This window comes from Schistocerca piceifrons, chromosome 1, assembly GCF_021461385.2.
Source record: "Schistocerca piceifrons isolate TAMUIC-IGC-003096 chromosome 1, iqSchPice1.1, whole genome shotgun sequence".
Taxonomy (NCBI): Eukaryota; Metazoa; Arthropoda; class Insecta; order Orthoptera; family Acrididae; genus Schistocerca; species Schistocerca piceifrons.
The window spans coordinates 19,901,269-21,054,701 of NC_060138.1; the positions used below are offsets into that span (position 1 = coordinate 19,901,269).

At 42.2% G+C, this 1,153,433-nt stretch overlaps 6 protein-coding genes, 1 long non-coding RNA gene and 1 other non-coding gene across 12 annotated transcripts in view; 5 read left to right on the top strand and 3 right to left on the bottom strand.

The window, feature by feature from the left end:
* Positions 1-202,010: 202,010 nt before the first annotated feature.
* On the bottom strand, positions 202,011-545,130 carry LOC124785009 (putative FERM domain-containing protein FRMD8P1). 2 transcript variants are annotated; one of them, XM_047254144.1, is made up of 14 exons: positions 545,024-545,103; positions 497,225-497,354; positions 429,005-429,165; positions 357,682-358,013; positions 285,692-285,865; positions 285,443-285,608; positions 285,144-285,305; positions 274,656-274,841; positions 268,910-269,039; positions 268,571-268,729; positions 243,683-243,797; positions 204,308-204,409; positions 203,981-204,094; positions 202,011-202,483 (listed from the first exon to the last, which is right to left on the bottom strand). In XM_047254144.1, the coding sequence occupies exons 3-13, from the start codon at positions 429,163-429,165 to the stop codon at positions 204,051-204,053; spliced, it is 1,731 nt and encodes a 576-aa protein (XP_047110100.1). In that variant the 5' UTR covers positions 497,225-497,354; positions 545,024-545,103; the 3' UTR covers positions 202,011-202,483; positions 203,981-204,050. The 2 variants fall into 2 exon arrangements, with proteins under 2 accessions (XP_047110100.1, XP_047110101.1); XM_047254145.1 differs by lacking the exon at positions 497,225-497,354 and having other exon boundaries at positions 545,024-545,130.
* On the top strand, positions 317,945-341,076 carry LOC124785035 (5-hydroxytryptamine receptor 1A-like). The gene is made up of 2 exons (XM_047254146.1): positions 317,945-318,424; positions 338,798-341,076. Exons 1-2 carry the CDS (start codon positions 317,962-317,964, stop codon positions 339,685-339,687), a joined length of 1,353 nt encoding a protein of 450 aa, XP_047110102.1. The 5' UTR covers positions 317,945-317,961; the 3' UTR covers positions 339,688-341,076.
* LOC124785051 lies at positions 544,742-604,703 on the top strand. The gene is made up of 2 exons (XM_047254147.1): positions 544,742-545,359; positions 604,196-604,703. Exons 1-2 carry the CDS (start codon positions 545,192-545,194, stop codon positions 604,565-604,567), a joined length of 540 nt encoding a protein of 179 aa, XP_047110103.1. The 5' UTR covers positions 544,742-545,191; the 3' UTR covers positions 604,568-604,703.
* Positions 604,704-612,338: 7,635 nt separating this feature from the next.
* Positions 612,339-702,836, bottom strand: LOC124787351 (methionine synthase reductase-like). Of its 3 annotated transcripts, none has more exons than XR_007015970.1 (10): positions 702,371-702,836; positions 695,807-695,950; positions 669,773-670,015; positions 659,673-660,044; positions 654,015-654,117; positions 653,819-653,927; positions 653,633-653,729; positions 613,569-613,707; positions 613,385-613,492; positions 612,339-613,284 (listed from the first exon to the last, which is right to left on the bottom strand). XR_007015970.1 is itself a non-coding variant. In XM_047254333.1 (10 exons), the coding sequence occupies exons 1-9, from the start codon at positions 702,482-702,484 to the stop codon at positions 613,402-613,404; spliced, it is 1,401 nt and encodes a 466-aa protein (XP_047110289.1). In that variant the 5' UTR covers positions 702,485-702,834; the 3' UTR covers positions 612,339-613,284; positions 613,385-613,401. The 3 variants fall into 3 exon arrangements, 2 of the variants coding, with proteins under 2 accessions (XP_047110289.1, XP_047110290.1); XM_047254333.1 differs by having other exon boundaries at positions 613,385-613,481; positions 702,371-702,834; XM_047254334.1 differs by having other exon boundaries at positions 613,385-613,481; positions 702,315-702,408.
* A 39,157-nt stretch (positions 702,837-741,993) lies between these two features.
* Positions 741,994-876,942, top strand: LOC124797682 (differentially expressed in FDCP 6 homolog). Its single transcript, XM_047260804.1, has 10 exons — positions 741,994-742,130; positions 742,216-742,335; positions 764,382-764,585; positions 781,203-781,442; positions 809,541-809,785; positions 810,139-810,340; positions 821,616-821,782; positions 839,754-839,890; positions 839,980-840,104; positions 876,341-876,942. The coding sequence occupies exons 1-10, from the start codon at positions 742,023-742,025 to the stop codon at positions 876,482-876,484; spliced, it is 1,692 nt and encodes a 563-aa protein (XP_047116760.1). The 5' UTR covers positions 741,994-742,022; the 3' UTR covers positions 876,485-876,942.
* Positions 876,943-1,028,970: 152,028 nt separating this feature from the next.
* Positions 1,028,971-1,029,045, top strand: Trnat-ugu. The gene has a single exon. It is a non-coding gene; the product is annotated as a tRNA-Thr (tRNA).
* A 63,025-nt stretch (positions 1,029,046-1,092,070) lies between these two features.
* Positions 1,092,071-1,092,873, top strand: LOC124716835. Its single transcript, XR_007005660.1, has 4 exons — positions 1,092,071-1,092,166; positions 1,092,262-1,092,372; positions 1,092,486-1,092,584; positions 1,092,654-1,092,873. It is a non-coding gene; the product is annotated as an uncharacterized LOC124716835 (long non-coding RNA).
* A 15,585-nt stretch (positions 1,092,874-1,108,458) lies between these two features.
* The window catches only part of LOC124784850 (tight junction protein ZO-1), a 484,431-nt gene continuing 439,456 nt past the window's right edge, over positions 1,108,459-1,153,433 (bottom strand). For both annotated transcript variants that reach the window (XM_047254134.1, XM_047254133.1), the window contains one exon: positions 1,108,459-1,108,589. In XM_047254134.1, coding sequence (XP_047110090.1) covers positions 1,108,586-1,108,589 — 4 coding nt within the window. In that variant the 3' untranslated portion in view covers positions 1,108,459-1,108,585. The remainder of the gene's footprint in view (positions 1,108,590-1,153,433) is intronic.

The window sequence follows — 1,153,433 nt, forward strand, 5'->3', positions numbered from 1 at the left end:
AAAAGGTTATGCTGAGTGTTCCGTATTTCACTTGGCTTAAGTACTACAAAATTTCATCACATTCCTCACAGGTCACACACATTTCACTTGTTCGTGCAGTAGATCAGTGCATCTGTGATTTCCCCAGGATGTTGTGATTGTTTGCTGGAAACATTTTAATTTCATTAAATAGAGGATTCTCAAGAGGAACAACATAATTATGAGATGTTAGGAGTGAATACATGCAGCAGCAATGATTAAGTACTTGCACATTCCGAAAACACAGTTCGTTCTGTGGCAGTAAGTCATAATTTCCTCTCAACATTTCCATGTATTTTTCATTAAGTTTTCCTTTTGAATTTATCATTCCTCAGTTCAGTGTATCAGTAAACATAAAATTTAAACTGTACAGATAACAGTTAATTAATGAAAATGTCTATATTCAGAAAATACTACTTGATTTCATTAAAAAGCACCGTCATTGCAGTGACCAATCTTTAAAAATGGAAAACAAACAGTCTCATCCACATAAACATTTATTTTGATGGTAACCAGTTTCAATCACTCTCTGACCATCTTCAGACCCTCATACTGTAATGGTAGGTGGCAGTGGTGATTGAAGCAGATGTTATGCTTCCGCAAATGTTTTTTTTTTCCATTTTTGAAGTACTTTTAGCCAGACTGCTGTTTCTCCAAGGGAAATGTCATAAATTATGAATTATCACGCTTTTAATAAATCAGCGAATTTCGGAACACTGTACTTCTTTTGTATTCGTCCTTAAAAAGAGAGGACAGCTGCAGTAGATTAATGATGGGGAAGTTATTACAGATTGCTGCAACAGATTGTGAATCTAATTCTTCATCAATAGTTTTCACTCTACTGCTGCTGCATATTTTGTTACCTATTTTGTTCTTGTTATTTGCTACAATGTGTGCAGTGGATGGGAAGAATTACGCAAGCAGAACCTATTGGGTACACTTTTATTGTAAATAAAACTGATATGTAAATGCAGTTGGCTCCAAGTTATAGTCAATTAAAATGCTATGTCCAGTTTTAAGATTTAGTTCACAACTGTGTTGGACATGACTTGAGGATCTTATATGTGTCTTTAAAAGCTCATAGGTAGCAGCCCACTGGTTGCTGCCCTTCTTCTCAATCATGTGAGATGTAGCCTTACATCTTAATTCCTGTAGCATTTTCCTGCATTTGTCAACACTGAATCAAATCTAATGCACATTCCTCCACTCCTGTTGGCCAGATCAAATCCAGCAGGTATCTCAAAGAGTTGAATATATTAAAGTGAGGAGTGATGAAAGGCTGGTCTCATCACTGTCATTTCTGTGCCTCTGGAATGCTGAAGGTGATGGCTGTACACACTGTCGTCCTATTGAATTTTAATCAGTTTCAGAATGTATGGAGGGTAGAGTGGATAGGAAGTTCAGCACTGTCACTATTGGTGTTACAATACATTAATAAGGCATGAATGTTTAGGCGTTACTGCTAAAAAGCTGCTTCTTAATTTTGGATGTACATTGTCTCAGGTTTTGTTTTTGGCTCTATTGTTTTGAAGATTGTTCTTACTTCCAGATATTTTGGACTGTACATACAATTTGTCTTTAAGGATTTGGTTGTAATGAATTTTTTGTCCAATATTTATTCATTTTTCCCCCCATCTGATGTTACTGATACCCCAGTTTCCAAGAAGCTGTGGACATAGCGAATTGGAGTGATTTCATCAATATGTATGAATTCCCCGGTCATGTGATTTTAAGCTGACAAGTCTCGGTGTCTGTGCAAACCCTAGGAAGAGTCTGCTCCCCAGATATGTTAATTAAGACGGTCGATTTCAAATAGGAACAACTGTGGCTAACATTATCGAGCCTCGGCAGACGGTGTTATTGGCAGCCCTGAGGTATGAGAATTGTTCAATTTCATCGCCATCTTCACAAAGCTGTTTTGACCTGAGTTACTAATGCAATTTCTTCCAGTTGTAAATATAGCTTTTCCAAAGTAGGGGAAGTCCTTTTACGTATCACTTGTGTGTCTCTGTTTAGCACAGGTACTGCTATCACATCAGTGCTGGTGCAGTGGATTTTTTCTCTCTGAGATCTTTGAGAGGAAAATAATTGAGCATTCTGACAGTGCAAATTGATCTGGATGAATGCTGCCAATGCTGCTGTCTTGCCAAGCTGTAATATATTGATTATGCCTGCAGTCTTTTCTGGTGGGAATGGACTGTATAATTTAAAGGTTACTTGTACAGTTGTAAATTATGACTTTTCCCGGTGGTAATTATAATGTATTTTTCTTTTCTATACTTTTCTTCACAGTTTCATCCATGTAACTTTTTCATTTTGGATCTGATCGTGTTTCAACTGATTTCCAGTATTCTGGCTAGTCCCTAATTCTTCCTCACCAGACTGAACTTTGCATTAAAACAACAGTCTAGGTCACTGTTATGTGCAGTATTATGATGGAGACAGCTGTTTTAACCCAGCTGTATCACCAAATCACTGACCATACTGACCAAATTTATAGATTGAACATTGTTGAGTAGTCTTCGTTTCCTGCAGAGGCTTCTAATTTCATAAGTCTCTTTCACTAGCTTCATCACAGATCGAACTGTATTCTTTCTGTAGACCCCTTGGGGCACATTGAGTTGTCACAGATTTGATGCTGGAAAGCATTACTTTTTCAGAGGAGATCGCTGTTGACTTATTAAGTTTGATAATTATTATCTACAAACATAAAATCCTTCATAAGTTACTGCTGTCAACTAGTAAACTAATAACACTATTTTTTTTTACTAAGACCTTTTAATCAATATTTCAGTTCTTGCTGTATTCATTCTTCTACCTCATTGCCCACATTTGTTTCATATGTTCTTATTCCTGTTTATAGAGCTGTTGTATGTTATGAGGCTGTCTTCATTTTCTTTGTTGTTCATCCCTGAAGACCACTCTTTGAATTTTGTTCCTAAATAAATTACATATGTCCAGTATGTTGATGTTTGCTCATTTGAGGTCATTTAGTGTCTATGTGAACCATGCTGGTTGTCCTTGCAGCTTCATTATTTTACTAAAGATTTGCTTTATCAGTCCATCATTGCCCATTCTAGCCAAATGTCCAAAGTACAATATCTGTGATTTGCGCATTATGTGTATTATTCTCTCGACCTGTTCATATATTTTTTGTTCAGTTGTGGCCTTTTGTATTCTATTTTTGTTGTCCTTGGGCCAAGTATGCTTCTGACCAGTCTTCTTTCTATCTTCATAATTTTGTTTATGCCACCTTCCCACACTAGTTTTAGTGTTTTACCACAACATGGAGCATCAGGTCTCACTACTGTAATGTAATGTTTAATTTTGGAGTCCCATAATGAAGCTTTCTTCTTTTATATGTTTCTTGTGTCCTGAAATGTAGTGTTCATAGTATTTGCTCTTATCTCTAGACTGTCCTAATCATTGTTTATGCTTAGCTACTCACTTAAACATTTGTATGAGCTGATTTTGTTGGTTTTGTTTTGATTTATGAGTAATTTCTGTGGAAAATTTTTAACGTTTTGTGTTTGTGTTGCCTTTCTGTCTTTGGGAGAGAAATTTGTAAACCGCTTTTTCTACTTGTGTAATTAGATTTTCTGCCTGGATTTTGGCATTTTTTGGTCTGTCTGTTATCAAGGCAATATCATCTGTGAATGCCAGGCAGTGTAAAAAGACTTTAATTTCCCAATTTGGATTTTCTCCACACTCCAAATATCTTCTCAAGGGTGCAGTTGAAAAGCAAAATTGACTGTTCATTACCCTGCCTGACTGTTTTTATCTCAAAGTTTTTGGAGAATTCTCCACAGAACCTCACTTACAATTAAGTATTTGTTAATATGTCTCAGATAATTTTTGTCGTTCTTAGATCCAAACCAAATTCTTTCATAATATTGACGAGTGATTTTCTGTCGGTGATACTATATGCTTTCTTAAAATCTACCAAATGTAACTGTTGTATCTTTGTTTCTCAGTTGTCTCATTTCCACAATAATTTTTAGATTCTGGATTTGTTTGCTATATGACATATTTTTTCCTGGACAACAAAATGTATTTTACTACTTGACAGCTGTGACTTACAATGCACTTTATGCTGTTTGATATTGTAGGCTTAATATTCCCTTGTAAGCTGTTGTAAATCCCTTTGTGATACCTGATGGTGAACTGAGGGTTGAAACCAGTCATAATACAGAATTTTTTTATTAACAGCTCTTGATGACAGAATTAAAATCTTTTTTTTTCCCCTTCCATTTGTATCTTCGGAGTATGCGGCAACTGCTGCAGTATCTTCTGGTGGCATATAGTGTGTTAGAATGGGATGACATGGAGAATACCCGGTAATACGTATTGTTTTGTGCACCTTGACTGATTTTTGTGCAGAAATTTTTATTGATTGTACTTGTGAAGACAGTATGTTCTGATGTTCACAATAGGCTTACGAGTAGTCATGTCATTCAGTATATAACTAACTGTTCTGTTCTCAACTGCTGCAACTACTGGCCACTAGCTTGAATCAACAATTGTACCTCTGATATATAACTAAAGGTTGGACCTTGGTTTTTTGATTTAAAATAACAACAACACTATATTCATTCAGAACTCCAGAAAAATGTATACACTTTCTTCTAGTTAGCCTCTAGGTCTGAAATTCATAGATCTTGGATGCATTTGGCAGCCTTGTCTGTTAAGAATTTCTCTTGGAGTTTTTCTCCCCTGTACCTTTCTCACCAGATCATTTTCAACAGGTCTATTACTCATTTATTGTGATGCACAGTGCATATACAGTGTTTATGAATAGCTGCAGAATTGTTATGTGTTGTGAACTTATTTGAAACAGGGTGAAAATTCAGAGAAGTCTTTACCCTTACTATTTGTACTTTCTGTTTCCACTATTCTTTCTCTACAGGGGAAAAATCTTCTATTCTGCAAGTCATGAGGAGTAATTACAAAATCGTAAGTCTATTATGTAACAATATAAGGGAAAGGGTAGTTGCTATTCTCAATAAAGCGGAAATGCTGAATTGCAGAAAGGCACAACAAAAAGACTGTCGGAATGTTAACTTTCAGCCAACGAGGCCTTTGTCAGAAATAGACAACAGACACACACTTGTGCAAATGCAACTCACACACATGTGACCACAGTCTCTGGCATCTGGCTCCAGCTGTCTATTTTTGACAAATGCCTCGTGGCTGAAAGCTAACTTTCCGACAGTCTTTTTGTTGTGCCTTTCTGTGACTCAGCACCTCTGCTTTATGGTGAGTAGCAACTGTCTTTTTCATTATACTGTTACATTCCTTCTTGGATTTTCCATTGTTTAAGTCTATTATGTAGTGCAGAATAAGATTTGAAAGATGATGGAAAGAGGCACTGCAAGTTAAAAGTTTTAGTCACATATTCATATTTTGTAGTTTTGAGAGGTCTCACTGTTTCCTACCTGAAGCAGTTAGTCACATCCACAGCTACATGACTGATAATTTGTACCAGTATTTGCATAACAGAAGTTAATCATTTAACAAATAACCACATTAAAAGTTGCTTTAATTTTTATCTTTGGTTTTTTACTCGTATTTTTAGATTTTAAAAGGTATATGACATGAAACATTTGAGGACCAAAACACTGTTTCTCTAGTGTGTAATACATTTTACTTGTTGTGTTGTTTTGCAATGAAGTCCTGAAACTATACATGGAAGAATTTTGTAAATGAGCAGTTCTTTAGCTTGCAGAAGTCACTGAGGACCTTGTGTGTAGACATCAATTTTAGGAAATATAAACATTAAATCTTCAAAATAATTTACTTTGCTGGGAACTGTTATCAGTTCAGAGGAAAAATAAATTTTATTGTTTAAAAATAAATATTTTCAAAACACACATTTTTAGCATATTTTATAAGACAGGCATTTTGTAACTATCAGTCTTATCATTTAAGTTTTATAAATTAATTTGGTTATTAGATATGACTGCTGCATATTATAACTATCAAATATTACTGTAAACTTATCTTAGAATTGTGATAAAAAATGTTTTATCAGTGATCTTTTTTCTGCAATGTAAAAGATATATTTTGAAATGCTCTATAAAATGTGAAACTAGCTGTGATATGGTATTTTAAACTAGATTCTAAATTAAAATGTAGTTTTGTCAAGAAAGGGCAATGTGTAAGAAAAAACCTTTGTACATGATATGTAAGACTGCTTTGGAATTTTACAAGTCTCACTGACATGTTTTTCAGTAAATTTTGAGTTTGTTTTTATATGTATTTCTGATAGACAGGGACAGGTATTTTAAAATGTGGAATGGAATTTATTACATTGATACCACAAAATATGCTGCTGATATAATGTTTGAAAGATATATCAGGTTGTTTTGTTGTCCTAACTGTTCCAAGGTTTGGCAGCAATGTACACAGAAATGTGTGAAGTAATTGAGACAATGGACAAAATGCCCTTTTCACCATCATGCAATGTGCCTAGTTTAAGTTCAAGGGAAAATTTAAAATACCCTAAATGCACAAAATAATGTCTGTGCAGACTTTCAAAATTATTTTCCTAAATATGTTATTACCATAATGATTGTATATAATTACAAATGGATAATTGTTCCAAAGACTTTTGTAGGTTGTATGTTGATTGTATTTTGGAATAATTATGCAATTGATGCATGTATGTTGTTTCTGCTTTTTTTATCAACATACTCCTTCAGAGGTAGGGGGCCTGTGTGTGTGTGTGTGTGTGTGTGTGTGTGTGTGTGTGTGTGTGTGATGGAGGGAGGTTATTTAACACACTTTCCAAGTTATATACAATATGCATAACACCAGGTACTGTAGCCAGTCATGTGGTAGAAAATGTAAAGTTCACTGACAATCATAAACAGTAACAACAACACTGGAAGTGTATTTAATTACGTATGGTCTGAAAGTAAGCAAGAATCCAGATTTACAAAACCATATAATAGTAAAACAAAAGTAGGAGGTACTACTGTAAATTTTCAAATACCTGTGAGCAAAAATAGGAAGCATCTTTTAAACTAATTTATTGCAGTTACAACTAGCTAAGGTTGTCTGTCTTCAAGTTAAATTAGATAAAGCATGAAACTGTGTATTGATTCTCCCTCTCCCTCCCTCCCTCCCTCCCTCCCTCCCTCCTCTCCCCCCCCCCCCCCCCCCCCCCCCCATCTACACAGTTACCACACTTTTATCTCGGAAATGAAGCATGCATTAGAGACACAGTATTTGTTACTGAAGTTTTCTTGTTGTAAAGGTAACCTAAAATCTGAGCAGTGTGTATAGTGGAGTCAGTATCTGCTGGTACCTTTTGATTAGTGTTAGATGTTCTCTCATTATTTTTTTTCTAAATTGTTGCACACTATTTTTGTACAAACTAAATCTCAATTTACATTGTTTTTATTAATTCCAAGGTCTAATTCGGTCTTCTGTAGAAAATTTGGCGAACTCATTGCTTTCCTTGTTACTGACATTGAAACAGTCAGCTGCATATAGAGTAAAAAGCAAATGAAAAAAAAATGTTAATAAAGATAACACCTCACTGAATAGTAGGGCTGTTAAGTCAAGACTGAAAACTTTACTTTTTGTTTGGGGGGGGGGGGAGGGGGGGTGGCGCATGCTAGCGTGTTTCTGTATCTTTAACCAGACCTACCCAGCCAGTTTTATGTGGTACCGACTTATGCTCTGAAGCATGGTGCAGATGTTAACACCCATTGCTAAACATGACAGAAATGACAAGAGCCAGAGAAAAATATCTTAAGACTCACAAGGGGTCGAACATCTGACCTTTGAACTTATTATTCGATAAACGTGTAATTGCCGATTTGCATAATCCTATCGTGAAGGACCAAGAACTATGATTTGCTGATTATTTAGTTATCTGTCACAGGTTCATACATATCCCTTCATACATTTTGAACGATTCTATTCATTTTCAAACTGTTACCTGTGTTTTGATCAAGTGATTGTAAAATAATTGCAGTTTTATTCGCTTCCTTCAGCATTGTCTCTCCACTCCACAACAGACTTCCGTATACCTCTCATACCTCTCATGACTTTGACATTTTTATTTTTGTCACAAAGGACTTCAGGTATCCTTTTCCAGTTCCTACTTCCATTCACCTCGCATTCTCAGAATCTGAATTTCCAGTACTTGACGTAGTTGATCCGAGGTATTTGAAGTGATCTACTCTCTTTTGGCGCTCTGAATTCATTATGACTGCATTCATCTTCCTCTTTTTCCCCAGGCATAAATACCCCATTGTTCTTCTACTGATTTTAAGCCTCCAGCCTTGCCCTTAACAACAGATTTGGTGGTGCTGCTCAAAACAGTGTCATGTACAAACAACATTCTCAGCAAATAGCATGCACTGGAGGGCCTGATCTCAGAATACCTTCTGACAGGATGTCCGTAACAGGATCAAAGATGTAGGTGCCAAGTGCAGTTTTCTGATGGAAGTCGATTTATTCCGTTGTGCCTATTGGTGGTTTTCTGGGGTCTCCTACAACGCACCGACCCACAACGTTGCACCACTACACGAGTCATCGTTCCAGCTCTGCAGCTGCACCGACTGGAAACAGCCGAACTTTGCCTGGCCTGCAGGAAGCAGACTAATCCCCTTGGTTACACACAACAGCCGTAAAGGCTGCCACATACACGGACCTTTTGCTGCATCTGCTGCACCACTTTCCTCAGCAAATCCAAGCCCACATAGCTAGACCATGAAGTGGCTCTTCAGGATGAGTATATTTATTTATTTATTTATATTTTTCTCATTTGTTTGGCGTCTTTAAAAATACGGGTGAGTGTAATTTTGTGGTCCAATATGCAAAATTGTTAAATTATTTTTACTTGAAATCTATCATTCAAAGAGATTTATATTCATATTTTGATTTTTACTTTTCAGTTATTTGACTAATTTAGAAAATTATTTCAAAATTGGTTTTACTTTTACATAATTCACAACCGAGCAGTAAAATCAGCAAACATAATGGACTGATTTACTTCCAAGGATATTACTTGAAAATGAAAATATAACAGTATTATAATAGTAGTAGTAGTAGTAGTTGTTGTTGTTGTTGTTGTTGTTGTTGTTGTCTTCAGTCCTGAGACTGGTTTGATGCAGCTCTCCATGCTACTCTATCCTGTGAAAGCTTCATCATCTCCCAGTACTTACTGCAACCTACATCCTTCTGAATCTGCTTAGTGTATTCATCTCTTGGTCTCCCTCTTCGATTTTTACCCTCCATGCTGCCCTCCCAATACTAAATTAGTGATCCCTTGATGCCTCAGAACATGTCCCACCAACCGGTCCGTTCTTCTTATCAAGTTAACCTCGACGTATTTGCGCTTTTAAGAGCATGGACTTAAATATTGAAATTATTGTGGACCCACACAACACTCAAAGAATACTCCTCTTCCCATAATATTCAACCTGTGGTAGTCGAATCTTGGATCTCAGCGTAAGCTGAAAAGTAAAATCTTAAAACCAATGTTTCTCTCCGCTGTGGTTCATTGCTGTAAAAAAATGTTTGTTAAATGTTAAAGTGGACGCTTCCGCTATGATTCCGCTTTTTGGGCCGATGCGTAATGGCGTCTGTTGAAGCAGTGGCCGCTAAAATTGTGGAGCTGTAATCGTCTTAAGCAAAATTAATTCAATACAAGGAACATGAAAGAAGGCTCACTGTATATCCAAGTAACTCGCAAGTAAACTTTAACATAATATATTGTCCCAGAAGAAGCTGAGTAGCTCCATGGTGTAGTGGTTATGATACTAAACTGTTCATGGAGGGCTTTTGAGTTCAAAACTCACCTGGACTGTTCAATTTTAATTTCTATATTCGGTTCAAGTACATTCTAGAAATATCCACAAATGTCAAGAATCATTGTACTGGAATGCTCTGTAGCTGTATACGAGGTGCGACAATAAAGTAATGAGACTCATTTTCTTTGCGAGATATGGCAACCCTGCAGGCTTACGTAGGCACAATATCTTTGACCTTGATCTATAAGTTGCTTCTAGTCCAAGTGGCACATCAATGCAACTGCTCTCTCATGAGTTGTGCTGTAATAAGTTAAAATGTGTTTGTGTCTCTCATCATGGAAATGGAACCGCATAATGTTGTGCAACCGTATGCTATTTCTTTTTGCGTTAAATTGGCTGAAAATGCGATGACAACTTATGGTAAGCTTCAGAAGGCTTTTGGAGAGGAGGTTATGTTAAGAGCTCAAGTTTTTCGTTGGCATAAAATGTTTGGTGAGGGCAGAACAAATGTTGAAGATGAAGATCACAGTGGACGACCATCAACCTCATGGACGGATGTCAACTTGGTAAGGGTGCGTGAACTCGTACGATCTGATTGAAGATTATCTGTGAAAATAATTGCATAAGAACTGAACTATTTGGGGAGCAAAATAACTGATGATGGTCGAAGTAGAGAGGGTATAAAATGTAGACTGGCAATGGCAAGGAAAGCGTTTCTGAAGAAGAGAAATTTGTTAACATCAAGTGTAGATTTAAGTGTCAGGAAGTCATTTCTGAAAGTATTTGTATGGAGTGTAGCCATGTATGGAAGTGAAACATGGACGATAAATAGTTTGGACAAGAAGAGAATAGAAGCATTTGAAATGTGGTGCTACAGAAGAATGCTGAAGATTAGATGGGTAGATCACATAACTAATGAGGAAGTATTGAATAGGATTGGGGAGAAGAGAAGTTTGTGGCACAACTTGACCAGAAGACAGGATCGGTTGGTAGGACATGTTCTGAGGCATCAAGGGATCACCAATTTAGTATTGGAGGGCAGCGTGGAGGGTAAAAATCATAGAGGGAGACCAAGAGATGAATACACTAAGCAGATTCAGAAGGATGTAGATTGCAGTAGGTACTGGGAGACGAAGAAGCTTGCACAGGATAGAGTAGCATAGAGAGCTGCATCAAACCAGTCTCAGGACTGAAGACCACAACAACAAGAACTGAACATCAATCGAGCAACGGTTCGTCTAATAATAACTGAAGATCTTGTTGTGAGAAAGATTTATGCAAAAATGGGCCCCAAGAATTTCACACCACAACAGAGAGAAACACAGAAAAATGAGGTAGCCAATCTGTTGGAGCAAACGGAAATCAATCCAGAATTGTTGAGGCCTGTTATCAGTGGTGATGAAAGTTGTTTTTTTCAGTACGATCCGGAGATAAAACGCCATAGTTCGCAATGGTGCTCACCCAGACCAAAAAAAGCTTGCATGTCAAAGTCAAAAGTGAAATACATGCTTGTGTACTTCTTTGATTCCAAGGGAATTGTTCATAAAGAGTGGGTGCCTCCAGGACAAAGAGTTAACCAATATTAATACAAAGAAATTTTAGAAAGACTTCCTAAAAGAGTTCTTCGTGTCCGTGCCAACATTGCTGATAACTGGATTCTGCATCACGATAGTGCGCCTTCCCATACTCCTCTGTCAGTACAGCAATTTGTAATCTCAAAACAAATTTCAGTACTACCACAACCACCTTATTCACCAGATACTGCTCCGTGCAACTTCTTTCTATTTCCAAGAGTCAAAATGGCGGTCAAGGGATACCATTTTCAAACAACACTGGATGTCCAAAAAGCTGTGACGAGGGTCTTGGAGCATATTACAGAAGATGAGTTCCAGAACTGTTACCATCAATGGCAGAGGCGCTGGAAGAAGTGTGTGTAATCAGAAGGGAACTACTTTGAAGGACACAACAACAAACTTGACTAAAACGGTAAGCAACTTTTTTTTTCCACATCAGTCTCATTACTTTATTGACACACCTCGTATATACTGTATGTGTTCTGGCCGGAGGCAATTCGCTCCGCATTCTTGTATGTACAAGTGCTGAATGAACCTTCGTTAAGTGAAGTTAGTGTTCGTCATTCATCTAATTACACCTTCTTCTACGTGACATTCTGGTGGAGACGCTGGGTATTGGAACTCGTGATAGTGCACATTATCGACGACACAGTGGCTCCCATCAAGCCACGAGAGAGCCGCTGTTTGCGTGGCGAGAAACCCAAGTTCGAGCCATATTCAACAAATCGCAATCTATCGGAGACAGAAGAAGAAGAAGAGGATGCTACAATGACGGCAACTGTGTGCCACCACATGAGACATCCGTCCGGGTTCTCTGGTGACGATGGCCAAGATCCAAACAAGTGGCTGAAGGTACACGAGCGTATAGCCAAATTTAATAAATGGGATGACACTGTGTGTTTGGCTAACGTATTTTTCTACTTGGAGGGCACTGCCAAGCAATGGTATGAGAGCAACGAGGAGAAGTTCACATACTGAGAAGTATTTCAGGCAGAACTGCGCAAGTATTCCGGCGACACACAAGGACAGAAGTGCAAGGCTGAAGATAAATTGAAGTGCAGGGCACAGCGTCCAGGAGGAACTACAGCATCCTACATTCAAGACGTCTTAGAGATGTGTAAAATAGTGGATCCTAGAATTAAGGAGGACGAAGAAAAGGTTGCACATCTCATGAAGGGTGTTGCTGAGGACATGTATCAACCTCCTGAAGGTGGTTTCGACAGCAGATCCTTCGTAAAATGGTGCCAGTATATAGAGACAATGCATCAAAAAAGAATTGCACACAAGAAGTTTGAACGGCTTCCAAATGTATTGATGTCTGTGATGGAGGAAGGAACTGATTTCACAAGTGTTCTTCGTCAGATAGTGTGAGAGAAAGTTCAGAAGGAAATTGGATTGCACGGTGAGGAAAATATCCAAGACACTTCAAGGGGTCATAACGGAGGAAGTGGAACAGACATTGAACCCAATCTCACGTTCTTCATTTCCCTGTAAAACGGTGAAAAAGTCGAGACCCAGGTGGAGTTACATTACTACAAACCTGTTTGGGCACCAAGGAAGACTGACATCTGGAGGACTCAGGATAACCAACCAGTATGTTTCCACTGTGGAAGACCGAGACATATGGTGTGCTATTGTCGAGAAAGGTGGCGGATAATTGATGATGCCCATGCCAGAAGACAGCAGACCGATCTTAGCCAACGCCAACTCTGGGACGACGAAGATGAACAAGAAGATGTGGGTGCAATATGACGTAGGTCACAATCCTCTGCTGTCGATCACTACAAAAATGATAGGAAACTATGTCGATATCCTCATGGATGGCCGACCAGCCCAAGCTCTTGTGGACTCTGGAGCATCATATTCAGTCAATTCGGAGAAGTACTGTCGTCAGTTGCACAAAACCGTATTCGTCTTCAACAAAACATCTCTGCTGAAGGTGGCTAATGGGAAATATGTAAAACCTACAGGAAGGTGTACCATTCACGTGGGTATAACTGGGCATACACAGACCTTAGAATTCATCATCTTACAAGGGTGTAGTCATGACATCATTCTCGGATGGGATTTTTTGAAAGCTTCTGAGGCAGTCATAGATTTTGGTCACTCGAAAATTATGTTAGACGAAATGAGATACTGTGGACAGGAACATGCACATCGAAGTGTGTGTAGACTGTGTGCTGAATGAAGTGATCATTCTTGCAGTGATCACTAGAAAGCTAACTGTTGCGTGTTATACCATGCATCAACCGCTTGGTCTCGCAGTGGAATGTAAAAGAAGCATACCACTAAAGAATAACTTGGACATCCCAGCCTCTGTCGTCTCATTTAAGAACGGATTTGGTGAATTGAGGATAGTTGACTGTAGCCAAGAACTGCAGATCCTTCCAAGCTACATGTGCGTAGCAAGCGCTGAGCCATGTCTGCTGTTTTGCCTTCCCTATGGTGTAGTTTGATAAGTCGTATTATTTTGATACTGTTTCTGGTTGCTATAACCAGCTGTCGTATTCGGAGGTTGTTAGGAATTCTGTACCTGTTGTGGCGCCATATTTGGTTGCACGGCGCTGGTTGTTCATTGGACTTGCGCCCTCTGTTATGGTTACTCCGCCACTGCAGGTTACCGTGACCATTGTATCTGTTGCTCATGCACTCGTCATGACGCCTTTTACTACTTTGATTCGTATACCAGTTACCATTATTTGACCCCATTCAGTATGGTTACCATTACCGTTAGGTGTTTGGTTAATACTGTCGCAGCTGTTTTCAACTTTTTGCTGAGAACAACCTGCATGATTAAGTTCACCTTCACTTTTCATGTCTTTGATAAGCAGATCTACAGGGTCAACCTCCATAAACTGTTCAGTGTCATATTCCGATACGTTGTACAAAATACTTGCGGAGAGTTCCCAGTGTTGAATTGAACATCTCAGAACGGTACAACTCCTTCCTTAGTCTTTCCTGTATACAACTGGACGGACCAGAACGTTGCCTACTCAAACTGCTGCAACGTATGGCATCTCTCGGCCGCGTCTGTTTCCCAGAGTGCCACGTCACCTTGTATTAGTGATACAATGAATTGAATTCTTTGCCTTTCCGTCCATCCCCGTGGAAAAACATTACGGAAACTTCTAATGAACACCACGGGATGTATGGTACGCTTTTCACTGTTGAACAGTTGAAACTGCCTGTGTTTAATAACATTATCCTCTTTACGGTACAGTGAATCACCACTGTCCGTTTGCATCCTCACATCGGGCAGTGCACCAAAAGGCATTCCGCACTGAAAATTGCTGTTGTCAACCGAGGGACCTGATTGGCTACTGGTCCTCGACTCTCAGCTTGCTTTTCCAGCTCAGTTAGTCTCCGCACGACTTCTCTTTGCCAAACAGGTAACTCCGGTGGTACACGTGAATCTAGCTAACTATTCTGTTTGAATTGCGGCAACGCTGGCGTCGGTTTTGGCGCCCAGATCCGCTGTCGCTTGTTCAACAGCTGATTTTATGTTTACTTCGGTCTTTGATGAGATTTCGCGATCCTTTACAGATAGCCACTCATCAGACACTTTTTTTTCGACCTTTAGTGGTTGGGCGTCTAGATATGTGTCTGTGTTCTGACGTGCCCCAAGCTCTACATTTTCCACACGACTTGTCAAGTTTTGAACCTCGTCTTTAAGGCTAGCGTGAGCTATTTCTAAATTTTGCATCTCACTACTTAAGTTTTGGACTAGATACGTTATTTCTTTGCATACACCACGCATTTCCATAATCTGGCACGCTTCTTGGTAGAGGAGGTTTAAACACTGAATCTTTCACATAACCCCAAAGTTCAGAATGTATGCTACTCAGTTTCTCTAAATTTTGTTCTAGTTACTAATCGTCAAAGCAAAAATTCTGCGAAGGGATCAGCAGTAGGTGAACACACTGGTCTTCCTACCACCTGACTAGCCCCCCCTGCACACACAGTGGAGCTATAGATCTCACATGTTCATTACTCTGTGGTGCATTATTTGGTATCCACAGAGAGAGCCTCGCCCCCCCCCCCCCCTCCCGACAACCGTTTCAGAAGGTATGTTTTCCGAAGCGGTGGCATGTGATTCATTTCCATTCTGAACATCGTTTTCTACTTCCATATCGAGCAAATGGTGTTCGTCAGATACAGGTACCTTTGCCACCCTGCTTTACCCATCATGGATTTAATTTTCGACAACCAAAATACAACGCACAAATGCACTCAGTACACTGTTAGAGCTGCTTACTGCTTTTATCAAGGATTCTTCACGTGTGTATGGCCTTGGTATTTCGCTCAAGTTCTTCCAGGACTCTTGCACTTTAAGCCTTACCTTTTTATAATACAGGTTCTGCTGCTTCAGTTCCTGTTGTTTCCTTTATCAAGAATATCTTCTTTCTTTCGTCTCTGGGGTTTTTTTGTTGTCCACAAAAAAATGTTTCACATAGGCATTAATGTCACACAATGGTGATGTAAGTACATAAATCACACACACACAGATATGTATTTTCATGCGCCAAAGTTGGGCGCCAAATGAAGTGGCTTTTCCGGAGGAGTATATTTATTTATATTTTTCCTATATGTTCTGTGTCTTTAAATAGACGCGCGAGTGTAATTGTCTGGTCCAATATGCAAAAATTGTTAAATGATTTTTACTTGGAATCTATCATTCACTTTGATTTTTGACTTTTGAGATATTTAACTATTTTAGAAAATTGTTTCAAAATTGGTTTTACTTTTACGTTATTCGCTACTGAGCAGTAAAATCATCAAACATAATGCACTGATATACTTCCAAGGATATTACTTGAAAATGAAAATATAGCAGTATTATAATTAGCCTGAGCGTATTTGTACTTTAAGAGTATGGACTCAAATATTGAAATTATTGTGGACCCACACTACACTCCAAGAAAACTCCTCTTACCATCATATTCAGGCTGTGGTACTTTAATCCTGGCTGTCGGCTCAAGCTGAAAAGTAAAATCTTAAAAATTAATGTTGCTCCACGTTGTAGACCATTGCTGTGAAAAAATGTTTGCCAAATTTTAAAGCGGGTGACCTCTGCGTTCCCGTTATGATTCCGCTTTTTACGTCGACGCGTAATGGCGTCCGTTGTAACAGCGGTCGCTAAAATTGTTGATCTGTAAACGTCTTAAGAAAAATTAATTCAATGCAAAGAACATGACATAAGGCTCACTGTACATCGAAGTACCTCACATGTAAACTTTAAAGTATTATATTAACTGCCTCTTATCTTCGTAGTACAATATGTGTGCTTCCTATTACTAGAAACAAGCGAAGAGAGAGGGAGAGAAGATCAGTCTAGGAGCTTTCTTATCCCTTATTAATTGCATAGTGGTTACTGATACTAAGATTACATTTAATATTTGCTATAAAACATGAAAATTTTACGCGGTCGGTGAAACACACAACGTTCATGTATATATATTTCGTCCCGAGATACACGTCTCGTTCTGCCACTTGGGTACAACGGCAAGCAGCAGCTGGACTCAACGTCGGCCTGGCCACCCATCGCGACCCCCTGCTCCTGCTGAGGCTGCAAATGCTTGTATTGCCTGTGAGATGGGACTTTGTCTGCCTACTGTGCATGTCTAAGAAGGTAGTCAGTTTGATTTGCAAGAGAACTTTTCAGAGGATAGCCTCATACAAGGACTTATTTATGTTCTCTTCCAAGAACTTTCAGTTGTCAAAGAAGTCATTCCTTTATTTTCAAGAAGAATTTTTCTTCTTTGTTTTGAACTGCTAACAGAGCACAGAACTCGTGTTTCTTGAAGTAAACTGATTGTGTCAATAAATTGATTTGTGAGTGTAATCATTGACTTACTGTAAAAGTGCTTCAGGCAGGGACACGTCACCTACACTACCTTTTATCCTTGTTCTTTAATTTTCGTGCATATCATCTGGCCTCTCAGAAGTACAAAAGTGAAATAAAATTGCGAATAATGCTGGTCCATTTTTTTTTAATACGGAATGATTTGCTATATTTTTATGATACGATGACTCTAAATTTTTCTCCATGAACTTGGCGAGCCGTTGAGCAGAGAACCATTGTTTTTCAGCTAGACGTGCTATGTCAAAGGTATGAGTAGCAGTGAAGTACACTAATATAACTACTGTTATTAGGCCTGTCTGGAATCCCGATACAATGTTAAATGTCAAAGCTGTGGCTTGTGCACAGCGATTCCAGTTATCTCTAAAGCCAGGGCTAACACTGGCAGCCGTTTTGTACATTCTGTTTAAGCCTATGCAGCAGTTTATAACTGACACTTGAGAGTGTTATTGGTTAGTTGCTTGCTCGGTCTTCACTGTCTTTATTATGACGACAGTTTCAGCTGTTTTAAACTGTCTTGCATCTGCCCCAGTCTTAGAATGTCAGTATAGAAAAACGTAAGCCAGTCTCAAGCAGGGTTTCCCAGATTTATTATAAATTAAGAAAACGCGTGACCAAGTCCAGCTGCCTTACTCGTTTCCAGTGCATTTGTAGCCTTGTTCATTTTTTGTTTAGTAAAGAGTTCAGATAAAATAGTGTTTTCAGTAAGTGTGCCATCTACTGCCATCCGGTTTTCCTTGACAATGATCGTGCATGCTTGGTCAACTGGGACTGTTGGTTCTGATGTTTGTGATGGGATGGTTGGTGTTTAGCATGGTTACTGCAGATGCAACGGATCGCTACAGAGATCACGTTTTCTTCTCAGATCAGTGAAGTCTAGCTGCACTGTACTGGTTTTCCTTCTTTCCCTTCTCTCTATATCAACAGTTTCCAACCTGGTGGTAATTACCCCTTGAAGGGTAAAATCAAATTTTATGAGGGGTGAAAACGAAAGGGTTTTATCGTGTTTCATTTGTGGAATTACATTTTTTAAAAAGATAATATTAATTATATGAGTTATCAATAATTACTTTTTCTCAATCACTAGCAATAATGCATGGCACTATGTGGTGGAGTTTCCCAGGCTCCTCAACATACTCCACCAAGTACACACATACTTTGTGCTTTCTACCATATGTCGATGACTGTAAAAACGAGACACAGAGGCCTATACATAACAGACTGTAGATATATGATGAAAATTCTACTCCATGTTGTAGATATTTCACGCAACAGACCATAAATTGCTTCATTGCTCACTTCAAAACAGGTAGTATTAATTGACAGCATGACACAACAGTAACTGCATAAGGATTACTATAATGCTGTACACACTATTATTATTATTGTAGCCCCCAGGCACAAAGCATGAACACCCTCAGTCTTTCAGTTTCTTCCATTGCCAAAGTAAAAAGTCCAACAATCAAGTGATTTACCAACAGGAAGTACAGTGCACACATTTTAATTTGGTTGGTTTGAATTGGGGTTCTAGGAGAGGGGTAGTGCAGAGGGGGAGCATGTTTTCCAACTAGCATCTACCCTCACTGTGGATAGTTAGCTTCCTTATCACTGTGGATAGTTAGCTGCCTTATCCGAGAAGTAGTTGTAGCAACAGTCGCAATGCACCGAGAGGAATTGCTAATTGCTTCATCATTCATATGTGGCATTCAAGATTTACTCTTTTGGAGTACTGCAGCACGGCGTGGGATCCTTACCAGATAGAAGTAACGGAGTACATCGAGAAAGTTCAAAGAAACGCAGCACATTTTGTATTATCACGAAACAGGGGCGAGACTGTCACGGACGTGATACAGGATTTGAGGTGACCATCATTAAAGCAAAAGCGTTTCTCGTTGCTGCGTGACCTTCTCACGAAATTTCAATCAGCAACTTTCTCCTCCGAAAGCGAAAACATTTTGTTGAAGACGACCTACATAGGGAGAAACGATCATCATAATAAAATAAAGGCAACCAGACTCGCTGGGTAACATTTAAGTGTTTGTTTTTTCCGCGCGCTGTTCGAGAGTGGAATAGCAGAATTAGTGTGAATGTGGTTCGATGAACCCACTGTCAGGCAAGTAAGTGTGGTTTGCAGAGTAGATGTAGCTGCAGAAGTAGCAGCGGGAGCCGCCTACTCTTACTTACGGGTGTGATTATTGCTCTGACGTACTTTCAGACAGCGACTGCCGTCAGCAGACCGGGCGAAAATACCGCCAGAGTTCTCTGTGGCGACACTCTGCTGCGTTAGAGGAAGCAGCCGGTGCTCTCTGCTGAAACACTTACCTGCTCTGAAAACATTTGTGTCCTATTGTAACCTCTTGTGAAGCAGGTGATCGACTTTGTAATACGCTGACTATTCTGCGGCCAGTATATCGTACTTGGTTGCATCAGTCAAAAATTTCCTGATTTCTCCACATGTCTGCGAGTGTACGCTACATCGTTCCCAGGTAAGTAATCACGTTACCTGCGGGTACTTTTGAAATGTCAGAACTCCCGCCGTATCTGTTCTTCGGTGTCTACTGCTTGTCATATATCGTGTGTGTGTGTGTGTGTGTGTGTGTGTGTGTGTGTGTGTGTGTAAAAAGATAATAGTGTTTCAGTCGAATGATTTTCGTGAACCCGTTGAGAATGAGTTTATTATCTTCGAAGTGCTTTTTTTCTTACATTCGAGTTTAGAAATTCCGCCAGATTTCACTTCGCTACCCCCTGCTTCGTCCTGCCACTGTAGGTGACTTACGATTTTTTTTTTTCCCCTCCAGCCTCGAAAAGCGACCGTCACTGCTCCTGAAACACGCAGAATGGAAAGTTTCTCGTCTGACTTCACGTGTGTCCAATCTCCATACCAGAATGTCGCTTATTTCGAGTGTTTACTGCCAGATATCACAAAATCAGCCCACAGAGTTTTCTGCTTAATTTCCTTTAAAGTTGAGAGAAACGTTTGGTGTGAATCGAACTTAATGTTTCCGTCTCTTTGTATAAATAACGTACATTGATTTCAAGTTAATTCTGATGTTATAAAATTTAAAGCCGGCGGATGTGGCCGAGCGGTTCTAGGCGCTACAGTCTGGAACCGCGCGACCGCTCCGGTCGCAGGTTCGAATCCTGCCTCGGGCATGGATGTGTGTGATGTCCTTAGGTTAATTAGGTTTAAGTAGTTCTAAGCTCTAGGGGACTGATGACCTCAGAAGTTAGGTCCCATAGTGCTCAGAGCCATAAAATTTAAAAATTTTTCACCTATTCGTCTCTCCACGTATCATAGCTCACAGAGACCTATTTTCGGAAATACGAAACGTCTGAAGCCTTTGATTGCCCCTTTGAAAATCTCCACTGCGTGGCTGAACATTTAAACTGCCTCTGAATGTGAGCAATACCAGTCTGTGTCAGTTCCGGCATCGTCTAACCGACTGGCGTTGCAGATGATTTCCGTTAGGCGAGTGAAAACAGTCCTTGTACGAAACCACAGAAGAAGAAACGCTTGCTCTATAAATGATGTACAACGTCTTTTTGTTATAAATTCGACCTTTTCTCCGTTTACAGACATATTACAGCGGTGTAGTCGCCACCGTGGGCCAGTTCGCTAACGAGCACTGTGTGCTTGCGCTCGACTCTGAGGTAAGCGGGTTCGAATACCGGTGGCGGATGAGATCTTCTCTGCCAATATTTCGCCGGGAAGGAGAGGAGAGGCGGCGCCGTAACCTTCCCGATCGCCAGCACTTGCGCCACTGACACGGACTACATTTCAGAGTGCCAGAGGCTCTGGGACCACTATGTTTAAACCGATATTTAAGGCTAAAATCGTATGAAATTTGTTTATTTTATTGCACTAAACAAAGCCTGCAGCATTTTACTATTTATCACATAAAAGCTCATAATTTTGTGTGGTTATTTTAAGTAGTACATATAAGTGGACTGTACTGAATTTTACATTCTGAAAAATTATACAATCTCTGTAGCACATAAATTTCCATATAGAATTAAATTCCAAGGTTTAAATTTGCGCATAAAGATTCCACCCGATAGCTACAAAAAAGAAACTCTGTCAGATTCACAGGGATTGCTGGGAACTACATTTTTCGTATCACCACGCAGAACACATTCGATTTTAACAGACACTTTAAGTATTTCATTGAAGAAACAGACAGATGCCCATCACAACTTTCCTGAAGTTCTTCCTCGGAATGATACTGTTGTTCGGTAGCGGAACTGTGATCACTGACCAATGTAAAATCTTCGTCTTTCTCGTTTATTTTTTGATCTATATCTCTGACACCCTCCTCCATAGACCGACTAAGAATTTCATCGAACTCGAGAATGTTAAAACTAACACATTCGCGTGAACAGATTTTGAGCTATACGGTACCGTACAGAAGAAAAAAAAAAAAAAAACAGGTACGTAATTCTCGAGGGGCGGCTTACGAGACTCCAACACCTATCAATAACACGCGTCAACAATAAACACAGAAGGTGATAACGCAACCAACAACAAAACGTCATAGGCTTGGCAGTTTAAGGAGGGTAGGGTGAGTATAGAAGCGTTCCACCACAACTGGCCTTGGAGAGCGAGTTCGAAAATTTTCGCGCAGTCTGAGAGACCACACCTCGTGAGATAAACAAAATAGTATGAAATCTTCTGAAAGAATTTGGTCCGTTTCATTCTCAATCATTCTTTTGATAACGCCCCCCAAACTGACAGAGTGAAATGTTTCTTTACGCAGGGAAGAAAATATGGTCTCCAGTCCTACACGTAAGTGCGACCTACTGAAGGACGCACCGTACCGTTGTAGCAATGAATCGACATAATTGGCAATCTCAGCAGCATTGTGTAATTTAAGGAAGTGCAGTTACCACATTTTTATGTGAAACTCTTGTTTCCAGTCGCGTTACAATTTTATCCAGTATCGCAAAGTACACCTATTTGTATTTTTACGTCAATGGATTGCCAATGTATTCATGCACAATTTAGGCTCTAGGATGGAAGCTTCTGCTGGTGAACTAGTCGAGTGCTTCGTGGAATTTAAAAAGTCCATCAATTTACCTTGTTTTTTAGTTTTTCGTGAAATCTATACACTATGAAGCAGCATTGGTGCAAAACTGTACATCGTTGTTCTCTTTTTCTGCAGAACGTTGAAAAACAGTTCAGTCTTTGAAATATGTTTTCAAAAACAGAGAGATGAAGAACAAAGCCAAAGTCTAAGAGGCTACTTTCGGACACACAGGCTTCTCTTGTAATCGTTGCACTTGAGTCTGGACTGTCGATTATTTCAATTAAAACCTCAATTAGTCCCGGACGACTTCTGTGAATGGCAGATATTATTCTGGTGCTACAGTTCCATCTCGCGTCACTGTTCACAGCAACGCGTTTGCTAACAATACAGTCGAGACTGTTCTGCGTTTGAAACACCGGTGGAAGAACGAAGTAACAGCGTCACGCGTGGAAAAATGGCCTCGCCGGTTTTATACAAGAACAGCTCTGCTGCAAGACGAAATTTAAACTATATGGAAAACCGTGAGTAAAAAGAGCTTGAGAAGCAGTTTCACAGACCTTAGCCCCAACGGAAGCTCCATCATCGGTTTGGGCCACTAGTTTTTTTCTTCCTATCACAATTTCGAAACATGTCGCTCAACACAGAGAATAAAGGAGCAGCACTTCCAGCTTCGCTAACATCATGCAAACCGAGAAAACGTTCTAGAATTTTGGACTTCAACAGGCTCATAACAATAGAGCTCTGTGACTGGTCTGAAATGTCCGTTGCTTCGCTCACAATGCACGCCTAAAACGAGGTTCTGTCCATATTTGAATGTATATATTCGCAATTTGCTTTTATACATTTAACCAGTTCGTTCCATATAGTTTTCCAAAATCCCCGGAAATAATCCATTTTCTTCCAACGTACTTCTAAAACTTCATTTCTGTTTAGCACGAGTTTAAAAATAGCTCTGCAATTTCTGGGATGCAGGGAATATTCTGACTCTTTGTGACCGCTGAAAGCTGACACGAAAGCCACGTGTTTTTCTTATTTATTCAGTTTCTGTTAAACACTAAGGTGACAATAGTCGTGCGATAGCGGTATGCACATATACAGGGTGTTACAAAAAGATACGGCCAAACTTTCAGGAAACATTCCTCACACACAAAGCAAGAAAATATGTTATGTGGACATGTGACTGGGAACGCTTACTTTCCATGTTAGAGCTCATTTTATTACTTCTCTTCAAATCACATTAATCATGGAATGGAAACACACAGCAACAGAACGTACCAGCGTGACTTCAAATCGTTACAGGAAATGCTCAAAATGTCCTCCGTTAGCGAGGATACATGCATCCACCCTCCGTCGCATGGAATCCCTGATGCGCTGATGCAGCCCTGGAGAATGGCGTATTGTATCAGCCGTCCACAATACGAGCACGAAGAGTCTCTACATTTGGTACCGGATTTGCGTAGACAAGAGCTTTCAAATGCCCCCATAAATGAAAGTCAAGAGGGTTGAGGTCAGGAGAGCGTGGAGGCCACGGAATTGGTCCGCCTCTACCAATCCATCGGTCACCGAATCTGTTGTTGAGAAGCGTACGAACACTTCGACTGAAATGTGCAGGAGCTCCATCGTGCATGAACCACATGTTGTGTCGTACTTGTAAAGGCACATGTTCTAGCAGCACAGATAGAGTATCCCGCATGAAATCATGATAACGTACAGTACATACTGACGAAACTAAAATGAGCTCTAACATGGAAATTAAGCGTTTCCGGACACATGTCCACATAACATATTTTGTATGAGGAATGTTTCCTGAAAGTTTGGCCGTACCTTTTCGTAATACCCTGTATAATGAGGAGAAGGTTCAAGCTGGTTTACTGACAGATCTGCCCTCAATTTTAGGTGATAATGAGCTGAATGTGGCACGTGTTTTACGATTTTGTGTTTTGTCTTCACTTCTACCTAAGTTCTTAGGTCGCTGCATTTAGTATGTTAGAGGACGACTGGCTCATACTGCTGCTATTTTTATGATCCGCTGATATACTTTTCTGGACTTGCCTCTTAGTGGTTGTCCAGATCAGATGTCATTGTTTGTGCTGGTCTGCCTTTATTCGCTTGCTCCATTGTACCGTTCAGAGGAGCTGCATGTGTTCATGTTAAAAAGAGTACAAGGGAGCATATGTGGTCTTAAGTAATATTTTAGGCTATCCTCATTTTGTGTGCTATCGCCACATTCACCTTACACAGTCAGCATGCAGGCGCTGATAGCGCACTCCAGATGCAGCCCCCTCCTCTCCCCTCCCCCCACACACAACACACACGGTTAGTACACAAACGAGCCGAAACATTACGAACACTGCCCACAGCGAGGCAGAATGCCTCCTCGTGGTGTTGCGGTCACGTGACGCAGTAAGGAAAGAATGTAAGCGGAAGAGAGACGAATGGGCGGTCATTATAGCGAAGATACGGGCCGCAAACTCATATAAGCGGTTGTGACAGAGGACACATTGTAATGGCGCTGCGGCTGGAAACGAGAATCTTCGAAAGGGCGAAGATGGTCGCCTATGGAAAGTGGTCGAAGGATCGTGTAGTAACGAGTAGGCTGTGCGGTACTGGACGACAACGTCTCACCACAAGGCGCCGACGTCTGGGACCCCCCACTGTGTAACCCAGGTTACGCCGACATCTGACAACAGAGCACGCACAAGCGTTTCAGAGCACGCTGTCAAAGACCATTCTTGAACACGGTGCTCCACATCACATGATTTCTATGGTTTCCTATGCTGACCCAATGACATCGACAGTTATGATTGCAATAGGCACAGCATCTCAGAGTTTTCACCATGAATCGGTAGAAACGCGTCGCCTGTCGAATGAATCACATTTCTTGTTATACCAGGTCGATGGTTGTGTCCTTACTCGCCATCATCCAGGGGAATGAGTGCACGGAACACGCGCTGCGCCACAGATGAGGGCAGAACTATGCTATTGGGTATAGTGAGTTGGGCTTTGTGACGTCCGCTCTCCGCCGCGTGCTGGTGTTGTCCACGTCGTGCAGTTGCTACTGCTACAGCTCGGTCGGTGGAGTCGAGACGCGATGCGCGATGATGGATGTCTCCGTCGGTTAACGAGAAACAAGATCTCAAAAAGCTCTTAAGAAATCGTTCCTCGCTTAATGATTGAAGTATGATTGCGCGTCCGCACAGTTTCCTTATTAACGCGAACTGCGCACTCTGATTGCCTCTTACGGTTTGAAGTTGAATTATTATGTGCCCAGTTAACACTTTAGAGCAGAAATGATGAATCTTCCCTCATGTGCATCGTCCACATCACCAAAAGCGAGGAAAAAGTTCAGTTGCAGATCGTATTGGTCGTTGTTTGTTCGCTCTATATGACGCGAAGTCCACAGATACTCTTTAACAATGTCATAATTATCTTGCGTCGTAATATTATGTATGTCCAAACCTTCCTTCTCACAACTAACAGTCCACGAATTTACTTCCTAGTTAAATATCCACTGTTCATTAACTTTTGATGAGCAATTACCAAATATTCATAAAATGATGGAGGTGACACGTTGTATTTCCACTATTGATGAACAATTTTATTATTCCTTTTCGCTAAATACTTTATAAACATCACGCCACACGCACACACGATTAATTATCACTGGAAGTTCTGTTAGTTTCAAGTATCGTGACAACTACGACAGTTTTAACCCTCGACGTAATTGTATCTTCTTCATTTATTTGTGTCAATGTCTCCTACTCGAGACTAAACGTGTATTATAGTCTATTCCTTTCTATAAGTTCACTTATACGAATGTTGAGTCCAATATTGCCTACTTCCGTTAATAAAGTCCAGCAACTCGGTACACACAGTCAGCATACTATCTCGGTTCAAGTCTCTAGTCCGAATATCAGTTCACAAAATCCGTGCGTCTACGCCACGCAACAACGACTCTTGAAGGTAAAACAATGTCGTCGCGCTCCGTTCCTTCAACTATGGCAAGAGCTGCTCCCGTATGACTAGATAGCACGATAGCTAGCAAGCGACTTACTTTTTCCGTGAATGAGTATTGTAGACGCATTGAATTTCTTCGTTGCGTTTGCAACTCTCTTCCACATAAAAGTTATCTCTGACCGACATTTCTTTGGACTTAACCTTAATGGTATTAATTTGCAATTATTACTTAGATGTTTGCAGATAACTAAACATGACCTTTCTTTCCTCTTCCTCTCTACCAAGACATCTCTGTAATGTTTAATGTTGGTGTTTATCAAGACTTTCTGATGTTATATGCCATGGAGTGTAGCCATGTATGGAAGTGAAACATGGACGATAAATAGTTTGGACAAGAAGAGAATAGAAGCATTCGAAATGTGGTGCTACAGAAGAATGCTGAAGATTAGATGGGTAGATCACATAACTAATGAGGAAGTATTGAATAGGATTGGGGAGAAGAGAAGTTTGTGGCACAACTTGACCAGAAGACGGGATCGGTTGGTAGGACATGTTCTGAGCCATCAAGGGATCACCAATTTAGTATTGGAGGGCAGCGTGGAGGGTAAAAATCGTAGAGGGAGACCAAGAGATGAATACACTAGCAGATTCAAAAGGATGTAGGTTGCAGTAGGTACTGGGAGATGAAGAAGCTTGCACAGGATAGAGTAGCATGGAGAGTTGCTGATGTGTGTCGGCTGCTGGGCCAACACCTTGTAGATCGAGGTGGCTGAAAATGCACGCTAGACTAACGCAGACGGGCGTGAAGTACTGGAACAGGCTACGTAATTAATGCTATGAAGAAAAGTACGTAGCTGGATTAATACTTATCTTTAATCAATCATTGTGGTACATCGCTCTTGACGATACACAGGAGACTTTAATTACAATCACTGTAAGGCTAATGGCGCCTTGCTAGTTCGTAGCCATTAACTTAGCTGAAGGTTATTCTGTCTCTCGGCTAATGAGAAAGAAAGGCTTCGTACATCTAGTCGCTAGCTAGGTCGTCCGTACAACTGGGGCGAGTGCTTGTTCGTATCACGAGACCTGCCTTGTGGTGGCGCTAGGTCTGCGATCACACAGTGGCGACACGCGGGTCCGACATGTACTAAATGGACCGCGGCCGATTTAATCTACCACCTAGCAAGTGTGGTGTCTGGCGGTGACACCACATTCCTCCCCCGCAAATCGGCGAACGGTCGTGAGATAAGGCTTCCGCCCGCCGTGGGGAGGACCCCATGTTGACGTATGCGATGAGGTGGGGAGCCTAACAACAGGCGAGGCTGTGCCACCCGCACCCGGCCATTCGGTCCGAGGGGAGCTAGGAAACGCCTGAAAACCTAGTCCAGGGTGCACGTCAACATGCGGTGTATGCGCCCGTAAAGAAACAGGAGGGGCCGAAGGGTCGACCTCGATTGCGTCGGGGTAGCCGACGCGCGATGACGTCATGTGGTCCGGAGCGGGCGGGAGTTCCATGGCGGAGGACAGCTGGTCACGGGAAGCGATCGGCGGCGCGTGACCCTGGGAGGCGCTTGGCGGCTGCAGCGAAGCGTCGAATGCGGGCGGCGCCGGCCGGAGGACCGGCGGCTGCGGCGGCGGCGGCGGCGGCGGCGGCTGCTGCGGCGACGCGTCGCCATGGGGCAAAATGGAAGGCATCGTCGGTAACACCTTGGGATGAGGCGAGCCAGTAGATGGATCCCCAGGGCGCTGACCGGACGGCACCATCGCTGAAAGCAGACGGGGAGCGGCAGAACCCGTGCGACGACAGAGGCGCAGCTGATTGAGATGCCGACGCACCTCACCAGAGGCCCCCAAAACCAAATACATCGCGCGGCCGAGGCAGCGAAGAATGCGCCCTGCGAGCCAACGCCGTGAACCTCGATAGTTGCGATAAAATACAACGTCGCCTGGAGCAAAAGCAGGAGTCTGCCGCTGCAAAGGAACCTGATGCGGCGGATGCAGCAAAGACATCAAGGTGCGATGAGGACGACCATGGAGCAACTCAGCCGGCGAGCGACCATCTCGGGGTTGAGAGCGATACGAAGACAAAAAGAGCAACAACGCGTCCTCCCGAGAATGCGACTCTTTCAACATCTGTGACTTGAAAGTCCGGACCAATCGTTCAGCGGCACCGTTTGACTGAGGCGAAAACGGCGCGGATGACAGATGTTGAATACCATTGGCCTGGCAGAATGACTGAAATTCTGCGGACATGAATTGTGGGCCATTGTCGGAAACAATAGTCTGCGGAAGACCTTCAATGCAAAAGATCGCAGACAACGCTTGGATGGTGGCAGAGGACGTCGTGGAAGACATCCGGACAACAAAAGGAAAATTACTGAAGGCGTCGACCAGAACCAACCATCGAGCATTCCAGAATGGACCAGCAAAATCAATGTGCAAGCGTTGCCAAGGGGAAGTGGCTTTTGGCCATGCAAAGACTTTCCGCGGCGGTGCGGATTGTTGTTCGGCACACGCCATGCAAGAAGAACACATATTCGTAATCGCAGCATCGATTCCGAACCAAGTACAGTGCTGACGAGCAAGTTGTTTCGTTCGCACTATACCCCAATGTCCTTGGTGAAGAAGCCGTAAAACAGAGGACTGTAACGAACGTGGGACCACGACTCTTGACTGATCATTATCAGAACGCAACAACAAAACACCACGTCGAACAAAAAGTCTTTCCCTGTGAGCAAAAAATCGGCGAACCAACGGATCCTCGATCCGAGACTTCGACAAAGGCCATTGCGTAGCAACAAAACGCAAAACAGTAGCAAGGACAGGGTCAGCAGCTGTGGCTGTAGCTACACGACGAAAATCAATCGGAAACGATTCGACCACGTCATCGGTTTCCGAATCAATGAACATGCAAGCAAGTTCGGAAGAATCGAATGCTTTATCCTCAGCAACAGGCAAACGGGACAACGCATCAGCGTTGCCGTGCTTAGCAGTGGACCGATACAAGATATCGTAGCGGTACTGCGAGAGGAAAATAGACCAGCGCATGAATTTCTGCGCTGTACGCGGAGGTACAGGCTTGTTCGGATGAAAAAGCGATGTCAAAGGTTTGTGGTCTGTGATGATGGTAAAATGACGACCATACAAGAAATCATGGAACTTAGTAACACCAAACACGAGAGCCAAAGCTTCTTTCTCTATCTGCGAGTAATTTCTTTGCGCAGACGAGAGCAGTTTGGACGCAAAGGCAATAGGGCGTTCATGGGAGCCAACTTTGTGCGCAAGCACAGCACCGATCCCGAAATCCGATGCATCTACCATCAACAAAAGGGGTTTCTGGGGATCGAAAGGCATGAGGCAGGTATTAGAAAGCAACGCCGATTTCAACTGGCGAAAGGCGCGTTTGCATTCCGTCGTCCAGACGAACGGAACACCTTTACGGCGTAAGCGATGAAGCGGAGCTGAAATGGAAGAGGCATTGCGCATATATTTGTGATAATAGTTAATTTTACCCAACACACTCTGTAGCTGTTTCACATTGCGAGGGGAAGGTAAATCTTGTATGGCACGGAGGTGCTCTGGACTCGGATGTATGCCTTGGGCATTGATGACATGGCCCAGGTATGGTAAGTCACGAGCAAAAAACACACATTTGTCCTTCCTCAAGCGAAGACCATTTTGTCGCAAGACCTGAAATAATGTTCGTAGGTTCGCAAGATGATCTCCTTCTGTCTGTCCGGAGATCACTATATCGTCCAGATAGTTTTCTGCAGTAGGGACCGACGCACAAATAGTTTGTAAATATTGCTGAAACAATGCAGGGGCGGATGCACACCCGAATGGCAGTCTTTTGAACCTGTACAATCCAAGATGCGTGTTAACCACCAATACGCGCTGGGAGTCGTCGTCCACCGGTATTTGCAAGTACGCATCGGCTAGGTCCAACTTCGAAAAATATTTTCCCGGGCACAGTTTAGCAAAAAGATCTTCCGGGCGGGGCAAAGGAAAAGTAGCAGTCACTAGTTGTGGATTCACTGTGGCCTTGAAGTCCACGCAAAGTCTCAATTTTCCGGAAGGTTTTGGCAAAATTACTAAGGGTGAGGCCCAGAGAGAAGCTTGCACACGTTCAATTACACCCTGTGATTCTAGATCGTTTAATGTTCTTGCGACCTCATCACGCAATGCGTGAGGAACATTGCGCGCTCTGAAAAATTTCGGTTGCGCGTTTACTTTCAGTTCCAAATGTGCTTCATAGTTTTTAGCGCAACCTAAGCCCGGTGCAAAAATGTCTGCAAATTCGTCACATAAGCGAGAAACACTGTCCGTAGGCACAGTTTGATTCACTGATAGCACCTGATTTACAATAGACATGTTAAACAACTGAAATAAATCTAAGCCAAACAAGTTCACTGCAGTAGAAGAACGAAGAACGTAAAACGACACAAGTTTTGTGTGTCCCTTATATGTTGCAAGAAGAGTGCACTGTCCTAACACAGGAATTGTCTGTCCGGAATAACTTTTTAACTGAACATTTGCGGCACGCAACGGAGGCGCGCCCAGTTGTTTGTACATGTCGTGATTGAGCAATGAAACTGCAGCTCCAGTATCGAGCTGGAACGGTATCACTTTGCCTTCAAAGTCTAAGTCCACAAAAAGTTTATTGTTCTGCTGACGACAAGAGCGACTGTTTTGTGCAATTTGAACAGACACTTGTACAGAATCACTTGCTAATTGACGTGATTTCCGGCGACGTCGACGCACAGTTTTTGTGGGACGAACACAGTCACGGTTAGAGAACGTGTCACTGGACGAATTGGAATTAACGACATGAATGTCCATGGGCGAAGGTCCACGATCCTGAGTGTCCTTGGTTCGATTCCGGCGCGAAGCAAAGGGCCTGGAATGATTGTGATTGTCTGATCGGAGCTTTTTCTGGCAAACACTTTGAACATGTCCTTTCCTATGACAGAAAAAGCAAATAGCTTGGCGTGACGGGCAATGTTCACGCGAATGTCTAGTAGCACACCGCGGGCATGATTTCACTGCATTTGCGGGCTGGCGCGGCACACGTGGCTTAGAGCGCGGCGGCAGCTGCGTTTGTTTGTGCGATGGCAGTTGACTGGGCCGCGCAGCTCGCCCGGCGGGCCGGTTAACGTGACACACTGCTGGCGAAGTTTCAAAAGATTCCTGAGCACAGTCAAGTGTGTCTTGTCTATCCAATATGTCTATCACTTGTTGAAGGGAGGGATTAACTAGTTTCAATATTTGCTCCCGTATGCGAACATCAGAAACATTCTGTGCAATTGCCTCACGTACCATTGTATCTGAATAAGAAAGACCACAGTCACAGTCAAAGGCACAGTCCCTAGTAAGTCCTTGCAATGTTGCTACCCACTCCCTATTAGTTTGACCGGTCGTACGTTTTGTACGAAAAAACGTATACCGTTTTGCAACCACATTAACTGTTTCTTTGAAATAGGCATCTAAAGCAGACAAAATTTCCTCGTAGGACAGAGTTGCCACGTCGCGTCGGGGAAACAATTTCACTATCACACGGTAGGTGGACACACCGACACAAGAAAGCAAAAACGGCTGCCGCTCATTACCTTGAATTCTGTAGGCGGCGAGATGGAAGGCAAACTGGCGGGACCATTCCCGCCAAGTCTCGTGGGTTTCATCAAAACTTCGAAATGGTGGTGCAACGGCAGGTTGTGGCTGCGGTACCGTTGAAGCGGCGGCGGCCGCATCGGTTTGAATGGCACGTTGACCCTGGACGAGCTGTCCAAGGGCATCCAATAACGCCTGCGTCTGCTGAGTCTGCAAGCGATAAAATTCGGACAGTACATCTGGAGAATGTGGCGAAGCCATGACACAAATAAATTAGGGCAAAGTAAAACACAAGATCCTTTGTAGACGCGTCGCCATGTGATGTGTCGGCTGCTGGGCCAACACCTTGTAGATCGAGATGGCTGAAAATGCACGCTAGACTAACGCAGACGGGCGTGAAGTACTGGAACAGGCTACATAATTAATGCTATGAAGAAAAGTACGTAGCTGGATTAATACTTATCTTTAATCAATCATTGTGGTACATCACTCTTGATGATACACAGGAGACTTTAATTACAATCACTGTAAGGCTAATGGCGCCTTGCTAGTTCGTAGCCATTAACTTAGCTGAAGGCTATTCTGTCTCTCGGCTAATGAGAAAGAAAGGATTCGTACATCTAGTCGCTAGCTAGGTCGTCCGTACAACTGGGGCGAGTGCTTGTTCGTATCACGAGACCTGCCTTGTGGTGGCGCTAGGTCTGCGATCACACAGTGGCGACACGCGGGTCCGACATGTACTAAATGGACCGCGGCCGATTTAATCTACCACCTAGCAAGTGTGGTGTCTGGCGGTGACACCACAGTTGCATCAATCGAGTCTCAGGACTGAAGACCACAACAACAACAACAATCACCGGCAAAGTTGTCGTACCTGTCAGGATAACTTTTTCCTACTTTATATCATAATGGTCTTTCCTAATTGGGTTTTGGGGTTCATTAGGGTGTTACAGCTTCTGTGGGATCTGTTGTGGTAATCGAAGGCGTCACGACAATAGTGAGATACGCTGCAGACCAGCCACACCGCTTAATTCTCGGGTCACCCCCTAAGGCGATGACATCTTCCAACAGGACAACTGTCCATCCTAAAAGGTCAGAATGGTGCTGCAGTGGTTTGAGGGGCATTATACTGAACATCAAATGTGCCTTATGTGTACCCACTGCAACACACATCTGACGCCAGCCATGTGCCCATAAACCACCAGCCAGTAATTTGCAGCATTTGATTGGCCTGTGCATAGACATCTGGTGCCACATACTGTCAAGGACTTGTAGAATCCTTGTCAAGCAGAATCTCTCTTGTACTCGTTGAAAAGTGTAACAGCAAGCTATTAAACAGGTGGTCATAATGTTTTGGCTCAATGGTGTATACGAGGCTTATAGTAATCCCCATTCCAGCTGGGATGCCGCTTAGGTGAAAATGGACTTGCCCACATTAGTTTCAAGAGCATGACAGTTGGTGGGAGGGCGAGGGCAGTACGTTTCTGATTGGTCCTGAAAGATAGGATGGACGTGCTTTGTACTTAAACGACTAGCAGCGGTTGTCCGCAGACACCCTGTGCTGAAAGTGTAGGTGTCAACAAGTTAGGACTGGTTTGCCTAGGTCTTCCACAGAGAAATTGTAGTAGATCTTCCATAGAGAAATTATAGAAGAGAGGAGAGGGCGGGCGTTCTTGGCACTTAATTTGTTAGCAGTGTTTGTCTGCAAAGGCATCGACAAGTTACGACAGTGTTGCTGTGTTTCGATGCGTATTTTTGCACCGGTCTTTGATATTTCCACCCACGTCTCGGGATACGATTTGCTGGAATTACTGCGCATGGGAGATGTCTCAGTCAGAACTGATATAGATCCATCTTTAGGTAATTGTTCATAGACTTTCTCGGGATAGTTTACACCTATCTTCAAGGATCTTTCAGTTCATTTCCTTCAGTATCTCTGTGACACTCTCTCACGGATTAAGCAAACCTATGACCATTCGTGCTGCCTTTCTCTGTATATGTTCAATATTTCCGGTTAAGCCTGTCTGGTACTGGTCCCACACACTTGAGCAATATTCTAAATATTGTCACACCAGTGACTTGTAAGCTATCTCATTTGTAGACTGATTGTGCTTCCCCAGTATTTCCTAATAAGTGATCATTCCATTTCATGTCCCTACAAAGTGTTACGTATGTACAAGTTGGCTGATTCCCTCAGTGGTTAGTTGATATGACAGTAACAGGATACCACATTTTTTCGTTTTGTGAAGTGCAAAATTTTACATTTATGAACATTTAAAGCAAGTTGGCAATCTCTGCACCACTTTGAAAGCTTATCAAGATCTGACTCGATATTTATGCAGCTTCTTTCAGATAGTACTTCATTATAGATAACTGTATCGTCTACAAAGGTCCTGATTTTTACTATTAGTATCGTCTGCAATGTCATTAATAAACAACTTGAACAGCACAGGTCCCAACACACTTCCCTGGGGCACACCCAAAGTTACTTACACAGCTGGCAGATGACTCTCCATCTGACATAACATGCTGCATCCTCCCTGCCAAAACGTCCTCACTCCACTCACAAATTTCACTTGATATCCCATATGATCGTACTTTTGAAAATAAGTGTGTGTGTAGTAGGTACTAAATCAAATGCTTTTTGGAAATCAAGAAATACAGCATCTATCTGACGGCCTCGATCGACAGCTTTCAGTATGTCATGTGAGAAAAATGCGAGTTGGGTTCCACTTGCTCGATGTTTTCGAAATCCATGCTCGTTGGCACTGAAGAGATCAGTCTGTTCCAGATACCTCATTATGTTTGTGCTCAGAATATGTTCTAAGATTATACAACAAATCGACGTCAATGATATTGAACGGTAGTTTTATGGGTCACTTCTTGTAGACGGGTTGTGACTTGTACATTTTTTCCAAAAACTGGGGCATGGTTTTTTGTTCGTGGGATCTGCAATAGATTATAGTTACAAGAAGGCTAACTCAGCCACAAATTCAGTACAGAATCTGATCGTGATTCCATGAGGCTCAGTAGTTTTGTTCAATTTTAACAATCTCAGATGTTTCTCAACACCACTGACAGCAATGCTTATTTCATTCATCTTTTCAGCGGTACAAGCTTTAAGTTTGGGCAACTCTCCTGGCTTTTCCTTTGTAAAGAAATATTTGAAAACAACTTTTTCTTTGCTACTCTTACTTTCAGTCCCTATCTCAGTCACTAGGGACTGGACACTAACTTTGGTGCCATTAACAGCCTTTACATACGACCAGAATTGCTTTGGATTGTGTGAAAGATCACTTGACAAAATTCTGATACAATAGTCAGTGAAGGAATCAGGCATTAATCTCGTGACAGCCAAACCCATTTAGTTCAGGATCTCTCTATCTGTAGCCCTATCCTTTATTTTACCTATTACGCAGTAATCTCTGTTCCTTTAGAAGTTTCTTTCTAGTGACTGTATACCTTGGAGATTCCCTCCAATTATAACCTGTTCTACTGGGTACTTATCTATACAGAGCATAGTCAACTGTTTTTTAAAACTTGAGCCTGTGCTGAAAGTTCCTAGTTCCTCATTGAGGCAGGACACTACTGATTTTTTATCTACTTCACTGAACTTGTATATCCTTCTGCTTATTTTAGTCGTACTTTGTACTTTGGTGATCATTGCTGCCACAACTGCGTCATGATCACTGATACGAGTTTCAATTTGAACTTCTTCGAAGAGATCAGATTTATTTGTTGCTGTTAGATCCAATATATTTCCATCACGAGTGGGATTCCTAACTATCTGTACAAGGTAGTTTGCAGAGAAGGCATCTGGTTAAGTTTCACAGGATGTGTTATCACGCACACCACTAGCAAACTGTAATTTTTACAATTAATTGTCAGATGATTAAAGTCTCCACCAATGATTACAATACGATTTGGGAACTTACATACAAGTGAACTGAGGTTTTGTCTAAAGTTTTTCGTTACATCAGGAGATGAGCGTGGTGGGCAGTAGGACGATCTAATTATCATTTTACGTTTCACCGCTGACAGGGAGTCCTACCCAAACAATCTCACATGCAGTTTCAGCTTCTGTCTCAGTGGATTTGAGTTTTTTGTCTACTGCGACAAATACACCACCTCCATTTCTCATTTGCTATCCTTTCGATGTAGACTTAAATTTTCCCCAAAAATCTCAGTGCTATCAATTTCAGGCTCCAGCCAGCTTCGTGCACCTAATATTATATGAATTTCACTGCCTTTCATGAGTGCTTCAAACTCTGGCATTTTGTTGCGAATGCTTCAGCAGTTTACCGTTAGAATTTTAATTCATCTGTGGCAGGCATTTCTTTCGGTCTTACATTGATACTTCTGGATTTTCTACAGCTGTCATTATCTGAATTGGATTGAGAGTCGCCTAATTTAGAAAACCCTTGTGAGCACCAACCACACAGCCAGTGCCTGAGTGGCAACCTCTGATGTGCATTGCGTAACTGATCCATTTAGGGGGACGCTATAGTTCTCAAGAAGTCACAGCCTAGCTTGTCACAGAAGTTTCAGAAAGCTGGCCTTCTCCCAGTCACTGGAGTGACCCAAGAGTGACGTCAATGCCTAGATGACAAGCATCATTTGTTCGAATGTGCACCGTATTCTGCAGTTGGTTGCAGAATGGCTGCTGTAATAGCCTCTTCAACATGCTGAACACACACTGAGTGCATCTGGTGTCATTTCTTGTCCCTTGCTGCCATTTCCTAAAGGGTAACATATTCTGCCGTATGTTTGAACTGCTGACTGTTAATACACCCCTACCCTTTTGTGTTTGCCTTCTCCTGTCATTGGACAAAACAGGTTTCCCCAAAATAGGTGAACTGAGTCCCACTGGCTCAGTTTCCGTTTCAGTGAAAGACAGCAGTTCAAACTTGTTGGTTGGGGGATCGGTACAATATCCTGCATGCTATGCCTAGATCTATTATTGACACACCGCTTGCAGTCAAGTGGATGAGTAATGACAGATCCCGTACTTTCTGCACAGGAGACAGGATTCACAGGAGAGGATGGTACTTTAGGTACCTCTGGTAGAGGTGCTCAAAAAATGGCTCTGACCACTATGGGACTTAAAATCTAAGGTCATCAGTTCCCTAGAGATTACAACTACTTAAATATAACTAACCTAAGGACACCACACACATCCACGCTCGAGGCAGGATTCGAACCTGTGACCGCAGCGGTCGCGCGGTTCCAGACTGAAGCGCCTAGAACCGCCCGGCCCCACCGGCCGGCCCAGACTGAAGCGCCTAGAACCGCTCGGCCGCTCCGGCCGGCAGTAGAGGTGTCACAGGTGGCTGACCCTCAGGAGCTCTTCCAGCACACCAATTCGCAGCAGCTGCCAATCACTTGACAGTAAACAGGGCGATTTACAGCTGCTTATAAACGTCAACCAACTCATCCTGTGTTTCAGAACAGGATTCAAAGTGCGGCTGCATTTTGGCTTGTGCAGCGTATTATAAGGCTGTGAACAAATAACCTTTAATTAAAACCGGTGATTATCTCTTAATTCCCTATGAGAATTTTTCTCTGCCTCGTGATAACTGGGTGTTGTGTGATGTCCTTAGGTTAGTTAGGTTTAAGTAGTTCTAAGTTCTAGGGGACTGATGACCATAGATGTTAAGTCCCATAGTGCTCAGAACCATTTGAACCTATGAGAATTGAGCGTTAATAGAAATCTCATTTTGTGTGTTTCAGCACAAAAACCTGTGGTAAAAACTGTTAGCTTCCTTAAATGTTTTGAAGTTGATTATACTCGAAAACAGGTAATTTACGATAAATGGAGATAATATATAGGGCTACTCCTCTTTGAGAGAAAACTAGATGTGACACAATATGTTGATTGATTGATTTGAACAGGGAAGCTAAAACAGCTTAGGTCTGACCCTTCACTGTCCGCACCGAAACTAAGTTTATTGTGCGGTATCGCTCCCTGTATATCTAGTAAAGCCAACCAGTACCCTTAAATAGTGCAAGGAGCCCCTCTACCAGTTTTTTGCTAGACGCAATTTCTTCAGGTCTAACTGTCCCGACGATTCTGATGCCATGCATTTGAAGATTAGGTGTGATGCATTTCCTTCACCCTCATCACAGATCCTACATTTAGGGTCCTCTTCCGTTATACCCATCGTGTGTAGGTGTTTTTTGAAATTACCATGGTCGGTCATCAGTCCAGGCATGAGTTTGATCTCTTTCCTGTTCAATCCCAGGATTACAGAGCTTCTTTTAAAACATGGCTTGGGCATCATTACCTTACCATGTTTTTGTTTATGGACTTTGGTCCAATATCCTACTTGCTGTTTCCTAAGCCAATTCTGTAGTTCTACTCGTAATTTGATCATAGCCTTGGTGATTGTCAGGACAGGTTTCAGTCCAATAAATGGAGTTGTTGCCCCCATCCTAGCCAATCTATCGGCTTGTTCATTGCCACAAATCCCCGAGTGGCCAGGGCCCCACATTAGGTTTACCCTATTGCTTCCCCCTAGCTCCACCAGAGCCCTGTGGCGATTTGCAACAATCTTAGATCCTGTTGCAGGAGCTGCCAATGATTTGAGGGCTGCCTGGCTGTCTGAACAGATGTGGATGCTACGGTCATTCTAGCACCTACGCATATTCTCCTCCACACGTGCCCTGATTGCAGTAATTTCAGCTTGGAGTACAGAGAGAGATGATGCTCTCCAGTCTTGGCTGAACCCTGTACACCCCTGGCCCAATGCCTTGGTCTGTTTTTGACCCATCGGTGAACCAAACGATACCCCCCATACAGTGTCGAACTGTTTTTTCCCACTACTCCCTACTTCCAATTATTATGTTGTAAGGCTTGTCAAAGCAGTTTGGAGTTGTTATATAGTCGACAGGCATTTCCCCAGACATTCCTATATTTACCTCACTCACTATGTTAATGTGTGATTATGGATATCCGAATTAGCCCCAGTTTTAACTCTGTGTGCCCCAGCTGCTGCCTCCATCTTGACCCAAAGGTGAAGTGGAGGCATATCCAGCACAGCTTCCATTCCAGCGGTTGGAGTGCTGCCAATTCCACCTGTAATGGCTAAGCAGGCCAATCACTGCACCTTAGCAAGCTCCTTAGCAGCAACCCACTGTTCTACCTTCTTCCTTCTTCCACATTACTGCCCCGTAGGAAATCCTAGGTCTAACCACCGTGATGCATATCCAGTTCGCACACTTGGGGCTTAGGCCCCAGTTTTTGCCACAAGCTCTCCTAGTACTCAATAGAGTACTTTTTGACTTGTAGCAGATGCTTTTAATGTGAGGGGTACAAGTAAGCTTCTCATCCCTAGATATTTCACCATCCCCTTCACAGGTAGAGTTTCATCGAAGAGCTTTAGATTCCAACTTGAGTGTTGAATATGTCTCTTTGTAAATGGCACCACAACAGTCTTCTTAGGATTAATTCTCAGGTCCTGCACCATTTTTGCACAATGTCCAATCCTCCTTGTGCCATGTTCCTAACTGTGTCAGTACTACTATGACAAGGTCACCTGTGTATCCTTGGCAGAAGCATTGTCTAGAATTTAGTTTCTCAATGAGTTCATTCACCACTAGATTCCACAATAGAGGAGACAAAACTCCTCCTTGTGGGCAGCCTCTACTGGTGTTAATTACCATCTTTTCGTTCACCCTGGTAGGTTCTACCTTCCTTCCACTAAGCATGGCTCTGGTCCACCCACATACAGTGGTCCCCTGGTCATCCACCTCTGCTGCCCTTACCGTGGAATCGAAGGTCGTGTTACTGAATGCCCCCTCGATATCCGGGAAGATGCAGAGGGCTATTTCTTGGAAGTGAAGTGCTTTTTCCACCTTCCCAATGAGTTGATGGAGAGTTGTCTCACGTGATTTACCTGGTTGGTATGCGTGTTGGTTCGAGTGTATAGGGACCCTACTTAGCATCCTCTCCTCAACATATACATTAACCAGTTTTTCCAATGTTTTGAGAATGAAGGAGGACAGATTGATTGGTCTCATATTCTTAGCCTTGGTATGGTCAGTTCTCCCTGGCTTTGGAATGAAGACAACCTTCACTGCCCTCCAAGCATTGGGAATGACTCCTACTGCTAGGCTAACCCCGAATAGTCTGAATAGGACTCTTATGAGCTTCCCTCCTGCTTGTTGCAGGAGAGCTGGAAAAATTCCATCTGGGCCAGGTGACTTGAACAGTTGGAATGTTCCCACCATCCACTGGATTTTATTGAAGTTCACACAGTCCTTGGCCGATTTCCAGTCCTCTCTTGGAGTGCCTGAGGACTGTTGTCTCTCTGGCGTCACATACTGGTCTGTGTTGTCCGGCAGAGCATATTGAGGAAAGTGAGTTTTGAGGAGCAATTCCAGCATCTCATATGCTCCTTCCTCAACGTACCTCCTGGATTAGTTGGTACTCCACCGAGAATCTTGTGAAGTCTGGCTTGTGCAGCCATGCCCTCCACTTCCTCACAGAATCCCTTCCAGGATGCCTACTTTGGTTGTCTGATTGCAGGATTGTAATTGGCAAGGGCCTCACGATATTTTGCCCATTCTCTTTACGTCTCGCAATATTTAACAGTCTCCATACATGTTTTCTTTGCCTTTCCAGTTTGTTATTCCACCAAGGGACACTCCTATTTGTACACTTCCCGGTGATTGTGCAGTTGCCCTGATATGAAGCCACTATGGCAGAGGTAACAGCCTTTGCTACTTCCTCAAATTTTACTGGATTCCTTATCGAGGTTTTAATTTCCGACAAGACTAAGTAAAGGTCCCTCCTATATGTCTCCTAGTCTGTTCTCCTGGGGTTCCTATAGGTCATGGTCTGTCTGATTCCCATTCCAACTTCGAATTTGATGTACATGTGGTCCAATGAGGATGGCTCCAACACCACATGTCATTGTTTGACGTAGCTACTCATCGTCATGGAACCAAAGTTTATGTCAGTTACTTCTTCCCTTCTGCTGTTCCTGAATGTAGGTTCACTGCCCCTATTCAGGGCCTCTAAGTTATTAGCTAAAAGAAATTCAAGAAGGTATTCACTTCTGCTGTTGGTGTCCCTGCTGCCCAACACTGGGTTGTGGGCCGTGGCGTTGCATCCCACCAGCAGTTGATCCCCTTGCCAATGGCAAGTCTCTACCAGTCTCCTCTCCTCCGAAGGAGGAGGAGAGCGGTCTTCATAAGGAATGTATACTGAGTCCAAAATAGTTTCTCTTGTGTTACCTTCCTCACATTGCTGCATTTTAATGGTCACCAAGTCCCTAGAGCAGAAATCCATCGTTGGCATGAAGGAAATGCCATTTCTTACGTAGATGCATCTTCTGGAGTTTCTTAGATTCCTAGCATAGATGAGCTTACCTCCAATGCCGCCGACCCCGATATACTCCCATTGTATAAATAGGGTTCTTGTATCAGGGCCCTCCCCAGGCAGCGACTCAGGGCAGCAGAGGCCCCTTTACTGTGCTGCAGATTAATCTGCAGCATCTCCAGGCTCCATCTTGCTGTCATCTTTGAAGTTTTGAGGAACCTGGCGGTAACCTGCGAGAACCTTAAAAACAGTTTCAGGTCCTGCTCCCGCATCGCCTTCAGGGACTTCTCTCTGACCTCCACCACCAGGGTTCGTCCTTGTGGAGCAACCTTCTGGTTAATCACTCTCCAGTCTTCTGTCGAGACTTTTGGGTTCTGGGCCCCTATTTCCCCGCACAGAGTCTTGGGAGAGACTTCCTTAGGTACCCATAATGATATCTTTGCGCTCTTAACAAGCTCCGCTGCTGTCTCAACCAGCAGCTTCACATCTTCCCACGGGATATCATGGGCACCTTGTCCTTGAGCCATTCCTCCGTGTGCACCCCCTCACAGACAAAAATGAGTGCACCACGATCTAGAGAGACCCTCCTGAAGTTGGGTCCTGGGCCAGCGTCCCCCTCAATCTTTTCAAAGAGGGCCATCTGTACCAGTTCCTCCTGCTGCGAGGTGATAGCCACCAGTGGATAACCTTCCTGGATAACTGCCGCAGTAAAAACCGAAACTGCAGTACTATAGGTCTGTTTCACTATTTCTTGCCTCGGTTTTTTTCTGAACCCGCTTTTACAGGGAGGATGGAATCTTTGATTCCTCCCCAATCCACTTACTACCTGTCTTTGACGTTGTGGGGTCTGCATTTCTTCCTGGGGTCATAGGTTCTAGTCCCTTTAATTCCCTCCACTTCTTTTTAAGATGCCATCCTTTCCCTTCCTTTTACCTCTGTGCCCTAAGTAGCTTCCTCCTCTGGTCCCCAGACAAGGCTTTAATCTTAATCTAGCTTCTCGGTTACAGGTCCCACATCTGGCTCAGGCCTAGAACATGGTTCAGTAGTGGGAATGCCTTCCATCAGTTCTGACCATAATGTTTGGGTATCTGAGGTCTCAATTTGCCCTTCAGTTTGTTTTTCTTCATTTTCTTTCATCGTGGCCATATTGGTCCCACGAGATTTGGGGATCTCGAAGGGCCACACTACGAATACCCCGCAAGGTGTAAGGCTAATTACTCAGAGAGGTAGCATGGTATCCCTGAGGCTCCGTTTGCGACACACCTTCCCATGTGCCACGCACCCCTAGGTACAGATGGCATCACACCTTGGGTCAGGGAATTGGGTAGGACTAGGAGTGGATAGGGAAGATGGGACGTTGTGGGACACTCTTAGTCTGATCCATCGGCTGAGGTCTTTCCGGCAATAGGTCCTCTACCTCCGGCATAGCCCTCATCTTCCCGCGGATATGTAAGCCTCTCCACCCGCACGGACAGTGCTTTGTCAAGGTGGTGTCCCCCAGAGAGGGACAAAATACGTTAATTAGAAAACCTGCTACAGTAACTAAACCACAAATGTCGTTTTGCTACGAATTGCTCATAGAAATGGGATCTTCTGAAAATTTTTACATCACACGTTTATTTGCTGTGACGTAGAATAAAATTCAGGGGAGATGTATTCTTTGGCAGTAACTACGAACCATAAACGCTGATTTGCTAGAAAATAAGTTACATATCCAAAACTCTCGTACCAGTAACTTGCGAAATACAGTTTAAAGCGCCTGAAAACACTCAAAATAACCCCTCGACCCTCACATTGACGATTTAACACAGAAATTGCGTAGCTATTAAATAGTAGAGGATCCATGCCTACTTTCCCCCGAGTGAGTAACGCACCTACATTCGACGTATGGAACACTTTCTGGGAGTCATGTAGCTATTTTCCGTTGCACCACTGCGAGCTTACTTTAACCCTGGCACCCCGACATTGACGATTTAACGCAGAAATTGCGTCGTTATTCAATAGTGGAGGATCCATGCTTACTTACCCCGAGTGAGTAACGCACTTACGTTCTACGTATGGAACTTTTCCTGGGAGTCATGTAGCTGTTTTCCGATGCACCACTACCAGTTTACAGTAACCCTTAAACCCTCACATTGACGATTTAACACAGAAGTTGCGTCGCTAATCGACAGTAGAAGATCCACACAGGCTTTCCCCCAAGTGAGTAACGAACCACGGTCGTCGTATCTTACACTTCCTGTGAGTCATGTACCTTTTTCCCGATGCACCACTGCCAGTTTAGTATTACCTTCACACTCTCACATTAACAATATAACACAGGAAGAGCGTCACTAATCAATACTAGAGAATACATGCATTATTTCCTCCGAAATAGTAACGCACTACGCTCGTCGTATGGGTCACATCCTGGGAGTAATGTACCTTTTTTCCGATGCACCACTTCCAGTTTACTGTAACCTTTACTGTTACCCTCGCACCTTCACATTGACCATTTAACACAGAAAGTGCGTCGATATTCAATAGTAGGGGATCCATGCTGACTTTTCCGCGAGTGAGTAACACACCTGCATTCGACATATGGAACACTTTCTGGGAGTCATGTAGGTTTTTTGCCGATCCACCGCTGCTAGTTTACTGTAACTATCGCAACCTCACATTGACGTAACACAGAAATTCCGTCGCTATTCAATAGCAGAGGATACGTAACGAGTTTCCCCCCGAATGAGTTCATGGCCCTTAGCACTATGGGACTTAACTTCTAGGGTCATCAGTCCCCTAGAAGGTAGAACTACTTAAACCTAACTAACCTAAGGACATCACACACATCCATGCCCGAGGCAGGATTCGAACCTGCGACCGTAGCGGTCGCGCGGTTCCAGACAGAAGCGCCTAGAACGCTCGGCCACACCGGCCGGCCCCGAATGAGTAACGCACAAATATTCAACGCAGCCATATAGCTTTTTTCTGTTGCACCACTGCTAGTTTACTATAGCCCACGCACTCTTACATTTATGTTTTAACACAGACACTTGAGTCGCTATTCAATAGTAGAGGACACACGCATCACCGTGTGGCTAAAGCATCTACATTCGACGTATGGAACACTTACCGGGATTGTGTAGCTTTTTTCCGATGCATCACTGCCAGTTTACTGTAACCTTCGTAACCTCACATTGAGGATTTAACACTGAAACAGCGTCGCTATTCAATAGTAAAGTATCCACGCAGATTTTTCCCCGAGTGCGTAACGTACTTACGTTCGACGTATGGAACACTTTCTGGGAATCATGTAGCTCTTTTCCGATGTACCACTGCCAGTTTACTGTAACCCTCGCACCCTCACATTGACGATTTAACACAAAAATTGCGTCGCTATTGAATACTCATTGATCCATGCCGACATACCGAGGATTGAGTAAGGCACCTACTTTCGACGTATGGATCACTTCCTGAGACATATAGCTCTTTTGCGATGCACCACTGCCAGTTTTCTATAACTTTAACACTCACATTTGCGATTTAAAACAGAAACTGCGTCGCTATGCAATAGTAGAGGATCCAAGCCTACTTTCCCCCCGAGTGAGTAACGTACTTATGTTCGATATATGGAACGTTTCCTGGGAGTCTTGTAGCTTTTTCCCGATGCAATACATCCAGATTAATGTAACACCCGCTACCTCGCATTGACAATTTGACAAAGAAATTGGGTCGCTATGAAATAATAGAGGATTCATGCCGACTTGCCCCGAGTGAGTAACGCACCTACAACGACGTATGGAACACTTCCTTGGAGTCATGTAGCTATTTTCCAATGCACAATTGCCAGTTTACTCTAACTTTCGCACACTCACATTGACGATTTAACGCAGAAATTGCGTCGCTACTCAATAATAGAGGATCCACAACGAGTTGCCCCGAGCGAGTTACACGTTTACGTTCGACGTATGGTAAACTACCTGGGAGTCATGTAGCTTTTTTCCGATGCACCACTGCCAGTTTACTGAACCCTCCCACCCACACATTGACGATTTAACACAGAATTTGTGTCGCTATTCAATAGTAGAGGATCCATGACGACTTGCCCCCGAGAGATTAACGCACCTATGATCGACGAATGGAACACTTCCTGTGAGTTATGAAGCTCTTTTCAGTCGCACCACTGCCAGATTACTGTAAACCTCGCTCCCTCACATTGACGATTTAACACAAAAATTGCGTCGCTATTCAGTAGTTGAGGATCCATGTGGACTTTTCCACAAGTGAGTGACGCGCCTACGTCCGACGTATGGAACACTTCCTGTGAGTCATGTAGGTTTTTTCCGATGTACCACCGCCAGTTTACTGTAACCCTCGTACCCTCACATTGAGGAATTAACAAAGAAATCGCGTCGCTATTCAATACTCAAGGATCCATGCCCACTTTCCCCCGAGGGAGTAACGTACCTATGTTCGACGTATGGAACACTTCCTAGGAGTCATGCAAGTATTTTCCCATGCTCCACTGCCAGTTTGCTTAACCCTCACACACTCCCATTGACGATTTAACACACAAATTGCGTCACTATTCAATACTCAAGGATTCATGCCTACTTCTGCCTAAATGAGTACCGCGCCTACTTTCGACGTATGGAACACCCCCTTGGAGTCGTGTTGCTTTTTTTTCGATGCGCTACTGCCAGTTTACTGTAACACTGCCAACCTCACATTGATGATCTAACACTGAAATTGCATCGCTCTTGAATACTCAAGCTTTCACGCCGACTTTTAATCGAGCTAGTTACACGCCTATGTTCGACTCGTGGTACACCTCCTGGGAGAAAAAAAGCTTTTTCCGATGCACCACTGCCAGTTTACTGTAACCGACGCATCCTCCCCTTGACTATTTAACACAGAAGTTGCCTCACTGTTGAATACACTAGGATCCATGCCTACTTCTGCCTAAATGAATAACGCGCCTACTTTCGACGTATTGAACACTCCCACGGAGTAAAGAAGTTTTTTTTTCCGATGCACCACTGCCAGTTTACTGTAACACTCGCACCCTCACATTGACGATTTAATACCGAAATCGCGTCGCTATTCAATAGTAGAGGATCCATGACGACAATCCCCAGAAGGAATAACTCACCTATGTTCGACGAATGGAACACTTCCTCTGAGGTATGAAGTTTCTTTCCGACGCACCACTGCCAGATTACTGTAAACTTCGTTGCCTCACATTGACGATTTAAGACAAAAATTGCGTCGCTATTCAGTAGTAAAGGATCCATGCTCACTTTTCCACGAGTGAGTTACGTGCCTACGTTCGACGTATGGAACACTTCGTGGGGGTTATGTAGCCTATTTCAGTTGCACCACTGCCAGCTTACTTAACCCTCGCACCGTCAGATTGACGAATTAATATAGAAATTACCTCGCTATTCAATACTCATTGATCCATGCCGACATTTCTCTGAGTTAGAAACGTGACTAAGTTCGACGTATGGAACTCTCCCTGGGAGTCATGAAGCTGTTTTTCGATGCACCACTGCCAGTTTACTGTAAACCTCGCACCCCCACATTGATGATTTAACACAGATATGGCGTCGCTATTCAATACTCAAGGATCCATGCCGACTTCCCTTGAGTGAGCAACAGACCTACGTTCGAAGTATGGAACACTTCCTGTGAGTCATGTAGCATTTTCCGATGCAACACTGCCAGTTGACTGTAAGCCTCACACCCTCACATTGACGATCAGAAATTGCGTCGCTATTCAATACTTAAGCATCCATCCAGACTTTCCCCCGAGCGAGTTACAGGCTTACGTTCGACGTATGTAACATTTCCTGGCAGTCATGTAGCTTTTTTGCGATGCACCACTGCCAGTTTACTGTAGCCCTCGCACAGTCGCATTGACGATTTAACGAAGAAATTGTGACGCCATTCTATAGTAGATGATCAATGCTGACCTTTACGGAGTGAGTAACGAGCCTACTTTCGACGTATGGAACACTTCCAGGGAGTCATCTAGTTTTTTTCTGATGCACCGCTGCCAGGTTCCTGTAGCCGTCACACTCTCACATTGACGATGAAACACAGAAATTGCGTCACCATTCAATACTCAGTTATCCGTGCCAACTATTTCCCGAATGAGCAACGTGGCTACGTTCGACGCATAGAACGCTCCCTCGAATTTACGTAGCTTTATTCCTATGCACCACTATCAGTTTACTGTAATCCTCGCACCCTCAATTTGTAACCATCATGAGCCGTAGTTGTGCCCGGCTCTTCAAATCCCAGGCAGAGCGCTTTCGCTTCGCGTCGTGTTTGCGGTGGCGCTTTGGGTTTGGCGCGCAGTTTGGATCGCTATCGCCCTCTGGCGGGAGGTGGGCAGGGGTACGTCGCGTGACGATCGAGGGGTAGAGTGATCTCTATACTAACTGGATGGCGAACTTCGACTGTCACAGCCTGCCGTCGTCTGTTAGTGCCGCCATATTGTAGTTAGGCAAGAAACTGTATGTGATATTTCAGTTAGAAAGGCGGCACTCGTTTTCGTTCGAAAGTATCTACATTCTTGACGATAATAAAACTAACTAGATTAACATTAAAGCAACGAACTACCAATTTCGTTTTACGCTCATGAACACTAAAGTGTACTGTAATATCGTAAATATAAAGTACCTAAAAGCGAAACAATATTTTTCCCAGGCGTAAGAAACAGTTATATTCACATATGTAATGCACTTACCAGTGGCGTCATCATCTTTGGCGTCGGCAAAAAACGTAATGGGGTTTATTTAAACGTGAATCTGGATATCCACAACAATATGCTAATTATTGTCAGGCACCGTATGAAACAATCAAAATGTCGTGTGACACTGACACGAAAATGGTTCTCTTCTTTTACTGAACTAATTCACATGTACCAACGTGGAAATTGCGATGAAATCAGTTATAGTGCATATTTAACTGAGAACTAACGTATATAAACAGTTCAGTCAATCTGGGTAACTGTGCACCACTTTTTTCCGTCTTTTTGAAAGTACTGCACACACAGTCTACATCACAACAGACACCAAAATTTCACCCGTATTGCTAAGGTGTGCTTGGCAATGAGGAAATATGTATTAGAGACGTTCTCTTGGAGTTAAATTTCAATTTTAATACTGGTACAAAATTACTCAATCATTCTGGGTAACTTTAGTCTTAAAAAACACAGTATTTTTCGCATATCTAGTGTTCTGAATAAATTTACATCCCAACAAAAGGAAATCAGGTGTTAACAAGAAGTAAAAACAGTGTTGATTCAGTTTCCAGATTTACTTTGAAATATCAAGATATTTGTATGAACCTGGCAGTGTTCAAGTTAAGTCACTGTCAGAAGCTCACTTCACAGTCAAAGCAATTAAAGAAAAATCACAAGCCTAAGAGCTTTTGGGAGGTGGAAAGACATTTGAATGAATCACAGAGGTAATAAAAACGTTACATTTGGTACAAAATAATACAAACAGGTGGAACACCAGCCATTTGAAACAAGACTAGCAATTGGTACAAATATGCTGTGATTAGTTAAAAGTTACTCTGATTGTAATGTCCCAAGGAACACCTTCATATGTCTATGTACTTTTTTATCATTTGTGAAATGATGAATACTGTAAACATTAAGCATGAGCAAGGGTATTGAAATGAGAACACCAAAAACACACTGAAACACGAAATTTATTTTTGTCATTTTCATACATTTTTAACCACTGCTGCAATGTAACAGGCACAACACTACACATTACTGAATAAAATAATCTTACCGAGTTTTTGTCTTACACTAGTTGTATTGTGACCTACTTTCTCAACTGAAAACCTTTTCCCATATGTTTTCAGCCGCACCTGAATGTACCTGGATGCAATCTTACGTACAGGCTGTGTCTCATGCAAATCTTCAATTCTGCATTCATTATGGAAGTCATGGTCAAGTTTGGGAATGAATAGTTCACAAATTTTTTTAAGAACACACATGACAATCTTACTAATTAAGTGCTTTTGCCTCACGTCACCATTGACAACAGACATTTGAAACAATTTTTCTGAGTGCTCCACCACAGAGTTTACAGCATTACTTGTTTCAATAAGCTTGCTCGGCTTACAAATTTTGCGAATGAGCTCTTTTCTGCAGTACTAAGAAGTGCATATGTTGCGTCATTATAAACAACGGGTGGCCAAAGAATGTAGAGGCAGTCCTTACATGTAACTTGTTTTGAAATTGTGAGGGCAACATACCCTGCAATATAGTTCAAAATGTTCTGCTTGTATGTGGAAAACAGCGTACCCTCTTCAATAAGTGAGGACCATTTTTCTACTTCATCTACAAACGTACAAGAATCATCTACAAAGAGGACACTTCTGTGATCGGAAATCATACAGTCCTACAAGTACAACTGAACACATGTTAAAATTTGCACAGTTTCTACCAACAGTGCTAACATTAGTGCCTAAAAGCAACTTGCACATAGCACACTTCAACTGATATGAATTTGGGTTGTTATTCCAACCCCCTCTAGATCTCACACATGAGAAGAAACGTTCAATATGATCTTGGGAAAACTTATATGTCAATAAATATTGCAGAGGAGAATTTTCCCTAGTTATTATTTCCAGTGCAATGGCTTTAATCGAATGCATGTTCAAAATTATGCCAAAGCCAAAAGTATTTCTTAGGTGCTGCAGGAGAGAAACACCATTTACTTTTAAACTTCTTATATAAGATTCTGTCTGATGAAAAACATCAAGCCAATATGCCTGATTACTGAGTTTCAGGCTGGCTTTATATCCTGAAACTAGAGGATTTCTGGAGATAAAGACATCATAAATTCTGTCTATAAATCTCAAAAACTCCACTGTTGCCTCACTGACATGGAATCTGGGATTGCCAGCTCTTCTCAAAAAATCTATAGTATCTGCAACACTAGAACTGAGTGTTTGAACTGCCAAGCTGACATTCATCTTTTTACTAACATAATTAATATGTTGTCCTGACAACTTGTCAGCAAATGTCATGCCTTCCTCAATTTGCAACTCATTTAGTTCTTTTAAGTACTACCGCTTAATATGGCCATTTGTAGACTCTATAACACCTACTTCTGCTAATGCATTTCGAGCAACTTTCACTAAATGACACATATCCAAAACGCTGTAAACATTGTGGTTTGAAACTGGGTGAAGGAACTGAGAAGAAACAACTTTTTGATGAAAATCAATACTGCATCCCAATGAACGAAGAGTACTTATATTTGTCCTTGTGCCATTACAAGTGACTGCCCAAATTCTGATGCCTGAATTGCTTAGCCTCTCCAGAGCATGGCACACTACCATCAAAGCCATTCACTAAAGAAGACGCTACAGGACACTTAAATTTACCTTTTATGGACACAAGCATAAAATTAATGTCTCTGAAGCTTCTTTCGCTTCTTTTGATTGTTCAACTTCGCCTCCAAAATCTACAAAACCTGTACACCTCTTAGTTTCCTGTTTTCTAATTGCCATACTGTCTATTATGAGGCTAGAATCTTTAAATTCGTCCTCACTTGATGGTTAAATTCAAAGTACCTAAACACATCACTTAAAAAGCCAGGATCACAATTCACAGTCCCTGCCCCACGAGAAATCAGTGATTTGTGAGGCAGAGGCATTAATGTCTGTAAATATTCATACGCCTTAGGAGAGTAAAAATACACTGTCATTGCAAACATTTTAATGTCTGTTTTGTACCTGTTTCCCTTGGATGACACACTATTATTCAACAAATTGCACACTAATTCCACCTGAGTCCCTGTTTGTTGATCAGGAATTCATGCAGCCTCTCTGTTAGATGACACTTCTCTTTCAGAGCACTTATGATGTCTTTCATTGAATAGTTTTTCTTCTCTCTTCTCCTAATTTTTTTCTGCAGGCTCTTGATTTTTCTTCTCAGTGCTCCACAACATCTGGTAAAAAACTGCATGTATCAGTGGCCTTGTCAATCATTTCTATTTGTGTTTGAGATCCACATTCCTTAGATGTTTCACAACTCAGAGAAAACTGAAACAAGAATAGAATGCAAGTAGTACAGGTATGAAACAGTTTGGCAAGTACTTATGAGAAAACATGTTCAATATAATCATGAGTTTCTGCAGTAGGCTGTTCAGTTGTTATTCTAATCTGTCGCCTTGGTTGCTTTTCCTTAGGCATTAAATGCGTCGGAAACGCAAACTGTGATGGCACTGCATCAGGCTTGAGATGCCTTCTCGAACTACCATCTCCGCACAAGAAACTAGCCCTTGTAGGCGTGAAACCTTTGTGTTTAGTGGCAATGACCCACTGTTTCAGCAAATCGCCTTTTTGCAGAGGAAACCTGTCCAAAACAGAAGACACGTTGTATCATGCAAGGCAACGACCAAGATATTTACGAGATTGTTGTCATTTCTTGACATTCAATTATTACCTGTGGAAAGTTAAATTACTTTCCTTGTTCCACCGATTCGGACAGTTGTATGCAGAGCACGAAATAACCATTTTACACGCATAACATACACTTCGTTAACACCAAGGGAAACTTTTTTCCTAACTAAAAGATGGCGGACGACATAAACAAACACTCCTGAGACGGCACGGATAAGCAGAAGATGTACATCTAGTTAGTATGTAGACCACTGAAGAGTGGGTACTGGGCTGTGGCCGAGGGAGGTGGTGGCGCCAGCAGGGCCCTGCTGTTGGGGTCGTCAACTGCTCGCCACGTGCTCTTGTCTGTCAGGGGCTAAGTCTGCCTTACCTGCATGTACGTGGCTTATGAAGCTTAGAAGCCACTGTGTAGGAGATCAGCACGTGCGACCGTACGTCTTCTTATCGGCCGTTGAAACCACTGGCAGCGGTTGGCTCTGACGAGCATTTGAAAGTGCGACGTGTTCTCAGCGCTGGGGGTGGACTGAGAGAAGCTGAGTACTGTTTTTATGTAACAGAGTTATAGTACGTATAAGAGAAGGATTTCAGGTTCTAGTGAAGTGTATGAGCTTCTTCGCCAGTGGTTTTGTTGGGGTCGTTCCATCACAGTTTTCGTTTGCCTGTGTGAGGGAATGTGGTAATTGCTTCTTGGTCGGGCCGTTCTCATTCACGCCTCGATGGTGTGATTTAGGGTCGATCTTGTTGGATTCTTGTAGTACGTGCTCCTTACTTAGTGAGGCTTGGCTTTTGAAGTTTGTCCACCTTACTAAACTTAAACCTGAGAAGATTCCGCTTCGGAGACGTCGCGTCGCTAATGGTCAGGTGTTGCCTCTGGCGGGGTGGGTTAAGGGTAGTGTCTCGGTAGGGAGGTTCTCCCGGCCAATGACCTTCGCTCTCGTGACGCGTTTGGCAATGGATCTTGTGCTTGGCTGTGACTTTATTTCTAAAACTCAGCTGGTGTTGGATTATTCTGGTGGGCGTTTCTTCTTTAAGTTTGCTCCTCTGGAGAAGTTTGGTCTCTGTGAATGTTGGGAGGCGTGGTCGTCGGTGGTCCCTGCGTTTCCGGTAGCTTCTGTTGATGAAGTGGATATTAGCCATCTTTCGCTGTAGCAAGGTCAGCAGGTGCGTCAGTTGTTAGGGGAGTCTCCGGATTTACTGAGCGATAAACTGGGGGTGACTAACATTCTGGAATATGACATTCGTTTGACTGATGACGTTCCGGTTAGGCAGTCCCCGTACCGGTTGTCTCCTCCGAAAATGACAATACTACGAGGGAAAGTACAGAAAATGTTAGAGCAGGGAACCCCCTCCACATCTCCGTATGCCTCCCCGATATTTCTGCTCCCCAAAGATCAAGGGGGGGATTTCAGTGCGGTAGTAGACTTCCGGCGTCTTAATGAGAAAGCGATTTTGGAATCAGTACCCCTTCCTGACCTCCAAAACTCGTTTACTTGGTTTGCTGACGCGACTTGGTCTACTGTACTTGATTTGAATCAGGCCTATTATAAGATTCCTTTGACTGAAAATTGTAAGCATGTTACCGCTTTCTGTACCGATTGGAATCTGTATGAATTCAATCGTGTTCCATTCGTTCTTGCTACTGGGGCTGCTGTTTTGACCGGTTTATTGGATAATGTGTTGGGTGATTTAAAGTTACGTTGCGTCTGCAATTATTTAGACGATCTAGTTATTTATAGTAGGTCATTTGAAGAACATTTGGTTCATTTCCGTCAGGTGCTGGGTAGGCTCCAGACGGCCGGTCTAACGGTCAAACCATCTAAGATTACGCTGACAAAACGACATATTTTCTTTTTTGGGCCACATCGTTTCGGGGCAGTCAGTCCGGATCGATCAGAATCGCACGAAAGTCTTGCGTGCCTTGCTTCCTCCTAAGGATAAGGGGGGAGTGGCAACGTCCATTGGTATGGTGCACTATTTTAGGCGTTTTGTACCGGATTTTGCCTCCTTAGCCGCACCCTTGAATCAACTCCGGAAGGAGGGTGTTCGTTTTGTTTGGGGTCCCACTCAGCAGGCTGCCTCTGAGCAGATTAAAACGGCCATTGCCAACCCGCCGGTTCTTGGGGTTCCCCACTTTGACAAACCCTTTGTTGTGCAACCGGATGCGTCTAATGCTGGAGTTTCGGCTGTTTTTTACAAGAGTCGGAGGGCAATAGACAACCTTTGGCTTATGCGTCTCGCAGGCTAAATGACGCTGAGTGAAAATACTCATTGTACGAGTGCGAGGCATTAGCTGTTCTCTTTGCTTTGGAGAAATTTCGTTTTTATCCGGAGCATAAGCCTTTCCAGCTCGAGACTTGAGTTGGGTCCTGGCCAGACCACGCAAGACAGGCCGGATCTCCCGCTGGGCCGTGAGGATCTCGGCTTTTAAGTTCACGGTCAAACATATTAGGGGTACCGAGAATGTGGTGGCGGACGCCCTTAGTCGAATGTATGGACCAGCAGCACGGGGGTTTGGGCGACGGACAAGATTACTCACAGAAAGTTCAGGCCATGGTCACGTGTGAGGTACCCCAGCTCTTCGAGGATCTTGCCGAGAATCAGGATCAGGATTCCCAAATAGCACCGATTAAGCAACGGGTGAGTTAAGGCGGGGATACAGTATTAGGAAAGGAATTTTGTGTAAAGAAGTGGATTGATTCAACCCTTGTTTCGGTATTATCATTGTTCCTTCGTGGGGGGGGGTCATTTGGGCACGTATAAAACTATTCAATGGATTAAACGATATGTTAAGTGGCCTCACCTTGAACTGGATGTTGAACAGCTGGTAGCTAAGTGTCACTTATGTCGGGGTGCTAAACCTAACAATGGCGTGCGGCAGAGTCTATTGTCCTTCGAACGTGAGAGCAACCCTATGGACCATTTATATATTGATTATGTGGGCCCGTTGTCTCGGTCCAAGAGAGGCAATCTATATATATCAGTCGTCATTGATGATTTCTCTCTGTTTACGTGGCTGGTTCCTAGCCGGAACGTCACTACCGAAGTCACTATCTCGCACCTCACCAACATCTTCTCTGTTTCCGGTTCACCTAAGAGTCTGGTCGGTGATATTGCTCCCCCCTTTGTTTCGGCCAAGTTTAAGGCCTTTGGTTTTGGGAATGGAGCTAAACTACCCCATATTACCCTCAGGGATCTTTTGCAGAGCACGTGAATAGGAACTTGAAACTGGCCCTTTTAATTTACCATCAGGGTAGTCCAAGTAGGTGGGATTCCAAGATACCGTGGATCAACTTCGCATTTAATACGGCGGTACACGAGGTGTTGAAAGCTATTCCAGCCTCTTTATTGTTTGCCTATCTGGTCAATTCCCCATTGTCAAACTTGTGGTGGATCCTAGACCTACTCCCCGAGCGGGCGACCCCTTGTCTGAGTAAGAAGAATTGGAATCAGGTGCGCCGGAATATTGCTGCCGCTCAGGGTAGACAATCTTTGAGATATAATCGCAATCGGCGGCCTTATAAGGGAAAACCAGGCGATCAGGTTCATATCAGGAATTTCTCTGGCCGGGGGAGGGGCCAAGGCAGAGTAAGCAGATTTACTCCCCTCTTTTTGGGCTCTGTACCATTCTTTGGATTCTGGATCTGGTTAACTTTTTGGTTAGGCATAATTAGTCTGGTAGGGAGTACCGAGTACATTTGAGTCAGGTTAAGTGTGGTTAAGTTGGCTTTCGGTCACCAGCGCGTGGCCACCTTTTGGTGGTGAGGAGGGGGGGGGGGGGGTAAGGTTGAGCCGTATTGTGTCAGGCTCTTCGAAAAGCGCGCCAGGCGGAGTGCTTTCACTTCGTGTCTAGTGAATGCGGTGGCGCTTTCGGTTTGGCGCTGCTTGGATCACTACCGCCCTCTGGCGGGAGGTGGAGCAAGTGTACGGTCGCGTGACGATCGAGGAGTACATAGTGGGCGGTGACCGAGAGAGGTGGTGGCGCGAGCGGGGCTCTGCTGTTGGGGGTCGTCAACTGCTCGCCACGTGCTTTGGCCGGCCTCTTGGCTGTCAGGGGCTAAGTCTGCCTTACCCGCATGTACGTGGCTTATGAAGCTTAGAAGCCGTGGTGCAGGAGATCAGCGCGTGGGACCGTATGTCTTCTTCTCGGCCGTTGAAACCACTGGCAGCGGTTGGCTCTGATGAGCATTTGGAGTGAAGTGAGAGAAGAAGGGCTGCAGTAAGCTGTTTGAAGTTAATTTTTTAATTTTTCTGATTAAATTTATAATTCTTCCCTATAATGAGTTATTTAGTGACAGTTCAAGGATTTCAATTATTGAGTCATTATTCTCGCAATTAAAGATCTTTCTTACCAATTCATAACAAAATGCTGCAATATGCAGAATGAAACGAGATTTATTAAACAGTTGCAGTTAGTTAGAGTATTGGAATTTTTCACTTTTATGTTGTTCTTTCAATTAGCTAGTAATTATAGTGTTATTAGGTTTAGTATTAACCAAATGTGCACAAATAAAGCTATTTGTGCATTAATACCAAATTTGCATATGTAGTAATTAATTTTAAAAAAAGACAGAAAATCCTGTAAACTGACCCAATTAGATCAAGTTGAAATCGTCTTATCTAAAAAAAAAAGGCGGTATATTTCAGCCTCTCGCGATTTCATCAGGAATAAATTTCCTTTTTAAAAACAGAGGTTAGTGGTTATCGCATGGTTGAGGCAAGACCCAGATACAATTATCAGTAACAGCTAAGCTCTCATTAAATACTTATAATACCGTTATTACTAATGGGTACTCACCATATGACTATGTGAAAAGTATCCACTGATGTATATTGGATATCATGTCAAGGAAATCGTGATATGTAATGAACTGTAATTAATGCTTGGAGCGTGATTGTGTGATGGGACTCTGATCATAAAATATCCAAATATCTGCACAGAAGACAACATTGGACTATTCTGTTGACAAATATATAGGAACTGTAATTACATTGATACAATGTCTGTGAATAGTGAGTATAGTGATATACAAAAATTAAATAAATTCATGATACACGATAATTGTCATATAAACATGAATTTGACGAATCATAATAGTGAGAAGTGCACACCTGGAACACAGAGGAATTAACAAACATCTACTTTCTGTTTCCAGGAACAATGTGTCAATAATAAGTGTCTTATATATGTTCTTTATATTGTTTCATGGAAAAATCTCAAGACATGGTCCTGTTAGGTTTCGGGTTTTTCAACCCACCAGCTGCAAACCTAGTAGGTCATGCTATGTGGCCATCAAAACATCTTCAAGATGACAGCTACAGCAGTTGATCATGAAGACAACAAAATAAAATTTGTCAAAAGACATGATGTAAATTTTGTTATTTTATTAATTGAGCAATTATGTAAGGCTCAGAGCAATTACTTACACACATTTCTTTAAAAAAATTCACGAATAATTTTTTGAATTATATAAATGAGCCCTCCTGTTCATCTCTTCACTTAAATATTTAACTAATTTTCTTTCAAAAATTAATTATTGATATTAATTACTTATAAGTTTATCTGTGGTTATAATTTCAAATATCTTCAAAGAGTAGAATTTTTAGGGTCATATACTTTAGAGCGCTTAGCGATATTTATTTTTTTCTGCCTCTCTTGAACTAAGTGTGCTAATGTAATTCGCAACACTTACTTCAAGGGGGCTATTGAACGCACTCTTTCATAATATAGTAACTGAAATACACATTTTTATTTAATTTGAGTTGCTTATATGAGCTATTATGTCAATTTTTGTTTGAAATTTATAAGTTTATTAATATAATAAAATAATTTAGTTTTTTTTAAAGAAGCTAACGGCTTCAGAACAACAAATAGATGTTACATTGTTCAGTGTTTTGTTTTTGGTAGTATAAGTGTATGTTTTAGACTGTAGCGATATCCTCTGCTCTGTTAGCTCTCTCCCAGTTAGAATCTCGGTTACATTTATGTTAGTTGTTGAAAAGTGTTATTTGTGAAAGTTTCGTTACGTATGAGTTACAAATAAAACAGAATCAAAAGTAATCTCTGGTTCAGCTTCGTTGTTTATGGATTTTAATATGCGCTCTTATTGAAGTGCTACGATTTTGCATCTGGGGCTGTTTGGTTTAAAAATACTACACTTCACCTACAATAATTTTGAAGTCATTCTCAATTCAACAGCAGTTAAACAAGTTTCACGAAAAAGTTAACTTATCCGACCGCGGCACACAGCGATCGGCTGACTGTCATTTATTTGAAGCTACGTTACGTCAGCTATTACTGTTTCAAGAGATTATAATGAAGTTTCTGACACGCACTACCAGTTTTAAATAAAAACAAACTGAACATGACCCTGGAGATTTAAGGCATTATCTCTCAATTGTAGGTTCGTAATGAACGAGAAAAACATTGATTAAAACATAAAAAATGAAATGGTCTGAAACTGATGTAGCGTAGGATGGAAGTAACATTTTAAGGAAGTAATATTTTTAAGGTGGCTGTCAGTTTAACAGACACTGCAGGAACAGTCGAATCAATACAGAAGACTAAAACCCACACAATTTTTTTTTCCTCCATAATTTCTTTGTTTGCCTACTTCAATATTTCGTATTTTCTCAAACCCTTTGGTATCAATATTATACTTTACTATGCTTCGTGCTATCGGAATTAATTACCCAAAGATTATGTATCACCACGTAGGCCCATAGTCATGTCATGAGAGAAACACACTCGGGCAGAGAACTAACAGGGAGTTAGCATTTTGAATGCCTGCAGTGAGAACCTGTTATTGGGTCACATAGCGGGAGCAACGATTGTTATGGCAGTTTTTTATCATTATGTATTTATTATTTACTTTTAGTCAGTTATTTTAGCTCTAAGACACATCGTACATTGTACGTGAAAATTCTCATAATATACACAAAAAACTGATTACGAATATTTTGCATAATTATTGAGATATTTAAGTAAATTAAAATTCTGCCATAATATAGTCCATACATTAAATGTTAAGCACAATATGGAAAATATTAACTCATTTGTAAAGTAATGATGATGTTTTATACATGGGAGATTCATTCTTTAAGTAATCAGGGGTTGGGGTGGGGGAAGGGATAGTGGGACGTTAAATCTGTGAAGAAAAGTATTTAGAATCTAAGAGGAACAATACAGATAAAATAAATTACTTATTATGGAAAGAAATTAGTTTACTATGGACTGTTCCTGTGACAATTATTCAGATGTAGGACCCAGAAGGCATCCTACTTGCTAGTATACTACAGTACTCTCCCGCATTGCTATACCACAGATTCCTAAATTTAGAATTTTGCAACACTAAATATCACTGTGGTAGTGAATAATTTAATATCTCGTTGAAGTAGACCTATTTTAAAGTTCAGTTTTTTTATTGTTTCGTGGCAGGTTCAAAACAATTTTTACTTTTTTCTGTATTTATCAAAGCTCTTTACATTACAGAATAACGTTACGAGTTTCAAAGATCTGACTGGGAATAATAATATTTACTCCTCATTTTTCTCTCTTGACCTTCTAATTGTTTCGTACAAGTGCGTGAATGTTACTGGCACTGATGAGACTTCGTTCAAATTTCGCGACGTGTTGATGAATGCCAATCCTATTATCTCCTGGCGAAATGTCGAGATTGCGTGGGTGTCCCACATACAGGGTCTAATGTGTATAAGTGCAGTGGTACCTCAAAAAGTACACTCATGTATGTGTTGGTTGTTTTTTCTCTCCGTCGTACAGTCTTCTCACAAAGACGTCAGAAACTTTACGACTTGATGTTTTCTGCACAGTCCTAACACCACCACTAAGTCGACTTCACCTTTCTGGATCGACATACGATTTTTTGTCCTCGTTCCCACACTTCAACATCTGTGTTTCTTCCCAACGGAAAATAATCATTAATGGCTTCCTCTTGCCACACATACTTGGAGAGGATAACCAAACTATAAACATGACTTGTGTTAGCTATTATCATAAGCTGCGAATTACCTGAATGCTGACATAATGTCGTTCAGTACACCGTCTTCAGGCAGTAATAGAAATATCTGCATTTATGACCGTTACACCCTGTATACACCCGAGATGTGGCCGACTGTCCCCAGGTGTGGCGTGTGTGTGTGGGAGGGGGGGGGGGGGGGGGGAGACGCCGACCACCGTTCGACCCTCGGCGCATTCAGTCTTGCTCACACTCGCGAAGCGTCAACTGCTGGGGGCGTTCTTGGCGTAAGGCTGCTAGTAAAGGATTACACGCTGAACTTAGTTGATGGCCCTCGCCTAATATCGAGACTGTTATGAAGCCTAACTCACTAAATTCTTTGATGATACTCTCCCAAAATTCACTAACTCGGCACAACTTATATGCTTTCTCATATTCCAACGTATGCCCTTTATTGAGGCTGCGTTTAACCAGTGATGATTTGTCTTTTATGCCACATGCGTACGCATCTAATGTGTTCCATCCACCGTTGCGAGATGCTGTGCTGCGTTTTCCGAATCTGTTGGCGGCGTCACTCTCAAAGCATGAGTACAGTCTTGCAGCACAACATCGAAATACCAATTACGATGGATATGAAAATGAATTCACAAAGAAAAGTAACAAATTGTGTCAACCACTCAGACAAAGACAACTGTTGCACCGACCGGGAGAATTAAGCACACTCCCTGGATGACTTTTTTCGGAAGAGTATCAATCAACCTTGAATTCCCACTCCATAACTCTGCACGGTCATTAGTCAGGCGTTTACCTTCAAGCACTATTCAGGAAGCCCTTGGAGCAGAACTGATTTGTGCTCAGTGTTTTCCCACTGTAGTGTCCCTTTTGCAATATTCACCATTATCGAGGTGAAACATAAATAAAAATGACTGTATGTGACTCAAAATGAAAAAGGTAATAACACTAACTGTAAATGTATACAATATAGATCGATAGATGCAGAAAAGACATTATTTTATTTGTATGAGATTATAATGTGTAAGTAATTAAAAGAAGTATTATTATCTTTGTAAGAGTATAAAACACAATGAATTGCTCATTATTCTGTCTAGTCTGTTTTGTTCTGTTCGTTCTGGTGTTAGCTGGAATAAGGTACGCAAGCTATTGTGCTGCGCTAGCATTTGTTTCTGTCGTAACGTAATTGCAAATATTTAATGGTGTAAACTGTGTCCTAGTAAGAATATATTAGTATAAAGTGGTCTCCGTGTGATATTTCAAGAACCTACGCCACATTTGTCTTATGAAAAGAATATTTAATGAAAATCATTTAGCATGTTTCCAGCTGCTGCGGGGCGAGTAACAGTTATCTCTGACTGTTAACAATTAGCCGCCATTACGCGGTACATTTAAAAATATTTTTTCACAGCACAATGTCTGATAGCCGGATCGGAAGAAATTATGTAAAAATATTCAGTGAGATTAATTGAAGGAATCCAGTGAAATAATTTTATTAAAACTTGTCTATTTTCTGTGATAGTAATAATTTCAGATCAGTGAACTGGAGCTGAGTAATACTACGCTATTGCGTTTACAGTAATTTGTAGAGAGCCTGGCGCTCGATAAAACCAGATATAATACGTAATTGGCAACCTACGAAATTCATTATTTTGCTTATTATATCTCTTTTGTATTTTTTTTTTTTTTTTTTTGAAAGCTAAACGTAAAAACCAACTTCACTAAAAATCAGTAACAGATCACTGTAAATCAAAGGACAAACAAATTTACTAGTAGAGTGTTTCCTCTAAATAAATAACTACATTATTTTTAAGAGATATAATAAATGGCGCCCAACGTGGGGCCCGAAGAGAGAAAATATTTTTTTAGAATTTGTGTATATGTAATTGTTAACATGTATTGTATGTATTCTAATGTCTATCAAATTCCATTTCATGCATAAACTTGGACGAGGAAAGCGGTGAAGAACTGTATAGACCCTGAGAGGACGAGATAGCAAAAAGAAAAGAAAAAAGAAATCGAGGTAAGGACAACTATGCATAAAAGCTTGCTACATAGGCCCGTATCATCAAAGTATAGTGTCATAGATGGTACATGGTGTACAGTGGTGTAGATATTAATATTTTGTGATAGTGGAAACAATAAGCAGTTTGACTTGTGAACTTAGTCCGCATTTGTAGTTTGGAACAATTTTTGTAGCTGGCCCAGTGAAAGTTCTCGTCATTATGGGAAAAGTTGGACGTGTGTTAGATTTGCAACCAGATAATGTGCCCAATGTTACAAATAATGTGCAATTATTGAGCGACATGGATAGTGACTCTGACTTACTAAATATTAATAGTGATCGGGGGGGGGGGGGGGGGGAAGAAAATGTAGACAATGTAGTTTCCGGTGATATGCCAGGAAGTAGCCATCAGACGGAAACAGTTAAACCGAAGGTGCTACTAGTAGGGCTAGTGATAATTTTCCAGTGATTAGAACAACTACCACAATGGTATGCTCACCAATACCGGATTCATTTGCTGAATTTTTACGGATATTAGAGGAAAGGAACGAACAGCTAGTCAATCAGATAAGGTAACATAACGAAGAAAGAGAGAGATTGAGGGAAGAGAGGAATGAACAGCTAGTCAATCAGATAAGGGAACAAAACGAAGAAAGAGAAAAGGTCTTAATAGAAAGTATGGGTACAATGTTCAAAAAGATACATTAAGAAATGACAGAAATAAAGAAAGCCCATGCCGAACTACCGAACATTGTAAGCAACATAGCACAAGATGTGCAAACGCTTCAGACGGCACACACAGTCATGTGGGACGAAGTAGAACAACTTGCGAACCGAATGGACAATTTAGAAATGACACAAAAAGAAACCATAGAAACGCATTTAAATGATCAAGCCCAGAAGGAGAAAAAGAGTTCCATGACTGGCTCACGGAAAAAGAAAGCCAGATCACAGAACGTGCAGAAAGCAAAATACAACCTGCTCTGCAAAAAGTAACTAACGGAGCAGCTGTATGTAAACAACCCACAGAAGACATGCTACCACTCACAGGTGAAAAAAGCGAAGCGAGATACAAATTGCCAGTACCGCTGTGGCAGCAAGGAATAACAATAACTCTAGTGTACTTACTTTCAAATGGTTAACAACTGTAGCACGCCCTTTGCAACGTGTACGATAATGAGAACATTATGTACAGTTCATACCAACAAATTAGCGATTAGGAAAGAAAAAACATAAAATTTACTGGAAGCATTCCTATTCATAACCCCGTGGGGGCAGCTTCTACTTCCACAAGCAATAACATTGATGAAAGCTTAATAAAACACAGACAGTTCCATGTATTTAACGCGGAAAAGAAAGTGCATCAGGTAATCTTCATAAAAGGATTCCGAAATGTATTACCGAGTGCCTGGATTGAACGCCAAAAAATTCGGTTCATAATCGCACACATACAAGGCGACGCTGCCTTATGGGCAAATGAAGTCATAGAAAATTGCCATAGCCTGGCACAATTTGAAAAATCTTTTCTAGACAGATACTAGTCTAAGGCTATTCAAGAACGCATGAGGACTGAAGTATACAGCCCGCAAATGTACAATCACAAACAGGGTACACTCCGTAAATATTTTGAAAAATATATTAACAAAACTAGATATTGGGATGACCCTATATCAGCCTGTGATGTGATTATACTCTTAAAATTACGATTGCCCGCTTATATACGAGACAAATTAATAAATGTACCCGAAAATGACCTGGGACGGTACTTGTGTGTGCTGGACGAAATCGATCTCTCCCAGGGAGAAAATAGGATAAATAAAGACCGGGAAAACAATAATGGTTCACCACACAAGTTTAAAAATGGCAACAACAATTCCAATTTTGGAAGCCACGGAAATGGAAAGGAAGATCAATCCGCAGAACAAAACAGGAAGAACGGAAACGGTCAACCATCTTACAATCAAAACCGTAGGTGGGAAGATAGAGGACATCCCAGCTACAGTAACAGTAATAATAATTACAATAACAAACGTCGAAATGAAGGTCAATGGCCGAAACAAAGCAGTAGTGCCAACAACCGCAGTTACTCGGTGCAGTGGATGCAAACTTGTATGCCACCACCACCGCCTCCTAACGGTAACCAGTACCAGTGTGACAGTAGGAATTCTATGCAGAATACTAATGCGATACCACAAACATGGACAGACTCGAATAGCAGCGTAAGGATAGTAGAAATGCCCACTGACGGAAACCACCATAGTGCAAGACCGTCAAACGAACAACGGCCAGAATAAGCTCCCAATTGATAGTCGGCGAAAAAACAGGGGCCACACCTAGAAACAATACACAAGATAATATATAATTACTGAGGTACCAAGATGGAAACGGTACACAACATGATTTACTTATGGAATCGAACCAATGTAACAAAAAAGAAATAACTGAAGTACAAACGATTATAAAAGCTAGAATTAATGAATTGCCAGTAGAAATACACATAGATACAGGTGCCACTACTAATGTTATGAGCTATGAGCTATTCAAAACCTAGAGCCAAAACCGCAACTTACCGACATTTCCTGTACAAAACTGCTGTGTCATTGGAGCCATGGGAGCACAAGCACAAAACGTTCAGTATCAGGTGCTGGTAGATTTATGCCTAGGGGAAGATAACGTAAAATATATCTTTCTCGTAGTCAAAGGATTGAGAGTAACCTGCATCCTGGGGGGAGGTTTCCTGAGCGAGAAGAAAGCAAAACTTGATTTTTCCAGCGGGAAGATCTCCCTACTGAATGAAAATAAGCAGATTGTATTGGATTTAATACGAGCAGTAAGTACACCCGATAAAGATTACCCGAGCGTACGAGTAAAAAGCGAAGAGATGCCCATATTTCAATTAAGCAGCAATTTAAGGGGCCAGGGAGAATATTATTCGGACGTAGCTCACAACGAAACGCTACGCTGGACAGAAACCCTTAACAACAAAGCACAGGAATCATGTTATCTAACTGAATCCTAACGAAAGCAGCTCGCACAGTTATTGAATAACTACAGTGATGTTTTCTCTGAAAAACCTGGAATCATCAAAGGGTATATGTATAATATAGATGTGTTTCCCCATGCGATATTCTGCCAAGCATCATATTCAGTACCGTGGACGAAAAGGGAGGCAGTTAACAAAGAAATACAAAAAATGCTGCAATGGGGCATAATAGAACCATCCCTTTCGTCGTACAGCAGTCCGCTGGTAGTTGTAGCCAAGCCAGATGGAAAAATCAGACTTGTCCTAGACGCCAGGAACATTAATAAAATTATAGTACCCGCTAGTACGAGACCGGTGAATTTAGAAGAACAAATACAGAAATTCTATGGAGTCAAATATCTCACCTCGATAGATATGCGAAGTAGTTACTGGCAAATCCCGCTAACCAACGAATCTAGAAAATTCACCGCCTTCATTTTCAATGGAAGGAGTTATCAATTCGAAGTGTTACATTTTGGACTCAACGTAAGCGCAGGCGTATTCATTACGGCATTGGACAAAGCGCTAGGCGCAGACTTATTAGAAAAAGTTAGTCTTTACGTGGATGACCTTCTAGTGGCCACAGCCACATGGGAACAACATATAGAAATCCTGGAAAGAGTGTTAAATAAGCTAGCAGAAGCAGGAATAACTGCAAATCTTGAAAAATCAAAATCTGGGAGGGATCAGCTAAAATTCCTTGGACACATCATATCACCTTCCGGAATAATGCCTGGTACCAAGAAGATACAAGCAATCAAAGAATTCTCACAGCCCACAAACAAAAAATAGTTAAAATAATTTATCGGACTAGTCTCCTTTTTCCGACGTTTTGTGCCGAATCAGCTGCTCAATATTGAAGCCTTGCTCACCTTATTGCGAAACAAATGTCACATGGAACTGGTCCGCAGAGTGTCAGCAAGCTTATGAAGAGATCAAAGGAGCCTTAGTGAATGCACAAATGCTCTACCATCCGGATATGACCCTGGATTTTTGTATAGCCACCGACTCTTCATCCTATGGTTTAGGAGAATGTCTGTTTCAAGGGAACAGGAAAATAAGAGTTATAGCTTTTGCCAGCAGAGTGCTTACTCAATGTGAAAGAGCATATTCAGTGACCGAAATGGTAGCACTCAGTGTTGGATGGGCTCTGCAAAAATTTGATTATTATGTTTATGGCAAGTCAATTAAATTGTTCTGTGATCACCAAGCCTTAAGCTTCCTATTAACCTGCAAACTATTACATGCCAGACTAGCCCGTTGGGCATTAGTACTACAGGAATACAATTTAAAAATTATGTACTTAAAAGGGAAAGATGCGGACGCTTTATCACGTCTACCAGTAAGCACGTCACAGCTAGATGAAATGATCGAGCGAGCGACAGAATATAAAGTTTTATTAATGACGTCGCAACCATACCGTCGCGAATATTTGCACCTGTGGAAGAATGTAGGACAGCTGCAAGACGAAGATCATACCTGGACGAAAGTGAAACGATCACTAATATTAGAGCAAGCTAACAGAGAAAATTCGCGGTACGAAGTGGAGAACAACATATTGTACCACAGAAATGACACTGCCTCAGAAAACTGGTGCGTGTGTATCTCGTACAAATACATACAAAATTTTATCTGGTACACGCATTAGGCATGGGGACATGTAGGAATACAGAAGTGGGTAGCAATAAGACAAAGATATTGTTACATCCCGAATAGTAAACGTGTGGTCCAAAAGACGTGTGACGTGTCAGAAAGCTAAAGCCAACAATAGAAGCAACAAAACAGAACTGCATCCAATTATTCCAATACAGCCACTTCAAATTGTGTCAATAGATCGCAGGACCATTACCTACGGCTCGCGGTGGAATGAAATATATATTAGCTGTTTACGATACCTTTACTAAGTATGTGAAATTGTTTCCAATGAAAACCACTACTACCAAACAAATGATACAACGCATATCAAAAGAATTCATACCGAAAACAGTAAAACCACTAAACGTTCTAACAGAAAATGCTAGATATTTCACTAGTCAGCTATGGAAGGAGTTTCTACGTGGCCAAAACATAAAGAATATATTAGTTGCACATTTCCACCCGGAAGCAAGTCCTGTTCTAACAGACAATGCTAGATATTTCACTGGTCAACTGTGGAAGGAGTTTCTACGTGACCAAAACATAAAGCATATATTAGTTGCACATTTCCACCTGGAAGCAAGTCCCGTAGAGAGAATCTTTCGGGAACTCAACAGATTTATCCGAACATTTACTCATCAGCAACATACAAAGTGGCCGGAATTGTTACCCTTCTTCGAAAATATACACAACAATCTACCTCATCCAGCTACCGGACACACGCCCAATGAGTTATTATTTAGTACTGTAGAACTGAATGAATGGATCACGCCGCTACCAAAATTGCCGCGCACAGATAAAAGGCAAGAGGATAAAATAAAGGACGCCATCAGCAACATGACGAGCTGCGCTAGTCAACGAAAGAGTCGATATGACAAGTCAATAAAACGGACAGTCCCACGCTAGTCAACGAAAGAGTCGATATGACAAGTCAATAAAACGGACAGTCCCATATCAGATAAACGACTTAGTTTTGATAAGAAACCATCGTAAGTCGTCACTCATAACAAAGAAGAACAAGAAATGGTAAATGCTGTATAATTGACCTTTTAAAATTGTACAAATACCGCACGGTTGTAGCTACCTTATAGCTGATGTGATGAGCGGGAAGATCAAGGGATTGTATCCCTATAAGGACTTAAAGAAATTTGTGGTACCTGACAATAGGACATGAATGGTTTACCGTATTTTTGCACAGACTTCAATATATATTTTTGTGTAGTTGTAAGAATTTGATGTTTTGTTTGTGCTTAGTATGTAAGATGTTTTGTCTTTATGTCAAGGAATGATTTACACATCAGCCTTCAAAAATGAGTAAAAAGAAGCTAAACGACCATCAGTCCAATGATAGAATTTGTTTAGAAACATAATCAGTAAGTGTAAGATGTTTTTCAGTGGTTATTAGAGTTAGTAACTATAAATTTTATTATGCTGTGGGATAAATGTTTATTTAAAGAATGCACTAAATATTCTAATCTGTCACACGAAAAATGAATAGAAAAGGTGTATGCAAAAGACTGTGCACATATCATGTGACATCTGTGATGCTGTGCTTTGACCATAAAAGAGAAAGTATAAACATCTAGCCACAATATTTGAGATTAAATGAGAGCTCCACTTTAGAGCCTGTTTTTGACAGTTGCAAACCTTTTATAGGATACGCGATTACGCTAACAGCTTATGGAGCAAGCACATGCGCAGCGGTCCTAATCCCCAAATGAATATACCCTATGACAAATTTATTAATGCTCAAATATATAAGTATTGCAAGTTAGGCCAGAATCCGTAGCATGTATGACGTAACACTTAATTGTATGCAATAACAGAACAAAAGGGCTTTTGATCTGTAAAATTTCATTGTAACATATTGTGTAAGTGAACAGACATCTAGGTCACTATGTGAGATTAAAAAAAAAAAAAACAGTAATCGTGTAATACAATTGTATCAAAGTCATGCTGTAGGCAATACTAACAGGAACTATAATAGTGTGTTGGTATTCGCGGAGGAAGTGTCAACTTTGAGAACTGTATTGGTGCTCAACTTGGACAGTGAACACTTATGTGCTGTACAACTCAAAAAACGCGAGGTACAAACATATCTGTGTGCAGTGACCGAAAACACAAAACTGTGATCAGTGTGTGTTCGAAACTGTACAGACAACATTTTTAGTTTGGACGCTACCTCCTGGGCGCCAACAATTAATATGACGTCACGGACCACGTAGTAGGACGTTACTGCAACGGCAACTACGGTGGAACGCCGTCAAACAAAAACTGTGAAACATAAATATTCCATACGAAGTGACGGCAACAGGGATGTGCAGTGCTTACTTCACCATCATATCTCCTGCATCATTCAGCACCAGTACGTGCAAACGAACACGAAAACACCAAGTAACTGAGCCTGTGCCTCGATGATGCAATAATGTTCACTAATCAATTCTTACCCACAGCCATAACATCTTGCCGGCCGTGGTGGCCGAGCGGTTCTAGGCGCTACAGTCTGAAGACGCGCGACCGCTACGGTCGCAGGTTCGAATCCTACCTCGGGCATGGATATGTGTGATGTCCTCAGGTTAGTTAGGTTTAAGTAGTTCTATGTTCTAGGGGACTGATGACCTCAGCAGTTAAGTCCCATAGTGCTCAGAGCCATTTGAACCATAACATCATACAATATCCGTTCTATAACATATGTGCATTTGTTTCATGATTTGCATTGGTCAACATCCTCTCCCGTGCTGAAAACTCGAACGAGCGGTGCGCAACAATGCAGACGCACCAAGCAGACAAAATAACGTCGATCCGTACTCCACATCCTGACCACCGGCTACGGACAAGAAAGAAGACAACAGTTTCCAGCCGACGCTCCATGGCAACGGGCACGAGGCACCGCGGTAGCGACATACAGCGTCATCCATACCAAACGACGAGAAATTCGCCGACAAAAATAAAAAAAAACTCAAAATATTACCAACACAATAAAAAATTTGATGAACACTTTCATATAAAAACTATGTTTGTTTCTTTTTCAAAAAATTTTATATTTGATGTAAATACTTGTAATATCAAAACATGTAGAACCAACTTATGTAAGTAACGCAAAGGGTTAAATCAATCAGCTCTGCCGAGGTTTCTCTGGGGTTTCCCTGCGGCCCCCGTCCAAATGGAAGAGCTTGTTATATTGTAATTGTTCCCAGCCATGTTATGTAAAAAGAGCCAAAATGAATGTGTACCCATGACCTAATACACGGTAAAGTGAGGTGAAAGTGACCAACGAACGAAAAAAAAGTGACACTCGTGGTCTACAAGGACCAAACATTAAGTAGTGTGTTCCTTGTAGCCCAGGGGGCCGTGTAGTGTCCCTTTTGCAATATTCACCATTATCGAGGTGAAACATAAATAAAAATGACTGTATGTGACTCAAAATGAACTGCAAACATCGATTTATCTGCGAAAGGTAATAACACTAACTGTAAAAATATACAATATAGATCGATAGATGCAGAAAAGACATTATTTTACTTGTATGAGATTATAATGTGTAAGTAATTAAAAGAAGTATTATTATCTTTGTAAGAGTATAAAACACAATGAAATGCTCATTATTCTGTCTAGTCTGTTTTGTTCTGTTCGTTCTGGTGTTAGCTGGAATAAGGTACGCAAGCTATTGTGCTGCGCTAGCATTTGTTTCTGTCGTAACGTAATTGCAAATATTTAATGGTGTAAACTGTGTCCTAGTAAGAATATATTAGTATAAAGTGGTCTCCGCGTGTTATTTCAAGAACCTACGCCACATTTATCTTACGAAAAGAATATTTAATGAAAATCATTTAGCATGTTTCCAGCTGCTGCGGAGTGAATAACAGTGATCTCTGACTGTTAACAATTAGCCGCCATTACGCGGTACATTTAAAAATATTTTTTCACAGCACAATGTCTGATAGCCGGAGCGGAAGAAATTATGTAAAAATATTCAGTGAGATTAATTGAAGGAATCCAGTGAAATAATTTTATTAAAACTTGTCTATTTTCTGTGATAGTAATAATTTCAGATCAGTGAACTGGAGCTGAGTAATAATACTACGCTATTGCGTTTAGAGTAATTTGTAGGGAGCCTGGCGCTCGATAAAACCAGATATAATACGTAATTGGCAACCTACGAAATTCATTATTTTGCTTATTATATCTCTTTTGTATTTTTTTTTCTTGAAAGCTGAACGTAAAAACCAACTTCACTAAAAATCAGTAACAGATCACGATAAATCAAAGGACAAACAAATTTACTAGTAGAGTGTTTCCTCTAAATAAATAACTACATTATTTTTTTAAGAGATATAATACCACATCGCTGTTCATTCATTTATTTTCATTCACTCATCATGTTCCGTAGATCCCTACCCTTTCGAATCTGGTACACACAAATGTGTGGGTGTGGTTTATTTGTGTTGTAGCGTCATATTATTGCCCCATGTCGTTGACTCCTGTGCTAGTATCATCTGGGGAACCGACGTGCAAGTGAACGATGAATATAGCAACCACAGAAGAAAAAACTGATTTACGGAGAATGTAGGAGAAATGTTGAAGGTGCTCTTGCCTTGCATGGTGAGCGTTTTCCAGAGAGAGCTCGCTGTCGTTCGTTCTTTTAACAAGGTTGTGAACGCTCTTTATGTCTGATGGCGGCTTACGGACTGGCAAAAGGAAACAAAGCAAACGTGTTGAAGGAGAAGATAATGAAATAGCTGTACTAGCGGCAGTGCACCGTAATTCACCGGTTGCCGGCTTAGTGATCAGAGCATCGATCTCCTAAGCAGTAGACCTGGGCTCCAATCTCAGAGTGGCACAAATTTTTAACTTTTCCCGTTGATTTTACATCAATGCCCAATTGTAGCCAATGTCTGTAAGAACTTTGTGCTTACCTGAGCGAGCTATCCAGTCAGTCAGTCTTCTGAGAGAAAACAGTCTTCAGTACTTTTGCACTTGTGCTTTTATTTTGTTACAGGTGCAATGTGTAACTAATAAATTGAGCAAGCAAGTTAGAAAGTTCTCTTAGGGCTATGTGAACAAGAAGAAAGAGGTACATTTTCCAACTTTTGCGACTGTTTTACAGCAAAAATGCGCCTGCCTGCTTCGTCCCGCACGCTCCACGTCAGCGTCCCGGAGCCGAGCGAGCCAGGGTAGCAGCCGTGGCGAGGAGGTGGCGCGGTGGCTTGTAGTGCTGCACTGTACTTGCGCCGGCTATCCCGCCACCTCCTCGCGCCGGCTGCTACCCTGGCTCTGGCAACAGCAGGAGGAGGCTACTACGTACGTCCTGCGGCGGCGACACGCGGCCGCACCAAAAAACAACACCGTAACCCCCCTCCCCCAACACACACACACACACACACACACACACACGGAAAATCGCGGAAAAAGTGACTGAGTGAAAACTTACATATAACCGAAGTAACCGAAAGAAGTATCAGCTGGCGATCTCGCATTAAGTGAAGCCACCAAACCACTCTCGGATTCGCAGCAGATTACGGAATAGGTTGTCATATTTATATAGTTTTTACTGTAAAAGTGCATTAGTTTCTTTTCTAATTTTAGCGCTACTAATGAGGAAATTTTAGTATTAGATGAATCGAAAGTTGACGACTTCAGCGGTTTTCCGACAGCTGATTGGAGCAGCTCTAATTTCTTCATCTTGTAGTGTGTAAGTGATTAACTGTATCTGATGAACACCCACCAAACAATCTATTCAAACCAATAAATACACACCATGGGATCATAAGAAGCTACACAGTACTTGCACTGCCCTACTGTTGATGATATGCACTCCGCTCATTGCCGTAAGCAATTTAATTAATTGCTAGAAGAGGGCAAGAACAAGATGCACGAAACTTAATATCTATCCTGTTTGTGACAAAAAAATATTTACTTTCACGAGTATCGCTGTAACACCGACACAATCGTGTGGGTCTTTAAATTTTTGTGAAAATGAAATAAAAATTTCTTACCATTAATATACTATTCTATGAATAATTACTGTCGTAAAGAAACACTCATTCGAAATATCCGTTCCAAGTTTAACGCAGGGGTATCAAATGGCTAAATACTTTGAAATGAGTCAAGGTATTCATTAACAGACAAATCGTAGTAACACAATCTGTATACTGTATACTGTATTAGCGATAGTGAACTATCACTGCAGTACTTAGTGCTATCCATGGTTGTACTAGCTACATTTAATCAACTAAATTAGGAAAAAAAGTGCTACTTTGGAAAAGCTGCAGCCTCCTCAGTAATACTGAGCAGTTTTTGTTTGCCTACTATTGATTCCTAAATATGTTCATCACACTGGTGTGAAAACAGTCATCTACATCTGTACAGTCAGTCTTATTTACAGACGCCAATACTTGTCACGCTGCTTTACAACAAACGCTGCTACTTCCCATATAATTCATAGAAAGTTCCCATCTATGAATCTACATAATTGGTGATTTGTAGAAACAGTAGCTCACGAGGTATGTTTTTACTTTTCTTGTAAACTAAGTAGGATTTCCAGTTTCCTTCCTTATATTAGATGGCAGCTTGTTGGATATTTTTGGACCAGAGTACCTAACTCCAATCTGAAGTGTAGACAAGGAGGCAAAGTATACATGAAAATTATTCTTTTGTCTTTTGTTGCAATTGTGTAGATCACAGTAGAGCTGAAACCGATATACCTCAGGTGCGAAAACAATTAATGAGTAAATGTATTGGGAAATAATTGTAAGGATTTCAAGCTCATTAAAAGGTTTCTCAAGATATACAGTTACCTATTTCATGCAATATTTTTTACTGGTCGCATATTTACTTCAGGTACACTTCTCTGGAATATAATTCCATAAGACAACAGGGAGCGAAAATATACAAAATTATCCAGCATTCTTGTCCTTAGGGAAACACAATGAGACATAATGTAAACTAAAGGTGGTGGGGAGTGATAGGAAAGGAAAGGAACTGTTGATATCAGCTGCATCGTGACTCAGTGGCGACGTGTGAATATGTGTGCCACACTGGGATTCGAACCCACGATTCACTGCTTATTGGACAGTTACACAGACCACTACGCCACCGGAACACAGTGTTTATAGCGGCTGCATGAATTATTTCTGTACGGCTCCCGGAGACCAGCATGTCCATGTCCCCATGCTCACTACTTTGTGATTCACTCAGGAGGCCGTCTCTGAAGGTGGTGGGTTAATTGCCCATCGAGGTGAATCAGTTGTACTAAAGTGCGCTATCTGTTTTCGTCCTGCACATATTTTCGGCAGTAACCGGACTTTAAAGATTGGCAATCTGACAACACGGTTATCACACGTGCTCTAGCTACCCTTCAACAGACATTAGCAGTTCTATGCAGGTGGTGCAGCGGATAGCGTTTTGAGGTAACGTGCAAGAGGTCAAGGGTTCGATTCTGGGTCGAGGCGTATTTGTTTTTATTTGCTAAATGTAGTCTCCGTGGTACAGTGTCTGGCCTGTTGATCGTCATACAGCTATCACAGTGGGTCTTCTACAAAACATTTGCACTTACATAATACGAACACAGAAGTAGGATGTACAACCGTTTTCATTGGTAAGCCTCTTGTTCGCTAATTGTTTCTCACCACTGCATCTACTAGATTCCGAGCCTGTTTTCTGTGTACCTTACCACTATGATCCCATCGCTTAGTACCAACTATTATTCTTGCCACGTTCAGGCACATTACATTTCGTTAAGGCCTTACGTCACCAATAGGGCTAGCAACATGCTTTGCAAATAATTTCCAAACGTTTGCTGTGTAAATTTCGGATGCATGTGGTTTAAGAAACGGTCTATACTACATGTCAGAATGAAACTGGCAAATAAAATCAAAAATGCCTCGTCCCAGTGTCGAACCCTTTAGCTGCTGCATGCCCACCTATCCGTTCTTTCAATCAAGTACTGCTTTAAAGCTCTCTTCTCGCCCATTAGATTGGTTATCTGACATATCCCTCATTCTTTTGCAACACTACATTTCAAGAGCTTCTTTTCACTTCACGCCTGTACTCTTTGTCGTTCATGTTTACTTGCAAACATGGCTACAGTCCCGACAAATACTTTCAGAAGATACTTCCCAACATTTAAGTTTAATTTTAAGAAAAACATCTCTTTCTATTGCAAGTCCGCATTTTATATCTCCTCTTCCTCTCTCCGTCGTTGCTATGGTATCTAGATAGCAAAACTCGCCTACTGCTCTCAGTGTCTCATTTGCTAAACTGATTCGCTCAATATCACCAGCTTCATTTCAACTACACTCCACTACTTTGTTTTACATTTCTTGATATTCGTATTATAACTTTTTTTCATGATAGTGTCATCCTTTCCGTTCAACACATCTTCTAAGTCGTCTAATGAGGAAATGTCACCAACTTGCCGTCATATTTTAATGACAAAAAGGCACACTTGCATGATATCGACCCCAGCAATCGACACCGCGTGAATATTTAGGGCGTAATTGTTAGATTGCGCAGTTACGACCTGCCGAAAGAACGGGTTTGAAACTTTCGTGCACACAGGTAGTTTGTCACTCGTTCCGCCCCACAGCAGCCGCCTAATGCCCGGCCGCGATGTGCCGTACGTCATGGTGACAACCAGAGCATTCGTATTCGCATGATGTTGAAGACGAGGGAAGTGGAGGAGGGAGCTGGACTCATATGCCCAGCGTGTTTTAAAATCTTGTTCCACAACACATGTCACTCTGCCCGAAACATAGCAAATAATACGAGTTCATAATATGTCACCCTCATGCACATTCAATATTAACAATATTCTAGTACTGAAATGCTGCAGTTACATGCACGACCCAAAATCAAAATGAATAAACTGGAGCGAGTGAAGATTTATTATAAAATGAAGTTAATGATTTTCGATTTACAATTTAATCGCGGTTGAAGAATAGCGCATCTGCTACAAATATACTTCACTTTTACAGTGCTAGTTTCCAAATCCAAAGATAATAACGTATCACAGCGACGTCAATAATTAAACAGCGCTACACTACTTCCTTACTGATACACTCAATCGTCTCATTAAATTACACTGCATTTGTGTGAATCGCAATATAAAAATGTCCGAAGCAAATACATCTGTGGCACCAGCTAGAGGTTACAAATCGAGCTCTCTGACACAGCCAAAGCAACAGCAGAGGGGCGGCAACGAATGAAAAAAAAATTGTAAGCGCGCAGGTTTAAAAGCTGCACTTCCAGAAGTTCATAACAGCTTACAGTCTACATCTACATCTACATAGACACTCCGGAAGCCACCGTACGGTGCGTGGAGAAGGGTATCGTGTACCACTACCTGTCATTTCCTTTCCTGTAGCACGCGCAAACAGAGCGAGGAAGAGCCAAGGAAACTGGTACACCTGCCTAATATCGTGCAGGGCCCCCGCGAGCACACAGAAGTGCCACAACACGACGTGGCATGGACTCGACCAATGTCTGAAGTAGTGCTGGAGGGAACTGACACCATGAATCCTGCAGGGATGTCCATAAATCCGTAAGAGTACGAGGGGGTGGAGATCTCTTCTGAACAGCACGTTGGAAGGCATCCCAGATATGCTCAGTAATGTTCATGTCCGGGGAGTCTGGTGGCCAGCCGAAGTGTTTAAACTCAAAAGAATGCTCCTGGAGCCACTCTGTAGCAATTCTGGACGTGTGGGGTGTCGCATTGTCTTTGTGGAATTTTCCAAGTTCGTCGGAATGCACAAAGAAGATGAATGAATGCAGGTGATCAGACAGGTTGCTTACATACGTGTCTCCTGCCAGAGTCGTATCTAGACGTCTCAGGGGTCCCATACCACTCTAACTGCACAGGCCCCACACCATTACAGAGCCTCCATCAACTTGAACTGTCCACTGCTGATGTGCAGAGCCCATGGTTTCATGAGGTTGTCTCCATACCCGTACACATTCATCCGCTCGATACAATTTGAAACGAGACTCGTCCGACCAGGCAACATGTTTCCAGTCATCAACAGTCCAATATCGGTGCTGACTGTCCCAGGCGAGGCGTAAAGCTTTGTGTTGTGCAGTCATCAAGGGTACACGAGTGGGCCTTCGGCTCTGAAAGCCCATATCGATGATGTTTCGTTGAATGGTTGGCACGCTGACACTTGTTGATGGCCCAGCATTGAAATCTGCAGCAGTTTGCGGAAGGGTTACACTTCTGTCACGTTGAACGATTCTCTTCAGTAGTCGTTGGTTCCGTATTTGCAGCATCTTTCTCCGGCCGCTGCGATGTCGGAGATTAGATGTTTTACCGAATTCCCGATATTCGCGGTACACTCGTGAAATGGTCGTACGGGGAAATACACACCTCACCGCTACCTCGGAGATGCTGTGTCCCATCGCTAGCGCGCCGACTGTAACACCACGTTCAAACTCACTTAAATCTTGATAACCTGCCATTGCAGCAGCAGTAATCGATCTAACAACTATGTCAGACACATTGCCGACCGCAGCGCCGTATTCTGCCTGTTTTCAAATCTCTGTATTTGAATACGCATGCCTATGCCAGTTTCTTTGGCGCTTCCGTGTGTATGCCTCCATGTGAGCCCTAAATACTCGTGTCTTAGCTTCGTGGTCGTTACGCGCAATGCATGTTGGCGGCAATAGTTCGGCAGTCAGCTTCAAATGCCGATTCTCTAAAGTTTCCCAATAGTGTTTCTCGAAAATAACGTCGCCTTCCCTCCGGGGATTCCCCTTTGAGTTCCCGAATCATCTCCGTAAAACTTACGTGTTGTTCAAACCTACCGGTAACAAATCTAGCAGCCGGCCTCTGAACTGCTTCGATGCCTTCCTTCATTCCGACTTGGTACGGATCCGAGGCACACGAACAGTACTCAAGAATAGGTCGCACCAGCGTCCTATATGCCGTTTCCTTTACATGTGAATCACTCTTTCCCAAATTCTTCCAGTAAGCCGAAATCGATAATTTGCCTTCCCTACCACAGTTCTCACATGCTCCTTCCATGTCATATCACTTTGCAACGTTACACCCAGATTTTTGAAGGACGTGACGGTATCAGGCAGGAAACTAGTATTACAGATTTGATCTTCCTACTCATCCGCATTAACTTACATTTTTCCACATTTAGGACTAGCTGCCATTTATTACACCAACTGGAGATCTTGTCTTAGTCGTCTCGTATCTTCCTAAAGTCACCCAACTTCGACACGTTACCGCATACCACGGCATCATCAGGAAACAACCTCAGATTGCTACCCACTCTGTCCGCCAAATCAGCCTATCACACTTCCCTGGGGCACCCCTCACGATACCTTTGTCTCTGATAAACACTCACAGTCGAGGACAGCACACTGGGTTCCATTATTTAAGAAGTTTTTGAACCGCTCACGCATCTGTGACCTTATTCCTTATGCTCGTACATTCGTTAACAGCCTGCTGTGGGGAACCGTGTCAAATTCTTTCCGGAAGTATAGAAATATGGAGTCTGCCTGTTGCCCTTTATCAAAATAGTTCACAGTATATCGTGTGAGAAAAGGGCAAACTGAATTTCGCACGAGCAATGCTTTCTAAAACCATGCTCATTCGTGGACACAAGCTTCTCAGTCTCAAGAAAGCTTTTTATACTGGAACTGTGAATATTGAAGGATTGTGCAGCAAATAGAAGTTAGGATTATTGCTGTGTAATTTTGCGGATACGTTCTCTTACCCTTCTTATACACTGGAGGCACCTGTGCCTTTTTTCCAGTCGCTGGGGCCAGTATTCTTTGTAAAATCGAAATGGAATTCCATCCGGATCTGATGATTTACCTGCTTTCAAATCTTTTAGTTGTTTCTCTACGCCGGTTATGCTTATTACTATGTCGTCCATATTGGAGTCCGTCCGATGGTCAAGTTCGATGTTCGTACGATTCTCCTGTGCGAATGGTTCCTTGAACATGAAATTTAAAACTACTGCTATCGTTTCGCTATCTTGAATCAAAATTATGGCCCAAATTTTCCCTCGAGTTCGATTGACCCGGCTGACATCTTGCAAAGATGCTTTTTTCTCCTTAAAATATGAGGTCAGGTTGGTGATGTTCCATTGTAAGAAAAGTCGTAGGGTCAATTTTGCCTCACAAGTTCGCACATTTCCTCGGAATCCATACTGGTCCTCCCCGAGGTTTGGTTCTCCAGGCCTCCGTCCTTCTGTAACTAACTGGTCCCTGTATTTTGCAACCGTGACTTATTTACCTGATGTTCCGGTAGTAGTCTCACCTTCCAACATCTCCTTAGTACTTGTATAGGAATTGTAATGTTCTACTTCAAATGTGACGGCGTTTCTCATGTGCCTTGCATAATATGTGAAATACTTTTCTCGTTGTCCGTTCTCCTAAAGATCTTAATAACTGTGAGGGAATTATGTCCACTAGAGGTACCTTGTTTCGACTTAATTCTTTCAGTCCCGTGACAAATTATTCTCGCAGTATCACATTACTCATATCATTTTCACTCATTTAGCCCTTCCCTTTAGATAATTCTGTGTTCAATTTTACCACTCTTATATAACACTTCCAAACTGTTCATTCCACTTCCGGACTGCCATTAGTGGAGGCTTTATAAATGAACTTTCGATGTTCTAACAGCTTCTGCTCTTCTCACAAAAGACATTCTAAATTTTCCCATACGCGACATTTAACTATCCTACAGTCTTAAGTACTACCGCATAACTCCCGGTCTGACGGTAAAGGTGTCCTTAAAACGACGCGACGAAGGTCGACTGTCGGTTCTTTCTTAATAAGAACATTCTAGTATATTGGTCGAAATTTTCCACAAACTGTTACGATGCAATAGGCTGCGAAGTTCCTGATTGCCTTCAACATCTGTAACCCTGTCCCGTTTGAGTTTGCTTTCTCTTCGGAACTGTTGACCCGCTGAGAGGACCAGAGGAAGTGATCGTACTGGCGTGGCTCGACGAAGGCTCCCGTCAGCCATAAAACGTGTGGGATGATTTTCGAGTGTGAAGAGATGCGTCGAGTGCAGTGGAATCAATTTAATAAACTACAATGCACACACTTGTCCTGCAAAATTGCTAAGTAGCCGTCCTGTTTGAAGTATGGGCAAATCGGTGATGATATTAGTACCAGTGGGCCAGTTGCGGTGTTTGGATCCCTTTCCCTTCCTTCTTTCTCTCTCTCTCTCTCTCGCTCTCTCTCACTTGTTCACTCACTTTTTCTCTCTCCCTCTCCCTCTCTCTCTTTTCCAATCTTTTGTTTCATTTCGTTAATGTAGAAATCAGTGAATTAGCACGTAATACCAAGCCATGTAAACTTAAACAAACTTCAAAAGTGCAAGGACTAAATATACTCCGCATAACAAATTGAAAAAGAAATACCAAGAACGTAAGACTGTTTGCGATACGTTGAGAAGACATTCAGTGCATTTTTGACAAGGTGTGTAAATGTGACGATAACCGATGTTAGCGTTAATTTGCTCGGATGCCAATCCCAAAGCAATGCACTTTCCTTAAGTCCAGTGAGCATTTTTAGCAATTACCAATAAGATAACTCAACTCTGCTGCTGTATACCTGTAGGTCACGCAAATAAAATGCCCCAGTACGACGTACAACGTAAAACAAACGTAAACAACAGTGACGTATCTACTGCTAGCTTCTTACATAACACCTTCCGTTATCGATACCATTATCGTAGGGAGGTTATGAGTTTTTGCGTATCTCAATGTAGAAATCTGCAGCCAGTGATGACGACTGTTCCCTGCATCAACTCCCTCTAGTAACACGGAAGTCATTCCTTGGTGTCTTAACAAATGTCCTGTCATCCTGTCTCTTTTCCTTGTCAGTGTTTTCCACAGTTCCTTTCCTCTTCGATTCTGCGCAGAATCTCCTCATTCCTCACCTTATCAGACCACCTAATTTTCAACATTCGTCTGTAGCACCACGTGTCAAATGCTTCCATTCCGTTCTGTTCCGGTATTCCCACAGTGCATGTTTCACTGTCATATACTGCCGTGCCCCAGGACACCTGATGAAATCTGAAGTGGCAGTGGAACGTCTGTTGTCTCCAATCACCACACCAACCCACTCCATCAGTCTTGACTCACTTCCCACAGTCGCCCGAGTCACAAACCCTGAGATTAACGTTGTCGCTCACCTACAAGCAGCAACTGATTCTTTTTTAGAATGCATAGGCAGTCGTAAATACTCCCGGGGAAAAAAATTAGTTATTTAGGATTCAATGAACCTGCAGCCACTGTCTTCAAGAGTCTCGGAAAATTGAGAAAATTTCACTTCTGCGCTTCTATGTAAGGCATTTCCGCAGCAGTGGTTGGGGGGGGGGGGGGGGGCGAAGAGCGAGATACGGTCATCGTCACGTGCTTCGAGAACTACGCTTCTAGAATTGCACTAAAAGCTAAACTTAATTATTGGAGTGATGATAAGTTGATATTTGATAGTTTGTGAAATTTTATAAGTAAGGAGATAGTTGACTAATTCTGCGGATCTTCTGTATATTTAATGCCTGATTCGCTGCGAAAACTCGGTTTTATAGTATCTGGCTATACATTTCGTATCTATTTCCTCAGCGTCTTTCTCACACAGGAGAGCCAGGAGGAAAGCGGCGAGGAGTCGGAAGGAGACGAGGGCCGAGAACAAGAGGAACTGCAGGTCGAGGACGGCGTGTAGGAGCGCGAGGAGGGTGAGGAAGAGGAGGAGGAGGAGGAGGAGGAGGCGTCCACGCCGACCAAGCGCAGTCCGCGGCGGGAGCACGAGCAGCCGGGCGAGGCCGGGGGCAGCGGCGGAGGCGGCGGGGGCGGCAGGGTGCCGCGGCCCTGCAGGCAGGACGGCCGGCCGCCGCTCAGCACCGCCTCCGTCACGCAGCCCGTGCAGAGCAGCGTGCGCAAGCGAGTGCACGCTACGCTTTATAGAACGCATTTCGCTAACGACACTAATAGTGTCACATTACTAGTAGCCTTCTTCCTGTGGCTTCGCCCACATATACTGTCGACTAATATACTGAACACACCTCTTCCTCCTCCTGTTTGTCTGTTCATCTACCTATCTATCCCTCCTCCCTGTCTCCTTGTCCATTTCCTCTACCCCTCTCTCTGACCATATCTTCACCCCCCTCACACTGAGCATATGCTCCTGCACCTCCCTTTTCCATCTCCACCTCTCCCTCTTCCTTTGCTACTTGCCCACTATTCCTCTACACATTCCACCTGTCTCATGCCCCTCGTCTCCTGTCCATTTGCTCTCCCCCTCAGTCTGTTCATCTGCTCCTCTACCCATCTCAAACTATCCCCTGCCGAGCTCATTGTCACATATAGCCACTGCAATACAGATCAATAAAGGAGGCAGGTACTACTCCCACAATTCGCCTACCGTGCAGGGCAGGCAACGTATCGGGTGCTTCAAAATCATTTATTTGCCCCTGACATACAGGTGTAAAGCCGGTCGATAAATCAGGCTGACACTACTCCGACAAAACATGCCTGTTATGCAGGGCAGCCTATAAATCAGGGCCCAGAAAGCCATTTCTTGCCCCTGACACTTAGGCTGCCTTGCAAAGCAAGTTGGTTGGACAGGATGACACTGTTCCCACACAACATACCTGTTGCATAGGGCAGCCTATACACCAGGGGTGAGGAAAAAACGTTTTTTCCCATACCTCCACTCCTGTTGGAGCTAGGACGTTATAAACCCCACAGTGCTGATACTCACGAAGCCTGCTGTTTCTGCGCCAAATTTCGTTGTAGTAGTCTCTTTGGAAATAGATTATCGACATACTGGAAAACTATGGGATGTGGAGCACCATTGTGCGTAAACCACATTCGTTGGCTGACTTCTACAGAAACATAATCAACTAAAGGAAACAAATCATCTCTGAGAAACAGCAGATTCGTTTATCCAGTAAGAAGTTGAGGAAAGACAGTGGCCAGTTACATTATCATCAACGATTCCACAGCACACATTGAGGCTGAACCTCTGTTGATATCTGTCCTGTCGCAAATTCGCCGTTTTCATAAGCCCAGTCGTCACTGCTATGATAATTGAAGATCCCTACCCGTGACGTTAAAAGCCAGCCTCATCAGTGAATCAGGTACGTGCTAAGAAATGCAGAAACGCGGCGTGCTGCCTCAACACGCGTCCCCTCATTTAATCCTCGCACATGTTGAAGTCGATACGAGTACATAAGTTTCCACGCTAACTGTTCCACATCGACATCTCACTTAGGCCTTCCCTTCCGGTATTCTCCTTGTACTACCTGCTCGAGCTCCATCCACAGGATGGAGAACATATTCTTCAAGCTGTCGCATTCGTACATCGCGTGGTCTTCATCTGAAATTTCCTTCTCAAATGAGCCTGCCTCTCACAAGCATTGATGGTGTCGTACAAACGTTCCTGCACAGGTAACTGCCTACCGGAGTTACGTTCAGCCATAAAGCTGACGTGCTGAATCCGCATTCCCATCTGCTAGGCTGTAGATGTAGTGGATGTGCATCATTTCAGACGCAGAATACACAGTTATGTTGGGATGGTAGCTACACTGAAACAGAACAAATGCAAATCAGACAAAAAAATTCCATGACGAACTGTAAACAATAATGTCAGCAAAGACGCACGTTTGAGGTAAATTACACAACCGAGAGACACAACAGGGAATTCATTTGATACCTCTTTAACGAAACATTTTCTTACCCCTGTTCATCTTCTGTTTCTCCACTATGAGGTATATCAATCTGTGCCATTTTTATGATAATTTTTGTTGATATTCAACAGCATTTTCTCGACCAGACTGATTTTTTCTGGTGTATCAATAAAAACTTCTGTACTGAATACTGTCTAGCTTCATTTGGCAACTCGCTGGATTTAACCATATGAAGATGTCATTTTAGATCGTAAAATGAAAATGGTAGCATCCACTTTCGCATTAAAAATGTTAAAACGTCTAGTTTGCATATGCTACTGTAATGTGCTTATCTTTTAGGTGTCAAATCAATCTACCTTTGAAAAATGTGACGTGTCGATAACAATCAATCCTCAACCATACAATGAAATTTACGTACACTCTGTCACATACTATTCTCGAGGCATGACACATTCTTAAACTCACTGAACGGATTATACCAAAATAGGCAATTTTAAAATCTTGCTCCCTTTCGGATAGATTTCTGCGGAGCCTGTGCTGAGGACCTACCATGTGGTTCACCACGTTGCACAAGGAGAACTTGAGAGTACAGCTATTCTGAGACAGAGTCTGCAGTGCTGCTGAGACGCTGCCTGCAGAGTCGGGTCGCCGACTAACGCTGCCGCAGGTACCACATGGAGCGGCGCATCTTCCAGCAGCTGCTGGAGCTCAGGAGGCTCCAGATCCGCGCGGGCCGCGTGCTCGTCAAGAGGCTCGTCGACGACTAGCGCCGCGCCGGCCTCATCGTCGGCCTCGAGGGCTTCCACGGACCCTTCACCTTCCGCGCCTTCGAGAAGTACCTCTACGGTAAGAAGGAGCAGCCGCCGAGCCTCGTTTGTGCGAAGGGCAGCGGTCTCACGCCACAGCCGAGAGAAGAAAAAGAGTTGCCGCACGGTTCATATAATGCACACTGCTGCAAGCTACCCTTTCCACCGGATCTTTGTATGTATTTAGTTACGAGGGCTGTCCGGAAAGAAAGGTCCGATCGGTCGCGAAATTGAAACCACAGTGAAACTCAAAAATCTTTTATTCGCAACTATTAGCCACACCTTCCACCTACCTCTCTAAATAGTCCCCGCTCAGACATAGAAATTTGTCGCGGCGTTGTACAAACTTTCCAAAGAACGCAGCCTCCTGTGCTTTCCGCCAGTTCTCTACGCTGGTCTGCCTATCGTTGTTTGTAGCAAAATGTTGTCTTCGTAGCCAGCAGTTCGTGTGAGCAGAGATGAAAATCAGAGAGAGCCAACTAAGGTCTGTACTGTGGCTGATCGAGCACTTCCCATCGAAAACGCTGCAGAAGCGTCTTCATTGCCCCTGCAAAATGCGGCTGAGAATTGTCTCGAAGAAAGAAATGCGTGACATTTGTGTCACGTGGGCTGCGTAGCTTCAGGCGAATCTCTCACCAGGAATTTCTACGTGATCACTTTGCGCTCTGAACTGAAAAGAGCGACGTGAAGCGATCGACAGGCACACTAAAGACATTGTCCAACACATCTGATCAAAGTTACATCGGATTTTCACAGTGGATCCCATTTCGCACCAAATCGGACATTACTTTTTGAAAGCGCGTCGTATATAATCGTTTCGCCCCTTTAGAATCACCGGTGACTTATTCAGTACGAAAGACTTCTTCGTTCTCTCGCTCCTCCTAGTTCTCTCTGCTTCCGTGATTTTAATTTTGATTCTGATAGCTGTCCACTTGTATTCCTACAGCTGGACCAGTCCTGCACCGTTAGGTACGAAGTTTTTCACTTGTTCCAATTGCTTTGCAGTCCTCCCCGATTTCTTTCGCCCAATTGTTCCCTGTTATCTTCTTTGTCAACGTGTTGTTCCCCATTCTCACGATGCCTCTGGAAAATGTCAGCCTTGTCTTTCGTATTGCGCTTTAAACTGGTTCAACACTCTCACACAGCTCCTGCTTTTGTATGTGTATCAAGGCTTCAGCGTATTCTTTCGTGCCTGATATGTCTTTTTTAAGATCTTTCGTTTCTCTTTCTCCAGCTGGATACAAGGTCTCATGTCCAAGGTGGTCCCCTCCATTGCATTCATGCGGTGTTTCTAATTGAAAACATACACTCATGTTCAGAAAAGACAAAACACCTTGGACGACTAGAGATAGGACGTTCATATGATTAGCATTTGTCCTGCGATAGGCGACTAGTCTGGTGATCTGGCATGCCAGGGCCAAAGGCTGGCAACCTGTGAGACTTATAAGGCACGTGTTCGTACAGCAACGTGTGGTCTTGCATTGTCTTGCTGAAAAATGGCGTCTGATGTGCTGTGGAGCAAGGGTATGGCTACGGGTCACAGGATGTCATTCAAGTAGGTCACACTAGTCACAGTGGTCTGGACACGTACCAACTGTGATCTGTGGCTGCACTCAGTAGCACCCAACATCAGACCTCAGATTGGTCTGAAAACACTACCTGATGCCTTTCCTGTCCCCTGTAACGTCGTTCCAAACACAATTGCCGTCCAGAATGTTTCTGCACGTTCCTCAACGATAGGCGGAGAAGCGGACTACGCACGTAACCCATGCCGTAATGAACGGTGACGGGCAGTCACCCCATATAGTGTAGGATGTGTTGCTCTGTTCCACTGTTGGGCCACAGCCGAGGAGGACGCAGGTCTGTCCTGTGTGTCCTGGAGTGCCATTCAGACGAGGTGTCGATCTTCTCGGGATGGGGAGGGGGGGGGGGGGGGGATGGTGTTCGTCTCACACAGGCTGCAATTTCCCGGGTGGCTGAGTCAAACCCTCTCAGGCCAGTAATGCGCCCTCATTCAAACTCATTTATTCGGCGGCACCGTTCGAGCATACGTTTACGAGGCATCCTGCATATCGGCTCAAGTCACACTGGTCCACTACCTTCGGTTTACTGCGACAACAAGAGCCGCGATATCCATGTTGGCCTTGAACCCGCGAGCCGACATGACTCAAATGCAGAACGTACTAGTCTAAAATTTCATGTCCTGTGAATATGAGGTCCTGTATCTAATCGTTCAAGGTGTTCTTTTTTTCCCTGAGTTGTCTTTGCAGCATACCGTAGTTTCTGCGGCGTTTGGGACCTGTCTGTCACGCTCTTGGTGATCTGTAACCCGTCTGTTCGATTTCCCTCGAGCTAACGGAATCTTTCCACATTCTCCACCACCTGAACTTCAGCCTTCAACTTGGTCTTTGCATTCAGGACCTTGGTCTTATTTACGCTATCTTGTACACTGATGTTATCATCAACCATTTTTCATCAGTTTCTGCTGAAAGGCCACTTCCAGCCTTCGCGTTATTATGTCCATTTCGTCAAAACTGTTTACCCCTTCCCTATCAACGTTTTTTACCTGTTATAACTTCTTCGTTTACTGTAGGCAGACATAGCAAATCTGTGTTGCTGCACTATGAATGTGAATCTAGTCGAACTGGAGTGGGAACATTAAATATTGTAATGCAAAGAAACTCCAAAAGATGTCCTTAAATCACCTCTCTATTCGTTTCTTCGTAGTTAACCCATTAGTGTTAAACAGTTTATTTTGACTGCTTACAATGGCATCGGACGCCTCGCCAGTAGAAGTACAATCTTCTCATTCCTGTGACGCATATTTACATTTCTTTTCTTGTGACACATGAAACTGAGGCGGGGGCACAGATGTAAATGCTCGAGCGAAAATCTAATCGACGACAACAAACACCAAGATGAAGATCTATGAACGTCACTGTAAACCACTAAACTAATTTACGTCGCAGCTAGGGGAGGCGTAGCACAACGACGTATTACATTTTTAACTTTGTGCGTCCATCATTACGATGTCCGTCTTTCTGCTCCTACTCACCTTCCATTAAGTCCTCGATGGAATTTACAATCACGGTAACTCCACCGTTTTCGGTCAAATTTTTCAGCGGAGCAAACACATGATCCCGCAGAAATTAAATAACGGATTTTTCCCAACATTTTCATAGTCAAACGAAGAGTGGGAAACGGACAAGTGGAGTATCAAACAGACCAGCGTCAGGTCTAGTTTTGCAAAAACTGATTCAATTTTTCGAAAGTAATCAAAGTAATTAAGGCAATCTTCATTAGTAATTTGAGGGAAAATTGAAACGTATGACGAACAGCTCCTGCAGTATCAAAAAATATCAAATAACAGCATAAATCAAAACTTCTCTGATTTCTCTTGATGCATATAGTCTAATAATAATAGGGTATTCATCGATATTCAAATTTGTTTCACGCTTTCTGAACAAAACTTGAAAATAAAAAATATTGAAGAAAAGAACGCTCAAATGTTTTGTGAAATCACTTGTCTAAAAGTAAGAAATAAACTAGATTAGAGAAACATTTGGCACGCCTTTGAACGATGCTCGAAACCATGCACACCAAGTGAGTATTTAAAGCTCAATGTTTAACTTCGAGTCTAATAAGTTTAAAGAGCCCTTTAGGATATCTGTCGCGGAATTTCATACTGTGGGCCCTTGCTTCACTAATGTACGAGAGTCTCAGCTACTTGTACATGATTTCGATCACCATTCAAAGGCCCATCAGAACGATTCTCTAATCTGTTTCATTTGTTTCTTCTAGACAAATCATTTCACAAAATATTTCGCACGTTTCTTTTCCAGTTTCTTGTTTCTTAAAAAAAAAGTTCTTTAGCTCATTCTCTGTTAGTTCGTTTGGCTGCATGCCCCTCCTGCCCTACTTTCAACTTCAAAACGATCTAAATTCCTCCTCTTCCGTCTTACTCGTTTATTCATCTTCCTGTCATTTTTCGTTATCCTTATTTTTCGTTGTGTAATTCAGTGTGTCAGTAGAAACATTATTACACATCTTTAGTTTTGAGTTATTTGCCTCCGACGCGCACCGTGCTGCTGAAGAACCTTAGCACAGTTACGTAAATCTAAACTGATTCAAATAAACGACAGGATCAGAACATCTACTGAATATAGCCTAATCTTTATACAGTCGAATTTTAAGTTAATGACTCGTAAGTGAGTAGATTTATTATTGTCAACTTTTCCTGCTCCACAATGATCCAAATAAAAACCACACTAGAAAAAAAAAGGTTTTATATCATCTATATGGCTTTTGTAATGCAATTAAAGGCACTGGAAACTTAATACTCTTCTGTTCCCGTGCTAATGGCCTAGGACTGCTAATTCAGCTTGTTACTTCGGTTAATGCATTGCAGATACTATTGATAAAAACTGTTATCTAGTATCGAATTTAATTTGAATTGGGTCTCCATTGGAGGCATAGTTGAACCAAAAATCTATATGTGTGTAATTTGTTTCTTTTTCTTCCTTACGACTAGGTTGTATCTACTTGGTTATATATAGCATATCTTAGTATACTGAACTCTACATTAGCACGAAATTTGATAACCACGCTTGAAGTTTAATCTCTCACTCATTGGTAAAGTTGCATTAAGTAGGTCAATGTGATTACCCACTTCTTACGGAACTGGGTAAGTTCCTGAAGTTCCCCCAATAAACCACCGAAGTCGGCCATTCGCTTCCTCTACTATCGTCCTTACGTGCTCTCTCCACTTCACATCGCTCTGGAGCGCTACGTCCAGACACTGACCCGACGTGACTGTCAACCAGCACACCAGTGAAACTGCACATGGACATCATAGGATTGTCTTTCCTACCCGCCTGCGTTAGCTTACATTTTTCTACATTCAGAGGAGGGTCGACAGAAGTGTCCGATCCAACGCGTCGGCTTTGACCCGTGACGTAAGGGTGTAGTCGTGTGTGACGTCATGACGGCGCGGAGTTTGGTTTGGGTGTGGCTGTCTCCAGTTTTGTTTTATCTTATTTTATTTACTTTTCTGATCTGTTCGTTCTATCTCGTGAGATTTTTTTTATTTAAAAACATTTATTACTTATTTTAATTATCTGTTTCCTCGAATTTCTGTTTTAGTTTATTATATTTATCTTTCTGATCTGTTCGTTCTATCCCGTGAGTTTTTTTTTAAAAAGACACAAAACACTAATCAGCTACTGAAGCATCTTTATCTTCTATGGGTTGCAGGGGTTACGACCCCTGGGGAGGTGGGTGGGTATTCATGCATGGCTGTCTTCACTTACACGTTGTAGCTACGCAAGGCGTCTAAATTTGTTTATATTTAGTTTGCCCCCCACCCAAAACACCCCATTTCCCGCGCTTCTCCCGTTAGTGTCATTAGGCTTCTTGTGGAAAGTGTGTGTGTTTGTTTTTGTTTCCGCCATATTTGTGACGTCATGGGTCAAAGCAGACGGGTGGGATCGGACGCTTCCGTATTTCCTCAGAGGAAGCTCCCACTCATCACACACACTATAAATTACCCCTGAGTCATTTTGGATCCTCCTACAGTCCTACAACGGCGGCTCCTTCCCGCTCCCCACAGCGTCACCAGCAAACAGCCGCAGGTTGCTGCTCACCCTGTCCGTTAGATCGTTTGTGTAGCACACTGAGAATAAGAGCAGGCCCGTCACACTTCATGGGACACTCCTGACTGTACCCCTGCCTATAACCGTACAGAACAACGTACCGGTTTCTATTAGTTAAGGCGTCTTTGAGGCACTCACATATTTTTTGAATCTATTCCGTACGTTTACACTTGCCTTTGCGCACGCTTATCCCAAGTACAGCGTGGAATCCTGCATATTTATACCCGTCCTGTGTCAGGTTATCTTCTTTGGCAGGTTCTGGTAAAAAAGTAGATGAAAACAAGAATGCTGCATTCACTTAAGCTATGTCGTCCTAAGGGGGAGCCAGTGACCAAGGTTATTTCTCTTTCAAAGCATCTCCTGCCAGTTCTACGAATGTGAGAGCTTCGTTCAGTCAATAAGTGACCACAAGGCAGCAAAGTCACCTTGAAACAAAGACTTTCGCCGGAGTATGAGATGTATGACAAGCTACTATCAGCCCTCTGTGTTTTATTTAGGGAAAAATATCCTCGGACCACTGAAATGTGAGACAATTTCTTCCTCTTAGAAATGTGAGGCATGGTACAGCTGTGAGTTACGAAGCAGTTGACGCTGGCATGGTATAGATATGTTTACGCCGAGTAGATAAAAGAAGGAACAAATTTTCGTGCTACAGTGGTTAATACAATGAGGAAAGTTAACTTGTTTAATGCAGTTCGCAGAAATGTTACGTCACTCTGCACAACATGTGTACGTGATTTTGACGGCCGGTGTGCCCGAGCGGTTCTAGGCGCTTCAGTCTGGAACCGCGAGACCACTACGGTCGCACGTTCTTATCCTGCCTCGGGCATGGCTGTGTGTGATGTCCTTAGGTTAGTTAGGTTTAAGTAGTTATAAGTTCTAGGGGACTGATGACCTAAGATGTTAAGTCCCATAGTGCTCAGAGCCATTTTGTACGTGATTTTCTTTACGATGTCCAGAAAAACTCTTGGAAAGGATGGACAATAGATGCGTAATCACAGACTGACTTACAGTTATTGCCCATACCTGTATGTGGTGATATATGGATCCAGAAGAAAGCCAGTTGGAAGAAAGGTGATGGTGTCGGTGAATCTGCTCAAAACATAGCTCTCAACCAGGGATTGATGTCAAATTGGAAGAATCAGTAGATATACTATTGGAGGCAGAATTTAGCAAAGCTTTGAAAGAACTGCGCACAAACGAGGTAGACCGAATACATAACATACCTATGTAAATTCTTAAATCTTTGAGGTAAGTGGCAGCCAATAGATTTTCAGACAACAGGGTACAATCCATCAGACTGGAGGTGTACCATCCAGCTTTAGAAAGACTATCATTCAGACAATCCCGAAGATACCAAATCTCGATATGCGATCTTATAAGCATAATCTACTTAGCAACTAATACATTCAGGTTTATGACAAACATAAAATACAGAAGAATGGAAAACAAAAATGAGGATCTTCCAGATGAGGATCGCCTTGGCCTTAAGAAACATAAAACCAATTCTGACGTTGTGTTTCATAAAATAAGTAAGACTTAAGAAAAACCAAGACACATTTGTGGATTTGTCGACCAACGAAAAACCTTTCAACATAAATCGATGCAAGATGTTGGAAATTCTCAGAACACTAGGCATAAGCCTAAGCAGTAGGGAAAGAGGGGTAATACACTATATGTACAAAAATAAAGAGGGAACAATAAGAATGACGACCAAGAGAAGAGTGGATAGAAAAGAGCATAAGGCAAGAATACAGTGTTTGAACCTATACATCGAGAATGCAATTACGGAAATAAGGAGTGGAAGCAATAAATTTGAGAGAAAGGGGTATCAACGTAAGATTCGCTGATAATATTGGTATACTTAGTGAAAATGAGGGAAAATTACAACAGCTTTTGAATGAAACGAATAATGTAATGAGTAGAGTACATGGGCTGACAATGAGAGTAAATCTAAGAAAGACGAAAGTAATGAGTAAGTAAGAAAAAGAGATTAGCGACAAACTTACCATCAAAATCAGGAACCACGAAGTGGACAAAGTAAAAGAATTCTGCTACCTCGGAAGCGAAATAGTAAAAGACGGACGCGAGAAGCACATAAAAATCAGACTAACATAGCACAGACAAAGGCGGTTGTTGTTGTTGCTGTTGTGGTCTTCAGTCCAGAGACTGGTTTGATGCAGCTCTCCATGCTACTCTATCTTATGCAAGCTTCTTCATCTCACAGTACCTACTGCAACCTACATCCTTCTGAACCTGTTACAAAGGCGGTATTTCTCTCTAAAAAAGCTTGATAGATAACACATTGGACTTAATATAAGGAAGAAGTTTCTGAGAGTGCCCTGCTTGAGACAGTACTGTATGGAAGTGAATTGTGGATGCGGGAAAACCGAAAATGAAAAAAATTGAAGCGTTTAACATTTCGTGTTGCTGAAAATTAAGTAGACTGATAAAGTAAGAAATAAGGTGGTCCACCAGAGAGTGAAAAAAAAGTTGTGGAAAACAGAAACTAGGAGATGAGACGGTGTGATAGGACCACCAGGGAATAATATCCACGGTACCAGAGGAAAACTGTGGTCAAATGCAGACGCCAGCACAGTCATAGTGGCCCACGTGAGACCAGCCTGAAGGCTGAGGAAACGGAAACAAAACAATAATACTAATCCAAGACTATAGCATACGAGACAAGAAATTTAGTTCAAAGGCTATAGATGTTAAATGAATCTCATGTTTTTTGCCACATGATGGAGAATAGCAAAAGAATGACTTGCTTGGAAAGACCACACCTCACTACACAGCCTCGACAAAGTTGCTAGTATGTCAATATTGAAGTGGACGAAACTATACACGAAGAATACGAGCGAAGACACTCTATACATGGATTGACCGGGAGGCTATGGCTGAACAGTTAAGTTGACCATTCCTCACTGCTACATACCTTTAAGGTGATGTTAATTCAGAGTTGTGTATTTTAAGGTTTTAATTCTGAAGAACCGAATCCGCGCAGTGTTTTTCTTAATTTTCTGCTTTCGTATTAAAACACGATTATCAGTTACGATTACGTTCCATTTGTGCATCAGTTTGCAAACCCTGTATGTGCATGTGGAACTGCAGAATAAAAGCCATTACATAAACCATAAATATATACAATGAAAACAGACTCCCGTGGCCGAGGTTCCCAGTGGCACTCGATCCAGAAGAAGTCAGTTCGAACTCAGGTGGTTAGTAAAACTTTCATTACCAATATTTGGCCAGCAAGGGCAGGGAAAGTGGAGGCGTAAAGTTTATGGTCATCACGCTTTTCTTTATTTATTGCTTTTACAAACTAGATATATAGTTTTGACCTCTAATGGAGCTTGTTAATATAAATTGTACTCGTACCAGCTGCAATAACGAGTTCATAGAATTAAATGTAAGTGTTGAATTTGTTGTTTACAGTAAAAACAATACATTCAGAGACCCAGTCAACTAACCCTTCAAAACAAAAAATCAGTTTTGAGCAGTTTAAGTAGATATCCCTTGTTACACAGGAATTATGACGTGGTGTTTCTGCAACTCTTGCTGCTCGAGCGCTCAGATTCTATACAAACTGTTTCAAACGTGACCAAGTAGACGTACTCACCATAGCTACAGACTAAATTACTACTACAAAGAGACTACTGTAGAATTTCTGTCTTCCATTTTATATCAACAAATCCACTGGAAATCTTGTAGCCACAGAACAGTTGTCTTTACCCGTGTGGGATGAGCACCATCTCAAGAGCAAAATTATCCTCTTAGCACATCGGTGGCACGACCCCATCAGAGTGCCTCCCGAGTCTGAGGTGTGGTGTGAGAGTCCAGCGCCTGGTCCTCAACGGACTGACCGGGGGTCATCTCATTTCTCGTGAAATGCCAGGGAGAACACAGTGTCGGACGCAGAACTCCCACCCTCTCAGTAAGTCCAGAACATCAGTTTTCTACAATAGTTTGTCTCTGCTCTTCCGTTGGCACTTCACTGCTAGTATCGTCTGAGAGGCCATGTCTTCATCTCGGCATAACTCCTATTAGTGTTTCTCCAACTTGCTGATTTTCCATCTCTAATGAATTGTTTTGACAGTTACTGCCTTCCCTCGGCTGCTGGGCATTACTTACGTATTTTGACACTCGTTTAATTTAGCTTTGGAGTTCCTCATTCTGAATTGTGACGTACACCCTGCCATATTGTGTCCACTTCGTGTATTAATTCACTATATTTGTCGCATTTAAACAGTGTATGTTCAGGCGTGCGTACCAATCCACAGTTGCATTCGATTGTTGCCAATATTATGTATTACACATAAACACGCGTAATGTTGACCGCATACACTACCTAATCGAAAGTATGCAGTTACCAAATAGTGGACTTTAATACGGAGTGTGTGCACACTTTGTCTTTATGACAGCCTGAACTCTGCTGGGGACACTCGCATTGAGGCGTCTGAATGTCTGTAGGGGGCCGAAACCAGAGGAGGCACCGACGGGGCGTGAAGGTAGGTCAATATTCTAGCTCATTCCAAAGGCGTTCCATCGAGTTCGGGTCAGGGCTCTGGGCAGGTCAGTCCATGACCCGAAACCAGAGAAGGTATTGATGTTGGACGCTAGGATGTGGAGCAAAATCGACGTTATAACTCATTCCAAAGGTGTTCCATTTAGTTCGAGTCACGACTCTGGGCAGGTCAGTCCATTTGAGGGATGTTATTGTCCACATACAACTGCCATGCAGATGGTGCTTTATGACAGGGTGCATTACAATGCTCATATAAACACTCATCGTATCCGAACTGTTCCTCTGCTGCGTGCTTGACACTATGCTGTAAATGTGTCCATATTCTTCAGCATTTAGCGTTTTCTTAAGGGGAGTAGTGGGACCACACCCTAACCACGAAGAACACCTCATCACTACAACACTACCTCCTCTGCGCTTCAGTGTTGGCACTACACAGGCCCTTCCATCGGATTGCCACATTGTATAGCGTATATCATAACTCCAAATGGCTCGTTTCCAGTCATCCACTGTCCAGTGTTGTACCACCTCAAACGTCGCCCAACACTGACTATACAAAACTGTGGCTTATGAGGAACCTCTCGCCCGTTGTACCCCATTCCTTTTAAATCTCTCCGCACAGTCATTGTGCTAGTTGGACTGATGATAATATTTCTTTCACCGATTTCATGCGATTTTTACAATCGCCCTTTGCAATGCTAGCGTCGCCTGTCAGTCAGTACATTAGGTGTGTCTGGTCTTCGTTTGGCTGAAGTTGTTCCATCGCCTTTCCACTTAACAATGCCACCAGCGACAGTGAGGCAGCTTTATAAGGGTTACAATGGATTTGTCACTCGGGTGACATCCAATGACTAGTCCACGATCACTAGTCACTGAGCTCCCCTCACCACAACGTTCTGTTGTCACAGCTTCTGTACTACCAACATAATACTGCCTGCCTCTTTTCATGTTGGTCTCTCGTGACATCTGGTGGTCAGTTTCCATATTATGTAAACATTCCGGATACTTTTGATCAGATAAAGTATCGTCAATAATATGAATTTTTCGTTTGGAATAATTTGTATAATTTAATTGCAGTACTTCATTGACATTTGGGAAAAAACAGTGTACTCGCTGTGCTGTGTTTCTAGCGCCTCAGTCACATTGCCATTCAGCAAATTCGACGTTCTTCTCGGTCATGTTCCTGGCAGTGAAGTCTTGTATGATCCCGAATTTATCTAATGTTACTTTCGTTTTCATCATATATTGTGTGAAATGAATGCACTAAGCAGATTCAGATTGATGCAGGTTTCAGTAGTTACTCGGAGACGAAGAAGCTTGCACGGGATAGAGTATCATGGAGAGGTGCATCAAACCAGTCTCTGGACTGAAGACCACAACAACAACAACAACAACAACAACTTTGCTACAGAGACTGCCGTCTAATACGTTCACATCAATCAGGGTGCATCCGGACAGTGTCAAAGGCAGTGTGAATACGTTGGTGCAGTGTCGCCACATCTGCAATGTGCTCTGCATACACGATACTTTTGAGATGGCCCCATAACGAAGAATCACACGGTTTGAGATCCATCGAACGAACATGCCTTGCAACTAGCCCCCCTTGTCCGATTCATCAAGCAGGAAAGACACAACTGAGATGCATCCAGACGTTAACGGTGAAGTGGGCTGGAGCACCGTCGTGTAGCAGCCACATAACCTTTCGGATCATCAATGCTTCTTCCAGTAGGTGAGGTGAAGTTATCCGCAAGAAACGCTGATAGTTCCGGCCTGTTAGGCGACGTGGAAGAAAGACTAGTCGCAAAATACAGTCGCCAATTATCCCGGCCCACACATTCCGGTTTCACCGATGCTGGTGATTCGCTCGCTGTCATCATACCGTAGGGGTTCTGCATACTATCCCACAGATGACTGTTGTGAAAGTTCAAAATACAACTCCGTGTAAAGGTGGCCTCCGGATATATAAATGATCTACTAGAAAGCGTCAGATGCCCTTTAAGGCTATTCACAGGTGATGCAGTTGTCTGTTCCAATCTAGTAACGCCAGAAGATAGTAAGAATTTGCAGAACGACCTGCGAAGAATTGATGACTGGTGCAGGCTCTGGCAGTTGACCGTGAACGTAAATAAACGTAACATATTGCGCATACGTAGGAAAAGAAATCCACTACTGTATATCTACACTATTGATGACAAACAGCTGGAGACAGCGTCTGCCGTAAAATATCTAGGCGTAGCTATCCAGAGCGATCTAGAGTGGAATGACCATATAAAACAGATAGTGAGAAACGCAGACACCAGACTCAGATTCATCGGAAGAATCTTAAGGAAATGTAACTCATCCACGAAAGAAGTGGCTTATAAGGCGCTTGTTCGCCCGATTGTTGAGTATTGCACATGTAACTGGGATCCCTGTCAGGTAGGACTGATAGAGGAAATAGAGAAGATTCAATGAAAAGCAGCGCGGCAGCGCGTTTCGTCACGGTATCGTTTAGCTCGCAAGAGAGCGTTACGGAGATGCTAAACAAACTCCACTGGCAGACGTTACAAGAGAGGCGTTGTGCATCACGGAGAGATTTAGTATTGAAATTTCGTGACAGCATTTTCCAGCAGGAGTCGCACAACATATTACTTACCCCCCCCCCCCCCCCCTCCCCGATATAGATCTCGCGTATTGACCACGAGGAGAAAATTCGAGAAATTAGAGCCAGTACAGAGACTTACCGACAATCGTTCGTCCCGCGCACTATTCGCGATTGGAACAAGGTTGGAGGGATCAGATAGTGGTACCGAAAGTACCCTCCGCCACACACCATTAGATCGCTTGTGGAATATGATGTAGATGACACAGAGCCCGGAATCGTTGTTGCCTGGTGTAGAAACCGTGACAAAACTGCTCCCGACGTGAAAAGTCTGTCGCTAGTAAGCCCTGCAAACGCTGTAAGTGACAAGAGTAGTAACGATTGTCATGGAAAATATTCCACACGAATGTCTGGCTTACCCCGCACTGGCGGGCCAACTGCCTGGTACTGACACAGCGGTCGCCTTCCACACTTTCCTCCAAGTCTGGTGTCCGAACGTTTCGGGTAAATCCTTCATGATTTCCTGCTTCCTGAAACGACCCTGTGTCACACAAACGGCGAAAAACTGTTGCAAACATTGAATGCTGTGGTGGTTGTCGGCGGGGATAGGTCTCGTGATCCAACCGTGTTGCCGCCGCCCGTTGCCATTTGCCTTTCCGTGTCGGCAAGCTCTCCATTCGAATACGGAACCACTGTGTACTGTGTACGCAGTGAGTCAGCAAGAGAGGTGAACCAGACACAACATTACCAATTACTATGGCAAGAGAGGGTGCTAGGGCATGATGTATGAGGAACAGTACCACCCTCTAGGAGGAAATCATGCATACCGCTGCATGGTACAGCGCGTGTTACACCGCTGGCTCTATAACAAAGTATGATTGAATAAATGATCTCTAGCATCGAAACCACTCATTTCCGGACATAAGTTCATTACACCTTTTTTGTTCCGTATCCGCACATCGATCAGAACTTAGTACACGGTTGAAAAAAATCACCATGTATAAACAACTCAGGCGCCGCCATGTTGGAAGCCAGTTGCATACTTAGCCGCAACGTTTTGCAAGGTCATGTCGAGTGGTACTAATCGTCTACTAGTACAGAACTGTATAGCTTTCTTTGTTATACAAAGGGTCCCACATAAAGGCGGTACGCCACATGTACTTGTTAATCGCCTCTGGTCGAATTGCTTGTGAAGCGGGTACAGTGTCTCGGAAGTTGGCTACACTGCATTTTATCGCAAAGTTGAGTGCAGTTGTATGTTCGTGTGTAAATTATTCTGAGAAGCTAGTACTGTTGAGATGTTACAGGAATGGGGCAGTATGCATTAGAACAGAGAACTGATATAGCAGAATGTTACATAAAGACAGGCTCCATCGCTTCGAAGCGAAGTATTCCGGTAGAAAACTCCTCACGACCAGCACAATTCAAGATCTGTACAGGAAATGGATGGCTGCAGGATCCGTTTGGAATGTGCAGAGGAAAAGGCGAACGAGGGTGAGGGCCCTTGAAACTACAGGCAGAAGTCCCGTGGGCATTACGAGACGTCCCTGCGAGTCAGTAAGGAGTTTGTTGCAGTAGGTTGGTGTACCTTGCACATCGTGTACTGAAACACCTATCGTGTGAGTGTGGTGCAAAACTGAAATTTGAGGATCAGGAAAAAAGGAGTTCATTATTGTAACTGGCTGTTGATATCAATTACTAACAGCTACTTGATCCCCTCGCTTTACTCCATATCAGTTGAGGCGTGGTTTCATTTGTCAGCTTATGTATACTCCCTGGACTGTAGTGCCAGTCGCAGGACAGCCTACGTATCTTGCATGAAGAACCTCTCCACTCAGAGAAGACGGGCGTTTAGCGTGCGTTGACCGGCATGCACATTAGTGGCTCCATATTTTTCTATTACACCTTAAACAGTACCAGATATCTAGAGATCTTTGACTCTTTCTATGCATAGTTAACAGATGCAGAAAAGCTGTATGTAGTATTCCAACAAGATGGAGCGACAGTTCACGCATCGACCAAAGTACGGCCCACATCACCAGCGTGTTCCCTGAAGACAGACTTATCAGTAGAGACCTCTGGCCCCCTCGGTCCCCGGACTTAACATCGCGTGATTTTTATTTATGGGGCACACTAAAAAGCAAAGTGTATTTTGACAATCCTCGCACAACAGAAATCTTCAACGGAGCATTACTCAGAAATTAACAATATCACGCCCGCAGAATTACAGCATGTTGTTGGTAACATCGTCACACGAAATCAGCGGTGCCTGGGTGCCCATGGTTACCATTGCCAGAATCTCTTATAAACAGGCAACTACATAATTTTTTTAGTATCTCCATTATTTATTCTTTTGAGTTAGTTCAATGTTACTTGAATTTCCGGCGTGAGGTGTACCTGTTTTATGTGGGACGCCCCGTACAATAGCATTTGATGCTGCCACTGGCGATTTTTCTTTATTTCTTGCTCGCACAACGTGTTTCAGGAAATCATTCCCAATAAGAAGTGCGTTTCTCTTGTATTATGACTTATCGAGCGTGATGTTTGCAGTGCGCGAGGTGCTACGTCATTCTGATGACTTTACTGTAAGCACGCACATTTGTGTGGCTAATGCCGACTTTTGTTATAATTTTACTTACAGTTATTACACGTTTGACTTGATTGACATTTTGCGTATTTCATGCTAGAGAAGTTCTGTCTTACGTATTTATCAAAGAGACATTTTTTATAGATTTTAGTATTTTTAAAGAGAGCAAACAATAGTAGGCATAGATATATGGCTCTGAGCACTATGGGACTTAACTTATGAGGTCATCTGTCCCATAGAACTTAGAACTACTTAAACCTAACTAACCTAAGGACATCACACACATCCATGCCCGAGGCAGGATTCGAACCTGTGACCGTAGCGGTCGCGCAGCTCCAGACTAAAGCGCCTAGAACCGCTCGGCCACACATAGATATAAATAAACAATTTAATACGTGATTCGAAGGCTTAATTATCGTTGCGTTTGAGAGAATTCCAGTTATGTGGGCTAAGAGTTTTTCTTTCTTGTGTAGCTTTCGGCAGTTCTAATCAAAGACGGCACTATCATGGGTCGTGTCACATTCTGTTGGGATTTTTGTTTCTCCAAAAAGAGCAATTACCAGAACATTGAAGATAAGAAGAGCACGTATAATTATATTATGTATGCCACCACTTGTTCACAGGTTATACAGGTTACTCACCTTTGTGTTGGCTAGTAATGTTGCAATTTTTCAGAGGAATTCAGCAGCAAAAATTAGGAGTAGCTTGAAGAGTTTATACGCATACATAGCCCTTATGCCTACTGTAGTTGTTATTTAATAAGTAATTTTACTCTGGACAAACCACACACTGATCTGCATCAAATGCAGTCGAGAGATGTACTTTAATAAAGTCGTCTGCCTGAGATCCAACATGCCTGTCAAAATCTGGAAAATACGACGTAGAAATTTGGCATACACGACACATACGTACAAGAAATTTTAAAAGTGAAAACATGCTAATACGTACGTAAGTACAGTATTCCAACTACTTCATTACTATGGTTAATACAGTACAATTGTACACTGAACATACACTAGATGTGATGTATGACCAACAAAATAATTTTTAAATTATATTTCAATTGTAAACATATGTGATTTTCCAGCAGCTGTTACATCTGTCCACCTTCAGTATTTCGTATGTCTGGCGTTACAAAATATGGCTAGCACTTGTTTGTAACTGTCACCCAGAGCGCTGTAATGCACAGATACTCTCAATGAGGTTAGAATAAGATTACTAGAAGTCTGTTTCCCCGCTGAAACCCTGTGTTATTTTTGGAGTTAATGCACTTAATTGACAGTGAGTTCGGAGTATTTACTTTGAAAAATACACCTTTGTGGGCGAATACTCATCATCACAGAGTTAAAAACAATTTATAATGCCAATTCTCAATCGTCGAGCAAGACGCACATCGCACCAAAACAACCAAACGTTTTGTTGCTGTTTTACTCGCAAATGAGTGGAAGAGGAGCACAGCAATACCGGCACTCTAAGACTCACCAAAATATGGCGGAGACAGGTTTCACTTTTCCGGTGTAAGGGCGTCTCCCGCTCTCCTTGGACAGCCTGTCTGCGTTAATTGTATACCTCTTTGGTCACAACCATTCCAGTCCTCCTCCAATTTACTCTTTACATAGGTTGTCCCAAAAGTAACGATTCATTTTCATGAAACACATGTTGAATATAGAAAACGTATATCTCTACAACAAGGGTACATATGAAGTATCAAAATTTTTAATGATCAATGTGGCCACGCTGCACGTCAACGCAAAGAGACCGCCTTTCCACCGTATTCCAGAACACGTCCCGTATTTGATTTTTCCCGATTCAGAACAATAAAGTGATTGCCGCCTGGCTGCTCACAGGGCTGCAGTCATAGAACGCAGCGGGACGCGCTCCTGTTCCGTCCACCGTAGCGGCTAGAGGTTCGCGAACTAACGGGTCCAAAGGAACGGTTCATCAACGGAACGAGCGAGGAACGAATTCAAAGGAACGGTCTTTCATAGTTCACTTCTGTGGCGGCTTTCTACTTGTAGTTCCCGGGAACGGGAAACGGCCGGTCTCGTTCCCGCAACTGCACGTCGGCCGGTCTCGTTCCAGCCTCGGTCCCGTTCCCGTCTCTGTCTCGGTCTCGGTCTCGGTCTCGGTCTCGCCCGGCCGGACTCGTCCTTCTTCGCGTGGCCACTCGTCGCAATTCCACTGCCGAGAGCTCATAGTTCAGTATCGAGTTGTTCGTTTCGTAAGCTGCGCACGCCCATTCTAGATCTGTTTCAAACCTTTTTTGAACTCTCAACTTCTCGTTCTATTCGTCGTATTCTATCCAGCGCCCACGACTAATAATTAAAATGCATTATATAACTACATTAATTACATAAAATTACGTGGTATGTAATACATACACCTTTTCAGGTAACAAAACGTCACATCAGCTCACTTCACTATTTCGATAAATAGCAGAAAAAATATTTGTAAAAAGGTAAGATTTTTTTGTTATTACACGTGCAAAGGAAGTCGGCACGGCACGCACGAGTGGCCATTTTCCGTCTTTTTTTTTATCCGAGGTAAAAGAGCATGTTCATTCAAAATGGTTCAAATGGCTCTGAGCACTATGCGACTTAACTTCTGAGGCCATCAGTCCCCCAGAACTTAGAAGTACTTAAACCTAACTAACCTAAGGACATCACACGCATCCATGTCCGGGGCAGGATTCGACCCTGCGACCGTAGCGGCGCTCGGTTCCAGACTGCAGCGCCTAGAACCGAACGGCCGCGAGCATGTTCATTGTTATGGAAGGCAGACCGACTCACAACCGAATGAAGTCCGCATTCCATAATCGAGTGCCTGGTGTCACATTTTCCAAGGAGAATATGATAACGTCTACAATATTATTTCAGTGGTACAGGGAGGCGCACGTAAAATCGGCGCCGAGTACTAGACTGCTCATTGTCGCCCACCAATCGTCGTGTATTGTTTCGAAGTTGTTGTTTGCATTAGCTTATTTGTTGTTTCTTCACTGCCTAATTGTTACATGTTTATCTATTCTGCTCGTAGCGGTCAACAAATCATGCGTAATTGGCGAGCAGTCTGTACGTGGGGCCAGTCTTTCGTGCGCCACCTTATATTATTTCACTGCGATCAGTCACATAACGCTACAGTTGGCTAAACGAGAGGTTTTGCAAAATCACGGAAATTACAACTTTGTGAGAGTTCTGTTATGAATAAAAACTCTGTACTCCAGGGCGGAGGCAAGAGCCCCTCTTGGCGCCTTCCATCTTCAGTCACCTATGCTACTAATTTTCAGTTTTTCATAAGAACCATATACCAAGCACAAATGAACGGTGAACGAGTAAATATGAACGGTTCCCAAAAAAGAGCGATCACCAGTGAACTGGTTCCCAAGGATGAACGAGTTCGCCCATCTCTAGTAGCGTCTACTAAAGCCAGTTGTAGACGACGCCCGCGGCCGGTAGCGTAAACAGTTGTCCTCCGTTTGGTTGTGTGCTCTGTTTCTGTGTGCGGCGAATTTATTTTGCGCAACTGGTGCAACTCTATTGCCTTAACGAAGGTAGTCGAGAGAACGGCAGACGCCTTGAAGATGCACAAAAATACTGTAGTCAAAATTTGTAAGGAGAAATACTGCGCAGAAGGGGAAGAGCCTGGTTGGTCAAAACTGTGGGCACCCAGAAAGAAGAGAAGGACAGACCCACGTATAACAAACTTTGACTCTTTTCAACAAGATGCTGTTCGTCGCCACATATATGGATATTACGAGAGAAAAGAACATCCAACTACCAAGAAACTGTGCGTTACTCTTCGCGAGGCAGAGTTATTCAGTGGCAACAAAACGACTTTGTTAAGGTTTGTCAGAGTCCTCGGTTCTCGCTATAAAAAATTAACGACGAAATATTATAACGGACAGAGCCGACATCTTAGAGTGGCGTTATCGACTTTTTAAGAACTACAGTTAAAGTGCCGTTTGAAGGCAAGAAACCTGGATAAGCCGGCCGCGGTGGTCTCGCGGTTCTAGGCGCGCGGTCCGGAACCGTGCGACTGCTACGGTCGCAGGTTCGAATCCTGCCTCGGGCATGGTTGTGTGTAATGTCCTTAGGTTAGTTAGGTTTAAGTAGTTCTAAGTTCTAGGGGACTGATGACCACAGCAGTTGAGTCCCATAGTGCTCAGAGCCATTTTTGAAACCTGGATAAACGCCGGTCATTCTGTCAGAAAAGACAGATCAGATGGCAGCATATGTGGAAGTTCTGCTGGTCCAGTGCGAAAGGGTGCGAGAATTATTGTCTTGCCTGCTGCAACTGCATATGGTTTCGTACCTGTCTCCTGGTTTACAAATCGGGAAAACCAAACACTACCACGAGGAAATGAAGGACGATAGTTTTCTGAAATGGTTCAAGGAACAACAACTCGAAAACTTAAATGAACCATCTGTCACTGTAATGGATAATCCCCCATACCATTCAGTTATTAAAGATAAAGCTCCAAAGATGGCAACGTAAAAATCCGACATTCCAGAATGAGATTTTCACTCTGTAGCGGAGTGTGCGCTGATATGAAACTTCCTGGCAGGTTAAAACTGTGTGCGGTCGGAGACTCATGCAAGGTTCGCAAGAGACCTTCTGTGAAGTTTGGAAAGTAGAAGACGAGGTACTGGCGGAAGTAAAGCTGTGAGGACGCGGCGTGAGTCGTGCTTGGGTAGGTCGTATGGTAGAGCACTTGCACACGAAAGGCGAGGGCAAATCGCGGTCCGGCACACAGTTTTAATCTGCCAGGAAATTTCAAAGCCGACATTGTTGAATGGTTGAAACGCAACAGTGTGAAAATTCGGGACGATTTATTTAAGGCGGAGGTCGTGGAAATAGTACAGACAAAATAAGCCACAGTTTCAGCAGTGTGTTGTGGGCGAGGCAGGTAAAGAACGTGGCTACACGGTTCTTAGGCTTCCACCGTACCACTGCCACTTTAACGCCATTGAAATTATTTGAGCACAAATTAAAAATTACGTGGCAACAAATAACAAAAGCATGACTGTGGCAGAAATTCAAAGACTGTTAGATGAAGCTGTGGCACAAATAATGCCAGAGAAGTGGAGAAATGGTGTAAGCCACACAGAAACGGTTGTTAAAGAAGCATGGAAAAGTGAAGTGTGTGTCGATAGTAATATACAAAATATAGTTATATCCTTGGGCAACTCCTGTGGCTCGTTCACGGACCAGAGCTCAGGAACCGACGGTGTCGAGGAAGAAGATGATTCTGAACTAAGTGGCATTTATCCTTTGCCTTAATTGGCCTATATTTTTATGTTTGTATTTGTATTATTGACTGAATGGAATGTACTGCAGTTGCACAATAAATCTCATCTCATTATTAAGGAATACGCCTCCGCACAAATATGACACACCACAGTGTAAGAATTCAAGGAGTTTATATTATTTGGATGTTGTTAGTTATTGTATTTACATGAATGATTCAGATCCATTTCAACACACCTTACGCATCGAACACAACTACTGAACGCGATTCATTCTGATTATTGTAAAAACAGTGCTCTTCCTGCCGCTCTTGTTGAGACACAAATAATACGAACACGGTATCATTTTATACACGGGAGTGCGTTTATTAAGCCACGAGGATATAACAGTCCTGTAAATCCAACTCAGCACCGAACAGTAAAGGCGGAGAGAGAAGGTAGTCCAGTGAGAAACTGCAATGCTGTCGCTGCTACAGCCATAATGCGCGCGGACGCATCGGCGAGCAGACAACATCGCCCCTTCCACGCTCAACCGTGGCTCGCTGTAAATCACTTTGTTATTCTGATCCTCGTATAGGTGTGACTCCGTTAACCTTCTTTACAGCTAATGCAGGATACTGATTTTAACCCTGTACACGCAAGGTTCGATGTATCCCCAAGCGAAGAAGTTTAAGGAGCTAAAGTCAGACGACTTCGAAGCTCACCGTCAAGAGAACATGTGGTTGAGGTAATCTCGAACAATGGGAGCAAAATGTGGAGGAGCCTGGAGCCTTATCCTGCTGACACACAACGGGTTTTCAGAATGCCATCAAATTCCGACAGCAGTTCTAGGAGAAGCTTAAGCATTTCAAGAAAACTGGTACCTGTTACTATTTTCTCTGTAGAGAGAATGGTCCATACATGTTTCCCTTAGTCTCCCCTAGAGCCATACGTTCATTTTCTGGGCGTTTCTTTCCCATTGTTGCACCTCATGAGGATCGCTGTCGGTCCGTATCCAGCATTCACAAAACACATGTGTGAAATGTGGCCTCGCAAGATGAGAAAAAGTTATCTAACAGGTTTTCATTTTTCATGGACTCCAAAAGGTCAGCCCACATTCCCATACGGGTAGCATAATATTTCTCCTGCAGGTGGTACATTGCCAGGATCCGACAGGTCGCCTTCTTCAGCAGAAAACGAAGAGTGCAGCAGACAGTGAGTCATGCGGTGTTGCTCGCGGCTCAGCCGACGAGTGGAAGCGCGTGTGCTCCTTTCTGTGGCCTGCCCAACGTCCAGACTGCACAGTCGGCTGTTGATTGCCGTCCAGGACGTTCGTCATTAAGCACACTTCCTCTTTGGCTGAATTTATTGACAGAAGCTTGATAGTATTCCTTGTTGGTGGCTCCTTCCCATATCTTAGATGTTGCAGCTCACGCACCTTTTCAAATGTTCTACTACCAAATTTCGAAGGAACGATGACTATTCTTTCTTCTGCAGAGAGCATTTCAAACAACTTGTAAAGAAGAATTGAATACATTAATGTATTCACGAAAATGAATCGTTAATTTTGGAACACAATGTTTTAAGAACCCTTGTCTCTTGTCGTAAGGAATGGTGTCTAGAATTCAGGTCTCCTCTTCAAGCCCAGAAAAATGGATTTCAAGTTAACTCTGTTCGCCTTATTGTATTCTTCCCATCGTTTGTTACTATTAACAGTAACAATTCCCGTATCTTCCCTCCCATCACAGATGTGCCCCATGGCTCTGTTCTCCCTCTTCTCTTACTGAATCACCTCCATCCATTAACCTCGTACGATACGCTAACGACACTGCCTTTATCGCCCTGTACCCTACCCTCCAGAATATTCTTTCGTCTTGACCACAATCACTTTACTTGCTGGTGTAACCAACGCGATAAATCATTTCTAAAGTCTGTCAATAATTATTGGACGAGCTATCGGCAGCTTCAGTCCAACCATGTATGACCATTTTGTCCTATTAAATAAAAAAACTAAAATACCTCAAGCTAATCCCCTACAGTAAAGTAACACTGTAACCCCACCTAACTGTCCAACTAACCGCCTGCAATACACTGTAACTAACTAGTGGGCCGAACACGGGCGCCTGTATCTGTCCATCATTCTGCACATCTGCGAGGACCTAATTCGTCCCACCCGCTCCTTCGGATATCTTAATGAAAAGCCACTCCAGATGCTGATTAGAACTTCATTAAGTCCACGACCTGTTTCGACCTTCATATTATGGCCATTTTCAAGTGGATCGTAATCTGCCATTGTTAACGCATAGCGCGATGGATAATAAACATTTTACATAATAGGGAAGTACAGAAATTACGTAACAGGACGGTACAGAAAGAATATGCAACTTAAATTGTTTTGTACAGAAGCAACGTTAAGTGAAAGAAAAGCAAAAGTCACTTGGGTATAAAAATGTTATGTAGCCATTGTCATGGTGAGAAAAATGGGCGTGCCAAGATATAAAAACTCTGCAGTTCGATACATTAAAAATATTGGTGTACCTTAGCTTCAAGGCGAATTATGTTCTGACGCGTAAGAAATTTAAGTAGCATTTTACCAGTTTAATGACAGTGCGGGGAGGGGGGCGGGGGGGGGGGGAGTTACACACTCCGTCTACCCAGTTACGTCAGGAGGACCACCTGAATCCAGGCAGTTTCACAAGGTTACACGTCATTCCGCAGAACGTCTTTTAAATCGGTAGCGACACAGTAGGCAGAAACGCTCTGGGAGTGTTTACTCTCCACTAAATGTGTAAATTCCTAATGTAACTAACACACATGAACAGAATCTTCGTAAATACAGCACCCTGAACTGCACTGCTAGATGAGAAACTGATTACTATATAGTCATCCTTTTTTGGCAGTTATAGTTCAGTGCACTTCCTCAACCATATGCTCTACTCGCTCTTCGGTTGACCGACTGACTTTATTTTATTGACCTTGTCGAGTATTTTACATGTGCCAAAAGGTTTCTCCCTTAGGTTATTGTCACTTGTCAGGTACTTCGTTCCAGTGCCTTGAATGTACTATGACTTACGAGAGCAGTTTGTCGGCCCTTATACAATCTATACCGAGCACGGCTCGTAGTTAAGGGCTCTGAGGGGAGCTGCCCCAAGAATATATTGAAATATAAATGATGACTAACTGACAACCTCAGCTGCCGACAGGTGTTGTTGTTATACCTCAATGTGGACAGCTGAAAATGTGTGCCCCGACCGGGACTCGAACCCGGGATCTCTTGCTTAGATGGCAGACGCTCTATCCATCTGAGCCACCGAAGACACAGATGAAGAGCGCGACTGCAGGGACTTATCCCTTGCACGCTTCCCGTGAGACTCACATTCCCAACTGTCCACAATTCCACATATGTATTGTACCTTATAGACATATATTGAAATATATTTGTCAATAATGGATTATAGAATATTTCCCACGCGGATTTAAACAATGATACTGAATGTTTTTGGAGCTGTTGATAATTACTGATGTTTTTAAAATGATAGTAGATAGTCTTGAGTTTGCACCTTGTATAGTGTCGTTCAACTTTATGTAGTAGAGGCTTGGAGCCGTAACTTCTACGAAGTACACTTCTCATGGACCTCCCAAAGGCTCAGCTCGTTCAGGCTAAAGATGTCCCGCTAACATCCATAGTATTTTCACGATTTGCTGCTTTTTTTTTAAAAAAAAAAGAAAGAAAAGGAAACAATAGACAAGTTGACCCTCCAGTATCAAATCACTGTCTCTGTGTATTTGTATTATGCTATGATTCCCCATTAACTGACGGTTAATATTAATGCTCTGAAGTGCTGAAAATAATTTTTTGTTTCTGGGATTGACAGTTGTATATGTATTAGAAAAGGCATGTTAAGTTTGTAAATGTCCCACCAGAGTCCACTAGGACATGGTAACTAAGTGCCACCACATTGCGAGATTTTCACGAATATGTAAAGGAAATAAGCACTCAAAGCATTTCTCATCAGTAAGAATCTCCTTGCCTGTTGACGACGTTCGTGAGACGAAATTTCTTTTTGTGTCTTGTGCCTGGGTTATCGTGAGTTTTATTTACTGCAAATAACTACTGTATATCATGAGTCTGAAAACAGTACACTAGTAGTTCAGTGTGTACTTAATTAGTACAAAATTTGACACATGAGCTTAGGATGAAAGTGGAGGAACTTGTTGCGCCTAAACCTGATCAAAACATAAACCAAGACAGTGGCGGCTGGTACAAAATTTTGTACACTGTGCTACGATGTAACTTTTGACTTACAATGGTAGTAAACGTAACTTAACTCAGTATGTTAATTTTCTGTATATAAATTGAATTGTTTGAATATATTTAGAGCTTATAATTAGTAGTTTAACTTTGTGGGGAATAAAATGAAAAGGAAATGTTGGTAACAGCAGGGACCAGACCCGAGTTAGCTAAATGCCAGTCAGAGCAGTAGAGCACTCAGGCAAAACGCTATTACAAGACAGCTCCTAATAAATACATCGGACTCTACGCTTCCACAATATGCTACACGCAATTTTTTACTGACCTGGTACTGTGAGCAACGTAGTACTCGTTGTGGCGGAAGCGATGACGTCACTTCAGAGCACGCCCAAGTCCACGAGAAAGACAGGCCGCGGCGCGTACGTCACCAAGATAGGCCCGAGCTCGCACGCACGCTTAACTCGAGAGGGAAAAATGGGTTTCTAAACTTGTTAACTCGCAGCTGGGTGTGTACGTACTAACGAGAATTGCGTCTTCTGATGGAATCTGCTATCATGAAGTCTTACTGATTACTAGTCATTCAACAAATTTTAAAATCAATTCTCGACATAAATAGTATAACGTTTTTTTTTTTTTAGCATTTAGTCTCTTTCTGCCTAACAGGCCTCATTTCATAGAAGATGTGGTGCCTGATAATCACTTTGGCACGATTTTAATTGTGTTGTACTCCAGTACAGCCGTAACAAATTAGTAGTAGGCCTATGGGCTTCCTGCCATTGCAGGACTAATAACAGTAAGATTCCATAATAGCGGATACCAACCAGTAGAAGACGCAATGCTCGTTTGTACGTACACGCCTAGTTACGAGTTAACAGGTGCAGAAACGCAGTTTGTCTGCTGAGCTGAGCGAGCGTGGCCTACCCTCGTGACGTACGCGCCGCGGTCTCTCTTTCTCGTAGGCCTCGAGGGCATGCTCAGTCAAAAACAGCTGCGTTCCTTGTTTGGGTTATCGTACCGTGACTGCCCATGATTCCAACACTCGATACTGGTTTCCAGTTAGTGCGGACACAGAGTTCTGCAAAATATTTTTTCGTACGTTTCATCTGCATGCCACCATGCAGGTACTTGCGGACAAGACATAACAGACATACCTATACGCAACGTAACAACAATCTCCAGAGGATGGACGGCGATAACCACAGTGACAGCCAAAACAGTGACACTAAAGAGTAACAGGAGGAGGAAGACGAGATGTGACAGTAAATAAGCACAAGGTGCTGGTGATCTAGCCAATCATCATCATTCAACAGTTCCAGTTTCCAGGTGCTGGTAATGAGCCTCTTCCACTTCGTCCTGTCCAGATACGCCTGTTCACGGAGAACATCATCCACTGTCCATCCTCTGGTCAGTAAATCAGCCTTGATCGAGTCCATCCATCGAGTCTGAGGTCCTCCTTGAGGTCTTTTCCCATCCACCTGTCTTTCCAAATTTATTTTGGCTGTTCTAGTTGACGCCATTCTCATCACATGCCCTTACCAACTAAGTCTAGATGCGCCAATCCGATCTAATAGGAATGTCTTTACTCCGGCTTCGTTCCTCGCCTCCTCATTCCTTAACTTGTCCATCCTGGTCTTCTGGTTGGTGGATCTAAGGAATTTCATCTCCGCTGCTTGCAGCATTGATGATTCTCTTTTTGTGAGGTGCATGTTTCAATACCATAGGTCACTATTGGTATGAAATAGCTATTAGACATTATCAGTTTGGCTCGTTTTGGAATCCAGTCATCCCATAAAAGTGCTCTTACTTGTTGGTAGAATTCAGATCCTTTTTTCACTCTGTTGGTGATTTCATTTCTGACCAAGTTAATCACCGGAAATTACACTTTCAAGGCAAGGAAAACTGTTCACACGCTCTAGTTGGTGGTCTCCTAGTTTCACACTTGCTGGTTGCCCATCTCCGTTGACTGCCATCACCACTGCATTGGTCTTGCTGATGTTGAGGCTATATTTCTGGAACTGAGATTTCCATTCATCGAGTCTGATCTGTACTTGCTCTTCAGTTTCACCCCATGTCATGATGCCATCACCAAAGGCAAATGCATTCAGTTCACCTGACTTCTCCTTGACATTCTTCATTATGGTATCCATAACAGTGACGAATAGTAGTGGGGACAGTGCACTTCCTTGCTGAATCGCACTCTAGGTCTTAAACCATGACGATCGTCCTCCCCCAATTTCTACACAGCTAGTACAGTCTTTGTACAACATCCGAATTTTTTCAGTCCTTCAGGGACATACTTTTTCCTCAAGCATTCCCGGATCTTATCTGTTATAACACTATCACAGGCTTTTTCTAAATCCAGAAATAAAATGACCAGGTTCTTGCCTTTCTCCCAGTACTTTTCTATCAACATGCGAGTGCTAAAAATTAGATCTATTGTTGATCTATTACTTTTGAAGCCATATTTTTCCTCCTCCAGCTGTGGTTCTATGCTAGTTCTCAGTCTCTTTTCTATGATGTTCTCAAGTATTTTCAGCCCATGAGACAATAGGGTTATTCCTCTATAGTTGGTGGGTTTCCGCCTGCTGCCTTTTTTAATCAGGGGAATTATTACGCCCTTTCTCCAATGCACAGGTATTATGTTATCTGGCCCATATGGCATTGGGTACTCGGTGCAGCAATTGTATGCCTTGGATACCTACTTCCTTCATCATGCCAGCGTTGACTACATCTGCACCTGAAGATTTTCCTTTAGGCGTAGATTTTAAGCCTGCTTCTGTTTCTGTCCAGGTGGTGGGAAGTTCCTCACTGTAAGTGTGGACTTCCAGTTCTGTGTTTGGTTCTGCAACTGATCTATTTAATAGGTGGTCAAAATGGTTTTTCAGGACTTCTCTCATGTCAATTTCTGTCCTAACCAGATTTCCATTTTCATCTTCAGGTGCTTTTATGGTATTCATTGGTTTCCTTTTACCTCTGATAACCTTATATAACAGTTTCTTATTTTCTCTACTGTACTCCTCCAATTTCTGAATGAATATCTTCCAAGCCTTGGTCTTTTCTTCTGCAACCATTCTTTTAACTTGCAGTTTCTTGATTCGGTACATTTGTTCGAGGTTTCTGATATTTGTCTCATCTTTGCGATCTAGCCAAGAAATCACCAAATTCTGTACACAGATGAGCACCTAAAGTTAATACATAGGGTTGGTTAGCAATACATAGGATTAGGAATAAATAGAATTAGTAGCACTTTTCTATACTACTAACGAAAATTTTTTTGCGACTGGTGGTCAACAGCTCGACGAAACCATTTCGAGGTATTCACTGTCACTAACAATCAGAGATAGCGCTAACAAATTTGTCCACTATCCTATCATGTTTCTATATTCTTGTTAAAAAGCAACAACGTCTTATTTATATTTCAACCTTAAATTACTGTTTCTTTAAACAGTATTATTCTTTGTAAAATGTTGTAGATAAAAACGAAAGAAAAGAAAAGTGCAAAAAAGATGAAAACCGAAAACTAAGATATACGATCTGTTTTAAAACATAAGGTAACAGATCTATAATTTGGCAATAAATAAATGAATAATAATGATAAATATCAGCATGCATTCGAAGAGAAATAGCGTAATTTTAGTCTAGTTTCAGGCTCGAAGAGAAATGGTATAATTTCGTAATTTTAGTGCAACATCTAAATTGTTCTGTAGCACATTATCACCTGATAACTGGCCACCTCTGAATAAAAAAAAACAGCAAATACAGGCACAGATATATAGATAATTTCAACGGAGGAAGATACATTAACACGTTTAACCACCGCCTTCTACTTTCCCGACACTTCAGCACAACGAAATGTACTGAAATGACGCGTTTTGGAGAGTTCTTTAATTTGGTAAATCACTTAAATTGGATACTTTCATAATATGCAAGTGTAAATATGAATATCAACAAATACAGCATCACAAGTACTTAAACCAAGGTAGGGGGCTGCGTATTTGCTTCCGCCAGCCAATCACTCGGACGTGACGTCACGGGATGGTGTCTAAAGTGTTTCGTAGCGTTTAGCCGTAAACGTGAAGCCAACACACACCGCATAAAAATTCTCTCCAAAACGCGTCGTTTCTAGTACGGTTTTTTGTGGTTGTTTCAAAGAAAGATAACGTCGGCGGCTAAATATGCCAACTATAGAGTCAGTTTTGACGTTATTTAGTAGACGATTACGAAAAGCAAAGGAGATACTGTTCGCACACTTTTTATAGAGCCCTGGTACCACAGTTACGATCCGCAGTCACGGGCCACGCCTGTTTGGCTGGATACTATACTGCAGCGCTGATGCGAGCTGGAGGTGAGGACTGCAGCGAGCGGCCACTGGAGTGACGCGTGTTAGCCGCGTGTTGCAGTCGCGCCGCGCCTCGACCACCACCAGCTGCCCGAGACGGCGGCGACGCCCTTCCTGCCGCGCATCCACACGGGGGCGGCGCCCGGGGGCGGCGGCGGCGGCGGTGGGGCGCGCGGTGACGCTGGAGCCGGGCGCGGCCGGCCGGCACGTGATGGCGCTGCCGGCGGAGCGCGGCCGAGACAAGCGCTACTATGTGGGCGGCGGGGGCGGCGCCGGACTGGGAGGACGGCCGATTGTCTCTAGCGGCGGCCGGCCGGCCGGCCGGCCTTCCCGTGAACTAACGCGCAGGACGAGGAAAACGACGTGCCCTTTGCGCTAGGATTTCACCCGGAACAAGTCCCGCCCTTTCACCCATGCTTTCACCCCCCTCGACGCCTATCCATAGTGTAAGGCCGTCCTCTAAACATCCGCCATTTCCACAAACTGGAAGACACATCAAACTTGTTATCGTTACAGTCCAATACATGCTACACTGTGATGACATTCAGTAATGATAAGAAATTTAAATTTTTCTGGATAGTAATATAACATGAATGTGCATTAATAAAGAAATAAAAGTATTTGTAGAGAATTGAAAGCATCGCCAGCAATAGAAAACAAAAAATAACGTGATGTTATTTAAGGGCAATAAGGACAAATTTTCATTAACTAATCCACTTATTATAATAACGTTTATTTGAGGGAAACAGCAGAGCAAACATACAGTGTGAAAACAATGGTCTTGAATCTGTCATGTCGGTAGTAAAGCCACGGACGCAGTCGACTAACTCTGTTGTCTAAAATCATTGTTATATAGAAATAAGTGAAAGTCGTCTTGTTTATGTAGGCCCTCATAGCAGCTCACGAAAATTAAAGAATATAAGAATGCCATAAAGTAGAAATGCCTAATGAAAGCAGTAAGATATCCGCTTATATGCCATATTTCGTTAGTATCTGCATGGGTAATGGGTGAATTTTAACTTGTAAATTCTTCCAGTGCCATACCTGCGCATTATAAACGAGGTTATAAAGAATTGTGGCTGTTTGTGTCTGATTAGTGTCCTATATGCTGTTGCAAACGTCTCAGGAAAATAATCTGTCTTTATTCTTTGCCCTGTCTGTTTTTAACCAAAAGATTTATTAATTTCGTAAATGTCATTCAAACTATTTTTTTCAAAATAATAATGATGATGTCTATGTTTGCCACAGAGCAGTTATGGAGGAAATAAATGCTGCAGTGTTTCACGGCTGTAAGACGTCCTTCATGCTGTGCTAGTTCTTCTTCCACCCCTGAAACTTTTCGGCAAAACTATTCAGTGAATAACACACAAAAACAGCTTGGATCGATCTAGCAAGAACAAAGTAATTTTGATGCCATCTCAAAATATAGTGAACACTGGTGCTTGTTTCACAAACACTGTCTGACTTCTGAAACTTAAGTGTCAAGTATACTGTGCTTCCTCTTTCTCCGAGCAAATTATTCTTTGAGGGTAGGTTTTTCCTGTTGTAGTTTTGGGTGCTTTTTCTCACATGGAAGTATGTTTCTTCATAGGCTATTCATCTAAATACTGAGTTCTCGTATTTAAAGAATTCGGTGCTAAACTGTTTTCTCTAATGTTTGCTGTGGAAGTACCTGGAGCAGGTGAGGCCAATTGTGCACGTTTTTTGTAACGTATCTGGCGAAATTTAAGACCTAGCAAGGTATTAATGTAACATTCACTCCAAGTGCAGCCAAATGCGGTAAACCACGCGGGTCAACTGAAACGATGCCCAGGCGCCGAACAAAGACCGGTGGTGAGTGGGCGGGACTTGTACCGGGTGAAATCCTAGAGCTAACGATTCCTCGGAAAACGTTCTCCACAGGTCCCAGACGACACTGAAGCTCAGCTCTTAGTAACAAACTCTGTTCTCTAAAGCCTTTCCGGGATCTGAGCTGGGACGGCTGGTTGTGCTATATGTACAAATTCTGTGTTAAGACTGATGCGCTACCAGTCACTGTATCCATTATATGTTCCGACTTTCTTCAAAATGAAAATTGAAATATCTGAGTTTCGGAACAGGATTTGACTTTGGCTTGTGTTGATCATTCTTTCTAGCAGAGCACACCTCTGAACAAGCCGACAACATTGAAATGATGATTACAGAATCTGCGTTAGATTTGTTTTTCTAAATTATGTAGGAGGATAGAAAAAATGTGCTGTTCCCGTTATACCTTTTAATTGCACTTTCTAAAATTAAAACTCTGGAAAAACTTGTGTTGTTTCTGCACTAAACATTATGTTTGCAGAAATTAGGTGGCTCAAAGCATCAGCCAGTCTGTATTTTCTGGATGAAAAATAAACACGGAAATATTACAAAATATGGTACATTTTCAACACTTTTATGAAAACACTTGACAAAAATAACATCCCATACAAAGTATCTCCGTACTGAGCCACTGGCAGAGATATTTGTAATATCAGAGGAAATTCTGTACAGTGTCTTTAACAATTTTCTTCAAATCCCTCAATGTTATTTACTCATTACTCTTAATAGGTCAACATCTTTCACTGGCCATGGATGGACAGATTATGCCACATCTTAGATATCAAAACAACTACTAAAACTAAGATAACAGGCAAGAAGCAATACATACTGATGTTGTAAACTGTGGTTATAAACACCACTTTACAGCTCTTAAATGTTTCCAGTTAGTAGCTTCATATGTGATCGTATCATGTTGACCCATCTACAGCTCCACTTGAAGAGAAAAATTCATTTACAGAGTGTAGTGGCTGTTGCTTGAGCACACGACTCAGTGGCAATGTTTGAACATCTGGTGGTAGGTGGTTGAATATCTTCAAGGCTGCCGTGATAAAACTGTCCAGTGTCTTACTTAGGTGACAGCTTGGAATATCAATGTTGGCCTTATTTCGTATCATAGTTGTGAATCTTTTGTCGCTTGCAGAAGAATCCTCGATTTTCTTTTATATAAACGAGAGAGTAGAAAACATACTGGCTAAATATTGTCGTTATTCCCAGGTGCTTAAAAATGGATCTACAGTGGACAAATATCTTGCTGGAAGATATTTTATTAGAGACTTCTTTCGTCGGAGCAATATGTTTTTATTTCCAGTAGTGTCCTCTGCAGGAGCCATCCATATGAAACAGTGCATAATACATTATAATTAAGAACTGGTCTGTTATCACACATTTGAGCTTCCTGTTTTCGTCCACATCTGCTTATTGTGAATTGTGATTCCCAGGAGTTTGACACTATTGACATTTGCTGTGAGTCCACAGTCACCAAGGCTGCATAATATTTTCTGGGTTTTATCTCCATTTAATTTCATTTCGTTTTCTTTGAGCCACTTTTTATGTACTTCAAACAAAGTTCAACAACCTTGAGTGCCTCAGTGCTGTCTCTACTCTTAGTCATTAATATATCACTTACAAAGAACAGGCTATGACCATCACAACTTAGCTCCTTGACATACATTAAAAGAGCAGAGGGCCAAATGCAGAGCCCTGGGTTACACCACGTTCGAGTGGCATTTCATTAGACGTCACTCCCTGGATACAAACACTCTGCCACCTGTCTCTTAGGTAAGATGACAGGTTCTCAAAAATGACACACTTTATACCATAAGGTTTTAATTTTTTCAACATTATATTACACTTAGATCACAAAGAATTAAAGCCATGCAGTTCTGCCTTCAAATACTTCCATTATTTTTGTTATTATGCAGAGAATTGCAATAAATGTAGATTTTCCACTTCTAAATCCATCTTGGTTATCCAGGAAGAAGTTTTTGCCTTCAAAATAATGGAGCAGTTGGTTCTTCGTTACAGTTCCAATCACTTTTGCTAGTACAGGTATTACAAGTATTGGTCTATAGCTGGATGGACTGTTAGGATCATCTTTTTATACACTAACACTGGCTTTCTCAATTTTAAGAAGTCTGTATCAGTACCAACGTGAAAGCATTGGTTAATGGCAGCAGCAAAAGGTTCAGCAATATCAGATACAGTATCCTTAGCCCCAAAGGGCAACAAAGATGGTTAGGAAGCCTGATGTTTTGTGGTGGTTGTTGCTTGATACGGAACTACCAGTACCATTTGAGAGTGATGAATTAAATAATATCATCTGCTGTATCATTGTCTTTCCCAGTCCTGGGCAGGTGGAGCAGATTTTCATATATTCATAAAATCAGCAGAAGTTTTGTCATATATATTCAACCATCTTCTTCAAAACCTTCAGTGTTTGTTACCCACTGGAGCAGACCCAGAAGGGTAACACATATAACTGGGAAGTGTAACGTTTTGGGGGTGCTGTGGCTTGTGTGAATCATGTGGAAAATTTCATGCATTTAGTAGCAAAAATTCAGCTTTCTGTCAGGCAGCTGTTGTTTTGCCCAGTAATACCATAGCTAACAGACTTTTTTTGTAATCTAATGTATCTTAACTGAAAAGCCTTGGGGATTCAGATTACATCTTTTGAAACGCATTGTATTGTTGATTCATTATAGCTTCTCTTCCAGATCATAAGCACAGAGAAATTTCCTTAGTTATTTTTCTTTCCGTTCCAAAATCTCATTCATAAATAAATGATCTTCAGTGGCAAACTAATGGATTATCTTGTTGAACACCCACAGCCATACAAAACCAGGATAGAATGATTGTGTATATGGTTGGTGGTGGGGTTTCGGGTTCCGCTGGATAGGTCAGGAGTCCACTACACACAGCAGGCGGCTACACGGGTAGCAGGGGTTGTGTGGCGTGGACTGGTCGGTTTTTTAGGTTAGATGGCCTCGGGCAAGTACAGAAAGGGCAACAGCCTCAAAGGGTGCAGGGCAAAGTCTGGACATGCGGGGACCAAGCAGCAATCGGTATTGTAATTGTAAACTGTCGAAGCTGCGTTGGTAAAGTACCGGAACTTCAAGCGCTGATAGAAAGCACCGAAGCTGAAATCGTTATAGGTAAGGAAAGCTGGCAGAAGCCAGGGATAAATTCTGCCGAAATTTTTACAAAGGCACAGACGGTGTTTAGAAAGGATAGATTGCATGCAACCGATGGTGGCGTGCTTGTCGCTGTTAGTAGTAGTTTATCCTGTAGTGAAATAGAAGTGGATACTTCCTGTGAATTATTAAGGGTGGAGGTTACACTCAACAACTGAGCTAGGTTAATAATTGGCTCCTTTTACCGACCTCCCGACTCAGCAGCATTAGTGGCAGAACAACTGAGAGAAAATCTGTAATACATTTCACATAAATTTCCTGAGCATGTTATAGTCTTCGGTGGAGATTTCAAATTACCAGATATAGACTGGGGCACTCAGATGTTTAGGACGGATGGTAGTGACAGAGCATCGAGTGACATTATACTGAGTGCACTATCCGAAAATTACCTCGAGCAATTAAACAGAGAACCGACTCGTGGAGATAATATCTTGGACCTACTGATAACAAACAGACCAGAACTTTTCGACTCTGTAAGCGCAGAACAGGGAATCAGTGATCATAAGGCCGTTGTAGCATCCCTGAATATGGAAGTAAATAGAAATATAAAAAAGGAGGAAGGTTTATTTGTTTAGCAAGAGTAATACGAGGCAGATTTCAGACTGCCTAACAGATCAAAACGAAAATATCTGTTCCGACACTGACAATGTTGAGTGTTTATGGAAAAAGTTCAAGGCAATCGTAAAATGCGTTTTAGACAGGTACGTGCCGAGTAAAACTGTGAGGGACGGGAAAAACCCACCGTGGTTCAACAACAAAGTTAGGAAACTACTGCGAAAGCAAAGAGAGCTTCGCTGCAAATTTAAACGCAGCCAAAACATGTCAGACAAACACAAGCTAAACGATGTCAAAGTTAGCGTAAGGAGGGCTATGCGTAAAGCGTTCAGTGAATTCGGAAGTAAAATTCTATGCTCCGACTTGCCAGAAAATCCTAGGAAGTTCTGGTCTTACGTTAAATCTGTAAGTGGATCGAAACAGCATATCCAGACACTCTGGGGTGATAATGGCATTGAAACAGAGGATGACACGCGTAAAGCTGAAATACTAAACACCTTTTTCCAAAGCTGTTTCACAGAGGAAGACCTCACTGCAGATCCTTCACTAAATCCTCGCACTAACGAAAAAATGGCTGACATGGAAAAGGGCACAGGTAGTTCCAGTTTTCAGGAAGGGTCGTCGAGCAGATGCACAAAACTATAGGCCTATATCTCTGACACCGATCTGTTGTAGAATTTTAGAGCATGTTTTTTGCTCGCGTATCAAGTCATTTCTGGAAACCCAGAATCTACTCTGTAGGAATCAACATGGATTCCGGAAACAGCGATCGTGTGAGACCCAATTCGCTTTATTTGTTCATGAGACCCAGAAAATATTAGATACAGGCTCCCAGGTAGATGCCATTTTCCTTGACTTCTGGAACGCGTTCGATACTGTTCCGCACTGTCGCCTGATAAACAAAGTAAGAGTCTACGGAATATCAGACCAGCTGTGTGGCTGGATTGAAGAGTTTTTAGCGAACAGAACACAGCATGTTGTTCTGAATGGAGAGACGTCTACAGACGTTAAAGTAACCTCTGGCGTGCCACAGGGGAGTGTTATGGGACCATTGCTTTTCACAATATATACAAATGGCCTAGTAGATAGTGTCGGAAGTTCCATGCGGCTTTTCGCGGATTATGCTTTAGTATACGGAGAAGTTGCAGCATTAGAAAATTGTAGCGAAATGCAGGAAGATCTGCAGCGCATAGGCACTTGGTGCAGGGAGTGGCAACTGACCCTTAACATAGACAAATGTAATGTATTGCGAATACATAGAAAGAAGGATCCTTTATTGTATGATTATATGATAGCGGAACAAACACTGGTATCAGTTACTTCTGCAAAATATCTGGGAGTATGCGTACAGAACGATTTGAAGTGGAATGATCATATAAAATTAATTGTTGGTAAGGCGGGTACCAGGTTGAGATCCATTGGGAGAGTCCTTAGAAAATGTAGTCCATCAACAAAGGAGGTGGCTTTCAAAACACTCGTTCGACCTATACTTGAGTATTGCTCATCAGTGTGGGATCCGTAGCAGGTCGGGTTGAGAGAGGAGCTAGAGAAGATCCAAAGAAGAGAGGCGCGTTTCGTCACAGGGTTATTTGGTAAGCATTGTAGCGTTACGGAGATGTTTAGCAAACTCGAGTGGCAGACTCTGCAAGAGAGGCGCTCTGCATCGCGGTGTAGCTTGCTGTCCAGGTTTCGAGAGGGTGCGTTTCTGGATGAGCTATCGAATATATTGCTTCCCCCTACTTATACCTCCCGAGGAGATCACGAATGTAAAATTAGAGAGATTCGAGCGCGCACGGAGGCTTTCCGGCAGTCGTTCTTCCCGCGAACCATACGCGACTGGAACAGGAAAGGGAGTTAATGACAGTGGCACGTAAAGTGCCCTCCGCCACACACCGTTGGATGGCTTGCGAAGTATAAATGTAGATTTAGATTTAGATATAGATGGTTCTGTCAGGACAATCATTGAAAAAAAGGGCAAAGATTTGTTACTGCAGAATGCACATACTCATTTATATATTTGAACAACAATCTGCAAACTTCAATGGCTCCTTTCTTGGTGTCCCCCTTCCTGAGTGATGCAGAAAGAACTCAGATTTGTGATTCCGCCTACTAACTGGAGGAGCAGAAACCACATGAGCTGCTGACTTGTTTCTACAGTCATCCCAGTTTCCTATGGTCCTACATCTTCTAGACTAGTGTACGATCTACACTCATTGTATGCTGACCGTGGACAAGTCAGTTACTGCCATAAAATAAGTTAAGAACAATTCTAGACTTTAGTGATTTCTGAAATCATCGATTCAAATGTTTGACATGCATAGTCATCGATATTTTCTATGCTACCTGTACATAGAAACAAAAACTTCTATAGTATGATTAAAATTACTTGTTAGTTGACGCATCAAGCCTTGGAGCTTAGTTACTGAAGTCATAGTTCTCAAAATCATACACAAACAGTCTGCCATTGTTAAATTGCCACAGCGGATTTTCAGTACACTTGCAGTTTTTGGGTAATGCTGAGTGCACACAAAATCTGCTATTGGGCACTGCTGACCACTCATTTAACTGTTAGCGCGGAGGGCGGAGGGTAAGCATGCATTCTGCTAATGATGGCAACTATTTCCTGTTGTCAGAGCTTTAGTTCGAGCATAGCGGGACTGTCAATACGTTAATGCATTAGCACTACGTGACAAACACGAAATAGTAAATAATTTTAATCAGAATGTAGTTACATGATGGTATGTTTGCCTTCACTGGCATATTTAGTAATCTAGTAATGCCCACAAAAAGCTGTTTAGTGCAGTAGTCCCAAACAGATCTTATTTTGCAATCTGGAGGCTGTACCACTTCCTGATGACTCCAAAGTCTCTTCAGGAAACTTGCCATAAGCAGGGCTCAGCTTGCTGCTTTATGCTTGTATATTTTGGAGAGAAATTATACAAATGTAGAATCATATTAATTGTAGTTTCCAGAAATGTAAATTGTTTGAAAATAGAGAGGGTGTGATACAAATAACCCATAGTCCTGATTAATTACTTTCATGTTCAAGTCCTGTTGCAACAATTACAATAAACATATCAATAGTGCCAACTGTATAATGAACAACAAAAATGTATATTCAACCTCTGTTGGCCCATCACGGCCAGGGGACATCGGCTGGTTAATACTATTTAAATGATGTTCCTACCCACATTCGAAACAGTCAACTTTATATGTCCACTGTGTGTATAACGTGAGGAAAGTCAAGAAATGTGCATCAGCTCAACTGCGTGTTGTACATAGAAGAAAAATAAACAGTAAAGTAATATTGATGTGAACATGCTGGAAGAATGTAACCTAGTCCAGGCTCTGAATGGTTGTTAATATGGAATCTTAATATTTACATTTTACTATTGAGGTACTAATAATGTCACTGAACTGTATGGACTCACAAAAATTGAAAAAAAAACTGTAGAAAAAAGATTGCTTGAAAAAAAAAAATTAAAAAATAATTGTAAAATAAAGTGCTCCATGTGAAAAGTTACATAGCCTATATTACAGTCATGCCTTTTAGTTTTAATCAAGATAGACTGTGAGTAATATTTTGTATGTGTAAATATTTGTAAATGAGATTAACACATCTTTATGTATTAAATAATCACCACTGAACTGAAAACATGAAACTGCCAGTTTGAATCCTTTAGTATCTTGTATACTAATATTAACAACGTAATAATTTTTTTTATTATACATCCTATCATTAATCCTAAAACCAACTACGTTCTTTGGAAGAATCACAGCTGACTCATGGTAAAAATCAGTGTCTCAGTTGAAGAATTTTTCCCACAATCCTCTCAAGCATGTCACATTGTTATTACTACTCTCTAGCTAATTTTTGATTATGAATGTAGTTTTGATGTTGTTGTTGTGGTCTTCAGTCCTGAGACTGGTTTGATGCCACTCCCCATGCTACCCTATCCTGTGCAAGTTTCTTCATCTCCCAGTACCTATTGCAACCTACATCCTTCTGAATCTGCTTAGTGTATTCATCTCTTGGTCTCCCTCTACGATTTTTACCCTCCACCCTGCCCACCAATGCTAAATTTGTGATCCCTTGATGCCTCAGAACATGTCCTACCAACCGGCCCCTTCTTCTCGTCAAGTTGTGCCACAAACTCCTCTTCTCCCCAATTCTATTCAATACCTCCTCATTAGTTATGTGATCTACCCACCTAATCTTCAGCATTCTTCTGTAGCACCACATTTCGAAAGCTTCTATTCTCTTCTTGTCCAAACTATTTATCGTCCATGTTTCACTTCCATACATGGCTACACTCCATACAAATACTTTCAGAAACGTCTTCCTGACACTTAAATCTATACTCGATGTTAACAAATTTCTCTTCTTCAGAAACGCTTTCCTTGCCATTGCCAGTCTACATTTTATATCTTCTCTACTTCGACCATCATCAGTTATTTTGCTCCCCAAATAGCAAAACCCCTTTACTACTTTAAGTGTCTCATTTCCTAATCTAATTCCCTCAGCATCACCCGACTTAATTCGATTACATTACATTGTCCTCGTTTTGCTTTTGTTGATGTTCATCTTATATCCTCAAGACACTGTCCATTCCGTTCAACTGCTCTTCCAAGTTCTTTGTTGTCTCTGACAGAATTACAATGTCATCGGCGAACCTCAAAGTTTTTATTTCTTCTCCATGGATTTTAATGCCTACTCCGAATTTTTCTTTTGTTTCCTTTACTGCTTGCTCAATATACAGATTGAAGAACATCAGGGAGAGGCTACAACCCTGTCTCACTCCCTTCCCAACCACTGCTTCCCCTTCATGCCCCTCGACTCTTATAACTGCCATCTCCTTTCTGTACAAATTGTAAATAGCCTTTCACTCCCTGTATTTTACCCCTGCCACCTTTATAATTTGAAATAGAGTATTCCAGTCAACATTGTCAAAGGCTTTCTCTAAGTCTACAAATGCTAGAAACGAAGGTTTGCCTTTCCTTAATCTTTCTTCTAAGATAAGTCGTAAAGTCAGTATTGCCTCACGTGTTCCAATATTTCTACGGAATCCAAACTGGTCTTCCCCGAGGTCGTCTTCTACCAGTTTCTCCATTCGTCTATAAAGAATTCGCGTTAGTATTTTGCAGCTATGACTTATTAAACTGATAGTCCGGTAATTTTCACATGTGTCAACACCTGCTTTCTTTGGGATTGGAATTATAATATTCTTCTTGAAGTCTGACGGAATTTCACCTGTCTCATAAATCTTGCTCACCAGATGGTAGAGTTTTGTCAGGACTGGCTCTCCCAAGGCTGTCAGTAGTTCTAATGTAATGTTGTCTACTACCTGGGCCTTGTTTCGACTAAGGTCTTTCAGTGCTCTGTCAAACTCTTCACGCAGTATTATATATCCCATTTCATCTTCATCTACGTTCTCTTCCGTTTCCATAATATTGTCTTCAAGTACATCGCCCTTGTATAGACCCTCTATATACTCCTTCCACCTTTCTGCTTTCCCTTCTTTGCTTAGAACTGGGTTTCCATCTGAGCTCTTGATATTCGTACAAGTGGTTCTCTTTCTCCAAAGGTCTCTTTAATTTTCCTGTAGGCAGTATCTATCTTACCCCTAGTGAGACAAGCCTCTACATCCTTACATTTGTCCTCTAGCCATCCCTGCTTAGCCATTTTGCACTTCCTGTCGATCTCATTTTTGAGACGTTTGTATTCCTTTTTGCCTGCTTCATTTACTGCATTTTTATATTTTCTCCTTTCATCAATTAAATTCAATATTTCTTGTGTTACCCAAGGTTTTCTACTAGCCCTCGTCTTTTTACCTACTTGATCCTCTGCTGCCTTCACTATTTCATCCCTCATAGCCACCCATTCTTCTTCTACTGTATTTCTTTTCCCCATTCCTGTCAATTGTTCCCTTATGCTCTCCCTCAAACTCTCTACAACCTCTGGTTTAGTCAGTTTATCCAGGTCCCATCTCCTTAAATTCCCACCTTTTTGCAGTTTCTTCAGTTTTAATCTACAGTTCATAAGCAATAGATTGTGGTCAGAGTCCACATCTGCCCCTGGAAATGTCTTACAATTTAAAACCTGGTTCCTAAATCTCTGTCTTACCATTATATAATCTATCTGATACCTTTTAGTATCTCCGGGATTCTTCCATGTATACAACCTTCTTTTATGATTCTTTTATGCTCTGTGCAAAATTCTACCAAACAGCTTCCTCTTTCATTTCTTACCCCCAATCCATATTCACCTACTATGTTTCCTTCTCTCCCTTTTCCTACTCTCGAATTCCAGTCACCCATAACTATTAAATTTTCGTCCCCCTTCACTACCTGAATAACTTCTTTTATCTCATCATACATTTCATCAATTTCTTCATCATCTGCAGAGCTAGTTGGCATATAAACTTGTACTACTGTAGTAGGCATGGGCTTCGTGTCTATCTTTGCCACAATAATGCGTTCACTATGCTGTTTGTAGTAGCTTACCCACACTCCTATTTTTTTATTCATTATTAAACCTACTCCTGCATTACCCCTATTTGATTTTCTATTTATAACCCTGTATTCACCTGACCAAAAGTTTTGTTCCTCCTACCACCGAACTTCACTAATTCCCACTGTATATAACTTTAACCTATCCATTTCCCTTTTTAAATTTTCTAACCTACCTGCTTGATTAAGGGATCTGACATTCCACGCTCCGATCCGTAGAACACCAGTTTTCTTTCTCCTGATAACGACGTCCTCTTAAGTAGTCCCCGCCCGGAGATCCGAATGGGGGACTATTTTACCTCCGGAATATTTTACCCAAGGGGACGCCATCATTTAACCATACAGTAAAGCTGCATGCCCTCGGGAAAAATTACGGCTGTAGTTTCCCCTTGCTTTCAGCCGTTCGCAGTACCAGCACAGTAAGGCCATTTTGGTTAGTGTTACAAGGCCAGATCAGTCAATCATCCAGACTGTTGCCCTTGCAACTACTGAAAAGGCTGCTGCCCCTCTTCAGGAACCACACGTTTGTCTGGCCTCTCAACAGATACCCCTCCGTTGTGGTTGCACCTACGGTGCGGCCATCTGTATCGCTGAGGCACGCAAGCCTCCCCACCAACAGCAAGGTCCATGAATGTAGTCCATGAATGTAGTAGCAGCTTCTTATTAATATCACTTCTTATTAATGTCAGCAGTTCAGCGTCACAATATGGCGAATTCACAATGACAGAAGGTATTGTATAACTACATAAAATTCAAATGACATCAGCAGTTCCTACTTGCAACATTAATGATAATTGCATACAGTGTGTGACATGCCACTGCACACAAATCTCTCATTCTTTTCACCATTATCCAAATTGTTAAAATGATGGTAACTGACTTTTGGGGCTATGGTGCTAATTTTTGTGACCAACATTAATGCTGTTAAACCACTTTATTTCTCAGTATAATAATACATGTAAAGACATGTACATAGACAAAGTAGTTTAAAATCAATTTATATAATAAATGTGTAGTTTGTCTCTTGAGGAGGTGGCATTCCCATATGGGATGACTATCCAAAACATCACTTTCTGCTGTATCTCTCCCAGCCCATTGATGTTCATGACTGCACAAATCTTCTGAAATTTTCAAACTGGAGGGTGGTGCCCAGCCAGCAGCCCAATGGAATATCAAGGCCATCCCTGCACCCCATGTGTTGTAGAGACATCACAGTAGCCAACAGGGGTACCAGCCAAGAAGCAGAAGCATTTTCTGACATCTGTTCAGACACAAGTGTCAAGGGCTTCAAAGACACCAATTCTGGCACACAATCTTGCGTTGGGCAGGTTACGAAAAAACTTTCAGTTAATACATTCTATCAAATTATAAAACACGCTAAAGTAACAAACTTCTAATACCAAACAATGGAAAATCTTGGTTAGAATATCAACAATATTAAAAAGATTACTACTCACCATAAAGATTACATGTTGAGATACAGACAGATGCAACAAAAAGATTGTCAGACACTCAGCTTTCAGCCAAAGCCTTCTTCAGAAAGGAAAATAAAACACACACACATTCACACAAGTAAGCACACCTCATGCGTAAATGACCACTCTCTCTGGATGCTGCAGCTCTAATGCAGAGGTGTAATGTCAGGCAGAATGGGCAATATGGAATGGGGCAGGGAAGGGGGAGGGATAGCAGGATCCAGGTGGGGCTGAGGAACCAGCGAGTGCTACCTGACGGGGCATGCAGGGACTAGATGGTGGCCGGGCAACGTTGTCTGGTGTGGTATTGGGAGGTAGTGGGGGAGGGCAGGGGAGGATGAGAAGAGGAAAAGGAGACCAGCAGAGAGGGAAAAGACTGGTGGCAATGACATACAGTGGAGCACAGTGAGTGTGGAAGACGTGAATTCGGAGGAGGTGATAGGACAGAGAGGGTGGAAACTGTTGGGAGTAATGTGTGAGGACAGCAGGTTACCTTATGCTGAGGCTGAGATTATTTCAGGAGCAGAGAATGTCTTGCATGGATAACCCCCCACTGAGAAGTCCATAGAAGCTGAAAGTGAGGGAGGGAGATGGAAAGGGGGGGGGGTGGAGATCCAGGTGGTCCAGGTTGTGAAGCAGCCATTGAAATCATGAATGTTACGTTCAGCTGCATGTGCCACAGGGTGGCACATTTTGTTCGTGAACACAGTTTGGCAGTCGCCATTATTCCTGGTAGTCAGCTGGTTGGTAACATACCAATATAAAAAGCTATGCAATGATTCCAGCAGAGCTGGTAAATAACATGGCTGCTTCTGAAGGGGTAGGAAAAACCTGTGACAGGCCTGGAATAGGACATGCTGGGTGGGTAGATTGGGTAGGTCTTTCACTTGGGTCTTCCACAAGGATATGATCCCCATGGCGAGGGGCAGAGTTTAGGAGTGGGGTACTGATGGATGTTGTGGAGGTTGGGTGGGCATCCTGGGTGTTCACTAACTCCTCTCTGATGGCTCCATTCACACCTGTGTCCACATTAAACCCATGACTGCCAACAGTACCTGCATTTCCATAGCTGCCATCCCTTCCACACCAAAAAATACCTCCCATACAGCCTGGTCACCTGGGAATGGTGTACTTGCAATGACAAGAACTCTCTTGTTCAGTATGCTGAAGGTCTCACAAAGGCCTTCATAGACAGGCACTATTCTCCAGATTTTCTGTGCCATATCTCCATTCCCCCCCCCCCCCCTCCCTCCACAATCCTCCCGCAAGAACCGGCTACAAAGGAGTATCCACTTCATTACCTGATACCACCATGGACTGTAACAACTGAAATACATTTTTCTAAGATCTTCGACTATCTATTATCATGCCCTGAAATGAGGGACATCCTATCCAAGATCCTTCCCACCCTCCTAACGTGGTGTTCTGTCACTGGGATTAAAGTATATTGTGCTAGAGAAAATTGATAGAGGGCAGAGTGTAAACTGCATTGACAAAACTATTGCAAAGTAACAGTAGAGCAGATACATTTTGGTGAAAAAATCCACACAGAATGCAACAATAGTAATCTAGTGTGATATTCAACAATTTAAGATGTGAACATCAAAATTGTTGGTCACCAAAATAGTGGTAAAAATACGTAGACCTGTCAATGAACGAGTGAAAACAGATAAATTACAACTGAGTCAGTGAGTTGGAAAAGGGATCATGTTCACTTTTTTTCTAATTACATTTGCCGACAGTAACCGATCTTCATATCTGTATGGATTCTTTGGCAGAACAAGGGGTCATATCCCAGCAACAGATGTAGTTGTTAGATGGGTACTGAGTTAGAGGAGGGGTTATGTCCAGGTAAATAAGTGTATGGCAGACCTGTTCAAATAGTGGACCTATTCCAATAAAAAAGAAGAAACTAGACAATGTACAGAAAATTCTAAAACACATTACTGACAAGTAGAAAGCATCTTGCAACGGTAGCTGCTAGTAGCCAGAAAAGAATGGACAAGCTAAAGATGAAGCATATCTACCATAGTTTGCTTTGCTCTGTTTTGATTGTGGCTGTATTTTGGGTACATTATGCATAACGCTCATAACACTCTTTTATTGCTACAATGGATATGAATAATATAAACTTTCATAATGTAATCCTTCCACTGCAGGCAGAATGCCAGTTGCCTCATCACCATCGTTAAGTTTGGAAAAATCTCACCTCCAGTACATTCATACTGGATCACTGACCACACTTGGTGGCTAAAGTACGTTGTAATGGCATATTTTGCTTCACCCTGGGACCAACTGCTACGTAGCAACTCCATGACATCGTACTTAAACCCTCTGTGTAGTAAAACAATTTTTTGTATCTCCTGGAAAATTTACCCTCTGGGGCATGACCCTTTTTTCCAATTCACCAATACAGTTACAGCAACAAGTAAATATGTCACAGACAGATTCTAGCCGGCCGATGTGGCCGAACCGCGCGACCGCTACGGGCGTAGGTTCGAATCCTGCCTCGAGCATTGATGTGTGTGATGTCCTTAGGTTAGTTAGGTTTGAGTAGTTCTAAGTTCTGGGGGACTGATGACCTCAGATGTTAAGTCCCATAGAGCTCAGAGCCATTTGAACCTTTTGAGCAGATATTAGTTTCAGAAATGCAATCACAAGGTTAGAAAAACCATTAACTTGCTAGAAGAGGCACTTTTTGGTTATGCTGATCTGTTAACTTGAGTCATTAATTCTGTATCCTGTGAAAGGTAAATATGTTGAAGCAGTAGCCATTGATAAAAATTGTGATAAGCAAATGACCTCTAATTACATCTTTTACAGTCCTAACTTTTCCTGTTATTGAGAATGTGTCCTATAATGAAGTACTGCCCCACTTTACTGAGAAAATCTTGCTAATGTCCTCTTAGTTTGCTTTTGTAAAGCATTTTGTGCTGACAAATCATTATATGACCTCAGAAGTTAAATCCTGGAAGAGCAAACAACACAGATTATACTAGTGTTATTTTTTATGACAAACTGCATCACAGGAGTATTATTACATTTAAATTGGGGGAGTGTGAAATATGGAATACCACAAGGCTTGGTATTGGATCCATTCCTGTTCTTCAATTAAGTGAATAACTTCCAAAATACTTCAAATCATCATTTGTAAATGAGGATGTTCACTAATGACAAGCAATTTGATAAAGGCTACAATGCAACGATGTGAGACAAAATTCAGTTGATAGTTGAACAGGCCTGCAATTGATCATATCAAATCTCTGGAGATCAGTTTCATATTAGAAATTGTATCTTACTGAAAATATATTACTTGACAAAAAACGAAGTATAGCAGCCAGAAGACATGGTCGGATGTCAATGCCACTTTGCAGATATATACACTATTGACAGATAAGTGAATGATTACAGCTGCAGTTGTCTTTGACAGGTACAATGGCCACCAGAGTCCATTGGTTTGTTCAAGACCAAGACCCTGTTCTGTGTAAGAAGCGTTGTTAAACGGCAAATCACTGCCGGGATATAACCCACAACAGGATGTATTGTGTTATCAGAGCAAGCAGGATAATCTGGCCAAGATTTGTCTTCTGGGTAGCTTTGTTCCCGCCATTTTCCATTACTTTCTTAAGTCTGTGGTTGGAGGCCATTTAGGAATCGGTAGAGTCCTTAGCAAGGTTAGGGAATTTCTTATTTGGTCTACCTTGTACAGGATAAATGGCGTTTGGAGGGGGAAGTGCTGTAACTGTAAAATTCCTAAACCCAATTTCAACACTCGTAGGGGATTTTTACTGTCTTTTGTTAATTATTTCGAGCCCCTGCCATGCACTCGTGACGACAGTAATTATATCCTGGTCGTGGTTGATGCCTCCTCCAGATTTGTCTGGTTCGTATCCAGTAGCAGGGTGATCGCTGGGTTCATTATTCGTCATTTGTCTGGGATATTTTTCATATTTGGGCCTCCCCGTACCGCTGTCACTGACTACGCTCCTCCCTTCCTCTCACAACAGTTTAAAAGATTTTTGTGATAACTCGCTCCACTACTATATTGAACTATCTGCAAGCTTCGTTTACGGAGAGACTGAGTTGCAATCTGAAGACAGCCTCAATTATTTTCCATTCTCATTCACGCCGCAAGTGCGTTTATCCAGTGCGTGGCATGTTTGGCATTTAATTCCGCCATACATGTAGCCCTTGAAACTAGCTCCACTTCCTCGATGTTTGATCATCGTCTCATGTTCCCCTTGCCCACCTTGTGGTCTGTAAATGACCTGCTCCTTGAGGAAATGACACTTAGCCTGATTAAAGGGACGAAATATTAGCATCACACACAAGAGGCAGGCTTGCCATTACAACCTTGGGGAAAGCGAGTTTAAAGTGAGTGTTGGTGATAAGGTTTCGCCTAAAACCTCGCTCCTAGGGCTCAAGGTAAGGCTCAAATTTATGATAAATTGACAGCTCGCTTTGTAGGACCTTGTGACGTTATCCAGGTTCTTAACCTAGTCTCCCTATTGGTGCGTAACATTGCTACTGGGAAGTTTTCTAGAGTACATGTCTCCACGATCAAGGGAGGAAGCTAAATTTCCTGTTCCCTGTTCGAGATAAATTGGCGGGTGGGCTGTGATGAGGTTTTGGTGGGGAAGGGTGGTCCGTGGTTCTCGATTCGATGTATCGCTAGAGGGCCGGTACGCGATCCTTGCACGCAAAACTGGCTGACTGATTGTACGAGAGAAGTGCGAGAGAGGGTGTGAGCGGTACGTCGGCAACGAGTGAGGCCGCGGGGTACAGAGGGGGCGCCACACCGTGAAGAGCAGAGGCAGTGAGGAGCTCGGGAGTCGACGCTGCGAGTGGCCGAGGAGGCAGCCTGTGCCCCGGTCTGTGGGGCTGCCGTCTTCGTGTCTGGACGCCGATGTCACTGCTGGGAGAAGAGACAGCCTGCAGTCGCTAATTTCCATCCGAGACTTCTCGGCATCCTACGTGGCCAGTTCCAGTTCCTGAATCTGGGGAGACGTTTCGTCTGATAAGCACTTGTTTACACGTAAAGGACAACGTACTGCGCTGCTTTGAAGTTCTAGTGGAGCTTACGGACAAGAATTCTACAATTTTTTGAGGCGCAATAAGCCAGCACTTAAGGCAGCCGATGTTCCAAAGCAGTATAGTATGTGATAAAATGTTAAATATTTCGGACTGTTAGACAGATCGTTGCACCGTCTAAGCCTCATATTCTACCTTGAGTTTAGGGGCGATATTGATGTTCCGGAAACAATGTTAACTTGTGGCTGAGTTCCCAGTTTCTTCTAACTTAAATTCAAACCAATGCTATTGTGTACGGACAGTATTTATGCGGACCAAAAAAGGAACGTACTCTCATTTCGCTCAAGTGGACCTGGTTTGTTGCCCATTTGTAATTGTTCATCCTTGTGTTTAACAGTTCGTTGATTTAGAATTTTATCCTACGCCATCTCCCCAGTTCACAGGCGAGAGTTTACGTCAGGTTTCCGCTGCCCTGGTCGGCCGCGGGTCCGGCGCTGCTGTCTTAGCGACCGACCGACCGCCGAGCCGCAGTTGGAAAAGGCCGAACCACCTCATGTCGGCCTGCTGACAGAGGTAGGAGCTGTAAAACAGTAACAACTTTATTGTATGTATCTCACTTTCTTAAAGATATCTGGCTTTATTCTGATGGCTGTTACCGTTTAAGTTGGGAGATTACTTCGCACAAACGTGTTGGTATTTAATTAATCATTTAATGAGCGCCATGGCGCGTTTTCATCTTAAATACTTTGTAACCTGAGTTGCTATCAATTAAAGACTTAGTGAGCGCTGTGGAGCATGTCCCTTAATTACAAGCATTAATTGGGTGGTTATAAATAATGCTAAGCGCGAGGCGCATTTTTTCTAAAATTGCAAATATAATTCAAATTGTTTTGAAAAGATATGTTGTTATTGACAGAGTTCAGTAAGGGCTAGCTGCATGCTTTCTTAAATCTAAAGTTTACTGAAATTCTTACTAACATCAGTTTTACAGTGTGTCGTGACGCATTTTTCTTAGCTAAAAAATGTTTACTGTCTAATTAGAATTTCATTCATGTATTTCGTACAGGAACAAATTTGCTTTTTTGTGTCCATGCACTCACTGCTTAAACTGGTACAAATAGATTGTCATCATGCAAACTGTGACTGATGATGCTGTTGCTGGGTTAACCTTCCCACTGCACAGCATTGTGTGTTGACCTGTCCCAATTACAGTCATTCCATTTAGCAATTGTGAAGCATTGCCAGGTTCACTACTCCATGATATATGGAAACGTTTCTATAAGTCTTTCTCTCATTCACATTCCCAGATTCGCACCTGGAGACCGAAAGTGGAACTAATTTTTTTTCCGACGTAAGCCAGTTCCAAGTAAACGCATTAGCACACCTACCAAGTTTCACTGCCGTACGATAATGACAGTCCACACTGCACCACTATGGGCAGCTGCACTTTAGTTATAACCATCTGGTATTTTCCACTCAATATTTCCACTCCGTCAGACAAGGAAACATGAACTTCACAAATGTAAGGCATATAATAACACAAAGAAAATTTGTAGAACTTTCTATAGTAATATTGTGCTATCATTAAATCATAGGAATACTTTGGAATTTACTATTAGTTATAGAGTTACTTTGCTTTTACGTATAGGCTTTTAAATTTTATCTACACTACTGGCCATTAAAATTGCTACACCAAGAAGAAAAGCAGATGATAAACGGGTAATCATCATCATCATCATTTAAGACTGATTATGCCTTTCAGCGTTCAGTCTGGAGCATAGTCCCCCTTATAAAATTCCTCCGTGATCCCCTATTCAGTGCTAACATTGGTGCCTCTTCTGATGTTAAGCCTATTACTTCAAAATCATTCTTAACCGAATCCAGGTACCTTCTCCTTGGTCTACCCCGACTCCTCCTACCCTCTACTGCTGAACCCATGAGTCTCTTGGGTAACCTTGCTTCTCCCACGCGTGTAACATGACCCCACCATCTAAGCCTGTTCGCCCTGACTGCTACATCTATAGAGTTCATTCCCAGTTTTTCTTTGATTTCCCCATTGTGGACACCCTCCTGCCATTGTTGCCATCTACTAATAGCTGCAATCATCCTAGCTACTTTCATATCCGTAACCTCAACCTTATTGATAAGGTAACTTGAATCCACCCAGATTTCGCTCCCATACAACAGAGTTGGTCGAAAGATTGAACGGTGCACAGATAACTTAGCCTTGGTACTGACTTCCTTCTTGCAGAAGAGAGTAGATCGTAGCTGAGCGCTCACTGCATTAGCTTTGCTACACCTCGCTTCCAGTTGTTTCACTACGTTGCCATCCTGTGAGAATATGCATCCTAAGTACTTTAAACCGTCCACCTGTTCTAACTTTGTTCCTCCTATTTGGCACTCAATCCGTTTATATCTCCTTCCCACTGACATTACTTTCGTTTCGGAGATCCTAATCTTCGTACCATAGTCCTTACATCTCTGATCTAGCTCTGAAATATTACTTTGCAAACTTTCAATCGAATCTGCCATCACAACTAAGTCATCCGCATATGCGAGACTGCTTATTTTGTGTTCACATATCTTAATCTCACCCAGCCAGTCTATTGTTTTCAACATATGATCCATAAATAATATGAACAACAGTGGAGACAGGTTGCAGCCTTGTCTTACCCCTGAAACTACTCTGAACCATGAACTCAATTTACGTCAACTCTTAACTGCTGCCTGCCTATCTATGTAAAGATCTTTAATTGCTTGCAAAAGTTTGCCTCCTATTCCATAATCTCGTAGAACAGACAATAACTTCCTCCTAGGAACCCGGTCATATGCCTTTTCTAGATCTGTAAAGCATAGATACAATTCCCTATTCCACTCATAACACTTCTCCATTACTTGCCATAAGCTAAAGATCTGGTCCTGACAACCTCTAAGAGGCCTAAACCCACTGATTTTCATCTAATTAGTCCTCAACTAATACTCGCACTTTCCTTTCAACAATACCTGAGAAGATTTTACCCACAACGCTGATTAAAGAGATACATCTGTAGTTGTTACAATCTTTTCTGTTTCCATGTTCAAAATTTGGTGTGATTACTGCTTTCGTCCAGTCTGATGGAACCTGTCCCGACTCCCAGGTCATTTCAATTATCCTGTGTAGCCATTTAAGACCTGACATTCCACTGTATTTGATGAGTTCCGACTTAATTTCATCCACCCCAGCTGCTTTATTGCACTGCAATCTATTGACCATATTTTCCACTTCCTCAAATGTGATCCTATTTCCAACAGCATTCCTATCCCATTGTACATCGAAATCTGAAACATACTGATCATATTTTCACCTACATTGAACAACTCTTCAAAATATTCCCTCCATTTGCCCAACGCATCAACAGGATTCACCAGCAGTTTTCCTGGCCTGTCCAAAATACTTGTCATTTCCTTCTTACCTCCCTTTCGAAGACTGCTAATTACACTCCAGAATGGTTTTCCAACAGTTTGACCCAAAGTCTCCAACCTGTTTTCAAAGTCTTCCCAAGATTTCTTCTTGGATGCTGCAATTATCTGTGTGGCTTTGTTTCTTTCTTCAACATACCTTTCTCTGTCTACCTGAGTTCTAGTATGTAGCCATTTTTGATACGCCTTTTTCCTTTTACAGGCTGCCTTGACTGTCGTTCCACCAAGCTGTTTGCTTCATCCTACCTTTACACACTACTGTTCCAAGACATTCTTTAGCCACTTCTAGTACTGTGTCCCTGTACCTTGTCCATTACTTTTCCAATGACTGTAATTGACTACATTCAGCTAACTGGTACCCGTACTTGTGCCTGATTTCAGGATAAGAAAATCAGGCACAAGTACAGGTATTCATTGGACAAATATATTATACTAGAACTGACATGTGATTACATTTTCACGCTATTTGGGTGCATAGATCCTGAGAAATCAGTACCCAGAACAACCACCTCTGGCCGTAGTAACGGCCTTGATACGCCTGGGCATTGAGTCAAAACAGAGCTTGGATGGCGTGTACAGGTACAGCTGCCCATGCAGCTTCGACACGATACCACAGTTCAAGAGTAGTGACTGGCGTATTGTGACGAGCCAGTTGCTCGGCCACTATTGACCAGACGTTTTCAGTTGGTGAGAGATCTGGAGAGTGCGCTGGCCAGGGCAGCAGGCCAACATTTTCTGTATCCAGAAAGGCCCGCACAGGACCTGCAACATGCGGTCGTGCATTATCCTGCTGAAACGTAGGGTTTCGCAGGGATCGAATGAAGGGTAGAGCCACGGGTCGTAACACATCTGAAATGTAACGTCCACTGTTCAAAATGCCGTCAATACGAACAAGAGGTGACCGAGACGTGTAACCAATGGCACCCCGTACCATCACGCAGGGTGACACGCCAGTATGGCGATGACGCATACACGCTTCCAATGTGCGTTCACCGCGATGTCGTCAAACATGGATGCGACCACCATGATGCTGTAAACAGAACCTGGATTCATCCGAAAAAATGACGTTTTGCCATTCGTGCACCCAGGTTCGTCGTTGAGTACCCCATCGCAGGCGCTCCTGTCTGTGATGCAGCGTCAAGGGTAACCGCAGCCATGGTCTCCGAGCTGATAGTCCTTGCTGCTGCAAACGTCGTCGAACTGTTCGTGCAGATGGTTGTTGTCTTGCAAACGTCCCCATCTGTTAGCTCAGGGATCGAGACGTGGCTGCACGATCCGTTACAGCCGTGCGGATAAGATGCCTGTCATCTCGACTGCTAGTGATACGAGGCCGTTGGAATCCAGCACGGCGTTCCGTATTACCCTCCTGAACCCACCGATTCCATATTCTGCTAAAAATCATTGGATCTCGACCTACGCGAGCAGCAATGTCCCGATACGATAAACCGCAACCGCGATAGGCTACAATGCGACCGTTATCAAAGTCGGAAATGTGACGGTACATATTTCTCCTCCTTACACGAGGCATCACAACAATGTTTCACCAGGCAACGCCAGTCAACTGCTGTTTGTGTATGAGAAATCGGTTGGAAACTTTCCTCATGTCAGCACGTGGTAGGTGTCGCCACCGGCGCCAACCTTGTGTGAATGCTCTGAAAAGCTCATCATTTACATATCACAGCATCTTCTTCCTGTCGGTTAAATTTCGCGTCTGCAGCACGTCATCTTCATGGTGCTGCAATTTTAATGGCCAGTAGTGTAATTTTTGTCTCTGAAATTGGGGATGTATTTACGTGAATAACAATGCGTGATACAAGTTCGCCGAGTTGTCGATTACCGTTGTTATTCATTTTCTTTCTCGTAACTTGAGTTCGAAATAATATTCGGAAGATTGCAGCTTCTAGTGTAGACGTCGATCTACTCGCGAAACAATTATTGTAACCCACTAAACATACGTAATAATATTTTAAAATACAATGATTCTGTACCTACAAGAAGTACAATCTTTGTGTAAAAAATATCACAGAACATGTCCCGTTTATTCGATGCAATACATAGTTTACAATATAGCGTTTCTCTAACAGTGCATTCTTTTTTCATCTGATGTTTGAGCTTCATTTTAGTTGGTCTGTTTTAATGAAAGGTAATTTATACATTTTGGAATATACTCTAGTCAATAACTGTTACATTCAAGCATCTTAATTCGATCCTTACACAACTTCTCATGTTAGTTATGTCTTTATTGCTACGTTGCTCATTAAATACTGACAATAACTGACACACATGTGCATGGACCCCTGTTCTCAAGTTGTTAGAGGAGTCTTGAGTGCACGCTAAGGGGGATGTTACTTTCACATTTGACCAAGTGCAATTACGTAGCTTATTGCTAAAGTACTGTCTTTCTCTTCCCTTGCGGTACCCTATTTTTTATGTGTAGAGAAATTACTCTCCAGTAGGGCTGACATATTAATATGTTAGGTTGATTTCATGAAACGATGGTTGTGCATGACAGTACTGAAGTGGTAAGTGTCTACTGGTATATTTCTATACTTTCTACTTGCGTTTAGTTGGGATGGGCAAATGTTCCTGTGCCTTGCTGCAAAAGGAAGTTGTAGTTGTACTGAATGGTCAGATGTGAGTTGCTAGCTCACTACGTCCTGCAGAGTGAACCGTGATTTATTTTCAAAGAATATTCTTAAGAATTTGTTTTATTTACTAGCTATTTATCAAGAACATTAACACATTTAATCACACTATGTAGGCATAGAAGTAGTTGCCAGGCAGTAACTGATGAAATCATAACCAAATTCCTTTTAACAAATGGGAATTTTATTCACTTCAATAGTGCCTAAAAGCGTTTTTTAAAAGAAACAGATTTAAAATTATAATCAGAAAGCACCCTCTAAATATCAAAGTTACAATTTATTCAGAGGCAGAAAGAAACAAGTTCTGACTGTATGAGCTTTCGGGCAGAGAACCTTGCCGCTCCCTTTTGACACGGCCGTAGTTACGACTGCTCACAACAGCCTCTGAAAGACTACACTTGGTGTAAATCTGCAACACAATAGTTAACTTTAACTACGAGTTCTAACAATTTACACAAGCACACAAACCATGCACCCGCTGTAGGAGGGATGGAAATGGTACAAACACTAACAATTAAAATATTAACCTTGCCACCGAAGGTGCAACTTAATTTTAAATTCTTACGGTGAAAGGGTGGCAACATTATATACCAAAATGGTCATTTAAATAAAAGCCCACGAAATGCAGTCTTATATAAAATTCTACAAGGTTGGCCAAACAATAGTGAAGGTGCTCTACAGAACACACATACCGCCTCTCAAGATCATGGGCAATAATATCAAAGTTTCCAAATATCAAAACATATTTCAGGTATTAGACCGTTACACTCCAAGCAATAAATCGGTTAACACACCAAATCCGACAAACATGACAGAGGCAGCTACTACCGTACGGTAGATTGATAGGGAGATTACCAAACAACCCGAACTGCAGGTTGCTCTAACCCGCCCCTACTCCACAATGGAAAAACTGACCACCCAATTTATAAACAACCACCTTCTCGCGGGTGGGGAAACGGAGAATAATGGTGCGACGACCCCAAAGCAAAACGGCTGGTGACCTCACCAAGAAAACAAGTAGAATCTAAGAAGAGTAAATCAAACAACATATCATAAATCACTTAACTTCTAATAAACTGCGATTTCTCAAGAAGACTTGGCGCAGCACCCCCAAAATGCTCTCCCGAACCGTCCGCTACCAGCCGCTTCAACGGACGCAGGATCTCCCGTCTCACGGCGTCGCAGCTCGCAGCGGCCAGACTGATGTCGTCGGTTGACTGCTGTTGCTCTCGTGTCGATCGCAAAGTCACTACCCCTCGCTATACGCCGCAGCCCAAAAAAAATGGTTCAAATGGCTTTGGGCACTATGGCACTTAACATCTGAGGTCATCAGTCCCCTAGAACTTAGAACTACATAAACCTAACTAACCTAAGGACACCACACACATCCATGCCCGAGGCAGGATTCGAACCTGCGACCGTAGCGGTCGCGCGGTTCCAGACTCAAGCGCCTAGAACCGCTCGGCCACACCGGCCAGCGCGGCGGCGCACTGGACTCACATGGCGACCTCACATGCGCCAACGCTCAAGGCGGACAAGTCATCTTGTGTCTTCGTGCGCGACCGACCAACCGATCGATCCAACCGCCAATGACCGTCGCCTGAGCAAACTCGAGCAGACTGGCGGCCTAACGCGCAGACTCAGATGCACGAACTAAGCCCCGACCGGGCGACCACTCGCTGAGTTCTCATACTGGTGGAGTGGAAAGATTCTCATTTTGCGGCTTTAAAAGTTGATCCGAACGACAGACATACTAGCACTCCGAACGACAGACAGACACTAACTGCCTAACAAATACGGACGAGAGACAGACTAGCAAGCTGTGGACGAGAGACTGACCCAGACTGACCGACTGGCGAGCTCATAGCGCCCCTTAAATGCACGTGAACAGGCAGCCTTTCTCCTTTCCCACCAGAGGGAGACACCAAAGCTGCGATTGCCACAGCGGCGGCACCGCCAGAAACGGAGGGCGACTGCTTCACACTACGCGCTGCGGCGCGCTCTTCAAAACAGCAACTTTTACCACGGCTCAACCTCCTCCCCTCAAACTAGAACAGGCGCCCAAACTGAGAGACTTCACCTGGCTCAGATGGACTCGATATTCCCTACCGGTCTGATCATGTCGGACTAACAGGTTAACCGGACCCGACACACGGAGCACCGTGCATGGAACTATAAAGCGGGCTGTGAACTTCCCTACTCGGCCCCCATCCTTCCTCGACCCTGAACATTCTTAATATAGACTTGATACCCCGGTTTCCCCTGATAAGGACGCCTATTGTGGTTGTACCGCACGGCTTGACGACCATGGGCAGCCGCTATATTGCGACGAGCCCGATTCCAGTTCCTTCTAATTAACCCCTGGGATACCCGCTCAGGAAGTAAGTCTTGGATGCTGCATAAGTTAGACAAAGGCGAATTAATAGGATAGGCCAATAAGAGGCCGGAGTAGTCTTCAGTGCCTCATGAACCTCAGTGTTAAACGCAAAATTAATCCAGGGCAAGTTAGTATCCCACTTACTCGGTTTAACTTGATGGTAAATTATTGAAGCTGATTTTAGGTTGCGATTCACACGTTTAGCAAAGGACCCCTGAGGGTAATACGGCGTTGTGTTCATGTGCTTGATGCCATTCCAGAAACAAAAGGCCTTAACTTATGACACAAAAGCAGGGGCATTATCACTAACCGAGCTCTTAGGAGGCCCAAAAATCGAGAAGATGTTAGTAAGGTGAAAAATAGTTACGTTGGTAGTACTTCTTCTGCTGGGAATAAGCCAAGTAAAGCGAGAAAGGCATCAATTACCACCAAAATATACATATTTCCTCTACTAGAACGTGGCAACAGACCCACATAATCGATATAAAGACGATCCATTGGATAATTTTCACTTTCCGAAGACAACAGATCTTGCTGTAGGGCATTACTAGGATTCGCGGCCCGACACAGATGACAACCGGCTACTAACTTCTTAATGTCGCGCGCGCTCCAGATGAGGCCAAGTAACATACTGCTTAATTTTGTGAATCGTTTTATATGTCCCTAAGTGACCTCCCACCGAAGAGTAATGAAAACATTGAAATATTGGCTGGATTAATGTTCGTGGCAGGCAAATTCGAGGGTGGCGTTCTCGGCCCACTGCTTTACATAGGATCCCTTCCCCAAGCTGTAATTTCCAATAACCTCACCTGACCTAATCCGCTGCTTGATGGGACCCAATTCCTCATCCTGTTCCTGGTTTTCTTCAAGGTTACTAAACAACTGAGGTATCTTCCTCAAAACCAAAAGTTGACCCTGAAGTGGATCCTGATGCTGTTCCTCCGAACCATCAGATGGTGGGTCAAACATACGGCTGAGAGCATCAGCCACCACATTGTCAGAACCTCTGATATGCTTCACCCTAAATTTAAAGGCTGAGATTCTCACGGCCCACCAGGCGATTCGACCGGTCTTGCGTGGCCTAGCCAAAACCTAACTTAAGGCTTGGTTATCCGTTTCCAGCAAAAAAAGTTTGTGCTCAAGGTAAAACCGGAATTTTTCTAATTGAAATAGGACCGCCAAGGCCTCACATTCGTAAACTGAGTATTTTGCCTCAGCATCATTCAACCGGCGCGAGGCATACGCCAAAGGTTGCCGCAGACCTCGCCATTCTTGTAATAAGGCGGCTGACACACCGGCACTCGAGGCGTCCGTCTGAACTATAAAGGGCTTATCAAAATCAGGCACCCCAAGCACCGGTAGATTAGCGATGGCGGTTTTGATCTGTTCGAAGGCCGCCTGCTGGCTGGGACCCCAAGTAAATTTAACTCCTTTTTTACGAAGCTGATTCAAAGGGGCAGCTAAGGCCGCAAAATTCGGAACGAACCTCCTGAAATAATTTGCCGTCGCAATAAAGTTAGCGACTCCCCGCTTACCAGTAGGAGATGGGAGTGCGCGCAAGGCTTTAGTACGGTCTTGATCGATACGAACCTCATCGCCTGAAACAATATGGCCTAGAAAGGAAATATGTGGCCTCGCATGTGTAACCTTCGAGAGTTTAACGGTTAAACCAGCCTGCTGAAGCTTAGTAAATACTTGATATAAATGACTCAAATGCTGTTCAAACAATTTACTATATATCACAAAGTCATCCAAATAGTTAGAAACAAAACACAATTTAAATACCCCCAGTATACTATCTAATAAACGAGTTAACAGCAGTTCCGGTAGTCAGCCGAAATGAGACCCGGTTAAATTCGAATAGATTCCAATCGGTGCAAAACACTGTAACATGTTTACACTCCTAGGTCAACAGAATCTGATAATAAGCTTGATTTCAGTCAAGAACGGTGAACCAAGACGCGCCTGAAAACCAAGTAAAGGAATTGTGTAGATCAGGCAACGGAACTTATTCCAACACCACCTTCTCATTCAAACGACGGTAAGCAATCACCGCCCTGAAATCGCTACCCTGATCCGTCGGTACCAAGAATATCGGAGAGGCATACGGAGAAGTCGAGGGACGGATAACCCCTTCATTTAACACCTTCTGTACCTTCTCCCGCAATACTTTCATCTTAGGTGGTGAGAGACGATATGGGGAATGCCTAACCGGAATATTGTCAGTCAAACGAATATGATATTCTAATTTATTCGTTACTCCACGTTTATCGCAAAATAAGTCAGGAAACGCCTCCAGTAACAGATGGACCTGTTGAACCTGACTCGGGGAAAGATGATCAAGATCGACATTATCGAGAGTAGTGACCGACAAGGAGGAAGGCATGGATGACACCGCCGCTCGACATTCACAAAATCCGAGCTTCTGACTTGGCGCAAATTTAAAAAAAAAAACTTACCCCCTGAGTAATCCAGAACAAGTTGAGTTTTAGAAATGAAATCACAACCCAGCACAGTATTGACCGGCAGTTTAGCAACGATAGCAAAGGTCATTGGCCGGGAGAACCTCCCTACCGAGACACTGCCCGTAACCCACCCCGCCAGAGGCAACAACTGACCATCGGCCACACGACGTCTCTGAACCGGGATCTTCTCGGGCTTGAGCCTAGTAAGGTTGCCAAATTCCAGAAACGAAGCCTCATTAAGCAAGGAATAAGTGCTACCCATATCCAATAAAGCGCAGAGGGGTTCCTAATTCAAACCCAGACAAAACATAAGGTCGACGTAACTGGGAATCAGCAACCACGGCACGCCCCTCACTGAACAGTAAGTTACTCCTGGAAACGTGCCGCCTGCCCTTATGTCGCTTAGTACACTCCTGGAAATGGAAAAAAGAACACATTGACACCGGTGTGTCAGACCCACCATACTTGCTCCGGACACTGCGAGAGGGCTGTACAAGCAATGATCACACGCACGGCACAGCGGACACACCAGGAACCGCGGTGTTGGCCGTCGAATGGCGCTAGCTGCGCAGCATTTGTGCACCGCCGCCGTCAGTGTCAGCCAGTTTGCCGTGGCATACGGAGCTCCATCGCAGTCTTTAACACTGGTAGCATGCCGCGACAGCGTGGACGTGAACCGTATGTGCAGTTGACGGACTTTGAGCGAGGGCGTATAGTGGGCATGCGGGAGGCCGGGTCCACAGAACATCGATGTTGTCGCCAGTGGTCGGCGGAAGGTGCACGTTCCCGTCGACCTGGGACCGGACCGCAGCGACGCACGGATGCACGCCAAGACCGTAGGATCCTACGCAGTGCCGTAGGGGACCGCACCGCCACTTCCCAGCAAATTAGGGACACTGTTGCTCCTGGGGTATCGGCGAGGACCATTCGCAACAGTCTCCATGAAGCTGGGCTACGGTCCCGCACACCGTTAGGCCGTCTTCCGCTCACGCCATAACATCGTGCAGCCCGCCTCCAGTGGTGTCGCGACAGGCGTGAATGGAGGGACGAATGGAGACGTGTCGTCTTCAGCGATGAGAGTCACTTCTGCCTTGGTGCCAATGATGGTCGTATGCGTGTTTGGCGCCGTGCGGGTGAGCGCCACAATCAGGACTGCATACGACCGAGGCACACAGGGCCAACACCCGGCATCATGGTGTGGGGAGCGATCTCCTACACTGGCCGTACACCACTGGTGATCGTCGAGGGGACACTGAATAGTGCACGGTACATCCAAACCGTCATCGAACCCATCGTTCTACCATTCCTAGACCGGCAAGGGAACTTGCTGTTCCAACAGGACAATGCACGTCAGCATGTATCCCGTGCCACCCAACGTGCTCTAGAAGGTGTAAGTCAACTACCCTGGCCAGCAAGATCTCCGGATCTGTCCCCCATTGAGCATGTTTGGGACTGGATGAAGCGTCGTCTCACGCGGTCTGCACGTCCAGCACGAACGCTGGTCCAACTGAGGCGCCAGGTGGAAATGGCATGGCAAGCCGTTCCACAGGACTACATCCAGCATCTCTACGATCGTCTCCATGGGAGAATAGCAGCCTGCATTGCTGCGAAAGGTGGATATACACTGTACTAGTGCCGACATTGTGCATGCTCTGTTGCCTGTGTCTATGTGCCTGTGGTTCTGTCAGTGTGATCATGTGATGTATCTGACCCCAGGAATGTGTCAATAAAGTTTCCCCTTCCTGGGACAATGAATTCACGGTGTTCTTATTTCAATTTCCAGGAGTGTACTTCTTGCCCCACGTAAAACCGTACAACTCCTAACCAAATGCGTACTAGCCCCACATCGAAAACATTTCTTGTGTACGCATTGGGCGGCCGTTGTGGCCGAGCGGTTCTAGGCGCTTCAGTCCGGAACCGCGCTGCTGCTACGGTCGCAGGTTAGAATCCTGCCTCGGGCATGGATGTGTGTGACGTCCTTAGGTTAGTTAGGTTCAAGTAGTTCTAAGTCTAGGGGACTGATGACCTCTGATGTTAAGTCCCATAGTGCTCAGAGCCATTTTTTGCACGCCTTGATAATTACTACTTGGACGATCTCTCTCCACTTCAAAATTTTCCTTCGCTTGTCTTTACACACTAACATTCCTAGAGTCCTCGCTTAACTTTAGCGCAGAAGCAGAAGTAACAACAACAGAGAGTTCTTCCCAGGTCTTCGGGGGTGACTTGAGAACAAAATTTATTTTATCAGCAGCTACCATCCCTTCCAAAACTACTGCAATTAATTGTTCTTCTGACAAATCACTTAGCAAGGCCTGCGAAGCTACCCTTACCCTTTCCACATACATCGACAAATCTTCACTAGCGGCCTCCACCTTCCAAATATACTGACATTCTACATGTTTCCTAAAACCCCCTGTGAGTCTCTCAGTGATTATTAGTTGCCTAAGTTGTCGTAACGAGAACCCCTCCGAAAGACCTCTAGAAATTAGTGTCGTTACACTTCCCCTTTGCTAACGGGTACAGCAGAGCTAACAGGGTGGAGTGCGATATTCGAAAAGCAAAAGAATGCTGCTCAAAATAAACCAGTAACCACAGAATTTCCTGTATCTTCGCTAACGATTCTACACTTAATTCTCCTACATCCTTTAACAAAAGTGCGATCGGGTTAGGTTGTTGCTGTTGTGGTCTTCAGTCCTGAGACTGGTTTCATGCTACTCTATCCTGTGCAAGCTTCTTCATCTCCCAGTACCTACCGTAACCTACATCCTTCTGAATCTGCTTAGTGTATTCGTCTCTTGGTCTCCCTCTACGATTTTTACCCTCCACGCTGCCCTCCAATACTAAATTGGTGATCCCTTGATGCCTCAGGACATGTCCTACCAGCCGATCCCTTCTTCTAGTCAAGTTGTGCCACAAACTTCTCTTCTCCCCAATCCTATTCAATACCTCCTCATTAGCTACGTGATCTACCCACCTTATCTTCAGCATTCTTCTGTAGCACCACATTTCGAAAGCTTCTATTCTCTTCTTGTCCATACTAGTTATCGTCCATGTTTCACTTCCATACATGGCTACACTCCATACAAATACTTTCAGAAACGACTTCCTGACACTTAAATCTATACTCGATGTTAACAAATTTCTCTTCTTCAGAAACGATTTCCTTGCCATTTCCAGTCTACATTTTATATCCTCTCTACTTCGACAATCATCAGGTATTTTACTCCCTAAATAGCAAAACTCCTTTACTACTTTAAGTGTCTCATTTCCTAATCTAATTCCCTCAGCATCACCCGATTTAAATTGTCTACATTCCATTATCCTTGTTTTGCTTTTGTTGATGTTCATCTTATATCCTCCTTTCAAGACACTGTTCATTCCGTTCAACTGCTCTTCCAAGTCCTTTGCTGTCTCTGACAGAATTACAATGTCATCGGCGAACCTCAAAGTTTTTACTTCTTCTGCATGAATTTGAATACCTACTCCGATTTATTCTTTTGTTTCCTTTACTGCTTGCTCAAATAACATCGGGGAGAGGCTACAACCCTGGCTCACTCCTTTCCCAACCACTGCTTCCCTTTCATGCCCCTCGACTCTTATAACTGCCATCTGGTTTCTGTACAAATTGTGAATAGCCTTTCGCTCCCTGTATTTTACCCCTGCCACCTTCAGAATTTGAAAGAGAGTATTCCAGTTAACATTGTCAAAAGCTTTCTCTAAGTCTACAAATGCCAGAAACGTAGGTTTGCCTTTTCTTAATATCGGGTTAGGTAGCTATGCGAAAAACTTCGAGTTAGGTTCAATTCCGCGGTTTGGGTTATTTAGTTCGCTTCCTGTTCGTGCTGCATCGACTTTGACCTGCCCACTCGATTCTTCGGAGCTAAACTCTAACCCAGCTAACCTAATCTGCAACGCAGCCACCTTTCGCTGCAAGTCGATCACTTCCTTACGATCAGCCTCGTTTACAACTTGTTCTAGATCAGAGACCCGGTTACACAAGTGCACCAAACGTGCGCGTAGTCTAGCTAACTGCTTGCGACTCGGTTGATCAACACAAAACCAGTCCAAATGTTGCTGGAACTCACCGACCTCTCTTGCCGCCGCTGCCATGGTTGTCGGAAAGGAACCAATAACTTCCGGTGAAATTTGGACCGGATTGAGCAAGGCATCTTTTAAGTCCGCAAGCAACTTTGTTTATATTACGAATACGCAACTCATATAACAGTTAACTTCTGCGCAACAGGCCTAAACCTGGACATTCTCTGGCCGTCATGACAACCCGAAACATGCAGCTAAACAGTCATTCGACCAAAGCGAAATAATACAAATTTATAAAATAAGTACAACTACGGTTCCATCAGTTACTCAAAGAGTAGTATCAAGAACGCTAACCACGCTCTGCTACCAGTAATGAACCGTGATTTATTTTCAAAGAATATTCTTAAGAATTTATTTTATTTATTAGCGATTCATCAAGAACATTAACACATTTAATTACACTACGTAAGCATGGAAGTAGTTGCCAGGCAGTAACTGATGAAATCATAACCAAATTCCTTTTAACAAATGGGTATTTTATTCACTTTAATAGTGCCTAAAAGCGTTTTTTAAAAGAAACAGATTTAAAATTATAATCAGAAAGCACCCTCTAAATATCAGAGTTACAATTTATTCAGAGGCAAAAAGAAACAAGTTTTGACTGTATGCAGAGAACCTTGCCGCTCCCTTTTGACACGGCCATAGCTACGACAGCTCACAGCAGCCTCTGAAAGACTACACTGGTGCAAATATGCAACACACCAGACAACTCTAAACTAAGAGTTTTAACAATTTACACAAGCACACAAACTAGGCACCCCCCGTAGGAGGGATGAAAATGGTACAAACACCAACAATTAAAATCTTAACCTTGCCACAGTAGATGCAACTTGATTTTAAGTTCTAAGAAAAGTCTTACGGTGAAAGGCTGGCAACTTTGTATACTAAAATGATCATTTAAATAAAAGCCCATGAAATGCAGTCTTATATAAAATTCTACAAGGTTGGCCAAACCATGGTTAAGATGCTCTACAGTACACAGATACCGCCTCTCAAGATCATAGGCAGTAATATCAAAGTTTCCAAATATCAAAACATATTACAGGTATTAGAGCGTTACACTCCAAGCAATAAATCGGTTAACACACCAAATCCGACAAACATGACAGAGGCAGCTACTAACGTACGGTAGATTGATAGGGAGATTACCAAACAACCCGCCTCTACCCACAAGGGAAAAACGTACCACCCAATTTATAAACAACCACCTTCCCGCGGGTAGGCAAACGGAGAATAATGGTTGGTCCGCAGCTCGTGGTCGTGCGGTAGCGTTCTCGCTTCCCACGCCCGGGTTCCCGGATTCGATTCCCGGCGGGGTCAGGGATTTTCTCTGCCTCGTGATGACTGGGTGTTGTGTGATGTCCTTAGGTTAGTTAGGTTTAAGTAGTTCTAAGTTCTAGGGGACTGATGACCATAGATGTTAAGTCCCATAGTGCTCAGAGCCATTTTTGAGAATAATGGTTGAACCACCCCAAAGCAAATCGGCTGGTGACCTCACCAAGAAAACAAGTAGAATTTAACAAGAGTAAATCAAACAACATATCATCAATCACTTAACTTCTAATAAACTGCGATTTCTCGAGAAGACTTGGCGCAGCACCCCCCAAATTGCTCTTTAGAACCGTCCGCTACCAGCCGCTTCAACGGACGCAGGAAGGCGCGCCGATCTCCCGTCTCACGGCGTCGCAGCTCGCACCGGCCAGACTGATGTCGTGGGTTGACTCCTGTTGCTCTCGTGTCGACCGCGAAGCCATTACCCCTCGCTATACGCCGCGGCCCACTGGACTTACGTGGCGACCTCACATGCGCCGACGCTCAAGACGGACAAGTCATCTTGTGTCTCAGTGCGCGACCGACCAACCGATCGATCCAACCGCCAATGACCGTTGCCTGAGCAACTCGAGCAGACTGGCGGCCTAACGCGCAGACTCAGATGCAGGAACTAAGACCCGACCGGGCGACCACTCGCTGAGTTCTCTTACTGGCGGAGTGGAAAGATTCTCCCTTTCCCACCAGGGGGAAACACCAAAGCTGCGGCTGCCACAGCGGCGCCACCGCCAGAAACGGAGGGCGGCTGCTTCACACAACGCGCTGCGGCGCGCTCTTCAGCTGTTTTTTACCACGGCTCACAGAGATTCTTTGTCAGGTTGGTGGAATATAAGATTTTTTGAATGTTTAGTACGAAAGTGATATTTTGGAACTGTGAATGGCTCAAGGAATTTATCAGGATTAGAAAAGTTAGTGATACTGGCAGGTGAAGTTCGTCAGATAGTGATGTTTCGGTAGGTGGAACTTGCTGAGTGATACTACTGACATTGCACTATACTTTCTGATCTTGTCAAATCACTACTAACTTAGTTTCGCATTAAGAAAAAGTTTCTGGTAAATATTTCTGGATCTATATTGATGTTCTGAGTTGATAAACTTGTTTCTGGAAACTGCTGTCTTTGAAATGTACCCAACTGTATGGGATCCTGTCCTAAGTTTCCACACTAATTTACTGGAACTGTGTCTGTGCCACTGAGCATTCTTACGGACCTGCAGTTCCTCTGTTGCCTGTTGGTGATTTTAGCACATGTAACGAAACTTATTTCTAGCTTTCTGTTGGCCGTTGCAACACACCAGTTTAATTAGAATTGAGCAGTAGGAGTAAGTCTGACTGCCAATTTCATCGTTTTACTTTGCTGTGGTAAAAGTTTCAGCATATTAAAGTGGACATTTGGACCAGTCCCCACCCTTCAATCCTTTGGCCCTTCCGCCTCCCCACCCTCACGATGATATTAACTATGATATTGAAGAGTTGAGTTCATAATTTTCAAATTTCTTAAGAATGATAAATGCGTACATTGCGGTACATGGATGTAATGACTTCACTAAATTTACTTCTCCAGAGGAAGTGTTGTCAAATGAGGAAGTTAATGTCAGAAATCCAAAGCGTCTCAGACTACTAATACTTATTGCATACTGCTTGAGTCTGATATTAACGCCATGCTGATTTATTACTCTGCCTATTACTGCACACCTGTGGAGAAACGAATATAGTTTTGTTTTGGGTTGGTGGACTGGATTCAGCTTAGTGTGGCTCAAATGGTTCAAATGGCTCTGAGCACTATGCGACTTAACTTCTGAGGTCATCAGTCACCTAGAACTTAGAATTAGTTAAACCTAACTAACCTAAGGACATCACACACATCCATGCCCGAGGCAGGATTCGAACCTGCGACCGTAGCGGTCCCTCGGCTCCAGACTGTAGCGTCTAGAACCGCACGGCCACTCGGCCGGCGCTTAGTGTGGTTTATGTTATCTCACTACCTGAGTTATCCCTCTTCAGAAGTTTGTTTGGAAATTTTTAGGGTATGAAAGTTCCATGTTACAACAACACACTGCACTGGACTACAAAGAAATGATAAAACTAAGCAGATTCATAGCACATGAGGGGGGAAATCTTACACAATTATAACTTTCAATAACTAGTCGAAAAGGAGTGCGAGGACAGGAGGATAGTGTTTGTGGAAGAAGGGAACAATCTGAGTTACATGACAGGCTAGGAGCTGCTCCATGTCAGACTATAGTGAGTCAGGTTAACAAACAAGTAGTCATGCAACATCTTTGTAATAGCTGGAACATGAAGTAGGTGTACTGAAGGTCAATAAAGAAAATAGCATTTCAAGAAACAGAGAACTCTGATGAACTTTCTACTGCTGTAGCCAAACTGGCTGCTAGTTGTAAGCAGAACTCAGATATACAAGGTGGTCCATTGATAGTGACCGGGCCAAATATCTCACGAAATAAGCATCAAACGAAAAAACTACAAAGAACGAAACTCGTCTAGCTTGAAGGGGGAAACCGGATGGCGCTATGGTTGGCCCGCTAGATGGCGCTGCCATAGGGCAAACGGATATCAACTGCGTTTTTCTAAATAGGAACCCCCCTTTTTATTACATATTCGTGTAGTACGTAAAGAAAAATGAATGTTTTAGTTGGACCTCTTTTTCGCTTTGTGGTAGATGGCGCTGTAACGTATAAGTATGTGGTATCATGTAACATTCCGCCAGTGCGGACGGTATTTGCTTCGTCATACATTACGCATGTTAAAATGGACCGTTTACCAATTGCGGAAAAGGTCGATATCGTGTTGACGTATGGCTATTGTGATCAAAATGCCCAACGGGCGTGTGCTATGTATGCTGCTCGGTATCCTGGACGACATCATCCAAGTGTCCGGACCGTTCGCCGGATAGTTACGTTATTTAAGGAAACAGGAAGTGTTCAGCCACATGTGAAACGTCAACCACGACATGCAACAAATGACGATGCCCAAGTAGGTGTTTTAGCTGCTGCCGCGGCTAATCCGCAGATCAGTAGCAGACAAATTGCGCGAGAATCGGGAATCTCAACAACGTCGGCGTTGAGAATGCTACATCTACATGCGTACCATATTGCTATGCACCAGGAATTGCATGGTGACGACTTTGAACGTCGTGTACAGTTCTGTCATTTGGCACAAGAGAAATTACGGGACGATGACAGATAGATTTTTTGCACGCTTTCTGTTTAGCGACGAAGCGTCATTCACCAACAGCGGTAGCGTAAACCGGCATAATATGCATTATTAGGGAGCGGAAAATTCACGATGGCTGCGACAAGTTACAAGACAACGAACTGGACCTAGACGCAAAAATCAGGCAAGCTCTCATATCACTGACAACGTATGCTAACCTCCGAAAAAAAAGGCATTTGATAAGAAGGTAAACAGAGTTATCGATTTCAAAGAAGGAGAAAAGGTATTAGTCAGGACTCACTTTAAACCATCCCTGTTGTTAAAGAAGAATCGTAAGTGGCAACACATTTATGAATGTCCCTTTGTGATAATGAGGAAACCACACATCGGTAGCTATTTGTTATCTGACCCTGCCACGAATAAAATCAAAGGATTGTTCCACCATCATGATTTAAGAAAATTTTATAACGCCAGGAATTAAGTTAATTTAAGCTGTAAGAAAATTCTAAGGTATTGGAGATCAGGATTAACCAATGAGTGACAAGAACTGAACTGACTACGGACGTTAACCGGTGCTAAAAGAAAACCTTATGCATTAAAACAACGTGTCGGGAAAATAAAATACAGAATAAGTTGTAGACAAGTATTTATATGAATAATCTTTATGTAAACAGGAGGACATGTCCTACAGGCGATTTCCAATTTTAGTTATAAGTTAGTATGTAAGAAAAATGATGTACTCGAGAGGTATTAATTAGCCACGAGGTACTAAAATGAGGAAAGAGGAAGGAGCGAATAATGCACTTCTCTCGCTAAATAGTAATATGAAAATGAGGAGGAAGGAGCGAATAATGCACTTCTCTCGCTAAACAGTAAATATAAAAATGATGATCGTATACTCTTAGTAAGTGAAATTTAATCGAGAACAAATTAATGACTTGTTTTGAAAGAAAATACTTAACGTCCAGACAAAGGAGGAAAGTAGTGTGAAAAGAATCGATTTCATGAGGTTATTCCCTAGTTTAAAATGTGAAGTAAATAAGGCACCACCTGTTAGCGCAAAACAGTCGGTAGATTTAACTTGTAAGTTCCAGCACAGTGCTGTGCCAGCGATAGAATAACATCTCTTTGATGTAAACAGATACCTAGGATTACGCATGAACAGATTGATAACGCAGTGCAATTGTTCTAAAAAGACCTGACGTTAACCTTAAGTAAAAGCGTGATGGAATAAAAAGGAAGTTTATTATATAACGCAAAGTAAGATGAGTCCAGACTATAAACAAGCTGAGTAAAAGAACATATGAATAACATGGTTTATTATGGCAGCTTCACGGTACTATTGAGCATTAGCGATACTGCAAATTCACAAGCTAGCAGCAAATAGAATAAGAATCTCGTCCAAGCTTCACAGGTCGCCACAGCAGCAAACAACAACACTCTAGTGAGAGGCTTATATATACAACTGATAATTAATACCCAAATGCGTAATGCATAAACTTGACTTAGTCTAAGAAATGAACAAAGAACAGTAAGCAAGCTGCAGCAGGATACATATTAGATATACGTGCTCGAAGTGATAATCTTATTTTAAGTGCTACTACTACTACTACTACTACTACATGATCAGGCACACTGGACCGCACGCATCTACAAGTTCCCTCCTCCACTGTATTCTGTCAAAAAATGGTTCAAATGGCTCTGAGCACTATGGGACTTAACATCTGAAGTCATCAGTCCCCTAGAACTTAGAACTACTTAAACCTAACTAACCTAAGGACATCACACACATCCATGCCCGAGGCAGGATTCGAACCTGCGGCCGTAGCGGTCGCGCGGTTCCGGACTATAGCGCCTAGAACCGCTTGGCCACCGCGGCCGGCTGTATTCTGTCCATTGCTGCTATCCGCCATCCATTCACATCTATTGACACTCGGTTTAAATCTTGATGGAGTCCATCCCTCCAACGCTTCTTGGGTCTCCCTGGCGGTCTCTTTCCTGTAGGTGTGAAATCCAGGAGCTTCCGAGGCCATCTGTGATCCTCCATCCGGGCCACATGGCCGGCCCACTGCATTCGTTTGGCTTTGACAGTTCCTGCTATGTTGGGCTGCTGGTATAGTTCCTCAAGCTCTTGGTTGTATCTGATCCTCCATTCCCCTGTATCTGCATCCAGAACCGGACCGAAGATCTTCCGAAGCACTTTTCTCTCAAAAAACCATGACCTTATGGAAGTCCTGTTTCCGGATACTCCATGTCTCACAGCCATATAGAACAACAGGCTGGATCAGGGTTTTGTACAGTCGAATTTTGAACTGTCTGGAGAGATATCTGGACCGAAGCAGTTGTGCTAGGCTGTGGTAAGGTCGGTTTCTGTTTGTATTCTGGCATTGATCTCTGCTTCACATGACGAGTTCCCAGTGAAAAGTGCCCCTAGGTATTTGAATTCTTGCACTCTCTTGTAGGACTGGTCCCCAACCTGCAGTGATTGTGCATGACCAACAGTCTGACAATGACCACGCGTCATATCGAGGTACTCTGTCTTGGCTTCGTTTATGTTTAGCCCAAATTTGCTGACAGCCTCCTTTAGTGCTTTGGTCATTTGCTCCAGCTCCTCTTCCAACCTGGAGAGTAAACAGATGTCGTCTGCATAGGCTAAGTATGCTAGTCTCATTCCTTCGATTTCAATCCCTTCGTTCTCTTGGAAGGTCTCGCGTACGATCTTCTCGAGGGAAAAGTTGAACAGGATAGGGGACAACCCATCTTCTTGCCTGAGTCCTGTCACAGTTTCAAACTCCTCAGTTACGCGATTTCCCATCTTCACCTTTGCAAGTGTTTCGTTCAGACAGATCTTTATCGGATTGATGAGTTTCTCTGCTATGCCAAACTCCCTTAAACAGTTGAGCAGGCTCTTGCGATGTATGCAATCGTAGGCCTTCTTAAAATCAACGAATACAATATGAAAATCTTTACCTTATCCACCCAGTTTCTCAGTGAGCTGCCGGAGACTGAAGATATGATCCACTGTTGGCCGTCCTGGCCGGGAACCTCCCTTGTACTCCCCAATCACCGATTCTGCCTCTGGCTGAATTCTGTGTAGACAGGATCTTATAGCAGACGTCAAGCAGGGTGATTCCTCGATAGCTGTCACATTTCAATTTGTCGCCCTTCTTATATCTTGGGACAAATCAGAGCTGTTTTCCATTCTGCTGGTAGCTCCCCTTTGGTCCATATTACCTGTATCAGTCGATGTATTCTTTCTGCAAGTTTCTCTCCTCCTGCCAGGATCATTTCAGCCTGTATTCCATCTTCACCTGGACTCTTATTCTGTTTAAGGTGTCTGATTCTGGTTTTTATCTCATCCAGGGTAGGTGGGGGATAGTCTGCATTGGCTGTAATTGGGTTCTGGAAATCAAACTGCAGTTCGGGTTCATCACAATTTAGCAGCTGTCGAAAGTACTCTTCCCATCTCTCAGCTATGTCCCTATCGTTCGTCAGGATCTTATCATGGGAATCTTTGACAAATTTCTGCTTGGCCTGGTGACCTTTGCAGAGGTACTTCACCTTCAAAAACATTTCCCTAGTCTTTTGTCCTCTGAAGTCTGTTTCTGCTTCAGTGATGATATCCCTTATGTATTTCCTCTTTGCTCTTCTCAGACTTGCTTGTGTAGTCTTTCGGACCTCCTCAGATTGTGCTTTGCCCTGTGCCAGATTTGTCCCCTTCAGCCACTTGCTCCTGGCTTCCGTCCTCCTTTCCAGAGCATCTGCACATTCCTTTCCAAATCAGATCTTCTTGCCCACTGGGTTTCCCATGAGTGTTTCCTTTGCTGTATCCCTAACTGAGCTCTGGATGTTTCTCCACATTAGTTCAAGGTCCTGATTCGCGTCCATTTCACTGAGTACATCAAAGCGGTTACTAAGTTGCAAGTGGTATTCGGTCTTCATTGCCTCATCTTTCAGTTTCTCCACATGGTACCTTTCCACTCTTTTTAACTTAGGCCCCGTTCTTCCTTTACACTGTACGTTTAAAAGGCCTCTGACCAGGAAATGATCACTCCCACCTTCGGCACCCCGCGCTGTCTTAACGTCTAACACCCATCTCTTGGCTCTGAGATCAACGGCAACATGGTCTATTTGCGTTACAGTTCTCCCATTTGGTGACACCCATGTTCCCTTATGTATGTTTTTCCGCTGGAAATTTGTGCTGGAGATCAACAATCCTGATGATGTAGCGAAGCTGATGAACCTAACCCCATTGTCATTGCTTAGGTTGTGTAGACTGTGCCTACCTGTTGTGTTTTGGAATATTTGTTCTTTCCCAACCTTGGCATTCACATCACCAAGGAGGATCCTCAGGTGTCCATTTGGTATAGCGTCCATCACTGCCTCTAGCTGTGCACAGAACTCGTCTTTCACTTCACTTTCGCTCTCCTCCGTGGGAGCATGACAGTTCACAAAAGTCGCCTTAATATGCTTTACGTCCAGTGTTAGAACAGATATTCTTCAGTTGACCGAAACGAATTCTGAAACATTAGTGGCCAAAGTCTTACTGACTCAGAAACCAGTGCCTAACAGATGATCTCGTTCACAGGCTCCATGCAGAATAGTACAGTTTTCAACATCAATGCTGCCAGCATCGTCCCACCGGATTTCTTGCAGTACAACTAGGTCTAGTTTGTACCTCTGAATTTCCTTGACCACACTGATTGCAGCTCCTGTATTGTACAGGCTCACTACATTCCACGTTCCAAATCGTATACCGTTTCCTTGCCATTGACATCGTCTATTTTTGTCAGTAATGTTCCGAGGCTTACTTGTAGTCTTGAAAGCATGTTTAATTTTTTACGGAGAGAGGGTGCTGGCCTCCCGTCCAACCTGCGCTGTTACCCTCACAGCTCACAGAACTGCTGGCTTTTCTTAAGGGGTGGGCTCCCCTCAGGAGTTGGGATATAAGTAGGAATAAGAAAATTGGAAAGACACCCTCGGCCTCGAAACCTAATACCGTTGAGGTCGAAAAAGCAAGAGTTGGCCGAAGGAGGCCGACAGGGAAGGAGAAAGAAGGAGCCTGACACAAGTCAGTGGAAGCAACGTCAGACTCAGCTCGGGTCCCCGCGGTCGCCACCCGCGTACTTCTAGCTGGAGTCCCCTGGGGTTATTTTAAGTGCGCACTGCAATATTTATTGTTTTCTCTGTGATTATTGAATCCCTTTCCTAAGTGCTAATCCTTTAAGATCCTTGATCCTATCCACTCCCCAGGATCAACTTGTAAAGACGCACGAGTGCTTGGGAAGTGAGGCACTACGTATAAAAATGAGTAGGTTCGCGACGCGCAAATCGCTTTTGTATTGCGCAATGTAAATTAAATTTTCGACCTCGTTGAGGAGTAATTTAAATTCTGTCGACGATCTGCGAGTACGCCCGCTTTGCCCACTTTCTTTTTCGACTGTTTGTATTTCTACACGAAATCCAGAGGCGGATTTGCTATTTTCAAATCTGTCCTCGAATTTTCTTTAAAGACAAGCACATACGAGGGAAACCTTGACATAAATGAAGCACCACTCAACCGTCACTAAATAAGATGAGCATTAAAAAATGTATTGGGTCTAAAAAATGAATAAGCGAGCGTGATGAAGATTACTATGAATGAAATTAATTTGTAAAGGACATTGGAATGAATTTGGTCAAAGAAAAAGGACTTTTAATAGCTTACCTGTGACCGTAGACATAAATGGTAAAAGAAAAGACTAATTAAGAAACAATTGTTCTGATTCAAAGCGGTCAATTAGATTATTTCTCGATTTAAATGAACTCTTGTAAATATTAGTATGTAAATCAACTTGTAAACACAGTGTGATGTTACGAAGTGAGAATTTCATCGAATACAATGTTCACGCAGACGCTCACCACAGAGCAAGTGAAGTCGTAAAGTTCGACGATTTTCAGTGGCAGTATTCTACTGCACCATATGAGTGAAAAATTCATTGATGTGTGCAGTGTGACGTAATGAGTGTCATTCCACACATGCAGCTGCAGCGGTAGCTATCACTTACCTGTGAATCCGTAACTGGATAGTGGACAGGAAGTGGTGTGAGGCAGTTCCGGTGGCAGAAGCTCCCTCCAGCAATCTAAAAAGCACAAAGCCACGATCCGACGAACAAAAGTGACGCACGGCACCTCAAAGGCGAAATCAACGCTCTGCAAGTAAGCTCCGGTCACGTGCGCTCGCAGACTGAATTTCAAGACCGCTCGCAACACTCGAGGCGGACAGCCACCATGTGACGAAATAATCTAAACGTTCAACCGCCAACAGCAGTTGCTGTGCGCTACATTCTGTAGCAAAAACATTGACACCCAGTACTGAAAACATTTTTGTATGTATCGTAAACCTTCTGAGAGAAGTTAATGTAATTAGTATAATGACTGATTATACACGGAGATAAGTCACAAGGTCACCTCTGAACACTGTTGAAATGTAAACTTTAACGAGAGGTCACGATGCGAATGAAAATAAGTGAGATATCAACCGGCTCAACGCGAATACCAGACTACCTCACTGAGTGAGAGGCAGCCGCCTAAGTACATGACAGGGTACGTGGCTATTGACCACTGGGACCATGTGCTCCACAGTGGTGTCCTCACGTTAGACTCAGGGCCAGGAGCTCGTGCAGCCCAAGCTTACTGCTGCAGAGACCTCTAATGGTCATCGAGTTCCATGCCGTCTGGCGAGAATTCAAAACCCACGGCACTCGGTACCAGATCCCTACCCCCTGAATCTTGCGTGTAGGGGCGAAATCGCCCCGGACAGTGCCGCGGTGGTCGGCAGATGGGAGAAGACCCGGGCTTATCAACTACCATTTTCAGGGAGGAAGGGATGTATGAGGTGTCGGGATGGCGGCCAACCCAGAGGCCAGGGTCTCAGAGGGAGCCTGCGATCCACCTGGGGACGGGGAGGGCCAGCAGCAAGCTCGCAGGGAGGCAGCAACCGGGGGCAGTTGCGGCAACTCGAGGACCACGTCTGTACCTGAAGGAGGTAGTGCTGGAGGAGGTGGTAGCGGGAGTCCCGCAGGGGTAGGCAGGAGGAGCTGGTTATGACGGCGGCGCTCCAACCCTTTCGACATCTGCACTAATGTCACAGGCCACCCGTGGGCCACAACGACCGTGGCAGGCATCCAACCTGCATGTGGGCCCACACAGCCACGCCAGAGGTGTAACTCTGAGAGGGCCGGGAGTGGGGGTGAGAGGGTGCAGCATCGGCAAATGGATCAGGGCCGCAGCTGTCGCCCGTGGAGGAGCTCCACCGTACTATGTCCATCAATTGGCAAGGTTCGATATGTGCTAAAGAACGGGGTGAGGGCCGACACGGTTGGAGATGTTGTGACCGCCTTTGTCAACTGTTGTTTAAATCTGTGGACAAGCCGTTCTGCTGAGCCATTGGAGGAAGGGTGTAAAGGTGGGCTACGAATATGTTTGATATTGTTGGCCTGACAGAAGTCACGGAAGGAGGATGCCGTTAATTGGGGGCCAGTATTGGAGACCAACGTGTGAGACAGGCCCTCAATGACGAGGCCCTGGGCCAGGGCCACGAGTGTGGCCTCTGTGGTGGCAGATGCCATACAGACGACATATGGGTATTTGGAGTAGGCATCAATGATAAGTAACCACACGGACCCCAAAAACGGGCCCGCAAAATCGAGATGGATGCGGTCCCAGGGCCGGCGAGGCGCAGGACAGAGTGCAAATGAGTGAGGGGTGCTTGCTTGCCCGGTGATGAGCACACACAGTGCACTCACGGACCGTGCAGCCAATATTTCCATCGATGCTGGGCCAATAGACATGCCAGCGAGACAAAACTTTCATGTGGGACATACCCCAGGGCCCACAATGTAACAAACTGAGCAAGTGATGTCGAAAATTTAGAGGGATGACCACCCGATGGGCATCCGACTCTGTGGCCAACGGAAGGACATCGTCAACCGTAAATAGCCTGTGGGACAGGTGACGCCAGGGGCTGAAGTCAGTCTGCATCTGACGAGTAATATAGGAGGACCAACCGTGGACCTCGTAGCGGAGAACGTGCCGCGAGATACGGTCTCGGCATGTAGGCGTGGCAATGTGAGCAGTCATAAGAGGCAGACCATCCAGTACATGCCGGCAGGATGGGGGCCTGCTGGGGAGACGTGAAATAGCGTCTGCATTAGCATGGTGGCTGGTGGGCTTATACCAGATGGAGTAAATGTAATTCGATAAAAATAACGCCCAGTGCTGGAGACGTTGAGTTGTTGTCTCTAGTAACTAAGGGTTTTTGTGGTCCGTCAGGAGGGTGAACTATGCCCCAAAGAGATAGATGTGAAATTTTTGTATGGCAAACACTATCTACAGGGTCTCCTTTTCAATCTGGGAGTAGTTCCGTTGTGCTGGGGTAACGTCTTAGAGGCATAAGCGATGGGGTGTTCTGAGCCATTGGTATTCCAGTGCGCAAGGACTGCCCCAATGCCGTACGCTGACACATCAGCTGCCACAACCAAGGGGCGATCTGGAGAGAAGGGAGTAAGGCAAGGGGTGGACTTCAGCATCGTCTTTAAACAGAGAAAAGCCTGGTCGCAGACAGGTGTCCAATCAAAAGGCACTCCTTTGCGACGCAAGTGATTGAGGGGTGGAACAATAGAGGCGCTTGGGGTAAGAACTTTAAGTAATAAGTAACCTTGGCCAAAAACACCTGGAGTTCAGATAAGTCCTTGGGACGATGAAGGGCCTCAATTGTCATGACATTGCGATCTGAAGGTCGAATGCTATCTTTGCTAAGCCAGTGACCTACGTATTCCATTTCTGGTTGAAAAAAACAACGCTTGTCCAGCCGACAGCGTAAACCTGCAGATTGCAGAGCGAGAAATACGGCGCTGAGGTTGTGCAAATGTTCCTGGTGGGAACACCTGGTGGCCAAGATGTCATCCAGATAATTCATGCAGGCTGGGACAGGTTGCGTAAGCTAATCCAGGAACTACTGGAAAATTGCTGGCGTTGAAGAGCCGCCAAATGGAAGGCGCTTGTACTTGTACAATCCGAAAGTTTTGTTGATAACCATGATGTTCTGGGAATCAGCATCCAAGGGTAACTGATGGTATGCCTCAGCCAGGACGATCTTCCAAAAGTACTCGCCCCCCACAAGCCTGGCAAGAAGGTCTTCCTGTCGGGGATTGGGGTAAGTGTCCACTAAGGACTGACCACTGACAGTAGTGCTGAAGTTCCTACACAGCCGAAGGGACCCATTGGATTTCCGCATGACCACCAATGGTGTCGCCCAAGCACTGTATGTCACAGGCTCCAGGACGCCATCAGCCTGGAGCCGATCAAGTTCCTGCCTGACTGCCGGCCGTAAGACCACCGGAATGGATCTGGCCCGGAAAAAGCGAGGTTGTGCATCCAGCTGAAGTGTGATGCGCGTCAGAAAACGTGAAGCACGCCCGAGATCCGTTGCAAACAATGATTAAAAAGCTGAGCACAGATCGTCCAAGTCCTGAAAAGGAACAGTCGTGGAAATAACCTTAACTTCTTCTGAAATTGAAAACCAAACAGCTGAAACGCATCCAGGTCAAAAATGTTCGAAGCCGACGGATGGTCGACGACAAACAGGGTAAGCACCTGGGGAACATATTTGTTTGTCGCCCGAACGACGAACTGCCCACTAAGGTGAACGGAACCGTTGCCGTAGGCGACCGAACGCCGAGAAGGAGGTGACAACCCAGGGGAGCCCGTGCGAGCATACGTCGCCATATTAATCGGGGAGACGGTGGCCCCAGTGTCGACGTGACAACTGACATCCTCAGTAAAAAGGCGGAGCGTGAGAAACAGCTTCCGTCCCGATGGGTCCTCCAACGGGACGACCGATTGCAGAGCACGCACTGTATCCTGGGGCCCAGTAGGGGCAGGACGGGAGCGAGCTGAGTGACTACAACGAACAGATGGGCTGTGGCCCTCCTTCTGACACAGTGTGCACGTTTTCCAGAGGTGGGGGCAATCAGCTGGAGAGTGTGCGCTAAAGCAGTGTGGGCAACACGGAAGGGGGCCGCGCGACTGGGCTGAGGGTCGACCGGAGGCTCTGATGCCGCAGAGACGTCGCACAGCGAGGAGTGCCGGCGGCGCTGGCCTCTGCTGGCCGGGCCACGTCTACGTCGCGAGGGCGGAACCCGCCGAGACGCCGCGATCGCCGCCACCTGCGGCCGCGCCACGAGACGCTCGTGAGAGGGCAATGCGGAGAAGCTCTTCCAACGGGGGATTATCGAGTTTCAACGCCGCAGTGCAGACCACAGGATCGGGAGCCAGCTGAACCACCACATCCCGGATCAGGGAATCCGCATACGGAGCCTTGCACTGCTGATCGGTGCAAGTAAAATCGCATCGACGGCTGAGACCTGCGAGTCCTTGACCCAGGAACGATACGATTTACCGGGCTGTTTGTGACACTGGTGGAACTCCAGCCGAGAGGCAACCTCATGCCAGCGCTGTGAATTATAGTTTGTCAGCAAAAGGCATATGTCCTGGAAAGAGAGAGCCACAGGATGGGACAAGGGTGCCAACTTGCGGAGAAGAAAGAATGTATATGGGGAGGCCCAAGACAAAAACAACAAACGCTGCAAGGGGTCATCCGTAACTCGAAAAGCCGTGAAATGTTGTTTCAGCCGATGTAACTATGTTTCCCAGTCTTCTTAAGCGTCATTAAATGGTGGGAACGACGGCGGACGTGGGAAAGCATCGGACACCCGTGGACTCGGAAGCTGTTGTGGTAATGCGTACTGGGCATCGACTTTGTCCGTTATCAACCGCATCAACTTTCGTAAGATGTCTAACTGGAGCTGCTGCTGCATTAGCTGCTGCTGTTGTTCCAGAAGACAGACCAACTTAGCCTCCGTGTCAACTACTGCTACCGTTTACCTAGTCACCAAAATGTTGTAACCACAGCAGGAACGGTCGCGGGGTTGCCGCTAACGAAAACGCGGCGGGATCGAACGGGAGCAGCAAGGCACCAACACCGACAACAAAGTACTAAGCAACGGGGTCACAAGAGATAACCGCACGAAATCGAAACAATGTCCACTCATAAACGGGAAGTAAGCACACGCAACGTAAACACGATGTCTGTAAGTGAGATATCGACCAACTCAAGGTGAATACCGGACTGCCTCGCTAAGTGAGAGGCAGCCTCCTAAATACACGACAGCGTACGTCATTGTTGGCCGCTGGGACCACGTGCTCCACAGTGGTGCCCTCACGTTAGACTCGGGGCCAGGAGCTCGTGCAGCCAAAGCTTACGGCGCGACTGCTGCAGAGACCTCTAGTGGTCGTCGAGTTCCATCCCGTCTGGCGCAGATTCGAAACCCATCGCGCTCGGTACTACATTGTTATCCGTGTCTATTTTTGAGATATGCATATTGGCCATGGAAATACTGTTGACATTTTTCTTGTCATCCTTCCAGAACGACCTTAAGAAAATAGGACATGAATTTATTTGCTGGCAGGAAATGAAATACTTTATATGATCTGTGCAAAATACTGTACAGTACAGACGATGTGCCTGGAAATGGACTAGATGTGACACCTTTCCCACCCAATAATGCAACTGATGACCTGTGAGATCAAGATCCTTGCCTCAAGGACAACCTTTCTCTTGAAAATTTATCAGTAAACCAACTGAATTCCAGCGTTTTCATAACAAACTCTGATATGAGTAATACAGCCTTCAATCGCAATACAAATAAGAATGCAACATCATCTTCTTCAACTTCTATTGCTCCCAGACCATCTGAATCGTCAAACAATCATGTATCACACTCTGTGTGTTTATCTGCTCTTGAGTGTAGAACAAGGAGAAAAGTATGTTCAGTATGAATCGAGGATGGGTGATTCAACTCTGTCTCATACTGAATGGCGCTTCACGTGATCAGGGAAAAGTCCATAAGGATCGTAGTTACACAACAAGCGAATAGGTGATTGCAGTGAAATTTAAATCATTTTGTTTATAAAAATTCTTGTTTTGAGTGGTTACATAGCGGTCGCAAGGAGGAAAATGTACTGGAAACCAAAAGATGACATTCACAATGACACTGTGGCGAATTTTATACAGAGAGACATATCTGATTTCATTATAATAAATATACACGTTTATAACAACGACTGATTAGATAAATCCGATCGTTTTGCAAAAATCCGACACCTACTGAGTAAGGTGAACAAGTTTCAAAAATTTGGCTCAAATACCATAGAAAAACTCCTGGAAGAATTACAGAGGAATACAATGGATTCTCTGGAATGCTTACTTAAAGTCACACTCAAAATGAACGCAGTAGTTCATTCAGCACCTCTTAGACACGACTGCCAAGGCCTAAGTGGAAAAATCAGTTCTGTGAATCACGTCTTGTTAGATAAAATGAATACTTCTGGAATGTGTGTAGGAGGAGACTGTCTCTGAATTTCGAAGTTGAGCGTTTGGAAACAAAGGAATATACAGCTCATGGTCTCAATTTAAACGGCCAAGGAAAGATTCGTTTTTGCAATAGGCTTGCCTCTTTCATACACATGACGAAAATTTTAAAAAAAGCCAGTACGGAAATAAAGGATACACAAAACAAACAAACAGGTAAAACTGATTGTCTTGACGATAGTACCAAACAAGAGAAGACAGACAGTTATGGTCCAATACATGAACAGAAAAAAACTAAAAGAAAGAAACAGCAACAGACTTACCGAGCTGAATTTCAAACCAACAAATATAGCACAAGACAAACATAATATCTCCAGTAAAGAAAGATATAAAACTCTAGTTGAATTACCAAGTTAGAGTGTAAGTATTATGTGCATGTACAGGTCACCAGATGGAAACAAAATGTGTTCCATAATCACATGGAGGAGTTTTTGGAAGAAATATACTACGTCAAGAAAAATATAATTATTTGTGGTGATTTCAATACAGATTTCTCAAAAGCCAATAAATTCAAGCATGATGTAAATTTCCTACGCTAATTCAACATACACTCAACTGTAACTGAACCAACTCAAAAAACAGCGATGTCTGCCTCTATCATTAACCGCATTTCATCGATACATGTAAATCTTCCAATAACGTACAAGTGGTAAACATCGGTTTTAGTCATCATTATACTCAAATTCCGATAATGAATGCTGCAGGAAAGTGGAAGCTCGATGGAATGAGATGCGTTGCAAGGAATCTGAATATAAAAAAATGTACAAGGATGAACACTGGGATGCTGTATACGACTGTAATGATACCAATGAAAGAAGTCATCTGTTTATGGTCACATATAAGCATTTTTTTTAAATAGCTTTTCCCAGGAACACAAAAACATTCAACTCTGTTCAAAAAACGAACAAGTGGATCACAAACGAGATAAGGGTATAATGTCAAAATAAGAAGAGATTGCATGGATAATCGAAGCAAAATACTGATCCTTATTTGACTACATATTTAATACTGAAGTTTTTTTTCAGTTGTTTCAGGTATTTTGATCGTCCAATAAAACGACACAAACATTGTTATCATGTATGATCAAATTTTGTCTCTCAGCCTACATGGACGTTTATCCAACGAAAAGAATGAAGGGTGCCATTGGCTCAACCGAATGTTCTTCAAGCTTACTACAAGCATATAGGAGGTGATGGACACGCTGATCGTAACAGATCGCTTTATCGCACATCTATAAGTATTTTTTTTCATAATAGTCCTTCTACTTGATACAGCTGTTGAAAATGCCTGGCTTCTGTACAGACCCAATAAATATAACACAGTTCCCCTCATGTTTAGTCGCAGAGTAGAAACAGTTGTTTTGAGGCCAACAAATCGGTTACCACTTGGGAAGGGAGAACTACTTAACAAAATGCGAGTCCTTATATCATGATAAAGAACACTACATTGCTAATTTGACAGTGGAGGAAAGAACAATGAAACTGAGACAGTTTGCAGAATGAGTAGCAGATTTCTACAACAATATGTACACAATGTGATTTGTTGTTTTGTAACATCGCACACCAAGAAAAACTTGTGAATTTTTTTTTCATAAAACACTCATCATCCTGACGACCATTCATAAGGTTGGGCTATTATGCACAAGCTGAAAAATTACTTGCAAAAATGCAACATTGTTGTAATAATTAGCATTCATTAGGAATAAATGAAACTGTTTCAAAATAAATATGACAAAAATAATTTACGCTTATGTGGGTTAATAACTTGCCACTTTTATCATAATTATTAATGACCCATCACCATTGTTTAATACTCAGTCATAATAATTTATCTCCCAAAAATAATGATTATCAACCACCAATCCAACTACAAGACTGATTCATCACTTGTGTTTTGAACGGAGTACTGAGAGCGTTAGACCAACACCTCCCTCGTGTTCTGTCTGTCTACCCGTGGCCTATGGGTCAGCTCTTTATGCAAATTCGTTTTCTGCAATTTGCAATACGATATTGTGCCCAGTCCATTTCTCCAACCAGGCAACTACAAGACTGACTCATCACTTGTGTTTTGAACGGAGTACTGAGAGCGTTAGACCAACACCTCCCTCGTGTTCTGTCTGTCTACCCGTGGCCTATGCCTCAGCTCTTTATGCAAATTCGTTTTCTGCAATTTGCAATACGATATTGTGCCCAGTCCATTTCTCCAACCAGGCCATGGCCTAACTGCCTTCCTCATTCGCTATGTACAGTTAAAGCCTAATTATTAGAATTTGCTGATTTTTCCAAAAAAATACACACTTATTAAAATCGTAAATACACTACTTAAAATTTATAACATATACCATATTGCATTATTTAAATATGTTACATATTCAAACAGTTAAAAGCCTACTGGACTTAATGCTTAACATCCATCTAGTACTTAGACATGCATTAAAAGCAGTGGCTTCGATATGCATTAAAAACAGTCACAACGCCTAAGTGTAGTTCGACACCGTGACGTTGAGTATATGTAAATAATGATATGGAACTAGGAACTTTCCCACAGTTATATCACACACACAATTTCTCACAGTTACCACTAGTAAAAGTACTTTGGAGGAGCTACAAATTGTTTAACGCGTCTCCTGTTAGATGGTATATACTTACACTGACTCACTGCGAGATAGGATACAGTAAAAAGTTTTTATTGCGCTGACTAAAGTCCACAGTGTGCCGACAAGTGTCCATGCTGGCACCAGCACATTTCCGCGGTCAGGGACGGTGCGATCTGGCGCACCAAACATCGCTGGAGGATCCCGCCACAGAGGACGGTTGGAACAGCAGGCTCTTTGCCTCGTAGCGCCCATAGGCAAGGTAAACCTTTTCCTGCGCTTGCCGCAAGGGCCAGTGCAAATGCTTGACCAGTGGAATCGCCGGCAGCCACTGCACGCCTCCGTCTCCTGGCTCGGCTGCGGATGAGCTGACCAGACGCGCACCGCAGCTGCCGCCACCGCCCGTGGTCCCAGCTACAGGCTGATACCGCGAGCGGCTGAGGCATCCGTCCAGACTAGAGATGGGTAGTTGGCGGACGAACGGGTGCAAAGCAACGGTTCACCAAGATGAACGAAAGTACCGAGGAACACATTCCAAGGAACGATCGGTTCCTAGTTCACTTCGGTCGCGGCGGTCTACTTATAGTTCCCGGGAACGAGGAACGATCGGTTCAAAGTTCACTAGTTCACTTCGGTCGCAGCGGTCACTTCGGCTGTTCTCGTTCCAGCCTCGGTCGCGTGCTCGTCTCAGTCTCGGTCTCCCTCGGCCGCACTCATTCTTCGCATGACCACCTGTCTCAGTTCCACTGCCGACTGCTCCTAGTTAGTTCAGTATCCAGTTGTTCGTTTCGTTCACTGCGCTCACCTATTTTACATGTGTTCCAAACTGTTCTTGCACTTGGCTCAGGCTATTCAACGTCCACGACCGGTAATCAAAAATTTTCGTGTATCTTTCATATACAAAACATCACATTTAGGAAGGCTCTAATTACTTTTAAGTTTGGTTGTTTCCAATTTGCATTACCTGCTAGTTTGGTTTCTTTGAAAAAAAAAAAAAAGTGGGTTGTGGGTCATTTTGGCTCCGTAGGAAAAGCGTTGCCTCTCCATTTGAAAAGACACAGATTGCCATAAAATCGTATTTACTTATTATCTCAAAAACATTTGTTCAGAAGGGGCTTTCAAACCAAAAACTTTATTACTGCGAACTTTTTTATTATTATTATTGCTGCATTGACTTTAGTAATGCAACATACAAACCTAATTTTTACTAAGCGTGTGACGCAAGTTTGAGAAAACCACATTTTATTTTATGCTTCCATAAAGTCTCTACTTCGCCTACGAACTCAGAGACAACGGGAAGTATATATAGGGTGTAAACGATTATTGTTTACAACGTAGCGTAGCTATGTAGTGCAAGTCGAAACGAAGAATTTTATACAAGACACTTGTGGTCTATTAACTTGGGAAACAGCCACCAACCGGTTTACAAGACTACATGAGCTATAGCCCATGCGCATTGTGTGAGATTTTCATGTTCTCTTCTCCAGCTCTTTCCACATCGTCATCGATTGTTTCGCAATTGTTGCTTTGATTAGCTTCTTATTTCTTCACTGCCTAATTATTACATGTTTGTCTGTTTGTTGTATCTGCTCGTAACGGGCAACACATCGTCCGTAATTGGCGAGCAGTCTGTACTCGGGACCGGTTTCCCGTGCGCCACCCTATATTTTTTCCCTGCGATCAGCCACACAAGGCTACGGATCGCTATACGAGAGGTTCTGCAGAATCACAGAAATTACTCCTAAAAGTATGTAAGAATTCTGTAATGAATAAAAACTCTATACTCCAGGGGGGAGGCAAGGGCCCCCTCTTGGTGCCCTCCATCCTTCAGTCACCTACACTACTAGCTTTCAGTCTTTCATAAGAACCATATACCAAACACAAATGAACGGTGAACGAGTAAAAATGAACGGTTCCCAAAAAAAGAACGATCAGCAGTGAACTAGTTCCCAAGGATGAACGAGTTTGCCCATCTCTAGTCCAGACAGTTGTCCGCAGTGAGGGAGACTACAACAGTAGATTCGCTATCGTTCTTTTAAAACTCCGAAACAAATTATAGGAGTGAATTTGCCGCACTTTTGACGATGTGCTACCCGTATTCTGATCAAAAGTATTCGCACCAGTATTGTAGCTATTGGAGCGCCAGCTTGTCCCTAATGATAGTCGTCGCGTGCATTTTTTCAGCTGGTTTCGCTGATATTTTCAAATTTCATCTGCAGTCAACATCGCCAAATACTGCTCATCACATCTTTAATGCAGCGGAAAGTGTTAGTTTGTTTCATGCTACGAATAAAGTGATTTTACGTCGTTATTCGATAATCTTAATCAGTAGTAAAGCGATCATCATTGTACAACATCTGTCTACAAGACACATGTGCTTGCTGGTGTAGTCACACAGATGTTATGGCAATGTGGAGTACTGAGCTAGGATGTACGCTCTGCCAGTGGGTACAATATTGGACAATTACCATATTGTCAAGTAGCAGTTAAAGAAATAGAACTTCTGGTGACGATAAGGAAACAATTTCGAAATCAGTAAGACGAAATGTGCTATGTGTCTAAAAGACTTGATTCTTCTAACTGGCATTCCAACTACTCACTAGCAGCTATTTGCCATGTCAACACAAAGATACGATATAGATAATCCTAAAACAGAACTTTATGTTTGATGAGTGTACTTCTAATAACATTCAGCTCAATTTTCAGCTTTCTGCAACCGAATCATGTAACTCTAATCTATTCTAGTCTCAACCGGACATCTACTGGGGTGATAACACGTGCATCATTCAGCCTCTCTGATGTAGAGAGTAGAATAGAAGACACTGATGGAAACCCACAAGGAGCAATCTGTACGGTATTACTGAAACACTGAGTCTCAGGAGAGGTGCAGGTGTAAACATAGACTATTCCCAGAACTTGTGTATCCGAAACCTACGGGAAACAGTTTCCCACACAGCCATAATGAGTCAGGTTTCCTTAAATTACTTGTCGCGAAGTCGAGGACGGTTCCACTAACTAAGTGGATTTCATTACCCAACCTGGCCAAATACGCCCTTCTGCTCTGTCTCTAATAATACTGACGTTGGTACGTGAAAAATTGTACACTCCCTCACTATGATAAGTTGAGAATACTGCAATTGAATGTGAACTCACTGGTTCGTCCCCACCACATGCTAACGCATGATTTGTGCAATCAATGAAGGTCTGGAAATGCACTTGTCTGGTGTGTCTCACGGTTACTCGGAATAGACCTAGACCTCTGGTCGTTGAAGTTGGTGTAATATGACGTAGTGATACTATCACAAGGGCGTCACACGATGAAACTGCCTCCCGACGCTAAAACCGGTCGTGCAGGATCTGGAGGACCCAGTGGTACACACCTGTATTTCCAGTGCCCTCTGCCGCCAGCAGCAGCGACCCAGCTCACTCGTGCTTGCAGCCACTGTGCTGTACAGACGCCGCCTGCCACGGGTTCCAACTCCACCGTTTACGCTTTAGTACAGAGAAACTTTGCCTTGTGGACACAGTGGAGCTGTCACAGCTGGACTCTCTCTCTAGTCGCATTACTTGTAACGAGTCTTCATACGTTTGTAAAAAAAACAAGTTAAGTAAATCTTGTGTTTTTTGTGTTGTCTTTTTCTGCTCCTGTGCAGCTTTCCTGCGGCGACGGCTGCCACACCCCTCTGCAGCCCAGCTCTCCTCACCACTGAGTATGAAGTCCTCCCACACAACAGCTGGAGTGCAGGTGGTGTCCGGTACCGAGACCACTTTGTCTGATCAGGCTGGCTTTTCCCGAGCGAGTTGCACCCCTACAATCGACGTATGGGACAATTACTGGGAGTCATGCAGTTTGTTTAGGATGCACCTCTGACAGTTTACTGTAACCCTTACACCCTCACATTGACGATTTAACTCAGAAATTTTCACGCTATTCAATACCCAAGGATCAATGCTGACTTTCCTAGGAGCGAGTTACACGCCTATGTTCGAAGTATGGAAAACTATTTGGGAGTCACGTAGCTTTTTTTCCGTTGCACCACTGCCAGTTTACTGTAACACTCCCACCCTCACATTGACGATTACACAAAGAAATTGTGTCGCTATTCAATAGTAGAGGATCCATGCCGACTTTTCCCCGAGCCAGTTACACGCCTACATTCGACTTATGGACACTTCCTGGGAGACATGTAGGTTTTTGCGATGCACCACTGCCAGTTTACTGTAACCCTCGCACCGTCACATTGACGATTTAACACAGAAATTGTGTCGCTATTCAATACTGAAGGATCAATGCCAACTTTTCGGCGAGAGAGTAACTCGCCTACGTTCGACGTCTGTAACACTTTCTCAGAGTCATGTATCATTTTTACGATACACCACTGCCTTTTCACTGTAACCCTCACATCCTCACATTGACGAATAAACACAGAAATTGCGTCACTATTCAATACTAGAGGATCCATGCCGACTTTCCCCGAATAAGTAACGCTTCTACGTTCCACGTATGGAACACTTCCCGGGAGTCATCTAGCTTTTTTCCGTTCCACCACTGCATGTTTATTGTATAACTCACACCATCACATTGACGATTCAACACAGTCAGGCAGCAGTAGCCGAACGCAACAGACGCAGCAATAGATATGTAAACCGCTTTTGTGACGTTTACGAGTTCCTAACCAGGAGCGAATTTTATTATATCATCTGTGTGCTTTAATAATTTAGTTTCTTGAGTATCTGTGTGTAAATTTAAAATTTAATAGCCATAGGTCACGCGTTTTCGTTTGCGTCAGAACGTAAACCGATCTTGTGATATATTACAAGTTCCTTATCAGGGGCAAATTATTTACTTTCACCTGAGTGCTTCGGTACTTAGGTTCTTGAATATCTGCGTATTACTAGACACAGTTCGTGCGGTTTCGTCAGGGTCTGCAGTAGAGTTGCGCAGCACGTGCCGATAGTCCGTTTTTCTGAATAGTTTGGGATGGACAGGTACTGCGATTGTTGAGTGCAGATGCGAGCAGAGTTGGTGACACTTCGCTCTCAGCTTCAGGCTATGATGGCTTCAGTTACACAGCTTGAGGCTCCAGTGGATGGGCACCACTGTTGTGGGCGGCCGTGGGGATCCAACGGACGTCCAGCGCGTCAGAGTCCTTCGATCGGTCCTCAACGGTGGCCAACCCAGTTACTGCTCGCACTGAGGCTGACCCCTCACCTGTGGTCGAGTGGGAGGTCGCCCTGGGGCGAATCAGGCGGCGAAAGACATACCAGGCGGCCGCACGTAAGGCCTCCCCGGTTTGTCTGACAAACAGGTTCCAGGTGCTGTCTGCGGCTGACATTGTCGCTGAGCCGGATGCTGTCGCCTGTACTGTTTCAGAGGAAACCACTCAGCCTGCAAGATCCAGGCAATCGCAGAGGGTGGGATTATTGGTAGTTGGGAGCTCCAACGTTAGGCGCGTTATGGGGCCCCTTAGGGACTTGGCTGACAAGGAAGGTATGGAAACGAATGTGCACTCCGTTTGCATACCGGGTGGAGCCAGATGTGGAAAGGGTCCTCCCGGATGCCATGAAGAGCACAGGGTGCAACCAACTGCAGGTGGTTGCTCAAGTCGGCACCAATGATGTGCGTCGCTCTGGATCAGAAGAGATTCTCTCTGGTTTCGAGCGGCTAACAGAAGTGGTAAAGGCTGCTAGTCTTGCTTGCAAGATGAAAGCAGAGCTGATCATTAGCAGCATAGTCGAAAGGACCGATTGTGGACCTCCGGTACAGAGCCGAGTGGAGGGTCTGAATCAGAGGTTCAGACGGTTCTGCGACCGTGTAGGTTGCGGATTCCTCGACATGCGCCAAAGGATGTTTGGGTTTCGGGTTCCGCTGAGTAGGTCAGGTGTCCACTATATGTAGGAGGCGGCTACACGGGCAGCAGGGGCTGTGTGGCGTGGACAGGGTGGTTTTTTAGGTCAGATGGTCTCGGGAAAACACAAGATGGGCTTTGGTCACAAAGGGTGCAGGCTGAACACAGGAAGAACATAGATACAGAAACCATTGGTATAACTTTGTAAATTGTCGTAGCTGTGTTGGGAAACTACCGGAGCTCCAAGCGCTAATAGAAAGCACTGATGCTCAAATCGTTATAGGCACTGAAAGCTGGCTAAAGCCGGATATAAGCTCAGCCGAAATTTTTGCGAAGAACCTAACGGTGTTCCGAAAAGATGGGCTAAACACGGTTGGCGGTGGCGTGTTTGTTGCTGTCAGAAGTAGTTTAACTTGTCGCTAAACTGAAGTAGATACTTCCTGTAAGTTAGTATGGGCGGAGGTCATTGTTAGCAACCGGGATAAAATAATAATTGGATCCTTCCAGTTCAGACGATACAGTTGCTGAAAGGTTCAAAGAAAACTTGAGCTTGATTTCAAACATGTACCCCACTCATACGATAATAGTTGGTGGTGACTTTAATTTACCCTCGATTGTTGTTGTTGTGGTCTTCAGTCCTGAGACGGGAGGTACGCATAAAATATAGCCCGAAATTGTGCTAAACGCATTCTCTGAAAATTATTTCGAGCAGTTAGTTCACGAGCCAACCGAATAGTAAACGGTTGTGAAAACACACTTGACCTCTTAGCAACAAATAATCCTGAGTTAATAACCGGCATCAAAACCGATATAGGGATTAGTGAACACAGGGTTGTCATAGCGAGACTGAATACTGTTATCCCCAAGTCCCCGAAAAATAAGCGAAAAATATACCTATTCAAAAAAGCAGATAAAAATTCACTTGACGCCTTCCTGAGAGACAATCTCCACTCATTCCAAATTAATAAAGTAAGTAGACCAGGTGTGGCTTAAATTCAAAGAAATAATATCGGCAGCAAATGAGAGGTTTATACCAAATAAAGTAACAAACGACGGAGCTGATCATCCTTGGTACACAAAACGGATTAGAACACTGTTGCAGAAACAACGAAACAAGCATGCCAAATTATAACAGACGCAAAATACAGGCAGACAAAGACACAAGTAAAACTGCGATCATAATGATTATGCCATGACATATTGGAAAAGAGCAATGGACCAATTTACGACTGAAATGAGAGAACGTTTTGCTGAAGAAAATATTTGTCATATAAGATTGAACATACTTTTGCTCTCACAGCTACTGAAACATGATCTGGCACATAAATTGAATCAGTGCTTAACTGAACTACCGTTCCCTGAAGAAGATTCACTCTTTGAGATTAAAATGAGACAAATGGGAGAGATTCTTCAATGCAAGCAAACGAACATGAACGCCCTTAATGAACGTGATTCTGTTACGCAAGAGTTGTCTGTTTGTCCTAGATCTTACTATCCTACCGTGCACACGCTGTACAAAAAGATTCACTCTTTGAGATTAAAATGAGACAAATGGGAGAGATTCTTCAATGCAAGCAAACGAGCATGAACGCCCTTAATGAACGTGATTCTGTTGCGCAAGAGTTGTCTGTTTGTCCTAGATCTGACTATCCTACCGTGCACACGCTGTACAAAATATTTGCTTGTCTACCAGCATCTATTGCCACTGTAGAAAGAAGTTTTTCAACATTGCGCCGTACAAAAACATGGCTGAGGTAGACAATGGAGGAGGATCGACTTAATGGCTCAGCTCCGTTGAACACTCATCCTGACATTCATTGTCCTATTGACGATGTAATTAACCAATTTGCTAGGACGAATAGAAGCACAGAACTCATCATTTAAGGAAGAGAACCACAATTGTAACTTTTTTATATCATAAGATAGCATTGTCTTGTATACGTGTATAATCACTTTAAATAAAATTTCTTTAACTTTGCACGTGATTTCATTTTTTTTTTATTACGGGAAAAGTAAAGATACCTCAAGATATCTTTAGCGCCCCGTCATTGAGGTTTCTCTGTATCCGCCACTGTTTGTACATAACGGTGTAATGAAGATGAATTAATAAATGGTGTCTTACTTGAGGCGGAATACCTGTCCAAATTTTCTCAGAGAGGGCAGAAAGAAAGAAGATCACCAACATCCAAATGACGACTTAGTTTTTCTATACCCTAACATTTTTCAACATTTTCTGTGTAGTACTCACTGGGTAAGTGGCAAGATGGCATGTGAAGTTGTATGTTTTGATAAAGTAAAACAAAAGTTACAGCGAAATGGTGAAAAAGCGATTTTGTAGTGATTGTAATGAGGAAACTGCGAAGTTAAATGAGCGTTTAATAATGGATACATGAAGATGTGAAAATTCCCACCTAACAAATGAAGATTCCGTGCTGCGAAAGCTACAGGCATCGCGAGTTACTGACTCTCAAACAAGTATAGTGTACTCTCAGTAACTGCTCGCAGTGAAGGTAGTAAATTTACAGAACTTGATAAAGATGTAATTATTCAAAAAACACAGTGAGAAGTACGAAAGTAAGATACAACACCAGATCCAAAAAATGTAATGAACCTCTGAAAGTTATCGTAACGAAAAAAAAGTTAATCAGAAAAACGGATAAGTTCATAGTGTGAATATAATCGTGCCAATGCAGTCAGTGACACCTTCAACGAAAACTATAATGCTGGTGATTCGAAACATACAATAAACTGCAATGAGGTTTTACCCACAGATGGCCATGGAAGAAATCTAGCTGAAATCGTAAGTGCCGGCCTGTGTGGCCGAGCGGTTCTAGGCGCTTCAGTCTGGAACCGCGCGACCGCTACGGTCGCAGGTTCGAATCCTGCCTCGGGCATGGATGTGTGTGATGTCCTTAGGTTCGTTAGGTTTAAGTAGGGGACTGATGACCTCAGATGTTAAGTCCCATAGTGCTCAGAGACATTTGAACCATTTGAAATCGTAAGTAACTCAATCATCCTCAAGAGGGCAGTGTTGTGAAACGCAGTGGGAAAACAAACGTCGTAGAAGAGGCCGACTTGAAAGGTAAAATGCTGCGAGGTAATGATTTTATAGTTTGTGTAAGGGGTGCGAATGACGCGGGAAGCAATGAAGCTGATGCCTGCATTGAAGCTCTGGAGAGTTTCCTTGAAGAAAACATGACTGCCGCTACTGTCCTGCACCGGGACGATCTGACCTACAACTCGTGCGTAAACAAGAAAATAACAAAAACAAATACTATAATTAAGGCACTATGATCAAACTATGGAAATTGTTCATTTCTACTTGAATTGTGAAGGTAAACGTTCTTTGTGTGAAAAATTAAACCAATTAATGAAAGAAAGGACCGAACTGAAAAGCCTTTTTTGTAAAAACAGTTCGTTCAGAAGTGAAGCAAACAAAGTACTTGCCAACAACATCATAAACTCAAAATAATGTACAGAAAGTTCTGGTCGAGGATAACGAATTATTTAGGAATGGAGGAGGCAGAAGCGTTGCGTCGTCGACAGATAATCACACAAAAGGCACGCAGCTTTTCTTTGGGCGGATCCATACATAAACCGAAGACTGATTGTGAACTTATGCAGCATTCTGCATGCACCGGTATCGACGATTGTAGTCTCTTTGGTTCTGATTGTCTAATGTTTGTTCACCAAAAAGTTTGTGAAGTTGTGCTCCGCATATAACTGAGAATATTAAAGATGCTCACACCAGAAAGTGAGAGTTAGATCATTGAATATTGTTCCCTAAAGTGATGACCCCGTAATGAACGGATTTTTCTCGTTTACACTCCATTTACACACGAATCCTGCCGACATGAAGATGGAAGATCTAGTTTTGCCATCCGATTCTGGTGTCGTACAGGCGTCTGCTGCTGCTGCATACGTCGACAGCGGCACCGACGGTAACAGATTTTCCAACATTAAAATTCCACCCTTCTGGCCCACAGAGCACAACTTCGGCTTACGCAAGTGGACACCATTTTCAGGCTGCACGTCAGTGCGTCGGATACCGACATTTACTTTCATTATTTCTCAACTGGATTTGAGTGTTATTCAACAACCGGACGATTCATTTTCTTGTGGATGCTGGCTCGGAAATTAGTGTTGTTCCACGAGAGGAAGGTGACTACCAACAGTCCTCCAATCCACCGATGTTGCCGGTGGCAAATACTTCGCAAGTTTGGCAAAGAGATTTTAAAGTTCACATTTGACGACGAGTTTTCCCTATGTGGACATTAGTGGTTGCTGATGTTTCAGGCCCGATATTAGGAGCAGACTTTCTCAAGCACTTTGGTACGCCGCTGCCTGGCGAATATGCGTTTCTTCTAAGCTCGCGACCGCGCCCGGCTGTGTACTGCGCGATGCCGCCGATTTCGGCCGCGTAAAATTTTCGGGTCGTCCGTGCCGACCACGACACGTGAGTTGTTACCGACTCCATTTTCGCCCGAATGCAGAGAGCACGTGTGTGCGCTACAAGAGAAGACGCCGGCGCCATCATGTGACAATTCTGAGCTTACTGCATTACAGGTGGAATCTGTGACTCTTAACCAAAAAATCTGAGAGATCAACACCTCGTATGCGAAGGAAGTATAGAATGTTGCTAAACTACGTAAAGGAAACTCCGATTTGGAACTGAAAGCGGCAACACAGGAACAGCGGTTAGAGAACAAACTCGCGGAGCTACGGTGCCTGCGTGATGCAGCCACTTCCCCTTCCTCTGACCCCCCCCCCCCCCCCCCCTTGGTCTTACCGCCACCGGACAACGACCTCGGTCAGCTGCTTCTGTCTGTGACAGTTCCCGGCACTGACAGAGCCTGTTGTGGCCCAGGACAAAGAGAGGCTGCTACACATACGCACTACTACTGGCCCACCCGCTTAGCTCCTGACGCCACTAAAGATGCGTTTGATGGTATGATATCTTATGGCGTGGTGTCTACATCACACAGAGGTTGGCCATCGCCGTTGCAAATGGTAAAAAAAGGAAAACGGATCGTGGCGCAATTGTGGGTATTACAGGAGTCCCAACGATCGCACTACCCTTGACAGGTACCAAGTTCCCAATGTGTCTGACTTCAAAAATAATTTGAGTGATGCCGGTTTCTTTAGTGTCATTGATTGCGCCAAGGCTTTTGCGCAGATTCTGATGGGGCAAACGTAAGACGGCTGTGACAATGCCATTTAGTCTTTTCCAACACAATGTTACGCCTTTTGGCCTTCGAAACCCGGCCTCAACTTGGCAGCTTTTCGTGGATGAAGCATTGCGTGGGCTCTCCTTTCATTTTCTATTATCTTGACGACACACTAGTATTTTCTCACGCAATGGAGGAACATATCAAACATTTGTGGTGCAGTACTATCGAGACTGGACAAGTATGGAATCAAGATAAATATAGACAAGTGCGTCTATGGAAGACAGAAGATTGAGTTCCTTGGTTCCATTATCACACGGTCTAGCATTTCTCCAAGTCCAGTTAAGGTAGCAAATATCATGTGGATGCCACTTCCTATAACTTTTAAAGCCCTCCATCGATTTCTAAGAATAATCAATTACTTCAGCCGACATTTACCACATTTAACTAAGACGCAAGGCGCTGTAAATGAATTGCTTAAGAGCAGGTAGCAGGAAAGTCCCTCGGAATCTGGAGACTGATAAAGCTTACGAGTCTTTCAAAATAGCTTTACGAGACGCCACACTCCTCACTCACCCTGTCCCCGAGGCCCCCATCATCTCGACGGTAGACGCTAGTCAGACTGCCGAGGGTGCCCTGCCACAGAAAATGGTTTCGTCCACATGGCAGCCTTTGGCATATTTTTCTAAGAACCTGTCAGAGAAACAGAAGTGTTGGAGTGCATTCGACAGAGAACTCTGGCCATTTACTTGGCAGTTAAGCACTTTTAGCCATGACATCTTGGGTTATCGGGTGTTCTGCCAGATACCGGCGTCATTCTTGGACAATATTTTGGTAACCTAGCTCGTAACCTTCATCAGGTGCGGCCTGAGATTGCTCCTCGAGTGTGATATGGCAGATGCACATATAAATCAAAGATCGATTGTGAAGTTATGTTCCACTCTGGATGCACCGGTATGGACGAGTACAATCTCTTTGGTTCTGACTGTCTAATCAGCTCGTGAGAGAGTGGGGAGCTGTCCATGGGCTGGGTAGGTGTGCAGCGTGTAGAGGGGCACATGGCAGAAGACTGAGCATTCAGTTTCTCAGACTATGGCGTGAGATGGCAGCACACAACTAGCCGACATGTATTGGGCAGGGGTAATGGGAAAGGGGTGGCATACACACACACACACACACACACAAACACACACTATTTGGTGGGGGGGGGGGGGCAGTGAGTTACCTTAGGTTTAGGCGAGAGACGTTACAGGAGCGAAGCATGTGCTGTAGTCCCCAGCCACAGGGATCATACCCAGATGCAAGACCTGCTCTATCCACTTACCCAGCACCTCCTACTCCAGTCCTGTCACCGGCTTCTCCTACCCCATCAGAGGCCGGGCCACCTGTGAAAGCAGCCATGTTACATACCAGCTCCACTGCAACCACTGCACAGCATTTTACATTGCTATGACAACCAATCAGCTGTCAACCAGAATCACCAGCCACCGTCAAACTGTTGCCAAAAGCAAGGTGGACCACCCAGTGGCACAACATTTGTGATTTCAATGGCTGCTTCACAACCTGTGCCATGTGGGTCTTCCCCACCACTGCCAGTTTTTCTGAGCTGCGCAGATGGGAGCTATCGTTACAGCACATCTTTTGCTCCTGTAACCTCCCTCGTCTAAACCTAAGGTAACTCGCTGCCCCCCCCCCCCCCCCCACCACACCAAACCGTGTGTGTGTGTGTGTGTGTGTGTGTGTGTGTGTGTGTGTGTGTACACCACCCCTTTCCCATTACCCCTGCCCAGTATGTGTCATCTAGTTGTGTGCTGCCATCTCATACCTTAGTCTGAGAAATTAAGTGCTCAGCCATCTGGCACGTGCCCCCTCTAACTGCACCCCTAGCTAGCCCATGGATGGTACACCACTCTCCCACGAGACACTAGACACTTTCCCCCAACCAACTCCCTGCCTCCCACCTCTCTCCATCCCTCACTCCACCCCACCCCAGCCTGCCTACACCCCCACCTCACCCCAGTACGCTCACCGTGGGCCAGGAAAGAGCTCGCATTTGAATGAGCACACTGTACGGAGACAGACATGTGCATGTGCGTGTGTGTGTGTGTGTGTGTGTGCTTGTGCTTGTGGGAATGCGCGCACGCGCGTGCGTTTTTGCATGTTTCTCCTACAGCTTGAGAAAGGAATTCCATTCCAAAAGCTAGCAAAGTAAAGTTCTGTAACTCTTGTGTGTGTATCTATTAATGATGCTCCACCTCTGCCTTTAGGTGAGTCATCTCCTCTATTCCTAAATAATTTGTTAAACTCAAAATAATATCACAAAAGTCCCAAAATATTATCAACAAAACTGAACAAATTGACAAATATATAAGTGGTAGTAGTTCTCATACTAGAGTGAAGAAATGGGTAGTATCAATTTAAGTAACTATAAAACTGTCGGTGTCTATTGTAGGAAACAACAGAAAGGTGGTTGTGTTGGTATTCATGTCAAAAATCATGTCCTACGCAAAAAAATTGTTTGGGTACATAAATTCGCATGTGAGTTGATTTTTGAAATAGCTGCAATAGGAATAAACCTCAGAAACAGAAGTTTGATAAAACACAGCCTGTACAGATTGCCTAACAATAACAAGGAAGAATTCTTTTGTCATTTAGAGGAACTCATTGATAATCTCTCACCTCATAAAAAACAGACTATAATAGCATAAATTACCTTAAAGAATGGAAAATACAAGATGGAATGTAACAATACTGTGAAAAGGAAAGTTGCTACTCACCATATAGCAGAGATGCCGAGTTGCAGAGAGACACAACAAAAAAACTGCCACAAATAATTGCTTTCAGCCAGTAAGTTTTTCTTCAGAATTAGACAGCAAACATACACATACAAACTCATGCAAACACAACTCACAGACACATGACTGAGGCCACATTGCTCTTCCGAAGAAGCCCTTACTTACTGAAAGCTATTATTTATGACAGTCTTTCTGTTGTGCCCATCTGCGACTCGGCATCTGCACTGTATGGCGCATAAATTACCTTAGATATATTAATATGTGACTGTCCTATAATTGCACTTACGTGACTTCAAAACCAGTAATGACATGTGACTCTCAGATAAAGCAAACTTAAGCAAGGAAGACCTCATAGTTAGAACTGTTGAGAACTGCATTTCAGAGTGTAGTGCATTAGATCTAGAGCTTCATACACACAAAGAAATAGTATCTCATGAGGACCTATTTACATATGAAAGACAGCTAGACTGTCATACATAAAAGGAAACCCTGGTACACATAAGCTGGCTTCAGGTAGGTCTACACTAAGCAGAAGATATTAATGAAAAGTGGAATGAATTTTATACAAGAGTAACCCATTTCTTTATCAAGCATGTCCCGTGGTCAAAATATTAAGGAAAACTGACAGTTCCGAGAACCATAAATTTCCCTTTAACATGATAAAATTAAAGGAAGATATGAAGGATTTGTCTATTCTTTTTAGAGGCACCAAACTGCAGTACTTCCAATCTAAATACAAACCCTGCAGAAAAACCTACAGGGAAGCACTCAAGACATTAAAAGCACAGATGTATGTAGCAATATTAAGGAAAGTTGCTACTCACTATATAGCAGAGGTGCTAAGTGACAGATAGGCGCAGCAAAATGTCTGAATGTCTGCCAGTATATAAGCTTTCCCCAATAAGACCTTTGTCAAAAATAGACCACACACACACACACACACACACACACACACACACACACACACACACACACACACACACACAACTGCAGCCTCTGGCAGCTCAAACCACACTGCGAGCAACAGCAACAGTGCATCATGACAGTGGCAACTGGGTGGGGATAAGGAGGAGGCTGGGGAGAGGAGGGGGAGGGATGGCAGGGTAGGGGGGAGGGGGACAGTGAAGTGTTTCAGGAGGTTAGACGAAGGCAGGGAAGAGGTAGTGGGGGGGGGGGGGGGGGGGGGTTGTAGAAAAGAAGGGAAGTAAAAAGACTGGGTGAGTTGGTGGAATGAGGGCTGTGTAGTGCTGGGATGGGCACAGGGAAGGAGCTGGATGAGTGTGGAAAATGACAAACGAAGACTGTGGCCAGGAGGGCTACAGGAATGTAGGATGTATTGCAGGAAGAGTTCCCACCTGCACAATTAAAAAAAGCTGGTGTTGGTGGGAAGGATCCATATGGCACAGGCTGTGAAACAGTCATTAAAATGAAGGATGTCGTATTTGGCAGTGAGCTCAGCAACAGGGTGGTCCACTTGTTCCTTGGCCACAGTTTGTCAGTGGCCATTCATGTGGGCAGACAGTTTGTTGGTTGTCATGCCCACATAGAATGCAGCACAGTGGTTGCACCTTAGCTTGTAGATTACATGACTGGTTTCACAGGTAGCCCTTCCTTTGATGGGATAGGTGATGTCTGTGATTGGAGTGGAGTACGTGGTTGTGGGAGGATGTCGGGGACAGGTCTTGCATCTAGGTCTGTTACAGGGATATGAGCCATGAGGTAAGGGGTTGGGAGCAGGGGTTGCATAGGGATGGACAAGTATATTGTGTAGGTTCAGTGGACACTGGAATACCACTGTGGTAGGGGTGGAAAGGATAGTGGACAGATTATTTCCAATTTCAGGGAACGACGAGAGATAGTCTTAATACTGGCAGAGAATGTAATTTGCCTGCTCCAGTCCTGGGTGGAACTGAGGTACTAGGGGAATGTTCCTCTGTGGTTGGACGGTGAGACTTTGGGAGGTCATGAGAGACTGGAAGGATAAGGCACACAAGATTTTTTTCTGTACAAGACTGGGAAGATAATTACCATCTGTGAAGGCCTCAGTGAGACCCTCAGTAGGCCCTATATTTTGAGAGGGATCGCTCACACTGCACGTACAATGACCACAGGTGGCTAGGCTGTATGGAAGGGACTTCTTGGTATGGAACGGGTGGCAGATGTTGAAGTGGAGGTATTGCATGCAGTTAGTATGTTTGATATGGACAAAGGTACTGATGTATCCATCTTTGAGGTGGAGGACAACATCTTGGAAGGTGGTTTGTTGCATTGAGTAGGACCAGGTGAAGCAAATGGGGAAGAAGCTGTTGAGGTTCTGGAGGAATGTGGATAGGGTGTCCTTACCCTTGATTCAGATCACAAATCAATCAGATCACAGATCAATGAATCTGAACCCGGTGAGGAGTTTAGGACTCTGGATGTTTACGAAGGATTCCTTCACATGTCCCATAAATAGGTTGGCATAGGATGGTGCCATGCAGGTTCCCATAGCTGTACACCAGATTTGCTTGTACATAATGTCTTCAAAGGAGTAGTAATTGTGGGTGAGGATAAAGTTGGTCATGGCGACTAGGAAGGAGGTTGCTGGTTTGGTATCTGTTGGGCGTTGGGAAACGTAGTGTTCAACTGTGGTAAGGCCTCTGAAACCAGTGTACAAGCTCAGCAGCAACCACTGTGCTGCATTCTATGTGGGCATTGACAACCACCAAGTGCTCTCTTTGCATGAATGAGCACCGACAAACTGTTGCCAAGAAACAAGTGGACCACGTGTAACACTTACATTGACTAGAAGGACATTTATTTTATGTAACTGTGAATCTGCAATTTACGAAGTGTGTGCTCATTTAAACTCCTTGATGTATGGCAAGAAAATTATAGTTTTGTAATGTATATATGAAAAAGCAAAAGAATATTTTGAAATGATAAATTATTATAATATGAGTATGTTCATAAAGAGAAAATGTTTGTTAAAAGCTGGTTCATGCTTAGTAATTGTTCATACTTAGCATTTGTAACATGTAAAAACTGTAGGGAAGTCCCTCTGCAATGGAAGTGGCATGGCATTATGTAAAAGGCGGGTTTGGCAGTAAAACTGAGGGGTTCCTTTGTGTGAATGGCATGCAGTATGTGGCTAGCCTTACCACAGTACACTTCGACAACGCTAAGAGAGGCAAGCGGAAGCAACATTATAAAGGATTTGCCTCGGATGTGGATCTGGCCATTATTTGGTATTCATGGCATAATGGAATGGCTCTAATATGTTGAAAATCTGACGCCAAGAAGAGGTTTTAGAGAGCATTTGTACATCAAGAGCTGTGCGTACAGTTAGCCGCCATGTCGCCTGCCACCTATCTTTGCCACTACTTCACAAACTTCATACATTCAGTGAAGTAATGTATATGGGCACGGACCAGTTAATTTGTGTGTCGTTTCAGTAATAACCAGATAAAACCTGAATTTGTGTCCAGAACCACGTTTTCAATCCTGATCTTGAACCTCAGCAGGGTCCTCATTTAAGTGCTACTAAAACCGAGAATTCTGATTTAAAAGAACAATTCTTGCATTCATGTGTTTAAAAGTGATTTTTTTGTCTCAAGTAAAAGGAGTAGTAAAAGTTAAAGCTAAAACCACAGAAGTGAAGTTGGATAGGCTTCCGCTAAAGTATCCTTAGTTTATTGTAAAATATAGCTTTGTAGGATTACAGTGCTAGATTGTGTAAATATTATTGTCTAGAATACCTGCTTCACAGGTGATTAACAGGCAAATACATACAAATCTTTAATGAACAGATTTATGATAGCAATGTTAGAAGTGAAGTTATGCTCATTTTTCAAAAATTGTGTGGTTTTGGTTTCTATCATGAAAGTTTTTAAGTTAATTAAACCCAGTGTTGTATTTTATTGTCTTGCAAAGTAATTTAGGAAATACTCCAAGTGAAGTGAATGATTGGCCCTTTTAATTAGTCTTTACTACTGCAACAATCAAAGAGCATTGACTGCTGAAACAATACCAGTTTATTGGTCCACATCATATTTTCCACATATTAGGAAAAAATTGAACTATTACTGTTGCTAAGGAAAACTGATACGTGTAGAGGAGCATAAACAATGTATTTATAATATTATTCATCTTTATTCATGGTTTTCATGTCAGTCAAGATACTGGAATACTCTCTTTCAAATTCTGAAGGTGGCAGGGGTAAAATACAGGGAGCGAAAGGCTATTTACAATTTGTACCAGATGGCAGTTATAAGAGTCGAGAGGCATGAAAGGGAAGCAGTGGTTGGGAAAGGAGTGAGACAGGGTTGTAGCCTCTCCCCGATGTTATTCAATCTGTATATTGAGCAAGCAGTAAAGGAAACAAAAGAAAAATTCGGAGTAGGTATTGAAATTCATGGAGAAGAAGTAAAAACTTTGAGGTTCGCCGATGACATTGTAATTCTGTCAGAGACAGCAAAGGACTTGGAAGAGCAGTTGAACGGAATGGACAGTGTCTTGAAAGGAGGATATAAGATGAACATCAACAAAAGCAAAACGAGGATAATGGAATGTAGTGAAATTAAATCGGGTGATGCTGAGGGGATTAGATTAGGAAATGAGACACTTAAAGTAGTAAAGGAGTTTTGCTATTTAGGGAGTAAAATAACTGATGATGGTCGAAGTAGAGAGGATATAAAATGTAGACTGGCAATGGCAAGGAAATCGTTTCTGAAGAAGAGAAATTTGTTAACATCGAGTATAGATTTAAGTGTCAGGAAGTTGTTTCTGAAAGTATTTGTATGGAGTGTAGCCATGTATGGAAGTGAAACATGGACGATAAATAGTTTGGACAAGAAGAGAATAGAAGCTTTCGAAATGTGGTGCTACAGAAGAATGCTGAAGATTAGGTGGGTAGATCACGTAACTAATGAGGAGGTATTGAATAGGATTGGGGAGAAGAGAAGTTTGTGGCACAACTTGACCAGAAGAAGGGATCGGTTGGTAGGACATGTTCTGATGCATCAAGGGATCACAAATTTAGCATTGGAGGGCAGCGTGGAGGGTAAAAATCGTAGAGGGAGACCAAGAGATGAATACACTAAGCAGATTCAGAAGGATGTAGGTTGCAGTAGGTACTGGGAGATGAAGAAGCTTGCACAGGATAGAGTAGCATGGAGAGCTGCATCAAACCAATCTCAGGACTGAAGACCACAACAACAACAACAACAAGATAGAATCCCCTCATGTCCAAATTTAGGTCTGTACTTCATGCAGTGACATTTCAGTATTTGATTAAGTAATGCTTTTGAGTATGGCTGTCATTAGTATGAGCTTGGTGCATATCTGCTCCCCATAATTTACTGGTGCGTGTGTTATTGGTAACTGCTGCTATACCGGGTACACAATGTACTGTCAGTTAGTATCCTGTTAGCTATTCAAAGTGAAATCTCAACGAAAGTAACTCAATAACCGATATTCAATTTTCTCAAATATATATTTCCAAATTAATGTGCCTGATTGGGCTGGCAACTGTTCATTTTTTTCATTCATTTACAAATTTACCACTTTCATTAAATCCTGAGGTTAAAGTCCATCTGGTTTTTCTGTTAATTTCACCAAATTTCAAAATTATAGTCCAATACCTTTGTCCATTAAACGTACGTGCTGTCAAGCTTCGAAATCCTCTAAGAGGGTAACATTAGCACGTTTCACGGAACATTAGAGTGTTATATGTGACAGGACCAAAGGTTCGGTTGTTAGGTAAGAGTGATATACGTTTGTGAGCTGTGCTGTGGCTTGTGTTGGTGCTGTTTGTAGGTTTCCGCCCTCTGTCTGAGGCCAGATGGTATGGTTTAGTAGGCACGGTTGCAGTTCTTCATCTTCTTCTCATGGTGAATGGCGCCACTCGGTTTCGCAAGCGTTGCCTGTCGGCTAGTGGCAGCAGTGGCAGTTATCGATATGTAGTAACTGTTGCCATATCTTTGGGGCGACATTGTTGTTTTTCTGGGTCGTGTGAGTGGGCTAGTTCAGTTGGGGATTCAGGAGGAGCCAGATCCACACAGTGTGAGAACACGCCAGGACTGCTGGCGGCACACACGGACTGCCGGATGGAAGGGCCGTGGTCACGAGGGTCACGACCTCGTCGCAGACCGGATCCAGCAAGTTTTAAAATGAGTGGATTTCAATTCCGGTAGAGAAACCTCCACCACTGTGATATCTCGCGGTTCTCCAGTGACTTGGGTTCGCGTTGCTGCTCGTAGTGTCGCCGAGGTGAAGAGCAGCGAGTGGAGTGCTTGGGGAAGGCGGATCTGATTAGCTTTCCTTGACTTCTTACTACCATTTACTGCGTTCAACTTGTTACAATTTGTTAAGTTCAACCAGTGGTAAATTTTTCTTGTCTGTTGGCCACTAACATCCCAGTTATCTACCCTGGGGGTAAGTGTATGTAACTGCCACTGCTGTCCGGTAAGGTGTGTAGCTTTGACAGCTTTCTTGATTGTATGCTAGTTGGTGATTCTTCTGCTGTGGTGGTAGTGATTCCTTTCTCGTTCCGGGCACTCTAAGTACAGTATTCTGGGGACATAGTGCAGACTGCCGGTTACGACTTTGGCGTATCGTTCCGTCGTTGCATTTGGTTTATCGGACGTCAGGTAGCTTCGGCAAGATTATCGTCGGTCATTCGTTAGACTGCCACTAGTCTGAGTTACCATCTTGTGAAGTAAATGCAACTCTCAGCTGCCTATCTCTCATCACTCGCAAAAGTGCCTGTTTCCGGACCTACTCAGAGGTCGATTCCTGGAGCACCGTCTGTGGCCCCTCGGTTCTTGTAAGACATGTTTGTTCTAAAAGGAGGTCTGATGGCCAGTAGTTCTGTGTAACGCTCCTTCAGTCCACGCCTTCTGTGGGTATAATCTGCCTCAGTACCCTTTAAGGAACTTATGTACTGGTTCTTGTGTTTTATTATTGTATTATTTATTACAATACCTTGTAATGCGTGCATTAAAGGTTATATATGTCTAGTTAATAGTTCCATTCACCTTCTGTAATAAATCTAGGAGTGCAGTGTTCAGTGGATGTTACGGGTTGTGTTACAAAGTTTACCATCATTTCACCCATTTGGTGATCAGTTGCTTTTTTTAAATTAACCTTTGCTATTGTATTTGCTGTTTTGTAGCAGGTTTCTAAGTTTTTTATATTATTGCCGTTCCTGGAGTGTAAGGCCTTCTGCCGTGATTGTGGTCATTTACCGTAAAATTCTAATTTGGTTTTTGTATTTTAGCAGTAAGCCTTAAAACCTTATTTACTGCCATTCCTGGTGTCTGATTCCTTCTGCTGTGTTTGTGGCAACTTGCCTTTGATATTTCAATACCTAATTTGTAAGTTGATTTATTGCCATTCCTGGCATGTAAGGCCTTCTGCCCAGATCACAGTGGCTTGCTTTTTAATGGTGATTTGCTAAATTGTAACTCACTGAATACACTATTAGTTACACAGTTGTTTATTCCTTCATTAATAACGTGTGGTATTTTTATTTATTGTTGGGGCTGGAATTACTGGTTTAAAATAAATTGTGTGTAACAGTAAAAGGCAACCAGTAGTAACTGATTACGGCCCCGTCCACAATCGTAACCGAATCCTGCCTTCCCTTGACTAACACCAGGTTTCAGTTAGTGTTATACACCCTGTTGCTGAGCACACTGCACAACATGGCATCCTTCATTTCAACGACTGCTTCACAGCCTGTGCCATATGGATCCTTCCCACCAACACCAGCTTTTCCGAACTGTGCAGGTTGCAACGATCCCTGCAATATATCCTACATTCTCATAACCCTTCTACATCAACCTTTGTTAGTCACTTTCTTACCCATCCAGCCCCTTCCCTGTTCCCATTCCAGCACTACACAGCTCTCATTCCCCCGACATACCCAATCTTTTTACTATCCTCCATTTCCGCTACCATCCCCCCCCCTCCCCCCCTCCCGTCCCACCACTCCCCTGCCCATCATCTAACCCCCCAACTGCACCTAGCTCCCCTATCCTCTTTCCATTTCGTCCTTGTGCACTCCCCAGCAGCACTTTGCTGTCCCTTGCCCCTACCCTGCTATCCCTCCCCCTATCCACCCCAGCCTCCTTCTTGCCCCCATCCAGTTGCCACTCCCATCATGCACTGCTGCTGTTGCTCACAGTGTTGTTTCAGCTGCCAGTGGCTGCAGTCATATTGTGTGAGTTGTGTTTGCGTGGGTATATCTGTCGTCTATTTTTGACAAAGGCCTTGTTAGCCGAAATCTTATATTGTGAGAGTCTTTTTGTTGTGCCTATCTGTGACTCAGCATCTCTGCTATACGATGAGTAGCAGCTTTTCTTTCCATAATAGTGTTACATCCCATCCTGCATTTTCCATTGTTTGAATTTTGTTGGATGGCTTTTCTTCGGTCCTAACCCAGTGCTGTTTTCCTTTGTTACTATTTTCTAATGCATTACTATACTCAATGTCCATCCTTCTTTCTCTTCTTCCCTGTGTTTCTCTTGTCACCTTACAAACCACACTGCATGCTGTACTTACAAGCCACATTGTATCAAATGTCTTGGCCGATCACAACAGACCGTGCTGATTGTTGCTGCAGCATCTTATGTCCCGCATTACTTCCGCCGATATCATTATTCCTATACCTTCAAATTGATCACTCTCCCTGCGTCACTCTCCCATATTTTTGCGTGTTATTTCCTGCACCTCTCTGGAGCCACACAATCTTTTGTCTCATACTACGAACTCCTCTCCACCCCCGACTCTTTCTCCACTCTATTTCAGGGAGCTCCCACTAATTTCACCTCATCCAGTCACATCTGCCATGCCCCTTCTTCACACTTATCCACTCTCAGACCTACTATCCACAGTAAAATATTTTTTTTGTTATTATATCTTTTCTTTGATCTAATTTTGAGTTCACGCCAATTTTAGTGAGTGTTTGCCGTTTGCTATCGTTGACACCCTCAGATTTCATCTTGTTTCCCCCTTTTTCTTCCATTTCTTCCTTCTCGTGATTTTCCCATGCATTTGGGTGTAGTTTTCTGAATTTTTTCGGATGTAATTCTACATTATTTATGTAATTTTTCGCATTTTTAAACACCACCTTGCTCTTCCATCTGCGACAATACAGAAAAGTTTCCTTATCCCTAACCAGATCCCAATCCCACATACTGCTCCTGCATTCTTGCTTAGCTCATGGAATTCCCTGATATGCCCTTATCATCAAATTATGATCTCCGGCTGCCATACTTCCTTCCACAATGATCCCCACCTATTCACATTCCACCAATCATTAGCTCTCACCAACATATTCCTGAAAAACCATATTGACTGAGCCCAAACCTCTTTGCAGTACCATCTCTCCATCTGCAAGATTCTCCTGCTGTGCAATCCCAAATTCCTGGAACCCATAACACACACTGAGAGTCTTGCCCTCTAGAGTAACATGCACAATGCCATCTCAAAAAACTCTCCATCCTGCTCACTTCCTATCCCCGTTTTGTAGTATCACTGTCCACCACCTCTACAACAACCTCCAAACCTTCCCCATGTCCCCTCATAGCTGACAAACCCTATCTCGCAGAACTACTACATTTACTCTACCCTCTAAAACTCCCTCCCACCACCAGACAGAATACAGAACCAAAAAAGACCCAAAACACAGTCATGAACCTTTCTTCCAGAAGCCTTAGCCCCACAGAAATATCAGTCCTTTCCAAAGGCTTCATCTTTTGCTCCACTCCCAAATTCAATCATGCTGGACTCATCAAAGACCTTCTCTCCTTCTCCCGTCCCTACAGTGGAAACACTTTTTACACCACCTTGCTCCTTCCATCTGTGTCAATACAGAAAATTTTCCTTATCCCTAACCAGATCCCAGTCCCACATACTGCTCCTGCATTGTTGCTTGGCTCATGGAATCTCTGCTCTTGTATCTTCAACCTATTACCCGGAACATACCAACCACTTCCTTTGCCAACTCTCTACAGTTCCTGTCTCTTTACAACATGGTGCCCTGCTTGTCACTATTGATGTGACCTCCCTTTACACTACCACCCCCCACCCATGCCTATGCCCTTACTGCTGTTGAACACTATCTTTCCCAAAGCCCAACAGATACCAAACCAGAACCACCTTCCTAGTCGCCATGACCAACTATATCCTCACGCACAATTACTTCTCCTTTGAAGACATTATGTACAAACAAATACAGGGTATGGGTATGAGCACCCACATGGCACCATCCTATGCCAACCTATTCATGGGACATCTACAGGAATCCTTCCAAACACCTAGAATTCTAAACCCCTCACCTGATCCAGATTCACTGATAACATCTTTACGGTCTGGATCAAGGGTGAGGACATCCTATCCACATTCCTCCAGAACCTCAACAGCTCCTCCCCCATTTGCTTCACCTGGTCCTACTCAACCAAACAAACCACCTTCCTAGATGTTGACCTCCATCTCAAAGATGGCTACATCAGTACCTCTGTCCATATCAAACCTACTAACCGCCACTTCGACAGCTGCCACCCGTTCCATACCAAGAGGTTCCTTCCATACAGCCTATCCACCCACGGTCATTGTATCTCCAGTGATGAGCGTTCCCTCTCGAAATATACCAAGTATCTCACAGAGGCCTACAAAGACCATAATTATCCTCCCAACCTTGTACAAGAAGAAATCTCTTGTGGCTTATCTTTCCAGTCTCCCACAGTCTCACTCCACAACCTACCAAAGTCTCACTTTCTGGCCACAGAGGAGCATTTCCCTCATATCTCAGTATCAACCAGATCTAGAGCAACTAAATTACATTCTCCGCCAGGGTTTCGAATACCTATCATCAAGTCCTGATATGAGAAATGTCCTGTCCACTATCCTTTCCACCCCTACCACAGTGGTATTCCAGTGTCCACTGAACCTACACAATATACTTGTCCATCCCTATGCAACCCCTGCTCCCAACCCCTTACCTCATGGCTCATATCCCTGTAACAGACCTAGATGCAAGACCTGTCCCCGACATCCTCCCACAACCACATACTCCACTCCAATCACAGACATCACCTATCCAATCAAAGGAAGGGCTACCTGTGAAACCACTCATGTAATCTACAAGCTAAGGTGCAACCACTGTGCTGCATTCTATGTGGGCATGAAAACCAACAAACTGTCTGCCCGCATGAATGGCCACTGACAAACTGTGGCCAAGGAACAAGTGGACCACCCTGTTGCTGAGCTCACTGCCCAATATGACATCCTTCATTATAATGACTGCTTCACAGTCTGTGCCATATGGATCCTTACCACCAACACCAGCTTTTATGAATGTGTAGGTGGGAACTGTCCCTGCAATATATCCTACATTCTCGTAACCCACCTGGTCTCAATCTTTGTTAGTCATTTTTCTCACCCATCCAGCCCCTTCCCTGATCCCATCCCAGCACTACACAGCTTTCATTCCCCCAATGCACCCAGTCTTTTCACTTCCCTTCTTTTCTGCTACCCCCCCCCCCCCCCACACCCCACCCCTCCTCTCCACTGCCCATCATCTAACCCACTGATTGCACCTAGCTGCCCTACCCTTTCTCCACCTCTGCTCGTGCTTTCCCCAGCAGCACTTCACTGTCCCTCATCGCTACCCTGCCATCCCTCCCCCTCCCCACCCTCACCTCCTCTTTACCCCTACCTAGTTGCCACTCCCCTCATGCAACGCTGCTGTTGCTTGCAGTGTGGCTTCAGCTGCCAGAGGCTGCAGTCATGTGTGTGTGAGATGCGTTTGTGTGTGTGTGTGTGTGTGTGTGTGTGTGTGTGTGTTTGTGTGTTTGTGTGTGTGTGTGTGTGTGTGTGTGTGTATGTGTGTGTCCATGTCTGTGTGGTCTATTTTTTATGAAGGCCATACTGGCCGAAAGCTAATTTGTGGCAGTCTTTTTGTTTTGCCTATCTGCAACTCAGCATCTCCACTATGTGGTGGGTAGCAACTTTCCTTTTCATAATATTATTACATTCCAACCTGGTTTTTCCATTGTTTGACAGGTGTACGCAGAATAGATGTGGCAATCCAGTAATGTCAGCAAAACAGCGTGAAGTATAGTAAATAAAGAAAGTGGGGGCAGTGACAATGCAGTGCGCAATAACAATACAAAATTGCTGAATGACCCAAAGGAAGTATGTGAGAGATTCATAGACAAATTTAGTAAGACGAGTAGGGAGGATGCGATTGACCACCACAGGTGCTAAATCCTGGTAATATCAGTAATTCGTTCTTCACGGGGTGTGTTACAGAATTGGAAATCCAGAAAACTATTTCCAACTTAAAGGCAAATACATCTGGTGGTTGGGATGACATCTCAGCCAAATTTTTGAAAGGTGCAGTAATTAATTCATAAATCCACTACAATATTTAATAAAGAGCTGTTTCAGTGAGAGGTCATTTCCTGACTTGTTAAAAGTCACTAAAATAAGACCAGTGCATAAAAAGGGAATAACTACTGATATACAAAATTATAGTTCTATTTCACTGACATCAATACTTAGTACATTGTTGGAAATGTTACTTCTTAGCCAACTTGAATCATTTTTCTGTAAAGGCAATTTTTAAAAAGCTCTCAGCATGGTTTGAGGAAGGAAGGTCTACAATAACAGCTGTAGCTACTCCCCCCCCCCCCCCCCCTCCCTCCAAACAGTACTAAATAAACTTGAAACAAAGTTATTGGCACCTTTTCAGACTTACACAAGGCTTTTGGCTCTGTAAATCATTCTGTTCTTCTAGAAAGAAAAGTGGCATTAGATTTGTAAGGAGACAATGTGTTAAGCTGTATCATACAGCTCGGGAACATGTACAAACAGTAAAATCAGCTTTTAAAATTCTTAACTGTGGAGTCCCTCAGGGCAGCATTATCAGGCCTTTTTTGTTTATTGTATACACCAGTGATATAGTAACTCCACAAAATTCAAACCTAGTAAATCATTCCGACGATACCTCCTTCATAAGCTAGGGCTCAACAAAACAGTTAGCAGTGCAAAATAATGCAGAGAACATTAGCCTCATCACAGAATATCTCACCAAAAACAATTGGCACTAAATAATGACAAGACAATTCTGAAACAATTGATAAACATAAACTCCTGGGTATTATAGTAGATGAACATATTACACGGAAGGAGCACATCAGCTATATGCTTGTGGCCTAGTTGCTAAAACACCTTTCTATCATAATAGCACCACCTGTCTTTGACATATCTATTTTGGTATTATGCACTCCCACCTATAATATAGTATTGAGATCTCGGATGGGACACCAACAGTAAGCATGGACAGGGCTTTCATAGCCCTGATATGAGCAATTAGGATAATAGCTAATATTAGTAAATGTCAGTCCCGTAGAGAAAATATTTCATTAAGTATAACCTGTTCTCAGGACTATACTGATTGTAAAAGAAAATATAGAGCATAGTATACTCAACAGTGAAATCCATAGTCATAATACAAAAAAGAGACAATTACCGCATAAAATTTAGTAATAAAAGGGAGTCCATTTTCTGCTGGAAGATATTTTTTATAACAGACTGTCACATAGCATCAAACTGTCAAATGGAATGATATTTAAGACAAAATTAAAACATCTGTTAAGTGACAGAAGCTTGTACTCCATCAAAGATTTTTAATGTTGTTGTGTATAATTTACCTTTGTATGTTTATAAACAGACTATGCCCACAACTCTAAAAGTTATTACGGACAAGTAAACCATTTATTATTATTATTTCACTGTTCAGGCTGAAAATTATTATGTTTGATAACATTTAAATTTCAACTTCAAGTTATTTATATATACATAAAGGAGTGATAATTAGGTGTAAAACTTTTTTTGCATTGGTTTACATATGTAGGAAGACATGTGTTACATAACTGAGACATGAAATATTGTATGTTCATGGTATAGCAAAAATTAGGCCTAGAATACTAGAATGAAAAACAAATATTTATTTCATTTTACAGATACCTTGCGTGACACTAACAAGTTATTTTGTGCTGGAAGCTTTATAACTACACTAGCGTCCAAACTTAAAGCAAAAAACTGCTGTTTCTGTGTCATGTGTCTAATTCATGATATAATCACACAAACTGAAGAAATAGGATGAGCTGAGTTAACATGACAGGACCGTGTTTTCACCACTTGGTGGAAATCGGAACATTCTGTCGTAGCTTTGCCATCTACACTGGTGTCTAAAATTAAAGCAACAAACCACTGTTTCTGTTCTGTGTCTAATTTCATACAAACTCTCAACAGATGTCTGTCTGATCATGTTCTGCATGGACGGTGGCATTTTCGTCAACAGAAAACCATTTTAACAATGATGTCAGAGCATCTATCAAACAGACTAGTGTTTGCTGGGTGTTGTAACTGCGACCAGGACAGTCGTGGGGTAGCACTGACAGAAGGGGCGGCAGGACCCATGGAGAGGCCCACAAACAACAACACAACGGACGGAAGAGGATGGACATGACCAACATAGGACAGAACGAATACAACAAGACTGCACCACAGAGTCACAAGGAAACAAACTCATACACGAACCAGGAAGTAAGCAGTCTAGTGCAAAACGAGGGCAAACTGACGTAAGCGAGACTAGACTGACTTGCTGAGTGAGTGGTCGGCACTTAAGTGCTATCGGGGGCGCCGCTATTGGCCACTGGGACCACGTGTTGCACTGTGGTGCCCCCACACTAAAAGCGGGCCAGGAGGCGAGCGCGATGATGAAGATACCTCTATGGGTCTTCGACATCCATGACGTCAGGCGCGGATTCAAATTCCGTGGTGCGTGGTGCCAGATCCCTTCCCCCTGAAACTTGCGCGTAGGGGCGGAGACACCCCAGACGGTGACGAGGTGGGCGGCAGTGGGAAGAGAAACTGGGCGTATCAACCGCTAGCAGCGGGCAGGAAGGGACGCCCGAGGTATCCATGACAGCCGATCCAGAGTCTGGGAGGGGGGGGGGGATGGAGCCGCCGAATCACCCGGAGGCGGAGAGGGCCGCCGGCAGCACCGCAGGGTGACGGCAGCCAGGGGCTGGGACAGTGACTTGAGGACCACGTCCATACCAAAAGGAGGTAGGGAAAGAGGCGGCGGTGCGAGTCCCGTGGCAGCAAGAGGGCGGAGCTGATTATGATGGTGGCGCTCCAACCCTTTCGATGTCTGCACCGACGTAACATGGTGCCCATGGGCTGCGACGAGTGTGGCGGGTGTCCAACCGGCCTTGCGCCCGTACTCACGGGCCCACACAGCAGTGCCAGGGGCATACCACTGTGGGGGCGGGAGGAGGACGGCATCAGCAATTGGAGCAGGGTCCGCGGCTGTCGCCCATGAAGGAGCTCTGCTGGACTGCAACTGTCAATTGGCATAAGTGCGATAGGTGCTCAAAAACAGGGTGAGGGCTAATATGGTTGGAGATGGGTCGACCGCCTTAGACAACTGGTGTTTAAAAGTGCAGACAAGCCTCTCTGCTGCGCCATTGGACGAAGGGTGGAAATGGGGGCTACGGATATGCTTGATATTGTTGGCCTGACAGAAGTTGTGGAAGGAGGATGCTGTGAATTGGGACCATTATCAGAGACCAACAGGTGGGGCAGGCTCTCAATGGTGAGAACCTGAGCCAGGGCCGTGAGTGTAGCCTCCATGGTGGTGGAGGCCATTCGGACGACATATGGGTATTTGGAGTAGGCATCAACGATGAGTAACCAAATGGACCCAAAAAACGGGCCGCAAAATCGACATGGATGCGAACCCAGGGCAGGCGAGGCGCAGGCCAGGGTGCAAATGATTGAGGGGGGCTTGCCTGGTGACGCGCACATACAGTACAGCCATGGAGCAGGCGCTCAATATCGCCATCGATGCTGGGCCAATACACATGCCGGTGAGCCAAAACTTTCATACGGGACATGCCCCAGTGCCCGTGGTGTAACAAACTGGGCACCCGAAACTGCAATTCCGGAGAGATGACCACTCAGTGGGCATCTGACTCCATGGCCAACAGAAGGATATCATCGACCACGGAGAGCCTGTGGGACAGGTGGCACCATGGGCTGAAATCGGACTGCATCCGACAAGTAACACAGGATGGCTACCCGTGGACTACGTAGTTGAGAACCTGCCGCAAGACAGGGTCGCGGTAGGTAGCCGCAGCAACGTCAGCAGCCATAAGAGGGAGACCGTCCAGCGCATCCCGGCGGGCGGAATCAATGTGAAAGGCGAGGACCTCCTGTTGGTCAAAGGCAGGATCGGGGCCCGCTGGGAGATGTGACAAAGCATCCGTATTAGCATGGTGGGCGGTGGGCTTATACCAGATGGTGTAAGTGTAATTACCTAAAAACAATGCCCAGTGCTGGAGACGTTGAGCTGTCCACTCGGGAAGGTGATTGTCGGGCCGAAAAGTGTAACCAAGGGTTTATGGTCTGTCAGGAGGGTGAACTTTGCTCCAAAGAGATAGGAATGAAATTTTTGGACGGCGAACATGATCGCCAGGGCCTCCTTTTCAATCTGGGAGTAGTTCCGTTGCACTGGGGTCAACGTCTTGGAGGCATAAGCGATGGGCTGTTCAGAGCCATCGGCATCCTGGTGGGCGAGGATGGCCCCAATGCCATATGTCGACACATCAGCTGCCACAACCAAGGGGTGATCCAGAGAGAAGGGAGTAAGGCACGGGTCGGACTTCAGCATCGCCTTTAAATGGAGAAAAGCCTGGTCAGGGGCAGGAGTCCAAACAAATGGTACCTGTTTGCGACGCAAGTGTGAGGGGTTGAGCAACAGAGGCAGTCTGTGGCAAGAACTTTAAGTAATAAGTAACCGTGCCTAGAAACACCTGCAGTTCTGATAAGTCCTTGGGACGAGGAAGGGCCTCAATGGCCACGACATTACGACCCGAAGGGTGAACGCCATCTTTGCTAAGCCAGTGGCCCAAGTATTCCATTTCCGGTTGAAAAAAACAACACTTTTCCAGCCGACAGCGGAGACCAGCAGACTGCAAAGCATGAAATAAGGCGCTGAGGTTTTGCAAATGTTCCTGGTGGGAACACCCAGTGACCAAGATGTCATCCAGATAATTCACACATGCAGGGATAGGCTGGGTAAGCTGCTCCAGGAATCGCTGGAAAATGGCCGACGCCGAAGAGACACCAAAGGGAAGGCACTTGTACTTATACAATCCGAAAGGCGTGTTGATAACCATGACGTTCTGAGATTCGGCATCCAAAGGCAACTGGTGGTATGCCTCATCCAGGTTGATCTTGGAAAAGTACTCTCCCTGGGCAAGCTTGGCATGAAGGTCTTCCTGTCAGAGAATGGGGTAAGTGTCAATGAGGGACTGAGCATTGACTGAAGTGCCGAAGTCCCCACACAGCCAAAGGGACCCATTGGGTTTCCGTACGACCACCAGTGGCATCGCCCATGCACAATAGGTTACAGGTTACAGCACACCAGCGGCCTGGAGCCGATCAAGTTCCTGCTTGACGGCTGGCCGTAAGGCCACCGGAAGGGGCGGGCCTGGAAAAAGCAAGGCTGTACATCTGGCTGGAGGGTGATGTGCAATTGAAAGCCAGAAGCACATTCGAGATCTGGTGCAAACAAAGATGTAAATGCGGAACACAAATTATCCAAGTCCTGAAAGGGAACAGCCATGGAAACGACCTTAACTTCATCGGAAATTGAAAAGCCAAACAGTTGAAACGCATCCAGGTCAAAAATATTCGAAGCCGACAGATGGTCAACAACAAAAAGGGTAAGGAGCCACAGAACATGCTTGTATGTTGCCTGGACGACGAACTGCCCACGAAGGGGAATGGAACTGTCTCCGTAGGCGACCAACCGGCGAGAGGGAGGCGACAGAGCAGGAGAGCCTGGCCGGGTATATGTCACCATATTAATCAGGCAGACGGTGGCCCAAGTGTCGACCTGAAAACTGACATCCTCAGTGAAAATGTGGAGCGTGAGGAAAAGATTCCATGCTGATGGGTCATCCTGTGGGCCGACCGATTGCAGAGCATGGATGGTATCTTGAGGCCCAGGAGGGGCAGTACTGGATCGAGTCGAGCGACTATGACAAACTGATTGGACGTGGCCCTCCTTGTTACAAAGCGTGCACATTTTCCAGCGGTGGGGACAAACAGCCCACAAATGGGCAGTAAAGCACTGTGGGCAAGACAGAAGTGGGCCGCGCGACCGGCGACAAGGGGCGACCGAAGGTGCCGATGCCATAGAGACGTCGGAACATGAAGAGTCCCGACGGCGCTGGCCCCTGTTGGCCGGACCACGTCAGCGTCGTGAGGGCGGAACCCGCCGGGATTGCGCGATCGCTGCCACCTGTGGTCGCGCCATAAGATGCTTGTTAGCCACTTGAGCAATTTCAAAGGAGTGGGCAATGCGGAGAATGTCTTCCAAGGAGGGGTTGTTGAGTTTCAATGCTGCAGTACGGACCTCAGGGTCGGGAGCCAGCTGAACCACCACATCCCGGATCAGGGAGTCCACATACGAAGCCTTACCCTGCTGATTGGTGCATGTAAATTCGCATCGACAGCTGAGACCCTGCAATTCTGTGACCCAGGAATGATTGACCAGGCTGTTTATGGTACTGGTGGAACTCCAGCTGAGAGGCGACTACATGGTAGCGTTGGGAATAATAGTTTGTCAGCAAAAGGCAGATCTCCAGGAAAGAGAGAGCCATGGGATCGGACAACGGTGTCAACTTGCGGAGAAGAAAGAACGTGTCAGGAGAGGCCCAAGACAAAAACAATGACCGCTGCAAGGAGTCATCCGTGACTTGAAAAGCCGTGAAATGTTGTTTCAGCCTAGGTAAGTAGGTTTCCCAGTCCTCTTTAGCGTCATTAAAGGGTGGAAATGACGGCGGACGCGGGAAAGCATCGGACACCCGAGGACCCTGAAGCTGGTGTGGTAATGCGTCCCGGGTATCGACTTTGTCCGTTAGCAACTGCAGCGACTTTTGTAAGATGTCTAACCGGAGCTGCTGCTGCTGCTGCTTCATGGGCTGCTGCTGTTGCTCCAGCAGCCAGACCAACTTCGCCTCCACACCAAGAATGACCTCCATTTACCTCGTTGCCCAAAATGTTGTAACAGCGAACGGGATGGTCGTGGGGTAGCACTGACGGAAGGCGCGGCAGGACAAGCGAACAACAACACAACGGAAGAGGACAGACATGACCAACGTAGGACAGAACGAATACAACAAGACCAAACCACAGAGTCACAAGGAAACAAACTCATACACGAACCAGGAAGTAAGCAGTCTAGCGCAAAGCGAGGGTAAACTGATGTAAGCGAGACTAGACTGACTGGCTGAGCGAGTGGCCGGCACTTAAGTACACCATCGGGGGCGCTGCTATTGGCTGCTGGGACCACGTGTTCCACTGTGGTGCTCCCCACACTAAAAGCGGGCCAGGAGAGGGGCACCACTACAGCTTGCTGTGCGATGGTGTAGAGACCTCTATCGGTCTTCGACGTCCATGACGTCAGCCGCGGATTCAAATTCCGCGGCACACGGTACCAGACTGGGTAGTCCCATATTCACAATTGCTATGTACACAGTCACAGACAGTGCAGTATGGTACAGAGGCGATGCCTACCAGACACATTGCAGTGGAGGGCCATAAGAAGAATGGAAGCAGGACAGTCGCAAACTGATGTGGCCCGAAGGCTAAATGTGAATCGTTCTGTTGTTTCTTGGATTTGGCGACAATTTATAGAGACCGAAACTGCATCTCGAAGACCAGGGCAAGGCCGACTGTGTGTGACATCAGAAAGAGAGGACCATTATTTGGCTGTACGGGAATGATGAGACTGCCTTAGTACTGTGCAGCAACTGGCATCTGACCTCACAGAATCCACTGGACATGTTGTATAGAAGCAAACAGTGTAGAGAAGGCTTCGATAGAGTGACCTTTACTGCTGGAGACCTGCTGTATGTGTGCCTCTGACACGTCTTCACAGAAGAGAATGTCTAGAGTGGAGTCATCAACATCCCACGTGGACAGTTGAACAGTGGAAAATGTTCTTTTCACAGATGAGTCCCAATTTGGTCTGCAGAGTGAATCTCGACAGATTCGCATCTGAAGGGAATGTGGAACACAATTTTGAGACCCGAAAATAGTGGAAAGAGACCAATATTGAGGAGGGTTGCTAATGGTGTGTGGAGGGATTATGTTGACCACTCGAACACCTCTTCGTGAAATTTTGCAGGTGAATCGGAAATGTTTAACTGGTGTCAGATATTGTGACGAGATCTTGGGACTTCATGTACAATTACTGCAAGGTGCTGCATGCCAAGACTTCATTTTGATGGATGATAACGTGTGACCTCATAGAGCACAAGTGACTGATATTTCCTTAGAAACAGAAGATACTGCACACATGGTGTGATCCACTCGCTCTTCTTGTTTGCATGTCTGTGATGCATTAGGGAGACCAGTTGCATCACGTCAACATCCACCAACCACTCTCCAGGCCTTGTGAACAGCTCCACAGGAATAATGGGCATTATTGCCTCAACATGACATTGATGATGTTATTTAACAGCATGCTCTGTCTCTGTCAGGCCTGTATTACCACCAGAGGTGGTCACAACCAATATTGAGCACATTAACCTGTTGTCAGAATGTGTGTGCAAATCTGTTAAGTTGGAAGAAACGAAGAACATTTCTGTCTACTGTTAAGCATTTTTCAGTTGTTTATATATATTCTTTACGTTGTTTTTACTTCGTTATCACCTGTTTATAATGTTTTGTGGAAAGTTAAATGCAAACTTGCAAAATTTCTATTCGTTGCTTAAATTTTGGACACTAGTGTACTATCCATTTTACAGCCTGTCATCCTGCAGACAACAAAATGATTTCTATCTTCTGCTTGTCATCCATTTCAGAGTCAAAACTGAGTTATTTACCATGTGACTTGCGATTTTTTAATCTATAGCCCTGTTTTCCATCATTTTTGGTGTGTTGAAACACAGATTTCATTGGTTAATGGAAGTTTTGATGATTACACATGCATTTTTGTCTACTTTGTCATGAAACACAACATTTTCAGTGATTGTATAATATTTTATTGCAGCTGCATAGTGTGTGTGTGTGTGTGTGTGTGTATGTGTGTGGTAAGTGGGGGGGGGGGACGGGGGGGGGGGGGGGGGGGGGGGAGAAGGGCGCGTTACTTATACAGGTATTGATAGTGGCAAACTGAATTTTATTGTGGAGTGATGTATATTCATTTAGTTCATTTTTTTCCTTGGGCTATTGATTTTTGGATATGATATTTCTCTTCTGGTGTTGATTTCTGGTGCCACCTATTGCTAGTTTCAAGAATTTTCAAATATGTTTCTATGATTGTTGTGTGATGATCCTAGGGCATTTGGTGGTGTGTAAATATTGAGTGGTAACTATTACTTTTTACTATTCTTGTAAAATTCCTATACAAGTGGACCATGTACACAGATTGACAGCAATTGCATGTTAATTGGTAGATACCAGATTGGCTATATTTATCAGTGTTAATGGTTCGCATTTCAAGTTTGTTCTGTATTGTGCCGTTAGTTCTTTATGCTATGCTGAGTCCTTGATGTGTGTGTTTCATGACTACATGTTGTTATTTTATATATTGTCTTCATATTATAGCCATTCTATACTCTTCTTTGCTTTACTGTGTTTACTTCTTCCATTTAATCACTTTTATTCACAGGTGTTCTGTTCATTCTGTGTAGTAAGTATCTGAAGCTGGCTTTTTTTGTTTTGGGTAAGTAGATTGGTTGTGGATAACTATGCTAGTGTGTAGGGGTTTCCTGTATATTCTGAGCTCATGTTTAATGCAGCCGATGCACTTAATAGAGTTTTGGTGGTCTTCACTATCTAACAAGAACAATTTTTCAGCATATGTTTAGTGCCTGCCCATGTGGCGGACTGCAATCCTCCATCCCCCCTTCCTCCAAGGGACCTTTCTCACAATACATTTGCCCTACTTATCTGCCCACCCTCTCCCCTATACCCTCTCATACAAACAATTTCTGCTTTTTATGTGGCATATGTTAGTTAAAATGTGTGTGTATGTGTATATGTATCAAATCACTGAAGATGCACGAAATAACTAAAGACAAAACAGTCACAGCTGAACATAAAATGCAAACTTTCTTCATAAAAGCTCAGCCTCAAACGTACACACTACATGAGATTTTAAGGATTTTATCACACTCGTCTCATCATCGTACAGAATAGAAAGCAGGTTCCTACATAAGTGATCACAGTGAAAATGAGGAGTACACCGATTCCTATGCCACAAATGCCACAGACTAAGAAGATGATGTCCTATGTGGGAAAAGGGTCGGAATGGACTTCATCCTGCCAGAGTGACTGACAGGAGGTACAGCATGGCAGGGTGATCATCTCATTTATTGTCCCTCACTGCCAGCCACAGTCGCTCCTGTGTGGCTCTCTGTCTCAGCTCAGCAGCGAGAAGCCGGACCCCCAGGATTGTCTTGTCATCTTCCCTGCAGCCTCCTCAGTTATTTGATCTTCTGCCTGGATTCCCGTGTGGCCCCGGTATCCAGCAGAAGTAGCTGTAGCACATATGATCCCGTGTAATCTGAGAAAAATAAGATACAATATATAAAGATAAATACTTTCAAGATCATACAAAAAAAACTGAGTTAACAAGTGACTAAATCACATGCAATATTCATTTTCTGTCAGTATTAACAATGACTGGTGAGTCTTCTGTCCGGTGCTAAAATATTCTAGATATGCGTGTTGTAACTCAATGATTTTTCTCTTTGTGGAGACAATCAGAGCCCCACTGTACAGGCTGTGTAAATGAACACACACAACACACCTACACACCTACACACACCTACACACCTACCACACACAACACACCTACAACTGCAATTACAGGAATTACCTTTTAGCAGATCACAAACTTTCTAACATTCTTGAGAGAGGAAACAAGTTACTTATCAAATCTTTTATTTTTCCTAATTTTTCATTTCTCCTAATTTTTATTTTTCCTCATGAAATCCTAATTTTACGCAAACAAAACGTCACTACCCTATGTGCCTTCAAAATATTAACACATGTTATGCCTCTTATTAGGACTTCAGCACTGTGATGCACTGTATCGCAATGGTAGAGTGATGCACAGCCCTATATTAACCTAACTGATTAATACTTAAACTGTATAATAATTTAGTGGTTAAAAAATTGGAAGCTGTTTGGACAATTTGTCTGCTGTTTTTGCATGTGATGTATATACAGATGGACTCCACAAGTCTTCATGGCAGGAACTGCAGCATTACTGTGCGTTGCAGTCCCTGTGCGGGCTTTCCGTTTTCTCCTCGAGTCAACATCATGGGTTTCGAGTAGTACGGTATACCACCTAGTAGAAGCACACACTTTCACGATGCGGATCACGAACAGACAAAGTCACTGGAAATATCTACAATGCCATTCTTCTTGTAATGCCAGGGATCGGCACACATACTTATGCGATGTTCCTTGTGTTGATAAGTATGGAACTGGATGAAGATATTGAATTTGGAAGATAATATATAATATTTGTTACAGAAGAAAAGATTTTTATTCATTAATATAAAGCTGAATATTTCTGAAGTTTTCTCGATTCCAGCATAGCAACACTGTATCAGGCATGAAGTCCAAAGAGAATTCTGCTACAGTTGCAGCCATTCAGAGCAAAGAGAAGACAACAAACTGGAATCTCAACACACTTATATTTAAAGGCAAACATTGCAGCAGAAACAGATACCAGACACTACAATTACAAAAATCAAGTTTTCCATTTTACTAAATAAATCCTCAGTTGCTATATGAATTTGACTTTCAACTTAATTGACAATAAACTGGACAGTATGACCATAATATAAATTTGTTACTCATATACGTGAAATGAATGCCCCCCCCCCCCCTCTACCATCACACATCACATTATGCAGTATGAAAATATTGTTGTGAATAAAACTGCAGATGGAACAGAATGAAATGTAATTAAAAAATGGCTTTTAAAAATTTACTTCTCATAACACAATCAAAATATAGTTAATGATTTGATTTCATGCAAGATACTTACTTTACACAGGACGATTATTCAGCTACACCACATATTTGAGAAGAAAAGGGTGCCTGTAAATACTGGGAGTCTAATAACTGAATGACCAAGAGCCCATCTGACCAATACAGCGTCCTGCAAAATGTGAAATAAAAAAAATTAATTGAATACAAGCTTTGATTGAAATGAAGTCCATACATCTTCTGCACTTCAGTTTTAAGCAATATAGTAACATCTACTGACTAAGATTTGAAGTTTCAGTTGTGAGACTGAACAATCCAAAGAACTAAACTGATAAGTTTTTAAAATAATATTTTCAATGAGTTTTCATGGTAAATTAATAATTACCATCTTCGTCAAATGTTGCAAGAGTTAGCTTGCTCAATTTGTTGCTCAAACACGACTGAGGAAGTTCTCGCCGATTCACTGTAGTTAATGGAACCTGTGTATCTGTTAAAAATTGAAACAGTAAAAGCAATACTGCTGTATTTACATCAGTAATATCAAAACACACAATTTTACAATGATTAAATATTTTTTATGGAATGTAAAAGTGATAGAGGAGAAGAAGATTACTCAGAGCAGGCATTACTCAGCAGGTATGTACATTTGACAGTACAAGAAGTGACAGTACCTGAAATTCAAATTTCCTGTCGCATTATGCACGAGTCAGTACCATTACACACTGTACAACACTGCTGATAAAAGTAATGGTCGCCGATAACAGTGTGTGTAACTAACAGAATTATGCCTTATTAACAGAATGAACCACCTAAAAATGCACACAAAAAATTTGCTCAATGTTGTTCCTAGTATTTCAGACAAGGAAAAGGCACTTACAGTCATAAAATGGAATCAAGAGTAGAACAGTGAGAAGTGCCTGAATATCACAGCACTCATGGTGACATCATAATTCAGAGACATAGACAACAGACCAATAAGAGACTGCTCAACAAGAGGATACGAATTGAAGCCCACCTCCGGCAATGTTTGTTTTTTGTTTTGTTGTGCTACTTTGTCTTGTTAATTTCATGTTTCACCCTGATTAAACAAAGGATTCACACCCCTGAATTCTCCAGTATAGCTGTATCGATTCATCCACTGTTGCATGCTGTGCTCAGTAACACCGTGGCAGCTTGGCTGACTCACAAAGACTGGTGACAGTTACGTGGTCTTTGTGTCCCAGCCTCCATTGCCATAAAATATCCTTCCTCCACAAGATCAGTAATCAATGACATAGTCACAAATAGCCTGTCTGCAATCACGCAGGGCTCATCAACAAAGTGGCTGGAGTCAAAAGGAAGTGGTTCAGGTATTCGACAGACACCGTTTCGGTCAATGCAGCTCAATCTTGTCACTTCATGTGGTGATAACGCTTTTGAGAAACAGTTGTTATGTTTCAGTACTTTATCTGTTTCGAATGGTCAGTTGGCTCAGCAATTAGAGTGATTACGTAATAATTGGGACATCACAGGTTCAAATTCTTACACTTACTTTTTTCATTTTTTGTGTGGATAAAGTTGTTCATACAACTGAAGATTAACTTTACTTTAATAATAATTATGGACTTATATAATAATATAGGTAAGAACAATACAATATGTACTTATAGATAATCACAATGCACACTGTTTTGCATTATCATTCAGGCAGTCTCCTGCCATTATCCAGTAACCCATAAACACGTTTTCATGAATATAATCAATGATTTTTCTATGGTTATTAGGTAGAATAAATGTGCATCAGCCAAAGTGCATTTTATTCAAAAAGCATGGTGCAGAAGATCTGAGGGCCTCGAGTGGTTTTATGACCTCTTTTCTTTTTCTTTTAACTAAGGTCTAGTGACCTGAAATCTCTTACTTTTGAGTGTTCTGCAATTGGTCTGTTAAAGTGCCTTCTGTTGCCATAATTCAATAATATAATTGTAAGAAAACATCAGCATCCATGCTGCTGCTCTTTGTAGACTAAATAATCAGCTTTTGACAGTCTTTGTCCTTCTGCCAAATTGTGACACAATTAATTTTTTTATTATTGTTATTATTATTTCTGGTGGAAATGCGGAAGGAGGTGCCCCTGCTTTCTGTGACCAAATGAGGGCTACGCACACCTAAATCCAAGAGACTCAGTGGCTAGCGACCAGCGTCTGTTCACCTAGTGGTGCAGCTCACTGCTTACTCTACTGCTGACCATTACACTTTAGCCAGCGACTCACAAGGGAACATTCCCAAGTGTCAATAAATGATCTTGATGAAACTTGAAGGGTGTGTAGAGGGGCAAAATAGAGCAACACATACTTTTCCGTTTGTGCCCAATTTCACTTTCAAGGGATAAACCTCATCCCAAAAGGTAATTTGGCATTTTAGGTTCAGAGGGATATCTTAAAAATAATGACACATAAAAAATTTTTTCATATAAAAGTTGATGTGTAATTAATGTACTTGAAAACTATATAATCAACTTCTGTAATAATTTGAAATTTTGCAAAATGCCCTTGCACCATGAACTAATTTTGAAAAATGAGAATTTGTGTTACAACATCTATTAGAGAAGCTTTTGAGCCACATACATCCCTGAGTAATAAAGCTTTCTTCTGAAACACCCTTTCGGAAAATAAGCCTTACGCAATATGCTGTTGGAATATTTTCAACACAGCTAAATAAAATATCTTAACATTAATTACTATTCTAATTACTTATATTTCTTTTATGTTTTAAATTGTTGTTTTATAATTTATGTCTATCTTCTTTTTTGTTTACCATTTCACACACATGTAACTTGTTAATTTAAAATAGCAAATAACTCATTATTATGGTAGAAAATTATTACAATAATGATAATCTATAAGGAAATGGTCAAAACATAAATTGTTTACACCACACACATAAACTGAACAACATTTCTTCACTTAATATACATGACAAAGTATACAATATGAAACAAAATTCTGCAGGATTTCAAATTGTCACAGGTGATCCTCTAAATAGCCTGATTTCTATTAGGCATACTTCAGTATATCGGTAAGCCTTGGTGGAGAGAATTTATCATGTACTAGTGACTGCAGTTTCGTTGCATTGTTTCCCAAGTGGAGAGTGAAATCATAATCATTCGACAGAACTAGATTTGAAAATCTTCTCACAAAGTTCTTCCAACATATAAGTTCCATAGCTGCACCTGACTTTCCATAGTTGTAAAAGAAAGTAATGATGAGTTTGCATCGAGAATTCAAAAATTTCTTTTTGAGGCCCCAAATGTGCTTGCAACAGCATCAAAATCTGGTAAACAAACATCTGACCAGGTCGAACATCATCTGAAAGATTTTTTTTTCTTTTCCAGTGAGAGGGAAATAGCTGTATTATTGTTAGATTCTTGCAGTGATCAGTGTGAAAGAATTGTTTGGAGCATTGTACGTACCTGAGGGCAAAATAACTTGTTTATCTGGTGATTTCAAAGGGCTTGAAAGCACAGGTACAGCCATGGGACATATACTGCTTTTAAATGATGTCAATCTTCACTTGAAAAACAATACAATCAAGCTGCAGTCAATAGTGTGTCTGGGTGTGTAAGAGTGTGCGTGCGTGCGTGTGTGTGTGTGTGTGTGTGTGTGTGTGTGTGTGTGTGTGTGTGTTTTGTCAATTTTTGACAAAGGCCTTGTTGGCCAAAAGCTTCTTGTGTGACACTCTTTTTGTTGTGCCTATCTGTGACTCAGCATCTCTGCTATATGGTGAGTAGCATATGATGATAAGGTCCCACAATTCAAGGAGCATAGGGGATGATGCGGGAGACTCGCACCACCGTACTAGGCAAGGTCCTAGCGGAGGTGGTTTGCCATTGCCTTCCTCCAACTGTAATGACAATGAATGATGATGATAAAGATGACACAACAACACCCAGTCATCTTGAGGCACGGAAAATCCTTGACCTCACCGGAAATCAAACCCGGGACCCCATGCGTGGGAAGCGAGACCGATACCGCAAGACCACAAGTAGCATAATATTGATGCAAATCAGGATATTTAGAGTATCACTCATGACAATTTGAAATCCTGTTGAATTTTGTTTTATATTGGCTTCTCCATCATACATAATACATGAAGAAATTTTGTTCAGTCTATGAGCACGGAGCAATGGAATACAACAGAATCAGTAACCATTAAGTGTGGTTACTGTCAGACTTGGATGTACTGCGATGAATACAAAATGAAACACATTAATCAATGTGCATGCACTTCTTAACAGAGACATTAGTGAGTATTCAGAAGAAGTAGATGACTACTGGACTTTGTTGGAACGTACACTAGGCAAAAGTCACATAAAAATTTGGGAAGGCTTCAACGTTAAGCTTGGACATGAACAATACAAACAAAATACCACAGGCAATGTTCCAGTGCACCTTATCACCAGTAAGAATGGTGTGAGACTAGCAGACTTCTGCATAAATTATCATCTGACGATCACATTCACTCATTTCATAAGCCATTACAGAATAGATGTATATGGAAGGGTGTTATGTTATGTTATATTATGTTAACCGAGGACCTAGAAATGACAGCTGTCCTCGCCGCAGCCGCAGTGGTCCGCAACCCCACGACGACTGCCGCAGTCCACTTCATCCCTCCGCCGCCCACACCGAACCCAGGGTTATTGTGCGGTTCGGCCCCTGGTGGACCCCCCTCCCCCTCCCCCTCCCCCCCCCCCCCCACCGCCCCCCACCACCCAGGGAACATCTCACACCAGAGAAGTGTAACCCCTATGTTTGCGTGGTAGAGTAATGATGGTGTACGCGTACATGGAGAACTTGTTTGCACAGCAATCGCCGACATAGTGTAGCTGAGGCGGAATAAGGGGAACCAGCCCGCATTTGCCGAGGCAGATGGAAAACCGCCTAAAAACCATCCACAGACTGGCCGGCTCACCGGACCTCGACACAAATTTGCCAGGCAGATTCGTGCCGGGGTCCGGCGCTCCTTCCCACCTGGAAAGCCGTGCGTTAGACTGCACAGCCAACCGGGCGGGCTGGAAGGGTCTTAATGATCTTCTAGGTGAATTCCAGATTGACTGTGTAATCATCTCTGCTATGCATTACAGACACATTCATAATGTGTCAGTCAAATGAGGACTTGACCTACATATCATCCTCATTAAGAAGAATCCACTGAAATTCAAACACGTATCAAGATCCAAGAGAACCAATGTACATTTTGACACATGCCTGGGTTAGCAGAAAAACAGGCAAACAGCTGGTGGGGCCTCCACAGAAATCTCATAAAGACGGCACAGTAGACCTTACCCAGCACACACATGAAGAAGCATGGTGGATGTCAGAATGCAGTGTATCAACACATTGACCCCCTGAATGATATCATAAAGAAACAAAGCATGAAGTTCTACAGCCATGTACGAGAGAGCATTGGAAATGCACAATAATTTGTTTCTCCCCTGGTATTGCAGCTGGACTGTCGAAATTTCTTGAGGATATAGTTTGAAGTCTGTGATAAAGAGGGTATTTTGCTTTTATGTGCAGCTCTAGTGAGAGAAGCCTGAACTACAAAACAAACATGGTGTAAGTGTAGGTTGATATTTGTGGCCCAAAAACCATAAACCAAGCAAATTCATGGGTACATGCATGATATGTAGGGGGATGACAGTTGGACCACAGCCATGTCTTCAGCTTGTCCACATCCTTCCACGAGGGCTGTGTAAACCTTATTCATGTGCCATGCTCCGGGCGGGCAGTAACAGTTGCAACCCCACAGAATGTCAAAGCCACTGAGGCAGCAATTTTAGATGACCAGCAACTGCAACTGAAAACCTTATCGCAGCAGTTCAGCATTTCCCATGGAGTGGTGTATGATATTGTCCAATGACAAGTTGAAATTTCATAAAGTTAGTCGCTGCTGGATGCCTAAGAATCTGATAGAAAACTACGAGGCCAGCAAATGATGACAAGCTTAGATCACTTAACACATTTTGCCATAGAAGAAAATGACTTTCTGAAAGGATTCGACACTGGTGTCAAATCATGGGTGTACCACTACATGTCCAAAACCAAGCAGGTCTCTATGGAGTGGAAAGATGCTGGTTCCCAAGTATGAAAAAAATTCAAAATGACTCAGTCTGCTACGGAAGTGCTTGTGACAGTGTTCTGGGATATGCATGGTGTGTTATTGGTGGACTTTGCTGAACACGGGACCACTGTGAATGCTGCAGCCCGCATTAAAACTTTGGTTAAGTTGTGTCATGCCCTTCACGAGAAACACCACAATATTAATGCTGACAGGTCAGACTTCTTCATGACAATGCTCACCCCCATGTTGTTGCCCCTGTTAGTGAGAAAACTGCCAAATTTGAGTGTGAGGTGCTCCAGCATCCACCATACAATTCAGATCTTGCACCAGCATAAATTTCATCTGTTGGTACCACGAAGAAATTCCTGGGCGTCCAACGCTTTACAACAGATGTGGAAGTGAAATCAGTAGTCAGCAGATGGCTATACTCCACAAAATGGACTTCTACAAGCAGAATATATTGAAATTGGTACCACAAGGGAAGAAATGTGTTGAGAATGTTGAGGACTGTGTAGAAAAGTGCATGGTGTCCCAAAAAGAATGACTCGATTTTAACTTGTAATAATATTGAGACAAATGTCATTAGGTAACTGAAACAGCACTAGATGTAACTGGCATGGTCTAGGGTTTCAGAAAAAATCTGTTAAGATGTTGCTACGAGCACTGACCTGGAGCTCGCAGCCAGTCTCGCGCAATATGGCATCCGCGCAACAGAACGCGTATTGTGTTATTGAATTTAGTCGTACTCAATCAGTGATCGCAGTTCAGAGAGCATTTCATATTTGATTTCGTGCTAAACCACCATCACCAAAGAACATTCGACAGTAGTATAAACAGTTTGAAGAAACAGGGTGCCTCTGTAAAGGCAAAAGTTCTGGCCGACCATGCATTACTGATCAAACAGTGAAACAAATCCGATGAGCATTTGAGTGGAGTCCCCACAAGTCTATGTGTCGTGCTAGCTGAGAGCTTGCATTACTGTGCATGACAGTGTGGCGTGTGTTACGGCGTCGTTTAGCCCTCAAACCATACCAATTACAACTGGTACAAGCCCTTTGAGATACTGACAAAGTGAAGCAAGTGGACTTTAGCAATGCTGTTCTAGAGGACATGAAAGATCACACTTTTATGTCATGGTTGATATTCAGTGATGAGGCAGCTTTCCATATTAGTGGTAAGGTTCACCATCATAATATGTGTATATTGGGGCTCGAAAATCCTCGTGAAACAATTGAACATGAATGTGATTCTCCAAAGGTGAATGTTTTTTGTGCTGTTTCGCAAAGCAAGGTTTATGGATCCTACTTTTTTGAGGGAGAACAGGACAATCATATCTTGCAATGTTACGGAACTGGTTATTCCCACAACTTGACTCTGACAATTTCATCTATCAGCAAGATGGAGCACCACCACACTGGCACAACAACATGCACAGTTTCCTCAATGCCAATGTTGGATGGGGCATACAGGACCGCGAGACCAGGCTTTACACTCTTGGCCTCCTAGGTCCCGTGACTTAACACCATGTGATTTCTTTCTGTGGGGATATGTTAAACAATGCGTTTATGTTCCTCCCTTACCTCGTGACATTGATGAACCAAAAATCAGAATATCAGCTGCTGTAGTTTCAGTGACAGAAGACACCTTATGCTCAGTTTGGGGTGAATTCGACTATCGGCTAGATGTCGTCCTTGCAGCCAATGGAGGATATATTGAACATTTATGATGGATTTTTATAAACTTCTGTCTTTTCTGAGTAATTTAGTATGCTATTTGTTGGTGTTAAGCCCTTCTTCCAAATAAATAATTCTATTTAAAATCAGGTTGTTCTTTTTGGGACACCCTGTAGATAAAAGATGATAGTACATTCGTGATTTTTTATGTTTTGTTACCTATTAAACTTTTTGGTAATAAAATTATTGTTTATTACTTTCTGATCTTCCCTCATAAAACATGTGCACTCGAGCAGACTGACAAAGAGGATACTGACGTACTATGAGAACCTCCATCAAAACCATGTATATACCAGACAAGTAGACAAAATCAGAGAAGACCTAAACCAAGTCTGGCAGTACAAAGGACACTACACAAGACAGGACCGCTTACAGAAGTAATATTGAGAAACCAATGATAGACAGAGGGAACATACAAGCAACAGAAAACAAGAGGAATTCTCTGAAGAACAGAGATAGCAGATAAGCCAATTACAAGTGAAAGTGAAGTCTGGTCCCAAGATAGCTGAATCATATTACGAAGAAAATTATCAAAATTTTTGCAGAAGTCTGAGCCATCTCAAATTTGTGGACTAACAGCAACTATTGCTGCTAGTTTTATCAAACTTGCCACCACAAGTGACTCTCACTGATTTGGATCCTATAAACTGTCACAACTACAATGGAAAATTAAGTGCACATTATCAGAATAGAGGAGTCTTCCATATAGCATGTGTCTCTTATGACAAAGAAGAAAAAGAATAAAGAATCCTGTTGCAACTTAATATGGAATTGAGTCTGCCCATTTACATAAAAAAATTTACTGGTTCACCATTCAGTGACAGTGATGATAAGCAAATACTTCTCTTTTAGGAGTGTTGTGGTGTATCTTCAGTTAATAACAGCATATTTTATTTGCAGAAAAGTTTTATTTCTTGCTGTAATAGGTCTAGAGTACAGAAAGGACAATTTTGCATAATATGTCAAGTAATAATTTCTCTTCAACATGTTTTCAGAGGAATCCAGCTGAATGGTATCGGCATTACATACATGTTAGTGATGTACCAGGCTTTGATATGGGCCATGATTTTCTGCTGCCACTTTTTGTGATGTCAAGTACACATTAGAATTTTAGTATTAATTTTCATTTTTGTGATACCTTATATCTACATATATTTAAATGTATCAATATAATGGAAGGAAACATTCCACGTGGGAAAAATTATATATAAAAACAAAGATGAGGTGACTTACTGAACAAAAGCGCTGGCAGGTCGATAGACACACAAACAAACACAAACATACACACAAAATTCAAGCTTTCGCAACAAACTGTTGCCTCATCAGGAAAGAGGGAAGGAGAGGGGAAGACGAAAGGAAGTGGGTTTTAAGGGAGAGGGTAAGGAGTCATTCCAATCCCGGGAGCGGAAAGACTTACCTTAGGGGGAAAAAAGGACAGGTATACGCTCGCACACACGCACATATTCATCCACACATACAGACACAAGCAGACATATCCTGCTTTAAGACATATTCCTTATGTCTGCTTGTGTCTGTATATGTGTGGATGGATATATGTGTGTGTGTGCGAGTGTATACCTGTCCTTTTTTCCCCCTAAGGTAAGTCTTTCCGCTCCCGGGATTGGAATGACTCCTTACCCTCTCCCTTAAAACCCACTTCCTTTCGTCTTCCCCTCTCCTTCCCTCTTTCCTGATGAGGCAACAGTTTGTTGCGAAAGCTTGAATTTTGTGTGTATGTTTGTGTTTGTTTGTGTGTCTATCGACCTGCCAGTGCTTTTGTTCGGTAAGTCACCTCATCTTTGTTTTTATATATATTTAAATGTATGTATATATGTATCTATGTTTCACATCTCCTCCTAAGCCTTTGGATCCATTTCAATCAAACTTGTTGTACATAACACTGACTCTATGAAAAGAAGCTATGTGGGGGTGAAAACCGAAAATGGAGTGACATAAGACATTGATAGAGAAATGGGGTGAGGAGAATATGGACAGATAGAGGGGTAAGGAGTAGAAGATATAGGTGAATTATGGAGATGGGTAATGTGCAGGTATAAAATGGAGTGGATGTGCAGTGAGAAAAGTAGGAGGAGAAAATTAGATTAGGATAGAGATCTAAATTTTTTCTGATTATTTTTATGAAACAATTTCAGCATAATTTGGTATACACATGACACTTTTCGTATAAAAAAAGTGTGAGAGTAAGATACCCCTGGTACCCATTGGGATGGGGATGAGATGAGGGTGATATGTAAAAATGTATTAATGCAAACTGTTAGTATTCCTTTCCCATAGTTTACTGAATCAGAATGCTTTAAAAGTACAAAGTGCAATTTGTGTTATTTGTACCATTTGATGTGTCAACCAGGTCGTGAGAATGATCACTATGATGGGCCAACATTTTCACTGATGAGTTTCTGGAGCAAATATCATGGCACGTGGCTGAATACCACAGATAAATTTAACACATTCTCTGGATATGAACGCTGTAGAACAGCAGAGACTCAGATGTGTGAGTGTGTGTGTGTGTACACGCGCGTGCAATATACGTGACGTATTGCATACACAGACAAAGCTACAAGTAAAAGGACAGTATCAAAATAAAACTGGGATAGTTTGACCAGCACTTAACTTCAAAAGGCAAAATTCCTAGTGTGTGTGTGTGGGGGGGGGGGGGGGGGGGGCTGAATGGGTGGGTGGGCGCACACAGGGTCATCACTCTTGTCTCTTTGCCTCTGCTCACTTCAGCTTTGACAGCAAGTGACTCGTGGAAAAGTACTAGCCATATTGTTGTTTCGTCTATCCTACTCTCTTATCAACTGCTTATCATCCATGTTTCACTTCTGTATGACACTGCTCCAGACAAATACCTTCAGTACTGATTTCCTAATTTTCACAAATACTTAACTTCCTGTTGTCAGTCTACATTTTATATTCTCCCCATTCAACCGTCATGAATTACTGGCTCTGAGCACTATGGGACTTAACATCTATCGTCATCAGTCCCCTAGAACTTAGAACTACTTAAACCTAACTAACCTAAGGACATCACACAACACCCAGTCATCACGAGGCAGAGAAAATCCCTGAACCCGGGAAACGAGAACGCTACCGCTCGACCACGAGCATGAATTATTCTTCTGCTCATATAATAAAATCATCTCCTATTTTTAAAGTCTCATTTCTAATTTAGTCCTCTAAATATAGCCCAATTTAATTTGACTACACTCCTTTGCCTTTGCTTTACTTGTTGATGTTCATCTTATAATTTGTTTTCAACAGGTGACCATATCATCTAGCAGAACAGTTCACCATAAGACGGACCCTCCACAAAATACACTATAAAGATACTTCTAAAAGAACAGAGACTACTGTGTAACAGATGCAAAATAAAGCATAGGGATGTACACTGAGGTGACAGAAGTCCTGCATCAGGCCTCCTTTTACCAGGATAGTGCAGCAACTCAAGATGGCATGGACTAAATGAGTTCTTGGAAGTCCCCTGCAGAAACACTGAGCCACACTGCAATTATTGTGAAAGTGTTGGCAGTGCAGGGTTTTGTGCTCAAACTGACCTCTCAATTACGTTTCATAAATGTTCGACGGGGTTCGTGTCGGGTGATCTGGGTGGCCAAATTGTTAACTCTAACTGTCTACAATGTTCTTCAAACCAATTGCGAACAATTTTATTCAGTGACATGGCAACCTGTCATCCATAAAAATTCCATCATTGTTTAGGAACATGAAGTCCACGAATGACTGTAAATGGTCTCCAAATAGCCAAACACAACCATTTCCAGTTGTGCCAGGTTCAGCTGCACCAGAGGACGCAGTCCATTATGTGTAAACACAGCCGACACCATTACGGAGCCACCACCAGCTTGCCTCGTTGACAACCTGAGTCTACGGCTTTGTGGGGTCAGCACCACACTTGAACTCTACCGTCAGCTCTTAATGACTGAAATTGTGACTCATCTGACCGCGCTGCGGTTTTCCAGTTGCCTAGGTCAACTTAGCACCTCTTTTAACAGTAAAATACCGAAGCTGCCTCGGACAAAAAACTGTACCCAGTGATTAGAAGATACAGGCCACACAATCTACAAGAAGGGTAGCAGAAATGATCCACAGAACTACCATCTGACATCTTTGACAGCCATTTGATGTAGAACCTTAGTTGCCACCCATTCCATACCAAGAAGTCCCTTCTGTACAGCCTAGCCACCCCAGGTCATCGCTTCTGCAGTGACGAGCAGTCCCTCTCAAAATATACTGAGGGTCTCACTGAAGCCTTCACTGACCCTAATTATCCTCCCATCCTTGTACAAAAACAAATCTCCCGTGCCTTATCTTTCCAGTCTCCCACCACCTCCCAAAGTCCCACAGTCCGGCCACAAAGGAGCATTCCCCTCCTAACTCAGTACCATCCGGGACTGGAGCAACTGAATTACATTCTCCACCAGGGTTTCGATTATTTCTCGTCATGCCCCGAAATGAGAAATGTTCTGCCCACTATCCTTCCCACCCCTCCTACCGCGGTATTCCACCGTCCACCAAACCTACACAATATACTCGTCCATCCCTACACAACCCCTGCTCCCAACCCCTTACCTCATGGCTCATACCCCTGTAATAGACCTACATGCAAGACCTGTCCCATACATCCTCCTACCACCACCTACTCCAGTCCAGTCACTAACATCACCTATCCCATCAAAGGCAGGGCTACCTGTGAAACCAGTCATGTGATTTACAAGCTAAGCTGCAACCTCTGTGCTGCATTCTATTTAGGCATGACAACCAACAAGCTGTCTGTCCGCATCAATGGCCACCAACAAACTGTGGCCAAAAAACAAGTGGACCACCCTGTCACTGAACACGCTGCCAAACATGATATCCCTCATCTCAATGACTGCTTCACAGTTTGTGCCATATGGATCCTTCCCACTAACACCAGCTTTTCTGTATTGCGCAGGTGGGAACTTTCCCTGCAATACATCCTATCTTCCTGTAACCCTCTTGGCCTCAACCTTCGTTACTCACTGTCCTCACCCATCCAGTCTCTTCCGTGTTCCCATTCCAGCACTACACAGCTGTCATTTCACCGCCACACCCAGTCTTTTAATTTCTTTTTATTTCTTTTATTTCTCTCCTTTCTGCTACTTACCCCCTCCCCACCTTCTCTCCTGCCCTCCGTCTAAACTGCAACACTTCACTGTCTGCCACTCCCACCATACTATCCCTCCCCCTCCCTGCCACAGCCTCCTCCTTACCCCCACCCAGTCGCCACTCCCATCATGCACTGGTGCTGCTGTTCGCAGTGTGGTTTCAGTCCTCTGAGACTGCAGACATGTGTGCAAGTTGTGTTTACGTGAGAGTGTGTGTGTGTGTGTGTGTGTGTGTGTGTGTGTGTGTGTGTGTGTGTGTGTCTACTGCTGACAAAGGCCTTAATGGCTGAAAGCTTTAATTGTGTGAATCTTTTTGTTGTGCCTATTGCGACTCAGCATCTCTGCTATATGGTGAGTAGCAACTTTCCTTCTCTGGTATTGTTACGTTCCATCCTGGATTTTCCATTGTTTGATCTTAGCATATATTCTGAATTCAAATGTAACAAAATATCTCAAACAGAATGGCCTCCTCCATAAATACAAGCACACATTCTGAGAACATCGATCATGTGAAACTCGACTTGCAACTTCTGACACGACTTTCTGACAGCCATGGAGCAAGGCAGCCACATAGCTGCAGTATTTCTTTATGTCCAAAAGACACGTACCGGCACCCCACATACGCTTATATCAAAAGTAGGATCACATGGGGCATCGAGAAAAATTTGTGACTGGATGGTATTTCTTGATGGGAAAGACACAGTGTGTTATCTCGGATGGAGACTTATTAACAGATGTAAAAGTAATTTAAGGTGTGGTCCAGGGCAGTGGCAGACTAAGGTGGGGTGGAGGGGGCGATCCACCCCACGCCTCTAGTCCGGGGGCCCTCTGAGTCTCCATCTTTAATCAATTCACAAACAAGGCCAAAATACATTCAGTAAATGAGAGGAGTTCTAGACAACATATGTATGCAAAATACACATATCGGTACTAACTTACTTTTTTTTTTTTTTTTGAGTCATCAGTCTTATGACTGGTTTGATGAACCTGCCATGAATTCCTCTCCTGTGCCAACCTTTTCATCTCAGAGTAACAAGTGCAACCTATGTCCTCAATTGTTTGCTGTATGTATTGCAATCTTTGTTTTCCTCTAAAGTTTTCGACCTCTACAGTTCCCTCTAGTTCCATGGAAATTATGCCCTGATGTCTTAAAACGTGTCCTGTCATCCTGTCCCTTCTTGTTGTCAATGTTTTCTATATATTCCTTTCCTCATCAATTCTGCAGCGAACCTATTCACTTCTTACTTTACCAGACCACCTAATTTTCAACAATCATCTGAAGCACACCTCAAGTGCTCAGGTTGTCTTCTGTTCTGGCTTTTGTATAGTCCAAATTTAATTGGTATACAATGCTGTGCTCCTAACACATATTCTCAGAAATTTCTTCCTCAAATTAAGGCCTATGTTTGATACTCCTTTTGGCCTGGAATGTCCTTTTAACCAGTGCAACACTGCCTTTTATGACCTCTTTGCTCCATCCATGGGTTAGTTTGCAGCCTAGGTAACAGAATTCCTTAAGTTCATCTACTCCATGATCCCCAATTCTGGTGTTAAGTTTCTTGCTGTTCTCATTTGTGCCACTTCTCATTACTTTCATGTTTTTTGGATTAACTCTCAATCCATATTCTGAACTCATTAGGCTGTTCATTCCATTCAACAGTTCCTGCAATTCTTCACTGAAGACAGCAGTATCATCAGCGAATCTTATCATAGATATCGTTTCACCCTGAATTTTCATCCACTCTTGCATCTTTCTTTTATTTCTGTCATTGCTTCTTCAATGTAAAGATTGAACACTAGTGTCAAAAGACTACATCCCTCTCATACATCCTTTTTCATCCAAGCACTTCATTCTTGGTCTTCTAGTCTTGTTATTTACTCTTGGTTCTTGCACATATTACATATTACCTATATTTCCCTGTAGCTTATCTCTCTTTTTCTCAGAACGTCAAACATCTTGAACCATTTTACATTGTATTTCCTTCTCATCCCGTAAGGTAACTCTCCCCTGACCTGCAGTTCTGGGTGACTTTCCCGAAATCTACCCCTTTTTCTAAACCCCTCCAGTCCTTTTCCTTCACCTCTCTTCCTTCCCCTTCAACCCTTCTGCCAGAAGAAGGAGCCACTGGCTCTGAAAGCTTGCATAAGTATAACATTCTCTTATATTTGTGTTCTCCTGCCACTGCTTGGAGAGTAGATTTTTTTTATCTATCCAGCTACATTATATTTTACATTCTTCAACACTTTTTCCAGGTTGACACATCATATGAACGTGTTTTCATTTTTCTTCAGTCTTGCTCCCATTATCAACCACAACATCAGAATACCTCTCTCGTGCCTTTACATTTTCTAAAGACAAAATGATCATAATCTATCTGGGCCTCAATTTTCTTTCCCATTCTCCCATATACCATTCTTGTCAGCAACTTTGATGCATGAACCATTAAGCCAACTGTGCAGTAATTCTTGCATTTGTCGGCCCTTACTATCTCCAGAATTGTGTGAATGGTGTTCTTCCGGAAGTCTGACGGTATATCGCCAGTCTCATACTTCATACACACCAACATAAATAATAGTTTTGTTGCCACTTCTCCCAGTGAGTTTAGAAATTCTGATGGAATGTTATCTATCCCTCTTGCTTTATTTATAACAATGACAACAATAAATTTTTGACAAAATAATTTAATTGGATAGGTAAAAAATATACTCACCAACTGGCGGCAAAAAACACACATAAAAGAAGGTTATAATTATGCCAGCTTTCAGTGACTCCTTCTTCAGGCAGTAGGTTGGAAGGGGAAGGAAGAGGGCTGAAGAAAAAGGACTGGAGAGGTCTAGGAAAAGGGGTAGATTTTGGCAAAGTCACCAAGAACTGCGGGTCAGAGAAGACTTACAAGATGAGAAGAAAAGACTGATTGTTGGGGATTGCGTCATATGGGATTTGAAAACCTGAGACCTTAAAGGTCAAAGGCAAGGTAACATGCAAGAGAGAGAGGAGGAGGAGGAGATTAATGTTTAACATCCCGTCGACAACGAGGTCATTAGAGACGGAGCGCAAGCTCGGGTGAGGGAAGGGTGGGGAAGGAAATCGGCCGTGCCCTTTCAAAGGAACCATCCCGGCATTTTGCCTGAAGCGATTTAGGGAAATCACGGAAAACCTAAATTAGGATGGCCGGAGACGGGATTGAACCGTTGTCCTCCCAAATGCGAGTCCAGTGTGCAAGACAGAGATTCCTGCTTAAATATTGTGCATGTGGCCGGTAAAAAAAAAAAAAAAAAAAAAAAAAAAGGTATGACAATGAAAGATGTATAAAACTAAACGGAGAGAAGAAAAGTGTAGTTACCGTGAAGAAGTGCTGAGACGGAAGAAATTGACATGAATATAAGGCCAGGTGGGTGATGAGAACCAAGGACATGTTTTAGCATAAGTTCCCACCTGTGGAGCTCTGAGAAACTGGTATATGAGGGAAGAATCCAGATGGTACATGTGGTGAAACAGGCACCAAGGTCACAACTGTCATGTTGTAGAGCATACTCTGCAACAGAATATTGCATGTTGCCAGTATACACCGTCGCTTATGCCCATTTGTCCTAACTGGCAATTTGGTGGTAGTCATGCCAATATAAAGGGTCGAACAGTATTTATGTAACAGCTGGTATATGGAGTGTCATTTCACAGGTGGCCCTCCCTTTGATAGTATGTTTTGCTAGTTGCAGGGTTGGTGTAAGTGGTGGTAGGAGGGTGTGGAGGACAAGTCTGGCAACGGGGCGGTCATGGGGGTAGGAACCATAGGGTAGAGAGATGGGTGCAGAAGGAGCATAGGGTCTGACAAGAATACTGTATTGCATAGATTGGGAGGGCGACAAAAAGCAATTCTACGTGTGGTGGGCAAAATCTGAGACAGAAAGGATCTCATTTCACGGCATGGTTTTAGGAAGTCGTGGCCATGTTGAAGTAGCTGATTAATACATTCCAGACGAGGATAATACTGAGTGACAAGTGTGTGATCCAAAGTTGTCTTCTGGAGGGGTCAGCAGTACCACGATTGGATGTGATGGCCTGGAAAATCTGCTTTTGAACTAGGCTGAAGTGAAGGCTGAGGTGAGAATGGCAGTGTATTGCTGTAAGGAGTCTGCAAACGAACAAATAAGTTTGCCTCGAATGCCAAGGCCATAGGAGAGAGAACATTTGACATGGAAAGAATGGTAACTATCAAAATGTATGTGCTGTTGTTTGTTAGTAGGTTTTATGTGGACAGAATTGTGTAACTGGCCTTTGGTGAGGACAAGATTAAAATCAAGGAAAGTGGCACGAGATTCAGAATAGGACCATGCAAAATTTAATTGAGAGAAGATATTCAGAGATTCCAGGCATTTTAATAGGTCAGACTCCCCATGAGTCGATATGGTAAAGATGTCATAAATGTATCTAAACCAAACCAGCGGCTGAAGACTTATGGATCCCAGGAAAGCACCCTCCAAACAACCAATGAAAAGATTAGCATAGGAAGGAGCTCTCATGGTTTACATGGCTGTATCTCTGCCCTGTTTGTATTTCTGCCCCTCGAAGGTGAAGTAGTTGTTGGTAAGTATAAAGTTGATTAAGGTGAGTAGGAAGGATGCCATAGGTTTGGAATCAGGACAGTGCTGACTGAGGAAATGTTCAGCAGCAGACAGGCCATGTATGTGGGGGATGTTGGTATAGGCCGGCCAAAGTGGCCATGCGGTTAAAGGCGCTGCAGTCTGGAACCGCAAGACCGCTACGGTCGCATGTTCGAATCCTGCCTCGGGCATGGATGTTTGTGATGTCCTTATGTTAGTTAGGTTTAACTAGTTCTAAGTTCTAGGGGACTAATGACCTCAGCATTTGAGTCCCATAGTACTCAGAGCCATTTGAACCATTTTTTTGTTGGTATAGAGGGAGGTGGCATTACTGGTGACAAGTAAGGTGTGTGGTGGAAGTGGGACGGGCAGGGATTTCAGGTGATCTACAAAATGGTTGGTATCTTTAGTGTAGGAGGGAAGTCTTTGTACTATTGGCTGCAGGTGCTGATCAATCAAGGCAGATATATGTTTGTTGGGTACTTTGAAGCCAGCAACTACACGACGGCCAGAATGATTGGATTTGTGGATCTTAGGAAGAAGGTAAAAGGTGGGGGTGCGTGGTTTGTGTGGGGGTGAGAACTTCTATGCATTGAAGCGTCAATCTTTGTGTGGAGCCTGAGATTTTAAGGAGAGACTGCAAGTCAGTTTGAAACACAGGGATGGGGTCTTGATGGCAGATGCTGTATGTAAATGTGACAGGCAACTGTCATAGACCTTCACTAAGGTACTCCTTTCGGTCAAGTACCACAGTGGTAGGTCCTTTGTCTACAGGGAGGATAATGATGGAGTCATCAGCTTTTAGGGAACGTAGAGCCTGGAGTTCTGCAGAGAATAGGTTAGGGTCATGCTGTAAGGACTTGGGGAAGGGTTGTGAAGCAATGTTGGATGTAAGATTTCTTGGAAGCCTTGTAAGGGATGATTTTGAGGTAGTGTTGGGGGATCAAATTTGGATCATGGTCAGAACTGTTCACGGCACGGTTAAATGTCAGGTTCACTGTTGGAAAGTTTTGGGACTGGGTCACAATGTGATATTTTCAGCTGACATTATGTGTGAAGGAAAGTAGGTCTTACATCAAAGCATCATGATTAAATGCAGGTTTAGGGCTGAAAGCCAGACCCTTAGACAATACAGATAAGGTTGAGGACACTCTGTTGTGATTGATTCTTGTGATTATGGGTTATTCTTGATCTGGCAGGCAAGGCAGGGGGGGGGGGGGGGGGGGAGGTTGTGGTATATTAAGAAGGTTGGCCAAGCTTGGTTTGCAAGAGAGGAGTGGTGGTTGACAGTGTGGCTGTCTGGGGAGCTGCAGAGGGACAGGAAGGGAAATATCACTGCTCAGGTAGTTAAGGAGAAGGTGGGAAAGCTTTTTGAGGTGAAGTCTGGCAAATAGTTGCAGTTTGAAGTTGGCTTGGCAGATGATTTCATCCAAGGAAACATGAGGTGCAGATAACTGCAGGATTTTGTTGAAAGAGGGAAGTCTGGTGGAGTGGAAATTGGCTGATGAGGCATATACCTCACACATTAGATGGGTAAGTGCAAGAGACTGATGTATTTGAAACTTGATCCACCACCACTGCCTCAAAATCATCCCTTACAAGCCTTCCAAGAAATCCTACATCCAGCATTGCTTCACGACCCTTCCTCAAGTCCTTACAGCATGATCCTAACCTGGCCTCCACAGAACTCCAGGCTCTACATTCCCTAAAACGTGATGACTCCATCATTATCCTCCCTGTAAACAAAGGACCTACCACTGTGGTACTTGACCGAAAGGAGTACCTTACTGAAGGTCTATGACAGCTGCCTGTCACATTTACATACGGCATCTGCCATCAAGACCCCATCCCTGTGTTTCAAACTGACTTGCAGTCCCTCCTTAAAATCTCAGGCTCCACACAAAGATTGACACTTCAATGCATAGAAGTTCTCACCCCCACACAAACCACGCACCCCCACATTTTACCTTCTTCCTAAGATCCACAAACCCAATCATCCTGGCCATCGTGTAGTTGCTGGCTTCAAAGTATCCAACAAATGTATATCTGCCTTGATTGATCAGCACCTGCAGCCCATAGTACAAAGACTTCCCTCCTGCACTAAAGATAGCAACCATTTCGTAGATCATCTGAAATCCCTGCCATTCCCACTTCCACCACACACCTTGCTTGTCACCATTAATGCCAGTTCCCTCTATACCAACATCCCCCACATACATGGCCTGTCTGCTGCTGAACATTTCCTCAGTCAGCACCCACCTGATTCCAAACCAATGACATCCTTCCTATTCACGTTAATCACCTTTATACATACCAACAACTACTTCACCTTCGAGTGGCAGACATATAAACAAGGCAGGGGTACAGCCGTGTGAGCCAGACGGCTCCTTCCTATTCCAACCTTTTCATTGGTTGCTTGGAGGGAGCTTTCTGTCCACATAAAACCTACTAACAAACAACAGTTCTTACATTTTGATAGTTGCCATCCTTTCCATGTCAAACGTACCCCCAGCCTTGGCATTTCAGGCAAACGTATTTGTTCAGATGCAGACTCTTTACAGCAATACACCACCAGTCTCACCTCAGCCTACACTGGACATAATTACCCCACTAGCCTAGTTCAAAACCAGAATTCCCGGACCACCACATCCAACCTTGGTACTGCTGAGCCATCCAAAAAACAACTTCGGAGTGCACCACTGGTCACTCAGTATTATCCACAGCTTAATTTACATTAATTTCTTCCATCTCAGCACTTCTCCACAGTAACTACTCTTTTCTTAACTTCACTGTAGTTTTCTACATCTTTCATTATCACACCCATCTATTTTTCACTTCCCACCTCTGTTATGTACAATGCACTTAGCTTTTCGCTCTTATTAACTCATGCACGATGTATAAGCAGTAATCTCTGTCTTGCATATTACCCTGTCTTCGACCTTTAAGCTCTCAGGTTTTCAAATCACGTCTGATGCAGTCCCCAAGTCAGTCTTTCCTTCTCATCTTGTCCGGTAAATCTCCCCTGACCCACCATTCTGGGTGTCTTTGCCGAAATCTACCCCTTTTCCTATACTTCTCCAGTCCTTTTTCTTCACCCCTCTTCCTTCCCCTTCAACGCTTCTGCCTGAAGAAGGCACCACTAGCTCCAAAAGCTTTCCTAATGATAACCTTCTTTTTTGTGTGTGTTCTGTCACCACTTAGTGAGTAGATTGTTTAACCTCTTGCCTTATTAAATTTTAAGTCACCCAAGGCTCTTTTAAATTCTAATACTGGATCCCCTATTTCATCCCTGTCAACTCCTGTTTCTTCTTCTATCACATCCTTCCCCTCGTACAGGCCTTCAATATACTCTTTCCATCATCCACTCTCATCTCAACATTTAACAGTGGAATTTACATTGCATTCTTATTGTTACCACCCTTGCTTGTCATTTCACCAAACATTGTTTTGACTTTTCTATATGCTGAGTCTTTCCAACAATCATTTATTTTTTAACTTCTTCATATTTTTGGGCAGTCATTTCACCTTAGCATCCCTGCACTTGCTGTTTATTTAATTCCTAAGTGACTTAAATTTCCCTGGACATTTTTGTACTTCCATATTACATCAATCAACTGAAGTATTTCTTATGTTAACCCATGGTTTATTTGTGGTTACCTACATTCTTCTTTTTCAGCTTCTTTGATTGCCCATTTTAGAGACATCCATTCCCCTTCAACTGAACTGCCTACTGAGCTATTCATTACTGCAGAATCTATAAAGCATATTTCTTCATTCCTTAGTATTTCTGTGTCCCATTTCTTTGTGCATTGACTGTTCCTGACAATTCTCTTAAACTTCATCTTACTCTTCCTACTATCATGCCATGGCTATTGCTGACAGGTGTGTTCAGAACATTTAGAACTTTTGTAAAACATTATATTAAACTTAAAAATAATAGCTTGATAACTAGTTGACTGCTAGATGCAATTATTCTGCATGAAATATCTTTTGATACATATGCCACCTATACAGGTGTAATATAAGCACAGTTTAAAAATACACGTGTAAGTGCTGTGAAGAGCTTACCACTGATTGATCAATTTTTTAACTACAATATAACATTCTGATAATTAATTTTGCAAAAGTTATACATAATTATTGTACAATTTCTTTTATGAATACAAAAATCCAAGTAATTAGATTACAGCCATCTACATTTAAGCAACAATTTTCAACAACTGTAGAAATCAAGATCAACACAAGAGTCATCTGGATTACAAAAGCTGAAGTTTTGCAACTTTTTTATATCAGGAAAGATTGCAGAAGATATGTCAAATCTTATCAATGTCAGGTGCACATGGAGGAGGACAACAAAAAATTCAAGAAGCCAATGCAAAAGCTCTGTTCAGTTGCTGTGTTAAACACTCCATAAATCTTGTTGGAGTTCATGCATTCACAGGTGTTCCCTCTAGCATCACTTCTTTCAAGCTGTACAGAAGTTATATTCATTCTTTTCATCCTTTTAGGAGGAAAAAACCAGAGAAACAATCTGGAACAACAGTGAGGCACTCACTGAAGTTCTCATTAATCAGTTAAATTCATAAAAGAGGACGTGAAAACAACTGTGAGCACTTTGGAAGATAGGCAGGACCTACCGGTACCTAACGCAATCCTCAATACTAGATTTGCAGCAAGCTTGCTCTTCCTGCTAAATGTGATTTTACCTTTGAGACCTACATAAACTTTTGGCACACGAAACTGGAAGAAGTAAATTTAGTCTGGAAATGTCTTTGGATAAAGAAATAGCCAAATTAAAAACCCTGAATGAGATTTTAGCGATGGAATGAACTACAATTATAGACAGTGCTGTTGCTTTTGGCACTATAAATGCAGTGATATGAACGTTAACACTGACCGATAAAGAAGAAGGAAGATAAATAAAACAATGCCAGATGAACTAGCACACGACACTGGATTATTGATTCAAGAATTTCGTCAATCAATCTTTGAATGCATAGAGCAATTTATACAAGAACTGTCACAAAGATACACAGCTACAAAAGAAATCACAAGATTTTCCAAATTGTTGAAACAAAATTTATGCTTGAAGCTTCAGGTGATGTCCTGGCTGTAGCACTAGAGAAGCTTGTAGAAATGTACAATGTGTCTGATAAGGAGTGGGTGCAGCAAGAAATAAAAAGGTATTTTAGGCATCTACATGAATCCAATGTGAGTTTAGACATTGCTGCTTAGATGGACAGCTCAAGAAACCCTTCAATTTACAAGTAAAATGGACTTCAGTGAACCACTGACATGGAGAAGTCTTTGTAAACTAAAACTAATAACGAAATTGTCTTTGTTCTACATCTACACGGACGTCAGTACTCTGCAAACCACCTGACAAGAGTGTGGTGGAGTGTACTTCTGGTACCACTACATGATCCACCCTTCTCTGTTCCACTCATGAATGGTGTTTGAGAAGAACAATTGTAGGTGAGCCTTGAATTCGCAAATTTTCACATCGTGGGTCATTTTGTGAGACGTATCTGGCAGGATAAAATGTTATCTGACTCTTTCTGGTAAGTACTAGCTAGAAATTTCAATAGTACACCTCTCCATGATACACAGTGCCTCTCATGTAGCATCTGCCACTTTTGTTGAGTATCTCTGTAATGCTCTCACGCCGACCAAATGCTCCCGTGATGAAACCTGCCACTCTTTGTTGGATGTTCTCCTACAGCTCCCATCAGTCGTACCTGTAAGGGTCCCAGATTCATGAACAATATCCACAAATCAGTCGAACAAACAGCTTGTTAAGCCACTTCTTTCATGGACGAGTTAAATTTTCTTAAGACTCTTCCTATGAATCTCAGTCTGGCATCTGCTTTTCCTACTATTTGTCTTATGTGATCATTGCACTTAGGGTCACTTTGTATAGTTACTCCCAGATATTTTACGGTTGATACTGCATTCAGCAATTTATCATTGACAGTGTAGTGGTACAGTAGTGAATTTTTTACCCTATGTATGCATGATATGTGTCATTTATTTACATTCACGGTCAAGTGCGAGAGCCTGTATGAGTAATTATTTGTGACATTTATTTACATTCAGGGTCAAGTGCAAGAACCCGTACCAATCGTCAATCCTGTGTAGATCATTATGCAAATTGATGCTGTCTACTGACATTGCTACTTTCTTATAGAGAACAGCAATCATCCTGCAGCATTTCTTCATCTTCGAGCTTCCTCTTGGCATTCCTTTTAGCTCTTCTTGCTTCTTTGGTAACTTGAAGAGTGAATCTTTCGACTTCATGCACCCGTTGTCTGTCACACACAAGCAATTGATCTTCCATATTAGAGCCACATTTTATGCCTAAATTTCTCAGGACTTCCAACCTTCCTATCACTCCATCATTGAAACATATCACTGCATCTAGTTCACCAACTTTTAATGTATTTAGTCCTACAAAACATTTTTGGGTAATCTTTTCCCTATGCAATGGTTGAAACTTACATTTCTATTCTGAGTGCTCCCATGAAGACATTTACTAAGCAAAACAGGGTCACTCAGGTCTCTAAAAATTGGTTTTATTTCATTCATAACAGACTCAGGAACTGATTTTTTGATGGTGTATTTGACCACTTTCTTTTGCCTTTTGGTAACGACACCAAGAATCTGCTCCTTTAGGGCAATGTCCGTGAACATGGTGGTCACCTGTGGACAACTTATGAAAGTAGGTGCCCCATACAGCTTTTGTTATTGCTGTAACATCATTCAGAAGTGCAGTTCGTCTAACGGCCTGTCCATAATAACTCTGAAGACGGTCTCTTTCAGTTTCTGTCATTCTGCCTCCACCAGACAGAGATTTTCCATCAGATAGCAACTTCCGTTTCATTTCTCTTCATAGCTTCCTCAATCTAGCACCCATCCTCTTTTGCACATGTCCACAACACTCTAGTTTTGTTAAAGGTATCACCATAAACATTGAACTAATTAATTTTATTGAAAGCTTTAGAGTCCCCATCACCTAGGTACTTCATATATCTAACATTATAAACGGGCACTGACCTCTGATATATTTTTAGAGTTCCATTACACTCCAACCTCCACAGTAACCATCATAATTCTTAGAACACTGATGATCAATATGTCCTGTGTATCATGGCAGGTGTGGCAGTACTTAGATAAGCACTCAACACCAACAACTTTTCCATTCTCCAGAGAAGTAGCACTTACAGCACCATTCAAAGAATGATGTCCTCGACATTGCCATGTTCCATCAAGTGCAACAGCAACGTCCCTGGTTCACTAATATTTAGACACAACTGTCAAGGCACCTAAAAGTATTTTTATGTACTTGATGAACCTTCTGGGAGAAGGATGAAGGTTCATCAAACCACAAAATGTTTCAGTAGCCTGTTTTCCTTTTCCTATTGCATGCATTGCATACACTAACTTCAAATTCACATCATATGAATTATGCACAATGTTCAAAGTCATTTTTGAGGTAGATTTATTGCAGGATCTACGCAGAACAACTAATTTTGACACTAAACCCTTCCTGCTATTTTGTTGTTCACTCATTTCCAGACAGCCTACACCATCAAATTGTTTACATTTTGCCACTTCCTTTATCAAACAAGATAAGATGCCCACATCAACAACAACAAACAGCATTATTGTTAACACAAAAATTTGAATCACCAGGAGGCGTGCCGTGTTGGAGATTCTTCCCTGAAGAACTGATACATAGGTTAATTTGAACAGTGTGGCTTGCTTTGTTTGTAAACTGGTTACCACGGAATTTCCTTTAATTGAATTTCTTGATGCATGGCACAGTTCGTATTTATTGCACACTAAAGGATATGTACTTCCACAAATATATGAAGCACTTGGGCAACAAACATTAAGTAACACATGAACAAACTGCTTCAGCAAAATAAAAGTAAATACTAGCAAAGATAATCATTTACAGACACTAGAAACCTGCATTGTTAGCAACATATACAATATATCATATGTATAATCACTGGAAACAAAAATTTCACTGTTCTTTTCGAAATAATACTGGTTTCTGTAACAGAAATAAAGGGGCCGTGGTGGCATAAATGACTGTAACTATAAAATTTGGTATGTATAGGTCATTTTTCATTAGGAATCCTATAATGTATATATGAATGTACTCAGGAAAGACTATAGAATTTGATAAAGTCATAAAAAAAATTTTATTTTTCCACCATTTATAAGTACCAGCTATCCTTAATGAGCTTCCAACATTTTCTAATATGAGGGTAATCCCAAAAAGTAAGGTCTCCTATTTTTTTATAAGTACATAACTCTGTTTGTGTGGCAGTTGGTCACACTGTTATGAAGAGTGCTTCACGCGCTGTGTGTAAACATATGCACGCTGCGCTGAGACGTTCAGTCTTGGTTTGGAAGCCATTGAGAATAGAGCTCTCATTGGATGTTACCGCCAAGTGCGAATTCCATACAGTTATTCAGTTTTTGAATGCAAAGGGCGCTGCACCGATTGAAATCCATCGTCAATTGATGGAAGTGTATGGTGAGTCGTGCATGGATGTCAAAAATGTTCATAAGTGGTTTAGAGAGTTTGCATCTGGTCGGACCGAAATTCGTGACAAACAAAGGGGCGGGAGACCATCAGTTATTGAGGAGACAGTGTTGAAGGTTGAGCAAAGCATGCATGAAGATTGACGGATCACCCTGGATGATCTCTGCATGTTGGTTCCTGAGGTTTCCTGAAGCACCGCTCACAGAAAGTTAATGGAAACATTGAACTACCGGAAGGTGTATGCAAGATGGGTGCCATGCATACTGCCCGAGGACCACATGCGGCAATGAGTTGATGCTTCCCGTGCATTTCTAGACTGCCTGGCAGCCGAAAAGGACAATTTTCTGGATTCAGTTGACATGGGTGATGAAACCTGGGCATATACCACTTTACATCTGAGACCAAGCATCAATCATGCCAGTGGCGGCATCCTTCTTCGCTAAAGCCACGGAAATTCAAACAAACACAGTCTGTCGGTAAAGTCATGACAACCTTTTTTTGGGATCAGAAGGGGTATTGTTGGTCGACTTTATGCCCACTGGGACCACAATTAACGCTGACAGGTACTGTGAGACTCTCAAAAAAACTCAAATGGGCAGTTCAGAACCGGAGAAGAGGAATGTTCGTACACATTCCCCATGATAACACTTGCCCACACATCACTCGGGAAACTGTTGCTCTCCTGCAACAGTTTCAGTGGAACATAATCACCCACCCACCCTACAGTCCTGACATGGCACCCAGTGACTATCACCTGTTCCCTAGGTTAAAAGAACATTTGGCCGGAAAGCGATTCAGCTCCAACGATAAGGTGAAAGAAGAGGTTCATAACTTTCTGAACAGCATGGCGGTGAGCTGGTATGAAATGGGCATACAAAAACTGCCACAGCGTCTACAAAAATGCATCAACAGAAATGGTGATTATGTGGAAAAATAGCTAAATGTTCAAAGCTGTAAACTGATGTAAAGCACTGTAGAAATAAACAGGTCTATGTACATATAAAAAAATAGCAGACCTTACTTTTGGGATTACCCTTGTAGATTATTTATATACACTGTAAACAGTAATGTTCCTATCACACTTCCTTGGGGTACCCTGGAAATTACTTTTACATGTGTCAATTTTGTTCTGTTAAGATTACATGTACAGTTCTATCTGCAAGGAAGTCTAATACTCGGTAGGCTTGCATTTTTTTCACTAGATAGCAGTGTGTGATGGTGTCAAATACCTTCCCGAGGTCAAGGAACGTGGCATCAATCCGAGCGCCATTGCCTACAGTGCTACGGATCTTGTGAAGAAACAGAGCAAGCTGAGTTTTACAGGATCTCTGTTTATGGAATCCATGTTGATTTCTATAGAGGAAATTTTTGTTCTTCAAATATGTCATAATTATTGAACATAAAACATGTTCCATAACTCTATAATAAATTGACATCAATAAAAAATGTCGTGTGACTAGGGCCTCCCGTTGGGTAGACCGTTCGCCTGGTGCAAGTCTTTCGATTTGACGCCACGTCGGCGACTTGCGTGTCAATGGGGATGAAATGATGATGATTAGGACAACACAACACCCAGTCCCTGAGCGGAGAAAATCTTCGACCCAGCCGGGAATCGAACCCGGGCACTTAGGATTGACATTCTGTCGTGCTGACCAGTCAGCTACTGGGGGTGGACATTTACGTCAATGATACAGGCCTATAATTCTGTGCTTCTGTCCTACAACCTTTCTTGAAAACTGGGATGACCTACGCTTTTTTCAGTCCCTCGGTAGCTTTTGTTGCTCCAATCATCTACAATAAACTGCTGCTACATGGGGAGCACATTCTTTTGCATAATCTCTGTGGAATCTGACAGGTATCTTGTCTGACTGTGATGCCTTCCCACTACTAAGTAATTGTAGTTGCTTTTCTATTCCACAACCAGTTATCTCAATATCTGCCTTTTTGACATTCGTATAATGCTTCCATGGAGGGACCACATAATGATCTTCCACAGTGAAACAATTTCAGAAGATCGAATTCAGTATTTCAGCCTTGTCTTTGTTATCTTCTGTTTTGATGCCAGTACAGTCACTGAGTGATTGAATAGATGATTTCAAACCATTTATTGATTTTACATAAGATAAAGCCTCTTATGGTTTACAGTCAGATTAGCTGACAAAATTTTATGTTCAAAGTCACTGAATACTTGTCTTATTGCTTTCCTTATGCTCAATTTGACCTCTTTTGAATCTGTGATGGTGCTCTCTTTGTTTACGTAGTAGTTTTCTAATGTGGCTATTAAACTGCCGTGGGTCTTCCCCATCCATTAAGAACTTGCTCGGAACATACATGAATAACTAGCCAATCTGTCCATTTTATCAATGGAAAGAAAAGTTCAAAATAAAACAGATTTTAATGATATTATTAAGAATTTCAGTAAATAAGGCCACAGAAAGATGTACTGTAATAATATCAATAATAACTACTATCTTGTACTTAAGTTGTGAAATTAACTGATATTATAACTGTAAAAGCTTCGTTTCTCAACATTTAAAATAAGCAGTAATTTTCTCTTTCTATTCTTTATTTCTTTGCACTCTACTTGATGGTTGCTGTGCTAAATGATAATTCGTATTCAATGTTCCTCACCTATTTCTCTGATAAGTGTGCATGCTAAGGTCACTAGAACCTAGAGTATACACATAATAAACAGTCAATCTTTTTTGTAGGCCATTACATCTACAATATTCATTTCTTACAAAATGTATACTACAAATACATCAGTCAGACCATGACCTTCATTTAGTTATGCTGTCCCGGGCCTCCGCAGGGCTCAGTCCACTACCGGTCCAGAGAAGAGTGTTGGGAGCCCTGCTGTTCGTACAGTATACTAACGATCTTGCAGACAATATTAATAGTAAACCCAGATCTTTTGCAGATGAAGCAGTTACCTGTAATGATATTCTGTCAGACAAAAGCTGCACAAATAGTCGGTCACACCTTGATAAGATTTCAAAGTAGTGTCAGTGAATCATAGATGGAATCTGTCAACTCATACAAATACCTGGGTGTAACATTAAAAGACAGAACAATCACATGGGCTCAGTCATAGGTAAAGCAGGTGGCAGATTGCAGTTCAGAAGTAGAATACAATTAGTAGAATACAATTAGTTTACAAAGGAGACTGCATACAAAACACTCGTGTAACTGATCCCAGAATAATGTGCAAGTGACTGAACCCGTACCAACTAGGACTGACAAGGTATATTAAACATATACAGAGAAGAGCAGCACAAATGGTCACAAATTTGTTTGGCCTAGACCCAAAGGAGCTATTCACTAAAATGAATAGAATGGCCAAGGAATGACTTCTAAGGAATGGTCATTCACCGGTCACTGCAGTCACGGTCGGTTTCATTCACTTTTACCAGTCTCATTACTCAGTGTAGTTCCTCCGTTACTTATTCTTGACTCGGTCTTGTTCTTTTCTGTGTAGACACTCATTTTACATTCCAGTTCAACTTTTTTATAATTATATAACTTATATAAAAATTAAGTTGTATGTAAGACATGCATATTTTTCAGGCAGCAAAAAGTGAAATCCACTTATCTCTTCACCTTTTTTATCAGCTGTATACACATACTTACCACAAAGCATGCAGTTTATTTGTTTGACCAAGCAAATGAAGCAGTTACTGTAATTTAATCATTTTTTGATTGTAGTGCAAGCAATGTCACATAATACTTGTGATTTTTGATTTTCAAAATATAAAAAATGAGACTTAGGGAGGCTCTTACATTTTAAAGCTTGGCTGTTTCTTTGTGATACCCCCTAGTTCTGTTTCTTTACACAAAGGAATGGGATGTGTGTGATTTCAGCTCCGCATGCAATGGGGAAGGGGTGCCTCTCCATTCGAAAGATTGTAGAACAGCATAAAGTCATATTTACTTTTCACCTCGAAAAATATTGTTTTTAACAAAATGCTTTTTTACATTCAACTATAACACAACCTATAAGCATGCTATTTACAAAATGTATGAGGCAAATACAATGAGAGAATCACGTTTTATTCTAAGCATACTTCTTCTTCTTCTTCTTCTTCTTCTTCTTTTTTCCTGGAACCTTACTGAAATACTCAGACACAAACTGAAGTATATGTAGTTTCTGTTCCTTGGTTTTGGCACCTGTCTCAGCTTGATAATTTACAACCTTTAGTTTAGTAACCAGGTGTCAGCATTGGTGACACCTTCATTTGCAAACCACTGTGAAGACTGTCTTAAGGAACTAGTCACTCAAATCTCTTTAAGGGTAGTCTGATTTTATTAGAAACAAATTACTCAGTCCCATTAGTCATAATTTTTGGGATTTGATTGATTCCTTCTTGAATCTAGTTTTATCTGTTGGTTCTGCTTCAAAGTGAAGTTTAATGACTGTTTTCGCTTTTGATTCAGAAGATTAAGGCAACAAAACAGGGTACAGGAACCCACTTTTTGTAAACCAAATGCAAGGTACCAGTACCGATGAAGTGATATACATATATAAAGTTCTGAAAGACATCTGAAATCCAAATATAGTATCTGTTATTATAGGTTATCTGTCTTGAGCTGACTGCACTGTAATTAAAAAGGATTACAAATTACACCAGACACGTTTCGCTTTAATTTACAAAGCATCTTCTGTGGTATTCTGTAAATTTGATACACACATTTGTACATTTATTTTTTGATTCTTCTAGGTTAAAACAGCATTTTCTTTATAAATGATGTTTCTTTACATAATCTACTCACCCTTTCCCCTCTTGCTAGCAGTGGTTGGTGTCAACAGGCTTTATTTCACATCTGCAGTTTTTGGCATTTTGCATTATTTCCTCCACTGCACTATTTATAATTGACTTTCTTAGTTGTTTTTCAGTCATCACTGCCATAGTGTTTATGCCTATTCATTTGTTTTCATTCACATTGTGAGTGTTGCCAATCTATGAAATGATTTTGATTTTGTGTATGTGTGTGTGTGTGTGTGTGTGTGTGTGTGTGTGTGTGTGTGTGAGAGAGAGAGAGAGAGAGAGAGAGAGAGAGGAGAGAGAGATAGGGAGATGGAGAGTGTTAGTGAAATTGTCTTGTATGTAGGTAGTTGTCCTTTTTTTTTTTTTTTTTTTTTTTTTTTTTTTTTTTTTTTTTTGGGGGCGGGGGGGGGGGGGGGGGGGAGGAAAGATATGGATGGCCTGTGGCCTGGACAGTGATTATGGGATTACATTGCAGGCAGCTCAAGACAGATAACCTATAATAACAGATGTTAACAGCTGCTGCAGAAGATGGCCACACAAACAAACCAAATATAGTACCTCGGCTTCTGAAGTGGCACAGGATTGTGCTTCAACCTACATACTGATAAGGAAAATACCCCCAAATTGCAGTCTCTTCATGTGGTCATAATTTAACTTCATTATGGAACATAAACTTTTTGAATTCATAAATGGTTTTTCACTATCCACATTGCATGATCGATCCCACTGGAGAAAGGAAAGATATTCTAGGAACTGGTTCTCAGAGAAAAGAACTCACAGTTGATTAAAAAACTATCAATATTATCTTATGCCTGCAAGGTAAATACAAGAGATCTCTTTCCAAGATGCTTTCTATCGGTAGACATGAACCTCTAAAAGTGGTCCTATTTTATGCTGTTGTTACAGAAACTAATGTTTTAACTGAAAAGCCAGTCAACACGAGTCTCAGCGACAACTTTTTCCTGACCTTTTCTGTAGTAAGTTAAATGACCAAAATATGTCTAAAATCACCAACATTGAATTTATCTTTTAATTTGTTTTCAAATACATTTGAGTGTAAAATATATATTTTTAAGTAAATTAATACAAACATCACTTAGTACTGAATTCAAAATCCGTTTTTATCAGTCAACTATTGTACCAGTAGTATTATATGGATGTGAAGCTATTACATTCAGGAAAAAAGATGAAGAAAAACTGTTGATATTTGAAAGAAAAATACTAAGAAAAATATTTGGACCAATCTTCGATGAAAATGTCATGGAGTGGAGGATAAGGAAAAATGAAGAACTACGGGAGCTGTACAAACATAGTACCATTGTGGAAATGTTAAAGAAGAGAAGACTGAACTGGGCTGGTCATGTAGCAAGGATGCCGGAGAACAGACTACCCAAAATAGCATCCACTAAGAAATTAGAAGGAAAGGGAAGAAGAGGAAGACCTCGAATTAGGTGGATGGAGAATATCCGGGAAGATGCAGCTAGGATGGGCATCAACTCTGATTGGACAACAATTTCCCTGGATAGAAATAATTGGAAGAGGCTCGTAGAGCAGGTGTATGGTCGATACGGCCTTAGCCACGTGTAAAGTAAAGTAAAGTAAGTAATACAAATTTACTGAATTCTTGAATTTTATATTTGTTTCACTCTCATCTGCTACTTGAAGCCTGTGCTCTCTTTCTCAGATAACTGATGATTGATGCCATGCATGAACCTTGAGGCTTCTTGCAACAGATGACTAATAAAAAACAGGTTATCTTATTTGATTGTAAAGATCAAGATTTTAAAACCATTTAAGTGTGCTATATCATCAAGGGTTTGAAACAATAGTTTTGTTTCTTTTCACTCACATAGTTGCCCCCATTGCTGATACAAAGCTGCTAATTTTAATGCACTATTTCTCAGCTCCAGTGTTGGAGGTCATGCTTTTTCCAAATAAACCTTCACATAGAATGTATGGCACTTAAATTCGTAGGATGTGTCGGAGTAAAGCCCCTTGCGGAGTAAAAACATGTACCAAGTTTTTTAATTAACAGCCATCAATTCAGGAAGTGATCACCAGGTGACATATTTGTCTTATTGTAACTTATTGTTCCATGAAAGTTGGTCCTGGCAGGCTGCTCCAGAGGCGAAAAAATTAGGTAAGCTGAATTTTGAGCTTCTCTTTCATGTGGAAATACTTGTAGTTGCTCCAGCTGATTCCCAAAATGAACAATGGTGCATTTGTCAGAAAATGGCGAAATGGGGCAAATCCCTGAAGCTGTTTTGGGGTAAATCCTCCCAGCACCAACAATGTGATGATAATTCTTCAATGATAACCTCCAAAAAAGACAACATCCAACACAGACTGTGTGCTATTATTTCACATGAAGATATAATTCTGCTATTTAAAACAAAGATTTAGCAGAAACTTTCTGGTAAAGCATTGAAATCTGTGCTTCTACTGTTGACTCCTAATAAGAACAAATGGAAAAAGAATGTATGTAAAACTAAAAGCTTGCTGCTAACAAGGAAAAATATGCCAAATAAAGAAAAGGGTGTGCTACAGAAACAAAAGATGTAAGCTAAATTTCATTACATCAGTGCCAAAAAAGGATGAAAACATATCATTCCTTGAAGTCAGAAGAAGAGCATCAAACTTTAAGGAAAAATTGGAGGACCTAACAAAGTACACTATTTACTAGGTACCTACACAGTTTAGCGTCAGCAACTGAACTCTTTAAGGTGACCCTACTAATTCACCTTCCATGGAGAAGAAAGTATTATTTTTGTACAAGTGCTTTTAAGTTCAACTTTACCACACATTTCCATTCAATACTGGGTTGGTTAACTTAGCAACATTACAACAATGGTAGAAAGGGTTATTTCAAGTGTTTTTATTACGCAGTCATCCATTGTTATCTCAAATGGGGCAAAGATCAAATTGTGAGGCCTTACCCCATTTTGTGGTGCCAAAACCCTGTAATTTTGGTTTTAGCCAAGTTGTAAGTTGTAAATTAGTCCATAATTAATAATCAGACATAGCCGAAATTTGGATGCATTATAGCTAACAGTTACAACTTCAAAAATCTTTATTGATCACAACATTACAGAAACTGAAAACTGCATGGCATTATTCCCCCCTAGCTTACTTCATTTACACACCTGCACATTGTAGAAGAAAACTGTTAATGTTGGTTTTACAGATGACAATTTACTTCCAATTATTACATGCTTGTAATGCCCATGCAAGTATAAATGATTTTCCACAAATAAACTGAAATTGAAGACAATGTACTTGGGAACAATTACAAGCTTCCCTCAAAAATGAATGATGAATGGGGACATCTGCAGTGCATCATAAACTGGTTCCAGAATCCATATTTCTGTTCAGCCTGCTCTGGCTCCTCTATATCTGGTTTTTTTGGTCACTGGTCTCTCTTGTCAGCTGACTAATATGTTACTTTCTAAGGACATTTTCAGCTAAGGAGACTGAGGTAAACAAAATGTATACATAAGGTAACCACCAAATTTATCAAGCAGAAGTAATGCATACTTGACATTTTTCCTGGAAATTTATCTGAAATCCATGTAGCATGCACGATTACACAAAAAAGAAATTGTGAACAAGTAAAAGTGAAAGGCTCCCACAGAGGAATGATCTCCAGTGAACTAGTTCCCAAAGATGAATGAGTTTGGCCATCTTTAGTACCCTCTGCCACGTATTTCACAGTGTTTTCCCGGGTATAGACTATAGATGTCAATGTAGGAAGGTAAAGGTAATACTGCACACAATATTAATCTGCAGGAAAATTTAAAATCTTTTAATAAATAATACAGTCTTCAAAACAGAGGCCAGTTACAAGATCACTAGATACAGTTACAATGAAAAAGTAAAAACAGTTATTGACTATGAATTAACAGAAAACTTTTCTGGAGAAAAATAAGAGTTACAAATGTAATTACAAGTGAATGTGTGGGCAGTGATCACAGGCTTCTAGTTTGTCGTCATTGTGGCCTTCAGTTCAAAGACTGGTTTAATGTAGTTCTCCATGTTAATCTATCCTGTGCAAGCCTCATCATATCTGAAAAGCTACTGCAACCCACATCTATTTGAACCTGCTACTGTATTGCTGCCTGGTCTCCCTCAACAGTTTTTACCCTACACACTTCCCTCCATTACCAAATCAACAGTCACTCAATGCTTCACAATGTGCCTTATCAACGAATGCATTCTTTTTCTCAAGTTGTGCCTTCAATTTCTCTTCCCCCACCCCCCAATTCTAATTTAGCACCTCACCGTTAGTTGTTAAGTCTACCCGTCTAACCTTCAGCATCATTCTATAGCATCACATTTCACATGCTTCTATTCTCTTCTTGTCTCAACTGCTTAAAATCAAGTTTCATTTCAGTGCAAGCCTACACTGCAGACAAATATCTTCAGAAAAGACTGACTAACACTCAAATTGGTATCACATGATAACAAATTCCTCTTTTTTCAGATATTATTTTCTTGCTACCGACGGTCTGCATTTTATATCCTCTATACTTCACAGTTATTTTGCTGCCCAAGTAGCAAAATTTATCTATTGGTTTTAGTGTATCATTTCTCAATCCATTTCCCTCAGAATTAGATAATCTAACTACACTACACCCCATTAACCTTGTTTCACTTTTGTTGGTGTTCATCTTGTAACTTCTTTTCAATACATTCCATTAAACTGCTCTTTCAAGTCCTTTGCCATTTGTTACATAAGTACAATGTCACCAGCAAACCTCAAGATTTTTGTTTCCTCTCCCAAACTTACCTTCCTTCTACAAATTCCTCTCGGTTTCCTTCAAAGCTTGCTCAATGCACAGAGTGAATAATAGCCTCAGTGATAGGCTACAACCCCATCTCACGCCCTTCTCAAACACTGCTTCCCTCTCATATCCTTTGGTTCTCCTATCACGGTATCATATCTCCTATCTCATCTTCATTTACTTCTTCTTCCCTTTCTATAATTCATCTTCAAGGTCATTTCACTTGTATAGCACTTCTTTACATTCCTTCCATCTTTCAGTCTTTCCTTCTTTGCCCATATGAGCTCTTGACATTCATACAACTACATCTCTTGTCTCCAAAGGTCTCTTTAAATTTACTGTACACTGTATCTCTCTTTCTGCCAATGATGCATGCTTCTACAGCCTTTCACTTCTCCACTAGCTGTTTCTTCTTAGCCTTTTTCCACTTTCTGCCACTCTTATGTTTTAGACATCTGTAATCAGTTTTGGCTGCTTAGTGTGTTGCATTTTTTTGAGATCTATTAGTATCAAATATAAATTATATGGTGAAAAGTGCAACCGTGACACAAAGAATGCCAAGGAAAAGGAATGGAAGTTGAAACATGAGAGTAGGAGAGCCTTCCAAATTTGATAATGGAAAAAAGCCACAGAAAGAGATAGTAAACATTGAAGAAAAATGGAATATATTCAAAATATTAATATTCAGTTGTTCTAATTGTGGTATTGAAGCACACAGCCAAATAAAAGGTAAAATAAGGAAAAAGGAAGAAACCGATAGAAAAAAATTAATATTGTTAAGAACCAAAATGTGGCATTAAATAGCAAACATATAGAAAACAAAATGAAATAAAAAGTCTTGAGTCACAGGATGAGGTAGAAACAGCCAAATGATAGCAGTAATGGAAAGATAGGTAACTCAAGGTATGAAGGGTCATGAGGGGAAAAAATGGAAAAAAATGAAAAGTTCATATGGCTACATCCAAAACTTAACATGGACAGGAGAAGGATTCAGGGCATATTTTACAGCTTATTGGAAAGTATAAAATTTGAAAGAGAAGAGATAAAGGCCACAGAAACAGAAGAAGGAATTATCATCAGAGAGAGAAAAGAAATGTGAGAAGAGATGAAGATTTATTTTGAAAACTTGTTTAATAGGGAGAATGAAGAATACCACGAACCCAGAGCCACTGATTTATTTGAGGATGAATAACTACTCTGAAATAAATAAAAGGATGGAAATCTCATGGAGTTAATCATATGACAAAAGCAGAGGAGATCAACAGAATACAGTGGTTGCATCAAGTCATGGGAGTGATAAGAAGAGAAAAGTGAGGCACCTTGTGACTGGAAAAAGGGAATTATAATGCCAAATTTAAAAAGGGAAATAGTAAAAAGTGTACAAATTGTAAGGAGACCACTTTATTACTACACTGCATAAATATTTTAGAAACTTCCAGGAAAGAGGCTGGAGTTACCCTAAAATGTCAATTTGAAGGAAAACAGCACAGATGTAAGTCTAACAGCTGAACAATTGAACTTCTTTTTTCACTCTGGCAAATAACAGAAAAAAACTGGCATGTAGTAAAAAGACTTCATAGTAGCTAGTTTTGGAGAAGTTCTTGTTGTGGTCTTCAGTCCAGAGACTGGTTTGATGCAGCTCTCCATGCTACTCTATCCTGTGCAAGATTCTTCATCTCCCAGTACCTACTGCAGCCTACATCCTTCTGAATCTGCTTAGTGTATTCATCTCTTGGTCTCCCTCTATGATTTCTACCCTCCACGCTGCCCTCCAGTACCACATTGGTGATCCCTTGATGCCTCAGAACATGTCCTACCAACCGATCCCTTCTTCTAGTCAAGTTGTGCCACAAACTCCTCTTCTCCCCAATTCTATTCAATACCTCCTCATTAGTTATGTGATCTACCCATCTAATCTTCAGCATTCTTCTGTAACACCACATTTCGAAAACTTCTTTTCTCTTCTTCTCTAAACTATTTATCGTCCATGCTTCACTTCCATACAAATACTTTCAGAAACTACTTCCTGACACTTAAATCAATACTCGATGTTAACAAATTTCTCTTCTTCAGAAACGCTTCCCTTGCCATTGCCAGTTTACATTTTATATCCTCTCTACTTAGACCATCATCAGTTATTTTGCTCCCCAAATAGCAAAACTCCTTTACTACTTTAAATGTCTCATTTCCTAATCTAATTCCCTCAGCATCACCCGATTTAATTTGACTACATTCCATTATCCTCATTTTGCTTTTGTTGATGTTCATCTTATATCCTCCTTTCAATACGCTGTCCATTCCGTTCAACTGCTCTTCCAAGTCCTTTGCTGTCTCTGACAGAATTACAATGTCATCGGCGAACCTCAAAGTTTTTATTTCTTCTCCACGGATTTTAATACCTACTCCGAACTTTTCTTTTGTTTCCTTTACTGCTTGCTCAATATACAGATTGAATAACATTGGGGAGAGGCTACAACCCTGTCTCACTCCCTCACTGCTTCCCTTTCATGTCCCTCGACTCTTATAACTGCCATCTGCTTTCTGTACAAATTGTAAATAGCCTTTCGTTCCCTGTATTTTACCCCTGCCACCTTCAGAATTTGAAAGAGAGTATTCCAGTCAACATTGTCAAAAGCTTTCTCTAAGTATACAAATGCTAGAAACATAGGTTTGCCTTTCCTTAAGCTTGCTTCTAAGATAAGTCGTAGGTTCAGTATTGCCTCACGTGTTCCAACATTTCTACAGAATCCAAACTCATCTTCCCCGAGGTCAGCTTCTACTAGTTTTTCCATTCGTCTGTAAAGAATTCGCATTAGTATTTTGCAGCTGTGACTTATTAAACTGATAGTTCGGTAATTTTCACATCTGCCAACACCTGCTTTCTTTGGGATTGGAATTAAGATATTCTTCTTGAAGTCTGAGGGAATTTCGCCAGTCTCATAAATCTTGCTCACCAGATGGTAGAGTTTTGTTAGGCCTGGCTCTCCCAAGGCTGTCAGTAGTTCTAATGGAATGTTGTCTACTTCTGGGGCCTTGTTTTGGAGAAGGCATATGACAAAATGTTGATGTATAAAATATAGGACTACTGGTAAACACAGAATTTTTCCAATTCAGTAATTATAAAAATTCAGATACTGTGTGATAATTCTGAAAGCAGTGTACTAACAGGAAATGGAAAGTCAAAATGGTTATGAGCAAATATAGGTGTTATAGGTGTGCAAAAGGTCTGTTCCTGTTTTCCAATACTCTTTGTCACACTTGTAATGGTGCCACTCCATGTCCCCATGGTAAACAAATGCAACACCCTAGCACAAGAGCTGCTTACCAGCCTAATGGCTAGCATGGAAACACGTTGCAGAGCATGCAATGCTCCCCACGGTGCTCACACACCCTATTAAGAACCGTGGCCTACCTTAAGAATTACGGTGACTTCAGTGAAATTATTGAGTAAAAGTGCCATTTCTGTTTGTCTTATAGCATATTTCATTCAGTTACCTTCTGTACTATACCATAACAGTTCTTTCTATGTATCGTACAAGTTTTATTAAGCTATGTTATGTGACAGGGACCCATCATGCATTTGTTACTTTCATCATTAAGTTTTGCACACCAATGCGCATAAGAAGAAGCCTGCAAGTGGAAGTGACTGTGGAGGGAAAGACAAGTACAGAGGGCCAGAATTGCTTTGGTCATGAGAAACAGTTGCAGCCAAACTGAATTCCCAGTCATTACTCAGAAAGAATGTGCAAGGAAGATCAGTTGCATATCCGAGAAAGATGTTGCTGGATGATGTTAAAGAAGAGCTCAAAAGGAACCAAAGACATGAGGTGCTGTGGCAAGGGAGGAAATCTTCCATGGAAGGAACAGACAGATTTGAAAATATCTCACCTAGCTTACTGGAATGACCTTCAAATAAAAATACAAAATACACAAAATTCTCGTACCACAAGATTCACATTACAGTTGCTTTTATATTTAAAACTAATTTTTTTATTATGAAAATAGTACTAGGTATAAAATTGACAGTTGTTTCAGGCTTCATCGTAATACTTACCGTCACTGTCAGTCGACGTATCGTAAACTGGGCGATCGGGCTCATCGGCATAAGTGGTTGTCTTCTGTTTTATTTCATCCACGAAGACTGAAATTAAAGCATCCATCATCACAGCCTGCAGAAAGAAAAAAGATAAATAAATACTCATTTTATGCAATTAAAGCAGTTATACTGTCACCAATAATTGTCAATACATTTGTCGACAAAAGAATTGTGCATTTTGTTACAAAGTTGACCGATTTAGGGGAGAAAAAAGAATAGTGTCACAAGCAAGGGCATTCAAACTCATTAGCAAAAATGTCTTTAACAAGTGGTGTTCTCTAGCTTGCAAATATTTGAAATATGTCATCTATTCTCCCTTAAAGGAATGAAGATACAGTAGCAGCAATAAATCGTAACTGTGTCTTGAATCAAAATGACACTCTAGATGCAAAGCACATTAATCACATAATTCATGCCTGTTACATGCATTGCATTAATATGAAGTCCTCGGTAGGACATAAACAATGTAAGAAGTGGAGGTAGCCAACCAGTGCATAGCTGAGGTACTGAGTTTCTGACAGGCACTTAAACAACAGTGAGCAAGTTTCAGTTATGTTTGTGTGTTTGTTGATAACTCAATGCCTCAGCTACAGAGTGGATGTCTATCTTCACGCCATGCATTATCTACATCTATGTCTCAAACTGTAGCACTGTGTCTAGTTGAGAATATGGCTACCAAGATTTAAATTTCTTATTGACTGTTTCCATAGGCAGTGCCAGATGTTTCACCATCAAATAAACTGTAAATAGTGAGAGTTGATTCTGATGCTTTATGAGGCATGTCATATTGGACAAGGTAATACAGACATTAAAGAAATTATTAGAAAAATGACAGCTACATCAGGCAACAAATAAAGACAATCTTGGATATAGAGGAGACTGATAGAACTGAAGATACGGAACAACAAATAGGCAAACAGCTTTAAGAGCAAATGCAATGTGCAATGTTCTGAAACATTTTTAATAAACATTTCATAACCACTATTGCTTTGCATATTATTAAAGATGTTCACAAGGAAGTACAGAGTACATCTTCATGGAAAAACAAGCAAAGCTCGAATCCTCAACAATGGACTGCCACAAGGCTTTGTGCTAGCTCCTTTATTGTTTAGTTTCTACATCTCAGATATGCCAGAACTCAAATCACGGAAATATGCTGATGATCTGGCTATTGCTTTGCATGGTGAGTCATTTGAACAATTGGAATCAGGACTAAATTCTGACTTGGTGCAGCTTCATAACTACTACAGGACCTGGTATCTGAACCTTAGTGCATCAAAAACAGCAAGCACAGTGATGCACCTGAATAACAAACAAGCAGACAGGAAATGCGCTTGAATATAGCAGGCCAGAATATATGACATGAAAGAGCACCAAAATACCTGGGTGTTAAACTGGACTGTAGCCTAACATTCACAGAACATCTGCAGGATGTCAGCCAAAAACTCAGAGGCAGAGTAAATATCATCCAGAAGCTCACAGGCTCTACCTGGGGACGCAATGCTACAACACTTCCCACTTCCTCCTTGGCTCTAGTCTAACACATTGCAGAATATTGTGCACCTGTGTGGACCAACAGTTTGCACAACAATAAAGTAGGCCAACAGTTTGCACGTCAATAAAGTAGATGTTCACCTAAATGACACCTTGTGAACAATGACTGGAACAGTGGGACCTACCCCAACACCATGGCTCTCCGTGCTGCCAAACATTGAACCTCCCTCACTCTGTAGGTAACACGCAATCCAAAGAGAAATGCAAAAAATTGCTGCTGACACCACACTCGCAATACACGCTGATCTGCATGGCCTGACACGATTAAAGTAAAAAAATCCCTTCTGGAACCACTCCTCGAACAATCGGGACACTGTAGCAGAATGGAAATGCCTATGGCAACAAGCAAATGTTAACAATGGACACCTCAATTAAGAACTCAGCTGATTGTGTTCCTGGCTTCAACATCCCTCGAAGGACCTGGGTGGCACTAAACGGAATGAGAACTGGTGTTGGACGGTGCAATGAGCTGAAGGCCAAGTGGGGCTACGTGGATGATCCTCACTGTGACTGCAGCGAAATACAGATGATGCAGCACATAACTGAGAGCGAAATTCACAGTTTCCAGGACGATTCAGTAGAGGATCTGCATAGACTCACAGATTGTGCCATTTCTTGGCTTTAAAATTTAAGTGTTTCTGTTTAATTTTTAATTTTTTTTTTTGACAGATTGCAACATGTATGCACTATAGGTTTATAAGTACTGTAATATGTATAACTAAATTTATAATGAATAGTGATTTGTTACATCTGCATGTTAATTAAGTTTCCCATGCTGAATGTGTATAGTACTGTAAGGCATCAGGCATATTGAATGCAAAGTAAATAAATAAATAAAGATGTGGTTACTTACATTAACTGAGTATTTTATGCATTATTAAATTTGATAAACATTTTATGCATTATTAAGCAATATGACAGGACACTTGTGTAATAATAATATTTATAGCCAGTTTTTGACAGTTAGGCTATGTCAAATAAATATGTATAGCTGTGGATTCTGACTCTCACAAAACATCGTAGAATATTACACAAATGTCATGTGTTTTCAGAATGAGATTTTCACTCTGCAGCGGAGTGTGCACTGATATGAAACTTCCTGGCATATTAAAACTGTGTGCAGGACTGAGACTCAAACTCGGGATCTTTACCCTTCGCGGGCAAGTGCTCTACCATCTGAGCTACCCAAGCACGACTCACGCCCTGTCCCCACAGCTTTACTTCTGCCAGTACCTCGTCTCCCACTTTCCAAACTTTACAGAAGCTCTCCTGCGAACCTCGGTCCGGCACACAGTTTTAATCTTCCAGGAAGTTTCATATCAGCTCACACTCCGCTGCAGAGTGAAACCCTCATTCTGGAAACACCCCTGGGCTGTGGCTAAGCCATGTCTCCGCAGTATCCTTTCTTTCAGGAGTGCTAGTTCTGCAAGGTTCACAGAAGAGCTTCTGTAAAGTTTGGAAAGTAGGAGACGAGGTACTGGCAGAAGTAAAGCTGTGGGGACGGGGCGTGAGTCGTGCTTGGGTAGCTCAGATGTTAGGGCACTTGCCCACGAAAGGCAAAGGTCCCGAGTTCAAGTCTTGGTCCAGCACACAGTTTTGATCTGCCAGGAAGTGTCATGCATTTTTATTTCATGACATGTTCAGTGTTGAGCATGTGCTAGCTATGCAATGGTTGATATTGGAAAGTGACTTAATCTGGAAGCATTTGTTGATTCTTGAGACTGGGCCTTGAATCTTGTGCCTGTTTTTCCACTGTAGTAGGCAGGACAACTATGATGTATTTTATATAGTCCACTGTTACTGATCTTATTGATGCCATTTTTATGTTATGGGAAATCAATTGTTAGAATGTTTGTTTTAATCTCTCTCTCTCTCTCTCTCTCTCTCTCTCTCTCTCTCTCTCTCTCTCTCTCTCCTCTCTGTTGCTTTTCCTCTTTTTTTTTTTAACATAAGGTTCAGTTATGATGGTCTATTATGTACAGCTTCTCTTCATTTTGTACATTGTATTTTGCCTTGTTATTGCTGCACTATTTGAGAAGGTGCACAGGGATTGAAACAGATTGTGTGTCACAATAAAGCTCTCATGTCTGTGACTGTAAAAACTGTAAAAAAATACTGTTGCTATTGTAACGCCCCAAGGACAGAAAACCCCAATTAACAAAATTTGTGAAAACTTAAAGTAGGGAAGTGAGTCATCTTGACAGTGACAACAACTGTTGGTGATAAAAAAAAATTAATTACACTGATAATGTTTTGATTAACAACTATAACACTTAAATACTGAAAGTAACATACCAAAGAGGAGATAAAAGGAAAGGGTTGTCATGCATTATCTTTTAAACATCTATAGAATAAATTTAAATTCATATGAATGAAGGTTAAATCCAAGGAGGTAATTCAGTCAAAGACAACATTTACCATGGAAGAGGGTTGTAGCCACATCTTAAAGGAAATTAAATGTGCCTACAATGCAGCTCGGATACGGAAATGTTTAGTTAGTTGCTCTTGAGTTACTCTAGAGTACTATTGCGACAGTCTTTTGAAAGCAAGCGCTATTAGATTGATTCAGTTGTGAAAGTTTGCTAGTTCAGGGGAGAGAGACTTAAGCTATACTCAGTCATTCTACTGAATAAAGTAATCTTTACCCTTATCAATGTGATGGTGATTTTAATTGAGTGATACGTATTTACTGGACTTAACCTTCAGACTGAAGAACAGTTGCGAACTTGATAGTAATGGATCAGTGACAAGAAAACTATTCGTAGTCTTGAGTAGGACACAATAATACAAAGTCATGAAGAAAAACCAATACACCGTTCAGTCAAAAGTTGTTGTCAACGTCATGATTACCGGACTGGTGAGAAGTTAATCTCGAATGATATGTTGGTGTGTGTGTGTGTGTGTGTGTGTGTGTGTGTGCATGATATCTACATCTAAATCTACATCCATACTCTGCAAGCCACCTGTCGGTGTGTGGCGGAGGGTACCTTGAGTACCACTATCGGTTCTCCCTTCTATTCCAGTCTCGTATTGTTCGTGGAAAGAAGGATTGTCGGTATGCTTCTGTGTGGGCTCTAATCTCTCTGATTTTATCCTCATGGTCTCTTCGTGAGATATACGTAGGAGGGAGCAATATACTGCTTGACTCTTCGGTGAAGGTATGTTCTTGAAACTTTAACAAAAGCCCGTACCATGCTACTGAGCGTCTCTCCTGCAGAGTCTTCCATTGGAGTTTATCTATCATCTCCATAACGCTTTCGCGATTACTAAATGATCCTGTAATGAAGTACGCTGCTCTCTGTTGGATCTTCTCTATTTCTTCTATCAAACCTATCTGGTACAGATCCCACACTGCTGAGCAGTATTCAAGCAGTGGGCAAACAAGCGTACTGTAACCTACTTCCTTTGTTTTCGGATTACATTTCCTTAGGATTCTTCCAATGAATCTCAGTCTGGCATCTGCTTTACCAACGATCAACTTTATATGATCATTCCATTTTAAATCACTCCTAATGCATACTCCCAGATAATTTATGGAATTAACTGCTTCCAGTTGCTGACCTGCTATTTTGTAGCTAAATGATAAGGGATCTATCTTTCTATGTATTCGCAGCACATTACACTTGTCTACATTGAGATTCAATTGCCATTCCCTGCACCATGCGTCAATTCGCTACAGATCCTCCTGCATTTCAGTACAGTTTTCCATTGTTACAACCTCTCGATTCACCACAGCATCATCTGCAAAAAGCCTCAGTGAACTTCCGATGTCATCCACAAGGTCATTTATGTATGTTGCGAACAGCAACGGTCCTACGACACTCCCCTGTGGCACTCCTGAAATCACTCTTACTTCGGAAGACTTCTCTCCATTGAGAATGACATGCTGCGTTCTGTTATCTAGGAACTCTTGAATCCAATCACACAATTGGTCTGATAGTCCATATGCTCTTACTTTGTTCATTAGTGGCAAACAATTAATTACTAAAAGATTAATAAACTATTAGTCAAGAGATAAATCAGATAAGTCGCCTACATGATTCAAGGAATAATATTACGTATGTTCATACTAGTGATTGAGTCTTTTAAAAATTTTAAGTTTCTGTGTGAAGACAGGAATAACAGACAGTGGAAGGTGAATAATATAAAAATCAGCATTACAGCGTGTTACAAGGAGGAGTAAAGCATCCAGTTGGCCTTAGTAAGCTGCCATTTGGGTGTGCATGTAGGTGGAGTAGGAGTCAGCATTCGGATAGCACATGGAAAATAGTTACTCTAGAACGTCTCAGAGAGAACGGATCACTCAAGACGATGGCAAGCTGGGCGGTGGAGAAGGATAGGTCCAAATGGGAATAGGTGTGCGTGGAGTCTGAAAGGAATGTGGGTGCTCCTGTGTTATGGCAGAGGAAGTTAAGTCGATTTAGAAGGTCAGCCAAGTGGGCACCTCTGGGACAGGTTCTGGGAGAACCCCAAAGTTGATGGTGCATATTAAAGTCACCAAGCAGCAGAAGGAGTAAGGTAGCTATCCAATAAGCTGGAGGAAGTCTGCCCTGGTGACATCGAATGACAGAGGGATGTAAACGGTACAAAGGGAAAAGGTCAAGTGAGGAAGGAATATGCAAACTGCAACAGCTTGAAGGTGGGAAATCAGGAAGATGGGTTGACTATGAACATCATCGCATATGAGCAGCATGACTCCAGCATTAGATGGAATGCTGTCCTCGGGGGAGGGTCAATACGGACTGGGAAGAAATGCGAGAGCAGTAAGCGGTCGTGAGGATGCAATTTTGTTTCCTGGAGGCAGATGCTGTGATTCTAAGAGCATCTGTAAATCCACTTCATTGGATTGAAGGCCACGAATGTTCCATTGGGGGAGAGTCATGACGGGGAAAAAATGAAAGGGTGTCATCTCGGTGGTTGGCGAGTGCCAGCCTCTGAAGACTCGCTGCTGCAGGGCACAGAGGCAGGAGGATCCCACTCCATGAGGTCTACAGAAGCGTCAGCATTCTCCTTCTGTTGGCCTGCCGAGTCCAGGGCAGAAAAATGGTTGGTGGTGTGCTCTGGCAACACGGAGGTCGGCCGGACGAGAGTATCATGTGGCGACACCATCAAAGAGGAATATCAAGTCGGTGAAGGAGAAGACTGTTTGCCTTTGTTTGACTTCTTGGAGCCTTTCCAGTTGGCAGAGGAAGACTCTCGGTTTGGTTGGAGAGACGTAGGAAGCCTTCACAGAAGTATTCCTTCTGTCCTTTCTGGTCTGCCGGTTGCGTAGCAGGTGACTTCGCCCCGTGACGCAAAAGTTTGGTGGCTTGTTGCACAGCTGGATGAGGAGATGGGGACACTACCATGACACTGGGAGATTTCACTACCACGGTGCCAAATCTGAGGTCACACGGTTGCATGGCCATGTCCTTCATGGAGCGAGATGTAGCAAGAACAGTACTGTAGGTGCCAGATGGTAGAACGCAGGGTTCCTGACAAGCGAACAACTTGCGAGTGACTGAGTAAGGCCCTTTTTTCTTCAGTTGGATCTGCCTGACAGCCTGCTCATCTAGATACATGGGACAGTTGCGGGAAGAGACAGCATCATCGCCATTGCAGTTGATGCAGCACGGAGAAGGAGGCAGACAATTGCCCTCATGAGCATCCCTGCCACAGGTTACACATTTGGCTGGGTGTTGACAGGACTGTTGAGCGTGGTTGTAATGATGAAACTCGTAGCAGTGCATTGGGTTCAGAATATATGGTCTAACTGTGATAACTTCATCAAATTGTTTTGATCTTTAATGGAAGAACCACTCTATCAAAAGTGGGCACTACGGAGGCCTCCACTTTTTTCATCACGTGATGGACTGCAGTGACACTCTGAGACAGAGAGGCATGTTTGTATTTCTGCCTCAGTCATACCATTGAGCAGCCTAGTGTAAATAACACCACGTGGAAAATTTAGCATTCGATGGACCTCAACATGAACAGGATAGCCGTTAAGGTGCGAAGCTGCAAACAGTTGTTGTGCTTGACAACCAGAAGTAGTCTCTAAAAGCAAAGTGCCATCGCATAAACAAGAGCAGGGTTTCATAAAGCCACCAATTGCATCAACACCTTTCTGAATAGTAACCGAATTTACGGCAGCAAAGGACTGACCGTCTTCACTACGTGAAACCACGAGGAACCGTGGTGCAGCTGGGAGGGTTTTTGAATCATTAGCCTCACTCTGTTTACGTTTCATACATGTCGACTGTGAAGACGATTGGCTCATTGTGAGAAAATCTCCCAGGACTGCCAGCATCTCTGACAGTGCACTCCTTCCAACTGGGGGTCCCATCAGAAGGGGGCACACTGTCCTTGGATGATTGTTCATACCTCAGGTCACACTTCCTGAACGCCTCACAGAGTGACCAATCAGGAATTTGGGAAGGTAGCAGCTCAGGTCTGGTCTGTACCAGGGGGTACATGTGAACTCTGCCTGTCAACCTGGAGCTGGGAAGTACGAGTTACCCAGTCACCTGTTATGTGTCAGACGCACGAGCTGGCTTTCAGGAGCACACAGGTAGGGAGAAGAAAAAAAGAGGGACCTCAAATGCTGAAGCAGAGGAAGGATAGGATAAGGGGAATGAAGAAAGGAAAAGGAATGAAACACAGTGGAGAGACTTTTCTGATATTGGCCAATGAAAATGCAGAACACATTTCCAAAAACATCCCAGACCTATCCCCCAAGGCAGGAGAAATGGAATAGCAAGATGACAGACACGGAGAACGGAAGTGAAACTGTGCTGCAAAGACTGGTGTCCCGTGGTAGCCAAGCACGAACCCGCCAAAGAGTGGCGAGCCCCATGGAGGGTATACGGTGTGCAGCAACTATCCCTTTCATAATATTTTTACATTCCATCCTGGATTTTTTGTGTGTGTTACAGTTCTCAGTAACAACAGAGTGTGCCAAATAGGTGCTGGTTTTTGGCTCAAGTCTCTTTCATGCACATAACTGATATTACACCCAAATATTTGATTTGTGACACTGGCACAAGGCTCCACCCATTTAAAACTACCTTACACCTCTTTGGGTTTTTCCCTTGCAAGTCAACATTTCTGTCTTTTCTGTCACTAAAATTCTCTTTTGCATTTTAACTTCATCATCCCAAATGACAGTCATCTCATAACATCCCAAATGACAGTAATCTCACAATGAAAAGCAAGCTGTTAATGTGCCATCTTGGCTTCAGAGTAACCCTAAATGGAACACAGTTTTCTCACTCTTTCATCATTTGATACAAATAAAAAAAGTAACATGAGGACTTTAGAAGTTACACATGTCATCACATCCTAAGGCCATTGCACATCGATAGCAGTGCATTGTCAACAGAGAGTACATCATAAGGGTGTTCTGCAATCACAGCTCTGCTGTGGTACAGATAGCAGATGCACAGCAGCACACAAACAATAAGGTGCGGCAGCTGGAAGTGTGCTCTGAGATTGAAGTATGCTGGATGGTACAATTCTTGTCAATAAAGCAATTAAACTGCAAACAGATTCTGGTGGTATATGGACCAAATGAAATGTGACATCCAGTTGCGGTGAAATGGTGCCAACAATTTGACCTAGGCCACAAAGACACGATAAACGATCGGTAAGTCCAGATCTTGTACTGGGCGAATAACATATTTCTTGGCAGTCTGAAAGAACATCTGAGGGAGAAAGAGATTTTCCACCAATGAAGATATACACACATTGGCCTTCAACTGGCTAAATGACTGAGCAGCAGATTTCTACTGCCAAAGAACTGAATGATTGGCAGAATGTTCCAACTGTCATTTGCAGACCTGATGACTATGAAGAAATGGTGTCTTGATCTGTACCACTTTGAAGTGTAGTGCAGCTTTCAATAAAAGTTACTTGGCCCACCATGGCATTGAATAACTTCATTTTCAAACACACCTTGTGAATAGTACTGGACATATACTACCTTCACACATTCCTGTAAATTCTGTAAATTTCGGACAGTGTTTATTTTCATTAGCCTTTTGTTGTAAGATGTTGAGAATATCCAGCCACCTCCAAAACATCCCACAGAACTCTCTGTCATCCTTGGTGTATGAGCATCCTTAGGTGAAACCAGTTTGATCTTCAGAGGGTTGTTTCTGCTATTTTTTGGAATCAGATTCTGATTATTTTGCTGTAGATCTATTAAGCTGAATCAGGTACACTAATGGCACAGTAGTTTCTGCAATCAATTATTTCACTTAATATATATAAATATTTGATATGAGCTTCTTCCAGTTGTTTGGTACACAAGCTATCTGGCAATATTTATTTACTGGGGATAGGAATCTTACCTCTAGAAGTAGGCCATCGTTCAGATTGCCTGGCCAGTCTGATCAGTATCTAAAATTTTTAATTACTAATTTTAATATGCTTCCATCATGTTCATGTACATTTAACTGTGCCCTATGTGCCGAGTAGGAATACCACTTGAGCAGAGGTTGTTTGTCCCTGTGGATTGCAATCTGCTGACAGTGCGTCCACTAGGCACCTGCTGTCGGTAGCCAGTAGGGAGCACAGGAGAGAAATCACGTGTTGGCTTCTGGAACTTTGGTTCCAGGCTGGGTCATCTCTCTGGCCTTAACTTTCAGCTAGCAATGACACGAATCCTCTATGTCTTTTTCTCAGAACTGACATCATCTTATGACTACTTAATGGACTCACAAAGTCTCCTGGACGATCCCATAAGCATTACGCACACTGACTACAGTAACTTGATGATTTTTTAAAATATCCCTTCAGGTGCCCACATCCTGCCAACCTGACACCCACATCCCCACCCCCTGCACCTGTAAACTGCCATATTTTAACAATCTGTTATTCAAACCATCTGACTCTGACAATTTTGTCCTCTCAGTCTTCTGTAACTTTAACTCTTCTATGAGAGACTGGATCTACTTCATTGAAAGTAGCGCCTACAGTAACTGGAATAGGACACGAACAGGAGACACCAGCTGACCAGCTGAGGGTACCGAATGGTGAGTCGCCGAAAACCACGAAGCACAACGATGACGACACTGGATGAATGATGAGATGACATGACAGAATGGCAAGTACGGAGTGTAAACCGAATCGAGAATCTAGATATGTGCAGTCCAGCAACAGTGGATACAAGAAACAATACGTAAGTGCAGTTGGAACACAACTGAGGTCCAGATACCAGTGCGGCTAACTTTACGGTGCGGCCACGGGCGCCAGTAGCCAGGTGTGAGAGGCATGGCCCGTGTATAGCACTGAGGCACCAGTTCTCGCAAATAATAGCAGTGCTGGCCAGCACCTCTCGTCTAGTTCCACATGTTCCCATGGGCTTTCAAACTCACAGACCTGGGTACCAGAACATCCTCCACATTTGATCTGATTTTCCATTGTCATAAATTACATTCAGTTTGCTATGCTTTACAGAAATAAGTTCAAATTGTTAGTTTCAAGATTCTCAAAATGCCAAACAAGTCATTAAAAAAGAAATGTAAAATACATAGCGATGTGCTTAAACAGCTCCCTTACAAATGACAGTACCCAAACAGAAGACACTCATGTTCTTGAACACAATGTTTGAAAAAGTCTGGAAGCTCATTTATTTTATTCCTTAAATTAATATACTGATTACTGAAAAAAAGAATTTAATATGTGAAAAGAAAGAAATTCAGATTTAACTGAATTTCAAATGTCAGAAACAGTATGTATTTTAATGAAAATTTAATCCTGGATGGAATATAACAGTATTATGAAAAGAACAGTTGCTACTTGCCACATAGGGGAGGTAGTGAGTTGCAGATAGGCACAACAAAAAGACTGCCAGAAAGTGAGCCTGCACACATGGCTGCCAACTCCAGCATCTACGGCCGGGCTGGAGTTCGCAGTCATGTGTGCATGAGGCGTGCTTACCTGTGTGTGTGTGTGTGTGTGTGTGTGTGTGTGTGTGTTTGTGTTTTACTAATCAAGGCTGTGGCTGAAAGCTTTGTGCAAGTGTCTTTTAATTGTTCTGTGTGGAAATTAACGTGTCTTCTTTACAGTTGACATTCCTACCTGGAGTTTCCTAGGTTTGAAATAAAATAAATATGTTACCAGAACTGCTTCATCCACAGGTTTTCATCAATGTAGTTAATAAAATAAGTGGCTTTATGGAGCTCGCTCTCTCTCTCTCTCTCTCTCTCTCTCTCTCTCATCTCTATCCCTTTTTTAAGAAGCAAGCTTTTTTGCCTGTCCTTACATAGACACTGCTTTTGTCACATTTTTCCCTAGAGGGCAGAACTATTTTGCTTTTCTTGCTGTGAGTTCACAATATATTTATCAATGAGTAGTTATTATTAACTTATTTGCTATTTTCATCAGTTTTAAAATAAATTCAGCACTAATTTTCCCTCTAATCATAAGGGCCATGTTTGGTACAAATGTCACTAAATAACTCCTAGTTTTTAAACATCTTTTCAGAAAATCCGTATTAAAAATGAAAGGTTTTTAATCAAATACCTCGACTGCCACTGTAGACACGTGCAAAATGGTGCGGGATTATAAGGAATAGCAATCGGTGTGATGAATGTCGCAATATTTTCACACGGTGTATTGTAATACCGTCCACTCGAGGAATGACACCGGGCATTTCTAGAAGCACTGATTGTCACTAATGCAATGTGACACTGGAAAAATAGCAGCTTATACTTACACTTTGAAGTGATTTGGCAGTGGTGCAAGGAGAGTGAGCCACTTTTGTGTGCTGAAGTCTGCAGTAGTAATGTTAAGTCTAGACTGGAAATTTTTGATTAGAGCTGTACTGGCATAACCACAAGCACCGCAACAAAGATAAGATCGCAAGAGCAAAGATGTCGTCAGCCAACAGCCCACTGACAAAGGACCACATCATCACAGGAGCGCCCTCTAGCCAAAGAGAATATAAGTGCCACTCCTGCCAGCCTCGACTGAACAGTATGTGGACAGTTTTCGGACAATACTAGCCTGGGCCTCGGAGAGACCACCACCGTAGCAGTGGTGTGTGATTCGTTTCAGTTGCTTACATGGACACTATCTATAGCTAAAGACACTTACTATTTGTATGTCGCCCATCACTTGCGACAACGTTGTAAATTCAAAGTTGAGTATTGTCAATCTTCTTATGTGTAATAAAAACTATTAATGTTATTTACTTGAATTGTTGTATAGGATTCCGAGAACATAGCATCCTTTAGGCACCCTCTACGAGATGAGTGGGCACGGCCCCACATTTGGCGATGAGTATCAGTCGAACCCAGTGCCTGGCAGCCAAGGAATTATCATTTATATTGTGCTGGCGCCTTAATTTTCTCTTTTTTTTTTTATTCTGCAGGGGCACTCTTTAGCTTTGACAGTTTCTTGTCATTTTTGCTAATCAGTGTTTTCAGGTGGTCATTGCAGAAATTTTCTTTGCCTTCTTTAGATTGCTTGCCTTGTCTGTATGTTGCATTTGTGTCTTCCAAAATGCCCACCCCACCTGTCCCGCCCCCTGCTCCAGCCGCAGCCACAAGTTTTAGATGCCAAATAGCTAATGCAGATGTTTCCGCTCCAGACACAATAGATCTCCATGTTACTCAACACAGTGCAGCAGCTACTGGCCAACGCTGTGCACCCAATGCAACAAGCACTGCCTATTACAGCTGCTACACCACCTTTTTGACAGTTTTGTGACCGAGAAGAGGAATGGCTCGAGTAGTTGTCGCAGTATGAGACCCACCTTCTAGCTCACACTGTACCAGGTACTGTGAAATTTCCATATCCATTATCAACAGAAGGAAGTGCAGTGTTTTGGGCTCCTACAAAAACTTTCCCCTAACACCACTCCGAATCATGAACTAACTATTATGGCCAGCAAATGAATGTGGTAGCAACTAGGTATCAATTCTTTAATTGCAAAAATGATCAGAACAAACTTATCACAAGTGGATAACAGATTTGCAGGGTATGACAAGGAAATGCAAATTCAAATGTGCTTGCGATGCTTTTTATTGAGGCATTATGTTACGTGATTTGATTGTGTACCATGTACCTGATGTCAAACCCAGAGAACAGATTTTGAAACAGTCCGATCCATCATTCCAGCAGGTAGCACAAATACTCGATCAGTATGATTCAGGTGCTCTGTCAGCTGTTAAATTTGAGCAGCCAGCTGTTTGTCAGGTTGAGTCCCTTGCTTGCAGTCACCCCATTCCACAACAGTGGGTTACACTAGTACTAACTAGTACACTAAGTAAACAATGCTGAATACTGCTTAAGCTGTTCCCTAAACAGGCAGCTACACAGGCGAACAGAATTAAGTCTTGCCCTAGGTGTTATTCACGGCACAAATGCCAAGACTGCCCTTCCCAACAAGCTTAGTGTTATGCTTGTGTTAGAAATGGACATGTGCAATCCATATGTTTGCAATGGAAGAAACATAAGAATTCGGCCAACTCACAAAACTCTAGTCACAAGGCCCATGTCATTAATGCAGTATATTCCAAGTTTGTAACTAGCAAGCATGCAGTTTTGTCAATCATATGTCAGTCAAACAACCTTTTTGTTCATTTATTTCTTTGTGGGAAATGTGAGAAATTTCAGCTGGACACGGGTGCCTCTATCACATTGCTAAATCATCTCACATATGAACTGTTAGGCTCCCTATGCCTGTCTAAAACTAGCATGCAACTGATGGCTAATAATGGTTAAGACATTCCCGTTCTTGAAAAATGTACATTGCCTGCTACGTATCACATGCATATGCGAACAGTGACTTTTACCACACGCATATGCCAACAGTAACGTTTATAGTGAAGCAATCATGCGATTGTGAGAACATATTTGGTCTTGATTCTTTTGATTTGTTTGGCTTTTACATTCAGGACAAAGTGCTGTCAGTGTCTGCATTCAATGCAAAATACAGTGTAGCTAGCTAGCTAAAAGAATTCCCGGAACTCTTTCCTGAAGGTTTAGGCACAGCTAACAATTTTGTTGCACATATTACTCTGAAAGACAATGCTCAGCTGAAATTTTGCTGGGCTGGAACTGTTCCTATTGCATTATAGGACAAAGTCGCTGCTGAACTTGCAGAATTGCAAGATTTCGGAGTTATTGCACCCATATCACCTAGTCAATGGGTAAGACCACTGGTCTTGCTTCCCAAACCTTCAGGTCGTATTCACCTCTGTGTTAAACTTTAAGTCTACACTCAACCCACAAACTATCATTGATACTTATCCATTTCCACACACAGAGGATCTCATGGACAAATTAGGCACTGGACACTACTTTTCAAAAACTGATTTTCGTGACACATTATCTTCAAATACTGCTCAATGAACAATCTCAAAAAGTGTGTGTAGTAAATACTCATTTGGGCTTGTTTAAATATTTGCATTTGCCTTTTGGCAGTTTTTCCACACCTGCCATTTTCCAATGGTATTTGGAAAAACTGACTGCACAAGTCCCAAACTGTTCAAACTGTTTGGACAATACTGTCATAGCAGGTCGTACACCTGAAGAACATATTGCAAATATGCATGCTTTGTTTTATGTGTTATCAGAGGCAGGACTAAAGTGTAGACTGGACAAGTGTGATTATTTAAACCTGAGTTGCAGTATCTTGGTCATGTCATAAACAGTCAAGGTGTACATCCTCTTCACTCGCATTTCTTGGTCATACGAGACTTTCCAGTTCCTCACAATGTCACAGAATTGCAGTCAGTCCTAGAGAAATGCTGTACAAATCACAGCTCCTTTACATAGCTTGCATCACAATAATGTCCCCTTTGTTTGAACAGATGACTGCCAAGTAGCTTTTCAAAAACTTAAAGATGCATTGCTCAGTGATACTGAAAAAACCAGTTGTACTGCAAGCTGACGCTTCCTCTTATGGAATAGGTACAGTGCCTTTGCACAGAAATGGTAATAAAGACAAACCTATTGCTTTCACATAAAAAGTGTTGTACAAAGCTCAGAGTAACTATTCACAAATTGAAAAAGAGGCTTTAGTTCTTGTGAATGGCGTCACCAAATTTCACCACTATTTGTATGGCAGAAAATTCTGCTTACTAATGGATCACAAGCCTTTGCAGTCCTTGTTTCATCCAATGAAACTGGTTCCCGTATGAACTGCCCAAAAATTGCAAAGATGGGCTTTGTTGTCCCAATACCAGTACGAGGTTGTGTATCATTTGACAGCTCAACAAGGTAATGTGGATACACTTCTACATCTTTCGTTTGGTCCTGATACAGACTCTGATGCTTCTGCTGTATCTTGTTGTTACATTGATACTCAGGATTCTAAATTGCTTCAGTTTTTCCACTGAACTATAGGAAAATTGCACAGACCATGGAAGCTCATACAGATTTCAACATTTTGCTCACATACATTCGCACATCTTGGCCTCACTCATTGAACAGCATAAAGAATTCCTTCGTGTGCCGATACTTTGCACGTCATCATAGCCTCGCAGTACAGAAAGGTGTAATTCTTGTTCAAAATGACAGTGGACAGTCACGTGTGTTGATCCCTAAAGCTTTGCAGAAAGAAGTGTTGCAGTTACTTAACCAAGGACACTGGAGGGTTGTTTGTACAAAACAGTTAGCACGTCGACACTGTACTTGGCAGGGTATGGACACTCAAAGAGAACAGATAATGTCACACTGCCATGCGTGTGTGGAAAATCAGTCCGCTCTGCCACAACAATTCTCTGCTTGGCAATGTGTGCACACAGACTTTGTGGGACCTTTTTGGAACACTCACTGGTTGATTGTGGTTGACTCATATAGCAAGTTTTTCTTTTGCTGTGCCAATGAACTCAGCAACATCACAATTCAGGTGTTTGCATTGATTTTTTGCCTCAAAGGTTTACCTGAAGTCATAGTGTCAGACAATGGCCCTCAGTTCAGGTCAAATGAATTTGAAACATTCTGTGAACGCAATGGCATACAGCATCTAACTAGTGCACCATTCCATCCACAGTCAAACGGCGAAGTGGAATTTTTGTCAGAACCTTCAAGCAGCAGATGGCCAAACTTTGCTCCGCACACACCAGGGATGAAGCATGTAACTGCTTCTCACCTCATATCGTTCGCAGCCATGAGATGAACCATCGCCAGCAGAATTGCTTCACAGGTGCCGCCATTGGACACTGCTCCACCATCCTCATCATCCAGTGCCAAAGGAAGGCCACAAGTATCGCTTGCATGATATTGTCTTTTACAGGATTTTTAGTGGCAGCAGATGGTGGGCACGATGCAAGATCATCCGTCAACTTGACACTTGCATGTATCTTCTTCCATGTCCAGATGGCTTGCAGCGCCGCCATCAAAATCAACTTTACCTCTGTCACATACATGATGATCTTTCAGTCTCTCTTCCCCCAGATTCCCAGATCCAGAGGACAACGTAGCCACAGCAGCCACCAGAGAGTGTCATCAGAACACCATGGGTAGACCCCACGGAAATGGAGCCTTCGCCTCCTCCGCCGCCTCTCGTCCCACCGACGGAGCTGGACCCGCCACGCCGCAGCAGTCGCCATCTTCATCTGGTTCAAGGCAGGAGGTGGACATATACCCTTTCGGTCATTTTCCAGGGGACGTTTCTGCCAGAGTGCAGGCCAGAGGGTGGGTTACGGCCAGTAGAGCCGGAAGCTTGACATCCTCTGCAGCCACAGCTCCTGGCCCGACATTGCTCCCACATTTCTGTCTCTCCCACCATGATCGCACTCCCTAGATGATCACGGTCTTTCACTTTTGTGGAGAGGAATGTTCTGGCATAACCACAAGTGCCAGGATGAAGATTGCAAGAGCAAAGAAGACGGTGAGACGGCGTCAGCCAATAGCCCGCTGACACGGACTGTACCACAACTGAGGTGCCCTCTAGCCAAAAGAAATATAAGTGCCGCTCCTGCCAGCCTCAGCTGGACAGTATGCGGACAGTATTCACACAATAATAGCCCGGGCCTCGCAGAGAGCACTGCTATAGCAGTGATGTGTGGTCCATATCAATTGCTTACACGGACATTGTCTATAGCTGAAGACATTGGCTGTGTGCATGTCGCCCATCGCTTGCGACACTGTAGTAAATTCAAAGTGAAGTATTTGTCAATCTTCTTTATTGTAATAAAAACTATAAATGTTATTTGCTTGAATTGTTGTATGCCATTCCGAGAATGCAGCATCCTTTAGGCACCTTACACGAGACGAGTGGGCAGGACCCCACACCAGCAAGCCTTCCAAATTAGTGAACAGATGCAAGAGATTTTGCAAGTCTGATTACTTCAGTTCAGCTGCCTCCAAAAGCTTTAATAGATTGGAGACTGAGGAAGAGAACCATTCAGACAGCCCGAGGAATGCAGAAGCAGTCTGACAGTACAGGGCAGAAGTGCAGGAAGAATAGTTTTAAGAAGACCAAAGAGGTCTTGCTGCTGGGTAGTAGTCACAATAGGGAGATTTCAGAACTGGCAAAGAGCTCTTTGGGAACTGAATACCACATAGTCAGCATTTTTAAGCCAAGTGCAGGGCCCAGAGAATTACCCGTGATTTATGGTCTTTGTAGAAGGCTGTTCGAAAAGAATAATATGTAGATGTAGTGGAAGCTGAGGGTAACAGTCTGGACTGTAATTACGAGGGCAGTTCAATAAGTAATGCAACACATTTTTTTTCTCGGCCAATTTTGGTTGAAAAAACCGGAAATTTCTTGTGGAATAGTTTCAAACATTCCTGCTTCGTCTCGTATAGTTTCATTGACTTCCGACAGGTGGCAGCGCTGTACGGAGCTGTTAAAATGGCGTCTGTAACGGATGTGCGTTGCAAACAACGGGCAGTGATCGAGTTTCTTTTGGCGGAAAACCAGGGCATCTCAGATATTCATAGGCGCTTGCAGAATGTCTACGGTGATCTGGCAGTGGACAAAAGCACGGTGAGTCGTTGGGCAAAGCGTATGTCATCATCGCCGCAAGGTCAAGCAAGACTGTCTGATCTCCTGCGTGCGGGCCGGCCGTGCACAGCTGTGACTCCTGCAATGATCGACGGATCACCATCAAACAACTCAGTGCTCAACTTGACATCTCTGTTGGTAGTGCTGTCACAATTGTTCACCAGTTGGGATATTCAAAGGTTTGTTCCCGCTGGGTCCCTCGTTGTCTAACCGAACACCATAAAGAGCAAAGGAGAACCATCTGTGCGGAATTGCTTGCTCGTCATGTGGCTGAGGGTGACAATTTCTTGTCAAAGATTGTTACAGGTGATGAAACATGGGTTCATCACTTCGAACCTGAAACAAAACGACAATCAATGGTGTGGTGCCACACCCACTCCCCTACCAAGAAAAAGTTTAAAGCCATACCCTCAGCCGGTAAAGTCATGGTTACAGTCTTCTGGGATGCTGAAGGGGTTATTCTGTTCGATGTCCTTCCCCATGGTCAAACGATCAACTCTGAAGTGTATTGTGCTACTCTTCAGAAATTGAAGAAACGACTTCAGCGTGTTCGTAGGCACAAAAATCTGAATGAACTTCTCCTTCTTCATGACAACGCAAGACCTCACACAAGTCTTCGCACCCGAGAGGAGCTCACAAAACTTCAGTGGACTGTTCTTCCTCATGCACCCTACAGCTCCGATCTCGCACCATCGGATTTCCATATGTTTGGCCCAATGAAGGACGCAATCCGTGGGAGGCACTACACGGATGATGAAGAAGTTATTGATGCAGTACGACGTTGGCTCCGACATCGACCAGTAGAATGGTACCGTGCAGGCATACAGGCCCTCATTTCAAGGTGGCGTAAGGCCGTAGCATTGAATGGAGATTACGTTGAAAAATAGTGTTGTGTAGCTAAAAGATTGGGGAATAACCTGGTGTATTTCAATGCTGAATAAAACAACCCCTGTTTCAGAAAAAAAATGTGTTGCATTACTTATTGAACTGCCCTCGTACCACTATACAACTGAGGATGACATACGACACATTGCTGAAAATACTCATCACAATAGTTCGAAGATTGTGTCACTCCCTGAGCAATAGGGTGGGCCCTAGACAAAGTGACATGTAGACCGTGTTAAAGCAGAGTGTCAAAAAACACTCAGAGGAGAGGGATGTTCACTTAGGAATGACACACGTGTAGTTGATCACTCGGTCACACCGTACGGGGTATGATTTGCATCCGAATGCTTCTGGTTATGGGCTACCTGCTCGCCTAATTGCTAGAAGTGTTCACTCTGACCAACTTCCACACCGTTTACTAGACCTTTTTATAGTACATTCGTCTCAAAGACAGAGCTGCAAGTTAAAAACATAGTTACAGTTCAAACAGCTAATAGCAAAATAAAATACTATAGCTCAGACATGGCTAAGATATTAAAGAAAAGGCATTCAGTGCCTCGCATTAAAACATTGGAAGCCTTATAAATAAAAAAAGATAATCACGTATCCATTTGGGAAAATTAAAAAGTAGGTGGAATTTCAGCAGACTTGCTGAACATATAAGATGATTACATGGAAATCACTGAAACTGAGCAGATTCACCTTGATGGATACAAGCTAAAATCCTACTGCTTTAGAACCAATGAAAATAAATGGGGAGTGGCTTTATATGCGAAAAGTAGAATAACATCCCAGGCCTTTCAGGTTAACAGATGTTTTATAGAATGCAGTTCCACAATTGTGGATCCGGAAACACACAAGCTTGTAGCACTCACAGTTTACAGACCACTGGCAGGACGTATCCTGAGCTTTGTGAAGCAGCTAGAAGATTGTTAATAAGGTTAAGCACACTTAACGGTAAAATTACTGTTTGTGGTGTCTTTAACACTGATTTTATGCCAGACAGTACTAATCTAGGGCATCTAGAGTTGTTGATGTTTGGCTTTGGATTATTTTTGACAGCAAAATTTCCTTCGAAGACTGAGGAACATAGTGCAACATTGTTTTTAGACCCCACAACTTCCAGTCATTTAGCTGTAAAACCAATAGTCTATGGTTTAGCTGAGCATTATGGTTAACTGTTAACAATAAAATTTAGGGACCTGCTAGGTATAGATCACAGAAGAAAAGTATTGTATCACAGAATCATAAACAATGAGAAATTATGGGAAGATCATTTGGCAGAAATTTATAGAAAGTATAAAGTTAAAGGAAAATTTAACTCTTTCTTCATATTCCTACAGCATTTAGAGTCCTGTTTTCCCCTACAACAAGTAAGGGATAAATTGAAGCAAGGATAAAGGGCGAGCAGCTCCAGGACTAAAGAATTTTGTGCTGGGGAGGCAGAGCTCTGGGTCACCAACATCTGCAACTCCATTGCCACCAGTACTGTAGGACCCTTTACTCTATCATTAAGAAGCAAAACTCACGTACTTTGCTCAAAAATGAAACACTCCATGAATAAGACAAAAACTATTTGGAATGTTACTAACAAGAAACAAAAAAAATTAGTCATCCAAATTAAACTGAGCCACCAGAAAAGAGTTATGTCAGAAATGGCGACAATTTCAAATCACTTGCCAGCAAATTCAATGAATATTTCCTCACAGTGGCTGCAAATCACACACATTAATTTCAAAAATACATCTTCTAATAGAGTAGAGGGTTCATGAGGTCACTAAAAAGTAGTAATTCTACTGGCTATGAATATTAAAATCTTGATTACTCGATAGGATTACCCTTAAGCTTTGTAATCAGTCAATGACTCAGAGCAAATTTCCTAAAAGACTTAAATCTGCCATCTACAAAACTGGAGATAAGCAAACAAAATATAACTGTAGTGATTCAAAAATGTTTGAGAAAGTGGCATACAGTAGCATACTGACTGATGGTACTGAGGAAAACTTGTTAACCGCCTCTCAGTTTGGCTATTGTAAGGGAAACTCCAAAGCAATACAAGATCTTATAAAAGTAGTCTATGATAGCTAAACAAGAAAAAATATCCTATTGATATATTCTGTAAGCTTGCCAAAGCCTTTTATCTCACAAATCACAAAGTTCTAGTTATAAAACCAAACTGTTATGCAACTAATGGTGTCCCTCTCACACAGATGGTATCTTATATCTATGAAAGACTGTCTCACATGCATGAAAGTGACCTCAGAATGGGGGAATATAACATGTGGAGCAGTACAAGGCTAGGTACTGGATGTATTCTTCTTCTTAAACTACATAAATGATCTTCCAATGACTGCAGATGGCAGTTCAGAAATTGCAATGTTTGCTGGTGACACAAGAATCCTAAACAAGGGTACAAATCCAACCTTGCGAAAGACATTAGTGATCATACACTGAATGAAGTACAGTGTCTAACACTCATCAGGGTCCAACTGGATAACAAGTTGAATAGTAGTCAACACACGGACATATTTATTAAGAAACTCAGTCAAGTTTGTTATGCCCTTATAAGCACCTCCAGTTGTGTTGAGCTAAAGATAATTGTCTTGGCTTAGTCTGCATATTTTCACCCCTTGTTGTTTTATGTAATTATATTTTGGGGCAGTGCACATTAAGTAAATGGAGTAACTGTTCAGTAGAAGCACACAACAAGAATACTGTGTAAAGTAGGTAGCCAGACATCCTGGCAGAAGCCTTTTTAAATATCCTAGAATTCTTACACTCATTTCCCTATTACTCTTTAATGGTTTTTGTTGTTAATAGTAAATATCTGCCTCGTCGCTCAGCACTCAGAACAGAGTTATGTACTCTGGTGGGATGATATTCAACAAGCTCCCTTCTAATAAAAAGCAAGAAATTGAGAACCCTTATTGATCCAAAAGAAAATTAAAAGTATACTTCACAAGTCACTTCTCTACAAATTAAGTGAAAACTGAGATTCAAGAACTGAAAGGTTCAGTTAGCTACAGCACAGGTAACAATGTTTGTTATAAAAGTCTGTGATAATTAATAATGTACTAGAAACAGGACTCAGTATCTATAAATATATGAAAAAAATTTCTTTTAAAAATACCATTGTAATAAAGTGCTCGTAAATATTAATCTACTACGCAGTTACAGCAGATAAACAGTGGCTATGTAATAAAACTGAAGACGCAGCAGCTTTCTTCAAAGTAATAGATTTCTTAATAATGTACTTGATTAAATTTAGAAGGCATAAGTGTGACCATCACTAAGCAGATTAGGATAGCTTATCATTGATATAATATATGCATTAAGGTTCTAAGTGGTCTTTTCTCATTTTAATGTATTCCTTGAATTATTCCATAACCCTGAAGGTTTCCTTTGTGATGGGACCTACAGAACACAATGCTGAATGAATGAATGAATAAACATTAGCATTTCTGTCTGCTGCCTTTAGAAATTCATTCATTCAGTCTCTCTCTCTCTCTCTCTCAGCTGAGACCCTCTTCCATAAAGCAGGTGATTATCTTTTTTTAATGCTACAGTACACAATGATAGCAAAATAGATCTAGAGGTGTACTGCTGGTTGTCAGTGCCCACACAGCACAATGTTTCAGTAACCAATTCTGTCATTTTCGTCAGGTTTGATGAGTGGAGACAGGATCGGTAGCTGCCAGCAGCCCACCTGTGGATCTATTTTGTAGCTGAATACCTTGGCAGTAACTGAAGAAACACATTGCAATATTTCTGATATCTGGCTCCACAAAAGCTGAATGCCCAATGGAAGAAGTGGAGCTAGGTGGCCATTAGACGGCACAGTCCCACCACAGCACTGCATTCTCAACGTGTGTGTGCCACATGCATATGCTGGCCAACGGTGTTCCTAGCTGTTGATATAAATATGGACACCAGGCAAACAGGCAGTCAGTTCTGTACTCACATCCAGTATTGTCAATTACTGTCATCGATGTACTGTGGAGTATCTGATAACAACATCGCTCGGCTCTTGGTCTTTCTCTCTGTCACGATTTAGATTGTTTCTCTCTCAGTTCACAGCCTGTCGACACCATTTTAATGAAGGTTTCCACTTTGTACTTTGTTGCTCAGATAGATCACTTTGACCTGGGCTTCATCTGTGTCCCGTCTGCTGTCAATCAGCAGCATTTATCTCAGCTACCGGTCAGTGTTGTGTTCTCTTCGACAGGCAACCCTTCCTCTGTGCGGCTCTGAGTGTTTCTCTCCTGGGTTCTGACATGTGCACTGATACAGTATCCACCAACGTGCAGTATAGCAGTATGACTGTTATTCACCAATAGTTGTCAATACGTCACAAAGCTGTTAAGAATGTAGTGCCGCATGAATAGCAGTGTATAGTATAGCATAGCTAGACAGTTAACAGCTTTTTTCACAGTAGTTGATTTTTTGTTAAATATGTACAATATCAATAGCCCAAGAAGTGCAAACAGGAAACCATTAGCACTCTCAAAGCATAACATATGGTGTCTATGCTTTATGGTATCTACATAAAAAACTTTCTGTCACTTTATGGGATTGAGTAAAGACACTCTTCAATGAACCTTTTTCAGAGTTATCCTGTTTTTCATTTGGGATTGCTGTTGATGACAATATTTGCTTTATACGACTTGGTACTGATTTTTAAAGGAGAATAAGTTTGTTAGTCTCATACAACCATACACCACAACAGGGACAAAAATCACATGTACTATCTTGTAATGGGGTTTTCAACTGGTGCACATTACATTTTTACATTTTAGTTGGTTACAAATTGAGTCTGGGAGATGTACATAGGAAACTGGAATAGTGATCATAAGAGACTCTCTCTCTCTCTCTCTCTGCGTGTGTGTGTGTGTGTGTGTGTGTGTGTGTGTGTGTGTGTGTGTGTACGCGTGTCAGAGGGGAGCCAAAAATTACCACCTACACTGGGGGTAATTGTCATGGTAATGCATTTTACACCTAAACTTTGATTCAATATAGGAACAAATTTTGTAGCATTACATGATGATGGTAAGTACAATGGACAAGTTTAATGGGCAGTGTAATTAGCACTGTCCGCAGCTCATGGTCTTGCGGTAGCGTTCTCACTTCCTGCGCACGAGGTACCGGGTTCGATTCCCAGTGGGGTCAGGGATTTTTCCTGCCTTGAGATGAGTGGCTGTTGTGTCGTCTTCATCATCATCGTTCATCCCCATTACAGTCAGAGGAAGGCAATGGCAAACTACCTCCACTAGGACCTTGCCTAGAACAGCGGTGCAGGTCTCCCGCATAGTCCCCTATGCTCCTCGGAGTATGGGACTTCATCTTCATCATCATCATCATCATCATCACATTAGTACTACTTGCCATTTCTGAATTATCTCAGGCAGCTATAAAAACAATAACAATATCAACTTTGTGGTTTATTCAGTGTTAATTTTATGTACCTGCTTTGAAAACACCTGCAGAATTTTTGAGACCCTTGTTCCATTTTCTAACACCATAAACTGCAGAAAAAGGCAGGGAAGGCAGTCTGGATTGTCCTCTTGTGAAGGTTTTGCAAAATCCCATGACATCTCCTCATATTTTAAACCCAACAAAAGTGTCTGCAATAGAAAGAATCAACTGATAAAATTTGAACTATTGTATTAAAATATAGTATTTAGCAGTTAATGCGTCACCAGTAAATGATTCTTTCAGTTCCATATGATACTGAAAAAGGATATATAAAATGTCAGAGTAATTCGTATAGAAAAATTTCAATGAATTATTAAGGTGCAACGTACACACTGAATATCATCTATGATGTACACTCCTTGAGTGTTGATGGCAACCAGTACAGACACATCTTGATGAGTGATCAATGAAGTCAGGCCTCGTACCGGTTGCTCCACCTGACCACGGAAGAATGCTCCTCTGAAAAAGTGGTGTCATTCAGAATAAAAAAATATACAGTAATAACTGTAACATAAAATATTTACATTGATGACCTATAAAGTCTGAATCTGTTTATTCAGCCTAAGCAAAACCATTAAAAGATTACTGAGGTAAATACATAGTTATCAGAACCAAATGCTCTTACATACCACACAAATGGGAAAAAGTTATTAACAAAAGGGTGTAGTGTTGATATGGATGACTGTTGATGCTGGGAAACCTGAATTAAGAGGAGCAAGTCAAGTGTTTCTAAACTGTGCAAACAGTAGCACTTCCACCACACTTTGTAAACTTTACTCCACCTTTGCTCAATTGGTTTTTGGTGTGGTTCCCCTCAAAAAAGAAGATATTTATGATTGCCATTGTCTGCAGTTATGTAATTGATCAGTAATAGGTCTTTCCACCTATTTATCTAGAATACATTATATATGTAAAGGGTTGAAAGGTTGCAAGGTGGGACATATCCACTTAGCTTGGCAGCACACTCTAACGCATGTACTGTACTACAATTTTTCCTTAGTTCTATATTCCCATTAGTATACGCCACTTGCAGTACTTACGCAAAATGTCAAAATTCTTTGACAAGGTGTAATTTTCTGTTTCTTATAGTTTGAAGAATTTTAGTGATTACAACGATACACAAATTGTCCACAAAGCTTTACACACACATTTTGCAGTGGCTGTTTTACTGCTTTGTTTGCTGTAACCTCCCAATCCAAACTCCATGCTTCATTGTCTACACAAGTATTTTGTGTCAACCGTCTTTCCTGTATGACCTTTGGAATTTTCTGAACTCCCTTCCTCTCTAGGTCTGTCTCTTTCCTGCCTTCCTGAAGATCTCCATGCTCGCAGTTTGTTTGTCTATATCTAAGTGACGCCACACCGCCTGGAAATGACTGTGACCGTGTGTGTGTGTGTGTGTGTGTGTGTGTGTGTGTGTGTGTGTGTAAACACCCCCAGAGTTTTCATTGTTAACCCTTTGCAGCTCAAACTGTATGTTACATTAAAAAAAAATTTAAATATTATTTTTGACTTGTAAATTCTTCTAGCAATATGTTAAACATGATTTCAAAATTTTTATGAATTAATACAACTTTTTTCTATGGGTCCCTGGACCCAATACTCATTATCCCATTGGTTCTGACATATGGTGATCTAATTTACACACTAGAATGGAATGGCACCATGTGAAACCAGTGGGCTTCCATGGATATTGCAGAAATGTCTAAAACCTGTAATGGATCCAAATGGACCCACTGGGCTGGAAAGGGTTAAATAATTTTCAGATATCATGTTTCCACAATGTGATGAAAAGAAACATCAAAATTTACTACAAGGTACATTAGTGTCTGGGAGCAGGTTGGTGCTCAGTGAAAGTTAAGGTGCTAGCAGAGACTGAGGCCAGGAGGATTACAGTAATGAAGGCTGTACTGTAAGGTCAGCTTCAGAAAAGCTGGTGCCGGCAGAATTACCCAGCTGCCACAGGCTGTGAAGCAGCCACAGCCACTGAAATTGAGCACTTTCTGCTCAGCAGCATGTTCCACCACTGCTCTCAACCACAGCTTATTGTGCCATTCATTTGGGTGGGCAGCTGATTTGTTACTTACAAATGTGTAAGTATGTTGCAGCACCATGACCTGGCATGCACACAATGGAACATTCTGAATCCCTGTTCACAACTCCACTGCTGCCACAAGGCACCAAATGTGCACACGATGTTTATGTACATTATACTGTTTCATTTATACCACAAGTATTTTTATAATTTATGTTGTGACTTAAATTATGCCATTTACGAAAATGTACCTATTTCAATATAAGACTAGCACGGTAATTGGCAGACACTGCTACATGACGTCCACCACAAGCAATCAGTTTGTGTTGGCAGACAGGCTCTGCTAGCTGTCGAGCACACTGCACTCGACAACTCCAGCTCCTAGCACTGAAACATCAGCTGAGCAGCACACATTCCACTGCATCATATTAATGACTCTCAAATAAATTAAACACTGTGCACATATTTTTGGTGTACCTAAAAGACAGACTTTAAGACAAAAACATTTGAGTGCAGCAGAGGAAGAGAACAAACAGAATTAAAATCATGACACGAGTTGTACTACAGAGGAATAGAGCCATAGTTCTGGACTAAAACAGTTAACAGTGGAAGATATCGTGGAGTGCGACACGTGTCGAATTATCGGGGCACGCAGAAAAAATTTTGTTCCAGGTGGTGCCCCACAGTTCATGCATATTAGAAGAAAGCCACTTACATTTAAAAACTGACAAGAGATGATGATAAAGTAATTCTTTATTTACTGCTGATTTTCATTTTCAGATAATGTTTGTGTATCCTGTATAACAACAGAGAGAACATATGAAATACATTCACTATTTCACTATTAATGGAATGCTGTGTTTTCATGATCATATACACCACATAGCATTGCTTAACAGCTCATCATCATCATCATCATCATCACCATCATCATGCTATACAGTTTGCAGACCATGGGGGGGTCTGTCTTGTCTCCATCTATTTCTCCCTTCCCATCATGTTTCTCTTTTCATTACATTCCTGTTTTCTCCTCTCTGTGTCACACATTTCTTCACGCCAATGGTCCACCCGTCTCTCACTTTCCTCTCAGTCTTTTGCCTACTATTGTGATTTCACGTGCCCATCTCGGTAACCTGTCAATTCCCATTCTTTTAACATGCATCTTAATCTTGTCATTTCTAATGTCTTCTCTTTTAGTCTTTCTGTTACTGTCTAAATCCTTATTCTATCAGTTTTGGTGATTAAAACTGCAACACTGTGAGGGAGCAAGCAACAAACATCAGATTGGCACAAAGTGTGCTGTGTGCTGGGATTTGGAAAAGCCGGGTGTCTCGGTGAATCCATACTGAGTGGGTAATAGAAACACCAACTACATTCTGTACATAACACAGTGGAGTTGTCATTTGTAAATCACACTGGACAGTGTAGGAAAAACGTCTGCCGACATGTGACGGGATTTGACAGCAAAAGGGTCTTGTCCTGTTGTGACTGCGGTCTCTCATTCAGCAATGTTGCTGATCATTTGGCACCAACAGCTGTGCGATGTGAGCACCGCGGGTTCACACAGGCAGACATTCGGACAGCGGTCATTACACTTCTGACACGTAACAGCCAGTGGCCGCGTCTCCTCTCCGATATTTCCACAATGTTACCTTTCAAAGAGATAACGCCAAGCCACACATCACTCGTGCCGTCCTGACCTATCTCGATACAGTAGACGTTTCACTTTTGTACTGGCAGTCACGCTCCCCAGAGCTCTCACCAGTCATAAACATCCGGACACACATGCCGAGAGCCCGGTGTGCCTGGCCACTACGACTGATGAACTCCACACAGAGCTGAAGTGGCACAGAACGGTGTACCTGTACCCGTGACCCTAGCTGAGCTCAGCCCTGCATCCAGCCAGACACCTGGTCACAGTGGACGCCAGAGGTGGCAGCAGCAGCAGCTCTGTGTACTGAATTCATTTCAAAAGTTAATCAGATATTTGCGCAGCTGGTGTTGCACTTCTTACATGTCAGTGCCAGTGCACCTGTGAAAAGCAACGACACCTCGTATGTCTCTCACATCACATTCTCCTGAGCTTGTGACACCTAAAAGAAGGAAGTGTACTACGTGCAGCCATATGACGTCTGTTAAAAAAATTCTGGAACATTTTTAATTTCACACCAATGGTGTGATGGCGCGAAATGCAGCTGGCATCCTGGCACGTGCTTGTGTCTGATGTGTAGCTGCCAGAAGTATCACTGTTTTATGTCTGTTAGTTATTGTTCAGTGCTTTATTGAGTAGAAAGTTGTGTTGCACAATTTGCGAATTTTGAGATGGCAGAGTTAGAGGAGTAATGCACCCGCATTAAATATTGCGTGAAACCTTAAGAAATTCTTTACAGGGACACATCAAATGATGAAGGAAGCCTACGGTGATGAGAGCTTAAGCTGTACTGGGTGTTAAGAATGATTCACATGCAGAATGAGATGGCTGTGGCTAAGCCATGTCCCTGCAATATCCTTTCTTCCAGGAGTGCTAGTTCTGCAACATTCACAGAAGAACTGTGAAGTTTGGAAGGTAAGAGACAAGGCACAGGGAGATGGCTGTGGCTAAGCCATGTCCCTGCAATATCCTTTCTTCCAGGAGTGCTAGTTCTGCAACATTCACAGAAGAACTGTGAAGTTTGGAAGGTAGGGAACAAGGCAAAGGGAGATGGCTGTGGCTAAGCCATGTCCCTGCAATATCCTTTCTTCCAGGAGTGCTAGTTCTGCAACATTCACAGGAGAACTGTGAAGTTTGGAAGGTAGGAGACAAGGCACAGGCAGAATTGAGGCTGTGAGAGCAGGTCATGAGTCGTGCTCGGGTAGCTCAGTAGGTAGAGCACTTGCCCACGGAAGGCAAAGGTCCTGAGTTCGAGTCTCCGTCCATCACACAGTTTTAATCTGCCAGGAAGTTTCATGGTTCACTTGGTTTAAAAGTGGCCTGACAGAAGTTAAAGATGAACCTCATTCAGGACACCATTTGTCATCTACTGGCGATGCTCGTGTCAGGAATGTCAATGAAAGTGTGCTTGCCAATCGGCGATTGACTGTCTGAGAGTGTGCAGAAGAATGTAACATTTCAGTTAGATCATGTCATGAAATCCTGACACAGCAACTTGGCATACATTTTGTTGCTGCCACATTCATCCCATGGCTCATGAATCAAGACCAGAAAGAGGTTTGCCTTGCAATCTGTAAAGAGCTTTTGGATCATGCAAATGAGAACGAGATGTTCCTTAAGAGAATCATAACTGGTGATGAGATGTTGGTCTACAGTTATGATGTTGATACCCTGGTTCAATCTTCACAATGGGTCAGGAAAGGTCCTCCAAGACCAAAAAATGCTCGTCAGGTCAGATCAAATGTCAAAGCCATGCTGACACTTTTCTTTGACTTTGAAGGATTAGTTCATCATGCATTCATGCTACAGGGACAAACTGTTGACTGACCGTACTATTGCAATGTGCTGTGATGCCTTCAAGAAAATGTGAGAAGGAAATATCCTAAAATGTGGTGAGACAATTCGTGGCTCTTGCATCATGGTAATGCACCCACACATTCATCCCCATTGGTACACGATTATTGCACAGAAAACGAAATTATTGTGCTGCCTCATCCTCCATACTCTCCAGACCAGGCCCCTGTGGATATTTATTTTATTTCCAAAGTTGAAAATCCCACTGAAAGGATGAAGATTTGCAATGATAAATGAGATAAAAGAAAATTCACAGACAGTGCTTCACGCTATACAGTAAGGTGTGCACCAAGACTGCTTCCAGAAATGGAAACGGTCTTGGCAGTGGTGTATCTATAGTGCAGAAGAGTATTTTTAAGGAGGTCATGCACAATAAGTAAAAGGTAAGCGCAAAAAATTTTGTGGACAGAGTTCCAGAATTTTTCGAGCCGACCTTATATGCGTGATGCAAATGGCATGAAAATACATCAAATAAGCCAAAATTATTGCACAAGAATTGTGTAATCAACAAAGCAGAGAGTGTGCATGAACTTACCCATAATAAGGAAGTGACCAACAAAACTCGAGGTACTTTCTGATCAGTTTTCTGACTGGTGTGTTGGAAGGAATGCGCTTGAACTGTTCCAGAAGTCTGACTTCTGGTGAATTTTTACCACTGATTCGCAACCATGACCAGTTACTACGACTCACGTGTGTGGGTAAAAATTTACGCTGGTGTTCTCTGAAAACATAAATATATAAAACTCCAGTACATCTGTAAAATGAATTTTCAAGCAAATATTTATTTTACTACCAACACTAACAAAACAATTAAAGACCTAATTTTGCATCTAAGTATCTAAATTAGACAGAATGAAATTTTCAGTCTGCATCACAGTGTGCGCTGATATGAAACCTTCTGGCAGATTAAAACTGTATCTGTAAAATGAATTTTCAACCAAATAATTATTTTACTACCAACACTAACAAAACAATTAAAGACTTAATTTTGTATCTAAGTATCTAAATTCGACAGAATGAAATTTTCAGTCTGCATCACAGTGTGTGCTGATATGAAACATTCTGGCAGATTAAAACTGTATGCCGGATTGAGACTCAAACTCGGGACCTTTGCCTTTCTCGGACAAGTGCTCTACTGCCTGAGCTACCAGAGCATGACTCACAACCTGTCTTCACAGCCTTACTTCTGGCAGAACCTCGTCTCCTACCTTCCAAACTTTGCATAAGTTCTCCTGTGAAATTTGCAGGACTTTCTTCCAGAAAGGACACTGCAGAGACATGGCTTAGCCACAGTCTGGTAGACATTTCCAGAATAAGATTTTCAGTCTGGAGCCACATGTGCGCCGATACGAAATTTCCTCACAGATTAAAATTGTGTACCAGACCGAGGTTCAAACTCGGGAAGTTTTGAAGTCTGGAAGATAGGAGATGAGGTACTGGCAGAAGTAAGGCTGTGAGGATGGGTCATGAGTTATACTTGGATAGCTCAGTTAATAGAGCACTTGCCTGCAAAAGGCAAAGGTCCCAAGTTCAAGTCTCAGTCCGGCACACAGTTCTAATCTGACAGGGAGTTTCATATAAAATAAACAGTTAAACAATGGCTATTTCAGAGGCAAAATCATTGGTTGTGAAGTATGTGCAAGATAAGACAGCAGAGCGGTGAATCTTATGTCAAGAGCCTGAAGAGTTTTCATTGATAATGCAAAAATAATCAGACACACACAAAACTAGCCCCTAATCTATTTTCCTTTTGATACTTCTGGATAAAAACTCTAAGAACTTTTTAAAAAGTTAAGCTGAGCCACTTATTTTTTCTGGCCAAACAAAATATGTCATTTTTCACCTGCATTTAAGTGCTCAACTGGTGTTACATTGACTTCCCTAACTGATGAATTGAAAGGGAGCATCCAAATTATTCTCATGATGATGATATGGTGGTGTAAGCACACAAAAGGAAGATCTTCAGTGGTTACACTAAAGTCTTATGGACTAGTTTGACTGAAGTCCACACCCTTGACAAAATTTTAAAAGATGACCACACTCATCTCATCATCAGTGAACACAGAGGAGAGATCCTGGATGAAATTCACTTCTCACCTCTCATCACAATATAAAACACACACAGTAAAAATGTGGCATACAGTTATTTCCAGACCACAGGCATGAAAGACTGGAGGATCCTTTTGCCAGAGTAGGAAGCCACATGTTAGGTGACAGCACCCAATTCAGAGGTGGGCGGGTCAGGGACACTTCATCTGCCCTGAGTGGCCGAACCGAGCGAGGTGGCACAATGGTTAGCACACTGGGCTCGCATTCGGGAGGACGATGGTTCAATCCCATCTCCGGCCATCCTGATTTAGGTTTTCCGTGATTTCCCTAAATCACTTCAGGCAAATGCTGGGATGGATCCTTTGAAAGGGCACGGCCGATTTCCTTCCCCATCCTTCCCTAACCTGAGCTTGCGCTCCGTCTCTAATGACCTCGTTGTCGACGGGACATTAAACACTAAATCTCCTCCTCCTGCTCCTCCTGAGTGGCCGGCATGAGGTCTGCCACAGCCAGGTAGTTGATTCCACCACATGCTGGTTATTGTCCCTCACTGTTGGCCAGTCCTTCCCCCACATTTGCAGGATCTCTGATGCAACAGTGAAATGGTGGTCTGCAGCAAAATGGCACACTGTGTAACATTATGTTTGCTGCAGGCCTCCTCGGCAGCTTTGTCTGCCTGTTCATTTTCCCAAATTCCCATATGCTCCAGTATTCTGTGGAATGATAGCTACTTCCACTGCTTTGAAGGAAGTACAGTTGGTCATGTATTAGCCACACTATTTTCTCTGGTGAGTACATCTGCTGCAATGACTGTAGGGCACTAAGGAAATCGGAGCATATGAGAAACTGTGGGCCCTGAAGATACCTCATCTGCTCCACTGCCTTCAGGATTGCATGAATGCAAAATACACAATTTGAGAACTTTACTGAGCTGCCAAGGGAGTTCCCTTGTTTGAATTCATAAGTATACACAACTTTAAAACTGTGAGATCTATCTAAAATGTTAAAAACAGAGATTGAAACAAAATATTTTGAGTGCAGTCTTCCGTATTTTGTGTCAAGGCTAAGATAATTCTGGGCCTCTGTAAGAGGCAGGTTCGAGATATGCTCCAGCTTCGGTGTAAAACTATACACTAAGTCACATTGATCACTAAAGGCAATCCTTCATGTAAATTCTCTAGGGTCTCATTGAAAGACCTGAGTCGAAACAAGGCCCCGGGAGTAGACAACATTCCATTAGAACTAATGATGGCCTTGGGAGAGCCAGTCCTGACAAAACTCTACCATCTGGTGAGCAAGATGTACGAGACAGGCAAAATACCCTCAGACTTCAAGAAGAATATAATAATCCCGATCCCAAAGAAAGCAGGTGCTGACAGATGTGAAAATTACCGAACAATCAGTTTAATAAGTCACAGCTGCCAAATACTAACGCGAATTCTTTACAGACGAATGGAAAAACTGGTAGAAGCTGACCTCGGGGAAGATCAATTTGGATTCCGTAGAAATGTTGGAACATGTGAGGCAATACTGACCCTACGACTTATCTTAGAAGCTAGATTAAGGAAAGGCAAACCTACGTTTCTAGCATTTGTAGACTTAGAGAAAGATTTCGACAATGTTGACTGGAATACTCTCTTTCAAATTCTGAAGGTGGCAGGGGTGAAATACAGGGAGCGAAAGGCTATTTACAATTTATACAGAAACCAGATGGCAGTTATAAGAGTCGAGGGACATGATAGGGAAGCAGTGGTTGGGAAGGGAGTGAGACAGAGTTGTAGCCTCTCCCCAATGTTATTCAATCTGTATATTGAGCAAGCAGTGAAGGAAACAAAAGAAAAATTCGGAGTAGGTATTAAAATCCATGGAGAAGAAATAAAAACTTTGAGGTTCACCGATGACATTGTAATTCTGTCAGAGACAGCAAAGGACTTGGAAGAGCAGCTGAACGGAATGGACAGTGTCTTGAAGGGAGGATATAAGATGAACATCAACAAAAGCAAAACGAGGATAATGGAATGTAGTCGAATTAAGTCGGGCGATGCTGAGGGAATTAGATTAGGAAATGAGACACTTAAAGTAGTAAAGGAGTTTTGCTATTTGGGGAGCAAAGTAACTGATGATGGTCGAAGTAGAGAGGATATAAAATGTAGACTGGCAATGGCAAGGAAAGCGTTTCTGAAGAAGAGAAATTTGTTAACATCGAGTATAGATTTAAATGTCAGGAAGTCGTTTCTGAAAGTAATTGTTTGGAGTGTAGCCATGTATGGAAGTGAAACATGGACAATAAATAGTTTGGACAAGAAGAGAATAGAAGCCTTTGAAATGTGGTGCTACAGAAGAATGCTGAAGATTAAATGGATAGGTCACATAACTAATGAGGAAGTATTGAATAGGATTGGGGAGAAGAGGAGTTTGTGGCACAACTTGACAAGAAGAAGGGATCCGTTGGTAGGACATGTTCTGAGGCATCTTGGGATCACCAATTTAGCATTGGAGGGCAGCGTGGAGGGTAAAAATCGTAGAGGGAGACCAAGAGATGAATACACTAAACAGATTCAGAAGGATGTAGGCTGCAGTACGTATTGGGAGATGAAGCTTGCACAGGATAGAGTAGCATGGAGAGCTGCATCAAACCAGTCTCAGGACTGAAGACCACAACAACAGTATAAAGATAAACACAACTATGTAGGATGAAAAGATGTATGAATGGCTAAAGAGGAAAGGGAAAGAGGAGAAGACTGAAGTGCAAATGGGAGTGAGGTTGGTTAACATAGGTTCAGTCCAGGAGGATGGCAGGATGAAGGGATGTGTTGGAGTGCAAGTTCCCATCTCCGCAGTTCCGAGGGACTGGTGTTGGGTGGAAGAAGCCGAATGGCACATACGGTGTAGCGGGTTCCTAGGTCCGTAGAATTATGCTGGAGGGCATGCTCTGCTACTGGGTATTGGACATCTCCTAGGCGGACAGTTCATCTGTGCCCGTTCATGCGCTCAGCCAGTTTAGTTGTCATCATACCAAAATGTAAAAGCGCAGTGCAGGCATGTCAGCTGATAAATGACGTGTTGTTTCACATGTGGCCCTGCCTTGAATTGTGTATGTTTTACCAGTAGTGGGGCTGGAGTAAGTGGTTGTGGGGGGATGCATGGGGCAGGTTTTGCAGCGAGGTCAGTTACAAAGGTAGGAACCGCTGGGTAGACAAGGTGGTCTGGGAATATTGTAGGGTTTGACAAGGATGTTACGGAGGTTAGGGGGGGGGGCGACGAAAGGCAACTCTGGGTGGTGTGGGGAGAATATTGTCACGGGATGATCTCATTTCAGGGCTTGACTTGAGAAAGTCATATCCCTGGCAGAGTAATTTGTTGATGTATTCGAGGCCAGGATAATATTGGGTGACAAGGGGGATGCTTCTGTGTGGTCTGGAGGTAGGAACATTGTTGTTGGACGTGGAGGAATATATTGCTCGGGAGATCTGTTTGTGGACAAGGTCTGCAGGATAGTTGCGGGAGAGGGAAGCACTGGTCAGGTTATTGGTATAATTGTTGAGGGATTCGTCACTGGAGCAGATACGTTTGCCACGAATACCTAGGCTGTAGGGAAGGGAGCGTTTGATGTGGAAAGGATGGCAGCTATCAAAGTGAAGGTACTGTTGTTTGTTTGTGGGTTTGATGTGGACAGAGGTGTGGATGTGGGCTTCAACAAGATGAAGCTCAACATCCAGGAAGGTGGCTTGGTTTTTGGAGAAGGACCAGGTGAAATTCAAATTCGAAAAGGAGTTGAGGTTATGGAGGAAATTAAGGAATGTTTCTTCACCATGAGTCCAGACCACAAAGATGTCATCGATAAACCTATACCAGGCCAGGAGTAGCAACTGTTGGGTCTTCAGGAAAACCTCTTCCATATGGCCCATGAAGAGGTTGGCATAGGACGGAGCCATCCTGGTTCCCATGGCTGTTCCCCTGATTTGTTTGTAGGTCTGACCTTCAAAAGTGAAGTAATTATGGGTGAGGATGAAGTTGGTAAGTGTGATAAGGAATGAGGTTTTTGGAAGATCTTCAGGTGGGCGTTGGGAGGGGTAGTGTTCAAGGGCAGAGAGACCATGGGTATGTGGAATGTTTCTGTAAAGGGATGTAGCATCTATGGTGACAAGAAAGGTTTCAGGTGGGAGGGGTGTGGGAATGGATTTGAGGTGTTCTAGGAAGTGGTTTGTGTCTTTGATGTAGGATGGGAGTCTGCAGGTGACAGGTTGGAGGTGTTGGTCTACCAGAGCTGAGATACGTTCTGTTGGGGCTTTGAAGCCTGCCACAATGGGATGGCCAGGATGGTTCTCTTTGTGGATTTTGGGTAATAGGTAGAAGATAGTGGTACGTGGCTCAGGTGGAGTGAGTAGGTCTATGGAAGCCATTGTGAGGCCTTGTGAGGGACCTTGGATTTTTAGGATTTTCTGCAGCTCAGTCTGGATGGAGGGAATGGGATCCTGGGTAACAGCTCTGTAGGTTGAGGGGTCGGAGAGTTGCACTCCAACACATCCTTTCATCCCACCATCCCTCTGGACTGAACCTACGTTAACCAACTTCACTCCCATTTACTCTTCAGTCTTCTCTTCTTTCCCTTTCCTCTTTAGCCATTCATGCATCTTTTCATGCTTCATAGTAGTGTTTATCTTTATACTATATACCTCTTGCATGCTCTTTGGTTTGTATGCATCCTCTTTGGTTTGAAGCTGGCGCAGTACTTACAGTAGAATATCTTTGGCTTCCCTCTGACACTGATGCCTCCATCTTTGCTACCCTCCCTGTTTACCTTTTCCCTGTTGCTTCATAACCTGGGTTGTGAGTAACTGAATCCACTTTCCCTTCTTCCCCTTTTTTGCCTTCTCTCCTCCCTGACAAAGGAACAAAGTTCCGAAAGCTAGGATACGTAAATTTTCTGTTCTGTTTTGTGTATCTATCGGCTGTACTGAGTTGAGGTAAGTACTGGAGCCCCTCTATCTCTTTGTTAGTATATGTTTCACATCTTTATATGAGATTTTCCATTAACCATATTGTAAAACTTGTTTGAGTTATTATAAAATGTCCCAGTCCTTGGATACAATGTTGTCCTATGCCACATGGAAGCTTTAGGCACCACTTAGATGCAATTTTTGCTCTGACAGTGATGAGCACACATGGATGCCATGTTATCTGCTGGCACACTTGTTGATTTCATGGCTAATTTTTCCACTTGTATGACTAGTGTATTGCAAGACCTACATTTGCAGTATGTCATCTCTGTTTGAACAGTATTAGTGGTATAGAGCCAAACTTGCTATTGCAATGCAATTTTGTAAACCTTGTCGCTGTATAATGTAACATCTCCTATATTTATCCCTCAGGTTGATTTGATTATGGACAGGCACTCTGAAATGGGTCACCAATGAATAAATGTTCCTCACATGCAACTTAAGATGGTTTTCATAATGGCTATTGTTCTCTTTATAACTGCATCTGGTTTCTGTACAACTTGTAAATAGCCCTTTAATCCCTGTATTTTACCCATGATGAGAATCTCAAAAAATGTATTCCAGTCAACACTGTCAAAAACTTTCTTTAAGTCTTCAAATGTTATAAATGTATGTTTGCCTTTCTTTAACCTATCTTGCCTCATGTGCCTCTATATTTCTCCGGAATCCAAACTGATCTTTATTGAGTCTGGCTTCTACCAGTTTTACCATTCTTCTGTAAAGAATTTCTGTTAGTAGTTTGCAACCAAAAATTGATAAAGCGATAGCCCACTAATATTCACAGCTGTCAGTTTCTTCTTTCTTTGGAATTGGAATTATTACATTCTTATTGAAGTCAGTGGGTATCCTGGCTTGCATACCAGATGGCTGGCTCTCCAAGGATATCACTAGTTCTGACAGAATATTGTCTACTTCAGGGAACTTGTTTCGAATTAGGTCTTTCAGTGTTCTGTGAAATTCTTCTTGCAGTATCACATCTCTAATCTTCTCTTCATCTACATCCTCCTCTCTTTCTATACTATTGATTTCAAGTTCATTTCCCTTGTATACGTCTCTATACACTCCTTCCACCTTTCAGCATTCCTTTCTTTGCTTAGTTTTTTCATCTGGGCTGCTGATTTTCATACAGCTGCTTCCTTGTTTCCAAAGGTCTCTTTAATTTTCCTATGAGTGGTATCTATCTTTCCCCTAGTTGTATATGCTTCTATATCCTTACATTTGTCCTCTAGCCTTTCCTACATGACCATTTTTCCACACCCTATCAATCTCACTTTTACACATTTGTATTACCTTTCACCTACTTCACTTGCTGCATTTTTATATTTTCTTCTTTCATTAATTAAAGTGAATATCTCCTGTGGTACCCAAGGATTTCTGCTAGGCCACATCTTTCTACTATTTGATTGGCTGATACCTTCCCTATTTCTGGGCTCAAATTATCCATTTATCTTCTAATGGATTCTTTTCCCCTTTTTAAGTCAATTGTTTCCTAATGCTGCCTCTGAAACTCTCAACAACCTCTGGTTCTTTCAACTTATCTAGGTCCTATCTCCTTAATTTCCAGCCTTTTTCAAATTTCTTCAGTTTTAATTTACAGTTTTTAACCAGTAAATTGTGATCAGAGTAGACATCTGCCCTGGAAATGTCCTACAGTTTAAAACCTGGTTCTGAAATCTCTGTCTTATATAATCAATCTGAAACCTTCCATTGTTTCTACCCATGTTCTGCGTATACAACCTTCTTTCATGATTCTTAAACCAAGTGTTATTAATGATTAAATTATGCTCTGTACAGATGGCTTCCTCTTTCATTAACTTCCACCAGTCCATATTGACCCACTATTTTTCCTTCTCTTCTTTATCCTACTATTCAATTCCAGTCCCCTTTTATAATTAAACTCTTTCTCTCCCTTAACTACTCAAATAATTTATTTGATCTCATCATACATTTTTTCCAGTCTCTTCATCATCTGTGAAAGTAGTTGGCATATAAACTTGTATTACTGTGGTGCATGTTGGCTTCTATCTATCTTTGCAACAATAATGCATTTACTAAGCTGTCCACAGAGGCTTACCAGCATTCCTGTTTTCTTATTCATTATCAGACCACCTCCTGCACTATCCCTATTTGATTCTGTATTCATAACCCTGTTCTCAACTGACCAAAAGTCCTGTCCCTCCTCGCATCAAACTTCACTAATTCCTCCTATATCTAAGTTCAATCTATACATTTCCTTATTGCAATTTTCTGAGTACCTGTACAATTAAGGGATCTAACATTCTACACTCCGACATGAAGAATTCCAATTTTGTTTCTCCTGATGACGAGATCATCCTGAGTAGTCCCCACCTGGAGATCTGGATGTGGGACTATTTTACCTCCAGAATATTATATCCATGAGGATGTTATCATTATTTAACAATAAAGTAGAACTGCATGCCCGCGAGAAAAATTAAGGCTCTAGTTTGCCCTTGCGTTCAGCCTTTTGTGGTACCAGCACAGCTAGGGCATGCTGGCTGATGTTACAAGGGCAGATCAGTCAATCATCCAGACAGCTGCCCCTGCAACTACTGATTAGACTGCAGCCCCTCTCCACGAATCATAGATTTTTCTCGTCTCTCAACAGATACCCCTCCATTACTGTTGCACCTATAGTATCTATATCATTCAGGTACATGAGCCACCTCAGCTTGGCTGGGTCCATCGTTCACAACCATATGGATTTAATTTATTCTGTGAATTAGCAATTCTGTTTGCATACCACATGCTTTTTCCCTTCCTAATAACATTTTTAAGCACCTAAGCACCTTAAAGTCCTGTTTGTAATGGACTACTGTAGCTCGATTGTGATTATTTCTAATGTTTTGATACAATCTGCACTGTATTCTACATGATATCCTTATCCCATTAGCCAGCCAGTCAGGTTGCCTTTTAATGATAGTATCCTGTTTTGAATATTTTAATGGAAAGCAGCTTTCAAAGAGCATGAGAAATGTGTTGAAAAAAGCATCACATTTATTGTCTACATTATCAACACTATAAACATCCTGTCACTCTTGTTCTTTAATGAAGTTTAAAAAGTCCTGTTCTCGCTGTGATCAAATTTCTAGATAGTTTGTAATTGTATTCAACATGTCTGTGTGCACAAGTTTACTGTTAAAGTTGTCATTCATAGTCTGAAAGGGCATCACACAACCAAATTTATGAGAAATAGTTGTTTCTCAAGTGCCAAACTGACAGACCAGCCCAACAAACATCTCTTTTAAAATAGTATTTGCATTTTGAATGAGAAAATTCAAACATTTTGTACATTTAGTTGTACATGATATCCTACTGCCATTTCCCCAAGAGTTCACGTCAAGACTGAGTGTACAGTGCAGGAAACACAGTGGCCATCTTGTTATATACTTCAGCCTCAGAACATACAAGGAAGGTATAATACCAGTTTGACTTCTTAGCAAGTTATAATCTGTTTAAAAAGAAAAGAAAGTTGGACAACAAAATACTAGGAAATGACATAACAAACCAAATTAATTTATATACACAGCTACACATTAACATATAGAATGTTAATCAAAGATGGGAAGAAACTTGGACACAACTGCAAAGGCTGAAACATCATTTTCATAGCCCCGTTCTTGTAAAACATACTTAGTCGTATGAATGAACAAGTTGCAAAGGGGTGATTACTACAGAATCAGGAAGTTAAAAATTTGACACAAAGCTGTGGACCATGAAATGGGAAATACATAATCACATAAAGTTATGCACAAAATATGATCTTTACATACCTACTTGAAGATAAACCTTTGAAGGATGTTAATATGATTAAAACAAATATTAGATAGAATAACACAGTAAATTTGTGACTGGTTTACATTTTGCATTAACCATAGGTAGACATACATTCTAGAATTTAGAATGAAAATAAGTTACATTAAATATTACTCAGTTTTAATATTACTCCATCTGACCTGAAGAACTGTGTAGTATGTACTTGTGGCACATACGGACCCAACTCAATACGTGCTTGTATGCCACCTAACATTATATAATGGGATATCTCACACGGATATCTTCCTTCTAAGATGTTATACTTTGCTTCATCGTATAAGAGATCCAGAAGTTTTTGGTCTCTAAGAAAAGAGAAGAATTGTACACATTAGTAATACAAGAGAGAGATCTTCTAATACTACAGCAGCAACCATTAAATACTGACTTTCTGCCTAACCTTAACACTAATGACATGATGAAAATATATTTAGAAACTTACTTAATTTTTTCTTCATCACGTTTCGAAAAGAAAACATTTCGCTGGAATGACAATATCGGTTCATCCCTGTCGATCTGTGAGTCCGTGGCATTTGTGTACTGCGAAACTAGTGATTGCCATCTCTTCCTAACATCAAATGGCTTATGAAACAGCTTCAACTGTATTTCTAAATAACACAGAAGACAGTTAATATTATTGTTCAACAGCATGTCACAAACTTATTTAAAATGCAGTTAAAACAGGAATTACCGAGAAGTCCCGAACACATCCACAGTGTGAATATGCTTGAAGCCACTCTCGGCAGAGCCAGTTCTTCTTCTTGCATTACGTACTGCACTAACTCCTGTACAGTCGCGCTGTGGCCATCCTCTATCTCCATGTTTAAGACGACTTTCGACATGAGGTATATGCACGTATTCAGGACTGAAAATCACAAAAGAAAGTTATGAGAACAAAAATTATTGTTGAGGAAATCAGCTTCCTAAAATATCACACAGAGTGCTCTACGTCACATAGGAAGGCTCCACATTTCAGGACGCGCAGAAACTCACCGCAGCAGGTGGGTGACGAGCACCGAGGGAACACAAATTTATGTCATTCCTTCGGTCATGAGAAATGTTAGGCACGTGTTCGTCATGTAAATAATTTTGATGTATTGATCACATTTTTTAAAGTTTCAATCAAATTTTGAACTTTTTCAGCTTATGAGCAGATGTGTGTCAGAAATACCCCCTTCCCTATGACTGTATATAAAGGTTGCAAGCTGTCTTGGCCTTCAACTGGGGCACTACCATACATCACGAGCAGTAATTCATTTGGTAACAAGTTATTAAAAACACCTCCTTTGACATAGGGGTTTTTTGCTGTTAAAGTTAATCTTCTGTTAACCATACGAAAATTTTTTCTATGCCTTATTTCATAGTTGTGAATATCTGTGTTTCTTTTTGTTATCTTAGTGTCTTCTTTCACTAACATTATAGTTTCTAGTATATACGTAGCATAAACTGTGAGAATATTGTGTCTAATGAACAGGGGTTTGCAAGAAGTTCCTGGTTTTACTTTTGCTATGATCCTCAAGGCTCGCTTCTGCAGTATGACAACTCTTTTCACATTAGTTTGTCATGTCCCACCCTACAGTACTATTCCATAAGATAAGAAAGCATACACTAATCCATAATATACCTTCCTTAGGGATTCAGAATTAAGATCTGGTGATAATCTTCTTAATACATATATACTGGGTGGTTTTTCCCAGACACAATCAACTTGATGCTTCCATGAAAGCTGATCATCTATGCATAAACCCAAGTTTTGTTAGAATTTTATCAATCACAATATTTTGTCTGTTTGGACCACTTGGTTTAAAATGAATAATACTAGTTTTTTTCTATGTTTACTTTTAGATTCTCTCTTTCAAAGTGAGAGATTGCCTTTTCTATACGGTTATGTATCTCTTCAACTATGATGGGCTCATTGTCTGCATAGCAGACACCAGATGTATCATCTGCATACATAGTGATCAACTGTTTATTGTCAAGAGAACTTGAGAAATCATTTACATAGCATATGAATAGGACTAGACCTAAAATAGAGCCCTGAGGAACATCAAAATGTATATTTCTTATTTGACCTTCTCCTCTCCAGTATTTCTCTATTGGAGTACATAATCTCTGTGTACTGTTGTCTACCCTTTAAATATGTTTCTAGCAATTGCATGAGTTTTCCAGTGACACCAGTCTTCACAATTTTTGATAAGAGCACGTCATGATGTACTCTATCAAAAGCCCTTCAGATGTCCAAGAATACACCTGCTGCTTGGGATTTTTAATTTATTTTTTCAAGTACATTATGGACAAATTGTACTGCTGCTGGTACTTCGACCTCTTCTGAAACCGTGCTGGAAGTCACTTAATATGTCAGCACTGCTGTAATGTACAGAGAGAACAGAATGGATAGTGTCTTGAAAGGAGGATATAAGATGAACATCAACAAAAGCAAAACGAGGATAATGGAATGTATTCAAATTAAGTCAGGTGATGCTGAGGGAATTAGATTTGGAAATGAGACACTTAAAGTAGTAAAGGAGTTTTGCTATTTGGGGAGCAAAATAACTGATGATGGTTGAAGTAGAGAGGATATCAAATGTAGACTGGCAATGGCAAGGAAATCGTTTCTGAAGAAGAGAAATTTGTTAACATCGAGTATAGATTTAAGTGTCAGGAAGTGAAACATGGACTATAAATAGTTTGGACAAGAAGAGAATAGAAGCTTTTGAAATGTGGTGCTACAGAAGAATGCTGAAGATTAGATGGGTAGATCATAACTAATGAGGAGGTATTGAATATAATTGGGGAGAAGAGGAGTTTGTGGCACAACTTGACAAGAAGAAAGGACCGGTTGGTAGGACATGTTCTGAGCATCAAGGGATCACCAATTTAGCATTGGAGGGCAGCATGGAGGGTAAAAATCGTAGAGGGAGACCAAGAGATGAATACACTAAGCAGATTCAGAAGGATGTGGGTTGCAGTAAGTACTGGGAGATGAAGAAGCTTGCACAGAATAGAGTAGCATGGAGAGCTGCATCAAACCAGTCTCAGGACTGAAGACCACAACAACAACAACCTCATGTACTAAATACATAACACAGCAGCACAGGTACAGAGAAATATTACGACTGCTTAGGAGTATAATAGGCAAAATGAGATGCACAGTGTGCTTTCAGGTAGGCTATGTTCATTGTTGTTGTGTTGTAGTCTTCAGTATGAAGACCAGTTTGGTGCAACACTTTGGACCAGTCTTTACTGTGTGAGTCTCTTTGTCACCATGTGGTTGCTGCAGCTTGCAGCTGTGTGAACTGCTTGCTGTTTTCAAACTTTAGCCTCCTCCTCCAATTTTTACTCTCCACCTCTTTTATACTTTGCAGTAATGACTTATTAAATGGAAGGTTTACTAATAGTCGTACTTGTCAGGATCTGCCTTGTTGTTATTGTCATTATTACACGTTTCTTTATGCCTGATGGTGATCTGTGTGTTTCTAATGTTCTATGTACTAAGTGGAACAGCTTTGTAAAAACTGGTTTTAACTAGGACCTTAAAAAATTAAGAGGGAATGCCACCTAATCCACATACCCTGTTTCAATGATGATCTTTCAGTGGTCTGTCAAATTCTTCTCTCAGTATTGTGTTATCCATCTCATCTTAATATACTTATTCTTCCCTTACCACTGTACTGTTTTCAAGTTTCTTTTCTGTAATTATACTTGCTATATAATATTTCCATTCAAACCTGTCTTATTTGCTAACTACCACTTACCATTTGAGCTTTTGATACTCATGAAGCTACTTTTCAAATCTCCTAAGGTTTTTTTCAATTTTTCAATGCCAATAAGCACCATCAATCATAATGCTCCTCCAGCTTTGTATTTCTTGGTTTGCCACATTGCACTTTCTATCAGTCTCAGTTTTAGACACCTGTATTCTCTTTTGCCTGACTCATTTTCCACAATTTTATATTCTCTGTATACTTATGCTTTAGAATTGTGGTTGGTATTGACTGTGTGTTTGTGTCATCTATGATGCTCATAGTAGTGCAGCTAATTTCCTATTTCATTCTACATTAAATATACACTCCTGGAAATGGAAAAAAGAACACATTGACACCGGTGTGTCAGACCCACCATACTTGCTCCGGACACTGCGAGAGGGCTGTACAAGCAATAATCACACGCACGGCACAGCGGACACACCAGGAACCGCGGTGTTGGCCGTCGAATGGCGCTAGCTGCGCAGCATTTGTGCACCGCCGCCGTCAGTGTCAGCCAGTTTGCCGTGGCATACGGAGCTCCATCGCAGTCTTTAACACTGGTAGCATGCCGCGACAGCGTGGACGTGAACCGTATGTGCAGTTGACGGACTTTGAGCGAGGGCGTATAGTGGGCATGCGGGAGGCCGGGTGGACGTACCGCCGAATTGCTCAACACGTGGGGCGTGAGGTCTCCACAGTACATCGATGTTGTCGCTAGTGGTCGGCGGAAGGTGCACGTGCCCGTCGACCTGGGACCGGACCGCAGCGACGCACGGATGCACGCCAAGACCGTAGGATCCTACGCAGTGCCGTAGGGGACCGCACCGCCACTTCCCAGCAAATTAGGGACACTGTTGCTCCTGGGGTATCGGCGAGGACCATTCGCAACCGTCTCCATGAAGCTGGGCTACGGTCCCGCACACCGTTAGACCGTCTTCCGCTCACGCCCCAACATCGTGCAGCCCGCCTCCAGTGGTGTCGCGACAGGCGTGAATGGAGGGACGAATGGAGACGTGTCGTCTTCAGCGATGAGAGTCGCTTCTGCCTTGGTGCCAATGATGGTCGTATGCGTGTTTGGTGCCGTGCAGGTGAGCGCCACAATCAGGACTGCATACGACCGAGGCACACAGGGCCAACACCCGGCATCATGGTGTGGGGAGCGATCTCCTACACTGGCCGTACACCATTGGTGATCGTCGAGGGGACACTGAATAGTGCACGGTACATCCAAACCGTCATCGAACCCATCGTTCTACCATTCCTAGACCGGCAAGGGAACTTGCTGTTCCAACAGGACAATGCACGTCCGCATGTATCCCGTGCTACCCAACGTGCTCTAGAAGGTGTAAGTCAACTACCCTGGCCAGCAAGATCTCCGGATCTGTCCCCCATTGAGCATGTTTGGGACTGGATGAAGCGTCGTCTCACGCGGTCTGCACGTCCAGCACGAACGCTGGTCCAACTGAGGCGCCAGGTGGAAATGGCATGGCAAGCCGTTCCACAGGACTACATCCAGCATCTCTACAATCGTCTCCATGGGAGAATAGCAGCCTGCATTGCTGCGAAAGGTGGATATACACTGTACTAGTGCCGACATTGTGCATGCTCTGTTGCCTGTGTCTATGTGCCTGTGGTTCTGTCAGTGTGATCATGTGATGTATCTGACCCCAGGAATGTGTCAATAAAGTTTCCCCTTCCTGGGACAATGAATTCACGGTGTTCTTATTTCAATTTCCAGGAGTGTATCTACTCCTGCAGTACCCCTACTCGAATATGTATCGATAATCCTACACTCACCCAATCGGATGTCCTCTTCCTCCTGCTACTGCACTGCACTAATTACTACCATTCCCTTTTCCAAGTTTCCTAAGCTATCAACATGATTAAGAGATCCAACATTCCATGATCCAACCCACTGAATGCCAGATTTTTCTTTAAACCATGCAGCGGAACTGCATATTCATGGAAACATGCTTTCAACAGTGCCACAATACCAACACAGTAAGGCCGTATTGGCTAATGTTACAAGATCAGATCACATGCATAGTCCTTTCCCCTTCCCTACCTCCCATGCCTCCTGAGCTGCACCTACCAGCCCACTGTACATGCGTCTCTGCATGCTTCCACAGACAGAACTGAACCAACTTACACCCCTATTCACCCATCCCTATACCATTACACTTCTGTACCCCCCACCTAACCTGGACAAGACAGCCATTTGCCTCAATATGGCCACAACACCTGGAGATGACAGTGGCCGTGTGTGTGTGTGTGTGTGTGTGTGTGTGTGTGTGTGTTTACAAACTGTGCTGTAAGTTGCATAAAATGTCATTAGGAAGGGTAAAAGAATGTGGTATGCAAATTGAATAGCTAATTCTCTGAATGTATAAATTCATACTATAAGTTATGATGGAACTGCCTGGCTGACATTAAAGGCCAAGTATATAAAGTCAATAAATAGTAAAAATGTTTTCCTTACTGAGAAGTAACATAGATATATACAGTGTTTAACTATTAGTTTCCGAGTGCAGTAGCTGAATTGAATAAAAAACTTAATTTTTACAGGTTATTATTTTCCCTCTTCTCATCCTGTACGGTATGTCTCCCATGACCCGCAGTTCTGGGTGACTTTCCTGAAATCTGTCCCTTTTCCTAGACCTCTCCAGTCCTTTTCTTTCACCCCTCTTCCTTCCCCTTCAACCCCTCTGCCTGAAGAAGGAGCCACTTGCTCTGAAAGCTTGCCAATTACAACCGTCTTTTATGTGTGTGTTCTGCCGCCGTGTGGTGACTAGATTTTTTTTTTTATCTATTCGATTAAATAATATACACATAAAATCTGGGCAGTTTTTTGTTGCCTGTACACATCTCCTCAGACATTTATCCCTATCATCTATGGTCCACAGTGCACCACAGTTACCTCAGTGCTAGTTTTGGGTAGTGACAGCAGTTTGCCATGTACGATATACTTTAACCATGGTGACAAGTGAACAGTTTTTCAAGGAGTTCCTTGCGGGGTGAGGGAGTGGCTATGTACTTAAAAAAACAGTATTCCATTTGAGTCCATAGACCTATTATGGCACTGCACTGAACAGATATTTGAATGTTGTGCAGGGGCAGTAGAATTTAGCGAAACTAAACTTCTAATTGTTGTTGTTTATAGGTGCCCTAACTCTGACTTCAGAGCATTTCTGCTCAAGCTAGAGAGGGCTCTTGATTCACTTTGTAGGAAGTACCAGAAATTAGTTATATGTGGTGACTTCAATATAAATTTTGTGTATGATGATGCACGAAAAAGGATGTTGGTAGATTTCTTAAATTCGTATGATCTGATGCAGACTGTGTTTTTCCCAAATAGGGTGCAGGGGAACAGTAGTACAGCCATAGACAATATTTTTATTCATTCTTCATTATTAGATGGGCATTCTGTTAGTAAAAGTGTGAATGGCTTTTGAGACCATGATGTACAATATTTAACACTAAAAGGCTTTTGTACTCAAGCAAATGTCACATGTAATTACAAACTATGTAGGAAAGTTAATCCAACAGCAATAGAGAGTTTTTTAAACATTGACAAGGAACAAGGGTGGCATGATGATTATAGTGCCGATAACACAGATGATAAATGTAATGCCTTCTTTAACACTATTTCTCATACTCCTTGAGAGTTACTTTCCATTAGAACATTCTAAATGGGGTTTTAACAGTAATAGGCAGCCCGGGTGGCTGACTAGTAGGATAAGGATACCATTTGCAACAAAGTGGGAATTATATCAAAATGTTAGAAGTAGTCACAATCAAGCAACAGTAGCCCATTACAAACAGTATTGTAAGGTGCTTAAAAATGTTATTAGCAAGGCAAAAAGTACGTGGTATGCAAATAGAATAGCTAATTCACAGGATAAAATTAAAGCCATATGGTGAGTTGTGAAGGATGTGTCTGGTCAGCTGCACAAGGTTGATCATATAAAGTCAGTTAAAATATTTCTGTTACTGATAAATCAGATATATGTACTGTATTTAACAATCATTTTCTGAGCATTGCTGGTGAATTAAATAAAAATTTAGCTTCTACAGGGAATCATATAACTCTCTTGGCAAATGCCTTTCCGAGATTGATATCTGAAATACTGCTCTGTGATACATACGAGGAGATTCAGTCAGTAATTAAATCACCGAAGACTAAGGACTCTCATGGTTATGATGGAGTACCTAGTAGAATATTAAAGTACTGTGCTGCACATGTTAGCCCTGTATTTAGCCACATTTGTAAATTTTCCTTTAGGAATGGTCAGTTTCCTGAATGATTAAAGTACTCAGTAGTAACACAGCTTTATAAAAAGGGAGAAAGAGGTACTGTAGACTATTTTAGACCTACTTCTATGCCATCAGTGCTTGCTAGTGTGATTGAAAAGGCTGTATATGTAAGGATAATTGATCATTTTATGTCACACGATTTGCTATCAAATGTACAGTTGAGCCTTAGAAGTTGCTTAACAACTGAAAATGCTGTTTTGTCTTTTCTCTGTGAGGTACTGTATGGGTTAAACAAAAGGTTTCTAATGCTAGGCATATTTTTTTATTTAACTAAGGCATTTGATTGTGTTGATCACAAAATATTGCTCCAGAAGTTGGACCAATTTGGAATACAGGGAGTAGCTCACAATTTTTTCACCTCTTACTTTAACAACAGACAGCAAAAGGTCACTATTCACAATGTTGAGAATGGCTGTGACGTGGGGTCTGAGTGGGGTACAGTCAAGTGGGGGGTGCCCCAGGGATCAGTGTTGGGGCCACTCCTGTTCCTTATTTATATAAATGCCCATCTGGATGATTGATAAATCTCTCCAATTCTGAATAACGACAACAGTCGCATTCTTCTCCACATTCCTATGACTCATTTTATATACCCTCCACGGTTAGTGCTGCCACCTGCCATCTGCAAGTGGTTATTGCATGTTGACATTGAATTTAGTTGGCAGTCACATTACAGTCACTGGAACATGTAATATCCAGGGTCTCACTTTAAATGTGCTCATTTAGCATACAATTCCTCCTTTGTGTAGTGAGGAATGAACTATCCTAATATTCTAACTGGAATTTCATTTTTTATTTATTGACATTTTTCCTTTTGCCATTTTGCTTTAGCCTTTTTGCACTTCCTACTGATTTCACTTCTTAAGTGGGGAACACAAAAAGTGTTTCTTCAATGAGCGAGCTCATAACTTTGAGCATTCCCTGAGCAGTAGCAGTAATTACCAAGTGATTCTTCTACATCTACATCTACATTTATACTCTGCAAGCCACCCAATGGCGTGTAGCCGAGGGCACTTTACGTGCCACTGTCATTACCTCCCTTTCCTGTTCCAGTCGCATATGGTTCGCGGGAAGAACGACTGCCAGAAAGCCTCCGTGTGCGCTCGAATCTCTCTAATTTTACATTCGTGATCTCCTCGGGAGGTATAAGTAGGGGGAAGCAATGTATTCGATACCTCATCCAGAAACACATCCTCTCGAAACCTGGACAGCAAACTACACCGTGATGCAGAGCGCCTCTCTTGCAGAGTCTGCCACTCCAGAGGCATTGTTATGTCTACAGAGACTTTACCACAGCCCTTCTCAGCACCTAAGACCATTATAATGTCTGTAAACATCGAGAATTTTTCTGCAAATAGGAAAGAGCTACTAAATTAGATGTGTACTGATTGAGAATATGCTCTGCATTTGAGGAACTCACAGAGATATGACACTTCACCATCCAAAGATCAGAGGTGTGCAGCTTGTGGCTGAATGGGTTCTCTCTGTAGCAATAAAAGGAGTAGAAGATACTGGTGGCGGTGAGTAATTGCACCATAACTTCAGTTCATAAACCTTTAACTTCTTGTTTCCCTTTTGAAGAGCAGAACAAACGGTTAAGTTTATGATGGAAGATTTCAACACCTATTAACATGACACGGGAATATACAGATACTGATGCAAATGGTGGAGCCGTTGTGGATCGGATGGAATCCAATTCTGAACCTGCCACATAACATCACTTACGTACATGCAAACAAAGTGCAGCAATTTGTCCACAGATCATCATATTTAATCACAGGGTTAATTTTAAGACAGCTGGATGTAAAAAAAATTGCTTCATCCCTGGATGAATACGTCGTCTATGTGTAAATTGTTCTAGATACATATGATGAGTTTGTGAAAAACTTTTCACATACTGCAATTCCCTGAGGTTGCAGAATGCAATACTTAAAAGGCTTATTGCCAGGCTCTGAGAAACTACTGAGTGACTATCTCAATCATTGGTTATCGGCACACCTTCCAGCGATGAAGCAGTGGGAGCTGGAGTACAACTCCTAATGCCCGTATCTAAAGACAAATGAGACACCTAGGTAACAATGAGGGAGCAACCAGAACTAAGCCAGAATAGCCAGAAAGTCTGGAGACTCAACAGTGATTCAACAATTATTACAGGGCACATACATGCAAATGCGATCAGTTAGCCCATCAGATCACATACAGCAAATCTGAAAATTGCGGTAAGAGTTTTACATTGTAAAATGAAACAGACAAAGGGATATGAAACTAACAACCAACTTTAACTCTTTGATATAGCTGAAATGAATGTAGCAACTGATATTTCCAAGGACGGAGGTGTAGATGACAACAGAACGGAACAGATAAAAAGTTTTCAGAAAGAAACAGAGAATGTATCTTTAGTCTTCAATAACTGCTTAATGAGCAGCACAGTTCCTCCAAAGACAATGAAGAATTATTTGACAGCAGAATATTCTATGCATAGTTACGGGAACAGTGGATGGTGATGTCTGAAAAATGGGTGACTGGAATGCAGCAATAGCCTTTTTGACATTTACACTAATGATCAGTACTTCCATAACAGGCCAGCAGTTTTCTATTGTGCATAAGATCTGACTCAGACAGCTAAGGCTAAGTGCTTCTAAGAAGCACGAGAGTGTACATTTGGGTGTCTGTGTGATCATTTGTGAGAATGGGTGGACAATTTCTCGAAAATGGGCTGGTGGTCGTAAGCTAATGTGAATGCTGTTTTGTGTGATGTGTTTCTTTGCTCTGCACATCGATCCACTATAGATGGTTGGTTGCCTTTCCTTATTTTTCATATTGCTCCATCCAGGAATTTTCATTACTGTTATGCTTTGAACAAGTATTGGTGAACCTGCCACATCATTGAAGATGATGAGTATTTATTACAATAACGATCAACTTTGCTAAAGCCCCGTTAAAGACCAACTGTGTGCTTTCCATCTTAAACACAGACAGACAGCTCAGAAACACAGTGTATCATCGCAAGGAGTACAGTTGGATGCTACATCATAACAGATTTACATTCCTAAAACAAAAATCTGTCCTCAGTGGTCTGAAGAAAGCAAAATCCACACCTGTCTACAAGAAAGGCAGCAGAGATGACTCACAAAACTATCACCCATTGCTTGTACTTTTGTTATGTGACGTCCAGAATGCGAAGGATCGAGGCTATTAGGTTGATGTGGTATTTTTTGACTTTTAAGGATATTAATACAAGTATGATCATTTAGGGTATCAAAAAAGATGTGTGACTGGACTGGGGATTCCTGGGTAGTGTAGACAAAGCACACTATCTCACATGAAGTGTTATCAACTGAAGCAGAAGTAACTTCTGGGTATCCGCGAAGTGCAGCGTTGGGAACCTTTCTGTTTATGTTGCATATTAATCGCCTTAGAGACAATATTAACAGAAACCTAAAACTTTTTGTTGCAATTATCCCTTCTGAAGTACAGTCTGACCATCTGACCATCCAAAACTCCCTCCCACCACCACATAGAATCCAGAACCTAAACAGACCTGAAACACAATCATGAACCTTTCCTCCAGAAGCCTTAGCCCCACAGAAATATAAATTCCAAAGGCCTCACCTTTTGTCCAGCTCTCAAATTCAATCACGCAGGACTCGTTAAAGATATTTTCTCCTTCTTACGGTCCCTATAGTGGAAACACTTTTTCACCACCAACCGATCAGACTCAACCAAAGACCAATATTGAACACTGCCTGACTCAGTTCATTCCCCCAGCCAACCGTGATCCATCCGCGCTGCCCACAAATCACCCCATGTTAACTTTCCAGAATTTCTTAACCTCAAACCTTGCCTCACCATCATTCACCAAATCACTCAACATGCAAACTAACATCACGCCCGCAGAAAGATTTGCAATCAACCACCCAAAAACTGATCCTGATCTTATAATCCTACCTGCTGACAAAGGCTCCAAACGAACCACTTCCTTCCTAGTCGCCATGACCAGCTGTATCCTCACCCAAAATTGCATGTCCTTTGAAGGCATTACCTACAAATAAATTTGGTGTATGGCTATGGGCACCCACATGGCACCATCCTATGCCAATCTATTCATAGGCCATCTAGAGGAATCCTCCCTAAATACCCAGAATCCCACACCACTCACCTGGTTCAGATTCATCCATGACATCTTCATGATCTGGATCAAGGGTTAGGACACACTATCAACATTCCTCCACAACCTCAACACCTTCTTGCCCATTCACTTTGACCGGTCCTATTCAACCCACCAATCCACCTTTCTCCATGTTGACCTCCACTTCAAAGATGGCTATATCAATACTTCTGTCCATATCAAAACTACAAACCACCAGCAATACCTCCTCTTTGACAGCTGCCACCCATTCCATATGAAGAAGGCCATTCCATAGAGACTAGCCACATGTAGTCATCGCATCTGTAGTGACGAGGGGTCCTTCTCAAAATATACCGAGGGTCTCACTGAGGCCTTTGCTGCTGTTGTGGTCTTCAGTCCACAGATTGGTTTGAAGCAGCTCTCTATACTACTCTATCCTGTGCAAACCTCTTCATCTCCCTCTGAATCTGATTAATGTATTCATCTCTTGGTCTCCCTCTATGATTTTTATCCTCCACATTTCCCTCCAGTACTAAATTGGTGCTCCCTGACACCTCAGAATGTGTCCTACCAACCAATTGCCTCTTCTAGTCAAGTTGTGCAACAAATTCCTCTTCTCCCCAACTCTAGTCAGTACTTCCTCATTAATTATGTGATCTACCCATCTAATCCTCAACATACTTCTGTAGCACCAAATTCTTCTATTCTCTTCTTGTCTGAACTATTTGCCGTCTATGTTCCACTTTCATACATAGCTACACTCCACACAAATACTTTTAGGAAGGACTTCCTGACACTTAAATCAATATTTGATGTTAACAAATTTCTCTTTTTCAGAAATGCTTTCCTTGCCATAGCCAGTCTACATTTTATATACTCTCTACTTCCTCTCTTTTCCGCTACACCCCCTCTCTCTCCCGCCCTCTGTGTAATCTCCTGACTGCACCTAGCTGCCCTGCACATTCCCAGCAGCACTTCACCATCCCCCATCCCTATCCTGCTATCCCCCCCACCCCACCCCCACTCCTCCTTACCCCCCCCCCCCCCCCCCCAGTTGCACCCATAATGCACTGCTGCTCGTAGTCTTGCTCCAGCCACCAGAGACTATGGTCACGTGTGTGTGTGTGTGTGTGTGTGTGTGTGTGTGTGTGTGTGTGTGTGTGTGTGTGTGTGTGTTTTGTCTATTTTGTAGAAAGGCCTTGTTGGCCAGATGCTAACTTTCCAGCAGTCTTTTTGTTGTGTATTTCTGTGACTCAGCATCTCCACCATATGGTGAGTAGCGGCTATCCTTTCCATGACAATGTTATCTGACAAAGAGGTACGTAAACATGCAGTGACATCTTGAAAAGATTTCAAAGCTGTAGAATGCTTGGAAACTTGCTTTAAAAATTCAAATATGTAAAACTGTGCACTTAACAAACTGCAAAAAAGTAATATGCTACAACTACATCACCAATGGGCCACAATTGGAATCAGATGCAAATACCTGGGACTGCCAATTTGTAAAGGATAAGAAATGAAATGATAACATATGCATAATCAAAGGTAAAATAGATGATACACTTATGTTCAGTAGCAGTATATTGGGAAAATGAAACAGTCTGCAAAGAAGACAGCTTACAAAATTCCCTTCTGTCACATGCTGGAATACTGTTCAAATGTGGGAGACCCATACCAAAATATGACTAATAAGGGATGTTGAACCTATAAAAATTAGGGCAGAACAAATGGCAACAAGTTTATTTGACAAATGGAAGAGAGTTGTGGAAATGCTGGTAGACATTGACTAGACTATCCTGGAAAAGCCTGAGCTGGCAGACATTGACTAGACCATCCTGGAAAAGCATGCTTACAAAGTTCCAACAATCTGTGTGAAATGAGGGATCTAGGAATATACGGCAGCCCCTTACGTATTGCTCCCATAGGGACTGCAAAGGCAAGATTGGATTAATTACAGCACAAAAGTTGTTCTTCCTGCATTCTGTATGCAAATGAAAAGGGAAGAAATCCTAATGTGCAGTATGATCAGAAGTACCCTCTACCATGCACTTCACTGTTTGCAGATGTAGATGAAGACTGAAAACATTTATGTGTGACTCTTAATCAGGCTTCGACACGTAAGTGGCACTATCATAACAACGTTTGACAGAGGAAGCCAGAAACATGAATGATTATCAGTGTTACAAGGTCACTCTCAGCTGTGAACAGTGAGTCCGGTACTCTGTGTGGCAGAAAGAACAAAACTGGTTATCAAGCCAAGCCACTTATTACATGAATAAGTACCAATCAATCACCTATTCTCTGGACCTACAAGATGCAGATGTAGTCTTTGAAAACTGGGATTTCCAGTCACCATTACCATCTGTGATTTGGGAAAAGTGCAAATCGTAGGTGACTCATTCTACTGTCAGCTTTGTCATACATCTTGCACCGAGGGAGATCTATTTTGAGCAGCTACGAATGCCTTCAACCCTCCCCACTTTTAGTCATCTGTGTAGTAATCTTCTGGGCACTGTTACCTGTTTACTTTAAGCAACTTGTTTTACATATCACACAATTAATTTTTTGTGTTCCTTTATACTGACACTTAAAAACACAAAAATTTTCTGAGTGATTTATGTGTCTGCATTCTTTGCTTTTTTTCTGTACATTTATGTATTTCCTTCATTCGTCTATTAAGTGATCTGTCTGCATTGTCAAGGCACATACACCTCCCAACCATGACAGGGCCCACAGTTTGTAGAAGTGATAAAGTGACGGAGGCAATCCCATCAATTGTGAGAGAGAGACAAAACAGTACCCTAGAAAAGTTTGAAAAGAAGGCCAAATTATAAACCTTGAGAAGCTAGAACTAAACAGTGGCTGGCAGACCATCAATTGACCACAGATAAGTCTGGTAAATGACAAGAAAGATCTAGAAATGTAATTGGTGGAGGAAGGTGGGGAAGGGAAGAGTTAATGTGATACGAGGAGAAACCTTACATTGCACTTTTGTCCAAAAAAAATTACTATGATTTACAAGACCTAAATCAAGCTTTACACTTTCAGAAATAATAGAAAGAAACTGCTTCTGAAAAAAGATAATAAATTGAGAAGAATACCAAACAAGAGAAACAAAAAAAAAAGGAGCTATATGTAAAGAAAAAGATGAGACAAAGACAGAATATCAGATGAACTGGAATGTTAGGAAAGGAAACTAAATGCATCCACTCAGATTCATGGATGGATTGACAGACAGAGAAAGAGAGAGAGAGAGAGTGAGAAGTTATATTGGAAAATGAGTAGTAGCTGGTAAGCCAGTAATGTGACTGTGTTGTTAGATGTTTTTATACGTCACACACCAATCAGCTAAAAGTGATGGTTTGCCATTCCTCATCTCTCTCTTTGTTGTTTCCATTCTGAAACTTACATAAATTGTTGTGGAACATGAGGAATAATTTTGGTGTACATGAACTGGTGTTAAGGAAAGACCACAACAGTTCTGTTTTACACTACTACTGCATAAACAATGGAAACTCCCATATTTCCCTGCTCCTCTCATTTTTGCTCTTTTTTTCTCCACTTCCCTGTCCCACAACCTCCTGATGCTGTGCCTGTTGGCATTCTGGTCCCTCCACACTCTACCAGACATCATTTGTCTCTCTCCCCCCACCCACACACTACTATCCCTCCCCCTTCCCTGCCCCCTCCAGATTGCTATTTGCTGTTCATGTGATAGTTGCATACCAGCCCAAGATGCTGGAGTTGGCAATCGTGTGCATGAGATGTGCTCACTTGTGTCTATGAATGGTGTGATTCACTCTTTTACTGATGAAGCCTATGGCCGAAAGTTTTATGTAAGTGTCTTTTAACTGTGCCTGTCTGCAATTTAACATGTCTTCTTTGTGGTAAATCTATCTTTCCTACAACACTGATATTGTCTAACATTGGTTTTCAACATTCAGGGGAAAATCTTAATGAATGTGCTACTTTGATCACGAATAGCAAGGTTGTTGATTCAGACTCCTTTGTTTCATTCAGCAGTTATTCTAGTCTCTTCTGTTGCCATTCTTGTGTAAGGTTTTCCAAGATAAAGATGAAGAATATAGGGGAGAGCCAACCTCCTAGTCAGGTTCCTGTTCTGATAGCTGTCTCTGTTTCTATGTCAGTCCTGCAAACCACCTTATAATTTGCAGCAAAGGGTATGATAGATACCTGTATCATTTCTCCTCTTTTCTGTTTTCTGTTCCATTTGCAATTGGTAAGAATTATAAACTTCAATTTCACTGATTTTCCCATTAGTTTATTTCTGGGGCATATGTGGGAAGAAGTAATATGATGCATGACTATTCTAGGAAGATACATTCTCCAAATTTCAATAATAATCCTCTTCACAAAGCAGCACATCTCTCATAGCATCTTTCACTGGAGTTCGACAAGCATCTCCATGATGCTCTCGCACTTACTAAACTGAGCTGTGATGAAAGACACCACATTCCTTTGGATCTTCAATCCCATCTTTATTACTTCCATCTGGTAAGAATCCAAACTGATGACCAATACTCAAGAATACGTCAAATGACAGGTTTGTAAGCTAGATCTCCTGTGGGTGAATTTCATTTTCTAAGATTTCTCCCAAATAATGTTAGTCTGGCATTTGCTTTGTTTATAACTAGATATTTTATGCTTGTTACTATTGGGGGCCAATAGCAAAATCAAATAATAGTGCACAATATATTAAACTGATCTGATAAAGGAAGTCATTGTTCTGTAGAGGCTGTATTGAAACACAGCCTACCTTCAATTTATTTACGAGGACTGTGGATGCCAGTGTGAAGAGAACTACTGAAATTCATTTTTGTTGATGATCAGTTACTACATTGCGCACTGCTCCCCCCCCCCCCTCCCCCCTCCAAACCTCCCCTCCCCACTCCACCCCAGCTCTCAGGGAAAGGAAAAAATATAGTGTAGTTACGTGTTTTTCTTTCAAGAAAATGATTTAAATGTCGGTAGTATACTGGTTTTTAATGGGGTCAGAACTGGAACTTTTTTAAAGCTACTTAAAAGTCGTCATTCATTTTCAATTCAAAAATATTAAAAATACTCCATATCTCCAGATCTAGCAACCCCCCCCCCCCCTTTCTCCCCCAACAAACTATCATATGGGCACTCTTGCTCCACATCAAACTTTGATCCTTTGCATTTCACAAAATATTCTGCAGTTTGACCTTCCTACATACAAAGGATCATCTGCAAACGCCTTGATGTAGCTTCTGATATTATTGTGAACAGTAATGTTCTTACTGATACTCCCATATGGTACTTTTACACCTGCTCATGACATGCAGTGTTCTATCTGCTAGAAAGTGCAACGACAAAGATTGTCTGATAAACTGCAAGCTCATACTTTGTTCACTAGACAATACTAGGGAATGCCTTCCATGAGTTGAGGAAAACAGTATCACCCTGTATGCCACAGTTCTGAATTTCATGGAAGAGCAGAGTGAGCTGCAGTTTGTAGAATTAATACCAATTTCAAGAGAAGTGATTTTTCTGTCTCCAGAAAGGTTGTAACACACAAGTGTAAAACATGTTTGACAGACTGATGCCTGCAATACCGGCACACAGTTACATGCACTTATCAAATGACCTTCCTCAAAAACGAGAACGACCTACGTCTTTTTCCATCAGTTGAAATGCTTCCCAGCACCGGTTACCTATGATGTAGCTGCTGCTGGATGGATAGTAAATTCTTTTGCATAATTTATGCAATAACATAAATGTACAGGCAGGCAAAAACATTGAGATTACTGTCCTCTGTTGAGTTAGTTTCTTGTCTGCAATCATTCATCTCAATGTATGTTTGTGGCGATGTAAAGGAGAAAAAGTTTTAGGAAATGTAATCAATATTCAATCTTCTCTGTCTTATCTTAATATGAGTCATTTAATATGAGTATGATCATTTAGTGACTATATCTGATTTTGAGCAATTTACTGATTTCATCTAGGATCAAAACTCAGCTTTCAGATTCATTGAATACTAATCATATTGCTCTCCTTACATTCATTCTGGCTTCACCGAGGAAGACTTAGTTTAAATTGATAAAACTCTCGTTGCTTTCACAAAAATTCTCTAACATGTCTGTTGAAGAATTGATGTTGAGTGCTCACATAATCTTCAATCTGTTACCTGTCACACTTCCTACACACAAATATTTTCCTACTTCTCCTAACATTCCTTTTAATGCATGTGGTCACAAATGCCCTACAAGCCTTACACCTCCAATTCTCTGCTATACATGAAGCCAGCTTCAGCAGCCAGAGACAGTGGTCATATATATGTGAGATGCATTTGCATGAATGTGTGTGTTTATGTTTTCCAATTCAGAAGAAGGCCTTTTTAGTGAAAAGCTTACTTCTTTAGCAGTCTTTTCACTGTGCCTGTCTATGACTCAGCTTCTACACTATATGGTGAGAAGCAGTCTATCCCTTTCATAATACGAGGGATGTTCAAAAAGTCCATGCAAAGCCCAAGAGATGGCACTACCGGCATGTATCAAGGTCATGTTTAGTTAGTAGCATCTTTGGAAAGAACGCACACGAAGTTTCAGCCATATTGGTCTATTTCTTTGTGTTTGCATTCGTGTGAATCAAGGAAGTTGAGTGAGTGTCAAAAAATAGACGAAAAAGAATTTTGTGTGGTGATTAAACATTACTTTATGAAAGGTAAAACGTCTCAGGAGACTAAAGAGAAACTTGATAAACATTACAGTGACTCTGCACCTTCGATCAGAACAGTTTATAAGTGGTTTGAAAATTTTCGGAGTGGCCATATGGGCACAAGTGATGCTGAACGTTCTGGACACCATGTGGAGGTTACGACTCCAGAAATCATTGCTAAAATCCATGATATGGTGATGGATGACAGAAGAGTTAAGGTGCGTGAGATTGCTAGTGTTGAGAGCATCTCAAATGAACGGGTACATAATATTTTGCATAAACATTTGCACATGAGGAAGCTATCTGCAAAATGGGTTCCCCGATGGCTCATGTTTGACCAAAAACGGAATCATGTGAAGTGTTGCAAGGATGGTTTGCAGCTGTTCAGGAAGAATCCAAAGGACTTTTAAGTGTCGTTTCATCACTGTGGATGAAACATGGATACATTACTATATTCCTGAGATTAAACAGCAATCTAAACAATGGGTTACCAAGCGAGAATCTGTACCAAAAAAGGCGAAGACCATTCCTTCAGCCGAAAAGGTTATGGTGACTGTCTTTTGGGATTCGCAAGGGGTGACCCTCATCGACTACTGGACCATTTGAAAACTGAGCTGCAAGAAAAATGCCGGCAATTGGACTGCAAAAAAGTCCTTTCCATCACAACAATGCACCAGCACACACCTCAGCAGTTGTGGTCGCAAAATTAATGGAAATAGGATTCCAACTCATTTCACATCCCCCCTATTCTCCAGACTTGGCTCCCTCGGACTGCTATTTGGGTCTGAATTTGAAGAAATGGCTGGTGGGTCAAAGATTTTATTCAAACGAAGAGGTGATTACAGCAACCATTAGCAATTATTCCTATTATTTGGAAGGAATCAACAAATTTGAACAGCCTTGGACGAAGTGTATAAGGCCAAAAGGAGACTATGTTAAAAAACAAAAAAGGTTTACCCCAAACAAGTAAGTGGTTTTTATTTTTGCATGGACTTTTCAAATGCCACTCATATTGTAAGCAAAACAAGGGTAACAGAATGTAGTAGAATTAAATTAGGTCACACTTCCAAAATCTGATTAAATAAGGCATTAAAAGTAGTAATTTAATTTTGCAATTTGAACTTCAAAATTACCATTGGTGGCCAAAGCTTACAGGACTGGCAATGGCAAGAAAAGCATTTCTGAAGAAGAGAAGTTTCTTAACATCAAATATACATTTAAGTGTCAGGAAGTCTTTCCTGAAGGTATTTTTCTGAAATGCAGCCTATTATAGAAGAGAAATGTGGATGATAAACAGTACAGACAAGAAGAAAACAGAAGCTTCTGAAATGTGATGCTACAGAAGAATGCTGAATATTAGATGGGTACACCAAGTAACTAATGAGGAGGTATTGAACTGAACTGGAGACAAAAGAAATTTTTGGCATAACTTGACTAAATGAAGGAACTGGTTGATAGCACCCACCGAGTGGGGAATTGTCAATTTGGTAATGGAAGTAAGTGTGTGGGATAAAAGTTACGCAGAAGATCAAGAGACGAATACAGCAAGCAGGTTCAAATGGATGTAAGTTGCAGTAGTTATGCAGTGATGAATAGGCTTGCACAGGCTGTATTATTGCGGAGAGCTGCGCCAAATCAGTCTTTAGACTGAAGATATCAACAACAACGGCCACCTCCTGAACCCAAGTCCAGTGTATTACCACTGTTCAGTATTGCTCAGTCACGGGGACAGGTAATTATTTTGTGCCTTTCGATAAAATCCTTTTCAGTATTAGTCTGCATCATTTTGTAAAAAAAAAAAAAAGATAAAAAGGTAGTAATTGCAATTTTGTCAACTTGAGGAGGACCACTGCAAAAATAGCTGAAACGCAGTTTGGTTTACAGTTGCTTTTATAGTCAAGACAGTATAAGAAGATCCCTGACAGCTTGCAGCACTATTCACTATTGCCATCTCTCTATTCTAAGTGTTAATGGCCTCGGTCAAAAGTAGGCACCATTGACAGAGCTGTGACAACACGGATGCATTGCCACAGAGATGTTAACAAAATCATTTTACATAATTGTGGGGGGGAGGGGGGGGGAGGGAGAGGGTGAGAGAAAGCAGAACACAATCTGGAAGAGAAGGAGTGGTGCGTACAGAGAAGAGAGAAGGGAAAAGATACGATGAGGCAGTGGGAAAATAGTTAGTAAATGTTTAGGCCAGGGGGACTGCAAGAGCACTGGATATGCTGGTGAGACACTTCCCACTTGAGTAGTTCAGAGAAACTTTTGCTGGCGAAGCGTATCCAAATCACTCATGTAGCGAAGCAGTTGTTGAAGTCATTAGTGCTGTGATGTGCAGCATTTATGACAACTGGATGGTCAAGTTTGCAGTTTGTCACAGCTTGGAAATGGCCATTCATTTGAGTAGACGGTTGGTTACTTGTCATGCTTGCACAAAATGCTGCACAGTAATTGCAGCATAGCTGGTATATAACATGACTGATTTCACACATGGCCTTTCCTATTACAGGGTAGGTAATGCCTGTAACTGGATTGTGGTATGAGGTGGTGGGTCAGTGTACGAGCCAGGTCTTTCGCGTGGGTCGACCACAAGGAAATGACCCCTGGTGTGCTGGATTGAGAGCAGGATTGGAGTAGGAATGGACAAGGATATTTTGTATGTTTGGTGGTCATCAAAAGCTACTTTGGGTAATGTGGGTAGGACAGCCCTCATCTCAGGACATGACGAGAGGCAGTCAAAGCCACGGTGAAGGATGCGGATGGGGTCTCCGATGCCTGTGTGATCGGAGGAATATTTCTCGTTGGCTGGTCAACAGGTTTACTCGTGTCAAAGGAGTTATCGAGGGAGACCTGTTCGTGAAGAACTGTATAGGATACTGTCAGTCAGTAAAAGCTCTGGTAAGGTTGCGGGCACATTTCTCACAACACTCGCTTTCCACTGCAAATGCGGTGGCTGTGGGTGGTGAGGCTGCAAGAAAGAGACTTTTTGAGATGAAATGGAGAGAACAGCAAAACCTATCACTGCCACATCATGAAAATGACATCAGTGAATCTGAACCAGACAATGATTTTAGGTGTTAATTGGATAGGATGGATTTCCCCAGGTGACCCAAAAAATGATTTGGCATAGGATGGTGCCATATGAGTACCTGTGGCAGTACTGTAAATTTGTTTATAGATGTGTCTTTCAAAACTTAAATAACTGTGGGCCAGGTTGTGGTTGGCGACGAGACGGTGGGTTCGGTATGAGGGGGATGTTGGGAAAGGTTGTGTTCCATGGTGCCAAGGACATACGCATGGGGGATGTTGGTGTATACGGACATTACATAGACAGTGACCAACAAGGTGTCTGGTGGTAATGTGACAGGAACAGTGGCAAGGTGGTAAAGAAAGTGAGAGGTGTCTTGAATGTAGCGTTGGGCAACCAGAGTTCATTCTGTGGGAGCATTGTACCCAGCCATAATGGGACAACCAGTAGGGAGACAAGTGGTGGGTTTGTGGAGTCTGGGGAGAAAGGTAAGAGTGCAGGGGTTGCTGGTGTAAGGAGAGAGACACATTCAGGTGTCAGGTTTTGGGATGGAAGTGTGGCCTTAAGGATACAGGGTACTTTTCCGGCTCAATATTATGTAAAAACGACACCTATTTCTTTCAGGCACTGTTTATAATGTATATGTTTTACAGATTTTTTGTTGATATCAGCATACTTTCTAAACAAATTAGAATTATTTTGAATATTTTTGAACCTGCTTAGGGTTATTAGAAAAATTACAAAGAAATTGATGCATTTTTTTCCAAAATGCTTCCTCAAATTGAGGTACCATTTCATCCAATGTTATACATTTGAAGGAGACCTAATTTTTACCAGATATGCATGACTAACCCCCCCATGAACCATGGACCTTGCCGTTGGTGGGGAGGCTTGCGTGCCTCAGCGATACAGATAGCCGTTACCGTAGGTGCAACCACAACGGAGGGGTATCTGTTGAGAGGCCAGACAAACGTGTGGTTCCTGAAGAGGGGCAGCAGCCTTTTCAGTAGTTGCAAGGGCAACAGTCTGGATGATTGACTGATCTGGCCTTGTAACAATAACCAAAACGGCCTTGCTGTGCTGGTACTGCGAACGGCTGAAAGCAAGGGGAAACTACAGCCGTAATTTTTCCCGAGGGCATGCAGCTTTACTGTATGATTACATGATGATGGCGTCCTCTTGGGTAAAATATTCCGGAGGTAAAATAGTCCCCCATTCGGATCTCCGGGCGGGGACTACTCAAGAGGATGTCGTTATCAGGAGAAAGAAAACTGGCGTTATACGGATCGGAGCGTGGAATGTCAGATCCCTTAATCGGGCAGGTAGGTTAGAAAATTTAAAAAGGGAAATGGATAGGTTGAAGTTAGATATAGTGGGAATTAGTGAAGTTCGGTGGCAGGAGGAACAAGACTTCTGGTCAGGTGACTACAGGGTTATAAACACAAAATCAAATAGGGGTAATGCAGGAGTAGGTTTAATAATGAATAGGAAAATAGGAATGCGGGTAAGCTACTACAAACAGCATAGTGAACGCATTATTGTGGCCAAGATAGATACGAAGCCCACACCTACTACAGTAGTACAAGTTTATATGCCAACTAGCTCTGCAGATGACGAAGAAATTGAAGAAATGTATGATGAAATAAAAGAAATTATTCAGATTGTGAAGGGAGACAAAAATTTAATAGTCATGGGTGACTGGAATTCGAGTGTAGGAAGAGGGAGAGAAGGAAACATAGTAGGTGAATATGGATTGGGAGACAGAAATGAAAGAGGAAGCCGCCTGGTAGAATTTTGCACAGAGCACAATATAATCATAACTAACACTTGGTTTAAGAATCATGAAAGAAGGTTGTATACATGGAAGAACCCTGGAGATACTAAAAGGTATCAGGTAGATTATATAATGGTAAGACAGAGATTTAGGAACCAGGTTTTAAATTGTAAGACATTTCCAGGGGCAGATGTGGACTCTGACCACAATCTATTGGTTATGACCTGTAGATTATAACTGAAGAAACTGCAAAAAGGTGGGAATTTAAGGAGATGGGACCTGGATAAACTAAAAGAACCAGAGGTTGTACAGAGATTCAGGGAGAGCATAAGGGAGCAATTGACAGGAATGGGGGAAATAAATACAGTAGAAGAAGAATGGGTAGCTTTGAGGGATGAAGTAGTGAAGGCAGCAGAGGATCAAGTAGGTAAAAAGATAAGGGCTAGTAGAAATCCTTGGGTAACAGAAGAAATATTGAATTTAATTGATGAAAGGAGAAAATATAAAAATGCAGTAAGTAAAACAGGAAAAAAGGAATACAAACGTCTCAAAAATGAGATCGACAGGAAGTGCAAAATGGCTAAGCAGGGATGGCTAGAGGACAAATGTAAGGATGTAGAGGCCTATCTCACTAGGGGTAAGATAGATACCGCCTACAGGAAAATTAAAGAGACCTTTGGAGATAAGAGAACGACTTGTATGAATATCAAGAGCTTAGATGGAAACCCAGTTCTAAGCAAAGAAGGGAAAGCAGAAAGGTGGAAGGAGTATATAGAGGGTCTATACAAGGGCAATGTACTTGAGGACAATATTATGGAAATGGAAGAGGATGTAGATGAAGATGAAATGGGAGATTTGATACTGCGTGAAGAGTTTGACAGAGCACTGAAAGACCTGAGTCGAAACAAGGCCCCCGGAGTAGACAATGTTCCATTGGAACTACTGACGGCCGTGGGAGAGCCAGTCCTGACAAAACTCTACCATCTGGTGAGCAAGATGTATGAAACAGGCGAAATACCCTCAGACTTCAAGAAGAATATAATAATTCCAATCCCAAAGAAAGCAGGTGTTGACAGATGTGAAAATTACCGAACTATCAGCTTAATAAGTCACAGCTGCAAAATACTAACACGAATTCTTTACAGACGAATGGAAAAACTAGTAGAAGCCAACCTCGGGGAAGATCAGTTTGGATTCCGTAGAAACACTGGAACACGTGAGGCAATACTGACCTTACGACTTATCTTAGAAGAAAGATTAAGGAAAGGCAAACCTACGTTTCTAGCATTTGTAGACTTAGAGAAAGCTTTTGACAATGTTGACTGGAATACTCTCTTTCGAATTCTAAAGGTGGCAGGGGTAAAATACAGGGAGCGAAAGGCTATTTACAATTTGTACAGAAACCAGATGGCAGTTATAAGAGTCGAGGGACATGAAAGGGAAGCAGTGGTTGGGAAGGGAGTAAGACAGGGTTGTAGCCTCTCCCCGATGTTGTTCAATCTGTATATTGAGCAAGCAGTAAAGGAAACAAAAGAAAAATTCGGAGTAGGTATTAAAATTCATGGAGAAGAAATAAAAACTTTGAGGTTCGCCGATGACATTGTAATTCTGTCAGAGACAGCAAAGGACTTGGAAGAGCAGTTGAATGGAATGGACAGTGTCTTGAAAGGAGGATATAAGATGAACATCAACAAAAGCAAAACAAGGATAATGGAATGTAGTCTCATTAAGTCGGGTGATGCTGAGGGAATTAGATTAGGAAATGAGGCACTTAAAGTAGTAAAGGAGTTTTGCTATTTGGGGAGCAAAATAACTGATGATGGTCGAAGTAGAGAGGATATAAAATGTAGGCTGGCAATGGCAAGGAAAGCGTTTCTGAAGAAGAGAAATTTGTTAACATCCAGTATTGATTTAAGTGTCAGGAAGTCATTTCTGAAAGTATTCGTATGGAGTGTAGCCATGTATGGAAGTGATACGTGGACGATAAATAGTTTGGACAAGAAGAGAATAGAAGCTTTCGAAATGTGGTGCTACAGAAGAATGCTGAAGATTAGATGGGTAGATCACATAACTAATGAGGAAGTATTGAATAGGATTGGGGAGAAGAGAAGTTTGTGGCACAACTTGACAAGAAGAAGGGATCGGTTGGTAGGACATGTTCTGAGGCATCAAGGGATCACCAATTTAGTATTGGAGGGCAGCGTGGAGGGTAAAAATCGTAGAGGGAGACCAAGAGATGAATACACTAAGCAGATTCAGAAGGATGTAGGTTGCAGTAGGTACTGGGAGATGAAAAAGCTTGCACAGGATAGAGTAGCATGGAGAGCTGCATCAAACCAGTCTCAGGACTGAAGACCACAACAACAACAACATGACTAAGGTGCTAGACCTAATATTTTCACCTATTATGTATATTACAAGGATAAAAAAAATATTACAGCTTACATTTTAACTTTTATAATTTTTTCCTAATAAAAATGTTATTTTTCTATGATTTAGTTGATTCTGCAATAAAGCGTAGGTCTACTACATAAGTATGGACTATTGTAAGTTACAGAAAAAAATTAGAGCAATGCTTTATAAAATTTAGGAAAAATTTGTACCTGAATTCTGAAAAATACAATTTGCAGTAAATTGCAAATGAAGATACAACTTCAATTAAACAGTGCCTCAGAACATTCCTGAAGCATAGCCTTCATCCTGCACCATTTCTTCATCTTCAAGCTTCCTCTTGTCATTCCTTTTAGCACCTCTTACTTCTTTGGTAACTTGAAGAGTGAATCTTTCAGCTTCATGCACCCATTGTCTGTCACACGCAAGCAATTGATCTTCCATATTAGAGCTACATTTTATGCCTAAATTTATCACGACTTCCAACCTTCCTATCACTCCATCACTGAAACATATCACTGCATCTAGTACACCAGCTTTTATTTAGTCCTACAAAAACATTATTGGATAATGGTTGAAACTTTCATTTGTATTCTGAGTGCCCCCATGAAGACATTTAATAAGCAAAACAGGGTCACTCAAGTCTCTAAAAATTGTTTTTTTTTTCATTCATAACAGGCTCAGGAAAAGAATTCTTTTGATGGTATATTGGCCACTTTCTTTTGCTTTTTGGTAACCACACCAAGAATCTGCTCCTTTAGGGCAATGTCCATGAACATGGTGGTCATCTGTGGACAACTTATGAAAGTAGGTGGCCCATACAGCTTTCTTATTGCTGTAACACTATTCAGAAGTGCAGTTCATCTAACAGCAAATCCATAATAACTCTGAAGAAGGTCTATTTCAGTTTCTGTCAATCTGCCTTGGCCAGACAGAGATTTTCCATCAGATAGCGACTTTCCTTTCAGTTCTCTTCACAGTTTCCTCAATCTAGCACCCATCCTCTTTTGTGCACGTCCACAACACTCCAGTTTTGTTACCAAGGTATCACCATAAACATTGAACTCATTAATTTTATTGAAAGCTTTAGAGTCCCCATTGCCTAGGTACTTCATATATCTAACATTATAAACGGGCACTGACCTAGAGTTCCATTACACTCCAACCTCCACAGTAACCATCATAATTCTTAGAACACTGATGATCAATATGTCCTGTGTATCATGGCAGGTGTGGCAGTACTTAGATAAGCACTCAACACCAACAACTTTTCCATTCTCCAGAGAAGTAGCACTTACAGCACCATTCAAAGAATGATGGCCTCGACATTGCCATGTCCCATCAAGTGCAACAGCAATGTCCCTGGTTCCACTAATATTTAGACACAACTGTCAAGGCACCTAAAAGTATTTTTATGCACTTGCTGAACCTTCTGGGAGAAGGATGAAGGTTCATCAAACCACAAAATGTTTCAGTAGCCTGTTTTCCTTTTCCTATTGCATGCATTGCATACACTAACTTCAAATTCACATCATATGAATTATGCACAATGTTCAAAGTCATTTTTGAGGTAGATTTATTGCAGGATCTACGCAGAACAACTAATTTTGACACTAAACCCTTCCTGCTACTTTGTTGTTCAGTCATTTCCAGACAGCCTACACCATCACATTGTTTACATTTCACCACTTCCTTTATCAAACAAGATAAGATGCCTACATCATCAACAACAAATGGCGTCATTGTTAACACAAGAATTTGAATCACCAGGAGGCGTGCCATGTTGGAGATTCTTCCCTGAAGAACTGATACATAGGTTAATTTGAACAGTGTGGCTTGCTTTGTTTGTAAACTGGTTACCACGGAATTTGCTTTAATTGAATTTCTTGATACATAGCATAGTTCGTATTTATTGCACACTAAAGGATATGTACTTCCACAAATATATGTAGCACTTGGGCAACAAACATTCAGTAACATGTGAACAATCTGCTTCAGTGAAACAAAAGTAAATGCCAGCAAAGATAATCATTTACAGACACTAGAAACCTGCACTGTTACTACCATATACAATGTATCATACGCATATTCTCTGGAAACAGAAAGTTCACAGTTCTTTTTGATATAATACTGGTTTCTGTAACAGAAATGAAAGGGGCGTGGTGGCTTACACGACCATAACTTTAAAATTTGGTGGTAATAGGTCATTTTTCATTTGAAATCGTATAATGTATATATCAATGTAACCAAGAAAGACTATAGAATTTAGTAAAGTCATAAAAAATTTTTGGTTTTTACATGGAATGGACATGGAGAGTTGCAGTCAGATGAATATGTATTCTACTACTCAGGAGGAGAAGTAAAAGGAATTAATGGAGTAGGAATGATTATGACAAGGGAATTGGCTAAATGTGTGGAATATGTAGACTATGCAAATGACCGGGTTATTGGTGTAAGGCTGAAAGGAGCACAAAAAGATTTACTGATTGTCCAGGTGTATATGCCAACTTCAGAACATGATGACCAAATTGTAGAGGAAACGTACAATGTAATAGAGAGAATAATGGACGAAAATAAAAAATGCTGCAAAATAGTAATGGGAGGCTGGAACGCCATTGTGGGAGAAGGGAAAGAGGGAAACATAGTAGGCAGTCATGGTCTTGGAAAGAGAAATGACAGAGGTGAATGGTTAATTGACTTCTGCAGGGAAAGGCAGCTGATAGCGGCAAACACATGGTTCAAGAACCATAAGAGGAGGCTCTACACTTGGAAATCACCAGGGGATAAATATAGAAACCAAATCGATTTTATACTGGTAGAAGAAAGATACAGGAATGGAATCAAGAAGGTGCACACATTACCAGGTGCAGATATTAATAGTGACCACAACTTACTTATGGCAGAAATAGAAATAAGAATGAAAAAACTGAAAAAGGCAAGAATGGTGAAGAAGTGGGATCTAGAGAAGATAAGGTCCAACAAAGAACAAATTACAGAAATGCTGTCTCGGGACTTTCTAAACACATTACGAGACAAAGAAGCACCTGATAATGCCAACGAGTACTGGAATATGATGAAAGAAGGAATCATTAAAGCAGGACAGCAAAATATAGGATATGTAAAAGGGAAAAGGTCAAAAAAACCATGGGTCACACAAGAAATGATTTCCAAGATGGAGGAGAGAAGAAAATTGAAAAACAAGAACACTGAAGATGCAAGAAAGATATACCGAAGGTTAAATAACGAACTGCGAAGAGAAACGGAGCAGGCTAGGAAAAAATGGCTAAAAGAGGAATGTGATGAAATTGAAGAACTGGACAGGATGGGAAGATACGACTTACTATACAACAGAGTAAAGACTATGACATGGGAACAAAACAGAGCAGGAAGTGCTACTATGGAAATTTTGAGTAAAGACGAAGAGGTAGTGTACAAAGATCGTGACGATGTCCTCCAGAGATGGGAAGAATATATAAAAGAGCTATATGACACAAATAGCAAACCAGAAACTCTGGAACTTGAATCACACAACAGTGTAAGTGATGAAGAGAAAGGACTGACCATCATAATGGAAGAAGTAAAGTCTGCCATTGCTGCAATGAAAAATAGGAAAGCAGTAGGTACAGATACAAAACCGGGAGAAATACTAAAATGCTTGAACCACAATGGAATAAGAGAAATATTGAGGTTATGTAATAAAATATATGACAGCGGTGAATGGCCTGAGGACTTTTTGACAACAGTATTGATTCCATTACCAAAAAAACAAGGAACCAAGAAATGCAGCGAGCACAGGACAATCAGCCTCATTTCACATGCACCCAAAGTGATGTTAAGAATAATTAATAAAAGACTTGAAAAAGTAATGGAGGAGAAACTTGGCGAGGAGCAGTTTGGCTTTAGACGGAATACGGGCACCAGAGATGCGATAGGGCTCCTACGAATCTTGGGAGAAAGGTTTATTGAAAAAGGAAGAGACCTACATATGTGCTTCATCGATTTAGAAAAGGCATTTGACAATGTGGTTTGGGACAAGCTGGCGACTATTATGAGGGAAAAGAGAGTGGACTGGAAAACCAGAAGACTTATAAACTCATTATACCTTAATCAAAAAGTTTCAGTTAAAGTGAGAGGAGAAAGTACAAACTGGATCAGACTAGGGAAAGGAGTAAGACAAGGATGCTGTTTATCACTTACTCTTTTCAACCTGTACTTGGAAAATATAATTGACCAATGCTCATTAGATGACAAAGGAGTAGAAATTGGAGGAAGAAGAGTAGGGTGCTTGAGATTTGCTGATGACATGGTCCTTCTAGCCACAGGGGAAAAAGAATTACAGGATTTGGTGGACACCATTGCAACTAACGGAAAAAAAGTATGGAATGAAAATTAACACAAATAAAACAAAAGTATTGGCAATAGGAGGAAATAAGGAAATAAAAATTGTGCTGAATGGAGAAACACTAGAACAGGTGCAAAATTTTAAGTATCTTGGAAGCAGGATAGACACCGACTGGAAGTGCACCACAGAAATTAAAACAAGGATAGCAATGGCAAAAGAGGGGTTTTATAAGAAAAGGAGAATCTTCTGCGGCGGTCTGGATAGAGAACTCAGAAAGGGACTCATAAAATGTCTTGTATGGAGTGTTCTTCTATATGGCGCTGAAACATGGACTATGAGGAAAAAAGACAGAGAAAGGCTGGAGGCTTTTGAGATCTGGACATGGCGGAAGATGGAAAGAATAAGTTGGATGGACAGAGTAAAAAATGAAGAGGTACTGAGAAGAGTGGGAGAGAAAAGACAGTTACTAGATGTAATAAAGAGAAGAAAAAGAAATTGGATTGGGCATATATTAAGAAAGAATGACGGACTGATAAAAACAGTTTTAGAAGGTTATGTAGAAGGGAAAAGGAAGCGAGGAAGGAAGAGATTCCAGATACTGGATGACATGATGGACGGTACAACATACAGCAGCCTTAAGAAGGAAGCAATGGATCGCAGAAAATGGAGAGGCAAAGGACCCGCTAATATAGCAGATAACTGATGATGATGACACCATCTATAAGTACACTGCTGGAGGTCCTGTTGAACTTCTGGACAGGATTGTAACTGTAAGGTATGTATGGAGAGGTGTCAGAAAATTGTCAGAGACCCTCAGCCACGCAGTAACTAAGAAACATGAGCAATGTTGTGGAGTCTTTGTTCATGGGAAGAATGGTAAGATCTGGAATGGTCTTCGAATTATGAACAGCTGTGTGTTCCATAGGATGGATGTTGGACTCACTGGGGAGGGAATTTTGGAAAGGAAGGTGAAGCCATGTTGGAAGTCAGGAATTCCTGAAATTCAGATTGATATACTAATGCAAGCTTTCAGACTTTTATCAGCTGTGAATTGTCTCAAAACATTCTGTGACTGTCTGCAAATTATGAAACTTTCAGCAAATGAAGACATCAATAATTAGTAATTGGCAAATGCACGGTCAGTAGCATTGGGTCTTCAAGGCCTGTTCGCATGGAGTTTAGGTTTTGAGGTGCAATGAAACTCTAATGTTAACATCAAACAAAGAACACAATGATTTCTACATCAATGTACTTCAGCCACAGTTGTAAGGCCTCACTCGCTGTGGCTCAACATGTTTGGATCTGTAAAGAACACAGAAGTTGTGAACACATCACTTTTCGCCATTTATAAAACTGAATAAATGTCCTATTGAAAAATGATTCAGTTTGAATTAAGTAATCACAAGGGGATACACTTCTTAAAAATTTCATTTAACAGCTACAGCTTTTCATTCTCTCAACCAAACATGCATATCTTTGTTTCCCACACCTCGCTTCCACCCTTATCATTGTGATATTATGAACTGTATGCTTTGGTATAAAAAGGTACAAATTAAGGGTATAAACATCTTCAACTTTTATAGTCCTGTCTTCCTCAGTTGCGTGTAATATTACGGTATATTAATAATTTTTACTTATGGACCGTCTGACAGTCGGCAACAGAAACCAAAACATTGCATTGAAACAAGCGTTCAGTTCATAGTGCTGTGGAATGTGGGAAAAAACCGCAAATTGGCATTCATAAGAAGAAGAACAACACCAAAAATGCAACAGGAGCGTAATATGTAGGAAATTGTCCACGCAACCTGCCACTGATGATGCCTTGCAGAAAATAAAGGCGAAACGCGTATGGCACTAAAATTGTGTTTTATTCAGTTGCTGTCAGACGGTCCATAAGTAAAAATTATTAATATACCATAAGGGTATAAACTCTGCAGTATGAGAAACACCTTTTTATAAATATAAGGTGGAAACACTGTTGCCCTCATTAATATAGCAGTATCAGCGCAATACATGTTCAAAAAGGACATTATTTGAAAGCTAAGCTACAAGTTCAAAAGCTAGCTATTGTATATGCACACTACTCAGAGCCTCAACTATAAGATGAATGGTTATTTTTATTTTTTCCCATTGTGTGTATTCCACTCAGCACTTTAGAGTACCATATTAATTTCCATAAAAAATTTACTTCTCTTGCTTAATATTCAGTTTCAGATTTGCACTTTTAATACAGAAAGTTGAGTGTATTTAATTTCAATTTATAAATTAGAATTTTTCAATACCCCAAAGAAATGTGGTTTTTCTCCCTCTACATTCTGACCTGCAATTTACACAAGCAAGGCTCAACCATGTTCCATGAAGTTATAATTCTGAGAAGCAAATTCACACCCATTACACTTGATAACAGTTAGTCCCCGGACTGATATGACACAACACAGGAAGGAAGGAAAGAGCTTCACTATCTGTGTCCTGTGTCAACAAGAGATGAGGCAACAGCACACCCAATGCTCTGGCAATCCCCCCGTGCAGCTGAGCATGCAGTCTCCCATGGAGAACCTCTGGGACAGGATGCATCACTCTCCATCTACTGCAGTTGCTACAGATTCGTACCTCACAAGTGTAATGTCACTTGCTGGAATGTTAGAACAATACACTACAAGCTCCAGTTTTATGGATTTAACACAAAATATCAGTGTTCTAGCTAATAACAGTGTCAGCACAGATCAGTCACTAAATATCACCATAGTAAAAAGTGCTACAACACAGCTGCTGCTCTATGATTACCTCATCCCTGCAATTGGAGCACTCATCATCATACTGAATTTGGCTGTCGTGGTATCATCTGGGTTAATAATACGAAGTGGTGTGCAGCCAAAAACAACATACTTGTTTTTGGGGAACATTGCAATGGCAGATCTGATCACAGGAATTGCAGTCGTCTTTGGACAAGCATTCCCAAAAAATCTGAGAGATGAGACGACTTGTTTCTTCCAGTTGGGTAAGTTTTTTAATTTCTCTTAACTTTTATCACTGAGTAGCTTTTACTGCAGCTGTGACAGCAGCTAATTTCAGAAGTTCATATGCTAGAACAATTAGTTACACATATGGTTCAATTAAACACCTAATGTATGTTCAAGATCAGCTTCATCTGTGTCTAGTGTTTCACAACTTTTTGATAGAATAAATATATTATTTTCAGGTTGTTTCAAGTTGGAGACAAGCTTTTATTTTCTTTGTGATTCATTTGGTCATTTAATTTCCTATTGTTAGTTGCTAAATAAGAAATCATTTTTATTACTAAATTAACTGGAATATTTATCATGTTCTTTGACAATGGTATAATAAGTATGTTCAGAGTTTTTCATAACAATAACTATTAATGAAAAGTTCACAGCACTTATGCTGCAACAAATAACAATCAAAATTCAAGTTACTGTCAGCTGCTGTGAGTTGTGGGGCTTACTACCCCAACCACCCACACCCCTCCCCATTTGAATTAAAATTTTCTCCAAGATTTATGCAGAGGGGCTACAAAAGTCATGAGCAACACGAATTTTTAAAATAGTTCACAAATAATAAATTGACAAAAGTTTAAAAGAACCCTTTTGACTTGCATCATCCTGTAATTTAATGGCTGAAGTAAAATCTGCTACCCAAGTAACAGAAACTTGTCAAACAGCTTTAGACCAGTTTCTAGTCATGAAAAGTTTACGGAACACCTCACTAAAAATTTTCAATGAAGGTTTTAGTGACCGACTTGCTCAAATATTAAGCTTAAAAATGAAAGGCATTGTTATTAACAACATGTCTGTCAGATCCACAAGTAGAAGGTATAATCAGGATAATGTAAACTACTTCAACAGCTTATTACAGAAAGAAAAATGATCACAGGTTTCCAAAATTAATGATATATATTAACAATTTAACCCACTTCTTTCAAATTTCCTTCCCACTGAAAACTGTAACCATAAGGGGGAATTCTAGAACAAGCAGTTGGATCACAAGGGGAATAAGGGTTTCATGTCAGAGGAAAAGACAACTTCATGAAATATTAAATAAAAAAATTTCTCAGCTGAAATACACATATATTATAAAATATACTTCAAAATACTAAGAAAAGTAATAAGAGCACCAAAAATATTGCAGAATGATGACTACATTTATTATATTATTATTATTTTGAGCTTTTCCTCGTTACAGAGGCTTATCTCCAACATAATAATTTACTTGGAAATTACACTACAAATGATAAACGTTCTTGAACTATATTCTCAAAATATTTCTCCAGGTGTTTCGATCTTACAAGCTCTACAGATGGACTTTTGGAGAAGATCGGCAAGAATCTCCAGGAAAGAAAAGATAAGGAACACCGAAGTAATAATGAGAATGGAAATAAAAGAAAGAATATATGACGTAATGGATAGGAAGAAATTACAGTGGTACGGGCATGTATGGCGAATGGAGGAAACCAGAATACCAAACTTAATACTGGAGTGGGAACCAGAGGGGAGAAGAAGAAGAGGACCTTCCTCTGCGCCCATTCTCCTCATTGTGTGCTGTACATTTCGGAGCCAGGTGGTCATAGGTCGTCCTCTTCTTCTTCTCCCCTCTGGTTCCCACTCCAGTATTAAGTTTGGTATTCTGGTTTCCTCCATTCGTCGTACATGCCCGTACCACTGTAATTTCTTCCTGTCCATTACGTCATATATTCTTTCTTTTATTTCCATTCTCATTATTACTTCGGTGTTCCTTATCTTTTCTTTCCTGAAGATTCTTGCCGATCTTCTCCAAAAGTCCATCTCTAGAGCTTGTAATTTTTTAATGTGCTTCATGTTAATGGTCCAGGTCTCCGTTCCATACAGACTACATTTATAATTCAGAAAATAAAGTGAAGGCTACGTGGATTGTTATAAAAAAAAGTGTCCGGTGAACACAGATCACCCTGCAAAATTAAAATACTATCACAAAAAAATTAAAAAGTAACAAACCCCTTAAAAGTAGGCAACACTTTTAACAATTTTTTCACAGATGTGCTGATAATATGATACAATCAAACTTATATAACAACACTCAAGCCAATGAATACAAAATAAATGCTTGTAGAGGGTCACTGTACATCAGTTCTATCTCGCAAGAGAGCTAACGAAATAAAATTACTAAAAAATTCCAACTCTGCAGGCATTGATGGTGTTCCTGCAACAATCTTAAGAAGAGTGCATCAAACCTAGTTGAAATACTTACACACCTATGTAACTGCTCACATCGGGCAGGGTTTTTCCCTGATGTATTGAAAACATCTAAAGTCATTCCAATGTACAAAAACATGAGAAAAGATAATGTAAATAACTACAGACCCATCACAATTTCCCCCGTATTTCAAAAATATTAGAATAAGTTATGTATGACAAACTTATAAAATTTGTAAATGAAAACAATATCCTATGCAATGAACAACATGGATTCAAAAATAAGAGGTCAATCATAACTGCTATTTATGAGTGCACTAATTCCATACTATGCCTGATGGACAAGAAACAGGAATCAATAGGAGTTTTCTTGACCTGTCAAAAGCTTTTGACACGATGGACCATAATATTCTGCTGTCAAAGCTTGAAAAATATGATATTCTAGGTCTGTACAACAACTGTATTAGTTCCTTCCTGAGCAATCATAAGCAGTCAGTGTGCATGAAGCAGAAGAAAGTGGAGGCAGTGAAGGAAGTATTCATACATAAAATAAAAATCAATATGCATTACAGTTAACAAAAGAATAATAATTATGTAGGAAAAAGAGAGGGCAAAGGTGCACATTGACAAACTATTTATCGTTTGTGCTCATATCAATTAAATGGAGTAGTGTAGAACATAATTAAAATCAACACATCACAATACAAGACAAGAATAAGAAGCACAAAGAAAGCAGTATACACAAACACATTGAGAAAGACAAATACCGTTTACATTATTGTTAGTGTATGGTAAAATCTGAATAGATAGTCTAGATTGCATTTACATAGGCATATGTACATTAGTTTTGAATGTGTAATATATATATATGCTATTTTACTATACTAACTTTATAATATTCTTTCCTTTATAAAATGTAAGGCCTATTGATTTTCAGTTTTATGTAATGCAACATGACTACTGTGCCACCCAGCTTTCTACATGTTGCCCCATCCCTGTCCTTACGCTTAGATTTCAGTTTTATATTCATTTTAATTCTCTTGTTTTGGCATATTTGTAATGATGTATTACTTCCTTTTTAATATGCTTCATTTTTTAAACAATTTATATCTGTATTTAATCTGTTGAATGTTTTCAGTAATGTAATGTGCTGCCATTTTTATTACTTTGTATGTAATGTGAAATTAACTTACTCAGTTTTACTACAAAATTGGTCGCATGTACACGATCCCATACCATGTGTATGGAGCCTCTTACCTCCTTCGGTATGTTCGTTTTAATTCATGTTCTTTGAGACTTTTGTTAATTTATTACTTAACTATTTTAAATTGCCATGTTAATCATGACTTTTGTAGCCTTCCTGGAAATGAGTTTACTCCATACACATGAATAAACTTGAGTTGTTGAACAAAAACTAAATTCTTCCCCAGGGACCAAAGCAGCAGTTCATAAATAAAAAAATCAAAGATTACTATATTCACAATGGGCCTTTATAACATTGACGAGTGTTTCACAATAGCCCTTATAAAAGACATGTGAACAAGGAGACCAATAAGTAATAAGCAGTTTTGGCTCTAGCTGAGTCAGTATAAGTAGCCACTGCAGATACTTGGCAATCTTGCTCTGTGTAATGTATTGTTACCTTTCTGCCATGAAGAGTTAAACATACTAACTTCTCAAATAAAAGTCCTCCTGAGCTACAATACTTCACAGTAATAAAGTTACATCTGCCTACAAAAACTATGCATAACAAAAATTGTAATTCTAAAGTTAGAGACAAGTACAAAATATAAAATGGTGATCATATATCATATTTAGTTTGATGGTTTTATGAGTTATATGAAAACTATGACGAGCTTCTCTTATTTTACGAAAGCTGCTCATAAACTACATTACAGAGATGTGTATAGCAGCAAACACAACAGTAATTACAGTGTAACATATAGCTTCCATCAGTTATATGAGTCTGCAGAAAATAAAATACGCAACTACTGGTCAAGTTAAAGGGAATTATATGCACACAGTGTTCAGTTTTATCTGTGTGGAAACACTGTGCATATTTAGTATAATTTTCACAAATCTGTGTAGTTTTTGGAATGAATTGTTTTTACCTTCCCTACTTTGTTCATTACAGGGATAATCTTGTCTGATGTGACACGTATGTTAATTAAACAAGCTTATCACGCTAAACTGTTGCCATATGTTCTTAAACCCCGTTATCAAACTCAGTACCAATCTACGTATTGTAATAAAGGTTGCAACTTTTATGGCTCACTTCACTGCAAACAGCTGCCATTCTTGTGCCAGTAGAGATATCCAAGCTGTAGAAACTGCTTTTTTAATGGTTTATATCATTTAAAATGTAATACAATGACATATCTGAATAGTATAGTATTACCTTTGGTCTGCTAAGTATGTCCCTTTAATGGAAAACATACTGTAATATTTTAATGCAGTTGTACAAGAATCAAAAATATTATACATAAAAAGTTTCAAACTTCCAGACAGATTAGCAAACACAGACCCAGCAGGAAGCTTCAATCTGTGAGTACTTCTTTTGCTCTCCTTCCTGGAGAGGCCGGTAGGAAAAAGTACATGGTGGGAAATTACTTGCTTTTCTGGGACATGTTCTCCCTCTGAAGAATGCCACTGCCTAAATAGTTCAGTAAGAGGGGCAATACCTGCAAAAGGCAAATGTCTGGGTTTTTGGACATCATCTAGCACACAATTTTAATGTCAGGAAATTCTGTAACCGTATAGATATTTACAAAATCTGTCATTGCTGAAGAAGCTCTCAGCCTAAAGACTTGTTCGATGCAGCTCACTGTGCACGTCTTTTCATATCTGTACATCTGCAACAACTTACATCTATTAGAACCTGCTTACTGCATTCAATCCTCAGTCTCCCTTTGTAGTTTTGACCTTTACAATTCCTAAAATTCCTAGATGCCACAGGATATGGCCTATCAATAGATCCCTTCTTTTAGTGAAGTAGAGTGACAAAGCTATTTTTTCCCCAAATTAGATTCAGTACCGCTACATTAGTTGCCTGGTCTTACAATTTAATCTTCAGTATTCTTCTGCAACATCACATTTCAGAAGCAACCATTCTCTGCTTGTCTGTATGGCCTATTGTACAAATTTCAATTCTGTACAAGGCTGCACTGCAGGCTTCCCAGCCCTTAAATTTATATTCACTTTTCTTTCAAAACACAGTACTGCTGTTGTCAGTCTGCATTTGCTCTCTCTACTTCAGTCATCATCAGTTATTTTACTGCCCAAACAGCAAAATTTAACTACTTCTTTTAGTGTTACATTTCATAATCTAATTTAATCAGCATCATGTGATTCAATTTGGCTAGAATTCATTACCTTTGTTTTACTTTTGTTGCTGTTCCTCTTATAACTTCTGACCTTTCTGTTCAAGAGTTCAAAATGTATTCCCATCTCTGCCAGTGACACTACAATATTGGTGACACTACAATATTGTCAGTGTTTGTAAATCTTCTCCCTGAATTTTAATTCCCTTTCCAAATTTCTCCTCAGGATCCTTCACTACTTGCTCAGAACCTTGCCTCTTTCTCTCTTCCTAGTTGCTGCCTTCACTTTATGTCTTTTGAATCTTATAACTGCAGTCTGGTTTGTGTCAAAGTTACAGATAACCTTTCACTCCCTGTATTTTACCCCTGTCAGTTTCAGAACTCCAAATAAAGCATTCCATACTATATCATCAAAAGCTTTTTCTACATCCTCAGATGCTACAAATGGGGTATTGGTGGTGGAGGTGCATTCAGTAATTCCATAGAATATTTGTGTAAGCATTTTGCGAACTGTGATTACTTAAACTGGTGGTTTGTTTGCGCAACTATCTTCCCTTGCCTTCTTTGGAAGTGGAATTATTACTCTTCCTGGGGTTTGAGGGCATCAAATCAATAATGAATACTGTTGAAACAGAGGCAGGGAAAAAGCCACAGAAGACAACATTATTTTTGTTAAAGAGAAAGGGAGCATGTAAAAGACAGTTCACATACAGCAGATATTTTTAATAATTACATTTTACAAATAGTTGAGAAAACTGGTTCAAATAGTTCGGAAAAGAAAGCTAAACAGTACACAAATGGTACAGAGGAATTTTAGTGAAATCAAAATTAGTGTCATTTCCATACTTAAATAAGGAATCTCACTGTAACTCTAAAAAGTAAAGGTTCATGTGGAGATGGATTATATCTCCAATAAAACATGAAACATTAATTGCTGCCCAACAAATATAATGTTCTTACTCTTGCATGTACTGCACCATTACTTCAGGGTGTTTACCCATGTAGATTTCAGTGTGCCACTGTTAGGCATTCCACAGATGTCAGTAACTACTGTCTAGTGTCACTCCTCACATCATTTTCTACATATTTTCGGAAGATAATGTGCTCCATAGTTGTCATCCACCTGTGTAGTAATTGGATACTTAGACAATCACAGTTTGGATTTCAAAATGGCTACTCTACAGAGAGAATAATTTATAGATTTACATCATCAAATATCATCATTTGGGATCATCTGTGACTTATCAACGGCACTGGATATGTATTAAGGAATATACTATTAAGGAATTTAAGTTTTTATGGAATTCGTAGTACAGCACATGCCCAATTTAGTTCTTATTTTAAGGAACAGAATGTAGCAAGCAACCTTAGGCTGTATGAGTAAAACAAAGTGACACACCACATCATTTGCATGAGGAGCAATTACAATGGAAGCCCCACAGGGTTTATACAATGGATGTCCCGCAGGGTTTGATCACTGGCCCATCTTGCTTTATGTTAATGATCTACCACTTGACTCGATGAAGGCAGAATAAATACTAATAGTGTACTTCCAGGCGTTTTGCTGACTTTTCATTTCCACGCACAATATTTTGATGACACACACAGCGACCGTCTTCAGATACTGCAAGATTTTTTGTTACATGTACTCGATGCCTGGGCTCTGACAAGACTTTGAACTACTGTTGGTCTCACACCTCTATTTACAGCTGAGCCTTTCTGCAGAGTATACGAGCATTTTTGTGAAGCTGAGCAAAGATGCATTTTTGTGAAAGTTACTGACTAGTTTTGCAGAAATGAGCTAGCTTTAAATTTTAAAAAAGACACAGCTCAACCAGTTCTGAAATGGCAAAAATATACCACTTCCTGTTGTCCTTGTATAAGGACGACAGAAAATTCTAAGTTCTTAAGTGTGGATATTAATGCAAGCTTTCCCTGGAGAAATCATACAGTATCCCTGCTAAAACATTTAACTTTCACTAGTTTTGCCATAGGAATAACTGCCAACATTGGGGACATGGAAGTCAGTAAGTTAACATATTTTGAATATTTTCATTCACTGATGTCTTGCGGGATAATCTGACACAAACCCTCTATTTAATCAGAGCTATAAGTGGCCAGCATGTATTCAAACAATTGTCATGAACATGATCCGTGAAACATTTCATTAAATAACTAAGTAACTTACAATGCCTGCCTTCTAAATCCTACATCATAAGTGGAAGAGTTTTATGATGGTTGGTTAATCCGAGGATTATGAAAAATTCTGGTGGAGTGTCATCTACTCACGATGCTTTGTTTCAACTTAGAATTTTAGTGCTCTGTGAAATTATTTTCATAGTATTAGGTCACCAATCACATCTTCAGCCACTTCCTCAGCTGTTTTCATAATACTGCCATTACGATTCTTCCATTTGTAAACAATAAAATATGTATGCTACCCTAATTCACCCCAGATGGAATAAAATGGTATGAGAAAGGATACTCATTCACTATGTAGAGAACAAAATGGCTATCATTCTGGGCATCAACACTTCATTAGTAGAATGTCTTACCTTTGTACCTATGATGACTGTTAGTTACATATTTTAGAACTATCTCTTCTCAAGTAGGCATGAAAATGAGGAGAGGAGGTACTGGCTGAAGTAAAGCTGTGAGGATGGGTCATGAGTCATGCTTGGGTAGCTCAGTTGGTAGAGCACTTGCCCACGAAAGGAAAAGGTCCCAAGTTTGAGACTCGGTCCGGCACACAGTTTTAATCTGCCAGGAAGTTTCATGAGGGAATAATGTCTGAGTTGCATTATGCAGACGGCCGGGGTGGCCGAGCGGTTCTAGGTGCTACAGTCTGGAACCGCGCGACCGCTACTGTCGCAGGTTCGAATCCTGCCTCGGGCATGGATGTGTGTGATGTCCTTAGGTTAGTTAGGTTTAAGTAGTTATAAGTTCTAGGGGACTGATGACCTCAGAAGTTAAGTCCCATAGTGCTCAGAGCCATTTGAACTTTGCATTATGCATCACCTTCTTGTGTTTTTCTCTTTATACACTTCCTCCATAAGTGTGTGGTTGTCATTCTCCATATCAATGTTACACTACTTGTTAAAGTACAATAACTCATCTAAGTTACCCACTTAATTCAAGCCTATTAGAACTCAGGGGTAGCACATGGTTTTGAAAGTTGATTATCAGTAATCATCACGCAGTCATTTTTAATCCCATAGGAACCTACGCATATGATGTTTTATCACTAACATTATAATTTTAATATACTTTATTGCCAATCTGCTATTTTTCATAGCTTTTTTCTTTTATATCCTCATTAGAGCAAGAAACAGTTTTGAAATTTTTTTCTTTTACAACTTCATTAGAACCAAACCAGTTTTGAAGAAAAAATTCTCAGATATCACAATTGATGTGAGTACTGAAATGCCAATTTACTTCTTTGTCAAACCAAAACACCATCATCAGATGGTGTGACTTAGTGAGATACATACTCAGTGTAATATAGCTGCCCATTTACTGATGTCTGGTGAGCCGGAGTACCTGTAAGACATCTCACGGTCATCACGCCTGATAGTTCTTTATTGTGCTCAAAATGATGATGTGCTAATCTGTCAAAACATCAGGCTTGTCAAGGGTTTTACACAGCTGAATATTTGGCATGTCAGGGGAAGCTCAAGTTCTACATCATTTAAAACAAGTTGCAATTTTTTTCATCGCTTTGAAATCTCAAGAAGATCTGATGGGATATTTATGCAGCTGTTTCAGACAGTACTATTGATATTGTCTGTAAGGTCACGAATACACAGCATGAACAGTAAGGGTCTGCCTGGTTGTTAACATACGACATGACAAACAAGGCTACAAAAACACTTCTGGAGGACACTTTTAACTACTACATCTGTTGACAACTCTCCATCTGAGATAACATGTTGTGTTATCCCTACCAAGAAATCCTCAATCTAGGAACAAATTTCATTTAATGTCCCATATGTTCACACTTCCCATCTAAAAACTGAAGCATGCCATGCAGAGAAAAAATTTAAAAAAAACAAACTTGCTATAGCTGCTGATTTTAAATTGATACATAATTGAAAGTAGTTATGCTTCAAGATTCAGTACTAAAATCATGTTTTCAAACTGAATTTCTTTGAATCTACCAGATAAAATGCCCAGTGAGCAAACAGTTTCAGTAAAGTTTTAACTAATATGTATATGAAGATGTGTGTAAATTTTGAGTAAATTTGGTTATCTCAGCTCATTCTGCATCATTTACTGAGCTACCACAGACAGGAGCAGTTGAGGTATAGAAGTAAACATTAAAAGGAACTTTGGCAAAGCATGCATGTTCATATTTTGTAATAAAATAAAAGAGAGAAAATGAACTTTTCATCTCTGTACATCAGGTACTATAAAATCTCACAAGCTCATAAATAGTTCTCCTGACATCTTCAATGAAATGTTTCCACCCCGAAATCTGTGGCACAAAAGTAGCAAATAAATTAAAGTGGATCATAGAGGACATAAAAATGTCCAGAAAATTTCCAGTTAAGGAAAAGGCAGCTGCACAGTGAACTAAAATACAGCACAAATACTGATTTCATTGAATACGTTAGACTTCAAGAAATTATATTTAACCCTTAACTCACGAGGTGACTTTTCTGTAATGTATACTACAATGTGTGGTCCCCGAGATCCCTACCTTTAAACCAAGATTTAACCTGAAACTTCCTGGCAGATTAAAATTGTGTGCCCGACCGAGACTCGAACTCGGGACCTTTGCCTTTCGCGGGCAAGTGCTCTACATCACTTTCATATCAGCGCACACTCCGCTGCAAAGTGAAAATCTCATTCAAGATTTAACCTGTAAATCATTTGAAAATTTAATTTATGTTATATAACATTCATGGTTACAAATATACAAGTGTTGTTTAAATACTGCTTTCTGATTTTATTGCACTAAATAACGCCAAACAGTATTTTATTTTTGTATCAAGCAAAAATCACATACTTCTGTGAAGTTTTTTCAATAGTACACAAAACGAACTGTTGGAGAACTGAATTTTACGTACTGAAAAATTATGGTATCTCTCTAGAAAGCAAATTTTTGCATAAAACTAATTTCTGAGGTTTAAACTTGCATATAAAAACTGAACTCGATAGCCAGAAAAAGAAAGGCTGCAAAATTAATATTCAGTACTGAGATTTACATCTTTCTTTACCACAACTCGGAACACATTTAATTTTAACTAACACTAAATATTTTGTTGGAGAAACAGAAAGGTCCTCATTACCACTGTCTTGAAGTTCTTCCTCTGAATGGTCCTCTCATTCGCTAGCAGAACAATGACTACTGGCTATTGAAAAATCGTTGTTTTCTTTGTCTACTTCTTGTTCTATATCACTGACATTATTCTCCACCCACTGACTAAAAATTTCATCGAGTGTGTAAAATCGTCACATTCTTGCTAACACATTTTGTACTGAACTGAGAAAAGCAGGTGCGTAGTTCACAAGACGCAGTCTACAAGACCCCATCACATGTCAACAACACTCAAATAAAGCGATAATGCAACTGACAATAATAATCTGGAGGGTCGGTCATTAAAAGAGCGAATGTGGTGTATAAAAACGATCAGCCATAATTGACGTACGAGAGCGACTTGTAAAATTCTGGTGCGGTAAGAGAGACCACACCTTGTGAATTAAGGGTTAAAAGAGCTGCCAAGGCAATAAAACTACTGGCAAACAACAGGATAATTGGAATTCATAATAAATTTCAAAAATTTACCTGAAAAGAAACACTATTGCAAACCCAATTCAAATATGTGGGTGCTTCAATGAATTCCTTATAAATGCAACAGAATCTGAAATCAGTGCAACCAAATAAATCCATTTGACCTCAATGCAAATTCTGAACACCTTATAAATTTTCAAAGGTGCCACGAAGGCTGTAGAAGATGTAATCTTAGCATTAAAAAAGAAAAATGCTGCATGTGGGATGCACGTTATTAAAGCAACAGAAAAGTTCATAACACACTCACTGTCTCCAGTAAGCAGTTTTTTCAAAAGGCCTGCTTGCCAGAGGTACTGGGGTGTGTTGAAATTAAATGAATTTTCATAAAGGGAACCAGAGAGGTCACGGAAAGTTATCATCCTACCTCAATTCTTCAAGCCATCTCTAAAATATCTGAGGTGATCATTGTCAGGCAAAACCAAAACATTATTACAAAATACTATATGATCCAGGAACAACAAGACAAAAGCATTAAAGAAGCAGTAAACATTTTTGTTGAGAAACTAAACACATAATTGGGCAAGGGCAACAAGGTCGTAGGAATCTTCTGTGACCTCATACCGTAAATTATGCCTCGCTTATTGAGAAACTTAACAAATATGGCGTTAGAGGCAGTTTCCTAAAATAGCGTAAGTCGTACTTGTGGAACAGAAAAAAAGAGTTACTGCCCTTTCTTATTATTTTTTTGACTGGAAAAGTTTGTTATTGGACTGAGGATTTCTTGCTAAGGAGGACGCAGCATGTTATCTCGGATGGAGGAGAAGTAATATTGGATTGTAGTGACACAGAACTGTTGACACAAGCATTCATAACCTTGACGCTGGCACAGTCAGAGGGTATGTTTAATTTAGCTACACTATGTGATATGTATCATCAAGTTGATACATACTGTGATTTTTGTGTTTGTCTGCTGTCTATCATGGACTGGCCACTGTTGAGCCTGCTAAGTGTGCCAAAGATGTTTAGAGGACGAACCCTAGTCAGCCGTGCCACTTGCTCGTACCACATAATGAAGAAGAAGAAGAAGAAGAAACAAAATAACAAAAAACACAAGAATCAAATATATGTGAGAGAAAAATTAAACAAATTAAAATGATAATGCACCAAGAACACAGTATATATCAACTTTACGAGACATAGCTAAATCAGACTTTACTTGTGACTGCACCAGCAGTGGGAGTACGAATGCTAGTGTCAACAATTTTGTGACTAGTGTGTCGGACTGTCACTATTTGTGTCATATTTAATGACCTTGCAGGCAATATTAATACACAGCTGCCAACCTTGAGAAGATGCTGTCAGTAATCACACGCCAAAAGTGGAGGGTGGCCCAGGAGGCCTCCACCTTAAAATTTTAAAAATTAGAAGCCCGATTTAGGCCTTTAAACACTATATTCAGACACTGTTTCATTTCGTATTATCATTTGTGCTAGGCTTGTCTTTATGGAAAATCATCAATTGCCAAAGAAACAAAAAAGTTTAATTCCTTGCTTTTTGTTGAAGCACTCCTTCCCGTACCCCATATGTGAAGAATAGGAACCGGCCCTAACGATGGGACATATCCTCTGCCATACACTTCACAGTGGTTTGGAGAGTATGGATGTGGATGATGATAATAATACTTCAGAGTGCCCTACAAGGCTCCAGTCCTATTTCTGTTCCAAATGAATGATTTGCCATTAAATATCACCTACCCATCAATTCTACTTACAGACAGTACTTCTGTGTTAGTTTAAAATCAGAAAGCAGAAAAATTCTGAAATCATTAATCAGTATCTTTGGTAATGTAGAAACTTAGTTTCACTTAAATAGGATGAATCTAAACATATCTAACACTCACATTATGCAATTCAAAACCAAACATTCAAGACTGTGCTGAATTGTTGTGATTAAATTTGGATAAAAATTTGAGCTGGCAGACACACACTGAGCATCTGGACAACAAAGTGACCGATTTTCAAATGCAATGGAAATATTATCGACTGCAACTGTTATGGACACAAAAACAGCAGCATTTAATAATATTGTTGTTTGTGTGTCCATAACACAACAATGGTGCAATGGGTGGGGAGAAGGAATGGCAAATGGTCAGCTTCACTGCTATGTATGCAAGCACAATGATAAGTAAACTATCCATCCAGACAAAAGGCAAACTGAGGCCAGTGGCCGAGAACACCACGAATTGGCACAGATTTAGAATGCCTCACTTGTGCAAAATACAGCTCACCCTTTTTACACACAAATTTCAAATTGGATGCCGGAAGATCATCTATACATACACTTCTGCAAAGCATTCAATACTGTGCCACAATTTCAACTGTAAACAAAAGTCTGTGCAAATGGAACAGCTTCTTAAATATGTGACAGCTAGAAGACTTTTCAATTGACAGAACAGAGAAAATTGTGCCAGAGATGAAAGCAACACCAGGAGTGCACTAATGTGTGGTAGGTCCATTCCTGTTCTCCATGTACGTAAAGAATCGGTCAGAAAAGATGAGCAGTTTGCTGACAACACTATTTTGTACCAGTAAGTGTTGTCATCAAGAGGCTGTATGGAGATTAAGGATTACTCTGACAGAATCTCTATTTGGTGTCACAAGTGTCAGCTCACTTTAAATGTGGATGAGTGTTCATTAATGTAGACGAGTAGAAGAAACATTCCTTTAATGCTCAAAAATAGTATTAACGGCACACTGTACGACTAGGTCTCACTGTTTAAATATTTAAGTACAATGTTGCAAAATAACATTAAATACAATGAGCACATTAGGTCAGTTTTAGGGAAGGTGATGGCAATAAGATTTACAGGGAGAGTTCTGGCAAGATGTGTTGTTGCTGTTGTGGTCCTCAGTCCCGAGACTGGTTTGATGCAGCTCTCCATGCTACTCTATCCTGTGCAAGCTTCTTCATCTCCCAGTACCTACTGCAACCTACATCCTTCTGAATCTGCTTAGTGTATTCATCTCTTGGTCTCCCTCTATGATTTTTACCCTCCACACTGCCCTCCAATGCTAAATTTGTGATCCCTTGATGCCTCAAAACACGTCCTACCAACCGATCCCTTCTTCTAGTCAAGTTGTGCCACAAACTTCTCTTCTCCCCAATCCTATTCAATACCTCCTCATTAGTTATGTGATCTACCCACCTTATCTTCAGCATTCTTCTGTAGCACCACATTTCGAAAGCTTCTATTCTCTTCTTTTCCAAACTGGTTATCGTCCATGTTTCACTTCCATACATGGCTACACTCCATACAAATACTTTCAGAAATGACATCCTGACACTTAAATCTATACTCGATGTTAACAAATTTCTCTTCTTCAGCAACGATTTCCTTGCCATTTCCAGTCTACATTTTATATCCTCTCTACTTCGACCATCATCAGTTATTTTACTCCCTAAATAGCAAAACTCCTTTACTACTTTAAGTGTCTCATTTCCTAATCTAATCCCCTCAGCATCACCCGATTTAATTTGACTACATTCCATTATCCTCGTTTTGCTTTTGTTGATGTTCATCTTATATCCTCCTTTAAAGACACTGTCCATTCCGTTCAACTGCTCTTCCAAGTCCTTTGCTGTCTCTGACAGAATTACAATGTCATTGGCAAACCTCAAAGTTTTTACTTCTTCTCCATGAATTTTAATACCTACTCCGAATTTTTCTTTTGTTTCCTTTACTGCTTGCTCAATATACAGATTGAATAACATCGGGGAGAGGCTACAACCCTGTCTCACTCCTTTCCCAACCACTGCTTCCCTTTCATGCCCCTCGACTCTTATAACTGCCATCTGGTTTCTGTACAAATTGTAAATAGCCTTTCGCTCCCTGTATTTAACCCCTGCCACCTTCAGAATTTGAAAGAGAGTATTCCAGTTAACGTTGTCAAAAGCTTTCTCTAAGTCTACAAATGCTAGAAACGTAGGTTTGCCTTTTCTTAATCTTTCTTCTAAGATAAGTCGTAAGGTTAGTATTGCCTCACGTGTTCCAACATTTCTACGGAATCCAAACTGATCTTCCCTGAGGTCCGCTTCTACCAGTTTTTCCATTCGTCTGTAAAGAATTTCCGTTAGTATTTTGCAGCAGTGACTTATTAAACTGATAGTTCGGTAATTTTCACATCTGTCAACACCTGCTTTCTTTGGGATTGGAATTATTATATTCTTCTTGAAGTCTGTGGGTATTTCGCCTGTCTCATACATCTTGCTTACCAGATGGTACAGTTTTGTCATGACTGGTTCTCCCAAGGCCATCAGTAGTTCTAATGGAATGTTGTCTACTCCCGGGGCCTTGTTTCGACTCAGGTCTTTCAGTGCAAGATGTAGCATATCTATAAAGGGGACAACATACGTAACAAACAGGCAACACATTCTCGAGTGCTCAGGATTCCCACCACGTCCGGTGAAAGGAATTCCGAGGTGTGCTGCGACATTTGTCAGCAGTAAGTTAGATCTGTACGAGACTGTCATGCAAATGTTCGAGACCTCAGATGGGAATCACCAGAGTGAAGAAGTCAAATTTTTTACCAAATGCTGTTGAGTAATCACATTTGTGATAGACCACACAACAATTCTTCTGCATTCAATGTTTCATCCATGCAAGAACTTCAAGGATGCCATAAGGAAGATTAGGGCTTGTAGAGAGGCACACAAGAAGTAACTCTTCTGTTACTCCATTTGTGAGTGGAACTGGAAAAAGAGTAATCAGCAACAGTACAGGGTCCCTTCTGCCAGGCACTGTATAGTCACTTCTGAAGTATGTATGTAGATGTAGATATCCCAAATCCAAATTAGACAGATTATGACAACCCCCTAACAACCTCTTGCACTGATCGGACCTGTTTCCTAGAAAGAATACACTTACCTCCCCTAAATGTTTCACACAGACAAGATGTTTCCAATGACCTCCCTTGCTGTTGTACCACTTCTCCATCCCACAGCTCTTTTACATATCCATGCCCACAACTGTCCTTATCCTAGATCACTAAGTAGATACAATTTTCTACTCCAGGTGCAATATATCCACAATACATGAGATCAGGTATATCTGCATGTACATTTACATCTGCACAGGCTTAATATGACCTCAGTTTCCTGAATTTTAACAGTGAACCTTCTAAACCAGCAATAAGATTTGGGAGACGATGCAAGCCTGACCGCTTTAAACTACAATCTTCAACAGCTTTATTATTTGAAGACAGAACAAAAGTTACAGGACTATATCAATCCAGACACCTCTAATATCCTCATCGATGATGCAGAAGGTTACAAAACAGACTAATGACTTCAAAAACAAGATACAAACAGAGAAATTAGATTAGAAAGGAATAAACTGATAAGACTTGTCACAGGAGAGGAATGTGATAGATAATTTTGGGTAATGAACACAAGATTGTTAGTGTTTTGAAGCAAAGTGTAGTGCTCAGCAATATCAAATGTGGTCTATGGTCTGAAAATTATACTAGGCACATAGCTGACACTGCTCCTCATATTGATATAACACAGTGTCACTGTGCAAGCAGTATGAAGAGTCATGAGCACAGCGTTCTCTGAAACATATAATGCAAAGCTAGGAAAAGTAGTCAATAAATAATAGCATTCATAATTTCATTGACTATATTAACTATCAGCCATCATTAAACAGCTCTGCTCTATTTCTGCGTATGATGGCTACAGCAGAATATAATAAAATTGGCAACAAAGCCTTTTACTGATTACTATTCATTCGACATTCACTCAGTTACACAAATATTTGCTACAGGATAACTGTTAATTACATTCTGCTTGAGTGGAGGTCTGTACACTTGAACATATTTATATACTATGCTCCTTTGAGAAGAAACATCCAAGATATGAACCAGAATCACAAATAGATAACAATAAAAATAATGTAATTCCAGAAGTAACAAGGTGAGGTATACAGAGCCAAATGAGGTATTTAGGAAAGATAAAGAGCAAGAGTTGATGTTCTTCATTTTGAAATTATTACAAATGAAGGAACTTTATACAAAAGAAACTTGCTAAATTATGTATGGAATGTCTTTGTCGGAGGACAATTCTGCAAAACTGGAACAACACAGAAATTTCTCATTCTACATTCATTCAGACATTCACAGAGAAGGTGACAGACAACAAGGGGTAAAAAGCTATACACATATCAGCATACTTTCAGTAAAATACAAGATGTTCACAGAATTATCACGAACCACACAGGGTAAAAAACAAGGTGGCTGAATCATCTGCAAGTCATGATGAATTATAAAGTAAAGAGAGCAGTATGAAGTACCATTATATCTGGCATTGAAGCAGAATTGACAAAGTCTGTACTGATAGCTCTAGGAAAATTAGGCTTAGGTTCAATTTATGTTGGTATAAAGAAAAACGTGTACTAAGTATTACATTGCACTTCATCAGGACAGTTGGAATTCAAAGATGAAAGAAGAGTCTGAGAAGATTTCGTACCACATTCTTTGAGAGTGTTTTCAGGTCCTTGATTGAGAAACATAGAAAAAAAAGTGTGTTAGTGGAACCTGTCTGAGATTATTTGGTTTTGCTGACAACGATGTACAGCCTATCTCCAGTGCCACAAACCTCGACAACAAATAGAACTTAATAAAGTGAGTCAGAAATGAGGTTTAAACATCATTTAATTATCAGAAGACAAACACACTGAAAAGAAAACAGTACAAATTAATAGTGGATCCATAAAAACAGTGGACAAGTTCCTATATTTAGGGCAGATGAAGACAATGACTGACAGACTGTGAAAGAAATGGACAGAACAATAAAAATGCACAGAAGCACTTTTGGTAAACCTACTAGGCCCGTCAAAATTAAGCTTCCTGCGTATCTTAAAAGCGAAGTGTGCAGTACCAGTTGTGACTTTTTGCTGTGAGACATAGACTTTTAACGTGCAAAAATTGAAAAACTGAGGGTCTCTAAGCAAACAACAGAAACATACAAGACAAAAATTATTAAGAGAGACAGGAAAACAGGGGAATGGAGCAGGAAACAAACTGGATAAATAATCACGACCATTGTGATAATGAAATGGAAGTGGACAGGAATATAGATAAATAATAGTAGATGGATCGACAACACAAGAAAGTCTACACCTGATCCCGAGTGATAAGAAAAGACTGGGTTGACAACCTAACAGAAGATGGATAGAATAAATTTGAAAAATACAGGAGCAACAGGGATGCATATGTGTCAGGACATAATGATAGAAAAAGCTAACAAAAGGCATTATACGGGACCTGTTAAAAAAATTCCAGAATTTTCTCCACAAAAGTTTTCTATGCTTACCTTTTACTTATTGTGCATTATCTCATTCAAAATACTCTCCTCCACAATTGATACACCAATCCCAACACCATTTTCATTTCTAGAAGCAGTCTTGGTAAGCCACTTGTTGGATCGCACAAGGTGCTGTTCGCAAATTTTCTTTTATCTCATCTATTGTTGCAAATCTTCATCCTTTCAATGGCATTTTCAATTTTGGAAATAAAAAAAAGTCTGCAATGACCATGTCCCAAGAGCACAGAGGATGAGGCAGCACAGTGATTTCGTTTTTTGTGCAATAGTCACACACCAACATGGATGAATGTGCAGCCTGCGTTATTGTGATGCAAGAGGCATGAATTGTGCTCTCCATGCCAACCAGCACAGATTCTGAAAACATCTATCACGTAAAACCCAAGTCACACTTTTCCCACATGGCATACTGGAAGCTTTGGATCAAGGCAGTCAGGTAGATGCAGCATTTCTTGATTTTCAAAAAGCATTTGACTCAGTACCACATCTATGCTTATTATCAAAATCATGATCATGTGGGGTAACAAGCTAAATTTGTGACTGGACTGACGGTTTTTTGGTAGGGAGGATGCAACATGTTATCTCACATGAAGAGTCATTATCATCATCATCATCACAATCATCATCATCATCATCATCATCATCATCATTATCCACTTGTTATTCACTGCTGGTCCAAGGTCTTGTCTCAAGACTTGCCCAAGCATAACCTTTTCCTGTTATACGCATCCATGTTTTCTAATGTCACTACATGCCCATGTATTAAGATGTGACTACAATCCTCTCTTGTGTCTTGCATCATTTACCTCTCATTTGTCTGGTCACAACTACATCACTGTTTATTTTCCTGTCTCTCTTAACAGTTTCCAATACTACTCTCTCCTCTGTGCATTGAATGAACACAGTTTCTGGATGGTTTTCACTTTAGACATCTGTGCCTCATTGTCACGAGTTGAAACTGATAAACACATAGGTTGCAATCTTCCTCTTCTGACACTTAGTTTTAAAAACTTTACTTAGTTTAGAAAAAGCACCACAGGTCATATTTTGCTGTCAACAGACTCATCTTCAACTGCTCTAAATAAAAATATTCATTAAATGATTTTATGATCCCACTACTAATTTAAACTATTTTCTTTTCTATGTATTCACAGAAAATAACTTCAGTCTTACTACACCATATTTTAAGGCCTACTCTCATTTGTCGTGGAAGTTTATCTCTTCACTAGAGGCAAACAGTACAATGCCAGGATCAAAATGTTGGTTTACTTATTTTCCATTAACACTTATTCCCTCTTCCACTTTGCTAGTTTAAAGTTTTTAAAACATGTCCTGCAAATGTTGTGGATAGTTTCAGCAACAGGAAATTTCCTCGTGACCTTAATCTCTCGAATTTTCATGTCTACTGGACACTAGATAACAGATGGAGCAGAAGTTTTAAGCAGCTATGTGTACTAAGAGTTAATATGTTAGCCAATTAAAGGGTGTCACAAAGTAACACTTCTGTGAGATCCTTCATGCGTACTAACTTTCACAGAAACGCAGAAAACATTAACTTCAGATATGGTGCATAGCTATTGCAAATATTAAGAAAAATATTTTTTATGTATACTCCTTCACTTTGGTGGTTATTGTTAGTTAATGATATTAAATCCAGAAATTACTGCTGTTAGCATATGGTGAAGTGTGTTTCTTTCTATAATTATTGACCTATTGCTATGCACAGTTGCTGTCACTTTTTGTATCATTTATAGGTATGATTCTATCGAGTACCCTCTCATCTGTATGGAGTGTGGGTCTGATTGCTGTGGACCGCTTCCTTTACATCGGTTACGGCCTGCAGTACCAGCGTTGGCTGTATCCGAGAAGAGCTCGACTACTGATCGCGAGCACCTGGGTTCTTGGAATAGTTGTCGGATTCCTTCCTGCTTTTGGGTGGTCTGGTAATACTAACAACGGAAGAGTCTGTTGGTTCATTCGAATGCCAGCCGGACTCGTCTTACTGGTAACATACCTCGGCATAATTCCTGTGATCACTGTAATTATACTTTATTCTATCATTTTGTACCGTGCCTTAAAAAAAGTTCGTCAGCTGCAAAGAGCTGATGAAGAAGCTAATACAAATGGTTCAACTCAGAATCAGAGATCACCCAAAAACAATGCAAAAAATATGCGCATCTTTCGAGGAGGAATGAGTACACAAATGGAACCAAAGTCAAAACCTAAAAAGGCAAAAGCTGTTAAAGTTGTCCTCTTTACCACAGGTTCTTTTGTCATAACATGGGTGCCATATTTTGTTGCCTGTGTCATGTATCTTTTGTGTAAAGATGAGAAAACGTGCAAAACTCTAAGCGTTGTCATTGCAGCCCCGCTGGCGATACTAGGGTTTTTAAACTCGCTAATCAATCCTGTAATCTACGCATGGTGGCACAATGGTTTTAGGACTTTCTTAAGAAAGAAGGTCAATCAGCTACAAAAGTACAGAAGCGATCGAAGCAATAAGAGCTCGACAACAGGGAGTCGCAGCACGCGAACGACGTCGGGCAGGAGCAGTAGCAAGTCCAGTGCACGCAGAAACTCTGGCAGCAGGGAAACAGGTGCACTTGCGCCAATGGAAGCAAGCAAAGATGAAACACACTTATAGAAACTGCACAGTTCTTACATCTAAGACAAGATCTGCATATACTATGTTTGGTGCTCTGGACAGGAATGCTTACTTAGTAGTGTTTATAGCACTCAGCCAGTGAAAACCCTAAGTTCAATTTCAGTGTTGTGCTGCTCTACAAGTATAGTTCCTTCTTTTAACATCGCTATGTTCTGTTCACAAGGGCAGAGATGTATTGTAAAGGTATGAGAATAACTTTTAGCTGACCTACTTCTATTTTTTGATTACTACATCATAGACTCCTAAAATTATCTGTGTATATATATATTTTTTAAATTTTGCACTTCAAAACCCAAGAATTGGGAAGATGGAGAATATTTTGTTTGGCCAATCAAGAACAAAAATCTTGTGACTTCATTTGCCTCATCCTTCAACAGGTTTGCAATTTTCATGTGTGAAATGTGTTATTACAGTGAAAGCAGGAATTTATTGAAACTGAAGGCAAACTGGTAAACAATAGCACTTTTTTACATAAAAAAGATAATTAGCTGTTCAGGGAGTGACAGAAACAGTGTATATAGGAGAGGGGGAGGAGAAGGAAGGTATCCGCCACATAAGAGATTGTAGGGATGAGCGTTACATACTAAGTGCAGAAATACAACAAGTAAATGATAAAAGTTAAATTCAAAGACCCAAAACCAGTAAGCCAGCAATTTTGGTACAAGCAACTTTCACTGCTGGTCTTTAAGGGTGACTGCAAAATATTTTTAAACAAAAGAAGATAAATGAAAAAAGGAAGGAAAAAGAACAGAAATACAACTGGCAGTCACATCAAAACAGTAAGAAATTTAATTCCTTGTCAAGACAAAATGAACGTACTAGGTAAATAAAGAATGCAGAGCTGATACATGCACCTTCATTCAATCAATCTTGTGATGTAGTATTTTCAAGATGGTCTACTGGATACTGCTAAGTACATCGATATGTGATGTTGACGTGCAAGTTGTTTGGTTTGTGTCAGTCTGAGAGTTGTCTTGGGCTACACACAGATGCTTTGATTTGGCTGTTAGGTCATTGTCCAAAGGTTTCCTCTGAATGTGAATTAATATTGCCAACAATGCGTCACAGCATAAAGGAAATGTATGCGAGAGCTAATTACACCCACTGCTAATCAACTAACAGCAAACACCAAGAGTAACATACAGTAGCCTATGGAATGTGCACTGCTTTCAAAAAATGCATACATTCCCTCAAAAGTTCTGTTATACTTGGAATTATATGTCTGTATTTACACAGGATTAACCGACTTTATTATTTATCACCTATCAGAAACTAAGTATTGTTCTAACTTCATATATTTCATGTCAGTGAGCATGTTAAATGATCTCTGTTTTTGGTAGACATTTTTATTTGTGAATCTCTTGTCCTCAAAAGGATTTGACATAAATGAGTTCTCTATCTCATTCTCTCTTTTTTTCAAAATTTTTAAGTTTTTACACTTCTATAAGTTAAGTATTTTGTAACTTCAATTTTGTTAATAAAAGATTAAGATGAAGTAAATGTGTTTATTTTTGTGACTGGAATATACACACCCTTCCCCCCCCCCCCCAACCACACACACACACACACACTTTTCAAATATAAACTAAACAGTTAAATATTTTTAAATTTTCACACAGCACAACTCATTGCTATATCACTTTTCAACATATAATTTCCTCACACAGAAGTTCACCAGGGCTTACAAAGTGCCTGATTTTTCAGAGAAAAGAATTTGTTTGGGACTCTGTCCAACTGTATATGAAATGCATAATTTACCTCTCCATTACATCAGAGCTTCTTGGTACCCAATGCTTCTTTGAGTCATCTGAACTGAAATTGCTTGGAGAAAGGTTTTTTGAGTACAAAGTCTGTCCAGCGATAGTAGCAGCTCTTAAATGAGCCATAAGGGGTCATACATTGTCATGTTGCAACAGAACACACATAAACAGCAACATATGATTTAGATTTGATTTCAGAAGAAAGAGATTTTTATTTACTTTTTGTTTTAAAGGAGTGATACTGAATTCTTGTAAATGCTCCAAGCTGATTTTTTTTGTGTCAAAAACAGCTCAGTATAACATTTACTGCAGATGCTTTTGTTTAGAATTTGTTCAGTATTGATGATTCAAAACTGAATTGCTTGTCACTCATTCTCTTGTTTTTTAGTTGGTGGCGGTGGACCCACTGGGTCTAAAGCCAGTGGTGATTCGCACAGTGAAGGCACCAATCTCTTGCTGAATGTGTGTACCAGTCGCCCAGACATAGGCGTCAGCTCTGGGGTGGACACCTTTCCGCACACTTTGTAAAGCTGGACCGCGTCATGTGTCGCACATTGGCTAATGTCCCAACATAATTCATGGGCACTCGACAGTCCATCATCTAGTGGGATCTGACAACTGCAGTATTTTCTGAAGTTCGCGATGTAACGTGAACTTCCTATTTCATTCGTAGGCATACTGCTGCAGTACTCATGCAACACTGAACTGGGCTTTTATCCTCCACTAAATTTTGATACATTTTTCAACTTCACTGTGCAGAAAACACAATTACAGAACATTCTCAGTTCCTGGTGTGACTAACTACTCGGGTGGCAATCTTTGTACTGTTCCTGTGTTGTACTTTATTAGTGTCCCCACATTATTTTTTAATATTATTTTTAAGTGAATTCAGAAAATATAAAAACAATGCACAAAAATTCAGAACAAACAAGTAAAACTCAGGACACAGTAGAATTATTGCTCAGTTAAGCATAATAACTAATTATTCTCATGTAATCCACTATACCACTGGCACGAGGTTAACAGCAGTATTGTATGTGCAGTTGAGATGTAAATACAAACACAAATTTCACACGTTTTTATTACTTCTTAACTGTGAGCAACTGCCCTCGAAATTTGTTTTCACTAAGCATCAGACTGCAGCAGTTATCCAAAAGGCTTACAAAAATTAATTTCTGTGTGTGTGTGTGTGTGTGTGTGTGTGTGTGTGTGTGTGTGAAAAGATTTTGGGAGGAGGGGTAGGACACGGGCTCCTGCAGAGGCTGGTAAGATCCAATTATAGGAAGAAGAACATTACAAAACATTTGTGGAATGCAGTGTGATACAGATAATAACATCTGACAGATTCTGCATATGGTGTAGTTAGATAAAGGACAATACAAAACTTTTCTGCAAATTAAAAGGTGCATTTCTTAACAGAGACTGGCACTATAAATACTCATGATGAAAAAAAGAATTTTAGCCATAATGTAGTTGCTTAAATTTACACCAAATAAAATCAATGCATGCATCAGTAAGCATACAAAGGACGTGTGGGATGATGTCAAAATCTCTGAAATGGCACTCACCCCCTACATTCACAAAAGCTGTGCGTGCTATATCCATGACAGCAATGTACATGTAAATGAACATTGACGAACAGCATGTGAAAAAGGACTGTACATAGGTGAAATTACAACAGCTGAACAAGTGTAGACAGACAACTGCAGTGCAAAATAAAACTGTTTATCTGCACTCAGCAGGGATGGACAAGAAACAGCATATGATCCCCAGTTCAGACGCACATGAAGCACATGAAGTGCTGCACCAAAACCGGTGATACTGAAACTGCAATTCATTTCATCAGGAAACTAATATCATACCAAGAAAAATGGTCAGTCTTTCCTAAATAAAAATGTCAAATATGAAATTCTACTACTTCTTAGTGATACATCAGATTTAAATTGTGCGATCACTGTCCTAGAATTAACATCAATTTTAGAGGAAAAGCAATGTTTTAAATTTCCACATCTACATATATACTCCACAAGACACCAAATGGTGTATGGCAGAGGGTACTTTGTACCACTACTATTCATTTCCTTTCCTGTTCCAATCATAAATAGAGTGAGAGAAAAATGGCTATCTATATGCCTCCATATAAGCCTTAATTTCTCATATTTTATTTTTGTGGTCTTACATGAAATGTATGCTGGTAGCAGTAGTATAGTTCTACAATCAGCCTCAAATGCTGGTTTTCTAAATATTCCCAATAATTCTTCGTGAAAAGAACATTACCATCCCTCTGTAGTTTCCCATTTGAGTTCATGAAGCATCTTTGTAATACTTGTGCACCCACTGAGCCTACTGGTAACTAATCTAGTAGCATACCTATGAACTACTTCGATGTCTTCCGTTAGTCCGGCATGGTGGGAATCCTTCACACTCGAGTGGTGGTTGCTGCAGTGTTCTGTACACTGTCTCCTTTATACATTAGCTACACCTTCCTAAAATTCTCCCATAAACTGAAGTGAGCCATTCACCTTGTCTACTACCATCCTTATGTGCTAGTTCCATTTCATATTGCTCTGCAATGTTATCCCTGGGTATTTTATCATCGTGGCTCCTCCCCCCCTCCCCTCCCCCCACCACCACCATTCATTCGCATTGGCTTAGATTTCTCTACATTTAGAGCAGGCTGCCACTCATCAAACCAACAAGAAATTTTGTCTAAGTCATCTTCTATTCACCTAATGTCACTCAATGATGATAATATTCCCATACACCACAGCATCATCAGCAAGCAGCCATACACTTCTGCTCACCCTGCCCATTTGATCATTTACGTATACAGAGAATAAGAGTGATACTTTCACATACACTTAACATGGCTTTCCTGACAATACCAATGTCCCTGATGAACACTCACCATTGAGGACAATATACTGAGTTCTATTACTTAAAAAGTATGCTAGTACCTTCATTAACAGCTTTAATAGTCAGTTTATTATATTTGCCACATACAGACATCTAAATGATAAAAGATATTAGTTTTTATAAAGCTTCAAAAAGTTCCTACTATCCATTACTCTGCACTGGATAACTTTGAGCTGTTTCTGAGTGCCTCCTAACGAAAATAACTAAATGGAACTATGACACAGTGCTCCTTGAGGACTTGAGTTGACTTTGGTACTAAAAGTTAAAACAAGGATGCACTTTTTAAGTCTGATGAAAACATTTGTTTTATGTATGGGGCAGAATAGCTAAATCGGTTAAGTATCAGACTGCAAATCTTAAGGCCACCATTGGACGAGATTATTTTGAATTACACTAACTGTGTAATTGCAAGATTCAGAACAGGATTCAGTGAGCACCTTGCACAAATACTGAAGATTAATATAAATCTTGTGGTACCAAATGGAATTGCAAAAAAATCAAGTTGTGATTTTTTCAATGAGAAGAATATGAACTTTTTTAACAGTTAGTTGTACAGAGAAAACCCGACAAATATTTCTTTCAACAAATTCTGTAACTGAAAAATTTAGCAACATCTCAAAAGATCTTATCGCATTACTTCCAAATGAGATTTCTCATGAAAAGTGTCAACAGAGTGAACAACACTGGTAACAATAACTGGATCATATCAGCAGTAAAATCTTTCTTTCAGAAAAACAAACTTCTGCACAAAATCTTTACACAGATGTGACCATCTTTAGAGCCTAAATGTCTACTTTGAAACATTCACTGTCATTCTAGAAAAGCAATGTTGTCAAAAGAATGCACACTAATACCTACATAAAAAGTCTTATGAACAATGCAAAGACCACATGGAAAATTTAAAAAAGGCAAATGGTGAAATTAAACATTCATTTACAAACATTACAGCAATACAAGACTACAAAACAATAGTATTCTTCCAACAGCTGGGGACTGTATACTTAAGCAGAATTTTATAATGAAACCTATTGATCCCAAACTTATATTGGGAACACACTCCAAGATAATGTTTATTAGTACTGTCACCCGAGACGAAGTTGTAAATGCAATATGAGAACTACAAAGATCATATTCAGCTCAGTATTAATGGCATTCATCAATGTTTGCATCCATAATGCGCAATCCATCTTACAATGCATGGCAGAGGCTGCTAGACATTTCCTGTCCTGTTCAACTTGCAACTGTCTATACGCCTCTGTATGAGCCCTAATTTCTTGTATCTTATCTTCAAGATCCTTATGTGCAATGTATATTGGAGGCAACAGAATCATTCTGCAGTCAGCTTCAAATGCTGATTGTCTGTTTTCTCAGTAGTGTTCTTCAAAATTAATATCACCTTCCCTCCACTGATTCACACTTGAGTTCCAAAAGTACCTCCATAACACTTGTGTGGTGTTCGAATCAACCAGTAATAAATTAAGCAGCCTGCCTCTGAACTGCTTCGATGTCTTCCCTTAATTTGACCTGGTACAGATCCCAAACACTCGAGCAGTACTCCAGAAAGGTTGCACAAGCATCCTATATGCGGTCTCCTTTACATGTGAAACAGACTTTCCTAGAATTCTTCCAATAAACTGAAGTTGACCATTCACCTTTCCTATCATAATCCTCACATGCTCATTCCATGCTTCACAACGTTATGCCCAGATAGTCAAATAACGTGACTGTGTGAAGCAGGACACTACTAATGCTGTATTCAAACATTACAGTTTTGTTTCTCCTACTCATCCACATCAACTTACATTTCTCTACATCTCAATTTAGCTGCCATTCATCAAACCAACTAGAAATTTTGTCAAAAACATCTTCTATCCTAATACAGTCACTCAACATCGACACCTAACTGTAAACCATAGCATCATCAGCAAACAACTGCACATTGCTGCTCACCTTTTCCACCAAATAATTTATGTATATAGAGAATAATAGGGATCCTATCACACTTCATTAGGGCATTCCTGACAATACTCTTGTCTCTGTTAAACACTCGCTGTTAAGGACAACATAGTGGGTTCTGTAACCTAAGAAGTCTTTGAGTCACTCACATGTCTGTAAACATATTCTGTATGTTCATACCTTCTTTAACAGCCTGCAATGGGGCACCACATAAACACTTTCCAGAAATCTCTGGAGTAGCTTTGAAGAAATGTGCACAAAATGAAATTATTACTTTAACATACGCCATTGATTGTTCTCTACAAATGAGCACTTTTCCAGACACATTGAAAACACTAAACTGATACCCATGTATGAGGGGAATGGAGATAGATAGATAGAGAGGGAGAGAGAGGCCATGATTAACTATAGGCCTATCAATACTTTGCCAAGTATATCTCCAGTTTTATAGAAATTTACGCATAAGAAACTCACATCATTTATGATTATATCTTAACACATTTAACTATTTACAAAAATCAGACAAGTGGTTAAGACAAGGAATAAAAATATCATATCAAAATAAAAGGAGATTGTATGAATCCTCTAAGCAAACTACTAATCATGATTTCATTATCTACATCAAAAGACACACACAAAAAGTAACCAAAGCTATTTCAGAATTTGAAAAAATAGCCTCATAAGCAAAATTAAAGCAACCAGGCAACTTCCAAAAAGAGAAATAGGACCAAGGTCAATCAATCATAGTGATATAGAACTGTTTAAAAATAACAATAAACTAACTGACCCCACTTTAGTGGCTAATGTATAAGAAACTCATAATTTATGCCTGGTGAACATTAATTAGTAACAGTAGGGATCTGCCTAAAGCTTATGTTGAGGAAGATCTCATTTCTCAGTAGTAAGACACTGTTGCCACCAGAGAGGTACAATGACAAAAGTACGAAGCAGCCACTGTAATGCTGTCAAGTGAAGACATAAACAAACCCAACACGCCCAAAGGGTCAGTTATGCACCCCATCTCTTCCTCCCGTGCATCAACAATGTGAGTGTTAATCTGGAAACACCTAACATTGTCTTACTTGCTAAATAGAGAGAACATATCGTGTGCAGCAACTGGTAAACTGTTCAAAAGAAGCAGATTGATAGCTGGGTAATCTACAATCAAGTCATTGTAAGGTGCAGTAAGACATTCGTAACAAAATTTGTGTGTATGGCTGCAAGACCTAACACGGGTTAAACCTATTGAGTACGATAATTGTGAGTTACGTTAAGAGGAGAGGGAAACCTGGCACCATTTTCAATACTGTTGTGAGTACTTCCCCAACCGTCATCAGGCAAAATGATGCTGAGCATTTTTTAGGACTGTGGTGCTAACAGATCACAGTCATAAGGAGCAAACTATCACAGGATTATACTACCAAAATCACAGGTTTAGGTAAAGTAAATAAAGCAGAAGTGAAGAGGATGACTACTGTGTAAAGTAGATAACTGAAAGTCTTTCACAATCCTTTTTGCCTTTTTGAGGACCTCAGAATTATAACATTCACTTTGTAATATATAGCTTTTGTTCCAGACAATAAAAATAGGTATCAACTGAACTGTGATCTGCGCAATTACAGCACAAGACACAAAAATGCCTTTTATGTAGACTTCACCTCCTTGTCTACAGTTCAGAGTGGAATTATATACTTTGATGGTGAGATATTCCCATGTAACATAAAGCAAGAAATTGAGCCTCTCAACCAACTCAAATGAAAAATTAGAGACATATTTTATTAGCCTCTCATTTTATAAAATATCTGAATATGTAAAGTCATGGATTGGAAAATTCTCTTAATTACAGGGTGTGTGTTAGTGTGTGTGTGTGTGTGTGTGTGTGTGTGTGTGTGTGTGTGTGTGTGTGTGTGAAAACTTAAAAAAAATGAATATGCTATATGTGTCACACTTTCTGGGCCCACTGATGGTGTTTCCTTAATGCTGATGACATAACCGGAGATCGGACAAAAGTCTGCATCACAGTCCAGAGTTCGGAGATACCTCTGCTGCTCGGGCTCTCCGCCTCCCCACTACCGGCATCGCTGTAGTGACAGCCTGTGATGCACACGGCAGTGAGGAGTGTCTGTGAGGCCGAGGCTGTGGCCGCTGGCAGGATCTGGCATCTCTCGAGGTACTGGCTCGAGCCGCCACTGACTCGGAGCCGCTTTCCGGACTAGGTGCTTCTCTGTGAACCACCACCGGAACGGCACTATCCGCAAGTCGACACCAAACCGAGCTCGTAGGACAGACTGAAAGTTCTGCAGTCGATTAAATAGTTCTCCTCAGCTACTAGCATCTTGCTGATGAGTTCCTGCCCCCACAGCTGCCATTTGAACCTCAAACCCTCTGGTGGTGAGCAGGCACACCATCCTCGCAGATAGAAGACCAGGTTCCCACTCTTCCAGTAGCAGTCGTAAAAACACGACTCGTTACAACAGTCGAATTTTGATACTGGTAGTAATGGCTTAGTTGGTATAACACAGGGTAGCATTACGTATAGGCATCATTTCATCCACATCTACACCCTGTAATCCACTCTGAAGAGCATGGCACAGGATAGTTACTAGGGTAATAGATGTTAGTGTTTCTTCCCATCCCATTTGCATAAAGAACATGGAGAGATTGCCGACTTAAATGTCATAATATCCAAAAGTGCAGGTTTGTTTTCCTTTCAGTTTAATGCTTGAATAGGCTATGGACCATTACTTACAGATATTAAGTACATCACATTATGCAGACTTTGCATGGAGTTGGAGACTTTCTAAATTCTGTTATAGTGACATCAAGGTTATACATATTGCAAACATTATCATTAATTTTTTTCCTATTCTTTGGAGCAGAAAGCATTCACTCATAAATTCTCTCCCTTGATATCAATGGCTGTCAAGTGTTTCTGTCATGTTGTACTTTTGAGGGCAGCATTTGGTACTCCAATATGGATTTCAAATACACTGAGAGTCAGCTCGACTTCCTTCGGTACTAAATTTTGCAATCATCCCTTAACAATTTTTCAAAAAATTTTTGCATTCTTGTTGCATTAATAATGCCATCAACTTTATTCGTGATTTCCTTAATTTTTGTGGACACAAAATTACCAAAACCTTCTGTTGTGACTGTCTTTATAGCTGTAGGAGGTAACCGTACCTGCAAGAATGCATTTATAACTGCATAGGCAAGACAGTACATTGTTTACAACTCAGACACGTATGAACACTGATACATATTGTCAGTGATCATCTTTTTATTTTTATTATACATGTCATGTTACAGCTTCAAGTCACATGTGAAGCATTACACAAAACATAAAATCATATTCATGGCTGAAATTCTCAGCTACTGTAGTATTATTGTTTCAGGATAAATCAATCATCAATTGCACATAAACTTTATTACGCTTTACCAGTTTCGACAAATTAATTTGCCACCTTCAGACGCTTAGTTTAGCAGATACACAAGTGTGATTCAGTTATTGTAAATTGTCAAACAGTGTTTAAAATAATCATGTACAATATGTAAGTATCTGAACGTATCATAGTATTATGCTTCTATGAAGAAGATATTGACTGTCTGCTAAACTAAGCTTCTGAAGATGACAAACTAATTTGTTGAAACCAGTACGGCAAAATAAAATGTATTTGCAACACAAAAGGAACATAAAGAGTGACAAATGTCTGTTATAAAATGCCAGGCTCCAAAAAATTTAAAACGTTAAAAAATATTTCAAAAGTTTCACTCACCAAAAAACTTGTGAAACAATGTTCGGTGTCAATATCGAAAGCTATAACTAGTTGTGGCGTCAACTAATAACTAGTTTAAATTTTATATGAAGGTATAAGTTACAGCAGACTGATGACATTAGTGTGGAGAACGCTGCTTTCAAATTTTACTTTTATTTTGTTATTATTCTGCCTTCCCCCTTGCATTTATAATTTATTAACGACATGCATACTTTAAATTATGATTACAGACAGTCAAGTTGTAAGACATTATTAAAATAAGTATAATTGTATGATACTGGCATTAACTTTTCATATGGGGACATTTAGCCCACGTGGCGTTTTACCTAAACTTGATGCCAGGTATTCATCGAATCTCTTAATAATAACTATACAACAGCCACATGAAACTTTAGTATTAAATACTTTTGACATTACCAGAAAGTTGTGATTACAGGAGTAATATTTGCTATTATAATTAAACATATATAACAAGTAGCCTTCATTCGATCTATGATACACAGAATCTTGAAGTTACCTTTTGATGATGATGAAATTAAGGAAGAGCTTAAAATTATTATGCAAGTATGTCAAGCAGATTGGTACAGAAATAGTGACGTCGTAAAATGTATAAGAAAGTTAAACAAAGGAAAAGTGCCTGACGAATGATGCATCAGAGTAATAAATGATACACAGTGTTAACATTCACTGGCTTGCATCCTGAAAGTATTGCTCACAGCCTCAAGAATGCTATGTCACCATAGGCTTTCATACCAGAGGTAGCCTGTGAAATAAGCTGCACTACAAGAATGGAAAAAAATGCAACAAATACTGCAACTCAGGAATGTACTAAGAAAACTGCAATGATTGTGACAAGTTTTGTATAGGACAAACAGGAAAGCATGGAAGTGTTGTATAGAGCCCCAAAGGGCATGCCTTAAACATACTGGAGGATCTAGAAATTCTTACTCACAAAAACAGAGCTCCACAAACAATATCACACAAACGTATTGAAATCCGCCCTAACTCGTTTTTTGATATTTTCAAGAATTGCTAGTGTGACATAAGGCGACTGTGGCATGCTCTCCCACTGCTGACTATGGTACACCTCACCTCACCTCGCTTCTATGGGCCACCAAAGCTGCCACTGATTGCACGGCAAACAACCTAACTCGAGAAGCAAGCTGATAGTTCTTACGCAAGACAGGGTGGCCTTCGAAAATATTTGAATTTAATAATCAAATTGTTTTATTTTTTACAAAATATTTTGTCAAATTTTACATATTTTAGTGCATTCTTTGGTGAAGTTTCAGTTCATTTACTTGTTATACACACACAATTATAACAGAAAATACTGTTCTTACAATCATAACTTTCTGTTAATGTTAATGGTATTTAATACTAAATTTTCATATGGCTTTTGTATAGATATTATTAACAGATGCAATGAATACTCAGTGCCACATTTAAGTAAACTCCACATGGACTAAATGTCTCAATCCAATATGGTAATGCCATTACTATACAATTATACTCATTTTAATAATGTTTTCTAATTTGACAGTGTATATTTGTAATTTAAAGTATGCCTGGCTTTTATTAATTATAAATGCAAGGAGGAAAATAGCACGGTAATAAAATAAAAGAAAAATTTAAACGCAGAATTCCTCACACTAGTGCTAACTGTTGGCCAGAACTTATATCTTTATACAACTTTTAAACCAGTTGTTAGGTATAGATTTAAGACTGACACTGAACCTTGTTTCGCAAGTTTAAAGTTTCTCGGTGTGTAAGCATTTTAAAATATTATTTTTATTTTTTGCGTTTCTTGGAGTTTGATTATGTGTAGCAAACACACGTAACTCTTTAATGTTCCTTTCATCTTGATTCCAGATACCTGTCACTGGCATATGCTGATACATTGAGATAAATAAAGACATTTTATTTAGTGATCTACACAGTTTTAGTCATAAAATGTTCACAACTATGGTGGATTGTATGGGAAATTTGTTTCCTTTATTGACACTTTTACAGAGCATGTTAAATCAATACATCAGCTCTCGCTTTCTTCCTTTCTGCTCATGTTAATTTCATGTGTTCTGATTTCTGTCTTCAGAGCTCCTCGATGTTATGAGGCTGCTTTCTCTTTCTCTCTTGTTCTTCCCTGAAGATGACCTTAAATCAATACATCAGCTCTTGCTTTCTTCCTTTCTGCTCATGTTAATTTCATGTGTTCTGATCTCTGTCTTCAGAGCTCCTCGATGTTATGAGGCTGCTTTCTCTTTCTCTCTTGTTCTTCCCTGAAAATTACCTTCTGGATTTTGTTCCTGTATAAGTTACTGTTGTGTGTGTCCATTATCTCAATGTTCGCATCTTTGTTGTCATTTAAAGTCATTGTAAACTGTGCTGGTTGTCCTTTAAGCTTCATTATTTTAGTACAGATTTGTTTTGTGAGCCTGACATTTTCCATGCTCGCCAAATGTCCAAAGATTGACATTCTTCTTTTGCACATACTATGTATTATGTTCTCTAAATGTTTGTAGATTTCTTTGTTGGGTTGTGGTCTATTGTATTCAGTTCCTGTTGTCCTTGGGCCAAGTATGCCTCTAACCAGTCTTCTTTCTATTTTCATTACTTTATTTATCCTATATTTTGGTACTAGGTTTAGTGTTTTGGCATCATACAGAGCCACTGTTCTCATCAGTGTATTGTAGTGTTTAATTTTGGTGTCCCATGATAATGGCTTCTTCTTGTATATGTTTCTGATGATCTGGAATGCAGTGTTCATCTTTTTTATTCTTATTTCTGGAATTTCTTTCTCATTACTGTTTTTAGTAAGCCACCCACCTAAATGTTTGAATGAACTGACTTTCTTGATTTTGATTTGATTTATGAGTAGTTTCCCTGACACTTTTTACATTTGTTAAAAACTCTTGTCTTTGTGAAAGAAATTTGTAAACCGACTTTCCTTGCTTGCTCAGTTAGGTTTTCTATTTGGATTTTAACATTCTCAGTATGTATGTGATCAGGGCAATGTCATCTGTGAATGCCAAGTGATCTATACATCATTTATAATAAGTTTCAGTCTCAAAAGAAGAAGTTAGAACAATTATTATCAGTGAAGGAGAGAACCTTAACCCCAAAAATGCCAATCCACTTTGCAGATAAAATTGTTAATTTGTCAACATTAACCCTTTCAGAACCAGAAGAAAAGTTATTATCAAAAGGCCACAAATACACTCCAGACATGATAACAAAACCTCAAGTGTTAGGCCATCTTAGGGCAGATCTGGAACTAGCCCTACAGAAAGATATAGTAACGAAAGTGTAGTGTGTAGAAGAAATCAAGCAGGCACAGAAACAACAAGCACACTATCAGAAGAACAATGATTTCTTAGTCACGAAGGAACTTAAAACTGGGACTGAAACCAGTAATGTGATTGTGACTAGGGCAGATAAAGTATGGACTGTAGTGCTGTTAAATAAAACAGATTACACAGGCAAAGGAGAGGATTTTTTTCCAGTCAGTGCAGCTACAAAAACTACAATGACACCCAACAGCTAGTTACAATGATCAGGCTAAACAGGTAGTAAACAAGTGTTCCAACATCCTTCCCGAATCTGCCTGTAAGATCATGCTGGAAATGAACCCCAGGGCACCACAGCTACATGGCTTACCGAAGCTCCACAAAGCAGAAGTGCCAATCCATCCTGTGATATCTGCAATACAAGCTCCAGTACACAAGATTACCAGGAGAATGAACATCATCTTGAAGAAGAAACTAAACTTCAAAGGGAAATTTAGCATTAAGAACAGTTTAGATTTAGTTAACAAATTAATGGACATTAAGGTTCCAACAAACACAAAATTAGTCTATTTTGATTGCATAGCTTGTTCACATGTACTCCAGTGAAAGACTGTGTAGGTATTACGTCAAAATCATTGTATTCACACAACATAAATCCTGAAGAGCAGCTAAGCACTGTTAGTACAGAGGAATGTTCTTTAAATCAAAATTACTTCTGCTTTCAAGGGAGCTATTATCAGCAAGCATATGGTCTGGCAATGGGCTCACCATTATTCCCGTTACTAGCTGAAATGTTCATGGACAAATGGGAGACTGATTTTCTTAAAAGAGTACTGCTGGCAAAACATGTTAGGTATTGGTACAAACATATACAGGGTGAGTCACATAAGACGTAACACCCCCATTATTCTGGGACGATTGCACGTATTGACAAGCGGTGTTCAGCGAAACATAGCTGATATGGGGCACATACTTTGGTGCATGCACAATAATCACAATGTTTATATTGACCGAGATAATGAGACAAATACATGTTTTTCAAATGAGATGCTATACTTTTTTTACCATCATTCGAACGGTCTGGAAAAGATGCGTATAGTGATGTAACGCATGTTGCTATTGTGATTCAAACTTTGCTTAAAAGATGCTGGGAAATATTGTACAATCGAAGGTCGCTACATAGGTAAATCCTCATCTGCGCTCTTCACAATACAACATAGGTACAAGGATGGCAAATCGTATTTTGTATTTAACTGTGGCACATGCTAGTTAATTGCATATCAAAAGGGGATTATGAGAACTATGCCAAATGCATGGACATTCCCAGGCTGAAATGAATAGTTATTGTGTGAACATAGCAACCGCTTTGTCATGCAGTTTCTCATTTAAGCTTTGCCCCCTTCCTGCTTACATGCCTCACCTGACGCACAGTAAGCCGCTGATAATGTTATTGATGGATGCGTCATGGGAAACTCTTCACTGGGTGACACCTGAGTGTGTCTGTGGGGTAACAAAGTGTCTGCTGTGAAACTACTGTTTCCACAGATAGTAATGGACATTATAATTAGAGAGAATACACATTTGATAAGATATTCATTTTATTCACATTCATATGCTGACCACCTCCCACCAAACAATACGACAGAAGGACAACCTACGTGGTATACACACTGTCCACACATGTTATATTTATAATTCAAGGATGTTACTGGTCATGGACACATATCATTTAATAATACATTGGTACTTTCACAATTCATAGTGTTCTTAACAAAACATGGCATTGTACTTTACTTAAGCATGTACTCAAATGGTTTACCCTCGACTGCAAGACACATCTGTAATCAATGTTCAAGAGAATGGGTAAGAGATGAAAGGTCAGTGGATGATATGGTGGAGCAAGCTGTGACGATTCGGTGGCGCATGTCATCTGGCATTGTTGGGGCTTCGTGGTGGACCGCATCTTTCAGTGTTCCCCACAAAAAGAAATCAAGTGGAGTCAAAGCAGGGGACCTGGCAGGCCATTGTACTGCAGCATTCCGTCCAATCCAGCAGTCAGGAAATGTCTCATTCAATATTTGACTTGCAACGAGTGTGGAGAGAGCTGGGCAGCCGTCGTGTTGGATCCACATACACAGGCGCTCATTGAGTGGTGTCTCCTCTAGGAGAATGGGTAGAATGTTCCTAAGAAAGTTTCCATACTTACTTCCATTTAATACTCCTGTAATGAAATAAGGTCCTATGATGTAATTTCCTACAATGCCACACCACAATGATGCCACTGCTTCTTTAGTTGAGCAGCTCCTCATTTGGCCTCACATTGGCTGAGTCGAACTCACAACAGACCTCCCTAACTAAGGAAAAATTTAAGGAGGTGCCAGGAATTGAACCTGGCTCCTTCAGCATCAAAGGCAATGACGCTAACTGTTCGGCTAAAGTGGCAGTACTCATACATTTCCAGAACAGTTTTAAAATTAATAAAGAAAGTGAACAATCAATTGATTGCCTCATAAGAGGAAGTAAATACTAACAAAGAGATAGAGGGGCTGGCCAGTACTTACCTCAGCTCAGTATAGCCGATAGATACACAAAACAGAACTGAAAATTTACATTCTTAGCTTTCGGAACTTTGTTCCTTCATCAGGGAGGAGGGAGGGGGGAAAAGGGAAGAAGAGAAAGTGGATTCAGTTACCCACAACCCAGGTTATGAGGCAACAGGGAGGGTAGTAAGGATGGAGGCATGGTCGTCAGATGGAAGCCAAAAATATTCTACTGTAAGTACTTGAAGCTTGAAACCAAAGAGGATGCATACAGAAGTAAAGAGGAATATAGCATAAAGATAAACACAACTATGTAGGAAGAAAAGATGTGTGAATGGCTAAAGAGGAGAGGGAAAAAGGAGAAGACTGAAGAGTAAATGGGAGTGAGATTGGTTAACGTAGGTTCAGTCCAGAGGGATGGCGGGATGAAAGGATGTGTTGGAGTGCAAGTTCCCACCTCCGCAGTTCCGAGGGACTGGTGTTAGGTGGGAGAAGCCAAATGGTACGTACGGTGTAGCAGGTTCCTAGGTCCCTAGAATTATGCTGAAGGACATGCTCTGTTACTGGGTATTGGACATCTCCTAGGCGGACACTGTTTTTCATAACACGAGTGGGCGTGCGGCGCACTTTGAACACGTGTTTAGAATAACTGTCTTTACATTACCAAGGTAAGCATGTAATATCAAAATCACAGTTTATTCTTAGTTTATTTCAACAATGAGAAAATAAACCTACATAATATGAACTAAACCACTATTTTATTAAACAATAATGAAACAAACTTTCACTATAACACTCTGTTGCCCAGGACAGGCGTTACAGCGACAGTAACGATCCACTCTAAGCATTAAGCAGTGCAGTTGCATCAGATCCCAGCCAGCCACTTATTTGATCACTAATTATCTCGTAGAGAACTGCCTCAATGTGGGATTATGTTGCTAGTTCATAATCAGGGTCATTTTTTCCCATGAGTCGTAAATTTTTTCTTGACTTGCTCACTTTGTATTTTATATAACTGCTGCTCACTTGGACGTATGACAACACAATTTACCGCTGTTGTACCTCAAGCAATAATGAAGGAAACTTCCTGTCAGATTAAAAGTGCGTGCCGGACCGAGACTCAAACTCGGGACCTTCGCCTTTCACAGGCAGGTGTTCTACCATCTGAGCTACCCGAGCACGACCCGCGATGCGTCCTCACAGCTTCTATTCTGCCAGTACCTCGTCACCTACCTTCCAAATTTCACAGAAGCTCTTCTGCGAACGGGTCGTGAGTCGTGCTTGGGTGGCTCAGACGGCAGAGCACCTGCCCGCGAAAGGTGAAGGTCCCGAGTCTCGTCCTGGCACACGGTTCTAATCTGCCAGGAAGTTTCATATCAGCGCACACTACGCTGCAGAGTGAAAATCTCATTCTGGAATAATGAAGGAATAGGTATGGGTTTGCAGTTCTGAAACAACAAAGGAACCGTGCAGGATCATTTTATTTTTGACTGGCACACTTTATACATAGGCACGCCCACTTGAGGTGTTAATAAAGTCTCTACAGGTGCTTCTCTTTGCTGATGTGTACCGTGACACTTTCGACATACTTAGCAGTTTTACTTCATAGTGGGAGCTATAGAGCAATGTGAATGAGTGAGCGAACGAGTGTAGTTTCTAAACCTCTGTACCAAATTAGTCGATAATGTAAAATAAATAATGAAAACTGACGTAAATGGTAAAGCGAGGAAGTACTAACACCGCGGTGGTGAAACCTGGGACACGAGCTGGTCATCTCCGGAGACGTCGGAGCACTTGCCGGCTGCGCAGTCCTGCTGGCGGTCTGCCGCAGAGGAGGGCAGGTGGGGGTGGGGGTGGGGGTGCGGGTGCAGCGACCGCTCCCACTCGCGCTCGACGTCGTGCCGGTAGCTGCCGGCGCCCACGTGGGCCAGCGCCGGCGGGGGCGGCTTCTCCCTCTCGAACCTCTGGGACACCGTGTACAGCGGGCCCACTTCGTCGAACTTGGGTTCGGAGTTTATGTTGTAGTCGCCACGTACGTATTCATCACGACTCCGATCCCTCAAGTAGTCACTGTAACAGCACATTCGTCTCTATTAAAATCAGTCTCGTAACGGAACCAACCGCTACAACTCAGAGACTCCGCAAGATATCTGGGGGTATTCCTTGACAAACACCTAAACTGTAAGACTCATTTTCAGCACCTACTAAACAAAACAAGACGAAGACAAAACCTCAACAGACAAGTCCACGGCCGACTGTATGCATGTTCCACCAGGACAGCCATACACAGGTACAAAACATACATCAGACCTATTTACGAATACGCCTCAGCGCCACTAGGCGGTATACCGAAGACTATAGCAAAAAAAAAAAAAAAAAAAAAAAAAAAAAAAAAACTATACGCAACAGAGCGACGACTATTGCGCAGCATCGCAAAACTACCACCTCGCACCCCAATCAACGAAGTATACCATATCACAGACATGACACCGCTCCAGACAAAGCTCGCCAAACTCGGAGCAAGATATGGATCCCATATCCCCCACAAAAGACGAGACGTGGAAGACATACTGACAAACAAACCACCAACGACACGACGACCAAAATTAAAATACATCTATCCAGCGCGTACAGTAGCTCGAAACACCTCCACAATATTCCCCGACCTAGAACCAACAATGACACAACTGACTCATCTTGAAACAACCCCACCTCACCTAGACGAAAGACCATAACAAAAGCACATGACATGAAGTATAACGCACCAAAACCCACATCCAAAACACCGCAACGGTTCCACACCGCACAAAACACACAAGTATCACACAGAAAAACACAACATCAACACACACAAAACACAACAATAGAGAACATGAACAATCATGTTGTTGTTGTGGTCTTCAGCCCTGAGACTGGTTTGATGTAGCTCTCCATGCTACTCTATCCTGTGCAAGCTTCTTCATCTCCCAGTACTTACTGCAACCTACATCCTTCTGAATCTGTTTAGTGTATTCATCTCTTGGTCTCCCTCTACGATTTTTACCCTCCACGCTGCCCTCAAACACTAAATTGGTGATCTATTGATGCCTCAGAATATGTCCTACCAACCAATCCCTTCTTCTAGTCAAGTTGTACCACAAGCTCCTTTTCTCCCCAATTCTATTCAATACCTCTTGATTAGTTATGCGATCTACCCATCTAATCTTCAGCATTCTTCTGTAGCACCACATTTCGAAAGCTTCTATTCTCTTCTTGTCTCAACTATTTATCGTCCATGTTTCACTTCCATACATGGCTACACTCCAAACAAATACTTTCAGAAACGACTTCCTGACACTTAAATCTATACTCGATGTTAACAAATTTCTCTTCTTCAGAAACGCTTTCCTTGCCATTGCCAGTCTATATTTTATATCCTCTCTACTTCGATCATCGTCAGTTATTTTGCCCCCCAAATAGCAAGACTCCTTTACTACTTTAAGTGTCTCATTTCCTAATCTAATTCCCTCAGCATCACCCGACTTAATTAGACTACATTCCATTATTCTCGTTTTGCTTTTGTTGATGTTCATCTTATATCCTCTTTTCAAGACACTATCCGTTCCGTTCACCTGCTCTTCCAAGTCCTTTACTGTCTCTGACAGAATTGCAATGTCATCGGCGAACCTCAAAGTTTTTATTTCTCCTCCATGGATTTTAATACCTACTCCAAATTTTTCTTTTGTGTCCTTTATTGCTTGCTCAATATACAGATTGAATAACATCAGGGAGAGGCTACAACCCTGTCTCACTCCCTTCCCTACCACTGCTTCCCTTTCATGTCCCTCGACTCTTATAACTGCCATCTGGTTTCTGTACAAATTGTAAATAGCCTTTCGCTCCCTTTATTTTACCCCTGCCACCTTCAGAATTTGAAATACAGTATTCCAGTCAACATTGCCAAAAGCTTTCTCTAAGTCTACAAATGCTAGAAACGTAGGTTTGCCTTTCCTTAATCTTTCTTGTAAGATAAGTCGTAAGGTCAGTATTGCCTCACGTGTTCCAACATTTCTACGGAATCCAAACTGATCTTCCGCGAGGTTGGCTTCTACCAGTTTTTCCATTCGTCTGTAAATAATTCGCATTAGTATTTTGCAACCCCCCCCCCCCCCCATGAACCATGGACCTTGCCGTTGGTGGGGAGGCTTGCGTGCCTCAGCGATACAGATAGCCGTACCGTAGGTGCAACCATAACGGAGGGGTATCTGTTGAGAGGCCAGACAAACGTGTGGTTCCTGAAGAGGGGCAGCAGCCTTTTCAGTAGTTGCAAGGGCAACAATCTGGATGATTGACTGATCTGGCCTTGTAACAATAACCAAAACGGCCTTGCTGTGCTGGTACTGCGAACGGCTGAAAGCAAGGTGAAACTACAGCCGTAATATTTCCCGAGGCCATGCAGCTTTACTGTATGATTACATGATGATGGCGTCCTCTTGGGTAAAATATTCCGGAGGTAAAATAGTCCCCCATTCGGATCTCCGGGCGGGGACTACTCAAGAGGATGTCGTTATCAGGAGAAAGAAAACTGGCGTTCTACGGATCGGAGCGTGGAATGTCAGATCCCTTAATCGGGCAGGTAGGTTAGAAAATTTAAAAAGGGAAATGGATAGGTTGAAGTTAGATATAGTGGGAATTAGTGAAGTTCGGTGGCAGGAGGAACAAGACTTCTGGTCAGGTGACTACAGGGTTATAAACACAAAATCAAATAGGGGTAATGCAGGAGTAGGTTTAATAATGAATAGGAAAATAGGAATGCGGGTAAGCTACTACAAACAGCATAGTGAACGCATTATTGTGGCCAAGATAGATACGAAGCCCACACCTACTACAGTAGTACAAGTTTATATGCCAACTAGCTCTGCATATGACGAAGAAATTGAAGAAATGTATGATGAAATAAAAGAAATTATTCAGATTGTGAAGGGAGACAAAAATTTAATAGTCATGGGTGACTGGAATTCGAGTGTAGGAAAGGGGAGAGAAGGAAACATAGTAGGTGAATATGGATTGGGGGACAGAAATGAAAGAGGAAGCCGCCTGGTCGAATTTTGCACAGAGCACAACATAATCATAACTAACACTTGGTTTAAGAATCATGAAAGAAGGTTGTATACATGGAAGAACCCTGGAGATACTAAAAGGTATCAGATAGATTATATAATGGTAAGACAGAGATTTAGGAACCAGGTTTTAAATTGTAAGACATTTCCAGGGGCAGATGTGGACTCTGACCACAATCTATTGGTTATGACCTGTAGATTAAAACTGAAGAAACTGCAAAAAGGTGGGAATTTAAGGAGATGGGACCTGGGTAAACTAAAAGAACCAGAGGTTGTACAGAGATTCAGGGAGAGCATAAGGGAGCAATTGACAGGAATGGGGGAAACAAATACAGTAGAAGAAGAATGGGTAGCTTTGAGGGATGAAGTAGTGAAGGCAGCAGAGGATCAAGTAGGTAAAAAGACGAGGGCTAGTAGAAATCCTTGGGTAACAGAAGAAATATTGAATTTAATTGATGAAAGGAGAAAATATAAAAATGCAGTAAGTGAAACGGGCAAAAAGGAATACAAACGTCTCAAAAATGAGATCGACAGGAAGTGCAAAATGGCTAAGCAGGGATGGCTAGAGGACAAATGTAAGGATGTAGAGGCCTATCTCACTAGGGGTACAATAGATACTGCCTACAGGAAAATTAAAGAGACCTTTGGAGATAAGAGAACGACTTGTATGAATATCAAGAGCTCAGATGGAAACCCAGTTCTAAGCAAAGAAGGGAAAGCAGAAATGTGGAAGGAGTATATAGAGGGTCTATACAAGGGCGATGTACTTGAGGACAATATTATGGAAATGGAAGAGGATGTAGATGAAGATGAAATGGGAGATACGGTACTGCGTGAAGAGTTTGACAGAGCACTGAAAGACCTGAGTCGAAACAAGGCCCCCGGAGTAGACAATATTCTATTGGAACTACTGACGGCCGTGGGAGAGCCAGTCCTGACAAAACTCTACCATCTGGTGAGCAAGATGTATGAAACAGGCGAAATACCCTCAGACTTCAAGAAGAATATAATAATTCCAATCCCAAAGAAAGCAGGTGTTGACAGATGTGAAAATTACCGAACTATCAGTTTAATAAGTCACAGCTGCAAAATACTAACACGAATTCTTTACAGACGAATGGAAAAACTAGTAGAAGCCGACCTCGGGGAAGATCAGTTTGGATTCCGTAGAAACACTGGAACACGTGAGGCAACACTGACCTTACGACTTATCTTAGAAGAAAGATTAAGGAAAGGCAAACCTACGTTTCTAGCATTTGTAGACTTAGAGAAAGCTTTTGACAATGTTGACTGGAATACTCTCTTTCAAATTCTAAAGGTGGCAGGGGTAAAACACATGGAGCGAAAGGCTATTTACAATTTGTACAGAAACCAGATGGCAGTTATAAGAGTCGAGGGACATGAAAGGGAAGCAGTGGTTGGGAAGGGAGTAAGACAGGGTTGTAGCCTCTCCCCGATGTTGTTCAATCTGTATATTGAGCAAGCAGTAAAGCAAACAAAAGAAAAATTCGGAGTAGGTATTAAAATCCATGGAGAAGAAATAAAAACTTTGAGGTTCGCCGATGACATTGTAATTCTGTCAGAGACAGCAAAGGACTTGGAAGAGCAGTTGAATGGAATGGACAGTGTCTTGAAAGGAGGATATAAGATGAACATCAACAAAAGCAAAACAAGGATAATGGAATGTAGTCTAATTAAGTCGGGTGATGCTGAGGGAATTAGATTAGGAAATGAGGCACTTAAAGTAGTAAAGGAGTTTTGCTATTTGGGGAGCAAAATAACTGATGATGGTCGAAGTAGAGAGGATATAAAATGTAGGCTGGCAATGGCAAGGAAAGCGTTTCTGAAGAAGAGAAATTTGTTAACGTCCAGTATCGATTTAAGTGTCAGGAAGTCATTTCTGAAAGTATTCGTATGGAGTGTAGCCATGTATGGAAGTGAAACATGGACGATAAATAGTTTGGACAAGAAGAGAATAGAAGCTTTCGAAATGTGGTGCTACAGAAGAATGCTGAAGATTAGATGGGTAGATCACATAACTAATGAGGAGGTATTGAATAGGATTGGGGAGAAGAGAGGTTTGTGGCACAACTTGACCAGAAGAAGGGATCGGTTGGTAGGACATGTTCTGAAGCATCGAGGGATCACCAATTTGGTATTGGAGGGCAGCGTGGAGGCTAAAAATCGTAGAGGGAGACCAAGAGATGAATACACTAAGCAGATTCAGAAGGATGTAGGTTGTAGTAGGTACTGGGAGATGAAGCAGCTTGCACAGGATAGAGTAGCATGGAGAGCTGCATCAAACCAGTCTCAGGACTGAAGACCACAACAGCAACAACAGTATTTTGCAGCTGTGACTTATTAAACTGATAGTTCTGTAATTTTCACATCTGTCAACACCTGCTTTCTTTGGGATTCGAATTATTATATTCTTCTTGAAGTCTGAGGGTATTTCGCCTGTCTCATACATCTTGCTCACCAGATGGTAGAGCTTTGTCAGGACTGGCTATCCCAAGGCCGTCAGTAGTTCTAATGGAATGTTGTCTACTCCCTGGGCCTTGTTTCGACTCAGGTCTTTCAGTGCTCTGTCAAACTCTTCATGCAGTATCGTATCTCACATCTCATCTTCATCTACATCCTCTTCCATTTCCATAATATTGTCATCAAGAACAATCATAGACTAAGGAAAATATTGTAATACCCAACTCTGAGTACTGTAATAACAGGAAAGGAGAACCTGTAACGTAGAAGTAAGTGAAAACACAAAAATACGAACACCACAACACATAACACTCCTACACAAGCAAGCAGGGAAAAAAACAATGTAAACCATTACTCAATGACACATCACTTATCTATTTTTATTTATATTTCAATTATTTTAATTTATAATGTTACCAATCACCTATTTATATGTTAATGAACCAAAAAAAAAAAAACAATATTACGTATAGCATGTATTCAAAAATATGTGTTATGTACAATAAATAAAATAAAGATGTAAACCTCAGGCTGATGAAGGGCACTGAGATAAGCCTTAAAACAGCCCGCCTTCTCCCCTCAGGAGAAGGAATTAAATGCGCTAAAAAAAATAAATAAATAAAAAAAAGAAATTGTATACTGCTGTAAAAAAAAATAGTACACCCTTTTATAGAATTCTAATTACTCACAATTTACTGTCGTAGCGATGCATACGTAGTACACGAAATGACTGTATTCACACATCGACAGCACAAGCGGTTACCAGGTATCGACCCGTGCCGAAACACTCATTTAGTACGTGGTGTAGCTTCCGTGGGTAGCAGGCACTGACTCGGACAACCAGCCAGTCGTACAGAAGGCGAATTGGTCGATGTGTTGGTGCACTTCTGTGAGAATTGTTGGTCGATGAGTCTCACAAGTCCCTTCTCGTCCCAACACATCCTACACGTGCTAGAAGGGAGACAAAACTGCAGATTGCGCTGGCCAGGGAAGTTGCTGCATATCCTACACAGCGTGCCGAGTTTCACAGGCTGCGTGTGGGTGTGTATTACCCTGCTGGAACAACTCATCACCTTTGTGTTGCAAGAACGCGACTAGTAACAGGCCGTACATATCTCCAGAAATACCAAAGGTGAAAGAGAGTTGCTGCTTATCACACCACAGACTATAAGGCCCGGGGTGACAGCGCTCACCAGGTCTATGTCGTACGCATAAACAACCGTCACTTGCGTACAAGCAGAATCTGTTTTCATCGGCGAAGGCTTCAGTGCGCCATTCCAAACGGACACTGTAACACCACCAGTCGAGCCATGTATCCCCTATTAGAGAGTAGACACAGATGGCACTCTGGTAGCTGCGCCACTGCGCTACGTGTCGGCAGACAACATCGACACCATTACGAGCACATCAACTGTTCTCCTGGTGGCGTGTGCGTCATCGGATCAAAATCTATGTCATCTTTCCAGGTGTACTAATTTCTTTTCCCTCAGGAGTGTATGTAGACTTTTCAAAAACAATTTAACTTGATAATTGCTACATAATTAGACTTGCATGCATTAAAATGATGCCATAAACAAGAATGGACATTTGACAACCACACTGAGTAGCTTTCTAAAATTTTTATGTGGCTGTCTGCAACTCGGAAAGCTGTCAAATGGAGAGGTGACAACTTTCTTTATAATTTTTGTATATTCAACTGGTATCAGAGACACAAAAAACTTTTAAAGATTCAACTACACAAATGCGTACTGTTAATACCCTAACAATTTTCAGTTGTGTGCTCAAGTTACAGGCACAAATAATGGGCCTTGTTGGCCAGTGAATACCCAACTGTTCTTAACAGTTTGTTAACTAGTTATTTTGTATGCAAGTGGTCCAGCACAGTTTGGGATTTTTGCACTGTCTCTTATTAAGAGAAACAATGAGAATCTTCCAAAGTATTCATTCATTTTGCTTATGGAACAATAGTCAAGTGATAATGGCTGGACAGATAAGGCAAATGCTATTGCTGTATACATAATTCAATATTTTGAGCACTTTTTTGATTAGAAGTCGTGGCAGAGTGCAAACTGAAAGAAAGATCCAGTTCATTATATTATATACTAGAAAGTGTAAAAAATAAATCTACGTCCATAATCCCAGTCAAAACTTTTATCAAAGCAGTATGTTGACAGTAGTCTCCCGCAACCAACCATCATTTGGGTTTGGTTTATATTACCGGAAAAACACCTTTACCAGTTTTGAATGCATACATGCATTGTCTGATGGGATAAGTGCTTTTATTGAATCGCACAGGTACAGTGGTTACCCGTACGTAGATGAGAGATGGCTGCCCAGAACACATGTTTCCAGAATCTTTCTACCTCCTCTGATTTCGTTCACATTTTTGCAGTGGCACAATTGAAGATTGCCATTTGATGACACATATTACCTACACGTCACGTATTTTGATTCACTTTCAAACATACAAAAACAAATACAGTGTAATTGTGAGGCATTTGAATGTCAAAAGTGGTGCGGTGCAGCCGTACAGCACAAATTCATGACGATTCAGGAAATGGAGGCATACATTACTGCTAATATATACGTAACAACATTTATTTTAAGTATTCATCATTAATAGATACATTAATGTGTCTTATTATGTGCAAAGGTATATTATATATAAAACTGTTAATATTAGCATAAAAATCCAAATATCTCTTGCACACTGAGCAGCTGTAGATGAAAATGGATCAATAAATCTAATTTAAATCTAAGATGGCGGAAGGTACACAGGCTGTGGCAAAACGCTCCGCATTTATCGATAACTTTATCTGTACCAAGAGTCTTTTGTGTACTGAAAAAGTTATAAAAGGACTCCGAATATGCTCAACATTTCAGAAATGGAGCCACTATGAATGTTTCACGCGAGTCGATAATAAGGAAATAACGTGTGTGAATGTTACGAAGTGTAATGGTCGTGAATCGGCAATTCAAATGTGCATTGAAGGTGGCAATTCAAATGTTGCATTGAAGGTGCGGAACTTTCTGTGTCAGAATCACTGCTCAGTGAATTAAAAGACGCCACAAATTACGTCAAGATGCGTGAAGATACATTAATCTATATTACACAAAACTCTGTGAAATCGAGAAGTAATGAACCGTCGCAAGACACTGTGTGCTATTCAAATTTACGTCCTACGCTTAAACTGATGAATTATCATGTACCACCACATAACAGTGACAAAACTTCGACGCCTAGTATAACTAATTCAAAGCTTATAAAGAACACAAAGAATGACAAGGCAGCACTTGCCTATGTAAAGAGCCGAGGAATAAACGTGAAATCAGTATAAATTCCGACAGTCATGGCAGAGGAATCACGAACATTTTACGAAATGATCACAGTGTAAACGCCACCAATGTCATCAAACCAGGAGCTCCTATGCGTGAAGTCGTTAAGAATTGCTCCAATAAAGAATGGATGAACTCAAAGAAAAGAAGCCACTAGATGCTTAATGAAAACACTGAGATTACGGGACAAGCAAACAACGATTTTTGTGGGAATTCCACACAGGCACGACCTTCCAGATTTCTCCTGTGCGAACAAAGAGATCCAGAAACCCAACAGATTGTACTACAAAATCTGCCAAGCCTTTCAGAACGCATTATTTCTCCCTACAGGGAACATGGGCCGTGAATTCTTTACCAGACATGGCATGCACTTTCAATAGGAAGGGAAAATCATTCCTCAGTAAAAAAAAATCGTGGAAATTTTGAGAAGTGCTCATTGCACACTTGATTTAACAACCATTCCTCTACCTCAGACAGTACTAACAGTTTCACAGAACGCTAATCATAGTCAATAAAAGTGCAGTGAAGTGTCCCAAACCACAGAAACAGAATCAGAAGATTGCTCCCACACTGACAGTAGGCCTACATAATCAGTGTTAACACCAGATACCTTTCAAGGAAGATACCCAAGAAAAAAGCATTGTGAATACAGGTGCAGAAGTCCCAGCTTCTGTTAAAAATACAGGAGAAACAACACCAGCAGGGCAGAACGAAAAGTGTACCGCTTTCCCACCTGAATGATTTTTTAGTAGAGAACAGAGCAAAGAAGAGCAACACAAGATAAACAGGGTCGGGACTTTATTTCAGGTGAGTGGTTCATCAGAAATGACTAAAAGCAGTAGCTACAGTAAGTAAATTAAATCCAACCTTCTGCCATTTCATATAATGTATCATAATGTTCAGTCTCTGACTAACAAATTGCAAGAACTAGAAATAATACTGTGTTCTAACCTAAATGTTGATGTTATCTGCATAACAGAACATTGGCTAGAAGAACCGCAAATAGAAACACTAAAGATCCCTGGGTTTTCCCTAATAAGTTCATTTTGCAGGTCTTATTATAAACATGGAGGGATAGCTATCTTTGACAAGCAGAATTTAAGATATAAAGCAATTCAAACATATCCTGAACTGAATAAAGTAAAAGTCTTTGAAATAGCGGCTACTGAACTTACTGACATTTAACTACTTGTTATAATTATATACAGATGCCATGATACTGACACAGAATTCCTGTGCAAATTTGAAATGATTTTAAATATTGTACAACTGAAGAAAAATAAAATCATTTGTGGAGACTTCAACATAGACTTTTTGAAACCCGCAAACTACAAAGATGAATTACTATATATGACAAAGAGTTAATCACTCGGCATAGTAAAACTGCACCAGATCAAATTTTTATTCAAGAAACCTTTTCTCCATACAGTAGTGAAGCAGTTAAGATAGGACACAGTGATCATGAGGCTGTGTTGTTATCGCTGGAATTATGTTCAGAGAAAATATCTCCTACTAAAATAACTGAGTGCAGGGATATCAGCGATGGCAGTCTAGCAAACTTTTGCAACATATTAAGCAGAGAAACATGGGATGAAGTGTTCCATGAAACAGATGTAAAAAGAATGTTTGATAACGTTCATGGATCAAATAAGTACTATTTTACATAGTCTTCCCACTAAAGCAACGTAAATTAAAACCAACCAGGAACAAAAGTTGGATTACTAAAGGCACAAAAATCTCCAGTGCAAGGAAAAGATTTCTAAATTTGTATAAAAAACAGCATATCATTAGAAATGCAAAATTATATCAAAGAATGCAGTAAGATCTACCACAAAGGTATTAAAGAGGCAAAGAAAAGGGGAAATGATAAATATGCCCACAAATCAAAAAACAAAACACGGACCGCATGGAACATCACCAGATCTGAAACACACACAAAACCAGTGGCAAAAAATATTAACTTAAATCTGGAAAACAAACAAGTATCTGATGCTACCTCGGTAGTTAATATTTTCAATGAGTACTTTGGTAAAGCTGCACATGATCTTGTCCAAAGTAACTTTCAGAATACTAATATGCACTACATTGAGAACTGTAAACCTCCTATGGGGTTTATGTTTCTCAAGCAAGTCACACAGATTTAGCACATACTGGCAATGAGCTCATTAAAGAAACTTTCATTGTGGTTTTGATGAGATTCCAGATTGTGTTATAAACCAAACAAGATATCATATTATAGAACCTGTAAAGCATATTGTTAATCACTCCTTTTCCAGAAGTACCTTTCCAAATTTTCTAAAGATTGCAAAAGTTACCCCCTTGCACAAAAAGGGAGCTACAGACAATGTTAACAATTACAGACCTGTAGCACAAATTAGTTTGCTATAAAACTTCCTGGCAGATTAAAACTGTGTGCCCGACCGAGACTCGAGCTCGGAACCTTTGCCTTTCGCGGGCAAGTGCTCTACCATCTGAGCTACCGAAGCACGACTCACGGCCGGTACCCACAGCTTTACTTCTGCCAGTACCTCGTCTCCTACCTTCCAAACTTTACAGAAGCTCTCCTGCGAACCTTGCAGAACTAGCACTCCTGAAAGAAAGGATATTGCGGAGACATGGCTTAGCCACAGCCTGGGGGATGTTTCCAGAATGAGATTTTCACTCTGCAGCGGAGTGTGCGCTGATATGGAACTTCCTGGCAGATTAAACCTGTGTGCCCGACCGAGACTCGAACTCGGGACCTTTGCCTTTCGCGGGTAAGTGCTCTACCAACTGAGCTACCGAAGCACGACTCACGGCCGGTACCCACAGCTTTACTTCTGCCAGTACCTCGTCTCCTACCTTCCAGACATTACAGAAGCTCTCCTGCGAACCTTGCAGAACTAGCACTCCTGAAAGAAAGGATATTGCGGAAACATGGCTTAGCCACAGCCTGGGGGATGTTTCCAGAATGAGATTTTCACTCTGCAGCGGAGTGTGCGCTGATATGAAACTTCCTGGCAGATTAAACCTGTGTGCCCGACCGAGACTCGAACTCGGGACCTTTGCCTTTCGCGGGTAAGTGCTCTACCAACTGAGCTACCGAAGCACGACTCACGTCCGGTACTCACAGCTTTACTTCTGCCAGTACCTCGTCTCCTACCTTCCAGACATTACAGAAGCTCTCCTGCGAACCTTGCAGAACTAGCACTCCTGAAAAAAAGGATATTGCGGAGACATGGCTTAGCCACAGCCTGGGGGATGTTTCCAGAATGAGATTTTCACTCTGCAGCGGAGTGTGCGCTGATATGAAACATCCTGGCAGATTAAAACTGTGTTACTGGCAGAAGTAAAGCTGTGGGTACCAGTCGTGAGTCGTGCTTCGGTAGCTCAGTTGGTAGAGCACTTGCCCGCGAAAGGCAAAGGTCCCGAGTTCGAGTCTCGGTCGGGCACACAGTTTTAATCTGCCAGGAAGTTTCATATCAGCGCACACTCCGTTGCAGAGTGAAAATCTCATTCTGGAAACATCCCCCAGGCTGTGGCTAAGCCATGTCTCCGCAATATCCTTTCTTTCAGGAGAGCTAGTTCTGCAAGGTTCGCAGGAGAGCTTCTGTAAAGTTTGGAAGGTAGGAGACGAGGTACTGGCAGAAGTAAAGCTGTGGGTACCGGCCGTGAGTCGTGCTTCGGTAGCTCAGATGGTAGAGCACTTGCCCGCAAAAGGCAAAGGTCCCGAGTTCGAGTCTCGGTCGGGCACACAGTTTTAATCTGCCAGGAAGATTCATATCAGCGCACACTCCGCTGCAGAGTGAAAAATCTCATTCTAGTTTGCTATAGTTTGCTAACAAAAACTCATTGCTGTCAAATCATCAGCATGGCTTAAGGCAAACTAGATCCACAACCACAGTAGTCTATGAATATTTGCACTACATTCTAAAAGCTGTAGATGAAAAGGAAATGGCCACTGGAATATTCTTGGACCTAACCAAAGCATTTGACATTTTAGATCATGGTATCCTACTATGTAAGCTGGAAAGAAAGGGAATTAGAGGTATTCCAAATGAATGGATTAGATCATATCTTACTAGCCGGCAACAAAAAAGTTCTTCTCAAAGAAGACACAATAACTGAAAATATTTCAAGAAGAACTACATACACATCAGAAGAAACTACAATCAAATAAGGTGTGCCACAAGGATCAGCATTTGGACATATCCTCTTCCTTTTGTATAGTGATGACCTGAATGACACTGTCCATGCCAAACATAAAACTTCATTTTCAGATGATACCGGTATTTTGATTACAGGGTCAGACCAAAAAGAGCTTCAATTAACTACAGATGCATCATTGCTGGAGCTAACACACTGGTTTGAAAAAAAAATAAACCTATAATTAACACTGGGAAAACGGTCATGAACTTTCATATATCCCACTATAAACAACAAAATGAACATACATTGAAAATAAACAACAAAATCGTAAAATTAGTTGATGATGTTAAGTTCCTAGGAATATATCTACAGAGTGATCTCAAGTGGAATACACACATTAAAGCTCTTACAACCAAGCTATCATCAATCTGTTACATGCCATGGATATTAAGCACAAGCTGTAATACAGAAATAGTAATACAGGCATATGACGCGCATTTTCAGTCAGCAGTCCGATATGGAATGATATTCTGGGGGAATGCACCCGGTAGTCAATCTGTTTTAAAAACCCAGAATCGAGCTATCGGAATCATCTGCAACATAAAGAGGCAAGGTTCATGTCGCTCTCTTTTTCCTACTCTAAAGGTACTGAACCTTCCATGCCTATATATATTTGAAACAATAGTCTTTGTAAGAAAATACCTAAGAACCTCAAATGTCTATCAGCTGAACAGCTCTGTGTACAATTACACAACAAGAAATGGCAATAACATTCATGTCTCATATGCCAGACCATCAGCCTACCAGAAGAGTGTCCTTCATAGAGGCACACAACTGTATAACCAACTTCCTAACAACATCAAGTTGGTAAAGCAAGATAGCTTGTCCAAAAAAAAGCTGAAGTCATATCCGATGGACCACAGTTTCTACTCCGTAAATGAATACCTCTCAGGATGAAACAGACTTTTATAATGTTAAATTAATAAACAGTTAATGGAAATTATTTGTTTATTAAAGTGTACTAGTTGTACATGTAACATTGTATTAATGAAGATATTTGTAGTCCACAGCACTGTATTGATCTTACTTGTGTGTGTGTGTGTGTGTGTGTGTGTGTGTAATTTTTAACCTTCTGTGTCATTTATTGACCTGTCCTATATTTGTACAAGATGTCACAGGATCAAAACTAAATAAATAAATAAATAAAACATGCAGTTGTTAGTTCTTTCACAGGAAGGAGAGAGGGCCACAGCAGGGAAGATCAAAAAGAAAGGGAAGGCCTCTGAGACACCCTGGATGAGAGGACGAGGGTGTAAGAGGATGTGAGTGAGTGTGGGGATGGGGAGCATCAGAGAGAGTGCGAGGTCCGAGATGGTATGCTGGTAAGCACCATCAGCAGCTTTGACGCAGAGAGTTTAAGGACAGAGTGAGATGTAAAGACATGTTTAGGGGATCTTCATTCATCCTCCCTCTGTCCTACTGTCATGCACCCTTCCTTACCTGTATAATTGTTTTTCATTTTATTTGCTCTCATTTTGTGAAGAATGTACACCTGATAATTTCACAAAATGGCTAATTTTTTATTTGTGCTCTATATTGATAAATTTTATTATTCAGTGGTCATTTCTTAATTAATACTGACAGTCTTTTAGTTTACCTGGAAACAGGTTAGTTAAAAAATGATAGTCACTATTTTTGATCGCCAAAAAAAATGCCAGGCTGACAATTTTAGTGAGCAAAGACCAGTTGGTTTCAAAACTGATGTGGCTCATTGAAAGCCCTCATTATCCTCTTTTCAATAAAATTTTTTTTTCAAAAACTTCTGATTTAAAAAGTTACTGCTACTGAAAAAGTTTGTGTATCAGATAGCTCAAATCTTAAATAATGGCAATTTCCACAATTCTTTATATTAGTCTTGTAGTTTTCCTAGTTACAAAAATACTAACTTCCATGCAAATAAGTTGTCAGTTTGCTAATTATTTGATCTGATCACTTGCATTTTTTTGGGAATGTTTGGCAGGCTTGTGAATCATTGCAGAAGCAGAAATCATTTACACAAAAGAGTAACAATAATTTTGTCCTTTTTCTTGTAATAGGAGTCACAGTTAAATGGACTACTCTTTTGCTTATTATACTTTTTTACTCTCTTCTTCTGCTTTCTTCTATGTTAATAATAATAAAATAAGAACCAATTTCGATTTTTAATCCTAAGCATGTCTAATAAGTAGGTGTACACGGCAGTCTGCGATAAGCTGCCAAAATGTAAACTTAGTGTTATAAGACTGCAATGCCAATGTACCCAAGTCGCTACCAGTCACTTGGAGGATAACTTACGTTATGCCAATGTTGCACAGTCAGTTTTGAGTTAAAGTATATACAACCAGTTCACCAAATATGCAACGTGAACAACTGTTATGTACAGTGACTAACTATTAGGCTGGCGCATAAGTCTGTAGCACTTTTCCATTAGTTTAATAAACACAACAGAGAACTGAGTCATCAATATTATGTCCACAACAATCCGCCAATGCTTTGGTAAATGTTTTATTTGGCTGTGGAAATCAGGTGCTCTTGAGGCAAAAATCTCGTCGAGCCACATTCCGAGCACATTTTCATCTGCAAAGGAAGTTCTTTGAAGGTTGTTCGATAGAGAGTGAAAAAGATGAAAATCTGAGGGTGCATGATCAGGTGATAAAGATGGGTGTGGAGTGACTTCTCAACCCTACTCCTGTACAGCGCTTCTTGTCAGTCCAGCAGAACGCGGGCGGGTGTTTTCGTGGAGCAACATCACTTCACACGGTCTTCCTGTTGTGGACAATAAATGTCACCAGTGATGGTTACACCTCGGAAAATCAAATTGTAGCAGGCCTATACCACACCGCTGCTGTTCTGACAGACGCATAACATTATCTTTTGCAGACACAAGCAGGTCTTTGGACAGAAAGTTGCTGCTTTGTTTGGGTTCAACCATTCCATTCTTTAACTTACGTAAGCATAAGGGTGCCATTTCTCATCGCCAGTAATGATACCCAGTATGTTCACGAGCCAGTTGATGACGAGCAAGCAGAGATGCACATGTGGCCACCTGCTGATTTCTGTGATTTTCGCTTAGAGCATGTGGTACCCATAGACCAGTTTTTGAGCCTTTCTCACTGCATGCAAATGTCGTACAATTCGGAATGACCGCTGTTCACATTTTCCAGTTCTCGAGTACGCTGACGTGGATCATCCAGCCCCAAAGGTAGTCCTGAATGTAGAGAGCGACTAATGTAAAAACAATCCTCCTTAAAATGAGAAAACAATTTTTTTGCCATGTTCTGTCCAATGGCACTATTCACTTACGTCGTGCAAATGTCTCTGGCTTTCTCCATTGCTCTCACCCCTCTATCTAACACAAACAGAAGAATATGTTGAAACTGTTACGATTTCCCCACTTGACACACCATTTTTTAGCGTCCACAGCTGCACTCGCTATCTCCAGATATCAAAATGACAATATATAAACTCAAATAGCAACAGTGAACTACAAATAAAACTATAACAAACGATAAGTAAACCCATAGAGAATGAAATACCAACATGCAAAACAAAAATGCTATTGACTTATGCATCAACATGATAATTAAAACTGACTTCAAGGTAATCGTCAGTCTGAACTAGGTAATGAACGGGTACAATAAATGCATTTGTAGTTTCCGCGAAGTACTGACTTATGATAAATTAACTACCTACATTCTTGATTAAGAAGCACCATCGATATATTACTAATGTTAATAAATGTGAAAACACTGCAATTTATGTTATTCAGTGTTGTGTTCATGATTTAAAAAACTTGTCACTAATCCAAATAATAACAGGAAGACAAAAACACCGAAATGAAGCATCACTATTACCAAGGTAAAACCTAGGTGAGTAACCTTACTCCTATTCCATCCCTCTCTCCACCCCAAGGGAGGAACTGGCAGTTCGAAAAGCTCGGCCTCTGCTGCCACTTTCACTTTTACACGTGTGTCTGTCAGCGGTTCTTTACGTTTTGTCTCCTGAAAGTGCTCCTCTTATCTTCAAAGATATCTTAATCTTGTCTTCAAACATGTCTTAATCTTACTACAGATGAATCCCACAACAATACATGCTTCTACGGTCTTGCATTTGTCTTGTAGCCATTCCTGCTCAGTCATTTTGCACTTTTTATTAGTTTCCTTCATAGACATCTATATTCCATTTTTCTGCTTCATTTGCTGCTTATCTATATTTTCTCCTTTCGTCAATTACATTCAATATCTTCAATGTTACTGAAGGATATCTACTAGGCCTTTTATCTACTTGGTTATCTGCTGCCTTTAATATTTCAGCCCTCATAGGTACCCATTCATCTTCTATTATAACATTTTCCTCTGTTTCAGGCAATTTTTGTCTTGCAGTGCTTCTGGAAACTCTCAACAACTTCTGCTTCTTTCAATTTACACTGGTGCTATCTTCATAATTTCATCATCGTAGCCACTTTTTATGTAACAGTCATACACAAAACATGACAACTCCTAATACAGATGCCACATGAAACACTCCAGTGTTGGACATTTCCTGCACATTACAAACTTACAGTCGGCATAAATAAAAGAAATAGTGTGCACTTCAGCTTAAACAGGGACCATACTCCCCGACACCAAGCGGAGATGTAGCCTGTATAATATACAATATTTTTAGGGAGAAATACTGGTTGTCAGTTAACATGGGCCGGACACACAATTATACTACCAAAAAAGAATATCATCAGCACGTCATGCTCTCAAGAGTTCTACCAGCATGTAACAGCCAATGACTTGTGGTAAATACATACGTACACTTAGTTCTTAACCATGGGATCTTTTCTCGGGGTCAAAGGCACGAAATACGGGCATAATTTTAAACTGCAGAAAATTACTGTAAGAATAATACTGTAATTAGAGGTTGAGCTCATTGTAAAGAGCTATTTAAAAAAAATTGCATATCCTTAATCCACCAAGTGAGGTCATCTACCAATCCGTTACACAACTCAAGAAAAACATAAATAAGTAATTCACTAACAGCTCTATACAGAACCGGGGAATGAGAGGCAGTTTGGACACATATTCGACAGGGAAAAGTAAACAAAAATCTCAAAACAGCATTTTCTATTAGAGAATAAAACGGTATAACAAAATTTCCCAAAGAGATAACAAGACTGCTTACACACATGTATTTATACAGGAAGCTGAAACATGCTTCATAAATATTGTGTACTATCGATTCCTGCCTCGGGCATGGATGTGTGTGATGTCCTTAGGTTAGTTAGGTTTAAGTAGTTCTACGTTCTAGGGGACTGATGACCTCAGATGTTAAGTCCCATAGTGCCCAGAGCCATTTGAACCATTTGCTAACAGTATTACATATGAACCGAAAGGAGAATGTGGAGGTATGCACAAGGACACAGTAGTATGTCTCTGGTCGTGGCATCAGTGTTATGGACAGACCGAAGTTTGTGCAAAAAGCACAGTATCACATTCGTGGTTCTGGATTAACTGGCAGGTACGGATAGTGAGTACTGTTTTCTTACATCATTTCAGGTAAATAAATTGCCTTGGGTGGTATCGTCACGTAGAAAAAGGTGTAATTAAATGAATGACGAACACTAACTTCACTTAATGAAGGATTATTCAGCACCTGCACATACAAGAGCACAGAGCGAACTGCCTCCAGCCAGAACACATAGGGTATACATACAGTTACCGTTAAGAATGAGTGCGGCACAAATTCCACAGATTGAAAGACTTATAGGTCGCGAAAACTATGCAACCTGGAAGTTCGTAGTAGAAGCGTATTTACGTTTAGACGACCTATGGGACAATGAAATCCACAGATCAGAATTATTCAAATAAGGACAAGAAAGCAAAATCAAAATTGATATTACTGATTGATTCGGTGAATTATGTTCACGTTGAAAAAGCTGCTACAGCGAAAGAAGTCTGGGACAATTTAACGAAGTGCATTCGAGGATGGTGGTCTTACGAGAAAAGTAGGATTATTACGCGAGTTAATTACCACTCGTCTGGACAAATGTAAGAGTGTAGACGAGTACGTTAACAAAATAATAACCACGTCGAACCGACTGAGAAACATCAGATTCGAGATCGCTGACGAATGGATAGGAACATTGCTGTTGGCAGGACTGCCCGAAAGGTATGCACCTATGATTATGGGACTTGAAAGCTCGGGTACACCAATCATAGGCGACAGTGTTAAGGTGAAAATCCTGCAGGACGTAAAGAGTGCTCCAAGCTGTTGTACATTGGAGAAGGAAGGTGCGTCTGCTCTCTACTCAAAAAACAAAAAGAAGAAACCGGTGAGGTGCTATAAATGTCAGAAGATGGGACATATTGCATCTCAGTGCAAAGAAAAAGTAAGCCCAAGGTCAGACACTCAGCAAAAGAGGCATGTTACTGATAGCCCAGAGAGAAGGACCAATAACAAAGGTAAGGCACTCTCATGTTTTTATACTTTTGGTGGGATGAGTAATCGTGATATGGAATGGATTTTAGACTTAGGTGCATCTGTGCATATTGTTAAAGATAAATCACTTCTTTATGACATCAAAGATAAGACTCATATGGGAATATCTACTGTTGATGGCAACAAGCTCCAGTGTCACCTGGCTGGGAAACTAGATCTACATGTAAGTGTAAATGGTGAATCAGATATGGTTACAGCACACAATGTTCATTATGTGAAAAATGTGGCAACTAACCTGCTGTCTGCAGGGGAAATTGTCAAGAAAGGAAATACAGCACTTTTGACATGCAGGGTGCAAGAGTAATCAGTGAAAGTGGTGAAATTATAGCTATAGCAAGTAACGAAAGGGGTATTTTTAAGTTGGATACCATTGACACTAAACATAAAAATGTTAGTGATTCGGTATATTCAGCAGAAGGTTTTTTATGGCGCCGGAGGCTTTGACATCTAAATAGAAAGAGTATGTCTATAATAAAGGATATGGTAAAGGGAATACAGAATTTTAGTGTGTCCAAGGATCCTTGTGAGACATGTATAAAGGGAAAACAAGCAAGGTTACCCTTCAAGACTAATAAGAGTAAATCCGCAGAAGTCTTACAGTTAATCCACACAGATGTATGTGGCCCGATGGAGTGTGAATCCATAGGTGGGAGCAATTATTTTCTTACGTTTATTGATGATTACTCACGATATACTCATGTTTATTTTCTTAGTTCTAAAGACCAAGTGAGAGAAATCTTTGAGGAATATTGCAATATGGTTGAAAGGTCTACGGGAAAGAAGATCAAGATCATCAGGTCTGATAATGGGAGAGAATATATTAACCAGAAATTGAAGAAACTTCTGGCAGAAAAGGGAATCAGGCATCAAACTACCATAAGGTACAGCCCATCTCAAAATGGGGTTGCTGAGAGGGCTAATAGGACCATTGTAGAGAAAGCAAGGAGCATGATGACTGACGCTGAATTATCCAAAGATTTTTGGGCAGAGGCAGTGTCAACAGCTGTATATTTGAACAATAAATCACCTATAAAAGCATTAAAGAATAGAATCCCTTATGAGATATGGATAGGAAATAAACCTGATCTAAGCAATATAAGGGTTTTTGGGTGTGATGCAATGGCACATATTCCAAAACAGCTAAGAGGAAAATGGGATCCGAAAGCTAAAAAGTATATTTTTGTAGGCTATTGTGAAAATTCAAAGGGCTACCGATTAATGGATCTATTGACTTATAAGATTGTCACAAGTAGAGACGTAATATTCTTTGAAAATAGAAAGGACTCAAAAGAGAGCAAAACCACTAAGTCAACTGCACCTAGTCCAGAAGGTGAAACCTTGTGTGAGGAAATAGAAAGTGAAGAATAGGAAGACGACAGCCAAGGACAAATGGATACAATTTATGATGACAATGAGTTAGAGGATGAAAAAAATGAAGAAAACAGTGTAAGGCGTTCTTCTCGTGTACCAAAACCGAAGGAATATCCAGATTTTGAGATGTATACAGCACAGTCTTTTAATGATGAGCCAAGAACAGCAGAAGAAGCAATGAGTGGCCCAAACTCTCAAGAATGGAAAGAAGCGATGAAGAGAGAATTAGAATCTTTATATCAGAACGAAACCTATGAATGGGTAGATATGCCAGGAGATAAGAAACCACTGCAGGCAAGATGGGTATTCAATTTGAAGAACCCTGGAAGCTCATCACCAAAATACAAAGCAAGACCTGTGGTAAAAGGATATTCACAAAAACAAGGGGTAGATTACGAAGAAACTTTTTCACCTGTAGTCAAGTATGCATCACTGAGATATCTTTCAGCCTTGGCAGTAAAACGAAATTTAATAATTCATCATATGGATGTTAAAACGGCATATTTAAATCGGAAATTGGAGGAGGAGATCTATATCATTCCACCAAGGGAAGCCATAAAAACCAGATCAGAAAGTAAAAAGATTTGGCGTTTGAGAAAAAGTATTTATGGACTTAAACAAAGTGGACATTGCTGGTATCGATGTCTACATGAAACTCTAATAAATGTGAATATGAAGCAATCCACGGCAGATCCCAGCATTTACTATAAAGGGAGAAAAGAAGAAATAATAATAATGGCGATATGGGTGGACGATTTCTTTATCCTGACTGAAAGTGAAGGCCAAATGAGAATTTTCAAGAAACAGCTGCAAACCAAGTTTAAGGTGCATGATTTGGGAGAAGTCAAACGTTATTTAGGTATGCAGATTACTAAGGATGAAGAAAGACAAGAATTGAGCATAAGTCAATCATCATACACGGAAAAAATATTAAAGAAATGTGGCATGAGTGATTGCAAACCCATAAGTACTCCAATGGAAGTAGGAGTGAAGTTAAGTGTAAATGAGACTGATGTGGAATGTGACAAGAATGTTCCTTATTTAGAAGCAGTAGGGAGTCTGTTATATTTGTCTCAAACGTCACGACCCGACATTGCTTTTGCCACCAATGCAGTGAGCAGATATTGCAGAGGCCCAAAGGAAAAGCACTGGAAAGCTGTAAAGAGGATATTCCGATACCTAAGAGGAACCTCAGACTATGAGTTAAAATACCATAGAGATGGTAACGCAATACTAGAGGGATACAGCGATTCGGACTGGGGGAGTGAATTGGGAGACAGATACTCCACCACTGGCTGCTGTTTTAAATTAATGGGGGGCCTCACGTCATGGTCCTGTCAAAAGCAAAAAACTGTTGCATTGAGCACCGTAGAGGCCGAGTATATGGCACTATCTTACACCACACAGGAAGCATTATGGCTACGAACATTAATAAGTGAAATAGAACCCAATTTAATTGAGGAACCTACAACCATCTTCTGTGACAATAAGGGAGCCATAAACCTAGCTAAAAATGATGTTACTAGTGCTAGGACAAAGCATATTGATGTACGGCACCATTTCATTCGGGACCACATAGAGCGACAGAACATTGCCGTGGACTATCTGCGCACAGAAGACATGTTAGCTGACCTTCTGACCAAACTCTTGGAAAGGGAGAAGTTTGAGAAGATTGTGGGACTATTTGGTTTATCTTGTGGAAGCAACACACAAAATATAAGTTCAAGGAGGGGTGTTGGAATTGTGTGAACAATATATTTCGTGTGTGACGGCGCAAAGTGCACTGTGTAAAATAGACCTCTTTGGCATTGTCTAACACTCTTTGTGTGTGCTAATTATTCTGTTGTGTTCGCTGTAAATTTTTTTGTTCTTGAATGTACAAATATAGTTATTAGTAAAATGTCCTTTTTTCTCCTTAATACTTATTCAGCTGCGCAAATTCCAATAGAAGCGATACCGTTCGGTCTAGAGAACCGAAGCGCTGTTGTCGGTTCGCGTCGCGCAAGCCAATCAAAAGCAAGCGGCCGCACATGCGCACTGCAGCGCGCACAGCGCCACGAACACAAAGCGGCCAGCAGACGACACAGGCGCGCTATTCTTCCAAGTACCGAAAACTGCATTCACGTTGCCATAACGCATGACGCCGCATTCCATCCAGCTGACGCGCCCGCCTTCATCGCTCTTGCCACCCCCTTAACTGTATCAGGCGCAGTATATCCATTTCCACGATTCTCAGCTGAAATGCATAGAAATTTTTACTGTTTCCCTGACCGCATGTTTCCATGCATGCATAACGATAGAGTATTTGACTGTATTCTGCAGACTGTCGTAAATGCCGCATTATGTGATCTTATTCTCATTCGCACTCATATCGCGTTTTGGATTTTACGTTTCGGAAAATGAGTTAGGAATAATGTGTAGTACCACATTGTACTAATACATCTATAAAAACACCCGAAAAATTGACTCTGAGAGTTTCAAAGAATAAGAAGATAAACAGAATGTAGTTATAACTCGTTCCTAAGATCCAAATGATTAAGTAGCTCATTTCACTATATGTCAACGATTTGGGCCTTAAAAACAAAATTGAAAAAACGCATTTTCGAGAGCTCCTGCAGTTCGTCGAAATTTATAACATGCATCACATGAATGAAAATGTTTCGTATATGGTGCTACAGTCTAAAAATATTACGGCGGAGATCTTTCATCTCTGTCTAGTTTTGTTGAGGATCCGATCGCAGATAAATACTTGTGACAAGGAAGATTATGAAAATGACTGTTGCTAGTTACATTCCCAGTAATTTAAGTTGTGCTCTTAGATTCCTGTCTAACCGCATACTCGGAAATCGCTACATATTCAGAAAAAAACGGTGAATTATTTCTGACAAGAAAAAATGTAAAGATCACTGTCGGTTGTTTCAGTCACAGCAAATTTATCTCCAGTAATTTCATATTTCGTTTTTTAAACACACAGAAATCACGGAATCATTACTGAGGAAGTGCGCTCTTACATGTAAGTAATAACGAATATTGCAGAAAAATCTTTAACTCACACGTATAACAATGTCTCAGAACGCGTTGTATATATGAAGAGGGGAAAAAAATTTTTTTTTGCACCCATCCGTGCGCGAACCCGTGTCCTTTCGTACCGCATTCCCGAGCGTTAACCACTATTTTTTTTTTTTTTTTTTTTTTTTTTTGCAATTTATTGGTCATAACATTCTACAGTCGTACATAATTTTCAACTGACATTTAAACGTAATAAAAGAAACTAAAATTAATTACAGGTTCCGTGACAATTTAGTAGAAATCCAAGTCTTACCCAGAGAGTTATTTTCGTCATTTGATCGTATGTGTTTTTCAAAGATCAAATTTTTTCTCGTTTATCCATGTTCTGAATCGCATCATCGAAAATGGAGTTCACATGACGGTTCTTCTGAGGAAGTTGACGCATGTTATCATAGTAATTGTTCATGCGTAGTAGCTTGTGATGCTGGTCGGAGATGTACGTCCAAAAATCTCGGAGATGTACGTCCAAAAATCTCCTTCGCTCCTTTCTTTACTGGACAGTAGGTAAAATACCACTGTCCCTTCAACCAGTTGACGGCATTTTTCTTCGAGGTGGGGTATAGTCCTTATTCCGGGTATAAAAGGAACGTTGGCGTTATCAAATAAAGCGGTTTTCTCTGCATAGTTGCTAGTTTTTTTCTGATTGACAAATTGATGTTCATTTGTGTCAATCAGGTTGCAAGCGGTACACAAAGGGGAATCAGCCAGATGAATAGAATGTAGTCTGGAGTTCGTTGGAAATTTCCTATTCACAAAATAATACCACAATGACCGCACTTTTGTAGGTAAATGCGGATGGTGTATATTCCTCCAGATATCATGCCAAGAGTGACCGACATATTTTTGTTTTATGATGTTCTTGGTCTGAAAGTTCATTAAGTTTTGGCATATTTTCTTGACTTCGATGACATCTTTCTAGGGTGTTCCCAGTCTAACGTAATCTACAAAGAAATGTATTCTACAAAGAAATGTTTGAGATGGTTAAGTTCATTTGGGATGTGGTGAACGTCAATTGGGGCGTCCTGGATGGCCGGTGCTATTTCATTTAACAGAAATGCGGTAACACTACTGCCTGACTGCTTCCACAGTTTATATGTTTTGCTGACGTACAATGCGCGTGCTTTATTGTACACGCCTGTTAGATTCAATACACCGTTCTCAGTTGTTACAGTCAACGTTTGGTACTTGACTTTGAAGATGTGGCCGCATCTGACGAAGTGGCCAAAAGCAGCCAAAATCCTGGTCCCTCGCATTGGCAGGGCTTGCGCCTCGTACTTTATTTTAGAGTATAAATAGATGTTAACGAGAGCCACTCTTTGTATCTCATCAAGAGTACGGAGATTGTGCTGGCGTATACAAGCACGGATGGTGTTGAGGGTTCTTCTGTAATTAATTGCGATGGTTTACTGAATATTCCTTGTATACTCCACCCCAAGACATGTCATGGTGACAGTTTCCTTTATTGGTCCACGAATGCGAACTCCAAATCCGCTTCCAATATTCATCTACTTCCATTCAGTTTCGCACCAGGTACTAGTTCATATTTCGGCATATGCCCTTGCAGATAATCCTACGGCTGTGTGTAGTGAATCCTTGGAGGTTGTGGCTCAGGCGAAAAAGTAATAGCTCTATTGCTATTGCAGAGAGTGACGTAGGCATCGGGCAGCCTTGTTGCACCGAACTTTTCATTGCAATGGGCCTACTGGACTGACCGTTTACCATACCTGTCGATGTTGACTTCTGCAGAAGATCTGTAATAATGTCGATAAAACCTTGCAGAAAGTTCATGGCATGCGGGGTGTGAAAAAGCTAAGCATGATTGACTCTATCTAACGCTTTCTCAAAGTCCAATGATACGATGGTGCAATTTATTTTACAGGCTGCGGCAATGGAAATAATATCTCTGTAGTCGCACAGTGTGTGGTAAATGGACCTGTCTTTACCTACGCTCGATTGATATGATCCAGTGACTGTGTTCAATACTTGAACACGCCAAACAACAGAAACGCAGCGCTCAATTCTCGTACGATTGCGAAGAGGAACACAGGCTGACTTCGTTGTCAAACAGTGCTGCGTAAGTCATAAATGCGTGATAGTCTGGAAGGTTTCTAATTTCAGGCTTCACATAATTGCTTTCCATTGTTACTTGAAAGTTGTAAGCACGTTTCGATAATTACTAACATCATTTTCGATTCTTTATCCAAATATCCTATTCAGTAAGCTTCTGAGACCTGTTTCCGAATGGTCCTCCCACGGATTTTACGACAATTGTACCGAGAGGTTTTGGATTTCGGTGTGGCCCTGTCGATCTGTGAGCTGTGGCTTATGTACACCCATAATTTATTTTAAACATATTTAGCGGTGTTAGCTTTGTATTTAGTGATTGCGTTACTAAAGAATCACCAGAGGACACATCCGGTTGGAAAGTGAGTTCATAATGGACTATTTTCCTTTATTAGAAGTATGGTCAGGTTAGGTTGTTACTGTGAATGATTACATAAAAAAAAAGTTTTCGGTCAATATTCTCTCAAAATACGTGTTATTTTTATGCAAATAAGAGTTTAAAGATAATTAAATATCAAGATATCGGCACTGCTTAAATATATTACATGAGTGTGAAGTGACGTTACTAGTCACTTTGTGAACTTTTCCCCACAAATGGTTTGGTTAGTAATTACCGAAACGTGTCTACAACTTTCAAGTAACAATGGAAAGCAATTATGTAAAGCCTGATATTCGAAACATTCCAAACGATCACGCTTTTGTGACTTCCGCAGCACCATTTGGCAACGAAGTCGGCCTACGATCCTCTACGCAATAGTACAAGACTAGAGCGCTTTGTTTCTGTTGTTTGGCGTGGCCAAGTGGTTAGCGCGCGGCAATGCGGTACGAAATGAAATAGGTTCGCGCGGGGATATGTGCAAAAACATTTTTTTTCCTCTTCATGTATGCAAAACGTTCTGAGACATTGTTATTCGTGAAAGTTAAGCTTTTTCTGCAATATTTGTTATTACTTACATTTAACAGCGCACTTCCTCAGTAATGATTTCGCGATTTCTGTGTGTTTATAAAACGAAATATGAAATTGCTGGAGGTGAAGTTGCTGTGAGTGAAACAACCGACAGTGATCTTTATATTTTTTTCTTGTCAGACATAATTCACCATTTTTTCGAATATGTAGCGATTAGACAGGAATCTAAGATCACAACTTAAATTACTGGGAATCTAATTAGCAACAGTCATATTCATAATCTTGTTTGTCACAAATATTTAGCTGCGATTGAATCCTCAACAATGGTAGACAGAGATGGAAGATCTCCGCTGTAATATTTTTAGCCTGTAACACCATAAACGAAACATTTTCATTCAAGAGATGCATGTTATAATCTTCGACGAACTGCGGGAGCTCTCGAAAATGCGTTTTTTTCAATTTTGTTTTTAAAACCCAAATCATTGACGTATCATATACGGAAGTGGGGTACTTAATCATTTGAATCTCTAGGAGCGAGTTATACCCACATTCTGTTTATCTTCTTATTTTTTGAAATTCTCAGAGTCAATTTTTCGGGTGTTTTCATAGATGTATTAGTACAATGTGGTACTACACACTATTCCTAACTCACTTTCCGAAACGTAAAATCCAAAACACGATGTCAGTGTGAATCAGAATAAGATGACATAATGGTGCATTTACAACAGTCAAATACACTATCGTTATTATGCATGCATGGAAACATGCGGTCAGGGAAACTGTAAAAATTTCTATGCATTTCAGCTGAGAATCATGGAAATGGATAAACTGCGCCCGACACTGTTAAGGAGGAGGCAAGAGCGATGAAGGCGGGCACTCAGCTCGATGGACTGTGTCTGCAGCTCGTGGTCTCGTTCTCACTTCCTGAGCACAGGATACCGGGTTCGATTTCCGATGGTGTCAGGGATTTTCACCTGCCTCGAGATGACTAGATGTTTGTGATGTCCCCATAATTTTATCATCATTCATGAAAGTGGCGAGATTGGACTGAGCAAAGGTTGCTGATAACTGCGCAGTTAAGCACCCCACAAACCAATCATCATCATCATCATCATCGATGGAATGCGTTATGGCAACGTAAACGCAATTTTCGGTACTTGGAAGAATAGCGCTCCTGTGTCATCTGCTAGCCGCTTTGTGTTCGTGGCGCTGTACGCGCTGCAGTGCGCATGCACAGATCTGCAGCTGCTTGCTTTTGATTGGCTTGCACGACACGAACCGACAACAGCGCTTCGGTTCTCTAGACCCAAACGGTATCGCTTCTGAAATGCATACTGAATAAGGCAGGGGCTCTAATCGAGTACTAGACCGTTCGGTGCTCTTGAGTACCGAAACGATCGGCACAATGGCGGAAAGATACAGCATAGGCACCCTGGCCGGTGTAGTCGTCGTCCATGTCATCACGTAACGGAAACACAGTGTACATCGTCGTCGTCGCCTCACGCCAATGCACCACGAAAAATGGCCCTAATACTGTGGTGTCTTGTTTGGCGGTGTTGTAGGCAAATATCACGAAAGGTAGCACCTCATCCCAGTTGCTCTGCTCAACACTGCTGAACATTGATAGCATGTCGGCCAAGGTCTTATTAAGGCATTCAGTAAGCCTGTTAGTATACAGATGGTAGGCAGTCGTCTTGTGATGAGTAATTCTGCACCGACAGTTTGTCTGTGTCCCAAGGTTCGATTGAAAAACTTTCCCTCGATCCGTAATTAACGACCTTGGGGCACCGTGTTTTAATACAATGCCTTCTACAATGAATATGGCTACCTCGAATGCTTCGGCTGTTTTCACAGCTTTTGTAATGGCATAGCATGTCAGATAATCAGTGCAAACAATAATCCATCTATTGCCACTAGCAGACGTTGGAAATCGCCCGAGGAGGTCAATCCCAACGCTCTGGAATGGCGTTTCGGCTGGTGGAATTGGTATGATCCGGCCGGGTGGTTTCTGAGGAACTGCCTTTCTCCTCTGGCACTCTCGACAGTGCGACACATAGTGGCGGACACTCCTAAATAAATCTGACCAGAAAAATGTTTTGCGGATTCTATCGTATGTCTTAATAAATCCTAAATGTCTAGCCTCAGGTGTGTCATGGAATTTCTGTAGAACATCTAAGCGCATGTGCTTAGGAATCACTGGTAGCCATCTCTTTCCAAACGGATCAAAGTTTTTCTTGCAAAGTAATCCATTAACTACCTTAAATTGTCCTCTCAGTTCCTCTGACCGATTTAAGGCAAGCATAATTTGAGATATCTTGGCGTCCTTCTTCTGCTCAGCTGAGAGATCCTGGAGTGCAGCGAGACAGTCACTATCTTCATCAAAGTCTTGATGGTCTTGCACAGGGTTCCCTGAGAGACAGTGGGCAACTTGGTGTTTTCTTCCACTCTTGTACACTATGGTAATGTCATACTCTTGAAGACGTAGTGCCTACCTGGCGAGTCATCCTGTTGGATCCTTGAGACCTGTCAACCAACAAAGTGAATGATGGTCTGTAACAATTGTGAATGGCCTTCCATAGAGATACAGTCGAAATTTGAACATGGTCCAGACCACAGCAAGACATTCTCTTTCTATAGTTGAGTAGTTTCTCTCGGCTTTTGTAAGTGTCCTAGAAGCATAGGCTATAACCTTCCTTTTTCCATCCGAAATTTGCACCAGAACAGCACTGATACCCACATCCACTGGCATCTGTGTGAAGTTCTGTAGGTGCTCTCTCACCATACAGATCAAGCAGAGGGCCAGTCGTCAGAGCTTTTTGCAGCACATCAAAAGAATCTTGTTGAGCACTACCCCAGATAAATTTAGCATCGGCTTTTAACAACTCTTGGAGTGGCCTGGCTTTGATACAAAAGTCTTTGATAAAACGATGGTAATAAAAACATAATCCGAGGAAGCTTCTCACATCTCTAATACTTTTAGGAATAGGTAATTCAGTTATAGATCACACCTTTTCTGGGTCTGGCCGCACACCTTCTTGACACAAGGTGTCCTCAAGTATATTGATTTCTTTTGCTCCAAAGAGACACTTTCTTGGATTAAGTTTCAGTCCACCTTGTTGGAGACAAGAACGGCCCTCAGTCTTTTTATGTGACCATCAAATATCTCTGGGAACCCTATAGAAGATTATCCATCATCCGTTCAAAAGTTGCTGGTGCATTACACAAACCAAACCGCATGACCTTAAACTCATACAGGCTCTCAGAGGTGATGAATGCAGTTTTCTCACGATCAGCCTCATCTGCTTCGATTTGCCAGTATTCCGAGTACATGTTCATGGTTGAGAAAAACTTAGCCCTCTTCAGACAATCTAGTGTGTCGTCAATTCGTGGAAGAGGGTAAACGTCCTTTTTAGTATCTTATTAAGTTTCCTGTAATCAACACAAAAGTGCCAATTGCTATCCTTCTTTCTGATGAGAAACACTGGTGACGACCATGAGCTCTGCGAAGGCTGAATGATGTCATTCTTCATCATTTTCTTTACCTCGTCGTGAATTATTCGAAGTTCCGTTTCTCTCTGGCTTATTGGCTGATGGTCTCCAGTGCTAATCCGGTGCTTCACAGTCGATTTGTTTAATTTACTCTTCACCTGTGGATTGAAGCATCGGAGAACTCTTGAAGAATAGCAAGTAGCTTCTTCTGTTGTCCCTTAGTGAGATCTGGTGATAGCCGAGCTAGAAGATCTTGTCTCTTAGTGGTACCGCTAATTTCGCCCACACACTGCATGGGAGATTTCTATGACGCTCAGCTGTTCTGCAATTAACGGCTCGGCGTTTGCTACGCACATGCATCTTGGAAGGATCTGCGGTTCTCGGAGACAGTTAACTATTCACAATTCACCGAATCCGTTCCTAAACGAGACGACAGAGCCTGGGATGACCAAGTTATTCTTCAGTGGTATGCTTCTCTTACATTCCACTACAAGACCCGTGGGTTGGTGCACGGCATGACACATGACAGTTACCTTTCTAGCGCTGACTGCAGGAATGATCACTTCTTCCAGCACACATAGTCTCCACACACTCGGATGCGCATCTTCCTGTCCATAATACCTTATCTCGTCTAGCATAATCCTAGAGCGACGACAATCTATAATTGCCTGAGAAGCTTTCAAAAAGTCCCGTTGGAGAATGACGTCATGATTACACTCTTGTGAGACGATGAATTCTAAGGGCTGTGTATGGCTACTTATACCCACATGAATGATACATCTTCCTGTAGGTTTTCATATTTCCTATTACCCACCTTCAGCATAGATGTTTTGTTGTCGACGAATACGGTTTTCTGCAACTGGTGATGGTACTTTTCCGACATGACTGAATATGATGCTCCAGAGTCCACAAGAGCTTGGGCTGGTCGGCCATGCATGCGAATATCGAAGTAGTTTCCTATCATTTCCTGTCATCGATGGCGGAGGATTGCTCCAAAGAAGGTCGCACCCTTTAGTTTTCCAGGTTGCGGCGGCTGGGTGATCGGCTGGAGCTTCCAAACGGCGATGGAGACCTTGATCGGCGTGTTGGGGAGCGTCCTCTCCAGCGGCTGGCTTGCGGTGATGGTGACCTACGTCGTCCTGCACCCACATCTCCTTCTTCACCTTCGTCGTCCCGTAGTTGGCGTCGGCTAAGATCGGTCTGCTGCCTTCTGGCGCGGGCGTCATCAAATATCCGCCGCCTTTCTCGACAATAGCGCAGCGCACCACATGTCCCGGTCGTCCGCAGTGGAAACATACTGGTTGGGTATCCTAGGTCCTCCAGACGTCACTCTTCTTGGTGCCCAAACAGGTTCCTCATGCACCATTCTAGGAACGTAGCTTTGCCTGGGTCTTGACTTTGTCACCGTTTAAAATGGAAATGAAGGACGAGAGGTTGGGTTCTCTTGAAGCGTCTCGGTATTTTTGCACACCGTGCAATCCAAGTGTCTTCTGAACTTCCTCTCTCACTATCTGACGAAGAACACTTTTGAAATCAGTTTCTTCCTCCATCACGGACACCGATACGACGTTGGGAAGTCGTTCGAACTTCTTGCATGTAATTCTTTTTTGATGCATTGTCTCGATACACTGGCACAATTTTATGAAGTCGTCTGCTGTCGAAACCTCCTTCAGGAGTAGGGCTTGATACATGTCCTCAGCAACACCCTTCATGTGCAACTGTATCTCCCTCCTCCATTCTAGGATCCACTATTTTACACAGCCCCGAGACGTACTGAATTTAGGATGCTGTCGTTTCTCCTGGACGTTGTGCCCGGCATTTTAATTTATATTCAGCCTTGCACATCTGTCGTTGTGTGTCGCCGAAATACTTGCGCAGTTCCACCTGGAATACTTCCCAGATTGTGAACTTCTCCGCGTTGTTCTCATATCATTGCTTGGCAGTGCCCTCCAAGTAGAAAAATACGTTAGCCAAACACACAGTGTCATCCCATTTATTAAATTTGGCTATACGCTCGTGGTGTACCTTCAGCTACTTGTTTGGATCTTGGTCATCGTCACCAGAGAACCCGGAAGGATGTCTCATGTGGTGGCACACAGTTGCTGTCATAGTGACGTTTTCTTCTTCTTCTGTCTCCGATGGATTGCTATCTGTTGAATATGGCTCGAAGTCGGGTTTCTCGCCACGTAGAGGGCGGCTCTGTCGTGGCCCGATGGCAGCCACTGTGTCGTCGATAATGTGCACTATCACAAGTTCCAAATCCCGGCGCCTCCACCAGAATAATGTCACGTGGAGGAAGGTGTAAGTAGATGAATGACGAACACTAACTTCAGTTAACCAAGGTTTATTCAGTACTTGCACATACAAGAGCGGGGAGCGAACTGCCTCCGGCCCGAACACGTAGGGTATATGTACAGTTTTAGAACATTCCTGTACAATGATTCTTGGCATTTGTGGATACTTCTAGAATGTTCTCTAACCGAATATAGAAACTAAAATTTTACAGTTAAGGTGAGTTTTGAACTTACGACCACTACGTGCAACAGTCTAGTATCATAACCACTACACTACAGGGACTGTGCTTCTCAGCTTCTTATGCGACAGTATAATGAATACATAAAACAAATGGAAGTGGTTTCTTCAGAATAAAAAATTAGGAGAAGAAAGGAGGGCTGCCAATACACATATAAGACTAATTCTAACATTTGGAAGTATCAATTTCCTCGTAATAGGAAAAAGAGGCAATTCACGGGGGAGATAGTGGGGGGGGGGGGCGGGGGAAGGGGGGGGGAGAGAGGGGGAGGAAAGAGAGAGAGAGAAGGAAGGGAGGGGGCAAAGGTGACGCTAAAAAAAGGCGCGAAAAGGAAGAACGGGTAAAAGGGAAAATAAGAGGAGCCAGGTGAAAAAAATGAAAAATAAGAGAAATAGAGCAGAGTTGCGTAACTAACGAAATACGTAAATAATAAGAAATATGAGAAAAATACAAATAAATAAATGAGGGAAAGGGTGTGTAGTGGAATTTAAGCCCAGGAGGGTTCCTGTCTCTGGAGTTAAGGAAAATAGTACTGGGTGGGAGGATTCACTTGCAGTGGCAGCCCTCTGAATGCGCATCAGCTGTGTTTTCCTGAGACAGATCATTCTGCCAGTATAGTGGTGGTCATTCTTATACAAAAGAGTCCAGAGAAAACATGTTTGTGGGTGAATGAAATACGTCGTTTCCCTTTGATGGTGTAGGATTTGTGAGCGGTAGAGCCCCTGTAAGTAGTTGTGGGAGAGCAGAAGTGGTGCAGGCTCCCCAGCACTGTCAATTGCGCGGTATGAACCTCGGTGTAGAGTGGACAGAAAATGTGGACACCTGTTTACTATGTTCTTTTTCACTTTATCTCCAAATATTACACTTTGGGAAATACGTTCCTAAGAAATATTCAAAGTCCCGTAGAAGATTATCTGCATGATCTACAAAGTCAATTCCTGAGCTGCCTGCTATTCAAATGTGATTCCAGAATCAGTTTACATATTCTCCTTCACATGAAATGTATTCAAACAGGACTGCAACACTCGATCAGTGAACAGTGGATACAAAATTTGTGTTTCTCTAACTACTGCACAGAAATGTGTGCACTATTCCGAAGGTTACATTCTTGACAGACAACTTGGAAAGTGGTAAGTTCCATATTTTCAAATTTCCCTGGTGGCATACTCCCTCCACTCCAAACAGGACACTTTTGCAGCGTTTCAGAGCCTTTCACTGCAATGTGACACACAGTGTCAGAATAAATGTGCAGCTTTAATTTTAATTTTAGATTTCAATTTTTTTAAAGATTCTGTTAATTGTATATTGACTTCTTTCTATGATTAATTTGGCTCCTACAGATATCTGTCTCCTTCTCTTGTTTTTAAATATCCTAGATAAAAGAAATGTATGACTAGGGCCTCCCGTCGGGTAGACCGTTCGCCAGGCGCAAGTCTTTCGATCTGACGCCACTTCGACGACTTGCGCGTAGATGGGGATGAAATGATGATGATTAGGACAACACAACACCCAGTCCCTGAGCGGGATTCGAAACCGGGCTCTTGGGATTGACATTCTGTCACGCCGACCACTCAGCTATCGGGGCCAGACAATATCCTAGATGCTCATAAAGAACAGAATTGTGTACTTTCTAATAAACTTTTACCTTTTTCTCAGTAGCTAATATTCAGGCACACAGTTCATTCAGTCAAAGAGAATAATTTTACTTAATGGATCAAGTTTTATAACAAGGTCGTCTAGCGAGCACAAAGCATTGATTTAATTACACAGGGTGTACACGTGGACAAGGAAAAAAAACTTCCAGGACTTTCCACTTAAAAAAAAAACTTTTCCCGAGGTGAACGTATACTTTTTCCGTGATAACTGACTGTATACTTTCCCTCGGAACTTTACGTGGTTAAGGTTTTATACACTGGTGTAGAACTTCTTCCTGTCACTGTAGAGAAAGAAACACAGAAAGAAAAGACAAAATCTCATTTAGCAAAGACCTTTGATGTGCAGCTAAATGTACGCTGCATATTCTCGTATTACGAAAGTATAAATTCGAATTTCACCAAACACAGCGCAAGTTAAGGATTCAATTAATACACGTAGTGTAGGTACAAGAAAAGCTAAGCTTGAAGATTAATAAATTGCAAGGAAAGCTAAGCTTTCACATGTGATACTGGTCTTCTCCTTTGCGTGTGTGACACTTTATGAACCATCACACAAATGTGCCAGTAAAATTTTAAGTAATGACGTTAATGTCTGGTCTTCCGGGCACTAAATTCTTCTAAGGCTGCGGTCACAGTGGCACCGATATCGGTGGATTTTGCCAACGACCGACATTGGCCGAAGACTACCGATCCTGTCAAATCAGTACGCCCCTACATGCGCGGTCACAATGTAGCCGACCTCATCGTCCGAACGTACATATTTCGGATGACAATCGGCGAAATTTCTTCTTTTTTTCCCCTGCCATAATGGCCGACCCAACAAGACACGGCTCGAAACATGAACTAAACCGGTAAGTTTAGTCAAAAGCGTTCGTGGCATGTCATAATTGGGAGTTCGGGATCTTTTGGACTGAAATCGCATGTTTATTAGGAAACGCTAGCGACAGCCCCGGACATTTGCACAAGCCCCGCCCATTTACGCCCCTCCACGCCTACCCCCGCCACACCAACCAAGAGCGCATCAATATCTTTGGTAGTCCTCGTCGCTGTCGTGTTTTTGTTCGTCCTCTTTTGTTTTACCGCGGTTGTTCATGCTAGCAGTGTTGTGCTATTAGTACTTCTTAGCAGTTTGTGTAATACTGTCAAAATGAAACATAGATATGCACTCTCAATAAAGTTAGCAAACACAAGGTACCTAATCTTGACTGTTGTGGCCAACTGCTGTCAAAACTGATATCTAACAGACATTGAAGTACGATAAGATGTGTTGGAATGACACTGACGAAATTATGTACATATGTTTAACAATAGGCAGCTCTAAAGCTCTCAAACACTGAAGAAGAACTCAAAGTAATCTCGTGTCTGCTATAAGCAAGCAGTCATAAGAGTTCACAAGTAAAAATTCACCCATTACACAGGCAAATATTAATGAAGAACGTCACTGTATAAATATCTGACTGCTTGCATTACGCATTTCTACATTATCCCACTCTCATATTCTTTAGTCTTAATGAGGTAATCCGAAACAAACCAAGACATCGACTTTGCCTTGTTTATGCACAACATTGACTTTAGACAATCGAGATAAGGGACAGCATCCTTGGCGATACTACCAATTAATATTTCCGAGCAGAATTTCTTACACTACGCCAGGTGACGGAAATTTGCACTCACTGCAGTTAAAATATATCAGATGTTTTGAAATAGTGCAGATGAAAGCTCTTGAAATAAAGAAGACAGTGTGGATACCATTTTCATTTTTCATTCTTATTGATGATTTTTCAACTCGCATATTCAATGAACATATTTCTAATTCTTTTCACAATGGTACCGGAAAAACTGTATTTCGTACTAACTACTGATTTTCTCCCTTGTTATGACTGGCATATCTGTGATACGAACAACTTTGATGTTGGAACATGCAGCAGACCATGAGCGGAGCTCAGGATATGGATTGGTGTGGAGGGGGGTGATTGGACGGGACTTGTGCACCGTCCGGGGCTCTCGCTAACATTACGTTGTTTATTGAAGCCGCGAGTGGGCAGAATCTGTATCAGAAATTTTATGTGTGGATTATAACCTGGTTAAGGGGCTCCGGAAAGGCTCAAAATCATGAAAAGTTCAATTTTTACTTTTTTGCGTTTTCTGAATCTGCAGACGGTTACCTTTTAATAGATAAATAATTTATTCAATTCCGAAGACTACAACTATTTTTAATTTTTTTTAAATGTGTTCTACATGGGCGTGACCCACTGTGGCGCTGTTAAACTGCTGTCAAATGGTGTTATTATTAACGTCCGTGTTCATCAGTTACATTTTAGTGATGTGAGATAAAGTATGTGTTGTGGCTAACCTGTGATGGTTCAATATATATCGCTGGTGTGATTGTCGATTGTTTCATGTTTATTTACTCTATCGTTATCTCGAAAATATTCGTAATTAATACTGTTTCTTGAGTCTCTGTTATGTTGAAGTATAATAATGAGTAAAAGTAAAGCTGTTAGAAATCCTCTGAAGGCTTTTAAGAAAAGGAGAAATGTTGGAAAGCCAACGGTATGTGTTATTACTGTAAATAATAAAGACGATAACCAAGTGAGTGAACCTAACCTCTCAAGTACACCTGCCCATAGCAGTCAAAGTGGGAAAGAAAATACTTCACAGAAGAAGCTTGGTTCAATGAATGAAAACTATGAATGTTTTATGGGCGAATCGGATGTGAATGAAATATTTGATATGTCGGTTTTCAAAGGAATTTTTTCAAACTGTTCCGGCGGCTATCTGATTTGGTGAAGACTGCCAGTCTCGCTAGCGGGATGAAAGCAGAGCTCACCATCTGCAGCATCGTCGACAGGACTGACTGCGGACCTTTGGTACAGAGCCGAGTGGAGGGTCTGAATCAGAGGCTGAGACGGTTCTGCGACCGTGTGGGCTGCAGATTCCTCGACTTGCGCCATAGGGTGGTGGGGTTTCGGGTTCCGCTGGATAGGTCAGGAGTCCACTACACGCAACATGCGGCTACACGGGTAGCAGGGGTTGTGTGGCGTGGGCTGGGCGGTTTTTTAGGTTAGATGGCCTTGGGCAAGTACAGAAAGGTTAACAGCCTCAACGGGTGCGGGGCAAAGTCAGGACATGCGGGGACCAAGCAGCAATCGGTATTGTAATTGTCAACTGTCGAAGCTGCGTTGGTAAAGTACCGGAACTTCAAGCGCTGATAGAAAGCACCGAAGCTGAAATCGTTATAGGTACAGAAAGCTGGCTTAAGCCAGAAATAAATTCTGCCGAAATTTTTACAAAGGTGTTTAGAAAGGATAGATTGCATGCAACCGGTGGTGGAGTGTTCGTCGCTGTTAGTAGTAGTTTATCCTGTAGTGAGGTAGAAGTGGATAGTTCCTGTGAATTATTATGGGTGGAGGTTACACTAAACAACCGAACTAGGTTAATAATTGGCTCCTTTTACCGGCCTCCCGACTCAGCAGCATTAGTGGCAGAACAACTGAGAGAAAATTTGGAATACATTTCACATAAATTTTCTCAGCATGTTATAGTCTTAGGTGGAGATTTCAATTTACCAGATATAGACTGGGACACTCAGATGTTTAGGACGGGTGGTAGGGACAGAGCATCGAGTGACATTATACTGAGTGCACTATCCGAAAATTACCTCGAGCAATTAAACAGAGAACCGACTCGTGGAGATAACATCTTGGACCTACTGATAACAAACAGACCCGAACTTTTCGACTCTGTATGTACAGAACAGGGAATCAGTGATCATAAGGCCGTTGCAGCATCCCTGAATATGGAAGTTAATAGGAATATAAAAAAAGGGAGGAAGGTTTATCTGTTTAGCAAGAGTAATAGAAGGCAGATTTCAGACTACCGAACAGATCAAAACGAAAATTTCTGTTCCGACACTGACAATGTTGAGTGTTTATGGAAAAAGTTCCAGGCAATCGTAAAATGCGTTTTAGACAGGTACGTGCCGAGTAAAACTGTGAGGGACGGGAAAAACCCACCGTGGTTCAACAACAAAGTTAGGAAACTACTGCGAAAGCAAAGAGAGCTCCACTCCAAGTTTAAACGCAGCCAAAACCTCTCAGACAAACAGAAGCTAAACGATGTCAAAGTTAGCGTAAGGAGGGCTATGCGTGAAGCGTTCATTGAATTCGAAAGTGAAATTCTATGTACCGACTTGACAGAAAATCCTAGGAAGTTCTGGTCTTACGTTAAATCAGTAAGTGGCTCGAAACAGCATATCCAGACACTACGGGATGATGATGGCATTGAAACAGAGGATGACACGCGTAAAGCTGAAATACTAAACACCTTTTTCCAAAGCTGTTTCACAGAGGAAGACCGCACTGCAGTTGCTTCTCTAAATCCTCGCACAAACGAAAAAATGGCTGACATCGAAATAAGTGTCCAAGGAATAGAAAAGCAACTGGAATCACTCAATAGAGGAAAGTCCACTGGACCTGACGGGATACCAATTCGATTCTACACAGAGTACGCGAAAGAACTTGCCCCCCTTCTAACAGCCGTGTACCGCAAGTCTTTAGAGGAACGGAGGGTTCCAAATGATTGGAAAAGAGCACAGATAGTCCCAGTCTTCAAGAAGGGTCGTCGAGCAGATGCGCAAAACTATAGACCTATATCTCTTACGTCGATCTCTTGTAGAATTTTAGAACATGTTTTTTGCTCGCGTATCATGTCATTTCTGGAAACCCAGAATCTACTATGTAGGAATCAACATGGATTCCTGAAACAGCGATCGTGTGAGACCCAACTCGCCTTATTTGTTCATGAGACCCAGAAAATATTAGATACAGGCTCCCAGGTAGATGCTATTTTTCTTGACTTCCGGAAGGCGTTCGATACAGTTCCGCACTGTCGCCTGATAAACAAAGTAAGAGCCTACGGAATATCAGACCAGCTGTGTGGCTGGATTGAAGAGTTTTTAGCAAACAGAACACAGCATGTTGTCATCAATGGAGAGACGTCTACAGACGTTAAAGTAACCTCTGGCGTGCCACAGGGGAGTGTTATGGGACCATTGCTTTTCACAATATATATAAATGACTTAGTAGATAGTGTCGGAAGTTCCATGCGGCTTTTCGCGGATGATGCTGTAGTATACAGAGAAGTTGCAGCATTAGAAAATTGTAGCGAAATGCAGGAAGATCTGCAGCGGATAGGCACTTGGTAGAGGGAGTGGCAACTGACCCTTGACATAGACAAATGTAATGTATTGCGAATACATAGAAAGAAGGATCCTTTATTGTATGATTATATGATAGCGGAACAAACACTGGTAGCAGTTATTTCTGTAAAATACCTGGGAGTATGCGTGCGGAACGATTTGAAGTGGAATGATCATATAAAATTAATTGTTGGTAAGGCGGGTACCAGGTTGAGATTCATTGGGAGAGTGCTTAGAAAATGTAGTCCATCAACAAAGGAGGTGGCTTACAAAACACTCGTTCGACCTATACTTGAGTATTGCTCATCAGTGTGGGATCCGTACCAGATCGGTCTGACGGAGGAGATAGAGAAGATCCAAAGAAGAGCGGCGCGTTTCGTCACAGGGTTATTTGGTAACCGTGATAGCGTTACGGAGATGTTTAATAAACTCAAGTGGCAGACTCTGCAAGAGAGGCGCTCTGCATCGCGGTGTAGCTTGCTCGCCAGGTTTCGAGAGGGTGCGTTTCTGGATGAGGTATCGAATATATTGCTTCCCCCTACTTATACCTCCCGAGGAGATCACGAATGTAAAATTAGAGAGATTAGAGTGCGCACGGAGGCTTTCAGACAGTCGTTCTTCCCGCGAACCATACGCGACTGGAACAGGAAAGGGAGGTAATGACAGTGGCACGTAAAGTGCCCTCCGCCACACACCGTTGGGTGGCTTGCGGAGTATCAGTGTAGATGTAGATGTAGATGTATTCATTGTAGTGAAGTTGGTCTGGAACTCTCCATAATAAAGCACATAGGACTTGCTAGTGAAATACAACTGAAATGTGATAAGTGTTCATACATGACCACTTTTTGGAACAGTGTTGCAGTAACTGCAACGGAAGAAAATGGTAGCAAAACCTACGAACACAACAACGAGCGATGCTTGCTTTAGGCAAGGAACGCCTTCGGGCTGCAGACAGGGCTGTAAAGAGTCTAGAAATACAAGCAAGAGTAAACAGGAGGAGGAACAAGAGGAAGCTGGAGGAGGAGTTTGCAGAGGATGAAGATAATCCATCCTATGGACCTGGAATGCACTAAAAGGTTAATCCAATCTTTGTCGCTCGATTCCCAAAGCTTTTATTTTCTCATACTAATTACATGTTTTCTAAGGATCTTCCAAACATATTTGTTTCAAACTTTCAGTAAATGTTACACAGTACCTTCTGCATAATTTAACACAGCCTTTTTCCAAAAAACTGTATATTTTTGAATATATAAATAAAAAATTACAAAAAATGTTGTGAATTTTCATTACAATTGAAAAAATCATCTTTAATAACTGAACTAAAACTTTGTAAAATCCCTGTGTTAAGTTGTAGCCCATATTCCAATAAATAATCTGTAAAAAGTTCAACTTCCAACTCAAATACTTTGTGAGGAAAGATGTAATTTATAAGTGTTATTTTAACATTGCAAGTATAGGGCGTTCCGGAGCCCCTTAAAATAATCAGCGCGGAGTGGCCGCACGGTTTGAGGCGCCATGTCACAAACTGCGTGGACACTCCCGCCAAGGACGATTATAGAAGTCGGTCAAGGGTGGAGGGGGGGGGGGCTAATGGAGGGTGGGGGATGGGGTTTGAGGGAATGGAATATCGCTAACAAAAGGAGAGTTGGGGTCCTTCACCGACAAATTGGTAAAATTTGGTGTTGCTTAAAGCAGTTTTTGGTAACTGTTTTGGAGTTCAGGGTCAAAAAATGTATATCAATAAATGATAAGACGCCCATTTTAAGTTAAATGGTATTTATTGGTTTATATAGTAAGCTGTTTGCCGCTCTTATTCTTTTGTTAAAATGTGTTTGAAATACATTCAACCTGTATTGCTACATAATTACAAAAAAAAATTGAATCTGTTGGAGTAATATACTCGCTGATTTCTGAAGTCATTTTATCCAGTGTAATATGATACTCCCTTGCCACCGCCCCTGCCTTCCGCCGGAGGTTCGAGTCCTCCCCCCGGCACGGGTGTGTGTGTTGTTCTTAGCATAAGTTAGTTTAAGTAGTGTGTAAGTCTGGGGACCAATGACCTCAGCAGTTCGCTCCCTTAGGAATTCACACACATTTGAACAGTTTTTAATTTGGTCAAGTGACGAGAATGGCTTATCTTTTGCTGGAAGTTGCTGTAGTGGATCTTTTTGGGTTGTGGTAGGTGGACACCCGCTGTCTAGAGATTATAATTACTACTTACTCGCGTTGTTTTTATGGTAGTAGGGTGGTGACCGTATTACATGAAATGGTTTGCAAATATGGAGTACAGATGTGTTTCCACTTTTCACTGCGTCCGGTGTTCAGCGTAGTTTTCACTAAACTTCGTCTTTCACACGTATACTGAATGACAAGTCATTGCAGGTTAATCGACATATGCCTGTACAATGTTTAATAAATTCTGCAAAACAGATTTCGAGTAGGTCCCTACTTGTTGTACAAATGTGATTCGAAGTCTGTTTTAAAAAAATCTGATTCTCACATTAAAAATGCAGTTCTGGTCAAGTAACATTAGAAGTGACAATTCTGTATCTGACATCTGTCGATTGCATCTTTCTAATAATCAGGCCTATACCACGTTCTGAAAACTACGGCTTCTAATTTTTTGTGATATGTTGCATGTTACTTGCGATGATGTAAAGACTAATTTAAAATGTAATATTTTCACCCTTGCTCTTCAAATACCTGTACTACAAACTTTTAAATTTATTGTATACCGAATTTTGGAGCTGTGCAAATGCACTAAAAGATACTGTAATACTGTTGATTTTCCTTATTAAAAGCAACACTCAATCTGAAATAATATTGCCCCCAGGAATACTGTTACTTCCTTTCTCAAATCCACAGGGTAGGTGCGTAGAGAGCAGTGTGGTGTACCACAGTCTGAAGTCCAGCCAGTGCTGCATTAATTTTTACAACTTTTAGAACGTAGTTAACTGTCGTGAAACCACAGGTCCACCTTTCATTAATTAGATAACATTTACTTATGTACACTGATTTTATCCATGCATCATATAATAGAAACATGTACTTTCACCACGTTAATTAACCATTATGTGCTCATAACATCGAAGTCGCACATCTTGCCACTCTAAGCACAATAAACCAAATACTGAAAAACGTGTTGTGGAGAGATCATTAGTGCAGTGTATCATCGAACCTACATAAATTCGTAATACACGCGTAGAAATATGAAAAAAAAATTACGGCCGGTTAATTTCTAATGTATGGTCTCTTCTGACGCTAATCGCTGGTGATAGAAGGAAAGCGGCTTCACGAAGTTAAAGCGTTTTTAACTTTTGAGACATTGTGTTTCTACCTTCATCTATGTGACTGTATTTTAATTCACTTCATAGCTCCCGGCCACAGAAATTCGTTTTGTTTTCATTTGACGTGAGAGTTGTAAACGAAAAAGAAATAAGAGAGCCAGTATACGGAGAGAGTGGTCAACCGGACGATACGGCGGCCATTTTTCTGCCAAACTGCGGGCGGGACTTTTGAATGGCCAGTAGTGGGGTACACACTCACCGAATCAAAAGCACAAGACAATATGGCGAAATCATTCGTTAAATGCCTTTCTTTGCAGCTATAATATAATAGCCTACTACGTACAGCACAGGAAAATTTGACACAGTGGCTGTAAAAATTATTCGTTACTTGCATTTATCTCCTTTAAAGTTCGTTTACTAGGCATATTGAAATGAAAGTAGCGTAAATAAAAAAAAATAGTGTATAGCATTTGTTTTGTGTCGGAAGTGCATAACGCTAAAGATTTAACGTACCTGTATTACGTCAGATGAATGAAAGTCGTAAGCAGTTGTTTACTTGTGAAATGCAAAAAGTGTGAGACGTAGTAGTACTTCTTGTCACGACTTCAAACTTCTTGCATGTCACAATTAAACAACTGCTTACGACTTTCTTTCATATATATATATATATATATATATATATATATATATAGAAAAACATTACAAAAATCAGGTAATGTTAAATGTAGGCTACTGTAATAACGACCAAATATAACAAGAAAACTACCCCACAGTAAGTAGGCCTATTAAAAACTGTCTTGAAGAGTACCTACAATTATTTACTTCGAATAATGTTTCAGCAACCACGACAACTGCGGAAAACGTGCTTACAACTTGCCTGCGTCAACAGTCAGGCAATAATACTGACACCTAAATAATGCCTAGTGTTCTGATTCGGAACGAAATAAATTCTGACGCTATAATGTCGAATGAGCATGGCACAACAATTAGAGGAACTTTCCGTTTCCATGAAGGACTGTCAGATATTGGCTTCAGAAAAGCTTGTGATGCTACCAGTATGGACGCAAACGCTAATTACGCTTTAAAAACGATTTACAACTAAATGGAACATGCATGCACAACGCATAACAATAATTCAGATACCTTATAATCGTTTCCAAAAGTCCTCTGAACTTCAAGTCAAAATCACGGCGAACATAGGAAGCGCGAGAGACGTTTGGCAGAAAAATGGCGCCAAAGCTAATCAACCAATCACGTGCAACTTCACCTAAGGCCACTCTCTCTGTATACAGGCTCTCTCAAAAGAAACAGAAAAATCTAACCCCCACGCCCTCTTGCGCCTGACAATAGCGTTGCCAACTTGACGGATTTCCCGTCAAATTCAATGGAATTTCATGTTGTTTACCGGGTAAAATTTAGTTTTAACGGTTAACGGATTTTTTGACGGATATTATTAAACCAGGTATTTTTTGACAAGTTTTTCTGGTTTCACTAAATTTCGAAAAAAAAAATTTTCGATAAAACTATGATGAATGCAAATCTTTGTGCACCTGCAAGACAGTGCCATGGATGTATTGCACTGAAACCCTAAGTTTTAGTCAGTGTGCTGTAAAAATGGGCTGTATTTCTGATCTGTTCAATCAAATTAAATACACGTTGGATATAACCGGTAACTGAACTGAAATTAACGCCTTAGATTTCCTTTCTATAGAGTGATTTACATGGATATTTTTTAGCTAACAGTGTCAAACACCTCGGATGACTGGCAAACTCAGTAAAGGAAGTACAATGCGGTGGCAAATGGCTCTAATTTCGGTTGTAAGTAAAGATAAAATAGCGAGTAAGAGTCCCATACCCACGAACTGAGCGTGGGGAGCAAAAGCAGGAATCCTGAAACGCCGTCCAGGGAAGGGTCCCAGTGGAGGTGGTTTGCCATCGCCCGCCTCTGACCTGTTACGAAGTGACGGGAGTATTCCTGTACACGGGGGACGGCCGTGAGGGGCGTCGTGTTTGTGAGCAGGGAGAGGTCGACACTCGGTGCCGGCACGGAGCATCGGGGGGCCGCCGAGCTCGACGTCCCCGTCACCTTCAACAGTGTCACGCGTCCTCTCTTCGTGAGACAATGTGCACTGGTTTGTAATTTAATCCAGGACATTGGCGCAAAAACTGGCGTTCGGGAAGTTTAAACTACCATCTCTCCTCCCCTGGCCAGCCAAATACTGGCAGCGAAAGTATCATCCACCACCAGGATTCGAACTGGCTTTAACTATACGACACGTGCCTCCAGCACCAGCAGCACACTAAAAAAAATACGCTTTGCTCTACGAGTTAATGCCGCTAATTCTAGATAGTGAGCAGAACACTTTAGTGTACGGTACTTCTCGCGAATTGTAACTTGGCATCTCTCGATCGGAGTTTGCCGGCAGAGGGGAGAGCGCACAAGCTGTGCTGCGCGGCGTGAAGGGTTGCGAGGAGGGGAGGGGTGTGGGGAGTGAGAACAAACTCCACCTCCGCGTGTTATAAGCACCCAGTACAGCCAACAGAAACCTGCGTATTGAGCTCCCACGAGCTCCTGATAAACGGCTTTCTTTTCTGAAATGGATTGGAAGATAGCCCCCGTGATGAGCCAGCAAGCGTATCATCACTCATTTTCGTAAAAATCACAATCAATACAGCGACAGGCAGGTCAGCTCAGCAACCGAGGAGTCGACAGTGCTGCGCTGTTGGCAACGATCACCTGCAAATCACTAGGGCACGAATTCTCCCGGCTGCTATCGATCGTAAGTGAGGAGCAGCGTACCAGCTTACAGACTAGAGTTGTGGCGATTCGTGAATGAGTCATTCATTTGAACGACTCTAAATAAAGAATCGTAAGAATCGAATCGTGATACGGACGAAACGTCGTTCAAAAGAATCGTAAGAACGATTGCGTGTTTCCGAGTCGTGACGATTCCAAGTTCCAACGATTCATCGATTCTTAGTACGCTATGCTTCGAAGGCAACTTCCGAGTCGTGCCGAATAATTACGACCGCCAGATGGCAGACAAGTGAGGGATGCGTGTGAACAAAGGAAGCTAGGAACGAACAAACGAAGCTCATGGGCCGTAATATTACTCGAATACTCCTGAAAACCAAGCTGACACTTGGCGGTGGCTGACGGGAACGAGCGTAAAGGCATTTCCCATTTACTATCGCTACCATCAGCCACCGCGCCGACGTCAGCTTAGTTTGCGCGAGTAATACACGAACCAGTGATGACAGAAACGATATACAGCGAGTACACAGCTCCCAATACACACGATTAAAACAAGAAATCCAAGTATGATGAATAAATACATACCTCTTATTTGTTGCACATGCAATTCAAAACACACACACCTCCTATACACACGATTATGTATTATATTTCGCGTATCTCGAAAACGGCCCTAACGATTTGGATGAAATTTTGTATTTCGACTGGTTTTTGCTTTTTGAGTTCACCTACATAGTTCTATTCTTTCGTAAAAAGTCAATTTTGCAATATATATATCCTACATAGTTCCATTCGTAGAAACGCAATTTTATATTATAAAAACGCTATTTCACATGTTTTTATAACGCCATCTCGTAAAACTGTTAGTACGTATTGAATGTAGTTAAAGTTTTGGTTTTCATGTTTATCTGTATATAGGTGTCTTTCCTTACAGCACGCGATTTTACACAAAAGAATTTTTTAAATAAAAACGCGAATTTCGTGTTTCTTGGGAACGGCTTTAACAGTTTGGATAAAATTTTATATTTACATACGGATTTTGGTTTTTAAGTTTATCTTTCAACGAAAACTTTTTAATTTCTAATTTCAAGTTCGAGCTTTCGAATGTTATCGTGTTCAGATTCATGTTAAATTTCAGTGAAGTAATGTCGCTGTATACGATTGAATCCTACTGTTTAGAAGTATGTCGTCTTCTCACGCAAATAGTAGTGACTGCGGCAAGTTCGCAGACAAATTAAAAGCAAAATACCTATGCTTTGTATTTAGAAGAAATGAAGTTAAGCTAAATTTGCTGTGTGGGAGGGCTGTCAGCTGCGTTATGAATTACAAGGGTGATGTGGACTTGGAAAGACATCTTAGCACAGAAAAACATAGGATGATATGAGCCAAACCACGTCTGCTTCAGTGCTAGATTTTGTTACTATAAAACAGACGTCTGTAGTTAGATACGTTCAAGCCACACAACCAAACTGGCATACCACGTAATTTTGTACCACCTTTCGCACAAATCGACTCTTCTTTCCTGTCATACAGAAATAAAACAATAGATGCAATCAAATCAAACGTGACCTTTCATCAATTAAGGCATTACACGTATAAATCGAGAATCACACTTGTAACGTCATATGCATCTTTACTCATAAATAAACTACTTCTGGCATATCTTATCATGACACAGTTCGATTCTAACCCCATTGACAATTTCAGACATGTCATGCCATCTGTGAGTAAGATGTAGAACTTTTTGCATTTTGTAAGAATCGTGCCATCGCAGACTAGAATCAATCGTGAAAGAATCGTGAACGAATCGTAGGAATCGATTCGCAATGTGAGATTGAATCGTAGGAATCTAATCGGGAAAAATAATCGTGTTGCCCAACTCTATTACAGACTACCGTGTTGTAGCGACTTACTGTGTGTTTAACACAGTGGCGGATACATATTGGGGGGGGGGGCCCTCATTACGGGCCCCCACGCGTTGCCACCCGCGCCGCCCCCGCCAGTCAGCCCGCACGCTATTCGTTCGTTTGTTTCGTCAGTCGACGCGACTGGGTCGAGTTATCGAGTAGCTGTACTTTCCCATGTAGCACGCGCGTCTGCGTCATCGTATTTTATACCTTCCTGTCTGGCACATAGATAGCTAACACATACCAACGAGAAAAGTCGCGGCCATTCTAGTGATTGACGACGTAATTAACCAATTTGTCAGGAAGAATAGGCACATACAATTCATCATTTAAGGAAGACAACCACAACTGTAACTTTTTTATATCATAAGATGGCACTGTATTGTGTAAGTGTATAATCAGTTTAAATAAGACTTTCTTAAACTTTGCATGTCACTTGATTATTTTTTCTACATCTACATCTACATTTACACTCCGCAAGCCACCCATCGGTGTCTGGCGGAGGGCATTTTACGTACCACTGTCATTGCCTCCCTTTCCTGTTCCAGTCGCGTATGGTTCGCGGGAAGAACGACTGCCGGAAAGCCTCCGTGCACGCTCGAATCTCTCTACTTTTACATTCGTGATCTCCTCGGGAGGTATAAGTAGGGGGAAGCAATATATTCGATACCTCATCCAGAAACGCACCCTCTCGAAACATGGACAGCAAGCTACGCAGAGCGCCTCTCTTGCAGAGTCCACCACTTGAGTTTTCTAAACATCTCCGTAACGCTATCACGCTTACCAAATAATCGTGTGACGAAACGCGCCGCTCTTCTTTGGATCTTCTCTATCTCCTCTGTCAACCTGGTACGGATCCCACACTGATGAGCAATACTCAAGTACAGCTCGAACGAGTGTTTTGTTGATGGACTACATTTTCTAAGGACTCTCCCAATGAACCTCAACCTAGCACTCGCCTTACCAACAGTTAATTTTGTATGATCAATCCACTTCAAATCGTTCCGTACGCATACTCCCAGATATCTTACAGAAATAACTGCTTCCAGTGTTTGTTCCCCTATCATATAATCATACAATAAAGGATCCTTCTTTCTATGTATTCGCAATACATTACATTTGTCTATGTTAAGGGTCAGTTGCCACTCCCTCTACCAAGTACCTATCCGCTGCAGATCTTCCTGCATTTCGCTGCAATTTTCTAATACTGCAACTTCTCTGTATACTACAGCATAATCCGTGAAAAGCCGCATGGAACTTCCGACACTATCTACTAGGTCATTTATATATATATTGTGAAAAGCAATGGTCCCGTAAACACTGTGGCACGCCAGAGGTAACTTTAGTAACTTTAACGTCTGTAGACGTCTCTTCATTGAGAACAACATGCTGTGTTCTGTTTGCTAAAAACTCTTCAATCCAGCCACACAGCTGGTCTGATATTCCTTAGGCTCTTACTTTGTTTATCAGGCGAGAGTGCGGAACTGTGCCGGCCAGTGTGGCCGTGCGGTTAAAGGCGCTTCAGTCTGGAACCGCGTGACCGCTACGGTCGCAGGTTCGAATCCTGCCTCGGGCATGGATGTGTGTGATGTCCTTAGGTTAGTTAGGTTTAATTAGTTCTAAGTTCTAGGCGACTGATGACCTCAGAAGTTGAGTCGCATAGTGCTCAGAGCCATTTGAACCATTTTTTTTGCGGAACTGTATCGAACGCCTTCCGGAAGTCAAGGAGCCTGGGAGCCTGTATCTAATATTTTCTGGGTCTCATGAACAAATAAAGCGAGTTCGGTCTCACACGATCGCTATTTCGGGAATCCATGTTGGTTCCTACAGACTAGATTCTGGGTTTCCACAAATGACATGATACGCGAGCGAAAAACATGTTCTAATATTCTACAACTGATGGATGTCAGAGATATAGGCCTCTAGTTTTGCGCATCTGCTCGACGGCCCTTCTTGAAAACTGAACTACCTGTGCTCTTTTCCAGTCATTTGGAATCTTCCGTTCCTCTAGAGACTTGCGGTACACGGCTATTAGAAGGGGGGCAAGTTCTTTCGCGTACTCTGTGTAGAATTGAATTGGTATCCCGTCAGGTCCAGTGGACTTTCCTTTGTTGAGTGATTTCAGTTGCTTTTCTATTCCTTGGACACTTATTTCGATGTCAGCCATTTTTTCGTTCGTGCGAGGACTTAGAGAAGGAACTGCAATGCGGTCTTCGTCTGTGAAACAGCTTTGGAAAAAGGTGTTTAGTATTTCAGCTTTACGCGTGTCATCCTCTGTTTCAATGCCATTATCACCCCAGAGTGTCTGGATATGCTGTTTCGATCCACTTACTGATTTAACGTAAGACCAGAACTTCCTAGGGTTTTCTGTCAAGTCGGTACATAGAATTTTACTTTCGAATTCACTGAACGCTTCGCGCATAGCCCTCCTTACGCTAACTTTGACATCGTTTAGCTTCTGTTTGTCAGAGAGGTTTTGGCTGCGTTTAAATTTGCAGTGAAGCTCTCTTTGCTTTCGCAGTAGTTTCCTAACTTTGTTGTTGAACCACGGTGGGTTTTTCCTGTCCCTCACAGTTTTACTTGACACGTACCTGTCTAAAACACATTTTACGATTGCCTTGAACTTTTTCCATAAACATTCAACATTGTCAGTGTCGGAACAGAAATTTTCGTTTTGATCTGTTCGGTAGTCTGAAATCTGCCTCCTATTACTCTTGTTAAACAGATAAACCTTCCTCCCTTTTTTTATATTCCTATTTACTTCCATATTCACGGATGCTGCAACGGCTTTATGATCACTGATTCCCTGATTACGGTAAAAGTAAAGGTAGCTCAAGATATCTTTGGCGCCCCGTCCTTGAGGTTTTTCTGTATCCGCCACTGGTTTAACAACTAGTGTCTAGTGCTCTTTTTGTTTGTTTTCACGACTGACTGAACATGTCTGAAAAGAATGTCAAGCGGTATGTACGACATTTTAGAAAGAGTGGGTAAGCGATACACAATTAAAGGATTGGTTTTTAGACGTGCCTGAGGATATAGCAGTGCGCGGCGTAAATATTGCCACTCCAACCTGAATGTGCGTTTGTCAGATTTACTTCTGCATGGAAACAGCAAGAAACATTTAAAAGCAGCTGAACCTTTTTCTTCTTCACGACAGTCACATTGACATCTCAGTTTATCAAACGTACGTACAGACGTGCAGCTTCAGAAGCTGCTCTTACCTTGTTTGTACTTAATCATTGTGCAATTAGATCCGTTGATCATCTTTCAGATCTAACCAAGAAATTTTTTCAACATGCTGACCATATATCTCTTTTACGGCTGTACCGTACGAAGAGCAGTGTTTGATCATGAACATTCTCTTCCAGCACTTTAAATGAGAACTACAGAACGATGTTGTTGGTAGTTGGGGGGAGGGGGGGGGGGGGTTGGCTTTGGGGGAGGAGCCCAAACAGCGAGGTCATCGGTCTCATCGGATTAGGGAAGGACGGGGAAGGAAGTCGGTCGTGCCCTTTCAAAGGAACCATCCCGACATTTGCCAGGGGCGATTTAGGGAAATCACGTAAAATCTAAATTAGGATGGCCGGACGCGGGATTGAACCGTCGTCCTCCCGAATGCGAGTCCAGTGTGCTAGCCACTGCGCTATCTCGCTCGGTTGGTAATGGACATTTCAGTCTTCTTACAGATGTATCTAGAGACGTTTCTGTCACCAAATTGTTGACGGTGTGCACCGCATATTTTTCAAAACAACAGAGCAGAGATATTTTCACCTTTTTAGGAATTGTTGAACTAGAACAGGGGAATGCTGAACGTATTGCTACTGCAGTAAAGTCATTACTTTCAGATTATGGTCTAAACATTAAACAAACGAGAGCAATTGGTACGGATAATGCCTCAGTAATGGTGAGTATTAACATTGGGGTTTACCTGAAACTGAAATGTAAGGTACTGGATCTTGTATTGATCCCCTGTGTTTGCCATTCAGTTCAGTTCAGTCTGCAGTGTCCTCTACTGCCCAAATGGTACCAAGGAATCTTGAGTTCTTAATTTGGGAAACTTATTCTTGGGTTTCTAAATCCTCTTCTCTACAAACCATTACAGGGAGTTGTTTAAAGCAATAAATGATGGAGACGAACTCCTTAAAATTATACACCAGTCAGAAACAAGGTGGCTATCGATCGACGTTGCTGTTAATCGCATTTGAAGTCAGTGACTTGAACTACACACACATTCTGAAATATCCAGATATCAAATTAAGTGCTACACAGCTGAACTGTTAAATTGTATATACTCTGACGCCATTAATCAGCTTTATCTTGTGTTCCTTAGACCAACTCTAGAAGAACGTCAAAAGGTCAATAAATCATTCCAATCGAGTACAGCAGACCGTTCAAAGCTTCTTCGTGTTGTAGGTCTTACGACGTAGGTTGTTGTCATCGGTTATGAGGGGGATTTGGTAACAGTAGATGTTAGAAAATATAAATCTCCTAATATTTATCTTATGCATTAAGTAGAGGTTTCATTGGTAAATACAATGAAATAAACTAAAATAAACTCAGAAAATTTTCTGTTTTGCTTAACAGAGGATCACTAGAGGCGACTGCGGAATAATGTCAAGATTACGCAAAACGTGTGCCTAATTGCTCGAAAACAGTGTTTGAGGGTGGTGAAAGAAAGTAATATTCCGCTAGCTCAGGAATTTCAATTACCTGACACAGAAATAACAAAAATTGACTTTCAGTGGTCAAAATTAAATACTGTTCAATGGAAAAATGTCGACAATACAGTAGAAATTTGGCAAGAGGTCGCATCATATAGAGACGCTAGTTCCCAAAATTCACTTCAGGAGCTGTAGATTATGCAATAATATTTTTGGTGTTACCTTGGTCAAATACTGGGGTCTAAAGTGGATTTAGCATGCTCAACAATGTGAAAACCTCCCTCAGGAATAGACTTGAAACCAGTACGGCAAACGCAATTCTCACTGTGCGGGCCAGCGTTAGGCGTGTGAACCAGTGCTGCCATAATTACGCCTTACTAGAGTCTGCTTTGAAGCAAATGGTTGCTTAAAGAGGAGCACGTCAACTGAAAAAGAGGCAGACGACGATGTAGATGAGCTGTTATTATTTTAATCAACACAGTTGAGTAAATATCTTTAAATTTGCGCATTTTCACGTTTTCGTGGTGTAGTGACTGCTCCATTAAATTTCGGGCGTGCTGCGAATAATTCCGGCTTCTTCTTCTAATATTTCGGGTGTATACTGTCCAGCCATCTTGTCTCTCGGCTCATTCTGAAGATGACTGGACGTTATACAGCCGAAATATTAGCAGTAGAAGCTGACTGTGTGCAACTGCACGCTCGAAATTTAATGGAGCGTATTTAAATTTGCTTGTTACTGTTCCATTAAAATGTGATGTAGTTACGTATATAATAATATACATTTCATATTTTGGCCGAGATCTTCGGGTTTTTAAATGTTTGTCCGTCTCGTTAACCACGTATGAGTATACTGGTTAAAATAAATTTTAATTTCGTCTTTTTATGTGCAAGAAAATGCGGGAGATATCTGATTTTGACGGATTTTTAAATGTTTGCTCGATGCGTAAACAAAGTAATGTGTAATGCCTTAAAATAAGTTTTTTTTGCAAGAAAATGTGAAGATATTTCATTTTGACGGAGTTTTGGGTGTTGGTTTGACGGAAAAAATAATCACGTGTTGGCAACACCACCTGAAATTTTTTGAAAGTAGACAGAAGAGGGAAAAGGTAGTGCTCATACGTAACTCAACTGTACATGCGCATGAGCTCGCTGGTAACCGCTGAAACGAACCTAATGCAAACAGTTGCGACTTCACGCTCGTAGGAAGCAGTTTGTTGATTGAAGTATTGTATAGTCTTCATCCTACAGCCTTTGACACATTTTGCTGTTGGCAGACGCCTGTGTTGTGTACACTGTTTTGTTGTTGTAACTAAAGTTTTATTTATTTTTTCTTCTCGTTTATGTTTTATCGCTGGAGTATTATTTTGCAGTAGCGGGATACAGTAAAATTATTTGCTACCAGTATCTGTTCTTACCAATCAAAATTACAAAAATTTAACTGAAAACTTAAACAATGAAAAATTCCCGGACTCCTAAAAAAACTACCGGGTTTTTCCCGGTTGACCCTGTTACAGAAGGCTTCTTTAACTAAAATTTCAAATTGTTGCAAGAAAATCTGATTTGGTATTTAAAATAGAGATGGGCAAAACTGTTCTTTACAGAGATTGGATCAGAATTGGTCACTCACTGGAATGAACTAGCTCTTTTTCATGACTCAGCACTAAACATTCACTCATGAAAATATGTAAAACGAAAGTACATTGCCTTTTTAATTCAGGCCAATAAACTTGTATTTTTATGTGGTTTGGTCCTATTTTGAAAGAATATATAAAGAGAAGTAATAATCTTGTGTTATGTCCCTCGTAATTTTCAGATACAGTAGCTCTAAATTTCATCTGCTGTAAAAATTATAAATATTACAACAAAATCCTAAATATTTTTTATAAAGTGGAAAAATTTAAAGTATGAAGACAGGTTCTTGTTATATTTTAATACTTTTATTGGAAAAAATATAAAATTTATAACAACTGTAATTGAAATCTATTTGCAGTTATCACTTACAGCCAGTTCCTTTATGGGAACAGTTCCATAAAAGAAAAATTAACCAGTATTGCCATTTATGAATAAAATTGGATCCATTTTACATGATGCGAGTCTCTTTCTCTTCTTGGTGCACATTTGTTCTGCTTTTGGAAATATTCGTTCACAGGCCGTTGCCGTGATACATAATGCTTTTAGAACCAGTTGATACAGCGCCGGCCACAGCAATTTTCTTGTTTCCCACCAGTTTAAGGAATCGCTGTTTCCTTCCACTAAATATTTGTCCTGCTCGACAACTGCCACAGTTTCTGAGCTGCGGCTTGCTTGAAACTGACTTATAGTTTTATTGAACTCCTCCCAGACAGAAGTGTCATGTGTCACAGTGGTAACCGATTGAAAAATCAGCTCTGTTTTTTCTTGTTCAACAACCAACACTTTCATTTTTAGAATATCCTTCATGCAGCAGTACTGAAATGTTTTGTCGTCTGAAAATGCTTGCCTTTGAATCGGGTGCCCAGTGACGCTGCCTGGAGATAACACCAAACTACTCTGATAACCCTTTACGCAAATTATGAACCAATCACTCTACTTCTTGAGGATATTCTTTATTTTTAGCTTTAAAAGATTTGAGTTGCCGCTCCATTAATCTTGGCAAGAGTTTCGTTTTTAGACGTGAGACTGATTCCCTGAGGATAATTCTTTGGTTGTCTCATCTAAAACTTTCAAAATCCTTAAATCCCGCTGCAGTATTTCCCAGTCTGCGCCTTTTAAGGCGATCGATTTTCCACCTAAAATAGCGAGGCAAGAAATAATGGGACCTTTATTTAACATGAATCTATGCAACATTTCGTAGGCAGAATTCCATCTGGTTGCGACATCCTGTTTCAATTTCAGTCGGTCTTTTTTTAAATTTTATTGCATTTCAGCAAGTTTGCTTAAAGCAAAGGATCTCTCCTTACGAAAAATAACAACTCATTTGACATCGTCAAAGGTCTTCTGTACGGACTTCCGAACTGTGTGCTGCGAAGTGAGGTTTACGGAATGTGCAAGGTGTGGCTATGTGGAAGCACGGCAGTTAATTTCATATTTGACGCACCTTCTGTTATTATGGAAGTGATTTTAAAACTGATATTGTATTTGGTATAACAGATTTTACTCAGTTTGAGATGTTTTCTGCAGTGTGTCCGTCTTCGAATTGTGAGCACTCTAAAAGTTCTCTCTTCTCACCTATGAAATTCGCAGTGAGTGCATAGAAACTAATGATATTTACACTCGTCCACGCATCAGACGAAAGGCACGCTGCCTTTGGGGTGGTCAAATCATTTTTAATTTTATCAAATAACTCATGATGTAGACTGGGCATAAGAGATATAGGTTGACTCTTACACAGAAGATTACAGCAACCAGCCACTTTTTACAATGCTATTTATTTATTTATTTAAATGGCGACGTTACCGGTTTCGAACCGACAGGTTTCAGATGGATAGTTCACGTTTTACATTAGATTTCGCATTTTGTTTCCCCAGCTGACGAAATTTTCTTGTGGTGGTTGTGCCGATGAAGAATCCGCCCCATTATGCACCAGTGCCGGCAGCTTGCAGCAGTAAAAACTGTATAATGGACATTTACTATGTTACAGTCAAAACCCGTTTTTAATTAGAACGCGTTCTTACTAGTTAAAACTAGTTTTTACTGAGCGTTTTACCTTGTTAAAACTAGTGTTAACTGACTTTCGCTCTTGATCAGCAGTAAATTCTAGTTGTAACTAAGGCTATCAGTATCAACTAGTTTCAACTAGAAAGAACGCATTCTAACTAAACTAGATAGAACTAGTTTTTACTAAATTTATTTAGGGGCAAATATTAAAATTGAGAGCAACTCCGTGTTGATTGAAATAAAAAACAGCATTTTTGTTTTGTGCAATGCAATATTTATTGAGAATATTGATCATACCTCTAAGACAGTAATATTAAATACAGTAACACAAAAACAACCATACACTGAAGAAACATTTGAAGGAACATTACAGAGCCATGTTAACAGTATTAGTTACGAAAGTGGAAACAAAATGATACAGTAAAAGTATATTAATTACTCATACATTGTCAAAAGTTGCTACAATCTTAATAAAAGAGAAACGTACCAAAAAATTTAACAAATTTTGATTATTTGTTTTTGCAAGGCAAACTGTCATGACATTTTGAGTTACAAACGTTTCCTTTTTTTCCTACAAAAGGACCTTTTTGAAATACATGCTTTCTTACACACACGGGGAACAAATCCTTGTCCTGATCCCACGGCTGCCATCTTGGCAGCAGTTCTTAATGATACCTTTGTCTCTGGCACCTCTTCCAGCAGCAAGAATTTCTCTTTGGACACGATCTAGAAGAGAACTTTTAATTAGCTTGTTTGAAAGGCGATTAGGTACTTAATGAATATTATAAAATATATTACAATGTAAGTATTTAAACTTAAAATATTAATTAGTTGAATAGTTAGCAACATTTTCAGAGAATTAAATCAATGAAGTAACGAATATGTCGGACATTTGTCCTTAATTACTGAAATCAATTCAGAAATACATACCTGCAATACAAGTTGTCGAGTATCCCATATTTCGTTCCAGTCTTGTGCAAGCCCTGTTCATATTTCTGAAGAACAACTCCGATAATATGGGGGATATCTGCTTTTGCTCTGTCTATAACAGGAATCGGTATAATTATACTGTCACTTATTTCTACAGTGGCGTGTATTTAATCTGAAGCGATTGTCATTCTTTTGGCCTGTTTCGTCACGTTTTCATGAGCGTTTTCTCTAGCTGTTCGTATTTGAGGCTGTCTTTTCGTAATAGCTTCAGCTTCTGGATCTTCGTGACAAGCTGGAGTTATTCGAGGCTCTGCACTCGTACTAGCTACGGCTTCTGGATCCTCTTGGTTGGCTGCTGCTGTTGTTGGAGACTGTATACTTGTACTGGGCAAAGCTCTAGTCTGGCTGCAGCTGTAATAGGTCCATTGCTACTAGCCATAACCGCTCTCTCCTCTGAGTCGTGTGAGGGTTCCAGTTCATCAGGTGTCTCACTTACTGCGTCTACCACATTAATTTTATTAAAAGCCTCTTTAAGATCATCTTCATCTTGTACATCTTTAATAACATCTAGAGGCAAACTCGAAGTCATAAGCCCTATTCGTGGTTCTGTGCCAAACACAGCTTTGTAAGTTATTTGCTTGATACCAGAATATGTCCGGTTTTTCATAAACTGTAAAAAGCGAAGACCGCGTGACCAGTTGGTGGTAACGTTGTCTTGCAGCCACGAAGCCATTATTTTTTCAACGTCTCGGTTGGCGCGTTCAACAGAACCTTGGCTTTGGCTGTGTCTCTGTTTTCCGTGAACCAGTTTACACTCAGGCCAAAATACAGCCAGCTCGTTTATGACAGAATTAACAAATTCTCTGCCGTTGTCAATACGAGGAGCACCAAATGTCAAAAACATATCTGCTAAATGATGTGCCACTTCCTTTGCCCTCTTACTTTGTAGTGCACGTAACAAAACAAATTTTGTCAAGTGGTCCTGGTACACCATTATATACTTAAATCCACGATCTTCATGACTTCGAATGTCGATCAGATCAACCTGGCAACGACTGTTTGTTTCTGAATGAAGTATAGGTTTCGAAACATGCCCCCTTTTCTTAATGCTCCTTTTGCACTGACGAAGTTTCACACATAGACAGATAAATGTTTGTTATCTCCACTGTTATGTTTGCATATTTTCTTGAAGCTTCAACCTTTAATCTGTCTCGACCTCCATGACCAACGGCCTGAGGAGCTGCTTCAATTTCTGCGACACGTAAGTAGTACTCCACAGGCTCTTTTCTTGTCACTGACTTTCTGGTCCCACAAATATTAATAACCTCGAATCCATTTAATCTTCTGTACTGTTTCTGTGTCTTTTTCTCAGCTGACTGTGCTTCTTCAATTTCGTCCACTAATTTATCGTAAGATTCTTTTGTCTTAACATTTTAGTGGTTTTCTCTTTTGTCGCGTTCTCAATCTGTAACATCCTTCTCACAAATTCTTCTTTCCATCGTCTTTCTTGATTTAGATTTGCCATGATAAATACGTACAAGCTGCTCTGCGCGTGCTTTTCCCCTTGACCGTTAGTCCAGTGAAACTTTCAGAAAAAAAGCCTGTACCTTGCAAAAGGTGGGGTAGAAGATTTTATTTTTTTAACTCGTTCATATTGTTGGAAAGGTTAGAAAACCAAGTTTTGGCATCAATTTCTCTTGGGAAAGCTTTCTGTAGTCAAAAAACTTTTTTCAGTTTTTTCAAAATATCTCAGTTTCATTTGCTCCTATCGCTTTGACGTTCGAATTTCTTTTTTAAAGAGTACAACATTCTCTACAAATTTGATTGTTACCATTTTCTTCTACTCCCAGTATCTAAGGCGCTACGGAGCGTCAAAAAATACCAATTTTTCAAATGTCGAGCAAAGGGGCAAATTACCTAATTTTTGAACAGTTATTTCAGTTTCTATTTGTGTAGTATAAACATATTACTCATCATGTTATTCATTAGAATTTACCATCTCACTCTGCTGCAGAGCCAGGACAAACAGCATCATATTCAGAAACTACGAACACATTCACGTCGGATTGGGTGAAGTTTATTTGTGTTACAATATGTAATACGATTGCATGCAGATGCCGTACATTTTCTACAGTTGATTGACGTTAATGATCAGTTATAATAAAAAATATGTAGGAATTGTTCTTTAGCGGACAAAAGCGTATTTATTCTTTGGCAGGCGGAAGGCGATTGTCGGATGTTAATTGTCATATGTGTCACGAAGAGGGGGAAAAAGGCATGAAAAGAATAATTGGTGACAATATCCACGATGTAAAGTTCCGTAGAAAAGATAAATTTGTGACTCTCCTCTCTGCGTTCAATTCTGTAAAAGCTGGGAGCACTGAAATTACTCCTGTTGATCCTTTCACTCTTTTCCAAAGGATTTTTTTAATGAAACAAAGTGAAGAAGAGTTAAAAGCCTTTCTGGAATATGAACTTGCTCCTTACCTAATGTCCCTATTCTCAGAAAAAGGCATCCGAAAAGAACCAAAATCTTCATTCTACAATGCCTTCGTTCCAGTGGAAGATGTAAAGTCAGGCGGACCGAGTAAATTTTTTGTCTTTGATGGAAGGTACCTTATCCACAAAGTGACTTGGACTCGAAATGTTTGCTTCAAGTCAATAGCCCAAAGCTATGTTTCTTACCTGCAACGTCATTTTGAATCTCAATTTGCTATTGTATTTAATGGGTATCCATGTGAAGGAGACAAATGTAGCTCAAAGAGTGCTGAGAGGATTCGTACGTCCAAACAACATTCTTCGGTTGACGTTGTGGTTGAATCAGAGATGGTGAACCAAGTCCCTCAGGACAAGTTCTTGTGCAACGAACGAAACAAGGCGCGTTTGATCATACTTCTTAAAAAGGAATTTCTGGAGTGTAGCATTGAAGTGCACCAGGCACAAGAAGGTGCTGACGTTATGACTGTAACATCTGTCATTTCAAGAACCAAAGGTTTTGGAAGTGTTGCCACTGTAGGAGATGTTGACCTGCTTGTACTCATGACCGGTTTGGGGCAAGGCATTGAAAACTTATTTTTCTTAAAGCTAGGAAGAGGAAATGCAGAAGATAAGTGGTTTTCCACTGCATCTTACAAGTTTGACAGTGAATATATTCTGTTCACTCACGCCTTTAGCGGATGTGAAACAACATCCGCTTTTTTTGGAGTGTTGTTGCGAAAAATGAACACCTAACCTCAGCGCTTTGCACGTTCGCTAAACCACATGCTACCCGTGAAGATATAGTAACAGCAGGAGAACAGGTTACTATCGCATTGTATAGTGGGGGTGTCAGCAGTTCCCACAGACTAGACCATTTACGGTACCAGCTATTCGCCACGTCTGCCACAAAAAGCAAACTGAATCTTGCACGGTTGCCACCTACACAAGATGCTGCACAACACCATTCGTTGCGGACTCACCAACAAGTCCAAAGTTGGATGGGAAACTGGAAACCTCCTGAGAAATGGGGCTGGAATCACAGTGAACACGGTCCAATACCCGTTATAATGAGCCAAGATCCAGCACCTGAAGCACTTCTTCACATTGTTTCATGCTCATGCAAGCTGAACTGTGGCGGAGCGTGCTCCTGCAGAAAAGCGGGTTTGAAATGTTCTTCAATTTGCAAGAAATGTATTGGGGTCAACTGTGAAAACGTGCCAAAATTTTTATATGAAGACAGTTAAGAAGATGTTATGGAGGATGTTGAGGAAACCGCTGACGAAATCCACGAACTTGCTGAGGCTGACTCGCTGTTTAAAGAAGAGGTCAATCTGAAATCAACTCTATGTGCAGACCCTGAATCCGTAACTCAAGGTATTTCTGGTGACACTGAGGAACCTGGCCCATCAAAACGTTGGAAGTGATGCTCATACCTGTCTCAAGTGCGCTTAAGTGCGATAATACAAGTATGACACACCCAGAACTGTCAACATTTTTTAGTAACTGACAATGCATTTTAATTTTAATAAAGCTACTTATTTTTAATGTCAACTGTGTGGCTTTTATACACAAGAATAATTACCTACGTAATTAGGTTGCCTATTGCTGCTAATAATAGTTCAGTTACCTGAGACAATTTATTTTGCGTGTGTGCGTGTGTTCGCGCGCGCGCGCATGTTGCATACAGAGGAATTGAATACCTGAAAGTGAGGTAGTAAATTCCAACTTATAACATGATGTATAATGTATTTATACTACACAAACAGAAACTGAAAAAATAGCGTTCAAAAATAAGGTATCTTGCAACTGTGCTCAAAATTTGAAAAAATTGGTATTTTTTGAGGCGCTGTAGCGCCTTAGATATTGCGAGTAGAAAAAATGGCAAGAATCAAATTTGTAGAGAATTTTGTGCTCTTTAAAAAAGAAAATAGACGTTAAAGCGATAGGAGCAAAAAAACGGAGATATTTTGAAAAAACTGAAAAAAGGCCGAAGTTTTCTAAGTTTTTTGGCTGCAGAAAGTTTTCCCAAGCGAAATTTTGTTGGCAAAACTCGGTTTTCTAATCTTTCCAACCATATGAACGAATTGAAAAAAATAAACTCTTCTACCCCACCCTCCCCCCCCCCCCCCCCCCCATGAACCATGGACCTTGCCGTTGGTGGGGAGGCTTGCGTGCCTCAGCGATACAGATGGCCGTACCGTAGATGCAACCACAACGGAGGTTGAGAGGCCAGACAAACGTGTGGTTCCTGAAGAGGGGCAGCAGCCTTTTCAGTAGTTGCAGGGGCAACAGTCTGGATGATTGACTGATCTGGCCTTGTAACATTAACCAAAACGGCCTTGCTGTGATCGTACTGCGAACGGCTGAAAGCAAGGGGAAACTACAGCCGTAATTTTTCCCGAGGACATGCAGCTTTACTGTATAAGGATGTAGGTTGCAGTAGGTACTGGGAGATGAAGAAGCTTGCACAGGATGGAGTAGCATGGAGAGCTGCATCAAACCAGTCTCAGGACTGAAGACCACAACAACAACAACAACCCCACCTTTTGCAAGGTATATCTGCTATTTGAGTGGACTACGTGTGTTGTTTGTTGTGGCGAAAAGCGGCCAGTGGCGGGCTATCGTCGGCCGCTGCGGCGCTGCTCGGGCGGGGAGTTTTGGCGGCTAGAACTGTTGCCGCGCGTGTCGCTCTTTCCGCGCCCCTAGCACTCATTGTAGCGGCACGTATTTGACACGTTTATGTGCCATTGTTGTGGGGGCAAGCGATTATCTAACAACTGAATACCTAACAATTCGAAGGTTCTTACAGCAGTAACGCTGTTGCAGAATTAAACATTATTTATTGTTAAATTTTTATGTAATGAGGAAGGGTTTTAGTGGTAGACCTAAAGGAAACACAGTTTCTTGAAGAATATTTATTAGAAATGACTCTTTGTATGGTACAGCTCAAAGCATGGTATTGCACACAATCCAACATCGCACTCTTCACAGTACACACGCGTTTGTCTTAGTATGTTTTTCCCGTTGTCATCCAGTCTGCAGCAACACTCGCCATTCTCGTGTCCGCGCCTCTTGTTTTCACTACCTGGAATGTGTTTGGCTGTATGATCAATATTCCAATAAATATTGCATTGCACAACACAAAAATGCTGTTTTTTTTATTTCAATCAACACAGAGTTGCTCTTAATTTTAATATTTGCCTGTAAATAAATTTAGTGAAAACTAGTTCTGTCTAGTTTAGTTAGAATGCGTTCTTACTAGTTGAAACTAGCTGATACTGATAGGCTTAGTTAACAACTAGAATTTACTGCTGCTCAAAAGAGAAAGTCGGTTAAAGCTAGTTTTAACTAGGCAAAACGCGTTTTGACAAAGTGGCTCAGTAAAACTAGTTTTAACTACTAAGAACGCGTTGTAACTAAAAACGGGTTTTGGCTGTAACATATATGTGAACATAATGTAAAGCACCACTCACACACTCAGAAGTTTCTTCACATCGAGGATTGTATATAAAGATGGTGATATTACAACCGTAACTGCACTGGTACAAAATGGCGCGGATTCTTCATCCGCACCACCACCCCAAAAGAAGTTTCGTCAGCTGGGGAAACAAACGGCGAAATCTAATGTAAAAGGTGAGCTGGCCGTCTGAAGATGAACCTCTCGGTTCGAAACCGGAAACGGCGCTGTTTAAAGAAATAAATAGCATTGTAGAAAGTACCTAGTTGCTGTAATCTTCTCTGTAATAGCCAAAATATATTTTGTACACAACCACGGGCTCAAAATGTCAGTTTCTGACAAAATAGCAAACTGACATTACAGAGTTTTACAAAGTTTTTCGACTTGGCTAATTATAATCTGTGCTAAGTATATACCCTAAATTCTGTCTCTTCAGCTATAGAGAAAGGATGGTATTCTCTGCAAATCATTTTTAAAAGCTGACATCCAATGCCATACTTTTATTTAATGTGAGCGGCTTTATAATGTTAAAAAAATTTCTTATTGGTTGTTGTAAATGAAACGCAGTTGAGGGTGATGGCATGAACTAGTCTATTCATGCAGCGACTAGTTCTACCAATGTGTCTGCTGTATTGTTACTGTAGAACATAGCTGGCCATCACTTTCAACTCATTTTGACGGATTCACTGCTGCCGTGCACTCGGTAACAGCAGATAGCTCTCGTGTGTGTTGAGACAAGATCGGCGACCGCGTCGATGTTTGACGTGCTGCCAACGGTGCCCGCAGTGAACATTTATCACATTTCTAATTATTAAATAATAATCAAAAACAAATTAATTACAAATTATTAAATTTATTAGTTGATATCAAACATTATGAAAAATACTTTGAAACTTCCTCTTTTCATTGGTATAAAGCTTGTTCTTTTTGGATTTGTACTTGAATAAGAATGAAGTTTTGAAAATGGGTCCATCATTTAGAATAGCCTGTGTATTTGTCACGAAATCCACAAGCAAAGAAATTCGTACCGGGAATATCAGCTTACAACATAATATTCAGGACTTACTCTCTAAAATATGCAAGGAATAAACTGTGTAACATACAGAGACTTTACGTGTATCAGTGTGCCTTAACTCGCAGTGGAGGCACCACAGATAAGTGGGAACACGACTTCCATACCATTTCTGGATGTGGAAGACCAACTCCATGGATTTACTACCAAAGTAACTCTATTACACAATAAATGTGCTCCACCAACGACCGGAAAGCTGAAGAGAAAACCTGCACCTTGGCTAATGGAAGAGCGAAAACAGTGCATGCATCTTGGAGACACTGCACATCGGCCTTACAAACGACCTCCTATCCCGGAAAATAAAACTGATTACGAGCAGAAAGCAGAGTCAATCAGTCTGAGAGAAATGATAACTAAGATATGGCAATACATTAATCAAAAACATAAAGACCAGATGCTGTATGGAAAAGCTTCTGTGACCTAGGGAAGAGTAGGCAAAGTGGACGCTGCAGTTGATCCCATTGTCCCAACTAAGGAACTAAACCAGTACTTGACTTCAGCAGTAATCTTCACTGAACTGTAAACAAAACATTCACTTACTGATTATTTCGAGGAGGTAAATGACAGTAGTAGCAAAAAATTCTTTGTTGGATTGTCAACCTGACGGAACTCCTTCAGCACAGCTTCTACGGTAGAGGACGGTGTCGCAGTCCACATGATCAAGCTTATTGTTAATCCACTGGTTCTCAAGATAACCACTGCTCCCTGGACCTTGAAGACCTTGTCTGGACAACACAGCAGAAGCACTTGTTCTTATCAGAATATAAGCATTGGTGATTCGACTGCTAAGAAGAGTAGCTGGCTACATTCTGTCGGACGGGAGATTGAATGTAGGCTCGGAAAAGAACTGAGAGTGGAAAATATAAATGAGCAGATTAAAGAATACAGAAATAACTGGAAGGGTTATATAAAATGTAACAGACAGCCAACTGGTTGCACACAACTTTTTTACAAAACTCCAAGACTAAGCTCTAAGACTATCGTCATCAGAATGCTAAAACTTCACTAGAAAAATATATAAGGTACAGGTAATGTACATCACAAAGTTACATATGTGAAAATCCCCAAATAAAAACCAGAAAACTGCACTTACGTGAAATCACATGTCAACTTTTAAATTTTCAGCAACAGTGCTCTATATTCGAATGACATGTTTTTGTTCCATGAGTCAAGAATATAGGTCATAATAAAACAGACAGACAGTTATCACAGAATAGTTAATTCATAGTTGCAAGCGGCGGCACAAGTTAACTCCTGTAGTCGGTTAAGACCGGCACATACACAGCGCAAGAGGCATCAGACTAAACGGCACGTAAGCCGACACTGACAAGAGATGGACACGAGGATTAGTAGTGTCATCTAGTAACCAAGCGGCAAACCTACAAATATCTGCGCTAAGAGCAAAATGACACAGCTGCTGGGTGACGATGACGATGATGTTTGGTTTGTTGGGCGCTCAACTGCGCGGTCATCAGCGCCCGTACATAACTGAAGGTATACATTAGTAAGTAACGTATAATAGGCAATATAAAAATTTGCAAAAATAGTAAATAAGCCTTTTTACAGGTAGTTTTAGATAAAGTAGAAGACTGACAATGACAGTTGAATAAGGGAAACCGCCACTGTCAGGAAAATTCCAAAAGTGAAGCAGTTGTAAGTAACGGCTCTAAACACTGAAAGAAGTTTTTATTGTGCAACCGGAATTGTTCGTTAAGAACAAAACCGTCTTTAAGCGAGGATATCGAGTCGGAGACCTTTTCTGAAGCGGAGGAACAAAAGTTCGAGTCTTGGCTGGGTCGAAATTTTTTGTTTACTCGGAGACTGGGTAAAGTGTTCTGTTTACTTTCATATCGTCATAATTAGTATTACTACCCACCAGCGAATAAATCGAAAAAACGGAGCTTTTTTTGTTTTCTGTTTTCGTGGAAGAGAAAAGCTTTAGGCACTCGTAATGTATGCAAATCCACATGTGCACATGGTGTACACATTTTTTGTAGCGTGGGAAACGCTTTCTTAAGGATGTGGGGTGGGGCGCCTTTGAAGCAGCCTAAGGTGGACTTTTCATCCCGCTCGTACCAGTCACCAGAGACATATAAAATCAGAAGAGCTACCACTCATTTTTTCTGAATCATCCAGCATCCAGTCTTTAGAAAGATTTGGCTCTTTCTGTCAACTCTGGAGCGGACTGCCCATCTCTAATTTAGAGACCATAAAAGAATTTTTTTCTTCTTATGTGATTTGTATCTAGAACTGTAACACTGATAATAACTTAAAATATGTAATATCAAAATATGAAGCAGCAAAATGTTTGCCAAAAAATATGAAACAAGGATATTTGCATATATAGTTAAAAGTAACATAATCTGCACAGTTCGTAACTCTACCTGTGGCAAGCTGCCTGTTGGCTTCTGTCTCGGGTTGTTAAGTCGACGTTCGTCTGATGATTTTTCTGACGTTCCGCCAGCATGATTGACTGGCATTGTCAAAGTTTCACCCTCGATTGCTAGTGGTGGACTGGAGTGGAGCTCCCGGTCACAGACTATATGTATCTGGCGCACCAACGTCCGACGGCTTCTCCGTAGTCATTTCTGGTGAAAAGCTTTCTTCTTTCTTGTTGAAGCTATTCCCGTGTTCTGAGTATTTCTACAGCTTCTCTGAAAAAGCGGGTGTGACAGTGCGTCTCTACAGCCAGCACTTCCGTGACGGTGAATTTTATTACACGGTCGGTGTCAGCGCGTGCTCTGCCACGGCCGATTTCTCCACCTACACCAATCTGCAAAGCCGCTATGTACTGTGATCCTGGTGTTGATCGATCGTCCAGTCATTCCGACATAAACTTTTCCGCATATGCATGGTATGCGGTGTATTCCCGACATTGCAAGTGGGTCCCTTTACTCCTCTGCCGATCAGAGACTCTTTGATCTTTGTCGGTTTGTAAACACTCTTTACGCTGTGTTTGCGCTTCATACGGCCGATTCTGTCCGTCACTCTCGGAATGTGTGGCAGAAAGGCCGTACCCGACAATTTCTTTTTCTGATGTGTCACTTCGCCGAGTGTTTGACTCTGTTATACTTCTGATATAACTTGTGGAGTATCCATTGCTTCTCAGAACACTTTCCAGGTGTGCATTTCGCGTCTGAGTTGCTGCGGCTCACATACTCGTCCTGCTCGCGTTATGAGCGTATTGGTCATGAGTCTTTTCTGGCTCGGGTAATGATCTGATAATTCGTGCAGGTGTCGGTTCGTATGTGTCGGTTTTCGATACACACTGTGTCCCAGGTTTTCACCATCCCTTGTGACAAGCACATCAAGAAATGGTAGTTTTTGGCCTTTTCTATTCCATGGTAAATTTTGTGTTGGCATGGAGGCTGTTCAAGTGTCTTAGGAAGTCACCGAATTGTTCCTTACCACGGCTCCACACAACGAAGGTATCACCGACGTTTCTGTACTACATTTTAGGTTTACAAGGTGCTGAGTCGAGTGTCTCTGCTACAAAACTTTCCATGAAGAAGTTGGCCAACATTGGACTAAGAAGACTACCCATGGCGATGCCTTCCAGCTGTTTGTAGAAGTTGTCATTTCACGTGAAATAGCTCGTGGTGACACGTGCATGAAAGAGCTTTGTGATGTCTTGAAGGGAAATGGAACCGACGTGCTCCAGAGTGTCAGCAAGTGGAACTTTCGTGAACAAAGAAACAACATCAAAGCTGATCAGAATGTCGTTTGGTGCACGTTTCAGTTACTTCAGATTCTCTGAGCCCTTTGAGCACGTGTCGGTGTTCCCCACGTGCGGCTGGAGCGGAGAGGCCAAGTGTTTTGCCAGTTTATACGTGGCTGAGCCAGGAGCGCTGACGGTCGGTCTTAGTGGAACGTTATTCTCATGGATCTTAGGTGATGCATACAGCCGAGGTGATAGGGCTTCTGTATTGCGCAGGTTCCTCCGCATGTGCGCTGGCAGAGAAGTCGCCTTGATTAACCCTTTCGTGGGCAAAATTATTAAACAGTTTTTTTTAATGAATGGAGTGCAGATAGTAGTTAACAGATAGGTATATTTATCATACAGAATATCAAATTTGCTCCAACTGTGAAAGTGAGGTCACACAACAAGGTGGGAAGTATTCTTCCCATTGCCCTTCCTTGGCGATAAATGACAAAAACAACTTTTTAAATATATGTCATATTTATTTGATAAATTTACTTCTCTTGCTACAATGATTGTTCACAATTACTTGCCATGAAATTTTCTGAAACATGGGTCTATGCAAAGTGGTATTTGACAATATGTACAAACACGGCGAGTGCTCTTTTCCGCAGCTTTGGTACAACAATGGCGGCACGTCCTGTAGGTTTCTCCTAAAATGGGTTGATGCTCCCCTACAGCCACACGACGAAAATCTTCAGGTACTTTACCCCTTTTTGCCAGAAAGACAGGTTTTTGTCCACGCCTTTTTTGGGATGAGGAGCCAGCGATCAATTGTCTGGCTAGATGGATCCTGTATGTGAGCTGATCATGCTGTCCACTTTCTCTTTTACTTATTTTCCACAGGATAAAACTGTTGACTGCAGCAACGTCCGCCAGGAAATAAAATATTCTGTGCCACCATTTTACAGAACGTCTGCCAATAGCATACCTTTCTCGTAATTGATCAAACTTATCGACACCACCCATTATTTTGTTGTATTCTGCCACAACTTGAGGACAAGAAATCTCTGTACTGGTACCATCCTTGTTTTTCCTTTTCACTGTGGCTGTTTCTCATAGGTCATGAACTGAGGACAGGAAAGTGACTGGACGGTTGGTTATCCATCCATTTTACTACAGAAATGGCTCCTTCTGTTTCAAACTGGAATCCTCCTCGTTCCAATTTTACGTTTTCCTAAATTTGGGTAAATACTATAGCTTTGATGAAAAAAATCACAAAATGTCACGCAAACAGCACTGAAAGGCTCCTCTACGGAGCAACACTCAGCTATACAATGCCTCTGCGCGAAGGTACAGCAAAAACGGCGGGAACTTGCGATTGGAAGTAGTACCCTATACTGTTCACGAGGTGGTAGCACCGTACAGAGGTGGGAACTGTGAATCCCACGGGACTAGGAGCGACTTCATTGCAGTGGGGAGCAAGCATGCTTCCCACGGCTCACGAAAGTGTTAACTGATTCGTATTCCGTGTGATAGCTACGTCAGACTTGCGCTTTGCCGGCCGGTGTGGCCGTGCGGTTCTAGGCGCTTCAGTCTGAACCGCGTGACCGCTACGGTCGCACGTTTGAATCCTTCCTCGGGTGATGTCCTTAGGTTAGTTCGGTTTAAGTAGTTCTAAGTTCTAGAGGGCTCATGACCACAGATGTTAAGTCACAGAGCCATTTGAACCATTTGAACTTGCGCTTTGTTTTCAGTACGTCGGCGGGTCTAATAAGGTCCTGGATCTTCTGCGCATAATCTTCGATCGACTGTCGCATTCCCTTATCGGCAGGCAGTACCAATACACTCTCGTCGGCGTTAAAATTATTAATAGCTTGAACGTCTTCTTTCTTTCACTAATACCGATTGCGCAACTTCTAGTTTCTTCAGCTTCTGTATGAAATGGCTTGATTCCTTTATGTACGTATCAGTCTTCCCCACGCGTGACTGGAGCAGTGTTTTGCCAGGTTTGATGTTGTTTACGGAAGTGCCACTCGGAGACTCTGTGGAGCACATGGGTTCCATTTCCCCCGCAAGACATAACAAAGCTCTTTCAGGAATGTCTCGCCACGAGCTATTTCCCACAGAATAGCAACTTCTACAAACAGTTGGAAGGCGTCGCCATGGGTATTCCTTTAGACCAGTGGTGCCCAGCTTCTTCACGGACATTTCGAAGCAGAAGCACTGGATTTGGTACCTTGCAAACCTAAGGTGTGGACAGATACGTCGGTGATACCTCAGTTGTGTCAAGCCATGGTGAGAACAAGTTCGCTGACTTCCTAAGACACCTGAACAGCCCCCATGCCAACACAAAATTTACCGTGGAATAGAAAAGGTCAAAAAACTGCCATTTATAGTTGTGCTGGTCACAAGGGGTGTTGAAAACCTGGTACACAGCACGTATCGAAAACCGACACACACGGGCCGATACCTGCACAAACTATCAATTCCCCACCGGAGCCAGAAAAGAGGCACGATCAGTACGTTCGTAACGCGAGCAAGACGAAAAAGTGAGCCGCAGCAACTCAGACGCGAAATGCACACCTGGAAAGTGTTCTGAGTAGCAATGGGTACTCCACAAGTTATATTAGAAGTATAACAGAGCCAAACACCGGCCAAGTGACAATTCAGAAAAAGAAATGTCGGGTACGGGCTTTCTGCCATACATTTCCAGAGTGACGGGCAGAATCGGCCGTATATCGCTCAAACACGACGTAAAGACTATTTACAAACCGACTAAGTAGATCAAAGAGTGTCTCAGATTGGCAAAAGAGAAAAGGGACCCACTTGCAATGTCGGGAATACACCGCATACCATGCACATGCGGAAAATTTATGTTGGAATGACTGGACTATCGATCAATGCCAGGATCACAGAAATCAACGGCTTTGCAGGTTGGGGAAGCTGGAGAATTCGGCCGTGGCAGCGCTGTGTGAGTCCGACACGGAAGTTTTGGCTGTAGAGAAGAGCTATCACACCCGCTTGTTCAGAGGAGCTATAGAACCACACAAACACGAGAATAGCTTCAACAAGAAAGAAGAAAGCCTCAAGGTAAATGGATCCTGGCTTCCCGTGCTGAAGCGAACGACCGTCGCAGGAAATGAGCGTGGAGAAACCCTCGAACGTTGGCACGCCAGGTACATATGGTCTGCGGCCGCGAGGTCGACTCCTGTCTACCACCAGCAATGAAGGGTGAAACTTTGACAATGCCAGCCTCTCGTGTTGGCGAAATGTCAGGAAATTCATCAGACGAACATCGGTCGAAGAACTCAAGACAGAAGCCAACAGGCAGTTTATTAACAAGCGGCCATGAAAGCCTTAACAATTTTGTAACTTTACCTGTACTGATCGACCACATATTCCTGTGTTTGAGGGTACACCCTGCTTCTCGGGTACTCAATAGGTATGACGGTAATGTAATTCTGGGTATTTTCAGTTTGATGAGAGTCCATCCTGCATATCTTATTAATGGATGATGTCACAGTAACAAGTGGAACCATCTGAAACGAAAGCAAAAATATTAAGTTAGACAACACATATCTTTTAAGGAACCATTTTGCAAACAATAAATTTAGAATTTAATCAGCCCATTTAAAAAAAAAATCAGGATTGTAGTTAAACGCAGTAGTGCAAAAAACAATTTATCAATATCACATTACCTTCCTCGTGCACACTGAACATTCATTTGACCTGCGTCTGCCACACAACGCGCTTTTACAAACACTGCATGATTAGATGTGCGTACACCCAAGTAACAGTTCCGAGCTCTGAAGATATGTCATAACAAACACAGTTTCAATTAATGAAAGTAATGCAAAAATGCGATCGCGACACCTCTATCAGTAATACAGTTTCTGTCTTCGTATGCTCTCTGTCTTCTTGTGGCAGATCACTAGCTTGCTGCAATTTGGTTGTAAATAATGGACACCTGTTAAGCGTTTCGACAAGTTTATCTCTGTTGAATCTACAGTTTAACCCTTTGACGAAATTCATATTACGCACAAATTAAAATTTAACACAGTTTGAGATACAATTTAAATAGAGTGCTAAAAACTCAGGTTAGGAAAGACAACTGCTGAAATTTTACAGGGCTGCGATGATACCAGTGGATGAAATTTCCTCACGGATTAAAATCATGTGTCAGTCTGGGACTTGAACCAACTGAGCTAGCGAGCCACGGCTCGTGATTCCCCTCACGGCTAAAATTATGAAAGTACAGCTCTTTTACTTCCCAAACCTCACAGAAGCACTTCTGCATACCTAAGTAGGATCATGCTCGGATGCTCACAGTCAGTAAGATCGCTCAGTGGCCACAAAGAACACGTCCCACGTCCGAATACCGTTCCAGCACACAATACTGATCCGACTAGAAGTGTTGAAACAGTGTATACTTGAATGTAGGGTGAAGGAGTCATTCTGGTACAAATGAACAAATTACATACAGATCAAATAAGTGATGTGCACTGCCCAGTATCTGGTGTACAAATGTCGAACCAAGGGCTTTCACACAATGAACAGAAGAAAATGCAGCTCAGAAAGGATACCGGGAAATGGAATCTGAAGTTCACAACAGGTCACGCGCTTCTGGTACGTGAGGAGAAACTGAGTCTTAAATATGGTAGCCTAAGCTGAACCACATCTTTAATTCATAGGTTATATGTGAAGAATACAGAAATATTGATCGTATCAAACATAACCAAACTGCTGAACATGGACAAAGAGACAAAACAGGAAATTATTTCTGAACATTTAAAACAAGTTGCCTAACATTATCAAGCTCTGAGAGGACATTTGTAGAGTATTTGTTCCGTAGTATTTGATAAAAAATCTCGAACAGACATTCCCGAACCATGCTTGAAGCTACCTTTCCTTTTTTTCGTAGTTACATTCTGTGTTTATACAGTATCTGTATCTTCACATTACAATGTCCTTTCGACATGCCTGCATGTCTGAATGAACAGAGTCTATTCTGACGATTACAGTAGCCGTAAATAATGCAAAACTGATTTGCATTTTGAGAATCCGTATTGACGTCTGCTGTTTGTGACGAATGATAATTTGTGCCGAACTGGAACTCAAATCCACGGGCATTGTAATTTGAAGATACAGACACAGTATTAACACAGATATTACAATCATCAATAATGTATCCATGCCTCAGCAGGCTAAATTGACGATAAAATATTTGTGTCTCCCTGTAAGAGTATAAGGGTTGCGGACTCCACGAGATATGTAGGCGTGTTCGGGTAGCCGAAGTGGTTGGGCGACCGCTGGCGATAAGTGGGGAGTCTGGGTTTCAGCCCCACTGCGTCACAAATTTTCATTTGTCACAAGCATCTGAGATCAATCCAGAGTAGCGAAAAGTGAATCAATTTCGTAGCACTTCTACTTCCGTTGATGACTCTCCACTTAAAATAATATGTTGTGTCCAGCCTGCAAAGAAATCCTCAATCCAGTTACAATTTTTGTTTGATGCCACATACGACCCTGCTGTTCTTGATGATCTTCAGTGTGGAACAGAATCAAATTCTTCCCAGCAGTTCAGAAATACAGCATAACCTGATTGCCCTGAACACCGCCTTTCAGGTCATGCGAGGAAAGTGCAGGCCGGCTTTAACTTGATCGATATTTTCGGATTCCATCTTGATTGGCGTGGAGGCGATCTTCTGTGAGACACACCTCATGATGTCTGAGCTCTGAATGTGTCCTACGGTACTACAGTGTATGGACTATGAGACTGGACAGTACTTCTGCGTATAACTTCTGCTATAACTACTATAGCGGAAGTTTTAATTGTTTCTGGCAATGCCACAGTTAGCGTTCCGTAAACCACTCAGTGGTCACATTACTACTGCCCACAGTTAAAGTTCACGCATGAACCACTAACACACAGTCTAGTCGTTCTCTAAAGGGGCAGCTATCGATTCTGAGGTGAGCAGTGGTACTGCAATATGATAGCATCCCCTATAAATATTTATTATTATTATTACTATTATTAGCAGCAGCAGTAGTAGTAGTGGTAGTAGTAGTAGAAACATGGACCAAACTACTTTAAATGGATGTAGCAGTTGCTTCTTATAACAACATCATCAACATCATAATCAAAAACAACAACAAGTTACTCATTTCTGATTATCACAACCTCATCTCTTTATTCATTTCTAAAATAAATGAATCTTCGATCACACATTGCCATCCACAGCAATCTTCCACTCTTCTTAAGACAAGGTGAAGCAGCAGACCGGCACTGTTCTTTGCTTGATCCAGTAATCTACTTGCTGCTCTTCATTGTTGTCTTTTGCCTTACATTTTGCCTTGCAAGTTGATCTTTTTTAAATTATCCCCCTTCTATCCTTAAAATGTTCCCAAGGAAGTGGAAGTATGTTTGACTAGCACGGGATGATACACTACGTCTAGTGCTAAGCTCTTCCATAATGGAAGCATTATTTCTTCTTTCTTTCTTCTTTCTGTCCACAGTAAGTGTAACCTTCTGCCAGCACCACATCTCAAAGGCATGTTTTTTTCTCGCCTCTAGCTTCCATGGTTCACGTGTTGCAGCCGTACAATAATGCAAGCAACACCAATGATTCCACCAAGAATATTTTTGTTGTTTCGGATGTTACCCAATTCTGCCAGACCTTAGTCAATTTAACCACTGCGACTCAGCCAAGGCTGATTTGTCTTTTTATTTCCTTATCGCACTTTCTTGTGTCACTGACGAGGGATCCTAGATATCCACAATCATTCCCTATTTCCAGATCATTTAAGGAACCTGTAAGATCATTTAAGGGACCTGTAAGCGGCATTTGATTTAAACCATGGCAATTAATAACCATCAGTTTCATCTTCTTCATGTTTACCTCTAGGCCAAAATTAAAACAAATAGTTTTAACTCTGGAGAACAGATCAGTTTTCTCTCACTTCCTGCCATAGGGGTAGTATCACCAGCAAATTATAGATTGTCGATTTCCCTGTGGCTAATTGAAATTTCAACATCCCAGCCACCAAGTGCACCCCTGATGACTAGCTCTGAGTGGATGTTACGGAGTATACAGAGCTGACAGTAGACAACCTTGCCTGACTCCATTTGTCACATTGAAAAACTGCGAGTATTCACCATGCGCCTTTATTGTTGCAGTTTGACTGTTGTAAAGACGTTTTAAGGTGTTTAGGAACCCAAAACTCATTGAGCACATACCACAACTTGTCCTAAACAACACAATCAAAGACTTTGTGATCTAGGAAACGAATGTAGGCTGGGACGCAGAACTCATGGCATTTTTCAGTTATCTGCCTCAAATTCAAGACTGTCTCTCAAGCATATTTATGTGTCACAAAATCTACTTGTTGTGCTGATATCTGAGACTGCAGGAATTTCTATAGAGATTGGTTGATACGTTATGTACACGAGGACTTTGCTAACAAGTGATGTTATTACTACAGTCCATTAATTGGAGCAGTCCTTAGGTGAGCCTTTTTGTGAAGAGGAATTAGGACACATATAGTCCACTCTTTACGCCTTTCACCAGTTTCCTAAACCATATTACATATTAGCCGTCCGTGGTGGCCGTGCGGTTCTAGGCGCTACAGTCTGGAACCGCGTGACCGCTACGATCGCAGGTTTGAATCCTGCCTCAGGCATGGATGTGTGTGATGTCCTTAGCTTAGTTAGGTGGTTTAAGTAGTTCTAAGTTCTAGGGGACTGATGACCTCAGAAGCTAAGTCCCATAGTGCTCAGAGCCATTTGAACCATTTGAACCATATTACATTATTAAATGTAAAACATGTATGCCTTCTTCTCCCATCACAGTTAGCATTTCCTGGGACCGCTATCTATAACTGCGACTTTGTTGTTTTTGAAATGCTTGATGGTATTTTCAGTTTCACTGAGGTAGAATATTAGGTTCCGTATCTGATTCCACGTAAATGTTTTCTTCGTCGATATTGTTTCTTTTGGAATACAGGGTTTCACAGAGTTGTTTTCACTTATCGTTTCTGTCATGTCAGTATTGAGATTGCCATTTACATCTTCTATGAACCATGTGCGCGCTTTGAACTCCCAGGTAAATCTGTTTACATTCGTGGAAAGGCCATGTTTTTGCTTTACCTCATGATGCTGGTCTGCATTATTACAAACAGCGGTGAGATACTTGTCTTGACAGCTGAGCAGCTGTGCTGTGGTTTGCAGCTAAGTACTTTGTACACTTCTTCAAGCTGGGCAGCATGCGTGCCGTGTCTGTACAGTGCGCTCCTCTCTCTGGTCAGCAGTAGAGGAGTGCTCCAAATCTGGGGGTGCTTTGCTTGAGGGATCTCTCAGGAAGAGACAAAGTGTTTATTTCCTTCATTGTGTCTCACGATTTGAGGGGGGGAGGGGGGTGGAGGGGGGGAGGCTACATCTTCTTCCATTACTTGCTTGACTTTTGGTCTTATTCTTTCACCAAAATCTCCGAGACTGTTTTTTCTGTAACATGAACTTGTCTTACTGTTACGTTATTGATCAATTTCAATTTTATCCATATTTCCAAGGATAGCGTTGTATGGTTACTGATACAGGACCAAACTATGGCAATGTTGCCTCACCGAAATGAAATCAGTGTGATTACTGTCGCTATCGCCAGAAGAAATCTATATGCAATGACGTTGTGGATGATGTTGGAGAAGGGTATTCGATTGGATAAGTTGTTGTTGGCACAAGATTCCAGTATCTGCTCCGTACGTTTATTTCTCAGTCCCGAGCCGTGAAGCCCAGCCACAGGTCTCGTATGCCCAGCGTATGCAGTCTCCCCTGTCTTCGCATTAAAATCACTCTGGTAGTCTAATGTTTCCTTTTTCGGTATCTTTCTGATGGTGGTCTAGCAGCTCACGAAAGTCATCGTTTTCTATGTTCGATGAATCTGCTGTAGGAGTGTAAACCCGAATGATTTTGATCATGTAAAGAGAAGCATTAATTTTAGTGGAAATTATTCTATGACAAATGGGCTGGTAACAATGACTGCATTACCCAGATTTGCAATTTATACTACCACCCTCACTTCCAAAAAAAAAAAATACACCGTATTCTTTACGTGGATCACAAAGTGACCACACCATTTCCAGTTTGTCATGCTGATTTCAAGTACACCTACATCACGAACATGCATTTCTCCCTCCACTATAGGAAGCTTACATGTCTGCACAATTCAGGCTGCTATGCGTTAAATGATTCGCAGATGGTTTAGGTTTATCTGCGCATTCTGAAGTGACCCCCCCCCCCTGGAGACGCAAATAACAGTCGTGGTTTCCCGTTGCCTTCCATTGTTTAAATCATGTCGCGCCCAAGATGGAGTCCGAAGCCTTTGCAGTGCAGACGCCACGGGTCTTCTGGCACCGACACTGTATCAAAATCCAGCTTCTCCGTGGTAGCTGTTGTTGAGGTGTGTACTATAATGCTATGACAGTGTGCTGCCATCGCGAGGGAAACGGACTCTGGTTGTTTAATGAGCTGCTCCCACTTACCCTTGCTCATCACTTGCAAGACGAGACCCCATGTTTGCTACTGGTCACTTAATACTAGTATTCACAGTTTTGTAAGTAGGTTTTCACAGTATAACTGCCATTTATCTTTAAGCGTTTGCGGAGTCACGTTTTTCAACATATCCGCAATGCTGTTCCGTGACTCAAACAAATTATTTACAATACACGCCACCCTTCTTCGTACGTGTTCGATGTTCCATTACGTCCTCAGTATTGCTCACACATACAAGAGCAGTATTCTAAGGTAGGATGCACAAGTAACTGCTAAGCAATCTCCTCTGTACGCATCTATTATGCAGCAGCTAGCCATTCCATAACAGTGTTCTCGTTGGCCTGTGTCCACAGTGCGGTACATACACTACTGGCCATTAAAATTGCAACATCACGAAGATGACGTGCTACAGACGCGAAATTTAACCGACAGGAAGAATATGCTGTGATATGCAAATGATTAGCTTTTCATAGCATTCACACAAGATTGGCGCCGGTGGCGACACCTACAACGTGCTGACATGAGGAAAGTTTCCAACCGATTTCTCATACACAAACAGCAGTTGACCGGCGTTGCCTGGTGAAACGTTGTTGTGATGCCTCGTGTAAGGAGGAGAAATGCGTACCATTTCGTTTCCGACTTTGATAACGGTCGCATTGTAGCCTATTGCGATTGCGGTTTATCATATCGCGACATTGCTGCTCGCGTAGGTCGAGATCCAATGATTGTTAGCAGAATATGGAATCGGTGGGTTCAGGAGGGTAATACGGAACGCCGTGCCGGATCACAACGGCCTCGTATCACTAGCAGTCGAGATGACAGGCATCTTATCCGCACGGCTGTAACGGATCGTGCAGCCACGTCTCGATCCCTGAGCTAACAGATGGGGACGTTTGCAAGACAACAACCATCTGCACGAACAGTTCGACGACGTTTGCAGCAGCATGGACTATCAGCTCGGAGACCATGGCTGCGGTTACCCTTGACGCTGCATCACAGACAGGAGCGCCAGCGATGGGGTACTCAATGACGAACCTGGGTGCACGAATGGCAAAACGTCATTTTTTCGGATGAATCCAGGTTCTGTTTACAGCATCATGGTGGTCGCATCCATGTTTGGCGACATCGCGGTGAACGCACATTGGAAGCGTGGATTCGTAATCGCCATACTGGCGTATCACCCGGCGTGGTGGTATGGGGTGCCATTAGTTACACGTCTCGGTCACCTCTTGTTCGCATTGACGGCACTTTGAACAGTGGACGTTACATTTCAGATGTGTTACGACCCGTGGCTCTACACTGCATTCGATCCCTGCGAAACCGTACATTTCAGAAGGATAATGCATGACCGCATGTTGCACGTCCTGTACAGGCCTTTTTGGATACAGAAAATATTCGACTGCTGCCCAGGCCAGCACATTCTCCAGATACCTCACCAATTGTAAATGTCTGGTCAACTGGCTCGTCACAATACGCCAGTCACTACCCTTGATGAACTGTGGTATCGTGTTGAAGCTGCATGGGCAGCTGTACCTGTGCACGCCATCCAAGCTCTGTTTGACTCAATGCCCAGGCGTATCAAGGCCGTTCTTACGGCCAGAGGTGGTTGTTCTGGGTACTAATTTCTCAGGATCTATGCTTCCAAACTGCGTGAAAATGTAATCACATGTCAGTTCAAGTATAAAATATTTGTCCAATGAATGCCCGTTTATCATCTGCATTTCTTCTTGGTGTAGCAATTTTAATGGCCAGTAGTGTATTTTGAGCGGCCGTTTCCCTGCACGACAGTGTACCCGGACGAGATCGTCGAGCTGATGTAATAAGAAGCGTGACTTCTCCAGCCACACAAAACATTTCCATTGATTCGTGGTCCAATCTTGGTGGCAAAGTGCTGACTGCAGTTAGAACGAGGTGGGAACATGTAGGGGCCACCTGCTGCAGAGCCCCGTGTGCACCAGCCAGCGCTGTACTCCGCCATCAGGTCTGCCCCAAAGTCACACCCGTCCTGCTTCACAGAGTGGCGAGTCTCCGACCTCAACATTCGGCGACGAGACGTGGATGTCCGACACCTTGTCGCTTACTTGTGGTTTCCACATCGTTTTACCACTTTCCACAGATTCTCTCGACAGCAGCGCTTGCAGAAACGATCTGCTTCAGCATTTCCGAGACGCTCGTTTCCAGAAGCCGAGCCATAACAATCTGCCACCCGTCACAGTCGCTTATCTCAGAGGTTTTCCCCATTTGTGCTGCGTATCATTACACTGATTCCCGTTTGTTTGTGATCCGCTTACGTACACCCCTTACCGTGTAATGCACCCGCAACGCCACTGATTGACATTCGGCCTGCTGGTGGTGGCGGAGGGAAATGGGGAGGGGGGGGGGGGGAGCGGTCATTACAAAAAAAATGGTTCAAATGGCTCTGAGCACTATGGGACTCAACATCTATGGTCATCAGTCCCCTAGAACTTAGAACTACTTAAACCTAACTAACCTAAGGACAGCACACAACACCCAGCAGAGAGAATCCCTGGCCCCGCCGGGAATTGAACCCGGGAACCCGGACGTGGGAAGCGAGAACGCTACCGCACGACCACGAGATGCGGGCAGCGGTCATTACATTTCGGCACATCAGTGCGTGTTCTGCCATCATCGGACGAGACCTTAATGATCCTACAATCAATTGGAATAATTAAATTTTTATATGTGGTACGAGTGACAAGACACCCTGTGAAACGTTGCTAAATGCTTTCTGTGAAAGTTATCTAGAATAGATACTTTGGAAGTGCGTTCTTGATGGAGATATATTGGTTCTAACGGCAAAAATTGCAGCTGACCCCCTAGACGATGTCCACACAGCAACTGGTATCAGCGACCGTAAGACACTTGTAACAACAATGATTAATGAAGTACAAAAGGCAGCCCAAAAAAGGGAAACATCTAGGTCCTTAACACAATACACAAAGGGGCAGTAGTGTTATATTTCAATCAGGAATGTGAAACATTCAGAAAGTTTAGAAGACCAGATGACCAAGCACTGGATGAATATATACCTAATTCACATATGTACCTGCAGTCTGTGATAGGAGGAACTGCCCATAGTACACTTCCTCTGTAAAGAAACTTCCGATAAAACAGTGACTACTGCACAACAGATGTAAAACACATTATGGTAGCAAAGATAAGGAATTGCTACTTGAAAACCATTTAGCTGTCAGAAAGGCAGTGGGCGAAACTAATGACAATTACCGCAACAGAATCTTATCGAAATACTTCTCAAAATCCCCAAAAGATTCTTGGCTTATGTAAAGACTGTCGATGGTGCCAAAGTCAGTGTTCATAAACTTATAGATAACACAGGAACTGAAATTCAGTGCAGCAAAGCAAATGCAAAAATGCTAAACCCCATTTCCAAATGTCCTACTTAGAGGAAAATTTATGAGTTTTATCTCACTTTTGTTTTTGCACCATTGCACCAATGAATTATATAGACTACTAATGGTAATGGCGTTGACAAACAGAAGAAATCACTAAAATTTAACAAAGCTCCAGGGCCCCACAAAATCCCTATTAAATTTTGTACAGAATTCGTTCCGGAGTTAGCCCTTCTTATAACCTTAATGTATCTGAGATCCACTGAAGCAAAAACTGTGCCCAGGACCTAGATGGAAGTGCAGGCCACACCTGTATATACCAATGGTGGCAAAGCGATCCACAAAAATACCGGCCTATATCTTTGAATATACTTTGAGCTCAAATGTAATCGGGTACTTCAAACAGAATAACCTCCTAAACGAGCATTTATTCCCAGACATCAATCACGTGAAACCAACTTATACACCTGGAATAGCACCAGTACAAGAGCTCACAGCCATGTAGCTGCACATTCATTCGCTTTGCAGCACAGTTAACCAAGGCTGACCACGGTGCCACAGAACCTCTAGAAAACCCACATTCACGTGCTCAGTGGCTGCTCCAGGTTACACCCAAATTCATTTTATATATTTTCAACCAGGCTGTTTCCACAAACACTCACTGAGGTAACAAAAACTTTCAGGCAGTCTTCATTCTAGACAACTGCGTCATCTGAGCTTACTATTAATATTGTCTGCATGGCCACTAATAACATAAACAGCAAGAGTCGCCCTGGGATACAACTGAAGATACTTTAACATCTGTCAATGAGTTTCCATCCACCATGACATGCTGCATGCTCAATCCTACCGCATGTTTCACTCGAAGTTACACAGGACTGAACTTTTGATGGTACTCATCAATGTGGTATCGAGTCAAGCACTTTTTGGAAGCCAAGAAATACGGCATCTTGCATCCATCCATCCATCTGAGATAAGTTGGCTAGAATTGCATCGTGTATGTTGCAACATGCACTACATCACGAAGTCTCTTTTCTACTATGGATTATCTTGCCATTAGGTTAGTAAAGTTTCTAATCTTTAACACATGTGCCATCTAGCGACAATTTGAAGATCTACTGGCACTGCTGTTTTATTTAAGGACATATAAGCAAAAGAACAGTATATTGCAAAATACATATGAAAAATAAATTTAAAACATTAAATACCACGTGCTAGAAAATGTTCAAAGATAGATTTGGATTCTGCACACCAAATTACATTAGCTGTTTCAGATTCATCCAGCACAGTACCCGTTTACTAATGGAGCGATACACCTGGAATGAGTACACTGATATGGTTGGTGCTCGCTAAATACCGATGGGGTCCTCAGTATCCATAATAAACTTATTTGGAGTGAGTTTAATCAACCTACCACATTCACTGATGCTCATCATGCGCGGTACTAGCTGAATGTGTGTGTGTGTGGGGGGGGGGGGGGGGGGGAGGGGGGAGGTGTTGTTAGGGACTGTTTAATTAGCCCATATCTCCTACCTAGGCCATTAAATGGCCGAAATTATTACAATTTCCTCGTTACTGCATTGCCAGAATTGCTGGTTGACATGCCACTAGCTACGAGACGGCTGATTCGGTTCCAGCACGACAGCACACCAGCACTTTTCAGTCGTCCAGTGCATCGATTCTTGAACCGAGAGTTTCCAGAAAAGTGGACTGTCAGAGATGGTCCTGCACCATGGCCTACTCGATCCTCTGATTTGACACCTCTGGACTTTTTTGGATCTACAAAACTCATTGTTGAATCAAAAGAGAAACTGGTTGTCCAGATAGTAGCAGCAGCAGTAGGAGAAATTAGCGACACTCCTGCAGTCTGTGACTGTGTTAGAAAGAACATGGCTGAGCGGTGTAACCTTTGGTTACAAGTCAGTGGAAGTATTTTTGGTGTAACTGAACTGCGTTAATGCTGTTTTCTCTTGGTAATAAAGAATTAAAAATTGTGTGTGTTACTTTTTGTCTACTGTAAGTAAGATTTGAAGTCCTCATATAAAGGTGCTTCATAGGAAAACACATTAGAATGCGACCGCAAAGAGTTTGTTATTTTAATTAATTTTCACCCAGAGAAAACTCCTTCTACCGTTTTCAGAAATCCTCTCAGAAAATATGGCATTAGAGAAAAATATCTGTTTTGGTATCCCGAGCAACCTCCAACAGTCTGTTGGTTTAAATAATTTTCACCCTGTATAAGTCGCACTGCACAGCCTAGCCCGCAGTTCCCGAATGCAGTTCTGGAGTTCATGAGCCAAGAGATCGCCGAGAGCCTTTGAGTGGGTCCACAGCCGATCACAATCGCCCCAGTCACATGTTGCGCCGGACTGAAGTGGGACACTCTTCAACAGTGTTTACAGCGGGATAGGGACTGCAGCGTGAGGTTGGACTTTGTCCCTGAGAGGACTCCCACTGTACACTGGACTTGAAGTTGAGCATTTGAGTTCTCGTAATAAAATATGTAATTGGAACATTGTACTTTTATCGTTTTGGTACTTGACTTGTGGGCAGCATGGCTAATGTGTAATTGGGTGTAACACCCCAATCACACTGATGCTGGCAGCACCTTAATGAAGTAGACACCTCGCAGTGGATATTGCAGAATGATAATTTGCAGCACGTCACAGCTCTGAATTCAATGTTTTTCAGGACACTTTCATTTGGTGTACTACAAACCCATATCTCAATACTGCTGCTGCTCATTTTATTAAGACATAAGCTCCCAAATACAGTTACGTCCAGGATAAAAACTAAAACAAAAAATCCACCGTGGCTATCGCTTATTTTCTAATAGCAAAAAAATAGCAACATCTGAGCTCTCATGCTTGCGCACAAGTAACTTGCCCTTGTATTTATCTCTTCATAGCTTTGCACTATGCACTAGTTTCATTACAGATATCCAATGCAAATAATTAAGATGCCTAAGAAACACATGTGCTTTAGAATAGTTTTTGTTCTTACTGCCGGCCGGCGTGGAAGAGCGGTTCTAGGCGATTCAGTCCGGAACCGCGCGACCGCTACGGTCGCAGGTTCGAATCCTGCCTCGGTCATGGATGTGTGTGATGTCCTTAGGTTAGTTAGGTTCAAGTGGTTCTAAGTTCTAGGGGACTGATGACCTCAGAAGTTAAGTCCCACAGTGCTCAGAGCCATTTGTCCTTACTGGCAATGTAATAAAATACGAAATCCGCTGAGCGCCATATCAGAGTGAGAAACCCTGAGCAGCAACGTATGCCCGTTCTGGATATTCACTGTGCAAGCCAGTGGCATTGCTTCGCTACGCCATCTTACTACGACTGTACTGGCTGAAGAGGATTACATGGGAGATGTGGAGGGCCGTCACCAGTACTGGAAACCAGCACTCATAAAATCTGCTTCTGTAAGCTCGAATCAAGTCTCCCTGCTGAACTTAGAATTCCCCACAGCCTCCCCACTCTACACAGACCTCAGCGCTCCCTCTCTTTTCCGTGCTGCTAACTATTACCTTATCACTAAAAATTAATTAGCCAACATACTGCATTGATATTTTGGTCAACTGCCACGTACAGCATATTGTATATAGATACCCATTTACGGATGAAAAGCAAATTATTTACAATTTATTTTGTAAGAAACTGGTGTTCACTTTAGTAGCTCACAACTGGATAACAGTTGAATAGCACCGATAAGACGACAGTACATATCTGAACCAATGTTTAAAACCTTGGAAGTAACAATTGGCTGTGACTGTGGTATCGAGGCTCTAAAAACGTGAACTAGTTTTTGTATCATTTCTGACCTACTGTTACAACAGACACTATGGACTTTGTCGTATCTGTAGTTTTCAAAGTTTTGTTTATTTGCGTGCTAACGTCTTTATGGATACTAGTTAGTCATTTACTCACAATGGCTCATGTGCTACCAACTGGTTTGTAACAAAATACACTCTTGCAATACATCACAATTTATGAACATAGTTAACTACAAATCATTGTTTCCATGTAGCTAATTATTTAAAAAATATTGGAACCTGAGAACTCAAGTAATGTTCAGCAGCTCTCTGAGAAAGTCTACTAGAACATCGTAAGCCTGACTCCCTTCACTTCACAGTGTCAAATCGCAAGTATGATAATAGGACGTGCAAACATCTAGCTACCTCCAGCTAACTAAAAGTTATTTCACGGAATGACAGAAGAATCTGTTAAGACGATAAGACGCACTTATATCCACGATGCTATTCACTTCCTGAATTCAGTACAGGTTGCCTCCTGACGCCAGACTACTCGTCAGCAGTATTCCATAACTAAGATGACTGTTTGATGAAATGAGAGATGCATATGGATCAGAAACGAAAGTTCCGCTTCATTCAAAACATAGACTGGAGTCCAACAAGGATGTTGTCTTTCAGCACTTCTCTTTACAATTGTGAAGGGCGAAGATTTAAAAACAGTCAAAAGAAAAGACGCAACGGCTGACAGCTTAGTCTCTGCCAACGATATAATGTTTAAGGCATGATAGAAGTGGCAGTGCAAACAAAACTCAGTCTTTGGCATAACGAAATCATGAAAATGGGTCTCGAAATTGGCAAATTCGAGACAGCAGGTTTGGGGTCTATTAGTAATTCACGCTTACTTTGACCAAAACATGCCATGTAAAAAGGGACTGAGACAAAGTTTTCTTGACAGCTAGGAGAAACAGATTTTCACATTCTCAAAATTCAATGTGCTACCTGGCAACAAATAAATGAGCAGACTGACATGGAGGGGCAAGGTAAGTTGGAAGTGGCTTGTGTACAGACGCACACAGCTTGCTACAGCGGAATATAATGACGATCATAGTTGCATTTAGTGTTGTCCATTTATGTCTGTTTGTGGTACAAGTAAGTCATTTTATCTGCCTGTAATTGCAAGTGGTGTTGTTGTTGTTGTTGTTGTTGTTGTCTTCAGTCCAGAGACTGGTTTGATGCTGCTCTCCATGCTACTCTATCCTGTGCAAGCTTCATCTCCCAGTACCTACTGCAACCTACATCCTTCTGAATCTGCTTAGTGTATTCATCTCTTGGTCTCCCTCTACGATTTTTACCCTCCACGCTGCCCTTCAATACTAAATTGGTGATCCCTTGATGCCTCAGAACATGTCCTACCAACCGGTCCCTTCTTGTCAAGTTGTGCCACAAACTCCTCTTCTCCCCAATTCTATTCAATACCTCCTCATTAGTTATATGATCTACCCATCTACAGCATTCTTCTGTAGCACCACATTGCGAAAGCTTCTATTCTCTTCTTGTCCAAACTACACTCCTGGAAATGGAAAAAAGAACACATTGACACCGGTGTGTCAGATCCACCATACTTGCTCCGGACACTGCGAGAGGGCTGTACAAGCAATGATCACACGCACGGCACAGCGGACACACCAGGAACCGCGGTGTTGGCCGTCGAATGGCGTTAGCTGCGCAGCATTTGTGCACCGCCGCCATCAGTGTCAGCCAGTTTGCCGTGGCATACGGAGCTCCATCGCAGTCTTTAACACTGGTAGCATGCCGCGACAGCGTGGACGTGAACCGTATGTGCAGTTGACGGACTTTGAGCGAGGGCGTATAGTGGGCATGCGGGAAGCCGGGTGGACGTACCGCCGAATTGCTCAACACGTGGGGCGTGAGGTCTCCACAGTACATCGATGTTGTCGCCAGTGGTCGGCGGAAGGTGCACGTGCCCGTCGACCTGGGACCGGACCGCAGCGACGCACGGATGCACGCCAAGACCGTAGGATCCTACGCAGTGCCGTAGGGGACCGCACCGCCACTTCCCAGCAAATTAGGGACACTGTTGCTCCTGGGGTATCGGCGAGGACCATTCGCAACCGTCTCCATGAAGCTGGGCTACGGTCCCGCACACCGTTAGGCCGTCTTCCGCTCACGCCTCAACATCGTGCAGCCCGCCTCCAGTGGTGTCGCGACAGGCGTGAATGGAGGGACGAATGGACACGTGTCGTCTTCAGCGATGAGAGTCGCTTCTGCCTTGGTGCCAATGATGGTCGTATGCGTGTTTGGCACCGTGCAGGTAAGCGCCACAATCAGGACTGCATACGACCGAGGCACACAGGGCCAACACCCGGCATCATGGTGTGGGGAGCGATCCCCTACACTGGCCGTACACCACTGGTGATCGTCGAGGGGACACTGAATAGTGCACGGTACATCCAAACCGTCATCGAACCCATCGTTCTACCATTCCTAGACCGGCAAGGGAACTTGCTGTTCCAACAGGACAATGCACGTCCGCATGTATCCCGTGCCACCCAACGTGCTCTAGAAGGTGTAAGTCAACTACCCTGGCCAGCAAGATCTCCGGATCTGTCCCCCATTGAGCATGTTTGGGACTGGATGAAGCGTCGTCTGACGCGGTCTGCACGTCCAGCACGAACGCTGGTCCAACTAAGGCGCCAGGTGGAAATGGCATGGCAAGCCGTTCCGCAGGACTACATCCAGCATCTCTACGATCGTCTCCATGGGAGAATAGCAGCCTGCATTGCTGCTAAAGGTGGATATACACTGTACTAGTGCCGACGTAGTGCATGCTCTGTTGCCTGTGTCTATGTGCCTGTGGTTCTGTCAGTGTGATCATGTGATGTATCTGACCCCAGGAATGTGTCAATAAAGTTTCCCCTTCCTGGGACAATGAATTCACGGTGTTCTTATTTCAATTTCCAGAAGTGTATTTATCGTCCATGTTTCACTTCCATACATGGCTACACTCCATACAAATACTTTCAGAAACAACTTCCTGACAGTTAAATCTATACTCGATGTTAACAAATTTTTCTTCATCAGAAACGCTTTCCTTGCCATTGCCAGCCTACATTTTATATCCTCTCTACTTCGACCATCATCAGTTATTTTGCTCCCCAAATAGCAAAACTCCTTTACTACTTTAAGTGTCTCATTTCCTAATCTAATTCTCTCAGCATCACCCGACTTAATTCGACTACATTTCATTATCTTCGTTTTGCTTTTGTTGATGTTCATCTTATACCCTCCTTTCAAGACACTGTCTGTTTCGTTCAACTGCTCTTCCAAGTTCTTTGCTGTCTCTGACAGAATTACAATGTCATCGGCGAACCTCAAAGTTTTTATTTCTTCTCCATGGATTTTAATACCTACTCCGAATTTTTCTTTTGTTTCCTTTATTGCTTGCTCAATATACAGATTGAATAACATCGGGGAGAGGCTACAACCCTGTCTCACTCCTTTCCCAACCACTGCATCCCTTTCATGCCCCTCGACTCTTATAACTGCCATCTGCTTTCTGTACAAATTGTAAATAGCCTTTCGCTCGCTGTATTTTACCCCGGCCACCTTTGGAATTTGAAAGAGACTATTCCAGTCAACATTGTTAAAAGCTTTCTCTAAGTCTATAAATGCTAGAAACGTAGGTTTGCCTTTCCTTAATCTTTCTTCTAAGATAAGTCGTATGGTCAGTATTGCCTCACGTGTTCCAACAATTCTACGGAATCCAAACTGATCTTCCCCAAGGTCGGCTTCTACCACTTTTTCCATTCGTCTGTAAAGAATTCGCGTTAGTATTTTGCAGCTGTGACTTATTAAACTGATAGTTCGGTAATTTTCACATCTGTCAACACCTGCTTTCTTTGGGATTGGAATTATTATATTCTTCTTGAAGTCTGAGGGAATTTCGCCTGTCTCATACATCTTGCTCACCAGACGGTAGAGTTTTGTCAGGACTGGCTCTGCCAAGGCCGTCAGTAGTTCTAATGGAATGTTGTCTACTCCTGGGGCCTTGTTTCGAGTCAGGTCTTTCAGTGCTCTGTCAAACTCTTCACGCAGTATAGTATCTCCCATTTCATCTTCATCCTCTTCCATTTTGTAATTGCATAGAGTAACAGTTAGGCTGTTTGCTGTGAACCTGTTGTAACTCCATCCACTACCATCACGCTATATGCTGTCCCTCTCTCTGGCCACTACTCGCTCCGCACGTGCACGTGGCAGCACACGGCCGGCAGTTCCCGCACTCGGTATCACGCACTACCCTCTGACTGCGAGTGCTTGGTCGGTGCTGGCGTAAGCTGCCGCCAGCACACCAGTCGGCAAAGATGAAGCAAAGGTCGGTTAGTAGGTACTGGTTCAAGCACACCTATCACGACAGAGGCCAGAGACAGACTGACAAGTAACAAGCCGCCAACGCCCTCTCGATAGGAAGTATTTAGGCCACCGCTGCTGACTGAAGGGACTCACTGACTCACGTATCCAGTTTACACCTGTCAGTATAATCGCAGAGGGGATTTAATTCGACACAGGCAACGAGAGTACATAGCGACCAGATTAGCGACTGTAGCGGGACTAGCAGTGAGAACTAAAGTTTGTAATAGCGAGATTACCGATATTATCTGCAAGAGGAGTATTACTGAAGAGCTTGTACTACAAAACATGGGCTCTATTCAAGTTAAGGTTCCAGTTCATGTAAATAAAGAACTGTATTAATCCGAGTGTTCATTTGTGTTGTAGACAGAGGATACCGGCCCCCTTAACAACATCCTCTCCCTTGTTTGCTTCCTTGCAGTACAAAACTCTACATGGTCCTCCCATGCTGCTAGGAAACATTAACTCTATACAGCTCTGTCACAATGCAGAGCCACTAATGTATCCGACAAGTGTTGGAATGCATTTAGAATTACAATTTCTTTTTAGCCGTCGATTGTCCATATTTTCTATGGAGAAAGTGAATGCTGTATAAATGAGATTCATCAACTATTACCACAGCGACTGAATAGGAGTACGTACAATGATACGTAAAGTGGTAATCGAATAGTGACTGTTGTCTAAAGTCATTGGTTTAGCTGTGGAAATCTAAATTAGTGTCAATGCAAGTTGATGAAACACTGCTCACATTCAGTTGTCGCTCAAATTGCTCTGACATTGAGACACATTATTTGACGGACATGGCAACTGGTTATAATTGTCTACTTTGTTTGTAAGTCAGAAAAAGTTTCAATCCAGCTACACTGTAGGCTCTCCAGAGTGAATCGAGCAAATGAACTAATAGGACTCGTTACAATTGACAATATTAACCGCAGTGACCACAAAGTGGAAGGACGTGCAAGGTATTTTGGATAATATACTACTAAGTGCATCATTCAAACAAATTTATTTGCCAAACAACTATTTCGAACTTAAATAAAGAATAACATATAATATCACCATATTTTCCTTGTTTACTTGTTCTACAAGAACAAACTACGCAACTATACCGTATTCAGAAGATACCAACATACTCTGCCCACAAGGTGGACTGGACGGACGTTAAAAACAAGGTTGGCTGGATTATCACCCACTGAAATACATCAGTATTTTTAAGTATAATTAAAATATACTATAATTCATATTAATTAATCAAATGTTCTTTGACATTCTTGGAAAAAGAAAGAAACAAAAAAGCAACATTTTATTCAAACAGGCAACCTGTATCTGTTTGCCAAAAAATCTTCAGCCTTATATGTATTATTTTACAACTGTCAAATCACAGACAGCTAGGAACTTTCATCACATCGTTTGACTAGAAAAGTACATCCCAATCAGATACACAATTTATTATAAATTCATTAAAAAATAACTAAAAACAAAGTAAGAATCACTATTGGCTGCATGTGAACACAACTGGAACAAGCCACATTCATAAGTTCACCACACAAGCATCTATGGTATTTTTTACAAAAGGAATAACATTTTCTTTCATTATTATTAGGAGCATTTAATAAGCAAGGCAACACACTTCTTTTTTCTGAAAGCAGATTAGTTTCATTCAGGATTTCAGTACATCATATTATTCCCGCTCTTTTGCCTACAAAACCTTATTTTCAACATAATCTGCATTCAGCCTTACTGGGAAGGCGTGTACGCCTGCACTGCACTGAGCCACCCTACTAGTCTGGCTGCCTCAGCACCAGCCTCTCCATCGCTCACGTACTGCTTCCTGCAGGCTGCCGGAAAGTAGGAAGGTGCGAGATCCGGGCTGTAGGGTGGATGACGAATAACACACTAAGGAAGTTTTGTGGGCAGTTCTCGGGTGTGCAGAACTGTGTGAAGCCTTGGGTTGGCACACATTTTTGTGGCGGCGAACAGGCTGAAGTCGTTTCGCCAATTTCCTCAGCGTAGCACAATACCCTTCAGAGTCGATCGTTGCATCATTTGTTGCATATGCTTCCATATGCTGTTCTAGGCAAAATTTATGAATGTCTGTGTTCTTAAATTTATGACAGTTCCTGATGAACGTAGCAACCCCTCCTTTCTCCATTTCTGCTCTACAAAAGTGAGGTGCTAACATAAACCCTGTAACACTTAAAAAAGTTCTATACCAGTGGTCACATGATGTTCAGAGAGGCAGATTATGTCAGCTGGGTTTGAGGCCACTAATTCATCTAAGCAGAAATTAATTCATTAATTTTATTTCTCAGTCCACGAATATTTTGATGCAATAAAGATAGCTGACATTTCACTCTGTCTGAGTTACAATTGGGTAGAGTTGCAATATCTGATAACTGTTGAAAATTCTTAACCAATAGCTGTTTATGCTGATGTAATAAGCTAGAATTATGTTTTTTTTCTCAAACTGAAGGTTTGTCTCAGTTCTAACCTCTCTTAAGATTTAGTTTCTTTCTGTCCTCCCTACCCTAAAAAAGGGTCTTTTCTGAACCCTATAACCACTGGTATTTTATCACTCATGACAGTACCTCCCCCTTTTGACTTTCCTGCTATTTTATCAGCCAGTTTACCCTTCCCTTTCCTGTCGAGGTGAAGGCCATGCCTGGTATAGTCCCACCTATTGAGAGAATCAACAGGAACCACACCAATGTGTGCCCCTGCACCCGACATAAGAAGCCGTTCCAGCTCCAAATTAACTCTCTTGACAGAACAGTTCAAATAAGGTCGGCCATGGCGCCCAAGAACAGATACAAACTCAACACTAATATGCCTCGATGCTGATGCAATCTTTGCAAGGTCACACACTATACTGTACCCAGGATCTCTGTCAATATTATTACCAATCCCACCCACTATAACCTTCGGTGTCTTCCTTAGTGAAATCTTTGCAAAGTTATCCTAAATCCTCTGTCACCTTCTCCAGACCAGCACTTGGTTTAAAAAAATTGGTGGCCTGGTATTCTGATCCTAGTTCATCCTGCAAAAGCTGGCCAACACCTCTTCCGTGGGAACTACCTAACAACAACACTTTCTTTCTCTTTACTGATTTCCCTACATTCTTACTTTTCAATTTGTACTAAAAGTTTGTTGTGCCCTATCTACACCTGTAACTGCTTGAGCCTCACCAGCTTCTAACTGAAGCAACAGTTCAAATCTGTTTTCCAAATTCACCACAAAGCTGTCAGACAAAGTTCTAGGCCTGTTCCTCCTGTTGCCTGTTGCCACTTCCCAATTCTCTTTACACGAACTAAAAGTTGTACAGGTGTCATACATATTGCATTTTGGAGAGAAACTCTGAAAGTTTTTTTTTTTTTTTTTTTTTTTTTTTTTTTTTTTTTTTTTTTACAAACATTCGATATGCGAACCATGAGTGACCCAGCAGATGTCAATACGGTAATCGAATTCTTGGCATACGCGTCCCAGCATGGCATCGTCGACTGTGGCAGTCGCTTCCTGTATTCTCTCCCGGAGCTCTGCTACATCACGTGGTAGAGGCGGTACATACACATCTTTGAGGGGACATGTTCTTGAAAATGTCCAAAAATTTGAAAAAAAAACTTTCTTCGTCTATATAAAAGAGCATTTCATGCTGATTTCCAAAATGTATTGTTTATGGGCATTATCATTTTGCGTTCATTCTAAAATTGATGTTGAACGTAATGTTGCACACAGGGGACGCCCATCTGTCAGTCTGAAGTGCGTCAGAATACGTGATGCTTTTTTTGTTCTTCCGTTTTTTCCGGCGTTACTTACGGATCGTTAACACAGATGTATTCTAGAAGGCACTTACTCCCAGTTCCAAAATACGGGCATGTATAGACGGCTGTGGTTCGAAGGTAAACAACGATCTGCGAATATATGATTTTGGAATTTCATATGCGTGTGGTTTTGTAGTTATTCTGTGTTGCTTTGTTTCTGTGTGTGTGTTTCCTGTGCTACAAATGCCGAGAGTAAAGAAATTTGACCCCAAACGGAAGTTTCGCGGCAACCAATCAACCAGTCAATCTCTTTATTCATCTGTTAATAATAATATTGTATGGATGTAGTCAATTACAATATAGTTTCTTATCTTTAATTTGTTTCAAAAACTTGTATAATAAATAGAGATATTTTATATCAGTATACATAAATAATATTACTTTTACATATTCACATATTCCTCAATGCTATAAAAACTATGTGTTAGTAAAAATTGTTTAAGATCTACCTCGAATTTATGAAATTCTTTAATTTTCTTTACTGTAGAAGACAATGCACTAAAAAGTATTTTGGGCTGGTAGTTTACACTTTTTTGGTAGAGTGCTCCTTTGTGGATGTCTCTGTGAAAATCATCCCTATTCCTCGTTTCGTGGTTATTATGGTGATTATTTAATGTTGAAAACTCCTGGTGAGTTTTCAGAAAGCATACACATTCATAGATGTATAAGCTAGGGAGAGTCATTATTTCAAATTCTTTAACTATTTCCCTGCATCACACTCTGCAGGGAACCCTCTTCATTACTCTCATAACCCTTTTTTGAAGTTTGAAAGCTTGTTTTGCCATACCTGTATTTCCCCAGAAGATCACACCGTATCTAAGCAAACTGTTCATGTAAGCATAATAGGCACACAGCAATGATTCAGTGTTGCAGCATTCCCGAAGCAAACTTAGCACATAGCGGCATTTACTTCATTTTTTACTCAAAACTTCTAGATGCTTTTCCCATCTCAAGTGCTCATCCACCCATATACCGATGACTTATGTGTATGGAGCTTGTGCAATAACATAGTTCCCTAACTCAGCTTTTACTCTTCTTCTTCTAGCTTTACTTTTAATATTACTGAAATTCATCAATACAGTTTTATCCTCATTTATTATCAAAGCATTATCACTAACCCATTTTCCTGTCTCATTTATTGTCCTAGAGACACTCTGCTGTAGATCCTCCTCAGTGTATCCTTTTATAAAAATGCTAGTGTCATCAGCGAACATCACCGTTTCTGCAACTGTCAGATGGTTTGGCAAATCGTTTATGTACGCCAAGAACAACAGAGGACCTAACACAGAACCCTGGGGCACTCCATAGCTAGTTTTTTTTTAAATCTGAAAGATACTCTTTGCCTTCATGATATATTTGTACTTTCTGTTGTCTATCTGAGAGACAAGACTTGAACCATTTGAAGGCAAGTCCACGGACCCCATAACATTCTAGTTTCATAAGCAATAAGTCATGGCTGATTAAATCAAATGCTTTAGATAAATCTAAGAATATTCCACAGTTTAATTCGTTCTTGTCCAAGGCAAGTTCCAAACACAACCGAATAACACACAAAAGTCGCCCGCAGAAACTGTGTCTACAGGCAGTGATTCTAGACGTAAACTTTCGCTTTCTGAATGTAATAACAACAAGCCTAGTAGCATTGTGAGCAGCAGTAACTACGGGAATGTTATTGTGAACCTAAATACGCTCTCAAGACTTTTGAAGAGTGCTGTGAAATGTAAGTATTGCAATTGTGAAGATAACATTGAAGTTTCTGAGGATATTTCAGCAAGAAAGGGTCTTTCAAGTCGGTTAGTGATTGACTGTAACTCGTGTAAGATGCACAGTGATACTATGACATCGCCAGTAACCGATAGTCGACATTAGAGTGTAAATATTTAGCTTGCTTATGCAATGCGATGTATTGGGAGGGGAAGGAGAGCTGCCCAGACTTTTTGTGCAGTGATGGATTTGCCTCCACCTCCACTGAGGTTTGATAGATACAATAAATTAACATATAATGCTTTATGTGGTGTATGCGAACATTCAATGAAAAGAGCAGCAGAAGAAGCAGTAGCCTTGTCTGAGAATAAACAGACATTGTAGCAGCATTTGATGGATCTTGGCAGAAGAGAGGTCATACATCTCCTAATGGGGTTGTAACTGCCACATTTATTGAAATTGGTAAGATACTAGATTAAGAATGTCTAACAAAGCACTACCAGGTTTGTTCAAATAAATTTATTGGCAGCCATGTTTGTGTAAAGAATTTTGCTGGCCCAAGTGGAAACATGGAAATGAAAGGCGTTCAAAACATTTTTAGAAGATCAGAGGTCAGACGTGGTGTGAGGTAGGTAGGCTACCTCGGGGATGGTGACTGTAAAGGACTCACTACTGTTGTTAATGACAGACCATATGGGACACACTGATAGAAAAACTTGAATATGTTGGGCATGTACAAAAAGAATGGGAGGTCGACTGAGAAAATTATGTAAAGACTTCAGTGGGAAAAACTGTCAGACGGGAAACACACAAGTCGTCCAGCTCGTCTTACAAAAAGTGAAATTGATTCTTTGACTCAGTATTATGGACTAGCAAAAGAAGAAATGTAGGAGATTTGGAGAACATGAGACGAGATATTTGGGCAACATGGTTTCACAATGTGTCAACAGATGAAACCCACAGCATGGTTTGTGTCCAAAAGAGGTAGATTCATGGTGAACTACTGGTTGAGCAATGCTACAGGCATATAATATGCCCACAAGCATTCCTTACCACTTGCTGTAATGGAGACAATTAGGCCTATATACAGGGTGTTACAAAAAGGTACGGCCAAACTTCCAGGAAACATTCCTCACACACAAAGAAAGAAAATATGTTATGTGGACATGTGTCCGGAAACGCTTACTTTCCATGTTAGAGCTCATTTTATTACTTCTCTTCAAATCACATTAATCATGGAATGGAAACACACAGCAACAGAACGTACCAGCGTGACTTCAAACACTTTGTTACAGGAAATGTTCAAAATGTCCTCCGTTAGCGAGGATACATGCATCCACCCTCCGTCGCATGGAATCGCTGATGCAGCCCTGGAGAATAGGGCATTGTATCACAGCCGTCCACAATACGAGCACGAAGAGTCTCTACATTTGGTAGAGGGGTTGCGTAGACAAGAGCTTTCAAATGCCCCCAAAAATGAAAGTCAAGAGGGTTGAGGTCAGGAGAGCGTGGAGGCCATGGAATTGGTCCGCCTCTACCAATCCATCGGTCACCGAATCTGTTGTTGAGAAGCGTACGAACACTTCGACTGAAATGTGCAGGAGCTCCATCGTGCTAGTACCGTAGAGCAATGAGGCGCATGTCAACACAAGCACCGAAGTCAACATTACCTTCCTTCAATTGGGCCAACTGGCGGTGAATCGAGGAAGTACAGTACATACTGACGAAACTAAAATGAACTCCAACATGGAAATTAAGCGTTTCCGGACGCATGTCCACATAACATCTTTTCTGTATTTGTGTGTGAGGAATGTTTCCTGAAAGTTTGGCCGTACCTTTTTGTAACACCCTGTATAGGGATCTGGCAAATAAAAATCCACTTGGGAAATGTATGCATGGTCTCTCTCAGAATGAAAATGAAAGCTTCAACAGCTGTAAATGGGAGGGAATATCCAAAACTGCATTTGTTAGGCTGACAGTGATGAAGATTGGTGGAATGGATGCAATTCAACAGTGGTGCAATTTCAAGGATCAATGTTATGAAGAAATTGAACATCCAGACAGGAAGGAATATGGCTTCAGCTCTAACTGCTATTGATAAGCGGCAGTAATCGAGGTAGAGACAGCAGCAGAAGCTACTACCAAGGAGTCAAAGATAAGAAAAAGAACGAAGAGAAAGAGTTTGGAAGATAAGGAAACAGGAGGACAAATTAACTATGCAGCTGGAATGTTCTAAACGAGCGTAGCGGTAAGTTAATAAATCTGTAAATATTCTCTTGCAGTTTACCGAAAACTTGAATTTTCGTCATTCAGGTACACTTTTCTCCTAAATGACTGAAGCTAAACACACAAAAATTGGAATAGATATTTAGAATGACCACCTCTACCTCCTTAGCCTACTATTTCCTGAAAAAAATCATAACATGATGATGATGTCGGTGATATTTGAGCTGCATTTTTAAATTTTTTGTTGTAGTAAAATAAATTACTTGTCTTTTTCACAGATCAGCATCAGGGCACGAAATTAGACGCATAAAACACTTCTGTGAATGTTGTCTGTACTCTGACTCTTTTTCTAAGCTGTGCAGTCAGTGAAATAGTGTTCCGTTATTTTACTATTATAAATATTGTTGTCAGTGCCAAAATATAATACATATCTCAATGATTTTTTGGAAATGCTTCGACTAATGACCCTAATTGTGTGTAAAGAATTTAGAGCCATCTCTCATCAGTTTCACTATGAGGGTGAAGATAATGCTAAAAATGCAGCCTGTTCAGGGGCATGTCCCCTTAATGTGTCCCCACAGAAAAAAGGACACAGAGTGAGATCTGGTAGTCTGGGAGGCCATTTCATGAAACAGCTGTGACCTCCTGTAGCACGACCGATCTATCGATGCGGCAGCTCCGTGTTCAGGTACCCATGAACTTCATGATGAAAATGGGGTGGAGCCCCATACTGCTGAAAGATGAAAGGAGAGTCCCATTGCATTTGAGGCATCAGCCATTACTGCAACACGTCCAAGTAAGAATATCCAGTGACAGTGCTCTCAGCGGAGAAAAATGGACAGTTGAATTTGCGACATGACGAGGCACAAAAAATATATACCTTTGGGAAATCCCGCTCAAATTCGATGCATGTGTGTGGATGCTTTGTATCCGAGATTCTAGAATTATGCCTGTTCACTTTCCCATTAGTGTGAAAACTGGCTTCTTCACTACAAATTAAGCGAACAACAATGCCATCCCCATCCTCATTCAATTGCTGCAATTGCGAACGAAACTCAAACAGCTTGTCTCTGTCATTGTCATTGAGCTTCTGCACTAGCTCCAATTTCAGTTGTTTCATACACAGCTTCTGTCGCAGGATTTTCAACCATTGGAGCCATTTCGAGTTCGCGGGATGCACGATGCACCGATTTCTTTGGACTCCTTATGAATGTCTCTCGTACGCGCTCCACATTCACTTCACTCACACTGGGACGTCCGCTTCTCTTTGCTGGGCACAAGCAACCCGCCGTAACGAATTTGTTGTGCCAGTGGTAAATGGCCTTCCTTGTTGGTGGCTTCTTACCGTACTTGGTTCTAAACATCCGCTGAGCAGGTGTAGCGCACTTATTTTTGTCGAACTCCAACACACAGAAAGCTCGCTCCGCACCTGGACTCGCCAAGTTTGTGACTAGCGCTAACTATAGGCAAATTACCAAACTACGCTGTGGCGGTATACATGAATAAAACTTTCAGGGTTTCTCTTCAAAACGACATATGTATGATGTCTGTACAATGTTTGGTTCTTGTGCAATAAATAATTGAAATTGTTCCCGGATTTAATGGACATCCTGTATGTCCATAACCTCTTCCCTGTCTTCATAAATTCCTTTCTTCCGTTCATCAATCGCTAATTTTAAGATTTCCGTTTCTTAGATACTTTTAATGTTGTAAGTATTTAAAGCTGCAATATTATTAATCCTTCTTAAAAATAAGATATAACAAATAAGTATCACATTCTGTACATGTAAAATTTCGTATTGTGAAAGCACGACCTGTGTTACAACAACAACAAAACTTTTGCATCACCCCAGTTGCCAGAACACCTGAAGATAGACGTTGACTGTCGATACTGTATCACAGACACAGTCCCTTTGACTGTTCAGTGATGTCAGTAAACCCGACCAAAGATGTAAACAACCATGCATGTGCAGCGCCTATTAGATGGAGGGGGTCCGACAGCCTATCAGTTCCAGTCATTCCACCACACGGCTCGTTTCGTCTGTAGTTCAATCATGCGTAGATGGTCAATACCGCGGTTCGATCGCGTCGGCGTTGTTACTTTGTGCCAGGAAGACTCTCAACAAGGGAAGTGTCCAGGCGTCTCGGAGTGAAGCAAAGTGATGTTGTTCGGACAAGGAGGAGATACAGAGAGATGTTGTTGTTGTTGTTGTGGTCTTCAGTCCTGAGACTGGTTTGATGCAGCTCTCCATGCTACTCTATCCTGTGCAAGCTTTTTCATCTCCCAGTACCTACTGCAACCTACATCCTTCTGAATCTGCTTAGTGTATTCATCTCTTGGTCTCCCTCTACGATTTTTACCCTCCACGCTGCCCTCCAATACTAAATTGGTGATCCCTTGATGCCTCAGAACATGTCCTACCAACCGATCCCTTCTTCTGGTCAAGTTGTGCCACAAACTTCTCTTCTCCCCAATCCTATTCAATATTTCCTCATTAGTTATGTGATCTACCCATTTAATCTTCAGCATTCTTCTGTAGCACCACATTTCGAAAGCTTCTATTCTCTTCTTGTCCAAACTATTTATCGTCCATGTTTCACTTCCATACATGGCTACACTCCATACGAATACTTTCAGAAATGACTTCCTGACACTTAAATCAATACTAGATGTTAACAAATTTCTCTTCTTCAGAAAAGCTTTCCTTGCCATTACCAGCCTACATTTTATATCCTCTCTACTTCGACCATCATCAGTTATTTTGCTCCCCAAATAGCAAAACTCCTTTACTACTTTAAGTGCCTCATTTCCTAATCTAATACCCTCAGAATCACCTGACTTAATTAGACTACATTCCATTATCCTTGTTTTGCTTTTGTTGATGTTCATCTTATATCCTCCTTTCAAGACACTGTCCATTCCATTCAACTGCTCTTCCAAGTCCTTTGCTGTCTCTGACAGAATTACAATCTCATCGGCGAACCTCAAAGTTTTTATTTCTTCTCCATGAATTTTAATACCTACTCCGAATTTTTCTTTTGTTTCCTTTACTGCTTGCTCAATATACAGATTGAACAACATCGGGGAGAGGCTACAACCCTGTCTTACTCCCTTCCCAACCACTGCTTCCCTTTCATGTCCCTCGACTCTTATAACTGCCATCTGGTTTCTGTACAAATTGTAAATAGCCTTTCGCCCCCTGTATTTTACCCCTGCCACCTTTAGAATTTGAAAGAGAGTATTCCAGTCAACATTGTCAAAAGCTTTCTCTAAGTCTACAAATGCTAGAAACGTAGGTTTGCCTTTCCTTAATCTTTCTTCTAAGATAAGTCGTAAGGTCAGAATTGCCTCACGTGTTCCAGTGTTTCTACGGAATCCAAACTGATCTTCCCCGAGGTTGGCTTCTACTAGTTTTTCCATTCGTCTGTAAAGAATTCGTGTTAGTATTTTGCAGCTGTGACTTATTAAGCTGATAGTTCGGTAATTTTCACATCTGTCAACACCTGCTTTCTTTGGGATCGGAATTATTATATTCTTCTTGAAGTCTGAGGGTATTTCGCCTGTTTCATACATCTTGCTCACCAGATGGTAGAGTTTTGTCAGGACTGGCTCTCCCACGGCCGTCAGTAGTTCCAATGGAATATTGTCTACTCCGGGGGCCTTGTTTCGACTCAGGTCTTTCAGTGCTCTGTCAAACTCTTCACGCAGTATCATATCTCCCATTTCATCTTCATCTACAGCCTCTTCCATTTCCATAATATTGTCCTCAAGTACATCGCCCTTGTATAGACCCTCTATATACTCCTTCCACCTTTCTGCTTTCCCTTCTTTGCTTAGAACTGGGTTTCCATCTGAGCTCTTGATATTCATACAAGTCGTTCTCTTATCTCCAAAGGTCTCTTTAATTTTCCTGTAGGCGGTATCTATCCCCTAGTGAGATAGGCCTCTACATCCTTACATTTGTCCTCTAGCCATCCCTGCTTAGCCATTTTGCGTTTCCTGTCGATCTCATTTTTGAGACGTTTGTATTCCTTTTTGCCTGTTTCACTTACTGCATTTTTATATTTTCTCCTTTCATCAATTAAATTCAGTATTTCTTCTGTTACCCAAGGATTTCTACTAGCCCTCATATTTTTACCTACTTGATCCTCTGCTGCCTTCACTACTTCATCCCTCAAAGCTACCCATTCTTCTTCTACTGTATTTCTTTCCCCCATTCCTGTCAATTGCTCCCTTATGCTCTCCCTGAATCTCTGTACAACCTCTGGTTCTTTTAGTTTATCCAGGTCCCATCTCCTTAAATTCCCACCTTTTTGCAGTTTCTTCAGTTTTAATCTACAGGTCATAACCAATAGATTGTGGTCAGAGTCCACATCTGCCCCTGGAAATGTCTTACAATTTAAAACCTGGTTCCTAAATCTCTGTCTTACCATTATATAATCTATCTGATACCTTTTAGTATCTCCAGGGTTCTTCCATGTATACAACCTTCTTTCATGATTCTTAAACCAAGTGTTAGTTATGATTATGTTGTGCTCTGTGCAAAATTCTACAAGGCGGCTTCCTCTTTCATTTCTGTCCCCCAATCCATATTCACCTACTATGTTTCCTTCTCTCCCTTTTCCTACACTCGAGTTCCAGTCACCCATGACTATTAAATTTTCGTCTCCCTTCACAATCTGAATAATTTCTTTTATTTCATCATACATTTCTTCAATTTCTTCGTCATCTGCAGAGCTAGTTGGCATATAAACTTGTACTACTGTAGTAGGTGTGGGCTTCGTATCTATCTTGGCCACAATAATGCGTTCACTATGCTGTTTGTAGTAGCTTACCCGCATTCCTATTTTCCTATTCATTACTAAACCTACTCCTGCATTACCCCTATTTGATTTTGTGTTTATAACCCTGTAGTCACCTGACCAGAAGTCTTGTTCCTCCTGCCACCGAACTTCACTAATTCCCACTATATCTAACTTCAACCTATCCATTTCCCTTTTTAAATTTTCTAACCTACCTGCCCGATTAAGGGATCTGACATTCCACGCTCCGATCCGTAGAACGCCAGTTTTCTTTCTCCTGATAACGACATCCTCTTGAGTAGTCCCCGCCCGGAGATCCGAATGGGGGACTATTTTACCTCCGGAATATTTTACCCAAGAGGAAGCCATCATCATGTAATCATACAGTAAAGCTGCATGCCCTCGGGAAAAATTATGGCTGTAGTTTCCCCTTGCTTTCAGACGTTCGCAGTACCAGCACAGCAAGGCCGTTTTGGCTAGTGTTACAAGGCCAGATCAGTCAATCATCCAGACTGTTGCCCTTGCAACTACTGAAAAGGCTGCTGCCCCTCTTCAGGAACCACACGTTTGTCTGGCCTCTCAACAGATACCCATCCGTTGTGGTTGCACCTACGGTACGGCTATCTGTATCGCTGAGGCACGCAAGCCTCCCCACCAACGGCAAGGTCCATGGTTCATGGGGGGGACAGAGAGATAGGAGCTGCCAATGACATGCCTCGTATAGGCTGCCCCAGAGCCAGTGGATGACCGCTACCTGCGGATTATGGTTCGGAGGAAGCCTGATGGCAACGCCGCCATGTTGAATAATGCTTTTAATGCAGCAACAGGACGTCGTGTTATGACTCAAGCTGTACGCAATAGGCTGCATGATGCACAACTTCACTACCGACATCTCTGGCAAGGTCCATCTTTGTAAACGCGACACCATGCAGCGCGGTACAGATGGGCCTAACAACATGCCGAATGGACCGCTCAGGATTGGCATCACGTTCTCTTCGCCCATGAGTGTCGCATATGCCTTCAACCAGACAATCGTCGGAGACGTGTTTGGAGGCAACGCGGTCAGGCTGGACGCGTTAGACGCACTGTCCAGCGAGTGCAGCCAGGTGGAGGTTCCCTGATGTTTTGGGGTGACATTGTGTGGGGCAGACTTGCGCAACTGGTGGTCATGGAAGGCGCTGCAACTGTTTTACAATACATGAATGCCATCCTCCGACCGTTAGTGCAACCATATCGGCAGCATACTGGAGAGGCATTCGTCTTCACAGACAACAATCCGTGGCCCCGTCGTGCACAGCTTGTGAATTACTTCCTTCAGGATAACGACATCGCTCGACTAGAGTGGCCAGCATGTTCTCAGGACATGAACCCTATCGACAATGCCTGGGATAGACTGAAAAGGGCTGTTTATAAACCACGTCACCCACCAACCACTCTGAGGGATCTACGCCAAATCGCCTTTGAGTAGTGGGACAATCTGGACCAACAGTGCCTTGATGAACTTGTGGATAGTACGCGACGACGAATAGAGGCATGCATCGATGCAAGAGGATGTGCTACTGGGCATTAGAGGTACCTGTGTGTACAGCAATCTGGAACACCACCTCTGAAAGTCTCGCTGTATGGTGGTACAACATGAAATTTGTGGTTTTCATGAGCAATAAAAAGGGTGTAAATGATGTTTATGTTCAACTCTATTCCAATTTTCTTTACAGGTTCCGGAACTCTCGGAACCGGGGTGATGCGAAACTTTTTTTGGTGTGTGTAGTAACAAGGTGGCAGGTCATTTGTAAATGGCAGCAAATAAATAAATAATGTCAGCTTCCCATATTCTGTCTCACCTCCTTCCTCGCCGAGATAATCCTGGATAGAAAGTCGAAGTTTTCTTTGGAGACGAAAATTATAAGCTCTCTTCTTCTAAGTGGCTCCTTTAAGTGAAGGGACGTCATTTAAGGAGCCGGCCTCGTTCCCCGCTGGAGACACCCTGTGTATGGGGGCGATGCCATTTTGAAAGTACAAAAATCATTTCACATCGGCAGCAAACAGCATCCAGTGAAAATACCAGAACGGTCATCTCCGAGTTTTACGTTTGGTGCTCTTATCGTGGCACAGTTTGTCGAAAACGTCCGCTCCGCATCTTGTTATATGGTTGAATTCGATAAGTTCAGGTTTTTGCGAGTGCGCATCTATGCCAGGTGAATCTTGCATGGATGATAAAATAATAATATTTTTGTACTTCTCTGATGTGAAAGAAATGAGTATTTTATCAGGGTCTTAGAGAAAACGAGACGACATAGGAGGTATGTTCTTGGGGTTGGCTCTGAGCACTATGCGACTTAACTTCTGAGGTCATCAGTCGCCTAGAACTTAGAACTACTCGTAATTAAACCTAACTAACCTAAGGACATCACACACATCCATGCCCGAGGCAGGATTTGAACCTGCGACCGTAGCGGTCGCTCGGCTCCAGACTGTAGCGCCCAGAACCGTACGGCCACTGCGGCCGGCGTTCTTGAGGTTGATCATTTTTCTGGTAATATGCGGTTTATTTCCACGTAACGTTCCGACTACTGTAAAGCAACTGCCGTGCCTCGTTTTTTTTTTAAATAAAAAAAAATTCGAAAACCGTGGGATATCCCTTGTCGGCATTGAAGGCTTATTGGTTCTTTTTTCTTTGGTTCCTTCCCAACGTAAAGAATTGTATCCAAAAAATAAAATGGTTTCGTTAGACGTGCTCACAATTTTCGAGGTATATTTGCCAGGTTTTTACGGCGCAAACATTTTGAAAGGACACCGTCTTCTGAAGCTAAGTAACGTTTCATCTCCAGTCAAGTATTTGGATAGCGTATAATAGCTTTTACATTCACTGGTAAAAAGAGTGCAGAACTCTCAATAGGTCGAAAATTTATAGTTTTGTTTCCTTTGATCACGTTTTTTTCTTGTCGACAAATCTAATGGCACGCAAAACAAATTCAGACTGGTTTTTAGATATCGTAAATCGAAAAATCGTGGGTCCGACAATTTTTGAAAACATTTCCTTGGTGTTCAAATGGGAATTTTTGTGTGTCCTCTCCTGTATAGTAACCAACAGGATGCCTTCATTTCAATTTTGTCTGTGGGTGCGCTATACCATCGGACAGAACTAAATCGCCCGGCTATTCGTTTGATTGCCTGATTTGTGTATTTCACCACCATATCAATCACTCCTTCATTTACAAACTACGCAAATAGTTTTCCCTCATCCGCCGTGGCTTTGGTGATAAATTAAGTATCGTGTAATACTGTATTGTTTGCAGACATTTTGGCATAGGTGTGTTGCTCCATACTGTTTCTAAATCTTTCGCTAGCGTAAAATATCTATCTTCTTTGCCGTTGTCTTTGAGTACTGTCCTCCTTCCTGAAGGAATACCTCCTCGGATTCAAAGTCAACGTCGACGGCCTTAACGTCAGATATTACGTCATCCGATGTCCCTGAGCACGATTCATCAAAATTGTCTTCATCCTCATCATCAGAATCCATCTCTTCTAAAACCTCTTCTGTGGCGGTGAACACAGTTTTTTGGGTTGTTGTGGCATGCCCTAAAATAGAGCAAAAAACTAACAACATTAACAAGATTGGGGAGAACGCCACCGAGCCATTGTCACGTGCATACATTCGGGTGGAATCCCACCCAAGGACCGTATGTAGAGGGGGTACCACTTAACACGGAGCGAGCGGCACCTTAATAATGTGAGCACGACGGGCTGGAAAGATATACTAGCTGTCCATAAGACTTGAGGTACACGGCGCATGCGCGCTAAGGCAAATAGCGTGGGCGGATGGGTTTCACCCCATCTTGCGGGAAATGTGAGTAATCTGCTTTCACAGTTGTACCGGAAGCGGTCGCCACACGCCGTCGCCAAACGTCGCACGGTAACACCGGCCTTGCTACACAAAGGAAGCAGCTACTAGGGTAGCAGAGTACTTGTGGAGTGTACATGAGGATTTTTTAGGCTAGGCAATAGTTCGAGGTGCTCTGATGAACACTCGCCAGTCGATAAGCAGCAAGGGAAGTCAAACGGCGTTCGGAATAAAGGCACTTCGACTGTCGTAATTTTATCAGTAAAGTGTCAAAGTATTCGTAATACAGTTCTGAAATTTACTGCCCTCCACGAAAGTTCTCGCGCTCAAATTATTCTTGGTACCGAGAGCTGGCTGAAACCCGAAGTGGAAAGCTCTGAGGTATTTATTAAGTCATGGAACACATATCAGAAAGACAGATTAGAAGACATAGGAGGACGAGTGTTAATTGCAGTTGACAAAACTATTCTCTCTACTGAGGTCGAAGTTGAGTGTGACAGAAATGTCGTTTGGTCGTGCATAATAGGTGTAGGTAAAATCAAGTTAATTGTTGGATTAACTTTTTATACCTGGGATTCTCAGTAATGTAGAACTTTATAAGAGACATATGCACTAAACCGCAGCGGCAGATTACTGTTTAAAATCTGCCGCTGCAGTTTAGTGCATATGTGACCAGTGATGGGCTAACGAACATGAGTGTCTACAGACTAAGTTGTTTTATGACATATGGATATGTATGCTCGCAACATGTAACAGCGTCACCAATGTACCGGGTGATCAAAAAGTCAGTATAAATTTGAAAACTGAATAAATCACGGAATAATGTAGATACAGAGGTACAAATTGACACACATGCTTGGAATGACATGGAGTTTTATTAGAACCAAAAAAATACAAACGTTCAAAAAATGTCCGACAGATGGCGCTTCATCTGATCAGAATAGCGATAGTTAGCATAACAAAGTAAGACAAAGCAAAGTTGATGTTCTTTACAGGAAATGCTCAATATGTCCACCATAATTCCTCAACAATAACTGTAGTCGAGGAATAATGTTGTGAACAGCACTGTAAAGCATGTCCGGAGTTATGGTGTGGCATTGGCGTCGGATGTTGTCTTCCAGCATCCCTAGAGATGTCGGTCGATCACAACACACTTGCGAATTCAGGTAACTCCAAAGCCAATAATAGCACGGACTGAGATCTGGGGACCTGGGAGGCCAAGCAAGACGAAAGTGGCGGCTGAGCACACGATCATCACCAAACGACGCGCGCAAGAGATCTTTCACGCGTCTAGCAATATGGGGTGGTTCTTCTTTGTTCTAATAAAACCCCCATGTCATTCCAAGCATGTGTGTCAATTTTTACCTCTCTATGTACATTATTCCGTCGTTTATTAAGTTTTCAAATTTATATTGACTTTTTGATCATCCGGTATTTAATAGTAATGACAACGACATATAAATGTGTCAGCTCATTTTAGGTTGACGTGGCCTAATAGCCATAACATCTTCACTTGATACTGGCCTAAGGCCGAAATTGAAATCATGAAATAAAGAAAGTGCTACAGTCACTTGCGTAAACATCATGTCTTTTATAATTGTTGGCTGTTTTTACTGGCCACCAGATTCGGCTGTGACAGATATGTAGTCATTCAAAGAAAGTTAACGATCATGCAGTATTAACTGGAGGTGACTTTAACCTGCCGAGTATGGACTGAGATGTCGATGGATTCATTGCGAGTGTACAGACAGACAGAGATTCGTACGTCTGTGAAAAGATCTATGCGCGAAGCATACAACAACCACCACCGTCATACCTGAGCAAACGATCTAACAGACAACTCGAGAAAATTCTGCTCGTATGTAAAATCGCTAAGCGAGTCTAAGGCTTCCACTCAGTCTTTTGTTGACCACTCTGATGTGTCACTTGAAGATAACAAAACGATACCCGACGTTTCAAATTTCACGTTCAAGAAATCGTTCACACAGAAGTATCATACAAACACATCGTCGTTTGACCACCGGACAGACTCCCATATGGACGACAAAGTAATAAGCACTCCTGGTGTACAACTGAAAGTTTTGAAAGCAAATATATCACCAGGTCCTGATGGAATCCCAATTCGATTTTACAAAGCGTACTCTACGGCACTGGCCCCTTAAGTAGCTTGCATTAATCGTGAATTTCTCGCCCAGCACTAAGTCAAAATCGACTGAAAAAAAGCGCAGGTGACTCCATTATATATGAAGGATAAAAGACCGGGCCCGCAGAATTACAGACCAATATCCTTATCTTCTGTTTGCTGAAGAATTCTTGAACATATTCTTAGTTCGAATATAATAATTTTTTTTGAGACCGAAAAGCTGATGTACACGACTCAGAATTGTTTTAGAAAACATCGCTCGTGCGAAATTTGGCTTGCCTTTTGTTCTCGTGATGTTGTTGTGGTCTCCAGTCCTGAGACTGGTTTGATGCAGCTCTCCATGCTACTCTATCCTGTGCAAGCTTCTTCATCTCCCAGTATCCACTGCAACCTACATCCTTCTGAATCTGTTTAGTGTATTCATCTCTTCGCCTCCCTCTACGATTTTTACCCTCCACGCTGCCCTCCAATACTCAATTGGTGAACCCTTGATGTCTCAAAACATGTCTTACCAACCAATCCCTACTTCCAGTTAAGTTGTGCCACAAACCTCTCTTCTCCCCAATTCTATTCAATACCTCCTCATTAGTTATATGATCTACCCATCTAATCTTCAGCATTCTTCTGTAGCACCACATTTCGAAAGCTACTACTCTCTTCTTGTCCAAACTAGTTATCGTCCATGTTTCACTTCCATACATGGCTACACTCCATACAAATACTTTCAGAAACGACTTCCTGACACTTAAATCAATACTGATGTTAACAAATTTCTCTTCTTCAGAAACGCTTTCCTTGCCATTGCCAGTCTACATTTGATATCCTCTCCACTTCGACCATCATCAGTTATTTTGCTCCCCAAATAGCAAACCACCTTTACTACTTTAAGTGTCTCACTTCCTAATCTAATTCCCTCAGCATCACCCGACTTAATTCGACTACATTCCATTATCCTCGTTTTGCTTTTGTTGATGTTCATTTTATACCCTCGTTTCATGACACTGTCCATTCCGTTCAACTGCTCTTCCAAGTCCTTTGCTGTCTCTGACAGAATTACAATGTCATCGGCGAACCTCAAAGTTTTTATTTCTTCTGCATGGATTTTAATACCTACTCCGAATTTTTCTCTTGTTTCCTTCACTGCTTGCTCAATATACAGATTGAATAACATCGGGGAGAGGCTACAACCCTGTCTCACTCCCTTCCCAACCACTGCTTCCCTTTCTTGCCCCTCGACTCTTATAGCTGCCATCTGGTTTCTGTACAAATTGTAAATAGCCTTTCGCTCCCTGTATTTTACCCCTGCCACCTTCACAATTTGAAAGAGAGTATCCCAGTCAACATTGTCAAAAGCTTTCTCTAAGTCTACAAATGCTAGAAACGTAGGTTTGCCTTTCCTTAATCTAGCTTTTAAGATAAGCCGTAGGGTCAGTATTGCCTCACGTGTTCCAACATTTCTACGGAATCCAAACTGATCTTCTCCGAGGTCAGCTTCTACCAGTTTTTTCCATTCGTCTGTAGAGAATACGCGTTAGTATTTTGCAGCTGTGACTTATTAAACTGATTGTTCGGTAATTTTCACATCTGTCAGCACCTGCTTTCTTTGGGATCGGAATTATTATATTCTTCTTGAAGTCTGAGGGTATTTCGCCTGTCTCATACATCTTGCTCACCAGATGGTAGAGTTTTGTCAGGACTGGCTCTCCCAAGGCTGTCAGTAGTTCTAATGGAATGTTGTCTACTCCCGGGGCCTTGTTTCGACTCAGGTCTTTCAGTGCTCTGTCAAACTCTTCACGCAGTATCATATCTCCCATTTCATCTTCATCTACATCCTCTTCCATTTCCATAATATTGTCCTCAAGTACATTTCCCTTGTATAGGCCCTCTATATACTCCCTCCACCTTTCTGCTTTCCCTTCTTTGCTTAGAACTGGGTTTCCATCTGAGCTCTTGATATTCATACAAGTGGTTCTCTGTTTGCCAAAGGTCTCTTTAATTTCCCTGTAGGCAGTATCTATCTTACCCCTAGTGAGATAACCCTCTACATTCTTACATTTGTCCTCTAGCCATCCCTGCTTAGCCATTTTGCAATTCCGGTCGATCTCATTTTTGAGACGTTTGTATTCCTTTTTGCCTGCTTCACTTACTGCCTTTTTGTATTTTCTCCTTTCATCAATAACTTCAGTATCTGTTCTGTTGCCCAAGGATTTTTACTAGCCCTCGTCTTTTTACCTATTTGATCCTCTGCTGCCTTCACTATTTCATCTTTCAAAGCTACCCATTCTTCTTCTACTGTATTTCTTTCCCCCATTCCTGTCAATTGTTCCCTTATGCGCTCCCTGAGACTCTGTACTACCTCTGGTTCTTTCAGTTTATCCAGGTCCCATCTCCTTAAATTCCCACCTTTTTGCAGTTTCTTCAGTTTTAATCTACGGTTCATAACCAATAGATTGTGGTCGGAGTCCGCATCTACCCCTGGAAATGTCTTACAATTTAAAACCTGGTTCTTAAATCTGTCTTACCATTATGTAATCTACCTGAAACCTGTCAGTATCTCCAGGTTTCTTCCATGTATACAACCTTCTTTTATGATTCTTGAACCAAGTGTTTGCTCTGATTAAGTTATGCTCTGTACAAAATTCTATCAGGCGGCTTCCTCTTTCATTCTCATGATATACTGCGATTTATGGATGAATCCATATTTCTAGACTTCCGGAAAGCATTTGACACGGTGCCCCATTGCAGGCTGTTGACGAAGGTATGAGCATGTGGAATAAGTTTACAGATATGTGTGTGGCTCCAAGACTTCTTAAACAATAGAAGCCAGTATATTGTCCTCGACGGCGAGTGTTCATCAGAGGCAAGGGAGTCGTCAGGGAGTGCCCCAGGGAAGTGTGACAGGACCGCTGTTGTTCCCTATATACACAAATGATTTGGCGGACACGCTGGGCAGCAATCTGAGATTGCCTCCTGATGATGCTGTGGTGTGCGGTAAGATGTCAACGTTGAGTGACTGTAGGAAGATACAAGACAACTTAAGCAAAATTTCCAGTTGGTCTGATGAATAGCAAAAATATATGTTAATGCGGATGAGTAAGAAGATCAAAGCTGTAATGTTCAGGTACAGTATTACTAGTGTGCTGCCCGACAGTGTCGAGTCGTTTAAATATCTGGGCGTGAGGTTGCAGAGCTACGTGAAATGGAACGAGCGTGTGAGAACTGCGGTATGGAAGGCGAATGGTCGACTTCGGTTTGTGGGGAGAGTGGTTCACCTGTAAAGGAGACCGTACATGGGATGCTGGTGCGACCTATTCTTGAGCGCTGCTCGAGAGTTTGGGGGTTCATACCACGTCGGACTGAATGAAGACATCGAAGCAGTTCAGAGGCGGGCTTTGTGACCGGTAGGCTCGAACAAGACGTAAGCGTTACGGAGATGCTTCGGGGGCTCAAATGGGAATCTCTGGAGGGAAAGCAACGTTCTTCTCGAGAAACACTATTGAAATTTAGAGAACCAGCTTTTGAAGCTGACAGCCGAACTATTCTACTGCTGGAAATATACATTGTGCAAAGGTCCACGAAGATAAGATACGAGAAATTAGGGATCATATGGTGGCAAATAGGCAGTCTTTTTTCCCTCGCTCTACCTGCGAGCGAAACAGGAAAAGAAATGACTAGAGTGGTACAGGGTACCCTCCACCACGCACCGTACCAAGGGTTGCGGAGTATCGATGCAGATTTAGATGTGGATGTAGATTAGTCACAGTGTGTCCGATGTCATTCCTTACTTTTTAGCGCGGCCAAGGAGGTCAGGTTAGGTAAGAATTTATTGTGTGTACGATATACAGTAGATCAGATTTAATCTCCTACGGTGGAATGGACGACACAAGAAACAAAGAAAATTTCATGTTGCCATTTCATACACTAAAACTCTACTTCCAGACTCCATACACATGAGTGGGAAATTTATAATACATTAAAAATAAAAAAAATTCATAGTATGGAACTAGATTTACTGCAGATAAAATTACGCGTCATCCTAGAGCAAAAATGTTATTATTCACTTACTGAACTTTTAAATTGTCATGAAGATTTCTTTGTAGAGTAATGAAACAAATCTGTAATGATTTTTGTAAATTAAGGTAGTTGTTATTTTTTTTGTTCGATACGTTGTGATGTAACTGGGGTACATTATATTGACGATTCTCGTGTACTTCAAATAAATGATTGACGTATGTACGTCGCGAAACAGTAAAATTCCGATTCCAACCAGGAACTCCTTCACACTGCAGTGGAGACTTGCTCGCGAAGTCTGAAAGATTGTGAAGTGGGGAAAGCTGGCACGGCGCGCGGTGACCGTAGGCTGGATGGAATACGAGCCCGTCCGCCAGTCACAGCGCAGGCGCCGCCGCCCCGCCACTTCCAACAATGCTGACGACACGGCCGCAGATTCACTGTCGACGACCGCGTCTGAAGTAGCGCCGACGTCGGGTGAGAACCATTGCACTAGATGAACATCGGCCTGGTTCTCACGTTCTGTCTCAGATACACGCTACACAAATATTTTGAACACTTTCTCACATTAGCGCACAGAATTTAATCGACACACAGACACGTCGGGCACACTGTTTGTGTCCTCGGGGGTAATATGGGAATAACGACCTTAGCTGCTCTCGTTAAACACTTACCCAGCAGAAGCATTCCACACTGCGACCTGCAAAATGTCTGGCTTTCTTTCCTGATAATGACATCCGTCTGAGTAGGCCCAGCGTGGTGACGCAAATGGGTCTCTATCATACCTCCAGAATATTTTACCCAAGAGGATGCGAAATCATTCGACAGTACAGGCTTTTGGCTAGTGAGGTTGTCGTGTCTCTCTCCGGTTTACTTTTTGTGTATGCATCAGACACACCACGGCTTCCTACGCGAAAAAACAAAAGACGGAAGCAAGAATGGGTGCCGCACGGGGTAACCGAATGGACTCAGGCGTCTAGTCAAGGTCCGAGTGGCTCCCTCCGTCGGAGGTTCGAGTCCTCCCTCGGGCATAGCTGTGTGTGTGTGTGTGTGTGTGTGTGTGTGTGTGTGTGTGTGTGTGTGTGTCGTTCTTAACGTAAGCTAGTTAAAGTTAGATTAAGTATTGTGTAAGCTTAGGGACCGAGGACCTCAGCAGTTTTAGTGTGTTATGTGGAGGAACCTCACGCAGATACGAAAATATACTCATTAAAAATTCATGTTCACTATATGGTTTTGGTTGGTTTAAAAGAGGAGGGGGAGGGGGGAGGGGGGAGGGGGGAGGGACCAAACTGCTAGGTCATCGGTTCCTCGTTCCGATTAAAATAATTCCACAAGGGTGGGAGTAAAATAATCGGGACATACAAAACACAGATGAAGAAAGGAGAAAAGCATCAGAATGACAGAAGGGCAACAAACACTAAAATGGACAACACCGGACAAGAAAACTACAGAGAAAGGCGAGAAACATATAGAAGAGATCAAAACATGAGAGCAGATTACCATGGCTGGCTGACCATGAGAAGAAAAAGGAGAAGCCAGTCAGTCTGTAACACATTAAAATCTCCATCCCAAAAGCACTACGGTGGACGACACAGAGTGACAAAAGACATGCGCTAAAACTTACATCAAATGATAAAACCCACCGTCACGAATAAAACGTAAAACCAAAACTGCTGTTGAGGCAATGGCGCCCAAAACCGAAGGCAGGGTGCTGGGAAAGCTAAAAATCCGCGGCAGAGCGGCTAAAAGTGGGCAGTCCAGCAAGAAATGGGCAACCGTAATTTGTGAGCCACAGCGACACCGAGGTGGGTCCTCACGACGTAGGAGGCAACCGCGCGTTAGCCACGTATGGCCAATGCGGAGCCGACAGGGGACAAGTGACTCTCTGCGAGAGGACCGAATGGAAGACTTCCACACATTTGTAGTCTCCTTAATGACACGCAGTTTGTTGGGCGTACTCTTATGCCATTCTGTCTCCCAAAGCCGAAAAACCCTGCGGCGTAAGACAGAACGCAGGTCAGTTTTGGAGCTGCCCATCCCCAGAAGCGATTCCCGCGTAGCCTGTTTGGCCAGCCTGTCGGCAAGTTTGTTGCCTGAGATTCTGACCAGTGAACAACGGGACCGTTTCAGTGCATAGATGGACTCCTGGCTGTAAGCACTATGGGACTTAACATCTGAGGTCATCAGTCCCCTAGAACCTAGAACTACCCAAACCCAACCAACCCAAGGACATCACACACATCCATGCCCCAGGCAGGATTCGAACCTGCGACCGCAGCGGTCGCGCGGTTCCAGACTGTAGCGCCTAGAACCGCTCGGCCACCCCGGCCGGCGATGGACTCCTGAACGGACACTACTAAAGGATGGTGTGGATAGCACTGATCGATAACTTGTAGGCTGCTCAAGGAGTCAGTAGACAGGAGAAATGACTAGCCAGAGTATGAGCGGATGTGCTCAAGAACACGAGATACGGCCGCCAGCTTTGCAGTGAAAACAGTGCAGCCATCTGGCAAGGGGTGCTGTTCAATATGTCCTCCACGAACATACGCAAAGCCTACATGACCATCAGCCATCGAGCGGTCCGTGTAAACCACTTCAATGGCCCCAGTAAATGTCGAGAATCGAGAGGAAGTGAAAGCGGAGAGCCGCAGGGTTAACAGAGTCCTTAGGGTCAAGCGAAAGGTCCAGAAGAATCTGCAGCCTAGGTGTAGATCATGGAGGTGTATGTGAATGGACCTCGAGGAAAGGTGGTAACAGGAAGGCCTCCAGATCAGACAGAAGGGACCAGATGCGAACCCCAATCGTACGCCCTGACCTGGGCCGCCGATGCGGGAGGGGATCCGCCTTGGTTGGGAAAAGGAGACGGTAATTTGGATGCACAGAACTATGAACGTGTGCAACGCAACTGGCGAGCAGTTGTGCACGCCTAACCTTCAATGGAGGGACTCTGGCCTCCACCAGGCCACTCGTCACCTCACACGTTCTGAAAGCTCCTCTCGCTAGGCGAACGCTGCAGTGGTGCACTGGGTCGAGTAAATGCAATGCTGAAGTCGCCGCCAAACCAGACTGTCATGGTCAATGCGGGATTGAACAAGGGCTCTGTAGAGCAGCTTAGAGCAATCTTCACCCCAGTTGGTGTTGCTCAAGCAGCGGAGGGCATTGAGGTGCTGCCAGAAATTCTGCTTAAGCTGACGAAGGTGAGAGGTAGCCAAGTCAATTGGGCGTCGAAAACCAGTCCTAACAATCGATATGTCTCCACTACAGTGAGTGGATCGTCATTAGGGTAAAGTTCTGATTCTGGATGAACAGTTGGACACACAGAAATGCATGACATACGACTTAGCGGCCGAAAACTGGACCACATGGGCTAGAGTTCATGACTGCGCCTTGTGAATGGGTCCCTTTAGGCGCCGCTCAGCAACACCAGTACTGAAGCATCAGTATGAAATGCAGAAGTCATCCGCATACAGAGAAGGTGAGTGACAGCGCTACAGCTGCTGCTAGACCGTTAATAGCCACTAAAAACAGAGACACACTCAATACGGAGCCCTGCAGAATGCCATTCTCCTGAATACGGGGCGGGGGACTATGGGTGACACTGACTTGGTCACGAAAAGTACGGAGCGACAGGAAGTTTTGGATAAAAGTCGGGAGAGGGCTCCAGAGACCCCACTCATACAATGTGGCAAGGATATCACGACACCAGGTCGTATCGTATGCTTTACGTATGTCAAAACAGACGGCAATCAGATGTCGGCGTCTGGAGAAGGCTGTTTGGATGGCAGTTTCGAGGGACACAAGATTATCAGTGGCAGAGCGACCCTGGCGGAAGCTGCCCTGACATGGAACCAGTAAGCCATGTGACTCCAGGACCCAAACCCAACTGCCGATAATCCATACATTCCAGCAGCTTACAAAGAAAGTTGGTGAGGCTGATAGTTATCCACATCAAGCGGGTTTTGACCAGCTCTGACCACTGGAATGATGGTGCTCTTCCGCCATTGCGATGGAAAGACGCCATCGCACCAGATCTGGTTGAAGATCACAAGGAGATGCCACTTGCAGTTAGACTAGAGATGTTTAATCATCTGACTGCGCATCCGATCCGCCCCAGGAGCTGTGTTGGGGCAATGTGGAAGGGTGCTGAGGAGCTCCCACTCTGTAAATGGGGCGTTATAGGGTTCACTGTAGCGTGTAGTGAACGAGAGGACTTTCCTTTCTATTCGCTGTTTGTGGGTGCGAAAGGCTGTGGGGTAGTTCTCTGAGGCAGAGGCTCGAGTATAGTGCTCAGCAATCGCGTTTCCGTCGGTAGATAACACGCCACTTTTGTTAATGCCACGGACACCTTTTGGGATCTGGTACCCAAAAAGATGTCTGATCTTCGTCCAGACTTGCGAAGGTGACGTATGGCACATAATGGTCGACATGTACCTCTCCCAACACTCCTGTTTTCGTCGTTTCATAAGCTGGCGAACGCGGGCACAGAGTCGCTTAAAGGCTATTACGTGCTCTAGGGAAGGGTGCTGCTTGTGTCGCTGAAGCTCGCCGACGCTCTTTAATTGCCTCAGCGACTTCCGGCGACCACCAAGGAACTGTCTTTCGTTGGGGGCACCCTAAAGAACGAGGGATCGCGTTTTCCACCGCCGAAACGATCGTTGTAGTTACCTGCTCAATAACAACATCGATGGCACCATGTGGAGGAGATTCATCAGTGACAGCAGAGGAGAAGGCTTGCCAGTCTACCTTGTTTAAGGCCCATCTGGGTAGGCATCCATGGGCATGACGCCAGGGCAGTGACAGGGAGATGGGGAAGTGGTCACTACCACACAGGTCATCATGTGCTCTCCAGTGGATAGATGGGAGAAGGCCAGGACTGCAAACCGAGAGATCAGTGGCCGAATATGAGCCATGTGCCGCACTGAAATGTGTGGGGGCACCTGTATTTAAGAGGCAGAGGTCGAGTTGTGACAGTAAATTTTCGACCTCCCTACCTCGGCCAATAAGCATGGTGCCACCCCACAACGGGTTATGCTCGTTAAAATCTCCCACAAGTAGGAAAGATTTAGGGAGTTGATTAATCAGTGTAGCCAATACGTACAGGGGTGTTGCACCATCTGGAGGAAGATATACACTGCAGACAGTTATTTCCTGCGTCGTCCTTATCCTGACAGCCACAGCTTCAAGAGGGGTTTGGAGGGACACAGGTTCACGACATACTGATTTCAGGACATAGATGCAAACTACACTATAATATAGTCGCAAATGGTTCCTGTAATATGCCTTATAGCCGCAGAGGGCAGGGGCCCGCATTGCCAGGAAACAGGTTTCCTGAAGGGCAACGCAGAAAGCAGGTGTAAAGATTAAGAGTTGCCTTAGCTCAGCCAGATGGAAAAAACTGCCGCAATTCCTCTGGAGGATTGTTATCGTGAGACTGGGAAGGCATGAAACACCCAATGAGGCAGTCTACGCCTCAGGGTCACCTGCTGCCACCAGATGAGTATCTGTGCGATCGATATCCATTGTTTATGAGGGCCCAGCGATATCTAGGTACTCAGTGCATGCCAGAATCTCCATCTCATCCTCAGACACAGAGCTTGTAGGTAGTGGTTGTGTGGCTGCCACCGCAGTGCCTTGCTTCTTGGGGGTCTTTTTCTTTTAAGGTTTCTCTTACTGCTCCTTAGGTTTGTCTGGCTGGGAGGGCTTCAGACTTACACTTCACCAGCTGAGACGTGGGGGTGTTGCTCCTAAAGTAGGTTGTGCAAGAGCAACAGGAACGGAAGTGTCCGCCCCCCCCCCCCCCCCAACATTAAGGGGACAGGTGGAACCAACTGTATGCAGTGAAACAGAAGATGTCAGAACCGTTGTCATAGCAGCAGCGTAGGTTGATGTCATACGCACATGATGTAGCCTCTCATATCTTCTCTTAGCTGCAGTGTAGGGCAGCCAGTCCAGGGTCTTGTAGTCCATTATTTTTCTTTCTTTCTGGAGAATCCTGCATTCTGGCGAGCAAGCCGAATGGTGCTCTCCACAGTTGACGCAGATGAGAGGTGGGGCACAGGGAGTATTGGGGTGTGAAGCACGTCCACAATCCCGACAGGTGACGCTGGAAGTACAGTGGGAAGACATATAGCCGAACTTCCAGCCCTCAAAGCACCACATCGGGGGAGGGATATATGGCTTTATGTCACAGCGGTAGACCATCATCGTGACCTTGTCGTGTAATGTGTCACCCTCGAAGGCCAAGATGAAGGCACTGGTGCCAACTTGATTATCCCTCGGACCCCCATGGACGCGCTGGACGAAATGGACACCTCGCCACTCTAAACCAGCTGACAGCTCATAGTCAGGCTACAAAAGAAGATCCCGGTGAAATATGATACCCTGGACCATATTTGAACTCTTATGGGGCGTAATGGAAACAGAAACATCCCCCCAGCTTGTCACAGGCGAGTATTGCCTGTGACTCGGCAGAGGATGGCGTTTTTATCAAGACCGACCCTGACTGCATTTTGTACAAGCCCTCCACCTCCTCAAACTTGTTCTCTAAATGCTCCACAAAAAACTGAGGTTTCATTGAAAAGAAAGGTCCCCCATCAACTCTCGTACATACGAGGTACTGGGGTGAATAAGCTTCACTGCAATCCTTAGCCTAGCGTTCCTCCCATGGTGTGGCCCCAGGAATGGGGGGGGGGGGGGGGGGGGAGGGGAGATTTCTTAGCATTGAAGTAAGACCTTCACTGCTTAGAGACTGTTGGTGTTAGACCTTCACTGCTTAGAGACTGCTGGTGTTTGACTACCAGCAAGAGATAATGTTCTACGCTTCAGCGCGCGTCATCCACCCTGATGCCACCCACTCCAACCAGTGGTGCTCCTCACGGGCGCCACCCAGCCGCAGCAAAGGCCACCTGGAGTCCCGATGCCCCAGGGGGACGGGCATCTACCCCTTGGTACACGAAGGAACGGCGCAGGCATCAGCAGAGCGATCCGTTTGTGGTCGGGGGCTACAACCAACAGGGTACATGGTGGCCCCACCACAACGAACTGGCTACCGTGCTGGATATAAGGCGTAAACGAGCTAAGAAGTGCATTATCGTCGACAGCGCAGAATGCTGTACTGCACAGAGGATGGAGGAAAACGCACCCACGAGGGTGACCTCGCCCAACAGCTGGAGAATGAGCGGAAGTGAAGATCCACGTCGATAAAGGATGTGAGAGGTTTCAGCGCATGATGGACACTGTGCACCATGTAAGGCGCCCTTCCCACAGGGGACCATCACATAAAGACCGAAATGTGTGAGACGCCTTTTAGTCGCCTCTTATGACAGGTAGGAATACCTCGGGCCTAATCTAATCCCCGGACATGCAGGTTTTATTCCAGTTAGCTTCATTATTCCTTATATCTTCTTCATCAGAAGGGGTGCTTTGCGCTTCATCGCTAATGCTCCTCTGAGTATGGTTTGGATTAATGGCGTCTGTTAGGAAGATCATATGAGTAAAGAAAGGCCACTGTTTAGATGTATTCGTACCTTTGTCAGATGTATTATCATTACATTTTTTTTTTCCATTCTCTCCGGAAACAATCCCTCGCGTTTCGCCATCTTTTCTGCACTCCAACAACTACAACAAAATGATAATTCTGGTGTGATGCCTGTTACATATGTTATTGATACAATTTATGGTTTTCCAGGTAGCTCCTCACCAATTTGTCATTCAAAACTTTCGGTTATTGGTGTCGGCTCTTCATTGTTGCAGCTGGGAGGATCGTTGACGAAACTTGTAGTGTGAATGGGAAGTCTTACACAATGAACCCAAGCCACTTCCATCATGAATCCAAGAAGTGGACAGTTGGAAATTTGCCAACTGTGGCGACAAACATATTAGAGTCAAGTGCCTCAAGCATTCACGAAGTATGTACTACAACTACAAGAAATGTTTCTCAGTTGTGTTGCAAGCAGTCGTGGGAGATGACTACAAGACCACCTGATTCAATCTTGGTACCTATGGCAAACAGAGTGACAGTGGCGTACTCGGCAACTCAAAGTTATGCAAACTGGTCGACCGTGATGCTCCGTAACTTAACAGTGAGAAATATCTTCTTGGAAGTGAACAAAGATTAGCAAATGTTTTGCTAGGCGAAGTAGGTTTTCCATCGGAAAAGTATCTCATGGGTCATATTCCATCTTACATCAGCGTGAGTTATTCAACAAACGATCGTCGACCGCAAGACAAGTGATTAAATGTTCTTTTGGAATTACGGCAAATAAATGGCGTCTATTACATAAAGAAATTGAAGTTGGTCGTGACGAAGCAGAGACTATTGTAAAACATATTACGTTGCAACACAACATTGTGGTAGACAAAGAACGCTTTGCAGGCTTTCAAATTATTTCGGCTGAAATAAATAATCCGAACAGACATTTACAACTCCGTAGACATAATAACAGAATTAAGTACTGCTGTGGCATCGGAAATGAGAGAAAAGCTTACAATACTATTTGTCGAAAATCCTGTGTAAAGAATACTTATAAATATACTCTTAAGTACCAGACACTTAACAATGTACTGTATTATTAAGTAATATTGTCATTTACATCTGTAAGGTACTGAAAACGATACGTAAAATAGAATACTGGGACAAGTTACTGCACCAATGGTTTTACAAGACCGTTAATTCTCGCATCAGCAAAATTGCATAATTAGATTGCTTATGCAAACGTATCTCTTAATTAAACTTAAAATCTTATTTCACTTGTCTTCATTTTTGTCATTACAAAATTCCTCTGGCATTTTCCGGTCTAGAAACACATGGCATTCAACACAAACTTGTCAAATTCCCTCAGAAGTGGCCTAAGAAACTACATGCCAATGAAGCCACTTGCATACTCGTCTTCGAGTATAATATGTAACATTAGCAAGCTCAACCTCCATCATTAGTTAGTTTCTGCTAACGATAGTGTACAGGAAAGGGGAGGAGAACTCGTCAGACTACACGTGGCTATTAACAGCAGCAAGAATACTGTCGCAGTAATAACTCTTTGACTATAACACAAAATGATTTAAAGAATTTGGGACAAACTAGGGAAAATCACATGCATGCGTAAAATACGGTGCTGCGGTCGGCAACGCCTGTATAAGGCAACAAATGTCTGGTGCAGTTGTTCGATCGTTTACTGCTGCTACAATGGCAGGTTGTCAAAATTTAAATGAGTTTGAACGTGGTGTTATAGTCGGCGCACGAGCGATGGGACACAGCATCTCCGAGGCGCGATGAAGTGGAGATTTTCCCGTACGACCGTTTCACGAGTGTACCGTGAATATCAGGAATCCGGTGAAACATCAAATCTCCGACATCGCTGCTGCCGGAAAAAGATCCTGCAAAAACGGGACCAACGACGACTGAAGAGAATCGTTCAACGTGACAGAAGTGCAACCCTTCCGCAAATTGCTGCAGATTTCAATGCTGGGCCATCAACAAGTGTCAGCGTGTGAACCGTTCAACGAAACATCATCAGTATGGGCTTTCGGAGCCGAATACCCACTCGTGTATCCATCACGACTGCACGACACAAAGCTTTACGCCTCACGTGAGTCTGTCAACACCGACCTTGGACTGCTGATGACTGGAAACATGTTGCCTGGTCGAACTAGTCTCGTTTCAAATTGTATCGAACGGATGGACGTGTACGGATATGGAGACAACCTCATGAACCCATTGACCCTGCATGTCAGGAGGGGACAGTTCAAGCTGGTGGATGCTCTGTAATGTAATGGGGCGTGTGCAGTTAGAGTGATATGGGACCCCTGATACGTCTAGATACGACTCTGACAGGTGACACGTACGTTAGCATCCTGTCTGATCACCTGCATCCATTCATGTCCATTGTGCATTCCGACGGACTTGGACAATTCCAGCAGGACAATGCGACACCCCACACGTCCAGAATTGCTACAAAGTGGATCCAGGAACACTGTTTTGAGTTTAAACACTTCCACTGGCCACCAAACTCCCCAGACACGAACATTATTGAGCACATCTGTGACGCCTTGTGAAGTGCTGTTGGGAAGCGCACTACGTGCTCGCGGGCGCCCTACATGATATTAGGCAAGTGTACCAGCTTCGTTGGCTCTGCAGTGCAGTAGCGTCGTCATTGGTCAGTAAAAACTCGAAAACCAAGAAAATTACCCGCCTCTTCTAATTCCATTGGTACCTCCTCCCACAAATTGGAAGTAAAATTCCTCATGTGATACGGCGGCGTCTCTAGGTCCGACGGGCATGTTCGTGGTTGCAGTACGCTGATTAGCTTTTCGCAGTCCATCACATTGTCGCACAACTGACTGGGAAAATTCAAACTGAACTGAGGCTCGTGCAGCACGGTCGCGCGAGAACGCACGACCGGTTCGCTCTCAGTAGTAGAGCCCCCATTTGACGGCTCGTGTTTTATTTTAGCCGCGCTTGTCGTACAAAATCATGCGACGCTTTGTCGCAAGTTTACGCTCCCAGTGGCCATTAGGCCTTAGCCAGGCTGTTTCCATGTCCCTCAACTAACAACTTTGCTAAAAGTTTTACAAATTTTCCTAGGTTTTCCGTCACCTGTCTGGAACTAGCACTTAGCTTCATAGATGTCGTGGCTCGATACTATTACCCTCACTTTTCCTACTCGCCTACAGCGCTTCCCGTGACTGCGACAAAGACGAAACTCTGTTTTTCTTCTTCTGTTTTTTTTCCCAACTTATCCGCCAGATTCCAAGCACTGTTCTGCTCCACTGCGCGTCTGAATGACGATCCGCCAAACAGTAAACTGAATCTGTTGGTTAACTGAAATTCAAAGTCGCAAACAGACTTTTTTTGCATGTCATTTTCTTGCCTTCGCTTTCCAGCACCTTTCGTTTTTCCTCCCATTAACTGTTCTAAGTAAAATTTTTCATGTTCTAACTCTGAATGAACGGCACAAATGTCTCCCTCCTGCTTTTTTTTTTCCTGGTGTAAGCTATACTTCCGCGAAAGAACCTTACCTAGTATGTCATTTTCTTCCTCATCACAATCTTATCTTCTGGGGCAGTGAACGCAAAGTAAATATGGTGTTTATTCAGTAGAAGCGAGCAGACCAATACAAACACATCGGAACTTAAGATTATCGAGCACATTTCGAACACCTTTTCAAGGCTCTTCTAAATCCCACTTCCTTATACTTTACTCCAGAACGGTAAAGTAAATGAAGTATTTATTCAGCGGGAGCGACCAGTAAGAATATTGTGTAACTTAAGACTAACACACATGTTTCAGAAACCTTGTTAAGGTTCTTCGAAATCTCACTTCTCTATACTCGTACTCCTTAATTTCTTTCAATATAATAAAAACCAGTTTCAGATGAACGGTGATTTAGGCAATCAAAATAAGGCACAAAAATAATTTTCACGTCGATTTTGCCCCCTTGTCAAGCGTTCACAGTAGGAGTTAACGAGATGTGATGCAAGGACATCCAGCAAGCTCTCCTCCAACATACAGCACGAAAGTGAGAGCTTTAGCCAGTTCAAAGAAACATTAAAAAACATACGGTATCTCATTTGCCCCCTTTTCTACAAATTATCTGAACATCTGTATTCAAGGACTAAAAAGTTCTGTTTGCCACACTGCATATAACACTGATGGTTACAAATCTGCATGACAAATACTAATATACTGTGTACTGGTCTCCACTGTTTCTTTAATATATTCAAATGTAATCGAGTAGCCACTAAACTAAAAATAGAAGAAAACCGGCAGCTGTGTAATATAACTGAGGAAGAGCAGCTTTTGTCAAAACAGTTTCTTCTACTTCTTCCGACGCCTTTGCGGTTCGGGTGTTGGCGATCATGATGGCCATTCTTCTCTTGTTGGTAGCAACACGGAATAGTTCTGTTGAAAACATACTAAACCAGCATCTAAGGTCCCCAAACCAAGACATTCGTCTCCTTCCAGGACCTCTTTTGCTGCTGATCTTCCCTTGAAGTATTTTTTGTAGCAAATCATACACACCAAAAAAAGTTTTGCATCACCTCGGTTACGAGAGTTCCGGAACCTGTACAGAAAATTGGAATAGAGATGAACATAACATCATTCCACCCTTTTTATTGCTCATGAAAACCACACATTTCATGTTGTACCACCATACAGCGAGACCTTCAGAGGTGGTGGTCCAGATTGCTGTACACACCGGTACCTCAATACCCAGTAGCACATCCTCTTGCATTGATGCATGCCTCTATTCGTCGTGGCATACTATACAGAAGTTCATCAAGGCACTGTTGGTCCAGATCGTCCCACTCCTTAAAGGCAGGGTGGTTGGTGGGTGACGTCGTCCATAAACAGCCCTTTTCAATCTCTCCCACGCATGTTCGATAGGGTTCATATCTGGAGAACATGCTGGCCACTCTTGTCGAGCGATGTCGTTATCCTGAAGGAAGTAATTTACACGATGTGCACGATGGGGGCGCGGATTGTCGACTGTGAAGACGAATGCCTCGCCAATATGCTGCCGATATGGTTGCATTAACGGTCGGAGGGTGGCATTCATGTATCGTACAACAGTTGCAGCGCCCCCCATGACCACCAGCTGCGTACGTCGGCCCCACATAATGCCACCCCAAAACATCAGGGAACCTCCACCTTGTTGCACTCGCTGGACAGTGTGTCTAAGGCGTTCAGCCTGACCGCGTTGCCTCCAAACACGTCTCCGACGATTGTCTGGTTGAAGGCATATGCGACACTCATGGGCGAAGAGAACGTGATGCCAATCCTGAGCGGTCCATTCGGCATGTTGTTGGGCCCATCTGTACCGCGCTGCATGGTGTCGTGGTTGCAAAGGCGGACCTCGCCATGGACGTCGAGAGTAAAGCTGTGCACCATGCAGCCTATTGCGCACAGTTTGAGTCATAACACGACGTCCTGTAGCTGCACGAAAAGCATTATTCAACATGGTGGCGTTGCTGCCAGGGTTCCTCCGAGCCATAATCCGTAGTTAGCGGCCATCCACTGCAGTAGTAGCCCTTGGGCGGCCTGAGCGAGGCATGTCATCGACAGTTCCTGTCTCTCTGTATCTCCTCCATAACCGAACAACATCGCTTTGGTTCACTCCGAGACGCCTGGACACTTCCCTTGTTGTGAGCCCTTCCTGGCACAAAGTAACAACGCGGACGCGATCGAACCGCGGTATTGACCGTATAGGCATGGCTGAACTACAGACGAGTCCTGTACCTCCTTCCTAGTGGAATGACTGGAACTGATCGGCTGTCGGACACCCTCCGTCTAATAAACGCTGCTCATGCATGGTTGTTTACATCTGTGGGCAGGTTTAATGATATCTCCGAACAGTCAATGGGACTGTGTCTGTGATACAATATCCACAGTCAACGTTTATCTTCAGGAGTTCTGGGAACTGGGGTGATGCAAAACTTTTTTTGATGTGTGTACGTGTTTGTATCACGCATAGGTCCTAGATATTCCAACTTTCGGGTATTCCACTATCTTGATTAATTTAGGTGTTGCGTTCATTGTTCTCGAAACTTCTACCTTTGTCACTCTCTGTGTCCGAGGTATTCTCAGGATCCGCCTACAATACCACAATTCAAAGGCCTCCACCTGCTTCTCCATGATTTTATTCAAGGTCCATGTCTCTATACCAAGTAGGAGGACAGAATATACATAACAGTGCAAAAGTCTGACTTTTGATCTTAGGGTTAGGTTATGGTTTTTTAAGACAGCACTCTTTTTTCTGAAGCACATTTCTTGATTTCCTGATGTGTGTATTTCTTGCGAGTTATCCCAATTATCATTTATTAAGGGACCAAGATACGTCTTCAGTTTATGACTACATTTACTCCTCTAATACCTTCCTTACTTATTTCAAATTCACTTGATTAAATTTATCTGGCATAAGCATCTACGTCATTAAGAAAGAAAGTGATATTTTTATTGTCAATACAGATTAAATAGCCTATATACGATTTGCGTTTGCACCCGTGGTCTAGGGGTAGCATCTTTGATTCATAATCAAAACGTCTTCCTGCCCGGGTTCGATCCCCGCCACTGCCTAAATTTTGATAAATAATCAGCATTGGCGGCCGAAGACTTCCGGCATAAGAAGTCAGCCTCATTCTGCCAACGGCCTTGTCAAAGAGGGCGGAGGAACGGATAGAGGTTCAGGGCACTCTTGTCCTAGGGGTGGGAAATTGCCCCTAAAGGCGGAAGAATCAGTAATGATCAACGACATGAGGTTGCAGAAGGCAATAGAAACCACTGCATTAAAGATACGTAACGTGTATCCAAAGGACATGTGGCCTGTAATTGAAGAAGTGTCATGATGATCTCTCCATTGGCAAAAGATTCCGGAATAGTCCCCCATTCGGATCTCCGGGAGGGGACTGCCAAGGGGGAGGTTACCATGAGAAAAAGATTGAATAATCAACGAAAGGATAACGTTCTACGAGTCGGGGCGTGGAATGTTAGAAGCTTGAACGTGGTAGGGAAACTAGAAAATCTTAAAAGGGAAATGCAAAGGCTCAATCTAGATATAGTAGGGGTCAGTGAAGTGGAAGGAAGACAAGGATTTCTGGTCAGATGAGTATCGGGTAATATCAACAGCAGCAGAAAATGGTATAACAGGTGTAGGATTCATTATGAATAGGAAAGTAGGGCAGAGGGTGTGTTACTGTGAACAGTTCAGTGACCGGGTTGTTCTAATCAGAATCGACAGCAGACCAACACCGACAACGATAGTTCAGGTATACATGCCGACGTCGCATGCAGTATGTAAAGGGGGACGAAAATCTAATAGTCATGGGCGACTGGAATGCAGTTGTAGGGAAAGGAGTAGAAGAAAAGGTTACAGGGGAATATGGGCTTGGGACAAGGAATGAAAGAGGAGAAAGACTAATTGAGTTCTGTAACAAGTTTCAGCTAGTAATAGCGAATACCCTGTTCAAGAATCTCAAGAGGAGGAGGTATACTTGGAAAAGGCCGAGAGATACGGGAAGATTTCAATTAGATTACATCATGGTCAGACAGAGATTCCGAAATCAGATACTGGATTGTACGGCGTACCCAGGAGCAGATATAGACTCAGATCACAATATAGTAGTGATGAAGAGTAGGCTGAAGTTCAAGACATTAGTCAGGAAGAATCAATACGCAAAGAAGTGGGATACGGAAGTACTAAGGAATGACGAGATACGTTTGAAGTTCTCTAACGCTATAGATACAGCAATAAGGAACAGCGCAGTAGGCAGTACAGTTGAAGAGGAATGGACATCTCTAAAAAGGGCCATCACAGAAGTTGGGAAGGAAATCATAGGTACAAAGAAGGTAGCTGCGAAGAAACCATGGGTAACAGAAGAAATACTTCAGTTGATTGATGAAAGGAGGAAGTACAAACATGTTCCGGGAAAATCAGGAATACAGAAATACAAGTCGCTGAGGAATGAAATAAATAGGAAGTGCAGGGAAGCTAAGACGAAATGGCTGCAGGAAAAATGTGAAGACATCGAAAAAGATATGATTGTCGGAAGGACAGACTCAGCATACAGGAAAGTCAAAACAACCTTTGGTGACATTAAAAGCAACGGGGGTAACATTAAGAGTGCAACGGGAATTCCACTGTTAAATGCAGAGGAGAGAGCAGACAGGTGGAAAGAATACATTGAAAGCCTCTTTGAGGGTGAAGATTTGTCTGATGTGATACAAGAAGAAACAGGAGTCGATTTAGAAGAGATTGGGGATCCAGTATTAGAATCGGAATTTAAAAGAGCTTTGGAGGACTTAAGGTCAAATAAGGCAGAAGGGATAGATAACATTCCATCAGAATTTCTAAAATCATTGGGGGATGTGGCAACAAAACGACTATTCATGTTGGTGTGTAGAATATATGAGTCTGGCGACATACCATCTGACTTTCGGAAAAGCATCATCCACACAATTCCGAAGACGGCAAGAGCTGACAAGTGCGAGAATTATCGCACAATCAGCTTAACAGCTCATGCATCAAAGCTGCTTACAAGAATAATATACAGAAGAATGGAAAAGAAAATTGAGAATGCGCTAGGTGACGATCAGTTTGGCTTTAGGAAAAGTAAAGGGACGAGAGAGGCAATTCTGACGTTACGGCTAATAATGGAAGCAAAGCTAAAGAAAAATCAAGACACTTTCATAGGATTTGTCGACCTGGAAAAAGAGTTCGACAATATAAAATGGTGCAAGCTGTTCGAGATTCTGAAAAAAGTAGGGGTAAGCTATAGGGAGAGACGGGTCATATACAATATGTACAACAACCAAGAGGGAATAATAAGAGTGGACGATCAAGAACGAAGTGCTCGTATTAAGAAGGGTGTAAGACAAGGCTGTAGCCTTTCACCCCTACTCTTCAATCTGTACATCGAGGAAGCAATGATGGAAATAAAAGAAAGGTTCAGGAGTGGAATTAAAATATAAGATGAAAGGATATCAATGATACGATTCGCTGATGACATTGCTATCCTGAGTGAAAGAGAAAAAGAATTAAACGATCTGCTGGACGGAATGAACAGTCTAATGAGTACACAGTATGGTTTGAGAGTAAATCGGAGAAAGACGAAGGTAATGAGAAGTAGTAGAAATGAGAACAGCGAGAAACTTAACATCAGGATTGATGGTCACGAAGTCAATGAAGTTAAGGAATTCTGCTACCTAGGCAGTAAAATAACCTATGACGGACGGAGAAAGGACATCAAAAGCAGACTCGCTGTGGCAAAAAAGGCATTTCTGGCCAAGAGAAGTCTACTAATATCAAATACCGGCCTTAATTTGAGGAAGAAATTTCTGAGGATGTACGTCTGGAGTACAGCATTGTATGGTAGTGAAACATGGACTATGGGAAAACCGGAACAGAAGAGAATCGAAGCATTTGAGATGGGGTGCTATAGACGAATGTTGAAAATTAGGTGGACTGATAAGGTAAGGAATGAGGAGGTTCTACGCAGAATCGGGGAGGAAAGGAATATGTGGAAAACACTGATAAGGAGAAGGGACAGGATGATAGGACATCTGCTAAGACATGAGGGAATGACTTCCATGGTACTAGAGGGAGCTGTAGAGGGCAAAAACTGTAGAGGAAGACAGAGATAGGAATACATCAAGCAAATAATTGAGGACGTAGGTTGCTGCAAGTGCTACTCTGAGATGAAGAGGTTAGCACAGGAAAGGAATTCGTGGCGGGCCGCATCAAACCAGTCAGTAGACTGATGACAAAAAAATACGATTTTTTACTTGTTTTCTGTTGATGAGTGCCTCATTTCACATCCATGATGTGATCTACAGGACACGATAAGTGAATGAATGCACGAATGAATGGGCCCAATTATAATAAAGATGCTTTCAGTTTAGCACCTACTGCACATGGCTGGCCGGTCTTCGTAAACTGTAAAAGTACATTCAATTACAGAAAAACGGTACATATAGTGAAGTACTAATTACCTGATAATTTACGAACTTTTTTGCACGTAATATTAAGCTACAGATGCGAAAAGAAATATGCTTTTCTCACACAGTATTACCTATTTAAACGATCAGTAGCATGTTGAATAATGTACACACACTAATATTAAATGTTTAAAAGTAGCTGTTAATATCTTACAGTGACGGACCATTGGTCTAAATTCCATCACCACCACTGCCAGTACTGTAATAATAACGACACTAACTTTCATTTACAAACGAACTGGTTGACCGTTGCTACTTGTGAACAGGGCCGTTTCTACCATTAGGCAAGACTAGGCGGCCGCCTTGGGCGGCAGAATTTTAGGGACGGCGAAAGGCAGAGAAAATTAGTTTCAAACCAAAGGAATTGAATACAAAACATAAAAACTGAGGACTGTCCCCAGAAAACGAGAACGTCTGGTCACCACCTTTAATGATTAATAGCACAATGCGAGATTTGAATTGTTGTGCCGTTGGATGTTGGTGGAGGTGGTGGTGGTGGTGGAGGTGGGAGGGGGTGGGACTTGAGAAGACCGAAGGTAGTAAAAAAAAAGAAAAAGAAAGGCCGTCATTTTTCAGTTCTCACTTAGGGCGACAAAACACTTAACGAAGGCCCTGCTCGTGAAACGAGTTAACTCGACGAACCTTCTTCCGGAACCTTCTCGACGACACACCGTCATACCACGTGTCTCGGCTTTCAGGTACTCGCAGGTTTGGTTTTTCGATTGAGGTACAAGCAAGAGCTGATAAGCTGTCCTGGATCATGCTGTTCCTCAAATACGATTTTATGCGTTTAGGACAAGAAAAGTCCTTTCACCTGAAGCCGCTTGATCCAGGAATGGCAGCAGTAAATCCTTAACCCGCGAGGTGACTTTTCTGAAACATGTACCACGAGGTGGAGTCTCTGGGACCACTATGTTTAAACCGATATTTACGGCTAAAATGGTATGAAATTTTTAATTTATACTACATGACATTTATTTTCATGGTTATTTAAGTGTTTTAAATGCTTCTTGTTTATTTTATTGCACTAAACAAAGCCTGTAGCATTTTACTATTTATCACATAAAAGCTCATAATTTTGTGTGGTTATTTTAAGTAGTACACATAAATGGACTGTTAGAGTACTGAATTTTACACTCTGAAAAATTATACAATCTCTGTAGCACGTAAATTTCCATATAGAACTAAATTCCAAGGTTTAAATTTGCGCATAAAGATTCCATCCGATGGCTACAAAAAAGAAACTCTGTCAGATTCACGCGGATTGCTGGGAACTACATTTTTCGTATCACCACGCAGAACACACTCGATTTTAACAGACACTTTAAGTATTTCATTGAAGAAACAGACAGATCCCCATTCTTCATCGGAATGATACTGTTGTTCGTTAGCGGAACTGTGATCACTGACCAATGTAAAATCTTCGTCTTTCTCGTTTATTTCTTGATCTATATCACTGACACCTTCCTCCATGGACCGACTAAGAATTTCATCGAACGTAATTCTCGAGGGGCCGCCTAGGAGACTCCAGCACCTATCAATAACACGTGTCAACAATAAACACAAGGCGATAACGCAACCAACAACAAAACATCATAGGCTTGGCAGTTTAAGGAGGGTAGGGTGAGTATAAAAGCGTTCCACCACAACTGGCCTTGGAGAGCGAGTTCGAAAATTTTCGCGCGGCCTGAGAGACCACACCTCTTGAGTTAAGCAAAATAGTATGAAATCTTCTGAAAGAATTTGGTCCGTTTCATTCTCAATCATTCTTTTGATAACGCCCCCCTCCCCTCCCCAAACTGAGAGAGTGAAATGTTTCTTTACGCAGGGAAGAAAATATAGTCTCCAGTCCCACACGTAAGTGAGAACTACTGAAGGACGCACCGTACCGTTGTAGCAATGAATCGATATAATTGGCGATCTCAGCAGCATTGTCTAATTTAAGAAGTGCAGTTACCAGAATGTGAAACTCTTGTTTCCCGTCGTGTTCCAATTTTATCCAGTATCTCAAAAAGTACACATATTTGTATTTTTACTTCAATGGATTGCCAATGTATTCATACGCAATTTAGGCTCTAGGATGGAAGCTTCAGCTGGTGAACTAGTCGGATGCTTCCTGGAATTTACAAAGTCCATCAATTTACTTTTTTTTTAGTTTTTCGTGGAATCTATCCACTATGAAACAGCATTGTTGCAAAACTGTACATCGTTGTTCTCTTTTTCTGCAGAACGTTGAAAAACAGTTCAGTCTTTGAAATATGTTTTCAAAAACAGAGAGAAGAAGAACAAAGTCAAAATCAAAGAGGCTATTTTCGGACACACAGGCTTCTCTTGTAATCGTTGCACTTGAGTTTGGACTATCGATTATTTCAATTAAAACCTCAGTTAGTCCCGGACGACTTCTGTGAATGGCAGATATTATTCTGGTGCTACAGTTCCATCTCGCGTCACTGTTCACAGCAACGCGTTTGCTAACAATACAGCCGAGATTGCTCTGCGTTTGAAACACCGGTGGAAGAACGAAGTAACAGCGTCACGCGTGGAAAAATGGCCTCACCGGTTTTATACAAGAACAGCTCGGCTGCAAAACTAAATCTGAACGGTATGAAAAACAGTGAGCAAAAAGAGCTTGAGAAGCAGTTTCACAGACCTTAGCCAGAACGGAAGTTCCATCATCGGTTTGGGCCACCAGTTTTTTCCTTCCTATCACAATTTCGAAACACGTCGCTCAACACAGAGAATAAAGCAGCAGCACTTCCAGCTTCGCTAACATCATGGAATCCAAGAAAAGTTCTTGAATTTTGCCGTTGGAGTTCAACAGGCTCATAACAATAGAGCACTGTGACTGGTCTGAAATGTCCGTTGCTTCGTTCACAATGACGCCTAAAACGAGGTTCTGTCCAAACTTGAATTCGCAAATTGCTTTTATACATTTAACCAGTTCGTTCCGCATAGTTTTCCAAAATCCCCGGAAATACTCCACTTTCTTCCAACATACTTGCATATATTCATTTCTGTTTAGCACGAGTTTAAAAATAGCTCTGCAATTTCTGGGATTCAGGGAATCTTCTGACTCTTTGTGACCGCTGAAAGCTGACACGAAAGCCACGTGTTTTTCATATTTATCCAGTTTCTGTTAAACACTAAGGTGACAAAAGTCGGCCGGCCAGTGTGGCCGAGCGATTCTAGGCGCTCCAGTCTGGAACCGCGCGACCGCTACGGTCGCAGGTTCGAATCCTGCTTCGGGCATGGATGTGTGTGATGTCCTTAGGTTAGTTAGGTTTAAGTAGTTCTAAGTTCTAGGGGACTGAAGACCTCAGAAGTTAAGTCCCGTAGTGCTCAGAGCCATTTGAAACATTTTTTTGACAAAAGTCGTGCGATAGCGATATGCACATTTATAGAGGGCGGTGGTATCGCATACGCAAGATGTCAAACGGCAATGCACTGGCGGTCAATTGTATACAGGTGTTTCATATGACTAGCTTTCCTGCGTGATTATGGCAGCACGAAGGGAATTAATAGACTATGAACGCGGAATGGTAGCTGAAGCATTTCGGAAATCGTTACGGAATTCAATATTCCGAGATCGACAGTGTGGAGAGTGTGCCGAGAACACCACGTTCCAGACACTGCCCCTCAACACGGACGAAGCAGTGGTCGGCAGTCTTCACTCGACGACCGAGAGCAGCGGCGGCTACGTACAGTTGTTAGTGTTAACAAACAAGCAACACTGAGTGAAGTAACAGCAGAAAACAATGTGGGAGGTACGACGGACGTATCCGTCAGGACAGTGGAGCGATATCTGGCGTTCATGGGCTATGGCAGCGGATGACCGATGCGAGTGGCTTCGTTAACAGCACTACAGCGCCCCTCCCGGGCTCTTGACCCTATCTGTTGGACCCTAGGTGACTAGGAAACCGTAGCGTGGTCGCATGAGTCCCGATTTCAGTTCGTAAAAGCAGATGGCAGCGTTCGAGTGTGGCGCAGACCCAGTGGTCATGCGAGACACTGTCCAAGCTGGTAGTGACTCTACAAAAGTGTGGACTGTTTCTAGATGGAACGGACTTGGTTCTGGTTATGTTCGGCTATTTGGAAACCACTTGCAGACTTCATGCTCCCAAACAACAATGGAATTTTACGGATGACAATGCGTCATGTCACTGAGCCACAACTGTTCGCGATAAGTTTCAAGAACATTCTGGACAGTTCGAGCAAATGATTCGGCCACCCAGATCGCCCGATATGAATCCTACCGAACATTTATGGGACATCAAACCAGTCTCAGGACTGAAAACCACAAACAACAACAACAATCGAGAGGTCAGTTCGTGCACAAACTTTTGCACAGGCAACACCTTCACTATTGTTGTTGTTGTGGTCTTCAGTCCTGAGACTGGTTTGATGCTGCTCTCCAAGCTACTCTATCCTGTGCAAGCTTCATCATCTCCAAGTAACTACTGCAACCTACATCCTTGCGATTCTGCTTAGTGTATTCATCTCTTCGTCCCCCTCTACGATTTTTACACTCTATGCTGCCCCCCAATACTAAATTGGTGATCCCTTGATGCCTCAGAACATGTCCTACCAACCGATCCCTTCTTCTAGTCAAGTTGTGCCACAAACTTCTCTTCTCCCCAATCCTATTCAGTACTTTCTTTTTAAATATGTAAAAATCTGCCAACCGCTTGCATAGGTTTTCTATATACCTGGACCAGGTTTCGTCACCTGGGTGACTTCATCAAAAGATAAGGTAATTACCTAAATGAATGTCAGATTAAATATCTTATCTAATAAAAGTTACATTAATGTAAGCGAGTGTAAAACAAATAGTACTTACATGAGCAAACCGTCACAGACGTACAGTGATTTAAGAGCTGAGTTGCTCAAGCCATACATTAAAATGTGAGACATAATGTTCTTCAAAAGTCAAACATTAAAACATAAATAAGTAACAGCGGTGTGGTGTGAGGAGACTGACTGTGTGGCAACTAGTCACGCTGCCAAGTAAACGTAATGTAGGGCGCGCCACAAGCGGGCCACTAGTAACGTGAGCAAAGCAGTTTTGTATATTACACATTTTCTGAAATAAATCATACGTATAGCCAATATAGCTTTTAACAAAAATTAATTTTACAAATTATTGAGTAACATTTATAAATTAGATTCAAACGGGAGAAAATAGTACAAAGTTCGCTACGTTTTACGTAGCACAGGTAGAATCAGAGTTAAATACGACTGGAATTACATAAGTAATGAAGAACATCAGTTCATTATATGACACAAAATTTGAAAAGAAAGCTTGCATAACTAGGGCACAGAGGTCATCTGGAGTGTTAGTAATGAGCGTAACTTAACAGAGGTAAAATAATGTTTCTGAAAAGGAGGAGAGAACCTGGATTATAAGTATCATAAAACTGAGAGCACTGGTTTAAAAGCATTAAAAAAATTTCTATTTTTCAACTGCACTTGTTCATTCAACATGCCATCTTTATTCGGTGTGTGCCTGAAAATTTCAAGTTCTTCCAAGACATCAAGTTTTCTCCCTTTCTTTCTCTATGCAGAAATGTCATTTCGTTCAATTCTTTAGGGTTATGCCCTGTTATGGAAAGATGTTCTGCAAATGTTGAATTGTGCACATTAGTGCCTTTTTTGCCTAAAACATGTTCTTTGTCTCTTACGTTGAAAGCTCTGCCTGTCTGTCCAATATAAAATGCTGGACATGTATTACCGTGGCACGTAAAGTGCCCTCCGCCACACACCGTTGGGAGGCTTGCGGAATATAAATGTAGATGTGGATATTACAGGAAATTTTATACACCCCTGAGCCACGTAAAGGTTCTTTTGAAGCTTTTAGATTATGAATTAAAGTTTTTTGTAAATTATTGTGTGTGGAGAAAGCAACCTTGCAGCCGTATTTTTTAGTTAACAGAAGCTGAATCCTATACGATATGTTACCTAAAATTGGTATTGAGATGTACTTTTTATCATTATTATTAGTTTGACCAGTACCTAAAGCGGTGACTTTCTTTAGTTTTTTCTTTAAGGATGTTTTCCACTAGTGAGGGTTCACAGCCGTTATTAAATGCTATTGTCTTAATTACATCAATTTCTTTCTGCAGTTTTTCTGGTGATAAGGGAGTAACCACGGCACGGTGAAGTTGGCGATAATAGAGAATAAAATAATTTTTTACATTTTCCACAAACCCACGAGTACTGATCATACAATACCTGCAGACTCGACACACCCTCAATCTCATATGAAAGCTTTCTTTCATTCAGCAATTCACCGTGCTCGTTAAAATCTCCCAAAAATAGAAAAGGTTTAGGGAGCTGATCAATCAGTGTAGCAAATACGTTCAGGGGTACAGAACCATCTGGAGGAATTTGCAGACAGTTATTTCCTGCGTCGTCCTTATCCTGACAGCCACAGTTACAAGAGGGGTTTGAAGGGGCACAGGTTCACAACATACTTAGTTTAGGACATAGAAACAAACTCCACCTGACACTCTATTATAGTCACTACCGTTCTTGTAATATCTGCTATAGCCGCTGTGGGCAGGGTCTGCATTTCTGTAAATGGGTTTCCTGAAGGGCAATGCAGAAAGCAGGTGTGAAGCTTAAGTGTTGCCTTAGCCAGGTGGTGGAAAAAAACAGCTGCAATTCCACTGGAGAACGAGGCTGGGAAGGCATGAAGCGTGCAAGGAGGCAGATTATGCCTCAGGGTCACCTGCTGTCGCCAACTTATTTCCTGAACAGGCTATATCCAATGTGTCTGAGGGTCTGGCGAGATCTAGGTTCTCAGCGGATGCCAGAATCTTCACCTCATCCTCAGACGCAGATCTCGTAGGCAGCCGTGGAGAGGAAGCCACCGCAATTCTCTCGGTCTTGAGGGTCTTCTTTCTGGACTTCTCTCACTGATTCTCGAGTTTCTCTGGCCGGGAGGGCGTCTCCGATTCAGTCTCCGGGACTGTGGACGATCGTGAAGCCCTACGACCAGCTGCTTTTGGGCACCTCGATCACTGCCGGGTGTCATCTTTCCCACTAGCAGGAACGCAGGAAGCGAGGGACCTTTTCCTAGCGAGAGGAGCTGAAGAAGACGTACGCCTGTCCGGCTGAGAGGTGAGGACTGGTGTCCCCGATGGTTCGTGGGTTAGTGCTCTCGAGGTAGGTGATTCAGGAGCAACAGAGAGGGAAGTGCCGCCCACCGTCAAGGGGGCAGGTGTAGTCTTCGAGTTCTGAGAGCCAACGGGAACTCGCGGAACTGACGAGGCTACTACTGTTCTCATAGTGGAGGCATAAGAGGAGGTCATAGCCACAGGATCAAGCACTCAAATTTCTTCTAGGCCTCAGTGTAGGTCAGCTAGTCCAGGGTCTTGTATTCCACGATGTTCCTTTCTCGCTGTAAAATCCTGCAGTCTTGTAAGCTGTAAAATCCAGCAGTCTTGTAAGCAAGAGGAAGGACGCTCTCCGCAGTTGACACAGATGGGAGGCAAGGCACAAGGAGTAATGGGATGGGATGGCGGTCCACAATCTCAACATGTAACGCTGGAAGTACAGCGGGTAGGCATATGCCCAAACTTCCAGCACTTGAAGCACCACTTCATAACGGCTTGACGTCACAGCAGTAGACCATCACCCTGACCTTCTTGGATAATTTGTCACCCTCGAAGGCCAAGATGAAGGCACCGGTGGCAACCTGATTAGCCCTCAGACCCTGATGGACGCGGCTGACAAAATGAACTCCTCGTCGCTCTAAGCTGGCACGCAGCTCGTCGTCCGGCTGCAAAAAAAGGTTGCTGTGGAATATAATACTCGAGATCATATTTAAGCTTTTATGAGGCATGATTGTAATGGAAACATCCCCCAGCTTGTCACAAGTGAGTAATGCCCGTGACTGGGCAGAGGATGCCATTTCTTTCAAATCAAACCCTGACCACATTTTGGACCAGCCCTCCACCTCCACAAACTTGTCCTCGAAATGCTCTACAAAAACTGAGGCTTCATCGATACAGAGGAGTCTCTATCAGCTCTCGTACATATGAAGTCCTGGGTGATAAGGTTCACTGCCATGCTTAAACTGGCATTCCTCCCATTGTGTGGCCAGGGAGGGGAACAATTTAGGATCATACTTCCTTGCATTGTACTGATACTTGGAACGCTTAGAGACTGCTGGTGTTTGATCACCAGCAAGTGATGACGTGGTACACTTCAACGCACGCCATCGGCCCTGATGCCACCCACTCCGACCAGGGGCCCTCCCCACGGATGCCACCCAGCCACAGCAAGGGCCACCTGGCAGGATGGCCATTGCCAGGAGTCCTGATGTCCCAGGGAGATGGGCATCTACTCCTTGACATACATGGGAAGTTAACGGTGCAGGCATCAGCAGAGCGATCCCTGTGCTGTCAGGGGGCTACAGCCAACAGGGTACATGGCAGCCTCACCACAACGGACTGGCTACCGCGCTGGATATCAGGTGCAACAAAGCAAACAATTCCATTATCATCATCAGTGTAGAAAACGATACTGCACAGTTGATGGAAAAATATGCACCCAGGAGGGTGACCTCGTCCAACAGTTGGAGAATCAGCAGAAGTGCAGATCCACATCGACAGAGGATGTGATAGGTTTCAGCACATGAAGGACACAATGCACCATGTAAGGCGCCCTTCCCCAATTGGCTTGCTCTTCGGAAAAATTTTGAAAAAAGGAGGTCATACCCTACAGGGGACCACCACATAAAGGCCGAAATGTGTGAGACTCCTTTTAGTCGCCTCTTACGACAGGCAGGAATACGTTGGGCCTATTCTAACCCCTGGGCCCGCAGAGGGGGGGTGCACAAATATATACCTTCCTGCCACGGTGGGCATAAAGTGTTTGTGTGAATTAAGACTTACATTATTGCTCACATGTAATGTTTTAAACAAACTCAGCCAAGCCAACCTTACAACTGCCATATACTGCCACTTTTCTGGTGCTGGGTTCAGACATGCACACCGTGGACATTTTATACAGTGGCATTTGAAAAGAGCTTTTGGTTTAACTGTGCCGACCTCAGACATCTTATGCATCAAGGCACAGTGAACGACCTGACCTAGCATGTTGTTCGAGGCAGCAACAACAAATAACAGGTGCATCACCACTGCAAACAACACTGTCATCGCTCCCTTGACACCTGACACACACAAGAGCTTTCCGTTTGATTACATCTGAGTATCAAGACCTTCCACGGCTTCTGCACTTTAAGGAACAATGGGGAGGAGGGGGGAGGGGTTTTCTGTGTGCTGGTCACAATTTTTTCTGTCCACTTGCACAACGTGATGTCAGAGTGCATGAGATGTTTCTCTGGTGGATGTTATTTTTTATCTTTGTTATCATGTTATGTAATTTCTTAGTGTTTGTTGATTCTTCTTGTCATTAAATAATTTTGGCAAGATTTAAACTAATACAGAGTTTCATTTATTAATTACATGCTATGTGGTTGGTAGCTTAGCTGGTTGATTTGGGAGAGAGGACCAAACAGTGAAGTCATTGGTCCCGTCGGATTAGGGAAGGATGGGGAAGAAATCGGCCATGGCCTTTCTAAGGAACCATCCAGGCATATGCCTGAAGTGATTTAGGGAAATCACGGAAAACGTAAATCAGTACGGCCAGACACGGGTCTGAACCATCATCCTCCCAGATGCAAGCCACTGCGTCACCTCGCACGGTAGATGCTATGTGTATTCTTTTTATTGGTGTACGTCCCTGTCTATACATGATTTTATCTTCTCTATGAGGCCACACTATGGAAGTATCATCCACAAACCTCCAAAATACACTTAGCTTAATAGCAACTGATTCAAGCACTCTCCCCAAGAAATCCTCCATAAAAACAGTGGCCACCAAGAGTGATAAAGGGCTGCCCATGGCAATGCCATCAGCCTGTTCAAAATATTCGTGGTTGAACATAAAATTGGTTGAGGATAGAGCATCCCAAAACAAAGCAGTGATGCACTTGAAACTTTTTACCACCTAGTGCCAAAGAATCTGTGAGAGGGACTTTTGTTACATGTGTTGCCACATCAATGCTAACCATACTGTCAGAACTGTTTAGATGGAGAGTCCCCAGCCTATTGGTAAAGTCAGCTGAGTTACGGACATGACCTGAGCAATTGCACACCAATGGCCTCAGCAAAGATGCAAGTCTCTCAGCTAAATCATATGTAGGAGCAGCAATGTTGCTTACTGTTGGACATAACAGAGCAAGCGTTATGAATTTTTGGAGGGCCATACAGTCTTTGTGCTACACACACCGTTTGGTCTTAACCTCGTGATGAACTCGACATCACGAGGAGAAATTCTGTAATGCAGAACTATTCAATTGCACGAGTCCTGTAGGGTCGTAATCAATCCTCCTATAGGTAGAGTCACTTAGCAGACAATTTATCTTATCATCATATGCACTACAAAGTAACAAAACACTTACATTACCTTTATCAGCTTCCAGTACCACTACACGAGGGTCTTCTCATAGATTTTGTAATGCAGCTCCATCTGCAGAGGCTAGTTATGACACTGAGGAGGAGCTTTCAAAGGAGCCCAGTTTCCCACCTTAGTTCTTCTGCAGCATACAAAGATAGGCATTGTACAGCTTCTTGAACAACACTCACAAATTTTATTAAAGATAGTGCTCTAGATATACACTCCTGGAAATGGAAAAAAGAACACATTGACACCGGTGTGTCAGACCCACCATACTTGCTCCGGACACTGCGAGAGGGCTGTACAAGCAATGATCACACGCACGGCACAACGGACACACCAGGAACCACGGTGTTGGCCGTCGAATGGCGCTAGCTGCGCAGCATTTGTGCACCGCCGCCGTCAGTGTCAGCCAGTTTGCCGTGGCATACGGAGCTCCATCGCAGTCTTTAACACTGGTAGCATGCCGCGACAGCGTGGACGTGAACCGTATGTGCAGTTGATGGACTTTGAGCGAGGGCGTATAGCGGGCATGTGGGAGGCCGGGTGGACATACCGCCGAATTGCTCAACACGTGGGGCGTGAGGTCTCCACAGTACATCGATGTTGTCACCAGTGATCGGCGGAAGGTGCACATGCCCGTCGACCTGGGACCGGACCGCAGCGACGCACGGATGCACGCCAAGACCGTAGGATCCTACGCAGTGCCGTAGGGGACCGCACCGCCACTTCCCAGCAAATTAGGGACACTGTTGCTCCTGGGGTATCGGAGAGGACCATTCGCAACCGTCTCCATGAAGCTGGGCTACGGTCCCACACACCGTTAGGCCGTCTTCCGCTTACGCCCCAACATCGTGCAGCCCGCCTCCAGTGGTGTCGCGACAGGCGTGAATGGAGGGACGAATGGAGACGTGTCGTCTTCAGCGATGAGAGTCGCTTCTGCCTTGGTGCCAATGATGGTCGTATGCGTGTTTGGCGCCGTGCAGGTGAGCGCCACAATCAGGACTGCATACGACCGAGGCACACAGGGCCAACACCCGGCATCATGGTGTGGGGAGCGATCTCCTACACTGGCCGTACACCACTGGTGATCGTCGAGGGGACACTGAATAGTGCACGGTACATCCAAACCGTCATCGAACCCATCGTTCTACCATTCCTAGACTGGCAAGGGAACTTGCTGTTCCAACAGGACAATGCACGTCCGCATGTATCCCGTGCCACCCAACGTGCTCTAGAAGGTGTAAGTCAACTACCCTGGCCAGCAAGATCTCCGGATCTGTCCCCCATTGAGCATGTTTGGGACTGGATGAAGCGTCGTCTCACGCGGTCTGCACGTCCAGCACGAACGCTGGTCCAACTGAGGCGCCAGGTGGAAATGGCATGGCAAGCCGTTCCACAGGACTACATCCAGCATCTCTACGATCGTCTCCATGGGAGAATAGCAGCCTGCATTGCTGCGAAAGGTGGATATACACTGTACTAGTGCCGACATTGTGCATGCTCTGTTGCCTGTGTCTATGTGCCTGTGGTTCTGTCAGTGTGATCATGTGATGTATCTGACCCCAGGAATGTGTCAATAAAGTTTCCCCTTCCTGGGACAATGAATTCACGGTGTTCTTATTTCAATTTCCAGGAGTGTAGATGCAAAATTGAGTCCCTCAGTTTATACAGACAGAATCGCATCATCCAAATTTTTCTTCGTGAAATTGACAACGGAATGTCATTCATTAAACTCCTGTGGCGATGAATGCTGTGGCAACAAGTGATCAAATTTTTACATATGCCAAAAACTTGCGTCCTTATTGATCCGATCGAATTTGGCTGAAGTCATTCCATCAACCCAATCCCATGATATAGGAGAAAGATGTGATGCAACCTTTAAGTATAATTTGTACAATTCTTCTGAAATGTTTTTTGTCTTGTATAGTATGACTAGCCTTATCAGTAATCTTTCATGCAGCGGCATTCTTACTAAAAATGCATCACTTTGGCAAATTTTTGTATTATGTCATGGTGCCAATATCTCAATAAAAAAGTTAGAGAACTTAACAGTTTTGCTCTCTTACCACTCTATCGAAACTTCAAACACACGAGGCCATCTTCTCCATATAAAGGCATCTGATGTGAATTTTAAAATTTTCCCAGTGAATTGAATGTTCAAACAAATTTCTAGTTCATTTATTTCATCACACAATATCTCAACTGGGCACCTGCCTGTCATCTTCCTGTGAAGCATTGAAGACTGACAAAGAGTTGCTCCATCCTGCAACGCATGAGGCAAGATCGGAAAGTAACATACGATAATTTTATTACCAAAACGTTAAACAGGTAGCAAAACAAAACAAAAAACAAAAAAATATCACAAAAGACCTTACATGCAAGTTTTCAGTTGACATCACAGCAACTGTCGCCACAAGAGGTAACTGCGTGGCGTTCCATGGTTAATTTCACGGAGAAAAATTTTGATGACACGATGATCTCTGTATTAAGCAAGGTACTCAATTTTGCACCTACACCTTGAGTACAACCATTAATACATATTGTGAGTGGTGTTGAAGAGACTGTATGAGACCTTCCTTCGTATACTGCAAAATAAATAAGAAAGGAAACTTTCCATGTTCTTTTGAAAGCTCTGCCTCAGTGTAGTAACTTAACCTCTGCAGAAAGGACTGCACTACAAAATCTATGAGAAGGCCCTGGTGTAATGGTACTGAAGGCTTGTTAATGTAATGCAAAAGTTTTGTTACTTCACAGTGTGTATAATGATAAGCTAAGTGACTCTACCTATAGGAGGACTGATTAAAACCCAACAACATGTGTGCAACAGAAAATTTCTGCAGATCTAAATTCATCCTCTTTACCTCAAGACATCATCAAGAGATTAATATCGCACAGTTGTGTGCCACTAAGACTGTATGGTCTTCAAAAAATTCAATATTCCCAATATTGAGCAACACTAGAGTTCCTACATATGGTTTAGCCAAACATTTCACATCTTTGCTGAGACCACTCGTGGGCACATGCTCACGTCATATCTGTAACTCGGCTGACTTTATCAACAGACTTGGGTGGTCTCCATCTAAACAGTTCTGACACTTTGCTTAGCTTTGATGTGGTATCACTTTTTACAAAGGCCAACTCACAGACGCTTTGGCACTAATTGGTAAAAAGTTTCACGTGGACATCACTGCCCTGTTCCAGCACGCTCTAATCTCAAACCATTTTATGTTCAACCAAGAATATTTTAAACAGATTGAAGGCATCGCCATAAGCAGCTCTTTGTCTCCGCTGGTGGCCAATATTTTTAGGGGGGATTTCAAGGGGAGAGCACTTGAATTAGCTACTCTTAAACTAACTGTATTCTGGAGGTATGTGGACAATACTTTCAAAGTTGGTCTCATGGATGAGATAAATTGATGGAGTTTCTTCACCACCTCAACTCTATTCATAACAACATTTGCTTCATTAAGGAAACAGAGATAGGTGGTTATCTGCCTTTTTTGGATGTCTCGGTTAGGGCTCTCTGGGGCATTCAGTTTATAGTAAGCCCACTCACACTGATCTGTATTTGCAAGTGTCAAATTGACATCACCAATCCCAAACTGTGAGTGTGCTTACAACTCCCGTACACAGAGCTCACACAGTCTCAGGATAGACAGTTTGCCTAAATAGATTGCCCACCTAAAGACAGTGTTCGAAAAAAAATGGATATTCCACTCAGTAGATTAATGGTGCACTGACAGTTAAAAGCAAGAACCAGGAAGTGAATAAAGAGCCAGCAAAATCTTTAGCTTTTCTTGCTTTTATGGACAACATTTCATTTAAAATACCAAGAATTATCTGTAAATGCAAGGTGAAAGTGCAGAATGAGATTTTCACTCTGCAGCGGAGTGTGCGCTGATACGAAACTTCCTGGCCTTCTGTGGGCAAGTGCTCTACCATCTGAGCTACCGAAGCATGACTCACGCCCCGTCCTCACAGCTTTATTTCTGCCAGTACCTTGTCTCCTACCTTCCAAACTTAACAGAAGCTCTCCTACAAACCTTGCAGAAGGTCCGGAGTTCGAGTCTCAGTCCGGCACACAGTTTTAATCTGCTAGGAAGTTTCAAGGTGAAAGTGATTTTTCCATCCACCATCTGAGACTGCAGACCTTTCAGGATCAGTAAAGGACGACATATTAACGTGGAAGGCTGGAATTCACAAAATACCTTGTCGATGTTGACAGACTGCACACACTGTAAAAGAATGCTGCATTGAATATCAACATTGCATTTGCCTTTTGCCACCAAGCAAGTCTGCTATTGCCAAACACTATATTACCACCAGACATTCAATGGGGTATGACAGAACTATGATTCTGACCACACAAACATCTTTTTTGGGATTCCATCATTAAAGATTCCGTGGAAATACACCTGGCGGAAAAGCTAATGAGCTGTGATAGTAGCTACCAGTTGGACAATGTATGGAACTCCATCATCTCCACAATTTGCTCTACCTGAAGACAACAGAGTGCACCAATGGCTATGGTGAGTTGTAATGCAGAAGACAGCTGAGTTGCACAGCTCCACCAGTACGGGCACTGCTGCCTCGAAGTGAGGTCTGCCTGCCAACTTGATACTGATACACATACAGAATACTCGCACTGCAGATCGCAGCAGGACTTTGTCAGTCTTCAATGGCTCACCTGAAGATGACTGGCAGGTACACAATCAAAATATTATGGGATGAATTACACAACAAGTGGCTGCAAGCAAAAAATTTGTTTGAACATTCAATTTGCCAAGGAAATAAATTTAAAAAAATTAAAAAAAAGTCACAAGTAAGATGAAGCTGGAGCTGATAAGAAAACAGGAATCACTTGGACCGTCAAGAGAAACTGAACTTTAACTCCACATAACAACATCTTAGAACTGGCTACCCTGCAAGTAGGAAATTTCTCTGAGACCAGTGACGCAAGGATTGTCACACACTACCACGATTGATGCTGATGTAATTAGTTTAGCGTACTTGTACTATAAAAGTTAGACTAATCCAAGAGGCAAGAAGAGAGAGAGAGAGAGAGAGAGAGAGAGAGAGAGAGAGAGAGAGAGAGAGTGTGTGTGTGTGTGTGTGTGTGTGTGTGTGTGTGTGTGTGTGTGTGTCACTGAAGGAGACGACGAGAATTAAGCTGATACTGAACTCATGATATGTGATGGGAACTCAACCTACAGACAGATGGTAAGTACAGACATCTCCAATACCCGGTTTAAAACAGTAAGCATTCTGTAGACGACTGAAACAAATGACTAACTCTCAATCACTGAGATTTTCTGTTTTGTATTCAAAATGAGTGTCAACAAGTCCTTATATCCCTGTTAAAATTTAGAGTTTAATTTGAGATAGAACAGAAGCGGTCTACACAGAAAACACTTCAGTAACAAAATTTGATTGCTTCAAGAAGTCAAGGAATATAATCTAGGGAAAAGACATTGTGCCTCTTCTGAAGAAGTACTACATATATATTAGAGTTTCTCTGAAGCTATGAAAACTATACATTAATGTAGATTCTTTACTCAAATGAAATTGAGATAACCAAAGTCTGTTGAGTCTATTTCAACCTTGAACTTCCTCTGATTACTTCACCTGATAAAATCAAGCATTTCAGTCAAAGGGGAGACACACTATATCCTCTTGACTCCAAAGACTTTAGTAAACCTTAAGTTGGTCTTAAGGTGCAGCACAACACAGTGATTTGCAAGAGTTATAACAGTAGGTCACTTCATGACATAACTTTACTCCTCAAAGGCGACAACACTATAGCAGTACAGAAAGCAGTGAACTTGGCTACTGAACAACTCGGCAACTGAGCTATAAACCACAGACTACCCACCAACAGAAACAAGACTGTATCCAAGAACTTCTACACCACAAAAAATACAAATCCATCTCAACGTACTGGAACAGTTAATAAGCAACCAACTGGAACTAGTACAGGATTCAAAATGCTGGGCCTATGGCTACATGATTATCTGAAATGGAGTGAACAAATTGGTCAGATAAATGCTAAAATAAGAACTGGCTGCCATGCCTTGAGTGTTCTGCAAACATGTACCAGCTGGAAAACACAATCCGTAAGAGATCCATGAGCAAATACATTTTAGATAGCTTACAAGTAAGGAGTCTACAGGCATGTCCCACTTGAGGTTCTTCAGGAATTTGATTGTCATAAATTTTGTTCAATTTTTCTTTTTTACAGTGTCATTTCCAATGGGTAATTTTGTACCAAACCATGTTTGAAACCTCCTGACAGATTACAACTGTGTGATGGACGGGACTCAAACCCAGGTCCTTTGTCTTTCACAGGCAAGCATTCACCAACTGACCTACCCGAGCACAATCCCTGATTCATCTCACAGCTTTACTTCGACTAGTACCTCTTCTCTGAACTCAGAAACTTCACAGAAGTTCCCCTGCATAACTTGTGGGACTAGCACTTGTAGATGAAAGGATACTGTGAAGATGTGGTTTAGCCACAGCACTGGGGTTCATTTCTAGAATTAATTTTCCACGCTTCAGTGGAGTAAGCACGAATATGAAATTTCCTGGCAGATTAAAACTATGTGCTGGACCAGAACTCGAACCCAGAAATTTGCCTTTTGCATGCAACTACTGACCGACCGAGTTACCCGTACTCCGCAAACAGCGGTACAAACAGTGTCTTCATTGACTGCACTCGGCACGACACTTGCACTTTCATCTTCACATAAGAAACATTCAAATTGTCTGTCATGTGCCGCTGCTAGAGAGGGCTCACCAAATGCCACCACATAGTGCTACACATACCATCCACAGGATGCTGAATTCACACTACCTCACTGCCCGCAGTTGTGATTGGTCTGCGAGTCTTTTTGAGTCACCACACTCAGAGCTCCGCACTAGATTATCTTCAGATTATCATCACACCCCACAAAACTGAAGTACTTAGCATGTGGGTGGAGACGTTTTGCATGTTCACATGAAGCTGAGCTGTACCACAGCTGCTGGCAGGGTCTCCTCTGCTGGACAGGCTTCAGGGGATGAATCAGATTAAAAGTGTCCCACAATGCCCCATCTTTTCCTTATCCACTCCCATTTCCTTCCCCAATCCATCAGATACCCAACCGAAGGTACGATGCACTGTATGCTGAGGGGTGTGTGGCACAAGGGAAGATGTGTGATTAAAGATGCCTCAGAGACAACAGGTGACCTCCCTGAGTAATTTGCCTTGCACTGCATGGGGTTCCATAGTGTCGAGTGAATAGATCCCCAATTCTCATCGAACCAAACTGGAGAACATGGAAAACAAAACCAAAACTGAGGATTTGCTGTGACCTCAAACACGGGGAATGTAACCGATGGAAGTTGTTTTCACAATTGGATAGGGTAATGTACTATTCCAAGTGAAAACTGTTCATGAAAAGTTGGACCAGGTCAAGATCAAATCCTTGTCTGAGGCTCAGAGGAGGAAATTTCTCAAAGAACAGAAAGAAAAGGAGGATTATGAAAAATGTAAATGGAGGGAACTAAAACGTCTTGAACCTTGTTGTTGTTGTGGTCTTCAGTCCTGAGACTGGTTTGATGCAGCTCTCCATGCTACTCTATCCCGTGCAAGCTTCTTCATCTCCCAGTACCTACTGCAACCTACATCCTTCTGAATCTGCTTAGTGTATTCATCTCTTGGTCTCCCCCTACGATTTTTACCCTCCACACTGCCCTCCAATACTAAATTGGTGATCCCTTGATGCCTCAGAACATGTCCTACCAACCGATCCCTTCTTCTGGTCAAGTTGTACCACAAACTTCTCCTCTCCCCAATCCTATTCAATACTTCCTCATTAGTTATGTGATCTACCCATCTAATCTTCAGCATTCTTCTGTAGCACCACATTTCGAAAGCTTCTATTCTCTTCTTGTCCAAACTATTTACCGTCCATGTTTCACTTCCATACATAGCTACAGTCCATACAAATACTTTCAGAAATGACTTCCTGACACTTAAATCTATACTCGATGTTAACAAATTTCTCTTCTTCAGAAACGCTTTCCTTGCCATTGCCAGTCTACATTGGATATCCTCTCTACTTCGACCATCATCAGTTATTTTACTCCCTAAATAGCGAAACTCCTTTACTACTTTAAGTGTCTCATTTCCTAATCTAATACCCTCAGCATCACCCGACTTAATTTGACTACATTCCATTATCCTCGTTTTGCTTTTGTTGATGTTCATCTTATATCCTCCCTTCAAGACACCATCCATTCCGTTCAACTGCTCTTCCAAGTCCTTTGTTGCCTCTGACAGAATTACAATGTCATCGGCGAACCTTAAAGTTTTTATTTCTTCTCCATGGATTTTAATACCTACTCCGAATTTTTCTTTTGTTTCCTTTACTGCTTGCTCAATATACAAATTGAATAACATTGGGGAGAGGCTACAACCCTGTCTTACTCCCTTCCCAACCACTGCTTCCCTTTCTTGTCCCTCGACTCGTATAACTGCCATCTGGTTTCTGTACAAATTGTAAATAGCCTTTCGCTCCCCGTATTTTACCCCTGCCACCTTTAGAATTTGAAAGAGAGTATTCCAGTCAACATTGTCAAAAGCTTTCTCTAAGTCTACAAATGCTAGAAACGTAGGTTTGCCTTTCCTTAACCTTTCTTCTAAGATAAGTCGTAAGGTCAGTATTGCCTCACGTGTTCCAGTATTTCTACGGAATCCAAACTGATCTTCCCCAAGGTCGGCTTCTACTAGTTTTTCCATTCGTCTGTAAAGAATTCTAGTTAGTATTTTGCAGCTGTGACTTATTAAACTGATTGTTCGGTAATTTTCACATCTGTCAACACCTGCTTTCTTTGGGATTGGAATTATTATATTCTTCTTGAAGTCTGAGGGTATTTCGCCTGTTTCATACATCTTGCTCACCAGATGGTAGAGTTTTGTCAGGACTGGCTCTCCCAAGGCCGTCAGTAGTTCCAATGGAATGTTGTCTACTCCGGGGGCCTTGTTTCGACTCAGGTCTTTCAGTACTCTGTCAAACTCTTCACGCAGTATCGTATCTCCCATTTCATCTTCATCTACATCCTCTTCCATTTCCATAATATTGTCCTCAAGTACATCGCCCTTGTATAGATCCTCTATATACTCCTTCCACCTTTCTGCTTTCCCTTCTTTGCTTAGAACTGGGTTTACATCTGAGCTCTTGATGTTCATACAAGTGGTTCTCTTATCTCCAAAGGTCTCTTTAATTTTCCTGTAGGCAGTATCTATCTTACCCCTAGTGAGATAGGCCTCTACATCCTTACATTTGCCCTCTAGCCATCACTGCTTAGCCATTTTGCACTTCCTGTCGACCTCATTTTTGAGACGTTTGTACTCCTTTTTGCCTGCTTCATTTACTGCATTTTGATATTTTCCCCTTTCGTCAATTAAATTCAATATTTCTTCTGTTACCCAAGGATTTCTACTAGCCCTCGTCTTTTTACCTACTTGATCCTCTGCTGCCTTCACTACTTCATCCCTCAAAGCAACCCATTCTTCTTCTACTGTATTTCTTTCCCCCATTCCTGTCAATTGTTCCCTTATGCTCTCCCTGAATCTCTGTACAACCTCTGGTTCTTTCAGTTTATCCAGGTCCCATCTCCTTAAATTCCCACCTTTTTGCAGTTTCTTCAGTTTTAATCTACAGGTCATAACCAATAGATTGTGGTCAGAGTCCACATCTGCCCCTGAAATGTCTTACAATTTAAAACCTGGTTCCTAAATCTCTGTCTTACCATTATATAATCTATCTGATACCTTTTAGTATCTCCAGGGTTCTTCCATGTATACAACCTTCTATCATGATTCTTAAACCAAGTGTTAGCTATGATTAAGTTGTGCTCTGTGCAAAATTCTACCAGGTGGCTTCCTCCTTCATTTCTTAGCCCCAATCCATATTCACCTACTACGTTTCCTTCTCTCCCTTTTCCTACACTCGAATTCCAGTCACCCATGACTATTAAATTTTCGTCTCCCTTCACTATCTGAATAATTTCTTTTATTTCATCATACATTTCTTCAATTTCTTCGTCATCTGCAGAGCTAGTTGGCATATAAACTTGTACTACTGTAGTAGGCATGGGCTTCGTGTCTATCTTGGCCACAATAATGCGTTCACTATGCTGTTTGTAGTAGCTTACCCGCATTCCTATTTTCCTATTCATTATTAAACCTACTCCTGCATTACCCCTATTTGACTTCGTGTTTATAACCCTGTAGTCACCTGACCAGAAGTCTTGTTCCTCCTGCCACCGAACTTCATTAATTCCCACTATATCTAACTTTAACCTATCCATTTCCCTTTTTAAATTTTCTAACGTAGCTGCCCAATTAAGGGATCTGACATTCCATGCTCCGATCCGTAGAACGCCAGTTTTCTTTCTCCTGATAACAACATCCTCTTGAGTAGTCCCCGCCCGGAGATCCAAATGGGGGACTATTTTACCTCCGGAATATTTTACCCAAGAGGACGCCATCATCATTTAATCATACAGTAAAAGATGCATGCCCTTGGGAAAAATTACGGCCGTAGTTTCCCCTTGCTTTCAGCCGTTCGCAGTACCAGCACAGCAAGGCCGTTTTGGTTATTGTTACAAGGCCAGATCAGTCAATCATCCAGACTGTTGCCCTTGCAACTACTGAAAAGGCTGCTGCCCCTCTTCAGGAACCACACTTTTGTCTGGCCTCTCAACAGATACCGCTCCGTTGTGGTTGTACCTACGGTACAGCTATCTGTATCGCTGAGGCACGCAAGCCTCCCCACCAACGGCAAGCTCCATGGTTCATGGGGGGCGTCTTGAACCTAAGATTTCAAAAAAGGGCTGTCTCAGATTGAAAGGGGGCAATCCAATGCCATATACCTCTAAGACGAGGAACAAGAGAGCAAGGGAGGAGTCCGATACTCCCATTACTCAGGATAAATGGAGCCAGAAAAAAATTAAAGCAAGAAATGTGGAAGCAGATCTATAGTATCGCAGTCTCAGTTTGCAGGATGGCAGTTACCCCACAGGGATATCCACTGGTCAACATAACTTCACAGCAGCAGGTGTAGCTTGTTCAGATGGCTCTCTCTGAGAGAGGACTCTATCTGGACACTGGTGCTTTGGCCCTCTGTCTGTGAGGAGATGGAAACAGTGAATTGGCTTAAGGAGGTGCTGCCCAAGATACCTCCGCGAAAGAAGGTGAAGCTGCTGGTGAAGAGCTACTCCTCTTAAGACTGTTTGAGAAAGTATGCATGCAGAACCACAAGGTCTTGATAGAGAACTGGAGGGTAATCAACTGAAAGGTTGTATCGGTTGACCAAATCCTTGTCAAAGTCATCAAAAAATCCCTGACAGCTACGCAAAAGCAGGACCTGAAGTTGTACTTAAGATTCTTGCAGACTGCCATCAGGATAATCAACGGCATCAGAAGTGACCGTGGCGGCAAGGTGGAGGCTGCAACTGTTGTAGGTAAACCTGCAACATAGTACACAGACAGCTGACACCCGAGTCGTCGTCTATGAAAACAGGAGGTGGTCTTGGCTCTGATCCAGGAACCCTATCTGTATAAAGGGGGCATTCCAGGCCTCACAGGAACTGGAGGTAAGCTGATTTATGCTAGGAATCTAAAGAACTCCAGAACATGCATTTATGTTAAGAATGGAATTTCATTCGTGCCCATGTCTAACTTCCGTTCCAAGGACTTGGTGACCATCAGGATGAAACGGCATGAGGAGGGAAGCATAAGGGAAGTTGCATTGGCCTGAGCTTACCTTCCTTATGAGGACAGTACTACTCCTTCTCAGGAAATGAGGAGACTGGTAGATGGTTGCTCACAGCAGAGTAAACAACTGCTAGTAGGTTGTGATGCCAACGCCCACTACCCGCTGTGAGAAAGGAGCGATACAAACAGCAGAGGAGAGTACTTTCTTGCATTTTTAATCAAAAGCAACTTGGAGATCATGAATAGGGAGAGGGAACCTACATTAAGGAACATAAGAAGGGAAGAAGTAACTGACATACCTCTGGGCCCATCCTAATGGGTAGCTATGTCAAACAACTGCACATGGCACTGGAGCCATCCTTATCTGACCACATGTATATTAATTTTGAGGTTGAAATGGGTGTTAAACAGATTACGGCCTTTAGTAATCCTTGGAAAACAGACTAGGTCTCTTATAGGAAATATCTCAACCCCCATTTATCTGGAGTTAGAACTTCAATAAGGACTCCAGTAGATTTTGAGGAAATGTCAGATGCAGTGATGTCTGCCATATGACCTTATATTTATAAAACAGCCCAATCACCGTCAAGTGCACAAACAGGAATGTACACTGATAAACCAACACATTATGACCATTACCCTCAGCAAGGTTCGATGCCTCTTGGTGGCATTGTGGACACATTACGTAGTAAGAAAAGTATGAAAACTGAGCAGAGACGGATATGATTATCCTAGCAAAGATATGGGCTGCAGACGGAGAAATCCGCTGACATAAGTGACCCCAACAAACGGCAAATTATTATTATCACACAGAGCCTCTGCAGGCGACACCTGCTGTTCACATGTTGGCCCAATGACATCGTAAGTTACAATTGTAGTGGGCTCAGGACCTTCGTGTATCACTGGAAACATGTCTGCTCGTCAGATGAAACTTGTTTTTGCCACACCAGTTGATGGTCATCTCCACAAAAGCAACCATCCAGGCGAATGGCTGCTGAAAACGTGCACTGCAGCATGGATGCAGACTGGTGGGAGCAGTATTGTGCTATGATAAGACATTCTGCTGGGCTTACACTAGGTCAGCTGCAGACACCTCTGTCCTCGACATCTTTCCTGATGATAATGTCACCTTTCAGCAGTATAAACGTCCATGTCACAAAGCCAGAATCACGCTACAGTGGTTTGAGGAGCACAATAGCAAAATCAAGTTAATGTCTTGGCCACCAAATATGTCTGATGTGAATTATTTCCATCTGGATCATAATCAAGCGCCATCACCATGTACACAAATCAGCAGCCAGTTATTTTTGGGAATTCCACGACTTGAGCATAGACATCTGATGTCATATAGCTCCTCAAATCTACCAACGAACTGTAGAATCGATGATATGCAGAATCGGTGTTACACTGATGGCCCAACAAGCTATTAAGCAGGTGGTCATAATGTTTTGGCCTTTCAGTGTATCTTGGTGGAACAGTAACCTGGAACTGCAAGGGAAGCCATTAAGAAGACTGTCAACATCTCAAGAAGGAAAGAACAATTGGAAAAATATGGAGAGGCCCTTGACAAATACAACTGTGTGATTAACCAAGTGAAACTATCATTCTGGAAGGTATTCTGTAAGGATGTGGAAGGTACAGCTACTTGTGTCAGACTTCACAAAACCCTCACAAGAATACCAACTAACCCAAGATCAACTATAAAGAGGAAAGATGGTGAGTATAGAAGACATGAGTGAGACGCCAGATGTGCTCCTCAAGACTCGTATCACTCAGTACACTCTGACAGACAACACAGATCAAGATTTAGTCCCTGTGGGGCACTGTTTTATGGGTAATCAAAGGGAGAACTGGGAATTTTCCGGCGAGAGTGTTGATTTCAAAATAACCCAGCAGGCAGTGAGAATGTTTCAAAAGTTGGCTGATGTACAAGTTAGGGAAAAGCAGTTAGCTGTGGTTACCCTGCATGTAAACCAACATACATATAAACCAGGCTAATCATGTGAAACAGCACGCCACAAACTTGTTGGGAAGGAGGAAAAGCACTATACTTTCAGGAAATTATTTTCTGCATCTTCCAGGATATCAAGGGGGCTTTTAGCTATCTAGCTTCAAATCCACGGTTAGAGCTGCAGAAAAGCATAGCAGAAAAGCACCACATAGTAGGTGGATTAAGATGATGTTGAGCAGAAGAAAGGTAGAAGCCACCATGACAAATTAACCTGGACTCGCATTCAGGAGGACGACGGTTCAATCCCGTCTCCAGCCATCCTGATTTAGGTTTTCCGTGATTTCCCTAAATCGTTTCAGGCAAATGCCGGGATGGTTCCTTTGAAAGGGCACGGCCGATTTCCTTCCCAATCCTTCCCTAACCCGAGCTTGCGCTCCGTCTCTAATGACCTCGTTGTCAACGGGACGTTAAACACTAACCACCACCACCACAAATTAAAAACATGGTCAACACCACCAGAGGGTTGATGCTCTTCATGGGTATGTAGTTGGTTTTCATAATTCTGAGGACACAATATTTCAATGGCCCACTTGGCTCATCTTCAGATGAGATTTCTGGTGCACAATCACACCAGAACTGAGGTACCATCATCTATGCATCTCCTTCATATCCCAGGAACAGGCTGCTGCACTTGCACAATAATCGAAAGATCTGCCCTCTGCAAGATGAAGAATTGCAGTGTCGTCAGTGGTAGAAACTAACAAAAGCAATGAATCACAAATTAAGATGTGACTGTTAAAAACCAGACCATCATCATTTTATACCTGATAAAATAGAGTACTATGTCTTGCTTAAAGGGAAACCTTTATCTCCGTTAATAATGTTATTGGATAACAGGAAGCCAGAGCAATAATTTGCCAAGTCAATCAACTTCACCAATAATCATCCATATCTGATCATATCACACACTGGCGGATTATTATTTATTTTACCAACAAGATATTGGTTTTGGAGAAAGGCACAAATTTTGTTCCCACACCGAGGAATATGCCTACCATCGATTTTATTAGTGGTGTGGAGCAGGTCATCACTCACTTTCCTGAAGATCAGGCAGAAGAAATTAGAAAGGAAATCTCTCATCATCATCATCATCATCTTCGAGCACCACCACCATGGTGTAATATTTCTTTTACTGAAACTAAGACCATTTGGTCATTGAGGAAAGATAAGGATCTTTTAGTTCCTCCTGCTGATAAAGACAGTGCCACTTTTCTTCTCCCTTGTGAAGATTATTTGGTAATAATGGCCTGTTCCTTGGAGGATTCTGCATTTGTAAAATACAGAGCGATCCTACAGACTGGATCAAGTCGAAGACCATTTCACTTATTAAGAAGAGCTCCTTACCTGATGATATCGTTACAAAAACTTCATCCAGGGGTGGCAGAACCACCCAGGTTGTATGGCTTACGTAAGGTTCATAAACCTGGAACTTCCCTTTGTCCGATCGTCGGCAATATGGACAGTCCCACTTACAATTTGGCCAAATATCTTGCTTCTATTCTTAGCCTCTGGTGGGGAAATGCGAACATCACATATCCAACTCGACTGATTTTACTTGACACTTGAAGTCTCTATGCCTTGGATCATCTGACGTAGTCAGTTTTGACGTTGTTTCACTTTTTGCTCAGGTAACCTTGGAGAGTCCTTGTCGTTAATTGGACAGCTTTTGGATGATAAAACTACAGAGTTATGTCACCACATACTGACATTAATATTTTTTTATTAAAGACTCCTTTTTTGAACAAATTGATGCTGTGGCTCTGTGCACTCCTCTTTCCCCTATTGTTGCCAATCATTCCATGGATGATTTTGAAGATACCGCACTCAGGACAACTGCTCTTAAACACACGTTTTTGCGAGACATGGATGATATTTTTATCATTTGGACAGAAACTCTTTGTTGGTTTTAAGACTGTTTTAACTGCCTTCACCCATGCATCAAATTTTTTATGCAAATTGAAAAAGGTGGCAAATCACCTTTTTTGGATGTTTTAGTACAAAAAACAAAATGGGGCTTCAGGACACAGTGCATTTCATAAACCCATGGATGCAGACCATTATCTCCATGCTAAATAGTTGTCAACCATTGCACCAGAGAACGGAATTTTTATGTACACTGGTCAAGAGAGCTTGTGCTATTTCGGATCCTGATAATTTGACGTCGAGACTGGATTATACTAAGGTTGTTTTCAGGCAAAATGGATGTACTGATCATCATCACATTGTTCATGCTTTATAGTTTGGACCATTATGTGAACCAACAATGAACACTCGTACATCAGTTGCTGTTTTTACTCTTTGTGGGGAATATTTCTTCGAAAATTTCAAGAATCCACAGAAAATACAATATTAAAAGTGTCCTTCAGCCTCTGGCCAAAACTACAGCCATTCTTGGATCTGTTAAAGACGATTTGGGACTGACGAAGCTGGGAGTATATAAAATTTCCTGTTACTGCAGAAGAGCTTACACTGGACACACTATTTGTACAGTTTATGACCGATATGTAGAATATCGACATCACAACTGTTTGCTCTGGCCTGAAGAATCTGCCATTACTGAACATTGTCTCAATGAACGGCATAAAATATCATTTAACAGACACAAATTACTATTCTGGCTTCCTATTACTGGGATTGAATACTTAAGAAATCCATTGAAATACAATTATCCAATGGCATTATTAGTGGAGATAAAAGTTGTCTTTCATTACAATATGGAATTCCATTTTATCAGATATAAAACAATAGTGGTCTGGTTTTTGACTGGCTGCATGTTAATTTGTGATTCATCACTTCTGTTAGTTTCTACTGCTGGTGGCACTGCAGTTCACTTCACAGAGCCCTTTTGCTTCTCGTGGATGCACAATGGCAACTTTCTGGGGTATAAAGCGTGCACCATATCCGACGGTACCTCAGTTCAACGTGCTTGTTCACCTGCAATCTCACTTGAAGATGGCAGCCACTTGGACCATCGAAAAATGTCTTTAAACAATGGAAAATCCAAGATGGAATGTAACAATATTATGTAAAGGAAAGATGCTGAGTCGCAGATAGACACAACAAAAAGACTCACACAATTAAAGCTTTCGGCCATTAAGGCCTTCATCAACAACAGATGATACACGCACACACATGCGCGCGTGCGCTAACACGACCCACACACATGATTGCAGTCTCTGGCAACTGAAGTCACACTGGGAGCAGCAGCACCAGTGAGTGATGGGAGTGGTAACTGGGTGGGGGTAACGAGGAGGCTCGGGTGGGGAGGGGGAGGGATAGTCGGTACGGGTGGGGGGGACCCTGGAGTGTTGCTGGGGAGTGTGCAGGGATGAGGTGAACAGGGGAAAGGGTAGCTATGTGCAGTTGAGAGGTTAGACAGAGGGCAGAAGAGAGGTGTGTGTGTGTGGGTGGGGGGGGGGGGGGGGGGTGGAAGGGGGTTAGGGGGAAAGGAGAGAAGTAAAAAGACTGGCTGTAATGGTGGAATGAGGGCTGTGTAGTGCTGGAATTTGAACAGGGAACAGGCTGGATTGATGAGGACAATGACTGACGAAGGTTGAGGCCAGGAGGGTTACACGGGCAGAGGATGTATTGCAGAAGTTCCTACCTGCAGAGCTCCGGAAAGCCAGTGTTGGTGGGAAGGATCCATATGGTACAGGCTGTGAAGCAGTCATTAAAATGAAGGATGTCGTGTTGGGCAGCGTGCTCAGCAAGAGGGTGATCCACTTGTTTCTTGGCCACAGTTCATCGGTGGCCACTCATGTGGACAGACAGCTTGTTGGTTGTCATGCCCTCATAGAATGCAGCACAGTGGTTGCAGCTTAGCTTGTAGATCACAACTGGTTTCACAGGTAGCCATGCCTTTGAAGGGGCAGGTGATGTTTGTGACAGAAACAGTTGGTGGTGGGAGGATGTATGGGACAGGTCTTGCATCTACATCTATTACAGGGATAAGAGCCATGAGATAAGGGGTTGTGAGCAGGGCTTGTGCAGGGGTTGTGCAGGGGTGGACGAGTATACTGTGTAGGTTCGGTGGACAGCGGAATACCACTGTGGGAAGGGTGGGAAGGATAGTGGGCACGACATTTCTCATTTCAGGGCATGATAAGAGGTTGTTGAAATCCTGGCAGAGAATGTAAAATTCAGTTGCTTCAGTCCTAGATGGTACTTCTTGGTATGGAACAGATGGCAACTGTCGAAGTTTAGGTATTGCTGGTGGTTAGTAGGTTTGTTATGGGCAGAGGTACTGATGTAGCCATCTTTGAGGTGGAGGTCAACATCTAGGAAGGTGACTTATTTGGTAGAGTAGGACCAGGCGTAACAAATGGGAGAGAAGCTGTTGAAGTTCTGGAGGAACGTGAATAGGGTGTCCTCACCCTCGATCCTGATCGCAAATATATCATCAATGAATCTGAACCTGGTGAAGGGTTTAGGATTCTGCATGTTTATGAAGGATTCCATTAGATGGCCCAAGAATAGGCTGGCACGGGATGGTACCATGCAGGTGCCTGTAGCCGTACCCCGGATTTGTTTGTAGGTAATACCTTCAAAGGAGAAGTAGTTGTGGCTGAACATATAGTTGGTCATGACAACAAGGACGGAGGTTGTTGGTTTGGAACCTGTCGGGCATTGGGAAAGGCAGTGTTCAATAGCGGTAAGGCCATGGATGTTAGTGTAAAGGGTGTGACATGCAGGGCACTGTATGGTAAAGGAACAGGAACTGTGGAGATTCGGTGGAGGAAATGGTTGATATTTTTTGTTGTAACCGCGACAGGAATGGCCGCGGGGTTTCCACTAAAGAAAACGCGGCAGGACTGGATGGGAGTGGCACGTGAACAAACAAGACCGATGAACGAGAAGGGAAGGACAAGCACGACGACAGACAACAGAGCAAGACACCAAGATCAACAACAAAGTATTAAGCAACAGGTCACAAGAGATAACCTCACGAAATGAAAACAACGTCCACTCATAAATGGGACGTAAGCACACACAATGTAAACACGATGTCTGTAAGCGAGATATGAACCGACTCAACGTGAATACCAGACTGACTCGCTGAGTGAGAGGCAGCCACCTAAATACACGACAGGGTATGCCGCTATTGGCTGCTGGGACCACGTGCTCCACGGTGATGCCCTCATGTTAGACTCGGGCCAGGAGCACACGCAGCCACGGCTTATGGTGTGACTCTGCAGAGACTTCTAGTGGTCATCGACTTTCATGTCATCTGGTGCACATTCGAAACCCGCAGCCCTCGGTACCAGATTTTTTTTTTATACAGGAGGGTAGGTTCCAGGTAATAGGTTGAAGGTGTTGGTCTGCGAGAGCAGAGATCCTTTCAGTAGGGGCACAGTTACCGCCCACAATGGAGCATCCTGAGTGGTTGGGTTTATGGACTTTAGCAAGCATGAAGAAGGTAGGAGTCTGGGGAGTGGTAGGGGTGAGCAGAGAGAGACACTCCAGGGAGATGTTCTGGGATGGGCCTAAGGATTTGAGGAGTGACTGCAGATCCTACTGGATTTCTGGAATGGGGTCATTGTGGCACAGTTTGTAGGTGGATGTATCTGACAGCTGGCAGAGTCCTTCTACCAGGTAATCCTTGCAGTTCAAAACAATTGCAGTGGATCCTTTGCCTGCAAGTAGGATTATAAGGTCAGGATCACTTTTTAGATGGTGGACTGCAGTTCTTTCTGCAGATGTAAGGTTAGTTTGCATGTTGAGAGATTTGGGAAATGACAGTGAGGCAAGGTTCAAGGTTAAGAAATTCTGGAAAGTTAACAGGGGGGTGATTTGTGGGCAGTGGGGATGGATCACAGTTGGATGGAGGAATGAACAAAGTCAGGCAGGGTTCAACATTGGTCTTTGGTTGAGTCTGACTGGTAGGGTTGGTGGCGAAAAAGTGTTTCAATTGTAGGGACTGGGAGAAGGAGAGAAGATTTTAACAAGTCCTGCATGACTGAATTTGGAAGTGGAGAAAAAGGTGAGGTCTTCAGAAAAGACTGGTATTTCTGTGGGGCTAAGATTTCTGGATTATACATTCATGACTGTGTTTCAGGACAGTTTATGTTCTGAATTCTGTGTAGTGGTGGGAGGGCGTTTTGGAGGGTGGGGTAAATGTAGTTGGTCTCAAGACAGGGTTTGTCAGATATGAGGGGACTTGGAGGAGATTTGGAGGTGGTTGTAGATGTGGTGCAAAGTGGTACTCCAAGGTGGGAGTAGGAAATGCTCTAGTTCCTGCAGGGCAAGGGTTTCAGAAATTTGGGATTGCATAGACAGAGAATTCTGCAGATGGAAAGAAGACCAATGTCGAACCCTGCCTAACTCAGTTCACTTCCCCATCCAACGGTGATCCACCCCTGCTGCCCCAACACCACTACCTGCTTATATTCCAGACTTTCTTAACCTCGAACCTTGCCTCACCATCATTCCCCAAATCCTTCAACATGCAACCTAACCTTAAATCCGCAGAAAGAACTGCAGTCTACCATCAAAAAACTGATCCCGACCTTATAATCCTACCTGGGGACAAAGGCTCCACCACTGTTGTTTTGAACTGCAAGGATTACCTGGCAGAAGGACTCCACCAGCTGTCAGATACATCCACCTACAAACCTTACCACAATGACCCCATTCCAGAAGTCCAGCAGGATCTTCCGTCACTCCTCAAATCCTTAGGCCCATTCCAGAACATCTCCCCAGAGTCTGTCTCTCTGCACATCCAAACCACTCCCCGCACTCCTACCTTCTACATGCTTCCTAAGTCTATAAACCCAACCATCCAGTATGCCCCAATATGGCTGGTTACTGTGCCCCTACTGAAAGGATCTCTGCTCTCGCAGACCAGCACCTTCAACCTATTACCTGGAACCTACCTCTTGATATAAAAGATACCAACATTTACTCCACTGACTCTCGACAGTTCCTGTTCCTTTACCACACGGGATCCTGTTTGTCATAACCGATGTCACCACACTAACACCTGTAATGCCCATGGCCTTACTGCTATTGAACACTTCCTTTCCCAACACCCGACAGATTCCAAACCGATAACCTCCTTCCTATTGACCCACTATATCCTCACCCACATTATGTCTCCTTTGAAGGCATCACCTACAAACAAATTCGGGGTAAGGCTATGGGCACTCACATAGCACCATCCTATGCCAACGTATTCATGGGCCATCTAGAGGAAGCCTTCCTGAACACCCAGAATCCTAAAGCCCTCACCTGGTTCAGATTCACGGATAACATCTTTGCAATCTGGATTGAAGGTGAGGACACCTACCCACATTCCTCCAGAACCTCAACAGCTTCCCCCCCCCCCCCCCCCCCATTTATTACGCCTGGTCCTACTCTAAAAAACAAGTCACCCTCCTAGATGTTGACCTCCACCTCAAGATGGCTACATCAGTACCTCTGTCCATATCAAACCTACTAACCACCAGCAGTACCTCCACAGCTGCCATCTGTTCTATATGAAGAAATCCCTTCCATACAGCCTAGCCACCCTACGTCATCACATTTGCAGTGATGAACAGTCCCTCTCTAAGTATAATGAGTGTCTCACTGAAGCCTTTACTGACAGTTATTATCCTCCAAACCTTGTATAAAAAACAAATCCCTCGTGCTTAATCATTCCAGTCTCCCACCACCTTCCAAAGTCTCTCCGTCCGGCCACAGAGGAGCATTCCCCTCGTAAATCAGTACCACCCAGGACTGGAACAACTGTATTACATTCTCCACCAGGATTTCGAACACCTCTCGACATGCCCTGAAATGACAAATGTCCTTCCCACTATCCTTCCCACCCTTCCCAGAGTGGTATTTCACCACACAGCTGCCTACACAATTTACTCATCTGTCCCTACATAACCCCTGCTTGCAGCCCCTTACCTCATGGCTCATACCCCTGTAATAGACCTGGATGCAAGACGTGTCCCATACATTCTCCCACCACCACATACACCAGTCCAGTCACAAACAACACCTATCCCATCAAAGGCAAGGCTACCTGTGAAATGAATCGTGATTTACAAGCTTGGCTGCAACCACTGTGTTGCATTCTATGTGGGCGTGACAACCAACAAGCTGTCTGTCCGCATGAATGGCCACCGACAAACAGTAGCCAAAAAACAAGTGGATCACCCTCTTGCTGAGCACGCTGCCCAACACGACATCCTTCATTTCAATGACTGCTTCACAGACTGTAACATATGGATCCTTCCCACCAACACTAACTTTTCTGAACTGTGCAGGTGGGAACTTTCCCTGCAATACATCCTCTGTTCCTGTAACCCTCCTGACCTCAACCTCCGTTAGTCATTGTCCTCACCGATCCAGCCCCTTCTCTGTTCTCATTCCAGCGCTACACAGCCCTCATTCCACTACTGCAGCCAGTCTTCTTACTCCTCTCCTTTTCTGCTAACCCCCTCCCCCCAAACCTATCTCCTGCCCTCTGTCTAACCTCTCAACTGCACATAGCTCCCCATACCCTCTCTCCCCCTCGTCTCTCCGTGCAAACCAGCAGCACTTCAGTGTCCCCCACCCCTAGCCACAATCCCTCCCTCCCAGCCCCAGCCTCCTCCTTACCACAACCCAGTTGCCATTCCCATCATGCAATGGTGCTGCTGCTCGCAGTGTGGCTTCAGTTGACAGAGAGTGCAGTTGTGTATGTGAGTTGCGTTTGCACGTGTGTGTGTGTGTGTGTGTGTGTGTGTGTGTATATTTTTGATGAAGGCATTACTGGCTGAAAGCTTATTTGTGACAATATTTTTATTGTGCCTATCTCTGCTATATGGTGAGTGGCAATTTTCTTTCTCATCATGTTGTTAAAATATGTCCTCAAGATGATGAAATTCAGCTGCATACCCATGAAGAGCATCAACATTTATTACGCTGGATAAATCTACCTAATCGCACCACCAGAAGGTGTCTGTAAGAGGGGTTATGTCCTGACTACTTTGGAAACTAATGGCGAATGAACTTTTTGAAGAGCTAGGATACATAGATGACTTAGTAATACTTGGCGGATTTGACATTACTGTTAGAGCAATGGCACGATGTGCATCGATCATTGCACAAATCTGGTCCATGAAACAGGATCTGTGGGTCAGCCCCAAGAAAACTGTTGTAGAACCATTTACAAGGAAGCATATTTAGTACATGTACCAGAGACTTCAGCTTCTTGAGGAAATTTTACCTGTAGAGGGAGCGGTGAAGTATCTAGGGACAACCCTGAATGCAAAACTGCCATGAACCCCTCATATACGGAATGTATGCGACACGCAAAAGGTACTCTCATGAGTGCTAGAAGAGACTTGAAAAAAATGGGATCTAAACCCTAAGAGTATGTACTGGGCATACACCACTGCAATAAGACCTGCGATAATTTATGGGGCTTCAGTACCAGGAAACAAAGTAGAACAGAAAGTAGCTGCTAAGGAGTTTGGCAAGTTGCAGAGATTTGTCTGCTTAGCCGTAACAGGTAGAATTAGCAGCACACCCACTGCTGAGATGGACACTATACTGGACATGCCCCGATTACACCTGTGGGGTCAAAATGGAGGCAATGGAAGAGGCATACAAGCTAAAAACTGGAAATAACTGGATTCATTTAGGATATCGAGAATTTCATACCGATATAGTGAATGTGGTAAATATGGGAATGATGGAGGATATGCCAGCCGACCGTACAATAACTTCCAGCTCTTTCAAATGTAAGAATTGGAAGTAGGGAGCAGTGAAAGAACAAACCACGACATTGTACAGGGGATGTAATCTTGTCTACTGACGGGTCAAAAACAAAGACGTTGGTGCCAGGTTACAGCCTAGGTCACTCAGAAATCAATGGCAACAAACAAGCTGACAGGCTGGATAGGACAAGTGTGACGACTCCATTTACTGGACTGGAATCACTAAGGCAACAATTAAATCAAAACTATTTACAGGAAGGCAGCGTGCAAAATACTGGACTACAATCCAGAGCAAAAACACAGTTAGCTAATGCCGCCAAAGCCATGTTTTAAGAAAAGTTCTGCAATCCTGGGCTTGAACAGGAGAGACACTAAACTCATGGTAGGATTAATGACAGGGCATGGGAACTTTAAGAAACACCTATGCATAGAATATTTGGTTCATCAAGTCCTGATGAAATTGTGTCTAATAAAGAACAGGTAAAGAGTCTCCTACTACTCTTTAAGGGTAATGGTTGGCCTTGTTAGAATCACAGGGAGTGGAACTGCACAGTAAACCCTGTTTTAGTGCAGGCAATAGTACACCAGGGTCGCTACTGTTTTTAACCTCCCTGTTCAAATCAAACCATCAAACTACTCTCTAATCGCACCGAGTGTACAGACGACAGTGTGCCAAGATCTTAGAAACCTAGGTCGACACTTGTCCTACTATGACTGCTAGTGAATACTGTAAATCCTGTACTAAAGAACGAGAGAGAGGGAGGGAGGGGGGAAGGGCGCACGAGAGAGAGAGAGAGAGAGAGAGAGAGAGAGAGAGAGAGATACAATGTTATGCATGCTTCTTATGAAATACATTGCAAATAAACACGTTTGTGTGTTAAACCCTCTATAACATTTGATGTATTCTATGAGTGTTAATCTACCTCATTAGACCAATTGACACAGAAACAATTCTCCAGGATATGGGTAAACTGTGTCTTCCAAGAGTGCTAGTCCCACTAGTTACACAAAAGAACTTTTGTGTAATTTGGAAGGTAGGAGACAAAGTACCAGAAGAAATAAAGCTGTGAGGACAGGTTGTGAGTCACACTCGGATAGCTCAGTCAGTGAGCACTTGCTAGTGAAAGGCAAAGCTCCTCGTTTTGACTCCTGGTTCAGTACAAGGTTTTACTCTGCCAGGAAGTTTCATATTGGTGCCCAGTCAGAATGTCCTGTGTTGTTCACTGGTGTTATCGCAGTCTCTGAAGTACACAGATTTCACTGAAACACTTGACCATTTCTCTGCTAACACTGTTGTGCAGCTCCTTTAGAGTGTCAGGGACCTTGTGTTTGCACATAATTAACATATCATGCATACAGTATATTAATCGTGGAAAGAAGGAACCTAGAGACACTCCGTATCTGATATTAGTAAGTTTGGATTTGAATGCAACATTGTTTGTTTTAAGCAACACAAAATGTTTCCTCTTGTTCCTGTACAATTTTATCAACTGACAGCCAGTTCCTCTAACACTCAGCTTCCATTCTTGCCAAGTAATATGGTGATGTTAACACAGTCAAATGGTTTTTCAAGCTCAAGAAACATTCCAGTAACATACTCCTCACTTTCTACGGTAGTTAGCAGGAAAAGACAGATTGCTGCTTATTGTTCAGGAGACACGTTAAGTAGCAGACAGACACAAATAAAAGAACTGCCTGTCTGCAACTTTTTTTTAACGTGTTTGTCAAAACTCCTATCTGGAGTTTCTGCAGTTATTATTTCATCTTTTAAGCATACTGAGGCTACTTATGTTGACTTGTTTTTTGTAAGCCATTCTGATTTTCTAGCAGAAGGTTGCGCTGACTCAGGAATGTCACCTACATCCACATCCATACTCTGCAAACCACTATGGCAGCCGGGCAAAGGGTCTAGTGTTAATAAATTTTTCAGTTCACTTAGAAAATGAAGATAAGACTGAGATGTGTCAACAGTTTTCAGTTTTAGATTTATCTTCTTTTTTGTAACTTGGGGTTACTTGTACTATTTTTTGATTGTTTGGGAGAATACCTGATGCAATTACATACTTTACTGCTGTGGCCACAGTATCAGAGATATTGTTTAAGTGCCTTTTTTGCGTGGTGATAAACAACTCATCATATCTGCTGATTCTGATTTGCTTGTTGATATACAAGGTTAATAGGTAGTGGAACATTTCTGACAGTACAAAACCAGATGAGCTGTGTTCTGTGTTTAAAGCTAGCCCATTTGCGCAGAACTAGTCATAGGACCATCATTTACTATTTGCTCTATTGACGCTTCTTTGCCCAGCTTCACAACTAACAATCATAAATTATTATCTGCATGCAGGACTAATTCTGCCTCCTAATGCAAATAACATGGCCGATCATTAACATAAACCAAAAACAATAGTGGGCCAATGATCAAGTCCTACGGAACACCCTATGTAATTTCTTCCCATACAAAAAATGATGCAGCGTCCCTCTTTATATTACTCAAACAGCCCATACCTTTCTTAATTCTGTTTTTGATGATCTACCTCAGATGGGGATGTGAGACTAATTTTTATTTCATCAAATGTCCTCTTATTGTTTCTTCACCATACTATTTTACTTTCCCTTCTTTTTGCAGCTTTTTGTGAAAGGTAATTATTTCAGATAAGATGTGCATACTCCTGTTTTTAGCAACTTTTCTTAGTATGTTGCAAAACTGTTTATACTAGCAAGTAATTTCTAGATCATTACTTGTTTTTGTTATTCTGTGCATGTTACTTTTTTATTTTGAAGATACTGATGCCTCTAGTGATCAAAGGTTTCTTTAATGAACTCCATTAATAACATATAATTTTTTCCCCTACTATGAAATGGGACACCCAGAGCTAGCATTAGGCTCCTAATAAAATTCATCCTTGTCAACATTTTGTAAGCTGTCTCTAAAATCTTCAACAGTTTAGTCATTAATCAGCATGGAGTTTCAATGAAGCTCACAGTTTGCAGTTTTGTCTCCAGAACTGACCCTGGCCCCCTGGTTCAGAGTTGCGTCAAAGGATGGAACTAGAGACTTCGAGGGTTCTGCGACATAGGGCTAAGAACTGTACGGTCTTCCTAAATGAATCAGATGTGCACTACATATCAGAGGTTGCTGCACAGACAGCTGACTGTTTCTGGGGTGCACACACAGATTTTTTAGGTTAGGCACCTCTCCATTCAGTCCAGGTAAAAACGGCTGTAAAAGACACAGAAGTACAAGTATAAGATTGAAAGAAATGCCTCCCACAGCTGATAGTATTAAAATGCTAGTAGCTACCTGCCCAAACATTCACAATAAAGTGCCAGAGTTTGAAGTGCTTCTGAAAAGCTGTGAAGCTCATATAATACTAGGTACAGAAAGCTGATTGAAACCTGAAGCTGATACCAATGAGATTTTTGGGGAAAATTTAAGCATTTATCGAAAGCATAGGCTAATGGCAAATGGAGGAATGGTGGTGGTATATTTGGCTCAACAGACAAGAAATTCAAATCCACCAAGATAGAAATTGAAGCTGCATGCGAGATTTTCTAGGCAAGACACAGTATCAAGGGTGGGCACAAAATGGTAACTGAATCCTTTTATCTTCTACCAGTCTCACTCATTAATATAATAGGAAGTTTAGTAAAACCTCAGTTCGCTTGTACGTAAGTTCCCCAGTCATACTGTAATCATTGGTAGAGACATTAATCATCCAACAATCAATTGAGAAAATTACAATTTTGTTAGTGGTGTGCGTAACAAGATTTCCTGTGAAACGTTATTAAATTGCTTCTCTGAAAAACGCCTAGAACAGATAGTTTAGAATCCCACTCATGAGAGAAATATGTCAGATCTAATGGCAACAAACAGACCCAACCTCTTTGAACATGTCTACATGAAAACTGATAACAGTGACCATGAGGTGGTTAAGGCAACAATGATTGCCAACATACAAATGACAACTAAAACAAGTAAGAAGATATTTACGTTCAGTAAATTAGATAAAAAAGTAGTAGTGTCATATCTCAATAATGAACTTGAAACTTCCAACACAGGGCAGGAGCATGCAGAGGAACTATGGCTCAAGTTTAAAAGAATAGTTGACAATGCATGGGATAGATATGTACCCAACAGAACAGCTCGTAGTGGGAGGGTAACTTCATGGTATGCATCACTGTAAAGAAACTTATAAAGAAACAGAGATCACTGTATAATAGGTGTAAAACATAGGGCTACAGATAGAGAGATGGTGAATGAAATGCGTTTGGCTGTCAAGAGAGTAATGCATGATGGCTTCAATGACTACCACAGCAGAAGTAGGGTGTATAATAATTGCATGTTATTTATGGTTGTTCAAAGCAGAAAGACTTATTATATGTTAAGTGAACATTTTAGAGACATTTATAGCCAACGTGAGAAGGCCGATGATCAGCAGAGTTCGCACAGCACCTGTCAGCACTTCAACAGATCAACGAGCGAGCAGACAGGCAATGCTTCTGAGGAGAACAATGACCAGCACTGTTTGCACATCAGTGGTCAATGTTCCAGGAACTCTCAGCACACTGAACTCATGTGCATGATGTATTAGGAGATGAGAGGGCAATGCCAGACCACGCCAGCATAGATGTAAAATAATGGACACGTTTCTGCCCAACGTGAGAAGCATACATCAACGACCGATGAGTCAGTCACCACCCTAAAAACTTCACGACATTGGCAAAAACGCCAAATAAATACCTCTGACAAACAGGTGTGAGGTTGTCCTTTGAAGAGATCCTTCGAGGGCAGAAAGAAGACACAAAGAAATGTTGCGTGGACTGCCCTAACGATAGTTAGTCAGCAAATGTCATATTTTGCTACAATGACTTGGCCGATATGCTGCTCCACAGAAGAAGATGTTAGTACCATGCCAATTGGTCAACGCAGAAGATGCCATCCCAGATGTTACCAGAAAGAAGTTCGTGTGGTACTTGCCCAGGTGGCTGGTGAGGACAAAGGGACTGCAGCCTCACCACCTGGCAGAGTTCACCTGTGAACTCTGCCAGAAGATGCTGAATCTGAGGGTCTCTGGTTCGATTTAGGAATGGAGCACTCTGTGTCATGCCTTAGCTGCTTGTTAATAAAGCAACGAGTGAATTCACAAGGAGAAGACCATGCCGCTGCTGCAGTGAATCATGGGCACTGTACTGAATGGAAGAATAATCCACTGGTGTGCCACTGCAACACGAGACGTCACCACCTCAGCTGTCACCGGAATCTGCACGCTACAACTTCACCACTCTGCCGGTGTGAGGAATTGAGCAAGTTAAAACACAATGTATTAGTATGTTTGTTTAAATGGTTTTATGTCTCAATAAATGTCTGCTAGTCAAACCACCAATGTTTCACTCACACCTCACCAACCGAGCCAAGGAAAGAGCTCACTCCACCGCCCGCAAAGTGTTACTTGCTTCCCACCATCCCTGACAGAATAATGACCTTTGCTCCCCTCTGTTACTGACACTCAATATCTAGTGTCACTAAATCCCGACCTGATACATTTCGTGTCAGATAACTTCGGCTTTATTTCGAGGTGTATGTGGCAGGGAATTTCTGGTACAAGAAATTCACATTGCCATCACCAGCGACAGGTCACGAACTATCTACAGACAGCAGAAGACAACCAGCAGCCAGCGGACAGTATTTCAGTACATTGGCGAGTGCAATTTGGTTTTTCCTTTTCAAGTAACGATTTTGCAATGTAAAAAACAATGACGTAAAGCTCTCACTCTTTCAAATAAAATTATTCCAATGGTGTCAGATGTTCTTGTTATTTTGATCGAAATTGTAATCAGATTTCTAATGCTACTTGTCCTGTACCTGAGTCTATGTTCTTGTGGTCATAGAAGGTAAATTTTGGGGAATAAACATTTGTTAAATAGGAAAGCATTACAATGAGAGAAAGTAAGACACAAGGAGTTTCCACCCACAAGGCTATTCAGACCCCACTTTATCAGGTAGCCCAACTGAAGTCTGACAATAAAGAATTGTTGAATCTATTATCCAAGAATACGTCGAAATCCAGAGCAACCCCTCCCATTCATCAGCAGCCACTCTTGTGACTCCCTTCTCTGGCAAGCCAGGTGAGGAAACAGAAGCAGTTTTTTCTGATTTGTTAGCAGTCTCTAAACTTTATTCCTGGTCAGATAAACAGATGTTGGAAATGACAAATTTACTGTTAATCGGGGAAGCTAAGGCGCATGTACTATATCACAAGTAGTTACGAAATGCATAAACTTTTGAGAATTGAAACAAAGTTTGCTCAAAAGGTTTAAAAAGCAGAACAACTGCTGTTTCTATAAGGAGCAATTGAACACCATGTCCCCAAGGCACAACAAAACAATTGAAATCTCTGTGGATAGAATATGAAAAGTTAATAGTAACACTTACCCACTGTCAGTGAGTGATGCGGCCAATAAGTATATCCTATGAGAAGCAGAGAATAGGGCCTTAGATACTTTTTTGTGAGGATTGCCACCCGAAACATCGCGCTGTGTTAGAGCAGGATTTTTGAAGAATTTAACTGATGCAGTCAGCATTGCTACAGCATCAGAGGAAATAGACGCTGTGACGAGGTGCAAGGAAAGACAAAATGTATTTTCCACAGGGGTTTGCTGCTTCAGATTGGATTGGCAGGAACACGCGGCGAACAACTGTCGCTAACCACAGTGTACAAACTCTCGAAGGATGAGCCATATATGAGGGTCGTCCACAAAGTAAGTTCCGTTTATATTTCTATCTGCGGCAGCACTACGATCGAAGTTCCGAGCATGCGCGGCAGTTACTCTGACTCGAGGAGAAGATATGTACGCCATTTTCAGATCGCTGCTGCCAACGTGTGCTTTGTAGTGCTTCTTTATAATGTCAACCGTAATTGAAAATGCTGCCGCATATGAAATCAGATCTGTGATTCGTTTTATAAATGCATAGAAAGTTAAACCAAAGGAAATTCATTGGAAAATTTGCAAGGTTTATGGACAAAATGCTATGAGTGATTCAATGGTTAGAAGATGGGTCAGACTGTTCAATGAAGGGCATGATGAAGTGCACGAAGAAGAATGAAGTAGACGCCCGTCTGTGGTTACTGATGAACTGGTTCACACAATTGAAGAGAAGATTAAGCACAACCGTACGTTTCCTAGCGACTTTCATCTCTTCTTACACCTAAAATCTGTCCTTGGTGGTCAACACTTCAATGATGGTGACGAGCTGAAAGAACATTTTACCATACGGTTAAATACAGAGGCGGCAACCTGCTGTGAAGAAGGCATACAAAAACTTGTGCCACACTATGACAAGTGCCTACAAAATTTCGGAAGCTATGTAGGAAAGTAGTTTAACAGTTGGAGATTTTTGTACAGTAAATATTTTTTCTGTATCTGTACACGTTTGTTTTATATAACCAAATGGAACTTACTTTGTGGATGACCCTCGTATATTATGAGTGTAGCAGAACTGGTAATTTGCAAACAGGGGTCCATTAAACAGGAATGGGAACCCTGGAACAGCTGCCAAGCGTTTCCATTGAAATTCCATGCCATTAGAGCGCATGCAGAGGTGTGTCAGTCATAAGTAAACAGTGTACGGAGGCCAGGAGATATGACCCTCCAAGATATAAGTTAAGTGGTACAAGCAGAGGTGACATGCGTTCAGTAGGCTATACATCACTGACCTTTCACATTGAGGGTGTAAGATTCCAGGAGGTTTGGAAGTAGTATCAAGGGTAAGAGATGAATGTGATGCTGTCCTAAGGTTAAATTTCCTGAATAAAATTCACACCTTAACCAACCTCAGGCAGCAAACAGTGAAGCTTCACAAAACACTGTTTTGATTAGGTGGCACAGCTGCCAAAGACACTCTGTATTAACCTATCCAGACTTCGACAAAGAATTCATGCGGTCCTGCGGTGCATGTGGACATACTATCAGAGCTGTTTTGGGTCAAAACATTAATGGTGTAGAACATGCAGTAGCCAATGCATCCAGACAATTAAATACAGCAGAAAAGAATTACTCAACAACAGAAAAGGAGTTACTGACTGTTATCCATGGAACCAAATATTTCAGGTGCTATTTGTATGGGAATGAATTCAAGATAATCATGGAACATGCTGCTCTCGAGTGGTTACTTGGGCTAAAGGACCCATCAAGTCGTTTGACGCGATGGTTCCTACGCCTCTCTGAAATGGACTTAGAAGTCATTCATAAACCGAGGAAGAAACATTCCAATGCAGATTGTCTTAGTAGAAAGGTAACAGTATTAGAACCAGTATGTTACTATGCAGAAGAATGGCGAAAAGTACAGGCTTCAGATGCAGATTGCAAAAGATATGCGACACAACAGCAGTTTTGCGTACAGGATGGGGTCCTGTGTCGAACAACTAAACTCCGTCCGAGAGTAGTAGTTCCCAAACACCTCCGACAGGAAGTCGTGCAAGAGACCCATGATCACATTCGTTCAGGTCACAGCGGTCAAAGAACTACTGAAATACATGTTGCTGAATGTTTCTGGTGGGAGACAAGAAAGCACGATGTAGCACAATATGTGCACAATTGCATATCGTGTGCCCAGCGAGCAGGCTACTGCCATCAATGCATACCGTTACAAAGAAGTGTCATGTCCATTTCAAGTCACAGGAATGGACATATATGGTCCTCTTAATAAAACAAAAGCCAGAAGTAGCTATGTATTAACAATTATAGAGCATTTCTCACGATATCTAACCATGGCAAGTCTCTCTGATCAACAAGCAAACATCATTGCACAGGTTGTGATTAATAATTGGATTTTAAAATTCGGTGTACCAGAAGCACTTATGACTGACCAAAGTAGTAACTTCATATCCGAACTCATGAACAACTGTGCTGTTTGCTCAAAGTGTGTAAATTGCACACCACCCCATTACACCCACAGGCAAACGTACGGATAGAAAGGGTCCACCGCACTGTGGTAAGTTAGTTTATCAATGACCAGCAATACAATTGGGTAGCCTCATTCCATACTGTGTAACCACATACAACACCAAAACACACGAAGGAATGGGCATGTCGCCCTATGAAAATATTTATGGAAAGAAGACGCTGCTGCCATTCAATGTTATTAAGCCCAAAGAAGGGAAGAACGGAGAAGCAGTTAGGGAATTTGCTTTAATCATTAAGGACATGTGGAAAAAATTTCAGAAAGCAAATACCAGAGCATTAGAACGGCAAGAGAAATTAGGCAATGTACACACTAAGTAACTGGATTTCAATTAGTTTTCTTATCTACTCGCTACGTTGCTAAAGAAAAGACGAAAAAATTTGTGTAAAATTATCAGGGCCTTCACCAACTTGTCAAAATCACATCACCAGTTAGCATCAAGTTAAAGTTACCCACAAAAACAACTATTGTTCATGCAAGCCATTTGAAAATCTTCTAAGGAAGTAACAGATGTGATGCCACCAATGGTAGCAAATGCTGTTCTGAAGCGTGCTGGATGGCAGAAACGAAAGACTGCTGATCCACCAACACAGAACAGGCACTTGGCCATGCACAGTTAACTTCACATCAACAGTACAAAATCTACCATTCTAATGCAAATGTAAATAAGCTTCATATACTACCAGGGTTGCCACAAGTTTCCCCAAGTGAAATTCCCTGATTTTCATTATGTGAAGACATAAGTTGACAAAAAAATGTAAGGACGTCTGTATTTCTAAACGTGTGAGCAAAAATCTTAACTACAAACAGCAACATCTTTCATAATGAACTGTATTTAGATGGAGAAAGCAAGCCAAATGGTATATATGTTTCCTTAAGATCATTGATATTTTATTTCCATAAAATGAAACACATGTGGTGACAAAAACACACGTTTCCTTGGAGTCGGAAGACAGATTTAAAATACGTTCACTGATTTCAGAAGTAACTCAGTAAAAAGTAGGCCTCTTGAATTATGTGTATAAGGCACAAAGCGGGGTAGACTTTTGTTAAACCATCACTATAGGTAACTGCCAATAAAATGTTGGTTCTACTATGTTCATTATTGTCAGTTATTACTCACTGTGTTATGAGTATTATTTTACAGGTATTGCGTGATTTTTGTATTAAGAAATACATGAGTACACACTGTGCAAACTGCCAGTGACCACCACAATTTTCTTCTTCTTATCGTCCATATTTCCTAATATATAAACTGCTTTCGAAGTGTCAAAATGTACTAGAATAAACAAAATGTCTATAAAACACCACACTGTACAACATACTCGCAATTTCTAAAATCCATCGCCCATGGCCTCTAGCCTGCTCAGGAGCAGCACAGTCCTGGGTCCATGGATAAACCACGAAAATCTGCTGCAGCCATACACAAACATACCCAGTCTGTGGGCAGATCGGTGATACTAGATCCGACGGGCAGGACCTGCACATTAGTGGAAAACGATGGGCTTCAAATCAGCAGGCCCGATCCATTAGAGATACCCAAAAAAAAAAAAAGGCATGCGGTTTTGGCCCATCTTGAAGTCCACTCGTGTATCCAGCTATTCACATGTCACGGACATCAAGTTGATGAAATGTGTTGTGGGTTGGCAGGAGGTCCAACCCAGGAATACTAGAGGAAGCTGAAAGGCACGCGTTTTAGCTCACGCAGGATGGCATGAGGTCTGGAACAGGACAGGGAAATTAGAATTTAGAAAAACGGACGTACTGGAGGAATACTTAACTTTAATCCGTTAAAGGTGAACGTCGGTCTGACGGTACATGATTAACAAGATCAATAGCAATTGATAATGGTGCCTTGCTAGGTCGTAGCAAATGACGTAGCTGAAGGCTATGCTAACTATCGTCTCGGCAAATGAGAGCGTATTTTGTCAGTGAACCATCGCTAGCAAAGTCGGCTGTACAACTGGGGCGAGTGCTAGGAAGTCTCTCTAGACCTGCCGTGTGGCGGCGCTCGGTCTGCAATCACTGATAGTGGCGACACGCGGGTCCGACGTATACTAACGGACCGCGGCCGATTTAAAGGCTACCACCTAGCAAGTGTGGTGTCTGGCGGTGACACCACAAAATGAGACGCGGTTATCAATCCATGCAACAGATAACTCATGCGAATACTCTGAGAATCAATACTAATGACGATACGTAGCAACTCACTGTACCAATGATTGCCGAGTTGCAGATAGGCACGTAGAAAAGACAATTACACTCTCACAACTAAATTTCTGGCCATGGCTTTTGTCAGGAAATGAGAGCACATACACAATCACTGAGACACAACTCATGCAGACATGACCACCATCTCTGGCTGCTGTGTCAACATTCTCTGAGAATCAGGTCCACACAAACCACTCCTCAAGCCTGCGTGCCTCTCTTCGGCAGTTGCTAGGCTAGTGGCAAGAAGTGGTGGCAGCAGTGACTGCAAGCTGAGGGGAGTGGTAGAAAGGGAAGGGCAGTAAGAATGAGGGAGTAGGGAAGCAGTGCACATACTCAGCTGTGCCCTGCCAGCGACAGTGCATGATATCTCAGTAAACAAACCATTTCAACTACGGAGACAAAAGTGAGATTTATCCAGTGTTTTATTTATTTATTTTTTCAAATTTACTTGATATTTCTCTGATTTCCATGACACGTTTGAAACTCCCCGATTTCCAGAACTTGTGGCAACCCTGGCTACAGATTATAGCGATAATGTACTAACAGGGAATCAGGTACAGAAAAGGAAATTAGAAACTATACTAAAGGGCTTCTGCATTTTAAATAATAGGCAGTACTGGCATATGACTAGACACCGTGTGCTTAAATGAGTACTGTTCATAGTGAGAGGGTAACGTCGTGGTATACATCACTATAAAGAAACAGAAATCACTTATAATAGGTGTAAAACAAAGCACAGGGCTGTAGACAGAGAAATGGTGAATGAAATGCATTTGGCTGTCAAGAGAGTAATGCGTGATGGCTTCAATGACTACCACAGCAGATGTAGGGTGTATAATAATTGCATGTTATTTATGGTTGTTCAAAGCAGAAAGACTTATTACAGGTTTAGTGAACATTTTAGAGACATTTCTAGCCAACGTGAGAAGGACGATGACCAGCAGAGTTTGTGCGGCACCAGTCAGCACTTCAACAGATCAACGAGCGAGCAGATAAGCAATGCTCCCGAGGAGAACAACGACCAGCGCTGTTCGCACATCAGTGGTCAATGTTCCAGGAGCTCTCAGCATAGTGAACTCACATGCGTGATGTATTAGGCAATGTGGAGGAGACGAGAGGGCAATGCCAGACCACACCAGCATAGATGTAAAATAATGGAAAGCCGGCATGTGTATCGACATTGGTCACGTTTCTGCCCAACGTGAGAAGCATAGATCAATGACTTAAAGAGTCAGTTGCCGCCCTAGAAACTTCGGGACATTTGCAAAAAAACAGAATAAATACCTTCAAAAAACGGGCCTGAGGTGGTCCTTCGGAGAGGTCCTTCGAGGGCAGAGAGAAGACACGAAGAAACGTTGCACGGTAGTCAGCAAACATCATACTTCGCTACAACGACTTAGCCACTACGGTGCTCGACAGAAGATGATGTCGGTACCGTGCCACTAGGTCAACCCAGAAGGTGCCATCCCAGAAGTTACCAGAAAGAAGTTCATGTGGTACTTGCCCAGGTGGCTGGTGAGGACAAAGGGACTGCAGCCTCACCAAATGTGTCACCTTTGAACTTAGAGGCTGATGAATTCCGCCACAAGATGCTGAACCTGTGGGTTGCTTGTTTGATTCTGGAACAGAGCACTCCACATCACACTGTAGCCGCCTCTTAATAAAGCAACGAGTGAATTAACAAGGCGAAGACCATGCCGCCACCGCACTGAGTCATGGGCACTTTACTGAATGGAAGAATAAGCTGCTGGCGCCACTGCAACACGAGCCGTCACTGCACAAGCTGTCACCGGAATCCGACCGAGTTAAAAGCATGATGTATTAGTCTGTTTGTTTAAAGAGTCTTGTGTCTCAATAAATGATTTTTAGTGGAACCATCAATGTTTCACTCACATCTCACCTACTTATCCAGGGAAAGAGCCCACTCCACTGCCCACAAAGTGTTGCTTCGTTCCCTCGATCCCTGACAGAATAATGACCTTTGCTCCCCTCTGTCACTGATGCCCAATATCTAGTGTCACCAAATCCCGACTCAATACACAGAATACTGTCAAATGTTTTTCACAAATGCCAAAGAAATTCTGGTGTATGTAAAGGCTGTTAATGGCATCAAAGTTAGTATCCACTTACTGGTGAACGAGACAGGCACTGAAATTGTGGGTAGCAAAGCAACAGCTTAAGTGCTTAACACTGTTTTGAAATACTCCCTTACAAAGGAAAACCCAGGAGAACTGCCCCAATTTAATTCTCATACTACAAAAAGATGAGTGAAGTAAGTGTTTGAGAAACAACTAAAATCATTAAAATTGAACAGAGCTCCAAAGCCCGATAGAATCCCAAGCAGATTCTCTACTGAATTTGCGACTGAGTTAGCCTCTCTTCTAAGTATAATTTATTGTAGATTTCTGGAACAAAAAACCTTTCCCAGTTCTTGGAAAAATGACGGATCACACCAGTTTACAAGAAGGGTAGCAGAAGTGAACCACAAAACTACCATCACATCCTTGACACTGAGTTCAAACATAATGAGGCATCTCAAATAGTATGAACTCCTCCATGCCAACCACCATGGATTCCAAAAACATCGACCATGTGAAAGCTAACTTGCACTTTTCTCGCATGACATAGTGAAAGCTTTGGATCAAAGCACTCAACCAGATGCAGTATTTCTTCATTTCCAAGTAGTGTTCAACACAGTGCCACATCTACGCTTAAACATACTATCATATGGGGTACCACTCATAATATGTGAGTGGATTAAGGATTTTTTGGTAGGGAAAATGCAGTGTGTTATTTTGAATGGAGAGTCTCCATTAAATGAAGAAGTAACTTTGCCAGTTTGTAGGGATATGGGATATGGTTGGATGGTTGGTTTGAAAGAGAGGGGGGGGAACCAAACTGCGAGGTCATTGGTCCCTTGTTCCTGGTAAAATAATTACAGAGGGGTAAGAAGAAAAGAAAGGGGACGTACAGCACAATAACAGGAGAAAGGAAGAACCAGAAGAATGACAGAATGGCAACCAATACTACTATGGACAAAACAGGAAAAGAATACCACAGAGAGAAGCAAGAAACAGGTAGGAGGGGTGGAAACAAGAGAGCAGACAACCATCGCTGGCCAACCATGAGAATAAAAAGGAAAAGCCAACCACTCTGCGACATATTAAAACATCCTCCCTAAAAGCATTAGAGTGGAGAATACAAAGGGACAAAGGACATGTGCAAAAACTTACATAGAATGTTAAAACCCACTGTCACACGTAAAATGTAAAACTAAATTAGCCGCTGAAGCGTTGTTAGCTAAAATTAATGGCAACAAGTCCGGTAACGGAAGAGTCTGTCGCAGGCAGCCAAAGGAGGACAGCTCACCAAAATATGGGCCACTGTCAGCCGGGCGCCGCACCGACACTGAGGTGGGTCATCACAGCGCAGGAGGTAGCTGTGAGCCACCCAAGCGTGGCCAATGCAGAGCTGGCAGAGAACCACAGAGTCCCTGCGAGAGGCCTGCATGGAGAACTGACACACATTCGTGGTCTCCTTAAGGGCATGCAGTTTGTTGTGCATGCTAAGGTCACGTCATTTCATCACCCAAAGCCGCACAACCTCGCGGCATAGTACTGAACGCAGGTCAGTTGCAGACAAACACCACTGAACGACTGGACTGTTCCAGTGCATAGATGGACTCCTGGACGTTCGTTACCAAAGGATGGCGAGGATAGCACTGGTCGATAGCTTGCAGGCTGCTCAAGAAGTCAGTACACAGAAAAAACAACTACCCAGGGCACGAACGGATATGCTCAAGAGCACGAGATATAACCACCAGCTCAGAAGTGAAAACACTGCAGTCATCGGACAAGGAATGCTGTTCAATACATCTTCCATAGACATACACAAAGCTGATGTGAGCATCAGCCATCAAGCCGTCGGTGTAAACCACTACGTGGGCACGGTAGATGTCAAGAATCGAGAGGAAGTGGCAGCGTCGAGTGGCAGTAGGGTTAACTGAGCCCTTAGGGCCATGTGAAAGATCCAGAAAAAGCAGTGGCCTAGGCATAAACCGTGGAGGTGTACATGAATGGAACTCAAGTATAGGTGGTAAAGGCAAGGACTCCAGTTCGGAAAGAAGGGATCGGACACGAACTGCAATTGGAAGCCCTGACCTGCCCATGCGGGAGATGAACTATCGTGGGTGGGAAAAAGAGACAGTGATTCAGATGCGCAGGAGAACTATGAATGTGTGCAAAGTAACTGGCCAGCAGTTGTGCACGCCTAACCTGCAATGGAGGGACTCCGGCCTCCACCAGGACGCTGGTCACTGGACTCGTCCTAAGAGCTCCTGTTGCTAGGCAAACGCCACAGTGGGGCACTGGGTCGAGTAAACGCAAACTGAGGGCGCTGCTGAACCATAAACCAGACATCCATAGTCAAAGCGGGATTTAAAATGAGCTTTGTAGAGCTGCAGCAGCACAGAGCGATCTGCACTCCAGTTGGTGTTCCTCAGGCAGTGGAGGACATTCAGGTGCTGCCATCACTTTTGCTTAAGCTGGCAGAGGTGAGGAACCCAAATCAATCGGGTGTCAAAAACCAGTCCTAAGAATCGATATGTCACCACTACAGTGAGTGGATCATCATTAAGGTGAAGTTCTGGTTCTGGATGAACAGTACGTTGCCAACAGAAGTGCATAACACACGACTTTGTCGCCGAAAACTGGAAACCGTGAGCTAGAGCCCACGACTGCGACTTGTGGATGGCTCCCTGCAGGCATGGCTCAGCAACACCAGTACTGGTGGAGCAGTACGAAATGCAGAAGTCGTCTGCATACAGAGAAAGCGGGATGGACGGTCCTACAGTTGCTGCCAGACCATTAATGGCCACTAAAAATAGAGATACACTCAATACAGAGCCCTGCGGGATCTCATTCTCCTAGATACGCGAGAGCAAGTGGGGCACCAACTTCGAAACAGAAAGTATGAAGCAACAGGAAGTCAAGGATGAAAATCGGGAGTGGGGGTCCAAGACCCGACTCATATAATGTGGCAAGGATATGATGTCGCCAGTTCTGTCACACGCTTTTCATAAATCGATAAAGACAGCAACCAGCTGTTGGCGTCTGGTAAAGGCTGTTCAGATGGCAGACTCGAGGGACACGATTATCAGTGGTAGAGCAACCCTGGTGGAAGCCACCCTGACACGTAGCCAGTAGGCCATGTGACTCCAGGACCCAACCCAACTGCAGACACACCATACGTTCCAGCAGCTTACAGAGAATGTTGGTGAGGCTGTTGGGTCGATAGTTATCCACATCAAGCGGGTTTTTACCGGGTTTGAGCACCGGAATTATGGTGCTCTCCTGACACTGCGATGGAAAGACACCATCGCACCAAATCCAATTGAAGACGACAAGGAGATGTCTGTGGATCCAATCTGGCCCAGGGGCTGTGTCAGGGCAATGTGCATGGGCACTGAGGAGCTCCCACTTTGTAAATGGGGCATTATAGGAATCACTGTGGTGTGTAAAGAATGAGAGGACTTTCCCTTCCATCTGCCGTTTAAGAGTGCGAAGGCTGGAGGGTAATTCTCCAATGCAGAGGTCGAACATAGTCCTCAGCAAAGTGCTTGGCATTGGCATTTGTGTCAGTAGATAACACGCCATTTATGTTAACACCGGGAACACCTGTTAGGGTCTGGTACCTGAAAACATGTTTTTCCTTTGCCCAGACTTGAGAAGGTGACGTATGGCACCCAATGGTCTAGACATATCTCTCCCAACACTCCTGCTTATGGTGTTTGATAAGTTGGCGAACACGGGCACAGAGCCTTTTAAAGGCTACAAGATGCTCCAGGGAAGGGTGCTGCTTATGCCGCTGTAGATCTCGCCTACACTGCTTAATTGCTTCAGCAACTTCCAGTGACCACCAAGGGACTGCCTTCGTTGGGGGCATCCTAAAGAGCAAGGGATTGCGTTTTCTGCCCCAGAAACAATTGTTGTAGGTACCTCCGCAACCATCACATCAATATTATTATGTGGGGGAGATTCAACGATCACAGCAGCGGTGAAACTTTCCCAGTCTGCCTTGTTTAAAGCCCATCTAGGCAGGCGTCCATGGGCCTGATGCTGGGGCAGTGACAGGAAGATGGGGAAATGGTCACTACCGCACAAGTCGTCATGTGCTCTCCAGCGGATAGATGGGATAAGTCCTGGTCTGCAAATTGATAAATCAGTGGCCGAGTAACTACCATGAACTACAATGAAATGTCTGACAGCCCCAGTATCTAAGAGGCAGAGGTTGAACTGAGACAGTAAAGTTTCGACATCTCTACCTGGGCCAGTAAGCACTGTGCCACCCCACAAGGGGTTATGCGCCTTAACAGTTATTTACTGTGTCATCCTTATTCTGACAGCCGCAGCTTCAAGAGGAGTTTGAATGGGCACAGTTTCACTACGGACTGAGTTTAGGACATGAACACAATCTCCAACTGACAATTGGTTATAGTCACTACGGCTCCTGTAATATCCCTTATGGCCACGGAGGGCAGGGGTCCACATTGCCAGGAACCAGGTTTCCTGGAGGGCAATGCAGATAGCAGGTGTGAAGCTTAACAGTTGCTCAGACAAGCAGTGGAAAAACCGCCACAATTTCACTTGAGGATGATGTCACTGTGAGACTGCGAAGGCATGGAACATTCAATGAGGCAGTTTATGCCTCAGGGTCACCTGCTGCCACTGACTATTTGCCTGAGCAGTCTATATCCATTGGGTCTGAGGATCCGGTGAGACCTAGGTCCTCAGCGCATGCCAGAATCTCAAACTCATCCGCAGAGCTTGTAGGTAGCGGTGTTGTGGGTGCCACCGCAATTTCCTTGTTCTAGGGGACCTTCTTTTAGGATTTCTCTCGCTGCTCCTTGGGTTTCCCTGGCTGGGAGGACTTCACTGATTCAGTCTCCGGAACCGAGGACGAACATGAAGCATTACGACAAACTGCTTTTGGGCTCTTGAGCCACTGGCGAGTGTCATCTTTCCCACTAGCAGAAACCTGGGAAGGAAGGGACACCTTCCTAGCGAGAGGAGCTGAAGAAGACTTACATTTCTCTGATGGTTGGGGGGCTCCGGAAGTAGGTTGTGCAGGAGCAACAGGGAGGGAAGTGGCCCCCACCATCAAGAGGGCAGGCGTAGTCTTCTGGTTCTGAGAGGTGACAGGAATGCGAGGAACTGATGGGGCGACAACTGTTCTCGTAGCGGCGGCATGTAGGCGCTCAAATTTCCACTTAGCCTCAGCTTAGGTCAGTCGGTTCAGAGTCTTATATTAATCAATTTTCCTCTCTTTCTGTAAAATCCTGCAGTCTGGCGAGCAAGGTGAATGATGCTCTCTGCGGTTGACACAGATGGGAGGTGGGGCAAATGGAGTACTGGAATGTGATGGATGTCGACGTGTGACACTGGAAGTACAGTGCTAAGACATATGCCTGAACTTCCGGCACTTAAAGCACCACATCGGGGGAGGGATATATGGCTTGACGTCACAGTGGCAGACCACCACCTTTACCTTCTCGGGCAATGTGTCACCCTCGAAGGCCAAGATGAAGGCACCGGTTGCAACCTGATTATCTCTCGGACCTCGATGGATGTGCTGGACTAAATGAACACCTCACCGATCTAAATTTGTGCGCAGCTCATCGTCAGACTGCAAAAGAAGTTCCCTGTGGAATATATTACCCTGGACCATATTTAAGCTCTTATGGGGTGTGATGGTAACAGAAACATTCCCCAACTTGTCACAAGCAAGTAATGCCCATGACTGGGCAGAGGATGCTGTTTTTATCAAGACTGACCTAGAGCGCATTTTGGACAAACCCTCCACCTCCCCAAACTAGTCTTCCAAATGCTCCACAAAAAACTGAGGCTTCACAGACATGAAAGATTCCCCATCAACTCTCGTACATATGAGGTACCGGGGCGAATAAGGTTCGCTGACATCCTTAGCCTAGAATTCCTCGTCTCGTGTGGCCAGGGAGGGGGAACGATTTAGGATCATACTTTCTTGCATTGTACTGAGACTTGGAATGCTTTGAGACTGCTGGCGTTTGATCACCAGCAAGTGATGGTGTGGTACACTTCACTGTGCGTCTTCTCCCTGATGCCAGCCACTCTGATCTGGAGCCCTCCCCACGAGCGGCACCCAGCCTCAGGAAGGCCACCTGGCAGCATGGCCATTGCCGGGAGTCCCGAAGCCCCAGGGAAATCGGCATCTACTCCATGGCATACGTGGGGAGTTAACATTGCAAGCATCAGCAAAGCAATCCCTGCGTTGTCAGGGGGCTACAACCAACAGGATACATGGTGGCCCCACGACTGGCTACCGTGTTGGATATGAGGTGCTAAGAAGTCCATGGTCATTGTCAGCGAAGAAATCTACACCGCATAGTGCATGGTGGAAAATGCATCCAGGAAGGCGTCCTCGGCCAAGAGATGGAGAATGAGCGGTACTGCAATGCGATGATGAGAAATAAGGCTAAAGATCTCAATGCACTGTGGACATGATGCACCATGTAAGGCATCCTTCCCCAATTGGCTCACTTTTTGGGAAAATTTAGAAAGATGGAGGTCAAACCAGACAGGGGACCATCAGATAACGGCCGAAACGTGAGACACTCCTTTTGGTTGCCTCTTATGACAGGCAGGAATACCTTGGGCCTATTGTAACCCTCGGACCCACAGGGGGATGTAGGCATATGAAATGGAATGATAACATAGTCTTAGTTATAGGTAAAGTTGATGGTAGACTTTGGTTTATCGGTAGAATTCTAAGCTCAATTACGGACAAAACTGGCGGTAGAATTTGGTGTATTGGTAGAGTACCGTGGAAATGCTGTCAGTCTACAATAAAAAAGATTGCTTACAAATCACTTGGGTGACCTATTGTAGAATACTGATCAAGCATTTGGTGCGCATACCAAACAGAACAAATAGGGAATACTGAGTGTATACAGAGAAGGGCAGCACAAATGTTCAGAGATTTGTTTGACCCAGGGGAAAGTGCTACAGAGGTGCTGAGGAAACTGAACTGGCAGACTCTCGAAAATAGAAAAAAACTGTCCCGGGACAAGATTACATCAATTACAGCAAGCACAGAGGCATTTAACCCTTTTAGTGCCAAATACGATCTGATCGTGATCCAGATTTTCGGCGAAAAATGCCAGTAACGATCTGATCGTGATGCCTTTCTCATTCGCTAGGAAATACTAACAGCTTTGCCCTCAAGCGCGGAAAAAATGAATGAGAAAGGCATCACGATCAGATTGTTACTGGCATTTTTCGCCGAAAATCTGGATCACGATCAGATCGTATTTGGCACTAAAAGGGTTAAACAATCATTCTTTACATGCTCGGTACATGAATGGAACAGGAAGAAACAGTAATAACTGGTACAATGGGATGTACAGTCTGCCATGCAGTCCACAAAATCAACAAGACAGACCATGTTGTTATGGTTGGTGATCTTAATGTAAGAGTTGGAAATCTACCTATACCAGGAATAGGAGGACTATTTGGAGAAAATACTTTTGTTCATAATGGACAGGAAGTGCACCACTTTGCCTCCTTCAATAATTTTAAAATTGCTAACCCATTCTACAAAAAGAAAGACAGTCATAAGTTTAAATGCAGTGCATGTCTGTGATTGATTACACTAATTAATGAATACATATACATATTTATAGAGGAAATGACATAGGTAGTGACCACTTCCCTTTAGACAATAAGATAAGGTTACAACTAAAATGGAAGAAAACAAAGAAACTCCACATGAAGGCACAACACAAGTTATTCAAAGTACATCCTGTCAGAATACAGTGCATCCTGTCTGAATGCAGTATTAGGAAACTATCAGCACTGGCTCCAAGAAAAGCTCGCTTCACTATCAGTCAATAAGGACATCGGCAGAGCATGGAATAATATCAACATCTGCATCATTAAAACAGCCTTTAAAGCACTTGGTAAAAGGAAGAAAAAAGATGGGAAAAATGACTCAAAATTTGGACCACAGAGATTAATGAAGTCATTAAAGAAAAACAAATAACTTACTTGAAGTTTCTACAGACAAAAACATCAGAGAACTGGGAAACACACAAAATAAAAAGGAATGCTGTGAAACAAATAGTGCACTAAGCACATCAAGGGTCATGGGGATCACTCATAAGAGTCTTAAAACATGACATACACGGTGGACAGCAATGTGCATACAAGATCGCAAAAGCCCTCAACAAGGAAGAAAAAGACACTGCCTCACTGAACATTATACCCAATGGACAACGGATAAATCACTATACACAAACTAGTGGTGTACACAGAAAGCCAAAGATGATGCTGGAGAAAGTACGTACTATGAAACAGTAGATCCACTTACTAAGGGGGAACCACTACAGGCTTTGGAAGCCACGAAGAACAGAAAAGTTACTGGAATAGATGGAATAAATGCTGAACTAATTAGATACGGATGGTTATCACTAAATAAAGACTTTTACAATCAATAAATGAATGATGGATGAACTGCAAGCTCCCAGACCCTTGGTTTACAGCAGAAGTAATCTCTCTTTTCAAATAAAGGAAACGTAATGACTGTAAAAACTATCATGGCATCAGTCTTCTAAACACTGGTTACAAACTGTATTCAAAGATAATCGGTAGCCGAATGAAGAAGAAAGTCATTAAAACTATTAGGCCTATTTCTGGAGAACAAAATGGATATAGATCAGGTCATTCAATGCACAGGAAATGTGTTTGTAATTAAAAAATTTACAGAAGAAAATGCAGGATTTGATATAAAAATCCATATGGCCTTTAGCGACCTTGAGAAGGCTTTTGACCATTGAGCCTATGGAAGATTAAGTCTGAATGTGGACATCCTTACCGTCTACTAGAGGAAGCACATGCTTCTATATCCTGATTTCTACAGTATTTACTTGTTTCTTTTTATATTTATGTTCTTTTTTGTGGATGAGACAAGTTCAGCCACGTACAAGAATATGCGATTAATTTGTAACTACTTACATTTTCTATCCCAGTGATTGTATAATGTTCACAAAGACAAATGACATCAATTGCTTTCCTGTTACTATCATTTTGCTGAGAAATTAACAGCTCATTTACTTTATTTTTTGCCCCTTCCCTTATATTCTGAAGAAGCAATTTAATGTCACATTTCCATCAATTATTGTAAGATGAATTGGGAGTCCTTGTTAATTTAATTTCCTTTAATATTGTTTGTCTGACTCTCTCCTAAAGTGGGTGTCACACTTGACCCCAATAACCAAAGGGATTTGCCTGATGTATGCTATGATAAGTATATCCCCATCTCACCATAGCAACTACTGGAAAGCACCAACATGAGACTTTGTATCTGTCCAAAGGAGCCCCACTGGCTCTACGTTTACACGCATAGCAGCAGAGTTAACCCAACTGGTCATAGCACTCCAGAATCTCCATAAAAACCACATTTGTGTGCTCAACAGATGCTCCTTTCTCGTCCAGATCACCATTATTACTGTATTTTTTTGTATTTATAAAGGCTATTTCTAGCTCCCCCAACCATTACCACCTGATTTTCTTTGTTAAAATCATTATACATTTGCCCAAAATCTTCTGATACTTGGCTAAAACCAGCACTTGTTTTCACAAAATCTGTGGCCTGGAACACTCCACCTAACTCTTCCTGTAACTACAGGCCTATATCCTTCCCATGGCTGGTACCTAGTGGCAGAACTCTTCTTTTGCTGCCGAGTTTTTCATTCAGCTGAGCTGAAAGTTTCCTAGCATTGTTCTGCTGCATCCTACACCCATCTGCTCCTGTATAACGCTCTCCCGTCTCTAATTCAGGTAGTAAACAACATTTATTGCTTACGTGAATTTCACATTTGCTAACAAGTTTTCCCCATTGCACGTGGGTCTTCAGCTGTTCAATAAGCTTCCCACAAGCATAAAGTATACTGAGAGCAATACAAAATTTTGTAAAGTTATTAAGTCTTATTTGCTGTGTCACTGTTTCCACTCTATAAAAGAAAAGGTCCTGGTCCAGTTTAAAACTACTATTCTGTGTAAGCTAAAAGAGCAACCATTCTACAATATCCAAGAATTCTTCTCCAGTAATAGCATAATGTTTACTTGAGCTGCAGCTCAGTTCAATGACTCCAACAGCAACCATTATATTTAATTTCATTATATACTTGTATCTATTTTATAGTTGTGATGTTATTGTACTCTAATTTACAGCTTAAATATGTCTTGCGGTATTAAATTACTATCATAGTAGAATTGTATTCATGTATTTTGATAATGTTGTATCTTGATGCTGTCCGGCTGTGGCTGGTGAATGACATAAAATTGGCAATAAATGTAATGAAGACAGTGAACTGCATTCTAACTATTTGCGACATCTGACTTACTCAAAATATTGAAACCCATTTCACATTTAAATAAGAAATATTCTGTAAACCTTGTGTCGTGCACACGACAGCTGATCACTATAGCATTAGCAGCTTCATCTCTCGAATTCATTCGTCATAATATTTTTCAAAAAGGGCAAAGCTACCGCATGATACCTACTCTGTGCAGCATCAATCCTACTAAACTCAGATAACATGTTAACAGTACAAATAATCTTTTCCGATATTATTAACTTAAATCGTATCAAAAATAATGTTTTTTACGTTGGTAAAATGGCATGGATGAACATTTGCGAAGTTAAACCCATAGTTATTCTTCTTGATGCCGTATCATATGAAGCTGAAGCCTAATTTCTACAGGAAAATTTATCTGACGTCTTCTTCAAGGACGCAAACAAATGATGAGCAGAAACATATGATGTTAAGCGACCCACACTGAAACGGAGATTGAGTGCACTGGTTTACACAAGTGTGTAGGCTCACAACATTTTATGAAATAATGAAATATAACCAACTTTTAAATGAAAGAGCTTTATACGGTATTTAGCAGCCTCTTTGGTGCGTATTTCTTGTTGATTTACCGCGTATCGCAAAAATTCGGTGCTTCGAGAGTTTTCCTTTTCCGCGGTATCAATAGTTAACCAATTATCAGCAGCGACTTCATTAATGAATACGCAAACACTTAAAAATTAAAGAACAAAAAAATGTGAATGTTTAAGATACCTTAAGTAATGACCCTCATTCAGTGTCTGACGTACTTGGAGTCGTATTGCATTAAGTTGGACACAGCGTCTGTAGCAAACGCGGACGACTGACTAGCCGATATTGACAACTGACTCGCAGTGTGGAGCTATCGTTTGCAGTGTTTACTGTTTTGCGAAACATGAAGACATGACATCGGCAGAACTGCAGCAGAAACTTCAAGAAATAAGGGCTCGTAGGAGACGTAGAGAGCTTTACTTGTCTGCGAAAGAAAGATTGTTGACAATGGTTTCATTTGGCATGTACAACAAAGAGAAACAATCTATTAAAAGTTCAATTTTGGTCGATGAACGACAGGTACGCTTAACTCCACAATTTCTGTTGAAAGTGTTGTGATGCATGTGTTGACTATATGTTTTCTTTCATTTACATATAAATTGTGCGGTACATATCGAGTCTGCTCATAAAATGAATGAAAAGATGCAGACCAAATTCTTTACACCTCTCTCTCTCTCTCTCTCTCTCTCTCTCTCTTCTTTAATAGTTTGATAACAGTTTAGTGCTCCAACCTCGTGTAGTTAATGATAAAAGCGAACTATATTAAAACAGTTATTGATTAAAAACCTGTATATTCTGTAATCACGTTTCTGCTTGTTGATTTGTTGAACATCGTTGCCCAAGGATTTGTCAGATTTTTCAGAGAACATAACATTACTGTAGAATGTAGATATTGTACTTATCATTCCTCTGGCTACGTTGTAGATACACAAATAAATAGGCCTATGAAATTAGCAATAAAAAAAATATGAGCAGTTTTGGAAGGTGTTGCGGAAGTTACATAGATGTTTGGTTTGGAGGCTTCGATAAAACAACATCCGGATAGGTCCTAGATGTGGCAAGAGAAAGAACAGTGGCTTTTTTTCATAGTAGTTGTTTTTCTCATCTGATGTAAGCACATACAGTAACCTGGGAGTAATCCCTGTCATTACCACTGAGAGCAGATTACCACTAGACCTGGATATAGGTTGCTGTTGGTATACTTACAGAAGTAGCGAGGTGTGGCTGCTTCCATTTGTCAGCATAAGTCGTGAGTCATTCCACTTCCCGCGAAGGCTTTTCTTCATGGTTGGATTTATGGAACATGATGTATGAATTACTGAGTGTGTAGTATGTATAAAGTGTAATAACGTTGTACTGTGCTTCTATTGTGTGCATCACACATCACCATCTTATCCATTGTTGCTATACTGTAACCATTACTATTCCTGTGTCATCGTTCATCAGCCATGGCTTGACCGATTGTGTCACATTGTTGTGATTATCTATAAAAACTACTACTGAAATTAAGATAACAGACAAGAAGCAAGAACTCTAATGTTATAAGCAACACTTTACAGCTCTTAGATGTTTCCAGTTTATGGTTTCATATGTGACATTATCATGTTGACCAACCTAATATTCCACTTGTAGAGAAAAATTTATGTAGTGACTGTTGCTTGAGCATACATGTTAGCCTAGCTATAACATCCTCAGTGCCAATGTTTGAAGGTAAAGTGGTAGGTCGTTGAACATCTTCAAGGCTGCTGTGGGAAAACTGTCCAGTGTCTTACTTACACGACAGCTCGGAATATCAATGTCGGCTTTATTCGTGTGTTGTAGTTGTGAATCTCTTGTCTGTTGCAGAAGGATAGTTGATTTTCTTTCATATAGACAAGAGAGTTGAAAACATACTGGTTAAATATGGTCATTATTCCCAACTGCTTGGAAATGGGTGTACACTGGTCAAATTTCTTGCTGGAAGATATTATTCTTACAGCCTTCTTGTGTAGGAATAATCTGTTTTTACTTCCAGTAGTGTGTCCCCACAGCAACAATCAATATGTTATGCCATTGTGGAACAATGCATAATATATTGTGATTAAGTGCTGATCTGTTATTGCACATTTCAACTTCCTTAGGAGATAAATTACTTTTGAGAACTTAGAACACACATTTGCAGTGTGTTCAGTACATGTCAGCTTATTGTCAGTTGTGATTCTTAGGAGTTTGACACTATCAGCATTTGCTGTCTCTCCACTGTCACCAATGCTGCACAATATTTTCTGCATTTTGTTTGCTTTGAACCACTCTTTGGCTGCTTTAGACAAAATTTCAACATCCTTTAGTGTTGTATCATCTGCAAAAGAGCAGGGTATGACAATCACAACTTTAGTCATTGACAGTTATCGTCAAGAGCAGAAGGCCAAGTACGGAGTCCTGTGGTACACCATGTTCTAGTGCTATTTCACGAGACATTGCTACGTGGATGCAAACATTCTGCTGCCTGTCTCTTCTATAACATGACAGAGCCTCGAAAACGACACCCTCTATGCCATAAAATTTTAAATTTTCCAACAGTACAAGAGATGCAATCAAATGCCTTGCTTCAATCCCAAAGAACTAAAACAGTGCAGTTCTTTTCATCAAATGCTTCTATTATTTCTGTTATTACGTTAAGAATTGCAGTAAGTGTAGATTTCCCTTTTCAAAATCTGTGCAGGTTATCCATGAAGAGGTTGTTGGGTTCAAAATAACCTAACAGTTGGTGCTTCATGACAGTATCAATCACTTTTGCTAGAGTAGGTATTATAGAAATTGGTCCATGATTATCCCCAACAACATCAATAAACTATTTCTTAAAATCATCAAGGTTACAACATTTAATGGGGCATTCAGTCTTTTTTTGTTTTCGTTAACCAATTCCTCAGCCGTTTTGCGTGGGTTCTGGGCTTCAGAAATGAACCTGACATATGTAATGTTCTTCGCTGTGTCTACTTCATTCCTGCAGATTGTTTTAACTTTCATATAATAGTAATGAAACAAATCTTTGGCCCTGGTATCTGTTGCTGTTTTAACTCTGTCATTTGGCAGCAAAACATCACACTTTGTTTCCCAGCTTGGGAATGTACCGTGCTTTGTCTGTGCCAATTTTTCTTGTAATTTGTAGTTTATCGAAGGGATTCTTTATGGTTACTGCTGGAAAAACAGTTGTAAAAATTTATTATCAGGAGCTGGAAAATACCTTTAAAAGGATCACTTGGTCACAGCCCTACACGTTCAAACTTCCAGACAATCCTGGCAAGCACATTTTTTAAGATGTTAATGCTTCCTTCATTATAATTCTTTTATTGCAGGTATATATACTGGTTTTTCGATGAAGGTTCCTTTGACTGTTTAAGTGGACAACTAATGCATTTTGATTTGCTGTCAGTGGATCCACAGCACTTATTTTGTAGTCCTAGGTATTTAGATGTGTGATGACCATGTCGAGGCAAGCTTCTCCTGTCATCGTTTCATGGTTAGCTGTTACAAATCCATAGCTAATCAGTAAGTACTTGAACATTTTCTCCTTAGTAACTTACTGTCTTCTCCTAAATGGAAGTTGAAGTCACAACACAACGTAATTTTAGAAGTCTTACACATTAGGTAGCACAAACAGCTGTCCATCTTGGTGAGAAAGTTACAAAGTCTCCTCTAGGTACATGGTCCACAGATCCAACAATATGTACATAACACAGTTTTAATGGAACTGACTGTAAATGCAGGTCAACACAAAACGTTTTTAGGTCAACTTTGCGGATAATAAGACAGTTATTTGCATAGGCAGATACCACACCACAAGTAGTTTTACGATACCAAGCACTTATCATTTCAAGATATTCCACATATCTATAATATTCCCCTTCCTGCTCAGCTAGCCAGTGTTCACTGATGTGCAGAACATCTGGTTTGACTTGGTCTACCAAGGTGGTTAAATTGTTCAGTTTTGTCTGATGCACAGGATATTTATGTTTGCTACAACAATAGGGACATTTTCTTGTGAGGTAATTATTGAACTGGCGTGTTGTACTTCCTCTTGAATAAAAAAACACTGCATAAATACATTTTTAGGCCACACAGTATCCTGTAGTTTATAGTCAACACCTGGTTTAAAAATGCAATTAAATCCGTTTGCGCTTGCTTTCTTAACTGCGAAGTTCTTCTGGTCTGGGGGAAACGCTTTTCCAAGAAAACAGTTCCATTTTCAGTTGTTGTGCCATTTTTTACTCCGTGCAAATGGAACCAGGCTGCCTCCTCTCTACAAAATATATCAATTTCTCATCCAATTCCTATAACACTTATTGTTCCTTTGTTATTATTGTTTGTTTGAGACATTCTGGCAGGTCTTCGCTTTTTCTTGTTGCATACCTCTTGCAAGTTTTCTTTTGACGGGTCATTTGATTTACAAGGATTATCAGTAATTTTTGAATTCTCAAGTAAATCGACTATAGAGGTTTGAGAAGCATGTGTACTTACAACAGGCAGCATAGTGCAGCTTTACATAGCCTCTTCATTACGTTTCCCCAAGCAATCGGGCAAGAGTGATGCATTTTGCTGGTGATTGTGACTGTTTTCTTCTGCACTATTATTTGCAATTTTGATATTTGGATCACAGTGTTCAATTGTTTCCACATTATATGGCACAGTTTAGATGTTTGAGTAATAATGTTCACTTATTTGTGTGAGTGCACTTGCAACATATCGTTGTTTGCATTGTTCTAGTGTACTTTGTGTTCCTTGTTTCGTAAAATGTAACGGATGCACTTGTGAGTGATCGCTAATGGTCACTTTGTCAGCACTTGACTACTTCACTTCACCTAGTTCTGATGCTCCATTGAGTCTTAAATGCATGATGCAGATTTTTGTATTTTTTGTTGGTACCTGATGGAGAGTGTCAGCATATTATCACTCTGCCAACTGTATTGGAAACTACTGATTTTTATTTATCTATTTAGCAGCTTCGGATGTACATACATGCATCAGATCTAACTACATATTTGCATTGTCAGTTTTTCAAAATACCCGTCCATATACAGTTCAATATCATAACTGTGTTATTTTTAAATAAAATAACACTGTACATAAGTAAACATTTCAATTCTACTACGTAATCTGCCTATTCACACACTGGATGCTTATATCCAAATTTTTGGCATCATCCATATCAAGCCAGGCAGGCTAAGAAAAAATCTTACCTTCATAGTATTGGATGTTATTGCATTTAGCATATGTTAAAATGAAGGCCTAAGTAAGGAACACACATTTCTTTGTTTCCTCCTAAAAACTTTCTGCTCCGAAATACAGCCCTCCAAAGATGACAATGCGCATACCAGTTTGAAGATGCAAATTTTGGAAAAAATTTTAAAATGCTGTATCTCTGGAACAGTTCTAATATATTTTGCTGGTTCCTCTTTGTGTTTTCGTGAGGAATTTGCCAATTGACACAGTTGCAGTGTGTGTTGTGGAAATGACTGAAATGTCTTCTGACTGGGACCACAGGAGACTGAAGTATGCTGACTATTTGCATATCCATAACAAAGTGATATTTGTTGTTGTTGTGGTCTTCAGTTCTGAGACTGATTTGATGCAGCTCTCCATGCAACTCTTTCCTGTGCAAGCTTCTTCATCTCCTAGTACCTACTGCAGCCTACATCCTTCTGAATCTCCCCCCAGGGGATCCACAACTCTTTTGTGGATACGTGCGTAGCGAGCACGGGGCCCCGAGCTAATGTGGCCTTCCTTCCTTTCCGGGCTGCATACCTTCTCTTTCCGCATCCTTCCCCATCCCCCGTCTTCGCCCCCCCCCCCCCCCCCCTCACCTCTGGCTCTTTCCTTCCCTTTCTCCCCCTCTGGGAGTATGGTTTGTGCCTACGTCCGGAGACGGACGCTTGTAAATGTACCGCATTCTTCGCCTTCCTTGCTTGTATGTCTTCTTCCTTCCTTTGTCCTTCTCTTTTCCTTATCTCTTCTCTTTACCCTTTTCTCCGCTGCGGCGTTTGAGACCCCCTCTTCTTTCCTTTCCCTTTCTCTTTCTTCCTCCCTGTGCGTGTCTGAAGGCCGACCCACGCACTTCCATGCGTAGCCGGTGACGGGGTAACGCGTAATTCCCCGCCCCGGGTAGACAGGTAGGACACATATGTACCCCCTGGTAACGGCCAGGCCCAGGGAGGGGTGATTACCCGAGCTGATACCTTCCGAAAGTGCCGATTGGTCCCTCCGTCCGTTTGTCGGGAGGTGTGACCTGAGGTGTGAACAATCACCTAAGGCGGGTGTGCCCTCGGTGAGGGCCCCCACAAGGGAGGAGCGCGCCATTGGAGACGCCGGTAATCATGGGGGATTCTTCCGCAATGGTTTCCTCACCTTCCACTATTTCTGCTCACAAACGTAAGTTCACTGAGTCTCAGCCACAGACGGTTCTTCCATCGTTGCCACAGTTCCTTGTTGTTTCTCGGTCTGACGAAGGTCACGACTTTTCCATGGTCAACCCTTTCATTATTCAGAAAGGTGTCGACGCAATTGCGGGCCCTGTAAAGTCTTGTTCCAGATTACGGAATGGCACCCTGTTGTTAGAAACACACAGTGCCCTCCAGGCTCAAAAATTGCTGCGTACTTCTCTGCTCCACACCTTCCCTGTCCGGGTGGAACCGCACCGTACCTTAAATTCCTCGCGTGGAGTCGTTTATACCCGCTCCCTCGATGGATTGTCTGACGAAGAAATTCAGCACTACCTGTCTGACCAGGGCGTCACGGCTGTTCATCGGGTTATAAAAAGGGTTGACTCGAACATCATTCCAACCCGCACTGTCTTCTTGACATTTGACAAAGTTCAACTCCCATCAAAAATCAAAGCAGGCTATGAGATAATTTCTGTTCGCCCTTATGTCCCAAACCCTACGCGTTGCTATCGATGTCAGCGGTTCAATCACACCAGTCAGTCCTGTTCCAATCCGGCCAAATGTGTTACGTGTGGCAAGGATGCCCATGAGGGTGCTTGTCCACCTCCATCCCCTCGCTGCATCAACAGTATGGGTGACCACGCTGCTTCCTCTCGAGATTGCCCCGTTTTTAAGGACGAAAAGCTCATCCAGGAAATAAGAGTGAATGAAAAGGTGTCGACCTTTGCTGCTCGAAAGTTACTCGCCAGTCGACAGCCCACCGTGCCTCAGAAAGGAAAATACAACACTGTCCTTGCTTCTCCTCGGCCAACAAAGGAGGCGGCCACGCAGACTTGCGACCTCACCTTTAGTACCACGGTCGTCAGATCGGCCAGCGCAAAGATCGCCCGTTCAACCTCACCTCTTTCGCCTGCCCACTCTATGGCTCACCCTTCGTTGGGTTCTGCTAAATCTTGAGCCCAAAAGTCAGACGCCAAGTCTTCAAAAAAAGAGCATTCTCGTGAAGAGTTTTTACGTACCGCAACTTCACAACCATTGGTTCCTCCTTCATCTAAACATCATACTTCCAAGAAGGCTACGAAGAAACACAGTTCCTCTCCTTCTCCGCCAAGGCGTGTCCCATCTACAGCACCACCTGGCGGAAATCGCCCTCGGCCGTCTTCTGTGTCGCCGAGGCGCACTGCTGGTGGCCGGTCAACTGGCCGATCGTTGGTGGCAGGAGCTGCTCCTGAACGACCTATGGATCAGGATCTTCTGCCTTCGACTGAATGCCATTCCATGCTGTCGGTCGCAAGCTCTGAGCAGTCGTTGAGTTGACAGCACCCTTGGTCGCGTTCCTCCATTTCCTGTTCACCCTATGTCCATTATCCACTGGAATATCCGCGGCATTCGAGCCAATCGGGATGAATTGTCGATCCTCTTACGATCCTACTCGCCGGTCATCTTCTGTCTTCAGGAAACAAAGCTGCGTCCCCATGACCGCTTTGTTCTCCCTCATTTTCAGTCCGTCCGATATGACCTCCCCTCTGTTGAAGGCACTCCAGCCCATGGAGGACTCATGATTCTGCTCCATGATACTCTCCATTATCACCCAATCCCCTTAAACAGTTCCTTCCAAGCTGTCGCCGTCCGTCTTTCCCTTTCTGGATACACGTTCTCTCTTTGTACGGTATACATTCCATCGTCCACACCAATGGCACGAGCTGATCTCCTTCATCTTCTTGATCAACTTCCACCCCCCTATTTGCTGGTTGGACCCCGTCGCAATTTCTAACTCATTGGGTCAGCACTTTGCTGAGATTTCGAGCTCTTCAAATTACCCGCCAGCGTTTCTCCCGAAGAAACGTGCAGCGGAAGTGCGACATCTTGCTTTCTCCTCTCACAATCATGAAAGCTACAATACTGTTTTCTCCATGCGGGAACTCCAACATGCCCTCTCTTCTTCTCGCTCCTCCGCCCCAGGACCGGATGGTATCCATGTCCAAATGTTGCTGCATTTATCAACCCATAGCCTGCGTTACCTCCTTCGCCTTTATAATCGAATTTGGACCGACAGTACCTTTCCCAGGCGATGGCGGGAAGCTATTGTCGTTCCCGTTCCGAAACCTGGAAAGGACAAACATCTCCCCTCTAGCTATCGCCCCATTTCTCTCACGAGTAGTCTCTGTAAGGTTTTGGAGCGTATGGTGTATTACCGTTTAGCTTGGTGGCTGGAATCCCGCAGTCTTTTAACACCAGCCCAATGCGGATTCCGAAAGCATCGTTCTGCCGTTGACCATCTTGTTGCTCTCTCCACTTATATCATGAACAATTTTCTCTTGAAACTCCAAACAGTAGCAATATTTTTTGATCTGGAGAGAGCATACGATACCTGTTGGAGGACAGGCATCCTCCGCACACTGTTCTCTTGGGGCTTTCGAGGCCAGCTGCCCCTTTTTCTTCGCGAATTTATGGCAGAGCGCACATTTAGGGTGCGGGTGAACACTACTCTCTCCCGTACTTTCTCCCAAGAAAACGGGGTACCCCAGGGCTCCGTGCTGAGTGTTGTACTGTTTGCCATCGCCATTAATCCAATTATGGATTGTCTCCTTCCTGATGTCTCGGGATCCCTCTTTGTGGACGATTTTGCAATCTACTACAGCTCTCAACGGACCATCCTTCTTGAAAGACGTCTTCAAGGTTGTCTCGATCGCCTCCACTCGTGGAGCATCGAAACCGGCTTCCGTTTCTCACCCAGTAAGACCGTTTGTGTTAATTTTTGGCGACGTAAGGAGTTTCTTCCGCCCTCCTTACATCTAGGTCCTGTCAACCTTCCGTTTTCAGACGTCGCTAAATTCTTGGGTCTTACGTTTGACTGAAAACTGTGCTGGTCCTCCCACATTTCCTATCTTTCGGTTCGCTGTCTGCGTTCCCTCAACACCCTCCGTGTCCTGAATGGTACCTCCTGGGGAGCGGACCGAGTGGTCCTTCTCCGCCTCTATCGCGCCTTAGTGCACTCGAAATTGGATTATGGAAGCATAGTCTACTCCTCTGCTCGGCCGTCTATTCTTCGGCGTCTCGACTCTATCCACCACCGTGGATTATGTTTAGTGTCTGGAGCTTTTTACACCAGCCCTGTGGAAAGCCTTTATGCTGAGACTACTTAACCTCCGCTGTCCAATCGGCGGGCAGTCCTTCTGAGTCGTTATGCTAGCCATCTGTCTTCCATGCCTGCTAATCCAGCCCATGACCTTTTTTTCGACGCCTCCTTTGATGTCGGGTATGCAGGCCGCTCCTCCTCCCTCCTACCCCCGGGAGTCCGCTTCCGTCAACTGCTCCATTCTCTTTCCTTCCGCTTTCCTAAAACCTTCTTGACAACTTGGGGTACAGCACCGCCTTGGCTCTGTCCCCGGATCGACTTGCTCAGAGACCTATGTCAATTTCCCAAGGATGGTACCCCTACACTTGTTTACCGTCGGGCATTTGCTGCTCTATGTGCACAAATGACGGAAGCCAGATTTATTTACACAGATGGCTCAAAAACATCGTTAGGTGTAGGGAGTGCCTATATTGTTGGCGACACCCCAAATTACTTTCGGCTTCCCGACCAGTGTTCGGTTTATACTGCAGAGCTTTACGCTGTTCTCCAGGCTGTCCACTACATCCGCCGCCATCAGCGGATACAGTACGTAATCTGCTCAGATTCTCTCAGCTCTCTCCTAAGTCTCCAAGCTCTTTACCCTGTGCACCCTCTGGTCCACCGGATTCAGGACTGTTTGCGCTTGCTCCACCTGGGGGGCGTCTCAGTGGCGTTCCTCTGGCTCCCGGGACACGCTGGTATCTGTGGGAATGAGGCGGCCGATATAGCGGCCAAGGCTGCAGTCTCTCTTCCTCGGCCAGCTATTCAGTTTCTTCCGTTTACCGATCTCCGGAGCGGTTTATGTCGCCAAGTTGCTCAATTATGGCATGCGCATTGGTCAACACTTCCCCATAATAAATTGCGGGAAGTGAAAGCCCTGCCTTGCGCTTGGACTTCTTCCTCCCGAACGCGTCGTCGGGAGGAGGTAATTTTAGCTAGACTCCGGATAGGGCACTGTCTTTTTAGCCATCGACATCTTTTAAGCGGTGATCCTCCCCCACTCTGTCCCCACTGCTCTCAGCTGTGGACGGTCAGACACCTTTTAATTGAATGCCCCTATTTTAATCCGTTACGCTCCCGTCTACAGCTATCGCCTGATCTATCGTCGATTTTAGCAGATGACACGCGCTCAGCTGACTGCGTTCTACAGTTTATTAGTGACAGTGAAATGACGACAGTCATTTGAAGCCTTTTTTGGGGACAACCAACCCCTTTTTATAGTGGATTTTTAAGCATTCCTTCTGCCTTTAGTTTCTCAAATTTTATGACTTTGTTCCCATTGCTGCTGATTTTAAATTTCGTTTTTTTCCTGTTTCCTACGTCATGGGCTGGGCGCTAATGACCATAGAAGTTTTGCGCCCTAAAACCACAAACAAAAAAATCCTTCTGAATCTGCTTAGTGTATTCATCTCTTGGTCTCCCTCTTCGATTTTTACCCTCCACGCTGCCCTCCAATACTAAATTGGTGATCCCTTGATGTCTTAGAACGTGTCCTACCAACCGATCCCTTCTTCTAGTCAAGTTGTGCCACAAACTCCTCTTCTCCCCAATTCTATTCAATACCTTCTCATTAGTTATGTGATCTACCCATCTAATCTTCATAATTCTTCTGTAGCACCACATTTCGAAAGCTTCTATTCTCTTCTTGTCTAAACTATTTATCGTCCACGTTTCACTTCCATACATGGCTACACTCCATACAAATACTTTCAGAAATGATTTCCTGACATTTAAATCTAGACCTGATGTTAACAAATTTTTCTTCTTCAGAAACGCTTTCCTTGCCATTGCCAGTCAACATTTTATATCCTCTCTACTTCGACCATCATCAGTTATTTTGCTCCCCAAATAGCAAAACTCCTTTACTACTTTAAGTGTTTCATTTCCTAATCTAATTCCCTCAGCATCACCCGACTTAATTCGACTACCTTCCATCATCCTCGTTTTGCTTTTGTTGATGTTCATCTTATACCCACCTTTCAAGACACTGTCCATTCTGTTCAGTTGCTCTTCCAAGTCCTTTGCTGTCTCTGACAGAATTACAATGTCATCGGCGAACCTCAAAGTTTTTATTTCTTCTCCGAACTTTTCTTTTGTTTCCTTCACTGCTTGCTCAATATACAGATTGAATAACATCGGGGAGAGGCTACAACCCTGTCTCACTCCCTTCCCAACCACTGCTTCCCTTTCATACCCCTCGACTCTTATAACTGCCATCTGCTTTCTGTACAAATTGTAAATAGCCTTTCGCTCCCTACATTTTACCCCTGCCACCTTCAGAATTTGAAAGAGAGTATTCCAGTCAACATTGTCAAAAGCTTTCGTTAAGTCTACAAATGGTAGAAATGTAGGTTTGCCTTTCCTTAATCTTTCTTCTGAGATAAGTCGTAGGGTCGGTATTGCCTCACATGTTCCAAAATTTCTACGGAATCCAGACTGATCTTCTCCGAGGTCAGCTTCAATCAGTTTTTCCATTCATCTGTAAAGAATTTGCATTAGTATTTTGCAACTATGACTTATTAAACTGATAGTTCGGTAATTTTCACATCTATCAACACCTGCTTTCTTTTGGATTGGAATTGTTATATTCTTCTTGAAGTCTGAGGGTATTTCGCCTGTCTCATACATCTTGCTCACCAGATGGTAGAGTTTTGTCAGGACTGGCTCTCCCAAGGCCGTCAGTAGTTCTAATGGAATGTTGTCTACTCCCGGGGCCTTGTTTCGACTCAGGTCTTTCACTGCTCTGTCAAACTCTTCACGCAGTATCGTATCTCCCATTTCATCTTCATCTACATCCTCTTCCATTTCCATAATATTGTCCTCGAGTACATCGCCCTTGTATAGACCCTCTGTATACTCCCTCCACCTTTCTGCTTTCCCTTCTTTGCTTAGAACTGGGTTTCCATCAAAGCTCTTGATATTCATGCAAATGGTTCTTTTTTCTCCAGAGGTCTCTTTAATTTTCCTGTAGGCAGTATCTATCTTACCCCTAGTGAGATAAGCCTCTACATCCTTACATTTGTCCTCTAGCCATCCTGCTTAGCCATTTTGCACTTCCTGTCAACCTCATTTTTGAGACGTTTGTATTCCTTTTTGCCTGCTTCATTTACTGCATTTTTATATATTCTCCTTTCATCAATTAAATTCAATATTTCTTCTGGTACCCAAGGGTTTCTACTAGCCCTCGTCTTTTTACCTATTTGATCCTCTGCTGCCTTCACTATTTCTTCCCTCAAAGCTACCCATTCTCCTTCTACTGTATTTCTTTCCCCCATTCCTGTCAATTGTTCCCTTATGCTCTCCCTGAAACCCTGTACCACCTCTGGTTCTTTCAGTTTATCCAGGTCCCATCTCCTTAAATTCCCACCTTTTTGCAGTTTGTTCAGTTTTAATCTACAGTTCATAACCAATAGATTGTGGTCAGAGTCCACATCTGTCCCTGGAATTGTCTTACAATTTAAAACCTGGTTCCTAAATCTCTGTCTTACCATTATATAATCTATCTGATATCTTCTAGTATCTCCAGGGTTCTTCCATGTATACAACGTTCTTTCATGATTCTTGAACCAAGTGTTTGCTATGATTAAGTTATGCTCTGTACAAAATTCTACCATGCGGCTTCCTCTTTCATTTCTTAGCCCCAATCCATATTCACCTACTATGTTTCCTTCTCTCCCTTTTCCTACTCTCGAATTCCAGTCACCCATGACTATTAAATTTTCGCCTCTCTTCACTACTTGAATAATTTCTTTTATCTCCTCATACATTTCTTCAATTTCTTCATCATCTGCAGAGCTAGTTGGCATATAAACTTGTACTACTGTAGTAGGCGTGGGCTTCGTGTCTATCTTGGCCACAATAATGTGTTCACTATGCTGTTTGTAGTAGCTTACCCGTACTCCTACTTTTTTATTCATTATTAAACCTACTCCTGCATTACCTCTATTTGATTTTGTATTTATAACCCTGTATTCACCTGACCAAAAGTCTTGTTCCTCCTGCCACAGAACTTCACTAATTCGCACTGTATCTAACTTTAACCTATCCATTTCCCTTTTTAAATTTTCTAACCTACCTGCCCGATTAAGGGATCTGACATTCCACACTCCTTTCCGTAGAACGGCAGTTTTCTTTCTCCTGATAATGACATCCTCTCGAGTAGTCCCCGCCCGGAGATCCAAATGGGGGACTATTTTACCTCCGGAATATTTTACCCAAGAGGACGCCATCATCATTTAATCATACAGTAAAGCTGCATGCCCTCGGGAAAAATTATGGCTGTAGTTTCCCCTTGCTTTCAGCTGTTCGCAGTACCAGAACAGCAAGGCCATTTTGGTTAGTGTTACAAGGCCAGATCAGCCAATCATCGAGACTGTTGCCCCTGCAACTACTGAAAAGGCTGCTGCCCCTCTTCAGGAACCATACATTTGTCTGGCCTCTCAACAGATACCCCTCCATTATGGTTGCACCTACGGTACGGCTATCTATATCATTGAGGCATGCAAGCCTCCCCACCAACGGCAAGGTCCATGGTGCTATTCGAGCAGTTGGTCCATGTGGTAGCATGAAGTTCACTACAGTTACATTTAACTCATAATTGGTGCCTAGAATCTCTGCAATCGACACAGTCTGTCATACACACATGCCACAAATATCCACCTTCTCAGGTCATGAATCTGAATATTATCCTGGTGTTTCTGAGGTGTTGGCCGGACGAACGAAAGCTCGTGTATTATGAGTTCGCGCATAATTTTGAGTCCAAATATACGTCTTCTGAATTCCTTTTGCAGGAGTAGTTTGTTTGGACCAGTCTTCCTTTTTCTGCTTGCGGAATTCTTCAATGTCCTCTTTGGACAAAAGAATGATGGCTGTGTAGTTGTAAGATTTCAGGACTCTCATAAAATCCTCAGCAACTGTATTTGGTCTGGAAAGATTATATTTTGTAGCATGGTGCTTCAGCAGGCCTCCTACACCATCACAAGGCCCGTTCCTGTGACCAGTAGCTCTGTATACATGGTCAGTTGGCACAAGCAACTTACTCAATTCAAACGCTGGTAACAATTTTTAAAATGACTAGGAGCACCATCAGAAATAATGATGATCTTCCCTGGCCCTGTTTGCAGCAGAAGAATTTTGCGCATTGCTAGCATAGCATGAGCCGAGTCAAGTCCTGTGTCATCACTTATAACTGCATCACTTGTGGTCTTGTTTTGAAAATATGTCACTCCTGTAAAAAATTAAACTTTGTCATTACTCCAATGATACCCTTGTACTTCTTGCGGGAGAATTACAGACCAGTTCTCAGTAAAATCACAGTGAAGCACTAAACATAGTTCTTCAGCCTGTACATACACCCTTTCACTTCTGTAATGTGTTGTTGCAATTTCTTACTGTTATCACTGACCATTTATCAAGTTCATCAAGGAAACTGTCAAAGGCAACAGTTTTCATAGTTAGTTTATTTTCCTGCCATGTTGCATGTGTAATTCCTGCAGAGTTATCTGCTATTTCTTCCAGACCAAGTGTCTGTAAAGATAGTCCTCCCTTTCCAGGGCAGAAACCACGTTCTTGAAACAAACAAGTCTCTCACTTTACGTCACAGACTACTAATGACTTCACACACCCAACCAAGGTGTCATATGTCACGTGCTCCAGTAAGTTCTTCAAAGTTACCACACCAAGTTCAAAATTCGCTCAGTACACACACAAATGGACATCTCGAGGTGGGTGTGGAACTACCCACTAAAGTCGTAGTGCATAAAATTTTCATCTTCCAATATGTGAAGTTGTATAGTTTGTTAGTTGGTCTTATAACTTACTAAAGTTTCTTTAATACTGCGAGTCATGTACCTCTTCACTTTCACAACTTTTTGACCTTTAGCTGTTACAGTTATAGTGTCTTTTTTGTTGGCACTCTGGCGAGAACAATCCCATTTATCTTCCAGATAAAATGACTGCATTATTTGAACTTGAGCTGCTTCTATGGGATGACCATAAGAGCGATCTGGTCTTCCAAAGACTCCTTTTACAGACCTCACATTTCTTGATTTGTTGCTTTCTTTGACAATTTCTCTGGAATAATAGTTAAAACTTGCACCTTTTCACTGTAGGATGCACTATATTCTATAGCTGAATTGATGTTTCTGAAAAATTCCTGGCAAGAAGTACAAGAGTGATTTGGCTCATTTTCTTCTGAAGATGGAATTTCTACTTTGAAGAGTGTGGTCAGTTTTGCTGTAGAGTATTCATCAATAGCTTTAGTAATTTCTCTGTGCTTTCTTGATGCATAGAGCTTATGACTCAACTTCACTGACCATGGTTTCTTAACAGGACTGAAACCTACCTCTGTAGCTGACTGATTCAGGGTATTTAATTCTCCCTGTACTGATGCAAAATCTGCATCATATGCACCATGGGAGGTGTCACCTTGTTCAGATACTACCATTGTTGTTATTCTCCAAAACATTTAGAACACACAAAGTCGTCACTGGAAACATTTTCACTTTGAAACAGAGTTTTCAAATGAGAACACTTATTCCCAACCTGAACAAAGTGTGTTTTTTTTTATTTGTCTTATATATCACATGAAAGGGAAGCAGTGGTTGGGAAGGGAGTGAGACAGGGTTGTAGCCTCTCCCCGATGTTATTCAATCTGTATATTGAGCAAGCAGTGAAGGAAACAAAAGAAAAATTCAGAGTAGGTATTAAAATCCATGGAGAAGAAATAAAAACTTTGAGGTTCGCCGATGACATTGTAATTCTGTCAGAGACAGCAAAGGACCTGGAAGAGCAGCTGAACGGAATGGACAGTGTCTTGAAAGGAGGATATAAGATGAATAACAAAGGCAAAATGAGGATAGTGGAATGTAGTCTAATTAAGTCGGGTGATGCTGAGGGAATTAGATTAGGAAATGAGACACTTAAAGTAGTAAAGGAGTTTTGCTATTTGAGGAGCAAAATAACTGATGATGGTTGAAGTAGAGAGGATATAAAATGTAGACTGGCAATGGCAAGGAAAGCGTTTCTGAAGAAGAGAAATTTGTTAACATCAAGTATAGATTTAATTGTCTGGAAGTCGTTTCTGAAAGTATTTGATGGAGTGTAGCCATGTATGGAAGTGAAACATGGACGATAAATAGTTTGGACAAGAAGAGAACAGAAGCTTTCGAAATGTGGTGCTACAGAAGGATGCTGAAGATTAGATGGGTAAACCTCATAACTAATGAGGAGGTATTGAATAGGATTGGGGAGAAGAGAAGTTTGTGGCACAACTTGACTAGAAGGAGGGATTGGTTGGTAGGACATGTTCTGAGGCATCTAGGGATCACCAATGTAGTATTGGAGGGCAGCGTGGAGGGTAAAAATCGTAGAGGGAGACCAAGAGATGAATACACTAAACAGATTCAGAAGGATGTAGCTTGCAGTAGGTACTGGGAGATGAAGAAGCTTGCACAGGATAGAGTAGCATGGAGAGCTATCAAACCGGTCTCAGGACTGCAGACCACGACAACAACATATATCACTCTGTTATGGATATGCAAATAGTCAGCATACTTCAGTCTCCTGTGGTCCCAGTCAGAAGACATTTCAGTCATTTCCACAACACATACTGCAACTGTGTCAATTGGCAAATTCCTCACGAAAACACAGAACTCACTTGATGGTCTCAGATTTTTTAGAAATCTCTTCAGTAAACAAATTAGCACTGAACAACTCCAATACAGAAACTTGCAATGAACAACCACTTCAAAGAAACTGACAAAAAACTGCAACAAAGTGTAAGAAAATCTGCAACAATGGAAGTAAAAAGAAATAACTGCAACAAAGAAAGTGATAAGAAATAACTGCAACAAAGACAATAGAAATAAACATTGTAACAAAGAAATTAGTAAGAAACAACTTCAGTGAAGACATACATACCCTTGAAAGTTAAAAATTAAAATAAAACCTGTCCAACTTAAAAGTGGAAGCTCTCCTTGACAGAGAATATAGTACTACATGGTACTAATAAACAGAAAAAAACTCAACTTTTCTGGATTGACATTATCAAAAAACATTTTTTCTGTAAATTATAAAAAAATTCAAAAGGCTACAGTAAAAGAATTTTGACAGATACGTCCAATGAGCATACCATTGTAATTATAGAGCAATTATCTTTCAAATAAAAATTAACTATAACAAAATATCTAGAACTTCTGCAGATATACAGCATTTAAAATTTTTTTCCGAAATTTGCATCTTCAAAATGGAGTTTGCAGTGCCATCTTTGGAGCCCTGTACCTCAGGGCAGGAATTTTTTTGGAGAAAATAAAAAAAAAGAAAAACGTGTTTCTTCCTTACTTCTGAGTTTTAACATATGCTAAATTAAATAACATCCGACCCCCCCCCCCCCTGCCCCCTGCGCACACGCGCGCGCGCCCGAAGTGATACGGATTTGCCTTTTGCATTTAGTATGTACTCACTGACTGAACAGAAAGGTTTTCCTACGAGGAGTACTTTTATGATTTGCTTAAGTTTCTCTTTTAAGCTGGTATTTGAAATGTTCTTGTTGTTGTTGTTGTTGTTGTTGTGGTCTTCAGTCCTGAGACTGGTTCGATGCAGCTCTCCATGCTACTCTATCCTGTGCAAGCTTCTTCATCTCCCAGTACCTACTGCAACCTACATCCTTCTGAATCTCCAATGCTAAATTTGTGATCCCTTGATGCCTCAAAACATGTCCTACCAACCGATCCCTTCTTCTGGTCAAGTTGTGCCACAAACTTCTCTTCTCCCCAATCCTATTCAATACCTCATCATTAGTTACGTGATCTACCCACCTTATCTTCAGCATTCTTCTGTAGCACCACATTTCGAAAGCTTCTATTCGCTTCTTGTCCATACTAGTTATCGTCCATGTTTCACTTCCATACATGGCTACACTCCATACAAATACTTTCAGAAACGACTTCCTGACACTTACATCTATACTCGATGTTAACAAATTTCTCTTCTTCAGAAACGATTTCCTTGCCACTGCCAGTCTACATTTTATATCCTCTCTGCTTCGACCATCATCAGTTATTTTACTCCCTAAATAGCGAAACTCCTTTACTACTTTAAGTGTCTCATTTCCTAATCTAATTCCCTCAGCATCACCCGATTTAATTTGACTACATTCCATTATCCTCGTTTTGCTTTTGTTGATGTTCATCTTATCTCCTCCTTTCAAGACACTGTCCATTCCCTTCAACTGCTCTTCCAAGTCCTTTGCTGTCTCTGACAGAATTACAATGTCATTGGCGAACCTCAAAGTTTTTACATCTTCTCCATGAATTTTAATACCTACTCCGAATTTTTCTTTTGTTTCCTTTACTGCTTGCTCAATATACAGATTGAATAACATCGGGGAGAGGCTACAACCCTGTCTCACTCCCTTCCCAACCACTGCTTCCCTTTCAAGCCCCTCGACTCTTATAACTGCCATCTGCTTTCTGTACAAATTGTAAATATTCTTTCGCTCCCTGTTTTTTACCCCTGCCACCTTTAGAATGTGAAAGAGAATATTCAAGTCAACATTGTCAAAAGCTTTCTCTAAGTCTACAAATGCTAGAAACGTAGGGTTGCCTTTTCTTAATCTTTCTTCTAAGATAAGTCGTAAGGTTAGTATTGCCTCACGTGTTCCAACATTTCTAAGGAATCCAAACTGATCTTCCCCGAGGTCCGCTTCTACCAGTTTTTCCATTCGTCTGTAAAGAATTCGCGTTAGTATTTTGCAGCTGTGACTTATTAAACTGATAGTTCGGTAATTTTCACATCTGTCAACACCTGCTTTCTTTGGGATTGGAATTATTATATTCTTCTTGAAGTCTGAGGGTATTTCACCTGTCTCATACATCTTGCTCACCAGATGGTAGAGTTTTGTCAGGACTGGCTCTCCCAAGGCCGTCAGTAGTTCTAATGGAATGTTGTCTACTCCCGGGGCCTTGTTTCAACTCAGGTCTTTCAGTGCTCTGTCAAACTCTTCACGCAGTATCGTATCTCCCATTTCATCTTCATCTACATCCTCTTCCATTTCCACAATATTGTCCTCAAGTACATCGCCCTTGTATAAACCCTCTATATACTCCTTCCACCTTTCTGCCTTCCCTTCTTTGCTTAGAACTGGGTTGCCATCTGAGCTCATACAAGTGGTTCTCTTCTCTCCAAAGGTCTCTTTAATTTTCCTGTAGGCAGTATCTATCTTACCCCTAGTGAGACAAGCCTCTACATCCTTACATTTGTCCTCGAGCCATCCCTGCTTAGCCATTTTGCACTTCCTGTCGATCTCATTTTTGAGACTTTTGTATTCCTTTTTGCCTGCTTCATTTACTGCATTTTTATATTTTCTCCTTTCATCAATTAAATTCAATATTTCTTCTGTTACCCAAGGATTTCTATTAGCCCTCGTCTTTTTACCTACTTGATCGTCTGCTGCTTTCACTACTTCATCCCTCAGAGCTACCCATTCTTCTTCTACTGTATTTCTTTCCCCCATTCCTGTCAATTGTTCCCTTATGCTCTCCCTGAAACACTCTACACCCTCTCGTTCTTTCAGTTTATCCAGGTCCCATCTCCTTAAATTCCCACCTTTTTGCAGTTTCTTCTGTTTCAATCTGCAGTTCATAACCAAGAGATTGTAGTCAGAATCCATATCTGCCCCTGGAAATGTCTTACAATTTAAAACCTGGTTCCTAAATCTCTGTCTTACCATTATACAGGGTGATTCAAAAAGAATACCACAACCTTAGGAATTTAAAACTCTGCAACGACAAAAGGCAGAGCTACGCACTATCTGTCGGTGAATTAAGGGAGCTATAAAGTTTCATTTAGTTGTACATTTGTTTGCTTGAGGCGCTGTTGACTAGGCGTCAGCGTCAGTTGATGCTAAGATGGCGACCGCTCAACAGAAAGCTTTTTGTGTTATTGAGTATGGCAGAAGTGAATCGACGACAGTTGTTCAGCGTGCATTTCGAACTAAGTATGGTGTTAAACCTCTTGATAGGTGGTGTATTAAACGTTGGTATAAACAGTTTACAGAGAATGGGTGTTTGTGCAAAGGGAAAAGTTCTGGACGGCCGAGAACGAGTGATGAAAATGTAGCACGCATCCAGCAAGCATTTGTTCGCAGCCCAGGAAAATCGACTCACAGAGCTAGCAGAGAGCTGCAAATTCCACAATCAACTGTATGGAGAGTCCTACGAAAAAGGTTAGTTATGAAACCTTATCGTCTGAAATTGGTTCAAGCACTGTCTGCAGCTGATAAGATTAAAAGAATCGATTTCTGTGATTTTATCGTTGCTCAAATGGAAACAGATGAATCTTTCGTTTCAAAGATTGTGTTTAGTGATGAAGCAACTTTCCACACTAACGGGAAAGTCAACCGTCACAATGTCTGTATATGGGGCACTGAGTATCCGCGGGAAACAACTCAGTATGAATGTGACTCGCCTAAGGTGAACGTTTTCTGTGCCATTTCAGCCAATAAAGTTTTTCTTCGAAGGTGCTACTGTAACTGGACTACAGTATCTGGAGATGTTAGAGAATTGGCTGTTCCCTCAGCTCAAACAAGAAGCACAACAATTCATATTTCAGCAGGATGGAGCGCCACCACATTGGCACTTATCTGTCCGTAACTACCTGAACGTCAACTACCCGAGGCGATGGATCGGCCGCCAGGCAGCCCGTGACAGAGCACTTCATCACTGGCCTCCAAGAAGCCCTGATCTTACACCCTGTGATTTTTTTTATGGGGTTATGTTAAGGATATGGTGTTTCGGCCACCTCTCCCAGCCACCATTGATGATTTGAAACGAGAAATAACAGCAGCTATCCAAACTGTTACGCCTGATATGCTACAGAGAGTGTGGAACGAGTTGGAGTATCGGGTTGATATTGCTTGAGTGTCTGGAGGGGGCCGTATTGAACATCTCTGAACTTGTTTTTGAGTGAAAAAAAACCTTTTTAAATACTCTTTGTAATGATGTATAACAGAAGGTTATATTATGTTTCTTTCATTAAATACACATTTTTAAAGTTGTGGTATTCTTTTTGAATCACCCTGTGTAATATATCTGATACCTTTTAGTATCTCCAGGATTCTTCCAGGTATACAACCTTCTTTTATGATTCTTGAACCAAGTGTTAGCTATGATTAAGTTATGCTCTGTGCAAAATTCTACAAGGCGGCTTCCTCTTTCTTTTCTTCCCCCCCAATCCATATTCACCTATTATGTTTCCTTCTCTCCCTTTTCCTACTGACGAATTCCAGTCACCCATGACTATTAAATTTTCGTCTCCCTTCACTACCTGAATAATTTCTTTTATCTCGTCATACATTTCATCAATTTCTTCATCATCTGCAGAGCTAGTTGGCATATAAACTTGTACTACTGTAGTAGGCATGGGCTTTGTGTCTATCTTGGCCACAATAATGCATTCACTATGCTGTTTGTAGTAGCTAACCCTCACTCCTATTTTTTTATTCATTATTAAACCTACTCCTGCATTACCTCTATTTGATTTTGTATTTATAACCCTGTAATCACCTGACCAAAAGTCTTGTTCCTCCTGCCACTGAACTTCACTAATTCCCACTATATCTAACTTTAACCTATCCATTTCCCTTTTTAAATTTTCTAACCTACCTGCCCGAATAAGGGATCTGACATTCCACGCTCCGATCCGTATAACGCCAGTTTTCTTTCTCCTGATAACGACGTCCTCCTGAGTAGTCCCCGCCCGGAGATCCGAATGGGGGACTATTTTACCTCCAGAATATTTTACCCAAGAGGACGCCACCATCATGTAATCATACAGTAAAGCTGCATGTCCTTGGGAAAAATTACGGCTGTAGTTTCCCCTTGCTTTCAGCCGTTCGCAGTACCAGCACAGCAAGGCTGTTTTGGTTAATGTTACAAGGCCAGATCAGTCAATCATCCAGACTGTTGCCCCTGCAACTACTGAAAAGGCTGCTGCCCCTCTTCAGGACCCACATGTTTGTCTGGCCTCTCAACAGATACCCCTCCGTTGTGGTTGCACCTACGGTACGGCCATCTGTATCTCTGAGGCACGCAAGCCTCCCCACCAACGGCAAGGTCCATGGTTCATGGGGGGGTATTTGAAATGCGAAGTGGTTAACAGCTGTGCAGTTTGCGTGCCATCTAAGCAGTCCAGCTATGTTATGTAGAGGTGCTCCATAATTTACACAGTTTCTGGCTGTGCGTCTCTTCATTGTCATTGAAATTGTTTTATATATACATGTAAATAGCAATATTTTATATTTATACATAATGTGGGAAGATAAAATTTCAACTTCTTTGAAAAGTGGTTTGTAGTGGCCCAATCTTCTTGTAGTATTATTATTCTTCTGATGGTATTGTGCTGTATTTATTTACTGGTCATTTTCTATACAGAAGCATATTTTGCATAAGACATTGGGCAAGTCTATTCAAATATATACATAGGTGAAAATGAATTATATGCATACATATTTAAGATTACAAACAATACACTTTTCAATATTCTTTAGTTGAGTAAAAACAGTGAGGCTGTAAATATGACTATAAAGATTTTCCAACGTGGAACATTTTTACTTAACACCTGCTTTGTTTAACCTTCAAATCTAAAAGGAGTGGGAGGGCTGACCCAATAAGTGAACATTTCAATTCCATTGTGTTTATTAACTACCAAAAATAATTTCACATAAAACCTGACAATCCCACTCGAGCAAGATTATTTACAAAACACTCATTGCACAAAATCATTAATAAACTAATAAACCATTAGCAACACTCTCATGTAAGTATTGACAGAAGACACTAAGGCTGAACTTGACCATAACTTTAACAAAAAAACTCTAGTTAAGACATGTTATTTAAAATCCTTTCAATTCCGATACTTCAACATTACATGTAAAATAATAGTGGGCGCACAGCCTCAATTTTAACACAGATACTTAGAACATATTTATTAAAACGTAACTTGAGCAATCTTGCAAATTACTAGGCTAGAGAACCTTACAGAGCGAACCACAAAATTATTCAAATGCCCATTGGCTTGTAAGATGGGCTTTTAGGGCATAGAAAGTTACTGCTTTGTACAATCATAAATGTGTGTAATAACAGAAGTAAGGCCCAAGCATGTAAGGTTGAAGTTTAACCACAAACGGTGGAACTGACTGAGGGTAGTAATACTTAACTTCAAACCAAGATGTGGCTCCATTTGCAACCCCACGTCGAGTAGGCCACCAAAATGTGGACCCAACAAACGCTACCGAAGAGGAACACCCGAGCTCAGGTGAAGTCCACCGCCCGTAAGCCAAACTTGTAATCTAAAGGGAAGCTCTGCGCTTCAGTTGCCCGCTGCCTCAGCTCACTGAAACACAGACTGTACCCGACAACTGGAGGCCAAAAAAAATTTTTCTTAACTTTAACATTCAAAATTGACCAGTAAATTAACACAATAAAATCAAGGCTAAACAACAACTGACACTCACTAGAAGTTAATGACACATATTGGCCACCTTAAGTGGGCCTGCAAAGCTCAACATGGTAACCTGTAGAAATAAAAACTCATATTGCCCGCTGAGGACATGTTGACATGGATTAACAGATATCGTAAGCAAATTAAACACTTGCTAATAATAGCTAATGAACTAACATTCTGCAAATACATCAATATTATGTGGAAGCAGAGCACACGCTTAGTAAGAGGCATCAAACGAAATTGAACACACATAACATCACGCGTCCGGCAATGTCTTACTGTACCAAGAGCGATTACAATCATAGTTAACTAAGTGCTCTTAGTAATTAAGAGTACTTAAGTGGATGTCTTGATGCGGGGCGATTTTGCAGATGTCAGCCCATCACTTCGCAAGACTGTAACAGTGTGTCCCTCAAAGGAAGGGGGCCACATCCACAGCTCACGAGGTTGCTGGAGAATCCACAGCACCGGGCAACTCCCGCCACCTCCAGTATAGCCACATGATAACCACCGCCCAGCCTCAGACACCCGTCTTCGCTTCTGCCCACCAGCCAGTCGTCAACTCGCGCACCACCGCCTTCTGTTCTCAAAGCGTTGTTCCCCTTACTCATGATCGGCACTCGCTTATATCCCGAGCTGGCGCAAGCCCGAAGACAAACCTCTGTACTAGGAAATCGATCGTACTCATGTCAGAGATACTACTGGTGCCAGTCTCGCCATGGCTCACAAAGGTTTTGATCTCAGTATTTGCTTTTAGGTTTTTGGGAAGTTTGTTACAACAGTTAGCTCTCATATGAACATTTTGGCACAGGATTGTGTTAATTTGGGTCTTATGTAAGACACCCCCCCCCCCCCTCGCCCGCCCCCATTCGACTCGCTGCTCTTTGGCGGGTTTGTGCTTGGCTACCATGGGCCCCCCAGCCTTTGCAGCATCTTTTCCCCTCCGTGCTGCATGTTTATCCTCTTGCTATTCTTTTTCCCCTCCTGTGGGAAAGATGTCTGGGATGTTTTTGGGAATTTTCGCTACGAAATTACCACAGTCCGGCCGTACATTCGGAACTTGATGCGCTGCTACCAATGCATTGTTTCAACCACACTCGAATGTCGTGTCGACACCCAGCCAAATGTGTAACTTGTGGTAGGGATGCTCATGAGGGTGATTGTCTCATTCTCCTTGCTGTGTCAACTGCAGTGGCGATCATGCTGCCTTCTCTCGATATTCTCCCATGTATCTTGATGAGTGGGCTGTCCACGAGATCCGGGTAAAGGAAAAAGTATCTTACCTGGTCGCTTACAAGTTATTGGCTAGTCGCAAACCCTACATTCTACCGTCTGGTGCTTTTAGTACTGTTCTTGCTCCTACTCACTACATGAAGGACATGGCCAAGCAGACATGTCACCTCAAATTCAGCTCTCCTTGTCCAGCTGTGCAACAAGCCATAAAACTCTCACCTCATGGGGCAAAGTCACGAGCTACATGACAGGCAGGGTGGAAAGGACAGAAGGAATGACCCCGTGAAGACTTCCTATATTCCTCCAGCCAACCAACACGTGAGTCTTCCTCTGCTAACTGGAAAGATTCGTAGTAGTCCAACAAAGGCAAACGGTCGTCTCCTTCACCAACTTGAAGACCCCCGTTGACAGCGTCACAACGTGATACCCTCGCCTGGCTGGCCTCCGTGTCGCCAGTGTGCATCTCCAACTGTTTTTCTGCGTTGAACTCCACAGGCCAACAGCATAAGAATGGTGACACTTTTGTGGGTTTCATAAGCAGGGTTTTCCTGCCTCTGTGCCCTGCAGGAGCGAGTCTTCACAGTCTGGGACTCTGCAGCTGCCAAGGTGACACCCCTTCGTTTTTTCCTCATCATGAATTCTCCAATGGAATGTTATCGGCCTTCAATCTGACAAAGAGATTTTTGGGTGGTTTTAGAGTCGCAGCATCCACTTGTTCTCTGCCTTCAGGAATCGAAATTGTGTCCTCACAGTCGCTTTTAGTTTTCACATGTCTTCCCGGTCCGTTTTGACCATCACCCCAAGGTCGACATTCCATATCGTGGGGGAGTCGTGCTCCTCATACGGAATGATGTTCATAGTCAACCCATCACCCTGGCTACCCATTATCAAGCTATTGTGCTTGCCTTTTCCTTCCTCACTTGATCTTTTCCCTTTGTACCGTTTACATCCCTCCATCATTTGATGTCACCATGGCAGACTTCCTCCTGCTTATTTGGCAGCTACCTGACCCATTCCTGCTGTTCGGTGACTTTAATGCGCACCATCCCGTTTGGGGTTCTCCCAGAACCTGTCAAAGAATGCCCACTTGGTTGACTTTCTTAATCAACTTAATCTCTTCTGCTTTAATACAGGAGCACACACGTTCCTTTCAGACTGCTCACACAACTATTCCCATTTGGACCTATCCTTTTGCACTGCCGATCTTGCCCATTGTCTTGAGTGGTCCATTCTCTCTCACACACAGTCAAGTGACCATTTCCCATGTGCAATCTGTTTCCAGACTCCTACCCCACCTTCGTGCACACCCAAATGGCAGCTTACTAAGGCCGATTGGGGACTGTACTTCTCCTTGGTGACCTTTCACAAATATTTCCCCAGTTGTGATGACCGTGTACAATATCCTACTAACATTACCCGTCCCAGTCCCCTGGTGGACTGGGGTGTGCCGTGACACAGTTAGCACATGGAGATGTGCTCTCCTTGTTTTTAACTGTCATCCTACAATAGTAACCTGCATTGGTTATAAACAGTTGTGTGCACTGTGTCGTCACATTCTTCAGGATACAAAAAATGTAACTAGATTTCTGTTACTAGTTCTTTCAACAGTACCACTCCCTCTTCAGTCGTGTGAGCCAACCCCCAACGGCCCTGTGGGACCAAAGTCCATTCCTGAATTTCCAGCATGACTATAGCAGACGATGTCATCATGGACCCTATTACTTCCTCCAATACCTTGGGCTGCCATTTTGGGGATTTCAAGCTGCTCCCACTGTCGTACTGCCTGGCTCCTTCAGAAACAAGTGGAGGCAGCTCGGGCTATACCCTTCTCTTCTCAGAATCCTGAAAGCTACAATGCAGACTTTACTGTGAGGGAGCTAGATCATGCTCTCATTTCATCCTGATCCTCTGCCCGAGGGCCAGACGCTGTTCACATTCAGATGTTGCAACACGTTTCTCTTGCCAGCAAGCACATTCTGTTTAATATGTACAACCACATCTGGGCAGAGGGCATGTTTCCCAGATGCTGCCGTGAAGCTGCTGTCGTACCCACACCTAAGCCTGGTAAGGACAAACACCTTCCTTCCAGCTACCGCCCCATCTCTCTCACCAGCTGAGTTTGCAAGGTGATGGAACGTATGATTCATACCCAGCTGGTATGGTGGATTGAGTCTTGCAATTTACTAACCAATGCACAGCATGGATTTAGAGTGCGCCTTTCTGCAGTTGACCATCTTGTCACTTTGTCTACCCATGTCTTGAATGGTTTTCTGTTGAAATCCCTACTGTGCCCATGTTTTTCGATTTTGAGAAAGCCAACGACACCTGCTGGAGGACTAATATCTTTTGTACTCACTACATGTGGGGCTTCCATGGCCGCCTGCCCCGTTTTCTTGAGGAACTTTTAAAAGATAGAGTTTTCAAGATACATGTGGGTTCTTCCTTGTCGGACACCTTTATCCAGGAAAACGGTGTGCCTAAGGCTTCCGTCCTGAGCATCGTCTTCTTTCCTATCTCCATTAACCCAGTAATGGCCTGTCTTCTGCTGGGCATCTCAGGCTCCCTTTTTGTTGACGATTTTGCCGTCTATTGCAGTTCTCCATGGACCTTTCTCACTGAACAGTGTCTTCAGCACTATTTCGATCGTCTTTACTCATGGAGCTTTGACAATGGCTTTAGTTTTTCTACTGACAAAGCTTGGTTGTATGAATTTCTGGTGGCGCAATTGGTTTCTCCCGCCATCTTTACGTCTTGGCCCTGTTGCTCTTCTGTTTGTTCAAACTATGAAATTCTTGGGCCTCCTGCTCGATAGGAAACTGTCTTGGTCCTCCCATGTGTCTTACCTGGCAACCCGCTGTATGTGGCCCCTCAGTGTCTACGTTTCCTAAATGGTGCTTCCTGAAGTGCAGATCGAACCACCCTCCTCAGTTTGTATCGGTCCCTTGTCCATTCAAAGCTAGACTATGGGTGCTTTGTTTATCCATCTGCATGTCCGTCCCTCTTAGACCGTCTCATTACTATCCACTATCGTGGCATCCGTTTTGTGCAACTGGAACCTTTTACAGTAGCTCGGTTGAGAGTCTGTATGCAGAAGCTGCTGAACTATCGCTGTCCTACCACAGTGACTTTCTCTTCGACAGATATGCAAGCCGTTTGTGTGCCATGCATATCCACCCATCCTATGCTGCCTCCTTCTTCGATGACTCCTTTGATCACCAGTATGGGATGCACCCTTCTTCTCTGTTACGTCCTGTAGTTTGCTCTCAGCTCTTGCTGTGGCAGATTAACTTCATGCTCCCTGCAACTTCCCCGCTGGGTTTGAACCCTCCACCATCTTGACTTTGTGTGGCGGCCCGAGTTCACCTTGGCCTTCATTCACTTCCTAAGAGCACTATTCAAGCCTCGCTCGATCGCCTTCAGTTTCACGACCTTTGCATGGAAATTTGCGATAGTACCTTTGTGTACACTGATGGCTCTCTGACTGACCGTGGTGTGGGGTGTGCCTTCGTCATTGGCGCCGACGTTTTTCGGTATCGGCTTCTGGTCAACTGCACAATATTTACAGCCGAGCTCTTCGCCCTGTATCAGGCCACAGAGTACATCTGACGACACGGGCTTTCTTTTCAATTGTCATCTGCTCATACTCTCTCAGTGCCCTTCAAAGCCTCTGTGTGCTGTACATTGTCCACCCCTTAGTGCAACAGGTCCAGGAAAATGGTCACTTGCTCACCCTTAATGCAGCCACTGAGATGTTTATGTGGGTTCCTGGTCATGTCGGTCTGACAGGAAATGAGGCTGCTGGTGCTGCTGCCAAGGCTGCAGTCCTCGTACCTCATCCCACTATTTCTTATATTCCCTCTAATGATCTCTGCGTTGCTGTGTGTCAGGAGGTGGTGTCACTGTCATCACCAATGGACCTCCCTTCATGGGCATAATCTCGGGGTTATTAAACCTCGGCTTGGACAAACTCCTCTCGGCCCTCCCACCGCGAGGAAGCCATTTTAACTAGATTGCATACTGGGCACTGTCGTTTTACCCATCACCATTTGTTAAGTGGTGCTCCTACAACACTTTGTGCTCATTGTGCCCAGCTTTTAACTGTCCATTATTTCCTGACGGAGTACCCTTTTTGGAACTGTTTATGCTCCCATTTGTGTTTACCGTGTGAGTTATCAGCTGTTTTAGCAAATGACATGCAGGCTGTCAACCGTGTTTTACTTTTTATCTGTTGTAGCAATATCAAAAAAGTCATTTAATTTTTACTTGTTGACCTACATTTCTCTATGGTGAATTTTATAGACCTTTCACCACGTCCCTGTTTTTAGCTGTCTTATCATTCTCATCTTCCATCTATTGGGATTGACATATAGTCGTTTTTAACTCCTCTCTTTTTTTCTTCCTGTTTCACGGTTTTGATGTGGACACATACGATTAGTTGTTTTTTCACACTAAAACAAAACAAGCAGACTGTCCAGGTCCCTCCCCTCCCTCCATCCCCCTAAAAAAAAAAGAAAGAAAAAAAAAGAAAAAAAATTAACTGACAACCTACCCCCACTCCTCTCACGTCTCTACTGACACACACACACACACACACACACACACACACACACACACTACTATTACCCACAGGTCCGAGCGTTAGAATAGGCCCGAGGTATTCCTGCCTGTCATAAGAGACAACTAATAGGAGTCTCACACGTTTCAGTCTTTATGTGATGGTCCCCTTTACGGTTTGACCTCCATTTGTCAAAATTATCCCGAAGAGGAAGTCAATTTGCTAACGGTGCCTTACGTGGTGCATAGTGTCCGTTATGCGCTGTGACCTATCGCATTCTTCGTCGACGTGGATCTGCACTTCTGCTCATTCTCCAAATGTTGGGCGAGGTCACCCTCTTGGGTGCGTATTTTTCCATCAACTGCGCAGTATCGTTTTTCACACTGATGATGGTAATGGGCCTGTTTGCTTTGTTGCACCTGATATCCAGCATGGTAGGCAGTCTGTTGTGGTGGGGCTGCCATGTACCCTGTTGGTTGTAGCCCCCTGACCACACAGGGGCCTGCACCGTTAACTCCCCACATATGCCAAAGAGTAGATGCCCATCACCCTGGGGCATCGGCACTACCGGCAATGGCCATACTGCCAGGTGGCCTTTGCTGCAGGGTGGTGCCCTTGGGGAGGGCCCCTGGTCAGAGTGGGTGGCATCATGGTGGATGACACACCATGAAGCGTAGTACGTCATCTCTTGCTGGTGATCAAACACCAGCAGTCTGTAAGCGATCAAAGTCTAACTTCATTGCTAAGAAATATGGGCCCAAATCATTCCCCCCCCCTCTCCGGGCACACCATGCCAGGATAAGGATGGCAGCGAAGCTTATTCACCCCGGTACCTCGAATGTACGAGAGTTGATGGGGAATCTTTCTTGTTAAAGAAACCTCAGTTTTTTGTGGAGAATTTAGAGGACAAGTTTGGGGAGGTGGAGGGCTAGTCCAAAATGCGGCCAGGCTCTGTCTTGATCAAAACAGCATCATCTGCCTAGTCACCGACACTACCCACCTGTCACAAGCTGTGGGATGTTTCTGTTTCCATCACGCCCCATAAGAGCTTAAATGACTTTCTTTTGCAGTCTGGTAATGAGCTGCGCGCAAATTTAGAGCGGCAAGGTGTCCATTTCGTCCGGCACGTCCACTGGGGTCCGAGGGATAATCAGGTTGCCATCGATGCCTTCATCTTGGCCTTTGAGAGTTGCACATTATCCGAGAAGGTCAGGGTGGGGGTCTACTGCTGTGACATAAAGCCACATAGCCTTCCCCTGAAGCAGCGCTTTGAGTGCTGGAAGTTCAGCCGTTGTCTTCTCGCTGTACTTCCAGCGTCACCTGTCGGGATTGTGGACATCCTTCACATCCCAAACCCCCCCCCCCCTCCCCCAGGGTCCACAACTCTTTTGTGGATATGTGCATAGCAAGCACGGGACCCCGAGCTAGTGTGGCCCTCTTTCCTTTCCGGGCTGCATACCTTCCTTTTCCGCATCCTTCCCCATCCCCCATCCTCCGCCCCCCCCCCCCTCACCTCTGCCTCTTCCCTTCCCCTTCTCCCCCTCTGGGAGTATTTTTTGTGCCTACGTCCGGAGACGGACGCTTGTAACGGTAAGACAGTCTCTCTTCTTCACTTTCTATCCTGAAAAGTCTCTGTCCGTCCTTTGTCCTTCTCTTTTCCTTGCCTCTGCTCTTTACCCTTTTCTCCACTGTGGCATTTGAGACCTCTCTTCTTTCCTTTCCTTTTCTTTGTTCCTCCCTTTCTCTTTTTTCCTCCCTGTGCGCGTCTGAAGGCCGACCCACACATCCCCACACGTAGCCGGTGATGTCGGGTAATGGGTAATTCCCCGCCCCGCGTAGGCAGATAGGACACGTACGTACCCCCTGGTAACGGCTAGGCCCAGAGAGGGGTGATTACCCGAGCTGATACCTTCCGAAAGTGCCGATTGGTCCCTCTGTCCGTTTCTCAGGAGGTGTGACCTGAGGTGTGAACAATCACGTAGGGCGGGAGTGCCCTCAGAGAGGGCCCCCACAAGGAAGGAGTGTGCCATCGGAGACGCCGGTAATCATGGGGGATACTTCCGCAATGGTTTCCTCACCTTCCACTATGTCTGCTCACAAGCGTAAGTTAAATGAGTCTCAACCATGGACAATTCGTCCATCAGTGCCACAGTTCCTTGTTGTTTCTCGCTCTGACGAAGGTCACGACTTCTCCACAGTCAACCCTTTCATTATTCAGAAAGGTGTCAACGCAGTTACAGGTCCTGTAAAGTCTTGTTCCCAATTATGAAATGGCACCTTGTTGTTAGAAGCAGTCAGTGCCCTCCAGGCACAAAAATTGCTGCGAACTTCAATGCTGCACACCTTCTCTGTCCGAGTGGAAGCACACCGCACTATAAATTCATCATGTGGGATGGTTTATATACGCTTCCTCGACGGATTGTAGACGAGGAAATTCAAAACTACCTGTCTGACCAGGGCATAACGGCTGTTCATTGTGTCATGAAAAGGGTTGACAAGGGATTGGTTCCAACCCATACTATCTTCTTGACATTTGACAGAGTTCAACTTCCATCAAACATTATGAGTTATTTTCAGTTCGCCCTTACATCCCCAACCCTACGCATTGCTATCGGTGTCAACGGTTCAATCATACCCGGCAGTTGTGTTCCAATCTGGGCAAATGCGTTATCTATGGCATGGATGCCCATGAGGGTGCTTGTCCACCTCCGTCCCTTCGTTGCATCAACTGTACAGGTGACCATGCTGCTTCCTCTAGAGATTGCCCCATTTTCAAAGATGAACGGCTTATTCAGGAAATCAGAGTGAAGAAAGGAAAAGATGTCGACATTTGCTGCTCGTAAGATATTCGCCAGTCGAAAGCCCACGGTGCTTCCTGCAGGTATATATAGCACAGCCCTTCCATCTCCTCGGCCTACTAAGGAGGCTGCCATGCAGACTTGTGATCTCACCTTTAGTGCCACGGTCATCAGATTGGCCAGTGCAAAGATCGCCTGTTCAACCTCCCCACTATCACGTGCTCACTCTACAGCTCACCCTTCATTGGCTTCTGCTAAATCACGAGCCCCAAAATCAGACTCCCAGACTTCCAAAAAAGAGCCTACTCGCGAAGATTTTTTATGTACCCTGACTTCACAACCATCGATTCCTTCCTCATCTCAATGTTCTGTTTCCAAGAAGGCTCATAAGAAACTCAGTTCCTCTCCTTCTCCGCCATGATGTGTCTCATGTATAGCGCCACCTGGCGGTAACCGCCCTCGGCCGTCTTCCCTGTCGCCAAGGCGAACTGCTGGCGGCCTATCAAACGGCCGATTGCTGGTGGCAAGAGCTGCTCCTGAACGACCTATGGATCAGGATCTTCTGCCTTCGGCTGAATACCGTTCCATGCTGTTGGCCACCGGCTCTGAGCAGTCATTGAGTTGAGAGCAACTGTGGTGAGATTCTTCCCTTTTCTCTCCACCCCATGTCCATTATCCATTGGAATATCCGTGGCATTAGAGCCAGTCGGGATGAATTGTCGATCCTGACAGCATCTTTTCTCTTCAGGAAACAAAGCTGCGTTCCCACAATCACTTTGTTTTCATCCATTTTCAGTCAGTCTGGTTTGATCTCCTCTCTGTTGATGGCACTCCAGCACATGGAGGACTCGTGGTTCTTCACCATGATAGTGTCCATTATCACCCAATCCCCTGAAACAGTTCCTTCCAAGCTGTTGCTGTCCATCTCTCCCTTTCTGGATACACCTTCTCTCTTTGTACTGTATAGATTCTATCGTCCACAACGATGGCAAGAGCTGATCTCCTTCATCTCCTTGGTCAGCTCCCACCCCCCTATTTGCTGTTTGGGGACTTCAATGCCCACCACCTGCTATGGGGAACTCTGTGTCTTTGTCTGCAAGGCTCCCTATTGATTGATGTCTTCCACCAAGCGGATCTTGTTTGCCTCAACACTGGGGACCCTACATTTTTGTCTGCCTCCACAACAAATTTCTTCATTTGGACCTTCCGGTTGGTACTGTTCAGCTAGCTCGGCACTTTGAATGGTTTGCTCTTGCTGATACACACTCGAGTGACCATTTTCCATGTGTCCTTTGATTGCAGCAACAACTGCCATCTATGCGCCCGAAACGCTGGAAGTTTGCCTGAGCCAATTGGACACTTTTTTCGTCTTTAGCGAGATTTGATGACCATCAGTTTCCTAGCGTCGATGATCAGGTCACTCATATTAGAGAAGTTATTCTTGCAACCGTGGAACGTTGAATACCTCACACCCCGGATTTGCCCCAGTGCCCCCCAATTCCTTGGTGGAACGAGGCATGCCATGACGCAATACGTGAGCGGCGATGTGCTCTTCGCGTTTTCCGCCACCATCATTCTTTGGCCAACTGTATCCGCTATAAGCAGTTACGTACGCGATGCCGTCGCGTCATCCACAATAGCAAGAAGGTAAGCCGGGACTTCTTTACTAACTCTTTTAACACCTTCACTCCCTCCTCCGAAGTTTGGAGTCGAATTCGATGGATATCTCGCACGCCTAGTTTCTCCCCGATCTCTGGGCTCGCTGTCGCGCATGATACCTTAGTGGACCCCATTGCAATTTCTAACTCATTGGGTCAACACTTTGCTGAAATTTTGAGTTCTTCAAATTACCAACCAGCCTTTCTCCCAAAGAAACATGCAGTGGAAGTGAAACCTCTTGCTTTCTCCTCTCAAAATAGCGAAAGCTATAATACTGTTTTCTCCATGCGTGAACTCCAACACGCACTCTCTTCTTCTTGATCTTCCGCCCCAGGACCGGATGGTATCCACATCCAAATGTTGCTGCATTTATCATACCTTAGTCTGGGCTACCTCCTTTGCCTTTATAATCGAATTTGGACCGACAGTACTTTTCCCAGAAGATGGCGGTAAGCTGTCGTCATTCCTGTTCCGAAACCTGGAAAGGACAAACATCTCCCATGTAGCTGTCGTCCCATTTCTTTCACGAGTAGTGTATGTAAGGTTTTGGAGCATATGGTGGATTGCATTTAGCTTGGTGGCTGTAGTCCCAAAGCCTTTTAACACCTGCCCAATGTGGTTTCTGAAAGCATTGTTCTGCCATTGACCATCTTGCTCTCTCCACTTATATCGTGAACAATTTTCTCAGGAAATGCCAAACAGTAGCAATATTTTTTTGATCTGGAGAGAGCATACGACACCAGTTGGAGGACAGGCATCCTCCGCACACTGTTCTCTTGGGGCTTTTGAGGACGGCTGCCCCTTTTTCTTCATGAATTTATGACAGAGCGCACATTTAAAGTGCGGGTGAACACTACTCTCCCATACTTTCTCCCAAGAAAACGGGGTACCCCAGGACTCCATGCTAATTGTTGTACTGTTTGTCATCGCCATAAATCCAATTATGGATGGTCTCCTTCCCGATGTCTCGGGCTCCCTCTTTGTGGACGATTTTGCAGTCTACTACAGCTCTCAACAGACCAGCCTCCTTGAACGACGTCTTCGAGGATGTCTCGATCGCCTCCTTTCTTGGAGCGTCAAAACTGGCTTCCGCCAGTTGCAACACTTTGAATTGCTGATAGGCGTAAATAATACACGTACTGCCACCACCACCACCACCACTACTACTACTCCTACTACTACTACTACTAAATAAACTATTGATGATATATAAATAAGTAAGCACGTAAAAAAAAAGTATTGTATTTAAAAACTTACCAATAAGTTGAAGGTTAAGTTGACCTTCTTTCTCGTTCCAATTGATTTTACACAAATGATGTATTTACTTTTAACAACTAACTTGTATGGAACACTAAAATACAACTAAACATGGCATGAAAAATCCACGTGTCAGCTACCCGTATAACAAAGATGATAAGATGAAAAGCTGTCTGCTTCCACTTACAGAATCGTTTGCACTATTTGGTGGGGAAGCGGTCCTTGTGATATCGGACCTCTAGTTTTCCAAAGTTGAACTATAACGATCCAAGTAATGAAGGGGCATCACACTAGGTAGCAGAGATTGTCAAGAAAATCCCTTGATGCTCTTTACCGTGTAAACTGCTACTAATTACTTTTGTTTTAATGTCACTCAGACCCCTTGACTTATGGGTGCCACAAATACGAAGCTCCTAACAGTATGTTTTCCTGTACACATTAATGGCTGTAAAAATGAATTGGGCCATTATTTATTGAATGACTGATAAACTGACGCATCATCTCTCCTCTTTCGTGCAATATTTTTGCAGTAACTGTTTTTATTCAAACAAATTCTCAATGAGCTCAAAATAGAGAGATCTTTCTATACGGTTGGTGAATCTCTGAGACAAAATGAGTATCACTGTTAAACGTACAACTGTTTAAGAATTTTAATTAATTTTATGTCAGAAATTCTGTATTAAGAATGGTTGTGATGTGTCACTCGATAACAGTGCAACCTACAATGCCTGTATCATATTTTTCATCTGTTTTTTCTTGCATATGTTCAAATGTAATTTTTATCACTATTATATTATTTTGGGTACTATCGTAGGCATTTCTGTATTTGTGTATCCATTCATTGTAGTCGTGGTCTCACGGTCGCATTCTCGCTTCCCAAGCACGGGGTCCCGGGTTCGATTACCGGCGGGGTAGGGATTTCCCCGTGCCTCTTGATGACTGGGTGTTTGTGTTGTCCTCATCATTTCATCATCGTTCATGAAAGTGGCGAAATTGGGTTGAGCAATGATTGGGAATCTGTGTGGGCGCTGATAGCTGCCCAGTTGAGCGACCCACATGCCAAACATCATCATCGTCATCCGTTTATTGTAATATTTAGCATAAGTTTGTTTCCTGTGATGTTACTCATCCTTCCATATTGAAACACAGTTTTCCATTAATTCAGTATATTTTCTGCCGTACCGATATTTTGTTTACATTGTATCTTTTATTATCGTGTAAGTTACACTTGAACTCTGTACAATTTGACACATTCCATATCTTAACAATTCACTCACTACCTGGATCTACAGAACATGAAATAAATAAAAATATAGAATAACTACCAGATTCAATAACACTAAGTAGTCACAAAAAAATATAGCTGATTCTCTAGTCAAAAATAATTTACAATTAATTCTCTATCATTTACTCCTAGAATGTTACTGTAACATACTTTAAAGAATGAGACAAGTTAATTGTTATCAGTCACGATTTGTTTCAGAGGTTTAAACCTCTGTCATCAGATGGATTTGTTTGTATTAAAATGATGTGGGTGTTGTGTAGGACTTTGTGGTAGCGCGTGGCACTGTTCCCATTCTGAGAGGTTCCTCTTTTTGTAGTGTTGCGTCACATACACGACCACACTTTGTGAACACAGAAAGGGGCTATGAGACTGGAACAGTAAACTTGTCGTTTACTTAGACATCAGTAACAGTAGAATTTAACTAAAAAATTGTCACATATGAAGCTAATTTTAAAATCAAAACTCTTATTCCTTTGGACTGAACATTTTGGTGAAAGGCTATTAATTCTTTTACACTTCTCATATTAAGGGCTTCTTCCTCTTGCTTTCTTTGGCTAAGAGAAAGAAGGAGGTGGCAGTTTCCTTCTAAACACAACTCTCAACTGTGCTTCTCCTATTGTAGATCTCTTTCTGATGCGGATTAAAGAAGAAACTAGGGGCAACAGAAAACTTCGTGAATAGTTTGGAAACACAAGAGCTATTAAAATATAACTTTAACAAGATATATTTTGAGCGATTAATCACAAAGGATCACCACCAGCTTTACACTAGAGAAGTCAGTTGAAATGATGGCAATAAAACAATTTGTGGACACAAAAATAATTATTTCAACTGTGGTAGAAAAAGAATCAAATTGGCACGCCCTCAACAGTGTACACAACAGGAATGGAATTTGGAATCAGAGTTGCAAAATCGTTAGAGTAACCGTGATACCTGCAGCTGATAACAGCAGCAATTAATTCATTTGTAAGTGGTTAGTGCCTGAAAATCCCCAAGAAAAGAGAAGCTGCTTTATAGGGTAAAAAATGCAAGACTTCAGTTAACTTGAGCGATGCCTCAGTCAATCCCTGTTACGCATGCTGCAAGTGTTCAGGACGATAGGAAGCTGTTGCAGCTGAACGACCTTTGACTCGGCATCGCTCGGGGGCGGCATCAGTTACGGACACGGCAGCAACAAGCTGTCACAGCAGCAGCCACGTTATGTTGTGCCCGTACTGCTTCGTCCGACACGAGCGTGCTGCGTGATGTAAGTGTTGGGCTGTTAGCATCAATTGTCAAAAGAAAGGCCACATTGTATGGGTGTGCAACTCCTCTTCAAACATGGTGGACACAGTAGCACTGATGGACATAAACTGTATCTCTACAGTGACTGTCTCTCCACACAAGTTGGTCATTGACTTGGGTGTGTTAAATAACTGCTAAAAATGCAACTCGTCACTGGAGCTGCAGTAAACGCAAAAAAGTATGTGAACTTCAGCTCCCCTCCCCTCGCACAGGTTTCACGGAACACGGTTAGCTACATTAAACAGCAAATTGAGATTGTAGGTCAGTTCTCCACTCCTGTATCTCACAAATCTGTTGTTCAACATCTCACCTTCATTTTTGTAGATCATTCCCTCACCGCAGACCTGTTTGGGTTAGACGCATTTCCCTATTGTCGATGAAGTAAATTTAGTGTCGGGTCAAGTTCTGTATCGGCAACTGCAGGAGTTTTCATTGCTGTTTTCCCCTGGGCTCTATTGTGCTGTTGGTTTTCAGGCTCACATTTCCACGAAGGAGTCTGCCCGCCCTTGTTTCTTTTGCATGCAGCTGGTGCCTGTAGTGTTGCACAACTCTGTCAGGTCCACGTTAGACCATTTGATGTTGCACGATGTCATTTGGTCTATTCCTTCCAGTGAAGGGCTACACCAAGACTTGACAGGTAAGCTTTGCCTCTGCGGTGACTTCAGTCTCGTGATTAATGTACAGTCCGTGGTGGATACATCCCCTTTTCCCTGCCCTGAAGTGTTGCTCGCAAAATTATCGGGCGGCCACTACTTTTCCAAAACTGATTTGTTGGAAGCTTACCTCCAGTTCCCCTCGAATGAGGCCACTAGGCAGTTTCTCACTGTCAATACACCTTTTGGCCTATTGCAGTATCAATACTTTCCTTCTGGTGCTGCTAGCATGCCCATGATTTTCCAGTTTTTTTTAGAACAACTGACAGCCTTTGTGCCTGTCTGCACCAATTACCTCAATGGTATCATTGTTTTGAGTTCTTCCACTGAAGACCACCTTAGCAATCTCCAATCGTTGGTTTCTGTTTTGTAGTCTGTAGGTCTCGAGGGGAATCTTGCAAAATCTGTGTTTTTTTTTTTTTTTTTTCCCCCAGCCATCAATTGAGTACCTAGCACTAAATTTTTACCAGACTCGCCCACTGTCGTTCAGCCTCTGCACGCCCTATTTTCTGGTACTCAGATTGTGACTGAGTGTTCAATTTGCTTAAATCTAAGCTTCAATCTGCCCCATGTCTGACTACTTTTCAATGGGGCCAGCATTTTGTGTTGGCTACAGATGCTTCTCAGTGTGGTCTCGGAATGATGTTGGTGCACAAATACGTGGACGGGTCTGAACAACCCAATGCTTAAACTTCTAAAACTTAAACTCCCACTCGGCAGCAGTATTCTCAGATTGAAAGGAGGCTTTGGCAATTGTGTTTACCCTCATGAAATTTTATGTCTTCTTCTGTGTTTCTGAGTTTCATTTAACAAGCTGTTGGTTGCTCTTTTAATATCCTAGGCTTCCATGTCAGTCAAGGCAGCGCATCATCTGTAGCAGTGGGCTCCCTTCCTCTCCCATTATCATTGTCAGATCCATTACCAGTTGACAATGCAACACGCCAACTCAGGTCCCATAACTCGCCTTCCAATTGGGCCAGACCTGGAGTTCAGTCAGGCCAAGTTGCTCTGTTTCTAGTTAGATATTGAGGACCAGAATGTGGTCGATGGTTTACAGTCACTAGTGCCACAATAGCATCGGCCATTGTCCTCTGTTTTGTGCAGCACTAGTGGCTGGAAAAACCCCTGGGCCTTGTCTCAGATTCCTTGCATAATTGCATCCATGTACCTTAGTTACCGACAGTGGCACCCAGTTTGCTTCTTGACAGTTTGCGTCTTTTTGTCAAGCAAAAGTTGTTTGCCATCTCACATCTCCCCCATCTCATCCTCAATCTATTGGTGAGGCCAAATGCATGGTTTAAAACTCAGATTCAGAAGCATGTATCGGGCAGGTCTCCTGAAGCTGCTTTAGACCGTTTTTTGAGTTTGTACCATTTCACTATAATGGGGACAAGAGCATGATGGAGCTGCTACATGTATGCAAACCATGAACCGTCCTCTGCAACAATTCTGGCTGAATGTGCCTATCTGCACTCGTAGTTTCGGCCACGGGCCAAATTGGGGTTCTGCAGTCATTGAACATCGCCAGAACTGGTGCCTGTGTGTTGTCCACTCTCCTGATGGGTGGACGTCCTGTCACTTTGGCCAGTTAGAGCTGCACATGGCGGGGTCTGATAGAGGCCACCTCGGTCAGGCCCTGGCGCGCTCTGGTGAGCTGCCAAAGAAACAGTTATTTAAGCAGTTGCAAACGAGTGCTTGGCCTGACCTATAACATGCATTACTGTTGTCCATTCAATGTATACAGTGTTACGCCCAACCTGTACTTCATTATACGAGGGTTGCCCAGTAAATAATGCCCCATATTTTTTTCCTCCAGAAGTATTTATTCCACAACAATCAAATTTACATATGTGAAAGACTGATGTTTTGTCTACTTGCTTTATTTTTCCACATAATCTCCTTCAAGTTCGACGGCCTTTTTCCAGCGAGACACAAGAGCGTGTATTCCCTGCCGGTAAAAATCTGTACTCTGCCTACGGAGCCAGGTTGTCACTTCGTGAATCACTCCTTCGTCATCGGCAAAACGTCTTCCACGAATGAAATTCTTCATTGGCCCAAACAAGTGAAAGTCTGAAGGAGCCAAATCGGGGCTGTAGGGTGGATGGGGTAACACTATCCAACCCAGTTTCGCGATGTGTTCACAAGTCCTCAAACTTGTGTGAGGACGAGCGTTATCATGCTGAATCAAAACATCCTGTGGGTTAACATGACGCCCAAGGCGCCGGAAGCGCTGCTTAAGTTTGTCTAATGTTTTGACATAAGCCTCTGAATTAATGGTACTGCCTTTTGGCATCACATCAATGAGAATTACGCCCTCGCAATCCCAAAACACAGTCATCATGACTTTTCCGGCTGAAGGAACTGTTTTGAATTTTTTCTTCTGTGGAGAATAAGCATGACGCCATTCCATCGATTGTTTTTTTGTTTCGGGCTCAAAATGATGCACCCAAGTTTCATCACCTGTCACAATCCATGACAAAAAGGCCTCCCCGTCAACGTGAAAGCGTCGCAACAAATCGAAAGAAATGTCTTTTCTTTGGGATTTGTGATCGACAGTAAGACACCGAGGAACCCATCTTGCACACACTTTTGAGTACCCAAGCTGATTGATAATCACATCCACACTTCCTTTGTTTACTGACAACTCCAGTGCCAATTGTCGAGTCGTAATGCGTCGATCCCGTCGAATGAGAACATCAGCCCGCTGCAACATGTCAGGCGTGACAGCCGTGGGAGGCCTTCCCGACCGCGGCAAATCTCGGAGCTCCGCAGCACGGCCCTCTGATGCTTTCACCCTCTGTGCCCAGCGACCAACAGTACTCCTATCGACTGCAGATGTTCCGTAGACTTTGCACAAGCGTTTATGAATATTGCCCACGGTTTCTTCCTCTGCTACGAGAAATTCAATCACTGCACGTTGTTTATGACGGATGTCACCTGCAGACGCCATTTTAGAACATTCCTACACCACCGCTCTCTGTCGCAGGAAATTGAAACTTTGCGTACACACGCGGGAAACTTCAAATAACTCGCACCTAAAGTGTCACATTTCTAATATTTTTTATTTCGGAGAAAAAAAATATGGGGCATTATTTACTGGGCAACCCTCGTATCTTACATTGGCTCTGTTAAGTACTGTGTTCCATAAATCATGTTCGTTCTCGCTATAACAGTGTGCGTGACCTTCCTCCAAACCTCAGAATAGCCCTTGCAGAAAACTCTGACTAATCAGCAAAAAGGCCTAAGTGAACTGTCAGTCCCAGAGCTGGAAATTGGTTCTCTCTCCCACCACATAATTTAACATGCATCAGCCAATGAAAACCATAGTTTCACTAACCAGCAGGGACTGGGAGAAGATCCCCTAGAAGGAGTTCTGGGGTGGGGGTTTCTGAAGTGCATTTGTTGCAATATTTCTGGCTTAGCAGGACAGTGCCACGAGAGCAAACATAGCAAGCAGTTTCACTGTGGACAGCCAAAATTGCCTGTCGATGGCTTTTAACGAGGGCCGGGTCTCAGCTTGACCACCCGAGATACCGGATGCTATTCTCTGTAAGTTTGCCGGAATGTCTTAGTCTCTCCCCCATTGATCAGATGTGGCCATCGGATAACCTCTGGGCCACCTTTTGCTGCAGAGCAGTCTTCTCAGGAACCCGGGTACGACGGTTGTTCAACAAGTAATGAAACTTTTTTTTTTTTCCTGGAAGCAGGTTGCTTTTATTCAGGATTCTAGTACACTTCATTATTTCCCACTCTTTTTATTACAAACCCTGGTTTTTCAATATGATCTTTGTTCAATCCGACAGTCTTACGCAGCCTCATAGGAAGCTCGTATATGACTGTATGTACTGCTTTCCAGCCAGAGAATGGATCCTGCACTGGGCCAAACAGATGGACGTTGAAAACAGGCGAGATGTGGGCTGTGGGGAAGGGGGGGGGGGGGGGGGCTCTGAGGAAGAACAGTCCAGTGAAGTTTTGTGAGCTGTTCTAAGGTGCACAGTCTTGGGTGAGGCCTTCCATTGTCATGGAAAAGAAGTTTTTGTGCCGAAGAACACACTGAAGTCGTTTCTCCAGTTTCGTCAGAGTAACACAGTACACTTCAGTGCAGCTCATTGCATCATGAAGGAGGGCATCAAACAGAATAACCCTTTCATAGTCCCAGGAGACTGTTGCCGTGACTTTACCAGGTGAGAGTGTGGCTTTGAACTCTTTCTGTAGAGGGGAGGTGGTGTGGCACCACTCCATGGGCTGTGTTTTGTTTCTGGTTAAAAGTAATGAACCCACGTTTCATTGCCTGTGACAGTGTTCAACGAAATCTTGTCACGATCAGCCTCGTAACATGCAAGCAATTCTGCACAGATAGTCCTTTGTTGCTCTTTATGGCATCTTGTTGGGCAGTGTGGGATCCAGTGGGCACACACCTGAGTAGCCCCAGCTTGTGGGCAGGTGTGTCAGTAATACCTACAAAGATGTCCAGTTGAGCAGAAAACAGGTGTCTGACTTTCATTGATCACCTCAAAAGACTCACCACGCGCTTTTTCACTGCCAGGTCTCTGCAGACATTCTGCAAGCATCTACGAATATATGCAATCTCCGGGCCTCCGCCAAAAGAAATTCAGTGACAGGTCTGTGCTTTGAATGTACCTCCATTACAGACGCCGTTTTGAAGGCTATGTATAGTGCCGCCACGTGTTGGAACTTTATGAAACTATAGTTGCTGAAGTGATAATATTCTATGATGTCCCACAAAAAATTCTGCACTTTTTTTCAGCTGAAATTGGCCAATAAAATCCCTACTTTTACACTTTTCAAGGGACTTCAAAAAAATGGTGTAAAATGGGGGGAAACTGTAAAATGTGGGAAATAACATTTTAATCTGTAAAAGTTATGTTTAAGGATACCCCTTGCATTTTCACACTTTATAGTTGTCCACATAATAGGCATCAAAATACTCATGTCAGGGACTTGTTTATTATCTAATAATGGTTCATTATGTAATCAAAACTGCTGACATAATGGGAACTGATAATTGGGAAGCAGAAATGTTTGATTCAATTTCATACGTTGTTATCGGTGTTTTTGGAACACCTGCAGCTGAATCATTTACATATTTTTTCATGCTTAGCGCAGTGAATTTGAGAATTTTTTCTCAATATCGAGTGAAAATATTTACATAAGTATTTTGTGTGGTGTTTACATGTGTGGTGTTCTGCATCTCTTGAACTGTAGTCGTCTTTTTGAGGTTATCTGGTACTGTGCTGCTGCAGTTACGTAGTAAACACACACACACACACACACACACACACACACACACACACACACACACACACACACACACACACACACGCGCGCGCGCGGAAACTATTACTTGTTGTTTTTTTGGGTAACATCACAAAAAATATATATGTAAATACTGCACTTAACAGAGAGAATAAATCCTTGAAACACGTTTTGCTCAGCATGAGAATATACGTAATTCATGCTGTGTTTAAACCAAAAACATTTGAGAAATGCAAACTAAATGAAGGTATCACCTAGTGCTACAAGCAGCCAAAAGACAAAACACACAAAATATGGTTTGTCAGAGGTGTAATGATGATTACAACAATCACAAAACTGTGTATGTGCTGTAGAGATAGTTTTGAAATGGTTGTGATTCGTCATAATACCATTATTTGTAAGAATCTAGTTACTCCTATCAGCCACCATGCAGAGTAGAGATGGCAGCAACAGGGCATACAGTATGAATTATTCCAGCTTTTACACATTTACCGGTTTAAATGCACTAAGTAGAGCATGCTGGTGTCAAGAAATGTAACCACATAATGTGTGTAAACTCTACTTGACAGCCAACATCATGCCAGCGTAATTTTATGTCAGTTTTTCCCCCGGGAACATTTTTTCATAAAGCGTTAATTGTGGGAAAATTATAAATATGTTGACGCAAAATCGGGTGTAAATTAGCATTGTGGACATATGAACTTTGACGGGAGTGACAAAGAATATTGTAAACGGCGGGAAAACATTGATTCTGAGAATGTAAAAGTGGGGTTATACTGTAATTTCATTACTCATTGGATGCCCCATGTACTACGAAAAATGAGGCTTGACTAAAATGTCACTCTGCAGAGTGTGGGAAGGTTAGAGGGTATCCCGCATGCCAAGCCGAGATGTAAACAGAGAATTCTGTATGTCACAAGAAACAGGACTGTACGGTGGATGATTAAACAGCGACAGGCCCAACGCCTCCAGAACAGTTGTGTGCCAATGCACATGTGGCTGACCATTGTCACAGGTCACCACAACTTCTAATACTTCCCACCTTTACTTCAACTAAAGTTCATTACTTTGTAAAAATGAACTTGTAAACTTCATTTAAGCTGGTTTGTTCTGCAGATCTTCATTACGGCAAACAACTGGAGTATGAAAAGGCGTACATTACTGTTTGTATATCAGTGGGATAATAACGACTGAGCATTGTAAGATCTACTTAACTTTACTGTTGTAATCAACTATAGTTTCTTCTTTATGTAGGCTTGACAGAGATAATTAGGTACTTGCTATTGGTTGCAGGACAATAAAGACGTTTACTTTCTGCACTGAAAGTTGCAGATGTTCCTAACATGTTTATTTCCAGTCAAAATTCACAAGTAGAACAAGAATGTGCTGCTTCTTACAACAGAACCGAGCAGACTCCAGACTACTGACCAACATTATTTCATACTAAAAACCAAATCGGATACAAAGTGATGATGGTGCTCATGTCACATTGCAACTCGGAGATGGTACATTTACACATCGCTTTTTTACATCGAAAAATAAACTGTATATCTCGGAAATATTTTATGACATTAAAATTACTGAAGTTCTTCAAATTATAATCTGTTTTTTAAATATTAATAATAACAAAATGAATCATTTCAAAAGTTCCTTTCAAAAATTAAATTGAACACATCTTTTCACATTTTAAAATATTTTCTTGTGGTGTATTTTAGTATACTTGTACCTGAGTGAAATAATTTTCTGTAATTTATTTAATAATACAAAAGAAGGCCAAAATTTATATGATTTCTGAAGTATTTTTGTGTGTCTGGTAATATAGTCATGAGAGTATTTTTCTCTCAACTACTATTCCTCATTTTTGCCGAACTTTTCCTCCAGAATCATCTCATAAATATTGGCACAGTGGGACATAAGGGTAATGCCAGCTATAATTTTTGAAATTTTTTTAGGTTGCCTCCTCGGTGACCGTACTGGATTTTTATATTGGCTCACTTCTCATGACATTCAGATTTCTCTGTTCACATATTGGCTCAGCAAATGGGATCTCCTCTAACTGTGGAATAGCAATCTTCCCACACTATGCAGGGTGACATGTCTGTCCGTCCTAATTTTCCAAGTGCAAGGAACATAAGAGTAATGCCCAATATAGTTTTTTGAAATCTTTTGGTGTTCCTTCCTTCAAGTCTTCTAGAGTTCAAATTTCCTTCCTCTGCATTGCAGTCAGATTTAAAGCAGTTGTCAGTTGATAGGTACGGAGTTCTTGAGGATAGGGTTATATCATTTGCCGCATGTACAGAGGCATTTAAACAGTCATTCTTCCGATGTTCTGTACGTGAATCGAATAGGAAAAGACCGGTACAGTTGGTCGATCTGCCGTGCACTTTGCAGTGGTTTGCAGAGTGTAGATGTAGATGTAGATGTAGATCTATGAAGTCGTCCAGAAATTAAGTTCCCCTTTCCTTCTTTTTACAAAAAAAGTAATTATATGAAACTCTACCTTGGCAACATGTACAGCATTGGGTACTCCTAGTATTTATGTGTATCAAGTATTCCTATTATTTGTTTGTATTGTGTGTTCTGGTTCGTGTTGGAATTAGGGTCATTGGTGAGTTCCTAAGCATTACGTGCCTTTTGCTTTGAGTGGCCCATTGCAGTAATGGCAGTGCTCCACAGTAGTAAGCAATGTCCAGGATTTCACCTTTATGCAGGAAGTCAGCGAGCAGCCTCTCTTCCTGTCCCTGAACACCGTGCATGTCACATTCTACACTGACACAGTTTTTTTAATTTTGTCCTGGCTAAAGATCCAGTGTGACATTAATGCACTGACAGTTGTTTCGTTTCTGTGGTAAAATGAGCAGCCCACATTTCATCGCCCGTCTCAACCCTGTCGAGGAACTTGGTGTTGTCATTGTGGTACTACTGCAGAAATGTCTCATTTAGTGTTTCGGGTGTGAGCCGTGTACTTTCCCACTAGGCACGTACTTTCTCGAATAACAGATGCTTAGTGACCAGCAGATGCTTAGCAACAATTTTGCACATTGAGAACCACGGCATCTTTGGAGAATTTCTGCTGAGACCCGTAACCGTGGAGTGACATTTTTCCGTAATGGGCTGCCATACCAGCTGCAGGAGGCTGTGATCGAGGAGATATTGTCACCTACGGCCCTCTTCAGTACAAACATTCTGACGACCATTAGAAAATTACCTACACCAGCAATGCACCAACTTTTTGCTCTCGATCATTGTGGTGTACACTTGACAATTAATTTTGACAGGTGCTACGGCTTGTGCACAGAGAAACTTCGACAGACCGAACATCGCAGTCACTGGGATAGAGAGTAAGAGACTCCTGTTTTCAGCTACGGCTGCAGCTCTACTGACTTCAGTAGACTGTTGTCTGGGTGGTATACGATTGTTATGTCATAGCTGTGTTGCTGATGCACTATATTCCCAACTAAATACATTTACGTTAAGAAATAAACAAGAAAAAACATTGCTGTTACCCTGTCTCCTACCTGTCTTGCCACTCGTGTCATTGTATTATCTGTCTCCACTGTGAAAAGCAAAAGGAAGAGGACAGTTTTCTGTGCCAGCCACCCTGTTGTCTCTCTTCCGCTCTGACACAGTTTACACTGCCCCGATTCAGTTCTGCCACCCTCAGGACAGTATGTTTCGTGACCCCTCACCTTCTTAGGACACAGGCGAAGTCCGGTGAGGTGACGCAGTGCAGCGCAGAGGCGGCACTCGATGATGACTCGGACGCGGCGGTGCTCGATCCTCGACCGGCTCGACGGTGAACGTACTGGGAAAAGCACACTACCAGAGATCGGCCAGGTGCTGCCCTAAACACTCACGCGGCGTAAGAACATGGGCGTGCGTACGGTAGGCACGTGATCTCGTGAAGAAAAGAGGTGTCCGCGATCGCAGTGCTGTGTACTGCGATGTGCTTGCCTTCAGTGTGCTGTTTGTATACAATCTCCAGTGGTTGTGCTGGCTGTGCATTGTGGCTATGGCAAGCTGTGGTCCGTGCCAGTATGTAGCACAGGTGACCAGATGGGCCTCTAATAGTTTGACTCATGACCACCAAAAGGAAGAGAATAATTGTAGCACATGCCTAAAGTATAAAAAGTTTTATTCCTTATTGTCGGCTGTTATTCAGTTCAACTAAGACCTCCAACTACAGAAATGAGATGAGCCATAATACTTCTGTAAAATGGTTTCAGTACTCTATGCTTAGATACATAATGAAAAATCCTCTGATTGGTCTTTACATCATTCTTGTTTACAAGATAGATGTCCACAAATGTAGTGTGAAAAAAAAAAGTTGTCTGCTGGCTGGAGAAACATAACATACTGATTAACTGTAACTTGAAAAGGGCAGAATTATTAGAATTTGTGTAACAACACAAGCTGAAGCACCCAGTTTATCTTGTGGATAAAATGGGTTAAAAGTATGGACATAAAGTGTTCCAGCTGCCTCCCAACCATTGTCGTTTCAATGCAGTAGAACTCACTTGGGCTCAAGTCATGTGATATATTGATACAGAGAATTAAAAAATCACAATGACCAAAGTGGATAGCATTTTACAGTAGACAGTTGAAAAAGTGACTCTTCAACACATGCAAAAAGTAGTGGAAGTGGAACTGTAACTTGAAAAGGGCAGAATTATTAGAATTTGTGTAACAACACAAGCTGAAGCACACAGTTTATCTTGTGGATAAAATGGGTTAAAAGTATGGACATAAAGTGTTCCAGCTGCCTCCCAACCATTGTCGTTTCAATGCAGTAGAACTCACTTGGGCTCAAGTCATGTGATATATTGATACAGAGAATTAAAAAATCACAATGACCAAAGTGGATAGCATTTTACAGTAGACAGTTGAAAAAGTGACTCTTCAACACACGCAAAAAGTAGTGGAAGTAGTGAAGTATGTGAAACAAATGTTGCAGGAAGTAAGAAATAATGTAGGTATACTACAACAGTGCATCGAAAACTTGATTGTCTCTGTCATTACGAGCAGTGACACTGGTAGTTTCACTGACTCTGAATATGGCTTGAAAGTGCTACTTCCTATTGTGTCACTAGTTTTTGGTGTACGGTACTGAACCACTTCTAATAAATCTTGTGCTTTTCAGTTTCTGTCAGTCAATTTCTCTTTCCTGTCGTGAGACTGAGGAATACTGTTTAGCCAGCTAACATCACCTCCTTGTTGTAAGTTAGACTGCATTTTAAGTAGATATCATTTTGTGTAGAAACTAAGATTTTTTAAGGAGACAGAGACTGTACTTATTAAAGAGTTAAATATTGACACAAAAACCATTTTCAGAAGCTCGTATGTAGGAAACCGAATGTAGTAAGTAACTTCGGAAAGATTTATAGCTAAGCAAGGTATTTTGGTGATTGACAAAAGAAGTATTGCGGTAAGATCAACAGTTTTTGAGATAGGATATGGTATAAGTTTGAAGCTGTTTACGAACTGGAAAATTCATCTGCTTCAAATAGTTAAGATAACTCTGTTCCTAATGAAAGTAAAGAATAGGTTTTTGAAATTCTCAAAGATGGTATACAGTTCTATACTGAGATTTTTTACTCTATTTTTGTTGAAGACAGATGCTTTACAGCAGTTTCCTGGTGCCATGGAGAATAAAGCCCAGTGGCAGTTGACTGCAGGTGGTACTTGACACGATAAAGTCATTGTTTTTGACCTTGAATGTCAGGTGCCAGCTGAAGTTGTTACCTGTGTCTAAATTTGTGGAGTGCTGTAAAATTGTCACTGGAGAATATACATTGTGTTTTCCAAAATAATGTGTGCACCAAGAACAAACCAACAGATACTAATAACCCTACATGCCCCCACAATGCTGCAAACCTGCAATAAATATGTGCCACTTGATGATGAACCAGTAGGCGATTTCAAGCCGGTAATGGAAAATAAAAATTGGAGAATAAAACAAAAGGTGACTGGTTGCAGTAATTTCTCAAAACCTTCATTTAGCACAGTCACTGTATTCCACATCCGTTATGGATAAAAGTTTGAGAATGTAATAATTTCAGCTCCAGAGTAGGTGTGTGCTGACAAGTGTGAATATATCATAAACAGTGATCCCATCACAATGTTTAGAGAGAAATTATGGATAAATGCTGGAGAGAATAAAGCAAACAGTATAGGTAGAAAATTCAACTCTTGACTAAACATGTTTCAAGATCACTACGAGTCTAGTTTTCTCTAAAAGCAAGCGAGGATAAAATTGAAAAAATACTATTGTACATCAGTAGGGGACACCGCCTTATAGTAGGCATCTTCAGTGCCTGGTGGGAGGGTTCGCATACTTCGTTGGAGTTGAGAGCTATGCCAGCAGTAGTGTAGCTACTGGCAGACACACCCAAACTGGATTGGTCTCGACTGAGGAGCCAGATGAAGTGTGTCCCACAACATAGGGCAGGGAAGGCTCTAGAGACTTAGTGAAGCGAGCTTCCCTAGATGGGTAAACCTAATACAAATCCTGGTCTTCCAGTTTGAGGGTTGGGCATGGGGCTAATAACCCCATCATGTAAAAATAGAACATTAAAGAAATTCAACAGAAGCCTCGGAAACTGGATGGAAAACGTGTATCACCATCCCAGCAAAGGAAAAGGGTAAAGGATCTGACAGTAGCATCATGGAATGTGAGGACAATGCTTCAGCCTGGAAAATGAAAGAAATAGCCAATGAAATTTTAAAATGTAAATATGATGTTATAGGGCTACAGGAAATAAGATGGCAAGGGAATGGGCAGACAGATAAACCTGAGTACTGATTGGTATGCCAATTCACAGCAAGTAGATTAAAAGTACCTGCTTCCCACACAAAAGGAACCATCTGGGTACATGGAAACCTGCAGTCAATGGAACAGTCAATCAGGTTGGCCATATTTTAGTGATTGCACGCCACTCCATGTCAGTTACAGATGTATGGAGCTGCAGAGGACCAATCTGTGACTCGGACCACTTTGTGATAAAATCAGTCTTGAAAGAGAAACTATCACTAACAAATGACAACAGAATAAAAAAGATTGTGAAATGGAATACAGACAAACTGAAAATCCCTGATGAAGGAAAAAATACCAAGTAAGACTAATCAGGAAGTTGAGCAATGAAGAGAGCGCAGTAGGAGTAGACGAAAAGTGGAACAGGATTGAAAAAGCCATTAAAGATGCTGCAGAGGAAATAATAGGCATAAGAATGAATAGAAGAACCCAGGCATTGTTTGACGAAGATTGCAGGTCAGCAATAGAGGAAAAGAACAGGGCAAGAACTGAAGTGCTACAGAGAGAAACCAGAAATAATGTGAAACAATATAGAGAATGAAGAAGAGCTAACAGACTGTGCAAGAGAAAGAAAAGAGTGTGGACTAAGAAGAAATTTCAAGAACTAGAAGAGTTAAAGGAACAGAGTGAAACAATAAAGTTCTATAATGCTGTAGGTAAAAAGAAGAATAGATTCCAGCCAAAAACTATGGCCTGTTCCAGTAAAGATGGGAAAATGATAAGGGAGGAAGAACAGATAATGGGAAGATGAGCAGAGTCTTTCAAAGATACACTCAGCACCAGGCTAGAAGATGAAGAGACAGCCGCACAGGAGGAAAGAGTGGAGCTGGAAGTAGGCAATGATATCAATGAGGCAAGAAAGCTAACATTAAAACAGGCCTCCCAGGCTGTGCACAAGTCAAAAAACAATAGAGTGCCTGAGGAAGACAGCATAATTGCTGAATTAATAAGAACTGGTGGTGAGGCTGTAATAAAGGAACTGCACGCATTAATATCAGATATGTGGGAAACAGAAACTATGCCGGATAATTCGAAAACTGGAATAATAATCCCCGTTTATAAGAAAGGGGGCAGAACAGCTTGTGAAAACTATAGAGGTATAACACTCCTAAGCACAGCTTATAAGATCTTCACATGTACGTTAAACGAAAGGATACAGAAGCATGCAGAAGGCATACTAGGGGAATATCAGTGTGGCTTTCGACCAGACAGAGGAACAACTGATTAAATATTTGTGATAAGACAAATGATGGAAAAGTTCTATGAATATGATGTAGATCTGCATTTCCTATTCATAGACTTCAAACATGCCTTTGACAGCATAAATTGGCAAGAAATATACAGAGTACTGGAAGAAGTTGGTATATGTGCTAAACTAATAAGACTAATCAGAATGACAATGACAGAGACAAGAGCAAAAGTAAAGGTCCTTAGCAGAACAAGTGAAAGCTTTGACTTTAATAAAGGCATGAAGCAAGGTGATAGTCTCTCCTCTGTCATACTCAATATCGCCCTGCATAGTGTAGTAAATAAAATCAAAAAAAGAGGCACCATATTTATGAAAACTAGCCAGATATCTGCATACGATGATGACATGCTATAGGAGGAAGAAATATCAGTACACTCCAATAAACATACCGGGCAATGGAAGCAAAGCCTTAAAAACTGGCCTCATAGTAAATGAAAACAAAAGATATGGTAATATCACTTTCTGAAGCCAGAAGAACCCCCAGAAACCTAAACGTCAATGGGAAATGTTTCAAAGGAGTGTCCTCTTTTGACTACTTGGGAGCCCTCATAACAGATGATAAAACAATTGGAAAGGCTATAAGGGAATGGATACTAGCAGGAAACAGAGCTTACTTTGCAAATACATATTTTCAGAAATAGCCTTGTTACAAGAAAAACAAAACTGCTAAGTTATAATTCCCTAGTCCACCCAGTTATCACATACAGGACATAGCTGTTGACGTTGACAGAACATGATGACAATGTATTAAGAACCACTGAGTGGAAAATACTATACAAAGTCTATGGGCCAATAAGGGAGAAAGAAGGCTGGAGAATACACTACAGTGCTGAATTACAAGAGTTAACATAAGGTAGGGACATGGTAAAATTTGTGAAATCACAGCGAATAAGATGGCTAGAACACTTGGAGAGAATGGCAGAGGAAAGAAAATGATGAAAGGTGTGATCCATTCAGCTAGGCGAAAAGGGAGACCTAGAAGAAGATGGATTGATGACATAATAATGGATCTCACCAGTATGGATGTCCGGCGATGGAAAAGAGCGGCAATTAAACAAGAATTGTGGAGGAAGATTGTTGAAGAAGCCAAGGCTCACCAAGGGCTGTAGTGCTACCGAAGAAGAAGCAGCCACAGTTGGCCCTCGGTGTAGCAATTTGTAAGGTTACAAAATGGAATGATCGCTTAGGTAAGCAGGTTCATTAGCAGGATACTGTTAAAATATCGATCTACAAAGGGGGCTGCCTGCAGAACACTCATGCATCCCATCTGAGAATATTAGTAGTGTGTGTGGGACTCATACCAAGAAGGACTAACAGGAGGTATTTGACATACACAATGAAAAATGGCACGAATGGTCACAGATTTGTATGGCTCACACAGGGCCTTTACAGAAATGTTGAAAAACCTGTATTGGCAGATACTCGGATAGAGACGGCAGTAATCATGTGTAAGCTTACTTGCAGGTTTTCAGATACTAGTGCTAAGTGAAAAATTTAGAGGTAGCCTTCATCTCTCTATGTATTGAGGTAATAGGCTAATTTTTATCTTGTCTGTATCATTTGCATTGATATAAAATTCAACTCTAGTGGTTACCGGTTTCGGGCTGACACACCCATTCTCAAACCACACATCTAAATTACAAAGTATGTGATTACAATGATGTGTGCAAACAGTATGTACAGGATGCTTTTGTAGATGTCACCCTCCTAAATATGTGCATGTGGCTATTAATTTTCTATGGTGCTGCCACACAACCATTGTCATGCATTGCTCCCAAAGGGACCATGAAAGCAACACTAGACTAGTTACAGCACACAGAGGTGGAGTCTAACAGCCATTGTTCCTGCAGTGTGTACACAATTGAAACAGGACGATACGTACTCTCTGCCAAGTGTTCACAGCAGCATGTGGATTACATATGTGGATGTATGTTATGTGGTTGCAAGCCAACCAAAATTGCCTGTCAGCACCAGAAGTAGTCATTGCTGGCTGAATACCTAATGAAAGATGCTGTGTAAAGTTCCTCGGGATCTAGTCACATAAAGCGTTGACACCATTTTAACTCGTATACAAACTAATCGTGAAGGTCAGTTGAGTGCATCCTGCCTTAGAAGCATCCCTTATTGTGTTGAACTAAAGACAAGTGTATTGGTGTATTGGTGTATTGGCATATGCTGCACATTTTTACACCTTTTGTGTGTGTGTGGTGTGTGTGTGGGTTTTTTTTTTTTTTTACAAAGGCCTTGTGCCTTGTTGGCCAGAAGCTTATTTTGTGACAGTCTGTTTGTTGTGCCTATCCGGGACTCAGCATCACCACTGTATGGCGAGTGGCAACTATTCTTTTCATAGTATTGGTACATTTTTACTCTTTGTTGTCTTAAGTAATTATATTTTGGGGCAGTGTTAATTCAGCACTGTGAACACTGTAAGAAAGATAACCGCACATCTTGAAAAAGAATATTAAGGTTCTTGAAATTCCTGCACTTACTTCCTAATACATTTACCCCTTAATGGTTTTTGTTGTTGATAATTTAAATCTGTTTTGGCTGACCTCTAATCTGCACAAGCAAAATAAGAAACAAAAAGTAATTTTGATGCAGACTTGGCCTCCTGGTCTAGAGTTCAGAGGGTAGTTATGTACTGGTACAGAGCCATTCTAAAAGCTGCTGCCTCCTCAGTTATGTTAAATAATTTATATTAATTCCCTATTGGTAGCTTACTATTTCCTCAATTACACTGGTACGATACAGTACTGCTTGTCACAGAACATTACAGTAAACACTGCTGATTGCCATATACCTAACAGAACTGCTAAATCATTGAATCTAAGTATTCAGGTAATTTGTAGAAAGTGTCATTAATGAGAGAGAACAGACGATAGCCAGAGATAGCCACACATCGACGCCACGTGATGTGTGGTGGTGCCCTCTACGATCTCCATATAAGCGGCGGCCCCAGCTCCTAGCAGCCAGTCGTCGACTCACCTCGGAAGATGTTCTCCGTAGTTGAGAATGAAACATCAGGGAGAAGAATTTCTACAGATCGACCATGGCGACTTAGCCCGGAAGTGTTTACTGATGAAGACGCTGGCCGTGAAAGCCTACATGGGATGTCATTAATGAGGTTTCTTGATAATTTTCTTTTGAATTGTTTGGGATTCCCAGTTTCTTATTTCGCTGTCTGCAAGTCACAAAAGTGATGAAAAAGTAATAAAAATGGACAATTTGTCATGAAAGTAATGAAAAGGTAATGAAATTGACTGAGTTGTCATGAATGCTGTTTTTTGTGTCGATCAGGTTCAGTTCTTGAAGGGTGTAACAAGTTAGAGATACCACCAAAAATGTTTAATCCAGTAATCCATTTAATAGTAAAGATTCGCTGGAACTCTGTTATCTGTATGGCATTTGTATATTCTCCAACTGCTATTGTGATTTGGGACCTTGAGCAGGAGATATGGAGGGAGAAATTTGGAGGTGAGGCTTTGTTAACAGAGAGCTATAGGTGATGTATGCCCCTAGTGGAAATAATGTGTAAACTGTTGCTCCGCTTAAGACAATGCAGCCATCTAATGTGCTTCTGAAGGAGTTTCAGTTGCTACAGTTGTTTCTTTATTTCTGTCCACTCCCTTTTCTGTTTAAATCTCTTTAATTCATGTCTTTCTTGGAAACACATTTCTTTAAAGGTTTTTAATAATTAATATCAAACTACTGCAATTTCAGTCTTATTTAAAGCCTTAAGGCCAACCAGAGTAAAACCGAATTGTTAATGGCCAAAAGGTATCCCTGCTATATTAGCACACAGTAGCTTGTAGTTGTACCTGCTGTTTCTACTCTTTTCTTTTCTGTCCTTCTTTCTTGACAATAGCTTCGATTTCTTCATGCCAGGTGTCATGTTAGTGTATTTCAAAACACAAATGGTGTAATAATAAAATAATAATAATACAGAAGAAAACAGGTGAAAAAATTGAAAAATGCACCCAACTGGCTGAAGAAGTCAAGGGCATGTGGCATCAGGATAAAGTTGACATTATACCAATTATACTTTCAACTACAGGTGTCATACCACGCAATATCCACCAGTACATCAACGCAATACAGCTACATCCAAACTTATATATACAACTACAGAAATCTGTAATTATTGATACATGTTCAATTACCCGAAAGATCCTAAATGCAATGTAACATATACCATACAGTTAAAAGGAAGTCACGCTTGATCAAGGTCCGCGTCACTTTCCATTTTTAACCAGAAATAACGTCTGAGAAAAGGATAATAATAATAATTTACTTTGAATGAAATAAATGCTATAAGTAGTATGATTTATAAGTATTTTCCTGTAGGTCATTAGAGGAGAAAATCAAAGGATTTTCCTTAAAGGAGTGCAACCTTCTCGAACATCACTGAGTTTTCAAAGTTTCCTCTCAAATTCTCTTGTATAAGATGGGTTGGAGATTTTGAGGTCATGTAAAGAACTCTGGAATTTGTTCCGCATTTGAAGAAGTATGTTGGCGAAGTACATAAAAGACCACAAGAAACTATGAGCTTTGAAAAAGTTAAACAACATTTAAGAGACAAATTGCTCTGTGCAAAACTTCAGTTTCTTATGTTATTGTCAACTGAACATGATGAGTTTTTAAGTAGGTATCAGCCTTATGACTCTCACTACATGAAGAAAACTGTTATGGAAATGCTGGTAAATTTTAGCAAATGACGTACTATTGATATTACCAAAACATGTAGGTGTGATTCTAAAACAAGTCATCATGTAGATACTGAATTTGGTGCCACTGCTGCTAGCAAGAACTACATGGAACTGGATATCCTTATCTTCAGAAATAAGTGCACAAGTATTCTGAAAAAGTCTGTATCTAAAAATTACTGAGAAAACTCCTTTGAAATTAAAGACTGTCAAAGGCAGCACATGTTTACCACCTGACGTTATGCACAGCTCCATTTTGAGAAATTTTCAAGTGACCACTGAGAAAAAGAGAGAGTCAACAGCTGAAGTAGTAAAGGGAGAGTATTTTAAATTTTGTAAATATTCTGAAAAACAACTAAAACAATTTAATTCAAGAACAAACTTGATCACTTACTGATGAATTTACTGCAAAGTGCGAACCACAACCTTTTATGATTGTTTCATGGAAATGCTGCAGATGAAAGAGGCTTTTCTGTTAGCAAAGGAGGTTTTGTTGAAAACTTAGAAGATACAATTTTCGTAGAAATAAGTGTCTGCAATGCAATAAAACTGTTAGGTTGTCTGGTACCGAGCACCGCAGGTTTCAAATCCGTGCCAGACAACACGAACCACGATTACTACTAGAGGCAGCCGTAAGCCGTGGCCACGCACGTTTCTGGCTCACGTGTAACGTGAGGGCGCTACAGTGGAGCACATGGTCCCAGCAGCCAATAGCGACGTACCCTATCCTGTATTTAAGTGCCTGCCTCTCGCTCAGCGAAGCGGTCTGATATTCGCTTGGTCTATTGACATCTGGCCTACGACAGCGTGTTTACATTAATTTGTTTCAATATAATAGAAGGAAACATTCCACGTGGGAAAAATTATATATAAAAACAAAGATGAGGTGACTTACCGAACGAAAGCGCTGGCAGGTCGATAGACACACAAACAAACACAAACATACACACAAAATTCAAGCTTTCGCAACAAACTGTTGCCTCATCAGGAAAGAGGGAAGGAGAGGGGAAGACGAAAGGAAGTGGGTTTTAAGGGAGAGGGTAAGGAGTCATTCCAATCCCGGGAGCGGAAAGACTTACCTTAGGGGGAAAAAAGGACAGGTATACACTCGCACACGCGCACATATCCATCCACACATACAGACACAAGCAGACATATTAAAACCCACTTCTTTTCGTCTTCCCCTCTCCTTCCCTCTTTCCTGATGAGGCAACAGTTTGTTGCGAAAGCTTGAATTTTGTGTGTATGTTTGTGTTTGTTTGTGTGTCCATTAATTTGTTTCCGTGTACAAGTGGACATTGTGGATTCGTGAGGTTGTCTCTTGTGTCCCCGTTGCTTCTTGTTTGTTATTGTTCATAAGATCTCGGTCGGTCATCCATCATTGTTCGTGTCCATCCTTTCCCGTTTGTTTGTTTGTTTGTGGGCCCTGCCGCACTTTGCTCTCAGCAACCCTGTGACCGGAATGGTTGCGGTTACGATGGGTTGTTTACGTAATAGTGAGAAACAACTGAATGTGGGCATTACAATATCATGTATACTAGCTGTGAAGAATGCTTCATCAGAAAGATTACAAGCCTTAAAAAGAGAAGAAATCTGATGAAAGTGTAGTGGCCAATATTACAAGGAGAACTGTTCCAGAAATAAGACTTAAAGGGGGGGGGGGGGGTTGTAGAAAAGGCAAAGGGAGAAGCTGAAGTTGTAGATGAAATTTCAAGTGGCTAAGGTACTTAAACAGTGAATGTTTTACTGCAAAATGTAGCATTTGGCAAATATTGTACTTTGATAATTGATGTATTGTCTTAAGGAAAATTGTAGAATGTCACTGCATTACTATGTTAAAACTAAATGTATTTTAATTGGTGTAATGGAAAAAATATGTCTGAAAATAGTTGTACCCCATCCCAGGTGAGAGTTAAATATTTTTATAGCATTTGGTATTTGATAAATGATATACTAAAAGATTTATATAGTTACATTGTTTATGATTGTACCAAGCACATTTTCAAGAGGTCATGAATTTAACTAAAGAGGGGAAAAGTCAAGAAGTTGTGAATTTAATCCTCTGAAAATCAGTAGAATCGCTGTTTGTTAGGTGACAGCTTGTTGAATATTGAAAGTAGAGCAGATACCTAATGCGGAGCTGTATGTATTAGACTACACTGCCTGAGCACTGTTGCGTACTGATAGTTAACTGTTCATCCATTTGGTGAAACTTGTCACAGCATGAAGATACAGTTCTGGGTTGAGAAACACTCACTAATACAATGTGAAAAGTAGTTCCTTAGAAATGTGACTAGTATTTTGTCTGACCTCTTACACTGACTGTGTGACAATATAATGTATAATCAGGATAGACACATCAGATGTACTGTTCTGTACACATGCAAGACAAGTGAGAAGAGCTGTTGTGACAGGAAAGCTTTAAACATCACATCAAGTGAGAAGGGCTATAACTCGGTAACAGGAACTGCTTTTTATCATGTTGTGTTCTGTTTAGAAATACTATTAAGACCCATTGAAATTTATTTAATCCTCACTTTTGTTTCAATTTACAGATTAATGTGACTGCTGATAGACCAGAATCCCCTTCAGCTGACAGCTTGCATTCGAGCACAAGTAGCCTGGATGTGGAAATAGCAGAGGGTGAAGGGACAGTGTTGCGGTGGTACACTACTGTAATTCGTATTATATATATTCTTTTGTGGTGTACACTGTACGCAGTAGCTGTGCAGATGGAGTTTGGTGTTATATACCTCATTGTGTCAGCATTGTGTCTTATTTGGCTAAACACAAGAGTTGGTCCTAAGAAGAAAGGAGAAATAAGTGCATACTCAGTTTTCAATCCAAACTGTGAGTCAATAGATGGTACACTGAAAGCTGAACAGTTTGAAAGAGAAATCAGATACGGGGCAGCAAGTGTCCACTGACATTTCCTACATCTATGTGCACAGAATATTGTTAGTGCCAGGATTTGTCACATAACAAGGTGGTACAGATATATGAAAGAAGCGTCTCACATTTAACAAATAAAACTGGCAAAACTCTGCTTGTCAACAAAATGTACATACCGGTTTTGTACCTCTCTCTCAGTGCCTCTTCATTCCTCTGACCTCCCTCCTGAAGTTCAACTGGGTCGTGTTACAAGTCATTATTATAAACCGATTATAAATCTTTTCCTACGGCATATTACATTTGTTTAAGTGTGCAGGTTGGTGCGACTGAAAACTGATATCAGTGGCTTGTGGAGACACAGTTGATTCCTATAGCAGCATGGCATCTGGGTCATTCCACGTCAAATCAACCAATTGTACTACATAATTTGAACTATGACCTCTCAGATTTGGATGATTTTTTTTTTCAGGTAATTTACCCACTAACACTAGTTTAAATTTGAAATTTCAAAATTTTCTGACCTTTGGTTTTTGAGTTTCAAGGGTTTAAAAATTTAAAAAAAAAAACTCTGTTTTTGATCAGTCGATGATTGTTTTAAAATGCTGTAGCTAAAAAACTATACAACCTAGAGAGCTCAAACTTGCACCATTGTTTTCCTCTAAAAATTCCCTTCAATTTGATATATAACAAGACTATGCTACCTAAATCTGAACATTTTAAACTATTCCAAAAAAACATTTTTTGAAATTTCCAAAATACGTACCCTCAGATTTTTAAATAAAAATTGTGTGTGTTGACCAGTCTGGCTGACTACATGCATGCAAAATTTCAAGATGGGATCTCAATGGTTTCTTGTATCAAATAATATTTTACTACCACAATATACATTAGTGAGGTGAAAAGCAGACTATTTCTAGGCTATGAATACTAAGGTAGGCCTATGTAATTCTAACAAACTTAAATTATTATGTTAGCCTTTTTATGCAGCATTACCCTCTCATTGTTTGTTAATTCATTAAATGATACAGTGTTGTTTTAATTTAATGTTCATGATTCTTTTAACTATGCATCAGAAGGGAGTGAACACATTTTAATTGGTAATAAACGTGCTTAAAAAAATTGAATAAAGCCACTCACCTTCATCCTTAGTTGTAAATGGCAGAGATTATCTTTTTCTTGGTTTTCCAGTGTTATTTGTAATCATTTACAACAAGTTCCTTATATTAGAAATTGGCTTATAAGTAATTTCACTTGGGAAAAAGATTAACTTGTTGGTATTTGCATGGGTAGAACTGTATTTCTAATACTAATTGGTATTTACAAAGTTAATACACATGGTATTTATACAACTTAGTGTTTAGTGAGGGTAGGTGTAACATAATTTAAATGTCCTTCTTTTATGACCCCACACACACTTGAAAAGTCTCGTTTTGTCTCAGCAGATGAAATGGTTTGTTTACTGAGGTGTCATGCATCATCGCTGGCTGATTGCAGCTGAGTATGCGTGCCACTTGGCTACTCCCTCATTCTTACTGCTTCTCCCCTTCCTACCACTCCCCCCAGCTTGTAGTCAGTAATGCCACTACTTCTTGCTGCTAGCCTAGCAGCTGCTGATGAGAGGCCGTGTGTTATGACAAGTGGTTTGTTTGGATCTGATTCACAGACTGTAGACCCAGAGGTCAGAGACGGCTGTCATGGGCACATACAATTAAATGTGTGTGAGCTCTCGTTTCCTGACAAAAGCTATGGCTGAAAATTTAGTTGTGACAGTGTGGTTGTCATTTCTACGAGCCTGTCTGTGGCTCAGCAATTACATTTACGGTGAGTTGCTACATACTCTCATTATTATTGAGTCTCAGTGTCTCACCACAAGTACATTGTACAGTGTGTCGTTTTACAGACATTTTATTTATTCTAGTACATTTTGGAGCTTCAAGAGTAGTTTATATGTTAGAAAGTATGGACGATAAGAAGAAGGAAATTGCATCAGTTGCTGGCAGTTTGTACACTATGTACTCATATATTTCTCAAAAGAAAAATCACAAAATACCTGTAAAACAATTGATATAACACAGTGGGTAATAACCGACAATAACAAACATAATAGACCCAACATTTTATTGGCGGTCACCTACAGTGTTAGTTTACACAATTCTTTCTCGCCTTGTACACTTCTTTCAAGAGGCCTACTTTTTTTCTGGGATTATTTTTGAAATCTGTGAAGGTATTTTAAATCTGTTATGCAACTCCAAGAAAATGTGAATTTTTGTCACCAAAATCTCTTGCCCAACATAAAGTCCCGAGCGACTGGAAAAAAGCGCAGGTGACGCCTGTATATAAGAAGGGTAGAAGGACGGATCCTCAAAATTACTGACCAATATCCTTAGCATCGGTTTGTTGCAGGATTCTCGAACATATTCTCAGTTCGAATATAATGAATTTCCTTGAGACAGAGAAGTTGCTGTCCATGCGGCTTTAGAAAGCATCGCTCCTGTGAAACGCAACTCGCCCTTTTTTCACGTAATATCTTGCGAACCATGGATGAAGAGTATCAGACGGATGCCATATTCCTCGACTTCCGGAAAGCGTTTGACTCACTGCCCCACTGCAGACTCCTAAGGTACGAGCATATGGGATTGGTTCCCAAATATGTGAGTGGCTCAAAGACTTCTTAAGTAATAGAGTCCAGTACGTTGTCATCGGAGGTGAGGGTATCATCTGGAGTGCCCCAGGGAAGTGTGGTAGGTCTGCTGTTGTTTTCTATCTACATAAATGATCTTTTGGATAGGGTGGATAGCAATGTGCAGCTGTTTGCTGTGGTGTACGGGAAGGTGTCATCGTTGAGTGACTGTAGGAGGATACAAGATGACTTGGACAGGATTTGTGATTGGTGTAAAGAATGGCAGCTAACTCTAAATATAGATAAATGTAAATTAATGCAGATGAATAGGAAAAAGAATCCTGTAATGTTTGAATACTCCATTAGTAGTGTAGCACTTGACACAGTCACGTCGGTTAAATATTTGGGCGTAACATTGCAGAGCGATATGAAGTGGGACAAGCATGTAATGGCAGTTGTGGGGAAGGTGGGTAGTCGTCTTCGGTTCATTGGTAGAATTTTGGGAAGATGTGGTTTATCTGTAAAGGAGACCACTTATAAAACACTAATATGACCTATTCTTGAGCAGTGGTCGAGCATTTGGGATCCCTATCAGGTCGGATTGAGGGAGGACATAGAAGCAATTCAGAGGCGGGCTGCTAGATTTGTTACTGGTAGGTTTGATCATCACGCGAGTGTTACGGAAATGCTTCAGGAACTCGGGTGGGAGTCTCTAGAGGAAAGGAGGCATTCTTTTAGTGAATCGCTACTGAGGAAATTTAGAGAACCAGCATTTGAGGCTGACTGCAGTACAATTTTACTGCTGCCAACTTACATTTTGCAGAAGGGCCACAAAGATAGAGAGATTAGGGCTCGTACAGAGGCATAAGGCAGTCTTTTTCCCTCGCTCTGTTTGGAAGTGGAACAGGAGGGAGAAGATACTAGTTGTGGTACGAGGTACGCTCTGCCATGCACCGTATGGTGGATTGTGGAGTATGTATGTAGATGTATTTCGTCTTATTTAAATCACAATCAGTGGTCTTAATGAAACACACAAACCATTTGGCTTGCTTTCACCATCTAAAACTAGTTTGTTACAAAAGCTTTTGATAATAAGTGCTTAAGATTTTTGTTCACATCGGGAAATTCCGTCTGCCTGCAAGATTTTTTTTAGATATTTCTTTGTTTGCACTATTGTTTCTTGTACCATAGCTGCAAAGACAGATTGTCAACTTAGGTCTTAAAATACCCTTGAGATCTCAAAATTTGGCAGGGAAGAATGCTTAAACTTGTCTGGAAATCAGGGAATTTCACTTGGGGAAACTTGGGTGATCCCTGTTGATGTTCCATTCGAAACATCTTATAGACACCCGACGATAGGGAAATGGGTCGCTACGGGGGGACTGTTTCTTGGTTGCAGGGTATGCTCCACTCCTTTGGAAATGTAGTGGTACTCCCCAGTACAGCAAAGATTTTGATGAGCAGTTTTAGGCAGATCTTGACAGCCTAAGGATTACTGAGTAGGTTAGGTGGGTGATTGACTTCAGCACTTGCTCCAACTCGGCTATAGTAAATGGATTTTTCCAAACTCTGTGCTTACTGTCCATGCAGTGACAGCTCATGCAAAATTTTACCAATGTGTGGGCCTAAAGCCTTTTGACTTACAGGGGTAGTATTGTGATGAAATTGAGTATATTAATTTTCCACATCTAAAATTGAACTGTTTAACATTGAAAGGAATAAAAAGAGGTATTATGGTAGCAGTGGAAATCAAACAAGAACTGACAAATTGGCAGTCAGTGTGCTTGACCACAACATCATTATGTTAACTGTTCCTCAAAAATCCCACATACTCCACGCTTGCACAGTAAGTTACAGGCACCTTCACAGGAAAATACTGACCTGGAGCTGTGAGCAACGTGGCACTCACAGTGCTGATGCTGAAAAGGACGACAGTCGAAAACAAATAGCTGTCCCTTCTCAGAGTTGACCGTAGTGTGGTTGACCATTTCAGCACTTGACACTGGTTTTTGTTATCATGGAGAGAGCACTATTTTTCAGCTATTTTTTTTTTTTTTTTGTGTGCTAGCGTGAATCTAAAGAGAAATTACGTATTTTAGTGTGATATTTACAGTGTGCTGCAGCATATTAGCAAATGGTAACCAGCCACCACAGCTCACATGGCTCACATGTAGGCATCCTGCAGGAGGTCATTGCAGGTGCGAATCTAGCTGCGAATTCTAGAAATCTAATACCTTAACAGTGTTTATTTGGTTTCTTCTTCATATGTTAAATCATAGACAAGAATCGGACAGAGTGCTCAAATGTGTGTTTTTAAAGTTTTCAAAGTAGAAGTTTCTTTAAACATATGAAAGGCTTCTTTCTGCTTTCTAATATTGAAATTGCAATCTTTATTCCACTAGGGTACCGATGTTCTTCACGGTAGGTGAGCTGGATTGCTTGCAAGAACTCATGCAGTCGCTGCATCATTGATAATACTAAAATATTTATAGTGTCTCCATCAGCAAGGATGATGTGGTTAGAATCTTAATCTGGTCCTCAATTGTTCCATGACATTTCATCCAGTCTGCTTTGTTAACTTTCTACTTTCCTGCTGGGGTAGTGGGGTTTGAATGACAATCCTCTGTGTTTCTAAAGCATTGTGGTCTGATACTCCAGTGGAGGTCTGCAGGAAAGTTTAGTGAACGTAGAGCTATGTGAACTGTGGATAGCTATTTTTCTTGTTTCAGAATCAGTGTTGGCATTCAAGATATAAAGACCAAATCCATCCATAATTTCTAGTAAAGCTGCTCAATAACTGTCTCGATATTCACATCCCCAAGCATAGCTGTAGGCATTAAAATCTCCACAAATAATTAATGGTGTTTCTATCTGGCTCATTGTACAATGCCCTTCTCGATATGACAGTTTTCTGCCAACAATAAAGTGATACTATCGATATTTCTCAGTCAGTTATTCTGGTCCTAATAGCCACCACCTGAAGATGATTAATGCTCAACTTATCAATTTTTATTTCCTCACAAGGTAAATGAAAACTTACTGGAATAGCTACACCTCATCTTTCTTCTTCCCAATCATGTCTAAATACAGGAAAGCCGAAGATCCTAGTTTGAACTATGTTTCACAGATGCATGCCAACAAAATGGCTCTCAAAATTAATTCACAATGCAAGACATCTTTAGTTCCACTGCAAAATTTTGTTTTTCATACTTAATACATTCTGCTGATTGTAGATAAGAAGCTAGCAAGTAACTGTTGGTTTGGTTTCATATAAATGGCCCCTGACAGCATGGACATAGCTTCATCGAGTTTATTGTAAACCTAATTATTATTTTTTTACTATTAAGAATTCACTTCTACTCTGCAAGATTTTCTGATTACAAGGTTGAGGAGAATACGGGCGATGTAAGATAGGGATACAATGTTGCATGTATATTTTTTTAATTCATCTGTGCATAATCCTGATGCCAAGCACCATTACAACTATATGATTTCGAGTTTGCTGGTGGGCTTGGTCACTGCCCTGCCGATTCTCTACACTGTTGTTGCAGTGTTTGGATTACGTCAGCTAATTGAACTTGAGCTACTGGCGCTCCTCTCAGATACCCGTTGTTATAGGGATGGAAATTCTGTGTAACTATAACGTGCAGGAGGCTCATTTAAAGTTTCTGTGTATGTGGCCTGTTATCTCCTACATTCTTAGCATAGGCCATACTGTGTTATATTTCTTGTTGATGTTTCTAAGCTCAGGTCGACGTGGGCTGCAACAACATAAACGAGAAGGCACTTCTTCCATGCAAATACCTACTGAATGCGTATTGCCACATTTACTTCCACAAAAACAATTAAAGGCCTGTGAGCTGTCTATCTGTTGTTATTGCTTTGTGTACTGGAAGCAGCTGCATGTCTCCACACAGTTAACGACTTCTTGAGGGTTAGGTTCAACAGTGTGCACATTAGTTACCTCTACTTGCCATTTTTCCCCTTTTGTCAATGTCAAGTTTCATCTTAGCATCTTCTGTCATCTCTTGAAAGTCCATCTCATCTATCACTGATTGGATTAGAATAGATCTTATCTGAGCTGTGAGTAGCTGCTGATACTGTGCACGTATCTGATATCATCTTTTCCATTTCTGCTTGTCTCTTCTCGACGTTACCGTATCGTGGGTATCCATCGTGGTGTCCTGTACAACACTGGCAACAGTCACCCAAGTTTTAAGGTCTACAGGTAAGTCAGCTGACCTTCCTCTCTGTAGTCTCTGCTGCCCATCATGAAGTGCCCATATAGTCCTTTGGATATCAAAATGAAAGTAATTCTGTGTTTTCTATCTTGTACAATTCAGGCACACTTAGAGTTGCATTTATTTCTATTCTGTGATGATACTTTTTCTTTTTGTAGATTATAGAGATGTGGTGCATGCTGTATATGGCAAGATTGTTAAGATTTCAGTCTACAAAACTGTTGAAGAAACTGTGGCTGTTGAAATCAGTTTGCTCATTTATAATGTTTTTGAGAAAATATTTCTCTGAGCAACATTGTCTCAAGCTGTAAGAACAGGTCTAGGTGTGCGTGTGTGTGTGTGTGTGTGCACGCGCATGTGTCTTGATGCACATGGTAAGCCATTTTCACAGTGGTTCAGTCTGAGAGAACCAATAGACTGTTTGTAACGCATTTAATAAGCTCTTCTTGGGAAATTGTTGCACTTTAATTTATATACTTCACTGTGTTCTATTAGGGATGTGACAACAGTGTTTAGTTGTGCTAGGTAAGTCATAACAAATTTTGTTGTTTGTGGACAGTAATATTTTTATATAAGTATTCTTAAACAAGCTAACATATACTTAGGTATGTTTTATTTGGATGCATCTGTTCTGTGTCACTGTCTTTTGCTTAGTGCCTTCATTAACATTGTTAGACAGTATTCTATTTGACAACCTGTCAATTACTTTCACTGAGTACCCACTGTAATTGTAAAACGAGATGAACTGTGTACTGCTATATCAGTGCACTATGTTCCCTGTAGATGTGAAAACTGTTTCCTAGGAAATTGATATGATGATCAGTTTCATATTCTGTAGTGAACGACATATTTTTGAGAAACAAATTAAATACTGAAAGAAATTCATCGAGTTCATTTTTTGGTACCCTTAAACTAAAAATAAAGTTTTAACAAACAAATCTCTTTTGTATTTTTATTCCAATTTACGGATATTTAGCATCTCCTGGCTTATGAAGATGTTACAATTTTTTTTTCCTCATATGACTATCCAAGTGACATGGAAATGAGATGTGTGTTTAATGGAAAATTGGATATTCAGTCAATGGCTGTAATTTTCACAACATATATTTATATAACTTAGGAGTAAAGGAGACAACTTACTAAATAGTAAAAGTGTACACACACACATAAATATGCAGTGCAAGGCCAACTCAAATATGCATAGTGAAGGAAAGCGGCCACTGACCCTGAGCATGTTGCACGTAGCAGCATGTTCCAACAACACTGCCTTTGGCCTAGTTTTGCAGTTACCATACTTTCTGGTGGAAAAGGAATTGGTGATTGTGCCCGCATAAAATGCTGTGCAGGGATTTCCACATGACATGGCATGGCTCCTTTCATGGGTGGCCCTGGGTTAAGATCTATACCCACACCCCTACCCATCAGCTCCTCTCTTCCGGTCCAGCACGCACTCTACATTGTCGTCACCTTCACAATTGTGTGTTGCATCCTGTGCCCATCCCCCTGCTGCCTGCCTCCACCCCAATTGCAGTTCCAGCATGGGCGTGTGCATGCGCCTGTGAGCAGCGATCTATACTTTTCATTCCTTTTTATGTGCCAGTCTATGACTCAACACTTCCACAATTCGGCCAGCCATCTCCTTTATGTCTAAATTATTTACATTGTGCCAGAACTTTCCTAACAGCAAAATATTTATGTATGTTGGAAACAAGAAATAGACGAAGGATTACATTTACAACTGCTTTGTATATTTAATTTTATTTTATGTGTTTATCTCATAAATAGAGTTGCCTCAGTGGCCAAGACAAGTGATTAAGGCACAGATCTCTTACTCAGCAGGGACCTCTGGTCATCCGGAGAGAGAACTGCAGTATCGTCTGTGATTGAATGTCTGAAAATGTGCAATGTCTACCCTTTAAGTCTGTTCGACAAAGAATGTAGAAAGCAAGACTGGAACTGTAGCAAAATTTAAAAATTACAAAAATACTCACTTAACTTAGTATTCAATTTATCTCCATACATCTTGCACATATCTTGCGGAATTTTTCAGTTGTTTTATACAGTTTTGAGCTGCTTCTTCAGATATTCCTACAATAAAACTATGGAATTAAATTTGTACTATTAAATAAGCACTAATACTAAAAGTAATCACTTTTTCCATGTCGCAAACAGTACCTTTTTCTTTCTGTATAACATATGAAATTGCTTCCTGAACATCTTTAGCCATATTTTTTGCATCGCCACAGATGAATACGGAACCACCTTCATCGATTAGTTTTGTCACAAAATCTTTCCCATAAAGTCTCACATTATCCTGAAAAGGAATATTAGATAACTAGAGGACTTGAAGCAGTGGTATCATATTAACGTGTAAATAAGTCTTAAAATATAAATAAATTGTGCATTTCATACAGTACAGGACAATATTGTGTAGATAACAAGGCACTTGAAAGATTAAACATTGCAGCTACAGTGCCCTGTGGCTCTAGCCTGTCTGGGATGGGGGCTTCTGTCTGGTGGAGTAGGTGGGGAGACGAGGTGAAGGTGGGATGAAAAACAATAAGGCGAGAGCGTAGAAGCTCACTGACGCATATCCAAAAGACGTAATGTATGATAGCTGTTAAGGAGGGGAGGAACAGGGCGGGCAGAATATGACAGTGCAATGGAAGTTCCACAGAAAGAACAGTATAGAGTGCAGCTCGGTGTTTCGTATTATCACAAAATAGTGGAGCGAGTGTAAGGGACACGATACTCTAGTTGGGGTGGCAATAATTGAAACAAAGTTCAGTTTCATTGTGGTAAGATTTTATCACGAAATTACAGTCACTGTGTTTTTGCTCTAAAAGCAAAAATATTTTGTGGATTCCAACGTACGTGTGCAAGAAATGTCCAGTATAATGAATTGAAATATTTCGCATTTTTGTCTGACTGTTATTAAGAAGGATTACAAGAAACTAGTGTGCATATATGTATATATACACCCCCACCCCCCCTATGAACCATGGACCTTGCCGTTGGTGGGGAGGTTTGCATGTCTCAGCTATACAGATAGCCGTACCGTAGGTGCAGCCACAACGGAGGGGTATCTGTTGAGAGGCCAGACAAACGTGTGGTTCCTGAAGAGGGCAGCAGCTTTTTCAGTAGCTGCAGGGGCAACAGTCTGGATGATTGACTGATCTAGCCTTGTAACACCTTGCTGTGCTGGTACTGCAAACGGCTGAAAGCAAGGGGAAACTACAGCCATAATTTTTCCCGAGGGCATGCAGCTTTACTGTATGATTAAATGATGATGGCGTCCTTTCGGGTAAAATATTCTGGAGGTAAAATAGTCCCCCATTTGGATCTCCATGTGGGGACTACTCAAGAGGACATCATTATCAGGAGAAAGAAAACTAGCATTCTACGGATCGAAGTGTGGATTGTCAGATCCCTTAATTGGACAGGTAGGTTAGAAAATTTAAAAAAGGAAAAGGAAAGGTTGAAGTTAGATATAGAGGGAATTAGTGAAGTTCGCTGGCAGGAGGAACAAGACTTCTGGTCAGGTGAATACAGGGTTATAAATACTAAATCAAATAGAGGAAATGCTGGAGTAGGTTTAATAATGAATTAAAAAAATAAGAGTGCGGGTAAGCTGCTACAAACAGCATAGTGAACGCATTATTGTGGCAAAGATAGACACGAAGCCCACACTTACTATAGTAGTACAAGTTTATAAGCCAGCTAGCTCTGCAGATGACAAAGAGATTGATGAAATGTATGATGACATAAAAGAATTTATTCAGATAGTGAAGGGAGACGAAAATTTAATAGTCATGGGTGACTGGAATTCGATAGTAGGAAACATAGTAGGTGAATATGGATTCGGAGTAAGAAATGAAAGAGGAAGCTGCCTGGTAGAATTTTGCGCAGAGCATAACTTGATCATAGCTAACACTTGGTTCAAGAATCATAAAAGGAGGTTGTATACATGGAAGAAGCCTGGAGATACTGGAAGGTTTCAGATAGATTATATAATGGTAAGACAGAGATTTAGGAACCAGGTTTTAAGTTGTAGACATTTCCAGGGGCAGATGTGGACTCTGACCACAATCTATTGGTTCTGGACTGTAGATTAAAACTGAAGAAACTGCAAAAAGGTGGGAATTGGATAAAATGACTAAACCAGAGGTTGTACAGAGTTTCAGGGAGGGCATATGGGAACGGCTGACAGGAATGGGGGAAAGAAATACAGAAGAAGAATGGGTAGCTTTGAGGGATCAAGTAGGTAAAAAGACGAGGGCTAGTAGAAATCCTTGGGTAACAGAAGAAATAGTGAATTTAATTGATGAAAGGAGAAAATATAAAAATGCAGTAAATGAAGCAGGCAAAAAGGAATACAAATGTCTCAAAAATGAGGTCGACAGGAAGTGCAAAATGGCTAAGCAGGGATGGCTAGAGGACAAATGTAAGGATGTAGAGGCTTATCTCACTAGCGGTAAGATAGATACTGCCTACAGGAAAATTAAAGACACCTTTGGAGAAAAGAGAACCACTTGCACGAATATCAAGAGCTCAGATGGAAAACCCAGTTCTAAGTATAGAGGAAAAAGCAGAAAGGTGGAAGGCATATATAGAGGTTCTATACATATGCGATGTATTTGAGGACAACATTATGGAAATCGAAGAGGATGTAGATGAAGATGAAATGGGAGATATGATACTGTGTGAAGAGTTTGACAGCACTGAAAGACGTAAGTCGAAGCTAGGCCCCGGGAGTAAACAACATTCCATTAGAACTACTGACAGCCTTGGGAGAGCCAGTCCTGACAAAACTCTACCATCTGGTGAGCAAGATGTGTGGGACAGGTGAAAAACCCTCAGACTTCAAGTAGACTTAGAGAAAGCTTTTGACAATGTTCAATGGAATACTCTCTTTCAAATTCTAAAGGTGGCAGTGGTAAAATACAGGGAGCAAAAGGCTATTTACAATTTGTACAGAAACCTTATGGCAGTTTTAAGAGTCGAGGGGCATGAAAGGATAGCAGTGGTTGGGGAAGGGAGTGAGACAGGGTTGTAGCCTATCCCCGATGTTATTCAATCTGTATATTGAGCAAGCAGTAAAGAAAACAAAAGCGAAATTCAGAGTAGGTATTAAAATCCATGGAAAATAAAACTTAAGTTGCAAAGGAAATGCACCGTATACAACAGCAAAACAATGCTCATACAAGCGTCTGCCAACAGCAGTGTGTCAAAGGCTTCAGGAAGACTATGCAATGCTTTATAACAACAAATTGCCTTCGATGAGTGTGACGTGACAACTGTTTAAATTAGACTCTTGCGCATGCGCAGGTGAGTCACGTATGATTAGTACCTTCTCCCGCTTCTGGTTACAGAAGTGTGGCTGGGCGCCACTACTTAATTTTGCCCCTGTTCGGAAATATCGTAGATCCGGTGCTGATGCACAGAGCAGTCAGAGTTGTGGTGGGGAGGTGGGTCGTCTCCACGTGACCTGTGTTTACGTTCAGTAATTTTGTTGTTTCCTCTTTGTTTATTGTTCTCACGTTAAATGATAACAAAACGGATTTTTGTGGGAGCTATCAAATGAATTAAAATACGTGCGCATAATTACGGAAGGGTAAAATATGTTGTTAGTTTCAGATTTTATTCCCACCTTTCTGACAGTCAAACATTAATCGCCTTACAGAACAATGAAGTTAGTTTTGGCGGTTTGCTAAAGAGATTAGGTTGTTATTGATCTTTTCTGCCAAGGCAGTCAATTTATTTGAAACAAAGTGTTTAATTTCACACTATTGGCTAGTTTCAACTGTTCGCTGCATTTCAAGTGCACAATGGCATTACGCCATAATAAATTACTGGTACTCCAAGAAAATTTACATACGAATGTGCATTTTAAGCCGAATTATGCATTTTTGCCTCTTTTCTTTTATGTCATAATGTAAGATCTTTTAACGTTGTACAAATATGAACATATGGGCTTCCTGCGTCATCGTAGCTGTGCAAGCGCGGTGACGCCTGTTATCTGAGCTCTCTTGCAACTGCTGAAACGAACCTATTTCTGACAGATTGCGGGAAAATATTGTGAATGGTGGTTTGAAAAGCATTACATTCAAAGCAGATTTTCCTTTACGTAAGATAAACTATGTGCGAGATGTACGATGAATTTCTTAAATCACAAAGCGTTTGACTCTCATTTAAAAATCAACTATTTGAGGATGGCCATTTAGAAGAATGCAAGCCTAGAATGTGGGGACCACAAAGGCACATAGGAGGTAGGAGGCCAGCAGATTTTGCTACAGCAGCTGGCAATTGGCAGGAAGTTGTGGTGACTCGCAACTTTCTGTATTAATAGCCCCACTACGGCAGAGTCCAGAAAGGTAGTCCTTGCGGGTGCAGGGCAACGCAGGACAGCAGCAGCGTGACGCGGCACAGAGGTGCCTAAGCAGCCAGCATTTAAGACCGAGCGTCTGGGCCGAACAGCAGCAGCCAAGGCAAGCAGCAGCCGACGCATGCAGCAGCGCAGGCACAAAGACAGTGTGGGACAACAAGGATCAATAGACCAGACGATGCACCACAAGGGAAGTGCGGTACTTATAAATTTTGTATTAAGAGTATTGAAGAATATTGTAGCATTAAAGTGTTACCATAGTTAAGTGGTAAGATACCCCAGACTAACGAAGTTCCGTCATCCTCCAATAGCGGTAAGATGTCAGTTAAGGAGGCATTGTGTATCACGTCAAAAGTGTTCAAAGGGAGTAAAAGGGATCTCAGAGAATTTATTGAGAATGTGGATGCAGCATTTGAGCTAGTAAATCTGAAGGAACATGATACATTACTGAAATTTATTACAGCAAAAATAACCAGTGAGGCCAGATCAAGACTGCAAGTGCGTGAACACACGGGTACGTGGCAGAACGTGAAACAGGTTCTAAAAGAAAACTATGCGAGTAAGCGTACCATAGACTATTACGCGTGCAAGATTTTTCAAGAAAGACAGGGACAGGGAGAGCCAATTGCGATATGGGCAAGCCAAATTGACAAGATGTAGAGATATTTTAGGGAGGCACAATAGAACTGGTCGATTGATTAGGAAGAGCCTGTTTTATACAAGGTATAAGCAACGATAGAATCCAAACAATAGTGAGAAGTAGAGGGGATGAAATTACACTAGTTAGCACTGCAAGAATAAAGTGCAATATTGTCCATGAAAGAGCGGGGACTAGCCCCGAGGATAACTTAAACAGGGGAAAGGAAGTGGTGAAGAGCACTAGAGATACTAAAGAATTGAAATGTTTCACATGTAGGTTGAGAGGTCACATTGCAAGCAAGTGTAGGAAGAAGAGGGCAGAGTACAGGCAATGACGGGCAAAGAATTTACGAATTTTTGCTATGGGTGCGACAAGCCGGGACATACAGACGCAGAATGCTAGGTGAGGTTAAGAAAGGTTCATCCAAAAGACGTAAGAGATTTCAGAGGAAATCGTAGAAAAACCAATGGAGGGTTAGAGGGTTACGGGAGTGGAGATGCCCGCAACGTAACCCACCAGGGAACTGTGGAGTCCTGTGTACGAGGGTAAAAGACATAGCCTGCTTCAAGTGTAAGCAGCAGGGCGACTACGCTAAAGACTGCCACTTGTCTCGAAATTTGGAAGAAAATCCGAGGAAATTCTGGTCGTATGTAAAGTACACAAGCGGCAAGATGCAGTCAATACCTTCGCTGCGCAGTGCCGATGGTACTGTTACCAAAGACTGTGCCACTGAAGCGGAGTTGTTGAACGCAGTTTTCCAAAATTCCTTCACTAGGGAAGACTTATGGAATATTCCAGAATTTGAAACACGAACAGCTGCTAGCATGAGTTTCTTAGAAGTAGATACCTTAGGGGTTGCGAAGCAACTCAAGTCGCTTGATACGGGCAAGTCTTCAGGTCCAGATTGTATGCCGATTAGGTTCCTTTCAGATTACGCTGATACAATAGCTCCCTACTCAGCAATCATATACAACCGCTCGCTCATCGATAGATCTGCACCTGCAGATTGGAAAATTGCGCAGGTCGCACCAGTGTTTAAGAAGGGTAGTAAGAGTAATCCATCGAACTACAGACCTATATCATTGAAGTCGGTTTGCAGTAGGGTTTTGGAGCATATACTGTATTCAAACATTATGAATCACCTCGAAGGGAACGATCTATTGATACGTAATCAGCATGGTTTCAGAAAACATCGTTCTTGTGCTAGCTCTTTATTCACGCGAAGTAATGGCCGCTATCGACAGGGGATCTCAAGTCGATTCCGTATTTCTAGATTTCCCGAAAGCTTTTGACACCGTTCCTCACAAGCGACTACTAATCAAGCTGTGGGCCTATGGGGTATCGTCTCAGTTGTGTGACTGGATTCGTGATTTCCTGTCAGGAAGGTTGCAGTTCGTAGTAATAGACGGCAAATCGAGTAAAACTGAAGTGATATCAGGTGTTTCCCAGGGAAGCGTCCTGGGACCTCTGCTGTTCCTGATCTATATAAATGACCTGGGTGACAATCTGAGCAGTTCTCTTAGGTTGCTTGCAGGTGATGCTGTAATTTACCGTCTAGTAAGGTCATCCGAAGACCAGTATCAGTTGCAAAGCGATTTAGAAAAGATTGCTGTATGGTGTGGTAGGTGGCAGTTGATGCAAAGTAACGAAAAGTGTGAGGTGATCCACATGAGTTCCAAAAGAAATCCATTGGAATTCGATTACTCGATAAATAATACAATTCTCAAGGCTGTCAATGCAACTAAGTACCTGGGTGTTAAAATTACAAACAACTTCAGTTGGAAAGACCACATAGATAATATTGTGGGGAAGGGGAGCCAAAGGTTGCGTTTCATTGGCAGGCCACTTAGAAGATGCAACAAGTCCACTAAAGAGACAGCTTACACTACACTCGTTTGTCCTCGGTTAGAATATTGCTGCGCGGTGTGGGATACTTACCAGGTGGGATTGACGGAGGACATCGAAAAGGTGCAAAAAAGGGCAGCTCGTTTTGTATTATCACGTAATAGGGGAGAGTGTGTGGCAGATATGATACACGAGTTGGGATGGAAGTCATTAAAGCAAAGACGTTTTTCATTGCGGCGAGATCTATTTACGAAATTTCAGTCACCAACTTTCTCTTCCGAATGCGAAAATATTTTGTTGAGCCCAACCTACATAGGTAGGAATGATCATCAAAATGAAATAAGAGAAATCAGAGCTCGAACAGAAAGGTTTAGGTGTTCGTTTTTCCTGCGCGCTGTTCGGGAGTGGAATGGTAGGGAGATAGTATGATTGTGGTTCGATGAACCCTCTGCCAAGCACTTAAATGTGAATTGCAGAGTAATCATGTAGATGTAGATGCGGAAGGGCTCTGGCACGCCTGGAGAAAAGGTAGGGTGCCAGTATCTAGTGAAACTGGCAAAGTGGTGCAGGGAAACTAAGAGGCAAAAGGCCGCACAGTCGGGCCTTGTTGCGATGCGATAGGTAAACCCACAGTTAGGGTAATCGACTGTGCAACAGGGAATGATGTTTTAATATTGTATTGCATAGAGTTAAAGAGGTATTTGAAGTTGTGTTTGCTCAAGAGAACAAGCATCCCGGTAAAAAGAACACTTAGGATCAATGAAGCAGAAAGGTTTCTGCTAAAAGGCGTGACCAGTGGAGCCGTCAATACAATAGGCACAGTACACATGCACTTAAGTGTGGATGGTGCAGAAAAAGTAGGACAGAAATATCATTTGTATGGGAGAGGACTAGACATTCCGTACGATGGATTGATAGGCAGAAATTTCTTGACAGAACATAGAGTCAAGCTAGATTACGCAGGTAAAGTAATAAGACTGAAAGGGCGAGATATACTCTTAATAGTAGAGGAGGAACCAAACGGATATGCACAAGGGGTGCATGTACCTGAATCTTTAGTAAAAGTGCAAAATGGTAAATGCATAGTGAGTGCATTGAACTTGTCAGAGGACAGAGTTCAGTTACGAAATGTCAGGTTAGTGACGGAAGAATTAGAAAGACTTGTAAAAGTATGCAAAGTCAAAGGTAGCACGGACGTCATAGGTAAGACAAAAAGTCGTGCTAGTATGTTGCAAAGGCAATTATGAGTGGATCACTTGAATGCTGAAGAGAAAAGTGCTCTAGTAGAGGATTTCGCGGAGTATGGACATGTATTTCATCGACCAGGAGACAAATTGTCCTATACTTCCGCAGTGAAGCACAGAATACCAATTGTGCCGGAACATGCAGGAAAGGTAGTAAATGCTAGGCTGTTTAGGATCCCTGAAGCACAGAAGGAAGTGCTAAAGGAGCAAATAGAACAGATGTTAAAAGATAACATAATTGTCGTACGAGTGCCTGGAACACACCATTACTATTGGTTCCTAAGAAGTTAGATGCCAGTGGCAAGCAGAAATGGAGAATCGTAGTAGACTACAGACAATTAAATGACATCACTGTAGGCGATGAATTTCCACTACCGAATGTCTCTGATATTTTGGACCAGCTAGGTCAAGCTAAACACTTCTCGACACTTGACCTCGCAAGCAGATACCACCAGATATTCACGGATGAGAAGGACAGAGAAAAAAACTGCATTCAGTTCGAACTATCAACATTATGAATATAAGAGAATGCCGATGGGACTGAAGCGAGCCCCAGGATGTTTCCAGAGACTGATGAATACAGTCGTGGCAGGTTTCCAAGGTGTGAAATGTTTTGTATATTCAGATGACATAGTATGCTATGGGAAAAACCTGCAGGAGCATAACACGAAAAGCTCCGGAAAATATTTGACAGGTTGCGAGACCACAATTTGAAGCTGCAACCAGACAAGTGTGAATACCTGAAGAAGGAGGTAATCTTCCTAGGTCATTGTATTACTGACAAAGGAATATCACCGGATATGGCAAAGGTAGAGACGGTGAAATTCTTCTCACAACCAAGAACAACCAAAGAATTAAAAGGGTTTCTCGGATTAATAGGTTATTACCGGCATTCCATTGCAAACTTTAGCAACACTGTGAAACCACTAATGAGCTCTTAAAGAAAGGAGTGGAGTACCAATTGAGCGAATGACAGAACAATGCGTTCGAGGAGCTGAATAAGAAACTGATAAATCATCCGCTACTTTAGTACCTTGATTTTATGAAACCATTTATCATCACAACAGACAAAAGTAACGCAGCCTTGGGAGACGTGTTATTGCAAGGAAAGAGGGTTGGTGAAGACTTGCCCATTGCATATGCATCCAGAGCACTGAACAAAGCGGAACTGAACTATAGTACAACTGAAAAGGAATTCTTGGCTATAGTGTATGCGGTAAAACAGTTTAGACCATATCTATATGGCCGAAAGTTTACTGTGGTGATGGACCATAAGCCACTAACGTGGATATTTAATGTCAAAGATCAGAGTTCGAGACTCCTGAAGTGGAGATTGAAGCTCGAGGAGTATGATTATGAAGTAGTATACAAGACAGAAAAGCTAAATAGTAATGCAGATGTGCTAAGCAGAATAAGGCATGAAGGGAAGGAAGAGATAGATGTGAAGCAGAATATGGAGTCAGAGAAGATCTCTGTAGCACAAGCAAGTGGGGAACAAAGTGCCGTAAACATGCAGCAAGCACAAGTGTCGGCTGAAATAGAACAGGAAACTAATAGCGAAGAGGAAATTAGTCCTGAGGAAAAGGAGAATATACTAAAAGAGATGCCTGATAATCCCTTGGGAGGGCACCAGAGAATGCACAGGACATTCGAAAGAGTCAAGGCGCACAAGCAGTGGAGCAGAATGAAACGTGACATTGAAAATTACATCAGGAAATGTTCGTCATGTCAAAAGAATAAAAACACAGAGATGAAAACAAGGATGCCATTAGAAATTACAGACACAGCAGAAACAGTACTTGAAAAATGCGCAATGTGTATAGTGGGTCCTCTAGATGTATCCAGTACAGGAAAAAGGTACATGTTAACATTTCAGGACGATTTAAGTAAGTTTACGTTAGCAGTCTCAATTGAAAAACAAGATGCCGAAATGGTAGCTCAAGCATTTGTGGAAAACATTATATTAAGATATGGAATTCCAACAGTCTTGTTAACAGATCAGGGTTCGAATTTTCTGAGTGACATTTTTAAAAGAGAATGTAAATTGTTGAGGGTTCAGCATATACATACCACAGCTTACCACCCAGAATCAAATGGTGCACTAGAAAGAAGTCATAGAACACTTATAGAGTATCTCAGACACTTTGTACCAGGTGATCAAAGTTCTTGGGGCAAATGGGTGCCATATGCAATGTTTATGTTAAACACTACACCACACCGCTACACAGGTTACACACCATTCGAGCTATTATATGGAAGAAAGATGAAAGATCAACATACCAAGAGTACTGCAGCAGGAAACACAACAGGTAAGTTACGATTATGAATCGTATGTAAATAGGCCAAGAGTGAGAATCCAGGAAGCTCACAGAGTGGCTAGAGACTCGATTATAAGGAGTAAGAAAATCGGTAAAGGACAGTATGACACAAAGCAGAATCCAGAAGAATTCACGGTAGGATATAAAGTGTTACTGCATGATGAGTCAACGAGACGTGGTAGAGCTCGGAAATTAGATTCGCAACGGAGAGGTCCATTTGAAGTATTAAATCTGGAAGGTCCTAATGTAGTAATAAAAATTAAGAGAAATAAGGAAACAAAAGTACATGCCCATAGGTTGAAACAGTTCTTTTAAATTTCAGGTATGGTACTCAAGTGGCAAGTTGTGCAATTCATCATAGTGGTAGCAACATACAACACCACTGCATCAGAGTAAGCAAGGAACAATTTCCAAGTGACACAGTTTCCAAGCTCATCAGCATTATATTATGATAATACAGGACAAGTAGAAATATATAGTATTACATGGAGAATTGTTGCATATGTGAATCTGGATGCAATAACAGAGAGGTTTCAGAAGGCAGAAAGGTATGGTAGGGCAGCGGTACAAAGGTCCCGAGAAACAATAAAACAACTAAACGTAGGATTAATAGAGTGTAGGTTACTAGATTAACAAGTAACATATCATGTGGAAAAGATCACGGATTTGCAACAATTAGTACAACAGCTGACAAAACATGAAACCAGAAGGAAGAGAGGGGTATTGAACTTCATTGGGTAGGTGAGTAAAATACTGTTCGGGACATTGGATGAAGCAGGCATAAAGAAAGAATAGATGCTATGCAGAGAAACTCGGAAGGGTTGCTGAGGTTAACAAAGGAACAGGTGGCTGTGGTAAGTGTCACATTGGCAGGAGTGAACAGGACAGTGTATATGTTAGAATCAAATGAACATGTTTTAACAAACAGGCATGCAAAGATTAGAGCAGTTAATGAGAGAATATGTAAAAGAAACAGACATGGGTTTCAAATATGTAGCGTCCTTTGCCACAGTGACAGAACAGGTATTACAATTAGCAGCCGTTTATGGCCAAATTGAGGAGGTATATGAACAAATGATAAACACTACTGTAAATGCTCAAAAGGGAATACTGCGGCCTCACGTCATTAACCCAGTACAAATTGTAACATACTTAAGTTTAATATGAGATGAACTACAAGATGTAAAGTTTCCTGTTCCTCTTGTTGAATCCTCAGGTCACCTACTATTAAGAATAATTGATTTAGATTTTTTCATCTCAGGTGGCATACTAGGGTATGTAATTAACATTCCTTTGATAGATAATAATAATTTCAACCTGTACAGAGTACTTCCATTACCTAAAGAGATCCCATAGATGAAAGGGAGATACGTTTACATACAGCCAGAAAAAGAATTCTTACTAATAAATGAATCCAAACGGCAGTATGCAGATCAGCTAAAATGCAAAGAACTAAGGAAGAATAAGTGACTGTGCAGACAGTCATTGCCTTGCTATCAACATTTGACCATGAACAGTGTGAAGCCAAGTTCAACTAGTAAGAGAAATTCCAGATGATTGTGTCCAAAAAGTAGTTACACTGAATCAGTGCCTTTGGACACATCTAAATAGTAATGAATGGTTATACGTAGCTCCTAAGGAAGAAGGCTTAATGGTACCATGTGGAAAGGAACCACCGAAGGACCTAACAATGAAAGGGGCAGGCAAAATAAATTTCTATAGTAAATGTAAGGGATATGGAACCAGAGTGTTCATACAAACAGACAGAGTAATTCACAGTAATGTTACAAAGAAATATACAATACCGCAGATTAATCTAGAATTCAATTGTTGCATTGTAAATGAAGAAAAGCGAAATGTCTCAATGTTAACATCAGATTTACCATTGGATCATGTAGTAATGCAGTTAGGCGATTTAAAAATCGCAGGGAAAAGATAGGATGATGTCCAGAGACAGGAGGAAGAATTGAAATATTCCACGTATTTCACACACTATTCCATAACCAGGTATGTGTCAGTAATAAAAATTATCTTTATTATAACATGCTGTTGCAAACAATGCAGATGTTGCAGAGACTGTTTTAAGAGTATATGGAAATATTTTGAAGACAGTGATTGTTGTAGTAAAGTACACATAAGGAACACCATTGTAAACCAATACCCAGAAACTAGTTTAATAAAGGAACTGAAGATGCAGTAATATAGGAAAGGGGTGGAAAAAGCCAAGAAGAGGCAGTCTTGTTCAGAAACAGACATTAAACAAAGATAAATAATAAAAATATGTATACCAAAAATTGTAAAGTAAAAGTTGTCTTATAAAATGTGCAATGTCACTGTATCAATGTTCTTATCCATGCTTAATGAAGTAATTGTATTAACCAATGTTTAATGAAAACTGTATAATTGTATGTATCAATGTTTAATGAAACTGTAATTTGATATAACTTTATGTACTAATATATGTTACCCATGTATAATGTAATTCTGGTTTCCTAAGGTTTAATGGACTTGAGTAAACCAAGGGTGTAATGAAAATATAACATGTCAAGTGCTGATGTAACAACCGAGTGTAAAATCTGTAAAGCATGTAATAAAGAGAAGAAGAAAAAAAAAAAAAAAATCACAATTGACGCTACTCTGAGGAGTAATGCCAATTTCCCTGGTGGGGGAGGTGGTGTAACTGCAGGCAAAAGCTAAGTCTAATTACAATCATTCTCAGGCAGTACGACGGAAATGGTACGTAAACATTGAGTTAAAATGTAAAATGTAAAGCCGGGCGTGGCAGAGGGGTCATAAAGAAACACGACACAGCTGGACAGCCCAGGTGGAAGTCCAAACTGTCAGGCAGCTGCGCGTGATAAGAAAGTAAACAGACTCCAAGTTACAAAGAGACAAAGAAGCTCTGTGTAGGGGACCAGTGATAAGCAGTCAATTAGGAGCATCAACAGAGAACACTTCTGGTTAGAGAGAGAAGTCTGAGAGCAGAGAGAGAGAGAGAGAGAAAGAAAGAAAGAGAGCCCTCGGTGGGGACAGCACTAAGTCATGAGGAGCCAATGAAGGGCTCAGGGCACAGTGCATGACCATATAGGGAGAGGCAACTCTATCCCTCCACCCAGCTTCTGAAGAAAAATAATGAAATTAATGCTTAAACAATACCAAATAAGGACAAGCTGCATTCGACACTACGTCATTCCGAGTGCTGGCGGGGTCAAAGGGGGGAAAGCTAACAAAACTTGGGAGCACACTGCTCCGGGCTCTCTCTCTCTCTCTGTGTTAGGCTCCCAGTAGCGACAGTAGTCAGTGTGGATAGCAGCAGCTGACTTGGGCTGAGGAGCGGGCTGTAAGCAGGCAGGTGGTTGTGATGAACATTTAGGGCATATCCATGGGACTCTGATGTGGGGTGCTAGTGTGGACAGAAAGTACTGAAGAGCTTCTATTAGGCAGTGGGAACGGTGAAGTTAGTCACAGTCTCTGTAATAGACTTGGCCATTCTGCAGGTACAATCACTATGCAGTTAGGGTGATCTGTATTTCTTTCTGAATAAACTAGAACTTTTTCTAACGTTCGCAAGAGTTTAATTCCATCCACTTCCTAGCATTGTATCTTCACACCGGGGATTTCAACAGCTTACCCAGATCAAAGTCTCCCTCTCACTATGGTCGACTGGCTAAATCCCTTTCACGAACCATGTCGCTCAATCCCTTGCAAAACCCACGCTACCATACCACCACAGTTATTTCAGTTCAAGGCTGTCCGGGAGTTCTCTCTCCAATATTATCTGCTGTCAATCATCATCATTCCTTATTCTATTTATTTTTGTTTTCTGTGAGTGAGACTCAAACAAACTTGCAGACAATATTACAGAAAGGGAAGAGGATGTATATAAAAATGAGAAGTGAGACATGATACTGTTATAAGAATTATAAGATCCTACAGAGAATGTACCACAACAACATTACTCCATGTAGTATGTGAGATATATGACATGAGCAAAATATACTCAGACTTTGAAAAAAATTTAGTGATTCCAAAGAAGGTAGGTGGGAATATTACTGAAACATCAGTGTAATATGTAAGAGACACAAAACAGTGACAATATATTCACAGAAGACTGGAAAACAGATATAAAAGTTGACCTTGGGAAGATCAGTCTGGATTCCAGAGAAATGTAAAAACAACAGGCAATACTGCCCCTATACATTTATAGCATTTGTAGAAATCTGTTGGTGGAAGTAAAAACTTTGAAGTTTTGCCAATGATGCTGTAGTTATGAAGATGATGATGATTACTTATGGCTGAGGGCACTAAACAGCAAGGTCATCAGTGCCCTCACATTAATGATATACCTATGAGCGTAGTGAAAATCTATGAGAAAGGTCAATAAAACAGAAAACAGAGTTTTACACACACACACACACACACACACACACACACACACACACACACACACACACACACACACAATATAATGGCAAGGCAACCCCAATAAGGTGAGTTTCAGAAAAGCCCATAATAAAATCCCAATGACACACAGCAGAATAACAATTAAAGCTATGGATAAAATAACTGTAAAAACAAGACAGATAACTGCAGCTGGTTGACTATTTATAAATAATGAGTGACCCAGCCACTCAGTGCCACTAAAATCCCACACCCAATATTTTGGGAAGAATTCTGGGATTCCTATATGACCCGGAGCCCACCAGAAAAAGATTACCTTGTCTTGCCTTTGCAAGAGAAGGAGAATGTCCAATCAGCAGGGTACATCTGTCCAATAGCGAGGATCTGAGCAGATGAGGAATTTCTTGTCATGACATCATCTCATCTGCTCCACTGCCCTGAGAATAGCAAACAATTCCACATAATAAACTGAAAACTGCTCTGGGAGTCCTGTCCTACGGGCAATGTCAGGGGACACAACTGAACAACTGAAAAAATCTCACTGATTAGCCCCACCAAGTAACAAAATCAGTATGGTGGCAATATAAAATATCATTAAAATTCAAATGTAAAAATATAGTAAAATATAGTCTGGAATGCAATGCTTTCTGTAAACAGTCAGTTTTAAAAGGATCTGGGTCTCAGCAGTAGCGAGGATCCCAAATGGCCTTGTTGCCAGTGGATGATGATCAAATAGCCATTCCAGTGGCAGCCATGCAACATAGTTGGATGTTGGCGATGTAGGAAGAGACAAAGCCCTATATGCTCAGTGTACCACGAGAAGATGATGTTGAATACGCAACAGAGTCTCGTCAGTCTCCAGACAGGGCTTGTGAGACAGGCCGCTGTTGACAGCCTAATACCCTCATGGTGAATCGCATCCAGCATTTTAAAGTATGAAGGCCTTGCTGACCCATAAAACTGGATTCTGCATTCAAGCCAAGATTACACAAAAACCTTATAAAGTTGGAGCAGAAAGTCCTGTCGGCTCCCCAAGACCTACTACTCGTGCATTTAAGGATGTTTAAGGCTTTGAGACATCTCAGTTTCAGTTCTTTAAGGTGTGGCAGCCATGTTAACCTCCCATCAAAAGTAAGACCCAGATACTTCACCTTTCCTCAAAAGTGAGAACGGGGTCACTCAGTTTTCAAACTGATAAGTTAAAGAGAGAGTAGGAACAGTTAAAATCAACACAAGCAGTTTTCTCCAAAGAGAATTTAAAACCTGTGGTGTAAGACAGTTCCTCCAACCACCTGATCATCAGTGGCAATTGCTAAGTAGTTGTCATGAGACTGGAGGACGCACAGAAGGTGAAGCCATCCACAAACAAGGAACACTGTATGTGACGTCGCACTGTGAATGTAATACCGCTTGCAATGGCAAATGCCGTGAAACTTAAAACACTCCCTTGAGGGACAACATTCTCCTGCTTAAAATAGTCAGACAGTACATTCCCAACCTTGTATCTAAAATACCTGTCCAAGACAAAGGACTGTATGATGATGGGTCAATGTTCACAGAATTCCCACTGATAAAGCTGTGACACGGCGTCCAGGCAGTATCGTAAGCCTTTTCCAAACCAAAGAAAACATCGATAAGGTGTTGCTTACGAAGAAAAGTTTGTTGAATTACTGCTTTCAGCAGCGCCAGGTTATCGAATGTGGAGTGATACACTCAAAGCAATTAAGTAGGGCCTGGTTTCCAGAACCCACACTAGGCGTCGACTGACCATATGCTCCAGTCTCTTTCCTACGCAGCTTGTCAGGCTAATGCTATGACAACTATTAGGGATATGTCCGATCCTTCCTGGCTTTAAAACTTGGATTAAAATAAATTCTTTCCACAACCTGGGAAAGTCTGCCATCATCCAAATTTTGTTAGAACTGAAGGAGGACACCCTCCGTCCACGGGTGCAATTATTTCAACATGCTGTATGTTATCAGCTCATTTCCAGGTGTCGTATCACAAGCTATTGACAATGCAGAATCCAACACCCACAGAGAGAACGACTGGTTGTATTCCCCAATCATTGATGCGAGGGTGCTGGTGAGCTTGCTGCTTAGTGCCCTCAGCCATAAATAATAATAATAATAATAACAATAATAATAATCCGAACTACAGCATCATTGGCAAAACTTCAAAGTTTTTACTTCTGCTAACAGATTTATACAAATGCTATAAATGTATAGGGGCAGTATTGCCTGCTCTGTTCCTACATTTCTCTGGAACCCAGACTGATCTTCTCCAAGGTCAAATTTTCCAACTGTTTTCCAGTCTTCTGTGCATATATTGTCACTATTTTGTATCTCTTACATATTACACTGATGTTTCAGTAATATTCCCACCTACCTTCTTACGAATCACTACATTTTTCTCAAAGTCTGAGCATATTTTGCTCATATCATATATCTCATACTACGTGGAGTAATGTTGTCGTGGTACATTCTCTGTAAGATCTCAATTAACTCGAGGGCACAGAATCTATTCCAGGTGCCACATTTCATCTTCGGTCTTTCTGTGCTCTGCGTAATTCTTATAACAGTATCATGTCTCGCATCTCATTGTTATAGACCTCCTCTTCCCTTTCCGTAATATTGTCTGCGAGATTAAGGTGACTGAGAAAGTCGGCCAAAAGGGCACCTCTCGAACAGGTTCTGGAGGAACCCCAAAGGAGATGGTGTAGATTAAAGTCACTGAGCAGCAGAAATTGGTGAGGGAGTTGCCCAGTAAGATGGAGGAAGTCTGCCCTGGTGACACTGAATCACCGAGAGATGTAAATGGCACAAAGTGAAAAGATCATGTCAGGAAGGAAAATGCGGACTTGAATGGCTTGAAGCCAGGTGGTCAGTGAGAGGGTTGACTATGAACGTCATCCCGGAGGAGCAACATGACTTCCCCATGAGATGGAATGCCATCATCTGGGGGAAGGTCAAAGTGAATCGAGAAGAAATGCAAGAGCTCAAAGCAGTCGTGAGGACGCATTTGTGTTTGCTGGAGGCAGAGAACAAATGGATTCTGTGATTCCAAGAGAAGCATTAAGTCCTCTTTGTTGGGCCGAAGGCCGCAAACGTTCCACTGGAGGAGAGTCACAACAAGGAAAGGGGAGGATGGAAAAAATGAAGGAGTGTCACCTGGGTGGCTGACGAATGCCAGCCTTTGAAGACTCACTGGTACAGGGTGCAGAGGCTGGAGGATCCTGCTCCATGAGATCTCCAGAGTTGTCAGCATTTTCCCTCTGTCAGCCTGCGGAGTCCAGGGCAGAAAAACGGTTGGCGGTGCGTAGTGGCGACATGGAGGTCAATGGGCAAGGATATCACATGGTGACACCATCAAAGAGAATCTTCAAGACGGCAAGAGAGACGACTGTTTGCCTTTGTTTGATTTCTTGAAGCTTTTCCAGTTGGCAGAGGGAGATTCAGATGTTTGTTGGCCAGAGGGGCATAAGAAGTCTTCAAGGGAGTATTCCTTCTGTACTTTCCGGTCTGTCGATTGTGTGTAGCAGGTGATGTCACCCTATGAGGAGGAAGTCTGGTGGCCTGTTGCACAGCTGGAGGAGGAGACGGGGATGCTGCTATGACACTGGGCAATTTTTCAACCACAGTGCTGAATTTGACGTTGCATGTCTGCATGGCCAAGTCCTTTGTGGAGTGAGACTAAGGAAGAACAGTACTGTAGGTATCGCTTGGTAGATTTCAGAGTCTCCGACTAGCCGACAACTTGTGAGTGACAGTCTAAGGCACTTCTTCCTTCACCTGGTTCTCCTGGACAGCCCACCCATGAAGATAACTGGAACAATCTTAAGAGGCGGCGGCATCATTGCCATTGCAATTGATAAAGCGGGGAGGAGGAGGTACACAATTGCCCTCATGAGCATCCCTATCACAGGTGTTACACATTTGCTGGGTTTCAACAGGTCATTCGAGTGCGGCTTTAATGATTTCGTGCATGTCAGCGCGTCAGGTTTGGAATGTACGGTCGGACTGTGATAACTTCACAGCCTGCTTTGATATTTGATGGAAGCACCACTCTATCAAAAGAGAGAACAAAATTGCGTGTGGACACTAAGGATATATTTACATTTTTCACCACCCAACAGACTGCACTGACACCCTGATCAGAGAGGTACATTTCAATTTGTGCCTCAGCCAGACCATTGAGCAGCATAGCCACAGAGGAGTGACGCAGCAAGCAGTTAATATGCTTCAGAATCAGTAGTAGTCTCCAAAAGCAAAGTGCCATTGCATAAACGAGAGCAGGATTTAACAGAGCCAGAAATTGCATCAACACCCTTCTGAATAATAAATGGATTTACCATATCAATGGACTGAGTGTCTTCAGTTCGTGAAACCACGAGGAACTGTGGTGTAGCTGGGAGGGTCTTTGAATCATTAACCTCATTTTGTTTACATTTAGTAGACATTGACTGCAAAGATGATGATTGGCTTATTGCAAGAAAATCCCACATGAGTGCCAGCGTCTCCAATGGCCTGCTTCTTCCAACTGGGAGGCCCCTTAGAGCCGGGTGCACCCATCTTAGGTGATTGTTCACACCTCAGGTCACACCTCTCGAACACCTGACAAAGGGACCAATCAGCAATTTGGTAAGGTAGCGGCTCAGGCAGTCACCACTCCCTGGGCCTGGTCTGTACCAGGGGGTACATGTAAACCCTATCTGTTGACCCTGGACTGGGAATTACGCGTTTACCGAGTCACCTGTTATGCTTCAGATGCATGGGATGGCCTTCAGGAGCACATAGAGAGGAAGAAGCAAAAGGGGAACCTCAAATGCCAAAGCTGAGGAAGGACAGAAGACGTAGACCAAAGAAAGAAAAAAGGAATGAAAAACAGTGGAGAGAGTGTTCTGATATCGGTTACTGAAAATGCAGAACACATTTCCAAAAAATTCCAGACATGTTCCTCAAGAGAGGAGAAAAAGAATATCAAGAGGATAGACATGCAGCACAGAAGGGAAAAGAGGCTGCAAATGCTGTGGCCTCATGGTAGTCAAGCATGAACCCGCCGAAGAGTGGCGAGCTCCCTGGGGGGATCAACCCAGTTCTGACAACCGTCACACTGTTCGAAAACATTTAACTGCCTGGAAAGCATCCAGTTAGCCTTTTTGAACAACCATCTCAGCAGCTTCCTTTCAGAATCTGCTCCATCAGGCAGATGGATCCAGCTAGGGTAGTGGTCATTACCATGAAGGTCATCGTCCACTCCCCACTGAACAGTGTCTCCAAGGGCAGGCGAGCAGGAGGAGAGATCTACGGCTGCAGATGAACCTGTAGCAGTGCTAAGGTGTGTAGCGTGACCCGTGATCATCAGTATAACTGTAGTGCGTATCAGATCCTCAATTATCTGAACTCTATAGCACACTGTGTGTGCTGAAGTCTCCTAAAAGGAAAGAGGAACAGGGCAGTTCATCAACAAGATGAGTGAGGACTCCATTGTCAAGAGGCTCATGTGGTGGTAGGTTCGCCATCATGATGGCAACCTGGGCCGCTGTCCAAATACCAACTGCTTGTAGTGCTGTGGTTAAGGGCACATGTGAGGAGTGAAAGTTGTCCTTGAAGAACATTGCTACCCCACCTCTCAATCTGTCACCACTAAGGTCATCTTTTCTGTATAAGTGATAGCCTCCAAGTGCAGGCATGTCAGTCTCTTTAAACTGAGTCTCTTGAAGACAAGGGCAAAAGGATCTGTCCTGTACAATGAGTCTCTATTCCTCCAGATGAGTCCTGTATCCATTCATATTCCAGTGGAGTATGGGAGCCTTTTTATTTATATGTGTGGTTTTGATTTATCCTTATCTTTGCACCACAGTGCTGAGGCTCTTGCAGAGCAAGGTGGGGTTGAGGGGCTGCCTTTCCTCACTCACAACGGGTTGCTTTGCCTCTGCAACTCAGCACTGTATGGCCAACACACTGGCATTTGAAGCAACATACAGGCTTAGGGACACAGGGGCTAACCCTAGGTCAGAGGAAACCTGCTATGATGTGTTCAGGCAGCGTCGGGAGACTGAAGATCACAACAAAGGTTGTTGTCTTATCAATTTCACCATTATTCCTACAAGTACTTTGCTCCGCATCCACTATGCCCTGTATGCCTATCTTGTTTGCATTCAGCAACATTGATGTCCATAATGTCGTGGCAGATGACCGCACCTTTGCTGGAACGAAGGGAGTTATGCAGCTCAACAATGAAGTCATAATCATCTAACTGTGACTCCCTAAGACGTTCCACCAGCTTTGCCCAGTTAGTCTCAACCACCAAGGAAACATTTTGCAACTACTTGATACAGCAAGTCCTTCTAAACCTTTATGGATATAGAAGGGAGACACTTTTCAAACATCCCCTCCTTCCTCCTGATCACTACAAAAAAGTTCTGATTCATGAACCCCGTTACTAATGACAAGTTGATTATCAGGAGGACTAGCCCCCGTCATTCATCTGGATAAATGGGTGTTAAGCACTCCCAGGCAGTACACCCATCATGCTGGGAGGTGAAGAGGAAGATTTCGAAGGTTCCATCTTGGTCCCATGGGCAGCTATGGAAATAAGGATCAGCTAGGGAAATATGGATCCACTCAGAGAGAGCCCCATGCGCCTGAGTAAGTCTTATACAGGTGAGGTAAGGCAGGTTTCCCAGATGTTGACCAATAATGACTGTTTCACCTCAACAGCCATGCATCTCATCAGTGCATGAGACTGAGGGTTTTTTTTATATAGAGGTTTTAACCTTCCTCACGATCCAGGTGGTCAAGCCGAGACCACCGTTGCGCCCCACGGTGGTTGCTGAAGCATGTTCAGAGCTTACAGTGACAGTGGAATGATGGCACTTACCAGTTCCCAGTTCAGGAACCCTGGAGTTGCCAAGCACATACCCAGCAAACAAAGAATCCCAAGGGCTACTATAGTTCAGTCTGAGAAGTCAAAGGATTTAGAAGGCCAGTTCAACAGAATATACAGTGTCTTGAAGGGGGATGATAAGATGAATAGCAATGTAAGTGAAACAAGAGTAATGTATGTAATAGAATTAAATCATTTTATGAGCAAGATTACTGACTTCTCCTGCAACAAAATGCCATATATCTGAGAATTAAATTATGTGATGGTGAGGGGAATTAGATTATGTAATGAGACATTAAAAGTAGGTTAGTTTTCTTACTTGGGCAGCAAAATAACTGACTACAGCTGATTTGGAGAGGATTATAAAAATACAAATTGGCACTAGGAAGAAAAGTATCTCTCAAATGAGAAATTTATTAATTTAAAATATAAATTTAAGTGTTCTACATAGGTTTGTTTGGACTGATTGATTTAGGAAGGTTATGGGACTAAATGGTGAGGTCATCAGTCTCACAATTCAAAAATTACTTGTGTAAGATAGAAGAGGTGTCTGCTGAAAGGAGGCGCATCCAGTCAGAGGGGTCAAACTATAAAGTGAGGAAGCTAAAAACACACAAAGCAGAAGGCATAAAAAGGGAAGGTCAAATCTAAAAACTGGAAAAACAAAGGGATAAAAAGAGTGGTTTTAGCAAAGACAAGTGATCACGGGTGCCAGACCCAGAAAACGCGAAGACAGGCCCCAACCACAATCACCCAGCCCCAGGCCTCCAGGACTAAAGCAAACCCTTATAACTTAAAATAAAAACCACTTTCACAAAGAAAACTGAGGATCAGTTTAACCATTCGTGAAATGTCTGCTAACATTAAAGACAAAGAATCTGGAAGGTTATACGTAGTACGAAGGGCTAAAAGATGGAGATATTCTACCAAGATATGGTTCCACAGCCACACTGTAGGGGTGTCTCATTATGGAAGAAAGAGCATTGGGCGAGCCTAGTATGATTAAGGCATAGACAGCATAAGACAGTGGGCTACTACTCCTGAGAGGAGTGAAAGAAAGACCACCAAACTGCAGTAGTCTCCTCGATTGCATGGATTTTATTACTGACAGCAGTAGTACACCAGATATCACTCCACTATCGAGCAGCGAGAGAGTTAATGTATATCTGCATATCTACACCTGGAATCATGAAAGGAAATGAGAGGAAGTATCTGTCTCTCTAGCCAAATGGGCGGCCATTCATTCCCCAGGAGGCCCACATGATGGGACCCAGGGAAAGACAACTGAGCAGGCGGCATGGCCAAGAGCAGAGAGTAGGTCATGGATAACAGAGACCAAAGGTTGATGAGAGCAGCATCAGACTTCAACCTGCAGGATGCTCACCAAGTTGGTACATATTAAAATACTATGGAAGGAGGTCTCAGTAACAAAATGGAGGGCCCTGTTAATGGCTAGCAGCTCTGCTGTGAACACACTACATTTCTGCGGCAGTAAATGGTGTTCCATTCCAGTAGGAGACATAAAAGTGTATCCCATCTTATCCATCATTTTAGAACCATCAGTGAAGAAGATTGTAGCACACTGGAACTCTTCAAGTGTGGAATATATAAGACACTGGACTATCGTAGGGGCAACAGAAACTTTAGGACCCTGGAATAAGTCGATCCTAATCCGTGGTCCTGGCACCACCCATGCAGGCTGCGAGAGGAAATACACAGGGCACATTCCAGAGAGTGGAGATGGACATCCCGATGGGGGGAATTGAGATGCATTCCAACTGAAATCCCACCCAAGGGCAGGTATCAGGTGGAAGATATCCCTTGTTTGCAAAGAGGACGGAGTACAGGGAATGGTCACGAATCGTCAAATGGTGATTGTTTAACAAACCAGGAGTTGGCTCCGTTGTACATGTAGATGGGGAATCCCTGCTTCTGCGAGGAAACTGTCAACGAGACTAGTGCATGGAAGGAGCAACTGAGCCATAAGCCTGACAACAATAATCTAGTCTGTATAAAACCAGAGTGTGGTAAAAATCTAGAAGAGTAACATGGTCTGCACCCCAAGATGTGTGGGCCAGGAGGTAGAGAGCATTAAGCTTCTGCATGGAGGTAGTTTTCAGGTGGTGAATATGGGCACCCATGTCAGCTCTGGTTGCCTAAATAAAGTTCTGGATCAGGGTGCACTGTGGGCCGACAGCAGAAATGCATAACCCACATTTTGAAGTGAGAAATTGGGAGCCATGGGAAAGGGCCCATGCAGAGACCTGCTAGATGACACCTTGGAGCTGGCAGATGCTACCAAGTGGGAGCTGCACCAGATGCAAAAAACCTTTGACATACAACACCGAGGTAACCACAGGCCCAACAGAGGTTGCAATTCCATTGATGGTGATGAGGAAGAGTGAGACATTTAACACAGAACCCTGGGGGATACTGTTCTCCTGGATCTGAGAGGTTCTGAGTGAAGCTCTGACTCCAGCCTGGAAGAGCAGTGGGAAAAAACTCATGGATAAAAATCAGAAGGGGGCCATGAAAGTCCTAGTCACAGATGGTAACCAAAATGTGATGGCAGCAAGCCATGTCATATTCCATATGTGGGTCAAAGTAGACTGTGACAAGGTGTCAGCATTTAGCAAAAACCTGTTCGATTGTTGTTTCCAACCTGAGTAAATGATCAGTTATAGATCATCCTTCCTGGAAGCTACACTGATACAGCAACAAAAAGCCCAAGATTCGAGTGCCCATCATAAATGGCAGTTAACCATCCTCCTGTGCAGTTTACAAAGTAAGTTGGTCAAGAGAATGGGTCGGTAGCTATTGAGAGATGGTGGGTTCTTCCTGGGCTTAAGTATGGGGATAACTATGCTGTCTCACCATTGCGATGGGAAGATACCTGTGAGATAAATGTGGTTGAAGACACTGAGTAGATGTTGCCTCTGGGTAGGGTCCAAGTGTTGGATCATCTGATTGTGGATAGAATCCATGCCTGGGGCCAAGTCATGTGAAGAGATAAGACCCTGCAAGAACTCTCATTCAGCGAAGGGTTCATCATAGGCTTCATCTTGGAGGGGGGATACTGAAACAGGGGGAGGATTCTTCAACTTGCCATTTCTGCCGGAGACAAATAGCAGGATAGGGCCGAACCTGCAATGAAGCGGCATACATCCCCAGGGAGAAAACGTAGTGCTCACAGCATTACTTTTTACTCTGCTTAATAAGGTAGCAAGCCTTAGCACAAAGGCGTTTCAAAGCGATAAGGTTAGTCTTGAAGGGTGTCGTTTAAATCATTGCAGCACCTATCGGTCATCCTGGATATGGATTGCTACATCCTTGGTCCACCAAAGTCCCAGTTGATAATGAGGGGGAGGTGTGGATGGAGGTATAGTAGTGTCTGCAGCATGGAGAATAGCGTCAATGACGTCTTACACAACTGTATCAATGCAATCTGAGAGAGAGGTGTGAAGTGCACAGCAAACTGGCTCTGTGGAATGCCCAACATGGGGGCCTGTCTGCCTGGCAGTGGCAGGGGAACAATAGAATCACTGGAAAGTGGTCACTGTCACCAAGATCATCACAGGGTGACGAATGTAGTGAAGCCATGAGAACAGGGGAGGAGATCGTGAAATCGATGGCAGAAAAGGTGCCACGAGCAGAACTGAAGTGTGTAGGAGAACCGTTATTGAGGAGACACAAATCAAAGTATTTAATTACTTGGTCAATTAGAAGACCCCACCCGCCGATGCGGCACTCCCCCTTGGGGTGTGGCGTGCAGTGAAGTCCGAGAGGAGGACATACGGGGTTGGAGTTGCTGTATTAAGGTTGGCAGTTCAACATAAGGAAGAGGCCTACTTGGAGAGAGGCAGACACTGCAAATAGTGATTGCGGGGTTGTTCACACTTGTACCACTATTGCTTCCAGGTTGGTATGAACGGGGATCTAGACACTAATAACACCAGTGTGAACCAAAGTGCAGACCCCTCTAGATGCTACCTTAGGGCCAGCACGGTTTTGACAGAACGTGCAATAACCATGAAACATTGGAGAGTGGTCATCATGGAAATGCATTTCTTGAAGAGCAACACATAATTCAGAATAAGTGGAAACAAGTTGTTGTATTTCTGGCAGGTGACAGTAATATTCATTGTAGTTCCACTGGATTATTGTGTGGCGAGAGTTCAGGTTAGACATAAAGAAACCAAGGTGAGGTCACATTACTCGGTCAGAGATCACCACCGGCGAGGATGGGGTGACATTCATAAAAACTGGGTCTGATTCGGAGTGAGAAGGAGGGGGTGAACGTGCCTGGGATGCCGGGGAAGTCTTGTCCTTGGACTTGTGCTGCTTCTTCTTCTCCCTCAGAGGAAGGGAGGAGATGTTATCAGTGTGGGAAGAGGTGGCAGTGATGTCTGGATCGGACAGAAAGCGAGCGGCAGAAGCCTTCGAGAATGGGTCCCTCGTCCAGCCACAGGCTTCCTATCTTAAGAACACCATGGAAGGAGCCCTGTACCTGGCAGGAGCCAAAGAAGAGGATTTCTTGCCTGGCTGAGGAGGAGGGAGGAGAAGGAGGAGGAGTGGTTCCTTGAGAGGAAGGGACAGAAACTTTGGGGTGGAGGGGGGGGGGGGCAGGAAAGGGAAGGGGGAACCACAGGGGAGGGAGAGGGGAAAGGGGGACAGATATGGAGTAAGGAAGAGATAGGTGGGGGAAGGATGTAACAGATGCAAAAGCAGAGGACATCGACACTGGGTGGAGTCGGTCATACAGTTGACGAGTCTCAGAATAAGATAGACGATTCAGCAACTTATACCCTTGGATCTTCTTTCCTTTTTTGTCAGCTGTGTAATCTGGCGAGCATGGAGAGTGGTGGTCATGAAAGCACCGCATGGGTGGCAGGACGTACGGCTTCACATCACATCTGTAGCACATAATCTTGACCTTCTCTGGGAGGGTACCTCCCTTCAAAGCTAGAATGAAGGTGCTGGTGTCAGTGCAACCCTTCTGCACACATCGAAATACATGAAGGCTGGGTCAGGTACAGATTAGCCCAGAGTTCCTCATCAGTTTGAAGGATGAGGTCCCTATGCTCTATGAAAAATCACAACCTGGGCCATATTCAGAGACTGGTGAGGGGCAACAGACACCGAGACATTGCCAAGACTATCATAAGCACAAAGAGCTGCACACTGGGTGACAGAGGAAGCTTTGATCGACAGGGAGCCCAACCATATCTTACTGAGAGACTCCACTTTGCCAAACTTGTCCTCAATTTTCTTCACAAAAAAACAACTCTGTGGTAGTCAATATGTCCCCAGCCGTCCTTGTACAGACCAGGTTGCGAGGAAAGCATTTCAACTCAAGACAGCAAGTCTGGTCCTCTTCCCAGGGTGCAGCCAGGGAAGGGAAGGTTGCAGGGTAATAACAAACAGTATTCAGTGACCCGGAATCACGAGAAGAGATGGCTATCTGAAAACGGCGATATTTTTGCAACTTGATACACTTAATGTGCCAAGTACCCACTCTGATCAGGGGCTCTCCCATCGAGTGCCACCCAGCCACAGCAAGGGCTGTCTGGCACAGCAGCTCCAATGCTCCAGGATGACAAAGTGACCACTCCTTGGCATACATGGGGAGACAACTGCTCAGGTATCAGGAGTATGATCCCTGTGCTGTCAGGGGCCTCTGCCAGATGTTTACATAACAGTTCCACCACAGGGACTGGCTACATGTGCTTGTGACCTAGTGGGGCAGAGACAGGTTACACCAGGGAAGGAAGGGGAGAGAGGAATCAATGCTGTAGATGCTAGGAAGGGAGTTCTTCCCCACATGGCTCACACTAAACACAGAAAATTTGTAAGTGGAGGTCAAACCCCAAGGGGGGGAGGGGGGGGGGGGCAAAAATGGATGAAAGAAAACACGCAAGCCAAATAGAACCACAAGGAATACAAGGGGCCAGGTGGATAGCCAAGTCGACATAAATAAGAACACTGAGAGAGGGGAAGGAGGGGGCAACGGGAAAGGAGCAAGGATGATGGGGGATGTGCACAGTGAAGGAAATGCAGCCCAGGAAAGAAGAATGGGCTGCAATAGCTTGGGGCCCCATGTGCACATACTCATGACAGAACCATGAGCTCCCTGGCGGGATGTTTGTTTGGAGTGTACCCGTGTATGGAAGTTAAAGGTGGACAATACACACTGCAGACATGAAGCATTTTGAAATGTGGTGCTACAGAATAATGCTGAAGGTTCGATATCACGATTGGGTAACTAATGATTGCTGCTCACCATAAAGATAACACACTGAGTTGCAAGACAGGCACAATGAAAAAGACAGTTACATATTTAGCTTTTGACCACAAACACAGATAACCACCATCTCCAGCAGTTCAGACCAGAATGCAAGTGTCATATAGAATGAAAGCAGCAATCTGGAAGGGGCGGGGAAGAGGAAGGGATCTATATCTACATGATTCTCTGCAATTTACAATTAAGTTCCTAGCAGAGATTTCTTCAAGCTATTTATCTACCATTACTCTCTCGAATTGTATGCGGGAAAAACAAGCACATAAATCTTATTGTCTGTGCTCTGATTTATTTTATCACAATGATCATCTCTCCCAATGTATGTGGGTGCCAAAAGAATATTTTTGCGACCTGAGGAGAAAACTGGTGCTTGAAAATTCCGAGAAGATCCTGCCGCAACAAAAAACACCTTTGTTTTATAGACTGCCACCCATATTCACGAATCAGACAAGTGTGGAGGTTCTTTTTAGCGGATCTGTTGCACTTTCCAGTTATTCTGCCAATAAATCATAGTCTTTGGTTTGCTTTACCCACTATGTGATCTTTTCACCATCAGTTATTCGTAATTGTTATCCCAAAGTTTTATCTTAATTTACAGCCTTTAGATTTGTGTGATTTATTGTGTAACCAAAATTAAGTGAATTTCTTTTCATATTCATGTGGATGACTTCACACTTTCCATTATTTAGAGTCAACTGCCATTTTTGCATCGTACAGATATCTTGTGTAAATCATTTTGCAATTGGTTTTGATCATATGATGACTTTACAAGATGGTAAATGACTGCATCATTTGTAAACAATCTGTGAGGGCTGCTCAGATTGTCTCCTATGTCCTCAAAGGAAAGCTAGGTATTATTTCTGTTTTACTTGATGACTTTCAAACAGTTACTATGAACTGCGACCTTTCTGATAGGAAGTCATGAGTCTAGTCACACAGCTGAGGCAATACTCCACAGGGTCGAAATTTCATTAGTAGACGCTTGTGAGGAACAGTGTCAAAAGCCTTCTGGAAATCTAAAAATATGGAAGCAATTTGACAGCCCCTGCTGACAGCACTCATTATTTCACGAGAAAAAAAGAGCTAGTTGTGTTTCACAAGAGCGATATTTTCTGAATCTGTGCCAACTATTCGTTTCCTTCAAGATAATTCATAAATTTCAAAAACAGTATGTGTTCCAAAATTCTACTGAAAATTGACATTAGTGGTATTGGCCTGTAATTCAGTGGATTATTCCTATTTCAAATGTGGTGCTACAGAAGAATGCTGAAGATTAGATGGGTAGATCACATAACTAATGAGGAGGTATTGAATAGAATTGGGGAGAAGAGGAGTTTGTGGCACAACTTGACTAGAAGAAGGGATTGGTTGGTAGGACATGTTCTGAGGCAACAAGGGATCACCAATTTGGTACTGGAGGGCAGCGTGGAGGGTAAAAATCGTAGAGGGAGACCAAGAGATGAATATACTAAGCAGATTCAGAAGGATGTAGGCTGCAGTAGGTGCTGGGAGACGAAGAAGCTTGCACAGGATAGAGTAGCATGCAGAGCTGCATCAAACCAGTCTATGGACTGAAGACCACAACAACAACAACAACAACAACAACAACATTCCTATTTCCTTTCTAGTGTATTGATGTGACTTGTGCAATTTTCCACTCACGACGTGAGTGGTTGTACGTGATTGCTAAGTTAGAAGTACTGTACCAGCATACTCTGAAAGGAACTTGACTGGCATCCAATCGGGACCAAAGGCCTCACCTTTATTAAGAGATTTAAACTGCTGCACTAGACCGAGGATATCCACTTTTAAGTTACTCGTGTTAGCATTTGTTCTAGAATCGAATTCTGGAATATTCACTTCATCTTCTTTGGTGAAGGAGTTTCAGAACACCATGTTTAATATCTCTGCTTCAATAGCACTGTCATAAGTCACATTACCATTGTTATCATGAAGTAAAGGCATTGATTGCATCTCGCTGCTGGTGTACTTTACATATGACCAGAATCTCTTTGGGCTTTCTGTAAGATTTTGAGACAGAGTTTCATTGAAGTTTGCACTAAATTTCAAGCTTCTGTAAAACTTCACCAATCTTGTGGATTTTGCATTCTTTTAAATTTGGCATGCTTTTTACTTTGTTGCTTCCACAACAGTGTTCTGACTTGTCTTGTGTACCACGGAGCATCAGTACCATGTCTTGTTAATTTATAAAGTAGGAAAAGACAGATTGCTGTTTACCATAAAAAAGACACATCAAGTTGCAGGCGGGTACAATTAAAACACTTACATAAAGCTTTCGGCCACAGGCTTCATCAGTGAAACATACAAGCAGGCACACCTCAGGCACACGTGACTGCCAACTACAGCATCTCAGGCCAGATTGCAACTATCACATGGGCTGCAAGCAGCAATCTGGAGGTGGCGCGGCAGGGGCAGGGGAAGGGGCAGTAACGTACGGGTGGGGAGAGAAAGAGACTAATGCTATCTGGTGGATTGTGCGCAGACACTAGACTGCCAACATGAACAGCACATGAGGTTGTGGGGCAGGGAGGTGAGGAAAAAAGGAGAGGAGTGGGGAAAGGCAGACGGCTGCAGATAAACAGGGTGGAAGATGAGAATGGGGAGGAGACAAGTACATCATCTACTCCCCACTCTCATGTTCCACCCTATTTAACTGCAGTCCTCTGCCAACAAATCTACTTGTCTTTCCCTGCTCCTCTCCGATTTTTGTTCCTTTATTCCCCCACCCCCTGTTCCATGACCTCCTGACACTGCACCTGTTGGCAATATTTTTTGTATGTCCATCATTTTAGCAGGACATCTCTGGGACGACGGCCATTTACTATCGTGACAAAAAATAAAAACACCTGCAGCCATCCATATGATTTTATTTTCTTTTGTCACCACAGCCTGAAGATGAAGCAATGAAGCGTCAAAACTGGCAGCGACAAAATAAAATTAAATCATAAGGACAGCTGCATGTTTTTATTTTTTGTCACAATGTTGGCAATATAGTCCCTGCACACCCCACCAGACAGCGTTCACTTCTGTAATCACCCATACACTACTATCCCTTCCCCTGCTCTGCCACCTCCAGACTGCTGCTTGCATCCTACGTGATAGCTGCATTCCAGCCTGAGATGCTGGAGTTGGCAGTCGTGTGTGCTTGAGGTGTGTTCACTTATGTGTGTAAATGGTGTCTCTCGCTCTTTTGCTGACAAAGGGTGTGACCAAAAGATTTATGTCAGTGTCTTAATTGTGCCTGTCTGCATCTTGGATGTCTCCTTCACAGTAAGTACCAATCTGTCTTTTCCTACATTTTTGATATTCCCACCTAGAGTTTCCATTGTTTGATCTTATTAATTTGTGTGTTGCATATCTACACTTACAGAGTAAGATTGGAAGGAGTGTAAACTGTCTCTTAGAAATGCATAATGTGAATTTTTATCCACTTTTTACAATGATGTATTTTGTCTTTATTTCTGGTTGGTTTTGATGTCACAGTATTCAATCTAGCTACAACTGCCTTGTGATCACTACCATGATGCTCCCTATTTGCTTCCAGATTATTTGTTGCAAAGACGTCAAGTGTCTTTTCACAGTCATGTCCAGGATGGCAGCCAGTCAAGGAATATTTTAGGGAATTAGTTTAAAAAATGTATTTCAAAGGCCCAGTGGAATCTTTACAAGTTTTCTCCCACAGTAATTCATGCCTTGTCTATGTGACACAAGTCACTTGCCTTTCACAACCGAGGCAGTTCTGTCCAGATAAAGCTGATGAAAGGAGATGCCCTGAGACCTCTGCTGAAACTGCTAGTGAATTCGCACCATTGGTTTTAGCCAATAGTGTGCATGGGATACTGATCACGTGTGTGCATGCTGGAGTCTTCTGCAGTGCCTAACACAGTTGCTTCTCTCTCTTGGAATCCAGATTTCGAGCAGAACAGACGTCTTCTTGGAAGGCAGAGCCTCTGGTTCTGCTCTTCACGACCAGCCACCAACATAAGTCAACATGAACTGCTTCCCCGTCCGTTGCCCATTTTAATTAATTGTTCAACCTCCTAGACTGGCCTAAACAAACCTGCTAACTTCTGACCCTAGGCACACCCTTTGTACTCCGTATATTGAAATATATCCTCTTTATTGTACTTAATTTCCTGTTTTCTCATTTAACAGCAGCTCTGGATGCCCACTATCAAATCCTGACCACTCCACCTCCTGCATACTGCCACCACGAGGCATATTTAACGACCTTCTTCACCCTTCCCTGCCATTTTATACATTACCATTGGTGTCAGACGTTTCTCTCCCCATCCCCAAACCACATACTCTTTTACAAGTGGTGTCGGAAGTGGGATGTAACAATTATATCCCCCTTCCTGGCATGAACTCCTTTACAATTGGAGTCAGGAGTGGGATGTTAGCATCCGTATAACTTCACATTGTTTGCAGAAGTCCCTCATAAACTTCCCCTAACTTTACAATCATTTACACTTTAAGTGCACTCCTGAACTAATTGTTCAAAATAATTTTCTGAGAAAGCATTCAATACAATTTCTGATGATGTTTTATGCCTATCACCAGCTTTAAACATGTATTTTGGCAACATATCGAGGGTACACTGAAGTCACCACCAATTGCATGAGTTAGGTACCTATTTGAAATCAGTTCAGGAAAGTATCCATTTCCCTGGCTAGAACCCAGTTCCACATCCTATTTATTAAATGCAGCCTAAACCATGGAATGCCCCCTTCCCCCAACAGCCTAACCATAAAAATTTCTTTCACTCTATCCCACCCTTCCTTTTGCAAAGATCTTCACGTTTCCAGATTCTGTTAGTCTCTGGTCCTCACAAACTTGGTACTGCCACAGGCATCCCAGAAATGTCTCTGCTCCCTCCACACATACTGCCACTGTACAATCCTTGCTATATCGTCAAATCTCTGAAACTGAATCTCTTGCTCTCTGGCAACTGGAGGAACATTCCAGACACCACCTCCATGAGTTATCCAACCTGCTTACAACCTACTACTGCCTTGGGGCACCACTATCCATATTCAACCTAACCAGTGTTCCTCCTCGACAATCCCTCACAGCACCTAACTGACCTTTTCAACTTGCCTCATCCTCCAAACTTCCCTGACAACACTCCACCAAAACCAGAGCTGAAATGTTCATCTAACACTATTGTTAACCTTTCCACAAAAGCACTCAGCCCAACAGAAGTTCCTGTCCCATCCAAACACCTCACCTTTAGTCCTATACACAAATGTAACCATGTTGGACTTGTCAATGACCTACTCCCCTCCTCCTGATCCCTGCAATAGAAACAATTCTTTGCCACCAGTCCCTCCAACCAAAGCTAACATAATCCCAATAATGAATACTGACTTTCATAGTTCATCCTCCCCTCCTCCCGCATAAATTGCCCCCGGACACCTTCCAGGAAGTTCTTACCTCCAACTTGGTCTCAGAATTCTTTCCCAGGTCCCTTCCTCATAACATCAGCCTTTCAGTAAAAGAAAGGGCAGCCAAACAAAATCTCAAAGCAAATCCTGACCTAATCACTCTACCTGCAGATACAGGTTGGCCAAAGGTCCCTGCCAATTATCTGAATCCTCCATCTATAAACTGTATCAGACTGATCCCATCCCAGAAGTTCAATATAACCTCCAATCCCTGTTTAATGCTTACGGCCTTCCCAGGACCTCTCCCCTGAATCCATTTCCCTCCTCACCTCAATGTCACCCCACACACCCACATTCTACATATTCCCCAAAATCCATAAACCCAACAATCCTGGGTGACCCAATGTAACTGATTACTGTGCCCACACTGAAAGAATTTCAACACTCATTGACCAACACCTCCAACCAACTGCCCATAATGCCAAAGATACTAATCACTTCCTTCACCCATTCTCCTCCATCCCCACCACTTTACCTCCTGGATCTGTACTGGTCACTGTTGATGCCACCTCCTTGTAAACCAACAACCATCATCCTCACAATCTTACTGCTATTGAACACTACCTTTCCCAACGTCCTCCAAACCCACTACTTCATTCTTCATACACATTACTAACTCTATCATTCACCCACAACTACTTTTCCTTTGAAAGGCAGATATGCAAACAAATCTGTGACACCCACACGACACCCTTCTATGCCAACCTTTCATGGGCCACTTAGAGGAGACCATCCTAGTCTCCCAAAACTCCAAACCCCTGATGATATCTTCATGATCTGTCCACAACAAACCCACAAACAGTACCTACATTTTGATTAGTGGCATCTCTTCCTCTCCAAAAAAAACCCTCCCATACAGCCTTGCCATCTAGGGATGGCATATCTGCAGTGACAAGAACTCCCTTTCCCAGTATGCTAAAGGTCTCACCAAGCCTTCATAGATACGCACTATCCCCTGGACCTAGTCTCCAAGCTAGTCTACAAACATATTTCCTGTGTCATTTCCCCACAAGCCCCTATGTGACAGTTGCATTCCGATCCAAGCTGCCAGAGATGACAATCGTGTTCATGACCTGTGCTTGAATGACTGAATGAATGAATGAATGAATGAATAGATGCATGTTTTCTTCTCTGAAGAAGACTTTGACTGAAATGTCTTTTCGTTGTTCCTGTCTGCCACTCAATATGTCATCTTAACACTGACAGTGTGTATACATGGACAAGGAAAAAAAAATCCCATATTATTCCCAGATTTCCCAGTTAAAAATACATTTTCTTCTGGGTAAAAATACACTTTCTCCATGTTATGTTAAGTGACAGTATACTTTCCTTCGGAACTGTAAAAGCTGTCAATCCTTTGAATGGCTATGGTTTTATACACCAGCGTGGAATTTCCCAGTACTTTAGAAAACGAAATTGGGGGGGGGGGGGGGGGGGGGGAATAGGAGAACACATTTTGGAAAGATCTTAGATGTGTAGCAACATGTATGCTGCATATTTTCGTATTACAAAAGTATAATTGCGAATTCCACCAAATACCGCATGTTACTTTCCAAAGCATTGAAACTGAGATTGAAATGCGCTCTTGTAAGCATCACAGCTCATGTCACATGATATCGTCAGCCGATGACAGCGGATATTCAGAGTATAGGATATGTGATGTAGTCAGCCAATTGCAACCACTGTTAAGTAGCGCGAACACACAAATTAGAAGAGTTAATGGTTTAAATTAATATACATAGTGTTGCTACAAGAAAAGCAATGCTTCCACATACAATATTGGTCTCTAAGATTTGTGGGGACATAGAACCACTGGCTCATCTCCCAATAATATCACTACCCAACCGCAGCGAGAACAATCGTAACTTTGCCAGATCAGTTCTCTGCAGAACACACTCTATACTACACGTATTGTGTACATGCTGCGAGAGTAAAAGTATTCATAGTAATTGACGGAAGTGCAAGTGATTATTTATGGTCGTAATTACCATACCCACTCTCCACTACCTACAGATTAATAAGCTGCAAGAGCTAAGCTTTCACATTTAATGTTGCTGTTTTCCTAGTGTTACGCTTTAAGATACATTGTACATAGTTCATCTTATGCAAAAGGAAATTTACTTTGAAAGTAAAGCCTAGTTTACAAGACACTAGATTGCAGGCAACTGCACTACTGGCCACTGCAAATGCTCGCCGCGTGTTTGTCCGACTCGTTGGTGAAATTACACACTTTTGGTGTGTTCCAACTTCAGCGACACTAGTTACAAGAGTTTTGAGGCTACATGTGTTCATAGTGTGTGGATAAACTGAATTATGAAGTGGGGACCAGAAAATAATGTTCACTTTTTGGATATATATGCTTTGCATAGGTGTTTGTGGGACTTCACTGATGCTGATTACATAAATAAGCAGCATATTGCTGCTCCTGAGACAGTCATGTGCGATCAGAACACAAATGGTTTGACAGTATCTGAGCTGCAGGGCAAAATTTATTGAATTAGGAGCACATATACAATTGAACAAACAAAAATACAAGCACGTAGAATTCTGGCTGTGGAAATGCTCTCCTCTACAAGACTAAAATTTCATCGTTAGAGTTGACCGACTCTTTTTTAAGGAATATTGTTGACAGGAGGTAAGGGTACACAAATCAAGAAGCCGTGTTCTTTATTCAATATTCAATATAATAGAGGGAAACATTCCACACGGGAAAAATATATTTAAAAACAAAGATGATGTGACTTACCATACGAAAGCGCTGGCAGGTCGATAGAAACACAGACAGACACATACATACACACAAAATTCTAGCTTTCGCAACAAACTGTTGCCTCATCAGGAAAGAGGGAAGGAGAGGGAAAGACGAAAGGAAGTGGGTTTTAAGGGAGAGGGTAAGGAGTCATTCCAATCCCGGGAGCGGAAAGACTTACCTTAGGGGGAAAAAAGGACGGGTATACACTCGCACACACACACATATCCATCCACACATATACAGACACAAGCCTATCGGCAACCATCTCTTCTAATAGGTAGGTAGGAAAAAAATCAGAACGTAATATAAGTGCCTATTAGGCCTGCAAAAGGCAAAAAACTTTATTTAGGAAATAGCTTCACATTTCATTCATATGCTCCAGCTTCTCAAGCATGAGATCGAAAAGTAGTAGTACAAAATTTCTGTGTAAATTTGGAATCGTCACGTTCTTCCATAATTTGTGTGATGTCCCCATTTCTTCTCCTTCCTCTTTCTAACAAACAATTTTGTTATTACTAATTTTGTAACTATTCCTGTCAGTGTCAAGACTCATTCTCTGTTAACTTCACCAACCCTGCCACAATCACCGATTTACCGTATTTACTCGAATCTAAGCCGCACTTTTTTTTCCAGTTTTTGTAATCCTAAAACCGCCTGCGGCTTAGAATCAAGTGCAAAGTAAGCGGAAATTCTGAAAAATATTGGTAGGTGCCGCCACAACTAACTTCTGCCGTCGAATATATGTAGTGCTACACAGGCATGCTTTGCAGGCACAAAGATAAATATTTGCGCCAAAACCTCTGCGTCAGTAAATAAATTTAAAAAAAGGGTGGAAGACGAGCTTTTTTCTCCGCCCCAAGTTTCGACCACTGCATTTTTATACATTATCCAACAAAATAAATTCAAATTCCGTATTGTTCATCTTCGAATGTAGCAGCATTTCAAAGTACTACTAAAATCCGACTGGCTAGACTGTTTGGGATGTTTGTCAATATGGCGAACTCTATGTTCTGATTTTTTTCCTACCTACCTATGAGAAGAGATGGTTGCTGATAGAAACTGTCATGAATTGTGAATCACATGCGGTATTCTCTTCACCATAAGAATAATACGAATATAAACATTTTGCCATGTATTCTTTCGTGTTTGCTGCTATCTCATTTAAATCCTGTCTGCCTAATAAACTACGGAACTAGTGAGACAACAGCAAACGCGGAAGAATAAACATATCATGTCATGTTTATATTCGTATTATTCTTATGCCTTACAGTGACACAGTCAGAAATGAAGCACGGCAATTGACTAGAATTGTAAATCTAAGATGACTCTAATTTCTGTACAGAATGTAATCTACTAAAGAGGCGTCTGCAAAGATTTTCAAACGCAGAAAAATTTTCGATAAACTCTCGTTGTGAGCATCTTCTGTCATACGCAGTCTATTATTTGCTCCTTGTTGATCTTTATCAAAGAAAGCAGCAGTGTAAGTAACAACAAATAGCAGTCTCTTGCCATTGTTTCGCTAGTGGGACAATTTCTCTCTTTTTTTTTTTATTGTAAGCGGCAGTAGCGCGCACAAGAGCAAGCCATGCCGCGAGCAGCGACAGGTCGTAAACATTCATTATCGGAATGCGACAAACAATGCATGACAGATTAAAATAATGCAGTTTCATTTTAGAGTGACGTAAACACCTATAACAAAGAGAATGGGTCTTATCAGATGAAAGAAAAATAAGCAATCAGTTCAAACCAGACGAAGTACACGAAAAAGGAAGGGTACCCGTATAAATACGGACAGAGCGCCTGACGCATAGCAGTGGCTACCTGGTAGAGCGTAACTGCTAAGCTTACGACTCGAACCAAACTACTATAGCTGTATCGTCACTCATTCGACCTAAATTGTGTCTCATATTACAGTGGACCAACTTTGTTTCGATTTGGAGATGCGGCCTAATTTTTTTCTCCCCCCTCGAATTTCAAGTCTCAAATTTCAGGTGCGGCTTAGATTCGGGAATTTTTTTTTTCCTTGATTTCGAGTCTTATTTTTCAGGTGCGGCTTAGATTCGAGTAAATACGGTAGTTATCCTGCTTTTATTCTCCAGTTAGGCTTTATTACGTGTTCGTACAACGCGTTTCCCTTGCTACTCCCAGAACTGAACTTAAGTGGCTGCTAGTCAGGGACTGTACAACTGGCCCTTCCTAGTGTAGCGATCTGGCGATAACTTTTCTGTCAAAAATTCATTTTCTTGGAGAAACCGAGAAGATAATACGTATTGGTTAAAAACAGTCATGGTTGCAATTTTAGTTTTTTATTTTTCAACGACGCGTTTCGCCTTATTTAGGCATCTTCAGGTTATCTTTTCTAGATGGACGCGAGACGCACCAAGATCTGCATAGCGCGTTCCCGTTTACAGGAGTGAGTAACAGAGTAAGATGGGGGCTCAGGTAGAAAGCATAACCAGTACTGTTAAGCACTGGTTTGCTGTATGCCACATATGGATCGGAAGAAGGTAATAGGTGATCTTTCTTATCTGTTATTCCTGTTTGTCACTTATTTCCACTCTGGTAGTCCAATTCTATGGATTTCGCTAGTAATTATAACAAAACTGATCATTCGCAAACCCAGTCAACCCCATAACAAACAGCGATTGGCATTCACCTGTTCAGCTTCACTCCGTTCAGCTTGTACAGCCCCGACCCCTTTTTGACTGCAGGAAAGTTTATTTCTATATGCGACCGGGATTCCTCTGACAGAGACATCACGCACACGATGCACCTCTACAAAAATCAACTTATGATTTATTCGGAAATACACAAGGAATGTGTTCAAAAATGTTAAAAAACCACAACATGGATGCGTTTCAAAAGCTAACAGCCACAAACTTGTAGCCAGAAGCGGGATTCAATTGCGCATGTGCGTGAGCCCACTTGCAACTGCTCGAACAAATTTAATGTAAATAGTTATGACGTCATGCTCATCGGCGGCAATTTGTTGTTATGAAGCATTGCATAGTCTTCCTAAAGCCTTCGACACATTTTGCTGTTGGCAGACGCTTGTATGAGCACTGTGTTTTGTTATTTGTGGCGCATTTCCTTTGCAGCTGAAATTTTATTTTCGTTTTTTTTTTTATCTTGTTCATGTTTTATTGCTGCAGTATTATTCTGCTGCAGCAGGATACAGTAATATCCTTTGTTAGACTATCGGTTCTTACCAGCCAAAACTACAAAAATGTGACTGAAAACTAAAACAATGAAAAATTCCCGGAATTGTAAAAAATTACTGGGTTTTTCCCGGTTTTCTCCCGGATGAAAAAATTCCCCGGTTTTTCCCGAATCTCCCAGTTGTTCCGGGTCGCATACACCCTGACTGAGTACCAATCTATCTTTTCCTTATATTGTTGTGTAATAGTGGAAGATTGGTCAGACAATGCAAAAGTCAAAACAGGTCCAAATACAGTCATAAATAAATGTATACTAGAGTCATATATTTGTCTTGCGTGAACTCAAGATGGGGGATGGGCTGGGGTATCAACTGTACTGGTATCAGTGTGTGCTCAAGGAGGGAAATAGAGAAAATCATCTACAATTCAACTGAAAATAAAGGCAGCATCACAAACATGGGAATGCAAAGTCAATGCCTCTAAAGCTAAAAGACTGACCCCTATTATTCTTCACCTTGTTCGTCTGTCCCTGAAATCATTTAAAAAGAAAAAAAAGGTATGTAGCTGGCAGAGATTTACAAGAGGTTCTTCACCACGTCCTCATATCCACTCAGCTGTCCAGCAAGACTTGTGTTGAGTCTTTGTGGCTTTCAGGCTTCTTGTCTCTCCTGTAGCTATTCTATTTGTGACAACTGCAAGCAGGAGCTTCTCTTTTGTGAGATGTGATGTTAAAATAAATATGATTCTTCACTGGGGTACAGCAGAAAGCGATTCTTCATTTGTGGTGCAAACTTACAAGTACAGCAGCAGCAAGGTTCTCGACTAAGAACATCTGCATTTACCTGAACATATTTTGGACTAGTTTCATCACTTTCACGGGAAAACGAAACAAATAAGCGTGACAGGATCTGTTTCTCCACAAACTGCTGAAGTACTGACCTGAAAGTTTAAAACAGAGCATTAATAAATATGCTCCTCCTGGTCTTTAAACTGCACTAGAACCTCCAGAATTTTTTATTTGCACATACCTATAAATAAAATCTCGTGAAGAATAGCGACAACCAAAAAATAGCCAGATTGTGCCGAGTTTCTTATTTTGAAACTTTAACTGTTCCGTTTCTCTTTGTTGGAGAAACCCTGTAAAAATAAATAAGCAAAATTGATTTTTTTAGTTGTACAAAAGATCAAAAAACTTTAAAGATGAATTAAACATATTTAACTTACCAATAAATGGAGCAATTCCAGTTCCAGGACCAATAAGTATCAGTGGTTTCTCATGACAATGAGGCATGCGAAAATTGCTCGCCTTCCTAAAATACACTGGAATCTAATAAAGAATATAGCTGTTACTTTCACAACATTAAAGAGTAGTTACGATTTTGAATAATTTTAACAATCTCTCTCTCTCTCTCTCTCTCTCTCTCTCTCTCTCTCTCTCTCTCTCTCTCTCTCACACACACACACACACACACACACACACACACACACTACTGCAAGGAGGACATATTGAAGACAAGAAATATTGATATACTACATACTTTGCAAAACTCAACTGTAGTGACAACTTGGGAAATTTGATAAATGCATAATTTAGTGGTATACTATAACAGCAGTGATAAACCAATTATGATTAATCAGACAAATTTTGAACTAACTGATCTTTTTTCCGTGTCTAAACCACATGACCAAGATAAAGCCCCCATTCTTTGATGTCGTGCAGGTTTCTTCATAATTGTGACTATATTGTAAGCTTATCTTATCTCATTTCTAAAGGACATCGCACAAAATATATTGTAATATCAATTATATGAATATAATAGAGGGAAACATTCCACGTGGGAAAAATATATCTAAAAAGAAAGATGATGAAACTTACCAAACAAAAGCGCTGGCAGGTCGATAGACACACAAACAAACACAAACATACACACAAAATTCTAGCTTTCGCAACCAATGGTTGCCTCGTCAGGAAAGAGGGAAGGAGAAGGAAAGACAAAAGGATATGGGTTTTAAGGGAGAGGGTAAGGAGTCATTCCAATCCCGGGAGCGGAAAGACTTACCTTAGGGGGAAAAAAGGACAGGTATACACTAGCACACGCACACATATCCATCCACACATACACAGACACAAGCAGACATTTGTAAAGGCCTTTACAAATGTCTGCTTGTGTCTGTGTATGTGTGGATGGATATGTGTGCGTGTGCTAGTGTATACCTGTCCTTTTTTCCCCCTAAGGTAAGTCTTTCCGCTCCCGGGATTGGAATGACTCCTTACCCTCTCCTTTAAAACCCATATCCTTTTGTCTTTCCTTCTCCTTCCCTCTTTCCTGACGAGGCAACCATTGGTTGCGAAAGCTAGAATTTTGTGTGTATGTTTGTGTTTGTTTGTGTGTCTATCGACCTGCCAGCGCTTTTGTTTGGTAAGTTTCATCATCTTTCTTTTTAGTAATATCAATTATTATTTATTACACTACCTACCTCAGCACTGGTCTCCCATCTAGAGGATTTACAAACATTATTCTACTTTTACGAGAAGAATGATATATTGAAGACAAGAAATATAGATTATTACATATTTTACAAAACTCGACTGTAGAGAGAATGCTTTAAAGAACTGTGAGGTGTGTGTCATTTATTTTTTTACATAAAACATTTTGGTGAGGAATACAGCAAACACAAGCATGCACCAGGAAATCAATAAATATATGGTAGACAATTTTAAATCACACAGAATTATTACCCCATATTGAAACTAAACATCATTGTTATCCAGGCCACTATTCATCACAAAGGATTTTATGACTAGAGCTATGTGAAATTAGCAAACAAAATTTGAAAGTTTAGAATTTTAATATTTCTATTTAGCATTTCTGCTTTTCATGTGTGTGTATACACTACTGGCCATTAAAATTTCTACACCAAGAAGAAAATTCAGATGATAAACGGGTATTCATTGGACAAATATATTATACTACAACTGACATGTGATTACATTTTCAAGCAATTTGGGTGCATGGATCCTGAGAAATCAGTACCCAGAACAACCACCTCTGGCCGTAATAACGGCCTTGATATGCCTGGGCATTGAGTCAAACAGAGCTTGAATGGCATGTACAGGTACAGCTGCCCATGCATCTTCAACACGATACCATAGTTCATCAAGAGTAGTGACTGGCATATTGTGACGAGCCAGTTGCTCAGCCACCATTGACCAGATGTTTTCAGTTGGTGAGAGATCTGGAGAATGTGCTGGCCAGGGCAGCAGTCGAACATTTTCTGTATCCAAAAAGGTCCGTACAGGACCTGCAACATGCGGTTGTGCATAATCTGGTTGAAACGTAGGGTTTCGCAGGGATCAAATGAAGGGTAGAGCCACGGGTCGTAACCCATCTGAAATGTAATGACCACTGTTCAATGCGAACAAAAGGTGACCAAGATGTGTAACCAATGGCACCCCATACCATCACGCCGGGTGATACACCAGTATGGCAATGACGAATACACGCTTCCAAAGTGCATTCACCGCGATGTCGCCAATTATGGATGCGACCATCATGATGCAGTAAACAGAACCTGGATTTATCCGAAAAAATGACGTTTTGCCATTCTTGCACCCACATTCGCCGTTGAATACACCATCACAGGTGCTCTTGTCTGTGATGCAGTATCAAGGGTAACCGCAGCCATGATTTCTGAGCTGATAGTCCATGCTGCTGCAAACGTCATCGAACTGTTTGTGCAGATGGTTGTTGTCTTGCAAACATCCCCATCTGTTGACTCAGGGATCGAGACGTGGCTGCACGATCCGTTACAGCCATGCGGATAAGATGCCTGTCTTCTTGACTGCTAGTGATACAAGGCCATTGGGATCCAGCACGGCCTTCCGTATTACCCTCCTGAACCCACCGATTCCATATTCTGCTAAGAGTCATTGGATCTCGACCAACGCAAGCAGCAATGTCGCGATACGATAAACCGCAATCACAATAGGCTACAATCCAACCTTTATCAAAGTCGGAAACGTGGTGGTACGCATTTCTCCCCCTTATACGAGATATCACAACAACGTTTCACTGGACAATGCCCGTCAACTAGTGTTTGTGTATGGAAACTTTCTCATGTCAGCACGTTGTAGGTGTCGCCACCGGCGCCAACCTTGCGTGAATGCTCTGAAAAGCTAATCATTTGCATATCACAGCTTCTTCTTCCTGTCAGTTAAATTTAGTGTCTGTAGTCATCATCGTGGTGTAGCAATTTTAATGGCCAGTAGTGTATATCCCAAATGTGTACATACAAAGTAACTTTTTCTTTTTCACTATTCACAGGGTTGTTATTATTATTATTATTATTATTATCTTTCTTTAACACAACACCATAACGCTAGTTCTCATTCATGTAGGCCTATATACAAATGTTTATCTATTCAATGCAATCACTGAAGCTGTTTCAATAGTGTCTGGCTTCACTCATCTCTTTCTGTCACTTAGAACTAAATAGTATATTGAGAAGTACCTCTCCACTTCCACACTATTGACAGGTGCTCAAATTGCAGATAAATCAGGTCTTCCAAATTCATTGTATTTAAGCTTTTCACAGAGTAGAAGTTGCACTTTATCAGACTTCTCATCATGTCTCAAACAGTTAACAAGGTGTCAATGGAATGATGAATATGCTCCAAAAAAATCGTCAGATGGAATGCTTTCAAATTATGGAATCTTTTTGCTATATTAATAACAGCAGACTCTTTCAAATATACAAAATTGTTAAGACTTTTGTGGCCACTTATTGACAGACTGGCTGTTGGTTTCCATCACGCGTTCTTCGATCGATGTTTGTTTGATGCTCAAAGAAATATTGGCTGAAGAACCTGAGACAGAAGACAACAGCCAGTTTGTCTTTTGAATATAGCTTTGCACCAGAAACTGCAGGGCTGTAGAGCCTGTCAATGTTTCTGTAAAATGTATTGGCCAGGTCTGGTGTTGTTGTTTACATAGCTTCTGTAAACTTTTCATAGCAACAGATTTCGGATAATTTTTGCATTTGGAGTGAGCACAACATTTAATGGTGCGTGTCGAAAAACATCCTTCAGAATTTCTTTCAATAAATAAATGTTGTGTGGCTAGAGCCTCCCGTCGGGTAGACCGTTCGCCTGGTGCAAGTCTTTCGAGTTGACGCCACTTAGGCTACCTGCGTGTTGATGGGGATGAAATGATGATGATGAGGACAACACAACACCCAGTCCCTGAGTGGAGAAAATCTCCGACCCAGCAAGGAGTCAAACCCGGGCCATTAGGCATGACATTCCGTCATGCTGACCACTCAGCATTGTAACTGTTGCAATACAGAGACAGAGGAGTTGAGTCGACTGTTGTTATTATATGCATAATGATAAGTTATATGTATACCGATACAATAATAGGCAATGCTCTTCATGCAACAACAAAGGGAGAGATTTGGGGAAACTAATGCTTGAAGGAGATCAGAATTCTGACAGGAGAAAGTGGCAAACTATCTCGTGGCCACTGTACAGGTTTTTATATAGGTATGACTGCCACAAAACTGCATGAGAGTAAAAATGGACATACAGGAACTATCTGCATTGGGACACCAAGTATACAGCTGCTGAACAGAATATGTTCAGCGACACAAGTGTTTGTTACACAGCTCTGGCTACTTGGATTCCCCCACCCAATGGTACTAGGCCCCTGATAGTCTGCTATGCTTTTTCGTTTCATTTCTGTTGCTCTTAACCCAAACTTTTCATCATGTCTGGACTGAAACTGGCACAGTATTTACGAATTTTTTTACGTCTGACCTCCCATTCTCTGTAATGTGCCCCCAGCCGCCCCATTTTCAGTTCTGAGCGATAGGACTAGGCACATGTATGTTGGCAGCAGTGACATTTCAAAAGTAATACTGGCCTTGTGTATGTTGGCAGTCATGACATGTCAAAAGTAGTACTGGCCTACAGTTCTCTCTCATAATTTCACAGCTTTCTCGAGAGGGTTTTTTTACACTGTAATCGAGATACACACATATACACAAAGAGATGGGAATAAATGTTATTATATCTCTCTTACTCTTCTGTCTGTGTACTATATTTTGGATGTTACCTGAACAACAGGTGCAACAGCACCCAAGGTTGGACCGACACTCTTCATACTATGGAGACCAACTGTGAATAATGATCTATCCATCTCGAAACACGCACTAATTACTTACCTGAAAAGGGAACACGAGACTCATCAGAAATTAGCAATATAATTCACTGGTGTGAAACTTAATTTTTTCCCTAAATATGCTTACGTAACAAGGCTATTAATTATGACACCAGACTCAAATTATCAGTTCACCTGTCACGAACGCTTCCACTGAGTAACACTATATCTACATCAGAGTATAGTGTAGTATTTTTCCAGTAACATGACTTCGTGTCCAGAATGTCCTTATGTTTTAGTCTGTTGAAGATTTTTTCCATAATTTAGGGAGTCTTCGGCATGTAGTTTTAACGGAAAAATGAGAATCATAAAATTATCTTTATTTCTTGTACTATACAAATGATGGATATTATTTTCCACCAACAATTCCAGTTTGTTGTGTGAAAATATTATCATCATCTCACAGATGTCAAACACTGGGTGGAAGTGGATGGAATTCTGGTGGTATTTTCCAAAGCAGTAGATGAGAGTCACGTCTTGGGAAGCTAAGACATATTCATCATTTAGCTGCTAAGAATTTAAGGTCCACTAAACAGAATGCCAATTGGAGGAAGTAGATAATAGTTTGTGAGGTAAAAAACAGATTTTATGTTTTGACTCTAGTTTACCTATGACAATGTGAACTGATATAACACAATCACAGATTTTATTCAAAATTATTTACCCGAACATCCCGTTCCACACTGTCTTTGAGTTCCACAGCCGAGAGCCTTTTACTCAGGTCGCAAAATATTTCTAGTCGACTTCTCAGCCAGTTGGTGCACAGGCCGTGAGGAATGACGCTGAACACCACACGCGGGGGAGCCTCCGAGCAGGCGAGCGAGTACGGCCTCGGAGTGAGGCGCGGCAGGAGCTGGAGGACACGGGTGACCGGGGGCCGACACGACGGAAACGCACGAAGTAGTGTCAGCAGGGTGGCCCCCGTCCCCACAATGCAGGCGTCGTAGTCGCGCGTGCCCTGCCGGCTGCACAGCTGCTCCAGCCGGAGGTGTTCCTCCGGCAGGGAGGCGTGCCCCGCCAACACTCTGAGCAGGACCTGTTGGGTCGAATAAAATGAACGGTGATACCAGATCAATGTGAAAAGTGTGTAACTGTGTAATTCAAGTGTAATAGGAACCTATCTTGTGTGATTTTAATGTATAAAGAGAAGTAGTAAGAATGAGGCAGTCTGTCACATTTTTAATCCTGTAGTCAATTATAACTAAAACTGTTGTTTATTTTAGTACCATATTTACTCGAATCTAAGCTGCACTCGAATCTAAGCTGCACCTGAAAAATGAGACTCGAAATCAAGGAAAAAAAATTTTCCCGAATCTAAGCCGCACCTGAAATTTGAGACTCGAAATTCAAGGGGAGAGAAAAGTTTTAGGCCGAACCTCCAAATCGAAACAAAGTTGGTCCTTTGTAATATGAGACACAATTTAGGTCGAATGAATGACGATACAGCTGCAGTAGTTTGGTTCGAGTCGTAAGCTTAGCAGTTAAGCTTTACCAGGTAGCCATTGCTATGCATCAGGCACTCCGTCCGTATTTCTACAGGTACCCTTCCTTTTTCACGTGCTTCGTCTGGTTTGAATTTTTTGCTTATTTTTCTTTGATCTGATAAGTGCCGTTCTCTTTGTTATAGGTGTTTACATCACTCTAAGCTGACAATGCATTACTGTACTGTGTCACGCATTGTTTGTCGCATTCTGATAATGAGTGTTTACAGCCTGTCGCCGCTCGCGGCATGGCTTGCTTTTGTGCACGCTACCGCCGCTTACAATTAAAAAAAAAAAAGAGAGGAATCGTCTCATTAGCGAAACAATGGCAAGAGACTGCTATTTGTTGTCACTTACACTGCTGCTTTCTTTGATAATGATCAACAAGAACCGAATAATAAACTGCGTATGATAGATGATGTTCTGAATGAGAGTTTAGCAAAAATTTTTCTCCGTTTGAAAATCTTTGCAGACACCTCTTTAGTACATTACATTCTGCACAGAAATAAGAGTCATCTTAGATTTAAAAATCTAGTCAATTGCCCTGCTTCATTTCTGACTGTATCACTAATAGGCATAAGAATAATACGAATATAAACATGACATGATATGTATATTCTTCCGCGTTTGCTGTTGTCTCACTCTAGTTTCGTAGTTTATTAGGCAGACAGGATTTAAATGAGATAGCAGCAAACACAAAAGAATACATGGCAAAATGTTTATATTTTTATTATACTTATAGTGAAGAGAATACTGCATGTGATTCACAATTCATAAAAGTTCATATTAGCAACCATCTCTTCTCATAGGTAGGAAAAAATTCAGAACGTAGAGTCGGCCATATTGACAAACATCCCAAACAGTCTTGCCAGTCGGATTTTTGTAGTACATTGAAATGCTGCTACATTCGAAGATTAACAATACGGAATTTGTATTTACTTCGTTGGATAATGTATGAAAATGCAGTGGTCGAAAACTGAGGCGGAAAAAAAAGCTCATCTTCCACCTTTTTTTTTTAAATTTATTTACTGACGCAGAGGTTTTGGCACCAGTATTTATCTTTGTGCCTGCAAAGCATGCCTGTGTAGCACTACATATATTTGACAGCAGAAGTTAGTTGTGGCGGCACTTGCCAGTATTTTTCAGAACTTCCGCTTACTTTGCACTCAATTCTAAGCTGCAGGGCGGTTTTTTGGATTACAAAAACCGGAAAAAAAGTGCGGCTTAGATTCGAGTAAATACAATGGAAGGTAAGAATGTAAGTAAATTTTATTAAGATGTACATCTTTAATGCATCTGCAACCTCCAGAACAGAAGTGATGTTGGAGTTAGCGTGTGTGTGTGTGTGTGTGTGTGTGTGTGTGTGTGTGTGTGTGTGTGCGTGCGTGTGTGTGTGTGTGTGTGTGTGTGTGTGCGTGCGTGTGCGCGTGCGTGCGCGTTCGTATGTGCATGTGTCTCTTTTACTGACAAAGGCTATGGCTGAAAGCTATATGTGAGTGTCTTTAGTTGTGCCCGTCTGCAACCTGACGTACCTTCTTTACAGTACGCAGCAATCTGTCTTTTCCTACATTGTTGGTATTCCTACCTGGGGTTTCCATTGTTTAATAAAATAAATATGATTAAAATGAAGTGTCAACAATAGACAAGTTCATTGATTTTATATGCAGTAAGTTGAGGGTGGCTCACACGAGTGGGACACTGTGACGTGGGGACAGAGAGGTGTGCTTTATCACAAAGACCTTGCCACTTTGAGCTGAGGTGAGGGTGCAGATGGGACACAGGGGAACGAGAGAAAGGGGGGGGGGGGGGGTCGGTCAGGCAGACAGAGTGCTAGGTGGGGAAGCAGCAGGTCTGGGCAGCTGCAAGCCACAGGTGGGCTGAACTGAATCGGCTAACTCTGCCCACGACCTGCTGCCTACAAAGAGCCACATCATATTATTATGTAATATACATTTAAAAAAATATGGTCTTCAAAAATAATTTAATAATTCGAATTCAAAAGAAGGAGGTGCTCACAGAGGTGACTTTCAGTTTAGGAAATCATTCTTGCATGATACTTACATGAATTACTTACATAAGAAAGGAAAAAAACAGTATAGCTGAGAACAGAATAGAAGCTTTTGAAATGTGGTGCTACAGGTGAAGAGAATGCTGAAGATCAGATTAACAGACTAACTAACTAACGAGGTGGTTTAGAATCAAGAAAAGATATGCCACAACTTGACTAAAAAAAGGGATTGGTCGACAGGACACATCCCGAGTGACCTCAGCTGCCGTTTGGCTGCTCGGAGAAGGGCACTACTTGGGTGGTAGCAGCTGGGAACATTTGGAATGGGTGGACCAGCTCATAACCGAGATACAAATTCGATATTACAAGTGGGTCTGAGTCCACTTTAAGATGGGATAGGGATGGCACATTTGTGATGCATTTTTTTTCTTCTCAGCCTGTGCCAAATTTGGTAATCACTTCCTAAAATAATGGCTACCATTTTCACATCTTCACAGGTAAAATGGCTTTCTGCCTGCACCATTTGATTAAAGGCTTTGGGTTGCTCACTAACAGAAATTTTACACAATTAAAGTTTCCTTTTAAAAAAAGACAAAAAGATCTGTGAATAAATTCCCTCTTCCTCAGTCAGTACCTGGATGCGTACGGAAAGAGGTGTCCGACCCTTTTCCATCCCTCTGCTGTGCAGGGGACCACTAGTGCTAAAACTGGTAGATTCTAGCTGTATACATTGCCAGGCAGGGTGCTACCTCAAACTGGGAAAATGGCTCACTGCATACAGGCATCAAAGTACACTGTTGCCTATGTGTACTATTTACTATCACACTGTCAATTTAAATGCCATTGGTGAGCACAATGGGAATATGGTAAGAAGAGTTGATAATGGCTAGATGCTCACAGTACCAGACAGAAGGGGAAATTAACAGTGCAATCACAGAATGCCCCATTTTCCCCATCCAAAGCGAGCAGTGAATAAATACCTGAATCGTCAACTTCATAAATGAGTCCGCAGGGTGCAGCAAAGGGCAGGAATCACTTAATATTTGGGAACTGGCAGCAGCCTTCAATTATTTTTCCACATGACAGGTTGATAAAAAATTTAATATTTCCAAAGTCCACAACAAATGCGGTCGCACTTTGGTTACACTTGAAAGAAATGAGGTGCAGCTGAATAGCTTCTCAAATATATGGCGTAATTACAGTAATAACAGGTTTACACTTTTGGGAACTCTAAATGCACTGAGGCCACACACGTTCTGTGTCACAATGACAACACTACCAATGGAACTCCACATTACTTTCTGTATGTCATCCCAATTGAAAAGAACCTTCAATAGAGACCTGCTAATCATTCTAACTCAACAATCTGAGACCAGGTGTAGACCATGTTGGCATAATAAGCAACACAAAAGTACTCTGTTGACTGACGACACTGATGACTGTCTCTACTTAAAATTTTACAGCGTTTGGCTTCATCTCTAGATGAGGTATAAATTTTTATGGGACCTAGGTACCACATTCCGTGCCAGTTCTATTCTTAGGCGTGCCACGGAACTCTAGATTTGTCTCATTTGTACTGGTTTTCTCACATTGAGCCATTCATGAAGACACTACAGCATCTGATGTTGGGTGCACAGGTTTGGACTTAAATCAGAAGTCGGCTTGGTTGATGCCAGAGAGGGTCGCTGTTGGTGTTTTGGCTTGTGGTTGCCCAGATTTTTCCATCCAGTGCAGACTTCCTGAGAGACTGTTGCATGTGTTGAGTAGGAATTGGAGCTTTTAAGAGAATAGACAGTCAATATGTCAGTAGTACAGTGTCATTTTCAAAGACTGCTCTTTCAATGACAATAGATAACAGCAACAAATTTTAATAAATGTACACGGATTCCATGTAAATGAGACACAGCAAGGCTGTTTCGACAAACTGTAAAACTGTCTGGTCCCAAACAGTTTACCCTGCCAATTACATGTGAACTGTTAATACAATAGGTTATGGTGTTTCCTGAACAACAATTGTTGCACAGATTTAAAAACTGTTCTACACGGTATTTACTCTCCTAACTATGAGACTATACAGTGATCCACGCATATACAGCCACCCACCCTTTTTCTTTATTAGTCTTACAATAGCACGCTATTCACTCATATTCGTTCAGCTTTATATGTTCAGTTTCAATAGTTGTCAAGTAATGTGCAAGTAAGGGGAACACATGTTTTATTATTCCACTGCCCTTCCATTTCCCTGTATTTATGCTGTATAGATATTACTCCTTTTTTACTCAAAAAACTACTTCTATTTGGATGGAAAACAATACATTAAATGTTCTTTTAGATACACCGATTTCTCCTAGGTGCAGTATTTCACTTTGCTAGCAACTGTTTCATATGTTGTGGCCTGCTTACTTCCTGCATCCAGTGAGCTAAAGCCGCAGCCAATGGCCAACAGACTGCTGCCAGCACACTCGCACCGACGAAGTATATTGTGCTGGCAATGCCAAACCACACACCATGTTGCTGCCATTCCTGCAACTGGCGGGTCTCAAACACTGTACCACGCATACAGTCTGAGCTCACACAACTGAGCAGTCCACTGTACAACTGCAGCTTTCTTTAGTCTTACTGTTTCCTCTTTAAAGTCCATTTTACCCTATGAACCTTTAGTGAAATATTAGAAATCTCCAGAATAGCGACTGCTGACAAATGTCAAAGCAGTTTCTTACCTGAAGCAATCGGATGCAATTCATGTTGCATCTCGAGTAACAGACTGAGAGGTGACATGACAGACAAGCACACATGCAGACACTTCCCTCTCCTGCAAAATATCTGAGCTCTACACGAACACATTCCACAGAATGATGTATTTGAGCCTCGTACTGTTCGAAGACTGATGCAAACTTTAAAACAGTGTAACTGCAGTATTCACAATGTGTTAATGCAATTCAACAATGTATATTTGAGGTCGCTATTCAAAATGTCACTTGGAAACACACATACAGTTACACAATTGTCTTTTTTAGGACAAAATTGTAAAACAAGTGTTAATATCTTCTTCTCTTCTTTTTTCTCTAGTACCTTTCTCTCAAGAGACTTCCTTTGTCAATTAATTAAGGAGCCCTTGAGGGATGTCTGTTTTTCCCTCCTCTTATATATTTATTAGTCGGGCCACAACTATCCCTCACATCACTGACTGATTGCATTTGCATAGCATCACAAGAAAAAATACTAGACACGGGGACCGATATCAGCTCGGCAAGACATCTCAATGTTTTCTTCACAGTTTTGATGGCACAATAGCTGCTTTACTCATATAATGATTGTTTTCTATCAACGTGGCCAAAGTTAAGATCAAAGTGCAACTGGCACGTGAGGAATGTGTCTCTGGTGTCAAGACTTGAGACACTGAAGTTTTGACCTCATGAATAATGAAAGGTTGGAATGTAACACACTGTTTCTTATCTCTATTAACCGTTTTGACTGGATCGTGTTGCTCTATCTTGAGGCAGTAGACTCCGTCCTTGAAGATGCCAAGTCCACGTCAGCTGGAAATGTCAAACACTAGTCACTACAATATAAATTCACTTGCTGCTTCTTTATTGTGCATGTATTTTACCTCAGTTATTACATTCCATATTAGATTTTATGAAACCAGAGCTTTAATAATGCTTACAACAAAAATAGGCCTTTCTTATGTAGCTCTGTCCATCTTCTATGAGGTTCCGTTGACAAATGACTCATGACCACTGTCTTGCACAGCAAGGTTCTGCGGTCCACAGCTAATCTCCGAGCTGTGACGGCATTCTCTCGGAACAACTTTCCCGATGAGCTGCTGTCACCACGCGCAGGATCCAGGTGCCCGTCACCCATGCCTTGCAGATACGTTGCATCCACTGTTGCTCTCATAGCATGCACAAAGGAGACAAAATTTCCTGCACAATATGGAGCTCAAAACAATTACTTTCTGACTAAAATAGCAAAAGTGCTTGTTCAATTCCTATCCACTGCCAACCTCTTCATCTCAGAGAAGCACTTGCAACCTACGTCCACAATTATTTGTTGGATGTATTGCAATCTCTGTCTTCCTCCACAAGTTTAACCATCTACAGCTCTCTTTAGTACCATGGAAGTTAAAGACATCCTACCACCCAATCCCTTCCTCTTTTCATTTTCCATACCTTCTTTTCCTCACTGATTTTGCGGAGAACCTCCTCATTGCATACCTTATCAGTGCACCTAATCTTCAACGTTCTTCTGCAGCACCACATCTCATATGCTTTGATTCTCTTCTGTTCCTGTTTTCCCACAGTCCATGTTTCACTGTCATATAATGCTGTGCTCCAAATGTACGTTCTTAGAAATTTCTTCAGCAAATCAAGGACTATGTTTGATACTAGTACACTTCTCTTGGCCAGGAATTCCCTTTATGTCATGGCTAGTTTGCTTGTTATGTCCTCCTTGTTCCATACATCATGGGTTACTTTGCCACCTAGGTAGCAGAATTCCTTAAATTCATCTGCTTCGTGACCACCAATCCTAATGTTGTTTCTTACTGTTCTCATTTCTGCTAATTCTCATTACTTTTTGTCTTTCTTCTGTTTACTTTCAGTCCATATTCTGTACCCATGGACTGTTCATTCTATTCAACAGATTCTGTAATTTATTTTTCTTCACTTTCACTGAGGACAGCAATATCATCAGCCAATCTTAACAACAATATCCTTTCACTTTGGCTTTTAATCCCAGTCTTGAACCTTTCATTTATTTCTGTCACTGCTTCTTCAATGTATGGTTTGAACAGTAGGGTGTGAAAGACTTCATCCCCACCTTACATCCTTTTTAATCTGAGCACTTTGTTCTTGGTCTTCCACTTTTGTTGTTCTGTCTTGGCTCTTGTACATATTGTATATTACCCATCTTTCTCTATATCTTATCCCTATTTTTCTCAGAATTTCAAACATCTTGCAGAATTTGACATCTCAAACACTTTTTCCAGGTCATTATCAATCACAATGTCAGAATTGCCTCTCTTGTGCCTTTACCTTTACTAGAGCCAAACTGATGGTCATCTAACACATCCTCAATTTTCTTTTCCATTGTTCTGTATATTAGTTTATTATTATTATTGGCAGCAGCTTGAATGCATCAGCTATTAAGCTGACTGTGAGAATTCTCGCACTTGTCAGCTGTTGCACGAACTGTGTGGATGATGTTTTCCAAAAAGTCTGATAGTATATCAATAGATTCACACATTCTACACACAAACGTGAATAACCATTTTGTTGCCGCTTACCCAATGATTTTAGAAATTCTGATGGAATGTTATCCATCCCTTCTGCCTCCTAACTTCATCATAAGTCTTCCAAAGCTCTTTAAAATTCTGATTCTAATACCACATCCCCCATCTCTTCCATATCTACTCCTGCTTCTTCTTCTATCATGTCGTCAGACAAGTCCTCCCCCTCATATGGCCTTCAACATACTCTTTCCGCCTATCTGCTCTCTCCTCTGCACTTCGCAGTGGAGTTCCCCTTGCACTCTTAATGTCACCACCCTTGCGTTTAACTTCACTGAAGGCTGTTTTGACTTTTCTACATGCTGAGTCAGTCCTAACAGTCTTTTATTTTTTGATTTCTTCACATTTTTCATGCAACCATTTTGCTTTAGCTTCCCTGCAATTCTGATTTATTCATTCCTAAATGACTTTTATTTCTTCTGTATTCCTGAATTTCTCTGAACATTTTTGTACTTCCTTCTCTTATTGATGAACTGAAGTATTTCTTCTGTTACCCATGGTTGGTTTGCAGTTACCTTATTTATACTTATGTTGTTCTTTCCAACTTCTGCGTTTGACATATTTAGAGAAGTCAATTCCTCTTCAACTGAACTGCCTGCTGAGCTATTCCCTATCACAGCGTCTATAGCTTTAGAGAATTTCAAACATAGCTCTTCACTCCTTAGTACTTCCTTATCCCACTTCTTTGCGCCTTGATTCTTCCTAATTAGTCTCAAACTTCAGGTTACCCTTCATCAATGTTAAATTGTAATCTGAGTCCATATCTGCTCCTGTGCACACCTTACAACTCGGTATCTGATTTTGGAATCTCTGCCTGACCAGGATTGTAATCCAACTGAAATCTTCCCATATCTCCTGGCCTTTTCCATGTACACCTCCTTCTCTTGTGATTCTTGAACAGAATATTCACTATTACTAGCTGAAATTTTATGCAGAACTCAATTAGGCTTTCTCCTCTCTCATTCCTAGCACCAAACCCATATCCTCCCATAACCCTTTCTTCTACTCCTTCCCCTACAACCGCATTCCAGTCCCCCAACGACTATTATATTTTTGTCTCCCTCACATACTTTCTCTATCTCATCACCTTCAGCTTACTATGACAGAATGCATACTTGGAATATCGTTGTCGGTGATTGTTTGCTGTTGATACTGATGAGAACAACCCTATCACTGAATTTTTCACAGTAACTCACTCTCTGTCCTATCTTCCCATTCGTAATGAATTCTACTCTCATTATATCATTTTCTGCTGCTTTTGATATTACCCTATATTCGTCTCACCAGAATTCCTTGTCTTCTTTCTATTCCACTTCATTGACCCCTACTATATCTAGACTGAGCCTTAACATCTCCCTTTGCAGATTTTCTAGTTTCCTATCACCTTCAAATTTCTGACATTCCACATCCCACATCTTGTAGAACGTTATCCTTTCATTGGTTATTCAATCTTTTTCTCACAGTCACCTCCTGGAGACTGGAATGGGAGACAAGTCCAGAATCTTTTGCCAATGGAGAGATCATCATGACACTTCCTGAATTACAGATCACATATATGTGTTTTTAATGCTGTCATTTCCGTTGCCTTCTGATCCTCATGCTGTTGATCATCTGATTCTTCTGCCCTTAGTTTCCCACTCCACAGGCAAGAGTGCCCTGAACCTCTGTCCACTTCTCCACCCTCTTAGCCAAGGCCATCAGCTGAATGGGATGACTTCTTAACGTGGAAATCTTCAGCCACCATTGCTGATGATTTTTATTCACAATTTAAGTGGTGATGGGGTTCAAAACCAGGATCAAGAATGTTTTGATTACTAATCAAAGACCCCACCACTAGACCACAGTTGTTCTTAGAACTCATTTTGGGACAAACAGAAATACAGAGAGAAAAGGAGAAAAGGGGAGGGGTTATAAGACAATAAAAGTTATAATGTGCATATACATTATGTGAGTGAATGTAAATATTAAAGAACTGTTTAACTTACCTTTTTGGGTAGGCTTCGTATATCTAAACATGTACAGAAAATGTGTTTCAGTGTTGAAACTGATGGTAAATATGGTGGTACAACAAAATTCTTTTCCAGAGAGTCAGTTCTAACAAATATTTTTGCTGGGATATTTGCTTTGTCTCTAACACCCAACAATTCCAACAGCTCCTCTACTTCCTCCACTGGATTTTGTGGAATTACTCCTATTGTATCCCCTGGATGCCAAGACATATTTTCTTCCTGTAAACAAAAAAAAAGAAACTACAGTAAATGGCATGAAATAATAGTGACTTGTCCCGGGCTGTTGTTAATATGTTCGTATGACAACTTATGGGATTGGAGCAGGGCGACATCGTTGACGACCACTGTCATTTTCAAGGCAAAACTGTCCAACTCAGGTCTCACATTGTTTTTATGCTGAAAATTATTCTGATAAAAATGTACTTTCAGCATTATGCTGAAATTGACTTTAGGATTGTCCCATAAACATCTTACACACTATGCACATCCTAAATATCTTTTTAGGAACAAATGACTATCTGCATTAATTTTAGTTATTTTTTTATGGCAGTTATCAGGTGGTTATGCAGCAAGATTTCAATACACATCTAATATAAGAAAGAAAATACAAGCATCTGAATACATCCCTCACTCTCCAGCACCAGGAGGAGCTTTCCAGACACCACCTCCATAATTATCCAACCTGCTGTCATCCTACTGCTACCTCAGTGAACCACTTTCCAACCTCCAACCCACAGTGTTCCTCCTCATACACCCCTCATAGCATCTAAACCCTGCTTAGCTAAGTTTCCAAAATAACATATCCCCAAAAACTCCACACCAAATCCACAGCTGAAACATTTCCATAACACTGTTGTTAACCTTTCCATCAAAACCCTCAGCTCCAAAGAAGTTTCAGTCGTATCTAAAGACATCACCTTTAGCACCTTTAACTGAACCGTGTGTGGCTCATGTTCCCGCCGTCATGTATTTTACACCCTGTTTTTAACGTACTTCCACCTCAATACATTAATTAAATTACTACTGTCACTGAGTTGTTGCTTTGTCTGACCGTGAGTGGCATTAACAGTGCGTATCGATATATCCCCTCTCGTAGTATCTTTGCTGGACTGCTATTACTTCCCGGTCGTTGTCTGTCATAAGGGAGTTCGGATAGTGAGTTCGCGTTGCCACGAGTTCGGGCCGTCAGTCAGATGGAACGCGTCTGGAGCACATTCCGGACCTGCCAGTTGGGGAGTTGCAAAGTGGCACTGGTGCAGTCGGGATGGAGCAGTGAGGTCTGCACCGACAAGACTGGCCCGACCATGGCCGCCACGTATCACTTGAGCCGGGCCACGGTCTTGGTGGATTGTCGGTCGGTTGTCCTAAGGCTCACCAATCGTTCACGAGTCGGCTGTGTGTATGTGCAATTGACACCCGATGTGTCTTCATGCGTACTTAGCTACTGTTGGGTATCGTTCAGGTCTTCTTGCAAGTGTTTGTCAGGTTGTGTGTGTACTTGGCGTTATTTCCACTGACGACTATTATACATGTTGTCGGCATTATTAGAGGAGTCACTCGGTTGCTGCGGACCAGGGAAGTTATCCTCGCGCGGTGCAGTCAGCTGGGTCTGCTGCCGGTCCCTGCGCATGGTCGGAGCGTGTGTGAAGCTGCCCGATCTCTACGAGCTTTGTGGTTCATCGACCCAGGACGTCAAAGTTGAGTAGTGGTTTCAACTACCCCAGCTACGTCCATCCATGTTGTGGCGGTTCGTTTTGGTAGTTCGCTGTTGGGGAGGTTTTTCTGTGAGCAAGACCGAGTGATTCTATTGCTGAAATTTAGCTGCCAAGTGGTGCAATTAACTATATTGGTTCACTACAATTCGGTAGCACCAGGAATTTTCTGCCTTGAGGCCGTTAGTGTTCCGGTTACCTGCCCTTGCCGCTAACCTAATTTTTAGGCAGTGTCTTTTCCTCACCTGTTGTTGCTGCCCGACATGGTGTGGTAGTTTGGGCAGCTCAGTTCACATACGCATTTGTTTAAGGTAGTGATACTTTTATCTTTTTGGGGCCTTGAATTCTCATTTACTCTGTCGTGGCAAGCAAGTGGTTGGTCGGTCAGTTCGTGACTGTCCCTTGGTTGCGTTCGCATGAATTTAGTGTAGTTGGACTCACCACCTGCCTCGCCTAAGTGGACGAGGGCAGACCGATGCACTGGAGAGTTCTGAGTGCCGTTCTCCTAATCATCCTTTTGCCAGTCTTAATGTTGTCGTAATTTAACTGTATTTTACATTTTTAATTTGGCAAGGTTAGTTGTGGGGCTTCAGCCCTGGAAACATGTTCTTGGAGTTTCATTCACGTCCAAATGTTTATCTCCTTCTGCTCTTGAAAGGTTATTGAAATTTCCTCTGAAGGATTTTACAAGTTATTGTGGGCCTTCCGCCATTGGTGTTGCAAAAAGGAAATTTTTAAATTTAATGTATTGTTTTACCGATTGTTGAAAATATATATATATTTATTTAATTGCAGAATTTAACTTTGAGGCCATCAGTCACCTTATAGTGTTTGTTTATCTCTTTCTGTGCACCTCGTGGGCCATGAGCCCTGTTAGCATCTTAAAACATTGTGGCCTTCTGCCTTCGGCAATAATCATAGTATATTTGGAATTTTTGAAGATTTAATCCAGTGACCTTAAGCCACTGCGCATGTTGATCTCATATATGTATACGATTTATCTTATTCGTAAATTTAATTGTGCATCATGTCTTTTCAAAATTGAACTTATTCTAAAGCATCTGTTTGGAGGCCTTCAGCCATGAAGCAAATTTAATTCTTTCATAAGTGTATTTGTGAACTAAATGATAATAAATACCAATTGTGAAATGAATCCGACCGCAACTCCCTTGTCCCTTGGCCCTTTACACAACCTGAATTACCTGTTATCCCTGCATGATTTAGCAGGCATTTCACTAGTAGCAGAGCGTGGTTACACTTGTGCTTATCAAATTAGTTGCAGTCAGTATCACTCTTGTTCATATTGTGCCTGTGGCATCATATTGTTTGGCTTGTATTCTTTCAGGTATTACGATAATGGCAGTCAGACAGAGTCCGGGGATCGGCCTGCTAAGAAGCCCATCTTGTTTACAGGTTGGCAATAACCCACCAACCGACTGAGGGCAGTGCTCCAGAATTGGTAGCACGTTTGCACACTGCCATGCTGCAGCCGGCTGACGTCACGTCAGCAGTGGTCGCAGAGACAAGAGCGGCAATTCAGTACAACTATTAAAGGTCTTGAAGTCACTATTTGGCTTCTAGAGGGAACTCAACCTGCTGACAGTCAGCTGGATTGAGTGCGGGCAATGATAATCCATTAAGTTCAGACATTACCTTCTGGTCTTAAAGTTCTGGTAGCTCTTTGGTTGTCAGCTTCGAATAGTCCCTTCAACTTTCATCATCTTGTGAGGCTTAGCTCGGGGCCTTCTACTGTGTGGGGATGTTGGGTTGCCTGGGGCATGTTTCCTCTGCATTGTTGAAGTCCAAGTAGGTATCTCGCTATTTTCGTTGCTGGCTTAGCAATGGCTGTGAATTGGTTGTCTTGCCAGACTTACGTCAATCACTTCCCGGGGCAGGGATGTCGGGTAGGCAGTCGGCGTGTTTCCTCAGCAGTAGTTGGTCTGACCAAGTGTTTTGCTTGCAGCCTTTCAAGGCCAGTGCCTTGTGCCTTTTTAGAAGCTGCTAGTTAGTTGTTTTGGGTATCACCCCCAGGTTCTTGTTTGAGAGGGGAGGTTGAGCCATGTGTGGCTCGTGTTCCCACCATCATGTATTTTACACCCTGTTTTTAACGTACTTCCACTTCACCTCGTTAATTTAAATAACTACTGTCACCGAGTTGCTGCTTAGCCTGACTGTGAGCGGTGTTAGCAGCGCGTATTGATATATCCCCTCTCATAGTATCTTTGCTGGACTGCTATTACTTCCTGGTCGTTGTCTGTCATAAGGGAGTTCGGATAGCGAGTTCGAGTCGCCTTGAGTTTGGGCTGCCAGTCAGTTGGAATGCGTCTGGAGCGCAGTCCGGACCTGCCAGTCGGGGAGTTGCAATGCGGCACTAGTGCAGTCGGGTTGGAGAAGTGAGGTCTGCCCCTACATGGCTTGCCTGAGCATGGCCGCAACGCATCACTTGAGCCGGGCCACGGTCCTTGCCGATCATTCATCAGTTGGCTGTTGGCTCTGTGTGTGTGTGTGTGTGTGTGTGTGTGTGTGTGTGTGTTTGCGCGCTCGCGCGCATCTACTCTTGATGTGGCTTCGTGTGTGCTTAGTTACTGTTGGGTATCGTTCAGGTCTTCGTGCAAGTGTTTGTCAGGTTGTGCGTGTACTTGGCGTTATTTCCACTGACAACTATTACACATGTTGTCGGCATTCTGAGAGGAGTCACTCAGTTGCTGCGGACCAGGGAAGTTATCTCCACGCGGTGCAATCGGCTGGGTCTGCTGCCAATCCCTGCGCAGTGTCGGAGCATGTGTGGAGCTGTCCGATTGCTAAGAGCTTCGTGGTTCACCTACCCAGGACGTCATAGTTGAGTAGTGCTTTCAACTACCCCAACCATGTCCATCCATGTTGGTGTGGTTTTCTGCTGGGGAAGTTTTCCTGTGAGCAACACCAAGTGTTTCTATTGCTGAAATTTAGCCGCCATGCGGTGCAATTAACTATATCGATTGACTACAATTCGAGAGCACCAGCGGAATTTTCTGCCTTGTGGCCTTTAGTGTTCCAGTTACCTGCCCTGGCCACTAACATAATTTTTAGGCAGTGTCTTTTCCCCACCTGTTGCTTCCCAACATGGTGTGTAGTTTGGGCAGCTCAGTTGACATACGTGTTCGTTTGAGGATAGTGATACTTGTATCTTTTTGGGGCCTTTATTTCTCGTTTACTCCGTCGTGGCAAGCAAGTGGTTGGTCAGTCGGTTCGTGACTGTCCCTTGGTTGGGTTCGCACGTATTAAGTGTAGTTGGACTCACCACCTGTCTCACCTAAGTGAACGAGAGCAGTCCGATCCACTGGAGAGTTCTGAGTGCCGTTCTCTTGATTATTCCTTTGGCAGTGATAATGTTGTTGTAATTTAGCTGTATTTTATATTTTTAATTTGGCAACATTAGTTGTGGGCCTTCAGCCCTGGAAACATGTTCTCAGAGTTTCATTCAAGTCCAAACATTATCTCCTTCTGCTCTTGAAAGGTTATTATGTAATTTCCTCTGAAAGATTTTACAAGTTATTGTGAGCCTTCCACCATTGGTGTTGCAAAAAGGAAATTGTTAAACTTAATGTATTGTTTTACCGATTGTTGAATATGTATATTTCCTTAATTTGCACAATTTGACTTTGCGGCCTTCAGCCATCTTATTGCGTTTGTTTATCTCTTTCTGTGCACCTTGTGGGACATCAGCCCTGTTAGCATCTTAAAACACTGTGGCCTTCTGCCTTCACTAATAATCTTAGTATATTTGGAATTTTGAAGATTTAATCCGGCGGCCTTCATCCGCTCCGCATACTGATCTCATATGTATACAATTTATCTTATTCGTAAATTTAATTGTGTGTCTTGTCTTTTCAAAATTGAACTTATTCTAAAGCATCTGTTTGGAGGCCTTCAGCCACGAAGCAAATTTAATTCTTTCAAAAGTGTATTTGTGAACTAAATGATAATAAACATCAATTGTGAAATGAATCCGACCACAACTCACTTGGCCCTTTCCACAACTCTAATTACCTGTTAGCCCTGCGTGACTTGGTGGGCATTGTTGTAACTTTTCCATCTAAACCCTCAGCTCCTAAGAAGTTTCAGTCGTATCTAAAGACATAACCTTTAGCGCCTTTAATGATGCTGGACTTGTCAAAGACCTACTATTCTTCTCCTGATCCCTGCAATGGAAACACTTCTTTGCCACCAATCCCTCCAACCAAAGCCAATCTAATTCCAACATTCAACCCTGCCTCTCCCTGGTCATACCACCATCCAACCGTGGTCCCAGCCCCCTCCCACCAAACCACCCGCTGGTCACCTCCCGGGAATTCCTTACCTCCAACTTAGCCTTAATATCCTTCCCCTGGTCCCATCCTCAGGACACCAACCTTTTAGCACAAGGAAGTACAGCTATACACAGCCTCAGAACTAATCCTGACGTAATCGCCCTACATGCAGACATAGGATCCACCACGGTTATGAATTGTAGTGACAACCTGGCAGAAGGCTTCTGCCAATTATCTGACTCCTCCACCAATAAACTCTGCTAGAGTGATCCCAGAACTGCAACATAACTCTATCCCCACTTAAAGCCTTAGGCCTTCCCCAGAACCTCTCCTCTGAATCCAATTCCCTTCTCACCCCGCACACCCACCTTCTACATGATCCCTAAAATCCATAAACCCCAACAATCCTGTACGCCCCACTGTGGCTCATTACTGAAAGAATTTTGGTCATCATTGAGCAACACCTCCAACCAATGGCCTGTTATCTAGCCTCTCCTGTCGAAGATACCAGTCACTTCCTTCACAAACATCCACTCCAGCATTTTTTGGGAGAAAAGAGCCCTGATTGCTTTGGATGTGTTTTTTGATCAACTATACACACCGGGTATCTAAATACACTAAGAAAATAGCAGCAAGACAAAAATTTCATAGTATGAATATGTCTCATTTGAATTCTATAAGTCTTGATGGCTATATTTAGTCCTATTAGAATTCTCTACAACAAAATCTTCCTTTGCATATCAAAGCTTCTATATTGCTAGGCTACATAATATTTCTTCATTTTCTTCTTCAGTAACTGAATGTTCCAATTTCACTCCGAGATACACTTCAGGAGTACTTCACTTGAACATTGTCAAAAAAGGCTCCATCGGTATATAAATTGTGCGACTGAATGTAAACACACTGGATGCTGTGAGTTGTGTTTTGTCCAGTTTACAACATTTTAAGTGAAATTACTGTCATTTTGGAGTCAAACATGCAATTACCATTTGGATGCTCGATCCACACATAAGTACATTAGCATATTCAATTCTTGTCACTTTCTCTCTTTCAACACTTTCACTTATTTTTGTATACAATGTACTATATTTCACGCTAAAATTTGTTACAATTGATACAGCTAAAATTATTCTTCTTTTAGAAATATTTGAAATTACGAAATACCTGGCATACTTAAAATTCATATTATTAACTGCATGATCTAATGCTAATTATTAAATTTATTTCTAGACTCATTTATAAAATAATTATATAAATTAGTACAGATTCTTCTTTTGTCAAGAAAGTTTGTAAAATCTTTTGCTTTGTGAACTCTTTGGAATATAGTTAGTTGCGCAGAATGTAAGGAGTAGTGGGCATACACGTATTTTTTTAAATTTTGTCACTAACAGTGTTCAAAAATGGTTCAAATGGCTCTGAGCACTATGGGACTTAACTGCTGAGGTCATCAGTCCCCTAGAACTTAGAACTACTTAAACCTAACTAACCTAAGGACATCACACACATCCATGCCCGAGGCAGGATTCGAACCTGCGACCGTAGCGGTCGCGCGGTTCCAGACTGTAGCGCCTAGAACCACTCGGCCACCCCGGCCGGCTGTCCCTAATGGTATAATTGATGGTTTTCTGAAAATGGAGATTGTGCAGTCAGTGTTATAGAGAAGAATGGGATAAAATAAAAGAAAATCATAGCGACAGATAGTACTTCATCAATTATTTAGTCTACTGGAACCCATAACGTTAAAAAAAATTACAGCCTCAAGAATGTACCCCTATATTTGAGAACTGCAGCCAACAACAAGAGAAAATAAAGATAAGTAAAGAGTTTTTCTTTTGTGTATCTTACGCCTTTTGAAGCTTTTGAAAATAATGAAGAAACTAAGAAAAAATTCAGTGGTGATGTGGGAGGGTAAGATTACGATGTGTTTCAGATTGGTAGTGGATTTCATTGACATTACCCTTTAGAGAACAGTCACAGAGTCCAACAGCATCCACTATGTTGACAATCCACATGCTGTTAATATCTATATCTTTCCCACAGTTCTAATGGTGCTACATTACACAATCGATGTTACATGAGTGTGTGACATTTGTTCTCTTTCATGCACTCATTTATAGCTATCTCTGTTTCATCTACAAATGCTTTACCACACCAGTGCACTTCTCTGTGAACCCCTACATTGGGGAGAGATCAGGTGCACCTAGAACGTGCTGTCCCTTATTCCATGTTGACCCAAAAACTTATTTTTTAAAATTTATCCAAAGCATGTCTATTCTCAACCCTCTTATTGGATCCATGTTTTGAGGGTCCTACCTATCAATCTGCCACAAGAACATCGCTAGCTTCTCAGCTAGTGGCAAGAACAGGTGCCCAACCACTTGGCTGAAGTTCATAGCTTTCAGTATATGTCTTTATAAACTAACATCTACCAATAAGGGAATGTCTTACATCTTTTTCCCAAAAATGAAACTGATATTTGAGTAAAATGAAACTGATATTTGAATGGGTATAGCATAAAAGAAAAAAACACAGACATTCCTTTTGACTCACTGGAGTATTTCCATAGAACAGGAGTTTACAAGATGTGCAGATGTCAAAAGAACATGTAAGTGAAATGTGGAGCACTGCAAAAGGACACAAATGAAGTAGACACCTATTAAAAAAAATTTAAAATTGCTTGCAGTGGATTAACAAAGGCACGGAGCTAAAGCACACAAGCACAATGAAAGAAAATTTTAAAAAGTCTTCACATAGATTGTTACGGGCCATAATGTATTTTGTATGAGATGCAATTGGTTAAGATAGATTTTCAGGTTTGGTTCCACATTTGTTGTAAATTGTGATGCGCAACATCTTCAGCTGCGGTGAACTCACTGCTCAGACTGTGACCAAAGCCTCCTATTATGACACTCAAGGAAGAAACTGCGCAGGTGTGAACACGCCAAATTTTTGTGACCAGTAGCGCAAATACGCAGATTGGTAGTGTTTCAAGAATTTCGGTGTAAATTCTAGAACCACTCAGCCTTCTACCATCTCAAACAAATGATATTTTAGAAGTGAGTGTGGGACGATAGAATCCTACTTACTGCACATCACATGTTTGTGTGTGCAGGCTTGAAATTCAGTCGCGACAAGAATGTACACGCAGTGATCAAACGGCAATGACAAGTACTTGTCAGGTGATCCATGGATGTTTTAGAGAAAGTGTATGGAAGAATCATGGAGCTTCTATGTTGTTCTGTGCTAATTGTGTCAGTGACCATTGTTATAATACCGAGAACAGTTGAGAAGGTACCCTTGAGAAAAACTTTTGCCTTATCATTGTTGAAGGGTATTATGGTTCATGCTGAGACTGGACATGGTGTTTAAGACAACTTTCTCTTATATGTAAATTAGTTTGTTTCTAATGTTTGGAGACACAGGAGTCTTATAAAGCAGTATATATTTATATGAAGAGTGAGATTTGTAATGTCTGAAGTAGTTCAAATATACATTGTTAGTTGAAGCAAATGAAATTGGTAGGTTTACATTCCCCCCCCCATGGACCTTGCCGTTGGTTTGGAGGCTTGCGTGCCTCAGCGATACAGATAGCCGTACCGTAGGTGCAACCACAACGGGGGGGGGGGGGGGGGGGGTATCTGTTGAGAGGCCAGACAAACATGTGGTTCCTGAAGCGGGGTAGTAGCCTTTTCAGTAGTTGCAGGGGCAACAGTCTGAATGATTGACTGATCTGGCCTTGTAACACTAACCAAAACGGCCTTGGTGTGCTGCTACTGCGAACGGCTGAAAGCAAGGGGAAACTATGGCCAAAATTTTTCCCGAGGGCATGCAGCTTTACTGTATGGTTAAATGATGATGCCGTCCTCTTGGGTAAAATATTCCGGAGGTAAAATAGTCCCCCATTCGGATCTCCAGGCGGGGACTACTCAAGAGGACGTCGTTATCAGGAGAAAGAAAACTGGCGTTCTACGGATCGGAGCGTGGAATGTCAGATCCCTTAATCGGGCAGGTAGGTTAGAAAATTTAAAAAGGGAAATGGATAGGTTAAAGTTAAATATAGTGGGAATTACTGAAGTTCGGTGGCAGGAGGAACAAGACTTCTGGTCAGGTGAATACAGGGTAATAAATACAAAAGCAAATAGGGGTAACGCAGGAGTAGGTTTAATAATGAATAAAAAAAATGGGAGTGCCGGTAAGCTACTACAAACAGCATAGTGTATGCATTATTGTGGCCAAGATAGACACGAAGCCCAGGCCTACTACAGTAGTACAAGTTTATATGCCAACTAGCTTTGCAGATGACGAAGAAATGTATGATGAAATTAAAAGAAATTATTCAGATAGTGAAGGGAGACGAAAATTTAAGTGTCATGGGTGACTGGAATTCGGTAGTAGGAAAAGGGAGAGAAGGAAACGTAGTAGGTGAATATGGATTGGGGGTAAGAAATGAAAAAGGAAGCCGCCTGGTAGAATTTTGCACAGAGCACAACTTAATCATAGCTAACATTTGGTTCAAGAATCATTAAAGATGACTGTATACATGGAAGAATCCTGGAGATACTGACAGATATCAGATGGATTATATAATGGTAAGACAGAGATTTAGGAAGCAGGTTTTAAATTGTAAGACATTTCCAGGGGCAGATGTGGACTCTGACCACAATCTATTTGTTCTGAACTGTAGATTAAAACTGAAGAAATTGCGAAAAGGTTGGAATTTAAGGAGATAGGACCTGGATAAACATATTAAACCAGATGTTGTACAGAGCTTCAGGGAGAGCATAAGGAAACAATTGACAGGAATGGGGGAAAGAAATACAGTAGAAGAAGAATGGGCAGCTTTGAGGGATGAAGTAGTGAAGGCAGCAGAGGATCAAGAAGGTAAAAAGACGAAGGCTAGTAGAAATCCTGGGGTAACAGAAGAAATATTGAATTTAACTGATGAAAGGAGAAAATATAAAAACCCAGTAAATGAAGCAGGCAAAAAGGAATACGAACGTCTCAAAAATGAGATCGACAGGAAGTGCAAAATGGCTAAGCAGGCATGGCTAGAGGACAAATGTAAGGATGTAGAGGCTTATCTCACTAGGCGTAAGATAGATACTGCCTACAGGAAAATTAAAGAGACCTTTGGGGAAAAGAGAGCCACTTGTATGAATATCAAGAGCTCAGATGGAAACCCAGTTCTAAGCAAATAAGGGAAAGCAGAAAGGTGGAAGGAGTATATAGAGGGTCTATACAAGGGCGATGTACTTGAGGACAATATTATGGAAATGGAAGAGGATGTAGATAAAGATGAAATGGGAGATACGATACTGCGTGAAGAGTTTGACAGAGCACTGAAAGACCTGAGTCGAAACAAGGCCCCGGGAGTACACAACATTCCATTAGAACTACTGACAGCCTTGGGAGAGCCAGCCCTCACAAACCTCTACCATCTGATGAGCAAGATGCACGAGACAGGCCAAATACCCTCAGACTTCAAGAAGAATATAGTAATTCCAATCCCAAAGAAAGCAGGTGTTGACAGATGTGAAAATTACCGAACTATCAGTTTAATAAGTCACAGCTGCAAAATACTAACGCGAATTCTTTACAGACGAATGGAAAAACTGGTAGAAGCCGACCTCGGGGAAAATCAGTTTTGATTCCGTAGAAATGTTGGAAAACGTGAGGCAATACTGACCTTACGACTTATCGCAGAAGAAAGATTAAGGAAAGGCAAACCTATGTTTCTAGCATTTGTAGACTTAGAGAAAGCTTTTGACAATGTTGACTGGAATACTCTTTCAAATTGTAAAGGTGACAGGGGTAAAATACAGGGAGCAAAAGGCTATTTACAATTTGTATAGAAAGCAGATGGCAGTTATAAGAGTCGAGGGACATGAAAGGGAAGCAGTGGTTGGGAAGGGTGTGAGACAGGGTTGTAGCCTCTCCCCGATGTTATTCAATCTGTATATTGAGCAAGCAGTAAAGGAAACAAAAGAAAAATTTGGAGTAGGTATTAAAATCCAGGGAGAAGAAATAAAAACTTTAAGGTTCGCCGATGACATTGTAATTCTATCAGAGACAGCAAAGGACTTGAAGCAGTTGAACTGAACGGACAGTGTCTTGAAAGGAGGATATAAGATGAACATCAACAAAAGCAAAACGAGGATAATGGAATGTAGTCAAATTAAGTCTGGTGATGGTTAGAGACTTAGATTAGGAAATGAGACACTTAAAGCAGTAAAGGAGTTTTGCTATTTGGGGAGCAAAATAACTGATGATGGTCAAAGTAGAGAGCATATAAAATGTCGACTGGCAATGGCAAGGAAAGCTTTTCTGAAGAAGAGAAATTTGTTAACATTGAGTATAGATTTAAGTGTCAGGAAGTTGTTTCTGAAAGTATTTGTATGGAGTGTAGCCATGTATGGAAGTGAAACATGGACGATAAATAGTTTGGACAAGAAGAGAATAGAAGCTTTCGAAATGTGGTGCTATAGAAGAATGTTGAAGATTAAGTGGGTAGATCACGTAACTAATGAGGAGGTATTGAATAGGATTGGGGAGAAGAGGAGTTTGTGGTACAACTTGACTAGAAGAAGGGATCGGTTGGTAGGACATGTTCTGAGGCATCAAGGGATCACAAATTTAGCATTGGAGGGCAGTGTGGAGGGTAAAAATCGTAGAGGGAGACCAAGAGATGAATACACTAAGCAGATTCAGAAGGATGTAGGTTGCAGTAGGTACTGGGAGATGAAGGAGCTTGCACAGGATAGAGTAGCATGGAGAGCTGCATCAAATCAGTCTCAGGACTGAAGAACACCACAACAACAACAACACTTATTGTTATAAGTAGAGAGAGTCTTAAGAAATTCCTGTACCTAGCAGCATACTTCGGAGAAGAAACTGAAAGAGAGTTTGCAGCAGTAGGCTAACCAGCAAGGAAAGTCGGCTGAGCATGTCAAGTAAGTCATCTCGCACTTAAATCATCATCCAAAGCTGATAGAAAGTGGCAACCAGTGAGAAAGGACTGAATAAACAGGAATTCTAAGACCAAAAAATGAGCAAAGAAGCTGTTGTATGTTGCCATAGCAACTAGACCAAATATGACAAAGAATTTATTCCGAGACAACAGAACATGCTCAAGTATTTAAAGGAGCAAAATCTTGAACTGAGAAATAGAGAAGAAGATCCCAGTGTGTTTCTCTAAGAAGAAAAACGCCTAGAACACTTTGGTTATGAAGATCTGGTGAAGGGAGTGTAGAGCTCTCACACACACATAGGGGGTACACAGAAGCGGAAACCAACACCCGGCACTACTGGCACCAGTTTCTGTTCACCAGTGCTGACCTGCCTCCACTTCCACTCACCGACGCAGCGCAGATTCTCTGCCAGGTGAGCGTAAAACATAACTTTATTGTTTTAGGATACAAACTGTTCAGTGAACTTTGTTAGTGTAGTTACCATACTTATAGTTAGTTAAATGCTTACAAGATCAAAAGCTTGCATACAACAAGTTGGGAAACTCAAGAACCAGCTATGGCTATGATAGTTAGTAATGAAGTGCCTGACTGGTCTGAGGTAGTAAATTTAATCAAAACTCAAAATGCGAATCTAAGTGAAAAACTAGAATGAGCAAATTCTCAATTAAATGCCCAAACAACAAATTTTAGTTATCTATGCGAAGGCATGGATGCTTTAAAGACTGAATTTGATGCCTTAAAGTAGAAAATTTGAAATTAGATTTAAAGAATGAATTGACTAGTTCCTTGACTATTCATGTGAATCAAATGTTTACTGACTTTAGCCAAAAACAGAATGATAATTTTCAGAATTTGATAAAAAGGTTAGAATTTAATATTGAAGACAAATGTACTAGTGTAGAATTAGAGCTTAATGAAAAGTTAGGATCCTTTGAAAATGTGTGTAATGTTAAATTTAATGCTGTAAAGCAAGGTTCGCAGGAGAGCTTCTGTAAAGTTTGGAAGGTAGGAGACGAGGTACTGGCAGAAGTAAAGCTGTGAGTATCGGGCGTGAGTCGTGCTTCGGTGGCTCAGTTGGTGGAGCACTTGCCCACGAAAGGCAAGGGTCCCGAGTTTGAGTCTCGGTCGGGCACACAGTTTTACTCTGCCAGGAAGTTTCATATCAGCGCACACTCCGCTGCAGAGTGAAAATCTCATTCTGGAAACAAGGGTTGAGTACTTTGAAAGAGAGTGTCGATAAGCAGGATAAATTAATGCCAATGATTCAATCGCAAATTACAGGTGTTAATACACGAGTAGATAATGTGCAAAGGAACTTCAAAGAGAAATTAGTGAACTCTGATATCATAAATATAAGCAGTTTGGAGGAACAAGTTGAAGCAATTATAGATCTAACAGTTACTGAGAGAGTAACATCCAGAAACCTATCTCCTATTTTATCCTCTGAACTGAATGATACCAGGAAAGGTATAGATGACCTGTGGAAAGAATTCAAGCTTATCCAGGATAAAGTAGACAAAAGGGTAACTTCACCTAATGTGGTACGGTATTAACTAGTGAAGTGATGACTGATCTGCGATGGGGGGCTAATTCAGGGTTATCCACACAATTCCCCAAATTTAAGCCCCATGGAGATGTACATCCGACCCATTTCTTGAAAAGGTTTAACCAAGCTTTGCCGAAAAATTGGGAAGACTCTAAAAAAATTGAATTTGCTGTGGGTTACCTTCAGGGAGAAGCCTCAGAATGGGGAACTGTGAATATTGAGAATTTTTCTTCTTGGGGAGACTTCCAAAAGAAATTTAAAGAGAAATACTGGTCTGCCAGTGCACAAGAAATGTTCATATCAGATCCATGGGACCTGTGCGGAGTCATATGTTCCCCCAGGGATGTCAACATTCTGAGATAACGGGTGGAGTGACGACCGTTGGATCTCAAGTTGTTTTCGATGTTTCTTCCAAAATAGTTTTCCTGCACCGAATTCCTCTAAAATCTTAAAACTATTCTGCATCTACACTTGACATTTTAAACTATCCTATAATCATAGTGTTTGGAAAACTGGATATGACTACAAGATAAAGAAAACTTAGGAGAATCACAGAATAAGAAAGAAAGTGATATAGAGATAAAATAAAATGAATAGAGTATTATATTTATGGATAATATAATATGAGGTGAATAATTAAACAACTGTGATACCATAGTGTATAAATTTTCTATTTTGTATAGAGTATTTTATACCTTTTATGAATCCTACCTACTGCGCGTCACATGTTTGTGTGTGCAGGTTTGAAATTCAGTCACGAGAAGAACGTAGACGCGGCAATCAAACGGCAATGACAAGTACTTGTCGGGCGATCCGTGGAAGTTTAAGTGAAAGTGCACAGACGAACCGTGGAGCTTCTATGTTATTCTGTGCTAATTGTGTCAGTGGCCATTGATATAATAATGAGAACAGCTGAGAAGGCACTCTTGAGAAAAACTTTTGTCTTGGCCTTGTTGATGGTTCATGTTGAGACTGGACATGGTGTTTAAACCAACTTTCTCTTATATATCTTATAACTAAATGTTTCCCTGAAACATTAAAGTCTCTTTTTATTATCTATGATAATGATCGAAGCAGATGAAATGAATTAAAATTTGTGCTGTAGCCGGGACTCGAACCCAGGTCTTCTTGCTTGCTAGGCAGAAATGCTAATCATTACACCACTGCAGTACAATGGTCAACATTGCTCCACAAATTACCTAAGCTTAGTGTCCTCCCCAACACAAACCTCAATTCTTTTTCCCTTACATACTGTCACTACTGCCAGGGCTCATCTGATATTGGCAAACATCCCAGCATTGGATATAATGGGATGTACTTGTACCACTGGTGATCCTACAGATCTTATCTTGTTAAGCAAATTAGTCAAGCATAAATTTCTCTTGTATGTAAATTAGTTTGTTTCTAACATTTGGAGACACAGGAGGCTTACGAAGCTGTATATATTTATATGAAGAGTGAGATTTGTGGTATGTCTGAAGTTCAAATATACGTCATTAGTTGAAGCAAATGAAATTTTTATAAGTAGAGATAATCTTAAGAAATTCCTGTACCTAGGAGCATACTTTGGAGAAGAAAATGAAAGTGAGTTTGCAGCAGCAGGCTAACCAGCAAGGAAAGTTGGCCGAGCATCTCAAGTAAGTCATCACGTGAACAAAGTGGAAGTTACTATATTTACTTTGCACTTAAATCGTCATCCAAAGCCTTTAGAACTTGTCGGACAAAGAACGCACACAGAGGGGCTGTCAGTTGTACTGTGCACTCCAGTCGGCCACCTCAGCGCCCCCTGTCAGGACCCGCTTGTTGAAATGTGTGTCCACACTGGCACGTGCCCATCCTCGCCATTGTCGAACAGCTATCTGTGTCACCACCACAGTGTCATCCCTCATACGACTGACAGCTCCTTCTTGTGGTTGCTATGATTTTAACACGGCCAGTGCCAGATCCCGTGCAGTGCTGAGCTGGTATCCTGTGTACCTGTTACGCAAATTAGTCAAGCTGCAAATTTCTTCCTGCTTCTTTAATAACACTGTCCCAGTATGAAGACATCGACAACAGAATTTTGGTGTTCATGCATTCCATACAGTGGTCTGTACTGAGACAATGCTTGACTACTGCAGACATCTCTGGCCGGTCCAGACATGTGTGTTGCTGATGTTCGACACACCTGTCCTCCACATGCGACACGTTTGCCCGATGTATTACATCCTGCAGCTACACGGAATCTTATAGACACCAGGCCTTCTTAAACAAAGATCATCTTTCACCGAACCTTTTTTTTCGGAAGATTTCGAGGACAGAGCACTCCAGTCTGTGGATTTGAAACGTACATGCTTCTGGCGATATGTGGATGACACCTTTGTCATCTGGCCCGACGGCATTGTGTCATTAGATTCAGTTTTGCAACACCTAAATTCTCTTCACTGAAACATCAATTTCACAATGAGGATGGAGAAAACAGGTGCAGAGAAAAGAGGATGGCAGCTCAGCTCACAGTGTGTACTGTAAACCAACATGCATAGACATACACTTACAGGTTACCAACTGTCACCATCTTGCACGATGAAGTGGCACGCTCAGGGCATTGTTACACAGAACATGAGCCATATTAGATTGTGACAGCTCATCTACGAGCTACACCACCTGTGTACTGTATTTTCAGAGAATGGATATTTTGAACAGGAGATTTGCCGTATCTTACATCTGGCGCATGCTTGAGAAAGTGAGAAACTGGAAGAAATTGATGAACAAAGAGGAATGGTTGTTTTGGCATAGTCTGATAATGTTTCTTTGAAAATAGAAAGATTATTGGAAAAATATAAAGTTAAATGCATCTCTCATCCACCAACGAAACTCAGAGCTCTTTTAGGCTCAGTGAAAGATGATCTTTGTTTAAGAAGGCCTGGTGTTTATAAGATACCTTGTAGCTGCAGGATGTAATACATCGGACAAACTTGCTGCACTGTGGAGGACAGATGTGTCGAACATCGGCGAAACGTGTGCCTGGACCGGTCAGAGATGTCTGCAGTGATCAAGCATTGTCTCAGTACAGGACACTGTATGGAATACACGAACACCGAAATTCTGTTGAAATGAAATGGCTATATGCACTATGGGACTTAACATCTGAGGTCATCAGTCCCCTAGACTTACAACTACTTAAACCTAACTAACCTAAGGACATCACACACATCCATGCCCGAGGCAGGATTCGAACCTGCAACCGTAGCAGTCGCACGGTTCTTGACCAAAGCGCCTAGAACTGCTCGGCCACATCAAGTGCCACGAAATTCTGTCATTGACATTTTTGTACTAGGACAGCATTATTAAAGAAGCAGGTGGAAATTAACAGCTTGACTAATTTGCTTATTCGCAGCTTGACTAATTTGCTTAACAAGGACATGGGATATCAGCTCAGCAGGGCTGGGATCGAGCCCTGGCCATGTTAAAATCACAGTGAACACACAAAGAACTGTTAGTCGTACTGGGGACGATGCTGCAGTCGTGACATAGATATCTGGCTGACAACGGCGAGGACAGGCACATGCCAGTGTGGACACATATATCGGCAGACAGCTCCCGACAGGGGGCACTGAGTTGGCCGACTGGAGCGCACAGTAATGACTGACAGCATCTGTGCGTGCGTTCATCATCTGACAAGTGGCACAGCTGTCTCTCTCACTACCGATCTGCATATTTGCACTATTGGTCACCAACATTTGGTGTGTTCATGGGTCACAGCCTGAGCAGTGAGTTTGCTGCAGCTGAAAATGTCGGTCAGCTGTGCTGATGAAATATTGTGGAATTATCACAATGACATCTGACATCTTGCCCACGAATCATTATTAATTGTTGAAAGGGTGACATTATTTCTGTGACAGTATATTTGTCAAGGAGAGTATTTACTTTAACCACCAATGGAAAATTTAGATGGAGCCAGTAAAGTGATATGGAAAAAAAATGGGTTTCTGGTGATATAAATAAATGGTAATATCAATAGCAGTAAAAAATGGCGTGGGGAGTAGGAATTTTTATGGAAATGAAGGCACAGCAAAGTATAAGATGCTGTGGACAGTTCAGTGACAGGATTATTCTCTTTAGAATGAACAGCAAACAAATGAAAATAACAGTTCAGTTACATCCGGTGGACATCTTCAAACTGGACCACAAAATATCTACAGCATGACTGATGTAGGATTGACCCTTGTTATAGAATATCTCAGGAGACGGTGGAAATGGCCACTACTGATGTTGATGATTGCTACACTTAATTTATCAAGCTGCGAGATATGTACAGCAGCTCTTCCAGAGTGATAGTGGCAATAGTGTTTTAAATGTTCTGCTGTACCTCTTCCAGTGTGTGAGGATTATTTGAGTATAATTTGGCCCACAGTTGAAAATCACAGGGAGAGAGAACAGGTAATTAATGTGGCCAGGAGATAGCACTGTATCTGCTGACTGTCCTCTCCTCACCTCACACCTCACACACTCGGCACAAGGTTGTTCAGGTGGTGTGTGTTGTTAACCCACCTTGCTGGAAACATCCATTCAACCATTCATCTTCTGTGAGTTGATCCACGCAGACAGCGATCACCACCTATCGTTAAGTCTCAATTCTGTGTCAGCCTTATAAATATTTTCTGGGCCAGTTTTATTTTGCCCCTTTAGCATGTGCTGTCATGATGAGCAGTTATGTGTCAATATGGGATCAACATTAGGAATAAGAGAAGAGAAAGACTAATTGAGTTCAACAATAAATGTCAAGTAATAACAGAGAATACACAACTCAAAAATTACAAAAGGGGGAGGTATACTTGCAAAACACTTGGAGGTGGGGGTAGATTTTGGATGTATTAAATTATGTCAGACATAGATACCAAAACTGGATATCAAATTTTAAGGCAGTGTCAATAAACAGAGTAGAATGCTCCAAATATTTAACTGTACATACCGATGAAGAAAGATGGAAGAAGCACATTACTGAGCAGATCAAATGATTAAGCTTCGCTACTTTTTCTCTTCATATAATTGCTACTCTTGGAAACAATCATATCAATCTACTGACATATTTTGAATATTTCCACTCAACATGTGCTACGGAATAATTTTCTTGGGTAGCTCATCACTAGGAAAGAAAGTATTGATCACACAAAATTCAGCAGTAAGAATAATGTGTGGTGTTCCTGCAATCGTCATGTAGGTGTCTTTTGAAGAAGCTAGGTATTTTAACTGAACCATCACAATACTTATATTCTGTAACGAAATTCATCATAAATGATTCATCACCATTTGAGAAGAATAGTCATGTCCATACCTACACCATTAGAGGACAAAATGACATTTGTTACCCGTTACTGAAGTTGGCAGTGGCTCAGAGCAAAAAGTTTTGACCATTTGCCCAATACCACAGAATATCTGACAGGTAAGAAAATAACATTTAAATCTAACTTGAAATCATTTATCCCACACAACTCTTCCTATTCTGTGGATGAAATTTTATTTAAAAATCAGTAGTCCGTAAAACAAAACAAAAAACTCTAGTTTTGAAATGTGACAATCTTTTTGTAGTGCCTACCTGTGACTCAGTATCTCTGCTATACGGCGAGTAACAACTACACTTTTTTTAATATTGTTACATTCCATCCTGGATTTTCCATCATAGATACTCAATATTTAGACCAGCTCTTCGATAACCAGCTTCTCCTAGTTCTGATTTTTATAGTCGGAATTATTAACTTTCCATAAATATGATGCCACATGAAATTCTTGAGTCACCTGCAACACTTTCACTGTTGGCCACATCTTGATAAGCGATGCTTAACCACACGAAAAACAAAAATAATAAAGAAGCGACTAAGCATTTTCCAGATTCCGAGAGAATAGCTGGAGGCCATGTCTACCAACACGTCCACACATTGTCTACGAATTGTCTCATGTCTCCCATTTCAAATCAGATTCAAAAGTTCTGAGATTTTGTTGCAATAGCTTGTCTACAAGACATGAAATGTCTCTCAATTGTCTATATATAAAATCACTCTATTGCCTATAGACACCATCTAGATGTAAAAAACATTCGACTTTGTATATTAGTATTTGTATTTAACTGAATACCTTCTCATCATTGTTGAGGGCTGCAAATATTTGTTTTTAGGTAAATTTGAGATAGATCCTCAAGAGAGTGGGTTTGGTTGCTACAGACAAATGTGTGGTCCATGTTACCATGTGTCAGTTTCACAGGTTTTACACTCTAAAAAGAAACTGACAGGCCTTATGAGTAGCCTACGGTATATAGAGCATGTAACAAGGGAAGATAGTCCATGTGATGCTACGAACTGAGTGCAGAGCCATGGGGTAATTCCTATGCTTCCAGCCCAGGATTCATGCAGTCTGGAAGCTTTCAGCAATAATGTGAGGACCATCGCCTTTATGCAAGCTTTTCTTGAGATGAATTTGTTTTACATATGTGTGTCTTCATATTAGGGAGCAGTCCACAAACTGATGGAGATAAGAGGTAAACACAAATAATCTTTCCTTAATCATGAGTACTTGCATACTTGTTGTCTACCGGGCTGCACTGTAAATTATAGGACAAACAATGAGAAAATGCAATAAATGCAAAGCAATTATTGTTAGTGCTGATGTGTTCACCGCAAGCACCATTAACAGTGGGGTTAATTTATACTTAACCTGTGCCGAGATGCCTTGGAGCAACCATCTGATTTTATGTTTCAAATTATTGTTGAAGGATAACAATTGTTTTCAGACACTTTCTTTTAAAAGTATTGTTTCTAAGCAGCATAAATCACAGAGAAGTGCTCAAACAACTTCTAAAAATTACAGATGACTGTTATCACTTTTCAAAGACATAGACTTGTGGTAAAGACACGAAAAAAAAAATTATTTCAAAGACATGTCACTTTCTGGGAAAGATGTTCATGAACAATTATTCTAAAATAATGAACATCCACCTTGTAACCAACAATTAATGTAAGTTACTTAAATTTTCCAAATGCAAGCAGAGTGGTGTGCGTTTTCTTTTCAAATTTTTGAGTGTTTGCTTTGTTTGTCCACACGATGTAAAAATAGTATTTTCGACATCAGATGAAGTTCAACTATTGCACATTGCACAAATGCTTGAAAATAAAGCAAACTTTTTAAGTAACTGGCTTTGAGCTAAGTTTCACCAATATTGCTGAAAGTGGTTATAATTTCAATTCCCCTTTCTCAGTTCTTTACACCTGTTATGTAATCCGCTCGAGATATATAATTTATGACTGTTTACACATTTGCACCGAAACTTCCAACTGGCAATGGCACCGTGAACTGCTAATGCCACTGTGCTTGAGGCCGTGTACAGCAGTTGGGCTGTGACATCACCAGGGGCAGTCGCAGACTTCAGCTGAGAGCCAGGACACACGTTTCTCATACTGACTGTGCCCCCCAATGACCCTGTTTCAGACATGTCTATCAGTGCTGCCTACTGGCTCTTCTGCCCACAGCCCCATCAAAACTAGAGCTTCTTTAGTTTTCAACCAGCCAAGCTAGATCAGTGGTGCCCACTCTCATGTAAACATGCAACGTGCACGTCGCGTCTGCATTTTATAACTCTCCGAAGTTCCGTTGAGAGCTGTACCCTCTCAGTATTTTGCCAACGGATGCTACTTCCTCAATTTTTTCTTCAATACATTCGGTGAAGATCGATGATTTTGTACTTAGGACTCGTCAATAGTTCAAGTACAAACTAGGTTCTGACAGGAGTATTTCTCACGTTTCTGTTGAAATTATTCCCCGCCCGTTCCACAGCCAGGGAAGGGCATGCCTTCAGGTCATACATTTCTACACCGAACAATTTCATCGTGTTCAGTGAGATCACCGGGGACTTGCGGCTCGTGATGTGCGAAAGTCTGTTGCGGATTGTTTACTGCAGTGCCAAACACTTTGGCAAGAAACTCTCCCCCCTGTGTGCAAAACGGCCACAGTGACCACTGCCTGGAGTCCCCATTCTCCAGATCTGACAGGCACGTACTTCTCAGCACGCATCAAATGTTGCAGGTCTGGCCTGACAGCAGATTCCCTACGTTGTTGGGAGGAGAGGGGGCGGGGGGTTTGCTTCAACTGAAATCTGAAATGTAGACCTGACAACTATCCCCCCCCCCCCCCCCCCCCCGGAATGCAATGGCTACAGTGTTAGGCTATGGGAGCCTAATTCAACCACTCACACAAGAGATGCTCCACACAGAATTGCACAGTGGGTGGAATGTGTGCTGCGATGGGTTGACCTCTCTCGCTCTCGCACAGCCCACACCACACCACTGCAAAACCTTGGGGGGCGGCGGGGGGGGGGCTGAGTGGGGCGGGAGGGAGGGGGGGCGAGTGGGAGGGGAGGAAGGGGGGGAATGGAGATCAAATCCCTTCTGGGTACCAAAATATATTTCCTGAAAAAGTGTGGGAAAGATGGGAAAAAAAGTAAACATAAGCAACCTTGCTCAGTTTCCAAGAGGAAAGCCAGGCTGTCAACATGAAAGCTGTTCTATAGGACATGTCAGAGAGAAAGTGTAGTCAGAGAATAGGACTGCACCATAGGAAAGGAAGGAGTACTGGAATGGGCTTCCCAATGCTTGCCACACACATACCCACAAAAGTGCTGTGGGCCACTGGGAACAGGGCTGCCTTTTTCTTATTAGGTGGAGCCCCTTCATGCCCACACCATCACGATGGCCAACTCTAAAGGTCTACTACCATCTGCGCATAAGGGTTGGTTGTCACTAAAGTGAGATGTCGCAGGATGTTTGTACTGCGATGTTTGCATACATCTCGTTAAGGTTAACCATTTGCAATGCAGTGCGTTGCCTTACGCTCTCTTCTGTGCCATGTCTTCAGTGACTTGGCACAGCTCCATCAGGCTGGTGCTGAATGGCGGCAGCTCGCTGTTGGTCGGCGTGGCACAGTTCTGCCGCAGCTGGTCCTCGAGCAGCTCTGCTCGCTCGGCGTACTGCACTGCAGTATCATTGGAGAGCTGCAGGCCGTTCTCTCACACATGCGCTATGTAGGCTGCCCCTTTTGACTTCTCGGTCTCTTGCAGAGGCTGCCCCCACGGCGGTCGACGTTGCTGCCGATACCGTTGGCGTGGCGGTTGTCTTCTCTGCACCCTTCCCTGCAGAGTTGCTGGGGTTGCCGGCGGGGCAGGTACCCGAACGCCCTTCTGCGAATCTGCAGGAGCATTTACAGGGGTTTGAACCCCTTCCGCTGAACGCAGGCCTCGGGCGAGGCCCCTTCCTTCTCAGCAGCCAAGGCGGCTGTGAAGGCAGCCCTCTCTGCCGCCACGACAGCTTTGAGGCCTGCTGTGGCTTTCTCCACGGTGGTGCTGATGTCGACGCCGCTGCTCTTCTCAGGGGCGCTATCTGCATCCCGACCGACCTCCTCCGGGCGGTCGTACCTGGTCTCAGCGGGGGGAGCTGCTTCTCTGCTATCCTCAGCTGCGCCCGCTGTCGACGTCATCGTCTCTTCCGCTGTGTCCTGCGTCCGTACGGCTGCGGCCGCCTCGCCACCTTCGGCGTGACTGTGGCTCGAAAAAGCCGAGCAGCCGTGCGGGCCGCAACACGGGGAGCAAGTAGGCAAAGCTTCTTTGCTGAGGTTGCAGGGGCAGCTGTCGTGCTTGCCAGAGCACTTGACGCACTGCGCCGCGTTGCAACAGTACTTCGCAATGTGGCCCTCGCCCTGGCACTCGAAGCACTGTGGCTGGGGGTCCGTGACGGTTGGGAGAGCCTCTGTGGTAACCGGGAAGCCCAGCAGCTTCCGCAAGCCGAAGAAGTTGCTCTCGCCATCGGCCATTTGCACAGTCGCAGCACAGAGTGGCACCCTCTTCTTGTTCGTCCGGTTGTGCAACCTCGCAGTTGCGTTATCCAACCCAGCTCACAGCATCCCTCCCCAGACCACTGTTTCATCGCAGCACCGGTCGTCTTCTTCCTTCCATCGGAAGGTGCCTTCTCACACGAAGGCGGCGCGTCGACGATACGGGCAGCCACAGCGCTCCTGATCACCCTGTGGTTGGCTAGGTTTGCTGCCAGAATGCAGATCAGCGAGTCTGTGTTGACAGACTCGTAGACCACCCAGTTTTTGGCACAATTCATCATCAAGTCGAACAGCGCTGTCCACCCGCCTCTGCACTTGACGAACAAAGGAGGAGCAGGCTCAGACTCGTCTTCTAAGGTCTTCCTCGCTCGGTCGGCAGACTCAGTGAGTTGCACAACCGAAGGCCCCCTTGTGGCAGCACGTTTCTTCTGCGCATTCTTCTTTCCCATGCTGTGCGGCGCAGAACACGACATTTTGCTGGTATTGCGAAAACAACACGCAACAATTTGCTTTTTGCGGCACCCACAGAACTTCTTTTGGAGCTCTCCTCAGCCGAGAAAGCTGAATATCGAGGCTGCTCTACATTAACATGATGCTCCCAACACATTGCAGTGCAATATGACACCGGATGGCAAGCAGCCTCGATCAAATGCTGCTGGAAAGAGTGATCGTTTTTAAAGTTTGGCAGCCATCACCAATAAACACCTTCGAACTGAATATCACAAGATAGTAATCTAAGATTGCTCTATCAATTATGCACACATTTATTATCCTATTTTGTATTATAATTATCATTGGGGACATAACTTTTCCAATATGTACCAAGGTGTTTCACACTGTGCCCAGCAAAATTCACAATTATTCTTTGAATAACTAACTACTAGGTTTTTTTTAGTTACAGGAAACTGAATACTAATTGTGTCTACTGAAAGTTGAAATATCAGTAGTACTCAAATGACATATGCAACCATAGTTTGTTTTATGATTGCAGTCAGATGCAACAGACACAGAAAAGGAAGAGAACTCTTTCATATTACACAGGGCTCATCAGTATTCTACTTCAGAGGTTATAAAAATTTATTCTGAAGTGAAGAAGAAACTTATGTTTTGCTGTGGATATGTCTAGTTCCCAAAACTTCAGTATTGCAGTGTTTCATATCTTCCACAGCCAGCAGTGAGGTAATTCCATTGGAGTCAACTAATGATTGTAGTTATTTACATTACACCTGCCCAAACTGTTGTATACCAAAGCCAACGAGGTGTGAGGCAGGTGATATCTCTTGCTATATAAGCACTCTCTCACTTTATGTGAAAGTAAGACACTGTGAATTTAGTGGCAGCTTTGCTATACTTCTGTACGTAGTACGGTCAAACTGTGTTTGTTTGTATATATGCAGAGATATGAATTAGTGTCACTTTCATATTGCAGCTGTTTCTGAAACTGAAAGGTATTCATATTTTAGGTGTAGAGTCATCCAGCTGCTTTCATCAAAAATATTGGTTTTGGTATTATCTTTTAAGCACCAGAAGGTATCAAATGGTCTTCACACATATGATGCACAACACTAACAGACAGGAAATAAATTGAAATAGGAAACCTATAACAGTATATCAGCATCTTCTAATTAGATTCTAAGACTTACTTTTATGTCAAGTGACATCTCAATGATTTGTTTAACATCTTCACCCGTTGACAATACTCTGGCATCTATTACTCTTGACATATAGATAGGACTCGCCGCTAATGGCATTTCACAAGCGTTTTGGATCTTCTGGTTCATCAATTCCTAAAAACAGTCACAAAATAACAAATTACCCCCTTAATATTAATATACAATCAAAATATCTTGTGTATGTGCTGGTGTCCCCTCCCCCTTCTCTCTGTAAATTAATGGCCACCACAGTAAGGTTGATGCTAACCAGTACACAAATTTTAGCAAATTACTAGAAATGCAAGGCAAGAATTATATGATAACATTAATACAGAAACACAGGCAAGGAAAGCAAGAAGGATACATATTACATTATTACTTGTTCCGTACATCATGAATACACCATTCTGTAATAATGTCAGTTTAACGTAAGTTTTCTTTGCACAATATAGTTAATTTTTAACAGTTACTACTTCATATTGAATATTTCATTTCTTTAGCATAAGGACTTGCCATTCAGAAACATTTTTAAGTCATTTTTAAATGCTGGTTGGCTATCTGTCAGACTTTTAATGGCATCTAGTAAATGACCAAAGACTTTTATAGCAGTGTAATTCACCCCTTTCTGTGCCTAAGTCAGATTTAACTCAGAATAGTGAAGATCATCCTTTCTTCTAGTGTTATACTTATGCACATTGCTATTATTTTTGAACTGGGATGAGTTATTAATAACAAATTTCATAAGTGAATATATGTATTGTGAAGGAACTGTGAATATCCATAGTTACTTCAATAGATGTCTGCAAGGTGATCTTGAGTGGGCTCCAGCTATAATTCTTATTACACTCTTTTGTACAATGAATACTTTTTTCCTTACTGATGAAGTACCACAGAATATGATGCTATATGAAAGCAGTGATCGAATATGGGCATAGTTGGCTAATTTGTTGATATGTTTATGACCAAAAATTGCAATAACCGTGATAGCATATGTAGCAGAACTCAAATGTTTCAGCAGATCATCAATGTGTTTCTTCTAATTCAATTTCTCATCAATGCTACACCCAGAAATTTCTATTAATCTTCCTTACCAACAGACTTCTGTTCATAGTCTATAGTTATCAATGGTGTTATGCCATTTACTGTACAGAGCTATAAGACTGTGTGTTTTCAAAATTTAGTGAGAGTTCATTCACAGAGAACCACTTAATAATTTTCTGAAAGACATTACTCACAAATTCCTCAGGTAATTATTGTTTGTTGGGTGTGATAACTGTACTTGCATCATCAACAAAAAGAATTAGCTTTGCACCTTCGTAAATATAAAGTGGCATGTCACTGATGTATATTAAGAACAATAAGCGACCCAAAACTGAACCCTGTGGGGTACCACTCTTGATACCTCCTCAGTTGGTGGACCTTGCTGATTTTTGCAGATTATCTATTCTGATAATTTCAACCTTCTGCATTCTTCCAGGTAAATATGAATTAAACGCTATCACTCACACTGCAATACTTAATCTTACAAGTAAGAATTTCGTTGTACACCTCAACAAATCTGATAAATGACTTTCAAATAATGACAGATAACACAACTTTTTAATTCGGAGGAGGTTTGAAATGAAACTAAAGTGAAAAGATCATAACACTTTTATCTTTACCGCACACAAGTATGGCCTAACAGCAAATGTAAAATGACAACTTTTAAAAGACAATGGAAATTTCAGGACAGCCTCAGAATATGTTAGTCCAAACAGAACTCGTGTTAGAACAGAAAATAGTGTATTCAGATGCTTTCTGTTCATTTTATACATCAAGTGGTGCGAAGTAAATAGGGCATACACATGTTGCAAATGAGAGGAGTGGCACGCAGAGCACAAGGAGCCAGAATAATAAAGCTGACCCTAAATGCTTCCGAGTCCTTTCTCATTCCTCCACCGAGGATTACACTGAGTATCTGCATGTAAGATGGTCTACCATATCCACACATGGTGGATTGTATAAAAACTCTGAACAACTGGAGAACAAAAGAGTGGCCTTTCAACAATGCCTTGTAACCAAACACACAGTTTTATATGCTTTGAGGGACTGTTCTTTCAGCATGTCAGCTACTAAGTCAGTTATCGAAAATGAAGCCCAAGCACCTTACAGTATGCCATTTTCATGGGACTGTGCTTCTTGTTTCATTTTTATCGTAATTTGTGTTTGTGTTATCAGTTTGGTTGTTTACAATCAACTACCACAATAAACTAACAAACAAAATAGATAACATACTGCCAGTGATTTTTTCCTTGGTGGTGGGAATGGAACAATGTGCACTCAACCTTGTGAGACTCACTGAGGAGCCATTTGAATGAGAAGTTAAGGTTCTGAGGTTTGGAAAGCTGACACTGACTGGGCTAGTAATATAGTGACACCATGCCCCTCAATACTGCATCCAAATTATGGCATACTGCAGAAGATGGAACAGTGGCCGGTAGGTATCATTTGATCTGCTGGGTCCAACTGCAGAATTACTTGCTTGCTTACCTATTACTTACACAGGAACATCAAAAGCCAAGCACAATAGAAAAGCATATGAGCATAATGAAAAATCAGTAAACAGAGACATATCCTTACACTTTAATAAAACTTCTGGATACACAGAGCAGCATCACACAGAAAAAGAGCTGCATAATTACCACATAAACAATGGAAACCAAATACCATACTGATCACATCAGACCAACTGAATTAATTTTTTTAAAGAAAGTACTCTCTCTCTCTCTCTCTCTCTCTCTCTCTCTCTCTCTCTCTCATGCACTACTGATTTGCATTTTCCCTCCGCCTCCCCCTTCTCCACCTCATAACTATTCCACTCACCCTACCCCAACTTCCTTTACATTTACTGTTCACCATTTTGTAATCATCTTTCCATCTTTAAACATCCCCAACTCTCTCCCATACTATCCCTTTATCTTACTCATACAATTAAACACATATCAACATAAATAAGAAATGACATCCTACACACATATAACAAGCATTGCTCATGAGAATTTTTTTAAGTGAGCTCCAATTTCAGCAGATACATCAGCCAACAGTGCAAACACAAAATGCAAAGAATAGTCTGATGATCAAAGCATTATCACCACCTGCTTAATAAAATCTTGGTGCACCTTAAGAATGCAGTAGAACAGGATTTGTACATGGCACGGATTCTACAAATCCTCGGTGGGCTTTTGGGAGATCTGTGGCACCAAATGTCTATGCACAGGCCACAAAATTCTTGTAAATTACTGAACACCAGTTTGTGAGTTCAGCATCAGGCTTGTCAAACCACTGTAGCACGATTCTGGCCTCATAATGAGAACAGTTATTCTGCAGGAAGATGCAGTCACCATATGGGAAGATATTGAGTATGAAGGGATGCAGGTGGTGTGCAATAATGTTTGTGTAGTCCATAGCCGTCACAGTGCCTTCAATTACTACACCGAGTCACACAGAATCCCAGACAAGTGCCCCCATGCGATAATAATACCCCCACCAGGTGTGTCGTGGTGCGTGCACATTTTGAGCAGCTGTACACCCCGATCGTGCCGTACCCAGACACCTTTAACCTGGTGTAATGAGAAACACAATTTTCTGTCCAGCCGACATGTTTTCATTTATCCACAGTCCTGTCTCACTCATCCTGTGCCCACTGCAATTACAACTGACAATGTCGTCAAGTCAACATGTGCACCAAATGTTACGCTCTGCAAAACTTGTGACTGCACAGGGATTGTACTCTGTCATCAGATCTGCCACAGTTATCTGTCTGTACACAGTGGGTAAGCCTCCAACTTCTACATTCTGTGATGCTTCTCTTGGAGCATTTTATTTTTTGAGTGTAGTACATAAGTTTTGCTTTTTTTGACAGGCTGGACAATCTTACAATACTGTTGGTAATGGAGTTTCAGACCTTGACAATGCTTTCATCATTTCTGTTCTTGTTATATATAAATGACCTTCCACATTACACTGAAGCAGAAATTGAGCTCTTTCCTGATGATAAAATCAGAGTGCAACAATAGAGTGAGCAATAAACGAAATACACAAAAATTAGGGTTTCTAACATTCCAAGCTTCCCATTTCCTGTGACATACAATGTTCCACCAATATGATGCATGGATTTCTGAGAAATGTGCCTGAAGTCTGTAGCAGAGGACTGGAGACATACACTCACAAGTCCTCACATTTATTAAATCCTCATTCATGGGTACGCAGCATTTGGCATAACCTGAAGGGCACTGGCACCTTTTGAAATCCCCCTCCCTTTCCGAACATATGCAGGTCTGTAAAGCAAATACGCTAACAAAAGCAGATGTATCTATATGTACACTGTTCCAATCATTATTTTCTATGTGAGTGTATCCACAAATCAACAGTTCAAAGGTAAGAACAACCACTTTGCCAAGAAACTGGGTGCAATTTTTGTTAAGGAATAACCATACTGCATTACATGCTTCTCTGGAGTTAAAAGTAAAGAGTTTTGAAGGTTGTATTTCAAAGAATACCAACTGCCATTAGCCTCTGCATTATAAAATGTTTGATGAACACAAAGGAAAATGAACATAACCATAAACTGCAGCAGAATGGTAATGAACATTACACACCCAATAAGAGTAGACCGACATCCCATCTGCCATAGTCAAGAAAACCCACGACAGTCACAAACACCTGGGTTTACAATTATTTAACGTGTTGCCAACAAAGATATACAGTGTGACAATTCATTCAGAAGCACCATACAAAACTGGCTTTAGAAATATACATTTTATTCATTAGAAGAATTTAAAAAAATATATCTGAAAGATGATCTTGAATACTGACATCGTTTAATTTTTGTTCTTTGTATGCATGTAATGTTTGTCTCCAAAGAAATTAGATTGTAATAATGACTGCCTAATGGATCTCCCCAGAGCGCTTATCATCCTATCTCATAATGTGCATTCATATTCAAACAATGGAAACTTCACATTGGAACATCAACAACATAAGAAAACATAGATCGCTACTTACCATCAAGATGACATGTTAACTTGCAGACAGGAAGAATTAAAAGACTAACACACACCACTCATTCACACAATCCAGCACACATGACCGCCAACTCTGGCAGCTCGGACCAGACCTGGTCCGTGCTGCTGGAGTTGGCAGTCGTGTGCTTGTTCATTTGCACCATGAATCATAGTGCAGTGGTACGAGTCATTTTACATACTCCTCACAACTTAACCCTTAACTCACGAGGTGTGGTCTCTCAGACCGCGTGAAAATTTTCGAACACCACCAAGGCCAGTTGTGGTGGAATGGTTCCGAGGTCAGTTGTGGTGGAATGCTTCTATACTCCCCGTATCCTCCTTAAATTGCCAAGCCTACGATGTTTTGTCGTCAGTTGTGCTATCGGCTTCTGTGTTTAATGTTGACACACGTTATTGATAGGTGTGAACTACGTACATGATTCCTTCTGTACGATACCCTATAGCTCAACATGTGTTCGCACGAATGTGAGTTTTAACTTTCCCGATTTTGATGAAATTGTCAGTCGGTCTATTGAGGGAGGTGTCAGTGATATGGAAGAAGAAATAACTGAAAAAGACGACGATTTGACATTAGCCTGTGGTCACAGTCCTGTTATCGAACAAGAGTATCATCTGGAGGAAGAACTTCACGAAAGTTGTTGTGGTGGTGATCTGTCTGTTTCTTCAATGAAATACTTAAAGTGTCTGTTAAAACTGAATGTGTTCTGAGTGGTGATAAGAAAAACGTAGTTCCCAGGAATGAATGTCAATTTGACAAACTTTCTTTTTGTACCTATTGGGTGGAACTTTTATGTGCAAATTTAAACCCTGGAGTTTAAATTTATTTGGAAATTTGTTTGCTACAGAGATTATATAATTTTTCAGACTGTAAAATTCAGTCTCTAACAGTCCATTTATGTGTACTATTTGAAAGAACCACACAAAATTACGTTCTTTTGTGTGAATAGTAAAATTCTGCGGGCTTTGTTTATTGCAATAAAATAAACTAGGAGCGTTTAAACAACACTTAGGCTACATAACTGTAAAAATAAATGTCACATACCATAAATTAAAAATTTCATTTTGCCTTAAATCTCGGTTTAAACATAGGACTCCCAGAGACCCCATCTCGTGGTATTTTTTATAGAAAAGCCACCTTGTGAGTTAAGGGCTGATAATTAAATATGGTTACATAATGAACATTTTTAATGTTTTTAATATTTACACGTATAATAGAAATGAGGACTTCCACTGCTTTTATATGCTTAAACATGGATAATAACTAAATAAATATCGTGTAACTTAGTGAAAACTTGATCAAGAACAATCACTTAATTTTTATTCATAACTGGCAAGTTAAGGCTTCATGAGCACACAAGAGATAATAATGTTACATAGTGACAGAAAAACTATAAATTCATTGTACTAATAACACATATTCAAAAGTATATAGCTACCTAGAAAACCAAATTACGTTTGCCAATGTCATTGATGTGTACTATGTGCCACTGACCATTTCATTCTCCAGAAATTCGATTCCAAGATAATCAGGTGGTTCTTTTGGAAGTTGCAACTTCACATTGATAATAGTGTCATTAACAGTTCTTAAGATATTAATGTCAGTCATTGTATGGCTATGAACGAAACAATACACAATACAATAACTAATCGTGTACAGCGTAATTAACAAGTGGGATTATCGTCTGCTCTCAATAATTAAATAAACACGAATCATGGTGTTGTCACATGTCCGGATAATGACACACATATCTTCCACCCAAGTCCCACTAATGTAGGCAAATGCCGTCTAATGCAGCGAAATTACACGCGCGAAAAACGAAACAGGCTATAGTTTGCTTTAAATGTAACTATTTAAAAATAATTGTCAATTCGAAATCATTGTTGACATGTTACGCCACGTGCCTTTATTTACAAATATTTTACTCTGTGACTACTCGTTTCAGAGTTATACTTTCACGTTAACGAAAGGATCGATAGATCGCCACAAAATATCGATGTTACCTATGTACCAACCAAGACCACCTACAATTACTGACTTGCGTATCGCGACCCGCCGGTCGCGATGCTGAATGCCGTCGGCACACGGAACGAGTTAGCTAACGTTGACGTGCGCCCTACGAGTTTCGTGACGTCACTCCTGCTATTTCGCGTTGAGAACCCATTTCGTCACGAAAAACATAGGTTCTGCGATATTTCGGAAACGTGTCACGTAAAGTACAACCAATGGGAAGCAAGAACTCTCCTACGTCACAAGCAGAAAATAAGACACTAAATTGCATATATCGTGTTCAGCGGAATATTAGATGGATTTCGTGTTTCACGTTACACCATATGAATATATGCTGTTTCTAAGCATCAGTGTGTTGAATGTCTCAAGAACGAATCGTTATTGGGACGATTTGTTGTAATAAAAAGCCGGGAAACGTCACATTAGTGGTTACAGAATCTTAATATTCGGTTATTTTCGCGTTATGACCCGCGTGTAATGACGGTAAAGACGTCGACACACGGGACGAGGGAGCTAATGTTCACCTACACGTAGACGGGATATCCCACTCACGAGAGACAGCGCCATCGGCACATGGCACGAGCTGGTTGACGTGATTTTGGGCTCTCAGTGCTCACCAGCGACGGTTGTCGTATTTATTTGGCTCGCAAATCATACAGTCGTTCACAAAAAGGGACGCGCGTGGAATTCTTACGTTAGCTTCATTAAAATGAACATTTCCTTTCCTGAACGTGCACACACCTGTCTCCTTACATTGTGCTCATTCGTCTGCCAGCTCTTTCCCTATGATGAGTACTGGAGTGAGGTGGGGGTGCTGGGCGGTGTGAGGTGAGGGATGGAAAGAGGCAGGGAAAGGTCTAGCAGCTCGTGGAAGGTGGGAAGCCGTCCATAGGCTAGCTAGGGATGCGGGTAGAGGGGGTAGGTGGCAGATGGTTGAGCACTCGATTTCACAGACTAGGGCATGACATGACAGCACAAAACTAGCTGACACATATTGGGTGGGGATAATGGGAAAGGGATGGTGTATGTACATGCATACACACACACCCACACACAAATGTGCGCACACACCCTATTGGGTGGGAGGTGGATGGACAGCGAGTTACCTTAGGTTTAGGCCAGGGAGGTTACAGGAGTGAAGGATATGCTGTAAGGGTAGCCCCCATCTGTGCAGCTTAGAAAAGCAGGTGATGGTGGGGAGGATCCAGATGGCACGGTTGTGAAGCAGCCACTGAAATCTCGCATATTGTGTTCTGCTGTATGTTGTGCCGCTGGGTTGTCCACCTTCTTTTTGGCCACTGTTTGATGGTGGCCATTCATTCTGGTTGATAACTGGTTGGTTGTCATAGCAATGTAAAACGCTGTTCAGTGGTTGCAGCAGAACTGGTATATAACATGGATACTTTCACAGGTGGCCCAGCCTCTGATGGGGCAGGATAAGCCTATGATGGGACTAGAGTAGGAGGTGTTGGGTGGGTGGACAGGCAGGTCTTTCATCTGAGTCTTCCACAAGGGTATGATCCCTGTGACAGGGGATCGGGGGGTGGGAGTGGCATAGGGATGGAATAGGATGTCGTGGAGTTTGGGTGGGCAGTGGAGCACCACTTTGGGAGAGGACAGTAGTATCTTGGGTAGGATGCTGTGGAGTTTGGGTGGGCAGTGGAACACCACTTTTGGATGGGACAGTAAGGTCTTGGGTAGGATGTCCCTCATTCCAGGGCATGTGATAGACAATCAAAGTCCTGACGAAGGACGGAGTTCAGTCATTCCAGTCCCGGATGGTAGTAGCCAACAAGGGTGGTGCTTCTTTGTGGTTGGCTCTTGGGATGGATGGCAGGATCAAGTGTGTTTGGGGAAATGGCATGGGAGATTTGTTTGTGTATTAGGTCTGGAGGGTATTGCCTGTCTGCGAAGGCGTTTGTGAGGCATTCAGCATTCTGGGTAATGGAGTTCTCATCACTGTAGATGCGTCTATCACAGGTGATCAGGCTGTATGGGAGGGATTTCTGTGTGTGAAAGAGGTGGCAGCTGTCAAAGTGCAGGTACTGTTGTTGGTGATTGTTGGGTTTGATGTGGACTGAAGTGTTGATCTAAGCGGAGGAGATAAACATCTGGGAAGGTAGCATGGTGGGTAGAGGAGGACCAGGTGACATGGGCAGGAGAGAAGGTGTTGAGATTGTGGAGGAATAAGGATAAGGTGTCCTGGCCTTGGGTCCATATTATATAGATCTCATCAACAAACCTGAACCAGTCCAGGGGTTTGTGGTTTTGGGAAGTTGTGAATGTTTCCCGCTCTATCCAACCAGCCAGCGCCTTTCATTCCGAAAGCTAGTAAAGCAAAGCTCTGTACCTTTTGTCGGTCTGTCTGTCTACGACACAGCTTTTCTGCCTTTCAGTGAGTCCTCTCTTTATTCATATGTAATTCCTTATTCTTAACCAGAACTTTCCTTGCATTATTATTTTGTTTTCCACGTGACGAAATGGGGTCTCAACGAGAAATAGCAGTAAGTGACGTCACAAAACTCGTAGAGCACCGTATCGACATTAGCTAACACGTTCTGTGTGCCGATGCCATAAGCATGTTCTGTGTGCCGATGCCAAAAGCTGTTTTAAGGCAACGAGCCATTTAAGAAATTCTCTAGCCCTGTGCAGATGTTCGAGCACATGCTGCAGGTGAATGAACATCTTGACGATCCCTGTGGACCTGCGGAAATTATTCGTATTTGCCTGGGAAAGTTTCCAATGCAGTTGCGGCACGTTATCCTTGCAGAACGATGTAAGGAGGACGTAGATGGGTTTTGCAATCTCCTGTTAGATTTTGAGTGCAATGCGAATGGCACCATGCAGAATTACGGTCAGAGAGCCTACGAACAGCGGCCACGCGAGCGAAGCCGCAGCCGTACCGACAGGTGGCAATCCAGACGTAATGGGACGCCTGAGAGTTACAGAGCGCGTGAGCATCGGCAGCGTTGCAGCTCCTCACAGAACGTGGGCAGAACAAACGATGCCAATGGTCAACATTCGCCGAGAGGAAATCAAAGACTCCCCGGGGAGTTTAGAAGATACGGTAATGAGCAGAAATTTGGGCGCAATTACAGCGGACCTAGGAATGGTAGTTGTGACCGACCACAGATTAATTGTCGAACAAGCAACAATAGGGATGCTGTAAACAGTACCGGTGGTCCGCTGGTGGGTGTCGAGATTCGTCTCCTAAACCCACGGTAAAATCCGCCAAATGCCCCTAAGCAAAGGGATTGATGACTATTGGCTGATTCGGTTGGCGTCAACTTAATGAGAACCGGTGCTATTGATGATACTGATGTGCATCTGATAGAGGAAGACGATATTAGGGAAGATTTATTGGTGGAGGGCCACGGTATTGGTGTGCCCACGGTAAACCTAGTTGCGCCTGTTTACATTCGGGGAGTCACTGTTAGACGTGTACTCGACACAGGCAGCCCCTTTTCACTTATTAGTGAGGCGGCGTTTCGGAAGTCTGAGGAAACGGAGGGTTGGCCGACGTTCCAGGTGAGAGGAACTACAATCAGGGGCGCGATATATGGAAAAAGTATAAGAATAAAAGTACAGGCTTGAGTAAACTTCGTCTGTCAAGGTCATGAGTTTGAATTCAATTTTTTTGTGATGCTGCTAGTGAGCCTGGCGATGATATTGGGAACTGACTTCATGAATGCCCACTGCGCCGTAATCGACGTGGCTGGCTGTGTTATGACTATCGTTGCCGGGAGCAACCCTGTCAGTCTAATTTTCGAGGAATGTGTTTTGCGCAAGGAGTATGAGGTGAGCTGTCTGAAATTTCACATTAGGACTGAGTCACGACCTGGGCAGTTGGTTTTGGTCAATTTGATTAGTGACCTAGATTCACAATCTAAGGAGCATGATAGGAACAGTGGTTTTACGAGCGCTGTGGAAAGGTGTATTGCTGGTGCAGGAGCCATGGAAACGAATTGTGTCGAACTGTGTCGCGTTCTGAGAAGCCGTGCCCAAGTATTTTCGGATTCACCTGGGGCAATTGATGGATTTCTGTATCGCTTTATGTTGCACGAGCATCTTCCGTTCTTTGTTAAGCCCTATTCCATCCCACTGGTGCACAAGAGCAGTGTGGAAGGCGAAATAAGTAGGATGCTGGGGCAAGATATAATAGAGCGAGCTAGGAGTTCCTGTAACTCGCCATTACTCGTTGTGCCAAATCGGGACAATTCTGTGCATTTGGTGTTGGAGTTGTGCCAAATAAATATGGTCATCATGTCCGAGACAGATAGGCCAGAAGGACTGGAGGAACTGCTGCAAAGATTTCATGGCTTGAAATTTTGTCATCCGTGGACCTCTGAAACAGCTATTGGCAAATTATGCTCGATTTGTCTTGCAGGCAATGCACTGCATTCCTCTGCTATGGGAGCTGCTACCAGTTTAAATGCCTCCCTTACGGGTCGAATGTTTCTTCAGCCGCCTTCATAAGAGGCCTGACGACCTAAAAGCACACGTAACTGTGTATGTAGATGACATTGTCATTGCAGAGAAGTCGTCGGAGGAACACAACTGGGTTCTAAATCAATTGTTCAAAGTATTCGAGAAAGTGGGGGTGACCGTGAATCTGGACAAATCCCAGTTCGGGCGCGAAAGCATAAAGTTTCTGAGTCAGTTTGTGTCGGCGGAATGGATTCATCCAGATCCCAATAAAATTTGAGCGATTGCAAAGTGCGCGACACCCACATCAAAGAGTCAGCTTTGCAATTTCTACAAGAGACTTATAAATCTCAATGTTTTGTCCACCCCTCATCCGTGTGCACTAATGGGTAAGAACACCGTTTGGATGTGGGACGAGCAGGCACAGAGCGAATTTGATGAATTAAAGAATGCATTGGTTAATGCTCCATTGCTCGCGCATACGGATTTGAATCAAGAGTTTTGCCAGATGACAGATAGTTCACTGACAGGGCTAGGAGCACTGTTGTTCCAGGCGGATGGTGGAAAGGATCCGCGCAACTGGAAAACTATCTCATTCACCAGCCGTGTGCTCTTGCGGAGTGAACGCAACTACTCTGTCGTGGAGCTTGAGGCCCTGGCTATGGTCTAGGTGTTCAAGAAATTCACGCTGCTATTTGTTCGGGTGCACAACTTGGGTGTACAGTGACCACTGAGCATTACAATTCCTAATGAGCTCCAAGATCAATCATGGTAGGCTCGGACGGTGGACCATGTTCCTCCAGGAATACCACAAGAACATCATTGCTGATGCTCTATCTCGGACACCTATTGGGCTCACCCGTGCTGAGGGTAACACTATTGATGAAAACAATTTTAGTGTTTTATACCTTCAAAATGTGGCATTTGAGAATTATGGAACTGCGTTACTAGGCAATATCGGGGCAGAGCAAGTCAAGGACAAAGTCTTGCTTGACATCAAAGAGAAATGGCACGATAAATCTCACGCGGCCATCAGGCAGTATTATATTATCCTGAATGGCATCCTATTTAAGAGGCGAGCTCTGGATGACTCCAGGTGGTTGTTTGCGATTCTGGAGAAACTGGTGAACAAGCTCGTGTGGTAAGTGCATCTGAACTACGGTCACATTGGTTTAAGGAAATGCTTGGAGAAGCTGCAGGAAACCTGTTACTTTAATAAGATGCTTCGGCGTATACATAAAGTAATTATGGTATGCAAGCCCTGTCAGCAAGCCGCACAAATACACCCAATCGTTCCCAGTAAACTCAGGGATCTCGCAGCAGTAGGTCTATTCAGTCCACTAGTGTGTTCTAGGAACGGATTTGCGTACATTTTTGTGGCAGTAGAGCTGACGTCAAAATTCGCCTGCCTCACCCCGCTGCGTAGGGCCACTGGGAAGGCAGTAGCTGCCACATTCGCAAATTACTTCTTACGGGAGGTTGGCACTGTGAAGCGTGTGATTTCGGACAACAGGCCACAATTCAGGTCATGTCACTGGGAGTATATGCTTCGTAGAAGTGAGTGAAACCAGTCTTTATCTCCCTTTTCTACCATTCAGCAAATCCCTGTGAAAGGTGGATGAAGGAGATTGGAAAATTGTGTCGGTTATACTGCTACCGTGACCACCGGACGTGGGACACTAAACTAGCCAGTTTCCAGAACATATTAAATGAGTTGCCAAATGCCTCGACGATGTTGCCACCGATTCTGTTCCTGAAGAACAAGGAACATCTGAGTAAAATAAAAGAGGTAGTTCTCTGGCCAGCAGAACCCAGGTTACAGAGATCTGCAATTGTGGAGCTCGAACTGAAAAATATAAAGAATGCCGCCGAGGCTCGAATAAGAGCCTACGAACAGAAGACGCGGAACATAACTTTTCACGTAGGCCAGAAAGCACTTCTATGCTCTCACAAGCTCTCTAATAAACGTGCTGGGTTGTCAAAGAAGTTCTTTTTCTTATTCAACGGGCCATACAGAATCAAGCGGATTCCACATCCAAATGCGCTTGAAGTAGAAACCCCCTGCTCTTGCAAATCGAAGGGCCTGCACCACATCTCCAATGTAAAACCTTATATTGAATAAGAACCAGAAGATCTTGCCCCTCGGAGGTTGGAATGATGTGTTGCACCCACAGGTAGTAAGCGTTGCTTCATGCAGTGGAGAATGGCAAAACAGAGGCAGCCGGTGACCAAGGCATTTCGAAGTAAGCACAGCACAGATAGCCTTGCTGACAGCAGCAATCTACCAACCGGCTGACGCCAGGATGCCCACAGACCGAGCACCGAGCGAAGCCTGGGGAGTGCTGAGTAAGGGGAAGTGAGGCTAGCATGCTAAGTTACACTGGAATATAATGCGGCAGTAATAACAAAAAGCTACCACCGAGGGTAAAAAAAGTACTCCTGCTGGATATAAATAGTGGAGCACAGACAGCAACAGACAGAAGCCGTTAGGAAGCAGTTCGGATCTGAGGACGGACGCGGTCTGTGTCCGAAAGTTCAATCTTCGTAGGTGACGATTCCGGGAGTCTGTTCCATCTTGCAGGAGTCATCCGTTCACCGCCAGATGTCAACTTCAGCTCTGGGGGTCGGTCCGAGTTTGGTCGGCACCGTGGCTGAGCCCACATCGTGACAAAAGATATGTTTTGAAAAATAAAATAGATATACCACCATATGGACATCACAAATTATAAATAAATCGAAATACATTTTTTGTATATAAATCGGGACTCTAATCAAGAAGCTCAACAATGTAAGTGTTTTGAAACAGGTTAAAAATCTAAGTGAGCTAGAAGTAAACATTTTATAGAATGTAACTGGATGCGAATATTTAAATACTAGATATGGAGGAAAAACTTGCATAGAGTTTAATAATGATTTTAAAATTATTTTATCAGATAGATATTCTAAATTAATTACAGACTGGGATGTTCAATTTTTTGAAGATGGACAGATGAAATTAAAATATAAAGGAATGAAGAAACTTAAAAATAAAAAATAAAAATTAACTTCATGATCTGGAATTCACTATGTGAATTCTTTTACTTTTATATTTTATATTCTTTAAATAGACGATAACAAAAAGCCAAGACCATGTGGCGAGTGTCTATAGAAAAAGAATATTAATTAATTTTAGAAAGACAAATATAGAAAAGGCGGGACTATAGGATGTGTAAAGAATGTTGTAGAGAATATCATAAAATCAAAGTTACATGTGAATGTGGCAGAACTGAATTGAAGAATTGTCTCAAAAAATATATAGAAATATCACTTCATAAAAATCTTATTGCTGGTCAGGAAGACAGAATTAGCAAGATTTTAGGTAAAGAATAATCAGTTTTTATTTATTTTCTTACGTTCACCTTTTATAAAAAAAAATATTAACTTTATTTTCTTACTTTCACCTTTTTATCCCACATCTCCAGGACTTTGCAGGTACTTTAGCAGGTGCTCAATTTTTCAGTATTGATTGCCAGAGAGCCTATCACCAGATTCCCTTGGCACCAGAGGTTATACCAAAAATGTCAGTGATCACACCTTTAGATCTCTTTGAATAAATCAGAATGCAATTTTGTCTAAAGAATTCTGGTCAAATATTGCATCATTCCATGATGAAGTGGTTCTGCCCTGTTGTTTCATGTACCTAGACGATTTTAGATTTTTTTTGTCCCCCTGCAGATTGTGACAAACATTACAAATTATTTTTAATAGATTTTCAAAGTACAGAGACACCAACAAAGACAAACATGTTCTGAGACAAAAAAGAGAGATGCTTGGGCTGTGGTACCTATGGCCCAAAAATTGCACTTCTTTCTGTCTGAGAACACCCTGTCGACATTCAGTCCCTACAAATAAAACTGACATAATTCCGTTTGCTCCTCCTCTGGACATCTTCCAACAGTTACACTGCTTTCTGGCTCTGATGACCTACTACAGATGCCATCCTCCCCCCACCGCGACCTTACAGGCACAGCTCAGTGCTGTCCCGTCGGGACCAACTTCAAGAGGGAAATGCCCCATCACTTAGCCTCCAGAGATGTTGGCATTTATCGAGGTCACATCCAGCTTAAAGGATATCATGTTTTCAGTACATCCTGTTTCTTCTGCAGCCGTGGATGTTGTTTTTGATCTTAGATAGTAATAGGGTGGCTCTTCAATGGCAGATAAGAGGTATGTGGCAACTGCTCAGCTTCTTTTCCTGCAAATTATCAGTGACAAACAATGTGGTGCACCTATGACTGAGAATTGTGAGTGGCATATGAAGACATTAAGCATCATAGGCCCAATGTGGAGACATCGGACTTCAGTTCTTACTGATTACAAATCTGTTGCCTTTGCTCTCAACACCTCACATGACTCATTCTCACCAAGACAGTTCCATCATTTGGAATTTATTGGTCAGTTTACTACTTATATACTCCATTTATGGGGCACAATACTATTTAGGCTGACAATTTTTCCAGAGTTAATGCCGTTTCCATGACCATCGTCTTAAGCGACTGGTGGCAGCAAAGACACTGAAGTGGAATTAAAAGTTTATTGAGAACTGCAATATGGAACTGCATCTACTGAATCATCCAATGGACAATATCCTAATGTGGTGTTATACTTTCCAAAAGTGACTGCACCTCTTCCTTCTGCTAGGTTTTCGGCAACATGGATGGCGACTGATAGATTTGTATGACCAGGTGTCAAGCTTGACTGCAGGATGTTGGTAAAGACTTGCTTGGATTGTCAAATGGCTAAGATGGGATGTCATGTCAAAGACCCAATTTGTTCTTTCAAGAAGCCTACAGAGTTTTTCTCATATCCATATGGACTTGGTTGACCATCTCACTCCTGTTCACAGTTTTAAGTACATTTTTTTCCTTATTTTTGGCAACTGGCTGGTCTGCCCACGGCATAGAACCAGTACCCATTCTGGACATTTCGGTGGGAAGAGCCTCTCATAGCTCTCTAATCACTTTACTCTCTCGGTCAGTGGTCCAGTCGATGTAACAATGAAACGAGGCCATCAATTTGAGTCCACCTTGGTCCATGAACTAGCAAACTTTTGTGATTTTACACATCATCATCATACCACCAGTTGTCACTCATCCAGTAATGAAATGGTGGAACGTTGGTACTGAACTTTAGAATTTGCCCTGATGTGTCATGGTTTTCTTAGTTGCTGGCCTTGCTGCTGGTGTTGCTAGGTCTGTGTGCTATGTTCAAAACTGATATTGGTGCTTCAGCAATGGGTTTCTGCATGATGAACCCACCAGGTTTCTTCTGGAGTTGTTCAGTCACCACATGCCTAGAGAGCTTTCATTCCTGTCATGACAAATCAAGAACTGCATTTCCAACTTTTGTCAGTCCACAGCATCCTGTTACACGGACCCCATATTTTCATTCACAAAGACAGAAGTACGCTTCTCATGTTATGCCACATACAGACTCCCATCAAAGATTCTTGATAAGTGCCTTACGCGAATCTGTATTTAGTATTGGAATAGAGTGAACACATGATGAAGGTATTGGTTAATGGCTAGCACATAATGGTTTCCATTCAACATTATCAAGCCAGCCTACCTGCTCCCGGCAGATGATACTGTGGGTTGGGCTCCCTATTGTCATGCGACGTGTACATCACATCACGCAGCGTCTGACTAGCTAATGCTGTTCCCACACCAGTCTCCACAGCTGGTACTTACAGCAAATCAAATCACTCAGCCACTGATGAGAGACTACACCACTGCCACACCAATCTTCACAGGATACTTGCCCAGTTTCTCCTGTTTTACATCCACTCTACATGAGGACTCACAGGATCGTATGGCACAAATATCCCTTCATCCCTGGAGCTCAGCTTTATTGGTGTGTGTGTGTGTGTGTGTGTGTGTGTGTGTGTGTGTGTGTGTGGGAGGGAGAGTGTTGGAGTGTTGTCTGCACGGTGATGCAATTAGTCAAAGAAAATAACTAAAAAAGTGTAGAGTATCTTTGTCTTTTGAGCATGTGGAATCAATGTTGTTTGTGCATTGCTGTGATTCAGTGTGTCCACACTCCTATTAAATTAATAAGCAAGTCACACAAATTTTTAGAAATGCAAACTCAGGAAAAAAAAAAATTGTAAATGGCAGTACACAAGCTAGCTACTTTACACTTTGTAACTCATTGCTCATAAGCAGTACACAACAATGAGCCTGCAGAACTTAAGATATTGTGCCCTGGCTTTGATTCATGGAGGCTTTAATCACCAGTATGTCATTATGTGATGTTTAATTATAACAAATCATACCAAGAACAACATGATTTTATACTTCAGTGTGCAATCGTCTTGAAATGGCGTGCTTTCATAACACACAAGCTGTGTATGAAAATTATCAGTTACAAGATGCAATATGTTATCTCCCAAGCACCTGCATCAAATCCTAACAAAATTCAATAGCAGTTATTGTGGTCTTAGAAACAGTCTGTGATGTCAAAATGATGTCTCATGTTCCTCAAGTCTTGTAAACAGGGGATGCTAGATTCACCTCAGTGACACTTCTCTGTGACATCATTATGATGTGTACATGCCCAGTTTTGACCGTTTGGGACATCTATAGACTTTCATGGTTGTACTGAGTCAGGGCATAGTGAGCCTCCCATGGAAACGTCATTTGTCTTATGTTTACAGAGAGGTATCACCGCACCGAGCCTACAGTCCTATGGCTTCACTTAGGGGCCGGCACCATCATCTTGTTGCCACATGCCACCACCTAGGGCACTTTTTTGTAATATCAGTTTACCAATTTGAAACAATGTGACTGGTTGCTGTTTCTAGTACCTAATCATTTCCAAGCATGAAAGTAATGAGTGCTTTGCACAGTAGAATAATAAACGTAGTATCACCATAACACTGTCCCCCCAGGGGGTCCACAACTCTTTTGTAGATACGTGCGTGGTGAGAATGGGGTCCCGAGCTAGTGCGACTCTCTTTCCTTTTTCGGGTTGCATACCTTCCTTTTCCACATCCTTCCCCTTCCCCCATCCTCCCCCCCCCCCCCCCCACCTCCGCCTCTTCCCTTCCCCGTCTCCCACTATGGAAGTATGTTTCGTGCCAACATCCGGAGACGGACATTTTAAACTGTAAGACAGGCTCTGTTCTTTGCTTTCGATGCTGGAAAGTCTCTGTCCTCCCTTTGTCCTTCTCTTAACCCTCTCCTCCACTGCAGCTTTTGAAACCTCTCTTCTTTCCTTTTCTTTGTTCCTCCCTTTCTCTTTCATTCCTCCCTGTGCGTGTCTGAAGGCCGACCCACAATTTCCCACGCATAGGTGGTGATGGGGTAACACGTAATTCCCTGCCCCGGGTAGACAGGTAGGACACGTAAGTACCCCTTGGTAACAACCAGGCCCAGGGAGGGGTGGTTACCCGAGCTGTTACCTTCTGACCGTGCCGATCAGTCCCTCCGTCCATTTCTCAGAAGGTGTGACCTGAGGTGTGAACAATCACCTAAGGCGGGAGTGCCCTCAGAGGGCCACCACCAGGAAGGAGCGCACTGTCGGAGACACCGGTAATCATGGGGGATACTTCCGCAATGGTTTCCTCTACTTCTACAATTTCTGCTCACAAGCGAAAGTTAAATGAGTCTCAGCCACGGACAATTCTTCCACCAGTGCCACAGTTCCTTGTTGTTTCTCAGTCGGACAAAGGTGAAGACTTCTCCACAGTCAACCCTTTCATTATTCAGAAAGGTGTCGACGCAATTGCGGGTCCTGTAAAGTCTTGTTCCCGATTACGAAATGGCACCTTGTTGTTAGAAACAGTCAGTGCCATCCAGGCACAAATATTGCTGTGAACTTCACTGCTACACACCTTCCCTGTCCAGGTGGAAGCGCACCGCACTTTAAATTCATCATGCGGGGTGGTTTATACACGCTCACTCGACGGATAGTTCAACGAGGAAATTCAAAACTACCTCTCTGACCAGGGCTTAATGGCTTACATCGAGTCATGAAAAGGGTTGACAAGGACTTGGCTCCAACCCATACTATCTTCTTGACATTTGACAGAGTTCAACTTCTATAGAACATTAAAGCAGGCTATGAGATAATTTCTGTTCGCCCTTACATCCCCAACCCTACGTGTTGCTCTCGGTGTCAGCAGTTTGATCATACCAGCCAGTCTGCTCCAATCCGGCCAAATGCGCTATGTGTGGCAAGGATGCCCATGAGGGTGCTTGACCACCTCCATCCCCTTGTTGCATCAACTGTATGGGCAACCACACTGCTTCCTCTAGAGATTGCCCCATTTTCAAAGTTGAATGGCTTCTTCAGGAAATCAAAGTGACGGGAAAGGTGTCTACATTTGCTGCTCATAAGCTATTTGCCAGTCGAAAGCCCACTGTGCCTCCAGCAGGTAATTATAGCACTGTCCTTGCATCTCCTTGGCCTACTAAGGAGGCAGCCAGCAGACTTGTGATCTCACCTTTAGTGCCATGGTTGAAAGATCGGCCAGCGCAAAGATCTCCTGTTCAACCTCCCCACTATCACATGCTCACTCTCCGGCTGACTCTTCGTCGGCTTCTGCTAAATCACAAGCCCCAAAATCAGACACCCGGACATCCAAAAAAGAGCCTACTCGCGAAGATTTTTTTATGTACCCTGACTTCACAACCATCGATGCCTCCCTCATCTCAATGTCCTGTTTCCAAGAAGGCTCATAAGAAACGAAGTTTCTCTCCTTCTCCGCCACGGCGTGTCTCCCCTACAGCGCCACCTGGCGATAACCGGCCTTGGCCATCTTCCGTGTCACCGAGGTGCACTGCTGGCAGCCGATCAACCGGCTGATCGTTGGTGGCAGGAGGTGCCCCAGAACAAACTATGGATCTGGACCTTTGGCCTCTGGCTGAATGCTGTTCCACTCTGTCAGCTGCTGGCTCTCAGCAGTTGTTGAGTGGAGAGCAACCGTGGTAAATTCTTCCCTTTTCTGTCCACTCTATGTCCATTACCCATTAGAATATCCACGGCATTAGAGCCAATTGGGATGAATTGTCGATCCACTTACGATCCTGCTCGCCGGTCATCTTCTGTCTTCATGAAACAAAGCTGCGTCCCCACGATCACTTTGTTCCCCTCATTTTCAGTCAGTCCGGTTTGATCTCCTCTCTGTTGCTGGCACTCCAGCACATGGAGGACTTATGAGACTTCTCCATGATACTGACCATTATCACCCAATTCCCTTAAACAGTACCTTCCAAGCTGTTGCTGTCCGTCTTTCCCTTTATGTATACACCATCTCTCTTTTTACCATATACATTCCATTGTCCACACTGATGGCAAGAGCTGATCTCCTTCATCTCTTTGGTCAGCTCCCACCCCCCTATTTGCTGGTTGGGACTTCAATGCCCACCACCTGCTTTGGGGATCTCCGCCTCCTTGTCCACAAGGCTCCCTATTGATTGACCTCTTCCTCCAAGCGGATCTTGTTTGCCTCATCACTGGGGACCCTTACAATTTTGTCTGCCTCATTTGGACCTTTCGGTCGGTACTGTTCAGCTCGCTCAGCACTTTGAATGGTTCACTCTTGCTCATATGCACTCGAGTGACCATTTTCCATGTGCCCTTCGATTGCAGCCACAACTTCCATCTATGCGTCCGAGACGCTGGAAGTTTGCCCAAGCTGAGTGGACACTTTTTTCGTCTCTAGCGACATTTGATGACCATCACTTTCCTAGCATCGACGATCAGATCACTCATGTTACAGTAGCTATTCTTACGGCCGTGGAACGTTAAATACCTTGCACCCCAGTTCCTTGGTGGAACGAGGCGTGCCGTGACGCAATACGTTAGTGGCGACGTGCTCTTCGCGTTTTCTGCCACCATCCTACTTTGGCCAACTGTATCCGCTATAAGCAGTTACATGCGTGATGCCGTCGCATCATCTGCGATAGCAAGAAGGCAAGCTGGGACTTCATTACTAGCTCCTTTAACACCTTCATGCCCTCCTCAGAAGCTTGGAGTCGAATTCGACGGTTATCTGGTGCACCTAGTTTCTCCCGGACCTCTGGGCTCACTGTCACGCATGATACATTAGTGGACCCCGTCACAATTTGTAACTCATTGGGTCAACACTTTGCTGAGATTTAGAGCTCTTCAAATTACCAGCCAGCCTTTCTCCCAAAGAAATGTGCAACCTCTTGCATTCTCCTCTCAAAATAGTGGAAGCTATAATACTGTTTTCTCCATGCACATGCAGAAACTCCAACACACACTCTTTTCTTCTCACTATTCCACCCCAGGACCAGATGGTATCCACATCCAAATGTTGCTGCATTTATCAACCCATAGTCTGCGTTACCTACTTTGCTTTATAATCGAATTTGGACTGACAGTACTTTCCCAGAAGACGGCTGGTGAACACTACTCTCCCGTACTTTCTCCTAAGAAAATGAGGTACCCTAGGGCTCCGTGCTAAGTGTTGTACCGTTTGCCATTGCCATAAATCCAATTATGGATTGTCTCATTCCCGATGTCTCGGGCTACCTCTTTGTGGACAATTTTGGGATCTACTACAGCTCTCAACAAACCAGCCTTATTGAATGACGTCTTCAAGGATGTCTCGATTGCCTCCACTCTTGGAGCATTGAAACTGGCTTCCGCTTTTCTCCCAGTAATACCGTTTGTGTCAATTTTTGGCGTCATACAGAGTTTCTTCCGCCTTCCCTACATCTAGGCCCTGTCGACCTTCCGTTTGTGGACCTTGCTAAATTCTTGGGACTTATGTTCGACAGAAAACTGCTGGTTTCTTATCTTTCGGCTCGCTGTCTGCGATCTGTCAGCACCCTCCGTGTTCTGAATGGTACCTCCTGGGGAGCAGACCAAGTGGTCTTTCTCCACATCTATCGCACCTTAGTGCACTAAAAAATGGACTATGGAAGCATAGTACTGCTTTGCTCAGCCATCTATTCTTCGGTGTCTCGACTCTGTCCACCACTGTGGATTGCGTTTAGCATCTGGAGCTTTATACATCAGCCCTGTGGAAAGCCTTTATGCTGAGACTGCTGAACCTCCGCTGTCCAATCGGCGAGCCATCCTTCTGGGTCGTTATGCTAGCCATCTGTCTTCCATGCCTGCTAATACGGCCCACGACCTTTTTTTCGATGCCTCCTTGAATTTAGGGTATGCAGGCCACTTCCGTCAACTGTTCCATTCTCTTTCCTTCCACTTTCCTAAAACTTACTTGACAACTGGGGGTACAGCACCATCTTGGCTCCACCGCCCGCGGACATGCCTGCTCCGTGACCTTTGTCAGCTTCCCAAGGATGGTTAGTACCCCTTCTCTTGTTTATCATTAGGCATTTGCTGCTCTATATGCACAAATGTAAGATGTCACATTTATTTACACTGACGGCTCAAAAACATCATTTGGTGTTGGGAGTGCCTATATTGGTGGCGACACCCCTAATTGATTTTTGCTTCCTGACCAGTGTTCAGTTTTTACTGTGGAGCTTTATGCTGCTCTCCAGCGCCATCAGCGAATACAGTATATTATATGCTCATATTCGCTCAGCTCTCTCCTCAGTCTCGAAGCTCTCTACCCTGTCCACCCTCTGGTCCACCAGATTCAGGACTGCCTTCCACTTGCTCCACTTAGGGAGTGTCTCTGTGGTATTCCTCTCGATCCCAGTACACGTTGGTATCCGTGGAAACGAGGCGACCGATATACTCTTCCCTGTGCTTGGACCTCTTCCTCCCGAACTTGTCGTCGGGAGGAGGTAACTTTAACTAGGCTCCATATAGGGTACTGTCTTTTTAGCCATCGACATCTTTTGAGTGACCATCCTCCCCCGCTTTGTCCCCACTGCTCTCAACTGTGGATGGTGAGACACCTTTTACATGAGTGCCCCTATTTTACTCCACTATGCGTCCGTCTTCAGCTGTCGCCTGATATATCTTCCATTTTAGCAGATGACATGCGCTCAGCCAATCACGTCCTTGAGTTTATTAGTGTGAGTGAGATGACGTCAGTCATTTGAAGCTCTTTTTGGAAAAAACACCCCCCCCCCTCCCCCCCTTCTATAGTGGTTTTCTAAGCTTTCCTTCTGTTTTTTAGTTTCCCCACTTTTTGAGTTTCGCTCCCATTGCTGCTGGTTTGCAATTTGGTGTTTTTTACTTTCCCTAAGCCACAGAATGGGCGCTAATGACCGTAGCAGTTTTGCGCCCTGAAACCTTAACAAAAAAAAAAAAAAAAAAAAAAAAAAAAAGAAAAAGAAAAAAAAAACACTAAATTGTAAATATGGAGTATTGTTGTGACTGTGGTAGCAGTTCTTGCACACAAAGCAGCTAACATATATCTTCAATTGGTACATTCATTGTAGTTCTGGAAACTATTGTTGCATTTTCTTTCTCTGAGAGTGAGAACCTACCAACTTCACACTTGTTATTTACATCATTGTGTATTATGAAAAGTATTTAACAATAAGTTGCCTGTGTGGAGTTCTGATTTGTGCAAAAAATTACAATTCACTGTGAGAAAAATGAACTTCCTCCTTTGCACTTAAAAGTGTCTGAACCAATGAAAAAGGAATAATAATTATAATAAAGGCAGCAGGTATATTCCTGTAACGGTACCAGAATACATTTTGTCTGCGTATATGTAAGATGTTCTTGTTCGAAAAAGAGGCCTCCTAAAATAACTAACTTCTAAATTTTCGTTTATACTTTATAGACACCTCAGACTAAATTACTGTTTAATTCTTGTTTCAGATGTACCAGTATTTTCTACACTTTTCATTTTTAGTGGTACTTGGCTTGTTTTGCCAGATGATCAACATATTTTGAAAATTTACTGCAATTTGTGTTTTGTGCTTAATTTGTATATTATTATAATCTGTCCATCTATTAGAGACAGATGGAGACGGAGACAGAGAGAAGTTTTTTCAGCATTGCTAGGGTTATTTTGCATTATTTTTACCAAATAAAGGTGCAAAAATATTGTAGCAGTAGCAACACAAACATGATACTCACCATATAGCGGAGATGCTGAACTGTAGATAGGCACGACAAAATTACTTTCACAAATAAGTAAACCTTTCCACCATTAAGGCCTTCATCAACAATACACACACACACACACACACACACACACACACACACACACACACACACGCGCGCGCGCGCGCGCCCGCGACCGCAGTCTCAGGCAACTGAAACCACACTGTGAGCAGCAGTACCAGAGCGTGATGGGAGTGGCGACTGGGTGGGGTAAGGAGGAGGCTGGGGCAGGGAGGGGGAGGGATAGTATGGTTGGGGTGGCAGACAGTGAAGTGATGCAGGTTAGGAGGAGGGCAAGGAAGAGGTGGGGGTGGGGGGGGGGGGGAGCTAAGTTGCGGAAAAGGAGAGAAGTAAACGGACTGGGTGTGATGGTGGAATGAGGGCTGTGTACTGCTGGGATGGTAACAGGGAAGAGGCTGGATGGGTGAGGACAGTGACAAACGAAGGTTGAGGCCACGAGGGTTAAAGGAACATAGGATGTATTGCAAGCAGCATTCCCGTGTGCGCAATTAAGAAAAGCTGGTTCAAAATGGTTCAAATGGCTCTGAGCACTATGGGACTTAACTTCTGAGGTCATCAGTCCTCTATAACTCAGAACTACTTAAGCCTAACGAACATAAGAACATCACACACATCCATGCCTGAGGCAGGATTCGAACCTGCGACCGTAGCGGTCGCGCAGTTCCAGACTGTAGCACCTAGAACCGCTCGGCCACCCAGGCCGGCAAGAAAAGCTGGTGTTGATGGGAAGGATCCACATGGCACAGGCTGCGAATCAATCATTGAAATGAAGGATGCCATGTTTGGCAGCGTGTTTAGCAAAAGGGTGGTCTACTGGTTTCTTGGCCACAGTTTGTTGGTGGCAATTCATGTGGACAGACAGCTTGTTGGTTGTCATGCCCACATGGAATTTAGCACAGTTGTGGCAGCTTACCTTGTAGACCACATGACTGGTTTCACAGGTAGCCCTGCCTTTGATGGGATAGGTGATGTTTGTGACCGGACTGCAGTAGGTTGTGGTGGGAGGATGTATGGGACAGATCTTGCATCTAGGTCTATTACAGGGGCCTGAGCCATGTGGTAAGGGGTTGGGAGCAGGGGTTGTGTAAGGATGGACAATTATATTGTGTAGGTTCAGTGGACGGTAGAAGGGGTGGGAAGGATAGTGGGTAGGATATTTCTCATTTCAGGGCACGATGAGAGGTAACCGAAACCCTGGCGGAGAATGTAATTCAGTTGCTCCAGTCCTGGCTTGTACTGAGTTAGGAGGGGAATGCTCCTCTGTGGCCAGACAGTGGGACTTTGAGAGGTGGGGGGAGACTGGAAAGATAAGGCACGGGAGATTTGTCTTTGTACAAGGTTGGGAAGGCTTCAGTGAGACCTTCAGTATATTTCAAGAGAGACTGCTCGTCACTGCAAATGCAACGACCACAGGTGGCTAGGCTGTACAGAAGGACTTCTTGGTATGGAACGGGTGGCAGCTGTTGAAGTGGATGTATTGCTGGTGATTAGTAGGTTTGGTACGGATGGAGGTACTGATGTAACCATATTCAAGGTCAACATCTATGAATGTGGCTTGTTGGGTTGAGTAGGACCAGGTGAAGCAAATGCTGGAAGAATTTGGATAGGGTGTCCTCTCCTTCGATCCAGATAGCAAAGATGTCATCGATGAATCTGAACCAGGATTTCGGATTCTGGGTTTTTAGGAAGGATCCCACTAGATGGCCCATGAATAGGTTGGCATAGGATGGTGCCATGGTGCCACGTGGGTACCCATAGCCGTAACTCGGATGCTTCCCACCAACACCAGCTTTTTGAATTGCGCAGGTGGTAACTCCCCCTGCAATACATCCTATGTTCCCGCAACCGTCCTGGTCTCAACTTTCATTAGTCACTGTCCACACCCATCCAGCCCCTTCCCTGTTCTCATTCCAGCACTACACAGCTGTCATTCCACCATCACACTCAGTCTTTTTACTTATCTCCTCCTCCCCCCCCCCCCCCAGCCAACTCTCCCCTGCCCACTGTCTAACCTGCAGCACTTCACTGTGCTCAGGCCAAGCTGTGGCTGTTAAAACTACAAGACAACTTGCAGAAACAGCTTAAAGGTCTTCAGGCTGCAATACGAATGTAGGATAACATAGTGCCATGCCCACAGTTGTTGAGAGATGACAGAAATTCAATAAACAGGCAAGCTGACAAATATGAGATAAAAATCAAGACAAGAATGAATGTGCAATCTCTGCAGTTCTTGCCAGAAAAGCTGGAATTATGGTTCACAATGTTAGAGTTAGTATTTGCACAGAATGACAGGATCCAACAATCACACAGCAGCAGTCTGTGGTTGTTTGCTAATGATGCTGTTGCGTATGGGAAGATATGATCATTGAATGACTGTAGGAGGATACAAGATGACGTAGACAAAATTTCTAGTTGGTGTGATGAATGGCAGTTAGCTCTGAATGTAGAGAAATGCAAGTTAATGCAGATGAGTAGGAAAAACCAACCCATAATGTTTGAATACAGTATTATTAGTGTGCTGCTCACCAGTCACATTGGTTAAATGTCTAGGACTCATACATTGGTTAAATGTCTAGGACTCATACACGTCGCATAAGGACCACGAAGATAAGATTCAAGAAATTAGGGCTCGTACGGAGGCATGTAGACAGGCGTTTTTCTCTCACTCAGTTTGCAAGTGTGACTAGTAGTCGTACAGGGTACCCTCTGCCACACATCATTTGGGGGCTTGTGGAGTGTGTATGAGGGTGCAGACACAAAAGTAATGGTATTGTTAATAGTTTGTTAAATAGGGCAGCCACTATAGTGACAGACGTTACATCAAAACCACTGCAAGAACAACGCTACATATGTCTGAAGGAAACACTAATCAATTAGTTGTGTAAAACAGAGCAATGGGTGCAGCAGGTACTGCATAGTGAACAGATAAGTGACAGAAAGCTTTCAGAAATCTGGCAGCATTTACAAAGCAATGTTGGAAAAGAAAAGTTATCTGACACAACGCTATGACGTGTATAGATGGTGCAGCTGCCTGCAGTGGTTAAAGCAGCTGTTGTTATGTATGAAAGAACTGATATAAATTCAGTAATGACAGTTGCAGACAAGGTGTATGTAACACTGGACAAGACAAACGCATTGGCTGTAATGAAAGTGGCTGCAGGAATCAACACACAAGAGACTGTGGCTGTCCAGAAGGAACAACATGAGGACAATAGTAAGCAGTTAAGCTACTTGAAATAGAAGATAGAAGCGTTACAGAAGCAAGTTGCTACGCTAGCAGAAGGTAAGAAGAAAACACCCAGACAAGACGCTGGACGCAGTACGAATGAGCCAGATTCAACATGTTGGTGTCATTGGCATTTCGATGAGTGGACCTCAAGGTGTACATACCCAAATGTTGCCAGCACCAAACAGTAGGCATATTGGGCCATAGAACTCATCAAAATCTCCATAATAAAGAAGTCGAAGACAATTTTGCCCCAAAAAGAGTGAGTAACCGAACGAGCCTGCTAACATTGTCACACAGATAATACTTGAGATATGTTCAGGTGGACTGTTACAGTCTCATTGACTCAGTCTGACATTAGCACATTACCAATTGGTAAAAAAAGAAGTGCAATGTCAGCCAAGCGTACTCACCTCATAGTGCCAAACAGTTCGCCCGTAGCAACATATGGAGATCCTGAAGTAGAGGTGGCTTTGAGATTTAGTAGGAAGTGCATATGGAATTTCGTACAAGCAGATATAGCAGAGCCTTTGTGGGGGCAGATTTTATTTGTCAGACAAAGACAGAGATTAATCTGTGTGGCACAGATAAACATGGATAGAGAGGTCATAACAGGATCTTTAGGTCAAAGTGTTGTGAGCATCACGAATATAAGGGTGTTGCATAACACAGTACACTAATAAATGTGACACCTGGCCAACCAATCTCACGGCAACTGATAAAACAAGCATCCAACTGCTTTGCTGCAACAAAAGGCAGAATCTGAGATCATGCTAAAACCAGGTGCCATATGCAGGTTGGAAAGCCTGTGGGCAACAGCACTGCACCAAGTGAAAAGAAGGATGGCACCTGGAGAACCTGTGGGGATTACCGTGTATTGAATAAATGCACAATTCCAGACCGATAACCAGTGCTGAATACTATGAGTAAAGACTTCATCAACGTGACAGCAGGAGCCACAGCACTCAGCATAATTGATTCCAAAAAAGCATAAAATCAGATACCAGAGGCAAAACACCTTGTGTAAACTTCAGACTTCGAGACTTTCACAGTGAAGATATCAATGTATGCATAGATGAGTGGATAGCAGAGAACACCAAATATACAAATTCCTTGGGATAATTATCGATGAAAATGTAAATGGAATAAGCATTTAGAATACATAAGGGGGAAACTCAGCGCAAACCTATATGTTCTGCAGAAACTCAGCTACCTAAAAGATACAGGCATTATGAAAACAATATACTATGCATTAATTCATACAACATTAAGTTATGGCATAATTTTGTGTACCTCAAAAACAAAAATTAATAAAGTATTTAAATTACAAAAAAGAGGCACAATAATTATAGCCAACCTTAAATGGAAAGATTCCTGTAAACCAGCATTTAAAGTTCTCAAAATACTAACATTACCTATACGAACTCCTCTGTTGGACAAAATTCAAATATTCTGCTGATACTAGAGATAACAACACCAACATAACCATGACACAAGAAAACGGAACCTCTTCCATGAGCCTGCACAACACTACAAAATACAAACAAAAAAAAAAAAAAAGCCATCGTACACTGGACCAAAAGCCCTTGAAAAACTCCCTTAATTCCTGAGAGAAATAAACTATAAAAATATTTTCAAAAAATGTCTCAAAAATTTTCTAGTAGAATACTGTTATTACAGTGTTAATAAATTTATGTGCACTACAGTTCAAAACAATTGCAATACCATTATTGTATCAAAAGAAAAATCGTACAAAATCTAATTTAATATGAAATAGCTGTAGAATAATTTTGTAATAAATTATATTTTTGTTAAATAGTAGACAGTAAAAACGATGTACCTGTCAGTGCATGAACTGAAAATATATCTTGATCCCTGCAATATACTTTGTCAAAGGATAAATAAATAAAAAAAAGAAAACATACCAGAGACTTCTGTTATAACTCCATAAAGGTTGATCAAGTTTTTAAGAATGCCATTCGGGTCAAAGAACACAGCGCAGACATGGCAGCATTTTGTTGATGAAGTCCTAAGAGGCTTTGCATACCTGGATAACATCCTCATATTTTCCAGGACTGCCACAGCACATGAGGAATATCTCAAGGTCCCGATAAACAAGTGTGGCATAGTGGTCAATGAAGCAAAGTGTACTCTGCGGCAGAAGCAAGTGAATGTCTTTGGCTATGCAGTTTTGGCAGCCAGCATCCACCCCTTAAAAGATGAAACTGAAATGATAAAGAACATACCTCACTCGACAGACTTCCATCAATTGAGAAGATTCTTAGGGGTCATAAACTTCTGCCATTGGCATCTACCTGGTGCGGTCGAGGTATGAGGGCTACCGATGACGGCATTGGCAGGTAAAGACACCACATGTCAACAGCATTGGCAGTGGATACCTGAGATGCATTGAGCCTTCAACCAGGTTAATACCAGCTCACAGAAAGTAATTCTTTTATACCATCTCATGTATGATGCACCATCAGCAGTAGTCATAGACACCAGCCAACAGGCAATTGGAGCTGCACTACAATAGTATATGGAAGCATATTGGCAACACTTAAGTTTTTTTCCTCATAAAAATCACAGCATCCCAGATTGAAATGGGGGCATCTGATCAAAAACTACTAGCTGTGTATGAAGCAGTAAGGTAGTTTTGCTCATAAGTAGAGGCCAGACAGTTCATAATATATATGGACCACAGGCCTACAGCCTTCATCTTCAGCAAACACAAGGACAACTGGTCCCCAAGACAATTCTGATGGCACAAGTTTATTTGACAGTTCACAACAGATATTAGGGACATCAAAGGAGTCAAAAACGTAGTGGCTGACTTTTTTTCATGGGCAGAGCTATCTCACATACAATGGGTTCTATCTCACATACAGTGGGTTACGAGCAGCTGGCCACAGCACAGGCTACTGATACTCAGCTCTCGAGCAAACTGATGGGGCTGAATTTTAAGCAGATACAGCTAATAGGGACTACAGTAAAGGTTTGGTATGATATGTCAAAAAGCTAACTCAGACCTTTCGTACCTAAAGGACTCCATGAAACAGTTTTACATGGAATTCACAAATTCGCTCGCCCTAGTGCAAACACAAGCTTAGGCTTATGATAGAGTGATTCATATGGCCCAGTGTATAGAAAGATGGAAACATTGTCATAGGTGGGCAATGACATATGGTGTGTCAACAATGTAAGGTGGCAGACAAGTCCATAAGCAAGTGGTAGAATCTCCAAAAATGTCAAGACCATTTCTCCCATCTACATTTGGACATTGTAGAATCACTTCCCCCATTGGAAGGATACCAATACTTGCTAACAGACATTGATGTATATACTTGGTGGGCAGAGGCAGTACTTTTCAGCAACATGGATATCACGTTTCTGCTGCCCATTGTACTTTGCCTATGACGACGAACATACAGGATACCTACAGGTTGTGCTTATACATAAGCTTGTTAATAATTTATATAAGAAGTTTTAATGTAAGTAGCATTGACCATGAAACACTTTCTTCACGGTGCATTTCAAATGGCGTTAATCTGCAGCATCAAGGAGTTTCATTCTCACAAGTATTCGAGGAAATGAGACAGGATTGAACAGGACATCAGGGTCAAGGTTTCTGTGGAAGAAAGTTCTGACACTGATGTTGGTGGAGGGAATGGTCTCATCACCTGCTAACGTTGGATTTTAACCATTTTTGTCATTCTCAGTCATATCACAATACCGGTATTATGGTAGTGAATTTTGTTCTTTTTGTATTCTTAGCCTTTATTATTTCTGTTTGTTTTCATGACACATTGCATATGTTTTATGATGAATTAGATAATTTTTACACAGGCCTAGTTGCACGATCTCCAGTTAACAGCCAGCTGAACTCTATTCTCGGAATAGCACAAGAAATGCGTTGTATGAACCCGGAATAATGCCTATGGCTGTGTTCACTGTGGCATCAACAAAAGTTGTCAGACACTGTCACCAAAAGTTGTCTAACAACATTGGCCGACAGTGTGGTCATAGTGCGTCCAATCTCCATCGTCAGTTTTTGGTAGGGTCAAGGAGGTTAGGTTAGAATCTATTCCATGTGTGAAGTATGTTATATTTAAAGCTAGTAGGGTGGGATGGATACTACCATGACACCTCCGTGCTTGGATACGACTGCTGTATAACAGCTTCTGCTATCAAAAATACGCCAAATGCATGTGAATGAACTTTCTTATCTCATAAAGAACACGGTGAGTTCTATACACTCCGTCCTGAATTACTGGAGTAACCAGACAAGTTTTACGAATATACGAGATGCGGTAGAAATGTTGTGTTACATACTCAAGATAATTCGTGGTGACGTTGAAAAGAAAGTTATAAACACCCCGTTTTGCTGTATTTATTTAAAGTTGTGTAGATGCACATCAATTAACCTTCAGTGACTGTCACGTAGCACAAGAGTGAAAGACAAGCATAAAGTGTAGCATAAGATACTCTGAAAACCTAAAGCAGTTAAAAGTGGAAATACGTACCTATACCACATTTTGCAAACCACTTCATATTAACAGAATCACCATCCTACTGGCATAAAAAGCCAGTAAGCAGTAATAATAATTTGTAGACAACTAATGACAACCTACCACAAAAAAGATCCAGTACAGTAACTATAAGCACGTAAGAAACGTCACCTTTCTGACTTGAACAAATTACTTTTTGCAGTTACAATCTATGCCTAAAATTTCCAATAAATTTTTTTGCATATTTGGAGTTTCGAATAAACCTATGATTTCAGTCCATAGATTCCGAACTATACCCCGATTATGATATTTTCATCCCCAGGATGCCACAAACTCATTCTTTCGTGGGCTAAATTTATCAGCTTCTCATGCTCCATATTTCATGTATGAGAACGTTGGTTGATTTGACTGAAGAAAATACTTAATTTGAATTTCACCAATTGTCGTCCGAAATCTGTACATTCGGGAGATAAAACTGGCTATAGTGTGGCCACACACGTAGTGGCATCCTGATTTGAAAAGATCAGCCATTTCCTGGTCGTGTTGGTCGTCAGTGGAATCCACTGACACTGGAGCCACTGTGAACATAGCCTAACTGGAGAATAAACTAGTGATAACTTAACTGCCGATTTCTGGCCAGTTAGCGAACAGGGGAATAAGTTTTCAAGATGGCTGGGATAGTGACAGATGCAGACAGCGATAACGAGATTTTGGCTGAACTGTTCATGAGAATGAGGAAGGGAAAGAAATAGAGACGCCACCGAATCCAAATTTATATCCACATTTTGCTTGTCAAAGGAAACCATACTTCATATTGGCAAGCTTGTATGTGAGAAAGTGGAGCATGTGACAGACAGATGAAACTATTTCTCTGCTTTCTTAAATAATACTGTTTCTTTGTAGTAGTATTCATTCGATTTCAGTACCTCGTGAATTCTGTCATGTTATTCATATAAATCAGCACATTAAAATGACGATTCTTAGAAAAATAGTTTTGTTTTTCTGGTGTATGTTACACTCGCCACAGTAGCGAAAAGGACCATTTCAATTTAAGCGGCATAATAGACTGAACCAAATTGAAAAACCACACTAGTTATGTGTACTGTTTATATTAACAGCTTTTTCGGTTCTTGATGAAACATTGATTTTTCATGTTGCAAAACATTTTGATGAAGCAAAATGATGTGATAAAAAAGTAGTGTCCCAATTTCATCAATAGCAGAAAATATTGTATGCCCTGATCTGTAAACACCACAGCAGTATCAGAACAACTTTCCATCTCTTAGTGAAAATATTTGGATCAGAGACCCATTAATGCTTCAGAGCAAGAACATTGTCTCCCATCTACCATTATTCACTTACACCAAGGAACTATTTATTCTTACTCAAGCTAAGTTTAACAAGATAAGATTATGAGAAAAGTTAGCCTTTTTTAAAAGTGATGCTTCCCCAGCTATTGAACATAGCTGTTGTTGCTCAGTTATTAGTGTTAGCCACAAACCCCACCCATATTTATCATAAATTAATAGCTATGTTTGTATATTATAAGAGCAGCAGTTATTGAATCAGTATAGTTGTAGCATGTGGGAGTTCCTGGAATGCTATGTTTTGAACTTACCTTGAATATCAAGTTTTTCCAGTGTTCTCCTGTAAGTCAAACTGTAGCCAGCTGAAGGTAAATTAAAAAAAGAAAAAGAAAAAAAGAATGGAAATGAAAAAGAAAGCTATAGGAGATAGCGGTTGTATTTGTCAGTTGTTAGTACTATCCACATAAGCACATCCATATTTATCATAAAGTAATTATCTCTGTGTTACAAGAACATAGTTACTTTTGATTCAGCTAACAGGAATGTTTAGTTATTGAACCTACATAATCATAACAATGGATGGAGTGACTGGCCAGTTATGTTTTTTAAATTTCTCTTGAATTGCCTCATGTCATTCTTTTCTTTCATTCAGAAAAGACTCTGTTCTACCAATGAACCAGCTACTACAAACACTCAAATGTTGGGTGTCTAATGAAAGACGCCAGGGTGGGGTCTGAGGTTCACACAGCATGTTTGCCGGCTGTTGTCACTGCATCTGCCAGATGTTACTATGCGTAGTCCTCGGACACCAATACCTTCCCCGTGCTCCCTACACTGTGTGGCTGAGTATACTGACGTTTCGTTTTGAGTTTTTTTGTCAAGTTTAATTGACTGCATGTCTTCTATACTCTCCGCCTGAGTGTTTTGGTGTTTTGCTTTGAGTTTCCTCTAGAGTTTCCATTTGGTATTGTATACACAAAAGATCATGAGTGTTTCCTGTGTTGAAGTATGCAAAAACAGAATCGTATGTGGAATGACGGACTGAATTCATATCAAAATTTCCTAAAGATTTGATGATACATAGATTAGTGAAGAAATGAGACTGGATCTGAGTTACAGATGTGAAGGTCTAGAGAACTTAATGTTTTAACCAGAAATAAATTAGATGAGACAGGGGAGGCCTCGTACGGGTGTCCGAGAAAATCTCTGCATCGTTTGGCACTTCACACTGGTGTATCATGAACATCTGGTCACAGATCTGTGCACAAACTGAAATTGAAACCATACAAAATACCTGTAGTGCATCAACTGAGGAAGTCAGCTACCGTTGTTTGACATTATTACTGCAGCTGGCTGCTGGAGCCTTTGAACAGTGAGTAAGTTGATCCTGAGATTTTTTTCCCCTATAAAGCATGACTGCATTTGTCAGGATGTAAATTCTCAGTACAATACACATTAGAGCTCCGAAAAGCCTCATGAAGTACATCAACAATTGCATGACATCAAAACAGGAGTGTAGTGTGCAATTAGTGCAAGATGAATTATTGGACCAATCTTTTTCCACGAAACAATATGTCTGACAGGTATGTGAACAATATATTGCATCATTTTTTTTAGAACTAACACCTAACAAAAAGATGTACCATTATTTCATACAGGAAAATGCAAAAACACACATTGCCAATGTTTCTATGACAGCAATATAAAGTGTTTTTGATGATAGGATAGTTGATTGGCCTTCTCGTTCTCCAGATCTAAGTCCGTGTGAGTTTTACCTTTGGGGAAAGTTAAAAGACAAGGTGTATGCAACCAATCCCCACATGCTCGAAGAGTTGGAAGACAGTCTTTACCCAGATTTCGGCATCTAAAATTCGTCGAGTGTTTGCTAACGTGTTGAGGAAATGTCAGGCTGCTGTTACCACAGAGGGGCATCACTTTGCACACCTGCTGTGAATAAAGGTAAACTTAAGTTAATCAAGTGACAAACATTTTTATGCTTAACTCAGGTGAAGGGTGCGCGCAGCCAGCTACCTGCAAATTAGTGTCTGAGAGAAGGGCGCAGCGGCGGCTGTCGGATGTGGTGGCGGCAGCCGGTGGCCATGCCACACTATGCATGGACCCCTTCCAGGCATCTTTCATGAGACACCCTGTATTTTGCCTCTGGTGATTTCTTTCTGTCCATTGGAGATTTCTTTGGTATTGGATAGGGGACAGCCAGCTCAATTATTAAAAGGATGTGTATGACACTGGACAACACGCACGAGAGGCATATTTTAAAAAATTATTTCAGTTCTCCGATGTAATTAAAAGAAAAGAAAACAAACAGATATATATGTATTAATATATTTTTAGTCTGTAATCTTTTGTTTTAATTTTTATTTTATGATCCTAGTTTTGAGCTTTATGATCAGTTTTTAACCAACACAGTTGTTAATCCCTTCTCTTGTTCTTGTCGAGCTACTTTTGAAGCAGCACCTCTGCTAATTCTCTCACATTTGAGAACAAAAGTGAAAGTTCTAAGCTGAGATGACGAGCAAAGAAGGATGAGCACAGTGAAGGTGTCACACCCCTGGTTTCTTCCCCTTCACCTCCCAGATTACATATAGCTGCTAGAGATGATTGTACAAGACAAAATTATGTGTTAAATAGTTATTCTTCCTTAAACATTTAGTGTGAGATATGAAGTTCATTCAAATGAAACTTAGTCAGTGTGTCTACCTTTTCCTTACGTGTACGGTGGCACTATGTAACTGTGGGTGTGGTGGCGCCATCTACTGACACGTCTGCACCGTTCCACGTCAAAGAGAAGGTGGTCACACAAGCTGTCATCCACTACCGAACATGCAAGTGAGCAAGCAGGAAAGATGAGGAGTGATTTGATTTTTTGCGGCGAAGGGAGTTGGAGGCCGTGAAATGTATAGACGGATTAAGGCTGTGTACAGCGAGTACAGTCTGAGTCGTTCAAGTGTTGTGGAATGGCACAGATGATTTCTTGAGGTGAACAAGTCACTGGAAGACGATGCTCGTCCTGGACAGGCTCATTGTGTCCAGGAAGTGAATCCTTTACTCTTGGACAAGTCCAGAATCGTCGTGGATGAGATCCATCTGTTACTGGGTATTAGCATGGGATCCGTCCACGCCATTATGCCTCAACACTAGAACTTTCGAAAAATCTATGTGCAGTGGGTTCCCCACCAACTGCCCGCTGAACATCGCAATACGCAAATGGTGCCATCTTTGAGTCTTCTGCAACGTTATCATGAGGAGGAACATGGCTTTCTGTTGTGTATTGTCACACGTGACGAAACATGGTGTCACCATTTTGAACCAGAAAGCAAGTGTCAGAGGAAGCAGTGGAAACATGCGACTTCACCACCTCCAAAGAAATCAAAGGACATGCTCACCAGTTCAGGTAAGGTCATGATGTCCTCCTTTTTTGATCACAAGGGCCCACTGCTTGTCGAGTTCTTGAAACGGGCAACCACCATCAGCGCCCAGCGTTATCAAGCGACTTTACAGAACCTTAGATGAGCAATCAAATCGAAATGCCGAGACGTGTTGTACCATGGCGTTATCCTCCTGCATGATAATGCCAGCCCATACATGACCAGTGCGGTGAAGACAACATTACAGCAGTTTCGGTGCGAAACGGTGGAACATCCACCGTACAGTCCCGAACTTTCACAATGTGACATTCTTGTGTTTCGACTTCTAAAACAAGCTATTTGTGGACATCGATTCACAATGGACAATAAGTGTGTGACTGGGTCCAGGCCTGGATCCGACAGCAGCCTACTAGCATCTTCGAGGATGGAATTGACTGGCTGGTGTCGCAATGGGATAAATGTGCTAGCAGTTTTGGTGGCAATTTTTGAGTATGTATGCTGTGTATAACTACATTTTTGAGTTAATAAAATCTTGACCATTACTTTACACTAGTGACTGGGTTTCAATTGAACGCCCCTTATACACACAACAATAGCATTCAGTTTGATGTGTGCCATAGGTACATTTCTACCCCTGGATTATTTTTTTAAATTTTTTTTAAGTTGCTTATTGTAAATGCTGACATCTTGTTCTTCTTGTGTACTCAATATAATTAATAATCACCACAAAATAGAAACAGAAGTGATATAAGCCCAAGAACTGCAAAAGTGGATGCACAAATAGTGTTTAATAATTCAGCAAGGGTACTTTCTGTATAAGACCCATTGCTTCTGTGATAAATTAATCACTCAGAGACGTAAATACCACAGCAAGCTAGACAGTAGCACCTCTCAGAATTTTCAGTCAAATTAATCTCCAAGATGTCTGTGTTTCAGTTTGTTGGAGACACTGGCAAGACCAACTATTTCATAAGGCCAACCTTTTCTGTCATAACTTTACGTTAATCATATGTGTTCTGTAGCTGCTCTGTTGATCTATGTTAAGTTGGTTGTGAATGGGAACTGTGGCATATTTTTTCCTATACTTTACTTGGAAATCTAGAAAGATCTCTTACTGGTCAAATAACAAATACCAGATCATTTAACAAATTTAAAAATAGATCGTTATACATATGTGTATCCTGCCAGTTTAATTAAATGTTTTGCACTAATACTTTCATTGAATGTCACTGCAGCGGTTTTTGTGTTTGTTACTATACTCTTGAACTCATTTACAGTATCTGCTAGCCTTAAAGTACCCTCAACTGAAAAGTTTTGCAATCTGGAACCCTTATCACTCATGTTTGACATGCTATTTGTGCATAAGATGACAAGGAAATATGAAAAGATGTATGTGAAAGTACCCAGACCACTCATCATTTGTTGCCAGCTTAACTGACATGGATACTATTCCGGAAACAACTAACCAAGAAATAAAATGGTAACATACAACACACACTCAAAGTTAACACATAGTAAGTCTATTCCTCAGTAAGCTAGCCCTGTATTTATCCCGAGTTGTATAACCGGCTCAAGGGCAGCCGGTTAAGCTCTATTCCTGGAATAGCATGAGAAATGCGTTATGTGAACCCAGAGTAATGCTGAACCGAAGAATAAACTCGGAATAACTTAACCGGCAATATGGCCGGTTAGCGAGTGTAATCGGAGAATAAGTTTTCAAGGAGGCAAGGATAGTGACAGATGCAGATAGTGATGACAAGATTTTGTCTGAACTGTTCATAAGAATGAGAAAGGAAAAGAAAGAGAGATGATGCCGATTCCAAATTTATATCCAGACTTTGCTTGTCAAAGGAAGCTTTACTTCGTATTGTCAACCTTGTACATGAGAAACCGGAGCATATGACAGACAGGTGAGACCATTTCTGTTTTCTTAAATAATGCTGCTTATTTGTAGAAATATGCATTCGATTTCAGTACCTTGTGAATTCTGTTATGTTTATGTAAATCAGGCATATTAAAATAACGATTCGTGCAAAAATAGCCTTATTTATCTGGCGTGTTTTACAATTCCTGCAGTAGTGGAAAGGGCTGTTTCACTTCATTAAGCAGGCATTGCCTCCATAGACTTACCCAAATCAAAGAATCACACCAGTTATGTGTACTATTTGTATTAACAGCTGTTTCAGTATCAGACAAAAACGGCAATTTTTCATGTGGCAAAACTTTGCGATAAAGTGGTAATGTTACAATTCCAGTCAGCCACATTACTTCAGTAGCAGAAAATGTTGTCTGACTCTGTTTTCTGTTAGGAATGACCCTTTCTGTAAACATTACAGCAGTGTCAGAACAACTTTCACCTTTTAATGAAAATATTAGGATTACAGGCTTCAGAGCAAGAACATTGCCTCCCAGCTACATTTATTCACCAAAGCCAGTGAACTATCTGTGCCTACTCAAGCTACGTTTAACACTGTAAGATTAACAGGAAAGTTAGTATTTAAAACAGAAATGGCGATGTGTCAGCTACAGAACATACCTGTTTCGTTTCTCATTTATCAGTATCAGCTACCTAAGTCCATCCATATTTATCATAAAATAACAACAGGAATCTAGTTAATGAATCTATGTAGTTGTAGCATGTGGAAGTAGTGCCTGGAATGCTATACTTTCATCTTTCCTTGAATATCAAGTTATTTTTTGGGTCCTTTATTTTGGATTGTAGCTAGCTGAAGCTAACTTAAACTGAAATATCCTATGTAGCACTTCTGTGAAGTACCATTTTTTCTGAATTGTTGGCTTATTATGACTGTCTAATGCAACAAAGCAATTGATATCATACTAATGCCCATAAGTCCAACCCCTCGTCCAAGTCGTGGGAGATGGGCAACGGCACAAAGTAGGGGATTGCCTTTAGGGGCGATGTACAGCGGGGACTTCGTGTGCCCCAGGACCGCTACGGTAGCTGAGAAGGCCCTATGGGAACCCTGAAACGTGACGGCTAACGGGGCTCTGGTGAAGCTGCGATAGGCCTAGCAAGCCAGTAGTGGATAAATCAACTGCTTTTAAAAAGGGAACATGCCTCGGATCACGGAACGGATTTAAAGGAAACGGACCAAGCAATGGAAAAGGATTACGAGATGGTTTACGGCTGGGCACCTTAAACGTAAGGACTCTAACTGGGAAGTTAGAAGAAATTGTAGAAATGATGGAAAGGAGGAAATTGGACATCTTGGGACTTGCTGAGACTAGGTGGAGAGGAGTTGGTGAAAAACCACTAAGTAAAGGATGTAAACTGTACTGGATAGGGAATGAGAGGGGAAGAAATGGAGTGGCAATAGTGGTCAGAGAGGGTCTGCAGGAGGAGGTGGAAGGTATCAATGATCGAATGATAAAAGCCAGAGTACGGGTGAAAGGAAAAAGCATTGAAATCATCCAAGCATATGCCCCACAGGTGGGGTGTACAAAAAAGGAGAAGGAGGAATTTGAAGATGACATGCAAAAGCAGCTAAATGGAGGAAATCAGATTATAATAGGGGACCTCAATGCACATGTTGGCACAGACAGGAAAGGATTCGAGGAGATAATGGGACCAGAGGGCTGGGGGAACCGAAATAGAGAAGGAAAATTGTTGCTGGAATTCTGCAAGAGGAATGGGCTGGCGATCGCAAATTCGTGGTACAAGAAGAGGAGTAGTCACAAAATAACTTGGTACAGTGGGGACTGGTCCCAAACTTCAGTAGTAGACTGTGTACTAGTGGATAGGCAGATGATGAGCAGCCTCACAGATGTTAAGGTCATACCATCTGAGGCCTTAGACAGCGACCATCGGCTGTTGGTAGCCACCCTAAGAGAGAAAAAAGATAGGAGGGCAACAGATATACAGGAGAAAAGGTTGAAGACATGGATGCTGAAAGAGGATGAACGGAGGACCCAGTACCAGACACTGATCAGGAAGAAGCTGCCAAAGGAAGATCAGAGAACAGTGGAAGAAGAATGGGGCGATTTTAAGAGGGCTCTAGTTGAGGCAGCTGAGACTGTGTGCGGAAGAACTAGCACAAAGAGGAGAAGTAGGGAAACCCCATGGTGGAACAACATATGTAAAGAGGCAGTACTTCGAAAGAACAAAGCCTTCAGAGAATGGTTCCAGACCCGAACAGAGGAAGCTAGGGTAAAATATAAGGAAAGCAAGAAAGCGGCACAGACCATAGTAAGGGCGGAGAAGAAGAAGTGGATGGAAAAATGGACAAGAATGTTAGAAGAGGACAGTGAAGGGAACAAAAAAGTACTTTACACCATGGTAAGAAATAAGAGGAATGACAGAAGCGAGTGCCTGAGGATCATGGATAATAATGGAAGAGTTGTGGAGGAAATGCATGAGCTCAAAAAGATTTGGAAGGAGTACTTTGAAGATCTGTTGAATGCTGCCAAGCAGGTAACTAACAGCGATGGAGAGCCTAAGGCAGCAGACGATTATAATAGTGGGGAAATTGATGATCTAACTTGGAATGAAGTGGAAGAAGCCATAAAGAGGATGAAAGGGGGCAAGGCACCAGGTTGGGATGAAGTAACAGTGGATATGATACGAGCAGCAGGAGAAGTAGGAACCCAGTGGCTATACAGAGTGCTGAGGGTGGTGTGGAAGGAGAACAGAATTCCTGAGGATTGGAAGAAAGGAATTATAGTCCCGATCTTCAAGAAAGGGGATAAAAGGAGATGTGAGAACTACAGAGGAATCACCCTGCTATGCCACTGTGGAAAAATCTATGAAAAGATGCTGGAGAAGAGAATAAGAAGCAGTATTGAAAGTAGACTGCAAGAGGAGCAGTACGGTTTCAGACCGGGAAGATCAACAACGGACCTCATATTTGCGGTAAGGCAACTGCAGGAAAGGCACTATGAGTACGGGAAGGACTTAATCATGGCCTTTTTGGATATTGAGAAGGCGTATGACAGTATCTGTAGGGACAAGCTCTGGGATGTGCTGAACGCAAAAGGGATAGATGAAGAGATTACACGAAAAGTCAGAAAAATGTATGAGGGAAGTGAGAGTTGTGTGAAAGTGGGGAGGGAACGTACTGCATGGTTCAAGCTGGAAAATGGGCTGCGACAGGGAAGTGCACTTTCGCCTTTATTGTTTATTATTGTTATGGATGAAATCCTACAGCAAGTATCAGATGCAATTGGAGATCATAAAATGAAAGCAGTGCTTTTTGCCGATGACCTGATGTTATGGGGAAATTGCGTGAAGGAGGTGCAAGAGCAGTTAGATGCATGGGAGGCAACGGCAGCACAATATGGAATGCATTTCTCTGCAAAGAAAAGTGAAATAATCGTCACAACAAGGAAGAAGAATAGGCCAAATGTGGATATAACTTGTGGAGGGGAAAAACTACAAGTGGTAGAGAACTTCAAGTACCTGGGAAGCGTGATTGAAAGTAAGGGGGGAAACGCAATGGAAATAAATGAAAGATGCAGAAAAGCAGGGCAGTTCTACAAATGCATTAGGGGGCTTATTTGGAGCAAGGAGGTGCCACAGAAATCCAAGGGAATTATATACCGAACCTACTTTGTCCCCATATTGACATACGGAAGTGAGACATGGGTAATGCACAAAAGCGACAAAAGTAGAATACAGGCTAGTGAAATGAAGTTCCAGAGGAGCAGGTTGGGTGTAACAAGACGAGACAGATTGCGAAATTTGTATGTGAGGGAAAGACTAAAGGAGGAACCAGTACAGGACAGGATAGAAAAATCAAGACTGCAGTGGTATGGACACATGAAGAGAATGGATGAGGGAAGAATTCCAAAGAGGATGTTTGATCTGCAACTGGAGGGGAAGAGGCCCAGAGGAAGACCAAGAGATAGATGGGTGAAGGGAGTGAAGGAATGTGTGATGAGAAGAGGAGAGAACTGGACGAAGGTGGAAGAGGGGGAATGGTGGAAAGACAGAACACGGTGGAGAGGCTTGTGTTCCCGACAGACCCAGCCAGTGGCTGGAAACTGTCCAAGATGATGATGATGACTAATGCTCAGAGTTCATTCAGCCGCATCTATAGCAGAAAATGTCGTTCACACTTATCTCTCATTGGGACAACAACTTTCCATGTTTTAGTGAATGTATCAGAGCAAAAAGAATTATACACCACCTAGAATTATTCATATAAAAATATAAATTATTTGTGCTTACTCAAGACAGATGTAACACAGTAAAATTAAGAGGAAAGTCAATCTTTTTAAGAAAGCAGTGGATATGGCTGTCTTATTTATTTATTGATTGAAACTTCCTGGCAGATTAAAACTGTGTGCCGGACCAAGACTCAAACTCGGGACTTTTGCCTTTCGTGGGCAAGTGCTCTACCAACTGAGCTACCCAAGCATGACTCACGTCCCACCCTCACAGCTTTGCTTCTGCCAGTACTTCATCTCCTACCTTCCAAACTTTACAGACGCTCTCCTGTGAGCCTTGCACAACTAGCACTCTTGAAAGAAAGGATATTGAAGGCTTAGCCACAGCCTGGGAGATGTTTCCAGAATGAGATTTTCACTCTGCAGTGGAGTGCGTGCTGATATGAAACTTCCTGGCCGATTAAAACTGTGTGCCGGACCGAGACTCGAACTCATACTGGCAGAAGTAAAACTGTGAGGACGGGGCGTGAGTCGTGCTTCGGTAGCTCAGTTGGTAGAGCACTTGCCCGCGAAAGGCAAAGGTCCCGAGTTCAAGTCTTGGGCCGGCACACAGCTTTAATCTGCCAGGAAGTTTCATATCAGCGCACACTCCGCTGCAGAGTGAAAATCTCATTCTGGTTATTTATTGATGATTAGTATTACCCACATTCTTTTTTATCATAAAATGAGTGTTATATGTGGGTCATAAGAACATAGGTACTTGTCATTTAACTAACAGAGAATCTTTGGTTACTGAATGTACATAATCGGAACAGTGAAAGGAGTAGGTAGCAAGTTATGTTTTCAAATTTCTCTAACTGTCAAACAAATTGTTACATATGATGCTTTTTCTTTTCTTTTAGAAGTGACTCTGTTCCGTCAATGAGGCAGCTGCTGGACAAAATAGACAAGAGGCAGTTTGTTAATTATTTTGGTTATGTGATGTAATTAAGTGAAAATAAAATAAACACAGGTATATGGAATAAGACAGTTTTATCCTGAAATCATTTGTTTGATTTGTATTTTCTGATCCTAATTTTAACTTTTTTTTTTAAAAAAAGGAAGAAAACTGTTCTTCCTCCCTCCTTTTGTTCTTGTCATGGTACTTTTGAAGCACTACCGTCTGCAACTCCGCTAATTCTTCCACATCTGAGTATAGGTATTTTATTCTGGAAAAAAACTGACAGTTTGAAGCTGAGATGACTATAAAAAAAAGGAAGGACACAATGAAGGTGTCCTGTCTCCAGTTACTTCCCCTTCCGTCCAATACTACTAATAGCTGATAAAGATGAGTGCAAAAGCCAAAACTATGTATGAAATAGTTACTGTAATGTACACAGTTAGGGTTAGATATGTTAACAGCTTCCATTTGGTTACATACCTAGGTACATTCCTGACCCAGTACTATATAAAATATTATGGTTGTTTATACTGTAAATGTTGACATATTCTTCATACATTTGCTCAATACAATTATTAATAATCACATCCTGGAAACAAGATTTATATATTTCCAATAACTGCAAAAATGGATCCACAATGTTCACTAATTCAGCAAAGGTACTTTCTGTAGCAACCCCTCGCTGCTGAAATGAATTAGTACTTCAAAGACATAAATACAACAGCAAGCTAGCCAGTAATACCTCTTAGTATTGTCAGTCAAATCAATCTCAATGATGTCTGTGTTGTCATGGCCGGAGCCTGAAACAACCAACTATTTACAATGGAGACAGCATTTCACTGTCGCTTTTATATTATGTTCCTACTTGGATTGTGCCGTTCTCTTGACAACTTGATCAATTAGTAAATTTCATTATACACAACTTGGAACTTACATTCCACGTGTGGGAGCGCCACCGATCTGTAGCCTCTGCTCACTTTTCTAGGCATAATAATTACATTTTTCTTTCTTTGGGGGGGGGGGGGGGGGGGGGGGCAGGGGATGGGAATGTACGTCTATTGCAGCTGCTCTGTCGATCTGTGTGAAGTTGTTTCTGAAAGGAAACTTAGTTATTTTTTCCCATACTTTACTCGGGAATCTAGAAAGATCTCTTACTAGTCAAACAAGAAGTGCCTAATCCTTTACTAATTTTACGATAGATCGCTATGCTGTTATACATGCAAGTACCCTTTGATGTATACACTTCTGTTTTCATTGACTGAGACCGCAGAAGTTTTCGTGTTTTCTGCTACACTCTTGAACTTGTCTACAGAATATGTTCCAGCTTCAAAATAGCCACAAATTACAACTTCGCGATCTGAAACGCTCGCTCACGATCGGCCCACTATTTTGCAGACGACAACTAATGTAAACACTAAATATGAATGACGTACGCGCAAACAAAGTTGGCACTCGGCGCTGTGGCTGATGGGAGCGATCGTAAAGGCATTTCCATTTGGACCCTTAAGTTGTTGCCAACTTTAAGTGGACGGGAACGCTTTTCAGGGAGTAAAATGTCGTACAACGCGTACTCCACGTTAACCCTAGATTTAGTCCGAGATTGTACAACTGGCCCATAACTCCATCATTTGACTGTGACGCCCCTTCCTTTCCGTTGACGTCGAGTGTGAATCGATCTAGAGGTTACTGTCTTATATCGAGAGGGGAGTATTATGGTTTTCGCATACAAAATCTCTCATAATGTTCGATTAGCAGACTTACTTTCTTCACTGTTCCGAAATATATTCAGTTTTTGGCAGATGACCGTATTGTGCATTGACCTTTTTCATCAGGCCTGCGTGTATTGTGCGCCGTAGATTCAAGGGAAACGTATTTTATCCTCACACTCATTGATTACCGCTCGCATCAACAGAAAATTGCGACATTTGCCAAATGGCAGCGTTACAGCCTAAAAAAGTACATTTTTTTCGGAATTGTGGTAGTAATCTTATTTCAAGTGAATTCCTCTATTCTAGCAGAGATAAGTGAGCACTCTAGATCTGTGATTGGCGTAGCCCGTCGTGTATCCCCCCAATCCGAAGACGTTACCATGTAAGGCGTATAATAAGAATCCAGTTTGTGTATGTTTGTGGATCACCTGTTGAATGAAAGCGATGTCTGTCATTTTAAAAAATGTTATGAATAGCATATGGCATGCGTTTAACGCGCTAACGTCAGATAAAAGCGGTGTTGTGGTGAAATCGAGATTAAAAGTAAATGTTTTTGCAAACTTTTCTAAATAAGTGTCGATGCCCTTAATAGGAAGAGGAATAGAGTTACAGAGACTTTTTGTTCCAGGTCCTTACAGCTAATATTGGCACTTTATTGGATCTTTACGGCGTTGAGAAGGGATTAGAACACTATCGCAGCACAAAATGTCTGAATTTTGGACACTATAGTTATTATTTACAACGAGAGGTACGTATTGCGAAATGGGAACGAGGCGTTTACCGAGTTTTATTGGTCGTTTTGGCGAATAAAATGCATAAATTTGAATCACCGATATTTAAAATTTCGCAGGAGCTTCGTGGAGCGGCATTTCAGTATTTGTTAGGCACTAGAATTATCTAATTGGTGTCGGCAAGCACTCGGGTTCACAACAAAATGAGTGGACATTACCATTAATCTTCACTAATTTGTACTTGTTAGCGCATTAATGTGTTCCTTTTATTAAGTTGCATGATATGAGGCTAGTTATCAAGAGGTATTTAACTATTAAAGAGAATGAAGTAAATGTTTCGTTTTTTGCCTCGTCTGTAAAAGTCTTTCCCCTTCGAAAATATTGATTGCACAAAAACAAGCTGTAAGAATGGTACCTGGTGTTTACCCTCGGTCGCCAAGTGTTGCTTCTTCCTTCAAGGAGTTGGGCATTTTAATTGCACCATCACGATACGTATATTTATTTCGTAACTGAAATTCGTCAGAAATAATCCATGACAATTTGTGAAGACTATCTATGTCGAAACATACAATACTAGACAATATGTCTTGAATAAACAGTTACTGGAATCATCCAAGAGTATTATCTAAAAGAAAATTCATGTGGCATATCATAACTGACTCCTTGTGCAATGATATAAGAGAGTAATGTGATATTCAAAATAGATGTGTCTTTTAACTGATTGATGTGTTTCATCAGTATGCTGTGTTGTTTGTAGAATTATCAAACACCAGAGCGTATTCTTTCTGTGACAGGACTGTGCTGTGTATCTGCCCATATTATGATTTAGCTGCTGTTTTCCCAAAGGGTGTTATACTAATGTCATTAATTACTCAAAGTGATTGCGTACTGTTACTGTACTTTCTATTAATACGAACAAATTATCAGGAGAGTGGTGGTTTTTATATTTGTCAGTCATATTGTCTGTACTGGAAACGTGCACATTCCCACTCGTACTCTGTGAACCTCTGTGGATTTATCAGAGTCTCTACCTAACTTCATCCACACACATGCTCCAAAAACCATTGTGAAGTGCATGGAAAAGGGTGATACATGTTCCATTCACATACGGACTGCGAGAAGAACAACTCCTTACACGCTTGTGCGCACATTGTGATTGGACTAATATTATCGTCACTCACTTGTGGTTCGTGAGACTTTGTAAGTAGGCCTCTGAGAATAGTTGACATCAATCTGTGAGTGTTGACGAATTTAAATTTTTGATGATTTGCACAATTCTCTCCCACGGATTAATATTCGTGCAGCTCTTCGTTGTATTTAGGCCTGTTTACTATTATTTATATTTTATGGCTTTCATTTTACAACTCCAGTCAGTTATATTGGAAGTTGTTGTTGTTGTTGTTGTTGTTGTTGTTGTTGTTGTTACTGTTGTTCAGTAATTCTGTTAATCCACTGAGAATGACAAGGACCTAAATTACTGTGGTAAGTTCTGAGATATTAGCTTGTTACACATGCTTCCGAGATGTGTTGATCTTGTGATGAACCAGTTTTATCTGCACGCTTTCCACCCATTGTGCAATTGTGTGTTGGGCACCTCATGTGTGAGTGGTCAAATTAGTCTCCCAAAACAAAACACGGTACCCATTCTGTTATAGAGGGATGCCAGGTACCCTGTCACTCATAGCCCCCCCCCCCCCCCCCCCCCCATTGACTTACAGTATGCTCTGTTGGTGCCAGAGCCACAGCCTGCCACACCTGCTGAGGAGTATTTGCCTGTCATGCTTGAGGTATTATGGGGCTCAGAACGACGGGTACTGTGCTGTGGCAAAGTGACTGCTATCACGGCAGATAATACGCAATGAAGACAATCGGACTCTCACAAGCTGATAATCGCAAGGCCCCAGTAGCTTCGCCAGACATAACGAAATATTTGTTGTGGAAAGGTATGACTTGATCACTTTTCTTCCTTGGCAGTGCCATTGACAGGCAGTAATTTCAACAGAAATACTGAGAAATGCTGCTATCAGTACTCAGTTTGTACTAGAACTATTGGGGAGTCCTCCTCGGGTTCAAAACCATTGCTCTTCATTTAAAGATATTGAAGAAAACGCAAAACTGCGAAGAGGCTGCCCCCTATTAAAGCAGCGACTCCTACTCAGTGATGGGCAGTGCAGTCTTGCGATGAGCTCCGAGACATCTCCGTCGCTGTTGACCTCCGCAAGAGCCTCGATCTGATCCAGCGTGTTAATTTACATTGAGCTTTCATGATACACACAGTCGAAGAAATGTGTGTAAACCTTGAGAAACGTTGTTCATTTTCTATGCCCTATCCATTGGGGTTGACCGCCTCTCGTCTTCTTAGGGGTGGGGGGGGATGTGAATTCCCATATCAGATTCAAGTGACAACAAACTCTGCAAAGGTGACAACTCGGCCATCTTAGATAACAAATGTGATACTGCCTGTTTTTTCCCTCTGTGTCAGTAACTGGTGGACACCTGACTTTGTATACCAGGATGCACAAGAGCCCCTTTCCCTTCTGATCCCACTACAACCCCATTGGGGACTTCAGTTACCCACCTATAGTGTCCCTTTGGCATCGCCATTGGTCCTCCCTTTATGGGAATAAGCTCAGGATTATTAGGCCTCACCCAGCGGCTATGATGACCTCCTCTTTCCCCTCCCACCAGGAGGGGAGCATTTTAACTAGGTTGCATACTGGGCATTGTCATTTGATAAGTGGCTCTCCTCCACCACTTTGTACACATTGCACCCAAATTTTAACTGTCTGCCACTTCCTGATGGAATGTCCATTTTTTTTTAACCGTTTTAATTCCCACTTGGCTTTGCTGTCTGAGTTATTGGCCGTTTTAGCAAATGACTCGCGGGCTGTCGACCATGTTTTACTTTTTATCCGTCAAAGCAATATGGCGAAGGCTATTTAATTTTTAGTTTTGGATCTCCGTTTCTGTGTGGTGTCTTTTTTTAGCCCTTTCTCTGCGTCCCTGTCTTTTCTTATGTCAATTTGGACTTACGTATAGTCGTTTTTTAACTCCTCTCTGTCTTCGTGTTCCAAAGTTTTGATGTGGGCGCATATGGCCCCAGCTGTTTTTACACCCTAGAACAAAACGAACAAACAAACAGTTACCCACCTACCATTGGAGAAAAGAGTCCTACCCATCTGGCACTCCCACTCTGACCTGGACCTACACTGCAGACTGATGTGCCTCATGGTCCGTTAACAGCCAGTGCTCCACTAGCACACAGTCTGTGAGCTGCAGGACTGCTTGTTCTTTCTCCTTTACTGATACTTGACCAAAGAACCCTCAGCTAGAATTAAAAACCTACAAGGAAAACAAAAATAAATGAAGAGGAAGCACAAGAAAGAAACCAAAGGTGAAGGTCAAACTGGCTGTCCAGCTACAGTGGACGTCCCCACAGCTGGCATCGAAATTGTGCACTCTGACATCATTCCTATTTGACACGTGGTGCAGGGAGAGGCTGAAGCATGAGGCATGACCCATCTTTTCTCCTCCCTCCCACCACCCCTGTGTATCCCTATAGGTATAATCCAGTGGAAATGTAATAGTTATTTTTACCACCTAACTAACTCGGCTGCCGCTTTCCTTTTATTCCACAAATTATTTTATATTGTGGGTGTCTGCCGTCGTTGAAGGGCACGATATTAAGAATTTCATTGAAATTGTTGTCTTAGTGACACACAGTTAGTTTTGCAGCCTAAAGCTGCATCAACAAGTGCAACCTGCATGGGAAAGCTTTGTCGATTATTAAAATTAATAAAGGTAAGTTCTAAAGTACTCACTATATTAAAAGCTCTTAGGTGTAACAATGACTCCTAGTCAAGAAATACTATTCAGTGATATTATGTGAATGAACGATGACAGACTTCATCCATTAATTTTGTTAAAATTGCCAGTTGTATAGTTATAGACCGCTCTTTTAAAGTTTGCCTACTTCTAAAACAAGAAAAAAATATTTTATATTCAGAGGACGTTAAACAACATCAAAAAAAGCCAAATCGGCTATAACGGAGTCACTGTTAATGTGATTAGTCAGGGCACAACGCAAATTACTGTGTGGAACAGTATCAGGTGTCAACCTTCAGGGGACATCATTGTTGCAAGTAGAAAAGGAGTTTGCATATTTCATCAAAATATAAGAGGTATTAGAGATAAAGTTAGTGAACTGCTTATAGATGTTGACTCTGAAATTGTTATGTGGAGCACCATTTAAATAATTTGACAATTCAGAGGCTTCCTTTACCAGGATACATATTAGCTGGCTGCTTCTCAAGGAGTTCCTTGCGGAGTGGGGTAGTGGCTACATACGTAAAAAACAGTATTCCACTTGAGTCCATAGACGTATTAAGACACTCCACTGAACAGATACTTGAATGTTGTGCAGGGGCAGTTGAATTTAGTGAAACTAAACTTCCAATTTTTGTTGTTTGTAGGCTCCCTAACTCTCACTTCAGAGCATTTCTGCTGGAGCTAGAGAGAGTTCTTGATTCACTTTATAGGAAGTACCAGAAATTAGTTATATGTGGTTACTTCAATATTAATTTAGTATATGATGGTGCAAGAAAGAGGATGTTGATAGATCTCCTAAATTCATAAGATCTGATGCCGACTGTGCTTTTTTGCAACTAGGTTGCGGGGGAACAGTAGCACAGCCATAGACAGTATCTTCATTCGTTCTTCATTACTAGATGGGCATTCTATTAGTAAAAGGGTGAATGGCCTTTCAGACCACGATGCACAAATTTTAACACTAAAAGGTCTTTTTACTCAGACCAAGTCACATATAATTACAAATTATGTAGGAAAGTTAATCCAATGGTAATAGCCTTTTTTAAACCTCATCGAGGAACAAGAGTGGCAGGATGTTTATAGTGCCGATAACATAGATGACAAATATAATGTTATCCTTAACACATTTCTCATGATCTTTGAGAGTTTCTTTTCATTAGAACGTTCTAAACGGGGTACTAGCTGTAAAAGGCAGCCTGGGTGGCTGACTGGTGGGTTAACGATATCATGTAGAACAAACCGGGAATTGTATCAAAATGTTAGTAGTCACAATCAAGCTACAGTAGTCGTTTACAAACAGTACTGTAAGGTGCTTAAAAATGTTGTTAGGAAGGCAAAGAGTATGTGGTACGCAAATAGAGTAGCTAATTCAGAGAATAAAATTAAAATCATATGGGCAGTTGTGAAGGAAGTGTCTGGTCATCATCACAAGGTCGACGATATAAAGTCAGTTTGTTTTAAAATATTTGTCCAGAGTGACATTTTCACTCTGCAGCGGACTGTGCTCTGATATGAAACTTCTGGCAGATTAAAACTGTGTGCTGGACCGAGACTCGAACTCGGGACCTTTACCTTTCACTGTCAAGTGTTCTACCATCTGATCTACCCAAGTACAACTCGCGACCAGTCCTCACGCAGAAGAGCTTCTGTGAAGTTTGGAAGGTAGGAGACAAGGTACTGGCAGAATTGAAGCTGTGAGGACGGGTCATGAGTCATACTTGGGTAGCTCAGTTGGTAGAGCACTTGCCCTTGCAAGACAAAGATCCTGAGTACGAGTCTCATTCCAGCACACAGTTTTAATCTGCCAGGAAGTTTCAAAAATATTTCTGTTACTGATAAATCAGATATATGTACAGTATTTAACAATCATTTTCTGAACATTACTGGTGAATTAAATAAAAATTTAGTTTATACAGGGAATCATATAACTCTCTTTGCAAATGCCTTTCTGAGACTAAGGTCTGAAATACTCCTCTGTGGTATAGACAAGGGGGATGATACGTGTTACAAACCAGACACAATTGGAAGGACCAGGCCCTTTACTTTTTTCTTTTATCACTCATTTATTACATCAGAGAAATACACATTTTAAGACAAAATTTAACTACATGAAATACTGCTCCCAGTAAAGGTTAACATGAGCAGTGACAAAACTTAGATCTCTTAAGGATTTCTGCTGGCAAAAAATTTTAAGGAGGCAATGTAAGGTTTATATCAGTTCAGCTCAAACACGTAGCTAGTGATTGAATGACGACACAGACACCTTAACAATTTCGGCAACAAATAAATAGCGTGAATTGGTACTCACAGTAACCAACTAATCAATAGTCTTGCCATTGAATAAGTAGTAGGCCATTTGAAATGAATTAGCAACACCCAGCAACTAGGGGAGTTAATACCAACAGTCTTTAAATGTCTTGCTCTCCATTAAACAAACAAACTTACAGTAATTAAATGAATAACAAATCAAACACACTTCGCTCCACTCAAACTCTTCAGTGGAAGCCAAGCCAAAATGAAGATTCCATTAACTGACTAGCACTAAAGTCACACTAAAGCTCATCTCTGTGTTCCCAGACACACATGGGGCAGACTTATACAACACAAGATTTTGAAGGGAGCACATCAGTAAAACCGGTAGTGGAGCTAACTCGTGCCACTGAAAATTAAGGTACTAGACCGGGGCACAAGGTGGTATACAATGAGGCTGCGTTAGTGCTATACTGCGCTCCAAAATATTAATTCAAATGGCCAATTCAAAATTAAGTACCCGTAAACCAGCATTAATTAACGAGGAGTGACACCATGTCGGTCGAAGGGATGACAACCCTTAATTGAAGAGAAGAATGCCGGAGGCGGCAGTAACATCAAACACCTTCTCCGAGTTTTAACCAGGAGTCACTTCCCGCTATATGAGTAAACATTTAACCTAGCACAAGGAAGGAACCCCAAAGAGAAAATTCAAATAAGAGCCCCCAAAAGATTATAAAGGACAGAGAACCCAAACTATTTAAATTTAGAAGAATTAGCTCTCCCCAAAGGCAGTGTAAACGCTAAGGCCACACTTAAGAGGCCAACAAAACTGGTTACAAAAGGTCTTATACATTTGCTCCTTTCCTTTAAAAGAAACACAAGGCTGCTTAACTTCTGCTGGACGTCCGGTATGGCTCGTGTAGGATACCCCAGGCAGCAACCCAAGCTAGGCGGTCGCAAGGTACGGCGAGCAAAATCAGGAGAGCAGACAGGCAGGCAGCCAACACATATCCTCCATCCTGAACCGGCAGACGGCGTACAACCAACTCCACATATACATGGTTGCTTCCCACCTCGTACCTCGCGGCATCTCAGCAGGTAGCCCGAGCAAACGTCAACTGCCCCTCACCCCACGAAAGTGGATAATGACAAGGCAAGCAAAGATAAGAAACATCGAAGGATCGATAATGGACATCCAAGAGACTGGCACGCCAGTAACGAGCGCCACGGCTCGTGGGAGATTGAGTCAATAATTAAATCACTGAAGACTAAGGACTCTCATGGTTATGATGGAGTATCTAGCAGAATATTAAAGTACTGTGCTGCACATGTTAGCCCTGTATTTAGCCATATTTGTAATTTTTCCTTTAGGAATGGTCAGTTTCCTGAACAATTAAAGTACTCAGTAGTAAAGCCGCTTTATTAAAAGGGAGAAAGGGGTACTGTAGATTATTTTAGACCTATTTCAATGCCATCAGTGCTTGCTAGTGTTATTGAAAAGGCTGTATATGTAAGGATAATTGATCATTTTATGTCACGATTTGCTATCAAATGTACAGTTCAGCGTTAGAAGTCGCTTAACAACTGAAAATATTATATTCTCTTTTCTCTGTGAGCTACTGTATGGGTTAAACAAAAGGTTTCTAATGCTAGGCATATTTTTTGATTTAACTGAGGCATTTGATTGTGTTGATCACAAAATATTGCTCCAGAAGTTGGACCAATTTGGAATACGGGGAGTAGCTCACAATTGGTTCACCTCTTAGTTTTGACAACAAGTAGCAACAGGTCATTATTCACAATGTTGAGAATGACTGTGATATGGGGTCCGAGTGGGGTACGGCCAAATGGGGGATGCCCCAGGGATCAGTGTTGGGGCAACTCCTGTTTCTTATTCATATAAATGACATGCCGTCTAGTATTACGGGTAAGTCTAAAATATTTCTGTTCACTAATGACACTAGCTTGGTAGTAAAGGATGTTGTGTGCAACATTGGCTCGGTTTGAAATAGTGCAGTTTATGACATAAGTTCATGGCTTGTAGAAAATCAACTAACGCTAAATCACAGTAAGACTCAGTTTTTACAGTTTCTAACACACAATTCAACAAAACCTGAAGTTTTGATTTCACAGAATGGGCATATGTTTAGTGAAACTGAGCGGTTCAAATTTGTAAGTGTTCGGATAGACGTTCAGGTTCTTGTTCAATGACTATGTATACTATTCGAATGGTATCTGAAGTGAGTGATCATTCGACACGAAAATTGGCCTACTTTGCTCATTTTCATTCACTTATTTCATATGGTATTATATTTTTGGGTAACTCTTCCATTCTAAAAGGATATTTTTGGTTCAGAAATGGGCAGTTTGGGCAGTAAGTGGTGTAAGTTTGCAAACCTCTTGTCGACCCCTGTTCACAAGTCTGGTATTTTGACATTGGCCTCTCAGTATACACTACTGGCCATTAAACTTGCTACACCAAGAAGAAATGCAGATGATAAATGGGTATTCATTGGACAAATATATTATACTAGAACTGACACGTGATTACATTTTCACGCAATTTGGGTGTATAGATCCTGAGAAATCGGAACCGAGAACAACCAACTCTGGCCGTAATAACGGCCTTGATACGCCTGGGCGTTGAATCAAGCAGAGCTTGGATGGTGTGTACAGCTACAGCTGCCCATAAGGCTTCAACACGATACCACAGTTCATCAAGAGTAGTGACTGGTGTATTGTGACGAGCCAGTTGCTTGGCCACCATTGACCAGATGTTTTCAGTTGGTGAGAGATCTGGAGAATGTGCTGGCCAGGGCAGCAGTCGAACGTTTTCTGTATCCAGAAAGGCCCGTGCAGGACCTGCAACATACGGTTGTGCATTATCCTACTGAAATGTAGGGTTTCCCAGGGAATGAAGGAGGGGTTGAGCCACAGGTCGTAACACATCTGAAATGTAACGTCCACTGTTCAAAGTGCCGTCAATGCGAACAAGAGGTGACCAAGACGTGTAACCAATGGCACCTCATACCATCACGCCGGGTGATACGCCACTGTGACGATGACGAATACATGCTTCCAATGTGCGTTCACCGCGATGTCACCAAACACGGATGTGACCATCATGATGCTGTAAACAGAACCTGGATTCATCCAAAAAAATGATGTTCTGCCATTCGTGCACCCAGGTTCGTCGTTGAGTAGACCATCGCAGGCGCTCCTGTCTGTGATGCAGCGTCAAGGGTAACCGCAGCCATGGTCTCCGAGCTGATAGTCCATGCTGCTGCAAACGTCGTGGAACTGTTCGTGCAGATGGTTGTTGTCTTGCAAACATCCCCATCTGTTGACTCAGGGATCGAGACGTGGCTGCACGATCCGTTACAGCCATGCGGATAAGATGTCTGTCATCTCGACTGCTAATGATACGAGGCCATTGAGATCCCGCACGGCGTTCCGTATTACCCTGCTGAACCCACCGATTCCATATTCTGCTAACAGTCATTGGCTCTCGACCAACGCGAGCAGCAATGTCGCAATACTATAAACCGCAATCGCAATAGGCTACAATCCAAACTTTATCAAAGTTGGAGATGTGATGGTACGCTTTTCTCCTCCTTACACGAGGCATTACAACAACGTTTCACCAGGAAACGCCGGTCTACTGCTGTTGTGTATGAGAAATCGGTTGGAAACTTTCCTCATGTCAGCACGTTGTAGGTGTGGCCACCGGCGCCAACCTTGTGTGAATGCTCTGGAAAGCTAATCATTTGCATATGACAGCATCTTCTTCTTGTCGGTTAAATTTCGCGTCTGTAGCATGTCATCTTCGTGGTGTAGTAATTTTAATGGCCAGTAGTGTATATACTCTTTACTGTTGTTTCATGTTAATATCAGCTTATTCCCAAGAAAAATAAGCATTCACTCAGTTAATACTCGGCACAAATCCAACCTGCATTTGGATCGGACTTCCTTAACTCTTGTGCAGAAAGGTGTGTAGTATACTGCTGCATTGATTTTCAGTACGCTACTACATGAATTCGAAAATGTTAACAGTAATCCATGCACTTTCAAATCGAAACTGAAGAGTTTCCTCATGGGTCACTCCTATTCTGTTGAAGAATTCCTTGAAAAGTTCAGCTGATTCTTATGTTACACTGTTGATTGAATTTACTTAAACTTATGGCTTGACTTCTTTGGGTTCATAAACATTTTGTTTTCATTTATTGTTGCTTTTATATTGTAATTTCATGTACTGATGTGTTCCATGGCCTTGGGAATTTGCCCTGCAATCTGGTACTACGGAACCTGACATGTAAATAAATAAATACTTCTGTACTGGAGTGATGGCAGGGGATGGTATTGGGAAGAGTAGAAGCAGCCCGCACAGGGACAGACAAATAGGCCGTCGGAACTAGTGGTACTTCGTGTGGAGTGGATCAGACCATCATCCTCTGTTTTTACCAGTCCCTTGTCCGTTTGAAACTAGACTATTGCTGTTCTGTTCATGCATCTGCATGTCTGTCTATCTTATGCCGTCTCAATACAATCCACTATCATGGCATTCGTTTGGCCACTGGCAGCTTTTACACTAGTGCGGTTGAGAGTCTGTATGCAGAAGCTGCCGAATTACCACTGTCGTACCACTGTGATTTTCTCTTCAGCAGACACACATGCCTGGTCACCCATCCTGTGATTCCTTCTTCGATGACTCCTCTGATTGCCAGTACGGGGTGCGTCCCTCTTCTCTGTTACCTTTGGGAGTTTGTCTTCGGCTATTGCTCCAGCAGCTTAACATCACACTACCTGCTGCTTTCTCAGTGGACGTGAACCCATTGCCACATTGGCTTTGTACGGTGGCTCGTGTCCATCTCGGACAAAAGGACACTACTCCAGACTCACTCTATCACCGCAAGTTTCTCGACCTTCGGACGGAACTTGGTGACAGCTCGTGTGCACTGACGGCTCTGACCGACCTCAGTGTTGAGTGTGCCTCAGTCATTGGCACCGAAGATTTTTGATATTGGCTTCTAGAATACTGCTCAGTATTTACAGCGGAGCTCTTCACTCTGTATCAGGCCATGCAGTACATCTGGTGTAGCAGGCTTTGCAATTGTGTCATCTGCTCCGATCCTTCGCAGTGCCCTTCAAAGTCTTTTATGTGCTGCACACCGTCCACCCCTTAGTGCAACTGGTCCAGGAAAGCTGTCACTTGCCAACTCTCGACGGGGCCACTGTGGTGCTTATGTGGGTCCCCAGTGACGGGAAACGAGCTGGTCGACGCTGCTGCCGAGGCTGCAGTCCCCCCTCGCACCTCGGCCCGCTAATTCTTTGATTCCTTCCGATGATCTCTGTGTTGCATTCTGTCAGCAGCTGGTGTCACTTTCACATCAACATTGGTCTTCTGTTCACGGGAACAAGCTCCGGGGAACCTCTCCCAGTGGCTCGGTCGACCTCCTCTCGGCCCTCTCGCCGCGAGATCATTTTAGCTAAGTGGTGTATTGCGCACACGTCTTTTTAGCCATCACCATCCATTAAATAGTGACCCCCACCACCTTGTGCTCATTGTTGTCAACATATGGTGGTTCACCATTTCCTGGCGGAATGCCCTTTTCTGACCACTTACATTCTAATTTCTGTTTGTCGTCTGAGTTACCTGCAGTTTTAGTGAACAATGTGCAGGCTGTCGACTGTGTTTTACTTTTTATCTGCTGTAGCAATATAGTGAAGGACATGTAGTCTTTATTTCAGGACCTCCGTTGTTTTTATGGTGTATTTTATGGGCCTTTCTCCAAGAGACAGTCACTGTTTTTAGCTGTCTTTCCTTCAATTGATTGGGCTTAATGTATAATAGCTTTTAACTCCTTTTGCGTTTCTGTGTACTATGGTTATGACATGGCTGCGTATGACCTTAGTTGTTTTTGTGCCCAAAACAAAACACAATAGGGTATTGGAATGGAAACTATGCTGTGGATGGTGTGACATCGTGTATACATGATTCAATCGGTCATGTACTGTCAATCAGAATTAGTCATAATGCTATGGTGCTTTAATTTTAATTGAAAAATTAGAAAAAGCTCAGTTCTTGTTGAATAATGAATTCAAATTAAAGAACCACACCATTCTGGAAAATTTTGATTGCTTATATGACTAAGTATTAATTGTAATAAAATTCAGTGTTAAACTGGCTTGTAAAGGGAGTGATCCAGTGCTCCTAGTCACGTGTACATGAAGTCCCACCATTCACAAGATAGTGTCCATTTCGGCAACCTGAGAGTCTTAGTCACGTGTACGGGCTGCACGTACTCTTCCAGACACCGGGCTGCCCGGCCGTCACTCCAGTAAGACTGTGCCACTAGTCCGTGCTGTAATTTGCACTGTGTGTCGGATAATTGTGTTGTTAGTGACTATTTTATAGCCAATACAATTTTTTTGCATGCTGTAAATATAAAATATTTTTTCTTCTTCTAGATCCAGGCAAATCTTAAAACAAGAGTGTATAACTATGTGATCAACTCACCAGAAATTTTAATGAATTTAATGGATCATGTATTTGTCACCCTTTGTTTGCCAATGTAATGTAAATAATATTTGCTGAATAATATATCCTGACTAGGAGCGAGGGGTATACCTGTGACCTTTAACATTGTGAGGATATTTTAGATATGATCCCTATTAATATTAATAATCCATGAAGTTGGGACATTGTATATTACTCTTTACCAAGTAGGTTGCACCTGATGATGTGGATTTAGAGTGTGAAACTGGTTTGTGTCAATAAAACAATAATTTTAACAGCTGACAGCAGAATTCCTTGTAATATCATGTCCTTTTATCCAGCAATATGTACAGCCTTTCAGGAAACTTGATTACCTGTAATGTATAGCCTCATCATACTTAAACACCGTGACTCTTTCAAAAATAGAGTTGGCCCAGAAGGAGCACGAGATGATGCCTCTGTATTGGTGCTCATGGGCAATTTCAGTGATAAAGATCTGTCAGCAGCATTGAAGGCTGTAGCTGTTTGTTCATGGACAGCTGTGGATTTTTATTCTCTGTAATTCCTGACTTCAGACAAGGAAGTGACACACAGGGAAATAGTTGAACTTACCCATTAGCTATCTCGAAGTTTTCTCCTCGTGGGCAGCTGCAGTCCATTTTAGGTTCGTGACAGAACATTTAACTGAGACACTCTAATGGAACAAGTAATCATAGGCCTTAACTTAAGTTTATTAAGTAGTGACACACCAACTCATTTCGTGTGGCATACAGAATGTATACAGCCATCGATTTCTCGACCCGTAGACTCGGTTTCCTCTCCCCCTGCGGGTCCGAGGGTTAGAATAGGCCCGAGGTATTCCTACCTGTCATACGAGATGACTAAAAGGAGTCTTACAGGTTTCGGCCTTTATGTGATGGTCCCCTGTAGGGTTTGACCTCCATTCGTCAAAATTTTCCTGAAGAGCGAGCCAGTTTGGGAAGGGCGCCTTACATGGCGCATAGTGTCCATCGTGTGCTGAAACCTGCCGCATCCTTCGTCAACGTGGATCTGCACTTCCGCACTCATTCTCCAGCTGTTGGGCGAGGTCACCCTCCCGAGTGCATTTTCCTCCATCCACTGTGCAGTATCGCTTTCTGCATTGATGACGATAAGGACTTCTTAGCTCGTTTGCACTTGATATCCAGCACGGTAGCCAGTCCATTGTGGTGAGGCCACTATGTACCCTGTTGGTTGTAGGCTCCTGACCACACAGGGATTGCTCTGCTGATGCTTGCGCCATTAACTCCCCACGTATGCCAAGGAGTAGATACCCGTCACCCTGGGGCACGGGGACTCCCGGCAATGGCCATCCTGCCAGGTGGCCCTTGCTGTGGCTCATTGGCGTCTGTGGGGAGGGCCCCTGGTCAGAGTGGGTGGCATCAGGGCGGATGACACGCAGTGAAGCATAGTACATCATCTCTTGCTGGTGGTCCACCACCACCAGCAGCCTCTAAGCAGTCAAGGTCTACCTTCAACTTTTGTGGTCCTGTCCTCAGTTGTGCGTAATACTATGGTATATTGATAATTTTCACTTATGGACCGTCTGACAGCAACTGAATAAAACACAATTTTAGCGCCATACGCGTTTCGCCTTTATTTTCTGCAAGGCATCATCAGTGGCAGGTTGCGTGGACAATTTCCTACATATTACGCTCCTGTTGCATTTTTGGTGTTGTTCTTCTTCCTATGAGTGCCAATTTGCTGTTTTTTCCACATTCCACAGCACTATGCACTGAACGCTTGTTTTAATGCCACCTTCTTGTTTTAATGCTACCTTCAATGGTAAGAAATACGAGGGTCAGTCAAAAAGTAATGCCTCCTATTTTTTTTTCTACGTTTAATTGTCAGGAAATTTAAATGCAATTACATAGGTTGAAAACCACAACATTGAGGATCATTTTGTCATTTTTCAATGTAATCTCCGCCCATCTCTACAGTTTTGGTCCATCTTTGAACAAGGGCATGTATCCCAGCACGGTAAAAATCACAGCTCTGCTTCCTAAGCCATTGACGCACGGATGTTTTGACGGCCTCCTCATCTTCAAAATGAATCCCACGATGAGCTTCTTTTAGTGGCCCGAACAGATGGAAGTCTGATGGTGCCAGGTCAGGGCTGTATGGGGTATGAGGCAAAACTTCCCATCCAATTTTGACAATCTCGTCAGAGGTGTGACGACTGGTGTGTGGTCTTGCATTGTCATGCAAAAGAAGAACATCTGCCATTGATTTTGTTGGGCGAACTCGCTGAAGACGTGCTTTAAGTTTGTTGAGGGTTGTGACGTATTGAACAGAATTTATTGTGCATCCCTGCTCCAAAAAATCAACCAGAATCACACCCTCTGTATTCCAGAAAACTGTTGCCATAACTTTCCCTGCCGATCGCACAGTTTTGAATTTTTTCTTCCTCGGCGAGCTTGTGTGACGCCACTCCATTGACTGCCTCTTTGATTCGGGTTCAAAAAAATGCACCCATGTTTCGTCCCCGGTCACAATTTTTTTCAGAAACTCATCTCCCTCCAAACGGAAGCGCTGCAAGTGTTGGGAGGCTATTGTTTTCCTTGCCTCTTTATTCTGATCGGTTAACATTCTTGGAACCCACCGTGCACAAACTTTTGAGTACCCCAATTGTTTAATAATCGTGATCACACTGCCTTTACTAAGAGAAATAATGCGACACACTTCATCTGCAGTCACCCGACGGTCACCACGAATGATGTCATCAACTTGCTGAATGTTGTGTGGAGTCACTGCACTCACCGGCCTGCCGCTCCGCTTTTCGTCAGTCAACGGTGTTTGCCCTTCAGCTTCCTTACAACGACGAACCCATCGTCTAACAGTGCTGACATCCACTGTCACAACACCATACACCTTCTTCAGTCTTTCATGAATGCGTATGGGCGTTTCACCTTCTGCATTCAAGAATTCAATCACACAACGCTGTCTCAAACGAACATCGATGTCGGCCATCTTACAAACTTCTGCTGTGCTGCCACCTGTTGACACAGAAAGTTACTACTGCAGTGGATTGCAGAAGAACGTTTGAGGAATGGCGCCAAATTCAAATTTTTCACTTAACTTAATTTCTTTAAGTAGAAAAAAAATGGGAGGCATTACTTTTTGACCGACCCTCGTACAACCTCAAATTGTTCCCATCCCTGGCCACATATGGGAGGAATGCCAGGCTCAGGATGGTAACGAAGCTTATTCAACCCGGTACCTCTTATGTACAAGAGTTAGTGGGAATCTTTCATGTCCATGAAGCCTCAGTTTTTTGTTGAGCATTTCAAGGACAAGTTTGGGGAGCTGGAGGGCTTGTCCAAAATGCGGTCAGGATCAGTCACGATAAAAACGGCATCCTCTGCCCAGTCATGGGCATTACTCGCTTGTGACAAGTTGGGCGACGTTTCTGTAACCACCACACCCCAGAAGAGCTTAAATATGATCCAGGGTATCATATTTCACTGGGACCTTCTTTTGCTGTCTTACAATGAGCTGCACGCCAGTTCAGAGTGGCAAGGTGTCCATTTCGTCCAGCGCGTCCACAGGGGTCTGAGGGTTAATTAGGTTGCCACCAGTGCCTTCATCTTGGCCTTCGAGGGTGACACATTACACGAGAAGGTAAAGGTGATGGTGAACCGCTGTGATGTAAAGCCATATATCCCTCACCCAATATAGTGCTTTGAGGGCTGGATGTTCAGCTATATGTCTTCCCACTGTTCTTCCAGCGTCACCTGTTGGGATTGTGGATGTCTTTCACATCCCAATACTCCCGTACCCCGTCTCCCATTTGTGTCAAGTGCAGACAGCACCATTCCCCTTGCTCGCCAAACTGCAGGATTCTCCAGAAAGAAAGAAAAATAATGGAATACAAGACCCTGGACCGAGTGACCTACACTGAGGATAAGAGAAAATGAGAGGCTGCATCCTGTGCGTATGATGTCAACCTACGCCGCCGCTATGACAACAGTTCTACCATCTTCCGTTCTGCCGCGTACTGTTGACTCTCAGAGCCGTCAGACTCCACCTGCCCCCTTGATGGTGGGGGGAAAGGGAGGGCTGGTGCACTTCCCTCCCTGTTGCTCCTGCACAACCTACTTCAGGAGCAACACCTCCACAACCATCAGGGACATTAGTCCCCACTTCTCAGGTAGAGAAGCATAAGTATTCTGTGGCTCCTCCCGCCAGGAGGGGGATCCCTTGGGTCACTCCCTTCCCAGGTTACTACCATTGGCAAAGCTGACACCTGCCAATGGCTGAAGCAACCACAGGTAGCTGGTTGTAGGGCTTCACAGTCCTCCTCAGTCCCTGAGACGGAATCAGTGAAGCCCTCCCAGCCAGACAAACCTAAGGAGCAGCAAGAGATACCTAAAAATAAAAAGACCCCCAAGAACTAAGCACTGAGGTGGCATACCCACTACCACTACCTACAAGCTCTGTGTCTGTGGATGAGGTGGAGATTCTGGCATCCACTGAGGACCTAGATCTCGCTGGGCCCTCGAACACAATGGATGTCGATCACACAGGTATTCATCTGGTGGCAGCAGGTGACCCTGAGGCGTAGACTGCCTCATTGAGTGAGTGTTTCACACCTTCCCAGTCTCACGATAACGTAATCCTCCAGTGGAACTGCGGCGGTTTTTTCCACCACCTGGCTGAGCTACGGCAACTGTTAAGCTCTTCTCCTGCTTTCTGCATTGCCCTCCAGGAAACCTGGTTCCGAGCAATGTGGACACCTGCCCTCGGCAGCTATAAGGGATATTACAGGAACCGTTTGCGACTATAATAGAGTCAGGTGGAGTTTGCATCTATGTCCTGAAGTCGGTATGTAGTGAACCTGTGCCCCTTCAAACCCCTCTTGAAGCTGTGGCTGTCAGGATAAGGACGACGCAGGAAATAACTGTCTGCAATGTATATCTTCCTCCAGATGGTGCAGTACCCCTGAACGTATTGGCTGCACTGATTGATCAACTCCCTAAACGTTTCCTACATTTGGGACATTTTAATGTGCGTAACCCCTTGTGGTGTGGCGCCATGCCTACTGGCCAAGTTAGGAAGGTCGAAAATTTACTGTCACGACCTCTACCTCTTAGATACAGGTGTCCCCACACATTTCAGTGTGGCACTTGGGACATATTCGGCCATTGACCTCTTGGTTTGCAGTCCTGGCCTTCTCCCATCTATCCACTGGAGAGTACATGATGACCTGTGTGGTACTGACCACTTCCCCATCTTCCTGTCACTCCCCCAGCATCATGCACATGGATGCCTACCCAGATGGTCTTTAAACAAGGCATACTGGGAAACCTTCACCTCTGCCATCACCGCTGAATCTCCCCCACATGGTGCTGTCGATGTTGTCGTTGAGCAGGTCATTACAACGATCGTTTCTGGAGCAGAAAACGCTATTGCTCATTCTTTAGGGTGTCCCCGGTGAAAGACAGTCCCTTGGTGGTTGCCAGAAGTTGCTGACGCACTTATAAAGGGTCGACAAGCTCTACAGCGACATAAGTGGCACCATTTCCTAGAGCACCTAATAGCCTTTAAGTGGCTCCGTGCCCGGGTTCGCCAGCTTATAAAACGACGGAAACAGGAATGTTGGGAGAGGTACATGTCGACCATTGGGTGCCATACATCACCTTCCCTAGTGTGGACTAAGATCAGACGTCTTTTTGGGTACGAGACCCCAACAGGTGTCCCTACCAGTAACATCAATGGCATGTTATCTATCGACGTAAAAGCGATTGCCGAGCACTTTTTGGAGCACTATGCTTGGGCCTCTGCATCAGAGAACTACCCCCTCGCATTTCGCACCCTCAAATGGCGGATGGAAAGGAAAGTCCTTGTGTTTACTGCATGCCACGGTGAACCCTATAATGCCCCGTTTACAGAGTGGGAGCTCCTCAGCACCCTTCCACGTTGCCCCAACACAGCTCCTCGGCCAGATCAGATCCACAGTCAGATGATTAAACATCACTAATCTGACTACAAACGACATATCCTTATTATCTTCAACTGGATCTGGTGTGATGGTGTCTTTCCGTCGCAATGGCGGGAGAGCACCATCATTCCCATGCTCAAACGCAGTCAAAACCCGCTCGATGTGGATAGCTACCAGCCCATCAGCCTCACCAACTTTCTTTGTAAACTGGTGTAACCTATGGTGTGTCAGTGGTTGGGTTGGGTCCTGGAGTCACGTGGCCTACTGGCTCCATGTCAGGGCAGCTTCTGCCAGGCTTGATCTGCCACTGATAATCTTGTGTCCCTCGAGTCTGTCATCCGAACAGCCTTTTCTGGATGCAAACACCTGGTTGCCGTCTTTTTTGACTTACATAAAGCATACAACACGACTAGGCGACATCATATCCTTGCCACATTGTGTGAGTGGGGTCTTTGGGGCCCGCTCCTGATTTTTATCCAAAACTTCCTGTCACCTCATACTTTCCATGTCCAAGTTGGTGCCTCCCATAGTTCCCCCTGTAGTCAGGAGAATGGTGTTCCACAGGGCTCTGTATTGAGTGCCTCTCTATTTTTAGTGGCTATTAACGGTCTAGCAGCAGCTGTAGGGCCATCGGTCTCACCTTCTCTGTATGCGGATGACTTCTGCGTTTGGTACTGCTCCTCCAGTACTGGTGTTGCTGAGCAGCACCTACAGGGAACCATCCACAAGGTGCAGTCATGGGCTCTAGCTCACAGCTTCCAGTTTTCAGCCGAAAAGTCGTGTGTCATGCATTTCTGTCGGCATCGCACCGTTCATCCAGAACCGGAACTTTACCTTAATGGCGATCCAGTCACTGCAGTAGAGACATATCGATTCTTAGGACTGTTTTTCAACACCTGATTGACTTGGCAACCTCACCTTTGTCAGCTTAAGCACCTCAGTTCCCTCCGCTGCCTGAGCAACACCAACTGGGGTGCAGATCACTCTACGTTGCTGCAGCTCTACAGAGCACTTGTTCAATCCCGCCTTGACTATGGGAGTCTGGTTTATGGTTGGGTGGCACCCTCAGTACAGTAGTCATATTCACCCAAAGCAAAAATTACTGAGAGCTTACTGCAGCAGAAAGAGAGAATGAAGTGGTTTGAATTCACAGGTGCAGAAAGTCCTCCACTTGAAGCTAAAGGCCAGAAAATGAAAAGCTAGCAGGGCTGGTCAAGGGAGGAAGGGAAGCAGTGCTACCTGCCTTGAGCGCGGTTTCTAATTTCACACTATGGATGTAATTTTATCTTGCTTATTGATGAGAAAGTTATTTGAAGATACCATGGTTTATATATAACGGAATCGCTGGCAGGTTGATAGACACACAAACAAACACAAACATACACACAAAATTCAAGCTTTCGCAACCAATGGTTGCTTCGTCAGGAAAGAGGGAAGGAGAGGGAAAGACGAAAGGATGTGGGTTTTAAGGGAGAGGGTAAGGAGTCATTCCAATCCCGGGAGCGGAAAGACTTACCTTAGGGGGAAAAAAGGGCGGGTGTACATTCGCACTCACACACATATCCATCCACACATATACAGACACAAGCAGACATATTTAAAGACAAAGAGTTTGGGCACACCAACAACCTGACAACAGCTTTCGCATCTCGCAACTACCCTCCCGACCTGGTACAGAAGCAAATAACCAGAGCCACTTCCTCATCCCCTCGAACCCAGAATCCCCCACAGAAGAACCACAAAAGTTCCCCACTTGTGACAGGATACTTTCCGGGACTGGACCAGACTCTGAATGTGGCTCTCCAGCAGGGATACGACTTCCTCAAATCCTGCCCTGAAATGAGATCCATCCTTCATGAAATCCTCCCCACTCCACCAAGAGTGTCTTTCCGCCGTCCACCTAACCTTCGTAACCTGTTAGTTCATCCCTATGAAATCCCCAAACCACTCTCCCTACCCTCTGGCTCCTATCCTTGTAACCGCCCCCGGTGTAAAACCTGTCCCATGCACCCTCCCACCACCACCTACTCCAGTCCTGTAACCCGGAAGGTGTACACGATCAAAGGCAGAGCCACGTGTGAGAGCACCCACGTGATCTACCAACTGACCTGCCTACACTGTGACGCATTCTATGTGGGAATGACCAGTAACAAACTGTCCATTCGCATGAATGGACACAGGCAGACAGTGTTTGTTGGTAATGAGGATCACCCTGTGGCTAAACATGCCTTGGTGCACGGCCAGCACATCTTGGCACAGTGTTACACCGTCCGGGTTATCTGGATACTTCCACTAACACCAACCTATCCGAACTCCGGAGATGGGAACTTGCTCTTCAATATATCCTCTCTTCCCGTTATCCACCAGGCCTCAATCTCCGCTAATTTCAAGTTGCCGCCACTCATACCTCACCTGTCATTCAACAACATCTTTGCCTCTGCACTTCTGCCTCGACTGACATCTCTGCCCAAACTCTTTGTCTTCAAATATGTCTGCTTGTGTCTGTATATGTGTGGATGGATATGAGTGTGTGTGCGAGTGTATACCCGTCCTTTTTTCCCCCTAAGGTAAGTCTTTCCGCTCCCGGGATTGGAATGACTCCTTACCCTCTCCCTTAAAACTCACATCCTTTCGTTTTTCCCTCTCCTTCCCTCTTTCCTGATGAGGCAACAGTTTGTTGCGAAAGCTTGAATTTTGTGTGTATGTTTGTGTTTGTTTGTGTGTCTGTCGACCTGCCAGCACTTTCATTTGGTAAGTCACATCATCTTTGTTTTTTTATATATATATATATATTTTTCTTCTTCTTCTCTTTCCCCCCCCCCCCCCCCCCCCCCCCCCCCCCCCCCCCCCGGTAGACACAGGGTGTGGTTGGACTTCATGTAAACCGACAATACTCGTGTTCGGAAGACGTAGTCTGTAGTCCCAAAACAGTTGGCTCTTTCACACACTTCTTCCCTCACACCCTTGTGTATATATTACAAATTTAAAAAAACGTCAAAAGTGAAAGTCTGAACAGTATACAGATGAACTGCAGTTAGTAGTTACTGATATTATAGGGAATACACTGGCCTAGCATTAGTGTCCCACTATTGGGAGATAAAATTGAACATTAACACACAATGTTTGTGTGAGATGTCCCAACCAAATTCCGTTCTTGTCATGTGCTTGTATTCAGCATCTGATAAAAACAGTCTATTTTTTTTAAGTATATTGTCTGAAACTTCTATACTGTGCTTCCCAAATCACTGTTAATTTACTTGTTTACCAATAAAAACCAACAATTACATTTATTTTGTTTATCAATGTTCTGTACAATTCTTTTCAGTTACATAACTTCTAGTAGTTTTAACTATTGTTGTTTGTTTACTCTAATTCAACTTTTGGCAACTGCAGTTTTCACTAATTGCAGTTCAGATTTTAAATTGGTGTGTTTTTAAATATTTTCAATTGTAAGATAATTTCTATTAATTAACCTGTCACTCTGCACAAAAAATTCATTATTTTAGGTATTTTCTTCTTTGCCTGACAACATATCAATAGCTGCATTACGAGACTATGAAGAAAAAATTGATGAAGTATGTTGGCTTGTATGCAAGAAACATTACCTTTCAAGGGAACATCCTGTATTTTCCGATGTATGTGTCTACAAGCTATTCAGGATATTTTGTCTACTTGCAGACCTGATTCCACAGACTGAGGAAATTTACCAGGTACAAATAAGTCATACATCATTTTCTGGAAAAATGAGCTGTCTGCATGGAAGTAAACATAGTGAATTTCTTGTGTGTCTCTTCCTTCCATAAATAAATACACAAGTGTTACACAGCTCTGACATTTCAGTACATTTCACATATACTAACCGTGAAGTAGTTTCATAATATTTTGATATGCAAACACTCGTGTCATGTCTATTTGACCCAAAATTAAATGCAAAGACTATCACATATTTAAAATACATTTTGAATGAATAATAATGATTTCAGTGGTGTTTTGATGATCATTCATTTCCAAATAACTGAGTTTTGAACACGAAATTTCAGTAATGTTTTATGCCAAGCATAATTTTTACATTATATGATAAAACATGTTCATTCTTTGTTGTCATCTTTATAGGACCTGCAGATCAACTTAGTGTGCTTTTTGCATACATATTTGGAACTAATCACACGTGCTGTGGAATGCTTGCTGTCATTTGTAATTTGGCATGTGTGACACCTTACTCTTTTGCTGTTCTTGTCATACTTGTGTGCTGGCACCAATTACTTACCCTGCTAGATAAAGCTTTATTTTTTGTTGTAGATTTCAATGCATATGAGAACAGTTCATTCTTGGGACAGCATAGTAGATAAGAAAGTTCTTACCTACATTCTTCAGAAAGTCCTATTTTGCAAATTTGTTACAAGAACTCACATTAAAGGATACATGAATTCAGAGCACACACATTTTAGAAATGAAAAATACACTGCTATTGGCCACACTTTCAATCTTCTTCCATTGTTGTACTAACTAAATAAATGATCACAAGTTTCTACTCTACATTTGATATGGTGATGAGTACAACAGATCGCAATTGAATTGGAATATATGGCACAACGATTTTTGAAACCAAACAGGCTTGAAGCTACAGTTCTTTGTGTAATGGGCAAAAATTCTGGAGGAATGTTTTCTGTGTTCTTTTGTAATGTTTTGACTGTCAGCTTTTTTTCCCCAACATAATTCTTGCAAGAGGCATGCTAGTGGACCAGTTGTTAGTTCCTACTAGAGGAACAACAAGATGTTGCACTATTTCTGAACGCTTGTTTTGTGTTTTGAAAGGACAATCTAGCACATATTTCAAAATTCATAAGATAAAATGTTGTGGAGCCAGTCAAAACAAAACAAAAATGTACCATGTTTCTTTGGAATTTTTGGCAGATGCTTTCAGAAGGCACGTGTCCTGGAATGGAATGAGCTGCTCATTAATCATATATTCTCCAGAGTATAGAAACTTCAATACTTACTGTGCAATGGTGTGACAAGTTCATGCGCCTCAGCTAACTCATCAGTTTTCTTTCCTCTCATCTACAGTGCTTTTATCGTTGCAGGGAATACTGCAAAGTAAATATAGAAACCTCTTATGTAGCACAGTAACTGCAAGTACATTGGGCTCATCTGTATCTCACATGTCTTTGAGAGTTGGGAGCTTTGCAATTCCCATGTACAGCAGGAAATTTATTTATTTTTATTTGTTTATTTTCGAGTTCCATGGATCCTTGATGCGAATGTATCGCTAGGATGTAGAACGTGTCAGGTTATTACAGTAATAGCCACATTTAGATGATCATGAGGCAACCAATTTAACATATGTAAGCAGATACATGAAAAAGGACATCCACATGTCAAATAACTACACAAAAAATTCAGATAACAACACAGATAATAGTACAATAATGACATAGATGATTGCATAAATAATAGTGCAGTAATGACATAGATGATTGCATAAACAAATTTAAAGTAATCCATCTAAAAAATATTCTGCCAACAAGTGATATGCTAATCTACATAATCTGTTCTATTAGATATTCACAAAATTGAACACAAATTCAAGAAGTATTATACATTATCAAAGAATTCCTGTAAAGAATAGAAAGAATTATCCAAAAGATAAAGTTTTACCTCTGTTTTGAATTTAGTAAAATCCCCACTGACTGATTTGATATGGACAGGAAGTTTATTGAACACTTTTATACTTGAATAATGAACTCCTTTCTGTACCATGCTGAGATTTTTTAAATCTTTGTGAAGATCATGCTTTCTTCTTGTATTGTGATTTTGGTGTGCACTATTAATTTTGTAAATTGCATAATTTTTGTTCATGAAGCACATTAGTGACAAGATGTATTGACAAGGCATGTTGAGGACCCCCAGCTGTTTGAATAAATTTCTGCAAGATGATCTAGGATGCACTCTACTCATAATCCTGATAACTCTCTTCTGTGCAACAAAGACTTAATTTGCTTATGGTTGATTTTCCCAGAATATGATGCCATATTTAATAAGAGAATGGAAATAACCAACATATGCTGTTTTCATTGTTTCCATCTCACAAACAGATGCAATTGAGTGAATGGCAAATGCTGCTGAGTTCAGTCTTTTACATAGGTCAGTGATGTGGACAGACTAGTTTAGTTTGTTATCAATATGTAAACCCAGAAATTTGAGGATACAACTTTCACTATTTCCTTGTCTCCACATTTTATTTCAACATTTTCCAATTGTTTGTTTACTGTTTGAAACTGAATGAAATGATTCTTATTAACATTGAGGGACAGACCATTTGCAGTGAACCAATCTAGAACTTCTTGGAACATAGTGGTCGCAGTGTTCTCTAGACTGCAGTTGGGTACCTTGTCGATCATAATGGTTGTGTCATCTGCAAATACGGTGAAGTGTTTATTGATTCAAGGAGTTGGTTGACAAATGAGAAAATGGCTTGCTCAGTTGAAACACCCCTTTGGGATCCAAACTGATTTTTATTTAGAATGTTACATTTATTAAGGTGAGCCATGATTCTATTGTACATAAGTTTCTCAAGGATTTTTGAAAGACTTGTTAACAATGAAATTGGGTGGTTGTTAGAAACCTCTGCTGTATCGCCCTTTTTGAAGAGTGGTTTAACAACTGCAAATTTTAGTCTATTAGGGACAGTGCCTTGATTTAGAGATTCATTAAATATGTGACACAGAACTTTAAGAATATATTTGTGGCGATGTTTCAGTATTTTGATGGATATATTGTCCACACCAGTGGAATTTTTGTTTTTCATTTGCCATATCACCTTCTCTGTCTCATCTCTGGGGAGGGGCCAATACTGATGAAAGGTCCTGAGCCGCTGATGAAATAACAACAGCAGATGTAACTTTTGGATCTACTGCTGATGAACAAAGGGGGGCAGTTGCTGTTTCTGCTGCTAGGGAGGTTGGTACCACACAAGGAACTGTTTGGTTCATTTTCTCTCTTTCAACAATTGTGTTTACCATTTTACACACAAAGTTCTTTCTTTCGTAATTCAGATGCATCCCGTGCATGGTCTGCTGGCATCTGTCCAATTTGCCTATATCAAGGATGCTGCGTTTAGCGAACAAAGAGCACATTTGTTTTATTTTCATGTTAGTTTTTCGTATTTCTTTGTTGACACACGAGTGATACATCAAGTCATATCTGTGTGGTAATTTTGAGACAATAGTATTACGTTGTTAATTTTGTTCTAGGAATTTCTTTATCTCTGTTAGGCAATTATCTGCTTAATTTTTTGCGACATTGTTTGAAACTGCAATTCACACCTCAAAGTCATTTTTTCTTAGCAATTTGTCATGTAGATTGTCGCCAATAATATTTTTTGTTGTTGCTCCAGGTTTAACAATACTTGCTGTGTAACATTTCCTCTGTTCTTTGAAAAGTTTTGTCACATTTTTGCCATGGCTGTCGGTTAAAAATAATACACTACTTTCATAAATGGGCTGTTTTACATTTTTGCTGATAGTGTTCTTCTCATTCGTTTCCTTTTTATGTGCAATGGATGGCCTACACACTTTTTCACTGTCACTGTTTTCCCTAATTCTGGATTTTGACTGTTTCAACATTCTGTCGACACTCTTGGTTAAAAAGTCCAATTTTACTTTCCGGTATTAATCCTGTTCCTTCACGAACGGAAATAACATGAAATTTGTTTTCAACTTCCAATTGATCGGTGTTTTCATTTGCTGTGATTTTTTAATAATCGGATTTTTGTTTTTATACGATATTTTCACCACTTGTTTGAGTTTTTAGGCGCAAAAGAACTAGCTTTTGTTTGGCTATCGGTACACACATTTCCTTTCTAAGTCGCGACATCTCACTACTCAGTCAGCTGATGATTAACTGCAGACTAGAGATAAGCTCATTTAGCTTAACTATTTCATTCCTACAACTAGCACACACTTTACTTTTACCATCATTATTTTCATTTTTCACTGGAACACTCTTCACTTGAACACACAACACTTCCGCCATCTTTGCTATGTCATCCATCAATATATCATCGAAAGAGAGAGAACATTCCTGTTGAAGTCTGTGCCACTCAAGCCAGAGCTAAAGCACATGGCCTGTTACAACTTTTGGGTCTTCTCCCCATGATTAACTGCTATCGTCAGTCATTTAGTCTGCCATCTTTACTCATATAACAACTTCAGTAACAAATGAATTTGGAGCTTTATCAGTTGATGAGGCAGTCACATCGGAAGGCACCTTCTCCATTGTCTATTTTTCATGAGTCATAGCAGCTCTGATGTAATTTCCTCATTTGTGAGAAACTTAGACTTTTTCTGGAAGGATGTGTAAAACATCATTGAAACATCGTGAATGCACTGTTATGACGACGGCGAACGAGTCGTTGCCAAAGTTGACCGGTGGCCAGTGCTAAATAGAAACACACAAATCACAGCAGGTTTGTCAGTAACGTCGATAAGGTGCTGGCTGCATGGTCTGGAGATGCGACTAAAATAATTAGAAGTCGTTGGTAAAATATAATATATATTGTACATAACTGGTCGTACAGGAGTCTTCTTGGCTGCATACATATAATTATAAAGAGATAGCTATTGAGGCCTCACTTAGGCCATACATTGTATTGTATTTTATGTTAACTGGGGACCTAGAAATGATGGAGAGGCTCTGTCCCCGCCACAGCTGTGGTGGTCCACAACCCCACGATGACTACCGCAGTCCACTTCACCCCTCCACCGCCCCACACCGGACCCATGGTTATTGTGCAGTTCGGGCCCCGGTGGTGGAACACTCGCCCCCCCCCACCCCCCCCCCCCCCACCCCTAGGGAACATCTCACACCAGACGAGTGTAACCCCTGTGTTTGCATCGTAGAGTAATGGTGATGTACGCGTACGTGCAGAACTTGTTTGCGCAGCAATCGCCGACATAGTGTAGCTGAGGCGGAATAAGAGGAACCAGCCTGCATTCGCCAAGGCAGATGGAAAACCGGCTAAAAACCATCCACAGACTGGCTGACTCACCTGATCTGGGCACAAGTCTGCTGGGTGGATTCGTGCCCGGGGACCAGGTGCTCCTTCCCACTCCAGAAAGCCGTGCATTAGACCTCTCGGCTAACCAGGTGAGATAGGCCATACATTACTAAGCGCCTTGTTAGAGGTTGCTTCCCATCAGCTGAAAGCTATGCTACTTTACTATTTGACGTCCCGAGCAAGAGTGGATGAGAGCTTGCTAGAAACTTGATACAAGCTGTGGAGCAGCGCTGGTCGCGACTCGCGGGTCTAACGATCCTAATGCAAACCGCAATCGATAACAAGTGTGGTATCGAATGTTGATACCACATTCCTCCCCCGCAAATCTGCGAATGGCCATTGAGTATAGCTTATGACCTCCAGGTGGAGGACCCCATGCTGACGTAGTCGAGGAGGTGGGGAACAGCCTGACTGCAGCCGAGGGATGCCTATCCGCACCCTGCCATTCGGACCGAGGGGAGACAGGAAACACCTGGAATCCTACTCCGGGGTGCACGTCAACGTGAGGTGTCTGCGCTTCTACAACTATGGGAGGAACCGAAGGGTCGACCTCCATCGGATCGGGGCAACTGACCGGCAACAAAGACTGGAAACCAGGAAGTGAAGACTGTTCTATGGTGGTGGACGACGTAACCAGAATTTCACTGTGCCCTAAGACAGTCGAAGGCACCTGGTCCATATGGTCATCCGGTTCCGCAGCGATGCTGGCACTGCGGGCAGCTCCGGCACGAGACATGGCATCCACACTGGCGTGTCGTTGCGTGGCAAAGGCGAAGCTATGGGCGCTGGTACCCAGGGGCGAGGAGAGCAAGGAAGAGGTCCCCGCAGGGGCATCCTCGTCGGCGTCGACACTGGAATCATAGGACAAGTGACAGAGACCCCCACAACTAAAGAGACACATCTGATTCTGATGCCTATGCACTGCCAGATGGACCTGATATGACAAACATAGCGCAGCCAAGATGGCAAAAAATGTGCCCTTTCAACCATTGGCGATTGCCATGGAAATGACGAAAATAGGCAGTGTCATCTGGCAAGAATTTGTGGGTCTGCCATGGCAAAGACACGCAATGCAGAGGATGCAACATATTCGTCAGAGTTCTGTGAGGACGACTGTGCAGCAACTCAGCCGGCAAAGCACCATCGTGGTGCTGCGATTGGTACGAAAATAAGAACAACAAAAGAGCGTACTCGTGAGAATGAGAGTCGCGCAATTCAGGCATTTACGACTTAAACGTCCGAACGAATCTTTCAGTGGCTCCGTTCGATTGAGGGGAGAACGGTGCTGGTGTTAAATGCTGAATACCATTAGCTTCACAAAAGGTTTCGAACTCTGCAGACACAAATTTAGGTCCATTGTCGGTGACAATGACTGTGGCAATCTTTCTATGCAAAATATAGACGACAAGGCTTTGATGGTAGCAGACAATGTCGTTGAGGACATGCAAACAACAAATGGAAAACCACTAAAAGAATCAACCAGAATTAACCATCATACATCCCAAAAAGGACCAGCGAAATCTAAATGTAAGTGATGCCATGGAAAAGTTGCCTTAGGCTAACAGAAAAATTTCTGCGGCGGTGCGGATTGGTTTGCTGCACACACAGAACAAGAACAACAAATCTTGGTTATGTCAGTATCAATACGTAACCAGGTATAGTGATGGCGAGCTAACTGTTCTGTCCATACGTTACGCCAATGACCTTGGTGGAGAAGTCATAGCACAGCTGACTGCAAAGAACGTTGAACAATAACACGAGACTGATCGTTCTCCGTGCGGAGCAAGATGACACCACGTTGGACAAAAAGTCATTGTCTGTGCATAAAAAAAGACGAACCAATGGATCTTCAATCTGATTTTTAGACAAAGGCCATTGCGTAGTGACATAACACAAAACAACACTTAATACTGGGTCACTAGCTGTTGCTGTGGCTATACGACGAAATCCAACAGGAAAACTTTCTACACCCTCATCATTTTGCACATCGATGAACATACAAGCCTTTTCGGAAGAGTTGAACAGCGGGTCTGCAGCTATTGGCAATCAGGATAACGTGTCAACATTGCCGTGCTGGGCAGTAGGCTGATAAAAGATATCATAACGGTACTGCGACAGAAATAGTGACCGATGAATAAATTTTTGAGCCATATGCAGAGGCACGGGCTTTGACGGGTGAAACATAGACGTCAAAGGCTTATGGTCAGTGGGAACTGTAAACTTGTTACCATATAAGAAATCGTGGAATTTCGTAACTCTAAAAATCAAAGTGAGAGCTTCCTTTTTGATCTGCGAGTAGTTATGTTGTGCAGAGGAGAGTAGCTTTGATGCAAATTTGATTGGGCGAATGCGCAAACCAATTTTGTGAGCAAGAACAGCTGTGATCCTGAAATTGTAAGTATCAACCATGAGGACAAGAAGTTTTGTAGGATTGAAGGGCGTAAGACATGTACTAGATAACAGTGCAGATTTAAGCTGCTGAAAGGCACGTTCGCATTCAGGCGAACTGATGAACGGAACACTTTTTCGACATAGTGGATGTAATGGTGCTGCAAGAGATGATGTGTGAGGCAAAAACTTGGATAATAATCGAGCTTTCCAAGGATGGATTGTAATTCTTTAACTGTCTTGGGTAGTGGTAGCTTTGATACTGCTCTTAAATGATCTGGACATGGATTGTATGCCTTGAGAGTTTATTACGTGTCCCAAATAGGATAACGTTTCAGAAAAAAATGTACACTTGTCCTTATTGAGTTTAAGTCCATTCTCACGTAACACTTCAAATAACTGCATCAAATTATGCAAATGTTCATGCTGCATAGAACCAGAAACTATGATGTCATCTAGGTAATTACACACTGAAGGAATCGATGCACAAAGAGTCTGTAAGTACTGCTGAAATAGTGTCGGTGCAGAGGCACGTCCAAATGGAAGCCTCTTAAATTTGTAGAGACCTAAATGCGTATTCATGACGAGAATCGTCTGGGATTTGTCATCCACAGGAATTTGAAGATATGCATCTTGTAAATCTAACTTAGAAAAATATTTACCAGGACACAATTTGTCAAACAAGTCTTCTGAACGTGGCAAAGGAAACATTGCAACAAGAAGTTGAGGATTGACAGTTCCTTTAAAATCCACGCACAGTTGCAGTTTGCCTGACGGTATTGTTAAGATAACCAATGGTGAAGCCCATAGTGATGCTGTAACTGGGTAAATCACTCCTTGGTCCTCAAGTTCACGCAATGTTTTAACAACTTCATCTCGAAGCACGTGAGGCACTGTGCGAGTGCAGAAAAATTTAGGCTGTGCATTGTCCTTCAATTCAATATGCGCCTGAAAATTTTGCGTGCAACCTAAACCTGGCGACAAAATGTCAGCACATAGTTCGGAAACACTGTTTGTGGGTACCCGTTCAGGGATGGCTAGGGAATACATCAAATAAATCAAGTCCAAAAATATTTGCAGATGACGGTGGATGCAGTACATGAAAAGAAACCACTTAAGTTTGTCCACAGTACGTCACTGGCAAACTGCACAGTCCTAAAACCGAACTTTGACCACTTTACGTAGCTAATGTAACATTTGCGTTACGCAATGCAGGTGAACAGAGCAATTCGTAAGTTTTATGGTTCATGAGTGAAACAGATGTTCCAGTGTCCAACTGAAAAGGAATTGTATGATTCTGAATGTTCAAGTCTACAAAAAGGTTGTTCTGCCATCGGCAAAAAATGTCATTCTGAGAAGCAATTTTCACTGGGAAATGTTGACAGGCAGATCGTGTGTGGCGGGACTTCTTAATCAGCATGCACTGGCATCATAAGCAAAATTTTTATACTCGGTAATGTCACAGGTACTGGATGCGAATTTACATTTATTTCCATTGCTTGTGGCTTGCTGTGATTTATTTATTTATTTTATTTATTTATTTATTTATTTATTTATTTATGTCTTGTTCCGTAGATCCAGTTAGTGAGTCAATCACAAGGATATGGAACGTGTCAAATTGTACAGGTTTCAATTTAAACTTACAATAAATACAAGGGCATTTCAATGGCAAATTGTACATAGTTTAAGTGAGACATACTATAAATACAGTAACAGATACAATGTCAGCTAGATAACATAACTACCATTTGACAAAAAAAGGAGTTTCAAATAAAGGTTAAAGATAAGAGCACAAAGTTAAATCAGATATTAGCCCTACAAGAGTAAATACATGTACAGCCAATCTGTTGTTACAAAAAGTGTGCTAATGCCCAAATGCACAATAAAATCAATTGAACTACTTCTAGACATAATACGTTTAGTGATGGTATACATTTTCTTTCAGGTATTCATCCACAGTATAATAAGATTTCTCTGTCAGGTAATCTTTGAGAACTTGTTTAAATTTTGGCAGTTCTGTATGAACACATTTTATATGTCGTGGTAGAGCATTGAACAGCTTAATGCTGGAGTAGTAAACTCCTTTTTGTACCAGAGTGAGACGTTTCATTTCTAAATGTAGATTGTTTTTGTTTCTGGTGTTATAACCATGGAATTTACTGTTGTCTTGGTAGATGGAATAATTTTTGCACACAAAGGTAAGCAAGGAAAAAATATACTGTGAGGCGGTTGTTAGGATACCTATCTTCCGAAACAAGTGCCTGCAAGAGTGTCTTTGATGGACCCCACACATTATTCTGATTGCTTTTTTTTGGATGGTGAAGACTTTTTTTGCAAGTGTTTGGTTCCCCCAGAATATGATAGCATATGACATCAATGAGTGGAAGTAGCCAAAGTAGGCAACCTTAATAGTGTCAACTTCAGCCACTGATAGGAAGTCTTATTTAGGAAACCGTTCCGGCGGAAGCTACTTTGTCCGGAAATGTGATACGGAGCATCAGATTTTTGTCTTTTGAGGCACACTGCCTGGACTTGTCCCTTCTTGTTGCAAAAATGGCACACGGCCTTGCGCGATGGGCAGTTCTGGCGCGAGTGCTTTGAATTACATTGTGGGCACGAGCGCAAAGCAGGCGTCTTCTGCCGGCGCATAACAGGTGTGTGTTTCCTCGAAGTGAATTGGGCAGACCCGCGCCTAGCCGGTACAGCTTCATGTATGAGTTATGCGCGCACTGGCTTGCTAACCTGACAGACAGCGGGAGGCGATAATTTGTAGCATAGTCCAAAGTGTCCTGTCTGTCCAAAATGTCCAACACTTGTTCTAAAGTGGGGTTGGATAATTTAAGAATTTGCTTTCTAATTTGTGTGTCTGATACGATTTGCGCAATAGCGTCCCGTACCATTATGTCAGAATATGATATGCCACAACATGAAAATTCATAGTCGTGAATGAGGCCTTGCAAAGTGGCTGCCCATACACAGTAATTCTGCTGAGGTGCACGCTTTGTGCGGAAAAATTTGTATCGCTGAGCAACAACATTCTCGCTTTGCTTGTAATAATCAGTTAATGCCTGAACAAGTTCTTCGAAACTGTGCTGATCTGGAGAACTTCTCGGTAAGAGTTTGAGAAGAATGCAGTACGATGCCATGCCGACACAAGATAAAAGCGCGTGCAGCCGTGTTTTGCCTTGGATGTCATATGCAGCAAGGTGGTGTGGGAGCTGCACGTGACACTCATGTCAGGTTTCCATGCTGGCGTTGAATGCGCGGAACGGCAGGGCTGTGGCCCGCTGTACGGCCGGCCCCTGTGCAGCCGGTGTACTCGTGGCACAGCTTCTTGTTGTCCCTGGACGAGCTGTCCCAAGGCGTGCAGTAGTGCGTTGGACTGCTGATTCTGTAATCGTAACAGCTCTGCTAGTACATTTTGTTCCTCTGGATTTGCCATCACAACGAAATCAAATAATGATAGATGGGAGTAGGAAAAAATGTCATGCACTCGTCAGTCACACCATGTGGAGAGGGTGGGTGGCCCAGCCGGGTATAGAATCTATAAACACATATAAATAGCTCTGCTTTCACTGCTCCGCTTTCCAAAAAATCTGTACCTTTAACCTCGGCGCCAATTGTTATGACGACGACGAACGAGTTGTCTCCAATGTTGACTGGTGGCCAATGCTAAATAGAAACATATAAATCACAGCAGGTTTGTCAGTAACGTCGATAAGGTGCTGGCTGCATGGTCTGGATATGCAACGACTAAAAAAATTGGAAGTCGCTGGTAAAAAATAATATATATTGTACTTAACTGGTGTTACAGGATTCTTCTTGGCTGCGTACATATAATTATAAACAGATAGCTGTTGAGGTCTCACTTAGGCCATACGTTATTAAGCGCCTTGTTAGATGTTGCTTCCTATCAGCTGAAGGCTATGCTACTTTACTACTTGGCGTCCCGAGCAAGAGTGGATGAGAGCTCGTCAGAAACTTGATACAAGTCGTGGTGCGGCACTGGTTGCAACTTGCGGGTCCAACAATACTAATACGGACTGCGGTCGATAACTGCAACCTCTAACAAATGTGGTATTTGTACCACATGCACAAAACAAAACCTTCTGAACTATGTAACTGCTGAGGATTTCCTTAAGAGTTGTTATGCATGAATGACAAAGATGGTGATCCTGTTATAAAGGCGCCATTTCTGTTATTCACAATAATAGTCAATTGTGTCAAAGTGTTATTAGTTTTGCACAGTATGTGTAAACGACATTTATTGTGATGTTGATTAAATTCTAACATTATCAGTGATATAAAACAGGAAAAGAACATTTCAACTTACCTTTTTTGTAGTGTTAGTGTCTAGGGGCAACTAAACTCCATTCAGGTACATCAAAGTTGGTCCAGGTTGATTACAAAGTGACTGAATTTTTTTCTTGAAGTTCCTCCTTTTTTATTATGATTTTTGCAATTATTTCCATAATGCTCAAGAATATATGCACATATTTTGATAGTTAAAATAATACATTACAACACTACTCTTAACACTCAACTTTAATGACTGATTACTTGAGAGACAAAGACTATGCATATATCTTGATAGTTACAGTAACAGCATAAACTGTTTAAAAACAACACTTAACACTAAACTTTAATGAGTGACTACTTCAGAGAGAAAGACCAAACTGTCACACATGGAATAATCTAACAAAACACTCTCAGGTGTCCAAGATGATTTTTCAAAGAAGTTACATTTATCAGTTCTGTGTAATTAATTTTATACATTTGAAAAATAGAAATTCATGTATTATTATAAAATATACTGTGTATTGATATTAATAATTATTTTTATCTGCTTGTGTTTTAAGTTGATATTAAAAATACCTAGGTAACTAGTCTTTTAGAATACACACAATTTTGTATAAAAAAGGTTATAGTGTATTCACGAATTTATCAAGTAGGATAAAAGAACATAAGTGTGAATAAATACAATAAAAAGCATGAATAAATAAATAAAAAGCAGCATCCTGGAAAAGCTGAGAATTGCATGAATATCAGCAAAAAGTGGTATTGAGTGATTAATTAACAGTGGGACTGGCCTCGATAGTCAATTGGGAAGAGAGAATATTATGCTGGGGTTGACTGACACTGTATAAATGTTCACGTCATGCCACTTTGTTATGCAGGTAGTCATGTCAGGTCACTTCATTGCAACACAGAGCACACAAGTAGTCATGTTGGTTCAGAATATGCAGTACAAGGAAACACAGAGGATGACACTGGTTTAAAATAGATCTTCAGGGGCAGCCATCCAATGGAAGAATTTACATGCTATCAGCTACCTCTGTTCCTCACCATGTTTAAGATGAGCAATAGAAGGAAAAACCTCAGTTCATACTGTCCCGGTGCAAACCGATAAGGACTGTGTCACAATCCCCCGCCCCCGCTCTCTCTCTCTCTCTCTCTCTCTCTCTCTCTCTCTCTCTCTCTCTCTCTCTCTCTCTCTCTCTCTCCATAAATTTATCATCACTATTTGTTGCTGAATAAGATGTAATATATTGTAGACTGCAAAAACATTTGTTTTGTGAAGGTAGAGCAGTTTTGAATTGAATAGCTTATTGGCTTCACATCCTTTATTTACACTGCCTGACAAAGAAAGTGAAGCACCAAGAAGACATGGATTGATGTCAGTGTAACTTTGTACACATATGCACCATCAGCAGGTGTCTAAATGGTTAAAGTTGGAGTTCTCTGTGGCAGTGCAATGGCCACTGAGTAAATTAGAGTTAATTAGTGTTAGAGTTTAATGTTGTTACCAGGTCTGGTAGGGTGTGCAAAGGATGTGAACAGCATTAGATGTTGAGTGAACACTGTGACGGAGAAGTGTTATCAGTTCATCGGAGTTTGGGGTGGTCCTAATTATGGGATCTCCATTTGTACAGATCAGTGAATCGTGCAACAATATCCATATTTGTAGGACATTCGGACGTGTTGGTGGCCCAACTTTGGACGGCAATGGGAATGAGATCGCCAGCACGATCGTCACAGAGATTCCGACCGCCACAAGGGAGCATTGCCGTATGCACTGAGCACATCGTAACTCCTTCAAATCTGCTCCTGGCACCAGAGAACGAGTACTGGATGCTCTGCAACTTTCTGTGTTATCCCACTCCATACGTCAGTGACCAGTGGCAGCCAGACTAGGGAATTACTGTCCCACGCTTGGGCTGCTGGTATCGCTGCAACACGAACAGCTGCGTTTGGAGTGGTGCCGTGACAGGGAGGTCTGGACTGCTGAAATCACATCGAGCTACATATCTCTTTGAACTACCCGTGTGATATGTGAATGTAGGCTTTCCCGGTGTATACTGCTGATGAAATCTTCTCGGGCTTCCGTCCGGGTAGCTGCATTGAGATTCCGCGACATTCTGATGAGTGTCATTCCCATCATCTGCACTTCGCCAGAAGATGGTGAGAATGACACTCTTCAAAACATTACGGATTTTCAACGCAGTTACCCGGATGAAAGCCTGAGAAGATTTCATCTACCTGTGTGATGTCCAGGTACATCCACAGCAAATGAGATCCCCAGGTGTGCCCCTAAGAGGACACTTGTCGAGGCACTGGCTCGAACATTGATTCCGTCCCAGTGCCAGTATCCGGGATATTGAGGAACCCTTACAGCAGTTATGGGCCAGTGCGCCACATAATAGGACACAACAGCTTTACAATACCCTATCCACCACAATCAGTGCGTGCATCCAGGGCGGAGGTCGAACAGTGTTGTATTGAAAAGTGGGCTGATACTCCCAAGTCCTTTGTAAACTTGACTCGAATTTGGAATCACTGAAATAACATCACCTACCCTCTCAGTCTGTGAAGTTTAATTTTTGATTTCTTTGTCCTTCTGTGTGCTTCACTTTTTTTGCCAATTTTATTTTGCACAAATATATAGAACACTTGTAGCGAATGAAATACATTTAGCATCCAAATTTACTGATGGTGGTGGTTTTTTTTTATTTTTATTTTTTTAAAATAATACAACAGTTGTGATGTCTTGACAGGCCATTGACAGATGTTATGCTGGCATGTAATTCATTTTTGTTTGCTCGTATCTGTCTATTAGGTTGTTTTGATTTCTCCACCTCATATTTTTCTTTAATGTGTGACAGTCCATTTTAAAACTGGAATTTAATAATTTAGGCTTCTTATGATTGTTTCCTGAATGCTTCTGTACGACTTTAAAGACTTCTAAAATTGTGTTACTGACATTCAAAAGTTCAAATTATGTCAGGCTATTACATTAAAATATTGCTGTCCTCTTAGGTGTTAATTAATTCCTATACAGTTTTCAGACAAAAGATTTCCCGCAAGTTTATGATTATTTTTATTCTTTGCGTATACATGATACCAATTAGTTCTGCAGATGAAGAGAATGTGTGATGAGGTGAAAGAAATTATTCAGATGGTAAAGGAAGGCAAATATTTGACGTGACGGACTATAATTGAAGAGTAGGAAAAGAAAAATAGTAGGATAACATGAAGTGGGTAAAGGGGGGGGGGGGGGGAGGGAGGGATGAAGGAAACTAAATAAATACTAAATGGGGAAGAGAGTGTCATGGATATGATAAGTGAGTTGGGATGGCAAGATGGCAGTCATTAGAACAAAGGTGTATTTCATTGCAGTGGTATGTTTTTATGACATTTCAATAACCAACATTCTCCTCCTAACTGAAAAATATTTAGTTGATTCCCAACTGCATAGAGAGAAATGACCACAGTGATAAAATAAATTTGCAAATTTCTCCCCCACGGTGTTCAAGAGCAGAACAGTTGAAAAGTGGTCTGATAGTGGTTCTGTGAGCTCTCTGTGAAACAGAAAAGTGTGAACTGTAGAGTAGTCACATAGATGTAGCTGTACATACTTCTTTAATGCACCTCAAAAGCTGCTCCGTATGAACTGAATTTGGACTGTGCGCATAATACCACCTTTCTACTAACCGTCTTGCAGAGTGCCTCTGTCACCAGTTAAACACATTGTTCAGATCTGTGATGCCATACCACAGACAATAAGACTGACATTCTCTCTGTTCTGCAACTAGATGGCTACACTGTGTCCAGAAAAGATCTGTATGCAATAGTGACTGAAATAATATATGGACAGATGTGTTGAGTAAAATCATCTAAGCATGTTGAATAAAATCATTGAAGCATCAGACATTGCACAGTCTTTAAGCTAGCAGAACAACAAACTCAGAGTGGCTATTTCAAAAGAACACAGTTTCCAGCAACGACTTGTTTTCTGTGAAGGTGATTACTGAAAACAGAGTTTTGTCCAACACTGTGCCATTCAAAAACCTCTCGGAGCACCATACAGTGGTCCATACACAGTACTGGCATGCCATGATAGGAAATTTTGATGTTGACATCAGTGTTTCTTCTGTCACCATATGTATTGACAGACTTAAGCCAGCACTTACCCCAACTGAGACTTGCATCAGCTCAGAGACAACAGAAAACACAGAAACACTACGTATGTGCGATTGCATGAGGACAGTGTATGTACACAGCCTTCAGCTCCCACAGCATCTGCCTCTGAGTAAACTTAAGCTGCCAAGTTATCACTCATTCTGGATGTTGCACATGCTTAAACAGCAAACATTATTGACATGGTTGCGTGATTGGGAGGGTTAATAATGTGGACAGTAAACTGTCCATTATTTTCTATGTGCAGTGTAGATTCTTTGATTATTAATGTTGTCTCAAGACTTTGCATATAATGGCATATTCTTTGAAGTTCATTGCTATGTGGTATAATTGTACATTGTTGTAAATAAACAAAGATTTCACATGACATATGTAATACAGAAAAAAATGATTTTTTCCTCAGGTTCTCCTACATACGTCAGAATGTGCCAGTGTTGCATCACAGTTTGTTACTTCTTTGGGCTTACAGTGGGATGCTTCTGATTTTGAGTCCCTGGCTGCTGTGATTGGTTCGTTTAGGTTCCCAACATTCCTTGCTATTATGGAAACAAAGTACAGTGGTGCTGGAAAAACAGATCAAGCAGGAGTGGAAGAAGCAGTGCATGAAATGTACCAAACATTCCTCTATGATGTTCTGAAAAAGGTTGTATTCTGTTTTATTAATAATTAGTGTAGTGAAATATAACATATAATAAAGCTTACATCTTTAATGAATTTTCTATTAGGCAAGTAATGAAACCAATGTAAGCTGTGTGTTCAGAATAATGAAAATAAATTGAGACTTCATGGCCTATGTACAGGTTTCAGCAAGAAAAGAAATTAAAATGAACATTTGTTTGCTCTTGTATCTTAACAAATCTTATGTGCAGTACAACATAGAGATCACACTTCTGATGCCTTAGCTGCCACCTCCCATGTATGCTCTGGAGTGGCTGCTTGTCATTCTGGGGCATTCAGACTGCTGGCAGTGGCCACTGTGCCAGACATCCCTTGCTGTAGCTGGGTGATGCACTCGTGAAGAACACCTGATCAGAGTGGCTGGTGTCAGGGTGTACGTTTTGTGTGTGAAACACATTAAGCTCCAAAACAATTGGCTGTTCTTTGCAGCCATCTCTTTTGTAGGGAATGGTTCTTTAAATGGTGCTTCTTATGTCCCTGCGGCCTTCCCTTCCCTTCCCTGACTACTGCCCCCTCCTCGTGTCCCCGCCCCCTCGTGTCCCCCCCCCCCCCCCCCCGCCGTCTACCCCCCTCCCCTGGAAGGAGGATCAGACTTGCTGGCTCGGGGTGAAACCATTATCGCCACTTGCCCTCGCTCTCCCATGTACTTTATCTGTACCAGGAATGATAGGGACACTTTCCCATCACCAAGCTTTTATTTTTCGTGGAAACTATCAAAGGCAGGATTATCAAAGTGGACTCTCTGAGTAAGATGCAGTCAGGGGTGCTGTTGATCAAAATTGCTTCTGCTGCCCAGTATGTGGCCCTTTGTGCCTGTGACCACTTTGGCAACATCCCAGTCTCCGTTACTCATCGCCACTCTTTGTGGTCTAGGGGGTCATTTTTTATAGGGACCTCACCCTTCTAACTGACGAGGAACTCTGAATCGATGTGGAACGGTGGGTGTCAGTTTTCTTCAACATGTTCAGAAAAGCCATAAGAACAATCACGTTGATACCAGTATCTTTGTTTTGGCATTTTCCTGCCAGAGATGGTCACGGCTACAGTTTATTGGGGTGACACGAAGCTGTACGTTGTCCTATCCACGAAGTGTTTTTGGTGTTTGTGTTTCTGGCACATCTTCCTGCTGTACAGGAGACCCTCTGTGGTGAATGTTAACACCCAATCCACGAGGGGATCCCCTTTGTCCCACCGACCATGTGCGTTAATTGTCATGACCACCACTCTCCTCGCTTGCTGGATTACCCTTTGTATAAAAAGGAAAAGAAGACAGAGGAGCAAAAGTCCCTCGATCGTTTATCTTACACAGAGGCTCGTCAAAAAATGACAGTATTCACCCTGTGTCTGTGACATCCAACTTTACTTCTGTTACGTCCTTTCCCCCTCCTCCTTATCCCAGTCTTTGCCGGGACCCCTCTCCCATAGTTAATCCTAGACAAGAGGCATGCTGCCACAAGATGACTGAAGAACTCTCAATTCGTGTGCTTTAGATCACACTCTCTCTCTGTTCCAGATCTCTCTATAGCCTGCTCTCTCTCTCTCTCTCTCTCTCTCTCTCTCTCTCTCTCTCTCTCTCTCTCTCTAAAGCCTACAAAAGAGAACAACACGAAACAGTCCCCTCTCGCAACCTGAGTCTGACCTCTTGTTGGATGTCGTCCTGTCCTGTCCTTGTCCGTAAAGGATGGTGATCCCACGGCATGACCAGCTTCGGCCTGTTCACCGCTCATTTGAATTCCTGTTCCATACTAACTACTACTACTAATACTGCTACTGCTGCTGCTGCCACTACTACTACTACTACTACTACTGTCACCTTCCGCAGTTGTGGTCCCTTATTTCCTTTTAGTTCGCAGCTTGTGCTATTCCCCAGGAATCTCATTTTACTGATGCTCACTTGCTGACCCTCTGTGGGTTCCGTGCTTTGTCAGAACTGGTTCAGTCCTTAGAGGGCTTTGGGTAGAGTTTTTTTCACGATGGCCTGTACAGACATTATTAGTATGTGGATAGATTTTTGTATCACATTGGAAGCAGTTGCATTTTGGGTCCACTTGCACTCTGCTGTCACAGTTTGCAATCTCTGTATCTCTCCTGGCAGGCCTCGCACACCTGCTGCCCTAACTGCCCTCCTTCAGCAACTGTCCTTCCCTTCCTCCTCCTTTGGTATTTTAATGCCCATCACCCCGTGTGGGGCAGTGCTTTTTCGTCTCGTATAAGCTGCTTCGTAGACCGCAACGTGTGCATTCTGAATGGTGGTTCCCCTACCTGTTGTGGTGCAGCTTAATGGCACTTTTTCTGACATTGATCTTTTGCTCACTTTCCCTCTCCTTCCCTTGCCATTACGCTGCTGCTGCTGCACAGTGACTTCTGCAATAGTGATCATTTCCCATCGAGTCTCTTGTTCCCTTCCGACCTCCCAATGGCCGAGTTACCCCACTGGGCTTTTTATCACACTGGCCCCTATATACCTCCCAGGTCGTGTTTATCCCCTCTTTGTCAGATTGTGTCGATGCAGTCGTTCGTGATATGTCCGATATGATTATTCGTGCCCCTGGCATTGCTGTCTTCTGCTCGACGGTCCACATTCGTTGTCAACCGGACACACGGTCAACGATGACCATTGCCGTCACCCTCTGTTATTGCTGTCGAGCTTTGCAGTATCTGAAGAGGCACGCATCCTCTACCAGTCTTATTATCTTTAAACATTTAAGTATCGAAGCCCACTACTTGTTCAAACAGAGCAAGTGGGTGTGTTGTAAAATGCTTTGTTTCCTCCCTAGGTTCTTCTGTACCTTTGTCACTGATGTGGGCTACACTCTGCACCCTCCATTGCCAACAGTTGTCTCCCATGCTGGGCTTTGCTCTCGTAGGTGGCCTTTTTACAGGTCTGTCGGTTCTTGCAGAAAACCTTGCGACACATTTTGTGACGGTGTTTGTAACGCTACCTCCCTCTCTCGGACGTACGTTAGCTCTATAAAGCCTGTACTGTAATAAGTTCACGGGCTTCACCTTATAAACAAGGATTTTAGTACATAAGTTGACCGCGTGTACCTAATAGAAGCAAGATCGGACTTGTACTCAGTCAATAACTACAGTGATGCATCAAGCAAAAGTAAACTATAATCACTTTTTCGCATGGACAAGAAGTACACACAGTAGATGCTACCTATAATTAATAATTCGGTCGCCAGCCTACTTAGGCAATGAATGAGTTTTTCCTTGTACAAGTGGGTGCATGTACAAGCATAGTAACATGTAGTAATGATGCGTTATATGACAAAGTTTGGAACCAGAAAAATCCACTGAACCAAAGTTTTCTCTTTTTGTACTAATTTGGACGAGCTAAGTTTACACAACACCACACAGCAATGATTACTACGAACTGCATTTTGTATATTTATCAGACTGAAATCGGGCATAGATTGCCCTAGCATCGACAATCTTGAAAGTACACACACAATGTTACTATTAATGATGGAAAAACACTAATATACTTAGGATTAATATAAGATTTAGCTTTACTAGTCAAATCTGATCAGTACACTTCAAGGTTTGAAAGAATGGACAAGAGAAAGGGGGGGGGGGGGGGCCTGAAACTGTTATGGTCATTAAACTGTAACTATTAAGTACTGAAGGCAAATTAACATTCAAAATTATCAATCTATGGATAACTACTCTTCTGTCTTACTTCTGAATAATTTAACTGTCATTATTTCTGTCTCAAATTAATAAAATAGCATCGCTAACTCAATTAAAAAAAAAAACTCTCTTCCAATTTAGTCATACTTTTGTTCTTTACCAACATTTGCAATAACACGCAGAACTTTAGACTCCTTTATTGCATAGATTAATCTGCTGATAATTTTCGTTAACACTAACATTAAACTTTCAGTTCAGGATACTTGGGTTGCACAATACGAGGTAAGGACCCTGTCTAGGTCAGTGATTAGGATAAGTAATGGCTAAGGCAATTCTGGTAAAAGTCACATTATTATTAAACAGTTAGAAACAGTTTCGACACTGGTCCACACAGATACACTTCTAAAGATGAAATAAATGTTTGACCTGTACAAGTCGGTGCGGCGGATGGCGGGCAGCGAGATAGCGGACAGCACAGCACACATGCAAGCACGGCTAAGGCTCACACTACGTCGGCACTTTCCATCTTCTTAGCGTCGTAATCTTTCCAATTTTGTGTCTCAGAATATAGCCATGCCAAGTAGTCATCGGAATCGGTTCATCCGAGGCTCAATGGAATCCACTTTTCCTGGGTAGCCTCCTCGGTACAGTACGTGTTCCTCTGACCGATTCCCAACTCCGACCGTTGCTCGCCTCCGACTGTAATACTGAGCCTGTTGTGCCGAACCGCACCCAGTGTGCGTTTTCCCGCCTTGCCTGCCTCCACCTTTTCCTGCTCCCCTACAGGTAGGGTATTCACCACAGGTTTTCTACTACACATATCCTACTGCATTACCTACGTATGGCCCAAGTGTATAAATTACAATTTTCACATCTTACAATAGTTTTAACATTAAATACACTTCCCTTTTGATTATCACATTGCTGGAAATCTAACATAAATAATAATATTCATTTCAAAAGTTGCTCACAGTCTCTTTAACATAACGATACGAACCGAAAAAGAAGTTCAAAACATTGCTTACATTAATTTATCTAAATTCATAAAGAAAAAAATTATTATATGTACAGTTGTCGTTACACATGCCCCTGTTTCCAGAAAATTTTCCTAAGTCCAAATTTTATGGGAACACTAAATCTTACAATTATACAGTGGTTCTGAATCTTTACTTAAATGTCCAAAAAGATTTACACTACATATTTCCTTTTACTCACTGTATATAGGTTTACACTTTTTTAACACCTCAAGAATTATTACTTGTCATTTACTCAAGTACCTTTTGCACAGTCCAACTTCCCATCATAATATTACTAAAATAGCAATTTAATCATTTTTTCTAAATTTCTCAAAGAAATAATTTAAAATTCTGGAATACAAACATTTAACTACAAAAACAATTGCATATTTTGTATACACTATAAGATAATTTGTCGCTGCTTGCTTTGAATAGCAGTCCATTTCCTTACTTACTAAACAAAACACACACACACATATATTCAGAAAATTAACTACACATATTTGCTGCCTATTATGCGGATTTGGCAGTCCTTTTCACTTCATATTGCTATATCTCCTGGATCACATTTACCATTTTCCATCGACTATTTATCTGCCTCATTGGTATTTGGCAGTCCTTCATATTATGGTTCATACACTGCCCATTTTCATTTTTGACAGTCCCATCTTTTATCCGGCTGATAGCATTTTTCCTTTCTTTTCAGTCCTTTTCTCCATACATTTTTACAGTTACAGTACAATTGGTAATCTGAAACTCACATAACTACATTAGCACACTTTCAAGGGTATACAGATATTTACAAAGATTAGTTACATTTAGAATAACTTGGGTTCAGCAAAAGATACAGCACAATTACTCGTTCCTAGGAACATACAGTTTCAGGTCCACAATATTTCTTACACCTAAAGGTCTTTTGGATTTTGGGTAGATCAGGTAGTTAGCATTATCGTGTGGAATATTCTGTATTATATATGGTCCATTATAAATATATTTAAATTTTGAAATGTCATGGTTTAGTTCACTAGACTTTTTGTGGGTTTTTAAAAGAACATAATCTCCAATTTTAAATTTTGAAACTTTTAAATTTTTATTGTGTCTTTTAGATCTAGATTCAGCTTTTTGCTTTGCCCTTTTTATCACCAATTCTTTCTTTTGATCCAATCCCAAACTTGTACAAGGTGGAAACTCTAGTTTTTCTTCAATTAAACTTTTACTACTTCTGCCTAACAAAATTTCTTCCGGTGGAAATCCTGTAGTTTCATGATGTAGAGTGTTCATGACATTCTCAAAATCCGATATAAATATGCCACAGGCTCTATTTCAACAAAACAATAATTCACTTTCAGATAACACTGAGTTACAGTAATAATAAAGTCATGCATAATAATAATAATAATAATAATAATAATATATACAAATACAGCACCCTGCCCGCAGTCTCTTTATTAACAAGGCAGTCTTTTATGGTTCATCAAACAGTCACTTAAGTCTGGTGGCTTTTTTAGGCCTCTGGAGTTCAAAGTCTTTGCTTACTTGAACTCTTCGCAAAATAAACACTTGAGTCGTCAGGTGGTTCTTTCTTTCTTTGTTCTGTTTCAACGTCTGGATTTTGTTTTAAAGTTTCTTCATCATTAGATACATTATCGTAACTAACTGCATCCCTATTATTTTCACTGATTTTCTCATACCCTCTTTCAGTAAAAGTATATTCATTTTCCTGTACACCTGAAAATTCATCTTCACTAGAGTCATCACTACTCTCTTCCTCAACATCAGATTCACTTAAGTACGTTACTTTTGCGCAATAGGGAGAGTTAGTACATTCATTTTCGTCTGTATTTGCGTATCTTTCATCATCTGAACTATCGTCGGAATCCGACCATTCCGGATCGCTTTCAGGTTCTAACATAAAAGCTTTTCTGAGACAGGCACTAAGTTCTTCCTCTGTATTGTCGTCAGGCTTGGATTTTAAATCCATCTCCTCTTTTGGCAAAACGGCCTCTTCATCAGCTTTATTTACATCTACTGTGACTTCATATTCAGTGTAATCCTCGTGGACTTTGATTACCTTCAGGTAATCATCTACCCCTTCTCCACGGTGCCTCTCGGTAGCAGCTTGTACTATTGGTGGACTGTTAGCAGAAGTTATTTCTTCGTCAATGCTGAGGATTTCATCCTCCAAATCCTTCCTACCATTAACCTTCCTCCTATCGGCAGCACGCGTACTTTGCGCGGCGCTATTTATTCTCCCCTCTTCAAATTTGGGCCACGTCACTTTATGGACGTCCCTACTATCTCTCTTTCCACCAACTAATTTCTTCGCCTCATCCTCCTCCTTAAAATCCTCCCACTCACCTTGCTTTAGGCCCTTGTACAGATCATCGATCTGCACACGCCAATCAGTTACTTCTGCTAATTCATCCTCGCCTTCTATTTCATTGCAAACACTGCTAACCGCACCTCTCTGTGTATTCACAGTTTCATTTATTGTTTCCTTTGCCACGGAATTATCACTCGTAAAATTTTCATTAGCTCTGACGGCTATGTTCGTACCTACTGCTGCCGTATTGCTGGCAGCTTCTTTCCGAACAGATGTTCTGCTAGGCTGGGCCGTTGCCCTCTGATGCTCCACTCGCCTGTTAACATGTAGCGCTCTGTGCGGCAGCGATGATTCATTCTGGCTCGCACCTGACGCTTGTTTCGCCACAACACGCCGCGGCGTTCCATGCCCGTCCCTAGCCTGTCTCATAACATTACGGTCGGTCCGGTATCTTTTCTTAAATCTGGGCCGGTATGTATTGTCTGCTTCCGTTTGGCCCGCATCGTTCGCGGAAATTAGTTTCCCGCGTCGTTATTATTTTGCGCGGTATACTCTCGACCGCGACCTGGATAATTTCCTCTGCCTCTTCCTCTCTGTATTACATTGACGCGAAATCCATCGCCGTCATTTCGTTCGTCATTGTGTCAGTTATTACGGTTACCAAAATTTTGATAATTGGCACGACTTTCGCGCCAATGATCTTCGTCTTCGACTCTTTCGAGAAATGCTTGGAAGCTGCGATGATTGTTTCCTACATACCTCTTTGAATCTTCTGGGAGCTTTTTATATAACTCCCAGATAATTTCTGAATCTGATCTTCTGCCTCTTAAATGCGTCAATTTCCGGTACCAATACTCGCAGAAATCTTTCAAAGAATTCCTGCCCCTGTTATCATGCTGTTTGGCCATGATGAACTCCCGCCATAAATGGTCCTGCTTTTGTTCAGACCAATATTCTTCCGTAAATCTCTGCCTAAATTCTTCGAACGTCATTCGTTCGGTATTTAAATTTATTCCCCAGCGCTTAGCGTCACCTGCTAAGGCGCTAATTACTACATTTATCTTTTCCTGATCAGACAAGTGCTTAGGAAATACTCTCTCGCAATTTTTGATAAAATCTAACGGAAGCCACCCGTTATGTTTCTTGGCTGGATCGAAGCGTTCCTCGCCTTCTAACAGCTTCGTAATTGGTGTGCCATTACAGACAACACCAGGCCTATCTTTAATTTTGCTTTCCAGATCGAAAATTCTGCCTTGAATTTTCGTAGTATTTTGTTCACAGTTTTGAACACATCCGGTTACTTTTTTACCTAAATCCCTTTCAGTGTCTAAAACTACCTTTTCCAATTGTGATATCCCGTGTTGACATTCGTTTACGATCTCAGTTTTAAGACCGAAAACTTTTTCGCCTACTTTAGTTTCAACCAGAGGTTCTACTTTCTCTTGGATGTTGAGAATTTCAACATCGAATCTACTATTTGTGTTTCCAATTTCCTCCTGCATAGTATCCATATTTTTGTTAATGGTATCAATTTCAAGATTCAGTGTATTTACCACAGAACTTAAATTACCCACTTTTTGTTCTACCTGTTCTATTCGTTTACTAATTTTAATTCCCTGTCCTTCGACCTGTGCTTTAATTTGATCCACCTGTGTTTTGAGTTGCTCGTCAATGTGTGTTTTGAGCTGTTCATTCTATGTTTTGAGCTGCTCACTCTGTCCTGCAATTTGTTTGGTTAATTGTTCAAATAAATTGTTCATACTTAAAATTTTTACACTGTTTTGTTCTACGGAATCCGTGTGTTCCGATTCTACTTCAGAAGTTTCTTTCGGTTCTTTCTTTATCTGTGGTGAATCAAATATGTCAGTGGATTCGTTCACGTACCCACTATCATCTACAAAGTCACCCTCTACTTCCTGTTTTGTCCCTTGCTGTGTTCGAGACGATCTCGGCATTTCAATCTGTTCGTTGACGTGTTCATGGTATTGTATGTACGCCAATTGTCTTCCGCTAACGCCGTCTGTTATCTGGCCGCGTAAACTCCGGCTACTGCCAGCCGCATTCTCCATTTCGCTTGGCGCATCTACCCCGTCCACGTTTCTGTCCATACTAAATGCCAACTACACCACACTATTATACTTGACTCACACTGCAGTTTATTTTACTGACTTTTATTGCTATTCGTGCCACTGAACATCCACTGTTCGGTATTTACATTAATTTGTAACCGACAACAACTGGATGTCCTGTCACGGTCGCCACTTGTAACGCTACCTCCCTCTCTCGGACGTACGTTAGCTCTATAAAGCCTGTACTGTAATAAGTTCACGGGCTTCACCTTATAAACAAGGATTTTAGTACATAAGTTGACCGCGTGTACCTAATAGAAGCAAGATCGGACTTGTATTCAGTCAATAACTACAGTGATGCATCAAGCAAAAGTAAACTATAATCACTCTTTCGCATGGACAAGAAGTACACACAGTAGATGCTACCTATAATTAATAATTCGGTCGCCAGCCTACTTAGGCAATGAATGAGTTTTTCCTTGTACAAGTGGGTGCATGTACAAGCATAGTAACATGTAGTAATGATGCGTTATATGACAAAGTTTGGAACCAGAAAAATCCACTGAACCAAAGTTTTCTCTTTTTGTACTAATTTGGACGAGCTAAGTTTACACAACACCACACAGCAATGATTACTACGAACTGCATTTTGTATATTTATCAGACTGAAATCGGGCATAGATTGCCCTAGCATCGACAATCTTGAAAGTTGCCCTAGCATCGACAATCTTGAAAGTACACACACAATGTTACTATTAATGATGGAAAAACACTAATATACTTAGGATTAATATAAGATTTAGCTTTACTAGTCAAATCTGATCAGTACACTTCAAGGTTTGAAAGAATGGACAAGAGAAGGGGGGGGGGGGGGGGGGGGCCTGAAACTGTTATGGTCGTTAAACTGAAACTATTAAGTACTGAAGGCAAATTAACATTCAAAATTATCAATCAATGGATAACTACTCTTTTGTCTTCCTTCTGAATAATTTAACTGTCATTATTTCTGTCTCAAATTAATAAAATAGCATCGCTAACTCAATTAAAAAAAAAACTCTCTTCCAATTTAGTCATACTTTTGTTCTTTACCAACATTTGCAATAACACGCAGAACTTTAGACTTCTTTATTGCATAGATTAATCTGCTGATAATTTTCGTTAACACTAACATTAAACTTTCAGTTCAGGATACTCGGGTTGCACAATACGAGGTAAGGACCCTGTCTAGGTCAGTGATTAGGATAAGTAATGGCTAAGGCAATTCTGGTAAAAGTCACGTTATTATTGAACAGTTAGAAACAGTTTCGACACTGGTCCACACAGATACACTTCTAAAGATGAAATAAATGTTTGACCTGTACAAGTCGGTGCGGCGGATGGCGGGCAGCACAGCACACATGCAAACACGGCTAAGGCTCACACTACGTCGGCACTTTCCATCTTCTTAGCGTCGTAATCTTTCCAATTTTGTGTCTCAGAATATAGCCATGCCAAGTAGTCATCGGAATCGGTTCATCCGAGGCTCAATGGAATCCACTTTTCCTGGGTGGCCTCCTCGGTACAGTACGTGTTCCTCTGACCGATTCCCAACTCCGACCGTTGCTCGCCTCCGACTGTAATACTGAGCCTGTTGTGCCGAACCGCGCCCAGTGTGTGTTTTCCCGCCTCGCCTGCCTCCACCTTTTCCCGCTCCCCTACAGGTAGGGTATTCACCACAGGTTTTCTACTACACATATCCTACTGCATTACCTACGTATGGCCCAAGTGTATAAATTACAATTTTCACATCTTACAATAGTTTTAACATTAAATACACTTCCCTTTTGATTATCACATTGCTGGAAATCTAACATAAACAATAATATTCATTTCAAAAGTTGCTCACAGTCTCTTTAACATAACGATACGAACCGAAAAAGAAGTTCAAAACATTGCTTACATTAATTTATCTAAATTCATAAAGAAAAAAATTATTATATGTACAGTTGTCGTTACATGTTGGCGCCAGCTTTAGTCTTCTGTCCAACCGACTCTCTCACTTGGTAACAGTGTTCAGAAACTTCCCACTTACGGTTTACCCCTTGTCAAGTGGAATCCTACAATGAACATTTTACTGTATGGGATCTTCTTCTGGCCCTATCCTCTTCCTACATTCAGCCCCTGGCCCCAGTTTCATCCATAACCAATTGCTTCGAAGGTTCAGTCCTTCACGACGACAATATTTCTTCCAGGTGTTTAATGATATTCAGCTACAGTGTGCTTTCACCTCTCAGCGGAGGAACAGTATTGTGGTTGCTGTCCTTAATCCAGATAAGGATCTGTCGCCCCTCAGTAGTTACCAACCGATTGGTCTGATCAAAATTACCTGTAAGTTATTTGAATGGACGCTGGCTCTTTGACTCTGTTTGGTACCTAACCTGTGGACCTTTCTTCTCCTAATCAGTGGAGGTTTCGGGAGGGGCAGTCTCCGATTAATCATCTGCTTCAGTTGAAAAGTGCATGTTCGGCAAGCTGTCTTTCAGTGCCACCATCTTGTTGTAGTTTTCTTCAATCTTCGTAAGGTCTATAACACAGTTTGGTGCCATGTCATCTTACTTACACTGTGTGAGTGGGTTCTCTGGGGTGCCCTCCTGATTTTTGTTCACCAGTTCTTGTCACACTGGTCATTCAGAGATTCGATTGGCACTGTTCTCAGCTCTTCGCCAACCAAAGAGAATGGAGTTTCATTGGGTTTCGTTATTAAGTGTCCTTCTTTTCCTCCGTGGACTCGTGGCCTGCATCGGACCGTTGGTCACTTCTGATCTATATGTGAATGATTTCTGTTTTCGACTAGCTCCTACTCAGTGACCTCTGCAGAGGGACAGCACCAGAGTGCCATCTGGTGCACGTCTGTGTGGACACTCTGATATGCTTTTCAGTTCTCCCTCCATAAATCACTAGAGATGCATTTCTGTTGCTTTACTATGGTCCGTCCTGATCTAGAGCTCTACCTTGATGCCCAGCACCTGACCATGGTCGATCAGTTTTGTTTCTTGGAGCTTCTTCTTGAGAACAAGCTTACTTGGTTGTCCCATATCTGCCTTCTGAAGATGGGCTGTTTCTGTAAACTCAGTGTCCATTGCTTCCTTGTCCACATCTCGTGGGGCGTGGATCATTAGACTCTTATCTACCTTTATCAGGCATCAATTCTGTACTGTCTAGCTATCATTGTCAAGCTTATGGCTGTGCTGTCCCTTCCACTCTGTTCCTCTTTGATCCGGTCTACCGTCACGATATCCCTTTTGCCAATGTTGCACTAGTCATGTTGATAGTCTTCTGGTTGACACAGGGATCCTTCCACTTTCAGTTTGGTAGTCCCAGCTCCTGATTTCCTATGCCACCGCAGTCTGCTGTTTCCCTGCTCACTCCACATATTCTGTTGTTCTGTTCTTTTCATGGCTTCAGTACATCACCTACTCACTGCCTGCCCTCAGGTAGGTTTACAGGTTGGGCTCCACCTCACTTCTCTCCACTATGATTTCCACCTTCCCTCTTTGTCCTGTTATCCACATTCTGCCTTAGCCCCCCCCCCCCCCTACACACACACACACACACACACACACACACACACACACACACACACACACACACACACACACACACACTCTGCACCTCACCACCCTCTTGGTTAGTTCCTCGGCCACAGATTTGGATAGATCTCTTCTCATGTCTGAAAGCCTCCCTCCCTCCTACGGTATTCCTGTGTTTGTTCATCCCGCTCTTATGATAGTTTCGGTATCCTATTACTTTTACATCAGTGGCTCTAAATCTGCTGACCACGCAGTATATGCCTTCACACCTTCTAGGGACATGGAATACTATCTCTTTCCTGCAATATGCTGGTTGTTTACTGTGAAACTGATGCCCAAGCACCAGGCTGTCCGCTTTACTTAGTGGTTCTTCCTCATTTGAGTTTTGTTGTGTACAGGCTCGATGAGTGGCCTTCAGGGTATGGCCTGTCGTTTTTCCCTCCGCCCTTTGGCCTCGGCCATCCATGATCTTCTCGCTTATCGGGATCACGCTCCTTGTTCAGTTGATGATTTCCTTTTGGTTCCCAGCCACGTATGTTTTCTGGGCTGTGGCTGAAGGAGCAGCCACTAGCCCCCATTCTCCACGACACCCGCACGGGCGATTTGCTGCTCCATGTCAAATTCCTTTTTGCTCAGTCATGGGCCGACTCTTTAGAGGCCAACCTCTTCTTCTTCTTCTTCTTCTTCTTCGGCTCTACAACTCCTGATGAGTCTTCACCTCTTCAACTATCTCCTTCCATTCATCCTGGTGGCTTTCTAGCATTTTCCAGTTCCTTCTGAAGGTCTTCTATCACTCCATGCTTCCATCTAGTTTTTGATCGACCATGTTCTGTCTGTCTACCTGGCTTTCCTTGTAAAATGTTTTCTGTTATTTCTGTATCATTCATCTGTACCAAGTGTACAACCCACCTTAGCCTAGATTATTGTGTTCTGCCAAATTGTCTAATACAGCGTTCCTAAGAAGCAGTTTTCTCGGATCACTAGACAACATTTCAAGCAAAACGTATTAATGGAATTTATTACAGTAAGTTAAATTGGCAATACTTAACTATGTGTATTCAAAAAGGTGTGTCATAAGCAAATGGCGACATGCAAATAATCATTGTCCTTCGATATATAAAATTTCATTGCAAGCAAAACAACATCGTTCAGAAGTCACTGCTGTAGCTTTAGTATGACAGCTCGTCTTCCACTGCCTGTGGCTAGGTGGCACGGGCTCTTATATTTGCGTAGAGGCCGCTCCTGTCTTGGTGTCATCTTAGAGAGGGGTTCCTCAGCGTACTATCGGCTGAAATCATCTCACAGCCCTCCCTGCTCTTCCGTTCTTGTTGTTACGCCGGAACACAGATGAAGTCACAATACTTCTAACAGGCTGGTCTCTGTAGATGGCTTACAACTCATGGTTGTATCTACTCCTCCATCTTTCCTTTTGCAATTTGGACCGATTATTTTCCTGAGTATTCTTCTCTCGAATGCATCCAGTGATTTGCATCCTTTGCTTTCAGAGGTGTATATAAGCACTGGTCTGATCAGAGTTTTATAAATGGTTAGTTTTGTGGCCCTAGTCAAGAGCTGTGAGGATAGAAGCTTTGTTAAGGCAAAATAAGCTGCAGTTAGTCTCTGTTTTATTTCATATGAGGTATTATTTAGGCTGGTTACATTCAAACGCAGGTACCTGAAATGATACTCTTTCAGAGGTATAACTACCCATTGTTATTTCAACTGACATGTTCTCCCTGTGTGCTTTCCCAGGAGCAAGATATTTAATCGTGTGTTCCTGCTGGCCTGTTGAAGTGTAGTGAATCCCTTCCATTGCCATCAGAGTTCTTCCTACCGTGTGGATGTCATCCGCAAAGGGCAGAATCTACACAGATTTATGAAAGATCGTTCCCCTATTAAAGATATCACCTTCTCCAATGTGGAGTTGAATAGGAGGCATGCCAGAGCATCACCTTTTCTTATCCAGTTTTTAATCTCCAAAGTACTGGACAACATTCCTCCAGTTTTTATGCAACCTTGTGTTTCTCTCATTGTCAACCTTGCTACCCTTATCAGTTTTTCTTGGAATACCCAAATCACCTAGAACTTGATATAGTTGCTCTGTGTGTTTACTATCATACATTGCTTTAAAATCAATAAAAAGATGACACCTTTCGATCCTGTATACCTTTGCTTTTGCCAGAATTTGTCTGAGGATAAATATCTGGTTGATAGTTGACTTACTTTTGATAAATCCGCATTGATATGGTCCCGTTTCCCTCAGTATTATTGTAAGGAGTACAGTATGTTAGAGACGGTTTTGAATCACAGAGTAAGCAGTGTGATCCCTCTGTAGTTAGAAATTCTTTTAATTTGCTTTTAAATGTTGGTTGACTATCTGTCAGACTTTTAATACTATTTGGGAAATGACCAAAGATTTTTTGTGGCAGCATAATTCACCCCTTTGTGTGCCAAAGTGAGATTTAATCCATAATTGTGAATATCATCCTTTCTTCAAGTATTGTAGCTATGCACTTTGCTGTTATTTTTGAATTGGGATGGGTTATTAATGACAAATTTCATAAGTGAATGTATATGTATTGTGAAGGTACTGTGAATATCCTGAGTTCCTTCAATAAATGTCTGCAATGTGATCTTGGGTGGCCTTCAGCTATTATTCTGATTATACGCTTTTGTGCAATGAATACTTTCTCTCTTAATGACAAATTTCCCCAAAATATGATGCCATATGAAGACAGGGAATGAAAATAGGCATAGTTGGCTAATTTACTGATATGTTCATCACCAAAATTTGCAATAACGCTAATAGCATAAGTAGCTGAACCTAACTGTTTCAGCAGATCCTCTATGTGTTCCTTCCAATTCAATTTCTCATCAGTGCACACACCCAGAAATTTTGAGTATTCTGCCTTAGCAACAGACTTCCATTCACAGTCTATAATTATCAATGGTGTTACGCCATTTACTGTACAGAATTGTATAAACTGTGTTTTCTCAAAATTTAGTGAGAGTCCATTTGCAAAGAACCACTTAATAATTTTCTGAAAGACATTATTTGCAATTTCCTCAGCTGATTCTTGCTTCTTGGGTGTGTTTACTATATGAGGTGGAGTCCAAAATTTTTGGGACTGGTGCTGCCATCTGGAAAGTAGGAATAGTAGATCTTTGCACCGCTAGGTGGTGAGAGTTGCATATCTGATGAGTCAGTGTGCGGAGTGGCATTCAGCTGGGAGGACGTGTTGAGTGTCAACAGTGATTTCTGTAATACTTTGTGTTTGGTGTGTGGCGATTTTACGATGGATCCGTGAACAGACCAGTGTGTGTGTGTATCAAATTCTGTGTGAATATCAGGAAAAGTGCTATGGAGATCCTTGCAATGATTCATCAAGTGTTTGGGGGACAGAGCATGTGTTTTGAGTGGCATGCCCAGTTCAGGGCCGGCCGTACACACATTGAAGATGATGCTCACACTGGAAGGCCCGTTAGCCGCCCAACGCCAGACATTGTTGCCAAACTTCAACATCGGTTTGTATGGATCGACGTCAAACCATTCGAGACCTTGCGAATGAAGTAGGTATTGGTTATGGCACTTGACGACAAATGTTGACTGATGAATTGGGCGTGCATCGTGTTGCCGCAAAATTTGTGCCAAGGATGTTGAATACCGAACAGAAGACACAGCGTGTTGAAGTGTGCACAGACCGTCGTCAGACTGCATCTGATGATCCGACCTTCTTCTCATGGGTTATCACTGGCGATGAGAGCTGGATTTATGGTTATGAGCCAGAGACAAAGCAACAATCGTCCCAGTGGAAGAGCCCAAGCTCTCCAAGACCCAAAAAAGCGAGACAGGTGAGAAGCAAAGTGAAGAGTATGATCATTGTTTTCTTTGATACCAAGAGAATTGTGCACAAAGAATTTGTCCCACCCGACCAAACAGTGAATTCTGCATACTACTGTGACTTTTGAGACGGCTCCGTGAAAATCCGTGGCGATGATAGCCCGAACTTTGGTGTCGAGGGAACTGGCTGCTGCATCACAACTACATTCCCTGTCACACGTCCTTGCTCACCAGGACCTTTTTGGCAAAAAACAACATGGCGGTTGTACCCCATCCACTGTACTTGCCAGATTTGACACCTTGCAACTTTGCACTATTCCCAAAACTGAAACTCAAGTTGAAAGGCCGTCGGTTTGACACTCTAGGGAGGATTCGAGAAGAATCACTGGCAGTGATAAACACCCTCAAAGAACAGGCCTTCCAGAAAACGTTTGACCAGTGGCAGAAGTGCTGGGACCAGTGTGTACGTGCGGATGGGAACTACTTTGAGGGTGATGATGACCATTAGTCCGAAAGGTAAGGTTTTCAACAGATGGCAGCACCAGTCCCAAAAATTTTGGATAACACCTCGTACTTGTATCATCAGCAAAAAGAACTAGCTTTGCATCTTCATGAATATAGAGTGGCAAGTCGTTAATATATATTAAGAACAATAAGGGACCCAGTACTGAACCCTGTGGGACACCTTTCTTGGTACCTCCCCAGTTAGAGGACTCTGCTGGTTGTTGCAGACTGTCTGTACTGTTAACTTCAACCTTCTTTATTCTTCCAGATAAGTATGAACTAAACCATTTGTGCACTGTCCCACTCATACCACAATACTTAAGCTTATCTAGAAGAATTTCATGATTCACGCAAAGCCTTTGAGAGATCACAAAATATCCCAATGGGTGATGTTTGGTTATTCAATGAGTTTAGTATTTCATCAGTGAAAGCATACATAGCATTTTCTGTTGAAAAGCTTTTCTCAAAACCAAACTGACATTTTGTTAGTACTTCATTTTTACAAATATGTGATGCTACTTCTGAATACATTACTTTTTCAAGAATTTTCGATAAAGCTGTCGGAAGTGAGATTGGGCAGAAGTTGTTAGCATCAGATCTATCCCCTTTTTTATGCAATGGTTTAACAATAGCGTATTTCAGTCTATCTGGAAAAATGCCCTGTTACATTTGGGGCTGAGACCCCTGCTTACTTGTTGGGAAAAAGCTTTTAGTACTCTGTTCGAAATGCCATCAGTTCCATGTGAGCATTTACTTTTGAGTGAATTTATTATTTTCCTAATTTCAGTAGGAGAGGTGGGTTGGATTTCAATTTTATCAAACAGCATAGATAATGCCTTGCATTTTCTAATGAATAGCTGGACCCTATTTTCTCTACAACATTTAAAAATGATTATTAAAAATGCTTTCTACTTCTGATTTCTTGTTAACAAACTTTTCATTGTGTTTGATAGAAATAAAGTCTTCCTGTGCTCTCGGTTGCCCTGTTTCCCTTTTCACAATATTCGCAGTTGTTTTAATTTTATTATCAGATGTGCTAATCTCAGACTTTATGCACATACTTCTGGACTTTTTAATAACTTTTCTTAATACAGTGCGATAGTTTTTATAATGTTTCACTATTTCGGGATCATTACTACTCCTAGCTATAAGATACATTTCCTTTTTTCTGTTTACAAGCTATCTTTATCCCTTTAGTAAGCTATGGCTTTTTACATAGTTTCTTACAATTATATTTCACTGTTTTTTTAGGGAAACTGTTTTCAAATGTACTCACAAAGGTATCGTGAAAAAGGTTAAATTTTAAATTGGCATCATGTTCCCTGTACACCTCATCCCAGTCTAACTGTTGCAAGCTTTCCCTAAAATTTTGAATTGTTAAATCGTTAATGGAACACACTATTTTGGAGGACTGTTTTACATCACTGTATGGAGCTATATCACATACTGTAACTATAGTTCAATTCTTTTATCTTGGCGGCTCGCGCATGCCCGCCCAGACGCGGGAGATTGCTGCGTTGCCAGTTGCACACGACACACGCGCCAATAGAAGCAGCGCCATAGTATAGCATAGTTCGCAAGCTTACGTTTAGGGGGGAGGGGCGCAGTTCATGAAGTAAAGCCACCACGGCCGCATTAACCCTTTCGCTGCTACAAAGACGTGCTCCCTGCATTCCGCGCTGTGGGTGATTTTGTCACTGCACTGCTTGCCTGTGCAGACACATTGTGTTCCGACTGCTTTGACACTCTTTATCATTCGATTCCACAAAAACTATTTGGCTCAAAAATTAGATTTTTACCTATCTTCTTGACTGATACCTTCCCCCCATAAATGACTTAATTTTGTTTCGATGTTCAACGCAGTTATTATGCAGCATTAAATATAGTAAACCTTTGCACGAAATTTTGAAGAGTTTGCAGAGGTAAAAGTCCATAGAGTATACTTTCCGTATGGTCGATTTTAGTTGCCACAATGTTGAGAATGAAATGTGGGCAAGATACCTATATATTTCATTTAATTTAAGTACCACATAAGTGTCGTATGTAATATTGAGAAATATTCCACCTTTCGCGACTGTAACAAAAGTTTTACTTACACTGGGCACGTTTGGCTTTATTTTAAAGCACTTCAATCAATCTAATGGAAGTAGACAAAATACATTAAACAAAACTGTGGACTTACAAAAACATTAGGACTTGAATATACCGTCTGTCAGTGAAGTGCTCAGAGCTATGTCAAATATAATTGTGTGTGGCACACACAAACAGCATTTATTTGCTAAAACACTGATGAGCCAACACAAACGTTGAATATTGTGCTACCACAGCACAAAACTACGAAAGGTGACTTGGCAATGGAGGACACAAAATACAGTCCTTTATGATGCTTCAAAAGAGAGAAACGCGTCTGGTCTAAATAAGTCGCTTATTACAGTTGCAGAAGAGGGATATATTTCAATACCATTGGTAAAACTGCGACTGTGGAACAAAAACAAGAAATAGAACATGAATACCATTGTGTATGTGCCATACCTTTCACTGATGGAAGTGCTTTAAAATAAAGCCAAACGCGCCATGTGTATATAAAACTTTTATTACAGTCGCGAAAGACGGAATATTTCTCAATATTACATACGACACCTATGTGGTACTTAAATTAAATGAGATATTGTTATACAGTAAATATTATATGAAATTTAGGTATCTTGTCCACATTTCATTCTCAATATTGTGGCAACTAAAATTGACCATACGGAAAGTATACACTATGGACTTTTACCTCTGCAAACTCTTCAAAATTTCGTGCAATGGTTTACTACATTTAATGCTGCACATCAAAACAAAATTAAGTCATTTATGGGGGGAAGGTATCAGGCAAGAAGATGTGTAAAAATCAAATTTTTTGGCCAAATACGAGGGTTGCCCAGTAAATAATGCCCCATATTTTTTTTCTCCGAAATAAAAAATATTAGAAATGTGACACTTTAGGTGCGAGTTATTTGAAGTTTCCCGCGTGTGTACGCAAAGTTTCAATTTCCTCCGACAGAGAGCGGTGGTGTAGGAATGTTCTAAAATGGCGTCTGCAGGTGACATCCGTCATAAACAACGTGCAGTGATTGAATTTCTCGTAGCAGAGGAAGAAACCGTGGACAATATTCATAAACGCTTGTGCAAAGTCTACGGAACATCTGCAGTCGATAGGAGTACTGTTGGTCGCTGGGCACAGAGGGTGAAAGCATCAGAGGGCGGTGCTGCGGAGCTCCGAGATTTGCCGCGGTCGGGAAGGCCTCCCACGGCTGTCACGCCTGACATGTTGCAGCGGGCTGATGTTCTCATTCGACGGGATCGACGCATTACGACTCGACAGAGGCTTATGTCAAAACATTAGACAAACTTAAGCAGCGCTTCCGGCGCCTTGGGCGTCATGTTAACCCACAGGATGTTTTGATTCAGCATGATAACGCTCGTCCTCACACAAGTTTGAGGACTTGTGAACACATCGCGAAACTGGGTTGGATAGTGTTACCCCATCCACCCTACAGCCCCGATTTGGCTCCTTCAGACTTTCACTTGTTTGGGCCAATGAAGAATTTCATTCGTGGAAGACGTTTTGCCGATGACGAAGAAGTGATTCACGAAGTGACAACCTGGCTCCGTAGGCAGAGTACAGATTTTTACCGGCAGGGAATACACGCTCTTGTGTCTCGCTGGAAAAAGGCCGTCGAACTTGAAGGAGATTATGTGGAAAAATAAAGCAAGTAGACAAAACATCAGTCTTTCACATATGTAAATTTGATTGTTGTGGAATAAATACTTCTGGAGAAAAAAAATATGGGGCATTATTTACTGGGCAACCCTCGTAGTTTTTGTGAAATCGAATGATAAGTGTGTCAAAGCAGTGGGAACACCATGTGTCTGCACAGGCGAGAAGTGCAGCGATGACAAAATCGCGCACAGCGCGGAATGCGGGGAGCACGTGTCTACAGCAGCGAAAAAGTTAATGAAGAGGCAAAGCACTAGAAATTTCATTCAAACGAATAAAATTCGTGAAGTAAGGCACTCCAATATTGTTTTTAAATAAAGAAAATATTAAGCACCACACAAGGTTTGAACTCCTAACCTTTCACTTGGCAGCCCAACACCTTGGCCGTTCCGCTACCTCAGCTCATTGAATAGTGTAACTCCATAAGGACTCTAACACCTCACGCAACTACTTATAAACACTGTTGGTATGACTTTGAATTACGCTTTGTCGAAATACAATAGGAAATAAACAATTACCGCTGTTCTTTATTGCGAAAAAGCAGTTCGTGAGATTGAAACAAACACCTTTCCTTGCTATTGCCTGAATTAGGAGTCTTATTGCTTGCTTGGTTTAATTAATTAATAGAATATGAAGCAATTGGTATAAAGAATGCTTTTTCCAAACTTTCTGTAAAACAAAGTCTGCTATCAAGACATTGCTTTTGTTCTATTACTTTATTTATGACTGAACGTTTCTAAAACTGAAGACACTCGTCCGTGCTCTGCACTGCTGTCGAAATCTGGCAACGTCGTTCTCTGTTCATTAGCTAACTGTGTTTTGTGACGTCAGATGCGCAGAACGAACCTAAACTCGGCCGCCAAGATATATGACGCGCACTTTAGCTGTGCATCATGATCAGACAGACCATTCTTAACAGGAAAAGTTTTTATTTGATTAAATTTATGGTCAGGTGAGTACAGGGTTATAAATACAAAATCAAGTAGGGGTAATGCAGGAGTAGGTTTAATAATGAATAAAAAAGTAGCAATGCGGGTAAGTTACTACAAACAGCATAGTGAACGCATTATTGTGGCCAAGATAGATATGAAGGCCATGCCTACCACAGTAGTACAAGTTTATATGCCAACTAGCTCCACAGATGACTAAGAAATTGAAGAAATGTATGATGAGATAAAAGAAATTACTCTAATAGTGAAGGGAAACGAAAATTTAATAGTCATGGGTGACTGGAATTCGATAGTAGGAAAAGGAAGAGAAGGAAACATAGTGGGTATGGAATGGGGTTAAGGAATCTAACAGGAAGCCGCCTGGTAGAATTTTGCACAGAGCATAACTTAATCATAGCAAACACTTGGTTCAAGAATCATAAAAGAAGGTTGTATATGTGGAAGAAGCCTGGAGATACAGGAAGGTGTCAGATAGATTATATAATGGTAAGACGGAGATTTAGGAACCAGCAAAGAAGGACTCTGACCACAATCTATTGGTTATGAACTGTAGATTAAAACTGAAGAAACTGCAAAAAGGTGGGAATTTAAGGAGATGGGACCTGGATAAATTGAAAGAACCAGAGGTTGTAGAGAGTTTCAGGGAGAGCATTAGGGAATGATTGACAAGAATGGGGGAAAGAAATACAGTAGAAGAAGAATGGGTAGCTTTGAGAGATTAAATAGTGAAAGCAGCAGAGGATCAAGTAAGTAAAAAGATGAGGGCTAATAGAAATAATTGGGTAACAGAAGAGATACTGAATTTAATTGATGAAAGGAGAAAATACAAAAATGCAGTAAATGAAACAGGCAAAAAGGAATACAAACGTCTCAAAAATGAGATCGACAGGAAGTGCAAAATGGCTAAGCAGTGTTGGCTAGAGGACAAATGTAAGATTGTAGAAGCATGTATCACTAGGGTTAAGATAGATGCTGCCTACAGGGAAACTGAAGAGAACTCTGGAGAAAAAATAACCACTTCTATGAATATCAAGAGCTCAGATGGAAACCCAGTTCTAAGCAAAGAAGGGAAAGGTGGGAGTATATAGAGGGTCTATACAAGAGTGATGTACTTGAGGACAATATTATGGAAATGGTAGACGATGTAGATGAAGATGAAATGGGAGATACGATACTGCGTGAAGAGTTTGACAGAGCACTGAAAGACCTGAGTCGAAACAAGGCCCCGGGAGTAGACAACATTCCATTAGAACTGCTGATGGCCTTGGGAGAGCCCGTCCTGACAAAACTCTACCATCTGGTGAGCAAGATGTATGAGACAGGCGAAATACCCTCAGACTTCAAGGAGAATATAATAATTCCAATCCCAAAGAAAGCAGATGCTGACAGATGTGACAATTACCAAACTGTCAGTTTCATCTACATCTACATCCACACTCCGCAAGCCACCTGACGGTGTGTGACGGAGGGTACCTTGAGTACCTCTATCGGTTCTCCCTTCTATTCCAGTCTCATATTGTTCGTGGAAAGGAGGATTGTCAGTATGCTTCTGTGTGGGCTCTAATCTCTCTGATTTTATCCTCATGGTCTCTTCGCGAGATATACGTAGGAGGAAGGAATATACTGCTTGACTCTTCGGTGAAGGTATGTTCTCGGAACTTTAACAAAAGCCCGTACCGAGCTACTGAGCGTCTCTCCTGCAGAGTCTTCCACTGGAGTTTATCTATCATCTCCGTAACGCTTTCGCGATTACTAAATGATCCTGTAACGAAGTGCGCTGCTCTCAGTTGGATTCTCTCTCTCTCTTCTATCAACCCTATCTGGTACGGATCCCACACTGCTGAGCAGTATTCAAGCAGTTTAATAAGCCACGGCTGGAAAATACTAACACGAATTCTTTACAGACGAATGGAAAAACTGGTAGAAGCCGACCTCGAGGAAGATCAGTTTGGATTCCGTAGAAATGTTGGAGCACGTGAGGCAATACTGACCTCTACGACTTATCTTAGAGAATAGATTAAGGAAAGGCAAGACTACGTTTCTAGCATTTGTAAACTTAGAGAAAGCTTTTGACAATGTTGACTGGGATACTCTCTTTCAAATTCTGAAGGTGGCAGGGGTAAAATACAGGGAGCGAAAGACTATTTACAATTTGTACAGAAACCAGATGTCAGTTATAAGAGTCGAGGGGCATGAAAGGGAAGCAGTGGTTGGGAAGGGAGTGAGACAGGGTTGTAGCCTATCCCTGGTGATATTCAATCTGTATATTGAGCAAGCAATAGAGGAAACAAAAGAAAATTTCGGAGTAGGAATTAAAATCCATGGAGAAGAAATAAAAACTTTGAGGTTCGCCGATGGCATTGTAATTCTGTCAGAGATAGAAAAGGACCTGGAAGAGCAGCTGAACGGAATGGACAGTGTCTTGAAAGAAGGATATAAGATGAACATCAACAAAAGCAAAACGAGGATAGTGGAATGTAGTCTAATTAAGTCGGGTGATGCTGAGGGAATTAGATTAGGAAATGAGACACTTGAAGTAGTAAAGGAGTTTTGCTATTTGGGGAGAAAAATAACTGATGATGGTCGAAGTAGAGAGGATATAAAATGTAGACTGGCAATGACAAGAAAAGCGTTTCTGAAGAACAAACATTCGTTAACATCGAGTATGGATTTGTCAGGAAATAGATTCTAAAAGTATTTGCATGGAGTGTAGCCATGTATGGAAGTGAAACGTGGACGATAAATAGTTTAGACAAGAAGAGAATAGAAGCTTTCGAAATGTGGTGCTACAGAAGAATGCTGAAGGTTAGATGGGTAGATCATATAACTAATGAGGAGGTATTGAATAGAATTGGGTGGGGGGGGGAGGGGGGGAAGAGAAATTTGTAGCACAACTTGACTAGAAGAAGGGATCAGTTGGTAGGACATATTCTGAGGCATAAAGGATCGCCAATTTAGAATTGGAGGGCAGCGTGGAGGGTAAAAATTGTGTAGGGAGACCAAGAGATGAATACACTAAACAGATTGAGAAGGATGTAGGTTGCAGTAGGGAGATGAAGAAGCTTGCACAGGATAGAGTAGCATGGAGAGCTGCATCAAACCAGTCTCAGGACTGAAGACTACAACTACTACAAATTTGTCTTGGTCTATGAAAACGTTATTTATCAGTGTGCTGCTTTCCTGTACCACATGAGTAGGAAAATATATAGTTGATGTCAAATAGAAAGAATCAAGTAATATTTCAAGGTCAAGCTTTCTATCAGACACTTTCAGAAAATCTATGTGGAAATCCCCACAAGTTTAATCTTGAGTAAGGCTCATTTGAAAGTGTTGTGTTAACAACTATGACAGGAAAAATATTAGCTGCTAATGACTCATCATGAGCATTAGGAAGTCAACAGAAAATGAGTGCTCAGGAGATACAGAGATCAACTGCCTGTGAGATGTCTGTATTACACTTCACAAAATGGACCCTGGTGCCATACAAAAAATGTTCAAAACAAACCATGAACACCAAATGAGAAATGCCATGCCACAGTGATTACGAAGTTTGACCATCAACGTCAAAGGTTTCATTCCCATTTGCTGTGTGAGGATTCCGTGACATGTTCCAACCGAAATGCTACATTCTTCTGCAATCTCTTGACAGTTAATCTTCGATTGGCATGTGCAATTTCATCGACACTCCTGACATGAGCGTCGTAAGTAGACCTCATTTATAAACCATGTAGACCATTCGTATCACCAAGTATGGCTTAAGCAGTCATCACCGCAGGCTTCCTTCATAATTTAGTGTCTCTGTGTGAACGTTTTCTTGAGTTTCATGAAAAATTTAATACAGACATGTTGCTCTTATAACTCTGACATCTCAAAATTTGCAAACTGTGAGACAACAATAATCTGCTCAATATGGCTCTTACGAATAACTTAGTCATGTAGCAACGAAACTTCTGGCATTCACACAGTAAACACAGATGGTTGCACGGATGCCAACAACATTTCGCTCCAACACACCGTTGGCGTGGAACTATGAATATTCCAAAATTTTTGAAAAGACTACATATCTACAACAGTTGTCGAAGTTGACATTTCGTCCAAAAGACACCCAAGGAATTTTGCAGAGTGAGAAAGAAGTTGCAGATGAAGTATTTGTGTTTCTGCAAGATGAGTGGTGACGTGTTGTGTTGTATACGCTCGACTGTGGAGACAATGTACATGAGGAGTACAATTAACAAATATGCTGATACATATTTAACAAGTGAAACTGATACTGAAATAGGTGTTGAGCCATCAAGCCATGTAGTTCATCATCCTTGTTGGGCAGGAAGCAACAAATCTGGTCTTCAGCGAAACAAAATAAAGGACAATCATCCAAGGACCATGTACTAAACATAAGTATGTACAAGGAAGACCATCTGCAGGATAGAAGGGGGGGGGGGGGGGGGGAGGACCGGGTTTTGAATAAGTCCACAGCAACATGACCGTGTAGTGAAGAAGAAAAACTATGAATATTCAAGGGAGAACAAGTTGTACTTGTTACAAAAACTGTTGTTTGCGCATTTCGCAGTACAATTTACAGAATTTGCATGATAGTGACCACATCAAACTGCTTGTGAAATATATTTCAGCGATTTCAATGGAATCAGATGAAGATTCCATAACTTCAAACAGTGCTACAGAATTGGAAAATTTAAGATAACAGAATTTCAAACAAAGCATCAACTTTGACGGTGCACAGCAAACTGCGGAATCGGCATGAAAATTTGTAGGTGAGATAAATAACAACTTATCTCATCACTCTACTTAGGAATTTGTTTTCAACTCCAACTAATCAGGATTTCAAGAGGAGATGCATATGAAAGGAAACCTGGAAATTTATACAATTATGTCAACTGTTCATCTAGATGGTAAACTGGCTGGAAAGCTATTTATTGTGTTTTGAGAAGTTGGAGATGCTCTGCCACCTATGATTCTTTCTCACGTATGTGATCTTGCAAGGCAGTATGTAATATTTACGTCACAGCAAGAAAGAGTGGAAAAATGGGCATAAGGGAACTACAACTATGGTATGAGCATTACTTCTGGCCAATAGCTTGTCAAAACAACCGGTGATGAGAAATGGGTGTTTGGTTAAGATGTTGAGACCAAGGTTTAATCCTCACAATAGGTTGGGAAGGTTCTCTAAGACAAATGAAGCTCATCACGTCAGGCCAACTGTCAAAGCCATTATGATAGTTTTCTCTGACTTTGAAGGATTAGATCAACATGAACTCATGCCACAGGGACAAACTGTTAATCGATGGTACTATCGGGACGTGTTGTGACACCTGCAATAAAATGTGAGAAGGAAATGCCCGCAATTTGGCGAGATTCATGGATCTTGCATCATGATAACACACCCGCACATTCATCGCCGTTGGTGTGTGGCTATTGCACAAAAAATGAAATCACTATGTTGCCTCATCCTCTGTACTCTCCAGACCAGGCCCCTGCAGACTTCCTTTTTTTATTTCCAAAGTTGAAAACCCCATTGAAAGGACAAAAGATTTGCAAAGATAGAGGAGCTAAAAGAAAATTCACACATGACATTTTGCGCGATCCAGCAGGAGACATACCATGACTGCATCCAGAAGTGGAAACAGCAATGGGAGTGGTGTATCAATTGTGGAGGAGAGTATTTCAAAGGAGACCATGCACAATAAGTAAAAGTTAAGCGTAGAAAAATTTTGTGGACATTGTTCTGGAATTTTTTGGGTAGATCCCGTGTAATACAATGCTTGCTTTGTTTATCATTACCATTGCTCCGCTTTGTATCGACACGACTAGCACTGTTGTCAGCTACTCATTAACTAAGCATTTTGATTTGTTCTGTTCTCTCATGCTATGTTCACCATTGGATATATCTAGTCCCGGCCCCAATTGCCTTTAACAGCCAGTATTGTGATTGCATGGTTGACAGTATGTGGGGCATTGAAAGCCATAAACATCATCAGCATTTTACAGCTTTGTACTTGAGTGCTTCCTTGCTAGCATTAATATTGATGATAAAACAGGCAGTAGAAGAATTATACTAAGTGCGTAGCCTACGAAAAGTCAAGAACCCTTTGTTTTCTGTTGTTAAACAGCTACATTTACTTTCTTAATTTTGTTTATTGGACAAAGAGCTCATGTAAAATCAGTATGGACAGTTTCACAACCACTTTATTAAAACTACATAAAAGCAAAAGTGATTTTTACTTGTAAAAAATTGTGGCATTCAGCAAATCATAGTAAGTGATAGACGTGATTCAAATGTAACTGTTAGTTTTTCCACTGTTATCGTGCGTAAATGATCCCTTAAGTTATATTTATGTTATGATATAAAAATCAATTTGTTATCTGTTCTTTTACAGGGGATGTTGTATAAACGTGGGTATCTTCTTCCAACATTGAAGGAATATTGGTTCGTATTGCATCCAACAGAGTTGAGCTACTTCAAAAGTCAGACTGAGAGAGAACAATGTGGGTCAATTCCACTGGATCCCCAATGCAGAGTAGATGTGAGTCCACCAACAAATAGCAATTCAACCCGGGACAGGACTCGTTTTGTGCTCAATACCAATGACAGAACGTTCGAGTTCGCCACTATGGATCACAGGTGCATAGTCGTATTTCAACATACATTTTGCATTCCCTACTTAAATTATTTATTTAAGAAGAAAAGTAGAAAAAGTAGAGCATATAAATTTACTCGTGCTAATTAACTAGAATCACCACCACCACCAACACCGCAACTGTAAATATAATTATAACCTCTTCCAAGACAACAATTTTGTAAAAGTACGTGGTAGGCATTAAGGTGGGCAGTAAACCCAACAAAATCCATGAACATTCTTGTAACAAACAGTTACTTAAGATGGATGTAGAAATCACTGTTAAATGTAAATGTTCTTACTGATAAATAATATTGTTGGTACATCAGTAAAGTGTATAACTACTAAATTATTTCAGAACCCGTTTGCAATGGATATCTTCCTTGCAGACAGCAATATCATATTCTGGATTGCGTGAAGGTTACCAGAGGTCACAAGCAAATCGTAGAAGGCGGTTAAGAGATGCAGAGATCCTAAAAATAAGTGAGGAGAACAGACGTCGAACGAGTCAGATAATTGATATGGAACAGACGAGAGCAGAGTTACAAGCAGAGAAAATGGTAGGTGTACCTTTTTAAATACTATCAAATTCTCCGTTTTAGTTGTTGGAAAACAGATGTTTACTCTGTCCATTAGTTTATTGATTATGGTAACACCCAATAATAATTGTACACAGAAATTTTGCAGAAGCAACTAACTTTTGCTATGAAGTAACACGAATTACTAAACATGGTTTTCCAGAATTCCTTCACCAAAGAAGTGCAGTAAAGATTCCAGAATTTGAATCAAGAACAGCTGCCCACATGAGTATCTAGAAGTAGATATCCCAGCGTAACAAAAAATATTAACTTCATAAAGGCAAGTCTTCCAGCCCAACCTGTTTACCGGTTAGATTCTTTCCAGAGACTACTGATATAATAGCTCCGTACTTACAAGGGAACCTCCCCATCGCACCCCCCTCAGATGTAGTTATAAGTTGGCACAGCAGATAGGCCTTGAAAAACTGTCACAGTTCGATCGAGAAAACAGGAAGAAGTTGTGTGGAACCATGAAAAAATAAGCAAAATGTACAAACTGAGTAGTCCATGCGCAAGATAGGCAATATTAAGGACAATGTGTGCTCAGGAGCGCCGTGGTCCCGTGATTAGTGTGACCAGCCGCAGAACGAGAGGTCCTCGGTTCAAGTCTTCCCTAGAGTGAAAAGTTTAACTTCTTATTTTCAGTTTATGTGACAAACTCTTATGTTTTCATCACTTTTTTGGGAGTGATTATCACATCCACAAGAAAACCTAAATCGGGCAAGGTAGAAGAATCTTTTTACCCATTTGCCAAGTGTACTAGTTAGGTGGGTCGACAACATATTCCTGTCATGTGATGCACATGCTGTCACCAGTGTTGTATAGAATATATCAGACGTGTTTTCCTGTGGAGGAATCGGTTGGCCTATGACTTTGCGATCAAATGTTTTCGGTTCCCATTGGAGAGGCACATCCTTTCGTCAACTAATCGCACGGTTTTGCGGTGCGGTCGCAAAACACAGACACTAAACTTATTACAGTGAACAGAGACGTCAATGAATGGACGGACACATCATAACTTTGCGAAAATAAAGAAAGTAAAATTTTCAGTCGAGGTAAGATTTAAACCAAAGACCTCTCGTTCCGCAGCTGCTCACGCTAACCACGGGACCACGGCGCCCCTGAGCTCAGAATGTCCTTAATATTGCCTATCTTGCGCATAAACTACTCAGTTTGTATATTTTGTTTATTTTTTCATAGTGCCACACAACTTCTTCCTGTTTTCTCGATTGATCTGTGTTCAGTTTTTCAAGGCCTATCCACTGTGCCAACTTATAACTAAATCTGAGGGGGGTGTGATGGGGATGTTCCCTTATTAGTAATCATATACAATTGTTCGCTCAATAAAAGATCCATTCCTAAATCCTGGTAAATTGCCCAGATCACACCAATATTCAGTAAAAGAAATAGAAGTAATTACACACTTGTATCACTAAACCCTGAGGAGACTCACCACTCTGTGTTGTCCCCAGTCCTTCCAGCACTGCTTACTCTTTCTGTACTGCAAACCTACACTTTGACTATCTCTTCCTGTTGGATGGTCCATTTGGTGCAGGCCTTGCTTGGACTTTGCAATTTTGGTGTAGATTTCCAATTTCACTGCCAGTGCTATCTTTACCTTCCGTTAACACTTATGTGGCCCCCATTATTGGCTTTGACCTGCCATCTTATCCAAATTTTACAGAAGTGTGTGTTGAGCAGGGAAGGTCACCCACTAAGGTGTACGCTCAAACCTCTGTGCACTTCCACCATGACATCCTTCCTCCCTGTTGTTGTAGTATGTCCAAAACGCAACACGATAGCCATCCTGTTATGTGTATGTGTGTGGGGGAGGGGGGGGGGGGGGTTGGGGTAGTGAAGTACCTGTATGGTGGTAGCCCCTTGATCACGCAGGGATCGCAGTGTTGGTGCCTGCGCTGCACACTCCCCATATGCCACGGAGCATGTGCCCATCGTGACTGGGGCACAAAGACTCCCAGCAATGGATTACTTGTCGGGTTGCTGTTGCTGAGGCTGGGTGGCACCAATAGGGAGAGCCCCCATTTGGAATGGAAAGGCCGTGTACAATGCAAAAAAATACGATCCCAATGTGTTCCCTTCCCCGGCCACCCATGGGAGAATGTAGGACGAGACGACAAAAAGAAAAACACTCTCCCCAGTACCTGGTCTGTGCCAGGACTGACAGGGACTTCTTTTTGGCCACAAAGCATTTATTTAATGTTGAACACATCAAAAACAAATACAGGGATGTTCCAGCTAGCTTTAAGATGAAGAGTGATTCCCGGCTGATTAAAACATTACCTCCTGCCCAGTCACAGGCACTGCTGTCTTGTGGAAAGTTGGGTGACATTCTTGTGACCGCCACTCTCCGAAAGAGTTTCAGAATGGTCCAGGGCATCATCTTTCATGGTAATCTTCTATTGTGACAATGAGCTACGAGCCAACTTAGAGCGACGGGCTGTGCTCATCATCCGTGATGTCCGTAGGGGACCGAGAAAACAGAGTTGCTACTGTAGCTTTCGTCTTGCCTCACAAAGGTAGTACAATGCCTGAGAAGGTCAAGTTGATGGTCTACCGGTGTGATGTGAAACCATATGTTGCTCCTCCTATTAGATGCTTAGTGTATGAAGTTTGGACATATGTCTTCCCATTGCACTGTTACCCTTCTCTGCAGGGATTGTGGACATCTGTTGCATGTGAATGTCCCTTGTGCCACTTATCCCATCTGTGTAATCGGAGGCAAGCTCTTTTCTCCCTGCTCAGCAGAGTGCTCCATTTTTCATGAGAAGAAAATCCAGGAGGGTAAGACCCTGGATGAGCTTGCATATCAAGAGGCCAGAAAAAATTGTGAGCGTCTTAATCCCATAGAAACGATACAGTCTTGCACTACAGCTGCAATGTCAGCCCCTTCTTTGTCAGAGGTGCTTTCCTCTCTTGTGTTTCTTACTGCTCACCACCACCACCACCACCACTGCCACCACCACCCCATGCTGTTGGAGCCCTTCTTGTGCTTCCACCACACCCATTTTAGGAGCATTGGCTCCCCACCTGAGGCCACTGGTCCCCATCCCCCAGCTGGGTGTGCCTCCTCCTCCTCCTCCTCATCTTCCTCCTCTGGGTTCTCTAGCAAGGAGGAGGTCCCTTGGGTCTCTCCCTTCCGTGGTTTCAGTTGGTCCACAGCAAGATGCCAGCCGGCAGCTGAAGGAATTGCAGACTGATGCAAGCCATCAGATTCTTCCTCTGTCCCTGAAACCAATTCAGGGAAACTTTCCCATCATTGACGTCTAAGGAGGAGGAGGAGGAGGAGGAGGAGGAGGAGGAGGAGGACAACAATGACAAAAGGAAATCCTTTAAGACCAAGGAAACTACAGTGGCCACACACCAATGGAATTGTAATGGATTTTTCTACTATCTGGCTGAGCTACAGCAGCCTTTAAGCACTAACGCTGAATTCTGTATTGCCATCCAGGAGATATGATTTCCAGCAACTCGGACCCCTGCCATTTGTGGCTACTGAGGTTATTTTGAGAATCATACTGACGGTGATAGGGTATCTGGTGGAGTTTGTACATATGTACTGGACTCTGTATACAGTGACCTTGTGCCTCTCGATACAGCTTCGGAGGCTATGGCTGTACAGGTATGGGCACATCAGGATTTTACCATCTGTTATGTTCGTCTCCCTCCCAGTGATGTCCTGTCTCGGAATGTCTTGTGTGCGCCTTTTCTAGTCTTGGGCAACTTCAACACCCATAACCGTTTGTCTGGCAGAACAATGATCACTGACTGTGGTAAAGACATCGAAACTGTACTGGGACAACTTGATCTTTGCCTCTTGAACTCTGGTACCCCCATACAGTGAAGTGTGACACATGCAACTTATTTGGCCATGGATCTTGCACCAGCTATGCAGTGGAGAATACATGATATGATGGGTTCACCTCTCCTGTAGTCCTTAGCTCCCCGTCGCAAGGCAGTATCATTGTGGCTGTTCCGTGTACAACGGCAGCCATTTTTTTTTTGCAGCCAACCGAGCCAGTCCCCCTCCCTCAGGATGCCTCTGTAGGAAGATGGTACCCCGTTGGACTACAGAGATCGCTGTGGCCGTTAGAGATCACAGGCAGGTTCTCCAATGCCATGAGTGGTTCCCCTCACTGGAGCACCTCATTTCCTTCAAATGACTCTGTGCCAACATTTGCTACCTCGTAAAATGATGAAAGCAAGAATCCTGGAAACGGTATGTTTCACTGTTGGGTCACATACGTCTCCATCACAGTTATGGGCAAAGATCAGATGACTCTACAGTTTCCACTCCCCTGCAGGTGAACCAAGTATTTCCTCAGTGGTGCCATTTATACTTATCCAGACGCTGTTGCCAAACATTTTGCTGAGCATTATGCTCGCTCATCTCTGTCTGAACACTACCACTTTGTTTTTCATCTCGTAAAACTGCAGGTGGATCGAATGTGATTATCTTTTACTAATTGCCACCTGGAGCCATATAATGGTCCATTCAGTGGATTGGAACTCTCCACTGCCCTAGCGTATTGCTCCGATATGGTCCCAAGGCCAGACCGCATCCACAAATAAATGCTGAAACATCCCTCGGTGAATTGTCAGCATCACATCCTTGCCCTCTTTAGTCAGATCTGGAACAATGAAGAGTTCCCAACTAAGTGGCAAGAAAGCACGGTAGTTCCGGTACTGAAATCAAGTAAGATACCCCTTGAGATATACAGTTATCGCCCAGTCAGCCTTACCGATGTTCTCTTTGAAGTTGCTCGAATGCACGGTAAGGAAGGGGCTGTGTTGGCTCTTTGAGTTGTGAGGCCTTTTGGCTCCATCTCAGAGCGATTTTTACACAGGCTACTCCACGGTCTTTGCACATTGTCAGCACCTCACCGCTGTCTTTTTTTGACCCCCAGAAGACTCATGACATTGACATGACATGGTGTCACCACATCCTTACTACATTGCACAAATGGCATCTCTGGGGTCAACTCTGGATTTTTGCCAAGAACTTCCTGTCGTACTGTATGTTCCAGGTTTCAAGTAGGTGCTTCACTCATTCACGCATTCAAGAGAACGGAGTCTTGCAGGGATCAGCACTGAGTTTGCCCCTCTTTCTGATGTCCATCAATGGCCCAGTGGGGGCTGTGGGGCCCTCCTTGTATGCTGACAATTTTTGCTTTTATTGTTGCTCTTTTAGTATGGTTGTTGCTGAGCGTCACCTACAGGGTGCCGTATGAAAGGCAGGGTCATGGGCTCACATACAAGGCTTTTGTTTTTCAACCACCAGTACACGTGTCCTGCACTTTGGTTACTTTTATACTTCCCACCCACAGAGCTTTGTCTAGATGAGCAGTCAGATGATTTGTCTAGCTGCAGTTGAGATGCACAGCTTTTTGGGACTGGTCTTCGATCCCTGGCTGACATGGCTGCCTCATTTTTGCCACTGTAAGCAAAAGTGCTGGTGACACCTCGGTACACTTCACTGCTTCAGTAGCACTGCTGGGGTGGAGATCACTCTTTCCTTTTGCAGCTGTACAAAGCCCTGATTCTGTCCCGTCTTGATTATGGGAATGTTGTGTATGGTTCTGCATCACCCTCAGCAATGCCGATACTGGACCCCATTCGTCATTGTGGTGTCCGACTTGGGACAAGAGCCTTCTGGACTAGCCCTGTGAGCAGCATACTAGTTGCCGTTGCGAGTCCCTCTGTTGCCTATCAGGCACCAGCAACACCTCCTGAATTATGGTTTAACATTCGTAGCTTGCCTGAACATCACAACTCCTGTATCCTTTTTCCCTGAAGGGGAATTCCATCTTCCACAACAATGACCCAGAACTGGGTTTACAGTTGCTGCACAGCTCCAGTGTCTCTGTTCGGAAATGCAGCTTCCTCCGCAGTCACCTCTTTTCGGGGAGACAGCACATCTAACCCCCCCCCCCCCCACCCCCCACCCCCCCCTCGTGGCTTGATCCTAGACTAGACCTCGCATTTGTCTTGACGTCTCCTTTGGTCCATAAGATTCCGTTGGTCCCACGATTTTTTGCCACCAGTTATTAGCTGTCCTTGAGACCTATTTGGATTTGGAAGTGGTATTCACAGATGACTCGACAGTCGGACGTACAGGCTTTGTATACAAACACGTGCACGGTACAGTGAACTCCACCCTCCGCCAAACGGCTGGAGTGTCTTTACTGCTGAGTTCATGGCCATTAAATCAGCCCGTAGCCATTTTTGTTCTTGCACTGGCAAGAGTATCCCGATCTGTAGTGACTCCTTTAGCAGCCTTCAGGCTATAGGCCACTGTTACTTTCCTCACCCACTTATTATGGATATCCAGGATTGTGTCTCTAACCCCTATCAAGCTGGACGGCCAGCTGCAAATGTGGCTGAACTGAGTTGTTTTAGGATATCCAACAGGTACTTTTTCCAATTTAAAATTTCCTGTTGATATGGACACCTTATAATTTCGAAGTTTCCATCCATTCTATACCAAGAAGTCCCTTCTCTACAGCCTAGCCACCCGTGGTCATCGCATCTGCAGTAACGAGCAGTCCTCCTCAAAATATACCGAGGGTCTCACTAGATTAGATTAGATTAATACTAGTTCCATGGATCATGAATACGATATTTCGTAATGATGTGGAACGAGTCAAATTTTCCAATACATGACATAATTAAGTTAATATAACAACTTTTTATTTTATTTTTTTGTGTTTTAAATTTTTTTATTTGGTTTTTTCTTTTTTTCTTAATTTATATCTAAAAATTCCTCTATGGAGTAGAAGGAGTTGTCATTCAGAAATTCTTTTAATTTCTTCTTAAATACTTGTTGGTTATCTGTCAGACTTTTGATACTATTTGGTAAGTGACCAAAGGCTTTAGTGCCAGTATAATTCACCCCTTTCTGTGCCAAAGTTAGATTTAATCTTGAATAGTGAAGATCGTCCTTTCTCCTAGTATTGTAGTTATGCACACTGCTATTACTTTTGAATTGGGTTTGGTTGTTCATAACAAATTTCATAAGAGTGTATATATACTGAGAAGCTACTGTGAATATCCCTAGATCCTTAAATAAATGTCTGCAGGTGATCTTGGGTGGACTCCAGCTATTATTCTGATTACATGCTTTTGTGCAATAAATACTTTATTCCTCAGTGATGAATTACCCCAAAATATGATGCCATATGGAAGCAATGAGTGAAAATAGGCGTAGTAAGCTAATTTACTAAGATGTTTATCACCAAAATTTGCAATGACCCTTATTGCATAAGTAGCTGAACTCAAACGTTTCAGCAGATCATCAATGTGTTTCTTCCAATTTAATCTCTCATCAATGGACACACCTAAAAATTTTGAATATTCTACCTTAGCTATATGCTTCTGATTAAGGTCTATATTTATTAATGGCGTCATACCATTTACTGTACGGAACTGTATGTACTGTGTCTTATCAAAATTCAGTGAGAGTCCGTTTACAAGGGACCACTTAGTAATTTTCTGAAAGACATTATTGACAATTTCATCAGTTAATTCTTGTTTGTCAGGTGTGATTACTATACTTGTATCATCAGCAAAAAGAACTAACTTTGCCTCTTCATGAATATAGAATGGCAAGTCATTAATATATATTAAGAACAACAAAGGACCCAAGACCGACCCTTGTGGAGCCCCATTCTTGATAGTTCCCCAGTTTGAGGAATGTACTGGTCTTTGCATATTATGAGAACTGCTTATTTCAACTTTCTGCACTCTTCCAGTTAGGTATGAATTAAACCATTTGTGCACTGTCCCACTCATGCCACAATACTTGAGCTTGTCTAGCAGAATTTCATGATTTACACAATCAAAAGTCTTAGAGAGATCACAAAAAATCCCAATGGGTGGTGTTCGGTTATTCAAATCATTCAAAATTTGATTGGTGAAAGCATATATGGCATTTTCTGTTGGAAAAACCTTTCTGGAAACCAAACTGACATTTTGTTAGTACTTCATTTTTACAGATATGTGAAGCTATTCTTGAATACATAACTTTCTCCAAAATTTTGGATAAAGCTGTTAGAAGGGAGATTGGACGGTAAATGTTGACATCAGATCTATCCCCTTTTTTATGTAAAGGTATAACAATAGCATATTTCAGTCTATCAGGGAAAATGCCCTGTTCCAGAGAGCTATTACACAGGTGGCTGAGAATCTTGCTTATCTGTTGAGAACAAGCTTTTAGTATTTTGCTGGAAATGCTATCAATTCCATGTGAGTTTTTGCTTTTAAGCAAGTTTATTATTTTCCTAATTTCAGAGGGAGAAGTGGGTGAGATTTCAATTGTATCAAACTGCATAGGTATGGCGTCTTCCATTAACAGCCTAGCATCTTCTAATGAACACCTGGATCCTACTATATCCGCAACATTTAGAAAATGATTATTAAAAATATTTTCAACTTCTGACTTTTTGTTCGTAAAGTTTTCATTCAATTTGATGGTAATACTGTCTTCCTGTGCTCTTAGTTGACCTGTTTCTCTTTTAATAATATTCCAAATTGTTTTAATTTTATTATCAGAGTTGCTGATTTCAGACATGATGCACATACTTCTGGATTTTTTAATAACTTTTCTTAATATGGCACAGTAGTTTTTATAATGTTTGATAGTTTCTAGGTCGCTACTCTTTCTTGCTGTCAAATACATTTCCCTTTTCCAGTTAAAAGATACTTTTATACCCTTAGTAAGCCATGGTTTGTTACATGGTTTCTTACGAGTATATTTAACTATTTTCTTAGGAAGCAGTTTTCAAATGCATTTACAATAGTGTCATGATTTAAATTATATTTTAAATTGACAACAGGTTCATGGTACACCTCATCCCAGTCTAACTGCTGTAGGCTTTCCCTGAAATTTGCAATTGTTAAATCGTTGACTGAACGTACTACTTTGGAGGACTGTTTAGTACTGCTGAATGGAGCTATGTCATATATTGTTCCAGAGAGCCTTCACTGACCGCAACTATGCCCCCAACCTTGTACAAAAACAAATCTCCCGTGCCTTATCTTTCCAGTCTCCCACCACCTCCCTAAGTCCCACAGTTCGGCCACAGAGGAGCATTCTCCTCGTAACTCAGTACCATCAGCGACTGGAGCAACTGAATTACATTCTCCGCCAGGGTTTAGATTACGTCTCGTCATGCCCTGAAGTGAGAAATGTCCTGCCCACTATCCTTCCCACCCCTCCTACCGTGGTGTTCAGCCGTCCACTGAACCTACACAATATACTTGTCCATCCTTACACAACCCCAGCTCTCAATCCCTTAACTAATGACTCCTACCCCTGTGATAGACCTAGATGAAAGACCTGTCCCATACATCCTCCTACCACTACCTACTCCAGTCCTGTCACTAACATCACTTATCCCATCAAAAACAGGGATACCTTTGAAACCAGTCATGTGATTTACAAGCTAAGCTGCAACCACTGTGCTGCATTCTATGTAGGCATGACAACCAACAAGCTGTCAGTCCCCATGAATGGCCACCGACAAACTGTGGCCAAAATACAAGTGGACCACCCTGTTGTTGAACACTCTGCGAAACGTGATATCCATCATCTCAATGACTGCTTCACAGCCTGTGCAATATGGATCCTTCCCACCAACACCATCTTTTCTGAATTGCACAGGTGGGTACTTTCCCTGCAATACATCCTACATTCCTCTAACCCTCGTGGCCTCGACCTTTGTTAGTCACTGTCCTCACCCACCCAGCCCCTTGCCTGGTCCCCTTTCAGCACTACACAGCCATAATTTCACAGCCACACCCAGTCTTTTAATTTCTTTTTATTTCTTTCCTTTTCGCTACTTACTCCCTCCCCCATCCACACCTTCTCTCCTGCCCTCCGTCTAGACTGCAGCACTTCACTGTCCGCCACTCCCACCATACTATCCCTCCCCCTCCCCACTCCAACCTACTCCTTACCCCCACCCAGTCGCCACTCCCATCATGCACTGGTGCTGCTGCTCGCAGTGTGGTTTCAGTTCTCCGAGACTGCAGACGTGTTTGCAAGTTGCGTTAGTGCACGTGTGTGTGTGTGTGTGTGTGTGTGTGTGTGTGTGTGTGTGTGTGTGTGTGCGTGCGTTTGTGCTGCTGACAAAGGCCTTAATGGCCGAAAGCTATAATTGTGTGAATTTTGTTGTTGTGCCTATCGCGACTCAGCATCTCCGCTATATGGTAAGTAGCAATTTTCCTTCTCTGGTATTGTTGAATTTTATGTAGGCTACTTTTTCAACATACTGCTGTGATTTTTCTCTTTAACTGTTTTTCCAATACTTTCTACTATATTTAATAAATATTTGTTAAATGTATTTACTACTTGTGACTCTTCATTTATAGCCTGCATGTTCACCTGATTTCACTGGGGTAAATTCAAAGATGAAGATTATACACCACACGGCTGACAACCAAGAGAATTAAAATATCTCGTTGTTGCAGCACTTGTTGTGATATCAAAGGAATCTCGTTGGTCTGTCCACATAAAACCTAAATGTTGTAATTTCTTCAAAACTGCTAATTGGATTTTAAAGAGAGAAATGCTGTCAAATTTGTCCCTTTTTGAACTATGATAGTAGCAGCAGAAATTACTATAGTTCTGTTTGAAAAAGCAAAGTTGAATTCTGTGATAAATGTAGTCAGGAAAAGAGACTGCATGTTGTTTACTGTCAAATTTTCCACGTTTAGTGTCGACTTTCCATAGCACATTTGGGTGAAAACAGAATTACGATGTTTTAAACAGTTCCAGTGGACATCTTGGCTGAATCAGACTGTATAAGCAGCAAATGGCAGACAGTGGTCCTAACAGTAAGAGCCCCCACTGCTCTGCACTTTTCCTCCCCTTCCAGTTCCCACTGTCTGTTTCATCTGCTCACTGTAACACTACACTCCCGTTCACAACTGAAAGTACCATATGCCAGTTATCCCTGCTTTTCTGAAGATTGTAGTGATGTAACTGTGTTCTGCGTGGTAGTTCCATTTTAATTTATTTTTATACATTCACGTCCATACTCTGCTAACCACAGTGAAAGGCATGATGGGAGGTACATCCCATGGTAGGATTTTGTGTGTGTGTGTGTGTGTGTGTGTGTGTGTGTGTGTGTGTGTGTGTGTGAGAGAGAGAGAGAGAGAGAGAGAGAGAGAGAGAGATCTTGTGAAATTACTCTCTGTACAATAGTATTTTCTAATTTTCCTTATTCTTTCATTTTAGGCCCGCTTAGCTGCAGAAACGCAAGCAAAAGAACTTGAAGAAATCCACAAAGAGGAGGAAAGAAGGCTTCAGGACTTGGAAGATGTTCGTCGCAGACTTGAAAAATTACTAGAGGAAGAAACTCAGGCGAAGCGAGATGAAGAAATTGTGAGGAATCTCCAAGCGAGGTGCGATTTTAAACTCTTGTTAGGCAGTGGACTCCTGTCACTACCCAACCTGCTTTACAACTGTCCAGACAGTGGCTGCCCCTCCGTAACTTTTCATTGTGGTCTTCATTCCAAATACTGATAAGGTGCAGCTTTCAGTGCTAGTTTCTCCTGTGCAAGGCTCGTCATCTCTGCATAACTGTTGCAATCTTCGTATACTGATTGTAAATTAACTAATCCGTGATGCCACGGTATCTGTTCTACAAACCAATCCCTTCTTTTAGCCAAGTTGTGTTATAAACTGATTTTTCCCCCCTTTCAGTTCAGTACCTCCTGACTAGGTACCTGATCCACTCAATCTACAGCATTTCAGATGGAAGCTTTTGATGCTACTGGCATGCTACATTTTAATCCCCAGTACTTCAGCAATTGTCTATTGCTTTATTTGTCAAATAGCAAAACTCCTCTCCTACTTACAGTGTCTAATATGACTCCATCAGCATCTTATGCTTTAATTTGACCACATTCCTTTGCCCTTGTTTTATTATTTTAAATATTCGTACCTGCTGTCAGGGCGTTATCCTTTCTGTTCACCTGATCTTCCCAATCATTTACAATCTGACACAATTGCATTGTCAACAGAAAACCTCCAAGCTTTAATTCCTCCTTCCAGAAATTTAATTTTGTATATGAATTTCTCTTTGGTTTTCCTTACTGCTTGGCCAATGTACAGATTCAGTGAAATGGTGGACTGGTTATAACATTCCTATTCCCTTCCCTACTACATTTATTGCAGTCTGCATTCTGTATAGGTTGTAGATAACCTTTCACTCCCTTTACTTCATCCCTGCTACCATCAGAATATCAAAGAGTGTTGTTATTGTTGTTGTAGTTGTTGTTGTTGTGGTCTTCAGTCCTGAGACTGGTTTGATGCAGCTCTCCATGCTACTCTATCCTGTGCAAGCTTCATCATCCCCCAGTACTTACTGCAACCTACATCATTCTGAATCTGCTTAGTGTATTCATCTCTGGGTCTCCCTCTACGATTTTTACCCTCCACGCTGCCCTCCTATGCTAAATTGGCGATCCCTTGATGCCTCAGAACATGTCCTACCAACCTGTCCCTTCTTCTTGTCAAGTTGCGCCACAAACTCCTCTTCTCCCCAATTCTATTCAGTACCTCCTCATTAGTTACGTGATCTACCCATCTAATATTCAGCATTCTCCTGTAGCACCACATTTCGAAAGCATCTATTCTCTTCTTGTCTAAACTATTTATCGTCCATGTTTCACTTCCATACATGGCTTCACTCCATACAAATACTTTCAGAAACGACTTCTTGACACTTAACTCTATACTCGATGTTAATAAATTTCTCTTCTTCAGAAACCCTTTCCTTGCCATTGCCAGTCTACATTTTATATCCTCTCTACTTCGACCATCATCAGTTATTTTGCTCCCCAAATAGCAAATCTCCTTTACTACTTTAAGTGTCTCATTTCCTAATCTAATTCCCTCAGCATCAGCTGACTTAAATCGACTACATTGCATTATCCTCGTTTTGCTTTTGTTGATGTCCATCTTATATCCTCCTTTCAAGACACTGTCCATTCTGTTCAACTGCTCTTCCAAGTCCTTTGCTGTCTCTGACAGAGCTACAATGTCATCAGCGAACCTCAAAGTTTTTATTTCTTCTCCATGGATTTTAATACCTACTCCGTATTTTTCTAGCTTGGCCACAATAATTCGTTCACTATGCTATTTGTAGTAGCTTACCCGCACTCCTATTTTTTATTCATTATTAAACCTACTCTTGCATTACCCCTATTTGATTTTGTATTTATAACCCTGTATTCACCTGACCAAAAGTCCTGTGTCTCCTGCCACCGAACTTCACTAATTCCCTCTATATCTGACTTTAACCTATCCATTTCCCTTTTTAAATTTTCTAACCCACCTGCCCGATTAAGGGATCTAACATTCCACACTCCAATTCGTAGAACGCCAGTTTTCTTTCTCCTGATGACAACGTCCTCTTGAGTAGTCCCCGCCCGGAGATCCAAATGGGGGACTATTTTACCTCCAGAATATTTTACCCAAGAGGACGCCATCATACAGTTAAGCTGCATGCCCTCGGGAAAAATTACGGCTGTAGTTTCCCCTTGCTTTCAGCCATTCGCAGTACCAGCACAGCAAGGCCTTTTTGTTTAGTGTTACAAGGCCAGATCAGTCAATCATCGAGACTGTTGCCCCTGCAGCTACTGAAGAGGCTGCCGCCCCGCTTCAGGAACCACACGTTTGTCTGACCTCTCAACAGATACCCCTCCGTTGTGGTTGCATCTACGGTACAACCATCTGTATCGCTGAGGCACCCAAGCCTCCCCACCAACGGCAAGGTCCATGGTTCATTGGGGGGGGGGGGGGGGTCAAAGAGTGTATTTAAGTCAAAATTGTCAAAAGTTTTCTCTAAATCTGCAAACACTGTAGACTTAGGTTGCCTTTTTTCAGTCTGTCTTTTAAGATAAGTCAAAGGGTCAGTATTGCCTTTTGTGTTCGTACATTTCTCCGGAATCCAAACTGACCTTTCCCAAGGTGGTGTCTACCAGTCGATGTGTTCTTCTGATGGTTTAGTAATAATCATACCACTTAGCACATGGAATTACGATTATTACATTCTTCTTGCAGTCTAAGGATGTTTTGCCTGTCTCATGTATTGTTGTATTCCAGTAGAACAGTTTTAACATAGTTGGTCCTCCAGGATCTCTGATTATAACTAATGTGTTCTACCGAGGGTCTTTGTTTCAACTTTGGTCTTTCAGTGCTCTGTCAAATTCTTCTTGCAGTATCACAAATCCCATCTCATATTTATTGACTTACCCTTCTCTTTCTATATCCGTGCTGTCCAAGTCATTTCCTATATATCCACCCTTCCCTTCTTTTCTCAGTTTGTCTTGTCATCTGAAATTTTGATGTTCACAAAGCTGCTTATCTTTTCTCTTAAAATTTCCATTAGGTACTGTCTAGCTTTCTGCTAACCACATATGCTTTTACAGTCTCGCATTTGTCCTCTAGTCTTCTAGGTTAGCCACTTTGCACTTCCTATCAGTCTGTTTTTTTTTTTTAGACATATGTATCCACTTTTGTCTGCTTCATTTGCTGCTTGTTAATGTTTCTCCTTTGATCAGTTAAATTTAACATCTTATGTGTTATCCAAGGATTTCTATTGTGTATTGTGAATTTAATTGTCCTTCTGCTGTCTTAACTATCCCACCTTTTGTAATTCTGTATTTGTTTTTCGTTCTGTTCCTTTGCTCTGTTTGTCAACAGATGTCTAATATCCTGAAATGTTCAGCAAATTCTTCCTTCAACTTATTTAGGAACAATCTCCTTAACTTTTTTCCTGCAGTTTCTTTAGTTTTAATCCAAAATATGCAAGAAGTAAATTATGGCCCAAGTCAACACGTTCCTGTGGAAATGATTTTCAGTTTCAAATCATGTTTCAAAACCTATTTTATACAGTTCTGTGATAAACTTCAGAGCTTCCAGTGTTTCAGAGTCTCTTATGTGGTTATAACTTTCTTTCATTATTTTTAATGAAGTGTTAGCAAGGAAAAAATTATGCTCTATGTAAAGATTTATCCGGCAGCTTCTTTCTTTCATTTCTTTTCTACAATCTGTCATCTAATGTTATTTTCCCTTTTCTTCCTTTTCATACTGTTGAATTCCAGTCCTCCAAAACAATCAGATTTTTATCTTCCTTAATTACCTGAATATTTTTTCTTCCTCGTTATATATTATTTCAGTCTCTCCATCATTCTTGAACCTCATAGGCATATAAACTTGTACTTGTTGTTGGCTCATGTCCATCTTAGTTGCAATAATGCATTCACTATACTGTTCTTAGTACCATAACTTGCCTGCATTTCTATTATCTTGTTCTTTATTAGACCTATTCCTGCATTATCCCTGTTTGATATTGTTTTTATAACCCCATATTCATTTGACCAGAAGTTGTTAAATTTTCTAACCTATCTGCTCAGTTAAGGGATCTACCAGTCCCCACCCTGACTTGTAGAGAGCTAGTTGTGTTTTTCCTGATGTCATCCTTCTGAGTAGCACTTGTCCAGAGGTTTAAATTGGGTACTTACTCGAAGAGGATGCCATCTTCATTAAGTCCTATCTATAGCTGCAGGCCCTCAGTAGAAATAACAGCTGTAGTTTCTGCTGTTCACAGTACCAATATACCAAGGCCATGTTGTCCAATTTTACAAGTCCATATCAGTCCATCAGCCAGACTGTTGCTCCTACCGCTACTGAGAAGGCCACTTTCCCAATGTTCAAAGTGACATGAAAAATTAATACTGAATAGAGATAGAAAATTTTTTTGTGACCTGAAACATAGCCCCCAGTGGTCACCTGACTCTTTGGTGAGTATGTGCTTGGCTGCCTCGGGGCCACACCCTTTGCAGCAGTGCTTTCTCTTTCTGTGTTGCAAACCTACACTTCGACTATCACTTACCTCCTCCGGCTTTCCGTCAGATGATCCTTTGAGTGCACCTTACTTGGACTTGTTTCAATTTTGGTCTCAATTTCTAGTTTCGCTCGCAGCACTACATTCCTGGGTTTGACCTTCCATCTTTTCCAAATTTTACACAAGTGTGTGTGTCATGCAGGGAAGGTTGCCCACTGTGATGTATGCTCAACCTTTGTGCCCTTCCACCATGGCACACTTCCTTCCTGTTGTCATAGCATGCCCAAAACCCACCACAGTAGCCATCCCACTGTGAGAGGTGGCAGGGGTCGTCGAGTACCTGCACGATGGTAGCCCCCTGACCGCGCAGTGATCACACTGTCGGTGCCAGCACTACACACTAGTTACGTATGCCACAGAGTATGTACCCATCATGACTGGGGCACGGGGGCTCCCAGCAATGGATTACTGGCCAGGTAGCCATTGCTGCGGCTGCGTGGTGCCCATGGGGAGAGCCCTCATTTGGAGTGAGTGGCACTGTGGTGGATAATTCGCACATGAAGCGATTTAGTTTCTCCCACTGGTGATCACATGGCTGCAGCAGTCTCTTCAAATGGAAAGGCCTTGTATAATGCAGCAATCCCAATGCATTCTCTTCCCTTGCCACACCTTGAGTGGAATGCAGGACTAAATGACAAGGAGCAAAATCCTCCCCCAATACCTGGTCTGTACCAGGGCTGACAGGGACACCTTTTTGGCCTCAAAGGCTTAATTTTTTTTAGTAGAAAACACTGAAGACAAATGTGGGGAAGTTGGAACCATCTCTAAGATGAAGAGCGGTTCCCTCTTCATTAAAACATCATCTCCTGCCCAGTCACAGTCACTCTCTCTTGTGAAAGGTTCAGTGACATCCCCATGACTCTCACTCCCCACTGGAGTCTCAATATACCCAGGGTGTCCTCTTTCACCATGCACTCCTTTGCAATCTGATGTTGAGCTGCGGGCCAACTTAGAGCGACAAGGTGCGCACTTCATCCATTGTGTCTGCAGGGGACCAAGGGAAAAACAGAGTTGCTACTGGGACCTTCATCTTGAATTTTGAAGGTGATACATTGCCTCAGAAGGTCAGGTTGGTGGTCTGCCGTTGCGATGTTAAATGCTGTTTTCCTCCTCATACGAGACGCTTCAGGTGTGTGAATTCAGATGTATGTCTACCCACTGGACCGCTACCCCTGTCTGCAGGAATTGCAGGCGTCTAGTGTATGTGAATGTTCCTTGTGCCCCTCCACCAATCTGTGTAAACTGTGCTGAGCCCCACTCTTCCTACTCACCAGATCACTCCATTTTTTTAAGTGTGAGAAGAAAATCCAGAAGTATAAGGCACTGGACAAGCTCACATATCAAGAGGCCAGAAAAAAATGAGTGTCTTAGTCCCAGACAAATGACACAATCCAATGCTACAGCTGCAACATTGTTGTCTTCTCTATCACTGGTGCCTTCATCTGTTGCGCTTCTTACTGTGGGCCCTTAGAGCCACCTCCTGATAACTGTCCCCCCCCCCCCCCCTTCTTGTGCTTCCACTGCACCCACTTTGGGAACATTGGCTCCCCACCTGTTGGGCACACCAGTCCTCAGCTACCAGCTGGAGGAACATCATCCTCCTTGTGCTTCTCTAGCTAGGAAGAGGTCCGTTGGTACTCATCCTTCCATGGTCCTTGGTACTCATTCTTCCATGGTTCCTGCTGGTCCACAGCCAGACGGCAGCCAGTGGCTGAAGGAGCCACATGCTGCTAGCCGATGAACGTCTCATTCTTCCTCTGTCCTGAAATCAGTTCACGAAAACCTTCTCAGTCTTCTTTTTCTAACGAGCAGAAGGATGAAAAGAAGTCCTCTAAGATGATGGAAACACCAGTGGCCTCTCCCCCACTGGCCTCTGCTTGTATCCTTCTGTGCCCGAGGTGCAGATCACGGTGGTGCCCGAGGCACCAGACTTCCTCAGGTAACATGCCAACATGCCATGGAACCTACGTCAGTGGATCCCCTGATGTTCAGCCAGTGGCAATACGTAACCCGGGATGAGAACCTGCCCCTTCTGGTTGCTTCATTTCCCCACAGTATTCGTACAGTCTGATCATCCAGCAGAATTGTAACAGAATTTTCACTACCTGGCTGAGCAATAGCAGCTTTTTAACACATACCCTGCATTCTGTATTGCCATCCAGGAAACATAATTTCCGGCTACTTGCTCCCCTACCATTCATGGCTACCAAGGTTATGTTAAGAACTTACTGACTGTGGGAGGGTATCGGGTAGAATTTGTACATACGTGCTGAACTCCATATACAGTTTCTTTGTGCCTCTTGATACACCACTGGAAGCTCTAGCTGTTGGGGTATGGGCACATCAGGATTTTACTGTCTCTTATGTTTATCTCCCTCCTGATGATCTCATGTCCCAGGATGTACTGTATGGAGTATTCTCTCAGCTCCCTGCACCTTTCTTAGTCTTGGGTGACTTCAAGACCCATAAACCTTTGTGTGGTGGAACAATGATCACTGACTGTGGCAAAGAAATTGAAACTTTACTGGGACAACTCTATCTTTGCCTCTTGAACTCTGGTACCGCCATACAGTGAAGTGTGACACATGGAACTTATTTGGCCATTGATCTTCTACCAGCTACGCACTGGTGAGTACATGATATCGTTTGTGGTCGTGACCACTTCCCACTCTTCCTGTTCCTCCCTCAACATTGCTCCCCTTTACGCCTGCCCAAATGGGTTCTGCATAATGCTGCCAGGGATGGGCTCACCTCTGCTTTAGTCCTTAGCTCCCCGCCACAAGGCAGTATTGATGTAGCTGTTCAGCATACAACAGCAGCCATTGTGTTGGCAGCCAACCGAGCCAGTCCCTCTTCCTCAGGATGCCTCCGTAGGAAGATGGTACCCTGTTGGACTACAGAGATCGCTGTGGCCATTGGAGATTACAGGCGAGTTCTCCAATGCCATAAGTGGTTCCCCTCATTGAAGCGCCTCAGTGCCTTTAAACAACTCTGCGCCCAAATTTGCTACCTTACAAATTTCTGAAAGCAAGAATCCTGGAAACGGTATGTTTCACTGTTGGGTCACATACCTCTCCATCACAGTTATGGGCAAAGATCAGATGACTCGTTTCCACTCCCCCGCAGGTGAACCAAGTATTTCCTCAGTGGTGCCATTTATACTAATCCAGACACTGTTGCCAAACGTTTTGCTGAGCATTATGCTCGCTCATCTCTGTCTGAGCACTACCACATTGTCTCTCGTCTTGTAAACCTGCAGTTGGATTGAATGTGCTTATATTTTACTAATTGCCACCTGGAGCCATATATAATGCTCCATTCAGTGGATAGGATTCTCCATTGCCCTAGCATATTGCTCTGATAGAGTCCCAAGGCGAGACCGCATCCACAAATAAATACTGAAATATCCCAAACATCCCTCAGTGAATTGTCGGCATCACATCCTGCACTCTTTAGTCAGATCTGGAATAATGAAGAGCTCCCAACTAAGTGGTGAGAAAGCACGATAGTTCCATTACTGAAATCACGTAAGATCCCCCTCGAGATGTACAGTTATCACCCAATCAGCCTTACTGATGTTCTCTGTAAGTTACTCGAATGCATGGTGAGCAAGGGGCTGTGTTGACTCCTCGAGTCACAAGGCCTTTCGGCTCCATCTCAGGGCAGTTTTCACAAAGGCCACTCCACGGACTTTGCGCATCATCAGCAGCTCATAACTGTATTTTACGTTCTCCAGAAGGCTTATGACATGACATGACATGACATGGTGTCACCACATCCTTACTACATTGTACAAATTGCGTTTCTGGGGTCCACTCCGGATGTTTGTCAAGAACTTCCTGTCACACTGTATGTTGTGGATTCAAGTAGGTGCTTCACTCAGTACCCCACGTATTCAAGAGAACGGGGTCTTGCAGGTATCTGCCCTGAGCATCACCTTCTTTCTGATGGCCATCAATGGCCCAGTGGCAGCTGTGGGGTATTTGGTATCGCTCTCCTTGTGTGCTGTCAATTTTTGCTTTTATTATTGCTCCTCTTGTATGGTTGTTGTTGAGGGTCACGTACAGAGTGCCGTACATAAGGCGGAGTCATGGTGTCTCACCTGTGGCGTTTGCTTTTCAGCCGCCAGGACTTGTGTCGTGGTCACTTTTGCACTGCTCACCCACACCCAGACCTGTTCCTAGATAATCAGTTACTTCTTGCAGTTGAGACGCACAGCTTTTTTCGACTGGTCTTTGTTCCCCGGCTGACGTGGCTTCCCCATCTTTGCAACCATAAGCAAAAGTGCTGATGATACCTCAGTACACTTGACTGCTTCAGTAACACTAGCTGGGGTGCAGATCACTCTACCCTTTTGCAGCTCTACGAAGCCCTGATTCTGTCCCGTCTCGATTACAGGAGTCTTGCGTACAGTTTTGCATCACCCTCAGCATTGCGGATACTGGACCCCATTCGTGATTGTGGTGTCCAACTTGCAGAAAGAGCATTGTGAACTGGCCTTATGAACAACATACTAGTTGATGTTGGAATCCCTGTATTTCCTATTAGGCACCATCAATATCTGCTGAATCCCACTATACACATTTGTAGCTTCCTGAACATCCCAACTCTCGTGTCATTATCCCTGGAAGGAAGCTGCATCTCCCACAACAGCGACCCAGAACTGAATATACCATTGCTGCATGCCTCCAGTGTCTCTGTTCGGAACTACAACTTCCTCCTTTGTTGCCTCTGGTCAGGGATACCTCGCATCTACCTCCGTGGCTTGTGCCCTGACCTCGGATTTTTCTCAAAATCTCTCTTTGTTCAAAAGATTCTGTTGACCCTGAAATTTTTCATTGCCTGTTCTTCATTGTCCTTGAGATGTATCCGGGTTCGGAAGTGGTATTCGTTGAAGGCTCAACAGTCAAAGGCCAAACAGATTTTGCTACACACGTGCTCGGTGTAGTGAACGCCACCCTCTGCCAAACTGGTGGTGTGTCTGTACTGCCAAGTTGATGACCATTAAATTAGCCCTTAGCCATGTTTGTTCTTGCACTGGCAATAGTATCCTGATCTGTAGTAACTCCCATAGCAGCCTTCAGCTATAGACCAGTGCTGCTCTCCTTACCCACTGGTTACAGCTATGCATGATCTTGTCTCTGACCTCCATCAGGGTGGACGGCCAGTTATTTTCATTTCGACTCCTGGTCATGTTGGGATTTCGGGAAATGAATGAGCTGACCATTTGGCCGAGATGACCACCATGATGCTAATTCTGGAAGTTGGGGTCCCAGTACCAGAATCTTGAACTCAGATTGATCTGCCCTGATCTCCCCAAACTAACTGAGGACAATTAAGGAGACCATGACCATGTGACAGTCTTCCCTGCATGCTTCTTGCACGGTATCCGTGTCCTCCATAGACTTCACATTGACCACACTTGGTTGACCCATGGCCACATTCTCAGACATGAGGTTCCACCTCTCTGCTGACGCAGAGCCTTCCTGATGGAGGCCTACTTACTCATAGACTGCCCTAATTTGACTGCTTTGAGGCAGCATCTTGATCTTCCTGACACAATACCTCTGGTGCTCACAGACGATGCCAAAGTGGCTTACTTAGTGTTAAGTTTTGCTCGCAAAGGTGTTAAGTTTTGCCTGCGAATATGGTTTCTATTTATCCCCCCCACAGGTCCCCTTGTGGTCGTTGCTGAGTGGCCCAGCCTGGCCTATACCCTTTCCACCTTTTTATTCTCTTTCATTTCTTGGTGTTAACACATTGTGTTTACTGATATTTTGAGGATTTGTCTGTGCTGTCCTTTTTTTGTGCTTTTATCTCTGTTTTTAAATTTTTTATTGTGTTAGTTCCATTTAGGCTTCCAGGATTTGCCTTTCGCCTCTTTCCTTTGACGACTACTGCTGGTTTGCCACATAATGGGTGAAGGGGCAAATGACCTTACAGTTTAGTCACTTTCACTCCAAACCAACTGACCGACTGACCAACCTTAAAAGTAGATAATCAGATAATGTGTAAAGGGGTGCCTAACCCAGTATATTTATTTTTCATTTGAATTTCCAGGGATTCTAAAGCTCTTGCTTTGTACTTGCTGAGAAATAACATAACCTATCTGTAGGAGACATAATATGTATAGCAAAATCTGTATGAAAATTATTTGTGTTTAAAATTATTTTGGATTTGTAATACATAGCTCAACTGAAATTGAATTTTGTTATAGGCAACTCTACCACTACAAAGTAAGTAAATGGAAAAAGGAATTAAGATTACAAATATCTTCACTGAAAAGATATAAAACATGTACAAAGCAAATTTAATCCATGTAAAGAAGAAAGAAAAATTATCAGAGTTGGGTAGACATCATGCCAGAGTATGATAGGGATGTTGCCTTTCACCGCTCTTGTTTATTATTTGTTTGAATACAGTCATCAGAAACTGGAGTCAAACACCACATGGCTTTGCTCAAATCAACGGAAACACAAAACTGTGCTTTACTTTCTGCAAATGATTTCTCTCTTCTGGCATCTTCAGAGAATAACTTGCAGTGTTTTGTACATGATTTACAATTTTAGCAGAGAAATACAGCATAGGCAACAATGCCCCCCCCCCCCCCCCCCCCCCAAAAAAAAAAACACAAATTCTCTGTAAACAAACTCTGTTGGAAAGTAACAAATACAAAGAAAGAGCTGTTTCAAAAATGAAATTGTGGAAATAGTGAACACATTCATTATCCTGTAAGGAAGAAATAGGCTTAGCTATAAAAGACACCAACTATACAAAAACTAGAGGAATCATTAATGTAACGAGACTGTCTCTAGTCCAGAAGCACACCAGAATATGCCTTTGTAAGACCTCTGCTGTTTTATGTTAGTGAAGCCTGGACAATGAAATCTAATTGCTAAAAGACTATAAGCTTAAATCCTTGAGAGGAACAGTTACACCAGTGGAGATCATGAAAGGAATGAAGATATGTTGAGGGTTGTAAAATACATAATATAGAGAACTACATAAAAACTAGATAAAAGTCTACAACAAATGTGCTTGACGAGGATCCCAAAATCCGTGCTACAGAAGTGGCAGGAGAATTTTTCAATGAGATCGTAAGAGGCCAAGAGGTGTTACACATGGAAGGGAAAAGATGTAGTAGTTTGTCAGAAACCTCTGTGATGTCTGGTTATCTTATTTACCCACTTTTTTACTGTTGCTAACAGTGAATACCTACTTTGCCTCTCTTAGCTCCATTTTTCCAGGAGGTAATTCTGTATGCCAACATAATTGAAAACTCCAGTCAGTGGGTGGTATGTCTAAGTGCAATACATGTCAAAGTGAGGTGCTTAACTTGTTTATCTCTAGTTCTGCTTATAAACCATCTGAACCTTTTTGAATGTTATGCTCAGTATTTTATTTGGTGGAAGTTTCTAGTACTAACAACTTTTCATTTGTTTGAGATTGCTTAAACTATTTCCTGTGAGCTATTTTTAGGCAAATAGGAGAGTCACTCCAAAAGAAATGCACAAGGTTGTCCCAAACATCCAATTTTTTCCATACCTTCAGTATTTTTACAGTATGTTGATACATTCGTAAGAGACAGAATGTCATTTTTCAGCATAAACTTCATTCCTTCCCACTGCCTTACAGCTCTGTGGAATTAAGGCAAGGATACCTGCATGGTAGCATCCAGGAGGAAACATGGAAGGAGCCTCCACAAATGATTGTGGTATAGAGAAAACAATTGGCAACACCCGTGAAACATTGTACTAAGGTCAATAGCTAATCTGTCCACCAATGCGAAACATGTGAGAAACATCAGAATTCGATGGTAAACCCACACAGTTGATAATTTTCACGACCAAAAATTGTGAAAATATTGAAGCAAAAATCAAACTATGAAAAATACAGGATGGAATGTAACAATATTATGAAAAGGAAAGTTGCTACTCACCATATAGTGAAGATGTTGACTCGCAGGTAGGCACAACAAAAAGACTGCCACAAATAAATAAATCTTTTGGCCATAAGGCCTTCAACAATAGATGTAGACACACACACACACACACACACACACACACACACACACACACAAAAACTGCAGTCTCAGGAAATTGAAACCACACTCCGAGCAGCATCACCAGTGCATGATGGGAGTGGTGACTGGGTGGGTGTAAGGAGGAGGCTGGGGCGGGGAGGGGGAGGGATAGTATGGTGGGAGTGGTGGACAGTGAAGTGCTGCAGTCTAGAAGGAGGGCAGGAGAGAAGGTTTGGAGGGGGAGGGTGTAAGTAGCGGAAAGGAGAGAAATAAAAAGTAATTAAAAGACTGGGTGTGGCTGTGAAATGATGGGTGTGTAGCACTGGAATGGGAACAGGGAGGGGGCTGGATGGGTGAGGACAGTGACTAACAAAGGTCGAGGCCAGGAGGGTTAGAGGAATGTAGGATGTATTGCAGAGAGAGTTCCTACCTGCGCAATTCAGAAAAGCTGGTGTTGGTGGGAAGGATCCATATGCCACAGGCAGTGAAGCAGTCATTGAAATGAAGGATGTCATGTTTGGCAGCGTGTTCAGCAACAGGGTGGTCCACTTGTTTTTTGGCCACAGTTTGTTGGTGGCCATTCATGGGGACAGACAGCTTGTTGGTTGTCATGCCTACATAGAATGCAGTACAGTGGTTGCAGCTTAGCTTGTAAATCACATGACTGGTTTCACAGGAAACCCTGTCTTCGATGGGATAAGTGATGTTAGTGACAGGACTAAAGTAGGTGGTGGTAGGAGGATGTATGGTACAGGTCTTTCATCTAGGTCTATCCCTTTTATGCCATCTCAACACTATCCGGCATCGTGGCTCCATTTGGCCGTGGGTGCCTTTTACACCAGCCCAGTTGAGAGTCTGTATGCTGAACCACCACTGTCCTACTGCCATGACTCTCTCCTCAGCAGGTAAGCATGCCATTTGTCTGCCACCCTTCATGTGCCTCCTTTGATGATTTCTTAGATCATCAGTATGGGGCTCGTCCCTCTTCCCTGTTACCTCCTGGCGTCTGCTGTCGCCACTTTCTACGGCAGCTTAATTTCATGCTACCTGCAACTTTCCCTGTTGGTGTGAACCCTTCACCACCTTGGCTTTGTGAAGCGACCCACGTTAACCATGGCGTTCATTCGCTTCCTAAGGACACTACTCCAGCCTCTGTCTATTGCCTCCAGTTTCATGACCTTCGCATGGAACTTAACGATTGGACCTTTGTATACACTGATGGCTCTCAGACTGACCACGGTGTCGAGTGTGCATTAGTCATTGGCACCCATGTCTTTCGATATTGGCTTCCGGCTCACTCCTCAGTATTAACAGCCGAGCTTTTTGCCTTGTATCAGGCTGTGGAGTACATCCGGTAACACAGCCTTCCCAATTGTGTCCTCTGCTCAGACTCACTCAGTGCCCTCCAAAGTCTGTGCGCGCTTTACACTGCTTATCCCTTAGTGCAGCGGGTCCAGGAAAACTGCCATTTGCTCACTCTTGGTGGAGCCAATGTCATTTCTGTGGGTTCCTGGTCATGTCGGTCTGCCAGGAAATGAGGCTGCTGACGCTGCTGCCAAGGCTACAGTCCTCTTACCTCAGTCTGTGAGTACAGCTGTTCCCTCAGATGATCTCTGCGTTGCCGTCTGTTAGGTGGTGGTGTTCCTTTGGCATCGCCAATGGTCCTCCCTTCACGGGAATAAGCTTCGGCTTCTTAAGCCTCTCTCAGCGCCTCGGATGACTTCCTCTCGGCCCTCCAGCTGGGAGGAGATTATTTTAACTCTGCTGCATATTGGGCACTGCCTTTTTAGCCATTGTCATTTTCTCAATGGCACTACCCCACCACTTTGTATGTATTGCGCTCAAATTTTAACTGGCCGCCACTACCTGCTGGAATGCCCTTTTTTTACTAATCTACATTCCATCTTGGATTTGCCATCTGATTTATCAGCTGTTTTAGCAAATGACACACGGGCTGTCGCCCGTGTTTAACTTTTTATCCACTGAAGCAATATGATGAAGGCCATTTAATTTTTGGTTTTCGATCTCCATTTTTGTATGGTGTTTTGTAGACCTTTTTCCACGTGCCTTGTTTAGATGTCTCCTATTCTTCCCATTGGGGCTGACATATAGTCATTTCCCTTGTCTCTGTGTTTGCATTCTATAGTTTTGACTTAGGCGCATATGACCTCAGTTGTTTTTTGTGCCCTATAAAGGAAACAAACAAACCTCCCACAGTAGTATTCCACCGTCTACTGAACCTACACTATATACTCATCCATCCTTAGGAAACTGCTGCTCCCAACCTGTTACCTCGTGGCTCATTACCCTAATCGACCTAGATGGAAGACCTGTCCCATACATCCTATCACCATCACCTACTCCAGTCCGGTCACGAACATCACATATGCCATCAAAGGCAGGGCTACCTTTGAAACCAGTCATGTGGTCTACAAGCTAAGCTACAACCACTGTGCTGCATTCTATGTGGGCATGACAACCAACAAGCTGTCTGTCTGCATGAATGGCCACCGACGAACTATAGCCAAGAAACAAGTGGACCTCCCTGTTACTGAACACACTGCCAAACATGACATCCTTCATTTCAATGACTGCTTCACAGCCTGTGGCATATGGATCCTTCCCACCAACACCAGCTTTTCTGAATTGCGCAGGTAGGAACTCTCTCTGCAATACATCCTACATTCCTCTAACCCTCCTGGCCTCGACCTTTGTTAGTCACTGTCCTCACCCATCCAGCCCCTTCCCTGTTACCATCCCAGCAGTACACAGCCCTCATTCCACCATCACACCCAGTCCGTTTACTTATCTCCTTTTCCACAACTTTGCTCCCCCCCACCCCCACCTCTCCCTTGACCTCCTCCTAACCTGAATCACTTCACTGTCTGCCACCCCTACCATACTATCCCTCCCCCTTCGCGCCCCAGCCTCCTCCTTAACCCCACCCAGTCGCCACTTCCATCATGCACTGGTGCTGCTGCTCGCAGTGTGGTTTCAGTTGCCTGAGACTGCAGTCGTGTGTGTGTGTGTGTGTGTGTGTGTGTGTGTGTGTGTGTGTGGGGGGGGGGGGGGGGTGAAAGCTTTATTTATTTGCAACAGTCTTTTTGTCATGCCTATCTGCGACTCAGCATCTCCACTATATGAAAATATTGAAGGATTATTGAGGGAGAGGTTTTTTTACTATTTGACAAGTGCAACCATCAGTCACGAAACTTTTAGCTTTGCAAGAAGTGCTAATGACCAAAAACCCGAAAGTGAAGGGATGAAGATGGTAGTAGAATGCTGTGGTGAACAATTTGGTAGTCCTCTTTTTGTAAGACCATATATAGAGATTCACACAATAAGCATCATGGACACACACAGCACTGAAATTTTAACAACTGAGCTACAGACCTAGCTATATAGATTTGACATGGCAGAAACCAAATTATTTTCATAACCAAACCATCAAGATTGTAATGGGAGATTTTTAACTGCCAACTTTCAGCTGGGGATATAACTCGATTGATAATAATAGAGAAGACTAGAAAGTAGGATGGAAAGAGACAGAGTGAAGCTTATTTGTAACCCAAAACTGACCCTGTCATTTAATGGTAGCAGAGGGCTGAGAGGGTGTAATCCTAACAGTATCTTTATTGCTGAGAACATCGCTCATCATGTTACAAAAGCAGTAGAACAGCTAATTTGCAGGGTGCAACCTTGCCCTTTGTCTTGTATAGTATCAGAAGTTGTCAGAGTAGAAATTGTACCCTTCAAACTCCATTTTAACTCGAAGAGAGCAAAATGGATTTCAGAGAAGTGGATCTTGTAACTGAAAAAGTAGGGGCAGACCCTAAAAACTACAGAGAATGTGTCAGACTTGTAGAGAAAATATCAAAAAGGCAAATTTCACCTGGATGTAGGATCCAATTTATACCTGGCCATCACCAAAGTTCACACTCTCTCATGAGCAATGGTGGTAGCAAGTTTGATGCAGACGCTTTGTCAGCAAATGCAATTGAAGCAGGAGAAAAACTGCTCCGAAACATAGCTGAGTAGAGAAGGGAAAGACGGATGAAGTTACTATCAGATCTGGACATGAAACAAACCAGTTGAAGGATGTGGAAGCTGATAAAAAGTCTTGGTAATGACACTGCAAGTCTGCCATTGAACCCAAATGTTACTCTGAACCAGCTTCTACTGAATGGAAAGGCAAGACAGAAGATGACTATTCTGAACCTCAAGGGAAATGTAGGAGACGACAAATCTCCGTGCACTGTGGAATGCCACATTTAATTTACACCCTTCTGTTAGTTTCACTCAAGTAGCGCATTTAATCAGTGAGCCTTCTGATTTCTGTTATCAAAGAAAAATTACTTTTAGACTTGGAGGAAGTTATTTTAGTTTCCCAAGTGGAATTATGTGGTACACACAAGGATCTTGACTAGGGCACAGAATAAATATTCATTTGATACTTCATTGGTGTTACTTAAATCACTGTGCTTCTGATACAAAGCCAAAATATATGAGAGAGAGGTTGGGGAGGGGGGGGGGGCACTGAGTAAGAATCATTACCATTTCTCCACTTTCTCTGTTTGTCGTCACCCAAAGAATGCCTCCTAGCTGACGCCTGAGTACTCATGCTGAGTACACACACACACCACCCCTTGTGTATCTGAATGCTGCTGCTGATTTTAAGTATACAGTGAACTTTCTGCTTTCTGTCTCAATAGCTTTTCACAGTTCTGGCCACTAAAATGTGTCGGGTTCTTTGTAGTGATCTTATTTCATTGCACGAATGATCTTGCCAAAAAAGTTCCACCAGGCGTAAATTAGAGGCATTCACATAGTTTGAGTGCTTTTGTGTTCTCAAATCTTTGTTTAGTTTATTAACAAGTATGAAAAGGATAGATTGCTACTCAATGTAAAGATGACACTTAGTTGCAGACAGGTACAACAAAAAGGCTGTAACACACTGAACTTTTGGCTAAAGCCCTCTTCATGAAGAGAGAGGAAAAAAAAAAAAAAAAAGAAAATGGACACGCACTCACATAAGCAAGCACACTTCACACATATATGACCGCTCTCTCTGGTCACTGTGACCAGTGGTTTTGTGTCAAGTGGAAGCAGCAGGTGCTTGGATTTGTGTGTGTGTGTGTGTGGGGGGGGGGGGGGGGGGGGGAGACACTTTTCTGAAGGCGGCTTTGGCCAAAAGCTCAACATGTAACAGTCATTCCGTTGTGCCTGTTGGCAACGCAGCATGTCATCTTTATGGTAAGTAGCAGTTTGATTTTCATAATTTTGACATTCCAACCTGGACTTTTCATTATTTAGTTTATTAACCAGTTAATTTTTTATTAACATAGAATAAGCTTTCAAATGTTAGTTGCAGTTTGTTTTTAATGACTTCCAAATTTCGTACAGTATTTTTAATGTAATAAAAATTGAATCTTGACAGAGTTCTTCGTGAAGAATGGGAGAAGAGAGAGGAATTGGAGCAACTCCAAGAAGAACAGAGATTACTTCTAGAACAAGAGAGAGAGAAGAGAATTGAATTTGAGAAAAAACAGAGAGACAAGGAATTGCAACTGCAAGGTTAGATTACTACTCTGACATAACTGAGTGCTTCACTGGATAGGCTTATTAATATTCTATCTATACAAATGGAATCCTTGGTTTTTCAGAGGCTATTGATCGTTTGAGGCAGCTAGAAGAAGAAAGATTGCAGCTTGATCAGGAACTTAATATTGCAAGAGATAAGATACTTCTGTCAGAAAAGTCAAAAGAAGTTCTTGAGGCGAAATTGAGGGTGAGTGAGAGGTTGTATGTTTCCTTAGATGGTACTGTGACACAAAGAGCGTTGGGAATCGCCTAGCTGGGACTGGGTGAAGTGAAATATATAGCAGATTGAAAATTATACACACTGCAAACGTGACAGGCAAAGGTGATATACCTGTTGTCCTTCTGTGTTTTATTATTAAAATCTAGTGTTTGGTGTAATGCGTGGCAGCCAGTGCTGTATTAAATTCTGATTCTGACTTCCCATTAAGTATGGCTCAGTGCATGTAGAATGTTTATCGCTTGCTCTAATTTTGGAAGAATATCAGACATGTACTTCCTGAATCTATAGTGAATTGTAGAATATTCCCAGGTGCTGTGCAGGTGAGGTTACTGTCATTCTATAATCTTCCAACTTCATCAGCAGAATAAGACAATGCACTCATTTGCATATAAACACCACTACTTGAGATTTGTGAGCATATGCTGCTTTCACATTTTTTGTCAATCAACTGTCAAGTAGGTCGACAGCTGAATCTAGCCTGTAGCTGGTATCCTCGAGAGATGTAGCTGTTACGAATAAGCAAATATTGTCTGCGTATTTCAGTAGTTCAACAGGTGACAGTAGGAGTTCCAGTATCGGCATCTTTTACAGTACTGGGAGTTGAAAGTGCTCCTTGTGGGATGTCCTGTGATATTCTGTGATGAACCAGTGTCGTATATTTCAACACAATGTGTGGGAAGCAGCCAGTAGATATCTGTGATGAAGGTTTTTGATATTCTGCCAATATGGAGCTTATTTATCAGAATAGAAATTTTTGCATTGTGAGATACAAGTAAGGTATAGAAGACTGCACGCAGTAAGTTGCAACAAACAAATGTGGTCAAAATTTCAGTCTCTAATCTTACACAGATACTGCAAGTTCCCCTTTCTTTGCTGAAGTCATCTTGATGCATAGGCAATAAGTAATTGTGTTCCAGCCACAGTACTGGCTTTGTTTTAATAGTCCACTTTAGAGTTTTGTTGATGCTAGAGTTTAGCATAGTTTGCCTAAAGACTGGGCGCAACTGAACACACTCCCTCACTGCAGTGGTTTTTGTCACCAACCCGTGTCATTGGGATGGATCCTGTAGATCTCATTTCAAGTGGGTGATAGATAACAGATGTAAATTGAATATAAATACATATAACTGTGACCTGTTCCTTTCATAATATTGGTTTTTCTATAAACCAGTTTTTGAGTCTTTTCGAGCTCATCATCAGATGGGGTGTGCAAAAATTATGTATTGCTTTTTAAGTGCAGTGCCAGGTGCCAGCTTGTGATGGTGTTGGTTGTATTGCAACTAATGTCCACCTGTCTGCTTCCTTTTTACTTGTCTATTGGTCAATAAATTAATCACTTCTCACTGTAAATGCAGTGATGGCATAAATCTGCTAGAATTCAGCATCTGCTGTAAAGTGGAAAGAAAATAAGTCCATGGTCGATAGGCAGTTAAAATGGAAGCTGCTAGGTGGACATAACTACAATACTGCCCACACCATCACAGGCCCGTACCTGGCATTGTGCTAAAAAATAATTACATATCTTGTGAATGCTACAAAACTGCTTTATGGAAATAAATTTATCTGTATCTATGTTCAGTTAATGCACAGTAGTATGTTATACAATATATGTAATCTTTGAGCTTAATTCTAAATGTTGTCAGTGCTAGAGTTCATGATTGACATTTGTGTGATTGCCAGCTCAATCGTTATCTTTCTCCTTCAGGAACATGGAAAGTCATCTTCCAACGTGATATCAAATTACGTTACTTTAGGGTTAATGTTCACTAACAGTAAGTCTGTGACTGTATCTAGAATATTGTTCTCATATGTTTTGTTTCCAAACATTATAAATATCTGCTATATTTACATCTGCATCTACATATACACTTTATAAGCTGCTGTGAAATGCGTGGCAGAGGGCATGTCCCATTCCACCAGTTACTAGGGTTTCTTTCTGTTCAATTCGAGTTTTGTACAGGGAAAGAACGATTGTTTATAGTCTCTGTGATTTGTAATTAATATAAGCTTGTCCTCATGTTCAGTATGTGAGCAATAAGGAGGAGGTTATAGTATATTGCGATAATTATCATTAAAATCAGTTCTAGAAACTTTGTACGCAAGCTTTCTCAGGATTGTTTACATCTGTCATACAGAATATGCCTGTTCAGTTTTTTCAGCATCTGCGCAACTCTCTCCTGCAGGACAGGGCAGATCTGTGACCATTCACACTTCCCCTCTGTATGTAGATTCAATTTTCCCCATTAGTCCTATTTGATATGGGCCTCACACATTTTAGCAATATTCCAGAATGGGTAACATGAGTGATTTACAAGCAGTCTCCTTTATAAACTTCAATGCGAGATGCTTATAATAGTTTCCACAATGAAACTTTGTCTCGAAACCTGTCAGAAAGTCCAAAGAGATTCTGGTCATATGTGAAGTATGTTAGCGACAAGACACAATCAACGCCTTCTCTCCATGATAGCAATTGAGATACTACCGAAAACAGTGCTGCCAAAGCAAAGTTGCTAAACACAGCCTTCCGAAACGCCTTCACAAAAAGAAGACTTTAGTAAATATTCCAGAATTTGAATCCAGAACAGCTGCCGGCATGATTAACGTAGAAGTAGATATCCTTGAAGTAGTGAAGCAACTTAAATCTCTTAAGAGGAGCAAGTCTTCTGGTCCAGACTGTATACCATTTAGGTTCCTTTGAGAGTATGCTGATGCAATAGCTCCATACTTAACAATCATATATAATATACAACCATTTGTTCTATGAAAGATCCATGCCAAAAGACTGGAAAGTTGCACGAGTCACACCAATATTCAGGAAAGGTAGTAGGAGTAATCCACTAAATTACAGGCCCATCTCATTGACGTTGATATGCAGCAGGATTTTGCAGCATACTTTGTGTTCGAAAATTATGAATTACCTCGAAGAAAACAGTGTATTGACACAGTGTCAACACGGATTTAGAAAACATCGTTCTTATGAAACACAACTTGCTCTTTACTCGCATGAAGTGTTGAGTGCTATTCACAAGGGGTTTCAAACTGATTCCATATTTCTGGATTTGCGGAAGGCTTTTGACACTGTACCACACAAGCAGCTTGTAGTGAAATCGCATGCTTGTGGAGTATCATCTCAGTTATGTGACTGAATTTGTGATTTCCTGTGAGAGAAGTCACAGTTCGTAGTAATTGACAGAAAGTCTTAAGAGTAAGATGGAAGTGATTTCTGGCGGTCATCAGAAGAGCAAAACAAATTGCAAAATGGTTTAGAAAAGATAACTGTATTGCATGAAAATTGGCAGTTGACCCTAAATAATGAAAAGTGTGAGGTCATCCTCATGAGTGCTAAAAGGAATCTGTTAAACTTCCGTTACATGATAAATCAGTCAAATCTAAAGGCCATAAATTCAACTAAATACCTAGGAATTACAGTTATGAACAACTTATTAAATACATAGAAAATGTTGTGGGGAAGGCTAACCAAAGACAGTATTTTATTGGCAGAACACTTAGGAAATGTAACGGATCTACTAAGGAGACTGCCTACACTATGCTTGTGCGTCCTCTTTTAGAATACTGCTGTGCGGTGTGGGATGCATACCAGATAGGATTGACAGAATACATCAAAAAAATTCAAAGGAGGACAGCATGTTTCGTATTATTGCGAAATAGGGGAGAGAGTGTCTCTGGAATGATACAGGGTTTGAGGTGGACATCATTAAACAAAGGGGGTTTTTCGTTGCAGAGCAATCTTCTCACAAAATTCCAATCGTCAACTTTTTCTTCTGGATGTGAAAATACTTTATTGACACCAACCTACATAGGAAGAAACAATCACCATTATAAAATAAGGGATATCAGAGCTCATATGGAAAAGTATGGGTGTTCGTTCTTTCCATGTGCTATACGAGATTGGAATAAGAGATAATTGTGAAGGTGGTTCGATGAACCCTCTGCCAGGCACTTAAATGTGATTTGCAGTGTATCCCCGTGGATGTAGATGTAGACTGATAGTGTTTTCCCGAAGTTCTACCAGTGAACCGAAACCTACCACCTGCTTCACCCATGACAGTCTATGTGGTCATTCCATTTCATATCCCTACAAAGTGTTACATCCAGGTACTTTTATGAGTTGGCTGATTCCAACTGTGACTCATTGAGATTGAAGTCATAGGATACTAGGATTTTGTCATTTTTTGAAGTGCACAGTTTTACATTTCTAAACATTTAAAGGAGGTTACCAATCTTTGAATCACTTTGAAATCTTATCAAGATCTGACTGAATATTTCTGCAGCTTTTTTCAGACAGTACTTCATTATAGATAACTGCATCATCGTCTGTAAATAGTACGAGGGTAAAATTAATATTCTGTGCAATGTCATTAACATATAACATGAACAGCAAGGGTCCCAGCACACTTTCCTGGGGCACACATGAAATTACCTCATCTGACAATTACTCTCCATCCAAGTCTTCCCTAGCAAAAAATCCTCAGTCAAATGCTTTTTTGGAAATCAAGAAATACTCCAGCTACCTGACTACTTTAACTCAAAGCTTACAGTATGTTGTGTGAGAAAAGGATGAGAGGGGTTTCACATGATCGATCTTGTAGGAATCCGTGCCGGTTTGCACGGACAAGGTCATTTTGTAAGAAATAGCTCATTATGTTTGAACTAAGTTGATGATGTAAAATTAAGTTACAAATTGATGTCATGAATATTGGATTGTAGTTTTGTGGATCGCTTCTGCTACACTTCTTGTAAATGAATGTGACCTGTGCTTTCTTCCAACTAATGGGCACAATTTTTTTGGTGTGATATCGTGCTTGGTTACTGCAGGGCCCCAGCCTTTGCAGCACCTTTTCCCTTCCATAGTGCATGTCTGTCCTGCTATTCTTTTTCCCCTCCCATGGGGAACATATTTGGGTTACTTTTGGGAATGTTTTCTGAAGTTTTAGTAGCCTGATGTCAGAATAATCCCTCCTCTGTTTTCTTCACTGTACAACTCGTATCTTTTTCCCACTTTGGCATTTGAGGTTACTTTCTGTGTGTTCTTCCTTTCTGTTTGCTCCTGAAGATCGGCCCATGCATCTGACACATAACAGATGACCGTGTAATATGTAATTCCCAGGCCTGGGTTGACAGGTAGACTTGGCACACCCCATGGTACAGACTAGCCCCAGGGAGAGGTGATTGCTTAAGCTATTATCGTCCCAAATTTCCAATTAGTCGCTCTGTTTGGAGTGCGGGAGGTGTGGACAGTCACCGAAGGCAGGTATGTCCCCACTGAGGGGGGTGGGGGAGGGGGGGGGGAGAAGTAAGACATCAAAGCACAAAATCATTGTGTCTTCTCACAAGTGATGTCCCCATTAATAGTGTCACTCTGCTAATTGCTTTTCATTTATCCACATAAGGAACAGCCTTTCGAGATTGTGCAGAATATGAAAACACTCTTTAGATAGTCTTGTCACTCCCTTTGAAGCATCTGTCTCCTCAGTATTGTCCTTGTCCGTGAGAATAGCACAAGTAGTAGATGTAGACCGATTGTGTGTGCATGCTACATCAGCAACGCTCACACCGTGTTCGCATTTTTCAATGATTTTACGTTTTATTTCTAAGGTAATTTTCTTTGTCTTATGGTTGTCTTCTTGCGTCTTTATCTTTGGGGACGTTTTTGCGAAGGTTGTTAAAATTTGCACACAAGAAGCACTGTGTGAATACAAGTTTAGAGAAAATGTGTGATGACAAGCTGCACTAATAGGGTAGCAGAAGTAGCAGTAAACCCAGACCGCAGTATTACTAAAGTCATTGTTCACATGCCGCTGCCGACAATAAAAGGTGTTCATATGTGCGCGAATGGCTGGTAACATTACACTAAATCTTCGTCGCTCATTATGTGAAACATCGCTTGTCAGAGTCAGATTTACAATTTGTTTTGCTCATTATGCGAATTGCGCATTATGGGAGGTGCTCATTAAGTGAGATTCTACAGTAGTTAGAAGAGGGGCTAGCTCGACTGTAAATTCAGTGTAGAACCTGATAGGGATTTGTCTGTCACATTAGCACTACATATCACTGGAACACAGAAAGACATCCAAACACTACTATTAGCCACACATTTGTACAAGAGACCAAGTAAATTCAAACTCTAATTTCCTGCTAATATCATGATTGTAAATAAAACGCAAAAACTTTTAAAACAGTTGTGGACTTTTACAGGGGCCAAGTCGTAGTTTTAATTATGAAGCTGCGCCAAGTCATAGTTTTAATTATGAAGCTGCAACCTTGAAACTTGGGTACGTATTAATCCTTCTCTGTGTATTTGCACTTCAACATGACACATTTTTCCCAATGGTGAATGGCTCGATGGAGACCTGTTTTGTAGAAATAGACATTTTGTTGGTTCGGGAAAGGTTACTCTTCAAAAATCACCTTCTTGTTGTTGTTCTATAAATGCCTGCCATGCAGTTGTTTCCCTTTCTGAGGAAAGAAGGAGAAGTCACTAGATGCCATTTTGGGTTAACACAGTGGGAGAGGCATAATCCAAAGATGTGGCATGCGAGGCTCTCCTGTGCAAACTGAGCTCGAGTGAGACTGTGGACTGTGGACACTCCTTTGGGCAGCTTCCTGTAACATTTTTATCTGACAGCCCTCCATAATCTTGCAGGTGATCTTGATAGTAAGTTCCTGTAACAGTTTGCCCCCTTACCAGCATCAGCTGCTAATATCACACCATAAAGTTCAAAAAATTCTCGGCATCCCCTTGTCCTGTGATGACTGGGTGTCCTACGATGCCTGTCTCAGTGGGGAGTATTCCGTGTTTCCATTGGGTGCATTGTCCCTTTGACACTAGGCACTCGTCTGTGGTGATTGGGTGACAAAAGAAGTGGTGTGGGTTGGCCTGACATAGGTGAGACATACCCATGGCTTCGTCTGTTTAGTGGTCTTTCTGAATGGGTTTTGAGCAGTCGCAGCACGTGGTGTGTGGTTTGCTTGTTCAATTTCGTCAGCAACTCCATGACTCACTACCATGGGTCACACAAGCCTCTGACTATTCATGCTGTGCCCTTCTTTGTATACATTCAAGTTCTGTTGTTAGTTGTAGTTAGTTTGGTCCCACACACTAGAGTAGTATTCTTGGATGGGTGCATGAGTTTTTTGAAAGCAGTCTGCTTTTTAAATTGATTGCATTTCCCTTGTATTCTACCAATGAACCGAAGTCTGCCACCTCCCTTACCCACAAATGGGCCGATGTGGTCATTCCATTTCATTTTTGCACAATTTATTGCACCCAGATATTTTTGTGAGTTGACTGGCCGTGTCTTTGACTCATTGTAGTCGTAGAATACCCGATTTTGTGCAAAATTTTACATTTCTGGACACTCATCATTCTGACATCACTGAGACAGTTATATTCCAATGCCCTCCAACATGAACAAGCTACGTGTTTGAGACCTTGTTTGTAGGGTTGTTTATTTTGTGTGTGTGTGTGTGTGTGTGTGTGTGTGTGTGTGTGTGTGTGTGAGAGAGAGAGAGAGAGAGAGAGAGAGAGAGAGAGAGAGAGAGAGAGAGAGAGAACATCGTGAAAAAAAAATACTCACTAGAAATTACGTAATCAATTTTGTCTGAATTTTCGTAGCCAGGCAGAGTGGAAAATAGATAAATGAGATAGAGGAATGATTAGCATGAGGTCTAGTTTTGTAAGGGGGGGGGGGGGGGGTCAACCTTGCTCTGAATTAATCAGGTATTTATAAAAATTTAATTCGTGATTTGATGGGAAGATTTGTTGGGATTTTCATAGCCAGATGAATAATGGAAAATTTACAAAACGTGTATAAAATTGACCATTGTCAGATCTAGTTAAAAGAGAGAGAGAGAGAGAGAGAGAGAGAGAGAGAGAGAGAGAGAGATTTCATTGTTCAAAAGTAATTGGAATATTACATTCCATAGAGAGAATAATTGTTCTTAGACGATTTATAGGAATCAGCTAAAAATCCAGAAATAGTTCCTCAATGGCCATACCTACCATTTTGCTGGCAAACATTTCTATGGAATTTAAAATAATTGTAAGTTAGAATCAGTTCCAAACAATCCATGTATGTTTTAATCTCTCGGATTGACTTTATTTTTTTCTACTTACCAAGTTATCAGTCACCTGTGTGTAGAGTGAATTTCATTGGGTTGTTTGTATAGAGCTTCATCATGTCTGAGGAGGCTAATTGGGATTCATCAGTCATGTTAGTGTATGAGGGTAGGTTAAAAGTTCTCGGAACAGAATAGAAAAAAAGTGCTTACATCACTGAAACTGCTTTTATTTTTCAATGTAGTCTCCTTGTAGAATAATGCACTTGGTCCAATGATGTTCCAGTGCCTTTATCCCATCTCAAAAATTAGTTTCCTCCAGTCCTGCAAAATAGTTGTGAACTCCAGCTATCAGTTCTTCATTTTAAGTGAATCTTCATCCACCGAGAAAAATTTTCAATTTTGGGAAGAGATGGAAGTGTGATGGAGCCATATCAGGTGAATAAGGCAGATGTGGCTACAATTCATACCTTAGTTCGTATAATTTTTCCATGGCGATGGGACCTGTGTGTGGGCACACATTGCCTTGATGGAAGATGACCTTTTTTTATGTATGTTGCAATTTGTCCAGGAGCTTAGCATAGTATTCTCCAGTAATTGTTTGCCCGGTGGGGAGATAATCTACAAACAGAATCCCTTTCGCATCCCTGAACACTGATACCATGACCTTTCCCACTGAAGGAATTGTCTTTGCTTTCTTTGATGGAGGAGAATCACCATGTTTCCACTGCTTTGACTGTTGTTTTGGCCCCCTGCGGGTTCGGGGGTAAGAATAGGTCCGCGGTATTCCTGCCTGTCGTAAGAGGCAACTAAAAGCAGTCTCAAACGTTTCGGCCTTATGTGATGGTCCCCTGTTGGGTTTGACCTCCATATCTCAAAATTTTTCCGAAGAGCGAGCCGATTGGGGAAGGGTGCCTTACTTGGTACATTATGTCCATCTTGTGTTGAGATCTTTCGCCAGCTTCTTTGTCGTTGCATTGCAGTCCTGCCCGCTCTCCATCTCTTGGGCATGGATCTGTTCCTGCATGCACTTTCCGCCATGCGATGAGCAGTGCCAGTTTCTGCACAGATGAAAACTATGGACGACGTGTCACCTAAAATCCAGCACGGTAGCCAGCCCGTTGTGGTGGGGCCGCCATGTACCCTGTTGGTTGTAGCCCACTGACAACCCAGGGATCGCTCTACTGATGCCTGCGCCGTTAACTCCCCACGTATGCCAAGGAGTAGATGCCCATCTCCCTGGGGCATCGGGACTCCCGGCAATGGCCATCCTGCCAGGTGGCCTTTGCTGTGGCTGGGTGGCGCCCGTGGGGAGGGCCCTTGGTCGGAGTAGGTGGCATCAGGGCGGATGACCCGCAATGAAGCGTGGCACATCTTCTCTTGCTGGTGGCCAGCTGCCAGCAGTCTCTAAGCGTTCGAGGGCTCATTTTAGAGCTATGACCCCAAATCATTCCCCTCCCTGGCCACACCATGGGAGGAACGAAAGGCAATGAATGAAAGTGAGACGTATTCACCCAGGTGTCTCGTCTGTACCAGAGCTGATGGAGAATCTTTTATATCCGTGAAGCCTCACTTATTTGTAGAGCATTTAGAGGACAAGTTTGGGGAGGTGGAGGGCTTGTCCAAAATGCGGTCCGGTTTGGTATTGATAAAAACAGCATCCTCTGCCCAGTCGCGGGCCTTGCTCGCTTGTACTAAGCTGGGGGATGTCTCCGTCACTATCACGCCCCATAAAAGTCTGAATATGGTCCAGGGCATTATCTTTCACAGGGATCTCCTTTTACAGTCCGACGACGAGCTGCGCGCCAACTTGGAGCGCCGAGGTGTCCATTTCGTCCGGCGCATCCTCCGCGGTCCGAGGGATCATCAAGTTGCCACCGGTGCCTTCATCTTGGCATTCGAGGGTGACACATTACCTGAGAAGGTCAATGTGATGGTCTACCGGTGTGATGTAAAGCCATTTATCCCTCCCCCAATGCGGTGCTTCAAGTGTCGGAAGTTCGGCCATATGTCTTCCCGCTGTGCTTCCAGCCTCACGTGTCGCGATTGTGGTCGTCCATCCCATCCTGATACTCCATGTGCCCCGCCTCCCATCTGCGTCCACTGCGGAGGGCACCATCCCCCTTGCTCACTGGACTGTCCGATTCTGCAGCAGGAAAGGAAAATAATGGAAATCAAGACGCTGGACCGACTGACGTACACTGAGGCTAAGCGGAAATATGATCGGCTTCATCCGGTGCGCATGTCGTCTTCTTATGCCGCCACTGTTACTCCTGTTACAGTTCCATCAGCTTCACCACTTCCAGTCAGCTCTGAGAGTCGAAGGACCACACATGCCCCCTTGATGGTGGGGGGCACTTCACTCCCTGTTGCTCCTGCTCCATCTACTTCAGGAGCAACACCCCCCCACCCATCGGAGACATCAGTTCCCCCTTCCCAGCTGGAGAAGCGTAAGACTTCTTCGGCTCCTCTCACCAGGAGGGGTCCCTTGGGGACCTCCTTTTGCAAGTTCCAACCAGTTTAAAAGCGGACACCCGCAAATTGCTCAAACAACCGCCGGTTCCCGGTCGTAGGGCCTCACGGTCGGGGTCCGTTCCTGAGACTGAACCAGGGAAGCCCTCCCAGCATACACCACCGACGGCACAGAGAGAGAGACAAAAAAAGAAAAAGGTTCGTAAAAATCACGACAGTGCGGTGGAACCCGTCCCACCGCTTCCTATAAGCTCCGCGTCTGAGGATGAGGTCGAGATTCAAGCGTCTGCTGAAGACCTGGATCTTGCTGATCCCTCAGACGCCATGGATAGCACTAGCACAGGTGCTCAATTGAAGGCAGCAGGTGACTCTGCGGCGTAATATGCGTTCCCAGTGCCGTCACGCCTTTCTCAGCCACGGACAATATCATCCTCCAGTGGAACTGCAGCGGTTTTTTCCGCCATCTAGCTGAGCTCCAACAACTTATCAGCCTTCACCCTTTCTTCTGCATTGCTCTTCAGGAAACTTGGTTTCCAGCAATGCGAACCCCCGCCCTCCGTGGCTATCGGGGTTATTGTAAGAACCGGGCAGCTTATGAAAGGGTGTCTGGTGGCATCTGCCTCTATGTCCTTAACTCTCTTCACAGCGAGTCTGTCCCTCTACAAACACATTTAGAGGCTGTCGCTGTTCGGATGTGGACGCCACAGGCTGTTACCGTCTGCAGTCTTTACCTTCCACCAGATGGTGATGTCTCGCAGCATGTCCTGGCTGCGCTGATAGCCCAATTGCCGCCACCTTCCCTGTTACTGGACGACTTCAATGCCCATAACCCTCTGTGGGGTGGGTCAGTGGCAACAGGTTGAGGCGCCACCGTTGAGCATTTATTGACGCAGCTCGATCTTTTGATTTTAAATGATGGTGCCTTCACACACTTCAGTGTGGCGCATGGCACATACTCCGCCATTGACCTTTCGATTTGCAGCCCTAGCCTCTTACCGTCTCTCCAATGGAGTGTGCATGACAACCTGTGTGGTAGTGACCACTTTCCGCTCTTCTTGTCACTACCACAGCGTCAATCTTCAGGCTGCCCTAGCAGATGGGCTACGAATAAGGCTGACTGGGACTTGTTCTCCTCCACTGCCGCTATTGAGCCTCTCTCTAATGCCGTCACTGATGCGGTGGTTCACTCAGTCACCACCATCATCGTTACTGCCGCAGAATCTGCCATTCCCCGTTCTTCTGGGTCCTCTCGGCGGAGGGCTGTGCCTTGGTGGTCGCCTGAGATCGCTGAAGCTATTAAAGATCGCCGGCGGGCGCTCCAGCGTCACAAGCGACATTCATCATTGTAACACATTATCGCCTTCAAACGGCTGCGTGTGCGAGCCCGCTGCCTTATCCGCCAGTGCAAGCAGGAGTGCTGGGAGCGGTATGTGTCCACCATTGGCTTCCATGTCACTCCATCGCAGGTTTGGGCCAAGATTCGACGCCTCTATGGCTATCGGACCCCTGTCAGCGTCCCTGTGCTCTCACTGAATGGAGCAGTTTGTACTGACTCCGACGTAATTGCCAACCGCTTGGCAGAGCATTTTGCTCTGAGTTCCGCATCTTCGAATTACCCACTGGCCTTCCGCTCCATTAAAGAGCCTTTCATTTCGCACCCACCATCCTGAATCCTACAATGTTCCATTCAGTGAGTGGGAATTTCACAGTGCCCTCGCCACTTGCCCTGATACAGCTCCTGGGCCAGATCGCATCCACTGTCAGATGCTGAAACACCTTTCAGTGGACTGCCAGCGACGCCTCCTCGACCTTTACAACCGTCTCTGGGTTGAGGGTGACTTTCCGTCGCAATGGCGGGAAAGTATTGTTATCCCCGTTTTGAAACCTGGCAAGACCCCTTTGGAGGTGGACAGCTACCGTCCCATTAGCCTCACCAACATTCTTTGCAAGTTGCTTGAACGGATGGTGAGCCGGCGGTTGAATTGGGTGCTGGGGTCTCAGGGCCTTCTGGCTCTCAGGGTGGGTTCCGTAAAGGCCGCTCCGCTGCCAACAATCTGGTGAGCCTGGAGTCAGCCATACATACGGCCGTTGCCCGCCGTCAGCACCTGATCGCTGTCTTTTTTGACATGCGGAAGGCGTACGACACGACATGGTGTCATCACATCCTTTCTACACTTCGTGATTGGGTCTTCGGGGCCATCTGCCGATCTTTATCTGAAATTTTCTGGCGTATCGTACCTTCCGCGGCCTCCCATAGTTCCTACCGAGTCCAGGAGAACGGGGTACCACAGGGATCTGTACACAGTGTCTGCCTGTTTTTAATTGCAATACATGGGCTCGCTGCAGCGGTGGGAAATTCTGTCTCCGCTTTCCTGTATGCTGACAACTTCTGCCTCTACTATAGCTCCATTGGCATTGCAGCTGCTTAACGTCAGCTACAGGGCACTATCCGTAAGGTGCAGTCTTGGGCTGTAGAGCATGGCTTCCAGTTTTCGGCTGCCAAGACCTGCGTTATGCATTTCTGCCGGCGCCGAACAGTCCACCCTGAGGCGTGGCTTTATATTGCCGGCGAATTTCTTACTGTTGTGGAGACACATAGGTTTTTGGGAGTTGTTTTTGATGCCCGGTTGACTTGGCTGCCTCATATTCGGCAGCTTAAACAGACATGTTGGCGGCATCTAAATGCTATGCGATGCTTGAGCCACACCAGCTGGGGCGCCGACCGATCTACCCTGTTACGGCTCTACCAGGCATTAATCCAGTCCCGTCTGGATTATGGCTCAGCATCCCCATTTGCATTGCGGGTGCTGGACCCAATACTACACAGTGGAATACGACTTGCCACTGGTGGCTTCCGGGCCAGCCCTGTGGACAGCATCCTTGTGGAGGCAGGTGTCCCTCCACTGCGGTTACGGCGCCAACATTTACTGGCTGCCTATGCTGCCCATGTTTTTAGCTTGCCCGAGCATCCAAATTATCGTTTTCTGTTCCCGCAATCGGTCGACCATCTGCCAGAACGTTGGCCTCGGTCAGGTTGTATGATTGCGGTCCGCGTCAAAGAGCTTCTCTCCGGGCTTGGGGTTTTCCCTGTTCCACCTCCTTTCCGGGCCCCTTTGCGTACACCCCCGTGGTGTGTGCGTAGCCCTTGCCTTCAGCTGGAATTGGCACAGGGCCCGAAGTACTCAGTCCCTCCGGAGGCCTTCTGCCGCCGCTTTTGTTCCATCCTGGCCACGTATCAGGGCTCTGGTGTTGTTTACACTGACGGTTCGATGGTTGCTGGTCGGGTCGGTTATGCTCTAACTCTAGGTGACCACTACGAACAATGATCCTTGCCGGCTGGCTGCAGCGTTTTTACTGCTGAGCTGGTCGCCATCTTTCGTGCCCTAGAGTATACCCGATCCTGCTCAGGTGAATCCTTCGTTATCTGTTGCGATTCCCTGACCGGTTTACGAGCTATCGACCAGTGTTTCCCTCGTTCTCGTCTGGTGATGGCTATCCAGGAGTCCCTGCATACTCTTGCCAGTTGCGGCCGCTCTGTGGTCTTTGTGTGGACCCCCGGTCATGTCAGTATCCCGGGCAATGAACATGTTGACCGCCTGGCCAATCAGGCCACCAGTGAACCAAACCTGGACATTGGCCTCCCGGAGACTGATTTGCGAGCAGTCTTACGCGGGAAAGTTTTCACGCTATGGGATGCTGAATGGCGCGGTCTGCCCACTCCTAACAAACTCCGTGCGATCGAGGAGACGACGACTGTGTGGCGGTCATCCATGCGAGCCAGTCGCAGAGACTCAGTTGTCCTTTGTCGGCTCTGCATTGGCCACTCCCGGCTGACGCACAGGTACTTACTGCGCCGGGAGGACCCTCCTCTCTGTCGGCTTTGACAGTGGTCCACATTTTATTAGAGTGTCCGCTTTTAGCTGTGCTCAGGCAGACGTTCGCACTGCCTGACACGCTCCCTGCCCTTTTAATAGATGTCTCTGCCATGGTGGACTTAGTTTTGCGTTTTATTCGGGCAGGGGTTTTTTATCATTTGATCTGAGTGTTGATGTTTTTTAGTGTTGATTCTGGCTTTTGGCCTCCGATTTTAAACTGAGTTTGTAATGTGTTCTTGGTGGTTGGCTTTTCCTTTTTTTCTCTGTGGTCGGCCAACCACCGTCACACTCGGTGTGATTTTAATTTGTTTTGTCTCATCTCTGTCAGAGTATTTCTTGTCCTCTGACGTCTGCCGTCTTTCCTGTTGTTTGTTTTTTATTCTCTGTGGGTGGTTTTAGTTTTTTTGGAAAGAGGGACCGATGACCGTAGCAGTCTGGTCCCTTTAATCCCACAAACCAACCAACCAACTGTTGTTTTGTCTCTGTGCACCCCAAGTTTCATCTGTGGTCACAAACCAATGCAAGAAATTTTTTTCGTTTCTCCTAAAACGGGCCAGACATTGTTCCTATATGTTCATTCTCGTGCGTTTTTGATCCAGCGTCAAGAGTCGTGGCACCCATCTTGCAGATAATTTTTTTTCATTTCTAATTTTTCAGTTAAAATGTGATATACTCTTTCAGGTGACATCTGGCAAGCGTGAGCAATTTCAAGCACTTTCAATCAGCGATCCTCCATGACCATTGTGCACTTTTGCAATGATTTCGGGAGTAGTGACACATCTTGGCTGACCACTGCGCAGATCAGCATCTAAACTCTCCTGGCCAAATTTAAATTCGTTTGTCCACGTGGCAACAGTTCAGTGTGAAGGAGCAGAGTCCCCCAGTGTAATCTGGAAATCGGCATGAATGTCCTTTGCTTTCATACCTTTCTTTACGGAGTACTTAATCACTGCTCGAATCTCGATTTTTTTCATATTTGCAAATCACTATGTGGAAACAACTACAGAGCCACATCACTGCCACAGCTCTCTTCCAAGATCACTGATGTGGCACGTGTTTACAGGCAACAGTCCAATGAATATCATGTGACTAACTCATTGCACTCACCCCTGGTGGTGATTCTGACAACTTTTCAAATCACTCTCGTATAATACTGCCTTTTTGAATGCAGCTCTGTGTTCATGATTCTGTCATTTCTTATTTTATAAGCTCCTTTCAGTAGATTCAATAATTTGTTGTTGATTTTTTATGGTGGTCTCTTTCAGGATTTTACAGTTGGCCTAATGAGTGTGTGTATCTTGTGAATTTTGGGTGCTTTGTGTTTCTTGTTAAACATCTCTTGTCTTGTATGGTTTGGGCATAGGTGACTTTACTCATTCTTTCTTTAATTTTTGTCTTTGGAATATTTAAGAGAGGTCTTTCTGAATAATGTTGTTCTGCAGAATAATTTGGTTTTTTTTTTTTTTGTTTCCTGATTTATCCCTCTTCTTTCATTATGACTGCATTCCCTTTGTGAACCTTTACTACAAGTGAGTTGTGTTCTTTCAGTTTCTTCCTAATACTAGTAACTGTTACTTTGTCTTTGTTAGTGATATGTTATTTTCTGTGTGCACTGATATTTTTACTGAGACGGGAACTAATTTTGTGAGTGAGTGATCTCTGTCTGTTTTGTCTGGGCCATAATTCCTACTGCAATTGACTTTATAGTATCAGCCAATGTATGGAATGTAGATGCTGTATTACATGTAAAGTCTATATTAAGAATCAGTGTTTCTTCTTTCCTAAAACTTAAATCTGTCACATTAAGTAGCAGACACTTCATATTATTTTTTTTTACTGAGTGGACTGGTGGGCATGAATTTAACGATATCTTCATAAGTTCAGTGATTTTTCTTAGCTGCACAGTTTGTTTATTTATTTGATCTTCAATAATTTGGATGCTACTGATGTTAATAGTTTGTGCAAATTGAATAACACATAATGTTACATATAATAATAAAAGAAATAGTTAAATCATGTAGATTTGCATAAAGACATGCAGTGAGTATAAGTTAAACTTTCAGATATTCCTTTGCTCAATCAAACCTCTATGGTGTAGAAAGACTTCTTTTTAAGCCAGTTTTGTAGAGCATTTCTGAAGATTTTTAAGAGTTAGTATGAGCTTATATGGACAGTGCATTAAACAGTTTTAATCCGAGGTATGTACGACTATTCTGAGTCTCGCTCTAGTCATGTGAAGGTCAATCTTCTCTTTGTCGTGTATATTGTGACAATGGAGTGTTTGCCTTAATCTGTAGATCTCGTGGTTTTCATTTGTGTAGACTAGGCAACTAAGTGTAAATAATGATACAGCAGTGACAACTAATTTCTTGGAAAGTGGCCTAAAGGATATATTGCTTTTGAAAATACCTGCTACGCATGTGACAGACTTTTTCTGTGATATGAAAACATTTTTTGCTCCAGTGGAGCAGCCCCAAAACAGAGTGCAGTATGTTATGTGGCTATGAAAAAATGCATAGTAGGAACTCGGCATCATATTTTTGCTTGCACATGCTCTTAAGTTTATGTAACATGTGTATGACTCTTGATAATTTAATGCATATAGAATCTATGTGGAGATTCCAAGTCAGTTTTGGAATCCAAGGGTACACCAAGAAGTTTAACCGACATACGATCGTTGTTGATATTGCATAAATTAAAAATTACAATTTCAGTTTTTTTCTGGTTTGCAGTTAGTTCATAGTCTCTAAACCAGATATTGGACATTCTTTTGGTTTTTCTTTGATGCTGTAGGTCCTCTGTCATTTCCAGTTGCAATGAAAGTGGTGTCATCAGCATACAGAACAGATTTACGTAGCATGATACTAAGTAGACCATTAATATAGATTATAAATAATACAGGCCCCAGTACAGAAATTTTAGGTGCACATCTTGTAACATCTCAGAATCCAGAGCTCATACCATTAAAATGTACCACCTGCTTCCTGTTGTCAAGATAAGATTCTGTACAGGTGAGTTCTGTATCTTGAATGCCGTGGCACCTCAGTTTACGTATTACAATGCGATGACTCACAGAATCAAATGTCTTGTGTAGGTCAATCAGAGCACCTTGTAGTCAAAAGCTTTAGATGTAGTGACTGATCATCCTTGTTTTTATTTTTAACACCTAATATGTGTGTGTGCTAAGTGTGTAAGTCGATTTTATTCCATAAAATATGTGTATCTGAGATCAGAAGTAGTCAATCCGTAGATATTTTTGCTTGATAGTTTCATCTATACCCTTTAAACACTGAAAACTCTTACCAAGAGTGTCACAGTGATCCTGGACTCATTGAATTGGGAAGTCTTAATTTGTACAGAATTGACCTGTACTTGCAGTTTACTCAAACATGACAAGTTTGTTGTAATGTACTTAAAATTATTCAAGAGCGAGGAGTGAAAAATTGATTGTAATTGTTTTGTTCCAACGTTAATGAAATACCCCAAAAATATATTACCTATTGACATTAAAACAGCATGGATTTGGAGACACAGCTGGCACTTTAATCGCATGATGTACTGCCTACAGGGGCTCTCAAATTGGATTTGTACTTATATAGATCCATATTTGTATAGTTCCAAAAAGGGTTTTGGTATCATTCCTCAGAAGTGGCTTCCTGGCATATTCCTTTCCTATGGACTATTGATTCCAAAAGTAAAGTGATGTAGACATTCTGCTATTTCTAATATATATGAAAGCAATTTAGCAGACAATCGGAACGTTTCTCTTAGCTTTTTGGAAAGTGATTCTGCTGTCTAGTAAACTCCTCAGAAGAGCAAAGCAAATTGCCAAATGATGATGAAAATTATCTTCAAGCTGCAGAAACAATAAAATGTGTGAGGTTCTCTGCATGAATACCAAAACAATTCCATTTACGTTTGCTTACAGAATAAATCTGTCACATGTAAAGGTTGTTGATTCAACAAAATATCTAAGACCTACGATCATGAACGACTTACATTGGAACCATCATATGAAAAATATCGTGGGGAAGGAAACCCAAAGACCAAATTTTATTGATGGAATGAATGTTGTAGAAGATGCAACAAATCAGTTAAACTGACTGCCTATGACAAACTTGTCAGTCATCTTCGTGTGTATTCCTACGTGTTACGGGATCCCTACGAAGTAGGACTGAAGGAAGACATCAAAAAAGTTCAATGAAGGGCAGCTCTTTTTCTAATATCATGAAATAGGGAACATTGTGTCATGGATACCGTAAATGAGTGAGGATGGAAATTATTGAAACAAAGGCATTTTACATTATGGTGAGGTGTTTTCACTAAATTCCAATCGCCAGTGTGCTCCGCTGAATGCCACAATATTTTATTGGTCCCAAACATACGTAGGAGACATGGCCATTGCAATAAGAGACGTCAGTGCTTGCATGGTAAAGTTTAGTTGTTCATTATTTCCAAACTCTTTTTGAGAGTGACAAATAATGGTGACAGTGGTTCACAGAACCCTCTGCCAAGAACCTAATTGTTAATTGCAGAGTATTCATGTGGATGAATGTTTTCAGAGCAAAGAATGCATTGTAGGTAAGGGGATATAAAAGAATGCGGTTTCGTAGGTTTTTAGAGGAATGATAGAGAACAGTAAAGAAAGCAGAAATTAAATGAGAATGCGTAGTTTCAATGGAAACTGCTGAATTTGTTTATAACATTTTGGGAGAATGGATAATGTGAGATAGGCGAGTGAGAGAGAGAGAGAGAGAGAGAGAGAGAGAGAGAGAGAGAGAGAGAGAGAGAGAGAGAATGAAAGATAAATGAACAATAAATAAATTATGATGAAATCTCTTCAAGCTTTCCCGGCAAGATCTTGTCATGTGGAATAATCGGGTCTACTGCCCGGCAGTAGACCCGATTATTCCACATGTTATGATGAAATCATGTGCATAATTATGCGTCTATTAATGGATGGAGGAGAAGAGAGAGATGTATTTGAAATAACACAAAATATTTTTAAAGCGTCCATCTAAACTGATTACTTCGTTAAGTATCTAGACAGGGTATAATTGAAATAAAAATAGAATATTTAGCAGACTGTAAATTCAAAAGAAATTCACTTCAATTAAAAAAGCAACTCGAAGGAAAACAAACTCAAATTGTATTTTATCTGTTGCCAAGTGATCTTCCACTGGCTCTCAATGTGGATAAATGAAGAAAAAGACCATATAACAAAACTTTGAAGGACTCTAATATTTTATCCAAAATCGCACGTTATTTTGCATATAATCTATAATCTATAAGCTGTTGGCTGTGACAGCCTGAAGAAGCAACTTCCTTCCAGGCTTCAAGAATGCTGTCCCAAGGAGTGTCAGCTATAGTCAGTCGGTTTGTGGCCAGTTCTCTGTTAATATTCTAATGACCTCAGCCCATATGTTTTTTGTAGGGTTCATGTCAGCAGCCTGTGGTGACCATTCTGTCACACTGATGCCAACCTTGGAGAACTGCTGCTGAACAAATGCAGACTTGTGAATGGGAGAACAGTCCTCGCAAGGCAAAGTCCTCTTCTCTGTACTGAATTCCCACTGATAGAAGCATCATGTTTGCCAACATGTGGGCACACTGCTCGCAGTTGATAGTTCACTCCATCCTGTGAAGAATTCCTGCTTCTCTCGCAGAAATCTATCCCGAGCAGGAAACAGATAGCCACCCATCTCTTCTTATCGTGGTTACATATTTGCGTCGACAGTTTGTCCCTTATGGCCTGTAAAAATGTTTGGACCACTGTTACTGGTGGAAAACACCTTGTCAGCGAATATGTTGTTTTCCCGTGACATACTCAGATGGAGCTCTACAAATGCGAGCCAGTATAAAACATTCTCTCTGCTGAACTCTCGTTTCACACTGGATCATCATGCGTGCAGTTCAGGGTCCCTCATCCATCAGCGATTCGTGTCACTGGAGCTGGGGAAATTGGTCTCCCACCACTACTGCTTCACATTCAGAATGGGATTTTCTCTGCTCTGAGACACTAGCTTCCTGTCCTCGTGTTGTGAGCTCTCTCTCTTTGCCTGAGCCAGGAGCTCTGTTGGTAGTGCCTCTTTCAAGGCAGTTCCTTCACCATCTCATTGCAGTGGTATGTGACGTGCCATACCTTCTGCTAGCTTCTCTGCTGTAACATTCACTATCTTCAGTAAGGGTGATGACTCTACATTGAGCTGATCTGTCCCCTCGGCGTCAGGCTGCAACTGGCCAGCCCGGCTGACCAGTAGCTCGCGAGCCGTGGATGGTACGAGCCCAGACCGCAAAGCTGCGCTCACTCCATGAAGGATCAAATGTTTCAGTCACCCTATCCAAATCTGTTATATAAGCTAGTGCAACTAGAGCTATTTTGGTCTGACATGAGCAGGTACATCTGCTTTTGACATTTCATTCAAATCTTTAATGAAAAATGAGTTAAAGAATACACCAATGATAAATGTAGCTACCACAAAATATTCTATCTAGCTAGCAATTGCATGATGCAGGAAATTATTCTTTCTTGTAAGTGCTCTGCATTAGACCTCACCTTAAGAAAATATGTATTCTACCAACACAACTAAGTGGGTTGTAAAAGCAAACAATTTGTTGTCAACCTTGCCAAATATTTGTGTGCACCTAGTATATCATTCACATTCTGAGAACTTATAAAGTGCACTCATTGTCTCTGAAACACTACTTGCTGCTTGATGGAAATTACATTCTGCTGAGGCACTTCATTTGCTTTGCAAACAATACATGACTACTCTATAATTCACTGTTAAGTGTTTCATGAAGGGTTCACAGAATTGCTTCATTTTCTTGACCATTCCACTCATGTACGAAGCTAGAGAATAGTAAACACCAAAATTTCTATTTTCTGATTTCTCCTATGGTATTACTGTTCTACCATTATCCTTTGCAAGGCAGTGGCAACAAAAATTATTTGCATTTGGAGAAGAGAGATGGTGATTGAATGTCTTGGAAATAATGTGCTACAGTGAAAAAGGGTTTGTTTTAATACCGTGTCCCCAACTCGTCCCCCAGCCCCCTCCCCCTAAAATCTCAGGGGAAAAAAGAAAAACATCTGCGACACTCTCTCCCCTAATTCACGATACTACAGAATTGTCTGCCTTCTTTCCATGTTTTCAATGTTCTCCATCAATCCCATCGGATAATGATCGCACAGTGCTCACAATATTCCAGAAAAGGTTGAATAACTCGTGTACTTGCAGATTCCTTAGTAGAATTCTTGGGTCTTCTAAGGGTTGTGGCAAAAACCCAACATTAGTTTCATCTTCACCTTAACGTGTGACGTTTTCCAGTTACTTTGTTTATTTTTGTAACCCCTGGGACTTATATATATATATATATATATATATATATATATATATATATATATATATATATATATATATATATATAACACTCAAATTTGTTTTACTTATCGCTTTCTCAAAGCTTCTTAGTAATAATGTGGGGAACCTCACACATTTTATTGTTTAGCATCAGTTGCCATGTTCTGCACTGTATTTCCAACATCATTTTGCAATTAGCTTTGCTCTTCTCAGTAGTTTACTAGACAGCTGCAGTACCTGCCACAAATCTAAGAAAAATGTTTTGATTGTCTGCTAAATTGTTTATATATATTATAAATAGCAGAAGGTCTACATCACTTTACATGTGGAATGACATTCATCACTTTCATTTCACTAGGTGATGTCCCATCAGCTACTTCGAATTGTGAGTTTTCAGACAGGAAATCACAAATCCAGTTGCATAACTGAGGCATAGTCCATAGGAAAGCAGTGTGACTGGAAGCTGCCTCTGATGAATGATATCAAAAGCCTTTTTGGAACTATATAAATACTGAATCAATGTGAGAGCCCCTGTATGCAGTACGTCATGCGAATAGTAGTAACTCAGTGGATTACATTGTATTTTGTTTTATATGTACTATGCTAGTCCGTGGACATTCCATTCTCCTTCTAGCATATTCCTCATGTGGTCATTGGAAAAGTAAATAAGCTGCTGCATCATTGATGCACAAGATTCACTTCTAAACTGTTAGCCCACTAAAGAAAGACATTGCCTGTAGAAACATAATCGTCCTGCGTCCGACTACAGTAGGCTCATTAAACATGGTGGGATGTGTCTGGTGATGCTGTGACAAGTTTTGTTGCATCCTGAAGCGACAATTTTGCAAGATTCACTCAGAGCGACATCTTCAGAAATTTTGTCATAAGACGTCTCGTTATGTTCAGCATCCAGTTGATTTAGAGGTAAGAAGCATAAAATACTGTGGAACTGCTACTGAAAATACACAAATATGTTAATGAAATCATATCAATGAATACTCTGTTAACTGTGTGTCATACAGCAACTACTCTCACAGCCACACTGTTGTTTTACATTTTAGTCTAGTACAAAAGACTTCACGTTTAATTAAGATAATTCATTGTATGGCATACTAAAGCTCCAAAGAAACTGCATGCTTATTCAAATATGGAGGTATCTAAACAGGCAGAATACAGCATTGTGGTCAGCAACACCTATATAAGACAACAAGTGGCTGGGGCAGTTATTAGATCGATTACTGCTGCTGTAATGGCAGGTTATCAAGATTTGAGTGAGTTTGGACACGGTGTTAGTCACCGCATGAGCAATGGGACACAGCATCTCTGAGGTAGCGATGACGTGGGGATTTCCCATATGACCATTCCACGAGTGTACTGTGAATATCGGAATCCAATAAAACATAAAATCTCTGACATTGCTGGAGCTGGAAAAAGATTGTGTAAGAATGGGACCGACGACGACTAAAGAGAAACATTCAGCATGACAGAAGTGCAATCGTTCCGCAAATTGCTCCAGATTTCAGTGCTGGGCCATCAGTAAGTGTCAGCATGCAAACCATTCAACGAAACATCATCAATATGCACTTTCAGAGCTGATGCCCCACTCATGTACCCTCGGGGACTGCATGACACACAGAGCGAGGTGGCGCAGTTGCTAGCGCACTGGACTCGCATTTGGGTGGACGATGGTTCAATTCCGTATCCGGCCATCCGTATTTAGATTTTCCGTGATTTCCCTAAATCGCTCCAGGCAAATGCCCGGATGGTTCCTTTGAAAGGGCATGGCCGACTTCCTGCCCCATCCTTCCCTAATCTGATGAGACCGATTACCTCGCTGTTTGGTCTCCTCCCACAAACAACCCAACCCAACTGCTTGACACAAAGCTTTATGTCTTGCCTGGGCCCATCGACACTGACATTGAACTGTCGATTAGTGGAAACATGTTGCCTCATTGGCTGTGTCTCGTTTCAAATTGTATCGAGCTGATGGATGTGTACGCGTATGGAAACCACCTCATCAATCCGTGGAAGCTGCATGTCAGCAGGGGACTGTTCATGTTGGTGGAGGCTCTGTAATGGTGAGAGTCGTGTGCAGTTGGAGTGATACGGGACCCCTGATACGTCAAGGTATGATGTTGGTAGGTGACACAGACAGAAGCATCCTGTCTGATCACCTACATCCATCCGTGTCCATTGTGCATTCCAACATACGTGGGCACTTCCGGCAGGGCAGTGTGAACACCCTACATGTCTAGAATTGCTACACAGTGGCTCCAGAGACATGAACATCGTGGGATGCCTTGCAGCGTGCTGTTCACAAGAGATCTCCACCCCGTTGTACCCTTACAGATTTATTGATACACCTGCAGGATTCATAGTGTCAGCTCCCTCCAGCACTACTTCAGGCATTAGTCGAGTACATTCCACATCGTGTTGCGGCATTCTGCATGTTCGCAGGGACCCTACACAATATTACACAGCTGTACTAGTTTCTTTGGCTCTTCAGTGTATTATGATGAGACATCACTTGTACTTGTGTAGTGCGTATCAGTATTGTTTCCTGTTAGTTTATTGAACAAAATGGACACAAATATCAGATAAATTGTCAACAATATACTTCAACGGCTGAAAGCAAGGGGAAACTACGGCCGTAATTTTTCCCGAGGGCATGCAGCTTTACTGTATGATCTCCGGGAGGGGACTACTCAAGAGGGTGTCGTTATCAGGAGAAAGAAAACTGGCGTTCTACGGATCGGAGCGTGGAATGTCAGATCACTTAATCGGGCAGGTAGGTTAGAAAATTTAAAAAGGGAAATGGATAGGTTAAAGTTATATATAGTGGGAATTAGTGAAGTTCGGTGGCAGGAGGAACAAGACTTCTGGTCGGGTGACTACAGGGTTATAAACACAAAATCAAATAGGGGTAATGCAGGAGTAGGTTTAATAATGAATAGGAAAATAGGAATGTGGTTAAGCTACTACAAACAGCATAGTGAACGCATTATTGTGGCCAAGGTAGATACGAACCCCACACCTACTACAGTAGTACAAGTTTATATGCCAACTAGCTCTGCAGATGACGAAGAAATTGAAGAAATGTATGATGAAATAAAAGAAATTATTCAGATAGTGAAGGATGACGAAAATTTAATAGTCATGGGTGACTGGAATTCGGTAGTAGGAAAAGGGAGAGAAGGAAACGTAGTAGGTGAATATGGATTGGGGCTAAGAAATGAAAGAGGAAGCCGCCTGGTAGAATTTTGCACAGAGCACAACTTAATCATAGCTAACACTTGGTTTAAGAATCATGAAAGAAGGTTGTATACATGGAAGAACCCTGGAGATACTAAAAGGTATCAGATAGATTATATAATGGTAAGACAGAGATTTAGGAACCAGGTTTTAAATTGTAAGACATTTCCAGGGGCAGATGTGGACTCTGACCACAATCTATTGGTTATGACCTGTAGATAATAACTGAAGAAACTGCAAAAAGGTGGGAACTTAAGGAGATGGGACCTGGATAAACTGAAAGAACCAGAGGTTGTACAGAGTTTCAGGGAGAGCATAAGGGAACAATTGACAGGAATGGGGGAAAGAAATACAATAGAAGAAGAATGGGTAGCTTTGAGGGATGAAGTAGTGAAAGCAGCAGAGGATCAAGTAGGTAAAAAGACGAGGGCTAGTAGGAATCCTTGGGTAACAGGAGAAATATTGAATTTAATTGATGAAAGGAGAAAATATAAAGATGCAGTAAATGAAGCAGGCAAAAAGGAATACAAACGTCTCAAAAATGAGATTGACAGGAAGTGCAAAATGGCTAAGCAGGGATGGCTAGAGGACAAATGTAAAGATGTAGAGGCTTATCTCACTAGGGGTAAGATAGATACTGCCTACAGGAAAATTAAAGAGACCTTAGGAAATAAGAGAACCACTTGTATGAACATCAAGAGCTCAGATGGAAACCCAGTTCTAAGCAAAGAAGGGAAAGCAGAAAGGTGGAAGGAGTATATGGAGGGTCTATACAAGGGCGATGTACTTGAGGACAATATTATGGAAATGGAAGAGGATGTAGATGAAAATGGAACGGGAGATACGATACTGGGTGAAGAGTTTGACAGAGCACTGAAAGACCTGAGTCGAAACAAGGCCCCGGGATTAGACAACATTCCATTAGAACTACTGTCGGCCTTGGGAGAGCCAGTCCTGACAAAACTCTACCATCTGGTGAGCAAGATGTATGAGATAGGCGTAATACCCTCAGACTTCAAGAAGAATATAATAATTCCAATCCCAAAGAAAGCAGGTGTTGACAGATGTGAAAATTAAACGAACAATCAGTTTAATAAGCCACAGCTGCAAAATACTAACACGAATTCTTTACAGACGAATGGAAAAACTGGTAGAAGCTGACCTCGGGGAAGATCAGTTTGGATTCCGTAGAAATACTGCAACACGTGAGGCAATACTGACCTTACGACTTATCTTAGAAGAAAAATTAAGGAAAGGCAAACCTACATTTCTAGCATTTGTAGACTTAGAGAAAGCTTTTGACAATGTTGACTGGAATACTCTCTTTCAAATTGTAAAGCTGGCAGGGGTAAAATACAGGGAGCGAACGGCTATTTACAATTTCTACAGAAACCAGATGGCAGTAATAAGAGTCAAGGGACATGAAAGGGAAGTGGTTGTTGGGAAGCGATTAAGACAGGGTTGTAGCCGCTCCCCGATGTTATTCAATCTGTATATTGAGCAAGCAGTATAGGAAACAAAAGAAAAATTCGGAGTAGGTATTAAATTCCATGGAGAAGAAATAAAAACTTTGTGGTTCGCCGATGACATTGTAATTCTGTCAGAGACAGCAAAGGACTTGGAAGAGCAGTTGAATGGAATGGATAGCGTCTTGAAAGGAGGATATAAGATGAACATCAACAAAAGCAAAACGAGGATAATGGAATGTAGTCGAATTAAGTTGGGTGATGCTGAGGGAATTAGATTAGGAAATGAGACACTTAAAGTAGTAAAGGAGTTTTGCTATTTGGGGAGCAAAATAACTGATGATGGTCGAAGTAGAGAGGATATAAAATGTAGACTGGCAATGGCAAGGAAAGCATTTCTGAAGAAGAGAATTTTGTTAACATCGAGTATAGATTTAAGTGTCAGGAAGTCGTTTCTGAAAGTATTTGTATGGAGTGTAGCCATGTATGGAAGTGAAACATGGACAATAAATAGTTTGGACAAGAAGAGAATAGAAGCTTTCGAAATGTGGTGCTACAGAAGAATGCTGAAGATTAGATGGGTAGATCACATAACTAATGAGGAAGTATTGAATAGGATTGGGGAGAAGAGAAGTTTGTGGCACAGCTTGACCAGAAGAAGGGATCGGTTGGTAGGACATGTTCTGAGGCATCAAGGGATCACCAATTTAGTATTAGAGGGCAGCGTGGAGGGTAAAAATCGTAGAGGGAGAGCAAGAGATGAATACACTAAGCAGATTCAGAGGGATGTAGGTTGCAGTAGGTACTGGGAGATGAAGAAGCTTGCACAGGATAGAGTAGCATGGAGAGCTGCATCAAACCAGTCTCAGGACTGAAGACCACAACAACAACAACAACAACAACAACAACAACAACATACTTCACTTTGTTATTGAAAACCTGCTGATGATGCATAGGTAGTTGTTCGAACCCATGCAAACAGCAAACTGCTGATTTTGAGTTAAGCCACATTTAAAGTGTAATTACCAAAACAAAACAAAGAAAAGAAAACAAAAACTAACTCCCTTGGTAGTTGTTTGATAAGGGGTGGGAAAGGTAAACACATGCGGGTGCCCGATTAGAAGACTTGCTGTACGTATGTTTGCCAATCGAGTTCCTCGGTGTTGACTTCCAGCTCGCATTTGTTTAGCTGTGACTGCAGGGCTTTGTATTTTTTGGCAAAATGTAAACTGTGAAGGACACATCCCTGTGAAGCATTCGTGGCTTACTTACTACTTTCTTCTTATTAAGTTAGCATACGATACTTCAGTTCGCCATCAGGCTGCACTGATTTAGGTTTATGGTAACTTCTTAAATCTACTCGTATTATGTCAAATGTCAGGTCAATCCTTTGAAGGGGCACAGATAACTTCATCTACATCTGCATCTCTGTCTACATCTACATGGATACTCTGCAAATCATGTTTAGTGCCTGGCAGAGGGTTCATCGAACCACCTTCACAATTCTCTATTATTCCAATCTCGTATAGCAAACACCTATATCTTTCTGTATGAGCTCTGGTTTCCCTTATTTTATCATGGTGATCATTTCCTCCTATGTAGGTCGGTGTCAACAAAATATTCTCACATTCGGAGGAGAAAGTTGGTGATTGGAATTTCATGAGAAGATAGCTCTGAAATGAAAAATACCTTTGTTTTAATGATGTGCACCCCAAATCCTGTATCATTTGAGTGACACTTTCTCCCATATTTTGCGATAATACAAAACATGCTGCCCTTCTTGGAACTTTTTCGATGTACTGCATTAGTCGTATCTTGTAAGGATTCACCACTGCACAGCAGTGTTCTAAAAGAGGACGGACAAGCGTAGTATAGGTAGTCTCCTTAGTAGATCTGAAATGCCTGGGCTAGCAGAGCAGAGCATATTAGGTTGTGGAAAGGGGCCAAAATGAGTTCCTGTCAGTTGCACTCAACATACAAACTTTATTTATCAACACACATCATTACAACAAGGATGCAAAACACTCAAAACTTTAATTGACTTCCTTTGATTAACTTTAGATCGGCTGAAGGTCACATTCAAAATCCAAGATGTAAGGCTTAAGCAGAATTGAAATACAAGGTTCTTCTGGAGGTTTCACCCAAGAATATTTCCTAAATCTTAAATCTAATTGGTTGAAGGCATTTGCAATTTAATTTTAATGGAACTATACTGGAGGTCGCATATTAATTAATAAGAGGAGTTTCAATCAAAAGGCAGAAGGCCTTATCTTAAAACATTTCATGCAAATTGGGCAGAAGGCCCCGTTCAAAAGCATAACAAACTTATGCTTTAAGGGCAAGAGAAGAAGATTAATTTAAGAGATATTAAAACTCTGATAAAGGTCACTCACCAACAAATAATTTAACGGCTTGGGCCTTAGAAGTAGAGTTTCAATTTTAAAGGGCAGGAGGCAGTATCTTAAAACATTTCATATAAAATAAAGAATAGCAATCTCATGCCTTAAGGGCAAGACAAGGACATTAATTTAAGAGTTATTAATACTCGGCTGAAGGCCACATATCAACAAAATATGTTTAACGGCTTAAGGCCTAGAAAGAGTTTCAGTGTAAAAGGCAGAAGGCCTTGCAGTAAAATTCAGCTGAAGGCCCAATATAACAATCTCATGGGATAAGGGCAAGACAAAAACATTAATTTAAGAGATATTGATACGCAGCTGAAAGCCACACGTCCACGAAATAACTAAAATCCAAACAGGGAAATTACTATATCACACACAAGGAATGCCGCTCAAAAGTTTCCAAGAGTTGGCCTGGGATTGTAACACTAACTCCCATTTAGGTGAGACAGGCAGTCTGTCCAACGACTTCTGAATCTGAAGGGAGCCCAACAGACAGGCAGCCAGCCAACCAATCAACCAAATCAGCTCTGCTCCACACATCCAGCAAAACGACCACAAGATTTCAATACACGACACACACAATATTGGCACCCATAACGACCAACACCACCTCAGCTGTCGGACTACACACCACGCTGGACAGCAACAACATGACGAGGAAAATACACTGCCCAAAATGACGTCAACGACCAGCCAAGGAAGACTAGAGTAGGTAGGTAACCGGAACGTCAACAGCCACAAGGCAGAAGATAACTCCGGTTAACTTCCATAACAGGGAATAAATTAAGTTAAATTTCACAGGAAGATGGCTGGAATGTTAGCTGACTTAAATACACACATGTTGTTGCACATGAGAATTTCCCAAAAAGCCACAACCAGTATCAAATGAAGAAATGTAAACAGTTGAGGCTCTATAGTAAGTTAAGTGAGGACTAAACTTTCATGTCCAAGATCAGTGGGCGACAAACTTCATAGCACTTCAGCACCTCACACTCCAACTGCACGTGCACGCCGCCAGCAGCTCCAGCCCGACTCCGTGCAAAGGTGGCTTGCTTGCTGCCCCACACCAACTGACCTTCTTGACTACTGGTCCTTCTGCGACTGTTGCTCCGTCGCGACTGCACTGCTGGTGCATCTCCCACTCACTCACTCACTACACGACTCACAATGACCCGGAAATACTATTGGTCATCAGTCCCTCTGCAGATGGTACGACAGTGCGCTTATCGATACGTGCTGCTGCTACCACTCACGGGCAAGTACGGCAGGAAGTTAGTGACGCCAGTAAATGGAAGAACAAAATGAGTTGGCACTACTGTAATAGAAGATGAAATGTAATTAATGGGATGAATATGAGCCGTGCATGGCTAAAGATCTGTTAAATTTTCGAAGTGTCCTGCCAATAAAATGCAGTCTTTGGTTAGCCTTCCCCATCCTTCCTAAATCGAGATTTTGTTTTGCGTGTAATCTCATTTTTGACAAGATGTCGTACCGTAATCCTCCTTCCTTTCTTTTAATCTCAGAATGAATACTGAAGGCAAGTATCGAATGAAGATTAAGTGGTCGTCACACTTCCCAATTTGTGGATACACTGTCGTTGACCATAATAGCAAATCGCAGAAACATCTTTCATCATCGCCTGTTTTTCTTTCTGAATGTGGTGATTAATTTATCTCAAGATGACCATACTTGAAGTGGTACAGTGTGATTATCTCGATTGCAACATAAACAGAACATAATGTCACGAATGTTAAGACGTTACTCCATTTTAGACTCTGTTCTCTACTGCATAAACAACACTCTTCATAACTCTTCAAAAATGGGCTGTCATGGCATGAGCTTGAACAAATTGGAACAAAATAAGACCATAGTTCAGTATACTTATAGCAACCTGCCGTATAAAATCGCCACAGAACATGACGCTGAAATAGTATTACCATGGCAGATATTCACGACTCCTTTCACAAACGTGTTTCTCCAAGATTTTTCTATTACTGGCTGGTTAGAAGATGAATGAAACTTGTCTCTGACCTTCTGTCAGAGTCACGCTTTCAGCAGACAGACAGACAGACAGACAGAGTACAGCTTAAAAGGAAATGGACAGTTTTGAGATCACAGCTTTGCTTTCGCACTGCACGACATTGACTAATAGACCACGAACAAGTTATTCACAACTGCAGCTCAAGTGGAAGTTGACAATTTTCGTACTGTGCACTGCATACCCCAATATGACAATAACATAATACGAACACACATGAAATTCTGTGGTTGGTTGGTTGGATGGACTGAGGCTAGCTTGTAATGGCTAGGGTGTGGGTTCCACTCCTGCTGGGGGTACCAGTTTCTAACAGCCACAAACATACCCTCTTCTCCTACAGTAATGCCATGTAAAGAACGCAGAACTGTGCCGTGGTTCTAAATCAACATTAAACATGTCCATTCACTACTGACTCGAACAGAGTTGAGTAAGGCTTTGCTGTCAGAGATGAAAGTCTGTGCTTGCAGAAACTCTTATCTCCAGTAAGCTTTCTTACACTAGTAACGTTAGTTTAGTTCACAAACCAGTTGTCATGTAGGGTCATAGGATATTCATTTATTATTTTAAGTGATCTTTAGATTTTGAAAATATTAGCACCGGACTGGATCTCAGATTCCAATTTTTTGCTGGATTGGAACCCTTTGAGATGATTCTGTTCCATCATTTCGTTGTTCGCTCACAGTGCCAATCTCCTCTAGGTCTCTATGAACGGTGGGATCCTAATTACTAGTGAAATAAAATTCGATAGTTGACACCTCTTCATGTGGGGTCAACGATGACGATTTGTGCGGGAATGGAGTCCCAGGCAGCACAGAACTATTCATTATGTTACCTCCGCCTGAACACAGGCACATCTTGCCGCTGGTGGAGAAACAACAAATATTTCATGTCTATTCATAACTATAAGATGATACTGAAAGGTGCTGGGATCCGTTATCACACTATTGGTGAACATATTTAATATCTGACATCTGATTGTGCTTAGTTAACAATTCATATAGACACTGGATTCTACTCCCCGTCCATCACCACAACTTTACTTCATGATATTTCACACTTGTACATTGAACTTTATTACATTCCTTTTGTGGTTACTTCTCGGGGGCAATATAAGTGCTTGTACATTGAACTTTATTACATTCCTTTTGTGGTTACTTCTTGGGGGCAATATAAGCGGTCTACTCATTGGAAATCAGGGTTGGCCCACTTTTTGTGCTGTTGATTGCTAAATATCGTCAGCCATGCTCCTGATACTCATTTGCAGAGTTCGGATGTATTTTATGCAATATTCTTGCTGCATGTTTCTTTGTGAACACAGGCTTTTGATTCATGACTCCATGTGTCTGTTGCTGCATTTACAAATGTTGTTGTTTTTACATTGTGTTTTTTGATGTATACATGGATGTCTTAATGTTAGTAAAAAAAAAACTGTACTAGATACTGATCTTTGACTGAAACTGATCACACAATAGAGAATAAATTGAGCAGCAGCTTATGATGTTACACAGTGTTATTTCTACAGTCATTTGGCTTTACCGGCATTGTCCCAGATGATGTCATAGGGCAATATTGTGTGAAAGAATGTGAAGTGTGCTAGCAGCCCTGTCAGTATGTCAACTGAGTAAGTAATTTCTCCAACACCCAAACCTCCAGATGTCAGACACTTAGATTGATACCATATGTTGTATATCGATAGTGTCAGCCAAAATGCCAGTGTAGTTTGTGCTGTGTGTTGCCATCCAGGAGAATGTGCGTAAACAATGAGTAATAAGTACCAAATGACCTATAGCGCACAGGTAAAGCACAATTGTGAGCATCTGCTGTGTCAAGTTCCTGTGGGGAAGTCAGTAGAACATTAGTTTCATATGAAGGGTTCTGGGTTCAGTCCCTCGTCTCGACAGTTTTTGTACTGTAGTACGTGTGAAACTATTGTATGTCACAACATGTTCCTGACATGTGAAATGACTTTTCAGAGTTTATAGGAGTGTTCTATCGGCAGTCCATTTTCACTTTGTGTAGTAGTAGTAGTAGTAGTAGACTGCTAGGTGGCAGCACCGCCATACATCTATAAACTCCAGACAGTGCTTTTACATGTCAGGTACATATTGTCCCTTATAACAGTTTCACACTACTACAATTCAAAAACTGGCATGACCAGTGCTCGAACCTGGTATCCTTGGTACAATGAACTAACAGTCTATCGACTTCACCGATGGAGCTCCACATGATAGGTGCTTACAAATACGTTTTACCTGTGCGGTGTAGGTCATGTGGTACTTATTACTTACTGTTTACGCATGGTCTCCTAGACGACAGGATGTAGCACCAACTATATTGATGTTTTGGTTGATATTCTACCATTTGGTACTGATCCTAATGTCTGACATCTGAAGGTTTGGGTGTAAGTGAAAAGCACACAACTGATTAACTTCTCTGCATCCTTGTGACACCTCAATTTGTTATACATATTGCTACATAAGAATGTCACATACAAAATTTTATTTAATGTTTGCTTATTAAGTGCTATTTCTAGTACCTGTAACAAATCTTACACTGAAATCACACAGTAAGAGCCATTTTTTCTAAGATTAACAATTAAGCTGTTTCCTATGAAGCAATTGTAACCCTGTTCAGTTATTCTCCTGTCTTGCCATCCAGAATGTGTGTTTTAGGCTCCATCAGTATGGTATCATTTATGATGTGATGTTTCCTGTTGTTAAGTTATTTCTACCAGAACTGAACTTGTGAGATTGTATATTGTCTTCTCTGTTAAGTAACACAGGGAGAAGCGAGCTTTATTTATAATTTGAGGTTTCTCACTTGTCTTCAGTTTTGTGATGGGTATTACCACCATGTGTTTCGATCTTTTAGGAAGTGCGCCTCCAGTGTGAAGTGTGGCAAGATGGAATAGTTTCAGTTGCCGTAATAGCACTCCTAATGTAAATAGCATTTTTTCCTCTTTCTTATTGGAATTACATGAAATGCCAGATTTACCTTGCAGGATCACTCTTTAAACAATAAGGCTTAAAAAATACATTTGATTGGTGGCCATAATATAAACATTCTGTATGAAAATATTGTAATGTATTCAGTATTTAAGAGTTAATAAAATAATGTTCACTCAAGAATTTATTGCTGCTAATAACTGTTTGTTATAGGATTGATATACCTCATTATAAAGCCGTATTTTTCTTCTTTGTAAACACTTTCACATCTTCCTAAATTTTGTAGTTTAGTAAATTTTGTTATAAGAAACACAGGCTGTTCACATCATAGAATTTAAACCTTTTGAAAATCTGGCATTTCCGTTTTGTATCTCTAACTTTTCTCTATACTATTACTCACCTATAATGCCCTGCTGCTCACAGTCTGGGTCCTGCTTCCAGAGACTCTGGTCGTGTGTGTGAGTTGTGCTTGCGTGAGTGTGTGTGTATGTGTATGTTTGCCTACTTTTAGCAAAGGTCTTTTTGTCCAAAAGCTAACTTTCTGACAGTCTTTCTGTTGTGCCTTTCTGTAACTCACATTGAACACCTATGAAAAGGTATGAAAAAAAATTTTAGTGTCAAAAATTCATCGTATATGTTTGTTATAAAATCATTGAAAACATTATCAGCGATCTTTAAAATTAAAATTTGAAGATTAAAAACTGTCTTCAAAGTATATGTTTATTAGTTTCAGAAATATAGACGTGCCAAATCTGATGATTCTTTTTGATACACCCTGCACTGTTACTGGAAAAACATGCTATTTATGTCTTCACTTATAGAGTAATCTTGGTGAGCTTTTTTAGAAAATGTGGGAGAAATAAATGCATTCAAATCCCTACTCATAAAATGAGAACCCAGTTGTAAAGCCATTTGAAGAATGTACTAATAAAATGGAATTAAAATAGCTCGACTGCCGAATATACATAACTATTGCTTGCAATTCCTGTCTGTTATATTATTATTTAAACTGCAAGTGGTCTGTACTTTAACAGTGTGTAAAAACTTCCCTACACAAGTTTTTAAATGGGCGCTCTGTGTGTGTGTGTGTGTGTGTGTGTGTGTGTGTGTGTGTGTGTCAGTTCGCCGGCCGAAGTGGCCGTGCGGTTAAAGGCGCTGCAGTCTGGAACCGCAAGACCGCTACGGTCGCAGGTTCGAATCCTGCCTCGGGCATGGATGTTTGTGATGTCCATAGGTTAGTTAGGCTTAACTAGTTCTAAGTTCTAGGGGACTAATGGCCTCAGCAGTTGAGTCCCATAGTGCTCAGAGCCATTTTTGTGTGTCAGTCAGTCAGTCAGTCAAGGTCGCTATTACAGTCAGTCAGCATTGAGCTCCCAGCTTCTGTATCTGCACTCATTATATACTTTTGCTTTGGTGCTAAACCCTGGGATAGCCGGTTCAATTCCTGAGGATGGAAGACTTTTTGTCACTGGTACATGGCCATTAAATGCAGGAGATATTACTGATCCTCAGACTTTGTGCCACCATCCTTCAAACCCTACCACACTCCCGTGAAGTGAAGGAATGTGACACTGTTAATCTTGCAAACTTTGCAGGTGGTCAGTACTGTGTGAGATGAGTAGGCTACGTGCGAGAACTGGTTTCACCTTCTCCCTTCTTTCATCATAGGACTGTCAGGTCACCAGTACTCGTGAATTATACTGAAAGACAGCTCACACAGTTTGGGAAGGAAAGGTGCCATTTTGTGCAGAGAAAGAAAAGCCTTTCCAATTAGAGTGGATGAACCTACCCGTCGTGGTGTCCCATCTGATCTTGCGGTACTGTTTTACTTTACTTATCATTAAGCTCCAGTCAGGTTCAGTTTTGGTCCATTATTTATGTGAGATAGAGTGAAGAAGTGTGAAAATAAATGAAAGTTTACTCCAATTTCAAATATATGTATATATATTTAAATATTGGATGTATGTCATGTTTATTCAAAATTCTTCCAGCTAATTTTACTGTCAAATTAACACAAGAAACTTTGTACAGCCCATAATGGCTGATTACTTGGTAGCTCCTAATAAAGAAGTCTCTTAAAAGAGAATTTAATGACTGAACGAAAGAGATGGCTGTAATACAATTCTTGATACTTTTAAAGATTAAAGACATGTGTTTGTAAGGTAATGAGGACATTAATGAAGCTTTGTTGTAGCATAAAACAGGCAGACATTACAGGTGCTTACAAATAATTTCTTGAGGTAATGAAAAACTGTTTACCCTTTGTGGTTTGCTTTGCTCAAATTTGTCAGTTTTTCTGCTCTTTTGCAGGTGATATCTCCACAAATTCGAGAGCCAGATAGAATAAGACGTGCCCTTTCATTTATGCCCTCGACTAAGGAAAGACCTACTCACATACAAGTTAGAGGGGCTAAGAGCTTCCGTTCTAAAGGCCAACAGAATGCAGAATCCTGACCAGGCTTGGATTGGCAGTAATATGTATACTTTTGTCAGCGGGTCACAAAGTTAAACCTAACGAGTAGAATATATTAGAGGATAAGAATGAGTATAATCTATGCCTCATACCTCCCACTCTTCAGCCATAGTCCTGTCCCCCCTCACACTACCTCTTCCCTCCTACCTCGCACCTCCCCTCTCCCCTCCTCCCCCTAACCCCCACCTTCTCCAGACAGAAAATTGGAAAGACAGCTTGCTGGAGTCGTATTTCAGTGCGTGTTATGCTTCATTTGTGTTACGCAAGATTTTAGGTGTGAAATTTTGGAGTTATTGTAATGATTGCATATAGAATGTGCAAATTTATTAACTCATTGTCATGAAACTTGCCACCTCATATTTCACAAAAGTAGTATCGTAAAACTCTCAGGTCAATCTGTGACTTTTGTTGGCGAAGAATGGGATTGAGGGGTACATCTTGTTACGGAGGTTTTTTTGAAAGAACAAGCTTCTTTCGGCATTGGGATCTTCTTCTTATTAGCTTCTCTTCAGTAGTAAGAGCAATGTGTATGATATTGAATATGCCAAGTTCTTTGTACTGGCACGTGGAGTGGATTCAAATGTTGAATGAGAAGAAAATTGAGATGTCAGAAACAAATAGTTTGATGGACCAGTTATCTCTTAGGTGCATTTATAATGCTGCCCATTTAGGGCGAACCTAATATGATGATTTGTGTAATTGTGAACGTATTACATTGTTTGTAAACGAAACAAATATGAGAATTACTGACAATGTGGGATGAATGAAACAGGTGATTAAAATGAACATGATAAATAATTGTAGAAGACAGTTTGAATCTCAGTCTTAGGAAAAGCTTAATAACTGTGGGAGCTGTTACAAGCAAAATTTTAACAAAAAATGGTCTGTTGATATTTTTAGTTATATACAGTATGTGATGAATGAATATCTTAATTGCAATGAATTCTTGTTTCGTCATCACTGTGCTGCTCCAGACGTGAAGAATTTTCACATTTAGTGAAAACTCCGTAACTTTATATATTATATCATTAAATAGAAAAAGATAATGGTCGCATAGTACAAGATATTTTATATATCGGCACCACTGTTATGTAGTATGTTGGCAGTAGTTAATGTTGATAGCACTAAAATGAGGCCGGCCGGAGTTGCCAAGCGGTTCTAGGCGCTACAGTCTGGAACCGCGCGACCACTACAGTCGCAGGTTCGAATCCTGCCTCGGGCATGGATGTGTGTGATGTCCGTAGGTTAGTTAGGTTTAAGTAGTTCTAAGTTCTAGGGGACTGATGACCTCAGAAGTTAAGTCCCATAGTGCTCAGAGCCATTTTTTGAACTAAAATGAGAAATTTGTGTGCATAAATCTGAAAATGGATTTTTAAAAGTATCTATTGCCTCATAACTTACATTCAAAATTATCGATAATTACAATGATATTCTTATTTTGTTGTGTGAATTTGTTTATGGAAATCTAGAAAATTTTTTACTGTATGCCTTTGTGGTGCATGTTATAAATTAGCAACATATGCTTGATTACAGTAAGTTTACTTTTTCCTTATTCGTCCAGAATCTGAAATTACAGTTACTCAATTCTCTGAATGAGAAGGTTCTTGACAATGCCTTGTGCTTACTTAAATATGCTGGAGGCCCTCAGTTGGCATGGTCCAATGACTACTGATGCTACTTCAACTTTGGGAGCTGCGTGCAGTAATGAATAGCCATTTTCAAAATAATTAATCCATGACAAACTGGATATTTAACTTCTCACAGAAGCTATTTGTCATACTGATATTTCTATTGTATTTCTATTTGATGAACCAGGAAAGGGGGTTGTCATCTCAGTAAGAATTGGTTTTTGTAATCTGAAGATTCCTAGTAATGGGTGCAATATTTCCCTAAGTAATAGGTGTGCTTTCAATGGAATATTTTTCCCTTGTCTTCAGTTGCTGATGTGAAGTTTATATTGAATTTAATGTCCCATGATTTGAATTTGACATCAGCTACCTCACTGATAATAATCATCAGGGAGTTGAATATCATATGCCTTGCGAGATTTGTTCATTTCATTTCTAATAATGTTCCAAATTGCCTCTGCTATGTTCTTGGAATTCTCTATTTTTTGTACATAGTTCATGGTAATTTTACTGACACAGTGAATAATTTTGGTGTAATGTTTATAGTACACCTTTATGTCTTGGTTAGAATTTGTGTTCTGTACTAAATAAAGTTCTCTCTTCATACCACTTGATAATTTGATTCCAGATGTTCTCTCAGGGTTCAATGTGTTTGCCCATGACCAGAACTGGATTACACTGTTGTTAAAATATTTTTAGGAAGCCATTAAATTTCTTGTGTGCTGCAGGTTCTCGGTAAATATCTTCCCATAGTTTGTCTAGTTAATACTCTCTGAGTAAGGATGACTGAGTCAGTATTTATGATTCTATGAAACTTTTATGTAGTCCCCTTGTAGATTAATGCACTTGGTCCAATGTTGTTCAAGTGCCTTGATCCCATGTCGAAAATGAGTTTCCTCCAGGCCTGCAAAATAGTTGTCAACTCCGGCTATCAATTCTTCGTTTGAAATGAATCTTCGTCCACCAAGCAAAATTTTCAGTTTTGGGAAGAGATGGAAGTCTGATGCAGCCATATCAGGTGAATAAGGCAGGTGTGGCACCAATTCATACCTTAGTTCATATAATTTTGGCACATCCATTCTCACGCATTTTTGATCCAGCGTCAAGAGTCACGGTGCCTATCTTGCAGATAAATTTTTTAATTTCAGGGCACCTATCTTGCAGATATTTTTTTTTATTTCTAATTCTTCAGTTAAAATGTGATATACCCTTTCAGATGACATCTGGCAACTGTAAGCAATTTCACGCACTTTCAGTCGGCATGTCCTCCATGATCTTTTGTGCACTTTTGGAATGATTTCTGGAGTAGTGACACATCTTGGCCGACCACTGTGCAGATCATCATCTAAGCTCTCCCTACCAAATTTAAATTCATTTGTCCTCTTGGCAACAGTTGAATACAAAGCAGCAGAGTCCTCCAGTGTGTTCTGGAAATCGGCTTGAATGTCCTTTGCTTTCATACCTTTCTTTATGAAGTACTTAATCACTGCCTGAATCTCAATTTTTTTCCATCTTCACAAATCACTACACGGGAACAACAACAGAGACCCATCACCACTGCAGCTCTCTTCCAAGAGCACTGACATGGCACGTGTTTACAGGCAACAGTCCAATGAATATCACACGAACAACTCATTGCACTAGCACAGACCTCTCGTGGTGATTCCAAGAACTTTTCAAACTACCCTCTTAACTATATTATGAAAAGGAAAGTTGCTACTCACCATATAGCGGAGATGCTGAGTTGCAGACAGGCACAACAAAAAGACTGTCACAAATTAGCATTCGGCCAGTATGGCCTTCATCAAAACAAGACACACACACACACACACACACACACACACACACACACACACACGCGCGCGTTCACGCAACTCACAAACACATGACTGCAATCTTTGGCAGGTGAAGCTACACTGCCCAGGATGTGGGGAGGGGGTGTGTATTTTTGATGAAGGCCATTCTGGCCAAAAGCTAATTTGTGACAGTCTTTTTGTTGTGCCTGTCTGCGACTCAGCATCTCCACTACATGGTGAGTAGCAACTTTCGTTTTCATAATATTGTATGCTTTTACCTTCTTAGCTAAAACTGATTGGTGATGGCTGGATTAATCCTGACATTTAGCCATCACTGTCAACCAATTGTTTATTATGGGCCTCACATTTGTTTCTTGAAATACAATAGGATTTTGAAATTAATTATTAATTGCTGTTGGGCTGTGTCCTTTCCTTGTTGAGAATGTTACTGTGGGAAAAACCCAAAGTTGGTCATCAGTAACTCTAATTGCTCTTTATTAGAACTATTTTGAGATCACTATTGTAATTACCAGATACAGCAACTTCCTAATTATTTCTGTAGCATTTTAATAGTGGACACACTCGAATTGCCTGGTGGTGTTTAATCATTTTTCTCCATAGGACATATAATCTTGTCAGATTTGTTGTTTTTGTTGTCGGCAGTGGCCAAGTCTGAAGACTGTTTTGGTGCTGCTCTCCATCCTGCTTTATCCTGTGCCTCTTTATCTCTGTACAATCACTGCAACCTACATATATTTGAACCTTCTTGCTGTATTCATCTCTTGGTCTCCCTCCACAGTTTACCCACCCACACTTCCTTCCATTACCAAATTGACGATTCCTTGCCGCTTCAAGATGTGTCCTATTAACTGATGCTTTCTCTTAGTCACATTGTGCCATAAATTTCTTTTTTTACCCAGTTCAATTCAGTTCCTCTTCATTAGTTATCAGACTATCCATCTGATCTTTGGCATATTTCTGTAGCACCACATTTCAAAAGCTTCTTTTCTCTTCTTGTGTGAACTCCTGCCACATAAATTTGTATTAAATGTTAACAAATTCCCCTTTTTTACAAAAATGTTTTTTGTTCGATAGCTAACCTGCATTTTATCATTTTTCACTTTGGCCATAATCAGTTATTTTACTGTACAAATAGCAAAACTTGTTTACTGCCATTAGTTTCTCATTTCCTAATCTAGCTCCCTCAGCATCAGTTGATTTAATTTGACTAAATTTCATTTTGTTGGCACTCATCCTACAATCTCTTATCGAGACTATATCTGCTTCATTCGACAGCTCTTCAAAATACTTTGGCATCACTGATGAATTAGTGTTACTGGCAAACCTGAAAGTTTTCATTTCTTCTCCCCAAATGTAAATTCTCTGTCCAAATTCATTCTTGGTTTTCTTCCTGTACTTGCTCAGTGCACAGATAGAATATTAACCACGGTAGGCTACAACCATGCCTCATTCCCTTGTCAACCACTGCGTCTCTTTCATGTCTCTTAAGTCTTATAACTGTAGTGGGTTTTTGTACAAGTTATAAATAACCTGTCTCTTACTGTATTTTACCCTTGCTACCTTCAGAATGTTAAAGAATGTATTCCAGCCAATGTTGTATAAGGCTTCCTGCAAATCTAAAAATGCTGCAAACAGAGGTTTGACTATCTTCAATATATTTTGTAAGAGAAGTTGTGAGGTGAGTAATGCCTCCTGTGTTGGTATGTTTCTCCATAATCCAACCCAATTCTTCCCTCACGTTGGCTTCTACCAATTTTTCCACTCTTGTGTGAATAGTTCTGTCAGTATTTTGCAATCAAGGCTTATGTAATTGATGGTTTGGTAGTATCCACACCTGTGGAATTTCTTTGAAATTAGAGTTATTATATTCCTCTTGAAGGCTGAGGGTATTTCACCTGTCTCATATATCTTGCTCACGAGGTGGAATAGTGTTGTCATGTCTGGCTGTCCCAAGGGCCTCAGTAATTTTAAGGGAATGTCGTCTGCTCTGTGGGCCTCATTTCAACTTACATATTTCAGTGCTCTTTCAAATTCCTTTTGCAGTATCATATCTTCCATTCCTGTAATATTACCTTTGCACTAATTTCCCTTTTATAGCACTTCTGCGTAGTCATTTCACCTTTCAGCTATCCTTTCTTTTCTGAGTACCAGATTGCCATCTCAGCTCTAGATATTCATACAGTTGCTTCTCATTTCACCAAAGGTCTCTTCAATTTTTCTGTTGGTGGCATCCGTCTTTCCCCTAGTCATGGTTGTGCATACAGCGTTACATTTTTCATGTAGCTGTTCCTGATTCTAATTTTTTAGACATTTTTCTCTTTCGCCTGCTTATTTTGCTGCATTTTTATATTTTGTCATTTCATCATTCAGGTTAAGTATCTTGTGTGTTACCCATCAATTTTTCATGAGGTTTCGTCTTTCTGCATATTTGATCTTCTGCCTTCAATATTTTCTCTCTGTGCTACCCATTTGCCTTCTTGTCCTTACCCCCATTTCAGTCAGTCATTACCTAAGGTCATAGTGTCAGCAAACACTACTGCTTTCATCTTTCCTTCACCATTTACTTGTGGCACTCTGAGCACTCACCTATCACCACAATGAAGAGCAGTGGTGAGAGTGCACTTCCCTGCCTCAAGCCGGTGTCCTGTTCTGACTGATCTGGCCTCTCTCCTCCCACTTGCACACAGCTTGCTCTCTTGCCATACCTTTCTCTCATCCTTCGTATAGTCTATTTGTTCTCCAGGGACTTTGTTTCTACACATCTTTATGTAACAAAATGGCACATACATTGTTGTGTATTATAGCCTGTGATTTAAATGAAAATTTTGTATTCGTAACCTCGTGCTGGAAAACTCAATTGTCTTCTTATGGAGTTTGTTCATTTATATTTACTGATAACTGAGATTATTGTTTAGTATAACTGTTTATAGGATTTAAGATTGGAGAATGAAATAATTCCAAAAACTAGAGAGTGTATCTGTTACACTTTCATGTGTGTCTGTCAGCAGTACCATACATTTACCATTTGTGAAGGTAAATTACTGACTAGCAGTTCTGTCTCATAATTTGTTTGTTTTCTTGATTGAATTTTCCTGTAATACGTGTTATCAGTTTGGTTCTTTCAGGTACCTTCTGTTTTCAGGGTGTATTAGTAGTATTGTTTCACAGTATGATAATGACATTATGTAACTTTCAAGATAAGTTTGTCATGTAGACATAATATAAATGAACGTTCAGAGTTCCCAGGATCTCAAATCAGGAGGAAGCAATACTCAGGATGTCTTCCAGTTAAGGTGTGGTTTTACTGTCAGAATCTCTCCATTGTACTGATTTTAAATGGTCTCTCTACTCATGTGTATTGGGTATATTACCTGCTGTAGCGGTGTTGTTTTAACATTTACGGACATACTGTGAGGAACAGACATCATGTAATATACAGGCAGAGTAGCTGACACAAAGCACAACTATAATTCCCATCATCATCATTATGGGACATTTTTCTATTGTGAAGTAAAATGAATTAACACTATTCATAATCTGGATCTCTTTGTACAAACCTGTCTTGATACATTTCTTTCTTTTGTGTTCAGCTATCCTGTCATATATGGCATATATGTAATGGCTCATTTTACTTACATACATGGTTTGTGGTTTATATTTTACAGAGATGTTCTCCTGTATACTACCATCTAACTGAAATCTTGTAATTCCTATCATCAAAATGCAAAAATATTTGCATTGCTACTTGTTATGCCTTCCTAAGTTAAAGAATTTAATATAATTGTAAAAAAATATTTTTATATAATAAACCGTTGTAAATGATATATTGTTTTGTAACTATTTTTATATTGTTCTATTTTACACAAGGTGTGAAAAATAAACATTTTATTTTTTCTTCTTTTTTTATTTCATTACACTTTGAATGTGTCCTTTGTATTCCCTCCAGGCATGAAAAATTATGCGCGCATATCTTTTTGTAAAGAAATGGTTCATCTCGAGTTCACTGTTAATATTCAGCTTTTTTCATTAATTCTTCCAGATTCAGATTCTTTATTTGCCGTTGACCACATGCAGAGAAATAGGCATTACAGTTATGTCAAGATTCACAAGAAGTTACTACATTAGTGAGTGTTTACATTGCAAGTACAAATTATTTATGCTACATTAATCAATATACAGTATTAGAATCATAGACTGAAATCTCAATTTCTATGTTAAAAGTATCTATGAATACTGTGAGACTGTAGTATGGATTGTCTATTAACAATTTGTGCAGTTTACTTTTAAAATTATTGAAAGGTGTATTGAGTGCAGTATGTGGTAATTTGTTAAATAATTTCAAACAGTTAACTTTGTGAGAGTTGCCTGTTTTTGTCAGCCTATGTCTAGGAATGTCAATACTCTCTTTGTTTCTGGTGTCATGTAAGTGTACGTTCTTTCTGGTGTTAAATTTTGTTCTGTTCTTTTTAGCATATACCAGTGATGCATAAATATAAAGATTTATCACTGTCATTATTTCCATTTTGATGAATAAGGGACAGCAATGTTCCCTTGGACCAACCTTGCACATTATTCATAGCACCTTTTTCTGCATCAGTAGTACATCACTGACATGACATAAGTGGCCCCATAGTAACAGCCCATAAGATATATGAGACTGAAAAAGTCCAAAGTAAGCTGTTCTGAGATATTTGTTACTCACTAGATCAGACAGTTTCCAGATGAGATAGGACATCTTCGATAACTTTTTGCAGACCTGGTTGATATGGGGTTGCCAGTTAAGTTTTGAATCAATGTGTATTCCAAGCAGTTTTACGGATTTTGGTTCTACCTCATTAGCCAGTCCCAACTGCAGATGCTGAGTTTTCTCTGGATTACATAGAAGTTTGCTAGCCGAGAACCAGTTTAGTGTTAAGGTGAGAATGTCCTGTGATTTGTGGTGTAGCTTTGATAAATCTCGATCTGTGCTGATTAAGGTTGTATCATCTACATAGCAGATAACTGTCTCAGGCCCAACAAAAGAAGGCAAATCATTAATTGCAACAATGAAGAAGAAAGGACCAAGGACAAAGCCCTGAGGTACACCAGATGTGACATTATTCATAGAAGTGTATCTGTTATGAATTGACACAAATTGTCTCCTGTTATTTAGACAAGAGTTGATTATTTCCAACTCTGTATTATTTATACCATAATACTTTAGTTTGGATAGTAAAATGTCAAAGGGGATACAATCAAATGCCTTACTCAGATCACAAAGTTCAAGTGAGACGGTTTGTTTATTTTCAAATGCTGTTAATGTCATATTAACTATTTCAACGACTGCAGAGGTGGTATTTTTCCCTTGTCGAAAACCGTGCTGTCTATTACAGAGAAGGTCATACTTTTCAAAATAGTTGCTTAGCTGTTTGTGGAAAATTGCTTCAAATATTTTTGAAAAGATTGATACAATAGACACTGGTCTGTAATTTTCAGGAAGGTCTTTTTCCCCCTTTTTGTATATAGTTATAACTTTGGAAATTTTTAGCTGATCAGGGAAAACTCCAACTTCTAGGCATTTATTCACAATAAAAGCAAGTGGATTGCAAATGAAGTGTATTGTCCTTTTTATTGTGTAGTTAGATAGCCAGTAGTAGTCCATGGTTTCAAGTTTGAAAATTTACTAACAATATTTATATTATCTGTGGGTGTGACAGGGTGCCAGTGAAATTCGTGCCCCTTAGGTAGCTGATCAGCAAGTATATCAAGGGCTAGTATGTCGGACTGTTTAATTTTTTATTTTAATTCATTTACTGTAGTTGTAAAATAGTTATTGAGCTCTTCTGGCTCAAGTAGAACATCTTGTGTTTGGGTAGAAGTATGTTCTTGTTTTATAATATCCCAAGCAGCCTTGCATTTGTTTGGGGCTCCTTCTATGTAATTTTCACAGGCAGCTTGTTTGGCAAGTTTAAGGTTGGCTTTGCAATGTTTTTTACATTTCTGGTAGTCTTTATAATAAGTATCATTTTGTTCTGTCCCACATCTGACATTGTTTTTGTGTGTTTTGTAAAGTGAAAGCATCTTTTCACCGATACTAGCAAGGTCATCAGTGTACCATTTAAGCTTCTTACCTTTTCTATTTGGTTTGTTACTGTTTTCTTTTTTTTTTCATTGGTGAACAAGAGTAGCATAAGTCAGTATATGTCTTAAGGAAATTATCAGAGTTTCAACAGTTGATTGATCTGTATCATATTCATAAACAAAGTCCCAGTTTACCTTTTTGAGGGAGTCTGTGAATATCTTAAGAAATTCCTCTTTCTGACCTCTAACCCATGTCATGCTTGGCTTCTTATTTGCAACTTTATAATTCTTATCTGACTGTGTATACTGATATGTTAGGAGTAGAGGATCATGATCTGCTAAACATTCATCTGCATTGCTTACACGATGTAGGTTTCTTGAAAAATTAAGTATAATATTGTCCAAACAGGCATTTCCATGTGTCGGGCTATTGTTAGTATAATATAGATTCAGTGATCTGAGTAGGTTTAAGAATGTTTTTGTGTTGAGTTGTTCTGTGTCAATGTTGAAATCACCACATATTGCTACATTTGTTTTGAGTTTTAAGATTTTTCTCATCATCTGTTCAATATTCTCTAAAATTAAGTTAACATCACCGTTTGGAGATCTATACAAGCTAACAATTACAATATTTTGGTCTATCAGTCTTATAAAAGTAAATTTGCTATTTCATTCTGAGGAGTGTGAACTTACATCTATTTTAGAGAATTGTATACACTGTCTGATAAATATTGCAGCCCCTCCATTTTTTTCTCTCGTTTCTACACATTATATCTGCCAGAATGTACTCCTTAGGTATGAAAAAATCTACTTGACATTCTGTAAGCCAATGTTCTGAGACACACAGTACATCACTTTTTTTTTTGTTTTACAAAAATGTTCCAACTCTAAAAGCTTGTTCTAATGCTGCAAATGTTGATTTGCAGGATGGTAAGTGGGCCTACTTTACATCTATTTTGTTCCCTCTCTGAGCCATTGAGATCTTGTTCTTTACTTTTGTGTGTTTTAATTTCCTCTTCAGGAAACTTGTCGTTATTTTTGGACCAGATTCTGTAAGATTTGGTCTGTCTTAGCAGTTTCCCTGTGAAGGAGTGCCCAGCACAATTATAGGCTTAGTAATGATGTTTTTTTGCAAAATACTTCTTCTGTAGCCTGGTTATTATTTGTGATAAGTTCCTTTGTGCCATGCTGATCCAGGTGCATACCTCTGGATACTAAGGAGTTCCTGGAAAACATTTGTTGTAACACTGAATATGTGTAATGTAACTGAAAATTAACTCCAGAAAACATGTGTCGTTATTAATTAAGGAGTGGCGAAGCAAGCAATCAGGTACGCTACAATTACAACTACTTTGTAAATTCATGTTACAAAGTACAGCCACAACCGCCAGACATGCAGGTGCCACAGGCAGGTGCAGAACCTCGACATGCCAGGCTGCCTGCTAGCAGCGCACAACCTCCCATCTGCACTCCCCGACTGCTCCACTGCCGACCACTGCAATCTGTCAGTCACAGAATAATTTTATTTGAGCTGTAGTAGCTAAATAAATTTAGTGTGTGGAAGTTGAACCAAAGACAGTGTTTTGTTGGCAGAACCCTTAGAAGGTGCAATACGTTTACTAAGGAGACTTTTCTGGAGTATTACAGCACAGTGTGGGATCCTTACCAGATAAGACCGACATCGTTTGTCGAAAAAATTTAAGAAGCGGCAGCTCATTTTATACTGTTGCGAAATAGTGTCACAGATACTAAAATTCAGTTGGTGCGACAATTGTGAAAACAGATATTTTTCATTGGGGCAAAATCTTTTCACAAAACTTCAATCAAAAATTTCTCCTCCTAATGTCAAGTTATTTTCTTGACTCCCATTGACACAGGGAGAAGTGACAGTCAGATTAAAATTAGATAAGTCACAACTCACATGGAAAGATGGAGGTGCACTACAGTCATGTAGCTGTCCCAGAAAATAATGTAGAGTGAAGGTGACCACCTATAATGAATTGCAAAACCTCAAAAATCAATTTCCTTTATGTATAGACAAGGTAATGACAATGTGTAATGTGCAAAAACTACTGAAGCCAAAGGTTATCATATATCAGAGGGTCCAGAAAAATGTAGACTTTGATAGACAATATTAATGGAAGAAAATGATATAGCTCTACAATTCTTTCATGGGGGGAAAGTTATTTTGTGTGTTCAAAGTGACCCCCATTAGCAGCCAAACGATGTCAGTGCTGCTGAACAGTTGGCCAAACTACAGTTGTCAGTGTTGCCGATGCGATAGTCGCACCTGACACCTTGATGGTTTTGTGTAGCTTGTTCAATGTTCTGTTGATAAACTTCATTTTTCAATATTTCCCATAGGCAGAAGTCAAGAGGTGTAAGGTGGGTCCTCGAAGCTCTTCTTTGACCTATCCCTTGCTGAGGTAGGTTTTCATCCGAGTAGGCTCTGACATCTTTGTCATAGTGAGGCGGAGTACCATCTTGTTGTAGGTAAAATTTGTCATTTCCCCACATTTCTCAGCTACCGTATCTTCCTTCGCCGTCGGCGTTGGCGTGGTTACCGTGAGACACCGTTATACCAAGAGGAAAGGCGCGTCAATCTTAGAGCATGAGATATGATGACCTTAAGCCATTGACAACACACAACGGTCACGGTAGCATCTGATTCCAGAATAGCTGCAGTAGTTAAGATCTACGAACTATCCCCTGTTGACCAGGTCCCCAAAACTTAACTCGTAACGAGATCCCTTCAAAGCAAATTGTCATAACGATCGTCTATAAAGGCTTCGTACAACGAGAATAAATGTTACGGTTTATGGAATAACAACAGATACGACCAAACTGTCTTGTCTCTTCTGCTTTATTTGACATAACTTCGTTCACAGTTTCATTTCGCATTCACCAATCATTCACCGAAACCCTTTGATGAACAGTTTTGGTTGCTTAACACCAACAGTCAATGATAATGATACAGCTTTTCTCCTTTTTATAAATTGAAGCCCGCTCTCCGTGATATAATAAAAAAAAAAAAACCGGTCTCAATACCGCGTCCCTCATGAGATGCGAATAGACTTATCCCGGAATTGACCGCCCTGTAGGTGTACTCAATTTAATGACCACACTTCACTGTCCGCTATTTCGCGTAACTGAATGTCCATTTGTTAGTCTGATTATACACTGTAGCTATTTAAAATTCGCCCCTATATTTTTCACAACGCACAATTAGTACTTCGTTACTTGTTTTCTTTTTTTTTCTTCTAAGAGCAAACGGAAAAAAAAGACGCCGTATCATCGGCTTAGTCGATATAAAGCAAAACACCTTAATATGCCCAATTCTACCTCTTCTTATAGGATCGGCTACCTTACTCATTAATTTATTAAATATTATTTCCAATAACTCTAAACAGGTATCGCCGTTATATTTTAATTGTATTCAAAAGCATGTTACTACTATTATAACCGACCAAATCATAACAAAATGCGCGGCGTGCGTTTTTAACGATAACTTTACGCTATTCAAGTTCAGTTACAGCTGTCTTGACTCGTAATGTTACACTATCCCTTGCCGAGGTAGGTTTTCATCCGAGTAGGCTCTGACATCTTTGTCATAGTGAAGCGGAGTACCATCTTGTTGTAGGTAAAATTTGTCATTTCCCCACACCTCTCAGATGGCAGGTAAAATCAGATTAACAGTCAACATAATAGTAATATGAATGCATGAAGCTGTTGATGTTAGTTGATCTTAATACAGCTCTCTGGATACCTCTAATTTCCAGGATTCCGTTCATATGCATTTCCTCTTCAAATCCTGATTGTTCAGAGATAAAAATAAATTCCGTACCAAACGATTGGATAAGAAATTGTATACAAATTTGCGGGCCGTTTCTGCAGTTTGGTGTGCATCGTCAAGTTGACACATTGTTTGAAATTTCTTTATCTTAAGTCTTTCAATTCTGTAGTACTGTTTGCAGTTATGCAACATCACTGCTTCCCTTGAAATCACTGTAATCTATGTTGTGTGCAATTTGATGTCCATGATATAGTAGGTCACTATCGTGCGCATCCTGTAAATTGTATCAAGCATCATTGAAACACACAAACATCAGTTTCTGTAACAAGATCACCTTGTCCTCCTTTGAATGTCCATAGTTTTTCATATGCTCTACTCGGTCATATTGCTGCAGACTTCTTCGAAATAAACTCATTATTGTTTTTTTACTATGCTGTGGATGTTCTTCCATGTACATAATTTGTTCAGTACCCGCTGCTTGGATCATTGTCCTTTCCTTTGTTTCACTGGAGACGTGATTTGTGGCTTCCTGTCCAACAAGGATGATGAACTACGTGCCTCAACACCTGTTTCAATATCAGTTTCCATTGTTAAACGTGTATCGTCATAATTGTACTCTTCATGTACATTGTCCGCACAATCGAGTATATACGAAACTGCACATTTCACTGTCTTGTCGTGCAGAAACACTAATATTTCATCTGCCACTTTTTCACTCTGGTAAAATCCTTGGCTTCCTTTTGGACAATATGTCAACTTTGGCAACTGTTGTTGTAGATAAATGCAACATTTGCTTTGTTTGTCATTGCCATTGCTCTGCTTTGTATCAACACCACTTGCACTGTGGCACTGTTGTGGGTTACTCGTCGACAAAGCAGTACGACTGCACTTCGTAGCCTCACATTTTGCTCACCATTGTATACCTCCAGTCCCGCCGCCTGTTCCCATTAGCAGCCAATATTTTGGTTGTATGGTGGACAATATGTGCGGTGTAGATTGCTGTAAATATCATTGCCCTTTTGCAACCTCCTACTAAAGGGGTTCCTTGTTGGTTCTTTTTGGTGCGGTTTATACACTTGAGCAATATCCTGGAACGTGTCGCATGAGTGGGACTGATTGTATTTTCATAGTATTCTGTCAATAAACCAAGGTCTACCACCAGCTTTACTATGACTGAGCCTATGTGATCGTTCCATTGAATATTCCTACAAATTGCTAAATCCAGATATTTGCATGAGTTGACAGGTTCAATTTGTGACTCATTGAAATAGTAGTTGTAAAATACCGGACATTTTTGATTTTGTAAAGTGCAGAATTTGACATTAATGTAGATCTCAAGTCATTTGACTGTCTTTGCAATCCTTTCAAGACCTGACTCAATATACGTCCAGCGTTTTTCAGATAGTATTGCATTATATGAGTAGATAACTACATCATCTGCTCAATGGCTAAGGTTACTATTAATATACAACATGAGTAGCTAAAGTAGTTACTGTAGTAGTCCTCTAAAAAATACTTAATATTTTCTAAAGATCTGTTTATACAAAACAGAGGTGCACTGTGTGTTAATTTAAAGAATGAATCTGATTTGATCCATTATAAATGGTTTTTGAAACCCTGTAACTGTAGAAACAATAGGTTTGTTTATAAATAAATAAATCTTCTGCTACCAGTCAGGATTTTTCTTTATTTTACTATTCGCACGACGTGTTTTGAGAAATGATTCCCATTTTCAAGTGCGTTTTTTGTGTGTATTAAGCTGTTTCTTTTGATGTTGTCACCACAATGTTATTGCAGTTGGACTCCCGTACCTGTGTTCGGAAACACGTGATAACAGTATAGTAAAAAAGTTCATCTGTGCATATACTATCATGTGGTTGAGCATGTCCTCACGAAATATCATTATAAAAACCTGGTGGTAACTTGACCGAAGTTCCCTCACTTCAGGGTGCAAGAATATTATGGTAGACTTGTACTGATAGCGCACACAATAAATGTCATTTTTTCTCATCACATTTCTCATGTTCTTTGATCGTTGCATTCCATAAAATCATTTAAAATAGGGCACTAGAACTAACATGCAACCTGTGTGGCTAACTAATGCGATAAGGGTATCATGTAGAACAAAATAAGAATCATCTCAAAACACCAGAAGTAGTCCCAACTGAGCTGTAGAAGCCCATTATAAACAGTACTGCAAGATGATTAAAAATATAATTAGGAAGACAAGAACAATATGGAATGCAGACAGGCTGACTAATTCTCAGGATAAAATGAAAACGATGTTACGATCAGTCCTGAAGTAAGTGCATGCCCAACAGCACAAGATCGAGGATATAAAGTCTGTATGTAGAAAATTATTTTTTGTTACTGAGAAGTCGTACACGAAGTGTTCGAAAAAACTGTCAAATACTTTGAGAGATTGTAGCACTCATTGAGACGAAAAAATAAGTCTTCTTAACATGAGTCCAGATATGCATACTTTCTCTGATACACATGTTTACAGAAGGTGTTCGATTGGCATGGCATAGATCAGTTCGAGTGTCCCTGTAACCAAAAGTCTATGTAAATGTGGTGTGGGGAATGAGCAGGCCAAGATGCCAGCCCCCCTGACCAATCCGGCAGTCATGAAACGTCTGCATCAGATGTTTGTGCACATTGTGACGAAAGTATGCTGGTGTGCCATCTTGCGTGAGCCACATTCGTATTCATTGCTGCAATGACACAGCCTCCAGAAAGGTAGGCAAATACATTAATGAGGAAGTTCAAATAATGTACTCCAGTTAACCTTTGTGGTAACGTGTATGGCCCTATTAATCTATCGCCAAGTATGCCTGGCCATACGTTGATTGAGAATCGGTGTTGATGCCCTCTTTCCTGAATTAGTTGGGGATTTACATCTGCCCATACATTCTGGTTGTTGATATTCACAACACCATCTCTCGTGAACCCTGCCTTATCGGAAAATAAAATGTTGGATGTGAACAGTGGATCTGCTGCACACTTCTGCAACGGTCATTGACTGAACTGCCATCTTGCCATGATGACCCTGCGGCCTTAGGCCCTGAATGTGCTGTAAATGACATATTACAGCAATCGTTCATAAAGCATCCCACAGATAAGAGTGTGAGACACTCGTGCTGCTAATCATTGCACATAGGCCACAGTTTTCTTTTTTTTCTTCATTGAGCGTAGCACACACTCCTCCGTCAGGCATGCAGACTGTGGGGGGACTTTGGGGGGACTTCCACTGGCAGTCTTGTGAGGTGCAAGGGTACCTGTGTCCCTCAGGTGCTGGAAAACTTTGCCGAACAGCATACTTGTGTTGTAAATATTTTTCAGCGTAGAGGGCATGGGCTTGCAGGCTATGTCCATTTGCTAAACCACAGCAGAATATCGTATATGCCATTTCCCTTGTCGAGTAGGAGGCTTCCATTGTCAAAAAGTGGTGAAAGAGAGAAAATGTAAATGTACTACACTACTGTATGTACAGCCAGTGCAATAACAGTAAACATGAATGTGAATCCACATTTGGAAGAATGTAAAACACCACAATACATACCGAAGGTTAGAGTACTGTACAGTAAGACATGCAAACACAACGAAAACTAACGTAGCCTACAACATGACTCGAACCACACAACTAACAGCAGACCAGCTAATGGTTGGTAGAATAGTAAGATATCATAATACACTACAGACACATTTAATGAAGTGCTAATGCAACGACTGTGCTAATGTCTGCAACCTTGTGTCACGAAGCTCTTCCTTTAAACAGACGTTTATGTCGGAAAGTATCTGTTTCCGGACCCGTGTTTACTCGACTTATTTTTCTTGTTTGGATGAGTACTACCACCTCTCAAAGCATTGTACACATTTTTTTAACACCTTCTATGTGTACATTACTTAACAATAATTTTCTGAATATAACAGGTAAATTAAAATAAAACTTTGTTTTTACAAGGAATTGTATCACTCTCTTAGAAAATGACTTTCCAAGAATTTTGTGTGGAATGCTCCTCCATGCTCCTTGGAGGTGGAGGGGAGGGGGGGGGGGGGGTAAGACTGAATCAATAATTAATCACTGAAGACTAAGGACTCTTGAGGGTATGACGGGGGTATCTAGAAGGATTCTAAAGCACTGTGCTGTGTATGCTAGCCCTCTACTTGGCCATATTTGTAATTTTTTTTTTTTTTAAGAATGGTCAGTTTCCTGGATGATTAAATTCTCAGTACTGAAACCACTTTATAAAAAAGGAGAAAGGGATAGTGATGGCAATTTAAGACTTATTTCTGTGACATCAATGTTTGCAAAATTTATCAAAAGGCTATATATGTGAGGGTAATTGATCAGTTCAGTTCACATAACATGCAGTCAAATGTTCAGTTGGACTTTAGAAAAGTTTTAACAACTCAAAACATCACTTTCTCTTTTCTCTGTGGGGCACTGGATGGTTCAAATAAGAAGTTATGAAATTTAGGCATTTTCATTTATTTAACTGAAGCTTTTGATTGTGTCAATCACAAAATATTACTGCACAAGTTGGACTGTTATGAAATAAGAGGTATACTTGAAGAACAAACACCAAAAAAGGTTATTCTCCATAGTAATGAGGACGGCTGTGACGTGTTGTCTTACTGGGTCACAGGTAAGTGAGGCTCGCGTAAGGGGTCAGCGCTGGGACCATTACATATATTATGTGGGCTGCTTGCCAAACAACAGTGAATCACCCACAAGAGGAGGAGGAAAGAGAATGGAACTTCAAAAGTTGAGAGGATATGTAATGGTCTTGCAATGATTACTGTAGTGAATCAAATTTACATACAACTTTGAAATACGAGCCCACTTACCAGTATGATGTCGCACTCTCTCTGACCTGGACAAACGCACCGATAAAGTCAAGGCAGGTGTCAAGAAGCCATTGTATTCTCTCCTGAGGCAAGCTGGCCTACAGCTATTGTAACTGGTCCTTTATATGCTAGGATAGGGTTGACATCCTGGCCAATCCCACACATTCTATCAGGGACAGGTCTGGGGATCTCGCCATCCATGGGAGTACCTCGACATTGTGTGACTCCCCCGTCGGAAAATGGCACCATGGTACTGTCACATGAAAAGTAACATGTAAGAACATGCCAAGTCTGTGACATACTGTCATGTCATCAGGGTTTCCTCGGTCACTGCCACAACCTGAAGACGTACCTGACGGCTCCCCACACTGTGACGCCAGAAGTAACAGTTCTGTGCCTTTCTAAAGCATCAGAAGGACAGTACCACTCCCCAGGTCAGTGTGATACTTGTCGACAATAGTCGTCTGGGGTAGCACAGTGTGGCAACTTGTCACTAAACACTGTGTGTCATTTGTTAGTGGTATGGGCTTCCCAGATGTGGCACCACTCCAAAAACAGATTTGTGCTGTGGTGTTAACATAATCCTACACAGGGTTGGTAATTCCCTAGTCTGGCTGCCGCTAATATCCAACCAGTGGTGTGGGATGACACAGAATGTTCAGGGAGTCGAGTACTTGTTCTCATGTGGAAGTTGCAGACACTAAGGGATCACAGTGTCCTCGGCTGTGGTTGTTGGAACCTTGATGGTGCAGTCTGACTTCAAGACTCTGTCAAATTTGAATACGCCACAAATCTGAAAGTTCTAAGGTTCGACCATTTGACCAAATGGACACTCACAGTGAGGCCCCTTTCAAACTCTGAGTTGCTGACAACACCGTCTCACCTGATTATGCAGCATCTCTGTGTCCTTTGAAACTATCACTCGACATCCGATGCTGTTCGTGACCCTTTGTTCCCTACCAGGGCTGGTAATGACACTAAACACAAACAACACTAAAGCACTCTCGTGGCCGTTCTGCTTGTCACAGAAAATTGTAATCCTAATCCTTTACACACTTGATGATGGTGTCAAAGCATACGAAGTTATGATAACGTCAGACTGTATGTAGAACTGCACCACAAGATGATTGTATCTTCTGCGTTCTTCACTTTTCTTTCTTTAAGTCTAAATAAATGATATGACTTATAATATGACTGGCAATTCTAAAATAATTTTGTTTTGTGATTACACTAGCTTTGTACTGAAGGGCGTCGAGTACAACATAGACAATGTATCAAATAGTACAGTTCGAGACATTTAGTCGTGATTCGTACAAAATAAATTGGTGCTAAGTCACAGTAAGACTCAGTTTTTATTATTTCTGACTCACAATTCAGCTAAAACTGTCATTTTAATTACACAAAATGGACATAGGATTAGTGAGTCAAATCAATCCAAATTCCTAGGTGTTCAGACGGGTGCAAGCTCTCATAGGAAGCCCTTGTTCAAAAACTGAATGCTGTTATATTTACCATTAGAATAGTATCTGCAATAAGTGGTAGCCCAACACAGAAACTAGTCTACTTTACTTATTTTCATTTGCTTATGTGTGCAGCATATTCTGGGGTAACTTTTCTCATTCACAAAGGGTATTTTTGGCTCAGAAATGGGCATCTCAAGCAATATGTGATGGAAGTTCACAAACTTGTTGGCAACCACTGTTTGGAAGTCTGGTAAATCTGACATTGCCCTCTCAATATATATATTCTTTAATGTCATTTGTTGTTAACAATATGAGCTTATTCTCAAGAATTAGCATCTTTCACTCAGTTAACAATAGGCAGACACTGATATGCATTTGGATTGCACATTCTTGACTCATGTTCAAAAATGTGTGTATCATGCATCGATTTTAAGTAGGCCACAACAAGAATTTAAAAAATCTTGTAACCCTCACAGTTCCAAGTCTAAATTGAAGAATTCCCTCATTGCTCACTCCTATTCTGTCAGGAAGATCCTAGGAAGCATTTAAGGAAATTCCTGTGGTGTACTGTTGATGTTTCTAATATACACTCCTGGAAATGGAAAAAAGAACACATTGACACCGGTGTGTCAGACCCACCATACTTGCTCCGGACACTGCGAGAGGGCTGTACAAGCAATGATCACACGCACGGCACAGCGGACACACCAGGAACCGCGGTGTTGGCCGTCGAATGGCGCTAGCTGCGCAGCATCTGTGCACCGCCGCCGTCAGTGTCAGCCAGTTTGCCGTGGCACACGGAGCTCCATCGCAGTATTTAACACTGGTAGCATGCCGCGACAGCGTGGACGTGAACCGTATGTGCAGTTGACGGACTTTGAGCGAGGGCATATAGTGGGCATGCGGGAGGCCAGGTGGACGTACCGCCGAATTGCTCAACACGTGGGGCATGAAGTCTCCACAGTACATCGATGTTGTCGCCAGTGGTCGGCGGAAGGTGCACGTGCCCGTCGACCTGGGACCGGACCGCAGCGACGCACGGATGCACGCCAAGACCGTAGGATCCTACGCAGTGCCGTAGGGGACCGCACCGCCACTTCCCAGCAAATTAGGGACACTGTTGCTCCTGGGGTATCGGCGAGGACCATTCGCAACCGTCTCCATGAAGCTGGGCTACGGTCCCGCACACCGTTATGCCGTCTTCCGCTCACGCCCCAACATCGTGCAGCCCGCCTCCAGTGGTGTCGCGACAGGCGTGAATGGAGGGACGAATGGAGACGTGTCGTCTTCAGCGATGAGAGTCGCTTCTGCCTTGGTGCCAATGATGGTCGTATGCGTGTTTGGCGCCGTGCAGGTGAGCGCCACAATCAGGACTGCACACAGGGCCAACACCCGGCATCATGGTGTGGGGAGCGATCTCCTACACTGGCCGTACACCACTGGTGATCGTCGAGGGGACACTGAATAGTGCACGGTACATCCAAACCGTCATCGAACCCATCGTTCTACCATTCCTAGACCGGCAAGGGAACTTGCTGTTCCAACAGGACAATGCACGTCTGCATGTATCCCGTGCCACCCAACGTGCTCTAGAAGGTGTAAGTCACCTACCCTGGCCAGCAAGATCTCCGGATCTGTCCCCATTGAGCATGTTTGGGACTGGATGAAGCGTCGTCTCACGCGGTCTGCACGTCCAGGACGAACGCTGGTCCAACTGAGGCGCCAGGTGGAAATGGCATGGCAAGCCGTTCCACAGGACTACATCCAGCATCTCTACGATCGTCTCCATGGGAGAATAGCAGCCTGCATTGCTGCGAAAGGTGGATATACACTGTACTAGTGCCGACATTGTGCATGCTCTGTTGCCTGTGTCTATGTGCCTGTGGTTCTGTCAGTGTGATCATGTGATGTATCTGACCCCAGGAATGTGTCAATAAAGTTTCCCCTTCCTGGGACAATGAATTCACGGTGTTCTTATTTCAATTTCCAGGAGTGTATATTCAGCAGCTTGTCATGTACATAGGATTTGTGTACATTTTATCTATTATTAACTTTTATGATGTAATTTTATCTACTGACTCATTCCATAACCATGGAGATTAACTGCCTAATGTAGTCCTACAGAACTAGATAAGTAAATAAAATAAAAATAAAATCATTTATGGAAGGCCAAGGCTCACAAAAGGCAGTTGTGGTGACAATGATGAAGTTTGTGCATTTTATACTTGCGTAGTGAACACGACACAACCTGCTCTCAATCTCTACTAAAGGGGCAGTTTAATTTTGTGCAGAAAACATTATCTTTTGTGGACAGTATTCAGTAATGTAAAATTTAACTAATTCAGTAACATTTGTAAATCATATACATGAGTTTCATGCATAAATTATGTCAAGTACTATATTTTTTATTAAATGAAACTGCTTGAAATTGTGTTGTCACAAATTTTTGTTGAGCAGCTACCACTAAATAATTCTTCTAGACAAAAAAATTATCATCACAAGGGACAAATAGGGAAATTGCAAGATCAGTTAGAAATGGTTGACAGTATAAAGAATGCTTATACTTTTATCGTGTCGGATGCTGTGAAGCAACCAATTTGGATGGAGATGTGGCTAGTCTTTGGTGATGTAGTAGTTGTGGCTCTCACTCCACAGTTAGGGAGAAAGAGCCACTGATCTGAATACTCAAAACTGATATGGCAGTTGCACCAGTAGAGCTAGAGCAGATGAGAGCTGTGGTTGGCAGGTGTAAAGTTAGGAATAGGGTAGTAACTGGCCTGTGATCATAACTGCCAGACTGGACAAGCATCAGTCTAGATGTCTGGAACTGTAGACAAAAGCTTTCAGACAGCACAAGGAGGTCAGGAACACTCCGACAAGGTGGGAAAAACTGCAAGCAAGAGCAGTATTTAGAAGAATAATTAGTTTATATGTAGAAAGAAAGCTACATACTTGCCAGTTACAGGTATTTTTCTGCAAAAATGTCTAATTATTTCTATTCAAGAATTCCTCTATGGTGTAGATACCATTAAGGAGAAACATCTGTCTGTACCTTTGAAAACGTTTCTGCTGTCGGTCAAACATTTCATTTTCATTGGTCGGTTGCCAGAGATTTATAGCTGTATTTCACCCCTTTCTGTGCTAAAGATCAGGAAAGTCTTTCTGCTAGGAATTACTCATGGGAGGAGGAATCAACTGCTGCAGAACACCCTAGGTAGTTAATACCAGGTAACTAGTATTTTTAAGCGAAGTGCGGGGCTCAACAATGTCACCTATGATTTAGGCAATGTGGGGAAAGATCTTGGCAAAGAATATCATGTAGGGATTATTGGGAGTACCATGAAAGTTTGGATCATAACCTCAACTACACAGTTAAAGATGACATCAGACAAGCACTGGGAATGTTCCGCACACAAATTGAATATTGTGTTAACCTTTAATCAATATGACAAGCACAGGACTAAGTGTTCTACTGAATGTGTAAATGCAGAGCTTCACGAGTCACTCTCAAGACTGGGGTGATGACACACGAGTGAGATCAATGCACTGTCCCTTGCACGGTCACACCACAAACAGCACGATCTACATTTCAATTACTCCAGTAAGGGTTTACTTGCACAACCAATTTCCATGAACATTTTGTGCAACCAAAATAATATCTGTCAAATCCCCGCATTCTCCAGTATTTTCACTAGACCTCCTTCAAGGTTTCTGAAAGAGAGAGCTGCCAAATAACTATGGACACAGTTTCGATAGTAAATGGAGAAACAAAATGTGGCAAAATGTTAGAATCTCACTCAGCAAGAAAAGTACAGTACTTACATTAGTACAAGATAACAAAAAGTCTAAACTTATTTTTGCAGATGTACTATGCACAACAGAACATCATCTTGAAGTCACATACATTGAACAAGATGCATCTAGATGGATACTAGTCACTGTCACATTACATTTTGTGCCATTTGAGGAAAGGAGGAATGGCCTTATACATATAAAGTGGAACAAAATCCCAGGCCGTAGGCCTCAGTTAATACTGCACTGGAATATCTTTAAGTGTGCTCTGCTTTAGTAATAAACTAGGAAGCATGAGACAGCAGTTTTGATTACCTGTAGAGCCCCTACAGGAAATGTTTTAGACTTCATTAAGCAGTTATGGGGGGGGGGGGGGGGGGGGGCTTATGAGACTTAGCAAAAACAAGCAGAAATTGTATGTATGCAGAGATTTCAAAACTGATTGAGGACACCAAGAACTACTGATGTCTAGCTTTAGTCTGATCCCCACAATAACATTCCCTACAGGAACAGGATATAGTGTAAGATGTATTGATAATTTATCTAAATCCACCTTTCTAATGAAATTGATGTGTACCCCATAACAAATGGATTATCTGACCATAATGGTCAAATGGCAGCTGTAACACATCTTCATCAATCAGTGTTTTTGGAAGATGACTGTTAACAGCCATCAGGTATCAAGTAATGTATAAAATGTGTATTTTGCCATCAGTTGCTTTTTTATGTAAAACCCAAATATCAACCGAATTAGTGTTAAAACAGCTTAAGCCATATCACATTTGTGCCGGCCGAAGTGGCTGTGCGGTTAAAGGCACTGCAGTCTGGAACCGCAAGACCGCTACGGTCGCAGGTTCGAATCCTGCCTCGGGCATGGATGTTTGTGATGTCCTTAGGTTAGTTAGGTTTAACTAGTTCTAAGTTCTAGGGGACTAATGACCTCAGCAGTTGAGTCCCATAGTGCTCAGAGCCATTTTTTTTTTTTTTAACCATATCACATTTGTCATTACTTGAATAATGGCCACATCTCATACGTAAAGCTTATCATGAACTCCATTATACCACACAGGGCTTTTAAAGGCAAACATACTAATGACCATAGTGGCACAGGGGTGGACCAGCATCATATGTAGGTTTGGAGGGCAGTAGGATATCACTATTGAGTGGAGGGGGGGGGGGGGATTGTGGTGGGAAGTCCCCCATTTCTGGGGATGACAATAAATAGGGAAAGTCCTGACAAAGGATGTGGTTCGGTTTCTCCAGTCTATTGTGATCTCAGTTGGTAAGGAAGCCACTCCTCTGCAGCTGGTGGTGGTGGTGGGAGGATTGAGGGGTGCGACGATACGGTACCAGTTTTGGGGGAAGTGCCTTTCTGTCCTGGGTCTCAAACTTGTATTTTCCCCTAAACTCAGGTGTTTAAAATTTTGATGCAAAATGTGTCCTCCCATGTTAAAGCACACCAGTCTGGGAGGGTCGAGACACCCGACCCCCGCCCCTCCCCCCTTTCTATGAGCCTATGTAGGCAGTTGCAATAAACACTGTGCCTGGGTGCCGCATTTCCACTGCCTCCTCTCTCTTTTGCCCCTACTGCTTCTATGTCCATCCATATTTCCTTCTCTTTTACTGCCACTCTCTCTCACTGACCATCAGTATCTCCTCTCTTTCACTGCTATTGTCTTCATACACCTCTCTTTCTCTTTCACTGCAACTTTTCTCTTCCACCATCACTGTCTTTTTGCCATTTGGTTGTCACTATCTCTCTGTTACTCTCTTTCAGCACAAAAAGCATGAATATGTTTGCAGGTTGCATGTTGCAATTTTTGATGGGGAAGGCAGAATGAGGAGGCAGCTGGTTCCCAACTTTTCTGTCAGGGTCATTTAAAGAGGAACTCAGGTGCATTGTTTGTGCTCTGACAGAAGCATTTTTGTGCCGGTTGCCTTCTTTCCCATGCTACAACAGTGTTTGCCGCTTATATGAAATGAATTCTATAGGTCAGTAAAGTTTTAACAGTTTACTTATACGCTTCGATACATTTATAAATTTTGACACAGACAAAAAACAAATAAGTATGCATAACATAAGGTTAACACAGAATCGTTTGCTTTACTTTTCTTCTGGATGCACTGTTCATCAGTCACAATTCATCAAAAACACCCAGCTTAAGATTTGTATCATAAAAGACTAAAGGTTTTCTTGAAATATTTTACTGAATTTGCAGTCTTTCCAGTTTTATGTAATTTTTGGCGGTTGCTTTAAGTTCTTTTATATGAATGCATAGTGTCTGTTCTTTCAGACATGTCTGAAAGAACAGACACCATGCATTCATGTAATTGATTCACCTCAATGGGCAATGGATCCACCACATTCGGTGTTGACGCACAATTGGGTCCGACCTTCTGCAGGAACCTCTAAGTACTGAGCACGGAGCACACGGACAGGTCCTGTGGATAGACTGTGCTAGGTGGGAATGTGGTTTGTCCGAGAGGCATGCTGAGACAGTCCACACAGTTGCGATAAATGCTGTGCCCGGGTGCCACAGCGGTTAACGCAACTGGGTTTGAATCCTTGTATGCCATACATTTTCACTCATTGCCTCTGGTGCTGCACAAAGTCCTGATGCAGTTGATATCAATAATCTGTTCCCTTCCCTTCCCTTTCTCCTCCCCCCCTCCCCCTACGTCTTCAATTTACATAACTTTAAACAATGGAAAATCCAGAATGGAATGTAACAATATGAGAGAAGGAAAGTTGCTACTCACCATATAGTGGAGATGCTGAGCCGCGATAGGCAAACATCTGCAGTCTCAGAGAGCTAAAACTCTCAGCTGAAACTTTCAGCTCTCTGAGACTGCAGATGTGTGTGCAAGTTGCACTTGTGTGTGTGTGTGTGTGTGTGTGTGTGTGTGTGTCTACTGCTGGCAAAGGCCTTAATGGCCGAAAGTTATGATTGTGTGAATCTTTTTATTGTGCCTATCGCGGCTCAGCATCTCTGCTATATGGTGAGTAGCAACTTTCCTTCTCTTGTATTGTTACATAACTTTAAGTTCTTCTCATGCGTGTTAAGATCTTTATGAGCCAATTTTGTCACTGCAAGACCACCTAGGGCATATTTGTATAGGCATGAAGTGCCCATTATACAGAGACAGTGCATCATAAACTTTTATCCACTGGCTCTTTCTTCTGGCAGAAGAGTTGAAGGGGAAGGAAGAGGGGTGAAGGAAAAGGACTGGAGATGTTGTGAAAAGGGATACAGTTCAAAAAAGTCATTCAGAACCCATGGTCAGGGGAGTCTTACTGGACAAGATGAGAATGAAACACTGGTTCTTTGGGACTGCACCAGATGAGATTTGGAAACCTGAGAGCTTATCGCTGGAAGATAGGACAGTATGCAAGACAGAGATTACTACTAAAACATTGAGTTAATAAGAGTGAAAAACTAGGTGCAATGTAAGTTACAGAGGTGGGAGGGCGGATGGCGAAAAATAGACAGGTCATGAAATAACAGATGTAGAAAACTAAAATGGAGTAAAGAAAGGAGAGTAACTGTGAAGAAATACTGAGAAGATAAATTAAGGCCAGGTGGGTGGCAAGAACCGAGGAAATGTTGTAGTGCTGGTTCTCACGTGCAGAGTTCCGAGAAACTGGTATATGGGGGAAGAATCCAGATGATGTGTGTGGTGAAACAGGCACTGAGGTCATGACTGTCATGTTGTAGAGCATGTGCTGCAACAGGATATTGTGTGTTGCCAGTGTACACCCTCTGCCTATGACCATTCATCCTGACAGATAACTGGATGGTAGTCATGCCGATGTAAAAGGCTGAACAATGTTTACATAACAGCTGGTATATAACATGTGTCATTTCCAAGGTGACTCTCCATTTAATAGTATTTGTTTTGCCAGTTAAAGGGCTGGAATAGGTGATGGTAGGAGGGTGCACAGGGCAAGCATTGCAGTGGGGATGGTCACAGGTGTAGTAACCATAGGGTGCCCGCCTGGTTAGCCATGCAGTCTAACGCACTGCTTTGCATGCGGGAAGGTGTGCCGGCCCCTGGACAAATGCGCCTGGCAGATTAGTGTCGATGTCCGGTGTGCTGGCCAGTCTGTGGGTGGTTTTTAAGGCAGTTCTCCACCTGCCTCAGTGAATGTAGGCTGGTTCCCCTTATTATGCCTCAGTTACAGTATATCAGCAATTGCTGCCCAAACACTTTCTCCGCATACGCGTACACCATAATTACTCTACCACGCAAACATTGGGGTTACACTCGTCTGGTGTGAGATGTTCCCGTGGGGGTCCACTGGGGGCCGAACCGCACAGTCAATAACCCTGGGTTCGGCATGGGGCAGCGGTGGGGAGAGTGGACTGCTGTAGCCTGTTGTGGGGTTGTGAACCACTGAGAGCTATGGTGGGAATGAAGCCTCTCCATCATTTATAGGTCCCCAGTTCCATAAAATACAATACAATACAATACAATACAACCATAGGGTAGGGAGATGGGTGCAGAAGGATCATAGGATCTGATAGGGATACTGTGAAGATTGGGAGGGCGATAAAAAGCTATTCTAGGTGTGGTGGCCCAAACCTCAGACAGAATGGATCTTATTTCAGGGTATGGCTGTAGGAAGTCATGGCCTTATTGAGGTATGTGATTAATACAGGGTGACAACTATTGAACTATATGAAAAGCACTTCATCTTTAGGCCACGAGTGGCCTACCGGGACGATCTGACCGCCGTGTCGTCCTCAGTGGAGGATGCGGATAGGAGGGGCATGGGGTCAGGCCACTGCTCTCCTGGTTGTTATGATGGTATTCTTGACCGAAGCCACTACTATTCCGTCAAGTAGCTCCTCAATTGGCACCACGAGGCTGAGTGCACCCCGAAAACGGGCAACAGCACATGGCGGCCTGGATGGTCACCCATCCAAGTGCTGACCATGCCCGACAGCGCTTCGGTGATCTCACGGGAACCGGTGTAACCACTGCGACAAGGCCGTTGCCACATTGAACTATATGAAAAAAATTTAAATTAGTTACAAAGTTCAGTGTGAACACACTTTATTCAACATTTAAATGTCACTACAGATATTTGGATTTAGGTTATGACATGTTCAGTACTCCTGCTATCATTGGCGATGATCTGGTGTAGATGAATAGCAAGTTCTGCATGACCCACTGAAGTGTCGGAACATCAATGCTGTTGATGACCTTCTGAATGGGTGTTTTCAGTTTAGGAATGGTTTCGGGGTTATTGCTTGTATTTATTATAGCCCCACAAAGACGAGTCAAAGGTGTTCAGATCCAAAGAACATGGCAGCCAATCGAGGTACGTACCAGTGGCCTCTGGGTACCCCAGAGACAGTATGCGCTCCCCGAGGTGCTGCTCCAGGACAGCAAACAGTCTCCTGCTTAGATGGTGTCAAGCTCCACCTTGCGTGTACCACATTTTGTGAAAATCAGGGTCGCTTCGGATAATGGGAATGAAATCATCTTCCAAAACCTCCGTGTACCATTCAGGAGCCACTGTGCCATCAAGGAATATTTCACCAATTATTCCGTGACTGGACATTGCACATCACACAGTCACCCATTGAAGGTGAAGAGACTTCTCAATCGTGAAATGTGCATCCTCAGTCCCCAAATGCCTCAGTTTTGTTTACTGATGAACTCACACAGACGAAAGTGGCCTTTGTCACTACACCAAACCGTAATGTGCATACTAATTCACATCGTGCCCTGTGGCCGACTGTGCAATTTGATTGACCTAACACAAGCTGTTCAGAAGTTATGATGATTTCATTTCAGGTAGTTCAATAATTGCCACCTTGTACATTGAAGACCAGGATAATACTGAGTGGCAAGTGCTGTTCTCTGAACTTGTTTTTTGAAGAGATCAGCAGCGCCAGAATTGGATGTGATGGCCTAGGAAATCCGCTTTTGAACTAGGCTGTTGTGGTAATGTCCAGTGAAGTCTGAGGTGAGAATGGTGGTGTACTACTGTAAAGAGACTAAACCAGAGCAAATACATCTGCCTCAAATGCCAAGTCTGTACGGGAGGGAACATCCTTCCTGCAGAGCTGCTCACAGCTGTGAGGAGTGGTTGGTGGGCACAGTTGTGACGCGACCCACCTCTGTAGTGATCTGGGGTGTGCCCTGTGGGATTCAGACCAGGAGAGCGAGCACGCCGTGTCGTGCGTGCAATATCTTCTGTTTCCAAGAAAACATCAACCACCTGTGCTCTATGAGGTTGAGCATCAATGTCCTCCAGTACAAAGTTCAGGCCCACAGCACCTCACAACAGCCACACATGAAGTCCTAAGATATTGTCACAATACCTGACAACAATAGCTAACACTTGGTTCAAGAATCATGAAAGAAGGTTGTATAAATGGAAGAACCCTGGAGATACTAAAAGGTATTAGATAGATTATATAATGGTAAGACAGAGATTTAGGAACCAGGTTTTAAATTGTAAGACATTTCCAGGGGCAGATGTGGACTCTGACCACAATCTATTGCTTATGAACTGTAGATTAAAACTGAAGAAACTGCAAAAAGGTGGGAATTTAAGGAGATGGGACCTGGATAAACTGACTAAACCAGTGGTTGTACAGAGTTTCAGGGAGAGCATGAGGAAACAACTGACAGGAATGTGGGAAAGAAGTACAGCAGAAGAAGATTGGGTAGCTCTGAAGGCAGCAGAGGATCAAGTAGGTAAAAAGACGAGGGCTAGTAGAAATCCTTGGGTAACAGAAGAAATATTGAATTTAATTGATGAAAGGAGAAAATATAAAAATGCAGTAAATGAAGCAGGCAAAAAGGAATACAAACGTCTGAAAAATGAGATCGACAGTAAGTGCAACATGGCTAAGGAGGGATGGCTAGAGGACAAATGTAAGGATGTAGAGGCCTGTCTCACTAGGGGTAAGATAGATACTGCCTACAGGAAAATTAAAGAGACCTTTGGAGAAAAGAGAAACACTTGTATGAATATCAAGAGCTCAGATGGAAACCCAGTTCTAAGCAAAGAAGGGAAAGCAGAAAGATGGAAGCAGTATATAGAGGGTCTATACAAGGGCAATGTACTTGAGGACAATATTATGGAAATGGAAGAGGATGTAGATGAAATGGGAGATATGATACTGCGTGAAGAGTTCAACAGAGTGCTGAAAGACCTGAGTCGAAACAAGGCCCCGGGAGTAGACAACATTCCATTAGAACTACTGATGGCCTTGGGAGAGCCAGTCCTGACAAAGCTCTACCATCTGGTGACCAAGATGTATGAGACAGGCAAAATACCCTCAGACTTCAAGAAGAATATAATAATCCCAATCCCAAAGAAAGCAGGTGTTGACAGATGTGAAAATTACCGAACTATCAGTTTAATAAGTCACGGCTGCAAAATACTAACGCTAATTCTTTACAGACGAATGGAAAAACTAGTAGAAGCCGACCTTGGGGAAGATCAGTTTGGATTCCGAAGAAATATTGGAACACGTGATGGCAATACTGACCCTACGGCTTATCTTAGAAGCTAGATTAAGGAAAGGCAAACCTACGTTTCTAGCATTTGTAGACTTAGAGAAAGCTTTTGGCAATGTCGACTGGAATACTCTCTTTCAAATTCTGAAGGTGGCAGGGGTAAAATACAGGGAGTGAAAGGCTATTTACAATTTGTCTAGAAACCAAATGGCAGTTATAAGAGTTGAGGGGCATGAAAGGGAAGCAGTGGTTGGGAAGGGAGTGAGACAGGGTAGTAGCCTCTCCCCGATGTTATTCAATCTGTATATTGAGCAAGCAGTGAAGGAAACAAAAGAAAAATTCGGAGTAGGTATTAAAATCCATGGAGAAGAAATAAAAACTTTGAGGTTCGTTGATGTCATTGTAATTCCGTCAGAGACAGCAAAGGACTTGGAAGAGCGGTTGAATGGAATGGATGGTGCCTTGAAAGGAGGATATAAGATGAACATCAACGAAAGCAAAATGAGGATAATGGAATGTAGTCGAATTCAGTCGGGTGATGTTGAGGGTATTAGATTAGGAAATGAGACACTTAAAGTAGTAAAGGAGTTTTGCTATTTGTGGAGCAAAATAACTGATGATGGTCGAAGTAGAGAGGATATAAAATGTAGACTGGAAATGGGAAGGAAAGCGTTTCTGAAGAAGAGAAATTTGTTAACATTGAGTATTGATTTAAGTGTTAGGAAGTCGTTTCCGAAAGTATTTGTATGGAGTGTAGCCATGTATGGAAGTGAAATATGGACGATAAATAGTTTCGACAAGAAGAGAATAGAAGCTTTCGAAATGTGGAGCTACAGAAGAATGCTGAAGATTAGATGGGCAGATCACATAACCAATGAGGAGGTGTTGAATAGGATTGGGGAGAAGAGGAGTATGGGGCACAACTTGACGAGAAGAAGGGATTGGTTGGTAGGACATGTTCTGAGGCATCAAGGGATCACCAATTTAGTATTGGAGGACAGTGTGGAGGGTAAAAATCGTAGAGGGAGACCAAGAGATGAATACACCAAGCAGATTCAGAACGATGTAGGTTGCAGTAGGTACTGGGAGATGAAGAAGCTTGCACAGGATAGAGTAGCATGGAGAGCTGCATCAAACCAGTCTCAGGACTGAAGACCACAACAACAACAACCTGACAACAGCTAAACCTTGCCAATTCACCCATACAAATGGTCAACATAATTTCTGCCCACACCATTAGGGATCCTCCTCAATATCAGTCTCTTTCCACAATGTTTGTGTTCCAAAATTCTGTAACACATTTCCTAAAGATACGAATCCATTGAGACTCACTTTCCAGACCAATTTGGGACTCATCTGTGAGAAGAACATTGGAACACCATTCAAGTGTGCAGATGGCATGTCCACAACTCCACTCTAGATGTTCCCTTCCGTGAAGAAGCATCAGAGGCACACATACAGCAAGTCTCCGACAATAAAGGCCACTCTGCTGAAGTCTTCTGTACACTGTTTGCCTCAATACAACACATCCAGCATATGTTGGTATGGCAATTGCTGTGCAGTTGTAAGGCGATTGCACTGTGCCCTTACAGCCGAATAAGTCTTCTCTTTCTGATGTCACGTGTGGTTGGCTCTGCCCTAGTCTTTGGGATACAGTTTTGGTCTGTATAAATTATCACCACATTTGAGAAACAACAGAACAATTCACTTTAAGTGATCGCGCCACATCAGTTTGCAGCTGTCCTGCTTCCATTCTTTGTACCTCTCCATTGCATAGAGTCTGGCAGGCGTCTTTTCTGTGCCATACTACACTGTCTGTGACTTTCTACACAGCGGTTGTGGTTATGAGACTACACGACAAATACTACCCAGTTTGATGGGTGCCCTGACGTCATCGATGGAATGGTTGTCTGTACACCAGAATGTAATTTTCCGTTCAGAACACGATCATACAGAAATCTGTCGAAACTAAGAAAGTAAGTGGGGAAATAGCAGGTTGTTGCTTTAATTTTGGACATCAGTGTAAATTTTTGTCTGCTAAGAGGATAATGATGGACTTCAGAACACACCACTTGTCACTCAGTATTATTGTGATCTTGAATGTATTAATCAGCTATTTTGACAAAACTGTGATTTTCTACATTATGCCCTGAAATAAGATCCACTCTGACTGAGATTTTACCCACCACACCTAAAATAGCTTTTCGTCGCCCTCCCTGTCTCCCCAACACCCTTGTCAGACCCTACGCTCCTTCTGTGCCCATCTCCCTCACTGCACTCCCCTGTGACTATCTCCACTGCAATACCTGCCCTATGCGCACTCCTACCACCACCTACTACACCTCTGTAACTGGCAGAACAAATACTAAGAAAGGGAGAGCCACCTGTGAAATGACACGTCATATACCAGCTGTTATGTAAACACTGTTCGGCTTTTTACATCAGCATGACTACCACCCAGTTACCAGTCAGGATGAAGGGCCATTGGCTGAGAGTATATACAGGCAACACACAGTATCCTGTTGCAGAGCATGCTCTACAATATGACAGTCATGACATCAGCGCCTGTTTTACCATACGCATCATCTGGATTCTTCCTCCAGGCACCAGTTTCTCAGAACTCTGCAGGTGATAACAAGCACTACAACATGTCCTAGGTCCTTGCCACTCACCTGGCCTTAATTTACAATAATTCCTTCCATCTCAGCATTTCTTCACAGTAACTTCTCCTTAGTTTCCTACATCTGTCATTTCATGACCTGTCTATTTTTTGCCACTCCCTCCCATCGCTGAAACATACAATGCACTTAGCTTTTCACTCTTAGTAACTCATCTACTATGTTTCAGTATTAATTTGTATCTTGCATACTATCCTGTCTTTCACTGTTAAGCTCCCACATTTTCAAATCTCACCCAGTACAGTCTTGTCCGCTAAGTCTCCCCTGACCCGGGGATCTGGGTGATCTTTTTGAACTGCACACCTTTTCGTAAAGCTATCTTCCTTCTCCTTCAGCTTATCTGCCAAAAGAAGGAGCCACTGGCTACAAAGACTTGTACAGGTGAAACTTTTTTGTGTACGTGTTCTGCTGACGCCACTTGGTGAATATATTTTCTATCTATCCGCTTAAATCATATTGTAAATAATTGACTATTTTTGTTGACTAAAACATAGTTTGATGACCTCAGAGCCCTTATGATGACCTTCCCATGAGTTCAGTACATTAGTTAAAACTAAATTTATACTGCAGACTGGATATTACATGTATATTTTATGTGCACAAACACGGTAACTTTGAACCGCTGGCTCTTGGTGATGTATAATGACATTAAAAATGTTTTAATGTTCCCCAAGAACATCTTAAGAATAAATGGTAAAATATTTGATGATTTGCCATGAACAGATATTCTAAAAGTGACCAGCTCCACGATTGTTACCTTTGATACCCAAACTTATGGTTTTTCAGGTGTATCTGGATAACAGACAGAGATTTTCAAAAACAGGAAAGTGGTGATTCTAGATGAACATCTAAAGAATGTCCAGTTAAAATTTGAGCCATTTTCTATGATTCGTTATTTAGATAATTGTTGCCCACTGTGCAAAATTGGATAAAAAGACTAGTTTTGAGGTGTTTTGCAAAGATGTGGTAGCCTTGATACCCTGGATCTTGGTTATGGCTAACAATATTTGAAAAAGTTTTGTAGTTCCTTGAGAATATCAGCTTAAGAATAAGTGGTAAAAAGGTCTGATGATTTGGTATGAGTATAAATTATAGAAGTGGTCATACCCACAATTGGGACTTTTCATACCTAAAATCATGGTTTCTTTGCATTTTATCAGGAACCACAATGAACAAACAGTGCTTTTATAAGCCACCTTAAGTCCACCCTGGACCACACCTAAACCACCTGACTTGCTCAATTTGCATGGGCTGGAGGAAGCGTGTAACATTTAAATTTTGACCCTGTACTATAGGATAGTTACAGTATGCCTCTTAATCCAACAGATATACAAATAGTCTCTAGGCCAAGTACAGTGCAAAACACTTAGCTCCTGGGTCCCTCATCACTGTCGATGCAACCTCCTTACACACCAACATCCCTCACGGCCATGCCCTTGCTGTGATTGAACGCTACCTCTACCAACATCCTGCAGATTCCAGACCCACCACTTCATTCCTTGTATGCCTAATCAACTACATCCTAACCCATAACTACTTCATCTTTGAAGGGAAGGTATACAAATTCCTGGCACAGCCATGGGCATCCACATGCCATCCTCTTCATGGGCCACTACAGGAAACATTCCTAGCTCCCCAAAATTCCAAACCCCTGGTGTGGTTTGTTGATGACATCTTTATAATCTGGGCCCAAGGTCAGGGCACCTTATCCTCATTCCTCCTCAACCTCAACACTTTCTCTCTCATCCACTTCACCTGGTGGAGGAATCCATCATGCCACCTTCCTAGATGTCAATCTCCTCCTATCAGATGGCTCCAGCCACACCTCGGTCCACATCAGACCTGTCAATGACCGACAGTACCTGCACTTTGACAGCTGCCACCCCTTCCACAACAAAAAATGCCTCCCATACAGCCTGTCCACCTGTGGTAGACACATCTGCAGTGGTGAGAACTCCCTTGCCCAATATGCTGAAGGCATCACAAAGGCCTTCGCAGACAGGCAACATCCTGTAGACCTAATTCACAAACATATCTCCCGTGCCACATCTCCGCATGCACCTGATCCTCACATCCATCCCAGGAACCAACCACAAAGAAGTGCCCCTTTGTCACCCAATACCACCTGGCACTGGAATGAATGAACTGCGTCCTTCATCAGGGCTTTGATTATCTATCACCGTGCCCAGAAATGTCGGACATCCCACCTGAGGTACTTCCATCCCCTCCCAAAGTGGTGTTCCACTGCTGAGGCAACCTCCACAACAACCTAGTCTAGCCCTATGCCACTCCCATCCCCAATCCCCTGCCGCAAGGATCATACCTCTCTGGAAGACCCAGCTGCAGGACTTGCCCAATCCACCCAGCCAGCATCACATACTCCAGTCCCATCACAAGCTTATCCTACCCCATTATAGAGACAGGGCCACTGGTAAAAGCAGCTATGTTATATGAGGTGCTATGCAAAATTTTTGGGTCTGGTGCTGCCATCTGTTGAAAACCATACATTTCTACCAATGGTCATCACCACCCTTGAAGTAGTTCCCATCCGCACGTACACACCGGTCCCAGAACTTCTGCCACTGGTCAAACGTTTTCTGGAAGTCCTGTTCTTTGGGGTGTTTATCACCGCCAGTGATGCTTCTTGAATCCTCTCTAGAGTGTCGAACTGACGGCCTTTCAACTTGAGTTTCAGTTTTGGGAATAGGACAAAGTCACAAAGTGCCAAATCTGGCGAGTATGGTGAGTGGGGTACAACAGCCATGTTGTTTTTTGCCAAAAAGGTCCTGGTGAGCAAGGACATGTGACAGGGCGCGTTGTCATGATGCAGCAGCCAGTTCCCTTGACACCAAAGTTTGGGCTGGTATTGCCACGCATTTTCTCGGAGCTGTCGCAAAAAATCACAGTAGTACTCGGAATTCACTGTTTGGTCGGGTGGGATGAATTCTTTGTGCATGATTCCCTTGGTATGAAAGAAAATGATGGTCATGCTCTTCACTTTGTTCTTCACCTGTCTCAGGTTGGGCATGTATTCTCCCTGTAGATCAAGCTCACTACGTCTAATGTTGTCTGTAAAGATGTGTAGTTCTATAACTGCACCACTGCTCCTCTTCACCAAATCTTGTACGATATGTTACTGTATTTTATAGTTTACGTCTCAGTCACACACATTTTTCTATAGGTATATCTCATTCTACTTTTCACATAAGTAGTTGACTTTTGTCTGTGCGTCGGAAAATGTTGAGTGTACAGAAAGAACAGCGTGTTAACATCAAATTTTGTTTCAAACTAGGAAAATCTGCAAGTGAAACGTTTGCAATGTTACAACAAGTGTACGGTGATGATTGTTTATCGCGAACACAAGTGTTTGAGTGGTTTAAACGATTTAAAGATGGCCGCGAAGACACCAGTGATGACACTCGCACTGGCAGACCATTGTCAGCAAAAACTGATGCAAACATTGAAAAAATCGGTAAACTTGTTCGACAAGATCGCCGTTTAACAATCAGAGCAGTGTCTGAGTTAACAGGAGTTGACAAGGAAAGTGTTAGGCAGATTCTTCATGAAGGTTTCAACATGAACAAAGTGTGTTCAAAAATGGTTCCAAAGTGTCTCACAATTGAACAGAAGGAACGCCGAAGAATGATTTGTTCTGACATCCTGGAAAACATTGAAAGTGATCCCACCTTCTTACTTGCAATGAATCGTGGTTTTTTACTTACGATCCCGAAACTAAACGCCAATCGATGCATTGGAAAACCCCTGGTTCTCCACGACAAAAAAAAGCACGAATGTCAAAATCGAAATTCAAGGCAATGATGATTGGTTTTTTTGACATCAAAGGGATTGTGCACATTGATTGGGTACCAGAGGGACAAACAGTGAATCAGCATTACTACATTAGTGTCCTGGCTACCCTACGTGAGCGAGTACGGAGAAAACGGAACAATTTGTGGAGAAAAAAGTCATGGATCCTTCACCAAGACAATGCCCCAGCTCACAGTGCGTTGTCAGTGAAGACGTTTTTGGCAAAACACAACATTCCCATCTTAGATCATCCACCCTACTCACCTGATTTGGCCCCCTGTGACTTTTTTCTTTTCCCTAAAGTCAAGTCAGCTTTGAAATGAACTAGATTTGAGACTGTTGAAGCAGTAAAAGAAAAAGCGACAGAAGTAATGTATGGACTTACCGAAAATGATCTGCAGCATTGCTATGAACAGTGGAAAATTCGTATGGAGCGGTGTAGAGACCAAGGAGGAGAGTACATTGAAGGAGATAACATGAAATTGTAAATAATTGTAAATAAATGTTTTTTCCAGCATCAGTCCGGTTTTTTTCTAGCCGCACCTCGTATACACATTACCTGTGTATATTCTCTTCTATTTGAATACTTATACTTATTTCTAACTATGTACATGCAATAGCCTGTGCTACGTTCAAAAATTTTGTGTATTCCACGCTCCTTATGGTTTACTTGCATCAGTGCGCTCATTTTCTTAAAACTACAAATGGTTAACCTAATGATATACTCTTAAAACTGGTGCTCTTTAAAGTATGGTGTCCAACTTGGAAGTAAATGTCTCTATTCATTTTGTTTATGTAGCTGATTTACATCATAGTAATCAGCTGATAGGTACTACATTTCATATAGCTTCTGTTTTGTCCAGCTGGCTGGAAAAAGATCACCCTCGTTGGTGATCTGACTCATTATTATAGAAATTAAATAAAGTTCTCTTCCTTATCGTTAATCCTTACCTATTAAAAAAACTACACATTGATCTTGCCAAAAGCTGAGAAGCGATTCTTCTTGGTGTTGTAGCTCTCTGGGACACCCTGTGATGCTAAATGTTCATTAATATTTGTTCATATGGGCGAAAATCTCGTCTCGAATGTGTTGTAGCTGGTTGCCTATCTGCCACACCAGGCCGTCTCTAGTTTTAACAAGACGGCCGTAACACTAAATTCAAGTCTTCCTGTCAACACCCTTCTGCAGCTATATAGGTAATTAATATGGAGAGAGAGCGTCTGTCGTCGAGCAGCCGCACGTGCAGCAGCATCGAGAGAGATTAGTTATGCCGCGTTATTTTAGGAGGAGTAGGCCTTGGCGTCTTCCAGATTTTAAAGCAATAGACAACATTTCTATTACTACCAAGGATTTCGTAGGCGCCCAAGTCGTCTTACATGGGCCGTCAGTATTTTGCGGTGGAGTTTTGAACTTTACTCTCGCTAAAAAGGATACGAATGAACAAGGTAACGGCTGGGTCACTGTTGCTCTCGTACGTGGACCAAAAGTCAATAAAGTAAAAGGGCTAGATAATTTCAATTCATGTGCCATCGCTTATCGGACATTTCAGATTTGTGAAGTTTACAACAGAGATAAGGGTTCATCCTATTTCATGTCGACTATGCCTTTGGTTATAAAATAAATGAATCAGAATCTGTCTCAGTGTGGGTGAAAGGTGTTGACAACTGTAAAAAGATCACACTCATTAGTGATCTGACTCATTATTATAGAAATTAAATAAAGTTTCCCTCCTTATCCTTATCTTTTAAAAAAACTACACATTCATCTTGCCAAAAGCCGAGAAGGGAACTACATGGAGGTACTCCATCCATATCAAACCTACTAATCACCAGCAATACCTCCACTTCAACAGCTGCCACCCATTCCATACCAAGAAGTCCCTTCTGTACAGCCTAGCCACCCCAGGTCATCGCATCTGCAGTGACGAGCAGTCCCTCTCAAAATATACTGAGGGTCTCACTGAAGCCTTCACTGACCCTAATTATCCTCCCATCCTTGTACAAAAACAAATCTCCCATGCCTTATCTTTCCAGTCTCCCACCACCTCCCAAAGTCCCACAGTCCGGCCACAAAGGAGCATTCCCCTCATAACTCAGTACCATCCGGGACTGGAGCAACTGAATTACATTCTCCACCAGGGTTTCGATTATTTCTCGTCATGCCCCGAAATGTTCTGCTCACTATCCTTCCCACCCCTCCTACCGCGGTATTCCACCGTCCACCGAACCTACACAATATACTCGTCCATCCCTACACAACCCCTGCTCCCAACCCCTTACCTCATGGCTCATACCCCTGTAATAGACCTACATGCAAGACCTGTCCCATACAACCTCCTACCACCACCTACTCCAGTCCAGTCACTAACATCACCCATCCCATCAAAGGCAGGGCTACCTGTGAAACCAGTCATGTGATTTACAAGCTAAGCTGCAACCTCTGTGCTGCATTCTATTTAGGCATGACAACCAACAAGCTGTCTGTCTGCATCAATGGCCACCAACAAACTGTGGCCAAAAAACAAGTGGACCACCCTGCTACTGAACACGCTGCCAAACATGATATCCCTCATCTCAATGACTGCTTCACAGTTTGTGCCATATGGATCCTTCCCACTAACACCAGCTTTTCTCTATTGCGCAGGTGGGAACTTTCCCTGCAATACATCCTATCTTCCTGTAACCCTCTTGGCCTCAACCTTCGTTAGTCACTGTCCTCACCCATCCAGCCTCTTCCGTGTTCCCATTCCAGCACTACACAGCCATCTTTTCACCGCCACACCCAGTCTTTTTATTTCTTTTATTTCTCTCCTTTCTGCTACTTACCCCCTCCCCACCTTCTCTTCTGCCCTCCGTCTAAACTGCAACACTTCACTGTCTGCCAATCCCACCATACTATCCCTCCCCCTCTCCTCCCCGTCCTCCCCCTTGGGCTCAACAACTTCCAGAAGCAGCCGATAACGATTTATTTATTTTTATTTATTTATCTCTTGTTCCGGTGATCCATGTTGTGACACTATCACAGGATATGGAACGTGTCAATTTTACAAGCTTTTGGCCAGAATTTATGGTAATACATAAAACAAAACAAAAACAGTAACCAGTAACTTAGGTCCCACTTCAAAAAATACATTTTAGAGATAGATAAAGATTACAAAATAATGAGTGTTACAGAGAAATAAATACTGCAAAATGTATGTTTACAATAAAAGTATTCGGTATTACAAATACAAATTTGAGCATACATTTGCAATTTACAATACAAGAAATGTTAAACACTGTAGTTCAGGAACCCTTCTATTGTATAAAATGATCCTTGCAATAGGAACTGCCTTAAGGCTTTTTAAACAAGAGGTCATCATCTACCAAACACTTAATTCTTGAAGGGAGGGCATTAAAAATCTTACAGCCACTGAAATGGACTCCTTTCTGCACCATACTTAGATTTGGCTGTTCATAGTGGATATCATGTTTCCTTCTAGTATTGTGACTGTGATATGCACTATTCAGCTTAAAGATGGATTTTTCTTTCCTTATGAAGCACATCAAAGAGAATATATACTGTGCAGTGGATGTAAGTATTTCAAGCTTCTTAAAAAGATTCTTGCATGTGGCTCTAGGATGGACTCCACACATGATCCTTATGGCTCTTTTTTGTACACACAGTACTTTTTTAGCCAGTGGCTGAGTTCCCCAAAATATAATTCCAAATGCCATAATTGCATGAAAGTAACCATAATATGCTGATTTCATCGTTTCCATATTTCTATAGGAAGAAACAATGAACAATGCGTATGATGCTGAACTTAGTCTTTTGCATAGATCTAGGATGTGGTTTGACCAATTCAGTTTGCTACCAATATGCAAGCCTAGGTGTTTTGAGGAATCTACCTTGGTTATTGTCTGCTCACCTATTTTTGCTACTATTTCCTCATCTTTAGAGGTTGTGTGGAACTGAATGTAGTTTGTTTTTCAGTAATTTAAAGAAAGACCATTAATGTTAAACCAGTTCACCATTTCATTCAAAATCTTATTTGCTGTTACCTCAAGTTTATCTACTGAATTATCAATAAGTAGTGTAGTGTCATCAGCGAAAATGGTGAATCTACAATATTCCGTACAGAGAGGGAGATCATTTGTAAATATAATAAAAAGTAGGGGTCCCAGAACTGAGCCCTGCGGCACTCCACATGTGATGGTACCCCATTCTGAAGATAATGGGACACCATCTTGACTATCTACTACAACTTTTTGTTTCCTGTTTGACAGATATGAGTCAAGCCATTTCCCTGCTGCACCACTTATACCGAGATGTGCAGCTTTCTGTAAAAGAATTTGGTGGTTTACACAGTCAAATGCTTTTGTTAGTTCACAAAATATGCCAATCACTTTCAGTTTTTTGTTGATAGATTCCAAGAGTTTGCCAGTAAATGCAAATATTGCATCTTCTGTTGACAAACCTTTCTGAAATCCAAACTGACTTTTGCTGAAGATATTTTGTTCACTGAGATGCTTAACTATTCTGGCACGCATTAGTTTCTCTAAAACCTTTGAAAAGCTTGTCAGTAGTGATATTGGCCTATAGTTAGCAGTATCCATCTTATCCCCCTTCTTATACAGCAGTTTTACAACTGCATACTTAAGCCTCTCAGGAACTATTCCTTGCTTAATGCATCACGCATCAAAAATGTGGCAAAGGACTTTACTTACATGGCTGGAACAGTATTTAATAATTTGTTAGAAGTGTTGTCAATTCTGGCAGAGTTTTTACTTTTCAGGGATTTAATAACTCTTTCAATTTCTTGAACAGTGACTGTTTTTACCTTCATGTGTTGCACTGAACCAGGTACTCTAGCTTTCAAAAGATTGATGGCTTGCTTCATGGACCCTTGTAAACCTATTTTTTCCGTTACTGTTAAAAAATTGTTGTTTAATGTGTCTGCAACTGTTTTTGGATTGCTAACAAGATTACTCTCACTTTTGATTTGGATATTTTCACTACAAACTGCATTTTTCCCCATTTTCTTCTTTACAAATTTCCAGATAGTTTTTACTTTATTGCTCGAGTTGTCAATTTCTGCCTTCAAGCACACGTTCTTTGCTGCCTGAATGGTCTTATTCAGAACTTTATTGTAGATTGTATATGCCACCAGCTCGTCGAAAGTTTCTTGGGCAGCAGCCTTCGAAATGCAATTGAAACAGGTTTGCTCTAATGAAACAAAAGGAAAGCCGCTCCAAGCAAAGCGTTTAGCATTAACTCCAGGAAAAGTAATTGTTATCGACTTCAATAAATATGGTAGTGATGAGGCTGCAAGCAGGGAGTCCCTATCCGGAACACTTAATAGTGATCTCGAACAGCCCAAGTCAAATGAAAATGAAGAAATGGACAAGGAGGAAGATAAAAATTGGCATGAATTTAAAGAAAATGATTTCACCATAGTAAAATTTCCTACGAAAGAAAGATTCAGGTTTTTTATTGGTAAAATTGAAAGCATCTCTAATGACACCTATTAAATGACATTTCTGAGAAAGAAAGTTCTTGATGGTAATGTTTATTTTGTCTTTCCAGAAATTGGCACATAGAAGGCACGGTAAATTTATTTTTGAAGGGATAGATGATTATGACATTGAGTAAATAGTTTTCGCATTGATTATGACATACAATAACTAAAAATTAATATTTGTTTGTCAAATTTTGTGAATGCAAGTGTTTTTATAATAGAAATCTCAAGCTTAATGTGCTTGTAAAAATTTGTTTAGTCTAGAAATTGAAAAATTTTGTTATAAATACAGCAATATATTTTTAAAAATGAAAATAGTGATCAGATTCACTCCACTGGAAGTCTCATTCCGTTCCTGCATACAAAATACACTGGTGATCGGGTTCACCCCAACTAAGGAGAAATTAGAGCAAATGACTTAGTTGACAACATCGGTAGCTCCGTGAGGCTATTTGCAGATGACACGGTTGTCTACAAGAAAGTAGCAACATCAGAAGACTCGTACGTACTCCAGGAGGACCTGCAGAGGATTAATGCATGGTGCGACAGCTGGCAGCTTTCCCTAAACGTAGATAAATGTAATATAATGCGCATACATAGGGGCAGAAATCCATTCCAGTACGATTATGCCATAGGTGGTAAATCATTGGAAGCGGTAACGACCGTAAAATACTTAGGAGTTACTATCCGGAGCGATCTGAAGTGGAATGATCACATAAAACAAATAGTGGGAAAAGCAGGCGCCAGGTTGAGATTCATAGGAAGAATTCTAAGAAAATGTGACTCATCGACGAAAGAAGTAGCTTACAAAACGCTTGTTCGTCCGATTCTTGAGTATTGCTCATCAGTATGGGACCCTTACCAGGTTGGATTAATAGAAGAGATAGACATGATCCAGCGAAAAGCAGCGCGATTCGTCATGGGGACATTTAGTCAGCGCGAGAGCGTTACGGAGATGCTGAACAAGCTCCAGTGGCGGACACTTCAAGAAAGGCGTTATGCAATACGGAGAGGTTTATTATCGAAATTACGAGAGAGCACATTCCGGGAAGAGATGGGCAACATATTACTACCGCCCACATATATCTCGCGTAATGATCACAACGAAAAGATCCGAGAAATTAGAGCAAATACGGAGACTTACAAGCAGTCGTTCTTTCCACGCACAATTCGTGAATGGAACAGGGAAGGGGGGATCAGATAGTGGAACAATAAGTACCCTCCGCCACACACCGTAAGGTGGCTCGCGGAGTATAGATGTAGATGTAGAAACCGATCAACAATTAACTTAAAATAATAACTGCAATTATAAACTAAAAATAACTTAATACACTGATATATCATTATCATTGTCCAATATCACAATAGTAATTGGCGAAATTAAAAAAAAACCTGCCATTTTTTATCGGATTCACCTCATTGGCACAAGTGGTAAAGTATCAGTGGTTACAAGTGACAGAAAGCAGTCTTTTAGGGTAAGGAGGGCAGGAACAAAAGCTGCTCAGAGACAGGCTGAAAATGACATTCACATCGATAAAACAGGCGGCCAGAAAGCAAATTTTAATGTACACAATTCAAGCAAACACCCTATGATTGAAACTAAAGATACTCAAAAACTGACAGGAAAACTGGGTACATCCAGTTGTAATTCAGCCAGTGCACAAAATCAGTTACCATTATTGCATCAGAATATCTGAGAACTAAGGGGTAAGCTTAATGAGTTGCTTATGTGTGTCGAAGAATTAGAGTTGAGCAAACCAGTTGACATAATCTGCCTCTTGAACATCATGTGACCACTGGTACAGATATGTTAAATGTTGCAGAATTCAAGTTAGCTTCTTACTTCTGTGGAGAAAATATGGAGAAAGATGATGTTGGCACATTTGTCACAAACTGTTTTGATTTCAAGAATACTGATGTTAATAAATTTTGCCCAGAACAGCACTTAGAACTTGTGCAACATAATTAGTATTTCATGATAAGTGCTTTATAATAGTAAGTATATGCAGACCACATTCGGGAAATTTTAACCTCTTCATAAAAAATCTGAAAGCTCTGTTGTCCCATCTCACAGTATAAACAAGGAAATGTGGTTACTGGTGAGTTTAATGATCATTTATTGGAAAGCTCTGTTAGTGAACAATTATTGCAGTCAGTAACACTACCATTCAATTTAATTCCCACTGTGAACTTTGCAACTAGGATATGTAAATGCTCTGAGACTGCTATTGATAACAACTTTGTAAGCAAATCTGGGGAAAAAGTCATATCACAAAACCAATAATAAATGAATGATGACTAACTGATAACCTCAGCTGCCGACAGGTGTTGTTGATATACCTCGATGTGGACAGTTGAAAATGTGTGCCCCGACCGGGACTCGAAACCGGGACCTCCTGCTTACATGGCAGATGCTATATCCATTTGAGCCGCCGAGGACACAGATGAATAGCGCAACTGCAGGGGCTTATCACTTGCACGCTTCCCGTGAGACCCACATTCCCAACTGTCCACAATTCTACATATGTATTGTACAACACCTGTCGGCAGCTGGGGTTATCAGTTAGTCATCATTTATTCCAGGGAAAAGCTGCACGGTCTTCAACAGTAACTGTTCTTTCGAGAACAAGTTGCTATCTGATCATGACAAGCAGCATCTTGCGTTAAATGTTGATACTTGTCAGGATAAAAAAGTATTAAATCTGAGTACATGAGGGTAATAAATAAGTCGAAAATTGAGAAATTCAGGAAATTGCTCAAAGACATGAACTGGATAGATGTTTACAATACTTCTGACTCAAATGCAAATACGAAACAGTCATTAATAAAGTTACCTCCACTACTGAAAATTGTTTTCCCCTAAAGGTAACTCAAATCCCGAAGAAGTCAAAAAATAAACTATGGATTACACGAGGAATAAAGATATCATGTGGGACAAAAAGGAGACTGTATCTGTATCTAGGAACAGTTCTGATGTAAGGATTGTAATACATTCCAAAGAATACTGCAAAATATTGAAGCAAGTAATTCATAAATTGAAGGAGCTTTATTATGAGAAACAGATAATTACATCGGGCAACAAAATAAAAACTGTATGGGATATAGAGAATACAGAGACAGGTGGGGCCTAAAAGGAGAGGAACAGAAATATTAGCAGTTCCAGTTTACTGTAACATATTCACGTATTTTGACAGTGTCCTGACAAGTGATCAGGATAGTGAGTGTTACATTCAAAAGTTTTACTTTGTTATGTTACACGTTCCACACCCACGAAAATCATGTCATTTTTTGGGTCTGTGGAACGAAAACTGAATGTAATCTAAAATCCACGGTACCAGAAACCAAGATTGTTCCTATTAACATATGCATCCGATGTCGGCAATCGTTTTTAGGAAGTCTGCGCTTCCGTTATGTAGATTGCGAGCATTGTCTGATATCGAGAAGTGATCCGTGTCGATTCCTGGTACGGAAGGCGCTGCAGTCGATAGACATTGTATCTGGGTCTCTGTGCACGCTGTGGGACCCCATTAGCCCGGTCTGCTGTAGGTTGTGGAGTGGGGTGTATGGCTTTCGTTTGTTGTGGAAACCCCAGCAGCGACACCAGCACGAGAGGTTACGGTGGTGAGGCGGCTGTCTGCATTACGCGGGCAGCGTGCCCTGGCGTGTTCGTCGCTGCAGTCCTTGGTGAGTACGGAGCATGTTCTGATGTCATGCACAGCGTAGTTGTTACGAAATATTGAGTTTCTGCACACGCTATTGATAACCTGTCATGATGCCGATATAAGCTTTGCATACGGAACTTGAGATTACTTACTGAAAGGATTATTCCTTGCCTGTTCGGAAAATAGCGTCACTATACTCTTAGTAGATAAAGGTTTTCATCAGGGCAGACAATTACGGACTTCTGCAGTAGCTGCTGAGAAAACTTCGGCGTCGTAGCTGCGTTCTTTAGTCAAATGTGGACTCTTCGGTGCGACACAGACTTCATTAAAAAATGAACCACAGTTGTCAACGGTGTTGTAAGCCAAGCGCATAGGGTGTACCTTCAATCCAAGTAACTAACGATGTGCAGTACATAAGTTTAGACTTAGACTGGACGCATAGCTATCAGGTGGCAAGTAGAACTTGTTTCACTTTAGAGGCCCCTACACATGCATCAGTTTATGGGCCGGCGGACCGCCTTATTTCGAGGCAGCCTACACACGTCCCGACCGACTGCCTTCGGCGAATGCAGCGCCGGTGTGTTGCTGTGATTTGTTAACGGAAAGTCCCTAGAGTTTGTTCGAAGAGGTACTGCTGCGTTTTACACAAACAGAAACTGGAGTTTGCCTTGGCTATTCTGGAGGGCACAGAAACTGTGGGCAAAGAAGCGGCTAATGCAAGGAAAGAAATTCACCCACGTTCCGCTACTTAACGCAACTGGGAGCAAAATATTTTCGTAATTATATAAGAACGGATGAATTGTGCATTTCGGAGTTGAGGAAATGAAGCGATTTTTTGACGAAAAAGGATGGTGATGTGAGGCTGTTATATAAATTTGTACCCAATGCCAGATGTTAGAGGATCTCAAAGACATTGGTGTTGTATTCCCACAATTAGCAATTACTATGACTTTTGAAACCTCCGATATAATTTATAGTTGACCTCAAATACATCATGGTAATGCACAATTTATTAATTTCTATAGCATAAAATGAAATGCAAGATTAAATTTATTTCAAATTCGAAGGAAGACTACACATGATGGTGTCGCACATAATGTAATAAATGCACCAGGTACACGAGAAATAAACCATTTAGCGACTGGTAGAACTGTGAAAACAAATCCTACACTTCGCTCTTCGTTCATCTGAAATCTGGGAAGGTAATATGGCAAGGAAGGTACCTGAAGAGTCGAATATGATTTTAGCACTTTTTTTTCCGCGAGTTTGTTACACAAACAGCTGACAATGAGTGCTTGGAATTGTCGTGAAACTAACAAATTTGCGTAAAATTGTCGTCCTTACGTGCAATTTCGTTGTTTCGTGAGACGACTTTGACTTGTAAGAAATTTAAACATTGCGCTGATTGTAGTTTAACAGGAAGTTAGTCTTGATACCATTTGTCTTCCATGTACTGCTTGGCCATTACCTTGTTCTCATACCGTCAAAATCAAAATACAAAGTCTGTGTAAATAGCCGAAAGTAATTTGAGTCCATCATAAATACTTTGGTGTGTAATTGCTGTGCGAATGTTTACCTCATACTGAAACAACTAAACGCTCTGAGCTAGGTGCCGTCATTTTACGGGCTCATAGTGCTGTGCCCGCAGTACGAGGTGCGGTTAGAAAAAAAAACCGGGCTGATGCTGGAAAAAACATTTATTTACAATTATTTACAATTTCATGTTATCTCCTTCAATGTACTCTCCTCCTCGGTCTCTACACCGCTCCATACGAATTTTCCACTGTTCATAGCAATGCTGCAGATCATTTTCGGTAAGTCCATACATTACTTCTGTCGCTTTTTCTTTTACTGCTTCAACAGTCTCAAATCTAGTTCATTTCAAAGCAGACTTGACTTTAGGGAAAAGAAAAAAGTCACAGGGGGCCAAATCAGGTGAGTAGGGTGGATGATCTAAGATGGGAATGTTGTGTTTTGCCAAAAACGTCTTCACTGACAACGCACTGTGAGCTGGGGCATTGTCTTGGTGAAGGATCCATGACTTTTTTCTCCACAAATCGTTCCGTTTTCTCCGTACTCGCTCACGTAGGGTAGCCAGGACGCTAATGTAGTAATGCTGATTCACTGTTTGTCCCTCTGGTACCCAATCAATGTGCACAATCCCTTTGATGTCAAAAAAAAAAAAACAATCATCATTGCCTTGAATTTCGATTTTGACATTCGTGTTTTTTTTTTTGTCGTGGAGAACCAGAAGTTTTCCAATGCATCGATTGGCGTTTAGTTTCGGGATCGTAAGTAAAAAACCACGATTCATCGCAAGTAATAACATTTTGTAAGAAGGTGGGATCACTTTCAATGTTTTCCAGGATGTCAGAACAAATCATTCTTCGGCGTTCCTTCTGTTCAATTGTGAGACACTTTGGAACCATTTTTGAACACACTTTGTTCATGTTGAAACTTTCATGAAGAATCTGCCTAACACTTTCCTTGTCAACTCCTGTTAACTCAGACACTGTTCTGATAGTTAAGCGGCGATCTTGTCGAATAAGTTTACCGATTTTTTCAATGTTTGCATCAGTTTTTGCTGACAATGGTCTGCCAGTGCGAGTGTCATCACTGGTGTCTTCGCGGCCATCTTTAAATCGTTTAAACCACTCAAACACTTGTGTTCGCGATAAACAATCATCACCGTACACTTGTTGTAACATTGCAAACGTTTCACTTGCAGATTTTCCTAGTTTGAAACAAAATTTGATGTTAACACGCTGTTCTTTCTGTACACTCAACATTTTCCGACGCACAGACAAAACGTCAACTACCTAAAACAGACGCCACGGGCAGACTGAGTGCAGGAGGCAGATGAAACTCTAGCAGTAGGCGGAGCGAGAGTCACGTGACAGGCCACGCGACTTTCAGCCTTATTGCATTCGTTTTATTGTTTCACCAGTACTAGTCCGGTTTTTTTCTAGCCACACCTCGTATTTCCGGAATCGGCGTTTTCTGGATGTTACCATCACAATTTCCTCTAAGAACACAGCTATTGGTATCGGGTTTTCTGTTCCATTGGTGAAAATCAGCTTCTCTGCTACTTATTTGCCAGGTACTTCACCTTTGTCGCAACTTCGAAAAAAGTATTACTGCAGAGCATTTCGTGTATTAACAGAAATGCCAATCAAAAATCTGTAAATACTAAAATATGGAAAATAAAATCGCAATTTGATGATAGGTTAGTCAATGAGATTTGAAAACATTTTACTAAACTGATATTCTACGAAAAATTGTCAACCGAAATGTTACAAAGCAGATAAAATCCAGAAAACTTTTCCTATGCTAGATAATAGATCTACTCGGAAATCTAAAGAGTAGGTGTGATTGCTGCGTAATGTTTCCCAGTTACGGAAAAAATGCATTTTGCCGAAGAATAAAATACGTTGTTACACTTCTTAAACGACTTGTTACTTACCTCCCATGTTTATCAATGTGCCGTCACCGTGAACGGACAGTTGTCGCGTCTAGGGGTGGAAGTGCAACCGTCAAATCAATTCTCTGTACTTTAACATTAATCTAATTTTGTGTGAAACATCAAATTTTATATATTATGCACTTCAATATCTTCATATGTACCTAGGGTAGGTACACACTTCATCACGGGTTGTGAGAATTGTAATACCGTGTAAGGGGTGTGTTGAGAAATAAATAGAAAATGAGATACATTGTGCTGTTGCAGAGTTAACATTGAAGTTAGCCAATCAAGCTGTTGGGGGCACAAATTAGTGCCGGCCACAAACAGTCAGTTCTCACAGCGTAGATGACAGCGCCCGAGGCGTTATTTATCCATCTTTAAGCATTTACATGCAATCGATGTGATGATTAATGTACAATTTACATATTTACTATTGTGAGGTATCACACAAAGCTAAAATATGCATTTTAAAAGAACATACATAATAAAGGAATACACTGGATACATAAAGATATCCCACATGACTAAAAAGTGCATTTTAAAGAATGTGCATAATAAAAGAATACATTTCATACATAAGGATTTCTCCACATGTTTAACAGTTAAATGTGGAACTACAGAGACAAAAAAAGCTTAGGAAGAGGTACATACAGAGTTGCAAGTTGTTTCGTAATTCAGGTCTATTTTTGAAGAGTTTTCAGATTCTTTAACACTGTAAAAAGCTTAGTCTTTCAGGCATTTTTTTAGTCTCTCAAATATATTAAGAGAGACAATGTGCCTGCACAGGTAATGTGTTGAAAAGCCTTATTCCCATGTATTCATAACTGTCTTGTGTTTTCTTGAGTCAAGTTGTTGGTATGTCTATCTTAAATGTTTGACAAGTGTTATGATTACGAACGGGGTGCCTAAGGTTATAACTGTTAGTTTTCTTTTATGTACAAAAGGCAGCTGTATGTGAGAAGAGAAGGAACTGTCATTATCTGTAATTCTTTGAAGTATAACCTACATGAAATGTTACTTTTGGTAATCCGAGAGATGCTCCTGATGGCTTTTTTCTGCCAAATAAAAATTTTCCTGGACCATAGAGAATTACCTAGAATAATACCATAGCTAATATGGCAATGAAAGAATGCATAATAGGAATTAATCAGCAGACTTTCAGAAACACAGGAGCGTAATTTTTTCAGTAGATAACTCCAGAAAGCTTTAGAGATGTTGTCTATGAGACTCTGCCAGGTTAATTTCATAGCTAAGTATATGCCAAGAAGTTTGGTTATATGTACTCAATATCATCATTGGATAAGCTGAGGGATATATTTACAGTCTTCATAGTTACTACAAGCCACACCCACAAGTTGGGAAATGGGGCCAAATTTCTAGTAGTTTACTGTGAAGTTGAGATTTTCGCATATGTTTTATTCGTATCTTACAGAAACTAGCAGTACGGCAATAAACAGTCTTTTAAACACGCCGCTAACGGCAATCAAGTAATTGCTAGCAATACAAAAATTTAAAAAAAACACAGAAGCTAGCAGTACGGCAATAAACTGTCTTTTAAAACACGCCGCTAACGCCAATCAAAGTAATTTATAGCAATACAATAATTTAAAAAAATTGAAAGAATATTAGTAAACAGGCTACTAAAGTAAATACAGAACTATGTTGATAAGGTACAGTGAGGTAGCGAGGCTACCAACACCGCCATTAAAAAAATTAAACAGGTCGCAGCAAACACACGATTAAAGGCAATAAAAGGAATTTACAACCTTGGAGGAATTTAAACAAAAGTGTCCTGGAATATCATTAGAACATAACAGATATGACAGACCCGTGTAAGGTGGCCGCATCACCCACTCAGGGATGCTCAGGCTAGACAGGATACTGACGCTGGTTACACAAACTTATTAAACCTTCCACTAACTTAACTTGCAATTATGCTCAAACAGGCAGTACACGACCTCCGGTGGCAAGGATCCACACATCCGACCGCGCACGCATCGCCAGCGTACCCAACACGCCACGGTGACGCGACAACACACTCTGTCACCGGAGTTCACGTCTTCTCGGCAAGGTTGACGGGTAGTGACCGCTCCTTCATGTTAGGTGTCTCCTTTTAAACTCCAGTGTTGAAACGGAGGATTTAAAGAAGCTTGTTAACGTCCCACCAAGGCGAAAATAACAGCAACTACTCGTGGGGCGATTCTGTATACAATCAACACGCGGGGAGCTCTTCCGTCAACTTGACCCGTTCATAACACACAACCGACGTACATCACGTGGCGACTCGGTACAACCGACCACGCCTGCTTCGCGCTGGAGAGCCACACTCCCTCCTGTGTCCACTACACTCGCTGCGCGCAACGCCCCTACTTCCGCGCCACCACACGAGGTTACAACCGGTCAAAGATCTCACTTCCTCCATAGCAGTTTCCCGGAAGAAAAAACGCAGATATCGATAGCAGAGGGAAAAGACAACCAAGCAGCCACTTAATGACAGACAACATATCAAACAAACACGCCAGGGGAAGAAAAGGAAAACCAATGCAATCTAAACACAGGGTGGAGCACGAGTCGATACACGGCTCAGCTTCGAACCACATATTGGATAATCTGAGAAAATCTTTACTTTGCTCCTTCAGTTTATGTCCTTCCCTGAATTGATGAAAGTTGTATCATCTGTGTAAAGCACAGATTTGCGTAGCATATTGCTGGGCAGGTCATTTATAAATATTATAAACAGTAATGGCCCAAGCACTGATCCTTGGGAACACCTCTAGTGACATTCAGTAACTGTGACTTTTGACCGTTGTAGCTTACAGTTTGCTTTCTGTTACTGAGATATGATTTAATGAGGAGAGTTCCAGATCCCTAATGCCATAACACCATAGTTTTTCCAGCAGAATTGTGTGGTTTACAAAATCAAATGCTTTGCTTAAGTCCACTAGTGCAGCTTCAGCAGATAATTTGGATTCAAAAGAACATTGCGCCATAGAAACATTTTAAACAGCATTAATTGTTGAGAACTGGGCCCTAAAACCATATTGAGACTTAGTCAGTATATTGTTTTTTGAGAAATGCATGTTAATTTGCTTTTGTATACAATATTCGATTAATTTTGAAAAAATAGGTATCAGAGAAATTGGACAATAATTATTAGTGCAGGATTTATCACCCTTTTTGTGTAATGGAATTACTACTGTCTTCAAACATTCTGGAAAAATAGCACTGTCATATATGCAGTTTGAGTGTGCAGAGAGGGAATGATATCAAGTCGATTATTTTTTTTAATCACAAAATTTGAGAGGCCATAAATATCTTCTGATCTGGATTCGCTTAACTTTGCCACTGATTTAATTACATCACTCATTTTCACATGTCCCCAGTTATAGGTTGGCACGGTATCAGCAAAGTTTTGTAAAAACTGGTTTATATAAGTAGATTGTGAATTTGATTTTGAACTCTTCTTATGAGAAGATGAGGGATTAGGGTTTGCTGCATTGACAAAAAAAGAGGTTAATTTCATCTGGGGTGACATTGACATCAGTTGTAACTTTTACTCTATGACTACCTGTACCTAATTCTGCTTTAATGACCCTCCACGCAGCCTTACACTTATTGGAGTTTTTGATGAAGTTATCATTTGCTCTACATTTTGCTAATCTGATTTGTGATCTATAGTGTCTCTTGAGGCTAACATACGTTGCATTGTCAACACTCCCTTTTTTTTACGTTATCATAGCATATCAAAACCATTAATCTTAGCTTCTGTAAATATGATGTGAACCACCTATGTGGAGTAGTACGATCATGCTTTCTTGCCATAGTTTTTGACTGCCCAGTCTGTGGCTGGGGTTCGATCCCCACTATCGTTAATCTTTTTTGGTCTTAGGAAACCGGACACGTTTGGCGAAAGTCTCTTTAGGACGCTTGAATTTCCGCGCGGAACGGCCTGGTAGGCTAACTTCAATGCTAATTAACTCGGAAACTCCGTAACGTATCGAACTGTTAGACGTGTATAAAAAAACAACCCCAACTTCCACACTTTGTTCATAGCGGAGGCTTTGATATATGCTGAACGTTGTCTTACATCAATGAAGCAAGTACAGGGCTATTCAAAAAGAAAATTTCAAACATTTATTGCTTCCAAACTAAAATGCAGAAACAAAATTCAAACATTCCTGAAAAGAGAAATGTTTACATTTTGACGCATTCAGTGTAACTATCATGTTACGCTACAAATACCAAAGCGTTGGCTCATATCCTACCACACGCGAAGCAGCTGGTCCGTCGTTACCGAACTCACCGCTTCAAAAAGTGTGATTGCGCAGACAATCAGGCAAAGGGCAGGCGAGGCTGGGGGCGGATGAAAGTGCAGTCTTTCACGTAACCCCGCAGATCAGTCACAAGGTGCGAGGTCTGAAGCCGGCGGCGGCTGTCGGGTCATCTACTCGCCCAACAGCCCAACAAATAATGTTCGTCGGTAGATCAAAACGCCTACACGCGGACAGTTTGTCGGTCCATCCATAGATAGCTCGATTGGTGCGTGTGTAGGACCCTTTAAACGTGCAATACACTGAAACCAAACGTGAAAAGTGTGAAATTGTAACGAAGAATATTTGTCAGACAACTGATATGTGGAATGCTTTGAAATTCCGTCACAAGAGTTGCGTTGGTATGGTAGCGAGTCACAGTAAATATCATTGACGATACCATCTCTTGGACACAGTTGCAGTGGCCTTCTTACGGGTCTACTGTTTTTTTTTTTTTTTTTTTTTGTTTTTTTTTTTCTGAATCACTAAATGCGACAAGGGCATGACGTCAAACTGAACACACCAACTTTCAAAACACAACACTCACACCTCGAATAATACCAGACACAGCACAAATTCATCTATATGCGAAACAAAAGTAACTCCCAGCGAACCTCGCATACCCAGCTAATTTCCAAACACGAACATCTAACAACTGTGCCACCAAATACAACACGCCACTCGCAACCGTGACGCAATGGAAACAATTGCTGCACAATGAAGCCACACCGGCGCCAACGTGATGACTGTTTCAGATAACTTCAGTATCTATTAACGTAGTTACACACAAGCTCTTCATAACACGACAAAGTTGAGACCTTTGGCAAGCACCTTTCCACCGCCACTGGTTTCCCGTCGGTTCTGCTCGGAGCCGAGCGCTGGCGTGTTGCACGGGCTAGGCGACGAGGTCCGCGAGGAAGATAGGCCGCGGCTCGTACGTCACGAAGGCAGCCATTAACTCGCTCGCTCTGGTCGGCTGACGAAATGCGTTTCTGAACCTGTTAGCTTGCAGCTGGACGTGTACGTACTAACGGAAATTGCATCTTCCACTGGGATATATTATGAAGTCTTACTGATTGAAAGTACAACAAAATTTAGTATAACTACTAGATATAAATGGTATAATGGCTTGTTTATAGCATTTAGTCTCCTCTGCTTATGTCCTCGTTTCAAAGAAGTGGTGCCATATACAACTGATAGTCACTTTGGCGTGATTTTAATTTTTTGTACCCCCAGCACAGCCGTAACAAATCATAAGTAGGCCTGTGGACTTCGTCATTGTAGGAATAACAGTAAGCCTCAATAATAGCGGATTCCAGAAGACGCAATTCTCGTTAGTACGCAAACACCTAGCACACGAACTACGTTTTTACACCTGTTAACTTGTAAATGAGCGAGCGCAAGCCTACCGCGCCGCGGCCTGTCTCGTAGGACTCGCTAGGCGATTAGTGACGTCACAAGCTCACTGCGGGCCCGCATTTCTCGTGGGGCCCCACCACCACCTAGAGTGGTGGTGTTGGTGGTGGTGGTGTCCGTGTGGCCAAAGCTCGTCACCGGGGCGAGGGAACCCCCAGCACCTTGCTGCTCACGGGACTGCTCGCAGCTGGTGTTCCAGCAGGCAGATTCGCATACCTGGGGCTAATCTCCAATCCGCGCATCAGCCGTACTCCCAGAATTTCTCTGCTTAACCTTGCAGTTAAAATTCACAATACACGGAGAAAAGAACACGGCTAATCTTAACATAGGATATACAAGAAAAGATCGCCCATAGTTTCTTCAATGTGGACTTCAAAGTTAAAGTAATTTTCAAGTAAACAAAAGCATACCTCAAACAATGAAAAATGAAACTCACGTAATCAGTGTGGTGTGGCTCAAAATGAGACCAATCGTCCTGAAGTAATTGGAAATATCTTCACATGAGATTGATGGTAATCGTTAATGTTATAAGAACCATTATTCCTCTTACGAGGAGGGATAACAGTAGCTCAGGCTTAGTGTTAATGTTGTTCGCATGCGCGTATTTTATCACTAACTTGTGCTTTCGACCAGCTGAAGACTCAACAAGATTAAACTTCCGCTCTGCACTGGACATTAATTCTGGAAATGGCTACCCTATGGTACCCTTCTTCTCAGGGGTGTTAGTCCAGAAGTGTGTGTGTGTGTGTGTGTGTGTGTGTGTGTGTGTGTGTGTGTGTGTGTGTGTGTGTTCGGTAGCAGCCTGTAAAGTCGGGAAGGCAGATCGAAGTACTGGCAAAAGTAGGGCCGTGGGTCGTGACTGGAGAACAGAGTTGGTACGATCGTTTCTTAAGAAAGGTGCAGTTCTAGTTCAGAGTTAAATTACGGCAAACAGTGGCACATTAAAACTACGATCATTTGGTGTGCACACTACCTTATAGCGAAAAGTTCATTCTGCAAATGAATGTACATTAATCTGTACATGTTAACAGCTCTGCTTAGAAAATCTGAGCTAGAGCAATGCACTATTAGTTAACACCACAGGTTACCTCACCAACATGCAATCGTTCTACATGGATCCTTCTTGTTCTCTGCTCACCTACCCTTCCTGGAGCTCGAGGTACATGTCTATTTTCACAAGATAAATATCTACACTTACCTTGAACATACGAGGTGCGACAATAAAGTAATGAGACTGATTTTCTTTGCAAGATGTGGCAACCCTGCAGGCTTGCGTAGACACAATATCTTTGACCTTGGTCTACAAGCTGCTTCTAGTCCAAGTGGCACATCGATGCAACTGCTCATTCGTGAGTTTTGCTGTAATAAATTAACACGTGTTTGTGTATCTTGTCACGGAAATGGAACTGCATAATATTGCGCAATGGTATGCCATTTCTTTTTGCGTTAAATTGGGTGAAAACGCGAAGACAACTTACAGTGAGCTTCAGAAGGCTTTTGGAGAGGAGGTTACGTCAAGAGCTAGTTTTTCTTTGGCATAAAATGTTCAGTGAAGGCAGAACGAATATTGAAGATGAAGACCACAGTGGACGACCATCAACCTCACGGACAGATGCCAACTTCGCCAAGGTGCGTGAGCTCGTAGAATCAGAGAAAATGATTGCAGAAGAACTGAACAACAAATGAGAAACGGTTTGTCTAATAACTGAAGATCTTGGTATGAGAAAGATTTGTGCAAAAATGTTGCCCAAAAATCTCACACCACAACAGTGAGTAACACGGAAGAGTGTGGCAGCCGATCCGTTAGAGCGAACGGAAATCAATCCAGAATTGTTGATGTGTTATCACTGGTGATGAAAGTTTCTTCAGTACGATCCAGAGACAAAACGTCAGAGTTAGCAATGGTGTTCAAAGGAATCACCCATACCAAAAAAGCTCTGTCAGTCAAAAGTGAAATGCATGCTTGTGTGCTTCTTTGATTCCAAGGGAGTTGTTCATAAAGAGTGGGTGCCTCCTGGACAAACTGTTAACCAATATTACTACAAAGAAATTTTAGAAAGACTTTGTAAAAGAGTTCTTCGTGTCCGTGCCAACATTGCTGATAATTAGATTCTGCATCACAATAATGCGCCATCCCATATTGCTGTCAGTACAGCAATTTTTAACCTCAAAACAAACTTCAGTACTACCACAGCCACCTTATTCACCAGATACCGCTCCGTGCGACTTTTTCTATTTCTAACAGTCAAAACGGCGGTCAAGGGGCACCATTTTCAAACACAAGATGTCCAAAAATGTGTGACGAGGGTCTTTGAGGATATTACAGAAGACGAGTTCCATAAATGTTACCATCAATGGCAGAAGCGCTGGAAAAAGTGTGTGCAAACAGAAAGGAACTACTTTGAAGGAGACAACACTAAACTTGACTAAAAGGCTAAGCAACATTTTTTCACATCAGCCGCATTACTTTATTGTCGCACCTCGTATGTCATTAAGTGATATACGCAATAAAATATACTCATAAACCACCTGAACGTGTAGCTACTTTTAACTTTTTATCGTCTTAGTGTTCCACGATGACATGGGCACGTATGACCTTAGTCATTTTTGAGCCCTAAAACACAACACAACAAAACAAAAGACACGTAAGATATCAGGACCTCCTACAAAGTTTCGAAAAGTGTACCTTGTTCGTTTGGCTCAAGGTTAATCAAATTTCTTACAGACTGTTTGTGCACCTTCCAGTGTACAGTATAAAGAGCAATGGGACTAACATCGATCTTGAAGGTAAGCAGTTCTGGAGAAATTTATGGCTACTTATCCTGTCTCATGATGACATTGCATCTTATATTTAGTCATGTTTTGAAGCTATGTAGATTCTTGGCGTAGATTACATTCATCAGTCTATCGAGAAGGCCTTGTCTCCAGACAACATCGTAGGCTGGATACAACTCGGTGAAAGCCAAAGACGTTTCCATCTTCTGAAAGTCCACCTAAATCTGTACTGCGAGGCCAGGACTTGAATCACAGAGATTCGTTTGTGGCGAATGCCGGCTTGTTCTAAGGTATTGTTCACCAGTCCTACTCAGCAATATCCGTTCCAGAAGTTTGTGTCACACTAAGCAGTACAGTGAGACGAAAGCTTCGCGGTGGATCTCAAGCTTTACTTGCGTTTGGGAGAGCAGTTAACTTGGCTCGTTTAAGTTCTTAGGGTACGTTTCTCGTCTCCAATAACGAGGCGACGAATTTTGCTAACAATTTCGAAATACACTTACCAGACTTGATGAGAAACTCTGGGATTATATGAACAGAGCCGCCAGGAGCTTAACTAGGTCTGTGTCCCTTATTGACGCTGCAATCTCAAGGTTGAAGTCATAAAAAATACTTAGTGTCGTAGACGGCCGCTGTTTTTATATCTTCGAGCTCCTGTTTAATAAGTGTGTTACTGTGTCTCGGTGATTTGCTTCTTCGTATGTTCCCACAGCGTGCGAGGCAGTTTTGCTAATTTTTGGAGCAGGGACCATGTTCTTCTCCAGGATACTTGGACATAGATGGAAACTACTCAGACGATGAATTTCTGCCTCCGTGCAATATGTACGTTGTGCGTCAGTTCATCAGGTACGTGCAACCACCACTTCAGAAACCATTGTGGTGTTCCTTACATTTCTCGTCCGAGCTTGGAATATATCTTTTCAGATATTCTCAGGCTCGTTCGTCGGTGTGATAACTGCTCGTACACAAGTGTTGCAGATACCAGCAGACGGAGGAATCCAGTCCCGATATTTATCAAGGAAAGCGTTCCAATCAGCTTGATGCACAAGGAAATAGCGTTTTTGTTTTGCATGTTGGTATTAAAGTTGCTGGGGGTTGTTAGACCCATTTTTATCTGAGCTCACTGCTTGAGCTTTCATTCTATTGTTTCGTCTTTGGACGTAGTGGAGCTGTGGAGTTAGATAATGGAGTGCCATATGGACAAATAGGCATTTCGTACATATTCTTCTATTTGAGTTCAGTAGTAGAGTGACAGAAACGGAGGTAGCCAGAACATGAGCTGTAGATCGTTCTAACGCATTTATCCACAAATGATTGTCAGTGTACTGGAGGAGTGGCAAATGTGATGAACTATGGTCTTTCCACCATCGTGCGACATAAGCATGCAAGGAGAAAGATTAAAAAATGTGTATAGGTACTACATACTCTAAGCCAAAATAAGGAAGTCGCCATATGTGCATCCGTTTGCTCATAAATTTTCTCGTGAACACCGAACGTTCTTATCGTGTATCGTTAATGGTCACGGAAAAATGTATCATGCTAACATAAGAAAAAGAAAGGAATGGTTGAGCCCACACAACGAAGCAACTCCCCATACAAAGACATACACGCTTCCACACAAGATAGTTTATGCACCTGGTGAAGCAGGGACGATGTGGAGTACTAAGAATTGCTTCCCTGAGGTCTTCCTCTGATGACATTTGTCAACAACTGAGACGTCTTGTAGACGCAATCAGACGACGGCGATCACGGAGTGATGACCCCACGATAATGCCCGCCCACATTGTTAGACTGACAAACACTATACAGGAGATGGACTGCGAAGTCGCTGAACACTCGCTTTATTCCCTTCATCTAGCACTCTGATTTTCACCTTTCCCGCTCTATCGAATCACCTCCAAGAAATTTCCTTTCATGATGAAAAAGCGCTCCGAACACGGCTCGGCGACTTGTTCGCCTCAAAATCACGTTGTTCGTACAGCTAAGGAATCGAAAAGTTACCCCAGCGTTGGCAGACGGATGTAAATAGCGAAGGATAATATATTACTAATGTCTAAATTATGTATATGGGTTGTGTTTATTAAAGTTACAGAAAAATGCTACCAACTTACGCAGCAACCTAATAAATAAAATACTTGCGCTCATTTGTTCTAAAGTGAGACAGTATTAACTAAGAGGGAAATCTGACAATATTTTCAGTTGTAGCGACCGAGCTATAGTTTCCATCAGCAGTGATAAAACGCGAGTGTGGCTGGAACTTACTTTTTCAAGTTGCCCAATTGAAGGAATCGGTATCTTCAGCACTGAAAGTAAAGTGGATGTTATTTCCAACTGTCTAGCTTACTAAGACTACCTCATATTGATCAGTTATTCCACACTGAGAGAAAAAATTCGCAGCAACAAGGAAGAGTTGCTAGGTCAACAAAAGTTGGTAGTCGTGTTCGTACATCTGGGAGATATCTGTTCAGATTTCGCTCCACTCGCGTAAGAGAACCACTAGTAGCTCGACTGGGTGGATACAAATCAGGTTTGCTTCAAGTAGACGCAGTAACGGTCGTGAGCTTCAGTTGCTTTCGAGATAGCGCGTGATATGTTGTTAACCCGAAAGAGGTCGCACTGGACCTCACAGACCCGGGAGACATTTCAGCTGTTTAATGTTGTATATTTAGTCATGTCATATGTTTACCATTGTTATAGGATACAATAAAACGAAACTCAATAGAATATGTGTAATACACGTATTGACAAATTATATTCATAAAGAAATGTTATAGGAAATATATACTAATAAACAATGTTTATAAATGAGAAACAAACTTTAACAGTATGCTTTACGTTTGAACAATCTTTATTTACTTCTAAATAGTAATTTTAACAATATTGACAAACGAAGATGGAGTGGTCCTTTACGTAAATGTACTTTTGGCATTTCATACATTGGTAGTTTTACTGCCAATATTACTCGAACAATCGTAACATCTTTTCCTTCCTTGGTTCTTTGTCTAAGAACTGATTCCACTCGATGGTTCTGGATACAATATTGCAAACAAGTTGTCAATCGATGATCTCAGTTGCCTGAGAAGATTTTGCATGTATTTCCTCCGTTTCACCTGCTCATCACAAAGACCAAAAAAGTTCTTTCAAAATGGTACCGCTCTTATTTTTCTTTTTTTTTCTTCGGAAGAGTATCTTTTGAACACAGTCATTGGCCAACGTCGAGCATTTCTGGCCACATCCACAGAACTGCATATTCTATCCACTGTGTCAACGTGTCAACCCCAGATCTTATGGCACTGTAAAAAGAAATTATTTCCGGCCATTTGGTGACTGTTTCACTTTGTCATAGCGTCATGATGCATACTAGATAAGAGGATAACTTTTTTTTTGCTTGATACGCACTAAGAGTTTTTGGGTCATCAAACAAGAATTGGGTGCAATACAGATTTTAAATGCAATTCCAGGTGGTAATTCCTTTCTATTTTTGCATACCGCCCGAACCATTGTCAACCTTTTATTCGACAATTCTTCGGCCAGTGAAAAGGTACTGAACCAGTTGTCCACAGTAATATTTCTGCCGGTATTGTGTATAGGCTTCGTGAGCCGCATCACCGCGTCGTATGGAGACAAGCCAGTCGAGAAAGGTCCAGGCGGCTGTTTCCCAGGATAAATTTCCAATCTGAGGGTATAAAAGGTCCTTGCATCGGTAAGAGGAAACATCTTTACACCGTACCTGGCGGGTTTCGAAGGTATATAATGCTTGACAGGGCATCTTCCTCTGAAAGACTCAAGCTTTTCGTCAATTGTAGCATATTCCCCAATAGTATAGCACTTTTGGAAATTACCAGCTGTTATTTTTCTCTCTCTACAAGTTCGTTTATCATCGAATCGTAAATTTTGTAATAAAAACCTAAACCTCTGCAATGTCATCACTGCTCTGGCAAATTCCTCACCGGTTCCATCGTTAGCCCATATTTCCTCGAGGTTTTGTACGGTTAAATTTTTCAAACCAGACACATATATTACTCCCACGAGTGCCCTCAATTCTACAGCGTCTGTATCCTTCGCGTCCGTTTCTCGAGAAAAATTATGTTTTGTGCTAATTTGGAAGTTTGTGCACTGAACTATAGTATTTATTATATCGGCCTCAAAGAAAAGTTACCAATAGGCTAAAGGGGTCCTAGCATGTTTTTCTTGTCTTTTCACACCAGGTAAATGTCATAATGTTCCTTTCCAGGGTTCTCCTATTTCCAGGCGGAAATTTCCTGGTTGATATACTTTCATCATAACGACAAAGAAGAATGTCGCCTGTGTCATCCTCGTTCGAGGAATTTTGTTCCGTGTCAGATGTTTCCTCCAGCGATTCTAAATAGTAGTCGCTCGCCACATGTGCCGAATCCTCATCTTCACATTAATTCTCACCCTCGAAGTTAGAGGTGTTGCGTAAGCCCAGCTCCGGAAGATCGAGGAGCATCGTGAATTCGTCTTCCTCAGGCGGTAATATAAATCGCTCTCCCTCCATACCTAAAAAGGCAAAAGAAAAATGTTGAGGTCTCCACGCACGAACAAAAGTGTTGTGAGAAAAGTAACATGATTAGTTGCGTGGGTCTGACAGACTCCAGAGCCGCAAGGTCCTATTTAGGAATCCTACTATGCAATAAATGGATTATATAATGTCAATAATCGATATGATGAAAATGTTATACTCGGAAGGAAAAATAAATCTTACTGTGACAAGGAAGGTCAGGGGAACTCGCAGACGAAAACTCGACAAAGTACACACAGACAGCAGGGTGAGAACTGCAATCGAGCTGAGGTTCTCCGCTTGCACAGGAGGGAGAGGCCCACCGGACGTCAGGTCGTTACACCCACACCGCCTATTTCCTGTAGAGTATGTCTGGAACTAACTGTCGGGCCTGTCAGACCCGTGCGGCTGCCGCGGGGTTAATAAAGAATGCCTCTCGGGCGATAAAGACGCCATTATGAACACCTGAGTTTTTAGGAGGGCGCGAGTAGGGTTACGAGAAGTCGGTTGTTCCTTTTGCGACATTGCAGAAAAACTTGGCAGAAACGCGTCCACTGTCGGTGATAGCTGGCAGCGGTCGTCATAGGGATGTACGGTCACAAGAAAAGGCTCTGGACGACCACGTAGCGCTACCGAGAGGGAAAGACCATCGTGTTCGTCGTGTGGCTCTGGCTCACCGTACCGTATGTGCAGCAGCAGTCGGCACCACAGTGATTACTTCAAAGGCAGCTCCGAGCCAGACGGCCTGTAGCCTATGTTCCACTGACTCCAAACCATCGCCATCTGAGACTCCAGTGGTGTCAAGGGCAGGGTGGAGGCATACTACGCTCCCTGATTAAATGTTTGGAGCTCGGTGCCAGCGATGGCGGTGTGTTGGTTGGGAGGAAGCCAGTTGATGACCTGTGAGCAATCTATCTGCGTGCTCGACACACTGGACCGAAACTTGTCGTTTCCGTCTAGCGTGAAGCTTCGTATAACAGCATTACTCCCGTGATTGTCCCACTCACCCTGACACCAGTTTTGTACATTATTCCGATGGTTCTACCTGTTGCACTGCCATTCATGAACAGCATTATGGGGAGGGGGGGGGGATGTTCAAAAAGATTTCGGGCTTGCAGCCGGTCGTCGTAAACTTCATTGCACGATATTTTGGCTGGACAACTGCCAGCCATCTTCAAGTGAGCCGAACGAGGACTGACGAAGACTCGCTTGCTTGCTTGCTTTAAAACTCTGGCTGCATATGCCAGGTGTAAAGGCAGTTTAAGCAGCGGAGCTGCTGTTCCTGCGGTGACCTCTTTAGGGTGCAGTGGGACCTAACGGGTTGAGCTGTCCTCACTGGGCGTCGTTCATTGTGACGCCCTTTGTTTCGACATCGGTCGGCAAGAGATGATTACTCTCGCAGTAGGTCTGGCCAACGAGTCGTTGGCCTGCGGTGGACCTGGCGGCCCAGACCACGAATCAGGCGGCTGCCAGACCGTTGTGCATTGCTGTAGAACTGTGTGGCGATTTGCCGGGAGTGATCCCGCAGGAAGGGGATCCCAGCTTCTTCATGGAGCAGCCTCGTCGGATAGCGAGGCGGCTTGTGGAGCGCAAGTCGCAGCGCCCTATTTTGCACGCGTTGGAGCGTCGCGATTTGCGTCGGTGCCGCGTTACCCCACACCAGAGCCGCGTATTCCAGTGCCGGCCGGACAAGGGACAGATACATGGTGAGGCCGTGGCGCGGAGGAAGTGTCGATGAGGGGTTGAGCAGTGGGTGAAGCGCACGAAGGCGCCCCACTGCGCGCCCTCTGACGTCTCGGACGTGTGGCAGCCACGTCAGGTGCCTGTCCAACGTCACCCCGAGGTATTTGCCGGTCCGCGACCATGGGATGGGGCCCCCCACGATCGTGACCGGCGGTAGGTCCGGTGGCAGCCTCTTTCTGCTGAAGATGACAGCCTGATTCTTCGCAGCGTTGAACTTTAAGCGCCATTTCGTGGACCAGGCGCCCAGGACGTCACATCCGAGCTGGAGGCGACGGCGCATCTCGGCCGCGTTCGTGCTGCCGGTGAACAGGGCCGTGTCGTCGGCATAAAGGGCCAACTGCACGCGTGCCAACCGCGGGGCGTCGGCGGCGTACAGGGGGTACAGCAGGGGGCCGAGGACCGACCCCTGCGGCACTCCCGCTCCAATCTGCCGGTCGGTGGAAGTGCCTCCATGTGCTCGGACGTGGAATGTGCGTCCCTAGAAATACGAGCGCAGCAGGACTACGTGCGACGTCGGTACCCCGTGCGCAAAAAGTTTGTACACGAGGCCGTCGTGCCACACGCAGTCTAAGGCCTTGGAGACGTCGAGAAGCTCCGCCCCTAGGTACTGCCGCGTCCCCAGCGCTCGCATCGCCTGCTCCACGAGGCGCAACAGCTGCTGCGTGGTAGAGTGGCCGCACCGGAAGCCAAACTGCTCCTCGGGAATGAGTTGCTGTTCCGTCACGTGGCGCAGCAGCCGCTCCGCGTACAACCTCTCAAACACTTTTGAGAGGGACGGGAGCAGACTGATCGGCCGGTAGTTCGCGGCCGTGCGTGGATCCTTGCCGCTCTTGGGGATGGCAACCACTTCCGCGTGTTTTCACGCGGAAGGGAAGGTCCCAGACCGGAGGATGCTGTTGAAGATGTCCGCCAGAGATTGGTGTATCTCCGGCGGAAGCATCCGCAACAAGCAGTTGGTGACACCATCCGCGCCACCCGCCTTCTTCGGGTTGAGCCGACGGAGCTGCAGGTCCACTTCCTCAGCTGTGATTTGCTCGATCTCGTCGTCTTCCTCTCGTGCAGCGAGGAAAACCGGCAGGCGGTCTGCCACCAGACGGACGTGATCGGGATCGACCACACCGTCAGCAGGCTGAAAGTTTTCTGCGAACGTGTCCGCGAGGATGCCGGCTTTGGCATCTGGCTCGCAGACAACGTTCGCACCCGCATGGAGAGGCGGGACTCGCCGGCGACGACGAAGGAAACGCTTGGCGGTCCGCCAAGCGCTGCCGTCCGTCGATGTTAGTATGGCCACGAGGCCCGCCCAGTCCCGATGTCGATGGTCGTCGATGGCGGCCCGAGTCTCGCGCCGCGCCCTGTTGAGGCGGCGCTTCCTCTCGGGCAGCCGTGCGAGCTGCCACTCCCGAAAGAGGCGATTCTTGTTTGTGACCGCCTCTAGGATGTGCGGCGGGAGTTGGCGCGACATCTCTCGCGGCCGTCCTGGCCGCCTGGGGGTGGCCGCCTCCGCTGCAGCCAGAGTGTGCCGCGTGAAGGAGGCCAACGCTTCGTCTGCCCCTTGCACAGCGGGATCGGGCGCGCCCTCGAGGCGGTCTAGGACCTCGACACGAAAGCGCGCCTCGTCTATGCCACGGCAGTTGTGGCGGTCGGACGGCAAAGATGCACCGATGACGTCCATGTCGAAGACCACCGGGAGGTGATCGGACGACATGGCACATTTAACGGTGGCGGACGTGAAGTGCCCAACACCTTTGAGGACGGCGATGCCGAGCACGTCAGACCGGCCGCGATGGGGGAAGACGGTGTGATCATAAGGCCCCAGTACTATCGTGCCATGCCGTTGTGTGGCGCGAAGGAGGCGGCGGCCGCTGGCGTTGGTGATGCGGGAGTTCCACTGCGGGTGCTTGGCGTTCAAGTCACCTGCAATGAAGACTTTCCCGCGCAGTGCCAGCAGGGCGTCGACGTCAGCCTCCTGAAGCAGTCCCCTCGGCGGCCTGTAGGCCGCAACCAAGGTGATGACCCCCGCCGTCGTGGTGACAGCCACCCCAGTGGCCTCCATTGCAGCGAGGGGCGGAAGCTGGACTTCATGATATTTGAGGGACGCCTTGATATAGATAGCCGTCCCGCCGCCGTGGGTCAACCTGTCGGTGCGGTGGCACCGATAGTTGGCCACCTTCACGCGTATTGCCGGCTTCAGGAAGGTCTCGCACACGAGGCAGATGTCAATTGCCTCGTCGCGCAAGAACTCCCTGAATTCCCCTTGTTGGGGGACCAAAGTGTTTGCGTTGAAGGCGCAAACGGTGAAGCCACGGATATGGCGATTATCCGTGGCGCGATGGAGTTGCAACGCCGGCCTGAAGGGCCGACGTGACCGCGGTGACGAGCACCGGGAGCTGCTCGAGCAGCTGGCTCAACGACCGCAAGAGCGATCGGAGCTCGGCTGCGCCGCGGCCAAGGGGGCTGTGGGGGCCGCTGGGGCGGCCTCCGCCACTGGGGCGGCCGTTTGCGGCCGCTCCGTAGTAGACGACTGCCGTGGAGCATCGGCAGCCGGTCGCGGTTGCGGCGCAGCACGAGGTGCCGTCCTCTGCAGCGGCAGAGTGTCGTCGGCAGTCCGTCGTGCAGCGGCAGGGGTGGCCCGGCCCGCGCGCCGGAGGCGCCTGCGCGGGGCGGCAACCCGCGCGCCCTGCGTGGACGCGGGGGTTGCCACCCCGACGGGCGAAGCCGTGGACGGCGCGGTCGGTGGCTGCGGCTCGCGCTCCACCTGTGCCGAACTTCGGGTGGTGGAGGCTGATGGTCCTCCCTTGGTGGCGGCAGCAAAGCTGGTGGCCGGGTGCACCTTACGAGAAGGAGCGGCCCCTCCCCTCGGTTGATTTCGGCCCCTTTTGAAGGCCGAGCGGCCTCTGTAGCTGGCAACGTGCGTGCCGCCGCAGTTGCAGCACGTCGGTTTGTCTTCGCTGGCAAGCCCGCAGGACTTGCTCTCGTGCTGGCCCGCGCACTTGACGCAGCGGGGCAACATGGAGCAGTAGCGGGAGACGTGGTCGAGCCTTTGGCAGGAAAAGCACTGGGCCCTCTTGCCCTTGGCCCTGAGAGGTTCCACTGCGACCTTGACACGGCCGACCCGCTGCACCTGGAAAATCTTCCGATTTTCCAGGTTGTCAACGAGGACAACCTGGTACAGCGGCATGTCGCGGTGCGTACGTGGAGACTTCATCAGTCCGGTGGACCGGACGCCGAAGCCCATGTCCTCGAGCTCCTCTCGAAGGTAGTCCGCACCAAACTTGAGGGGAAGATGGCGGAATACCACCTTCAGAAGTTTGAGCGGCTCGGAGGGGCGCGTGTAGCACGGGAGGCCATCTTTGCAGATGGCGTCCATCACCGCGCGGTACTCCTCGTTGGACGACACTGTGACCTTGTAGAGGTCACGGCCAGCGTTCTTGACAGCGGCGGACGTGGCCACCCTGTCCAGTTTGTGCTGGAACTCCTTGTACTCGCCGGCCCATTGGATGAGGATAGGCGGCGGCTTCTTTTGGGCCGGCGCCGGAGGCGCGGCGCCATCCTCCATCGCATCGACGCTGGCGCCCGCAAACGCGTTGGCGGTCGGCAGCGGGGTCGGTGGCTGCAGCGCAGCAGCCCTGGCAGTGTGCCGCCGGGGTGGGGTGACAAAACCGTCCTCGTCCGGCTGCCGGGAAGCGGCAGGTGAACGAGTGGGCCGCCGCGTGGTCTTCGTCGATTTCTGCGCGGCGGTGCTCCGGGAGGAGCCCGCGATAGTCAGCCCAGACTCTGTGGTGGAGGTGCGGGAGGCCCTGGAGGCCTTCTTCCGCGGCGTCGCTGCTTCAGATGTCTGAGAGGGAGTGTCAGAATCGTCATGCGCCACAGCCCGGCGCTTTCTGGGCGCGCGGGCAGCGTCAAGGTCGGTGTCACGGCGCTCCGACTCGGCAATCGCCTCAGCCAGATTTGCGTCGGGCAGGTCGATGTCCTCCATCTCGGTGGCCGCAGCTAGTGCAGCCACGGGCTCTTCTCGTGACTCTGGGGCCAGGGGGGCACTCAGTACGGGTTGTATGTGTCTGCCCTGCTGCCCCCTGGAGTCCGCTTCCGTCGCCTGCTTCGACAATTGGATTTTGCCGTCCCTACCACCTTCAGAGAGGGAGAGAGCCCGACACCACCTTGGCTCCAGGCTCCGGTTCATATTTATCTCGACCTCAGCTCACTCCCGAAGGAGGGTACTCCGGCTGCAGTGTATTGCTCACAGTTTGTCGAACTTCGTGCTCGACTTGCCGGTCACACCTTTATTTACACCGATGGCTCCAAAACTGACGATGGTGTCGGCTGTGCCTTTGTCGTCGGGGCCGCCACCTTTAAATACCGGCTCCTCGACCAATGTTTGAGCTTTACGGTCGAGCTTTTTGCTCTCCATCAGGCCGTTCAGTATGCCCGCCGCCACCGCCATTCATCGTATGTACTCTGCTCTGACTCACTCAGTGCTCTTCAGAGCCTTGGAGCTCCCTATCCCGTCCATCCCTTGATTCAACGGATACAGCAGTCCGTCCATTCTTTCGCTGATAATGGTTCTCCTGTCATCTTTCTGTGGGTTCCCGGACATGTAGGAGTGCCTGGGAATGAGGCTGCGGATGCTGCAGCCAAGGCTGCAGTCCTCCTGCCTCGGCCAGCCTCCCATTGTGTCCCGTCATCTGACGTTCGTGGGGATGTTTGTAAGAGGCTTGTGTCGTTGTGGTGGGATGCTTGGTCATCCCTCCAAGGAAACAAGCTCCGGGCAGTAAAACCGCTCCCAACTGCTTGGACAACCTCCTCCCGACCATCTCGGCGAGAGGAGGTCCTTCTGACCAGGTTGCGGATTGGGCATTGCCGGTTTAGCCACCGCTACCTGCTCTCCGGTGACCCAACCCCGCAGTGCCCTTGCGGTCGTGCATTAACAGTGCGCCATGTTTTATTGTCGTGTCCCCGTTTTAGTCAATTTCGTGTTGTCCTGTCCCTGCCATCTACTTTACCAGATATTTTAGCTGATGACGCTCGAGCAGCTGCTCGTATTCTGCGTTTTATAACTTTGACTGGCTTGTCCAAAGACATATAACCTTTTTACTTATTTTATCTGCATCTTTGTCAGGTCTTTCTGGTGTCCCCCCATCCCCTTGAGTTTTACAAGATTCCATGTGCTCTAACAACAGTGACTGGGCGCTAATGACCTCACTAGCTGAGCGCCCTTAAACCCCACCAAAAAAAACAAAAAAAACCGGGGGCACATCGACCTGTTCAGTGGTCGAGGCCAGCGGCGCAACTCCCGCCGAGGCCGCCACCGCCGGGACCGCAAACTCAAGCGATGCGACCGGCGGGGCTCTCGGTGGCACACCCGACGTATGCTGCCTCGTGTGAGGTAGAGCGGCAGCCTTCTGAATGTTACAGAAGGCGAGTATAGCCGCCTCGTCGTCCTCTCGACCAGGGTAGGGGCCCCCGTGGGCGAGTTCGTTCATAAGAATGAACACTCGATCACGAGAGTGCGCGTCAGAATCCGAAGAGTCAAACCTGTCAGCGTCAGTTGTCCGCTCCAGCTTATATAGCGCGCTGATGGTGCTGCCGCGCATGCGCTGCAGTCGCGGAGACAGAAGGGCCACACCCCCCCCAGCGGCAGCGTCCTCGCTGGTGCAACTGCAGTACTCAGCTGCCGTCGGTATTGTCGCCGGCCGCAGCTATCGAAGTCTTCTGGCGTCTTCGTCTCGAGCAAAATTCGGAGATGACGGGATTCCATGCGTTATTCAATTGGTAGCCACTGCCACAGTTCATTAGATTTCCCGCAATGCGTATTTCAATTGATTCTTTGATAATGGAGTCCCAAAAATTTGTTGCAGTGGCCAAAATCGAAGTTTTGTCGTACTCCACTGAATGTCCGTTAGAAATGCAATGTTCCGCAACTGCAGACTTACTGGGTTGCAGTAGGCGAGTGCAACGTTGATGTTCTGTACAACGCTTTTCCACTGTACGCGTTGTCTGTCCTATATAGGCCATACCACATTGACACGGTATTTTGCAAATTCCCGCCTTCCGCAGTAACGAGTCATCCTTCACCGAACCCAGCAAATCCGAAATCTTAGAAGGTGGCCGAAAAACCACTTTCACATTAAAATGATTAAGAATCGTTGCTATCTTGAAGGAGATAATTCCGACAAAGGGAAGAAAAGCTAGGGACTTGGCTGGCGCGTCCTCCTCTTTATCCACTTCCCGGTTCCTGGCTCTAGTTGAGAAGGCCCTGTTAATTCGCCGGGTAGAGTATCCATTGTCTCTGAACACCGTCCTCAAATGTGCCAGTTCCTTAGGCAAATTCTCTGCACCCGACACTGTGTGTGCCCTGTGTCCAAGGGTTTTAAGTACACTCATGGTCTGGGATGGGTGGTGGCAACTTGAAGAATGAAAATACAAACCAGTGTGAGTGGGCTTGCGATAGACAGAATGTCCCACAGTGCCGTCACTCTCCCGTTTAACCAAAACATCCAGGAATGGAAGGCAGCCATCTTTCTCTAGTTTCATAGTAAATCGAATATTTTCATGGATGGAGTTAAGATGATGAAAAAACTCCATTAACTTTTCTTCTCTGTGGGGCCACAGTATGAAAGTGTCATCGACGTATCTCCAAAAAACAGCTGATCAAAGTGATCCCTCCTCAAAATCCTCCATAAAGAGGTTAGCCACCAAAGGAGACAGAGGGCTGTCCATGGCGACACCGTCAGACTGTTCAAAATATTCCTGGTTAAACATAAAATAAGTTGAGGAAAGAGGATGTCGAAACAAAGCAGAAATGTCAGATTCAAACTGCTCACCTGAAGATGGCTGGCAGTTGTCCAGCCGAAATATGGTGTGCAATGAACTTTACGAGCAAGCCCGAAATCTTTTTGAGCAGTTGATTCGCCGGGAAAATTTCAAATTTTACATTATGGGTGGTGTTTTTCAACAGGACAACGCTCGCCCACATGCCGCTGTTGCAACCCGACATGCTCTCCAGAGTATACACACGTTGTCTCGGCCTGGGCGGTCACCAGATTTGTCGTCTACTGATTAAATACGGGACATAATCCGACGACGGCTAGTCAGCCACAACCAGCATTAACCTTCACGGTATTGACCGACCAAGTGCAACAGGCTTGGAACTCCCATCAGACACCTGTACAATACAATGCATGCACGATTGCATGCTTGTATTAAACACTCCGGCTGTTATACCGATTGTTAACTTCACATTTGCAATGGCTTTTTTTCGCGCTTACGTTAAACTGTGATTTTGCAAAGTTAGTGACTTAAATGCGTCACCTAGACAAATGTATTCCAGAAATGACATTACTGTAATACTTTTTAGTAGTTGGGTTTCTTCTCCGTCAGTCTATATGGCCATTGCATCTGGTGCAGGACGTCAATATGACTGAAGAACATGGGTTGGCCAGGGAGAACATGGTGGTTTGTAGATATTATGTATGGTCACTTCTGCAGTTCCGATTCAGAGTTAACGAATATAGTTTGTGGAACTGGCTAGCAAGTGAACATTCACGGTTTTACTCCTGACCCGTGTGACTGATCCACAGGCATGGTGACAAGTTGCACCGACGATATATCCCAGTATTTAGAATAACCACGTTGACGATGCGGTTAAGCTTTCTCTCTTCAAAACTTGGTCATTTGGTTCTGGTAATGCCCTCAATCTTCAGTTAACATATTCTAATACCTGATACCACTTTCCTAGATGTTCGGCTCTCCAAAAGAGCTTTTGATGTAGTACTGAGTCATTCCTTCTCTGACTGCAGTGTTCTCATCCTTCCTTAATTGATCTACAGTCGCTGTGCACATTTATTCCTTATGAAATCAAAGCTGGTGACTTCTCACTTAGTGAGGAGACCTGGGAAGATTCTCTGGCAGTCAGTTACGTTGCTTTCTTAGCAGCACCCTAGTCACCTATAAGGCACGTAGAGGTTAACACCAAAGGATGTGAAGGTACATAGATCCCTGAAATACTTAGAAATACAGCTCAACAGTTCCACAGTGGACTGCTACGTTAGGTACGTTGTCTACTCCAATATTGCTCACCACTGGAATGTGTCATTTAAGAGAAATCGGTGTACATTTGATTTGAATAGAGATTTGCTACATACTTAGCGTTTCTCTACAGCACGGACAGATAACGTAACTGATGTCATTCCATTTTTGTCCCTCATGGAACCAGTGTCTCGTCCAAAGAGTATGGAGACCGTCATAACAAAACAAATCTGAGAACCGCTGGTAAGTATTCTCAGCTTTCTCAATAATTTGCAACAGGACGTTCTTGGGCTTAACCTACAAATAACTCTGACCATTCTACTAAGCAATGAAAACATTTTGAGCAAGAGATCTCCCCAGAAGGCTATTCCGTGTGACATGGAGTATCCAATACGAGAGAGCATTCTGGATCCAAAAGCTGCTGAGTTAAATCTGTTTCCAGACTGGGACGTTTCCAGTGTAGTTTTCAATCTAAGTGATTGTCCAGGAATTTAGTGCTCGTTATTGTCATTGAGAATTCCTCCAGCTCTGTGAAGTGACATAAATTGCGTAAAATTTATCTTCCTTAGGCGCGCAAAACGGAGGTAACAGCAAACCTGTTGGACTTCTAATAAAATGTTCTTGCTGACTGTTAACGAGGAACCCCAGTATTTTAATAGAACACATCTGTCAAACATGGCAAATTTGCACTCTGCACCATCCACAAGTCCTGGTAGATCAGCCTGAGGCAGAGACGTTGAAGGACCCAGGACAGAATGTACATAGATATTACTACACTGTCATCCCGGCTCATGACACCCAGCGCCAGTTGCATGTTGCCTATATAATGGCTTCCGGGACCCAATTTCAAAAAAGACATTAATTTCAGAAATCATATGACTGTCATAATCTGCTCGCTAAGAGACACAACCTCAGATTCTGCCTGCATCATTTGGTTTACTGTAAGAGACCTGTGACCTGTGTGTCTTCAGAAAGCGTAGATCCCGACGCGCAAATTACCCAGACTTACTCATGCAGTGTTACCTAGGGAGGGTATTTAGGGACGCCGAACAAACATTAAACGTGATTTCAATAACCCTTTCTAATTATTTTCTTGCTTACACGCTTAACGTCAGATAGTTAACGCACAGGAAAAGCTTAAACTTCAGATTGCTTTACAAATAAGTTCAAAACATGGTAGTTTCAGTGCATAAGAATCAGAGGTTTACTATTTGGTTTCTAATTGCTATTAATCTTCTGATAACGGAGGTTTTCATGCTCCATAATTGGTCTTCTTTAATATGTTCAGCTTATGCTTGGTGTAATACTTCTCTGATGAGAACTAAATAAATTTTAAGTGAAACAAAATTCTATACAGTAATTGTTCAGACTGTTACCCCGGATAGAGCCACGACGCTTGCTCATTACGGGTGTACTCGTTGTCATGAACATTTTTATATTTGGTTTTGTTGTGCTAATGTGACGGCACTAAATATGTAATGTACTTCTTTGTAACTATTTACGCCATTCAGTGTATCTAACTGCTTTAGCGCTTATGTACGCTACTTCTCTCTTTCAACAGGCAGAGAACTGGGCTGTTCGTTGCGCCAATAAGTCGGCAGTTGTTATTAATTACTTGTTGCATTAGCTTCACGCACTGCATGGCGTAAATAGTAAACTTACTTACATCACTTTGAAATTTAAACAGGCTGAGTGCTATATAGCTTTCTTTTGTGCTAATAAATCGGTACTAAATGTTTGTTACCTTGTAACCACTTTGGCCATACAATGCATATAGCTATTATAGCGCTTATATATGCACTTCATAATTCACAACTGTTTCATTGTACTTACATGTCGGCACCAAGTGTGTAATTCCTTGTCATTATTTACGCTAAATGGTGCATGTAGCTGTTTCAGCACGTACGTATGCTACTTTCCATTTAGAATAGGAAGGAAAATGTATTGTTCAGGTTATATGTTCCGCAATTTAAGTTTAGAACCAAGCTTATTTTGTGACCACTGTCAGGTTACTGTATTTGTTCTTACCACCATTTAAAACTGTCACACTTCGTGTCACACAGTTATAAAATCCCCCAATACTAACAACAATGGTGTGTTTTACTAGTTAATTTTTACTTAACACTTTAGTTTGCAAACATTTATTACTGTTATTGACATTGCTTTGTATTCCCCTTGGTTTAAAGCTCTTTGTAAGTCGTCAGTAATTTGATACTATGGTGCTACAGGGCGCAACACCCACTCTTACAACTCCACCTGGTATTACAGATTTGTATCCTCACCAAATGATCAGCAATCTTATCAGTTTGCTTATGTCTGTTACCCTTACAACATGTAAGTATTATGTCTAGTGGTGCTTGTAACTGCTATGTCCACTGGTTGCATACCATTTCCATGGTACATGTCCTCTTAAGATATGCAATGCTTTCATTGTATGCCAGTATTAGTTTCGTAACACATTTTATTTCATGAGTGATTTATTTCGACAGGCATCTGTTAATAAACGACAAAACGCCTAATTACTTTCAGTCAATGATTTCCTGCAATCTGAAATACAGCAATCTGCAGACTATATACAATTTTAGATAATGGCACACAACTTATTGCTACCACGTCTTCCAGTTATATCATACTGAAATTAAATTTACAAGGGCCAACACAACAAATGGACAATGCTTTCCAGTTTTTATGCCCTTCCGTTATCCATGCATTTTATAATATACTGAATAAATTTTGTTGTGAAGCAATCCTGTGATCTTAAGACTGTCATAGTAGATAATTGTTTTTGGTTCAACACATAAGCTACTGTAAGCAGTTTTTTTGTTAATAACTGCAAACACGTTTTTAGTGTAATCTGAACTTTATATGTGTAAAGACAAGCATGTGTTGTTAGTCTTGTGCATTTGAAGACTCCCCATTTTTCACTCTGTTCGAGAATTTAACTCACCAATTTATGGGCTTTATATACACTGAAGAGCCAAAGAAATTGGTATAGGCAAGCGAATTCAAATAGAGATATGTGTAAACAGGCATATATAACTCAAGTGTGGTGCAGCAGTTAGATTGGTCAGTGCTGCTACAATGGCAGGTTATCAAGATTTGAGCTTGAATCTGGTCGGCGATGGGACACAGCATGTGCGCGGTAGCGATGAAGTGGGGATTTTCCCGTACGACCATTTCACGAGTGTACCGTGAATATGCGACGTTGCTGCAACCGGAAAAATATCCTGCAAGAACAGCACCAATGACAACAGAAGAGAATCGTTCAACGTGACAAAATGCAACCCTTCCTCAAAGTGCTGCAGATTTCAATGCTGGTCCATAAAGTGTCAGTGTGCGAACCATTCAACGAAACATCGATAACGAAGGTCCACTCGTGTACCCTCGATGACTGCACGACGCACAACTCTACGCCTCGTCTGGACCTGTCAACACCCACATTGGACCGCTGACAGGGAACATGTCGCCTGGTCGGACGAATCTCGTTTCAAATTGGATCGAGCGGATGGGCGAGTACTGGTGTGGGGACAACCTCACGAATCAATGAGCCCTGTACGTCAGCAGGGGACTGTTCAGGCTGGTGGAGGCTCTAATGGTGTTGGTCGTCTTCAGTTATAGTGATACGGGACCTCTGATACGTTTAGATACGACTGAAAAGCGACAAGTATGTAAGCATACTGTCTGATCACCTGCATCCATTCATGTCCCTTCTGCGTTCCGACGGACTTCGGCAATTCCAGCAGGGCAATACAACACCCCGCAGACCCAGAATTGCAACAGTGGCTCCAGAAAAACTCTCTAGAGTTTAAACACTTCCGCTGGCTAACAATATTCCCAGACATGAATATTATTGAGCATATCTGGGATGCCTTGCAACGTGCTGTTCAGAAGAGATCTCCACCCTCTCGTACACCTATTAATGGACAGCCCTGCAGGATTCATGGTGTCAGTTCCCTCCAGCACGACTTCGAGCATTAGTAGAGTCCACGTCACGTCGTACTGCGGCACTTCTGTGGGCTCGCAGGGGCCCTATTCGATATAAGCCAGTTGTACCAATTTCTTTGGCCTTCAGTGTATTTTGTTCTGTTTTGATTCAGTTGCGGATAGTTTCGTTTAGTCTTTGTGCATACGGAATAACGACATGCAGTCGCAGCATTACCTTGAGTGCTGGTTGCCTACTGACATTAAACCACCGCACTTCGTCTTAAGTAGAATAGTGCTCTCACAGCGCTAAGATTACATTTCGAAGCTCTCATGTTACTTTGAGCTGTCTTGCAATTTAATTTCATCGTCCATATACTTCAGGGTGCTCACTTATTGCAATCTCTTCGCAATATTAGATAGTTAAGATATACTGAATGCATATTTTATTACTATATTATTTACCATGACTTCATTGCATTGTCCTGTAGTATGTTGAATTTAATGTTTAAGCCCCCTTAGGACATTTGTTCAAAAATGGTTCAAATGGCTCTGAGCACTATGAGACTTAACATCTATGGTCATCAGTCCCCTAGAACTTAGAACTACTTAAACCTAACTAACCTAAGGACATCACACAACACCCAGTCATCACGAGGCAGAGAAAATCCCTGACCCCGCCGGGACATTTGTTGTTGATGCCTTTTACTTACCGGTATCTTTGGGTTTGTGCATGGTTCCTACGTTTGTAAAGAACGTGCACTCTGTACATTCAGTTCACTGTGAGGGTGGCGTGTAGTTTATTTAATTGCAAAATTCTTATATTGAACGTAACCATTGTAGTTCTATGCACATTTATGTTCGTTTGTTCTGACAGTCAATGTATAACTTGAGTACCGCAGACTTGCGTTCACCGTTTTATACATTTTTGTGTTATTCTTCCTACATGGAGAAATGTAAGATACCTGATGATGTAATCAATATTTTTCGTGAGTTTTTGAAGGTGACTACGTAATCTCATTGGATATTGAATTTCTATTGTTGCATTGCGTTTTCTATTATATCATTTACATAGTACTGTGAGTGTGGTCAGTGAGTGAAATTAGTCGTAATAAATAAGGATTACAAGACATAATTGTCATGGATTTTTCCAAGCCAATAATTATTTAATTTCGTGCAGTCGCCTCTGTACCTAAATGTCTGTATGACTAAAATGTGTAACTGCTGATAGCTGGACATAAAAGTAATTTTGTCTATCTTTCGATCTTTATGTAACCCCACTACCACCACCACCACCACATGTCGGTCCTGCTCATCAAAGACTCTGATTTCTTCCTTTCTCACCTCTCCCTGCCTACCTCTTCTACTTGAGGAAGGAACTACTAGTTACAGAATCCACGGTTTTCTAAATGGCATTTCCCCTTCGTTACCATTATCTTTATATGAATTTTTGTGAGTTCGTATTATGGTCGTGTATGTAACACTCGATAATTTATCATGTTCACTTTTTAATAGCTTGCAAAGAAGAACTACGTTTCAAGAACTACTTTGTAAAATCTAAATACTTTGAAATGTGCTTGACGCATTCCTCTTGACCTGGGAAAAAAATTGTGCACCAGTGCAGAGAACTCTTTGAAATATTTGCAATAAATAAGTTTAACGTAACTGAAATTTATATTATTAGTAAAGTCAATAGAAATTCCTGTCTCTGAAAGAAAACAGTAATATAATGTGAAATATTGCTGAGATTTTTTGTGTTAGTTCTTACAACCATTATAATAACGCCTGTTACAAAAATTGTCTGTACTTAATAGAATTGGTAAGTGGTAGATGCAGAAAATGGTTTACAGTTGAACCGTTACGAATTCATTGCTTCTTATGACAAGATCCAACAACTTGCATAGTCATTTAAACTATAACTGAAATTAAGAAAATTGTAACTCGAGAATTTTTTATTTTTAGGTAAGGTGTAACCCGCATGTAACTTCAGCTGTGTAACGATAAACTTTCAATGTCTACTAGAAGGTAATTTAAAAATGTATCTGCACGCTGTATGTTGTAAAATTTATTTAATAATGCTGCTGATCTATTTATCATTTCTTTGTAAGCAGTAATACAAAAGCGCTGTTAGATAGAATTATTATAACTGTCATCGAAGTCTGACTTTGCTTCCACTTGTCGATCTTCTGTTTCCTTTTCTGTCGACCTCTCTTGGTCAACTCTTGTTTTTTCGACCCCAATGGTATTAGGTTGCGAGGCCAGAGGGTGTCTTTCATTCTCATTCTTCAATCTAACCCACCATGGGGAGGGGCTGTCTCAGGGGTGGTGAAGGAGAAGCCAGCGTTCCTAGGGACTAAACCCTTCACAGAAAGCCTGGTCCTCCAAGCTGGGTGTTACGCGATCAAGTTGGCAAACGATCCATGTAAAAGCCTTCATAGTGACATTCGTGAAAAAATCCTCGGATGTGAAGGCCAAGCAAGAGATGGTGAGGTCGAAACAAGCCGTATTGGATGTGTAGACAGTAGTGTCTGTACGATCATATACTCAAAATATCCCTGGTTTTGGAACAAAATGTGAATAACAGATGTTTGTCTACGTCAGTACTGAAGTAAATGGGATGGAAAAAGCAGCTTTACACATCACGAAGGATCCTTTACAAAAGGGTATAAACCATGTCAAATGTTAACTGATACTGCTCTTGGAGGTACCACCACCAGTGGAAATGGAATCAAGTAATCACAAGTTGCTGCAATTACTACAGGGACAATCCTGGACAGATGCACAGTGCTGAAGCTACCTTGATGGCGAGTGAACAAACGTGAGACAGACAGAGCAGGCTGATGTTTCAAAATTCCAGTGATATAGTACCAGGCTGTAGATTGCTCATACGCAAAGTAGTTTTGTGGTTGCCAGGTGCGAAGAGAAGACAAAGTGAAAACGAGGATAGAACGCTGTAGTGGAACATTGCTGAAAGTATCAGATACCAGTGTACTTCCTCCCAAAGAAGTATATCTGCAGTATACAGCCTCTCATATTGTATCGTGTTCAAAGTTCTGTGTCAGACTTCATGGACGCCTGCCCTGATTCTCGTCGTTTTTATTTTGGTGACTATAACTAGAAGAGTTGTGATCATGTGTCACTGTAGAAGATCGTTGTGCAGATCAGCCAGCAGGAATATGAGAAGAGGTCCAGCCAGAACTTCACCTGCAGTCTTTCACTTGGCGAAGAAGATAAAGATGTTGGCTGAATGCAGTCTTCAGTGCTACTGGACTATCACTTCTGCCCGACCTGAAAGCACCAAGCTTACAAGATACACAGTGAAAGACGCAATCCGTAGGCCAGCACCTCAAAAGTGGATATCGGTTACCGACGATTTGCCTGGAGAGGCGTGGACGAGTTGGCTCTTGAAGAACGATCACAGTTCCAAGGCAGTGGCTCCGTAGTTGGAGACATTCCCCATCCCCCACCCCCGCTCCCCTCCCTCTTGCAAACTTCATACTGTTTACTGCCTCTATACTCAAATCGCTGTTACGTAAGTGAGCAAGTAAAATGTCATGTTGAATATGCATATATAGCTGAAATTAACTGTCAAGTCTCATAGTAATACATGATTTCCTTTATTTTGTTAATTATGTAAATGAAAATTATTCCATTACTCCATCAAATGACTGTAACATGCTCAAATATGCAACATTTGAGTCATTACTGTAATTAAGACGTCAAATATCAGTTTGTAAGCGCAAATGTTTCTCACCAATGCAGAAGACGAAAGTTGTCAGAAGCAGGTAATCATTTAAAACGCTAGGAGAAGGAGAAAAATGGTCTTCTCTAATTACCTCACTTGAAGGTGCAGTTCGTCGTGAAATGTGTAGTTAGCCTAAAAAACTGAAGCAAATGAGAAGCTCACTATACGCACACAGTCTTTGAAAATGGAGCTGTATCTCCGAAACACATTGGGCAGATAGTTGAAAATAAAATCTGTGAATGACCAAGGATTCGATCCTGAAATCATGCTTAATGTGTTTATATTGCTGTATGTTGACATCCACTGACGTTACGTAATGTCCATAAAATTCTGTTCGCAACAATAAAGTTCGTCGTAAATTAATATTATGCACGCACTGTTATCATGTCGGCATTTTGAATAGTCCTGTTACGGCATTGGTCTTTCCATGTATCTCTAATTTGATGAAATGCTGTGTCTAAAAGTGTTTTAAATGTACCAGTAAACCTCTGATCCTTAAGGACTGTCATGTATAAAACAGCTTCAGTCGTGTGACTACCTCATTAACCAGTTACTGCGTTCAATATTGCACTTCAAGCTTAATTTCAGATCTTTCATAAGCTTTCCAAACGAACTTCATGTACATAAACGAGAAAGTCACGAGGTGTCTTCATTTTCAAATACTGGATGAATATAGTAAAGATAATTGCGTGCTGTCAGCTAAACTGCCTGAAGACACACTTTTTAGCTGTAATGCTTGCTTGCTTTTGTTGTTAACCTTTCAGCATAAGAATATGCCTCATAATGTGCAGATCATGACAATATAAATATATACAGTGCTAAGTCAATAATTACGTGAAGTAACGGAACTCAAATTTGTTGGTTCTGGAAGCAGCTAGATGCTCCTTAAGCAACCGACCTGGCCATTGGACTGTAATAATATTTATGCTGCATGAAACCAATCTGTCAGTAGTTGGACTAAAATAGTCCGCTCGTTTACCATTCTCCACCAATAAACAACTTCAGCTGTGCAGTTGCACACTAATGGTGTTGACGTAGCTAAACGCAACTTCGTGTGGCGAGAATGCATCCTGTACTTGTCTTAGCATTACGGCTCACAACAAAGACGACACAGGTTGTAAAGCCACTTCGTACAATGGCGTGTATCTGATATTGGGACCCCACTGCAAATCATGTCATAGTTCTTGCACTTCATGCTGTGGATTTTTCATCTGACCACCCCATCTCAGATTAGGTTTTGTGATTTCCGGTATTCCATTATTTTCAATATTTCTCCATATTTAGCTTTCAAATCTTCCTGTACAAACCTTCAAATTCTACTTTCCTTGACGTTTATCGTCACTAAAATATGAGGAAGTCTACCTGATGGTAAAGATACATCAGCTTTTGTGCAAAGTTTGTAATGCTGATCAAACTGACATTTCCGCAGTGCAAGAAATTCGTTAACATTATTGTTAGATAATAAATGTACATATTTCCTGTTTCATCCTTAGCAGTTCACGTGATTGTGGCAATGTAGTGAGTAGTCCATCAAATTTATCGGTAATAGGTCTGATGTATCTTTCAGGATGTGTCGTTAACTTTAGTTGTTCCGCCTGCACATCTTGCAGATTCTGATTAACTGAATTTCGAGCTTCTGTGTTGGAGTGTACCATTCTCGCTGCCACATAAAGCTCTGAGGGATGTGGTTACTGTGCAAAGTTGTTGGGTGTTGTGATATGTAACTTTTATACCCGTGGTCTGTTATGGGGTCTTTGGAAGAGTGGTGATAGATCGGGAAAGCGATTACCCTGCACATTTAGGGTTAAAGATTTGTAAACCCAGTCATTCGTGAGATCACTTTCGTCTTGTAGCTTACGGACACATTTTGAAAATGGGTAAGCTCAATTCCTCGCCATTTCTATTCAATGCTGGGGCAATTAGGCCTACAATCACGCAAGATAACGGTAACTGACTTGGCACAATTTTTTGAAATACGGAATGTCGGTTACTTTCAGGGAGAAAAAAAATTATCTCAAGTTGTACACTCGTCGTTTTGTAAACTTTTGACACTTTGTGGGTCAGAAAAAAATTTTCTCAAACTAAAACAAACGCAAAAAGGAACTAAGTGAATAGGATGATTTTTAAAATCTGAAAAAGGCAGCCAGGTGTGGGGGACGTGGTCACAGTGACTCCAAACGTAAAGGGCTTCAAACGTGAGACAATGTAATCAGAAATACGCCACACACTTCATGAAAGAAACGGCCATTAGCAACTGTCGAGGTAACAAAATACCATCCGACAGAACGCACTGGCCGCTCCCCAGGCGCCACTGCACGTACACAGCTTAGCTGCGACGATACGACCCTGCAGGGACACAATTGTGGCTCTCGTTACACGATGCCAACTTGTGCTGAAGCCAGCCCAGACCTCGTAGCAGGGAGGAGACATCTGCTGTTGTCCATTTCCAGCTGCACAAAGCTCGGAGCCGCACCTCCCAGCTGCGCGAAAACTGCCAGCAGACGCCGCTACCACCAGACCTAAGGCGTAGCAGAAGATAGCACAAAGGTGCGAATCGATGAATCACTGGTGCACCACACGGCCTATCCTCCCCCGCAAAAGAGCTAAAAGACACGTCTCCCTTTTCTCTCACAGAAAGAAGGAAACTAGTCCCCTTCTTGACCTGAGATACGGGGACTTGAGATTTTTTCCAGTCTGCACCAAGAGACTGACTGGATAAAGGACCTCAGAAACTGGACAGGGGCCCTCAAAACGCGGGATATCATACTTAGAGATTGCCTTTTTACCCTGCCTCTCCCCTGTCCGCCCAAATCCCAAAATTATGGATCAACACCTTATCCCCTGGCTTAACTTCAGAGGATCGACACCCTTCGTTATAACGTCGCGCTGCTCTGGAGAGAGAATTCTATGTACCTACAAGCCCATTTCAAGTTTTCCTTAATGGCCTCTGAGGTTCTTACCAGGCAGAAGATCATTGACCACAAATTGCCGAGTGGGGAACTCGTGGGGTAGCTTAACACACAAGAGGCTGGAGTGGCCTTACTTGAATTGCGGTGAGCAGAGTTAAAAGCCAAGTTCAACCATTTAAGCGAGGCGTCGTATCTTCGCTGAAAATACTGATGAAGCACAGTAAGAACCGACTTGAGGTTCGGATTAACCCTCTCTGCAAAGGAGCGTTGCAGATACTAACGTACTGTGGTGGAAGGATCAATGTCGTTCTCAAGCAAAACCTCCTAAATTGGTGCAAAAAAAAACCGCTGGGTATTATAATTAAAAACGATCTCGGAAGGTCGATAATGGAAAATATTAGAGGTAAATGCCAATTCCTTAGACCGGCTGTGACGCCAGTACTTAGTAAAAGCCACACACAAGTCGAGGAAGCACCCACAACTGGGATATAGGTCACCATCCAGTGTGCTAGAAAATGTACAAATGTGATCGATTGACATGTTGACCACCGGATTGTTTTCCTTCCCGGAATGCAACATCCGCTTCTGAGAATCAATATTAGACTTGGCTACCTTGCTGCTGTGACATTCGCTCACTAACCTCTGAATCACCTGATACAGGGTGGGTCAGGCGAGGTGCTCCCTAATCTTTGAAAGTGTTCTGGCAACTGCTAAATGACTACCTGCTGCAGAATTATGGAAATAATAGGAAATAGCAAGAATTGGTTCACCAGGAAAACAAATATTAAAAAATTTCTCGCTCCTGCTTAGCCTTACTTACACTGTAACCTGTCACACCACACAGAAGCAAGGTGGTGCAATGGTTATCACATTGGACTCTCATTTGGGAGGACGACGTTCAAACCCACATCCACCATCGTGACTTAGGTTCTCTATTATTTCCCAAAATCACTTCGGGCAAATGCCAGGATGGTTCCTTTGAAAGGGCACGACCTACTTCCTTCCCCACTCTGATGGGACAAATGACCTCAATGTTTAGTCCCCTCCTCCAACCAACGAACATTTCCTGTCGCCTACTTACGTTCCAGAAGCTGCTGCTTAATTACGTTCAAGAAAGGATCGTGGCTCTGTTCTCCCACAAACTAGTCAAAGACTCAGGAACAACTCAGAGGACAGCCATTGTCCAACTGGAATTCTCAGCACATGGACTACCCTGATCATTCTGATTACCTTCGGCGAACATGCGACTCCAGGCATCGCCTACCGAATTATCGGTGCTCCTTATGTGCCTAACAGTGAACGAAAGGCCGATATTCTGACTGCCCAGTGGGCAATACATCCGGTCTTCATGCGCCGAACTAGGACCCAACTTAAGGCTCGGTAATCCACCTCCAGATCAAAAAACCGATGTTGAAGACAAAAACAAAATCTCTCTCTAAGGCAAACAATACTGCCAAGGCCTCCCACTCAAAGACTGAACATTTTAGCTCAGCCAGAGAGAGCGTTACAGATGAACAAGCTATGGGGCGCCTTTCGCCTCTCTTCTTGTAGAACAGCAACCACACCTGAACGAAATGCATCGGTCTGCACAACGAAAGGTTACTGGAAATCTGGAAATCACACTAAAAGAACGGGGGGGGGGGGGGGGGGGAGGGAGGGTCGCCAAAGCAGTCTTGAGAGCATCACAGGCCCACTGTTGGGATTCTCCCAACCTAAACTCCACATTTGTCTTACGCAATTCATTCAAGGGAGCCGCCAGTTGAGCAAAATATGATACGAACTTCCTTAAGAAAAATTGGCCATGTAATTCCCTTCTTGTTCAGAGATGGGGAAAACACAAATATCTAGCCCATCCTTGATCTATCCTCACCCCCCCTTCAGCCGACACTAAATGCCCTAGGAAAGAATTTCCCCACGTGCTAGACTTCCTTCAGACAGCTTAACTATGAGGCCGCCAGCACGAAAACTCCGACAAACCTGCTCCAGATGTTGGTGTTCGAAGAGGGCAGCACTCTAGACAGCATCGTCCAGATAACCGTAAGCCGACTTAATTTCAGATCCCGCAAGTTGTTATCCAACGTTGGCTGCGACTGTGTACAGTCCAAATGTAACTTACTTCCACTTAGTCAGTGCAGGCGGCCATTACTGGCTTTGATTCTTCAGTGAGAGGAATCTGATAATACGTCTCGTTCAGATTGAAGAGTATAAAAGTCTTTGTCCCATTAAACCAGGTAAAACAATGGTGTAAATCGGTAACGGAACAGTTTGCAAAATAACGTTCAGATTCAACTGCATGTAATCAACGAGCAGGGGGTACCCAGACTCTTCTTTAAGGACTAAAAACATGAGTGAAGTATAAGTAGATGTATAGATGTAGATAGCCTAATTACTCCTTCCTTCAAGCATTTCGTCCACTATCCGCCGTAAGGCCTCTTTGGCAGTGAAAACAGATATGGGGACTGTCTAAATGGAGAATCATTGGTCAGCCGTTCCTTGTAAAGAACCCTATTAGTGACGCGCGGTTTATTGGTCAAAACGTCAGGAAACTGAGATAGAACATTAAACAGGCCCTCAGCCTCCCCACTGGGTATGTGGCTTATACAATCTACATATATACTCCGCAATCCACCATACGGTGCGTGGCGGAGGGTACCTCGTACCACAACTAGCATCTTGTCTCCCTGTTCCTTTCCCAAACAGAACGAGGGAAAAATGACAGCCTATATGCCTCTGTACGAGCCCTAATCTCTCTTACCTTTGTGGTCTTTCCGCGAAATGTAAGTTGGTGGCAGTAAAATTGTACTGCAGTCAGCCTCAAATGCTGGTTCTCTGAATTTCCTCAGTAGCGATTCACGGAAAGAACGCCTCCTTTCCTCTAGAGATTCCCATCCGTGTTCCTGAAGCATTTCCGTAACACTAGCGTGGTGATCAAACCTACCAAACTGAGAACTCTCCAGTCACAACTCGACATCAACATATCCGAATTTGTCAGTACAAAACCTGAAGGAAAATACTTTATCAGAGTAATCTAAAACTAACCCCACTTGCTGGGTCCAATCAATGCCCAATAACAAACTGCCTGAAAGAGACCTAATTACTAACACTTGAACAACTGATGAAAAATCTTGTATAGAGATACTCCCTTTACAGTAACCCATTAGGGACAACACCTGTAGATTGGCAGCACGACATCGTTGTAAGGTGGGCTGCAAGAGAGAGCGCGCCTACAAAGTGAATGATCACAATATAACTGGTAGTCCAACAATGAAACATCAGTGCCGGATTAAAGTAAGGTACAGACTGTATCAACAACCAAAGCACTTCAATAACGTGTGGCAACTCATCCAACATTAGCACATCCGATCCCTGCACCAGGGTAAATATAGGATTGGAGCTTAGCAAAAGGTCATGAAATAAGATGATTTACTACAGCCCTACCTTATAGCAGAACAGCAATGTCCCTACTGTTGTTGAGGTACCTCCCCCTATTATACCATCATTCTCCTGGCATCCTACAGCATTAAGTTCTATTTCAAACTCGACGACTTGGTGAAGTAAAAACCTGGCTGCTAACTTTTGCTCAGCTGTAGCCCTTTCCTGCTCTAAAGTACACACCCTTCAAAACCAATGATTGAGGAGGGCTTGCACTCTACTCATTAGGGTATGGGTGGGCTGACAGTCCCACATAAATTTGATGTTATCTCTCACAGTAGAAAGAGAGAGAACACAAAAATCCAATGCAGCACATACCTTTCCAATCTGTTCAGCTGTGGGGCCAATTGATCATTCCAAGCCTCCCAGCAATTGTATGCCAAACTCTGCGATGTTTCTACTGGTTGATGTTCCTCTGATATTTAACTTATGTAAAAGTTGTTCCTTTAGGAGGTGGTCCAGCGTCAGATTCTTATTTGTCAGTTCCTGTCCCATCGGCTGTTCAGTCTAGGTTGGCACTGCTCTCAGCTCGCCACAGAAGCAGCATTATGGCATTCCATGGGGATGGCATTATGTAGTGTCCTTTTCCTCATTGCTATATAGACTAATAGCCTGTGCTGGACCATCAGTCACCCTGGCTCTGTATGTGGAAGATCCATGTATTCGGTCTAGCTCCCACTGGGTGACCTACGTGGAATGACAACTCCAGGGTGCCATCTGGTACTTCTCCACAAGACACTCTCACATGATTTTCAGTTCTCTCCCTTAAAATCGATGGTGGTGCATTCCTGTCTATACTATGGTCCATCCTGATCCAGAGCTCTGCCTCGATGTCCAAAACCTGGATTATACAGTTCCCTTTCCTTGGCCTTATTTTCCAAAAAACTGCTTACTTGGTTATCCCATATGTCATTGGAAGGTTGGCTGTTTTTGTGAACTCAATGGCCTTCACTTCCTTGCCCACACCTCTTCAGGGCACAGTTCATTCAACCCTACTTTGGTGTTCCATCTGGACTATCGCTCTCCAGTTTATGGGTCAATTTCCCACTTTCACAATGGTACTCTGGGACCTGGTTCAACATTGTGGTATCTATTCAGCCACAGATGCCATTTACATTGCCCTAGTTGAGTGTTCTGGTTGATGCTGCGACCTCTCACTTTTAAATTCAACAGTCCTATTTATTTTCCTACGCCATCATTATCTGCTCTTCCCCTGCTCATCCCTCCTATTCTTTGTGTGGCTTCAGGCTATTGCCCACCCTTGCCTGCCTCAGGTGGGTCTGCCAGTTGGACTGTGCCTTGCTTGTCTCTAGTGTGACTTCCGTCCTTGTTCCTTCTGACCACCCCCTTGGTTAGTTGCTCGACCCCAGATTCAGATGGACCTCTTCACAGATGTGAAAGCATCTGTCGATTCACTCTCAGGTGAAAGTCCCTCAGCGTAGAAGTGAGCTATGGAGGCATTGGCCTTGCCTCAACAGTGGTCAGGTTCTCCCTGCCTTGTGCCTCCATTTTGTCTGGTCTATTGTGCAGTTCTGTTCCCCTTTCTTTGTGTCTTCTTCCCCTGGTATCCATTGTACTGAAATAACTATATGGTGTTGTGTGATGTTGGTACAGGCTGGCGGCAGCATTGCTGATGCCTCACTACATGTATGATTTCTGGGGTATCTTTACTCTGCCCATTTCCGCACTGAACACCCCGCCGCGCCCCCCCCCCCCCCCACTTGTCCTTTGCTCTTCCTGTAACCCCTTGCAGGTCTGGGGGTAAGAATAGGCCCAAGGTATTGTCGCCTGTCATAAGAGGCGACTACAAGGAGTTCCACACGTTTTGGCCTTTGTGATGGTCCCCTGTAGGGTTTAACCTCCATTTTTCAAAATTTTCTAGAAGAGTGAGCCAACTTGGGGAAGGGCACCTTACATGGTGCATTGTGTCCATCGTGCATAGAGATCTTTAGCCCACTTTCTTGTTGTCGCAATGCAGTCCCACCCATTCTCTGCTAGTTGTAGTCCCCTGACCACACAGGGGTCGCTCTGCTGATGCCTGTGCTGTAACTCCTCACATATGCCAAGGGCTAGATGCCCATCCTCCTGGGGCTTCAGGACTCAGGGCAATGGCCATCCTGCCATGTGGGCTTTGCTGCAGCTGGGTGGTGCCCACGGGGAGGGCCCCTGGTGCTAGTGGGTGGCATCAGGGTAGATGACACACAATGAAGTGTAGTACTTTATCTCTTGCTTGTGGTCAAACACCAGCAGTCTCTAAGTGTTCACAGGCTCAATTCAATGCACAGAAGTATGACCCCAAATTGTTCCCCTCCTTGGCCACACCATGGGAGGAACGTCAGGCTGAGGATGGCAGCAACTATTATTCACCCCAGTACCTTGTGCGTAAGAGAGCTCATGGAGAATCTTTCATGATTATGAAGCCTCAGTTTTTTGTTGAGCATTTAGAGGACAAGTTTTCGGAGTTGGAGGGATTGTCCAAAATGAGATCTGGGTCAGTTTTGATCAAAACGGCATCCTCTGCCCAGTCACAGGCGTTTCTCGCTTGTGACAAGCTGGGAATGTTTCTGTAACGATCACGCCCCATAAGCACTTACATATGGTCCAAGGTATCATATTTCACAGGGACCTTTTTTTGCTGCGTGCCAATTTAGAGTGGCGAGGTGTTCATCTCAGTTGGCGTGTCCACCAGGGTCTGAGGGATAACCAGGTTGCCACCAGTGCTTTCATCTTGACCTTCGAGGGTGATACATTACCCGAGAAGGTCAAGGTGACTGTCTGCCGCTGTGATGTCAAACCCTGTATCCCTCCCCCAATGTGGTGCTGTAAATGCTGGAAGTTTGGCCATATGTCTTCCCACTATACTTCCAGCATCACATGTCCAGATTGTGGATGCCCATCACACCCCAATACGCCATGTGCCCCACCTCCTATCTGTGTCATCTGCAGAGAGCACCATTCACGTTGCTCACCGGACAGTAGGATTCGCCAGAAAGAAACGAAAATCGTGGAGTAAAAGACCCTGAACCCACTGACCTACACTGAGGCTAATAGGAAATTTGAACGCTTATATCCTGTATGCATAACATCTTATGCTGCTGCTACAACAGTTCCAGCCCCATCAGCTCCACTAACCCATCAGCCCTGAGTTGGAAGATTTATGCCTGCCCCCTTGATGGTGGGGGCACTTCCCTCCCTGTTGCTCCTGCACCACCTACTTCAGGAGCAACATCTCCCAACCATTGGGAACCTCCATTCCCACTTCTAAGCTGGAGAAGTGTAAGTCTTATTCGGTTCCTCTCGCTAGGAATGGGTCACTTGGGTCACTCCCTTCCCAGATTTCTGCTAGTGGGGATGATGACACCTGCCAGTGGCTGAAGAGCCCAAAAGCAGCTGGTGGTAGGGCTTCATGCTCATTCTCAGTCCCAGAGACTGAATCAGTGAAGTCTTCCCAGCCAGGGAAACCCAAGGAACAGTGAGAGAAATCCAAAAAGATCCCCAAGACCAAGGGACTAGCGGTGGCACCCATCACCACTGCTACAGGCAAGCCCTGCGTCTGTGGATGAGTTGGAGATTCTGGTATCTGCTGAGGATCTAGATCTTGCTGGACCCTTACACAATGGATATAGACAGCTCACGCAATAAGTCAATGGCAGCAGGTGACCCTGGGGCATAAACTGCCTCATTGAATACTCCATGCCTTCCCAGTCACAAGATGACGTCATCCTCCAGTGGAATTGCGGCAATTTTTCCAACACCTGGCTGAGCTACGGCAACTGCTTTACATCTGCTTTCTGTACTGCCCTCCAGTAAACCTGGTTCCTGGCAATGCGGACCCCCGGCCTCTGTGGCTGGATGTGGTATTACAGAAACCATAGCGAATATAATACAGTGTCAAGTGGAGTTTGCGTTTATGTCCTAAATTCAGTCTGTAGTGAAATGTGCCCCTTCAAACCCCTATGAAGCTGTGGCTGTCAGAATGATGAGGCAGGAAATAACTGTCTGCAATGTACATGTTCCTCCAGATGGTGCAGTACCCCTGAATGTATTGGCTGCAGTGATTGGTCAACTACCTAAACGTTTCCTACTTTTGGGAGGTTTTGACACACACAAATCCTTGTGGGGTGACACCACGCTTACTGGTCGAGGCAGAGATGTCGAAACTTTACTGTTTCAGTTCGACCTCTGCTTCCTAAATAATGGGGCTGACACACATTTCAGTGTGGCTCATGGTATTTACCCGGCCATTGATTTATCAATTTTCAGCCCAGGACTTATCCCATCTATCCACTGGAGAGCACATGACGAGATGTGTGCTAGTGACCACTTCCCCATCTTCTGTCATTGCCCTGGCGTTAGGCCCACAGACGCCTGCCCAGATGGGCTTTAAACAAGGTGGACTGAGAAACTTCCACCTCTAGTGTCACCGCTGAGTCTTCCCCACGCGGTAACACCGATATGATGGTTGAGTGGGTGACAAGAACAATCGTTTCCGAGCAGGAAGCGCGATCGATGCCTCGCTGTTCAGGGTGCCCTGGCGAAAGGCAGTCCCTTGGTGGTCGCTAGAAGTCGCTGAAGCAATTAAGGAACGTCGGCTCGCTCTACAGCGGCACCATTCCCTGAAGCACCTCATAGCCTTTAAAGGGCTCCGTGCCCGCATTCACGAACTTACCGAACGACGGAAGCGGGAGTGTTGGGAGGAATATGTCTCGACCATTGGGAGGTCCAACAGGTGTTCCTTGCGTTAACATAAATGGCGTATTATCTACCGACGCAAACACAATTGCTGAGCACTTTGTTGAGCACTATGCTCGAGCCTCTGCGTCAGAGAACAACCCCCATCCTTTCGTACTCTCAAATGGCGGCTGGAAGGGAAAGTCCTCTCGTTCACTACACGCCACAATGAATCCTATAACGCCCCATTTACCGAGTGGGAGCCTCTCAGTGCCCTAGGACATTGCCCCAACACAGCTCCTGGGCCAGATCGGATCCACAGTCAGATAATTAAATATCTCTTACCTGATTTGTAGCGACATCTCTTCATAATCTTCAACCGGATCTTGTGTGATCATCATTCCAGTCCTCAAACCCGGTAAAAACCCGCTTGATGTGGATAGCTATCGGGCCATCAGCCTCACCAACATTCTTCATAAGCTGATGGAATGTATGGTGTGTCGGTGGTTGGGTTGGGTCCTGGAGTCACGTGGCGTACTGGCCATCAGCCTCACCAACATTCTTCATAAGCTGATGGAATGTATGGTGTGTCGGTGGTTGGGTTGGGTCCTGGAGTCACGTGGCGTACTGGCTCCATGTCAGGGCGGCTTCTGCCAGGTTCGCTCTATCACTGATAATCGTGTGTCCCTCGAGTGTGCCATCGGATAGCCTTTTCCACACGCCAACACCTGGTTGCCGTCCATTTTGATTTACGAAAAGCGACCTGGTGACATCATATCCTTGCTACATTATACGAGTGGGGTCTGAGGCTTTATCCCGATTTTTATCCAAAATTTCCTGTCTCTTCATACTTTCCATGTTGAAGTTGGTGCCTTTGGTGCCTTGCATAGCTCCCCCCCCCCCCCCCCCACACACACACACATCCAGGAGACATGCAGGGCTCTGTATTGAGTGTCTCTCTCTACCGTATCTTCCTTCGTCGTCGGCGTTGTCGTTGTTGTTGTTGCCGTGAGACACAGTTATACCAAGTGGAGAGGCGCGTCGATCTTAGAGCACGAGATATGGTAACCTTAAGTCATTGACAACACACAACGGTCACGGTAGCACCTGATTCCAGAATAGCTGCAGTAGTTAGGATCTACCAACTACCCCCTATTGACCATGTCCCCAAAACTTAACGAGATCCTTTCGAAGCAAATTGTCATAACGATCTTCTATAAAGGCTTCGTACAACGATAAGAAATGTTACAGTTCATGGAATAATAGATACGACCAAACTGTCTTGTTTCTTCTGTTTTAATTAACGTAACTTTGTTCACAGTTTTATTTCGCATTCACCACTCCTTCACACTCTGATGTGGAGTATATGTGAGTGCCTGAACCCTAACTCCCAAGTTCCATCGAAACCCTTTGATGAACAGTTTTGGTTGCTCGACACCAACAGTCAATGATTTTGATACAGTATTTTGTAATTGACTCTTCTAGTTTAGCCACCGCCTCCACGAATGTTTGTTAGGCGTAAGACAATTACACACTTTTCTCTCCGATCTGCAATTATTAAGAGTTCGCGTAAAAGTTAACGTATTTCTCCTTTTCATAAATTGGAGGCCGCTCTCCGCGATATAATTAGAAAAAACGGTCTCAATACCGCGTCCCTCGTGAGATGCGTATAGATTTATCTCGGAATTGACCGCCCTGTAGGTGTACTCAATTTAATGACCACACTTCGGTATCCACGATTTCGCGTAACTAAATGTCCTTTTGTTACTCTAATTGTATACCGTAGATATTTAAAACTAGCTCCTATATTTTTTCACTACGCACAATTAGCACTTCTTTACTTGTTTATTTCTAAGAGTAAACGAAAAAAATGACTCCATATCACCTTCGTCGATATAAAGTAAAACACCTCAATATGCCCAATTTTACCTCTTCTTATAGGATCGGCTACCTTACTCATTAATTTACTACATATTATTTCCAATAACACTAAACAGGTATCGCCGTTATATTTTAATTGTATTCAAAAGCATGTCATTGTTATTATGACCGACCAAATCGTGACAAATCGCGCGGAGTGCGTTTTTAACGGTAGTTTTACACTTTCCCAGCCTTTATTCATGCAATATTATATACATACATACAGACAGGACCGAAAGATCGATCTCTTTACCGTAACCAATAGAGGCAAATACGCGATTCAAGTTCCGTTACATCTATCTTGACTCGTATTGTTACATCTCTATTTTTGGTGGCCACTAATGGTCTAGGAGCAGCTGTACAGCCGTCCGTCTCACCTCCTCTGTATGCAGACAACTTCCGCATTTTGCACTGCTCCACTAATACTGGTGTTGCTTAGCAACGCCTACAGGGCGCCATCCACGAGGTGCAGTCATAGGCTCTAGCCCACGGTTTAGAGTTTTCGGCCGCAAAGTCGTGTGTTATGCACTTCTGTCAGCCTCGTACCGTTCATCCACAACAAGAACTTTACCTTAATGACGATCCACTCACTGTAGTGGGGACAAATCGATTCTTCAGACTGGCTTCCGCACCTTCAGACTTGGCTTCCTCACCCTCGTCAGCTTAAGCGGAAGTGCTGGCAGCACGTCAATGCCCTCCGCTTCCTGAGTAACACCAACTGCTGCAGCTCTAAGAGCCCTTGTTCAATCCAGCCTCGACTAGGGGAGGCCGGTTTATGGTTCGGTGGGGCCCTCAGCGTTTACTCGACCCCGTGCACCACTGTGGCGTTCGCCTAGCGACAGGAGCTTTTAGTAAGAGTCCTGGTAGAGGCCGGAATCCCTCCAATCAGAACAGGCGTGCACAACTGCTGGCTAGTTGCACACTTTCATAGTTCTCCTGCTCATCTGAATTACTGCCTCCTTTTCCCAGCCACAGCAGTTCATCTCCCGCATCGGCAGCTCAGGTCAGGGATTCCAATTGCAGTTCGTGTCTGATCCTTTCTTTCTGAACTTGAGTCCTTTCCTTTACCACCTGTACCTGAGGTCCATTCACGTACATCTGCATCGTGTACACCTAGGCTGCAGCTTCACCTGGACCTTTCACATGGCCCTAAGGACTCAGTTAACCCTGCGTCTCCCTGCTGCCACTTCCTCTAGATTCTCCATATGTACTGAGGCCACAAAGTGGTTTACATAGACGGTTCAATGGTTGATCACGCTGGCTTCACGTATGTCCATGGAGGACATATTGAAAAGCATTCCTTGCCAAATGGCTGCAGTGTTTTCGCTTCCGAGCTGGTGTGGCTATCTCTTGTGCTCTTGAGCACTTCCGCTTATGCCCTGACGATTCATTTCTCCTGTATACTGACTCCTTGAGCAGCCTAGAAGCTATCGACCAGTGTTACCCTCGCCATCGTTTGGTAGCGACCATCCAGGAGTCCATCGATGCCCTGGAACGGTCAAGGCATTCAGTGGTGTTTGTCTGGACCGCAGATCACGTCGGCATCCCAGGCAACAAACTTGCCGACAGGCTACGCGGAAACGGCTTATGGCGATCGGCTTCTCTGCAACTGACCTGTGTTCAGTACTACACCACAAGGTTCTGCGGCTTTGGGAGCCGGAATGGCATAACCTCCGTATGCACAACAAACTGTGTGCCACTAAGGAGATTAAGAAAGTGTGGAAGATCTCCTCGCGGGCCTCTCGCAGCGGCTCTGTGGTTTTGTCAGCTCTGCTTTGGCCACGCTTGGGTGACACGCGGCTGCCTCCTGTGCCTTGATCACCTGCATCAGCGTTGGTGCGGCGCCCGGCTGACAGCGGCCCATATCTTGGTGAGCTGTCTTTCTTTGCCTGCCCTGAGATGGACTCTTCAGTTACCGGACTCGTTACCATTAATTTTAGCTGACAACGCTTCATTGGATAATTTAGTTTTACATTTTATATGTGGTGGTGGGTTTTATCATTTTATATAAGTTTTAGCGCATGTCCTTTGTCCCTTTGTGTTCTACACTATAATGGTTTTAGGGTGGATTGTTTTAATGTGTCGCAGAGTGGCTGGCTTTTCCTTTTATTCTCGTGGTCGGCCAGCCACGGTCATTTGCCCTCTTGTTTTGGTCCCTTCTATCTGTTTCTTGCTTCTCTCTCTGGTTTTCTTCCCCTGTTTTGTCCACTGTAGTGTTGGTTGTCCTCCTGTCGTTCATCCGGTTCTTTCCTTATTTCCTCCTGTTATTGTGCTGTATGTCTTTCTTTTCTTCCTTCCCTTGTGTAATGATTTACCGGCAACAAGTGACCAATAACCTCGCAGTTTGCTCCCTCACCCCTCTTTTAAACCAACCGACCAAATCTTGATTGCTAGCTTCTTTGCTGTCTTCGCCATTATTATAAGTTTGCCTTTTCTTGAGGTCTGTTTGCTATTGCGTCCAAACTTCGGTGGTTGTGCAGGACTGAAGTTAAGGCCATACTGCCTGGCAAAATGCGTCTTAAAGACTTTTGATAAATTTGGTAGCGATCTATGATAATACGCAGTCAGTGCTTTCTTCTTCCAATGGCTACTTTAGTCTCAACATTTCTTGGAGAGAGGTCACGGCTCCGACACATAACCAAAACTTCTGACAAATAAATGAATGAAAGAATTGAATTTAGTTTCAAGTAGTGTAAAGTTTTTCTTCCATAGTGCTGACGATGAAGTTAAGGGATGCCTCATACATGCAATCGAGCTGTGTTGCCAATATGACCTAAGTGAAGGAAACTAGACAGTATCATTCACCAAACAATTTATTGTGAGTCTAATTCTCACCTTCGTAGTTGGTACGATATCAGTAGGGGTTGTCCGCTGCCCTTAGACATCTCGCGATGAGGCTCCATTTGTAGGCACTGTGACGTAAACTGAAGTTTGCATCGTACTCACACAGTCCCAGTGGTAGGGAATGTTTACTTATTTACATCTAGTGCCGACAATACACTGTTACGAGGCTTGCTAACCTGTCAGCAGCTATGATGTACATACGACAGACGTAATTCAGTTTGGTATAAGCACATCAGAGACCTTTGTGTTCAAACACACTACTGACCCTGTTTATTTCTGAACTGACGCATGTTACACAAGACTTCGCAGTGCTCCTTAAGAGCCCCTAGTGTTAGACTCCCAAGCCAGGAGCAACTGTAAGCAGAAGAGTCAACACAAAACGTTCCGACTTGAGCTGACATTAAACAGTGAGTTATTGGTGGAGTGAGGGGTTGGGGACGGTTGCGGTCGGGGGTGAAAAATTTGTAAAATTATTTTACAACTATTTTGGCTTCAGTTTTACGCAACATGAAAGGTGATGGTTAGTCCCTATACATAGCGTTCAGTATTTTTCGGCCTTAAGGACGTCACGGTGATGATAAATACCTGAAAAATTTTACAAATACAATGTTAATGGGCGCAGTCTTTGCATTAGTAGCACTTACTCGAGTCTTAAAAATTTCTCCACATATGCTTTCGGTCAGTCTTCGCCACTCTCCTTCAGAGATAATTAGAATATTTTTTTGATAAACAAATTTTTAACGCCGTTACTACTTCAGTTTTTCGTTTAGTACTTTCTATTGCATTACTTTTGTCTGTTCCCTAAATTTGTGTGGATGGCATTAAAATCTTCCAATTTTGGGTTTCTCGACCCTGAATTACAAAGCGTTGACTTTATTCTTGACGCAACACGAAGTGGTGACAGATCTTCCAAGACAGCCTGTTAGGTGCAGATCACCGTCCATACCTCGGACAGAAATCACCAATTTCGTAGTATTTGAAATGGCTAAGGACTGACGTTGTGCGATGGAAAATTCAATGAATTCCTGCATTTTACTTGTCTGGTGTCAGTTACTGGCAATTAGTGACACATTTGCGGCAACATAGTGCGCCGAGAAAGGCTCGAAACAGATTTGCATTCAGTGGACACAATTTGCAGCCTCATTGATTCTGTATCATGAACGCAGCAAAAGGTTGGAAATCGTTTGTCGGAGCGACGTCAAGTGCAGTCTAAGTTGTACGTACTGTAGGACTGTCATTCTGCCGCTCTGGCAAACTGAAAATAGTATTGCATAAAGTACATCACCTAGATGTTTGTCGTGAGCTGCTGCTGCTGCTGCCACGAGAGGTTCGCACGTCTACTTCATCAGGTGTCGTCCAACCGCTCTTTCTAAAGTCATTTAACATTCCCATTGTCTCAGAATCCTAATACAAGCTGCGCTCATCCTTGTTTAACATGTGGTCATATACTAGCTGGTCAGCGGAGGTTTCATGTAGGACATCGTTATATTGCGATTTTGAGTTTTTCTTTGTAAACAATAATGAAAACTGGTTCTCCCGTTCCTTCCCAAATGAAGTCAAACCTATTTTATTGTACCTATTATTAGTCTTGTTGGATAAAAATTCATTGGTAGCATCAGCACGATAGCAGAAGGCCGCTGAGATCTAATTATTCGGTAAATCCTGTCTGAGAATATCTACCATCTAAAAGTTGTGTGGCGTGGACGAAATTATTGCATTGTGTAGCTCTCCTGGTTGTGGGGTACAAGTTTTGGGTGACTATTTGCCAGTTTGATGGAAAACAAACCATGTAAAACGGTAGTTGTAGTGTGGATCGCTTATCCAAAGAGAGGCTGCAGTGTCATTGGTCTAGTAGATTTTGCAGCTTGTTTTGGCTATTGTGGCTTAGGAATAATTTTTGTTGGTGCATTCTTGTGTGGGTAAAGAGTTCACTGTAGTCTAGGAGCAGGATTGTACAGGTTGTTAGTGTGGGAGTGTGGGAGTATCCTCTGTCTTCTTTGGTTGCCAGATCTTTCTCGGGATAAGTTGCACCTTCTCGTATTTGTTTTATGGAAGCACTAGATCTTCTTGTGCCTTTTGTTGCTGTATTTTCAGAATTTAGTTTACCTAGACACTTAGGTGATGGACTTCCTTGGCTGCAGGTTTGTTTCGTATTTGGTGGATGATTTTGTTTTTTGTCGAGGTTTTTGTCTTCGAAGCTTCTGACAGGCAATATTTGTTCTACACTAACACGGGAACATTTTCAGGTGTCAATAAACGATATTTGTGAAACTTTGCGTGTGTGGAGAGGGGGCAAAATAGCGCAATACATGTATTTTTGCGCCAACTTTCACTTTCAAGTGAACCGACTATGAAAGGTAATTTGGCATTTTAGGTTGAGTGAATATCTTAGAAACCATCACACATATTTTTTCGTATGAACGTTGATATATAATTAACGTTCTTGCAAACTGTACATTCAAAAGTAACCCACCAAAATACTGAAAAATGAAAACTTTCATTACAACATGAATTAAAGAAACCCTGCTTAATAAATCTGGTTTTTGAAATACTATTTTTTGGACAATAAGCTGTACACAGTGTGCTGTCACAGTATTTTCAATAACCTAATCAAAACATCCAGATATTCACTACTATTCTATTTATTTTACTTGTTTTATGTTTAAATTTTTAATTTTACATTCACAGTTTATTTTCGGTTTACCATGGCCCATGTATTTTGTTCTTTGAAAATAACTCATTATGATACAAAATCATTACAATAATATTATTTACGGAAATGTTTAAAACATGTTCTTTTGCAGCCTGCACATCAGATGGATGAAATTTCTTTATATGTACTGTACATGACAATGCAAAATTTAAAAGGATTTGAACATCAGTGGTGAGCCTCTAAATATAGTGATTTGCATCAGGCACGCTCCAGTATACTGGTATTCTTGGCGAAGAGAGCTGATCATATGCTTAAGACTGCATCTTGACTGTATTGTTTATCAAGTGGAGATTGACATAATCAATCAGCAGAACTAGATCCGAAAATCTTTACACTAACTCCTTCCACCTCCACTTGAGAAACAATACAATCGAGCTGCAGTCATTTGTACATAATCAGTTCTCTTCGCAAGGTATACCAATGTGCTGACATATGGCTAGTAAAAATCTGTGTATTGAGAGGTTCACCACTGACTTCCAAATCCTGTTAAATCTTGTTCTATACAGCCTTCTGTCTTGTGCATGACATGAAATTTGTTCATTTCGTGAGCATGCTGTGAAAAAATTAAGTTCCAAACATTTTCTTACATACCGTATTATCGTTATTGTAACTACTTTCTATGGTAATAATATTACTACTTTCAATTAACGAAATAGACATATATGAAAGGGTGAACTAAAGAGGATTGGGAATGTAAACTTAAAACCGTGTGCAACGAAAACGAATAGAAGTGGACCAAATAGTAATGAATGTTTACTTTAATTAGGTATGTCGAAAATAGTTGAAAGCGCATTGCTTTCCAAAAATGGTATTTCAAAAACCAGCTTTATTGAACAGGAATGCATGTGGCTTGTACAAAACTTCTCATTTTTCAAAATTGTGTTGGTATTTTCTGCATAATTTAGAATTATACTGTTCTCAAGAACATGAATTACATATCAATTGTCATATAAGAAACATTTTATACATATCATTGTTTCAAAGATATTCCCTCTAAACCTAAAATGCCAAATTACCTTCCGTGGTGTGGCTCAGCACTTAGAGTGAAATTGGGCATAGTAAATCGTATTGCACTATGTTGCCCCCCCTCTCTACACACATGCAAAGATCCATAAAGATGGTTTCACGGCCGGGAATGTTAGGTTGTAGGTACGCAATTTAGTTAAGAGATGGGAGATGGTGTCTGACAGTGCTTGTCGTGCGTGTGTTTGTTCATGCTTTAATGTACTTGCGTGAGTTGTCAAAAGTTTACTCCATTGGGTAACCTCTAAATACTGTTCCCTTGAATTAGGTCTTCCAGCATACATCTGTTCCTGATAGTTCTTGAGACTCCAAAATTTATTGATCTAGCGTTCCTCTGAGGAAGATAATGCGTGGTCTTAAATTGAAAACATTACTTTATGGCCACAAAATACTAACGTATTTTTATTTATACCAGTTGCGTCCACCTTCAATTGGTGTAATACATATTTAAATTTTCAGTTAGCACATTGATTAAAAAATAGATTTCAGTCTATATGCTGCAGCTGCCCTGTGCAAAATAACCTGTTTATTTATCTTCTGTACTTCATGGGTTATATTTCTTCAGTGTATTATTCCTCCGAAGTACTTACTTGCATCCTGCATGTTGTCTCGCTTATAAATGCTCCTCGTGTCGTCCAAAAACGATTCTTCCCCCAGAGCCTACTTAACCCCGGCCCCTCCCGTCCACGATAGTGGTGTTCCTGGAATGTGTGGCTACTTGTAACACACGGGTAGGCTTGCTCTAGGGTAAACTGCAGGTGTCTCTGGTGCTTTCTGCAGGTTTGGTTTCTGGGACGAGGACGATTCTGCGGTTGAGTGACTTACTTTACGAGAGGTGGCACCAATCCTGGAGAAAATACATAAACTAAATTACTTGCTCCACTTATGTCCGTCGTAAATTAACCAATGAACTTTATTTGGCGAAATTGTTGAAGAACGATTATCCTTCAGGTTCTTAAACGTGAACGTAATTGGTTTATTGTCTGTAAATAGACTTCAAATGATCTGGATAATGAATAAAGACGAAGATGCCACAAAGCTTCTTACGTAGTCATCAGCTCTGGGTCATACGAACTACAGTTTGTTGCTCCATCAGTGTCTTGGAGAAATCTGAATGTTTTCTCATCCTCATGGAGAGCCAAGCGGGTGGGATGCTGGATGATGTCAACCACACTGCTAAAGGCACATTATGGTCGGGGCTACAGAAAGCTGCTTTTTGTAACCTGGCTTTCGAATGAGTGTTGTGCCTCTGGCGACCATGGCAGGGGGCGTCAGCCAGTGGTTTCATTACCTGTCGGTGCTGTTACCAGCGGTGCCTTGTCCTGGTACAGGATAGAGGCGAAGACCGGGGGCTTCAGGTCAGTCTGCAGTTTCCGAGTGGTGAAGAGCAAATGCAGAAAGACAAATTCCCAGTGAAGGCAGGTTGACGACCTAAAACAGCTCCAGTCACGGGGCGTCTACGACAGAAGAGGATTTTGGGAATCGGCAGGATGCTTTCATCTGGAGACTCACGGAATTCGGGGAAATAATTGCAATCAAATTAACAGCTACAAACTAGAGCAGCACTGAGAAAACCATGTCAGAGCGACATGGACTTGGCGCCCCAATGATGTGACTGCACATTCTTCTGAATACAAATGCCATAGATTTTTGAAGAATTGTGGCGGCGCAGCGTTTCTCCCTCCCTATAGTCGAACCACCAATCCACTGACACTTAACAAGCTTTCGCCAATCTGGCAAGCCGTTTTACACCTCTAGGGCGCCACTGGCCAACCCACCTTTCTCCTACTCGGTAGGCAGTGATACTTCTGGATATTACATTAACTCCAAGTTTGGTGTAAACAGTGTACAGCTGAAAGCTGAACGGCACTGCCACTCCCATTATGGTCAGCAACAACAGCGTTTGTCACCTGGCCCCCATCCTCCTGTGGGTGGGGACTGCTGTAGCGGCACTCTAACCTGTGTAAACCAGCTTACGATGTAGTTTTCAGGAGCAAGTATTAAACTTGCTGCCTCTAAGAAGTCTTTCGTGACTCTCTTACAGTGACGCCTTATGGCAGCGTCTAGGCGGTGGCTGGAATTACCAGTTAATTTCCTGAAGTGAAACCTATTCCCTGGGACAGCTGCACAGAGCGTCTACAGTTCGCATGGCTCTAATGTTTCTCCCCTCAGGGCTCAGCGTTCGTTTGTGAGTATGGGTTTGGCGATCCCAGCATTCCTGAGCTGGTGATTGCTAAGCGCCGCCAGCCCTGTCGCCGTAAGCCCTGGGCGTGCTTCAGTGACGACCGTGCACCACAGCGGTGGAATCTTGTGTGCTTTGGAGAACAGGGGTCTTGCCTTCACTGCCTGGACTCCGGGGAAGGTACATACCTCTAAAAAGTCCCCTCACCTTCAAGGTGTGCTACGTGGTTATGAGGTGAACGGCTGCTGAGGTAAAAAAGTCTCTAGTGGGCAACGTCTCCCACCAGTGGTTCAAGGCTTGCTCGGGCATGCAGGGCTCTACCTGGGTCGACGGTTGTCTCCCTAGCGTCTTGTGGGATCCCCGTGGAACGGTCTCATCATACTACTACTGCTGTTGGACGGGTGAATCGTCAGGTAGTACCTAAAAGTAGCTAAACCCACTCATCAAAGAGCTCGGCTGGTCAGTCCTCCCGAAAAGAAGTCCCAGAATCATAGTAATAGGGCATTAGTGTGTCATAATACTTTCATTGTAATAAAGCAAACAGGCGGAAATTTTGTCTCCACTTCGTATATTCATAAGGTATTGCTGGGTCTCTAAAAAATGTCAAAAGACTTCGTAATGGAACACTTCTAGCTGAAACTGCTAATTCAACCATATTTCTAAGCTCTTGGGATTTAACACCTTGGGTGTCTACACAGTCGAGTGTGATTTGCATAACACCCTTCACTTTAGTAAGGGAGTGCTTTGCTTCTATGATATGATTGACTCTCCTCATATTTTTGCACTTCCGTGACTCCCATATTTTCCATTCTTCATGTAACTCGGTGGGGTAAATGGGAAATTGGAAAAATCGGCTACATTTATTCTACTCTGGAATTTTCTGAACATATCCTTGCAGGCTACATCTGTCTTAAGGTTCGCCCATTTGTTCCTGACCCAGTGGAATGCTAGAAGTGTCAAAGATTGGGCCATACCACTATGAGATGTAATGGGAGGGCTACGTGTATTAGTTGTGAAGGCTCAGCTCACGAATCAAACAATTCTTGTACACTTGCTCCGAAAGTGTCAGGTTTACGACAAAGAAAGGAAAATGCAGGAGTTGAAAGTCAAGACACACAAGGTACGGTGAAGCTAAAAAAGCTTTCAAAGCTGTGTAACCTCCTGTTTTCGCTACTTCTTTTACATCGGCCCTTAAGACGCCAATTGCCAAGTGTGGTGCGTCCACACAAACTCAGACCACAGATTAAAGTACAAGCACATGTTATTGTCGGTGCACCTGTGGGGGAAACAACTTGAAACTGGAGTCGTTCACAAGCTGTCAGCAATGGGCTCACCGCCTAAGCCACACACCAGTACCCACCATCAGAAGCTATCTAAGCTGTCTCCACAACCCAGGCAACCACTTCCTCCCATTAGTAAAGAAAAAATCCGAGAAAGCGGTAGTTAAATCTTCTTATTGGCGAGCGATCTTCCTCACTGACAGGGACTGTGCTTTGGAGGATATGGACTTCCAATCGGAGGAACTAGAGCTGAAAACCGGCTAACGTCCCTCGGACCTCCCCAGTAATTCACTGCCTCAGAGGCAGAAAGAAAAGAACAACCATTGCTAAACAATGGCTTCCACAGGTACTGCTGTTTTGCAATGGAATATAAATGCATATCCGCTCACATTTGGAAGAATTACAGCTCCTGGTCCAGGAGAAACCATTCTGCATCTGCTTCCAAGAAACTCATCTTAGTCAGCGACACACTTGCATTACAGGGTAACCAGCCATAGAGGAGGGATGACACTACCGGAGACAAGGCGAAAGGTGGAGTGGCTGTTCCATTGATGAGATGCCACTTCTCTCCTGTCCCTCTTACCACGGCCATGAAAGCAACTGCCGTAGTTCTCACACTCTTTAATGTCACAGTGTGTTGTTTGTACCTTCTGCCCAGTGATGATGCTTTGGATGCAGATGACACGGCAGAACTCTTCTGGGCGCTCCCACGCCCATTCCGCCTGGTGGGAGACTTCAATACACACAATGTGCTGTTGGGCTCGGCTACAACTTGCTCCAGCGGTCGGATGATTGAGTGACTCATCCATTCTGAGAAAACCTGTCATCTTACCCAGGTCTGGAATGCACTTTTCCACAGTTACCGGGTCTTCCTCAGCCATTGACCTTTATGTTCCCCAGCTATTGCAGACTCAGTTCAGTGGGAAATGGCTCAAGATTTAAATTACACAGACTACTTCCCAGTGTGGATCCATCTGACTAAGCCGGTGGCTGACAGGAGACAACTCAAATGGATGATAAAAAGGGCAAATTGGTTGCAGTATAGTGGACAGGGTATTTTTGAACAAAAGGATTGTGCACAGGAGATGGTGGTCCATATCACTTGCGATATCAAATGGGCTGCCGCACAGTCCATCCCCAGTCTAGTAACCACCTAAGACGATGGCCTGTACCTTGGTGGAATGATGACTGTCGATTGGCAATCGGGGACAGACGAACAGCTTTGCAGAACTTCACTGTCCAACTACAGAAAACCTTCATGCCTTCAGATCTACTAGAGCACATGCAAGCTCAGTGATACAGGAATGGACGAAGGCTTCCTGGAGGGAATTTAAGACTTTCATGAATCGGTCCATTTCCACTGTGCAAGTTTGGGACTCACTACGGCGAATTTCCAGCAAGGGCACTAAGTCTCCTTACAGCCTTGTTGTGTAATGGGTCTTAGTGGACGTGCCAGCAGACAAGGCTCAGGTTTTGGCTGAACACTTCTTCACTAGCACGAAGTCATCCAGACAAGCTCCTGCTTTTGAAGTGTTCCGTATGACTGCAGAGATGAGGAAGCTCAACTTCTTTCTGCATAATGAGGAAGTCTACAACCTTCTGTTCTCCATATGGGAAGTGAAATTATCTTTGTCTGTAGCCACACACTGCTGTGATGATATCCATTATGCCATGTTTCGTCATATGTGCACTGAATCAAAAGGACAGCTCCTCTCTCGTTCCAATGAAACCTAGTTTGATGGACAGTACCCTACGACTTGGAAGGAGACAACATTAATTCCATTCTGGAAACCAAGCAAGGAACGTAGCGCCCCTAGCAGTTTAGCCCTTAGGAGTTCCGTGGGTAAGACTCCTGAACGCATGGTCAACTGCCGCTTCGTCTGGCTGCTCGAATCCCGAGGCCACCTGAGCCACTCCCAGTGCAGTTTTAGGTGCTACCGTTCCACCCGTGGCAACTAAATTTTGCTGATTTTGCTGGAGATGGTGATGCAGTAGTCCTCCTTACGCCAAAACGAGTTGGTCTCGAAAAAGCATATAACACTGCTTGGAGGTACAGCACCCTTTGACAACTTCATGAATGGGGCTATGCGGACGCCTGCCACTTCTTATCCAATCCTTTCTCGAAGACCGGTGTTTTCGATACCACTTCGGCAAAGCCTTGTCTGATTACCTTGAGAGACCCCAGTCTGTTGAATATTGCAGTGTCCTCAGTCACATTGTTTGCCATTGCTATCAATGGCATTTCCTCCAATCAAGTAGACCTGGCAAATGCTCTTTGTTTGTGGATGACTTTGCAATCTTCCGATCTTCTATAGACGACGTGGCAGCCACAGCTGACCATTAGGAGGCTGGAAACCAGGGCCATGACAACTGGTTTTCGGTTCTCGCCTGAGAACACTAGACCAGTCAATTTTAACTGTGCTTGTCGAAGTTTAACCAACCAGTGCTCACAATGGTGGACAATATTCTACATTTCCAAGAAACTGTTCGCATTTTGGGTTTATTCTTTAACTCGAAATTAACTTAGCTCCCACACCTGAAAACCTATTAACAAAAGGCTTCCAGTCATTGAATATTTTGAAAAGCCATAGCAGAAAAACATAAGGAGCTGACAGTTTTTTTTAAAATAAGAGGTGAAGCCCCTCCACGCCCACACCGGCATGATGGCCAGCACAATAGGTCTACTGCCATCTCTGCATAAGGGTTAGTATTCACTGACGTGAGGTGTCGCAGCATGTGGGTACTGCTATGTTTCCCTACGTCTGGTTAAGGTTAACCATTAAAACGCGTTCATCTGGAGAGAGATTGGGTCGAAATCGAACGAAGGGTAGCGGTTTGAAGGGCAGAGGAAAAAAGTGCCAAGGCAAGAGCGAAGGGAAAAAACCTCTGCGATAGTTAGGTCGGGTGGTAAGAGCAGTAGCGGTTGTCTTGCAAGGATGGGCTTTGTTCGTAGTGGGTATCATGCATGTCGATACCTTGACCTTGACGTTGTGCGGTCGTGCTGCTCGGCGGCTGGCGCTGGGTGCCAGTGCAGAGTCCTCGTTCAGCGTCAGCAACCTGCAACAGTTAGGTTTATTATCGTTCTTGTGTCCAATAGGTCATATACCGGAAGCACAGTGTGAGGGAATGTTGGCAGATTGTTTGTGCGTCTGTGGGCGAGCTCGTCGGTGTCCCTGCTGTGGCCTGTTGGTCGGCTCTAATAGCAGCTGGTGATTCCCAGTCAGTGTAGCTGATATGCAGGGGCTTGCCGACGTTTGTCGCTTGTTTGCGTGTGTTAGTTTACAATAGGTGGCTATGCCCTAGCTAGCAGTGTCTTTGGCCGCTTGTGCATCCATCTTTGGTTGTGATCGTAGTTTCCCAGAGTGAGGATGAAAGAATTGTTCGAGTGTCTCGAGTTCCTGTACAGTCGTGTAGCGTGTTTTTTGAATACTTCCTTGAGGGTATCAAGGCGGTATTCGTGGTGAAGTTCCACGGTGCGTGTGTAGCGTGGAGCGTTGCTAATGACTCGTAGCACCTTGTTCTGTATGATCTGCAGGCGACGCAGGCGTGTAGGAGTTGCATATCCCCAGACATCATCAGAGGTCTAATCAGTGTCATGTATATGGACCTCGACACCCTCCTATTCAGTGTGCTTTCCCTGTTGAGCATTGGGTAGAGCTGTTTGAGCCTCGCGTGCGCTCTGTTGGCAACGTACTCGATGTGGTCCCCACATGTAAGTTTTCGGTCCAGCCAGACACCACTCGGAAACGTATTGGGCGTGTATGTAGTGTTATCGGTCTACAGTTTCATGTTTGTGCGGTAGTTTCGGTCTACGTGTGAACAGAGCTGCTTCGCACTTGTCGACGTTTACTTTAATACGCCATCGCTCCAACCAAGGCTCAGCTGCTCTGAGTGCTGTCTGTATTCGTGAATTGATGTTCGACGGCTTCCAATCTTGCGCAAGGATGGCGGTGTCATCCGCGTAGATGGCTAATGTCGTGTTTTGTGTTGCTGGGAAGTCGTTAATCTATAGGTTAAACAAGATGGGCCCTAGATTGCTTCCTTGGGGTACTCCAGCTTGGATACCGTGTTGTGTTGATTGTTTATCCTGCACGTTAGTGTTGAAACACCTGTTCGTGAGATATGAGTGTATGAGACGTAAGAGTCCGTCCGGGAAACCAGCTTCGCTTGGTTTGCGTGAGAGTCCGTTGTGCCAGAGACGGTCGAAAGCCTTTTCGATGTCCAGCAACGGCCCCTGTGGCTTTGTTCATGTTGTAGCCGTGTGTTATATGTTAGACTACGCGGAGGAGTTGTTGTTGTTGTCGAGTGGTGATTCCTAAAGCCGAATTGCTCCAGTCTTAGGGTGTCATTGGCGATGCAATGCCTAGTGATTTGTTTTAGTATTACCTTCTCAACAATCTTGCTGAGCGAACACAGCAGACTCATGGGTCTGTAATTTTGTGGGAGGGAGTGGTCTTTCCCTGGCTTCCTGAGCATCAGGACCTTGGCCGCCTTCCAAAAGTCACGGAAGTGTTGGTGTGTCAGGATGGCATTCGTTAAGTGTGTGAGGTATTCTACGGCTCTATCCGTGAACTCCTGGAAGACACGGTTTTGAATGCCATCAGGCCCAGGGGCTTTTCTAGCGTTGGTGTGCTTGATAGCCCATGTGATTTAATTTGTGCTAGTACATCTAATTCCGTTGCGCGAGGGCTGGGCTAAAAGTCGTGTAACCTCCTGGTCCGTTTAAAGTGTGAATACTGGGTCTGAGGGAACCAGATTCGGCATGAAAGACGCTGCAAGTGTTGTGGCCATAAGCTCTGCCTTCTCCGTCGCGGAGTAGGCTCGGCCGTCTGGTCCTTGTAACGCGGGAAGTGTCTGGCCAGCTGCCACACGCCAGGACGTGCGGTATCTAGCCCAGCGAGTTTCTGTTCCCATTGCTCGTTTCTGAATGTTTGTATTTTATCCCGTATCATGGCCTGGAGTCTGTTGACGTGCAGTTTATAGAACGGGCGTTGGTACGCTGCCAGTGTCTCCTGAAGCGGTTCCTCATTGAGATAAGGCCCAGGATCTCCTGGGGCAGGGCCGTAGAGTGTTGTCTGGGTGTTGTATATGGAATGGCGTCAGTCATTGCGTCTTGGAAGGCAGTCGTGAGAGCCTCCACAGCCTCATCGATTTCCTGTGTGTTGTTAATTTCGTGGGTGTCGGGAATACGACTATCAAGCGTTTGCTTGAACAGTGTCCGAACCACGCAGGCTGCTTAACTACAAGCGCGCGAATTGATGTCCTGCAGTGTTTCTTCCGTGTGCAGTATTACAGGCATGTGGTCTGAGTCCAGATCGTTTTCAACCATAAGGTTGAGTGTGCATGTGATGCCCTTTATGAGGGCTATGTCTAACACGTCTGGCCTATGTGGAGCCTGTGTAGGCACGAACGTGGGAACGTCCGGCCCAAGTCTAATGTAGTTTCGGCCTAGTGCGTGTTCGTACAGTTTCTTGCCGTTGGAGGTTCGTATTCGTGAGTTCCAATCAGGGTGTTTGGCGTTGAGGTCTCCAGCGGCTATTACCCGCGGTGCCATGTTGAGTACTGTGCTGATATCGCGTGTTACTATGTGATTAGGAGGATTGTATAGCGATACCAGTGTGGTGTTGGCTCCGTTGATCTTGACCCTGACGGCCGTGGCCTCTAGTCTTTCAAGTGCTGGGAGCTCGATGTTCGTGTGTTCTATGTCTCTGTGTATGAAGATCGCCGTGCCGCCTCCCCTCCTGCCATCCGCTCGGTCGGTACGATAGACGCAATACCCTGGGATGTTTAGTTGTTTGCGAGGCGTAAGCAGTGTTTCGTTCACAAGAGCGATTCGGATACCCTTTCGCTCCATGAACGCGGCCATTTCGGCTTTTTTGCTTGCGATCCCGTTGGTATTCCAAAACAGGATCTGTGAGTTTGTGTTAGCGTCTGCGTTTCGGAGCTGGTGTGGCGTATTATCAATGTAGTAGTGTAAAAAGTGGTGTGACAGTGGCTTGGAAGCTATTCCATTGGAACGTGCTCGACATGAACTGCATGAAGAGTTGTGAGACACACCGTATAATCTTCGTGATTATTTCGGTGGTCGTGCGTCCGGGGAAAAATGTTTCCATTATTCTCTGGAATGTTGACATAATGTTGGGGATGTCGGCCTGTGTGTTGTTGGTCGTGTTAGCGGCCGCTGATGCCTGTTGGCGTCTGGTGAGGGCTGGCCTGTGTGTCGGCTGTTCGTGTGACAGTTGTGGTCGCCTGTGTGTTCTCTGTGGTGAGTGGGTGTGTTGTGTGGGTTGTCGAGTTGGTGTCCGGATTGTGTTCGTGAATATTGATGTCCTGTTGCCTGTGTACTTGTTGTGGTGTGGTCGTGTTCCTCCCGTTGCGGCTGTTTCTCCTTCTCCTCCTCTGACGCTGTGGTCGTCCCTGTATTGGTGTGTCTTCCGTAGCCTGTGGTGGGCTGCAGTTTGTGTGCGTGTCCTGAGCTCTGGGGCTCCTCTGACCGTCCCGCGCCGCTGGGGCTGCCAGCGACCACTCCAGTGAAGGATACTCCACTTCTTACTGGGCGCGGGGGCGGTTTCGGAACTGTGATGGCGGTAGGTTTAGCGTGTTTGGCTATTGTGCGCCTCAGAGCTGCTTTGTACGCAATGCACCCCCTGTAGTTTGCCGGATGGGCAGCACCACAGTTGGCGCACTTGCGAGGTGCTGTATGGGGGAGTTTGCAGTGTTGGGTCGTGTGGCCGCCAGCGCAAATGCGACAGCGGGGAGCGAGGCCGCGTCGAATGCCCGCGTGCGCAAAGCGCTGGCAGTTGTGACACTGTTGGGGGGTGCGCGGCGTGTTGTAGATCTCTACATTGACGACCGTGTGAAGAAACAGCTTTAACTTCAACAGGTCGCGGGACTTGGCCGTGTCGGCCAATTCCGCCATGTAGTTATGCGACGGTCTTGCTGTGCCGAACTCTGACATTCGGTTTACCCGAATGCACTCCCACCCGAGAGCAGAGAGTTCTTCGTGTGCTGTTTCGGTCGGGGTTCGTGAATCTATCCCCTTGATCACGAACTGTTGTCTTTTCAAGGACTGTTCGGTACGTGAAATGCTCTACCTTCCTTTCTTTAAGAAAGTCCAGCAGATTTGAGTAATCTGATTTGTTTCCCACGTACAGTGCAGCGTGTTCCCTGGTGAGTTTAGAATAGTATGTTGTGGGGTTACGTTTCTTATTAAATTCTTTGTTTAGGAGGCTAAGGTCTCCGTAGTTGTGTATGATGACTGGTGGGAAGCCAGTCGCGGTATTGTTTGGGTTCTGCGTAGCTGCTTGTGTGTTTGTGGATTCTGCAGTCGCGGGGTTGTTCATGTTGGTCCCCGTGTTGCCTTTGTTGCTAATTTGCCGTGTGGTTGGAGTTGGCAACAGCACTCGGCCGTTGCCTCGTGAGTTTGTGGGCTCACTTGTTTGTGTGTTTGGCGGCTGTTTGTGTCTCGGACCGACCTGCTGCCACGGTCCGTCTTCTTCAGTGTTAGCTGTGTCCTCCGTCGGCTCTGGCTCTGGCTCCATCGGTGCCTGGGACGCCAGAGGTGAAATAGAGGGCATGTTCTTCGAGTTTTGCCGGCCGCGGTGGCCGTGCGGTTCTGGCGCTGCAGTCCGGAACCGCGGGACCGCTACGGTCGCAGGTTCGAATCCTGCCTCGGGCATGGGTGTGTGTGATGTCCTTAGGTTAGTTAGGTTTAAGTAGTTCTAAGTTCTAGGGGACTTATGACCTAAGATGTTGAGTCCCATAGTGCTCAGAGCCATTTGAACCATTTTTTTTTTCTTCGAGTTTTCAGCAGGCGCTTGTGTGTGTGTGGTGTGGGTGTTTGTCTGCGTGTGCTCACTGCCCATCAGCTCTGCGATCAGCTCTTGCTGTTCCGCAGTCTGCTTGTCCTTCAACGCAACCTAATCTTGGAAGGTGGACAGTGGGACGGAAATGCTGGCGGGAGTAGCCGGCATTCCCGCCTCTTGGGCTGCAGCTTTGCTGCGGGTAAGTGGTGGGAAAGCACAGGAAAGATCGGACATCTTTGCTGCTTGGAGGAATTTTAGTTGGATAGGGAAGGATGTACGTCAATTTTGCTCTTTTTACGAAACGACAATATTTGCTTTTTCGGCGAAAGTGCGGTGTATCGTGTCCCTACTGAAGACGGGAGGTCCCTACGACCTATCTGCGCAGTGTGCAATGCGCGGCGCAAGAGAGCGCGGGTTGAAGAGAGCGGCCTACAGTGCGCTGGGTTATCCGACGTGAACGGGCCCCTGACACTGGATTACCCTACCAGAGAAGGGGAGAGTCCCGCTGGGGAGATTTGCAACCGAAGTTGCGGGAAGTTGAGCCGAAACTCTTAACGCTTCCAGGCATTAAGTGGCAAGTGGCTTGCGGTGGTTCATGGCGCTCAGAAGAGCGTCACCGGCAGCTACGCCAGTTGCAGCTTATTTGTGACCACTCCGAGGAGCTATCAGACGGCCAGCTACGCCAGGTGCAGAGAGCAGCATTCAGCTCGGGTCGGCTGCTCGACTGCTAGTGCATTTGTTCGATCATGTGTACATTACAGCAGCATGGTATATGGATCTGCCCATACTTCTTACCTCAAGACATCAGATGCTGTCCACCATGGGGGCATTCGGATATGGACAGGGGCCTTTTGGACCAGCGCAGTTCAGAGTCTTTGTGCAGAGGCTGGTGAACCATCACTTTGAATTAGGCGACATGCTTTTGGCTCGACAGGCGCTCGAAATCACAGCGCCACCTCAGTCATTGACAATCAGTTTAGTGGCCCAACTCCCCTTTGAACGGCTGTTAAGGAATCTCCCTTATGTGACCAAGCAGTTTGGGATATGTGCTATGGACTGTCTCAAGGATTTGGATCTATCAGGCATCAAAATACACAGCCAGGGATGGAACGCATTGCCCTTGGTGTCTTCAGAGGCCCAAAGTGTTTTCAAGCTTGACACAGTACAACAAAATTTGTACTCCAGATTATGTATTAACAACTTCGTTTTCATCCATTTTAAGTATGTACGACAGTCTGATCGTTTTTTATACCGATGGATCCCAGCAAGAGAACGTCCTCTACTTCTAGCTACCGCCCCATCCCTCTTACCAGTTGAGATTGCAAGGTGGTGGAACGTATATTCATGCTTGGCTGATATGGGTGGCTCAAGTCTCGCAATTTACTGATGAATACACAGTATGATTTATTGATCCATTTTCATCTACAGCTGCACAGTGTGCAAGAGATATTTGGATTTTTTGTTAATATAACAGTTTTACAGATAATAAACCTTTGTACATAATAAAACACATTAATATATCAATTAATGATGAATACTTAAATAAATGATGTTACGCTATATACAGAGAGATAAAATACAAATGTTCTTGTCAATGAGACTACATTGGGTAAACACACAAAAATTTAGTTTTGTAGGTATTCATTTACTGTGTAAAAGTAGTGATCAACCAAGTACAACTTCAGTTTAGATTTGAAGTGACCAATGTTTTGTATGAGTTTAATGCTATCTGGTAAGGCATTGTATAGTTTGATACCAGGATGGATAAGGCTGTTTTGGGTATGTACATCCAATTTTTGTCTTGTATCATAGCTGTGTATTGTGTGATTTTGAGTGATGAGTGGTCTTTTAGTATGTACGTTTTGCTTTAAATACATTATATTTTCAAGTGTATATATATGCAAGGAAGTGGCAGTATCATCCTTTTTTGAAACAATGGTCTACATGATTTACAATTATGTACCTGTTCCATTATTCTTATTTTTTTTAAAATTTTGAATGATTTGATGGCATATCCAGAATTTCCCCGGAACATAATTCCATACCGGAGGTGAAAGTGTACAACTGCATAATATACACACTGAAGGGTGTTGTAGCTGGTACAATTTTTTAATGTACGCAGCACAAAACGAGAAGTACTTAATTTCTTGTTCATTTGCTCAATATGTGCTTTCCATTTCAAGTTGTCTTGTAGATGAAGTGCAAGAAATTTGGTACAGGCTGTTTTGGCAATTGCCTGTCCATATAGCTCTAGATTGGGGTATATCAGATTTTTTTGTTTCTGCTGTGTGTATATCCATAGCTATAGTTTTTCCAGTTTTTATTATTAAGTTATTGTCATCAAAGTAATATGTTGGCCTGTAAGTGGTTTCTTTTGTTTTTTACAAGAGTTTCTTCTGAGTTTCCTGTAATTAGAACACTCATATCATCAGCAAATTGAAATATTTTACTGCTGTCATTGCTTATGTTTAGGTCATTTACATAGAGTAAGATCAGAACAAGGACCCATTACTGATCCTTGTGGCACTCCATATTTAACATTCAGTAGCTTGGTTTTATATTTCCTAATGACATTGTCCCTTTCTTGTTATATTTCCACATATTGTTCTCTGTTTTTAAGATAAGAGCTGAGCCAGTTGTTAGCTGTTTCCCTAATGCCAAGATTTTCTAGCTTGTGTAGCAATTTGTCATGATTTGTGGTGTCAAATGCGTTTGACAAATCTAAAAATATGCCCATGGTAAGTTTTTTGTTGTCTAATGCTATCAGTGCCTCTAATAGAAAGGAGTGAACTGCAGATTCAGTTGAGCGGATTGCTCTAAATCCATGTTGAGATTCTGACAGAATGCCATTTACCTCTAAGAAGTCTGTTAGTCTCTTTTTGAAAAGTCTTTCTAATATTTTTGAGAAAACAGACAGAAGTGCCAGTGGTCTGTAGTTGGAAACATCTTTGTTTCCTTTCTTGTATAGTGGCTTTACTTTTGCTATTTTCAGACATGAAGGAAACGTTTCTGTAGCAAAAGATGGGTTGTATAGGTGGGTTAAGGGCTCAGTAATAAAGTCCCCACACTTCTTTATAATGAAATCAGGTATATCATCTACACCTGCAGTGTGTTTCATTTTGAGACTATTTATTGTAACCTGTACTTCTTCTACATTTGTTGGGTACAGAAACATTGATCTGCTTGAGACTCTTTTCCCTGTTTCTGTATGCTGTTTTCTATTAGAAGTCTGTTGCAGTAGTTTCTCTGTTACATTTATAAAATAGTTATTAAACATATTAGCTACTTCCTGTGGGTTGTTAATGTTTTCCAAGCCAGCCTTTAATACTATATTATTAACTCTATTTTTGTAAGATTTGGTTTCTTTCTTTACAACTAGCCAGATTGCTTTGGTTATGTTTGAAGCATCTTCTATGTATTTGTCATTGTCTTGTTTCTTTGCCTCCTTTATTATTTTATTTAAGATAGATTTGTATTTTTTAAAGTAACTATCAAACTTCTGAGTTGTGTTGTGCTAGAAAACGCTACCTTCACAATATTGCAAGAAGCTACAAGATTTCCTTATACCACTAGTAATCCACTTGTTGCTTTTAGTGGTTTGCATTGTTTTGGCTTTCAATGGAAAAGCAAGATCAAAATAATATTTAAAAATATTCATGAATGTCTGAAACTTATCAGAAATATTTTCTGTACTATACACTATCTCCCATGATTCTTGTTGGAGATAATTCTGGAATGTTTGTACTGCAGTATTACTGAAAGTTCTGCCCATGTGTGTAGTCTTCCTCATATAATTATAGGATGGATTAGTGTTTACACAAAAGCTTATATCCTGTGCATGATCGTCTGCCAGTCCAGCTTTAATTACAACTGATTTATATTTTGTTTTGGAGCTAATTATTATTTGGTCTATGGTAGTACTAGAACGATTCGTTTCACGTGTAGGGGAGTGGATTGTAATCCCCAATTATTGGCTGTTAATATGTTCATCAGCTCAGATTTTGAATTGGTTCGCTTATTAAAGTCTACATTTAGGTCTCCACATATAAGAACTGTCTTTCAATTTGTTACTACTTTATTTAGTAAAGTATCAAGCCGAGTGTTGAATTTTTTTAGGTGGATATCTGGAGATCTATATAAACATATTACAATTAACTTTAATGCTGGAATTTCTATGCCTGATGTTTCAAAATGTTTCTCAGTGTTTAAGGATTCAACATTGTCTAAGTTATTGAATTCAATATCTTTCTTTATGTATATGCAGTTCCCTCTACGTGTAAACTAATTTCTACAAGTTTGTGCTGCTAACACATAATCCGTTATTTTCACTGTCTTTAACTCATTTTCTTTCAGCCAGTGTTCAGTTAAGCTCAGTACATTAACATATCTGAGTTCACTTGATAGCAAGATTTCAAGCTCTCTTTCTTTATTCCTAAGTGACTATATATTCTGATGAAGAGGAGTGACCTGGTGAGATTTTAGGTTTGTTCTGATTGTGCTTGGTTGGTCACTTACCTTTATTCCCGAATTTAAATTGTGTGGGAAATCTTCATTCTCATCTAGAAGCATGAGTTGGTGTTTTCCATTGGTTATAAGAAAATTTCCTGATGGTGAAAAGGGACAGTTTTCCATCTCTCTGGTCATTTTACTTGTGTGGTTGATGTTGAGGTGGTTTATGTTTTTGCTGCAAGGACTGCTACTGGAGGTGGTGTTCATAGGTGCACTAGTTATCCTAATTTGGTCTTGAGGCTTTCTGGGAATAAACAAATCTTGTAGATGACATGGTCACCTTACATTTCTTCTCACCGGAATTGCTGAACTTCCTCCTGCTGCTGAGGTGGTGGTAGTTGATTGTTGGTGTTCACTGATAAATGTAAAATTAGATGTCCTTGGAGATACTTTTGAGACTGGATCTGCTGATGTCCTTAGTGGGTCTCCTGTAGTTACTGCTTCTGGTTTCCAGTGCCCAGTTCTTCTTATTGTATCTCGAATATCTTCGGGCGTGGAACTCGGTTCTGCTGCTTTTTTTGGGTTAGATGCTTTTGCCGGTATCGCAGCCTGGTTTAGTGGATGGTAGTTTTGTTTCGCTGTGTCGTCTTTGAGTGATGAAGGTTTAGTACAGCTATTTTTCGCGCCTCCTCGTTTATCTTTCATAACTATCGAGCTGGATAAGTCCATTTCTGCTGCAGATTTTTCTTGTGTTTTCACAGTCATAGTTGCTGAAAGGTCTTCACATTGTATGTATGTTAGAGCCGGTATTTGCAGATTGGCACTTACTGCTGGTTGTAAATGTCTATATAATTTCTCTTTGCCTTCCATTCGCAAGTGAAGTCCATGCTTTGCATAATCGCTTCTACTGAGGAATGTATTGACGTCCACTACCATTACATGCTCATAACTTTTTGGTGTCCTCATTGAGAACTCGTTTTCAGCATAGATTCTGTTGTTCAGTTTTGGTACATCGTATCTGTACGGAATTGTGCACAAGATAACTTTTGTGTGGATTGTCTTACGAAGAGAATCTGTTAACGCACGTTTGAAATCCTGAAATTTCTTTAGGATGTCGTTTGTCCCACATAGAATGATTTGGAGGACGGTTCTGCAGTGACCATCTCGTTACTTTGTCCACCCATGTCATGAATGGCTTTCTGCGGAAATCCCAGACTGTGGCCATGTTTTTAGATTCGAAGAAGCCTGCAACACCTGCTGGAGAACTGGTATCCTCCATACTCTTTACACGTGGGGCTTCCGTGGCTACCTGCCCTGTTTCCTTCATGCATTTTTACAAGATCGAGTTTTTGGGGTACGTGTGGGTTCTGCCTTGATGGACCCCTTTATCCAGGAAAACGGTACGCCTCAGGGTTCTGTCAAGTGTGTCATCCTCTTTGCTATCGCCACTAACCCTGTCTCCCTCCGGGCATCTCCGGCTCCTTTTTTGTTGATTTTGCCATCTATTGCAGCTCTCCACGGACCTCTCTCACTCAGCTGCGTCTTCAGTGCTGTCTTGATCGTCTTTACTCCTGGAGCATCGACAATGGCTTTCTCTTTTCCCATGACAACAGTCTGTAGGAGTTTCTGGCGGCGCAAATGGTTACTCCCACCATCTCTACATCTTGGGCCTCTTGGCCTTTCATTCGTTGAAACTACAGAATTCCTAGGGATCCTTACTCGATACGAAACTGTCTTGGCCCTCCCATGTGTCTTACCTGGCAGCTCACTATACACAGTCCCTCAACGACCTACATGTCCTCAATGGTACTTCCTGGGGTGCCGATAGAACCACCCTCCTCCGTTTGTAGCAGTCCCTTGTCCGTTTGAAACCCGTCTATAGGTGCTTTATGCATCTGTGTGCCTATCCCTCTTACACCGTCTCACACTAGCCACCATCGTGGCATCCATTTGGCCAAGGGCACCTTTTACACCAGCTTGACTGAGGGTCTGTACGCTGAAGCTGCTGAGCTACCACTGCCCTACCGCTGTGACCTCCTCCTCAGCAGGTGTGCATTCCGTTTGTCCGCCATGCATGGCCACCCCTCCTGTGCCTCCTTGTCTGAGATTCCTTTCACTGTCAGTATGGGGCTCATCCCTCTTCTGTTACCTCCTGTAGTTCACTTTCGCCACTTGCTACAGCAGCTCAACTTCACATTACCTGCAACTTTAACAGTGGGTGTGAATCCTTCACCACCTTGGCTTCGTCAAGCGGCCCATGTTAACCTTAGCCTTCATTCGCCCCCTAGGACACAACTCCAGCCTCAGTCTATCGCCTCCAGTTTCAGGATCTTTGTATGGAACTTAATGTAGACAAAAGTACTATCGCTAATGGCTCTGAGTGATCATGGGGTCGGGTGTGCCTTCATCACTGGCACCCACGTCTTTTATGTCGGCTCAGTATTTGCAGCTGAGATTTTCGGCTTGTACTAGGCCACGGAGTACATCCAACAACACAGCCTTTCCAATTGTGTCCTCTGCTCAGACTCAGTCAGTGCCCTCAAGTCTATATGCACGGTACATCCCTTAGCGCAGTGGGTCCAGGAATGCTGTCACTAGCTCAGTCTTCGTGGAGCCAGTGTCACGTTTCTGTGGCTCCCTGGTCATGTCTGTCTGCCAGTAAACGAGGCTGCTGACGCTGCTGCCACGACTGCAGTCCTCGTATCTCAGCCTGCGAGTGCCTACATACCCTCCGATGACCTCTGCGTTGACGTCTGTGTGGTGGTGGTGGTGGTGGTGGTGGTGTCACTTCGGGCTCGCTGACGGTCCTCCCTTCACGGTAACAAGCTTAGACTCAAGCCTGTCCCAGCGCCTTGGAGACCTCCTCTCGGCCCTCGCGCCAGGAGATTATTTGAACTCTGCTGCATACTGGGCACTGCCTTTTTAGCCATCGTTATTTGCTCAGTGGCACGGCCCCACCACTTTGTATACATTGCGACAAAAATTTAACTGTCCGCCACTTTGTGCTGGAATGCCCTTTTTTAACAATTTACGTTCCAGCTTGGGTTTGCTGTCTGATTTATCAGCCGTTTTAGCGAATCACGCGCGGGTTGCCGACCGCGTTTTACTTTCTATCTGCTGAAGCAATATGGCGCAGGCCATTCAACTTTGTTTTGGACCTCCATTTCTGCGTGGTTTTTCAGCCCTTTTTCCACGTGCCTGTTCTTAGCTGTCTCCTATTCTGTCCATTGGGACAGACGTATAGTCATTTAACTCCTGTGTGTTCGTGTTCTATAGTTTCAACTTGGGCGCGTATGGCCTCAGTTGTTTTTTGCGCCCTAAAACAAAACAAACAAACCCCCGATTTTTACATTCGTAGTCACTTATTTTTCCTATGATACTATTTAGTGCAGAAGTTTTATCTTTGTTCTAATAACTGTACATTTTAGTATATGTATAATACAGACATATTTCGACGTGCTAGAAATTTCGAATTGCGAAATTATCGAAAAGCTAAAATCAGTTATTCAGATTATGGAAATTCTAAAATAGTGACAATGGCTGGATCGCTTCCTTTCTACACCCATGTCTCACATAAATTCAAGAATCGTCCGGAAAAAAAACTTAATGGGCATTTGTCATATAAATCGCAACCTTCACTTAATATAATGTTTGAAATACAAATGCGACACTAGTCCATATAGGTTTTTTTTTTTTGTGAAAAAGTTCCCATTGATTAGGGATGACCATGATAATCGATGGAAATCAGCAAGAATGTGTGGTACACCTTTATGCGCAGCATTAAATAACACGCAAATGGGTTCAAAAAGTAATAAAATTCCTTTTTCTCCGACAGTTCCGGTTGAAAAAAAACCTATATTTTGTTGTTGGATGCCGCTTCCACCTCTATAGTTCCTTGTACTTCTGATAGCAGACGGCGCTGTACGTCGCCTTAAAAATGGTGTCTGTAACGGTGGTCCAATCCAGAGCTGTCATTTAATTTCTATTGGCGGAGGACCAGAGCGTCACAGATACGTGTAGGCGCTTCCAGAAGGCATCCAGAGACGTGGCAGTGAACAGAAGCACGTAGAGTCGCTGGGCAAGGCGTCTGTTAGTACAAAAACTTCCCGGAAACCTGTGTCATGCCCCACGTGTCGGCCACAGCTGTGACTCCTGCGATGTTGGAATGTGCAGACACACAGATCGCGATCTGTCGATCACTGCGAATGAAACACCTCACTGCTCAACTGCAACTTTTGGTAGTTCTTCCACACTCAGTCTCGTAACGCACAAGCAATTACACACAGAATTGTTGTTTACGGTCTTCAGTTAGGTGGCAAGGAACCCAGTGGGCACATAACTTTCCTGTATCTGTATTTTGTCGATCATCATCACTGTTGTGTACTATTTTGTGGGATACAGGGCTGTGCGATAACTGTCGTCGTACAAAAGCTGGACAGGAGCAGAAACGATTAGCGAATAAGTTAACACAGTAAATTAAAGATTTACTTGTTTCTCCAAGCGTGCGAATACTCACTCTGTCGCTGTATTGTTTGTAATGGGTCCAGCTATCACACTGCTAAGAAGGATGACTGAGCTGCGACTAGGTGGTGTCTGCGTAGATGAGTGAAACATATGGAGAGAGCACCATCTGACTGCCGCCGGCCATCCTGCACGACTGCAGCAGAGGTGTCGCTCAGTGGGTGTGTTCCATTGTGTCCACCAGATCCTGCATGACAACTATCAGTGTCTGACGGAAACTTGAAATTCCGTTGCCAGCTGTGACGCCCGTGGGACGAAATCGACATGTGATACCACAAGGGCGTGTTCATCACTTCAAACTGGAAACAATGAAGTGGCGCTGCACCCTGAGGCAGTAAAAACATGGTGATGGACTTTGGGGACTCCGAAGGGATTAAATGTCCTTCCACATTTTGCAACGATCAGCTCTGAAGTGTATTTTCCTACGCACAGGCAACTAAACAAACCACTTAAGCCTGTACATCGCCACAAAAATGCACGGTCATGGAAAAGAAGTTCGTTTTAAAGGCCTCACAAAAGTCTGTGTACCGGTGAGGAGCTCTCAAAACCTCGTTGGTCTCCTCCTCCTCCTCCTACAGCCTGGATCTCACATCTACAGACTTCCATCTGTTTGGCCCAATGCAAGATGCACTCCGCAGGAACCAGTAAGTGGATGATGTGGACCCCCTGGGGGGGATCTGACCAACTCTTTTTTGGATACGTGCGTAGCGAGCACGGGACCCCAAGCTAATGTGGCCCTCTTTCCTTTCCGGGCTGCATACCTTCCTTTTCCGCATCCTTCCCTATCCCCCATCTTCGCCCCCCCCCCCCCCACCCCTCACCTCTGGCTCTTTCCTTCCCTTTCTCCCCCGCTGGGAGTATGGTTTGTGCCTACGTCCGGAGACGGACGCTCGTAAATTTAACGCATTCTTCGCCTTCTCCGCTTGTATGTCTTCATCCTTCCTTTGTCCTTCTCTTTTCCTTACCTCTTCTCTTTACCCTTTTCTCCGCTGCGGCGTTTGAGACCTCTCTTCTTTCCTTTCCCTTCCTTTGTTTTTCCCTTTCTCTTTCTTCCTCCCTGTGCGTGTCTGAAGGCCAACCCAAGCATTTTCGTGCGTAGCCGGTGACGCGTAATTCCCCGCCCCGGGTGGACACGTACATACCCCCTGGTAACGGCCAGGCCCAGGTAGGGGTGATTACCCGAGCTGATACCCTCCGAAAGTGCCAATTGGTCCCTCCGTCCGTTTGTTGGGAGGTCTGACCTGAGGTGTGAACAATCACGTAAGGCGGGGTGCCCTCAGAGAGGGCCCCCACAAGGGAGGAGCCCGCCATTGGAGACGCCGGTAATCATGGGGGATTCTTCCGCAATGGTTTCCTCACCTTCCACTGTGTCTGCTCCCAAGCGTAAGTTCCTTGAGTCTCAGCCACAGACAGTTCTTCCATCGTTGCCACAGTTGCTTGTTGTTTCTCGGTCTGATGAAGGTTGCGACTTCTCCACGGTCAACCCTATCATTATTCAGAAAGGTGTCGACGCAATTGCAGGTCCTGTAAAGTCTTGTTCCAGACTACGGAATGGCACCTTGTTGTTAGAAACAGTCAGTGCCCTCCAGGCACAAAAATTGCTGCGTACTTCACTTCTCCACACCTTCCCTGTCCGGGTGGAACCGCACCGTACTTTAAATTCCTCGCGTAGAGTCGTTTATGCACGCTCCCTCGATGGATTGTCTGACGAAGAAATTCAGCACTACCTGTCTGACCAGGGCGTAACGGCTGTTCATAGAGTTATGAAAAGGGTTGACACGAACATCATTCCAACCCGCACTGTCTTCTTGACATTTGACAAGTTCAACTCCCATCGAAAATCAAAGCAGGCTATGAGAGAATTTCCGTTCGCCGTTACATTCCAAACCCTACGCGTTGCTATCGGTGTGAGCGGTTCATTCACACCAGCCAGTCCTGTTCCAATCCGGCCAAATGTGTTTCGTGTGGCAAGGATGCCCATGAGGGTGCTTGTCCACCTCCATCCCCTCGCTGCATCAACTGTATGGGTGACCACGCTGCTTCCTCTCGAGATTGCCCCATTTTTAAAGACGAAAAGCTCATCCAGGAAATCAGAGTGAAGTAAAACGTGTCGACCTTTGCTGCTCGAAAATTATTCGCCAGTCGACAGCCCACCATGCCTCAGACAGGAAAATACAGCACTGTCCTTGCTTCTACTCGGCCAACAAAGGAGGCGGCCACGCAGACTTGCGACCTCACCTTTAGTGCCACGGTCGTCAGATCGGCCAGTGCAAAGATCGCCCGTTCAACCTCACCACTTTCGCCTGCCCACTCTACGGATCAACCTTCATCGGGTTCTGCTAAATCTCGAGCCCAAAAGTCAGACCCCAAGACTTCGAAAAAAGAGCATACTCGTGAAGATTTTTTACGTACCCCAACTTCATAACCATCGGTTCCTCCTTCATCTAAACACCATATTTCCAAGAAGGCTAATAAGAAACCCAGTTCATCTCCTTCTCCGCCAAGGCATGTCTCATCTACAGCACCACCTGGCGGGAATCGCCCTCGGCCGTCTTCTGTGTCACTGAGGTGCACTGCTGGCGGCTGATCAACCGGCCGATCGCTGGTGGCAGGAGCTGCTACTGAACAACCTATGGATCAGGATCTACTGCCTTCAGCTGAATGCCATTCCATGCTGTTGGTCACAAGCTCTGAGCAGTCGTTGAGTTGACGGCAACCTTGGTCACATTCCTCCATTTTCTGTTTACCCTATGTCCATTATCCACTGGAATATCTGCGGCATTCGAGCCAATCGGGATGAATTGTCGATCGTCTTACGATCCTACTCGCCGGTCATCTTCTGTCTTCAGGATACAAAGCTGCATCCCCATCACTGCTTTGTTCTCCCCCATTTTCAGTCAGTCTGATTTGATCTCCCCTCTGTTGAAGGCACTCCAGCCCATGGAGGACTCATGATTCTTCTCCATGATACTCTCCATTATCACCCAATCCACTTAAACACTTCCTTCCAAGCTGTCGCTGTCCATCTTTCCCTTTCTGTATATACCTTCTCTTTGTACTGTATACATTCCATCGTCCACACCAATGGCATGAGCTGATCTCCTTCATCTTCTTGGTCAGCTTCCACCCCCTATTTGCTGGTTGGGGACTTCAATGCCCACCACCCGCTTTGGGGATCTCCACATCCTTGTCCACGTGGCTCACTATTGCTAGACGTCTTCCACCAAGCGGATCTAGTTTGCCTCAGCACTGGGGTCCCTACATTTTTGTCTGCCTCCACGACAAATTTATCTCATTTGGACCTTTCGGTCGGTACTGTTCCGCTAGCTCGGCGCTTCGAATGGTTCGCCCTTGATGATACACACTCGAGTAATCACTTTCCATGTGTCCTTAGACTGCAGCCTCACCTGCCCTATATGCGCCCGCGACGCTGGAAGTTTGCCCAAGCCGATTGGACACTTTTTTCGTCTCTAGCGACATTCGATGACCGTCACTTTCCTAGCGTCGACCATGAGGTCACACATATTATCGACGTTATTCTTACAGCTGCGGAACGTTCAATACCACGCACCTCCGAATTGCCCCGGCGCCCCCCAGTTCCTTGGTGGAACGAGGCATGCCGTGACGCAATACATGAGCGGCGACGTGCTCTTCGCGTTTTCCGCCACCATCCTACTTTGGCCAACTGTATCCGCTATAAGCAGTTCCGTGCGCGATGCCGTCGCGTCATCCGCGATAGCAAGAAGGCAAGCTGGAAATTCTTTATTAGCTCATGTAACACCTTCACTCCCTCCTCGGAAGTTTGGAGTCGGCTTCGACGGTTATCAGGCGCGCCTAGTTTCTCCCCGGTCTCTGGGCTCACTGTCGCGCGTGACACATTAGTGGACCCCGTCGCAATTTCTAACTCCTTGGGTAAACACTTTGCTGAGATTTCGAGCTCTTCAAATTACCCGGCAGCGTTTCTCCCGAAGAAACGTGCAGCGGAAGTGCAACCTCTTGCTTTCTTCTCTCAAAATTGCGAAAGCTATAATACTGTTTTCTCCATGCGAGAACTCCAACATTCTTCTCGTTTGTCCGCCCCAGGACCGGATGGTGTCCACATCCAAATGTTGCTGCATTTACCAACCCATAGTCTGCGTTACGTCCTTCGCATTTATAATCGAATTTGGACCGACAGTACTTTCCCCAGACGATGGCGGGAAGCTATCGTCGTTCCTGTTCCGAAACCTGGAAAGGACAAATATCTCCCCTCTAGCTATCGCCCCATTTCTCTCACGAGTAGTGTATGTAAGGTTTTGGAGCGTATGGTGAATTGCCGTTTAGCTTGGTGGCTGGAGTCCTGCAGTCTTTTAACACCTGCCCAATGCGGTCCGGTTGTGCAGTTGACCATCTTGTTTCTCTCTCCACTTATATCATGAACAACTTTCTCCGGAAACGCCAAACAGTAGCAACATTTTTTGATCTGGAGAGAGCATACGATACCTTTTGGAGGACAGGCATCCTCCGCACACTGTTCTCTTGGGGCTTTCGAGGTCGGCTGCCCCTTTTTCTTCGCGAATTTATGGCAGAGCGCACATTTAGGGTGCGGGTGAACACTACTCTCTCCCGTACTTTTTCCCAAGAAAAAGGGGTACCCCAGGGCTCCGTGCTAAGTGTTGTACTGTTTACTATTGCCATAAATCCAATTATGGATTGTCTCCTTCCTGATGTCTCGGGCTCCCTCTTTGTGGACGATTTTGCGATCTACTACAGCTCTCAACGGACCAGCCTTCTTGAACGACGTCTTCAAGGATGTCTCGATCGCCTCTACTCTTGGAGCACCGAAACCGGCTTCCGTTTTTCTCCCAGTAAGACCGTTTGTGTTAATTTTTGGCGACGTAAGGAGTTTCTTCCACCCTCCTTACATCTAGGACCTGTCAACCTTCCGTTTTCGGACGTCGCTAAATTCTTGGGTCTTATGTTTGACAGAAAACTGTGCTGGTCCTCCCACGTTTCCTATCTTTCGGCTCGCTGTCTGCGATCGCTCAACACCCTCCGTGTCCTGAATGGTACCTCCTGGGGAGCGGACCGAGTGGTCCTCCTCCGCCTCTATCGCGCCTTAGTGAGCTCGAAATTGGACTACGGAAGGATAGTTTACTCCTCTGCTCGGCCGTCTATTCTTCGTCGTCTCGACTCTATCCACCACCGTGGATTACGTTTAGTGTATGGAGCTTTTTACACCAGCCCTGTGGAAAGCCTTTATGCTGAGACTGCTGAACCTCCGCTGTCCAATCGGCGAGCAGTCCTTCTGAGTCGTTATGCTAGCCATCTGTCTTCCATGCCTGCTAATCCAGCCCATGACATTTTTTTTCGACGCCTCCTTTGATGTATTGTATGCAGGCCGCCCCTCCTCCCTACTACCACCGGGAGTCCGCTTCTGTCAACTGCTCCATTCTCTTTCCTTCCGCTTTCCTAAAACCTTCTTGACAACTTGGGGTACAGCACCGCCTTGGCTCCGTCCCCGGATCTGCCTGCTCCGTGACCTTTGTCGATTTCCCAAGGCTGGTACCCCTTCACTTGTTTATCGTCGGGCATTTGCTGCTCTATGTGCACAAGTGAAGGAAGCCACACTTATTTACACCGATGGCTCGAAAACATCGTTAGGAGTAGGGAGTGCCTATATTGTTGGCGACACCCCAAATCAATTTCGGCTTCCCGACCAGTGTTCGGTTTATACTGCGGAGCTTTACGCTGTTCTCCAGGCTGTCCACTACATCCGCCGCCATCATCGGATACAGTATGTTATCTGCTCAGATTCTCTCAGCTCTCTCCTCAGTCTCCAAGCTCTTTATCCTGGCCACCCTTTGATCCACCGGATTCAGGACTGCCTGCGCTTGCTCCACCTGGGGGGCGTCTCTGTGGCGTTCCTCTGGCTCCCGGGACACGTTGGTATCTGTGGAAATGAGGCGGCCGATATTGCGGCCAAGGGTGCAGTCTCTCTTCTTCGGCCAGCTATTGAATCGATTGCCTTCGCCGATCTACGGAGCGTTTTATGTCGTCATGTTGTTCTTTTATGGCACGCACATTGGTCGACACTTCCCCATAATAAATTGCGGGACGTGAAAGCTCTTCCCTGTGCTTGGACCTCTTCCTCCCGAACGCGTCGTCGGGAGGAGGTAATTTTAACTAGACTCCGGATAGGGCACTGTCTTTCTAGCCATCAGCATCTTTTAAGCGGCGATCCTCCCCCACTCTGTCCCCACTGCTCTCAGCTGTGGACGGTAAGACACCTTTTACTTGAGTGCCCCTATTTTACTCCGTTACGCGCCCGTCTACAGCTGTCGCCTGATCTATCGTCCATTTTAGCAGATGACACGCGCTCGGCCGATCGCGTTCTCGAGTTTATTAGTGCCAGTGAAATGACGTCAGTCATTTGAAGCTTTTTTTTGGGGACAACCAACCCCTTTCTGTAGTGGATTTTTAAGCCTTCCTTCTGCTTTTAGTTTCTCCAATTTTTTGAGTTTCGTTCCCATTGCTGCTGGTTTCCATTTTCGGTTTTTACTGTTTCCTAAGTCGCGGACCGGGCGCTAATGACATAGCAGTTTTGCGCCCAAAAAAAACAAAAAACAAAGAAAAAAAGACGGTCAGATTAAAAACGTAGTGACACGCTGGCTCCAATGTCGACCAGTAGTGTGGTACCACGCGGGAATACACACCTTCCCGTTAAGGCAGCGTAAAGCCATCGCATTGAACGCAGGTTGTTGAAAACTACCGTTGGCAGCCACAAGTGGGAGTAGTATTGTGTAACGTTTACTTGAAACGTCGGACTGTTTCTGTTGATTCGTCTGAAAATCACTTGGGCTCCGGAAGGCGAACCGAAACTTAGTTTAAACTTCAGGCTTCGCGAAACCGGTTGTGCCTGTGCTTCTATGACGATCATGTTGACAGCCCAGCGTCCGACGAGCGAATGTCGTGAAACGACTTGCCTTCTGCCCGGCCGGAGGACGTACTTCCTCTCGCTACGTCTAGTGCGGCAACAGCCAGTACCATCCTTAAGAGGAACAGAACCATTATAACAGATAAAACAACACCACATAACAAACCTGACATCATACTCACCAATAAAAAGAAGAAATTAACACAACTAATCGAAATATCCATACCCAATACAACAAATATACAAAAGAAAACAGGAGAAAAAATTGAAAAATACATCCAACTGGCTGAGGCAGTCAAGGACATGTGGCATCAGGATAAAGTTGACATTATACCAATTATACTATCAACTACAGGAGTCATACCACACAATATCCACCAGTACATCAACGCAATACAGCTACATCCAAACATATATATACAACTACAGAAATCCGTAATTATTGATACATGTTCAATTACCCGAAAGTTCCTAAATGCAATATAACATATACCGTACAGTTAAAAGGAAGTCACGCTTGATCAAGGTCCGCGTCACTTTCCGTTTTCGACCAGACATAACGTCTGAGAAAAGAAAGAAATAATAATAATAAAAATAGAACAATCGACGCTAAGTGTTCCGAACCGATAGGTAACGAAACCAAACTATAGCGACCCATCCACCACCTATTGTGTTACACATTCATTTTGCTTGTAAAAACTGCCTGTCATCACGACTTCTCCATAGTGGACTCCAAACTTCGTTAGCAACAGTAGCTCGCGTAGTTTAAATTTTGTTACAACGGTGCAAGTTAACAGACCAGGTGATAATTTTTATGTTTCACCACAGTTAAAGATATGAATTTCTGGGGGGAGACTTTCCCCCTGGGCCACCCCCTGAATGCATCACTAATTCTCACTTCACGTATGTTGAATGAATACGGAAATCAATGTTCGCGCCCGCAGAAAGGTGCAGTCGATTTAACGCTTGTGTTTTGGCTGCCAGGGATTGGCGGAAATCACGCTGATCTGTGACTTACCAGTGACCGCTAACGTCGCTCGTGCACCTACTGCATTTGACGATTTCTTTAGGTTTTGCCGAATGCAGACAGCGCCATTCACGTTGCTCGCCATTCGACTCATTCGGACTGTTGCTAAGAAACGACATGCGACGTCGAAGAGACCCCTATATTGTTGAAAACTGCGTCACATCGCGATTGCTGTTGTTTACTGAAGGCGGTATGCGGACAATTATTACCGTTATTTAAGGGAACTGTACACCGATCATAATAGGGGTGTTAATGGGCTGTGGTGTCCGGGGCAGTTCCGCCGAGAACAACACCCTCACAGCCTTACTTCCTGCAGCACCTCATCTTATACCCAGAAGAGCTAAAGAACTCGCTACCTCGGAGATGCTGAGTCCCATCGCTCGTGTGCTGACTCGAACACCACGTTGGAACTCGCTTAAATGTTGGTAACCTTCCATTGTAGCAACAGTAACCGATCCAACAATTGCCCAGACACTCATATAGGTGTTGCCGACTGCGGCACCATATTCCACCTGTTTACATATCTCTGTGTTTGAATACACGTGTGTACCAGCTTCTTTGACGCTTTAGTGTACTGTCCAAACCTCACAGACGTTCTTCTGTGAAACATACAAGACCTGCACTCCTGGAAGAATGGATATTACGAATAGTTCTTTCTTCCAGGTTTCGCAGGAGAGCTTCTGTGAAACCTGGAAGATAGAAGACGAGTAAGGCTGCGAGGACAGGTCATGAGTCGATTCTCGTTCTGGCGTGGACACCTTTAATCTGCCAGGAATTTCATATCAACGCACGTTCAGCTGCAAAGTGAAAATTTCTCTTTGGAAAGTAATTTATTTATTTTTATTTTATTTTACACGTCTAGTTCATAAGGACCAAATTGACTAGCAAACGTCTGTGATCATGGAATGAGGAAGCACATGAAATTAACATCGGAAACCTTAACTGCAGATTACGAATAGTACGAAAATTACAAGCTGACGAGCAAAATCTAGCATAATCCACAATGTAACACGCGAATTTTCTTTCTTTTATCCAGGAACTCCCTGGCACACGAGGAGTGATCTGTTTCCTTCACGGCTTATTGAAAATGAGAGGATCTGAATACTGCATGCCTTGTTGCCCAGGAGTAAAGGAGATGCGATCCAAATGCAGATTGGATTTCTCCCTAATATTAACTTAGCGGAAAGATGCTACTTCCTGGGAATAAGCTAATAATGTTAACAGCGAATGGAATTGGAGAAAATATGTATTGGAATTCTGACACTGGCCTCTCAAGACTCCTGAACAGGGGTCGACAAGAGGTTTCGTGCCCTGTACCACATTTTGCTCGAACTGCCTGTTTCTGAACCAAAAATACCTTTTTAGAATGGGAAGAGTTACTCCAGAAGGTAATAATGTATGCTATAAATGAATGAAAATAAGGAAAGTAGACTAATTTCCGTGTTCGACTGTCACTTATTGCAGATACTGTTGTAATAGTAAATATAGCAGCATTATGTTTTTGAATAGGCTCCTGAATGAGGGCTTTCCATGACAGCTTTTCTTTAGCAGCTATCCTAACTCTTAGGAATTTGGAGTGTTCAGATTCACTTATCATATGCCCAGTCTGTGTAATCAGAACAACAGTTTTGATTGATTTGTCCGATAGAAACTGTAAAATCTGAGTCTTATTGTGATTCAGCATCAATTTTGTTTCTACAAGCTAGGAACTTACATCTTGAACTGTACCATTTCATACTTTGCTTATGTTGCACTCAACGTCCTTCACTATGAAACTAGTGTCATCAGTAAACAGAAATATCTCACAATCGCCTGTTATTTAAAAAAATATCATTTAGATATATAAGAAACATCCCCCAGTCAGAATCCATGTCATACCTGTCCTTATTGTTGTGGCTGTATGATCTTTCACTGTATGTTCTTAACCCTAGTACCAGTATGGGGGAGGGGGGCAAAAATTGCCCACAGTATTCGTTTTATTTGTGTAATATATCTATCTGTTGGAGTGAAGAAGCCAGAATTTTGATAATTGTAGAAAAATATCTAGAGTAGGCTAAGTGCTGTCATATATAATTTTTGTGAATTATTTAAATTTGCCTATTACATTTAAGTGCGGGCAGTTTTTGCCCCCCCCCCCCCCTCCCCTTAGACATCGGTGAGATAACTTTTCCCATTAAAATATTTCTCAATATAGCAGAAAGAAATGCAGTTTCTGACTGTTGGTACCGCAGTATTGTGTTGCCGTTGTTGTTTTAAAATAAATTTTCTTTGTTGTTCGAGCATTTGTACATTACTCGCAGTTCTAATAAAATGCTTCGTCAGTATAGGGACTGTGTCTGTTGTGTGCGGATGCAAGAGGAGTCGGCCAAAACGCAGCTGAAAGCTTTGTTGGCCACAGTCAACAGGCTCCAGAGTGCCACCTTGAGGTGCAGTGGGGATGGCGTGCCTGGGACAGCCTCTGCTGCACTAGATGTGCAGGGGGGACGTCACAGCTCTCTGCCGACCTCAGGTGCCACGGAGCCGACCGGCCCACTCTCACCTCAGCGTGGGAGGTCTCGAGCCCCAAGGCGAAGGCTGCGTGGGGGACACAGGCTCCTACCAAATACCATGCACTTTGCTAACACATTCAGTGTGCTATCTGAGTCTGACGGGGAGGGGGGAGGCTGAGCGGGATCAGACTGCACTTTCTGCCAGGATAGTGGCTGCTCCTTCAGCGAGGTCCAGACCGGCACATGGGGGGGTTAAGGGTATGTTAGTTATTGGGAGCCCCAATGTTAGGTGGATCATGGAGCCCCTCAGGAATTTAGCGGCTAGGGCGGGGAAGAAGTCCAACGTTCACTCGGTGTGCTTGCTGGGGGCCTTGTCCAGGATGAGGAAGAGGCTCTTCCAGCAGCTATCTATCGAGCGAGCGAGCGGGTTGCAGCCAGCTGCAGATTGTTGCACATGTCGTCGGGGTTCGGAGGAAATTCTTGGGTCCTTTTGATGGTTGGCTAAATTGGCGAAGGCGTCCTCCATATCTCGAGGAGTGGAAGCCAAGCTGACGATCTGCAGCATCGTACCCAAGGTGGACCGGGGTTCTCGCGTTTGGAGTCGAGTGGAGAATCTAAGCCAGAGGCTACGTCGACTCTGTGACGAAAATGGTTGTAGATTCCTCGACCTACGCTATGAGGTGGAAGGTTGTAGGACGCCCTTCGATAGATCAGGGGTGCACTACACACAGGAAGCAGCTACATGGGTAGCACAGTACTTGTGGCGTGCACATGGGTTTTTTTTTTAGATTAGGTTCCTCCCCGTGGGAAATAAACCGCTGGCCTGAAATATTACAAGTTCATGACACTGATGTGGATCTGCCAACTGTAAAAATTGTTAGTTCGCCAAAGGATTTAAATATGCTTAATCTCATTTTAGTAAATTGTCGAAGTGTCTTTAGCAAGATCCCCGAGTTTATTTCGGAGATTAAACAGTAGCAATGCCAATATTGTATTAGGTACCGAGAGCTGGTTGAAACCAGACATAAAAAACAGTGAAATTTTGATCTCTGATTGGACAATGTTTAGGAAGGATAGGACTCATGCTATGGGGGGGGGGGGGAGGGAGGGGAGTGTTCATTGCAGTTAAAAGCTGTTTAAACGCAGTTGACATCGATACTGCGTCCGACTGTGAAATAGTCTGGATAAAGCTGTCAATCGGACAACGATTGACCATTGTATTAGGATGTTTTTATAGACCACCAGCATCCGCAACAAACGTCGCAGAACGTTTCAGGGAAAGTCTTGTGTACATAGGAAGTAAATACCCAAATTATCCATTAGTTATTGGAGACTTTAATCTAGCATCCATTGACTGGGAAAATTACGCGTTTATCACAGGACGCAGAAGCAAAGATTCGTGTGAAGTTATCCTAGGAGCGCTCTCAACATACAACCTTTAGCAATTGGTTAGAAAACCAACTCGAGATGGGAACATATTAGATATCTTGGCGACAAACAGACGCCGGCCGCGGTGGCCGTGCGGTTCTAGGCGCTGCAGTCCGGAACCGCGGGACTGCTACGGTCGCAGGTTCGAATCCTGCCTCGGGCATGGATGTGTGTGATGTCCTTAGGTTAGTTAGGTTTAAGTAGTTCTAAGTTCTAGGGGACTGATGACCTAAGATGATAAGTCCCATAGTGCTCAGAGCCATTTGAACTATTTTTGACAAACATACTTGATCTTTTTGAGGAAGTTAATCTAGGAGAAGGTATTAGCGTCCATAATGTCGTTGTGGCTTCTATGTCAGTGGAAGTTGCAAAAAAAAAAACAAAAAAAAAACAAAGAAACAGCGTAGAGTTTTCAAGTTTGGGAAAGCAAATAAGTGTCATTAATGAATATCTTCATAGTAGGCTCTAAGCATTCACCGCGGGACACAAAGATAGTGAGCATCTTTGGTCGGAATTTAAAGGTATTGTCCACCATGTGCTAGAGAAGTATGTGCCTAGCAGAAGTATAGGGGAGGCAAAGGATCCACCTTGGTACAACAAACATGTAAGGAAGTTGCTGCGAAAGCAGAGAATTTTGCACAGTCGTTTTAAACGTAGTCACTGCACCGCAGACAAACAAATTATGCAAAATGAAAGCAGCTGTCAGAAGGACAATGAGAGATTCTTTTAATGAATTTGAAAGCAATATTTTATCTGCAGATTCTAAAAATAACCCCAAAATATTTTGGTCGTACGTAAAATCTATGAACGCTACAAGTAATTCAATACCTTCTCTTGCTGACAGTACGTGTAATGTAACTGATGATGATAAACAGAAGGCCGAAATTCTAAACCTAACTTTCAAAAACTCGCTTACGATAGAGGACTGCAGCACCATTCCCCCTTTCAATTATCGAACAAACGAAAGGATGGCTTACAATCACACGCCAGAAAGGCATCTGGCCCAGACGGTATCCCCGTAAGATTTTATGGTGACTACGATACAAATATAGCACCACTCTTATCCGTCATCTATCAGAGATCATTGGAACGGCGGAAAGTTCCATGGGACTGGAAGAAGGCCCAGGTCATAGCAGTCTATAAGAAGGGTAAAAAATCAGATGCACGTAATTAGCGGCCAATTTCACTGACATGTTCCATGATTCTACTACAAATCTGTATTTTGTGTTCAGACATAATGATCTTTCTAGACTCTGAGAAGCTCATCTGCAGAAACCAGCACGGTTTCAGGAAACTGCGTTCATGCGAGACACAGCTGGCCCTCTTTGTGCATGATATACAACAGGCTCTAGATACCGGCTCCCAGGTTGATGCCATATTTCTCGACTTTCGAAAGGCTTTCGACTCAGTTCCGCACTGTCGCTTGCTACAGAAAGTGCGCGCTTACGGTGTGTCCAATGACATATGCGGTTGTATAGAAAGTTTTCTAACAGGTAGGGAGCAGTATGTCGTCCTGAACGTGGTAACTTCAAGAGAAACAAGAATAACTTCAGGTGTGCCTCAGGGCAGCGTAATAGGTCCTCTGCTTTTTACGATTTACATAAACGATGTGGTTGATAGCATTGACAGCGGCCTTAGACTGCTTGCCCATGATGCTGTAATCTATAGGAAAGTAGTATCACACGAAAGTTGTGAACAAATCAATGAGGATTTGCTGAAAATAAATGCGTGGTGTAATGACTGGCAGTTATCTCTCAATATTTGTGTGACCTACTGCGTATAACAAGGCGAAAATCCTCATTGATCATTTATTTTGTACATATATATTAGTCTTTGGAAGTGTTAACATCAGTCAAGTATCTGAGTGTGAACATTCGAAATGATCTCAAATGGAATGGTCAGATTACACAAGTAAGTAGGGCGAACTCTAGATTGCGGTTTATTGGTAGAACCCTGAAGCGATGCAGTCCTTCAACAAAGGAAATAGCTTATAATACGTTAGTTCGTCCAGTCGTAGAGTATTGTTCGTCTGTATGGGACCCTTACCAGTTGGGTCTGATTCAAGACATTGAGAAGGTACAAAGAAGAGCGGCAAGATTCGTGACTGGTACATTTAGCGCGTCGTCTATCTGCAAGTGTGTTCCACTTCAACGTTCTATGACATTTGTAACGCTCTCGCAATGGCTAAACAGAAGGGGCTGCTCACTAAATTCCGAAATCCAATCTTCACCGAGAATGTAGAGCATATATTATTACCACCAACTTTCAAATCACGTAATGATCATCATTCAAAGATAAGGGAAATAAGAGCTCGTACTGAGGCGTTCAGACAGTCGTTTTTCCCTCCCGCGAATTGTGCCCTACACCACACACCGCTTGGTGGCTAGCGGAGTATATATGTAGATATCTCTCCACGTGTAAGAAACCTCTCATATCTACATGCCAGCTATAATAAATGAAGCAAGTGAAGTTGATGAAATTCGTCCAGAAAAGACTATATAGTTGACATTCATTTTCAATTGCTGTGTCACGTTCACGGAGTTCATCCGCTGATGAACAGCCTGCAGGAGCTTCCAGCATCATTGTTACAGCAAAAAACCGTAGGGAATATATTTCTGTGCGTCCAAGGCAAGTACGCACGTCAGTACAAAATACAGTGAATTTTCCTGAAGTTTTGACTCCTGAAGGCTCGACCTCTAGTGTGTCAGAATCTTTCAAAAAGTTTATAACTCCCGAAATAAAGAAGATTATCGTGGATTATATAAACCAAGAAGCTCGTAATAAGAACTTAAAACTTAAAACAACTATAGAAGAAATGTACACCTTCATTGGTATTTTGATACTCGTGGGCACAAATAATGACTCTAGATTGCCTCTTGAGAACTTACGTGGGAAAGTACTGGGAAAGAATATCTACGTAGCTACAATGAGTAGTATTCGATGGGGAGAACTTCTGTCCCTGATTAGATTTGATGATAAAGAAACAAGAACCGAAAGACGGAAGCGGGATAAGTTTTGCCCCCTTCGTGAAGTTTTCGACAAAACTGACGAAATGTTTGTGAAATACTACGTATCGAGTGCAGATCTAACGATCGGTGAAATGCTCTCCCTATTTCGAGGAGGATTTCCCTTTAAGGTCTGACAAGCCTGGGAAGTATGTATCTGATAACATACTACTCAATATGCCACACACCCTGTATGTTCGAAAAATGGAGATCTATGCAGGGAAGGATGAACGACCTGCCGAGGAACAGAGTGCAAAGGCAGTTGTTAGACGCCTAGTGAAACCGCTTGCAGGAAGTGGAAGGATTATAACAGATCGTTATTATACATCCACAGACGTAGTCTAGGAGCTTTACAATGATCAAAAGTTAAATTTTGGTGGGCAAACTGAAGAGTAATAGAAAATACATAGCTCTCGACCCTGCGTCTTCTTTAGCTGTTCTGGTAAGTTCTTATCCGTAGGTCCGAAAATATGAAACCAAGGTAACTGGTGTGTTGCCTACGTCCACAAACTGAAGCCTACTAAGAATCCCCTACTTGATATGCGATCTGAAGTTTTCCCGACGTATTTCCAATTTGAACAGTTCTCGGGTATCTGACCGGGTAGTGTCGCAATTTCTCCACAATATTTCGGCAGACGTACACGCTGCCATCTTCAGGTGGTTCCTGACGAATGCTGTGCTGTTCCTCTCGGCGCCCTATATATACTAGCCGTTGCCCCCTCCACCGTTCCTCTCCTGGTGTCTTCGGTGAGGCTACTGGAGGTAGTGGGGGAAGCGGCGCCTGGGTCTGAACCGGGGTCTGCAGTCTCCCTGCTGCCGCCGTCGGGGGCGGTCCTCGATGTCTGGGACCGCATCTTTATCTCCAGGCTGAGTGCAGGGTTCCAAGCCTGACTAAGTTGAAGGCCGCTGTCTTTATTAACTAGATCGTCCTGGACGATGGTGCGCTACCGTTTCTTGACGTCCTGGTGAAACGGAAACCTGACAGCAAGCTGGGACACAGTGTATACAAAAACCCTACACACACCGATTTGTATCAAAATGCCTTCAGTTGCCACCACAACTCCCAGCGTGAAGGCCTTTTGCGCACACTTGTTCACAGGGCACGATCGATCAGCGATCAGGAGAGGCTTCCAGCAGAACTGCAACACCTCGAGACAACATTTCGGAAAAATGGGTACAACCAGAAGCAAATAAGACATGCACTCAGACTGCGCTAAGAGAACAAGAAGAAGAAACAGAAGAACACGAGTCATTGGCGTGCATTCCGTTTGTTTCCCCAGGATTCTACTGATTTTTCTTGAGGTGTTTCCGACACAGCGTGAAAAGGTTTTTGCAGGGGGTCGGAACACACATGACTCTACTGGGTTCAGTGAAAGATGACCTAGGCCTTCGAAAACCAGGCGTTTATCAAATTCCCTGTCAGTGCGGAACATCGTACGTTGGGGAGATAGTCCGCAATGTAGAAGAGAGGCGCCGCGAACACAAGCGCCATACCAAATTACGCCAGGCCACTAAATCAGCCGTGGCTGACCATTGTGTAAAGACTGGCCATACTATTGACCACGAAAAACCAAAAATACTGTCAATCTTCGTACTTCTGGGACTGCGTTACTAAAGAGGCCATCGAAATGTGACTACAGGACGATGTAATTAATAAAGACAGCGACCTTCAACTTATTCAGGCTTGGAACCCTGCACTCAGCCTGGAGAGAAAGATGCGGTCCCAGAGATCGAGGACCGCCCCCGACGGCGGCAGCAGGGAGACTGCAGACCCCAGTTCAGACCCAGGCGTCGCTTCCCCCACCACCTCCAGTAGCCAGGAGAGGAACGGTGGAGGGGGTAACGGCTAGTATATGTAGGGCGCCGAGAGGAACAGCACAGCATTCGTCAGGAGCCACCTGAAGATGGCAGCGTGTACGTCTGCCGAAATATTGTGGGGAAATTACGACGCTACCCGGTCGGATACCCGAGAACTGTTCAAATCTCCTACTTCTTTCCACACAACACAATGATAACAAGCTGTATGAGTCGACAGTGAAAAAAGGACAAGCATCAATCTCTACTACAATGAAACCCAAGGTAGCATAGACCGCATTGATCACGTAACACAATATCAAGGTGAAAAAGAGAGACAATGGCCACCTTCTCGCCCCTCGTTTTACTGAATGATAGATATTGCCTGTCTCAGTGCTGGAACGATCTTGAAAAAGATAAACAACCCAAAGTGGAATAAGAAGAAGCGTAATGTAAGAAGGCTGTATCTGCTAGAATTAGGTCAACTGCTCGTTTGGCAAGCTGTGGAAGAGAGAGCAAAGAATATCATGGGTTTGCAAAAGCCAATCGTCTCTGCAATGGAAAGTGATCTAGGGGAAACGCTGCGCAGCCGTCCTGCAACTGTTCAATCTGTTGAATTTTATTCAAGAGGAAGATGTCACATCTGTTTGAAGAGTAAAACTCAAAAAAGGAAAAAGACAAGATGACAAAAGTCTGTAGTTTGTTGCAGGTGTTCCAAGTATGTGTGTTCCATTCTGCGAAAAAATCATATGGAAAGGTTGTGGAATTGAAAGTGAGCAGGAAGGAATAACTCAACTGTAATTTCTGACTTTGATTTTCTATTTTCTTATTTGTGGTTTGCTATTGTACGTTCTTTTATGATTTCTTAATATAAGTCTGATGTGTGTGAAAGTGTTAGTTTCATGAAAAAATACAATAATATTTCTCATTCATTTCTTTATTTATTGTATTTGTATATGTTATAATGTTTCTGATAACTATGGAAAGTGTGTTGCAACCTAGTAAAGAATTTCCTCGTTCATTAAATAATCAAATCAAAACAGCGTGCCACTGTGACCAAGCGGTTCTAGGCGCTTCAGTCTGGAACCGCGCGACCGCTACGGTCGCAGGTTCGAATCCTGTCTCGGCCATGGATGTGTGTGATGTCCTTAGGTTAGTTAGGTTTAATTAGTTCTAAGTTATAGGGGACTGATGACCTCAGATGTTAAGTCCCATAGTGCTCAGAGCCAAATCAAAACAAACAAAAACAAACGAACAAAAAAGTGAAAATGTGAAAAGAATGGGAGGACAATTTTTGCCCCCCTCCCCCCCAAAACACACACACACACACACACACACACACACACACACACACACACACACACACACACCGCCTTAGACACCCATGTGACAGATTCGAGCTTTTAGTGGTGCTCAGTTTAAGATGGTGGTGGTGGTGGTTAGTGTTTAACGTCCCGTCGACAACGAGGTCATTAGAGACGGAGCGCAAGCTCGGGTTAGGGAAGGATTGGGAAGGAAATCGGCCGTGCCCTTTCAAAGGAACCATCCCGGCATTTGCCTGAAACGATTTAGGGAAATCACGGAAAACCTAAATCAGGATGGCCGGAGACGGGATTGAACCGTCGTCCTCCCGAATGCGAGTCCAGTGTGCTAACCACTGCGCCACCTCGCTCGGTTCAGTTTAAGAGATAGGGATTGTGTAGAGAAGTTAAGTGCTCTTTCATATAGTTTTGATAAATGTGCTTTAACAATGCCAGTATTTTATTTACACTGTAATGAAGGCTACTTTTTTTTGGTAGCTCTCTTATTTGATACTGCACAACGTATTTCTCAGTAATATGTAGTTTCCCTGCCACGTGTTGTCCACAGCACAAATATAATTTTTGTAGAAGCAGTAATCTGACTTGTATCCTTTAACCAATGGAAGCTTCAGCTGATTGAATTGATATTATATAGAATAATAACTGACGGTGACAGCCCTTGATAATTACCGTGCCCCTTGTCTTGTGCAAACAGAGAGCTGGAGATTGACTACTGTGACGGAGACAAAGACGTACTGGACAGAATTACTGCCCAAATGCCAAACCTGAGGGTGGAAACAGTTATGAAGAGGGTGGCTACGAGTGACACTGTTCCCAGCACCTGGAGCTGGCTAACTGTGGGACTGGCACACTGCTGGAGGCGGCACTCATGTTTCCTAGGTCCTGACTGCGAAACTCAGCAAGGAACTGGGAGCACTGGCTGTCATCGGCATAATAAGGAAACGGGAAGGGGGAAACAACTGCCAGTATGACAACAGTGAACACTTTAGTAATTCCAGATGTCTCGAGTGTCTGATTTTTGTTTTAAATTATTGCATTTAGTTATCGACGACTTGAGTGACTGTCAGTGAAGGTCAGCGGATACAAATTGAAATTACTTTCTGCGACATTGCAGATGGCACCCAATGTTTGTAGTACTGTGTGGCTGAAAATATTTCTGTGCATAATTGTAGATTTGTTTTTCACATGTAGTAGTGTTTGACTACATTCACTAAATGGCATGTTGGTCACACTAAAAGGATACTTGCGATTTTTTTCATTTAAAAGACATTATTTGTTTTCTTCCTTATGCATCTGGTTGTGAGTTAATACTACTCAAAGAAAACATATTTGAATTTAATCCCAAAAACTGATGTACAGGCGTGTGTTTTTGGGTGCAATCAGATTCCTGCAAGTGTGTCTCAGTTTCTATTTCCAAACAATGGAAACTCCAGGTAGGAATATCAACAATGTAGGAAAAGATAGATTGCTACTTACAGTAGAGAAGATCGTCAAGTTGCAGACAGGCATGATTAAACGACGCTCACATGTAGCTTTCGGCCACAGCCTTCGTCAGTAAAGAGAGACATTCACACACACGCACACACAAGCAAGCACACCTCACGCACACACAACTGCCAACTCCAGCATCTCGGGCCAGCATTCCTTTTCCTACATTGTTCAGTTTTTATTTTATTTTTTTTTAATTGGCTGTGAATCACGTCTTGCTCCATCTCCAGTAATCTTGTCCTTCTTATCATGTTGAACTGAAGTCAGTGTTTCTTCAGGCTTCCAAAATCACTAAGGTTCAGATAACAAATATGGACTCTTTCCAGCCTCCATTATCAGTTCAGAATTCCCATGACAACTGTAATTATGCCTCCTTACTTTAGTTACTGTTGTAATCACTGGCCTGAAGACTGGTTTTACACAGCCCTCCAATCTAGTCTATCCTAAGCATTCCACTTCATGACTGGGAAACTGTTGTGCACGGCAGCACTGTAGTCAAACCTTTGTCGTATTCTACATATTAATATATTTCTCTTTCCTCGTAAAAAAGTTTTTCTTGCTCTTACTACTTTGAGACCACCAGAAGTAAAGAGAATATAAAACACAGTTATTTTGCTTGCCAAAAATGGATCATTTTCAAATGAGCAGTAGTATGCTGAATTTTAAGCAAAAAATTATTTATTCAGTATCAAAAGTTAATAATTCTATTATGTATATGGTGACTTACAAAAAATGTTATACGAGTGGCGACAATTCTCTTCAATATAGTTTTAAACTGTTTGCTAGAAGTTACCCATAACTCACGCCAACAGGCACTAGTCAATAAAACCCGTGTCGGCACAACTAGGAGTTGGCAATCTGCACAACTATTACTGCACATACCGAGAGACTCGGCCAATTGAGCGAGATATGGACAGTGTACCAGGAATAGATGAACATTTATTAACCAAATAAACACAGAATAGATAATGAAAAAGATGTGAGGTTAATTAGTGCTGGAGAAGAGTTTGATATGAACTGTGTATATCTGCCAAGAAATTATTGTATCAAACATTGATGAAATCTCATGCAGTACACAGAGAACAAAACGAAATCCAGTGCCTCTCGCAGCTGGCGTAAACGCAGCAGCTGACCGTAAGTGACAATTTCGGTCACTACGTCAGCCACTCGTGAGAAGAGGAGCACTGTCGACATCTGGAACGTGTTCTGCTGTGCGGCAGCAGCTCTGCTTTGGGTGGGTGCTGTTACGCTTGAAAAGTTGAACAGAACGGGTAGTGTCTTAAAAGGAGATTGAGGTGCATACCAACAAAAGAAAAAAAAATTAATTAAATGTAGCCAAACTGCATCAGAAAGTGATGATGAGGGAATTAGGTGAGAAAATGCAACATAGAAAGCAGTAGATGCGTTTTGCTATTTGGCGAGAAAGATAACGTGATGGCCGAAGTTGAGAGAATATAATAAATTAAGAGCTGACAATAGGAACAAAACCATTGCTGAAAAAGAGAAGTTTCTTAACACTGAATATAAATTCCATTTAGAAACAAATCTGCGACGGGCATCCGCAGCTGTGGTGGAACATCTTGCAAAAAGAACTCTGGCTGTGACTGTACCATTATCTGTAATGTGACACGACCAATTTTGGTATATACCTCAGGATGTGGGTATAGGCCACAAAATAGAAAAAAAATCTGAATAACACTCTATATGGTCCACTGGACCCACGTCATGGCATTACAGGCACAAAATCCTAATGATGACAGTCAGTAAACATACTCGTAATACCTTAGTCATTAAAGGAATTGATGTGGGACAGAAGGGTGACAAAATCGTCATTAGTAAGATGGCATTGCCTACCAAACGCAGATAATTAGTTATAGAAGACGCCAAATGTGTGGATCGTCCTCCATAATGGCGAGGAAGAACTTATAACCAATGATAAAGAATATGGAATAGAGTCCTTGGAGAATAGCCCACACCAAACCGATTGTTTACAATGTCTGTTACTAGGATGTGATTTGTTGGTATGCAAAGAGTAACAGCACACTGGCTACACGGAGCACAGCGCGGAGCGTCAGTGCACAGAAAATAGTGCTTTTGTTGCGGCCAGCCCAACTTTCTCAGCTGCGTGAAGTACACAGGATGAGGTTTATCTACTGCTCGTCCCCCTCGCAGCACCAGCTACGATGCAAGTTCTGTGCCCCGAGTCCTGGTGCGTTTGATCCTGGGGGCTGTCGCTAGGATATCCTGCATGGTCTGTAAGCATTCAACCTGTTCGTTTGCTACAGGCTATTGTTCAGTGTCTCTCTATTCCATATTTTTTGGTATTGGTTGTAGGTTCTCCCTTGCTTTTATGGAGGATGATGTATGCACCATTTGGCCCCTTCTATAACTATCGTGATTTGGCGGGCAGTGCCATTTTACCAGCGAAGATTGGTTCACCTTTCTTTCCTACAGCGATATCTGTAATGACTTAAAATATTTCGAGTGTGTTTAGCGATTGTCATTATCACGGTTTTGTGATTGTAATGTTATGACGTGGGATTCCTGGACCATATGGATAGTCATTCAGATATTTCTGTTTAGATATACACCTGAGGATACGGCTGTAGGCCACATAACTGGTCGTGTCGCATCAAAAATTGTCATACAGTTGTCGAAGAATCCAGAAGATTGGAAGAGGGCACTAATTGTCCTGATATTCAAAAAGTGAATAGGAAGGATTGTAGGAACTACAGGGGTGTCACACTGATTCCACACGGTGCCGAGGTATATGAAAGGATCCTGGAGAGCAGATTCCGAACTAGGGTTGAGAAACAAATTGAGAGGAACACCACAGGTTCAGACTGAGCTAGCACGAGGAACACAACTATGATTTTTGGAAAGACCTCACGATTTCCTTTGTTGATACAGAAAAGGCATTTCATAGTGTCTGTAGAAGAAAGGTCTGGGAAGCACTAGAAAAGAAGGAGTGGAAAAAGATACAATAAGCAGAGTGGAGGAAATGTACTAAGTTGTGTGAAAATGGGAAATAAAAGAACAGAGTGGTTTCAGCAAACAAGTGGTGTGAAACAAGGCAGTGTGTTGTCACCTCTCCTCTTCAGTGTGGTCTTTGCTGAGATAATGACTAATTTGGGAGAAAACACTGGAGAAGACAATATGAAAGCAATGGTATTTGTAGATGACATGATCACCTGAGGATACATGCAGGAGGAGATTTAGGAACACTTGAATACTTGGGAAGAAACTGTGAGAAATTTAATGTAAACAAATATGAAATCGTGGTTACAGCTAGAAAGAAAGAAAGAAAGAAAGATACACAGACCAAGTAATGGAACTGTAGGAGAACAGTTGAAGATGGTGGCATGTGTCAAGTACTTGGGGAAGAGTAACAGAGAAAAATGGAAGAACTAAGAAAGTGATCAGTGAACATGACAGACAGGCAGAAGCCTTCCTGTGAAATGTCAGGAACCTGTTTTGGAATGAAGATGTAAAAGTAGAGAAGTGATGCATAGAAGTCATTGCATCCCCAATACTGATCTGTGCATGTGAAAAGAGAGGTAAGCAGATTACAGTGATGTGAAATGTTCCTCAGTAGTAGGACAGAACTAACAAGGAGAGATAGGATGAGGAATGAAAGAGTAAGCGAAACAGTGAAAGAGAGCATGATAGAAACGTCAAGACTAAGATGGTATGGATATTTAGAGAGATTGGAGAACAAGAGGATTCCCAAGAGATACACGAAACGGAGATGGGAAAGAAACGACCACGAGGAAGAGTAAGGGGTAGGTGGCTGAAAGGTGTGCAGGAGTGTGTTGAGAAAACAGGCGAGAACTGGACCATAGTGAACACAAGAAGATTGTGGAAAAACTGGATTAAATGGCGAGGCTTATTTTCCACCCAGCTCAAGCCATACAGTTGTAAGCAGATAAATTTATACTCTAACAAAGGGCGTTACTTTAGCCCGCTACTGCAGAACAATACTGCAACAATAAAATGTAAATGAGAGAAAAGCACCAAAATAAAACTTCCCTTACAAAGACCACCTGTATCCAGACGTGTAATAGAAATTTAATATATTTCCTTATTCCAGTATTTTTTAAAATTACAAAAATTACCCTGGAAAATTAAGGCGTTTAAAAATTTGAAATATACTCAGAGGTAAAACATGGTCATGTATCTGGGAAAAATCTACTGCAATTTAAACATGTTGTGATCTATAAAGTCTTGTCAATACCGTATTTAATCCTTTCAGACACTCTGGCTACAACTGTATACATTAAATTTTACTGCCTTTTAGTTGCAACAGAAATATTCTTCCACAGTGGAAACCTCTAAAACATATTTGGCAATGTTCCATCTTTTTATCATGTATATCTGCTGCCAATTGTTGGGATTACCTGTAAAAATATGTACAAGTCACTGTAGCAGCGCACAGAAACATGAAAGTGATTCGTTAGTTATATTCCAATATGTAAATGAACATTTTTATTATTATTTTGCATGTGGTAAACATTGAATGAACAGTTTATTTATTACAATAGCGAATATTTGAAAATAAGTTACTTTAGTCCATAAAAAAAGCCAAATGTACAAAGTATAATTTTTGTATAAATTGCATCTGACATCATTGAAAAAGATCACCTAAGAGCTTTACAGCGTATAGAAAATCATTCCTTCTTCCAGAAAGCATTCAGATCTGAAAGTGTTAATAGTCTATTTCTTACATTATAATTCTATTAGACACTAATAATCAGAAAGTGAAATCAAATTAAAAATAGATATTATCAAAAACCACTTAAAACTTAAATGGATTTTGAAATACATGCTGTCTACATCACTCGTACCAGTTACAGTGTATGGACAACAAAAATACAATTTTCAATAATTTGTGTAGTTTTTGACCAAATTCAACGATGTAAAATGCTGTCATAATCTACTCATCAAGAAGTATAATGTTACGTTAAAAGTTTAACACAGTGGGACAAATATTACTATCAGAAACTGTCCGTTTCTCTCGAGGCTACGTAAGTAATGGCCCGCAAATACCCAGACTATATTCATTCAGTATATAAGAATTTGAGTACTTTGAAGTTATATTTAAAGTTTGTCGGAAGTAACAAAGCTATACGAAATATTTTCTCGCTGACACCATCCACAAAATGACGGAAAGAAAAAAAATTATCGCTTACTATATTTTCGCTATTCATGCAATAAAACTTCAGCATCAGGAATAAAGTTTTAATTTATTACTTCCTTACTACAAATTCTGTTCGCTGAATGTACCTGCGAAGTTACACTTAAGAGCCAAAGAAACTGGTACACCTGCCTAATATCGTGCAGAGCCCCCGAGAACACGCAGAAGTGCCGCAACACGCCGTGGCAAGGACTCGACTAATGTCTGAAGTAGAGCTGGACGGAACTGACACAATGAATCCTGCAGGGCTGTCCATAAATCTCTTATGAATAGCACGTCGCAAGGCATTCCAGGTATGCTCAATAATGTTTGTCTGGGGAATTTGGTGGCCAGCGGAAGTGTTTAAACTCAGAAGAGTGCTCCTGGAGCCACTCTGTAGCAGTTCTGGAGTGGGGGCTGCGTATTGTCCTGACGGCATTTCCAGAATGCAGCATGGACATGAATGGATGCAGGTGACCAGACAGGATGCTTACGTACGTGTCACCTGTCAGTCGTATCTAGACGTATCAGGCGCCCTATATCATTCCAACTGCACACGCCCCACACCATTACGACACCAAAAACTGGCTTCTACTTAAGACAGAACGCAATTACCCCATTTACATTCATTCAGTGTTTCAACATGAGGGCAATTCCAACGAACTTTAACCATAATTTCAAATCTTTCCTACACTTTTTCTCTTACATGCTGAACATCAAATATTTAACACATTAATTTATTTGTAAGGTAACCAGAGTTTGAAGGTGTCTTATTCGTAGGACTTGGATTCTTTGAAAAATTAGAGGTTTATTGGTTGGAAACTAATACAAATTTCCATCTTCGAGACAGGTGTTGTGAACACATTAAAGAAATTCAGCTAATTTGCAAATATCACCTTTTCCATGGTAAGAGACCTCGTTCTGTATCAGGGTACAAACGGTCCACGACGGACGAAATATAAGTTAACCATTGACTTGTTATATAAATAGTTCTAAAAAATATACAGCATTTTACACCCCACAAAATTCTGTACCTGACGAATTATGTTCCAAGTAGCTTTAATGCACTTTAATGTGTAGAACACGAAATATTTACATATGTTTCGTAAAACGCATTATGTGTAACAACAAAAACTATAAAAAATGGCAAAAGGTAGTTACTGTGGTCTAAAGTGCGGATTCCATCATGTTATTGTAGAATCAGTCAGTATACCAGCAGTTCCCAAGCTTTCTTACACGATTACCCCTGAGTGCAATCAAACATTAGCGTGTAACTGAAGTTGGTGATAATGTTGAGGAGGGGGGAAAAGGGGGGAAGGGAGGGCGGGTTTATTAGCTAAACTAAACTATAAATATCAATCGTCTTTCACATCTTTCATCATTTTAAAAATGAAAGAGGGAGAGAAAAAAAAGTCTTTCATTAGAGTGTGTGTGTGTGTGTGTGTGTGTGTGTGTGTGTGTGTGTGTGTTTCAGAATGAATGATGAAGCAATTCGCAGTGTGTCGCAAGCACAACTCGGAACTCCTTCTCAGATAAGAAAGCTAATTATCCTCAATGAGGGTACACACTTGTTACAAAACATACTACTTCTGCGTTACTCATCTCCATTGCGGCATTTACATGACCTGCACACTGCAACCTCATTTAAATAAAAACAAGTTCAGATGCGTGCGCTGTACTTACCGTTTGTGAATCACTCGATTGCTGGGCCCCTTACTTCTGAACTGCGTGAGCCGGCCGGTGTGGCCGAGCGGTTCTAGGCGCTGCAGTCTGGAACCACGTGACCGCTTCGGTCGCAGGTTCGAAGCCTGCCTCGGGCATGGATGTGTGTGATGTTCTTAGAACTAATTAAGCCTAACTAACCTAAGTTCTAGGGGACTGATGACCTCAGATGTTAAGTCCCATAGCGCTCAGAGCTATTTGAACCATTTTTTTTTTTTAAATTGCGTGACCTGAGGCTGATAATGCTTCATGTCTAACCACTCTAATAATAATAATAATAATAATAATAATAGTAGTAGTAGTAGTAGTAGTAGTAGTAGTAGTAGTAGTAACAACCTAGACGGCCGGAGTGGCCGTGCGGTTCTAGGCGCTACAGTCAGGAACCGAGCGACCGCTACGGTCGTAGGTTCGAATCCTGGCTCGGGCATGGATGTGTGTGATGTCCTTAGGTTAGTTAGGTTTAATTAGTTCTAGGCGACTGATGACCTCAGAAGTCACATAGTGCTCAGAGCCATTTGAACCAGTAATAATCTTGTGCACGAGTTTATGTAGTTACTTCTGTGTCATGCTGTCAATTCATTTATTTGTTCCGAAACGAGATATTAAGGAATTTCTGGACTACTGCAAGTACTATTTACAACTTGGAGAAGAGATTTTCCTGAGATATTTAGCATTTGTATGTGTCTGTCTCACTTTTATCATGAGCAATGCACAGGACATAGCACAACGTATATGTGTAGTGGGTGGACTCTGTGAGGAACGTGTAACCTCCATAACATTAATGCCACTAACAGAGGAAAAGTAAGTATTGATAACTTATATAATCATATTAGGGTTTTACAAAATTTGATAATGCTAATGATATTTGAAAGAAATTTAGTTTTGTGACTGAAACAGAATCGAATTGCTTAGTTTTTACCCCTCAGAAAATTTCATTTTACCCCTCAGGGAGTATTTACCCCCACTAGCTTGTTGTAGCTCGAGGATAGGATAACACCATTTTTCTGCTCGGTACTTCACTGTCCCCTACGGATGTAAATGTTGATGTCGATTGCGGTTTGGGTAAATTCCTTTCTGTTCATTGACCCTAGTAGTCAACGCCACGTAATCTGTGTAGCGCACTCGTAGTTGTGTGAACTTTTTTTTTCGACGGCTTGCCTTACTGAATTGGTGTAAAATATCTCTGAATTGCTGGCCATTGCCACGACACCTAACTGTGAAGCAAGGTTAGGCTGTCAAGGAAATCCCCAGTCCGGCGCAAACTGTGTGAACTTCTAGGCCGATAACGAACGGCCTACACACATCCCTGCTCAAAACTGGGACAATGGTGGGAGCTTCGGAGCGTGTGTGATCGGTTTGTAATCCAGGAACTCACTCTTTGTCTCCTTCCCCCTTTTCTTTCTTTGAGCTCTTGCATCAAAGCTCATCTACATCTATACTTGGCAAGCCACCTGACATCCTGTGGTGGAGGCATTGTCTGATCGCCCCTTGCCTATCCCACTCGCGAATGGTGCATGGGAGGAATGACTGTCGGTAAGTGTCTGCATTACCTCCGAGCTCTCGGATTTTCTCGCCGTGGACATTTCACGAGATGTATGTGGGAGGAAGTTGTTGTCCCTTTGCGGGACATACTCTCTCGGGATTTCAGTAGTAAACCTCTCCGTGGTGCAAAGTGCCTCTCTTGCAACGTGTACCACTGGAGTTGTTGACTATCTCCGTAATGGTCTCGCGCCTACCGAACGATCCCGTGACGAAAGGCATCGCTCTTCCTTGGATTCTCTCTCTCTCTCCCTCTCTCTCTCTCTCTCTCTCTCTCTCTCTCTGTCTCTCTCTCTTGTATCAGTCCTACCTGGTAAGGGCCCCAGACACATGAACAGTACTCAAGAATCGGTCGAACAAGTGCCTTGTAAGCCACTTCCTTCGTGGTCTAGTTACATTTCTATAAGATTCCTCCTATGAAAGTTACTCAAGCATCTGTTTTTCTTCATATTTGTTTTATGGAGTCATTCCACTTAACGTCGCCGTGAACGGTTACTCCTAGATATATTCAGCAGTTACTCTTTCAAAGTTGTTCGTCATCACCCAGTGCTACTCCAAGCATACTTGTACATAGGGTATGTGTAGGTGTGATGGTTGTCAGTGTTTGTGTTCACAGTGGAATGCTCACTCCTAAAAGTGAATTAAATTAGCCCTGTCATTGACAACCTGTAGCCGGGAATAACATGTGAATAAATCCCCAAGTTGTGAGAATACTCTACTCTAACTTAATCAGGATCGGTACTTGGGCTCTGATCTTAAGAAATGAAGAAAAACTGAGTACTTTGAAGACATTTATTATAAAAACCAACACTAGAAAACGGTTCAAATGGCTCTGAGCACTATGAGATTTAACATCTGAGATCATCAGTCCCCTAGAACGTAGAACTACTTAAACCTAACTAACCTAAGGACATCACACACATCCACGCCCGAGGCAGGATTCGAACCTACGACCGTAGCGGTCGCTCGGTTCCTGACTGATGCGCCTAGAACCGCTCGGCCACTCCAGCCGGCAAAACCAACACTAGAAAAAAATGCAAACTGAACACAGTTATTGACACGAAACGTTAACTCGTACTGATTAACCCAAATCTGAGAACGGCACACATCTATGACTTGATTCGAAATCGCGTCCTCATTTGACTGAAGCAGTAAGTGGTTGATACTGGTTAGGCAGCTGGTCATAATGTCCTCAGGGTTGCCACAAGTTCTGGAAATAAGGGAATATCATGGAATTTCAAACGTATCAGGAAAATATGAAAAAAACATTGGAAAAATATCTTTTTTGTCTCAGCAGATGAATTGGTTTGTTTACCTAGATGTCATGCGTCGTCGCTGGCTGGGCGCAGCTGAGTACGCGAGCCGCTTCCCTACTCCCTCATTCTTACTGTTTCTTCTACTTCTACCGCTCCCCTCGGCTTGCAGTCAGTGTTGCCACCATTTCTTGCTCCTACCTCAGCAGCTGGCGACGAGTGACAGGGAGGCGTGAGGAGTGGTTTGTGTGGACCTGATTCTCACACATTGTCGACGCAGCTGCCGGAGACAGCGCTGATATGTGCACGAGTTGAGTCTGAGTGCTTGTGTGAATGTGTGTGTACTCTCATTTTCTGACAAGAGCTCTGGCTTAAAATTTAGTTGCGAGAGGATGATTCTCTTTCCTACACACCTGTCTGTGGCTCAGCAATCATCTTTATGGTGAGTTGCTACCTATCGTCATTATTATTGATTCCCAGTGTATATGAACAAGTTGTCTGTTGCACGGGCTGATCACCGCAGTCTCATTTCGTCGACATGCTGTCTGTGGCTCGTGAATAGCTGGCCACACCAGCGGACCTCCATGACGAGACAAAAACGCAGGCCGTATTTGATTTGTGGGTATCTCTTAACGGATCAGGCTGGCCAACCTGAAGCCCATGTTTCCCACTAACGTGCAGGCCCTGTCCCTCACCGATCTGCCTGCAAGCCGGGTCTGTTTGCCGGTGGCGTAATGTCGCAGATTTTCGTGGTTCATCCACGGACTCCGGGCTGCAGTGCTCCTTGGCAGGCCAGAGGACACAGGCAGTGGATTTCAGGAATTGTGACAGTCTCACCGCAAGTACAGTGTACAATGCCGCGTTTTATACACTTTTATTTATTCTAGTACATTTTGGCACTTCAAAAATAGTTTATATATTGGAAAATGTGGTTGCTGAGAGGAAGAAAATTGTGGCAATCACTGGCAGTTTGAAGAAATACGTGAGTAAATAGCGTACAAAGAAAAACCACACAATACCTGTAATATGATAGACATAAAACATTGGGTAATAACCGACAATAACAATCATAGAACCAAAATTTTATTGGCAGTTACCTATAGTGCTGGTTTACACAACCCTTCCCTGCCTTATAAACTTCTTTCAAGAGGCCTACTTTTTCCAAGGTTATTTCTGAAATCGGTGAAGACATTTTAAATCTTTCTTGCGACTCCAGTGATACACGTTTTTTTTTTTTGTCACCAGATGTGTTTCGTTTTGTCGAAAAAAATATCTGTGGTCTTCATGAAACATATGTACCATATGGCTTGCTTTCTCCATCTAAGAACAGTTCATTACAAAAGATGTTGATGTTAGTACTTAAGTGTTTTTCTCACACGTTTAGAAATACAGAAGTCTTCACATTTTTTGTCATTTTATGTCTCTTGAGATCTCAAAATTTGTCCCCCTAGGGGGCTCACAGCTCTTTTGTGGGTACGTGTGTGGTGCGCATGGGTCTCTGAGCTATTGCAGGCTTTATTATTTTCCAGGCAGCTTTGCCTTCCCCTATCTTCTCCTTCCTTCTTCCTTTCCCTCTGCCCCTTTCTTCTCTTGGTGTTCTTCCTAATGTTGGCCCGGCTATCCTCATGACTTTACTTTGCCTTGCAGATTTTGTTGGTTTCTTTTCCTCCTCCTGTTTGGCTTTTCTTTTTTCGTCCCCCTCAAGGGTTTGATCTACATCTCCAAATTTGAAACCCCTAGTGGGAGCCAGATGGGGAAGAACTCCCTCCCTAGCGTCTTTGGCGTGGGTTGCTCTCCCCCTCCTCTCCCTCACCCTTTTTCCCCCTCACTCTCCCTCCCCACCAAAGCCCTTTGGTCTCCTTGCTAGGTCACCAGCTCGATAGCCAGTCCATGTGGTTGAGCTTTTATCTACCCATCTGGTTGAACCCCTTGACAACACAGGGCTCACATTGCTGATGCTTGCCCTGAAAACACCTTGTGCAAACCTAGGAGTGGTTGCCCATCTTTTCGGGGCATCAAACCTCCCGGCAATGACAGTCCTTCCAGGCAGCAATTACTGTGGCGAGCCCCTGTTCTGAGTGTGTGGCACACGAAATGTATTACTCTCTGTCCATTCTACATCACACACATCCATGCCCGAGGCAGGATTCGAACCTGCGACCGTAGCAGCAGCGTTGTTCCGGACTGAAGCGCCTACAACCGCTCGGCCACAGCGTCCGGCACCTATGTCCTCATTGACTGGACACGGTACTTTCCTTCTTGCCTCGACATGTTCACGGTTATTGAAGTTTTTGTTTATAAACTGTAGCGACAAAAGTTATGAGACAGCGATACGTACGTTTAAGGATGACGACATTATCACGCTCACGAGGCATAAAAGGGCAGTGCGTTGGCGGAGCTGCCCCTCTGTACTCAGGTGATTCGTCTGAAAAGATTCCCGGCGTGATTACGGCCGCACGACCGGAGTAAACAGACGCCGAACGGGGAATGTCCCATTCTTCTAGCTCGAACTACCACTCCATTTCTCAAATCTATAGGGTGTTCAATATGCAAGAACCCGTGGTATCAACACTGTGCCGAGAATGCCGCACCTCGACCATTACGTCTCAGAGTGGACAGCGAAGTGGCCGACGGACTTTACTTAACGACCGAGAGTAGCGGCGTTCTCGTAGAGTTATCAGTACTAACAGACAAGCAGCACTGCATCATACAACCGCACCAGTCAATGTGGAACGTACGACGAACGTATCCGCTAGGAAAAGGCGGCAAAATTTGACGTTAATGGGCTATGACAACAGAAGACTGGCGCGGGTGCCTTTGTTAACAGCACATCACCACCTGTAGCGCCTCTGCTGGGCTCGCGACCATTTCGGTGCGATATGACATGTCCGAAATAACAAATGCCATCGACATATCGTTAAGGCTAACCTCCTTCAGTGCAGATGCACGCGAATTGCCTGAACTCTTACGGGACTCCGTGGATTGTCTGCCGCGAGTAATGGGTATAATGGCAGGGGCACTACGAATGTAGCGTGTGGACTATAAGTTGAGAATGTGGGTCTCACGGGGAGCGTGCCGGCGATAAGTCCCTGCAGTCGCACTATCCTCTGTGCCCTCGGTGGCTCAGATGGATAGAGCGTCTGCCATGTAAGCAGGAGATCCCGGATTCGAGTCCCGGTCGGGGCACACATTTTCAACTGTCCCCGTTGATATATATCAACGCCTATCAGCAGCTAATGGTATTGATTTAATTTTAATATCAGTATGACGCTAGACGACTGAAAGACAGAGTCCAGGTCAGATGAATTCCGATTTCAGTTGGTAAGAGCTGACAGTATGGTTCGAGAGTAGTGCCGACATCACGAAGCCGTGCACCCAACAAGTCAACGAGGCACTTTATGCAAGCTGCTAGTGGTTCCATAATGGTGTGGGTTGTGTTTACAAGGATCATTGACTGGAAACGGAAACGGCCATGTTCAGCTACTTGGAGACCATTTGCAGCCATTCGTGGGCTTCATGTTTCCAAACAACAGAATTTTTATGGATGACCATGCGCCATGTCACCAGCCCACAGTTATTCTCTCAACTGTCAAGAATGTTCTTCGAACTGATCGTGAACGATTTGGCCACCCCGATCGCCTGCCACGAATCCTATCGAACGCTTATGGGACATAACCGAGAGTTCCCGCACCGGCAACACTTTCGCAATTATACAGGGTAACCCATTTATCTTGACCACCCTCAATAACTGTTTGTCCAGAAGCAAATTACAAAATGTTTCAAGCAAATGTTCTTTAGCCGTCAGGGGGACATCAATCAGCATGATTGCCTTCGTTCCAGCTTTGTTTTTTACAAAGATATGAACAGCGGTATGACTTTTTTAAATGGCGCCCTGTATTTTTTATTCGGTAATTCATTTCCTCTCCTAAAGACCTATTCAAAAATGTATCACAGTGTCCCATTCACTGAAATACAACGTTATTAATTATATAACACAACATTCACGTCGATGCGTACCAGATCGGGTTGACGGAGGAGACAGAGAAGATCCAAAGAAGAGCGGCGCGTTTCGTCACAGGGTTATTTGGTAACCGTGATAGCATTACGGAGATACTGAGCAAACTCAAGTGGCAGACTCTGCAAGAGAGGCGCTCTGCATCGCGGTGTAGCTTGTTCGCCAGGTTTCGGAAGGGTGCGTTTCTGGATGAGGTATCGAATATATTGCTTCCCCCTACTTATACCTCCCGAGGAGATCACGAATGTAAAATTAGAGAGATTAGAGCGCGCACGGAGGCTTTCAGACAGTCGTTCTTCCCGCGAGCCATACGCGACTGGAACAGAAAAGGGACGTAATGACAGTGGCACATGAAGTGCCCTCCGCTACACACCGTTGGGTGGCTTGCGGAGTATAAATGTAGATGTAGACGCTCCCAGGGCTTAGTGCGAGGTACCCGGGGTAATGGAATACATCCACGTGCTGACGTTGACAGAGGACAAATGTAAACATAAGTAGAATTCACACCCGTCATTCCGTCAACCATCGTCAGTTTAAGAGTTAGTCATTTTATGTACTGTTGTGGAGAGTAGGCATACAGTAAAGGCTGTCCTTCCCACAAACGGCATCGTCATAACGTTTCTTTTATTGTTGTTGTTGTTGTTGTTGTTGAAGGTAGGCGAAATGCTACGCAGGCAGCGGAACTGTACAGAGAGCGATATCCCGACGAGAACCCACCTTCCCGACGGATGCTTCCTCGTCTTGTTGCGACGCTTCAGGAAACGGGAAGTTTCAACCATCGACAACGCAACAGTCGTAACACTCGCACAGACGAAGTTGCCGAAGTTACTGTTCTCGCTTCCGTTGCTATGGACCCACATGTGAGCACACGACAGCTTGAACACGAGATTGGAATTCCTAAAACCAGTGTATATCCCATTCTTACAGGACACCGGTTCCATCTTTACCATGTACACCTACATGAAGAATTGCATGGGAATGATTTCCAGAATCGTGTACAGTTCTGTCAGCGGGCACACGAGCAAAATTCTCGTCAATCTGAACTTCTTCTCCAATGTTCTATTTAGCGATGAATGTTCTGTATCAAAGGACGGGTAAATGCAAGGAACATGCATTCTTGGTCCAGCGACAACCCACGTCGGCTTCGACAGATGGAACATCAGCGTCAGTGGAGAGTTAACGTGTGGTGTGGGATGCTTGGTACTACAATCATTGGCCCTTATTTCATCAATGGTAGTCTAAACTGCACAGCGTATGGCAACTTCCTCAGACGAATTCTTCCTCCTCTTCCGGATGAAGTGCCGCTAAGAACCAGAATGCTTATGTGGTATCAAGACGATGGATGTCCAGCACATAATGCCTTGCGTACACGTTGTGTTCTGAACCGAAGGTATCCTGCCAGATGGATTGGTCGAGGAGGAGCAGTTACTTAGGTTGCTAGGTCTCGTGATTTAAATCATATGGACTTTTTTGTTTGGGGATGCATTGAAGACGTTGTCTATCACGATATTCCAACAACTCCAGAGGACATGCATGAACGTATCGTGCTTGCTTGTAATTCTCTTCAGCAGGCAACACTGGAAGCAGCAAATAAGTGTTTCATTCAACGAGTGCACCAGTGTATTGGTGTCCAGGGTCACCACTTTGAGCAACTTTGAATGTTCTACTCCTGGGCGATGGTACACGAGAGTCAGTCATTTTTGTGTTATGTTTTTACTTGGTTTTTAATTTGTTCTCTGACAATTTCGACAAGTGGACGAGTTTGTGATCCCGGGCCCAAAGTCAATGTAATTAATAACGTTGTGCTTCAGTGAATAGTACATTGTAATACATTTCGAGTAGGTCTTTAGGAGAGGAAATGAATTACCGAATAAAAATACAGGGCGCCATTTAAAAAAGTCATACAACTGTTCACGTCTTTGTAAAAAAACAAAGCTACAACGAAGACAATCGTGCTGATTGATGTTCCCCTGACGGCTAAAGAACATTTGCTTGAAACATTTTGTAATTTGCATCTGGACAAACAGTTATTTAGAGTGGTCAAGATAAATGGGACACCCTCTATATGGCTAGAGAGGACTTCCACCGACTTGTTGTGTTCATACTGCATCGCGCTGCTGTAATGTGCCAGGCAAAAGGTCGGACGCGATGTTAGGAGGTATCCAATGACTTTTGTCACCTCAGTGTTTATACTATAGACAGAACAAGTAAACCAGCATATGGACAAGGGAAGAACTGTACTTTTTAACACTGCTAACGAAGGAATTTTGCGTCCGTTCATTTTGTAAACAGTGTGATCTGCGAGCCAGATGCAGCTGACAGATGCCGCTGTTGATCGCTACGACCGCATATACCACGCTGAGAACACGTACAGTACGCACGAGTGACATCATTTCTGAATTTTCAGCAGTACGTTGAACTTGGTATGTAAAACTTCGGCGTTCGAAGGCATGGTCCATGTGTCAATAGCTTTACCACACTGTGAACACGCGGCGCCACCAGGCGAATGATCACCTTCTAAAGTGTGTCTGTCGTGTACAGCGCTTGAACATATCGAGCTGAATTTGGCAAATCCATATTGGCTTACGAGAGTTGGAACTTAAAAGTGGCAACTATTTATTCACAACCGATACAAAAGAGTTACATGTTTGCACCTGTTACTGTCCTTCAAAGTAGTCACCAGCGTTGGGTAGAACCCGTTGCCAGCGATGTGGAAGGCGTAGTATATCGTTAGCAGAGCCTGTTTTGTTGATGGTGCGAATGGAGCGGTCCACTGCCTGTCGAATCTCTGGAACAGTTCTGAGGCCAATGCCACGAAGTGGTTCCTTCATCTTCGGAATCGAATCAGTCACAAGGACGTAAGTCCGGGTAATATGATGGATGGTACAGTACAGTAGTTCCCAGTCTATCAACCGAACAGAGCAGCCACAGCTTGCGCTGTATGCGCCCGCGCATTGTCGTGCAAAATGATGGCTGGGTTGCGCAGAAAGTGTCGCCGCTTCTTTCGCAAAGCTGGTCGCAGGTGATGCTCCAAAAACGAACAGTAATATCGTGCATTCACGGTGGCATTCGCTTCAGAACTGTTCGAGATCCAACAGGCAGTAGAGCGCTCCATTCGCACCATCAACAGAACAGGCTCTGCTGACGGTATACTACGCCTTCCACATCGCTGGCAACGGGTTCTACTCAACGCTGGTGACTGCTTTGAAGGACAGTAACAGGTGCAAACGTGTAACTCTTTTGTATCGGTTGTGAATAATTAGTTGCCACTATTTAACTTCCAACCCTCGTCATATTATAGTTCTCAAATGGTCATAATGTGTGAACATAAGTGTTGTCCATATTTCTACAAGAAATTCATTTAAGCAAAATAGGCCTATATTTACCTGCATGTCCCGAGCGAACCTTCTTGAATGTGGAAGTGATCTGTCCTCTTTCTTTCAATGTCTTGATACTGTTAGTGCAGCGACCTACGATAGACTGATGCTAGTGGAAGAGCAAGTTCTTTCGCATAATGGCCGTACAATGCCATATATATCACACCGAGTCCAGATACCTTTCCACTGCTTACTGATTTTAGTTGATTAACAGAAGATTAATTATGGCTCATTCAGAAGTAAGTTGTTCACCATTTTTCCGTCCCTTACACATACGGATTGTAGCAGACAAACGCAGACACTGGGATTAACTGCCCTCTGACAGACAAAGTACAGTGCTTTGCGGAATATTGTACCCTGGTGTCCAAAATTCAAGAAGGAAAGTAACTTTCATATGATGTGTCTGTGCCAAGTAACAGCTCGATGAAACTTGGCCCAAATATTGACAAATCTGCTAAAGTATATTACAGAAGGTAACTGAAAGAAAGTATGCAACCAGACGAAGATAAATGACACTTTCATTCAAAGAAAAAACACGCTGAAGACACCGCGATTCATGGTGGTCCCCTGGAGATAACAAACGACGGCTCGTGCTTCTTAACATGGTCTGTAATCGCCACGGGCAGCAAAGCATGCTCTACAACGTGCTGACCTCAGTGTTGGGTTGTTTGGGGGAGGAGACCAGACAGCGAGGTCATCGGTCTCATCGGATTAGGGAAGGATGGGGAAGGAAGTCGGCCGCCCCCTTTCAAAGCAATCATCCCGGCATTTGCCTGGAGCGATTTAGGGAAATGACGGAGAACCTAAATCAGGATGGCCGGACGCGGGATTGAACCGTCGCCCTCCCGAATGCGGGTCCAGTGTGCTAACCACTGCGCCACCTCGCTCGGTCCTCAGTGTTGGTAATGATTTCTGTTGTAGGGTGTTCCATTCCTCAACCTGCGCGATTGATAACTGCTGGATGGTCGCTGGTGCATGTGGACGTTCTGCAGTGTCTCTTCATCGGATCCGATATGTGGTCGATGGGATTTAAGTCGGGGAACCGGGCAGAGCAGTGAATTCTCTGAATATCACCACGTTCCGAGAGCTGCTACCACGTGCGCTGTTACATGCGGCTGTAAACTGTTGTCCATGAAAATGTAGTCATTGCCGAATGTACCCATGAAAAGATGAACTACTGTCATACTTTTCCACAATAGCGTTGACCGGTAACTGTTCAAAGATTTGGAGGTCATTACGCCCACGCAAAACTGTACATCCCCGTACCATAACACCTGAACCACCAAAACTACCATGTCCGACAATGCCGGACGTACCCAGGGACGTTGCCGAACATCAACGTTTTGCTGGCCCTGGCGCTATCGTATGGGGAGGCATAATTTTGCATGCCTTACTCACCTCCAAATATCTCAACACTGTACACTCACAGGTCATCGTTATTGTAACGCTGTACTCCTCCCCTCATGTCGAGTAGTTGAAGCCGAGCACTCGTCCTCGATTTCATTCTTGTGGATGAAATTGCGCGACCAATTCGAACTGCGCAGGTTCAAATGGCTATAAGCACTGTGGGACTTAACATTTGCGGTCATCAGTCCCCTAGACTTAGAACTAGTTAAACCTAACTAACTTAAGGACACAGCCATGCCCGAAGCAGGATTCGAACCTGCGACCGTAGCAGCAGCAACTGCCCAGGTGGAGGAGCTCTTTGAACGAGATGATATTCAGAGAAATGACTGGTCTGCCCGTTTGCCCGACTTAAATCCCATGGGGAAAGTGTAGGATGCGTTGGGAATACATTTTGCAGGACGCCCACGCGCATCGACGACCATCCATATATATCTCAATTTATTGATAAGGTTGATAATTGTTTTTCTAGTATAAATAGTACATTTGACTTCCATTCCTTCACCAGCGCGCTCGATAACTGCTTTCTGTTTGGAACACCCTACAACAGAAATCGCAACCAACCTTGTGTCCACCGTAGGAGGAGCATGAAATGCCATCCATGGTGATCACACGCCCTGTTAAGAATCATGTTCAAATGTGTGAGAAATCTTATGGGACTTAACTGCTAAGGTAATCAGTCCCTAAGCTTACACACTACTTAACCTAAATTATCCTAAGGGCAAACACACGCACCCATGCCCGAGGGAGGACTCGCACCTGCGTCGGGACAAGCCGCACAGTCCATGACTGCAGCGCCTGAGACCGCTCGGCTAATCCCGCGCGGCTAAGAATCATGTCCCGTTCGTAATATTTAATGGGCCATCGCAAATTGCGGGACTTCAGTGTAATTATTGTCTTTGAATAAAAGTGTCATTTATCTTCGTCTGATTGCGTATTTCTTTCAGTTACCTTTTTACAGCATACTGTAGCAGTAGTTTCTATGTGTAATCGAAGTGTCGCCGAGCTGTGTTCTTTGCAACGACAAATGATGCTAAAGTTACTTTTGTCCTTAAGTTTTGTACACCAGTGTAGATGTAGATCCTTCAGTAGTCGATGTAGATGATGCAAGATGAAATATAATAACTCCAACCGCTTACCACGCCAATATGCCCCGAAAATAATGTTCGTATTTGTCATTTTTTAAACATGTGGTCATTAATTACCTAAGTCAGAGTGCACGTAGTGTTTCATCTGGATACTGGTCACAGTTCTCTTTAGGTTGAACAACGTGTTTCCAAAAACACTCAACAACAAATGAAGCCGCGCGGGATTAGCCGAGCGGTCTCAGGCGCTGCAGTCATAGACGACTGTGCGGCTGGTCACGGCGGAGGTTCGAGTCCTCCCTCGGGCATGGGTGTGTGTGTTTGTCCTTAGGATAATGTAGGTTAAATAGTGTGTAAGCTTAGGGACTGATGACCTTAGCAGTTAAATCCCATAAGATTTCACACACATTTTTTAGTTTTCACACACACAACAAATGTATTGAAATGGTCATTGTTGTTGTGGTCTTCAGTTCGACGGTTGGTTCAATGCACTTTTTCGCGCCACGCAACCGTGTCCAAGCTTCTTCATACTCTACTGTAACCTACATCTGTTTCAGCCTGCTTACTGCCGACAGGTCTTCCTCTACAATTTTTACTCGTCACCTCCGCCCCCCCCCCCCTCCCGCTCCCCACCTCCCAACCTCCCATACACAAGCAACATACACACTTATCCTCGTTACACAAACGGACGATAAACATTTTGCACAACTGGCGAATAGAAAATTTTGAAATGTGGTAATACACATGATGAAAACTGAAAGACTTCAACAACTGAAATTGGGAAGAAAGAAATCTGTGGCCGCTGATATGACGCATTCAAGTAATCGTCAAAGTTTCGATTCCCGTATAAGGCTACACAAGAACAAATACTCGTACCTTCAGAAAAAAAAACTTCTTAAGATTTAAATTTACGTCGGTACGGCATGGTGCCTCATTCACAACGCTACGAAGACGTGCTCGAAACCAGCTAAGAAAATTACAGTAATGTCTCCAATCCATCTAGACAATATTCGATGAAGACACAAAAACACAAAAATAAATTACAACCCCACTGCCGATGGGCTCATAGCCCATTACCAGTTCGTTAAAATAAAAATAATCATATATACACCAATAACCAGTGAGCCTGCTGTCGGCGATATATAGATAAGCTCTGCTTTCTCCTGAATTGTAGTCGGAGCAAGCGTTGATAGTAGTTTAGACGTCTACTACTCTTTAGCGGAGGGCAGAAGTCCCTCGCTTCATTTGTTACATGTCAGTTCTCCATTACATGTTCTGAAGGTTCACAAAATTTTTTCAGTGTGCTATGTTTTTTGTTATTTGTTGTAGATACTGGGAGGTAACCCCATCAGACTATATGTATTTTTCGGTAGTGAGGTTCAAGGTTAATGTTTATTACTAAACTATTTCACTCAGATGTCTGGTTAAAAATTTGTGCAGTTAACAAAATGTAGGCTGTAGTTGCGTATACTGGACCCCCATCATTCGCCTAAATCAGCGACTGTAATATTTAAAAGGATTCACATTTATTCTTCAGTCTCAATCACATTTTTGATTGCCTGGCGTGTTTCGATCTCTCTGGATCATCTTCAGATCTATGTGCGTCATCAACCCGTCTTGTAAACATTTTACGCTCTCCTGTAACAAATAACTGGTACGAACAACAGTCATTGGCTACGAAAGCATCACTTGATGCATACAATAACAAGCTCTTCTCTTGAAGTACAATGTTGAGTGTTGACTCAAGTACATGTTCCAATGAGACTTCAACTTCATCTAGCAGGCCAGTGTTAGTAGATCACTGAAGATGAGGTCACAAGCTGTGCGAGCTGTTGCATGCTCGGCGCTACATTGACCTCTGTGTGTGAGCGCAGAGCTAGCTGAGAGGGGGGCATCATCTTCTGAAGTGCCTGCCATTGGTCGTTGCTGGTTGTAGCGATCCCTTGCTAATGTCTGTGGCATCGATTCGCGTTGCTGACTTCGGTGTGGCATCGAGATCTCTGGGCGACATCACACCTCACACGAGAGTAGTCTGGGTATTCAAGTACTCCCACATGAGGTTCCGATGCAGACAAGATGGGTTGCTGATGCAGCTACTTAGAGAGTAGAGATCAAAACGTATCATGTAATTAAAAACTTGTAACTGAGATTGAAGAATAAATGACAATCGTTTTAAATTGTGTTTGTTCTGATTTAACGCCAATTTACAATTATTTTCAGTGCTGTTTTCGTTATTTTTAGAAGGGGTCTAATGTTGGCAACTATTTTTCAAACTCTCCTTGCGTAATGTTTCTCAAAATAATTTTGTTTCATAACAACTTTGTTATATTTTGTCAGAGAAAAATGTGAGTTGCCCATAATATTATAAATTAAATATTACATGCTCTTAAAACATAACTTTCCACTATTTTGTATTTTTTAAAGTCAAAAACAAAATGAGGCTTATGTTTTAGCACTTGCCACCCCCACCTCTTTTCTCTCTCTCTCTCTGTCTCTCTCATATTCTGTATCTGCCTCCACCTCTCCCTCCCTCCCTCCCTCCCTCGCTCTGTAGGCTGCAGGACACGATGAATACAGAACAAATTTCTCTTTTCCAGAAATGTTTGTCTTTTTATTGCCAGTCTGCAACTAATAGTGTCTCGTGTCAATAGAATCTTCCGTCGGTTCTTGGTAGAACAACATTAAAAACAGTAAATGTCTGAAGATGGCCTTGTAAGCCGAAAACCGGGCAACACAATAACATTAATTTATTAATAGTCTCTCAATTTCGGCCAAGGTCACTTATTTTAGTACCAAATTAATAATGCTCATCCACTACTTTTATTGACGCATTAACTGATCTAATTCCCTCAGCACTATCTGATATAATTTCACTGCAATTCGTTACCCTTTTTTTGCTTTTACTGAAGTCTGTCTTACGACTCCATTCCAAGAGTCTACCATCCACTCGGTTCAACTGCTCGTCCAGGCCGTTTTCGTCTCTGACAGAATTACTGTATCACCGAGTTTTTATTTCTTCTCCTTGAACTTAATTGCCTGAAACATCCTTTACTGATAATACCACACAAAATATGAGATGTTGTTGGTAACAAGTGCAGCTGTTATTCCTCAAGTAGTACTGCGGTTATATTTATCGTGCAGATAACAAAAATTCCATCTTCAGCAGCTTATATTTCTTTTACTTCTAGCGAACTAAATAGAAAAAAAAGAAAATAACACACACACACACACACACACACACACACACACACACACACACACACACACCGGAATGCACTCACCCATACTCAGCCTTCCTTCAACCCCACCCCTACCCCAACCCAACACCACTCCACTCGCCGTCTACTAGATCTACATCTACATACAAGCCACCGCATGGCGTGTGGCGGAGGGTATCCTGTACCGCTAGTAGTCATTTCCTTTTCTGTTCCAATTGCAAATACAGCGAGGAAAAAACGACCGTCGATATGCCTCACAATGCGCTCTAATTTCTAGTATCTTATCTTCGTGGTCCTTACGCGAAACGTAGGTTGGTGGCCAGCCTACTTCATCGGTTCTCTAAATTTTCACAGTAGTGCCACTCCCATTATCCTTCAGCCGATCTTCAGCATGTTAGTAAGGCCAAGTTTTGTACTGGGAACAGGGAGGGTTATGCATAAAACAAAAGTAAGCCTAAACACTGCTTGCGGATTAGGCCTTAGCGCTATTCTGACTGGCTACCTGGTCGCTGCAAGGCAGTACGAGGAGCGATGTGTGATCGTCGGACATGTGATGAGCACGTTACCAACCTCTGACAATGCGACTGCCTTTTTATTCAAGCAGCTCTTCATTAGGCCTCTTAAGGCCGAATATATCCCGTTCAGAAAAATCCGAGGAGGCCTCGGGAATCGAACCTAGGCCCTTGCACACCGAAGACAGCAACGCTAATCATTGATTTACAGAGGCTGTCATTATGTGCTGTGTAATGCACAGGATGATGTCGTGACGATATTACGAACTTCTGTTGATCAGTTTAAGATAAGCAGTCCTGGTCCAGAAACGACCGACTCGAAAGTTATAAGCGAGAACCGTTTTGATGCACTAATGTACACACTGTTTATCAGAGACATACTATCCAGATTCCTGGAACATATCCCACTTGCTATTCGTCGACTGGTGTGGTTTCAACATGACGGAGTTCGCTCTCACTTTGGACTGAGGCTTCGTGAACATCTGGATCAGACATTTCCCGAAACGCGAATAGGTGGAGGAGGTCCTGTTTCGTGGCCGGTATGTTCACCTCATCTCAATTTATTCTTGTGTAGCCATGTGAAACGTCCTGTGTACGATACGCCTGTCCAGATTGAAGAGGATCTCCTGGCAACAATTCTCGCTGCCTGCGACATTCTTCAGATGGCACCAAGTGTCTTACGACTGGTACAACACAACTTTCTGTGATGGCGTCTCCCGAGGTCAATGCAGGCATGGTACCATTTTCAACAACTGTTGAAAATGTAGCAGCTAGTGAAACTTGTGCACGTAAATGGAGTTCATAATTTCTGCATCATAGAATTAGTATTTCTAGTATTATTTAATATAAATAATTTTGTTGAATTTTGTCTTAGTATATTTTATAGAATTGATTTTTTAAATTATAGTTTATTGGTAATGTAAGTGTTTTATGAAATATTATTTTAAATTTTTTAAAGTAGATTTTATTTGTTGTACCTTTTGTATCAGGGTTTATCAAAATTTTGGTATTTATTTTACTTGTCTCGATTTGGGTTGATTTATAAATAATTTATAGTTAATGTGTCATAATTGTTATTAAATTATTTATAGAAATGATATGTTTATCGTTTCCTAAGATATCTACTTTCTTAAGAGAAAATTTAATTTTTTGCAGTTAATTGTTTTTATTTAATTTTTTAAGTATAAATATTAACTTATTTATTCTTTAAGGGGTAAGCTTTGAAGTTAATAACCTATAATTTGTTTTATAAAAATATAGTAGTAAGTATGGTAACACAGGTTCCCGTCAGATCGCCGAAGTTACTTCGCTGGTTGACTGTCCGGGTCCGCCAAGCGCTGTTGGCGAGTGGTGTGCACTCTGCCCTTGTGTGGCCAGCTGAGGAGCTGACTGACTGACAAGTGGCGGCTCCGGGCAGGCAAACTGACAACGGCCGAGAGAGCGGTGTGCTGGCCACGTGCCTCTCCACGTCCGCATTCAGTGGCGCCTATCGGCTGGGGATGACACAGCGGTCGGTCGATACCATTGGGTCTTCCGAGGCCTGTTTGCATGGAGTAGTATTACAAGTAGAAGAATTAGGATTTTCAGTCCCTCTGACATAAAATCAGGTGCGCAGTTTCTAGTCCATCAACAGGGGGAATTATCAAAGGATGTTCTGGTGGATTCTGAGCGAATCCTGTACTTCACAATGAGGGTTTGGAAGTTTGGGCCCTTAGTTTTAGCGCTGCGCCAGGCTCAAGCGGAACTTAGACCTTTCGATAGGTCGTTTATGCACAAAAGTACTTATCTCAGATTGATATGCATTTAGCATTCTCCATCATCCGTGAAATTTGTGACGGCATCATGGAATCACCGTATAGAGAAATGATAGTGATGTGTGAGAAAATCTTAACCTCGATGCGATATACTCCATTCCACGCTTGTGCAAGCGAAGCATAGGAGTGAAACAATACACTGAGGTGAGGAACGTTATAGTATAATGATAGACACATATATAGATGGCGGCAGCATCGCATAAAGGACGTATAAAAGGGCAGGACATTGGCAGAGTCGTCATTTGTACTCAGGTAATCCATGGGGAAAGGTTTCTGACCTGACGTGATTGTGGCCGCACGAAGCGAATTAACAGACTTTGAACGCGGAATGGTAGTTGGAGCTAGACGCACAGGATATTCCATTTCAGTTTAATATTTCGTGGCTCACAGTGTCAAGAGTGTGCCGAGGATACCAGAGTCCAGGCGTTACTTCTCACCACGGACAACGCGGTGGCCGACGGACTTCACTTAACGACGGAGAGCAACGGCGTATCTGCAGCGTTGTCAGTGCTAACAGACAAGCAACGTTGCATGAAATAACCGCATAGAACCCAGCGTCAGTGGAGTATATACAATGTCTGTGTGATGATGGATAAAGCAAAATGTAGGAATTTGAGGTAAAGGACACTGGTCTGCAAATGACCAAATAAAAAGTTACGAGAGGGAATCGTTCTGCTACCTCTGACAGTGATACACGTATTGGCGCTGTTGTTGCTGGGCAATTTTCAGAGGTGATACTATGGACCACAACAAGAAAAATATGTCCATTAAAGATGGGCTTTAAAATGCACACCTTAATGGCTATGAGCACTTGTACAGTAGGAGGATGTTGTTTCGCAGCAGCGAAGATGAACAAGCGTTCGTAGCTCCTAAGGTATGAACTTTAGAGCCCATGTTTACTGCAAGTTTTTTTTCTTGTTTTGGTCTACACTACCATTTCTCAAAATATGGATAGAAAAGAGTTTTCAGTAGAAGTAGTCCACTGTCAGAAATATCAGGACGATTCTCGCATTTCTCGCTTCGAACTTCCGGCTCAGTCGTTTCCCCACTAGGGTCGCTTATCTCAAACTGATACATTTACCATTCTCCGTCATCCCCCAGAGGTAATAACACCATCACGGAACCACCCTGTATAAATGTGACCTACTGTCAATTGGACGAAATACGTCCAATTGTATCCGTACACTGCCTACATAAGAACCAGTAGATATGCGAAAAAGAGTAGAAGACTGCAAATATGTGGCAAATCACCACCACATATTTGCAAACAGGAGGTGTGTAGCGCTTCCCGGAAGCCCATTTACATCACCTAACAGAATACACACATCAAACAAAATTTTGCATCACCCCAGTTCCCAGAACTGCTGTGGATAGACGTTGACTGTGAATATTGTATCACAGACACAGTCCCTCTGACTGTTCAGATTTGTCACTAAACCCGCCCAAAGATCTAACAACCATAAATGAGCAGCGCCTATTAGACGGAGAGGGGATCTCACAGCCGATCAGTTCGTCATTCCACCAGGATGGAGGTACATGGCTCGTGTTGTCTATAGCTCAACCATGCCTAGACGGTCCGCATTGTTACTTTGTGCTAGGATGGGCTCTCAACAAGTGTCCAGGCATCTCGGAGTGAACCAAAGCGATGTTGTTCGGACATGGGCGTCCTGAGCGAGGCATGTCATCGACAATTCCTGTCTCTCTGTATCCCGTCCAAGGGCTGCTATTGCAGTGGATGACCGCTACCTAAGGATTATGGCTCGGAGGAGCCCTGACAGCAATGCCAACATGTTGAATAATGCTTTTCGTGCAGCCACAGGACGTCGTGCTATGAGTCAAACTGTGCGCAATAGGCTGAATGGTGTGCAACTTCACTCCCGACCTCCATGGCGAGGTCCATCTTTGCAACCACGATAGCTTGCAGTGTGGTACAGATGAGCCCAACATGCCGAGTGGACCATTCGGGAATGGGATCATGTTCTATTCACCAATGAGTGTCGCATATGTCTTCAACCAGACAACTGACGGAGACGTGTTTGGAGGCAACCCAGTCAGGCTGAACGCCTTAGACACACTATCCAGCAATTGCAGCAAGGTGGAGGTTCCCTGCTGTTTTGAGGTGGCATTATGTGGGGCTGGTGTACGCCGCTGGTCACGGAAGGCGCGGTAACGGCTGTACGATACGTAAATGCCATCCTCCGACCGATAGTGCAACCATATCGGCAGCATATTGGCTATGCATTTGTCTTCACGGACGACAATTCGCTCCCTCATCGTGCACATCTTGTGAATGACTTCCTTCAGGATAACATCATTGCTCGACTAGAGTGGCCAGCATGTTCCCCAGACATGAACCCTATCGAACATTCCTGGAATAGACGGAAAAGGGCTGTTTATGGACGACGTGACCCACCAATCACTCTGACGGATCTACGCCGAATCGCCGTTGAGAAGTGGGACGATCTGGACCAACAGTGCCGTGATGAACTTGTGGATACTATGCCACGGCGAAGGCAGTCATGCATCAATGCAAGAGGATGTGGTACTGGGTATTAGACGTACCGGCGTGTACAGCAATTGTGGTATCACCGCCAGACACCACACTTGCTAGGTGGTAGCTTTTAAATCGGCCGCGGTCCGTTAGTATACGTCGGACCCGCGTGTCGCCACTATCAGTGATTGCAGACCGAGCGCCGCCACACGGCAGGTCTAGAGAGACTTCCTAGCACTCGCCCCAGTTGTACAACCGACTTTGCTAGCGATGGTTCACTGACAAAATACGTCCTCATTTGCCGAGACGATAGTTAGCATAGCCTTCAGCTACGTCATTTGCTACGATCTAGCAAGGCGCCATTATCAGTTGCTATTGATCTTGTTAATCATGTACCGTCAGACCGACGTTCACCTTTAACGGATTGAAGTTAAGTATTCCACCAGCTTCGTCCGTTTTTCTAAATTCTAATTTCCTTGTCCTGTTTCAGACCTCACGCCAGCCTGCGTGAGCTAAAACGCGTGCCTTTCGGCTTCCTCTAGATTCCTGGGTTGGCTCTCTTGCCAATCCACAACAGCAATCTGCACCACCACCTAGTCTCCCAGAGTGGCTGCACCATTAGAGGCACCATGTCACGGATTGCGCGGTCCTTCCCGCCAGAGGTTCGAGTCCTCCCTCGGGCGTGCGTGTCTGTGTGTGTGTGTGTGTGTGTGTGTGTGTGTGTGTGTGTGTGTGTGTGTGAAACCTAAGGGACCCCACACACACACACACACACACACACACACACACACACACACACACGTGAACATTTTTGAACCGCCACCTCTGAAGGTCTCGCTGTATGGTGGTGCAACATGCAATGTGTGGTTTTCATGAGCAATAAAAAGTGCGGAAATGACGTTCACGTTGATGTCTATTCCAGTTTTCTGTATAGGTTCCGGAACTCTCCTTACCGAGGTGATGCAAAAGCTTTTTTCTGTGTGTGTACGTACAGTTAAATAATTTCGTTCATTTTATATACGTACCACTGATGATAGGAAGCATGGATAAGCGAATTATGTCAGGTTAGGAACAAAACAGGCATTCAGTTGTGCAGGATGGAATTTTTCTTGCCCACGTGGGAGACGTAACACGGGTGTTCTGCAGGAGAAACGGATTCTCCTGTAGCTGTCCTTCTGCCGTAGCGATTCGGCTTAACAAATGCTACCGCCGGCTCGGAGCGCCTCATTCTCCAGATCGCAGAATTACTTTCCGCAGTCCGCGCCGCTCCTGCTGTTTAATCCAATTTCCAGCGACGCGATCCCACTGGGTTCTCGTCCCACTGGCCAACACTTTACTGCAGCTGGGGAGAGCGAAGCGTCTGCAAATATCACCGATCCCATTTAGTAGATACGGGAAAGCTGTAGACAAAACTTCTGCTATTGTGACGCAGTCTTTGCAGTGCCAGTGGATTGTAATTCCATCACGCCATCCTTACCGATATTTTCAAAACACGTAGCCAAGGCATTCCATCCTTTCTGGATAATACGGAATTCATCAAGATAATCAAAAGTTAATTTAGTTTCTTTAAAGAGATTAGAATCTACGTGATCGATTCCTAACATCGGAAACTGTTCTGATAAAAGTGTTCTACAATGGGTGTTTAAAAGTATTTCTACAAATTTTGGGGACAGTTTCCTTGCACCAAGCAAAGAAGAAATGTTCAAATAAACATGGGTGGAAAAACTTTCATTTTAGAGTTATTAATGAAATTTGACGTTCATGAGCTAAGCAGGCAAAACCCAAGCACTTCTCTTGTGTATTCACTTGTTTCACACATTGTACCCCAGAGAACTGAAAGACCTAACTCGAAGAAAGGCCCCGGCGGTAGACGACATCACGTCAGAACTACTGGTAGTCTTGGGAGAGTCAGCCACTACAAAGCTCTTCCATCTGGTGCGCAAGATGTGTGATGAAGGCGAAATACCCTCACACTTCAAGAAGAATATATTAATTGCAATTCCAAAGAAAGCAGGTGCTGACAGGTGCGGATCTTACCGAACTATGAGTCTAATAAGACAGGGTTGAAAGTACTAACGCGAATTCTTAACGGGAGAATGGAAAAACTGGATCTCGGGGAAGATCTGCTTGGATTTCGGAGATATGTAGTTACACGCGAGGCAATATTAACCCTACGACGTCTCATAGAAGACAGCTTAAGAAAAGGTAAAGAAAGCTATGTTTACAGCATTTGTAGACTTAGTGAAACCTGTTGACAGTGTTGACTGGAGTACTCGGAAATTCTGCAGATGTTGTTGTTGTTGTTGTTGTTGTTGATGTGGTCTTCACTCCAGATACTGGTTTGATGCAGCTCTCCATGCTACTCAGTCCTGTGCAAGTTTCTTCATCTCCCAGTACCTACTGCAACCTACATCCTTCTGAATCTGCTTCGCGTATTCATCTCTTGGTCGGTCTCACTCTACGATTTTACCCTCCACGCTGCCCTCCAATACTAAATTGGTGATCCCTTGATGCCTCAGAACATGTCCTACCAACCGATCCCTTCTTCTGGTCAAGTTGTGCCACAAACTCCTCTTCTCCTCTAGCGGTTCAGGCGCTCAGTCCGGAACCGCGCGACTACTACGGTCGCAGGTTCGAATCCTGCCTCGGGCATGGATGTGTGTGATGTCCTTAGGTTAGTTAGGTTTAAGTAGTTCTAAGTTCTAGGGGACTGATGACCTCAGACGTTAAGTCCCATAGTGCTCAGAGCCATTTGAACCACTTTCCTCTTCTCCCCAATTCTATTCAATACCTCCTGATTGGTTATGTGATCTATCCAACTAAACTTCAGCATTCTTCTGTAACACCACATTTCGAAAGCTTATATTCTCTTCTTGTCTGAACTATTTATCGTCCACGTATCACCTCCATACATGGCTAAACTCCACACAAATACTTTCAGAAACGACTTCATGACACTTAAGTCTATACTAGATGTAAACAAATTTCTCTTCTTCAGAAACGCTTTCCTTGCCATTGCCAGTCTACATTTTATATCCTCTCTACTTCGACCTTCATCAGTTATTTGGCTCCCCAAATAGCAAAACTCATATACGACTTTAAGCTTCTCATTTCCTAATATAATTCACTCAGCATCACCCGATTTAATTCGACTACATTCCATTATCATCGTTTTGCTTTTGTTGATGTTCATCTTATACCCTCCTTTCAAGACACTGTCTATTCCGTTCAACTGCTCTTCCAAGTCCTTTGCTGTCTCTGACAGAATTACAATGTCATCGACGAACCTCACAGTTTTTACTTCTTCTCCATGGATTTTAATACCTACTCCGAATTTTTCTTTTCTTTCCTTTACTGCTTGCTCATTATACAGATTGAATAACATTGGGGAGAGGCTACAACGCTGTCTCACTCCCTTCCCAACCACTGCTTGCCTTTCATGCCCCTCAACTCTTATAACTGCCATTTGGTTTCTATACAAATTGTAAATAGCCTTTCACTCCCTGTATTTTACCCTGCCACCTTCAGAATTTGAAAGAGAGTATTCCAGTCAACATTATCAAAAGCTTTCTCCAACTCTACAAATGCGAGAAACGTAGGTTTGCCTTTCCGTAATCTAGCTTCTAAGATAAGTCGTAGGGTCAGTATTGCCTCACGTGTTCCGATATTTCTACGGAATCCAAATTGATCTTCCCCGAGGTCGGCTTCTACTAGTTTTTCCATTCGTCTGTAAAGAATTCGCGTTAGTATTTTGCAGCCGTGATTTATTAAACTGATAGTTCGGTAATTTGCACATCTGTCAACACCTGCTTCCTTTGGCATTGGGATTATTATATTCTTCTTGAAATCTGAGGGTATTTCGCCTGTCTCATACATCTTGCTCACCAGGTGGTAGAGCTTTGTCAGGACTGGCTCTCCCAAGGCTGTCAGTAGTTCTAATGGAATGTTGTCTACTCCCGGGGCCTTGTTTCGACTCAGGTCTTTCAGTGCTCTGTCAAACTCTTCACGCAGTATCGTATCTCCCATTTCATCTTCATCTACATCCTCTTCCATTTCCATAATATAGTCCTCAAGTACATCGCCCTTGTATAGACCCTCTATATACTCCTTCCACCTTTCTGCTTTCTCTTCTTTGCTTAGAACTGGGTTTCTGTCTGAGCTCTTGATATTCATACAAGTGGTTCTCTTTTCTCGAAACGTCTCTTTAATTTTCCTGTAGGCAGTATCTATCTTACCCCTAGTGATATAAGCCTCAACATCCTTACATTTGTCCTCTAGCCATCCCTGCTTAGCCATTTTGCACTTCCTGTCGATCTCATTTTTGAAACGTTTGTATTCCTTTTTTCCTGCTTCATTTACTGCATTTTTATATTTTCTCCTTTCATCAATTAATTTTAATATCTCTTCTGTTACCCAATAGTTTCTACTAACCCTCGTGTTTTTTCCCTATTTGATCCTCTGCTGCCTTCACTATTTCATCCCTCAAAGCTACCCATTCTGCTTCCCACTGTATTTCTTTCCCACATTCCTGTCAATTGTTCCCTTATGCTTTCCCTGAAACCCTGTACAACCTCTGATTCTTTCAGTTTATCCAGGTCCCATCTCCTTAAATTCCCACCTTTATGCAGTTTATTCAGTTTTAATCTACAGTTCATAACAAACAGATTGAGGTCAGAGTCAACATCTGCCCATGGAAATGTCTTACAATTTAAAACCTGGTTCCTAAATCTCTGTCTTACCATTATATAATCTATCTGATACATTTTAGTATCTCCAGGATTCTTCCATGTATACAGCCTTCTATCATTATTCTTAAACCAAGTGTTAGCTATGATTAAGTTGTGCTCTGTGCAAAATTCTACCAGGCGGCTTACTCTTTCATTTCTTACCCCCAATCCATATTCACCTACTACATTTCCTTCTCTCCCTTTTCCTACTGACGAATTCCAGTCACCCATGACTATTAAATTTTCGTCTCCCTTCACTATCTGGATAATTTCTTTTATTTCATCATACATTTTTTCAAATTCTTCTCATCTGCAGAGCTAGTCGGCATATAAACTTGTACTACTGTAGTAGGCGTGGGCTTCGTATCTATCTTGGCCACAATAATGCGTTCACTATGCTGTTTGTAGTAGCTTACCAGCATTCCTATTTTCCTATTCATTATTCAACCTACTCCTGCATTACCCCTATTTGATTTTGTTTTTATAACTCTGTAGTCACCTGGCCAGAAGTCTTGTTCCTCCTGCCACCGAGCTTCACTAATTCCCACTATATCCAACTTTAACCTAGCCATTTCCCTTTTGAAATTTTCTAACCTACCTGCCCGATTAAGGGATCTGGCATTCCACGCTCCGATCCGTAGAACGCCAGTTTTCTTTCTCCTCTTGAGTAGTCCCCGCCCGGAGATCCGAGTGGGGGACTACATTACCTCCGGAATATTTTACCCAAGAGGACGCCATCATTTAACCATACAGTAAAGCTGCATGCCCTCGGGAAAAATTAAGGCTGTAGTTTCCCCTTGGTTTCAGCCGTTCGCAGTACCAGCACAGCAAGGCCGTTTTGGTTAATGTTACAAGGCCAGATCAGTCAATCATCCAGACTGCTGCACCTGCAACTACTGAAAAGGCTGCTGCCCCTCTTCAGGAACCACACGTTTGTCTGGCCTCTCAACAGATACCCCTCTGGTGTGGTTGCACCTACGGTACGGCTATCTGTATCGCTGAGGCACGCAAGCCTCCCCACCAACGGCAAGGGCCATGGTTCATGGGGGGAGGGTGGGGGGGGGAAACTTTTATTAATAACTCGAAAACGAAGGCTTTCCAGACACACGTTTATACAGGGTGTTACAAAAAGGTACGGGCAAACTTTCAGGAAACACTCCTCACTCACAAATAAAGAAAAGATGTTATGTGGACATATGTCCGGAAACGCTTAATTTCCATGTTAGAGCTCATTTTAGTTTCGTCAGTATGTACTGTACTTCCTCGATTCATCACCATGATTTCATACGGGATACTCTACCTGTGCTGCTAGAACATGTGCCTTTACAGGTACGACACAACATGTGGTTCATGCACAATGGAGCTCCTGCACATTTCAGTCGAAATGTTCGTACGCTTCTCAACAACAGATTCTGTGACCGATGGAGTGGTAGAGGCGGACCAATTCCATGGCCTCCACGCTCTCCTGACCTCAACCCTGTTGACTTTCATTTATGGGGGCATTTGAAAGCTCTTGTCTACGCAACCCCGGTACCAAATGTAGAGACTCTTCGTGCTCGTATTGTGGATGGCTGTGATACAATACGCCACTCTCCAGGGCTGCATCAACGCATCAGGGATTCCATGCGACGGAGGGTGGATGCATGTATCCTCGCTAACGGAGCACATTTTGAACATTTCCTGTAACAAAGTGTTTGAAGTCACGCTGGTACGTTCTGTTGCTGTGTTTTCCATTCCATGATTAATGTGATTTGAAGAGAAGTAATAAAATGAGCTCTAACACGGAAAGTAAGCGTTTCCGGACACATGTCCACATAACATATTTTCTTTCTTTGTGTGTGAGGAATGTTTCCTGAAAGTTTGGCCGTACCTTTTTGTAACACCCTGTATAATCTTTTTTGCTTGCTTTTGCTGTGAGGAACCTGTCCCCCAATTTTGTGAAATTATTTTTGAAACACGCTGCATTATGATACTTCCTAGTAGATTACAAAGTTTCATAGGTAGGATATGAGGTACTGCTGGAAATAAAGCTGTGAGGACCAGTCGAGAGTCGTGCTTGGGCAGCTCACTCGGTTTGCCTGCACGGGAGCTCAGAGTGTTCCGCCAGAGGGGAATAAAAATATGAAGTGTCCAACAATCTACTTGGACAGATGTAATGTGACATCCGCCCTGACCAACTGTTGTGGGAAAAAAAACGAGAGAAAGAAACAAAAAAATGAGGGTGACGCACTTGCCCGGAAACGGTAAAGCTCCGGAGGTCGGGTCTGGATCCGGCACACAGTTTTAATCTGCCAGGAAGTTTCATATCAGCTCACATTCCTCTGCAGAGTGAAAATTTCATTCGGGGCTCTCTATTGTGTTTCATCATACATTTGCATCTACACATACGACGTGGTACAATTGCAGTTTTGCTATAAAGATAGATATTGTTTCAAAAGACTATCTTACGGGGGAAAGTAACAGCATCTACAGCTACAGGGAGCTGCACATTTCTCTCCTGTATTCTGCCAGTTGGTCGATGATGTGACCCGAGCGAAGGTACAATGGAGCCATAAGGTTTCTATGAATCGACAGAGTTCACAGGAGATAGCATCGACAAGTACAAAGTCAGCCCGACGGAGAGAAGCTTGTACAACGCAGCGCCTTGTGTACCAAGTGAAGGCTCTAACTCTGCACCGACATCGGATACGCCATTTTTAATACTTTTCGTTTGAAGTATTGGAGAATTCGAGAGACACCTTCCTTTGGATGCGGTGGAAAAGACAATACAGGAAATTCGTCGTGGGCTTATAAAAATTTATCTTATACGAGGCACCATAACCTCAGCACAAAAAGGCTGCACTGCGAGTAATGTGGAGGTTCTGTTGACTCCTAGCATTTATGTCGATAAGATGAATGGTTCGTTTTAGCAACTCTATCGGACGGTCAAGTAGGATGATGCTGCAGGACGCATGGAATGGTAAACTCTCCTGCTACCTGACTGGGGCAACAAGGAGAACGCAAATTACCAAGAGACAGAACAGACGGTAGGAGTCCACACTGTCCGTACAACCAGTTAATGAAGGTATCAAGAGGCTCTAATTTTACATCCAGTAGAGAGCGTGAAATCTGTGAGCAAAGAAATACGTGGAAAACATAGCAAGAAGAAGGAACAGGATGGCGGGACACGTGTTAAGACATAAGGGATTATTGTCCATTGTACTCGATATATAGGGTAAAGTTAAAGGGGATGATGCAGACTGGAATACATCAAGTAGCTGAGGACGTAGCTAGCAAGTGCTACTCTGACATGAGGAGGTTGGCGCCGAAGAGGAATTCATGGTGGGCCGCATCAAACCAGCCAGAGGACTGATAGTTCAGGAAAAAAGTAACTAACAGTGATAGGGGAAGGGCGGGCATAACGGCCATTTGAATCTGAAAGTCCGTACGGGCCGTACGGAGCTTCTGTCGTATGGAAACTCCATAAATGTGTGACGCGAAACTCCCCTTAGTTCCACACAGTCATTTGAAGGCGAAGACGTTAAACGTTCCACATGCATTCGCTCGAGACGTAAATGACTCGATGTGGCAGACGCCATATTTCTTTGGCACACTTATCTGTTTTATACTGCAACTTACAGTAACGGCACATTGAAGATTTGTCACAAACACGTCACCCCTGTCATCGGCAATATAAGCCTTCAAGAGACACAGTGATACCCAAGGTTTCTTTCTTTCTTTCGCTTGTGTCTCATTCCGCAGTTTTCTCAGGGTCGGCATGGTTACAATCGGATTTCGCCTGTCTAATTTGAAGGGGTTGCTGACCCCACCCCGTACCTGAGGCGACAGAATCAGTGTACCTCAGCTGTCTGCATCTAGTGTAAATCATGAAATAGTGAGAATGTGTGCGAGTCGTGTAACTGAGGCGGGACGTGGGGACCAGCCCGGTATTTAACAAGCGGGATGTGGAAAACCGCCTAAAAACCACATCCAGGCTGGCCAGCACTCCGGCCCTCGTCGTTAAACCGCCGGGCGGATTCGATCTGGGACTATGCGCCTACCCGAGTCCAGGAGGGAGCGCATTAGTGCTCTGGGCTAACCTGCCAGGTCCCTGTGATACCCAAGACAAAAGGCCGAAATCACATAACTATGATATAGCGTAACGGCTGTGTGCTACATTTCTCTTCTTTTGTTTGTTTTTTCTTTCATGTTAGCACTGATAATACATTCTGGGATTTTCCTATGAATGTAACACATCTACATCAACATGGCTACTCTGCAAATTACATTCAGTGCCTCGCAGAGGGTTTATCAAATGGTTCAAATGGCTCTGAGCACTATGGGACTTAACTCTTCAGGTCATCAGTCCCCTAGAACTTAGAACTACTTAAACCTAACTAACCTAAGGACATCACACACATCCATGCCCGAGGCAGGATTCGAACCTGCGACCGTAGCGGTCGCGCAGTTCCAGACTGTAGCGCCTTTAACCGCTTGGCCACACCGGCCGGCGCAGAGGGTTTATCGAACCACCTTTACAATAATTCTCTATTATTCCACTCTCAAGCAGCGCGCGGAAAACAAAGAACACCTATATCTTTCAGTGCGAGCTCTAGTTTCCGTTATATCATTATTTAATTTCCGTTTGATTTGAAAACGAAGAATGAAATAAACATTTGTCTATTTACGAACATGTGGCTAGGCAGGAACTTAAGAGGACAGCTTAAATGGCCACCACTGAAACAAGGAGCAGCGAAATGTATGTTCTTCGTTGTCACACATACTGTGCTACTTAATAAGAGGAGGGAGAAGAGCAGGTGTTGTGAATGCGCAAGGTGAGGTGCTTCTTACACCACTACTGCTTGCAACAGACGCGTATTTTAGGTTAAAAGCCTCGTATTGGAAATAAACACGATATTGCTCTGTCTCGCAGTCCCGTTTTGTGTGCTTTTGAAACACTCTGATCGAAGGTTTGTTCTCACTTCGTTTACCCGTCAGAAACTGACTTCACACGTTAGGTGTTTCTAACATAATGGTGTTGAAAGAATGCTTACTTAGCGACAAATTCCCATGTCGGTGATTTATTCATTGGAGATCGTCACAACTAAAAACATCTTTCATGGAACGGCGCCTATGCGATGACGATGACCAGACAGAGGCCGATATAATGGGCCCTCAATTAAAACCTTCTTCCATTTTCTGAGAACAGACACTGATTGCTGACAATATTTCAGCGATGGGTTCGTCCTTTACGATGGTAACGCGGAACAACGCATACACCTCGTGAATACCTGTCCGCATCTCGTGGTCTCGCGGTCGTGTCTCGCTTCCCGAGAACGGGGTCCCGGGTTCCATTCCCGGCGGGGGTCAGGGATTTTCACCTGCCTCGAGATGACCGGGTGTTTGTGTTGTACTCATCATTTCATCATCATTCATGAAAGTGGCGAGATTGGACTGAGCAAAGGTTGGGACTCTGTAAGGGCGCTCATAACCGCACAGTTGAGCGCCCAATAGACCAAACATCGTAATCATCATCGTGAACACCTCAAGAGGGCCTCTCTCGATTAATGGGGCCACCACACTGTGAACAGCATGCCAGGGACTCTAAACGCATTACATGTGAACGGTGCATCGGACGAGCAACTGTATTCTGGCAGGATGGAGGATGCAATTTAAATACCATATTCCTTGTCCAAGCACGGTATAGTCAGTGAACGTCACAGGGATGTCGAGACGATCTGAGACAAACAGTAGGCAACACCACTTAGATTAAGGTGGTTAGCTCAGCCCACAGGCCACCTTAGTCTAAGAGGAGTCATACACATCCGATGTCCACGAAACCCCTGGTTAATCCGCAGGACAGAACAAGTAGTCGGAATGGTGGAAAGGGGGCCAAAAATAAACTGCTGTCAGTTACACTCGAACACATATAACTTTATTTAGTTGCCCAAACGTTCCAGCGCAAATTTCCCAGCTAAACTATCGACTGAATATGTAACACAATCTTATGGCTTAAGAGCACAATCTCTTCAATTTTTAAAACGGCTGAAGGCCCATGATTAGAAACAACTACAATAAATTCTCAAAAGGTAGAAGGCCCAAAGCTTTATCCAGAAAAAAAATATTTAAAATGATGCTGAAGGCCCAAACAATGCAAGACTTGACAAGTAAGGAACTTTCAATTTTAAAACGGCTGAAGGCCCATTATTTAAAACCCAACTTAAAGCATACAGATTCAAAGCATCGACTATGAGCCATTAAAATACACAATCAAACACCAATGAGAAAAGGCAGTACAGCAAGCGGCTCTCAGAAGTTTCCAGGGGTCAGTCTGCACATAAAATATTAACTTTCGCTTAGGGGAGACAGGTAGTCGGCCCAACTATATCCGATCCGCCGGCGACCCATCCAAGAGACAGTCAACGGACCCACTGACAAAACGACTTGCTTTCCACCTGACCACTACACAAGGAACTCCAAAGCCAAAATGTAAAAGGTATAGACTAATGACCTCAGCAGTTGAGTCCCATAGTGCTCAGAGCCATTTGTAAAAGGTATAGCCGCCCACAACCAAGTATGCATAAGCTGTCAAAACTACACGTGTTGGACAGCGACTACATGGTGAAGAAAGGACACTGCCTGAATTTTACGTCAGTGGCCAGGGCAGGTAACCGGAACGCTAACGGCCACAAGGCAGAAAATTCTGCTGGTACACTTGGACTTCAAATAACCAAAATACAGTTAAACTCCACCGGATGATGTCCAAACTTTCGCCAACTCGAACACTCGCTCTTGCTCACGGGAATACCCCCAACAGCCAACCATGAAAACCAACGCCGGCCGCGGTGGTCTAGCGGTTCTAGGCGCGCAGTCCGGAACGGCGCGACTGCTACAGTCGCAGGTTCGAATCCTGCCTCGGGCATGGATGTGTGTGATGTCCTTAGAACTACTTAAACCTAACTAACCTAAGTTCTAGGGGACTGATGACCACAGTAGTTAAGTCCCATAGTGCTCAGAGCCATTTTTGAAAACCAACGGCACAATGTGAACAGACTGGCTTCTGTAATTAAATCACCACTCAACTTTGATGTCCTGGGTCGGTGAGCCACGAACCTCGTAGCAATCGCAACAGCTCCCACACACTCCGACACTGCATAGACTGCCAGCAGGCCCAGCCCACTGTACCGCACGGAGACTTCCTGGCTGATCCACACCAACCGACCGGCTCCTCAGAGCCAGTGCGCCGACAACATTTAAAATAACTTTTCAGCCAAAATCACACAAGCTACACACAGTGTCACGAACACTTGCATCAAGAACTAGAGAATGCTAACGGCAGTGGCTGTACAGTAACAGGAACGAGTAACGAGTCGACACACACAGCCAACCCATAAGCGATCGCCGGCCAAATACACGTCGTCCGGCAAGACGAGCGACCGACGACCAACCCAAGTCGTCCCCACTCCAGTCACGTGTGTCGGCAACCATAGGGCGAGTCATGGCAGTCCGGACCACACTGCTGCCGCGCCCCGACTGAACTTGCGCCGCGTGCCAACTCAAACACTGCCAGGCCCGAACTAACTGCTGGCACGTTCCAACTGACATCACGACACACGACGACCGGGAAGTCACAGCACTCAGCAAAGATAATACGCCAGGGGTTATATCGATAAGCGCCGCTGCTGCCGCTCACGGGCAGGCAGAGCAGCACCACCAGTAATTGAAATTAACGTAACGAGGTGGTTGTACAGTAAAAACAGGATGTCCAATGAGGTATGGCATGAACCCGAGCCACGCACGGTTCAGCCCCCTAGCGCAGTTTTCGCTGTTAGGCACTCTCTGGAGCGCTTTTTTCTGGCTGGCTCTGAGCACTATGGGACTCAACATCTATGGTCATCAGTCCCCTAGAACTTAGAACTACTTAAACCTAACTAACCTAAGAACATCACACAACACCCAGTCATCACGAGGCAGAGAAAATCCCTGACCCGCCGGGAATCGAACCCGGCCGCGGGAAGCGAGAACGCTACCGCACGACCACTAGCTGCGGACCGCTTTTTTCTGACTAAATATTATATTTCTAGTGGCATACATCACTGTCGTCTATCCTGAGATGTTCTGATAATCTCATGAGGTCGAAAATGCTGTTCACACACCTACAACCAATAATCCACATCGCAATAACGCAGGGGCGATTACCATCGTCTTAATAATGAGGAACTAGACAACAGCTCTTTTTTACAAACTTTCGTTTTTATAAATGCTGAGTATTACATTTTATAATTATTTCTAGTAGATATTTGTGAACTGTTAGTTATCTTAACAATTTCGGTGTCTGGTCATTTACATTACGCCACCTGTTCTTCCCCAAGCCGTGTTGTTGAAAAAGCGGGGTTGTTACCCTGAAACAGGCATATAGAGCCATTTCTCAGATAACCTAGTGACAAGATAGAAACATCTACTCGTTTTGCCTTCCTTTCAATTGAGATTCGAGAACCTTGCCGTAAGTCTACTGAACCACTAATCCAGTACCTGCTAAACACTTCGCCTTGTTAAAATTTCTACGAGCAGCTCCACTGGTATAGAAGTAACCTCCACACATGTAGTGCTCTAAATCAAGGGGAAAAAAATAAATAAAACGATATTTGCTAAACACGTTACGAGAAACGCGCCAAAGCACATGGCGATACGCTTCTGTTCCACATCACACTTTCACGGCAAGAAAACAACCAAAATGAAACACGTGATCATAACACGTTGTAAGACAAAATTCGTAGGTGTTATATGTTAAATCCAGCCTAGTCGTTCAATATGGGGTGTCTAGAAAACCTGCTTTCTCGGATCGCTAGACAATATTCAAACATATTGTGTTAATTATTGTATTTGTTCCTTTTGGAATAAAACTCATTAACTCTGCTTGCAACACATCTCTTTAACACAAAGGGCGACAGACAAAATAAGAAATCTCTTCAGTACAACAATTCCCAAGGCCGAGTCACATAGATTGTACAAGCAAAGCAACTAGTGTCTATGCTGCTGTAGAACCCACTAATCTTGACTACTCTTCGACTGGGGCGCGACAAGTCGGGCACGGCGCTTACGTTCTCTTCACACAGAGGCCGCTGCTGTAGCGTTGTCGTCCTGGGGAGGGGTCAGTCATCGTACGATTGACTGATGTCTTCTCACAGCTCTCTCTGTTCTATTGTTCCCGACTGGCGTGCCGGCGATCGACTTTATGCCGTAACATTACATGCATAACCGTCCGCCCCCGTTAGCTGAGTGGCCACATTCGCTGCTCGGCCGCCGAGCCGGACGGACGTGTGGCGGCAGCGCTAGGAGGCCTGGCGTAAACAGCGGCTGCGTGGCTTTTACGAAGGTCAGTAGAGCGCTTTGTTTACTTTGCATCTTTCAGTGACTTAAAATGAACGAAATTAACTGTGAAAGAAGAGATACGGTTAGATTCACTTTTGATTGGACCTGCATAAGACCAAAGACTTTTGAGATTAAAAGGTGGCTTTCACAAACAGTCAAGATCACAGGAGACGAAATTATTGGCGTTCATCTTACTTTTGTTTCCAATTCTGTCTTTTTGAAATTGATTTCCTCTGATTTGTGCTCCTCGGTAGTTGACAAGTGTGGTGGCAAAATGAAATTTAATCATGCAGACGGAACCGTTAGTGACGTTCTTGTTTCTCATGCTGGGCTAGGCATTCCAACAGTGAAAGTTTTCGAATTGCCGTTCGAGGTCCCTGCCGGAGCAATCAATGCTGCTCTTCAGCCGTATGGTAGGGTTATATCTAATATTGCAGAAAAATGGTCGGAGCAGTATATGTTTCCGGTTTTGAATGGAGTTAGACAGATTAAGACTGAGCACTTAAGACACATCCCTTCTTACTTGAATATCTGTGGCCATCGCGCTCTCATAATTTATGATGGGCAGCCACGGACTTGTGCGTTACGTGACGCCACAGGGCACGTCAGGAGTGAGTGCAGTAGAAGGCGTGTTCCTCAGTTACCGACTAACGAGGCGGCTGTCCCAGGACCAGTTGTCAGCACGCAAGTGACACGCTGCCGCGGCAGCTAGCCGGGCCCCCTATCAACAGAATATGGCCGAGGCCGAGCAGGCGGGAGCTTCCGACGCGCGCACGGAAACGGGGAGTTGACTAACGATGACAGTCAGAATCTGGCCAGTAATGACGTCACTGAGGGCGCACCGCGCTTGCCCTCTGAGTCTGACAACTCTTCCAACAAGTGACAAGCTTCATCGATAATACCTGATGTAGACATGGTAGAGTACGAAGCGGTAGTTACACACGAAACGGCCAACATCCTAGAGGGAACTACTCTGGATGGACATAAAGAGGAAGTGATGCAACAAATAACTGACAACCACACAGATGACAGGACACCACAGACAGGTACAGGAAACATCAAAGGAAAAGGGGAGGGGGGTGCAAGAAGACGACCCAATGACATCACCCATCTCACGTGTCGTAGAAACAGCAGCAACGGCCGACTCCGAAATTAACGGAGCTCAAAAATCTTCCGCCACGAAGGCGGGACAGGTGACTTCTCTTCGACTTTCCATGGAGTCGCCAGGAAGTTCACCAAAGGTTTCACCGACGATTTCACCGAAATCATCAAAAAATAAAGAGAGACAAAGAGCACATCAAGCTGCAGAGAACTTGGCCCCTCCTTTAAGAGAGCGGCTGAGGAAGATACAGGAGACCGAAAACAAGGACGAAGATACACCAAAGGAAGCGGTCGGCGAGTCTTCGGATCGGAACAAGAAACAAGAACGGGCTGACACGCCACACGGTACATTTGAACCCTTGCATGACAATACGACATCAGATATGGACAATGAAACCCGTCTTGGACAAGGACACGGACACGAAATCACAGCGCCACGATTTAACTGGGCGGACGAAAAGGAGGATCAGACCGATGCAGTGGGGGCGGAAGGGGCTTTTGAGGAAGAATTTTTTTATTAAAAATTGTCACACTGAACTCTAAGAGGAAAGAAAAAAAAGAAAAAAGAAGGAAAACCTTCAATGGAATAAAAGTAAAATACAATAACACTATATACATCTAACCAGAAGTTATTGTACGCGGCTCCAATAACGTGCCCTCTATTTACTGTCTTGTAGCGTCTCACAGTGGAGCATACATATAACGTGACCACCCTCAACATAAACAAAATTCAGAGTCAAGCAAAGGTAGCTGCACTGAAGGACTTCCTGTACCAGTCAATCGCCTTCCTGCAGGAAGTTAATGTCAAAGAACTGAATGTTTCAGGGTGGAACAGCCATCCTTGCTAAAGAACGGATCGAGATGACAAACGCGTGCCTTTTAGAGTCGGGGAGAGGAATTAGCTGCAAAATTTTGAACACCACTTTTATAAACCTTTACGCACCATCAGGCAACAATGCGAGACGAGAGAGGGCAGCCTTTTTTAAAAGTGACATTTTATTTCTACTCCAAGAAAACCCTGCAGAAATTGTCATTGGTGGAGATTTTAATTGCGTTTCAAATAAAAAGGATCAGCGACCAAATTTTAACTTCTCGCAAGAACTGCAGGCGTTGGTCACCAACATGAAGTGGTTTGACGCGTGGGAAATAAAATATCCGACGCTGGTTCGCTTCACATATATCACTGGTGCTACACTGAGTAGAATCGACAGAATATGTCACCCCCACTTTAGCCACCAAAGTCAGAAGTATCGAGGTGATACCAGCTGCCTTCTCTGACCACCTCGGAGTGAGATGCAGCATAAAATTAACCAGGCAAAAGACATCTTGGGGTCGCCCACTATGGAAATTAAATATCAACACCCTCTCTGCCAAGTTTCTTGCATCTTTAAAGCTAGATCGTTTTCAGTCTGTTTTAAGGATGTGTACTGAATATAGAACAACTATTGAATGGTGGACTATGGCCTCTAAGAAAAAGATAAGAGCAGCGCTGATATCTTACGCCAAAGAAAGGGCAATGTGGTCAAGACACACACTGGAGTTTTACTACTCTTGCTTAAGAGACCTTTACGACCAACCAATGTCTCAAGACGTCTTTATCAATATTAAAAACGTTAAAGCCAAAATGATAAGTATCAAGAGGGTACATTTGGAGGGATTACAAGTCAAATCACACACTAGGACGACGGTGGAGGCAGAAAACACCTCCATATACCACTTGATACAACACAAAAAAAACAGAAGAAGAAATTTTATTGCCGGCTTCAGAACGGAAGATAACAGAGTCCTGACAGAACAAAGGGATATCTTAAATGAAGCACATAGATTTTTTCAGCAATTATATTCTGGAAATGCTACTGACGATAACTCAGTACGAGAGTTTTTACAGAACTCCGGAATAGAGGCAGTTGTTACAGAGGACGAGAACAGAGGTTTAACGTTAGAAATTACGAATGACGAGATTTTCGATATACTCAAATCTTCACCTTTACGGAAGTCTCCCGGCCCAGACGGCCTGCCTGTCTGTGGAGTTTTATAGGACCTTTTGGCACCTAATAGGTTCCCAATTCACGGAAGTAGTAAATGACGTCTTGAGGGGAGAGGACATTCCTGCTGCTTTCAAGGAAAGTGTAACTGTACTACTTCCAAAGGGAAGGAGTACGGACACGAAAGATATTACTAAAATGAGGCCGATCAGTCTAATGAACTCAGATTATAAGGTAGTTCCACGTGTAATTAATGAACGAATGGGACCGATTTTAAAAAAAAGTCTTTGGATGCTACCAGACGTGTCTCCCCCGACGTACCATTTTTAAGATTGTATGTGAATATCGAGACATTATTTCTATTTTCTCATCATCGTCAGCGAATGGCGGACATTGCCTTCATTGATTTTGCTAAAGCGTTTGACAGAGTCACCTACGGATGTCTGTTCAGAACCTTGAAACACATAGGTTTCAATGATGGCAACTTAGCGGTTTTAATGAACATCGTCTGAGGCATACGAACCAAAATCTCGATCAATGGACAACATACTAATGAAGTATTGATATCTAGTGGCGTTCGTCAGGGAAGTCCCCTGTCCATGTTGTTGTATGTGGTTTCTCTGGAACCCCTTTTACGGCTTCGGAACACAACCTGAGAAGGCATAACAATAGCTGTGCTGAAGACGGTTAGAAATGCATACGCTGACGATGTGGGAGTTCTAGTAAGGAATGATGATGACTGTGCCCAGATAACGGACAAGTTATTGCTTTATAGCAGGGTAACTGGTGCGAGGATAAATGAAACGAAAAGTTCCTTTTTAAATTTACAGGGTCTTGACAATGTGCAGCTACCGTGGGCAAACAGGGTGGACCGTCACACTGCTTTGGGCATAACTTTTTACAGTTGCCCATTAAGAACAACGGTTGCTAATTGATTTTTCCTAACACCTGTTTCCAGAGGCAGCTTAATACTGCATGAAACGAGAGACTTAAATATCAAGCAACGAATCAAACTAATAAACTGTGCAGTTCTTTCGAAAGCTGCATATGTCGGTCAGATTTTACCAACACCTCCAGACATATCGACAGATTGTGCTTATTAAAAATATGGCCTTGCCATACGTAGCGAAATTTATAGAGTGGCAGTAGGTACAACTACATCGAGACCCGAAAACGGAGGCCTAGGGCTGACAGACCTTCGGAGGAAAAACACTGCCCTCTTCATTAAAAGAACGCTAAAACTAATAGAGACGCAGCCGAACAGCATAACTGCCGCTGTATTTGACCTTCTCAAACCCGGAAGCATGCAGCCGCCAGTAGATGTTCACAACATAAATTGCAACCTAAAGCATATTAAGGATTTTTATGTAGAATTAAGCTACTTGACATGCATTTTAACAGACAAAAATAAGAGGCCAAGTAAATATATAGTAGCGCAGTTACAATCACGCGAAAACCAAAATAAAATGGAGTTGAAGTATCCCAAAAAAACTGGAAAAAATATGGACTAATATAAATAACAAAACACTGTGCCATGACGCTTGCACTTCCGTAGTCAGAGTTGTCAACAACATCATTAGTACCAATGAAAAACTGTGTTCAATAGGACTACATGCAACCAATGTGTGCCAAAAATGTCACAATTTGGACTCCTTAAAGCATCGCTTCATCTGTAATGGATACAAGAATATTTGGAATGACGTATTGCAAGTCGTTTTTCTCAAACGGACCGATGGAAGAGAGATCACGCTTCCCAGAAGAAGTTTTCTTTCCACCACAAAAAAACAATGACAAAATTTCCGAATAGCCACAAGATGACAATTACGTCGTCAACAACAAAGGTAATGACAATCTACAAGAATATCGAGAATATATCAAAGATGAATACTTCAAAATATACCGGAACAAAGACCATAAAAAGAGGTTCGGGAATATGATGCACATTTTTTTTTTCAGAAACAATCTATCTACAAGGTTTTCAAAAATGACCGTTATATTTGAAACGGCAATAAAAACTAAACGAGCAGCGATAGAAATACACCGTTTGTTGCAATATGCTTGGGACAACAGTACATTTTCAGGCGGACAAACTTTCGAAATTACAGTAGTCACAATTTTCAACAACAGATGGCGCTGCAAGTGATGTGAAAGATATAGAAGACAACGCAGTCTGTGGGTGCGCCATTCTGTACGTCGTCTTTCTGCTGTAAGCGTGTGCTGTTCACAACGTGCAAGTGTGCTGTGGACCTCATGGTTTATTCCTTAGAACAGAGGATTTTTCTGGTGTTGGAATTCCACCGCCTAGAACACAGTGTTGTTGCAACAAGACGAAGTTTTCAACGGAGGTTTAATGTAACCAAAGGACCGAAAAGCGATACAATAAAGGATCTGTTTGAAAAATTTCAACGGACTGGGAACGTGACGGATGAACGTGCTGGAAAGGTAGGGCGACCGCGTACGGCAACCACAGAGGGCAACGTGGAGCTAGTGCAGCAGGTGATCCAACAGCGGCCTCGGGTTTCCGTTCGCCGTGTTGCAGCTGCGGTCCAAATGACGCCAACGTCCACGTATCGTCTCATGCGCCAGAGTTTACACCTCTATCCATACAAAATTCAAATGCGGCAACCCCTCAGCGCGGCTACCATTGCTGCACGAGAGACATACGCTAACGATATAGTGCACAGGATTGATGACGGCGATATGCATGTGGGCAGCATTTGGTTTACTGACGAAGCTTATTTTTACCTGGACGGCTTCGTCAATAAACAGAACTGGCGCATATGGGAACCGAAAAGCCCCATGTTGCAGTCCCATCGTCCCTGCATCCTCAAAAAGTACTGGTCTGGGCCGCCATTTCTTCCAAAGGAATCATTGGCCCATTTTTCAGATCCGAAACGATTACTGCATCACGCTATCTGGACATTCTTCGTGAATTTGTGGCGGTACAAACTGCGAACACCTCGTGGTTTATGCAAGATGGTGCCCGGCCACATCGCACGGCCGACGTCTTTAATTTCCTGAATGAATATTTCGATGATCGTGTGATTGCTTTGGGCTATCCGAAACATACAGGAGGCGGCGTGGATTGGCCTCCCTATTCGCCAGACATGAACCCCTGTGACTTCTTTCTGTGGTGACACTTGAAAGACCAGGTGTACCGCCAGAATCCGGAAACAATTGAACAGCTGAAGCAGTACATCTCATCTGCATGTGAAGCCATTCCGCCAGACATGTTGTCAAAGGTTTCGGGTAATTTCATTCAGAGACTACGCCATATTATTGCTACGCATGGTGGATATGTGGAAAATATCGTACTAGAGAGTTTCCCATGGTGGATATGTGGAAAATATCGTACTAGAGAGTTTCCCAGACCGCAGTGCCATCTGTTGTTGACAATTGTAACTACTGTAATTTCGAAAGTTTGTCTGCCTGAAAATGTACTGTTGTCCCAAGCATATTGCAACAAACGGTGTATTTCTATCGCTGCTCGTTTAGTTTTTATTACCGTTTCAAATATACGGTCATTTTTGAAACACCCTGTATCTATCTATCTATCTATCTATATCCGAATCCCGCTCCAGCTGCTGCCGGGTCTGGGTGCTGACGAGTCCTCTCCATTTGGCTCGGTCCTCCCACCACTTTTCTTCCTCCACTTGCTGCCAGGTCACACCTCTCCTTTCCACAGATATTCTCACTCCCATTTTCCACCGTGATCTTGGGCGCCCTCTAGGTCTTTTCCCATCCATCTTTAGTTCTTCCATATTTTTGGGGAGTCTCTGCCCATGTATCCTCTTAACATGCCCATACCATCTTAATCTCTTTCTTTCAATTTCTTCTCTCATACTTTCTTGTTTGAGGTCCTTTCTAATCTCTACATTCCTTACTCTGTCCATTCTTGTTTTCTCCTTAACTGCTTTGAGAAATTTCATTTCCCCTGCTTGCAGTCTGCTCCAGTCCCTTTCTGTCACTGTCCATGTTTCTCCACCATAGGTGACAATACGGATGTAATAATTCTTATACATAAGGAGTTTTGCTCTTTCTGAAACTTCATTATTCCAAATCAGGTGTTTTATTGTTTGGTAGAAACTGTCTCCCTTCTGTAACCTCCTATTAATTTCGTTAGTTATTCTTCCATCCCTAGGTATTTCACTCCCTAGATAAGTGAAACTTTCTACCACTTTGAGGGGTTCTCCATTCAAGGTAATATTTCCGTTGATTCCTTTCTCTCTTCCAAATACCATTACTTCACTCTTATCTTTACTTATTTTTAATCCATACCTTTTCATTATTTCCTTCCACGCATCTACCTCTTTATCACCCCATATTACCATATCATCTGCAAAAATCATCTTTTTGTCTTTTTCTTTTACTATATCTTTAACTGCCCTATTCATTCCCTCCATCACAACATTAAAAAGTGCAGGAGATAGAATACTTCCTTGCTTAAGTCCTTGTCTTATTTCGAAGTATTCAGAGTTTCCCAATGGTGTTCTAATCCTACAATTGTGTCCTCTGTACATTGTCTTTATAACATTAATGTATCCATCTTCTATATCTATTTTCTTCATTTCTTCCCAGAGTCTTTCCCTGTTAACCGAGTCATATGCCTTTTCTATGACTATAAAAACCATTATCACCCTTTTGTTATACTCCCAGCTTTTTTCCATCAGTTGATGGATAGAAAATTTCAGGTCGATCTTGCTTCTTCCTTTCCTCCACTGGGGTAATTCCTGTCTGGCGCGTCCACGTCGCGAGGGTGGGCACCCTACACTTCAGTAGGCCGGTGTGCTAGGATGGCTGAGTTCAGGCAGGGACCCAATCCCGTGGGGTACAACACGGAACCCATGCCCAGGGTTACGGGTGAAGAGCTTAATGGCAGCGACGGCGGAGAAGGAAGACTTCCGAACGGCGTAGCTGGCAGATGAGGCAACCCTCCTTTCTGGGGATTAAATGAGAAAAGAACCACTGCCTTGTGGTGGAGGAGAAACTCCAAAGGCTAAGGGAGACAACCCCAACAGAAAATCCTTTCCTGCGTTAGGCCTAGCATGCCAGTAGGAAAGTCTTCATATATTGCTTTCAAAACACAGACGAGCCTCGGAACGAACCACTCAGGATTTCAGAAACAAGGCATCGGTTAATACCTAAATAATATGAAATCGACGGAACAAGATAGACTGCCAAAGTAGGGGATTGCTGTTGAGGGTGAAGTACGGTGGGGACTTCGTGGGTCCCGGGGCCGCTGCGGTAGCCGTGAAGGCTTCAACAGAACCCCGAAAAAGCACGTTTATCCAAAAAGTAGCAGGAGTCATGCCACAGCACAAGAATAGTAGGGAAAAACTAGTCTAATGCATAAGACGTGCATCACTGAAGAAGTTTAATTTCCTCTCTTAATTTTGCTTCTCTCTCATTTTTGTTTAAATTCTAATGGAAGAATAATTTGCGTTCCGTTAATGCAGTCAACAGTATAATAGAGTGAGTTATTTTCAGGGTAAATTTATTCGGAATACAATTTTCTAACTTGTCTTCAAGATGCAATTCAGTTTCATAGCCCATTAAAAAAAAAAAGTGTTCAGCGCGGCGGAATGCCATGTCGAGTGGCTGGGTTCGATTCCCGGCTGGGGCAGGAGATTTTATCCGCTCAGGGACTGGGTGTTGTGTTGACCTCGTCATTATTTCATCCCCATCTCCGACGCGCAAGTCACCCAATGTCATGTCGAATGCAATAAGTACTTCCCTGAATGAGGACTCCCGGCTCACAATGCCATACACTCATTTCATTTCCACATGCATAACCCAATAACAAATTAGCGTTTAGTGTCCTGCAACTTTTATGAATTCAACGAGTACTGAATCGTTGCGAACCCAAAGAGGTTAATTCCTTATCTATAGTTTATCTTGAGCAGTGGACGCACTTCATGCTTGTGTTCAGTTTTAATCTCCCATTGCAAAATTTAAGACATGTTAATATTGATAACAACCACAATACTGCCAAAACAGTAACGCAGTGAGCGTAGATTTAAGATAGTGCTTCACGTTGTTAACTTCATACTACAGTATAATCATAAAGGAATATTTGTTATTTTGCTGATAGTTAAACTTTAACTAGAAAACATGCAAATGGGCTATCCCAAAGTATTGTTCTTCATTCGGAAATGAAAAAAACTTGGAGTTTTCGATCCTGTTCCATAATTTCCTTTACATATACTGACACAAATTTGAAATATGCTTCACGCAAAAAACATTAAAAATTGTGCAACATTCAGGTATTCCTAGGCTCGGCCCAACGTTACAAAACACTAGTCGTTTTCTGTTGTTATAACTACTCTAAGTACACCCTTCATGTTGTTCGCAGGCAGCGCACAGACCTTCTTAATATAAGTAGCGTTGCAGGACATCCGTAATATGGACTCTTTGCCCCGACCAGGACTTCCATGTCTTTGTTCCGTGGCAGCAGCGTCCACTGTGACCAGGAAGTGTGGTCGTTCGGTGTTTCATGGCTGTGACGTGTATGCCCGGCGACATGGGTACTGCAAGGGTACAACACATCCTGGACGCTATCCTGACCCACAGACATTGTTGAAATTACACCTCACATGTTCCCTGGGTTTACCAGACCCCACCAGTTTCGACATCTTAGAGAGTTCATAACTGACACGCATGTTATTTCATACGGACGTGCACAATATATCAGTAACCTTTCGACTGTTTTTTTTATGTATGCTAAATGTTAATGCTTTGTATGTATCGACATGTAAACATTGTTTAAACAATGGAAAATCCTGGATGAAATGTAATTGTGTTAGCCGGCCGGAGTGACCGAGCGGTTCTGGGCGCCACAGCTGGAACCGCGCGACCGCTATGGTCGCAGGTTCGAATCCTGCCTCGGGCATGGATGTGTGTAATGTCCTTAGAACTACTTAAACCTAACTAAATTCTAGGGGACTGATGACCTCAGAAGTCAAGTCCCATAGTGCTCAGAGCCATTTGAACCATTTTGTAATTCTATTATGAAAAGGGTAGTTGCTACTCGCCATACAGCGGAAATTCTGAGTCACGTATAGACACAAGAAAAAGAGAGTCAGAAACTGTATGTGTGTTGTTTTCGACGAAGGGCTTGGCTTGTTGATCGAAAGTTCACTTTCCAATCTTTTTGTTGTGCCTATATGCGTCTCAGCTTCTCCGCTATATGGTGAGTAGCAATTATCCTCTCCACCCGCTATATGGCGAGTAGCAACTATCCTTTTCATAACCTTGTATACATCGTTTGTTTGTCCTGTACACCGGACGCCACTGATGATGTACTCTCGGGCCCGAATGGCGGTCTGACAGTTGAATACTTTTAATTCTGTTCGTGGTGTGGAGCAAAATGACTTTTAACAAATACTTACAAGCTGCAGAAGACGAAGCATACGAGATTTCACCATAAAAAAGAATTAATAAGTCGACTCAACACTGGAAAGCAAACCAAAATGCAGAGGAAACCTGACACATTACAGTATTTTTATGAGTTTTGTAAGTTTTATTGTTTTATTCCCTGTTCCCCCTACAAAATTAGGTGACACGCCTTGATACTTAAGCACGTGATGGAACAAGGTGCTCAGGTAGAGCCTGCACGCCCCGCCACTCACGCGAATTGTCACTCTCCGCGAGGAAGCGGATATCGTCCCTCTAAAGACGACCACACGCAACAACGCGCGGCGGCTCTATGAGAAAGTGGATGCCTCGCGGGACACTGTCCATGGGTTACGCCACGTTGGGACCACACTTCCGCGCCGCTGGCATCGACATCCGGTTCCCCTAACCATCCTAGAGGAAACGGATTCCGACCATGGCTAACGATACCTGCCCATGTTAGGCTAAATTTTTCTGCCTGACTCATGTAGTACTGTCACCGTCAGAGGGTGGTACGGGACTACAAGTCCCACCGCCACACCTCCAAAGTGAAATGCAGTGACGTAGTGTCACTGCCCTGTGGAAATTTACTGCCTCACCAACACAGTTAGACCGCAAAAGACCGGTGATGCTGTATTGTCACATATCACAAAAAAAATAGTTGTTGATATGCTTAGAATAATATTCAGTAGTTCATTGTTGGTTATTACCGATGTGTAGCTTCATAACGCAGAAGGGAAGGTGAAACCCGTAGAAATTATGCGATTGAGACGGAAGTCGTCGGTATGATGTACTGGTACAGACAAACGATTTCAACTTTAGAAAAACTGGATTATTCATATAAGAGAAAGAGCTTCACAAATTGAGGAAGGCAGTAACGTGTTGGTCCACCTCGGGCAGCTACTCGTTGGAATTCCTGAGGAATACCGCGCCAAATTCTGTCCAACTGGCGCGTTACATCGTGAAAATCCCTAGCTGCTTGGAGGGCCCCTCCCACATTGGTGCAAACTTTTTAAATTGTGGAGAGATCCAGCAACCTTTTTGGCCAAGGTAATGTTTGGCGTGCACGAAGACAAACAGTAGAAACTCTCGCCGTGTGAGGGCGAGCATTATCTTGCTGAAATGTAAGCCCAGGATGGCTTGCCACGAAGGGCAAAAAAAAAGGGCGCTGAATGTCTGCGACGTGCACCTGTGCTGTAAGGGTACCGCGTATAGCCATGAAAGGAGTCCTGCTATGAAAACCAGAGGAGTCCTGCTATGAAATAAAATGGCAAGATAGACCATCTGGCCGTATGGCGGGCGATAGTCAAGTTGGTATACAACTACTATCTGGGTCGTCCCCAGACACTTCTCTGCTGGTCATCGAGGCTCAACTCGAAGAGCGACTCGTCACTGAAGACTAGTCCAGTCGGTCAGATTGCAGGCCGAAGACGCGTCCGGAGACGATGAAATGTCTCGCAGAGATCGTGAAAGCTTTATCGAAAGATGATGAATGTTTGAACTATCTGTTTCAATGAACTTAACATAATGTGTAGCGGTCTCAATTCAGTTTTTTGGTATACAAGATACAGCACGAGAAGCTTTAGGTACGAAAACAGCAAATGTAATGGGAGGCGATTCTACACACAGAACACCGTAGTTCAACCGAGATGTTCAAGAATTACTTGTTCAGCCAGTCACAGGCGGGAAGACTGCATGGAGTGTGAGATTAATAGTAATAGGTTTAAATTGAATATACGAAAAATAAAACAGTATTATTGCAAGTGATAGACAAAACGCATGAAACGAGACCTTTATGGAACACAATGTGTGGTGAATGCCCCTGGAGCAAATGAACGATGCTATTGAACACATTCGGATATAGAATATGCAATAAAATTCAGTGGTAAAATAATTTTCGACCTTTCTTGGTCTCTATTGATTGGGCTATCACACCACCAGCATAGTCTGCTATACCCTTAACATTATTATTATTACACGACTTTTGTAGATGTTACGCTTAAACTAACTACACTGACATTTCGATCCCAACTTAACCCTTGCAAGCACAGTACATTTGCAGTCTGAAAGCCACACGAATGCAATGATGTAACTGTTTTGTTTATTTTGTACTGTTGGAATTCACTAAATTGTTAGGTAAAATTTATACACTTGTTAAGTGCTCAACTAATCCAGTGGTGGAATATAGGAATAAACTTTATTAGGCTTGTAAGCCCATTTTCGAGTACAGAACTGTTTCCGACGATGGAAACCATGTGAAGGTAATGTGCGTGATATCTTATGGGACTTAACTGCTAAGGTCATCAGTCCCTAAGCTTACACACTACTTAACTTAAATTACCCTAAGAACACACACACACACACACACACACACACACACACACACACACACACATACACCCACCCACACACACACACACACACACACACACACACACACACACACACACACACACATGCCCGAGGGAGGACTCGAACCTCCGCCGGGACTGCAGCGCCTCAGACCGCTCGGCTAATCCCGCGCGGCACGTGAAGGTAAGTGAAGACCAAAGACAGACTCAATGTGGCAAATAATTCGTGCAGTCACAAATTTTTGTTGAATAGTAGGAGTGAGTGCCGTGAACAACGTACTAGAAATCCCGACTGGTAGGGGCTGAGTGAGGATGCATTTGAAGGTCACTTTTGTACGTTTTTCTTGAGTAACTCGAAAACGACGGCCTCTAGCGAAAACGTACCCCAATGTAGAATTTAACTATGTTAAATTTCCTACAAAAAGGTCCTGTTAATTGTTTCTGCACAATTTGTAGTTTGCGCGTGATGAGCGAGAGAATATGAAAATCTCCCGCATGGTTTTTGAAGGCCAGCTGTAACACTGCGGGCTGCAAAAAACAAAATCGGTAGGGGCAGCTTGAGACACCTTGTATATTATACAGCAGCTGAAATGTGTACAATGAGGAATATTTAAGAATGCAGCACGAAACATAACATTCTATCAGTGCTAAAAACTATAGAAAATGGCGGAAATTGCTTATGGCGGTCTCCAATGAGGATTTCTTCGTGTGAGTCTAAGATTTGTCATGTGACTGAAGTACCGACCAAAAGAAAAACACGTGTTCCTAGCTACACTATCTGCTAAGTATAACACACTCCCTACCTAAAACTAGAGTAATGGCATTTCATGGAATATTCCCATTCTGTTCAAAGACAATTATCAACACAAAACCTACAGAACAAATCCCTTATTTGCCCTATCTGGTTGCTGAAATAAGTGACAATAAAGGCTGGTATATTGAAACTACGTTACATTTTTTTAACACATTTTTGGTGACGGTGAGTAACAAGACAGGAAAGGGCATGAGAATAAAAGTAAATAAAGGCATCACCAGTTTTAATGAATGGGAGTGAGACAGAAGGACGTCAGTAAGACCGAAGGGACGGAAATGAGGATTTCAAGAAATGTTAGACCCAATACGTAATGAACACGGAAGAACAGAACTTAATGTTTAGAATATTAGAGAGAGTGGACGGTAAAGAAGATCGAAAGAAGGTATTAACACAATAAATGAAGACAGATTGCCAAAACGGATAGGGCTAATAAGCCACAATGAAGAAGAGAGTCGGAAACGCCCAGGAAAAGATGGGAACAACTCTGAGTGTGAAGTCGGAAGACGTATTTTTTCTTCCCAAATCGTGGAGTGCAGAAGAACAGACTTTTACTCATGTAGTTATTTTATAGCACGTATATTATCCAGTGATTCCAGTAATGATTTATTACATTTTTATTATGTATCTAAAATTTTTCCGCATGTCTCAGTTACAACATACGCAACAAAGAATGCAGGAGTACCAGCTGGCCAACAATTGTACGGGCGGCGCATGTGGGGGGCAGGAAGAGGGTGTAAGAGATCAGTTGCGACGCTTTGCCAATCTTCACGACGCATCGTTCGCGGTCCGTTCACTTGGAAATCACTTGTTTCCAGCATTCGACTTACTTCAGTTATTCACCGATTTTAGAAAATGTTGCAACTAGAAGGGGAACCTTTGTGCCATCGTTCATAAATAAGTAATCACAGAAATACTCATTCCTCTGCACACAAATGTACATCAGTTAGCTTATTCATAGCTTGACTAAACACTGCCCTATTAAATGTCATAAAGTTGTTCGATGCAAACATAACGTCAAAATAGACAACATTTATAGTCTAAGACGAGGTTTCATTAAGTAGTTGACATGCATTTACCTGCACGTGGTTTCCATCTTCGGAAACAGTTCTGTACTCCAAAATGGGCTTACAGTCCTAATAAAGTTTCGCGAAGCAAGGCAAAAAGTGTCCCGTTTAATCAACACAATACGAAATGTTTTTCCGAGATCCTACAGTTAAATCAGTCTTTTGCAGCCAGAAGTGTGGAGTATAATATGGAGTACTGAAATCCTAAATAAAACGAACCTGCTTTCAGGGAAAAATGTTTCTGAGCGCCTCACGTAATTCGTGATCAGCTTCGATATGAAAAGCTTCTCCCACTGGAAGCGACAGTCACTGGCATGGTTATCAGTAATTGTTGGGTTATGGGTTTCCAATTTCATTTAAGTATTTCAATATCCTATAAGTGTCTTAAACTTTTTGGTGAAAAAACTGAAACAAAAGTTTGGGCAACTGGCTAAGTATTCCGAAATATTCAAACTTATTAATACTGTGTCAACGACAGGGTAGAAAAAATTCAGCTTCGTATTCTCCTCTGGAAGCTGTGCCCTGCAAAGTACATCGTCACTTTTACAATCAAATTGGGCAAAATTTGAACAAAAGAGAACTGGCAAGAAAAGAAACCAATCTGTAAAGTTTCAGCTATCACTTTGGTAGTTACCTGCGCATTAAAGAAAACCTTCCTCACGGAAATTCTCGCTTAAACTTTATTTAACCTTCGAGCGATTTGGTTGCTAATTTCACGTCCATGTTTTCTGCTTGAAGGGCCTTACTTGGAAAGAGAAGCTCATACCGTATGACAACACCGTCGATAAACTAGAAGTTATCTAATTCGTTCACAGCAAGAAAGTGTGCTTCGCTCTTTGTTTTCAATTCATCAATGCTATTGCTCATCTCAAGAGGGGCATCTATGACTTCTGTTGATTGGTACGTCATAGCTTCGACACTCTCCACCCAACTTTCCCATCGAGGTTCTGAAAGCTTCTTCACTGTTAACTTTGGTACTCTGTTTTTGATGCATCCTCTCAGAGAGCGGAAATCTTATTGAACAGTGTATGTTCTTTGAATTACACGAAAAAATGTGACTGCTTTTGCTGTGCGTTTTGCCGCATCTGATAACACAAGATTAATATTCCAGGTAGCACATGGCAAATAAAATGCTCTTGGATTACATCGGGATTCTGGTTTGAACACCACTTCAATTACCATCTATATTTGTACCATTTTCGTAACTTTGGCCTCCGCAGCCACGAATATCGAGACCTAGTTGGTCTACTTTCGATAAACGGGTTTTAGGCAAACTTTCTCCTGTTGTTGAAGAGACATCCATAAAGTCTACAGTCATTGTTAAGTTTGTAAACCTATAAGAATACACAAACAATGTCATTTGTTCATTTTTGGTTGTATCAAGAGTACAATGAGGGATGACTGAAAAATATTTACTTTCTTCTAGAAAATTAACAGTGTTGTTTTGTACTTTGAGTGCATGCAAATTTATGAGTTAATGTTGAATGTTTTTGTACACAAGAGCGGTCAGGAATTTCTTAAGTTTTTAACCGCGATTAAATTTTTCTGCAAAACAGGGTCAAATTCTGCAATCATTCGGATCAAACCAAGAAAATTGCCATTATTATATTGATAGAGCATGTAGCTGGCTCCTTTGAAGGCCATATTATGCTGAGCCAGATACCTGATGGCGCGTATAATTCTGTTTAGAGCCGAAAACCAACGTTGCTTCTCTCTTTCTAGTAGTTCACTTCGATAACTACCACTTTTTTGTTTCAACTGTCTCACACTGTATGCATCTTTTTGCAGAGTGTATGTGGGCAAATGATTGTTCATGGCCTGTATGCCGATCTCCTAAATGAACCCAGTCTCAGTCTGTCACTTGACAGCTTGTTTGCAGAAGATCGAAAAATTTTACAACAGCAACAAAGAACGTTTTTGGTACATTTCGAATACACAATCCATTTTCGATCCCTTTTTTCTCCATTGGGTAGAGTTGTTACATAATAAAAATTTACGATTCATTTTTAACTTTAATACGAGAAGGGAAGAAAATTTTCAGTTTTAGTAGGGCCTTTCTGTACAATTTCATTTATCATGGAGTATGTTAACGTATTAGGTCAAGTGCCTGGGTGTGGATTTGTGATTATTTCACGGTCGCTATCAGTAGACCTAGCTGAATGTGGGGTAGCAGTTGGTTCTCATAACAATATATTTTCAGTTTTATCTAAAGCACCACATGATGAGAGGGTAGTGTTAATGACATCTCCATTTCAGCATAAATTAGTTTTAATTTGTGAAGATAAGCGTCTTTTTTTTTGCAGTTCAAAATTGTTCGTGATGAAGTTTTTTATCACCTTATTTTTATTTATTTTTTAATTTTTTTTAAGCACACGGGAGGAACACTATATCGTAACACAGGACGGACATACAGCACGAGAAACGGTTTGAACTCGAACGTACATTTAAACTCATGACAACTAACAAATTATTCTGAGAGATAACCGATAAAAATAACGCTTAATTGTTAGCCACAGCAGTGAGTTGCAAGAGTGCAGAGAAGAGCTAAGAGACAATGAATAACGGTCCTCTTAAATTACGGATGAACAGATGTTAACAGAAGATACTGTCGCGCATCCCTATTGGGGATGGTGGTTATCGTTGGTACAACTGGTTTTCCGTTGTATCGGTTTATTACGTCAGTACCACGGGCACCTGACCGCTCAAATTTTGAAATAACCGAGTTAAGTTTTTATTTCTGTTATTTCCTGTAATATATGCAGGAAAAAGTTGACTTCCTCAGTTTCAAGATTAATAGAATCAAAATAATGAATAGGCAATAAAAGAAAACTTATGTCGAGATAATCAGTGATCAATGGTCGGACTGTGTTAAGTGGTTGAATACTACGAAAAATTACTAGTTTTATCCTATTTATTCTAATTTTATGAAACTAAGCTCAAAAATAATGTAATCGAGGATCATACCACTATTTGGACATTATAAATAGCCAGCGCTAAAGGATGAAAACTGAGGTTGAAGAGCTCGTATTTTGCGTGTTGGTTTGTCCTTTTTCAAGGGCTACAAGCGGACAAAGGTATATTATGTAGACACAGAGAGCAGATCAGCTACTTTCTATTCTTATTGTATACTACAAATTATTGTTAAGTTTTTGATTTATTACGGTTACCATAATATCGTTCGTCTTTTATTATTTCGTAGAAATGGCAGGCAGATCTTGAATCATTCTAAAGTAAATGAAGTATTGTACTTCGTTCTTGTGTCACTTCACAAAAGTATTTCCACACTATAGATGTAGTCACGGACGATGGCTTTCGAATTTAGCCTCGTTCTGTGCACTTTCGTCGCGCGTTCTCCAGTAGCCAATGAGTCTTCAGCAGTGTTCTGAGCGCTGTGCTGTGAATGTTGGCCGGCCTGAGTGGCTGTGCGGTCCTAGGCGCTTTAGTCTGGAACCGAGCGACCGCTACGGTCGCATGTTCGAGTCCTGCCTCGGGCGTGGATGTGTGTGATGTCCTTAGAACTAATTAAACCTAACTAACCAAAGTTCTTGACGACTGATGACCTCAGAAGTTAAGCCGCATAGTGCTCAGAGCCATTTGAACCATTTGTGAATGTTGTAAGCAATGCGAGCATCATACGCGATCGTAGCGAGTTATTTAACGAATTTTTATTCCATTTGTTTCGAGTTTTCATGGTTGATGGTGGTGGCAGGCGACTAATTCTGCACTAGAAAGCGTGTATCCTGCAAATTATATCTCTCGCTTGCATCAGGTGCAAAGCACGTGTATGCGAGTACGGCAACTGCCTGTAACCGGCAACAATGCAATCGCCGTCCTTGACCTGTGTGAACCGCCATCGTTCGTGGATGGGACTCTAGGATTGGTGCCGTTCTCCAATAGGATTGATGTCCGCTGACGACAGGGAGAAACTAACATATAGACCAGGTGGGGGTAAGTCTTCTTGCAGTCTCAGCAATGCTGTACCAATTCTTATGCCATGTTTGTTGGTCGTTTCTGTCGGCAGTATTATTAAAATAGCGCTGATCACATTTCTCTTTTTCTACAATAATGCAATATTTCAAAACAATGGAAAATGTCTAAATAAAATGTACTCGTTTTCCAAAAAAAGATTTATTTAAAAACAAACAATGGGAAACTCCAGGTAGGAATACCAACAATGCAGGAAAAGACATGTTAAGTTGCAGACAGGCATTCTGACCGCAGATGCTGGAGTTGGCGATCGTGTGTGCATGAGGTGTGCTTGTGTGTGTGAGTGGTGGGTGTTTCGTTTTTGCTGATGAAGGCTGTGGCCGAGAGCTAGCTTTTAATTGTGCTTGTCTGCAAATTAACGCGTCTTTATTTAAAAACAAAAATTTACACTGCTGCTATGGCTAACTGATACTGAAGTATTTTTCCCAGTTATTAGTAACAAATAAAAATACCTGTTATAACCGAGGCCAAAAGATACCGAAAAATACCGGTTATCGATAACTAATCCTTATCATAGACCTTGGTTCCCTCGACCCCGATGCTGCGATGGTTTTGTACGATGTACACCAGTAGCATGTAGTCAGGAAACAATGGGTATATACCTCAACACTTAAATACTTGATTCATGCCTAGGATTGTCATATCTATCTGGGGCCTCGTCTGGACGCTCGGAGATGGGGGTGTAGAAATGAAGTAAAAATTTTATTTAACATAATCACTTTATATTTAGAAATGAAATACATGGAATTTGTTGCGGCCGAAGTAGTTGGTACACTATAATGTTCGGAAGATTTCACCTTTTCCAGCAAGTCTTTTTTTCCTTTTTAAGTGTTTAAAAAAATCCGTGGAAGTTAGTTTGCAGTTAACTGGCAGTGTAGGATTGATTCCACAGTCCTTGGCAGCAGTCAGTTTCTTTCATCAGTCCACTGGTCCGACATCAGCGAAAGTACTCTTTCCACAGTGGCGTTGAGTGCGGGAATAGAAAACAAATACTCGTATGATTTTAGCCGTTGGCATTTGCGTTCATGATTTTCGGTTTGCTTAAGAAAATAAGTACACTTTTCCTCCATAGAGTGTGTAGACTTCCATTCTTCGAGTCACGCTTAGATTCTAAAAAGCCCTTCATGTAGAGTACTTCAGGCGACAGTTATTTTCACGAATATATGTATCACAACATTTTTAGTCAGGTATATAATAATGTTTTAAATCTTCACCCAATCTGAGGTTTCAGATCCAATCAAATACTTGATATTTATTAAAACAGAAAGCCCATTTCTCGAACTAGTCAAATGCTACGGTATAGAGAACCATTCTGTCTACCTCAAACTTCGAAATAAAATTAATTATTTCTTGATTAGGGTTCCCATTCTTTAATTTGTTCTAATTTATCTGGGTTTGCATGCCAATAATATTTGCAGTCTTCCTTTCATTCAGACGTCTTTGAGTGTCGATTAATGAATGTATTTCTTATTTCAGTTATCGAGACTTTATTCTTCTCCACGATTATTATATATTTTTCAAAGAGCCGAGTTTGACTGCAGAAACATGAAGTAAATTTCACTGTCGGACTACTCAAAAAATCTGAAATTGTTTTAGGTGACCTGTCTTCACCGTCCAAAAATTGTAATAATGGAATCCAAGGCTTAAGAATTCTCTCATTGCGGGCATTAACAACAGCCATCTTGTTTTTCAGTGAGATAGAAGAACGTGATGATTGACACTATCGTGTAAGCACTCTTTCTACTTCTCTGTACTTATCATGTATACTGAAAAATTATGAAATATTTTCATGACGATTATTTCCGTCGGTTAAGTCTGCAGCAACACTTTAATATACACTGAAGCGCGAAAGAAATGCGTATTCAGATACAGAGACGTGTAAACAGGCAGAATACTGCGCTGCGCTCGGCAACGCCTATATAAGACAGCAAGTGTCTGGCGCAGTTGTTTCACCGGTTACTGCTGCTACAGTGGCAGGTTATCAAGAGTTAAGTGAGTTTGAACGTGGTGTTAAAGTCCGTGCACGAGCGATGGGACACAGCATCTCCGAGGTAGCGATGAGGTGGAGATTTTCCCATACGACCATTTCACGAATGTATCGTGAATATCAGGAATCAGGTAAAACATCAAACCTCCGACACCGCTGCCGCCGGAAAAAGATTGTGCAAGAACGGGACAACGACGACTGGAGAGAATCGTTCAACGTGACGGAAGTGCAAACCTTCCGCAAATTGCTGAAGATTTCAGTGCTGGGTCATCAACAAGTGTCATCGTGCGAACCATTCAACGAAACTTCATCGATGTGGGCTTTCGGAGCCGAAGCCCCACTCGTGTACCCTTGATGACTGCACGACACAAAGCATTACGCCTCGCTTGGGCCAGTCAGCACCTACATTGGACAGTTGATGACTAGAAACAAGTTGCCTGGTCGAACTAGTCTCGTTTCGAATTGCATCGAGCGGATGGATGTATAAGGATATGGAGACAACGTCATGAATCCATGGACCCTGCATGTTAGCAGAGGAGTGTTCAAGCTGGTGGAGGCTCTGTAATGGTGTGGGACGTGTGCAGTTGGAATGATATGGGACCCCTGATACGTCTAGATACTACTCTGGCAGGTGACGTATAACTAAGCATCCTGTCTGATCACCTACATCCATTCATGTGGGGTGTCGCATTGTCCTGCTGGAACTGTCCTAGTCCGTCGGAATGCACAATGAACAAGTCCAGAATTCCTACAGAGTAGCTCCAGGAACACACTTCCGCTGGCCACCAAACTCCCCAGACCTGAATATTATTGAGCATATCGGGATGCCTTAAAACGTGCTGTTCAGAAAAGATCTCCACCCCATCGTACTCTTACAGATGTATGGGCAGCCGTGCAGGATTCATGGTGCCGGTTCCCTCCAGCACGACTTCAGACATTATTCGAGTCCATGCCACGCCATGTTGCTACATTTCTGCGTGCCATTACGTAGGTGTATCCGATATTTAGCTCTTCTGAGTAGTATTGTCGAGAATATGGGCAGAGCATCCAATTCCTTGTATATTTTTTCCTAGTTCTTTAATTTGCTGGAACGAATTCCGCTGGCCATGTTAATGTTAATGAAGTTGGTATTGATACTGTTTCCACAAAAAGGGATTAATTTGTCTAATGGAATCTGCATTTGTCTTTAAAGGTCAGGATAAAACTTTGCACTTGTCTCCGATGTTTCGTATTCAGCGAATCAAACTTCAGTAGCTTCTGTTGGATTTCACCAGTTTTAGTAAAGTATTGAACAATTAAAGGAAAAAGAAAGAACATCTTTTCAGAGTTGTGGTTCAATGCGTCATTGCCTGTGTCGTAGAATGAAACGTATTTCAGTTGTTTTATGCATTAGGACACAGAGTGCGGTGCGAGGTTTTTAACAATCGCTGTAGTTTCGGTCCTGTCTGTAGACTGCTATGCGGCGACTTTGGAGTCAAGATACACTGCGGAAATCAGTTTTGCGGTACAGTCGAGAGAGCTGAAGGATTGATGCTTGACAACGTTATAAGCTGTTGTTAGTTCTGCAGCAGCAACGAGAAATTCTTCCTGGGTATCTTCTTTAATCATGAACGTAGAAATATACCTTGATGTCGAATCTATTTGTATGATTCTTGTTAGAAATGTGATGCCTCATATCTGGCTTACCTCCACGAGTTACTGAAACGAAACATCTACATATCACACACAACGCTTCCTGCTCCGTACGTCCTTTGTTAACAAAAGACCACTCTTTTGTGTAATCATCCGAAAAGTGGCACTTTCTATTTCCATCCTAAGGCATTTTCGTAAGCTATTATAAGTTCATTAGACAGTAACCAGTCGGCAGTAACAGTTTAGTCATAGAAGTACACGTTATTGTTCACTTCACGCAGTAAATACTTCAAGCGTTACTAACTTGCACTCCTTGTTCGTATTACGTTTAGAAATAACCGTCTTATCAGATTGCTATTCACTCGAGAACTGCCCGATTCTTTCGCGTGGCGCTGCTTATAGTTTTCCTGGAAAAATATGGTATTTTCTCAAACAGTGGCGCTAGATGTAGAAGGTGCTTCCATCGTCGATACAGGGCACGCAACATGCAACGCCATCTGTTGACTTTTACTAATTGACGCTGCGCCAACAGATGGCGTTACTCCATAACTTAGGCAAGTTGGTAACAGCATTTTGTAAAACTGGGACAGAATTAGGTCCTGTCTGGATGTCGGGACAAGAAGGTCCGTCATGGTGACCGTCCCGATATATCGAGTGGGATGGCAACCTTATTTATACTGTTGCAATTCGTTACGGCTGTACAAGGAAACGACAGGGATAATATCGGGTCCTTAATGTGGGAAATGTTCCGTAGAGTTTCACGTGCCCCAAGATTGCAAAATAAATCTACGGCACGAAAAACAGAATAATTGCCCATTAACAAAGTGACAACCAAACACCCCAGTGATTTGCTACAGCCAGAATAATCTTGGATTCAGCAACGCTAAAATCAGTGCCAATCATTTCTAGAAATACACGAGAATTCTGAAAATAATAAAAAGTTTACATCCCATTCTAGGAGGGGGTAAGAACTCCTCTTGCTAAGCCTATGAGAACAGTGATTAAACGTACATGATTTGTGAAGAAGTTACGTTTCAACTCATAGGAGAAAACCAGTTTGGTTAGTACACCACATACTGGTTCTATACTCGCAGTTGAAACATGGGTAGCGGATTAATAGCCGTGTATTTGTAACTAGAAATCACAGAGATATGGTATTTATTTGCAGGTAAGTTGTGAACTGTCTGAATGGGTAATCATTGCACGTTTCGTAAGTTGATGGTTTTAAGTTAAAGTAATTATTTGATAAATATGCTTTATATGTGCAGGGAAGCTGTGAATTGTGAATTGATAATCGAGCTCTCGTTATATAACAATGAATCACAATAATGTGGGTAATATTAGCTCCATTTTATGGAAAGCTAGTTTTTCTCGCATCTAATATTTTACGACGTATTGTGTCTGAAAAACGGGCTGTGAATACAGTTATTAGTAAAGAAACAATCAATTAGAACGTCATGCATGTTACTCCCCGAACAGCGAAAACGTAGTAACTGATACACCTTTTTTTTCTTTCTTTACTTAGAGGGAATTTTCGGCGAGAAAAAAGTATCGGAGTAGTTCGAAATTATGAGAAAAGTCTGTTGGAAGTCGCAAAGCGCTCTGATTCTGGAACACAGTATGAGTGTAGCCTGGGTGATTCGCATGCTTTGAGTGACGCTGCCTTAGTTTAATTCTCTAGTTGTGCTAAACCTGTTACGTAAGATCACACCTCTTACTGAGATCATTACGACATCAATTTAAACACAGTCTATAAGTATGTGAAATGCTGAAAATCAAATTTGTTTGGTAATACATGAAATTTGGGTCCTGCTACTGGAATTTATTGTCATTTTTATGCGATTTTTCAGACCAGACATACAATGGAGAGACGTGGCGTAGAATGCCAACGTTCCTCTCGCCTTATGAAACCCATGCTATCCCTCAGCACTGTATGCCCACCGTGCATTCAATGGAATGTTATGAAAGCAGAATTTCGAATTTGGGACTACGTTATTAGAGTATCCTTGGAGATACGTCTGACTTAAAATCTTATTAGCCAGGACAGTGGCCATCAATTCGACGGCATAGTGGATGGAATGATAATATTACGGCTTTACACTGCACTTCACTAGACGATAGGAGAATCTGTGTTAAGACCGTGGCCTGCTTTTCCGTATGCTGCTCCTTCCGCCGTGGTACTGTGGATACGCTTTGATGCTCCAACACGACATAAAAGTTCGACACGGATGGAATGAACGGCTGCTATTACACCAATTGAGGTAAGATGGTTCTGATAATGTCAACTCTATACTAAGTTGATTATCCTCGGGGTTGCTCTGTTCCCCTCTGTGACACTGATTGTTTCTAAGCATGAACTTAAATCAGACACTAAAGGGCTATTGACCGCTTATCAAGAATTTCCTGATTAAGTCATCAGTAAAAGCCGAAAATAGTCCACAGGACACCCAGTATCAACTACAGGTTATTTAACAGACATGTCATTTTCGGTATTTTACGTAATTATAAACGGACTTCAAAAATTCAAAATGCTGTCCTCATGTACCGTGGGTATAATCTTACGTTAAAGGTTCAGCATAATTTCTCAAGTACGAGAGTTGTAAAATCTGTATACGTCTTGAGCCGCCGAAATTACCCAACTATATTCACCTTCTATTTGACAATGAGAGCACTTTGAGACTTCCAACAAACTCATAATTTTAAACGTACGTGACACGAATTCTCCCTATGGCCCTTCATAAAGTAGGAAAAAAGTTTCTCATGTATTAAAGCTTTAGGATCCGGTTTTTTGTTGTTGCAGTCTTCTGTCCGAAGACTGGTTTGATGCAGCTCTCCTTGCTACTCTCCCCTATGCGAGCTTCTTCATCTCCGAATAACTACTGCAACCTACATCTTTCTGAATCTGCTTAGTGTATTCATCTGTTGGTCTCCATCAACGATTTTTAGCCTCCACAGTTCCGTTCCAGTACTAAATTGGTGATCCCTTGATGACACAGAAAGTGTCCTATCAATCGATCCCTTTTTTTAGTCAAGTTATGCCACAAATTTATTTTCTCCCCAATTCTGTTCGGTACCTCCTCTTTAGCTACGTGATCTACCCATCTAATCTTCAGCATCCTTCCGTAGCATCACATTTCAAAAGCTTTTATTCTCTTCTTGTTTAAACTGTTTATAATCCATGTTTCACTTCCATACTTTGCTACACTCCAGACAAATAAGAGTCAGGAAGTGTTTCCTGAAGTTAAGTCTATATTCGATGTTAGCAAATTTATCTGCTTCACTAACGCTTTTTTTGCCATTACCAGTACACATTTTATATCTTATCTACTTCGACCATAATCAGGGATTTTGCTGTCTAGATAGCAAAACTGATCCACTACTTTCAGTCTCGTTTTCCTAATCTAATTCCATCAGTATCAGCTCATTTAATTCGTCTAAATGGCCTCCCCTGGTAGCTGAGTGGTCAGCGCGACGGAATGTCATACCTAACGGCCCGGGTTCGATTCCCGGCTGGGTCGTAGATTTTCTCCGCTCAGGGACTGGGTGTTGTGTTGTTCTTATCATCATCATTTCGTCCCCATCGACACGTAAGTCGCCAAAGTGGCGTCACCTCGAAAGACTTCCACCAGGCGAACGGTCTACCCGACGGGAGGCCCTAGCCACATGGAATTTAGATGAATGGAAAATGTAAATGCCATTATCCTTTCTTTGTTTTCGTTAATGTTCATCTTATATCTTCCTTTCGAGACACTGTCCATTCCGCTCAACTGATCTTCCAACTCTTTGCTGTCTCTGACAGAATCACAATATCATCGGCAAACTTCGAAGTTCTTATTTCTTCTCCCTGGACTTTAACTCCTTCTCCAAGTTTTTCTTTGGTTTCATTTATTGCTTGCTCAGTGTAGAGATTGAGTAGCGTAGTGGACAGGCTACAATCTTCGTGACAGAAAATAAAAGCACCTACAACCGTTTTAATTTATTTTGTCGCTACCAGTTTCAACACTCCATTGCGTCACCTTCAGGCTATCTTTGATGCTCCACAAAATAAATTAAAATCATAAGGACGGCTGTAGGTGTTTCTATTTTTTGTCACGATAGTAAACGGTCGTTGTCCCAGAGACCTCCTGCTAAAAGGATGAACATACAAAAGGCTACAATCTTGGCTCACTCCCTTCTCGACCACTCTTCTATTTCATGTCCCTCAACTATTAAAACTGCAGTCTGGTTTCTATACAAGTTGTAAATAGCCTTCCACTGACCGAAATTCTGAAGATAGCAGGGATAAAATACTAAGAGAATATTCCAGTCGACATTGTCAAAAGCTTTCCCTAAGTATACAGGTGCTATAAACGTAGGTTTGTCTTTCCTTGAACTGTATTTTAAATAATACTGATAATTTTGAAACAACCACGTATTGGGTAAAACGGCGCACTAAATGCATCGTTTGCACATTTACGCTGCGCCTAAGTACGAACACAACTAACTGCCTTGTACCACTCATGTAGACTCTTCCACTTCACTACTCGTTCTGCAAGGGAGGCAGGTTGGGTGAAATACGTGGTGAAGTGTTTTATGGAAATATTTCATTGTGAAAGCATTTTTGAAGCTAGATCTATGAAAACTGGTATGTGTCGTCTTGTTTGGAAATGAAAGGAATATACGTGTTTCACTGTTTTTGTAAAACCAACCCCTAAGGGGGGTGAAATAGGGCCAGACTGATATTTTCACTCTGCAGTGAAGTGTGCACTGATATGAAACTTCCTGGCAGATTAAAACTGTCTGCCGGACCGAGACTCGAACTCGGTACCTTTGCCTTTCGCGGACAAGTGCTCTACAAGTTCTGCAAGATTCGCAAGAGAGCTTCTGTGAAGTTTGGAATGTAGGAGACGAGGTACTGGCGAAATGAAGGCTGTGGGGAGGGGTCGTGTGTCGTTTTTGGATAGCTCAGTTGGTAGAGCACTTGCCCGCGAAAGCAAAGGCCCCGAGTTCGAATCTCAGCCCGGCACACAGTTTTAATCTGTCAGGAAGTTTCAGGGCCAGACTGATTCACTGACTCATCGTCGCCCAGCCGAAACCGCTATGAATAGAAACTTGAAATTTAGAGAGGGTGTGAATCTTATAGTGTAGTTATCGTTTAAGTAGGGATTGTTCGAAATTAAAGACAAAAAAGGGGTGAAATAGGGGACGGAAGGCTTTCTCAAAATATATCGCAATTAAGGCAGTTCTGAAGCTAGAACTACGAAAATCGGTATTTGGTTTCTCAGTTAGAAGTAAAAAAAAGACTCGTTACAGCAATTTTGGAAATTCGACCACTAACTGGGGAAAATAGTGAGTGAACTCTTTTGGAAGTAATTCATTATCACTATTTAAAAACAGTCGTAGGTTGCACAATATTCATTACTAAAGAACAACTAACGCATTTTTAAAGCTAAATCTATGAAAATGGATGCTAATTTTTTAAAAAAAGTTTCACTGTTTTAGGAAATTCAATGCTTGAAGGGAGTGAAACAGGGGATGAAAGGTTTTATAAAATTATTTCATTATGGAAACGTTTTCAAAGCTAAATCTTTGGAAATTATTTTTTTTATTTCTAACAGAGACGCCAAATACTATGTTTACTCTTTACAGAAATTCAATCCTATAGGGCGCAAAATTGTTAGGTTAAAAAAAAATAATGGCTCTGAGCACTATGGGACTTAACTTCTGAGGTCATCAGCCCTCTAGAACTTAGATCTACTTAAACCTAACTAACCTAAGGACATCATACACATCCATGCCCGAGGCAGGATTCGAACCAGCGACCGTAGCGGTCGCGCGATTCCAGACTGAGGCGCGTAGTACCGCTCGGCCCCACCGGGTGGCAAAATTGTTAGGAAAATATTTCGTTACATTAAAAAAATTTTAAAGCGTAGCCTACGAAATTGGTACGAGTATTTAACTTAGATATAAAGAAGTATGTGTTTCAGTGGAAATATCATCACAAGAACGCAAACGGCATGATTAACAGAATCCTTGAACTACAGCTACTGGAATTGCTTTTTGGTCAGAATTACATTCGGAAAAGACCATGCATCTATGGCCTCACTTAGCGTGAAAAGTTTAGAAGGTGTTGCAATTTGTGAACAATATAAAAATTTGATTAAAGAAAATAAAAAAAATCTGTGCAGATGATACAGACTACGCGTGAAAAGTATCGGGTGCTAAGGTAGTATGTGATACAGACTCAATTTTACAACAGAATAAATAACGTTCGCACACTTGCTTTGAACCAAACGTTGAACTAACTTTACCGAATTGTCTGTGCAGTGGAGGATATGGCTCTTGGGGTAATATTGTGTATATTGTATAAATTCCTGTAGTTGTCATATCAGCTCAAGTGGGAGGTAATGAGGAGGTACATCAGCAACCACAACCATGAATGGAAATCAGTGTTCAACGTGCAAAGTGTTGACATTTCTTTGAGAACTCGTGACGAAAATTTTCAATTACTGAAACGAAGGTAATCATGTCTGGTCGAGAAATGTTCCGTGGCATCAACTAGAAGCTGATTTTTCCACAGGATTAACTTTTGTTTTTTAGCATCAATATAGTCGTCATATATGTAAATCATTATCCCCTTGTATTAAAAGACTTGATGAAATCAAATAACTGGTGACGTCGTCCATAAAAGATTTTGTCACTGCTCTATTTTTCACCTTAACTCTTCTTCGCCTAATCACATCGTCTTTGTGCCTGGTGGTGTAACGATGTTCCAATGAATGTTTTTCCCAGCGTTCAAAGAGCAATTTCCATTTAGCACTGAATGATGTGACTTCTCCACTTTTTCTTTTAACAAGTGCTTAGACGCAGTGGTGTTCCTGATTCAGAACGTAAATCTAATTTAGCACAGTCGGTGTTGTGACAAGGCGACTGGCTCTCTCTAGCGGCGTCCGGCTGCTGACTCGCTTTGCATTTCCTGTTCCCACCGCTCGCCCCTCAGCGCCATTTGCCGTGGCGCTCGGAGCGCTGTTTGGCCATACCAAATATAACCAACTCACTTGTCTTAAAATATATAGAACTGAATCAGTATCTTTCTTCAGTTTGGTGCGAAAATTTCTTCATAAAATAATCTTAACGTTTCCATTGTCTTACAAGAAATTATGAAAAAGATGTAAGAAATGTTCTCAAATGTAGTTTTAGACATGAGCTTTTAACATATATACTAGGTGTCGAAAATTTTCTCCCACCAAACGCTGACTGGAAATATCTTGTATGATGAGGGGCCCCATAATCTGCAGGTTGACAGAAACTGTTCCGTCAGTGGAGGCGCGTCTATTTGGTAAAACATCCACACCTTCACCTCCGTGCGACTCATCGCCTGCCCCGGGTGGGTCCTGAACCCGTCCTAGAGAGAGGAGGCGTGTTTCAGCCCGAATTAATGGAGCACTCTGCTAGTTCAGAGGCATGTCTCCGTGCCGGCGCTGACGCACGGCGTGGTAGGAGGTCCACAAAACCTCAGGCGTTGGTGGGGATGTTTTGCACTTTTCCAGAGAATGGGAGGGGGTGCGTCGGTTACTCCTACCTGCACGACATCCCGACAAGGAAATTCATCGCTCGGTCCATCTAAACACTAAACGCATCCAATTTGTCGGTTGGTACGTGTGTAGAGCGCTTCGAAAAGTTGCGAGCTGTGGCCGTATTGGCTAGACAGCTCTTGTGACGTCACATCCACGAATCACGTGTTCGCGGCGCCTCAGTTAGCGGGGCCGGATTGTATTCAGCGAGTGGGGTTCGAAACTTCTAATCTGCATAATTCTGGGTTCTAATTTATCCAGCTGGGTTGCTGTTTAGATTTCCAGCGAAAGCTAAACCTCCATACGACGTAACAGTTACGTGATGAATAATTCGATAAGAGATATTGTAAGAAAAGTAGACAAGTTTCCACGGCGGTTCAGTAACTCGTTACTTGTAGGACATCTGCAATTGATAGGCCGACAAGAAAGATTGCCAGGTGTGTATCGGTTAGCTATTTCGCCATGCTTCGCTAGCGTTAAAGTACTATGGCATTTTACGATCGCCAGAGCAGCGTACATTTGGAAAACGTTATCACGAGCAAAAATGTTCTGTTAGCTACATGGAAAGCAGCAGTGTTCGTTGTAAAATCTGACAGGGAGTGACGTACTGAAATTAGGACTGAACTTTCACAAATCCAGGTAAACATTTTCTTTCATAATGTTATTGTAATGAAGTAAAAGTTTAGCTACCAACAGAAGACAAAAATCAGCGATCTAATTCAACAAAAACGGCAGTGGCTCTTTCAAACCAGCAACCTCATTTCGGATTTAGGGTCAACGGAAGCGTCCGTGCCGCTTAGAACATTTACAGCCGGCACATGAAGTAGATGTGAAATATTATATTTTAGCACCGTTGATGAATTTCGGAAGTGGATGGAGGAAACTGAGCAGAGAACGTTCTCAAAGTTCGCCAAACGTCGTGATTCCCATGCTAAGGTTGATTCAGACGTTGTTTCTTACATTTGTCACCGGTCTGGCAAGTTTGTGTCTAGAGGAAAAACGTGCGATGTCTTAAATTACGAGGTAGTAGTAAGATTGGTGCACTGTGCCCTGCTAAGATGAGAGTAGAAATGAAAAAGAATGGAACCTGCTGTGTGAAATATGTTTCAACCCATGTTGGCCACAAATCCGAGTTATGTCATCTGCAACTAACAAAAAGAGAAAGGGCTTGTATTGCTGCAGATATAGCAAGTGGCATACCATTCTCTGTCATATTAGACAAAATTCGAGATACAGTTGTAGATTCGAACTTGGAAAGGATACATTTGATTACGAGACAGGATCTACATAATATAGATAAATCTTATAATTTGTCCTTCACGTCAATAAGAATGTGTGAAATCTTATGGGACTTAACTGCTAAGGTCATCAGCCCCTAAGCTTACACACTACTTAACCTAAATTATCCTAAGGACAAACAAACACACCCATGCCCGAGGAAGGACTCGAACCTCCGCCGGGACCAGCCGCTCAGTCCATGACTGCAGCGCCTAGACCACTCCCTCGGCTAATCCCACGCGGCCGTCAATAAGACACCATAATCATGCAATAAGTGTAGAAGCATGGGTAAATGAAGTAAATGGTGGAGACAGTCCTTGTGTGCTTTTCTATAAACCACAAGATGTCGTCCTTGATTCGTACCCACAATTAAAGTGCGCTGATTTTGCATTGATAACTATGAACAATGCTCAAGGCGAGATGTTAAAGAAATATGGGAACGTCTGCATTTGTGTTGATGGGATACATAAGCTCAAAATTATATCCATTGAGACCATAACTCTACTAGTGCCGGCCGGAGTGGCCGAGTGGTTCTAGGCGCTTCAGTCTGGAACCGCGCGACCGCTACGGTCGCAGGTTCGAATCCTGCTTCGGGCATCGATGTGCGTGATGTCCTTAGGTTAGTTAGGCTTAAGTAGCTCTAAGTTCTAGGGGACTGATGACCTCAGATGTTAAGTCCCATAGTGCTCAGAGCCATTTGAACCTCTTTTCTTTTTTTTCTTTCTTTAACTCTACTAGTGCAAGACGACCTGAGACAAGGGTTTCGATGCGTGTTTCTAATATCTAACAGGAATGACTCCCAGGTGCTGTCCATATTTTTCCAGCATATGAAGAGGTAGGTTGCATCAATTTCGCCAAATGATTTTATGTCGGATTTGGCCGAGTCTTTCTTTATTGCACGGAATGATGTCATGGCAGCTCCATCTATGCGACTTTATTGTACATGGCATGTTGGAGGAAGGCTATCAAATGTAAAATTCAAGGTGTAGAAAAACAAGGTAAAGTGTACAAGCAAATCAGAACTTTGATGCATGAGCAGGATGTAGATTAATTTGATGAGATGTTAAATATTGTGCCAGAGAGATTGGAATGTGATCCTGATACAGTTCAGTTTGTCACATACATCTGAGACAACTATGTTGGGAATGCAAATTGTTGGGCATATTGCCATAGATTGAATGCTGGAATCATTACTGAAATGCAAAAGAATGCATCGCACTAATATATATATATATATATATATATATATATATATATATATATATATGAATATAATAGAGGGAAACATTCCACGTGGGAAAAATATATCTAAAAAGAAAGATGATGAAACTTACCAAACAAAAGCGCTGGCAGGTCGATAGACACACAAACAAACACAAACATACACACAAAATTCTAGCTTTCGCAACCAATGGTTGCCTCGTCAGGAAAGAGGGAAGGAGAAGGAAAGACAAAAGGATATGGGTTTTAAGGGAGAGGGTAAGGAGTCATTCCAATCCCGGGAGCGGAAAGACTTACCTTAGGGGGAAAAAAGGACAGGTATACACTCGCACACACACACACACATATCCATCCACACATACACAGACACAGCTTGTGTCTGTGTATGTGTGGATGGATATGTGTGTGTGTGCAAGTGTATACCTGTCCTTTTTTCCCCCTAAGGTAAGTCTTTCCGCTCCCGGGATTGGAATGACTCCTTACCCTCTCCCTTAAAACCCATATCCTTTTGTCTTTCCTTCTCCTTCCCTCTTTCCTGACGAGGCAACCATTGGTTGCGAAAGCTAGAATTTTGTGTGTATGTTTGTGTTTGTTTGTGTGTCTATCGACCTGCCAGCGCTTTTGTTTGGTAAGTTTCATCATCTTTCTATATATATATATATATAGATAGATAGATAGATAGATAGTAAATGTGTCAAATGTTTAGACAAAGCTATTTTTGCATTGATGTCATTAGTGAACCACAAGCTGTTAGACAGGTAGACTGACAAGTAAACTTAAGGACATTCGCCTTAGGCATAAATCTGGCAGTAATATTAAGGAGGACTTCATTACTATGGGGTTTTCTGGCTGGAAAGTGCATTTGCATTAAAAGTCATTATCATTTACAAAATAATCTGTTGACCTTCTTGAAGATGAACACAGATTGATGTGCATTAAATGTAGGGCTTGCATTCATAGGTATTCTTGTACATGTGTCAACTATACCATCAAATGGAATATGTGCAAGCACATACATAGTGTTTGCCAGATTCAGTTAAAGCAGCAACATTCTGAACACTCAGGAAATAGTGAAGTTATACTTATAGAGAGTGAAGATATTTCTGTTGTAGACGAGAAAACAGAAATACTAGCTGAGGTAACAAAAAAAGTAGTAATGATTCTGTACCTTCGTCAGTCCAAACAATGGAATGTACCGCAGTTCTCTGATATTGTATCTGAACTGACTTCAAATGACTTGGAAACAGCTAAAAAAATGTTATCATCACTAAAGGCAACTATAGCTGTTGGAATGTTGCAGCAAAAACAGGCACCTATGCAAACAGAAATGAAACAACCACAAAAGATGTCACCTCAATGTAGACTGTACTCTACAAATAAAAACAAAAGGAGTAATAATGCATCTCTGGTGTTGCCAAATTCAGAAGAATCCAGTTAGATCAAATTATCTCTACTGCCAGACAAAGATTTGTGAAAAAGGTATGTTACTAATGGCCCCCCCTCCTAACAACATACATCCCTGCAGCAAAAAATGCTTGTAATTAAGCACTCTGCCCACATCAGCACACTATGGTAAAATTCTATGTATGACTCAAGTGGCAATGATCAACCATGAAGTAAATAATTAATGCTGTTCCTGTTTTCTGGTTGTCAGGTTCTCGTGTGTACCCTTGTTTGCTCAGTAATTTGCTTGGTCTAAATGTTCATTAATTTATTCTGTATATTTTGTTTCTTGTAATTAATTATCCTTGTAAAGCGGTCATAGCCAATGTCACAGCACCACGCCGCCTGAGTCATAAACCAGTGCCCCATTATCTGTCAGCAGTCTAATATAATATCCTGTTTGCAGGTTCAGCTCTTCAAAAGACACCAACAATAAGAAATACAGAGGGTGTAGCAGGTCCATCCCTCATTACAGCATGTGCCCTACAGCAGAGCCCGACGAATCGTGAGTATTATTTTATAACAAAAAGGAACATTAATGCCTGGATTTATATCATTCTAGTTTCATGCCATAGTTCCTTACAGCAATCTGGTTTGCAGTTCTGCTTGCAGGCTCAACTCCCACGATTCAGCCAATAGTAAAACGGGCCGAGGTGGCATCTGGTCCATCTCTCGCTACATCGTACGTGCTGAAACACTGCCCAAGGAATAGTGAGTACTATGAATCGAGATATTAGTGCACCTATGTGTTATGCCATTGTTTCTTTTTGTCACAGCTCTTTATAAATCACTTACTGTAACTTAGTTTGCATTTCTGCTTGCAGGCTCAACTTCCACAACCCAACCAATACCAAAACGGGCTCTGGTGGTACCACATCCATCCATCAGTACAGAGCGTGTGTTGCTACACAGCTCAACAAATGGTGATTTTTATGAATTCAGGCATTAGTGCATCTCTTTATTATAAAATGTTATTCCACCTTTTGCCATAGTTCCTTTTAAATGCTGATTGCAGGTGCTGTTCTCCCACATTTAAACCAGTGGCAGGGCAGGATAAGACGGTATCAGTGCCATCCCTCGCTACAGCACATGTACTGCAACACAGCTATGGAATGGTATTATAAAATCGGGCAGTATTTGTGGATCCTTTCTGATCTGAAATTTTGCTTGCCAACTACAACCTTCCTTATGAACTTTCATTTCTCATTTATACCAAAGACGAGTGTCCTCTTGTTTAACTGAAACTTTTTTACCATTTGTCAGACTGGTTTTTCTTCACAAAATACAAATATAGCTAGGCCTGTGTAATAGTGTGATGCATTCTTTCTGTCTTGATCTTGCTATTAATACCAGTATTTAGTCTATGAAATTATGGCCAATATTTCATATTACAGGCATAGGCAATTGTCTTGGTTACAAATTAAACTGTTTCAGGATCACACACATCCTAGTTGTGAATCACGTTGTCTGCACTGGCGATTTGCTCACGTGTCCCAGTACACCTCGCACATTAAGTACACTTCACTAGGAAAATTAAAAAAATGCTCTAACTTTTGAATCACTGCAGATAAGACAAAAACTCTTTCACTCTAATGCGTAAGAAACACTACAGTTTACATCCTTAATGGACATTACATGCAAGTTACACCAAGAATTAAATTTAGCAATAGTTTTTAAATAAGGCTAAATTTCACTCCATAGTCTTCCTTATAATAATGTCATACACACTTCATTTTACTCCTCACTAAACTTGAATTAAGAGAATCTTACCTAGCTCACTGAGGAGAAAGATGCAGTAAACACCAAATGAAAAGGCTAAATGACACTAAGACAACACAGTGTGGTAGTCAGCACTCAATATGGTAAAACCACTACTAGATATTGACACCATTGACTATGCCTCTGAGAAGCACAAGCGGAATGTGGAGACGATACAGGATGAAGCATGTATCATTGACTGTGACACCTAGCCAAACTGCTAGGTACAGAGATCGACAGTGTGGAGATGTACTTCATAGTGTTTACAATCCCAACATCAAGGACGCCCGCAGCTGCAGGGAAAGATTCTCGGAGTGAAGGTCGAAGGTGCTGCACTTCGTACTGGACACATCGTGCTTCAGTAGTGTGATAATTTGCTGCCAGTCAGTGTGACTGCACTAAACATGTTGGTCAACTCTGGTCAAGTGCAGACAACTTTTTTTTAGTTAGGCTGTGTGCTAGGAACTTTGAATTATTTTCAACATTGTTCCTTTTATTTCATTATTTTCTCAGAATGTGCCACACGGTATATAGGCAAGATTGTGAAGTCACTTTGTATGAGTGTTTTCCTCCATAATTCTCTCCCATGCCGCTCAGATGTCTAAAAATGTGTTCTTAGTGAAGACTGTCTCTATAAGTCAAAGCAATGACCAGCAACACAATATTCTGTTTACTCTTGATTCAATGCTTAACATATTCTGCAACTGACACTTAAAATAATTACGAGTTAATAGCATGTGCATAAGCCAACAGCAAATGTGTTAATTGCTAATATTTGAAACTGAGTAGCTAAATGGCATAATGCTAATTTAATGGCTTCCTACTGTCCTCACAAATTATAAACATTAGTTTTTTTAATTTATTTCCCCTTCACATCACTTTTCAGCACCTGATATGTGCATGTAACATTTTTAGCGAAATAATCAAAGTGTAATTCTGCTAGCTGCCATGGTATGCAGTGAACTTTTTAAATGCTATTAGTAGACCTTACATGAGGATTGATTGTTGGAAAAGGGGGGGTGGGTATATATGTTCACTTGCAGGTTCACAACAGATATTATGGCAGTTACTTTATACATTGATTATCTCTTTGTTCTGTGTTCAGGAGTGTAACAGGCTTGTACTGTATGTGATGAGACTAAAAGTTTTCCAATGAGAGTGTGGATGTGCAGTTCTTAAAATACTTCTTGTTGGTGTGACAGCCAATTCCTAATCTAACAACACTGGTTGGTTTCACTCACGACCCGGGAAAAACCCGGGAATTTTTTCAGCTGGGAGAAAAGTGGGAAAAACTCAGAAATTTTTCAGAATTCCGGGAATTTTTCATTGCTTCAGTTTTCAATTAGTTTTATGTAATTTTGACTGGTAAGAACTGATTCTCTAGCAAAGAATGTTACAGTATACTGCTCCTGGAGAATAATACTGCAGCAATAAAACATACATAAGAGAGAAAAAAATAAAAAATAAAAATAAAATAAAACTTTTGTTGCGAAGGAAATGCGCCATTTACAACAAAACACCGTGCACGCACAAACATCTCTGCAAACAGCAAAAATATGTCAATGACCATAGGGCAAAGGCTATGATGGGATCCAAGGGTAGAGAACTGTTCATAAGAGATAAGAAAGGGGAGCTGGCTTTTAGTGCAAAGGAGAACTGTAGGATTTTTGCAGAGTCCTTTCACAACCTGCTAAACTGTGAACCACCCGGAGACGGACTGGAATTGGGAACTGATACAGAAGAGAGAGAGCAGTAAAGAGCAAAAAGGACAACAGGGCTCAAGTGGACTGCCTAGCCTTTGCAGACAATCTAGCAATAGTAAGTAAGATGGAAGAAGACACAACTTGACAGCTTAAGTAAGGTAGCCAGAAAGGTGGGACTGAGGATCGTCTATAACAAGACAAAGACATTAAATACCACTGCAGACTGAGAAACACTGAAAGACACTGTTTATCCCTCCTTGCTCCTATTTCTTCCTTTTATAAATTCTCCCAGGTATTTAAATTTGTCCACCATTTGCACAGAGAGGATGAAGAAGATAAGGTCAGCCTTTTGTATGATGGGAGAGATATACAATAAAAAGATATATCCACAGAGGCAAAGATAAGCCACTACAAGGCAATGGTGAAGAATACTGTATGATATGCTGCTGAGACAATGACACTAGGAAGAAATGGGACAGAGCGACTAGGGAAAGAAGAAAGGAAAATACAGAGAAAAGTACTAGGTTCCAAAAGAGGTAGAGAGAAGTGGTTGTGAAAACCTAGGGAAGAACTATACTGGAACATGAGGGAAATCAGACTCAAAAGGGCAAGATTTGCTGGACATGTAATTAGGATGAGTATGGACGGAATGATGAAGAGTGTGTGGGAAACAACAGGAAGGACAAGGAGAAAGACAGGAACCAATTGGGTTGTTGAACTTTGGAAGGACTGGTTGGAATTGGGGATCAAGGCTGAAGGAAAGGAAAACTGTAGGAACAAATATACACCAACCAATATGCTAGAGATCAATGACAGAGAAGAATACAGGAAAAGATTAGAGTGTCACCAGTGGAGCCAACAGTAGAGAAGGACACTGAAGATCTAGCAAGAAGAGCAGGAGAGAAGAAGAGAGAGAATGAAGAGGTTCTGGGAAAATAAAAGAAAAATGCAGTCCACGAAGGGGCTACCCATGGTTCTACACAGGCCATAATGCGAGAAGAAGAAGAAGAAGAAGAAGAAGAAGAAGAAGGGCAAAGACTATGCAATACTTCGTAACAATAAACTGATTTCTATGAGCGTGACATCACAACTATGTACATTACGTTCATTTGAGCAGTTGCCAGCGGGCTCATGCGCATGCGCAGTTGACTCGCATTTGAGCAGTACCTTCTCTCGCTTCTGGCTACTTGAAGTGTGGCTATTAGCTGTATCGGCAGTAGCCGCAAACACCCAGATGCAAACGAGAAAATTTTTTCTGGCGTGCTCTAGATGCCAGATTTGCACATGCACAGAGTAGGGGGGTGGGAGGGCAGTCTCCACGTGACCCATGTTTACATTAAGTGATTTCGCTGTTTCCTTTCGTTTACAGCTCCCAAGCCAAATGAAGCAAAATGGATTTCTGTTGCTGGGAGCTATCAAGTGAATGAAAATACATTCACATAATTATGGAAGGCAAAAATATTATTAGTTTCAGTTTTCTGATTTTATTTTATTTCGACATTTTTTGCAGTTAAGCATTAATCACCTCACAGAAAAATGAAGTTATTTTTGTTAGTTTGCTAAAGAACTTTGGCTTTATTAATCTTTTCCACTGAGGCAATCAATTTATTTGAAACGAAGTGTTTCATTCTATAGTATGGGCTAGTTCCAATTGTTCGCTGAATTTCACGTGCACGTTTTCATCTTCTTCCATTATGCTGTAATAAAGAACCAAACATGAGATAGTACAGTACTGGTGCTCCCAGAAAATTTACATCCCAAAATCCACACTGAAAAGCTTAATATTAGATGGGCCTACTTCATTGTGAATCTGTACAAGCCAATGTGCACTTCAAGACGAATTATGCATTTTAGTGTGGTTTACGAAATTCTGATGCTCTTGGAGTATCCTCTGATGCCTGGTTTCTTGTATGGCATAGTGTGAGATCTCTTCATGCCTTATACATACGAACATATGGGCTTCCTACATTACAGCAGCTGTGCATGCATAATAATGCCTGTTTTCTGGCCCTCTGTGAATAGCTAAAATGAGCCTATTTCTAACAGTCTCGGGAAAGTGCTGGGAATGATGGTTTGAAAAGTGTTACTTTCAAAGTAAGCTTCCTTTTACGCAAGATGAATTATGTTATGTGTGAGAATGTGGGATGAATTTCTTGAATCACAGACCATTTGACTCTTGTTTAAAACTTAACACTTTAAGGACCAGCCACTTATAAATGTCTGGTCTCCTGGGATTGAAATTCTTCTGTCACTATTTTAAATTTACTGGCACACTTTAGTGATGTATCTTAAATAATAACACATGTAAAAAAAAGGTTAATATTACATATGAAAGCTTAGATACTCTTGCAGCCATACTATGTATATTAATGTAAACAATTAAGTTTTCTGTTCATGTGTTCGTGCTACTTAACAGTGATCTTCCTATTGGCTGACAACAACACATGTCATATGATCTGGATATCTGCTGTCATTGACTGGCGAGACCACGTGGCATGACATATGATTGGCTTACAAAAGGGCATCGCAATCTTGATTTCGACACTCAGGAAACTGACGTGCTGGGTTTGGTGGAATTCGAATTTATACTTTTGTAATACTAGAATATACAGTGTATATGTTGCTGAGCACTGAAGGTCTTTCCAATACTTCTCTCTCTCTCTCTTTTTTCCGTTAGAAGTCTTTCCGAAACTTCTCTCCCTTTTCTTTCTCTAAAGTGCTGGGAAGTTCTAGGTAAGTGTGTAAAATGTTGTTTATAAGTTTTACAGTTCCGAGGGAAAATCTAAGGAAAACCTGCTGTCACTTAGCACGGAAAAAGTGTATTTTTGCCTGGTAAAAAGTATATTTTTTAAGTGGGATATCTGGGAAAAATCCAGGAACTTTTTTTCCTTGTCCGCATATACACCCTGAAAATAGAGCAGGGATAAACAAATATTTATATGCTTCTGTATAACTCCTGATTTCTCTTGTCTTATTTGGTAGCAGTAGAATTGCTCTGCACTCAACTTCAAATGCTGGTTCGCTAAAGTTTCTCATTAGTGCCTTTGGGAAATCCCTGTAGGAGAGGCGACGAACTTTTCATAGTATCTCCATAACACCTGTGTGCTGTTGGAACCTACCGGTAATAAATTGAGCACCTCGATTGTGATCTGCTTTGAGTCTTTCTTTAATCTGACCTGATATGGATCCTCAACACTTGAGCAATGATCAGGAATGGGTTGCACTAGCATCCTATATAGGGTCTCCTTTACAGATGAAGCACATGTTCCACAAATTCTCCCAATGAACTGAAGTCATCCATTTGCCTTTCCTAACACAATCCTCACATGCTTGTTCCACATCATATCACTTTGCAGCGTTACGCCGAGATATTTAAGCTATGTGATCGTGTCAAACAGAATGCTACTAATGCTGTATCTGAACATGACATGTTTCTACATTTAGATCTAGCTGCCATTTATCACACCAATTAGAGATTTTCTTGTATCCTCCTACTGTCACTCAACTTTAACATCTTCCCATACATCACATCATCATCATCAAATAACCACAGATTGCTGACCACCTATACATAAAATAATAGTGGTCCTATCACAGTTCCCGGGCAACTCCTGATGATATCCTTATCTGTGATTAACACTCGCCGTTGAGGACAACATACTGTATTCTATTACTTAAGAAGTCTTCGAGCCACTCATATATGTGGGAACCCATCCCATATGCTTTTAGCTTCGTTAACAATCTCCATTGGGGCACCATGTTAAATGCTGTCCAGAAATCTACAAATATGGAATTTGCCTGTTGCCCTTCAGTCACAGTTCGCAGTATATCATGCGAGAAAAAGGGCAAGATGAGCTATGCACTGGTGATTCTTTTCAAAACTTGCTGATTCATGGACATAACCTTCTCAGTCTCAAGAAAATTTATTATGTTGAAACTAAGAATATGTTCAAGGATTCAGTGGCAAACCAATGTTATGGATATTAGTCTGTACATTTGTGGGTCTATTCTTTTAACCTTCTTATGTACAGGAGTCACCTGCATTTTTTTTTTCCAGTCATTTGGGATTTTGCACTGGGTGAGAGATTTGCAATAAATGAAAGGTAAGTAAGGGGCCAACAATGTAAGGTATTCCTTGTAAAACTGAATGGGGATTCGTTCCAGACTGAAACACTTTCAACCAAACAATGAAAAATCCACGATGGAATAGTGACAATATTGTGAAAAGAATAGATTGGTATTCACCACATAGAAGAGATGTTGAGTTTCAGATATCCACAGCAAAAAAGACTATCAAACAAGTACGCTTTCAGCCAACAACAACAACACACACACACACACACACACACACACACACACACACACACACACACACAAAAATGACCACAGTCTCTGGCTGCCGACGATCGACTCTGACCTCCGCAGGCAGGGGCTGTGGTTGTTTTGGTGTGAGTTGTGTGTGTACATACTGCCTAATGTAGATGAAGGCCTTTTTGGACAAAAGCTTACTTGTTTGACAGACTTTTTGCTGTGCCTATCTATGACACACCGTCTCTGCTATATGGTGAGCAGCAACCTATCCTTTTCATAATATCGTCAACTCTTTGAACTGTCTCTCTATCCTAGGGTGGCTCATTACTATGTTGTCCATACGGAACTCTGTGTGATGGTCACATGGCAGGATGTTTGCATGATTCTGCTGCGTGAACAATTTGCTAACTGTGTAAATTAGAATTTTGGCTTTTGTTTTGCAACCTTCAAATGTCACATGAGACTGGTCAGCGAGTGACTAGATGGAACCCTAACCCACTTATCGATTTTACATAGGACCAGAATTTTCTTGGGTCCTTGGCTAGATCTTTTAGTAAGGTATGATAGTGGTAGTTGTACGCTTCTCGCGCAAATCTTTTCAGAGCTGCAAGAATCTTTACTAACCTTTGCATGTAATCATTTGTGCAGTCTCTTTTGAACTGATAATGCAACAGCTTTTGCTTCCTCAGCATATTCCAAATTTCATTGTAAAGTCATGGAGGGTCTCGTTCCATCCTTAATCCAACTTACTAGGCACATAGTTCTCCAGACCATGATTTACAATCTGTTTAAACTTTGCTCATAATTCCTCTATATCCATCTTATTGGAGCTAAGTGACATCAGTTCATAGCATAAGTGGAGGCTAACAACTGATTATCTTCTTTTTGTAGCAGGAACACTCCTCTAACCTTCTTGGCTGAGTTACTAACATTTTTAATCACAGTCGCTATGATGATATTATCATCCCTAATCCCCATATCTATTCCAAAGCTATCGATGAGGGCTGGCCTGTTTGTAGCTACAAGGCCTAAACTGTCTGTCTGTAATCCCCGCCCCCTCCCCACCACCACAATGAATCCATTGATGTCCCTGTCTGTGCTCAGTAGGTTAGTACTGCAGGAACTGTGAACTGGGTATTTACACACATACTAACTGTACGTAGACTTTCTTTGAATGACTATAGAACTGTCACAGTGGAATTGGGTGGCCAATAAAAATATACAGTAATGAACTTTGTTTCACTCACACCTGTTACATGTGTGACAGCTAACTTCACTGTCACATTCGAATTTGACCTCAACAGAGACAATATTTTCATCAATTGCAATGAACACTCCCCCTCCTACGACATCCAATCTGTCTTCTAATAAACATCCCATGACTTGATGACTTGCTAAATATCTCGGAGCTTCCTACTTAAGAGCTGTGATGTGTTTCATAGTAGTGAAGGTGAACAAATGCTCACAGCTCTTGTGGTATGCATTTAGAGCCCAATACAATAGCCTTTTTTTTTTTCCTAATGATCATTCTTTCATACCCCTCAATATTGACCATTCATCCTGGGACACTCCATATTGTTTTCTACTACACAGTTTTGGCTGTGTAACAAGCAATACATACCAGATGTAACATAATTAAAATACAAAGGATAAACCATCACTGGTCGTTTAGCCGACAGAATAACAAGAGAACTTACAGAGTATCAAACAGAGTTCGGACACATTAATTACACGTGCTGTGGTCGAGGTCAACATACTTCTCTGTGCCACACAGTTTTAGAAGTGCAGTTGACCTGATATACAATAATACAAACAGGAATTAAGTAAACTTAAAAATGATAAGTATTTTCATGTATGATATCCTCCCTTGCAGTGTACTTAACTTCAATACCAGACTTTAGAAAAAAGGCATGACACCAGGTGTCATGAAATACGACAGGCCATCAACTGGATAATCACTCATTTTTGAAAACATAAGAATGAAAATAGTGCAACAAAACACAGCCTGTGACAGCACAGCTCAGTGACAAAGCAGGAGACAGTGCAGTTGACACCACTAATATTACATGCACAGTTAGAAATGAACATCTGCAAATCACTACAGCACAAAGTCTTCCGGCTTCTGCCAACAAGGACTGGGAAGTCCACATGCTGGTTTGTAGTTCCCACATGACAATCATTTATACTGTGTAATAATAAACCCCATGCGAATAAGAGAAAAATGAACAATAGAACAACACTGTTAAAGGAACCAGTCATCTTCTGATGGCTACTGGGACAGCAGCTGCTATATTTATTTGCATTAATGATTGTAACTTCAGCTGAAGGTATTATCACTATTGCAAATAGAGAATGAAAAGTCTAAACACAGAATCTTAAAGTAGTCTTGCTAATGTCTCAGATCAGGTAGCTGGACTATTTCATAACACTATAGGGGAAAAATTGCTTTCCACGTAGAGAACACTTTGAGTAGGAAATAGCTGCACAATAATTGTACAGTACTTCCTATTTCACATATGGGTGTTTACAAAATCAGTTGTGGAATATTACAAAAATACTGTGTGTGTCAGACGGGTAGAACATTTAGTGAATGGATTAGGAAACATACATCTCTAAGTGACAGCTGTAAGTCTTCTTTTGGAATACACATCACGTTGAAAATGCACGAAATAATGAGTGTGGATGATGTACATATTTATAAACTAAATAAAAGACAATTATGGACATTCTTGGGAAGATAGAAATACATAACAACATCCACAAACAATCTTCAAGTATTTTCAGAGAACAAACTGGACTAAAATGTCGAAAGTCACTAGAGAATTTTAATCAAATATTGTGCAATATAATATTTGCTAATATATTATTTGTATGTGAATTTCCTGTGCGACTTCACAATGATGTTACATTCTTGCTTGTGAAGCTGTTAACTTTCCAGTATTTCTTAACCTCGAACCTTGCCTCACCTTCATTCTCCAAATCCCTGAACATGCAAACTAACCTTACATTCGCAGAAGGAACTGCAGTACATCATCTAAATACTGATCCTGACCTCATATCCTACCTGCAGACAAAGGTTCCACCACCATTGTTTTGAACTGCAAGGATTACCTGGCAGAAGGACTCCGCCAGCTGTCAGATGCTTCCACATACAAACCTTGCCACAGTGACCCCATTCCAGAAATCCAGTAGGATTTGCAGTCACTCCTCAAATCCTTGGGTGGATTCTGGTAAGAGGTTCTGGGATGGGCCTCTCTGCTCACCCCTACCACTCCCCGCACTCCTACTTTCTATATGCTTGCTAAACTCAATAAACCCAACCACCCAGGACGCCCCGTTGTGGCCAGTTACTGTGTCCCCACTGAGAGAATCTCTGCTCTCATAGACCAACACCTTCAACCTATTACCTGGAACCTACTCTCCTATGTAAAAGATACCAACCATTTCCTCCACTGACTCTCCACAGTTCCTGTCCCTTCACAACACGGTGCCCTGCTCATCACTATTGAGGCCACCTCCCATTACACTAACATCCCTTAATGGCCGAGGCCACACCACTACTGTGTGGTGTCACCGCCAGACACCACACTTGCTAGGTGGTAGCATTAAATCGGCCGCGGTCCATTAGTATGTGTCGGACCCGCGTGTCGCCACTGTTAGTGATCGCAGACCGAGCACCACCACACGGCAGGTCTCGAGAGACTTACTAGCACTCGCCCCAGTTGTATTGATGACGTAGCTAGCGACTACACTGACGAAGCATCGCTCATTTGCGGAGCAGATAGTTAGAATAGCCTTCAGCTAAGTCCATGGCTACGACCTAGCAAGGCGCCATTAGCCTTACATAGCTTGTATCTAAAGAGTCTCACTTGTATCGTCAAGAGCGATGTACCACAAGGATGGATTAAAGTTAAGTATTCCAGAAGCTACGTACTTTTCTTTATAGCATTCATTACGTATCCCGTTTCAGACCTATCTCTAGTCTGCGTGAGTGTGACGCGTGCCTTTCGGCTACTTCCGAGTGGCGTGGCTGTCTTGTTACGCCACAACATACTGAACACTACCATTCCCAGTGCCTGACGGATTCCAAACCGACAACCTCCTTCCTAGTTGCCATGACCAACTATATCCTCACCCACAATTACTTCTCTTACCTACAAACAAATCCACAGTACGGCTATAGGCACCCGCATTGCACCATCCTATGCTAACCTATTCATGGACCATCTAAGGGAATCCTTCCTAAACATCCAGAATCCTAAAACCCTTCACCTGGTTCAGATTCACTAATGACATCTTTGCGATCTGGATTGAGGGTGAGGATGCCCTATCCACATTCCTCCGGAACCTCAACAGCTCCTCCCCCATTTGCTTCACCTGGTCCTACTCAAAGTAACGAGCCACCTTCCTAAATGTTGACCTCCACCTCTGTCCATATCAATCCCGACTAACAACCAGCAATACCTCTACTTTGACAGCTGCCACCCATTCCACACAAAGAACCCTAGCCACCCATGGTCGTCACATTTGCACTGATGGCCAGACCTTAATTATCTTCCCAACCTTGTATAAAAACAAATCTCCCGTGCCTTATCTTTCTAGTCTCCCATCACTGTCCAGCCACAGAGGAGCATTCTCCTTGTAACTCAGCACCACCCAGGACTTGAGCAACTGAATTACATTCTCTGCCAGGGTTTCGAATACCTCTTGTCATGCCTTGAAATGAGAAATGTCCTGCTCACTATCCTTCCCACCCCTCCCACAGTGGTATTCCATCGTCCACTGAACCTACACAATATACTTGTTCATCCCTACACAACTCCTGTTCCTAACCCCTTACCTTATGGCTCATACCCCTGTTATAGACCTAGATGCAAGACCTGTCCCACACATCCTCCCACCACCACACACTCCAGTCTGATCACAAACATCACCTATCCCATCAAAAGCAGGGCTACCTGTGAAACCAGTGATGTGGTCTACAAGCTAAGCTGTGGATCCTTCCCACCAACACCAGCTTTTCTGAATTGTGCAAGTGGGAACTTTGCCTGCAATACAGGCTACGTTCCTGTAACACTCCTGGCCTCGACCTTCATTATTCACTGTCCTCACCCATCCAGCCCCTTTCCCTTCCACCACTGTACCGTCCCATTCCACCAAGTCTTTTTACTTCCCTCCTTTTCTGCTACACCCTCCAACCACCACGCCTCTCCCCTGCCCATTGTCTAACCTTCACTGTCCACCACCCCTACCCTACTACCCTCCCTCTCCCCACCCCTGCCTCATCCTTACCCCCACCGTGAGAGTATTTTTGTTGTGCCTATCTGTGACTCAGTATGTCTGCTGTATGGTGAATAGTAACTTTCCTTATCAATATTGGTACATTCCATCCTGGAGGTTCCTTTGTTTGTTATCTCATTACAGTATGCTGTGTAAAAAACTGTCACAGAAATGTTGTTATTAATTATTAACTATTTCTAGTTTAAGACACTTTTACATAGGGCCTTCCTATGAACCATGTACACACAATAAAGAAACAAAATTCCTTCTTTCACAACCTGTCACTCATAAATTGTACTATGTTACTTTCGTTGTTAATGAAGATTATCTGTTCATATTTGATCAGCCAGCCACAAGGTGATCCTGTCATAGTTCAGTAATGCCTTGAACTTGTATATAACTATGTAGTGTGACTACTGTTGTCGTAACACCTGGTGTCGGGACTGTAATTCTAAAGTCCGATAATGTACTTAAAAGGGGAGAGATCATACAGCAGAATATTTAACTTCCCTTTATTCGTGTTTATGTTGTTGTGTCTGGCTATCCCCATTCTTATCCATTTGTGTGACATATCCAACTTTCAGTGAATAAAAGTTTCCAAGACTACAAGAAGCACTGTGGCCCATACGGATTAACTATGGAATATTCAAGTACTGAAGATAAAGAAATTGAAAATATACAAGGTGATATTCACAAATCATTTACTTCTGTTTTGATTATGACCAAATTAAGACAAGAAAAACTTCCTATTTACAAATGCCAACACACACACACACACACACACACACACACACACACACACACACACACACACACAGAGAGAGAGAGAGAGAGAGAGAGAGAGAGAGAGAGAGAGAGAGAGAGAGAGAGTGAGTGAGTGAGTGTTGTGCTTGTATGAATGTGTTTTTGTTTCTACTTTAGAAGAAGGGGTTTTGGCTGAAAGCTCACGTGTAGCAGCCTTTATTATTATTAGTACTGCTGTGTAATTAAAACCCTCAAAAATGACAAAGCTAGTGGAGAAGATTGTATTACAGCTGAACTTCTGTAGTGGTCCTTGCCAAATATAGCAAATGAGCTAAATTTACTCCCTGAAGAAATCTAGAAAACAGAAAAAATCACAGAGAAATGTGAAGTTGCTTTTAACATCCACCTCACAAAAAAGTGTGCCACAGAGGAATCTCTTTACTGCCAGTAGAGAATAAAGTATTTTCCAAGATTTTATTACGCAGAATAGAAACAATATGAGACAGTCATTTAGGTGAATATCAAGATGAGATTAAATATTTGTTCTGAGCATGACCTTCCCTTCCTAAAACCAAGTCAGATATTCACCACAGATTACTTAATTCAAAGAACATTGTAATTATGTTTGTGGATTTCAAAAAGGCTTTTGTTTCAGCCGACAGAGAAGTTATAGATAAAATAATTCGAGAATTTAGCATGAAGTCTAAATTGGCAAACCTAATCTATGAAACACTTACAGATACAGTCTGAAAAGTAAAATTTATGGGAGAAATTTCACAGCTTTTCAATATAAAAACAGATGCGCAGCAAAGTGATGGCTTATCCCAAATTCTTTTTAAATAGTATGTTACACAAAACAGTGCGAATTTGGACAAAAAACTTATTGAATTCAACATCTCACCTTTAGGAAGAGGAAAGAAAAAAGATTGTAGCAAAATCATCTATAAATGCAATTTCACTTTCCGAAAATGTGGCATCTGCTACTGCACAAATAAGTCTCCTGGAAGAAACAGCCAGCAGAACTGGCTTAAGAATTTCTGCAGAAAAAACAAAACTTGTAACAAACTTAAGGAGGCTCCAGAATTACTGAAATCAAGTATTAGACAAATAGAGAGGGTAAAAAAATTCAAATATCAGAAAATGCTTTGGGAAAATCTGCAACAGAGGAAAGGTTGCATAAAACGGGGAGAGCATAGGGCATCACCAAAGACCTTTACAGTAAAAAGTGCCTATCCAAAAATGCAAAAATAAGGCATTACAGCACAGTAGTGAAGCCAGAATGCCTAAATGCAAGCAAATGTCTGGTGCTAAGCTATAATTTAGATAAATTAGAAGTACTATAAAGGTGACTTATAAGGAAACACAGCATAAGGTTGGAAATTACAAAGGAATGTTGAAATATACCAAACTATAAAAAATATTTCAAGCACAATGAGAAAAAGAGGACTCATGTTATTTGGAAATTTATTTTGATTGCGAGACAGTACATTAACCAAATGGTTTTCAAATATTTGTGGGGTAAAAAGTCCACAAGAAGCTGGGTTAATGCTTAATGAAGGTTTTACAAAGAAACAATATAAAAACACAGAAGATATTAACAACAGAGAAGCCCTTCAGGAAAATGTAATGAATCCAAGGCAGGGTAGCTAAAAAGACTGGTTCAAAATAGTCTGAAGACAGAAAGAAGAAACACAGTGAACAGATGAAAACATACTGGTAGAAGAGAAAAGACAAAGAATTGAAATTGGAATGTGGTCCTTAGATGGCCTATATACAATAAAAAATAAAAATAAAAAATTTGTGTAACTTCATTACCTTCATCGAAGCAGAGCATACACGTTCACCTCATCAGCTAACTGCATCAGAGCGTAAGGAAATTTATTAGGAAATTTAGTGTGCATTGCAGCCATAATTTTGTGCTTGGCTTGCCAGCATCTTACTTTCCTTTCAGTTTATTGTAGTCCTTATAAATAAACCATTCTATGCATATTTTCTTGTCTTCCTATTCCACTAAAGCTTGGCACAATTCATATCCAGTTTTAGATTTACTCAATTTAATTCACTACCCTCCAATATAACCACCTTCATTCTTCTTTAATATTCATGTTCACTTCTATAGAGCAATACCTTTTTTAAATGCCTGCTAATAGTTCCACACTCCATGTTAAACCTATTTATAATAGTTAACTGAATGTATTAAATAAATCAATATATACATACACATATTTCTTTGACTTTATTTTAGCTACTTCGATAGAAAAATCAGGTTTTGTTTTCAATATTTATATTCAATACACTGTGCTAACATTTGGTAAACTACACATTTTCGTTATTATACACAGGAAAATAATATTTGTGACTGGGTGCCAATACAAGGCATATGGCATGAAAAATCAATGACTTTTTTTAATTAGGATAATTTATAGTTATATACACTTAAATTCAACTACAGAGATAATATGGAAAGGAGATGAGGCAGTTTAGTTACATACAAGAATTATATGATATGTAATTGCAAAATTTAACAAAAAATTAATGAAAGACTTTCCTCTGCACTTGCGTTTGCTAGCACAATATATAAATCCTGCTGGATTCAGCCTCATCCCCAATGGTAACATTGCATAAAATAATAGACATAAATGTAAACAACTGAGGTGTTGCAACTGACTCCACTGAAGCATAGCTTTTTATGGCTTGACTCAGTACTGGGATTTTTCTTCCTGAAATCTGACTGTTGCATGTAGGTATCCCGTAAGAACAAAACAAAGAATTTCATGTGCATTTTTTCTAACATGGTCATTGTATCATCATAGTCACTATCTAACTCATTTTTGAATTTCCATTCAGTCACTAAACAAACACTTTGTAACTCTGCTATATTCTAGAAATGGTCTACGAGAACAGACACACTGTTGGGTCCTATGTGTTTTGCAGTGTTGTTACTGTCCAGTGCAACACTCTGCCAGTCTTTGGGTTGACACGAATGCTCTCCAGATTCACCTGATTTAAGAGCAAAACTCCACGGGTCTGACGGGTCAGACGATGCCCAGTGGGGAAGGCGAAGTTCGACAGGGACTTGGAACTTCAGACCGTGAGGCCCACACATTACTAGTGGACTTAGTAAAGCTTCACCTGAAACAATAAAAACATTTACAAATGGCAAATTTACTAAATTAAGAACATAGTTTTACTGAAATGATTTGAATTTTTTTGGTCAGAAAAGGGAGAGAGAGACACTGCATTATTTAGTTCACAAAAATAGTGGCACTGTTACTTGTGCTTCGGCCATTCTGCACAGTACTGTACTACTCATCAAATATGTTACAGGAATATTTATAGTTCCACAATACTAGTCATCAAAGTTTGGGGCTTTAGGCTTGCTCTTGGTCCTTGTTGGCACTACTATCTTTTCTAAGGAGGAGCCCTGTCAACACAGCACATTTCTATTCCTATCCCTGCATAATCAGAGTATGATTTCATCACTGATGGGATGTGACACCCAACATACTTTTAGTTTGTAACAGAGCAAGATAAAACCAGCCTCCTTGTCCTTGTAGCCTACCACCCCTGACATCAACATAAAATTTGTCTTCCTTTTGTGGTGTAGTTCTATGAAAGGCATATATATGACATTTGCAGAAATTAGCTATGTTCTTATTCAAGTAGGAATTTGTAAAGTTCTACTGCTCACTGTGTCATCTGCCTGTTACAGATTACTACAATCTAGTTAACCTGACTGTAAGTAATTTTTATAAAGAGAAAACCATAATCCAAGATTCATAAGGAACACATAGGGTTCAGTTTTTTAGTGAGCAAATACCAGTTTGTTTATAAACTGATATACTTCATCTGAAAGCCCTCATTCCCTTCTTCTCCATAAGCATCTATTGTGAAAATCATACTATTTCCAAATAATGTATGGAAAATTCTAGTTGAGAATTACAAAATATTTAGGAATAAAGGAGAGAAATCACTGAAAGGCGGAAGCTCCGTGTTGTCGATAGGTACACAAACAAAAGGTACAGAGCTTTGGTAGCTTTCAGAATAAATTTCCTGTTTCAAGCTTGTAGGAAAAACATGCACACCAACACATGTTCACTCACATGCACATGCCTGTCTCCCTACATTGTGCTCGGTCAACTGCCAGTTCTTTCCTGTCCCACAGTGAGTGTACTGGGGTGAGGTGGGGATGCATGGTGGGGTGGGGTGAAGGATGGAGAGAGGAAGGAGGCAGAGAGGGGGTTGGGGAAAGCATGTAGCAGCTCATGGGAGAGTGGGGAGCCATCTGTGGGCTGGCTAGGGGTACAGAGAGAGGGGGCAGGTGGCAGATGGCTGGGCATACGATTTCACAGTGGGTGGAGGGTGGAGGGTGAGGGGTAGAGAGTTACCTTATGTTTAGGCCAGGGAGGTTATGGGAGTGAAGGATATGCTGTAAGGATAGCTCCCATCGATGCAGTTCAAAAACGTTGGTGGTGGTGGGGAGGATCCAGGTGGCAAAAGTTATGAAACAGCATTTAAAACATCGCCTGTTGGGATCTGCTTCGTGTTGTAACACTGGGTGGTCCACCTTATTTTTGGCAACACACACCTGATCCTCACGTCCATCCCAAGAACTAACCACAAAGAAGTGCAACCTGCCTGGCTTTGATTATCTATCATCATGCCCTGAAATGAGGGACAGCCTATCCAACACATTTCCATCCCCTCTCAAAGTGGTGTTCTGCTGTCTATACAAACTTCAAAACATCCTAGTCCATCTCTATGCCACTCTCACCCCTAACCCCTGCTACAGGGATCACACCCTTGTGGAAGGCCCAGATGTAAGACATGCCCAATCCACCAACCCAGCACCACCTACTCCAGTCCCGTCACAGGCTTATCCTACCCCATCAGAGGCTGAGCCACCTGTGAAAGCAGCCATGTTATATACCAGCTCTGCTGCTACCAATGCACAGTGTTTTACATTGGCGTGACAACCAACCAGCTGTTAACTAGAATGAATGGCCACCACCAAACTGTGTGTGTGTGTGTGTGTGTGTGTGTGTACACACACACACACACACACACACACACACACACACACCATCCCTGTCCCGGTACCCCTGCCCAATTCATGTCAACTAGTTGTGTGCTGCTATCTCACCCCCTAATCTGTGAAATCGTGTGCCCAGCTGTCTGCCACCTGCCTCCTCTACCTACACAGTTAGCTAGCCCACAGATGGCTCCTCAGTCTCCCATGAGCTGCTAGATGCTTCCCCCCAATCCCCTCCCTGTCTCCTGACTCTCTTCATCCCTCACCCCACCCCACCCTGCACCCCTACCTCACCCCAGTACACTCAACTTGGGCCAGGAATGAGCTGGCAGTCAACTAAGCACAATGTAGGGAGACCGGCGTGTGCATGTGTTTGTGTGCAGGTTTTTCCTACGAGTTTGAAAATGGAAATTTATCCCAAAAGCTAGTAAAGCTCTGTACCTTTTTGTTTGTGTACCAATTGAGACACAGTGCTTCTGCCTTTCGGTGAGTTGTCTCCTTTATTCCTGAATAATTCTATTTAAAAAATTATTCCTAATCAAAGTTATGTTTCGGAATATCTGAATATTAAGTAATAGTTATTTTGAAAATCCAGTACCACAGTTTTGTTGCTCAGATTTTTCTCATCCCAAAAATGTCTACTTCCATTAGCAAAATTTGTTTGACCATCAGATCATCTGATTTTGCTCTCTTCTCTGTTATAAATCAAAATATAACAACAAAATTTGGTTATTATTCTTATGTGTGTCAATAAGTAGTTATTAAGAACAGTACTTCCCTCATTTCATGCCTAACAGCTACATTATTGATACCTCTATGTTGTTTGCCTTCATCAGTCAATCCTCAATCAGTTAACAAAAAGTATATGGTGAAGTAGCAACAATGTGTACTTAGTCTGTTGGTATCAAACATTATATTACCATCACGTATTTATGAGACAGTGAGTAAGCGGGATATATATGTGTATCATTCTCATGCATCACTGACCTAATCTGCTACCAATGAAATGTAGGACACTTTATTAATGACAATAGCTTACTGAACTGGTTTAAAAATTGAGACTCCTGACAGTTACAATCTGCTCATCATAGAAGTGAAACTGTGTTTCAGTAAATGTGAAGCAATTGATGCAGTGTAAACAGGGAGTTCACTAGAAATGGTGATGTAGTGTAAAAAGGAAGGTCACTACAGGCAGTGATGCAGTGTAGTGTACATTCTTTAACCAATGTCAATCTAGCTCACTAATAGCAGGAGTGTGATTCAAGGCAATAGATTACGAGACCATCAAACGCAAAACACAAGATCCGATAATTTACAAGATGCCTTCAAATTCAATGTTTCTTCTGTACACATGCATGTTTCACACAGTTCTGACAGATGAAAGTGCCGTAGTGAAGCATCCAAATGACGTCTATGCAAAATGACGTCTATGCAAAGCACTCTTACAAGCACTGTGTTGTAACTGAATCTCCCGTTGCAGGGAAAAAAAAAACTGTGGTGAACACCTGTAAACATTTGTGTGCAGTGTACGGTAATGATGCAGTCGGGTGATGGACAAAGAAAGTTATTGTGTCAGGAAGCACAGAAACTGAGGTACACGGTTGGTCACGTTCCAGACGTCCTGCCACAGCCATTGCCTCTGACATGATGAATCACACAGATGTCATTATTCACGAAGACTGATGCATCACGACTTGAAATTTGGGTCTACAGCTATCGATGAGCATTGGAAGTGCATGTGCAATGACTGAGGCACTCGGATATTCAAAGACACTTGCCCATGATGGCTTCACGAATGCTCACAACATACCACAAGTTTCAATGAAAATGCATTTCACATCGACAAATGGAGCAGTTTGAGGCCTGCAGAGAGGCCTTCCTGTCACTGATTGTTACAGGTATGCATCACTTTGAGCTCAAAACAAAATGGCAGTCACTGGAGTGGCACCACTCAGAATCACTAAAAAAGGAGAAATTCAAAGCAGCTCCCTCTGTTGACAAAGTCACGATGACAGTCTTTCAGCACAGTGGTGGGTTCATTCTCATAGGTGTGTTGCCAAAGAGGTCAACCATTAATTGAGAAGCATACGTGAAGACCTATTATAGTTACTTAGCGTTTCCACTTTGTTATGTGGCAGAGTATACTGTCCAAATTATTCATCTGTTAGGGAAATGGTAAATACACACTAACGTAAGGTTCATGACATCACATATGATTCCAGTGATTTCAAAGTGTTGCTCTACACATGCCCAACTAAGATCGAGTCCTCCAAACTCATTTCAATTGAAACAAAGATAACAGTACCACTATTACCGTACTGCAAAAACTTTTTCCATGTTTATAACCTTTTGGTACATACTATTCTATTTGTCCTGGTTTACGCCAATGTTCACATAAACACAGGAAAGAATACTTATTTTGTGGCAATGACTGCTCCAGTACTTCAACTTTACTTTCAAGACCCTGGTTGTTTAGAAATAAGATGTTACTGTGACTTAACTGTGAGTTATCTGGCTGATTTATCACATTTTTATTTCCTTCTTGGCTTGAAACCATAAAAAATCATCATTGAATGACACAGACGTATTTTGCCTTTGGCTCCTCCTTAGGCTGTGCTGTACTGCTGCTCCAGTTGTTGTTATTTCTGTCACTGCTACTGTTGTTGTTGCTGCTGCTACCGCTTCTGATGATAATGTTGCTGCTGTTTCACTCATTCCTGGCGTTTGCTCTTCCACAACTACTGTGCTGTTCTGTGAGTTGCTTGCATTTGGGATGTTCACTTGCGTTAACAAAATTTCACATTTGTCTTGGAGGTGTGTAGCTTCACTGCCAGCAGATTTACCATTTGAGTCTCCAGGTAACACACACTTCTTGTCCATGAGAGGTATGATTCCTGTATCATCACACTGCACATTTCAGATTTTATTTACTACATCTAAAATTTTTGTTACTATGTTTCTCCCAAGTTTACTTTGATGAAAACCATGTGCTGTGAGGAATCTTTTCCCCAAATTGCTTATGTTCACAATTGTTACATTTACAAACTGCCTGTGAATATTTTGGATCTCTGTACTTGCACTTTCAATTTCTTTGTTTATGCAGGACCCTTACCTCAATTTGTAATGATTATACACTGAAAAAACAATAACGTTTGTTCCTCTCAGCTCATACAATTTTCTTTTTAATGAGATTAAAAAAATTTTTTTCCCCTCCATTCCTTGCAACATTGTTTGATACTGCCAGGCAGATGGAGAAGTCCTTTTTGCTCAATGAGAAAATTTTTTCCTGGCTCATTGGTGTAGCAGCACTGAATTTCGCTCCTGGCTTTATTATGAAATTGAAATTATGACTGCTAGCCTGCCAGAATTAAGTGGCTATACTTCGCCCTTGGCTCTCTGCATACAATTCAATTTTACGTGTACTTGCTGTTGGGAGCTTACTGATCTCTGCTGTGCGTGATATCATGTTTGGCATTATTTATTATGTCTTCTTTGTTAACATAGGTCAATAATGTCTTAGGTGAACAGCTTATCAGTGGCAAATTTTTTGAGAGCACTTTCGCACTTAACTGCAGTTGAAGTATTCCATATTCTACCTCACTCACAAACTTGTTTTGTTTTCCATGTGGTGTACTCGAACTGTTAACAACACTATCACATTCTGTAATAGAAAGAGCTTGAAAGTGATTTTTGTGCACTACATTTATGTTCTCTTCACAGTTTGCTATACCCTGTATTATCTGTTTGTGTCTTTAGAACTTTATTTCCATCTACTTCTCCGACAAAGTCCAACTTCCATGCTGTGATTTTGTTGGGTTCAGTACACTTTTATCTTCTTTAAGTTTCTTGATATCCATTTCCAATAAACTGATAATAAAATTGTAAACTTGACACACATTCTTAGAGCTTTGCTATTTCACCTTTACAGATGTTTGGGCAGTGCATCCTTTACTACATTCATGTTGTAACATGAGATTATTACTGTATTAGTTTTGTCTACACACTGAAATAGTAGTAGTGCTTTGCATGGTAACTTTTAAGAGGAGATTGACCTATATACATTCATAAATACACTCCTGGAAATGGAAAAAAGAACACATTGACACCGGTGTGTCAGACCCACCATACTTGCTCCGGACACTGCGAGAGGGCTGTACAAGCAATGATCACACGCACGGCACAGCGGACACACCAGGAACCGCGGTGTTGGCCGTCGAATGGCGCTAGCTGCGCAGCATTTGTGCACCGCCGCCGTCAGTGTCAGCCAGTTTGCCGTGGCATACTGAGCTCCATCGCAGTCTTTAACACTGGTAGCATGCCACGACAGCGTGGACGTGAACCGTATGTGCAGTTGACGGACTTTGAGCGAGGGCGTATAGTAGGCATGCGGGAGGCCGGGTGGACGTACCGCCGAATTGCTCAACACGTGGGGCGTGAGGTCTCCACAGTACATCGATGTTGTCGCCAGTGGTCGGCGGAAGGTGCACGTGCCCGTCGACCTGGGACCGGACCGCAGCGATGCACGGATGCATGCCAAGACCGTAGGATCCTACGCAGTGCCGTAGGGGACCGCACCGCCACTTCCCAGCAAATTAGGGACGCTGTTGCTCCTGGGGTATCGGCGAGGACCATTCGCAACCGTCTCCATGAAGCTGGGCTACGGTCCCGCACACCGTTAGGCCGTCTTCCGCTCACGCCCCAACATCGTGCAGCCCGCCTCCAGTGGTGTCGCGACAGGCGTGAATGGAGGGACGAATGGAGACGTTTCGTCTTCAGCGATGAGAGTCGCTTCTGCCTTGGTGCCAATGATGGTCGTACGCGTGTTTGGCGCCGTGCAGGTGAGCGCCACAATCAGGACTGCATACGACCGAGGCACACAGGGCCAACACTCGGCATCATGGTGTGGGGAGCGATCTCCTACACTGGCCATACACCACTGGTGATCGTCGAGGGGACACTGAATAGTGCACGGTACATCCAAACCGTCATCGAACCCATCGTTCTACCATTCCTAGACCGGCAAGGGAACTTGCTGTTCCAACAGGACAATGCACGTCCGCATGTATCCCGCGCCACCCAACGTGCTCTAGAAGGTGTAAGTCAACTACCCTGGCCAGCAAGATCTCCGGATCTGTCCCCCATTGAGCATGTTTGGGACTGGATGAAGCATCGTCTCACGCGGTCTGCACGTCCAGCACGAACGCTGGTCCAACTGAGGCGCCAGGTGGAAATGGCATGGCAAGCCGTTCCACAGGACTACATCCAGCATCTCTACGATCGCCTCCATGGGAGAATAGCAGCCTGCATTGCTGCGAAAGGTGGATATACACTGTACTAGTGCCGACATTGTGCATGCTCTGTTGCCTGTGTCTATGTGCCTGTGGTTCTGTCAGTGTGATCATGTGATGTATCTGACCCCAGGAATGTGTCAATAAAGTTTCCCCTTCCTGGGACAATGAATTCACGGTGTTGTTATTTCAATTTCCAGGAGTGTAGTTCAACACACAGTGATAGCATTATGGTCTGTTCTAAATACATATGCCACTAAAAAGTCATAAACATTACTATATTTTATAGAAACTCAGACTGCCAACTAACAGTCTTGCACAATAAATACATTTAGTTCCCTTCTGGGAAGAGCACATGTTGACCTTGTTACCAAGTTTGGGCATAAACATGATAAAAATCTACAATTGGAAATATCGCAATACTAGGCAATACACAAACATATGACAATTTAATTGTTCAAAACAATGAAAACAGAAGTAATTTGGTGACATTAAAGAGAGAAACAGTATGAGGAAGTTATGGACATCAAATTGTGTATATTATAAATGGAATGTTACCCACCAAAAGATTATTCTATAGTCTCCTCTCTTCTCTCTCATTATTCTCAATTCTCTCCTTCAAATGTGCAATACAATTTGCCTTTTTCTGTTCATGTATTTAAATTTTTTCTCCTTTTTGCATACATTACACTTTCTTTCCATTTGTACCACTCTGAAGATTTGTCTTTACTCCCATTTTTATTTCGAGTTTTCTTTCTTGCTTGTTCAGACACACTGAATCACTATTTGTTGTTCAGTAAGTTGCTAATGTATTAAAATGGTATTAGGAAATTGCCCTTTTAGTTGCCCAGACAATGACTGTGTGTCCTAGTGGCAGTCAGCAGGTAAGGGCGTCATAAGCAAAGAGATCAGTAATGGTATGATGAAGGAACTGCTCACAGTCATGCCAAAAAGATTATCCATGCACTCACCATCAGTATTTTGGAAAAACCAAAAATAAGACGGGTGATACGGAAATAATGTGATATTATCATTATTTAGTTACACTATTATAACAAAGGTACTTAAAGAATTCTTTGAAATTAAATGGCAACACAGCAAATGTGAAGTTATTATTATCCATTCATTCATTCACAGGTGCTTCGTAAATCCCATCATGCAGGAAAAACTTCATGGACATGTAATGAGTGAAATTATACATTAAAAGGCAAAAGCGGCAACTACAGATGGGCTACATCTGTAAGGTAAACTGATAATAAATTATAAATTGTGCTATTCTACCCACACTCATAATGATGGGAATCAATTTATATATGTACATTAGTAGAAAAGACACAGGTCCTTCTCTTTTACTACTCTGCTGCCACTTTATCAGATACTTCAGACTAAGCATCTAGTAACACAAACCACTACCTGCTGCCAGTATATGGAGAACCCTAACTCTGTCAATAAAATTTCAGAGGTTGAACAGTGATATTTTTTGAGTATTTCATACGAGCGAGGGACATGTTGTCCACGGTGGACCATTACGGACTAATTGCATTTACTTTAATTTCTTCCCCAGTTTTTCTTCGTATCTGTATAGCACAACAGCACAAATGTCAAATTTTTGGTTCGGTCTGTTTAGTCTGCTGGTTTGGATGCAAACTTGTTCCATTCACTCACAATACTGTTGACAAGAGTAATGCTCACTTTACTCTGTCATAAAACTCATAATCAGTAATGCTCGGTTGTATCTCGGGCACATTTTTCCAGTACTGTCAGTTGTACATTATCAGTTATATGTAACAGTAAGTATCAGTTTACTGGCAAAGAGTTGGTCGACATGTACTTCGTCGTGTTTTGTATCACTGAATGAAAAGAAATAGTGGCACAATAATGCAATGCTGAGCTGTACTTTTACATGTAAGGCCTGACGCATTACTCTCTGTTTTGCATTGTACGTTTTAGTGATTGCATAATACAGGCTTTTTCATGTTGTGTGCCAATTTTCATGGAAGCAAAGATAAACAAGTAACAAAACGAATGAATCATAATTACATTATTTCCCAGGAACAATCAATCGTAGTCCACAGGTTTGTTGTACCAGAATACACTATAGGACAAGGTCCGAAAATGTGTCAGTGTAGTTGTAATACACTCTGTATGCTTGCAGAGGGGAGGTCTGTGAGGTTAATATGGGATTTACCCTCCCAGGCTGAAATATTCTGATAAATTGTAGACAGCCTAAGGTCAAAAAAGTATTCTCTTACTTGATTTTTTAACATCTGAGAATTTTCAGTTTCCTGCCTGATGTCCACTGGAAACTTGTGATAGACTTTTGCACCAGAATATACAACTCAACTTTGTGCATCCCATTGTAAAGTTCAGTCTACGTAGAAATTAGGATTTTCATATTTGATCCTAAATTCACCAAAACGATCATTAGAGAGTGTATGCAATGGCATGTAAGAGTAACAAGCCCATGCACCCTGAAGAAGTTTCTGCAAGATGTATGCTGATCAACTTCTTATTGCATGCTTCTGTAGAATAAACAGTTTTTTTTTTACTTTACCAACGCAGTGGAATAGTATTAAGTAAAAGTATGTGAAATATTTTAAGAATGAAAATATGGTCCAAGCAGGCTGTAATCTATCTATTGTTTGTGCTATTACCTAATTTCAACCGTCAGTCATTTTTGAGAACCTCGAGATCACTGCTACTTGTAGACAGCACTGATTCCAAGGTACTTCAAAATATTAGCTAATAACACAGACAATACATAAATTACAGCCTTCATGGACCATATGTTCATTCTTGAAACATATGTAGGTTGTGGACCCCAACCAAGAACAAAATTCTATGCAAAGTACACCGATGAGCCAGTACATTACAACCACTGGCCACCACAATGTTGTAAGCTGCCCAGTGGCACTGAGGGCACCTGACGTGGTAAGAAAAGCATACGAGTGCAGCAGGGACGAATAGTGAATCATTCTATAAATGATAAGTAGTACAAATATGGAAGTTTGCCGACTTAAATGACTTTGACAAATGCCAGATTGTTGTGCCTCACTGCCAGCATCTCTGAAATGGCGAAGCTGGTCAGCTGTTTGTGTGCTACTGTCACGAGTGTCTACGGAAAGTCGTCGAAGAGTGCTGAAACCGTGAGTAGCTGACAAGGAGCTGGCCATCCGTACCTCATCACAGAACACAGGGATCAAGAGGCTTGCCCACTCTCTAGAGCTGGGTAGGTGATGACCTGTGGTAGATCTGACAATAGATTATAGTGCCGGTGCAGACACAAGTGTTTCGGCTTATACCGTTGGAACGTGGTGCTCTGCAGCAGAGGACTCCTAACCTGCTCCCGTGCTGACCAATCAACACTGTCAGTTATGATTACAGTGGGCACGGGACCATCAATATTGGACCATGTATCGGTGGAATCGTAACACCCAGTTGGATGAATCCCACTTATTGTTAAACCAGGTCTACGGTTGTGTTCGGATATACTGTCATCCAGGCAAAAGGCTGCTCAAAACAAACAGCATGCCACGAATGCGTGCCGGTGGGGGCAGAAATATGTTATGGGAATATTCACCTGGGCTTTCGTGGAACCTGCGGTAGTAATCAAAGACACCAAGCTGTGGAATACGTGAACATTATAAGGACCATCTGTAACTCCTTATGCTTGACGTCTTCCTCAAATGAAGCCCACACCCACCACAGTAGTTTAAGCATAGATGACAACTAGCATCACATATGAAGACCATCCATAAATTACTGTAAATGTGTGGCGTGAGCATAGGCAACTGGTGCCACAAACCTCTGGAGACCTATCGAGTACTTGTTGAATCCGTGGAAAGGAGTCACTGGCGAATTGCTTGCAAGTAGAAGGTTACGATGTTTTGGCTCATCAGTGTATGCTTGCAATCCTATATGCAGATCAACACAGCGAGAGATACTTCTCAGTGTCAGGCAGGTAGAACTGAACTTTTTTGGCTAACTTGTCATTATGCTGGTGTCGCCTATGTTTATTACTCATCTGGATACCCAAGAACATTGTACTGTGAGCCTCATCTCTCCTTTTGGTACCTGGAGGCATTTTTATTTGTTTGGAATTTGAACAACATTACTTTCTGCAAGATTAATGATTAACCTGTTTGATGTGAACCATGTGTCAGTCTGTTCCATTATCATTGAGTCTGGTACAGATGTGTTTGGGCCCTTTATCAGTGTCATTGTGTCAATAGCAAATTTTGCAGTTCTCGAAGAGTTTACATTCTTCTTGTCGAATAATTACAAATGTGACTTGAGGGGATGGTGGTACTGGTGGTAATGTATGCAATGTCTGTCTGAGTTATCCTAATGGGTCTTGTTTGATGGACTACTTTTTGTCCCTGCATTTTTGGTACTGTTAGTTAAGAGTTAGCTGAATTTAGTAGCTTATAATTTGAATCCAGTAACCTATGATTAGATCTGAATATCACTCGTCTAGCTGTTAAAGTCATGAGAGAGTTGAATTCCATTTGCCTGACTGAGTTTATTCATTTTTTAATTACATGTTCAGCCTCATATCCCCCATGAACCAGATACCTTGCCACTGTAAGGTGACTTTGTGCTTCGACCATAGTTGCAATCACAATGGATGGGTATTTGTGGAGTGGCCCGACAAACATGTGAATTCTGAAGAGGGGCAGCAGCCTTTTCAGTACAGCAATGACTGATCTGGGAACATCAGTCAATGTGGCCTTCCTGTGCCGGTACTGTGAATGGCTGAAAGTGAAAGGAAACTATACTCCTTACATTTTAGGAGGACATACAGCTCTGCTATATGGTTAAATGGCATCCTCTTGGGCAAAATATTCTGAAGGTTAAAGGTGTGCCCAGTGGCATCTTTGGGCAGTGACTACTGAGGATGATGTTGCCATCAAGAAAACAAAATTGGGATTCTACAGTTGGAATGTGGAATCGTGAATACTCTAATTGGGCAGGCAGGTCAGAAAATTTAAAAAAGGAAAATGGATAGGTTGAAGTTAAACACAGTGGGCAGTAGTGAAGTTCAGTGGCAGGAGGGACTGAACTTCCAGTCAGGTGAGTGCAGTACAAAATCAAACAGGGTAATGGAGGAGTAGATATAACAATGAATAAGAAAATAAGAATGTAGGTATTATGAAGAGGAAAGTGAATGCATTATTGTAGCCAAGATAAAAATGAAGCCCACACCCGCCTCAGTAGTTTAAGCATAGATGACAACTAGCATCACATATTAAGAGATTGAAAGAATGTTTGATGAGATAAAAGAAATTATTCATATAGTTAAGGGAGACAAAAATTTAACTGTGATGGGTGACTAGAAGTTGATGATAGGGAAAGAAAGATGAAGAAAAATAGCAGGAGAACATGACTGTGAGAAAGGACTGAAAGATTTTGCACAGAGTATAATTTAATCACTGCTAATAATTGGTTTAAGAATCATGAAACAATGTTGTACACATGGAACAGACTTGGAGACACTGGAAGGTTTCAGATCAGTTTTTAATGGTGACACAGACATTTCCAGGGCAGATGTGGATGATTATGACCACAATTTATTGGTTATGAAAATAGATTAAAACTAAAAAAAATGCAAAAGTTAGGAAATTAAGAAGATGGGGCATAGATAAGTTCAAAGAACCAGAGGCTGTTTAGAGTTGCAAAGGGAGCATTAGGCAACACCTGATTGGAATAGGGGAAAGGATTAGAGTAGAAGACAAACTAACACTTCTGAGAGATGAAATAGTGAAGATAGCATTGGATCAAATCTAAAGACATGGCCTAATAGAAAGCTTCAGATATCACAGGGGATATTGAATTTAATTGATGGAAAGGAGTACATCTAAAAATGCAACAAATGAAGCAGGCAAAATGGAATACATACATCTAAAAATAGAGACGGACAGAAAGTGCAAAATACCTATGGCTATAATGCAAGCCTACAGGAGCATGTATGGTAAGGGGAGAGGTAGAAACCACTTACAGGAAAATTAAAGAAGCCTATGGAGAGAAGGGAAACAGCTATATAAATATCAAGAACTCAGATGGAAATCCAGTACTAAGCAAAGATGGGGAAGCTGAAATGACTAAGGAATATATAGAGAGGCTATACAATGGGAATGAATTTTAAGGCAATATTACACTAACGAAAGAGGAAGTAGATGAAGATGAAATGGAAGATATGATATTGCAATAAGAATTTGACAGCACTGAAAGACGTAGTCGAAACAAGGCCCCTCGAGTAGATGACATTTCCATAGAACTATTGATATCCTTGAGAGAGCCAATCACAATGAAACTATTCCACCTGGTGTGCAACGTGTGTGAGACAGGTGAAATATTCTCAGACTTCAAAAGGAATATAGTTATTCCAGTTCCAAAGAAAACAGTTGTTGGTGAGTGTCAATAGTATCAAATCATTGGTTTTATAAGTCAAGATTGCTCACTACTGACACAAATTATTTACAAATTAATGGAAAAAAAAATAGAACCTCAGGGAAGATCAGTTTGGTCTCCACAGAAATGTAGGTATATGAGAGGCAATACTGACCCTACAGAAAAGCAAACCTATGTTTATAACATTTGTGGATTTAGAGAAAACTTATGATAATGTTGTCTGGACTATCTTCATTCAAATTTTGAAGGTCATAGGAATAAACTACAAGACCAAAAGGTTATTCACAACATAAATGAGACAGCAGTTATAAGAGTTGATGGGCATGAAAGGGAACCAATGACTGAGATGGTGTAACAAAGCACACTGAAACTTAAACCACTTCCTATTAGTTTAATCTTGGCAAATGACTGATTTTTTTTCCATTTGTATTTCAAATGGATCTGATTACACATCTGTGGGTACACTAGATTTACTCAAAATTACATAAATCCTATACATACAATATTCTCATTCAGGTTTATTATTGAAGATTTTGCCTGTAATGTGTTGGTTCCATTAGTGTAATGAGTTTTGTGATAGATAATATTAATTAAGTTATTAACAATAGAAAACTTTACTACTAAACAAGAGAGAAAATTTAGACAGAGCTAATCAGCAGAATCTGAAGCAGTGATGCCACACACTGGAAAGCACTATTCAACTCCTGGAATATGTTTTTATCTGCTGGAATCTAATTCACATAAAAGATGTATTTAATTAAAGTTTGGGGAAAGCCACACTTACTACTGTCTTCTGTGCCATAATACCGGTTCAACACACAAGTTTATCCACATACTTTTGCATACTTATTTTTTATGGACTGGATGACATTATAGATTAAGCAGTTAAGCCACTAATTAAAATCTTCACAAAATTGATATAAAGTATTATAAATTTAATTAAATATGGCTTCTGTATTTATAGTTATGGAATAGTCAATGTGGATGACTTATCTGGTATGATCTTTTGTATTTTTATAAACCTTTCTTCCTGAATTTAGGATGAATTTAATTTTAGACTTAACAAGATAGTGATCTGTATTTATTTTGGTTCCTTTCTGTACCTTAATATTCTGAATTGTCTTAAATTCTCTTCTAGAAATGGCTATGTGGTCAATTTGGAACTCTCCAAGGAGTTGATATGGTACTTTCCAAGACTTCATCTTCTTGGGATGTTTCTTGAAGTGTGTAGTCATAATTTTGAGGCTGAAGATTTCACAGAGTTCCACAAGTCTTATTCCATTGTTGTTTGTCCTCTTATGCACTGGGTATTCTCCAATGATGTTTTTGTATTTCTTCTCCTTGCCGAGCTGTGCATTAAAGCCGCTGAGCAGAATGATGACATTTTCCTTTGGAATCTTCTGAATCGTGTCTTCTAGTTCTTCCCAGAAAGTCTGTACTTCGTTCGGATTATTGGAGCATGAGCATTCACTAGTGCATACATTTTGTTTTTACATTTGATTGTGAATTTAGAGAGCCTGTTGGACATAGAGCTGAAGTTTGTTACAGACTCTGTTATATTTCTTCTAACAATAAAGGCTGTACCCAGTAGAGGGCATTTTCCAAAGATAAACCCTGCTGGTTTTCCTTTATAAAGTCTGTAATTGCCCATTTCAAAAGAATTTTCATCAGTATAGTGAGTTTCTTGTAGTGCTGAAATTTGGATATTATGGTTTCCTGTTTTGATCAGTGAGTTAATGTTCAGTGTTCCTTCTTGAATTTGAGTTTTTTAGGTTCTTTCAATAAAACAAGAGCAGAAAGTGCAGGCTCCCCAGAATCCGAAATGCCTGCTTGTGACCTGAGATCAAGAGATTTTACTCCCTGGGGTAATCTGTTTTCTTATCCACTCATAATCCATAAAATTTGTAACGTTGGAGTGGTGGAGCTTTCCGAAGATTGCTTGAGATACAGCTGGAGTGCTAGTACAGAGGGTTTGTGTTTGGTCCACGAGAGCTGTTTTGTTTTGCTCAAGTCCGCTGGCAAGCCAGTGAGGATCCCCCCCCCTCCCCCCATCCGCCACATGGGGACGCGCCATGTCAGAGTAGCACCTCTCTGCCTGTTACGACAGCATAACATTTTCCCATATAATATGTGAGTTGACAAAAATTCACTGTCATTAACTATTATGATTGTAGACCTGTCATTTATTGGTGGTAAAGATGACACTTGTTACTGTAACCCTAACACTTCCTAACTGAATGATAAGCTCAATTATCATAATTACTTTCTACAAGTTTAGTTTATTGATGTAATTAGTATACCATCATGTAGCTCTTACATGACATTATACATTTTTTTGTTTGATATTTTTGCAAATTAATGTTTGTTTCATCTTTGATTTTCCTTATTCTACACTCACAGCATGTTGTTTGTTCACAGCACCACACTGAAATTTATCTTGTCAACTAGTGTTCCCTCTGATTTCACCAATGATTGTATGTTTTTCCTCTGTGGTTTTAGACTCTTACGACAACTGTGGGCACATTGGCCTGTGGTGTTGGTCACTTGTTAACAATCAGGAGTGCATGTGTAATTTATCTAAGCTTTTGAAAATAATCACATTTTGACAATATAATGTATGTATAGATAAAAAAAAATGTACTCACCAAGAAGTGGCAGGAGAAAACACACACTCACACTCACACACACACACACACACACACACACGCACACACGCACGCACGCACACAAAGGTTTAACTTATTCAAGCTGTCAGAGCCAGTGGCTCGTGTGTGTGTGTGTGTGTGTGTGTGTGTGTGTGTGTGTGTGTGTGTTCTCCTACCGCCTCTTGTTGAGTGATTTTTTTTTACATTATAAGCTTTTGAAGAGTTTGTCAAAATCTGGGTATGTCACATTTTACATTTTGCCATTGCTACATTTGGTTTATGAAAGTGTATTCTGTGAAAAATACGCATTTTTAAACCAACAGATGTCAGAGTTGTACCTCTTAAAACCAACAACATACACAGTACTTACAAAATTCTATTTTTTTGTTATGGCCTATGTATATTGCACATGGTTTCATCTGTTCATTTAATTCTTCCATTTGATTATGATTGAAATAACTGAAACTGGTCATATAAATAAAATTTGCACAGCTGACTGGCAAATAAAAATGCTTTCCTAAAAAATTCCTCAAGTGTGGACTTGTACGCCAGGTGAAACATGGACAACAAGCAGTTCAGACAAGAAGAGAACAGAAGATTTCGAACTGTGCTGGGACAAATGAATTCTGAAGATAATATGAGCAGATTATGTAACTAATGAGGAGGTACTGAAAAATAGTTTGTGGCACAACAGGACTAAATGAAAGAATCAGTTAAGAGAACACATTCTGAGACATCAAAGAATCAACAATTTATTTTTGGGACAAGTGTGTAAGGTAAAAATTGTAGTGAGAGACAAAGGAATGAATACAGTAAGTAAGTCCAAATGAATGTAGGTTGCCATAATTACTCAGAGATGAAGAGGCTTTAACAGGATAGAGTAGCAAGCAGAATTGCATCAATCTAGTTTTTGGACTGAAGATGACAACAATGACAACATTCAGCATCAGGTCACGAGTGATGAGGCTGAAATAGACACTTTTTTTCCCCAAAATACTCACTGTGTTTCCCTTAGGCAGTATGCCCAGGGTAATTTGTGTAGGATTCTCATTTTATGCCTATGGTTGCTCCAGGCTGCTCTTGCCTATTTCTTGTAATTAGATGTGCACAGTACATACTTCTTGGCTTTTTGATTAGATGGAGAAAAAAGTTGCAATGTTGCTCATAGCACACTTTCAAGTCTTGATTTAGAGGTAGTCCTCTGCATTAAATAAAGCTCTCTCTTCAAAGTACAATATTATGAGAATGAGAGTTTCTGTCACCAAATAGCAGACATGCTGAGTTGCAGATAGGCACAACAAAAAGACTCTCACAATTAAAGCTTTCGGGCATTAAAGCCTTCGTCAACAATAGACATACATACGTACAGACTCATGCAAACACGACACACACACGACTGCGGTCTCAGGCAACTGAAACCACACTAAATTGTGAGAGTCTTTTTGTTATGCCTATCTGTGACTCGGCATCTCTGCTACATGGTGAGTAGAAACGTTCCTCCTCGTAATACTGTTACATTAAATCCTGGATTTTCCATTGTTTGATTTCTTCCAAGTACAAGATACTTTGATCCCAGGTATTAACCATTCTTTCTGTAAGATTCAAGTCTTCTTGCCCCTGACCCACTGTAAAGGGAAAGGGTATTCATTTTGTTGTAAAAATATTTTTATTAAAAATTAAATTTCTCATCTACCATGTGTTGTCAATAATTTTTTCCCATTTTTTTAAATTTTATTTACACGTCAAGTTCCACAGGACCAAATTGAGGAGCAAATCTCCATCATGGAACGTGTCAGCACATGAAATTACAACATAAAAGTAGTAACAGATAAAAATAAAATGTTTATGAACCCAAAAAAGTCAATCCATAAGTTTAAGTAAACGCAATCAACAATACAACATGATATAGTTTAATTTTTCAAGGAACTCCTCAACAGAACAGAAGGAGCCGCCAGCCATGACGAAACTCTTCAGTTTCAATATGAAAGTGGGAAGTCCGATCCAAATGCAGGTTTGATTTCTGCCAAGTATTACCTGAATGAAAGCTCAGTTATTCTTGGGAATAAGCAAATACCGTTAACAAGAAATGACAGTATATATATATATGCCAATGTCAAAATACCAAGACTACTGAACAGGGGTTAGCAAGAGTTTAATGAACTTATACCATTTGTTGCCCGAACTGCCCGTTGTGAGCCAAAAATATCTTTTTAGAATAGAAAGAGCTCAAAAAAATGGCTCTGAGCGCTATGAGATTTAACTTCTGAGGTCATCAGTCCCCTAGAATTTAGAAATACTTAAACCTAACTAACCTAAGGATATCACACACATCTATGCCCAAGGCAGGATTTGAACCTGCGACTGTAGCGGTCGTGCGGTTCCAGACTGTAGTGCCTAGAACCGCTCGGCCGCCCTGGCTGGCAATAGAAAGAGTTACCACAAAATATAATACCATATGACATAAGCGAATGAAAATAAGCAGAGTAGACTAATTTTTGTGTCAGACAAATACTCACTTCAGATACTGTCAAAGAGTAAAAATGGCAGCATTAAGTCTTTGAACAAGATCATGAATGTGGGCTTTCTACGACAGTTTACTATCTATCTCAACACCTAGAAATTTGACCTGTTCAGTTTCACTAATCATATGCTCATTTTGTGAAATTAAAACATCAGGTTTTGTTGAATTGTGTGTTAGAAACTGTAAAAACTGAGTCTTACTGTGATTTAGCATTAGTTTATTTTCTACAAGCCATGAACTTGGGCCATGAACTGCACTATTTCAAACTGAGCCAATGCTGCACAAAACATCCTTTACTACCAAGCTAGTGTCATCCGCAAACAGAAATATTTTAGAGTTACCCGTAATACTAGAGGACATATCATTTATATAAATAAGGAACAGGAGAGGCCCCAACACTGATCCGTGGGGCACCCCCCACTTGGCCGTACCCCACTCAGAACCCACATCGTACCCCACTCAGAACCCACATCACAGCCAGTACTGAGTACTTCATTCGTTCAGGAAACTGACCCTTCCTAAAGGAAAAATTACAAATATGGCTAAATACAGGGCTAACATGTGCAGCACAGTACTTAAAATATTCTGCTAGGCACTCCAATATATCCATGAGAATCCTTAGTTTTCGGTGATTTAATTATTGACTCAATTGCCCCTTTGTCTAGATCACAGAGGAGTATTTCAGACACCAATCTAGGAAAGGCATTTGCCAAGAGAGTTATATGATTCCCCGTAGAAACTAAAGTTTCATTCAATTCACCAGCTATGCTCAGAAAATGATTGTTAAATATTGTACATATATCTGATTTATCAGTAGCAGAAATATTTTTACTACGAACTGACTTTATATTGTCGACCTTGTGCTGCTGACCAGACACTTCATTCACAACTGACCATATGGTTTTAATTTTATCCTATGAATTAGTTATTCTATTTGCATACCACATACTCTTTGCCTTCCTAATAACATTTTTAAGCACCTTACAGTACTGTTTGTAATGGGCTACTGTAGCTTGATTGTGACTACTTCTATCATTTCGATATAATTTCCGCTTTGTTCTACATGATATCCTTATCCCATTAGTCAGCCACCCAGGCTGCCCATCACTGCTAGACCCCATTTAGAATGTTCTAATGGAAAGCAACTCTCAAAGAGCATGAGAAATGTGTTAAGGAAAACATAATATTTATCATCTATGTTAGCGGCACTATAAACATCATGCCACTCTTTTTCCTTGACAAGGTTTAAAAAACTCTCTATTGCTGTTGGATTAACTTTCCTACATAGTATGTTATTATATGTGACATTTCTTTGAGTACAAAAGCCTTTTAGTGTTAAAACTTGTGTATCGTGGTCTGAAAGGCCATTCACCCTTTTACTAACAGAATGCCCATCTAGTAATGAAGAATGAATAAAAATATTGTCTATGGCTGTGCTACTGTTCCCCCACGCTTTAGCTGGAAAATACACAGTCTGCATCAGATCATACGAATTTAGGAGATCTACCAACATCCTTTTTCTTGCACCATCATATAAAAAATTTATATGGAAGGCACCACTTATAACTAATTTCTGTATTTCCTACAAAGTGAATCAAGAACCCCCTCTAGCTTCAGCAGAAATGCTCTGAAGTCACAGTTAGGGGACCTATAAACAACAACAATTAGAAGTTTAGTTTCACTAAATTTAACTGCCCCTGCACAACATTCAAATGTCTGTTCAGTGCAGTGCCATAAAATGTCTATGGGCTCAAATGGAATACTGTTTTTTATGTACATAGCCACTCCCCCTCCCTCCAAGGAACTCCTTGAAAAAACAGCCAGCTAATCTGTATCTTGGTAAAGGAAGCATCTGAATTGTCAAATTATTTAAGTGGTGCTCCAATATAACACTAATTTCTGAGCCAATATCAATAAGCAGTTCTCTAAATTTACCTCTAATACCTGTTCTATTTTGATAAAATTGGCTAATTCCTTCTCTACTTGGAAACATGACTTCATCTGAAGGAGAGCCCTTAGTTAGAGGGATTTCCTTTAAGCAGGTATTCCTATCAGCTAACTTCAATCTAAAAAAGGTGCAACTATAACTGCAACTACTACAGGAATTTTTCCATGAATGATCCCACCACCACCCACTACACTGTCACCTATAAGCTTTGTCAGCCTCCCTTTCCCACACCTATTGAGGTGCAGGCTATGCCTAGTGAAACCCGATCTGCTGATAGACCCAACTGGCACCACCGAAATGTGACCCATGGCTGCTGCCATCAGTGCCCTCTCCAGCCCCATGTTAATGCACCTAGCAGCTGCATTAAGATGAGGACCATCATGATGCTGAAACAGTTTCATGAAATGCACATTAGTGCCACCAGTTTGAGTAGCTATCTTTACCAGGTCACCACTTACACCATATTTCCTGTCCCTATCAAGACTGTTCCCTGCTCCACCCACTATCACTATCTGATCCTCTTTTGTAATATTCCTACATAACTCCCCTATGCTGTCAGTCACCTGAGCCAATGCTGCATTAGGCTTCACAATGCTGGTGACCTGGTACTCACCCCCAATACTTCCTGCAACTGCTGGCCCACACCTATATCGTGCAAACTACCTAGCAGCAGAACCTTCTTCTTTCTGTTATACTTTGCAACTGACCTAGGTCTCCTGAGGACTGCTGCATGTTCCCTACATCTACAGCTACAAGAGGCTCCTCTCAACTCATCTCTGACAGTTTCTATTGCATATACGCAAAGTATAACTGTCTGAATACCTCATCCTCCTAGCTGCCTTCTTGCCAACTGCCAGTTCCCATTCCCCACCACCCTTCACCCTCCTCAACCTATCTAGTTCCTCCTTTGCATGACACATGGTCACTGTTGTCTCGGGGCACTTGAGGGATGACAGTGGGGATGGCAGTGTCCACATGTGTATGAGTTTGAGTGTGTGTGAGTGTGTTTCAAATTATTCTGTATATGCCCCCCCTCCTCCCCCCAGACAATGATGTAACTGAGTCAGCATTTACAGTTCTGTGAACCACTGATTTACTGATTGATATGACGTGCTTTACTGCTGGCATCATGGTCAGATAAACAATTTATCTGCTTCTGTTGGATTTAAAAATAAATTAACAATTACTTGTGTACTGTGTACAGCAGATGTTGGGAAAGGTTGCTGGGATGATTAAAAAAAAAATAAAATAAAATAAAATAAAAAAATAAAAAATTTAACACACTGCACATAGCATGTAAAGCAAACAGTGGAAAATTTGGGATGCTACAACAATAACAATATGCATTAGAATGGATATTCACCACATAAAACAGGCACTGCGTGAGTGTAGACGGGCACATTTAAAAGTAGATTGTTGGATATTATTCAGCTATTGGACCAAATCCTTTGACAAATGAAGAAGCAAACAAACAATATTATAAAAAGGATACATTGGTAATCACCATAAAGATTTCAGGTTGAGCTGCAGAAAGGTACAACTAAAAGACTGTTACACACTGAACTTTTGGCCATAGACTTTTTCAGAAAAGAAAGTGCAAACACATTCACACAAACAAATACACTTTATGCACACATATTATTCAGCTATTGGACAAAATCCTTTGTCATATGAAGAAATGTACAAACACATTCCTATGCACACAATTCACACACACATGGTCACTCTTGTCTCCGGGCACTTACGGGATGACAGTGGAGATGACAGTGTCCATGTGTGTATGAGTTTATAAGTTTTGTGTGTGTGTGTGTGTGTGTTTTTCACAATCAAATAATGGATAATACAACTTGGAATATCAACAATACTATGAACTGGATAGACTGCTCCTCACCTTAAAGGAAATGTGCTGAGATGCAGACAGGTAGAAAAAAAATATTGTCACACATTGAGCTTTCAGCCAAAATCTTCTTCAGAAAAGAAAACACACACACACACACACACACACACACACACACACACACACACACACACACACACACACACACACACACACACATACAAGCAAGTACATCTCAAACACATGACCACCAACTCCTGCCGCTGCAGCCAGAATGCTGCGGTGACCGGAGAGAGGGGTCACATATGCTTGAGGGGTGTGTGTGTGTGTGTGTGTGTGTGTGTGTTAAGATTATTATTATTTGAAAGCTTTGGCCAAAAGCTCAATGTGTAACATTCTTTTTGTTTTCATGAAGTAGCAGTCTATCTTTTTCATAATATTGATTTTATGTTTCCTCACCTGGTCCAATAGCTAATAACACCTAATGATCTACTTTTAAATGTGCCTATCTGCATATCAACACCTGCTCTGTGTGGAGAACAGCAATTTATCCTATTTCCTGTAACTAATATGTAAGATACTTTTGTTTCATTATTTTGCCAACACCTGCAGTGAACATCAATGAATTGGTTTAGCTAACATAGATATGGCTAAATGCTATAAAATGGTTAAAACACCAGTCATCAACAAAGACAAAAGTAAAGGACTTCTGCAGCACAGAAAATAAAGCTTTTTTTGTGTGTGCAAAAGATTTAAGGGATGATGAATGACACTGAGATGGACAAGATAGATAATGAGACATAGCCGAGTACTGAACTGAGGAGAGGTGTTAGACTGGTCTTGTGTTCAGTGGACTACAGATATAAAATATTGACATTGACTAAAAACTGAAGAGATACTTAAATTGAGGACATAAACACAGTCTGAAGAATTAGAAAAAAAAATGAAAGGTTTGCATTTAATTGATCAATTACAACCACTCTCTCCACCATCTGAAATCTGACTTACCCTGTCATCAATTTTTACTCTTCAGCAATGGACTTTTAAGATATTAGACACTTGCGCTTCATTCATCATCAAAGTATATGTTTCTGTTCCTCTGGTTTAGTTAATATTTCTCCTCTTTTTTAGCGATCAATGACTCAGTCTATCATTTGTCAAATTTGTCTGCATTTGTACCTTTTCGAGACTCAGTACATGGCAGATTCAGTTAGTAAACTCAGCTTTCAGTAGGATAGAGTGCGTTCATTGGCTGCATATATTCATCCTCTTTATGCTTCATATTGGTGTCAGATGTAACACTATGAGACGGTATGTACAGCTTCCGTAGTTACGATATGACTTGTGCCTCGGAATAGTTAGCACCAGAATTTTGGGAATAAATGTGTTGCTTATAATTTTCATACAACTGTTAAATGTGAAATTTGCTGCAGATGTTAAAAACAGCATGTTAGTGCACCTCTAGCAGTTGTCAGTAGCAGCAGAAGTTTCAGCTACTTTACAATATTAGTAGGATGAGGTAAAAGGAAAGATAACAAAAGGAGAATACTTGTCACAGTAAAGAATAGAGAAAGTCACACAAGAAGCCTTACCTTTATCCACATCTAAGGGAGGCAACACGGAATTGTCCCTGCAGACCTTGAAGTAAATTTCTTGGTTTGCCCCGCAAGGGAGGGCCCCGGGCGGTATCACAATAGCGACACCTGTCTCGGGGCTGTGCAGGGTGCCCCCCTCGTGAGAGAACACCCCCCTCGCTGTGGCCACCACCTCGCCACCCCCCCTCACCCCTACGTACACAAATAGCAGTGTTAGTATTGGATGCACACGTACACACATTAATTGCTGGGAGTAAAGATTAGTTGCCTTTTAGAACCGAGAATGCAAAGTCAAATACTCTCGATTCGAAAAGATCGTGTGACTGTAAGCACATTCACTCATTACAGGCATCACAAAGTTGCATAAAATGAAAAAGCAGGAATAGTAATGGAAAATTGGCTCTTATGTCAGACAGACTGGTTGAACAGTATTGGAATAAGGACAGTGCAATATATCCAGACCAAACACCATTGCATGATATTTAAATTACCTAGTAGGTATTCTACAGATTAATGTTAATACAGAAAACAACAAAATAACAGTACTTAGATGTAGATTCCAATATGTCCCAATTAATTAGGCTGAGATTCTTACTTCTTATTTAGTACCGTCCACAAATGAAGTCAGTGTAGAAACTGTGTAATACTACAGCATTTTCTAGCGTGTAAAAATGCAAAATTATGAACAATTTGGGGTATTTTAAACATTAAATGCTTCTTTTGCATTACATTCCTAATATTATACTGCTGAAATAACAGAGATAATAAAAACACTGTTTTGGAATCACAATACGTAAGGTCACCATTTTGTTTTAGACGATATGGTAATGTCCGACTTATGGAACATGTACTGGAATTAGCTTACATGCAGTCTAAACAGAAACTGCAAATGAATATATGAAGTAATGTAATCCCAGTAAAATGGCAACAAAAGATGTAAACCATGTTTATATATCACATTCAGTTATTTCAAACAATGGAAAATCCAGGATGGAATGTACAATATTACGAGAAGGAAAGTTGCTATTCACCATATGGCAGACAGACTGAGTCGCAGATAGGCACAACAAAAAGGCTTTTACACACACGACCTTCGCAACTACACACACACACACACACACACACACACACACACACACACACAATTCTCACACACGACTGCTGTCTCAGGCAACTGAAACCACACTACAAGCAGCAGCACCAGTGCACAATGGGAGTGGCGACGGGGTGGGGGTAAGGAGAAGCCTGGGGCAGGGAGGGGGAGGGATAGTGTGGTGAGGGTGGCAGACAGTGAACTGCTGCAGGTTAGGCAGGGGGGGCAGGGGAAAGATGGGGAAGGGGGGGGGGGGGTTACAGGAAAAGGAGAGAAATAAATAAATAAAAAAGACTGGGTGCGGTGGTGAAACGATGGCTGTGCAGTGCTGGAATGGGAGCAGGGAAGGGGCTGCATGGATGAGAACAGTGACTATTATCCTCCCATCCTACACAAAAACAAATTTCCTGTGCCTTATCTTTCCAGTCTCCCACCACCTCCCAAAGTCCCACCATATGGCCACACAGGAACATTCCCCTCATAACTCAGTCCCACCCAGGACTGGAGCAATTGAATTACATTCTGAGCCAGGGTTTCAATTACCTCTTGTTGTGCTCTGAAATGAGAAATGTCCTGCCCCTTATCCTTCCCACCCCTCCCACAGTGGTATTCCATTGTCCACCAAACCTACACGATATACTCGTCCATCCTTACAGAACCTTTGCTCCCCATCCCTTACCTCACAGCTCATACCCCTGTAATAGACCTAGATGCAAGGCCTGTCCCATACATCCTCCCAACACCACCTACTCCAGTCTGCACACTAACATCACCTATCCCATCAAAGACAGGGCTACCTGGAAACCAGTCATATGGTCTACAAGCTAAGCTGCAACCACTATGCTGCATTCTATATAGGCATAACAAACAACAAGCTGCATGTCCGCATTAATGGCCACAAACAAACTGTGGCCAGGAAACAAGTGGACCACCCAGTTGCTGAACACACTGCCAAACACAATATCCTTCATTTCACTGATTGCTTCACAGCCTGTGCCATATGGATCCTTTCCAGTGGAAGTGAAAATCTTTTTGTTGTGCCTATCTGCGACTCACCATCCCCACTATATGGTGAGTAGCAACATTCAGTTATCTGAAACAGTTGCTTCACTTCTATGTGTAAATATTAAATGATACTGAACTGATAAAATTATCACACTCATGTGCACAATCCTTGACAGGCAACATGCAAAACATAGCACTGGATTTCTATTGTAGCCTTTAAAACTGGGTCTATCCACTTGGAGTTGCAAAAAAAAGTGACAAATCATTTGTTGGAACAATGCAGAATGACATATAAGCTACTCCAGATCAAAGAGCTGAAGTGTCTCCTATTTTTTTATAAGTACATAGACCTGTTTATTTCTACAATGGTCTACATCAGTTTACAGCTTGAACATTTAGCTATTTTTTGACATAATCACCATTTCTGTCGATACATTTTTGTAGATGCTGTGGCAGTTTTTCCATGCACATGTCAAACCAGCTTGCTGCCATGCTGTTCAGAAAGTTATGAACCTCTTCTTTCACCTAGTCGTTGATCTGAATCGCTTTCCGGCCAAATGTTCTTTTAACCTAGGGAACAGGTGATTATGTTCCACTGAAACTGTTGCAGGAGAGCAATGGTTTGCCGAGCGATGTGTGGGCGAGCATTGTCACGGAGAATGTGTATGCCCTTGCTCAACATTTCTCTTCTCCGGTTCTGAATTGCTCGTTTGAGTTTTTTCAGAGTCCCACATTACCTGTCAGCATTAGTTGTGGTCCCAGTGATTCAGCTCCAACGATGAGGTGAAAGAAGAGGTTCATAACTTTCTGAACAGCATGGCAGCGAGCTGGTATGACATGGGCATACAAAAATTGCCACAGCGTCTACAAAAATGCATCGACGTAGATGGTGATTATGTCACAAAATAGCTAAATGTTCAAGCTGTAAACTGATGTAAACCATTGTAGAAATAAACAAGTCTATGTACTTGTAAAAAAATAGGAGACCTTACTTTTGGGAATACCCCCCTAAATAAAAGCATGTGGAACAGATTAAATGGGATGCACTAACGTAGAAACAGGCAAATACTTAATAATTTAATATGGAGGTGTCAGCGGCTGGTTGCTTAAAGTAACTGGGCAAATTACAAATTACAGTAGAACAAAAGAACAGGCAGAGGAATGACAAAACTAAAATGCTGCTCAAAATGTATGCAAGTGAATACATACAATGCTAAAAAAATATGATGAAGGTGAGAAAAACGAGAATTATATGATACTGAAAAGCAAAAGAATGAAGTTGACAAATGAAGCTGTCACAGGTCTGAAGACAAAAGTAGATGGCTTTGATTTTCAGTTATATACAGGGCTGGCATTAAAGGGGAAAAATAGCCAGGGCTTGGCCTCTGGTGCCTAACTAAATAGGAGTCAAACACAAGATTTAAAATCTGCACTTAGGGTTCTGATCAAAAGGCCTGAGCACTGGAGGCCCTCACTGAACCTGCAGGATTGTTGTAAAAACATATATACAGTACATAACTAGTGATTTTGTTAATACAAAATAATACGATTTGGCATGTAATGCACAACGAACTACATCAGGCACTGTAGAGCAAAAAAGTATTATTTTTACTTACATGCAAATGTTATAATATTTATAAACATTATTTTAATTTCCATCATTTGATAATGGATTTTAATGGAGATATAACTATTTTAATCAAAGTCAGGAAAATTTAACAAGAATTTTGTTCATAGCCATATTAAAAATGTATGTTACATAATATGTATGAGTATGCACGTACAAATTTTAAACTTCACGTTGCTTATCAAATACTGCTTTTGCATACAGACTGAGCTGGAGTACGGCAAGTTTAAAACTTTCCTTGACAATTTTCATATGATAATAATATAAGCATTTAAAGCACATTCATTAGTAAAATAATTAAGTGTCTTAAAACAAATTATGTGTTAAATACATAAAAGTTTAATTAATTGACATCTACAATTTTTATATTTGATACTTTCTTCTTTTCATCATTTCAAAATGGTCTTCACCTTTTAGAGCATTAAGACAATAATTTAGACAAAATGTTTACGTCTGAATCATTTTAAAATGGGTTATGTTTTCACTTTTGTGTACGCTAGAAGGCCGCTGGCCAGCCGAGGTACTATCAGTCAGCGCCTACTGTGAGCTACCATAGAGCCTAGCAATAGAAAGCAGCGAGCTTTGACAAGCCGAGGTTATAGAACTGTATTCACTGAACTCGTGAGAGTGTGGACATGTGGAGTTTTGTTGCATTTTGTTTTTATTGTGGCTTGTCACTACATATGAATGTCAGTGGAGCTGAACAGCCTGCTGCATGCTCTCCAATATTTTGTGGTCATGTAGGATCATTGCATCAAACAATTTTTGAGGGTTTTGTTACAATGGAAACAAATGTTGTGGGTGGAAGAAAGTGTTACAGTGCTTTATCAGTTTATGAAAAATGAAAGTTTAAGGTGGTAAAAAATAAAGCTGCAAAAAAGGGACAGACACTGTTACTCTATGTGCTCACTAAACCGCCAATGTCGGCGAAGTCGGGATTTTCAGAGACAATGTACATCGTCTGTTAGACAGATGGACTTATAACTGATTATGGTTATTGTGGTGTGGACACTTAGGAATGAGCCTGCATTCAGGAGAAGTGCACAGAAAAGTGAAAGTAATAGTACTAGAGCAAGCGAATGACAGTGGCGAAACCACTCCAGAAACAGAATATGTTTTAACAGCTGGATCGACAAGGAAAGAGAAGCTTTCAGATTTTGATATTGGTCTTTGACATGAAAAAAAGGGCTTCTGCAGTTTATAGGCCGAAGAAGCTGTTATGCAAGGACCTGAGTGAACACTGAAAACACTGCTACTGGGCCAAAAAAGTAATCAGTCTTTCCTTTCTCATGTGTATGACTGCATCTAGAAGTATGGGGAAATATCAAAAAGCAGCTGACTTGTTTGAAACAGTGGAAAAAAAGCATTGTACTACTTTGCTTGCCAGCAGTTTTCACAATGCAGGGTTGTCTCTAAGTCCAGTTTGGCTGGGGATTAGCAGGAGGTTGGAAAAAGTTAAAACAAAAAGTGAGTTAATATAAAGGCAGCGATGATCACAAAATGTTGCACTTAGAATGGCGCAAATTAGAAAATGCGCTAAATAGTCATTCAGCTGTAGAAATTCTTTTAGATCAAAGCACTATAAGAGAAGAAAAGTACTGGACTGAATTATTGCATTGTGTAATTGAAGTTATCGTTTTTCTCCCAGAAAGAGGTTTAGCTTTGAGAGGTGATAGTGACCCAGTTGGAGAATACTGAAGTGGCAATTCTTTGGATGTCTTAGAGTTTTTAGAGGTATGATACAGTGATGAAAGAGTATTTAAGATAAATTGAAGTTTTGCAGCAAGGAGGAAAATGCACAGTTCATTATCTATCACATGATGTTCCGAACGAATTACTGAAATAGCTCGAACTTTGCTCCCGATAAACGTGGATGTGGGGGTCTTCTGTTCCTGATGTTTCATCCAGGACTGTGCTGGACATACTCAGAGACACTCTTCCATTGAGTCTTGCCGACTGATCCGGTCGGACATCTGAGAGTGACATAAATACTGTAGGAAAGGGGGCATGGTCAAAGTAACATGTGATGAGCAGAGATAATCCTTGTCAGAGATGAAACTTGATCGATTGTCCTCTTGTCAAAGATAAAACTGTCTAGCAATTCTGCACAGCTACTGTCCATATGTCAAAAAGTTTCATTACGTCGTCTTTCCCATTAAAATTATCCTGATGCTTATATATTTCAATGGCTTCTCTACATAGTTGTGGGTAATAATTTGACACTGTAGATAAAGTTTGTGTTTCAGTAAACTTGTCTTTGTGGTTTCCTGCCTGAACAGCATGCTCTGCTACAGCTGATTTCTCTATTTTTCCTAGTCGGCAAAGACTTTTGTGCTCTTTTAGCCATTTATTTACTCTCCTCTTGGTAGTCCCAATATGAACTTTACACACATACACGGAATTTTGTATACACCACATGTCAAAACAGGAGGGTGTTTATCCTTCACAGATCGGAGTACTCGACTTATTTTGTTTGTTGATCTAAACACCAGTCTGATGTCATTTTTCTGTAAAATCTTACTGATCTGATTTATTACTTTTTTGATAAAATGGAGAGAAACTGTATTTTTCCCAATGTTGTGGTTCATCCTTGTCCTTCGGTTTCTGTTCCTTGGTCACAAAATTCTCTTTACCCTTTTCCCTGAGCAGCCATTTTTCTCAAAAGCCTGCTTCAGCTAGTTTATTTCAGTGTGTAGCTGTTCCAAAGTGCATATCTGTTCGGCTCTATTGACAAAACTTTTAATGATGCCCCTCTTTCGTTGCGGATGGTGATTGGAGTTTTTATGCAAATATCTGACTGTATGTGTTAATTTCCGAAAAACTTCATGTTCCAAACTTCCATCAGACTGTCTCATAACTAAAACATCCAAGAAAGTTATTCTGTTATCATTTTGCATTTACATAGTGAACTGGATTTTTGGATTATTTTTTTTAGATGATCAAAGAATTCATCCAAAGCCTTTCTACCATAGGATCAAACCACAAATGTGTCATCTACAAACTGGTACCAGTGAGATGGTTCCTCATTTGCTTTGTCCAGAGCCGATTGTTCAAATTTCTCCATACAGAAAGTAGCGATAGCAGGATGTAATGGGTTATCCATTGCTACACCATCAAGTTGCTCATAAAATTCATCATCCCACTGGAACTGACTCAAAGTAAGGCAATGTTTACAAAGAGCAGTCAAATCTCCTGGAAAAATATCCATTATAAAAATCATAACTTTGTTAACTGGAATCATAGCGAATAAGGACACTATGTCGAAACTTAGAAGAATAGAATGATACTGACAAGAGGGAGATTGAGTTAATAATTAAATCACTAAAGACCAAGAACTCTCATGGATATGACGGGGTATCTAGCAGAATACTGAAGTATTGTTCCACGTATATTAGCTCAGTACTTAGCCATATCTGTAACTTTTCCTTTAGCAGTGGTCGGTTTCCTGACCGATTAAAGTACTCGGTAGTGAAGCCACTTTATAAAAAGGGAGACAGGGATAATGTTGACAATTATAGACCTATTTCTATGCCATCGGTGTTTGCTAAAGTTATCGAGAGGCTTGTATATACAAGGTTACTGCAGCATTTAAATTCACATAATTTGCTGTCAAATGTACAGTTTGGTTTTAGAAATGGCTTAACAACTGAAAATGCTATATTCTCTTTTCTCTGTGAGGTTTTGGACGGATTAAATAAAAGGTTGAGAACGTTAGGTGTTTTCTTTGATTTAACGAAGGCTTTTGACTGTGTTGACCACAAAATATTACTGCAGAAGTTGGAACATTATGGAGTAAGGGGAGTAGCTTACAATTGGTTCGCCTCCTACTTTAAGAACAGAAAGCAGAAGGTAATCCTCCGCAATATTGAGAGTGGTAATGATGTTCAGTCCCAATGGGGCACTGTTAAATGGGGCGTTCCCCAAGGGTCGGTGCTGGGGCCACTGCTGTTCCTTATTTATGTAAATGATATGCCTTCTAGTATTACAGGTGATTCAAAAATATTTCTGTTTGCTGATGACACCACCTTGGTAGTGAAGGATCTTGTGTGTAATATTGAAACATTATCAAATAATGTAGTTCATGAAGTAAGTTCGTGGCTTGTGGAAAATAATTTGATGCTAAATCACAGTAAGACTCAGTTTTTACAGTTTCTAACCCACAATTCAACAAGAACTGACATTTTAATCAGACAGAATGGGCATGTTATAAGCGAGACGGAACAGTTCAAGTTCCTAGGCGTACAGATAGATAGTAAGCTGTTGTGGAAAGCCCATGTTCAGGATCTTGTTCAGAAACTAAATGCCGCTTTATTTACCATTAGAACAGTATCTGAAATAAGTGACATTTCAACACGAAAAGTAGTATACTTCGCATATTTTCATACGCTTATGTCATATGGTATTATTTTTTGGGGTAATTCTTCTGATTCAAAAAGGGTATTTTTGGCTCAAAAACGGGCTGTTCGAGCTATGTGTGGTGTAAGTTCGAAAACCTCTTGTCGACCCCTATTCAATAGTCTGGGAATTTTGACATTGCCCTCACAGTATGTATTTTCTTTAATGTCGTTTGTTGTTAGCAATATTAGCTTATTCCCAAGAGTTAGCAGCTTTCACTCAGTTAATACTAGGCAGAAATCAAATCTGCATGTGGAATGCACTTCCTTGACTCTTGTGCAGAAAGGAGTGCAGTATTCTGCTGCATCCATTTTCAATAAGCTACCACAAGAACTCAAAAATCTTAGCAGTAGCCCAAACACTTTTAAGTCTAAACTGAAGAGTTTCCTCATGGCTCACTCCTTCTATTCTGTCGAGGAGCTCCTGGAAGAGATAAAAAATTAAGCAAATTCCAGTGTTACATTCTTGATTTTCTTTATTTAAACTAACGACTTGTTTCATTTTATCTGTTTCTACAATCGTGTTATAATTTCATGTATTGACTCGTTCCATGACCATGGAGACTTCTCCTAAATGTGGTCCCACGGAACAATAAATAAATAAATAAATAAATAAATAAATATCTCCAGGAGCCAGAATGACCCCTGCTAGTTTCTCAATAAAATGATACGAGTCTTTTATATATGAGTCATTTTTCCCAATATATGGTTGTAAACGAGTTGCCAGTTATCTTGCTATTTCAGTGCATCGGAGAATTGATGGCACTAACTATGGGTCTTAAAGGAAAATCTATTTTATGAATTTTGGTTACACCATACAGTCTAGAACATAGAGCTTCACTCTTCAACAAAGCTCTTTTATCTTCTTTTTGAATAGAGGTAGGGGACTTAATTAGATTATTTGTTTTCCACAGTATGCTGGCTGTAGTTTCTTGTACTGTCCGGACGTTAAAAGGTTCAAAATTTTGCTTTGATAATCCTCTGTATTCATAACAACAGTAGCATTCCCGTTATCAGCAGGAAGAACCACTATCTCTTCATCTGCATTTAAATCTCTGAGAGCCTTCCTCTCACCTTTTGTTAAATTACTTTCCAAAGGTTTACTGTGGCATAAGACCCTGGTGTTTTCAATTCAAAGTGCATTTGCAGTTTCCTTGGGGACATTTCATATACCTACTTCTACATTCGCAATAATATCCTCAACTGGTATCTCATAGGTGTTATACTGTAGTTTCCCTCTTTTGAAAGGACGGAAATCTCATCCTGGTACAAAACTCTCTATGACTTGTTAATAACAGTATCAGACATCACCATATTGCTTGTAGTTTTTACATTAGTTTGTAACTTTCTGAACTTTTTCTTATGTTCACTAGTAGTCATTTCCGTCATAGCTTCCATAGATGTAAATGTAAGGTAATCTATTTCATTCCACAGATCTATCTGAACCTTACTAGCAAGGAATAAATGCAGTTTCAGTAACTTACGGTCAACAGAATCCATTTCTCATCCTGTATAATGTATCCTTTCTCAGAGTACTGCTCTTTCTGTGCAATCATAAATCCAATGCACCCAAGCTGCCTGGAGTTAGTGACATATGGAATTGCGACAGTTTTATCTTTGACAAGACGACAATCGATAGTCAAGTTTTATCGCTGACAAGGATTATCTCTGCTCATCATGTGTTACTTTGATGATGCCAGCTTTCCTACATTATTTATGTCGCTCTTGCTGGACGTCCGACCAGCCAGTCAGCAAGACTCAGTGAAGGAGCGCAGTCCTGGATGAAACGTCACGGTCAGAAGAGTTTCTTGGACCACGACCTCACATCCCGAAAAGTTTAGCAGCAGCTATGTCATCCGGTTGTGAAAGCCTTCATTCTATGAGCTCGAACTTTGTTTGTGAAACTACTTTAACAAAGACAAAAATGTAATGAATACTTTAGTTTTATTGTGGATGCAACTTACAATGAAGCTCAAACAGAGCAAAATGTCTTTCTAATGGACTATATTGCCCTCAATGAAGAAAATCAATACAGAATTGTTAACTGTGCCAAAAATACTGGTTAGGCAGATGCTAAAATGATTTGCTAACAGCTAAAATGTTATAGCTTACAGGTTTCATACTGCAGTGGGTAGGGTAACGATAATGGAAGCTATATGTGTGGTATCTTAGGGAGCTCAAGCACATATGTTTAAAAAAAATCCTTGCAGTGCTCATTCACTCCATCTTTGTGGCATCCATTCTATGAATAATTGCACAGATGTAGTCACTTTTTCAGAATTGTTCTGAAGATTCAAAATGGAAAGGTTATATATACTGAATTGTCCCTTCATGGCCTATTGAAAACAAGATGGTCTGTGCAGACAGATGGCATGTGTCCATTTGCTAAGTATCTGGCACGATTACAATTTTAATTTTGACTGAACTACAGAGCACTCACAAATCTTTTAAATCATTTCACTGTGTCTTGACATCTTCAATGTTTTACAAAGTATTAGCTGCAATAAACATAAAGCAACAAGCAAGAGAAGCAACTACAGGTGCTGAAAGTGCAGAAGTTAAGAATCTAGTGGAAGAACTACATAAACTGAGAACGAGTTGGGATACTATTTATGTAGAAAGTTGTGAAGTAGCAGAAAATACTGAAATACTACCTCACTTGAACATAATGATTCATGGCACACAGAAACGGAAAGGCAAAAGAAAATGCTTTGCAGAAGATTTAAACCTGAACTCAGAGAACAGTTTAAACTAAACTTTTTCGATGTGATTGTACATAAAGTTGTAGGGGACTTAACTATAAGGTGTGCTGCCACAAACAATGTGAACACATTTGGTTTTCCACAGAACTACATAAGCACAGACTATTCTACAATATCAGAGTGCATAGAAAACATGGCACCTTTGTACAGTGGAGATCTGAAAGAAGATATTTTGCAGTTAAAAAACGACCCTTGAAGCTAATTTTGAGTCTGAGCCAGTTCCTCCTTTGTACCTTCTCAATGCTCTTCATAATTGCAATTTTAATAACATATTTCTAAATATAATAGTAGCCTTATAGATTTTCCTGCACTTTGTTACTGCTGCGCAAGCACAGTGGTCATTCAGCATTCTTGCAAGAATTAAGAACTGTTTGAGAACTGTAATGGGCCAAGAGTGGCTTGTTGGATTATCTATGATCACAATAGCATCTGGCAGGATTACAAAGGTCAGATTTCTTAAAAAATGGCACTGTTTGATTTGGCATTAAAATTTTCTGAATTTACTGAAAATACCAAAGTTTAGAATTAAAAAAAATGGGGGAGGGTCCTAAGAATGCTTACCCTAGTGTACCCTGGTTATATAACAACCATCACAAAGCTAATTTTCGAAATACGCACTGTGAAATGTGTCATAATAACAACAGTGAGTGGCATACTACACTGAATAGCCAAAGAAACTGGTACACCTGCCTAATATCGTGTAGGGCCCTCACGAGCATGCAGAAGTGTCGCAATACAACATGGCATAGACTCGACTAATGTCTGAAGTAGTGCTGGAGAGAATTAACACTATGAATTCTGCAGGGCTGTCCATAAATCCATAAGAATATGACAGGGTGGAGACCTCTTCTGAGCAGCATGTTACAATGCATCCGAGATATGCTCAATAACGTTCATGTCTGGGGAGTTTGGTAGCGAGCGGAACTATTTAAATTCAGAAGAGTGTTCCTGGAACCACACTCTAGCAATTCTGGATGTGTAGGGTGCCGCACTGTCCTGCTGGAATTGCCCAGTCTGTCAGAATGCACAATGGACATGAATGGATGCAGGTGATCAGACAGGATGCTTACATACGTGTCACCTGTCAGAGTCATATCTAGAGTCCAATTTAACATGCCCCATACCATTACAGAGCCTCCATCAGCTTGAACAGTTCCCTGCTGACATGCAGAGTCCATGGATTCATAAGGCTGTCTCCATACCTGTGCACGTCCATCCACTCGATACAATTTGAAATGAGACTCGTCCAACCAGACAGCATGTTTCCAGTCATCAACAATCGAATGTTGGTGTTGACGGGTCCAGATGAGCCATAAAGCTTTATGTCATGCAGTCATCAAGGGTACACAAGTGGGCCTTCATCTCTGAAAGCTCATATCAATGACATTTCATTGAATGATATCAATATAATAGAGGGAAACATTCCACGCGTGAAAAATATATTTAAAAACAAATATGATGTGACTTACCATACGAAAGCGCTGGCAGGTCGATAGAAACACAAACAGACACATACATACACACAAAATTCAAGCTTTCGCAACAAACTGTTGCCTCATCAGGAAAGAGGGAAGGAGAGGGAAAGACGAAAGGAAGTGGGTTTTAAGGGAGAGGGTAAGGAATCATTCCAATCCCGGGAGCGGAAAGACTTACCTTAGGGGGAAAAAAGGACGGGTATACACTCGCACACACACACATATCCATCCACACATATACAGATGTACACATATACATATATACATATACACATGATATGAATATAATAGAGGGAGACATTCCACGTGGGAAAAATATATCTAAAAAGAAAGATGATGAAACTTACCAAACAAAAGCGCTGGCAGGTCGATAGACACACAAACAAACACAAACATACACACAAAATTCTAGCTTTCGCAACCAATGGTTGCCTCGTCAGGAAAGAGGGAAGGAGAAGGAAAGACAAAAGGATATGGGTTTTAAGGGAGAGGGTAAGGAGTCATTCCAATCCCGGGAGCGGAAAGACTTACCTTAGGGGGAAAAAAGGACAGGTATACACTCGCACACACACACATATCCATCCACACATACACAGACACAAGCAGACTGTCTGCTTGTGTCTGTGTATGTGTGGATGGATATGTGTGTGTGTGCGAGTGTATACCTGTCCTTTTTTCCCCCTAAGGTAAGTCTTTCCGCTCCCGGGATTGGAATGACTCCTTACCCTCTCCCTTAAAACCCATATCCTTTTGTCTTTCCTTCTCCTTCCCTCTTTCCTGACGAGGCAACCATTGGTTGCGAAAGCTAGAATTTTGTGTGTATGTTTGTGTTTGTTTGTGTGTCTATCGACCTGCCAGCGCTTTTGTTTGGTAAGTTTCATCATCTTTCTTTTTAGATATACATATACACATATACATATATACAGATGTACACATATACATATATACATATACACATATACATATGTGTGGATGGATATGTGTGTGTGCGAGTGTATACCCGTCCTTTTTTCCCCCTAAGGTAAGTCTTTCCGCTCCTGGGATTGGAATGATTCCTTACCCTCTCTCTTAAAACCCACTTCATTTCGTCTTTCCCTCTCCTTCCCTCTTTCCTGATGAGGCAACAGTTTGTTGCGAAAGCTTGAATTTTGTGTGTATGTATGTGTCTGTTTGTGTTTCTATCGACCTGCCAGCGCTTTCGTATGGTAAGTCACATCATCTTTGTTTTTAAATATACATTTCATTGAATGGTTCACAAGCTGACATTTGCTGATGGCTCAGCATTGAAATCTGCAGCAATTTGCGGAAGGGTTGGAATTCTGTCACATTGAATGATTCTCTTCAGTTGCTGTTGGCCCCGTTCTTGCAGGATCTTTCACCAGCTGCAGAATTGTCAGAGATTTGATGTTTTACTGGATTCCTGATATTCACGATACATTTGAGAAATGGTCGTACAGGAAGATCCCAACTTCATCGTTACCTGGAGATGCTGTGTCCCATCACTCATGTGCTGACTATAACACCACATTCAAACTCACTTAAATCTTGATAACCAGCCATTGTAGCAGCAGTAACCGATCCAACAAATGTGCCAGACAATTGTTGTCTTATACAGGCACTGTCGACTGCAGCGGCGTATTCTGCCTGTTTACATATCTCTTTACTTGAATACCAGTTTCTTTTGTGCTTCAGTGTATATGCAACTAGGAACAATCATAGAATATTGTTACTAAAGTCATGAAACAACTTTACCAAGTCTATATGAGGAGCCATTTAGTGGAGACTGATCGTTAGCCAGTGAAAGGCAAGGCTCCCCCACATACAAATAGCTTATACACTACATGGAAACATCATCTTACGACCAAAGGGATAGGAAAATGTTGAATGGAATCTGCTATTTTTGTAATGTCATTCATAACTGCTTACAAAAGTAAAAGAAACAACGGAGCCACTAAAAAACTGTCATATGTCGTGTGCTTGAAATAAACTGGCAAGGTAATGTGCAAGGATGAATGCCCATACTGCCTTTCCACTAAAGTAAAGATTATGGTAACCAGAATGCAAATGGTCACTGTAGTGCATTATAGTTGGAATCACGAATGATGGTGGTTGAGTTGAGGCTTGTTCTGTGCACCTACGACATGCATTCTCCAACAGCCAGTGGCTGTTCAGTAGCGTTCTTAGCACTCTGCTTTGAATGCTGCAGCTAAAGTGAATGTTACACAGTATTGTAACAAGTTCTTTAGTGAATTTTTGTTCCATTTGTTGCGAGCTGTCATCGCTTATGTTGGTGGTAAGTATACATTCTGCATAAGGAAGTGAGAGACTTAATTTGCAGGGTATATGCTTTCTTCAAGCAGAAGGCGCGCATGTACTGCAACTGTCGCTTGGAATTGTCAGCAACGCAATCCTCATCTGTGCCTCGACGTTCACCAACCACCATCGTTCATGGATCGCAATATAGTCAGCTTGTACTATTCACGCAGTCCAAGATGCAGTGACCTTAATGGTTGCTACCATCATCCGACCTTAATGGTTGCTTCCATCATCCAACGTGTAGAGTGTGATCTTGGATTGTGTGAACAGTACTGTAGTCACAGACATATCTCTGGTGGGCCGGCACAGCTACGTCTTCTGCCAAGGAATTTCTGTTCAATAATGTCCTGCCACTGTAATCTCTAAACCTATCATGACTCTTTGCTTCCAATGCCAGCAAACTGCATTACAACTGAATATAAAGCATTTGAATCATATACAATATGCAGTATGTTAAGCAACTACTCCGTGAGCAGTACTGCATTTTATAACATAATGAGGGGTGTGTGTGTGTGTGTGTGTGTGTGTGTGTGTGTGTGTGTGTGTGTGAAGGTCACTATGGCACAGAGGCGCTGTGAGGTGTTTATGGGGATTATTAGAATTATCTGATATTAATTCTCTCCTGCATGTTGCTGTATTAGTGGGCAATATGCTTACGCTTCAGGATCTGCTCTGTACTTGAGTGGATATGGCTGAAATTGCAGAGCAGATCTTTTAGCAAATGGCAAGTTCAGCATCTTAGAACATTCAATCCATTTGGGAGAAGAAATTAAAACATCCAATTAGTTTTACACTGTATTGCAAATTAGTATTATGTCATCCATTCAGAACTTTTAAATGCCTTTCCTGGAAAAAGTATGGGCTTACTATAGGAAAGCTTTTTTTACAAACTTAAAGAGTTGGTTTCACTTTATGGATCAGTCTATCATTAACTAATACCTTGACTTCTATTCCTTTTAATGACTGAAACCATTAGGTACAGCATAACTAAAGCAATGTCGGAGCTGCTACTTCTGGTAACTTTCTTTGAAGACATTAATGAGTGAGTGACAATCTACATAGTATCAGTGTAATTTACAGTGCCACTTTCATTGTCTGTACTTTATTTAGTGGTAAAAAGGAGGAGGACAGTTTTGTTTCATTGAGAAATTTAAAATCATAATTGCTTTAAAACCTGAAAGAAAACATTTTGGTTGAGTCTTTGCTGCAGGAATTTGCTGATGGACTAGTCGTGTTTTCTGCGACTCTATTTCGGTAAAACATTTATGAACTGAAATATTTTTAATATATGTTAGCTGTAAGGGGTTTCAACTTCTTCTGAGTGGCAGAGTTGACGTTCAGGCATTACGGTTTCTTGAAAGATAAACCACAGTGTTTAAGTGATTTTAAGGAGTAATTCCTGTGATATTAAAGTGAGTCCCAAGTAGGAAAGCAAATACTGGAATATTTCATTAGGGATATTGACACTTATGGACTCCCAATTTTAATAAAGGTAGCTCTGGACGAATACTGGGTTTTATTATAGGGAAGGCTTCAGCATATGTGAAAATTTTGTTGCCAGTTGGTTCAATGGTTGTGATTCAATGACTGTTATGGGCAATACAAAGATTCCCTACATCACTTGAGACCTGTCTCATCATAAATCGGGAGATTTTTTTCATGCAGTGGTACAGCCATAGAAAGCCTGGCAGAAGAATTCCGCCGGCTGACGTAGTTTTAACTTGTTGTAGCTGTGAACATTATGTATGAACCATCTCCTATAAATATAATAGAGGGAAACATTCCACGTCTGCTTGTGTCTGTGTATGTGTGGATGGATATGTGTGTGTGTGCGAGTGTATACCTGTCCTTTTTTCCCCCTAAGGTAAGTCTTTCCGCTCCCGGGATTGGAATGACTCCTTACCCTCTCCCTTAAAACCCATATCCTTTTGTCTTTCCTTCTCCTTCCCTCTTTCCTGACGAGGCAACCATTGGTTGCGAAAGCTAGAATTTTGTGTGTATGTTTGTGTTTGTTTGTGTGTCTATCGACCTGCCAGCGCTTTTGTTTGGTAAGTTTCATCATCTCCTATAAAGACACACATAAATTTTTGCAGTTGTTATACGAAACAGATATTAGGATCACAAATGTCCTGAAATTCATAGTGTATACAGCTCAGCCACTGGATGTACAGGGTGACAATTATTGAACCATATGAAATAAAATCATCATAACTTTTGAACAGTTTGCATTATGTCCAGACTGCATGGCTGGCTGTGGGGCATGATTAGTATGTGGATTCTTGTTTAGTTTATTGACGAAGCAGAATTTTATTTGTATGGGTTTGTCTATAAGCAAAATTGGCACATTTGGGGGACTGAGAATCTGCATTTTGCAACCGAGAAATCTCTTCACCCTCAACGGGTGACTGTGTGGTGTGCAGTGTTCAGTCACGGAATAATTGGTGCGATATTCCTTGATGGCACAGTAACTACTGAATGGTACATGAACGTTTTGGAAGATGATTTCATCTCCTTATCCAAAGTGACCATGAGACCATGATTTCAACACAATGTGGTTCATGCAAGATGGAGCTCGACCCCACAGAAGGAAGAGAGTGTTTGATGTCCTGGAGGAGCACTTTGGGGACTGCATTCTGGCTCTGAGATACCCAGAGGCCACTGGCATAGGCCTCGATTGTCCACCATATTCTCCAGATCTGAACACATGTGACTCCTTTTTGTGGGGCTATATTAAAGACAAGGTGTACAGCAATAACCTCAAAACCATTGCTGAGCTGAAAACAGCCATTCACGAAGTCAATGACAGCACTGATGTTCCGACACTTCAGCAGGTCATGCCCAATTTTGATATTTGTCTGTGCCACATCATCGCCAATGATGGCAGGCATATTGAACATATCATAACACAAATCTGAATATCTGTAGTGATGTTTACATGTTGAATAAAGTGTGTGCATGCCGTAGTTTGCAGCTAATTTGTGTTTTTTTCAAACATTTTAATAACTGTCACCCTGTATTTAATTAATTCTTCAATATGTTTGACTGTTGGCTCAAAATGTGTTTAAGAGCAGTGAACATAGGTATTCTTTTGAACAAAAACCAGGCATGTGAGGAGAGGAATATAGTTGATCCATCGTAACAATCAGATGCCAGAGTTTGATGTTAAACAAACATCTAAAACAAACAGTTAAAGCTATATAAAGAATTTCACAAACAATATCGGAACATTATAAATTCCTTTACCATTACAGGACATGTTACTCAGAGATTACAAGCTCAGTAACAGGCAATAAAAACAGATCATTACATCTCCTATGTATTGTTTTTCTCAGTTTCTAAATTTGACACTATAAATACTTGACTTCTGAAATTTACTCAGATAGTTACTTACAGTGTGCTTCAATTTTAGCAGTAGCAGGTTCCCAGTAATGAATCTTATATTAATGTTCTTATTTTGAAACAGCCTGACTACCTCATTGTTTAGGTGTACTTGGTACTGACGCTGTACAACAACTTTATAAGAAGAACAAAATGTATCTGAAGGGCAAGCAGGTTCAGCCAAGTAATTGGAAAGATTTTCCCTATCCTCTGCACCTGCAGGCATATTTCCTTTGCAGAATATGAAAGTACGAAATTTGGGTGAATAAGTGCATGGCAGTGTCCTGCTTGTGTCAGAAGTGATGAGAGTGGAGGGAGAGAGCAAAAACCCAGTGCCAATACGTGGCCTACTTCTCTCGAAGAGCACCAAAGGGGTCGCAGAGCATAATGTCCTCGGCCTCGTCACATGGACAGATCACCACTGACAGTGTGACGTGCCATCACTTTGTGAGACACTGCGGAGAGGTTTGGAATTTAATACAGCACACTGGCGCAAATACACTACATCGTGCCAGCTGAATGCACAGTGCTCAGAATGCAGTTCTGCAGGCTGACTGGTATGAGAAGGTGCATCAGGTGGAGTTGGCGAGGGGAGAGCCGAGGCAGAAAGTCAGAAGGAGGGGTGAGAAGAATTACTGACAGCTCAGAGGGAGGCACAGGCAGTACTGATAGGAACACCAGAGGAACAGGCAGCACCTGCTTAGGATAGGAATGCAACACACAGAAACTGTCGCCAGTGAGTTCGCGCACTGCACAACGATGATGATGTGGGGTTAGGGGTGACAGAACAGATGACAGGGAGACTGTGGGGAATAGCACGTGTGTGCAGGATGATAGTAGTTAGGGTCCTGGGAAAGGCCAGAGGAGGGTTGTGGCACGGGGATAGTGGAAATTGAGGCCACTAGGACTACATAAACAAAGGATATGTTGCAAGGACACCCACCTATGTCAGTCAGGAAAACTGGTGCTGAGGGGAATGATCTAGATGGCACCAGTTGCGAAGCCACCACTGAAATCGGGTATGTTGTACTAGCAATGTGTTCCGTCACTGGGTGGTCAACTCTGCTCTCAGCCAAAGTCTGACAGTGGCCATTATTCATGTGGGCAGCACTTTGGTGATCAAGTATACATAAAATCCTGTGCAGGAAATTCAGCAGTGCCGGTATACGGCATGACTGTTTTCGTATGTGGCCCTGTCTCTAGTGGGATAGGATAAGCCCCTGACGGCACTGGAGTAGGATAGTAGGATATACTGAGTATAAGAATTACCCAGGTCTTCCACCTGGTTCTTCCACAGGGATATGAGGCATGCAGAAAGGGGCTGGCACACGGACAGACCAGGATATTGCATAGATTGGGTGGGTAGCAGAATACCACTTTAGGAGGAGTGGGAAGGATTGAGAGTAGGATGTTCCCAATTCCCAGGCACAATAGTTGAAGCCTGGCAAAGGATATGGTAAAGGTGATCCACTCTGGGATGATATATGGTGATAAGGGATGTGTCCTTTTCAGCTGGTTCTTGTGGGTGACGGGAGGCTTAGGGATGTTCTAGGACACAGCACAGGAATTTTGTTTGTGGACTTGGTTTACAGGATACTGCCTCTCTGTGAAGGCCTCCGTGAGACATTCAGCACACTGAGCAAAGGACTTCTCTTCAACGCAGATGTGCTGTCCACGAGTGGCCAGACTATACGGGACTGATTTCTTGATGTGAAAGGGAGGACGTATGGTCGGGCATCCACATTCTCTTCGCCACAGTCTTCCTTTCCTATGTTCCATCACCCCCTCCTGATCCACTCCTCACCACTCCCATCATGGACTGCACAAACCCATGGGTTCCAGTGCCCATGAGTCACATTCCTATTCTGTAAACCTCGTGCCTCCCTCCGAGCTGCCAGCCACCATTCGTCGACCCTCCGTCCCACGCCCCATCTCCTTTCTCCTGTTACCCTGCCCCACCAGTCACCTTCACAACTGAAGTCTCGGTATTATGTATATAGCTTGCACAATGTACTTGTACATCTAAATTTCTGTGACTCAATGCCCCTACTATTTGGTGGGTTTTTACCTTAACTCCTAAATTATTTACATCCTGCCACAACTTTCCACACCATATTTATGTAGAATGTTGTGTGTTTTTCTAAAACTGTTTCGAGGACCGTATGTTGGGGGATCAGAATTAACAAAATAATAGCCATAATGGGAGCCTAGCAGATGTTATTTTGAACAATTGCACAAATTTCATGAAAAATCAAATTTTGATAGAAATAATCATCACCTGTGGTCATTTTAACAAAAAAATTTGTGAGAAGTGTTCTCTGTCAGAGAATGTACTGTGAAATCTGTGAACTGGTTTATTCTATAAGAAGTACTAGAAATGTGCCACTACTCTACATTTAATATAGTGTTACTTGGCCAGAGGGAGCTTTTTATTTATATTCCAGTACAGTATCTTCTGGTGCTGGAAATTTTAAATGTTCTACAAGGAACAGGGCTTCCAAAAACTGAGATGAAAACATTTTTCTGCTAAATTACCTGTAAGCATTCACAGTGCTCACTCACTTTCTTCAGATCTCTAAAGCTATCCAACAACACACGGGTAACAACAGGCAGGCACCAAGTGTCGAACACCATTACCACCGTTCCTCG

Bases quoted from the DNA above. Each gene is read 5' to 3' on its own strand.
- LOC124785035 (XM_047254146.1), top strand. From the start codon at position 317,962: ATGCAGTCTCCCATGGAGAACCTCTGGGACAGGATGCATCACTCTCCA. The intron at 318,425-338,797 runs GTAAGTTTTTTA...TATCATTTATAG, and splicing joins GACTTGTTTCTTCCAGTTGG to GTATGATTCTATCGAGTACC.
- LOC124785009 (XM_047254145.1), bottom strand. From the start codon at position 429,165: ATGGTTCCACTTGTTACTGTGACATCATCCATTAATAAGATATGCAGG. The intron at 285,866-357,681 runs GTTAGTACTTCC...TGTGATTTTCAG, and splicing joins CCAGGTTTCACCACCGCGGT to TCCTGAATACGTGCATATAC. The intron at 204,095-204,307 runs GTAATTATTAAT...CACATTTTGCAG, and splicing joins TGCAACATTTGACGAAGATG to GACGCTGTATTGGTCAGATG.
- LOC124785051 (XM_047254147.1), top strand. From the start codon at position 545,192: ATGACATCGGCAGAACTGCAGCAGAAACTTCAAGAAATAAGGGCTCGT. The intron at 545,360-604,195 runs GTACGCTTAACT...TTCAATTTACAG, and splicing joins TTTTGGTCGATGAACGACAG to ATTAATGTGACTGCTGATAG.
- LOC124797682 (XM_047260804.1), top strand. From the start codon at position 742,023: ATGAAAGCGATGTCTGTCATTTTAAAAAATGTTATGAATAGCATATGG. The intron at 742,336-764,381 runs GTACGTATTGCG...TCATTATTTTAG, and splicing joins GTTATTATTTACAACGAGAG to GTATTTTCTTCTTTGCCTGA. The intron at 809,786-810,138 runs GTGCATAGTCGT...AAATTATTTCAG, and splicing joins TTCGCCACTATGGATCACAG to AACCCGTTTGCAATGGATAT.
- LOC124787351 (XM_047254333.1), bottom strand. From the start codon at position 702,484: ATGACTGACATTAATATCTTAAGAACTGTTAATGACACTATTATCAAT. The intron at 653,928-654,014 runs GTAAGTTAAATA...TTATTTTTACAG, and splicing joins TGGAATTGCTCCATTTATTG to GGTTTCTCCAACAAAGAGAA. The intron at 613,708-653,632 runs GTAAATGCAGAT...ATTCCTTTTCAG, and splicing joins CTAGTCCAAAATATGTTCAG to GATAATGTGAGACTTTATGG.